An 831,718-nucleotide genomic window follows, 5' to 3' on the forward strand; every position below is an offset into this window, starting at 1 on the left:
GTGTCATGGAAAAAAGACGATCGCCTGTTATATTACCCAAGATATAGAGAAACTCGTTAATCGAAATATTTTGGAAACATACAAAATCTAATTCTAATAAAAATTTTTATATTTTTATATATCTCATATATAAAATAAAATATATATATTTTATTAAGATTGTTATATATAAAATAAAATATATATATTTTATTAAGATTGTTATATATAAAATAAAATATATATATTTTATTTTATATATCTTATATATAAAATTTTTATATTTTTATATATCTTACATAGAGATTTTTATTAGAATAAAAAACTCGACTGAATTCTGTAAAATCTTATTCTCGATACATATGTAATTTTTTATATATATAACTTAAAATTTTTTCATGTAACGCGTTTTGCGAAATAATTTGCACGTTGATTCGATTCTTTTCATCTAAAAGTCGTCTTTAATTCATCGTTTTCACCTTCCTTATCCCCCTGGGGAATAGCCTTTGGAGAGACAGAGGAGCCCTCGGCCTCGGCATAGGGCGACTCTAGCACGACCTTCTGTCCGCTCCTAAGATCCCCATAAGGTTGTTTATCTATTCGCTGCTTTTGGCATTTATCTCTCCCGCGTTTGTCCCAAGCTAGACTTGACCCGCACGTGGAGAGCAACGCGCGGACTCGAACAATCGTTTAAAGCTCGCTCGTCGTCACGTCGTCGTCATAACTCACGCCTACTCGTTTCCTGTTCCCTATGTCGCGCCAACGTGTATCGTCCACTTCGTCGAGATGTTTTCCTGATCATGTGAGGCCAAATCGACGCTATCCAGACGGCCGGACCGATTACGGTGTTCGCCACTTGATCGATCACCCTTCTGCCCTCGTTGTGCCCGTCTTATATGTTCCTAATCGCATGCGCCAGCCGGTTCAGTTCCTTTCTCGTAAAAACTCGCTAATAGCACGCGCGGCCATAAAATTACCTTGGTTTAGCTCTAATCGGCGCGAAAATAGACCATCTCGCAGACCACGAAAGTGTATCATCGAGTCGAATACCAGTCTCATCCTCTCTCTCGAGAAAGAGAGAGGGAGAGAGAGAGAGAACTCGTGCTCTTTATGCTATCCTTGGAGGCCAGGACGAAATTTGTTCGAACCTGCTCGACCGTAACTGATTGGTACCGGATCCGAGCGGGTTTGATGTACTCGTGGTATCCTCGCGATGCACGTCGCGTTCATGATATCCTGATGGGGTGCAGTCTGAGTTTGGTATCAAATGGCTGCCCAAGTGGTAGGATCAGTCGTGAAGAGTGAAACCGGGGATGTCGCATTGTTACTTTGCGTCGTAGGGTGAGATCGCCGATGACTTTGTGGACGTCCATTGATGAAAATGAGCGGACATATCAACGTCGCAATAAGAAATTATAATATTAACACTCTGGCTATACAGATTGCTCTAAATATAAGTGATTTTTCATGAAACATCTGTCGATTTTTTTGCGATTTATCAAAGAATATAAATATACGTTTATAATTAAAAATTTTCAAGAAATTGGGAGATATCAAGCATATTATTAAAATGTGACAGAGGAGTAAAATATAGTTGTACCTTTGAAGCACGTTCTCTACGCGAAAACATATAATAGATAGTTGCAAAATGAAAAATTAACTAGAGCTAACAATAAGTGACAGAACTGATGACGTTGATCGGATCGCCTCCGTCTTCTCGTGCACTCCTGATCGGCCGACAGTCCCACTTTCTTTCAAAGCCGCTGAAGCGGCAAATCTTTTTACCCTCTAGGGGATTAACAAAGGGCGTCCGATTAGGCACTCATGAGCGATCCTGAGGCCTGATGTAATCCCGATCTTCCTGGAACCGTCTTCAGGGACGAGTCCGCACCCTTCGAAGATCGTGACGCGCGACATCGATAATGAAATTAAACTCATTCGTATCTTATTCATTGCACAAAAGGTGTATTATTTTTTATCTATATTTCGACAAGTTACATTGCACGAATCGAAGACTCTCTCACGAGAGATATGACAAGCTGAAAATTATCAAACTTATTAAACTCTCAGAATTTGATGATACAGAGAAAAAATATATTAAGAGAAAATACAAAAAAAAAACGCAGGTGATGTGAGATTCTTTTGATTATGAAATTACTTTTAATCCAATGGAGATATAACATACTACAAATATATAGGAATTGAAGTTGTCGTTGCCGGACTTGCAGAGGGAAATAAATTTACGTTTCTCTGCGTCGAACGTGCGATGGAACATTTCGCAATTGATAAGACCGTTATATTTTCGCGTCGTCTCGAAGGTGCGACTCCTGAGGGATGAATCCACTTGTACGTATGTGTACGCGTGTATGCGTTACGTGTGCACGGCCGTATACTTTCCTGGTCGCAGGTGTTTCGTATTACACGTGGCCGTAATCCGTGGAACACCCTGGACGACGTCGACGTGCGTCGGAAATTGCCATCGCCTATCGAAGGTTCCTGGCAGCGCGATCGTCGTCGGACGGCGCCGAAGGAATCTCGTCCCGTAATTGGCCGATGCTCGTGCAAAATTAGCATATTAATAAGAAAGACGGCGACAGCGGCCAGGATAGTAGGATGAAACCGCAGGAGAAACCGCGCCGAATGAGGCTTCCTGGCCGACGCCGAAGATCCTTCGAGCCTCCTCGGGCGCTCTGCACCCCTGATGGCCGGGTCTCCGCATTTAGAACTCAATGGAGCGAAACTAATTGCCGTCATTATGATGCCACGTCGTGGTGAATCCCGTCCGCGAGCACGAAGCATCCGTGAGAATACATGCACGGTTTATACGTATACATTATTAGGCGCAGGTAACCGTGTATGTTTATGCATCTCCATATTTCCTCTGAAAAACTTCCTTCTCCCTGTTTTTTTAAATTTTCTCTAAACATATTACGTAATAATATATTTAATAATATATTTAATAATTTTTTTATTAATATTTTTATTAATATTATTGTTTTTTTATCAAGTTGAGCAACATACGAAACGTCACGTTTCGACGAGAAGAGATTTTCTGTACGCCTGTACTTTAAATCGAGTAATGTTTCGCGATAATTATTATATCGGTAATTATAGATAAAACTGGAACTTTGGATACTCCGCGTAAAGTGACAGATTTCGGAGAAATGTAAAAGCCGGCCTTTTCCGCCGACAAACTCCGCGATGATGATGGTCTCCTGTTAGCGCGGATATCACTTTTCATTTTTTTCATATCTCATCATCAAATTCCTGTGGTTTGAGGTAGAACGGGGGATCGGATAGAAATGGATCGCCTTTTTTTCGAATCCTTCCTACGGACCTTCGTCAACAAAACTTATTTCTCTTACTAGACTCTAGTAAACGAAGATCCATCGTGAGTGCATCATGCTGTAGATACAAAAAACGCATCAACATATATATATATATATTTCTATATTTTTAAAATTATAGAATAATCGCCTAATATATTTATTTGCGATAATTTCTCTCACATTATTGTTATACGCTTTAAGGGGAACTTTAAGCGTGAAAATCGCGACTGTAGACGACACGTGATGCAATTTTACAACACGGGAAAAGAGTTACATAAGGAATTGAACACATCCTCTCGCGCTACGAAGCCCTTTCGCGAAGGGCTGCGACCCTGATCTGCCGTGTATCGTGATTCGCTCTCCGGCTTCCATTTACGATCGTTCGCTTCGCTTGCATAACAATCCCTCTATACGCTCTCCGTGCGCGTAGCTTCGGGCCGAGATACCTTCCTGGTGAAGGATGTATCGCGATAACCTGAACCTGTCCTTCGCGTCGAATAATTTCGTCCCGCGGCAACTTTGGGCGATATATCCTATCGCGCCAGCCTATGGAGACACTTTAGTTCCTCGCGATAATGGAACCCTGTTTCCTCCTGTTTCGCGAAAACGTCGACGGCATCGTTCTCGAGGAGAAAGAGTCGTGTAACAGACGCGAGGAAGCAATTAAGCCGACCGGAACGATGTTACAGTTCTCGCGAAGGGATAATGTTATGTAAATTATACGATTGGTTGAAAAAAATATCGCGTGTCTTTTAACGAGAAACATTAAAGGGAGGGAAGGAGAGAGAGAGAGAATCATCGGCTTGAAACTAGAACGAGAGACGCTCACGTTCTTTTAAGACACGCGAGGGAGAAGGCGATGGACGTGAATTATGACGGGAGAAAAGCGCATCAATGGACATATTACATGCGCAGTGTAAACAACTCCGTTACATCATCGTAGCAGGAGAATAAACGAGCCGAGGAGGTGGTAGGGCGGGAAACCGCGAACCAGAGGCACATATTATCGCGAAGCAAGGAGGTGGCGTTGTATCTTGGTTCTCCATTATACGGTCGGCGAGTAAAGATTGCGGATTATCCGCAGCAGGAGAATAGCACAAGGACGAAAACAAGCATAGTCTCTTTAAATTATTGCTAAAGGAATATGCGTGGAATTTCTATGCGAAAAACATTGATGCATACATTACACGTGTTAATCAATTCCCATTTTTTGCACTTTGGTTTTTTAATATCGACGATAATATATTCGCGCGTATATGAAATAATATTTCAAATAGATTCTCTTTATCGATGATTGTGACAAAAAGTCCCGCTACTAAACTTTCTGATCTGCAATAATTTTAATTAAATTATTAAGAAATTGAAAAAAAATATATCATGACAGGTGAAGAGATTCTCACGCACGAGAGATACGCGAAAAGGCTTGGTCAAGGAAGAGAGACTGTAGATAGGGCGATTCATATCTCTCATATGTCGCAAGATAGGAAAGCATAATACACAGGAGCTACGATTATGATGCGAGTATCATATTTTCATGGTGCGTGATATCACCGTATAACAGGATTCTTATTCGCCACTTGCTATACGTATTTGAACAGTTTTGCAAAAAAAAAACATGTGATTATTTTAAATAGTTTCTTATATATACATATATTTTATAAATATATGTTAGATAATTTTCTCTTTTTTTTCTCTTTCGTACTTATCTAATGGAAATAAATTTATACACACTGTTATATTTTGTTATTGAAGTTAAATATTTTAAGATTTTTAATATGATTAAATTAAGTAAACTATAAATATAAAAAACGAGGAATTGATAAATTGATCATTTATTACATTTTTATATAACACATATAAACTTTGTATTTTTATTATTTTAGTAAAATAATAATTTACATCGCGTGACACATAAATTTAAATTTAAACAAAAAAGAAATATACTGGATATTAATAAAACGAAACATTTATATATAGGAAATGGAAAAAACCATAAATAAAGGTCATAAATACATTTCTTTCTTGAAAATAAGAAAATATTCAAGCTGAAGGGTCCACAAGCTCAGCGTATCTCATCTACCTTTAAATTGTGATAAAATCCTGATCAAAATGCGTGAAAGCGTCAGCTCCCATGATTCATTTTTTAAAGAGAGTTTGTTTTTTTAAACTCAAATAAGTAACACATGCAATCTTTTTTACATCATAACTCGCTTATAAATTTTCTTTTATTATTTTCCATCCGCCGTTTAAACGGTTTTTACAAGGAAACACGTATAATTTCTGTTCTTTACGATAACGCGATAATAATATCAAGCACAATTGCATTCGTGCAGTGATTTTTACCTTTTTGTTATCTGTGTAAAAGTTAATCTGTAAATTTTGCAAAACTGTTATCTGAAATCAAAATATTATTTTTCTAAATATAGCTATTCTCTCGTACTATGCCTTTTACAATTAATGTGACATTAGGGATGCAAAAGTCAAATATCAATAATTAATATTTTTTTACTAATATTAGAATGTAACTTTCTAAAGAATTATATTCGTTTTTCATTCTTTTGTCAATACGTAATACAATATCGGGAAAATACATCGTCGTTCACATCGCTCGCATTTTTCATAATATAACGATTCTCTCTTCTACTCAAAAATATAATATAAATAAGAATCTAAACGAAGGCAAATATCTGTAAAATCTTCAAATAACGGTTCAAAAGTATTACTCATTAGCACGATTATATTACGTATTAGCTAAAGGCACGACATATCCGTTCCCTTGTATTGAAAGCCCTTCGGTCCTTCGATGTAACGCAGTACCAGGAATCCAAAATTCAAGCGTCGCGTTCGCGAAAGATAGTCGATATCTCGAGACTCTCGTGTCCGACAAAGCAAGCGCGAACAGTCGACGGCCTCTGAAAACTCGTTTAGACTCCACTCATTGCTCGTTCGCCTCGCGATCGGTTCCCCGATGATCGGGAAAGATGAGGAAGGGGGGAGGGAAACGACCGGTCGGCCGTCAGCGGCCTTTGACACGACCCCTCGGAGGGCCCCGAGCACGAGAGCGGGATCACGGACTCCGAGACCGCGGAGGAAGGGCGCGGAGAGCCGGGCGGAAAAAGGGGGGGAGGGGAGGAGAGGGAAGGAGACAGAGAGATATCCCAAGGCCAAACGAGCTCCAGCCGACTTCTGGGATCCTGCTAAAAATGCGTGGGCGCGGTCTCCCCGAGGGCTGGCCGAGCGCCGTCGAAGGTCGCACCCTTTTTCGAGCGGCTCGCGCGCCCGGCCCTTTCCGTCCGGCCTGCCGACCGGATCATCGCCTCGCCGTGAGAACGTCGCACCGCCGCCGATCGTTCCTCTCCTCCTTTCTCGCGCCTTCGAAGCCGCGCGAGGCTGGTCCAGCCTGCCTCCCTTCGCCCTATCCTATCCTCGCCGCCGATCCCCCATCGGCATCGGCACCCGCTGCTCCGACGCGGGTACAAACACATACGTACGCAGTGGCGGATTGACGTACAGGCGCACGGGGGTCTCGGGACGAATGCAAAACTTGACTCGACTTCTTCATTTTTTTTTTTTTCGGATCTTTCATTAATTGTGCAGAATAATAATTTACGCGCCAGTTGTCTCTCTCTCTCTCTGTCTTTTTCTCCTTCCTGCTCACCCTCTCTCTTTTAAATATTTTTCGTATTTCTGAAACGCACGCATAGGTCAGAATTACAGAAATCTTAATTTTCTACATTGCTCCACAATCTTCTTTTTTAATAGCGATAATTAAACTTAGTGATAATTAAACTTTTTTTTAAATACGCTTGCTTTATTTAAAAATTACAAATTATTTTTAGAAACAAAAAATTCGTCAGTCCAAATTATCGAGAAGTTGCGAGGAGACTTATAGAATTTAAAGTTAATTTGCAAGATCGATCCGTCACTGCATGTCGTCACTCATGCACACAAACGTGCTTTTAGGCGATTCACACGCATGCCCGTCTGTCCTGAAACCTACCTACCTACCTACCTACCTATCTACCTACCCGCGGTGCTCCGGGACACGACCAGCAATGCGCAATGCGCGCTGCGCGATTCATTAGGGGTCTCTGGAAGGGGCTCTTCACCACCCCGGGCGGCGATTTCACGGGGTGCACCCCGCATGTTTACGCATGCTGAAAGGACGATCCGCGTGCCCTCTGGGCGAGGGCAGCCGGGAGGGTTGGTCCTTCGCGTCTCCGGGGTGGCGACTTGGCACGAAGGGTCAATCGATTGTGGTCCACACGTTCGGGGAACGGGGAGAGAAGTGGCAGTATCAATTACCGGCGCCGACTGCACGTGATGTCTCTATTTTTATTTACACACAGACGATAAAATTATAGATGCCACGATGGGATATATTGATTTATTTAAAATAGTATGTTTAAAAATAGCGTATACATAAATATCTTCAAACTGAAAGATATATATTATTTTTTTATAAAGACAATCCGGGAGTAAATTTGTATTTAATTTATTTAAAACATGAGAAATACTTCATAGAATAACGTTATATAATGCGTGTGTATCTACAGAATTTATTTTTATACAATATTAATTATTATCAATCTATTTAGATTTTTTATTTTTCGCTTAAGATAAAGAAATTATCTTTTACATACAAGATTTCGTGCGTTTTGACTTGCGGTGTATATATTTCGTTCGTTACGCGAACAATAGTCGGCAAATATGAAAAATTCGAGAGATCTTGATGTCCACACTACCTCAAATCCGCACTAAGCGCACGATGCACAGTCTAGTCAGCGTAACAGAAATGCGCAAGAGCAATCAAGATATCGCACCGATATTACAACGGTACGTCTGCTTGAAGAGTTAGGAGAACATGAAGTACGGTCTCTTTTGACATCGCATCCATTACATTGCACGATATACCTCTCGCTGTGCACGTTGCCCTACAAACCCGACACGCGAAACTCCCTGGTATAATTGCGGCAATCTTATAATTCTCTGAAAATTTATTGGAGCATGATTAATGTCATAGAATACATTAGCAAAAAAAATCAAGTGACAAGAAAGATGAAATATTTCCTGCAAACATTTCGTATTTTGTGTCGAGCAAAGATGAAGTGGAAGATATCAATAAAATAAATTTCATCATATTTAAATTAATGTAAATATTAATTTATGTAGAGAATTTTTTCACGAGAACAAATATGATGAGATTGTGCGAAAAATCCCCAGCAAGATTCTACGGAAATAAAAATAAATCATGTTTGTTGACGTCGAAATAATATAATTTATACAAACTTCGTGTTATCTAATTGAAATAATTATGAGATTCGCACTAGATAGACACTTTTTTGATCGAAAGAGGCGATGTGTTCCGACGGTTATCCATCTTGACGGCATACGTATGAAACGAGGGGAGATTCAGACTTGTTTGACTTAAGCACTCGAGCCACCGAGGCACCGAGATCCTTGACGGTGTTTTGATCCTGCATCCAAGGGCGCCGTCTTCCACGGGTACATTGGCGGACGGTCAGTTCCTTCGGGTTCCTGTGTTCCTGTTCGAAGAGCGGGGGCGGCTCCCGCGGAGGGCAGGCCGTCAAACTCGCGGGGCGGAACCCTGACATGAAGAGGCGGTGCGGAATCGCGTGCCGACACAAGCCGCGACACAATTTAACAAAAAAACAAATTCCATTCTCCTCTTCTCGCGTCTCTCATCTTGTGGAAAAAAAAAGAGAAAAATTTCGATTCGCGCCTCGATTGATTCGGAAGAATCGTCGACACGCATGCGAGTCGGCGACGATAAGGAGGCCGAAGTCGCGGCGATCCTCTTGACGAGAGGCCGCTCTACGAGGGAGACGGAAACGCCCAGAGGTTAAGGTGTACCCGCGTGCGGCGGTCCAGATATACGCCCAGAAGACGTGCCGTAGGGTGTCCCCCTCGCTAGGTGAACGAGCCGTGCTCTGATTACGAGCGATTAGGTGACAGCTGGGCGTAGCACGTGCCGCGTTTGGACAGCGCGGAAGGCGGACTTTGAGACGAGCTCGTGTGATATTCGCTTCGCGAGCACGATTGTACGCTTTTACGTAAGCAAAAGTGTATAATGTCTGCTTGATAAACCATGTTTAAGTCGATAATATTATAATGTTGCAAATATATCAGAATAGTTTACTCGTATGCGTGTATTAAAATGCTACAACGGCTGTACCGTTTTATATCGAAAGAAGCTGAGGTAACAACAGAAAGAGAATTCAATTTCTGCATGTATAATCTCGATGAAAGAAACAAGATATTCTAAGAACGTCGACTCTTATCGGAGCGTATGATTGCATTCTGTCGTGCAAGTGTGTCTAAAAATAAAAAAGAAAGAAAACATATTCGTTCACGGCTGAATGAGCAGCCGGGGGTTACCGCGTCGAATATCGTGTCGGCTCATTTCCACCCTAACGGCGAATCACCCACAATGATTCAAGCCATTAAACCGCCGCGCCGCCCCCTGGTGGGGACTGCAGACCGATCTCATGCCACCCCTATTTCAGCACCCTAATTCGAGGGTCGAGCGACCACCTCCGCACCCGCCATGTCCACCTGATCGACTTGTTTACTCTTGTATTGTCTAAGATCGGCACAGATCATTAAATGGGTCGTCATTTTTTTCCCTTCTCACTGATATCCCCATCGATCGGTCACGTGGAAACCCCCGTCTCTCCCCCTCCCCTCGGCCGCCCCCGTCATCGTTCGAGAAGACCGATGATTTATACTCGCCTACCACTTTTGTATGGTGTCCAATAGCGATCGCAGACGTTCATGGTTTCCTGATATACTTGGGACGCGAATGGGTTCACGGGGTTTCCTAGGAGACGGAAGAGAGACCCCCGTCGACCGTGACCCGAATCGACTCGATGACTGCTCGTTCGATGAATACCCTCGACATTAATGTCGAGATATCGCATTACGACCTTATCGTATAAAAGCCGATAAAAACAATGTACGAATAAAGGCAGCGACGCGCGAACGATCATACCTATAATGGGTACGTATGAATATTAATTACACCGCAGGTGACAACGTCCAGGAATCCATCAGCCTGCAGGAGGTCTCCAGGCACCCGAGCCGAATAAGGCGCCAACCCTAAAAACCCTTCGACGTAACTGCGAAAAGGACAATTAGTTTAATTGAATAAAATTATATCGTGGGAAGAGAAATGAAGTTGATGCATTTGCTCGGATTCGAAGAATGATTTTACGTGTCATGAAAATAGATAGAAATGTGTGAACGAAATTAAATCATCGTAATGAAAAGCGAATATTTATGTGATTTAATTTATGTATGCGTATGTTTAAAATATGGAGAAATAATTTTTCATTCTGTTAAAAAAATCGATTATTTTATTAAGTTTTCTTCAACATCATACGCGATATATATCTGTCATTGGTTCTTTGTGAAAATTCAATCTCTTCACAAAGAACCTTTATGAGAGGTTTTTTATAAAATGCTGATATACAAAAATCTCTTTGTAAAAAATAAATTTTGTGCAACATATTTATAATTTCAATTCGAAATCTTTAATCATTAATATCTCGCTGTGAAAAAATTCTCCATTGCGTTTGGCGTGTGCAAAATATATTATTTTTACAAATCAAGAAGCGCGCTCGTCTCGCAAAACGTTTCATACAATAGAATTCTTTCGAGGTGCAAACGTAACAAGGTCCGTAGCGAGACGCAACGCACGCAACATCCGATCCAACGGTTTATATTTAGCACCTCGAAGCTCCGATGTCATTGACCTTGGAAGCGCGCGGGTTCTCGTCGCGGGCCGAAAGCGAGGCGAACCGGATTTCTCGCGCGGATGTTACCCTGTGAAAAAAGCGTGGGTGGAATCCCGACGAGGCGAACCCTTTCGCTCCAACCCTGGCGGCCTCGGAGGAGAATCGCGAGATGAATTCATGGGCTTCCCGACGCGGCATCGATCCGGTTCTCCTTCTCCTTCCTCTTCCTCCTCCTCCTCCTTCCGTTCCTCTTCGCGTCCTCGTTCGATGACAGGCGGCCGAGGCATTCGGAAGATAAACGATATTTTCCGAGGAGCGAGAGCGACGATCAGAGCAGCATGAGTCCCTAAGGACGACCCGGCGTCGCCGATCGATCGCCCGCGAACGAACGAACGCGGGAACGCGACTTTCTCGCGTCGGATGCTCGCCTGCTGCGAATATGTGAATATATTTTATTCAACCCTTTCCCTCGGGCGCGGGATTAAATTATTCCCGCCGCGGGGTTGCCGCGGACGGTTCAATCTCCTTATCGCGACCAAAAGCGGCAATCCTTTTCGGAGCGTCCAGAGGATTCAGTCTTACGGGCTCGGTTTATTGTTCGGAGAAAGTGAGATTTTCTTCATTATTTCAATTATTTCCGATTTTTCCACCAAATAACAATAATATATATATATATATATATATATATATATAAAATATATATATATATATATATATATATATAAAATATATATATAAATACATACATATATATGTGTGTATGTATGAAAAGCTGGCGTGTTCGAGAATACCTACCTTTCTAATAAATATAAAATACTCAGGAAAAATAATAAAAACGATGTTAATATATAAAAAATAAAATGAGAAATAGCAAATTAATACAGACAATAGATATAATTTCCATAAAGAGGAATAAGGCTCAAAGATATATAAATAATAAAATGAGACATAGGAAACGAATATAGGCAACACAGATACAATTTATAAAGAGAAATAAATACGTAAAAAGACATATATAAATAATAACGATATTTTATATTTTATCATTAAATAGGAGTATATTATTAAAATCTCATTTTAAAATTTCATTTATAGTAAGACAAAAAAGTAGAATTAAAGATATCGAGACTCAAATCAAGCAATAATTAGTAATAAAAAGATTAATATTTATCGTATATCAAGATAAAAGGCGAGCACTCGACAGAGATTGTTAAAAGATCGTGACAATTAATTTCATTAGCGGAGACCTCGTCGCGTCCCGTTCACGAGGGTCTCGTTTGCTTCTCTCGGTCTCGACACGGGGAGAGAGTTGACGTAAAAGATTAGCGGTACGTGTGTACCGCATTCGAGATATCGCGTGAGGCGACGGCGATGGCATCTCGGGAAGACGATGACCAACGGCAACCCGACGATGGTCGGCGTTGTGCCCGCGATGCGTGTGCGTGATGACGGCGGCGCACACTATCACGCGACGACGAGGCCCCGCGGGGAATTTCGTACGACCACCCGGCCGCTTCTGCTAGCCTGGCAACGGGAGATCAAATCAATAGACTGCCGATAGCCCTTTCCAATTATCGGGACGATTGGTTATCGCATCGTCAACGCGGAGAACGAACGCGGAGAACGAGAGTCCTGCCCGGGTGCGGCCTCCTTCGCCAGGATTCTCGCCTGTTCCGCGCCCGTATTATTGATGCCATCGATTTGTCGACCGGTCGTCGTCTCGCGACAGAGTTTCGTCTTCGAATGTGTTAATTAGACGCCGACAGAGCGTTGGACCGCTCGCGGAAATTGCGAACCGGCTGGTTTCGCAGCCGACAAAGCGAAGGAATCGGAAATCCCTCGAACAGACATGTGTAACACATGGATTGTTAATTGTAATCTTCTGATTAATCTTCAATGATTAAACAATGGTCTTCCTTTATGGATTTATCTCGGTGAACACAAGTATTAAATCATAAATAAAAACATTAATATTTTATAACGAAAACGTATAAATTCTTGAAGGACATCGTCTAAAAAAATATTAAGAGAAAATATTAAGAATATTGAAAAATTTAGGGAAAGAAAGAAAAACGACTTGATTCATCATATCGCACATATCTATTTATTTTTTTGCTCCCCATCTAATTATTTGACATGGAGATATCTCGCGAAAGGTACAATATCCCCTCGAGGAGGATCACCTGTATGCGTTGCGAGGCACAAATCAATAAAGCGAACGGTATGGGTTCGAAGTTATCGAGGCTCCTGGTTACGTCACCGTTGTCCATCCTCCCGGAGGGGTCGGACGAGGGGCGTATTTCGGAGCAACGACCCCACGAATATTAGGAGACCTTCTATCATCTCATGATACCCCTGTCGCGATGTGTGGCTCGAAGCACTTGAAAGACTAACTCTTTCCTTCTGTCTTATCGATCCCCGTTCTCATATGTGAAGGCGATGCGCGGCTCCCGATCTCGTTGCCCGACGTTCGGCTCCCCCATTCCTGCGCCTCCCCCCTCCCCCTTCGTCCCCGAGTCCCGGCTTCCTTACGGCGATTTCTTCGGACGATTTTAAAAGTCTTGGACGCGTCGCCGTCTATCAGGAGCGACGCATCGTCCAACCGCATCGGGGACACGCACGTTTTCCACACACGTGCCCGCGCGCGCGCGCGCGCGCGAACGGGAAACGATAGGAAAGTTCGATTTTCCCGGCCGGCTCATGTTGCTCTGATAGTGCCGGAAGCGGCCGATTGATTGGAAACCACCCATCCAGGGAACGAACGGATTACGCCTGATCGCCGCGCCCGAACGGGACGATCGTACACCCCCGCGCGCCATGCCGTCCTGGTGTCGAAAAAAAAATCGGAGAAAGCTCCGACGAGTGTGACGATCAACGTGAAATCCGGCCCCTTGACGAACGCGGATTTAAGTAACGATAGAACGCGCGTTTTAAATACTCGAGATATGTATGATACTTGTTTAGATGAAAACATGACATTAAAGGTATATAATTATTGATAAACACTTTGAAATAAAAATGTATGAGCATAATATGCGATTTGAGTCAGAATTTTAATAGTATAATAGAAACATCGTCAGATTTGATATGAACTTTATACGTCTTTATTTATTTACAACATTGAAACAGAAATAGAAACATACTAACTTGAAATGAAATAAAGAAGAATAATATTTTATTTCGCGCGCATCAAGATAAGGTCGTTGCAAATTAAGAGCAGCGTACACACATGTAATGATATTTTTAACAAATGTATTACTCACGACGTCGAATTATTTATCGATTTGCACTTTTTATTCTTACGTATAAAATAGCGCGAGGGAAGGATGGACGCAAGTTATACGTCACGATCGATCGGCCGCCTCGCGTTAGGCTTTCGCCTCGCTTTCTGCTTCCCTGACAGTTCGTTTACCCTGCCGTTAATCCTCCTTCGTCTGCTAATAATCCGTCCAATTACACTACGATATGAAACTATGACCGTGCGCCAATCGTCGCATAATGGGATAATGATAATCTCGCGAACAAAGGAAACTGGTAGAAAATCCTAGGGTTGCATGCGTCGATAGGTGGTAGTCCTTTCTTCTCTGTAACGCACGCGTCAAACAAGGGCAGGCGTGATCCATATATAGCCGTTTATTAGGGTCCGGAGAGTGTCGTCGACGAGTGACGATGCCGCCCTATAATAGTAACGACCCTTGTCGTATGGCATTATCTTATCCGCGCATCCAAACGCGTGTTTATTCCAAACTCACGCATTATTTATCACTATCACTGTGTGTTACACGCACGTGAAATATGTACTCTTCCGCAATCAATCTTTTCATCGAGAATATGTGCGCGTTCGTAAATTATAATTCCTTTATAATTTATACATTTTACAATGTTGGAATTGCGCAACTAGAGTTTAATCAATGCACTTGGACGTTAATTTTCGTTTTCGAAAAATGATAGATATAATTCTTCTACCTCTTCGAAATCATCGTTACAATTTTATCAATGTAAGATGTAAATTTTGAAAAATAATGTGTTCATTTTTAACAGAAAATGACAATATATTTAGTAATATTTTTTTCACATATATGATAATAAACATATAATTTTTATTACAAATTATTTTATTTAAATAATAAAATATTTGAATAATATTTTCATGAATGATTATATTCATTCTATTTATTTTTTTTTATTTTTTAGATAGAAAGAGAGAGAGAGACCCTTTTTGATGTTTTATTAAATCGTAGATTCGTTTTTAATGCTAATAGTAGCTATAAAAATGCATATTTTTATTCCTTTATTTTTTAAATTTAATAACATTTAAAATAATAGTACAAATAATATTACAAATAACATAAGAAATTGTTATAAATCATAAATATACGGTGCAAGTTGAAAAACTTTCAATATCATTTCAAATAAACTTCTTTTAAATATTATTTTAAATAATCATTTCAATATATCGTTACATTTCAAATAAATAAATAAATTTCTACATATTTATACTAGAGTGCATAGTGAAGCAGAAAATGAAAATTCTCAAGTAATATTTTATTCAAATTTCTTTTTCTGAATGATTATTTTCAATAGTCTATGTTTGAAACGCGTCCATCGCTACGTTTATCCGAACGATTTATTAAATACTCGTCGGTTTAATTTCCTCGACGCGTACGTACGTATGTATATCATCTCTCGTATACGCCGACAAGTTGTAAATACCAAGCGATCGTGTGTGCCAAGCCTCGGGTGCGAGTCGCTGAGGTTGAGGAGCCACCGCAATTAGAAGCGGCGGTCGGCATTCGTAAAGGGGGAGCAAATGCCGAATCGCCTCCTCGTCCTTCTGATCGCCGGATAGAGTTTCTATGAATGTTCCGTTACCGCCCACAACCCTTTCGCCGTTTCTCCGCGTTCTCGAGCGGGATTTCCGCGCGGGACATTGCGCGCAAAGTGAAATCCAGCTGGCGGCTAATGCCGCCGAATCGATCGCGGGGAGAACGAACGTGTCTTGATACGCTTTGCGCGGAACAGACCGCGGTTGGTCGACGGCACCCTATCGAGGGTAGCGTTCCCGATGGGAGGAAAGATGGCGGAGCTCAGGCGCCTCCAGATGCTCGGATATTATGACGTCCTGATCGTTGTCACCGCATTCCTTTTATGCGGAATCACTCAGGCGAAACGACCGCAACCGGTGGGGAAGCAACTCGATCTCAATTAGCTTCGCAGAGAGTCGCGCCGCGCTTCGTACTGAATCTCTTCAGAAAATTCAAGTTTCAAATATCGACGTTTCAATCCTTTTTAGTCATTTGGAACCTATTGTTTTATCACAGACAGAAAATCGCCGATAAAGAGATAATATACGAGCCATCTCTCATCAACTTAGTACGTCAAGCCCTGTCGTATTGTACGAGAAACATGCTAATATGACTGCAAGACCTTCCGACAGAAACAGTAGTAATGAACACAAGCATCGCCGATGCATACCTGAATCATCGCGTGCGTGACGTCACTGGAGAGCGACCCAATACGGCCATCAATATCCCCACGTCAAGCACGACGGCGAGATCGATCGCGACCAGCGACCGGAGACGGGCATGTTGTCCTGTTACGGCGTACCGAGATTCTTTTGTTCTCGATTGATTGACCCAGGTCGCGGTCGGATTCCTTGGCCGTGAACGTGACAGCCAACGTTCGGGGTGGCGTTCCCCGATCGATCGATCCGACGGTTTCTCCGGATTCATATTACCCTGTGACACGGAGAAGTCGCTCCATTGTCCTCGACTTTCTTGGCGTGTATCAAGACGCTCGTTTGCAGTTGTTTTTATCATCTCGCGAAAAGAGAAAGCAATAGAGAGATGAGAAAATGGAAGAGAGAGAGAGAGAGAGAGAGAAAGAGAGAAAGAGAGAGAGAGAGGAAGAGAGAGAAGATTGCGACATGGATGCTGAAAACCGCTCGTTCTTCCTAAACTCGCACGATGAGAAATATACTGCCGAGAGGGGATTCCGTGGACTTGCTATCGACCCTTCTGCTTCCTCCTCTTCCTTTCGGACGGCATAGAATATGAGATAACTATAGATATATACACGCATAGCGTGCAAGAATAACCCGGACACGCGGTGGACACGCCGGGAAAAATCGCTTTCATATGCTCGGCTCTTCTCTTCATGCTCCTTTCAAATGCTAACTCCACCGCGATCATTCACTCCTTGCACCCGCTTTCTGCAAATTACTCCTCGCTCATGACACCCTGATACCTAACGGTACCCACCTGGCTGTTGATTGACGACGATCGATTTGGAACGATTCGGACGAGGGAAATGTGATTGACGCGATCTTTCGAATCGAGATTTTACTTAAGAACTAGCTCGAATCGCGGAATTTTTGTTCGAAAAAATACCTCGGTGAATTGCCATTCTTCGTTGAATCATAATATGGGATAATTAAAATGAGCAATTAAAACGTATCATTTCATCGTATTACGATAAGATTTTAAAGATGCAATTCTTAAATTTTTAATTTTTTATGTTGAAAATACAATAAGTTAATACCCCCCAAGATATAATAGTAAATATTTTCGGGTGAAAAAACGATACAAATATTTATTTTAACAAATTTAAACATCCTTTATTTTACCATGCATTAAAAATAATTTATAAAAAGTATCATGCAATTTAAAATAAAAATTTGGAACTTTAAGAGATAACATCTAGTTTCTCTCTTGTAATATTTTAATTTGAAAATCAAATTGTTAGGTCCATAGGCTGATCATTCTCAGCAACAGATGTAATTTCTATTTGGGCAGACATATCTTTAGCGGTGCGAATTTGCGACTGGTTAAAATTTTTTCTTCGTAGACCGCTACGACTACTGTGTGATTTAGAAAGAAGCCTCGAAGATTTTGATTTGTTTGCCAATTTTTGGCCTACATTTGGCCTGCATTTTTAAACAATGGGAAACGATAGGAAAAATGATTTTTGAGAAACCGAATCTTATTTCGAAAATGATCAGCCATTTCATTCCTGGTAGTTTACTTTTATTCCATCTTTTTATTATATTATTATGTAATCTGTTTTTGTAGTGAGCATTTTGATTTGCTAGATTCAACAGTTGTTCCATCGCACATAATCGGCAAAAGCAATAAGGTTGAGAAATCCTTTTCCAGAAATGTAACTCTCTCCATAACAATGATTTCTCTTCACGTGTCAAAATTGTTGAGTGATTCGTATAATGCTTGCTGATATTATACATTGGTATTCGCTTATTGTCATTTGCTAATGAAATCCAAGAAACACACTCTTTTATTTCGTTCTTTAGATTTTCTTTTTTATTAATTCCATAGTGATTTGCAACGGTTTTTAGAGAGCATACTTTAAGTACATATTCATTTATAAGAAAAATTTATGTTGTAGTGTAAAATACTTTATCTTTTTTTTTATTAACATCTATTTTACGATTCAAGATGTTTTCATCAAGTTCATAACATTGCAGCGGCTTATCCTTCTTTCTACTTAAATCTACTGCTGCTACTTTAAGTTTATTTCTTAATTTCAGATAACTTTTAATTTTTTGACGAGACATTTTAACCTATGAAAAAGCAACAACTAAAATTAATAAGCAGGCTTTATGGTATCTAAAAATGACTATGATGAAAATTGATAAGTTTGTTCTCGCGATTTTTGTCTATATTTCAATCATTTTATTTATAATTGTATCTTCTTGAGAGATGCTCAAGAACATATTTTTTCTTGAAATGAAATTTCACAAATATATCGAACATTAAAACTGTATCTCACACATACATACATACACATACATATACACATGCATGTATGCACGCGCCATTCGTAATTCGAAAAAAATCCTTTAAAAAATTTCATATATTTGGTGCGAAAGAAGATACTTGTAAAATAGATATGAAAACAAATATATCTGGATAAGAATAACAAAAACAATTGTGCGAAACGCGTATTTCTAACTCCAGTATAAATATATACCGATTAAAGTAATATCACTGAATAATTAAATTTAAGATTTTCGAAAAAAATTGCAAAATAAATATATAACGCTGTTTAAAATACATATATTTAAACGACATGCTTAACTTCCCTATATTTAAAAAAATATGTATGGCCTCTTTCTTACTGTTTATATGTACACACATATATACGTATACACACACACACACATATGCATATATATATATATATATATATATATATATATATATACACATTTGTTTTATACTACTTTAAAAATATATGATTTTTTTTGTTCGGATTAACAATCTGTAATGCGTTTATATTTCTAATAATCAGTGAAACTAAATCAATAACTGTACTGGTTTGATTAGGCTGATAAAAGATCATCAACTTTATATAAATTGATTTTACTTTGCTACAGAATTATATGCATTATCGTTGTTTGCACTGTTATGAATATGTTGCCAATAGTTATAAAATAATATTACGTAACATAATATTCAAATTTTATTTATTGAATAATAAATCACAAAAAATTTAGAATTAGCATTATTAATATACAAATATATTGAAAGCAATTAATTACTTAAGAATAATTTTGGAGAAAGAGTCATTGAAGAATATTTGTTTAGATATTTTTAAACGAAAAGAGTTACTTTGTATCATTTGCTTTACATATTAAGTGCAGATGATTTATAATATTTGATTTAATATTGACCATTACATGAACTTAAGACAAAAAATAATTTTTATGCATGCTATATGAAACGACAAATAAAAAAATATACAAGTTAAAAATCGTAAGATTATTCTGCCAATTTTTATGTACGATGTGTCAAACGCGCACTCGTTTTGTTCGATCATATTGATATTCAAAAATAGACATATATTCTCTTGCAAAGTTTTTCAAAACAATATATGGAATAATATTAACATACACAATTTCATAATATATTTGAATTGCTCTTTATTTAAAAAAAATTGATGATTATGAAATAATATGATAATTAACACAGAATGATACTTACATGGGAAATTTTCAATAGATTAAGCTCTCTTTGCTCATCTGCTTGAGGGATACTCGAAGTACTTGGTTTTGAGATATTTTCTACAACGAATGATTGCGGTGCGCTCATCTTTTTTGATGTCTTAACTTTTCTACAGTTAGAGTAGTTCGAGAATTTAGAAATTTCTTTGCTGTGTCTCATTTGGAATTCACATATCCAGTTTTCGCGCTCTATTTTATTCTCCCAAGGTAGAATTTCTTTCATATTTATATTAGCAAATATGTAAGCCAGTTTGAGTACGCATTCTAATGCGCAAACTTGACAAGTGCAATCTTGAGTTGTTGTTTTCCAGAGATGTAATTTTTCTAGTAACGAAAATTCTTCAATAAATGTGAAAACTCCATGTTTTAATACAGATTGGTCAAATTTGTATGTGACTTTGAATTGACAAAATTTGTCAAATTCTCTTTCTAACGTCTCATAAGTAATATCATATTTTTTCGCAGCCATGAGTAAACTATCTTTTGTATTATATTTTTTTCTATAATTTAAAATTTTATCTATTGCTTTATCAATTATATTTTTTAATGCGAAATATTCTTTTCTGTCCTTTAATATGTAAATTTTTTCGTTCAAAATATCACGATCCTTTTTAGAATTAAATCCATATTCTTTTGCAACAATTTCTACATCTATTTCTTTATTTAAAACTTTTTCAGCTGCTTCCTCGAGTCGATTGCTCAAATTTAAATATTCTCTAATCTTTTTTCTAACATCGGACATTATATAAATCTACAACAAAATAAATCAAATAATTAAAACATACTATGATGTGATAGATAAATAAGAGATACATCGTAAGATGAAAACTGTAATATTATTTTCGTGATTTTCACTTTCCGATGTTGTATACTCGTATAATAATAATTTATTGTATCTATGTGTATCGACATTCAGGATATATATTTTCTTTGAAAGATATTAAAACAATACATAGAATAATATTAATATTACACTGCATCTATATGAGTGTATTTGAAAATTTCTCCTTATTATAAAATACTTCCAAAATAATTATGAAATAGTGTAATTAACACAAAATAATACTTACATCAAAAAATTGCAATAGATCAAAATTTTTTTGCAAATGGGTACTCGAAATACCTGAACTTTTTTTTTTATCGAATAATGACGAAAATATTTGCGATGCGCTCGTCCATAGGAATATAATAGGAATATCTTTTTTGCAGTCAGGCTCTAATTTAGAAATTATTTCGCTATATCTTATTTCAAATTCATACATCCAGTTTTCACTCGCTTTTCCATGTTTATTCCATAAAAGAGATTCTTTCTCTATTTCTAGGATAGAGTTATAAGATGTATTAAAGAAATATTCCAATGCGCAAATTTGGCAAAAGCAAGATGATTGAGACATTTCTTGCCACAGATTGTCTAGTAACGAACATTCATTAATAAATGTTATATTTCTGTCATATTCACAATTCTCTTTATATTTTACATGTATATTTCTGTCATATTCGTACTCTTTATCCATCATTTTTAACTGTATATATTTGTTGTATTCTCGTGTCAATGAATCAACATTTACTTGATTAATATTTAGCATTTTGTTAAATATTTGAACGGTATCTCGTATAGTTTGACCTGAAAGAACAACATTAATTGCGTTCTTAAAAATATTTTTTTCATTAAAATATTCTTGTTTGTCTAATAATATATTTATTATTGTATGTAAAATCCGACATTCTTCATAAATTCCATATTTTTGTGCAATAATTTCAAGATCATTTTTTCCACTTAAAACTTCTATTATTACTTTTCCATGCCGTTTTTTCAAGTATAAAAAATTTCTAATTCTCTGTCTAATATCGAATATTCTATGAATCTGACGAAATAAATAACATAATTAAAACACATCACATGTAATAGATATTAATACGATGTACGAAAGAAGTATATTGTCAGATAAAAATTGTAAGATTATTTTCTGGCAATTTTTATCGTATGATGTTTTTTTTGTTGAATCATATGTATCGAGGATATACATATATTTTTTTCCAAAAAGTTTTTCGAAACAATATATGAAATAATATAAATATACATAAATTTATAATATATTTATGAATTGCTCTTTCTCTTAAAAAATTCTTTAAATTATTATGAAATAATATAAAATTAACACAAAATGATACTTACTTCGTAAATTTCTGATGCATCAAACTTTTTTTGCCCAGGTGCTTGATAGGTGCTGGAAGTACTTGGTTTCGGATTTTCTATCGGTTGCAATGCACTCGTCGTTGCTTGGAGAATATCTTTTATGCAAACAAATGAAAAAAACTTTAAAATTTCTTTGCTATGTCTCATTTCGAATTCATACAGCCATTTTTCGTTTGCTTGTTTATATATATTCCATGTAAGAGGATATTTTTTCTTATTTTTAAAGGCGAATGTATAAGCCCAATAAAATAAATATTCCAATGCACAAATGCAACAAAGGCAACCATTACGAACATTTGTTTTCCAAAAATGCAAGTCTTGCAATAATGAAAATTCATCAATAAATGTAAAAACTCCATTATCTGATGTAAGTTTGTCATATTGGTATGAACTTTTTGACTGATTAAATTTTTTATATTCTTCATATAGTTCTTGCTCATCAATGTTATGTTGTTTTGCAACATCAGATATTTTTAACTGTTTAGATAAAATATCTTTTACTGCCGTTTTAAACTTATTTTTCAATTCAAAATATTCGTTTTTCTTTTTTAATATGTTAATTTTCTTATTCAAAGTATGACGATCTGCGTGATGAATATATATTGCAATAACATTTTCCTGGATGTTGTTATTTAAAACTTCTGCTGCGACGTCATCGAGCCATTTGCTCAGAAGATTTTTGATATTTTGTTTAAAAGCAGACATTGTGTATAAATCTAGCAAAATAATTAGATAATTATAGCATGCTTTGTAATACGATTGATAAAAAAGATATATAGTAAAATAAAATTATTCTATTATTTAATAATTCTTCGATTTTTAGTTTTCAATGTTTGAAACGTTTTATTGTATCTATCGATATTCAGATATAAATATTTTTTTGAAACCAATTTTTTCACAGCGATACATGAAATAATGTTAACAATATACAGAATCTCACTATGTGTATTTAGATATTATTATATTTTAAAAAATCCTTTAAATAATTATAAATAATATAATCGAAGCAAAAAATAATACTTACAAATAGAATCAAAAAACAAATTTTATTTAAAACATCAGGTAATTGAAGGCACTACGTATTTGATCTACTTGTAAACAGAAGCGAATTGACAATGAAATAATCGGTCACCGATCTGAAACCAGGAGTTTAAGCCAGCTTAATAAAGCCTAGTTTACAACAAAAGTTAAATCTAACAAAAGTAAAGCTTAACTTACATTTGTATAAGTTCTCTATGAATAATAAATAAATGACTTTTGCAGCCATTATTCGAATTATTTAATTGTATACTATATTTTTTACTCATCTTAGCTCATGATATATGATAAAATTTAAAATAATTTGTGTCGAGAATATTTGTATTGTTTACGATCTTTCATTAATAGATCTTTAATTAATATTTGATAGAGACTATGTGTGAGAGCATTCGTTTTTTGACATTTTTAATGTATTATGCAATTGTGCAAACTGTAGATATATATTCTTTGTTTAAATTGGAAAAATAGAGCACATATCCTACACATTCGTGTACAACTTGTAAATATTAAAGTATTGACCTACATACATAATTATATACTAGATATTAAAAGGTCTTATAAATTTTAAGAAATATGTTTCTAAAATGGCATTTGTAGCATTTTAACATATTCACTTAATAAAAAAAATGAGAAATGTTTAAAGATTTTATATATATGTTGAATATGTTCTATTTATGTGATTATTTTCTGTTTTATTTTCTAAATTAAATGAGACAAAATGTGTATCAAATAAAATGGACAAAGAAATTAAAGAAAAAAAGAACTTTATTCTGAGCAAAATTATTTTTCATAAAAACTGCGTTAGACAATAAAGAGAATATTTTTTATACAGAAAAGTGTACATTTCGATATATAATAACAATAATGATAAAAGTTATAACCCATTTTTCAAAACATACATAGTATTTGATTTGACCGAATTATTTTATAAACTATACAAGTTTAATCTCTCTCTCTTTCTCTCTCTTTCTCGATTTGAAAATTTACGGGTAACTTTTACCCTTTTATTTTAATCTTGCAATGTGGGCAATTTTTGGGTCCTATATTAATTAAAAGTCTTGTTATCGGACGAAAAATCTTGTCGGTTTTGCCGCAGGCCCCCGAAGCTTCCTTCGCACGATCATGTCGCCTTAACACTGTTGATATCTGTGTGAATTATCTTTCTTCAGGCGATACGAATTCATCGCATTGAGACGGATACGTCGTTAAGCTTTCCGAGGAATTCTAAACGGCGGACGTCGTCATTGGCGATGAACTAACATTACCAAGTTAACGTTAGTATGCTGATTATGCGTATTCATTGTTATAAAAATAAATACGTGGAACCCACCTGGCAGTTGATTGCGACAATCGATTCGAAACGATTCGGACGAGGAAAATGTGATTGATGCGGTCTTTCAAATCGGAATTCTACTCAAGATAGTTCTTGATTAGCCCAAATTGCAGAATTTTGTTCGAAAAAATATTTGAGGGAGTTGTCATTCTTCATTGAATCATAATATGGGATAATTAAAATGAACAATCAAAACTCATCATTTCATCGTATTACAATAAGATTTTAATGCATTTCTTAAATTTTTAATTTATTACGTTGGAAATACAATAATTTAATACCAGGATATAATGGTTAATATTTTCGGATGAAAAAACGATATCAATATTTATTTTTAATAAGTTTAAACGTCCTTTATTTACCATGCATTAAAAATAGTTTATAAAAAATATCATGCAATTTAAGCAAAAATTCGGAATTTTGAGAGATAACATCTTAGTCCCTTTCTTTTAATATTTTAGTTTAAAAAACCAGTTAGGTTAGGTCCATAGGTTGATCATTCTGAGCAACAGATGTAATTTTTGTTTGGGTAGATATATCTTTAGCGGTGTTGATTTGCGACTGGTTAAAATTTTTCCTTCGTAGACCGCTGCGACGTCTGCGTGATTTAGAAACAAGCAACCTCGGAGATTTTGATTTATTTGTCAATTTTTGGGTTTCAATTGGTATTTTTAAACAATTAGGTGAAAAGGTTTTTGAGATTATATTGTATCTCATTTCGAAATTGATGAGCCATTTTCCTAATTTTGCAATGTTATTGCATTTTTTAATTTTATTATAATGTATTGAGTATCTCTTTTTGTATTGAACATATTCATTTGCTAGATTCAACAGTTGTTTCATCGCACATAATTGGCAAAAACAATATGGTTGAAAAATCTTTTTCCAGATCTGTAACTCATTCCATAACAAACGTTCTTCTTTAAGTGTAAAAATTTCTGAGCGGTCCACATATTGATTGTCGATTTTGTATATTGGTATTTGGATATTTCCTTGTGAAATAAAATCAACGCACTCTTTTATTTCGTTCTTTAGTTTTTTCTGACTAATTCCATAGTAATTTGCAGCGGCTTGTACAGAACTTGCTCCATATATATATTCCCTTATTGCTAAGAAATATTTCTGTTTTAGTGTCAAATACTCTATATGTTTTTTAATGACATTTAATTTACAATTCAAGATGTTTTTATCAAGTTCATAAAATACTACAGCGGATTGTACATCTTTCTTTCCACTTAAAACATCTACTGTTGCTGCTTCAAGTTTATTTCTTAATTCTAGAAAACTTTTAATTTCATTATGATATTCAGTAACCTACGAAAAAGCAACAATTAAAAATTAATAAGCAGCCTTTATGGTATACATTGTATGAATCTAAGACAAAAAAATAATTTATGCATGCTATATGATGTGATAAATAAAAAAATATATTATAAGTTAAAAAATCGTAAGATTAGTCTGACAATTTTTATTTACTTGTGTCAAACGCGCACTTGTTTCGTTCAGTCACATTGATATTAAAAAATAGACACATATTCTCTTGTAAAGTTTTTCAAAACAATATATGAAATAATATTAACATAGAGAATTCCATAATATATTTGAATTGCTCTTTATTTAAAAAAAAAATTTGATGATTATGAAATAATATAATTAACACAAAATGATACTTACATGGGAAGTTTCCAATAGATTAAGCTCTCTTTGCTCACCTGCTTGAGGGATACTCGAAGTACTTGGTTTTGAGATATTTTCTACAACGAATGATTGCGGTGCGCTCATCTTTTTTGATGTCTTAACTTTTCTACAGTTAGAGTAGTTCGAGAATTTAGAAATTTCTTTGCTGTGTCTCATTTGGAAATCACATATCCATTCTTCGCGCATTATTTTATTCTTCCAAGTTAGAAGTTTTTTCTTACTTATATTACTTATATTAGCGAATATGTAAGCCAGTTTGAGTACGCATTCCAATGCGCAAACTTGACAAGTGCAATCTTGAGTTGTTATTTTCCAGAGATGTAATTTTTCTAGTAACGAAAATTCCTCAATATATGTGAAAACTCCATGTTTTACAGGTTGGTCAAATTTGTATGTGATTTGTAATTGGCAAAATTTGTGAAATTCTCTTTCTAATATCTCGTAAGTAATATTATATTTTTTCGCAGCCATGCGTAAACTATCTTTCGTATTATATTTTTTTCTATAATTTAAAATTTTTTCTATTGCTTTATCAATTTTATTTTTTAATGTAAGATATTTTTTTTTGTCTTCTAATATGTAAATTTTTTGTTTCAAAATTACACGTTCCTTTCTATTAAATCCATATTTTTTTACAATGGTTGCTACATCTATTTTTTTATTTAAAACTTTTTCTGCTGCTTTCTCGAATCGATTGTTCAAATTTAAATATTCTCTAATTTTTTTTCTAATATCGGACATTATATGAATCTACAACCAAATAAATCAAATAATTAAAACATACTATGATGTAATAAATAAATAAAAGATGCATCGTAAGATGAAAACTGTAATATTATTTTCGTGATTTTCACTTTCCGATGTTGTATATAATAATAATTTATTGTATCTGTGTGTATCGACATTCAGGATATATATTTTCTTAGAAAGATATTAAAACAATATATAGAATAATATTAATTTTACACTGCATCTATATGAGTGTATTTGAAAATGTCTCCTTATTGTAAAATACTTTTAAAATAATTATGAATAGTGTAATTAGCACAAAATGATACTTACATCGGAAATTTGCAATGAATCAAAGTCTTTTTGCACATGGATACCCGAAATTCTTGAACTTTTTTTTTTACCGAATAATGACGAAAATATTTGCGATGCGCTCGTCCATAGGAATATAATAGGAATATCTTTTTTGCAGTCAGATTCTAATTTAGAAATTATTTCGCTATGTCTTATTTCAAATTCATACATCCAGTTTTCATTCGCTTTTTCATGTTTATTCCATAAAGGAGATTCTTTCTCTATTTCTAGGATAGAGTTACAAGATGTATTAAAGAAATATTCCAATGCGCAAATTTGGCAAAAGCAAGATGATTGAGACATTTCTTGCCACAGATTGTCTAGTAACGAACATTCATTAATAAATGTTATATTTCTGTCATATTCACAATCCTCTTTATATTTTACATGTATATTTCTGTCATATTCGTACTCTTTATCCATCATTTTTAACTGTATATATTTGTTGTATTCTCGTGTCAATGAATCAACATTTACTTGATTAATCTTTAGCATTTTGTTAAATATTTGAACGGTATCTCGTATAGTTTGACCTGAAAGAACAACTTTAATTGCGTCTCTAAAAATGTCTTTTTCTTCAAAATATTCTTGTTTGTCTAATAATATATTTATTATTATATGTAAAATCCGACATTCTTCATAAATTCCATATTTTTGTGCAATAATTTCAAGATCATTTTTTCCACTTAAAACTTCTATTATTACTTTTCTGTACCGTTTTTTCAAGTATAAAAAATTTCTAATTTTCTGTCGGATATCGAATTTTCTATGAATCTAACGAAATAAATAACATAATTAGAACATATCACATGTGATAGATTTTAATATGATATACGAAAGGAGAGTATATTGTATAAATTGATAAAAATTGTAAGATTATTTTCTGGCAATTTTTTGTATGATGTTTCTTTTGTCGAATCATATGTATCGAGGATATACATATATTTTCTTGCAAAAAAGTTTTTCGATATATGAAATAATATAAACATACAGAATTTCATAATATATTTGAGAATTGCTCTTTCTCTTAAAAAACTCTTTAAATTATTATGAAATAATATAAAATTAACACAAAATGATACTTACTTCGTAAATTTCTGATGCATCAAACTTTTTTTGCCCAGGTGCTTGATAGGTGCTGGAAGTACTTGGTTTCGGATTTTCTATCGGTTGCAATGCACTCGTCGTTGCTTGGAGCATATCTTTTATGCACACAGATGAAAAAAACTTCAAAATTTTTTTACTGTGTCTCATTTCGAATTCGTACAGCCATTTTATGTCCGCTTGTTTATATTTATTCCATGTAGGAGGATTTTTTTTCTTTTTGTTTAAGGCAAATGTATAGGCATATTTGAGTAAATATTCCAATGCACAAATGCAACAAAGGCAACCATTCTGAACATTTGTTTTCCAAAAATGCAAGTCTTGCAATAATGAAAATTCTTCAATAAATGTAAAAATTCCAATATCTGATATAACATTGTCATATTGGTATGATCTTTTTAACTGATTAAATTTTCCATATTCTTTATACAGTTCTTGCTTATCAATGTTATGTTGTTTTGCAACATCAGATATCTTTAACTGTTTAAATAAAATATCGTTTACTGCCGCTTTAAACTTATTTTTCGATTCAAAATATTCGTTTTTCTTTTTTAATATGTTAATTTTCTTATTCAAAGTATAACGATGTGTGGGATGAATATATGTGACAATAACATTTTCCTCGATGTTATTATTTAAAACTTCTGCTGCGGCGTTGTCCAGCCATTTACTCAGATAATTTTTGATATTTTGTTTAAAAGCAGACATTGTGTATAAATCTAGCAAAATAATTAGATAATTATAGCATGCTTTGTAATACGATTGATAAAAAAGATATATAGTAAAATAAAATTACCTATTATTATTTCTATTATTTAATAATTCTTCGATTTTCATTTCTCAATGTTTCAAACGGTTTATCCAATTGTATCTATCGATATTCAAAGATAAATATTTTTTTGAAACCAAGTTTTTCACAACAATACATGAAATAATGTTAAAAAAATAGAAGACCTTACTGTGTATTTGAGTATTATTATATTTAAAAAAATTTTTCAAATAATTATAAATTAATATAATCGAAGCAAAAAATAATACTTACAAATAGAATCAAAGAACAAATTTTATTTAAAACATCAGATAATTGAGCGGACTACGTATTTGATCTACTTGTAAACAGATGCGGATTGACAATGAAATAACCGGTAACCGATCTGAAACCAGGAATTTAAGCCAGCTTAGTAAAGCCTAGTTTACAACAAAAATTAAACCTAACAAAAGTAAAGCTTAACTTACATTTGTATAAGTTCTCTATGAATAATAAATAAATGACTTTTGCAGCCATTATCCGAATTATTTAATATTGTATACTATATTTTTTACTCATCTTAGCTCATGGTATATGATAAAATTTAAAATAGTTTGTGTCGAGAATATTTGTATTGTTTACGATCTTTCATTAATAGATCTTTAATTAATATTTGATAGAGACTATGTGTGAGAGCATTCGTTTTTTGACATTTTTAATGTATTATGCAATTTATTATTAATTGTGCAAACTGTAGATATATATTCTTTGTTTAAATTGGAAAAATAGAGCACATATCCTACACATTCGTGTACAACTTGTAAATATTAAATATTGTCCTACATACATAATTATATACTAGATATTAAAAGGTCTTATAAATTTTAAGAAATATGTTTCTAAAATGGCATTTATAGCATTTTAAAATATTCATTTAATAAAAAAAAATGAGAAATGTTTAAAGATTTTATATATATGTTGAATATGTTCTATTTATGTGATTATTTTCTGTTTTATCTTCTAAATTAAATGAGACAAAATGTGTATCAAATAAAATGGACAAAGAAATTAAAGAAAAAAAGAACTTTATTCTGAGCAAAATTGTTTTTCATAAAAACTGCGTTAGACAATAAAGAGAATACTTTTTATACAGAAAAGTGTACATTTCGATATATAATAACAATAATGATAAAAGTTATAACCCATTTTTCAAAACATACACTATTTGATTTGTCTGAATTATTTTATAAACTATACAAGTTTAATCTCTCTCTCTTTTTTTCTCTCTTTCTCGGTTTGACAATTTACGGGTAACTTTTACCCTTTTATTTTAATCTTGCAATGTAAGCAATTTCTGGGTCCTATATATTAATTAAAAGTCTTGTCATCGGACGAAAAATCTTGTCGGTTTTGCCGCAGGCCCCCGAAGCTTCCTTCGCACGATCATGTCGCCCTAATACTGTTGACATCTGCGCGATTTATCTTTCTTCAGCCGGGAATTCGTCGCATTGAAACGGTGGATACGTCGTTAAGCTTTCCAAGGAATTCTACAAACGGCGGACATTGTCATTGGCGATGAACTAACATTACCAAGTTAACGTTACTATGCTGATTTGACGTATTCATTATTATAAAAATAAAAACGTGCGACGCAAAATAATCAACTTTACACAGTATCTTTAACAGTAAAATTATTTAAAATAATCATTGTCTAAAAACTTTAATCATTATTTCAAGAAAAAGGAATTCTGATAATTCTTTTAAAATTATTATTTCTATTAACAATTTTAATTATCACGTTTCAAATAAATATTTCTTCTATATTCGTACAACGATTATTTCAATAGAAAATAAATGTTTAAGTAATGTTTTATTAATAAAACGCGCTTTATATTATTTAAAAATAATTCCTTTCGGGGAGAAGAGAGAAAGAAAAGGGCGAAGAGAAGAGAAGGAGAGGAAAAGAAAGAATGCGACAGAAGAAAAAAAGTAATCTGCATCTTTGGAATGTGTGTATTTGTCTCGGCGCCATGCGCCGTTGTGCGTGTCGTCTAACGCACGCACGCCGCGCGATACGCGCTCCGTCATGTGGTATCAGCGCCGAGAGACGTCCCTGGTCTCCAGGAGATCAGAAAGTCGACCGCGGTTACGGGCCACTGCTGTGTCTCACTGTCATAATATCCTAATATCCTCGGTGTCTATTCGTTTCTGTCCGCGGCGACAAACCTGGATAATTTACGAGGCCATCGGCCGACCGATGCTGCCTGGTTGCGCGCCCTGCGTGTGATGAAGGATCCAATAAGTGTGCAATTAAGATAATATTAAGATAAAATTAAGATAATATTATAGTATTCTTACCTACGGGAAATCTCAACTATGCGAATTGACGGCGAAATTGCAAACAAAGGAACATGACAGCACAATTCAGATTTAATTGAATCATCAGTTCATTAATATACATTTTGCAGGATATAAATTTTTGATTTTCAGTTTCCCGATGTAAAATCCGAGCACTCTAGTGAGTTTATTGTCAAAGAGAGGTTCAAAAAAAGGAGAGAAAATTCCGATCAAGGTGAACAAAGATTTTTCCCGAGGCAGACAGGTTGACCGGTTTCGGTCGGAAATGTGGGGCGATCGGATCATGATTTCCTGCTACCGTTGACATCCTTGCCACGAGGCAAACGCAATTTTACGATAGGGTTTGTATAGGTCCGCGACCAATAGCATCGCGACGCAACGTTTTATGGGGCAAGGAAATTTCTTACGATGGACTTTGAAACCTCCATGGTTTCCTGATTCTGCGTTCTTCCGTGCTTGAGAAAAAAACGCACTTTTTGACGCATTGCCGACGAGTTTTTGGATTCGTGTTCCTCCAAGAGACGCATCAGAAATCAATATGGTAATCATCGTTCAATAAATATTAGAAATATAAAATTTGCAATTTGTGCGATCGAAATATTTTTGCTCTTCTCTCTTCTTGTAGAAAAATTTACATCAACCTGCAAATAATAAAAACAACGTTACGTTAATCACGTGCGTGTTAATATATAATATAATTTTGTAAAGCAATCGGAGAAAATTTATCGAGAACTGCAATGGATTTGCTTCTGGTCTGACAAAGAGATAATTAGATTCGCAAACACAAATATTAAAATTTTCCAATCGATACACGAAACAACCATGGCTAATCGCAACCCTATCCCACTTTTCACGCTAGTCGCGAACCGCGATCACGCCATGATTTCCTGATCGAGTCATCCGGAAGTTGACAAAAAACGCAAAGTTTCCGATGACAGTCTAAACTTGCGCAAACTCATCCGCGTCGTAAAATCAAGTCGCGATTAAAGTCGATCGAACCATGTATTAATTTTCATCCCGATTAATCTCGAGGATAGGTATCGAGTCGATTTACGTCGCAAGTTTTACTCTCGTCTTTCACGACTCGCTTTTACAATTTTTTCTGTATAGAGGTACATAGGCGTTCTTGCCCTACGGCTCCGCTTTAGGGCCGGTAATTGCCCTAATCGCTCCTCCTGCACGCGATATCCTCCACGCAAAGATGATTGCCTAATTCCATCTTCCTCGGTGCCAATTAGTATTCATGCGCAGTCGTGCACGCTCCCGAGACACGAGGTGAGCTGCTTTCGTTCTCACGAACGACGAATCTTTTGTCGGCGACGACACGGTAAACAAAGGATTACGGGTGAACCGCTCGACGCTGATTTAAAGATAAACTAACGCAACAGGAATCCATGAGCCGCGAGGGGCAACCCCTGGTGAAATTCCGCGGGACACCCTCTTGCAGCGCCAAGCTCGAGTCCTTTTATGGGAGAATTCACGACTCTTAATCCCTAAAGGGCATACGCCTACGCACTTTTACTAGGGAACCATGAAGAAAGGACTGGTCGAAACACGTGCGAAAGCCCTTCGGCAGTCCTGAGAAAGGGATCCGCCCTCCCGTAACAGTCCCCTTGTATATGGCGTATTTACGAACTTTCCGGAACAACGTTAATGTAATACATACCATTGCGAGAAAACTACCGGTGCACCGTGATATGCATGTACCGAGCAAATGCGCGAGTGCAAGAGTTTCGCTTTGCGAGGATTCGTCGAGGAAAAATATGCATTGATATAAAAATAATAATATACGTAATATATATAACATCGTAACCGTTGTTATAATATTATACCATGTTGCAACGGCCTCGAAAAAATTGCAACTTTAAAGAAAAGATCGCGTATAATCGAGCAATAATAGGGTAACAATGCGATGACATTTGCGATTAATAAATAGAATTTTTGTTTTGAAAGAGAAAGAGAAAGATGGCAATTGGCAATATGTAGCGATTGGGTGATGGATCAAAGAGATACATCCGATATATGTAAAATCACGCTCGAGTCTCAGCGACGAAGGATAGCTATCCACGCGGTTTCGCCAAGGGCTTCGAAAAGTGAAAGTCAAATCAGCGTCGAGGTTTAACAGGATACCATGAACCGGTCGACAAATTTTTGAGATCGATTTCTCGATAGCCGTTTCGCGCGAGCATATCACATATGGCGCGTATCGCCAACAAAAGATTTATCGTAACATCTTGGACTGTATTTCATCGCGGTAATTTATTAATACGAGAATGAAAGGGGAAACTCGAGAATGGAAAATCGAACCGCTGCTTTCCAAGGTACACGATATTTATAAACTTGTACGGTACTGAAATTTGAGAGAACCCGTTATAAAATAACGTTAGAAATTTAAGAAATTCCTTTAGTAAAATCAATTTTTTTCATCCACAAAATATTTTATACCTTTTCTTCGGATGCGGAAATAGCATCTCGCAGATTGCAAGGCATCGCTTTGTTTTATACGTCCTAAAATTTTGATCTAAATTTAGAACCTTAATTTAGAAAATTGCCACCTCACGTGTATTCTTTGTATATCTAGAGATACACACATCTCTATTAATAAACTTTGATAATTAAAAGAAAAAAACAAAATAAGATCAAAGAAAGAGAGATAAAGAGAAGCGATGTTCTATTGAACTATCATGTATGAAAAAGAAGAATTACATTTTTCTCTAAATTGGATTTACATAATGCGGCTTGTCTAGAGAGCATTCTCAGAGATATGCTCTCCTAATCGATGTCATCAGCCGACTTCCCTTCAACGACGACAACGTTCATTGTCGACGAAAGCGCGTTCCGGACGTAGAATTATAATCGAGTCGCGCGTTGACCCCTTTAGGGCCGTCACGCGAAGGGCCGCGTTCCCAGGGTCTTAGAACATGCATGTAAGTATTTTGGGGACTCTCGGCCCTGTTACACCATAATCCCTAAGGGCGATGGCGCAACAGAGACTCGGCAGAGACATGGCGTCAAGAGCCTAATCGAATGCTTGAGCAATCGTTGGTCTGATATTATCGTCTTCCTAGTAGAAACAGAAGGAAAGAACGGGCCACGCTTTCCTTAGTGTAATAATCATTTAAACCGAGTCGTAACAATTTTAACAACTTTAACAATTTTATTAAACTAAATTTTATTAAATTTTATTAACAATTTTGTTAATAATTCACGTGTTATTGCATTTATATATATATATATATATATATATATATATATATATATATAAATGACATATTATAAAAATTGTTAAATATTATATATATTCTATATGAAAGCAATATAAAAATCATAATGTCATTTTGCAACAAAGTAATTTTATCTCTGGTTCGATTACGCAGATCAGCAAAACATGCTTGTAAAAACATTTCGTTGAAATTGTCAGTGGAAAAACTTTATCTGATACATGATTCGTGTTGATGGAAAAGACAGATATTAATCGTTTATCAATTCCGGAGAATTATTCATCTTTCTGTCACGCGCATTTATACCATCAAGATTATTTCGCGTTGCATTTTTATTTGAATACTTGGCTTTGTATACACATTAATTCCTTATCGAACGTGACTGAAACTAAAACGCATTCGCGAAAGATTTGATTGCACATTTGCAAAGTTTAAATATCTTTGTTTTTTTTATGTTCGACATTTGATTAAAATGTTATAATTACAACTGAAATATTTTTAAAACTACAGCGATTACAGCGTACAAGTTTATTGTTATTCATTTGGATTCCGAGACATCAATTTAGCGAGAAATCTCTTTAAAATTAAGTCGATACAAGTTCAAGCTTTTGTTGAGAATTTGATCCATTCGAATCGAAGTATAATTTTTTGATTCGCAGTCCATGCGCTTTTGAATTTTTAACCCGCGAATTTTTAGCCCGTAAAAAAAACACTGAAAATTTCACTTTGGTTAGCGATGCGAAACGCACAATACGCACAACTGGCGTATGTCGCATCGCGTCATCTCGCTACGCCGTTTTCATGTTCGCCTGGTAAAAAAATGAAGTTCGTTTTGTATGAACCTTTTTTTTCCTCCGGTCCCGTGAAATTGACGCTTAATTGTCCGCGCGCTACAACCACTTGAGAGGCGCGCGATTAATAACTTGTCGCGCCGATTTTTGCACGTCGGATTCATGGCACGTTCAAAGGGTTACGCAACCTCAGACGGACACGTGTCGGCGAGTGGAACAGGGTTTCATGAAGACGGACGAAGTGTTCGGATCGAAGTGCGCGGCCCTACAAAGGCGTGTCGAGAAGGAGACGATTGGGGCGAGAGAAAACCCGACCGAAAACCGAAAAGGATCAATCGGAATGCGATCTGCGAATTTCCGAATCTTGTCTTCAAAATCGAAAAATTTTTCTTTCCTCGATATATATTTTCTTATATTTCTAATGAGATTCGTACATGGAAGTCTTGTCCTTATTATTATAAACTCTTATCATGTTATTGTTTTGTGAAATTGAATTTTATGAAGACGTCAGATTGTGAACTTTGTAAATATGCAAAGTGCAAATGCATCAATTGCGAAATTTGGAGAAGTACATTGTGAGGCATATCGCACTCGTATCGGATTCCGATATTTTAATATTTGGAAACCGCCCTCGCTTATCATTTGGACGGGGCACACAAGTCACAGTGACGAAATTCGAAGTTCGTAGAATCATTTACGTATTATGTTTGTGCGATAAGTTATTTTTCCGAAGCGAAATTATTATTATTCTTGGGATTTACATATCGATTGAAGCAATTAAAATGTTTATATATATATATATATATATATATATATATATATATATACATTGATTATATTGATTTTTTCTTCTTTTGATACAACTTTTAGTTCTACTTTCGAAAACAAATCTTCGTTCAATCGACCTACGTCCCGGAAACGCATTACGTTATCTGATGTACATTGACCAGAATATTCTTAACTGCAAACGATAGCAAAACAATAGTACAAAGTACAGTCTTCATCGAGACCTATTTGACGTACGTTTCATTGAATAAAAAACTTTTGATGCGAAGAAAGAGAGAAACAGAGAGAAAAGAAAATAATTAACGGCTATATTAAATTTACGCACGTCATCGTTATATACATTGATAAATATTTATTCAATCGCGTCGAAATTAAACATGCTTAAATAATCTACCCTTTAATCAAAAGCGATTTTTAACAATTAAGTAATCGCGGTAATAAAATCGAGAAAACGCAAAATAACAAACGGGTATGTAAAAGATAAGAGTAATTAGAAATAAAGAAATGAAAACTTTCTTTTAGAAAAGATTATAAGTAGAAAAATAATTATAAAATTTTATGATATAAACGAGAAATAAACTACATTATAATTATATAACAACACGTGGTACATAGCATAATTGCTTCATAAATATTACGTAAAGTGCAACGTTGGTTAGTTGCGGCCGAGTTCCGATGAATAATTAGCAATTTAACTGAACGGCGCTTCGTGTGTGGGTCGTTTTACGTTACTGGCGCGACGACGTAAATCACTTTACGGCTCGGTCGAGCTCGAAGGACACCTTACACGGAGGAGCATGAATGATAGATGGGAATAAATGGATGGGGATTGGATAGGGCAATGTAACAGGGTAGCAAGGGTTGGCAGGAGCGTTTCAAGGGCTCCTTCAAGGTCAAAGGGGGGCGGCGATCTGTCGTTCGTATCATTAAAGACCCGCGTTATACCGTCCGTTGCTGCCCACGCTCGTGAATAACGCGCGAATAATTTACATTCGATCTCTGGCCTCCCTTTTTCGCCATTCATCATTTCGCCATTTTCTTTCGCGCACGCTATATACTTATGCAGTTAATCGGCAATTACAACGAAATTTATTGCAATTGAACGTCAGACTCGCACGCCCGCCCACACACACACACATATATACACAAAGTGGCTTAATAATATTTCATTTTAAAATGATATATGATTGTGGATTTAATATAATTCTAATTTATAATTCTATATCTTTTATAAGTCTGCGAAATATATGTGTAAAATAAATATATTTTGTGACATTATTTTTAAAATTCATCACGCTAAGATAGCATAAAGGTAGATGCAATCGCGGAAGAATCGCGACAGGATTGGCGCGCGGATCCTGTATTCGGTTGTTCTCGGGGTTGCAACCCTCCCCCGAACGCGGTCCGCGCGCGGCTGTCATTCATACTTTTCGCGGTAATCACGATGCAGCAGTCGTACGATTCGGCTACCAAGTCCGCAGAAATGGTCAGGAGCCCCGTCCTCGGCCGCGCGATTTCGCTAGACGTTTCCTGGGCAACGCGAGACGTTTCCTCGGCAACGCGAGACGTTTCCTGGGTAACACGTGAGACGTCTTGGGGGTGCGCGGTATTAGGGATTCACGATCGGCTAGGAGGCCGATTTTCAACGCTACCCGGGGGTGACTCGCAAAGGGGGATGTTTGGGGGATATGCGGGGCTTCGTTTACGCAGGCAGGAGCTCCATCGGGGTCGATGGCACCCCATAGGGCGGCGCGCCAATTCTATGGCGTGCGTTACTGGCTCTCTCGACTCAACCCGTATATCGATCGGTTCGATACCTTTTTATGCCGGAAAAGGGCTCCTGTGACCTGTCCCTGACGTTTGAGGCCCGCTTTGTATTGTGTTACTCAGCGAATTTTGTATAACGAAACTTGGGTTTCGTTTACTCACAAAGAAAAACAGTTGCAAGAAGTTTTAGTTAACACGGTATTTTCTTAGGACTTTTCATATCGTTTATACATAACGTGACCATATGTCTTGCTTTTAAGCTATGTGTCCCGCTGCCCAAAATACGTAAAAATGTCCCGCTTTGACAAAACTGGCAGTAACGCTTCAGTCGAAAGAGTGTTTTCCCATATGAATAAAATATGGACTAGTGAAAAAACACAATTAGGAGTCGCAGTGTTAAAAGCCATTTTGATAACAAAGAGTAACATTCTTATTTTTTTCTTTTTTTTTTATTATTCATTAAACATTTCATAACTATATTATAAACATGTGTTTTATTTTTAAAACAATAATTTAAGGGCGTCCCGCTCCGAGGGAAAAAATAGATGGTCACGTTATTTATACACACACATATATACATTGCTTATAAATAATTAATCCGTTTAAAATATAATAAATATACATGTGTGTATGTGAGAGAGAGAAACAGAATTTAAATATTTATATTATTTAATTATAACTATATTATCTAATAATTTGAATCACTAATACATCTATTTTCAACAATACATTTAAGAATATACATTTAAGAATGTGCTATAAATTTTCACAGAGCTACAAGAATCTAGATCGTAATCGTCGCATAAATTATTCTCGTATATCTTTGGCGAATAAAAATCGAACTAGATGCAACAAAGCTCTTTCCTACACTCTACTCAGGAATTTCCCGATAAAGATTTCTCTTACGTGATTGCAGGAGCCGTACTTTAATGATGCGGAGAATACCCGTCGTGCTATTGGAAACAGGGAGAAAACGAGGACAAGCACTTTAACGAGCACTTTAAGTGGCTTTGATCCGGTTTAATTAGCCGCAAGCCGCTGGACCACCGGTGGATTTATCGTCTTGTATTTTCCGAGAAGAAGAGCGTTTCCACGAATAGGCGGTCGCTACAAAAAGGTGGCGGTCCTTTTGAAGACTCTCTCGACGACATCCCGTGGGATTCTGTGAAAACAGTATTTCGTTTAATGACTTGTTTCACACACACACAGGCAGGTCTTTATGTTAGTAAGGGCCAGCCAATCAGTGGACAAGAACTTTTTAAATATTTTGGGGCACGGCAGAAAATTGAAGAATTTGATGGAATTATTCAAATTTGAGGAACTGTACATATAAATTGCTTTAAAATATTATAATTATCTCTACAAGTATCGATTATAAATTGTATTCTATTTAGTCACGTAATTTCTAATATTTCTGTAACTGTGTACAAAAAAAAATAATATAAAGCACACAGTAAATATACTACACAGTGAATATTTTTTAAAGACTAATTAATTGTAAAGAGAACGAGAGACAAAGAGAGGGGGAGAGAAATATAAAATAAATGTATTTGTTGCAAAAATTTCTTTCGCACGATGGCTCGTAAATATAGCACAGATAGAAAATTCTAGAAAGATTCATTAGATTGAAATGACCACCTCCTATTCCCATCTCGAAACCGGATAAGAACGCTTCGTGAAAGAGAACAGCTGAGCTCCTCCTGGAGTGGGGCGAACACGCATGAAGTTCACATGGGTCAGCAGAAATTTGAGTGATTAGTGCCGATCAGTGGACCTGGGATCATCGAGAACGCTTGAACGTGACCGTGTCATCGCTTCCGCACGCGTCTCAATATTTCCCTCAACGGTTCGATTAACGTTTATAAGATCGATAAATCGATCCGAGCAAGAGTTGTTTTCAGTGCAATTCGAAAATTATTTAACGAAAAAAAATATTCAATTTTTATAAAAGACTATTTAAATTAAATTATCCAAGTTTATAATACTTTTAAAAGTCATTTAAGTAAATATATTAATGACATGCACTCTCGAAGATTTAAAAAAAATCGAAGAGATATTAATGATTCGAGATAGCGCTGTCAATTGGCGTGATATAAATTTCGTTTATTCCGCGACAGACGCTTAATATCAGGATCGTTGCCGACACGAGTATTATCACGAGCCGCCTTTACGTCAATAGATTTTTCATTATTATTACTGATACCGAGTGTGACTTACTTAGAGTAGCTGACAGTGACGAATCGACCCGCCGACGAGACAGACATTTAGAGAGCTCACGAGATCTTTGGACACAGTCAAGAGCCAAGGACGTCGCGACCACGTTCGCAGTGAAAAAGTATTTCTTTCTTCTTCAACCAATCGATACAAAGTCCGAGAAACCAAAATCCTCGGATGTTTATGTGCGTCGCGCGATTCTTCGACGGGCTACAATAACAGAGGGTAAAGAAAAAGATGTTCTTAATCAGCTGTAATTAACTTCATCTTGCACGGAAAACGCATCGAAACTTTTGAGAGACTGTGATATAATCTAATTTTTTATATATATTTTTCATCGACGAAATTCTTTTTTAGTTCCACGCCGATTGTTAATTCGAATCAAATATTCGGCATGTAATATCTATCATATAGTACACAAGAAATGTACACACGAAATATAGGAATATCGAACAAGTTATAAACCAAACAACATATATATATATAACACTTGTCAACACAAAGGATATTTCAACATGTTCCTCAACGAGACCCTGTTCGTGCTGGCGTACACGGCCAATATAATGGCTACCCTGCCTGAAAATGTGGAAAATGTCAATTTAGCCGAGAATATTACTACCACAACCTTATCGCCGGAAGAGGAGGAGAACAAATTCGATCTGGACGACCGTAAGTGTAAATTTTTCTTCTGAAAAATCTGTCTGATTTTTTATTGTTCGTTAACAATAAAAGATAAAAAGAAAATAATATTTGTTTCTTGCGATAATAACATAATGATTTAAAAATTTTTATTTAAACGTGTGAATAAAGAATTAAGATAATAATCAAATACTTCCTTGTCGGAATCATTCTAATAAAGAAAATGAGGCTTACTGTCTTTGCTGTCACGTGCAATCGTATTAATTGCTGATCCAACGCGAAGACAAAACAGAGTTTTCGAAGAACTGATAAAGCTGCGCGTGAAGATATATCGTGAACGCGTCTGATAACCCCTGAGAGAGTAATTCGTAATGGCGTTCTTTCGTCGCTCGAAACTTGTTGATCCGATATAGAACGGTGAAGGACGGTGAATAAATCAGTTAGATATGTTTATTTTTAGTGACGCGTTATCTGTGCCGAAATTTTATATACAATAGCGTGAAATTCCTAACGAGAAGCTGATTCTTCGATCGGGTTTCAATTTTTTTTACTTTTTCATGCAAAATATTTTATGCTTTTCTCTTGTTTAAGATACAGTTGATTGAAATGCAAATGGATCGCAACAATTTTTTATGTCTTGAATAACATTTTAAGTTATAGGATCTTTTTATAAATTATGCAAATTTGTAACATGATCAAAAAGAAAGATTTACAAAATTGTCATGAATCAGAATATTTTATGCTTTTCTTTTGTTTATGATACACTTGATTGAAGTGCAAATGGATAGCAAACATTTTTTATGTATTGAATAACATTTTAAGTTATAAGATCTTTTTATAAGTTATGCAAATTTGTAAACATGATAAAAAATAAACAAGATTTACAAAATTGTCATGAATATGAAGCGCTTTAAATATGGTGAGGCAATATATTATATGAATGCACGTTATTTAACTTACGAACAAGATTTCTTTATTTATATTCGTTTTTGTATAATATTGAATTAATTTTAAAAGTGCGAATAATTATATTTTATTTAAAGATTTCTAAAGATTTCAAAATAATTGTTGTGTATTTTAAGAACTTGAAAAAAATTCTTGAGTTAAATATAATAAATTTTTCATTAAATCCTTTGATCTCTTATAAATAAAGAGTAACAAGTATTTATTTAATCAGAATGGTACATGTGGCGATGCTTCGAGCCGTACGGTTGTTTCTATATCGGAGCACCTTGGTCCGGAGAAAACCGACCGGTGTCTACATTTCCGGCACGTCCGGACAGCATCAATCCCCGTTATATACTTCATAAGCGCACACAGGTCGATCAGAACTATGAGCTGAAGATTGATGACTTTGATACGATCCGGAAAACGCCCTTGAAAAAAGAGAACAATTTATATTTCATCATCCATGGGTTTCTTGAGAACGGCGACAAGACTTGGGTCCTGGTGAGCATATCCCAAGATTTTTGAGGAAAATTTTATAGAGATATAAGACATATATGCACACATATATACATATATATGTAAAATATTTGAGAGATAATTAATGAGATTAATTAAATTTTAATTAATAATTATGAGAGGATTTTATATATTGATTAGTTTTTACTATTTTCTCAGAAAACAAATTATATCATATATTCTAGTTTTATAATTTAATATTCTTTATATTTCCGTGAAATTTTATTGTTTTTGAAAAGAAATTTACCTCTTTAATATGATCGTACAGTTAATCTAAATATCTTAATTGGCTAGAGACTGATGAAGGAACTGCTGTTGAAAGAAGACTGCAACGTCATTATTGTCAATTGGATTGGCGGTGCAGGACCACCTTACACGCAGGCTGTGGCCAACACGCGACTCGTGGGCGCAATGACAGCTCGTCTGGCGGCTCAGCTGATCGAGATCGGCAAGATATCACCCTCGAGGATGCACTGCATCGGACACAGTCTGGGCGCCCACACTTGCGGCTACGTCGGCTACGCCTTGAGCTATCGATATGGCTACAAGCTTGGTCGGATCACAGGTACAATCGGATAATTATAGTGCGTATAATTTTGGCGCCAATCTCACGAAGCACGAGAAGCGCGAGAAAACTTTTATATATCTTATACTTTTGTCAATATTTTTTCAAACTCTCTGAGAACTCGTACATCGCGCATCAATTCGTAAGCGAAATTTTACACGATCCATAAGTGAGACTAAAAAATGATCGATTAAATAATCTTCTCAAATATTACATACGCGCGATAATAAATTGCGACAGAAGGAGATGTGTCGAGGGTCTCTTTATGAAAGGCTTAAAAAGAAGTGTGCGTAACACAGGAAAGCGAGAGATGAGGTGGAAGGTAAACGCAGGAGTGAAATAAGTGACGGAGGTATGCAAATTTGCAAAAGAAATGCGACGTAAACGCGTGCGCGCACAAACACATTCGTGCCTTTCTTTTTCTCCTTTCTCTCATTTTTCTGACGATCAATGTCGGAGCCGGTCGCTTGTCCCCTCTCGCGGTCGTAAACAGCTCGGAGCATTACGAAGATAGCCGATTGATTCGCAGATGATCAGGATAGCAGTTGTCGCAGGAGTATCTCGCTCGAAAAAATTTAATGTCAGATCGGTCTTTTTATTAATCTTGATAAAAAAAGGTGGGCGGTTTATTGCAATAATCAATGATGATAAATAAGATGTCACTTTTCGCACTCGCTACAATTTTACCTTTTAATTTTTTCAAAGCTGAAAAAAAAATTTTATATTTTTATTTTATTTATAGCCATATTTATAGTATGGTAAATCAAAAATAACAATAATCACATCATTTTGGCGAAAATATAGATACATAAGAAGAAAAATGTTTAACTATTTGATTGTATAGCGTATAAGGTTCAGAACATTTCAACTTTCTATCGAAGTCTCCATTACACGAATTTATCATTTAAAGGATCAGTGAAATTTTCGCAAACGTAACGAGCAAAGACTCGAAGACGAGTGACAATATGATTCGCTGCAGCAGACAAATAGAGGACGAGCGATCGTAAAAGCAACGATCGTAAAATACTTTCGTTGTACTTTCCTGCGTGATTCGTGCCATCGACGGATTTATGTAACGTGCGATATATCCACGCGATATCGTATAAAGACTCGGCCAGAGCTTGTTTAACGATTTGCCGCAACACGCGGAAATTAAGAGAATCGTAAGTTCGGAGTATAAATAATCGGTTGGAACGATTATTTACATTCTCTTCTACGCGTGACTTAGAACTAACATGCCTACTTGTTATGTAATTGACCACAAAAAGCACGAGCGCGTTTAGGGAAAGAGCTTCGCGAAATTCCTTCTCCTCTTCGTTAGGAATCGATATATCGAACCTATCCGATTGGAGGTGGACGAGTTTACGGTCGTTACGTAAGCTATCGATCCCATCGGGAACTACCAGGATAACAGAAGGAGACACGAAGTGTGTTAACAAGGACGACGGCGGGGTTTATAATCGTCATGGCCGCGAAACGAGACCGCAGAATTCGCTGAGGGTTGGCGAATCGTCGCTTTCTCTCCGCCTCGACGCTTACCCCTCGACGAGGAGAAACATCCCCTAACGAGAGGGAGAAATGAGAGAGATACCTACCTTGGTATGCAGAAGCAGTTAGCTCATCGAAGATGAAGACGAGAAAGACGTGCTCCTGGATGTGCGTCCGGAGACGAGATTGCGGTAAACAACCGGAATAAGAGAGCACGTTGTTTCAAGAAGTGGCAGAGGAGGATAGCAGGAGAATAGGCCTCGTGTCTCCGAACAAGGACGAGGAAGCTAATGGGATATTATCAGTCACAAGCGAGGAAAAATTATCGGATCGTTCACCATCGATCCTGTAGAAATAAATTCCCTTTATGCACCGAGTATCTTCAGTAAAAAATTTGCCCGCAAATTTGACAGAAAATATTCACCCGAAGAACGCATTAATGCGAGAACGTGAATGTAATGAGCGACTTTCTTTCGCGAACTATTAATTTATTGTCTCTCGGCAAGCCGCAAAATAACTTCCGCTTTTATGCAATGAAGTAATACGACGGAACGTTCGGTAACCCTTACGTGAGATCCGTTCATATGTTTCGAAAGTCGTACAAGACACGTACAACCTATTCAGATTTAGAGAGGTATATGTCAATTCTAAGAATGACAACGTACCATAAAATTATCTATGCCGTCAACTTGACATTTTTACTCGAGACATTGATTCAGAACTCTTGTTGTGACAGTCACGCAACGTCTGTTATTGTTGATTTATTGCATTAATGTCGTTTTTCATTTATTGAAAATATATTTAATTAAAAACATTAAAGATGCAAGACACAAAGACCCAAGTCGAAGATTTGTTAATTTTCTCGCATGCTTCGTGAAATGCTTGAAAGAGAAAGATGTGTATAACAAAATTAAAAAATTATCTCCGTTAGAGAAGCCTTAAATGTCCTTGTCTTTAAATAGATTCGCGCCTTTTGACACAGAATTTATTTTTTCTTTATTGCATAATTATTTTAAACTCTCGTCTATATTTGTGCATCGAAGGATCGTCGGAAAACGATGCTCGCTAATGTTTCTCGTCGCAATTTTACTCACAAGGTCTCGATCCGGCGGAACCACACTTCAGCAACACCTCGCCGATGGTTCGATTAGATCCGACGGATGCGACATTCGTGACAGCTATTCACACGGATTGCAATCCTTTTATCAGCGGCGGCCTCGGTATTACGCACCCAGTAGCGCACATTGATTTCTATCCGAATGGTGGCCGCAGTCAGCCCGGCTGTAACGAGGGTGTGGTCAATTCCATCAACTTGGAACGTGGCAGTTTCTTTCGAGGTGAGTCTGGTTATTTAATATTCATTTATACGACACTTCAGCATATATGATACGAAAGAAAAAAAAAATTAATACGCGAGATTGATACGCGCGGTCTTCTTTTCAGGAATCAAGAGATTTCTATCATGCAACCATATCCGCAGTTACGAATACTTTATCGAGAGCATAAACAGTCCATGCCCCTTCTTAGCTGTGCCATGTAACTCTTGGGACAAGTTCCAGGAGGGCAGCTGTTTCGATTGCGTAAACCAATACTGTCCCAGATTCGGACTGGACGCTCAGCCCGGAAACTATCACGCGACCGTATACCTCATGACCGGACATGACAGACCGTTTTGCAGTTAGTAATGACTTACTTATGTTAGAATTTAAATCACTATACATATACGTGCGCGAATCGCTTATATTTTTAATGACACCAAGTTAAATGAAGAAGACAATCGAAGATGTAGTAATTGTTTTAATATTATGAAATTGATTATGTGTTTTTGAAATTTTAAAATATCTAATATGTGATGAGAAGAAGAGAACAAGCATATTTTAATTTAACTACATTAACAGAGAAAGAAAAATATATAATAAGATAAATAATTTAATTTACTGATGACTGCAGAGGGCCACTACAAGGTAACGATAAATATCTCCAAGACAGACGAGAGCTTATCGTATGGCGGGGAAGTCGGGATGTTTATCGTGCGCGCGATTGGCACGAATGGCAAGAAAACTGAAAAGATGCAGCTGAGCTCGACCTCAAAATATTACGAGCCTGGTAGTACGCACACAATCGTACTGCCTGGAGATATTGTGGGCAAGCCAAACTCGGTCGAGATCACCTGGGAGTATCAGACCTCGGTCTTCAACCCGCTTACGTGGAGGTTGCTTCATACGCCACGGGCTTATATAGACTCGTTGACCATCAAAAGTCTGGAGACTGATCACGAGTAAGAATTTTACATATTTCTTATTTCGCGACTTTTTTTTATTTCATTATCGATGATGTAAGTATTCCTAGCGGAAAGCATCTGATTAGCCGAAGTCCTTGAACACGCAAGGTCCATATACACGCGATGTCCTTGCTGCCCTCTGCTGAAGTTTTAGAAAGTCATTATTTTAATTATATATGATTTGTTGTAGATAGTACATTTCACGCATGAACTATTACAAATAATCATTTAAATAGTACAATATTTTGTTTAAAAAGAGAGTATTATTTTTTGTTTAAAAAGAGATTATTTTTTGAAAATTTATTTTTTCATACAAATGCACAGGAAATATTTGTGCAAAAATTGACATAATATAATAATTGATATTATTTTTTACTTTAAATATTATTTCACATATCTTTTTGTTCACTCTTGTGTCTATATAATTTCTTATGATTTTATAGTTTCGCAATTCACACTGTATATTTTTATTATATTCGAACATTTCGATAATGACATTTGAAATGAAAAGGAAAGCGTACTTACTGATTAGAACGAATAAATGAACGAACTATTGACATTTAAAGAGACATAGACGTAAAGAGACGCACATACATCACAAATAATTATACAACAGTTAAGTAATCGACTCTTACGCATTGCGTAAATTCATTCTCCGGGTTTTCCTTTTTTTCAGAATCACCTTGTGTCCGGATAATACGAAAACGCTGATCGCAAACCAGCCAAAGATCTTGACTGTCGAAAACTGTCGCAACACGGAACACAACGCAATTTCCACGTAAAGAATCAACTCACGTGCCTCTTTTCTCATAATTAAGAATTAGATCTCGCTACTTGAAACCGGTAAAGTTTTCTGACAGGTTTCGACATTACAAACAAAAATGATCTCTATTCTTAACCGCGAAAATTAGCGTAGAGTGAATTTTGCACTGTCCGGGTAATAAGAAAGTTCAAATCACCGAAATTACAACACTAGTTTCGAATCAATGTTCGCAACGAAATCGATGACAAAGGCTGATGACCTGCTCGTTATTGCGAAATAATACTCCTTAACTGTCATTCGTGTGAAGAAATTTTGAAAGTTCTAAAATCAATCAAGCTGTCCACTTTTGTAAAAATACAAAGAATAAAAAAATATCCTTTCATCCCTCACTGTTTCAACATCAGTTGAAAGACTTATTGTATAATGTAGAATTGCAGAAATAATCACCGTAATTTGGACGACGCCTACACTTTTCATAGACTTTTCACTTTCATACGAATGACAGTTAATCTCCGGAAACTCTCGCATTTCCGATTCAATCCAAGTTGTTCATTTTGCGACTGTCATAGGTGAACAGCCGATCGTTGAGCGAGGCGAACGAGCGCGAATCACGCATAATAGCGCCGGTTTCCCTCGCAACCAATGGCAAAGTCACGATCCTTTCACTGTCATTATGTGCCAGGGGTCTCTTTCTCTCTCTCTTTCTCTCTCTTTTTCTTTCTTTCTTTCTTTCACTCTGACATTCGCTTTCATGCGACGCTGTCGTCGTTATCGTCGTCGTCGCACCGGTAAATTGCCGCTGACCCCATAATTTATGTTCATAAGTGCATTAATTTCATTTTGTTCATGAGAGACTAATCTAATGACAATAATGGCGTAACTAATGACTTGATGATGCGATGGGCATTTTAATGTTCCAACGCAAAGAGAAGAAAGGGAAAGGAATTAAATTTTCGAGGTAAGAAAGAATGCATCGTATTCACGAATTCGAAGAACGCGATAATATTATATAATGAGTATTTGTTTGTTCCGTTACAACGAGTCGTTATAACATTCTAGTGATTTTGCAATTTCATTCGTTGCCGCGCAACGAATTGAGAAACGTGAAGTGAGCCCGGCACGATTTCTGTATGTATCTTCGAATCACGAAAAATCAGACGAATCAGCTGATTTAATCCCTTCGACTTCCCTTAGACTTCAATTCTCATTATCAGAGAAGAAAAAGGGAGAAAAAGATTTTATAATGGATAGATTTAGCACAACGATTTTCCCTATGATGTAAGAAGTAGGATCTGAAGATTTCTAAGTTAAATTCAATGAGCTAAGCTGGAGAGTTTAATGCAATAGATAAGAATTATTTAATTTTTAATCAACGCATATAATATATTTATATACAAATAATCCATTACTTGGCATATATGATAAACTCATAACATAAGCAATTCAATTAAGAAAGTTATTCTTAATCACGAATGTATTTCTACAAATATAGTTCTTTAATGTAAACATTTACGCACACATGTTATTTCACTCGCTATGTAGTCTGAATATCCAGTTAATCAAAATAAGTATCGATTTTCTCTAAATAAGCTATCAGAACGGGAGAAACTATTTACCTTTCATTGATCATTTCATATACGTATTTAAACGCTTGTCGAAAACTTGAAATACGAGAAAGGGCGTGCGTTCAGAAAAATAAAAAATGGAATTAATAGCCGGAAAAATATATGTTATGTATGAAAAAAAATATATCGGAACATATATATTCAAAGTCACTATTACGACGCCCAGTTCCGCGTTCATTTCACGTTTCCGTTACTTCGTCATCTACATCAGATTTTATTTCTGATTGAGATCTCTCGATAATCCCTCAAAGTTCTCTAACGAGATTCCAAACTATCGGAAATCTTGAGATATCTGCATAGAGGCAATCATTGGCTTAGATCGAGAGTCGATCCCTGCATGAGTATCCCCGAATCAACCCACCAGATAACTCCTAGCCGACAACTCAAAACGACAGTGGTGGGCAGGTATTCCGGAGCAAGTGGAATCCGCTACGTGCACTCGAAGCAGTCGAGCGCCGGCCTCTCACCGCGACACATTTCGTTCCCTCTCTTGGTTCGGCTCTCTCCTTGTCTCTCTCTGTCTCGAGAGTGCAGTTTTCGAAAACGGCTACGACGCTTCGAACGTTTTCTGCAGAACGGATCCTCCGCAGGACGGGTCCTCCGCAGAACGGATCCTCCGCAGGATAGGTCCTCCGCAGAGACAGACGAAAGGGTGGTCCGCTGGAGGGTGTACGTGAATCTTGCGCACCCCGAGGGAATCACGTGATATACGCGACGAATCAAGGACTGCGTGGGAATTTCTGCGATGGATCGATAGACGGCAGGACGGCCACGTGACATGAGAGAGCGGCTTCGAAAATGTGAGTTGGTCGCGCGAATGTGTCATCCGATGCATCGCGTGAGCATAGAATTGAATACACTAAACGCATACAATGAAAACAAAACTTGACCTTCGTGTAGGATTAAACAGTGCACAAAATAGATGACTCAAATTGTTTTTTAACAGCTACGATACATTGACAAGAAGGAAAAAAAAAGAAAAAGATTGCAAGCTTCAGTGTCACGGTCTCTGCGTTTATTCATGCGACAAAAAAATTTTAAATTCAAAAAGAACAATTAGATTCCTTTGAAATTATATTCAGAATAAACTATTCAAAATAAATTATATTCTGCCTGACGTAATCTAGAAATCTACAGGAATGTTTATTCCGCTGGATGTGCGCATCCAGCCGCCGCGAAAGCAGACTATGTCACTGCTCTCACGACCTTGATAAAATAATAGCTGCGAAATTACACGAGTGATTCAACGCGAGATGCGAGCGAATTAAAAAGTCTGACTTATTTGCGAAAGAAAAATTGAAATTCCTCGTAGCGCGACGCAACATTTGTCACATTTGTTGTTTCTTTTTTTTTGACATTTAATCGTTCATGTCGCGTTAGAAAATGCTGTTTGTGCGACTCGAGCCACTCGCAACACAATTCCTGATTCAAGCCACGTGCTCAAAATCGCGACATCACGTTCAATTGATTCGCTTTTCAAGTGACGTTGCAATCATCGATTGCGTGCCCTCGATGCCCAAAATTTCCCTTCTTTCGACACCTATTTTTTTTTTATTCGTATTTTTATATACAAAATAAAACTAAAACAATCTTTGTTTTCTAGACAAGGATTTGACAACTCATTTTTTAATTTCGAGATTCATATTATTATATCTTCAATTAATATTATTATATCTTCTTACTAGAATTGATCCTGAAAAGTATCTCGAGGTAGCAATTTTACGAAATAAAAATTGCAAATTGCGAGGACCGAGCATTCTTGTCGAGACATTCGCGGATTTCGGAAATATGCGCGAGATGGGGGAAAAGAAAACAGGCGGCTATATAGACAGACGAGTTATAGACGCGCCAACTTTCTCCGGAGACAAGCCATGTAGCCTATGTAGGCGTGCGCTATGTGGGTTTGCCATCGCTTTACCGAGCCGATCTACCCGAGTTCGAGTTATAAATTAACGATGGCGATTACCAGTCGAAAATTTCCGATTCCTGATCGCCGAATCTACGTATATCGATCAATTAGCTGTCTTTAATCGCAAAAACATGCTGTCTTTATCGCTTTTTTTCTGCGCTTGAGTAATAATTGCGGCCTGTGCGATGTATCATTTAATTATCGTTGAACGTTAATTATCGTTAAACGTTTCGCTGCACCTCCGCGTTTGGAAGAGCACGCTCGCCGAGATTGATCCACTCTCGTCGCTTTCATCGTTAGCTCCGCGATGAAAGTTCTAGAAAGAGAGAATCTGAAAAAAAATCTCGTATATTTTAACGATATTTTAACGATATTAAATATTGTTTAAACGAAAACATCCACGACGTTGTTTAAAAATTCTTTCAGAAGAAGCCAGGTGCATTTTTATCACGTTGTAATTCACATTTATGATTTCGACGTTGCATGCACTTTCGATTCGCAACGCAGAATAGTATTTTCAGAAAAGAGAAGGAAGTTTGTCGAAAAAAATAGCGAGGAACGGCACGAAGAAGGAAGTCGATGGCGAAGAATGCAGACGCGAGATGCACGCTTCGGTGCATTCGCTGAAGAGAGTGTTGCACGAGACTCCCGATCATTTAGGGAGATTATCTTCACCGTTATCTGGGAAAATAATCGCGGCCTCTCATTTTGCGAGCGTTATTTCCTCGTTAGATAGAAATATCCTTTATGGAGTTGACCTTGCTGTCTTGTCGCATAAAAGACTATAATTTAGTCAATTGTTTGATTGCTATTTGCAATTCACAATATTCACGCATTTGATTGAAATACGTCAATACTTTTATATTTGCTGAGAGGACAAAGAGGAATTAAAAACCATATTTTTTATTAGACGTCAAATATTAAGAATTTAAGAATTTAAGATAATTTAATCCATTTTAAATAAGAGATCTGTAATTCACGACAATAATTTATTTATAGTTTTATATCATATGATATAGAAAAAATTAAAATGCACGTATATTATCAAATTGTATCAAGATATACATATATATTAAAATATGTGATATATAAAATTATGAATGGATTTTTATTTTGAATTTTATTGCGAAACATAAAATAAGTTTAAAGTAAACTTTAAAAAAAATGTATAATAAAGTATTTGTTTATTATTTTTTTTCATATATTAGGATAATTTTATTTTAAATGGTTTAAAAAGAAGCAACGACAAAATTATTATTTAAATTATTATCATTATCATCATTATTACAATTATTATCATTATTACAATTCCTTATTTCTCCATCTTTTCTGCTTTTAAATTTAATTTAAATTTATTATGACTATGAATGGGTATTTAATTTCATCATATCACTCGAAATTGAATGCCGCAATACTTGGCGCAAATTCAGAATAAGAGATTAATTCGCCTCTACTTTAATAATAATTTTCTTTTTTATATAAAGACGCGCATAAAATTTCAAAATTCACACTTTTTGTTACGTGGAATCTCATCAAGAGAGATTGTGCGAGTGATGCTGTAAATAAAAAAACAAATGCATCATACGCACTTTGTCGTTGCATAACACAGTGTAGCCGTAAATGTTGTAAACGACGGATCTTCCTGCAAGTCGAAGTACGTTATCTCGTCGTCGCGTCATCACAAAGGGCGTTAGCGAAGCGAAACATACATCCTTACGCAACAAACGAAAATGCGTACATACATATGCGTGCATACGCAGTATTTTTTCGCGATCGTACTTCCGCAAGAAAACGTGATCCTTTCGTGAAATCGCGCAAAAGTATTTACAGCTCGAAAATCATGAAAACGGTGATACCGGTATACGGCATATTAACGACTTGGCACTTGGGAAACGCACGTATACGTGTATATGGTGTGTGATGTTAAAAATTATCACTTGTAACGGAAAAGTTCAACCGGAAAAGGAACTGGCACGCGGACAATCCGATCGAACGTTCTCTTCGTGAAAGGAAATTTTCCGAATCGAAATTTTCGAATCTCTTTCGGGGAGAAGTTGCGGAAACTTTTCAGACAAAAATCGTAGAGTAGATTTCATCAAAAATATACGTATATATACTCTTTTAAATTTGAAAAGTCTTATGAAGTAAATTAATATAAATTGAAATGTGTGTGTGTGTGTTGTGTGTGTGTACACGCGGACTGTAGGAATCAGAGTGTGAAATGCATTTCCTCTCGCTGTCTCCTTTCACGCTACCTTCCTTGTTCTTCCAGGCCGATTTCACGTTACCTTCCTTGTTCTCTCATCACACTGGTTCCTCGCCTAATCATCTTAACAACCGGTTATTTGCTTCTCACGAAGACCTACGTGTCTTTTCTCTGTCCACACGTATTATTTTGTCTCACTCTTTCCCGTTTGCGTTGAATCTCGCGACATTGAAATGCAAAATCAAAATAATCGTCCCTGTCGAGGGGGAGGCGACGCATCTCAATCATTGTCGTATACATATGTGAGATGGAGAAACGAGCGAGGAAAAAATCACGCGCACAAAACGAGCACATGGCGCGCGCGAATCATTACGTAGAAACTCGACGGTGGGTCGACGCTGCAACTTTCGCGATCGCATCGCCTGTGCATCGGTGCATCTGCATTCCCCCGTTGTAGACAGGCGCATCTTTCGCTTCCGCATCCGGCCACGGATCTCTTAGAGCGAAATTGTTGCGCGCGCCTGTCGCAATTAGAGGCGCATATCGCGTCAGTAAGACGATACATCATCATACTTTTATTCAAGAATTGGATAAGTAATCCCGTCTTTTCTATCGTTAATGCGATAAACGATTTCAATTTCGTGCTAATTGCAAACTAACGGAGTAATAAGATAATTTGCCGCACTTCCGCATAGATTATCCTGTTATCGTCTTAAGCGTAATACTCGGACGAGTAGTAGAAGTCAGAGGTAAGCAAAGTAGTATTTGAAGTAAAAAATAAAAATTTTTACATTAATTTTCTACTTTTATTAAATTATAAATAGATTAAGTTAAATAAATAATTTACTTTTATGTTAAATATCTTTCATTATATATGAACAGTAAAATATTTGAATATTTTCACGAATTTATAACTTATACATTATATAATTAATAACTTATATTTCTTTTTTCACATATAGTTTTTGTTCGTGTCTTATTAAATCATATGAAATAGTTTCTTAGAACAGGATTAGAAAATAGACATTAATTTCACGTATCGATTTTGTCATTTTGCTCTATTTAAAATAAATAATATTTGAAATATAATATAACAAATGATAATTGTAATAATTAATATGAATTTAAAAATTTTATGTTTCTTCAGAATTTTTATTGATTAAATAAAAATATTGGGAGGAGGAGAGATAAGATCAAAATATTAATATTATAAAAAGCATCTTATTTATAAACGCATTATTTAATAGTTATTTTTAATTCTTATGCTTGAAATATGTCCATTGCTGATAATAATATATGATAGAATGTTATGCAGTTAATAAAATGGCGGCTTTGCCGCATCTCATATCACTAATTATCGAGCACCTCATATCACTAATTATCGAGAAAAATACCTTAAACTGAAGGGGTTGAAGGAATTAGCTATTATACTGGGCGTTTTATAGAAGTCATATGCTTCTGCTAACCGCAGATGTTGAAACCGCAAACTAGGAAAATAAAGCGATTGCTCAATTCCGACAATTCTATCGTCCAAGTGCCATACACGAATGTCACGACATTGAATTTCCGCCATGTATCACAGGTGAAATTGTGATGGAACGATCGCAGCGCGATGATTTATCGATGGAATTGAGAGACGTGAGGAGAAAATCGCGATGACCTCTTGAATTAGAAAGTAATTAGTATGATGGGAAAAATGGTTTACGACGAATAAACTACGATGTGCTTATAATTGCAATTATACTGGAGAAAATTTCATGTCAAAAGCGAAAGATTTATTTCTAATTTTAATTCACATTTATAAGAATGTGCCTTGAAAATTCATTAAATCAGTATATATTATATATTTTATCTTTGTAATTTAACTTTTTTAAGTAAGTAGATTGTCGAACTTATATAAAAGTATGGATTTTTATAAAATTAAAATTTCATAGATTTATCTAAATTTCAAAAAATAAATGATTAAATTTATATTTTTCTTCGCATTGATTTTTTTCAATTATCTTTTGCGAAGAAAAATGAACTTTTAAATGTACTAGATTGTAAGAGAAGAAACCTTTTTTCCGCAGACTTTGATCCAAATAAATCGCGCGAAGCAAAATGTCAACTTTTCTCGTGCTTGTAACTAGGAAACACGACGATTATCTAATTAGAGCGATATAACGGGAACAAATTCTTAGCATGAAACTTGCACGATTCGACTTAATATTGTCGGAAACTTGACAGGATCCAAACAACTTTAATCTCTCGCGATTTAATTAGATAGCTTGAAACTTTTCTTCAGATATGTCATTAAAAACAACATCGAAAATATAAATATCTTCACATTGAATATACTTATATCTAAAGAACGTCAAGGGGCTCCTTTATTATGTAATATTATTCAAATGATGCATGGGAATGCGTGTGGTGTGGTTCTTTCTCATCATTATATATTATCTATTATTCAATAATTTAGAAACGATTTTACTCGTCGCAAAATCTCCACGCGCATGGTATAACGTTGCAAGGTGCGGTGTGTATCTCGATGTGTTAAACACGGCGTTACGTCGGGCGGAATTTCTCCGTGAGAGAGGTTTTCTCGCAACATACCGTTACCGCTATAATGTTGCTACCTCGAACGTTATTTTATTTCAGTGTTTGTGCAACGGAACTTCACCGCAAAGTGCCATCCGTTGCGAATTATCTTCGCGAAGCGACGCCAAGCCAAGTCGCGTAAACACTCATTGGGCAGGGACCGACATGATGCATATAATCGCGTGAATACACGCGATTGCAGTCCGTTCCGACGAGGGTACGCGTGGACGCAAGTGTGATTCCGTCGAGTACTGTTATGCCAAGTATGTAGGTCAGTGTAAAGGCCGATCGTTGTGTGGAAAGCTATCAATCGTGGCGGTGAGCGTGCACGCACACACGTGAAAGACGAGAGAAAATAATGACAGGAAAGGGAAAGAGAGGGGAAAAGGAAACGATGATTTTTGGAAGGATTTTTCAGGAAAAAGTTATTTATAATAAATACAGATAAGCGTTTTTGCTTATTTAAATATTCTGTATAAATATATACAATATATATATATATATATATATATATATATATATATATATAAGTAAATATTAATTATTTAAATGTAACATTAAATTATACAAGTAAAAACTTTATTTTTGATTGAATAAAATCGCGATTTCGTTGATAAAAAATAATAAAATATATTATCGATTTATTTTCTAATATACTTAATCCTAGTATATTTTATTAAAAGCTTTACCAGCAGTTTCCGCCTTCTTTAGATATCGCAAGTAAAAGGAGATAATTAATAACTCTCCATGAAGTAATTATACACAGGTGTATGTTTTGAACGAAAATTACCTCAAACACATATGTTATCTGAATAAATCGAATTTAATATCTAGACAAGATATCTTTGTGTCTTTTTTTTTGTCTACGATAATAAACTATATGCATTTCGTTGTGCGTGATGAAAGAAAAAAATTTTTATATTCCGGATTAAACGAATTCGCGACGAGCATCAGAGATTTTCGCATCATCTTACTTTTATATCATATATTATATGATAACAAAACGCTTTCGCGGCTTTCGAATAAGTAAAAGAGGCTAAATACTGTGGAGGTATTTATCCTCTTTTCATATGCTATTTGCAGGCTTTTCAGTCCGACACGAGAAGAAGCATTTAATTAATAACCATAAGCTATGGCAATTAAGTATAAGTCGTTACGAAAAAATGACACAATTAGTTTCACCAAAATAATAGTAAACTACGAACTGAATAGAAATAATTTAGAAGCATATTTCAACATCTAAAAGATTTCAACATTTTTTTTAATAACACTGTGAAAGTTGACACCTCATAAACAATGACAACTATGGTCAGACGTTTCAACAATGACGAATAATAAAACTGGATGCAATGTGTTTTGTAGAAAATTTTAAAAATAATTCTATGAAAATTGTGTGACGTGTATTTTTATGTAGGAGAACTTTATGCTAAAATTTAGCTTTAATTTATCCATATGATAGTATTTTCATTTTATTTGCGACAGGATGATGCACTTTCGAAAAAATATTACTCAACATTATGCAAAACAAGTATCCATCAGATTTCTTTTAATATATAAGAAAACAGTTTACTTTGAAGAGATTTATTTTTTCAAGTTTTATTGAATCTTTCCATTCTTTTGATATGTACAAGATGATCCACTAACTTGTCTATCTAATATTTTTGTTATTTTAAATAATAGGAAAAAATTGTTTACTTTCGTGGTTTCATCCATAACGAAATTATTGCCACTGTACCTCGAAGTCATTTTCAAATTTTAATTTTTGCCTATTGTTTAAAATAATATATATATATTGAAATGAAGAGGAAGATAGAGTTAGTAAATCATTTCGTATAAAAGATTAAAGAATGGATTCTTTTTATAAACATTAAAATACTAATCAGTTAATCGACAATCACCGTTATTCTTATCTTAGCACGTGCGCGCGTGTGACAAGATTTTTTAAGTTATACTTCCGTGTACGCGTGTCGGCGCGTTTTAAGTCATAAAAACATCTCCTTGATACGTCGCAAAGTCTTTTTGATTTATCGTTAAGGACGAACGAGATGCGGATGGTGATTGCGGCATCATCGCCGAAAGATATACGTCCGTAGTGAAATTCATGCGCGCGTAAAACTCAATTTCCACCGGACGCGAATGAGCGTCTTCTCTTTTACAGCAGCGGTCGCATATGCACGCAAAGTTGCGGTTTTCGACCGCGTATGCATCAAACAAACACACGCACACAAGGACGTGATTATGCGTGACTCTCATAATTACGCTATATAATAAAAAAATTCATACAACTACAAGAATGATTCATTATTCTTCTTTTAGAAAATAAATAAAGATAATTATTATATTTTTATTTTTTATATTTTATATTGTTTATATATTTTATATTGTTATGCATTTATATTTTTATATATTATTATATTTATTATGATTAACAATTGCAACTGTCGAAATACGTAACGTTTCATGTGTGTAGCGTTGCCTAAACTGACTTCCGCGATTTCATTCGGGGGGGAGAGAGAGAGAGCCGTTTTTAAAGTTACATGAAATTTTTATTATATACCGCGTATATGTAATTGCGAGCTTCTCTTACGAAGGAAGATCCTCGTATCATTAATCGCTAACGGGCAACGAGTATTTCGTTCGTCGAATTACGCGATATCTCGGATTACATCGGACATGACGGCGCGACACGGATGGAAATTGTCCTTTGAATTGTCGTCGCAACGATGCTGCTGGCGCTCAGACCCGAGCCGAGAAAGACGGTGAAATTTATGGCGGGCCTCGCGTAAATTTGTGGCGTGTGTTGCGCAACGCATGAAAACAAGAGTGACCGAAGTCGTGCGAGAGAGAAAGGTACGATTACGTCGCGCGTAAGCAAAAGATCGGAAGAAGAATTTCTCCTGTCTTTCTCGCATCTCGGGGATTGTATTAGGTCATGACGATGACGCCGATGTTGCTTGTAGTATCTCGCGATTTCCTCCGGCGATACTTTCGTCCGGATATCAGAAACGACCTTCGGCGAATCGCCGTCATCGCGATATCTAGTTGACCGGAATTCAAAAAGAGTTGTTGTCCTATGAATTATTCATTAGGGCTTCTGGAAACGTAAACGAGTTGCGGCATAGTTATCTTTCTTCATTAGAATATTTATTCGATGAGTAATCAATGTTGATTGAGCTAAAAGTAACTGTTTATTAAGTAGCGTGTCTCACTGTGTACTTTTCTCTTATGATATTCAATCTCTCGACATTTTTTGAAATTTAAAATAGACTCATTTAAATTCATTTAAATTATGCAAGATGCTAAATTATGAAAAAGTTAATCAGTTAATAATGAACGTATATCAAGATGAAACGTTGTATTATTTGAAATGAAAATTAAAAGGGTTTATACACGTATAAAATATTTTTTCCATTAGATCACAAATGATGATTAATCTGAAATAAAATAATTTATTTATTGATTAAAATTTTATTTGAGATGTCTAATTGATTTTGCGAGAGTCAGAAAAATAAATATTTTATATATATTTCTTTCTTAGAGATTTGAAATAAACAATTAAATTATGTATTAATAATTTCATTGTATGAGGATATTAAAATCACTATACAAAAAATATATTCTCTCTTTATGCTTTTGGAAAAATTGCTTTCAAATATGTGATACGAAATGATGCATTTCTTTTAATTGGAATTTCAATAAAATATTTCAACGTGATAGACCTTTTCAGAGATTTCGCATATCGTGCTTTCTCAAACAACAGATTGGACGGATTAAAATTAATGAATTTGTACAGAGTTAATGCTGGTGCATGCCACAGAAAAAGATGCTTGGTAACAAAGAGCATTGAAAAAATACTGTTTCCGCGAGACAAAGAGCATTGAAAAAATACTGTTTCCGCGAGACGTACGGTACATATTTCCTGTAGAATTAGTCACAACAAAGCGCGGTGTAACGACTCGTGTCTGCTCGCATAAGAGAGCAAACTACACAACAATGGCGCCGATTTAAAAGAAAAAAAGATGAAACAGAGATGATAATTTTCGCAAGAGTTGCGTATAAAAAAATCGCATGCTCGACTTACGCTCGTTTTATTAAATCATGCTAATTGTTTTCGTGTGAATTAGCATTCAGGCATTTTAAGATCTCTTCAAGGAAGACGCAATTTAACGTAAGATATAACTTGTTTACGGGAATCGACCCAAGATCCAGCTTGGAGATAAGTAAAAAGACGGGTTACGTTCCTGAATGCTTCGCGTTGCGGACAAATGGCAGAGAAAGAGGCGAAGCGAGAAAGAGAGAGCGCGAGAGGGATATACAGGAAGTGGTACAGCATTGCCGTAGGGAAGGACGCCGAATCTGGGCCACAATTATACGGAGGCCGATGTTGCGCGTCCCTTTCCTCGACGCAGACTTGGCGCCGCGGTTACACCGCGCGATTACTCTCGCTTTCGAAATAATAATTATTTAATTCCCGAAGTATACAACGCACAACCCGGGTGAAATGCGGGGTCCAACCGACGGAAAGAGAGAAAAACCGGTTTCTTTTCGGTCCATCTCGTGAGATGCTTCCGAGAGCAATAAAAATGCAAAAACATTACTCGCTTGTAATCTTCAAACCAAGAGCAGACTCGCTTCATCGAAAGGTATCGATATCGCGGTTATCGATTGTTATTTTGATTTACTCTATGTTGCAAAAATAGGCAAAAATAGTGTTTTCGAAATAGGAAATATTTATTAAATCACATATGCATAAATGTAACGTATAATATTTATTATTAATATAGTCTAGCTTTATAGAAAATAAATTTGCCAAAAATGTTTTATTTAAACAAAAATGATTACTTTAAATAATCTGTACATTTGAAATGTCATTATCTATATATTAAACATAATCAATAAATTAATTAATTCATTATCTATATATTAAACTTGTTTAAATTGAAAATATAAACAAATGATGAATAAAATGCCAAGAAAATGATAACAAAACAGAAAAATAATCGGACAAAAGAATTAATTGCGATTCTCACAAATTCCAACAATCGGCGTCAATCAAATCGCTCGATATAAAAGATTGCAAATAATTGCAAGCATAGCGAACATTTGAAAGATTTTGCCTCTAGAATATTCATTACAGAAATTCATTAGGAGAAAGTGGTAGAGCACAAAAACAGAAAGCGCTTAATCAGACGGCTCTTGTCTTCGGCGCAAAACTCGAAAATAATACACGACGATTCGGAATCCACGCAATCAAATGCAAAAATGGATAATGAACCGTTCCGGCGAATGCGTTCATTACATGTGACTCATTGAACAGCCTGTCGAGCACGAGAAAAGCTTGGATATGCAGCTGGTATGCAGCTGCTCGCTGCTGAAATGCAGAAGATATCACGCGCGACATTCCATGGGGCTACTGCCCATATTCGTCCCGTAACAAGCTTCAACTTATTCTTCCGCTCGAGGCACATTTCGTCCGATCTTGTTCGAAAATAATTAAACTCGAATCATTTATCATGAGTGAAAAAATAATTAAACTTGCATTTTAATCGGTTATCGAATTTTTCACAAATGCCTAGGTCTGAGATAATATATTTTTGTGTGTAAAAAGTCATGTCAAAAAATTTGAATTGTCAAGCCAAAAATATTCGTACGAGTTTCAGAGTATTTTGCGAAAATACATCAATCAGTCACCTTTATGCAGCAATTTTCCGCTTTGAGGAATAAGAATTAGCTTTCCTGCATTAGCACTGGTTGAAAAATGTCCAAACTACTCGAGAAAATCCAATCGTTCATCAGAGAATGCACTTAAACCGATCGATTGAAGCATTACATGTTCGACGAAGCATCACATGTTCGAACGAATCACATGTTCACGTTTCCCGTCACGAACGAACAAGCGGCCAGGTGAAAGCGCGACTATCAATGACAACTTTTTTAGCGTGATAACATCACATTCGAGAATACTCGCAGCCGCAGATGTCCCTGCACTCATGAACTCACATAAGTGCGACACACGCGTGACATAATCTAGGTTCGATGAGGCGCGATATTCATGCATGATGACATAACGTCTCGCTGCTCCTCGTCATTGCGTAAGATAACGAAGGCTGAGAGACTGGAACAGCGAGAAAATATTTTCTCGATGTTCGAAATCAAGAATCTTATAACGGAAAACTTCGTGAAACGCGTTGGCATTAATTATAATGCAATTAACAGTATTTTCCTGCGAAAAATAAAAAACGACGTCAGGATTCTTATAAACACCGATTACGTAATCAAGATGTTCAACGGAGCTTTGTCTTCCTGTTCCTCATTCTATTGTCGCGACCACCAACGTATCATTACATGCTGACCACACGCGGTGCAAATAGTGCGTATGTACATACGTATCGGGCAATTATGGTAACGATGATTTGAATAGGTAAAGATTCTCTCATTCGGCAAGAAATATTATCGATGTCGATTTATCTTGCACCTGGCATTATTACAACATATTATATAAAGAGAAATAGGGAGAGGGAAATTCGTGTTATCTATAATCACTTTATATCATTAAATTTAATCTATTCTCAATAAGATTTCTTGAAATTATTTTTAAATATTATTATTATTTACTTATTATTTTTTATTATATAATAGTAATTAAATAATATTTAAAAGTGATTTGAATAATAATAGTATTAAATATTTTTTTTTTTCAATTGAATTTTCAGGTCAACTCACAAATCAGTTATCAGTTAAACGATCTTTGATTAAATTTGTTTGGTTTAATCATCCATATTGAATGATTTAATTGAATTTACTCATTTCAATCGTCAATCGAATTAATTTCGATTGAAACAAATTCGGTCAACATTAATTATTAATCAAACAGCATTCGATTAATTTCGTTTCTATCAATCGTCGAACGGTTTCCGATTAGCTTTTGTCAAATTAATAATCATTTCAAAAGACTTTAATTAAATATAATATTTATATCAATTATTTAATCTTAACTATAATTGATATTATAACTTAAATATAATTGATACTTTCTCAACTTTAAGTATAAAAGTTAAAAAGATAAAACTATTCGTGCGAAACTGTGTCATTCTAAAGACGAAGAAGTGATCCATTTCTTTTTTTCCCGAACACCGTCGTTTCAAGGTGATCATAGCGCGAATTGCGGCCGACCTTCTTGCAAATTCTTTTTTTTCCTATAAACGATATAATTAAAACCTTCATCATCTTTCGCGAGAGTTCGAAAGCCCCCACCAATATCGCACTCCACTCTTTCAGATTCGGCGGTCGTTCTCCTTCAAACATTTAGTGATTGTTTAACCCTCTGTGCGACGCGACATTTATCCAACATAGGCTCGGCAAATCGTCGATACTTATTTTATTTCCACGATTTCGTCAATTTAGCAATATTTCCAATTCATATACAAGAATCTTCAATGTTTTAATTTCTATTTATCTTCATAACAATTTTTTGATTTTGAAAGGAAATATTACATCCGACGTGATAGAAGAAAAGAAAATATAAAAGAATCAACGACACGTGACTGAAGTGCCAGTATGTGAGTTTACGTCGTCGTTTTTATAGTAAATATCAGTGATAATGACCCCATCCATTCTTCGTAGGATGAGGAGGAGCGGTATGAACGGACGAGGAGTCGGCGGCAACGATAAAGGAGCACTGGTCCTGCTCCTCGTCGCATTCACTCCTGTTATCTGCTCCGCCGGAATCCTGGACCCTTGGCAGTGGGCGCGCAGCGATCGGATCGAAGTCAATATACCTTGGCTGCCTTGTAATTATCAACTGATTGTAGAAAATTCAGTCGTAGTGCAACAGTTCTAACGAGATAATGCTACAAGTATATTTTGTTTTCTCTCCTTTTTTTAACGCTCTTTACCTTTTTATGTTCGTTTATTTCTCTGACTTGTCTAAATAAGACTAATCGTAAGATAGACAGCAGGATTCGAATGAATATCGAGTACTTAACAAATTCAACGCGTCATTGAAGGGATGGTATGTTTTTTCTAGTCGAAAACGAGACGCGCTGCTACGAAGAGCTGGGCTGTCTGAACATCACCAGGAGCTGGTACCATCTTATTCACCGGCCCCTTAACGTTTTCCCATTGCCGCGGGACGTCATCAACACCAGATTCATCCTTTATACAAATAAAAATCCCTTGGACGTAAGTGGAGGGATAATATTTGAAATAAAAGCGCGATGTAAATATCGAAAGCTAGTCAATACGTTGCATCGGGTGTGATTCTGCAATGCAACAGAAGTGAAACCTGGGCGAGGAGATAGATTAAAATTCTACTACTACGGATTTCTCGAAAAAATATTCGATACGCGTAAATATTTCCGCGCACGTAATAGCTTATTCACATCTATATATTGCATTAGCAGTCTGTCCGATTTCTTGCGGGAATAATTGGACAGAAACGTGCATAGAAACTGAGAAATTCTTTCCTTTCTGAAAAAGAAAGAGAAACAAATATCCTGGCTCTTATCATATCCGTTCGATCGCGAGTGATCAGCGAGCCATAGGGTACACAGTCTCTGTGAGGGTATCTTAATTAACTGGATTAATTAAACAAAATTATGCAGCTGGCCAACACATAGCGCTCCGCGAGCGCACGCGCACTTCATTATTTCTTGTATACATATCCGTAAAAGATAAGATCTCTGATTTGTAATTTAATGGAAATTCTAGAAGGAAGCCCGGCTGTAAGACAGGTATCAAATACGATATCAGCGATAGAGTGAAAACACGCACACCTTTGTCACATAACGTATCTGTACTCGATTCTCGCATAAACTCACTGAATCGTGAAATTAAAAGAAACACTTTTAATACAATAAAAACTTTATATAATTAATAGATGCGGCAACAAATTATCTCGTAAATATATACAATTTTAAAAATTCATGATTTCGTAGAAAAAAAGAAATTCTTATTAATATTATATTTCTTTAATAATATATACATCTGAAAAATAGAGAATAATTCATGTTATTATTAGCACGTTATTTGTAGCAGTAGATTAATAAAAACTTTTGTACGTGTTATTTCAAAATCAAACTTATGTTTTAAATAAGCTTCTTGAATATCTTGATTGACTGATTCTTTTTAATAGGCTATCGAGAATTGCGAAAAACTCAATAACCTGGTTCGATTTTTTCAGGGTCAAATACTAAAAGTAGCCAAGGATAAGTCTATCGAAAATTCCAACTTCAATTCTAAACGAAAAACGAAATTCATTATACATGGTTTTATAGACACGCCACTCAGCAATTGGGTCAAAGTAAGTTTTATTTATATACGTATTTTTTATTTCGCTCGGTTTATACATATTCATTTATCCTGGATTTATCGAAATCTTGCATCACGTACTGCAATCAAATATCTCGTACAATATTAATCTTATATTATGTTCGATTTAATATTACATCATGGAATGAATCATCAATGAAACTACTAAAGAAACGCATTTTTTATCATATATACATTGCGTTAATGTTGCAAATAAATTTATGCGACCTAATGACATAGTTATGTCCAACAGCCTAGATAACTCTTAAGCAATTTGCGAAAATTATACCTGAAATATTTTCTAAATATATATTACCCGCAGGAGATGAGAAGCGAGTTGTTAGTGCATGGCGATTACAACGTTATCGTGGTCGATTGGGCAGGTGGGAGTTTACCTTTGTACACTCAAGCGACGGCAAATACGAGATTGGTTGGACTCGAATTAGCTCATCTCATTAAGCACTTGCAAGTAAGAAATACGCGCGTTTTCAACTAAATATTTACATATTTCTTTTTAGATAACGCAATATATTTCAACAACTATTAAATTAAATATCAAGAAAATATCAAGTAATATTTAAAAAACATAGATGTTTTCTTTTCTTTCTTTTTTTATATGATATTAATAAATCGACGATAATTGCAAAAATTCGTGATAATAATATAAAGAGAAAAAATGATTTCTATCCTAAATTTTAATTAACAATAAGTATAATTTCTTTATTCTTATTCTTATGGAATGTCAGACAAACTACGGCATGAATCCAGATGATGTGCACTTGATTGGACACAGTCTCGGTGCCCACACGGCTGGTTATGCGGGTGAAAAATTGAGTGGCAATATCGGACGCATTACCGGTTTGGACCCCGCGGAACCGTACTTTCAAGGGATGCCGAACCACCTTCGCCTGGATCCCTCAGACGCTCGATTGGTGGACGTAATTCACACCGATGGAAAGAGTATCTTTTTCTTAGGTAAACGCATTATATTATCTCTTAAACGTAATTTTCATTTGAATTAATCATAAAGCGAAAAAAGAAACTAAAAACAAAGAGCAATAGAATTCCATTTGAAAGATGACAGCACATGTATAGAAAATATAAAGTCACATATTATATTTTTTTAATAATACTGTAATATGTATCAAACAAAATTTGCTGAAATTAAAACAAATTGTATCTATCGGTAAAATTTCAGAAAAATATATTTAAAAAATAAAAGTAAATTGAATAATCTTTTAATTTAAAAATCAATCATATTTAGAATAAAATAATTTTAATGAAAATTATAACGAAAATTTATTAATAATTATAATTATATAATTATAATTTATTAATAGAAAATTTATTAATAATTATAATTATTAATAAATTTTAATGTCAGCAATTGCTACTATCTCTAATTATGAAAATAAATTATTTGTTAAAAAAAGTCAAATTGTATGTTCACAAACTAACATATAGTACACAACAAGGTCTTCCAGGGTATGGAATGAGCCAGCCATGTGGGCACTTGGACTTCTATCCGAACAACGGCAAGGAGCAGCCGGGCTGCACTGATTTGAGCGAAACCACGCCATCGTTGCCGCTGACCTTAATACGCGAAGGACTTGAAGAGGCCTCGCGCGTCCTGGTCGCTTGTAATCATGTGCGCGCGCTCAAGCTCTTCATCGAGAGCATCAACTCCAAGTGCCAATATGTAGCGCATGAGTGCTCGAGCTACGCAAGTTTCCTGCGCGGCGAGTGCTTCTCTTGCAAGAGCAACAACAGCCTAAGCTGCGGCGTGATGGGCTATCACGCTGACACTAGTCCGGCGCTTGTCAAACGTCAGGCCATGGGACAAGACGTCTCGTCCTTGCTCGGCTCCAAGTTTTTCTTTATGACCGGCAAGGAAGACCCGTACTGTAGTAAGTAAAAAGCGATACTGTCAGGACTTGTTTTTCTATTTGAGGAACCCATGAATGAATTCAATCTTCGAGTATCCAGATGATTCGCATAAAATGTCTTCAATCAAATCATCGAATATTTATTCAATATAATTTTTTAGCCAATTTTAGAATCGGTTTTTTACAATTCCCAATTTTCTGTACATATCTTTGTAACTATCTAAGTCTTGAATTCAAATTTTATAAAGTTTTATGAATTTTATTATATAAAACTTCACTTAAAATTAAGTGAAAAGTTGACTCTCCTAGAAGATGATAAAAAATCTTTTTTTCCCCAACCGTATTTAAAACTAAAAAATGATTAATGTCTTCATATTTTCACAAACGAAAAATCAATTTTAAATTAGTAAGAGAATCTATCTTCCAGATATCTTACATAATCTTCGAATATATGATATGTAAAACCATGCAATCATTTTATATTCGATGTCTTGAAATTAAAATAACAGCTGCTGTTTTTTTTCAGTATACATATAGTAAGCATTATATTTAGAAACATCATCGACTATTAGCTTTCCATTACAGAGTTCTCTTAAACTGACATTACGACATCGTAAAATATGTTGAGTTATCGAGAAATATCGCGTTTAATAAGCTTTAAAAATGTTTTCCATATGTAAACGTTAATATGATTCAATGTTTACTTCATCTACTGTGTACAAACATATTCGTTAATCCTTTGCTTTGCGAGAAAAAAAAAGGAAATACCGCTACGATCAATCGCTTACATTATTTTATTACATACCAGTCATACGCGATGCAGCTTTTCTCTATCGCGACTTTCTCCGCGAGCATGTGTTTCTCCGATCTGAAAATACTCTCTGATATCCACCTGTAATCTTTTAGGGAGACATTATAGAATCACCGTCAACCTCGCGCGACCGCCGACCGCGGAGAGTTGGGTTCAAGGCTTCATGAAAGTCACTGTTCACGCTGACAACGGCGTGATACGCAACATGGATCTCACGCCCAGGTAACTAATGACAATCAAGACTTGTTATCGGTCTCTCTTGAGATCATCTCCCACAGATTTTTCCTGTTCGATGTCAAGATCGCTATAATACCTTGTAAACTATTACTTACAATTATAATTCACATCAGATTCTTCTTCCAACAAAATACCCTGACGATGTTGTTCATCTCTTTTAGCGGTTACATGAAGCTGGAGCATGGTACGACCACGCGGATAGTCGTTGCCCATCCGACCGGTTCCATCGGCAACATCGGCAAGGTCAGGCGAGTGGAACTCTCTTGGGTGTACGATATGGACGTACTTCAACCTAGATCTCTGTGCTTCTTTTGGTGCAATGACCGTCTATATGTCAACAGCGTCAGCGTGGATGCCATGGACCTTCCAGGCAGAGGGTGAGGGAACGTGCAAAGGTGTCAGAAAAATGATGATCCATATAAGTTTCAAGATGCGATACCACATACGAAGAAAACGCTAATTTCTTGCTTTAAGAACGCATATTTATAAAGCATATTCGCACAGTTTGGTACCATCATTGTTTTGACATTCCGCGAAAAAAAATCACGTCAATTTCTTCAGAACCAGATTTTCCTGTATAATTTAATCTTCCGTTTCTCGCTTGTGTTTAGAAAACGCGAGGTAGATTTCTCCAGCAAGCTTTGTTCGACTGGCAGACAGGAATACGCGGAGATTGCGAGTGGATCCACTGCCACCTTCGTCGACAATTGCTGACGATCGTGTTCCCCGAGGCGCGAGAAACATTATTCGGCAGTAATTATAAAATGCCGACAGCTGCGTCCATCCGGAGACGGATGACTCTCGAAAGTCACGGGCAATGATGAAACGAAATGAAAAAAAAAAAAAACGCAGGGAGGGGAGAATTTACTCTGTCATAATCACGTAATTTCTTTCATCGATAATGTACGATGGGGGAAGAGGCGTTTTATGTCGTGTTTGGCTTGCTTTCTTTCTATTTATCGCGACCGATCCATCGCTTTCAAGCACGATCTCCGACTAGTAATAAACGCGCTTTGAACTCGAAAATCTCGTCGGACAATGAAGAGACTGTCAGTGGGGATTCGTCACTTAATCGAATTCCTAGAGATTTATTTCGTCGGCGAAGAGATCAAAAGCGAAACGAGATTCGTACGTGATAGAATCGTAAAGATGTACATTGGCGTAGAAAAAATATTTAGCTCGCTAAACGCGAAATTTTGACGGAAAAGTCTCTGACTTTTCTCAATTTTTTTTCTGATAACACGAATGGTTTTCAGTATTAATATTCGATTATGTTGTAACCCGATAATATTAAATATAAATTATTATTTTAAATCTTGTCGAAATATGAGTTGTGACAAAGTGAAACAATTTGGAAGACGATTGTCAAAGTGTCGAGTCAGAATTAGTCAAAACTTCGATCATAAGTTGTTTTCTAATTTACTACAATTCATTTTTCAGTATTATATAATTTATAATAATTTATATTACATCGGGTTATACAATTACTATATGTACATTGTATATATATATATAACATAACATGTAAAACTAATCTCTCTTTCATATGTGATTAGAGTTTTGCTACTGTAAGGCTCTTACTAAACCGTCGATCTATGTATTATATATACTAATGCATAGTTTTTTACGAAAGTTGTCATTATCATATTGTTTTTCGCGATACGAATATGATAATAGCTTGTGATATTCTTATAACTTTAGGAACCATGAGAAACGCGCAAAGTGCGGTTACTCAAGGATAAACTGTACTGAGTAAGAATTGCCCATAGTCTTTATAAATGAACTGTACAAAAAATATATAACGGAAGGCAATTTTTATTAGTACCAAGAGTACTGTTTTTGTAAACTTTGTTTTTATATCTATCTGTTGCAATGTAAAAAATAAAGGTTATATTAATTGTAAGTGGATAAAAGTATTGCATAAAAATAAAACAGGGATATTTTTTTTTCTAAAATATGTATGATTTGTTATATGGAACTTTTTTCGAGCGAAACTTTTTTTAGGAAATCTCGGGGAAAGTCGAAAAAAACACTCTTATTACTACAGCTTGCTAATCTTTCGCAGTGTTTACTCCTCGATAAAACGCTTTACACGTTAATCCGTCGCTTATACAAAAAGATCATCGCGGAGCGCAGCTATACACGGTAACACATGATTTCTTTTTTTATCTTACACGAGATTCAACAATGATCGAGTAAAAAAGCCGTCCACGTTTGTTCGACGTGGTAACAAGGGATTGGTAAAATATATATGATATATATAGCGATATACATAATATAATCTAATAATCTCTAATAATCTGTCGTATAACATAGAATCTGCATATAAATAATAAATAGGAAATAAGGGAGCGAATTGGTTGATTAGCTTGGATGGTAAGACTTTAGCACTAAATTACCGTTACGAAGAACATTTATATAGAGGACTATGGGAGAAATGGGTGACGCGATGGACAAACAAGAAGAGTGAAGATAAATTGAGAACAGTGAGAGAAAGAGATAGAGACAGAGAGAAAAAGACATAACTAACAATAGACGTGACTATACAGCTGATTCATTTGGCATAATAGTCTAGAGCGGACTTTTTTTCTAGCGCGATAGGATGCGGTCAGTGAAGATCATCGACCCAACTGGTATCTAGTGACTCGATGAGAGTACGGACGAAGGCCATCTCCTTCCGTGCGTTCTCTAAGATCACCCGAGGATCTTGGGACGTGCACCGTAATACATTCGGCGCCATCACCATCGCAAGATTATTGGCGTCCATTTTAGTGCGAGCGACCACCTCGGATCTAGCGAATATCTGGAAAATTGTTACAATTTCGTAACGAACGATTCATCAAAAGACATTCAACGGTGCCTCGAATGCATGCTGCTCGATTTAATTTAATAGCGTCTCGAATGTATGCTACTCTTGATTTCTCGTGCATTTTTTCATCGTGTGTTATTTCGTTAAATGTGTGTGTTGCTACATATAATGTGAACAACGCATATGTGCTAATTCTGAAATTCTTATAAAAGATCTCACCGTGCATTTAACGCTAAATATTACACATAGTTTAGACTTTTTTCAAAGTGTGTATGATTTGATGTAAAGAAAAATTTTAAATCATACAATTTTATATATCACGATTCTTTTATTGAATAAAATGAATAAAATTTCTCACCTGCAGAAAATGTATTAGATGACACAGCACGCGACGATTAAGATCCGGCAAACGATCGACAAGCGCGGCTACAATCGCCGCAGAAGCTTTTGGATCATCATGCCGCATAGATACGCATTCCACATAGAAGGAATCCGGTATCAATGGCTCGTACAGCTCGCGCACCCATAATTTCAACAGGGAAGCGGGTGCATGAGCATCCTGAGAAACTGCCAGAATCGCTCCATCCTCGAACCTGTCTAAACAGGATTTCAACGCGCTGACTTCATCCGCGTCTGCGGACACTCGGAAGATACCCTCGGTCAGCGTACCACCGCGTATCAACACCTGATGCGTCAGCGTAGTCTGTATCCATGGTAACTCTCTAAGTGGGAAGCGATCTCTTTGTAAAGCCATAACTTCCGAAAGCGTTGCACCAAACATAGACGCGCGAAAGATTTGTATCTGCAAGAAGAGTACAGAAGTATACATCAGACTCCGTAAGAATCATAAAAAAAACTAAATTAGTAGTACAATTAATTACCCTCGCTTGATCGATATCTTCCACTGTAGCCTTGCGAGGTTGTCGTTTTCCATGCGCGCCAATCCGTTGCAATCGCCTACAAGCTACGGTTGCATAATGGCTGACTTGTACGTGTATCGGCCATTTGGCGACCTCGGGGAATTGGAAGTTGGGATCGCGATGCCTATTCATGTAACCCTCCAGATAAGGCTCGAACGTAGCGCTAGGCGGCACAAAAGCCAGACACACAGCCATCAATTCCCATCCACGTCGTAAACTCTCCTTCCGTGGATTCTCCGTTGTTTGTCTGCAGATCTGTACGTATAACTCGTCTCGCAGGGGTGGTTTCGTAAATGCGGTATTCACAATATCCATGGCGACACCGTCCAACGTCATGCCGACATTGGCTTTGCGATCGCCCATATACACTTGAACCAATCGGAACAGATTGCAAGCCTCCCTCTTGAGCGGTTTTTCACCGTCCACCATCGCGAGCATGGGCTGAGGTATCGGGTCTTTCGACCAGCTGAGAATGTCCCGTACACTAAATTTCTTTCGAAACAACAGCCTAAGTCCCTTCGGCCTGCCACAGTTCAGATTGAGATTGTCCTGTGCGTACTTTTCTATGTCACCGCCGCCCGTACTATCGTCTCTTCGCGCTTCGTCCAAATCAGTATTATCGACATTCGTTGTACAAATACTCGGAGTTGAACTTACAGTGGGCATTGAGACTTGTCTCGTGGTTACCACGCTGTCTCTAGCTTCCGTCTGAGACACGATATTCGGTGGCGAGGGCGGTCGTGCTTGTGGCCTCGTCAATGTATCGGCGGTAGTATAATAAGTCGCTAATCCGGCGGTGTCGTAATTTCCTAAATCTTATATGAGATGGAATACATTAATTAAATTATACGTTCGATAAACACATATTACATATATTTTATGCTCTTAGAAATAATTCCTCACCCGCGTAATGATCTTCGAGATATTCTTGACTGGAAGAATCGCCTTGATTGCTAGCAGCTTCATCGTCAGCGAATTGATCATCAGAATCATCATCGCCTCTTCCACTGATACCTCCTTCACCCCTGCCACCTTCTTCGTCCAGAGAATCTTCCCCTTCCTCTACTAATAAAGGATCTCCAAACTTGTAACAACCTATGTATTGTAAGAAAAAGAAACAGAATAGTAAGAAACAAGTTTCATTATAAAACTCCACCATCAGCATTAAAATTCTCGGCTTTCATTACCTGATAATTTTGCCTGTTGAAGAATATAATGTTGCAATGGTAATAAGTGATCAGCATCAGCTAGAAGATTGCCATAAAACGGCGATGGTGGCGGACTGGGATTTCCATTACTCCTCTTTTTCTTGCTATCGTCTCCTTCGGCATGACCTTCAGTCTCCTCACCCGCGGCGCTATTGCTGCTGCTGTTGCTGCTGTTACTACTGCTAGTATTACTACTGAGTCTCTGTCTGGATTGTTCGTGGGTTTGACTTATCATTAAATAACGCTCGTGCATAGCATCATCATCCCGTTCTCTTCTTCTAACCTGCTGCTGCTGCTGTTGTTGCTGATGTAATTGTTGTTGCATTAGTTTTTGCTGCTGCTTTTGCTGTTGCACAAAACTGTAACTGCGACCCAGTGGCTGCGGTACACCTTGCAAAACAATGATCAACCATATTACAAAAGACGTACGCGCAGGAAGATGGCGAAAGAAGCTAAAAGATTATCTTACTTACAGTCCAGTGAGTTATTGCACGCTGTGTTTCGCCTATATTCCTTCTCTCTGTCACGGTCTCTCTCTCTCTCGCGCTCTACCGCTTCGAGACCACCTCTTTGTTTCGTTGAATTACCACCACTGTGTATGCCAGCAGCCCTACCGAGACTCTTGGCGGGATCGTTCCTTTCAGACAACATTGCACCGTACACATCCCTGACATTTGCCTCCGAAAGCGACGCCGAGCATCCGTGATGCCTTCTACCTATGCTACCTGTACCATCCTGTGGTTGCTTATTCATATTTCTCGAATGTATGGAACTTTGATAAAAGGCTGGCGAGTTTGTCTTGTCGAGACTGTTGACCCGTTCTCGATGATGCTGCTGTTGCTGCTGCTGTTGCTGCATCTCTCGCTCTCTATCTCTATGGTAACGATTGCCACTGTCCATTAAGGAACCATACTTTTCGCCCTGTGATTTGTAACTATGGCTAAGTTGAACCTCTGGAGGACGATATGGCGGCATTTCTTGCCTAAAGACTCGAGACTCCATCAGAGAATCGCGATATGGTGAAGTACTCGGTTCAGGACCGTACGAGCCTCTACTACTTTCTCTACCTGGAAATCGAAAAATATCGATTTATACATAAACAAAAATGTTGTACATTCCTATAACTTTTGTAATTACAATACAAACAATAATTATAATAATATAACATAGACATGTGGAAAGAAAATATTATATACTATTACCATTTTTACTTTTATCCAGGTCGAAGTTTCCCGCTCTACCTTCGCGTTGCGGATCGCTAAACGTCTTCTTCTTGAAGAGAGGTGTGCTGGTTGAAAGCGACAAGCCCAACGGCGGTGGTTCTCCCAGCGAGACAGACTTCTGATTCTTTACGCTTTCCAAAGTTCCGCTCTTGTGACATCTGGCCTCTAAGGTACCACTACTACTGTGCTGCCTGGGGGAGGATTGTGCGGTGCTCGCCGGCGTCTGGACAGCCGAACGATGATGATGCCTATGCGGCGAATCCAATAAACGATAACCGGTCGACTCCAAAGACGTCCTACTGTGCGAGACGGAACTGTCGCTGGATCTACCAGAGTCTTGCGAATGATTGTGCTGCCTGGTACGCGCCGCAGGTACGTCATGGTGCCTGTGATGCCTGTTATTGTGATGATGATGATGATGATGGTGTCGCCTCGTTGACGGAGACGGGGAAGGAGGAGAAGTTTGAAGATCTATGCCGACCGTAGAAGTCCGCGTTTTGTTCGCATTACCGAGAGAAAGAGCTTGCTACGAGAGAAAACGTAGCTATGCAGAATCTCGAAAAGTGTTGATGTATCGCATTAAGATAATCATAGAAAAATTAAATTTACCAAAGGCGGAGCCAAATTCGTATTCTCCTGATGGTTAAATCGCGTCGATCGACTAACTGAAGGAGTTTGTGTTTGCGTCGAAACCGATTCCTTCTTCCTCTGTTCGGTTGTCTTCTGAGTATCCGACGTACTACCACTTGCTGGTTCCGTATTTTGTTTTAATGTCTACAATACAAATATAAAAATATCTGAATAAATTAACGAATGCAAAATACAACTATATACTAATGGTAAAGTGCCACCTTTTTATAGATAATTGATTAATATGATAGTAGTCTTATATCTCTATAAAAAATAACGGATAAATGAAACGGATATTGGAAAAATAAGGAATATAGTGTAAACACATTATAAAAAGTAAATGTGTTTATGTATAAAATATATGAAAAATCATGATTTAAATCATTTATATACAATGTATGTGCGTGTATGTGTGAATTAAATATAATTTCATCCAAAAACTTTGTAACCCGTTATATTTCGGCATACAGGTGGGTCCTTCATAACATACCTACACATACATCGTACGGGACATCTGGCACTCGTATTCTCGTCAAATTTTAATTAAAGGAATAACATTATCGCGAAAGAAGTCTTATGGTATAGTAGCATGGTATAATGTAAACCGGAGTTTTTTCTCCCTGCTACAAACGTCTATTTATAGCTGAGAAGAGAGCAGACGCGCTTGCACACACTCTTATATCTATGCCACTTTAAGATACACAAGTTTAATGTGCGTTACCCGGAGAAACTCACAAATCATTACGCACACATTACGGCGCACGCAAGAGCCAAATACTCCCAGATTTTACGCGATCCATAAGCATGAGTATTCTGACAAATAGCAATGTATGAATACAATCTTATCCGTATTTTAGCGCTCGATAAGCTAACTTGTGCCATACACATGCACGCATATACGCGCGCGCGCACGCACTCCTACGTTTTATAGAAATAAATGTACTCATATAGACAATATACATATCGCATGAATGTTTCTTTTACCTGCAGTTTCGCCAATGGTATGATGTCACAGTCGGTCGGGCGATGCCACACGGTTTTCTGAGACGTCGCGTTATAATAATAAAACCGCGAGGTATTCTGATCAAATAACTCCCACCATTGATTGTTGTCCGTCTTTTTCCTACAAATCATTAAATGGGACACGCGTGTACTATGTGTCGTGATGTAGAGGAGGTGACTTGATACTTTCTCTCTAATATAACTTTCTCTAAAATAATTATACAATGGAACTGTACGATATACTTTGAGATAATTCATTAATATATGTAATTAAATTAAAAGCATGCCGAATATAACTGAGATTATACTATCTTATTACAACGAGATTTATTAAACTCAACAAGCTTTTAAACTATTAGGTGAGTAATATTACCTGTCAATAGAATTTTGAAAAATAATATAAATCTATTATTGAAAAACAGACACGGAATATCTATGGAAGACATTTTGAAATTAATTTTTTTAATAAATTATCTAATAACGAGAAAAGCTTTTGAAAAGAGTTCTGAGAGAAGATATTGACAGTGGCTGCTATCGAACAACAAATATAAATAAAGGAGAGGCTTACACAGGTACACCCGGTGGAGGATCCCATACGCATTCTCCGGTGGTTAGGTTAGCGTACATATGTTCCTTAGTACGTGGTTCTATGATCTCCACCCATTCCATCCTACTGCAATTGTCATCCATTAATATCTGCGTGTCCCGGAAAAACTTAACATCTACTCGCGAATCTGTATCATACCCTAAAGTAACCAGGGGCAAACTGTATCAAACCTTACGCAACAGCCTTTAAATCCCTTTTTTCCCCTTAAACTTTCACTTCTTACGGATTATTCGTGTCTTCGACAGGGTCCCTTGGATAAGTGGCGAATAAATATTTGTACATTTTAAACGATAATATCGGGATAAGGCGGGATCGATATGTCAAAAGTATACCGAGTGTAGCGCACGGACAGAAATATAATCGCGATGAAACGAGATATCGCGACAGCATACTCGTGTAGCTTCCATTTTTTTTTATTTATTCTTCCACTAGACACTTTGCGACGTCGAGACACATCGTTACGATTTCTCGTCGAGAAACTTTATTCAGGATGAAGGAGGAAAGAGTATCGCGGTCGCGATAACTAAATACGTATATACATGTTAAAAACGAGCGTACTACATCGATAAAGTAATTGGAACAACTCGAGATCTCGGGGAGAAAAAAATCACCCTCACCACAGAACGGGTAAATTGACGGAGACAAAAGGGAGGCTGGAAAAAAGTGGGAGGAAAATAGGGGAACCGTTCAAGATTCGCGATGCACGACGATACTTTCAGCCGGAGGCCAACGGAGAGGGCGATGATAATCGGGGCGCACGAAGGAGGGTGTTTCGCCCGTCCACCCACCTCGCCCCACCTAGCCCTGACGGACCCCGCAAATTGATAGGAATGCTGGGCCGCGGTACAACGAGAGAGGCCGCCGTCCGTTCTGATGTCATGCTGGCCGTTTAATTGGCTGAAATAGGCCGCGGTAATCCATTCGCGCGTAAATCGAGAGCGCACACGCTCGGGTGCGAGGAGGAAAGGAAAAGAGAGAACGCGGAATGCGGAGGAAGAGAAAAGAAAGACGGAGGCGCGATAGCGAGAGGAAAAACGGTGGAAATGCTTTGACGCTTTTGACGCGGACGAGCCTAAGCGCGGACTGCGAAAATGTGCGCGCAAGAGAGACCCGCCCATTCACGACGGCTAACTTCAGCGCGAAAGCGCCAAGGAGAAGCAAATTGTTCGGTTATCATCGAGAAAGACGACCGCGGTATCTTCTTTCTCTTTGTATGCACATGTACGAGGGAAAAAGAACACAGAGAGGGAAAGAGAGAAAGAAAGAGAGAGAGAGACTAAAGTATACGGACGAGGATGGAGAGAGGGAGAAAACTGGGACGGGTGACTAAAAAAAAATTCACTATCGATCTGCGAACACCCGTGTCGGTCCCGCGACGGCCGCGTTTTCCCTAGAATAACGAGGTGCGCTGCACTTCGGGTGCAATCGAGTCGCGAGACAAGTGCAATTTTGACGGGACGAGGCAGGCAGATTTTTCTCTCTTCGTCGCAGCCTTACCCGTCGGATGCCATCTCGCGTATCTCCGGTTGACTCGTCGTCGGCCGGCTCGTCGTCTTCCTCGTCGCCGTCGCCGTCGTCGCCGACGTCGTCGTCGTCGTCGTCGTCGCGACGAGTGCACCTCGATGCGCACTTGACTTCTTCACTTCACCTCACTCAACCACCTTCTTCTCCTCCTCACCCTTGCCCCGTCACGATCACCACCTCGCTTGACACTTCCTCACTGAGACGACGATGACACTCGGATGTCGCACCGTCCCATTTCCGCGAGCGCGAGCAGCGACGCGGCCCCTTCATGGCAGCCTCGCGGCGGCCATCTTTTTTTCTTCGTCGCTTAGTTCGTGCTTTTAGATCTCGCCGCGCCGCCCTACCGCCGCCAGCACTCCCCGCGGACAGTGACAAAAATTCGCTCTCGCACGCGCACGTCGCATGTGCCCTCTCCCTCATCCTCCGCCGATTTCCCCAATCCCCTCCTCACTCCTTGTCCCTCTCTCTCTCTCGCCAACGCGATTAGCTACGCGCAATCGAGCGAGCGATTAATCGAATTGCGGCCTTTAAAATCGGCACGATGCCGATCATGGAAATTGTAGAAAGCGATTTCATGTAATTGCGACTCTTATCGGGGAGATAGCTCATTAAAAATGACAATTATTGCGTACGCGCGATTGTTCGGTAATGATTCATTTTCTGAGGAAAGCGAAAGTTCGAATCGCATATAATCGTTGTTCTTTCTTTAATACGTCATTAATATCAGTATTATTGGAAATTTCTCGTACCTTTAGCATAATAATATCCTTGCCATTAATTAAAACAAAACTTGAAATTTAAATGGAAAATCCTGATGAGTTTCTCGACATGTCGATGCTTCCGCAAATTGGTAAAATAAACAGCGACATCTGTGAGATTTCGAGGAAAACCGCAACTCTCGCCCCTTCCTAATACTACAGTCACTGAGTCACTGCATTCGTGCAGATTCATATGCCTATCATGCCTCGCGACGTACTTTTTGTTGATTGCGAGTGCACGCATACTAGATACTAGGCTGCATGACGGTGTCAATGTATGAAAATTGACGTTTAAAGGGGAGAGGAAATTTGTATTTTCGGCCCAAGTGCTTTTTTTTTCTCCAAACCTTAATATCGCCGAGAGAGTGCGATCTATCGCGTCATTATGGATCAAGAGGATGTTTTAACGATACTAAAGATTCTCATAATAGGTGAATCTAATGTGGGAAAATCGAGGTACTTGTAAATGCGTCTCATTCCACTTTTTATACGTCATTAATTGAGATTAATCACGATGCAATGTCGCTTCCAGTATACTCTTGAGATTCACCGAAGATGAATTCTGCGAAAATATGCAAAGCACAGTCGGAATGGATTATAAAACCAAACAGATAACCATCGATGGCAATACAGTCAAACTCGCGATTTGGGTTTGTAATTGTAGTCTCTTGTGAAGAGAAAAGTTAACGTAATTATAACGTTATATATCGCGTATCTCAGGTTTATTAAAGCATATTCTTTTTATAGGATACGGCGGGCCAAGAACGATTTCGCACTTTAACGCCAAGTTACTACAGAGATGGTCAGGGTGCTATTTTAATGTACGATGTTACAGATCGAAATACTTTTGTAAAATTGGAGACATGGCTTAATGAATTAAATACATACTGCAATAGAACAGATATCGTCAAGATGGTAGTAGGTAATAAAATAGATCTGCCGAATAGGGAAGTGAGCACTGAGGAAGGTTTACAGTTTGCCAGAAGACATCAGACTTTATATATCGAAAGTAGTGCAAAAACAGCGGATGGTGTAAAGTGCTGCTTTGAAGAACTTGTACAAAAGGTCAGAATTTCTTACTATAATATAAATCTATATTCTATAATTATATACTTTACTAAGAAAGAAAAAAATATGTAATTATAAATATATATAATTTTCTATATTATGAGTAATCTACATAAAATGTAATGTTTACACAACAGATAATACAAACACCTGGTCTTTGGGATACTCACTCTACACGATTATATGACAATGGTACCATGACTGCTTCGAGATATCGAAGTGGGAAAAGGGGGATGCAGTTGGCTGCTAACTATCAATCTCTACCTGTTGAGTCATCCTCAAATTGTTATTGCAGTTTACTGTAATCATGGTGTTATGAGAAAGTGCATGTTTGTTAGAACAAATATATGCATAATATGTTTAAGGCTGAGACTACACAAAAAAAATCCGAGAAGCAACACAGAGGAGATCATATACGATATATCATCACTTCATACATGCTAACACTCGGGTCTTACAAAATTTACAATTAGGAAATAATTTTGTAAGATGCATATATTCACATTTACATTTACATCACATATACACATTAGCTATTGTTGGACATTAAATCTTAAATCTGTTGTAAATATTTATGGCATAGAAAATTAAATGAAATTTTGTGTTTGTGTGAACACATAATTAATATATTGAGAAAACAATTGTAAGTATTTAGTGATACATTTTTATAGGCCATAGATATTCTGTTAATCACAATCAATTTTTGTACAAGTAAAATTTGACAATTTTTATAATCTTCAATTTATTTTTTACATTATGCACAATATATGTTGAACACATTATTATTGTTACATCTGAAAAATGTGTATTATATTGTAAAAATGTAGTTAGGAATCTTGCTCTGTTATATCTATATTGTGCTCATTTTTAAGCTACAATCTCATTGGAATATGTACTGTGCTGAAAAAGTAGAGTATGTACTTCATAGAGAATTCACTATATAATTAAATAATGGTGATATTATACATAAATTCTAACTTATTCTCTGTATGTAAATAAAAAATTTTCTGGATATATGTGTTGTATATATCATTATTATTTTAATATAGGACAAATTTGTCACATAATCAATTTATAACAATTGCCTAAATAATTAATTCATTTATTTTGACATTTGATGCTATATCTTTATAAAATAATTCAAATTTATATTTTTATTCAATTTATATTTTTTTTAAATGTCTGATTCAAAAAATATAATAGACGAAAGTGGCTACACATTTCGTAAAACAAAACTATGTATAAAATTGACAAATAAGGGAATGTTTATCTGTGGCAAATGGAGTAATGAGAAATTGCTTAGCTTGCTCAAGGATAAACTTGTACAACATAATAAAATTAAATCTTTACCTGTGTGTACCAATGGGCAATGTGATGCATCATTTAATAAATTGTTGCGCTTTATTATTCATAGTGGAATATATAACGAATGTGTCTTAATGGAACTGAAAGGAAAAGGTATTACTGAATCTTTTTCCACCTTGGAATCTTTCTTTCATCATTTATACATTGAATGATAAATTTTAGGCATGTCGCCGCACAGTATCATAAAGGCAATCAAATATGGCCTTCTTAGTCTTACTGTTGAAGAACTGAAATATTTTCAAAGTTTTGGAATAGAAATGAAAAATGGATGGACAAAGGAAAAACTTGACGAGAAACTGATTTGGAATCTGATTATTACTGGATTAACTAAAAATCAATGTTGGAATATCATTATGTGCGGGCTAGTATCTCAGAATGATAATGTATTATATCGACTTTTATCGAGCGGCATTGATGTCCCAGGAATTTTGAGTTGGCCGGGAAAATCTAAGCCAATTACACCAACAATGATTCGTTTCTTAAAAGAGCTTGGAATGGACGAAGATACTCTTTGTTATGTAAAAGAGAATGGTATTGATGATGAGATCGAAGATATGCTAATTGATCTCGGTTATAATGATTACAAGGAAAAGGAAATTTCACAAGTAACTGAAGTATTCTTTTCTAAGTGATTTCAAAGATGTAAAACATATTACACACATATATATATATAAATGAATAATCTATATCAAAAGTTAAAATAATCTACAGGAAGTGTTGTGTAAATGCAGTCTGACTATATTGGAATCACATTCTACTATTCTAGAAGAATCTGATACTGCATCCGATAGTCCTTTGTTAAAATCATTTTCTTCTTGCAGTTTAAATAAAGTTCCTTTATCAAACGTTTCTATACAGTACAGTTCTGCTGCTTGTACCTGTTATTTAAATTTGCTACCAAAAGGAGAAGATGATGAAACTCTGAATAGAAACAATTACTTAAGGTATTTAAAAATAAACGATAAGAATTTAAGATATAATGTGTAATGAACTATATAATCCATGTACTTAGGCAAAATGTGATGGTGCCACTATCATGGGCAATAAGTAGAGCTTTACGATATGAGCCTTCAGATCCTATTCATTACATAGCTCAACAATTGTTACGTTGGAAATATAATAATGTTCCACAAGAGGAAGTATATCATGCTCAACAATTTGTCGCTTCTGCTACAATAATAATGGATCGAAGACTTATGGTAAAAATAGATATTTAATATTAATAATAAAATGTACCAATAATTTTATTTTAATGTAAAGATTTTAGTTCATTACAACTGTAATATTAGGAAAAACGGAAGCGTGAAGAAGAAGATGCCATTAGACTCTTAAATGAAGCTGCTATGAAAGATATTATTTGCAACCCATGTTTAGAGCGACAAAAATTATATCGCATTAAAGAGCGTTGTTGGAAATGTACAAAAGTACCAGTATCAGCACAAATAAAATAAATTTGCAAAAAGAAACAATATCACATTAAGGAGCGAAAAAAAGATAAAGCTTTTGAAAGATGTTTTGAAAATTGTTAAAAACTGTTGGAAAATAATCAATATTTCTTCTAAAAATGACTAGAGAAGACAATGTAAATTTCTTAAAAAATTCGTTTATTTCATATTTGGACTTGTACATTTATCAGAACAATATTTCAATGCGAAGATCGCATGAGAGTATTACGTGGAACGGAATGGAATGAATGTCTGGCATCACAATAAAAGATATTCATAATACATTCTGGCAGTGATCGGTGTTGTAAGTTCATTGGTACAATAAGGTACTAAACGCACTTTCTGATTTATTTAATCTTAATTATGTGTACTTGACCAAACATTTTTAACGCATCTACGACAATGGTATATGAGAAATGTGCTATAAGACTTATCTTGAAAGAAAAATATTCTAAAATATGAGATACTTATATGTCAGTCACCTGAAAATTCGTTACTACAGCAAAAACTCATAATTCTTCCACAGCTCTCTTTTATCACTTCATAATACAGAATTATTAAAATTAATATTATTTAATAAAAGACTTTATATTTAATAATAAATTATATAATTATATATAAAATCTATTATTAAAATAGATTATATATAAAATTTATTATATTAAAAATAAAATTAAATGATACTATCATCCTTCTATCTATTAAAACTAATATTTAATAAAAATTTTATATTTAATAATAGATTATATATAATCATATATAAAATCTATTATTATAATAGATTATGTATAAAATTTATTATAATAAAAATAAAATTAAATGCTTACATGTATCTTTTACATGTATCTGTCCTCTATCTATAAGTGACGTTTTACATAAAAAAAAGAGAATTATTAAATAATATTTCTATGAAATTTTAACGAAATGCATATCAAAAAATGTAAAATTCATATGCAACTGTTAAAATATTATCTACTTGGTTAATAGCTCACTCGCGTTATGTACAAGGATTATTCCTGCACATGTTTTGTAAAAACGATTTCTGCAGATGTAATGATTCAGGTACTACTGTGATGAATCAATGATATAAACTATGTGAATATGTAAATCGATTAAGAAAGGCAAATCGATAAAAATAAAGGCAGTTACTGCTAAATTCTATAATGTTCTCTTTCCAGTGTTCTCTCTTCCCAGTTTCTTCGTACAAATAACTATTTCCATTCTGGTGAAAATTACGACAAACTTCAATAAAATAGCAACGTATCAAAATATATCTTTTTGCATCTATCTTGTTTGGTCTATATCCTGAGCTGCTAACAGAATGGGTCTCAAATGTTATACACAAATCGACTTTCATTCGCGCGCATTAAGTAAAAACTGGAAGTACAAAGTAGAGTAATAGCTAATTCTATATCTCTCCTGGACGTTTTGTGGCGATCTATTGTTATCATTCCCGGATACTCCATTAAAACTGGTCAAACCGGTAGCTGTGACTCGCTGAAAGCGAGATTCTTCTTTCCGGTTCGATCATCTGTATAGCGTTGCAAATAGAAATTCATTTGCAGAAACGAGAAATACATTTTTATACCTTAAACAGAGTACACCTGCAGCTTATTAATCTTGGCCCTTTCTTCCTCGGTATCGTCTCGGCAGATCATAAGCGTATGAGATAAACCGCATGTAACTGCGGTAATGTATAAACCTTCCAAGGCTTTCACCTCCATCGGAGTTGTCGATGACTTTCGCATTTCACCAAAACCCTAAGATAAAATAAATTATAAATTATATCAATAGGAAACAATGAGAATATCCTCATTTACACACAATTTGAATATATAATTCTAAGACTCTATGTATTTTCTCAAGTATTTGTAGCTTACCAATTCTCCGAATGTAGGACTAGCGCCCCATGCAATAACGGAATCATCGGCCGCGACTACCACGCTTGTCTGTGAGCAACCGACGCATCGAATTTCCCAGCCAGATAAATCCTGAATAGGCTTGGGATACATGTTAGCTTCGCCCGTGCGCTTGGTTTGACCGAACATTAAGGCGGAGCCATGTACATTGATCGCGATGCTGTACGTGCTACCGCAATATACCGCACGAACACCGCGACTAGGTGGTTCCAGAAATTTAATCAGACGCGGTACCAATTCGTCGCGCTGCTCGTTGTGGCCCAGACGGCCGATCCCGCCAAATCCCCAGGAAAACGCACGATTCTTGCTGTCGATGGCGACAGTGTGATAATGACCGCAGCTAAAGTCCGTGATCTCGACGCGATCTAACGGTATCGCGTGGCCATCCTTGCCTCTCTCGACGTACAAAACAATACGCTTAGGCACTTTCTCGTAGTGAAATGCCATCTTTGTATTCGTGACGAAGTATTTACCGTCTGTATTGTGGCCTAAGGCGCCGTACTCTGGGCATCCAAACGAATGCAGACCGCCCTTGATGTCGAGGATCATCGAAAATTCCGCGCCGCATCCCACTTTCACTATCGGCGGTCCGGAATACTTCACCTTGCTGGCGGTCACAACGCAGGGGTCATTCTTGCCGACTCCACATTGACCCAGTTTATTGTCGCCAGCGGCAAAAACTATACCACGGCTCGTCAAAAATAAAGTATGATTGCGACCACATGAAGCTCCTATAATTGTATGTCCCTTTAAGGCTTCGACTTCAGTCGGCTCGTCGCGACGTTTTGTATCTCCGACGCCCAATTGACCTATTACAAATTACAAAGTCTTGGTACAACGCAATGGTGCTGTAATAATGATAAAAAAAAAGTAGCAACATATATAATAAAAAATGTAAAAAATAAAATGATATTAATACACATTAAATTTGAATTACTTTTAATATATTAGTATAAAATTATGATGCAACATTTATTCTGTACCAAAGTATAATATGCATACAGATTTGTTAATTTTTAGAAAAAAAGTATATTCTCTTATATATATAAGTTAATTCTGTAGCACATACATATAGCATATAATTTACCTTTATCATTTCTACCAAATGCTAAGCATTTATCATCCTCAGTAACAATAATACTGTGGGAAGCAGCAGGACCAGATGCAATTAATCTTATTCTTGCATTATTCAAGTTTTTAAAAGTATGCGGCGTCCACAGGCTGCGTCCTACATTTGCTTTTACTCCTTTAGGTGGTGCTTTGCGACCAGCCATTTCCCAATTAGTAAGGCCACACATGAGCAATACACCAGGCTTACCCCAGCCACCCTAATAAGAAAACAGATTTCAGTTATTTTTTGCTACATTTAATAGATATTTTATGAAATGCATTTTTTTATAAATTTAATAACATGTAAGTCTTCATATATTAATTTAATAACATATAAATCTTCACATATTAATACTAGATAAATAAAATTTAATAGCACAAATTTTTATATTAATAGTAGATAAACAAAATAAGTATATTCAACTTAATTTTTATTTGCAAAGATTAATTGTATAGTAAAAATTAAATATTTTTTCAATCTTATAGTTTGCAAAATAAAAACAATTACAAAGAATTAGAAAATTAATGCAATTCTAAAATATCACCAAAATTAACATTGATCACATAAATACATATTAATTCTACATACTTAAATATTCGATATTCTCGAAAGTATTAATAATAATTGCTAATTCATGACCTGATTAATCCATCGTTTAAAATACAAGACAATGCAACACGAGGAAACGAATTGTACTCTTCGCGTCGCGTCCGCGTCGCGGAAGCGAGTGGGAGGCGTGCCTATAGAGTTTTGGGGAGAAAAGAAAAAAAGGTCCGAGTCTCACCTCCGGGGCCGGCAGCTCGGGCATATCGGAGACATCGGCGAGCGTATCCTCGGCGACCTCGCCGGCATCCTCGCCGTCGACATTAGATCCGGCCTCGGCGTCCTCGACTTCGGATTCGTGCTCGCTCGAAATGTCCTCCTCGTCGTACTCGACTTTGCGCGACTTGGGACGGTTCTTGGACGTGCCGCTCGGCGTGCTCTTGCGCTTGGTCGACATCGCCAACGACGCTCTTCGTCTCTTAGGTGGTGAGCGATGGTGAAGAGGGAAGGTCGATTCGAGAGGGAAATTCGGCGGCGGTCTTTTCACGCTCGCGGCCGTCGCGGTGACATTTATCGATGTAATGGCGCTGAGGGAGCCGTGCCGCGCCGCCGACAGCGGCAAATCTACAACAAAAACGCGGCCACCTGGCGCTCAAAAATCATAATAAAAGCACGCTCCCGCGGATAAGTACATACATACATACATACAGAGCGAATCGCGCAGTTTATGATTGTAAATCGCCGGGACTGGCGTTCCGCGTTTCACGCGTCCCGTCCCGATGGAACGTCGCGGAATCGGATCGACTGGAGGTGGGCGGGAAAATTCGAACGCGACGCGCCTTCGATCCGAATCGAGAATACTTCGTCAGAATACACGCACAATTGTTACCGTCGAACGGAGAATGTGACGTGAGGTGAAAAACGAATGGCGGCACGAAATTCGAACGTGACACTTGACAGACGTCAGACACTTGAGCACGTGCGATGCGCTTAGGTTTCGACACATGCAACAGGTTACATTGTATTATTATGCGCGAACGCGCTGGGTGACTATACTTTGGCGCAGCACGCTTAGATTGAATGCTAGAATGCCAGATTTGAAACATATCAAGCTAAACGGGAAATTTGCTTTCACACGTAGTTTTCTTTAGATATATTATTATTAATATTGTTAATATTATTTTATTATTGTTATTACGATATCCTTGTGATACTATTATTAATATATTATTTTATAATTATTTTATTATGATACATATTATAATTAGCATTATTATTATCGCAAGTTGTATACCAGAGCACAGAATACTATTACAAAAACTATTACAGAATATTGCTGCAATATTCTGTGCAGTATGGGGTGAAAATGTATAATAAAAATAATGCAAATAACAATTTATATTAATTCGCTATAGACGCACTCTTATAAATTCTCTCTTTATTATCGGTACGTGTAATTTTATTCATTTGAATCAAACAAATATGATTAAGAAGAAATTTAAATAAATGTGGAAAAGATGAGTAAGTATTCAGAATCATCGATATCATCGGAGATCTTTTATCAAGATTCCATTTCGTCATTTATGTTGCAATCGAATTTCGTGGCTAAAGATTACTGACATAATACAAAGAAGAGATTATACACGATCAAGATTATTATCTCGAAAATGAAAATTGAAAAAATTCCATCACATTGTCGATTGATAAAAGTATAAGAAACTATGATTAAATTGCACGCGTATTCTAGAAGATGAAGCAGAGATAAGCAAAGGTACGAGTTATATAGGACAAGTACATAATCTTTTACAGTAATCTTTTCTATTTGAAAAAAATATATCAATTAACCAGATTTATCAAAGAAACGTAAGGATACTTGTAATTGCGCGTTTCTTCATATATACTCAATATGCAATAAAATACTATATAAAAAAGTTTATTTTCAATAAGAAATACCAGATATTCTTGATTTTATGTAAATTTTCTACAAAGTCAACGTAACATTTTATAAAATTTTATAAAAAAATATATCTTCAAATATTTAAAAAATTTTTTATATTTTCGCGAAATATTTTTTTACATATTACTCTATAGTCGCACAATAATGTTGCTGTAAAAATATTGAAAGTTAAAAATGTTACATGTTACTGAATAACGTATTGTAGTGATTTTTTGCTTACCGGGATTATTTTTATCACGTTCTCATTAATGAAAGAAATGAAGATGAAACATGACGAGCGATGGCAATTTGTTATCGAATATTTCCATAGATTGTTTGTCTTGCGTGACGTTGAATTTATTTGTGTGTTTGTATTTATGTCCATTAATCGTGTTTGTATTCTTGACGGCGTCTGGCTGGTTTAAAGACTGCGTAATCCCGTCGTCGCCAAATGCCAAACAAAAGCTGTCGAGCAAATAAATAAACTCAATGAGCGATTATTGCACGTGATAAGGTAGCAATATCGTCGTAGATTGTTTTGGGATATGGACGAGGATATGTGGACATCGTTGTACATATTCAATGAGACAATTCGGTCTTATTTGCTGCTGTTATATTTCGCAATATCTGTTGCACTTTTACAAACAATTTATGATATATGCTGACACACATTGTGCAAGACAAAAAAATTCAAATTTATTCAAATGTAAACTAATTATATCATGGAATAAATTTGTTCGAGTAGAAAGCATCATATACTAGTTATATTTAATTTGTTTGAATTTAATCGAATCTTTAGGCTCCAATTTTGAGTTAAAATTAAAGATTAATAAAATAAAACGTGATTGATAACAAAAAATTGAATTATTATTTATTAAGAATAGAAACATCACGAAAAATATTGCTATCTTATTGTAATACAATTATAATTGTGCCTTGATATTTTTTTGAATTTTCGATATCATCCACGCTCTTATTGACATCGATAGTTTCTTGCACATATCGCACCAAGCAAACAGGAACTAATAAGCGATTTATTTATCATCTAATAAAATCAACAGACAACAAATAGGTGCGGGTTTGCGATAAGGGATCGAAACGGAAAGATACAGAGTAATTTTACTTGGAAACTTTTAATAGAGTTTTATTGCATATATTGTGTATAATTAGTAACAATAAACACATATATAATACATGCTTCGCAGCTATTATTTGTGCAGTTACTTTCTTTATTCAGTCTAGTCATGAGATTTCTTATCACTCACAATGAGCCTCCTATACATGAAATAAGAATATATTATTTTATTATAATTTCTTTGCAATTTCAATAATATCATGATAAATGAAAACATATAGGAAAAATACTTACATATTTCATGTAAGATAAAAAAATATCATAGACCATCGTCATAGCATTGATGTAAAGTACTCGATATTGCAAGGGCACAAAGAGGAAGTTGATGCATTGTGTAGGTGGCCAAAAACAACAATCAATCTAATATACAACATATATAAATAATATTGCAATAAAAATTATTTATACGTATATTATTATACATTATACATTATAAGAGAAAATTTTCAGTATATAATTCCGCATTTTAATTATTATTTAATAATTATAGATGTATGTTTTTTTATAAGATTATTAAAATGTTAATTAGCACCAAGATAGTTTCCTGTATCATACGTACTTTCCATGTATTGTAAAACTTCAAATTCAGTTCCTTGCAGATCTCCTCCACTTTGCGATGCTCCATTATTCCGAGGCCAACGAAAAAAATTGCCAGGCACGTAGGACTCGCGATCGATTGATCGAGAAGCGTTTTCTTAACTACCGATTTTGCGTTTTTACCCGGCAAAACTCTGTCTAAAATCATGTAAAACCAATGGTGAAACGGGCCTTGAAGCAGTCCGACCACTGTCATATTCCTTGTTCTCGTGTAATCGTGCTTAGGCGCGTTGGAAATTGCTGTCTTTTCGTCCTCCGGCGATGCTGCCATAACTCTAGTCGGAAAATATTTCTGAGAATATTTCTTCCAATATTTACTGTGCTGCTGGATTACATCCCCTGTTGCCATCATTAAACCGCAGCTCACGGTATTGGTAATTAACAGATATTTACCTAGATATATTATAAGATGCAAAATTATAAATTTATTTTACTAATAAAAATAGAACATTATAATCTAAAAGCAAGAGACAAACTTACCAAACAATAGCTGACGCAAAATACCCATTTGTAAAGAATTATATTATAAAATCCTTTTTAATTGCCTTTATAAAGCCTATATAATTTGCTATATAAACTTGGATTGTTTTAAATTTCGTTATTATAATAGAGATGAAACAGATTGTTCGAAACGAAAGCTTCTGTAATCGCAAATATTTCTTGTAAATTATATATATGCAAAAAAATATTAATTCAAATATCTGTTTTCTGAATCAAATTATTTTTTTCGAATCGCCATATATGTTATAAAAATAAATGCGTCGGTAGGATAACGCTCGATCCTTGACTGCTTTCGTCTCTAAATTCGTTTTTCTTCTTTTTATAAATTTGTTGTTATTTAATTAAGCGATTCTTCTTAATTCTTCGGTGCTTGTGAAGACGGAATGTTCGCTGGATAGATATGCGTGGCATAACTCTCGGACTGGCTGATTGAAGATTAATCGTCTTCAGGCGCAGTATAGGCGGACGCCTCTAAATGCACGATAGAACTGCACCAATCACTCGAGTTACCATCATGTATCCAACTGTACTGTTTAATGAGATCGCAAGTCCGTTAAATATACGGGACGCCGCGGCAATTAAAAATTCCGTTGAGGTTGCGCAGTATAAATGACGCGTCTTATCTCTTCCCGATCGCGTATTTCTTCAAATTTTCTCTCTTGTCTGATATGATATAATACACAAAGATACAGATTTATCAAAAGCTCATCTCACTGTTTATAAAACTGTTTTAAACGCTACTCGATATATTGATAGAAAAATAGAACTATGATAAGAAGAGCCTTTCCTTCGATGTACTTGCGCTTAAACTATATCTTATTTAAACATATTAGTATAAAAATTTTAATATACGAATTTCCTTTCTATAAAACCAAAGAATTAGAAAATTTAGATGGCGTAATAAAAGTATTCGTAAAACTAGAGATTTAATACTAATATAGAACTTGTGCATTGTAACTACAAACATTTCATGAAAATAACGTTTTTATTACTGATGCATTGATCCACTCTACATCTGTAAAACTATAAGGAATTTTTATTAAGATAATGATTCATTTAAAATTTTTTATTGGTAGTCGAAATACAACTTAATTAAACAAGATGGGATATTTATGCATTATTTAGCCGCAACAGCTTTAGGTTTTGGCAAGCCTTCCCTGAATCCATTCCTATAGATATAGATATGAAATAGTTACAAAAATATATATATACATAAATTATAACATAGATTAAATAATATAAAACATTTCTCTCATTTATAATTAAGCTAATATAATTTATCTCAGCTATAATTAACAAATAAGAAAGCAGCAAAAAATTGCAACAAAAAATCTAATCTTTTCTCGATTGATCGTTTTAATATTCAGTAATTATTTTTAGATTTTAAAAATTTAGCCACTATGACTCACTTGAATTTACGGCGGACAATCTTAAGATAACGCATACGGCCAGTACCAGTGGTCTTCCTCCTCTTTGCCTTAACTGACCAGTTGTCTGTAACCCAATAAAATTCCAATTAATATCATTAAATTTAGAATATTAAAATATATTCTCAAATAGACATATGATAGTCCTCTATGTAAACTTATCATGCAACTTACATGAACGCATCTTCTTGGCTGGGTAGCCACACTGAGCACATTGCGACTTTTGGATGTGGTAAGAACTACGTCCACATCTTCTGCACAATGTGTGCGTCTTATTACGCCGTTTACCAAAACTGGATGTACCCTTCGTCTGTGAACATTAAAAAAAAACACACGGTGAATATAACCTGCAACATTGGAGTCAATGTCGAAATTTGACTTACAAAAAAAAATGGACAGCGAACGTTACGATCAATAAATTTTTATTTTTTTAATATTAAACGAACAAAGTGAAAAATGAATTCTATAGCGTTATTTAAACGTGTCTGCGCATAAACATTATTATAACCTGTACACTGGTAACGTGTCAGTATATCAGATCAAGATTTTTTCCTCCAATACTATTCACTTATATTAATTCTACTAAAATTCAAGACATCTTTTTCATGCCGATAAATCGGCTAATTATTGAGATGACGGCGAAATAAATTGATTTGAACGACACAAATTTATCTTACCATCTTGGGCAAAGGATCTGCAGGAAGAGTCCGAGTCCGATCGTTCCTTTAATCAGGCTATTCCGAAATTCCCTGTCATTTCAATTCCCTTCGTTCCGATTCCCTAGAGTGCGTTCAAAAATCCTATTCTTATGACTGGAACTAAAAAAATTTCTTGATTTTAATTGGTCAATCAAATGCCATTTTAAGAATAAATTTTGGAACATAATCCAATGGCGAGATCAACGAAAATTTTCCAAAAGAATTATAGAATCCGAATGCATTCTAACATAATTTCCCGGCTGTTTGGCAAAAATGAGAAAATTAAATTTAATTATAGAATTATAGATAAAACTATAGATTTATAGTAGCCTTGTAGTATTGTTATATAAATAAGAAATAATTAAATCGATTGCTACACAAAATTAATTTAATTATAAATTTGATTTAAATTAATAATTTTGTAAATCTCTAATCGTCTAATAAAATTAAAATTTTATTTTTCTAAATTAGAAAACTGAAAATCTAACTTATAAAGTTAATTATATTATATTATACATATATGCATATATATAATATATACATATAAAATTATTTCATTATTTAGGGTTATCAAAATTAAACCTTTTCTTTTTTGAGTAAGCATTTATTATTAATAGTATATAATTAGAATTCTATAAGCCTGTCTGCATCAGTGAGCACTTCCCGAGAATGTTGACTGCCAGATGTCACAATATGTTGAGCTCCGACTAAGCAATCCTTCAATTCAGTACCTTCTTCGATGGTACAACCATTACATAATATACAATTATGGATAACACATCTGAAAAAAGATGGTAGAGAACTTGTAAGTACTCATATTTATATTGAGGAGAAAATCTCCTAGACATTACTCATATTGAGGAGAAAAATCTCAATCAGGATACTCAATACTATTTTGAACTTACCTTTGTTTAATAGTTACATGTCCCATTATCACGCTCTGGGATACCCTTGTTTTAGATTCTACAACACTGTTTGACCCAATATAACTGTGCTTAAGCGATGTTTTCTCTTCAATAGTCGAATTATCATCTACGTAACATTCCTGCATTTGTGTACTATGTATAGTCGCTGTGCTCGAGATATTTGGCAGTAGCGCCAATTGCTCGGTAGTTTTGCCATTAGCACCCCACCATTCTAATATCTATACAAAATTCTAAAGTTAATACTTTCTCTTTTTTATGTACTTGTAATTTTTTATATTTTTTATATACTATAATATATAAATAAATTAATATATATAAAGAATATATATTAATATATATAAGAATTAAATATACTAAATTATCTTTATCATTAGAAAGATTAATATCTTACTTTAGCATTTGCAAAATGATACATCTGTACAGTGTTTGCTCTAAGACCAAACTTTTCATTTGATATATGACCATAACATCGTATTATATCTCCATAATATGCTTCTTCCAAATCAGTGCTATGATCATTGAATGCTGACATTTTTCTTATCAGTTTGTCTAAAGGTTTCTCCACTGCAAATCGAAAGATATCTTCCTTCAGGTCTACTTGCACCATGGAAGTATTTCTGTCATCTACAGACTTAGGTCTAGATAACTGTTTGCTAACTATGTATGGCAAAAGTTCACCCTTCAATGTAGTAAAGTTTCTGTGGAATATTTTTCATTAAGTTTAAATTAAATTTCAAATATTTCTCATTGCTAAGATTTTACTCACTTATTATATACCAAAAAGTCTAACACCCATTTATTAATGATATACAAATGTGCATCCATCAATTTGGAGTGAACAGTGAAGTTAGTATGTCTCCTCAGGAGTCTCTGTGAGATATTAAATGTTTCCTCAAAATCAGATGCAGAAGCCAAGAAAACTAATCGTCCTGTGTTATTGTCGATACCAATTAAGTCTGTCTCTGGTTTCTGTTTACTCTTTGGACCTGGTGTTACAAAGTCATCTGGTACTTTTGGGACAGGCAGCATAAGAGCTGTTATACTCGCATTATGTTTTCTGTATAAATTCAAGATTTTGGATATGTCGATATTTGCAATCAAATCGCAAGATATCACCAAGAAATCTGTATATATCTTTTCATGAATGAGTCTGATGGAATCGGCTGTCCCAAGATCCTCAGCGCCTGGGATTCCTACAATTTCCAACTTGATTTTTAAACCCAACTTATCCAACGCCGCTGATACTTCAAATTTTGTTAATTCAGAAACCACCACAATCGCTTCCTTGAATCCGGAACGCTCGAGAATTTGCAGAGGATACCAAATCATGGGAACGTTCGCGATTGGGAGCAAACATTTCGGTTGACCTGCCGTAAGTTCTGTCATACGAGAGCCTTTCCCTCCGGCAAGCACGATGGCTTGAAACTCATTGTAATGAACCATTGTTCTCGTGTATGCGAGAGAGAAGCCTACAATAATCAAGATAAGAATATATTATTATAAAAAGCTTATTTGTAAATAACAACGAAAGACAATACCTATATCAATACCTATAGTACCTATAGTAATACCTATATCAATAAATGTACTAATACGTATTAGCTTATGCTAATTCATTTCAATGCGATGCAGTCAGATTATTTGTTCCAAGTCAAGCACATCGGTTTGAAAAAAACAATGATCATGGATACTGAAATTTACGACTACGTGAAAAGTCTCCCAACGAAAAGACTGAGCACGCGATCAGATGATCGATTTCACGCGGCCATGTGTTCGCATTACGTTCTAACCTAAAAAAAGTAACAGATTCCCCTAACCTAAAAACCGACGAGTCTTTGAAGACGAATAGCGTTCTTGGCACGATGAGTGGCGAGTCCGCGGAAAGTGTAATCACGGTGGGCATCCACGTGATAGTCAAGAAGCAGAGCTTCAGTAAAGTATACAAGGTGTCTGAAAATGGTACTCTGATGTTAGGGAAAAACCAGAAGGTGGAGATGCACGAGATCATCGGCAAACCGTTCTGGAGCACATTTGAGATGGTGCCGAAGCATGGCAGCAAAAACACGTACTCGTTGAAGCTGGTGGAGCGAACGGAGTCGTGGGACGACCTGAAAGGCGAACTGAGCGGGCAGGACAATCGTTTCATCACCGACGATGGTACGTCGCAGAGACTGTCAAAGGAGGAGATCCTGCAGTTGCAAGAGTCCGGAAAGAGCGGCAAGGAGATAATCGGCAGTCTCATCGAGAACAGTACGTCCTTCGTGGCCAAGACTGAGTACTCGCAGGAGAAGTACATTAAAAAGAAGGAACGCAAGTATTTCAAGTTCCTGACGATATATAGGCCTACTATCCTGTCACTACACGAGGTGTATTTCAGACAGAATCACGACAAGATCGGCGGTTTGAGAATGGACTCCCTGGCGCAGATATTGTCCTACAGCGATGTACAAGCTGATGGTTTGCACATGCTCTATGATAGCGGATGTCAGGGATTACCCGCTGCAGCTATGCTGAATAGAATAGGCGAAAACACCGGTGGCTACTTGATCAATTTCCATCCAGGCAATGTTCCTCAAATCGCGATTGTTCAGGCCATGAATTTTCCACAGGAGTTAAAAGATAGACATATCGCGGTGAATATTTATAGTTTTCTGAGATTACATTATCAAGGTGAATCGAGTGTATTAGACAATATATCCTCTAAGAAGATTACTGATCATATAAAAGAAACACAAAATATTGAGGAATCAGCAGAAAAATCAAATGGAGAAACCAAGAATAACGAAATGTCCCAAATGAACATTGAAATTTCAGAGCTTGAAACTGACACGAGAGAAAATATAGTCTCTTGTTGCAACACTGAGAAAGGTACTGATACTTTGAAACGGAAACTCGATGAATCTGAGGAACCCGAAGAAACAATCCCTGCAAAGAAGCCAAAATGGTTTTTGGAGACACAACGTGCTTTGGATTTATTGAACAACTCAAAGGCTCGTGGTTTGACTATTATAGCGAAAGAGCATCCTTTAAATATCGTAAACGAGCTATTACCTTTTCTGGGAGCCTCTCGACCATTTGTCATCTTTCATACGTATCGAGAGCCATTACAAGAAACTTATATGGAACTTAAACAGAAACGCAATGTAATAAATGTAAAACTGTTTTCGAACTTTTTACGTTCATATCAAGTATTACCCGACAGGACGCATCCTGATATACTCACTAGTGACACTGGTGGTTACATTTTAACAGGATATTTAGTTCGATAATAGCGTTTAATAAATGCGTAATTTAAATAAATTTTGATATGGAAAATTGAACAGCGTATGTTTCGATAAAGATGTCAAAAGATAAAATATATAACATCAATGATGAAAAAATTATAATTTTTTAGATAAATATAAATAATTCTATTTTACATGTATTTACATTTATTATTGTACTTTCCTATACATTTTATAATCTGCAATAATTCCTTTTTTTAAACAATCAATTTTTTAGGAGCTACATTATCCTTTTTAAAAACTGCAAGAGAACTTGCTTAAGTTCTATATATATTATTCAAAAGTAAAGTTAAAAAGCAAAATAGAAAAATAATAATCCTTTTTTCCATGTATGACAAATCGAAAAATTATCACATGTTGTTATACAACATTACAATATTTATCAAATTATATATTATTTCATAATATATTGTTTATAATATGTATTGTGTATTTATTTCAAATTCTTCGTAAATATTTGTACGAAATGCTTGTATTGCTTCGATTTTTAATTTTTTTTTCTCAACATTTTATAAATTTTACTACAGCTTTTGAATCAAGAAACTTGCCAAACAGAAAGACGAAATATTCTCTTCCTGTTATTTTCTCATTATAATTATTTTACAAAAATCGCGTCCGCCAAACAGAACTATATCTGGCGCCATCGCGCGCCATAATCGGAAGAATCTTGTTCGTTTGGCCTTCTCTCCGCACTCTGCGATTTGGCGAACATTGTCGGAATTCTCGGAAGGCCTCCGTTCGGAGGGTCCTCTTCCACTCTCTTGTCTCTTACGTGGAAATTGAATCGTAGACTCTCCACAATCTTGTCTCGGTTGAATAAAATTACGAGGATGCCGACGAACAGTAATCGCGTAACTTGTACGCGAGCTCTCCCGCGGGCAAAACCGTTCTCCTTAGGTTAGAAAAAGATCGGAGGAAATTCGAAACACCTGATCGTGCGCGCGACAATCTCGAGTTGCAAATTAAAATTCGCGAGCTCGCCGATCCCCGATATCGCGCTATCTTTCTTCCCTGTTTTCTCTCCGCTGACAGATAACGAGTTCCGCGTGCTTACATCATCATTAACCGTCATTGGTATTGCGTCAAGTTTCGCATTGCTGTGTAATAATCGCGATGGCCACTTGGGACGGCTCGTTCCCAGACGATCCGAATTATTCCGCCCGAGACGCCTGTGCCACGCGAGACAACTGGATGTACCTCGACGACAACTCGGCATATCTGCAAGACGTCTCCGCGAGGTGCTACTATCCGGGAGCAGGTGGTCGACCAGTGTACGAGCAGGACGGATCCGCCGACCCTTTCTATCAGCATCCGTCGAATATGGTGCCTTTAGAAAATACCTATCAGGAACACATACTGCCAAGCACGTCGTCCGTCCCAGGCGGCTCGCAAACGTCGAATAATTCGCATAAAGCGCCCTTCTTCCGTGACAATCACAAGCCGAGATCCAAGGGCAACAGAACGATCAGCTTGACGACATTCACTACGTCAAAAGGCGATACCATCCAGTCCAGCATAGTGCAAAACTCAAATTTACACGCTACAGCCAACGAATTCGTGCCAAACAGTATTAGATTGAATAAGAAGGACAGATTTAGTAAAAAGGACGATTATAATAACATGGCTGGAGGTAGTTTTGATGCGCAGGATTTCAGGCCAAGATCATTTCACAAGTATACATCAGATAATAGATACAAGGGTGAAAGACGCTATGATAATAGAAGGGATGTAAATTATTGGCAAAAGAATCCACAAGATGCACAAATACCATCAAGATCTAAATACAGGGATACTCAGAGAAATGGGAGAAATTACAATAAATTTCAGAATGGAAAATATTATAATAGAAGGTATCAATCAGATGCATTATATGTTGAACAATATGCTGATGGAAAAGCTCGTACACCTACAACTGAACTCAGTGATTCGTTTGATAGCAAGGAAAATAAACCCTCTGCTAAAGGATTTCAGGAGAATGACTCGTCTTCAGATGTTGGTAAAAACAGAGAGGGTACATGCAAGGATAATGACACAGAGAAAAATACTTCCTTGCAAATTCTTGAGACACAACGAAATAAATCTAAGCAATTCACTGACCACACTAATGCATCTAATTATCATAAATATAATTATAAATATAAACATTATTATAAATACAATTCTGATGATGTACAGTCTGAATCTGATAATAAATATAAAACTGCAGCTACAAAGTATATGCATAAAAAAAACAATGAGGTGACAGCAAATCACAAAGAGAGGAACTTGGAAAATTGGAGAGATAAGACAGAAGATAACGAGATAGCACGAGTACAAGGAAAAAATATAAAGAAAAAACATAAAATTGGTAAGATTATACAATTTTTATCAAAATTAAATTATTATATAAAACAATATATATATATATATATATATATATAAAATTATTTTATTTTATTCTTGTCAGATGATGATGCTAGTCAAAGGGAAAGATTGACAGAGCAATTGAACAAGGGAATATTAGAATGTTTAGTTTGTTATGAGCATATCAAGCAAAGTGACTATGTTTGGTCCTGTAGTAACTGTTGTCATGTATTACATTTAAAATGTATTAAAAAATGGGCTAAATCGTCTCAGAGCGGTAAGTAAGAATAATACTTCTTCATAATACTTCTTGTTGTTATGACAAATTATGAAATATGAATTTTAGAGAACAGTTGGAAGTGCCCAGCCTGCCGGGATATTAGTTTTCTCGTACCAGAGGATTATTTCTGTTTTTGTGGAAAGAGAAAGATGCCGGAATGGAATCGTAGGGACGTGGCACACTCGTGTGGCGAGATCTGTGGTCGAAATCTATCCAAGAACAATTGTACACACAAATGTAATCTGCTCTGCCATCCCGGCTCTTGTCCACAATGCGTGACGATGGTGACCAAGTATTGTGGCTGCGGAAAAATGTCGAAAATACTGCTGTGCAGCGGTCAGCAATTATTGCAGTGCGATTCGATATGTGAAAAGAACTTGTCATGCGGCAAACATACCTGTCGGAGAAAGTGTCATCAGGGAGAATGCGGGCCTTGCGACAAAACCGTGCAACAAAGTAATATTTTTGTGCTCTAATATATATTTCATTTTTAAGACATTATATTAAGATTGTAATGGATAAAAGTTAGCATGAGAAATCAATATATAATTGTAATACTTTTGTTTTTCATTTTTGTTTAGCCTGTTTTTGTGGTAAAAATACTCAGGAGGTACCTTGCCGAGCTAATGTCACAGATACATATTCCTGTAATAATATTTGTAACAAACCATTGGATTGTGAGAAACATTATTGCCAAAAAATCTGCCATTCGGAAGCATGCGAACCTTGCTCCTTGACGCCCGAGAGAGTCACGACGTGCTGTTGTGGTCAGACACCATTAACAGAAAAGAGAGAAAGTTGCTTGGATCCTGTGCCTACCTGTGACAAAATCTGTTCTAAACGTTTGAAGTGCGGCCAGCCTAGTAAGCATCTGAAAAATATTACACACTTTCCATTTTATTATCATATCAATATATTTAGTACATGATTTTGTTCGCGCAGGTAATCCACACATCTGCAAGGCACTATGTCACGTCGATGAATGTCCGGACTGCGATTTGAACACCAATGTCAAGTGTCGATGCGGTAACATGGACCGCGAGATCGCTTGCAAGGACCTGACGAGTAAAGCCGACGATGCGCGCTGCGAAAAGCGTTGCAAGAAGAAACGATCTTGCGGCAAACATTACTGCAATCAGCTATGTTGCATCGATATCGAGCACATCTGTCCATTGCCATGTTCGAAAACATTGAGCTGCGGTCGGCACAAGTGTCAAGAGAGATGTCACATGGGTAAGTTTTATTGCAATCGTATATTCGTGCATAGTATCGGATCGCAAGGCGAGAAACGAATTTCTTCTTTCGTCGACAGGGAGATGTTCGTCTTGTTGGCAGAGTAGTTTCGAAGAGCTGTACTGCGAATGCGATGCTGAGGTGATCTATCCACCAGTACCGTGCGGGACGAGAAGGCCCGCTTGCAATCGACCATGTTCCCGCGAGCATTCCTGCGATCACGAGGTGCTGCACAATTGTCACAGCGAGCCCACGTGTCCGCCTTGTGGCGTTTTGACTCAGAGATGGTGCCACGGTAAACACGAACTTAGGAAAGCTGTACCGTGCCACGTAAAGGAGATCTCGTGCGGTTTATCGTGTAACAAGCCACTGACATGCGGACGGCATAAGTGCATCACAATGTGTCACGCCGGGCCGTGTGAAAGACCCGAACAACAATGTATACAACCTTGTAACACAACGAGGGAACTGTGCGGACATATCTGTGCTGCTCCATGCCACGAAGGCAAGTGTCCAGATATGCCTTGCAAAGAGATGGTTAAGGTAAGAATAACTCATTATATATCAAGTAATTAGAAGTATGCAAAGAGAATTGCAAGCATGACGAAATCATTCGAGAATTTTTACATCCTATATCTTTTATTATATTGCAGGTTACATGTCAGTGTGGACACAGAACTATGAGTCGTGTTTGCGCGGATAATGCACGAGAATATCAACGAATAGCGAGCAACATACTAGCCAGTAAAATGGCCGATATGCAACTCGGTCATTCCGTCGATTTAGAAGAAGTATTCGGGCAAGGCGCAAAGAAACAGAATCAGCTAAAGACCTTGGAATGCAATGATGAGTGTAAAACAATAGAGAGAAACAGGAGACTTGCACTGGGATTACAAATCGTCAATCCTGATTTGAGCGGCAAGTTAATGCCCAGATATACAGATTACATGAAACAATGGGTCAAGAAAGATCCGCATTTTTGCCAAATGGTTCATGACAAATTGACGGAATTGGTCCAAAAAGCGAAAACATCTAAGCAGAAATCTCGAAGTTATTCATTCGATGTTATGAACAGAGAAAAGCGCCATTTCGTGCATGAGTCATGTCAACACTTTGGTTGCGAGAGTCAAGCATATGACGAGGAACCGAAAAGAAATGTCGTTGCCACTGCTGTGAAAGATAAGGTGAGAGATCATTTATTTAAGTTCAACGCATCATCTTTATAATAAATATATCCCATTGCAGTGTTGGCTACCAAGCTATAGTTTATTAGAAGTGGTGCAGCGGGAGAAAGGACAAAGAAAAGTTCCAGGACCGGTACTTAACGCTTCTAAGGGAAATAATTCTACAAAGTAAGATATTTGCGTTCACAATAGTCATATATTGTGATTAAATAAAAATACAAAATATAATTATATAATTGTATTGTAGGACTGTTCTTTCGTTACCCGTAAAACAGAATCAGAAATCATTACCATCACCATCAACTGCAAAAACATCTGATAAAGAGATAGATTACTTCGACTATCAAGGATGAATCGGTAAATAATTAATGTATAGCATACAACTGTATAATGAGCTGTATAATGTGTATCATAAATGAAGTTCTGATACAATTGTAATTATACAATGAATATGGTGATTTTGTAAGTAGAAATGTAAAACATTATATTGTTATCAGTCATTTTCGATTTGTTTTTCTTTTTTTTCATATTGAATGTAAGTTTTAATTAAAGGCAAATTCATTAGGTTTATACTATAAAAATTTAACAATAATAGAAAGGTTTTTTATGTCTATAAAGATTTTGATGGATTAATTATTAGCAGGAAAGATATTATTTTATTATATAATTTCCAGAACATTTGAACGATATATTCTTGTTAACCCTTTCGTGACCAGTGGGATATATATGTCCCACATACAATTTTGTTTTCCCACTGGAACGGCAGTATACTAGAAAATAAAACAGTTATTACAGTAATACAGGAAATAAAAATTAATTCGGTCACGAAAGAGTTAAATAGAATATAAAAATGGCATGCAAAAAAATGTAATATGAAAAGAATAATCAACAATATACTTCTTTTTGCTACAAAAGAGAATAGTCTCTAATTTTTCTTATTATTCCAAAACTATATATACTCCTTAAACTTAATCTTTAATATTACAAAAAGTTTTCACTACTTTAAATCGATTTTGCATATTGATATAATATATTAAGTACAACTATAGATTTTTGTTTATATTAAACAAAGTGTTCAAGTTTTTTTTCTCTTTATTTCTACACAATTCTCTTTTCTTCAATAAACCTTTTACATACTTGTTAATTATAATATTGATATTTCTTAAATATAACAATATGATAATCTTTACTAGAATATAATAAAGTAATATAAATGATAGCGATATAAATGATAAATTTTTATATTCTATTTTTGACTACTCAGCTACTATAAGACAAATTCTACTACGTATAGAACGTAGATGTACAAAGTATCTAAAAATCAACTGACATCTTTTTACTTGGTCAAAGTTAAGTATTGCTAAGAATAAAGTCAGTGCTCTGTAGGTGCTATATGATATAAATTGATATCTTTTATACTTTTGGGTATCTCAAGAATGTTTTCAAGAGGCATTCTTTTATAATTCATTAATAAGAATTATGGCAAAATTGATCTTGATTGAGACTGTAATATATTATTTTTTAAATATTTATTGTAATTTACAACTTTATTTGATATAGGTAACTATATTTAATTATATACCCAACAGTTATGTGTGTTAAGAAATTATTAACTTTTCTAATCAGATATACACAATAAAGAGCCTTTATTGGATGAAAACTTTAACTATTGTAATTGTGATATACATTACAATCTTACATCAGTAAAAATAGTGATTTTATATATATATATATATATATATATATATATATATATATATATATATTAAAATTTCAAAGTTCTTATCAATTTGATTAAAACAATAGTTATTTTTGTTATTGTACATCCAATTGTATATAAATATTTATCTATGTCTATAGTTTTTTGTAGAAGAATTCTTGTTAGAATAATAAGATTTTCTCTTGTAAACATTTAAAATAGTTAACACGAGTATTTGGCACATGAAACATCAATGATAAATTTTAAATATATATTACTCTACTCTTTTATTATACTATATATATAAATTTCAAACAGATAGTATTACTGAGAGACCTTTTATGCTCCTGTAAGTATTATTACTAGATTTCTCACTTGTTCTGCCCACATAGCATCTATGTTCAAAAGACATTCACAGGACATCCTGAAGATGTCCAATCGTCCGAAGAGATCTTCTGGATACCTTCTGGACGTCTTTTGGATATGCATGCTATGTGAGTGGTTGTTCTACAGTAAGATTATAACGGAATGATATATATAAATAGAATTAATATATTTGTGTGGGTATATATATTTATAACGAAAAATATACATAAAAATTAAAATATGTATACATAACAAGTATGTATACATAAAATATTAATAAATAAAATGTATGTATACATAAAATATTAAAATATTTATACATAACAAGAAAAATATAGTGGTATATACAATATCACATATGAACAAAATAATTTGGTCGCAAGTGTCTGCAGAAGACATATTATTTAAAATTATAATAAAAATTATAATAAAAAAATTTAGATATAAAAATGAATGTCTTTAATGCGCACGGAGTTTTCAGAAATAAAATAATATTTAATTTACCTTAATGTAAAGCAAAATAAAATAAACACAATTACAAAAAAGTCTATATAGTGATATAGTTTTGTTTTTTTTAATCGTAAATTGATTTTTACAGTCTTTTATCTCACGGAATATAGTGTTATTTATAAGCTTACATAAGCGTAAAATGGCCTCCTATTCTAAACACATAAATATGGTATCACATATAGGATCACAACACTGTTACAAATTCCACTTGCAGATAAGTTATCTATGTCATTTAGTCATAGTGTAATTTTGTTGAACATTCAATAATAGGGCACTTTGAGAATTTGGGTTCGTACTTTTTACTTCTAAGCATTGGTGCGGTTGTAAACACATAGTAAAAACGCGGTTTTTCATGTGTTATCCATAAAAGTCATCGATTATTTTTTAACATTTTTGTTCATATATGTACATATACGCAGTCAATTTCTTTTTTTGCCTTTTTTTTGTTTTGCTTCGAAAATATTCCGCATGGATTATATATGAGTTAAAAAAATGATATATATTTCAACAGCAGAAAAAATATATGTGTATATATATATATATATATATATATATATATGTATATATGTATATATGTATATATATATATCTTTCTGCAAAAGAATATAGTGAAAGTTATTAAATTAATTAATTGGAAACCTAATTTAATGTAAAAAATAGATATCTGTTTTGTGATATACATGCTTCAAATGAACACTTTGCACGAGAAGTGGATTTTAGAAATATTACTATTGCACCAGCTATCAGATGTGTTGTCTAAACACATATCTCGTGTTTATAAAATGTTACTGATCTATTGCTATGTTTTTAGCACATTTTACGAGACTCTGTCTCGTCTGTCATGTATTGGTATCAATACCTTTTGCACGATTTCTGAAGAAATTGCTACCAATTCATGATAATGACTATCTATGTGAAAATAAGAGTATCATTAAGAGTATCATTAAATTTTATATAACACAATTCTTTTCAATTAAAAATATTTCAGTTTTAGAACAAGCATTAAAGAGAATAACGAATGTAAATGTATTGTGATCAAAACATTAAAATACATATACGATATGTTTGAGTATGTGCATGCGCACAACATGTGTGTATTCATACAGATATTTTATTCATACATACATACATACATACACACACACATATGTGTGTGTGTGTGTGTGTTATATGTGTATTATCGTGCTCTATTAAACACAAATATGTAATGTATATCTCGATATCCCGATCATAGTACATTTATATTTGTTATTTTTTTTAATGTTTGTTCTAAGGTTGTTCGAAATTTTTAATGGAAAAGAATAGTGTTATATATATATAATATGTACATAAAATTTGATTATTTAAAATAACCAAGGAATTACATCACAAAATATATTAATTGTCGCGTGAAGGAATGATATTAAAACTTAGTAAAATAAACGAGAAGAATTATCGTTTGGCATCTTCATTCTTTGAATTACGGCTGAATGTACTATTGCTTTATATGTAAGGATTGTTTCCTCTTTTTACACGCGAGGAATAATTAGGATAACTACTCAGATATTGATGTCGCGGACTTACTGACGGTTGTTTAGTTACACTCGCCATAGCACAGCCCATCACAAGTTCAAATGCTCTTGATATTGTTTGGTATAACAGCCATGGCCACGGCTTGGGAAATTGCGTTGGTGCCGGCTCTGTACCATATTGTACAGTTTCAGCGAAGAGTCCTTAAAAACAAATTAATTGTATTAGTATTATTATAAGAGATATTAGTAAAATATCTCGAGTTTATTTTTGTTATTGTGTTATTTTAATTATATTTAATAACTATATTAAATACCGTATGGTCCAAAAATACGAAAGGCATCCGTGATGCACAAAAGTATCCCTAGAATTGCAGTGGCGCGCGTGACATTTAATACTCTTCGCACCTGAGACTTTCTGGCAGCCGCGGTGTCCGCTTCTGGTATATGCAACGGTGTATCGGATTTTGCTCGATTCACATATGCGATGTGATTCAATATCGAGTGAAGAGTAAAATCCGTGCTCTGCAAATAATATTTTATTATTTTATCGTGAAGTTCCAGCCGATAAACCCTCTATAAGTGTATTTAAAATAATGTCGAAGAATGCGTGTTTTGTTTTCGATAAATTGAATAAGATAATAAGTCGTACCATAACTCTTGCTTCGTTAGGCGTTTCAGGAAGCAAGTTAGTTTCCGCTGTAATATTCTCCGGGTCTTCAAGATTTTTGTCATTCCATGACAGATTCTTCTTGCGCGTTTTCGTCTCTTCATCTTTGCTCTTCGAGTTATCTTTCATCAACGCCGCCTTCTCGCTGCAATCAGGTTGATCCGAATCTGATTCGGATTTCTCCTGTATCTCCATCTTTACAGGTACTATACTCTGAAAGTGCGTGGGACTCCTATCCAAGGTTCTGATGCTGATATCGCTACTTCGACGATTTATAATTAACGGCTTAATATGAACGAATTCGGAGTTACGTCGGTAGCAGCTCTCGGAATTTCTACGCGAGTCAGGTCGAGACGATGCAAAGTTACCAATGTCGGAACTGCGTCTTGAACCTGAAATATTATCAAGCAATAAATAAAAGAAGGTATCTATAAGATATTTTAAAAAACACCCATTAAATATGTAGCGTTATTCCTGACCAATAATTGAGTTGAAAAGTCCTGAATCATTTTTTTCTATAATGTTTAATAAAGCAGTAATTATGGAATAGCCGCGCGCTTGATAGTACACATGAACGCATACTAACAGGCGCGCGGCTCGTTGATGTGCGCTCGGCTAAAAAATCGGCTGATTGACGTGATTTTACTCCATAATTACTGATTACTGAAACATTATAGAAAAAAATGGTTCAGGACTTTTTAATTAGATTTTTGATCAAGAATAACATTGTATACTTAATAGGCGCTTTTTAAGATCCCTGTACATCTGATTTTTATCCCTATACATCTGATTAAAATTTCAAACATATCTAAATTAAAGCATGAATCTTGTATTTTATATGTGATATTTACCCACAGGGCTGAGATCCAGAACTTTAGGCAATCTACCATGTTCACTTTCAAGCGGTAACATTCTTCTAGGTGTCCGATTACCGAAATCGCTGTTCCTCCTGAGCTTAGTCGCAAACTGTGAACCGCGATTCTTCTCATGGGTAAAATCGGAGCAACGTCTCAGTTCTCTGGTGCTACCTGACGGTGTGATATTCTCCGAGTATCGTCGAGATATGTTGTCGGGTGAACGGCTTCTCTCAAGCGGCTCGTCTCCTCGTGCCCTTGGAAAATGCCTGGGACTACCTTCCGTCATACGTCTGCATTCCGTGATCGGGGACATATCATCCTCGTTTATGAATCTGACGCTACACTCCGAGTTTCTGCGTGACGATCTGTTGGATGTATCGCTACCTCGTCGGCTAGCCATTGAACTTCTGCGACTCGGACTGGACACAGTTATAATCGGCAAATTAGCGATCGATGGGGTGGGAGTGGGTGGTCTCACGTAGACCTCCGGTACTGCCGATTTCTGTTCCTGCGACGGTGATTGTACAGTGCACGCGGGTACAATCGTAACACGAGTCGCTTCCTTCCGTGCTGGTTCTTCCACCTTATCTGGCTTGTCCACCTTGGCCGTGACTTGCGATTCTGAAATCATAAATCTCAGTCGGATCTCTTCACACTTGGAAGAGAGATTCATAATAAAGTATTACCTTCTTCCGTGACCGTGACAGCCTCTTCCGCCGCTTTTACCTGCGTTCGCGGGTTCGGATTCCTCCGGACTCTTCATCTTTGGACCAAGTAAGGTCGGTACCAGCGCGGCAGCGACTGAAGTCGCCAAATTGCTATACGGCGCTAACATCGCGAGCTGCATGATACCTGAATCACGAGTAAGAGTGATTCAGATTAGAGACAAATGACATGAAAATGGAAGAAAACGGCAGATTTTAAAAAAAGAAGAAAATACATTAAAACTGAGATATATAAGAATAAGATAGAGTCGAATGGCAAGAGGCAGACCTTTCTGATGTGCGTTGGAATTGTCCCGTGTCAACATGCTGTTCGGCATGGTACGAAGCAGATGATCTACCTTATAAGCCGCGTGCAGGAACGCGAGGTACAGGAAGACACTCGATACGAGAAACGCCGCTTGAACCACGTATTTCGCCATGTAGCAATTATGGGAGGACAGAGTGATGTCGCTGGCGATTATGAAGAAGAAATGTGCCGTTATAATGAGACTGAGGCAGGATTCTTTTTGTATCTTCTCCGGGCCAAATTTCAGCTATTGCAAGATACCCATGTGAGAAATTTCTAATAACAATTTATATTCTACATAAAACTTGTTACATTTTAATATAAACACCTTTGTCAGTTGCAGGAAAGCCAATTGTATTAGGCAAAAGGCAGACGCGATACACGGATATCCAATGTCCCATAATATCGACCCGATGACCTTCGGCATCATCTCCTTGAGATTGTATGGATCTATGAACAGACATGCTGCTCTCGACGCTCCGAGTAAACATAGGAATATATTAATCGTAGACATAAACGGCCGGCTCGATATGAGAGATCTGTATAAAAAGAGACAATCTCGAGGTAAATATAAATATTCCCTAATGTCGTCGATAGATGTATACGGACGTACCTTAAATTTAGAATAGAGAAGAATGTATAAAACCCAAGTACGAAGAAAAGGCATGCAAAACCATACGTATGCAGTAGGAACATCCATCTTAAGTCTTGTTGTACCGAACTCCACGACGGAGCAGTGACCAGTGATTTGTCTAGGATTGCAGAGTTCGACGAGTTTGATACGCAATTTTGTCCGGCAACAGGCGTTGGGATCGTTACGTTTACACCTAATTGGCAAAACATTCGAGTGAGAAACGATGCGTGTGTCGTAAATATTCTCTTGTGTTTACATAAAGTACAACAAAATGCAATTTATCCCATTAATTGTTGCACATTTTTTTCTATGTAATAATTGATCGCATTTAAATATTTATAGTACGCAATTTTCTAAACTTCAGTTTTAATGAAACATACCATGTTATTCAAAAAATTTTTCGCGCTATGATTTCGACGTCAAAAGTTCGATTATACGTTTTACAAATACAAAAATAACACTACTGCTTATAATATATATATATATATATATATATATATATATAGTAAAGTCTATGTATATTAAACATTAAGATATAATGAAGATAACTGACCACGAGTCCAATTAGCCAGCCTATTCATAATCCCTCGATATGTCCACAGCACATCACTGAATCTTGTAGCGTCAGTTAGTCTTACGATAGACAATGTTTAATATGTTGCCGTCTTTAATGTAGCACACGACGTTCCGCGGGATGACGTTGGTGAAATGTGGGTAGCAGCAACAGGCTTTACCTATAGAATGGCTTGATTCACGCACCCCTTCTCACTGAATACAGCCACTGTCTCCCTTCAGTTAGGATTATTGATCTTAGTTGAAGAGAGGGTTGGAGGGGAGGCACTTATATTGCCCACATAAAGCACCTGGCCTGCTGGTCAGTTGTTTATCTTTAGAGTTTAAATGGAGCAGCGTTAAATTTATCGGTCTATGTTATGTTATGATTCACACCGGCTTTGTTATTTTTGTAAAAGGGAACTTCTGTCTTAGTTTTATCGACGTTTCCTAAGAATTATAAATTCCAACTGCGGCATAAAAGAATACTTCGGAGAACATACAAAGGGGATAAAAATAGTTTGATAATATATTACATATTGAACTTTTTTATTATACGAGATAAATCTTATCCTGTAATCACAGGGCATCAGCTTTTAAAAAATCGATGCCTAACAACTTGAGGAGACGAGGAGAAAAGAGGGAAACGCGATATAAAAACCAATACAGTATTTTTGTCCAAAAATCCTAAATGCGACATGAAATCTTTTAATTCGGAACTTATGAGCGAGATTAATATTTCTAAATGATATAAAAATTAGCAAAAATATAATTAAAACAAGAGAAATTATTTTCTATATAAAAAATGTATATCTATTTATTATATCTGTATTATGGGAATAAACATATTATAAAAATTAAATTTCTACGAATAAACATATATAAATTAATATAAATTAACAGAGAACTATAAATGTAAATTAATATACAATATGTTCAAAACTTATGGAATAAACATTATATTATTTATCAACATATATTAATACATTATCCTAATTAATATTCCTGTATTATTTACACTTACTTTCTTTTTAAAAAGTTTTGAGAAAAGAATATTTATTGAATTTGTACACCACTTAATACTTAACTTTTTCCAACAACAAATCACCTTATATGATATTAAATGGGCAGGATAGAAATACGAAGTGACATATACTAATGAAATATTTTTTAAATAATTTCATCTAGATAATGATTTTGTAATGAAACATAATATATATATATATATATATATATATATATATATATATTTAATATGTATATTAAATTTATATAATATACATATATGTATATACAGGTATCATATAGTATATAATAATGTTATCATATTAATATCATATATGGCTTTGTGGAAGCTGTCTTACATAAAAAAAAATTTTTCACTTCCCTTAATGTAGTTGACAGGCTCTGATTGCAATCAACTGCAACAGAACGAATATAGGACACACAATTTCCGAATATTCCAATGTGTTTTGTGCAGAGAGTTTTTTACATAAAAGGTATTTAAATACAAAGATCAAAAGCAATGATAGCAGGCTCCATAATGCTCGTAAAATGCCTACTTTGATCATTCCTTCCATGTACATTCTGATGAATATTATAGCGCAAAAGTATGTATTGAGACCATCGGCTATAAAAAGTGGTGAGAATACTTCCCACCATCCTGATGTGCCCAGGAAATAGTTATCATCTAATTTTAAAGCTAGTAGCACAGTGAAGAATGTTAATGCAACCAAATTGATCCATATCTCAAATATTGTTAAGCCTAACCAGTGAACAAGTTCATTTAAAGAAAAAATCATTGTAAAAATAATACAACTTTGTATCAGCTATATTGCAATATTATAATGAATTAGAATATAATAGTATGTGTAGTCTCATTACTCAAATGTGTAGTCTCATTACTCAAATGCATTTTTTTGCAGAATTAATATCAGTTTGTTTTAGATCTTAATACAGCAAATGGCACTCTTCTGAAAACACGTATATGTATACCAGAGTTCTGTCTATTTATCTCACAGTTTGCACCATCCAATGTCGTTAAATTATCTGTACAAATATGGACATAATTAAAACTTTATATAAATTTCTGCACAAACATATACACAAAAAATATACTTACCTTTTAGAGTTACAGTAGAAGTTTTTATATCAAGATCTAAGGTTCCATGATGAATCTCCTTTAATCGCAAGGCTAAGTTGACTGCTTTAAACACTACAGCTCCAAGACCATGGATGATTAGCTCCGATGCGCCTTTATCGAATAGTTTTTCACACTTACGTAAATATCCCTTCAAAATAAATATACATGTCAATATTTCGAGAAACAAGTTCTAAACATGTTTATTTCTTCAATTAAAAGTACAAGAGATGATTTTGCCTTTCATCTTTTTAAGATGATACTACCAATTCGAGGAAGTTATCTAGCATATATACATCTCAGTTTTGGTCGAATTAAAAAATTTTTTGTCTTGCAACGCTTTAAAGGTTATGATTTCTGTGAAAAATAAGATACCTTGAGGGGAATTCTATTGTTTACGTAGATATCTCTGCCGTTTTTTGGCACTTTTAAGACCTCATTCTTTCGCAGAATGTACTTGGAATTTGACAAGTTGTTTTTATGGCGCGTGGCCTTTCGTTCAGGGGTGATTTCACTCAACCCCTTCGGATTGTCGTTTGCCTCAGCCATTCTAATATTTTTCGCGGACGATGTCACGTGGAGTTCTCCATGGTCGCTCTCGTTGTCAACGGCGAGCACTGATTGGTCGCGGCCGCTGGACTGTCGATTGCACCAATCAAATGGCGCTGTAGAAGTAGGTGACGAGTACGTGATCAAGTGGGTCACTGACAACAACGCGACATAACCTGCAAAGGATCCGAGGATTCATCGATTGACGAGGGGTGGTTTGTGGTTTTTTTCGACAGTCTTAATAAAAGCCGGCAATATTCAGTCGCCACCGGGAAACTCGACGAGCCAGGGCGCGATGAAGGAGCCGGAGGTGGATCCGAAGAATATGATAAAGAGCAGAGAACAGCTCTACAGGATGATGATCAGGTTGTGTATAATCGTCTCTTTCGCATATATCCCATTGAATTTCCAGTTTCTTTACTAGTAATATCCTTGCAATCTTCTTCAAACGTAAACGCTCGATTATATCGGCTTGCAACATTGATTGTAATTATAACTTCTAACTGATAGCAAGAAGCAATGGATTGAGTAAGTCACGTTGAATGTTTCAGTCAATTGTTCTACGATGGTCATCAAACGTTAGCCGTGCAACTGTCCAATATGATACAAGCAGAACCACCGTGTCCACCTTCGGATCGATTGCTCCATTTGATGTTAATCGGTGCTGCACACGAGCCGGATCGCTCCAAGAAAGATAACAGCAACAACCTGTCTACGTTTGCGTCGAGTTTCGACAATACTTTAGGACCTGGACTAGATTTAGAATTTGAGACGGAGACTCAAACTCAGGCCCCGGAACCAGCGCAGTATGAAACTGCATATGTCACATCCCACAAAGGAAATTGCAGAGCAGGAGCCTTTTCAGCAGACGGGCAATTGATAGCTACGGGCTCTGTGGATGCTTCGATTAAGATCTTGGATGTGGATAGAATGCTTGCCAAATCCGCACCGGATGAGATGGCGCCTGGAGATCAGACCGGTGGCCATCCAGTAATAAGAACATTGTATGATCACTTGGAAGAAGTAACGTGTTTGGAGTTTCATCCAAGGGAACCTATACTTGTGTCTGGTAGCCGCGATTTCTCTGTAAAACTATTCGATTTTAGTAAAGCTAGTGTTAAAAAGGCGTTCAGGACCATCACGGATGCCGATCAAATCCGGTGTTTGTCCTTTCATCCTACCGGAGATTTCCTCATAGTTGGAACTAACCATCCAGTAGTTAGATTATATGATGTGAATACTGCGCAGTGCTTTGTGTGTAGTATACCAAGTCACCAACATACAGCCGGAATAACGAGCATCAAGTATTCACCTGATGCAAAGACTTACGCATCGGCTGGAAAAGACGGTAGCATCAAACTTTGGGATGGTGTGTCGAATCGATGTATAAATACCTTTGTGAAAGCGCACGACGGTTATGAAGTATGCTCGGTGACCTTCACGAGGAACGGCAAGGTAGTAATTCTGATGCAAATAATGTTGCGCAAGATTTAAGATATATTGTAAATTGCAGAGGAAACATTTGCGCATTTATATATTCTTAAATTATACTGAGTAATTGTGTAATTTTGAATTTTCCAGTATTTACTGTCCTCAGGAAAAGATTCCTTGATAAAGTTATGGGAATTGTCTACTAGCAGATGTTTAATAGCGTATACAGGTGCTGGAACTACAGGTAAAAATCTATAAAGGATTTAGGCATATGTGGAATATATTTGGTGCGGTATGCTTCGTTAACGTTACAATATTACCATGATAAATGTACAATTTACGGTGCGACGTTTGTTTCAACAGGTAAACAGGAGCACAAGGCACAGGCTATTTTTAATCATACTGAGGATTATGTAATGTTTCCCGACGAGGCCACAACTTCATTGTGCGCTTGGAATTCTCGTAATGCATCGAGAAAGCAATTGCTGTCCTTGGGTCACAACGGTCCCGTGAGATTAATCGTGCACTCACCAACCGCACCCGCTTTTTTGACATGCAGTGATGATTTTAGGGCAAGATTCTGGTTTCGAAGAATGCCGACTCATTAGCAGGTCGCTGTTAGAGTCGACAATTAAAGGACACTAAGAGACTGCAGAATTTCCATTCTTTCTAATAATTACCAATTTTATAAAGAGGTAAAATTACGCTGAAATCAAAGGTACATATTATGCATGTATCATAAAGTCGAGCGTATTAGATATAATTATGAAAAATATGTTACATATTTATCTAATTTTTTATTTTATCTAGATCATAAGCAACAAACGTACTTTGCATATCTTATTTTATTTCCAATATAAATAATATACGATTTTTAATCATACTTTTCTCTCATAATGAACTCTCTGCGGACAAGGATAAAGGAAAACTTTATCTCAAAGCTGCATATAATTAAAAATATTAAGGAGATAATCTTAATTTTATAAATTATCAATTATACGTGTTTGACTGGATAATACATAAATATATTACATGTAAAAAAAAACATTTTAAATCAGGTAAGTACGCGCGTGCGTAATGTTGGCTGTACTCGATTTTAATACAACAGGTGTTTATGAAAATAATTTTGCTCTATTTCTGAAATAGTTATAAAAACTTTAAAGACTAAACGATTAATGAGTATCTTTATCGACCAGTTCGACTAGTTTATTATAAAATTATGCCAATTTTAATTCTGCGATAATTTTCCATAATTACTTATATTATTTTTAATTACCGAAGGAAACTTTACTCTCTTAATACAACAGCAAGTTGATGCGATTGAAATTATGCGATAGAATTGTATAAAACTTGTTTTACTTGACTTCATAGCATTATTCGAGATACATGCGGATCATTCGATCGACAAGGAACTTCAACGATCTTGAAACGAAATAAAATATCGAGGCGCGAAAACGATAAAAGAATTTCGATGTCGCGTGTTGCGTCGCTACGCGCGTAGTTCGTCGCGGCGGCGCCGGGCGGCGCGCCGAACTCCCGCTCAGGTTTGACGAGGTGTCACGTGACCCACGCTAACCGCCATCTTTCTTTATCGTATAAACAGTGCGACCGGGCGTAGCGCGAATTCTCGCCGTGGAACCGTGGATTTCCCAGTGTTTTTGAGTGATTCGCACGCGAAGAGATGTCCGACGCCAAGACGGAGATCAAGAGCGACAACAACGTCGAGGATGCGTCCAAGGTAAGCGTGCCGGCGGTCACGTCAGGAACATCTTCGTCAAGCCGAGTTTTCATGCCGTGGAGCGGCGTGTGTGCGGCGGAGGCATCTCCCCCTTTCCCGCCTCGCGGCCATCGCGGCCACGGTAACGCTCGTTACGTTCGCGCGGATTCCGGACGGCGACGACGACGGCGGCGGCATACGCCGCCGCCGCCGCAATGTCTACTACGTCGCAGCGCGCGCCATGTGGTGTCGCGCGTCGAGCGACGGCGCCGCGCGCCTCCGCGCCGTCACCGGTCGGTCGCCCGCTCGCCCACCCGTCCGGCGATTTCTCGTAGCTGCGCCGTGTGTACGTACGTACGCACGCATATCCCCGCGTGTCCCGCGTCGTCATCGGCAAAGATGGTGGATGTTTCTTTACCCCGTGCGAGCTCTCGCCAACAGATTGCTCCGTTGCTGCTCTTGTCAATTTTTCTCTCTCCTTCCCTCCTACGCCTCGGGCCCGTGAGCCGTATGATCGGCGCCGCGCAAAAAGGCGGGAAATCGCGGCGACGCCGCGCCAGGAACGTGGCCGTGGCCGCGGTCGCGCGATGGCGATCGTCGGCGTGGCGGTCCGCGTCCGGCAGGAACGTCGTCGTCGACGGCCGGGTACGGGAGTCGCGCGCGAGGCGTATGTATGCACGACGTCGGAGACGATGCGGGGACGGCAAAATGGCGGGAAACTTGAACGAGACGACGGTCTTAGTTCAACGGTCCCCCGATAATCTTATCGCGTCGTAATTATCATGTCGTGCCGTGCCGTGTCGTGTCGTGTCGTGTCCGTTTCTCTTTCCTCCACCGTGACTCTTAATTCTGGAATAATCTCGAGACGCGTGCGACTGCGTAACAAAGCATTTTCTCAATGTATAGATATATACGTAACGCGGTACGACATACGAATCGTGTACGTATGTATGTATATGTGTGTGCATACAACGTGCATGCGTATGAGAGCGAGTGAATATAGGAAACTCGGTGATTTTGCAGGAACAGTCGACGGAGGAAAAACCGACTCCGACGAAAAACAAACGAAGCGGCACCAAGAGGCTGTCCACTCTCGAAAGGACCGCTCAGGAGGGTGAGGCAATCCTAAAGGTGCGTCTCGCGGAGAATCACGCGGTAATCTTGAAGCAGGAAAAACTTTTCGCGTCGTATCGAAGAGAGATCGTCTTATCATATTTATCCAAAATCTCCATCGAGGTCCCGGCGGTCAAGGTCCTCGTCTCCTCCCCTCCGCCCGTTTATTTCCCTCCGTTTTAGCCTCTCCGTCGTCGACTCTGCCTGCTGCCTACGTGAGTGCATAAGGTGACGGGAGTGGGGACGTCGATCGGCCGGAGAGCGGGCGGTGAGGAGGGAAATAAGCGTCCTAGCACGGTGGGACACGAGGAACCAATCGCTGCGTAGGCGCCAATTACAATTTGCTATGTATATTCTTGTGCTATAATAAGAATTTGAAAGATAAATCACGGTGGAAAGTTGATTCCATAAATGTTAGTTAAGATTAAATATAACCCATAAGCGCATAAGTATACGGGATATTATTAAATTATTAAATTAATAAATTATTAAATTAATAAGTTAATATATTTTATATAATTAATATATATTATTAAATTAATATATTTTTTCATATATTTTTTGCAATTTTTGCGCGCGGCTTCTATTGTATTTTCTGATGTAAATCATTCGATAGTATCTTAAATTCGTATTTCTCTTCGTTTGAATTTACTCGGTGCGTTATTCACAGGGCATGAACAAATCCGTCGGCGAAGTAGAAGGGAGAAGACGTACCCGCAGTTCAGCCAGAGGCCTAACTTCGACAACGCCAGTGCCATCGCCCCCCAAAAAGGAGAAAAGAGAAACGTCGACGAAGGGCGGTGGTGGCCGTGGACGTGGACGCCCCAAGAGGCAAGAGAAGAATAATGAAAATAACACCGACGAAGAAACGTCCAACAACAAAAGTGAAAAGCACACGGAAGAAGAGTCTACAAAGATGGAGGTAGACGAGAAAAAGGATGAGGGAAAGGAGGAAAAAGACAGCAAAGCGATACAGAATGAAGACAAAAACGCGGAGGCCGCGGACAGTAAAGACAGTAAAGACGCTGAGAAAACGTCCGAGGCCAATTCCAAGGATGAGAAGTTAACGGAAGAGTCTGAGAACTTGGACGAAGCTAAAACCACCTCTCCCAGAGAAGAGAAGAAGCAAGAGGAAGTGAAAGACAGCTCGGACTCGAGTCAAGATGCAACGGACACAGCAGCGGAAGCGCCACCTTTATCATCAGATTCCCAAAATCCCTCCAACACTGTTACTACCGAGGAAAATAAGGAATAACCTCTTTTCGCCTGTTTTATGATTACTTTTATGTAAGTAATTTAGCTTTTCCATTATTATCTTATATAAAAATTAAAATACAATATATATATATATATACATAATATAAATATTAAAAAAAAAAAAAATATATATATATATATATATATATATATATATACATAATATAAATATTAAAATACAATCTATAATGAAATATACATTCTTATTAAGATTGATTTAGCGTTTAATGACTTATAAGAAATTTGTACAGAAATATTAATATAAAATTTTTATTTTACTGTAGGAGGTACCAAGACGGCGCACATATTGGGGTCACACAAATCCAGTCCCCTTCGTCTATTTTAACTAATTAACACCTTCTTGTCGATCGTTGCTTCAACCAGCGCATTTAGAGTTTTGCTTTTATTTTATCTTCAGACTATTATTTCCAAATAACGCAACTTTCCCGAAAATATGTTTCAATAAAAGTCTATTGTACTGACGTGAATATTAGAGCTTAAAATAGACTTAATTTATCTCTTTCTGCCTATATTATATATATTTATATATATACATATATATATATATATATATATATATATATATGCATATATATATATAATAATGTAGGGAGAGATTGTCAAATCGTGTATTAATAGCTTTAATTCAGTTTCGTCAGTGCAATTTCTAAGTTTTCACACATCAATTAGACAGGTTTTAAACATTGATAATATTAATATTAGATCTTTGCTGTTTGCTCATTATTGTTTTTTGCATTATTATTGTTCTTTTTTAATAAGATATCAAACTGTAAACCTAATCTAGCCAAGTTTATTTTTGTTAATGAAAATATATGCATATATTGTAAAAATTTTATTTTACTTCATCCAACATAGTAAAAATTCTTCTTTTGCGCTGGTTAATTAGCGATAAGCAACGCGAGGTGTAGAGCATACGTTGTTCATGTACAATGATAATATTATTGTAAAATATATTTAATATGGACTTATATAGAGAGAAGAGAAGTTGTTTTCAAATCAGAGCTGACATCTCCGGGGTCCTATAGTATAATGAGCCTACGATTCAGATCTGATATGAAAGTAGCTATAAAGATTAATTCGTACATAGCAAATTACTGTAATACTTTTATCGTATATAAATAGTGACTGAATGAAATGGAATATATGAGAATTATGGTGAAATGATTTCTCTTTTTCATGGATTATGCGAAAATAAAATTTCTGAGAAACGCGTCGCAGCGTTATCTGTTTTGCTTTCCTCCTTCGCATAAGTGTCCACTGATAATTTTATGTGAATGATAATTTTCTAACCGACCATTAAACTCTGTCTCTAATATTAGTTAATATTCGAGACTAATATTCGACGTTAATATTAACAAATCAACATTATAGTTATCAATAGATTATACGCTGTTTCCATATCGCTTTGAAAGGGATCGGAAAGACAATTTATTATCTAATGGAAATTTTTCGTTATCGTCATTTTACATGTCTATTTTTTTTATCTTTCAATACGCAATCCGTTTTCTTTTTTCCCGCTCCTGTCATCCTCTCCTTCGTTTTTATCAGTCCAATATTAAATATGTTAATATTATTGTGTATTTGAACTGTATTGCGAGTGTACAGATAGATTATACGATTGATCGATATACTACGTCTATAAAGTTTACACCATTTGAGACACCAACGGTAATTATGCCAGCAAGTTTGATTATGTAAAATTGCATATGCAATAAGAAATAAGGATTTTTTCTCATAAAATTGTATAGGACTTTAGCTCTTGAACGCGGAAATTTTGCAATGAAAATTAATAATATGCGAAAATATATATAAAACTCCAAGGAAATTTCCCGGCCTCTCTTTGATGCCAAATAGATTTATAGACACCAAGTAGTAGCACGAGAATATAGTCGCTATAAGTATTTCCTTATAAGTCATACTAATATGTTTATTGAAATTACGTTACAAAGAAACGTGAACCATTCCATCTCTGTTTTCTTTAATTATCTATAATATCCTCCTGAGATTTTCGATTGTATATAGCGAAGATCAAGTGTAATATACGTGTAAATAGTTTAATATTAAGCTTCGTGTATCACACTGGACCTTTTCTTGATTACTTTTTGTGAAATCTCAGCTCTTAGGGTGCCTCTAGCATTAACACGTTGTACGATATATGAGTGTAGAGAATATCGGCGATTTAAGAATCAAAATCAAGCTCTAATGGCGAGTTTACGTAACTGTATCGCTTTTGAGGTGTTTATTTTAAGAAGTAATTTTTTTTCCACACATATATACATGGGGAAGATTATTGTACGGTTCGAGATATTAGAATTTCTGTGAAATACATGTATATGTAAGGAAATACTCGGTTTCGTTAACAATTAATCGCTGAATTTGTTAAATTTATTATGTTAATTGAAAAATCTTTTTATTTTAATAACATTCTTGTAGATTTGTTCGTCAGAAACGTTTAATATATTTCAAATCCAAATGATTATATATAAGTATATATGTGTGTGTATGTGTGTGTGTGTGTGTGAATATCTCTTTTATATAAACCTAAATAAATTTCTAATAGTATATATTATGCTATGATCATTGGCATACACATTTGGTCGAATACAAATTAATTTCTATCAATAATCTAAAATTAAGTATCTCTCTTTAATACCTTGAATCTCTCTCTTGTGTTGCTCTAAAACTAAATAACAATATTAAAAGAAATGTAAAAGTTAAATTTGTGGATACAATTTACGTCATAAATACATTAATATGATTTTTCAACCTTTAACATATAAGTAAGGATATACGATTGTTTTATTATTGTAATTAATAGATTAAATCATACAAATCCAGAATGAGCAATTCTATTCATATTTATGAGGCTGATTTCATAAATACCAATTTATCGAGATCTAAACGAATTTATCCCTTTATATATGAAATTTGATAAAATGAAACGCTTTAATTAATTTTAACGATTTTGTACAAAGTATAGAAAAAAGAAAATCGATGCAATAAGATGCAAATTTTAGATATTAAAAACAATAAAAGTACACATGATAAGTATTCTCTCTAGGAAAATCGATAAATTTTAATATTTTATTTGGGGTGTGCTGTAATACGATATATTATATTGTATTATATAAATATAAAGTATAATACAAATAATATTCATAATTGATGTATATAAAGATAAATCTTTCTTTTTTTAGACGACAACTAATGAATATTTTAATGTTGGATAATAAATATCTTAGAATCGAAATATGACTTTATTAATAAGAGATATGAAAAAATCTTATATAAATTATCTTTTTTGTTTTATGTAATTTTTAGTCATATTATGATGTAGATTTTTCTTAGATGATAATCTTTTTCTTGCTTTTCTTAATTTATGTCATAAAAAGAAATATCGATCTCTTTGTTACATGATAGAGGTGTGTGTAAGCATTATAATGAATCATTTCGCGTATTCCTTTTTTCTGCTATAAGTTGGCATTTCTAAGTAAATTACTTTCATTAGTCGGGAAAATACATTTTAACTTTTCCTTCTTTAGTTGAAAAGAATTGAATCGCAGAGCAAGTGTTTCGATACATTACGTAATCTCTTTGAATTCTTACGCTTACTAAAATTTTAGATAACATTGTGTTGACGCCAATATTGCGTGCGTTGACAAGGTCATATAATAATTTATCCGTCAATCGCAATATAAAGCGGGGTACGCATATTCTTTTTCAATAATTTGCTCATCACGATTTATGACAAATTTGATTGCATTGATAGATTCAATATATCTTGCTCGGCGCGATTTGTTAACTTTTCTTTTATATAAATTTTTATCTTTTATTGATATATATGGTCAAAGATGTTTTTTTTATTTTAAACCAGTCTATGCTGAAATAATAGAGTAAGATATTATGAAAAACAAAAAATTATTAAAATTATAATGTACTAACACACACACATACACACATTGTACAGCTTACTAATATTTTGAATCGCTCATTTTTTACAAATGAGAAGAATGTAATAGAAGCACACGAAAGGCAATTGATTTGCATCGTTTATTTGCAAAAGATTTAGCAAAAGTTGTATAAAGGTTAATCTTAAGTAAAAATTGTATAAATGTTATGTGAGGAACTTTAGTAAATACTTATTACTAATGGATTATACAAGATCTTAACTTATATAGATTCGATTATTCTAAAGATTAACATTTTAGACCCGCGAATACTCTGCTTGAAATTATTAAATTTCGAATAATAATTAAAGAGAGGCTTGATTATAATTAATATAGCCTACTGATAATTCCAATAGGGATAGTAGATAGCTATATCATCGTAATAAGGAGATATCTACGTTTTTTATCGCAATATCTTACTTATTATTTGAAAATCATCCATTATATAACAGTATAATAATAATGAGTAATCGCGTAATATTTATTTCAAGTTTTTAAATGTTGACAAATAACATTAATGGAATATTTAAAAGAAGAAAACAGAATTTTTTATCATTGTAAGTTGGCAGATTTGCTATATTATTATGGATTTCTTCTATAAACAAACTCTCGTTAAATATATTATCTCGTTAAATATATGTATTAAGAATAATATTACGTCTGTGCAAATTTTTTTGTATTTTTTTAAATTATAAGTCTAAATAAGATGTCTCAATTGATGTTCACATTTTTTAGTTATTTAGTTATTTTTGTCTTCTAATACGTTAAATTATTAATCATAAACTAATATTTCTCTTATAGGAAATCTATTAGGCGATCTTTCGGCCATGTACATAATCTATAAAGAGAACAATCTTCGTATCTTATATATGATTTGTATATCAGACCGAATTTTGTACATGAAGCAGGTAACTGCAGAAAATCATAGTGAACGATCCCGTTGGCTTCTAATGATGAATTAGAATGACGAATCGCAAATAATTAATTTTATTTCATAATTTTCTTCTTACTTTTTAGAATAATTAATCTGACTATAAATACTCCAAAATTACTGCTATACAATAGTTAATTTTAATCTACTGTTATATTCTTAATTTTACTGCAGTAAATTTGGTGCCTTATAGTTATAACTTCAGTCTTTATAAAAAATCTCTCCTTTAGTGAATAAGCTCTGTAATTATTCGCTAAATGATACTTTCATTTGTTACTGCAGTAAAATTGGATCTTACATTTTCAGACTTCAGGTAGATATATATACATACATATATATCACAAATGATTTAAAGTGAACCTTTCGAAGTGGTACATTGTCCATTAGAGGACGGCTCGACTATCTGTGTGACTTGTGGCGGATTCGGAGCTGCGCATTGGATATAAGGCTGCGGTCCCAACATTGGATTCCATTGTTCTTGCACATGCGGCGGCAACAAAGCGTGATACTGCATTGGCTGTGGATACATCACAGGCTGTGAGTATAACATTGGCTGACTCGCCGTTGGTTGTTGATTCGATGAGTATGGATTTTCGCTTGGCGAGTAAACATGTTGCGGATATGACGGCATAGTCGCATTCTCAGTCACATCGATATGTTGAGGCGGTAAATATGGTGGCATCGGTACATAGCTACCGTTTCCCGCTGGATAATATGGAGAAGGATTTCCTAAGATACCGTCATTCGTCGTGTAGTGCGATGGCATTTCTTGATATGGTATTGGTGAGGGGAATACGCCCGGTGGCGGCACGTATTGCGGCGATGCGTAAGCATTCGGTCCATTGGGCGCTAGATGCTGCAACAATGGATCCCAAGATCGGCCATGCTGTACTACGTGCGCGTCGTTTCTACATGTATCATATGCCGTGTTCATCATCGACGTTCCGTATTGCTGACCCGAGTGCTGCGTCGAATACATCGATCCGCGATTCTGCTGACGATTTCGCGCCTTGTTGCCTGTGCCTGTTGAAGAAATAAATATTTATTACGTATAAATCTTCGCTGATTTCCTCGCAGAACTGAAAAACTGAGGTAAACAACTACGAATAAATTACTATATAAAAAAATGTATGTATAATGAAGATTAATTCAATACTTGTTAAACTTCTATATTCTCGTGAGCTTTTCGATTTGCTATTCTGTATTCATAATAATGTGCTGTACATGTGTAGAAGAATGAAAATATTATGCATGAGATTAATTTATGATAAAAAAATAAAAAATGGAAAATATATTAAGAAAATGTAAAGTAAATACAAAACAATTGTAATACAATTTATTTAACAAAAACTTGAATGTTTCATTTTATATAAGTAATTAGCTAGAATATTGAAAATATTGAAAAAAAAGACTTATTCTCACATATACATATATCTTTTAAAATATGAAGTACAGTAAGTAATTAAGAAAAAAGCGAAATCAAAAATCCAAAGTTAAAATTAGAACAATCTAAAAAAATTGGAAGAATAATATATTCAAGATATGGTAAAGAGATGATAAAGAGAGAAAAGAAAAGATTATAACAAATTATATATATAATAATAAATAAATTAATATCTTAATATCAAATAGATGAATAATGATATATATTCAAATGGAGATAAAATCAACGTTTTATCAAAAATGAAAAATAGTAATAATTTACAAATAAAATAATTAGATTTCTCAGAGATAGATGTATCAAGCACAGATATATCTCGCACATTGATGCTGCAAAAAAGATTACCCAATGAAATGTGTAAAAGTATCAAAATAATATAAACAAATACGTTAACGGTTAACGGTTTTAGTAAAAGATTCGCTGCCGTTTGCTGCTGTTGTGCTATTGTCTTGCTCTTTGTTCATGGATCTGTTATGTTTATTTCTGGTAAATTCTAATTATTACTTTTAAGTACTAAGTTTTTGTAAATTTAATTTTTATTATTTTAACTACTCTTATTTGAACATTTAATTACTTATGCAAATATATTAATTACCTCATTACTTGTTCAAATCTAATTAATTATTTGTAAACACTTTTTTCTTCTACTGTGTTTTTCTTATTTTGAATTTATCATATTTTCCATCTTTTCTAGGTGGATTGTTCTAATTTTAATATTAAATTATAACTTTTTTTCTTCTCATCTTGGTATTTATTTTGGAAAACATTAACATGACTAACTTCTTCAATCTTCAGTTTCTGACTATAATTATTCGGATGAAACATCAAAATATCTAATCAGCAAGGCCACAAATATATTCTCAGATTGTGTATTAGTTTTATATTTACGATTTGTAACTTTTATATCGCAAATATTATATTTTTTCACTATAATTTAACTTTTCTTATATCATCAAGAAAAAGATCCAAAGAAAATTAAAAGAAATTCGACACAATATAATAATTTTAATAAAATTATTAAATTATTATATTAAAAAATAACATTTCAAAATAGTTAAATATTCCAGAAGTTTCTTTTTTTTATTCTAAAAATAAAAAAAATATCATGGATTCAAAAACACATTCTTTTCCAAGTTATAAACATACTTTTTTTGATAAAAAAACTTTAAATATATATTTTCATATGTGACATTATGCAGTAACACTATTGATAGCATAACAGTACAATAACGTTTATTATCCGAGATTTTTCAACATCTTAGAAGAGACAAAGAAAAGCGGCATTATTATATGCAAGAAAAAAATAATATCCAATAATTTAATTTTATCAAGAGAAATTCCCACGCGTTATTACATTCTTATGGAATTGCTACAGAAACATTTTTAAGCTTTGCTGCAATAAAAAATATTTATAATTTGAAAAGAAAATTTCCAAATTTATATTTACATAATCTTTTTCCATTTTAAAACGATTAGAATACATTATTGTAATTATTATAATCATTATATGTGCGTGCAACAATCTACAAATTAGTTCTGTTATTTTCCATTTTTTATCTGTTAGTTTTTGGATATTATTTGTTTAAATTTTTATTATATACAAGTATTCAAAATTACTTTTACTATTAAAAGTAATTGTGGATACTTGTATATAAATCTATATTTATTATTAACTAATTTCTGAAATTGATCAATATTTTCAGTAAGATGAGCAATTCTAAGTTTAGAAGAATCTTTGAAAGAATTTTTGATTATTTAAAACATTCTATATATATTTTATAATGTGTTTTCTTAAGACATTAGCAAAAATTAAATCTATTTCTAAAATGCTCTTTTTGAAAAGTCAATTATCTCAAAGAGAGAAATTAAAATTTAAATTATATATAATTAATTTTGCTATTACCTTTAGCAGTTCCACTCTGTTTTCCTTTCTGTCCAACTTGATACAAAGGATCTTTTCCATTCAAACTTTTCAATTCTTGCTTTGGTTGTCTTGCGTTTTGTGCACCACTTATACTCCGATGCGAAGTATTGGAAATATCATCATTAGCGGCTGGTCCTTCGCTATATGTTAACGAACAATTCTGCATCCCGTTTGCAAGATGCTCCATTTCTTCTGGCATACTTGGAACATCTATTTGAAGATTAAGATATTACAATATTTTTATTTTGCGAATTTCTTCTGTGGATATTTATCAATATATATAAATTATTGTTCATACGAGCATTTCCTGATGGTGCTCCTAGAGGTTGCATGCCATGATGACCCGGCCCATACATCATAGGTCCGTAATAAGTTGGACTTAAGGTACGAAAAGAATCCTGTAAAAAAATTATATTAATTTAATACTGAATATGATAAATATTACAGTATTCTTTTCTGTTCATTATATGTTATTATAATACCTCCAAATGTAGCAGGTGCAAATTACAAAAGAAATTAGATGCGAATGAATCTAAAAAGGAAACATAAAAGAAAAATTTTATTTGTGAGAAGACATGATTAGTGATGCGAATACATAATTAATATTACGTGCATAAATTAATATAAAAACAACTGTATTCTTTTCCCTGATATAATACATACGATCCATTTGATTGTGCTCTCCGAAATTTCCCGACATGTATGGATAAACAGGATATGCATTATCCGAGACAACATAAGATACGTTCGGATTGCCGTTCATGTTGATTTGTTGGTTAGCTGTAATTAATGTAATTTGATATTGTCAAGCAAAAAATTTTGGTAAAACTTTGATAAAAATTAATTAAAAATCTCTATTTTAACTGTCAATAAATTTAATTTTTAACAAATGCAGCTACTATTAATAATATATCAACATTAAATTGATATGACATGTCAATGTAGCATCGATTCAGTTATTGTGTGAACGTATTGTTTTATTTATAAATTGATTTAAAAAAAAAATTATCATATATACATACATATATATATATATATGTATGTATATGTGTGTGTGTATGTATGTATGTATATAAACATTTCAATTCTTCATATTCTTTCTTAATTTATTTAAAAAAACAAAAACAAACGTTTTGCAAAGTTTCCGATTTATATTTTCAATTAAGAGATAAGTCAGTTTATTTAAAATTTTATCTTCTTACAGCAGTAATGTTAAATTATAATAACAGGAAACTTTTTTCTTGTATTTTCTTCTATTTTCTTTCTTTCTTGTATTTTCTTGTCTTTTATCATTTGCATTCAATAGTGTAGATTGATGATATACTTCTATTTTTGTCCTGCATTAGTTAATGCAGATATGATTTAATCTGCAAAATTTACAAAATTGAACTTCGTAAATTTTATAAGTGATTGAATTTTCATACCAGAAGATTTGGAGCTATTTATTCATGAATCGAAAGAAATATCTTTATTAATCTACACTATTGAACGTGAGCGGTAATACGCGAAAAAATTCATTTTATTTGATAATGTACAAGGAAGAAAAACTTAGAATTTTCAATATCATATCAGTGAAGCACTAAGGCCCAGTTGCATTAACTATTTTAGCTTTAAGCGAGACTTAACTATATTGACCACTTAAATATATGTCTATCTTTCTTTATCTTTCTTTCTAAATAAATAAAGACAGACATATATTTAAGTCTCGTTTAAAACTAAAATAATGTTGGTGCAACTGGGCCTTACAGCTTTAAAAATATTTACCATTGCAAGGTGAACAATAATTCTCATCTGACATTTTCAATTTTGTGCATGAATTCTGAAAACCATTACGAGGATTATATTTTTCAGTTTTGTTTCTTGCAGTATTGTTCATCTTTCTATATACCACTTTTTTATGCTCTTCTCCTTTTTGTGCTACACTGTTCGATGCTGTGGATTGTGAATTGTTTAGTGCAACCATGACAGGCAAACTGTTAGTTTCTTCCTGTAAATAAAAAGATATGAAAAAGAATTTCTATATTTTTGAATACAATGTTAAAATCTTTCTTACATTTGTCGCACGATCTCCTAAAGACTGATTCTCTGTTTGGCATTGATCTATTGTACTGTAAGCAAAATTTGATTATAAAGTACAAAAAAAATTTTAATTTAATTTAATTAATTAAATTAGCAATATCTTTGTTAAACTACATGATTTTATACTTTATTGTATAATTATTTTTATTCTGTATGTTGCAATCAAAATACGTACGAAAGTTCATCGTTTCGCTCATCAATTTTAGTTTGATTAATATTGTTAATATTATCACTATCATTATTATTATTATTATTATCATCCTTTATTATTATATTTTTATTTGGATTACTTGTTGTACCATGTACCATACTTAAGGTGCCTTTTTTCTTTCGCGAGAATGAGTTATATGATTTATTCCACCGTCGACCTAATAAGATAAAAAATAAAAATTAATAAGTGTATAAAAGAGAATGATAATATCAGAATAAATGATTCAATAAACTAACTGGAATCTGAATTAACTGAATGAGTTCTATTGACTGCTACCCAATTTTTCTGTTTATTTTTCCTTACTACAGGTAATGGTTTCAGAGCATCATATGGAACAAATTTTTTTTCTCCAAGATCTTTGATAAAGACTAGGACTGGCTCTCTATTTGTATGCATTTCCTGTATATAACCATGGAGCCAAAGGGGCCCCTGCTTCAATTTTTGCTGCTCAATCTTATTGTTCTCACCACCATGATCTGATGGATTAGAACGTAAACTTTTGTTATTATTTCTGTCACATTGTTCTAAATCATTTATACTGATTTCTATCAAACATTTGCCACCAACTTGAAGCTCATTACTGTTGTACCTGTTCCATCCTGCAGATTTTACCTCTGCATACAAATAATTTTATTTTCAAATATTCTGTTTTTGTTCAAGAGTATAAAGAAACATATAAAGTTATTTTTTGTTATCTATATGTTTAGTATATATATAAAATACCTCGTTTCAATTCATGCCATATGTCTAATTCTATGTTGCGATAATAATCAGGAGCTAATGCTTTTGCAACTTTATAAGGAATAGGTGGTATTCCCTTCCAGTCAGATTGCACTTCATCCGTATCACTATGTTCATTCTTGACTTTTTTGTATAAATCTTCAATCAATTGTCTGAATAAAAATATATTTCATTATAAACAGAAAAATAATTTATATCTTTTTTAATATTTATTTCAGATTGCAATTATCGTTTTAATTGCAATCATGGTATATATTGAAATGTAATTAATCGACTTACTCTCTAATATCAAGATTTCCCTTCTGAAAAAATCTATCATGTCTAAATGCAGTATTTCGATTATTTAACATTTTATCCGCAACAGTCTTTATATTAGGCATTTGATACAAATACCTATATACAACCTCATAAACAATAGCTATTAAGGAAAAAAGAGAAAAAAAAGAAAAAATTACCATCATTTGAAAAAACAAATTGAAGTAAAAAAAAAAAAACTCTTGCCATATAGGCACAGTATAACACATGCTAATGGAAAATCTACATACATTGACAATAAGCGGCTGATTGGACAAAAGCCATTGGATAAACAGGCTCATATTGCTTTGGTTCTGTATGACATAGTAATATGACACCTTTTTTGAAACCATTATTAGTAACATTTTCACATATCTGCTTCTCGCTGACAAATATGATGATGTCTCTTTTATAAAGCAAGGACATAGCACGAATCTCGTTTGGACCTCCCCACTCTGTGAAGCACTGCATTTCTTTCAGATAATAATCAAATGATGTCATAGTCTAGAAAAAGAAAGAAGGAAAAGACATAAAGACATCTTCCAATTTTGTCTATAAAAGAACAATTTCATAAGATACTTACATTCATAAACAAATGCTTTCTTTTTATCATAAAATCCGTACATTCTTTTCTCACTCGTAAATGATAATGCTGAGTATGATACACCTGTTCACTGATTGCTCTGAATAAACAAGTGGGATCTCTAGGAGTAGGCTTTCTGAAGTAACCTTCTTTAGCCAACCATTGATCTACTGGCTCCAACGTTCGTTTCGACATTCTTCTAGTTGATACCACCATATACTTCAATTCAATAAACCGCTAAAGATTTTGAGATGTGTCTAGCTAACAAAATATTTAAATTTTTTGCAAATTTATCTCTTTATTTTACTTTCTTCTATTTATTCTTTCTTATGTTATATTTTATACAAATATAATATAAGAAAGAATAAATAGAAGAATGTTAAATATTATCAATTTCTTTTTGCTATATTAATATATAGGATATATTACTATATAGTACTATGAAGGATAGCAAAATTTAAATGCTCATTTCTTTTGTAGAAAAGAAATAAGATGTGATAGACTATCAAAAAAGTAACTCAGATAATAAATACAATGACATTCAAGTTTTAATGGTTCTCAAATTCTATTTACATTAATGATATGTCTTGTATTTGTAATAATTGATATATTTTTGTCAATGATTATTATATATGTGATATTGAGATTAGTAATATATGACAATAAATATTAGCAAATATTAATTATAAGAATTAAATTATTGAAATTTCTAATTTTTTTTAGCTTTATGTTTACTATATATTAAAATTGTGAAATTTCTTCTGATTGTTTTTTTGGCTTTGTGTTTCCTATATATTAAAATTGAAACATAAAAGGTTATAGACAATATAAACAAACAAGATATGTATCTGTTTCAGAGAAAATATATAAATAAAATATATATACTGCAAAGTAAAATAACAGCAAATTATTTTAATGTTTTGTAATTAATATATCGTATTTATTTTATTTACAAAATTTTTAATTAATCTTAAAAGTTAATATTCTTGTAGTAATATTATAAATTAACATTAACAGTTTCTCTTACTGTAGCTATAAATCTGTTTAATATATTTATAAAATTAGAAATATAGTTTCTTTTTTTTTAAATACGTTTCTGTTAAATATAAAACCACCATAAAATAAGTAAATAAAATAAATGATTACACAAACAAAAACAAAATGAATCTTGTTTTAAACATATAAAAAACATACAAAAAAATATATGTATATATTTTTTTGTTTTTTATATGTTCAAAACAAGATTTATTTTGTTTTGTGTGTGTGTGTGTATATATATATATACACACAAAAAATATATTATATATTTAAAATATGTGAAATAAATCAAATTTCGAAATCTGAGAAAAGGAATTTTCATATAATCTCTATATAATCAAACCAGTATCTTGCATGAATCACAGAAATTTGTAAATATAATTATACAAAACGAAACGAGAGCGACAATTTCTTTCGTAAGAGTTCATTTCCCAGGCAAAATAATATTCATCTAAAAATTAATTTCAATCCGTTGGAAAAATTTTGCCGCACAAAACGCTGTGTTATAACGCTATAAAGGAGACAATGTGCGATTGTGCCTCGGGGGGAGGGAGGAAGGTATCCCTCCTTAACAGATAATTGAATACATAATACATACACTATGAAAGACCATCGTAAGTGGCAATCAATTACGTATCAGCAAATTCTTTCGCCTTTCGAAGCTTTGCGAAAAAGCCAAGGTCGGGAATATCTGAGAAAAGATAGAGGTTTTTCGTCCTCGCGAAATCGACAAGCTTCGATCGGCGATCCTCACCAAGATCAAAGAAATCGGTTCACTAAGAGAGATTATTTTCGCGAAATATAAAAGGAGACCGGAGAAAAAAATGATCTCGCGCGAAAGATCGTTATCCTTCCTCACCTGCAATCTCGGCGAAATGAGTCTCGGATCCTTTCTTATTAAAACAACGGTCATTTGACTTTTCAAACACAATACACACTTTACCCTTGAGCCTTCATTTTTCTTCCCTTCCCCTCTCCATCTTTTACCAAGTTCTCTAATTCGTTACTGTTCGTTTTCCGGTTGTGCGATCGTGCAATACAATTGATATCAATTATAAATCATTAATCGTATCTTTGCGCAAATCCATTTACTTGAGCATTCCCTTGATTCACGTCGACACAATGGCAGGGTTCAGAGCAAATTAAGAAAATCTCGCAAAGAATGTACGATAAGATACGAGACAGAGAGAGAGAGAAAGAAAAAGAGAGAGAGAAAACAAGTCTTATTCGCGATCTTACTCACTTCCTGCAGCGATCGCGTTTTTTAAAGCTCAGAACGGCGACGTGAAGACTCATCAGTCGGATTCAGATGTTGTCACGATATCTTATGGAGAGGAAAGGCTGTCGAGATAAACACGTAGGTCAAATCAGTGAGTAGTAAAAAAAAGTGCGAAGAAGGAAATTCTCACGTATACAAAAGAGACAGACGTGCATGATTGGCTGACAATGCGAGCCAATCATTGCATTTTCGGCATAATCCGACTTTTCCTCTCCCCCGTTACCGGTTAAATAGACAGGCGGCAAATTTCAATTCCAACCTAGCTTCCATACCATCTTGGAGATAATATATATAGAGAAAATATCCTATAAATATTTTAATAGCATTTTATTTAATTAATTATATATTTTTTCATATATATATATATATAAAATATATTTTATATATTTTATTTATATATAATTATATATTTTTCCATATATATATATAAAATAAATGTTTAATCTTCTATACACAAAAAATGTAAAAATATATTTAAAAAATGAAAAATAGAATTCCTTTTCTTCTTTGATATATTTTATTTTGAAATTAATATGTGTTTAAGTGACGTTGATTATTTTGTAAATTAATTTTTGTAAATTAACTATTATGTTAAATTTACCTGTGTTTCATTAAAAGCTTGTTTTGTAAATTATATATATATATATATATATATATATATATATATATATATATATATATATTATAAGTAATATTGCCTAAAGACAAATCCTATACAGAAAATTATTAATATAATAATATTCTTCATCTCATTTAACGCTAAATATGATTAAAAAATATTGTAAAAATATTATACATAAAGTTCAAATACATGTAGATAAAACAAATATATAAAAGTCCTCTGTTGCAGCTAATAATTTAGTTTAGGGCCGAGAAAGAGAATATCGAAAGACTTTTTGTACAAATTACTTTTTTTTATTTCTCATAATAATTTCATCGGAATGACAATGCGATGTATAGGAAATATTAGAAAAGTACAATAGCCCGTTTGTATAAAATATGATTTTTACATAAATATATAAGATCGGTAAAAGACCATTGCATATGTGTGTGCTTCGGTGATGCCTGCTGTAACTCATCATGCAACATCACCGATGCCAATTTTGTTGTTATCGAAAATAATGAATATTCCTGCGCATTCTCTCGATATAAAAAAATTACATCCTTCGGCGAGGAGACAATTCCATGCGGTCTTTTGAATTAGGCCTCCCCGTCTCGCGCAAAGCAAAATTTCTAACTCGCTACATGTATTAAAAATTTTCTTTCTCAGTTTCTCCCTAGCTGAACAGCCGGATTTAGACGACTTGTAAGTATAATATCCGCCGTATATTTAGCAACAAAAAGAATAGATATAATAAGGGAGAAAAAAGGCAAGTTAGAAAAAGCTTGGAGCGAGATAAGGACTTACAGTATTATTTAAATCCGCTCTCGTTGTTGTTTGATTGTGTCGAATTGTTTCTCGGAGCAATTTACCGAGATAGGACAGGCAGCAAAGCGGTATCGTTATCAGCCCGATTCGACGTTGGACGTTTTGGATCGAGAGTCTTCTGATCTCTCGCCAGAAGGAAAATACGCCGGTAATGACGCTAGGATAAGTATAATCATAGCATTACGATACTAATACAGTGCTTCGCATTCGCGCTTTTTTTTCCTTGGCAATGTATGAATAATTGTTATAAAATGTCACGGATATAGAAAATGGAAGAAACGACGTGTGGCGCCGTCCCCTTTCCTTTTCTTCGTTCCTTTTCATCAGCGGCAGCTTCTCTAAGCGGCTATCTTTTCGGCGTCGATCGCTAAAAACATGGCGAATAACATAAGCTTAACAAGGTAAACAATGTGTCTAATTTCGAATAATTTCGATAATCAAGAACGAGTAATCCACGTACTTTCTTTGGTGGGCAGGGGATTTTTCTCGAGGGTTTCCGCATGCTTCAACTTCGCCGGATCAAAGTTCTCGATACCGGAGATCAGCTGTTGCTTCCCCTTCTCTTGCTGGATCGCTGCAACGAGTGAACATTTTTTATTAGTTTATAATAATTTTTTGTAAAATAATATTATATATATATATATATATATATATATATTTTTTTTTTTTTTTTTATTTGATTGTATAATGAATTTTTTTATCTTAAATTAATTTTTTTAATCATTTTGCATGCTATACTAATTTTAGCATAATTATTCCGCCAAAAAGTAATAGTGAAACTATATATATGTGTATACATCGTATTGAGAAAAAAAATTACCATCGCGGGTAGAGGGATGCTCGTGTCGCATAACAAATATGGCTGTCGCAAAGGGCGATTTGACATTTAAGAATACTGTTTTAAAAATTAAGTTAAGAAAACGCAAATGTTGTCACTGCGTTTAGATACTTTGTGTAGCTATATCAATGCTACACCCTCTTCAAGAAATATGATTGAAGGCCAGAATGTAATAAATTCTGGCTTAATTATCATGTGCGATAAAAAGTCGTGAAAAAATTTATTTATTTTCCTTGTGTCTTCATTTTTTTGTTTATTCTAATACTTCTCAATGTATTATTCACTTTTATTTTATAGAAACACACTGATTGTCGTATCTAAACAATATTAAATCGCCCTTTGCGACGGCCAATTTTTTAGTTTGCGTTTCGTCCAGTTAGTGTCGTATGGTAAATTTATATTCTCAATAATAGACATTTTTAACAAATATATGAGTAGAGAATTCTATCGAAAATTAGGATTTCTTCATTCTTTTTATCTTCATTATAAAATTAAAATGAACAATAAAAAATAAAACAGAAGGTTGATCTGCATCTTTAAAATTAATCTCTGCTTTAAAAAAAAATTTTAAATTTACGATTTTCTAGATGAATGATTTCCTACTCGTTTTTAATTCACCTATTATTTGACGGAGTTCATTTATTCTGTACATAAGCCAATTTAAAAGTCTGACTTATATTGTACCATCTTTATCGGGTAACGGGTTCTTCTCCTGAGTCTCGGTATGCTTCAGACTCGCGGTGTCGAATTTCTCAATTCCGGCGATCAGCGTTTGCTGGGTCTTTTCTGCTGCAACGTCTGGAAATGAGACGATCGATCTCAGAAACGGCAATGATAATAATAATGCATAAGTAGAATCGAAAAGCGTGTCACCTTGCCTTAGTATAAATTACTATATCCAGCTGGTGATCTAGTTTCGAATACGAGGATTAACGAGGGATAAATTCAAAAAATTATTGACACGTGATTTATATGCCGCACAATCGACGAGCGCAACGTAATCAATCAATGACTGGTACCGTTCCTTTCTTTATAAAGCGCTTATCCATTAATGCTTTACGCAGATAAAGTCTGCACTTCCATAGACAAAATTATATTTTATATTTGAATTTAAATTAAAATTTCGACGGAAATTAGAATTTCCTAATAAATTTTAAATATATAAAATTTATAAGGAAATTATTATCAATGTATGTTTTTGAGCTTATCCTCTTGTTTATATTAGTTTAACTTGTTGCTACATGTAATATATGACAAATATTTTGCACATTAATGTAATGTACGAAAAATATTTTAGAATACTTTTCTCTCATTTTAATTTTAATGACAAATTCTTCGATTGGATTTTCATTATTTTATACATTATACATTAGGGATACATAATTCTTACGAAATCTTGAAAATTTATAATAGGTTTATAATTCGAAGGTTTTCAGTTTCACAATATTTCAGTTGAGAAAGTATCAATTTTAAATCGAATCAAGGAATCCGTATAAAATAAAAAGAAAGAATTTAGGAAACCGTGTATATTAGTTACCTGCATAAGTTACTTTTTAAATATATGTTCTAAAAATTTGTCTTATAAAATTGTGTAGCAAGAAGTTAATGACCAAGCTAAATCACCCAAAAAATGCCATCACCGAAGCCATCACAGTTCTCATTGTCGCTGTTTTATTTTAAAGTAAAGTTTTGCATGCAACCAATTATCTCCAAAAGCAAAAGCAATAATCCTCCTTTGAATTTTCACAGAGCTATCGTGAAATGACCAAGAGAATAATCCTCGCAATAAGATTGGGAATAAAAAAATGATGTCCCAGAGGCTCCATCGGTATTAAGGAGCAATACCTTTGGCGTTAGGCAATATAATCTTCTCTTTCGTGTCGGCATGCTTCAACTGATCTGCCTTAAATGTCTCCAGGCCATGTATCAACTCAGAATGCTGCCTCTCTTGTCGTACGTCTACGTCAGCAATTCACATATTTTTATTGCAGCTGCAGTTGTTTTTATCGGGAAGTTCCGCTCGCGCCTCAATTTTTCCTCACACCCTGCATTTAGCGCTAAACGTATCCGATTATGTGAGTCTTATTTGAAAGATTCAAAGTTTTTATTTCAATTGAAATTCATTGCACGTATACATTTAGCGATAAATGTATGGCTAAGGGCAAATGCGGACCTAAATGAAGACTTATGCATAGATTTTGTGAGGTATTAATATGAACATAATTTCTCATAAAAAATTTTTGTCACATAAAAATAATATAAAACGTAAAGAATTTGTGAGCGAGAATTTGTTTTATATACATAAAAAATATCAGCCAAACATATATTAACACATATTAACACACATCGTGTTTTTATATCAATTAATCAAATACATTAATCATGAAATTAATAGAAAGTGCAAATGCAAAAGTAAAATTTCACACTCATCAAACTTTGCGAGCAAAAAGTAAGTAAGATAACACTAATGGAAATTAATTTCGAGCAGAGTTAATTGAAATATATAATATATATTTTTACGCACCTTCAGCGGAAGGTAAAACATTTTTCTCGGCAGTGGCAGCTTTCTTCATGCAACCGTGATTGAAACCTTCCAGCTCGCTTTTCAAGTCTAGGGCTACTTTGGGCAAATCTTTCAACGATGGACTCGACATGGTTCAACCTTGTACTTCTTAATCTGTAAGATAGAAATATTTTAAGGTCAATCACCTCTTTGTAGAACGGACAAATTAAATTTGTAGATCCACGGAATGATCTTTTAATATTTACATGGATATTCTATTAATTCACATTTTATATGTTCTGTAAGCATGTAACGATCATTTTATTACTTCAAATTTCTTAACAAATTTAAGATTCGAAATGTGTTAAAAAAATGCACAAATAATCAATCGTTATAATCCGAAGTATGTTATCGATTAATATCGATCAGAATGCGATACGCGATAGAATCCCGAATATATGATTGTCTTTTTTCTTTCTAAAGCATTTTCTACAACGTGCAAAAAAGAATCATAAAAATTTAATCATTTTTCTAAAGTGACTAATTAAGATACGTTTCAAAGTAAACTATAAATACTATAATAGAAAAAGAAGCAAGTATTTGATCATTACTGATCACACTAATGCTCGAATCTTTAGAAAAATTCTAGAGATTTTTGTTTATTAATACTTGGGTTATCTCATATTCTTATTTCTATATATCATAATAATGTTGAAAAAACTGTTGAAAAAGCAGATATCAGGAATGTCTTTATTTTCGGATTTGAAATTTTCAGATCAGATACTCTGTGTCCAAATATTTATGCGTCATGAATATTGGTTCTGAAAAAAATTAACGTTATCATTGAATAGGAGATAAAAAAAATATCATGTTAGCTTTATATTTCATTTTAATGGCTCAGACAGCTGTCAAACTATTTTTAATAAAAATTTTAATTCGTCTCAGAGAGAGAAAACGACAACAGTCTAGATACAATGTCCGATTCAAAAATGCCGGACCCGGAAGTGAAGGCATTCCTGACGCCTGCTGCACGAACACCTGCTTATATCAATTATATCATAATGTCCTGGCGAGCAGTGAATAACGGATAATGCAAAGATACCGCGCGTATTAAATGTATGAGATCTATTTCCATATAAGGTGAATATATTCAAGAGAGAAAGAGACGCGCCAGAGACGTTTCCAACTGTCAGCGAACATGCGGCAGTTTTCTTTGTCGAACCACATCACCAGCAATTCGCGCGCTGACAACAGCGATTGCTATTGAATACCAACGAAGTTACGAATGGAGCTATCGACAGCGACGTCGGAACTGCACATCGCATTGTTGCGACACACCGCAAATGCAGCAGAACTTTATTCGTGAATATTTTGACAGTGACAATGAGATTTCGTTGCAAGACTTTAATAAAAGAAAAAGAGACAAATATCAAATAAATAATATCTCGTATTTTTTAATCTTGAAAATATCTGTACTTTTTAGGGAATCCTTACTTTAGAATTCTGTACTTTTTTAGGGAATTCTTATTTTAGAATTTTTTTATTTTGTATAGCAAGTATCTTTCAAAGTTTCAACACGCACTTTAATAACGTAAAAAATATTTTATTTTGCATTAAATTAATAAAATAATATTTGAAAATAATAAAATTATATATAATAAAATAGTATTAATAAAATAATAAAATTATATAGAATAATAAAGTTACATTAAATATAATAATAATAATATTATAAATTTAGATACATAAAATTAAAAAAATAATAACTAAATTATTAAATATCATAAAATTATAAATTATCTGTTTGAAAAGCATAAAGGAAAAAGCCAAGAAAAAAGTGTTAAGAGAATGCATCGATGGTGATTTAGACAATTGCGTGAAGAATCCAATTTATCTGCTAAAATTAAAAGCGTAATGCTCGACCGACTACTGACATTAATGTATCGCGCAGCGGAAACGGCGGCTCATTACTTCCGGTCTCCGTTTCCTTCTAATACATTTTGTTTCTTATCTTATTTCCCTTGTAAGTGCAGCAACTTCATCGACTAAAATTGTTAAAGTCGCGGTCATTAAAATATAAAAAAAATTTTCTATATTTCTAAAACGTAAAAATTATATAAGTAATTATCTATGGTCTATTTATACTAAATAGTTAATAACGCAATTATTATATGGCAACGCGCGCTTAAGGTACAATATTTAATTCAAGAAAATAATAAAGCGATAACAATCTTCACGCATTCTCGTATTTATGAGAATAGAATCGAATATCTCTAATCTTTTATACTCGCAAGATATTACGCTACACTTGATTTAGTCTGCACCTATCATTCGTTATTTACGATAATGACGCATCAAGAGAGCGACTGTGATAAATGTTTTATGACGATATCCTTCCTTCTTTTTGCTACAAAACACGATCGTAATTTTGCAGTATTAAAAGTAAATTATACCTGTAGATATATAAGTATATATATTCTGTCGCAGAAAAATATATTGTACACATATATTCATAGTAATTAAAGAAATTTTTTTTCCAAACGAAAAAAAGATATATGATCCGCAGAAATATTATAAATAAAAAAAATTTTTTACGAGATTCGCGGATTATCTTTTGCATCAAACAACGAGTGTCTCTCTTTTCGTGCAAAAAGAGAATTCGATCTTCCGGATCAAACATTGCTCCGATGTAAATAATTGATATTTGCGTCACGAAATCGACGTCGCGTCGTCGCGTCTGTGGATTACGTACACTTATATATGTCTTGTCGAATTCCCAATACTGGCGACGCATTTATACATTAAACTGTCAATGACTCATTCGTTGAGTACCCCCTTTCTCTCAACGCGCTGCTCTTCAACGTTCGCGCGCATTCAGGCTGAAAACTTAAAACTTCATCTGACTCAACGTGAAAAAATGTAAAAAAGACAACGCAATATTAATTACGCGTAGGCGATTGGTATCGATTCACTCCCACGTGCTTCTTTTCTAATAAACGTCGTTTTGCGTTTTGCGATGAAATCAATGCACATGCATTGCATTTTCCGAATATAACAGATATAATATACAATATAACAGATTAACATTTTATTATTTATATTCTTATTGCAACATCAATTACATTATTTTATGATATTGTGCAATTAATAATACGTAAATTAATAAATTGTATTAATTATATAATTTATTCACGTATAAGAAAATTATTTACGTTATATACAAAGTATGAAATATTGCTTTCGTTATATATTATTTGTATCCCAGGAATTCATCGCAAAGCAAATAATGATATGGCATCGAATTTGCTGAAGCAAACTTTCAGGTAAGAATAAAAGATATGCGGAGTAAGAAAAACTCTGCATTCCACGTGGGTGAAGTCACGTAGGAGGAGACTGCTCGGATATTAGTAACAGGCATTATCAGTAACACGGCATTGATTGTGACACACGGTGCAAGGCCACCGATTTTATGCGACTGTTTTCTTTTACAAAACACTGACCATAGAAACAAAGATCGAAAAGAATCAACAATATTTCGCAAACGGTATCATTAAAATTTTTATTAGCGCGCTTTAGGAATTAAAAAAAAATTTATTATATTAAAATACTAAACACGTAAAGGAAAAAACTAAGAAGATAGATAAGCGGACTTTCGAGTCCGAGAGCCGCGATACGGCCCTGGAGGATCGCGAGAGAGGTTTTCGAGAGATACGTTCAAACGGTGGGTCAGCATCAACAAGGCTGCGTGTAGGTCCTTATATGGTAGCCGGTTGTATATGTCTGTATATAGGGAGAACACGAAGGAGGCCGAATATACGCAAGCCAGCGAGAGAGTTCGGTGCGCGTCCTTTACGTATCTCTGCTTTGCTCGATGATTTTTTTTTCTTTTCATACGCCTGCGTGTAGGCGTATCGAGTATACGTGTGGGTACATAAGACTTGGGTACTCGGCTGCACATAACGGTAAGAGACGATCTCTCGATCGCGACGAAATGCGCTCGTATAAAACTCTCGGTAATTCTCGACTTTCGCGGCGAGTTTGTCGATAGAAAACACGTCGCGAATCCATCGAGCGATGCGAAAACCGTGAAAGGGCAACCTTGACAGAAAACGTCAAAACATCGGATGATTTATACCTGATGTAAGAAATATAATATGTCAAGAAGCCTCAGATAAAAAAGAACTTTGAGAATTTTCAAGGATGATTTTATTTTAAGTCAATTTGAATGAAACGACCTGTATGTTTTATTCAATAAATATAATCGTATATTTTTGTAATCAGTCATTTTGCATTTCGATCAATCTGCCAAGAGTTTGAGATCAAGTTTGAGATCAAGATCATGTGCTAATAGGTAAAATAAGTAACTTTCAATTAATAAAAGTTATAGAGATGATGCGATTTAACATCTTTTCTAACAAAACATCTCTCTTTTTCTTAGCGTCTTTTATTAATTAAACTTCGTTCGAACATTGCGGATGTGTTTGACGCGTTTCGAGATAGAGCAAGAAGAATTACGAGCGCTTTTAATCGGCAAGAAGCGCCGTAACAACGACCGTTAGTTCCGTTTAATTGAACATCCGTGGCTTTTAACCGTGGCTGATTGAACCTCTCATTGGCAAACTGTAAACGGTACAATTTAACGAAGCACGAGAAGTCGCGTTCAGAGAAACTTGAATAAATCCCGTGCGATCTCCCCGAGTGGATTCGCGTCTCTCGAGGTGAAAAGCGGGACCCGCGAGAAATTAACACTGGAAAACTGGGTTGCCGAGATGCGTTGGCAGAACTCGACGAGTCATCGAGATAGATTAAGGCTGAGCCCAGACTGATATTTCATATGAGTATACGTGTCTAGGAGCGATTTCTAATATTTTTTTTTAAACGAGAAAACTGTGCAAGTATGGCTCTAGGTCAAACGGTAGCGCTATTAATTATTCGTGAATATTACCTGCGGCATCCTATAGATAAAATCTATTTGTTTACATTAATCGGAAGTTTAATTATGACTATCTCGAAGTATTTAATTACACATTTTCTTAATGAATTATTGATATTCCGAAATCATCATTAAGAAAAATTCTATTTGAAATTGCAAAAATTTCTTACACCAGAGATTGGAGCTAAAAACCGGAAAAAACCGGATGAGTTAAATATACACAATTGAATTTGCACTTTTATCTTGAGAGATTTAATTTATATATTCTTATATCTATATTTAATTTATATTCAAAATTTTTACTCCGCATTCAAATATTTTTAAATTATCATCAAGAAGATCTATGTTACATTTACGTTAGCACGTAATATGAGTTTAGAGGTCAGTTGCTTCATTGTCAGTAATATTTCCGTGTTGATAGACGAGACTGTGTGGACAACGATAGCATACAGCTAAGCCAACAGACACGCTGTTGTCTAAAACTGCTGCGCGATTCAGACATCAAGTCGATTTTAGGATGGAGGATTTCGACGAGGACGATTTCTTCTAGGAGGACGTATTGTTATCGTGAGTTTGGTCCGCGGAACGAGAGTCTACGGTCACTAGCTAACGAGTTCGCGCGGCTGCCAATTAACTTAGGCAATCGCGTCTAATGGTGGGCCTGTTACCATCTTTCTCTCTTTCTCGCCACGCGTCCACACGTGCGTAAGCGTGCATAGTCTGTATCGACCGGTGCTAGGTTCCAGCAACGGTGAACACCTACGCGCATACAATACCCGTGAAACCATCGCCTGCATTCGTATTTGTAGCTGGAGAAATGCTTTTTGTGCCGCTTGTGGTGACCGTCGCGCTCGCACGCGAGCAACCGCGACTCTCTTTCTCTCTCTTCCCCTTTTCTCTCTCTCTCTCTCTCTCTCTCTCTCTCTTTCTCTTCAGCTCTTCCGTGCGACCGTGACGGCTAACGAACCCTGGACGAGCGCGTATCGAGCGGTGGCGTGTACAGTCAGGGACGTATGTAGGTATCGTCCGAATTGGAATCTCCATATTCGAGTGTCCGGTGTCACGAGGATAACGATCAACGAATTATAATATATGAGCGAAAAAAATAAAAATTATCAAAAATTAAATTGGAACAATCGTTGGAGTCAATCTTGCTACAATGACAATTTAAAGCTTGTTGGGAGATTCTAATTTGACGTCTTTTGATCCAGTTAAAAATCCCCTTCGTCGACGTTAATGAGAGTACATTCAAGATGCACTCGAGATATGAATCTATCATGTCTAGATATAATCCTGATTTGAAGAATTGCTTGCACATCTCCGACAGTTAATAGTATTCGTAAGCGTTTGTCTGAAATCAAGTATGCATTTGAAAAATGAGTAATAATTAATATAAAGTTAATAATTAAATTGATAAAAATAAAAAAATAAATTAATAAGAATAAGAAATGAGAATTAATTAATCGATTAAAAGTATTACTTTTATTATTACATTTCTTTTAATTAACGATCATAATGCTCGAGTAACTTTATGTGTTGAGACATTTCTGGCCCCGAGTGTACCGAGTGTGTTGCTTAGCGCAAACTTCCGGTTAAGTCGACGGATCTTCCGCCGTCTACCTCATATATAGAATTATGATTTGGCAAGAGGCAATGCTGCGTTAAGCTCCTTAACCCGCACTGCATAGCTTCCGCAACACGTTCATCCGGCGCGAATTCAAGGTTAATTAAAATCTTACATATGAAGTATATTTAAAAAAAAGCTATCTTTCATACAAATCTAAACTTCATGGAAGTTCTATATAAGTATATATATATATATACATGTATCGCACATGAACACGTTTCAGCCTACATCGGTCTATGCAATCGAGAAGGCCGCTTAATCGGATCTTGTTCGCCGGAAGGCGAGTCTCTTCCTGCTAACATAACGGCGCACACCTAAATACCGGCCCACACGTGCGGGCTTTTATTCGCGATGCATGAATGACTAGGGCGCGCGTAAATGCATGCACACACACACACACACACACACACACACACAGATTCATCGACGCCGGGCAATCCCGGGGTTACGTCGCGTCGGGGGAGCGAACGACCGACCCCGGTGGAGGCGGCGGCGGCTGCCGCGGCAGACGGTTTCATCGATTGGCATTGCTGGCATCGCGCCCGGAGGAAAGCGGAGAGGGGGAGAGGGAGGTTTGTGCGAAATATCCGCGGAGGCTATATCTGTATGCGCGGCGCATCCCGGTTTTTCATGGTCATGGGTAAGGTAAGAGGGCGGCTTCCCTTCTTAACGACGAAGGCAACGAAAGTCGTGTCTGAGACGCGGGATTCGCGATCAGATGACATTTCGCGTGACACATCGATATTATTCACTCTTATATTTATTCTTTTTCTCTTTATCCGAAATCTCTTTGCGTTTGGACAGGTTTTTGAAAGGGTTGTTTTACTAAAGAGACGCGGAGACTGCTATTTCAGTTGGAAACACATTTAATACTCGAATGTAAATTTTAAAGATTAAGAACCGGAAATAACGTTCCGTTCGGTTTCTTCGCTTTTTATCAGCATATAACGAGCGAATACGAAAGTGAGATAGTCATCTGTATCTGTATGCAAGTTCTGTGATCCCCGGGGAAACGCAGGTATGGCCTCGATGACGTGGCTATAAAAATGTTAGGGTTTCCTGTTTATTCATCATATTATCACATTGAATTATGATATAAAAAACGAAGAAAAAAACATACGAATATTTTCTTGCGCTAGACACTCTGAAATAAATTTTCTCATGTCATTAATAGTGCAAGTTAGTGAAATTCTTTTTTTATTATTCTACGTTAGCAAATGTAATAAAATTCAATCTATGTGTATTTTATAATTTTTTCACAAAAAATAGTCAAGAATGATATTTCTTTATTCCTAAGTCCTTGAAAAAGATAATTTACAATCTACATTATCGCTGCATATGTGATTTGATTTTTAATGCGTAAACAAATTAATTTATGTCGACGCATAACTTGTTTCTCATAGTAAAACAATATGATTGCAGCGAGAGAAAAGCAAGAGTCTTCACAGGCGAATGCTCTGGGCGTCGATTCGTTAAATAACGCCACTGTCGCGGGAATCAGAAATGGTCTCGAGATCTGGGAGACGCTAATCGCGAGCGAGCGAACGAGCTGGATGAAACGCGAGTAAAACGCAATTTGTGAGCACGAAAGCGCGCGCGCGGCCGAGTTGCGCTTATACAGAAGCCCCTCGTTCGCCTTGAAACGACCGCTCGGGACATGATAAAATGCAAATGCAAATGCAATCGCTCGACGGCAATCCTCCCTTAGGAAAACCTGAAAAATCGCGCGGAAAATCAAGTCGTGATTGGAGCCGACGATTGCGAGAGCCGCGCAATTTCCAGCCATATTTTCTTTTGCAATTGAAAGAAATGAAATATCAAATATAATCATAAATAAGCTAAATGTGAAATGTAAAGATATACATTGATTCTTTTTTATTTATCTATTAAGCTCTTTGTCGAAGAGTAAAGATCGCAAGTTCTACTCTACTAGGATAATTTCTTTCACGATTATTGTGAATATATTCTAAATCGCTATCAAACATCATGAACGCTAATGTCTTTGACGACACCTTGCTTTTTTGTGCATCTTTCACATTTTGACATTTTTAATGTCATGACATTTAATCTCGAGTATCGATAATTTTGAGGTAAAAACCGTGATCTTCGCTATTAAAACAACGATATTTAATATTCCATCGTTAGTAAAATAGTAAGATTAAAAAATAAAATTGTTATAATGAATTTCCAATTTACTTTTCGGGTAGGGCGATATGTAAGCGACATGCAAGAAATGATCGACGACAAGGGAAAGAGACATATATGCGTATTCCGCGCACACCGTATGCATCTGTCAAAACCACGCCCTTCTCCCCATCATCCTGTCGTCCCCCACTGCACATGAAGGAAGAACGAGGAGATTCCCTGACAACTATTTCACGACCGAAATGATATGTCTCGTTCCAATCGATTAAACTTAATTATTATTATCAATTTAGAGCTAATCGAGTGTGTTCGAAACTGAACTATTGTATTTTGAGAATTTCTTGGAAAATAGAGGAATATAAAATACGGTAAGCAAAAAATAGCAATAAAAAAGAAAAGAGTGAGATTAATTAATTGAGCACGAAGCAAATTTATATGAAAAACAATCAACAGATATTTTTTTTTTTTAATGAAGTAAATATCAAATTTATTTTACATTTGACATTTGGATGAACGTGTATCTTATCTCGATCGTCGCAAATCACTCTGATCGAAAGTGCTACAAATTTGCGCGAACAGAATCTGCTAATTAATTCGATCATATCGATTCACGTTTATTAATCATCTCGATTCTCATACATATGCATAATTGCAATGCGATTCGATACGACATATATAAAGTATCAATAATAACCGCGTCATTAAAGTTCTTATCGGTGTGAGCGCGATAAGAATTTCAATTTGCTTGGTACATTAGTAAAAGTTTTCTTGTTTTACATTTCACTTTTTGAAAACACACGATAATGAAAATATCACTCATGGTAATAAGATGACCATGTCAATGAGCTATGTTGAATAATTCATTCCCGTTTCTTCCAATTCTTCGTCATATTCTGCGAAGAATATCATTAGTTCGCGACACGACCGCGCGATTATCGAGATGAGAAATCAAGTGCACGTCGTGTTTCCGTCCTGTGTGAAAGAGAGAGAGAGGGAGAGAGGGAGAAAGAGAGACGCCTTTCGACCACACCCCTGGGTTCATTTTCGATCGCGTCGAAAGACCAATCGATATCTTGGGATGCGGGCCCGGCCGGATAATTTTTTTGGTATGGCCGGATAATTTTTTTAGTATGCAATTATTCGCGCGATTAAAATCCATTTTATTATGTTGCTTTTCCATCATTATTTTATTTTAAACGAGAGATCTATCTATTGATTGAGTTCAATTTTTTATACCACAAATATACCAAATAGAACTTGACATCGTCGCGAATAAATATATGATTTAATTCGGTTCGGTGTTTATGACCCGGAATCGGCGATAATTACGATTTCTGGAGTAATCCTTCTATTGTGAAGGATATACGTTACATGTAAATTACACGTGTTCTGTGTGTGCCTTATAATAGTTTCATTTCGATTCGTAAATTCGAAATTTCAACCACCACCGGTTCCCGGAGAAGTCGCTCATTAGTTCGTTATTCTCAACAAAGATGTTTCGTAAAGGAAAGAGTCGTGTAGGCAACATGTCCCGTAGACGCTCAACGGCCCTGATGTCAATCCTAACTTCTTTTCTCGATCTCGCGAATTAACATGTAAATGACAGAATGGAAAGCAAAAAAGAGCTTTCCGTTGCGTCTTTTGAGAAAACTGAGCGAGTAACGTTTCCCGAAGAAACGCTGGACGAGGAGTCCGGGAAACATCTTTGAAGGACGTCTTTTAAAACATTTTTTTAAATATTTACATGAATCTTTAGCCGGCTCGCTGTTATTCCGCCATTGAATGTATTGTTGCCGTGGGGAAACGGCAACGTAACGCGGCGATAGCTGCCGAGAGGGGTGCACTGACCTGTCAGTTGACGCGAGCGAGTTTCTGGTGCGCAGGCAGGCAAGCAGGCGCGGAACACTGTCTAGTAGCAGTCGAGGAAGTTGTTCAAGGGCAGGAACGAGACGGTACACTGACTGACCAGTTAGTGCTTCTGCGGCACGTAACACCAGGTAGCAGCGTCGAGCAGCGCCCGTCGTTCATCCCTCTCCATCCGCAGCGCGTCCCCTCTCAGGATGACAGGCCCCCTTTGTCAGGATCGGCGCAATGAGGGGCTCTTCGGGATGCATCTGCGTCTCGTTTCTCATCAGGATACGCTGAAACGGTTGGATGATTAGTAATAATGCAGTTAATCGTAATAATGTAGTAATGCTGCAAGGGAAAATTTTTTCAATTTTTTTTCATATATTTTAATATAAAATAAAAATGAAATACCAAACGAATTAAAAAAAATATAATAAAATTAATCTCTTAATCGAATATATGTAATAAAAGAATGTGGTATGTCACAAGTAGAATATTCAGCCGGATATTTAACAAACTTAATATTTATCTTAATATTAATTATGCATAGCAGCACATACATTTAGCAGAATCATGAATATGATGCTATGTACGACGTTCCTGGACTGGATTTCCACCGCTCTCGTACGAGAACCAATCAACGTCTGGCTTCTACTTCCCCAATCTTGTCGATTAATCGCGTTCCCTCTTCCTTCGCATCCGATCATCTCCCTGACCCCTCATTCGGAGGGATGGCTGACTCACCCTCGACGACGACTGGGAATTCACGCATAGCCGGCACGTCGGCAAATTTGACATTGAACGACGACGTGACTTTTTCTTGGCGACGATCTTTTTGCGTCATTCTATCGTCTCTCCCTCTTGTTTCCCAGCTGGGGGACAGTTCGCCTCGCGGAGGCAATCTATTCCCAACGCGATGTCGAGAGGGGGAAGAATGGTGTACAAGAATATCGGGGGTTGACGCACGCCGTTGAGTCATCCGGGTCCTATGCAGGTCCAGCTGCGTGTCATATGTTCGCTCGACTGCACGAGGTTCCGTGAACTCGACAAAATTGAATTTTAACCGAAAATAGAAACGGGTTTCGTCGAATTTTTCTTACAAATATTCTCTTCAGACAAAATGCAACAATCTTTAGATTAATCTTAAAAGAAATTAAATAGAACGATTAGCTTAAGATTAGATTCCAAATTTACAACTCGTCAAAATTATAAGTTTAATATGTGAGCACACAACATTGATCAGCTTTCTTAATTTTATTTATTCTTACCGTTTACATCATAGATCGATCTATGATGCAAAAAAAAACTACTCATAATTTACTATATGATAGCTCGCAGCAAATTAAGTCAATTCGAATTTATCATTTTCTTCTCTGTATATGTAACAGAGTTAATTATATACACAATGTATAATTACGTAAACAATTATTTAGTACAAGTAAATGAATAAATAATAGCTTAATTTGCTAATAATCAAATGTAAAATAATTATTTTTTGTATATATAAGTCACACACAATATTAGAAATATATTTTAAAATTTCAAGATTTCCCAAAAGTACTTTTTAAAAGTGTACGAAATAAATGAACAGGAACGGAATAGTAGTTTGGGCTTGAAGTATCAATTTGCATTGACAAGTATTTTTATTCACAATCAAGATGCTTCTTATTACTAAATTTAATACACATCACATACCTTCTTATATTGTAATGTAACTTTTAGTAATATATACAAAAAAGCCATTATTATAAGAAAACTCGTACTGATACATGTGGGTATATGTAAAACATGAAAATATGTAGAATCAGAGGTACAAATAAAGGATTCTTATCTGTCTAAATGCACGAATTGTTCAAGTCAGATGATGTGTATCCCTAAATCTAAAGTAATCTCTAACAAAAAATAATAAAAAGGCAAAATAGAATGAAAAAAAAAAAAAAAAAAAAAAAAAAACAAGATACTGCTAAGCATATATATCATAGCTAGCTAAAAAAGATGAAATAAAAAGTTGTCTTGAATCAACAATAATAATGTGGATTGTTAAGCCGATTGTGTTGAATCTTAAATATCAAAATGGTGATAGAATCTTGATACAATGTGTACAGATTTACGTGAAACTTTATTGTTACAATTAATAATTAATAAATCGAAAATTGTAAAATATAGGATATTGGCGATTTTTTCGAATGTGATTCAATATACAAAAAAAGAAAGAAGAAAAGGATAGTTTAATTGAAAATATATCGTTTAATCGGCTTTCTTGCTTTCCGGTGACTTATCACCGTTCATGGGCGAACGAGAACGGCTACGGCTCTTGCTGTGTTTACTGCCCGATCGCGATCTGGATCTGTCGCCTCTGGAACGCTCGCGGCTCGATCTATCCCTAAAATAACAAAAGGAGAAACATGGGGATTTATTCGCGCCGTCGCTCGGGAAAGTTGACTTTTCTTGCGCCAAGTACAATATATCGATTAAGCGAGAGGACTCACTTTGAGGGAGACTTGGCTTTGGATTTGGACTGCGACCTGGACTTTGACCTCTCAGCCTTGGACCTAGAACGAGATCTGGATTTGGACTTTGACTTAGATTTCGACTTTGAGCGGTCTCTTGATCTGCAAAATTATAGTTCAAAATGAAAGAGGGACGAAAAAGTAGAGAAAGTGACAAAATATCGTTACTTTCTGCTGTTTTCCAGCGTACACGGTGAATAAGTGAACGCGTATAAAGCGTGATTAAGCGTGAGAGCTCAAGGCACGTAGCCAGCCCAAAAACAATGCCAATAACAGATGGGAATGAGAGTGTGTACATCGATTATATTAACTGCGCAAGAAAAAAAATAAAACAAGTAAAATAAATATACGTAATTTTGAGTATACAGAGGAGCAAACGGCTGAATAATGAAATAAATAAAATAATGTTAAAAAATATATATAAATATATATATATATATATATTTTTTTTGGAGACGAGATACTCACTTGGACTTTGAGCGTGAGCGACTGTGCTCAGGGGATTTGGATTTAGACTTGGACTTGGATTTAGAGTGTGCTCTAGATTTGGACCGGCTGCTACGACGGCTATGGCTACGAGAACTGCGACGGCTCCTAGATTAGAAGAAATCACGATGAGATACTTAGTACTTTAAACTATTGTCTAATATTGTCGTGCGCAAAACTATCTCATTATACGATAAATGTTCCGATAACAAAACAAAATATATTTTATTATATGATCAAATAAAACAATTAAAAAAAAATTGAATTGCAATAAATTCATCAATTTTTAACACGAAAAAAAATTGAATTGCAATAAATTCATCAATTTTTAACACTAAAACTAAATGCAATCAAATAAAATGAAAATATATTAATCACTTTGTATAACTGTAAATTGTAAGACGAAAAAAATTACAAATTTAAAATTAAAATATCTATAAAAAGACAAAAAAAAACAGTAGAAAAAAAAATAATAGGTGACGTGATGTCGCCCCGACAGTACCTTGATCGGGATCGAGAACGACGATTATACCTTGAGCGGGAGCGCGACCGACGACGGGATCGGGAACGAGATCGCGAACGTGATCTTGAACTAGACGATCTTGAACGGCGGCCACGTCGTTTATCTTCGATGAGTCTAATTCGGCGGCCATTTAATTCTGTGTCATCCAATTTGTCAATAGCATTCTTCAAGTCGGAATACGTAGCGAATTCTACAACTCTGCAAAACATTGTATATTTCATTTATTAAATTAAAATAATAATGATAATACAAGACAAATATATATACACAGATATATTATAATAAATAAATATAGATATATTGTAACAGATTATTAGAATGTATTTAATTGCTTTTTTGCATTATAAATAATAATGCAATAATTAACAATTTTTTTGTTTTTGCATTCTTTACATAAAAAAACTTTTATTATTAAAATTAAAATTACAATTAATACTTTACTCACCCCTCGTTCCTACGTTGTTTATGAGCATCAGCATATGTCACTTCTCCAGCTTGTCTCATGTAATCCTTTAAATCCTGAACATCACACAAGAATCAGAATTAATACTTTGAATGTAAATTTGTACAGATATGCGGATAGATTTAAAATTAGTAGTTGCGTATGGAATTTACTATACTGTGTTCCTAGTTTGATGTATCACGCAGGCAGGTTAAAATATATCCTGTGCACTCATATGTTATATTCTATTTTGATTTCTTTTCCTGTGGCAGAAGTAACCTGGATCTACTCGATTTAAGAATAGAAACAAGCATAGTGTTCTACATCTGCTCGCGTCTTCAGTGTTGAGAATAATGTTACGACTATTGTGTGCTCGAATTTAGTATCTGCTATTGATACAACTCTTCTTTTTACAGTTCAATTTTTGAAATAAATATAATTATAATATTCCATATATACAGCTCCGTTTTGCGGAATGACATATATACAGCTCCGTTTTGTGGAATAACATTTTAATGAAATCAAAAGTATGCAATATAAAAATATCAATTAATATTTTTAAATTAATATATTCTTATTTCTTTCCGCAAAATGGCTCACAATATATAATTACAAAGTAATAAATGCGATATTTCTTTAGTATATTTTTGTAATCTATGTAAAAAAAAAATAACGATTTATATGTAATTAATATCCAAATATTCAATATATTATTTCGAGTAATGATTTCTTAGGAATATATATTTCTGTACACAATTGAATTACTATCAAGCAAATGCAAAGATTATGTTATATAATTATGTGTATATATAATTATTTAGCAAAATTTTCTAAATTCTGAAAATTATCAGAATATATTTTATATCGCAATAGAATAGTATTAAGAAAAAAGTTTTCGAAAATGTAAAGATCGAATTGATGCAACAAAATGAAAGTTCTGTAAACATTTTGCTAGAAATTAAGTCCTGAAGAAAGTCCATCGATAATCCGTGTGTCTCGTTTGTCTCTCTCACACATGTCCTTTTTTTAATATTCCAAGATGATTTTTTCCGTATTAATTATTCTCTTTCCATTCCATTCCGTTGTTTCTTCCGTACATGCTAGAATCTAATGTTATAGTCATTCTTCATAAATCAGCAAAAGTGGAGTGTTTAGGGCCCGTTTGACTTCAATCATTGCTGGGAGATGTGCTTATATAATATCTTTCGATCTCTCTCTCTCTCTCTCTCTTTCTGTGGGAACCAGGTACGGCTTTCGTGTTGCGAAGGTACGCGATAGGTAGATAAGATGCGCCAGTCGTTTTACATAGTAGACATCTCCATATTTATGGGATACCTTCATCGATGACTTTTTTGAGATTCGTGTTGGTGTCTCAAGGTCCAAGCGTGATTGTTCCATGAAGAAGGAAAAAATAAAACATATGTGGAAAACTTCCTCTGAAATATATCGTTTCTCATTTGCTACATTCAAAAGATATGGTAATGATATAATTGCCTTGTACAAAGAAAAGTTGATCTTTCGAATGGTAAATTCGAAAATATAAACAACGATAAAAAGCTTCAGAATTAAAAAAGAGAAGAAACCGATATAAAACACGAAATCTACAGACAAGCGGATGCCTAATTTCGAGCACAGAAATATATTGCTAAGGTTTCCCTATCGTCGATACTGGATTTAAGTGCACAGCTCCGAGCTTCGTGAAACGTCTCAATGGTTGGATGCCTGAGCTATGGTGCACAGTATCAAATGAGAGAGATATAGGTATAGGTATTATATAATAATAATAATGATAATAATAATAATAATAGTAATAATAATAATAATAATAATGATATACATATGTGGAACAAGACACGTTTAAGTGTATGTAAGATATAATAGATATATATGTGTATATCTAAGAGAGTACACTCGGTAAGGTGACGCATTTACCTTGGGCCCAGGCACCACCTTGCTTACGGACAGAGAGAAAGGCCAGACACACACGGCGCTCGGTCGGGTCGAACGGATCTGTGTGGCGTAGTCGCGGATGGTTCGGGTTTCGACCCGCGTTCGCCCTCATGGCTGTGGCCGCTGCCTGACTTACTAGGTTGCGTGGCGTACACCAGTGGCAGTGACAGTCACGGTGGAATGATGTGATGGTTGGTGGATGTAATGGTGATGTCGATGAAGGTACTGAATTATACGACCGTGTATCGCGGTCTAGTAAGAGGAAGAGTGGTGATATACATTTTGGTGGATTTTTTTTTACGTAAATAAACATTTGTCTCTTCCAGACAGAGTAAGGTAGATAGCAGCGGTTGGGTCTTGTGTTTCCCTCTCCCTTCTTTTCCCCAGTGATCACGATGGAGAAGGATCGGAGTACGCACGATAACTCTATTGTCACTGGGATTTCACCGGGATTCACCACGTATCACGGCACGCAAGTAGTAGAGCATGATGGTAGATAGGTGGTAGATATAGGTGTACACCCCCGTGCCACGCGGATCTCTCTGTCACCCGGGACACCTCAGAAACCAACCACAGGTGCCACTTGACCTTAAGGCGGGCCCATCGTGCGCATCGTCATCTTTATCATCATCGTACATCATCAGTCTATTGGCCCTACCGGTCGCCCGTCCTCGGCGAAGAGGATATGGCTCTTCGGAAAGAACATCAATTTTATTTTGTTTTTCCTCAAAAACTGCTGGCCGTAACGTAAATGAAATAATAAATTGAAAAAGTAACGTCGGACAATCGAGACTCGACTGAGTGAGAGAATATCTTTGCGTCAAATATAACCAATCATCGAAAAAGTGCAACGAGATAAATATATTTATAGACTGCATTATAATGTGTATATATACAAATGTACGCAATGTAAATTGATCAAGTAAGACTTGGTCCACGTGCACATAAAAAGTAATCTGTCTTTATTATTTCGATTCATCAATACGACCCTTTTTGAGGCATCTATTTGCGTCCTGGTATTTCCCACATATCGTTTGCGCTTGTCCTGCGTCTCCATCTATTATGCTTCGTACATCGTTCATCGCTTCCATTTCTTCCGTTTTACAGCTCTTCGTCCATAGTGTCCACTGAACGTCCAAGACTATCCGGTTGCGATGGTTTGATCATCATCACGGGCCGTTGTTAGTCTCCGAGTTCCTCTGCACATGCCTGCGTCCTTTGTATCGGATATGGATGATGTTCCATGCATTTCTCGCATCTTATATTGTGTTATTTATGTGAATTTTAATATCTTTATCATTTTTATAGCGAATTTTCATTCTCATTTTCTTTTTCTCTTGTGTTTCATCTTTATTTTTTCGTTTTCGTAGAAAACGATTTTTGCACATGCATTTTATGAAAATCTCGACTTTTGCCACAGACTTACTTGATCAAAATCTTACATCTTTCAATTCCAAAATAGGGCTCTCTTTTTCAAATGAGTAAATGAACGTAAAATGTGAGACGAAAGAGAATTGAATAAAGAAATGCTGTAAATATACGCGTGGAATTTGGTATAAACAACCGGTAGAAAAACTCGGTAAAACTTAGAAATTCTCAGCGATATATAGATACGAAAAACGCATATAAAGCGGTGCAATGTCTTCACTGAAATCGCGAGTAGTAAAGTAACATATAAATGAGATAAAAAAAAATGCACCAAAAGTACAAATATTGGCCGCTTACCTGCCAACTGACACGACTTGATAGATTCTCCACGGTGAGACGATACTCGGTGCGTGTTGGTGGTCCGTATCTACAATGGGAAAAAGATCGGCCATTATCTACATGTATATCTCGAGAACAAGCAGGTTTGTCTTGGACCTGACTTTACGTTAATGCATTAGCGAATGAAAATATGGTATATAAAACGCAAAAAAGAAATGATATACTTTACAAGACATTTGCAACAGTTAAAGTTTGTATAAGTTAAATTGTAATCGTTAGAGCGTAACATTGGATGTATGTACCTGGGCAATGATTGCTTGTAGCTAGATGCAGTCCTCGTGTTTCTGTTCACACTATCTCTGCAAAAAGGGATGTCATGTGAACAGAAATAACGGATCGTCGGTTAAACCTTCAGCAAATAACTACAGATCTGCACTCATTGCTCAGGCACACAATCAATCACCTGTTCCAATCGAATCAAATCTATTCAAAATGCAGCAATAGCGTACCTGTCGTGCCGCATATCGTCTCGGCTGTAACAAACACAATACCACACATCTATTAGTCACCAATTTTCAATCGATTCATCTCGAACTACCAGCAATAAACATAATGTTTTTGGGAGGGTTAATCGCTAGGCGTTATTTTTCTCTTTTCACTATCGTTTTTTTAACTTTATCGCGGCGAAACTTTCGACAATTCGACATACTCGAGAGAGCAGTCAAATCCAAGACAACCAATTCAGAAGAGAAGACTTTTAATCGGACTTTTATATTTTTCGTAATGCGCAAATGCAAGAGAAGCTTGCAAACACGATTCATCGCTCGTCTTAATGCTCTCTCTCTACGTTAGAGCTTATCAATATCCAAGGTTACGTTCTTCCCTGTGCGGACGATGTGCGAAATCAATCACGCGAAAGAAAAAAAATAGAAAAAACTTACCGACAGGCATAGCGATATATGAGAAAAAAAGATAAAAAATTCATATATAAAAGAAAGACATTTAGAATGAAATCGGTAGATAAATCGATCAATCGTTTAGATTTCGCACATCCTGAGCCGGTTTGCCTGCAGGGGAGGGGATAATGATCGCTCTGATAAAATAAAAAAAAGGATAGCGTGTCTTACGCAGATCGCCTCGAGTCCCCATAACCACCACGGGAGTCACCATAGCGCCACTGGTCACTACCCCTAGGTGTCCCCCGGGCCCTCTCTACAGTAATTCTGTAACAAGACACATTGGATATGCTTACTTGTCTCTCCAGGAGCGTGAGCGTCCGTAGCCACGGTCGCCTCGCCTCCCTGAAACACCCCGTGCTATCTCCACCGCCACTCTGAAACACACCCAACAAAACCCCGCCTAAGTCCACGACTAATTCTTACTCTCTAAAGCTGCTTCGTTCCTTCCTTCCTTTTCTTTCCATTCCTCAGCCTCCTTTCTCCCGAAATCCGTTCAAATATCATCCGTCCCTCTCAGTATTTCTATATCGTCCAGTTTCGTCTGAAGCGCTATCCCCCTCTCTCTCGCTCTCTCTCTTTCTCTCCCCCTATCTCTCTTTCCTTTCCTCTCTCTTTTTCAAGACTCCTCGTTCCCTAATCTAAACTGCCTTCCTTACAACAACACTACTTATCACCAAATTAATTTTCTTTCACCACATCCATCAACTTTTTCATAATCAAATCCATGATCCGTATAATTTTTTCCTTCTTTTCTTTTCTCTAACTAGAGCATGAAGAACTGCATTTTATACAGGATCACACGATGAAATTATGAAAAAGTACATGTGCCGAATGCCTTCTTTCGTAAAAAAAGAAGCAATATAACATTTCTCCAGACGTAGATTATAATAATTACTTTGATAATCATTTGCTACTCGGGGAATTGATGGAAGTAGTTCAAAATGGCGGTAAGTCACAACGGTCTTTTAAGACGCACTTTTTCTTTATCTCGATAAAGATCCAATCGTTAATTTGGAGGACAGACGCCGCTTTTACTAAAGACGCAAAATCAAAAGGCATTAATGAAATACCCGTTTAATGCGAACAAATAATTGTGCATTGTACATTTGTCTTTAATCAAAAAGAAGCAACAGCGAATAATATTACTGGTACAGGTTGAAACATAATGCGATTAGTGTTAAGAATAATTCCGTTCAACCGCACTTTGTCAAATTTTTAATATTATATGTTAAAAAAGCTACGATTATTTATTTTATGTAGAGAAGCGACTAACATTACTGACACACTTACATAAATTCCCAATAGGAAAACAGATAGAAAGAGATAAGCATACACCATAAAAATGGAAATTTTTATTATTTCCTAAACGAAAATTATTTTTAGAGAAATTTATATATAGAATAAGACTTATAATTTTGTTAATTGAATGCTATTGCTTCTCATGTATTAATCTAATCTCCAATAACCCAGCAAGAGTATATGATAACAAACTTTATTTAAGATAAGATATCGTATATACATATAGAAAACTTATTTTGTTTAAATGACTCAGTTTCACTATTCTTAACCTTAAAAAACGTAAATCCCTAACTAAAAAAAAATCGTTAGTAAGAGTAAGTCGTTTAAAATATAAAATAAATAAATAAATAAATAAATATCATTGTTATTTGAAAATGTTGTTCATGACTCAACTTTACACATATCGTATCAAAGCGCATTGAATGTAAATTGTTACAAATTAATAAAATATTAAAATGTTATATATTATAACGATTATTATTCTTCAATAATTTTCATTAATAACATGTAATAAATCACTATGTATAATCTGATTTTTTTACCTCTTATAGAAATGACGAAATGTAAAATACTATAATTAATAGAGCCAATGTATTATTTATATGATATGTACATACAAAAATCGATAGGAAGGAGTTGTATCTATAATATTATACATATGATATTAGTCGATTCCGAATGAATGAAAAAATTTACCAATTCCTCAGTGTTAATATAGTGAATTAAATGTCATCTTGCTTAAATTATAAACAGAGAGCCCGCAGTACCAATAATATTATGATTATGATAAAGTATCAAACATTAATGTAATCAAAATAACAATCCACATATTAAATGGATTGCAATAGAAACTAATCAATCATGCAAACATGCTACCTATACCATTCCGCCTAATATAATCGCCTAATGTACATATATGTTTCATACACTGAATAAAACAGATTTGCATTACCTTTCTCCTAAAAGTTCCTTTCCATTTAGTTCATATACGGCGTCGTCGGCATCTCTATAGTCATCGAATTCCTGAGAAAATAGAATTTTTTATATTATTATCTTGAAAAATAGAATATAATTTGGTTATAAGATATATTTTTTACATGCGCACGACGAGTTTACTCCAAAATATATATGTAACTGATAACATTTTTAGAAAATTATAACACTTATTAATTAAAAAAATGTTTAATTTTGAATTAAAAATATATCACTGCATTATTCACAAAGTATAAATGTAATACAATATTAATACGATAACAATAATATACATTTTAACATAGTTATGTGAGTAATACTTTAAAATTATTTATAAATGATTCTATTGATCATGTCTCGCATTTAAAATAGAATACATACGTGATTTAATTTAACAAATAAATAAAAAAAATTGTATATTAAATGTAAATTATACTACAAAGTGCAAAAAGTTCTGAATTAATTAAAGTGCTGGTGAAATTTTAAATTGTAGATGTAGATAATTATTTATGTAATATATATGGCCCATTGTAAGTATTTTCCTCTCTCCCGAATTGTATATAACTTACAAAATTTTCGCAGAATAACCGATGATAAGCAGCACACAGCTCTCCTAAGCAGTCACCAATGTGCTCAGGGCTCAGGTCAGGTCAACTCAGGTTATCGAGTTTATAATTGTAGTTTAACAAATTGCAGCTTACCCATTTTGGCCCGAATCATGATAGCAAATAATGAAGTAAACTATCTTTTAAGAAGAACATTTTTCTTAATACAGTGCATAGCTATATCAAAGAATTGTAACATCAAATATAAATAGTTTTCCTCATAAACACAAGAAGAGAAATATTTCAAAAGATTTATAACATTTAAAATGATAAATGATAGTGCAACACCGTAAAATTCTAAAGTATTACGATACATTTCAGCATTTAGAACTTTAAAGCGATAACAGTCATAAAAGTGTGTTGGAATCTGAAGTCACAGTGTTAAACGAGAGAAATTAAATGAATGTTATGATGGGACCAAATTGAGTAATGCAAAATGTTATTCTTGATATTTACAACTGTATACAAGTACTTACAACAAAGCCATAACCATTCTTGATGAGGACATCACGGAATCGACCGTAGCCTCTGAAAAATCTCTCAAGGTCTCTTTCCCTGGTGCCGTATGGAAGCCCACCGACATAGACCCTTGTCCCTACCATACTGTAAAAGAAACAATTGAACCACATTAGACTTACCACAAAGGCAAATCCGTTCTTCATAGCGACCTCCTTGATTCTACCATATTTCCGGAAGAACTTCTCAAGGTCGCGCTCTCTCACCCGGTACGTTAATCCGCCAACGAATACTCGAGTGCTCATTCTTAAAGGAAAATATAAAAACACCTTACATAACAGGTTACCTGGAGAACCTGCTGTTTAATCAACATAAAAGAATCGTTATTTTTATCTTTCTTTTCATCTTGAATCAAAAAACGATTTAAATAAATTTAATCGTTCGCAAATAATGCAACGTAATAAAACGGCGTTTGTATGCTTAACCTTTTGTTGAGTACACAAGTATAGTGAAAAGAAACTTAAGGAGAGTACACTGCATATGTTACTTCAATAAAAATACCGTACGTATCCTCTTATCGACGCGTATAAAAGTATCATTAATCTTTTTTTTTTTTTCGAGTACCTCGCGATGTAAGGGCTTACGACATCTGCTGCACGAAATGCTCAGGCTAACGGAAGCTGGGCTACTCCGTCGAGAGATACGCGCCGACACGTGGCGCACGTGTTTTGAAACGCGCGGTATCGAATCGGTGGTTTTTTCCTCCTCGCCGCCCACGAAACGAACTGGTGAGACGCACGAAAGTCCCCCCCCTACGTCTCCCAGATGCGCGACGATTTAACGAGGGAGAAAAATAATTACTTTTTTTTTCATCACGCAATGCGCTGCGACGAGGTCGTCTCGAAATTTCTAGAATCCCTCGGCCAATTTTACGCTGCCATGGACGCCGGATCGGGGATCGATACGGAAGGCACGTCGAATTAACTGCGTCGCGAGGAAATTCCGAATAATGGCCGCGGGGAACGACGATGATTTGCGTTTTCGACGCGTCGCCCGATAAGCGTAAACAAACGCGCGGTGTCCCAATTTCGCCGGAGAATCGCACCTCTCCTTCCTTCTTTTCACCAATGGAAAAAAAAGGAAAAAAAAAAATCTATCGTATCACGCCATTAACGTCGGGAGCCCGCGGCCTCGTGTTGTTGCTAAATGGAAACGAAACCTTGGGAGGGAACGCGATCGGCCCGATACATCGGTTACGACGGATTCTTACATCGGGGCTCGCAATTTTGTCGATGCGACGATTAAAGAGTAGAACGAGGAAGGCTCTTGGCCGTGCTCACCTGGACGTTTAGCTTGCGATAACCTCGAGCGTTTATTGACGTGCGACTCCTCCGCACGACACAAAACCAGTGAAGCTGGAGGAAGTACTGAGCGGGAAGGGACGCTCGAAACGATGACGAAACAAACCGGGGTCTACCCGATGGCGCGCAGAAACGCCTCGACGCCAGACGCCTCCCCCCTCTCCATTCCTCCTTCCCCCACCAGTGGCGAGATGGCGCGGAAAAGGAAGGACGAGAGAAAGGCGCGGAAGAGGAAGAAAGGAGGAAAGATTGATTTCGTAAGTATTTTACACGTACGGGAAAATATTTTTTATGAAACGATATATATGTAGATAAGGGAGAAGAAAAATATATATGTCAAAATAATGTAATTTCCGATTAAATAGCGCCGAACGTCATCCTTTCCCCTCGCCTCTCTTCTTATCCTTCCCCTAAGGGAACTCGTGAACGTGCGTTACGCGAAATTCAATTATTTCGCGTCGCGATAATTCGATTCGATAAAATTGACAATCTTCTGACGAGTCTTTTCCGTAATATCAACGAAACTATTGAATAGAGTTTATCAATAAAGTAGATAGCATCATGGGGGGAGGGGGTTAATTGCTGATACTTCCGGTGTGGGTTTGAGGCTAGACGCGCGCAGTGCGCATGAGCGGAAATACGATCCCGTAGTAGCGCCATTTGAATTTTAGACTTGTCTGGAATCGTAGCGACTTGATCGAAGCGAGAAAATTAGTTACGAAATCGACATTTTTATTCAATTATTTCGTGTACTGAAGCGTCAAACCTGGAGAATTATGGATCTTTACCAAGAGTGAGTGTTATATAAATCATTATACTTCCATATGTGTATTCTGTATTACATTAATACGCTTAAGCTAAATTTACTTGGTTATCAGTAGAATAAACATCGAGTAAAATTCTTCAAACTCATCTCGAGATTATTGATTGCAATTTCCTCTCCAAAGTTTTTTTTTCATATTTTAGTAAGATTTTTAGTAAAATTGCATATTTTTAGCAAATTTCAAATGAAAATATTAAAAATGACTTGCTTGAGATATTGAAGAGAAATTCCGCGGAGCATATACTGGAAAATGGATTGAGAAAATGAGAAAGGAAGAGAGAGAGAAAGAGAGATGTTTGGCGATGCATATACACACTGTGCAATTCGAAATTATATCGTAGATGTATATTGAAAAGTCCAGAAACGGAGATGGTCGAAGGCTGAGCGTTTAAGCGCGCCCAGCGCCACCTACTGAAAACAAAAATGGTAGCGAACATAATGCCCTATCCCTGCCCTGCTTTAATAGCACGCCAAATGTCTGCGTTCTCTAGGCTTCCTTCTACCATGTATTCCCCTCCGACTGATATATCTAATTTCGCTGTGAACAGAGGAAATCGCACACCAGTAGCAGACTCTGTTTCGCGTGCGAAATAAGCGCGGGGCCGCGCGTATATAACCAAAACACAAGGTGAAGACAATACTGTTAGCGAAAATAATTTAGCTGAATTATAACCACACCGAAGCATGATACGACGTGTCATTCTTCTTATATAATGAAATTAGCCGTGCACGATCTCGCATGACGAGCTCCACGCCCGTAATGTGCATCGGCCGTTTCCACGAAAAATCTCCGAGTACAATAGTAGCCCTCAGTGGGAAGAGTTCCTCTGTGGTTTGCTATTGAAAAACGAGAAAAAACATGCACATATTTTTATTTTCCCCAGCAAATCGCGCGATTATGCTCCTTGTATAATATGCATTCTTCAATTTATTTGCATTATAGTTTATAATATTGAACTGTTCAGTGATTTTTCTTTTATATTACTTTGCTAGCTTACTCACTTTGTCATTTGTTACTATATATATTTAATACTTTAGTGTATATATATTATTACTTAGGTCAAGCGTTGCCAACAAATTTGTCTTTGCATGCTGCACTTATATCGATTAGTATCGATGGATTGTACATATTAAATGATACATAAAATGGACTTTTTTTTTAATTTAAGAATCTTTCAATTATATTATATTCATTGCATATCTCTGTTACAGATAATTGTTAGGTTTTGCGCAAACGGGTAATGACAGATACAGCATACACAATGAAGCTGGAAGCTGAAATGGCTGCTCCTTTGCATCTGCAAAGATTAGAACGCAGCCTCAATATGCAGCCTTTCTTAAAACAAATTAGTGATCTCTTTCAAGAACAAGTTAGGTAATAATATCTACAATCTAAATAGCTCTCTAACTTATATGTGATAAATTAACGTATCATAAATTATTGTTGTACAAAATAATATGTATAACATGTTTTTTTTTCTCTCTATTTTTTCAGTGAAGATGACAAGTCTGTTTCATCAGAATCTTCTGATGGTTCAGATGCTTATCTAGATAATGTACTCACTCAGAAAGAAGGTAATTATAGATAGTATATTATTAATTTTAATTCTTTATCAAAAATATATATCATATATCTCATATAATAATGTTTTTACAGAAGCAAGAATCAATAAGATGAGATTATACAACATGTCTAGTGTGGGAGAAGAACGGCGTTGGTTACAAGATATTCTGTTAAGCGATTCTTCTGATAGTTCCGCATCAGGTTCTGATACAGATAGCCAAATTACAGAGGATGACTTTCAAGAAATGTTAAAATTCCACATACTACGAAAAAAATATCAAGGACGTTTTTACCAGAAACCAGAAGTAAAGATAATAAATATCATTATTATAGTAATTCAAATAAATATAAATGTAATTAGATATTATTATAAAATGAAACATTATCATTTTCAGAATATACAATATCAATATTATAGTGCAGGATTATTATCGAATTATGATAGATTTTTAGAACATCAAAAGTTGATTGTAGGGAATAAAAAGAAAAAAGAGAAAAAGCCAGAAAAGAAAATCATGAGAATCAAGAAAGAAAAAATCAATCGTCATTGTGCATCTGAAGAATATCGTGTATGTGTTAAATTTTATATTCTTTCTTACTTTTTTTATATTTACTTTTTTTTTAAATAAAAATTCTGTGCTTTTAGAAAGGAAATTATCCAGAAGGAGAATGGGGTAAATCAATTCCTAAGGAAGAAGAATTAGATGAATCTGAATTAGAAGCTATAATGCGCCATCAACCTCGTGGAAGAGGAAGAAAAAAACATAATACTAAAAGTGTAGAAGTAATGACAATGAGAAGAAGAAAGATATGGGTCATGATGTCTAAGAAAGAATTAGGAAAAGTACAAAGGGCTAAAACCAATAATCATAAGGAAATGCTAATAAGTTGTAAAAAAGTAGCACAGCATTGTATGAAATATTGGAGGCAAAAAGCCATGCAGGTGGGTAGTTGAATAGACATTAAGTTGACATCTAAATTTCTCATGCATTTAGTTTCAATACATCATAAACATTATTCATCTTTATTCTTACGTACATCCCATAAATATTATTCATCTTTATTCTTACGTACACATCATAAATATTATTCATCTTTATTCTTACGTGACTCAGTCTCAAAAAAATATGAAAGAAACTATTTGGAGAGCAAAACGATTGACAAGAGAAATGCAATCTTATTGGAAACGTTATGATCGAGTAGAACGGGAAACGAGGAAAAGATTAGAAAAGGAAGCTGAAGAACAACGTAAAATGGATGTAGAACTTATTGAAGTAAGGAAATATTAGATTATATCGAGATATACTTTTTCTTATGTTTTTCTCATGTTTTTCTCATGTTTTCTTTTTGTTTTAGGCAAAGCGTCAACAAAGAAAATTAAATTTTCTTATTACTCAAACAGAACTGTATGCACATTTCATGTCACGAAAAATAAATAAAACATCGGCAGAAGAACAATTGAGGATCTTGAATCAATTAGATGAAGAAAAAAATCCTAGACTTATTGGCATTGATGATTACGACAGGTACTTAAGTGTATAATTTTATTTATATCTGAAATTAATCATTTTAATAACTATTATAATTAAAGATCTTCTGATAATAAGATTCTAATTTCTATTCTTCTATAAGAATAAGATTCTTATTTATATTTCAAATATTTATATGTTTACTGAATATACAGTGAAATCATGAAACAAAAAGCAAAGAAAAATGCTACTGAGGCATTTAATAATGAAAAAGCAAGGACCAAACAGTTTGATACAGCTGCTGCATCTCAAGAATTGCGTCTCAGTGATACACCTGAAAACTTGGAGCATCCTCAACCTTCAATTTTCAAGGGAAATTTGAAGGGTTATCAATTAAAAGGAATGAATTGGTTGGCAAATTTGTACGACCAGGTTTGTAACCATATATGCAAAATTATTAAAATTATAATATTTTTGTTATATAAAAATAAGTATTTAACAAAAATCGTCTTGTCAATGATTATCAGGGTATTAGCGGCATACTAGCTGATGAGATGGGTTTAGGAAAAACTGTACAGTCTATAGCGTTTTTGTGTCACGTTGCCGAAAGATATTGTAAGTATCTACAACAAGCATTTTGACTATTAAAGTTTAATATTTCATTGTATTTTAAAATTTTTATGACAAATAAATTGAAAATGTATATTGATTAATTTTAGCCGTTTGGGGACCATTTTTAATTATATCACCTGCTTCAACATTACATAATTGGCAACAAGAAATGGCAAGATTTGTACCAGTGTTTAAGGTAGTTCCATATTGGGGTAATCCTCAGGAACGCAAAATACTGAGACAGTTTTGGGACACTAAAGATTTGCATACGAAAGAAGCTTCTTTCCATGTAGTAATAACAAGTTATCAATTAGTGATTACAGATTATAAATATTTCAATAGAATAAAATGGCAGTATATGATTTTGGATGAAGCGCAAGCTATAAAAAGCACAAGCAGGTATATTATTCTACAGTCTTTCATTATTGTTACAAAAAATTTTTATTACAAAAAATGCATTTAATAGTTAATCATAATTTTTTCAACAGCATGAGATGGAAGTTATTGTTAGGATTCAGTTGTCGTAATAGATTATTGCTCAGTGGTACTCCTATACAAAATAGTATGGCAGAATTATGGGCATTATTACACTTTATTATGCCTACATTATTTGATTCACATGATGAATTTAATGAATGGTTCTCTAAAGATATTGAAAGTCATGCGGAAAATAAAACAGGAATAGATGAAAGTGAGTAATTTTGCATAAAACATATTAAATTTAAGATTATGTATACTATTTATTATTGCCTAAAATGTGTGTGTGTATGTGTATATATATATATATATATATATATATATATATATATACACATATATACACACATATATATAATCAATTTTATTCTAGAACACTTATCAAGACTTCATATGATTTTGAAACCGTTCATGTTACGAAGAATAAAAAAGGATGTAGAGAATGAGTTATCTGATAAGATTGAAGTAATGGTATATTGTCCACTTACAACTCGTCAAAAACTGCTTTACTCAGGTATTTTGATTTAATTTTTTCTAATATTATGTTTCTAATATTATGTTAATTATATCATGTTTAAAATATTTGGTACACTTATATCTTATTTACATATTTATGTATTTAGCATTGAAGAAAAAGATTCGAGTAGAAGATTTACTGCATTACACAGTAGGGGGAGGAGACACTACTTCGAATGATAAAAATTTTACTTCCAATCTGATGAATCTAGTCATGCAGTTCCGAAAGGTACTGTATTTTTTCAATACATATATATATCTTTATCAATTTATCTAGCATATTATATCTTATTTATCATATAGATTCTATATATATATATATATATATATATATATATATATATATATATATATTGTTTTATAACATTTATTTTACAATTATGAGAGCTTAAATATTAAAAATAATCTATAATTTTTAAAACTGAATCTAATTTTATTAATTATAGGTCTGTAATCATCCAGAACTCTTTGAACGTAGGGATGCTAGATCGCCGTTTTTCATGAACACAGAATTTTATAATATGCCTGCCTTGTTATATAACGAAGGACTCTTACATTTAGCATTGCCATCCAAAGATCACTTGTTGTATAACAAATTGTTTATATTTACTGCAGAATATATTCACCGTGCTCTTCATTGCAACGAAAATTTGTGCGAAAATGCATTTTCATTTAGCAGATTTATTAATTTATCTCCAATGGAAATAAACAAAATGTTTATCACTGGTACCTTATTTAGGTATGTATAAATGGCGAATGTTAAGAAAAGAAGGATTTACATAGAATAACTATTTTTTTACAAATATTCTCGTGCAGATTATATCTTGTAACACTCATGGAGCGAAGATTGAAAATGATACAATACTGGGAAGATTGGTGTGTTGGTCATAGATCGAGAATACCTACAAATCAAATGTTTTATTCGCCTAGAAAAATTGACTCCTTGTCGGCGACGTTGCAAGATATATTTTTTACAAGAAAAATAATTGAGGGCGACGCTTTTTACATACATTCTACCCATACGATACATTCAATGCCAGAAACGGTTGCTCACAGAATACTACGTAGCAGTAAGAAAGCCAATCAATTACCAAAGGTAATTATATTTGACATTACATTACACACACATATGTATATATGTGTGTATACATATATACATACATACATACATACATATAGTCAAAGTTTACAGAATATGTGATACAATGTGTTTTATAATACTTCAGTTACAAAGAATACTTCCCACTGGCAAAACGGAACAATTGGAAGATTCGAAATTGTTTCTATTACCTGAACATCCCCATCATCCACGGCAACCTATAATGCGATATTGCCAGCAAACAACGATTCCTGCCTTCGTTTGCGATAATAATCCCAAGGTTAATATAATCGTTCTTGCATATAAAAAGATAAAGGAAAACAAGGGATTATAATTTAATCCTTTTAATTGCAGGTTCAAGCTAGTCCACGAAAATTATATGTAAGTAATAGTTCTGCAGCATGTGCCTGGAAGAGGCACGAAGAATGCGGTGGTCCATTTGGTCAAAGATTACTTTGGCTCGGCTGTGAACGAGCACTTTCTGAAAAGAAATTATGCATTCGTGCCGGTCAAACAATGTCAACTTTTTGCTATCAACCGCAAGGTGGATTATCCGCATGTGCTCCTCTTAACGGATGGTCACATATCATTGTGCCAGGTATATTCAATATGATACATATCAATTAATCAAATGTGAAATGAAAAGATATGAGGATTATCAAAAAAGCATATGTTATTTTAATTATTAATTATATGATTTTCTATTGAGAAATAAAAATAAATGATTATAAATAAATTAAATTATTTCAGATAAGCAAACATTAGTAACAGATGCGGGCAAGCTTTCTGTATTAGATAGTCTTTTACGGCGTTTGAAGGAACAAGGTCATAGGGTGTTGATATACTCTCAAATGACAAAAATGATCGATTTGCTCGAGGTATGTTTATCTATCTGCTACACTCAAATAATCATTTTATAATGGAAAATTTACTTTTCGTAGGAATACATGTATCATAGAAAGCATACATTTATGAGATTAGATGGTTCCTCGAAAATTTCGGATCGACGGGACATGGTAGCAGATTTTCAAAAGAGGTAATGATTTTCTTTTTCATAAATTTGCAATTATTTCATGTATTTTTTAGCAATGTTACAATATTGCTTAACAATTTAATAAAAAACGTGTAGTTTGATTGTACATATTGCAGATTGTGAGAATTTTTGATTATTTGAGATCTCGTCAGTTGCTCATTAATAAAAAAATACGTTATTCATAATAATCCGGGCTGTATCGTGTTGATTAGAATATCTATCAATCGCAAACAGTCTCCAGTTGCATACTTAAAGCGCGATCCCGAGATCGCATGTCCTGCGTAGCTCAGCCGCGCATAACTAACACGCGAATTAATTGCCGAATCGTCCCCATCTTGCAGACAGCTGCAGGTTTTTGAATGCACGACAGTCACGAACCTGCAGTTCTAATGGCGGGCTATTACTAGACAGGGCATTACACAATCTACCGAATTTTTGTATCCAACTTTCATTTGAGTCTAAATAATTATATTCTTATATCGCTATTCGAATATTGCAAGCGAATCTTTTTATTTTCGTATAATTTATCATTCAAATGATTACCCATAATTATGCGTTGTAGTTTAATTTTCCTTAAGATTAAGAAGACGAAAGAATGTTTTTTTAAATTATTTGAAATATTAAACATGATCGGATGAGCGTGCTACCGCGGAAGATTTCGTTCTGAAAATTCTTCATAAATATGCCCTGGCATCTCAAATTAATTTACATACAAAACGATCATAATATCATTGTTTTTCATGAAACATAGTTGAGAATCTGTGAGATTGTTTTGTCTTTCAGAGCGGACATATTCGTCTTTCTACTCAGCACTAGAGCTGGCGGCCTGGGAATCAACCTCACCGCGGCAGACACGGTCAGTAATCTTATATTTTTGTTTTATACTACCTAATATGTATTCACTTATGCATCATCCTAACTTTCGGTTTCTATTCTATCTTTATATATGAAATATGTACAAAATATATATTATATATGGAAATAAATTTAAATTCGTATATCTTTTGAAATCAATTACACGGTCTTACAATGTCTTCTTCAATTTTCATTAAGTAATTTGATGATAAAAAATATGTTTAAGCGATATATAAATGAAAATTATATAATTATATATATACATAAAACTCTTCTTAAATTAGAATGAATTAATTACTATTGAAAATTATTTATTATTAGAGAGAGAGAGAAAGAGAGAATGTGTACATACATATACTCTGTAAATGATAATAATTTCTGCAAATTAATGCAACAAAAAAAGAAAACGTGGAACATATCTGTATTTAAAGAATATCATATGTTTCTTTGTCCTGTCATAAAAGTATCACAAGATGTATCACAGATTGTATATAACATTCAATCTTTTGTCATCGATTTAACAATTGTTATTGCATGATTAATAAACTTCTTCTGTTATAATATTATAATAGATTCTGCAACTTTACAGTTAAATAAATATTTATTCAGGAAATCATATATACTTTTTATAAATTTTTATAAATTTTTATTTTTATATTTTTTATTTATGAAATTATATATTTTTCAAGTAAAAAATTATTCAAACTACTTATAAATCATTTATTAATAATATTTGCAGGTAATATTTTATGATAGTGATTGGAATCCCACTGTAGATCAACAAGCTATGGATCGCGCCCACAGACTGGGGCAAACCAAGCAAGTCACGGTCTACCGATTAATATGTAAAGGAACTATCGAGGAACGAATTTTGCAGAGAGCACGCGAGAAGAGCGAGGTTCATTTTCGGAAACTATTATCCTTATATCTAGATGCTGGAATTAAATAAACAATGAGAGTCTATTTATTGCAGATACAACGTATGGTCATAAGTGGCGGAAACTTTAAACCCGATACTCTAAAACCAAAGGAAGTCGTGTCACTGCTACTGGATGACGAGGAAATTGAAGCGAAATGTAAATATTAGCAATTCATTATTTTTGTTTAGTAATTATGTGCTATCACATTGAAAATGGCACGTCATTATTTATCTTTAGAATTTTTATCGAAAAATAATATATAATTTTTTATCTCAAGAAAACTCCATTAGTTACTAGTTTTTCAATTAAATTTTCACCAAGCAATCGGCATTGAACATTGAAGAACAATGTCTTTTCTCTAAATTAATAAAAAAATATCTCATTAAAATTAAAACTTGCCATGGTGTATAATTAAAGGATATAATATGTTGATAAATCGTTAGATAGTCGAGTTTTTGTTTGAGCCACCGTTTCTATCGCACGGCAGGATGCGCGTGTATGCACAAACTCGTCGAAAACGAGGGAGGAGAATGAGAAGAGGGAAGGGGGCGAGGTGGCCGCGATTACATTATGCTCATTAGGTTATGCTAATGGCCTAATAAGGAATAATAATAAGAAACGGAGTAACGAACTTGTGCCGCCGCATCCTCGGCTTGTATAGTACATGTCCGTGTATATTTCAGATAGCCAACGAAGCGAGGAGAGAAAGCAGCAACGAGTAGAGGAGGTTCGCCTCGAGTCGAACCTACAGCATAAGGAGAGAGACCGGAAGAGGAAGTTAACCGCGCTTCCGGTCAAGGTGAGCCCGGCGCCCTTACACACCACTATCGCGTCGCAAAGATTCTTTTTTACCTCTTTTTTTTTATTTCATCGCTTTCTCGTCTCTTTAACCGCACCGTATTTTTCTTGCCGTCTATTTTTATCGCTCCTATATCTCGGTTTCTCGATACTCGAGACTATCGGCTTACACTGAAATTGTTTTTGAAGAACATATCTTTAACTATCATATATTAACATTTAATTCGTCGAGCTCGAGCTAATTGTTTGATGAATTGTCTAGATATATTTAACTCACAATGCATATCAGATTTATTATTAATTAGATCGCATACTTAATTTCATTAGAACAGTAATCTTTCATTTGTCACGATTGTATTTTTCACATTTACAACTTCTTTCTTTTTCAGAACGATGCGAAGAAACCGTGTCATGCAGACGCTAATGGCGACAAAAACAACGATACCGTTCAAGTTAATCTTAATGAGCCTAAACCGGCCGTCAATCCGATTCAGTTGCAGAACAATCACCATCAACAGCAGTTAGAAAATATAGATAATTATAGCACGCCAACAAGTCCGGCCAAGTCAGAAGTACATATCGATACAAAATTATTACACTTTTTTATTAGCTTTTAGTAAAAATTTCTTCTAAAATTGAAATTGTTAAAAGAATCAATTCTGAGAACAGATACATTTTGATTGCGTTCTATCTTGTCATTATTTAGTAATAACAATTGCGATAATCCTTAATAATTATCTTGATACAATCTTTTTTATAGGATGAAACGAGCAATGAAGGACTCGTGGTTGATGTAGATGGCCCAGTAGCAGTTTCTGGTGGCGATCACCCTCATGGACATTCCCGAGGCAATTTCCATCAATTTGGAGAATCTTCGACAAAGGTCGCTCGACTCGGCCATCACTTCGCCTTCGGCGTAGGTGCTAGCGCACGTATGCGACAATCCGTACGCGGCGCAAGCAAGCGGGGCCGACCACGAGGTTCACGTAGGGGTGGTCCGATCGGCGGTAAAGGAAGAGGAATGCTTTTAATGCATCCGTCGAAAGGCTCTAATGCAGTAGCCACCGAATCGCTGTCGACTATATCGCCGACCGATGGGGGTGGATCTTCGAACGAGCAGACATTGCAGCACGGTGAGTACTTTGAGTAATCGCGCTTTGTTTGTATAATAGAAAATGGCATTTGCCGAAATATAGCGTGAAAGATTAATTTTAACGCGTAATTATCGATTTTTCAGTAATCGAATGATCGCTTTATCTCACACGTACGAGATTTATATATATATTATATTATATATATATTAGATTTATATATATATATATATATATATATATATATATATACTGCTTAAATAATTAAAAATGAGATAATTTATAGTCGAATGAAGTAATTTTATATATTTTATTCAATCAATTATTATGACAAGAGATTTACGAAATATTCTGTGTATTTTCGATGTTGCATTAATTTTATCTTACTAAGCAGATATTGCATTGCACTGATATTACTCTTCACGTTTACATTTAGTTATCTGTACGATAGTATTATAACTTGTATAAATATTTAATAACTGTGATTCGCTCTCGGAACTATTATTATAATGTATACGTTGTGTAGTTATCAGTTTACTTTCGTAATCTAATTTCATAATCAAAGCCGATTATACAGATTGAAAAATGTTCGCAAAATAAAAAAATGTTCATAATTAATATCATCGTAATATTCGCGATAATTCCGTCTGATTAAGTTCAATAAAAGCGTAAATGATAGAACACGTCATGAAATTCGCCTCGAATTTTCGAAACTTATGCCGTGAGAAGAACGACTTTCCTCGCGGACGCGGCCCCGCCAATCAATATACCGTTAATCCTCGCTGACACTTTCGGGGGTCCCTTGCGCACCCTCGGTGCTGTCTTTCGTCCGGGCACTTGCCCGGGTTCTCAGGGGACTTTGCGGTTCGCGAGAGGAACGCCCGTGGGTCCATTCGTGACCCCATCATCAGCTTGTGCCGAAAATTCCCTCGCGAGCACATGTGCGTCCACAAGGGGGTAACAGTTGGCGCTCCTCCACGAGGCACCCTTAGAGACATCCCACTCCCTGAAATCTCTCGTGACTCATTTCTATAGGACTCGTTTCGCGAACGACGAATTCGTATGGGGCCAGGCTGGAAACATTTGTCGCCGTAGCACAAGTGTATTGTGTCTCGGCACAAATGTGTTCCAGGGGGATGTGCAGAGAGTCATCGATAAGTCGAATGATTCTGAATAGGAAAAAGGTGTTTCTTTCATGAACGATATGAAAAATATTACACTTAATTTTAAATAATTGTTGAACAAAAATAATTTTCACGTTGCGAGACTCCCGATCCTGTATAAAGTAAACGTCGATGAGTTTATCGTTATCGCATTAATTAGAGAAAAAGAAAGAGGTACGACGCGTGTGTGTCCGATAAGGCGACCTCACGCAATGCCACGTGAACCGTGAACATGGAGCGGGCAACAGCGCGCGTGAGTACGCTTAACACATTCCATCCTCGTGCTGCGTGTACGCACGTGAAGGAAAAAGGGGTCGGTCTCGCTCTCTCACTTGTCGTCGACTGGAAGACGAGGCGGACAATAGCAGGTGCGGAGCGAAGGCGACAGCTGCGATCGATGCTCTTCTTAGGTTTTTGGAACTCGCGTCTACCTCTTTCTCTTTTTTTTCTTCTTTTTTTTTTTGTTTTATAATCTCTCTTTTTCTTTCCCTTCCTTCTCTTCTTCGTCACCATCTTTTTTGTACATCTTCTCTGCTTTGTCTCTCTTCTCCATTAGTTATCTCTTTATCGGGATGCGACGCACGCTTCTTCATCCAGCTGTCAATGTTCCCAACTCTCATCGGAGCACATATTCAGCATTATTCCTGCTGATTAGTTATATTCCGCTTATTTTGATCGATGGGATGATTATGATGGATTAATAAAGACACGAATCGAATTTAACAGAATGAAACGTAGTCAATTTAATATAGATTGAGATTTAACCGCTCTCTTTCAAGAAAGAAATCATATGTCGAGATTTTATTAACTTCACCTTTGATTATCCACGAGGTTTTACTAGACGCAATTTCTGAACTAGTAGTTTAATATTTTTCCAAACATTTTTTTCCATATATTTTCAAATATTTTTCTTTTTATTAATATTGAAGTTATATCAATATATTTACATCGAAATTGTCGAGTAATATCTGCTAAAATAGTTACTACTTTCCTAAATAAATTTATCGTTCGATTCAGCAATATCTACTTAAGAGTCCTAGACTCGATCGTAATACGTTTCAGTTGCATAATCCCGACATCTAATTTCCCTCGTCGTTTCACGAGGTCGAATAAAAAAAAAGAAGGATGGGGTTTGCACAGGATAGAGGGGAATTACGCGGACCTTGTATAAGGGGTTGACTGTTGTCGATTCGTGCCGTACCTTACCGTACCTTACTGTGTCATCTCGTCCCCGTCGACTCTGCGCATCTTCTCGAATATCATATTTTCATATTGTCGTCACAAAAAAAAGTTGAATGATATGATATATATGCCGTATTTTCTCTATTGACAATTAATTCGCAATCGAAATTATTTGCATTGATATATGAGAATGTAACTTGAAAAATCGTTACATTTTGAATTTTCCTTTTGTAAAATCAAGTTTTTCGATATTTTTCTTGAAAATTACTGGTATGATTACTATCATTTTTCTTTTAATCTGTTCGGGAATAAATAATGATTTGACTATTCAATTTAAAGAGATTGTAATTTTATTAAATATTACGAATGACCAGTATTTCCAAGAAAACTGATTTTATTCAATAACAGATTGTTCATTATTTATTCATAATAAATATTTAGAAAGTTTACTCAAGCTCCAAAAGCATTAATAAAAATACGTAGTCAAATATGAAAAAGAAAAATTTTAAAATTATCCAGATATATTAAATCTGCGTTAAGAAAAAAAATAATAAAAAATAAAATAGATAATTTTGCATATAATTTCGCAGCTGTATTCGTCTTCTTAAATGTTAAATAAAGAATCAATTTCTAGCCGGATAATTTTGTTTCTTAATGCAATGTGACGTATTACATCCTAGATACTATAAGTCGAAATGCACATAATTAAGATTTACCTAATTAAATTTAATAGGTGGAAAATGGTTTCATGGGATCCTGTTAAGTAACACAATTATCTCTATTTTAAATCTCAAGTTTTCTGGGAATCTAAGTGTTTCAAACTAGACCGAACAGGATCGGATAGGAGACAAAATATATGGCAGTATAGATGATAGTTCGGCTCGCAACACACGGGTGAGATAGGATAATGCGGCAGGATAGGACGACAAGGATATAGCAGACAAGGATATAGTAAGGTGGATCGTCGACATTCCGTGGATCCTCCTCATTCCAACTGTCTCGAAAGTTTTATCTTTGCTCTCACATTGTAGGCTCCGTCTTTTTCCCTATGAGTCTCTTATTGCGTCGGTTATTTTTTCATTAAAAGGTATAATTTACGTATAATTTACAAATTTCATTTAGATTCATAATACGAATCGTAAATTAATTCCTGGAAATTTCCATTGAATTACTTGGACGGTTAAATTAAGTATATGATAGGGGTTTCATCGCGTACAATATCGTAACAGTTAATTTTATTCGTTTACATTAATACCAGTTGGATCCTCGTCTTTATTACAATTGTCCACGCAACTTTGATATTTGCTAGTCAGGTTTCTGCCAAAGAAAGGCGACTTTTCGTAGCTCGATAATTTTAAGAATACTGCTTCAACTAATTCTTTTTTTATAGATATACATTGCATCTTGATATTTTATTTACGCGATGGAAATTGTCTCGTGTGGAGCATTTAAATGTTCTCTTCTGATCCGCGATACGATTCACGCGCGTGGAAGTTTCAGAGCGAATTATCATTTAAGAGTGTAAGAGTCGGCGGGATTTTGCGAACGACAGACGCATTTTCTATTCTATCGCCCATTCCTTTAAGTGTCCTCTTAGATCGTCTGAAGAGGAATGCTCCTTGAACGATCGGGTACGTGCCACGGAATGCCGACTAGGCATCGGGATAAAGGCGAGATATCTACATCTGGAGAGGAGGAACACTGATTTTCACGCACATCTACGCATCTTCGCATAGAAAAATTCTTCTTGAAATGCTTCTTTTCGAGATCTTTGATCGACTAGTCTTAAGAAAAAGAATGGAGTTCTTAAGGTTTATTATGCAGTATTTTCGTACCGAAGAATTTATGATAATATTATGATAATACTTATTTTCATTGTTTCACGATAAATCGTGAGTTGCGCGCCGCGTATAAATAACTTGCGATATATAACTTGCAAATCGATGAATTGGATTCCGACTGTTCTTGAAAGATCTCCTTTGGAACGAATTGCAAGCTATTTTCTGTATCTATACTTCGAAACATTAAACATTAGTCATCGATTGGATTTGGATCCACAAAGCGAAGCGATCATCACCGCATCTACGGCGGCCATATTTTCAACAGAAACTCCTAGAACGAAGGGGTGTATTTTTTTATGTCCTAGGGACTGTCCATGCGACCGCCGATCCTACCGATGGAGACGGTCCCAGCACAGTGGGTCCACTGGGTCCAGTGGGAACTCTGATACCACTGTCCGGACGCGGCAGCATCGCAGGGATTCGTCGAGGTCCCGGCAGACCTCGCCTACGGCCGACCGGGCCTGGGCATCAGGGCTACCGCACTTCCGGTCAACATCACGGCAAGAAGATCCAGCGACCGCTACCAGTACCCATCAGATCCCATCAGACGATCGGACAGCAGAAAGCATCGTCGTCGCATCAGCGTTCCCGTGTCTCGACGACTGGTCCGTCGTCGTCATCGTCATCATCGTCCTCAGTCGCCATCGCGGCCGCGAATTCGACGCTATTATCGTCGTCGTCCTTGGCGGAATCACGACCGTTTGGATTCTATACACAGCAACAGCCGCGCGCAGGGTCGTCGTAGTTTCGCGAATGATTCGGTTTTAAGTTGTTTTTGAATGCGACAACCTTCAATTCCCCGTGTCATTTTGACGAATTAATTATTCCTTTCGAATGTGAATTAATAGGCGTTTCTTTCTTCTCTCTGAATCGCTCGAGTTTATGCGTGCTATATCGCTATGTCTCAGCACTTTTGAAACACTTTCAGAATCGATTACAACATTGCGTATTTATTGTGTATCGTGATAATTTATCCTGTCGGTCAGTGATGTTTCCGTACGCGCGACTTAAGCGTGCAATACCGTTAAAAGTTAGATTTCCGCTCATTTCTTTCTCCCTTTCTCTTTCTCTCACTCTTCTCATTGTAAATTGTAATTAAACCGTGAAAGGAAGCAGTCTTGACAATATCTAGGATTCGTTATAATTATGATCGCACTGCAATTGTTGTATTTATTTTGTTCATTTATAGCGCAGGGTTCACGAGATATTATGTATCTCATTGAATATTAAAAACGTGAATACTCCCTCCGTCTTTTGCCAACCTACGGTTGGCAGCAGTCGGGAATAAAAAGACAACATCGACATAACTTCGTACTTAATTCGATGCTTGCCTTTTTCCTTTTTGAACTTTGCTTTCTTGGATTTAAATTCTTGTCAAATGCTTAATCATTCGTCGGGATTGAAGAGGACGAGTTCCGTTATATCGATTCGATTCCACCTGTGTGGTACATGTGTAGAAATTTTGATTTTATTGTTAAGTATACTACAATTATAGGTAATCGACATGACGCGTCGTTGCGTGCATGGCGACGCCGAATTTCGACGGCGAAAAAGATCATCGACAGATCAAATTCTCGGCAACTTCGTCGACGAAAAAGAGGAAGAGTGCCATTCAACATGGTCTATCTCTTCCGAGTCGATCGCTCTCTCGGCGTCATTGTACATTGTCATTAAGGATAGCATTATTCCGTCATTAGACTCGGCTAGCCGATATTTTTTATGTATGTTACGAGACGTCATTAGGCCAATTCAATTTGTAAAAGAATAGTATTTATATTAGCAATAAACACAGACAAAAATTCAATCTTCACGAATATCGCTCATCTCATGAATTTCACACAGGACCTTTCCTATTTCCCGTGTTTTCTTTAACTGACGAGTGTTCCAATTGGTTTTTCTTAATCGATTGTTTCTCACAGATTCAATTGAACACAATATTTCTAATACCTCCTTTTTTAAATATTTGAATAACTAATTTTTGAACTGAAATAGCGTAAAGTCCTTATTTTTGACTTAAACATCAATTTTATTCAGATCATTTTAAAATATGAAAAGTGTAAGGACTACAATACTTTTATATATCTCTTTGCTACTACTTTATTCAATTTTTTTAATTTTGTAATCTTTATATTTCTTATATTCCAAAGAGAATCTTTAACGTCTCAAAAAATCTGTGAAATTGCTTACTAAATTATTAAACAAATTGCTTTACTAAATTAATAAACAAAATAGTCGTAACACACTTATAAATCTGGAGCATCTTAATTTATAATTTAATTTTCATTTCTCGTACTTATCGAGGAATATGCAAACGATTGCCGATCGAATAAATGTGGTAAAAAAACGTAGGAGGATTCTGTATGATAATGGCCGATCAATGTAACAAGATCCGAAAGCTGAAAGTGCGAGCTAATGACGCGAGTATGCAGCTGTCGGTGGAGCCGCGTCATCATCTGCGTGATTGGGATCAAGCCAAGCACGAGGAATTTTTCGTGCCTCGTGACTCTTCTATCTGATCGCGCGAATCTGAAAATCCCATGTGCAGTGCATTTTTTGACTTAATTAACGAATTCCTTTTCTGTAAGTCGATTAAGAATTTGTTGCTTTCTAATAATTTCTGTTAAAAGAAACCTCCGAAAGTTGCGGTCAAAAAGCATGCGATATCTGATACAATCAACTATGTACATTTAATTTTTTTTAAATTAATTATAAGATAAATAATAGGAATAATCGGATTTATATCGAATAATTTTGTTATATTAGCTTTTTTAAAAAAAATGATAAAATATATAATACAATTAACTTTTCCAGAGATATTGACCATTATAAATAATAAGTTTTTGTTAATCAAAAAAATTACGCTTATACTAGTCGAAACAAAAAGCGTGAAGTCATATTCGAACGTACATGCCTATTTTTATATGATCTATGCGATAATTTGACATGATTTTAATAAATTTTAATGTCAATATATAATAGATTAGTGTATTATTATGACATTCAAGCAGGAATTCATTTTTTAATGACGTTGTTTTGCAAAATAAAAGTGAATGAATTCAAATGTAACTCGATTTACGCACGCGTAGTCGGTTTCCTGTCAACAATAACAACAAGAAGGGGAACAAAGAGAACATGCAACCTCAATGAAAGATGGATACTCGCACGCCGACGATAATTGCAGTGCCCGCATATCGTCGCATCGTAGGTCGCAAGTTTCCATCAAGGTCGCTATTATGGATAAAGATGAAATAGCATGGATCAATATCATCTAAAAAATATAGCAAGAAAAAGATACAAAAGTACAGAATATGATAAATGCAATCAAGGCGAATATAAGGGCAAGAAATAAATTAAATCGTAGCATGTTTTTACTTCGTGGCATATGTATATTAGTTAAAATTGAACATTGCAACATTAAAACATGCTTTCATTATTATACACAATATTACACATAATCAATTGTATATAAAATAAAAGCATAGATAATTTAGACATTCTCATATGTGAAGGCGTCATATTTTTTGTTTAAAAAAAATTTATCAAAAACGTTCGTGAATTCTTTTTCTCTCGGATCTAAAAAATTCTTTTCTAGAAGTGATTTGTGATTTTTTAAAAGATGGAATGTCCTCTCTCTCTTGTACAGTTATATAGAGTTTTTTTGCGTATCTTGTAAGGAGTAGCATTTTCAATAATTTGTGGTAACGGAATTTTTCTCAAAGTGTTTAAGCTTTCATTTATTTAATTTTTCGATCATATATATTGGCTGTGTATCGACCGATCGTATTGCTGTCACGCGAGAGAAGAGCCAGGACTCTGTCCGAGGACCAAGACCTTGCGCTGCACCTGCTACTCTCAGGTGTACGCGAGCGCGCCTTTTATCCGAGAGCGATCACAGTACATCTCTTTTTCTCTTATTCTTTTGTGCGCTAAATCGAACGAATGAGAACGGTGCGCGCAAAATTGCCCTCTTTAGAATTCGCAATTAATCGTTCGCGTGTTCGATAATTCCAGTCTAATTAATCCATCTACAGTAGCGGGCATATTTATTTCAAAAATATAGACTATTAAAATTATTTACTTAAAATATCTCTTTAAAGAAATAAAGTATTATCTGATTTGCCTGATTTATTTTCTTGGTAGTAATGATTGATACAAATATATAGGAAATATTTATTTGAAATGTAATATTAAAATTATTGATTGGGATAATTATTTTGAAAGAATGATTAGAAAAATTCTTATTTTTATTATTATTTGAAACTTTTTAATAAGAAGCAAAAGAAGGCTAAGGAAGGCTAAAGACGCAGATAATGGTGCGTGATAGTAATAATATATTATGTAATAGAAACTTTGTAAAGTTGTTCCACTTATATACAATAAGAAGCGTAAAAATATATTTTTAAAATGTGCTGTTGACGACATTTCGACTGCTTTGGGTCCTTTTCAAAATCAAATAAGAAAAATACAATTGTACATAATATTATTTAAATCAACTAACTGAATAATAAAAGAAAGAAGTCAATGCAATAGAATAAAAAGAAATTGAAAAGAAACGATAGGATCGCATACACAATTACATCGTAGATAACGATTTGTTTACGATACAATTGTGTTTGCGACCCTATCGTTTCTTTCCAGTTTCTTTTTATTTTATTACATTGACTTCTTTCTTTTATTATTCAGTTAGTTGGTTTCAATAATATTATGTTTTTTCTTATTTTACCTTTGAAAAGGACCCAGAGCAGGGTCGAAACATATCGTCGATAGCATATCTTAAACATATATTTTTACACTTCTTATTGTATACAACAATACCCTTTACAAAGTTTCTATTATAATATATTATTACTGACACGTATCATTACCTACGTTTCGTTCCTTAACCTTCTTTTACTTCTTATTAGATTTGAGAACCGGTTTTACATATTAAAATTTTCTTTTATTTATTTGAAACATTTTACATTGACACGATTTTATTTCCTATATTATTTCACATATATTTAATGTATTATCTGACAAAAATAATGTTTAAATAATAAAAAATATGTGTTTATTTCAGAAGCTATTGTTTAGTTTTTGAAAACATAATTTAATAAAATTTAATCAAAAAATAGATCTAAAAAATATAAATTTTAAAAAGAAATAAATGAGAATAAATGCAAATTGAGTGAAAATAATACTCAAATATTTTGTCTATGCATTTAAAAAAAAAGTAATTATTTTATTAGATTACTTGTAATCTCTGATAAGAATCATATATATATTTAAAATATTTACTTTTGATATGAATAAAATTAATTAAATATTTTAAATATACTTTTATAATTAAGATTATTTTATATTAATCATCTATAATAGCTCTAATAGCTAATTGATATAAGTATCTTTATTTTTTATTTCCATGGCTGATTGTCTTGTCATAATTTCACATGGTTACTATATGATTAATAAGATTTTTTTCATAAATAAATCTACAATTATTTTAACAGAATTTATTTTATGAAACATTGTTAATATCGCTTCTGCCAAGCGACTACTTGATTATATATCGATCATTTTGAATATGACAGCTACATCGGTGAACGGTGATCATATCGTATGTACAGCGCCTCGTATTATTTTAAATTATCCGGTACATCTGTGTGCTTAATTAACTCTTGAGGCAATGAGATCAATGGACAAATCGTGGCTTGAACTTGGCAGTCGCAGGTGCGAGTCGTGAAACAAGTTCTTTCAAGGTCATTGTCAACCACGCCGCACTTCCGATTAGTATTTTTCGCTTTGGGGAGACATTTAAATACAATTGATACGCAATCGTTATTTTATATATATATATATATAATTAATATAAAACTATATAAATTTCTTTTATGATATAAATTAATTTTTTTCTTATTTTTCTTCATCTCTCAATTTTCACGAATTTTAATAATATTTTCATACTTAAAATAATGATTAGAAAATATGTATCATATTATAGCGATCCATTGTTGAAATTAATTTATCAATGTAACAGCGAACGAATGGTACAATGCATTTATAGGGGAATCAACAGGTAAACCGCAACTAGCAATTCTCCCTTTAACGATATCAAATTAATCAATTAGCGTCAATTATATCAATTATCTCCACGCAGTCTTATTTCATATTTACGCTGTCAAACGGGAAATTTGTACTAACGTTTTTTTAATGTATCAATGATATTTACGCTGTCAAACGGGAAATTTGTACTAACGTTTTTTTAATGTATCAATGATAATATGTGCCGTATTAATAGATTATTAATTATTATCAAAATTATTTTTAGAGTTTTCGTTAAAAAAACGAAGCTTATTTCCTTCTAAATCTATTTATTATCCTCGTTATTTATCGAAAATCCACGGAAAGAATATATGGAATGAGTCCACAATCAATCGTCATTTTAATAAGCGTAAATTTGACTCTCGAAAATTACGGCGTCCTTGAGTCTCGCTTTTGACTCGAGACGTTCGACGGTGGGATAATTTGCCATACGCACGAGGCTGTAATTAGAGGAATAATTACACAATTAGGAATTAATATGGTGCGCGTATTCCTGCTTTCTTCCTTCGATCGCATCGGCAAGCGGTCGTTCGTGCGAGCGAACGAACGAATAGTATCGTCGTCTATGCCAATTAGGCGCGGCGGATGGTTGCCACGAAATTAAAGCTTTTATTTCGGCGTGCGAACGCACGAGAGAAATTAGCGAAGCGAAACGCGAAATACAACGTATGTTCCCCTTCGCACTTTCGGCCGCGCGAATATAGCCCACGATGCACCCATGCACAAGCTTCGCTCTCCTTGCAAGTTCCGTGTATTAAAAATATCTGCGATTAAGAGTTTTGATCTTCTAATCTTTTTGATTTATTTTTTATGAATGCAGTCAGTCAAATTTCTTAGTCTTAAATTTGAAGAGAAATATATAATAATTTATATATAATAATAATGATAATGATGCTTTTCATCTATATTCGCAATTCAAAAATGAATTTGCAAAATTTTTAGCTTGAGTCGCTAAAAAATCACTTCTAGATCAGTTTGAAAAATTTATAAAACCGTGAAAGAGAGAGAACCAAAAACGGTCGTTACATATTTTTCTGGCAAATTAAGATCTCGACGAATTCATACGTGTACAGTTAGGTGTTCTTACGCGCGAAACAGGTTAAGCGCGTTCACACTTGCAAAAAAAAAAATTTGCTTACTCGAGCCGCGAGACAATTAACGACATTGCTTGTTCGCGATCGTAGAATATATCTTTTTATGCGTGATTTCCGCGAGTGAAAGACGTAGTGTGTGAGTCAATTAACGGCATCGTTAAGACGTCGAGACTCCGCTCGTAATCGTTATGAGACACACATAAAGAGATTTCGCGAAAAGAAAATTAAAAAACTGCACGCAGACAGTTTTCATCTTTCTCCCTCCTCCTCTCTCTTTTTTTTGTTGTACGCGAATTGATTTATGCACGCACTAATGTCACCCTTTCTCGAAACATATGTTACAGCGTTTGATTCTTATTTTCGGAAGAAATAAAATTATAGTTTGTCGCTCCATGAAATATTATTATTCTAATGCATTTTTGTCAAAATCTGAAGAAAATAAATAATGGGCATAATTTTAATAAGAAAATTTTATAAGAGTAAGGATGTATTTTTATTTAAGATTTGTATTTTAGATAAATATTTTATCTTGATTATCTTGATCTTGAATTTTACAGAATTTTAAATCTTTAATTCTCTCAATCTTTTAAACTCGGTCTTCACTTTTCACTATTTTAATTCTTTAAACTTTGATTATCAGTTCCACTAATAATCAGAGGCGGTTAATTTATATATTTACTGTAATAAACGATGAAAGAGAAATTATATAATTTTAAATTTTGGGCAAACATAAAGATGGATTAAATAAGAAATATTGTTTTCTCCTGTGTACATAAATTATGTCTTATCTGCTATCTATTGTAATATCCGAATACATTGAACGTTAAATATGTAGATATGTGATTTTTTAAATCATTGGACAATACACGCACGTAAATACGAATTTAGGAATAGAGTTTGGAATGTTTGCAAATTGAAAAAAGAAAATTATTTTTTATACTGCGAACTTAAAAATTTTAGCGTATTTCGGTATAGTAGCATTTCTTGATTGAACTTACAATGCGTTTTCTGCAGTTCCTCGCTCGAGCCTTGCTATAGCCTGATCTAAGGATGTCGTCGGGCAAGGCGAGTCGGGCGTCGGTGGCGGCGAGGCACCGAGCGTGCTTCCTGCTGCTTGACCGGAAGTCGCGAGTCAGAGGCTCGGCTCTACGTAGGCGTTACGCTTCCTTACGCGTATCTACACCGTCTCGCTCCTAGTTTCGCTACCAGCTCGCCCGCTACCGCCCGTCTGAAGAGATCGTCGAAGTTTCAAGGACACTGCTAGATTAGTCGGGATATAGTATCGCGCTTCATTCATGATCCTATAAATTCGAAGGGTATCGGGGCTTATTAAATAATTAATTAATATCTTATTTTCTTTTGTATCGATCAAGATTAACGATTTTTTTGCGCTTTACAACGATATGCGAAGATATATTTTACATGAAAAATTAGTTATGTATTAGAATATTGAAATATTTAGTATTATTATATCTTGTTTCTCTGACTTTAATTCGAGTTTTAATTACCGAGATATTTAAGAAAAAATTTCTGATGATTTTGAACAATCAAAATTAAATGAATAAAATTTTTTTTTGCACTTAAATTAAGATTTATATTTTTAGTTTTTAATATTTTTTAATATTATTCAACCATGAAATTATCAGTATATTTATTTAATATCTATGAATTTAAACGAGATATTTTTAATGAAAATAATAGAATAATTGAATTAAAATTTATTATAAATGAAAGATGTATGAAAAATGTGCACTTAATTGTGTCTCTAGTTTTTTCGTTTGAAATTAGTTATTGCCAATTTTGCTTGTAATAAATGATAAGTTTTATTCGTTATCAACAGCAAAGGAAAAATCCCATAATCAAAGTAATAATTAGCAATTCGACTTTTCACGATACGTTTTGGAAAATATGATCCGTTATTTAGTTTCCTTGATCAATATAATTGACTGTTGACAACTCATTACTCGTTATAGAAACATCATATGTAGAAGGAAAGCGTGCACATCATAAAGATGAAACATGTGTTTCACATTGATATTTCGGCCGATCAACGTGTGCTTGTTCTACGGTCTTGATGGTTTCTCCTTAATGTTAACTCGTTACCTTACCGCGGGCATGAATATAGAACGAAGGGGAATGCCACGAAGGTGGCCTCAACCGTACATCCGGATGATATAAATGAGAAGTTTAACTTCCTCGATATTACGTTGAGAGAAATTTTTACGATAGTAGGAATTTTTCGATCAGTTCGCGAAATTCATCTCCCTTGACGAAAAATTATTCGCCATTCTTTCTACGATTTCTCAACATTTAATTCTGCGGATACTCTGACAATTAAAATTTACTTGAAATTCATAGACATTTGAGTACCTAATTATTAATTGAATATCTAATTATTAAAATTCTAAGTTCTGATTGTAAAATTATAACATAAAAATAACGAAATATATGATTTAAAATAATTTCGCTTTAATTTTCATTACAATTTTTGACAAATCTAACTCGAAAATTAATTTAAAATATCCCACATATCGCTATCTCGCGCTGCTGTAATAAATCGTCCACCTCCAAAAACTTTTCGTGGATAAAAATTTAAAATATATGACCAGTCGGTTTCAGAAGGACGAACTTTCTCTAGTTTTTATTCATGAACGAAGGAAAAGGATGAAAGCGGGGAATCGTACGAAAGAATAATTTCTCCGCTGTCAAGCTCTTCGTGGCTCGCAAGAGAATTATCTTTCGGTCCGTGCACTCGACGGGGAACCTAATTTCAACCTTCCTGTCATGGGAATGCGCACACCCTGTATTGTGATCTAAGGAACGTTCCGCGATTCGAGAATAACAATCTCTCTCTCTTTCTCTCTCTCTCTTTTTCTCTCTTTCTGCGATGGAAATTCGTTTTCCTTCGCAATGTCATTTCGTTATCAAGGAGATTATCGAATATTTATTCATTAATCAATAACAGTATTCTAATGTATAACATTCCGAAAATTCCGATATTAATTTTGGCGACAAAATCTTTGAAAAAGTTGAGAAAAAACAAATATTGAATTTCTTTTCGTAAATTTCTTTTCGTAATATCGAAGACTGTGTTCAATACGTAAATATATTAATAAATCAATTATGTTATCACTTGTCTTAAGTACCTTCGCGCTGACAATCCATGCCGTTAATATCAGTGTATCGATCGGGGGCCTCCCTGTGAAGATTTCAATTCGAGCGGTTAAATTAATTCGCACGCGACGACATAAGGCAATCGAGTTAATGGCCTTCGTTTAATGACTGCCTTTCCTGCGCGCAATGCGCCAAAGTCCCTTACGAAGCTTCCCCACTGTCCGTTTTCGGGCAACGACTCTCTTGGATGATTTTATCGCCGTCTCTCCTTCCTGCTTCCTGAGCGTGCGAGCCCGTCGTCGATCGTTCCGCGAGTACCTTTCGTTACGGAAATTAGCGATTCAACGCCGAACGCGCCCTGCGTCGCCTCTAAATTAAAGTCTCGCCCCTGCGCCACGCTTTTGCGTATAAAAAGCGCAATCTTACCGAACGAACATAATCTTGAATATGTATCCTCATATACGCCCGATAAAACTGTCCCCTCCCCTTTCCTTTGACAGCATCAGATATGAGACACGAAGGTACGTGAGAAGGCGAATATGCCGATACTCTGCCTGTCAAATAATGCTCATGCTTGTGTAGTGATCTATCTTTTACGTAAACACTATCCATCTATCCATTTCTCACCTTTATCTTTATATGATAAAATGCATATCAAATAATACAGTCGAATAATCCATGATTATATTTTTATCTTTAGTGCCTAGTGAAAAAGGTTCTGAAGATAAATTCCTTCAGAATTATCTTTTTTTTATTTATATAGATTATCAAATATCAATATTAAATCAATCAAATAATATTAAATAATATCAAAAAAAAAATAATATCAAAAAATTGACTCGGAAATTCTATTTAAGAAGATTACTTTGACTTTCTCATTTAAAGATAAAATTATCGAGAAAAGTTTGAAGAATTTCGGGATTGTTTTTATAATTTTATATTGAACGCAATTCAAATATAGACAATATGCATTTATCGAATTAATTCCTTCTCCTTCGCGTTAAGAAACTCTTTTTGAGTTCTTATCCTATGTTAGCATAATATAGTTTCTTCAAAATCGCTGACAATTTAAATCTATCGCTGTTTTCTGGTTTTAACGATCACTATTTTATGAATAATTTATGAAGAATGAGCGCGCATTGCGCACGGACGCGAATCTAAAATTGGATACGTCACCCGACTTCGTTGCACTTTTGTCGTCAACCTTGGAGACAGCGTTCTCCACCTTTGAAAGCAAAAAGGATCACACTGTCGTGTCGCCGTCATGTCGATCGAGCATTCGTGCAACGAAGCAGTGTCTCCCAACCTGTGCTCTGCAGATTCACTTCCGGTCTGAGAGGGCTATTTCATTCAGTGGTCTTTGGAAAGTTCCACAAAAAGGTACAAGAGTTGTATCGTGAACTTCTCGTATAAAGGTGTTACGACGATACGAGCCGGAAGTGAATTTGCGTGAGTTTGCGTATTCCGTCACGATGCATTGCGTCACATTTATTCAAAGAAAACAGATTTTTCATAGAGAGAATAATGATAGAATAGACATATTTTACATGCAAGCTACTGCAAATAATTATATAAAAATATATCCGTTAAAAAACAAATTATTATTTGAAGAATAATTTTTTATGAACATAAATGAAATACATTTATTTTTCTTATTGTATAAATATATAAATATATATAAAATGTATGTGTATAAAATAATAAAAAATTTAAGAAATAGAGATTAAACATTTGAAATGTAATATTTGAAATAATTAATTGAAATAATAGAGCTTTGAAGGAAATATGATCAGATAAAAGAATTTTTTTTTCTCCTTTTTGAAATAATATTTAAAATTTTCAAACTTGCATTATTCATTTTAAATATTATTTTTTTTACTTTATTTCAAATATTATGTATTTAAGTAAAAATAATGAAATAAGTGAATAATGAAAAAATGAAAAAATAAATATTTATTAAAAAAATATATATATATAATTTTGTTTATTTAATGCTAATTTTAATTAAAAACGTAAGAAAAACAAATTCACAAGTATAATATTAAAACATTTTATTGCTTATACAATAAGAAAAATAATTATTTCATTGTTTTATTTGAAAAAACATTTTTGAAATATTTATTTCTGATTTCTGTAAAAAATTAATTAAATTAAATATTTCTCAAACAAAATTTTAATCAATTAAAAAATGAAGTATTATTTTAGCATTCATAATCTCTAGTAATAGAAATAGCTTTCATAAATTTTTGATATTCTATTTTAAATATTATTTTATCTATCCTTGGAACTCACACTCGGACATTTTTATCATCCTAAATACATATCTCCTGTTATTATTTCCTACATTCTCTCTCTTTCTCTTCAAAAATATATAAATTAGATTAAAAAAGAAATCATCGTCTGAGAGTTAAAAGACAATTATTAATCATGTCTCATGATTCGATCGCAATAAATTTAATGAAGTACTTTTGCATTCAGCGGCATTTAGCGTTAAACGCGGGAAACGAGGGAAAGTAATACAAGATATAAACGAATCGGCGGAAAATCTGATATCAGAGAAGAAAAAATTGGAAAACGAAAGGAAAGAAGCTAGACGGACACTGCGAGAAAACACAAGAGAGGACATCGAGAATTGGAAGTGGCGCGTGGCGGTGCCGAATATACGTATCGGATGCCGCCAGATGTTGCGGTAAGGCCAGCTGCCGTGCACCTCCGCTCTTGCCCTCCTTTGCTTTTCCTCGCAGCTTTTCGAGAGCGCCGAGCAGGTACACGCCACGCTATATATAGAGTATAGAGCCGCTTGCATCGTTGTTCATTGGTGGTAAACGCTTTCTGTGTGTCTGGACTCAGTATTTTAAATTATTCTCCGCGAAATTCACACTCATGCGAAATATCGCTGTGATCTGTATTATAAGAGAGGAATTGTAAGAAAATTGTTTTAGCATTTTCAGACAGGAACTACGGTTCTTATAACTATATCTCTTTAAATCTCTCATCTTTTCGTCTCGTGAATTTCGCAAATTATCGGTAAATTATTCGGATTTTGATAACGTTCAAATCGTTTAGCGCTTTTGCTTTATACTTGTTAATTAAAACTTACTTAAATAATTCCATTTGTAGTTTAGATTGTTTTATAGTCCGGGACAAATCCGTCGCGCTGTCGGAACGACTGGATAGAAACAAGTTCGTGACCGTAACGCGAAGCGGCCGAGTTACGTTTGATCAATTAATTATGGTAGACATAATTATACTTCGCGTGAGGGCACCGATTCTTTAGAGAAGGTACGACTTTGTCAAATCCTTCAAGATACTTTGAGGAAAAGTAATGACATGATAATTATAATCTATTAAACTTGTGAAGAAAGCATACGCACACACAAAAGATTTTATATGATATCATCAGCAAATATTAGAGATGATATAAATAACACTTATGACAATTATTGATATATGAATATACTTATGATAATATTGATAAGTTTGCAATATTTATTTCTTTAATATAGTATGTGTCTTTTCTCTAACAATAAGATTGAGATAAAATAATTATGAGATATTTAATTTTACGAGAAACCTCGATAATTTAAAATTAATATGAATTTAATAGGTGAATATGCACGCATTAAACGAGGATTTAATATTCCTATATTTTACATATGCTTTTTTAGCGTTTCGCGCGCGAACGGCCGTGGCTCTTTTATAATACGGAAGCATTATTTGCTTCACGAAAGTGGACGGGCTCTTTGGCGTAATGGGCTGGCTACCGGGTCTCTTCTTCTCATCTCGCGAGCAAGCGCCGCGTTTATAGGCCCGTAATAAGCGTCTTCTCGCTACGAATGGCCCGAGGGCGAAGATCAGAAGATTCTTCTCTTTCTTTGTGATTTCGCGATCGCGCAATTTTGTAAAAAAAAAAAAGAAAAAACATTATCCGTTAGTATAATTTTATAATTTATCCATTATTATACTTTTATAACATTATACGTAAATATGTTGAGTGATTTATATTAATTAGGATAATAAATATGTAAAATATTGAATATAATTAGAATAAAGATGGACTTATTTGAAATTATGTAATATTACAATAAATTACACACATGTCGCACATTTGATAGTTTCTTAAATAGTTCGTTGTTAAAGAGCATTAAATGTAAAATTTTTTTCGAGTTTATTCTTTTGAATTCGCCGTAATTTTTAGAGAGAATGAGAAAGGGAGAGGCAGTTCTGTTCCACCAGGACGAGCCTGTGGTCCTAGAAAGTAGCTGAATTCCGGAATACCCTAATTAACCCACGACCGTGAAGCATTGATTGCGTTTTATTCGAAACGCGGTAATCGAATTTGCATATTTAACGCGGTAAGGGGAGGGGGAGAAGGTCTTGAACAGAACTCTCGCGCATAATTAATATCTCGTAACTATACATGGAATGCAAATAGGGCGTGCACAGTTAACTTTGCAACGTTGAGAATATCTTTTAACGTGTTTCTTTCGCGTACATACGAAAGCAAGTATAATGTTGGGAAATTAAAGATTCCGACGTTCAATCGATTTAATAGACTAACACACGCGACCTTTCATAAAGAAGGAAAAAAAGGATTGTTTAAATCATTTAAATTAAAGTAATAAAATTTCAGTAATAAAAAATTTCTTTTTTTAGTGATATTTTAAAAAAATCTTTAAATATATAATAATATGTTTAAATGGCAAATTACTGAAAATATTAATTTAAATACAAAGTATAACAAAACATCAATGAGAAATAACCATAAGATAATTAAGCAGAACGAATAGAAATTTGCGTGAAAATAATATTCACATATTTTACTGTTTATAGAGTGAAAGATATAATCATTTGAATTGATTAACTTGTAAGTTTCTGTGTAGCGAGAAATAGATATTTGAAATATTTATTTCTTCTTTAAAACTCAACTAAATCTGTCAAATAAGATTTTAATTAATATACAAATATATTATTATTTTGTTTACATTATATCATTTATAATAAGTAGAAATTTGTGAGAAAATAATTCATATTTTCTTATGTATAAACGTGAAAGAAATAATCATTTCAATTAGTTATTTAGAGTTTCTCTATCAAGAAATAAATATTTAAAATTATTTATTTATAATTTTAAATTCAATTAAATATCTCAAGCGAAATTTTAATTAAAATGGAAATGTAAATTATTATATCACAACTATTTATAATTTAATAGCGTATTTTTATTTTCTATTCCAGAAATATTGTTTTTCTCCTATATTATTATAGGTATACGATATCTCACACTATCTCTATCTATTATAGCTTATTTATCGACACTTTGATCATTGATATGTATGTGTATTTACCTTCCAGAATCGAAAATATTTCTTGATGAAATTTTGTTCTTCTTTTATAATAGTTTATTCTTACAATTCTCATTTTATTTTTCATAATTCTATTTCTCTTATTCGAATTATCCGAGAACCTTCGTGAATCAATTCAACATTATTCCTTTTCCAATTATTCCGTCAAAATGTTTTATCTCTCCATCCATGATACACGTGCCAACGTTTTCTTTTCATCGCGCCGTAAGGCGAGGAAAAAAAATATCCCGGATCTTCTCTTAAAAGGAGAATGAGATAGGAAGGAAGTGAAGTGTGGCAAAGAGGGAAGGGACGGGAAGAAGGGTCGAAGGCGAATTTCTCTCTTTCCCGTCTGTGTCCTCGCGAGCGGACAGCTGCTCCTCAGGATTTGAGCACGTGCTACCACCGCGCGCTAGGATAGAGGGTCCCGGGCAGATAGAGAGGGCTTCGGTGGGTAGGTTTGTAGGTTGATAGGTGGGAAAAATGATTGTATATGCGTGCGTACACGCGCGCACGTGTACGCACGACGAGATATTGTCCATCACGTGAGGAAGCTATCGCTCTCATGCGTGTCTCCCTCCCGTGTTTCTGCCGCGTCTCGACCGAGTTATCGTTATTGTTGCTTTTACTATTGCTGTTTTGCAGCTATTTCCTCCCCCGGCCTTCGCGTACCCTGTATTACTCTTTTGAACCGCTATATAAAATTTTATTGCTTCCTCCCGCGTGCGAGGGAAGGCCGTGATTTTTTTTCGCTCGTTACTCGAGAAACGAGTAACTTTTGCGATAACTTACCCGGCTTATCCCCCTTTTTATCGCTTGTGATATTATGCCGCTATTAACTCGTTAACATTTACTCTCGCTGCCTGGAATATTATTTTCTTGTTCGGATCGTGTCTCGATAAAGTTGCTGTCCTTCTGCTCGTGAGAGGCGAGACACTTTCAATGTCAAATATCTCCCGACGATATATTTCGAATTAAAATGCGAATGATCGTCGAATGGACCATCAAGTCACAAATTCTCGATAATGCATTTTATCGAGATGCGACACACGTCCAATTCTCTGCCGGATTATTAATTTAACAGGAATACGCAGGTGCATCTCCCAGAGACGATTCACGTTTGACGCAATCGACAGTAAGATGTATAACGCTCGCATGCATATGCATTTTTGGAGCTTACGTATGTATGCGTGTGTATTGACTAGAGAGAGAATATTGCTGGCAATATTTTATATTGGCCTGGTCCTGCCCCCCGTTCCCGTACCTGATAATCACGCGACACCTGTTACGACACAACACTTATTTTAATTGGGGGCTACGAGCAGCTGCCCACACGACGCACCAATCACGCCGGTTTATCTGAAATTCTCGGTTGCCCGCGCGACATCCCCCTCGTGTCATCTCCCTCCCCTTCACGCGGAGGCTCCTTTGCACCTGTTTTCGACCGCGCCGAGCGACGAGATGCGGCGATACGCGCCGAAGGATCCTTGACCAGGATTTCGCGGATCTGAGCGAAAGTAAAGCAGAATGCACAGATTTCTCGACTGTGATTCGCGACGCGAAAGCGGTCGCACGCCAAGAATTATCGGCTCGTTAATTATCGGAGTGTCCCCGAAATAAGTTTTCACATCTGGTTGTCGAACGGGTCGCGCATGAGGATAAGAGCCGTATGTTGAAAAACTCTGCAAGCCTTCTCTTATATAATTATCTTTTTTTTTGGCTTGGTTGAACATAAATCAGTTTTAGTTGCGAGGTATATATATCTACTCGGTTATCGTGATCCTCCTGATATAAGAAGATTCTTTGCATTTATAAGTATGATTGATTCCGATTGTATTGTGTTATTAATGCCGATTGATAACGAGGCACGTGCCATTATCATTGAAACGCGAGAAATACTTGATCATTGAATCGATTTCGCATTATGCTCGAGATATCGATTTACAATCACATCGTGTGGACTTACCTAAATATGAAACATTCATCGATATCAAACACCTCGAACGCGAGACCCTAGTTCATATTTAATGTCAATAATATATAGTTCTGTACATCTGATAAGCTTCGATCGCGATCTCTTCTTTTACGTAATGAAAATCTGTTTAATGAAATATATTAATTTTAATTTTTTCTTTTTAATAGGAATTTCGAATATCATTTAATTACTTATACATGCAATTACATGGGTATTTATTTTTGATAAGGTATATTGTAAATAATTATTCGTACAGATATATATTAAAATTGCTATAAAATTCTCTGTAATTTGAACATTTTTTTAGATCGACATTGTATTTTCGCCAATCGAAAATAAACGTTTCCGTTCGCGTCTATTTTTGAAATAAAATTGTGCCCACAATACTCTATTCACGTATCAATTATGATACACTAGATGCTCGAGAACCGCACCGGTGGCTACAGAAATGTCAAAAGACTCTTTTTTCAATCATTGAGATGAGATATGGTATGATTTTCATAGTGCTACCTGAAATCGAGATTTTTTGACGGGACGCAGATGGCACGACCGCTTCCTCTCTCCCGGCAGGAAAAATCTTTTCACGCGTACAGAAGAGAAAGCCGAGACCTCCTCCTATCCGGCTTAACCGGGAGAGGCACGGGTCGCTTAATATAATCGGCGGTGACGGGACATTCGGTAGAGATCGCGATATATAGGACGTACGGCACGTGCCATTGACAAAGGCGCCATGGCCAGATGCAGCCGCGTCGCCGCAGCATCCGCGGATAGCAAGGTCGATGCCATCTGTTGCTTCTCGTTTTCGAACCGGCGGCCGGATACCGCGACAGTCCGGGTGTGTAATAGAAACTCCGTGCATCTGCATAAAGCTCGCGATATTCAAGAATCTCGATCTTATAAGAAATTTCAGATTTTTTAATATTTTTTTTTTTAAGAAAAAACGCGAGTTTGTGCCTTTTCTAAGCGTTTCACAAACAATACATGTTTAATAATTTAGTATCTCCATCATGAAAAATCATACTCGGATGAGTAATTAGTTACGAACTAATTTATTACTAAGTTACTCGAATTATTGTCTTCGCTAATTAACAAGAAATTAATGTAGAAAATCGTCAAGTAAAACTGTAAATTGCTCACCTCGTCGTTGTTCTGATGCCATCCTGGATCACCTTATTTCTTCTTTCACATTAACCTTTGGTCGCTTTTTCGTGACACTCACTCGCGAAAACACAGTTAATCATATGCGCATTGATCAATGGAATAAAATTATCGCGACACTTTGCACTCCCGACATTAATCCGCAGTTTACTGTATTGCGATGAAAAAAATGAAAATGTAGAAACTCTGTTATTGAATGAACAAATATAAATATATACTTTAGATATTAAAATATATATACTTTAGATACAAATATATATACAAGATATTAAACTACTTTAGATATTAAAATATATATACTTTAGATACAAATATATATATATAGATACAAATATATATACTTTAGATTTAAAATTAACAATAAATATCTGCAAATTATGATATTTTAAATATAATTAGATATGCCGATAGATTTCAATCGAGTAACTTTCAAAATATGTTTATTTTGACACTGATGTAAAAACGCCGAATTTATGATGAATATTAAGATTGGAAATAATAATAGTAATCTATATTTATTAATTAAATATACGCTATTTGACTCAACATTGATGCATTTTATATCCGCGACGTTTCGTTAATAATCGAAAAATAATTTATCTCCACTTTAATGTTATACGAATAGAGTTAATAATTAATGAAAACAAAATGATCTTTCAAAAATTATTCAATCGAAATTTAATAGTGCACAAACAGATCTTTAACGCAAATTAAATTTCGCTAAATACTTGTATCATTAATAAATAATCAATCGTGCTTCAATTAAGACTCGTCGCGATATTTTCACATTTACGCGAAAGTTAATCAATTATGCAAATTAATGATCGACAATTATAATAATCATAAAGAATTGCGTTTTGAAAAGTAACACGACATACGGAATGAATTCTGCCACTACCTGCCTACTCGAGTCTCGCCGCGAGAATGACTATGAGGTCAAGGTTATCGCTATTACAAACGCGTCATACGTCACAGGTATATGTCGTCTCACGAAATGTTTAACGAAATAAATACGGAATATTGTGTGTTCATCCCAATATTATAATGTTAATGTTAATATTACTTTAATCGTTCAATTTTACTTTAATTACTCAATCATATTACTAACGCGTTCTTAACTGTGAAAATAATTAGCAAATTACATTTAAATTGATGAAAAATTTCAAACGTGTAGAGAATATATTTGAGAAAATAATTAACTTTCGTAAAAATATTACAACAATAATTTACTGTTCTTATTATACTTGCTCTAATAAATTAACTCTTGTCTTGTAATTTATAATTCTCTCATAAATGTAACAGTTTATCAAAGCAAATATTTCTCTCACGATATATTCATTTAAAGTAAGAATTTAAATGATGGGAAATAAATTATAAATTATTGTTTCATTGTAATATTTTTACTAGCGCTAATTATTTTCTTAAATACCATATACTTGAAAAAAGAGATTCAAGTATAAGTACTTTACGTTCTGAATATTTCGCCGATTTAGATGTGATTTGTTAATCATTTTCGGATTAGAAACCAACCAGTAATACATATGAATTGCAAAATCGAATAATTAAAATAAAAATTCCATAATATATTAGACTAATCATTAGTAATTAATTAAAAATTATATTAAACAATATAAGCAGAACATTTTGCGTACATTTATTATTGTGTTAAATGTTTCATAGATAACCAATCACCCGTTTTTCAGCGTGCCTTTCTACAGCGTAGTGTTGTTTATATTAATGCGCATGTACTGTGACCTTGTCATTCACGCGGCAACACTCGAGGGAATAAGTAGTGACGTGAGCTGCTCCGTGTGTCGTCGTATTATCTTTCGGAACGCGATTATTCTCTATGATTGATACAATTAGCGATCATCAATTCGTGTAATTGATTAACTACCGCGTAATTGACATGTGAGGGTATCGCGACGATACCTATTTGATTCAAGCAGCGAAATGGCACGATAAATCGATTGTTCATTAATGATACAAGTAGTATTTTGCGAAACTTTCACGCAGGATTATAGATTTGGAAATATACAAAGCTATTATTTATTCTGAATTTTGATTATAAGTTTTGATAATCTGTCACGTCTTAATTAATTATTAACTCGACTGGCATAGTATATCAGAATGAAATCAACATTACTTTCATGTTTTCGATCATTAACAAACGTCGTGAGTACGATACGGATATATTTTGAATCGAATTGATGGTCGCAACACGTTTAATGAATAAATATAGTGATTATTAATTATAGATTAGTGTAATCGGTGTTAAAATACATATTTAATTATTCGATCGAAATTTGTCGGATCGAGAAATGTAGCTATATTTTCAAATTTCGCGAAATTTATATCTTTAATTTAATATTTTAATATTTTTAATATTAAGTATATTTATTCAATAAAACATTAAAAATGTAAACAGATCGTAGTTTACATTTCCGTTTTTTTTTCATTGCTATATAATAAAGTGCAGATTAACATCGGGAGTGCTGTGCAAAGGATCGATTATAATATTTCATTGATTAGTGCAAATAATTGTTTTCGCGAGTGAGTGCCATGAAGAAGCAATCAAGGATCAACAAGAGAAAAGAAGAGAGAAGGCCTAGATGGTACCAGATGATGATAAAGCAACTATAAGGTGAGTAAATTATAATTTTGTTAATTTATTGTTTGTTATTTGATATAAAATTAATGCGCATTTTTGTTTATCTTCATGATAATGTAAATAATAATAATAAAATTTACACTATTGCGTAACACTATGTGAAATTATATATTCTGAAACTTAATTTAAAAATACTTAAAATATTAAATATAATATTTTATATATAATGATAGTATATAGACAATATTTTGGAATTCTTTAAAATTTTTTACAAAATATATATTATTAATTAATTAAAATTTTGAATAACTATATTAAAATTGCTCTTATTTAATTTTGATATTAAAATGTTTTAAATTATTATAGTAAATTTTAATGTTTTAAATTATTATAGTAAATTTTATTATTAACAGTAAATTTTGTGTTCATCGTTTAACTTAAGAAAATGTCTCAAACTTATGACAATATTAAGCTAATTTGTGTTTCATAAGAATCAAGTATATTAACAAACTTGATTGTTTATTTCTTTTAATTTAAATATTATTTTATTTTATTTTTATTTAATTTCCTTATATATAATAGGAAGAATTCGGAATTAATTTAACAAATTACCAATAGTATTTAATTATGCCCTACATTCGAATTTGATGTCTCTTAGTGAAAAGTGCCAGGTTAGTGGGGGAGGATACAATACGCGCAGCGTTCGGGAGGGTAGCAGATTTTCCTCTTCCTCTTCATAATAGGCATTTGCGAACGAATCTTTCTCTCTTTTTTTCTCCTTCTCTCTTTTTTCCCGCCCACACAATGACGTTCGCAGGAGAAGAACGTGAAAAAAGCTAGACAACTGTGCGACAGACTGCGGCGGCTGCTGCATCCGAGATGCAACGAATGCCATATGCCACGGGCGCTTTCTCGATTTTCGGCGATCGGTCGCGTTATTTGCTACTGCTGCTGCTGCTGCTGCTGCTGCTGCTGCATATGGAGAAAAGAACAAGAGAGAAAGAGGGCTGTCTCCGATTTCCGCGACAGGCGGAAATCGACATCTTTTCGGCGTCAGGTTAAACTCACGTCTCATCGTCGAGAATGCGTACGCGTGCCCTGTATATTATCGTAACGCGTGTATAGCACTTTTCTCGAATTCCACACTTGAGAACTTTAATTCGATAATTATACTTGTCCGCCTGATATTATTACGTTATATCGGAAACTCCCCTGGAGGATAATGCTGGAGGATAATTGATATCATCAATCGCGTTTAAACTTGCCGCAAAGTATGTGACATGAAAATATACAAGTCATAATATTTTATGATAAAAAAATTCATATATTCTTCATCGTAAAATAAATGTGGAATAAACGATACAATGTAAACGATTAATATGAACGTATGATTATAATATATTAAATTAAAAATATCCGAATCGAAAGTAAATTCTCTTTAAATATTTATATATGAGAAATGATATTAATCGCACATTGTCACCATAATTTAAAAAATTATTTTTTTTCTTCCTGATTAGTATATTTAGTTTATTTTATGTTTCTTTCTTCCCGACTAGATCAAAAGGTGTGATTGTGCGCGTAATATCTCATGCATATCTTGCGTATCGTGCGTAATATCTTGTGTATCATATCTCATACAATACGATAAATAGAAAAGATCTCTTCTATTCGCAATATTAGCCTGATAACGAGCTAACGCAAGTTTGCATATTCAAAATTTTACACAACGAGTTTTGATTCCGCGCACGAGTTCTCGCGACCTTATCGCTGCCGAATCAGTTCCAGCCGCCGGTAGGACAACAACAGCCACTCTCGCGGATAAAGAGAGCGCCTGTGTGTGCATTCTGAGGTGGCTGATAGCAATTTCGTATCACTGCCCCGTGGCGGCATGCTGCGTGCACGCGCGCCGTCAAGGGTGGGAAGGGCAGCGGGGGCCCCGGGGCCGTAAGGTGGGGACGAGGGGCGCAGGGGAGGGACGAGGAAAGGGGCAGATGGTACCGTCTTCCTCGCTGCCAAGTGGCAGCGGGCACGCGCCAACCGAGTCGGAACATCTGCCGCCGACTTCCCAGGAAGAGAGCACAAGAGAGAACCACCGACTTCTCTTCTCTCCTCTCGCGCGAAGCAAAAGGCCCATCCTCCCCGACCGACGCAAACAGGCGCGGTCGGTGTGTCGCGGGCCCAGTTTCTTATTTCGTATCTTTTCCGAAAGCGCACCGCGTCCTCCCCTCCTCCCTTCTCCCTTCTCCTCTCCTGATGGCTATAACATCCGTTTCCTTTATCCCCGCGGCGTGCTCCAAGATTTTCAATTTTGGCAGATGGCACGTGCCGAACGGAAGGATCATCTCTCCTCTTCTCCTGCCCTTCTTCTTCTCCTCCTTTGTCAAGTCTCGCCGATGAAACTACTCGCGCGCGACAAGCTCGTAAACTGAAAGTGCGGAACGATTGAGGAGCAACGGCACGTTCCACGACCGATCTGACAATGAGATAGAAAGATCGGGAGTATTTTCTTTCTTTTATAATTTCATATGTAAAGTGGTAGAAATCAAATTTTGGAATTTCAGAGGCAAGATTGAATGTACATCTAAATTGTTTCCCAGCAGTTTTATAATCTATAAAGTGCGGAATTGTGGACTCAAAAATCTAGAATTTTAGATTTAGATTTCAGTTGTGACCTTACTTTAGCAAGTATGGTAATAAGAGTGTATAGGAATCTATTAAGATGGCGAGAGAGGAAATTTAGTATACAGCTGTTTCCTTAGACCACCCTGCAACCACTGACGCGTTCTTAATTCCCCTCCTTCTAGTCATGAACATGTGGCGATGGGTTTTCCTCCTTAGTCTTTCGTTCATGATTCTAGTTTTTCATTTTCACAGATGCCACGCGTCATAGTTGTTTCTCTATCCTCCTCTTTTATAGCATTTCTTTGTCAAGTCACTCAAAAGAAACCTATCGTTTATTCGAAACGTATATAAAATATGAAATATATTGATGAAGTTTTATGATAATAAAATTTACATATAAAATATTATGTACATATTTATAATTTTACCAGAAAAAAATATAAAATATCTGAACAAATCTCGTCAATATAAATAATATAAAGTAACTTCATATTTAGTAAAAATAATCATATTTTCTAAATATAAATTATTATATATATATATATATATATATATATATATATATATATATATATATATATAGATCATGTATTTCAAATTAAAGTTTAAATTTTATTATTTTGATTAAATTAAAATGCAAAATTTAATTTTCTATTTACATACATTTTAAACTATTGATGAGATTTATGCAGAAACACCTTGTATCCATTGCAAACAATCAGGATTCGAATCACAAGTAATGTCGCGAATTACGCGTGAGCCGTGAATCCTTACGAAAGGGAAATGCTACCGAAGAGGAAGAAGAAAAGGAAGAGGGTCCCTTCCGGTCTCTATAATACACGAGCACGAAAAGGAGTGTGCCAGATGTACGGAGAAAGTGCAAAGGGTTGCGGATTTCCGATTCCGGAACCCTATCTTTAAAAAAAATCTTTCATTTCCGATCGCGCTTTCTCTCGATTAGTTTCCGTAGATTTAACATATTGCCTGTCATATGTCATCCGTTTAATATACGGGGTGTTCAAGTTGTCCGATCGAAATTTATTTTTTTATAAGAGTAGATAAGAGTATATAATTATTTTAAGAAAAAAAATTTTTAAGCATTTTTTCTATATGTATTTTAACTTTTTAATACTTGCGTGTGGCCAGCTGAAGTTTCTTTTTCCTTGTAATCCGTAGGACTTACCGAAATTTTCAGACTTATCGAAATTAAACCGGTTTTTATATGTAATTCCTGGGATTTTTTTTTTAACTTGATACAGGAGAGATGTTAGCGAACTCGTCTTGCGGATCATTAATGCGCGCAGGTGTCAATGACGGGCGACGAACTTATGCCTGGAAATATCACCGAGACCGGCAGGGTATCGCTAATCTGGAGACGGTGAAAGCTGCATAAGGGCAACAACGAATCTCTCTTCCCCTCCCCTCCCTTCATCTTTATCTCTCTTTCTCTCTCTCTTTTCTCTTTATCCATATCTCACTCTCTCTCTTCAGCTTTCCTTCTCCCGGCATCTGGCACAGCGGCAGTCCAAACATGCTTTTGTCGTGAGTACCTATCCTTCCGTAAGTAAATGCTCCATACCTGCCTGCCTGCACCGACGACGGGCCCGGAGCCGGCTGCATCGTATAATATTCGCTCTGTGCATTCAGGTTATACACCGTGAGAGTATCGCGATACCCGCCGGTGAATACCGGCTGGGACACTTGCCGGTACAGGGCTTTGCAAGGCTCTGTAAACATAAGGTGGATGACAGAGAAAAAATGAAATTTAAGGAAATTTTATTGGATGAACGCGTATCTCTGTCTAATTAAGGGATAATTCTCTCTCTTTCGTCTTTTTATTTAATACAAATATTGCTACGTATAGTATTACTTTATCAATTTAAAGTTAAAAATTTTAAATCTGTCAAGAGTTTTTCCTTTGTTAAAAATAGATATGTATATTTTTCAGAGTTACAATAATTTTAATTTTATTTAAATTAATTATATTTAATTATAATTAATTTAAATATTAATATTTTTAATATTAATTTTTTAATATTAATATTAAATTTAATATATTAATATTAATATTAAAATTTAATATTAATTTTTTTGAAATTAAATTTTCTCTGTTAAAGACTGTATAAACTACTTATATGGAAAAAATCCTGTGTGTAAAATTCTGTAACGTGGCATACGTCAATTTTTTTCAAAGGAGCGACTCGCAATATATTTGAGATCGTATTTCATGTTTCTTTTCCAAAGTCACGAATCGCGTCGGTTATCGGCCTTGTGATGAATAAAGTGCTAATTAAAGTAATTAATTTGCCGTGAGCGTAACGCGGCGCGTCAGCTCGCTCGGCGCGAGATTATTTCAAGCCCGACGCCAGTTCTACCAATTTCGGGAAATGGTCTCGATTCGTTAGAACCTCTCGAATTAACGAGGTGGATAACGGTGTCGGCAGGTGCCACGTGCTCAAAAGTACCGCGGCTACCCGTCATTCTTGCTTTCTCGCCGACATGCTTGCTACAGAATTAACCTTCGGATTAAACTATCGGAGTTGGTTCCGTAATCGAACTTACAAAAGGAGGATGATTGAGATACACATTTTCTCTGGTCTCTCGCCAATTTCATTTTGGTATGATGGTTTTTTCTTGCGTTCGTTAAATTTTTCATCTCTGTGATTCTCTGCTTGAATATTTATGTACTGGTCGAAGGAAAGGTTGGAAACGAGTCTTTTACATATTAATTGCGTATCACCTCATTTTGTTATTTATTATATGGATTGAGACTGGAATAATTTAAGTGAATATAAATTTTGACGTAAAATTGAATTCTATCTTTCATCGTAGTAAGAGAGAAACTTGATTAAAATTAAACGCAAAATAAAATGTAACAATAGAAATCGAATTTAAACGAAATTTAATTAAAAATTGAAAATCGTCTCTATTATTATTTTCTAAAAATCTCTGCAATTTCTTTGCATGGCAACACTTAATATTTTTTTTTATTTTCTCGAGGAAACCTTTAAAGGCAGGGACAGCTGATCATTTTTGGCTCGGTAGTTGGATTATAGTAGGGTCTCTGTTCCTGAAAGGGAGGCAAAGGGTACATGGACGAAGTAGATAAAAACATAATCGATTTCGCTGTGCGAAGAAGTACGGTTAAAAAGAAGAGAGAGAAAGAGATAGAAAAAAGGGAGATCGTGAAATTTCTACGAGGTATGACGCGATTAATCTGAAAACTGCAGGAGCTGAAATCAGCTCGATCGATTTTTCAACCGTAGAATAGAAAAATAAAGCTTAAAAAGGGCGGGACACTGACTTCTTTGCGAGGAACGTAATCCGATTATCGTTGAATATCCTGAACGAATGGAAAGAATGACGACGATAAAAAATCATATTAAGACGCGTTTTACAGCTAGAATTATGCACATATATCATTTGATGGGAGAGAGATATATTTTAAATAAAACAATTAAAAACTATCATTCAAATAGAGTTTCGATTAAATAAAATATACGATAAGTTATTTTACGTAAAAATGATAGAAGTACAAATAGAAATACAAAGGAGATATTTACTTAAAGTGCGATAATTAAAATTATTGTTTGAAATAATAGATTTAAAAAAGAGAAATATCCACATTTTTATATCAGATTCTATTGTAAGAAAAAATTTTCAAATATGTATTTATTCGAAAAGTGTAATCATTTATTTTTAATATACATGCATATATAATATAAATATATACATGCATATATAATATAAATTTCATACAATATTTAATTATGGTCATCTCATCTTCAAAGTGCGTAAACTGTGCAAAGTGCAGTTAACAAGGAGTGTTTTGGGCGTACATAATTAAAGATGTAGATGACAAAGATAAGATAATAGAAAGATAATAAGGCGATCGATGTCGCGAATCGAGATCGATGAGCAGTTTCGGGAGAGAATCCCGTTGTAAAGTGGATGAGCAGCGATCCTAAATGAAGTAAAGGCGCTCCGGCATCTTTACGTGTCGCGCGCGTGAACCACCTGCGGGAGGAAGTTTTTGACTTGACATTTCGATTCATGGCACTCGCGCGAGCGGAGAGACACGTGTCTCACCTGTAAATTGTTAAATTGTCGAGCGATTAGATGCGGGAGCCGCCTTCTCGTCCGACTTTCTGCCGCGCTCTGGAGCGCGGTACCAATACGCCAACTTTCCCGCGTAATGAGCCCGTGTCGAACACAATGTTGTTGCAACCTGTACGCGCACAGGCTGCACCTGTTGGACGATCGGTTAATAACTGCAGTTCGATGCACGCTAGCAACGATCGTTTCCGCATAATTGCAGACACGACGCGAATACGCATATAAGTCAATTGCGCGAAATTCGGAAAATAACAGATTCCTCCCGATTAATTCGCAGGCAAGTTTATTTTGGTGATAAAATTGCTCGAAAATAATTGAAATTAAATTAAAATGCGTGAAAGATTAATTGCTGAATAATCTTGTTATTTTTTCCTCTCTTCTTCACTCTTAAAAATCATTAGTACGGAAATCAAAAAAATATTATAAGACTTTGAGAATACACAAAGAGTGTCTCGATAAGTAATACGCTTTTTACGCTTGCTACTTGAATTTACTCTGAGAGGATAAGGATCGATTCTCCGAAAAACTGGGTTACATTTCTCGTTTTTTTATTCGCAAACGAGAGAAAAGAGATAATAAAAAAATTTGATATAAAAATATATTAATTTGTTTAATAAGACGGACGTTTTTAACATATAATTACTTATTTAAATAATTATTTATTTATAAACATTTTTATAATTATTTGGATAATTGCTAAAGCTAAATTAAAAATGCTAAGTTTCGATTAAGAGGAATAATTTTTCTCTATAAAACTGTTTTCCGTTGTTTATGAATAATAAATTGAAGGAGAGAAATATAATTCCAGGTTGATTTTATGTTCTCTCACAGTGAATTAGAATAATGAACAAAAATATTCTTTATTAAGATATTCTCTATGCATTCTCAAAATTTCACAATTTTTAACTTTTCTTGTTCAGGATTATTTCTCATTAATCACGAAAGTGCAGATCGCAAATTTACTTAGTCTTCATTTAATAGTTATCTGAATTACGAAAAAATCAATTTAAAATTTTTAATTTTAATTTTAAATTGATGAAGAATCTATCATTAAAAACTAACGTGACTCTGTATGTGACGTTCTCGTTGGATGCAAGTTTGCGATATCACAACTCGATTATAAAAGTGGAATCTTGAATTACACGGCGTATCGAGACCCGGTATAATGACCCGTAATTACACCCCGATTACTAAAATGTAAGATCCTCATAAGAAACAAAACATATAGTACATTTTACGGCGTCTGCACAAGATACACATGATGCGCAATTAACTTTCCCATATTACCACGCTAAATACACTGTATGTCGGACATTTTTATCTTTATATATATAGCACGCGCGACAAGGTGTAAAAAATGTGACGACGATAATATGCAAATCGCACGCAAATCTAAAAACGACGGAACGTGTCTTTAAACATCCCGATGTGGAAAATGGTCGATCGTTATTGACTCTCGACTGCGTCTTTTCGACGCGCGATTTTTAAGTCTCATATTTCCGACTCGGTCCAATCTCTTTCATTCATCGGAACGACCGTTGCGATATCGTAAGTAAATATATACGGGGAGCGAATTCGGGATTCGGGGGGATACGTTCGATCCGGCTTCGGAAAGGTCATTATGTCCCCTCGGGGACGCTTCGCAGGTACAAAAAGAAATACGAGGACGGGCGCACATGTAAACGATATATCCGTTTCACCATATTTCGTAGGAAAATTATCTTTGATATTCTGAGAGTTTTATCATTACTGCAATTTTTCTTTCGCTTCGTATATTTAAGTAATTTCATGTTTTACATACTGTAATTTATGTGAATTTTTCTCCATGTTTATGCATCTTGTTATATTTATCACACTTCTTTCTTTTATTAAAATTTTAAATTTTGCTTTATGCGATTTTATACGATTAATTCGAATAAATATTTCTTTACCGTAATGTAACCGTATTTTTTGACGTTGAAACGTCTGTTAATCGTTGCACCGGTGAAGAAGATTGGAAAAAGACATGAGAGGGAGGAACCTGGGCCGTGATTCAAAAGATTCTCCATGCTTTTTAGGATGTCTTGCAGCTGTTCTTTACTCTCTATACACGTCTGCGTCTCTTGCGCTTTCTCGTCCCACCTTGTCGAGCGTTTCTTATTTACATATGAGATAATCCGATCAACATATATATTTATATCAATAAATCATGTAATTTAAAAAGTGTAGCGTTGAAAAAAAATATCTGACATTAATTATTACATCTTACAGTATAACAACTGTCGCATTTAACAGTTAGAATGTTATAATTATCTCTAATTAGTAATAATTATACATTATTATGTATGATAATTTCAGAAAAGAAATAAAATAATAGATAAATAAATGATATATAAAATATAATAAATATAACTAATATATTTTACAATAAAATAACTCTCATTTAATATAAAAATATAATAGATAATCGAATATTCCGATATACGTTGAAATCGTGCAACGGGATATCTCGGATACTTCTCTCCACCCTCGCGCGATTTTTTACTCGCGAGATTAACGCAGACAGGTGCTGGGAACCGGAAGGAAGGATTCGGCCGGAATAGAACACAGATTTCGAAAGGGGAATCGCGCGAAGCGATGGGAGGAGAAGAAGGAGAATAGATTGTCGGCAACGATCGCAACAGGACGAGGGTTTGCCAGCCGGTTGGTCGGCCGGGGCCGGTTCAATCGTTGCCTTTACTCAATCGGTCCCCGCTACACGACTGACTCCTTCTGCTACCGAGGATTTCACCCCGCGGGACCTTCTGGGCCGACAGAAGGTCTCCACTTTCCTCCACCTCGCCTCCTTCGTCGGAGGCGGGTGAGAAACACGAACGCGCGAGGGCTGGCAAAGGGTAGGGCGAAAAGGAGCTTCACAAATCTTGCGTCATGCCAGGAACAGGAGGATCTTGCGCACCCCTTTCTTTCATTAAGCCCGGGAGAAGAAGAGAGAGAAAGAGAGAGAGTTATTCTCGACGCCAGACGGCGCGCAGCAAAACAGGGTGCCAGAGAATCTTGGCAATCCTTTCCGTCCGGGAAGGAGAAACGCCGTCGCCGCATATTTTTACGACCTCCTACTCGTCTTGTTCTTTTTTTAAATCTATATCCGTCTGCTTGAGAAGGGTGGAAAGCTTAAAAAAAAGAATGATTTATCTGTTTCTTTTTTATGAATTATATTTGTGTTTATTTATATCTGTATAAGAGAGAGAGAGCTTAACTCGTAGAACTCCATTAATTAAAATTTTAAAATATTAATAGTTACGTATTGAGAAAAAATATGAAAGATATTTATTACAATTTTTTTGCTTTCTACGATTTTCTTAAATATACTTTTTTTAACAAATGTAAATTTTTTTTTAAACAAATGTAAATTTTTAAATCTTTCCTTTTCATCGGTTTTTTTACTATTTTTACGACAATTCGACATCTCAATGTGCTAAATTTCTTTTAAATTTAATACTATCTTCATTAGATTAGATTTCTCATTACGATTGATTAGAAAATCGATCGATTGATTCCAAATTTTCGCGTTCTGGCCTCATAAATTCCCAACATCACCTAGCACACGCGAAAAGGTACTTGGGAGCATCTGTTGCATCGTCCATCAAGCACTACCACCATCATCACTGACACCACCACCAGAAGGCACTGTCACTACCACCGGCCCTGACAACCACCAGGTGCTACTCATCTTCCGTGTCTCTCTCCCTATCGGTGTTTTCGAAAAGGGAAAAAAGAGAGAGAACCTTCCTCATCTTCCTCACTCTTTCTTTTAAGGGCCAGGTTTTTTTTTCTCTCTTTTACTTGAGCTTTATTCCCCGAGATTTGCACCATCTGCACCTTCACGCCATCCCTCGCTTCCTTTTCGTCCTTTCCATAACTCCTGCATGATTCTCCTCTCCATCGTGCGAATGAAGAAGGCGTGTTTCTTCGTTCCCACTCCTAAGCAATATCCTTTTCGTCATCATCATCATCATCATCATCATCATCATCATCATCGATGTCAACATCGATATCATCATCATCATTGTCATCGTCATCGTCGTCATCATCGTCGTGACCACCTTCTGTTCGATACGCGGTGAATGTTTCGTCAGCCTATCAAATTGCTACCACGTGCGCAGATTGCTCTTATTATTAGCATATGCAGTAATTCGAAGTTTTTATGAAGTTGGAAGGACGATGCATTTTAATAGTCGAAATTAAATTGTTATACAAGCAAAAGGATTTTGATGTTTCAGAAAAATAATTAGAATAATTCTCAGAATTAATGTCGATATTATTAAAATATTGAATTTTATTGGATATCTGGAAAAATGCACTTTTCTAAATTAAATTTTTTATTTCTATTGGAAAATTTTACAAGAAAATTATAAATGATTATGATATTGACGGAGATGAGCGAAAATGAAGAAATAATTAAATAAAAATTAAAAATATTTTATATTTACGGTACGGTTTTAAAATGATATCTTTTTTAATTTTATTTTACGATTAGTTTACTTTACAATTTTTCGATTTAGCCATGCACAGTTTACGGAAAAATGTTAATGTTAATAATAATAATAATAATATATATGTATATATATATATATATATATATATATATATATATATATATATATAGAGTTGTAACAGTTTGATGTATCAAAGTAGCACCGGTAATGTATATAGTTGATTCTTTTATCCGGAATGACGATGGGGCTATTTGCAACATGCGGACAAAATGCGTTAATGGGATGTACTGTTGTACGGTCGAAAGAAAGATGAGAGAAAGAAAAAGAGGGAACCAGCTCGCATTCTTCTCGATACCTGGAGAACAGGAATGCGGTCCATTGTGATTACGGTCAAATAAAATGCAATATGCGGAACTGTCCCACGAAACAGCAGATGCATTTCATAATGATTTCCAATCGTGCAAAATCGAGATCGGAAAAAAATCGGGCAAAGTATTGAGAGTTTATTCAAGAAATCTTCAATTAATAAAATTAAAAGTGAAGACTTTTTTTGCAATTAATATGATTAAATAATTATGCAATTATTAATCAATTATAAAACGTATAATATAAAAGAGATGCTAATATAATAATAAATTATTAATACACTAATTTTATAAATTTTTGTATTTTTTGTACAAATACAGTATATACAGTATATACAGTACTGGACAAAATAAATCATACACCTTTCAACAAATTGAATTTGTTAGTATAACTATTCTTTTAACAAGCAAATAGCTTATTAAATACAGGAAAGTCGAAGCATTTCAAAGTATTTAAATAAAGAAAATATAAAATAATAAAAATTATGCTCAATTCTTTTGTAAAAAATTTATTATTCAATATTGTTACATTTTGCTCTGGACAAAATAAATCATACACTTTTAGAAGTAATAGTTAGCAAATAAATAAAGTTAATTCTAATGGTGATTAGTACTTAATATGGCCACCTTTGGCTTTCAATACCGCTTCCAGTCGACGAGGCATACTTTCGACTAATTTCTTTAAGTATTCAGGATCAATTTCCTTCCGAACCTTCTGGAGTGTTGCATAGGACGATGTCTTGTCACTTACGTTCGTTTTATTCACGTCCAAATAAACGCACAAAGTTTCAATTGGATTAAATCTGATGATTGTGGCGGCCATTCGATCAGTTTTACCTTATTAGATTTGAAAAATGCAGTGGTTTTCTTCGTCTTATGCTTAGGGTCATTATCTTGTTGGAAGATAAAGTTGTTTTCTAAATCCAATTTCAAAAGAGATTCTTTCCATAATATTACCGTCTTCATATTTTACAGTCTTCTGAATAAAACCGATTCGAGTTTGCCAAGAAGTACGCGAATATGTCTCTAGACTTTTGGAAAAAAGTATTGTGGTTTGATGAGAGCAAGTTTGAATTATTTGAACAAAAACAGCGATCCAAGTACTAATCACCATTAGAATTAACTTTATTTATTTGTTAACTATTACTTCTAAAAGTGTATGATTTATTTTGTCCAGGGCAAAATGTAACAATATTGAATAATAAATTTTTTACAAAATAATTAAGCATAATTTTTATTATTTCCTATTTTCTTTATTTAAATACTTTGAAATGCTTCGACTTTCCTGTATCTAATAATCTATTTGCTTGTTAAAAGAATAGTTATACTAACAAATTCAATTTGTTGAAAGGTGTATGATTTATTTTGTCTATTACTGTATGTAAATTTATTCGTAATAATTTGTTTTTTTTTAATTTTGACAAATATTATTACAATGCGGACTTTGAGAAATTTATTATCCACTCTTATATTTATGAACTTCTTGCTCCTTCCCTTCCCCACGAATATTGTGTATATGGCTCCCCCTTATTACGTTTACCAGCAAGTTAAAAAGTTTCTACTTTCACAGCTGCTCCGTTTGTATCATTGGAAAGTTTATACTCTCGCTCGCGCAAATATCCCTTCCCCGCGGACTTTATTATCACTGGAGATGGATGAGCCTGACGAAACATGGGGAAGGGATACTTCAGGATCGGTAGTAAAACTTCGATTCGATGACGAACTTTCGTAACAGTAGCTTATTTACAGTTTACGCAGGTGATGTAACGCATATACGTCTCCCAGATATTTTCGTAGCTCACACATGGTATGCCGAAGATGGCGGATAGAGCAAGGAGGGAGAAATATGTAAATTATGCGACGTGATGTAATTTTAGAAATCTCGCACAGTGATGCTTTTATCATTCTCTAACTTAAAAGTAGATATATTTTAAAAAGCGCTAGAAGGTAACATACATGTTGCTTTTCAACTTTTTATTTTCCTAAGCTGATGGAATAGTGGAAAAAAGATAACAATATAATTTATTGACGCCCTTTTATTGACATTATATATTAAAAATATGAAACACAATATTAGATATTTTACATATAAATGGAGAGCATTTAATACATACATATGTGATGAAAAATTAACGAACAATGATGAACGGGAGATCGCGAGATCGATTCCTCCTCGGTAAACGGGAATTATGCCCGAGCTTTCTAACGAGCGTGCAATGTTTCGACCGAGCCGAAACTTTCGTTTCTCGACAGTAATTAGCGGCCTCCAACATTATACACGCAATTGATGAGAATCCCATTGTCCCGTTTCTTTTTTTCGCCTCTCTCGACCGACGTTCCGCACGAAAGGAAATGCCGGATGCAACGGAGATTTTTATTTTCGGCGTATCGTGAGATCGGAAAGTGCGACCGGACGATATCTCATTTTTGGCGAAACATTTGCAAATTTCCGCAACACATTACCATCGTTTATTTTATGCTATCATCGTGCATTTAATTAAACTTATTTATTTTGTTCTTTATTTCTTCTTTATTAAATTTATTTATTATGCTTTAGAAAGCAGCTAATGTATGTACTATATAAATCTATCATAAATTTACAATATATTTGATTTCTTATTCTATCTTTCTCAATCGATTGTTTTTACAAAAGAACGGTATTGCGTTTTTCTTATGCTCGAAAGCGATAATAAGAAAATGGACGATGACAACGAGGACGAGAGGAAATGAGATGCGGTTCGCTCGTGGGTCCAGGCAACCGCGGCGAAACGGCAGCGTCCCACGGTTTTCGAAGTTCAGCGGGGTTAAAAGGAATTTCATTATCGTGAAGCGTTTTTGGGCGTGGGAGAACAGGGAACCTTGTGCGAAAAGATCCCTCCTGCGCTGGTACCCGTTGCACTCGCGATTGCCTCCTTGCGTGCTCATACACACATGTATGCGCGTATTTCTGCGTATAAAATCCGCGTGAAATACTTAAAAATAAGTCTGTAATTTCTTTTTACTCTTTCCCTTACTTGCTCTTCTTTACTCTTTTCCAGGAGGATTTATTAGGATTTAATTTTGACATTGGTGAACCATTTATAACAAATCTTGCATATTAGTATAGAAATATGTCCCATATGCATGGTACATTTAATTGTTGTGGAAAAGATTGTTGTTCCATAAAAGTCAGTTCATATGTTTCAGTTGAACATATTTAATATTTAAGAAACTTGAAATTTATCCAGGCAGATGATTTATAAATGTCTGCGACAAAAATACCGATAGAATAATATTTATAATTTAATTTTATGGTGCATTGTAAATAAAAAATATTTGAAGAAATAAAATGTGCGCATAAGTAATGCTGCATATGAAATAATAGATTTTTATCTTGAATTTTGCCGAATTATCGCGTTCAAAGTAGGCTTTATTACCATGTTTTGTAAAAAGAAATCAAGAATTATTTTTTTTCATTTAATTTTTGCAATAAGACCATAAAGTATCTTTAGAAAAACCTTGAGCAATTCGGCCAAATCTATATCCGATGCTAGATTTTTATCTTGAATTTTGCTGCAAATTATCGCGTCTAAAGTGGATTTTATTACCATGTTTTGTAAAAAGAAATCAAGAATTCTTTTTTTAATTTTTGCAACGAGACCATAAAGTATCTTTAAAAAAATCTTGAGCAATTCCGTCAAATCTATATTCGATGCTAGATTTCTATCTTGAATTTTGCCGCAAATTATCGCGTTCAAAGTAGGCTTTATTACCATGTTTTGTAAAAAGAAATCAAGAATTATTTTTTAAATTTAATTTTTGCAACAAGACCATAAAGTATCTTTAGAAAAATCTTGAGCAATTTCGTCAAATCTATATCCGATGCTAGATTGTGCTCTTACGCGAACGCCACCGGTCTCCCGAGGGAACAGATGAGGCGATCCGCTCGCAGGTAGCTCGTATGTATGGAGCAGGTGAGCATCGGACGGCGATCCTGCGCGCGAATTCGCATGTACGATGCTCGTGCAGGGCGCTTATGAACATTTTTTACTTCAATTCCGTTTGCGATCGCACGCGCGTACGCGAATAAGGAAGTAATAATGTCGAAGTGATAAAGCGATCGCACTCTCGGAAAGTCCCGTTTAATAACAGATCCAGCGATAGTCGCTGCCTCGTAACGATATACGATGAAATTGTATCTGTTACCACAATAATGACGATGATGCCGTAAGTTTGTCGGTGAAAAAAAATTGCAGATTATTAACGTTTAATGATAAGACATCTCGTATTACACGGCAAGATATTTGATGATAAGGTACATAAATTCATTTAAATAAAACCATAAGACAGATACTAAATAATAGTCGCAAAATTGTGATCAATTCGCTATAATTAAATTGTTTGATAAATTATTTTTGCGAATGAAAAATTTAATACAACATGCGTAATAATTTGTAAAAATACGATAAGAAGATATAGAAATAATATACATAAAACAATCCGCGAACATTTGTCCGGAATAAATATCTAATTCTATCCGGAATTGTCTTCTCTTCGTCGAGGAAGGGAACGTTTCCTCCTACGCATACAAGAGAAGGAGGAGGAAGAGGAAGCTGCTCGGTGACCTGATTATAAAAACGTGTCCGGATTTAGACGCGTATATATGCGTCTCATTCGCGACTCGTCTGCAATAAACGTACTCACACCGAGAGAATCGAAATACAAGACACACACATGCACACACGTACGAAGGAGTCAGGTAGTAAGGTAGGTGGTGGTAGGTAGGTAGGTGCATACGCGCAGCGTGGGAAGGTCCGGCAGCTGAGCGAGCTGAAGGGGCCCCAAAAAGCGAGCGGCTGCAGCTTCTTCTTGCCCTGCTGGCTTCTGCCTGCCGGTCGGTCGGTCGGTCGGTCCTTCCTCATCCGTGGGAGCTCGTTCCCTTCGGCGCCCTAGACACCCGGTGACTCTCTGCGATTTAGGCTATTGGGAAGGAAGCGAAAAAGATTGTAGACAAAAGCCGAAATGTCAAAACAAACGCCTCGATTGTCGGCTCCCTGATTCGTCACCCGACTACGCTCGTTACGATCATTAATAAATCATCTCATTTTTATTAATCAATTAAAAGTTTTAAATTATAAAATTGTATCGGAAATTGGATTAATTCTTCTGTACGTTTTATAGAAATTGTGATTATCGAAACGACGGAAGTTTCAGTTCGTAAGTTGCCCCGGTGTGAAACAAAGGATTAATTCCGTGATTCCTAATTGATTGCAGATGGGGAGGATCTCGGTGAATCGCGATGGCGACAATCATAACGATATCCCGTTCTATGGGATGAAAGACTGTGCACTCAGCGAAGGTCTCATTATTAATTGTTCGAGTTCCTGTTCAAACAGAGAGATTAAATCCGGAGAGAGAGGAGGAGGGGAAACTAATCCGGCCCGTAAAAGTCTCTCATTGTGCGCGGCCCCGTTCCTCCCATTCCTCACCCTTGCACGTGTCCGTGTCCGCTCACACGGATGCTTACGTGACATCGACGCGATCTTACATTCGAATGCGGGACAGGAAGCCTCTGCCTCCCTCGTTCTTAAGCCTGGCATAGGCATCCATCGGGGACCGTCCCGCTCCCTTCCTCCTTCTGCCCTTCTGTACTCTCGCTCGCTCTCGAGGGCCCAAAAAGAGACGCAACAAAAATAATAAAAAGTGCTTCCTTCCGTTCCGTCTGTGCATCTCGCATCTGGCCTTGAGTTCGCTCCCTCAATCTCTTTCTCTCTTGTTTTCGATGTAGGTAATCTTTCTTTTGATCCCTTTTTATCAATTAATATTTGATTGATGCACGGATTAAATAATAAAATTGATATATCGTAAATTAATTCGTAACGTATAAAATAGTTTAAGAATATTTCGATCTACAGAAAATCTCGACAAACTTTATTTTCCTTTAACAAGTTATATTTTTAAAGAGCATTATATTTTTTTATTTCAGCAGTAAACAAAATGTCTAAATTTCTTCCATAGATTTAGATATCTTTTAATATAATAAGAAGAGGGCAATTTTCTTAAATATTAATTCAGTCTTATTATTGTATTAATATCAATGTCTCTATGTTATGCGATAAATATCTCTTTCAAATGTCCATTAAACGATTATTGTTTATTTTCTGCAAATAATTGTCTCATATAAAATTAATTGCCGCGTAAAATCATTTTCGATCACGTTATCTCGTATCTCTGAAAATCCGTATTTATTGGCTCATCTTCTCGCTTTACGATACTCAAATATCTGGCAGTCTTTATCTCGTAAACAGAAGCGTACCTTCTGGTGCGCGTAACTACCGGCTGTCGGAGAATCTCTTTTATTATTCTGCGTGCTATCCTTGACTTCTTTTCGCATCAGGCAATATCCTTATGGTACAATCTGCGGAACGGAGTCTTTAGATACTGGTGCCTGCGCAGATTCATATATTTCGATCGATTATACGGTTCGCAAAAATTGCGAGGAACGAGCGATATTAAGTAATAGAGGATTTGATTAAATTTAGCATGAATTGTCTGAAAAGATCTTTGTCTAATTAATCTAATGTTAACAATCGATCGATATCATAACGTTAATGTTACCTTTAAATTATCATTTGAGTCAAAAGAGATAACAAACGATGAAAAAGAAAATGTGTATAGTACAATATAAACGTACCTTTTATCTTCTTAGCTTTGTTTTTTATCTTCCTCTTTAATTTTTAACAGCTTTTTATAAAAATATAAACTTTGTCCCTTATTATGATAAATGCAGTAAATAAAACATTCGAATTTCTAAAACTTTTATAGATCTTCCTGGCAATTTTGATGTCATGGATTCAAGCTTCAATAATAAAACGTGCTGTATGAAAGCCTTTTATATCGAAATAATTCATGTAAAACTTGACCAAGAGAATGAAGGAATTTGGAAAACGTAAAAAAAGTGAAAAATAAAAAGGGGGAAAAAGAAAACAAAAGGAAATATATAAGATGAAAGAGATATGTACGAAGAGGCGGCAAGAAAAAGAAGTCAAGACAGAAAGAGAGAGAGAGATGTCGAGAGGTAGTGGGCGGAAGTGGCCCGTACAGGGAGGCTGGAACCACCTTGGCTTCCGCTATATTGAGCGCTAAAGATATATACAACCACCTTGTCCCACTCGCACTCTCACATGACACACATGCTGTTGTTATTCGTCCCCTTCTCGGCCATCGCTACGAAGAGAAGCTCGTCGCTTCCTTCCGTATCTAAGGGAAGAGAGAGAGAGAGAAAGGGGGACCGGCCTTTCGACATCTTCGCTTCTTCTTCCCTTCTTCCCTTCTTTTCGTTTCGGACTCCCTCGACTTCCTATCACTTCTCTCGGTTCCCTTTGACGCGATCGGGAACTTCCGGAATTTTTCGCGAGCCCATTCAAAGCGAGCGAGACGAAAAGTTCCTCGTTTATACTTCGCGGTCGGGACGGTGTGTGAAAGAAAGGCCGGCGACTTCGCTTCCTTCCGTACTTCGCTTTTCTTCTGTTCTTTCGGCCCGCCTTTTGTCGATCGGCGCTTCTGTATTAACCGGAACTTCTCGCCGCGAAAACAAAAAACCACCGTGAAGAGAGGAGCCGAAGTGGACCGAAGTTCTCTGTTGTTCGGAAGCCGTGCTTTGTCGTGAATTGTCGGGGATGACTTCCTGTTTACTTCCTCCTCGTCCCTTCATTGTCGTTCATTCATCGCCGCCCGCCTCCAAGTCGTCGACTCGATAAATGGCGTATCGATTAATTAAGCGTCATCGTGTTCAACGTCCGATTGTCGATTCGGTTAAGTTAATTGAAGGATCAGTGTATCTTGACGGATGATCGGAGGGTGGAAAAAGACCGCGCGTGCGTAACAAGGTTACGGTTCGTTACAGTTTATGTCAGATGGTCAGTTTCACTAAACGAACTCGAATGCTCGCTAATGAAAGAACACGCCGGGTCACTTCCATGCCTCGTTCGTCCCTTCATTTTCATGCTACATCTCCGAGTCTCGGTTAATAGATTTGGCGGATGAACGACGTTCCATCTCCGATAGTTTCCCCTCTGACGTTGCTCCGGTTTCGCCAGCTGGGATAATTAATTTCCGGATATAAATGTTTTCAATTATTTCGACGAAGCTGTGAAATATCATATGTCAACAGAAAAATCGTGTTGATGTCTAGAATTCTTTTCTGAAACAAATAGAAAAATAATAATTATAAACTGCCAGAAAAAGTACAAAATTTAATGAATTTGAAATCATATGAAACAATCTCCATGAAAAATATGAAAGGGATATAATATAATTTACGATAATTAAATAAAATTATTTTAGTTAATAGGTTCTTTTAGTTAATAGAGATCCAGCGCGTGAAAAACAAGAATCCAGGTAAATCCTCGTCATTTACGCTCGGAGAAACTCTTTTTGTTACAAAACGACGTGACATTCTTCGGCGTACGCATAAAATACACGCGGCTACCGAAGTAAACGTGAAGGGAAGGGATAAGACAGGCCGTTTACCTCGAAAGATCCGTACTTTGGGAAAGTCGACGACGTCGTCGGTGGCGCTCGTACGTAATGCCAAGTTTATACTCGTACTTTTACATGTACAAGCGTTCGACACATACACCGTGTCCCATATCAATCTATGAATTTCATGACGTGCGAGAGAACAATTTTAATTTTTGAAAGTTGGAAGAGATAAATATATCTATATAAAATTGACTAATTTAATTATGCAAATGATTGCTTGATGTAATGCTAAGATTATGTGAGTATTTTTATAAAATATTAATTGAACAAGAAGTGGAATCAATGTATTATGATTGAAAAGTAATGAATAATTATTGTCCTCGATTATAAATATAATTATAATTATAAATATAATATTGCAAACCAGTAAAGTTTCATCAAAAGAATCAATTAACTATTAGTAGCTATTTCAATCACACGGATGTTTTAATGTGTCTTATATAATACATAACATAAATTTATAAATTTTGCAATATATTTTGTTAAAAAATATTTGAATTTTTTTTATCGTTTTATAGATTTATCATTTTAAAAATAAAAATATATATATAACTCTAAATGGGAACACTAATATTTTATTCTAAAAATATGTGTGTGTGGTTGAAAGATTTTTCAAAAAATAACAATCTAAAGTAAATAAAAACAGCTTTAAAAGTCATATATATGCAATTATTTATTGATTTTTTAATGAAATTTTACTGTCAATCAATAGGACACAGATGAAAGACCATAAAGTATGAATTTTCACTATAGCAATTAAATACTGATTCGGTGAAATCTTGTCAAAATCATTGCTTTAATTGATTCAGTTTCAGAGAGAGATTTCTGTTTTGAATTCTACTCGCATCGGTCAGTACTACAATAATTTGGACGGTACGGTGGTTTTTTCTTTTGGACAGAGACACCCCATATGTCCTGTCGGTGATTAAGGCGACAGAGCGTATGTATCGGCTGTTTTTACCATAACAATGGACGGTTCGTCACAAACGTAAAGCGCGCGTACGAACGCATTGTGCTTGACGGTTCCCACACGCGGCGCGTACGTGACGAGAATTTTCATCGCGTTAATGGGGTGCATAGAACGCGCGTTATTAAGCGCACGTCCTAAGAGTGAGATGTTCCCGGCGCCTGGTGAGATCTCGATTCGTAAATCGATGATAAAGCGTTTTCTATAAATAAATCAATATTTCTTGACAGAAAAAGAAGAATGATTTCTCTCCTCGACAAGAGAACAGATATTATCAATTTTTTAATCATCAACGATAACGGAAAAATGAACTTTGATGGATCAAATATTGAGATGAGCAAAATAATATTGGAAATAGAAAATATTTTATTTCGAAGAAATTATTTAAATGAACTTTTAATAATGTTTTAATTAATTGGAATTATTTAATTGACTACTTTAATAGTTTGTATTTGGAGTGTGTCTACCACTGATTAAATGTGATGCACATGAGAATAGATGAATTCTTTTTTAAAAATAATTTCAAGTTACAATGTTACTTTATAAATTTGAATTCTAAGTTTGTTTAATAAAATATTTAATGTAGAGATTTAAAATAAAAAGCATTAATAAGGAGGCATTTAATTAAATGTGGATGGGATATGAGAATAGTCATCATTTCTCAAAGTTTGATGTAAACAAAATTTAAGAAAGGTCGAATCTATCTCTTTATTTTTTCTTTTTTTATTTTTCACTTAGTATGCATCCATCGTACTTTCCCGCGAATGCACATATACAGATAAATGGAAATGGTGTGGCGTGCGACCGAATCGGCCGAAAGGATATTAAAAAAAAGGAACTGCAGTCCATGTCGGCGTTCGCATGCTGTTGGTTTTTCGAATGCGAGCCGCTGACTCATCGCTGAAAAGACTGTTCATTAGCATTTACTTTATGTCGAGAAATCACCTATTCTCCGAGTATTCCGCCAATTACAAAACACGTCGTCGTATCGAACGAACCGAGGCAGAAAGGTGCAACTTTTTATTCCTCTTCGCTCTTCGAGAAAGAAGTCTCGATCCCGATAGTTCCTTTTCGAGGGACCAATTAATTTCCAATGAACTTCGAGGACGGCAGCTGCGTACGAGGAAAAGCTTTTCATACCGATGCTTCGTCTCCCTCCCTTCCGCCCGCTATTTCCCTCTTTTTCTTCGCCCGAGGATCCGTCTCATTTTAAGGAGAAGAAGCAGCAGGCTTCTCGATCGTCCTGCTTCCTGCACCACCGTTCCTCCTTGTCTTCTTTTCCCGTTGTACCACTCCCACGGAGCCTTTTAGCCAAAGAAAAGCCAAAGAACAGATGCTTCTTTCTCGCCGAAACTCCTTCTTTCTCTCGTTTCTCTCTTTTCTTTCAATCGCAGCAACAGCAGCAGCAGGCAGGTAAACGCGAAGGTTGCAGTCAGATGCAAATCGCAAGCTTTTCCACTCCGATTCGCTCTACTCGAGTGCTCCTATCGAGGACATTCTCGTCCCTTCTCTCAACGGAATTCGCCTGCGACAATCATGAAGGGAGCTCGCGTCAACATAGACAATGATGGTGTCCTGATCTTTGTTGGAACGAGAGCATAACGTTCGACCTTTTATCGCCTATGGCCCAATTCTAATCGATCATTCGCAGCCAGCAAGTTATATCGAATACGCGTATATCGTTCCCTTATTATTTCATGATGTCCAATTTTTATTTTATTTTTATTTATTTATTTAATTTATTTATTTAATTAATTTATTTATGTTCCAACTTTATCTTTCTGAAAAAAAAGTTTCTCTTTCAACGAGGCGCATCTAGATATATATTCCAGCATAATATTTCTTCTTCTCATATCTCTTCTTTTATATTATTTTTCTGATATCATAATTATCGCGATTTTATCGCACCTCCGATTTCTCGCGGAAGCGGTGGATAACTTCCGTTGAGAGTGTGCGATTTATGTGTTTGGGGAGCCATCTCGGACGGGGCCTAAGATAAAAAGAAAGAAATCGGACTGTATCACGAGCAGCGAAGACAAAACTAAGGCAAACGAAGAAAGGGAGAAACCCGAGAGAATGGAAGGAAGAGGGAAAGAAAGAGAGGGTCGACGGGAGAAACAGCAGCTGCAACAGCCGATCACGTATCGCGCCGGGCCCAGTGGTGGGGCCGGTAGAGTCACTCTGGGAGAGATTATTATCGAGCACCTCGTGCTCGCTCGCCACCCTTCGGTCGAGTTCGGACGCGTGGCACGCGTGCCGTCTCTCCCTCCACCTTCGTGTCCAGACGAAGAGGCCCCGCGTCTTCTCTCCTGGCGAGAGAATTTCCGGATGATCGAGAAGACCAGGTATTCGGAAAATAAATTTTAATCTGAAATAATTTTCCCTTTTTCCATCAGAGCAATCCAACTTTGATGCGAAAAAACCTTCCTCCTGATCGTTTAATTCTGCAATTTCAACCCTTAAAGCTTCGATATCCGCAAAGGTGAGAAAATACGTCGAAATTGATTTTGTTTCTTATCGAGAAAAATATCGGGAGCAGGATGATTTATGATGTTTTCCGGCACGACCTTTACGTGAACCTAATCGACTCGTCGAGATTAAGAGCGAAGACGATACTCCTCGCAAGGCAATCTGGAACGTACTGTATTGACAGCTGCGACGAAATCGCGATTAAGCAACCGGGCGTCTTTCGGGTCTTTCCAGGTGGAGTCCGGGATACGTGCGTCCACTTATGCCCCGAGGGACTTATTCGGCCGTCTTCCCCCCCCCCCCCCCCAATCGCGACCCTCGTTGAATCTTTACCAATCGCTCGGAAACTACACAATAGTATTAAGTGGATCCGACAGAGGATTACGAGTCATTACGTGAATCACGCTGACCCGACGACGCGCCCACATTAAATCGCTATAAATACGTCGACGCATTTTTCGTCACGAACCTTCTTCTCGCGGCGATGATGAGAAAAGCGAAAAGGGCGGAGAGAGATTATTTCGCTGATTCAGCAAATGGCTCAATAAAACGACAATGCCGCCAAATATAATCTCATTTACCTAATGAAACATGATTCTTTTCACACCCACGTAAGGAAATACACGTAGTGGAGCAAACAAAAATATAATTTTAATTTTCTCTTAATTTATATATAACTGTAATTTCACGATACGTTTTTTCCAGATAGAAAGTACAGAGTTGGATTGCTAAAAATTAATATATGTGTGTTCTTGAACTTTACAACTTTATATTCTAACCAGACTTGATATTCGTCGCGTCGAAGCGATCTTCCGAGAAAACTTTACGCGACGACAGGTGGATCCGCGCGATTTCATGGCGTTTTATGACGCTCAGATAGAAACCGGAAGGAAGAAACGAGTGGGAACGCGAGTCCCCTCTCTTTATCTCTCTCTAAGGTTTTCAGTCGGATGGATATATTTCGTTTGCACGAGCGGCAGAATTCTCACAGCCGAAAAAGCAGTCACGGGACGCGCCGTTTGTTTGATTCGCAAGCACTCGACTTAATCCTTTTCCGTGTTTACTTTCCCAGCTCTCGGCTTTCCGTTGATACCCGACGTGTTTTATCGCGGGTTTCATTCGGCACCCTGCCAAAAAAGACGAATTACGACGCGCAAGGGATTGTCAATTTTAAATTCGGGGATATCAAATTTTTCTCTCCATCAACAAACGATAATCGTATTTTCTTACGTTATTAATATGTATCGATAAATACGATGGATACGATATTGTAAAAATATTATTACAACAAGTGCATATTAATTAACGAAAATAAATGCTTCTCCAACACGCAAATAATTTTTTAATTAATAATTCTTCAATATAATCAATATAATCGTATTTCCGCAATAAGAGAAAAATTCGAGAGAAATGAAAGGCACACACCATGATTCAAATTCTTTCAAAATTTCCTTCCAAATAATATGACAATATTAAAGTCATGTCTCTGCCTTTCGAGTGCGCGGATCGATGAATTCCCGATTAGCATAATTGTCGCATAAAATTCACGAAGCTCGTATACGATCAAAATCAAGCGACCTGATCTCTCCGCGATTCAGCTGCGGCATATTTCTCTGAAGCGAAGCAAACCGTCACCATAAGCTCGAGATTAAACTCGATAATATTCGCAAATTAACATACTTTGCTTTCGCGTAACGAATGGCCGGTAATTAAGCGATATTACTGTCGACTTTCTCGAACTCGCAATGCACAGATGGGGAAAAAAAGTCTGTGGTGAAATTAAATTCGTAATCGCGGTTGCAGCGAGATTTCGCGATTACGAAGAATACATTGTAAAATACGAATCGCGCACAAAATGTGTAACGCATTAAAGTTGAAATTTTCAATTATGATGTAAAGAATTATTTAAGAGAGAATTTATTTATGTTTAGGAATTTTATATATACATTTATATATAATCATTTATATATAATTTAAATTCTGAGCTTCATAAAAGATTTTAAAAAAAAGACAAAAAGATAAACGACTTCGAAAGTTACATTTACGCGAAATGAAATAAATTTCCGAATAAAACAAGACCATCTATATGTATAATAGTTAAGCTATTTGATATATACAATATTCTACATTCTATCGTAATCAGAGAATGAGATACATATCGCTCGAAGTGTCAAAATTATCGCACTTGACGTGCGCGTGCACTCCCGTAAATCTTTCGTCCCCGCGATGTACAATTGACGGAAACGCAAGCCGCAACCCTCGGACGGTAATTCATTGAAGCGTTTTCTGCGTGTGTATGTGTCGTTTCTCATGCGAGAAAGTGCACGCATACCAGCAAAAAACAGCGCATGTGTTGTCCAAGCCGCAACGTGGTCTCGGCCGCACGTAAGCTTTTGCGCGCGTGCTTATGCGTATGTATGAATGAAAGAGCAACGGATATGAAGGAATACACGAAGAGAAGGGAGTCGCGTGATAGATTCACACGTGTGTGTGTGTGTATGTTTGTATGTATGAGTATGTATATGTGTACTACGAAAAGGTGTATCCAGTCACGAGTAAGTACACGAACGTGTAAAACGTGCTTATGCTATGACATGTGGATTTTGTATATATCTGCGTATATATCTTATTGTTTATCTTTTAGTTCCCTTTCGTGTCAGTATGGATTAAGATAAATATTGATAAATATTGACATATCACATAAATTTCGAAAAGTTTGCGGACTACTTTTCGCATCGATATTTTACTTGATACGTATATTGCTTTACAAATATTATTTTGTATATATCTGCGATTATTGTTTATCTTTAGTTCCCTTTCGTATCAGTATGAATTAAGATAAATACTGATAAATATTGATATATCACATAAATTTCGAAAAGTTTGCGGACTACTTTTCGCATCGATGATACGTATATTGCTTTACAAATATTATTTTGTATATATCTGCGATTATTGTTTATCTTTTAGTTCCCTTTCGTATCAGTATGAATTAAGATAAATACTGATAAATATTGATATATCACATAAATTTCGAAAAGTTTGCGGACTACTTTTCGCATTGATATTTTACTTGATACGTATATTGCTTTACAAATATTATCAGGGCTATTTTTTATACTATCTTTAAATTTTTTAATTCATCAATTTAATTTTTAATTAATCAATTCAAATTTTTCTCCCAAAACATTTCGCGCACGTATTATAATAAATAAATCGTTAATTCTTTTATTTCTTCCTGAAAAATGATATTGATAGCCTATCGATTTGAGCATCTGTGATGCCGAGAAGTAAAAGATGGACGCGATAGAGAAAGAGAGAAAGAGAGAAGCGCAATCCACGTGGAACGAGATGGGGAAGGAAGACGGGGGAACGACGAGGCCGGAAGTGGTTTCATCTGGCTCCCCTGTTGGTCTGACCTGTTGAACCACCTCATGACCGGAAGTACACTGTACAGCTACGGGCATCGGGACGATGCCTCTACCTTCTCTTTCCTTCCTTATCCTCGTCCCCATTCTTTCCCTTGGATGCGGCGAAGAAAACAACAAAGGCTTCCTGTTCTGTATAGTGGCATCTTATCACGTTGTTTACCTGATTACGCGACCGTGATTTACTAGTTACACCAGCTGTCGGCGGCTTTGTTCCTATTTGATATCCTACTTGAATGTCTCCTTTATTTTATTTTTACACAGAAAGAATGTATACTGTATTCAAGTAAATATTATTTATTTTAAGTATATCAAGTTTGTAAAGTATATCAAGTTATGATATATTTGTCCGCAAATATATCATAAGTTCACCACAAGCATTAAATTTAATTGAATATATTCTGAATTTTAATAAGTGCAGTATTTTAGTCAAGAATATTAAATTAAAACAAGAATTTGATTTGCTTATTACATAGAGTTGGCGTAAAATAAGTTTGATTTTTCTTTGATACAACTTTACAATATTTTTGAAGAGAAAATAAATTTTTCTTTGGAATACATGATAATGAGATTTTCTAACACTTGTGATGAATAATTGATATTTTAAGACTATCATCAAGAATATATTCTTTGTTGAAAAAAACTATTACATAAAAAAAATAAAAATAAACTGAGTAATCGCTGTTCTTGGCAGTAGAATGATATTTTTCTCTGTGTAATAAGAGATAAAACTTTTAATAAGAGATCAATCTTTTTTAATAAGAATGTGACCCGCCTATTTGAAAAGAGCTGTAAATAAATCGAAATGAGTCTGCTTTAATGGCGGAGCGGATTTATTGCCTGCAACATTTGGTGGGGCAGCCCTGCAAAATCCGGAATGGTGAGATAGGGGTGAGTCGGAGAGAGAGAGAGAGAGAGAGAGAGAGAGAGAGAATCGATTCCGCGCGCTCTAACTAACAATGAGGGACATGGATGCGTGGCCGAGACAGGTCCGGGGACCATTGTGTGCTCCAGCACAATACCCTGCAGCCGGGAGCAGAGAGTATGTGCGCCATAATAATCTGTCACCCCGTATAGCACTCTGATGCGTATGTCCCGCATAATACGTGCCGAGAGAGAGAGAGGGAGGGGTAGAAAGAGAGAAAGAGAAGGAGAGAAAGAAAGTAGGGGAAAGAGGGATTTAGCCATTTTTGCCTTATTCCGTAACATCAAAGAGACTTTTGCATGATCGTTGATGCTGACGAAGGGCAGAAAAATTGCAGGACAAGTGCACATGTATACGTACACAGCTCGCCATATGTAACACGAATTTATTATATACCTCTACATACTTTTTAAGAAGAGATTTATTCAAAATGACAGATTTTTTTTCTCGTGAATCAATTAACTTTTAAAGATATTATTAGGTTGTAAAAATGTATTTTTTTCTTTAATCTATCTCCTGCCAAAATCGAGTCTGTTGGCGTTGAATTTTAATTCTTGAAATTATTGACGAAATAATAAATGTTGGCAAAAACTTGGCTCGGATTTTTTTGGACAGAAAAGCCTTTAATCTTTCTTTTTTACGCGAACATTGACGAGTCAGGATACGAAGGAATCGAAGAATGAAAAGGAAGGAAGCGCAGATGACGCGCAATCGCTGCCTCGGCGTGTGCTCGAACGTTATACATTATACGGTATTAGAAAGGTGAACCCCTGAATTAGGGCAGTTGGCAAATATCCAGATTAGGGGTCTTCCACGCGAATCTCCGTCGAAACTCGGTTATTCCGTGCGGCACGTACCACAGAGAGTTATCGAACTTCTCCGCAAAAAAAGAAAGAAATTTAACTCGTATCCGATTTTCGCGATGCACCTCAATTTTACAATCATTTCACCTCGAACAAAATTTAGTTTTAACTGAAATCTAAAATTAATACATCATATTGAATTTTTAAATACTCGGACACTGTCAACGGGTATCTTCGATAAATCAATCGAGATAAATATCGATCGATTATCGCAATCTCATACGAGGCCAATCGGTTTCGAACGGAAAGTCCCTCGCGTGACTACTCTGCGCACGGCATTTCATTAACTGATTTATCAAATTCGATCGTACGGGCACTAGCGGCTGGCAAAATGCCTCCTGACATGTGCGCGGAATTTCAGGCCGACAAATTAAGTTTAGATATTTCTGCGAGACACACATTACGGCTGGTTGCAGGTGCATCGCGCGACTTAATTACATCGCCAACTCGATTCCTCGATTCCCCAAGGAATCCTCTCTCTCTTTCTCGTTTCGTTAAAATTTCTCAATAACCGTTTACTCTCATTCGATCATTTTTTATTCATCATTTTATTCATCCTTGTGCAATTTTATTATACATATGTCGACTTCGCATACGCAAACGATCTAAAGCGCTGTCGGGAAAATGTCACGATCGACAAACGCGAGATCCATTTCCTCCGCCATTTTTCCCCGTATTTCATTCGCTCGTCCATTAAAAGGTACTTCGATATCAAAATGAATTTTTCGCCCTTGGTATCACGAACGAACGATCCGCCGCGTCAGCCACACGCTACGCAATACGCACGCATACGTTCGTCGCGAGCGTAAGAAACGTAATACGCTTAAAAAGAAGGGCATGACGTCACGCGCGAGGTGGTGGCACATGGCGCGTGCCGCCGGATCCGTAGATGGGGTACGAATTATCGTGACGCTCGCGGCGGAGGGGGGAAAAAATCGCGCGAGCTGTGCCACCACCCTGCGGACGACGCTCCCGCGCGGGAAGGGGGGTGCAAGCAGGGGGCAGGCGCCCCGAGGTGTCCGCGAGCGAGCGAGCGAGCGAACAGGCCAGGCGGACAGGCGGGCGAGCGAGAGGTCCGCGCGAGTGGCTAGGGTGTCGTACGCAGGGACTACGCACGCGGTGGTGGAGGTGGGCGCGTGCAGCCGGCCTGCAGCTGCCTCTTGACGGCAGCCCCCTTTCCTTCCCCGTTCCCCTCACCCTCTCTCTCTCTCCGGCCCGCTGCCGCGCTCCCTCCTGCCCGGACGCACGGTCCCCGCGCGTCCCGCAGGCCCACGCGTCGCGCCACCGGCGCAGCCGCCATCCACCACCCCTCTGATTCGGTCGGGCACAACCCCTCTTCCGCCTGCTCCGGGGCGGCGAGGGGGAAGCCACAATTATAAGTAGGGGTACTCCCAGCCTCGCTACCTCCAGTCGAGGGTTGCACTTTGGGACGGGCATGCGCGCGCGCTATCACTCGTCGCTCAACCCCACGCACGCACGCAATGCGCGGGAGTAGGGAATAGTACGGGACACCCGGCAGCGAGGAATATTTTTTTTTTACACGAGGTATGAGAGAAGGCGGAAATCTCGCATACGTATATATTTATATATTTATGTGCATATATACACGCGCATCATATATATAGTTGATTCCTGCGAGAGAGCGAAGGGGATCGGGACGAGCGAGAGCTCGCCATCTGTCGTTGGTACTCGCGCCGGTACCAGAGTGCTTCGGTGGTTGCCGCGAGTGCCGCGGTGTGGCGTTAGTGCGACCGATTTAGTGGCGCGAACGTACAACTACCCCGGAGGAAGAATAATCGAGAGGAGAGGAGCGATAATTTATGATCAACGGGAAGGATAAATCCTGGTAAACCCAAAGAAACTAAGATTAGGAAAAGCGGAGACGACTTCCGCGTCAAAGCGACGTCTCTGGAGCTTTCAACGCCGGTTTCGAGAGCAGCGGACGCACTCGTCGACGCGACCATCGGTACTAATCTGGTGACTTTGGCATCCACCCCTGTCGGCCGGTTCACCCCCTTCCTCGGCGAAGAGGGATCGCGCGAGACGGGCGCATTGACTCTCGTTCATCCTCGAGACCCCGTCACGCGATCCGTGTGCGGCATCCTTAGCTCCACCCCACCGCCGCGCCGAGCATCCCCCACCACCGTCGACTCCCCTCCCTGCAACGTCGCTCCTCTCCGGAGCACGGCGCTGCCGATCGCCGAGGGAGTATTCCTCGCGGCGCGATCACGGCCGATTCAGTGTACGACCCGTCGTTGTTGCGACGATCTACAAGGACGAGAGCATCGTAGCTTGTCGTTCCAGTGTCCGTTTTCGCTCGTTGGCATTTTTTCTTTTCTTTTTATTTTGAGAATTATGACCGCGACGGGTTCGTGACTCGTAAGGAGGGAAAAAAAAGGGAGAAGAGGAATCGCGCGACGATCATCGAATCATGGAACAGGAGAGAGAGAGCGAAAGAGATAGATAAAGAAAGAAAGAATCCTTCGCGGTACTTTGCACCATCTATCATCGGGTCTGTCGTCTCGTCTCACGGATATATACTGGAATAAAGTGTGTCAACGTCAAAGTGTGTAAAAAAAAAAAGAAAAAAGTGAGCTATCGCGCATGGTAATGTAAAATAGCGGCGCGCGCGCGAGTGCAAAAAGTGGTGAGATAGCTACCCTCATTCGCGTCCCATTCGCTACGCGCTCCCGTTCCCGCAAAACGACGGCGACGGCGACGAGGGAAGCGATCGGGACGATCGACGAGAGTACCGGACGCGACGCCGGCTATGCAGCAGCGGCTCGGCGACGCCGCGGCGAGCAGGTAACGCCGACGACGACGAGCAGCAGCAGCAGCAGCGGCCCGCTGCCGCTCACCCCTGCCGCGCGCCTCTCCCCCCGCCGCCCATCGCCGCGGAAGAAGCGCCGGGCGGCGCGTGAAACACCGAGGGATAAGTGACGCGTCAACATGTGGACCACGATGCTCGTGTGGACGGCCGCCGTCGTTCTTCTGCCGACGCCCCGAGCGGTAAGTAAGGCTATTTATTTACTCCCCTTGGAGAGTATCTTTCTTTCTTTCTCTCTCTCTGTCTCTCTTTCTCCTTTCCCTCTCGATCCCCGAACGATTCGAACAAGGAATTTGATATGTAAATATCAGGCGATATCGTGGCCCGATCCATTGCTTCTTTATCGGAGATTAGAAAGTGACGTGGGAAAAATCTTGACGCTAGATGATGGGAGAATAAAACGCAATGAGACGATCATATGATTTCCGATTCGCGGAAATGACACACGAGCACGCGCGTTCCCTCGATATATTATTATTGTTTATACGAATGGATTGTTTATCCTCTGGAACACCGTTACGCCGCGTGTTGTCATCATGTAATTATTAGCACGAGACGTTTGTCAACTTGTGCCGGCTCGACCTTGGGCATCGCGATTTGATGAGTGAGCTTCGATAATCCTCGATACTCGGAATAAAGGTCCATATATCGCCCTGTACTTGCTCGTATATGTAGGATCGCCATTGTTGTGCGTGCGAAAGGGGAAGGAAGCGCCGCAGATGGGAAAGATTGGAATAGCATCGACGTAATCGGGGCTCGCGCTTTCGTAACTATTTGTAACGCGTTCGAGAAATGCTCTGATCTATCCGCGTTAAAAGCGACCGAGCGCGTTTTATGTTACTCGTCTCGGTGCGAGCGGTAAATAATCGCCCTCAACCGCATTCGCATCTTTCGCGTAGAACAAGTTACAAAGAGAGCAGTTTTCTCTCACGAAGGATCTTTTTATTCTAATCTTTATTCTAATCTTGTACGTATAAACAAAGTTTCGTTTTTATCTTTGACTTTAATTTCCTCGTTTGATTCCAAATTATTTCGATAGGCTTAGGAATAGAATTTCTTTTTCAAATAAATAATAGTAAACAATACTAAACAATATTCAATTTCTCTTGTTAGAGGCTTAAAATATGAACCTTCGATTAAATTATATCGAGTACTTTGACCTTAAAATATTCAAGTATTAAAGATGTTAGATTGAAAATTGTGTATGCGTGAGATCGAAGATGGGAGAAAAATTTCGACTCGAATAAGTACTCGATCGGCTCACCGATGTGTTCATTAACGGCGAATGACAGCTTGTTCCAGTTACTGTACAAAGATGCGAAGAACGTATTCTAAACACTAATTTGACAGATGAATCAGCCATTCAATTACTTGAGAGATACTTTTTATTTTCATGTAAAAATGAAATCTCTTTGAATTTATCCGACAATCGCGATATCGAGAAAAAATTTTTTTTGCACTTACAATTTAAGTTTGCTGAAGCCGCGTTTCTTATAGACGATTGAATGCGAGACGTGCATTTTTCGCGTATTATATGGCCCGTTTCTTCTCTCTCGGTTTTCTCTCCGCACGGATTCCGAGGGAATTCTTCCTGGGAGAGATGTCTCCCCCTCTCGCCCCTTCCCTCGCACCCCTCTTCTCTTACTCTCTGTCTGCCGTGGATCCTTCTCGCGTTCTTCGTACACATCTCTGCCTTATCTCTCAGCGATGCCAAAACCGCTATTCGCTGAAGCACGCAAAATTGATTTCGTTTTTCTAGAATCTTTTCTAGTATTTATAAATTTTTCAAATTTCATTAATCATCATAAAATAATATGTACGTTTAAATATGCGATTAAGTATCGTGTCTAGCACAATTTTTTAATTATTTTTTATTCCGCTTTTTCATACTTTATTTAATTTTATCCAATCTTTAATACCGCGTTCCATCAAGGATATTCTCTTCTTTTGAAAGGATTCCTACCTCTCTGAACATAAAATTCTCTCCTCTTACCATCCCGAGCAGTAAGATCGTTCCTAACGACGGATTCGGTGGCGGACGCAACTCTAAATTTGGAGATGTACTCTTTTAGAAGTGTCTAACCCTGTTTTTTTATATCTCTCTCTTTCCCCGATGGTGCTTCTAGCGATGGTTTTAAACCACATTTGACACTTATTCTCGATCCTTAGGATTCGGCAGCATTTCGGTAAGCGGTCGGCGAAATTCTTTGTAACACCGATAAGTCGGCGGCGAGAGGTAAACCACTGAGGGCATTGCGGTGTACAGATTTGAGGCATTGCTAGACTTATTGGGCATTGTTTGGAAATTACTGGCGTTTCTTGGACATTAGTGAACATTACTTGGGCATTGGTGGGCATTACTACACTGAAAAAATTGTATTCTCAACTTAAGAATATGCCACTTATCTTTATATATTCTAAAGATATATATTCTAAAGATAAGTGGCATATTCTTAAGTTGAGAATACAATTTTTTCAGTGTAGGCATTAGTAAAAAATTTGGCAGTAATGTAATTACTAGACAATAGCAAAAATTTAGCAGGAATTGGGCATTAGTGTACATAATTTTGATCAGCCTCGGTTTACCCCTCGGTCGGCGGTCGGCGCACAATCGGAGGCTAAACTCTTCTTTCAAAGGCGTCTGAAGGGTGAGCCGAACGGCGAAAATTCGTTTTGCGTGTGACGAAACGCACCGTTTTGTCTCGATGTTGCCGCCGCATGGTGTGTCGTATCCGTAAATACGCGTGGCGGCCATTCTCAGTTCCCAGAATAAACTTCCAGCGCGCCAAAAATGAGATTCCTCATCGTGAGAGGGCAGCGCCGAGAAAGAGAGAGAGATGCGTGTGCGTATCGGTGCGTCCTTACACGCAACTCTCGACGTCGCGCGCTCGTTTAATCGTTTACTTTCGTGAGATACGGACTAACGGGACGGGGATCCGCGACCAAGTGCATCGACTGTAAATCCCGCTTCAAATGCAACGCGAGGTACGGCGATTGAAGACCTGTTCTTATCGCGAAGGGTATTCGCCTTGACATTCGCGTACAAGTAAGAGCCAGGCTGCATTAGATTTAAACACAAAACTACGGTAAATTTCGCTTAAAGCTCAAAGATATATAAATTTGATAAAAAAATATGATATGAATAAATTTGATAAAAAAATATGATATGAATTATTAAATATTAATATTGCCTATCTTTATATTACAGTTTCTGGGCAAAAAATATATATATATATATATATATATATATATATAATGAAAAGTAATGCACGAAAATGAGATAAACAGCCTATTATTATTCCTTCTTTCATTTTAAAAATAGTCGATCGAATTGTCCCGAGATATAGCCTTTATTCGCAAACGAACGTTTATTTATATCGTGCAAGGTCGCGTGAAGTATATATACTTATTTTTCAAATTTATAACGTGTGAATCCATCTTTCAAATTTACAGTCAAGTATGTACAAAATTATATATAAAGGAATTTTCAAGATTCTGTTGACATTAAAAAGTCTACGCGCTATCTGTATAATAATGTCAGCTGATTTGAATAGCTCGATAGTAGACGTAGATGAGAATATTCTCGCTTTTCCGATGGCAGGTCGCGAATTTAGTTTTTTCAATGGCAATTGATAGACGATCGCGAGACGAGGAGTTCGATAAGAGGAAAGCCAGTGTCGGGCTCGTTGTTCGGATCTTTCGCTTAAAGAACCTCGCTCTCGGCTACAATATCTTGTGGGAAGCTCCGTTTCAGGAGTGCATTCGTGTGCGCTTTCGTCTCTATTACATACACACAGGGATGATCACACGTTCACGGTGGTCGAGCACTCTCGGCGTCGCGACGACGACGACAGGGAAAATGGGAGAGACATATTGGACGTCGACTCTGTTTACTCGATATAAAAACGATGTCTGGGGGGCAAATGTATCGATAGCCCGAGGAAATCGTTGAACCCGACTAACGTGTGTGCCTTCTCTATTTTTTTCCAGATCAGAAAATTGCCTTTTTATTTTATATTTTGTTTAACGAGTTTATTTTTCCAATCAAATAAATTGCGATAATTGTGCTAGTTAATCGCCAACCATGATATTACACCGTCGAAAAACGCGTCGATTGACGCGTCCTTTTTTATTTTGTATCTTCGCGAGCCGGTTCTTTACTCGGTAATTTCGTTAAGCAGCGCTTTCGTGAGCCAACTAGAGCGTTGATGCATTTACGAGCTTGGTTGGCCCCTTTTTGCAGGCGGTTTGCATCCACATGGAATATCCCTGTCGCGGTTTTAGCAAGAGCATCTTGGCATTTGATCAAATGACTGAGTAGCAGGAAAATATGTCGATGGGCATCGTTTCACTTACCGAATTGAGATGTTATTTGAATTAATATCAAAATTTTTAACATTTTTTAAGAGACACCTCAGCTTTATTCCTTATATAATTTCCTTCATTTTGAATATATCGTATAAAGGCATTAAAGAAAAAATTATCCTGCAATTTGTTATTTCGAACATTTGGCCAAGCCACTGACCACCATTTCTTCTCTTGTAAAGTGAGAGAGAAAATGATCAACTAAACTGAGCGTAACATGAATCGACGCGGACAAAAAGCTAAATCGTCGAATTTGCGGTAAATCGTGGTGTATTTTCGTAATTCGATTATAATGGTGAAGCGCGAGCGGTAACGTCTCGGGGATGCTACATGTCTTGTGCAAAGAGAGGAGGGACGCGCGCGAGCTTTTTGTCGGCTCGACTTGCTTCTCTCCTCCTGGGAGACGTGCGTGACACGTCCGCAAAAACGCGCGCGCACACGTGCTCCTGCGGCGTTTCACGTCGTGGGGCACGAGACGACGATGACCCCCCTGTCTCGCGAGCGAAGAGAGAAAGAGGGAGGGAGGTCTCGTTTGATAGCGAGTCTTGTTCATGTGTCTCGTGATGATTCGCCGCCAACTGTCGACCAGACCGACATTATTAAGATCGCATTACGATCCCACGCGGAGCTATTAAAGATACTCTCTCGATACCCTGCAATATTCGACGAGAGCCCCTCGAAAAGAACCCCTTTGACACTTGTGATTAAAAATTAGCTAATAAAAATTAGCTTTATATTTATTTTTCTCGTCAAGAGAGAAAGAGAGAGAGAGAGAGTTTCTATTTTAATAATTTTTAACAATTGCACAATTTTTGCAGATTTTACTAAGCGAATAAACCGCTAAAATTGATCATTTCTTTTATTTAATTTTAAGTGCTTTGCTGTTGAATTTTAATATGTTTTTAATTCGAGTCGCTATAGTTCTTGGAAAGCTATGCGTGCACTCGCTCGAGGGAATTCAAACGCGTGTGTGTTTCACAGGTGAGCGCCTCGGGGATGTTCGAGCTGAGGCTAAAGTCTTTTGTGAACGAGTACGGCAAGGACAGCCTGGGCAAGTGCTGTTCCGGCAGCGCGTCCAAGACGGGCGAATGCTCGGGGGTATGCAAGACGAGGTTCCGGGTCTGCCTGAAGCAGTACCAGGTGAAGATCGACACGACGTCGCCGTGCACGTATGGCGACGTCGTGACGCCCGTTCTCGGCGAGAACGTGGTTAACCTCAGCGCGAATGCCGCCCTGCCGAGCTTCACCAACCCCATCCGGTTCCCGTTCGAGTTCACGTGGCCGGTAAGTTTTTCGCCCGTTATATTTTATGTGTCGTTTAATCGAACCGAGAAATTGACGGTATCTTCTCGAATTTATCGAGAGATGAAAGGTATACATCATTCATCATCGTTGAATTAATTAGGATATTTGATTGAAGACTTTTAATTTCGTAAAATATATTTATCGATAAAAATTTAATCAAGTATTTTCTCTAAGATACTTTTAATTCTGGAACACTAAATCTAATGGAGATGAAAAAAATTTAGAGAAAGTTTGGAAGTTTTTAACTTACCATTTTTGATATTTTATTTTATTTTTTTATTGATTTAAAATTGCATAAATATTTCTAAAAAATTCCTGAAAAATGGAATAATGATTAAATCTATGTAAACAGTAATGATTCTCGAAACGGTGTGTTTTAGAATGAAAATTATTTTAGTTTCCCAGCAATATTTTTATCAAGAGAAAGTTTGTTAAACTTTCTATAGTTGATTTGTAATAATGGCAAATCACCTTGTATTCTTCTGAAATAATAACATGATACGATCGTAAACACTCTGCTGTACACGTAGGATAGACGACCTAAGACAACCTAAGGGATATATCATTGTCGAATTATACACAATGATTTATAAACTTTCACAAGACGCTCGCGAACAACCTCTCGCGAGGTTTACAAGAGGCGTGCGCGCGTTGAAAATTTTTTGCCAGAGTCGCAGATTAGCATAAACGTTTTCAATGTGGGAAGTAAGAAATGTCGACGACCGTGTGGTAATAGATAACATAGTTGCATGTTCCACATAAATTCGCGTGGTGCAAAATACAAGAAGCGAAAGAAAACTCAACCTCTGTCGTTATTTTTCTCCTATAAAGACTTGCGACACCTTAGACAATTAAAGGCCAAGTGTTGAGAGTTTCTTCCGGTCTTGGTGACACGATGCGGATTTATCATGTTAAAAACAAATAGATTGTAAATTGATCCCCATTATATAAAACAAACACATATTATTTGATTCAAGTCAATTACAGATGCATTCGATTAATTTAATTTAATCGATTTTAATTCGCAATTAACGGTAGAAATAAGACGGCAAAGGTAAAGGAGGAAAGAGAAAAAGCCGACAGCGATGCGGACTCTCGGAAAAGAACAATGCTTTCCGTTCGTTTAACCGCAGCTGGTCACGGATGCTAATCGGGCGAGTGTATTACCTGACTTCGGTCTCGTTGCAGCAAACGCCGGAACGGAGATAAGGGACACGCGCGGAGAAATTACGTGCGCGAAAACGAAATCGCATCGTCGATCCCCTATACAACGTACGACGATCCTATCTCGCGCGGAAAACAGTCTCGCTCTCGGTCCGGCCGACCGATAATTAGCGCGGAAGTGGCCGGGGAATCTCTCGCGTGCGCAAAAGATCGAGCGAGAGGATCCCGTGCAGCTCCTGAAGGTTCCTCGCGAAGATCGAGACGATCATCGCGATGATCGGCCCGACGTTTTTCCCCGGATTAATATGCGCGTTATATCGCAAAAATCAAAATTGCATCACCACCGAACGGTGAATAATTACGAAGCGAGTCGGCGGATTGGAGATTGCTTATCGGCCGGTCACCCTAGTTGTCGATGCACGTGCGATGCGTGCGGGAAGTGGCGAGGAAGACGTTGCACGCGTCGCCGCTCGCATTTGCAACAGGTCGGCGGCGGCGCAACGACTCGCACGCTCGCCCGACTTTGATTTCCCGTCTCGCTCGACGCGCGCAATTAACGAAAAGGGCGGCGTTGGGTACTTTCTCCGTATCGTCTCTGCGTGTTCCTTTCTTTTTTGCTTCCTCTCGCGTGCGCGCAACGCGCGTAGGATCGACGCGCTCTTCTCGCATCTGCTTCTTCCCTTCCTACTTCGCGCGCTGCTGGCTGCCAACGCGTACAGACAGGTCGATTGTGCCGAGGGAATGCTTGAGAAAGAGAGAGAGAGAATATGTAAGGGTTGCGTTCGGCATCTCGCTTTGCACGCGCGTGCGTGCGCGGTCGTCGGTGCGCGATGAAAGAGAGAGGGCTAGAAAAAAGAACAACGAGGGAGAGTAACACTTGTCTCTCCCTTCTGCTGTTGCTCGGCGATGCTGCGGTTCTCATAGCCGAAATTTGCGACTCTAATGCGATGATAAAAGTTGGGTGGATCGATACGAAGATTGAAAAATTGTTCACTTCTCAATATAATATATATTATAATTTATTTAAATGACATAAATAACGTGATATTTTTCTACATAAAATTTTTTAACGTATGTTCATTATTCTATTTTATTTGTCTTATGTAGTAAAATTCCTGGCCATGAGCGACAATCGATGTTATATATGTCGCGATAAAGCGCGACAAACAGATACTCAATGAGATAAACATATATATATTCAAGGCTATAATAAAAATACACTATTCACGCAGCATGTATCGAATCGAATCGTACAGATTGCTCGTGACGTGAGATTTACAAACATCTTGAGTCGATTTGGTAAAACACATAGAAAAGAAAGGATAGACTAAATAATACGCGAGGAGGTAAAGAGGAAAGTACGTGAGGCCAGACGGGCAAAGAAAGGAGAGATTTTTTTGTTTCACGGATGAGTCAATGAGATCGGGCCATTGTGCTAAAACTAACAAGCGAGCCAACGTGCAGCATCCTTGGACGTACGTCAATCCTCTCGTGTCGGTGCTCGCGCATTTTCTGACTATGAGACCGGCTCTTGCAGAGCCGCCACCGCCAGCAGCAGATGGCCGGGGCCTCTTTTGCGCCTCTACACACTTCCCACGTACTCTCCTTCTACCTTGTGCTCCATCTCTCTCTCTCTCTTTCGTTCTCCTTGTGGCTCTCTCGCTCGCAAAGTTAAATTTACTAACCCATATGGTGCCCCTCGCGCCTCTAACGAGCGCTCATCTTTCTTTCTCTCTTTCCTTCTCCATCATTTTCTCTCTTTTCCTCGCGTACAGATTCTTTTCTGCATCTGTACGCTTTATTTTCCTTCTTATTTTTTATTAACAATCTTTTTGCATCAATTTTCCTTGATATTTATTATTGATGCACTTTACATTTGCATGTTAGATATCGCGAGTATTAAACAGACGAGAGACTTTTGACCTGTGGGAGGGCAAAATAAGAGCCAGCTTTCTCCCTCTCTTTCTCGCCTACACCCGGATGATATACGGGCACGTGCGTTCCTTGACGTTTACCGCCGGTGGTTTGTAAACCCGCAGCTCCGCGGCTGATAGGATTATCGCGCACCAATGTCGAAATTATCCCGAGAGCGATTGCCGATGGCCCCGGCGGCTTTTGATGTAGCGGCATCGAACTGAAGCCGGTAGCCGACCGACTACTACTCATCTCGAGTTCTCGGAAGACGACCCGACACGCGGTCGTAGTTTCGCGAAGAGCTTTCTGGACCGTTTCCTGACCGATTTTCTGGCGGACGGGCTCGTTCCGGATATCGTCGGCGCGAAATAGTTGGAAACCGACGTAAGCCCCGCAATCGCTATTTAGAGTACGCGATTTATTTTCGTAGCTTGAGAGAAAAGCGCGCGAACGGCTTCGACTATAACTTACATTCTAACATATGTCTCTACAATCGGTTTCTCATCAAGAGGAATGCGCGTGGGGAGAAGCGGTGATATTAAATAATTTCATTCCGATAGCTATTAACGAGTACGATTTAATTATGACACACGCACACATTAACGCACCGATATATACTATTTTATTACTAATTAACCTGTTTTTCGATTTTTTATCCAAGCATATTGCGATAATGTCGCTGCAAAAAAATGACTTGTTACTCTTATAACGCTCGTTTCTGCGCGATTTTACGAGGCGACGTGTAACGAGCGATGGCAAAAAAGTGAATTAACTCGTTGTTACCGCGGCTGATCACGGCCGAGTTCGCAATTAGTAAAATGACTCGCTCACTCGGATCGTGTGTGTGTGTGTGTGTGTGTTTCGCGCGAACATTAGACGAGCAAGAACCGATAAAATACACTATAAATAACAGTTGCGTGCAACGCGCATAAATCACTTCCGTGTCGCATCCGAGACGCGCGAATTAACGGCCTTCTCCGTTCGCTATGCTTAGACAACTTCATTAAGTATCTTTACCTAATTAACGGTTCGACACTCAATGAAAATCGCATAATATACGATCGACTCGTCATTTTGCGTCATCATCGCACTTCGGTTAAAACGTTTGAAGCGAGATTAATCGAAAGAAACATCCCCTCGCATCCTCCACGTAAATTTTAGAAAAATAATTTTTTTGAAAAGTTTTTTCTGTTTTTTTTTTAATTTTTAAAAAATTTTTATTTTTTAGTAAATTTTCATTAAGTTTTCTAGAATTTTTTAACGATAAATTTTCACACGATAACTTCAAAATTATTAATATACTCGGCATCTTGATAAGATACTCTGCACCAATACATAACGTGACGGGTCTGTCGATGCATAATCGTAACATTTGCAGACGCAGTGATTTCTTACGCGTGCGTGCGTACGTGCATGCGTGCCGGTCGGCAACAGTCTCTTATGCGCGCGCCTTAATTGGCTTTACGTTCGTGTACACGAGCCGCCTTATTAAAACAGCACGAGGCGCGATCCGCGACAGTGCGGCCACTGTGTTCGCGAGTTGCGCGATTTTCCGCACGCTAATCGCGCACACGCGCATACGTATCTCCATTCTTTCTCATCATTTTCGTAAGGTCGCCTGGGAATTCACCATTCTATTTTTACTCGATCATCGTAACTTCCTTCCGCGATAATCTCACGCGTTATTAGGTGGGAGACGGCGTCGGGAGTCGCGTTATGAATGAGGTGAGCGCATTAATCGGGAAAAAAATCGTAATCATGTAGATTAATGCGAGTAGTCGAACTAATAAATGGAATAATTGACACCGACTTTTAGGAAAGATGCATCTGCGAGGTACGCTAGAGATTAATGCGTGTACGATATAAAAATACATGAATCATCTTGACATTCCTTCCCTTTCCCTTTCTTCTGTCGTAAATAACATACGATACTATCGAATATTGTAGAGATAAAAGCAGCGTCGCAAGCATTCTTACATGCATTTTCGCGGAACGTGAGGCTGAGAAAGACTCGAGGAAGAAAGAGAGAGAGAAAGAGAGAGAGAGGAGGAGGGCCGCGAAAGTGATGGGAATCGCGGAGCAGCAGGGGAGAAAAGGGGGAGGAAAGGTGGGGCCCCGAACCGTGGGTCCCACGGCCGAAAAGGCTGCGTGATTCGCGTCCCAGACGAGACGCCCGACTCTTGGAAAGGTCGAATGGACGAACTTTGGGCGCATCGCGACGCGACACGACGCTTTCCGATGTTTAGCATAAATTATAATATATGCGATAGAGGAAAGCGGACGGCGACGGCGACGAAACTAAACCGGCGCGTATTTTTAGTCTCGCGTTGCGAGAGACTCGCACGCGATCGACCTCTTTTCCCTTCTGGCGCGGTATCTCTTCCTTTTTCCTTTCTTTTCTTCCCCTCTTCTTGTCTCTCTCTCTTTCTTTCTCTTTTACGTATCGTCGTACAATACGAACTTGGGATTTATCACGCGTCGACCAAGTTTTTATGCTCGAATTCAAAGCCGCTGTCGGGCTTTGATCCCCTCGAGAGGCTCTGATGCATTATTCATGAGATTAATATATACATATTTAATATATATATATTTCATATTTTTGTCGATGATTAAAGTGAAACATTTCAAATTATTAATTTTTTAATGATATTATATTTTCAGAAAAAATTATTAATTCTTTGTGATATTATATTTAAAAAATAAAAAAATTCTCATTATTTTTGCCTAGGTAGTTTCATCCAAACAAAGATTATTTTCATGAAATCGACAAAAATTTTCCCTCGAAATTAAGATAGCATGGAAAGAAAAGTCTATTTTAATTTCCAAGATATTTTAAGTAATCATATATAATTAGATTCTGTACAATGGTGAGGGAATATTGCGAATTGTCTTCCCTCGGAAATTCCTCCTGTCCCTTTACGATCGCAGTAAACAACCCGCTGTTGGTTGGTAACGGTATACGGGAAATTTCCTTTCGTCACAGACGCCAATCGAGTTCAGCCTCGAATTTATTCCCTCGAGAGCGATGAGTTCGGTTAACGGCGGCGCGTCGTTTCCCCAATACGCTTCCGGTTTCTCCTTCTCTCTCTTTCTCGTAGATTGCTATTACGACGTCGCCCGAAGGCACCGTTTAACGCGGAAGAAGCGCGCTTCTCAGCCCATTTCCTCTCCCATGCTTGGGCCGGTGTTGTTTCCTGCCGCTCTTTTGTCACGCGCCTCTTCTCGGCTGTAAACAACAAAAAAGAAATAATAAGAAAGCCCTAAGTAGCAGGGTCCCGTGCGATAATGATGAAAATAGGTTTTTGTCCCAAGGCTACTCAAGGGTAGTCTGCCGTCCTGCGTGATATACGATGCTGATGACACGCAGCATCACCTTTGTGGTCATAACCTTTGTATTCAAAGTAAAAAGTATAAAGTTTAGATGTAAAGAAAAATATGTAGGAATAAAATTATTTTTCTACGCAAGAGAAATGACGGTCAATTTATTAATTTTAGATTAATAGATCGTTTATTCTTGCGATAAAAATCGCAGTGTTGAGCTCTTACATCGTTTACATGGAGATTCTTAAAATCCATCATCGGGGGCCCATGACTGCAGGGCCTGTCCCTGCGCCGGCTGTTTCCAACCCTTCCCTTTTCCGCTAACGCGGCGAAAAATGTAACATATGTGAGACCTGCCCCACCCTCTCGCTCGTTCTCTCTTTCTGCGGGTCCCCGTATCACGTGGTCATCAGGCAGGTACGCATCAGCTGATGCACGCGCGCGCGGGTGAACCTTATTGACTGACTGACTGACTGACTGACTACTCGTCTCCCTTGGGCGATATACTGTCGCTCGACACGAACGATAGAGCGACCATTATTCATCGCCGACTTCATCGCGTGTTGCAAACGTTTCTTTCCGGTTAATCCTTAAATTGAATGCGTTTTTTCTTTACCGAAATAAAATTGCGTAACCTTTTTTTTTGGTCTTTAAAGAATTTTCTTGTTACACTCGTACCATGATTACAGTAAGAGTCGAAAGTCGGAAATGGTAACCGGCCGGCCCGATCGAAGTGCATTAATAAAACAGGAGGCCGCATCGTTTCGCATTAAGAATGATCCGTGAAAGCGTGACTTTTGTTCGCATTACGACGAATGAGGAAGGAATGGAACGGCGGCCATTCACAAAGAAGGCTTTCGGTTCCACTTTCGAGTGATAATGTTATTTTTCAAACGTGTTTCCCCATCCTTCGGGGAATTTCGACATCGTAACTTGTGAGTAATATCATTGTATCTCGAACAGAGCTCCTCTTCTTTCTTTCCCTCTTTCTCTCTCTCCGAGATAATACTTTGTGTGCTCGGATTTCGGGTGCGCTCGATATATTCTTAATCCTTTCGATCGACCTTTGGATCGTTTCACAAATCGGCTGCATCACGATTGTCGACGTGTGTCCGTGTCTCGCCTATTTTTACGCGTCCTCTCATTCCTGAAGATGCCGGCGTCGCGAAGCGTGTCCCATGAGCGTTCTCGAGAGAGATTGGGTAATCGCGCTTCCGCGGTAATACCAGCGGTGAAATTTTCGCGATTCCTTCGAGAAGAGAAGGAGGAAAACTATGGATAACGAGCGACGACCGCACCGCCTTTACATATCGCTACCCGTTTCCTCCGCGCGATCGTTTTCCACGATGATTAATACGCGCGTGTACATACACGCGCGTCGAGATTGAAGCTATAACGTCCTGCTGGTACGTGAAGAAACGCGAGTCGAGAGAGAAAGAGAGAGAAAGGAGCGAAGAAATAACGACGGCGAACACATATTTGTGTGCGCCTCGCGTATATGTGTATGCAAGAGCGAAAGAGAGAGAGAGAGAGAGGCAGGGAGAAGTTGAAAGAGGAGCACACGCGGACCCGAGAAGAGGAACGGGCCAGCCGAGGAGAAGAGGGGAAAGGGGAGGCGAGAGAAGGTGGAGGTATGCCGCGCAGCCGTGGGAACCGACTGCCGCGCGAGCGAGTCGCGCCCCCCTCTCTCCTCTCCTCTCCTCTCCTCACCACCCTTCACCCCTCTCCTCCTCTCGTTCTATCGCGCCGGCCGCGCCTGTAGCCTCTCGCTCTATCGCATCGGCGGCCGACGCAACCTCTTTCTCCTCGTCGGTCGTCGAGGATCTCTCCTCGTCGCGATTCCTCTCGTCGTGTCTCCCGAGGAAGAGGATCGCCGGAACAAGAGCGGTTTCCCTCCTTCGTCCGTCTCGATCGTCTTTATCGTCCCGTGGATTTTTACCCCTCCTTCGTCGATAATCGCCGCTACCGGTGCACGAGTAACACGAACGCACACATGTACGGGCCAAGACGCATTGTTCCCGCGCCTTTTTTCGAGCGCGATTCCTCGCCGATTTCATTCCGATCCCCCGTAATAAATTAGCGGGCGATCACGGTGGCATTTGTCTTCCCGACGATTTATTCTCCCCCGCTCTTTTTCTCCCTTTTATCCTCCTGATTTGTTACTCCGCTATGAAAGAGAATGGTCTTTTTCTCTCCTTTTCGGAAGGTACGCGCATCCTGCGTGCCTGCGAGTCTCCGGGGCGAGCGCGTCCTTGCCGCGAGAGAAAAAGGCGGTGTATAGCTCTCGTCTCGCTTCCGTCTACGCCTACTACGCTATGTTCTACCCCTTTTGTTCGCTCACCTCGTCGTGCACGACGAGGCCCTCGGACCGGTCTCGGGCGCATTCGGTATCTCGCAAAAGGTGCAGCACAACCTGCGCCAGCGCCTCTCTCTTTTCTCCGCCCGCTTCTTTTAACAGAGACAAATTGCTCGCGCGTCCTTCAACCCTTTCGCCGCGAAGGGCATCCGCCTTATCTGTACGAGCGTTCGCGTATACCGTTGAGCTAATTTTAGATAGAAATACGCGGGTGTTATACAGGATGTTCAGGTGTAGGTGTATTACGTTTGCTCTCGCATAAAATTAATCGAGATTAAGAAATTTCAAATCGAGATATTTACTCTTTAAAAACTTGGGAAACTTGGAATTCTCTATCTATTTTCGAGAGATTCTTTTTTGTACTTTGTAAAGTTGGGAATTTTATTGAGAATTCTTTTTAATCGTCTGTAATTTCTTATAGTATATCACAAGTGATAACCGAGTTGGCAATCAGTGATATGGTCATGTAAACACATTCATGTGTAACAGTTATGTTTTTTTGTTCTTTTAGATTTATTATTCTTATCGTATTATTCAAATTGATTTTACTAAATCAAGATACAGTCGATTATAAAGATACTCACGTGTTTCGTGAAATTTATTTGAAGATATATCTTTTTGTGCAGATTTAATTAAAGAACTTTATTTTAAAAAATTGCATTCAAAAATTTTGGATAAAAATATGACTAGGGAATTTTGTACAAAATTTAATTAGACCTTTAAATTCTAATGGATATTATTTTAGTTTTAAACGAGAACATATATATTCAAATTTTAATTTAATTTTACATCTCGCACAATTATATATTTTATTTTTTATCCCCATTGTATGTATCTAGTATGCGTTGTGTATTCATTATTTTCATTGTGTGTTCCATTATTATTTTTCATTACTTTTCATTGTGTGTTTCATTATTTTGCTTTTTATGTTCCTTTTTATTCTTTAACCTTTTATTTCGTGCTCGAGAGAGAGAGATTGCATTACACGGAATGAAAGCTCGAGGGAGGGAGCGTAATGCGGTGTCTGCATAAATTTCCATGTGCGAAATGGTATTCGCGCGGGATTACCGGGGACTCGTTTACGGGAACTCGGGCGAAACGCACACATATACGGGGAAATGATGGGCGAACTCGTCCACACCGTCGCCGGATATAAACATTTATTATTCTCTGCGCGACGCCGACGACTCTAACGAGGTCGCGCTGTAATATGCCGTGAGCCGCCCAGGGCCGCTCTCCTTCCATGTGCATGTTCGTTCTATGACGTTCATAATTAAACGACGCATTATCACTACCGTACACACCGACGTGACGCATCGCGTAGGACACCTCCGTTACACAACACGCCGCAACAATGGACGCTTCGTGGCCGAAGCCACGATGTGCGGTTTGTCGGCGCGACGGGAGTATCGTTACGGGATTTACGAGTTGTCGTTTCGGGTATCTTTACCAGGATCATTTCGGGTATCTTTATCCTTCGGGGCTTGCGCAGGTTACGAAGGAGCCATGTGCGTACTCAACGGAGGAGCCCGACACTTCCTTTCTCGTTTAGGCATCCTGCACAGAGAAAAATATTCTACTGTCAAAAGAAAAGCGATTCCTCGGCTTATTTTTCTTTTTTTTAAGTAATGGTTTTTCTCAACAAAGAATATATTCTTGATGATAGTCTTAAAATATCAGTTATTCATCACAAGTGTTAGAAAATCTCATTATCTTGTACTCGAAAGAGGAATTTATTTTCTCTTCAAGAATATTGTAAAGTTGTATCAAGGAAAAGTCAAACTTACTTTACGTCAATCCTTATAGTAAGCAAACCAAATTTTTGTTTTAATTTAATATTCTTGACTAAAGTACTGCACTTACTAAAATTCAGAATATATTCAATTAAATTTAATGCTTGTGGTAAACTTATGATATATTTGCCAAAATTATGATATATTTAAAATAAATAATATTTACTTGAATGACAGTATACATTTTTCTCTGTGTGCGAAACGCATGTTGCGTGTATCAATAATATATGATACGAATTTCTATCGAGAATCATTCAAGTATGTAATTGGTTACCCGACATTTAAATTTCCACGTGCGAATAACGCTTCGCACGCGCTCGCACGTGCGTACCAAGCGCGACACGATTTACAACGGCGGTATATCACATGGTTATGGAAGTTAACCCCCATGGGGTACCGTAGACTTCCCTCCTGTTTCTGAACGATAATACACAAAAGGGAGTGATTTTTCGCGCGTGTCTGGTCCCCTTTCCTCTTGGGGTCTGCTCTTTCTTCCCCTTTTCCTCCCTTTTACCAGTGACGTGTAACCGTTTTTCCTCGATATACGATGACAACAACGACGACGACGATGATTATGTTGACGATGGTGGTGATGGGTACCGTGCATACTCGTGGTTTTTCTGCGGGTGCACGCGTGGCAGAGGCATGCGTGGCAGGTGTACACGTGACGCAGTACGTTTAATTTATTATTAAACCCTTTCACCGCGGAAATATTTCCTTCAACCGTTACCGTTACCTTTCGAAACTCGCACGCGAGTCACGGTCGAGAAAAATTCGAAAATATCGCGGCTTTTCATTCAGGATGTTGTGAGAGGAGGCGATCTTAAATTCGCGATGGAATTCTACTTGTACGATAAAACGTCGCACTATGTGATGTACATATTCTTCTGGATTTTAATTCTTCATTTATTACATAAAATTGCAAATAGAATTCCGTCCTGGATTAAAATTCCTAAAACGTATAAAATTGTAAGCTTGAATCGATTAATATCCTGTTTAAATTCGTTCCAAAATAAAACAAGGCATTGATCTTTTTTACTTCCTTTCCTACTTTATTCTTTAAATATCGAAGACTCATGGCAGCTTTTTTTTTACTGTTCACAGGGCACATTTTCGCTGATAGTGGAGGCTTATCACGACGCGGACAACAGTACCGGTGAGTAAACAATTTTTCTCTCCACTTTTTTTTTGGATCTCGTATCTCGTATCATCAAGCACGAGTGCGTGCGTGCGTTGCGTGCACGCGCTCGTAAAATACCGGAATGACGAAGGATTATCGTAAAATTAGTCGCGGTGCGCGTTTTAAAGTCGTGAGAGAAGGCAGAGGAAGGTCGCCCTCGTCGGTTGGGCATGTGTGGTCCAGCTGGTTTGCTGAGAGAGCGACACGGTGTCTCGTGGACCAGTCAAGAAGGCGCTTCCGGTCCCCCGAGCATGACACTCACCAGAGACGTTGCATCCTCTCTGGGCATTCTCTCTTCCTCCTCCTTCTTCGTCAACTACCTCTTGATCCTTATCCCCTTTAAAGTCTCCCCCCGAGACGAGAATCGAAGAGAGACAGCGAATAAATTTCTCTCTTCTTTTCGCGTTCAATGGCCCTCGATCTCGAAATAATTATATTTATTTTGAATTATTTCAATATTTTTTTATATATTATAATTTTTTTTATATTTTTTATTTTTTATATTTTTATATATATTTTTCTTTACATTTTATTTTTTCCTAGTATTATTGCATTATATTTCCTGGTATTATATAAATAATGTACTCAAGAAGTATGTATATATGAAAGGGATATAAAAATAAGAATAGTTTGGAAGATTTGCGAGTGCATTATCGGGGATTGCATCGCGATATATCAAGGATTCTTTTCTCGTGCTTGCCAAGTTTACGGTGTTACTTGGGATACTTGACGTGTCGTAAGTAAAACGTGGATCGGGGTGTATAAATCTTACGTCGACCGGGTCGGCTGGTCGTTGCTCCGCGAACAATCGTCGCGTTTTCATTGTTCTATTCAGTCTCCATTGCCGTTGGCCGTTCCTCGTTTGTAACCGCGTTATTACGGCAACGCGTCTCCGTTGTGTCATAGCGTTGTGCTGTCGACCAGAAGCGGTTCTAGAACGCGCGCTATAGAGACAGAGAGAGGAAAGCGAGAGCAAGGAGAGACGAGAGAGACGCGGTTAGCGAGCGGGCGGCACACTAGTGTTTCCTTCCTGTGTAACCATAGTACACCCATCTTCCATCGCACTGTAGTAACTCGACACCAAGTATATACGGGCTCATCCAACGAGGCTAGCTTAAACCCACCGCCAATTGTATTGTTGGTATCCCGGATATTTTTTCGGCGAGAAAGAACAGCAGATAGAGCTCGTTACAATCTCTGTCTTTAAAAAAAAAAATGTTTGAACACTTAAAAGGAGGCGGGAAAATTGCGGCGATCGGAATTCAACTGGCAATCTTCATTCGTCCCGATATTCCAAACGGAATAACGTCACGTTTTAACAACGTCGGAGGCGGATACGATGCGTAATAAATGCGCGTTACGGTTTTCCGTAAACGCAGGTAGCGCACGCATCCGCCTCGCGTTGTTCACTCTCGAGACCGGCTTTAAAAACGGGGTAAGAAGAGCGAGACCGTTTAATTCCTTCCTCGAGGAGTCCCGCCGCGGGCACGGCTCGTCCCCCTCCTCCCTTCTCCTTCGGATAATTAGAATCGGCCGACGGGAGAGAGCGGAAGCTGCATATACGCGCGCTCTCATGCGTGTCGCGCGCGTACACACGCACACACGCGTGCGCGTCGCGTCACCTATGCCGTCGCCGTCGAGAATCTCCTCGTCCAATTAACCGAATTTAACTGTTTCGGCGCCACGTGGTGAGTACTTTGTTCGATCCCGCGTCGCGTCGTTATCCGTCCACTCGACGACGAAGCAAGGATTTCGATTTCGATGAGGGTACGAGGACTCTGCTGGGTCGGAAAAGCTCGAGGGGAATTTTGGGCGTTTATTTATGTCGTTAAACTCTCGCGTTGCGAGAACCAGTGTATCGATACGTCGAACGCGTTGTTTTTATTCCGGTATATGTAATTAATATTTAGATAATTTAATATGTCATCTGTCTGTCAAGATGATGATACGTCAAGATGTGTAGCTTATTATTATCGAGGAGGCAAGAACTATCTCTTTCGCGCACGGTTCTTTGTACGCTTGCGCTTTTTTTACACAGCAGATACGTTTTATCCCTTGCATTAGAGGGATAAGAAAACGATAAGTTTTCGCCGTCTGATGTTTCTCGGTGTTAACGCTCGCGTTACAACCGGGGCGAGTGTTGTCTTGCGCGGCCTCTGGATTTTATCGTCGACACGCCGCTTATATGTTGCAGCTCTCGGCATCTGCGATTCTTTTCCCAGCGTGCGGATGTTGATATGAAATCATCATTGACGTATCGAAATCTGTCAGCTTCCTAAATCTGTTTCGTTCCGAGCGGAAAGAAGGAATTTATTTATATTAATTGATAAAAATCGTTTCTTTGGAATTCGCTTAAAAAATTAAAAAAAATAATTATTATTATTGTAAATAGATTTTTAGGTCGAAAACCAAAATGAATAATACAAAATGAAACTTCAATCTCAATTATTTCACGTTTATCAGATTTTATCTAACAAATTTTTTAGATATCAATTTAATTTATGTAGGAATCGAGCTGTCGCTTGGCATCTTAAATAGAAGGAAACGAACAGTTCTTAACTTAAAGGTACAAAAGACAAGTTTTCGACAGAGTTATAAATTACATGGTTGAAAATTTAGAACTGAAAATGCGTGAGAGAAGAATGTCAGGAAGATATTACAATTTATTTACATTAATTGTTAAAAATCGTTTTTTTGAAATTTGCTTATAAAATTAAAAAAAAAGTAATTATTATTGTAAATCGATTTTCGAAAACCAAAATGAATAATAACAAATTGAAATTTCAATCTTAATTATTTCACGTTTGTTAGATTTTATTTAACAAATTTGTTAGATATCAATTTAATTTATGTAGGAATCGAGCTGTCGCTTGGCATCTTAAATAGATAGGAAATGAACAGTTCTTAACTTAAAGGTACAAAAGACAAGTTTTCGACAAGTTATAAATTAGATGGTTGAAAATTTAGAATTGAAAGTGGGAAAAGAATGTCGGGAAGATACTACAATTTATTTACATTAATTGCTAAAAATCGTTTCTTTGGAATTCGCTTAAAAATAAAAAAAAAATTATTGTAAATAGATTTTTAGGTCGAAAATCAAAATGAATAATACAAAATGAAACTTCAACCTTAATTATTTCACGTTTGTTAGATATCGATTTAATTTATGTAGGAATCGAGCTGTCGCTTGGCATCTTAAATAGATAGGAAACGAACAGTTCTTAACTTAAAGGTACAAAAGATAAGTTTTCGACAGAGTTATAAATTAGAAAATGGTTGAAAATTTAGAATTGAAAGTGCGTGGGAGAAGAATGCCGGGAAGATACTAGACGTTGACACGTCGAGATTAATTTAGACCGAAAATGAAACGTTAATGTATGTCCACGCACTATATCATGTCCCGGATACACACCTATCCCCGGGACCCTTATCGCGGATACAGCACTTACATTGTGCGCTCCGTCTACCGTGCTGGCTCCGGGCGCGATATAATACCCACACAACGCACACGATGGCGAAACGAGCCCTTTATTGCCGCGTTGCTCGGATGCTGCTTCCTTTCTCAGGCGAACACCATCACCTCCTCTTCCTTCTCTCCTCTTCTAATCACCGCCCCCGCTCCCGACGTTCTCTCGCCTCCTTCCCTTTCGGGCGCGTCCCTCTTCCTCTTCTCTTAGCCCTCCATAAACTCCGTCGCGTCGCGTTGCGTTACGTTGCGTATTATGACGCACGCCGGTGCACGCGTCATCGTTGCACCTGCGCTCGCGATTCCTGCAGTTGCACTCGCTCTTTGGGGCGAAAATTTCGTGAGAATCCGCTTTCGCGTCGTCCGACATTCCTCAAGGATGCACAGGGAAAAATATTCTACTGTCAAGGAAAGCGATTACGTTTATTTTTCTTTTTTTTTAGTAATAGTTTTTTTTACTTCTTTTTAGTAATAGTTTAATTACTTTTTAAATAATAGTTTTTTCAACAAAGAATATATTCTTGATAATAGTCTTAAAATATGCTCATCACAAAGAATTTATTTTCTCTTCAAGAATATTTTAAAGTTATATCAAAGAAAAATCAAACTTTATGTATTAAGGAAACCAAATTTTTGTTTTAATTTAATATTCTGGACTAAAATACTGCACTTACTAAAATTCAGAATATATTCAATTAAATTTAATGCTTGTGGTGAACTTGTGATATATTTGCGGATATACAAACTTATGATATACTTAAAATAAATAATATTTGAATACAGTATACATTTTTCTCTGTGTGGATCCCAATCGTAGATCGAGAGATGGCTTTCCATTTAAGAGATATTTCTCTCGCACGTCTCATATTTTTAATATCGATGATCCATATTGTATCGCCAAGTAATTTCGAAGCGATCTATTTCTTGGCGCGATATGCACGCGCGAAATCGTTTCGACTAAAAATACGGGGGACTTTAAATAAATATCGAACGGTTTTAAAGAATGTTTCCCTCCATCTTTTTTATCCCCCGGTCTAATTTTATTCCAGAACGATGCGACGATATTTATAAATCACGGCGGAGGAAGGTGTCGCGCCCTAACGATTACACGTGTCGATAAAGGCGGCTCATCGATCGATTCGTCACGCGTGTCGTGGTGTTTATTATACGCGAACCAGTTTCCTTTGTCGCTAATGACGATGGGCTGTGCGCTCGGTTGTTGCTCGTTTTGGTAAAGGCCGATCGGATTACTACTCTTCCTTTCTTTCATTCATCTGCCATAGGAGGAGCAGGAGGAGGATGAAGGAGGGGGGAATCTGTCTGTCTCTCTCTCTCTCTTTCTTTCTCGTTGGTCTCGTTCGTTCATTCGCGGTGAAATCAACAAGCGTTTATTACGAGGTGTGTACGCCTTGTGTGGGATACGTATAAAAGCGCGTGGTATATTAAATTCAAGATCTCGATATCCAGCCGAGGTACTGTTAAACGCCTCATTTTAACACGCGCGTGTTGGAGGAAGCGCCTACGTTTCTACGATTCGTAACAGCAGCTCGTTAACTACAAAGTGGACGCTTCGATGTGTATCTTTATAAGGGATCGTGTATTTTGTGTGGAAATACGCTTCCCGCGGGAAAATCCCAATAGACTGCTATTTTGTTTCGAAGCTTTTGAATTTTTATTCTTGTACAAATCTCTTAGGATTCCCGATTCCAAATTGTGATTATGATTAAAATTAACTGTATGTGCGATAATATCCTATTTCATAATAATAATATACAATTCTATACATATAATATAACTTTACATTAATGAAGTAAGATCATGAAGTTAAAGATACCTAAAAAAAAATTTTAAATTGTCCTTATTTTTATAACTTTAATTAAATTTTGTTTTAGTTTTTTGTTTGCTTAAAATTAGATATATGACAAATTTAAATATTTATTCAAGATAGAATAAGAAGCATCCATGTGTAAAAAAATGATAATTAAAATTGCGTACGCTTCTTGAATTAAAATCATATCAATTTTCGACGTCAAGCAATTTCGTGCGATATATATAACATTTTGAATGAAGCATCGATGCTCCAAATTTGTCGGAGAATTCGTGATTAAGACAAAGCACGCGTGTAATGTCCACCATGTATGCTTTCATATTTCAAGATCAGGATACATTTGGGACGCATTCAAACTTTGCTGCTCGACTTGTCAAGTGTTCTATTCATTTTCATTTGATGCGTATGCGACGCAACGCAGGGACATCCGTATACACGAGCGAAAGGAACACACTCCAGCGGTCGTGACTCTCCACACGCGCAGCTTACGTCACTGTTGATTGTCAACCGCTTTTCCCCGGCCGGTCTTTCTCCGTGCGTCTCTCTCCCTCGCAAACGGGACACCGTTGCGCGACTCGCTCGTTGCACATCGCCCGATGCACTCGGGAGAGCGCACCTGCCTCCTTTCGCATGATAATAACGATGGCGATAATTGGCTGCCTTCTCTCTCCGCGTTCCACGTGTCAATCGGCGGGAGAGAAGAAAATCGTCGCGTTTTACCTCGATTGAAAAGATTAATGAAAAAAGAGTAATCTCTTTTTTGTAGATGTTGCCAAAAGATCGTTGTGAAAACTAGAGAAATTATTTTCAATTAATCATTAATTCGCGAGTTTGTTTTAAATAGAGCGAGTGTTGTTGTCCTTTAATCTTATATTTTCAAGATACAAATTAATTACTATAGTTATATTAATTAATGACTATATATATACTTAGTATCTTTATCACTATTAAATTTAAAAACAATTGCAAATAAACATTTGATTAAATACTCATATATTTTGTGAAAATTAAGATGTACACAGAGAAAAATATCATTCTACTGCCAAGAAAAGCGGTTACTCAGTTTATTTTTCTTTTTTTAAGTAATAGTTTTCTTCAACAAAGAATATATTCTTGATAATAATCTTAAAATATCAATTATTCATCACAAGTGTTAGAAACTCTCATTATCATGTACTCAAAAGAAGAATTTATTTTCTCTTCAAGAATATTGTAAAGTTGTATCAAAGAAAAATCAAACTTACTTTACGTCTCAACTCTTGTAGTAAGCAAATCAAATTTTTGTTTTAATTTAATATTCTTGATTAAACTACTGCACTTACTAAAATTCAGAATATATTCAATTAAATTTAATGCTTGTGCTAAACTTGTGATATGTTTGCGGATATACAAATGATACTTATGATATACTTAAAATAAATAATATTTACTTGAATACAGTATATATTTTTCTCTGTGTATGAGTTTATAATTTGTTCACATTATTTGAGATCGTATTTATACAAAGTTGTTTGAAATATAAATATAAACAAGAAAATTTACGTTATAAATTGCCCAAAAATCAAGTCTCTGTGACTCGTTTCGTTTACTAAGAAATTTACACGCTAAATCTTAGCAAAGGCGGTTTTTGTTGGCGTGTCGGAAGTTGATCTGCCGCTCGTTGTCGGATTTTTCGATTCATTTTGCTAAATAATCAACACGTTTTTTCGCACAGAAAAGTGGACGTAGCCGCTGGCTATATGCCAGCTTTCTCTCTCTCTCTCTCTTATTTCTTTCTCTTTCTCTCTACGGGCTATCCTTGTTCGGCAGCCGCTCGTTTCTGAATGAACGAACAATAGAAAATGTCTGCTACGCGCCGGCGCTGCTATGCGTCGTTAATGAATACCTTGAATCGGTCTGGCCTCGAGCACGCCGGGTGTTTACCGGGTGTGTATTATCGTGGTCAAGTAGAAACAACCGATCTCTCTCTCGTGCTAGCCAACGGTCCGGTCGCGGGAAACGGGCAGCAGGAAGTTGTAACTTTGCCGATACACACATATACATATCGGTAATCGCAACCACCTTCCAGACGAATATAAATGCGGATTAATCCTCCTTTTCCGCGTCTCCGCGAATATCATTAGAGAACGTCACTTTCTATCACGTTCACACGCATCGCGCACGCATGTGTGTCATCTAAATCGAAAGTCTTTGATATTTATATCGAATGATTCATCGATTGAAAATTGCGTAAGAGATATATATTGATATACGTTTACATATTTTTTTCTCTTTTATGAAATCGACGTTCTCAGACAGACTTATAAAAAGTTTAGATTCTTTTATAAAAACGGCAAAATTTATACAAATAATACGCATATTAACATTACCGTAATTATTTCATTTAAAATGCAAAAGGTAGTAGGCGCAACATTATCAATAATATTGTTACATATTTCTTGGTTTTCGACTCGCGCGATTTTTTTTATAAATACAGTTATCTGTAATATATGTATGTATTAAGAAATCCTCTTTGCCATCTCTTTCTTTCTCTCTATTTTTCGGGATTAAATATGTAGCGGGTCGCTTATCCCGCGCGCGTAGCGTGCGAAGATCGGTCTTTTCGGAACTCGTAACAGCATCACCTGGGAAAATAATCTGGTAAACTGCCTCATCTTCCTCTTACATATATGTGCGTACGTGTCTATGCATCTCGCTCTTCTTCTCTCTCTCTCTTTCGTTCTCGACTCCTGTTTCGCCGGCAACGAAACGCCACTTCCTTCTGGGAAGAGAGGCTGCTCCCTCCTTAAGTATCCTCGGGCACGCCATCGGCGAAAACTTTAGTCCTTTTGTTTTCTCTCTTCGTTTCTTCGCTCGTTCATTCTTCCTTCTCGATGCGCGAGATACAAAGAAAGAGCGAAAGAGCGCGCAATGACGCGTAATCGAAGGACTCCTCTCGATAAATCGCGTTATCAAGGTATAGCAGGATATCCTTATCGGCTTATATTTTCTTGATCATGTCTACAACATGACAATTATAACGAATGATGTTATTTTAATCATTAAGATGTAAATAACCATTAATATTCGATATCAGAAATTGTACTTTATAAAGCGACGATATGGATTCTTTTATCGATTCCGAACGACATTAAAAATTGTCATACGCGAGTTTCTCTCTTATCAAAATCTCTTATTAATGTTTCAATCGCATGCGACAGATAATAATCCTGAAAAATATCGTTTGTGACACAGAGAAAAATATCTACTGGCAAGAAACGCGATTATTCAGTTTATTTTTCTTTTTTTAAGTAATAGTGATATTTTTTTTAAGTAATAGTAAGTAATATTTTTTTTAAGTAATAGTAATATTTTTTTAAGTAATTTTCTTTTCAACAAAGAATATATCAAAGAATACATTCTTGATAATAATCTTAAAATATACTCATCAAATTAGAAAATAAATTCTTCTTTTGAGTACACGAAAATCTCATTATCATGTACTTAAAAGAAGAATTTATTTGCTCTTCAAGAATATTGTAAAGTTGTATCAAGGAAAAATCAAATTTACTTTACGCCAGCTCTATTAAGCAAATCAAATTTTTGTTTTAATTTAATATTCCTGACTAAAATACTGTACTTACTAAAATTCAGAATATATTCAATTAAATTATTAATGCTTGTGGTAAACTTGTGATATATTTGCGGATATACAAACTTATGGTATACTTAAAATAAATAATACTTGAATACAATTATACATTTTTCTCTATGTACATTTGACAGATACAGAGATCGAGGAAAGTTTACGAACTGTTATATAACTTTCGAGTTTTATCACCGATGTCTCCCGATTTTCATTCATCGATAACTTTCGAACATTATTCTCATCAACGCACGAAGGTCGATCCATGCATCTTTCGCTCAAGCGGCTACGCCACTGATCTTTACTGCACCCACAGAAAAGATTTCTAAATTTAATGTTATTACATTTCAATCTATCATAAAATAGGATCGATATAGCGACCATCATATTTTTTATTTAAAAAAGAATATTTTAATCTTAAATAGAAAATTCTTAAATAATATCTATGAATAAAATGATCCTGATACTATCTACAAAAGACGATAGACACATATCGGTTTCACGCAATTACTGGCGCTAATATGAAATTATTGCAAGTGCAAGAATATATAGCTTAGATTTCTTATATTATTCTTGTTTTCAAATTATAAAGACAATCTTATTTAATTCGAGAGAGAGAGGAATAAGAATTATTGTTTTAGTTTTAAAATTGTTTCATTTTTATACTACATAAGATTGTGACGAGATTAAATGTGTCAAGAATATTTTTCGTCTTGTTATCAGAAATCCTTTCTGAGAGGGTGCACGCGATAGACTTTGTACGTTACCAGTTTCTCTGGGTCCAGTTCGCGGATCCAGGACGCGCGTGTACCGAAAACCGGTGCCGTGAGATGCAGGTTTTTCGGTAGGGCACCTGATCGCGTAGTAGCCCGACCGAGTAGGATTCTAATCTGCCGGGGCTATTACGATAATGCGCCCTTATAAGGAAGGCCTCTCTGTAGCCTCCGCTCGTTCAGTTTACACGAAAGCGAGTAGAGACAACACCGGACGAGAGGACGAGCCGCAGGCGAAGACGAGGACAGAGAGAAAGAGAGAGGGAAGAAGGACGCCTCTTTCCCAGAGCCGCAACGTGGTATACGCTTACTCTCTTTGTGCCGGATGCGTGCCGCCGACAGAGTAGCAATAGCGGACGAACGTCCGGTCTGCCTTCTCTTTCTCTTTCTCTCTTCTTTTCTCTGCCTCTCTCTCTCTCTCTCTCTCTCTCTCTCTCTCTCTCTCTCTCTCTTTCGGAGGGCCGATGCACTTCGATCGCATCATTGGGTGCACCTCGTTGCTCTGTCTGACACTGGACGTGCTGGGTAATTATTCTTATACATCTCGATTCGGCCATAGCGATATACACAATTTTTTTAAAATTAATATAATAATATATTTATGTTTGTATATTTATATACAAGTGTTTTATATAGGATATATAGAGTAATATTGTATTTTCTGTCAAAAAGTAAGCATCTTTTTCTCCGGCAAAATTTCCGAAAATGCATCATTTTCCAGAATATATGATATATCCAATCTATATTCTACTCGTGTGAGACATTTTGTGTATTATCTATGCGATCCACTATTCCCCCGTATTTTTAAGTATTGACATAGATTTATGACAGTCTTAGGATACAGTATAAAGAGCGCTCGTCTCGAAAATAATTGTTGAACTGTGAAAAATCGCTCAAAGGAACGTATGATCTTTTCAGAGAAAATACTGATTACGCGGCTGACCACCCAGAAATGGCTGGACGTCGGACCAGAGTGGACCGTCGACGAGCACAGGAGCGCCCATTCGGAGATGGAGTACGAGTATAGGGTGACATGCGTGGCACATTATTACGGCAAGGGATGCGAAAATCTGTGCCGACCCAGGGACGACAATTTCGGCCACTACAGCTGTAGCCCAACCGGCGAGCGTGTCTGCCTATCCGGCTGGAAGGGCGACTATTGCAACACCCGTAAGTCATCAACTATACATATACAGTACCGGTCAAAAATATATCACCTTTTCTTGAGGATAATTTAAAAGGATAATTTGAAAGTGTATATATTTAATTAATTTTTCTTAAGTCGCTGTGTTCATTATTTAATGAAAAGTTTATTGTTAAGTAATCTATATACCTACTATTAAAACATGCGATTAGACAAAAATATTGTATATCTATACACTTTGAATTAAGTTATTCATTTTGAGTTAAGTTATTCTCAAAAAAAAACATAAAGGTGATACATTTTGGCCAGTATAATATCGCATCCTGTAACTACTACTCAAGTGGTAGCGGGATATTAATTTATCATGCGTTTTCCCTCACGATTGCACGCGCGTCCGACAGATCGATCTCTCGTAAAAATTGAAGAATCCTAGTTATAATTATATATTTCAATGCTAATTATATATTTAGACTGAAAGATCGAGCAAGCAGTTGATTAACCATCGACAAATGGATTATGATCGATGATAAGTTTCTTGATTCGCGGTCGCGATTAAACGATCGCTGAAAAAAATTCGTCGATCCTGCCAGTTTGCGCGATTATTAACAGGCAGCTGATTCCTATCGATCCCTGCCCGAGTACCGACCTCGCTATCTCGACGTAATACGACGATACTCTCGCGCGAACGTTCTCCGCATCCTTATCCTCGCGCTCTGTTTCAAAGCCCGACCGAAGGAGAGGCCCGGTGCGCCGAGACTTCGAAGCGTGCAGCAGCTTCCCACGCTTAAGCTCGCGCGTGTGCGAGTATCTCCCTCTCTCTCTCTTCTTTCGTCTCTTCTCTCGAGCTCTCTCGCCCTCCTCTTGTCCGCGCGACCCGACTGCTGCAGCAACAGCAGCATCCCTCTCCTCCTTCGCCCTCTCGACTCTCTCTTTCTCTCTCGCGTACCTGCGTGCCGACCGAGAACTAACTAATCTGTGTGCACGTGTAATGATCCGAGACTGTGTTGAGCGATGGAGGCGGGAGGAGGCGAGAGGAGGCGAAATCTGCCTTCGTGTGTGGCAGTCTCTCTCTCTTTCTCTTTATCCTCTTTCTTTCTCTTTCGTCCTCGCTCACTCCTCGGAGACTCCACGCGAGAGTCGAACGGGGATGGCCGTGTTGCTGGAGTCGGACAGTCGTCGACGCCGAAGCTCCCGGCTCTCTCTTTCTCTCTCTCCCCCTCCTCTCTTTCCCTCTCTTTGATACGTACAGGTACGTATCCGCACCTGGTGTTCGACTACGTACCTGTACCACGTACAAAGGTGGTTTTCATTCGCAAAGGAAGCGGCTTCGTCGCATCCGCCTTTTGATTCAGGCAACTCGAGACCCGGGTCAGATTGTGCCGAATTGTCCTCGCGACAATAGGCGAACCGCGCCACAAGTGTCGCTCACTTTCATATAGAAGACAGATTCGGAAAACTTACGCAGTTGAGTTCTACAATTCATCACACTTGCCGGTCTTGAATGAAAAATTGGAATATACACAACGCAAAATGTGGGACTAAAAATTATTTAATATTTTTTAAAATTTATTTTCACCTAGCTGTAAATTGTATACTTGACATTTAAATTCTTATTTGATATAAAATATTATTGTAATTCTCTCTTGTAACTTTGAGTTTTATGTTTCATACATATTACTTACATATAATAATACAATATCACAGATAAGTCACTGTCATATTAATTCTCCGTGTTAATGAAATTTTATTGTATTCGAATATTCATTACATTTATAACACACTATATTACATTTAATAACATATATTATTAATGTGTAATATATAAAATAACGGTGCATCATTTAACTGCAGAATATAATTTAGAATTTCTTACGAGAAAAATACGAAGCTCCAAAATTTAATCCAAAACTTAAAATATAAATATACATAAATATACATAAATAACAACTAAATTGTTATAAAATAATTGATTTTGATATCGTCACGCATAGAACGTTACACAGAGATATACAAGCCGTGGTTTTACAAGGTACACCGTTCTGTTCTTATATGAAGCGATTAATGTCTCCGCTTTCCCACAAGCTTTCCTCGCCAATTCTCGGATCCCGAATTCCAGACTTTCTCGATACCGATCGATCGTAGGCGAAGTCTCCCCGCGTGTGAGGCCCGTCGGTCCCCCCGGTCGTTGCACTCTCGACGCCGCTCGGCGCGCTCGTCGCGATCGACAAAGTTCGCGCACCGATTACTAATGGACTGCTTACACTTCATTTCGTGGACATTCCTCGAAGAATCGATCTTCCGCGAAACCATCTTTCATGGACTTTATATCCTACTTTCTCCAACGTCTTAAAAGAATGGAGTTTAATACAAGAATTTTAAGACCAATCAGCTGATCTTTATTAACATCGCGCCCAATCAGCTGATCTTTATTAACATCGCGTAATTTCCATTATTTTTTTCACGGCGAAAAAGAAAGGATTAAAGGAGATATTTAACTTTGATAATACGAGACGACGAAAATGGTCGATTATTCGTTACCGTAATATGGTTCCCATACGATTATTATGCGGCCTATTAAGAAGGTGAAATCACTGTCGCCGCGAAACGTCGGAAAATATACGATTTAAATCATGAGCGGGGCGCAGACGGCGCAGACTCTCCTTCGGAACGAGTCTCGCGAGAACACAAAAGAACTTTCACTTCTTCGTTAAAACAAGAAATATCCGCGTTCGCGGTATCTCGCGTTTAACTTCACTACTTCCGCATCGTATCTTCCCGAATTCTGGCAGTACTTTTCTTTCTTCTCTCTCTCTCTCTCTCGATTCACCGTGAAAAACTTGCAATGTTCGCAGAAACATGAGAGCATTCTTTATACATTTCATTTATTAAAGTTAAGTATCAGGAAATTGATTACAGATTGATTATTATACGACACTGTATTTTGCATATAAGCGAATTTTTACCTCTCGAGTATCAGTGATATCTTTTCAAACGCATTAAATCTGTCTAGACCTTTCCCTCATCCTTGACTTCTCTCGTCACCTTTTCATCTATACTTCCCTAGCTTTTCGTTTAATCGATTTCTGCCGAAAAAGTCGTCTCCGAATTGCCGAATACGCATTTTCGTCCCAACCGCTTCGATGAATTCACTGCAGAAGCGGCGAAGGGTTAATCTTTCGTCTCTCGTTAACCCCCGTAGTGAGAGGGGTGAGTTAAGAATAGTCTGCTGCAGGCAGAGTCGGGCTCTTTCGGGGGTGCGACTGCGTTTTATATGGGGGTTGTTAGCGGGCACGCGGGGGAAAAAGAGAGAGAGACAGAAAGCAGCTGGCAACGCGCGAAGAGAGCCAGGCCTGAACGAAAGAGAGGTCCGAACGGGTCGGGGCCTGACAGCTGCACCGAGGTCGGTGCTTTAACCAACAGCTGCTCCAGACTTACGTTTGCAGTCCACTTCCATTCCGGCTTCTCTATGTTCTCCTTCTTTCCTCTCATCCCCATAGTTTTTTGCCATCCCTAGGCTACGAAACGTTTTTCCGAATACGTCTCTCTTCTCTCCTCTCGTCTACTTGATCGAATTTTTCTACCTACCTACTACTACCTACTATCCTATACCCATCCTTCCTTCTTTCATGGCTCGATTATAGCTGTTTGAAAAAATAATCGCATTCAAGTCTGTCATGTCTCAACAAAAAAGAAAACGTTAATAATAGAATAACAGCTGTAAATTTCTAAGGATGCGTCACTTGACCGTCACATCGTTTAACACTTAACAATAGCTGCAATTTCCGGCCGTAAAAATCCTAGTTCTTATAAAAGAAAAGATCTCTTCTTAGAAAAAATGATTGTAAAAGTCAGAAATTCAGAGAATTTTAGAGTTTTTAAGCGGAAATCTCATCTTATTTTTCAACTATTTCGATTCGTTAGGTTTGACTAAATTCAAATAACTATTCAAATTAACATGTTGGATCACAGGTACTACGTGGCCGAAAAACTATTCTCGTAAAGCAAAAAGAGAAAGACAGAGCCTGATAGTGAAGTTATAAAGCGGAGATGGATGGACGGTACTCTGTTTTTTTTTTATCATCGGGGGCCTCGTGACCGTTTCGACGAAGGGAAATCGGTTGGCCGGGGATAGAAAATCAATAAGTACGTTGCGGAACCGGGGAATTTCGTAGGGTGCAACACCGACTGCAGCTACATGTGTAGTTTTTCTTTCTTTGTCGCGTTTTTTCTTTATCTGCCACGGGGTCGGGAATTTAAAGGGAACCGATGAATTTCATAACCCAGTCTGCATATTTCACTCATCCAATATTACACTCATCGCTTATTTGCAACTTTTTTTTTTTTAATTCTCGGTGTCGTTAATCGAATAACAGTTTGTGGAATAATTGGTTTTTTTCATGTTCAAATTAAAATAAAATTCGTTTCTTTTTTCATTCAGAAGGAATTTAAAAAATTTCAAAATGAACGAGTTCCTCTGCTTTCATGTCGACGCGTGCATAATTTTAGAATATTTACGATTTAATCAACAATTGTGATAAAGTAATAATGACTAATGTATGCAGCAGAATATATAATTGACAGATATTTAATTAGGTCGATTTGATTATACGAAAATGAAAACAAGTTAATACTTCAAACGAGTTAATTAATGCTTCCAATCAGCAGTGAAATTTACAATCAAGTTAAACTGAAAATTGCTACTATAATTCATCTCGTTACAAGTCTGACCTAATAACCGGCTTCAATTGCTTGCAATATTTCTAAAAATATGATTCACATCAATCGAGAAATTTGGCAAAATGTCGGTATGTAAATTTATGATTCGATATTTTGTTGAGTTCTTTTTGACTTGATGAGAAATGTAATCATTTAAATATCACGTCGAATAAAACGCGCGAGAGGACATCTTCTCGATATCTTCTTCTTGGCTTCTCGGAACGACTCTGGCCGGCTCCGAAGGTTCCCCGCGTGAGATGGGGCGAAACACCCGGGTGAATTTATAGTCCACCTCGCGTGGTTTTATCTCGAAAAATCGCGCGGTCGCGAATCGGCCGTAAATAATCCTCGAGGGGCAAGATTTGTCGCGGCTTACGAGATTTGTTTAGTCATTCGTTCCTCTTTACTCCTCCCTTTCCCCGAGGAAAGAAGAAAAAGAAGAAGAAGAAAGACCCTTCTTCCCTTTTCTTCTTCTCCGCCAACGGTACGAAGAAAAGGTGGTAGAGGCAGAGAGGAATCTCTCGTTGGTGGAATCTCTGCGATTCGGTCGTTCGTCGTCGGCGGGTCGGGGAGGACGAGAGATCAGCAGAAGAGACCCTGACGGCGGGATCGAGGGGGGCCGTATCTCTCTCTCTCTTTCTCTCTCTCGTTCTTCGCTCTATAAATACCATACTCCTTAGCGCGCGGCGAAGCCGCTCCGCACCAAAGTCCGTCCGTCCGTCCGGTCGTGGCGAGTCGGGCCGTTGCGCTCGGTGCCAAGGTCACGGGGCCCTCGTCGTCGCCGCTGCCGGGGCCCTGCTCGCCGGCCCTGCGCAGAGCCGCGTCGGAAACGTTGAACCGCCGTCCTCTCAACCCCTTCATTGACCGAGCGCACCGGGATCTTTCTTTTTCTCCGGGCTAGATCGTTACTTTTATTTTTGAGCCAGGCTGACAAACTTTAATTGCACCTTGTAATGAATGATAACGCTGTCCTAGTAAGCTTTCCCGACATATCGATGTATCATATATATATCTTCTTGAATATAAATTTTGCCTAGCATTTTTTAACAAACTTGATTGTTCACGCGTAAGAGAATCCTATGAGAGTCATAATTGATTGTCTCATACTCGATAGAGACAGGAAGAAATCTGAACGGACGAGGTAATAAAATTTTGTCACGTGTCTTGTCTCCACGTCCGCAAATATCCGCTCCGATCAGTTGATCGATAGCTATCGGTAGTGTTCCTGTTCGCGTTATACGGCAAGGAAAACTATGATCGACACAGTTTACATCGAGACGCGTGGTAAACGCTTTACGTCGCACGTGGCGTCACTCTCCTCGTGTTTAAGTGGCCCGCATCCGGAGGGAAGTCAGGAAGGAGAAGGTTGTCGTACGCGCCCCTTGAATTCGACCGAATCGCTCGTTCGTGGTTTACTTGTCCGATAAGGAAATGGAATACGCGTCCATCGTTACCGGTACCATCACCTGTACGTTAATCCCATTTCCTGTATTAGCGCGTTCTCGACATTAATTATTATTATCACTAGCATTTGCAGATAAAAGAAAAAATGGGTGTTCTGAAAACTTATTAACTTGAGAAAAATAAAAATAGAAATAAAGAGATATAGATATGTGCAATTTCATGGAAATAGAAAAAATAATATTTTCATTATATATATATTTTTTTTTTGTTAATATTTTAAATATTTATTCTATATATCTTTCATTGTGAATATTTATACAATAGTGAGATAATAAAATAATAAAATAATAAAATATAAAATATTTTTTATTATAATAACATTTTCTCTTATCTCTCATTTATTACATATTTCTCTTATTGTATAAAATAATATTCCAAAATATAATATAAATAAATTTATAAAAAAAGTGTGAAATATAGAGATACACACGCGAAAAAAATTGCATACACAAAGTAGCGATTGAGAAGAATCAGTCAAATTACCCAGTCCTGTGCGTTTCTGAATATAATTGCAGAGATATAGAAACGTGGAGAAAGAGAAGAAAAAAAAAACAAAATATTTTACATCTCGAAATATAAGGGTGGACGGACTACATACTACCGTACGCGTGATATGCATGCATCGTACCGTACATGCACGTACCGTATGCACCGCTCGCTCGTGCAATCGTGAGGGACGCGATCGACCTCTCGCCGAGAGTTGCCTTAACCTCTTGGATTTTTTCTTACTCATTTCAGCCCGCTGCCTGCCCGGATGCGACGAACAGCACGGACACTGCAATCTACCCAACGAATGCTTGTGAGTACATATATATATATATATATATATATATATATATATATATATAGATATACATATATATGTGTATACTTAAATACTTGTATCCACGCACGTATATGCGTGTGTGCACGTGTATGCGTGTGTCTGTGTACGTTGCATTGCCTCATACAATCACCGACTAAATTCCTGGGCCCCGACACGGTGCATCCACTCTTCTGTATGCACCGGCGTGGCGTATGCATGTAAGCGCGATAATAATTACGCGCATACCTATCGTAAATTATCGTTCGACGCGGTTCCGAAAAAAAGCACACGGGGGTCGGCTGTAGCAACCACAGTAGATCCACGTCACGTTGCCGGTAACGCATGTAGCTATGCGGAGACTACATATTCCGAAATTATTTATTCCATCCTCTCGCGAAATGTCAGAATTTTCGTTTACAGAGAAAATACACCCTCTTCGCTCCCTGAACAATCACGAAATTACGAAATTTTTTAAATGTACATAGAACTTGATAAATTATTTATTAATTTTTTAAATTATTTAGTGTAATAATGCTAAATGTTAGAAACAACACAAGTCAAAAAAATAACTTTTGTAAAAAAATTTCTTTTTCGTCTTCTTTCGTTAGTGATAAATAGTCTAATTTTCAGAAATTGATATTTATTATTCTCTTAGAGTGAATTCAAGCAGCAAATAAAATTAACATATAATATTATTAATTTTTTTTTTTTCATATATTCTTAAAATTTAATATAGCAAGTTGAAGACATTTTCTCTTGTCTCTTTTTGTAAGGAAACAAGCCGGTAGTTCACCGGTTTAACGAATTTATTTGCTCTTAAAATGCTATAAATCTGTTATGCATTTTATGCCGACAAGAAGCACGAAGAACGCGAATAAGTATTAAAATCCTGTTTTGTTAAATAATTTCGATTCAACAATTTTAATTAATAATTCCACGGCATGCCGGTATAATGTTACTGCTAATTTAAAGGCCAAAGATACGCGTCGCGGATCTCCTTAGGGACGTAAAGGTCCTGTTACGACGCCGCGCATTTGCGACGGCATTTACAAGTGTGCGCGTGTGTGTGTTCGTATATTGTGTGTGTGTGTGTATATGTAATATATTGTATATAATATTATCTTACGCATATTTTCGTAACGCTTTTACGAGTACGGAAAGGAAGAACGAAGCGGAATTCGAAGCTTCCCGGCTCCTTCCCGTTTTAACGAGGCACTTTCCGAGGTGCCAATCGTTCCTGCCCTTTCTTCCTCCCCTTTCTCTTTCTTCTCCCTCGATTTTGCCGTCTTTCTATCTTTCTTCTCTCTTTTCTCTCTATTTTTCCCTGTCTTTGTCTCTCGCCGCTCGACGTGCCATTGAACCTTCCAATTTAATTTGCCGTTTGGCAAAATTCCGGGATCCTCGACGTCGAGTTTCCGCACTCGCGCTGAAAATCGTTCGCATAACTCCGGTCTAATCTTCTCCCCTTTCTTCAGCAGATATACGTGTATTCTATTTATATACAAGCAATTTGTAAGCAATTTGTAATTTTGCAATTTGTAATTTTTATCAGATAGCTCCTTTAATTTATAAAATTTTTTAGAAAAATATTTGAAGAGAATCGTGTAATTAAGTTTCATATTTGATATCAAATATTAAGGCTCATACTTTTGCTGTGAGCAAGAGCAATTGTGCAGAATACAGAAGCGCAGTTAAGTAATATAATGACTCGTCTTATTCAGGGAGATGCATCGCGAATGTCACGCGTTTCTCGCCGACAGAATCTCGGACAGTGTTAACCCGAGGGTTTGGAGTTAACTCGATCATCTAATTACTCTACGACCGGGGTTAATTGTCCCGTTAGTCGCAGCCATGGGTTCACCAGTCGTGTCTCATCCATCAGTCGGTTTAGTTCTCGTGATTTTTCAATTATTTTCTTGCTAATTTTCCTTTTTTGAAATTTGTTGAATTTTTTGAAAGAAAAAATATTATATCTAGTTTATAAATAAAATATAAATATAGTAGTCAAATATTATCAGATATTATCAGATATATTTAACATTAATTTTTTGCAAGAGGATAATTCGAGTAATTTTTCCCATTTGATATTCGAAAGGCGTTTTTAAATAGCTTGATTTTTTTAATATCTTTCTCGTTCTCTCTGCAACGTTCGCTTCTCGAGCGCCGTTCCCTTCATTGAAATCGGTGCCGTCGCGTCATCGCGAGGTTCGAAGGTGCACGATTGTGAAAGGAGGAACGACTGTGGATTTTCCCGCACCGCGAAATGTGCCTCGTCGCCGCGAGTTCTCCGGCATGAATATCGAGAGTTTCTCGCGGCGGCGGACGCACTATGCGAACTATGCGTGCTTGCATCCGGGAATGCCGAATGACTCAATCCGAGAATGCAACGAGATTCGCGGAACCAATTTTAGCTTCCTCTTTTTGAAAAATCAATTAGCAAATATTTCACTATTATTACGTTACGAATATTTTCCCGCGTTCTTGCGGAGAAGTAAATGAGTAAGCTGCATAAATTGCGGCAAAATTCCTTCGCGGTTCTTATTTTACGTCACAATATGTTAAAATAAACAAGATATATTTCGTATAAACTACGATAATAATTTTGCATTAACACTTTTATAGCAGAATATATTAGAAGAGTCGTAATATTTATAAAAATCATACCCCGTAAAAGCTGATCTTTACATCTCCTGAAAATTTGTGTATTTAGAGAAAACGTTCATAGTTTCTTTTCTTTATATATAATGTGATTTTTCTTCAATAAATTTTCCTTCAATCGCTATAATTTTCGAAAATGATGACAATAATTATTGGACCATCTTATATATCATCTTTTTGTCAGATACATGCGTTACCTCCGTTTGGCAGATTTTATGTAGCCTTGAGTCTCTCTCTCTCTCTCTTTTTTTTTTCGAAAGCTGATGAATAAAAATTTCATTACACGGGGTGTAACGGAATTTGATCGGCGTGTTAACCTTGATCGCACTCCAACACATGTACGAACAATAGCTAACGCACGTCACCTCGATCGATAGATAATTACGTAGATTGCGGGAATGGAATTACGATACGCTCGTTTTCAGTCGCGCGGCGTATATTTGCGTATATACTCGGAAAGGATGATAACGATCGTTTCTCTCTCTCTCTCTCTCTCTCTCTTTTTTTTTAAGACGATAGGTCTCCGTGGAATATCGTAAGTTCCCGCGCTCGCGAACGAATCGCGGCCATCGTCCTCCCATTGAAATTTCGGAGTCGTGCGTGCGTGTGGCGACTGCGAATACTGATGACGATGCAACGACAATATACGATCTCGTCTCTTGATGTGAAAGTGTCGAACGATATCGTCGTGAAAAGGTAAGATCAAGATAAAGCCATAAAACACACCTGTCATGTTTGGACACATGAAATTTTTACGAAATTAATATAAAGGATGCGTTTCACGAACTTTGACGTTACTTTGTGTTCTCTGTACATATATTTCAGTGATACATAAGCACGGATTTTTTTTTATCCGAGAAATACAATCTCGAATCTTCGTGGATCTCTCGATATATTGTTTCGGCATCCCGTTTAAATCCCGGCCGCGTAATAACACAAAGGTCAAAGAACGCACTCGCGTCTCGAATCGTGGCGCGGTATCTTCGCATCGAGGAGAAAAGAGAGAAAGAGAGAGAGAGAGAGAGAGAAAGAGAGAGAGAGAGAAATCATTCTCATCTCGTTCAGCAAGAGAGACATTTAACCGAGCCCTCGCGCATATCGTGCACGCGGAATTTCCATAACGGCCAGCCAGAGGAACGAGCCGATCCTCCGCTGTATCCCTTTCCCCTCCCCCTCGTCCGGTGCATGACCTATCTCCCAGCGGTAATTATGGCATAGTCGCGACTCTGTCGGCCTAGCCGCAGAAACAGAAGTAGTAGATGTACCTCCTTCATCTTCGTCTCTTTAGAGGAGCGGCACAGTTCGCTCGGCATTCAACCCCCTTCGTCCCGTTTTTCACCGTCTCCCCTCGCCATCTCTTTCTTCGTCACCTTTCTATCTTTTTGCACCCTTTTTCTGTCTTTCTCTCTCTCTCTCTCCTACTCGTTTCAGGTCGCGGCGAATTCTCTATCTCTCTCCCTCTTCGTATACATAGGGTTTTAATAGTATAGTTTTGCGACGGCTGCAGTTTTCTTCCCTCCGCCGTCTCGTCTTCTTGATCTTCTCCGTTCATCTTTCTCTATCTGCCTCTCTCTTCTTCGTATCTTCATCCTCTTACTCTCTCTTTCCCTCCAACTGCGATAGAGACCGCGGCGACAAAGAGAGAGAGAAAGAGAGAGCGCGATCGTATAGCGACGTGTACGAGTAATAGAGTGGGCATCGCGAGCGCACACGCACACACACATGGAAGAGCGTAACCTTTCCTTGACCCGCATACTGAACGGCTGTGCCGAGGCTCGAACCGTGGGAACACACTACTCGACAACTCATCCCCCACCTCTGCGTCAGAATTCTATCTCCTTCTCTTCTCCTGGTCTCTTCCCTCCCCTCTCTCCGCACCGTCGGTCCCGCTTCTTTTCCTCTCTCTCTCTCTCCGCTTTCCGCAAACTTGTCCTCCGCGCTATCGCCTCTCTTACTCTCTCGCGTCCCGGGCCCCTTCCTTCATCCTTTGGCGGCTGGTTCTTCCCGCTCGCGCCACCTTGGGCCCCCCTTCTCCACGTCCCGTTCCTCTTTCTCGTGCGCACCCTGCGCTCACGGTGAAGCTGTTTCTCTGTAACCGTGTATGTGCGCGCGCGACGCACACACGTAGCATCTTCTTTTCATTCCGTCTCTCATTCCATCTTTTTCCTCTTTCTCTATCTTCCTCTCTTTCCCCTTCATTCTTCGTAAAGCATAACCCCCGCGTGTAATGGCCGACCGGCGATATCCTCCTCATCTCCTGGCACGTCACCCTCTTCATTCTTCTTTCTCGGCTCTTTATTCCTCTCTCTCTCTCTTTCTCTTCCTTATTCACCTTTAAGATATTCCTTCTGTCACTACATAGCGCTTTCTTTCTCTCCGCGTACGGAGCGCGAATCTTTTCTTTCTTCGGTTCTGTGTCGAGAAGTCTCTCCCATCGTCCTGTCCCCGCTTGACTCGTCGCGTGTATATCGTACACGTTTGCGCGCGTCTTTCGATGCTCGTCGCCGACCTCTGTCTCTCTGCCTCGCGTCTCCTTCCCCTCGCGAGAGTCTTCCTCATGCACCGGGATTTTGTCGACCCTCTTCTTCTGCCCGTGACTGCTTTCCGTCCGTCACCGGTGAAACTCTCCTCGTGACCGACAGAGGATAGGGGACGTGGGGAAAAGAGGTAGGAGCTCTGAAGTATCGAAGTACGGAGATTCAACTTCACTTCACGGATCTCCGTCAAAACAGCATGACATGGCTAATAGTCTAACCCAATTCAGTAACACCAATGCTGCGCATGGATCATCCGTCCGCGCGACAACTTCACTAAATTCTTATCCCGGACAGGCTCGATGTACAGTTAGGAAAGAATGATTTATCTTCGTGAGAGGATGATTCAGCCTTTTTGCGAAAACGTGACATACCTTCGTCGTCCATTCATCCTACTGATTGTAGATACATACGATATGCGTCAGCTTTTTGATTTATTCCTTTTGCGTCAGCATCCGAGCGTCGTTACTAAAGAACCGCGTCCTGTCGTTTTGTTGCAGATGTCACAGCGGCTGGAAAGGTCCGCAATGCAATCAGTGCGTCCGATACCCGGGCTGCCTTCACGGTAGCTGCCAAAAACCCTGGGAGTGCTCGTGCGACGAAGGTTGGGGCGGACTGTTCTGCAACCAGGACCTCAACTATTGCACGAATCATAAGCCGTGCCTGAACGGCGGCACCTGCTTCAACACCGGTCAAGGCCTGTACACCTGCTCGTGCCCGTCAGGTTTCACCGGCTCCGAGTGCCAGACGCCGCTCTTCGATTGTCACTCGAAGCCCTGCCAAAACGGAGGTACCTGCTCGATGCAGGAATCATCTACAGGCAGCGGCTACGTCAACGGCACCGAATCTTCTTCCAGGCAGCAGCAACATCGCACCTATCGTTGCACCTGTCCGCCCGGTTGGCGCGGTTCACATTGTGAGATGACGACGAAATCTTGCCGGGATTCGCCCTGTCAACACGATGCCAAATGCGAGGACGATTCTGTACACGGCTATCTATGTCATTGCCCACCCGGTTATACGGGTGCCAACTGCGAATCACAAATCGACGAATGCATTCCGAATCCCTGCGTGAACAATGGCACTTGCACCGATTACGTCAATAGTTATCAATGTACCTGCCTGACCGGCTTCACTGGCAAACACTGCGAGATCAATGAGGACGACTGTGAGGACAATCTGTGCGAGCACGGCGGCACGTGCGTGGACCAGGTGAACAGCTTCCGCTGTCAATGTGTGCCGGGTTACGTCGGTCAACTCTGCCAAGATAAGGTAGACTATTGCCTGGCAAAGCCGTGCGCGAATGGTGGCAGATGTATCTCTGGGATCAATGATTATCGTTGCGTATGCAAGCCTGGCTTCACCGGTAAAGACTGTAGCGTGGACGTAGACGAGTGCCGAAGCTCACCGTGTCGAAACGGCGGCACGTGCCGGAACCGCGTCAACGGTTTCCTATGCGACTGTCCGAACGGCTGGCACGGCGACATCTGCGCCGAAAAAGCGGGCGCAGTCGTAGGTCCACCGGCTGCTCTACCATCCTCATCTACGATTTTGCTGATTAGGAAGGCGGCGCCGCCGGCTGAATCATCTTCAAGTCACTGGCCCGGCAATCTTTCCAAGCACGTTGCTTCTAGAGACGCCAGCCTGACCACGGAACACGTTGTCATGATCGCGACCCTCTCTACGGCGGTCCCGGCTTTTGCGTTGTTCGCCGCAGTGGCGGTGATGTGCATGAAGAGACGACAGAAACGGGAACAGGCAAAGGCCGATGAGGAGGCGAGACTGCAAAATGAGAGAAACGCGGTGCACAGTAGTATGAGCAAGCGTAGCGCCAGCACCATCGGCGTCGGTGGCGTCGGTGGTGGTGTCGGTAGTGGTCTCGGCGGAGGCGGCAGCGGTCTTGGCAGCGTCGGTGGTTTACTCGGCGGTGCCGGTAGCGGCCTGATTGGCACTGGCAGCGGTAGTGTCTGCGCTCTAGGCACGGGAGACGCACACATGATCAAGAACACCTGGACGGCAAGCAAGAGCGTGAACAACGTCGCCTCTGCAGCGCGGCAGGACGATCTAGATTCGTCGTTCCAGACGGACGTGACACTCGACAGCACGTGTTCGGGGTATAAACCGGAGCCGGTGCTGCAGGATGGCCGGACGACGAGGACGATGAAGCAGCTGAACACGGAAGCGGCTGCCCATCGGGCATCCGCCCATCTCTACCAGAAGGAGAAAGACTGTCTCGGTCTGGGCCTCGGCATCGGGGTCCTAGAAAGCGCCAAGAGGTCATCCGTGTTTGCTGCAGTTGCCGGCAACGTAACGGACAGTTGTTGCAGCGCTACGGAGGCCGCGCTGATGAAGAGGCCGACGACGATATCGGAAACCATCAGCGGCGTCACCGTCGTTGCTGGTGGTAGTAGTAGCGGTCCACCGGGAAGTGGTGGCGGTGTTAGTAATAGTGGTGCCACGGACAATAGTAGTTGCGGTGTGTATGTGATAGACGATCATTACAGGCACGACGCCACGTTGGCGGCGACGCTCGCGACAGAGGTGTAGTAGTGTCCTCCGGACGCCGGACATATATAGTAGACTCCATTTAGAGTGATAGAGAGGATGAGGGTGAAAGAATGTGAGAGGGATTTAGAGCCAGTGCGTGTGCGTGAATTGACGGACCATCCTGTTCGATTTCTCGTTCGATTTTCTCGGGCGGCGCCGCCGCGACGCCTTCGTCTCGCGGATGCCTGTGAACGTTTATTCCTTTCTTTTTCCATCCTTTTCCTGTTTTTTTAATTTTTGATCACAATTCCCCTTTACGAGCGAAAGGCACGTCGCGCATCCGTGATCGGCTCCGCCGACGACGAGTAGGGCGTTTCGTCCCGATGTTGCGCCGGGACAAGAAGAACGATGGACTGGCGACAAAGACATTCGATCGAGAGATGAAGAGAAGGAGAAAATTAACGCGATGCTGTGGGGGTCGGCGGATTCCCTCGTAAGTCGCCGACCCGATTTCTTAGGTATTAATATTATATATCGTGCTCGAACGTGAAACTCTGTACAGAACTAATTTATTATTATTGTTATTTACTTATGTTGTATTATCGCGATTGCTATTGATTATTATTATTAGTAATATTATTGCAACTCGTATCGCATTATCTCATGTTCCCGGTATTAGTTTTTCTTTTCTTTTTTTTTTTCAAATTTGAGTGACCGAGCTGCTCTCGGCTGCCGATCAGAGCGAGAGTGCGATAGCGAGCGATCTTATGTATGCGAGAGAGTGAGATGAAGAAAAAGTGAGAAAGAGAGAGCGCATGTGTATCGTATTTGTGTGTATACGTAGTCGCGAACGAGAGAGTTGAACCGAACCAGCATCTTCAACAATGTTGTGTCTTTGAGAATAATGTTTAGCATTAACATTGCTTCTTATTTTCAGACTTATAGAAATAGACTGCGCATTCCTGTACAAAAGACTGTCTTTTAAACATTAAAAAGAGAGAGCGATAGCGGTCGGATCTCTTTCTTTCTCCTTCAATGATGCGAGAGAGAAATCGCTCTCTCTTTCTAAATGTTTAGGACAGTCTTTTGTATAGGGATGCGCAGTCTTTTTTATAAGTCCATAGACATCAACATAGACTGCTTATAAGACCATGGAACCTAAGTGGGTTACCTAAGTGGTTAGGTTAATTTGTGTATCTATCTTTTTGTGATGTAATTTCAAGTTATTGACTTTAATAACTTGAAATTGCATCACGCGTGTGCCACAAAAAGATAGAAACACAAATAAATTCATGCTATCCTTTTTTCTCAGGAGGACACTCCTCGCTATCTTATGAGCAGTTTATGTTAATATGTCTATAGTCTATGCTTATTCTTCTTTTTTCTTTTTTTTTTTTAATCAGTTACATTCCTTTGTTTGGTTCATTGGTCAAGTGAATTTCCGAAGTTTAGGGCAGCGATAATGAATTTGAGTTTAATGAAAAATTGACAGGAGAGAGAACGTGCGCTCGACTTTTTGGGTGTCTCCGTTTCAACGACAACCCCAATCAGTCAAGTGACTCGAGCACAGGTCCTTTATGCCCCATTTCACCAATCGCGTTTAACTTTAATCTTAGTTTAACTCACTCTTTATCTCCTAACTCTTTTTTTAGAAAGAGACAAAGAGTGAGTTGAACTAAGATTAAAGTTAAACGCGGTTGATGAAATCGATTGTGAAACATTAAACTGTTTCACAACTTGTCTCCAACTGAACGAAAGATGATCCTTTAATCCGGAAATGCCATTTTGATTGTGCCGATCGATGGGCAATTTTCTAGCTTTCAATGAATGCGAGGAATGTTTTATAGCAAACACAAGGATATCAAAAATTCTATGGAGAGGAAAGCCTGCATGTATCCTTCGATATATTTTCATCGAACTATGTAGAACTTTTCTTACGTGTGAAAATGATGAAAAAGAGTCGAGGACGATGGTTCGTCCACCGGTCTGAAAAATTCTGAAAAAATCGCGCGCGGCTTTTCTTCGTGTCAAGAAATCTAAAATCTATTTCTTACAAAATATCTTCCGACTATTCTCCAGATATGACATTTGACGAAACATTCGCGCTACGTACGGTTGGACAGATAAACGAATAGATGTGTATAAATTATGCAAATATAATATTATAAAATAAATATATATATATAAATATATATATACGTAAAAAATGAACAGTGAGAAATAGAGACCCGACGTCGTCGACAACGGCGTTTCGACGATGATGCGGTTTATTTCGAAGCGATTCGGTGCCGAAATCAGTGAGAGACGATTCGAGGGGAAAACCAAAAGGGGGGGAAGAGAGAAGAACTGATCACGCATAGGAACATCGGATCGACTTATCCTTTTCTTCTCACATCTGATCATAGTGCGACCTATTTTTTCCCGGACGAAATAAACAGACTTTATAGAGATGTCTCTAAAAATTGGACACCTGAAAAAATTAATTTCTTTCAAAAGAAGACATTCTTAATTTTGTGTAGATCTTTTTTAGATTTCATCTTTCTGTATCATCCTTTTTCGACCGTACTTTCGGAGGAATTGGTCGAACTAAGATCAAAGTTAAAGTTTCGCGAATTCGACCGTCCTTCCATTTGCGAGCATTCGCACCGGACGAACGAATCCGCGAGAAATCAATCAGTATCGATCCGCGTTTGTTCGCGTGAAGGGATGAAAAGATCATTCCCCCCGAATATATCACTGTTCGGCTTTCGTGAAAATTCCCCGTCATTTTCATGCCGGCCACGCTTTATTTCGGCGGCACGCTCGCTGATTTGGCGCGCGAACGTGCGATAGATAAGTGACGATTGTATTGCGTGTTGTTGGTCGCACGATTGATGATGATAATTAATTATTTATTTGTGACTGCTGATTGCGATTGATGATTTTACATGGCGTAAAAAAAAAATTAATAAGACGATTAGCGACGATAACAGTGATGACGATATTAACGCGTTAGAAACGCGTGTGCGATGTATGATAGAGAGAGAAATTTGTAGCGAACAAAGATTGATGATGTTCCTGTTACGAGATAATGATAATTAAATAAACGAAACGCAAGTATCGACTAAGTCAGGCTTACTTCCGGGTCTTTTTCGCGCGCGAAGGCGTAGAAAAAAAAAAAAATAAAAGGACGTATAACGTCAGCCATCTGGCTTTCACCCCTTGACCTTTCCTTCCTTCCGTCGATTTCCCTTAATAATTGCCGTCGCGCGCGTACAGACTCCGGGTTAATGAGAAGCGCATGCGTATAAATGCGAGATTACGTTGTACGAATTACGATTTGTGTAATAAAAGAGAGAACTGTTGTCATTTTTTTTGTACTTACACTTCTTCGGACGATTCGATACGTCTCGCTCTATCGTTGAACGGTTTCCATTATTCCCGTTTATTTCTTCCTTGACCTTTTCTTCCTATTCTCCTCCTCCTGATCTTGTCAGGATTTTGCCTTTCGTTACTTTCCCGAATTTAAATTACTTTTTATTTAAATCAACGATATGTGTTTCTTTAAGAAAATACCGTCTCTTTGTTCGTGTCCTCCCTCCCCGTATCCTGCTGAATAGTGGCCTTTCGTTCGCGACGAGGCATATCGACGAAGATTGCGAAGACTTTCCCCTGGCGCGTACTTCTATTTCCCTCCCCTCGTTTTTGTATAAAACAAGAAGATAACACAGCGTATACATACACAAACACACGCAGCACATCTGTATATTTGTAGTAGAGATATACAATTGCGATTACTATTAATATTATTAATATTATTATTATTATGTGAAACGTGTAAATATAGATGAATTGTCAATATAACGATGTCACGCAAACGACAGTGGACGATTAATAATGATACATTAAAAAATGAACTCTGTGTCGTCTTCTCTCCCGCTTGCCCTTTAATCATTCAAATTCGCAAAAAGTATAGACTCGAAATAAGATTAATAATACAAAAAAGAAATATCAAGAGAAAGAAATTCGCTTCTTTTTCAATGTGACGAATTTCTCGTGCGATAAAATTGAGAAATAAATTTTCTCCGATATTGAAAGTGTCTTCTCGATTGAAGCATCGTCGAGAGAGCGATTTTCGTTCCGGTCTGAATCTGACACAAGCTTTCATTCCTTAAGATGACAGATCTGAGAAAATAACTAGTGTCTAGGATATACATCAAATGCGCTTTTATGACTACTTCCTGCTCCTTGTCGAGCTCGAGGACGTAGGATAGCAAAAAGTTGATACGATACGAACGTTCGCGGAAGCTTGTGGGAAGCTCGACGAGAGATAGAGTCCAGTGCGAGGAGGAAATCGCATCATCGCGGAACAACGCGAGATAGTATCGCCGATAAGTCGATTATGACTTGATGCAACTACGCGATAATTCACGCATACCGGACGATTCGAGGAAGTGCGTCATCTTTTTTCGAGGTCGAAGCTGATCCTGATGCCCTTGCGATAACATTTTCGCACAGCATCTCTCGGGAAATGCAGATTAGAGAAGACCAGGAAAAAATTTAAACAATCATTTAATGATTGAACAGAAATTTATATTTATTTCAATTTTATATTAATAGAAAAAAATCTGTCACTCTCATCAAGGATTGTGTCATATTTGAATCACTGAGACTCTGAAATAATGAGATCTCTTCTTTTTGCGGACAAAAAAAAGAGATAGAATCTTTCATATGAATTTTATCGAAATTTTAGAGAAATGTTAGCTTCAAAAAGATAACGTCTGTTCTTTGAAAGCGTGCGAAACGCGATGGTGAATATACGTTATGAGGGAAAGAGAAACTCGATGCGGTAAAGTTGATTGTCACGCCCGTGTAATCTTAACAGCGAGCTGTTGATTTTCTTCCCGTGGTCTCCTCTTTCTTATGTAAAAACACTCGGCATGTTTGTTATGCCGCTGATCGCGATCGTCGCCTCGTCTGCTAATTGCGAATGTCAAAGCGCGTGCGAGAGTCTGAGTGCGCGAGCGGGTATACCTGACTAACCCATTTGCAAGAATTTGCTCAGTTATTACCTGGTGCAATTATCTCTTTTGCGGTAACAGAAGAGCTGTCAGTGTTTCCCACAGTCACTGCTTCGGTCCCGGTGAATAAAGTAGACAATTTCAGTCGTATTTCAATTCGAAATAAATGATTATTAATGATGTAAAAGAGAAATTATATTCGTTAGAAGAAAGGAGGGTGAGATGTCGATTCGATTTTTCTTCATTTCTGTAATGATGCGAAAATAATAATCTATTTCTTTCCGATCAATTAAAGCTCTATTATCTACAAATAAAAAATATCGTAAAATTGACAAATTAAATTTTTTATAATTTAAATTCTTTTTATTTAAATTCTATTTCTCTGTCAATTTCATAATCTTGCTCTTGTATGCGAGTAAAATGATTTATAATAATGTGTAAAATGAAACACATGATTAAAATGAATTTTTTTATAATAAAAAGATTCAACTTTAGATAAGGAGATTTAATTCCACAATAAAAAGTTTTCATTTTCGTCAACCTTTTACCGTTTTGTTATACAAAGAACGCAATAGAATAAAAAGATAATTTAGAAAAATAGAGATGGAGTAAGAAAAATAATTTCTCTCTTTCTCTTTTATAATTACATAATTTAAACTAAAATAAAAAATCGGAGATAGAATGAAAATAATACATTATTTCTTATTCCCTTATGGCATTTGTCTTTTGTGCCTCGATTATTATAGATATTTATTTATCGGTTTAAAAAGATTGTAATATGACAGATGGAAAATATTAATATATTATTATATGCGATTTTTGTTATATATTGTGCAGTGGTTTCATAGAGAAAGTGAAAGTATTTACTGTAATTATGTAATTCCTTATGAAGGAATACCGCAAGATTATATACGCGTGTATCCGAAATCCATTTCTTATTATATTATCCACATTGTTGGCAGATTGAACATCATTTCACAACGGATATTATCGAAAGTCTCTAATTGGGAATCGGTTTGTCATCTAGGATATATTAACTTAGAAGAAATTAACAATTTGTCATCTTTCCTCCACGATATCATTATAAGAGGATTAAAGCGAGGATTGGGAGAGGGATTGCATGTATTCGGCACACCGCGTATATCGGCGCGGACAGAAACCAGGGAACCTCGTGAAAGCCATCGAGGGGGACCTCCCCCCGGGTCCCATGAGGGCCGAGAGCTACCCACGACTCATCGTGTCGTTATATACGCGATGGTTATTACCTGCAGCGGCGTATTACCTTCTGCTGCCGTTGCCGCTGCTGCAAACCCATTACGATTGCCATGGAATTCTTCGTTTGCTCGCCTCCTCCCCCCTTTCTCTCTCTTTCTCCTTCATACACATACACATTTTGTCGTCTTCTCTCCTTCCTACACTTTCTTACACGCCTTCGTCCTGTTCCTCGATGACGACGGCGCTCTACCCGTCTAATTCCGTCGACTTTATCTCGTCCTCACTAGACCCCCTTCTCCTCCCTCTCGCTGGCAGGAGAGATGACTGGTACTTGGCCGCGATTTAATCGCGATCTACCTCGCGAAATTAGCATAATTTATGAGCGAACGCGATTTCGTCACGCGGGATCTCTCGAGAAATGAAGAGTCTCTCTTTCTTTCACGCGACTTTATTAGCGTCAATGTATATATAACGGGATCGCTATTCCTTTTATTCGATTTATTACTCCGAACGCGTATGAATCTTTTGATATCAATCGAAAAAAGCCCTTCGAAATTATTGACGGAAATATTAACGAAAATTTTACGGAAATATATTACCGGAAATATTATGGAAATATTAATGGAATGAATCCTTGATGAAAATTGTCCTGAGAACCATGGCTGATAAAATAAAAAGCTCAAGATATCCATTTATTTCGCAGTCGACTTTGTCGCGATGTTGTCGCGTAGAGGTTCGTGATATTTTTCCAATTTAGAAAAGCGACGGGACGAAAGCGCCGAATTACGGTAGGAAGACAGACAGCCGATGAACCGTTGCAAACCCTGTCGCCATCGATCAGGGATAGGGTTGCGCGACCGGACCCTTCGCGATTCCGTCGCGCTCCAACAGCCACGAGACCATCGACCACCAACACCAACGTCAACCGCACCGTCGACATTATTCGTACCGTATAGTTACAGAATTCGGCGCCGATCGGAAGCAGCGGTCTGAAAAATTGCTTCGTGTCGAAGCTGTCGTCGCCGAGCTTTACTCGTCAATGAAATAATCGCGCTTTTTTTATCTCTTTTTGCGAAACATCGAATCGATATCTGACTTATGTTGTATCAGTGCTTGTTTGACAATTTTCCCGACAGCGAAGAGAAAATAATTAAAATATTCAAAAATTATTACTGTTCTTTTTGCATATATATATAAAATTAATAATTATATTTATATGCATATTATGTGTATATAATTTATAAGAATTAAAATCATATTTTTATATTTATATTTAAATTCATGATATTTTATTCATTTAAATTCAAATTAGCTTCTTCGATGCTTTATTAAAATATTAATTTGCAAAATGCAACTTGTGTATCTCGTTAGATTAATTAATAGAGATTACAATTCTAAATAATTCTGCTCCAAAGAGATTTCGTTCCAAAACATTACTTTTCTAACATTTTCATTATTATTTATTTCAGCTGGTCTATTTCCTTTGTAATTTAAGCTTGTTATCGTAGGTTTGAATTCGTCGCTGCATCGGTGCATTCATCTAGGTGAAGAGGCGGAGGCGGAGAGAAGAGGAGGATGCTCGGATGCCGCCTCACGTGCTCGTAAACTCGGCACTCGGCGATGTACGCCAAAGCGGAGGGCAAGTGAAAGTCCTCCGAAAGATATATAGAGAGTACATCGAGGGAGAGAAAGAGAAAGAAAAGAGAGAACGAGTGTGTGTGTACGTACACGCGTGTGCGCGAACGCGTGGCCTCTTACTTTTTCGCACTTGTTCACCACGCGCGCGGCGTGCACGCGTTGCATTCTCTCCAGCTCGCGCGAGAAGCAACAGCAATCTTTTTTTTTCCTCCGAGAGGGTATAACCCTATCCTTTCTACAAAAGGAAAATGAAAAAAAAAAACATATGAAGTAATTTAAAAAAAATATCTAACACATTTTGCGTGCAACAAATACAGGATTAAAAAATTTTCTCTCGAAAGAGAAAAAACAGCTCTAATCTACTTTATAATATATTACATATTATTATTATATATATATATATATATATATATATATATATATATATTAAATGAATAATCGGGCTTGAGGAGCAAATATTATACAATAATGTTAAAGTAAATAAGATTAGATTTAATAACGTTGCAATACATTAAAATAAGTAACTATTAATGACTATGCGCATTTTAAACTTGATGATGAAATATAAACGTACGTTTCCGTCCTTAACTGGACTCTCTTCAGTACAAATATATAATAATATACAAATATATAAATAAATTTTAGGAAAATTAAAAATTACAAGGGTTACGCTTGTCGCATGAATGGTATCAAAGTGAACCGTATATTCGGCTGCGTAATTAACGGTTTCTCAACAGTATTAGGCGTCGACCACGTGGTGGATGTTTCCAGAATGTCTCTCCTTCCCTCATGTTCCCCGTACATTGTCTTGGTAAAGATATGCAGAAAGAAACACGCGAAGAGGCCGTGATTCTTCTAAATTCAGATTAGATCCATAAATCAATTAGTTATCAAACTATAACTAAAAAAATTAAAAATTTTTGTCAACACTCACCACATGAAATCGATCGAATAAATTGACACAATAAAGCCACAGTATAGAATAATACATCCGTTTCGGAGAAAGATATTAAATAGACTATTAGCGTCAAAGTTCAGAGATAAACAAAGCGTCCAAAATCAAAACAAAATCAAGACGTTAAGTATAATAAAAATCTTTGAATCGAAAGCAAAGAAAGTACGTTGATTTATGATTAAAATTTTTTGAAAGTTTCAATGATCGGTAAATAGGAATCATGCAATAATTCGGTGTCTTCTTGTAAATTAAGCCCCGCATCTAGTCTTATTTACTGACTTTAACATTATTGTATATTTGCTCCTCAAGCCTGATTATTCGTTTAATTTATATATATATATATATATATATATATATATATATATAATATTATATATATTATATAATTTTTAAGAGATTATTAACATGACTTAAAAAAAATGTAACGATACAAATATTTGTTTCTATATAAAATTATATTGTATTTGCATTTTCTAAAAAATCAGGATTTTATATTAATTCACATTTTCGATAAGAGATGCAAAATGGATAGATGACAAATTGTCCTGAATAAAAAATATCAGAGATTTTTGCGAAACTTTCGCATTTGATTCGAGATATATAATAAGCAGGGAACACCGAAAATTCACTCGGTTACCGCCAATTTAAACTTTCGCTTTTTAGGACCGCGTCTACAGCCGCGAATAGTCTTATTAATCGTGCAACGGTGATTTCCTCCGCTTAATCGTTGCCGGACACACACGTAAGACGCGCACACGGACGCATACGCTCCATGGAAGAAGCTGCATCGCGTTACAAGATGCATCCCCGGTATTATCTGCCTCTTGTAGCGAGCTAAATGAGTGTGCGTAAAAAAAAACGGGAGCAGCAGCAGCCACCTCTTTCTCTCTCCTCTCCGCCCCCGGTTCGGAAACGCCATGCGAAACCGTAGGGTCGGTACCGGCGAAAAAATTAATTGGGCGGATGTAATCCGACGATTCCCACGATTCGACTATAGTACCGGGCAATCTCTCTCCCTCTCTCTCTTTCTTTGTGTGTGTGTGTGTGTGTGTGTGTACGCAGGTGGCAGACGATGTAACGTACGAATCGACGATCCGGTCCATTATCATCGACGGTCGTTCGCGCAAATCGCCTCTCTCGTGTACCTACCTCGTGGACCTTTTTAAGGCTGATCGCGCTGATTGTCCGCGCGTCGTTTTTGATCGACAAACGGAAATCCGCGGCCGACCGTGCGACACTCAATTTATCCCACGATATCACGTCGATCTCAAATTACGGACGAGTCATTCGGTCGGATATTTGCAAATGGGCGCTCTTCAATATCCAAACGCATATCCGCGATATCTCGAGCGCCAAGCGTAATTTTTCGATTAACTTGTGTGACTCGTTTGCCGAGTAAAATTATGCTCCGAGGACGAGCCGAATTATCGTAATCAACTATAACCGCTAATAAACCGTAGGGAAATATTTGCAGTTATAATTGATTACGGTAACTCGGTTCGTCCGGTACGAGACCATGTTTAAATTAATCATTCGATATATCTCGAAGCACCGTCTCGGATTAGACGCGGCAGAAGAAAATAGATGGGGCGTCAAGGGTACGAATTAAAAATGCGACCCGCCGGAGGTATTGTGTATACACGGCTTCTAATCACGCTTCTCTCGCGGTCCATCGTTCTCCGTTACGGCGAGAGGGATCTCTGTAACAGTAATTCCTAGAAAATGATTATGGGCGAGCGGCTCGCGTAGGTGGCCGCGGAGGATTTTCCGAGAGAGGGTGAAGGAGAGAGAGGACCCCTCTCTCTCTCTCTCTCTTTCTCTCTCTTTTTCTTTCTCTCTCTCTCTCCTGATCATATGCAGCGGCATATAACGCGGCCATAACGTTCACTCGCATACGAAGAGAACACGTCCGCTCCGTGCGAGTCGATCCTCCGCTGACATTTGGAACTCCGCGCGCAAAAGTATGCACACGGCTCGGATCACCTCCTCCCCCTCCTCTTCCATCACCTCCGCCCCCGCTTCGCGCACCTTCTATCCCCCTTTCCTGTCGTACATTTATAAACGATCGGGTCTTAACGGTCTAGCATCGCCGCGCTGCCGGCTTTACCTACATTCTGCGAGAGCTGAATATACGCTGTAACGCGTTAATGGTGCCTCTATGCGGAGAACGTCCTTTTCTGAAAGCCCGCGACGACAATTTATCCAAACTGTCGTTTCTCCTGCGGGTAGGAAGAAAAAAGTGATTAATGATGTTTCGCTTTTCAATTTTCAACTTTATATATCTTCATTAATGCATTAATTACGAAATATTATTATATTAAATTTATATGCATTTAAATATACGTGTAATATAATACATGTACATTTTATACGTGTAATTTAAATATGTAATTGAATACATTCATTTCGACATATTCGTTACATATAAATTATCTATATTAAAAAATATATTAATTAAAATATATTTAAAAAATATATTAAAAATATATTTAAAAAAATATTAATTATAATTGAGTATCTAAGAATCGAGACGTATAAAGCTAAAAAATAAAGAAGAATTTTGGAATTAAGTTTCTAGATTCCACGCGATACACAACCCGCGTGCATTTTCTCGTATAAATGATAACCTGGTAGCCTGGTCGCGCTTCGCTAGCCTCGAACGTTATGGAAAATCATAGTTCACTCCACTTGTCGACAAGAAACAAACACGGTAATCGATTATCGTTACGCGGAGGGGAGATTGCGCAGAGTCATTAACAGACTCGCGTTGTACCCCCATGGTAGATGAGAAGGGGAGGGGGGGAGGAAAGTTGTAACGCGTCGGAAACCACCGCGAGGTCAGCTCTCGAGGCCTCCGCGCGCCTTTTTACGACCGCGGTTAAGAACCGGGCACCGGGCCCGCCGGCGTTTCGCTACCTTTTGACCTCGGCTCGAGGTGCCAGATGCGAGGAAATGGCGCGTATGTGTATACAAACACACGCATGTGCATATAAAACGTTATTTTATATACTTGCAGATCTTTTACTAGGTGTTTTTTTTAATCTGTAAATATAAACCATTTCATTCGCTGTATAGGAAAATTAGAAAAAAAGGAAACTGCAACGAGAAGAAAAATCTGCGGTTGAAAATCTTGTCGAAATTTAAAAAAAAATTTAATTTTACGTCAACTTTTAATAAAGAGAATTCTTTAATAGAGGGAACGTATTACGTAGACGAAGATCAGGAGATCGTTCGCTGGTCGTTCTTGCCAGGTCCTCGTTTCAATCGGTGCATGGATAATACGCTGGAAGTCTGACGACTTCCTCGTGTCTCATTCTTCGCGGTATCATCTCTCCCGCGACTCTCCCTGTCTCATCTGTTTTTACAGTTACTCGCATTATCAATCCCACATGCACAATAAAACGTAATCGCACACGCGGATTAATGTAACGTATAGAGAATCCGCAATTTCTCTCTTTCTACGTGCGTTGAATATTGATCCGTGACTCGCTTATTCGCGTCATCCGCTAATCCCGCCGTTATCGGAATTACTTCTATAAATTAGCGTGATCTCTCTCTCTCTTTCTCCTTCTCTTCCTGGCCGCCCGCGCGTTGGGAATCGCTGAGGTCGCGGCTCCCGGGACCTCTCGCCGCTTTTTCCGAAGCGAGAAACCAGCCCCGAGACGAGATGTGGTACCTCGCTACCTTCTGACCTCTCTCGTGCCTCATCCGCCGAGAACGCGAAAAGAGAGAGAGAAAGAAAGGAGGGGAGAAGAAGGAAGAAAGTCGATTTTCCTTTTACCTTTCTCTCTATTTTATTTCACAGAGTTTTTCGGATAGAGGCCGACTATTGAATTTTAAATTTTCGTAAGTGCTCGGCTACGCGAAGAAAACTCCCGTTCTCCGATTTTTTTATCCAAATTGAAAGATACAAATGTCGTTCTATCGTATTGTTTGTCGTTACATGAAAAGTGCATGTCAAAATCGATATGTCATATTTCTATTTCAATTTTGAAACAAGGGCAAACGTCCTTGTGAAAGATTTCTTTGAGAAAGATTCACTCATGAGTCTCTTCGAAATCAAAGAATGCGAGTTTTCACGTGTATTTACGCTCGCAAACACAAAGCAATATGATTAAAACAAATTATTATTTATTCATTTATCGATTGTTTATCCGTTTCTTATACGTCAATCTCGAAGACGAATTGAAAAGGGGGAATGAATCCTCTTGATCCTTTATGATATAACACTAATCTATTTATAAACTTAAGAGACTCACCTCTCACATATGTGGGAACAAAAGTGGATGAGGAGACAATATATATCACGTAACTTTGTAATTTTTTGCACCTATAATTTATAAAATAATAAGCGGAATTAAAATTAGAGCTTGTACATCTGCACGCGAAGCATAATATTTACGATGTCATTTCTACGTGACCGAGAATATTATCCCCCGTGCTCTTTCTAAGAGATCCCCCTTTAATTAATCGACGACACGCGCGGAGGTTTCTCTCGCGCGATGCATCTCGAATCAGGAAGATACAGCATCTTCTCCGTCGACAGAGGATGCATACGGTACGAAACGGTACGGCACGGTACGTTCACCAATGACCGAGTGGCACGGATCCTCTCTCGCATCCTTTCCTCTCTTCCCTCATCTCCGCACGCGAGACGTTCTCATATACGTACGCTTGTATGCGTGCACTTGTGTACGAATGCACGGCGAGAGAGCAATCCGCAGGTTCCGTGTACGTCAACGGGAGCCTATCTTGACGTTCGAAATCACCGTCGTCGTCGAACGGTATATTTATAGTTATTAATAGTCGTCGCTTTGACGACGACGTTGTCTCTCCCTCCGTTTTCTCTCTCCATCGGACGATGGACCGTGCTCTCGGCGACAATCGAGGGTGGATCGAACGGTCACCCGGTGACGTAAAGTACCTGATATGGTGGACAAGCTTTTCTTCGCGACGGACCTTTCGCACGGATCGGTCCAATATTATTTCGCCGGTCTACATATTTCCGGTCTGTTTATCACTCAAGGCGGATTCTCTCTCTCTTTTTCCTCGGGATATAAATTTAGCTTCATCCCGTTTTTATCCAGCTGCCGTCAAGACCGGCGCCACGAACGAGGGAGAACTATGATTCCTCGCAGTCGCGGAAATCGAACGGAATTCCACTCGCATTGCGTTACGCCGCATTCTCTCGGATCGGAGCCTTCTTGTACTTTCTAATTGTGCACTCGCTTCTTGCACGTCCCCCGGTAACGAGCCCGACGATAACACGGTCCGTGATTTTTTTCGTAACGACCGGCCATTTTTTTCTCTCTAAAATCTTCTTTCTTTTTCCAAGGACCGCTTTTGACCATCTTTTTATTCTATCGATGTATACTGTAATTTACTATATCATGATTCATTAATCCCGCTATTCGAAACATCGAAAATCGCCGTACCATCGATGAAGGATATTATTAAGCACGTTACGTCACCGAAAGTGTACAGTCCATTGCGCAAAATATCCCCGGATGCGATAATAAAAATTGCACCTCCGCGGAATTATTATCCGATATTAGAGAGACTGGATTGAAGGCAATGAAATTTTGTTTATTATTGAAATCTTCGTCGAACGATACCACGCAATGGAGATTGAAATGATTGAAGTGAGCCTCGATAGGTCTCCGACTCATTGTTATACGAAGTGGCCATCGCGCACCGGAACTGGTTGCGGAATCGGCCATGCCTGTTACATGAATAAACTATCGTCGCGTCGTCGAGTTACGTAAGGATTCGCGTATGCATAGAATACATCGGCGAGATCGCCAGGGCGCAATGATTACCTCGAAGACAGCGATGACGGCGATGACGATGCGGCGATTGAAGGTGACGCGAGATTACTGTTACCTTAACAGGATCCGTTAAATAACTTAACAATCAGGCATTACGTTACCTTGGGTTTTAATTAACTGCAATCAAATTATTTTGCGATTTCTCTCGATCATTATACGTTATGAAAAATTTCTTTACATGTAATTACTGTTATATGCTTTACTGTTATAATGTGATTATTAGATTATACATATATGTATACAAGATGATTTATTCAAATTAGTATATCTTGAAAGTAATTTAGTGACATCTTGATATGCGAAAGTAATAATTTTAGATTAATTATTTAAAAGAATTAAATTGATATTTAAATATTTCGCAAATAGATATTTTAATTTTCATTTAAATATATAAAAGAATTATATACCATGCAAAATATATAAATATGTAAAACAAATTTGATCAAAGTGAATTGTTCTTCTTTTATTAAAGAAAATTTGAATACTTTCTTAAGAAAAATTTTAATATGTTATATAATAACAATAAAAAGTAATGATTGCTTCAAATATAATTTTCGCAATTAAATGAGAAAATGCTATTATAAACAAATAAAGCTATTTACATGATTTCGCGATTAATTATCAATGCTTTGAAATTTCAGCTTTCGTAAATTGCTAAATTATAAAAATTCAAAATCTCTCCCTTGAAATGTCTCCAAATCTTTACTCACGAAGACAACTTTTTCTCATTTAATCTTCACAGATGTGAAACGTTTTCATCGATATTAATTTCGCTCGTCTATATAAATTGGCGACCAGACATCGAGACTTGTCGAGTGCTTCCAGCGAGTCCGGACGCCGACGCGCTCGCGAGGAACTCGCCGTCGTGTCGTAACTCTCTACCTTCGACAGCGCCGTTATTGTCCGCGACTTTGCCTCTCGATGCCCACCGATCGATTTCTCATCGTGCAGCATAATCGTCCGATTGTGACAGTGACGATATGCGCGCGTCACGATCCTCCTTGCGACTTTACGCCACGCGATACTACAATGTCTCGGTTTTTTATTCCAAGAGACACTTTTAATTTTACAGTTTAAAAGTTTTATAGTATGAAGCTTATTTAAGAAAATATAAAAAATAAAATTTAAATAATGTTTAGTGAATTTTTATATGAGGACTTTTTTATCGTGTGGAGTGAAAAATTTGATTTCCAAGATATATTTATGCGAAAGAAATTTCTTCTCCGAAAGCGAGCTCACTTGAAAAGCGCTCTCATGAATATATATGCAAATTTTCATTCGCGCGAGGAATATTCCTCCCGTATCCCCGTAGACTTTGCCATGGGATTAGTCATAGCGCTGTAAATCCTGTTCGCGAAGTCGCACACACGCGTCTGAGATTCGTTCGAGATCGCTCAGGGACAATCGATTTTTATCCTCCGATCTCCGCTGAACCGCGCGGCCTTTCGGTTTTTCCTCTCACGGTGGAAATCGATGATACGTAATGTAAAACCGCGTCCTTCGCCGGTTAAAACGCGCAACAGAAGTAAGGATTATTGCGAGTGACGTCGCGTCGTCTCTATCTCTTTCTCTTTTTCTCTCTCTCTCTCTTTCTCTCTTTTTCTTGCCTGACACAATTAAAGATTAGACGCTCGCATTTATCCTTACTCTCTCATTGTCTGCTGTAATTTTCTTTCTTCCCCCCAGCGCAGTTTCCTTTTTATGTTGTTGTCACGCTACGAGTTTTATCTGGCCATTTTCCCTGGAAAATGCCGGGAGCGCGAACTTTTTCGTCTCATCTACATTTTAATTTTCTTTGCTGCAGTTTTCTTTTCATATGCATTCATTTCTCATATATTTTTACATGTATACCGGAAATTATGATACGAGGAAGCGAACACATTATCCATTCTATCATTTTTATTGAAATATTAGAAAGCTGAATTATGCGCGATTAGGGAGAAGAATAACAATAATAATAATAATAATAATAATAATAATAATAATAATAATAATAATAATAATGATAATAATAATGATCGTCAGCAGAGAGACGCACGTTCCCACTCGGGATTGATTCAACGATGCTCGAGTGGGCAGTGGGAAAACGCGAGTGCTTTATGTAACTCTTCATTAAGCAAGATGCAGACCGCAAGATTTTCCATTAACTAATATCTATTAATAGATAACGGACAAAGCGTTTAATAAGTGTAATAATAATCCGGCGCGAGTATAAATTTCATATCGATAAATTTCATCGGGCAGGCATCTCGCCATCGCTCTCCATCTCTCGTGTCTTTAGCCTGGTGAAATCTCGGTTCTGGTAGCGAAGCTGCCGTCTCGAACAAAGTAATCCGGAGGTTGTCTACTTGCAACACAGAAGAATTCACCTGACTAACTCCGTGACCCCTACCGCACACCATAGGGAGAGAGCGGACCCGGATTTCCCATTAGGCTAATCATTAGGCTCCGCGGGCGCACGATCCTAGAGCATACACCTAATCTTCGTGAATGCGCCGATTAAGGCGAAATTGCCCGTTCGCGGGACAGTCGGTCGGGCTTTTATTCTAACGAAAATCTGCATTCTAGAAAGGAGAGCGCGATCCTAACGGATAATGTATAACGCGGTGCGATACAATTCGATCTGTTTTGTAACTTGATTGCGCTTTTGAACGCTTTTACGCATATGAAATTTAAATTCACTTATATTTGAATTCTGAAGAAAGCGAGAGAATATAAATAAAGTCGTAAAAGTACATTTATTATAAACAATATTATTGCCAATTTTTTAAATGAAGAGAAATTCGAATATATTTCTTTTTAAAGTCACAAATTTTGACGATATTTTTATATAAAAGAATTTATTCTATTATTTATAAAAATTAAAAAAAAATATTTTCGTGTTTAAAAATATATATAATTTTTATTTAATCGCAGTATAAGCAATTTTTAGAATAACTACTAGTAAGAAAATTATTCTGAATCTAGTAAAGTTCGTTCTATAATAATCGCAGAAGGTTTTATTCTTGTCTCGAGATCTCGCGCATTTTAAAAGGGATTCGTCTATTTTTGTAATTTTATATTTGCGAGAACATCTGTTTCGGATCCTTCCAGGGTGTGCGAAGAAATCCTCATCTATCCGTCCTGTTCGGCTGAACATGCGAGATGTGGAGAAGTCTAGTTTCATGTAAGAAGAAAAATGAAGAATCAGGATCCCGGAGGCTACGCAGGATCCCTAATATAATAATTGCCGGTGCGTGTATAGGCTTCATCTCTCTCGCTTCGTCCGCCTCTCTTACATGACGACGGATTGGACGTCGAGAATTTAAACGCCGGAAGAAGAAGAAGGAGGAGGACGAGGAACATCCTGGCTGGATTTAATCACTTCGATTGAAGGGTGAGGATGAGGGAAAACACGAAATCTTGATTGCGCACGATGTCAAATCTGCATCTCGCAGAAACGGAGGTCATTGGTTCAGAAATCATTTCGAACAAGTCTGAGTTTAAGGGTCCGGTTAAATGAAAAAAATTTATTTTTCGTTGCGATATTTCTGATAGAAATTAATCATGAAAATGTGTAAAATATAATATTGAAATAATTAAATTAAAAATTTCATGGTAAATTAGTCTACCATATTTACGTGAAAAAAATCGATTTTTAATTCTCTACAAAATTTATTTAAATTATATATTAAAATGTGATTAGTCTTGAATTTTATCGAGAATAACGAATCATCCAAAACAAACTTGAAAGACAAGACACAAGATTAATTAAAATTGTGCAATTTATTTTTGCAATAAATATTTTCTTATTCCATTCACTTTTATTTTTAGAAGAGATCTTTATGGAAACAAAAAATTTACTTATTCAACAATATTTCCCAAGCGGTCGTTCGCCTCACATTAAGCTGCAGTTACCCTATATTCAGGAAATCTCTGCGACGATCGAGCGCAGGAAACGCAGAGGTCCGAAGGGGTTAAGGGGGCACATCGGCCGTAAGTTTCTGCCACCTCTCTCCCTCCTCGGCCCCGACATCGGCGCAGTAGCATTCCGATACGAAGAAGCTCGTCCTCGTCGTCGGCGGCGTCGCGTGAAAGTTGTTCACCTCTTCCACCTCTTTCTCTATCGACACCGACATCGACTATCGACAATACGTATACATACAACGAGACCGCGCGTCGAATTCGTTCGATTTGCCATTAGTCCCGATGGAACCATCACCAACACGCGCAGCCGGAGCGGCACGATCGTGCTAGAAAGCCTCGGCTATAAATTCAAGCGTAACCCTAGGGCCTAGGCCAATCCGTGACCACGTCACCTTCGTCTCGCGCCGATCGCGTTAACCTTCCCGTCTCGATTTTCGCGAAAGATCCCACCTTGATTCTCTCCTCTTCACCGCGCGTTTGAACGAGCGTCCACTTTGCTGCAGGTACATTCTTCCCTTCCATCTTCAATGATACAATACACAATTTTCAATAAATAATAATTTTTTTCTTTAACTCGAGAAACAAAATTATTATTCTCTGCGATTTTTTTTATATTTCATCGTATACAGTTTTGATTTCCAAAATTCTCTATTTTATTTTTGAAGAATTAAGATTAAAATTTAAAATATTGTCTTATTATATATCCAGATAATTTAAAAATAATATAAATAATATAAGTAATATAAATTTAAATAATAAAAATAATAAATAATAAAAATAATATAAATTTGATAAGATTTGATAAAAATATATAATAATAAATAATATAAATAATATAAATTTAATAAGATTTGATAAAAATATATAATAAACTATTTAAGCTTTGACATCACGATGAAATATAAAGACGAAATACCTATATTTAAAAGATATCTGAATATTATGATTCTTCTAAGAATTGCAAATAATCATTAAAATTCAATGGGAAAAAACGCAAAAAACTTTAGACACCTTGTACATTTCTTCGTACATATTTCTTCCTACAGCTTAACGTCGAACGGGGTACGTCACTCCTCTCTCGTGATGCGTTCCGTTGGAAACGTGTATCCCTTATGTAAACCGTGAGTCATTGAGCGACCGGATCTCTCGACACGAAGCTTCGACGACTTCACTCGCAACAGCTTCGAGTATATCTCTCTCGCGAGTACACCTTGTCGACGCAGATTCGAGATCCGCCGAGATCCTTTGATCCGCGTCAAGTACTCTAATCTCACCTTTCGTCTAGTCTCGTTCGATCGCGACGGACTCTTTCCCGAAAGGGTTGCAGGAAGGAAGAGGACAGGATCGATTATTAGGATCACGGTCGGTTTATCGTCGACGATCGCCGCTCTACGAAGCCGGAAGAACAGTGACGGACATTCGAAACGGTACCGGACGCACCGCGCGCGGCAGGTGGATGACGCAAGCGGGATGACTCTTCTCATGGTTATCCCCTCCCGGGGGGCCTCGCCTTTTCTTCCCGAAGAGAGTCGCAGCTGACACCGCGCGTCTTCCCCCTATCTATCTAGCGCTACCTGCTTCGCGTTCATGGTCAAAGATTATTCAAGTATATAAATAAAATTAATTTTTTATAAATTCTTTTTGTATAAATTGTCCGAAATCACTTGGAAGAAATAGTCGAAAATCATGTGGATGATGGCGAACGTAATTTTTTGCTCGCGATTATTCGTCTTTGTAGCTTCTGTAGAATGTGAGACTCGAGGTTATTCGGGTATCAGCGCGTCTTAGGTATCTGAATTATACCCGACTTTGAAATTCACCTGTCTGACGGTGCGAATATGATTTTACGAGGTTTTACCTTGTGCGCGATTATTTATTTCTAGAATATGGCGCATAGATAATGCACCGTTCGGCATGCACGCGAGGCGAAACGCCAACGAGAATGATTGCCAATTAACATTAATACGGCTCTATGCGCGCCGGAAGGTTACCTATATAACCAATGCGCAGAAACTAATAAAACTCAATAATATTGATTTCTAGCAAACCAAACTATGCAATTATTCATCGGTGGAAAAATATTCTCAGAGCTGCTTAATTTGTTAAAGCTGCAGGAAAGAATTTGCAAGAAAGATATTATTCACTTTAAGAGGAAAATGAAATAAAATAATATCTGAAATGGCGAATTTAATAATTCAAATAAATATTTAAATTAAACATCTCCGATAACTTTCTGAAAATTGTCATTTTAATTATAATATAGTTTCAATTATTGCGTTTTCAATAAATATTTCCTACTTACATCTTTATTATACTCTTGTGTAAAAAAATAAGCTTTCGAATATTATCTTTTTAATATTGTATTTTTAAAAAATTATTATTTTAAAAAATTATTAGTTTTAGCAATCTTATTTGTTCAAGAGTCATATATTTGAAATGTGCAGGACGCAATTATCGATGATTTTATATTGGATAGTGTGTTGACAATACACACATTACGCCCACAGCGAGACGATCCACTTTGATAATCGTGTAAAGCGATATCAAAGAGATAGCGTTTCACGGAGGTGGCAGGTGATAAGCAAAGTGACTCCGCTGAATCCCCGCGAATTTATGCGAACCTCGTGACGCAAATATCCACCCACTGGAAGACGCGAAAAATATACGCAAGAAAGAAAACATATCATAAATATCTTTATTTTTATCTTTATTTTTTATCTCTTGTCATCGACAATTGAAATTCTCCTCATTTCCTGTTATTTATGATCTTAGGTGATCCTAGGAGATGACTTTTCAAGTCAACCCTCGTCGCGCCAACCCTCTTCGCGTGTCTTTTTATGAGACAGTGACCCCTTTCGGCCTCGAGTAATTGCCATTCGCCGATACGGAAACTTGGCTTCGCTCTAGTTTTCATAGAATCATGGATATGAATAACCTTCCAAGCGAGCCATTAGAGCTCACTTGGGCAGGGCGCGTATGTCGATCAATGCGTCGCAATCGGGCGCAGTACACTCGAATATCTCGAAAGCGGGACGGAAAAAAGTTTACGCTAATGGGTCGTTCGTTGCACGTCCCGATGTGGAATTTAATTCGCAATTAGGCTACAACGGGAATAAATTATTTCGAATTATTTCGGAGAGCTAAAGCGACAGAGATTGATAATATTTCGATAGAAATTGATACGAGTTTTTCGCGAAAATCCATGATTAAGCGGAATTCTCCCTAAAAGTGGCACGAAAAATTTGTCCAGCCGTGACGTTCATTTTTGTATGAAAAAAATTTCAAATATTGTGGAAAATTGAGGGAGAGCTCTGCGCTCGTGGAAAATAAATTGTTATGCGAAACGAGTGAATTACAAGGATTATCGGTGATAGATGCTCCCGCAAATTTTACACCGGTATCGATACGGTATAAATATACCGAACGGACATACATTTTGCCCAGAGGGTTCGCTCGACACAGAAACGACCTTTCTCTCTCTTCCTCTCTCTCTCTTCCTCTCTCTCTCTTCCCTTCTCTCTCTCTCTCTCTCTCTTGTTATCCGCGTATGTGCATGCATTTGTGGAGAAAGATGGAACACATGCATGAGAGAAGCACGAATGCAGTTAATTGATGCACCGGCGCATAATGGCCGCCGTTAAATGATCGACGAGGTGCATCGCAATCGCGCGCGTTAATGACGAGAAGAGATTTCTGCCAAATTAGGCGCCTTTGTGCGCCCTTTCTTTCGCCTTACGTTACATCCAGGCGTGCGGCGTTTACGACGTGATATTGAATTATTAATTGAGGCAAAGATGATGATAAATGCGACGATAAACGCGGCATCGCGGATCTCGCGGAAAATACTAGCTACCGAAGTAAATAAAATAGCAGCCTCTTATATAAGATATAGAAAATAAGAATATACTATAATGATTATAATTTATTCTCATAAATTATGATTACATATATATTTATATATAAAAATTAATTACAAATATTTTAATTATAATTATAAATATCATAATGTAATATGAATTTAATAAAAAAATATAACTTACATATAATTTAATAATATAATTTATTATAATTTATTATAAATATAATTTATTATAATTTAATTATATATAATTATAACAATAAATATTACAATAATATATTATAACAATAGGTAAACAACACATAAATATTACAATATGTCGTTTCTTTGCAGACAAATCGAGATGAGAGAGAGATGGAAAAATAATTTTTGCAAATCATGCGGCGAAATTACGAGTCCCAATTAATCGTTTACGCATAAATGATACAAAAGGGAAGGCAACGCCGGGACGTTAATTATGCATCACCGACCGCTCTGGGATTTACCGCGCTTCATTTGCGCGTCCGCATTAACGGGGACAAACAATTACGTCGGGATATGTCATATTAGCGCGATTATATCGCGCGTCTACGTGGTACGAAACTAATTTCGACAAATGAGCCAATAATGGATATCTCGTTTTTATTTCCTCAGCATTGCCTAAACGATAACGATTATATCTCACTTCATTTCTCAAACAGAAATCCAAGAAATATTATTAAAGTCATTTGACTTCGCAACAATAGACACAAAAGATTTATTACAGAATAATTCTAACTAGAATTATAATGATATATTATATATAAATTACAATAGCTGGAATACACAGCTCGAGGAATCGCGAGCTACATGTGAGGAAGAAATGCACGAGAAAAAGTCGCAAACGGCGGACATACGTGTGCATGCTGTTGAAATTGTGTGCGGCAGGAAATGCAAAATGTTGGCTCCGGCGAAAGTTTTTCGTCGTGTATGATAATAAAAAGAAACGCGTCGCGCGTAATTGCGGCAAAAGGCAAGTTAATGCACGGCTTGATTCGTGCATTTACGGTCCACGGGAATCGCAGCATTGTTTCTTCGTTGTTGCACATTTCTCGGGAAAATTTCTCTCGAGACGGTGCTCTTGTAACGCGCGAGTTTTATCTACAAAGCAGACGTGGTTATGATCATAATTGTTGGCAAACGCCGTCATTAACGCGTCGCTGTTACATCCTTTCACGTTACAATCGCTACTTAGAAAATAGTCTTCACATCACAAGTCTTGAATTTCAATTGGTCGCTTATGTACATCAAGCGTTTACGCTTGATTCGCACACACGTTGCGTGTATATGCTCCTAATCTTTTTATAATTATTCGAATAAATCTGTCACGTTGAGTGACGCAATTACTCGCTATGCGTATTATATTTTTTTAAAAGACATTTTTATACGGATGGTGATGTAACGTGCCACATTTTACGCTCCTTGGGCCAGCCTTAACGAAGTTTTTGCCGTTGTTGCTTATGCATTTTCATGCGCGATCGACATTGCCGGATCGTTGGTTTGTCAATCGCCAACAAGCGACGTGCAAGACCGATTCGTTCCCGCGTGTAGGACGTTTCTTGCACAGTTCGCCGCACGCGCAAAAGCCCTTGAAGAACCGTGGGTGTCACTTAATGGCAGTAGTAATCGTCCAGATTCGTATCTGATTAATTCTTCGGCTACGCAATGCGATAGAGGAATGAAAATATTTCAGTCCTTGATGATGGAAAAGTTGATGATTATGAATTTGGTCGATTTCTCGAATTGATTTTCGTAAACTGATCGATGATACAAATGTGTGTCAATCGAGATGGAAGATAAAGATATTTCGAATGAAATGCTTTACGAGGCTTCTTTTGCGAAATTTAATTTCTCCGGCCAGGAATTTAATTTCTCGTATAACGATTGTACTGTCCGTTGCCTACGATATTAATTCCGAGCGGTTTCGCGACGTCTCGCGGAAGATTCTAGTGGGAATTTTTTGTAATTTTCGGTGAAAATGTAAAGGAAAGGAGAATAAGAAATTCCTGCTTACACCGTGACGACACACCGGGTCGGGTCTGGGGGGATCTCTTCGTTATTATTTCAGCGAAACGAAGCGTATACGCCGTACACGCTCGAGTTGGCTCGTGTGCGAGTTGTTAACTTCTTCAGGCCGGCCATGTCCAATTTGTTGCATGCAGCGTCTTTCATTCGCTTTTCACAGTAAATATCATTGCAATAAGAGGCTGAGCAGAGTGCACGATACACGTTGTTACGTAAATTTCTATGCGATATATAATATGCACATATATATGAATATATACATGCTTTCGGAATAAATCATCATCATATTTTTTTCACAATTTATATCAATGAGACAGTAGTGACTTTAAACACGTATAAATAGCGAATATTTCATATACGTCATTTATGACAATGTTTTATAACGCATGCGATTATCATTTACGATGCAAAAATTATTAGATTGTAAATATGATAAGTATGATATATATTATAAACGCAATTCAAATGTATATTTTTTCTACATTCAGAGAGTTAAATTATTTTAATAGATTTTATGTAATATTTAGAAAATTTATATTATATTAAAGAAAATAATATCGATATAATTTTTAATACAAATTTTTAATAATTCTTAATAAAAATTTAATAAAATTCTTTAATAAAATCTTTTAATAAAATCTTTAAATAAAATCTTTTCGCTCTCCTCCCGATTTCGGGAAAAAAAATTGAGTATACATTTTATGTCATTTAATTAAAAGAGTCCGATCAATACCCGTTTGGTGTCCTTAATGGGAATTGCAGGACAGTGGATGCACTACGTTACGGAGTAACGTTATCCCTGAGATACATGGCTGGTTCTACCGTCACGATGCGTGACGGACGCCGGTGTCCATTCTATAAAGACGTGGGCAAGTCGTTATTTGTTGTTTGAGTCGGCTCGAAAACTTCAACTGTGCGCGGCAGATTTCTCTTTATCGTAAGAAATCGACGTTCATAACTGAAACAATGTTCAGTCTGACGTAACGTCAAAGACTTCGATTATAAGGGTTACTGTAATACATTTTCTTGCGAAAATCAAGTTAATCGAAGTCGATTGAAATTAAATGTTTTTCTGAATTTCTGGTTTTTATTTCTATTATTTTCGAGAAAATGAATATATACATATATATTCATTCTCTTAAAATATCAGAAATATGTATAAATCAGAATGTATATAAATAATTTATACATAATATTATATATTAATAATAATGATATTTAATAATTTATAATAATTTATATAATTTATATAATTTAATAATTTATAATAATAATTATACATATATGTATCTATAAATTTATGACGTATAAATTTAATATATATAAATTTATACGTACATTTTACAATTTATATATAAATTCATATATATAAACAACTTTTTCTTTTATAAAGAAGATTTTGTTTAGTTATAAATTCACAAAAATTGAGCTCGATTGCAATCAGGTCGTGAATCTGTTACTTTGCGAGATCGCTATTTATATTTCCGATCACTGATTGATCGGGTAGAAAAATGCGTGAGAAGCATAGGCAAACATTGCGTAGGCTCTTTTGCATTACGTAAAGACGTGCATCTTCTTTTTTTCCTCTCTTTGTAGTATCTCGCAATAAGTATCTAAACTCGTTTTAAGTCTGATGCTCTCGTGAACGCGTGACTTTGAGACACACGGGAGACTTAAGTCGAAAGACCAACGGCGTGCAACTGCATCACGAATGCGACGTGTCTGAATCGGATTGTGTTCAAAATGTGTCCTCTTTTCTTTTTTTTTAATGAACGGTTGGACCCTTTTACTTTAGCAAAAACCGGTCCCACATCACAAGTATCATAGCAGATTCGTGTTCATCATTCTTCTTAAAAAAATACAGTGAAAGATTATCTCTTTTAATACAATTTTTTTCCTCAATATTCTTAATACGAATTCCTTTGAAATCGGTGCAAGATAATTTCTTGGTTATGCCATACGTTTCTAAAAAAATAACCTGATACAAACTTTACTTTTTTACAGATGTTATCAATCTGTTACGCAAATCGATATGAATATATAACATGTAGCAGTAAAAGCGTTACTTGAATGCTTTGATGTAAAGATTAAAAAAATATCTTACATTGCATAAGTTGATATTTTACTTGCATATTTCAGTGGAACGTCAATCACTTTAGAATTTCGTTTCGTTTGATGTGACATTGTATATAATTGCATTAAATACATTACATATCATATAGAACTACAATTGCTAACGCGAGCAATCTTCTTTGATCGAATTTTCGGCGATACGCTTTAACGACCATCGATGAATGAATCGCATGAATCTCTACTACTCGATATAACATATAAAAAAACGTAATTATAGATATCATATCGCTAGTAGAAAGGTAGGGTGTAGAGGAAGAGAAGAGTGCGGATGATTGTTCCGTTAGAATACTGTTATTGAACGTATATATTCTAGAAAATTTTCTTCTAAAACTTGAACGTTCGAATTATTACGTAAAATAATGGCAACTAAAATGTACGACGCAACGTTCCGTAGGATAGACAGTCTAATATTTATGGAGAGTCTAAGCGGCTGGATGAATGGCTGTTCTATATTACAATGTACCGTTCATGAATTTTTCGACCGCATTTTATTACATTTATTTGCGCGAAATTCTCGATTTCTAGATAATAAAATTAATAGGTAATAAAAAATAAATAAAAATATATTTCATTAAATATTCCCTCTTTTCGTCCATTTCCTAAAATTAATGGAGAAAGAGTGCAGATGAAATTTATCATAATATAAGAAAATAATTTTATAAAGATTTAGAAATTGAATAAATTAGTTAAGGAAAATGTATTTTATATCGAGGGGAAAATTATAGATATAAAAGTTTAAATGTAAAAGAATTAGTAATCTACCTTATTGATAGTACAATCTATAAGAAACATTCCTAACATATCGATCGTTGAATGATAATTTCCTAACTTATTGACGCACGATAAAAAAGTTCTAACATATGTATATACGTGTTTTATTTGATACACTTTCATTAATAATCTCATTTTGTCTCATTAATAATTTTTTCTAAATTTTATACCAATAAAAACATCCTCTCATAAAACGAGAGTTACAATTTTTGTTTACATATCCACAAAATGTAGATACATTTAATATATTTCTTTAAAAAAGATAACATTTTTATTATAGAAATATATATTGTAGTCTAATGTGCGTGAAAGAGACGCACGCGCGCGTCAGTGTATAAAATTAACTATATATGTACAAAGTATAAATTCGCAATATTAGAATGCTTATAAACACTTAAAAATGAGATGTCTACAGTTTTCAATATAAAAAATATGCTTCGCTAAAACGCTCTTTCTTCGTATATATCAGACTTTAGACAATTTCAACTTTATTTCGCTCGCGCACATATTACGATCCTCGCTTTCCCAAGATAAGAATGAGAAATGTCTTACATTAAAAAAAATAATACGTAGCTGAGTAAGTTGACATTAATAAAGTAGGAAGCGGCGAAGTTCACGATCTCTAAGCGTGCACGTGTCCAGCACGTTGCGCGATACAAAATTAACACAGCCGTCTTATAAACACGTATGATAGAATAGCCTCTAACAATAAGAGACGTATACCGGCAGCGAGACTATATTCCCAATGGAATGTGCAGCTGCTTTTTAAATTTAGACCGAAGCCGATACATATCGGCGATAAAAGAAGCGTTCTCGCCAACGGAGAAAATTATATATATTATATATATTACATTATATATTATATTATATACATAGCGAAGCTTATTAAGGGTTTTCGATTCTTTTTTTTACTAGCTTTGATTTGCCTAGAATTTTCACTTCCTATAAAAACGTAATCTCGCTACCAGTTAACGTCTTCGTCGAAATAGTCGTTTGTACTTGAACGTCGCGCAAGAAAATAAGCTGTCATTCGCAATTCGCATTGGACGTATGTATCCCCGATCGAAAACTTTACCCGAATTCGGTCAACTACATTTTTACGCAACGCAAGCTCTTGGACGGTATCCGTGCGCTGAACTGGAAGGAATTCTCGCGGGGCGGCCGATCGTTGGCTTCTGCGCGTTCATTACCTGCCGGCTCCGCGTCTTCGTCGAGGTCGATGACGAAGTCGCGATTACCCATCAACGTCGCCAGACACATGTTCTCCTCTTTTATTCGCGAACGCACCAGCATCTCCAGCGTGAAAAGGTGCTCGTCGTGCGCCTCCGGCAAGTAACGGTGCATGAAGTCCGCCAACCTGTCACCAGTCACATATGAATGCATCATCTCACTATATTTTACTTGTAGATTAATAAAATATTAATAAAGATTGCATATCGAGCAACGTAATAACGATGATGAAACAAGATTTGTAAGAGACAAACAGTCCTTTTTATCTTTCTCTTTGAAATACATATTTTCAATAATAAAGATTTCTCTCTTACAACTTCTGTTATTATATAAAAAGTAAAAATATTCTATTTTATGTGTAATATATATAGCGAAATTGTAAAAGTATTAATGTTCAATTTAATATTAGTTTTTTTACATTGCATCTAAAAATATTTCGAGTCGTTACAATCAGACAGAGTGAAACGCTTAATCAAGTAACAGTCTTCCTTCGTTGCTCGAAAATGGGATGAAAATAGAGAGGAAGTACTGCATGGGCGTCTCGTACCGTAAGAGATATTCGACGTTGTGTCCGCTCTGGCCAGAACACTCGATGATTTGATGTGCTATATTCTGCAAGGACGCTTCGCCGAGCCACTGCTCGTTCTTGTTAGTGGCGATGTAAATTATGACGGAAAACTGCTTGCCCTCGTCCCGGCTGTGAAACGTCGCGATGGTCGTCAGGTATCCTCCCAGAGCGCATTCCCGATTCTCCAGATAGGATAGTGCCTCGTTATCCTGAACTTGAAACGCTCTTCCGTAAACTACTCCCTGTCGACAAAGAGAAAAATCTACGTTACATGCGAGACTCCCACACTTCTTTCCTAAGAATTGGTCATTTACGATAGTATCTGAAGTGACCATTAATTACTCTGATATAAATTGCCGTACCTCTTTATCCTCGATTAGTGTGGCGACTCGTCCAGGCTGCAACATAAAAAAGGAAGAACGTTATTGTATAATATTCACTCAAATATAATTTTTAACTCTAAATAACATAAATATAATCCTATTAAATAAAAAAAAATTATTATTATTATATAAAAATAAATATATAAATTGATTATAATTTCAGACAAATATTTATATTTTATATCATTAGTTCCACAAACTAATATTATAATTTAAACTATTTAAATTAAGATAGGAAGTAAAATAGGAGTCATATATGGAAAATCAAGTCTCGAATCTGAAAATCTTTACATGATGAAATGTAAGAGATATTATTATATAAAAGATATGTATCATATTTTTATACGTTATTATATTGCGTATATATTTTTATATTGTAATGAATAATTTGTATTATAATTTTTATCTTGTAATAAAAGATGAAAATACATATCGCGTTCTTGTGAAATGTCACATCAAACAAAGAGTAATGTACGACATACACACATACACACACAGAGCTAATCTTTCTCTTTAAAGATATCGGTTACTACTGGTTTCTAACTGGTTATATATACAATTTCACGTAATTTATACGTCAGCAAAGTACAACATTCATCTTGTGGTAAGTGTTTGAAAAGAAAGAAAGAAAAATATTATTCTTTTGATATTTTACCAGAGAGATGTCCTAGAAATATCTTTGGGAGTTGACAGTTTCTATATGAAATTTATAAAAACAGAGAATGATTTCCTGTTTTTAGTCCATAAATCTTATTAATCTAATTAAAGATATCATTTTATCGATTCGCTATGAGCGTGGATGCACATCGACCAGTCTTTTTTACTTAATTAATATACATATATATACTCGATAAAATTTGCATTTTTCGAGAAGAATTAATGTCTATGAAATTGCACTTTAGAAACACGACTCTTATATAATATAAGTTGTTATCAATATTTAATATTTCTAGGCAATTATTCATATTAATTTTCCGAGAACAGTTTTGCGCGAAAGAGAAAATATAAGTTTGCAAATGTCAAACGTCGCCTTTTCGCGTTCGAGAAATTAAATTAAAGGAGGGAGGAACGTATAAAATAAATACGGAAATACGAGAAAAATTTTTCCCGCGCATTATTTTAGAAAGAGGAACAGGAAAGAAAGATTCGCGAGAACAATTATATTTTTATTTCGCGATGTGTCATAAAGTTCGGCCGCGCATATTTTCTTTATCAAAACGAAAGTTGATGAGCGAATTCTTATCGAGCCGAAACACTTGTATTATAAACGATCAATGCGCGCACAAAACCGTATCTTTTCACGTGCGCGCTTGGAATTGGGCCAAGACAGAAAGAATGCTGCAGCAAACGACAAAATTAAGATATTAATAGAATATTCGCGCGAATTTAAAAGTCACGTGACTCGACATAGAAATCACGCGAGCATATAATCGCATATATATATATATATATATATATATATATATATATATATATTTACAATACACGAAAATATAGATGACAAATGCCATACATATCCAAATGTATCTGGTAATAATGCAACAGATGGACTGTTTTGAAATAATTCAACTCGGAAAAGAGAGAGAGAGAGAGAGAGAGAGAGAGAGAGAGAGAGAGAGAGAGAGAGAGAGAGAGAGAGAGAGAGAGAGAGAGAGAGAGAGAGAGAGAGAGAGAGAAAGGGAGAGAGACATACACACTACTTATTCGTACGTTTTAATTTTTAATTTTAGTGATTTAATTAAAAGTGAATATTTAATGACAGCGAAATACAAAGTTAATAAATTCAGTGATGATACGATGATATGACGTAACATTAACAATAAGTCGAATATTCTTGCGCCCGAAGAAAATGTAGTTATAAAAACTTATCGACCTTGCCTGGTCATTCACGATTTGGTTAGCCTTATTATCAGTTCCTGCTTATTCTTTTTTAGCAAACGATCAATCTCGTTGAAAATTATCGCGAGACAAAACGATGCGCAGTAATAAGAGTGGTCATACATTAAAGTTTTAATAAAAAAATTTCATAATCATATTTCTCTCTCTCTCTCTCTCTCTTCGATACTTATAAAAAAATTTCTTTATACATTTCAATTTAGAATTTATTACACACACACACACACATATATACCCTCCAATATATATATATATATATTTATATATATATATATATATTGAAAGATTGAGCAAAATATACAAGTCTATTTTAAAATATTTCGATCACATTATGTGAAGAGATTTTCTCGAAAAGCTGATCGTCCAGGGAAAGATAGAAGGAAAGAGACCCCACGAACGGTCACCTTCATGATATGTCAATCAAATTTTCAAACTGATAAAGGTATACGATTGCATTCGACCAACTGAAAATAGAGAAGGATGGCAAGGACAAATCCTCAAATACAAGATATCATGCATTGTCAAGATACTCGGATACGATTAGGAAGAGAAGAAATGAAATATCGATTAATTTCCGACATTTTCATTAAGCGTCATAATAAATATAAAAATATGTTTTTTTTTTTAAATCTATTGCACACAATTTTGAACCTTCCCAATTGCGGAATTGATTTCTTATTAGTAGTTGCGAGATTCTGTTTATTATTTTATCATATCAGGAGTATCGAAGATCGTTACCACGGATATTTGCTTTATTCAAAGTCCGTACAGCTGTTTTATAATCTTTATTATCGCGTAAATGGAAAATGCATGTCTCAAGTATCAGTACACAAAACCGTAATCATATTAATGACTGATCATATTATGATATCATAGTAAAAGTATTTTTAATGTACTAAATATTTTTATTACAAAGTTTTTCAATATTACGTTATTAATTATGTAATAATAACAATTATGTAATAATAAATGTATGAATATATGAATTTTCAATATTACATTATTAATTATATAATAATTATATGACTATATGAATAATCGGACAGTCGCGCGTTAAAAAAAAAACAATTTTCATTATTTTTATCAAAAATCCATAAAATCTTTTCGAATAAATCTTTTATCCTTATTTCTTGAGCATAAAAAAATCCATAAAATCTTTTCGAATAAATCTCTTATCTATATTTCTTGAATATAAAATTACAATAGATATTTTTTAAATAAAAAGAGAATTCCGTTTAGCGCTTCGTCGAAAATTTAAAGCCAATTTTGTCTAATAATCTCGTTATCTCATTCAATTCGCCTTCCACTAGACCGCGTATGTGTATAGCCAATTTTATTCTACGTGCGTCTATTACATACGGCCTATTAGATATTAAATCAGTCATAAGTGACGAGCGCGATAATTGGCAATAATGAAGGGAGAAAAGAATAATGATTAAAAAAAAATTGAAAGTCAATTCACCTTCTCGATCGTCCCACGATGCGTGGTGTTGCCTTGCCAGAATCGCCTATCAAAGCCCTTGACATAGCCGATCATGCTTCTGATGTACGAGAAACCTGGATGCCAGCAGAGCGATCCATATCCGAACACCCAGAGATTGTTATCGATGTCATCGTGTGCATTCTCCATTTTTGTGCTCTCTCGCGAAAAAAAAAATCGGGCAACAAGCAATTTTCGCGCTCTCTCTTCTCTCTGTGTCTCGTTTGCTTTTCTTTTTCTTTCTTTCGCTTTGCCTCTTGCTATCCAATTGCTTCAATTATCGCTGAATAATATATCTTACAATTCAAAGTTCAGCAACTTGTGATACTCCATCATCTGTCCTTAAGATTTCGAAGAATTTAAGCTTAATCTCTCTTATCTCGCAAGAAAGTACAAATATGCAAATTAGTTATCGAGCAGTTGTAAAGTTTCAATTTTTTCTAAAAATTTCTTCCGAATCATCTTCCGTCTTTTCCAGGATGAAAACTCTCCGAGTCGATCCTGCGTCTCCTCGTTTACATTGCAGAGCAAATTCCGTTGAAAGAAGAAAGAGAGAGAAAGAGCGATTTACGCGCTCTGAGAGATTCTATCTCTTGGAAGAAATGTCACAGATTGAGTTTTCCTTCGCTCTCGCATCGGATTCTTATCGATCAGCTGCAACCCACGTGGCCTCTCACTCTCGATGCCGCTCGCGTCGATTCTCGATCATCGGATTAACGCCGACGTCTCTATTCTCTCTTCAACTTATACCTCGGGATCCTGATCACAGGGATGCTAATTTGTCGGTGACTTCAATTTATCAATTCGCGAGACGGCTCGACGTGACGTCGGGTGTGATCGGCGAGTTCTATAGCGATGACGTTCCTCTTTCGCGGCTGTCGATCCTGCTGCATGATGATCGATCTCTGATTTTCCTCTTGATTTTTAGGATCGATCTTGGATCAATCGGTCGGCCGGGCTCGGGAGATCCGCTCCAAGGGAAAGCACGATCTCCCAGAATCTTTCTTAAGGTCTCGAACGAGCGGGCGAAATTTTCGAGACATCTGGAGAATTCCGGCAGAGAGACGATCACATATCGAGATCCGATGAGAACTGTCGGCTGACTACCGACTACTGACCGGTTGATGTTCGGTTGAACTAAATCGGACGCGCGCCAAAAGGAGAAAGAGAATACGAGAAGAAGACGGAGCACGCGATGAAGTGAAGAGACGAAGGAAAGTGGCAGAGTACACGCCGGTTCGCAACGGAGGTTGCATGGTGGGGATGGATGATGAAACGCGTCGTTTGATTGACGCATCGTGCCCGGATGTACGTGAGCGTATCGTTCATCGAATTAATTCAGGAAAAAAGCCCGGTACATATTATCGGAGTACATTGAGAAAAAAAATTAATACACACATTTCAAAATTACCTTCTAGCGCGATGTTAACAATATATATTATAAATAGTGACGCGTTACATTAAATGAATTTATTTTTATAATTTCTCGACGCGCTGAAGAAGGATCGAAAGATGATCCGAAACGTTCGCTTTTTGTTATTATATGTTTTCATTAATGCAATATTGAAAAAAGAAAGAAGTGTTACTTCTCTGCGCTCCAACTATCGCGCATTGGCTCTTCTGCCATTTTCTTTTTGATTATTTGAGCCAAGTATCTAATTATTAGATATAGGAAATGTAAAATTTTAATTGATTAATTCAGTCGGTCGTGTCGAAAGTTGATATTTTCTAGATGTGTTAGATTATATAAGTTTTATGAATTTTTTGACGACAAAATATCTGTCGATTTAACTTAATGTAGTATATATAAGCAGTTATTTAATATAATAGTTTTATTTTTGTGTTATCTCGCACACATGTGTAGTATTATTGATTGAAATTATAAATATTTAAAACTATAGATAGATGTTAGATTTACAAAATTTAATAATGGTAAATATGTAATAATTTACAAAATAATATTATTATAATTTTATTTAGAGAAAAATTGTGATGCACAAGTTTGCTATCTCTCATGATTAGTGTCAGGCTCAAAAAATACTTTATCCAGGAGCTCGGAACACATATCTATCTCATCTTGATTTTCTACAGGTTTTAATTCTGTCAACAATTGCTCCAATGTGGATCTTAAACACAATTGTGGACGCCGACATTCCTTCAGTGCCGGAAAAAAATTATCATTTACCATACCATTAAGAACTCTCAATAATTGTTCTCTATAATAAAAATATTCCAATCAAATATATTATGAAAAGTAAGAAGTTATAATGTTTGGCTTCGAAATGCTATAGATATACGTTACCTGACTGTCGACTGCAAATTCATTCTACCCAACAAACCTGCCGCTTGTTCTATAAATCCCATTTTTACTAAGGTACATTTTATATCGCTCGAGTCGTCCTTGCTACATAAGCTGGAGAGTAAGAATGCGGATTTTATCTGCAGCTTTTCCACCGGGCTCTGCATCGCTCGCAAAAGTACCGAGTAACCGTCGTTTGTGTCCATATACTTTAATGATGCTGGATGTCCTCTGACTATACCTGTTTTTGAAATATAATTAATATAATATAAAAATTAAAGAAACTAAGCTTTGTATCGTTCTGTCACTTACACGATACTGCATACAGAGCTTTTATCCGCGCTTGTTCCGACGGATCTGTATCGATGATGGATAACAATACAGGGAATACTCCGGCTTCGAGCAACTTGTCTTGACAAAATGGATTATTCTGCGCTAATTCAGCAATAATATCGGCTATCCGCCATCTGATATTACTGTGCGACGAGTTCAGGCACGGCTGAAATATCGCAAAACCCCCGATCTTGTAAAAATCATTGGCTATGTCGATATTGTCGACAAGATCCGCCATTCTCTCCAGCGCATTCTCGTACTCGGACGAATCGTCGTCAGCTCGTAGATTGCCGACATTGGACAAGGTCTGTACAGCTTTCTGCATTTCTTCTATTACGTTCACCGTTAACGACGACAATGCTTCGTTCAAAAACGTTTTTTTCTGTAATATACAATGCAATGTACAAGCACGAAACAAATTGAAAGCTTTCAGCATCTGATTAATTAAATTAAACGCTATACTTCTTCGTCCAAAGGATAGATCGGCGATTTGTTTTCCGTATCCTCAGATTGCGCCGCGTCCATGGCATATTTGAGCAACCCTTGCAAATTGGTTGGCTGTCTAGGTTGATTTGGTAACGGTTGTGAGACATTATTGGAGGTGGAAGGGCCTTCAATGGACAACGGTCTCGTGCTGCTGTTCGATTGACCTTGCTTGGCATTCTTCTCAGATTCGTTGCTTCTAGGACTGAAATATTACATTCGTTTATAAATTAAAAAGAAATACAATGGTTATAGATTTAGGTTAATCATGACACAAGATGTAAAGTACGTACTTGCTCATTTTGACGTTACTTTGTTTAGCAAATGATATGCCCATCAATCGAATAATCCAACTCGAAATTGATCTCTTTGGGAATATTCTACATTAGTCATCATAACTCTCCCATCTCTCTTTATAGGATTTTGTATTCACGGCGCACTTAACCTTTTACGCTTTTATAAGAGTACGTTCGGAAATCCTACATAAAGTGATTGATCAAGCAGAATAAAAAAGACAGAGATTTCTGATTGGTCTGAATTGAAAGTTACTATATTTCACAGTAGTATTTTCGAACATATTTTTATAGAAAAAGGATACTAAAAATAACACTTTAGTCGATAAATCGCTCTCTGTAATTAAATCTTTATCTAGTGTTGATATACAGATGAGAACTTGAAACTGTCTCCATCTAATGATGTTACAAGTAAAAAAAAATTGCAAATCTTCGAGAGAAAATGTTTTTGAATAAACTTTTTAAGAATAAGCTGATTTAATACAAAATTTATCAGTGAAATATAACATTTTATGACATAAATGACGTTTAATATATTTTTAATATATTTTCTGGAAATGCTTATATCATGATCATTACGGTTATATTTCCTGGGAAGGAATTTCTCACACCTTTCATATGTCGTTTCCGTGGTAACCGTATGAATGCTAAACAGATCCTCGTATGTCATATGAGGTAACAATGTTGTAATATTAATTCAATAATATTAAACAATCATTATTAAATGTGACACAATGAGAGCACATCCAACATGGGTCGACAAGGTGCAAGAAAAGGCAGATCAATGGTAAAATTTGGATAATTTTGTTTTCTCTCAACAGTTATAAATTAACTTCTCCAAATATATTGCATTTTCTGATCTTATATTTTTTTTGGACTACTTTGCGAAAATTTATAAAATAAAGCTATTTGTATTAAAATAAACTTATTATATTTTTCAAATAAACTTATTATATTTTTCTTTATTTTTGTTCTCTTTCACACTATAATTTTATTTATTAGCATTATAAAATGATGTTATTTCAGTATATATGACCTCTGTTTTAATCCGGATGGTACACAATTAGTTGTTGCATCTGGCCATCAGGTGCTTGTATATGAGACCAATGATGGTGCTTTGATTCAACCGTTGAAAGGTATAACTATATATCTATAAAGGACTTAAATACAAAATGTTTTTTTCTCTAATATAATTTAATATTTTACAGGTCACAAGGATACAGTATATTGTGTATGTTATGCGAAAGATGGTAAGAAATTTGCCTCAGGAAGTGCAGATAAAAGTGTTATTATTTGGACTTCCAAGTTAGAAGGAATATTAAAATATTCGTAAGTTTTATATATATATATATATATATATATATATACATATATACATATATATATATATATATATATATATATATATAATGAATGTGAAAGATCTTTAATAAATTACATACTTTGATTTTATTTAGACATAATGAAGCTGTACAGGCAATGCATTTTAATCCTGTCTCGCATCAGCTCCTCAGCTGTTCACTCTCGGACATTGCCTTTTGGTCTGCAGAACAAAAAGCTGTACAGAAACATAAGTCTGGAGGAAGAGTCAATTGCTGTGCATGGACAACTGATGGACAATATTTTGCCCTTGGTCTTGCAACTGGATATGTATCCATAAGAAATAAGGTATGTTATTATTTTTAAATAATTTTCAATAATTAATTTTACATATTCTTTCAGGTCTTTTTTATTCTAAAATTTAATTTATAATAATTTCATTTTTTAGAATGCTGAGGAAAGAATACGTATTGAACGCCAACTTGGAGTACCAATCTGGAGCCTATCATGGAATCCTATACAGTACATGCAATCTATATAAGATATAATTGTTATTTGTAAAAGAGAATATTTTTTTTTATATAATTATATTTATCTTTTTATAGAGATGATACTATGGATGTTCTTTGCATTGCTGATTGGAATGGAGTTATCTCATTTTACAATATTGGAGGAGAAGTTGTCAAAAGAGAGAGATCACTCAGTTTTATACCATTGAAAGTCGTTCACTTTCCAGAAGGACAATATCTTCTCATTTGTGGTAGCAATAAGCAGTGTCTTTTAATGACACATGATGGAATACAATTAGTTAATGTAGGTGGTACTTTTTCATCATGGGTATGGAGCTGTGCTGTTCATCCAACTGGGTCGCATGTTGTAAGTTATAATACATTGTTTACAGTATCATTTCTTTTATAATTTATTATTTAACGATTTTCTATAGGTGCTTGGTTCTCAAGACGGAACGATAACGTATTTACAACTAACTTGGAACATTGTACATGGTCTGTATGGAGACAGATATGCATATAGAGAAAACATGACTGATGTGATAATACAACATTTAATAACGAATCAAAAGGTTCGAATTAAATGTAAAGATCTAGTAAGTATCATGACAACCTTCTTTCGAATTAATATTGAGTTATCTAAAATGTTTAAATAACTTAATAGAATGTAAATATACTATTACATAATTAAAATATGTGTAACATTAATTTTAGATATGCCGAATCGCAGTGTATCGAAACAGATTAGCTGTGCAATTGCCCGAGCGTGTAATCATTTACGAGCCGTCCGGCACCAGTGAGGGAATGCATTATAGAATACGGGAAAAACTTAATCAGATATTGAACTGCAATTTGTTAGTTGTTACATCAAATCATCTAATTTTATGCTTGGAAAAACGGCTACAAAGTCTCTCATTCAACGGGATAATAGAACGAGAATGGATACTCGATGGACTCATCACTTACATCAAAGTAGCGGGTGGTCCCGCTGGACAGGAGTGTCTAATAGCAGGTATAAGTTTTAAGAAATTTATTATTTTTCCTTATATAATATAAATGAAAATAATATAATATAATAATAAACTAGCAATATTAAATGAAATTAAATTTGATATTAGGTTTAAAGAGTGGACATGTAGTAAAAATATATCTCGACAATCCGTTTCCCGCGCATATTACAAAAATTGAGGATGTTGTGAGATGTCTGGATATCAGTTCCTTGAAGGAAAAGATGGCGGTGGTCAGCGAGGCCGGTATTTTGTCCATATTCGATTTATGTACTGGCGAAAAATTGCAGGAATTTCAAAATGTCAACAGTGTAGCATACAACACCGCTTTCGAGGATATTATGTGCTTTGCGGGCAATAACTATCTTGCGATAAAAGTCGCCAACTTTTCCGAATACAGACAAAAGTTTTCCGGTTTCGTCGTAGGTCATAACGGCTCTAAACTGTATTGCCTGAACGGTTCATCCATCATTACGTTAGAGGTAAACCTTTTCGCAGAATTATTCAAGATAATAAAATATACAAACATGTATTATATATAATTTAATATTTTGCAGGTACCATTATCACTATTCATGTATCAATATCTGGATATTGGATTGTACAATCACGCTTATGACATAGCGTGTTTAGGCGTAGCCGAATCGGATTGGCTCGCTTTGGGAATAACGTGTCTGGATAATTTGGAATTAAATATCGCGTACTCAGCGTTTGCACGAGTGAAGAAACTGCGCTACATAGAGATCGTATCTGAAGTCGAGGAGAAATTAAAATCAGGAGAATGGGGACGAGAGGCCTGTATGGCTACCGCTGCGGCCGCCATGGGTAGACTTCGCGACGCGGCAAAGCTCTATCAAAAAGCTGGTTTGCAACAATACGCTCTGGATATGTACTCCGACTTGCGAATGTTCGATATTGCTCAAGAATTTATAGCTTCTGGTAATACACAGGTTCGTTTATAATAAACATTTCAAGCTCAGTATACAATATAAAAATATAAAAATAATGAAATAGTAAATGACGCATGATAAGACTCTGAATAATATCTATCAGATTAGTTTAATAATTTACTTTATTTTCAGGATCGTACAGTATTGTTGCGACGACGAGCAGAATGGGCCAAGAGTTTGGGCGAACCACGTGCCGCAGCCGAGATGTTCCTTTCTGCGGGAGATATCGATCGCGCCATCAGTATTATTGCCGAATACGGTTGGATTGACATGTTGATCAAAGTAGGCAGGCAATTGGATAAGGCGGACAGAGATAACTTGTCTATGATTGCCAAGAAACTTAAACAGTTAGGCGCTTCACATGGTGCAGCAGAGATTTTTAGTAGACTCGGGGATGATCCTGACGTTGCCGATGTACTCGTAGACGCACAGGCGTGGCCTGAGGCCTTCGAACTTGCGGAAAGGAATCCAAAATTGAAGTCACGAGTATACGGACCGTATGCACGATGGTTGGCGGAAACTGGACGATTTTCCGAGGCTCAAGAAGGTACTAAACTGTCATCACGTATAAAAAAAATATGTATAACATTGAGATATTTGATATTTGCCATTTATCAGCATTCCAAATGGCGGGGCAACCTGAGGAATCCATAATCGTACTTACGATGCTAGCTAATAATGCTATAATAGAAAGAAGATATCGCGATGCCTCTTATTTTTATTGGCTTCTATCGCAATTGAGTTTAAATTTATCAAAGAGTACGGAAGAGATAAAAATGATGTTCCTTAAATATTCTGACAAAGCGGATATTTATTATGCATATCACGAAGTACATAAATATTTGGTACGATATTTTGATAATACCTTATAATGTTACATTATTCTTATGTATATATTAATGTACTACATATTTATACGATATCTTAGAATATTCTCTTTTAAAAAAAAATTACAAGTTAATATATTCTAGGAAGAACCTTTCACATCTCTGATGCCAGAAGCATTATTTAATATCTCGAGGTATCTGCTTATGAAGACACAAAATATGCGTCTAGAAGGTGTCTCAAAAGTAACGATAATGTACAGTCTTGTAAAACAAGCACGAATATTAGGTGCTAATAAGCTGGTCATGCAATTGTTGGATCAATTACGCTCGATGAAAATTTCTGCGACTTTTCTGGCACAAGTGGAAACATCCACTCTAGCTGCTAGATCTTATCCGTATCGTGACCCAGAAGAGTTATTGCCTCTATGTTACAAATGCTCTACATTCAATCCGTTATTACCGACGAGTAATATCTCTGGTAGTAATTGTACACAATGTGGACTGAAATTTCAATATTCTTTCGTTATGTTTGGTAGGTAATAATCAAAATACAGCCTGGATTATAATTCAAAGGTTCCTAAATTTCTTAAACCCCTTTTCTCCTTAGAAAATTGTTGTATAGTGTAAATTTGTTTAAACTAATATCGTTTTGCAGAAATCTTGCCATTAGTTGAATTTGAATTAGAGGATGACATCACAGATGAAGAAGCAGAGAAATTAATAGAAGAACCATTACCATCCTCTGAGCTCACAGTTTCTGATCAATTTACTGTAACTTCCAATGAGGCTGATCTTTTCACCGCGCGTTTAATAAGATATGAGGTAAAATGAACATATCTAAATATATATGTTTATGTGTACTATTATTTTATAAAAAAGTAACATGCTTTTTACAGGAAAAATCCAATAATTCTACAATAATTGTGGGAAGGGGAATATTGAAGAGTATGGATCCGTCCACTGTAATAATTATTAAATGGCCTAAGCCCTTTAAGACTAGATATTTTAGAAATCTTTTACCTGATCTCCAGATTAGCTTATGTAAATGCTGTTTAAAGGTAAGTTTACTGAAAAAAATGCTATTTAATCAAGAAAATTTAGGTAGAATTTTGTTTTATATAATTATTATGTATTTTAGTTGTTTCATTCGGATGATTATGAATTAGCATTACTACGACATGGACACTGTCCGTTTTGCCGAACACCGAATGTGACTATAGGTTGAAATAATGTGAAATTAAAAATTTATTGTGTGTAGAGATTACATAATATACTTATATATCAAATTGTTACGAAATATTTTGTATCTATTTAAATCTATTATGATTGTACAGCATTATTATGAGACAATGTACACATATATAAATTGTTTTTTTATTTATAAAAAGTTTGTTATTTTCTTGCGCGTTATACATTATATTATTATTGTATTATACAAAAATGTATAATCTATGTATAATGTATATGTATATGTATAATGGATTATCTCGTATACAATGCACAGTTGAACATGCAGTAAACTTGAGGTTTCGGTTACTTGCTAATTGTCATGATTGTTTGAGCATACATCGTTGCCGTTAGGTATCTTCTTAGAGCCAGAATATGTAATTCTTAAAGCCAGTTGCATCGCCAGACATGATCAGTATACTATTAGTCGGCTGCTTTGTTCTCGTGTCTATTATAAGCGGTGAAATTATTAATTGGGATCAATCCTTAAAGAATAATGCAGCTTTGGAGATTCAGTCATTCAACTCCCACTCTAATCATCAGGGGAAGTGTAAGTTATTTAATTGAATAACGAGTATCCATTGGAAGTACTTTAAATAATTTGATATCTTTGTTCCTTAGTTTTTCCACTATTCAGTGTTGTGCGTTTCGCCAACACCCAGTGCTTATCGAGCACCGATCAACTCAACGGCACGTGTTTTACAAGACGAGAGTGCATTAATTATGGAGGTAATCCCTCAGGATCGTGCGCTAACGGATTAGGCACTTGTTGTGTGTGTGAGTAGCAAAAGAGGAAAAAAAATAAAATACTTAAAAAAGAAGGAAAAATAATACACTTACTTAATAAATAATGCAAGTAACGCAACTTTTATATCACAGTTCAAAAATCTTGCGGCTCTACTTCTAACATGAACAATACATATTTCGTAAGTCCAAGATATCCAATCACTTATCAAGGAGGAGAACGATGCACGATCACGGTACAACGTTGTAATTCTAACATATGTCAGGTGCGTACATTCTCTATCGATTTTTCAATTGTTTATTACATCTAAATTTTAATACATTTTTTAATAAATTTTATATTTGCAGTTGCGGTTGGATTTCTTGGAGGCCACTTGGGCACAACCCAATGCAACTGGATATTGCGATTTCGACGTATTTTTAGTATCTGGTGGTTCGTCAACGGTACCCAGACTATGCGGGGAAAATACTAATCAACATGGTAAATCCATAGATTAATAAAAATTCATATTGAGCAAAATAGAGAATTAATTAAATTGCATTTCAGTATACGTTGACTTCAACGGAGCGACACCGATCTCTATATCCGTCGACACTAACGCGGGTTACGCGTTCGATCGACGCTGGAACATAAGGATTCAGCAAATAGCATGCGATTCTCTGTGTAGAGGTACGTGAACGTATTCATTATCTCGAGAAATTTATAGAATTGTTTCTCATCTTGGTTTCAGCTCCTAATGGATGTTTACAATATTACAAGACTGTCTCTGATATTGTAATGAGTTTCAACTATGGTACAACAGAAAATGCCCGAGGTACGTGTCAATTGAATAAATGTCATAAATGTGGCATAAATCTGTGAAAAAATAATCTAAACAAAATAAATGATTGTAGCTCCTCAAATTGGAACACGACAATTGGTGAACAACCGTTACGGTGTATGCGTCAGAATGGCTTTAGGATATTGTAGTATCGAGTGGTCTCAAATGGACAGATTTTCTTTCTCCGTTTCTGGAGATACGGGATCGTTTGATCCAGATATAATAGGTAAACCGCAAAAGTCAGATATCTTTTCTCGAGAAAAGATTTTTTTAACGAATTATATATCATTGAATATATTTTTAATATATATTCTTTACCACATTTAACTTTTGTTTACTTTAATAGGTACAGACTTGGTAGCAGAATCTGGTGCGAGCTGCACGAATGATTTTGTGATTATACCCGACCCACGTGAAAATGGCGTTCCCACTAATACAGATAGGTTTTGCGGAAATGGATTTATCACTAAAACATGTAAGTATAATGATGCAGAGAATTCACACATATATGTTATATTATAAAAATACTATATTTCTTTCAATTCTTATACAGCGAACTTAAAACCATTCGTGCTTTATGTTGTTACAAATGGTGACGAAATGCAAGAAGCTCAAAACAAAGGCTTTAAGCTTATGTTTCGTCAACTACCTTGTGCAGTTTAAGAACACTGTTATGCAAGATACATATACGTAAGTTATGAGAATTTTGACGGAGAAAATAATTAAAATAATATTATTTATTTATTATCATTTATAGTATAAATAATTTTCTTTACACACGGAATTGTAATCGTTGATGTACGTATATATTATCTACTTAAATTCACACTACCAGAATGTGTATCGACTTGTTCTTTCATACCATTATACCAAATGCCGATTTTCGTATGAGTTAATAAATCTTGAAAAGCGTCACAGCCTTCAATACTTTTCAAGATACCATATACTGCAAGATCAGATAGATCGGGCTTGCTGCCACCCATAAACTCGGTGCCGCGCGAACGAATAGCACGCAACCAGTAATTCACCTCGTCGTATAATGATTGTCGAACGTCGTCTTTTAGACGATGTCGCTTCTTGAGCCTTTTCCCTATCAACCACATTGCTGTTGCACCAACATTAACTATTAACATTCGTTCCCATAATGGAAAGTATTCCTCCCATTTGCCGACCTGGATAAAACAGTTTTTAATTTTATTTACATCATCGCGTTTTTGCATATATTTTTTTTATTCTGTAAATTCACTCACTTCAGAAAACCAATTGAAAGTTCTATAAGATTCATCAATTGTCCTGTATACATTTGGCGAAAGAGTGTGAACTAATATCTCGTCTGCCCATTTTCTCCAATTACGTTCTTCACTAGAAATGAAGAAATGGTAAATTGCAAGCATGAAGATGTGATGAATCATTTTATAATTAGAGATTACATACGTTATATCATTTATTGATCTGTCCTTTGGAAGATTTTTATTAAACATGAGGAAATATTTATTTATGATCTCATATTTAAATTTGCCATGTTCATCATGCATCGCTATGCTTGGATAATAGTTAGCCAACTCTTCAACTTTATAAGACTTGTCATGTAAATGAGACGCAAGGAGAGATATTATCATGGAACTATCATTCAAAGGTTGATAGCCTTCTTCTACTTTAGTCAAAAGAATTGGAACTTTTTTATAAGAGGACCATCCAATCTCTTTACGGAGCACTGGATCTACTTCCACGACATCATAAGATATCCCATAATAATCTAAAAAAACTCGAACCTGAGATAGAAATTAATTTTATTATATAAATCTTATCTAATGTGCAATATAATAATAATATATATTCTATAAACTTGTAATTCTAATATAAATTTAATGCTAGAGTGACATGAAATTGATCTTTATAACGAATCAAGCACTTCGATAAATGTGTAGTGTTAAAATAAGCTACTTGCATGTGACAAAATTTTTTTTATGAATTTATTTTTCATTTACCTTGCAACAAAACGGACATGTTTGATACTGAAATAACGTGACATTTAAACCCGTAGTATCCACTGGAGATGCAATCTAGACAGAAAAAGAAATATAGCTTATCAAATATCGCAAATGCGGTAAAATTTTTCATGATAATCGTTGAAGTACCTTCCTGGATGGTGTGACAGGAGGTTTATATTTCAATAATGTAATTTCTGCCTGCGTTCCTTCCAGAGCGATATTTTCTCGAGTTTTGTTGATCTCGTGAAGGGCATAACCTGCACCCAAAACAACGCCGGTAACAGCACCGATTAAACCGATTTTCACTAAACTTTGTGTTTTCTGTGGTTGCTGCATCATCGTACAAAATGACCGTGGGTTCTGGCTGACATAATAGCCATTATTATTTAAAAACTTTGTCCTCGGTATAAGCCGGAAAAGTTTATGTACAGCAGCCATCTTTAAATTACATATTAGCCTGACACCTGACACCTGATACCTGACACTTGCGCGAATATATGAAATTCTTATACCTCTCTATATATGTATATATATATATGTATGCGTACATATATACGTATATAGACACAGTAAATATTGAATTTTTTTGAACAGATTTATAACAGATGTTAATTTAAATTATAGAAAAAAATTTCTCGACAGATTTATAAAACGTATGAATATTTTTACGATACTCCCTCTGTGGACATTAAAAACGTGAACATGAACTACGAAGCCAAAGTCCACGAATGTTCTCAGAGGGTAACATATATGTCTCTCTGATAATATAAATAAAAATATAAATAATTTAATTAATAATAATTTATTATATAAAAATTAGTATGTTCTCTCTTTTCACGCTATTATTTGTTTATTTATTTATGTGTCTTTTTTTTCTTTTCAACATCATTTATTTGTTTATTTATTTAGCTATAAGTTAATCTTTTAAAATGCAAAACTAAATATTATAGAATTTGACTTTGGAAAAGCGCGGTAAAATAATAGAATAAATTCAAATAATTAACTCCGTGATAAATTGTTTAATAAATAATCAATTTTAATCAAAAAATTAAAATACTTCCATAATTTACAGGTCGAAGGAAAAATGTCAGACTGGCAAAGTATTTTTTTATATATCGCCGAATTACAATGAATTAAACACTCCTTGTATGTGTAACAATAATATATTTTTGTCTACATTTGTTAATAAAATTATTCATTGGAATACAAATATTCATTTTTTAATAATACATTTCTGTATGTGACTGATATTAATATACAGATAATATTCACAATATATTTGATGGCGAACAAAAAATGAGTCATCAAAAATTTTATAAAAAATATGCTCTCTACTATATGTAAATAGCATTATTATTTTATATTTCTTTTCTTTTTATTATTAAAAATTGTAGCAATTTAACGTCAAATATAGGCAGAAATCGAGCTATATAATTATACTTATTTATAAATTATAGTATATAAATGTGATTTCACAAAACATTTATATATTTATATTGAATATATAATAGCTAAAAAAAATATTAGTCCATTTAGAGTCTAAATTTCTAAAGGCAGTATTCATCCATTTGTTTTAGAACACAATAATATAAAAATATTCTATCATTGTTAATGGTAATTCTTCAGGCAGTTTAATAAATATAGAGATTCGTTAGGCACTTTTTGATTAAAATCTTTTCCGGCGATGTATATATATCTCATATTCGTCTTACTGCATCGAGCAGTATCAGACATACAATTCAACGTTTCATCTTATCCAGAATCGGTATAACCATATCGAAGGATGGTCGTTTGCCTGGATCCTCATTCATACAGATGCGAATGAGCTTTGCAAGATGTGGAGAAATACCTGGTGGAATGCTTACTCGTAAATCTTCCAATGCAATCTAAAAACAAATTATCAATTATTAATTTGATATTTAAATTCGACTTACTACTATACCCTAACACATATGTTCAAAAGACATTCATAGAATATCTAAAGGACAGCCAAAGGATATTTTGTGTCCTCTGGATGTCCTTTCGATGATCTCTGGACATCTTTTGGACATGTGTGTTGTTAGGGATATTTCATAAGAAATATATATTTACCATTAAAAGTTAGAGATAAAAAAATGTTAATGTATATTATTACAACTTAGTAATATAAATGAGAATTTTATAACCACCTTCATGCCACATTCCATAGGTGATAAATCTGCGAATGGTACTTCTCTAGTTGCCAATTCCCATAAAAGAACAGCAAAGCTCCACATATCGCTTGCTTCAAGATTGATGTCTGCAGGACGCTTACTTAAAGCTTCTGGCGACATCCACGCCGGCTCGTAAATTCGTCCGACTTCTTGGAAGGAAAACTTTGCGTCTGCCATGTTTACACGAGCAGTTAGATCCTCATCGATCTGAAATGCAGTGCGGGATATATTTGGATAAACGATACCAATTATGTATAGATTTTAAATATTTAAATATTTAGTTATTCTTGTAATAAAGTAGTTGTTAAAGATTTACCATTATATGTTTACTATTGAGATGAAATCTACATCTATTGTGTCGATCTAAACCATGAAGGAATGCCATAGCTCTGGCGATATCAAGTGCTAATCGAAGAGCGCGCGCTGTGTCCACTACAACACCCGTTCCGCCATGTAAAAGACGATGCAAACTACCTCGTGCCATATATTGGGAAACGGTTGCTAACTGCGGCGGCTGATTCACACAACCGAGAACCGGCAGAACATTGGGATGCGAAAAAATTCTCAACTTTGGAAACTCCTCATTGAAATCCCTGCAGATACGCGCAGTACACTCGCGAAAGTTTAATATCTTGGCGACAATATCATTGTTTTGCCATCGTCCTCGCCAAGTGTCGCCGCTGGGTGTGCTCGCGAGATGCGTATGCAGAGATAGATCTGCCATACTGATTCCTTTGTGTCGAGAAAGAGTCGCGTCTCCTGGAAAAAATAAATATAATGTAACTCATATACATGTCTCATATCTCACATAGCATGCATATTCAAAAGATGTCCAGAAGGTATCCAGAAGATATCTTTGGGTGATTAGACATCTTCAGGATGTCCTGTTAATATCTTTTGGACATAGGATGCTATATGGGATAAACTGTTTTGTGATATAAGAAATATACTTACGGCTTCTGGTTTTCAAGCCTAACCAGCTCTGATCTTTGAATTGAATTTTCTTCAAATCTTGTCCATATTCCACTGCTAAATCTAAAGAGAAACAAGAGATATCATACATGCAAATATAAGAGATATTAATTCAAGTTTTACAAACATTTACCATGCAGTCTCTTGGCTATGACACCTCTAGCTTTATCAAGAGGAGTGTCACCATCTTTATTGGCAATGGACACGAGTGCCCCAGCTGCAACCAATTCCTCTGCGATTGCTTGATCTCCCCAAAAACAAGCATAGTGCAAGGCAGTATTGCCATGTTCATTTATGACATTTACATCAGCACGATTTCTAAGTAACTATAAAAATCAAATTGTATATCACCCATCTCATACAAATGCAAATAGTTCTAGCAATCTTTTACAAGTAACATTGTTAAATGCTTTTACCAATTGTACTATTTCCTTATGTCCATGCGCCGAAGCAAGATGCAAAGGTGTATCATCACCTCTGTTGGTAGCATTAATGCGTGCACCTCTGCTGACCAGCAACTCTGCCAATTTCAAGTGTCCTTCTTTACAACACCAGTGAAGTGGGCTGAATCCATGGTCATCTCTATATATAGAGCAGCATATTTAATTAAAGTATTTTACAATATAATAGGAATTAAATTATTTAATAATGTAATAAGAATTAAAAGGCAAGTTATTAAATTATGGTTTACAGGTAAACAGTTTCTTAAAATATCTCTTAAAAAACAATATCCAAACTGTCACAAATAAAATTGCTACTATCATCTTTTTTTTAATTATTCTGGTATAAACAAATAAATATAAATTTATGATCTATTTATTTCATATTCTCATCAAGAATATGCTTTGCAGAATCATGTGATTATTCAGTCAGCTCATCTGAGAAACCACAACATCCGATATCTGAGGAGTAGATCTTTTCCAAAAAAAGGAGTTCTGGAGTAATTACCCTTGATTCATGTCATGTTCAGTGTCGTCTAACCAGACGCGGACTTGCATAGCGTTGCCCTCACGGCACCATTGAAATATATCTTCCATTTTCGTCCCGTTTGTCACAAATTATCGACCGTAAACACAGACGATACGCTAGCTATATCAGAGCAACGGCACTGTTCGTGCTCCAAAACGGTCAGTCGTCATACGCTAAATATAGCCATATTCTTGACACTAACACATCAGCATGGGAACCTTATTCTTTGCTGTATGTATTTGACGTTACGCTATTTTTTTTAGAGAAAACCATGTCAATTGGAATCGCGCATTCTGCAACCGTGGGCGAATCTCGAATATGAGCTTGCTGATCCTTCCACTTGCATGCAATCAATTACACAAGCTGCACAAGCCTAGATGACCATATAAGATCCATATACCAACGCACCGCAACGTTGACACATGCACACACAGAAGAATCAGTCGAAAGTGGGCGGAGAGTGGTTACCCACGTGACTTGTCAGAAGCCTTGATAATGAGACTGTTCTTTTTAACTGCACTACTGCACTAGTGCAATTAGTAGAGTGAAAGAAAGTATGTTTATCTCTTTCTAACTTATTGCACTAGTGCAGCAGTGCAGCTAAAAAGAACAGACCCACTATGCGAGATGAGATAATGTTCGAGTCTCGAGTACAAGCACGTATACTTGGCTAAAAATGATAATTATATGATCATTATATAATTATATGATATCAGAAATTAATGTAGAAATTATTCTTACTTATTTCGTTATTTCTAAAAATTAAAATAAATAAGAATCAATCTAGTAATGTTCGAACTTTTAAGGTGCGGCCTCATTGACGCTAAAAAGTAGCGTCAACCATTGGTTGAACAATGAAGCAACTATACTTACCTCCTTGTTCAACCAATGGTTGACGCTACTTTTTAGCGTCAATGAGGCCGCATCTTTATTTGAGGATTTTTCTTGATAGCAGAGAAAAGACAAAGGTGTCACGAGTCACGATCACTCGCTCCCTGATCCCTGAAAGCAATACGCCTTCTGTGAACATTAAAATTGTGGACATGAACTACAAAATGTCGACGAATATTCTCAGAAGGTAACATATAATGTGCACAATTTCTGATTCTATTCCTTGTTATGTGCATGAAATGCCAGTAGCACTAATAGGCAAGACGCTTATGTATATAAATGTAAATAAATTTTTAATATAGATGAGTTTTGTAGTCCTCTGTGAGAGAGAAAGAGAGAGAAAGAGAGAGAGGAAAAGAGAGAGGGGAGGGGGGTAGAAGGTTCATACGAGTATTGACATAATCAAGCTTATCTCTAGGTAGCCAATGCCAGCGACATACGAGTCAGCAATATTGATGATACTAGACTGGTGAATGTCCGACAATGATATTCAGATAAACAGGTGATCGCGAACTAATCGGATACACGTGTGAGTCTTAATAAATATGGAGAGTCTAGAACGTTGTGTAAAGTCGCTAGAGGAGAATGACAACAACGTGCGCGACGAAGCACGGAAAGCATTATTAAATATTTGTTGTAATGTATTGGGATCGCCGAACAATAACAAGGCACGCGAGGTACATCTGGATGATGAAGTAGTCATCGAGAAGCTTCTGCCAGCTATCGGTGCCATGGAATGTTTGTTCGACGTCGGTTACGTCGAGGTATGTATTCGAGCCAACAGATATTTTCTGATTTTCATTCTTTTCTACAATTAAAACAATAACAATGTAATGTCTATTAGTTTAATGGTTATTTTTGTTAAATTTGAATGCTACAAAATATTCATATTTTTTAAACAATCCTTTTTAAATAATAAATTATGTAACAGGATGGGGAACGTATATTTTTGCCAGACAACGCATCTCTTTCAAGACTTCAACATTTGTCAAAATTGTTATCTGCTGTGTCAGAGAGCATATCTGTAACTGAGGAAAATTCTACAATGCGGAAAGAATTTTTCAAAAGAATTTCTGGACATTTTCACGATGTTTTACATTATGAAGATCCAAATTTACAAAGAAAGGCTAAAAATCTTATACCAATTAGACAATTAGAAATTGCAGCTATGAAAAAGATGAGAGAGATACAAAAGTAATTAAATCATATATGCATTGTTTATAATGGAATTCATGATTGTTTATTATTTATTTTATCTACAGGGGTCTTAAATTTAACAATGCGGGAGAAAGTACCTCAGATCAATTTGAGGTCTTGATGGCTAAAGATTTGCTGCTTGGCGAGCTTTTACATTGGTTTAAGCATGAATTTTTTAAATGGGTTAACAGTCCAAAGTGTTCAAGATGTTCTAGTGAATGTGTATATGAGAGTTTAGTACCATCTACAGATCGTCAATGCTCGAGGATAGAGTTACACAGGTAAGATTTCTCTAAGTATTTCATGTAATGTAAAGGACTGTTTATTGCATTGGTAGATCTGCAATATTGTTACAATGTTAATTCAATCTTAGATGTAAAAAATGCAATGTAGTTGTCGAATTTCCTCGTTATTCGCATCCAGAGCCATTATTGATGCTGAGACGCGGTCGTTGCGGAGAATGGGCCAATGTGTTCACACTTTTATGTCGTTCGCTAGATTATGATGCACGGTTTATATGTGATGAGACAGATCACGTTTGGACAGAGGTATATATAATACTATAGAAATACTATAGTAGTTACTTTAGTAGTTTCACGGAATTTATTCTATTGTAAAATCATCTGCTCAGAATTGTTTAAAATTTTTCATTTTCCTATTTTCAGATATGGTCCGAATCAAGTAACAGATGGATTCACCTAGATCCGTGTGAGAATATAATAGACAAGCCATTAATGTATGAGAAAGGATGGAAAAAGAAATTAACATATATAATAGCCTATTCCAAGGATGAAGTGCAAGATGTTACATGGCGTTATACACGAAATCCTGAAGCCGTCCTGAAAAGGCGGAAAATTTGCAGCGAACAGAGCTTAATAAAATTTTTACGATCATTAAGTGATCAACGACAAAATTCGCCGAATTACAGCCGAGCACGCAGAGAATATATCGTCAAGCGGAGTCTGTCGGAGCTTGCTAATATGCTATACATTCCAAATTTACAAAATGAGAATTCCGATGAAACTTACGAAGGGCGGACCTCGGGTTCTCTTGTATGGAGATTAGCACGAGGTGAAACCGAACAGGTATAAATATATTCTAAAATTTTGAAAATATATAAAGTATCTCATATTTTAAAAATTTATCAAATTCTAATCTAACTATCCATTATTAATTTATCATTATTAATTTACATATTTATTCCTTTTTTTAGGCCAACATAGAAAAGAATTATATTTGGGATGTTTCTAAATATGAACAAACATTTGAATTGCAATATAATATTGTTAAAGACATATATCATATTGTGCATAATGATGGTACAATTTTGGAACAAAAATCTGGGTGGCAGGAAGGAATAAATACTACAGATGGTGGAATCTTTCGTAAAGTGGAAGATGATTGGAAGATGGTTTATTTAGCGCGATCTCCGGATGCACAGTGTGGACGTATTAAATGGACTTTTAAAATTGCAAATTCTAAATTGTATTTAGAGACATTTAATCTAAAAGCTAAATCAGAAGTGTTTCATGAAGCTAGTGTATCCTGGAAGATTGAAGCTGTTTTTAGTGATGATAAAGTGATTGCCATACCTATTTCTAACTGCAATAATTTTTATACAGAAGAAATACAAAAAGCTGTGAAATTAGATATAATTGTAACATTGTCTGGCGGACAAGGTCAACTTGCTTGGCAACATGCTCAACTATTTCGACAAAGTCTAGAGAATATCGAGGAACCATCTATGATAGTTAGTATTCGACTGAAAAATCGCACATGATTTCTACAAGCTGTATGGTTAATGATTGAAGTTTTGTAGGGTAAATTATTTAGAATTTTCTTCCAGTTAAAATTTTTTATTATCTAAATATAATATCTCTCGCGTTTTGCATATATTTTCATTAATCTTAATTATCTTTCCTCAATACTATCCTTTCTCATTTCACTCATTTCAAAGTTTGAAGAAACGATATAATGAAATCAACAAAATACTTGAAATACTTTGACATACTCTCTAACTACGAATATTATTTGAGATGGAACAATCTTTCAATATTGGAGTTTAAACTTTTAAATCTTTAAATTTTCAGAAATAACTTTGGAAATTGGAATTCTCTTTCGATTCATGTCATCTGTTAATTATATCCTAATATTTTACAGATTTATTACATATATTCGTTTCTAATTTTGCCAATTAACATAATGCAAAATTTATTTAATTTATTTAGCATTCGGTGAATTTTCCCAATAGATAAACTTAACGTTTCCTCATTTTTTTTTTATCGTGCACAGGGTCAGTAGATACCTCGCACGTCTATGATTGCAGCACCGTCCTCAAAAGCATAACTGTCGCATCGTTGCGTTAGTACCTTAAAGATTCGAGTACGATCGTGTCGGGCGTGATGTGCGTGCGCGACTTTCCGCGAAGCCTCGTTCGGTGGATTCGGTGAATTTGACAAGTCTCGGAGAGCGGCGAGTCGCGTCGAGAGGTTAACGGCGAATAGCAGAGCCTTTCGTGGAAAATCGATTAAATCCAGGCAGACCGTGTAAAGAGATTCGACTACGTTCATGTCGTCGCGTGATCGTCGCTATACGCTATAGATAGACAGGTAGAGAGAGGAGAGAGGAGAGAGGAAGAGAGAGAGAGAGAGAGAGGGAGAGTAGTTCGGCCGATGGCGGCGGCTGTCAACTCACGGATCTCGCTCTACGCTCGAACGGTTCCCGGCGCTTTCTCGGAAAATCTCGCCTGTTCCGATCTGAAAATAGCCGCGCGCTCGCGTTGAATGCGCGCGACACGATTTATGAGACCGCGCGACTGAGAAGAGCCTCTTATATGACATCGGGCAAGGAAACAATGGGGTAAGTGATTATTCTCCGGCGAAGGATACACACCGCCTTTTAAGGGTGTGTAACGCTCATGTGTATAAGCGATCACGAATTTTCATCTCGCGCTCCCATGTACGTTGAATTGTTCTTAATACGCTCATCACCGGTGCCTCTATCGTGCCGTATCAATTAGATCGCTCACGATATGCGGGAGACAATGCCCCTGTGCAGATGTAACTGCGTTTCTTCGCAGCATCTGTTCTACGCGTTTTATCCCGACTTGGTTGACAGTTGACAGTATCAATGCGGTATTCTAATAATGCGCATTCTGGAGTAATTTTTCCTCTTTTCTTTTTATAAAATAATGATGCAACGAATTAGTCACACTCGTTTCTTGGTAGTAGTTTTGTCATTTGTGACATCTGTTTTTCTGTCTTAATAATTAAAAAGAGGAGCCAGTATGTTACACAAAAATTGTTCAATAGGCAAAAAAGGTCTAATAGTTTTAAGATTTATTTGATATAAGCACATAAAAAATACATACAATATATACATTTAGGCAGGCTATATTTTTCTAATATAAATATTTTCTGTATTCATGCATTCATATATTTATTTAAAATTGAGTAATATTCAATTTCTCCTTTATTTTATCATTCAGAAAAATTTATTTTTGTTCTTATATATTTGTGAAATGATATTTTTTGTGATAATATGATATATTGATAAAATATTTAAAATTTTATTTATTAATATATAACTAAATATGAATAAATATTAGTTTTTTTGTAGCAGGAATCTTATTATATACATATATTTTTTTTCATAATTTTATATTTCAATTCTATGGTATATCTTTGAATATGCATTTGCTTTAATGAGGTCAGATAAAAATAGACACTTTGTATCATATATGTAAGATCATATGTATATATGTATACATACTCTTCTTTTATTATTTAAATTGATTACAGTGAACAACCAATATTTACGTGCAAAGCGCATGTATTTCACATTGATCCCAAGACAAAACGATCTTGGGTACCTGCATCATCAGCAGCAATATCAGTATCGTTCTTTTATGATTCTACTAGAAGTCTGTACAGAATAATATCAGTTGAAGGAACAAAGGTATGATTAAAAGTTGTATTTGTGAGTATAAAAGCAATTTGTAAGCATAGGCTAGTATCTGTAACATATATGCTCTCTTTTTCTATTTAGGCTGTCATAAATAGCACAATTACACCAAACATGACTTTCACAAAAACGTCACAGAAATTTGGCCAGTGGTCGGATGTCAGGGCGAATACTGTATATGGTTTAGGTTTTGCATCTGAGGCTGAATTAGGAAAGGTTTGTATTTATACTTTGGTTGCAATCTACAGTAAAATATTCCCATATATCATACTCTCAGAAGAAATATTATTCAACAGTTTATCGAGAAATTTCACGAGGTGAAAGAAGCCACAAAACTAGCTAACGCTAAGTTACAGTCGAATAGTTCTTCAGTTACGCCAGCTACCAGTGCGAATGTTAGTCCTATTACATCACGATCGGGTATGCCATCGTCGGAACAAGATCTCATCGATCCACCAAACTCTTCGATGATTAACTCCAATGTATCAGCGTCAAACAACCCGAATCCGAATGCCAATATGATATCCGCTCAGAACAGTGTATCTTCGGTAAGCAGCAGTCCTTTACCTGGTAGTTGTCAGAATAAAGTGGACGATGAATTGAAAAACACAGTCCATTCAAGATCACAGAGTGTTTCTCAGCAGTGTACAGAAAGTCCGCAGCATCAAGGAAAATCGGCGCAACTGAGCTCTACACAAGGTGGACAGTCGGCTGAAGTGCAACTCAAGTACGAGAATGATAGGCTGAAACTTGCTCTAGCTCAGAGTTCTGCTAATGCAAAGAAATGGGAGGTATGTTCAAAAGATTCTTTTTAGGAATGTAAATGAAAATAACCGATAAAATAATGCAATTGATATTTTATTATAGATTGAATTGACTACCCTTAAAACCAATAATGCAAGATTAACAAGTGCGTTACAAGAATCCACAGCTAATGTTGACGAATGGAAGAGACAGTTACAATTGTATAAAGATGAAAATGCCAAAATAAAAGCTAAATACGCCGATTTAGAAGCTGGAAAAATCGCGGAAGGAAATAGCGAAGCCTTAAGATTGAGAGTTGAAGCATTGGAATGTGAGCTGAGAACGCGAAATGATGAAATCAAAGCTCTCACTATGGCCACTAAGGGTAAAGATCTTGTGGTATGTATATAAAATTTTCTTTTATATTAGTACTTTTACTACGTTAAAGTTAGATTAACCCGACGTATCTGGTTAACAAATATCTCATTTTTGTTTTTGCAAGGCTTTACAAAAGGAGAATACAGAAATTCGCGAAATGTTAAATGTAGTTCATGAACAATTAGAACTTGCATTGAGTGCAAATAAGGTTCAAAAACAAAATTTGGATACATTAAATGCCAGATTAGCTGGTTACATACAAGATTTGGTAACTGTACATCGAGAAATTACAAATACATTGCAAACTTAAGTTTGCATCATAGGAAAACCTAAGAATGCCTTTCTTAGGTCTTTTGTATCTACTGTAAGCACGATGTACGAATGGATGACATAGATTAATAACAAAGGGAGAAGTTCCAAAAAAAAGAAAAAAATACAAAAAAATACAAAAAATTGAATGCAGATTAATCGAGCAGAAAAATTATAGAATACTGAGATAGTCGTCTCTCGAAAATAATATTACAGAAGAGATCGCTCCCCGAGCATGTATTTATATTAAATCGATCTGATCCGTTTAGCATTTGTCTTTAGGAATAAGTTTCGTGCCATAATCGTGCTATTGTTACACGGAATAGGACACTTAACTTTACCATTTGCTTTTCTCCTTCTGACATTCTATGCATTTATGTTTTAAAAAAATGTTCTCTATGAATATATAGTCTTATAAATGCAGTATGGATGCACAGTTACAAATTTGCTTTATGATTACTTTTAAAGATAATTTATTTTAAAAAAGTTATAAAAGAATTTAAATGAATTTTTTTTCTATAAATTAAAAAAATAAGTATTATCTTAAAAATTTTTAAATATAAATTAAGACTATAAGCTCTGCTCATCTCTCAAAGAACTGATTAGTGCTTGTCTAATATTATTTTCTTGAAATTTATATTGCATATTCTTGCCTTTTGTAACTTGATAATTTTAGAGTTATTATACACTAAACATTTATATTCTAAATATAATAATTTAACAATTATTGCTGTATTCAATATATATATATATATATATATATATATATATATATATATATATATACAGATATTAAATTAGCAAAATTGATAATTATCAGTGAAGATGAACTTGTAAGATTTTTTAAAGTTTATTTTTTTCTCTTTTCATATGTTTTATTCCTCAATCTGTATCTTCTAATATTGATCAGACTAATATTATCAAGATGGAATCTTATATATAGGATGTTTCGTAAAATATGTGGATATCATTAATAGAGAGATATCTCATGGATGAATTCAATAGTAATTTTTTAAGAGAAATTTGAATGAAAATTTAGTATTTTAAGAAGTACAGAGTCAATCAGCATGTCGCATATTGACCAGGTACTGATAGATACGGGTAATACATAAGAAAGAAAAGGATACATTTGCAAACATTGGGATGTATTTAAAAATTTAAATATTCCATACGACAATAGAAAAGTTTTTCTTTAAAGTTTGAACATTCTAATAAATACAAAGATTTTTTTATTGTAATGTATGATTTTACTGTAATGATGCTTTAAAAATTTTCAAATTTACTCCAATGCTCAAATGTACCCCTGTTTTTCTACGGATAATACAGGGTGTCTAAAAAACACATAATCTTATTTATATTAAGATGGTCAAACAGATAGAAAAAAGTTTATAAATCTATGTCTTAAATTACTCTATATTAATAAGTTGCAAAAGATTGATCATTTGTTAGCAAACTATTCTTTTGCTTTTACAATTTTTTAAATAAGTTAATTAATTCAGAAACAAGTCAGTTATTGTTTACATATCAGCTTACAACATATTATTTATTTATTTTTTTTAATAACATAACTTGCAATCAACTTTTATGTAAATTAGTGAACAAATAGAATGAGAGAGAGAATGCTTGTATATATAAATAGAAAAAATATGGACAATAAGAAAAAATCACTTTCAAGCAATTTATATATAAGGGAGAAGAGAGAGAGAAATGTCATAATATATTAATATCTTTTTTATATTTTTTTATCTGCAATTATTTTTTCTAATGTATGCTTTAGATTAAATTTAATATTCTATAGTGATATTATAAAATGATTTTTTTTTAACTTTTTTACTTTTCTACTACAATTTGGATTTTAGAGTAATTTTAGATGTAAGGCAACATTGAGACAAATATGCAATTTTTGGCAATTTTTAGAGAAAAGATTTGCTCGTATAGTGTAGTTTTTTAACTAATTGAACAAAAATGTCTTCTCTGGAATATTATTTAAGAATCATTGCTTCGCATATCTATAAGATTATCTTTGAATGTTATTGTGCAAAATGTTTTCTTTCTTAATGCTAATTATGCGTGTAATATATCAATGATATATACTACATATAGCATATATCACATGATATATACTATACATTGATATATAAAATGGCATGCGTGTGTGATAGTTTTACTCATGTTATGAGTTTCATTTTTTGCTCTTATGAATTAAACATTCATCTTTCTCCCATGAATTCATATATCTATAATCATAACATTCAGATAAGTGGATATTTTATGGAAAAATTATTTAGCAGTTATTATAATCAATTTTCCGCGATATATTAATATCTCATCAGCAAACATACTCTTTTATGAAACATTTTATGTATGGCTTTTTTTGCACTGTTGATGAAAGATATTTTGGATGGTAAAGTTAGGTGTCTCACTCTGTAAAGTTCTATAAAAAAAAAAGCATATGTTTATTGTTGAATTTGCCGTATATGAAAATTCTTATGTATAAAATAACGGCGACTGTCCCGAGTGCGTGTTTGTGAGAGAAATGTTTTCGTAAAAGCGTTCCTGCAAATCCATCTAAATGAAAAAGGCAAGAAAGAAAATGATATTCTTCCAACAAAGATTCTCGATATATCACAAAATGACATAATATCCGCTTCTTTAAATACATTATCTAATGTTGAAGCATCATCCGCCTCTCACAACTACTGCGTTTCAGCTAACATATGATATATAGAGAGAATAACCCTTCAAACATCATACGCACTTTTTTCCAATTGCAAATTCTTTGGCTTAAGTGGAAAAGATATTAAAGAAATCAGAAATGAAAGAAAATGCAGTGAGTTTGATACATCTTGTACATACATTAATTTTAGTTCTTGAATCCTGCAGTACTTGTGTGTGGCATGTCATTGGAAGATTTATTATCTATGCTTGCTTATTAATAATTATCATTAATTTTATATCATTGAAATCGCATTTGATGTTAGATTAATAATGTTTTTATTTTAAAGACGTTTGTGGTGCAATTTATATAAAATCTGAGACTGTACACAGTGTGCAGTGCTGGAGGATTTAAAGCAATGTTATATTTATCAATGAAACTATATATATATAATCTTGTTATTAGAGAATTTATTTATATTTAAGAAACTATATATATTTAGTTTTTATTTTGCATATTAAAATACTCTTTATAGATATTATTTTGTCTTTTTATATTATGTGAAAATGTTATTATATGTATACTTTATATTTAATATGTATATCCATCATGTTTCTTTTATTAGAACAGTTGTTATTCAATATTGATTTTCGAATTAATCTACAGGCGAATAATCAACGTTTTATATACGTATAATATACAATGTTATAGAAATACTTTCCATGACATATGTATTGAAATTAATAATTGTTGCATGAATCATAACGCGTATATTTACAATCAAATGATTATGTGCACTAGTATCGAATCTATTGGAAAATTACATAATCGGAAATTACATAATAATTATGTGAAAATTATGTTAATAATTTTAAGATGTGGATTTATAATCTTCTTTGCATTTTTATACAAAAATTTATAATGAATGCAGAATGTGTTTTATAACATTTTCTTACTGTATGAACATTTAGAGACTATTATTATTATTATTATTATTATTATTATTATTGTTATTATTATTATTATTATTATTATTATTATTATTATTATTGTGGAAAGCATTACTATTGTCATTGCTATTGCGCTGCTATTTTAACTATTGCAATTGCTGCTATTATTAAGTCACTCTCTTATTTTACCATTACTGTCGCTCACACAAATCTCTTTCTCTCTCTCTATCTCTTATTAATATTTTTATTATATATCATTATTTAAAATTATATATTATTATATATTATTATTATATAAGTAGCATTGCTGCATTAGATATTTTTAACCAGTGTTACAAATACATTGCTTTAATTTGTGTGTGTGTGCGCTTGCAAAAATGTTTAATAGTCAAATATATAAAACATATCAAAATGCCACGATTAGCGTAATATGCATTTCTCGAATTTGCTTTCTTTTTTATTTCTTAAATTTAGGCACTCATAACAAATCATAATTATTCCATGAATATAATTAACAAAATCTATATATTTAACATTAGTAATATTTAGTAAAAAGATCTTGATTATATGACGAAACTAATTCGATTATATTCATATTGTTCTTACATATATCATTTCTCTTTATCATCAATGATTTATATTGAGATTTAGGATGTTAGATACCGTATAGAATCGTTATCAATGTTTTGACTATATAAGGTAGTTTGTCATTAATGGTACGACCAGAGAAGATTTTATTTGAGAAAATAAATCGAAAAGTATATAGAGTAGAATGTTTTTATACGAAATGTCGTTTTTGAAATGTTCAAATGTAAACAAAAAAAATAGAAAATTAACAATTTCTGTCTCACAAACTTGTATAATTTATTAATCATAAATATTAATGTTATCCATTTAGATTAAAAGTTTATGTAGCTTATTTAAAAATTTCATTCTTTATTACTTTTTTGGATAAGTTAAATCTTTTTAATCATATTTAAATTCTGTAGTAAAAATAAAAGCTCTAACATCTTTCTGAATTATAAGGTTAAAAACAAAAACATTTTGTTTTTAATAATAAAATTTTATATAATGAAACTTTAACTTAGAATGTGATTATAAAAATATAATAATAATAAAGTATATATAATACTTTATTATTATTATTATTATTATATATATATATATATATATATATATATATATATATATATATATACTATAATAATAACATAATTAGAAATTTTTTAATATTGGAAAATGTAATGACACTTCAACATTTTTACTAAGGAAAGAACGTCTTCAAATTCGTCAATTGTTAAGATCAAAGCCGCGTATATGTATTGCGGAACACCTTTTATAGTCAAAAAATTAGATAAGAAGATGTGTGTATAACGTAGTTCCTTTGCGACGCACAATTTAGAATCAACAAGACTCATTTCGATGTATTTGACAAAAGTTTTTCAGTATGTAATATGTATCGATTTTCTTTTATAAATTCTTTTATGTATTGATAATATATATTTTATTGTTAAAAAATTACGGATTATATTTTACAAAATGTAAGAAATTCACATTATCGAGATATTATTCATTTACAAATGATAACATTCAGCTCGTATATTCTTGGCTGTACTATAATTGTATAGTACAGACATATAAGGGAACGATTCGCACAAGAAGTCTGAACGATTCTCTCAAAGCGGTAAAAGTGATAAAGGAAAAAGAATCTAGACAAATTTTTAGTAGATAATTAGATAAGACAAGTGCAAGATGTGCTAGAGAATGCACTTTTTATCGTACTGACAGTATATATATATATGTATGTATTGAAAAAAATGTTGAGGAGATGGATTTTCAATTTGAGGAATTGGAAATAAAAGCCTCGCTTGCCATATGTAATCTTAATAAAACATTTTCAGACGGCTCCACATCAAGTTTCTTTTCTCCAAAATCATAATCCAAATTATTTTTTTTAAACAAATTTTTCTCGAACATTTTTTTTAATGTTAATCCCATGGTATCAGAAATTTATCAAGTTCTCTTTCAATGCGTCATTGGATTTTTATTGTAATGTGAAATGAATAAATTTATTCTGAATAAGCATGCATGTTATGCAAGTGACATCATACAATGCATAAAAGGTGTCACAGACAATCAGAAAAAATGACATTTCCATCGAATTTAACGATATTGGAAGCTTGACAAAATTTATAATATTCGTTAAGAATATATTAGATATTTTGATATATTTATTCATTATTACTCCAATCTCTGACTACAATTCTGGCCTAAACTTTCGAGACTCTATATATGTGCTAATTCTGTCACGCATTCTGCACGTTCAAAAGCGTCACGATCTGTTCTCATTCAATGAAGGATTATGAATCATATAAAGTGCTCTTTTCATGAGTAATATTATTCATTAAGAAATGAAGGAAGTACGTAATAAAAGTTCCATTTTACATTTTATTAAAATTTATATGAACGCAAAATATATATTGACGTGCAAATTTTAATGATAACATAATTTCCACATAGCATGCATATCCAAAAGATCCAGAAGGTATCCAGAAGATACCTTTTTTGAGCGATTAGACATCTTTAGGATGTCCTATTAATGTCTTTTGGACATAGGATGCTATATGGGTTGTTTTCATTATTTCCAATCGATCTTGTACGGCGTCAGTCTGGCGAGCAACGATTCATCTCATCCTTTGGCTACTACAGGATATTCCGTTCTCCACGTCATTGTTCGGTGCTACGTCGTCAGCCCCACCAAAGTGAACGTTAGCTTTCTCTCTCTCTCTCTCTCTTCCTCACATTGTTCTTAATATCTTGCCGCTGTCGGAACAGTCTATTCAGTTTCCATCCAGTTAGCAAAGTATTCACATTTGTGCACAACGCGACGAAGAATCATTCTGAAAGCAACCGGCATTTTCTGTAAATTGTCAGTGGAACTAATATATATACATTAATGTAAGTAAAATTATTTAATATAATCGATGTAATTAGTCGACATGTGAACATATCAGTTGTCATTATCATGTCATTAATTAATACATTATGTTCCATTTGTTTGATATTGGACAGATCAAATTCTAAATGTGATTAAAATATAATCACTGTTTTTACTTATAGAGATTAACAGCTAGCTTTATCAACAATATGAATAAACAGAATACTTATCTTTCTGTTTTCGTAATTTAACATTCGAAAAAAATCAATGTAAAAAATTGTAGATTAAATTTATAAAAATAATTTTTTTTCTATAAAATAAGGATTTCTAATTTAATTCAAAATTCATCGCGCTATTTAATCAACATTTTTCCTAGCGATTTCGAAATTTAATATCTAATACCTATTTTTTAGTAATTTAATCTCTCTTCGCTATGCACATTAATTTTTTTAAATATTAAAGATTATTTTAAGTATTGTAATCAGTTTTAGTTTTTAAAAGAACACGTCATTAAAATCGTATGAATCATTCTGAGAACTGGAATTTGTGAGCAACAGAAATGTTATGCTATACTTCCGCCATCTCGGCAATTATATTTAATAATTATTTTGCACCTTGGACTTTCTATTCTTATTAACGATTTGTAATTTGTCGTTTCGCATTAAAAAATCAAAGTTATAAGCTGAACAATCGGTATCGATTTTATACTTCTTGTACTAAATCTGTCCTAATAATCTTGGCGTCGTATTGTCGTGATGCAAAACTATAATAGCTTTATTAACGTTTTTGAAAGCATTTTTAACACTTTTAACAAAAACGAAAAATAAAAATTAAAAACTGCAATTGATTCCAAATTGATAAAAATAAAGAAAACCAATACACATAATGAAAACAAAAATATTAAAATTAAAATAAATTTATTCAATTCAACATTATTAATAATTAAGATATTATGATATTATGATAATTTAACGTTGTTAATAATTAATATTGATAAGAATAAAAAAAGTACACGGCTATGTAGTACTGAAAATTGTTTTTTTTCAATAGTTTTCCTGTTCCTTATTTTTTGTTGCGCATTTTTTCTTTAAAAAAAAGATTGGAAATGATTATTAGATTTTTTTTAAATTAAAATATTATTTCGCATTTAAAAACTAGCCGTGAAACTTATAAACCGGAATCGATATCGATTTCGCATTATGTCATGAAAAATTCGGCAAAAAATATCGAACTGTTGGTGCCTCGATTGTCTTCATTGTAAGTGGACATAAAACACGTATTGCCCCACCAACAAATTCCTTTCCTCTTCTCTTCTGTGCTACTTCGACGGAGAACGTCTTGCAAACCGTTAGTCGGTTAGCAGCAACCAGAACCGATACCGGAAAGAACATATCTCTGTCAAAAAAGGTAAAAGCCACACCCATCCCAAGTGTCACTTTGCCGGCCTGATCAATATTATCTTGCGAAATAACATGCCTTCATCATTGTAATCTCCTAAAATCATAAAGTGAACATACAATTATTTTGATAGTCGTTAAGTAATAAGCAAATGGATGTAGCACCTTACACGATGAGATCATCGTCAATAACGTGACGTATTCTGAAATGAGTCAAGGACAAACTGCCGCATCGCCGAATCGCATGATTTACACGCATTAATCATGACAGATGAGAGTTATCAGTGCGCGTAGATAATCTTAATATAATTTTATAACAATATAAACATAATTTTATTACGATTTACATAATTAAAAACATTATGATATAAATTTTAATTGAACACCGCAATTATTTTTATTTTTCTAAAGATCATAGATTAATGTGTTAGTATCGTTTTAAATAGTTAAATAATATATTTAAAAATTAAATATACATGCATGTTAAAAAGTTTGAAAGAAAATTATTTAATTATAAAAATTATTATAAAAAAAATTATTATAAAATTATTTAATTATATTTGATATAAAATAATATCAAATAATATTAATAATGTTTTCAGATAATCAGTCAAGATGGCAAGTGCTCAATATTATCACGTACAGGTATTTAATATCTTAACGAGATTTAAATAGAATAGTGAATGCAACATAATGATTCATTAAATATGTTAATATCTTAACGAAATTTAAATAGAATAGTGAATGTAACATAATGATTCATCTCATCGTTTTAATTTTTTCCCGGTATGAGTGGATGATTTTTTAAAAGATATTTGCAATATTTTTAAGATATAATAAATGCTCCTAGTGTACACCCACCGTATATCCGGCCGATCCCTTCAATGCTGAAGAAGATGCCACTCTCTTACGAACCGCCATGAAGGGATTCGGGACCGACGAACAGACAATCATCGACGTTTTGGCTCATCGAGGCATCGTCCAACGATTGGAGATCGCCGACAAATTCAAGACGATGTACGGCAAGGACCTCGTCTCCGAGCTGAAGTCGGAATTGTCCGGAAATTTCGAGAATGCCATCTGCGCCCTGATGACACCTCTTCCTGAACTGTATGCAAAAGAATTACACGATGCCGTTTCCGGTATGGGTACCGACGAAGGCGCACTTATCGAGGTTCTGGCGTCTTTGAGCAATTACGGTATCAAGACGATATCGGCTGTTTACAAGGAATGTAAGTAGTCATAGTAATATAAATAGATTAAGATTAATTTTTATGCAGAGCATTTTCTAAAGAGCTGGTTGCTCTTAGTTTGGTATTTTTTGAAGTGTGAAGTAGAAATGTTATCTAAACAAGTTTGAAAGCTACGATTTTTATTTTGAATAATTAAGAATATATTGTATTTATTTTATATTTAAATTTAATTTATTTTTATATCTAAAAAATTCTGACCTATATGTATTTAATTTATCTTGCTAGTATACGATAAAGAATTGGAGGACGACCTCAAGAGTGATACTTCCGGTCACTTCAAGAGGCTTTTGGTATCGTTGTCCTGCGTGAGTAATAATTGATAAATACTGCGGATTCATTTCGTTAGTGTTTTTCTCTATTCTTTAATAAACAATCGGATATATAGGCCAGTAGAAACGAGAATACTGACGTCGATGAAGAGGCCGCACTTCAGGATGCCGAGAAACTTCTCAACGCGGGTGAAGGACAATGGGGTACCGATGAAAGCACTTTCAATGCAATTCTCATCACTAAGAGTTATCCACAATTGCGAAAAACTTTTAAGGAATACGAACGTATCGCCGGGGACAGTTTGGAACACGCTATTAAGCGAGAATTTTCCGGTGCTATCGAGGACGGTTATTTAGCTGTGGGTAAGAAAAGTGATTAAATTAGCTATGCAAAAGAATCTATTTGCTATTACTCGCGCCTCTCTTCGCTAATTTAGTCTCTCGAAATATTTTATTCCTCTCTTAATGTTATCCATCTATTTTTACCGTTTTCAAAGTATAAACGAGTTTCTTTTTCAGTGAAATGCGCTCGCGACAAGACTGCTTATTTTGCGGAAAGACTATACAAAGCTATGCGCGGATTTGGTACCACCGATTCGACATTAATACGCATAATTATAACACGATCGGAGATCGATTTGGGCGACATTAAAGAGGCTTACGAAAGACTTTATGGAAAATCTCTTGCAGAAGCGATCGATGTAAGTGAGATATGCTGCTTCGTGCAATTGTAATAATTTTATTTGAGAATAGCTGTTTCATTTTTACAACTATTTCATTTTGCTTCCATAGTGATATAAAATTTTGATATAAAAGATAAATAATTCACAGAATATAAAATTTGGATCTCTTTTAAACAGATTCTTTAATTCATTTCTTTCATTTTGTTCAGTCAAAATTCAACTTTATTTTCAGCGCTTTTATAGCTTTTATATATTTATTAATTTAAAATAATGCTTTTTATGTCTGTAAAAAATGTATTAAGTTAAGCATGTCATATTTAATTTTGATCCTTTCTCACATACAACGCACTTCCTTAACTCGTGATCAATAAAAGTTACGTTTATAGTCACTGAACTAAACAGCAATATAATAATTAATAACAATTCATTAACTCACGTGTAATTTATGAACTCGCGCTGACAGAATTGCATATAACTTTCCATAAATTTCAGGACGACTGTTCAGGCGACTACAAGAGACTCTTGCTTACTCTTCTCGGATGAAAATATTTCGATAGTACGCAACACTCCCTTATATTGAAAACCTACTTCAGTGTCCCGGAAATTATATATATCATATAACGTTTTGTTACATTCTACAAAGACATTGGTTAATTTAGTTTATTATATTTTGTTGGTCGTTAATAGTGAATATAGTATTATTCGTGTTATTTATATTTTGCGCTTTATCAGAGTAATACAACATCTGAAAAACGTTATTATAACAAGAGAGTATTATTTATAATATAACAAGAGAGTGTTATTTATAAAATAACAACGTGAGTTTCTGTAAAGATCGAAAATTAAAATTCGATCTATTGATTGGCACTGTATACTAGCACAAGTAAATTGTTGATCGAAACGAAAAATTTGTCCCTCTTTGCACTAATACTATTAATTACTACCCATCTCTGACTGCATGCACGCTTGTATCAGTAACATGTACATAAATACATAAATGTCTATATTTGCCTTAAATTGATGCTAGCTTTAATTTTCCCACATTATTTTGCATTTACAGAACGACTGCAGCGAAGACTTTAAGCGGCTTCTGATCGCGTTATTGAATTAAAGAGTTCGAGAAGAATAATTTCTGTTACTAAGAGCCCAATCAGATATTTCGTTCGTCAATAATCTAAAGCATGCATATGAAATATATACATTTTATCTGCAATTAATGTATACTTTCGCAAATAAACTTTTAGTTTATTTCATTGACACTGGAGAATATTTTTGTTTTCTTTTCCAGAACGATTGCGCTGCCGAATGGAAAAGACTATTGATAGCAATGTTGAATTAAAAATAGTTATAATTATATGAATAATTATAACTAACATAGTTATAACATGAGAGAATATACATGAAGGAGAGAATAAAAATAGTGTTTGGGACAATGATTATACATGAGATAAATATACGAAATTAATAAATATACATATATAATACTTGTACTATTATTCCATTTATTATGTAATACGTATATAATAATTTATACACGTATATAATAATTTAGAAAATTACAAAAATACATATATATATTTTGCAAAAATACAAAATTATTATAAAGACAGATAAGATCTTATGTCAAAATAAACACACATAAGTAACATAAATACACGTAAGTGTATTTTTTAGAATAATAAAAGAGCTATCAAATCTTACTATCTTATTGTTACATCTTCAAACAAATATTAAGCATTACGTAAATATGAAACCAAAAAATGGTATATGTAAAATCAGATATTTTATTCAATTCAATATGTAACTATACTAAAATCACATTAGGTGATATGGAATATTTAAGTATACTGCCAATGCAACCTAACTCTAATTTATAGATTTTATACTTCATAATTTTTCCTAAAATTCCAAAACATGCATGAAATCCATTAGAATCTACATCTACATCATAGATTTCTAAGCACATATCAAAAACTGAATTCACAAAATTTCCTACACAGATAGGTGGTGCGTCCTTAACTGAAAAAATATATATTTATTAAAATATAATACTAAAATTGCATATTTCTATTTGACTTGTTACTGAATGTTACCTGTAACTGTTTCATTAATAAGAGTAGAATTGTTGTATGTTAATGTAATTGAAATCCCATAATCATGATCCAAATAGCTTGCATTTCCACATACTATATGAAAATAAAGTCTCAATAAGATGCAACACATAAATTAATATTAAGCAACTAATAGCATTGCATAGCTTAAGAATATTTACTCACATGTTCCATTTAAATAAACTGCATCCCATTTTATAAATTGGCAGCATCCACAATAATATTTATGAATACATTCACAACCATTATCATATATTATTGGAGAAGTTTTATCTAAAGAAAAGAAAAAGAAAGATATCTAAAATAAAAAACTAAAAACTTGCGAAGTAAAGAAATAAAAATTTAAAATTAGCTTGCAAAGTAGTTTAATTTTCTAGACTGTTTATTTTAATTCATAAGAATTAAATAAAATATTGTAGGGAAAATTTTTTTATAAATATAGTATTCTTAATAAAAATAAATACTACTATTAAAAATATTTTATAAAAAGGTATTATAAACGCATATATACGTATATATTTTGCGTTATACATATATATTCAATACATACTGATAATATGCAGTGTCCTAGAGTTTGGCGGTTGTCTCATCATATTTTGACCTATTACCTTTGCATCTTCCGCATAAAAGAATAATAATAAGACGATGCAAATATGCATAATATTAATGCAATGTAACTGTTTCATATTTTTATTTTCTATTGTTGTGATACTTCGTGACAATTATAAAATTGCTTCAGACACTCTCTGTATAGCACCGCATACTTCAAACTTTACCGTTTGAATGACCTTATCCTGTTTGTTCTTTATCTTTATCTTACATCGTATCATTTTCATGTTTTGGAATTTAAACAATGAGAAACATAGGGGGAGAAATTTTGAAATGCTTCCGCAGTTCCGCGGAGAGATTTGTTCTTTGTAGTTGAACTTGCACTTTTTCTTGTTTCTTCTCTTTCCTTCAACTACTATAACACATATATTCATCTCATATTTAACGTACATTTGTACAGAAAGTTCAGCTATAAAGAATAAATATCTAGCAGCGGCCAAATGGGTTCAATATGATTGCTATTGAAAAAACTTCTCTAGAAATTTCCTATCCGATGGCCAATCATTACAAATTTTGTGTTAATAGCCTACCATTTATAATATCCTAATATAAATTTATAATTTATATTTCAACGGCTTATAGATTTATTTACGGTGTAGAAAATATATTTGTATAAAAAAATTGAGATTTTTTATTTGATCATTTAAGAATTTATTAAGAACTTGTATGAAAAGGTTTGTAAGACAGGTTTTAATAGAAAAATATTACATATATGTATAAGAAATTGTTCTACACAATTTTAAAATATGGTTTTCATAAATTTGACATAATTAGTCTATTTTGTACATTACTACTGATAGAGGAATATTAATTCCGATAACCAAGAGCTTTCTTACGATTAAAATAAAAATTATATGATTATAAAACATTTACATACATGACATTTTAGATTTATGTTGAGAATTATTTAAAATAATTATCAAGAAAAACAAAGTAAAGGTAAAAAAAATTAGGAAAAGGTAAAAAGTGTTCGGAACATTGATTATATATGAGATAAATATATAAAGCACTTATGCTTTTATTCCATATATTATATCATAAATTTATAAATTACAAAAATATATATATACTTTATAAAATTATTAAAGACAGATAAGATTGTCTTATGTAAAACTAAATGCTAGTGTATTTTTTGGTATAATGAAAAGAAACTATCAGATCTTATTACCTTATGTCTTTAAACAAAAATTAAGCATTACATAAATATGGAACAAAGAAAAAAGATATATGTAAATTCAGATATTATATTCTATTTAATATATATATCTATACCATAATCACATTAGGTGGTGATATGGAATGTTTCTTTTGAAGAAATAAGTGTAACAAATTAAAAGTGATATTATTTATATTATTTATATACTGTTTTTCTTTATGTTGCATACTGCCAATGCAACCTAACTCTAATTTATAGACTTTAAGTTTCATAATTTTTCCTAAAATATCAAAACATGCATGAAATCCATTATAATCTACATCTATGTCATAGATTTGTAAGCAAATATCAATTTTGACTGAACCCACAATATTCTCTCCTATACAGATAGGTGGTGGGTCCCTGGCTGGAAAAATATATATTTATTAAAATATAATACTAAAATTGCATATCTCTATTTGACTTGTAATTGAATGTTACCTGTAACTGTCTCATTAATAATAGTAATGTGGTTGTATGTTATTGTAATTGAAATCCCATAGTCACGATCTAAATAACTTGCATTTGCACATACTATATGAAAATAAAGTCTCAATAAGATGCAACACATAAATTAATATTAAGCAACTAATAGCATTGCATAGCTTAAGAATATTTACTCACATGTTCCATTTAAATAAACTGCATCCCATTCTATAAATTGGCAGCATCCACAATGATATTTAATACATTCACAACCATTATTATATATTTTCATAACAGATTTAGCTAAAGAAAAAAAATATAGATATTTAAAATAAAAACCTAGAAACTTGCAAAGTAGAGAAATAGAAATCTAAAATTAGCTTTCAAAGTAATTTAATTTTCTAGATCCTTTAATTCATAAGAATTAAATAGAATATTGTATGTGAAAATTTTTTTCATGATAAATATAGTACTATTAATAAAAATAAATGCTACTATAAAAAATATTTTATAAATACGTATTATATTATAAAAAACATATATATATTTTGCGTTATACATATATTCAATACATACTGTTCAATATTCCAGAGTTTGCCGTTTGTATCTTTATTACATCTTGACCTATCACCTCTACAATTTCCGCATAAAAGAATAATAATAAGACGATGGAAATACGCATATTGATGCAATGTAACTGTTTCATATTTTTAATTTTCTATTATCGTGATACTTTGTGAAAATTATCAAATTGCCTCAGATACTCTCTGTATAGCACCGTATACTTCGAACTTTACTGTTTGAATGGATCTTTATCGTGTTTATCCTATTGTATCATTTTTCGAAATGTAAACAACGAGAAAGATAGGGGGAGAGATTCCGAAGTCCCGCGCGTTTGTTCTTTGTAATTGAACTTGCACTTTTTCCTGTCCCTTCTCTTTCCTTCAACTTCTATAACACATCTATCCATCTCATATTTAGTGCAGAAAGTTCAGCTACAAGGGACAAATCTAGCCGCGAATCAAATGTGTTCAACATGTCTGCTACTGAAAGAAATTCTCTAGAAATTTCCTATCCGATAGCCAATCATTACAAATTTTATGTTTAAATAGCTTACCATTTACAATAACCTAATATAAATATAAATTGACAATTTATGTTTATTTCTACGGCTTGTAGATTTATTTATGGTGCAGAAAATATTACAAAAGAAAATTGAGATTTTTAAAAATTTATTAAAAACTTATTAGAAAAGACAGGTTTTAATAGAAAATTTATTGTATACATATATATAAGAAATTGTTCTATAAAACTTTGAAATATGGTTTTCTTAAATTTGACATAATTATTCTTCGTAATATCACTACTGATGGAGAAATATTAATTCCGATAACCAAGAGCTTTCTTACGATTAAAATAAAAATTATGATATGATTATAAAACAACATTCACATATATGACATTTTAGATTTATGTCGAGAATTATTTAAAATAAAATTATCAAAAAAAAAAAAAAAAAACAATGTAAGGGTAAAAAAAATTGGGAAAAGGTATTATAATTCTTTCGACTTTTATTTTCGGGGAAAGAAATCCCATGAATATATATTCTCGAAATAATCGTTACCCTCGCCCCGAGAAACGGAAGAAACTGTGTACAAACGAAGGGGAAAAAAAGAAAACATGGACGGGAAGAGCGAGAGGAGAAAAACGCGCGTGCGGAATGAAAGATCGGAGAGCGCGATGGAACATAATACGCGAACCTAATCGTCGTAACCGTCGAGTTCGCGATCGAGGCCGGAGCCAGACGCGAGATCGTGCACACAAGCCGCACATGCCGCGCGTGGAACGTAACGAGCGATCGGATTATGAGGGGGCGGAGGGCGGAAAAAGAGCGAGAGCCCGCCAGCAGCCAGCCGAGCCCGCCGAGCCAGCGAGCAGCGACGAGAGACGAGGCGGCCGCGGCAACGGCGACTGCCATCTTGATCGTGACGCGCAACTTAGAGGTCGCGGGCTCCACCAGTGACGAAGCAACTGGAGTTTTGACGTGGCTGCTACGTACCTGCCCGACTGCCCACTCCGATTGCAGCAAACTTGGTGACGAGAAATACGTAACTGGTAAGTACCCCAGCTGGAGAATAATAACAATCGGGCATGGACCAGCGCGCTCGCGTACGACTTTCACGCGCGACGAGATCATACGCGAGCCCGATCCGGGCGTGCGTTCGTGCTTTTCTGTCCGCCGTGTCCGCGAGACGATCCGCGTTTACGTCTGCTGTGCGCGGAGATACCGCGAAATATGGCGCCCCGACGAGAAACGCGCACGTATTTCTCGCCGCTAACAGGCTAACGGGGGGGTTACGCGAGCGACCTTTCGACGTCCGTTTCCGCGGGATCGTCGCCGGATCGTCGCGATCGCGCTTCCGGGGTGGACGTTAAGGCGAGAGACAGCTCTCGCGTTTTCCCCTCATGCGTGATTCCTCGTCTCTTCGCTGTTCGACAGAAGTCGTACCGTCGAGCGTGTTTATTGTTCTCCCTGTATTATTTTTAGATCCGCTTATGTAAATGACGCAGTTAGCATCGCCGGACTTGTCGTTGGCGGCAAATTTGAACCGCAAGGACGATTCGCGTTTCGTTTTTTTCGCACTCCGACGAGGCTTCCGCGAAAGAAATGCGTATGAATATATTTACGTATTATCCCTCACGTGTTATTTCCCTCTGTTTACATCCTATCGGAAATTTATGACGATGTCATGGCGATTTTTTCAATTAAAAAATTCACTGTTGCATCCAAAGTACAAATGTTGGTTCGTTGAAATGTATACGTATTATGAAGTTGAATATTATTGTGATATTAATTTTGTTATATATAATTTTTAATAGAATATATATCGGATTTATTTGTAATTTTGCTCATCACAGATGTGTATAATATATCAAGTTTCTTATATTGCAGAGCTCGCGAGGTAGCCGGGCTATGGAAAGTATGGTCGAGGAAAATGGATCAGCCGTCGATCCGTTGTCCCAGAGCTCCCAGAGTGGCGATGCTGCACCAGCAATTGCAACTTCGGTACAATCTATCGATAGAACGCATCAGCAGCAAACTCACCACCTGGTAGCTTCTACCAGCATTGTGCAACTGACACTACCTTCGTCAGGAACAACACAGGTATACAGGAGACTCTCCTGTGTATCTATGTCCGATAATTTGCTTCCTCTTTATTTCGAAGCATGCATATATCGTTTATTTTGTTCTTGACTTGTGTTCGTTCTACAACATAAGTACCATTTAGGTATCTGAGCTTGCATAATGCTGGTTGTATCTTAGATGGTTAAAGTTTCCTTAAATCTCCTTCATTTTTAGATAGAAAGATAGGTAAGATAGGAATACATTTTGCAAATGTGACATTGGTATAGGTTTTAAGTTTTAAGTAAAGCTTAAGTAAGGCTTTGTGCGATTCTCCTTACATTATACGAGACAAATTACATGTACATTATTCCTTTTTATTACAACTAATTATAATATCATTGGATATTGATGCCTGTATAATATTATACTCGTTTTAAATATATATATAAGGAATAATGTGACCATGTGTGTCCGTATGTGTATCTATAAGTATAGTTTTAATGATGTAACCTTTTGTAATACTTGACATTTGTGTGACCTTTATGTAGGTGCAATCGGTCATACAACCCAATCAACAGTCTGTAATACAAACCGCGACGAATATACAGCCTGTTGCCATCTCTAAAGGAAACGTTATCCTGGTTAGCAAACCTAATTCTGTTATACAAACTGCACAGGGTAGTTTGCAGACTCTTCAGGTAAGTTGTATAAATTTTTTATTATTTTTTGTTGTTTCTTTAGATATCAGAATGTATAATTCAATTATATCTATTGTATATGTAAAAAATAGATGTATTTTAATAATTTAATAATAAAGTATTAGAAATAATTGATAAATTCTCTTTTGATTAAGGTTGTCGAGACTGGTAGCGATGACAGTTTCTCAGATGAGGATTCACCTAAGAAGAGGAATATTCTTACCAGACGACCATCTTATAGAAAAATCCTCAACGATTTAGGCGGGGGAGAAATTACAGGTAAGATAATGTTTTTTTCTTTTAAATTCTCATAGACACATCATATGATAGAAATTCACACAATATCAAGAAAAACTGTTTCATCTGTATAGTTTACTTAACATTTCGTTGCAAATACAAATTGTAGAAGAAATATAACAGATAAATAATTACATTAGCTTTTTTTACTCGATTATATAAGATGTTTGAGTGCATGTCAGTTCATACAAATTAATATGAATATATATGTAAATACAAGAAGAATAATGTAGTAACTTGTACACTCTTATATATATATTTTTCAAAATTGTATGTGTCTAAAGAACTTCAATTATATTTAATTTTAATGATATTTCGAAGATAGTATCCTTTTCTTTTTTTTAATTCTTGTAAATATTGAGATATGTATTATGCTGTTGCCACAGCTGTAGTATGATGAATATTTAATATGTTAAAACTTTTAAACACACTTTAGTAATTTAAATCGCAAATAACGAAAGGTCTTTCAATATACAATAAGTGTATACAATGTTGAGAAATCTTATACACCATAATTGTATATTTTGCCATTGCATGTATAAGAAAAGTATGCCATACCAAGCTTGTACTGTACAATATATACATATTGGAGACAGTAAATTGTTAACTTTGAAAACAAATGTGGAAATTCAGATGTGAAAAAGTTAAGATTTTGAAAGAATTTGTGCATAGATTGCTCTTTTGACTTATCATAATGTTATATTAAACAATAAGTAACCGAAGAAGAAATTTAAGAAAGATTAGAAAAGATAAAACCTGTACTTCAAAAGAAATTGGATAAAAGGAAACCCAAAATTGTCAACCTTGATTCGGAAAAAATAATTTCTTCTCATTCAGCGAACATTGTTGTCCACCATGATACACTATGAATAATTATTAGCTTGAAATTTATATTTTTTGATTAATTTCTAATGTATGCAGAGTATATTAAAAGGTAAGATCAGGTGACAGGAATTTATCAATATTACAAATATCGATTTTTGATAAATGAAAAGAACAATATATATTATATAACAGAAACATATTTAAATAAAAGAAAATTCTCGATGTATGATATTATTACATATAGCATAAAATACATAAATAAAAATAAACTTTTTTTAAATTTATTTCTCGAGCAAATTAAAAGTAGGATAATCTTTTTGCAAATTATAAACCGCGTCATTCTCTTGCTGTTAGTATATTTTGTATCACAAAATTCTATTGCAAAATTTATATAGAAATAAGATATATCAATACATATATGTAATTATACAAATTTATTTTCATAGAATATACTTTGCATTCATTTATATGCAGAATGACTAATATCATTTATACAAATAATTATTTTGATAAATCTGATATTATTTTTTATCTAATGGTAAATAAATTATTTTCAAAATAAATTTAATAAAAATATTTTCTATTCTTTTTTCGTATGAGCTGACTGCACACAACGTAAATGATAAATATACAATTATAATCAACAGCCAGAAAAGAAATCATCAAATTACAGCCATATGACAAATTCTTATTTTGTTCTTTTCATTTATCATTATGTTAAAAAAAATTACTCTGGAAAAAAAGAAAAATGCGGTACATTGTACATAGAATGACGCATACATACTAGCAATATCGGTTACGAGCTAATGGGGGTTTGGATTGATTCGGTGTTACAGACGGTCGTTTGCCCCCCTTAGAATCATCTTCCGAGTGTGATTCTAACGTGGACAGTGAAGTGTCTTCCCATTCGCTCCATTACCAAACAGGTTGGTTACTTTATCTTCCTTTTACATATCTTTCCTGGCTGTATTACATTCCACAGGCTGTCTATATATATATATATATATGTAGTTTTTTTGTATTCTTGTATTCTTCTGCATACTAAAGGAGATGATGTTAGAAGGGTACTTAAAAAAAAAGAAAGAAAAACAAAACGAATTGTATAAATCAAAAGATGCACACTCTCACATTTACAATTGTCTTCCATCCCTGTGTGTACTGCCTAATACGTGATATATCATTTTTCACGATACTCGCTTGGTGTGGCATTCTTGCTTATGGGATGTTGTCGATATACTTTTTCATTCGAATCATGCGGGGGAAAAAGCGCTAATATATCTTAAAAGATTATCTTTCGAATGAGATATTAAAGACGCAGTAAGAGCATCATATTGTCACGCATATAAAATCTTTTTCAATGCAAGCGCATTATCATTTACAGCATTGCATTATTGTGATGCACGCGCGACATATCGTTATTTACAAATTAATTTCCTTTATATATACGTTATACATCTCCGATATAATTTATTTTACAGTAATTCCTGCCGGTACTATTCAAATTGCGACCCAAGGGGAGGGAGTTCCGGGGCTTCACACATTAACTATGAGCAACGCGGCGACAGCGGGTGGAGCTATAGTGCAGTATGCACAGGGCCAGGACACTCAATTTTTTGTCCCAGGTGTGCTTTTGCATCATTTCCGAGATGTCAGAAAGTTTTATTTTCTCGATGTTTTGCTTTTATAACACAATATTGTATTATTTATTATAAATAATACATTATTGTAATTTCTCTCTTTTTTTCAGCAAATTAATATTGCTTTATTATGTATAGTTATAGTTTGATTAATATATAAAAAAAAGTATATATATGTATATATGCACAATATATGATTGCATTAATATATTAGTGATACATACATTATAAAAATTTGATAATACAGTTTGTTCAATATTGTCTAAGCTATGTTCTTTTGATAAATATGATAGCAATTCTTATCAAGCAAAATAAGTAATAGAAAGTCATATAAAATTTTAACGTGCGTAATGCAAAAATTTGGAAAGTGCAGTCTCTGACAATGTTTCAGCTTACACAGGTCATGGAGTTGTAGTGGAAGATGCGGCGCGAAAGAGAGAGTTAAGGTTGCTTAAAAACAGGTAAGACTTCCACAGATGCATTCGTACAGAGAAATCTTATATAAAATTAAAAATATCTTTTTTTGCAATGAAAAATATTCTTACATCATTTTTATATCTTTAATGTGTTTAGAGAGGCGGCGCGTGAATGTAGGAGAAAAAAGAAGGAATATATAAAGTGCTTAGAAAATCGTGTTGCGGTATTGGAGAACAGGAATCAGACGTTAATCGACGAACTGAAATCATTAAAAGAATTATATCAGCAGAAAACCGACTGAGATTGGTATTTGAAGTTTGCGCAACAGTGTATCAAAACTTTTATCCAGTCGAAGAATCTGTACATGTCTTGTTTGTGTACATTAATACCTAAATGTTACTAGGGGTAAGTGATGGTGATGTACATGCATTCTTATAAATAAGCGTTTCTCTGTAACATACTATATTTAAGTAACGAATATGAAGGCTTGTGAAACTTGCTATTACTAAAGCGGGAAGCCAAAGTTATATGAGACACGGAGGCAGCAAACACGTATATAGGCAATATTTGGTATATCAATCTATTTTTTGGATAAATCTAATAGCTTATTCCGAGCATTCGGAATCAAATCTACATATTTGAAGAAATTTCGATTTCATAGTTTGAAACTTGGATCGCGTTAATAACTTAACTGGCATGTAGTATACATGTTTGTTTAGTAATTACTGTTTACCGCCCGTTTGTATTAGATAAAGACATGCCTTGCTTTGCAATTTATTTTATGCTAAAAATGGATAAAAATCAGCTATTTAATGATCACAAAGAAGTTTCTTTCCGTTATATTTGTGGAAATCGTGTTGCGGGACGACAAAGAGAAAGCAAGACGCGCCTTCTATTGAAACGGGCTTTAATGCAAGATCTGTATTATAAAATAAAATAACGAAACCATTTATATATTATTTATATACTGGTTTCACAAAAAATTGGGAAGCATGCAATGCAACGCTGAAAAAGATCCGCTTTTAATATGCTTGTTTTAAATTTGAATATTCTATGGAAGAATCTTGGCATCGTACATAGAAAATTATAAAGATAGTTATACGATAATTGCAATTTGAAAGTGGTATAAAAAAAAGAGAAAAAAAAAAAGAAAAAAAGACGCATCTCTCCAATTTCCATAATGTCTGCATCGCTTTTCCGTTTGTTGTATAAATGCTCGTACACAGAGCGGTATTTTATATCGCTCTTAAAATTAGTAAAATAATTTCTGTTTTGCGTCTCTCGTCAAAATGCCCCGTTCAAATGCTGGACAACACAATACTTGTAAAATATAAATGTAATATACATCAGGAGTGCCTTGAAGATTTAAGTATACTTGCGGTATACATATACATATGATTGATTGCAACAAAAAAGAAGCAACGCGCAATATATGTATATGTATGTATATACGTATGAAGGAAAATATGTTGTAGGTAAATATGGGTAGATATATATATTATATATATATATATATGATATTTTTAAAGTATATTAATATAGTTTTATGTATACTTGACACACACACATACACATACACACATATGCAACTCTATCACGAGAATTGTATTATTTTTTTAAAATAATACAGAACTCGCGTTTCTGCATAATCTCATCGTTGTCGAACCGAAACCAGTTACTGACACAATTGGAAATTCGCGCAATGTATTGTGAATATTATGCGTGATTCTATGAAGAAATAACGTTAAAAATCCAAATAAAGAAAATAATTTTTTTAACAAGACTCGTTGCAATTGATGACGTAGCGTAAATGAAAACTTTAGTTGTTACTTTATTGATATAAATAATTTTGAATTTATTATACTGAAATAATATGTATCAGAAAATTCGTATTTCAGTGAAAATTGTTTAGAGTTTCGTATTTTACTAATCCATAATCATTCGTAGTTTTGTAATGCTGATATGCATATTGAACATTGTCAATTTATGAAACATTGCTTAAGAAAAAAAAAAAAAAGAAAAGAAAAAGTGAAAGAACCATTAGAGATAATAAATGTGCCGTATCCTTTAAATGTGCATTTTATTACTGCCATTGCAGTTATCAATTTTTGATACTTGTTAAAGGTTTATTTACTTTACTTATTAGACTATACTGTCTTCCCTTTTTATGTGCTTCAAAAGCAATTTTTGTGAACTTTAAAATATTATAATCCTTATTAGAAAAATTTATCAAAATTGAGGATTACCTATTCGAAAACCTTGTGCAATATATATTAGTTATTGCTTTATTCGTCTCTATAATACAATATAGAATAACTAATAATCTTGTACCTTTTGATGTTAACTCTACAATGTGTTTGACAAGTATCAATTTTTCTATTTTTTGTATATATTAAAAATATATTTATTTTACAAGTTTAGAAAAAGTATACAAATATATATTTTGACATTTATTGAACAAAATGTATGTAATATATTGATTACACAGTAATTCTATATGATTAATTATGTGTTGGAGGATGTATCAAATAGTAATCAGACAAAATTTTGAATGACATTATTTATTTAATCTTTCAATATTTTTTAATATGATCTTTTTTTAAAAAACAGTCCTTTTACATTATAATATACATTTGTTTTATTGCATTTATTGTACATTTAAAATATAAAATTCAATTTATTGATAAAAAAATATAAATATTTTCAGTTTTTATTTCCACAAATTTTATTATGCAGCAAATAAACATATTAAGTAAAAATAATCTTTAAATTCTTTGGAATAATTAGTCTCATTAATTTTAATATTCCCTTTTGTATATTTATTTACATATACTTACACTATTCATCATCTGTCGTCATTTTTATCCATGTAGACTTTTTTATCGTATTTTACTATACTGTAAAAATATGGTAAATTAGTTATATTTTCAACACTTTAAATATTTTTCATAAAAAATTTTTAATTTACATCAGATGGTAGTGCATGTAGAAATAATCATAAGAGGATAAAAATTTGTTAAGAATTTCATCCCATTGTTTCATACATCTAATATTTCATCATATATTACTTGTATTTATACATTAGAAACATATTTAATATACATATAAAATAAATAATGATCCTCACCTTTGCTGCAATAATGAATTTATGTCTATATGCATCATATAATTCTGAAAAAAAAAAAAAAAAAATAGTATAATTTATATATTTAAACTCCATTTTAATAAACAAATATATATAAAATATTTCAGTTGGTAGTGCATGTATGAATAATCATGTAATTTCATACTTAAACAATTTCATCCTTTTAGATCTATCTATAAAAGAACGATGCATGCTTTATAATAAAATTATCATAATCGCTTCCTTCTATTTAAAAAAAAGAAATTATAATAAATACAGCTCAAATTTAATTATTTATACTGAATTCTATTATGAGCATATATATTAGAATGGAACAAACAATCATAGTGGATGCACGTGGATTACAAAGGATACATAATGCGAGCAGTTTAATTCAACAAACTATTATACATTTCATTTTTATTTGAAAGAATAATTTAACGACTAATTAATAACAAATTATTGAAAAAAAAAATATTAAAATCTTTTCTTTTTATAGATTATAATTTTTTTCGATTATTACCTTTTAATACAATTTAATCCTCCCTCGTGCTATCCTCGTAAGACTCCTTGTTGCATTATGGCCGATTGTAGTAACCAACACAAGATGGTAACCAGTAAAAAATGTTAACCATAGGTATAAATTTTATAGATAGAATATTATTTGTAAATATGGGTTTAGAGAGGGGGTCCCATCTACAATAGGTAATTTAAGCCCTAAGCCTTAAGAAATAGACCAATCACAGCCGAGTATTCTCTTCATACTTGACTGTGATTGGTCAATCTCTTAGGCTTAAATTACCTATTGTATATCCGGCTTAAACGCAAGAAACGACACGATAACCAATCGATTTACGGCTAATTCATAAGCGAACAATTGATTGGCTAGTGTGTAAGAATTTGACAAAAGTTAAAGGTCCATATTCTGAATTTTCTTTAATCGATAAAAATGCTTTTAAAAGTGGCTTGTAACCAATCAGAAGGCTTATAAACCACTTTTAGAGGCATTTTTATTAAAAGAGGATTCAGAATATGAGCCAAAATGTGCAGTTAAAATTTTTTTTCAACAGACGCATTGTGTTAGATATTCACCCCACACATGACTATTGGTGCATAGACTCAACAAAATAGGATACTGTCATTCTATTTGCTTATTTGCACTCAGATATTAGTGAGATTTCCTACCTGTAGAAAGTGTAGTGATTCATCTACTGCTTGTAACCATTTGTAATAAATAGCTTGAATCAGCCTGAATGACAGAGTGTAGAAAAGCGTAAATTGTCAAAAAAATGACGCATCGTGATTCTACGAAGTTTGTCATTTAAATATTAAACACATAGTCTTAAAATACTTGTTTAATAAGAGCTAATTCAATTATATCTCTTTATTTACATCTCGTTAAGATCTCGTAAGGATGTGAAAATTTATGTTTCTTTATAAATTTCTAAAAGTTGTAGCAAGTCGTGTGTGTCTAAAATCATAATTGCAATCGGTGAAAAAACGTGAAGTCTTATAAGAATGAACTTTATACAATAATTAACGCTTAGGAACAGTCTCTTTGTTATTATTGTGCGTGTACATTACATATATGCTCTATGAAAAAATTAGCCCAAACAAACATATTGTGTCCAAAATCAAGATTTGTTCTCGAAATCTTTGTAATCATCTCGTGCTCATCTAGTTTTAAAATCCACAATTTGTGCCAGTAGTTGGCATATACAATAGGACAAACAGAATTTTCTATCTAAAGGTAGTAGTAATATATTTACATCTAATTTTTAATAGTTAAAATGGATAAAACTTTTCGATATTGATTTGATCATAAATATACTAATTTTCCTTTTGAGAAAGTATGTGTCGAAGTTAGAATATGATTTTTTAAAAATATATTTCCAATATATTAGCAAGAACTAATAATTTTATATATGATTTATTGAATCATTTGTATATTTATTATTTCAGATTAATCAATGATCTGATTAATTTGAAGTAACAAATACATATGCAAAGAACAAAATAATAGTTTTAATTGCATCTTTTGCAAACAAGTGTATATATTCAAGTTTTGGAAAAAAGAATAAAAAGATTAACTTGAATTAGAAGGATAATTAAAATATAGACAATGGAAACAAAATTTCAATTCGAAATAGTATTTAATATTTAAGAAATTATCTCTTAGTTAGATCTTTCAAATGTCAATAACTACAATATTTTTTGTTTCAGTTTTGCGATTTCGATATATGCCAATAAAGAGTTTATCTTAAATAAGATATCTATATTCTGTAATATATTGTATTTACGATACTTAAGATATTATAAATTCAATATTATTGTTATTAAATTCATATTTAATTCTATATAAGAGTAATAAAAACAAGTTTAAAATTTGTATAGATTGTATCTGTATTTATAATATAAGAATAATTATATAAATTTACTTATAAAATATAAATCCACTTCTATATAAATTCTTAGAATCCTGTAGAAAAATATCCTAAGAAAAATGAGTTTATAATATTTATTTTCTATAAAATATCTCAAGTAAAATATTTCAATAATTTTACATTATTTTTGCAATTATTTATGCAATTGAAATATATTATTTTATTCTCCTTAACTTGACACAATAATTTAAAGATTATGCAAACATTTGTTTTCTCCAAAATTCATATTATTTTTTTTAATTATGAGTTTTCTCTTTTATTTACAGCTAATTCAAAATAAAAACAATGTCTCAAACAACTACTATTGAAACTCTTACTATAACCAGACCGCTTAAGGTAAGTTAAAAAGTTTAATTACACATATTAATAATAAGCAAATTAATCATATCTATTTCATATTATAAAATATTATTTATTATATATATATATATATATATATATAAATTTTTTTATATCATTCAGAGCTAAACTTTATATAATACATAAATTAATTTTTCTCTTATATTTTTGCAAATTTTCATCAAAATGATATAAAGTATTGAATCTTACAAATAATAAAATATATACATAAATCTTTTGTGAAAATTCGAACATTTTTAAATTTAGACATTTATTATATTGATTCTGCTAGTTTGAATTTGTTGATTTTGATATGACATAACAAGTACAATTAAATTTGAACAATATATTTTAAAATTTTGACAGATTCTTAATCTAATTTGCAGCTCTTTTGAAATGCTTATTTAATTATGAATATATTTTGAATGCTTATTTAATTATGAATATATTGATTGTAATCGAGACAATATATTCTTTTTAAAAATTGTATATCATAATCGCAAAATTTTTCAAAATTGTGATATAACATTTGAAACCGTATTAGTGTCCAAAAAATTTACGGGAAATAATTATTTTTCTTGTTTCTGTTTCAAAAATAAAAATTATTTGAATATAGTTCAACACAATGAGAAGGTTTACGGGGCAAAAATGTAAAAATGAGGAGAGACTGGATAGACAGAGATACACAGTAGGAGGACCAAAAAAAGAGAAAAGAGACGAAAAGAGAAAGATAAAGAAAGAGAGAGAGGGAAATCAAAAAGAAAGAAAAGGCAAAGAAAGAAAGAAAAGAAGGCAGGAGAGCGCAGAGATTGGTACTCGCGCGCAATGCGCCGCGACCTTTAATGGGCGCTGATGGGCGCAGCCTCCCTGGAACCTGGAATCCACAATTGCTTCCTCCCAATCCCAGCGGAGAGTGTGCGTTCCCGTTGGAGCAACGCGGTTTCCTCTCTCTTTCCCTCCTCGCCTCTCTATCTCTTTCTCCCCTTGTTTTTCGTGCGTACAGTGCACGCGTGTTACAATTTTATTATTAAAATCCGTATCTCCGTATCTCGTCGGCGTCGACGCCAATCGACACTGCCATTGTGAGAGATTGTCCGTCATTCCGTCCGCTCCGGAAAAGGAAAAAAAAAAAATAGCTCGCGCAAGGGTTGCCCTCGTCCGACATGTATCGCAGGCCAGCCGCGATGAAAGCCGTTGACCCGCGCGCCCGTTAATCAACCCTATCTCTCTCTCTCCCCTCTCTACTATGCGAAGTCACGATCGTCGCGCGAAACCCTCGAAATCATCGTACGTTATTTCGTGACCTGCATCATATCGCGGTACTGTTCAGAGAGATTCGGGATCTCGGTTCTTTCTCGCCAGCCAGTACTTGGAACGTGGTCGGAAACTGCGGACGATGTTTTAAGAGCGTCCTTCCGGGACGATGTCCTCGGTCGTTCGTCTTTAAAAGAGTTTCTCGATCTCGGCTACGAAGTTACGCTCTCCTTCGCGTGTGTTTTTACAGTTGGATTGCGAATTCGAAAGTAAAATGATTATGTATACGGTCGCGGAAGATCACATGGGCGATAATGAGATCGCGCAGGTATCGTCTATAAAATATACTTTTCTTCCTAAAGTCCTTAAGATCTTTCTGTATTGTACCACAACTGAAGATAATATTCGATGATGATACGATAAGTATTGCGCATGATTACTTTATGTGCTTGTCTCTTTATAGGTAATTGCATTTATATGCGGTATCATAGTGGTATTGCTGATGATAATGGGTCTGGCATCGACTGACTGGCTGATGGCTTTGGGATGGAGACAGGGCTTGTTCGCTCATTGTATCGAGGAAGGTGCCCCCACACCACTTCCCTTTAACATGCCTGATCCTCCAGGATGTTATCCTGCAAGAGATAGCGGTATTATTCATTTTATTATTGAATGAAATAAGAGGAAACAAGGGAATAGATTATTAATTTGTACTTTACATTACAGCTTATATAAAAGCAGCTGCAGCCTTATGCGTAGTTTGTCTTCTAACAGACATTGCTGCGACAATTCTCACTGGTCTGGGTTTGCGCACACAGGATCACAGAGACAAACACAAATATTATAGATTTGCAGTGTTTTGTATGGCTCTTGCATGTGAGTAATATATAAGTTTTCTTTTCTATTTTTTTCATAGTTTTTTTCTTTCCATATGTGTGTCTCTTTTTATATAATTTTTATACAATGATATATCTTATTTTGTTTCAGTGGTATCTCTTTTGATAGCACTGATCATATATCCCATATGTTTTGCAGCAGAATTGAATCTTGGTAAGATTTCAATAATTAATTCCATTGTATTGACTTTGATAGATCAAAAAGAAACAAATATATCATGTATATAATAATTTGTAAATATACATATTTGTAAATTTATAAAATATATAATTTTTAGGAAATCGAACTAATTGGGAATTTGGTTGGGCATATGGCGTTGGTTGGGGCGCAGTCATTTTCTTGGTTGGTGGAGCAGTATTGCTGTTATGCGAGAAGGAAAGCGAAGAAATTTATTACAAGGAAAAGAAGACTGTTCGTGATGATATAGGAAGTGGTGGTTCCATGATTGGCATGGGACATCACGCTGGACGAAGTGGAACGCAGCTAGCCTAGTGGCATTGCTCCCTGCCCGATGTTGTTCTCTAGGTGATTTATTTTGTCCTTTTCTGCTCTCACAATTCGACACATGTGCATACGAGAAAACATACAAGCTTATAAGACAGGTTTTTTGATAGAGTGTTCTTGACTCTAATGCAAAGAAAACTATTCTTACAGATTCTCTGATAAAATTTTTCATTATAAATACAATATCAGAACATTAATGTTTCTTCACAATAACATACATAAAAATAAAAACAAAAAATAATCTTTTATAATGTTTATTATATGTTTATAAGAAGATAGAAAATTTTCGTCTTTCGTATTTAATATTTTATTAAATCCTAAATTATGAGGAAAAAAAACTGTATTATTAAGACTCTTTATTATCTAATACTAAAAATTGATGAGATGAGGAAAAGAATGGCATTTTAAATTTTTATTGAGAAACATTGAACTTAAAACTAGTCAAAGAATCTGTAAGTTAGTTTTTATTGTAGCTGTTTGGAGATATCTGGAATAGACATAATTTGAGTTCATTAGACAAATGTATATTCAAATTATTATTAGTTTGACATAGACTATATCATAACATCTCGTTAAAAAGAGTAACAAGCATTTCAATTTTCTCATTTTAAATTTATTTAACAGTCACAATTTTTATACTAACAATTTCGGGACCATTATCAGCTTGATTCTGTTAATGTATTTCCTACAATTTGCATAATCTTGGACAATTTTATATACATGTATGTTTTTTATTGTAATTTAAAATTGGAAGGCTTATCTCTCTGCGCGTATAATATATGCGACGATGCTACATTTATTGTTCATAAACTAAATTAATAAGAATATCGTATTCCACCGAGTTTGAGATATAAAAAATAATTCAAGCAAAAATTTCATATTTCTTTTGCATAAATAACAACAAATGTACACAACTGATATCAATTAATGAGTTTACTAATAATCTTTATATTTTTTTATTCACTTTTATTTAATATTAAATATAATTAAATATAATTAATAATTAAGTGATATTAAATATAATTATAAAGAAACAGCCAAATTAATAGATTTTCTGTTAAAGTTTATTTTCTATTAGATAAAGAATAAGATTTCTTATTTGTGTGCACTAGATTTTCAAAATGTCAAAATATCTTGATACATATATTCTTTATGATATCAAAATTCGTCCAGTCTCTTAAATATGTTGTTCTCACTTTCAAATAAATAGCGTTCCTTTTAACTTTATCCCTAATATTTACAGCTAAAAGCTCCAAATTTTAGAGATACACATTTAAAAAAGTTTTATTCTTTTGTACAGATTTATTTTCAACTTTACTTTGGGATCTTTAGTAATGCATAAACAGAAATTGCCAAAACAGCATCCGATAAAATTTTTGATCTATAAAAACATCCAGATTTATTCAATCCTGATACATTAGACGCTATTTAATACACATAACAATTATATCTAAGTTCTATAATAATATTCTTTGTCATTCTTCCTGCACAATTAATGTTTTTCTACAATGATAAACATATCATATGTTTTATGTAGTTTTTAATTGTATTTTATTTATACAAGTTGTTCCAGAGAAAATAAAATAAAATCTGTTGAAATACTCAAATCTAAGAAAAAAGTAATATAGATATATATAAATCAGGATTGAAAAAATGTAATGATTTTAATAAACATAAAAAAGTAGAGAGAAATCGTTAGTAATTTAGAAATTATCAAAGTACCAAATTACTGTTTTCTAGAAGTTTATAGTTTCAATTCATTGGTTAAATAGACATTTTTTTAATATGCTGAAAATATATATTATTCAATAAATATAAATTTTTTTTATTAAAAATACTCGAGTAACACCGTCCAAATAATCAGAATATTTCTACTGGGACAACCTGTACATTTTCATAATCGAAACTTTATAAATAATCAGAAAGAAGATATTTACAAATTACTAGTTTATTACAAAATTTGTATCTATTTTCTTAAGTAATATCATAATTGAAAAAGAGATACATAATCAGGTGTAATTTTACTATGAAAGGGCACGTCAAATGTTTTGAAAAAAAATGCATTAATAGCATTTTTGTTTTATCTTGCAGAATATTCGCGTGAAGATAGTTATAATTGGATAGTTGTAGTTATAATTCGAGAATATTCTGTAAGATAAGTAACTATAAAATTTTTGCCTATGTATCTTTTTTTCCGGATGCTACTTTAATTATATATTATTATTTTTTATCTTTATCAGAAAAGAATTGTCAGAAAAGATAAAATATATGTTGTGATATATTATCTTTCTCAACCTTTCCGCAAAAGGATATATAGTATATATACTATATATATTCTAGTAACTTGTCAATTTCTATGCACATATATACATTTTTCTTTTGGTTCTTTTTACTCTTTCTCCCTTTCTTCTCTGTTTCTTTTTGTATGTATAATCTAAATATATTACCAATATATACATATATAAGTATATATATTTATATATATTGAAATCTGCCACTTTTATTGCATGTTATAAATTTTCAATATGTATAGCATGAGAGTACACATCCTGAGAGAAGAAAACATAGTTTATTTAATATATACTGTGTGAAACAAACTTAAACTAAAGAGAACCTCATAATTTTAGTTTTATATTTTATTATAATGGCTGTAAATTTTTTTGATTTATAATAAGCAACCTTATTGTAGACTGAGACAGCTCTTTAAATATTTATTGTTAAATTAAAACGATGGTGTAGCTGAGATGATGTATAAGTCTTGTTTTGAAACATATTAATTATTTATGAATTTTATTAATCAATTAATTGAAAAAAATAGATATTCCTTGTGATAGAACAAATGGTTTGACTGAAATATATTCATTACTCAATTATTGTATATGCTGATCATTATCTTCATCCATTTTACATTGATTGCAACATTGTGAAAAAAAAAGATAATGTATATCGAAATGGATTTTGTGCAGCATCATTCTCTTTCAAATGCTTGAAAGCAAAGTTTTAAACATTGTAAAGCGATGCATAGCGATGTCCATCATTTGTAGCGAATCTTGAACTTATTACCTCATGTATCTTTTAAGTTAATTATAAAGCACAAAACGTTAAGTATGGGATGGGACAGAGGCAGCTCGGGCAGATGTTATTTATTGCGTTATTTACTGCATTAGATACGTGTACGTATATGTGTATATATATATAGATATAATATTTTATAACTATGTAGTTTTTAGCATTATATACACACGCAAATATGTAATAGTCTGATGCGTACAATATACAGTGAATACGGTCTACGTTAACGCATTGAATTCTCCATCAGTTGATATTGACTTACAACTGATTATAAGCTTCTTAGAAGCTAGATTGATCAATTTCTTTCTTTGTAAATTTGTTAATTTTAATAATTCATTAATTTCAATAATCATGCTTTGATATTATAATTAAGAAATTTACAAAAAGTGAAATTGATCGATTTGATTTCAGAAGAAGAAAATTATCACAATACAATTTCTATATATTTTAAAAGAAATAAGATAAGGCGTGCAAAAGTACTTTTGTATGTTAAATTTTGAACATTTGGTTGATACAGATATTAAGAGAGAAAAAAGACGAGAGAAACTTGAGAGACTATTAAGAATTGAGTACAATATTGTTAAATTATATTCCGCTTATACGGTAGATTTTATATTCTGTAACTGCTTAATCCCCCTTTTTACTACAATAGTACTCTATTATATAAGAAATAATATTGCGATATAAGGAATTAGTAAAAGATTACAAAGTGTACGCGTAATAAATTCGTGATTTCTATATATATCATATGCACATAATATATAAGACAATCTGTTATGTCAGTCTTGTGTATGCTGACTGTATGTAATTCTATCGTCTATTTGCAAAAAAAAGGAAAGGAACGCGATAAAATATAAATAGAAATATATTAATATATAAAAGTTAAAAATATATTATCTATAATGAAACATATCCGCAAATATACGTTTTAATAAAATTAAGGAATCGATATACATATATAGATTAAAATATTTAAGATTTCAAAATAAGTTTTCCCACATGATATTATTAATGATGTGTGGATGTAAGTTTACATATATTTAATGTTTCTTATCGCGTCAACGTTTGCAAATTTGCGACAGAATCACAATCGCTACGTAGTCACCAGATTTGCCATTTTCTAATCTATTTACTAGGCAATTTTTGGTTAAATAGAATTGTACAACAATACACGTAACGATCATAAAAATATGTCATCGCTGACTTATATTACACACGATTATTTAAGCACTCAGCGACATTTTGTATAGTACTTTAAAGCATATACATATCGCACGTATCATAATAAGTATATCGTTACATGTATAAGTATGGATCGTAAGTTAACATATTATTTGTGCGCCATATTCCAATGTTATAACGTATTGTATTGTACAAAGAACATAATATAACGTTAAAGCTGTAACTAAATAAGTATAAGTATATATCTTATTTCAAGCGAGATGAACTCTAAATTCTTTCTTAACAATTTTAAATTGTTTTCTGTCATATATTTCTAATTTTCTGTTTAGCATATTTTTAATCTATGTTAAAAATCTTCAAAATAATTTTTTTTCAGTATTGAAACAATTATTATCTTTTTAAATAAGTATATCGTAGAATATTTTTTTAAAACAAAATTAATCTTAGATATTTCGTATAAGCTCACGAAAGAAAAATATATAAACGTATACATTTTCTTTTTATATTTCGCTTTTTTCGAGATTATTTAATGAGATAATATATAAATTATATTATCCGAGATATATATGTGCAGCAAGATGAAAATGATAAACTTTTCTTTATAAGCATGCACTCTATTTTTATAAATTCACATTTTATTCCAAAATTATAATTATAAATATTAATTAATCGAGTAATTTTATATTTCCGTTTATTAGATTCAACAATTTTTAATCACTAAGACCTAATTGCACCAATGTTATTTTGGTTTTAAGCGAGATTTAAATATATATCTGTCTTTATTTAGAAAGAAAAATAGAGATGGATATATATTTAAGTCTCGCTTATATCTAAAATAATATTGATGTCTCCCAAATTTATTAATTGGACATCTATTGTTAATAAGATTTCTATTGTTCGCTAGATTCGGTGTGTCTTGTTTCAAAAGTTGCCGCCATCCTGCTAACCAATCCGATCGCCTGCAAGCAGCAGTGATTGGAGGACCTAATCGTGGACCTAAAAGACCTTCGATTTCGCGCCGACGTCGAGAGATACGCTCGAGGCGCGTATCTTGTATGCGCGCGATCTCGACCGTTAGAAAATTGCGCCATTTTTTTTTCAGTTACCGAGCGAGTCGAATTGTTTAGCGGAAAGTAGCCGTAATCGCGTGCACGCGAAAAGACGACCGGGAGCTTGCCCTCGGAGCGGTGTTTCCAAGTCGCACGGACGATCTTAGTTCCCGTTTCTACGTTAACTTCGCGGGATAATCGTCCACGTGCGCGGTCAGAGAGCATCGTCGAAGAGCAGGTGGGATTGATCATCGATCGAAATAAACGAGAAAACGAAAACAGGCGTCCGGGATCTGCCTGGTTGCATGTAATCACGGCCGAGCCGCTAAACCTTGTTTTACAGTAGGGATCGCGATTACAAGACTCACAAGCGAGGAACAAAATGTCGGTGAACGTGGACACGCTGAGCGATTCCGAAGTGCGGATGAAACTGAAGGAGTATGGTTACGATGTGGGACCGGTGACGCATACGACCCGCAGTACATACATTAAGAAATTGAAGAACCTCATCGAGACCCGCGGCGGTAACAGCGGGGGAGGAGGAGGGCCCCGGCAATCTTTGGCCGCAAGGTGAGCTTTTCCTCAGTGAAGATGTCCTGAAGAAGCTTCTCCTTTAGCTATGTCATATTTATATACATTCTTCGCGCTCGTAACAAGCATGTATTTGCTATCTGAAAGAGAAAGAGTGGGAGAAAAGTCAAATGTTAAATCAGAAATGAAATACAAAAAGTCAAATGCTAAATCAGAAATGAGATATAATTTTGTCGAGTAACATTTAAATTTCACATATATTAGCACGCTAGTGTCATTTTTACGTTTACTCATGGATAGATAAAACAATTTTCTTCTGATGTATTTATATCAGAATTATAATTTTCAATATTAAATAGAAAAAATGTATAGATCGACACAATATTTATGTCTTGTTTTGTTTATGAAATATGATACAAAGTTTTTTCTTGTTGCACGAGTCACTATTTAATTTTCTTGAAATTATTATGTTTTTGAAATAGATAGGATAATATTTAAAAGCATTTATTCTGTCAGATCAGAAAATCTCGCAAAGAGAATTTCAATAATATTAGTAAGATGGACTCTAGAAAAGTTTGCTTTATTTTCAATTATATAATTAGAATATTTTTAAGTAATAAATAATAATAAGAAATACATATATATTTTATATTTGCATCTTTATCCAATATTTTTTTCCATCTGTGTATTAGATATAGCAGCGATGATACAGACGACGACACAAACAATGTCATTAAGAAGAAAAAGAGTGCAAATTTACGTCGGCAGACGCTAGCGAATCCCATGCCTCCACCTTCGATTATTCCTGATGTTACAAATGTAACAAAGAAACTAGTTAAAGAGAATATATCGCCATCTCATTCAGAATTCAAGGATCCTAATGCAATAGATTTCGATAATTCGAGCGTGTCTTCTATGACTCGTGTAACATCAAAAACTACACACAATAAACTTATCAAGACACAAAGATCATCCTATGTGTCAGATGGTTTAGAGACTGGATCAGACTCGGATGCAGTGGAAGATACTGGAAGCACACATGCACGTTCATATGATAGGTACCTATCCAGTCCGAGTAGCAGATTGTCCGATTCTCGAGTACATGATCGTGGAATGTTTGATTATGATCAAACATCGAAAACCAGACCTGTTCATATAACAAAGGACACGAAATATAATGTTTCTCCTTTAAAACCAAGTGTCTCCTCGATTCAATTTACAAAAGAAGACGCGAGTGGAAGAGATACAAATCAGAGAGACCTTCTTGCAAACTATGAAACTCCATTTTTATCAGAGTTTACAAGAAGACTTAGTTCACGATCGCTGATAAATACATCACCATCAACATTAAAAAGTAAGCGCATTTTCTTCTATATGTATGGTAAAATCTAATATATTTTAATTATTAAAATTATTTGTTTCAAGCATAAGAAAAATGTAAAAGTTATACATACAAAATTTGATTAAAAAGAGAAAAGAATTTTTTAAATTGTATCATGTGGGGGAAATACATTTATAATGAGTTTTAATTTTATTTATTTCAAATTTAGGTATAATTTATTGCTGATATAATATATTGATTCTATATTTTAGAGCTTTTAAATATTGTTATATAATCATAGTTTTATTAATCAATTTAATTTTTCTTTAGGAGAAATGTTAAAGAAATTATATAACTTTTAAACATTATATATCTTTATAATTAAGTTTAAAATGAAAATTTTATTAAATTATATGAAAATTAAAAAAATTTATAATTTTATTATGTACATTTTTCTGACACTTGTGAAAAGCATATATTTTTGATTAAATCAGTTGACAACATAGTTGTTTAAATGGGAGGATTTTAATAATTATATTGTATTTTAATAATTATATTAATGCTATAAAATCGCCTGTTGATTTGCAAATTTTAATTTGCAAAATTTTTTTATTTAGATCCTACATTACGACACACTCTGTCATCTGGTCTACCAGAAGTAAAAGAAAGAGATTCAAATGGTCATTTTTCATCTTTAAGGACCATGTATTCACCATCGAGCCAATCATCAAGGTATATATAAATTATTATTTTATTTGAATTATTATATGTATAATATAATGTAGGCAAACATTGTTTAGTTCGAGACACAACGCGTCATCCGTCGATAGAGTCCGGGATATCATTAGTAGAACGACTTACAAACCATCAACGACGAATACAAGGGAAGATGTACGAAACAATCAGAATATTGTATCAATGGGCCTTGTGGCAGTACTTGCTTTATTTTTTGTAGTCCTTGCAATAATATATCTGGGACTTGGTAATCAAGACGGAAAAACTGAGACCATTCCATCAATCTCAACGGGTAGGTATGCAGAAACTTAAAGAAATATTTAAAAACAAAAGGAAAGATATACATATGTTTGCTTCTCATAGATAACGGAGCGCAAAGCGCATAATATATACGCTTTTTTTAAATCAATATATAGCCTATAATAAAGTCGAAAATTATTGTATACTTCTCTATTATTACTAATCGTTATTACTAATCAATCTCTCTCATTACTATTTTTATAAAATTAAAATAACCAAGATCACTAAGATTATAAGTTAGATATGCAAGCAGATCTTCAAATATGTATTTTTCTTTCTCTATATTCATGTATAATAAATGTCACATATTTCTTGAATTAATTTGGATATTTTATTTCCTTTTCCCGTTTTCTTTGTTACATATCTCTTTGCTATATTATATATCTATCTCAATATATTTCACTATTTACGAACGGGCGTTTAATTTAGTCCACAATATAATGCCCGTTTATGCATACATACATACACACACACACACACATATATATTTTATATATATTTTTTATACATATTTATATATATCTAATGTTAAGAAATAAATTTATTTCAAGAATTTGAGAAAATTGTTGATTTAAGAGATATTACCTAATTTTTTTAGTTTTAAAACAAAATTCTTTATTATTTTGTCAAAAGATGTGATAATATGGTTTTGTTATATTTATCGAATTTTGTAATCTGCAAAACTTAGTGAAAAATTTTCAATTATTTTTCTAAGTATTCAAATATTTTTTTGAATTTATGTGCAGTAATCTATTTAGCAATTGCAGTTTATTTAATCTTGTTAATTTATTTGTGTTTATATATAGAGGAAAAAGGAAAAATACTTTGAATCATAAAGCAATGAATGATATTTCTCTTTTAGATCAATTTTTTAAAGGATTACAGTTATTTTTCGGAATAAAAGTTTTATTATTTGCAGAATATTTCTTGTTGTAACATGGTTTTTGTTTAAAAAGCTAGTAATTTGTCATTTGAAAACACGTAAAAATTATTATTGGTCCGTGTTATATGTATTATATAGTTTATTTTATATTATATATATGATATATGTATATATTAATGATCTTAATTTATAATGTTATATACTCCTGTATTTATAGATAACAACATACCACAATGTTTCGTTGTTGACTCTCTGAATCTTAAGCAACCTGGAGTAAATTGTGTATTGAAACAAAACATAGAGTCTGTGTTGCAACTTATAAGACGCTTGCATCCTATTCTAATGAAAAAGGCAGTGTCTAAAATATGTGAGAACTCAAATGAGAAACCATATTTAATTGATAAGGATATTATAGAGATGTTTATGAGTGAGAAAGTAGTAAGTTGAATACTAAAAGTAACTACATAACTGTACATAACAATATATATAATATACTATCAATCATAATTTATTTTGTCTTTAGACGAGCCTTGAAGTGAAGGATGATCTGCATAGTGCACAAGTTTTAATCTTTAAAAATCCTAAATGGGGTATTTCGCTTATTGATATAAATGACGATAATGGAGAGACTTTCAAAGAATTAGATGCTTTGGTAAATACATAATATGTCAATCCATTATGTGTTCATATTATTATATAAATATATTAATTATTTTTGTAATCGTTGCAGGAAGAGATATTGTTTGCTCGTCATAATGAAAAACTGGGAATGACAATTCTAAATCCTGAGCTGCCAATGCAATGCCTTGTTAAGAACAAGCTTTTTACCATCTTTTCCTCTCTCCTTATAGTGGCAATTGGTAAAGTTCTAACAGACTATTTATTTGAAAAAACCTATTGAATCTATCTCATTAGAAATTTCTCATATGCATGTTTTGATGATAATGCTTAATTGATGATAATGCATTATTTATGTACTTATATAAGATCACTATTTGTTATGTGTGATACATTATACTTTAGTAAAGCAGTTATGTCTTAAAACAATTTTATGTTCTGTTGATATAATTTTATTGTTAATATATCTCGTAAACTGATATTACTCTGTAATAAAGCATTTCTTTCTTTAATTACAATTATCATATAATACAATTAGTGTAATCTATTAATATTTGGATATATAATGATTACATATACATGATATAAATAAATAGATAAAAAAAGAAAGAAATGCCATCTTACAAAATTTTTGTTTGCAAGATAATATCTGCTTATAAGATATATTCTGTATAATAAATAGAAATATATATGTAATGAAAGATTGTAATAGTGGCTATGCATCTTCAGTTTTATTAACAGGTATTGGAATTTATAAATCATATCTTTGGTATTTAAAATATAAAAAATGTACGGAAAGAGAGGTATTTAAGCTTGTTAGTGAAATTATAAGTATCGTTGAGACGCATCATCAAAATGCGTCCATGCAACCTGGTGGTGCACAGGAAAGTTTTCTCGCCATAAATCATGTGCGAGACAATCTTATTCCACCAAAAGATCGCAAAAGAATGACAAGTCTCTGGGAGAAGGCAGTGAAGTTTTTAGACGAAAATGAATCTAGGTAAAAAAATCCATCGTCATTGTTTTATATGCGTATAAAAATACAAAAAAATAACGGGATATAATTCTGATTTTCAGAATTCGACGAGAAGTACAACAAGTGGCAGGAGAAGAGTTTCATGTATGGCGATGGTTGCCGAATAATGCTTTAAATAAATCTCCTGTACAGAACGCGTCTTCGGGTAAAAAACCGAAAGTTTGGCAAGGACAAGCATTTGAAACGATGGAGGGTTCAGTTAATAGTTTGACTTGTTCACCAACACCTTGCTTGAAAATCAGACATATGTTTGATCCAGATATGTAAGTCATAATAATGTATATGTATATTTATAAATGTATATGTATATTTAAGGAAGATTGACAGTGTGAATGATTTAAACTGTTATGATTTAAATATTAAACTGCGATTGATTTTAATTGTTCTTTGTTGATAGTGAAACCGAAGATGATTGGGAAACGAGAGTACAGGACGCTATTTTGGAAAAATGCGGGGAGGGCGTAAAGATACTCCATATTCGCGTAGACATCGGTAGCCGTGAAGGTTGCGTTTATATGAAGTGTATGTCGCAAAAAGATGCCGGTGAAGCTTATAGAGCGTTACATGGATGTTGGTTTGATGGTACGTGTTATAAACTCATATTCTGTTTTCTCTGTACTTAATTTTTCAACAAGATATTGTTTAAAAATTATGTATTAATGATTATTCATTAACTAAAATAATATAAAATATTTGCACATACTATTTAGATGATATTAATGTAAAAATTATTACAAGGATATACGAAATATTAATGTAAGGATATTAAAAATAGATATGTATATAGTGTAACTTGATTCAATAGATTAATGGAGGTGTTTCATACAACCTGTGCCAATGTTAATTCTTAATGTTAATGCATACATGCATTAATAATATTAAATAACAGTCAAGGTCTTAATATTATACTGGAATGTTTAATGGATTCTTTTTCTTTTTTTCCTAGGTAAATTAGTAACTGTGAAGTACCTGAGATTAGAACGTTATCACGAGCGATTTCCGGATGCTGCTCGCTGTATAACGCCTCTCAAACCAAGTAACAATCAACGATTATCCCTACAAGCGCATTATTGGCAGAGTCCTGCAGAGGCAAATTAACAACTGACGTTTCTGTTTGGATACTCACAAAAATATGAACTCTTGTATCTGATCATACGCATAATTACTTGCTGACCAGAACTGACCTTTTTACTCTTTTTCGTTTCAAAATATAAAATATCTTTATGTGCTACAGCACAATACATACATATTACAGGATTGAAAACGCTTCGATTTTATAAAAACATTTTCCTTAATTTGCTAATTTGTGTATTATATTCTACTTTATATGTTTTAACATGAAGACAGAGAAATTGTGTTTTTAATAGTTTAATAATAATTATTATAATATTAATAATATAACAGTAATGTTAATATAATTAATTATACTTTTAAAGAACTGTAAAAATATTTTAATCCAAGTTTTTTTAATAGTATTTTCAAGTAGCAATACATGTGCATAAACAACTATATATCGCGTTTTTTATAGGCCTATCCAAATTGATCAGTAATATAAAATATGCACAGAAAAAATTATTATTTATTTGATGTACATAGAAAATTGTAATACAGTTTCCTTGATGATTGCTTGACTTTCTGTGAATATTATGATTACATCATCATTAGTAAAGGTACAATGATTTAAAGGTATATATTAACAAGTTAATGCCTTTTCTTGATAATCATGTAACTTATTTTTTATGATATATCCCATAGAAATGTATAGTTTTATTATTATTATTTGTATTTAAAAAATATATGAAATTAAATAATTTTTTAAAGTAAGAAAAGTTTATGTACAAGAGGAGAAAGGGAAAATTAATATTGTTTAAAGAGTAAACAGAAAAAATATATGAAGGGTATAACTAATATATCAAATGAATTTGATTGAGACATTAATAATCACAGAGAGCATCGATATCATCATAAATTTGTATTACATTCCTTTTCCATAAAATTTCTTATCAGTCATATGATTTGACTTTTTTTGGTCACGATATTTGCCGCGAGGGCGTTGCACGACGAGATTTTCAAGTTTGTCATAACACGTTAACGTAACCTAGAATCTAGAGCTCGATTTGCGAATGACGAGGGTGTTACGAGTGCGCTTACTTAGCTAAATGCCTCAAAATAATTGTACATATAAGACATTAAGAGAGTAGCGAGGAAGGAAAACTTTGCATAAAAAGAATTAAAAATGAAGTATTCTACTTCGCCACCGGCGAGTCGATGTCATTCACCTGTCCCGACAGAATTCTCATCTTCATTGCCAATGCCCATCGTTTACAGGTACTATGTCATGTCATTTGTACGCGTATTAATTTTTGTTTCGTTTGAACATCTTTTTACGAAAAGAACGATTATCACATTATAGGCATAATTGTATGGGTGCTGCGACAAAGTGTTACAAGTATTTGAGAAAACTATTGAAATTCGAACAAATGGACTTTGAGTTTGCTGTCTGGCAAATGATATTTCTATTTGTAGCACCGCAAAAAGTATACAGAAACTTCCAAAACAGAAAACGTATGTTATCACTTAATAAGTATGCTAAAAGATATATCGTGACTTATCTAATACACTATATGTTTTTACAGAAACAAAATCACAATTTGCAAGAGATGATCCTGCATTTTTAGTGCTGGTTACATGCTGCCTCTGCATCTCAACCATTGGTTTTGCTATAGTATTAAGCTTAAGATTCTTCCAATTTGTGAAGTTGTTATTTTATATGGTTTTCATCGATTATATAGGTGTGGGATTATTAATAGCAACAATATTTTGGTAAGTGTACTAAATATCTTCAGATCTCTTGTCACATTGTTTTTACAAATTATATCTTATAATAGTTTTATATAATAAGTTTTATATTTTTTCTTTTATAAGGTTTATAACAAATCGCTATCTTAGGATAGATAGAACTCAAGATGTTGAATGGGGCTATGCATTTGATATTCATTTAAATGCAGTATTTCCTCCTTTAATTATACTTCATATCTTACAATTATTTCTGTACAATGGTAGGTCTTACATGTCTCTCTCTCTCTTTTATCATCTCAAATAATATTTAATATTTTTAATTCTCTTTTACAGCTTTGATAAACAATGATACATTCTCGGCACGATTTGTTGGGAATACTTTTTGGTTTATAGCTGTCAGTTATTATATTTACATTACATTTCTTGGTTATGCAAGTAAGTATATACATTAAAAGTGCAAAGTTTTTACTTTGAATAATTGATTTTTGTTTTCTTATTATATATATTTATTGTTTTCTTCATATTTCAGATATTGAAATACTTCATAAAACGCATCTGATATTATCCACACTACCAATAATATTGTTAATATATATTACTACATTATGTGCAGGTATTAATGTTAGTTACTTAGTTATGGAATTTTATCGTTATCGGGCTTTATAAATACGTTTTGTCATGACTGCGATGTGTATCGATTTTTTATTAAATATCCGCCTTTTGCGAATGGATATTAAAATAATTACACCTAAATTACATCTAAAATGCGATAAAATTTGTAATATTTTTATTTTGCGTTAAAAGTATAATTTTTAATATTTATTTTTTCTTTATGTATTTATATTAGAAAATTTTGTTAAATGCGACATTTCAAATACAATTTGTGTAATAATAAAAAAAGTCTTATATATAAATTTATTATGAGAGAAATCTCAATATAACATATATATAATACTATTTTTTTATTGCTATATATAATACTATAATAATTTATAAATATGAATAAAATTTATAAATATAAAAATAGCTATGATACATGGAAATTTAGGCCCGTTCCAACAGTGGCCAGTTAGCTTAACTAGTAGTTAAGTAGTGATGCCAACCACTGAAACAAAATTCGGTAAGCTAGGTTAGATCTTGACAAGTTGCATTTTCGCAAAATATACATAAGTGAAATATTGAAAATATATATACATTTATTTACAAAATTTATAAATTTATTTCGAAGAATGTCTAGTAACCTTAGCCTAGTGAAAATTAAGCCAATCATCTTTGTCATATAATTTTTACCAGTAAAGGAAGAAATTGATTGGTTATTGTAAAGATGCAATTTCATTGACGCTAAAAAGTAGCGTCAACCATTGGTTGAACAAAGAAGTAAGTAGTTGCTTCATTGTTTAACCAATTGACGCTACTTTTTAGCGCCAATGAAATTGCACTTTAACGCTCTTTCGGCGTATCGCAAGAGCTAAATTTTCACCTCGTAGAGCTTCATCATAACTTTCGAATCTATGCTTTATAACTGACGCTAACGCCTGCGAAGCATCAATCTGTGAACATCAATGAATTAATTGTATACTTCAAATTGTGTATCTATGATTTATTATTATCAACAATTATTATTTTTTTTGCGGCTTCGTGTTTAATTTTATTTGCTTGACTTCTTTTCTATTGAATATGAGTGCACAAGCACATTCTTCTGCAAAAATGAAAGAATTACGGTTACCAATCTCGAGGGTAAAAACAATCATGAAAAGTTCTCCTTATGTTGATACTGTCGGACAGGATGGATTGTATTTGGTTACAAAAGCTACGGTAAGAATGAAGTATATAAACTAAAAATCAAAGAATATATTTATATAATCGCATTACGATAAGATTTACGATAAGATTGTTAACAATAATTCATTCAGTGTTAAGAGGAATTCAATGATATAATGCATGATCATAATTATATAATAGATTTCATTATTTTATTAGTATTGCTTCGATATCTTATAGGAACTCTTCATACATTATATAACAGAAGAGGCACATATGCAGAGTAACAAAGGATCTTCTTTGGATTATAAACATTTGGCAGAAGTGGTACAGACAAACGACACATTGGAATTTCTCAGAGAAATAATGCCCAGAAAGATTACAGTCAGACAGTTCAAAGAAATGATGGCAGCTAAGAATGCATCTCACAGTAGTTCTTCCGAGAGCAGTTCGGATTCAGACAGCGATAGTGATTCAGATACAGATTCTTGTTCAGACAGTGACGAAACAAAAGCAGAGAATGGGAATACGTCAGGTAGTGAGCGAGAAAGTGAAACTAAAGAGAACGGTGCTTGTCATTCAGATAGTGAAAGTAGTATAAAAAGTGATAGCGAAGACAATAAGAGATGAGTATCATTGCTCTCTTTATATTCAGCAGATAAACATTCTGATTATTTAACAAATTTACGAGTATTCTTTTTGATAAAATTATCTGTATAAATTTATTAATATCAAGACTTTTTGCATATCTATATATCAATAGAAATAATTAAGCAAATCAAATAACAAAATGGTCCAAAAGACTATGAAAACTTATCTTAAAAGAAAAGATCTTATTTTTATATGTCTGTAAATGATCATAAATGTGAATCGCCATTTTATATAATAAGCATATTTCAAATATATTGCTTTCATTTATATTTCTATATATCTCATAATATTTTTGTACATATATATCTCATAATATTCATTGATATCACATAAGCACATTCATTTAATTAATTATGTGATTATTGTTTCTTGTATTAAAAATCATGGTATTTATTTATAATTGCACACTTAGTATATATATAAAATTGGAGATTTTATATATTATAAAAAATAAATTGTGCAGATATCCCTATATCTTATTTTATTTAGGGTATTTAATAATTTTTGTATCTTATATAACAATCAATATACATGTAGCATATGTCTTTAAAATTTTCGTACAATATAAAGATAATAAAGTTAATTTATGTAGCTTATGTATGAATATTAAATTATACTGTCTATATTTATTATAATAAAATACATATGTTTAAATAGACAAATACAGTTGGATTGCTAGTCTTGATGCGATTTTATCGGTTTAGATGTGGTATCGGTCTCGCTTAATTTCACAGCTAAAAAATAAATCTCGGCTAATGCAATGATCAATGCGCAAATTATACCTAGGAGTAATCTAAATCCGAAGTCTAGATTTCCAACCATAAGCTCTATCCCAATAAATCCAAAAACAAAGCCGGTTATCACAGAAATTATAAATTGTGCAACAGCAATCAATTGTTTATTTATCTGCTTCACTGTAAATAATATTAAAAAGAGACATTATATATATATATATATTAATAAAAAAATAAAACAAATAATAATAGAAATCTTTTGGTTACTTTGATATGCAATGCTATCTTCTGGTAGAAATTTCCGCATAGAATCGATGTTTTTTGTCATGGTTTGATATTCCCTAGCATTTTGTTGTGCTTTTAATTTTTGTATTCTGGCCTCCAACTCCGGATTTCTTGGCGATTCCTTTGGTATTGGCAATATCACATCACAATCATTGAAAAGTTCATGCAAGTAAATCATTTTTGTCGCGGTTTTTCTATATTCCTTTAAATATTTGTTCAACCAGCTAAGATCTTCAATTTTTAATGTAGCATTTGTAATCTTTTCTTTCTTAGATTTCTTAGATTTGCATAAAAATATGATACCATCTGGAGCATCGTTTATGTCTTTTACATTATTTAAGATAAAATCTATTAATCTTATAGATGGTTTTATTGTTATAGTAGGATCTGTGATTGATTCTAATGGCATATTTATGTAAATTTTTATGTGAACTATTCCTTTTTAATAACTTGCATAGATTAAATCTTTATTAAATGTTTAAGTACTAAAAGATAATGTATAGATTAAGGATTAATGCTTAATCTTAGGGAGTAATGTGTAACTTTTTTTCCAAATCAACATAAAATTCCTGTATCTCGTTTTCTTTTTCTTGGAACGTTTGATCTACTCTCTGACACTTATCGCTCATATCATTTATGAATTTCTCCCACTCTTTTCTTCTGGCTAATCTGTTTTCATTCAACACACTGTCCTGTAACATCAAAGTATGAATTAAAAATTTATAATCTCAAAAATATCAATTTAGGTAAACATAAAATATATTTAATACACATACACTATCAAAATTTTCTTCTCTTTGTAAAACACGGCTACACATACTCAGTGCAACATCCACATTTGCTTTAAGACTAGGTAAATGACAATCTCCAAGTTGTTCAGTACGATCCAATTGGCTTTCTTTCAATTCTGTTGAATATTCAAGTATTTTAAAAAGACGTTCCACTTCTCTATCAGCCCTTTTTTCCTAAAACAAACACAATTATCTAAATTTAACGGTTTCAAAAATCTACATAAATTAATATTTTTAAATTGTTAATATATATAAAAATTTCAAATATATTAAATCGATATTTACTTTGGAATATATGAAAAGAATGGCATAAAAACTGATAGTTAATAATTAAAAGAAGAAGTTTAAATTAAAGAAATTGCGACTGTGGACAATAGCAGTTATAGTTTCTGTTAACATCTTTATTTACAATGATACTTTAAATGTCAAACATTAGGTTATGTTCATATATCATATTTTAATCAAATATTTTTTAATTAAATCTAGTTTATAGTCCTATCAACATTGCTCTGATGATTAAGATAATATTGCTTTGGAGCTCGCAATCGGGGCGCTTACCTGAAATTCTCGTAAGAAAAATGTTATTTCTCCTTGGACGAACGGACGATGATCGAATAATCGGCTCCAGATTTCACCCGTGTCTACGAAAACGTGATCGCGTATGATACAATGACTATGATATAATACTTAAACGGTAAAAATGTTTATTTTTGTATTTATAGGGATACGTATGTATTTATAATCATACAATGATTGCCGCACCTTTGGTTAGAGCCGCCATGTCGATATCGAGCGAGGAGTGGAAACAGACGGCGCATCGTCAGGCACTCCTTCGTCGTCACATGACTAGGTTGTGCCACTGCACTGATTGCATCGTCGCTTGTACCGGGTATCATGGTATTATGGGTCGCAGAATTGGTGGAGAAAAATCAACGGAAAAATCAAAAATCGAAAAAATATATTATAATAAATATATTATAATTATATTATAATTTTTGGATAAGAATATTCTGCGACAGTTTCATCGAAGCTTGATAAAATTTTACTTACAAAGAATGAATATCAATTTTATAAAATGTACAGTTTTTATATACCTATTATATATTAATTTAAATGTGTATAATTATAATAATATATTATTATACATTAATATAAATAAATATAATTCCAGAATCTTTATTTCCGGACTTCTATCGGAAAGAAACTTATTATAATAAATTTTCTGAAAAGTTACAGAATTCTAAGCTCAAATTATAATACTTTGTATCGATGTCAATATTTATCGGTTGTTTCTTGGGAAATTCGTAGCCAACTTGATTAACTGTACACAAAGATTTTTAAAATGAAAATAAGTTAATTAATAATAAATAAATAATATTATATAGTATTGAATATCCTGAATCTAATTTACATCCACCAAGAATTTTAATTTGATTTATACATATATATGTATATTAGAAAATGTTTCATATTTATTAAGATAGATTCTTTGATCATTTTGGAATAAATTGCTGTTTAAAATGTAACAAAACAATTTCGCTTACTTTGTATGTAACTTCCAAAAAATTATAATTACAAACTCCCCGATGAAGGGGATTTTTCAGGAACTAAGCTTTGAAGGTATGAATAAATGGAATTTTAAAAAGGTGTGGATACACAAAAGAGTCGAGCACATGGGATCGATAAAATGTCAAAACAATGCGTCCACGTGTGCTCGTTTAATGGCGTTCGCGTTAATGGGAATTTTGCGTACATTTTTTAGCAAAGCGACAGTATCGTTACGTAGAGGACACGTACACATCAATAAACTTGTATGTTCGATATATTCTCGAATTACGTCGCGTGATGGTGATTATCACTGTGAGAATGCATTGTTGAATATTGACGTAAAATTCGAATCCGTTGCGAAGAGGATGCCGCGATTAACAATGGCATCACGTGATTACGCGTGCATTCCGTTGCGTGTACTTAGAGGAGGGTAGAGGTGATTACATGGGTCTATATATATATACCTGTGTTACGTTCCGTTTGATCGTCCGTGATAATCGCGGTGAGGTTTATTCGTGACGTAACGAGATCTAATTGGAGTGCAATGAAAAGAGTGGTGTATTTTATTTCCGTAATTACAATTGTGCATTTGACAATGTAAGAGATCGTAATTTGAAACATATATTTTAGCATTTTTACATTTTCGTGGGTTTTATGTATTTTTATATAAAAGAGACATATCAATTTTTGAACGAATTATATTCAATTATACGTTAAATATATTAATACTAGTTAGAAACTGTTAATCTCAATAATAAATTGAAATAAAATGATATAATAATTATTAATTTTTTTACGAACAGTTATTGATTTAACATAAATTATATACTCTTTCTTTCTTGGAAATTATTACTGGTAAATTAAAAGTTTTTTTTTTTGCGAATTCAATAGAAGACCCTTTGAGAGCGTTCAATGGATTGTATTTATTTTTCACTTTACAATCATTAATACGATTGCAATTGTATGTTTGTAAAAAATTCTATTCTTCAAGGCAAAAGGAAGTTATGAAGAGCGCTTGTAATTGCGCGGTGTTCGCTGTTCCGGGCACAGAACCGATAATACAACACATGCTTCCATGCAATGTGAGCTGTGATCGAGAAGGACTTGAAAAATGTCAAAAATTATGTATTGCCTTGGTGAGTTCATGCCTATATTATTTTTATACTAGTTTTTTCATACACACCTACTTTTTACAACTATGTGTCTTATATTCCAATATAGAGGAAATACATATACGCATACGTAATTTTAAATTATAACTGCAATATATGTATATATATATATATATATATATATATATATATATATATATATATATATACAGGGTGAGTCATTTTAAGTGACGGACTAAAATTTCTCGAAAACTATAGGAGATACAGAAAAATGTTTCAAACAAAAATTGTAGGGTGTGAAGGGGGACATAAGATGGTAGCATTGGTTTGACCTTGGAAAGTCATTTGAAGGTCACATAAAAGTCACCTTCAATTTCTTAAATTGAACCCACTATTTTTCATTACATATTCTTGTAGCTTATCTCGAGAGCTTTCCAAAACACTACAGACAAATGTTTTTTCATTAAATACTTTTTGAGTTATAAGGCTTCAAAATTTGCAATACTTCGATATAAAATGCAAAATATCTCGTAAAATATTTAGTTTTCGGTAGTCTTACCCTAATACTTTTATGCACAGGATAATGAGACAAAACTATTGGTGCAAAGAAAACGTATGATTGTTTATGATAAAAAATGTGTAATTTGCAATGCACTTTTTGTTATAAACAATCATGCGTTTTCTTTGCACCAATAGTTTTGTCTCATTATCCTGTGCATAAAAGTATTAGGGTAAGACTACCGAAAACTAAATATTTTACGAGATATTTTGCATTTTATATCGAAGTACTGTAAACTTTGAAGCCTTATAACTCAAAAAGTATTTAATGAAAAAACATTTGTCTGTAGTGTTTTGGAAAGCTCTCGAGATAAGCTACAAGAATATGTAATGAAAAATAGTGGGTTCAATTTAAGAAATTGAAGGTGACTTTTATGTGACCTTCAAATGACTTTCCAAGGTCAAACCAATGCTACCATCTTATGTCCCCCTTCACACCCTACAATTTTTGTTGGAAACATTTTTCTGTATCTCCTATAGTTTTCGAGAAATTTTAGTCCGTCACTTAAAATGACTCACCCTGTATATATATGTATATGATTAAAGGTATTGGAAATCAATTAAAACATGAAAAAATTAAAAATTAAAAATTAAAATTAAAATTAAAAATAAAAGGTAATAATAAAGTTGATATTTCTATGTTCAGGTTGAAACTGTTCGAGATAACGTACCAATGCTGATTTGTGAGAAAGTAAACATGCATATCGAAAATTTAAAAGTAAGCAACATATCTCATTTTCTCATTAACATTATACATACATAATGTCAATATTATTTCCTCTCCGAGTAGAGAAATATATATATATATTTGCTGGATTTCTTTTCTAATTAGTGTTTATCTATATATAATATGAAAAAAATAAACGATTGTGCTATATATATATAGCACAATCGTTTATTTTTTTCGTATTATATATAGATAAACACAAATAATACAAATAATAATATTAACACAAATAATACAAATAATAATATTAATACTATAAAATATTATTTTTCTCAAATAAAAATAAATAAAACAATTATATTATTTTTTAATTATTTGTTTTTTTAATGTTATTTTATTTTGTTTTTTCTAGGTCGCTCTATATATAAAATCATGTGATTCTTTTTGGGTATTCACTGGTTTGAAAAGTGCAGAGCCTATTTGCTGTCACGAAGGGAAGGCATTTTCTTGTAACGAAGCGATGCCAACAATAGAAAATTAACGAGAAGCATTATTTCTTGTTCATTTACTAATGAATATCTTACTATTGATTACTACTATTGATTAATGCGAATATACATTTTTATTTTTTAATATAAAATATTTGTAATTAGAAATTTTTTTTTATTATTTTTTAAATTTATACATAATAACTGAGTAAGAAAGCAATTATATATATATATATATATATATATATATATATAATAAATATATAAGCAACAATAGCAGATCTGTTGAATTTATTCAAAGAATGAATTTAAAGAATGCCATTTTAGAGACGTTATTCATTTGTAGTCTTTGTTCCTTTCAATAAAGCTCGGAGACTGAGCTAAGACTGATTGTGAGATTGCGAAAAAACCTATCTACTATTAAAGTTTCTACATTAGATGGTAAATCTCTAGCTTAAAATATAATAATGTTGGTTCTACGTTTTCAAAATATCTAATTGTTCTCGGAATGAAAGATCTATCCAATGAAAAATTTGTTTGTAACTTGCTTTATGTCCTTTGAAATTGAATATATAAAATATGAATTGAATATATAATATATAAAAATTAATTTTTAAATAATATATAAAATCAAAATAAAGTGTAGAGAAGATGAAAAAGAAAACGTATCTTACAAATAATATCTATCTTTGACAAGAAAGAAGATTTCGAATTAATTAATTCAAAGCCATCGAATTAATTAACATTTACAATATTCCGTGCAAAAAAATATACAAGATTGTTAATTTTTACTCATGAAAATTTAATAAACATTCTAATAAAAATTTCTTGCATGATTTGATGAGTGAAAGAAAAAAATAATGCATTTGAAAAGATAAACAATATAATCTTATAATTCTATAAAAATAAAACGAGCGAATAATGAATTACGGATTATATTTCGACTAGAAAATTTTATATTTATTATTAAATGTAATATATATTTCTCATTATTATTAATATTCATTACTTTAATATAATAGTTTCTCTAATAAGTTTTGAATAAATTTGTTTTAATAAAATATCGTCGAGATACTCTAATAATTTACGATATAAATTTAAAAGTTATTAAAGATTTCAACTTATAAGATATAAGGATATAAACTTGTTTGTAAATTTCAAAGTTACAAGATTTGTGAAAATTTATTATCTATTTAAATTTTTAAACTATTATAAAAGATTTGTTCCTTCTGATAAACATATTCTTTCCTATAATTTTTATTTAATCTCTTTTCACCTTCCAAAATTTTATTTCATTCTTATCGTTAATTTAATCTTTTATTCAAAATAAAAGTTATAATTTTTTATCCACATTTAAAATATATAACAAATATTGTAATAAAGATGTATATAAAAGATATTTTAATTCTTGTAGATATTTATTTGATTATGTTATTATTTAACAAAATAATACACAAAAAGTGCTCTTGAAATTATTGGAAGCAGTTTTTGATAATGTGTTCGATAAAAACGCAACGATCTGTTCTTCGTACTTTCTACGATACGAGGCCAAGCGCCGATTATCGGTAGAGATTTAATCCAGCACTTGTACTCTCTCGTGTAAAAGTCAAAGCCCCAAGGAGAGCATGCTTGAAAGCATTAAACGGTATTCGTTCTCAACCGAATCTCCTTTCGCAAAGTACAACTATTACGATCGACCATACGAAATGCATTGTTAGATACAGAAATTATGCATGCATCACATATTTTGATAAGTGTACAATCGTTCCTTCTTCGACAGAAATTTCAACGAAAATTTATTTATCAAATAATCAAACATTAAAGAGAGATTTTTCAATATTTTTCTTTCCATTAAATTTCAAAAGAATATAACCAGAGTATAATAAAATCTCATTTTCGATTGATTTCATTTTGTTTTAACGAAGATTTAATTTCAAACTTGTCAAGCAAGCGCGAAAGTATTGAAATTAAGTTAGTTTATAAACAATTCTTGATGAGAGTTTTGTTAAGGTGGAATAAGATAGACTTTAAACTCGATCCAAGCTCGATTCTAACACTATTATAAATGATTCTCGTTTCACAATCTACCTATCCTGTATACGTCAAATACGTGGCTCTTACCGTGTCCAAGTATGAACATGGAGTGAGTCCATTTCATCCTCGACTCAAGATACCTTCTATTTCGATGATGCGTTTCTCAGAGAGTCTTGTCCCAGAAGCCATCGCATTGAATGAACGGTTTGTTATCGCTTTCCCTCTCTCCGATTTCCTGTAAACGAGTCCTCCAAATTTCGACGCACCCGATAGGTGTATAGAACTCGCCAGTTGCACAAGCCATTGTGTAGCCGAGGTTTTGTCGTCCTTTCTTCGATCGATTTTAATGGCTGTGCCAGTTCGAAGACGAGTTTTGATCTCACAATTCCCTGATCGTCGATCGAGAGAGATATGCCCGAGCTTGTTCCTATTGTGAACGGATTATGGAATAAAAATCATTAAAAAATTCAGTTCTATTGTAAAATAAATTATATTTTTCTCATGATATAATTATTTTTTTTTCGTTTAAATTTTCCAAAATTCTTAAAATTAATAGAAATAGAATATTGAAATTTTGAAATTACTAATAAATGATTTTATTTTCTGACTGCTATTTCCAAGCTTTTGTTTAATTATGGGAACTTTTTTCTTTTTCGAATTTTCAATACGATTCGAAATTGTCTGTAATTTTGAGAGACTTTCTGTATAACGGCAAAATTCATTCAGTAATATCTCTCTTTGTGCTTGCCCACATATCAGTCTGTCGTCCTGACATAATTAAACGAAACGAAAATTGAGGTGACTAATTGTAGGTTTCCGGTTCAGTCCCTTCATCATGTGAGATATGTGAACACACATGCACACACATACACACATGTGCACAAATACACGCATGCTGATCGAATCCTCGGTTCTCGATTAAATCGATTCTTGCTCCCTTTCCATATGTCATACATCAAAGCTTGTAAAGAGGATCGATGTCTTCGCCGTTAATATTGCTGTTGCAATAGTGAGTATTAATCATCGGCGAACATTGACATCGTCATACAGTCTGTATCTGACCTGTCTGTATCTGATCATTTATAGCGTATAAAGCATAAATACAATCGCGTTGTTTCAATGAAACTATCTTTTGATAAGTAACTAACAATAATTCATTTCGATACATATATAAATTTTAAAATATTTTTTCTAATATTTAAAGATATTTGTGTGAAATATTAGTCTTTTTATAAATAAAACAGATGATACTTATATAATGATAATAATTTTTATCAATATTTGCAATTATTATTTTTACTCAAGACTTAATTGTGTCTTCGTCATAAAACACATTACACGTTGAGCCATTAATTCACAGTCACCAGCAGGGCTGGGCATAATGGATGCTTTCGAACGGAAAAAGTGATCAAAATAAAGTGAGGGTGGATTAAGATGAAACGAGAGGGGGTCGAAAGAGGGATTAAAATCTCACTTATAAAAAGATCTTTCTAGAAAAACAGAGAGAGAGAGAAAGAGAGAGAGGGAGAGAGAGAGAGAGAGAGAGGGAGAGAGGAAGTTTATAATTAGTTAAATTTATTTAATAAATTATCAACAAATTATAATTATTGGATTAAATTTTCATGAATTCAATCATTAGCAGTAAAATGATTTGCAAATAGTCCGATTGATCTGTTAATAAATATTATACTTATATTATATTGCATAATGTCAAATATCATATTTTTACTAGCGGATGCTTATCATATTTACAAATATTATTCAGCAAATACAAATCTCGCGTTCATTATTTTTGCAAAAGGAATAAAATATGCAAGATGAATATGCGCATATGGTGTGTCGCAGTTATAGAAATATTTCTTGTGACTGCATAGATATCCACTATGTGCATTTTATATTTCTCTTATGAGCAGATGTTTATTAGATAGAAAAATGGCAGTTGTGTGCGTGCAATGTGACAAAGAAGAAAGGAGGCAACAGTTTTTTATATAATTTTATAATTATAAAGTATTAAAATGTCTCTTAAACATTTTTATAATAAACTAACTTTTAAATCCTCCCTCTCGTGCTGTTCGTATTTACTTTTCGACTCGCTTATGTAAAATACATTATATAAGGAATAAGGTTGTATATTATGCAAACATATAATCAGATTATTGATTTTAATCCGAGGCTTCCGCGAAAGTTTTGCGTTCTGTTGATATAATTTTGGTTTATTTGAACTGATGCAGGCACATAGGTGTGCTCTAAGCGCATATACGTCTTTTGCTGGAGGCTAAGGGTATGTTTATGCACGTGTGTATACCTATTAGTGACACGTCGGAGTCGACGGTACGCCTAACAAGCTTTGTGATTGTTCTCCCCTTCTCCTCTCTCCAGTTTGCCTTTCCACATTCATCTACGCCGTTCTTGCTTAGATGTTTTTCCAGTGCATGTTTGTTAGTGTATATTATTTTCGCGCACATATATTCCAAATAAAAACATACAGTTTAATTATCTTAATATCAGTAACATAAGAGATTAATGGTAAGAAGACTACAATTCCGAAATTTGAAAAAATGGAATAATGATGACTCGAAAATGTATAAGGTCACATTTTTTTAAAGTATAATCGAAATCATTCTAGCAAGATATTTCTTATTATTCTTAGATAATAGTTAATGCAATATTTTAATAAATGAATAGATAAAAAATATTTCGCGAATATGCTATTGCAAATATGTACACCGTTCTAGAGTGACTTGAAAAGCGAGTTTAACAAGCTATACAAGATCTCAGCTACAAGCATTCTGATCAATACCAGAGCACTAATCGGAACACGGAGAAATAGCAAGATAGATAAGTGGTCCGACAGAGAGACGGACAGATAAAGAGAGAGGCAAAGAGGGGGGGGGGGAATCGACTACAGAGGATGTACGAGCAATAGTTTGGCAAAACCCATGAGGCACATAAGCGTGCCTGCTTAGATAGAGTTCCGATCTACGAAGGAGAGATTCCTACTTGCGTGAGCTCTCGCTTTCCGCTCCTGCAGCGTACGTTCTCTGAGAACTATCGTAGCATCGTAACTATTTGACAATCTAGGGAAATTAGATCCCCTCGAAAACGAAAGAGACATTAAAAAGCGTAATTCATAATTTCTGAAATTATTAATTCCAGGAAGAGATAAAGTTAACGAAGATTTCAACGAAATTCTAATTCTCGAAGAAATATTAACGCAGAGATAGAGAAAGAGAGTGTGAAATTACAATTCTTAAAGTAAAATCGTCCCCTCGCTTTAATTACGGCACTGAGCACCCTTAACCGAGGAAATCATGATTGGGATCTATACATAAGTAGGGACATGTGTGTGTAAGTAGCTAAAGGCACACTCAGATCCGCTCGGATGCTCGATCGCGGTCACGAAACTTCGCGGGACTCCGTTTATTAACTTATTGCATCCTCCAAGTTGCCGTTAAACTGATATTAATTACCGCGTTATTCGCCCCTCCGTCCCTCTTCGTGCATCGCCTGCCCGTTCGATCCACCGCAAGAGCTTGGGACTTTCTGAACGACCCGCTTTCCGCCAGTTTTCGCCGCTCTTTCCGCCCACGTGTCGTCCGGCACCTCTTTCTTTTTCCCCTTTATACAAACCTGTCGCGCTACTACGTGCACGCCCGACAGACCTTATTGAATCTCGTTCTGTGCGAATCTCTTTTGAAAGGAACGATTTTTCTCATTTTTTTTTTGTCTATTTTGCCGCATTGTACGGAGGAAATAGATTTGAGTTCCGGTATTACCACCAGATTCCTTCAAGCTACTTCCTCTCTTTCCTGTCTAAAGGCTATTATATAAAGAAATTATATATATATATATATATATATATATATATATACATATATATACAGGGTGTTAGAAAAATTTTAGGAGATGATTCTTTGTCGAAAATTAAGGGGGGTATTTCATATATACATATACTCCTACATCCCTTCCTGTAGAGTTACACTTCTCCAAAAATAGGGGTGAAAATTAGATTTTTATTTATTAGATTTTTAGGTTTTTATTATAATTTTGTTTTTGTTCCAATTTTTCCAACATTTATTTTAATTTTTATTTTAAAATTCAACTTCTCGTAATTCGAAACCTATGCTATTTAGCATCGTGCTGTGCAGGATAACGTTTTTCTTGAAAACTACTGATTTTATGAAAAAACTAAAGGAAATAAAAAAGTTTCTAAATAATTCAAACTTTTTAATGCATATTTTTAGATAATCATATCAGTCCAGAAAGAAAGTTCTAATAAAAAATTGAATGGGAGTTGCTAGTTTCGTCTCCTTATAATAATACAGGAGGCTGAACAAAATATTAATAAATAATCTTTTTACTAGTAGAAAATATCTACCTAATTTCATTTCTTTAACTTGTTCGAAATTTTTGGAGCAGTGTAATTCCACAGGGAGGAATGTAGATATATGTTTATATGAAAAAATCTCTTAATTTTCGACAAAGAATCATCTCCTAAAATTTTTCGAACTTATTAAGAAACACCCTGTGTGTGTATATATATATATATATATATATATATATATATATATATATATAATAAATTATAATATTATAAATTATAAATATTATATATATATATATAATATTTTAATATTTTCTGAAATATCTTATACGTGTTTATCTAATGATAGATACGCATATCGCGCCACGTTTCAAATCTAACTAAAAATAAGGTGCGACAGTTTGATCGACAGCTAGATGCAATAGATGCATATATAGTCACTTATACGTCCCCGGGAAAATTCGAAGATGCGTTCGCGCAATAAATCTTACCGAGCGATGGTGATTTACGCGCCTACGAACGAGATTTTTCGCTTCTATATATGTTCGCGTACAATAACGAGGCGACAATTTTATTTGACGCGAATACGCTTCGTGTGCAGTCCGCGTCGAAAGTGCGTTTTTGCATCCGTATTGTCCAATCACGTAGTTCAGCGCATATGTTTGCATACGCGAAAGGGACAGCCGTAATCTTATCAAGATGAATAATTCATTACTGTGTACGAATGCGCGAGAAGAGAAAGAAAAGAGAGAGGGAGAGAAAGAGAGAGAAATAAATAAATACATAATATATCAGTTTTTCATGCTAAGTCGCGATATCTCGAAAGCGCGACGCGTAGTATTTCCCAGCTTATCTCCCGGGATACCGTACTTGACGGACGAGGATCTGTGTTTGCCGTGGAGGACGGTACCCGGTGAGCTTTTTGGACTTGTGAGCATGGCAAACTCCAGTGTGGTATTGCCGAAAATGTTTTCTCGTCCGCCGGGTATTTGCGCGTCGGTGCTATTGACACTCGCGCTCGCAATCGCCGTATCCTTTCTTACGCCAAAGCCCGCTTTATGTCTAGCGTCGCGAAGTTAAATGGAAAAATAAATCTATTGACTCTTCCCCATAAGAGATTATTGTGTGTACGTGTATGTATGCGTGTGTGCAAAAAAAAAATGTCAAGGAGTTCCGCGCGTTTCATCTCAGAAAGTCGGAAAGGTATCTCTGCCATTCGTGCAGCCGCGAAGATTTGGATTAAATAGCGGATGATGGAACAATATTAGCATTTGTTGGATTTAACGTAATTTTCTCTTTCTTTTTTTTCCTTCTCTCCTCTCCACTCTCTCCTGACTTTAACATTTTAAAGTCTACGGGTTATTCATTAAGATTATTGAAGAATAAATTGTAGTGTTTCGGGGAGAATTATTTTTACTAATCTAATGAAGAAACTATTTAGAATAATATTGTAGAGAAATATTAAGATAAATCGCAGAGAATATACATGTTGAAGAAAATAAGAAGACTTAACAAAATTAAAAAGATTTTAGAGACTGTCTTTTTTTGAGATTTTATAATAATAAATATTTTAAAATTACATATCTCAAAAAATGTATTATTTGTATTTTTACTACAGTTATATTGAATTCTGTCATCAAAAGTGGGAAATTTCAATTCATGTAAATTTTTTGCAAAAAATATGTGGAAATAAATTGGTTCTTTCATATGCCACTAGTCGCGTTTGACAATATGGATTAATGAAATATACGTTGAAAATTCTCTTTTTTATTATTTTGCATCATAATGCAAATATAATTCAATCTGTACGTGTACTGGCGAAAATAAGCCTTATGATTATTAATCAGAATTTACCATTATTTATTAATCATAAATGTCGAGGAAAAAATTCTGTATATTTCATCAATGTATATTTATCGAGCAATTTTAATGAATTATCAAATGGTGGACGTATATTAAAAATGTAATTTATTTCGACACATCTAAGAAAAAAATTCACATGAGATTTCTCACTTTCGACTTTATAACTTAATTTGAGAGAGGAGAAGAGTCTTCGGAAAGATTAACAAATTCGTAAATAAAGATATAAGTATCTTTAGATAAATCATCTTTTTTATTTTTTTTTTTATGACAGCGACAAAGGTTTACGAAAAAATTGCACTCAAAATCTTTGATGTTATTCACTTTATGTTTCTAGTTTTGCGAAAAAAAGGTATCGCGCGCGAATATTACCTACGTTTCATTGGATACCGTGATTTTTCACGTATGAACTTTTGCGTAATATGATCTTGATTGGCTGCCGGGAATACTCGCGATAGCGGGCAGAGCAAACGTCATATTCGATTTTCACGGTGCGATTGAGCTGGGAGTCGGCAGCCGGCAGCCCCGGCGAAATGGCGCTAAAGTCAACACGTCGATAAAATCTCTTCCCGTCATCGACAATGGCAGTCACCGGCGCCACCGTCATGACTATTAAAATATTAGCGAACGTACACATGCACGTTCCTGCTTCGATACGCTAGAAAACGCCGGCGTGTCGAGCAAATAAGGGAGATTGCAATTAGAAAAGTAGAGACTTGCCGGTTCGATGGATGTAAATTTATTCATGGAGTTGGTCGAACGCCGCACATTGAATCGATCGATATATTTCCACATGAATCTGGGAATTTCCGATTCAAATTCTGGCGAGTGGTATTATGCTTCAAAATTGTAACATATATTACAGTGATTTATTTCGGGGTCATTAAAACATTTATGCTGAAAACCTAATAACGTTATATATAGGTTTTTCATTCTTTTAGCATTATTTTTTAACAATACATGTTTTCTTTAATTAATTTGAAGTAATGTCTTTTTTAATGAAAAGCATACAAAAAGAGCTTGTCATTTATTAATAGCTTTCTCATTATATATTTTAATAACTAGATTTCGAATTAAAGTTCTATCAAAATCCACTTTAAAAATATATGAAACAAATATTTCTATTCATTATTTCTATATAAACTTGATTTACCAAAGATTTATTTTTTATATTTAATTTAAACTTGAAAATTTATCACATAATTATTAAAAATTATATTATTTTTCATTTTAGATAAATTAACAAAAACAATTTGTTTATTTTATAATCCATAGTTCATAACATTTGCACTAATGAAATGATTTATTAAATATGCGCAAATTAATAATTATTTAAACGTAAACAAGCTTTAGTAACGTAATTTTATTAATTAATTTAATTATTATCACATTAACAATAAAGATAGTTAAAACTGTTGTTGCAATAAATAGATAATTTATAACTATTTGATTCTAATATTTAATAGATATTAAAATTAATCTTTAATTAATTTAAAGTGTAGTATAATATTATATATCTGACAATAAGTACCCAAGTTAAACAAGTTGTCTTCTTCATTTTATCAATGATTTTTAAAAACAAGGCATCGAATCAAGCTATCTCTCTTTTATACATTAGATAAATATATATATACGAATAAATAATCCAGCGCTTAAAATAGTCATTACAATAGCCATACAAATCTTACAATGATAAAATGGCCATTACCAATTACACAAGTAGTATAAAACTGCTGGAATTTTTTGCCTTCCGAACTTGACGTTCCATATTTAATTAAAATCTGCTACGAATACAATCCGAATCCTGCGAAATAATTCATTTCTTTCAATTTTGCAGTATACACTTTCGCACGTGGCGTTCCTTAAACACACCAGCCTTCCCGTTCGATATATTCACTTGAGAATAAATTGATTCCACTCGCGTTCGTTAACCGGTAGCCTTCGTCGTTCAACCTGTTGTCGAAATTAAAAAAGGGGGGCGGAATAGAGCGCAAAATCAAAGATATCGTCGAGTTTAATTTAAACGAAAAGCGAACGATCTCCCCCCGTCGATCCGCCGTTATTCCTCTCGTATTTCTCCTCCGAGTGATAATGGTCCGGCCCGTTGTCGACTCGTACTACTCGCTGCAACGTCGATGCAGCACGTTCTGACACATAGATGCTGCGATCTCTTATTTCACGCCATCGTCGTCATCGTAAACCTTACGACGAAATAATCATCGTTCTTTTCTCTCTCGTTTACATAAAATCGGCTGCTCGATAGCATCTGCAGCCAAGAAAAGGAACGAGACAAGTCGGCTTAACCGTTATCGTTTCTCTAGAATACCTTACCGCATCTAATTGTAAAGAATTTATTTTCTCTTCGTCCTTCTTCCTATTTGCGTCAAAGTGTCATAATTGATGGATTAACCGCGATGTTTTGTACTTTAATTTGCGACTTTTCCTCGGATATATGTGTCATAATTTAACCTCGTGGAAAGTTTTGATATGAATTTTCGCTCCGCGATACGTATTAATTCACGAGCGAAAATGAGAAGCAATGTACGGATGTAATTTTATTACGGCGAAAATCTCCTGGAGAGCAACGGAGACGAATGTATCCGTGACGTTACATGTTGCGCAACACAGTTGAATCTCGTTTCTGAAGTCTCTTGGAAATGCTATAGACATGTAACACTATTATGCTTATTCTAACAAAACTTAAATTCTTAGAAAATACTCGTATATTTGTCCCAACCTAACGAAAGTTGTTTTAAATACATATCGTCGTGTTAACATTTTGTTTAATTGTAATAATTAACAATTAACACTGTGCCTTTTTTATTTCACTTTTCACATATTGAAATTATATGAAATTATCGCTAATTAAAGAGAGGATAAATTGCAACAAGAGCGCATTGTAAATATAGGAAATACTTTGTTTGGTATAATTTTCATGAAAATAGGCAGATTTATTGCAGCGAGCTTATATAATAACAGAAACAAAGTGTATGGCCTCACGTGCCAGTCGGACAAAACTTTAGCTTTCATTAGCGGATAAATTGAGAATGCACGAGGCGCATTTTGATTTCACGAGAGTTACATTTTGCCTGTAACAGCAAATATTTAATCGTCGAGAGCATAATTTTTAAACTAAATGCAACAATAATTCGCCTACCCCTATCATAAATGTTCATTAACGTTAAAGACAACATCGGCGCATTTTGTGCAGTTAATTGATAATCCTGCTCGTGCACGAGATGTACGGATACACGCATTTGATAAAATTCTGACAGACGGGATTCGCGGCGCGAACAGATAAACGGACCGACGGTGGAATTTGAATCGCCGCTCTCGACAGAGACGTCCCGCTTGCTGCCAGTTAAAACTGTAAATTTAATTATTTATAATGTTCACGGTAACTGAATTTGAATATGAAATTATGCGCATATATCTTAGCTTTCGGCTCGTCAGGTCACTAAAGCACTTTGTGAAGAAGAGAATCCTCCTCTCTTTCTCGAGAAATTAGCACCGCTCTCTGGCGCGACTATCCCGTGAATCTCTCTCTAATGCCCGCTCGTTCCCGTATTTTAAAACTGCTTTAACAGTACTCAGGCGCACAGTTGATAATCTCCTCCTGCTTTAATTAATCCACTTGTGCGAAATGCTGGCAAGAAGTGCATTTCGACGAGATTGGCGAGCGTGCGCGAAATTCGAAGAGCGCGTAACGAGCTTATCATATTTTCATGTCTTTTTATACCCTTTTCGTCATTTCGATAAATGATCGCGTTACCCTGCGATCGATGCTGCACGTGATCATTATGAATTTCGCATTGAATAATTTTACAACGATAAAGTAAAAGTTACCGATTTATTTTCAGAAAAAACGCGGAAAGATTAAACGGAAGATGCATTATAAGTGAGATATATTTTCTTTAATCAGCATCTGATAAAGTTTATAATTTTCATTTCATATATGTGAAATAGACAAATATAAACGATACATATGAGTGAAATTGCCTCATAAATATTTACACCGAAATGTATAACCGCTACATAGCATTCGATGATGGAATGTAATTCGGTATTGACCGATGCTTTGTATTCATCGCATATAATTAGTAAATACGCCATGTTTAATTCTATATTGAGTGTATAACGTATAAATATTTAACGTATGACAAATCGTCGCGACAAAATTTTCTTGTTCACAAACGTGGAGTACGTTTAATTCAATTTTCTATTTTAATTTGGCTCTTGAAAAATTTGTCTACGCCGACCATTAGGTCGGATAATATTATGTTCAAAATGCACTGCTCGATTTTAATTATAAAGGTTTGCAAAGATCAAAAATATAATTGCAATAACAAATTATTAATGCAGTCAAAAAACATACAAAATTACATTGCAAACTCGCATCAGTCATCGATGATATATATACGATGTGTACGATGTAAATAATTATGTATTTTCGCGTAATATCGATAAAGCATTTACTTATGAAACGCGGTCGATGATAAAAACGAATGGGTTGCGAACATTCGAGTCAACAATCAATCTCCCCAAGGAGGGAAACTGACAACATATCGTTCTGTTAAGCACGGGCCAACAATTTCTAAGTTCAATTTCTCCGTCGAGAATTCGCGGGACGTCTGCGAAGCGAGAAGAATTGATAATGCTAAATCAGAATAATAGAAATTAGGATAATCCTGCCTTTCTATTTATTGTATTGTTTTAGCGCAGAAAGTTATTATATATAATTAAAGCATGTTATATTTATTTAGTATAAGAATTATTATTTAATATTATTATTTAATATAATATAATATAATATAATATAATATAATATAATATTATATTATATTATATAATATTATATTATATTATATAATATTATATTATATTATATTATATTATATTATATTATATAATATTATATAATATTATTTAATATTATTTTTTCAATAATGGTAGTTTCATTTTTAAATCAATGTTAGACATATACACGTGTTGCTGTTATTGTCAGTGTGTTATCATGTGTGTATGTTAGATGTATATAAAAATGATTTTATTTTCAAGGCATCTAAGTGCGGATCTAAGTACATACTTGGAGGGAAAAGTACAGATGTTTGTCTCCATATGTACTTCACATCACTCTTCATAACGTGCGGTGACCATCGGTATTTCCGCCTCGTTCCGGACATCTTGGCGCGCTTTACAGATGCTCTCTTTTTCTCTCCTCTTCTCGTTCTCTTGCTCTTTCTTTATCAGCGGTAGTAGTAGCGGGATGCTGTCGTACGGCGGATTGAATGAGCGAATTAAACTTTCATTGCACCGATGTGGTCCCCACGAGGGACATCGTCTTCGTCCCTTCGTTCTCTCGCGGTCCATTCTTCTCCCGTGTCTTATTATCTTGATTTGCGCGCATCTCGTTCGTCGTTTCCGGTGTAATGCTCTCTTTGTCTCTTTTCGTTTCTGTTATTACTTACATTTTGCTCTTCACATTGTTGCTTCAATATTTTTCCACGTTTTTGTTCCCATTGCAATTTGGCATTGTTCGCCGCCTATCATTGTCGGTTATAATTGTCATTGAGGTATTCCCTTTTGTGTATTCTGGTTACGTAATTACATCCATTAGATATAAAAGAATTATTCTCATCGCACACTTATATAAGTAGTAGAGAACATTACAAGTAAGAATCTAATGTGAAAAATAATGTAACTGTAAAATATATATTTTATAGGAACGTTTAGAATCATGAATTTACATTTTTCAGATAATTTGTGCGAATAAATACAGAGAGAGAGAGAGAGAAATACACGCAAATAAATTGAATTTAAAAAACAAGCTTTTATAATTATTCGATATAGTTATTGATATCGGAGGCCAAAGAAATAATTATATTGAAAGTAAAGGATTTAATTGATTATATCATCTTCCGATCTTCCGAATTATCATTCTCGATAATTCATCCTTCGTCTATGACAAAGCTCTGAATTCTAGGCTTCTTTCTCAAGCGACAGAGGTAATGAGGCGTGAGATATTAAGATATTGGATAACCAAAAACTCTATCTCGTTTGGTGCCTGATTCAGTCATTGTGGTTCTATTTGAAGAGTAAGATGCTTGGTGCGGTCGATACGATTCTGATGGCATCGTTGAAAGCTCGAAAAAGAAGTTTCGCCGAAGAAACTGAAGCCCAACACAGTTGCAATTTTGAAGGCAATATTCGTAAAATTTTCTCCTCACATACGTAATTTTCCCTTCTTCCTTTTCACATTCTTCCGCTTCTCAAATAGAAAATTCTATTTCCATTCGGAACTTCACATTTACATCTCATAATGTGCTACTTGCGCATCTTTATTCGCGATAAGTTAAAATAGCATTATCATTTCGCAGCGAATTATATTTTACTTTATCTTTAACTTATTCGGAAATAAATCTAGTAGAAATTTCATAAGAAAAGAAGTGCCTTACTTATTTTGACAGCGATTATGCAAATTAAAGTTATGCGATTTTTAAGCTCAAATTAAGGATGAATTAGCATTACGAATATATTGGATTAACATTACGAATAATTTGTTTCAAAAATATTTATTTCTCAACATCTAATTATTTATTTTAATTTATTTCTCAATTATCAGAATACATATCATATATATCTCCCAAGGGATAATTTTTATTTTTAAAACATAATTATATTTAAAGACTAGGAGAAGCGCAAGGATGACGAGTCTTCTTTTTTCAGCAGGAATCTAGATTCTGCAATTTACTAATGAAATTTTAAAAAAATCCGTGGGAAAATCGATTCTACAAATATTTCCTTTTCCATTTTATATCTCGTAATTTGTTACCGCAAAGCATCTTCATCGCTTTGTAGGGGATCCAAACTATCATCGTTTCCACGGCGTTTCTAGGGAAATAACAATCCGTTGACTTTGTCCCAGTTTGTATCCGTTTTCAGATTCCCTCGCGATCCTTCGCGTTTCTCTCAGCCATCGCTCTTTCGCCCTCCGTCTCGTTATCCCCCGTTATCCTCGATATCTCTCTCTCTCTCTCTCTCTCTCTCTCTCTCTCTCTCTCTCTCTCTTCGTTGCTCTCCGTTCGTTCTGGCGACGCCGATGGAGGACGGACGGACGGCCGTACCGAACGAGGACCAGCGCAGGCAGACTGCGAACGTCAGAGTGCCCTCCGACTTCGTCGCGTACACATCCCTCCTGAATCGCGACTATCGCGCATAGCTACGTTTTGCGAATCGCGTCCTACGTTTCGCGTTTAAATCGCACATTACCGCGAAAACAACGTGGCACATTTGTGATATCGATACACTTGTGATTTTGTGCGAATTTCATTTCGAGAGGAAGCAAAGTCCGTTGGCAGTTACGAAGAGCGAAACGGAAATTGAAAACGACGGCGCAATCCGGTAGAGATACCGTGAGAGAAACTGGACTTCATTTCGCGTGTGGAATTCGCCTTCGAGCTCTCTCGATTACATCGGCACGGAATTTCTGTCCGTTTCTCTGAGAATTATCTTCCAAGATCTGTCCGTTCGGTGGAAGCATCCAGCACGATTATCGAAGATTTTACTAAAGAGAGAAGAAAGAGATACACTCTGGACAAATTACTTTCTTCCAAAGTATTATTTGCAAGCTGATTTTCATCCTTCGAACGTTTTGAAGGTAACGTTGTATGTTAGCAGCGATAATATAATCACTCGATACGGATTTACTGCGAAGCAGCGATTTATTTTGCGGTAAAATAAAAAGCAGGAGTTCCGAGTGTACTATCGATAAATCACCCTCATCGATTTAGGATGGATATCTGGAGGAAGCGACACTCGTAGAACTTCCGATATTGGTGCTGTGCCCTTTCAAGCGTGCACTATTCCAATTTTTGTTGGAAATCGTGGGAGAAACTGGAATCGGTGGAATATTGCGAGAGATCAAGCACGATGCGCTGAAGAAGCATCGATCATCGCGGGCCAAAAGCGGGGTGGCCTAGGCGCGCTGGATGTTCAATTAAATCGTTTCAGTATCGAAAGCGGGATAGACGAGCAGATAGTGTGATAGGAACGAGCATAAGTCGAGAGAGTGAAAGAGAAAGATAGCTGGAACGGATTCGGTTAAATTGGAGCGACAAATATCGCGATGCTGCTGCAGAAGAGTGCTTTGTCATCTTAAAAAAATATTACAAGTACCGTGAGAAAAGGATCGATTTAATCTCGATCAATTTAAAAAGAAAACATAATTAAAAAGAAATAATGTTTATGCTATAAAAAACATAAAGAGTGTGTCGAATATTCGTGAAAAAAGAATTTCCTTAAAGCGTCACATGGTCCATAATAACGTTCAATAGATGTAACTGAGTTACTTGCGCGGAGAATTAACGTCATCAGAGCGATATAAACGATATATAAAAGTGGGAATTTTAACATCTGCGCGCAAGGGCTACTATATTAATCGCCTGTCGTAATTGGGGTTTGTAGGGATCGCGCTTAATTAGTTCGGGGTCTCTAACGGGTGAACGATGAAGTGGTGCGTGCTAGTGTTGGTATTCGCCGGTCTGACTAGAGGCGATAACACCATCGGCGCAGACAAGATCTTGCACTGCCCAGAGCTCAATGCTCAAGATGAGATAGATCTCGACAAGGTACGTGCGTCTCGTTATCATTCGCTATCTATCACTTTATCCATTCACACATAGCACGCACGCATGAATAACAATAATATTTCTATATAGAAATATGTTCACAATTTCTATATATGTATATTCTTTTTAGTATATTGTACGTAATTATAGCTTTTTCATTTTTCTACATTTATTAATAAATCCAACAAAATCCATTAAACTCACTTCTTATAAATATGTTTCTTATATATCTATTATGTTCCTTATATTTCTTATAATTCTTATAAATTCTATTAAATATGTAGTTCTTAAGAATGTTTAGAGAATATTTAGTTGTTTAAAATTGGAAGAGCATCGTTTGAAATACAATGGCAATTACAAATAATTTGTATATTAATTAAATATAATTAAAGTATTTTCTTTCTTATTTATTCTTTATAAATTTAATTCATACTCTTTTTTATATTAAATATATTAAATATATGATGACGTTTTTTATATTAAATATATGATTTTTAAAAATGTCGAGAAAATATATACGACAGCCATTTTCGTTCGTAAAGAACGAATTTTCGTGCATTTGAAAAGAATAATTACGAAAGATTCGTGCAGCTTTTATGACATATAGCGCATTTTAGATGTCACCGACACTTAAGATGATATTTGGATAAAACGTCTACATAAGCAAAGGGATAATATATCAGGCTTTTAATATGTTTCCCGTCACAAGCATTATCCATGATGTTCGCCGATAATTCACTGGCGCGTCATAAGCATCACTCGTGGCTGCTCGGCATACATTTGCCTTAATACAACTTTCACATTTCGAGGAAAGAAAAATATTCGTCATTATACAAATGTGCTATTAACTTTCATATAGCGTTTGTCAACATAATTTTCAATATTCGCGCAGCATTGTGTGGTTATTATTTTATGATAATTAATTGCGTTATTTAATTTTCTCCGCATTTAATAAAGATAAACTTTATCAATATTATGTAGTCGCCAATTTTCTCTAACGTAATATGCTTGTTTAATATACCAATAAATGTATTATAAATGAGTTTAAAACATCCATAAACTTTGTATTGATTTTGTTCAGGGGATGCACGAGGGAATTCATTTAAAACACGTAACAAAAATTACAGAAAATAAGTTTTCTAATCATTGACGTTTTCAGAAAACTCGAAACTCGAAATGACAGATCTCAATAAGTCGGATATGGCGACCTGGATATATCGGATATAGCGAGTTTGATAAATTAGCAATATTAATGATATGGCAGTACTATTTTTAACATTGTATCTCTTAAAATTTATTAATAAAGGATAACAAGCACATAGAAGAAGAAAAATATAACGAAAGAAACTCGTTAGTTTAGTGAAATTTAGTCTGAAATCCGAGCCTTTGTGCGTTATATTCAAGCAAAAATTTTATTCAATTTGCTTTGCTACAGATTTTTTACACTCCAAACTAAAAAAAAACTTACTATACTAAGTTTTTTAATTTTTTTTCTAGTAACGACTGTTTTTAAAACATCACCACATCAATATTATTATCATATTAATAATTAAATGATTATAATAGTGATTTTAATTTTGGCAAATTAAAGAAATTAAATTTTTAAGAGAGAAGATGAATAAGAAACTCAAATTTATTTAATTATATATATATATATATATATATATATATATATATATTGTTTTTTTAATAGAATTTTTATTTTTCTTTTCGATCAAAATAGATTTCTTAATTTATTGGAAATGTGTCTCCTGAAATTTAAACAAACTTGATCATCGACATCGGTTTTATTTTTTACGCGGGATGTATATGTTTCGCTCTATACATGTGTGTGCGACATGACGCGTTCATTGATCAAACTAAGTTTAACGCTGTGTGTCATGGTCTCAAAAATTAGGTCAACCAGTTCTTCCTTACCAAAGAACTGCCAAAATTTAATTCGACGGTAATGGACGCATGCAAATTTGCATTTTAGTACATGAAACGCTATTTTCAACTTGCGTCGCATAAAAACAAATGATTAGATGAACATGCAAATGTCACTAAAACATAGCTAGATGCTTTTGATAGCGCGAATATGTAGTAGTATTTTTTTCTTCTTTTTCCTTTCCTTCTTTTTTAACATAGAGTCTATATAACTGTATACAAGTATTACAATTGGACCTACAATCGTTATGGACGAACCGCGTAATGGTTCGCAGTTGGGCGCAGCTTAAAGTATCGTTAATTCAAAATAATTACGAGGTTCCTGGCACACTGCCTCTACAAAGTTGTTGAGCCGCTTCAGCTTATATAGTTACATACGGAGTGCATTAAGTGCCGGTCATAATTTAAATGGTCGCGTCCAAGACTCGTAATTCCAATCCCACGAGGTTAGCTACGTAATTAATGGATCACTTTTTCCTGCGCATAATTTTCCATCATATGTAGCCGTACGCAAAGTACCACGTGTGTATAACGCTACAAAAATTGCTGAACGTTTTAAATATTCTCTAGGCATCGTACTAAGTTCGACTAATCCAAATAAGTTTGGGCACTTTACAGCGAATTAAGATGTTTAAGTATTCAAATTATTTCAGTATTACATTTTATATTGTATCATTTATACTGTATTATATGTATAATTCGAGTGTTCTTATAATATTACAATGCCCATATATATTATCGACATATGTATGAAGTTATCAAAGTTATGTCGGCTTAGAGCTTCACGCAGGGTGCATTAAGTGGTCGTTATGAATTAAATCGACGTGTTCAAGACCCGTTATTTCAATGGAACAAGGTTACTCATACGCTAACGCATGCTGTATTCGCTAAGTATATATTAGTGGCGATCGATAATTCTAAAGTATCATTAAATATTCATCTAAGACAAATCGTGTCGTAGCTAACAATATTTTCTGAATTTTTTTATCGCTTTTAAGTTTGTAAAACCTATAATGTTAAAAATATATATTAAAAACTTATAATGTTAAAAATTTATATTATGTAAATTACTTGAAAAACTTTAAATCGTTAAATGTATGTTTATACCAAGAACTTTAATATAAAGTTGTTCTTATAATATAGAGTTTAATGAGTTAAAACTTTATTTTCAATTATTATCAATACCACGCAAGAAAGTTAGTCACTGACAACAGTTTCCTTGAGTTTATATACCGAGATTGTGTAGCGAGATATTAAATTAATTATTTCTTTATTCCCGAACTTAAATTGTTAGGAATGCTTTGACATAATTGGATAAGATTTTTATTTATAAGAAACAGAAGGATACAAACAAGTGAAAATATGATTTTTCATGGATTCAATCGGGTAAAAATGTGCGTGTAAAAAATAATTTCTATACGTCTATTGTTTTAAAAAATGTAAATTATTCATATAAAATCGTAGCATTTGTTAAATCGTAATTTTTATTTTTTCTACAATAATTATTTTAACGCAAATTTACCGTTGTGAAAACTTCTCAAATAAACATAAATTTTCAATTTCGTAACTTTATTTTTCTTTTATATAGGTGTAAATTAAAGAAAAATCGCAATGTGAATTGCAAAGGTAATGTTATCATCGTCTCTGAAAACGTAACTTTAACAAAATCTTTCTTCGCGTATTTCATAAACTATCTCGTTTCTTCGTTTCAATGCCGAGTTAACGTCTGAAAGACCACTCTTTCTCGTAGCTTTTCTCATATCCCCTGCACGAACTGGACTTACGCTACATTATTATCAAAAGCCTCTATCGTACGGCCAGTTCTCGACGTTTCTCTTTTTGTCGTCTTTCAATAGGATTCCTATGAGTTGCGTTCTATAGTCGTGCAATGAGCCAAGGGAAAAATCCGACTTTGTCTATGATCTATGAGAGTATAAAGTGATGATGAAAACACTATATCTATATGTGCAAAGTGCAGAGAGAAAAGGATATAGACCCAAAAATCTTTGCGAAAAAAAACCTAAAATATAATCGGATTCACGTCGTATTTTACAGCTAAATACATACTTTTTTATTTTTTGGATATCAAGCAGAGTATAAGAGAATTGATTTTATTATGCATATATCAAAATTCTTTAAATTCCAGATACGATCTCACAGAATGCTCATCAACTTCCGAACTTGTACAAACTTATAATTTGCACGCCATAATTAATTAACCTTATATATGTCTACATCATATTGAAAAGACCATTTATTATCATTCTGCGAAAAAAAAGAAGCGCTTAATTTTCCGTAATTCCTAAAATCGACCGAATTGATATTCACATTTGTGGATTTGTGCCCGCATTTCGCTTGTCGCTCTAGAAATAGCGTATAATAAACTGTTCCTGCGAATGCCCGCCTGTGACGGGCTGAGAGCGAACGTAACTGCAAACTGCATCTGCGGCGCTTTCATTTGCGACCGCGTCGTAATCGCGGCACACGGCGAAATCGCAGCAGCCACGTCGGCAACGACGGTAGGCGTTATCTTGCTCACGCGAGAGAAAAATAAGAAAAAAAAAAAAGAGAAAAAATAGGAAACTTTTCTCCGTGCTTTCCTGTTGAAAAGGCTTTCGGTGTAAGTTTTCGCGGCAGACAATAAACCATGGCCATTTCTCATTGTGCCGTTGTGCGTACAGCGCATTGAAAGAGAGGGGTATTCACCGGCGACATCGAAATTTATTTGCGGAATTATTCCTTAAACTTTTCGCACCGGTAATTTACATGGTTTAGAATTTATTGTACAAGTAGCAGGTGTTTGCATTATATGCAAACCCGGCGAATTGAGGTATTATTAAAGAACAGTTATTAAAACATGCGCGCGGCGAGCTTTAATTTATAGAAAGACAACCCTCAATTTAATCTGACAGATTTGACCCCCGAGATGGGATCTACGGTTCTAAATAAAATATATTCCGATAAAAATTCTTTATAGTATCGAGTGCTATTAATCGATCGTCGATTTGTATTAATTTCGCACTGATTATTTGATTGACACTTTGAAATCTTGTTTCCAAAATAATTTCGAGTCTCAAATGTGCTGACTAATAGACACATGTCACGGGCTAGGATATGCGCATGTTTATAACAGTATGCAAATGCCGTGGCATATACCGGATAATGTGTCTCGCGACGAACAAAATGAACGTAATTGTCACATCGTGCCGTTTATTTGTCTCGTCGTTTTCAAAGATTTCCGCATCTTCGTACGTTCTATTTTCGATCATTTTCGCCGTGATTAATCGCGCACATTCGTTTACATGTTTCCGTATTTGCAGGAAAATATATATATATCTTATATAACGCACCAACACACAATCGTCGTCTGTCTAAATATTTGTTCGTCCTTCTGTCAGTAAAATTTCGTTCGCTTTGAAGGCAAACATCTCGACTTGTTTCGGCCTTTGCGGCCTTCACGGAGAAATTTCATAAAGCGTTTGCTCTTCTTCTCTTTATTTATGGAAATCTTTTTCTAATGTCATGGGATCTCTGAAACTTCACCCGATTCCGTTTCGTTCAGCCGCGTACACGGTCGAAAGAGCTTTTGCCCTCTTGACATGTACGTTTTTAAACATTGACTAACGTTTCGTAGACTAAAAAGATTTATCCTTTTATCACAGAGAAGCACGATATTATAGCAAAATCAAAGATTTCGCATCCTGCATGCATATATCGTTCCTATTGTCCTGACGACGAGCTACGTAAGCCGGTTATGCGCGCAAAAGTCCCTTTATATATATAAATATATGTACCGAATATAAATTATAGCTGCTACGTGCAGCAACGGCTTATGGGCAAGCTGTTGCAGCTGAAAACGCCCGCTCTGTTTTGCAGCGACGCGTTGCATTTGCACTTTCGAGGGAGGAGAGAAAGAAGTAAACTTTCTCTTTCGCCCTCCTCGCTTCGTATCTAAACTTCTGGAACGAATTCTTCATCTTTCGAGCGGCCTCTCTTTGAGGTTGAATACATATTCCAAATACGTTCGATTAAATAATTGTGGATTGCCGCGTATATTTAGAAAGTTTATGCAAAGTTCGTAAGTCTTATGTGTAAAAGGAAATATTATTATACAAATTTTTATTATATAACTTTATACATGAGTTTTATATCAAATCTTTTCTCTCTTATCAATAATCAGAGATCTTTGTTTTCAACTTAAAAGAAGATAAATTCACAATTCTTTTCTCAATGTAATATACATTATAAAATAATTCAGAAGCATCATTTATGTAAAAAGGAGAGATAATCCCGGGATGATAAACGAGCCCCTGTCACACATGTTGCACACGATGAAATACTAACAGACAGTCGCTCGTTAGTTAAACATCAAAATATATTCGTCGCTTTTATTAATAGGTTTTCACGGTACATTTTCCAAGGAGAACGAACTCGGGGGTAGAATCGAAAAGTTTGACTTTTTGACCTTATCGATCTTTAGGCAGCTTCCTATTCGAAAGGAAGAAATGTACGATGCCCTAATCCATTTTTCTCATAAAAGCGCGATTACTGAAAGTTACTGAGAAATTATCGCCGAGTGAAGCAAAAGCAATTCTCTTTCAGTGTTCTCTTTATATCAAGAACTTTCTTATTTTCTGCACGGCTATTAACATTCCATTGGATATACAATATGGACTGAATGCAAAGCGACAAAACGTTGTCGCGGTCAAAGTTACAGGCAGGCTGTTGCAACCCGTTGAATCGGTTTCAACGGTGCACTTCGTTATAATTGCAGACATGCTCGCGTTGGCAGCTTTCCACGAGACGAAAAAGAGTCGGCCTACCTTTTTTCCGGCTTCTTTTCTCTCTCTTTCTTTCCTTCTCCCCTTTTGTTGTCCTCTGAAAAAGGACACTCGCAACATGTTCGTTTTCAATTTTGGATGTAACAATGCTTTCGTTCGTCAAAGGTGCATCTGCTGATATCGAAAATGATTGTGCGTGCAAAAAGGTACGCTTGCAATAAACCGCCTGTCCAAATGTAACCGTCAAAGGGAAATAGAGAGTTACGTATTATATCATACAGAAAATATCTGTCAATAACATAAATAATAACGACGAAAAAAATGTGAAAATCAGTCAAATTATTTTTACATCATATTTTGCCAGAAAATGCAATAATAAAACAAGTATTTTTATAATAAATTTAAAAGAGATATTACATCCTGTTTTTTAGAATGTACAATTAAAATGTAACAATTAAAATAAAATGCATGGCGTATATTTAAAGGGTTTACCCTGTAAGTTTACTGTAACAATGTCTCTAAAAATTATATAATCCATTTTATATATTTAAGTTTTTTTATATTTAAATTTAAATTAACATAATATTAATATAATATTATTGTGTGTACGTGTGTATGTTGTGTATAACTCGAATTATGTGCAAGTGTTACAAAAATTTTTATATTCATATTATGTCATTTGCATTTGTAAGTGCATTCTTGAGAATTTTTCCCGTGTGAAAAGGAGTCTGAACTATTGTGTGCTATTTCATGAAATTCTCTGAGCGCTTTTAACAGTTTAGCATGTTATTAAGAACACACGTGTCGTGTATTACAAAGACGCTACGTGACATCTTATGAGGTTCAGTGATTCAATAGACAAATATTCTATTCTCTAAGACTTGTTAAATTTAAAACGGATTTTATTTAAAACGAATTTTGCTAGAATTTACTTTTACTTCTTTTATCTTTACTTTTGTAGAATTTTAATTCAAGAGACTTATTTTTGACATTTAAACTATATTAAGAATGAGAAATACTGGGATGTTGTAAAATCTTTAAGAGATTTTATCAGTTTAGATTAGGTTAGTTATCAGGTTATTAGGTTATCAGTTTAAAAGTGCGTATAAGAAATATATATAATAGAATATTTTCTGTGCTCAATATTACATCATTTATATATTTCTGAATTTTTGAATTAAAGTTATATTATAACGTAAAAAAATTATGTTATAAGAATTAAGAACATTATATACCTTCTAAATTTTCTCTTTATAAAATAATTATCTTTCCAAAGTTTTCATTTATTATATAATTTTAAAAAGAGATTTATAATATTTTAGTTCTAATTTAAAATTAATATATAATATTTTTATTTTGGAAATAAAAATAAATCCTTTATGTTTAATAAAGAATAAAAAATCCAATATGTGAAATTTTATAAATTGCATTCAATGTAGCAATTTCCACGCAATTTTTAATAATACTATTTCTTTAATAATACTATTAGAATTATTCTATGTATTGGTTTAACATGAAATGTTACAGGAGATATAGGATTACTGAATTACTGTAGACGACCACCATATTGAGACAGTGAAAGTTTCTAATTTCGAACTTGATGGTCCCAATTTCGCCCTCTCGTCGAATTCGCTATAACTTGTGCCTTGGTTGCACGAGGTATAGTATATATCCGCAAATCAAATTTCCATCAAATTCATTTACTCAGATCTAATTCCAGTTAAATATATTCGCTATTTGAGTGATTTAATTTTCTCTATTTAACATACATATTAGGAATAATAGCATACATATTAGGAATAATAACATACATATTAGAAATAATAACATACATATTAGGAATATGTTAATTATTTAATTTTTTGAAGCAAATATTAATAATCACAACATTTAGGACACAATTATTTTAATATTGATAGTTTCAAAATTATTCCATTTTATCCATTTTTCGAATAAATATTGATGTGAAACAGGATATAATTTTGAATTTATCAGTTTTCCTTTTAAAAACATAAAAGTAGAAATTAGAAAAAATGCAATATTTTAAAAATGTGTATCACATTTTACATTTCTCTAAATATCAAATTTTTCTCATGTATTAATACAATCAAAGTAATACTTCACAAATTAAAAATTCGAAAAATTTTTTTACTATACATATTAAAACAATTTATTATTATATATATAATAATTAATATTAAAATAAAAATTAAATATTTATTATTATATTATATTATATTATTATATATTATATGTATTATTATTATGATAAATATTGTACATTACTTTGAGTATTAGATTACTTGAATAAATTGTATCCTAAATGTGTGGTTACAAAAATCTGTTTTATAAAAAAAATAAAATTTCTAAAAGTATATAATTAATTTGTAAAAAATACCGTTGCTTTTTCGGGCAAAGGTTTTTTTTGTGCAAACTTGAATCCTCGATGGCTACGGTGCATTTCATATATCTACACGATTAATCCTCTGGGTTTACCCGATCCAATTCGCCAAAAATATCCTCCCTCATGCCGTAGATCCGCGATACAAGTCCCCAAAGCGAGCAAATGGATTAACATAAATTCCGTTTAAAAGACACACGGCGAGAGCATAAAGCGACCGAGGCTCACGCTTATGCACAAGCCGCCGCGACGATGCGTCGTCCTGCAGGATGGGTGAAACATCATCCTGACACCTTGGTACGCTGCCACAGCCGCAGCCGCTTAGGCGAGGCTCGCTTTTCAAGCCCGGGGAAAAGAATCCAATGTTTCCGTGCCACCGGGTGGAAACGCTCGCTTTTCTTTGTAGCTCGACGATTTACGATCGATCGGGATTGCGAGAAGATTTATTAGAAGATCCTCCCCCTCGCCGATCGCGTGCGACTTTGAATCTCGTCGTCTCTACGCGTGTTCGCCACGTTTGAATAAAAGACCATGCGCGATGAATCGACTGTCAAGACACACACAAGAGAAGAGAATATCTCGTATAAAATATTTTTTCAATTACACTTACAGGTCGTGCACACAATCATTACTTCATATCGACACTTTATATTTCATATGGCCGTTATTCGTCGTCATCGATCATTACACTTTTACGTATTTATAATTGCACGATTGTTAAATCCAAATAATTCTTCAATATAAATAATTTTTTCAATATTTATATGCTAAATATGATGGATATTTTCCAATTCATGAAAATAAAATTATAATTATTTTACGTATTATCAGGGAATCATTGTTCAACAGGAGTAGATTCCGAACGACTGTCGAATTGCGTGCGCGATCTGCTCGTCGTAACTATCTGTTCCGAACAAAGCGGGATACCGGGCGATTACTGCGAAATCTATTTTAAATTCGCTTTTAAAGCCCAGGAAAATCCAGGAAGTGGCTTTTCTCCGAGATTTATGACCGTCAGAGATCAGAGAAGATTTGCGTTTCGAACGCAGACGTCTTTATTGGAGGGAGGTTCTTTTCCCAGATGTATAAATGTCTATTTTTCTATATGTACTTATTTATATGTAGTCTTCTATAGACAGGTTTTTATATATATAGTTCTATATATAGCGTATTAACGAGATTTTACAACTTTTGTCATAAAAATTATAATTTTTGTGACAAAAATTCCGTATAGCTAAAATTTTTAACATTGTTTCATATCTTTTGCGTAATAAAATTACTTATCGATATAAATATTATACTATTTTATTCAATATTCGTAATAAATCCTAATAATTTATATATTATATTTTACAAACTTAATCTAGCATTTAATATATTGCGGCATATTTAATTATTTAATAATTAAATATAGCACATAATTATCTCGTAATTAATAATGATAATTATAGAATTAATTAATAATTTAAATCGTACGATTACACGAATTTATAATTATAAAGTAACGAAAATTACTTTTTGTAGAGATAATTTTTATGATACATTTTTCTGATAAAATTTCACAAGATATTTCAAGATAGCTTTATTAGTTCAGTGATAAATAAAAATACTTAAAGAATTGATTTTGTATTTTCTAAATTTATCCGTAATGTATCAGTCGCGCTAAATTTATTTCCAATAGATAGCAAAACACTCTGTCGATAGGCACATTTTCATTCTTCGCCTCGTTTGATACTCATAGAAATAGTGGGCGCGTCTATGCCATTGATCAGCTTGATGGGCTCTTACATAATATGTATTGGATGAATGATCGATCGGTAGCTGTCGAATGAATCGAGGCCAGGAAGATGCTGCGAATAAAAACGATAGTAAATGTTCCGTGAAAACTTCTGATTAGCCGCTTCGATAGGATGCTTTCCGCGCACGCAGAAAAAGGATTTTAAAATATAGTTTGCAGGATATGGCGTCACGTAGATAAGAAAAATGAGATTAGCACAAAAAATGTGACATGGAGTAAAAACGAGAAAACTTAATATTTAATGAATTTAATAACTTGTACTGTACGAATCGGAAACAGAGATAACTTTTAATCAAATCTTTTAGTAATACGAACGGGCACAAATTTCTTCTCGCACAATCTTATAATTGTGTTATTATCAACTTTAATTTATGTTGCATTGAAAAATATTCGTATAAAATAAAGTACAAAATTGTAAAGATAGAATATATATAAAATCTTTCAACAGCAGGTTTTAAAAATCATTGTATTTTTGATATTTAATTTATATAAAGCTTTCTTCTTCAAAATAAAAAGATCAAATGATGATTTATCTTTTTTGCATGACATTCCCAATTCAGCAAAATGCGTGAGCAATCCTACTGTTTTTTGCCCCATTAGAGTTTATAAAGTATTGATAGAAGTCTCTTCAATCAATATGAAATGAGTTCGAAAAATGATATTTTACTGGTTCTTCGCAAGAGAAACAGGGAATATTTTTCATACGTGATTAAAAAACCATGATCAAATTAAAATTATATAGTTTTAAAACTTTTTTTTATCGCATATTCAAGTATAAGTTTTGTTATATACCAGATGAAATATGTTAAATAAATTTGAAGTTAATTTCATATTTTCTCTCGCTGTTTTTCAGCGAAAAATTTTATTATCAATCCTCGATCATTCACAAATGTATAATCTCCCATCTCTCTCATGCCTAAACTCTGAACGAAAAATCTGATAATACTCAATTCGCGACAAACATTCGATTCGACATGACTCGATCTAATAATATAGAAACTTGCGCAATTGGCGCTTCGTCCAGATCTCTTTTGCGCAAAGAAAGAAAGTTTTTCAACATTTTCCAGATAGTGGTTAACTTGCTACCGCGATAGGGCAAGAAACGTCCCCCTTTTTACCCTCGGCTTTCTGTTGGACGAGGTAGCGCAAAGCCCCTGCGATTCTTTTCCGATCGATCACGATCGACCCGGAAGTCCTACAGATGAACGGACATTGCTTTTTGTTTCTCCATCGTTTTAACTCACTCATGCAAGTCGTGCGAGAGAATGTACATGAGTATATATCTATGAGAGAAATAGCAAGAGAGAAGAAGAGCATTTTATTATACCTTGGGGCAAAGTCCCTTGAGGCTATCTCGTATCATGATGCATATACACATTAATGGATGTACAACATAAAATTTACGTGAATATAGGTGAATGCACGATATAACGGAGTTTAACAATGTAATCCGATAATATGTTACCATAATGTGTTTCCAGGTAAAAAGAAGAGTTAGCATGAGGCTGGCAATAATCGGCTTTCGCAAAAACCAATTTTATTGAAAGTATTGTTAGTAAAATAATTTTGTAACTGCAAAAAAATTAATCTTTTTTTTGAACAAAAAAATAATATTTGGTTTGCATTAACCCTCATGCGCATTATCTCGAGTATATTCGTCCAAACTGAGTTGTTCCCGTATGCGCGATGACGAGTATATTCGTTCAAATATTTTCTTTGCTAATTCCTGAACGAGATCACTTAAAGTGGCCTGCGACCTCGCAAATTAAAACTTGAGACTGGCATTTTAAGAGCGATCGAGTTGCGATATCGAATTTTGCATATATTATTATAAAAATTTGAATTGAAAATTGAAAAAAGAGAAAATTCACGTAATATATAATAATTTTCCAATTTTTCACCTTTACAAAAGTGCCCTAAAAGTGCCCTCAAATCGGATCTTTTGCTTAGAGATTTTTAGGGTCGCTGATTACGATTCCGAAATCAGAATCTCAAAATTCAAAATGACGGATCAAGTACACAATTTAAAAAAATCATAAAAAACAGTAATTACGGTCTTTTCTGACTTCAGATTTGTAATCTACGACCCCAGAAACCTTAGAAAATGATCGCGTTTACTTTGCAACCCTTTCTAAAAAACTCGTGCATACTGGTAACGTTCAAGTCAGAAAAACTCTTGCGCAGGAGGATTAATAATCTAAAACGTCTAAGATTTCTTTGTATATTTATATCAGTGTAAATTTATTTTATCAATGGTTTTCAATGTTAAAAAACTTTTTGCAAAGAGAAAAATAGTTCATATAACTTTACAGTATAATTCCATATTTTTTCATGTTTTTTATAATTAAAGCTAAAAAGCTCGCAATAAGAATTATTGGGTCGGAGAAAGGAGCTCTGTCACAGCCGGGATCGTCGGAAGACGGGGAGACTACAGAAAGGCCATAAGAATCGGAATGCGCGCATTCCAGGAATCTTTCCTTCCGAAAGCTCGGAATAACGCAAGCTCACGTGCACCGAGCATTAATAAAGCGGTCGTCTATATAATCTCGCGATGAAACATCGCCGACCTCTCGTCGCCTTCCCGCTTGCGGTGAAACGCGCATTTCAAGATTGCGTTCTCCGAGCGTACTTCCCTCCTAGGTCACCTCTCGGGGATGCCGGAGAGTCGGAAAGGTTCATAAGAAATTTCGACGAGACTTTGCGCCGCACGTCGCGTCTGCAAGCGAAAATCCAAGCTTTCCTCCGACGCGACGTGGCTGTTCAAGATTCCGAGACAACGGTGAAAATGTCATACGAGAACGAGGGAAACTCCTGACTATCGTGCCGACGACATTCCGGCATGACGTCACGACAAACGTCGAGTTTGTAGGTTACGACTATTTCATATGCATATGCGTGCGAAATATGCACTTATACTACATTTTAATACCTCAATAAAACGTCGAATTCGTTGTTCCGCCGCGTAAGCTCTTTTCGAACGGCTATAAAACTAGTCTCGTACAACGTGCCTAGAATCGGCGATAAATACGGGAACGTATGTGTTTCTTCTAATTTTCAAAAAGTTCCTCCTTCGAATCCTGTTATCTCGTTTAAAATTCTTTTGTAAACAAAATTACGGATTTTCTAAGATTATAGATTTTTCGCTCTGCAAGTTTTGTTATAATTCTCATATTGAATTTGCATCTAAAAATGTATCTTCAACGTATGTGCTACGCCGTACATCTGTCTCTATAAGCTTCTGAATTCTCTATCACGTTCGAATTTGAAGGAACTTTTCCTATATTTGCCTGTCATCGTACGGATGCGACGAAAGAATATGCTTTTCTCTGACAGGCTGCTGAGTCTGTTTGTATTCAAGATCCGCATTGTCTGGCCCGCAAAACAAAGCGAACAAGCCGGTGACTTTATTTTCTGAAGCGGAGACACTGTCGTGATATACCGTATGAATCTTACCGCGACACAAAAAAAATACTTAAAAAAATACTGAGCTTTTAGAAAAGATTTCAGGTAGATAATGTTGCATGCGTAACAACATTAATGTGTTTATAAAAGCGTTTGTTTGTTCTGTACTAAAATGTTATTTTAAACTACCAGTCCTTTTATATGTTGAACAATTCTTTGAACTTTGAAACATGCTTTCTCGCGAAGAAATGGATTGTTTAAACTTATTATGCGAAATAATTTTATAATTTTAATGGTAACATTTATTAAATGTATTATAAATGTTTCAATGAATAAAATTTTGTAAATAAAAATGTGACATAAAATCTTGAAAAATTAAGAAATACTATTTTTTAGAAAAATAAAAAATTTAGATTGAATTTATTAAGTTATTGAAAATATGTCAATAAAATTCTTTTCTTACTGTACATATTTGAAAAAAACCAAATGTCTCGTACATTCGCAGGATATATTCATTATGCTAAATATACATTGATATAAAATTGTAAAGTGAAAGAAATGAGACATATGAATTTGAAAAATTAAAGTAAATTTGGAATTTATCATCATATAAAAGATGTGCATATTTAAAATACAATATAAAATGAAATACTATTTTTTAGAAAAATAAAAAATTTAGATTGAATTTATTAAGTTATTGAAAATATGTCAATAAAATTCTTTTCTTACTGTACATATTTGAAAAAAACCAAATGTCTCATACATTCGAAGGATATATTCATTATGCTAAATATGCATTGATATAAAATTGTAAAATGAAAGAAATGAGACATATGAATTTGAAAAATTAAAGTAAATTTGGAATTTATCATCATGTAAAAGATGTGCATATTTAAAATACAATATAAAATGTATGTAATGTCTAAAATAGACTTTTTATCGAGATAATGTCTTACTATTACCGAAGTACTTCCTCCCTTTTTTTAAAATTAAATTTATACTGCAAAATTAAATTTATACTGACATTACAATAGTTTTTTGTATATGTGTGCGTGCAGACTTAATAAAATAAATTTAGTTGAAAAATTCAACAGCAAATTTTACCAAAGAGACGCAAATATCTAGAGTACATCAATATAGAAATATAGTAATTGTAAAAGTATTCATGCAATTTTAATTTAATTTTAAGCTTTATATATAATTTTTAGATTCATAATTTTTTTAATTAATAAATATTATATCTCACACACAAACCAACGCATAATAAAATCTAAAAATTTTGTATTATTAATTATAGTAAAGCATCAAATAATATACAAAATAATAATTAATTTCATTTGTTAATGAGAAAAAACATTAGTAATCTTAATAATAAAAATATTTTGTTGAAAACACTAGTTTTAAAGGAGGAAAGATAAAAGAAATTTTTAAAAGTATAACTAATAAAATGTCATAACACACACATAAAATGCATTTCATTAGTTGATACAAGGTAGTTAATTCCTTGTATTGATGTTCATACACACACACACACACGCACACACGTATTAGCCGGAAGCACAAGAGTTTAATTATTTGGTTGGCATACTTGCGCAAATGTGCCTACATACATAATAGAATCACGCGTACATACATGCGTGTGTTCATAGTGAAAATAAACAAACGACAGCCGCGAGGATGAATAATTGTGCACAGGAATTATTTCGCGGGTTTGACACGTTGAAAGAGAGAAAGAGAGTGAGAGAGAATGCGTATCTGCTTTTCGGGCTGTATCTTCGGAAAAGCGAGAAGCTTTTAACTGCGGATTTACTGCGGTTTCGAGACCTCCGGTTTCTAGACGCAACCTTTCGCTCGACTGCCTCGTCGGGCATCAAAACGAAACTTCCGGGCAATGCAGAATTTGTATCATTTTCTGTTATCTGTCTTTGAGAAATGTCTGAGATTGAAATGTTATCGAACGAGAAACAGTTACACAGTTACGAAATAAAAAGTAAATTTTATAAATAAATAAATAAACTTAAATTTCTAAATGTGAAAGAAAGCGCTAAACGACGTCTTTTTCCGCTTTACCGGCGTTTTCTTCTATAAAAAAAACCTTTACTTCAAGATATAAAAATAAGGAATTTATTCCTTGTTCATATATTTTGTACAGTAATCATACGAATCATCCTGTATCCCGTCATGATGGCTGCGCCTCGATGTTGGATCCTAGAATCGTCGCTGCGCGCTTTTCTCTTACGACTTCAATCCAATCTGCATGCATCACGCTGCAGTATATACATGTATGCACTATGTACGATATATGGCGAAACTCTATGTATTTCGATACACGATGTGTTATCCTCTTTATTACTTGAACGAGCATACACATCGACATGCACGAACACACATAACGCCGAGTTAGCATTTATGCATATATTGCATCAGTGCATCGGTACAAAATTCGGATAGGATAGAAATGAAAGAATCTCAAAGAAATCAACTGAGTGACATTGATAATTGGATGAGACGAAGCAAGAAACTTTTTTGACGTTCGAAAATTAAAATGTGGAAAAATTACGTATACATATAAAATTAGGTTTATTATTTTTCATTATTACTTTGAATGATGCATGATTATTTTTTCTTATTTCTTATATTTTATCTTTAAAAATTTTAATAAGCAAACCCATGAATATCTTATTGTAAGTCAATATCAGTATAAAAGAAGAGGTGCAAAATGGAGGTTTCATGGAATTTTGTAAAAAGATTATATAGAAGAAAAGAAATTTCATATTCTTGCTTCATGTGTGCAAGTTATTAACATATTTATATCTAATATCGTAAAACTAGGGAATCGTAAGGGCGTTATCATAGACTTTCTACAGATTTTAAAATTGCTCGTAAAAAAATTCAACGATGGAAATATATTTTGAGAGGGAAAACTCGGGGGCGTTTCTTCTCGATTTTTACGAGCCGCATATTATTTTACATAGATATTCCTTTGCATAGTATAGAAAATTAATTCAATAATTTATGATATTTAATGACTTTTTTATACTTATGAATATAAAAATATAATTAAAATATAATATAAAAATATTATATCTAGTTAATGAATAGAAAAATGATGTCAAAGTTTTTATTATAATCTATGCAATTATAAATGTTTCAATCTTGTTACAATATTTAAAAATAATTTAAAATGTTCTTCTCTCCCCCAAATCCCAAATATAACTAATGCTGTCAGCGTAACTTATGTACCGTTTTTTTCAATAACGTGGAATTTCAAAAACGATCGCGTAATTGAAGTGCATTACTGTTGTACGAGTAACGAACGCATGTAACAAAAATATACTATTGTAAAATGAACGACAGCGCGTGTAGGTAGTTTTATACATAAATGTGATTTATTTTTTTTTTAACTCTTGCTGCAAATATCTTTTAATTAAATGGCGAATGTTATCGATTAAATATACATTAATTTTGTTGCAGATTGGCAATCAAATTAAAATCGCTTAATTAATTTCACAAAAAAATATATGTGAAAGTTTTTATTACTCGAAAATCTAGATTTTATTTCATTTATAATATTCGAAAATTATGTTATATAGGCATTTAAAAAATCTCTTGATCTTTTAAATACAACTAGATCAATTTTTTAAGTCATATGTAAGTTTTGTTTAATCATATGTCTTTAGCAAATATTTATTATAAATGCAATTTTTTAGAATTTTATTTTACATTTTGCCACATTTAAAATTAAATATAAACGTTATCCAGAATTATCGTTAAATAATATTATGTAATATTTTCTACTACAAGAGAAAACATCTGACTTACTATTACTTGCAAACATATTTTAATTTCTTGGCAACTTTGAAAATTAAGAATTGCCAGAAGGAAATTTAGACGAAAATGATTTAATCGCGGAAAGAGCACAACTTAAATGGGTTTCCCTTATCACAAGCACAACTTTTACAACATCGGCAATTTAAGGTGCTGCAGCTAACAGTGATATGGGATTTCATAAACCAACATGCAAATGGAATGCATTTATTACTAGTGTAGCTAAAAATAATGAACGTGGCCGACAGAAATGCAATATCGCGAAACATATAATAAACAATCATATTAAGCTCAACTATAGCGCTATAATATCCTTCTGTCAACTTCTAGTTTTTGTGCGGTTGTCTCTCCGAATTATCAATTAGAAATATTTAACTTCAAAATTAAGTGATTTTCAGAGAACACAATTAAATTATCTCAAACAAATCTGATATTATTGCTTGCATTTTCTTAGACTTACAAATTTCATTATCTTCAATTAGATAAAATGTGAAATAACAAACTTTCTTATCTCGATAATTGTTCTTTGCTTTTTTTACGAAGAAATTCGATAAAAAGAATAGAACAGACAAATAAAACTATTTTATTATTATTAAAAGACAGCTTCCTGAATTAGATTTTTTTCGTTATACTCTATTCTGCGAAACGAAATTACACCGTATCAAATAAATGTAAATTATATGGCAGCTAAACACGTTTCAGATCCTTTTTTCTCACTAGCTCTCTGCAACATGTAGCGGAGCGTTTCCCCGCGAAACGTAATAGTAATTACTGTCGATAATTTAATGGCGTGTATGCTATTAGTACCACTCGCGGTGAGAACCAAATCATGACGAACAACTGGCCTACTGTCAGTTATTTGTTGCACGAATTATTCAATCAGGAGATTTATGAAATTCATTAAAAGGGAAAAGAGAGACCTAAGCGTAATCCAATTTAGAAAAGTTATTTTTCGAGTGCGCGCTTTAGTCTGGCGTGATGCGAATAGTTCGTGTCTGTTTCATTACTCACGTACGGTACATCCGATAAAGTCTGCGACTCGTAAAATGTGTCGGTCGACGGGAACTGCTAAAGCTTTCTTCGTGGGATAACGTCCATTGATAGACGATGAAAGACGACGTTGCTATCGAATGTTATTCGTTAGCGTTTGCATATTTTTCTCCTTGCGATAATGGTTCACATTTTGCAATGGAAAATTTCTCCGTAATTTTATCCGTTTCATTTAGAAAAATACGACACATTTACTTCAAATAACATCGCATGCACATTGTAAAATGCGCTTTACGATAGAAAAAAAAGATAAAAAATATAATGCAAGCAAAATATGATGATGCGTATATGAGAAGACTGAGGGAACAAAAACTGCAGGCTTGTTACAAATTAAAAAGTTTTAACCGCACGGCAGAATCCTGACCATTATGCGCAGAGAGATGCAATGGTAGAGAAAGGGTCATATTGAACGTGTGCGATATTTGCGTATTGTACTTGCATAACCAGATAAATTGAGTCACCGGAGTGCTGAGGAATGGAAGTACACTTCACATATAGAGCAACTTCTATTACAATGTGCATTCTCCCGTGATACAATTATTCTAAGAATATTAATTTATATTTGAAAAGAATTAATTCTGATTTTTCTTCGATGCAGAGCGAAAATAATCTATTAATTTTGTTAGCTATTTTGCTGGTTCTTTCGTTTTTTATATATCGTATTTACTATCTACGCATCATGTCTACTATAATTTAAATAAGTACCTATAAATATTTATGTATCTCATGTTAAAGGGAAACTATTGTGACATATTTTAAATATTCAGGAATATATGTTACTCGATCATCCTAACTTGTTTCGACGTCCCCTCTGACATATACTTCGGAAGTTGACACCGCCCGACCGTACATCGTAGATACATTATGAATAATACAAATCATGTATCCAGTTTAAATCTTGAAAATTAATTTCGTTACAAATCTTGAACTTATAAATGTTATGTATCAGAGAAAAAAAGCAAATTATTAAAAGCAAATTATTTTTTCATATAATTATAGATTTTTTATCTTACACATTATAATCTATTTTTCATAATTTTTTTTCTTATTTTAGAATATAATACTTTTATAACAAGTTCATTAATATGCGATAAACGAAAATAAATTAACCAGTAGACTTGTACACTTGGAAAATAAAATAATGTTGGATAATAAACCGGGTACTTTATAGACGTCGATAGAAGTTTTAATAAAAAAAAACTTCTCGCATGGAGGTTATCAAGAGGATTTGCATATCATAATTGAAAGAGCAGCCGGATAAAGAGATATTTATAATATGTTAAAATTATCGATTTTAAAGTTTAAATATTGTTAGCGGTGCTGATCTAAAATTAAACCAATCATATATTATCTCTAGTATCTCCTTCATACATAGATAGTACATTTATTCTAACAATAAATATTCTATATCATTCTATATCATTTATTCTAACAATAAATGATATAGAATGTTATTTTATTTATTTATTATTTATTTTATATTATACCATATTACTTATTTTGAACGATTGTTATTTTACATTACTAAGATGTTTAATATTAAAAATTATCTTAATTATAAAAAACAGTATATCTCTGTATTTATTCGAACAATAAATGATATAGAATGTTCCACTTTATTCTTTAAATATATATATTTTTCAATTATTGTTAAGTTAGTAATTTCTTGTAAAAATTTTTATGACATACTATTTTTTAATATTAAACATCTTAGTAATGTAAAGTAACAATCGTTCAAAATAAGTAATATGGCTAAAATAAAATTCTTTAAAAATTATTTTATTAACTATTAGCAATTATGATGCAAAATTGTTTATATGTATTTTCAATTATTTGTATGATTCAAAATCTATGATAAAAAAGAATTATAAATGATAATACTTACTTAGAAACATCTTATATCAAAAATGATAAACTATTTATGAAATTAATTTATTTCTCATAAAAATGTGTTTTTATAATTTGTTCGTGTGTATTTTCTTCATGTCGATTAACCTAATAAAGTTTATAATAAAATATTTTTATTTTTTAATTTATATTTTTAATTTTAATTTATCACATTATAATATGATTTCGGATTTATATTATAATGAAAAGCCATGCACTTCAACCGTTGAAAAAATGTGTACATTTTAAAAGCATAATAAAAATTTTATACGTCAGAGTGGATCGACTATATAATTAATATCCATTTGCATGAAAGTTCGAAAAAAGCTTTATAATTGATAGAAGAGTTAATAGTTAATGTAGAGACTATATATTCTGCTTTCCACACGATTACATAGGGAAGTAAATTTAATTACATAACCAAGCAACAGTGGATTTTCGAACATAGTAATCTATGTTGCCGAGCTAGGTAACATTAATGTTCAACGCTAATCCACATCGATTGCGGTCTGTATTGCATCGAATGTAAATACATCCATCTATTCTTCACAAACAGTATCGCATTATAATGTATTAATTCTTATTGATTCTACACAATATCTATCTCATTACGAAAGGAATTTTCTTAATCAAGAATTTTTTTCAAAACTCTTCTCTCCAAAATACTTCCATGAAAGAGATGTTTACAAGGATGTATCATTATAATAGAAAATCTATCACAACATAATTCTCAAAGAGTTCAAGGATCGTGCTGCATCAATTTAAGAGAAATTCAATTTTCTAAGAGTTTTCTTAGGCGGTCTTTTTTGATCCAGGCGTAAAGGCACTTTACATCGTTTGCAGACGGTCACAGATAAAAAAGTGATTGCGGAATATCCGAGACAAGAACTGCCCCATATATACACGTATATTGCTAACTTCCCCATAAATTGTAAATTAATCTCGCATAACTTTTCGCTCTAATAAGATTACGATTGCAAAAATCTCATAGAACCGTGTGTCTTGATGACAATCGTGTTCATTATTCATAAAATAATATGGAGCAGAAATTGTAAAATATTCTTTAGAATATATTACGAATTATTTCTATAGTTATTATTTTTGTAAATTCAATTAATTTGCTTTTTAATTTGCAATTTATTTTTCAAGATTGCCCGAAAATAATAGGAAGCGAAGAACGTTATGTAATATTATACATATATTAAAAAATCACGTTAAAAAATTTATACATCGTGAGCTAGAATTTAGGATATGATTCTGATTCTTTAAATTTCTTAAATTTCTTTTATATATTACATCTAAAATTATAAATATTTCAGTTATTTCAATTATGTCACAAATATAGGTCACTAGATTTTTGTAAACAATATTACTTTAAATAAAATGCGACAAATGTAAATAAGCATACACAAATTTTCAATATTTTTATTAAATAAACAAATATATTTACTTTTTATATAATAAAAATATAATAATGTTTGTGCGATTTTTTGTTACTCGGAAAGTTTCATTTCTCGGAATTTCTCATCGATAACCTACAGTTCGCAAATACTCGCCTCTCGCGCGATTTGCATACAGGAATATATTCGGGATACGTGTACGTCATCCGCGCTAGGTAAAACATTCCTGTCGTGGATGAGCGCGGAGCAAAAAGAGGGGTAGTAGAAGGGTCAAGCGCAAAAGTCTGACATGAAAAAGACCGCGTACAAAAGGGATCGCGAAACGACTCAGCCGTAAACGGAAATGCATTCTATATTGTGACGTCGGACTGAGAAGAGGAGCTCTCTCGCAGAAGTGCCTGATAAATTCGTATACGTAGGTACATCAACGCAAGAGCGGCGCGATGCGGATGCTGGGGAGGGAAGTTCGTGCGAGGTGGAGAGAATATCGATTGCAACGAATTTTTTTTTTCACCGTCTCCCTTTCAACGTCACCGCCGTTTTAGTCTATGAACGACGAAGTTCTAGTCGGAATCATTTATACGCTGCAACATGTGCACGCGCGAGGTTTGACTACACAGATTGCGACGATGAAGCTGTATAGTCGACACCAAAAATTGGGACAAAATTGGGACAAAATTGGGACAAAATTGAAATCTTTACTTCGTAATTTTAGAAATTTCTTTTATACAAGACGGAAATGATAATAATAATTATGTCAACATAGTATTTATGTTCTATATATTGATCGTCCAAAATTAATCATCAAAGCTAATAAGTTTTTTGTTAATTTAATTAATTTAATTAGCATTTTTAGGGAAATATAAAAATTTAAAAATTAATTTTATCAAGAACTTCAAACTGTACTACTTTATAACATTATGACAGAGTTGTACAGCATTTTTAAAAATTTTATTCATGTATTAATAATTATATATTAAAATGTTTTCTGCTTCAGTTCAAAATTGTTTGCAACTTCAAATTAGTTGCATTATATTTAAATTATACATTTTTAGAGTAAAGTGTGTAAAAATTTTAATAATAATTGAGAACTTGAAAACTCTCATGAAAATGTAGTTAATCAAAGTTTGCTCAAATTAAATTTATGATTAACGACGTTTATTTGGTGTTTTGAAGCAAAAACTATGCAAATTACGAATAATTTCATACAATATACACATACTGCAATATACGTATATACATACTTGAAGAAATTTGGATATTTTTAATATGTATAATGATTGCATATTTAAACAATTTATTTATATTGATGACTTTATATGAATATTTCAGGTCTTTCATATTATATTTTTCGTATATCCTTCTTCTTTAATTTTTAGAAAACTATTTAAAGAGAAAAACGCTTTTTTTATTTAATACGTTAAGATAAAAAAGTAGTAAATTACAGATATGTTGCCAAATAAAATGTAATTACACAATCGGACTAAATTGCAACATAACCATTCATGCACAGGACGCAGGAAAATGCATTGCGTGACCTATATATCTGACATTCATGGCCTTCATAACCGTGTCATGTGCACTAGAGACGCAATCGTTGATTTTATCGATTAGATATTTTGCCCCCTTCTTTTCCATTTAAATATTTATTTTAAAATTAGCCCTATTTATTAAATTATCTTGATTTAAATGCAATAATTATTATAAAAAGTAGACACTTATTTGCGTAATATTTCAATTCTAAATTTTGTATTTATAACGACCTATTTAAGAGAGAAACTTTTTATTTTTGCTTTCTAATATTTATTCTAAGAAGAAGCTTTAAATGTCAGTTTTCAATAATTATGTTAAATACAATTTTTTAATCTCTAATTGTGAGTATGTGTATGCGCCTTGTAAGTCCTTATTTTATTTGTCGCGGACTGTACTAGACGAGACACTAGATAGTAACTTCGAACACGATAGAATCAGGAAATCGTACATCCGTACAGTTCCATTATGGACTGAACTATGGTTTCCCTAATGCTGGATTGTAATATGCAAGTACATGCGCAGAATGTACGATACGATTTACTATACGATTGTATTTAACAGGAATAATTGCACATCAAATATTATATGCATATTGAACAGCTGCATATGAAATATCGCTTTTATAAATGGAAGCAATTGCAGAAGCAATTCGAAAACATTAAAATTTAATTAAAGATAGATAATTCAATTTAATTATAAGCTGTGTTAATATTATATGTATGTACAAATATATTGGTATGAGAATAACGTGATATCCGAGGGAAAGATTTTGGATTTTAAGCTTGTGTATTAGCGATTGCAATGTTTAATCATTAACTGATATCATCTGATATACTGGCCTATAGTTACACGATAACAGATAATAACTTTAGCAGATATTCAGGAAACTAAACTTCGGTGTATCTGCATCATCGAAATACGCGAAATAATCTAATAACATAGAAAGGAAATGTACTATAATTGTGATAACGTTCTTTAAAAATGTATTACTTTATGTAATAAAATATGTTTTACCGAAAATATGAAAATCGAAAGAAAAGTTTTCCCTCAGATATCTCGAAATCTATAAACTTTATTCACAGAATTCAGTTTACTAATTATAAGAAACATGTTAAAATTCTATTAGTGTATAGAACTGCTATTTAATTATTGCATTGAATATCTACAAAATAATTACAGGCTAGGATTTAGGATTCGAGCTATTTTCAAATGAAGCTAAACAGAATGGTTTGTTTTGTTACATTCGAACAAAATCGATTTGCTACAGAATTATATAGTAGCGATTATCCGTGCACCGATAGAACGAGATACATCGTAAATTTAACGCATAAATTAGAGATAAAAATAGCTACTCCCTCGACATCGATTGCGTAATCATTTTGCCTATGGGAAAATACTACGTCGTGGTGTACGGCCAATGTGATTACAACATCGTAAAGTCGTTCTGTTCGCTAGAAATAGGATCAGATCGTAATATATTTCCGAGAGGATGTGGTAGGATGTAAGTTCTAAAGAGCTTAACTTCTCAAAGGAACATTCTCTCAGTAAAAATGCAAAATTATAGTTTCCTGCTTTCTGAGATTAAATTCAAAATTCTATAAAAATTATCTGTGACTAGAAATTTTTACGTAAAATTTTACGTTAAATTTTTACGTAAAATTACGCAGATATTTAAACAATTTTATTGTTCAGACAATTTTAAAAAATACAATTTACATTTAAAAAAAATAAATATTTTATATGTACACAATGCGATATCTCGAATTGTTTGCTCTTTTTGACATACCTATCGCCATGTGCATGTTTCCAATTTACATGCGAGTTTGATCCTATCTCTGTGTTCGTTTTAATGGAGATACATCATATAGTGCACGTACATTTCTCATTTTTCCTTTCTTTCTTTCACACTTTTAAATAAATAAATATCTATTTCATTCTATTCCTTTCAGTTCAATTAGAAATAACAAACCTAAAGATTCAGGTACCGTGACCTATATTCGATGCGTAAGCTTCTCAAATCCCTTACCTATCCTGGTTTCCTCCCGCAAATGCAATCGCCAACATTAGTAGCAAACATGAGTATATCATTGTGTATTGTGGCATGTTTAGGTCAACGCGATTATATGCGACGTATCGAGGAAAATCTCTGATGATTATATCCTCAGCAATATCTCATAGAGATGCCCGAACGTTTCAATAGCGTAAATTTACGTAAATATGCGATGTATTAATTCTACACAATACATGATCTTAATATTCTCTTAAATATTTCTCTATAATTGCACTAAATATTAAAATATGTGAAAACCATTCACAGAAAAATATATAGAAAATATTCTCTCTGAGTAATTTTTTCTTAATGCATTATTTTTTATTTTACAGTGTATTTTATCGAGATTATCGGTATGAGAAACTTGTTAAAATATGAACAGAAATTTAAAATACATAGTGCAAAGAAAAATATAGAAGAATATACGTTTGTATTATTTTAGTTGCTCTGAAAATGGAAAATTGCTTTCTTTCTTGTGTTCATGTTATTCTGGCAGTTCTGACGAAAATATACCGTTATGCAAACGGTAATGTTAATTTACGCTTGTATATTTTAAATTCTTGCATTTTCATGTACGCGTTGAAATATGTTCAGCTGTTCAAATTATCAAGCATTTCTTTCTGTTATTACAATTGAAGATAATTAGATATTTTATTTCAGAGGATATAAATATGTGTGAATATATATATATATATATATATATATATATATATATATATATATTTAATATAAGTCAGATAAATAATATTAAAATAAATATAAAAATAGAATACATATTAGACATAAATAAATAAATGTATATATTACACACATACACACACACACGTATATATTTAATATTTATTCTATTTTTATATTTATTTTAATATTATTTATCTAATTTATATACGAAGACATTTAAAAAGATATCAACTTACTTAGTACGCAAACAATTAAAAATTATTTATAGGCTTTTACATTTCTTCCAGCTCTTCCATTAATCCAATTAATATCCATATTTAGTTGAATAACTTTCTAATAAAATGTCTAAAACAACGTGCATATTATCAAAGTGCAACTGTTTGTTAACGTATTATATATTTCTCATGTCATAACAAAATTGGTGTAGACGCTTATATTTTACATCTTATAGTTTTTATCAAGTTATGCTATATATGTATAGTAAAATCATGAAATCATGAAATTTTTGTTCCTTTTTATTATATGCGCGTTTACATGGCTAAAATATTAAAAAGAACATAGAAAATTATAAAAGCGATTAAGCATCTCTTATTTCTTTTATTATGACTTTGAAATGTATATTACATATATATATATATATATATATATATATATATATATATCTGCACTAACTATTTATGTACTTATTTGTGTATACAGAATAGTCTAGGATCAGGATGTTCTTCGATAAATTTGCTATTGATTTTTAGCTAAATTACAAATTAATTTAAAAATATAAAAAAAATATTATTTATTTATTTTATTATTTATATATTTTAGCTTTTAAATTTTGCAAAATACTATTGTATTCAACATGTAATACAATTAAAATATACAAACATGTAATACAATTAAAATATACAAAATTCGAATTAAACAAATAATTAAATTTTATTATTTGTTTGTATATTTAAAATTTAATTTTCGATAAATCTTAATTTTCATAAAGTATATTATTGCATTTTAACATGCAAAACAATTAAAATGTATAAAATTCAAATTAAACGAATATTTGAATTTTGTTATCTGTTTGTATTTTCAAAATTTAATTTTCAATTATTCAAGGATCGATTTTTAATTTATAAAAGCTTTATAATTTATAGGGATTATTAATTTTACTCTTAAAAATATAACTTTTTCAGATAGAGAAAATCAATAAAAATTACGTAATAATTTTCATATTAATCTGAAATTAATTTATAAAAGCTTTATAATTTATAGAGATTATTAATTTTTCTCCTAAAAATGTAACTTTTTTCAGATAGAGAAAATCAATAAAAATTATTCACGTAATAATTTTCATATTAATCTGAAATTAATTTATAAAAGCTTTATAATTTATAGAGATTATTAATTTTTCTCTTAAAAATGTAACTTTTTTCAGATAGAGAAAATCAATAAAAATTATTCACGTAATAATTTTCGTATTAATCTGAAATTAATTTTGTGCGTGATATTAAAATAAAAATATGTACTATATATTATACGATAATAGGTTCAATGGGTTAAAGCGTGTGCACACAAGACGCCGGAACGGCGGCTGAGTTTCTTTGAAACTTCTTCTCCCACTCGTTAGCGCCATTACTCAGGCAGATTGTCGTCACGTAAGGTGGAATGAGCAAAGTCGGCCCCCGGGGAGACGCGCCGGCGCCGCGGTTATTAAAATTATAAATTACGCGCGCGTTTCAGGCCGCGAAGCGGCCGTGAAATTTACGCCGCGACCATTTCGCAAATTCCCCGCCGCGTCGACGACATTAACCGCTATAACCGGTGCAAGCCGCTTTAACCAAACATTGCATTCCCTATTACGCATTCCTTTTCAAAGCTTCTACGTTAAATCGTCGCAGGCAGAAAGTCATCAGTCGTACAAAGATAATAATTGGACTCACCATCGATTCGCCGTCACTCGCTGTCGTCTTTCCGTTTTCCCTGGACATTGACGTTCATGGAAAAATATCACTGATTATAATCGATACTGGTCACCATTCTGAGAGCAAATAGCGCGGGAAACGGTGCTCTTGACAGCGCGACGCGCGATCAAGTTCACTTATTCTCTCGACTACGAATATCGAGGAATGCATCGTTAATTCCGATTGCGCTAATTGGCGTGGTGTGGACACTCGTTCGGCCGTGGCATCCGATTCGGAGAAATATGCACGAAAAACGGAGAAATCGCGATACATGACACATGACTGCGGACGCCTCGAGACGCGACGTAATGGAATGAAGTCCGCGCCGCGTGACCGGGTCACGTGTAAATCACTACGCTAGTCGAACGACACATTGACGCGCGCCGAATATCGGGGAGCATACCATTAATTCCGGGTCACGCGAGTTAATTAACGCATCACAGTAGCTCGTTTCGACACTTTCCGATACTTGTTCGGCTGCGGCATTCGCTCCCGATCCGGGAAAAATGTGCGCGAGATACGGACTGATCGCGAGGACGTTCGAGTAATAAACTTTCACGTCAGAGGTCGCATGCGTCACTAGTCAAACGAAACATTGACGCGCGTCGCGTCGCGGTGACATTGTTATTGTTACTGCCCCCTTCAATGATCGCGAACGTACGAATTCGAGCCAGTATATATTAGGTAAATATAATTTAATCTCTCTCATAATTTGATATGAATTTGTAGAAATTTAAAAATAATGTGTTTTTTATTTTATGTGTCTTTAATTTATTTTGATGTAATCTTATCATTTGAATAATTATTAAATTGTTAGCTCGTTCTTTGATATAATTTAATAGTATAAAGAGAAAAATTGTTTTACTTGTCATACTAATATGTGTAATCATAATTGGCTTTTTTAACGCGCAATTATTAATCTTTTTTTTTCTAACCTCTTCGCGCGTATATTTGTTACATGTATAATATAATTTTTTACGAAAAATAAATGACTCGCGCGAATATTTTTTCGTATATAAGCGTTTCCGTTTAAATTTCAACTTACATAAAAATAAAAAAATATCGATGCTTCATATTTAACTTTTATTCTAACAACTCAATTTAGATAAATATTATAGTATAAATATAGAATATAAATATAGAAAAAAATAAATATAAAAAAATTTTTAAATACTTTTAAAATAATATATATATATATATATATATATATATATATATATTTAAAAAAATATTAAAAAGAATATTTAAATAGTTTGACGAAAGTGATCATCAGTTATCCCTTTTTACAAGGAAATAAATATTTAAATATTATTAATTAATTGACATTTTCGAGTAGAATGTGCTGAACAGAATTACGAAAGAAATTTGGAACATTTCTAGTCATTGTTTCGACAAAGAAAACAAGATAGAAGAGACGCAATGAGTTTGAAGAGACGTGCGAGAGTGCAAGCGAGAGAAACATGACAAAAGGACCAACAAAAGATGGTAGAATCGTCAGTCCCTTTGAAAGGTAAACGTTACCGTTTATTTCTCCTTCTCTCTCTCTCTCTCTCTCTCTCTCCCTCTTTCTTTTTCTCGCGGATGAAGTGAATTCCTCCATCAACGGGTGCGAAACGTGGAAACTACTGAAAACTTGGGTCCGTGCGATGCGGCGCAGGCTTAACTTGGGGAACAAGCATCGAAGTTTGGTTAAATACAAAATATAATAATGCCATGGGCCGTACTAATGGCGCGCGGCACCGAAGCCATAGAAAACTTGGTCTGTACCACCTAAGTTTAAATGCAAATCTTCGCTCTCTCTCTCTCTCTCTCTGTTTCCTCTTTATCTCTTTCTCTCTTCATTTGCTTTTCTCGCTGGAACAACGCGCAAAGTCTTGGTCGATATGCAAAAAGGAGATTTCCCCGAATCAATCGTATCGTAACTCAATAGTAACGTCCCGCTAATTTATCGTATTCATAGTCAATTAGGAATACTCGAATATTCATGAGATACAATCCATTTGCATCGTTGTAAATGTCATTTCCGACAGGTTTTGAGTTTAAGGTCAAGAAAATATCGATTCACAAATTCTTGCGTGGGATCTCTCGATATTTAAAATCTCACTTGCTTCAAAAATTACCTTTGTCTTTTTCTTTTTATTAAAAATTCTATGAACAATAGACGCCTTATGTGTGGTCTTTAGAGATCTCTTCAAAGTTTACTCAAATATAAAATACAATAAATCCACATTAATAACACCTGATCCTACTTTATGAAGAACTTTCTCTATTCTGAACAGGATGAAATTTAATGTTAGTCTCTTAAGCCGAATTCCCACCGGATACCATTCGTTCCATAAGATGGTTTCTTATCCCTCGAGAAGTGCTTGATAAATAATGGCCGATTAAAGGCTTACATGGCATATATATATGTAGTAGTGTCAGCAAACCACTAATGGATAACACTGGTTCGCAAGCCTTTTTTTGTACAAAAACCAATCACGTTTTCGCTGATACACAATTCATTCTGCTTCCTGTTCGCGTTTTACTACATGCTGTTAACGTGAATCAATCGCAAAAGTCATTCTGTATTTTTTTCTACTGTTTACATAGTTCTTTTAAATCGATCATGTTACAAGCACGTTACATTGTATTGGATCACTAACGGACTTTTGTCAAATTCACTTTCATACGATTGCAAGCATGCGATTTCATGCGCATTTTTATTCCACGATTTGCACAAGAGATATTTAACAGAGTTTTAAAAAGAATTCTTTTTTTGAGAAAGAAATTATTTTTACGCTAAAACAAGACAAAATATTTTTAGGAAAAAGATTTTAATTGTAATTAATAAATTGTAATAAGTATTGTAATAAGTATAAAAAAGACTACATTATATATTATAATATCGCAATATATTTGTAATATATTTAATGTAGTTTGAAATTAGTCTTCTTAATCAATCTGAAGCGAATGATTCGTTATGTCGCTTTCCTTAGAAAATGTGAAAATGATGCATTGGTTGCACATTATCGAGAAATTTTAGTTCAGCTATTAATCATGCACGCACGGTGCTAAAATTACTGCTGTCTAATTATTCCCCGAGGGACCTGCCGGAAATTATTGTGCGCGTGCGAAGCATTTGACGCGCCAGTCGTTATTTCGCATCGTCGGGATCGAAAAATTAATCGATCATCCACCGACGATAGGAAATTCGTGAGTGCCTGATCCGATGTAGTTACGAAACACGTCCATTGTCAGATTTCGAAACGTTGCGCAGAACGGATTAAGTTGACATTGTCAATTTAACAAACACTTCGGTTTCAAGTCAATATTTTTCAATGTTGAGCGTTCATTCATCAATGGATTACTTTTCAACAGAGTGACGCAATCAAAATCATTTTCGATTGTATTATCATTTTCATTGCGCATTATATCGTGTTATTTAATGATTTATGAAACGAAAGATATTTTCTAATAAATAAATAATAAAAATAAATAAAAATAAATAAAATCAATAATAATGTTAAAATTAATAATAAAATTAATAATAAAAATAAATAAATACTTTACCGTCAAAAGATACACAATTTTACACATGAAAAAGTTATAGATAACAGTAACGTAAACTTAAATTATTGCGGTCAGATTACTTTTAATTCACATATTAATCTTATACGTGTATTTTTTCCAGTTAAAGTATATTATTTTACCTCTTTTTGTTATATTATTTTAATATTCTTTTAACTGATGTTTGCATAATTATTCGCATATTAATTTACAATTTACTTCTTATTTCAATCTCATCTCGTATCATATCGCGGTCATTCTTCAATTTTATTTAAATTACGCATACGTGAAATTACACACACCATGCATGGGAATGTGCATTAAAAAATACAAGCAATGTGCCCATCCTCATGCGAGGGGTTTAAAAGCATCCTACCTACGGGGCGAAAGCTCTCGATTTCAGAAGATTTCAGCCCGCCAATCCGGGATTTCACGGAGATTAACAAACACACATTCACGCTGATATTACGACGCCAGGAAACCGACACTGCTACAATATGCATAAGATTCAAATTCGTGCGGTGAACTTGTCCGTATCGCCGTTTTTACACGTGGGGTTTTGTAAATAGCTTTTGCGAGACGCGAGTTTAGCCAAATGCTCGTGTGTATGCGTTTGCATGCGTGCACGTGTGCGTGTGACACGATGCGCATCCTACACGAAGAGATTCGTACGTTAACCGCGGGCGACGTAGAATGTTGGAAAATATTTGTAGTTTTCGCGATAATATTTTGTCGATTTATGTACATATACGTATTACTGTAACTGCTAGCAACGTTACGAGTATTAAATTTGTCGCGGAAAAGTTACTCGGCTAATCGCAAGTGCTAATTATTGTAATTAATTTGATGTTTTCCGCGCATGATAAACTTAATCTTGTTATATCATGCAAATTATTCACGCAACGCGTCATATGATATATGCATTATGAGCTGGCAACATGACAAATATATTTCCAATCGCGTTTATCAAATTAATATATAAATGGACGAAAGGATGCTAGCGAAGCGAATAATTATTATTGGGGAAATAGCCGATGTAATCGCGTGTACCAGGTCTGGATAAAATAGCGATATAAATATTATGATATGAATGGTAATGTTCAATTGATCCCGAGATAAACTCGTTGCTGCGTGGAAATTACTGTTAATAAATGCATAATAATATGGATAAAATATCAAAAATTTTATTAGTTTACGAAGAATATTTTATCCCGAAAATCACTAAATGTTAATAATTCTTTATTCATTGCTGTATATTTAATCATTATCTTTTTTATGTCGAATAGAGCATACATTAATTTTTCAACTTATATTCGAAAAGTATACCAATTTCTTATTATTATGTCGTGAAAAGTACACTGGGGAAATATGTAGTAATGCTAATTCTAACAGAACAGAAGATGGAAAGAAAAATTACATTGGGATTTAAATACGCAAGATGTAACTGATTAAAATAATTGAAAAGAAATTAATAATGATAATTATTGAAGGTATTTCAATTAATAAACTAAATTAATACATTGGAAAATCGTAATTAAATAAAATAAGTTAATTAATACTTTTGTATTTTTCGATAATATAATAAATTATAAGCTATAAAGGATCAATGTGTTATTGACACATTTGCTTATAATTAATCACTTCTTTCTCACTTTCTCTCTCTCTCTCTCTCTCTCTCTCTAAATGTATTAGAAAAAAATATATTATATTGATTAATTATATTATATTATATTATATTATATTACATTATATCATATTATTAATTCAATACAAATTATGTTCGATAATTATTATATTTTTATGTTATAGATTTTTCAAATAAATTTGAAATTAGTATATCTTTGATATTAGTATTAATATTATATTTAAAATAATGATTATTTATCGATCACAATTTTTTAATTTCTAGTACAATAATGTGCAAGATATATACTATTTGTTAAAGAAAAATGAAAGTTTTGTTTATCATTTTTGAAATTTCATTTTTAAAATTTTAAGTCCACGACTTTTTAAATTAATTATTGACTTTTAACATAGCAAGAACGTGTTTATCAAATTAATCAATTTCTCGTTAAACAAGCAAAAGTGGAACAATCAGTACGACTTCTTTTCGCGTTTCTTCCGATGTCGGGGACAGACATTTAATTATATCGTTCTCCATTTGAACCGCGCTGCTATTCGGCACAATTCAAAGTGGTATCGAGGAACTTCTCCACGGATGTCGCTTGATTCCAATCCCCCGGTCCAATCGAAGTACATAGTCTACTTCGGAATTGTTTTATTTTTCCTCGCTTTTTCTTTCACTGCGAAACGATCAGAATCAGCTACAGGGAGATAAAGGCGCATTCGTAGACGTCGAAGTCATTGGATTTTCTTTCAGGCATTCGCGATACTGCAGTTGGAGTCGTTTACACTCGTAATCGAGCGCAGGAATTCAGGATGTGTACGTTCAAGTTGTATTTAAATTTTCCTTCTCTATAATTCTCTTTATTTTACTGTACAATTTTCCTTTCTTATTCATCATTCTCAGACGAAGAAATAATACGGGGTAATTTTAATTCGGTGCGTCTCTCGACTTTTCATGAATGAATCGCGCCGTCTACAGATGGCCATTTAATTTTTTCGCGTGTCGTATTTTGCATAATGGACTCTTCAGTTTTCTACTATGTGCCAAGTAAGAAAAACGGTAATTGTGTTAATGTGTTTTGAATTTTATTTCGAGACAAATTTTCGTTTCCACAGGCTAATCTCAGAATTTCTCGTCTTAATTATTCCCGTCACGTGTCGGATTACGTTAAACTAAAAGTGTCGCGTTATTCTCCATTTGAGGTGCATTCCTGAAATATCAGGAAGACTCTCTAGACTTTCTAGACGCGAAATTGTTAGTCAAATGGACATTGACAATATCGCGGATGTATTGCTTTTAAAGGGTTATTGAAAAACTTTTGAGCAGCTTGCCATATTCTGAATCGTGAACCTAACAGAATATGGAGGCTCGAAATATCCCTCGAGCAGTTTATCGTCAAGTGTTTCCGATCGATTTCTTTATCAAACTGCGGCGTTTGAAAAAGAAGAAAGGGGCGCAATTAATCGACTTTCAATGGCGCCTAGATTGCCGGTGTTCTATTTCAGATAGATGATTAATGGAACATTTAATGGCTTCCGTTAGGCTAGATCGAAAGATATAAAGCGCGAGCTTTATCTACGTGAAAAATGAACAAGCCGAATATTTATATAATTGAATATAATTTATAACAAGAATTATAGTATATATATAAATTTATTAAAATTAATCATAATTCTGCTTTTAAAATTTTGCGCAGAACTCAGCTATTTTAATAGTCTCTCAATAATGATTGAAATAATATATTTAATAATCAAATTCCCGATTTTTTACATCGCGATTATTTTGATTTTACACATCATGATTATTTCGATCATTTCGAGAATTCGAAACGTTTATAAGGACCTCGAATTAAGAACCTATAAAGATGCGAAATGGTTAATTGGAAAGGAAAGCTGCCTCTCCGATTGCGAATGCAGCGTAATTCAGCTGTCGGGTCCTGAATCGGTATCGATGAACTACCGAGTTGTTATTTAGCTGCGGTCGCCAATCCAATCAAGCCCCTGCTGGCGCGATGTAGGGATGAGGGTGGTTTCTTCTTTCGTATATACTCGTATATAGAGAGAGTAGTTTCTTCCTTTTACCGCGAGAACAGATCTTCGGCTGCGGAATAGCACGAAATGGTGAGAAGACGTTGGAGAATTGCGATCGTACAACTTCACGAAATCTTATAGCTGGTCACGGATCGAGTGCCTCGCAATCCTCGTATGTGACTCGCCACCCTCCCGAGCATACAGACTTTAAGCATGAAGCCATAAACGTGAAGCGAGAAACTTTGGAAACCTCCCGGTTTCTTCGATAAACTCGAGATGCGCTTCTCACCTTCCACCCCCGAGCAGAGACTTCGGGGCACGACTACATTGAATCCATTTGCATCGAACAGCGAGGAAGTGCAACGTTTAATAACTTCAGCATTCGAGCTTTCCAACTGATGTTACACACACGATTGGACATCCGGATCGCTATAACAATAGAAAAGCCACATGATCGAGAAGTACGATTGTGTTCTACGAACTCGCGGATATTCCAACCGAGGATTTTAATATGAGATCTCGAAAAGCGCGTGAGATCCGCCTCGGCGAGAGACACGTCAGCGTTTCATCCGCGAATGTCGTTGAGTGCGATATGCAAATGTGACGCATAAGTTAGCATAAATAAGGGCTGTTCGTCGACGAGACTAGGACAACTGATTTTGTATTGGAAAGCGGACGTAAGGATATACGTGAGATGAAGCTATCTTCCGTTTCAATACATTTCTCAAAACTAAAGTATTTTTTATTTGGGAACACTTTTATTAACAAATGAAAATTTAAACTTTATGTGTGGACTAATAATAAGATAGTTTCGACTAATTAAAACTGTCTCGTTTTACTTAATTACCATTGCATAATTCAAATCACTTTTGTATAAATTGTTAAATTCCACAATAATTGTATCATAATAGCAAACTTATTATGTCATCAATCATAATTTTCTAATTATTGTTAATTTAAATAAAATTATTATAAACTTAATTATTTTCATCACATATCAGTCATATATCAATTATATATAATTACAAGATTAAATAATTTTAAATCCCAATCATTGATTTAAATACTCAATAGTCATATTCGGGATAATAATTAATAATAATTAATCCGATTATATATATATATATATATATATATATATATATCCATTGTATGCTATTATGATTCGAAATGTAAAATGAGCGCAGCCTGAAGACATAAATGAAAATAATAATATTTCTAAGCTGTAGTTCTGCCCGCATACTAAAATTTTGCGAGTGAATAAACTTTTGGAATATAAACTCGTATAAAAACACGTTGATGCTTAGTGCAAGATACATAATAATTCTCTTAGAATCAACGCGCTATGTAAAATCAGAATTATAACTTTATCATAATTCTAATGATTTATAAATATAATAACAGAATATATATTATTTACTAATCTTTTTTAATCTTTTTTAATTATGTTATTAAACTCACGAAATTATTCAATAATTATAGAATCATATCATATTAATTGCAAATCTAATTTTCTAATATATCATTACAAATATTATGATGGTTGTGTGTGTGTGGAATATATATCCTCTTTATGTAATACTTAAACGCGGATAACACCTTGTTATTGATTTAAAAAAATTCTGAAACTTGCATTACTTTATATGTGTTTACAAGATGCATGCATAATCGTTTATTGGTAAACAGTCATTCACCGGTTCAGTTATTTCGATCAACTACAATCTATACGGTTGCAAACAGTATCGAAATGCACTGGATTACATATGAAATCGTATATACGCGTCACATTCTGTTCAATCTGATCGACCACATTGGTCGTTGAGATTCAAGCGCATTGTTTTACAGCGTATATAATTACGAAAGCAGCTTGCAATCGACATGGTGTATCATGTGTATCGGGTGTCTTAGAAATACCTCCACTTTCATTATTTGACTCATTATGCACAGAATTGATTTTTTCTTAAAAAAAAAAAGAAATTTGATGCGTCGATATATTTTAATTGAATAAAATTTATATAAATTTTATTTCGTAAATGCGTATTAAAAAAATGAAAATGGGCAAGAATTATATAAATTAGCAATATATATTAGGAGCAAAAGCGGACGCAAATGTGTGAAAGTGTACGTTTCTCAAAAATAAAAATGATTGAGAATATGCTGGCGCGGAATCACGAGATTAAAAGAAATCGTTACAAAAGAAATTGGTAATTTTGGGACATCCTGTATAATGGCAAACAGAACGAAGCGCGTTCCGTTTCACCGCTACGGTTGCACGCCCGAGCGCATATTAAACTGTTACAAAGTAAAATTAGTTTGATTAATTCAAGTTGTCGGCAGGCAGTGGAGCTTTGTCACCGATCCGACCGACCCGACACGTTTTGTCACGCTCGAGAAAATCAGGATGCATGAGGAAATAACACGCCATTTTCGCTACAAATTGCCGCTACAAATTACCCTTGTCGAATCATGCGGCTCTAATCCGGTTCATTAGGATAATAAAATCCACTTTGGAGACGCGTGACGCGAGTATGAATAAATGAGAGGAGAGGGATGAGAGGAGAGATTGCTCAAACTTTTGTTTATCATCTCTTTGTGTAGGGCGAATTTAAATATAATAAATATTCGAGAAAAGCTCGAAGAATGTAAATGTTAAAGCGATTCTTTTAGCGATAGATTTAACTTTGAATTTGTGAAATCTTTCTGAAATTGATAAAGTTTCAATAAGGGTTGTTTCAACTCTTTATTTACTGTGTTCATTTTCCGTGTTTTCCGTGAGATCCACCGATTTTTATTCTACTCGCAACTCTGTTTTTGTTATTGTAGATTGTAAAAATGGCCGATAATTAAAATGTTACCGGTCACGTGAAGCAGCCTGTTACAAAATACGTGATAAACATCTCAGTGTTATTGAAATTCAGCCGTCAATCTTGTGAAAGAGCTCAATTATGAAGCTGCGAATGGCTAAGTAATTTAAATTTATAAAAAATCCATAATAAAAAATTAATTTATTGAGAGAAAGAAAGAGTGAGAGAGAAATCGTATTGTTTTTCATAATTTATAATAGAAAGCTTACAAGATAAACCAGTCTTTGATGTTATTTAAAAGAGAATTAACATTGAACATATATAAAATATATTGCATGTAATTTTAGTATACAAAATATATACTGATAAATAAATTTAACGGGATAAAAGCGGCGCAGACGCTTGAAGACTATCAACGACTCGCAATCGACCTTTGGATCGAGATGAAAAAGGGCTAACTGTCACCTACGCCATTGGAGTATCGATTTAAATATAAAAAACGTACCGGCGAAAAGATATACGAGAGGCTTCAGTATCTTGACAGTCTTCTTCTTTTTTCATTTTTAAGCTCCTCGTGCCACGACATTCTGTGTTCGGAGGGGTTTGTCCCATGAACCTCGAGATTTCTCTCTTTCCCTTTAAGCCACCCGTATTCTCGCACCCTCCTTGTGTCTTGCCCGGTATACAAGAAACGTCCCCGAGTCGATTTATTTCCGACGGGACGAAGGGGGACATGTGACTGGAGAAAATATAGTATCTAGAAAGAACGTAAACAACACGTGCTAGTATATATATGCATTTAATACTTATAAAAATATATTATTTTATCGAGAAGAAATCTATAATATATTGCAAGCAATTTTTGTTTTGATAATATATTACTTTTATTTCCTGATAATATATATTTCAATATTTTTATTTTTATTTTTCACATATAATATACACGCACAAAATTCACTTTCTTAATAGTTCAGAAACTATTAATTTTTAATCGTTTAGAACTCGGAAGTTATTGGATTCTCGTTATTTTTTTTTCAAAAAACATAGATTCCAAATAGATCGAAGAATCGTCTTGATTAAATCATCTCGATTCGTTTGGAATGCCTTGTATATGAAATTACAGATAACAAGTCAATGTGCGTTTAAACGAGATGCCGAATCGATCAGAAGCAAATTCCCGTGTTTTAATTAAATTCCTTTTGCGCAGACACCACAACGTGACAATTTATTTAAAAATTCGACATCCCCGCCCCTCTGTGTACACATACCATTGAAGAACTAATTTACTTTATACATCGTATGACGCTGTCGTGTACAATATCTATTGTGGTTTTTAATATTGAAAGAAAAATTTTGTTCGCACATAACACACATTTTTGTGGATTATCCAAAATTTTGGATAATGATACTTGTATGCGAAAAGAAAAATAATATCAAAAATATTCATCATACTTGAAAATATTAATATCTCTGATAGATTTAATATACGAATAATATTTCTGATAGATTTAATATACGAAAGAGAAAATATATTAAAAATATATTATCACACTACATATTATGTTGCTGTAAGTATTAAAATTTCTTTTCTTATTACTTTCATCAAATGTAGCGGGAATATGTAAAATGCAAAAGTTGAATTTCATATCGCGCGTGTGTCGCATTGTAAGAATTCAGCGTCCATAATGTCGCGTAGAATTTAATAAACGCATAAATACAATAATGCCGCATGGATTCGACGAGCGACTTCTCTCTTGTGTTCGCTTTTCCTCTTTTCCAAATTCGTACGCGACCCCACTCGGCGCAATTTTTGCCGCTCGTTTCGACGGTGTCAGAAAGAGGCATCGCGACGGCAAGCGCCGTCGAAAGTCGTAAAAATGCAAATGCACATCTCCCCCGGAAAAATTGCCAGCTGTCGGACGACAGCCCCAAAACTAGCCCAAAAACCAATGAATCCTCCAGCCTCTCTGCGCCGCCTTAAAAGTTATGTGCCTCCATCTTTGAGTCCAGCTCCTCAATTTTATGAAGATGTATGTTATAGACGAGAATGTTAAATATATAGGATGTTATATAGGAGAGAAATATATAAAATAATATTTTCGATAAAACACTTGGAAACAGTACAAGTGAATATGTACTAGTATATTCCTCAACTTTGTAAAGTATGCGCTGCTGCAAGAGAGCTTCCGAAGCGAATACGACTAGTAAACTGAGTTTGAGCAGCTGAATATATTTGGATGGGCGGGTTCTCTCTCCATTGCTGCGTGATCGATGAGGCAACAGAAGTGTAACTATGAAAAAAACACGTTTCACGTCGCTTCTTTTTTTTTCTTTATTTCGGAAATTACCCGCTATTAGACAGCATACGCGCACGGTAATTTACTCTCTTCCTACTAATTACTGCAACACTTTCCCGTAAAAATGCTGACGTCCTCGTTACAATAGCGAATGCATAAGTCACGTTTGCATCCGGTAGTGTCTAATAAACGAAAATTTATTCTCGTACGACGCGCCGTTGGTTTATTTGCCGTAATTTTGCTCACCGCTGCATCCAGATGAAACGCATGTGCATGTCATTCGGCTTGCAATTATAACCCGCAAACCTTACACAGAATCAAACCCGAATTAATTTCTTGAACAATGCACAATAAAAATTATTATACCAAATATTGTATGTGTATGATGTACAATACAATTTATTGCAATATTTTGCAATATTTTGATTTATATTTATGAAATTAATCGCACGCGCGGACATATTTGTAAAAATTTTGTAATTCAAAAAGAAAGAAATATGTATGTATTAATTATAAATTTTAGTTTTCTTGATTCAAAAAAAGTAAGAATAAGATTTTTTACGTCTTTTACGTCTTTTATTGAAAATCTTATATAGAAAAAAAATATAGATTTAGTTTGCAAATGTGTCAGACTTAAAACCTTCATGTGGGACTTGACGATTTTTTCGATTTTACTCGATGAATCTTCTGTGAAAAATACTGATTATATAAATAAATGAATGTTAAATCTTTATTAAAGAGATATACGATTTTTTTAAATATTGGATTTTAAAATTCTAATTATTTTAAGAATATTAGTAATGTAATGCTTTCAATTCATGGAAAAAATATGTTTATTACATTCATGTAGATCAATGAGAATGTTACAGTGAGTATATTAATTCATTCTATAAATAATGTGATTTTTCTGGAATAATAGGTTAAATTTTATGAGTATAAAATCAGAAAATTTTTACGAAATCGAATATCTGATAGGAATAATATATGATACAAATAACAAATAAGAATAATAATGTATACAATTATAAAACGTAAAAATATTTTACATGGAAGGAAGGCTTAATTTATTTTTAATAAAATAAATTTATATAAATTAAGTAATCACTATTTCAAAAAAAGGTGACAATTTTCTTAAAAATAAATATATAATTAAATGTAAATGATTATTATTCATTATATGTAAAGATTATTATTTCTTATATTTTTTAACTTTATTCTTATTTCATCCTTGGGTTTCCTTGAATTGTTTTTGTTTTAGTCAATAAATTATGATTACATGCAGTTCTCCTTTAATGGAATTTTCAACGATAATCTTACATGTTTACAGAATGTTTCACACTCTGCGGGATATAACGGAAACACGCGCAAGCGAAGGATTAGATTTCGATCATAATTTATTGGCTAATCGAAAACGATTCAAGGAGAACGTGTGACGTAATCACATTACATGTAATAATGGTCTGCTGGATCAATTAAACTTTCTAACTACTTTCGCAACTTGAACAAAGCCCTATATTTATCTAGCATTATTAGCGATATAAATTGTAAGACCAGCGCATGAGATGATGCGGGCTATCTGTCTCGAACGTTCTGTATAGTCTCCTCTTTTTCAAGACTGATGCTGATTAAACTTTCCTTAATTTCAACGGACCGGTATCGAGATTATATTGTGTAGGTCTTACATTTATAAGATTGAATAATAAAACAACTTGGCGAAGTTCATTATTGGATGCCTATCAAAGTTTCTTAAGACAAGCAACATTATTCATACACAGTACGTAGTCTGCATATTTCGTATCTATAAATTTTAAATTTCACAGATACGTTTTTGTACCAAATAAATAACTTCTTTACTTTCCAATTAATAGCAACAGCATTTTTATATACAATCGCAATCGTTTGGTTACAAAAAAGGGAGCATTTTTGAGCGAATAACTGCGAATAAGCGCGATTGTTCGCACGATGCGACTCCCTCGAAAAGGCAATTGAAATTTTTTGCGGCTTATTCGACAAAGGCCATATTTATTATCTCGTTAATTTTAATCCCTCGGCCACACACATGCCGTGACCCAGTATCGCATACACCTCGACGACAATGATTTACGGCGCTTTTCCGGTACAATAAAGATAGGGTACCTACATATTGTATATACATGCATATATAGTGATACATTGATATCTGCTCGATTTGCGTTTTCTTTAATTTTAGGTGCGTATGTGTGTGTTCGTGTATATAAAATATCTTATAAATAAATATTCCTTTCATTAGGGAAAATATCGAGATTTTTTCGAATAATTAAAATTTTATTCAATAAAAAAGAGTTTCCATTGAATAAAATTTTAAAACAGCGAGAAAGAGAATAAATAATAGAAAAAAATGTGTAATAGGAATGAGAAAGATATTTCATATTTTTATGAACAATTTCCAAGCAGCAGAGGTACATTCGCGCGAGACTGGAAACTCATTGGCATCATAAAAGCAAAGTACGGAGGAGCCTTTATGCATCTCAGGTATTCGCGGAATTATTGCGGTCACTGTTAAACGAACTCTCTTTAGCATTTTCCGCGAGTAAAACCGCGTATCATCTAAATACAATAAATTGATAATCTACATTATTGCATTATGTCAACTTGACGATTAAGTGTTTTCAATGGATACATTAGCATGTATAAATGTATGCGTAAATTGAATAAACAATCATGTTTGTGCATAATACCAGCTTTATGCACAAATTAAATTAAAGTGAATTTTGCTATGAAAAGTATAAACGAAAAGTATAAAAGTATAAAAAGTATAAAATTATAAATCGTATTTATAATAATATTGGCGAAAGAATCGTATGGATGCTCTTTATAAATCAAATTTTTTTACAGATAGCCGTCGATTGCATAGAAGGATTGTTAAAACTAGCTTTTAGTTTTTCGACCTGCGATAGTTCGAAGTCAATTTTGCGTTATTGTGTCCTGTTACGATAACAAAAATTTGATTTTCTCGACAATCGAGCCGAATTTTTAGAAGATTAACCTTTAAATCTTATCTACGCGTATCTTTGACCGAATTTTGATCTAACACACATCAATCAACGTCATTGTATCCTGGTAAGATCGACGAACTCCTTATTACCTTGATGATGAAACTTAGAACTAATGTTCTGTGGGATTAACCCTTGCCTGGCTGTTGTTTATCGTAAAAGCGACGAAGCAAGAAGCTGAAGAGTTGCGGCATCGATCTATTTCCCGATAATAGTAATAAAAAAGGAGAGATAAATACGCGCGAAGAATAAATAAATATAAAGGAGATTAATACTAAGCGATCTTTTTACGATATCCGATTAATAAGATTTTATGGTGCTATGAAATTGAAACGGCTGGTTTGAAAAAATAAAATCCCGTGCGCATTATGTCGATCGGTATTCGGAGGTGATTCAGCTCCGATATTATTTCCACAGACTTAATCACTAACGGCCGTTCAACCAATAAATCGCCCGTAATTTGCTTTAAGCTCCTCACGGAATTATCTACAACTACCTTCACCGAAGTTGCTGGATTACCTCGACTCTCTCGCGCATATACTGCAAGTCCTGCATTTCCTTTCCTCCGCAAGTTCTTTGACCAATTTAGGACCAGTTTCTTTTGAACGAGAATTTAATATTTTTTTTGTGACTGTTTAATATTGAGAAATATTCTTTTAAGAAAAAAGAATGGATTGCTTGATATCGAAGGAATAATATTTTTTATTTATTTGCACTTAGCATATCTTACGCTTATATTAATTTTGTGAAAATATTTTGTTACAGATAATGGGCAAGTGGTACGTCGTGGAAGTACTAGAACATAGACCAGACCTTACGAAAAAAACGAGCCCAACATACGTTGTTGATTCGTGTCCAATCGTAAAGTTGAAGCCACTAGAGTTCACTTCTTTGAAATTATTATGGAACGAGGAGGCTGGAAATTTGGAGTACACCTTTCGAATACCAGATATTGCCAAAAGAAAAGGTTACTGGCAAACTATGAGTCCACAAAACGGTAAGATTTCGTTCATTTTCGCACTATTTATAAACTAGTTAGATATTGTTAATTTGCATATCATTTTCATTCATTATTATTTCTTTGCTGTTTTTATATTTTTTATCCAATTTTTAGATATATTTTTATTAATAATAATAAAATGTACAAATGTTTTTTATATAGTTAATTTTCATTAGAATTTTCATTTAAATGGCAAAAGAACACAAATGTAATAGTAATTTAACATCGCAATAGTTAAAATTTAATCTAATAGATGATGGCTTTCCAATATGTAAATTAATATCGAAGTGGAATGTATTATCGTTGATGTGCAAATTAATGTATTCATATATTAGAGATGTATGTAATGAGCCATGTAAACATGAGGGAGAGGGAAAGAGACAGAGAGTATGTATTGTGAAATTTGATGAATAATTATATAAAGTAAGAATCGTGATTAGTAATATATAGCGAAATTAGAGTAACAATTTCAAGTTACAATTTCTTTTGAAAGTCGATTAAAGGGCGAGGATGATCCTTACTTCTTTATATCTTAATCGAATCTCTCAGCATTCTGCTTTTCTCCACGACAAGTTTCAAAGTATCATGATCGTTTTAATCAGAAGACAAGTTACGCTCATTGTGTAATTGATTTTCTATGTTTAACACAGTTAGCCGAATTAAAAACCTCTCATGATAAAACTGAGATTTTTAATTTTTCATTCTCGAGTAGCGTTCTATTGATGTTCTCCCAAGGATCTCTTTAAAAACAAAGAAATGAAATTGTGAGGAAAGCTGATGAGTATTTTTGATAAAACGTCTGTAAATTTTTAACATGTGAACTTGTGCTAGATTTTGAATAGTATTTTCCTTCATCGCTTTTGCGGGAACAAAATTAGAACTCAGCTTTTGCCACGAAGGAATTTTTCAATTTGTTTCAAATTGCGACGGAAACGTGTTGCGCTGTTGCGCGTCACATTCTTGTTCCTTTCTCTCTCTCTCTCTCTCTTTCTTTTTCTCTCTTTCTCTCTCTCTCTCTCTCTCTCTCTCTCTCTCGTGCGTATTCTGGATTTTATTGATCCATTGTCTATATATCCAAAGAAATACATCAGCCAGTAACTGAACGTAGAGAATAAACTGGAATTATTTCTTTTAGACTGTCATTTTTTCCACTAGAAAAAATTTAAAAGAACAATTGAATAATATTAATTTTTCTCCTTTAAATAAGCATTTTTAAAAAATTGATATAAAAGTCAAACCAAGAGAATCTATAACTTGGCATATATGTATATGTCTTAAAAATTTTTTCGCGAACAATTAATGTTCGAAAAAATTTACGCATTGCCATCCGCGTTTTGTAGGCTCTTATTGTTAGTGCTCGTTTCTTAATTATCATGTTGTTAAATACATGGAGCCGTATTCTTTACCAATTTATTTTGATATAAAAGTATTAAAAGATTAAGTAATGAAAAAGAGTTTTTCCCTTATACAATTTTATTAATAAATAAAATTATGAATAAGATTATCGCTTTTTTCTCTTTCGCGTACAAAAGTTTCTATTTTGACGGCGGACAAACAGACGCAAAGTTGAAAGTTCTTCCGAGGATGATTATCATAGGTCCAAATAACCGATCACGTCGCACTTGCCAGGTGGATAGTCGAAAGTTTCGGGTAACTCCTTGCGGAGGAGTAAATTGAATTAATGATTCGGCCGACTTGATTGTACTCAAAGTTACGTCGGTATTAGAGACATGCCATTAGGTTAGCGACTCTCAGGACAATTGATATCCTCTAAATGCATCGTTAAATAAGGATGAGCTCGAAAAGGAAGAACTCATAAAAAATCACAATCGAAGTTTATTTTTTATCAAAATTTGTATTGCGAGTCTTTCGAAATAATCCTTAAATGCGTAAACAAACAATGATGATTAAAACAATAAATTGTCTCCATGAAGGGAAAAATAAAAGTTATATAACATAAAAATACAGATCACTGGCAGCATTTTAAACATGTTTTCTTTCATGTATAAACTCTTTGATCAATTGTATTTTTTTTATTGAAAATTGATAGAACAATAATTTGCCGAACAGTAAATTACTTTACCGTTAGAAAAGTGACAATTAAAATAAAATAGTAGTTACAATAGAATGATAACGTAATAATAATAATAATCAATAATAGAATAATTTGCAATATGTAAAATAGAAAAAGAACAATAAGTCACATACTTGTTTAATAGTCGGATTAATTAGTGATATAAATAACGGTAAATATTTCAAAAAAGGAAAGATAAGTAAAAATTAAATTGGTTCAATAAAATTATTTAATTCATTAAGTGCTTTATTTAAGTCTGACCTCTTTACTATATTTACATTTGCTAATAGATTAAAAATATGGATTGAAAAGTTTTTATGCAAAAGAATAAGAGCATATTAATGTCAATCTAGAGTTGGAACCACAAAGGAAGTGGAAACACAAAAATAGTATATTTTAAATTTGTTTTGCATTCAAAAATAATCGATTCAGTAAAGTATAAAAATCTCGCGAGTATCTTCTCAAAATATGATCGTTCCAAAGAAAAAAATACATTAATAATTTATGTTGATTTTCTTTTATAGAGTTAATAAAATCGATCAATTATATAAATTATTTGAGAGACACAGTAATACACTTGTTTAATGATCACATTTGTACAAAATTCTTAAATAAATAAAAACATATAAATATATAAATATATAAATATATAAATATATAAATATATAAAAATATATAAATGAAGATATTAAACAAAGTTATATCAGACTGGACACCTTGTACATCGATGTAATTCATTGGAACACGATTGGAACACGCTGACGATAATTAAAATCTCAACCTGCGGATAATGATCTTAATGAATTCGTGGAATCGTCCATGTGATTATCGGTTAACCGTCAGTCGAGCTAAGAGATTCAGCCATCGTAAGCCAGTAAAGTCGAGGCATCCAATTACGAATACCTGCTGTCGTAAAATGACGGGAGAACGCGGAAAATTCGTCGCGAGGAGCTCTCGCGGGGAGAAAGCGGTCGACGACGCGGAAAATAATTTTTCAAAAGTCGCACGACCATCTGCTCTTTTTAATTTCTTTTCGGCCGACTCTGCAAGTTTCTCCTATTTCTATCCTCCCTCGGGAAGCATCTATCCTTTGTGGCTGGTCCTCGCTATTCTTCGCAATCAGAGCCAACAGCAAATACGGGATCTGGTATATAATAGCGCGCGAGTAGACGAGAACGTACATAATACGGATTGAGGTTTACGCGAGTTCGTTTCAGTCTACTTGCTAGAGCGTACTAATCCGAAAACCGAAAACCGAAGCTAGCTCCTGGCGGGATAATATGCCTCGGCATCGTGAATCTGCAAGTGTATGCTCGATTGATATATGAACATTGTTTGTAAAGTCGCTTGGAACTTTGGGACGGCACTTCGGGAAATGTCAACATTGAAATTCGCTCTTGTATTAATCCTTTCACTAAAGGATCTCTAATCAAGAAAATTCGAAATGTGGGAGACTCTTATGTTTGAAACGTAAAGAGATCGAATAAGTTTCCTGTCATAAAGTAAGAGTGATTACGCATTGTTTACAAACGACGTATGACATATAGTTAGGAAATTACTAATAAAATTAATTAAAAAACGATCAATTATTATCAATCAAAAATTTAATTAAATCATCAATTAAAATGTCTTTTAGTTTCTCTATTTCACTTTATTCAAATAATCAAATATATTAAGTAATAGAAATATATTAAATAATAATATGATGTAATTTTAAAATAAATTGTTAAATATTATAAAAATCTATTTTTTAATCGATTTTAGAATCGATTTGTAAAAATTAGTAAAAAATTTAATTATTAATTTATAGTTATTTTATATATATATATATATATATATATATATATATATATATATACGTCATAATATTATTCATAAAATGATTGTTATAATTATTTCTTTAGCATGAATGCATTTCTATTAAATTGTTACAGAATATTTTTAATTTTAATGTTTTGTATATCAGAAAGTTTTTGTTAAAACCAATTTTGACTCAGTATTTCAATATCGAGACACCAGGAAAATTCCAGGGTAATAAAATTCCTGAGAAGGGGAAATATCTTCTATAGAAGAATATAACTCAAATGCGATAAAATAATTTTGATATATTTTTAGTGATTTGTACAAATATAATAATTAATTATTTTCTTCACATATAAAAATAAAAATTTTAATTTGTTAATATTAATTTTTTATTGTACTTTAACACATCGCGCGCGCGTGCGATTATATGTGTATATATAAATAATTGAATTCAGATAGAGATTAATTAAATTTAGGTATAACGCATCACATAAAAGATAAAAAAATAATAAAAACTAAAATAATAAAAACTAAATTTAATAAAATCTGATTAAAAACTACATTTGAGAAAAACGAAATATCTGAAATTAAATGAACGTTGCTAATAATTCAAAATATAATGTTTTATCTCTCACAAAATTCTAAAATACATTTACCATTTTTTATCGATATCCTAAATATTAAATCTAATTATATTTATATATGTATTTAAGTGTACAAAAAAAAATGTATTCTTGTCTTTCGGATCGCATTAAAAAAGGAAGAGAAAAAAAAGCTGAAGGTGTGGTAAACGCTCGTTTTTCGGCACAACATAAGCGACTTTATTAGAGAAAGTTAAATCAATTTCGTGCATTAGCTGCTCCTTAAACCGGAAGTACTAGGACTCCGCTAGGATTCGCCGCAAGTGTGTTTTTGCCGTTTTATAGAACGCGGAAATGAAAACTTTCCTCTCCGACATCTTCCTCTCACCGAATCTAACTTCCCTCGACTTCAACCGGGAATCTCATCAGAAGCTGCAGCTGCCGTATTTTAGGCTCTAAAAAGGGAGATCTAGGATAGTTTTTCGATGGAATTTGTAATTTTTATGCAACATATTTTACGGTTACTAGACGCGACGCTTGACAGGACGAAATACTGAAGAGGCTATCGATATAAGTGCTATCTACTGAAATTGCAAATGTAATCAAAATTTAATAAAACAAAATAAGAATCTCATACGATCGACTTGGTTTCCAACTCGTAAACCAACAATGTCTTTTTCTAGAAAAGCTACACGTAAATACATATAAATATATAAAAATATTCTTGATGTTATACACAAAGAAATAAAATTATTATATGGGAAATTGTAATAAGGAACGTATAATAGAATTGTATAAAGGAACGATGTTATTCCGTATTTCATAATTTTAAAACAAAAATATATTTTTCTAGTATTAAATAATTAAATGAAATATTAATTAAATTAAACATCTCTCTGTATGTAAACATATCATTATACTATATTGTAATAAATTAAATAATTAATTTAAACACCTCTGTGTATATGTAAACATATCACTATACTGCAGTACCATATTGTAATATTTATATGGGATAAAGATTGAAAATATTCTTGATGTTATACACATATAAAGAAATAAAATTATTATATGGAAAATTGTATAAAGGAACGATTTCATCATTTTCAAACAAAAATATATTTTTCTAGTATTAAATAATTAAATTAAACTTTAATTAAATTAAACATGTATCTGTATGTAAACATACCAAAAAATTAATTTGTAATTATTAAATGTAAACATATCACTATACTATATTGTAATAAATTAAATAATTAATTTAAACATCTCTCTATGTATATGTAGACATATTATTATACTGCAATACTATATTGTAATACTTATATGAGATGAAGACTGAATCATAATTACGGAGCTAATCGGTTAATTGGTTTGCTTGTTAATACGTGATTATTAATTCATAGGTAAGGTATACATTAATGTACAATTGGTTACATATGCATGCAAGAGAGAAGTTTACATTGCGATCCAATGCTCAACCGCTCAATTTGGAGCAACAATGTATAGAGCCGTAGTTGTAGCAAAATGTAATGATAATGTCACGCTTTGGGAACAAATTTGAATACTAATCACGACAATGTATCGACTGAAGCGATTACGACGATGACGTCGCAGGCGCATTCGCAGTGTATGCAATTAGTACAGTATCTAATTACCATGTCGCTTTAATTTAATTTCTGACTTCCACAAACGAGAAGGACGCAACGCACAGAAGATAAATATCTAATTACTCATGACGCAATTACATTGATATCGCTCGTGATCACGCGTTTTCGATTTTCATTGCCTCTGCCATTCATGTCGCTTTGCTTAACAGCCGGAACAATCCAGTCCTATGGCGAATGTCATTCGCAACCGTTTCAGTAAATCGTCATTCCGATGAATTGTCAGTGCGCTTTGCGGCAATGATCAATATGTCACACATCTATAATACATGCACGAAACGTCATCGCGTTCAGCGACGTTTCGATTAGGCTCTGCGTTTCCTCTCCGAGAACCGACGAGGGCATAAAATATTTTACATAGGTATACATAGGTATTTTATATAAGAAGAAGACATATACATGTATGTATACACTTCGGAGAAGAAGATTATATGTAAGAAGATTAAATAGTTGTGACACATGCAAGGATTTCCTTATCTTTCTCTCCAACTTCTCTCTTGCTGATAAGAAACTTTGGCTCCAAAACTACTATCTTCAAAACTCCTATCAAAGATTTATCAAGATTGCATTAAAAATTAAAAAAGGTTAATGTGGCGGAAGGAGGATCGCTTTTCCTCTATATGTAAGTCCACTTTGCTTCGAAATGCGGATGCTTCTAAATGCCGAGTGCTATCCCTGGTGAAATATTTCCGACATCGCGATGGTCCCGTGAATACGGAATGCGTGTACATCGCTTATGGTCGCACATCGCGTATATAGATCGTACGCGTGCTTGCGCGCGCGTCTCGTTTCCGTATATTTCCTTCATAACGTTAAGTGTGCTCTCAACTACGTAATAAGCCATAATATTACATATTTCCATATACATTTGTACATCTCGCGTTGCGTTCCAGATAATCAAATACATCTAGACATCGTCTCGACGAAATGGCATCGTAATCAAATCATTCCTCAATTACTCAAATATTTTATTTGGCAAGAGTAATGATTTTTAATTATTTAATTAAATAATAAATCCTTCCAAGTTGAAATATTTGTGACAAGATAAAATCTGACACAATGACAAAGAAAACACAACTCTGAATTTTTTTATCGTTTGCAAAATAAATGAATATATTAGATAAATCATCGATTCATAACGTTAAGTGTACTCTCAACTATGTAATAAGCCATAATATTACATATTTCCATATACATTTGTACATCTCGCGTTGCGTTACAGATGATCGAATACATCGTCTCGACGAAATGGCATCGTAATCAAATCATTCCTCAATTACTCAAATATTTTATTTGGCAAGAGTAATGATTTTTAATTATTTAATTAAATAATAAATCCTTCCAAGTTGAAATATTTGTGACAAGATAAAATCTGACACAATGACAAAGAAAACACAACTCTGAATTTTTTTATTGTTTGCAAAATAAATGAATATATTAGATAAAACATCGATTCATAACGTTAACTGTGCTCTCAACTACGTAATAAGCCGTAATATTACATATTTCCATATACATTTGTACATCTCGGGTTGCGTTACAGATGATCGAATACATCTAGACATCGTGTCGATGGAATGGCACCGTAATCAAATCATTGCGATTCCTCAATTACTCAAATATTTTATTTGACAAAAGTAATGATTTTTAATTAAAATTTAATTAGATAATAAATCCTTCAAAGTTGAAATATTTGTGATAAGATAAAACAAAATCTGACATAATGACAAAAAAACACGACTCTGAATTTCTTTATATTGTTTGCAAAATAAATGATTACATTAGGTGAAACATCGATTCATAACGTTAAGTGTGCTCTCAACTACGTAATAAGCCGTAATATTACATATTTCCATATACATTTATACATCTCGCGTTGCGTTACAGATGATCGAATACATCGAGACATCGTCTCGACGGAATGGCATCGTAATCAAATCATTGCGATTCCTCAATTACTCAAATATTTTATTTGGCAAGAGTAATGATTTTTAATTATTTAATTAAATAATAAATCCTTCCAAGTTGAAATATTTGTGACAAGATAAAATCTGACACAATGACAAAGAAAACACGACTTTGAATTTCTTTATATTGTTTGCAAAATGAATGATTACATTAGGTGAAACATCGATCATTGTATTTCGGTCAGAAGTCAATTTATTCTTTCTTTGCGTAGATTAAACATTTCCGTAGATTAAACATTTCCGTAGATTAAACATCGCGTACAGTTTGAAGTTTATATGGGAATCTCCGGAATACAGTAGTTGAAACTTATATTTGTCAAAGCAACGATTTAGTCCATTAAGTATGTTCGGATAAAAGTGTCAAGTCTGTGATAAATGATACTAAATACAATGGTATTGTATGTTATTTGTTACTCGCTGTAGAAATTTCTAAAGAAAACACTTTAGTTTGGATAGCACTTGCATCAGCTTTTATTGCTTTGGAATACTTGTATTCATTACTCGAAGTAGCCCTTTCCAAATACTATAAGCAGATTAATTAAAAGAGAAGAAGATAAAAAAAATGGTCATAATATGTATAAGTATATTTTAATATTTCTTCATGAAAATTGAATGTTTTATTATTTTTTTCTTAATATCGTTAATATGTTTACACATATGTACATACATAAATGCATGTTGTATATGTAGCATCTCATATGACATTTTTTTTTCAATATATCAATGGAGACAGGAAATTGAAAAGTCAAGCTGTTGTTGCTTGCTTGATTCTTCTTTATTATCGTGCCTTTCCTTGACAATATCTCATACTTATATCTTATATTTTATATGAAAATACGAATCGCACGTGCGTGAAAATATTTGTCTCCCAATATTATTATTGATCAAATATAATTAGATATATCGGAGAAAATTTTTATTTAAATATCATTGAAAAAATTTTTAATTAAAAAAATATTAAAAGTTAAAAAATTATTGAAAAGATTTATTGAGATAATGTGGGTGTGTTATACTTTTTCTTAAGAAAAAAACTTACTTTTTCAATTTATATTTTTATATTTTTATATTTTTTATAATATTTTTACATAAATCGTTTCTACATGAACTAAAAATTAGTAAATATTAAGAATGATTCACTCTTCATCATATCCTTCTTCCTATTTCAAGAGCACTCGTCGCAGAAATGAAAATAATTTGTAGAAATAGAATTGTCGTCGGCAGACATTTATTTCTACAGTCGCGACAGCTCTGTTTGTACAAGAGATTCTAACTCCGTGCGCATAGCGGACGCGCGGAACTGAGGCGAAAAACCGGAAATTCGATAGGAAAGATTCTCCTTTTCTCTCTCTCTACTTCCTTGCGTATCGCGTCGTTGCTTTTTAACCGGTTGATTTAATTTGCAGGTACCTTGACGGAGAAGCAGTACAAGCAATTCAGCGGCAATGTGCACGTAATGAAGGCCGTCGCCTCGGACATGGTGTTGACTTTCTGCTCCCGTCATCCTGACAGTCAGCTTTACTCGCTGCTATTGTCGCGCAAGCACATCCTACAGAAGAGCGACAAACGAGGCGTACACAATCTGTTGGGCCGCCGCAACCTGAAGATCATCAGCATTCGGGAGACCTGTATGAAGGGTGGCTCCGGATCCAGAAGGGGTGCGCTCGATCTCGTCACTTGGGCGACCCTCGTCGGCCTCCTCTCGTCGAGCTTCCTCTTTAGGTCCTGGCAGTAGTGAATTAGGTAGACGGTCGATATCGAGAACCTTAGCGCACGATCGCCAGCCAAGCTCGAGTGTCTCTCTCTCTGTCTCGATTAATTAACACGATTATTAACACTTTGGATGCTGCGCGCGAATAATCTCAAACATCGCAGGAAATTCACCGTGATTCCGCTCGATGTACGTTCAAGTTAATTATAAAATGTTCGCGAGCTGAATTAAACATTCAGCGTATTATTATTTTGCGTGATAATTTTCATGTTGTACTATAGTATTTTGCATCATTTCAATTCTCTTATGAAATAATTTTTAATTAATTCTCTTCCCTTTCATCGTTTCTCTTTTAGAAAATTTCAATATTGAATTGAATTGATAAAAGTTATTGCTTTTTACTACATAATACATTATTTTAATCAGTAATACATAACACATGCTAATAATATGTGGCAAATACAAGCGAAACGAATACTCTTATATAGTCTAGTAGTTGTTAAATACATTAATATTAATGAAACGTGTCAAATAATTTTTTAAAAAGCTTTTTGAGAAGCTAAGACCAATTATATTTTTTTTCTCTCTTTAACGCGCCTTTTCAATATATATTAATACATAAAATTTAATATAAAGTCTTGAAAACGAGAGAATCGCATCCAAAGGGTTAAAATTTTATTATATCGCGACAGGACGCTCTGGACATCGAAGATTCCTTTTACAATTAGCTTAACCTCGTTTATCATGGATATTCGATCACGAAAAGCGGAATTGCGATTTAGATCCGCAGCGTTCCCGGTATCTAAAGTAATCACACAGAAAGAACGGACCTCGTTGACGGGATTTGTGATTCGACGAACCTTAAAAGGATCAAATCGTGTAAGATGGACACTATCGAAGGGAGGAAAAACATCGATATTATCGGCTTCTCTCATGGAAGCTTCCAGATCCCTAGATCGATTGGCCACTTGAATATTTTTCAACGACATCCTCGTCGTTTGTTCCTTCCTTTCGAGAATAAATTACCCATTAGGTGATTTCTCCGCCATCCCGGGCTCTCGACGAGGACATTGCCTCGCTCTCCGCTGTCAAGTTCTTAATAAAAAATGCTTCGCAGCAACCGCATACAAAAAACGCGAGTGTAAAAAAAATTCGCCCAAATATATTTTCCGCGCCACGGAAACGCTGTATATACATTGCGGAGTTAATCTTTTTTCCCAGTGTGTGTCACGTGTGGCATCTTGAGTTATAACGCTAACGTTTTTCCCATGATAAGATTCGCTAACCAGGAGGGATTTTTTACATCGGTTCTTGTTGACCACTAAAATCTACTTTAATGTCTTTACTAAAATCTACTTTAATGTCTTTATTACGTGCGACTTAATATATTTATGCTATAATAATTATTTTTTGACTAATTTTACTTTTCGCAGAACGCGAAGAATACAGTCGCGAATATAATTTTACGAGCGGATTTTCACGCAAGGGAGCAAAAAAAAGTAATCTGAAAGTTTAAGCAGACTCGTTAAAGTCACCCTATCTACTTAGTTGCCTGCTGCAAAAACACGTGGTCCCCATTAGCAGCGCAAATCTCAGCGAAATCCGCAATAGAGGAGCACTAAGAATGACGGAATATCGGAATCTCGCCACACGAGTACCGCGTCGAGGATTTTCTGCAAATACTTTTCCGATATCCGAGAGGGATGCGCACCTCTTTGGCGTTTTCTCGGCATCTCTTTGACCAAGGCTGAAGAATGTTCGAGCGGCGCTTACGCTCTCGTATCCTCTTCTTCCCTTCTTCGATACTTGTCCGTCAGAAAAGTTCCCTCGAATTGCTTTATCGCAGAGAACATCTCGATGATCATGCTCGGTTCGTGTTTCTGCCGTGAAGAGCACGGATTACAGGGAAATAAATGAGGATGCGGGAGTTGCTTTTGCATCCTCGTATGTGTCTGCGTCGCGCGAGTGAACGGAGTGAGGTATGTTCTCGACGATTTCAAGTTCCACTGATGCAGCAACCTCATGCAGATTGCAGAACTGTCTGGCGATAATGTCGTTCCGCGAGAAGAAGTTTCCGCGAGATTCGCTCTCGCCTCTTCCGGAGCTTTTCGTATATGGGGTGTTTTGAAGAAAGGAATTAACTAAGGTAAGCACAAATCATGCAAACTCAATAAGTGGAAATCGATATCTATTTGAGTTAGACTTGAATTAGCATTCATTGATCTTTTAATCTCTCGTTTCGCGCTTGAGAATATTTTAATTACTTTTATCGCACATGCAGAAAGATGATAATTTAAGAAATTACTTATTTATATATTTGTGTTTAATTCTGGGATAATAGATATTTTCCTTGGTTGAGTAAATAAAGATCGTAAACTCTTTATCTCTCAAGACACCCTGTACTATTCCGCTCCAACTTGAGTTACGAATAACTCGCGAATATCGCGACGCTCTTGCGATGTCAACGTCATCCTTCTCTTCTGCCGCATCGCGTAACGAAATCACCGAAATCTCCGTATTTGCGTTTGGAATTTTCAAACGACAAATTTTCAAATCGCGCAAATAGATAACTATATTTCTTAGAAGATCGTCAATAATGATTGGATTTATTGAAAGAAACAAATTTATATAAATTAATTTTGGCATAATTATTGTTCAAAAAAACCATTTAAAGTAACAAATAAGATGAACTCTTGTTCAGTTATTGAATGTTTGTATATTTTTAAAAATTTCTAATATTTTAAGAGAAAAGAAAATATGAGCTTGACATTTTCATGCGCATATTTTGAAAATCAATATCTATACAAATCACTCGAGATAGGTCCAACGTTGCGGACTGATTGCATTACGATAAATAATTAGTGTAATTTTGATTAAAGTTTCGAAAAGGTTTGTGCACTGATTATTATCTAGTTTAGTAGGTACGTTTTTTCTTTAATAAAAACCAGTATTATAAAAAGAAATTTTGCTTTCTGTAAAATGTTAATTTAATTAGTAATTTGAAACATTGAATAAAATTTTAATCAATAAGTAGAGGTTTTAATAAAGATTTTTATTCGCGATACTAAATTAGGATAATTAAAAGTGGACGCTTTTCGAAACTTTGCTCGTAATTTTAGGTAGGAAATCTAAGTGTTCAATTTAATTGAATCAGTATGATCAGAAATCGCATGAGTATTTTTTTTAAGAATTCAGTGTAAGAATTTTATTTTCCGCAAAATATTAGATTATAGTATTCATTTTATTTCTTTTTATACGTAATACGATTAAAGAATAAGATTTTGCCAGTAGCTGATTTTTGAAAAAAAAAAAAAAATTGAACTTGCGTGATTTCCGATCCCACTGATGCAAATAATTATATTCCATGATTCGTGTGTCTTCAAGAATGAGTCTGTCATTGTTCTTTCGCATAAACTCGAGATATGATAGATAGAAATGCATGTCGTACATGTCTTCGTTAGTAAACATAAAATGACAATAGATGACAGCGATCAAGCTGATCTTCTGCGAAGATGATAGATAGTGAATCGTCATATTTATCTGTTAAAGTCTGAACTATTGAACCAAATATCGCGTGATATCGATGTATCGTGACAAATTCATATTCAATCTATGATTCTCGAATGTTTTCTCTACAGTCGTTTAGAATTAAGAGCGTCTGTTATTGATAAACTACGAACGCATAATTAAACGACGTTATTCCTCGAACTTTTATTAACGTTAGAAAAATTATTATTAATTTAGGTTTTGTTATTTTCTTAATTTGGCAAATTGAGATATACGATTATAGTGTTATATAAATTATAAAGAAAATAATAGTTTAAACTGTTTGAAAATACGAGTAATAATTGAAATAATGTGAAATATAATTATTTCGTTTTAAAATAAAGCGAGAAATACAATAATTATATTTAATATTTTGTTAATTTTTTATATATATATATACATAACTCTATAGAATATATATAACTCTCTATATATATAACTCTATAGAATAAATTGCTAATTATCGGGATGCCGTTATTACTAGAAAGTTTATTAAAATAATGTAGTTGTTAAAATAATCTCATATATATATATATAAATGCTATAAAGATATATAGAATGATTATCGATCGATTATACAAAAGTGCGAAGTGAGATTGTAATTAACGACATAATTAAATTAATATATATATTATAATAACGATCACACACTCACTCACACATACATACACATATACACAAATACATTCTTTAAAAAGTCTGATAAGTCATTTGGATGTCCGTAAAACTGCCAAAAATATATTCAAAGAGATAATATTTAATATAAATATAAATAAATATTATAATAGGATAATAAAATGAATAATCTCGATAATTCGTATTCTTATTTCAATGTTGGATTTTAATTCGACATGTTAAGGATATTGTGACAAAGATATGAGGATGTAAAATAATTACGTGTATCGATATAGATAAATTTGATAGGAGCTTATATCGCGAACATGAAAATTGAATCAATATTAAAGTCGCGATAATTGTTATAATTGAATGTCAATGTTGCATCGATTCCGCAGTAACATAGTGGAGGGACGTGTAAACAATTAAAGCTTACGGTGGGACGTGATTAAGCCCAGTAGTTCGATAAACTCGGTCTCCAAAGAAAACCGGCTTATCGATTCTCGCTAGTTCGAGAGCTTGTCTACCGAGGCTGCCGTTGTTTCCGTTAACATCGTCGTGCCATTATGCAGAATTTATGAGGCCACGGGCGCTAACCACACACGAGAGCCCGCGCCATCAATTTTTATCACACTCACTTCCGAATTAAGCTTAAACACGATATTTCTTTTTAAGCATAAGCGTCGCGGATTTATCGGGACGATTACATGGAAATCCCATAACTTACGAAGCAGCTGCGTATTTCTCATTTCTATCCGCGCATTCGGTCGAGATTGTCGTTACCTTTTTCCATGTCTCGTCATTTATCGGAGGATTATTATCGGTTCCCATCTCGGATTTGTATTGAATTTCGAGACGAGACGGCGATTCGATGCTTTCATCGGAATTTCCAACTTGTCCGGAATTTATTACTTAATCACGTTTGTCGCGAGCGCGAAATTAAATTTTAACATTCTAAAATTTAGTTTGAGCATATTGCTTATGGATGACTTTAATTGAAATTGTTAATTGATTTTACGTATTCGACGAGAATTAATATATTGTACTCGTACACATCTAGAGAGAGAGAGAATGGGCATTTAATTCTCCCTTGCAGGTATTTTTAAACCTTTAAAAAATTTCACAAATTATATCGTTCTTAAATAACAATTGGAAGGGATTCAAAATTTTTATCACATATCTGAAATAATCGATAGCGTTTGTTAGCACATCACTAATTATTAATTAATTAATATACGAATAAACGTGATCAAATAAGAATATATAAAACCGTGACATCTGTTGCGAAAATGCATCCTGTATATATCTTGACTTCGAGCTAAAAACAAGATATTCGTGATATCGATCGTGAAAATTGTCGCAAATTTCCGTGATAATTTAAATGTAATGATGGATATTTTTTAGAGAGCTCGTTATTAAATTAAATTATTGTATACTCGATGCGCCAATTGCACGAAATCGCGCGATGTTATGTTTAAAATGCTCTATAAAGTCTTTATTTATTGTACAAAAAGTGCTGAATATTATATAAATATAAATATATATATATACGTATATAAATTATAAAAACATACGATCTAAAAACATACGATCTAATAGTACCTAATACGATGTAATCGTACATGCTTATTATGTGTATAAATATATGAAACAATAAAAAAATTACTTGGACGTTTCACGCAGCTCTTAGCTGTCGTACTTCCCATCCTCTTCTTCCTTACATTTCTACCTTCTCTTTACAATAATAATGCACCGGTATATCCGGTGACAAAGATGTTTTCAGACCGAGCCTTTTTTCTCCCTTACGATATTAATTTACGGAAGTCTTGCCGACAACATAAAGTTACGATGCCGCACGCGGAAGCAACTTCAACACTACAGCGGGCAATATAATGCGCTCTGTAACATGTTACGTCACGTAACTTGTTTTACAAAATGCAACGGAAAGTTTCGAAACTTACTCTCTGTGCCGAATAGGAAGGAACTCTTCGAATAAGAAAGTCGAGATGAAAGAGAGAGGGGGAGAAAAAGAAAGAGAAGAAGAAATAAAGAAAAAGGAAGGAAGGACCTTTCACAAATTCGCGAATATATTTACATCGACGTAAAGAAGTTCAATCGATGCTAATCAATAGTATAAATATTAGACATTCAGATATATTAGATATATATTAAATATATTAGAAAAATTTTATTCTTTAATCAAATATAAAATACGTTTAATCGTGTTTCTTTATTATTCATAATCATCTACGTGTAATCGTATAATCAAACATATATTTTGTAGAATATTTATATCTTCGTTTGACTGTCATCTTAAGCCGTCTTCTTAATACAAAATAACGCGATAAATTATTGAAATTATATTTGGAAAAAGAATTTAGATTATTTCTAAAAAGAAAATAGAGAAAAACTTATTTGATAATTTTTTATTTTAATGTTAAGGAAAACTACCTTCTGGCATATATATGTTTACATCTCGCTCGCATTCCTTTCCCCCACCATGCCGCTTACACGTGCTGACCTTGTCATTCGAGCAGCGAGGCTGGAACGGGTAGGACAGGTAGCTGCGCCATTCCATTTTGATTGTAGCGTTATTTCTTAAAAGGCGGTCGTATCAATGAATAAAAGAACACAGTAAACGCGATTACTACATTTTGTTGATTATCAGTCTGCATGATTAATTATCTCTCGCGATTAATGACACGAACAAGCGATTTATACGAAAGTAGATTGCGCGTCATTTATTCATACGAAGTAGAATTCGCGCAGACAAAATAGAAAATGAGAGTTATAAATGATTACTAGCTTTCCTCTACGATAATTACGAATATTTATTTCTTTGATTACATTTGGATTCTTCTCTCTCTCCTTCCATCTAATATAATTTTTATATGGCCCGAATCATATATCTTGAATATTTTGCCGATTCAAATCTAATTTATCGGAAAATGAAAAGAATCTCCGGATTTCCAATGATTTAAATAAAGCGTGATATTGTTTATTAATAATACGTGTATTTCGCTTTTGAAATATTTTGCGCGTGCGATATTGAATTTCAATATTATATTTGTTTTGCGGAGAGTTTATATCCATCGCGTCTTTAACTCGCGTCGTAGACAATACAATACTATGAAGTTTTCGATTATTGACGGTGCGACACGGATGTGAAATAAATCGACTTCGTAAGCAGCATCGCATTTAATTAATAAATACAAATGTAATTATAATATATTACAACTAATTGTAAGTATACTAATATTTGCAAACCGCGGAATATACGCAATTTCGTGTACATTTGCATATTCGTGATTTGTTGAAGCGCGTAAATTCGCGAAATTTATTTCAATCATAACCTCACTCGAGTAATCAATTAATACAGTCGACGACGTACTTCTAGATATTATAAATCCCGCAGATATTATTTATTTTCCATTTTAATCCGCATATTTATATTTACCCTTATATTATAAAATGGTGTTTGCATTTTAAAATGAGAGTGTTTTCTGATAACAACAAGTGTAGTATCGCAAGACACGCGAATTTGACTGAACAATTTTCGAGATCGTAGCTTCGTGCGATAGTGTTCGCGTTGTTTTCTTTTTATCGAAATGTAATAAAATGCGCATCGCGTATGATTAATATCGGGAGTGCCCTATAAAGTGCCGCGCTTTCGATAGATTCGTGTTTTCGCGAGTGCAAGTGCCAGCAAAGGACGAGCAAAAAGAAGAAAAAGAAGAGGAGGAGGCCCAAGGAGACATCAGGTGATACGGCGAAGCAACTATAAGGTAATAATTTATAATTTATTACAATATATACGGAACATCAGAAAAATCTGAAGGAGATTTAAAGTTCTTTTTTATTCAAAAAGTTTCCTCTTCTATTATAAAAAATTAAATATGAAATGAGATGATAAATGTAGTAATAAAATAAGTTAATTTTATTTAATCTTACAAATTACTTGATACATTTAAATGTATTATTTATTTATACAAATATTATTAAATTAAAAAAGAATTAAAAATTTAATTTAAAAATAGTATATGGTAAATGGTAAAATAAATAGTAATATAAATGGAAATATATTTTCTCTAATATATCATTACATTCCATTAAATATAATACAAATAAAGCGATAGATTAGACAAAAATAATGGAATTGAATTCAAATAGTAGGATTTTAAATTAGAGTCCACCACATAACTATACTTTCTGTATTCATGGAAAATGCTACTTGATATTGTCTTCTATTTTATGAGGCACATATAATAATATACACGTATATATTTGTAGATTTTATAAATTTATTCGAGTTTGAATTGTGTTTTAATTTCTATTTACAGGAGTACTTTATATTGATCTTTTCTCTATTTATTGTTAGTCTATCAATTATTCACATATCCATTATAGCCATTTATTTTCTCATCTATCCAACTAATCTTTCCTCATCCTTCTCACAATATACTGTTCTTTTTCCTTCTTTGCACTTTTCGCTATTTCGCACTATATATATGAATTCTTTATCTATTTTTTTAACCGAGAAAGCACTTTTCTCTCTCTCTCTCTCTTTCTCTTTCTTTCTCAGTTTCCTTTTTCCCTTGTTGATTCTCTTCTTTTCATTGTCAGCAATTCTTCCCTGGTCGCTTTTGCGATCCAGATAGGGTCGTAACGCTCAAAAGAACCGAGCACACAAAGAGCCAACAGTATTCTCTTGAAAAGTTTGAGTCGCATTTTAACAGGTGACAATGAAAGTAGACGTACCGATGAATTTCAAGTGCACGTTTTAATTTAAAAATTGAATTATAAATATTGTTGTTGCTAATTTAAACTTGTATTGCGCGAATAGAATCATTAGAATCTGTAAAAGTATAAATAAATTGTTCGTGAATTTTAGAAGAAATTTTAGGCACTTGTATTTCTTACATTATTAAGTTATAGTTCTTAATATAAAGGTTTTATTCGAAAGAGTCTATTTTTATTTGACTATTAATCGATTATCGATATAATTAGTTGAGCAAGCATGTAGAGTATCTCAAAATGAATCATAAGTGCATTAAGCAGACATACATATACTATATCTATCAATTTTACAAACAAGAATTATATATTTATTTTGAAAACCGTAGAGTCGAATTAATGAACAATTTTTTAAATCAGTTTATAAAAATTCAATCAATTAATATAATTGTATCTCTTATTATTTTATCGTTAAATGTGCGATTATTCATCAATAATTATCATTATTAATCGATAATTTTATAGTAATTTTTCCTTCATCCTTAACACGATTTCGCGCAAGTTTAATAAAAAATAGTATTTTTGTAAGTACACCCATGATAATAAGGATTAGGAAAGGTTGTGCCGACAAAGCGTACTAAGTCGCCCGTTTAACAATCGACTTCCACGAACGACACACCGATTACCTCATCGAGGAAATTAGCATGTTAATTATTGCGTGGGCGTGACGGTACGCGGCTTTCCGCACCAGAATACGACCTTTTGCCCTACGTCCTCCCCCTTCCCCTTTTATAGACGGAAACAAACAAGCGCTTTAATAAATTAGCTAATGGACGCACCGACGGAATTGCTGGACTAATTCCGGGTGCAGGAAGTAGGACGAGTGACAGTGAGTAGCTGAACGGGGGTAACAGGCGAAATTTCCAAGTGTAGGAATTACCGGGACGATATCACGACCGGGGTACCGTGTGTTTTCAGCGACCGTGTATTCACGAGTTTACTCGTTTTACGACGCACGTGCGGGGAATAAGAATTACGTTCAATTAGTCGCGATCTCCAACGCGCGTAATTTCCGGTTGTAAAGTCTACGCGTTCCTAGTTTCGAATTTCGGCGACTCGAGAGATCATTAAGAATTTGATAACGAGGCGGTCCAAGGAGCTTTAACTCTCAGAATGAGAGCATATTCAATTATTGCGATCGCGATATTTCAAAGATGCATCGCTTTTTCAGGTGGTCGCTGATTTTTTAAACGTTCTAATAACGCGTGATTAAAGATGTAGATATCTTTTATTTGATCACACTCTTTCTGCGTAAAATATTTATAGTTCATGATTTAAATTATAATTTAACACGGTGTGTATAAGAGGGAACTTATGACCAAATACGTAAGTAATCAAGTAGCTTTAGCTTTAATATCCGTGGAATCCTCCATGTCTGTTGATTACCTACTTTCTCAGACACGCTGGATGATCCCAATAAGCCGTCCCTTACTGCAACATAAAGTTAATCCTGCGGAAGCAATCTCATCCCAACACTTACAGTATATACTGTATATACATCTTAACTTCGGAAATGTTTCTGAACTTTAAGAGTTTAAACCGCGTAAGAATACGGAAAGAAGTACGTTAACAAAATTTAATTCCGTAATGATATGTACCTGCTTGTAATGACGTAGAAGTGTAACTTTCTCAAATTTTTATGCAAGCGATTTTATGCTTTAATATCTTGCATCTCTTTAATATCGCTATAAAAACGTCTTATTAGTACCAAAGTTACTATTCTTACTCGGAATTTTTAATAAAAATTTTTGCGTGTGTGCCATCGGACTATGCGCCTCGTGGCTAAATGTAAACAAAGCGCGCTCGCTAATTAATACGAATCTTTTGTTATATATTTCTCTTATCTTTCATAATATGTATATTCGCGTTAGATATTTTCCTCGCGTACAAATTCGCTCTTCAACGCCCGAGTTGCAAGTAATGTTTCGAATTCATATGCCAGTGCGATCGTATTTTTCCGCATTCATCATGAAACTCTATTTCGACGTAGTTTTACTTAAAATTTCGCAGCGCGAACCACGCGTACTCTGTTGTATTTTTTTTAACGCGATATCTGATTTCGTTTTGCTGCCAGACTCAGAATCCTAAAGAATCGGATAGAACACGCATCCGCGCTCGTTTCTGCGAATTTTGAATATTCCATATGCATGTATTTTAGCGTTTATTAATCTCTTTGATTTCGTATAAAATCTAATCATATAATAAAATATTTAACAATTTGCGAAATGAAAACGCGAATTCTTTGCGATTAAAAAAATTAATCTGAAATCGATTTTTCGAATTAATTCTCGATTGTAGATATGTTTTATAATATGTTTGAACGAAAGAAGATCCGCTTAAAATTTAAAAAGATTTAATATATTCACAACTAGAAAATATAATATATTTGCGAAGGAATATCTGCAAGTATTTCTATTCGCTTTTAAGCGATTGAAATAATGTTGGAGAACGGCTGAAAATAAGGGAGAGTTCATAATTATACTTGTCCACATGTACGAGAATAAATATTTAAAGGTACTATTATACAAATAAGAGATGCCGCATAAAGGAGCTTTCTCTATAACGTGTGGAAAATGAATATGCTAGAATTATATAAACCTATAATATTCGGGTTTCACACGCGACGTTATCCACGTAGGGTGAGATTTCAATATTTTAGGTATTATGGTTAAGCCACGCCGAAATGTTACTATTACAGAAGTTGAAGGGACGGAGATATATACAGAGACATATTTACATATTTACATTAGCGTGTGGAGCTAATGCCATATAGAGGAACAACTGAAACCCTATGAGCATTGAATTTACTTCCCGCAGAATCTAGCGTTTAACGTCTAGTAAAGTTGATTTATTCGTCTCTGCACACACATGTCTATTAAGCGAACAGATTTATGAAATAAATTTCGTTGAGATTTCCATGAATTGTATGATTATTAATTATATATTAATATATAATATATAATTATATATATTAATATATAATTAATTATATATATCTTTATCTTTTTAGTAAAAAATAACTATAGAAAATAAATGATAGAAAATAAAAAATAACTGTAGAAAATAATTTAATATTTCTGTTTAATGTTCGTTTATTTTTTGCATAGCTTTTCTCGCATAAAACATAAAAAAAAATATAAGTGGTTTGTAAAGTAGTTGATATTGTTATATTATCCATATAATTTTTTTTTTAAGAATACCAAGAATCAAGAAATTGTTTTTAATGTTTTAGAGAAGCGTTTAAGAGGATTTTAAATATATATAAATGTAAACTACCCTACAAGATGCTTTAAGACCACATTCGTGATAGCTTGAGAAAGATAGTTTATAATTCTTTTTTTTACCCTCTTTTTATTCCGCAGCTTTCATCGCATTTATTAGCTCCGAATTGCGCCTTCTTCTCGGTTTCTTTTCTCGCATTTTCTTCGAGACTTCTTTCTTTCATTTCTCTGTCGAGCTTGTTCGTGAACTTAACACATGTAATTCTTTAGAGTGGACATACATCTAATGTTTTCGCGACTGATAAAAATAGCCGGCGACTCTGGGAGTCGACGTAAACTGACAATTTCGAAATGGTTGAAATAACATGAACACAGGCACGTGCACAATATTGATAACACATTCTGTATAACAAATAACATTAATAATTCAGTAATTAATATTGAACAGCATTATTCATGCATATACGAGATTTGAATATTTTAGACATTAAGCTCCGATAAAATATCATTGCAATACTTTATGTCAATAATATTTTATGTCAATAACATAAATTATAAAATATATTTCAAAATATATCAGTATTTATTTTCTCAAATTTTTTTCGCTTCATTTTTATAATAAAAAAAAAACAGAAATATTATTAATATTTCACGTGCCAATAGACGTCGAGTCGTTTATGGTAGAAATGTTTCCGAGCGAGCACAATATATTCGTGATTCGGGATGGAAATGTTTTCCTCTGCATTAAAAAAAATTTTTTTACAGCCAATGCATAGTGTGATATCACGCAGAAGGAAAAGGCGACAATACCGCCTGCGTACGCGTCATATCTGTCACAGGTAATAGACATACATCTCGATAACGTTCAAGCTCGACGACGCGTTCATTGTCACCCTCGCCGCACAAATGCGATGCATCACGCTGCAAAACATTTATATATTCCCTAGAATCGATCATGCAAAGTGAGAAAGAGAGATAGAACGAGAAAAGAGAGGAGAGGGGTTCTCTGAATAGACATCGTTGATCGGGGAGATTCGCGCGTAACAGGCAATAGATTATTAATATGTATGGTTTCGGTATTGTGCACGCATTCATTTGTGCGTCTCGTAATTTACGATTGTCAATGAAATCGCGGCGAAAGAAAATGTCATGAATAATGCAAAGAAAATGCTGAAACATTTCATGGACCAGGTCAGCGGTTGGGAAATCCTGTTGCACATCGACCACACACTTTCCACATTCCGCGCGAGAACGCTTCGCTGCTCCCACAGGCGATCGCGCATGAAAGTGTGCGTAGGCGCGCATGTATGTATGACTATGTCTATGTCTGCGGCATTATCCGGCGGTTCGTGCAAAATTCGTAGAGGCGTGATCGTGAGCAATTCTCTCACGCGCCGATGAAGCGATCCTTTCAGCGGGGGATCGCCGATAGCAGCAGGTGAATAAACAGGCATGTATGCTTGTACGGAGGGTTGAGGATGGCACTTTGTGCCGGCTGCTAATGACATTGCGCGACTGTAGAAGCATAGCGTCGCTAGTTGTGCTAATGCGATCGGTTAAAGAACATTAGCCCGTATTATTATTATTATTATTGTACCTTTAGCGTAAGACTTAGATTTTTTTTCGAGCGATTTCATAAGAACGTGAACTTGACTTTCATATAGCGAGTGTTAGAATTTTTTTAAATTTTGCATGATTTTTAGACGGGTATGCATATATAACAATTAATTAAAAATTAAAGAAATATTTAAAGAAGCATTATCTTTGTTTTTTTTACATTATAATTGCATTATAATTATGCATAAACATCTTTGCACATCTTCGTATAAGAGCGTAGAATAGCACGTGTACTCGAGCCGTATTGATATATGTGAATGACCCCGGTGTACAAAGTGTATAAGCTTCCGTATGCTCACCATTTTAATATGCTTCGCTCGATTTGATTCTCGAATAAACGAAGATTGTAAGAGAAAAAGCCGCTGCAGGAAACCGTCTATTATAAAAGGGTCGCCTCAAGTGAAATTGGTCTCTTTCTTTCAAGATTCATTTTATCGTATGAGAAATAAACCTTTTACAAATAATATGATTAAAAAATTTGTAGATAAATGTGACGTGGGTAAATTGAGAACAATTATTTTTTCAAAATTATATTTCATCAATTAAGATGTTCAAATTTAACAAAATATTTATCTTATTGTATTATTTAGATTTTTTACTTTGAGTTTGTTGTGTAATAGAAAATAATTGCAATAGTAGAATGGAGACAATTAAATAAATGAAGACATTATTTAGGCTCTTCTCTCTCTCTCTCTCTCTTTCTCTCTACTTAACATATAACTGCTAATTTCAACTTGTAATTCAACGCAATCCTATTAATGATATGATATAGTAAGGAGCTTTGAAATTGCGGTCAAACTAATGAAGATTTTCTTGTGAATGCGTCGTTCTCGGGTACAAGAAGTGCAGGAAACGGAGATCTTAAGAAGGTGGACATGTCTCCATATATTCTCTTTTTCTAGGACAGTTTTTCTGCACCTTAGAAATCTTTTTGCCTCTCGTTTCCATTTCCTCTTGCGGATACGAAATTTAGAAAGCCCATAGTACACTGTGAAAATAAAAACATTAACGGAATCAGTAGTTAATCGTAACAAGAGCATAGCATTTGGTTTTTGCGTTTGATTTCAGAAAAATTAAGTTAATCGAAATCGGTTACGATAGCTAATTGCGCGTTCGATAATTTGAATCGAGAGAGTCTCGCTTATAAGTATAAGTTTATAAATATGATTTTCTAATTAACTATTAGATATTAATTTGTTAAGTTTTCATTGTGAAAACCCGTAGTTTGCAGGCAAGAAGAAATTAGTTATTATATATATATATATATTATAAACAATTCGAGAAATTAAAAGTAAAGAGAGGTAAAAATAAAGGAGTAAATTTATAGAAACAATGATTTGCAATTAGATTTATAGATATTTTCTTGAATAAATTCTTCATATATAAATTCTTCATATATAAATGAATATTACTATAAATAAATTTTTATTCAAAATTATATTTAAAAAATTAACGAGAGAGAAAGAGAAAAAGGGACAGAGAGAGAACAAACTCGTGAAAAATTACAAAAGTTTAGAAAAAAATTTGAAAATTAAAAATTGAATATACTTTATAAAATTTGAATTTACTTTATAAAATTGTCTCTTTTGTTCTCTCAAGTTTCGCTTCTTCCGAGCAATTTCCATAATTTCGATTTTTAAATACGATTCTCGAATTGTTTATAATATATATATATAACTCTTATGACAAATATTGATAATTTAATCATACAAATGGATACGTAATTACAGTGTCTGATGGACACTTTTTATTATTCATATTTCTCCATAATATCTTCTGTAACTCATTATATATAGAATAGAAAGTTTTAATTGGAAGCGAACATTATGGTATCTCCATTCGTATTTTCCGCTCATATTTGTGGCAAAAAGAAGGGAAAGCATATTGCTCCACTTTCATACGGCTCGTTATTATTTGACAGTTTATTATGATGAATTTGATACTTTCTTGAGAATTTACAGCGACCTTGGCGCACAGAGAAGAAACTTGCACTGCGACAAATTAGAGGGGGAATTCAGTGATATAATGGGTTGATTCATCAATTAGGATCAATTACAATCCTTGGCCCGTGTAGCGTTTCATTTAATGTTTCTCTGCGAAACTAGCTCAAGCATTTATTTCGGAATGAATTTGTTTAAGATATGTGTAATATAAAATATAATATTCCGAAAAAGACCTGGAAACAAAAAGACCTTGTTTAAAAATGCACATGCTTAAACAGTTTAATTTTAAAAATAAATTTCTATCGATAAGCTGCTTTATTTTGAAAAAAAGTCACTAAGCAGTTTTACATCAAGACGTTTAAAAAGTTCACTTCAATAAAGTACAGAAAATCTTTATACAAAAAATTTCCCGATCGAAACGAATTGGTGTGAAAAAAAAAACACCCCGTAGATATTTCCGTAGAGAGAGAAATATCCATTACAGCGCGTGATTTTCAACAGCAGACAACGTCACCCTCAACATGCGGACGCTCGGTTCTCGGAAACGTGTTCATTAGCATACTTCGATTAAACAATGTCCTTAGCAAACGCGCCACCCCCGTCCGTTCCTCCCTCCGTAGGAGGGAAAGAAATAAGCGCAGAGGGAGAGTTGCGGAAATGGTCCGCGCGCGGCCCGATACCACCGGGCGGAGAGAGCGGAATTATTTATCTCACGCTGGCCGCGTGCAGCAGCGCGGCGTCCAGGACCTTGATAAATAGATCCTCGCGCGAAACGTTGCAGCAGGTTCCCGCAGTTCGGGCTCGAGAAGGGACCATTAGGTAGGATCTACCGCGTGGTGGTGGAAAAACGAAAAGCGAGGGAAAAAAAAAGGAAAAGAGAAGCAGATCGCGGAATAAAAGCGGCCGTTTATAGTCGCCCCTGGATGCTGCCGTTCTTTTTCACCGGACGCATCGCTATGGAAAATTGAAATAATTAATCGAGTGCACGAGTCCTCTTTCTCTCATCCCATTTTGTCGCGCTTCGAGGACGCGTCTGGACATAATCATCGCGCGAGCGCGACACGAATTGCATTAATCGACCGATCGAAAAAGCTAGCTTTCTTCCATTTTTAAATGTACATAAAGTGCATGTTTCTGTATATTAACTTATTCAACGTGAAACCAAATGCTTCGCGATCGCTGTTTTAATCATTTGCCCTACAGGTAAAAAAAGCAAGACGCAAGAATACCCGATAACATCGTAATAACGTTCCAACAAGTATTTCTCATGCAATAACGAAGGAATAAAGATGAATTGTAACATTATATTCAGGAACATTTAATATAACGTTTCGTTATTCTGTATTTTAAATATCAATATTAGATGCGCATGATCGAGTCCTTTTACAATTAAAGATTAATAAAATGTAACGATGGTTTTATATTCTGAGGCAGCAGCAAGAAACATTATTAAAATTAATAAATCGTTTTAGATGATCGTTGAAATACTCTATTTTTCCGCGTTTGTATATAAAATATTTTATATTAAGTGGAAATAAGAGTAAAGTTGATATAATTTTCTTATTCGTATATTTACATAGTTTATAAAATGTTTTGGTATGTTTTTGTAAAATGCATGAAAAGAGGTGTATTTAAATTTGGAATATTTACAAAAATACAAAAAGTTATATGAAAAGATTATTTATAATATTATTAATTAAAACATTTTTGATATTTTTTCGTTTGCAAATGCACTATGAATCAATTCGTATTTCATTTATTGTGTAATTTCACAATTGTTTATAATATTTCTCATCATTTATTTTACGCAGCACTGAAATTTGTTTTGTAGATCTCTATTATATACGGATATTGAGTTAGTCAAATAAACGATACACGTAATTGTATAGAAATTGATATTTGCAACTGATCTCCGAGGATTAAACACGATGATATTTAATATTTAAATATATATGTTGCGTGTATGTGTATCATTGCTCCCAAAAGACCGAAGAGTATAAAATGAAAAGTATGCTTTTTATAACATTCACTTTGACATGTAATGAATACAGGCATACATAGAATGTATCATACATAGCTTTTTCGCAGCCGCATAGTATAAATAAATGAATAAAATCCTTTCCCCCACGTAATCCATATCAGATTGTATATTGTAACATGGGAGAGCATATTCCGGTATGTGAAATATTGATTTGACCGAATTGCGTTTTCTCTATCGTAGATATATACATTAAAAGAACACAGGAGAAATAGATTTTTTTCTGAAGAGAAATATTGGAATTAATATCATATATATGCGTATAATCTTTCAACTTGCTATTCTGTCACTCGTGATTTAAAATATCTAGTGACAAAAGTAAAATGATTCAATCCAAAAGAATGATATGTGCCGAGATGGATAACATTTTCTCCCTTAAATATACGAATATTTCTATTATGATTAAATGTGGAAAATGTTATTTAATCATTTTTATTTTTATTTTTTTAGCGTTTGCTTCGCTTATAATATATACTAGGCAAAAATTACATTTTATTGCTTTATAATGATGTTCTTTAATTATACGTGCTTTTATGTTTCATGTAAATTATATGAATATGTAAAAAGCACACGCAGAAAAATGAAACAATTCTATGCAAAATAGTGGTAGATTTTTTCTATATGTTATTCAAGGGTAGAATGAGATTTTTCTGTATATTTGTATATACAATATTATAATACTATTAATTTTTAAATATCTTGATTTTTTGTAATTATATATTAATTATGTGTGTTCATTAATTGTAATTTAAATATTATTTACTTGGATATTGTATTATAAATTAAGTCAGATATAAATTTTAAAAAGATCTAAAATGATCAAAATAGTAATAAATTTTAATAGTTGAATGATTGCAAACACGGTTATAAAAACAAATTATAAAAATTTTATGAAAATCAAGATCTCTAACAATTTTACATTAAACACTTTTTAATTAACTTTTTGCAATTTTTTAAAGATTACAAAGATTACTCATTCGAAAGATTTACAATATTCAGTTAGAAAAGTGAAAAATTTTATTGTAACCGGTATATGCAATCCGTTAGCGAAACCATTCCTTTGCACAAAAATTTATTGGAAAGCTTTGCTCTCAATGAAAGCTGCTAGCTTTACATCCAGCTAGGATTGGCAATTTTTTCAATTTTTGAAAAAATTTTTCCAATCTCATAAAATTTTCTGAATTCTTATATACACATATAAATTGGACAGTTTACTTTAGGTTTAAATTATGTAAGCCTAATGTGTATCCCTTTAAACATCTCTTTAAACATTATCAGTTAATATTATTAAATAATAATTATTTTGTGATTGAATTTAATATACAGAATGAATTATAAATAAAAAATTTTCAACTACTAATCTTTTTTCTCAAACATGAAATTTAATAAAAATATTTATTGCATATATTTTATTTACACACTTCCAACTTTATATATCTTAATAACATATTTTAATGTTATTTTATAGCAATAATTCTATTCAATCTCCTATTTAATAAGCACATAATATTAATTGTTGCCAATATATATACTGTAATTATACATGTACATACATACATTTTGTAAAAACAAAATTATACGTTCCGAATCAACTATGTACATTTGCTCAGAATTTTTTCGGGATATATCCATCGAATATGGCTGAAATTATATTTTTGTTGTAAAATAATAATAAGATTCTTTTTCATCTCAATAAATAAATCGATGCAATAAATGTAATTCTTATGCGTTCGTTTTACGAAAGTATTATCGTTGTCGTTTAATAATGAAAAAGATGTTCCATGAAGCTTATATGGGAAAATAGAACACGTTGACCATCTCATCCGTTAGTGGCCTTGTATGTATTGAAGATGAAAAATTCATGGGGCTCGCGATGTAACATCCAATCTTAAGTATTTATTTTATGTAAGATATATACGCGTCTAATTCTCCAGCATTTTTGTGGAAAATAGCACGCGAATGTAAAAATAGTACACTGAACAAAAAATTTTGTTGAATATTGCCAAAAAAATATTCTTTTGTAGTAACTGTACATCGTTGTACTGAACTCTCTGTTTTGATGATTTGAATAAGCTTTTTTTACATCAATAAATTATTTCGGAATATTTTAGATATATTTATTTGAACGTATTGGACAATATACTTAGTTGGGCAAAACAAATTTTGCCTTTTTCAACCAAGTTTTTTTTCAGTGTACATGTACGCGCATCCAAACATAAAAAAATCAATTTTATATATGAATTATATATTCTTCTATAAAGAAAAATATTAAGTAAATGTAAAATTTTTTAGATAAGTTTCTATTTCCTTGGAATTTTCTTGCTCATATTTATTTAATTCGTCTTTTAAATAAACTTATGTAAAATTTATATACATTTCAAAACTTTCGCATCTTTGATATGTTCAAAATTTATAAGTTATAAGTTAAATAAAAGATAAAAGATTCTTAATATACATATAATGAATTATTTGTTTAAGTGGAAAGAAAATGAGAAAATAATAACATTATAAAAATGGTGACTCTTTGAAATAAAATTCTCTTCTAATAATAAACTAAGTAAATACTCGAGGGCACAGTTATGTAAGATTAATAATAGCATATATAGTATATACAGATTAAGAGACGATATATCTGAAGGAGTATCGATTATCACACCAGCACAAATTGGAAGATAATTGGCTGTGTCAGCTTGCGCGCACCGGTCTGGTTCTCCTGTACTGGACAATATCATATGACGGGAATTTAATAAAGTTCCGACCTGGACATTGCGTAGGACGTGGCTGAAAGAAATAGATGCGGAGCGTGTCCAGCATGCACAAGACCTTCTTTCTTCTTCGATTCTTCCTCCTATCACCCAGTTCGCATTTCTCTTCTAGTTTTCGTTTCCCGAGCAACTCTCATCCGAGTTTCTTTATTTTTCGTTCACATGTGTGAATAAAATTTGAAAATAAAATGAAAATTATCGAATGGAGTCATCAAATGAATATTTTCATTCTTTTGTGAATGGTATTTAAAAAAATTGGTTCTTGAAATTTTTATAGGAAATTTACCAAATTTATATTAGTTTCTGAATATTATTGAGTTTGTTACTGTAAAAACATTATCAATTTTTATTGATTTTTTATCATTATATAAATAGATAAAAGCTTGTCTCTCATAAATACTCCAAAAATTTCATATAAATAAAAAAATATTGAATTAGATTTATTTTTTTCAATCACTCTCGAAATGCATCTATAATATACATAGAATTTAACTTTTAATTACTTCTAGATTTCGAAAGGATAGAAAAAAAGTATTTTGACTGAATATTTTATAGACATTAATAAAGCTTATTATTTAAACTACATTCGTATTTTTATATTTAATTCTATTATGAAAATAAGAATACATTATTATAGTTAGGAAATAGTATATTGACAAATTAGATATATATCTTTATTTTTTGCATTATTGTGTATTATAATCGACATTTTCTCATTTCTATTCAAAAGATTTTCTATTTTAAAAGATCAGAATAAAATAGAGAAAATGTATCTCTTTTTCTTCCTACAAATATATTATATTTCTTAACACGAAATATAAAAAAAATATTACATTGTTATTTCATTTTACGATTTTAAGAAATTAGAATAAAATCAATTTTTGAATTTTATGAGAGAGATATATAATGATTATAATTATAAATGATATAATATAAAATTTCATAGATACGAATCTCTCTCTTTCTCTCTCTCCCTTTGTAGAGTACCGAAATATATTTAAGAAAAAATATATTGTGCGCGTATTTCATGATAAATGCTTTATATTTTCATGTATGTCATACAAATTTTAAATTATTTAACTCACAGGGTACACAAAAATCAATTATATTTGTAATGTATATTAATTATTATCATAAACATTGATATATATGCATTTTATTACAGAATTTATGTATATTATGTACAGAAATGACGAATTATTATTTTTACAATGTCATATAGATCAATTTCAAATAATATTAAAATAATTTAACGTATTTTTCTCAGTCACTGTGATATACATATATTTTTATTAATTACACGAAATGGATCTTTATTTAACGAATATCGGAATTATCAGATTAACTTTCTTGCTAAAAAATTAGTATGATTGAAATACATTAGTGACATTCAATACGAATTAGTAATATTATATGTATATATATAAATTTAGTTTTTCTGCTGTTTTTTTATTAATTTGTTAAATCTAAAATTATCATAATAAAACAATTAATGATTTAATTTTCGGCAGAAAGTTTTCTATAATAATAAATAAATAAAGATTTTTATATGTGTATATACAATGTTAATATGATAACTATATATAAACTGTACAAAATATCAGGCATTATTATAACTTAGAAAAAACTATAATTCTAGTTTTCTGTATTTTCTTTACATATGATAGTATCACAGAAAATGTATTTTATGTAATATTTTATATGTATATTACAAAGATTTTTCTGCAATATGTAAAATATTTTTGCAATAATTATAGCAACGAATTATATATGGAAAATTATTTTATTGTCTTAAATCATTATTTATATAACGATTCTAATTTTTTACATCAGTATAAATACAATGTGCCTATATACATTAATATTTCTAACATTCCTGCGAAAAAAATAAAAAATAAATAATACACTTTTTATAACTGGATGAAGCACGATCGAATTAAATAGTTAATTCATTAATTGATAAGAAAATTATAATTAAATAATCTCTTTCATATAAATGTAGAGTATTTTATGATTGGTTGAAAAAATTTAATTTTATTTATGATATATATATATAATTTTTTGTTTCGCTTTATGATAAAAAAAATAATGCTTTTTTAAGTTCATGTAGTTGATGAGATGTACAAAAATTCAGTTTATAACTTACTAAAAACTTAGATTAAAAAACTTGAAAATTAAAATTTGAATGCTAATACTACAACAGGCTTTTTAAAAAAATAATAAGATACAAGCAGATAAAATAATACAAGTTGTCAATAAAGACAATGTCAGTAATACAAACTATAATTGAAGTAAAAAATGATGATAAAAAATTTAAAAAAAGAAAAAAAACACTTTTAACAGAGCATGATTTAATAAAATTATTTTATATTCAATGTCTTATATTTTACATAATCAGGATTATCTGACGATTTTCATGATATTCCATCTGTATGTTTGTTTCCTAACATCAATATAAACTTAATATTTTTAAGCGTATTTGCACACACAATTTTCTTTAATTTTTTTTTAAGGAAGGCAATTTGTTGTATATTTAATTACTAATCTAGAAAATAATTGTATTGCTTATTTTACATTGACATTTTACTTGTATTTCCGTTGTCAAAATTATCGCATTTGAACATTTCCGTTATCTGTCTTGTACATTGACGGACAATCTTCTATCGTTTTCTTATCTCCTATCGTTTTCGATTTTATTCCAATATCATAGATCTTAGTTTTCGATGGTTCATATTTGCATATCACAGCATACATGTCACCGCCTAAGCGAAGCGCCAACCATCGATTTTTTACAACAGCCAATTTTAAACAATCACACTTCATTTTGGCGTGAAAATTTGTATGTAAGGTTCTACCCATGCCCTCGATGACTATAAGATCCACATTATGCTTCACCATTGCAAGACATAGATCCAGATTCAGACGACTATTAAATAATAAAGTAATATTATATATCATTAATATTAAATTATTAATAAATATTATAAAAGTGGAGAAATTATAAAATAACATTTTTTTATTATAAGCAAAATATATAATTGCTTATAATTATAATTGTAAGATATTTCGAAATACATACCTTAGATCTAAACAAGGACCTGCTTGTGCAGTTTCCATGGCAATAAGTGTATTATCTTCTAAAGCCTGTTTAATAACATTACAAATTTTTGCGGCATCCCGTAACGTTACAACCAATTCGGGATATGTTACATCATTCAAAGCTGGCAAAGAATTAGCGCATAATATTACCTAAAAATATATATATATTTTTTTAAATTTAAGATAAAATGTAATTTTTTCAATTAATTATTTAATAAATTAGTTTTTACAAATAGTTTGACATATTCAAAAAGATTGATTTATAAGTACAATTAATATTAACTAACTTTAGTTCCTCGTTGTAATAAATCTCGTGCAAATGGCAAAATTCCAAGAATTATATCCACACCACTGTTATCTACAAAAATGGCTGCACATTTATGAGGCTGTCCATTCTGTAATCTATGTATCCAATCATCTAAATTATCCTCCAACCATGGTCTACCTGTTTTTACAACAGAAATTGTCTTTAGAATTTTATTAAAATAACATAAAAGTCAGAAAAACTTTTTTGGATGATCCAGTTTAGTCTTGTAATAGCCAAAAGCAATTGCAATACTGATTTTTTAATTTAATAATACTAGTTTACCTGGAATTTTTGTTTGAGCTTCTTTGAAGCCAAAATCAGTGGTTTCTAATAGTTTTGCAACATCTTTTGCACCCCAATCAAATATATTACCACTTAAAACACCAAGAATCAAAGCTTTTATCTTTTCTGCACCTTCTAACTTATCTAAAGTAGTTATGCGATCATGTAGATGCCTTAAAGCTTCTTCATTCTCTTTCTTTTTTTGCTACAAATAAGACAATATAATGTAATTGATTAATTTTGTGTTTAATTTGAAAAACATATAATTTAAAAAACAAAGATCACTTACATGTAAATATGGATCTGGAAAATCAAACTCTTTCATACAATGCTCAATAGTATCTAGTAATATTCTAACTGTAAGTGCCCCATATGCACTGCAAATTAAAAATTATATAATTTCAGTTTACATATACATGTGTAATTAATTTATCTATTATTAGTATTTCTCATGATGGAAAACTTACACTGGTTGTGTATGAAGATAATGTAATCTATTAATATATTTTTCCTTAAGTTTTGATCCTCTATCTTTTGCTGTCGGACTATGTGGTTGACTATGAATAGCTCTCGCCACAAATTTATCCACGGATTCTTCAAAACATTGTAACCAATAATCTCTGTAGACATAAATATTTTATTATTTAGATTTGCATAATCATAATTTTCAAAAATAACTAAACAAAAATCTCTCATACCTGGCCTCCTTATCCTGAGCGAGATCTGTGGTATCAGGATTGTAAGATGCAGGGTCTTTTAATAGTGGACAGAATGTAACAATATATTCTGCTTGATCGATTTCCAACTGATCAATTTTCATTCCGAGATCAGTTGGCACAGAATCGTTAAAACCTGATGACCCGGCATAATTTTCCAACCAGCTGTATTTATCTGACTGTTCAGTGCCATATAAATATGCTCCAATCGCACCAAGGTAACCTTCATGGCGAAGAAAGAGAGGCTTTACCTTATCCTAAATAATGGATATGTGACAGCAACATAAATATATAGAAACATATAGTTTATGAAGAAACCTGCATTTTATTTTGATCTTTTGCTAATTATATAAAAATGATTTAATTAAAAAAATATATAATTATGTTGAAAAAAATATTGTAAAGCACAGAGAAGCAAAGAGAAGCAACTGTAGAGACTAACATGAGACCAGTATTTGATGGAGTATGAAATGGTATGCATCGATAGTGGATGGTTACGAAGGAAATAACCACCAAAATAAATCTTGTCCATATTGTACACAGTCGCATATAAACTAGCAATGTGCCCAATATCATTGCTAATGGTGATTAACAAACTCCTTGCAAGATCAGCTTCAGAAAATTTTGGTTGTCCTGGAATGTTATATATTAATATAATTAATATTTAAATTAGAAAATGCTTAATTTAGTTTCTTTCACTCAAACTAAAAACTAATAACTAGGAGTTTATTGTAACGACTTGATAATGACAGATAATTATCATTTTTTGTATATTATACTTTAAACACAGTTTGAGAAAATACATTTTTTGACAATAATCTTATATTATATAGAATTTATGTATATTTATGCGTACCACAAGCCACTGCCTTGCCAAAAGATGATGCAATAAGTTCTCCAGGTAAACCTTGAGAGGAATAATCGCCTCCATAAATATCTTTCACTAACATATCTACATTACGGTGATCCCCTCGTTCTGCAAGTTGCAGCAATTCATCAAAGCCCTAGCAGGGTGTTTTTAAAGTCATTGTTTTAATACATATCTCTATATATATAATTCACATGGACTCAATGGAGTACCAAGATGGAGTAAAATCCTTTTATAATGAAATTATATATAAAAAACAATTCATTTTTCTATAAAATCTTATTTCAAGCAGATTTGTAAAGATTAAATAAGAAAAAAATACATATCAAATATACAGAAATTATATAATAGTTATTAAGAGAAATAATAGTATAATCTAAGAAATTACAAGCTTTGTACCTTTCTTTTTGTTAGTAATGATCCTAATCCCCAAAATGTACCTCCTCCTGTAGCTGTACCCCCAATTCTTTCAAATACTTCATCTGATTCTACCTATAAAATTTAAAGACTTTAAGAATTCATTTATTCATTATAAATAAAAATATTTACTAAGTATTTATTACTTACTTTAAGAATACTGACGCCACTGCCGATATTAACTAACAAATATGGAAATATGTTAGGTTCAGCTTTTTGAAATTTATATTCTGGATTTGCATGACGATGGTATTCAAAAGCTTCACATGGTATATTTTTAAGTAAGAAATTACAGCCTTTTATCAGACAATCTATCTCATCTTCTTTGTCAACTCTAAAATTTTATCTTATCAATTAGTAAACATGACATTAAGAGTTTCATAAAATATATTATAATATATTATAATATGTTATAAGTTGAACAATATAAGATTAAATATTATATGTAACAAGATACAATATTTTTAATATTTATATGAAAAATTTATAAAGATATATTTAAATTTTAAATTAAAATATATTTTAATTGAAATACATAAGTATATAAATAAAATCAAAATATATATAAATAAAATATACAAATGAAATTTTAAAATTTATATTTTCCCTATTAATCAAAATTTACAATATTTAATAATACTTACAATAATCCTAATTTCTCTTGCAATAAAGGAGTATATTTAAATGCTCCACCTCCAGTTACTTTAATACTTTTCCCATGAAAACGTTCAACATCTACTAAATTTTTCTTGACAAAGTCTAAGCAGTTTTCAATATATCTTGTTTCAAATTTAACAAAGTGTAATCTGCTACCCTCAAATACTTTGTATGCTCGTTCTCCACTATTTCCTAACCCTTCTGCATCCTCATAAAGTGCCTTGCGATAACTTATCGTTGAATAATATGCAATTTTCGTTAATGATAATCCTGAAATAATATGCAATAATATACATTAAATTTGAAAAAAAAGATACAGTCTGATAATATTTTTTTTACACAAACAACAACTAATAACTGATAGACACAAGAGCAATTCGAATTTAGCCATAGCAATTTGATACACATAAATATAATATAATGTATAAACTTGTTAGACTAGCAGGTATCAGTTATATGGTAAACGTAAACACAGCAGATAATTATATTTATTTCACAATAGTTTAATTTCGTGGAATGAAATGCGAGACAATGATGATGCAAGAATTAATCTTAAAAAGCCAAGCTGAAAAAAAATGCTATTTGGAAAGGACCATACGGTTTTAATTGTACAACATACCGATATCTATGGCGAAGGTTTGCGCATTTTTTAGATTGGCAAACACCTCGACAGCCGGCGGCAATTTGATGCATTGCGGATGCGAATGCTCGCCGTCGATTTCCGCTGCCATTTCCGCTTCACAGACGACAATTTGTCGATTCTCCCAGCGTTTGACACCCACTTGACGGTCCACGCGCATTTAATGACTGGCAGGTAGCGATTGTACACCTACATGATCGATGTGTGCAGGTCAGGCGCCAGATAAGATGCTCTGATTTATGTAGCCGACAACCGACATAAACATCTGATTCTAGGAGAGCGGGGAGGGACCCCGAAAGGGAGTTTCGCTCTGTCTCGTTTTTGCTCGTATACCAATTATTCACTTACTCATATTGCGCATGCGGAATACAATGTATACGTTTAGTCAAGGTTAGTAAGTCTAACGTGTTGACATATTCTTCTTATTGTTAGATTTATTTATTTCTCTATGCATTCTATATTTACAAATTTACTCGAATAACGTATCAATCTTAGAGGATAAATAAATGAGCTCCCTTTACTAGTTCCAATCTTTTAACATTGCATATGTTACATTAATATCCAACTGATAAATAACAGATGTTGTTTTATAATTTTCTTATTTTATTGGAAGGAAAAAGATAAAGATAAAGTTTAAAGTGAGTGTAGCCAACACACACACACACACACACACACACACACACACACACACACACACACACACACACACACACACACACTCTCAGCTATAAAAAACAACTTATTATCTAACATAATTAATGTGTTAGTTAAATAGCTGATTTACAGGATTTACAAGCTGAAAATTTTAAGTAATTGTAAATTTAATCTTTTAGGTTCTTTTTGCTCATATTATCGTTTACAGATCTTAAAATATTATGGATATTTTAATTAGAATAGATTTCATGATCACTGATGTATTTATAATATGTACATCATGTGTGTATATATTTACATATTTATATCAGTATAATCATTCTAATTAATAAATATCATCTAATAACCGTATTAATACATTAATAATTTTACAATTTACAATTCATGTGTCATGATAGCTTAACGAAGATTTCTTACACACAATTGTAACATATTACATGTATCATTTATTTGTTATATTTAAAAATATTATGAATCTAAACATATTTATATAGAATTCAAAACCTTGGAAATTTACAAAGCTATATATAAATTATATAATTTTTATACTGCAAAAAAAGTTGTTTTTGATACATTCTTACAAAGTAAAATTGTTAAAAATAAAATTATAAGAAATTTTCACTAGGATAAATTTTATATATTATATACCATTAATTTTTACTGTTGTTCATGAATTTTAAATCAAGTTTTGAGTCAAAATTTTTAACTTAAATTGATTTGTCTCTATGTACACAATATATACATTTTTAACTAATATTTCATTATAAAATTTATTTACTTAATCATAAAATAACAAAAATTATTTCTCTGGGTAAACTTCTGTCTTTCATTTAAGAAAGCTTAGAATTCCTTTGCTTCAAGGACAGCAAAGATTTAAACTTATTACTTTGTAATAAGTTATATGAGCCATATGTACAAAATTTATGTGATACAAATGGAATGTAGAATGCTCTGAAGAGGGAATGTGACCTGTAATATAAATGATAATAGATTATATTAGATATGAAAAAATACTTCTAAATTACAGTTATCAGATATTGAATATATGAATAAAATTCTTAAACTTACTTTGATACATCTAGGAATTTAGAAGATTTTACAATAGTAAAATGATCACTTAGCCGAGAATAATTCGGTTCTAAAGTTGTTTCAGTTCCTATATCCAGATCTAATAGAAAATGGCACTTATCTAAATTAAACTAAAAGAGAAAGAGAAGTATTAATGAAAGCAATTGATGTAACTATAAAATTTAATAACTTGTAATATTTTGTTATAAATAAATACTTACATAACGTGATGATTCCTCTTTATTCATATCATTAAAGTGTGCTTGAATTACACTTGTTGCATTTTCATGATCTAAAAAAGGTTGTGGTAATTGTCCTTTAAATTCAGATTTCAAATATTGTAATTTCCAACTAAAAACAATTCAACATTGTATATAAGAATAATATAGTTGTATTAAATTAATGCAAAATATATCAGTGTTTTATATAATATGTACAAGAATTAGAAAAGAATATATTCTTTAATTAATTCAGAGCTAATGTTTTGCACTTACTTATTAGAAGGAAAGAAAAAACTGCTAGGAAAACGATGCCACTCTTTTCCAATACAAAAATTTATGTTAACATCATTGGGTACCTCGCCTTCTGTTCCAAGCTTATTAGCTTCAAACATAATTTCCATAGGAGCATAATATCCTAATATAATAAATAAATAAATAAATTCCATATGCTAAGTAGCATAAACTATATAAGTTATTTGTTATTTAAATAAAAAGTTTTTATAATACATAATATTATAAAATATATATGATATAGAACCTTTATATATTGCCAATGATCTTGAAAATCCCAAGAGGCCACATATTAATATCGCCAAAACGGTAATGTGTGTAGTAAACTGTAAATAATGGCAACTGATATGCGACGAATTGAATTTCGTTCTAAGATAAAAGTATAACTTTTGTACAACATCCACTGCTATAGCGCCTGCCAAACAAATCATAGGATATACTGGAAACAAGAACCGTTCCTCCTGTTGACACATTCATCTTGTCAATTTCTTTGTTTTATATTTTATAAATCAATTTGTAATATTAAATAATAGAATAGGAGCACACACATTTGAACAATTTAAATATTGCAAACAAAAAATTTTTAACAATGCAGAATGTAGAAATGTATTGTTTAAATATGTGTATCTATTCTTTTCATAATAATATAAGATCAATATTATTTTTTATACATACTTTGTGCGGCTGAAGGAAGAACACAAAAATCCATAGATATAAAGGTGCTAATGAATACCAATATGAAAGACATAAACGATCTCTTGGACGTGCCGGCATGATTAACCATACTAAAAACTATAATTGAGTAATTAAAATATTGCCAAAATATATCGCACTTATATAAGATGTTGCAACTATCGCATTTCTTTTTTCATTGGTAAACAATTTAAATAAAATTTGAGAGATGCAAACAATTAATGTTCTGCTTATTCGATTGTCAACTGTAAATAAATTTGACTTAGTGCTAAGATATTAATAATAAGAAAGTTTTGTACAATGTTTTCATGTCATCAAATCTTTCAGATTAAAAGAAAATATTAATTAAAATTCGTTGAAGAAAATTTGTAGTTTATAAAAAGTGCAACTTTCAAGGTATTTTATATATAAAAAATAAATTATAAAAATTCTTACTAAACCCAAAGGTGCAAATAATGCACCGATAAAGACGAAGTTGAAATTCAGGAATCCATTGATGATATAATAACTGAATGGTTCAGTGCCATAAAGATTGGGTCCATGATTAGTGAAGACATTGTATAATATAATGTTTAATGGTGCGGCGACAAATTTGCCAAAATATAAGGAATCCACCCATACCATTGGTATTCCAATTACAACAGCGGATATAATAACCCACTTTATAAATTTGTCCCATTCTCGCCTGTGTATTAACATCTCAATAGCAATAGGCAATCTAGAAAGTAAGATAAAGGAAAATTTTCACTCTCATGATATGCAATTATGTTATCATTACATATATCATTTATATTAATATATAAATTACCCAAGCAATGCAGCAAATGGCCATCCAAGTAACGAAGAAATGGCAGTAGCAAAAATAGCCAGTTCATACTGGCGAGCGTACCAAGCTGCTATAGCAACAGTACTTACATACCTGTTATGATATATTTCGTTAAAGAAATATTAATATAATATAGGTAAATTATAAATTATGTATATATGTGCATATGTGTGTGTGTTTTGCACCTAATACTTACATTGAAAAAGATGATGGTAAAAATGCAGCACTGGAAATATACATCCCAGAACTAAGAATAAGAAATACTAATGTAAGCCTTGCTATATGAACTCCAAATTCGCGACAGACATTTCTGTAAAATATAGGAGATTACAAGTTGTAGAGCAAAACTAAGATTTATATCAATTATGATATTATATTATATCATGTATAGAGATTTAGTTTTATAAGAAAAACATACTTGTAAAAATATACTTCAGATAATGCACAACCCATTGATAGAAAACATCGTATAAAGTAGAAAACTAGTACAGGATTTGGTTCCAATAAGTAATGATAAACTTTTGCTGGTACCATATGAATTAATAAGTACATATATGAACGTAAGGCATATTCAGGACTATATTCCCATGTTTGCTGGCCTGTTCCATAGAGCAAGTAATGACTCTAAGACAATTCAGAAGATAATATAGATGCTGTATTGCATAAAAATATGATGTGAAAAATTAAAGAATAAAATTTATGGTACAAATTTATACTCCATTCATAACAATATTCTCTAACAATGTTTTTTTAAAGAATTAATTGCATCTCTGATATTTTGATTAAAATAGAAATCAATTCCAGATGCAACAAATGTGTGTAGCTTTGAAAAATTATTATTTTTTAGTCTAAATATTCATAATATTAAATTAGTTTATGAATTTACCGGTTCCCAGTAATTGTACGTTTCATCACAGTCCGTTATGTGACTCCATATAGCAGAACAAAATCTTGCCGATAGTAGCAATTTGAAAGCTGTATCGTAACCAGGATAAACAAGTCCCATATCGGAAGATTCTTCTGGCCTGAAATATACTTATTTGAATTTTTCTGCTTTATATTTCTCTTATATTTTCTCTTATAATTATTATTCATGTGATTTGTAGGCAGGATTTTATTTTATAACTGAGACTGCAAAATTATAATTATTTAAAAAAATAATGTGATGAGAACATGATTTATTTTTCTGAGTTATTTGCAATAATTAATTGTCTACAATAATTAAAATCCAGAATGTATAAGACTTTTCTTTCACTATTTAAAAATTTATAAATTCATGTATCTTGAATTATCGAAATTAAAAAATTGAAGACCAAATATAATGTAAAATTAAATATAAAAAATTAACACAAGAATTATGTGAATATCATGAATGTGAGTTGCTTTTTAAACATGCATATTTGTTGTTGTCCAATATTTCCCATGTGTCACATTAAAAGGTTAACTCGATATGTGAGTCAACCTTTTAAATATTTCACGCACCAGAAATGTTTAAGAAACTGTCTAAAGAAAGGAAAAAAAGGAAAGGGAGAGAGAACATATTTTTTATATACTTCGAAAATCTCCTTCCATTGATCTTTTTTAATTCTTTCTTCGATAAAACGAGCTGCCGCTGACGTTGACTAGGCGCCATGATCTTTTCGAGAACCTTATCTATACTATTCGTTTTCTCAGTCTTCTCTCTGCTATTATCTACTGAGAACATATCGTTATAATATATATTTATCAATGTTAAAAATCAATACAAATAGAGTAGCGTAATTAAATCTTTTATTAAATATTTTTGGAAAATTGCAAACAAATTTTTTTCAACAACGATACGCAGAGAAAAAGAGAGAAAGAGAAATGATTATGGAAAGAGTTCTCTGTTTTTTTTTCATGTCTATTTAAATTTAAAATATATATTTTATCATGTTCATAATTAAAGATTATTTCATATTATTTTAAAATTTTATTTCATATTTAATAAATTACATGAGAAAGCGTTTGTTATTTCCATAGTGACAGATATGTAAAAATGGAGATTGATCCAAAATTTACGTTTGTGCCATTGAATGAGAAAATTTATATCGGAATTAACGATAGAAAAACGCAAGAATATCTTTGTAAATGGTATTAATATTAATTTATTAATTTCATAATATGGTTTATTTTATACGTAAACATTTAATTTTGTAGATTAATGAGTAGATTAGTCTCTCAATAAAAGTAATAATTATTTTCAAATGTATTAAAAATTATCTCTTATAATTATTGTTTTATCTTATAGGGGTTTAAAAGGAAATTTTGTCATTCAAAATTTTTCTTTCAACGAATCATTTCAACAGTATCATAAATATCAGCTGGCTGATGTAAGTTTATATTTTGTTTCAATAAACAAAAATAATTTCTTTAATATGATAATAATATGAGAGAGATGTTGAATTATTTTAATAAAAAAAATCAAAATCAAATTTTCCTTCAATACAGTATTAAAACAAAGGATAGAATGTATATTAAAATTAATTTTTTTATTGTCTATAAATAATACAAATTAAATTTTATTAATTAAATTTTATTAAATTTTATTAATTCTATAAGAAGAAAAAAGAATAATATAATTATACAGTGATATATAAACATAATTTACAATCTTTATTGAAATTTATAAATTTGTAGGCGTTTTTTAAAGACGATTCTGTTGCAAAAGCATTATTATCTAAACAAGGCAATGCCTGGATAAAGCAAGGTATCACATATTTGCAATATTTAACTATTTATTATATCTTTTTTTATAAATCCATTTGATCAAGCGAAAAGAGATTTCTGCTGTTAGGTATACGAGCGTCGAGCGTAGAGATAAAACAAGTGCCATGTTCTGTCTTGAGTATGTCTTTCTTTAATAAATTGAAGGATCCAGATAATGGGATAGTGCATGATTCAGGAACGATTTGTAAAAGATATGATATGCAAGTAGAGGATTTTTTGGTGTCTGATAATTTACGTGGTGTAAGATATTTTTATTTAGAAATAAATTGTATTATATTTCGAGTTATTTAACGAAAATTTAAAATCAAAATTATAGGAATTTTATCGGAATGTTTACATTATTTTAACAACTCCGAGACATTTATGATATTTTTTATGTATAAATTATTCTTATTTAGATGCTTTTAGATGAGAAATCGGAAGAATATAACTTGTATTCAGAAGAGGAAAGAAATGAATTTATGTTTCGAATTTTTCAAATGCTCGTTCTTGGCGGAATATTATGTCAATATGAGGATACGTTAGAGCCATATCTAGATGTCACTAAAAATATCTATAAGGATCTTATAAGGTTATCAGAATATTTATATTAAAGTTTTTCAATGAAATATAGAATGATGAAAAATTTAAAACTGTTTCTTCTAGGGTGCAAAAACAAAATACCTCAAATGACTTATTTGTGAATACTTTAGTATTAGAAGTAGTTGCTAAAGATAGCAAAGGCCAAGATTACTTCCCATCTGATTCCAATAAAAAACAAAATATTGCATTTCTACTGGTAGATGCTAATTCTCGCGAAATTACATCCTTTGTGCATCAGTATGGCGGGTATTGTCCTGTGGACTGAATCCGATTATATATATATATATATATATATATATATATATATATATATATATATTATAAATATCATACTTATTATTTCTGCATATCTGTGTATATTTCCTTAATTTATATCAGTCAGATAGTATATAATAATATTAGTATATTTACATAGTATAATCTTATAATTTATATAAAATAATTTGACAATTAATATCAATACTAATTATATTTCATACAAGATAATTTATTCAATTATAAGCTATGAACTTAATTATACTTATCCTTATCTATATTTTTTTAGCATATAATCTAATTTATATATAAACACAATGTTCTTATTGCTTATCTATATTTTTTTAGCATATAATCTAATTTATATATAAACACAATGTTCTTATTGCGTTGTTATGTATGTAGAAAAAATTATTTGATTAGAATGCGATATGTTGTAATTTGCGATATGTATATAATTTATATACATAAATTATGCATACATAAGCCATTCAATTCATTGCAAAAATTATAAAAAAATAAATTACTATTAACTGTATTTAATTTATATTACACACCAATATCATTAGGAGGAATTATACTCAAATTAAACATAAATATAACTGAAACATTTTCTGTGTAAATTTCTTTGTGTTGTGCGTATAATACTTATATATATTCACTCTTTATTATGATATTTATAGAAGTTTATATAAGATATGTAAATTTATGTATGTATGTGTATATAAATAAATAAATAAATAAATACATGAACAAATATATCTTTTTTTGCAATTTATAAAGATCAAAATATCACCTATTTTTTTTAGCCATGTATCGAATTTAAATATACATTGAATCACAAAAGAAAAAGAATATTTTATAAAATATATCTCTTTTTACATTTATAAAAACTTTTAACATTTATAAAAAAACACTTTCTATAAATTAGTTATGATAAATGTAAAATTAATAGATGTATTTTACATATATATCTCTTTTGTATTCTTATATCACATACAAAATGCTGTGTATATTTAATAACTTCAAAATGCTTATCAGTATTTTGCTCAAATCTGTATTAATAATCAATTATTATAAATAAATATTATGATAAATTTTGGATAATTATGCAAAAGTATTTATTTACGAGAATCTTATAATGTGTATAATACGATATATTTTGTATGATATGTACGATATATTTTGCATTAAAGATCAAAATATTGCTTGATATTGCTTTTATAGTCATTCAAGATCAAAATATATGATATTGCTTTTATAGTCATTCACAGATATGAAAACTCTTTCAAGAATGATATGTGCCACTTAATACTTTCTCGATAATTCATTTCGCTAAATTCGTCAATACGTATAATAAATACTTTAATACCAGTCTAATATAGACAACTCTGATACAGACTCTGTATAGCATAAAAAATATTAAATCACACAGCATTTTTACTTAAAATTAAATAACATTTTGCGCACTATACAATTAAAATTGTCACTTGCTTTGATTTGTGTTTTGATGTTGTGTTTCTATGTACAATATTTAACATTTAGTTCTTTATTCTTTACAATAGCAGTATTTGCGCAAATGAAACAGTGAGTTTTCCACACATTTCGCTTGAGATCCATACATATTAATTCTGCTAACATCAGAGATCTAATAATGCAAATTATAATATGTATTCATTGCAAAATAAATTTTTTTGTTAGTTATGAATTGATTCATTTACTTACTTTAACATGGAAAGTATTTTCCGCGAGATTATGAGTAATGCTGATTTCAAATAGCGCATCACCCGGCACTGTTCTCACCTTTAATTGATAAATATCCATTGCAACTTGGGTTTTGGCACTAAAATCACCTATGAATCCGTCTTGATCTCCAGATTTTCGAAAATCTAATAAACCTGTAAAATGTTATAAAGATATTAGCTTTTTTTATGATACATGTATAACAATATGTATTCTCCTATATGTTATACCTTTGGTAGGTATGAGTTTAGCGGCCCATAAGATCTTATCCAAATGTAATATCGCGCATATGTCGTGATGATCTACAGTGTAATCATTAAGGAATTGGACAAAATAACTGGCAGCAGCGACAACATTTGTATCGTCGATCGAGATTTCTTTCCATCCAAGACATGCACACCAATGTGGTTCTATAAATGCATCTGCGCACGTTCTATTCAGCGGCACCTAAAGAACATTATATTAATTTAATTTATCTTTTATTTTTACATATATTTGATCATATAAAAATTATAAACCCATAAGTTCTAATATATTATTGTAGTAATATATTTATTTGACAATTAACAGTTTAAAAAGATCAAAAAATTTGTTCTATTTATTGTAAAAAGTGAAAGAAACATCTTTGTGAAGCTGAAGTATTAATAAATAATTTATAACTTTTATATTTATTTATAATCTCAAGAAATAATGAAAGAGTAGTAAGAAATGAGAAGTAGGAAATAGTGAGAAGTAGGAAATAGTGGGAAGTAGGAAATAGTGGGAAGTAGGAAATAGTGGGAAGTAGAAAATAATGGGAAGTAATAGGAAGTAGAGGGGGGGGGGGGTTCTTGACGTATTATTCATTAGGCTGATGGCAGAGAACTAGATGTCTGTCGTAGTCGTGGACGTAAAGTAAGGCAGAGAAAAACGTATGTCGCCATTGTGATAATGCCCTTGTACGACATACGTTTTTCTCTGTCTTACTTTACGTCCACGATTACGACAGACGTAAGCGCTCACGTCTAGTTCTCTGCCATCAGCCTTAGTACGATGTGGATCTCGCGTTATTGCAGATACGTGACGATTTTAGGTAAATTCATTTTCCTACAATTCGCGCAAATAAGAATTATCTATCCGCTTATCGTCATGCTCGTTTTATTTCATAAGAATTCTCATCAATATCATATCATTTGATTATCTACAAGAGTGTATGAATCATTCAATTTTATATTGTATTATCTACAAGAGTGTATGAATCATTCAATTTCCTATTGTAATGGACAGGTGTGCTGCGGAAGTTAGAAAAGATAGCAGAAGTTCTAGTTATTGATAAAGGAATGTCGTTCTTTTTGCAATTTCTGCATTATATATTACTTTCTCATCGAAATATTGAAAAATACAAGAAAAGTTCATTACATTAGTTTATTAGACATTATTTAATATTATTCCACTTCTTGTTTTTACTTTTAATAATATATAAATATGCAAGCAATATATTGAAATTGTAAAAAAACCTTAGAAACTTTAAGTATTTTATTTGAATTTAATTACAACACAAAAGTTAAAGTATATTAACGCGAATAATAAATTACGAAACATTAAATTTTCAATTTTAATTTTACAGTTATATACATAGAATATATACAGATATATATGTATGTAAATATAATTATATTATTATATTAACTTACCTTATCAAATAAGCTGATAGCTCTTTGACGATAATCCACATTTTTTGGCATATTAAAAGTAAGTATGCTTTCCAATGTCTTGTGTACATCAAATGGTGATGTTAAGTATTGTGTATTGTATACAAAGTTTGCATATGCTTGTGGATGGGCTTGCTTGAACCATGATGGAAAAATGAAAGAGAAAAACGGTAATCTTTCCTCTTGCTTACCTTGGAGAGTATTACGAATGTCTGCAAATCTGCAAAATAAAAATAACACAATTGTTCATATGCATATTAAATAACCTATACATGTATATAAATTGTGCAGTCAGTAAAAGGTATAAAAAACGCATAATGCTATTATATATTATATATACATATAATATATATACATATATTCAGACCTGTGTCCATGGTCGCTCATCAAAATCAAAACAGTATTGTTTAAATGCCCGAAATTGTGAAGGTCTTTCACCCAAGAATATACATCGTTATCCACTACTCCAATATCATTATAAGAGTCATGAGAAAGTTCGCCATGAAATCCAAATACGAATTTTGGTTGCTTTTTATATGTATTAAATATCGTTTTTATATAATTCATCATTACCTATATAAAAATAATTAAATCAACAATTAACTTCTTGGATCCTTTATGTTCTTAATAAAAATCCACATAACGTTTTATGCATATACAAACCATATGACGTGGGATGCCAGCTATACAGAATTTGTTATATGTTTTGAAATACGGAGAAGCTGCTAAATAATACGTGCGCATATAATGATGAGTCGGTTGTTCGTCGAATCCTTTCAAGCGATATGTGAATGTTCCAATATGCGGTACATCTTCCATAAAACCTGTTATATATCCGTGTTCCTTATATTTATTCCATATCATGGGATACACGTTGACGTAATTCGCTTTGTGACCCATTCGTTTTCGTGTTTCTGGTAATTCAAGTTCGATCTTGCCAGTTAAAATTGGAATAAGCGCTTGTGGTGTACCATCTCCTACGATGTTATATCCTTCTAACACGAGAGCATCCAATTGTTGTTTTATGAAATGATAAGTTCTCGGTAGTTTACGAATGAAGGTATTTCGCGATAGTGAATCGAAGCCGAACATAAGAACGTTCAATTTCACTCCTGTGTCCGGCACAGTATCCCAATTGTGTTGTTGCTCGACATATGGATCGTATTTTACTCCGGCGAGTACACTACGCCATCTAAACATATTCATTATTAAACATATTCATTATTAATGATATAATGGTAAGAACATTTGTAAAAATATAAGCATAAACAAATTAACTAACACATCTCCATTATTTGATTTGCATTTAACATCTGCAAAATCGCTGTCTCTCAAAATGTAGAAATCACCAGCTTGTATACCATCTAATAATTTTACATTGTAATCATCTGTTCTGATAATTTCTAAAAAGAAAATAACAAACATTACACATTATCTAGAATACTGAGCCTAATTCTATTTTAATTGAAATAATATATCTCTATTAGTACTATAATCACACATGTAATATAAAGAATATTTTATTTATATTAAAGATATAATTTTTTTTACTCACCGCTGAATATGCATGTTACTTGTCCATATTTTCTCCTTGCTTTATTAGTAATAACAAGTCTTGAACCTTCCACTGTGACCCAATCTTCAGGTCCACACGATAAAGGCGGTACATCATATATGAATTTCATTATTTCAGGACTAGAGATATTCAATTGAGGTAATTTGCATGCAACACCTTCTCTGCACAAATATATTAAATAAATAATAAATACCCGCAAATAATATGACAACTGTGAGTAAAATACACAAGCTATCATGTGCTGCAATTATATACTATTATTCAGTATACTATTATTAATTATATCATACAGTATATACTATTATTAATTATTGAACTATGACAAAAAATGACTCTTATAAAAAATTTAATTATTACTTCATTTCTTGAAAAACAAATTGTATACATACCTTGCATAAGACTGTTCTGACTCTTTAATTATTTGAGATATGTGTATTCTGTAATTAAACAAAATCACAAAATGAAAAATATATTTTGATATCAAAATACGAACATAGATAAAATATTAAAAGATTACTTACAATTTATCTAAATTTGTAAGGTCAGGTTCATTAAATCCTAATTCTGTTCTTATTACTTGAACAACACAAAATAACAGCGCTATAGATAGTGCTGCTATTATGCAACGACGAAAATGGCATGCTGTGACTCTCATATTTATTCAATTCAATATAAAGAATTTCTGTAAAATATAAAATGTCATGAGTTTAAGATTAATTTTCAACATTTAATTAGAAATAAATAAGCATATTTTATTTTTTCTTTCTCTTTCACTTTCAGAATATATACAGAATGTACATTAACTCTCTATTGAATTTTATTGCACTTACTCTTAAAATATTCATATTTTTTAAATAAATGTCAAAATTTAAAATATTCAAAATACATTAGTAAATTATTGATTTTGCTGATGTGCCTTGTTCAAGCAATATTATGCAACAGCAGATAAATAGAAAAATGTTTCAATTTAAACTGACGCTTTAAATGCTGCATAAAAGCATTGCTTGTTATTTGCTATGAGATATATCAATTGTCTCGATGATATGGATGATAGTATGATGTATTGTTTGGACTTTACGTATATTATATTTATCATAGATGCAAATAAAGTAGCTAAGAGTGCTATCTTTCTCTGCTCTGGTAATTGCCATATCAATTTTAATATTGTTACTTATCCTATTCAATCTTAAAATATTATATGTATATATATATATATATATATATATATATATATAAAGATATCTATTTTTAATAATTTTAACATTATATCAATATAACAGTCTACAATATATACATATTCTTTTTTAATTAAATATATATTGTAATAATATATTTTAAAATACATATCATTCACTAATTTTCAGGATTAAATTTCTTTAAAAATAATTAATTTTGCAACATATACAATTTTATCATATATAAAAATAAACAGAGAGCATATTGATAACATAATAGATTATATGAAATATAATTTAATTGTAAAATCATTATACACTTAGAACTGATCAAATAATGATAGTGATACATAATGATTATAAGAAATTATCTCGCTATGTACAAATATTGTGCTTATCTATAATCAAACATCTTGATATTTGAAAAATGACTCCTGTTAATTCTTGACTTCCTGTTAATATTATCATCCCAGATAGCAAATTGACGTCTTGTACAATGACGTCATTAAAATGTTATTAAGATGTCATTTGACGTCACTCTGCTACCTGGGACATTTGTACAGTGGATTTTGTTAAGAAGAATTCAAATAAAATTTATATATAAAATAGATATTTATAGATAATATATTTTTAGATGTTATCTATATAATGTTTTTGATGAGAAAATTTCTTGAATATTTTTGTATTAAAATTCAAATTTTATATCTAATATAATCTTAGAGAGTTTCTATAAAGATTGAATATAAATATAATATTAGCAACATGAAAGAATTTATGCCAATACATCATACATCATTTGCGTGTACAGATATTCAAGCAATCACACAACAATAATTTCTAAAATTGAATGAAAAAAGACCAGGAGTCTTTAATTAAAATATTAAAATATTATAATTAATATATGAAAATGAATTTTGATATCAGATATATTTGTTATTTTGCATTAACACATAGATACATAATAATTGCTGTAAATAGGCACACACATGTACAATATATAAAGTGAAAAAGTATTACCTTTACATTATCACTTATGATAAAGCGATTAGTGCGAATACACAATGCTTAATTAATATTTGATATGCAACATGTTGACAAATGCATTCATATAGAAATAATTTATACGTCATATTTATATTACGTTAATAATTAGAAAATATATCTCAACAAATGCACGACGAAACATCGAAGATGATTCAAGACCAGTCACACGAATTACTGCCTGTAAAGATGCTTAGACAAGTGGTGTAGGAATTCGTTCGCAAATTATAACACTACATCACGCACAAAAATGGGAATAAATAGATTGAGCAATCCGTTTCAAGAAGCACTCATAAACGAGACGCTTCTAAGCGTTGGAGAAAAGTTCGACATCGACACACGTCGCGATGCGTTTGATCCTCACGACAAGATGTTCCTTTGCATCGAATGTCCATCGAAAGTCAAAATCACCTCATTTCGATCCATGTAGCGATAATAAACTATCATAAACGTTCGCACTTCGTACATGCACGCCCGCGTGAAATATCGTCGCACGCGCCTCACGTGAAAGGCGAGAAACAACGAAGTTGAAAGTCGAATGTCCACGAATGTCGGAGGTCGGAGGATCGACCAATGACGTCACACGTGAAATTTGAGCATCACATTTATTATAAAAAATATTTAAAAATCTCTCTCTCTTCTCCTCTCCTTTCTTTTAAGATTATTTCATTTGAAGACGTCGATCGGAAAATTTCAAGGGATTTCTGAGAATTTTTCGGACAATACAATATATAAGCATACATATTTACGTGTGTAAAATTTCGAAGGTGCGAATAATGCAAATTAAAATGGTTATTTTCTGTAACAGAGAGAAATGTGATTTATAATTTGTGATTATAATTTAGTGCTAAAGTGTTATTGACAACATACAGAATTTAATAATTCTTGTAATTTTAATGATTTACTTATAAACCTTCTTGTAATTTTAATGACTTACTTATAAACCACAATTCGAGATGCGACTCTTTAAATATTTCCATAAACTGACGTATAGTCTTATGTGGTATGAATAAATCAGCTGATCGCTTACGAAGCGCTCGTGTCTTGTGTCAGTACGTAACATATCACTGTCAACGTAAAACTTTACGTGTATTATATACAGCGTGTCCCACCTAGAAGTGGCTACTCCCTTTTATCTTTTAAATTAAAAGAGATAGATCACAACAAATATATATGAAATTAAATGGCTTGAACTGAACTTTATTATGAGTATAGTGATTGATTACAAAATTTAACTGTATTGAAAAACGGAGAGATATGCATAATTTTTTTATAATAATGGAGATATTTTGATATAATAAAAGTTGTAGCGCTGTTTGAAACGAATATAACGATGTATGATTTAATGTAAATATTTTACATATTATACGACATTTTCCGGCTTGAAATATCGCGGGCGACGTGCACCATTTCATTTTCGGTTCTGCGATATAGCCAACTTCTGACTCGTGCATTGGAGATTGACGTGTGTCATTTAATCATGATACTCAGTCAGAAGTTGGCTACAACTTTTATTATATCAAAATATCTACATTATTATAAAAAAAATTATGTATATCTCTCCGTTTTTCAATATAGGTAAATTTTGTAATCAATCACTATACTCACAACAAAGTTCAGTTCAAGCCATTTAATTTCATATATATTTATTATGGTCTATCTCTTTTAGTTTAAAAGATAAAAGGGGATAGCCACTTCTAGGTGGGACACGCTGTATATATTGTACTACTCACTCAATCGATCCGTCACGTTGAAAGTTCACATGTTATTCAGCGAAATAATTGTCTTATATAAAATTGTCTTATATAATGTTTTTATATATAAAATGCATTACCCAGGTAGCACATATTCATTTCAAAAACGTTTCATAAATGTTTTTTTCAAACGTTTCATAACCGACTCTTAAAAACGTTTTTAATTAGTTAAAATGTCCACTTGAAGAACGTTAAGAAATATGATAAGAAATATTTAAATATTTTTTATTTCTTTTCTGATAAAAAATGTTTAAAACACATTTAAAATACGTTTTTTCTTTTATTCGTCAAACGTTTTTTTTATGGAATTAATAAAATAATGCATTTATACTCTTTAAAAATAAATCAGTATATTATCACTGAAACAGTAAACAGAGTCACTGATATAGCAGTTATAAATTATATTATTATAGCACTGTAAATTAATAATATTTCACTGAAAGAATTAATAATATTGACTGTTTTAATCAGTAATATTAATTTATCTACTTCGTGTAAAATTAAAAATTTTATTTATAAATATAAATACATATATAAATATAAATTTATAAATATAAATTATAATATATATAATTATAATATATATAAATATAAATTTATAAATATAAATTTTATTTATAAATATAAATAATATTTATTTATAAATATAAATAGAAGACCCTAGAATTTAAATATATAAAATTAAATATATAAAAAAAACAATTATGCTTGGAACGAAATTACATAAAAGAGAAAATAATTTTTATTTGATGAAATTGTTGAATCGCATTTCCTTATACAATTATTGTTACAGATTACCAATAAATCAATAAGTTTATTAATATTTATTTAAGAAAAAAATAATAACAAATATAAAATCAATTAATAATATATATATATATATATATATATATATATATTATTAATTGATTATTTAAGCAAAGAAAATTTTAAAGGTTATTGGAACATAAATATATAAAATATACATAATTTAAATATATAACATAAATATATAAATATACATAATTGGAACATAAATATATAAATTATACATACATATATAAAACGTTTATATATACATATATACATTTCTAGGCTTATTTAAAAATTATAGAAATTAGAAAGGTGATTCTATTAAAGCGGTATAATTAATTTTATAACTTATGTTAGAGTTTTTTAACTAATTATTTAAGCAAAGAAAATTTTAAAGGTTATTGGAAGTAAAAACTGCAATATATTTATTTAATGTATGTTTATTTACATCAATAATATCTTTAAATAAAGGCAGACATTCTAAGTAAAAAATTCGTACATTACTTTTTATGTCCATTAAATATTAAGTGTAGTCGCATACACACACACACATATATTTTTTTTAATCATAAAACATATTTTTTATAAATCTCATATGAACAATATATATATTTATATTTGTGAAATTATTTAGAAACATTTATAGTATACAACAAAATATGTAGTTTATCGAACTATAGAGAAATTATATATTTTTATGGAGTTCGTCAAGAATTCGTTAATGTAATCGAATTATTATACATTTTATAAACTTGTGCAAATAACGTGTTTCATAAAATAACAAAATCGTATTATAATCGTAAATTTTCGTAGTTGTATATTTTCTGTAAATAATGATTATTTATTTTCTAATGATCATATATTTATTTATTCATTGTATTGTGGGCTTATATATATATATATATATATATATATATATATATAGGTTTTTGTAATGTGTACATATATGTTTATATATCTATCTTTATATACAAAACTTAATTGTAACGACTAGTATTTTACGATGAACTTTACATGAACATAGTAATTTGCAAAGATTTATGTTTAATTTAATAATACTTAATTTAATAGTTGCATACAAAGGTGTTTTTTCCTGCTTTGTTATTAATATATTATATGTATATATTATATCGTGTCTCCCTTTTTATATTATTAATAAATATACAAAACGTCTATATATACATATATACATTTCTAGGCTTATTTAAAAATTATAGAAATTAGAAAGGTGATTCTATTAAAGCGGTATAATTAATTTTATAACTTATGTTAGAGTTTTTTAACTGATTTTGTCAGTTAAATCTAAATTTTGTCTTGTAAGTTTATTTGACAATGTAAAATTAGTCGTATTAGCAATTTAAAATATCGCACTGATATGAATGGAAATTAAGATGCTTAAGTATCATTAAACTTTTTTGTTGTAAATAATACTGAAGTGATTGAAGCAACAGTCTTTTCAGCATATTATTCCGTTTTTTGAAACGAGAGACTACCTCTCCATGGAAATATGCGGCGTCCCTGGTAATAATTTATTTTCTTTAATGATATTGCAAATATTTGTTAATTTACTTAACTAATTAAGTAATTAAATAAAATAAATGAAATAATGAATATACATATATACACAAGTAATTAATTTTATTCAATCTTTAAAAATAACTGAAAAATATTGAATTTAATAAATTGGATAAATATAAATCAAATAACAAAAAAAGGTATAACTTATGTGTCTTGATGAAAACAAAAACTTGAAAAAAGAAATGAGAATTTAATTTTATTAAATATTTTTATTTTTATTACCACTTGCGAAGAATGTTCACTGTCATCATCGCTGCAATTAAGAGGTTGTGGAGGTTCCTCATTTTTCCGTAGAACTTTAATTGGTCTGTAAGTGTCATATGTGAGTAATAAATAATCAGGTATTAAGCAAATCACGATTATGATTATGGTAATTAACCAGTATGAGGGTGACATTAATAATTGTTGAAAGACTCCAAACATTTCACCATCATATTCCCTGGAATGATACGATTATAAGTCCAATTTCTAGGTAGAAATTATTTTCTTTAATAGATATGATTTAATTAAGATATGATTTAAATGATATATTTATGATATGATATAGATATGATTTAAAAATAAATCATAAATCATATCATAAATAAATCATATCATAAATTTCCCTGATAACATGGATTTATACTTACACATTTATAACCGAATAGCAAAATGCGAGAACAAAGAATGCTAATTCGGAAAGTATTATGCTTAAAACTAACGGAAAAGTCCAATACGAGCTGCGCAATAAAATCTGAAATTAATAATCGTTACCAACGATACGTAATTATTTAATGACATTTATATTATTGATCACTTATTCGAAAAATAATTCAATATATATATTTATATTGTTAAAATAATGAAATTTTTCTTATGCGATGCTTGAAGCATATAACATTCAATCGTTCGTTTTTAAATTTGAATTAAAATTAACACTTTTAATTATTTAAATTAACATTTTTAATCTATATATACAATGTCACTTTTGATACAAACCTGTAGATTTGCTAACAAAGTAACTATATGAAAAATACATGTACTATAAGTCCAATGTTCAACTGGTGTATTATCGTACAAAAACGTTGGATTAATGTATGAGATAGAGTATACTGTAAAATATGTTACTCCTGTGTGCCATAGTGCTAAAAAATAATGATAATAAAAAGTGAATAAGAAATCGATAAGAAATAAAAAAAATAATAATAAGAAATCAATCTATCGATGTCTTGGAGCTAATTTTGTAGAAAAATAAGATGCCATAGCATAATAATTTTTATATGTTAAATTTTTATTATTTTTATTTATATTAGAAAATAACTTTTAAATCAATTGAGAAAAGAGAATTATAAAACTCTCCATATATACGGACCTAAGAGTAACCATATCATAAACTGTTTTCTCGACATTAAGTAATTTCTTTTATTAAGTTTATACAAGTACGGATATAGCATAAGCTTTTCCGCATTGTGATTCTGTTCTAATAATCCGTACAAAAATATTGGTAGTGATGTGAATAGCAAGTTAAAACACATTAGAAATACACCGTCATAAAGTGCCTGTAAAAATATATAGGATAATATATATTGTTAACTGAGATATATATATATATATATATATATATATATATATATATATATTTGTGCCTATTACATGATGTATTAATTTTTAAATTATTAGATAATCAAAATTTATAAAAAATTATAACATTTATAAGAATTAAACATGTAATAATTTTACTTCTTAATCTCTATCAATCGTAAAGAAAGTCGTCATGTTTTGGAAGGTTATTAAGTACCAAATAAAAATAAATATGAAGAAAGAAAATAATAGTATAATAATTATAGCTAAAAATAAAAAATAATAGTATAATAATAATAGCTAATGAAAATAATAGTATTAAATAATAGTACAATAATATTAATATATATTATTAATAGAAAATAATAATACAATTATATTATAATTATATATAATTATGATAATTATGATAATTATGATAATGTATTCAACATAAGAACAAGACATTGAGAATTTTCTTGACAGAAAACATACTATTATTATTCTCTCACCTGTGTGGAGAAACCATTGTGAATACTGAATAACATCTGCGGCGTTATGAATACTACGTTTTTATAGAAGAAATATTGTATCAGGATGCTGATACGCAAATAATACCAATGGCCGTGCACCAATAATGCTTTTTTCAGATACATGAATTTTGTAACGGCGAAATCGGCGGATATTGATGCCTGGCGACCTTCCTTTCCTAATATTCCAATTCCCACATGAGCTTCCTGTATCATCGAGACATCATTACCGCCGTCACCGATGGCCGCGGTATGCGGCCGACTCCGTGCGGTTTTAATCAGATGCACAATCTGTGTATCAGTTACATTTGATACTTTTAATATATTTATTAATGTATCGAATATTTATATCGAATAATCGTACTTCACTCTTTTGCAATGGCGTTAATCTGCAACAGATAACTGCTTCACAAGCCATTCCGACGGATTTCAACAATCCAGGAAAACTTCGTAGAATCACCGTTATGCTTGTACCATCTATTATCAAACCGTATTGCTTGTACGGTTCCAATTTTATTTTGCGACTGCAAAATAAGAACAATTGTATGCAAAATTAATATATTCTAAAATCTTTTTTAAATGGAATATATTATTGGAATGGAATATATAAAAGCTATAAGTATGAACTGAAAATAATAATGTGACTAAGAATAAGAAGAATTAATAACTGATTTTTTAATAAAATTTTACTATTAAAATGTGAGTATTTTCATTGAAAATCAATAATTCATACTGCTTTTTGATGAAATTTTGTCACTTTAATTAGTAACATTTTAACTAATTTCAATTTTATAAAAAATTATTTGTTTTATTATTTATTATGTATATATTGTTTATTATATATTAATTGAATAGATTTTATTAATATGTTTATTATATATTAATTGAATAGATTTTTTTAGTAAAATTTGCATAGTATATGAGCAATTACTACGTAAAAATTAATATGAATAGTTAAGTAAGTAGCACAATTGATATAGAGTTATAGAGGATACGAAATTTTGAATGTATAAGATACACACTCACTCGAAAGTAGTAAGAATCGGGAAACAGGATTTTCCTGAAGTCTGTTCCATCAGTCTTAAAACTTCAGTACCTTTTTTAAAATGGCCGCAGAGAAAAGCTATGTTTTCTGCAGTTTCTGCTTTATCTCCGGTGAGTACCCATATCTAAACAATAAAGATTTGCAGTCATTTTATCTTCCGAAATAATCTTCTGAATTTTTTAAAAATTTAAGAAACACACATGTATTTGGTATATTTTTTAAATAAAAATTATAAACAAGATAAATGAAATAGATATAAATATACTTTTACTTATTATACTTTTGAGGATATAAAACTCAGAGAGAATGTTATAATTTTCATTTCGATGACTGACAAAACTGATATGAGACTTGAACATTAAATAGTAATGGATTAATAATTTATTTATAAAAACGGTATAATATAAACTACTTTAATTCCAGCGATTCGTAAGCATTCCAAAGTTTCTTGCACATTTTCTTGTAGACGATCTTCCACTGCGGTTACTCCGAGTAAAATAAGTTCGCTCTCCATAAGATCGTATGCACGTGTCATATACATTGCTCTCTCCGTGCCGATTATTTGTCTGGCCTGCTCGATATTTTGCGATAGCCTATCATATTCGGATTGATTCATCTTTTTATATGCTATAACCAACGTTCGTAAACCTCTCTGAAAAAAATTAAAAGACTTTGATAAAGAGAAAGAGAGATGAGAATTCTATAATATACGTAAAATTTAAAATTTGTTCAATCTGGAAAAATAAAAACATTATAGATATATGTATTTGCAACTAGATGAGTTAATTTTTTCTGTTTTTTAAATTAAATTGACTTCATATATCATTCATATAACAATTAATATAATTATCAATTTGCAATCACAGACAACATACCATGGAGAAATCGGCAACATGAAGGGAAGCTTCTTGAATCTTTCCTTCTACGACTAATGGAAAAACAGCCGAATCCGCACCCTTACAATACAACCAGATATCATTTGCCGAATCTTTCACTATTATCGACATTCTCTTTCGTTCTGTCCAAGATATATAATGTTAACAATATTTATCTCTTTAGTCTTAAAATATAATAATACAAATTAATTCTGATCTATGATAAATGATTACAATTAGCGTAATTCATAAATTTAATCTCCGTGATAATTATTTGTGTGACAATTATTTTAAAATTATTATTTCATTATATATATGATATTTAATTGTTATTAATTATTGTGTTCAATATTTATTTATTTTAATTTTGCACGTACCAGAAGTGAATTCTAGTATATCTAGTCTCTGGAAAACCATTACGTTTTTGTTGATCTGTAGATATATTTCCTCGTTAGTATCCTTCTGAAAAATCACACCGCATCTGGCACTTGCCTCCACTAACGCTTTCTCGTCTGCTGATGCTGCCTGCCATATGTTACATGTGTATATATCTTTATACGGAGTTAATCATACATCCGTATTTACGCTTCATTTTAGATAAACATTAGCACTGGATAAATAATAAAGTACGATATCGCAAATTTGATTATATATTTGCGTACGCAAGCTATCTTTACCTGATACTGCGGTAAATCTGGATGCATCATCAATGAACTGTTGACCCTCGTGATTTTCTTTAATCTGAAGCTTTCGCGAAATGACGTGCGCTTGGCTACGATTTCGGGGCGTTGACTGGGCGGCGCGATTTGCACCATATGACACAGCGATATACTTACCATAAAATGCCAGATATTCTCCTATAATCATGTATTATATCAAAATAATATTCTAATAATATTGAAATTATTATATTATATATTTTCCTATAAATAACAATAACAAATATTATTTCCCTTTTTGTGTTTACATGGATTTACCTTCCATGACGTTAATTTGACCGCTTCTTCTTCATTTCCGCTTGGTGGCAATAGATAAAGATTCCCGTCGCAATCTTTTTCCATATAAATATTGCCATCGATCGAACAACGTTTGAATATCATCAGATTTTCAGTGAGCGTGCCGGTCTTGTCGGTAAACAAATATTCAACTTGGCCGAGCTCTTCATTCAAATCTGACGTATTAGCGAGTGCTGGCTGATCGCTGGCCGCATCGTACATGTCCAAGTCCCAGCCGAAAAAAAACGAACCAAAGAACTTTTGTAATTCTGAAAAAATACATGCAAATCTTTATATTATAATAATAATTGTCGTGGATTTTTAATTCCAATTTTGCAGTTTATAAATATGTTTTTGCATATTTAGAATATTTCAAAGAGAAAGCGATAAGGAAAAATTTAAATAATTTTATATTAAGAAAGAAAATAATTGTGCAAATTTCTCACCGACAGTGACATATAATGATATCGGTACGATGTAATTGAATAAGATAAGAAAGCTCAGCATATCCGCAATCAGTGTGGAAAAATTGGTTTTAGGCGATGGACCCAGATAATTATCCCATTTCTCATAGGATTCAATGTATATCTTTAATATAGTGGATGCTAATACTTCGATCAACAGTATCACGACATATACAATAAGATATTTATTGACAGATCTGTGAATAATATTTAATAAGTGTAATTAAGTGTAAATCTAAGTAGTAATAAGTAGTAATTCTAAATAAAATTAATTTTTTAAATATAATTTAAGTTTTTTTTTAAATGTTATATGGCGATTGTTATAGCAAAAATGCATGCGAAAGCAAATAATAATATCAATTATTTATGTTTATATAAAAATAAAGCTTAAATAATTACTTCTCGGCGGTTGAGAATTTATTACTAACTATCTTTGAATTTAATGATAGTTTTGTGTCCTGTCCAGTATAAACTGCACAACCAACTACATATTCGGTGTCTTTTAGCCTTGATCCACGGAGCAAAAGATTATCTATCGTGAGATGTCCACTCATCATCTCGCTCTCATTATTAATCTCAAGCTTGCCGTGGAAAGTATAAAGATTTGCCAAAGGATGTTGACACGTAATTGTTGCTTTCATTGCCACTATGCGCGCAAGTGGCATCTTCGAGACCATTTTCGGAACCTGCAACGTCTAAAAAAAATTATAATTTTATAATAATCATAAATATGTTAATTGAAAGATTAAAAAGACTTTTGATTGTATCATAAGTTTTATCAGAGAAAAATACGTGCCATATCTATTCTTTAAATTACCTTTAGATTTGTTTCTCCATCAAGATTAGATGTCGTGACATAACAACATCCTGGAGTCTCGCTATAAAGAAGAACGATATCACATGGCACATCCTCGTCTCGAGAGACTTTTACAAGGTCACCTACCACTATTTGCTCGCAATATATATCCTATAAGTATTATATATTATTTATAAGAGCAGATTTAATATTTCAGTTGCATTAGAAATATTTTCCATATTTTATAACTTTAATTCGCAAATTATAGATCGTAGAAAATAGCAATCTCTATTCTAAATAAAATTATATTTAAAAAAAATTTTATGAAATAATTATTCAATATTTTTTTAATTATTTTTTTATTGTGTTTAAATTAATAAAGAGTTTAAATTACTATGTAAATTTTAAAGAGTATTTTATAAAATAAATATTCAATATTTTGCAAAATAAATATTCTATTTATAGAATAAATATTCAATATTTTAAAAAATTTTATAGAATAAATATTCTATATTTTTGATGTTAAAATTAATAAAGTGTTTAAATTACAATATTATATTTAACATAAGTAATGCATATGCAACGAACCTGTGTACATTTATTACGAATGACACTAATTAATCTCCGATTATCTCGTTGATCCGTCTTGTAACGTAAGTAATCTTCGTATCCCTGTTTACAAGCAGTCACTATAATGACGAATGCTAAAGGCAGAGCACTGGTTACGGGCGAAATAGGTGAGTCTATCGCAAGCGCAATTATTGTCGTTAAAAGAAAGTAACAATTCGCTATTCGCCGGAACTGCTCGAAGAAATTCTTTGGAATGAAGTTCCATATTGTGTACTGTAAATTACAGAGATAATATGGTTAATAAATTGCTATAATATTTTTAGATGTGTGCACAAGTTTTAGAAATAACGATAATCATTTTAAGAGACTAGCGAAACACGGAATTAATAATTAAAATACTTTTTATATAGAATTTCAATATATTTTTAAATAATAAATCTATTAAAGTAAAATATAGAAAAGAAAACACGCGAAATATACCTTATGCGATTTGACGTGATTGCTGGTAAAAAGTGTTTCTAATGGATCATTTGTAGGATTAATATTCACGATTCTGTTATCGCTAAACACTGAAGATGTAGCACCCTATATATGAACAAAAAAAAAAGAGAAATCTCAAATTAATAAATTTAATAAATTTATATGCAAAACTGTGCTTTGATTTCTAACGATTGCAAAACAGCAAGAGACGTGAATTTGATTTCAAGTTGATTTCAATTCCTATTTCTCGAAAAACAAAAATTAATCGTGAATTCTAATTATAACCGTGAATGCAGATTTCAAAAGTCGAAAATTAATCACGATCAAAATTAATCACAATGACGTAAAGTAATATTGTATATAAAAAAATTATTTTTTTATTTGACTTATTCACGAAACCAAATTTCGAAATTGCTTCCTCACATCTCTGACACTTGTTCGTGCTGCAGTGACAAATGGGGGGCAATGTACGGGAAACTACAACCTTATCAAAATACACAATCTGTTACGTATTTATACCGGCAAATCGTACGTTATCTGCATTCAAATTGGAAAGATCTTAAATACGATAATAAATTTCCTAAATTCATTACTAAGCAATTTCATAAGAACTTAATATGCAAACGCGAAAATGGCGATAAGAAGGAGAACGTGCTTAACATGAACAACAGTCAGTATTTGGATTACATGTACAAAGCATGGCTCAAGGATCAGAAATCTGTAAGCTCCTCATGGGACTTATATTTCAAATTGATTCACACCGAAAACTCGGATTCTTCTAAATCCAATTTAATTCGTGTCAATTCGTCTCCTAAATTAATGACATCGAACTTGGAAAGAGGACAATCGAACAGTGAGTGTATTTCGATTTTATCTTTGAGATTTATATGATATAAAATCGTTTTTGAGCAATTATAGTCAGAATGAGTAAATTAAAATTAACATATAAGTGTAATATTGATTTTGATTTTATCGTAATTTACATATAATGTAGAATAATAAATACTGTTTTAAAGATTTCTTTTAACTTTTCTAAAAACTTAAAAAATATTATTAATATTAAAATTGAATCTTATGTATTGTTCAATTAACGTGTAATAACTTTCACATTTATTTGTATTGTAAAACAATTAAAAATATAAAATAATATAACAATATTGACTTCTATTTATTAATTTGTTAATTATATATATCAGTATAACATACATATAATTTAATATAAAATCATTAAAATATATTTAAATTTTTTAAAATTATAATTTGTATAGTACATTTATTAATTTATATTTATATTTTATACAAGTATATATAGCATGCAACATATATGCAATATAGCTAAATATATGTATTTTGTGGGTTACTTAGATATACTAATTATCTAATAGATAATCTAATTAAATAATCTAATTAAATAATTAGAAAATCTAATTATACATATGTTTTTTCGCTTATATAATAGAACCACCAGAAAAGCCCGTTCGAAGAAAATCAGATAATCAGATGCAGGGAGATAATCAATATATAATTGATGCACTCGATATCAATGCCACGATTCGCGCGTATCAAGTATATCTTTCAAAATAAATTTCGCAAACATGCGTTATACAGTTGTAACTTTTTTTGTACATATATTGAGATTTATTTTATTTTCTAGGCACGTGGCCACCTTATAGCCGACACAGATCCATTGGGCATACAGAATCCAGAGTCGGCAAAGCTCCAGGGCACTGCAAATTTGCCGCCGACAATTGTGGTGCGACAGCATCTCAAGGGAATGACGGAAGCGGACATGAACAGGGAGTTCCCTCTTGCTTCCCTAACTGTTATTGGTGGTGACAAAAGAAGTTTACCATTGCGAGAGATACTGATAAGACTCAATAAAATCTATTGTGGTCATTTGGGCCTGGAATACACATATATTCACGATCTTAATGTGGTGCGTCTGGGTCAAATTGAAATTTTATTCTTGCGGGAGATATTCCTACACAAAATGTGCATTTTGTATTTAAACGCACAATATTTCGTGATAGTATAGATACAGTGATAACAGATTAGATTACAAACCCGTTTTATTATTTATAATATCTTATATATTTACGAATAAGATATAGTATCTCTCGACAAATTGAATTTTAGCCTGTAATTAATACAAAGATACAAATCAGAAATATTGTGCAAAAATTGAGAAGAGGAGAAAAAACTTCAATCAAAAAGAATTGTGTAGATTGTATTAGAGAATGGGAAATTATCATTTAATTGAGAAATTTCTCATTATACATTTTTATTTTATTATGTAATTCAATTAAAAAAATTGATGATTAAAGATATACTCGATATACCTGATATTGATGATTTGAATTCTTAGCTCGTAGGACGAATATTTTGCATAGAGCTATGAAATATATTGAACATGCATTTTATCAGTTAGATTGGTTGAGGGAAAAGTTTGAAATACCAGGCGCCTGGGAATTGCCCGCAGACCACCGAAAATGGATCTGGATGAATATCATGAGAGCTGTGAATTTTGAGAATTTTCTAGCAAAAAAATACGGAACGGAGAAGAGATTCGGCTTAGAAGGTTGCGAATCGTTTATATCGGCCATGGCAGAGTGCATAGAAACATCAGCGTTAAATGGTGATTGAAACAAATTGTTAAGTCTCATCAAGGCAGATGAAACTGAAGTTTATTACTTATGAGTTTTCATAGATGATGTGTTTTCTAGGAGTGGAAACTGTAGTCATTGGAATGGCACATCGCGGTCGTCTTAATACTTTGGTAAATGTATGCTCGAAACCGATGAGTCAGCTGTTCACTCAATTTAATCCGATTGCACTGGAGGGACTCGGTTCTGGTGATGTCAAGTATCATCTTGGAACATATTCGGAAAAATTGTTAGAGAGGTGAAACATTACGTAAAATTGATTTACAGTATTAATATGGATATGTCAAGCATCAATTTTTAAATCTTCCTTTCATTTATTTTTTAAGTCTTCAAGTAAAGTTAGCGACATTTATTATATTATTATTTATTCGTGTCGATTTATAGAACTAAGAAAAAAGTGCTTCTTGCTATAATGGCAAATTCCTCGCATTTGGAAGCGATCGATCCGGTCGTAGTCGGTCGTGTGCGCGCCGAGCAAGTCGAAAAAGGTGACTCTAAAGGTATGTATCAACAGGGATATATAATCTTTTAACAGACGATAACAATTTTCCTCAAATAAATTGATTTTTTTAGAGGGTAAAAGATCCTTAGCTATTCTGGTTCATGGTGACGCCGCTTTTGCCGGTCAAGGTGTCGTTTACGAAACAATGCACCTCACTAATTTGCCAGAATATACGACGGGTGGCGTCATGCATATCGTAATTAACAATCAAGTAGGAATCAATAATAACGGTTTTTGTAAAAATAAGTTTATAAATATTAATTAGAAAAAAATTTAATTTCATTTTAATTATATATTTAAATTTTATTCAAATTTATTCAAATTAATTATATAATTATGTTTCATTCAAATTTAATTATTTTTTTCTATAATTTCAATGAGGTAAATAAATGCTAAGTTAAATTAAAATAAAAATTGATGTTGATAACATTTTGATAAGATTTTTTAAATATATAATTATAATAATATCGATATATGTATTTATCAATTTTTATATTATCTCTATTTAATTTTGGATTAATGTTAAATGATTTAGATTGCGTTTAATTTTTAATTAAAGTTAAATTACAGTTAAATAATTATTAAGTAATTGGCAAAATATTAAATTAACTTTAAAGAATTTTGAACGAATTTTTAGATAATTTATTTTAAAATATTCAAGAATGTAATTTGATTTTAGATTGGCTTTACAACCGATCCAAGATATTCACGATCGAGTGTGCATTGTACGGATGTAGCTCACGTTGTTAATGCTCCTATTTTTCACATACATGCTGATGATCCCGATTTAGTAACTTATTGCAGCAAAATAGCCGGCGAATATCGGTAAATTGCGATATAGATAATATTATTTTATTTCTATAATCTTTTTATCATATCTGTCAATGAAAAATTACTTATTATATAACTTAGAATAGTTTATCTTTTCTTAACATTAATGTTATCGGGAAGAAATTTAATAATTTTATAATTAAAGATATATTTATAAATACAGATATTATAATACAAATATAATTTTATAATTAAAGATACACACATAAATACATATTTGGAAAAAATATTTTTAAAATTCGAAAAGTTTTGATAAATGGAGCTTTAATAAATGAAAAAGAATGAAATCTTTATAGAATCAATTTCATTTTTGATTTACATAAACTTATTATGATTAATTTATTACTATAGGTATTTATTTAAAATTCAAGTAATTGCATACACATTTTGTATTAAAAATTGAAATACTACAAAACTAAATAACAAATTTCTTTGAACATATTGTCTGAGGCAAAATTATCTAAATTTGACAATAATCTATTGTTAGCAGTTGCTCTACGGCAAAATTGTTTACAATGAAATATTTATTCCGAAGAAAAAAGTTTTTATTATTATTCAAAAAATTTTATTTTGTATCAGGGCCACTTTTCATAATGATGTAGTATTGGATATCGTTGGTTATCGAAGACAAGGTCACAATGAAATGGACGAACCGATGATAACTCAACCACTCATGTATAAACGCATAAAAGCTCACCCCAGCGTTCTTTCTATATACAGCAATAAGCTTCTTAAGGAAGGTGTGATAACGGAGGCTTTTATAAAAGAAGTTCGGAAAAATCTCATAATAAGTAGCTTATCTAATCTTCGTTTACGTTATACACATAACTTTCCTTCATGGATAGGAAACAGAGAAGTACATAAGCCATTGCGAGGAAGAGTTCAGAAAAGCGCAGACCATCAGCTCGATGCAGATGAATGATTGGCACGATGTACCATGGACAGAATTCTTCTCGAATCAGAGTCCGAAACAAATGGTACCGCCTACCGGTATCGATTTGACGACCATCAAGACAATATGCAATGCTATATCTACTCCACCAAAAGATATCGAAGCTCATGTTCAAGTTAGTTATAAAATGTCATAGACTTGAAGATCGAACTACGTTCTTATATTCATACTGATTTAAATTATCCTAGAAACCCTTCATTATTAATTTTTGGAAAGAAAAAAAAACATTTTTGGATTCATAGAATTTTGCAGAATTTTAATCCAGAATTTACTCTTTGATTGATATTCTACTTGATCTAAATAACGAATACGTAAAAGTTTAGGTACTGAGAGCGATGGACAGGCGAGCAAAATTCATGGCATCTCGACAATTTGACTGGGCAATGGGGGAATGTTTGGCTTTTCTTAGTTTATTAAAAGAAGGTCATCACGTTAGACTATCCGGGCAAGATGTCGAACGAGGCACCTTCGCTCAACGTATACATATCATTCACGATCAGAGCAGAGATAAGGTTTACAAAAATATTCTGCACGATGTTTTTCCCAGGCAAGCTTTATATACCGTCACTAATTCGTCGTTATCGGAATACGGAGTGTGCGGTGAGTGAGATTCGAGGAAAAATTTATTAGCATTAATTATTACATCACGTACGATAACAATATCTATTTTTGCGATCCGTCTGTCTCTTATTCACGTGTTATCGATAACACATGTTTGTTTAACTTCTTGTACATTAGATCAGCGATCTTAGAATAAACTGCAACATGATATTTTAAACTGTTAAATTTTACTATTCAGAAAAGCTGACCATAAGCTCAAAACAAACGTAAAATATTACAGCTGCGATATTCATTAATAAAATAAATATTGAAATATGGAGATATTAAAATTTAAGATTAATTCATCTTTTGGAGTTTAATTATAACATATAATTTATAATATATTATGATTAATATTTTATGAATTAATGAAAAGGTTTCGAGTTGGGATATTCGGCATACAATCACAACACTCTTACAATCTGGGAAGCACAATTCGGCGATTTTGCCAATACTTGTCAAGTAACATTATTCGTTATTATTATTATCTCTTTTTCTTTGTAATGACAATTTTATATAATTAATCTGTAATCTCAAGTATATCATATATTAATCATATTTTGTTATCATATATTTTAATCATATTTTTCTTGTTTTGCCAATACTTGTCATTTAATCATCATTATCGTCATTACATATTATTGTATATATTATTGTATATTATTATATATACATTTCTTTTTATTAAAAATTTTATATAATTAATCTGTGATCTCAAGTATATTTTAGTTAGCTTTAAATTATATTTAAATTATATTATATTATATTTAAAATTCAAATTCTTTGCATAATTGAAAATTTATTTTCGATCTCGTCTAATTATTGAAAATCGCGATATATTTTATTCAGAATATCCTCAATCTTAGCCATTCGATTAAATTGATCTTTAGGTCATACTAGATTGCTTGTTATGTTCTGGACAAGCCAAATGGGGCAGACAGGTGGGATTAGTGTTGTTGTTACCGCATGGCATGGAGGCCCAAGGGCCGGAACATTCGTCTGCCAGATTGGAAAGATTCCTTCAGCTGTGCGACGACGAATGTACTCATGTGCCTAGAACAGAACCCGGTGCCTCCGCCGGTGAAACTGTCGAGCAGATCATGACTAGGCAGCTTTTTGAGATAAATTGGATCGTCTGCAATCCCTCGACACCCGCCAATCTCTTTCACCTTCTGCGTCGGCAGATACTGATGCCGTTTCGAAAACCGTTGGTTTGTTAACTCTTCCTTTGTATAATATACTGAGTGTTTTTGTAATAAGAATATTTCATACGACAATATATTATAACTCGTTATTTTTTTTAGAAAAAATACGTTTAAGCGAGAGTTGCACAATTTTGAAAAATATTCATTAAACATTTAATTAAATTTTGTATTAATATAATTTTCAACATAATTTCAAGTCGTCTTTTTATTTTTTATAATGCTTGATCTGAAAAATTTGTTTTGTAAATGCAATCCAATAAATCAATCAATTTTTATAAATTCTTAAGGGAAGAATAAAAGTCGTAATAATAGTTGTTAAATATATTTTCTTCGACTTTAATTTTTGTTCGAAAGATTTTTTGTTCCCAATACTTTCGGAAAAATTGTAATATTGATGCTGAAACATTCTGTACATCCAGGAGCACATGTAATTATTCTGCGCGATTCGCGAGATGCATAGCAAAAAATCGTTTTAAACGCGATATCGTAGTTATATCATTTTTCATATAATGTTAGTCCTTTAATTATTATCACGTAAAATTCTTGAGAATTCAATTATTTTATATCAAATTTATTTCGTCGTGAAAAGATGCTAAATCAAAATTTAGTCTTTGGAATACTTTTCGGAATTTGCTTGTAAAGTGATGCGTGTGAGAATTTTTGCATTTCCAACTTCTATGTTTATTTGTTATAATATTATGAAGCATTTTACTTTATCAAATTTAAAATTTTATGCAAAATTATGTCTCCCGTGCTATTTAGATTCTTATGACTCCTAAATCATTGTTACGTCACCCAATGGCAATATCGAATTTCGAGGAGGTGGGCCCAGGTACAACTTTCAGGCATGTTCTACCGGATCCTTTCGTGAAATTCGGAAACGTAAAGAAAGTATTGCTCTGTACCGGGAAGGTATATTATGATTTGATCATCGAACGACAAGAGAGGCAACTGGAGGATAAAATAGCTATTATTAGAATCGAACAGCTTTGTCCCTTTCCATATCATCTTCTCGCGACGGAAATAGCGAGATTTCCGGGAGCCAAAGTGAGAAACTTTAGATAACAACATGCAATTTTTGGAGTGATTTAAATATCTATTTGTATCCCATGATAAGAAAAAGTCTAACTGTTGTGCATTAAATTAAAAGTAATTATATGCATGTACAGATCATGTGGCTGCAAGAGGAGCACAAAAATCAAGGTGCTTATTATTACGTGAGAGATAGAATAGCCTTGACCTTGGGCATCCCATTGGAGGATGTAAAGTATGGAGGTCGTCTTGCTTCGGCCGCGCCGGCCACCGGCAGTAAAATTATTCATAAAAGCGAGTACGACAGTATGATGGCAATGGCAATGAGTCTCGATTAATTGCATAAAATGTGATAAAAACGTTATTTTTTCATTTGAAAAAAATAAAAATATGTATCGTGGGATTATATAAGAATAGATAAGAAATAATTGAGTGTATATCAAGTGTAAAATACTGAGAAATCAGAGGTGAATATAAATATCTATTTTTTTAATTAATAATCTATTACAATCGATTGTTATTATCTATTTACTTAATAATAATGAAAATCAAGTGAAATTAATTTTGATTATAGGATTTTTTATTTCATTGACTCACCAACAAACATAAATATTCGGCACTTTCTTGTGTTGCGCATGAAAGAATTCTTTTACTCAAACAATTCCACATCACATTCTACGTTTCTGTCGCGAAAGATACAAGCATGAGTTGTAAGAACGTTTGACACGAGACTAAATGATGATGTTAGAAGGCGCTAATGTTACTGTCCATGATAGAAAAAAAATTTACACCTCGAACAAAGGCCATGATCATTAAACATGGCTTCAATAGTTTCTTTTCAGTTAGATAACAATTTTATTGTTTTTGTTTTAAAACACTAGATTCGACGGGAAATCTTTTCGTATTTTCTGCGAATCTTGAAAAGTCCGATTCGTAGACGGAAGGAGTGGTTATGATAAATATACTGATAATTCGTCTTTATCATTGGATGACACAAACTTGCACAGTATCTCCAACCTTTGCTTTCTTATTCACTCGAAAAATAAATTTCGATTATCACCGGAATTATTATTGTTTGTTCATTATGTCTTAAATCGAAAATTTCTACACGTTACGTAATGCCACGACATCATTGTTTAATAAATCTCATCTGCTTTCCTGTGGATTTTATTAATTTACATAGTCAAATAAGAGATAAATTTTTCAAATAAAAAGGCTAGAGATATTAGTTGAAATCTGACATTGTTGAAGAGATATGATAACAGCTAAATGCTCCAAAGATAAGATAGTACGAAATTAAATATCTGTTCAAAAAATTAAATAATTTTCTAGGCTGGAAATTTATATTTTATATAACGTCTTACCATATCGTTGTGTCCGTGATGTTCAAAGTGATGAGCGTGATTTCAGCAGCAAGGAAAGACTTCTTTCACCTGTTTCAATTTTACACTTGTCTGATAAGAAATATGCACTTTATCGTACGCACTTAATCCTATATTATTTTCACTATTGCTAAATATATTTTTAAATATCACACAATACGTGTATGCGTTAGGACGGATACACTTCAATTTAATTTTCTTGATCTTGTTGTAGCAGTTGTCCACTACCATCTAAGAAATAGTATCATGCAGCAAATGTTATAGCCAATTCGTGCACACACTTATTTGAATATTCATGTATGAAAAAGATACATTTTTATTGCACGCATTTGCAAATAATTTCATAGAATGTATGTATATATGCAGTTTAAAAGAAGTAACTGATGTTAATAATCATTGAAACTAAAAATCCTAATATTTTAATTAACAGCAATAAAATAATAATAATAAATAAATCGCAATATTATCTTTTAAATTTTTCAGTTTTTATAATTTATATCTGGCATTATAATCTCAAAACAAGAAGAAACAAGCAATTTTAAAACATTAATTAATTAATCAACAATTTTATAACTAACATTGTAATCTCAAAACAAAAAGAAACTAGCAATTTTAAAACTAAATTAATTAATTAATTAATTAATATGTGTGCAACAAAACTTAAACATTAGAATAAGTATAGTCGTTATCAATTAATATAATAATATCTTGCAATGTTTTATAATCGATTATGTGCGTGCGTGATTAAAATCGAGGAATTACTCATCACTACTGTTCATTAGCTTATCTTTCACTTACCTAAAAGTTTTTTTATTTCTTTATGGAGCACACTGCTGTTGGTCGTATTTCCTCGTGAGCGAAAACTGATTATTCGCGGCCAAGGGAGACCGATACTGAAATACTCAATCGTGACAACGGATAAGGAAATCTTTATCAAGCGTTTTGCACATCTACTTCCATATCGGTCATTAGTGATTATGAGAACCGTCACCTATCGCGAACAGGATAGATAAGTCAACGCAAATTCAGATCATTGTTCGTTTTTTTGTTAATCTTGATTACTGATTCCAGTTTAGTTTATCTGTGGGATAAATGATTCAGCATTAATTAATTTTGGAAAATTTATTCCAAGATCTTGAAGATTTATAATTAGCATTTGTAACTATATAAAATATCATGTTTACAAAAAATGAAAAAGCAAAGCACGCTGAGACTGCTCTGCATTTTAGAATCATTTTTCTCTCTATTGGATATTAATCAGCACTACTTGATAGAAGAATGTTGATCTAATCAAATCATTAAGTTATTCTTATTCATCTTGTTCAATTATATCAAATAAATTGAATCAAATAGATATCAAATAGATTGAATCAAATAGATATCAAATGGATTAAATCAAATAGATATCAAATAGATTGAATCAAATCACAAAGACGTCAAATCACAAGCAATAACAGCGGATTGTATATTTATACGCGAACTCATCCAATGGGGGTATTTTACAGTTAGATTTTTCAGATCTCAATATAATAGCTGGAATGGAATCAATTGATTTTTTAATCAATTTAATTGATAACTTGGAAATAAAAAAAATTGGTAAGGCAAAAAAGTGATATTAAATTTACTTATACATATAGTTTTTTAATCAAAATAAAATAAATTTTGTTCTTCGTATAAACATTAGATTTTATTTGCGACGATAACTTATTTATCAATATTAATTTGAAATATAAAGTGCAGAATTATTTTGTATTAATTTATACATAATGTACAAAATGTTAAATACTTTAGGAGCAAATTACTAAAAATTATTAAAAAACTGTACCGAATTTGGCCTTTACGATGTATAATGTGTTATTCATAAATAGGATATTTAACAATAACATGCTACGATAACTCCTAGATGCTCAACGTGTTGTCATTCACACGGCGACATTCAAACAGTAAGATAGTGATGCAAGACGCCTCATATGTTAAATTCCTACTTAAAACGCGATTGCGGTAAGTGCGGGAAATAATTTTCCATATAATCATTACAGTTGATAATTAATTACTATAATAATATAATTAAAACTCTCGATAAACAAAATGTATTGCGACAAATAAGACTCTTTATTGCTATTTCTCGCGATATATTTATTTATAATTTCAACTAGGAAACAAAGTGATAGAAATAAACATAAATTATTATAATTATTATAATTATAAATTATTATTTTCTGCAACCTTTATAAACAATAATTATTTCCCTAACAATAGAGTCAAATATATCTCCAATATTTTATCGTTCGGTTTATCAATGATCTAAATATAATTCGGATTGAGAATATTCAGTAAAATAATCGAATCGCAGAATCGAATTATTAGTAAAACGAAAGAATCCGTGATACATTAGTTAAATAATTGATCTATAATTTAAAATACTTCTGTAATATAATATTATCCATATATGTATATGCCATAGAATACGTAAAATATTTTGGCAATGAATTTTATCAATAATATGTTTGACTTTGGCGTCATATAAACGGTAGCGCGCTGTTTACGTTACGTGTTACGGTCTGCTATCATTCGTATGTTGACACTTGAACAGTAAAGTAGTGATGTGAAACGCTTTGTATATTGTCAAATTTCTTTTCTAAACATGATCTCGAGTATTTTCGTGAGTGAATAAGGAATTCAAAAGAGTGCAAGTGCCAAGAGGACTCGAGATCTCTGATCTCTACGATCATTCTTTTCTTTATTGAATATTAATCGGCGTATCATTCATCCGATAGGCTTTGATAAATCGTTGGATCCGTTATTTTTTATAAAATATAGCGATAATGCGGTTTTTATAACATTATTTTAAAGCTCATTTTATCCTGTTTAACTAATCATTCGCGCAATATGTATTTTATTTTCGATCGCAATATTGGTATAAAATCGCGTATTGGAAAATAACTCGGGCAGCGAATTCTATATTCGCAACCATTCGCGGATCTCAAATAACTGTCAAAATACCTTCGTTTAAAATGATAGGAATTATATCGCATATTGTGGGCTTCGATTATTATATTTGATAGAAATTATAGGCACTCTGAAAAAATTTGGTTGAAAATTTACCAAAAAAATATTCTGTTGTAGTAACTGTACATCGTTGTACTGAGCTCTCTGTTTTGATGGTTTGAATAAGCTTTGTTTACATCAACAAATTATTTCGGAATATTTTAGTTATATTTATTTGAACGTATCGGAAAATATATTTAGTTGAACAAAATAAATTTTGCCTTTCTCAATCAAGTTTTTTTTTAGTGTAGCAATTCAATATTCTGAATATCGTCGATTTATTTATTCATCGCGTTTCCTTGCAAATTTTAAATCGTGATTTAATCTATAATTTAATCGTTAATTTACATCGAAGCTTTGTCTATCTCTTTTTGCATTTTGAATATTTTCTTTGAAGGTTTGCACAAAATGCGCCAGTAATACACATATTTTCTTGTACAATTAGGAGATATTATTCAATAATTTATTATTAATATATGTATTAATAATAAACTCCTTATTTATGTTACATAAAATTTATTAAGGTCTAATTGTGTACCAATTTTTAATGATAAATATCGTGTAATTAATTGTTATTAATTAGTCTTGATCTAAAAATTTCTAAATATTTTTAATAAATTTTGTATTATATGAATATTTCGGATATTTTCGTGTAATTCTATGTGATAAATTATTTTGTACTAAATTTCAGTTATATTTTATTAAATTTTGTATCTTATAATATGTATTTATATTATATATGTACATATAATCGGGTTATAACGTCTTTCGCTGTTGTCTGATGCCTAACTTCCACCTCATTCTGTTCATCCAATTCCCTTCTCCTAAGTTTCTCTCACTCATAGATTTTTTCCTTATCCCTTCCGCCCATGTCCTTCTTGGTCTTCCTCTCTTTCTTCTTTCTCTTAGCGTCCATTTCAGGAATATCATAAAGGACGAATACCGAAACAATTAAGAAAAGGAACAAAGTGGATTCCCAGCTGGCAGATCCTGCATGGACAATATTTTCTAAAGCAAATTATCGAAAAGAAAATAGCTATCAATACATCTCATGTTTATAGACCTTCAGCAGGCATACGATAGTGTACCCATTACTAAGCTATAGGAAGCATTGTAGAATACGAACTTAAATACCGTGATCAAAGCAATACAGAACTTATACGAAGGGTCTGAGACGGCAGTAAAGATAGGAAATAGTCTGACAGAAAGACGTTCTCCGTTAGGAAAGGCCTTAAACAAGGATGTTGTATATTATCAACACTTTAAAATATAGAATATATAGTACTCTTATTCAATGGAAAAGAAAGTGTAAAAGGATGGGAATAGAACAGATGAGGACACTTACTTATATACATTACAGTTTGTTGATGACCAGGTGTATGCTAAGGATAAAGAAGACCTACAATACATGACAAGGAAATTAATTGAGGAATATAGTTATTGGAGACTGAGCATGAACATAGATAAAACAAAATATTTATGTATAGGAGAGGAGAGAACAGATATAGAATCTAACCAAGAGAAGAGATAGAATCATGTAGGCGATACAAATATTTATAATACAAATATTTAGGAGTGCTATTCAACACACAAGGTACAGATAAGGGAGAAATTAAATTTAGAAATATACAAGCCAGGAAAGCGGAGTGTCTGAATGGAGCAAAGAGATTGGAAAAAAACGGAAAGAACAGATATAAAAATATGAGATCATGATAAAAAGCAGCCTATTATACAGGTCAGAAACAGAGAGAATAACCGAGAATTTAAAAAGGAAATTGGAAGTAAAGAAAAAGGTTTCAGGTAATTTAAACATCTTTTAGAAATGCGCCTGAGAACAAACAAGAAAGCATTTCAATGCCCACTATAAAGAAGAAGGAATACTATGTAAATTCCTATGATTTTAAGATGAAAAAATGTGATAAACCATAACAATTCAAGAACTAGAAGAAGAGAATGTATAGAAATGCATGATGATTAGGAACAAGAAGACAGCTTGAAGTTAAGCAAAATCCGCTAATAATAATATTTTACAATTATATTATACTTTATAATTTATTGTATTATGTAGAGCATTAAACATCAAAATATTATATTGTTATCCAAATTATAATAAAGGAAATAAGAAATATTTATTATGTTAGAGCGCGGAAACTATTCGAAAGCATATGTTATATAAAATAATTTGAAATATTTTGCAAAATTTTTCGAATATATTAATGCCTTATATAAATTTTTTAGAAGAATCCATTTGTGACTAAATGTGATTATTCCGATGAATAATCTAAATATAATTAAGAATGGGAATGTGCAGTAAACTAAATGAATCATAGAATCTAATAAATAGCATAAAAAATTTCATGATACATCATTTATTCTTTCGTGATTTTTTGATCATCCGCAATTGAAGATGTAATCATGTCTTCGAATCAATAAATGAAAAATCGCAATATCGTTAGAAATATTAATTTTACCGTTTCGAACAGAGAATTATTTTTAGAATTCGTGGGATGCTATTGAGAATTCTAAAAATAAGAAAAGTCGAAAATGTGAAAAAATTTTTCATCTTCGGGGCTTATCGATAGCATTAAAAATTTTTAGAAATGACATATAAAACGCTCGATTGTAATTCATTTTCAAAACAAAAGTTTATTCGATTGTAATTCATTTAATCATATTCTATTATTTTTTAAGAGTTTTAAGCGAATTAATAGTGTTAATTAATTTTTTCATAAAATAATAAATGACATTATATTAGGCATATAAAAATATATAAAAGAATCGAAACTTTATTGTTTAAACAAATAATTTTTCTAAGAAATAAAATATGACATTTCATATATATTTCGAGAATATAAAGTCACTTGCTCATAATATAAATTTTTCGAAATTTTATTCAGATCCAATTAAATATTAATCATAAATAATTACATGATTTTGATAATTATTATTGTTTATGATATTATTTATTGTTCTATTTTTATTTATATGTATATAATTACATATATAAATAAAAATTATATATACTATATAATTAGTTTTAAAATAAAAGAACAACAAAAATATGTTATAATTAATTTTAAAATAAAAAAATATAATACAATATAATATAATAAAAATATATAACAATACAATTTTAAATATTTTTGAGGTAGTTTTCACATCCCTTCAAAATACAGGCGAATTAAATTAACCAAGAGAATAGTTCCATAACACTTTTTAATCAATAGTTATGATATGCGCGCGAATTCGTCTAGACATAACGTGTACAACCTAGAAATAATTCAAACCATATTTTATTTCTTGTACTTTTATCATGGCACTTTCCGTGCTGACAATGTCAAATAAATGTAGAATTAAGTCAAAAGAAGTAAATAATTAGGAAGGGGAAAACGTGGGCGAAATGAAAATTGCGGAGAGTCAAAGAATCATCATCAGGCCTCCCACATGACAGCGAGAATCGTCTGCTAACGCTAGCGCCACTGCGCAGGCGCGGGGACTTGCTCCGTCCGTCTACCTAGAAACGTCGCTCACAGCTGCCCGGTCGACCAGTATGGCGACAGTCGGCGTATGCGATGCAACGTGCTTCACGGATATTGCGTAATCGGGATCAGCCAGTAGTTTCTGCTACATTAGAACGAGCGGAAGGAGGAGATAACACGAGAGGATAATTTTCGGGAACAAGTGGCGCTACGACAGCTCGACGACAGTGCCTGCCGTGGATCAGGAGATATGCCGCCGAGTGGAGACGCGCGTTGCTAACATCGGGGAGGATGCGAATAGGACTGTCACCGGACACGGATCGGTAACGAAGGTGAACGGCGAGCGGCACGACAGCGCCAGCGCCAGCGCCTGTAGCAGCAGCAGCGGCAGCAGCAGTAGCAACAGCAACAGCAACGTTTCGTGGAACATGACGACGATCAAGGGTAGCGGTACGCCAGGCGCGCCGCGCCAACTCAACGTCCTGAGCAACTTCAAGTACGAGTACTTTGTCGCGGGCATCTCAGGCGGCGTCGTCTCGACCCTGATGTTGCACCCGCTGGACCTCATCAAGATTCGATTTGCAGGTGAGTCACGCGTGCGTCGACGTGAACGCGCTCGCAAATATGGCGGCTGGCTGTCTCTCACCTCGCCTCTCGCGTCACGGCTAGCACGTGGTATATTCGAGATTCTCCTCGTGCATCGCCTCGTGATCCCCTCCGCCTTCGTGTGTCTTTCGCGTCTAACAATTTTTTCTGTTCTTTTGATCCAGTTTCTTTTTTTTTTAATCCAATCGGGGTTTTTTCTTTTTTTCTTAATTTCTTTTTTTTTTAATCAAATAGGGGTTTGTGAGAAAAAAATATGTAGACTGAAATATAAAAATATATCTATAAGTAAATATAATAAATGTAGAGATTGAGATATATATAACGAATTTTTGAGATATTTAATTTATAGATTCATCATGTATAGCTACTTTCTAAATCAGTGTAGTGTATCAGACTGAATTTATCATTTTATTCAAGGTTAAAACAATGTGCTCAACGTGTTTCTTTTTAATTCTATTTTCCATTAAATGTTAGGCAAATGGTAAAAGATGATGTATATTTATTTGCGAAATTGTTTCCAATTTTTTCTGTGCTTACATGTATATTAATTATTTCGTAGATTCTAATAAATTGGACTAATTTGAATTGTACCATTTAATTTTTGAAATCTTGAATCATTTTTACCATGAAAAATAACATAATAATCCTTGTAAAATAGTTTTATTTTATCACAATTTTAATCTTGACTTAATTACCTTTTATAACATTGATTGAAAGCAATATTCACAAAGATTAATTGTAACAAATATTGTATTTATTATATTTATTATATATTTAAAATAAAAAAAATAAAATATATTAATAATTTATTATATATTTAATTGCATTTATTACATATTTAAAAATTAAATTTAATCATTATTAAATGCTATAATGTTAAAACTAATTATATAATTTAATATTATTCATAAATAGCTTGATAAACGAATTCTAAATAAATAGATTCATATAATCTTTTAGATTTTAAAAATTAATTACGCTAATAAATTAATGTTGATAAATTAATACTAACAATTACGTCCAGTCTAATTAATATATAATATTCTATGTATATAATTCGTTTTCTTACTACTAATTTCTTAAAAGCTATAAAAGATTGATAAGAAAAGAATAAATCGATAAGAATCGATAAAAAGGAATAGATTAAATAAATAAGTGGACTGTAATACATAACTCTAGTTTAATATCTATTTTATTTATATTTTACGCAACGTATAATTTTGTGAGAGAAAACTTTTTTGAAGAAATTCAAAAACGTTTTCTCTCACAAAATTATACATTGCGTTAATATATATATATATATATATATATATATATATATATATATATATATATATCAATTTATACGAATGGAATTTATCTCGTACGAATAAATTTTTTGCGACGAAATTTTCTTTTGTGAGAGATACAGACTAAATATTATGTATTCTGATTTATGAAATGTTGCGACATATATGAGATGGACTTTTGTCGAGAAGGTGATTGTAGAATAACGAGCTGACACAATTTATCGCCTCGTTAAAAAAAAGAACTAGTACAGATAATAACGTAAAATTTACGAACTGAGTTAATATTTTTCTACGTTTTTCTTTCATACAAATAAATAAATTCGTTTCTTCGAATTAAAGACATGATAATAAAAAGTGAATCGAGTTTCACTTTTCGTTACGCGCGTGTAAATAAAACGGCAAAATTGGAAAGTTTTTCATCATAATATTCGATTTTGTGCTACTTGAGATCGATATACCATTGTGAATCATCAAAACCACACAAAGAACGTTCGTAATAATTTTTTTCCGTTTAAAAGATATGAAAAAGATACATAAATTGCGTTCTACATATTTCTTTTTATTTTTAAATCCTAGAGAGAAATATTGAAAAGCGTCTTATTTTTAAATGTTGAATATTATCTGGACGTGTATATTATCAGTATTATGATGATAATAATCTATTGATAAGGAATTGTGTATATTCAATATTATGGTGATATTCCATTGATAATGAATTTCCTTTATTTTTATTTAATAATGATACGATAGCGATAGTTTTTAGTAAGTTGAGCGTGGGTCTCGATTATCTTTTTATTAACTACTTGTCATGATAATTATTCGTAAGATTTAGATTAGATAGCTTTCAAAAGACACATGTTTCTGCCGTTTTTTGCTCGATGATGATGTCATGCTAGGTTAACGTTCTGCGATACTTAATGTTTATATAATTGACGAATCTGAATGCCTATTAAAATTTGTCTACGCGAATGATAAAACTGCTTTCAACGACAGCATTGCATCTTAAAATAATTCTACACGAATTCATTTTAACGAAACAATATGTGAGAGATTACATTATTTGAATTCTAAATTATTTGACGTTGAATTTTAACATCTTGTTTTCTAGTTATTTCGAATGACTAAATGATACCAAAAATAACTATAAAAGAAAGAGTAAATCGGTAACTAATATTTACGTTGATAAATTAAAAATCTTTTTTTGCTGTTTTAATTTATTTATATTTGTATTATTTTTGAGTATTGTCGCGATAAATTGACGGTAATAAGAATTTCTCTAATCAGTATTTTGTTAATGAAATATTTATGTGTAATTATTATATATATACAATTATATTTATGTATAATTATTGAATTAATAGAAGACTGATATCGTTATAATTTATATTATCATTATAGATTAAATTCGTGTTGATATAAAGATTTTATCTGGAGGACAAAGAAATCAATAAGACAACTATTTTAAGTTATTTGCGTAAATTCTGCATTATGATAATACTAGGATTAGGAATAAAGCGAAAAAAATTATTCATTACAGAGAATGTTATCTAGGGCAAATATCGGAGAAAGAAACGTATAATGTAAATTAAGTTCATAGTAATAGAGCACATTTAAATAAGCGTACATAAATTCTGATGACAAGATATTTCTACGAAAAGAAAATGATTATAAGGACGTTGATAAATGCGTGTTTAATCGTTTTAGAAAGCCAGATAATTAACATGATAAAATATGATACATAAATTCAAATAATATGAATAAACGAAACGTTTAAATTCGAAATGTTTGTTGGGAATTTTGAAGTTTGAACAGAAGTTTCATCAGATTTATTGAAGTCTTATTGTTAGAAATAAATTAAGTTATTTATTGGGAGGGACATATTAATCTACGTTCATCACGTGTCGATACCAGAGTTTACTTGCGTAAAGTATCTTTCGCTTTAATATACGATGATTGATACAACGATTATATAATCATCACATTCGCATTTAATCATATGAATAATTTGTTCTACCATATAAGTACATATATATTTTAACATTCATAATTAAATCTATATTTTTATTATGTGTTCTTTTTTTTACGTAAATAAATTTAAATTTATTAAAAATATTAAATTTAATTTATTAAAATAAATTAAAATAAGTCATAAATTAAGTTTACTATAAATTGTGACTTATTTTATAGTGAATTTGTTAAATAGATAAATTTATTCGTTATATAATTATTAAGGATAAAAACAGATATTATTGACGCAGCTTACAACGTCAAAATAAGTACATATTTCTTAATCATTTTTTCACGTTACGTCAATGAATCTGATTTCAATTAATTAATTTGTTTATGCAATATCGAAAACATCGCAATTATTGCATAATCGTCAATTATTCACGGTAGATATATATTATAGAAATTTTTTATGAAAAGAAATGTGACAAAGAAATTATCATATGTAGTCAATCTTAGCGATAAATTGCACATGATTTTCTTTTACAGTAAGATAAAAGTTTTTTCTCCGCGTATTATCTCTGTAATGTAAAATCGTGAAAGTGATCGTAATTTAATAACGCCTATTATAGTTTATTATAGGTAGATATTTTACCAAATCAAATTATTTATTGTTCGATTATAATTTAAAACATTAGTTTAAAAAAAAACATTCGTTTTCGAATACACATGTTTATATTCGACTTTTCTTGTGTTTTGAAGCTCTTACATTGGCATTTGTCCAACATGTAATATCTTGTTTATATTGTGATTTCTCAGCAAGTGTGAGATCACAAATAAATTCCTACATACATGCATACATACAAAATTCGCAGAAGCGAGAAAAATATTAAAATGAATCAGAAATAGTTCTTGTAAAATAGGTATAACACTTAATATTAACAGCTGTTTAGCAAACTAGAGACTTCTAGAGACTTCTTATAGAGACATCATTTAATATACCATTATTGCACGTCAGATTAATAAATTGCTCTTTTGAATAACGATGTTTCTCAATACGCTACGTTGCGAATACAATCAGCTTTTGATTATTCATATCTTGCTTGTTTAAGAAATTTGACTTCCGTCTCGAGATTGATAACGGATCACAGTCGAAGGTCTTTTGTATGTATTTTTATTCGCTACAGAGTTTAAAGATTCGGCTGATATTAGTCACCTTTAAAGTTGTGAAACTCAAGCGAAATGAATTCCATTCAAAACAAGATAAGGTCAGGAAAGTTTCTCCTCGTGTTTTAAATGACTTTTTTTAATGAAGTAGTCATAACTGGATAAGGAGACAAATGTGCGTACTTAGCATTAAATGCGGCACGAAATACATAGAGACGAATAAGACTTGTTGGGAAAAACAGTAGTATTTTTAACGAAATATTCATTGGCCGTTCACCAAACACTAACATAAGTCACGCGAATTTCGCGAGTTGCGTCAGTTATGTCACGTGACGTTATTGAATCGTCTTGTCGCACATTTAGAGAAAGAGAGAAAGACAGAAAGTGTGACGCTGATACAGCTGATTCCACATCTTAAATTTAATAGATACGATTATTAAATCAAATTTCATAGATGCATTTTTTCGTAAATATATAAATGTATATAATTTCAACTTTTTCTTAATTTTCTGATAGTGTATAATTGACTCTAATAATACATATAATAATATACTTTTTATTTTTCACTTGTATGTACACATATCTAATATTAAAAATTTAAGAAACGTGGAAAAAAATTTTTTTCATTCATTCATTTTTCTTTTTTTTTTACTCACTTATAACTTTAATTTAAAATATTGATATTTTTTAAAATTATAAGTGAATAAAAAAATCTAAAATGCTTGTTTGCTTGTGTTGCATGACTTTTTATTTACTTAATATCATGTTGCTCGATTGTAAAATAATGTAGCAATCTAAAAATGTTTGTCAAGGAAAAGATGTGATTGTAAATTAAAGATGAAGAGATCCGTAAAGGAAATTTCATCAGAAATATCTTGGATACATAAAATCGCATTCATAGGACAGTTTCTGGTCACGTGAAATCACCGTTATTCATGAAAGCGAAAGTAGATTGTACCTCGCAGATGGTAATTATATTTTTTTCTTGTTCCTTCCACACCGTGACCTACCTTAGGATGATATTTTCAAGCAACATCACTATTGTAGATTAATTTCTATACTAACTTTGAATAAAACGCTATCTGTATAATACACTGTAAAAAAAGTATGTAAAATTACACATATAATCAGTGTAACAATTACGCTATTTATAACGGAAATATATAAATTCATGTACTTTTACAAAAATTAGTTTTTTTACTCTTTATTCTGTAAATAGTTGTTTGTATTTGATGAGAAATTACAAGGTTAAAAGTGTAATTTTTGGATTTTATGTAAATGTACAATTTTTTATAACATTTATAGAAAATTTACACAATAAAGAGTAAAAGAACTAATTTTTGTAAAAGTACATGAATTTATATATTTTCGTTATAAATAGCGTAATTGTTACATTAATTATGTACGTAATTTTAAACTAAATTTAATATGTAAAATTGTATAAATACATATACAAAATGTATTATTACATAAACATTTCTAGAAATCTACTTCTAACATGTAAATTTATTAGTATAAGATGCTTACTTACCATTTAAGATAATAATTTTATCTATAAAATGTAAATTTACTAATGTATGTAAATATACACCTTTAATAGTTGGTCTCAATATTATCCACTATAATAGTTGTAAATTTACACAAAATTTTTTTACAGTGTAATTTGACATAAAATTTATGTCTTTTCTCTCTTTATGTGATCTCTCTCTGTGGAAAAGAAATAATATTTATAAATTATTTTTTTGTATACCATATTATTAAATTGTGTCATGTATATTAGATCATATTATATATATGAACTGTGTATTAAATTATATAAAAAATCCAGAATGTAAGAAATGCGTGTAATTGAATTCTAAGTATTTATATTTCGTCATACAGCATGTCTTCTACGTAAAAATATATCAAGAGGAAATTCCTTTTGAATATTTAAGAAAATAATTTCTCGGAAAATAAGGCATATCGCAAGACGATATTGTTGTTTTCTCGCAGTGCGAGACGCGATATGAAACTAATGTTGTAGATAAAGCGAGTCGATATTCGATACAATGATATGTATATATATTTATGTGCATACATATGTGCATACATATGTGATACCTATATATGTTGAAAATGTATTTGAGCATAACAATAGATGCTGCTTATTGCGAAATGCATTGACGGCGAATAGTTTAATTAACAGAGCGATGAATGTCGACATCGTAGTCGTAAATCCCATTAGTTGTGACATAGATTTTTATAACAAAATGTTAAGCGCATCATACATAACGGTAACGTTATGATAATTTTAACGAGAATAGACGTGTCGTCTAAATAAGTTGTGGTGCGACTTATTTAGGTTTTGTTATCTTGCAGTAAATGATGGTCACACGAGTGCAGCACCGCGATACAATGGACTCACGAATGCGATGGTTCAGATTGTTAAAACCGAGGGAGTGCGTGGACTTTATAGAGGAGTAACGCCAAATGTCTTAGGATCAGGAAGTTCATGGGGTTTCTACTTTTTCTTGTAAGTACAGTATTATATGTGGTTGCTTAATATTGCTGATATAAAAATTTAGCGATTATTTTACGCTCGATTTTTAATGCGTATAATTAACGCAGAATTAAAATTGCAAGATGATAAAAATTTCCATGTAAGGTTCATTGATTAGCATTGTTTATTTCTTCTTTATACATCTTTTATCCTTACATATGCCGAAAATACAGATTTAATTTACAGCTATAACACAATAAAGACTTCAATCCAAGGTGGTAACTCAAAGAAACCGCTTGGACCGTCCATGCATATGTTCGCCGCCGCTGACGCCGGAGTGCTTACCTTGCTCATGACTAATCCGATCTGGGTGGTGAAAACGCGGCTGTGTTTACAATATGCTGAGGATGTGAATGTGGCGGAGTCCAAGAGATATCGTGGAATGGTAGATGCTTTAAAGAAGATTTACAAGACGGAGGGCATTAGAGGCTTATATAAGGCAAGCAAATGTTTTTTTATGATTAAATCGAAAGTTAATTGAATTCGAAATAAAATGTTATTACAGTTTATAATTAACGAAAATTATTATACCGATGTATTCTTCTGCAGGGTTTAGTTCCTGGATTGTTTGGTGTCTCGCACGGTGCGATACAGTTCATGGCGTATGAGGAAATGAAGAACAAATACTATAATTATTTAAATGTGCCCATTGATACGAAATTGGTGAGTTGATTATATTTTTATTGAAATTTTGATAAGACTATAAGATGCAGAAGATTTAGAATACTATATTATAATTTCTATATGTTTAAACTTCTATATTACTATAAATTTTTTAATTCTCTTTTTTATAATTCTCTTTCTTTTGCTAATTTATACACAGAATATGGCAACATCATTTATAATATTATCAATTCACAAAGAAGACTTTAAGTTGAAACTGAATATAAACTGAATATAAATTTAAAATAAATCAAATTTAGAATAACAATGAATAATTTAACGATGGATAATTTAAAATATTCGTGCTTGTTTCTTTCATACAGAGTACAACCGAATATATCATCTTCGCCGCGATGTCGAAACTGATCGCTGCAGCGTCGACGTATCCTTATCAAGTGATAAGGGCACGACTTCAGGATCATCATCATGATTATCGGGGCACCTGGCATTGCATTCAATGCACATGGAGGTCAGAAAGGATTAAGGGTTTCTATAAAGGCTTATCACCATACCTTTTACATGTTACGCCAAACATATGTCTGATTATTCTTATTTATGAGCATTTTACTAACGGTAGTTAATTTGAATTGACATCTTATTATAAGAAAATTTTTAGTCAATTTTTTAACCTTCTACAGAGCGTAATATTTTTTCTGATATACCAAAACTCAATGCAGGATGCTCACATGTATGATTTTTTGATAATGCGAGGCATTGATATACTTTATTTTAAACAATAGCTGAATATCACGCGTTGTGTTACAACGTATTCAAATAGATAATATAGTGCAGAATAATTTTTATTTCAAGAAACTTTTTATATAGAAAATTATCCTTATGTCAAATTATTTTTGTCATTTATGGAAGAAGTTTAAAAGATAGCTCTGACGATTATCATTCTATTAATAATTTTTATTTTATTTGATTAGATGAGACAGATGGATATGTATTACTTTTCTTTCTAGTATTTAAAGTGAAAACTATATTGATGAAACTATATGATATTTTCTATTATTTGTATCTCTATTAACTGATATTAGATTTGTTGCACGGTGAGAAAAAAATTGTTCGATATAGGGAAGCAAATCATTGCTTTTACTATTATCATTTTACTTGTATACTCGTATAAATTGTAATTCAATTCGTAATTATTACAAAAGAAAAATGGATCTTGAAAGGTGAAGTGGCAAATAGTTCGTAGCATGTTGCATAAAACGTATGCGTTTTATTTATTCAACTATATCGTTTCTTATCCAAGAATATTGAGAGACTGCGATGTAGAATCGACAAGGAATTAATCTACTTCTCGCTTAATTTATAAATTCCTTGCATAAAATTTGTTGTGGCTGATGTATTTAATGCAAGGGAAGTTTTCTTATACAACAGCACAATATATTTCAACTGAAGTGTCTTCTAATCATATAAGGTTAGATTGCAAGACAAATAAATAAATGAACATGCTCATCTTTGTTTATCGAAATGTAAAATATCTAAACTGGATTTAATTAGGCACACTTTAGGCACGTTAGTTTGGTATAAATGAAAGAAAGAGAACGAAAGATGTACTGAAGTATAAGCTAATTAATGTGCTTTATGTAAAGAGTTATAAGAACACACTCAATTCTCGGCGAAAGAGATAGTATATAATCTTTAATAGTTAATTAATAACCAAATATTTACATAACTATGTGACTATATGACTAATATATATATGTCTGTATAATGCTCGAACTATTTTTGATGCATAATGTATGCGAACCACATGTGTAAACTGATGAGTTTTATGTCTCCGCTTTGACTCGATGAGTCTCAGTGCGGTCTTTAATTTAGACATTCTTTTAGACAATTCTTTTTTTTAGCAAATGTAGTAAAAGTTCACAATCTATCTCTGTGTCTTATACATGTATATACTTTCTTTTTACATAAGCGGCTCTCTGTAATTATTTATACCTCATTCTAAATTGAATATTACACAGAGGTTCGTGATGGATTAATTTTTCGAGAATTGTCATAGAATCTGGCACTCGGAAAATGCGATAGATAGCAATAAGTTTCCGTGCAATTTGTAAATAGTAGGATGAATTTATTTATATCAATTCCTTTAGCTATAAATCTAGTTAGAATCTGTTTCTTCGATAATAAAATAAACACGCAAAGATGCATACTTAAAAGCAACATTGTGACGATATTAATAAATACAACACACACATATCGGAAAATGTTTGTTTGTTGTTTTGAATTAGCTACATTCTTCAGATTACGCTATCTGAGTTTCCCTAGACTTGATTTCTTTGTTCTCCCAATTTCATACTATCGACATAGATTCTTATTGGCAGTGAAAGATGTCATTAAGCATATATGTGATTTAATAGATTATATTTTTCCAAGTCTATTTTGCATTGAAACTATTTTATCGCCACTTACAGGAGATAGCATGTAGAAAGGTATTGTGACTAAACATGTTATTGATTACGTTATTTGTTCGGTAGTTTGTTAAGCCACCAGCAGTACGATTTTTGAACATATGATAGGATGATGTGAATTATTGGATATTTATCGTAATTTACATAAATTTATCTTAAAAATAAATAACACTTATCGCTTAAATATATGCGCTTATTTCATTTAAGTGTAAGAGAAACCGTATGATTTAGAAAAACATTGTTTTCTTTTTAATTTAAATTTTCGCCGAATTATTAGAGCAGTAAAAAGGAGATTATCAATTCTTTCCGACTGTTTATGATTTTGAATTTTCGTAATAAATTCTATATAGCGTCAAGAATCGTACGCGGGTTAAATTAAAAGTGTTTTATACGATGCTTCACATCTTCAGTCTTTTGTTGTAAAGCAAATAAAACAAAGGCGTATTGCTGGTGGTTCGTTGCAGGTATGAGGGTTGGCATGGCTTTTACAAGGGTTTAAGTGTAAACCTCACCAGGGTGACACCAGCGACAGTTATCACATTCGTGGTCTACGAAAATATGTTGCATTATCTGCAATCGAGCCGCGCTGCGGTGGAAGGAACGATCGCTGTACCTGTCTCTGCGGTTAACAAACTGAAGGAATAAGAAGTAAAAGGGAGATTTTTTGGAGCCTTAATGAAGTTGAGCGAAAGTTTGAATTGAAGTGATCCAATTTCTATTATGTTCCCGGTGACATATTTCAATACGAACCGAAAATCGTGATTTATAACATTCATATAAAGTTCTTGTAACGAAAAAAATTTAAGGCACAAATTTTGGATACAAAAATTTAAATCTCTTAATTAATTATAAAAATTAAAATTGAAAAGTTACAAACATCAATTTTAAAGAAAAGTTAATTATATTAATTTTTTTTTAATAAAAAGTTGCAAATACTTTTTTTACATTTAAGTGCCAAATATTTTTTATTTTAAATATTATTTATAACTTATTGGAATTTTCCATTTGTCTTTAATTAATTATACATACAATTTTTCCATTAGGGAAGAAATATCTAAGCAAAAAAGCTTCAATAAATGATTGTTCATAGTACGATTTGTATTACTTCGTCGGATAAAAGAATTAATTGAAGAGCGTATAGTTTTCGGGCTTAAAATACAATAATGGAGAATATTTTCAAATGCATCACATCTTTTTTTGCATTTTATAATGATATTTTCTAATTTCACTTGTATTCATAAGAGTTTCGTAAGAAAGATACTAAGTCTATGAAATTGTATTATTTAGTCTAGTTATATTTGGAATTAAAGAAAAAATCCAAGAATCCAAAATGATCAGTATAGTAGAATTTGTATAGAAAACATACAAGAGATGTGCTTTTGTATTTGCATAAATATAATGTAGCATTTTCATAAGTTCTTTAGGAAGGGTAAAATAAAGATGAAAAAAATAAGAAAAAAGATTCCATGTATAATGTATATTTTCGATAGTAGAAAGCTTGTATCATAAAGAACAAGCTCGTAGTAAACTTTGCATTTAAAGATTTCTTAAATATAAATGTGTATATGCATGTAATGAATAGATGTAAGAAACGAAATACAGAAAAAGTAGTTATGAAGAGCAGATTACAATATTTTCAATTTCTGCTATTTATATTTTTGATCTGATTACCTTGTGTTGCAAAATTGCAATATGTGTCTATCATTGTATTGAATTAGTAATTTTCTAAATTTTTCTTCTATTATTGAATATAACACATCTTGCGTAAATATCGTCTTTTTCAACTGATAAAGTTTCCAACAGATACTTGTGAGGGTCTTTTTCGATAAATTCGAGTTATCTAAATTAATAAATATTTAAACATTTGCAATTATTCGTATGATTCAATACAATTAAGTATTAATTAGGAAGGAAGTTATATTCATAAATTAATGTAATAGCTTATTAAATCTAAAGGATTCATAGAGCATTTTTTATAGCGCTGATCGCATTGCTGCCCATATTCGGCTTCTATAATCTCGTTCGGAAGATTTTCGCTTCTCGATGTGGAGGGTCTGCAACAAAAAGGTGTAAACAAATGTTAAAATTCTTATATTATTCGTTTAAGGCATGCCCCATACTTGATTATATAAATGTCTGGATGAAACATTTCGATGAGAAATAAAAGTAAATCATTAATTGATTTAAACCTTATTTTCTAGACCTCTTGCATCGCATTCTTATCTATATGCTTATATTATATGCTGACTAATAAATTAAAGTAATTATTGATACTTCTTTAATATCTTCACTTGATAATATCAAGTGTACTTCTTGTAATTAGTGATTTATATAATATCTTTATATTTTTACTTGATAGTATCAAGTGTAATTCTTTTATATTCAATACTTACGTGAGTATGATTTGTAGGATGTCGCCAAGTAATCCATTTTCGCTTAAAGAATATCTTGTAGCTTCACAAATCATTCTCAGCAAACAATCTAATCCAGAATAACCTAGGCTTCAAGAGACATAAAATTATATTAATCATATTTCAAATTTCATTTGCAAAATACTATATTTTAAAGCATAATCTCAATATCGAAAACTACATAGTAAGATTTTCAGTAAAAAGATTTGATAACCGAGATGCGAGATATGCTTTATAAAAAAACATTATTTGATACGTGTGCGTAATTTTGTTACCGTTCCATTTTATTTATGAGCATCTTGTAAACTAATTGACGACTAAGACTTCGTTTTGTATAATAATCTTCCTCGTAAAAGTAAGTCGAATTCCATTCATTTGGCAATCCATAATTCGCTTCGAAATAAAATGCCACCGATATAGACTTGTCGGGAATATCTAAGGGGATTCCTAAGGCGAAGAATATCTGTAAATAAAAATAGTGAGTTGATAAATAGTAATGTTATCTTTCATACAATACTCGTTTCTTCATATAATTTTCATAGAATGTTAAAATATTTTATAAATAAATTGTGAAAAAAATATTTACAAATTCTGAGGAAATATTAATAAAAATAAATTACAATTTTTACGATTTTCTGTTGTAATAATAATTTTATGATGAATAAATTACATATCTTTGAAAATCTCTCTCCAATAGAATAAGATTGAAGCTTTCATTATAGGAAAACGTTTATGTGAGATTTCTCGATTTTTTTGGAAATCTTACTTCGCAAATGTACGTGAAGTGAAAATGATTAATATTGAGTTAACAGGTTGCTCATATAATTCGAAACGCATTAGTAGATGAAAAATGAATGATTGATCCACCATACCCCCAGTGTGCTACCCTCGGGAAATCCTATAGATCGTATATGTCTCGATATACCATGTGTAATATTTTTCACTCCCAATACACGTGCTGACTTCATGAAGCACATCAAAAGAGCCAACACCGTAATTCGATATCTGAAATATTTCGGGAAAACACAATAATTTCATTGATACTTTTATTTATTTATCGAATTGATCACAACAATTATTTTGTGTGACAACTATTTATTTTATGTGATTTTCGAAGGTTTTGTTTAATATTCAATTATTAAATATATATAATTATTAATTATATATATTTAATAATTGAATATTAAACATTTTTATAATAATTAAGAATTATTTTTCAATCATGATTTCTTCATTAAAATATATTTAAATAAAAATATTGTTTCGGTTTAGAATTGGCCATGTGTCGCTTTATTTCGATTATACGTACATTGTTGTATTCATGCAACTTTTATCAGTAACGATATTCATAAATGGGATTCAAGAGAGAAGCAATAGTGCAACAATGATACTTATTGTTAAATTCATTTTGTAAAATAAATAGAATATTATGTAAAATAAATAGCTGAATATTTAGATACCGGAATATATTTAAGAATATTATCAAGATAACGTTTCTGTAATATCCTCGGATATTGTTCATTCGAGAATCGCGTGTGGTGTTTCCGGGACGATCAATATCTCGATAAAAAACATAAAAATGTATGTGCGCCGCATCTGTTTGCTCGTTTCTTTATTTCACGAATTGTTTTGATTTTGCCGACCGCTTCATTGGTTTTCGCGTTAAATGTAAATATTCGTTCGTCCATGCGATTTCAGGAATTTTCGCTGGCACATAAACAAAACAAGTTTATTTCCCTTGACAAGTCACACATATCGTGTCAGTAAATATTTTGCGCTTCTTTTTATCGTGCGTATTACCCTGTATTTTTTAACAATTAGCGTAATCACATTTTAAAATAAAATTTCACAACGTTATTTACATAAGTAACAGAATACTCACTTCCTCATTCTTTTAACGTACACGTTGCGCGAAACTCACACAAAGATTTCACCGAATGTCGAATTAACGATTTATATGGATCGCAAGGATATGCGAGAAAAAAATAATCCGGTAATTTGCATAAAGCTAATAATTGCAGTCGTTGCTAAAGTACAGTTATGGTTTTCACTTTGTTACGAGCATTTTGCGATGCTAATATATAGTAACTAGACAGCAAGATTTAACATCTTGCAAATTACATTTAACGTTACGCAATCAAAACATCTTGTCACTTTTTCCAATATTCTTCATATAAAAATTTATAAATATTTGTACGTTTTAAACATTGTTTTAACTTCATTTATTTTCAATGTTTTCCTTTGCTTTAATAGATCGTATATGGGAATGTTTTATTTGCAAATGTAATTATTTAAATTTTGAGTGACGAAATAAATTGTGTTTGTACAATGCATTTGTATACAGATTGTCGTATATACGCTTTTCGCAAATATTTTGATTACAGAATCTAGTTTTCAAAATATCATTCCTCTTCCACGTCGTGTATCAAGATCGCATTTCAAAATCACTTTAGCAAAATCAAAATCCAAATCAGACTGAATGAATAAACGGATTTACATACGGTGTTTCAGATTTATCTCTCGCGCCTCAATTTGCGGACTTCGAATCTCTTCGATCAATCTCGTCACTCTCTTTTATTGGAGCTTATTTTTTAATTTCAACATTAAGTATTTGATAATTACATCTTGAATTAAAACTACATTAAAATAAAATTAACTTGTAATTAAAAAAATAATATCTTGTTATCCGCTTTTAATATAACAATTAATACCTGAAAACATTTGTTCTTAAATTTCATTCCAGTATTATATATATTCACTGAAATTATTATTTCAATATTTATTTAGGGAAAAATCCATATTGATTCGAGGGAGTGAATTTGAGATCTACCCGTTGTGTAGCGAGCGATATCGGCCAGCTCCAATCGTTCAGATGGTGGAATGAGATTATGATCCACGGGATGAATTAATCTCGCGATCAGTATGCATCTAGCACTAATTGAATTAATAATGGAATTGCAGAGTGTCCGTTTCTAGCTTGTTTGGTACATTCCTGATTCAATGGCGAACTTGTAATTATTCCCCAAGACTTTACGTATAGCAGTCCCTTCATCCCCGTTTCCTCCCTCTCCCACTTCTTCCCTCTTCGATACATCACCGGACTTCTGCGATTGGATGTTGTTGAATAATGTTCAGAAACCACCTTTCATTATGTCTCCCAGCAGGAATATCTACGATGTTTCACAGATTAAATATATTATTGATTAACGTATCATGAATTTAGCGGTCTCCGCTGCATCTTGCAAGTCAAATACTCGGGGTGACAGTCGGTCGTAGGCTGACAATCATTTTTGGGTCACGAGACACATTTATCTGCATTGTGTATACGTGGGGCAACCTGGTTTTCCAAAAAAGTCAACCTTCAAGCTACATTTCGATCTTGTACATTGTTACGGTTTTTTTTCTATTTTATCTCGTTTTTGTGTTTTTTATAATTCGTGCACAGTTATTGAATTAATCCTCATTTTTTTTTTTAAATAGCTATAAAAAATATTTTTGTACATTTTCTTAGAGTTTGTAAAATCGTTTTTATTTTCTCTCCTTTTATAAGCTTTTTCTCTCTCTATATATAATAGATATATAAATATATATATATTTTATTAAGTTTGTATTTTTATACATGTTATAGAATTAAATAGATATTATTTTCATAATTATTAATAAATAAACTATTGTTCTCTCTCGCATTTTATGTATCGAAGGAATGTGTCCATCGCAGATGCTACTCGACAAAAATGAATTATTAGTAATATCCCATTTCTGTTCTTTTTTACACAAAATAATTCGTTCCGCGCGTGCGAATCGTTTTTGCGCTCGGGCAATATCGCGCGCTCATTGAAATAAAGGATGCGAGATTTACGGAGGAATTGCGCGAGGAAAATTTTATGATGCGCCTGCGGTACATAGAACAACGCCGGAGATTTCCGTCGCAATTTTCTGCAGGGCTGCGGAATGCGAGATGCGCGGCTTACTCGTGTGTGCTCGGGAACGATGGTGGTCGGGTGACTACCAGGATACCATTGTCGTTGTGCACGTAACAAGCGATCGCGGCAGGTAGACATTGCGAGAAATTCCAAAGCGGAATCTTATCTTGCCAAGGAGCGATTCAGACGATGCGGCGTCGATAAGCGTAACGCTATTCTGCGTAAATGTTCACTGCGATTTTTATGAAATATGTGTGTGAAACACACAAGTGTTACCTTATATTGAAATTTTATAGTTGAAAGAGCATGTGCAAAAATTCTATTGAAAGATATAGAAGAAGAGGGAAAAATATAACTTTTAATTTGACTTTTAACTTTTTATTCATTTTCGGATGAAATTCCGCAAGTTCAGAATCATGAATATTGATTATGAGATGAATTCAATTAAATAATTAATCAAATAACTAAATAATTAAGATACATTTAATCAGGGGTTTAAAAGGAGAAAATATATATAATATATGTATAAAAAAATATATAATATATATGAAAAATATATAATATAAAAAGAAAAAAAAATATATACATATATAAAATATATATAAAGTGATAAAAAATGAGAAATAAGGAATATGAAAAACATACATAAATATATTATAAATAAAAGAATAAAGTAGGAGATGAATAAAATGCGAATAATGGTGAAAGGCATATGACATAGGCGCAAATTCGCGGACAAAATTCCAGATCCTCGGATCGCGGACAGCGATCTGACAGCTCGGAGGGTTGTTCGTCCTGTGGTGTGCAGATGGCGGCTTCTGGTCGGTATCCGGGACCTTCAGCCCCGCCCATGTGATTTAAACGCGACCTTTCCAGCGTCGCACCCACGCGCACCCCAGACCGAATGGGTTTACGGGGTAGTCGCAGAATTCTCGAGGGGGTGAATGACTGAACGGCGCGTATCTGCGGCGCGTTACACGCGCCCGTGTCTTCGCCCTCGTTAAACGCGATCCATTTCGGTAACGTTACAAAGCTCAGGTATCCCAAGAAAGGGGCGGATGCCGCGAAACATTGTACAGACAACGTATATCCTGGCATTTTATATATATTATTACAGAAATTGGTGTTTTATCAGTAGAGCCGCGGAATCAAATCGATCGATTATACGAGTCATAAAGTGGAGAACAAGTGCTTTTTCTGTTTCGTTTTAAAATAAACGATCGTGTTCGAACGGAAATAACAGTTGTGCAATTTTTACGTAGCAATCTAGTATTTATTTTTTGTTCATGACTATTTTATAGAAGAGCTTAAAAGATTCATGGACTATTAAAAGTCGTCGTTTAAATCTGAGTTATATAATATTTTTTCAAACTAATTTATTGAAATAAAGCATGTTTAAATTTATTTGCAGTATCTTGTTTCAGCGTTATTTGTCATTATAAATATTTATTTTCATAAGTCACTATTTTAATACAATTTTCTTTAGATTTTCTCTTCGTGATTATTGTTTGCACTATATTTCCTGACATCTATTTTACATTTAATAAGTAAATGTTATTCCAGAACTTGATAAATCTATTTACACTTTAAAGAAAGGTTCGCCAGGCTCATTTTGAAGACAGAAAAGAGAAAGTACACGAGACTCGGGACACCCTCTACAAAGTACTGGAGTACTCTAGAGCACGACCACGGACCAGCGCGACGCGACGTAACGGACGAAAAGTTCAACAGACAGATTTGCATCGGAATTACATCGCATAAAGTCGCGGTTCCCGCCCTCCCCTTCTATCCCCGGAACAGACCACGAGCGCAATGGGCGCAACCGCATTAAATACTGTCCGGGATCTCCCGCTTTCCACGTTCTTGCCCAACCTCTGTCTAACCCCCCCCGGGGCTCGAATCGCCCCGAGCCACGTCAGACGAGTTCATCTTCCACTTTGACCGAAGTTCGGCGCTCGCTTTGAGCGGCACGAGAAGCGGGAACGATTATGAGCTTACTTGTGGCAGCCGGAGCTGGTGACTTACGACTTGACGAGAATTAATGCGGCCGTAGGGGATAATCGTCGGCAAAAGGATGAGGAATGCAAGGGACACCTTCAAATGAAGAATGAAAAAATGTTACATAAGTGGTAATTGCCCTTTTATGTAACAATGTAACGATGACTTATCGTTGCATTTTATACAAATTTTATTTTATTTTTTCCTTAATTTTTTTAAGCTCATTTTTCAAAAATGTTTTGTTTCTTCCCACAGGTCTAGCCATATCACGTAGTCCAATTAAACGAGAATTTAATCTCTTAAATGTTTCATACTTCGTTTAATATTTCAGGAGAATGTTTTTGAAGCTGTTTACAATTCTAAATGCTTGTTTTTATATAAGAAGAATAGTTTACCTCAAAATTATTACATGTAATAATAAATCTTGTAAAAAAAATCAGAAAAGATAGAAGGTAAAACCGCCATAAAAATCCAGATACATAAATATAATAATAGGTGTATGGGAGAAGAAAAAAAAGACACATTAAATTCCTTGGACGATGTATACATATAGATTTTTCAGTAGCAGTTTTACCTTTTGGACGGGCGACAAATTGGACCACTGTTCACGATTGTCGTTTTTGTTGCGATAAGCGATATTGTTCGGTCCCGATATGTTCAAACGCACCTCCTGATCCCTCCTTACCCTGCTTGCCCTGTCACGCCTATAGGGGCGCCTACGTGGTGCACATGTGTCTCGTACGTGCATGTTACCCGGAAATCGATTAACCCGATTCCGTGCACCGCGAGTTAACGTCGACCATCTACCTTGCCAGCCACGTACGAAGGCATTCCACGAGCCACCATCGGCCGCGCCCCATCGGCTTTCGGTAGACGAAACATTTCGAGTCGCAGGGGAGCATAAGAGGGGGTTGTGCAAAAGTGTACGGTAAGCATTTATTCCGTCAGACAGCGAGCGACCGAATGAGATCGAATAATTTCCGAAGGTGGGTCAGGTGGATGAGATTATTATCCGAGGAAATTGCCGCGTTTCGAAAAGGACGGGAAGGAAGTCGAGATTCGTCGACATTCGTTTCCGGCTTTGGCCGGAAAAATGGAGTTTGCATTTCAAACGTCACCGTTGTTATTAGACATTCAAAAACGCGGTTCTTTTTCTCCCCGGTTAGAATTAATTTTAATTCCTTTGATTACACATTCATCCCATTTCTCTGCTCGTATGTTGAACGAAAAAGTGATCTTTACTTCCATTTCAGCCGAGTCTCTCTCAAAAAACACGCAATGTATGGAATATCCCTGAAGAAATGAATGTTGGAATAATATCCTGGCACTGTGTACCGTTGAGAATTCTTGCGTTTTATTTTTGCACGTTTGCATTTCGCTCGTAGTTGTACATCTTGCACGTTGATTTTTGTTTATAGCTCCCCGACGTTCGGAATCCCGTGTTGCTATCGGTGAGAACCATTCTATTTGCGGAAACTACACGGCGTGAACATTGACGCATGGCGACGCGTTGAATGCAACTTTGATGTCGATACAGATAGATCCTCTATTTGGGATGCAATAAACGTCATTATTGTGCATTCTTTTAAACTGAATCAATGAAAATGTCACTGATTATAAATGACAAGATTTCATCGAGAAGATCAGTGAGTATTTCAGTGAAAACAATGACAGTTTCATTGAAAAATCAATCATTATTATTAATTCTTTTCAGTGAAATTTCATTTGCTAGTACTATTATATTTATTATATTTATAACTGCAATCATTGCTTATCAATGATAATATTTACAAGAGCAGTAGAGGAAAGCTTGAACCCAATTTTTACTGGAGCTTCCTTCTCAGCAACATAGAATTAACTCGTTCTCAATATATGATGCTGCCGAGTCCTTTCAATCCCTGGTTCCATCTATTACAGGAACGATTCTTCGTTTGGTCTCTTTTTACCCAGGACGGTTCGACATCCGTTGCGACTGTTCTCGAGAATCCCGGAGCACCGACTATTATTATTCGTGATCTCTACCGACAACTCGAATTCAAAGGCCCGATAACCGAACGATTGATTGACGAACGATTTTTCGTGATGTCTAGAACACCCGGGGATCCTGTCGCTTGTGTCTCGACCGGTCAAGATAGACGATCGGAGGGTTAATCGGGTTAAGCGACGAGATTACCACCGATGAAGATTCGTCGTGCAGTTTTCCAAGGAAAAGTGTCGTTCGCCCTCTTATCAGAGTCTGCGAGAGATTCTCATAATGAAATTGCACAGAGACGCGATTAACGTGACGGTAATGAAAACAGACTCCATGATCAGGCGCCATCAACTTAATTAGTACTTGTCCGCGATGTTAGCTTTATCGTTTTACGTAAACGAAATTTGAGAGTAAACCGATAAAAACGATGTACGTGCGATAATTATATATGTATTAAAGTCACATAATTTTTGTCGCAAATTTTTAATTCTTCATTTTAATTGTAATCTTTTTTTTTCTTTCAATACGCGGTGATGCGTTTTTCGATTATTTCACCGTATCATCTACCTTCGACCGCAGATTGCCCTGCACCTGTGGAGAGAAGAAACGGCTCCTCGAGTTTCTCGTTCGCCGAGCAATGTCATTTCGACCTTCCCTGTCGCGGTTACCTATTTCAGAATCTATTTCCAATTTTCGCTCGAAAGGTTCCATAAAGATGGCATATCTACAAAAAAAAATAAATTTCACGGTTATTTTTCACTGACTTATAAAAGCGTTAAATAAGCGAAGATCTATTTTCTATAAAATGTAAAAAAAGAATATTCTTCTTTTAACTCGTTGGAAGGAATAATCATATTAGAGAGAGCTTTAAAATATATATTTTATGAGATAAAACATATATATATTGTAAGTATACAGTATTGTAGTATCGCAATCACACTTTTTTTTCAAAGTTTTATATATCAAACTATCCTATGTAATTGGATGACACTTTTAATTGAAAAAACTTTAATTTGAAATCAACCAGAACGGCTGTCATTTAGTGTTGACGCGACAGTGTGACATAGTATACTCTATATAAGAATATTAGACAGGACGTGAAAAATCTGGATATCCTCCAAATTGATGCGGAATCGAAACTTTGCGTTAATTAATGTCGGAAAGCATATTTTTCTCTTCCATCCCGAATTGGAATGTGTGGAATTAGTTTCTAGAATCGGCGCGACATTTATTACTCTCGGGAAAAAATTCGATAACTATTCATTTCCGATAACGTTAAGCGAAAGTTGCCAAGTCAGTATTATTAATCGAAAGGTCGCTTTGATCGAAAGGTCATGAAAGTTTAATTCCAATTCGAAACTCGCTAACAACTCTCAGAATGACCGCAAAACTTTCCTTCAAAACTGCTCATATTTTCCCTCAGGAAAATCAGTTTGATATCCGGGGATATTGTACACCACATAAAATTAACTTGCTAAAAAAGTGACTTGTTTTAATCTACCTTCAATTTTATAATTAAATTCAGCAAATTAATACAAATACGTTTTCATAGGAGAAGTATCACATCATACTAATTCTTTGGCGAGTTATAATATATTATAGATTATTATAGATAATATTTTTTATAGATTAACAATATTTTTTATAGATTAATAATATTTTTTATAGATTAACAACTGATCAAATTTTTAAGGTTTCCTTATGATTTTTTTTTGTTCTACAAAATTGAAAGATTAAGCCAGTTGAGGATCACTGAGCCGCGCAATATCGTCCGGGCTTACATCGTCCGGGAACGCCCTTCTCTTTTCTCACGAATCTTGTGAAAAAGTCACGTCAGGATCTAGTCACTTCGATTCTTTTCGCCTTTTTCCGCGTTTTCAGCATCCCCCTACGTGCCGTACAGTTTTTCTTCGAGTTGTCGAGAATTGTATGTGAAAGGGGGAGAGGGGTATCCTCGAGGAGCGATCTACCGGTTTGACCGAGTGATCCGACCAAACCCAACGAATTCTCCTTAGAATTCGCTTTCCGCTTCCGATGCCAGTTCATATTTCTCGTAAATACTCGCGTTTTTCTCGTCGTCCCTGTCGGTCCTCTTTAGTACGTCCTTCAGTCCCAAATGCGCACTTCGTCAAATTAGCTTTGTCAGCTCTTAACCGAATACACGTATGGCCAGATCTTTGGATGCGGCAAAGGATACGATTTTATCCTCTTGCCGATGGATCGACCTCAGGGAATTGGGGTCAAACCATGAAGTCGAGTAAGGTTTTGTCCTTGTCGCGAGGCCACCCTTTTTTTTCGGCAACTAGACTAATGATGCTGCGACATTAATTTTCAAGTGACTTAGCATTCTCACGTCGTCGGCTCTGTGCTCAAGCAACTTTCTGAGAATGACGCGATAAGATTGCAAACTAGAGAGTAAGGGTTTTTAATGGAAACCTTGACTTTTTATCACGCAAGAGACTGTTTTAGTGAAAATTAATTGGAAACGTAGGTTTAAACTATCATACAAATTTATATAATATAATATTTTTAATTTTTTTTACAATGTATATAAAAAAGTATTTTAATTAAATAAAATTGGAGAAAGAGATTTAAATAAATAATTTAAATATATTGATATATGTCTTAGTACGCTATAAATATTTTGCTATATTTTGAGAAAATCTTTTCGGGATTATATTATTTAAAATATAAAATAATTATATATATATATATATATATATATATATATATAATTATTTTATATTTTAAATAATATAATATATATATATATAAATATATATATATATATATATATATATATATATATATCCTTTGCATTTTACTGGTAGATGTAAATGTTGAAATGCTTTTCTACAGTTCACGCATCTTTTTTTCTTTCCTTGCTCAATCGCGTTCAGAGATTCACATTTCTTTGACGTTCAGCAAAGCTACTGCAATCGTTATTTAAAGTTGTTCGATTTAAAAAAATCCTTTCAACAAAAATCCCTTTTGCTTCTAGAGAAAACATGCGCACAAAAAAAGAGAAACTTCGGAATCTTTGATATCGCTGTTCGAAGATGCATTAAATAGCACGCTTAACGATATTGAACGACGATTCGCGATTATTCGCTTCGTTCTTTTAAAACCTTCTTTAAAGCTAGGAAAAAATCTTTCGACGAAATTTTTCGCTAATTAAATTCAATGGCTGTTTTTTTATTTTAGCTATGCGCGTTTAATTATGTACTATATCTTAATTAAACTTTATTTTCTTTCATTTAAGATTTTAGAAAGCGTTAGGTCGTCTTTATTTTGTCACATTTTCATTTTTTTAAATTTATTGTTTAATTATTTTAAAATTAATGTAGTATGTAATGTACAATGTGCTTATGTGAGTAATCGACTTTTTGAGTTGCGTTATCGACTTGGAGGTGATGTAACGAATGACAACCGTATGTTAAATGTCTTTCGCGACTCGAACGTCGAAGCGTTAACATGTGTATTGTGTTCTCTCTATAATTTTTTAAGAATATATGTATTATATTATAAGTGATTGCAGTGATAGAGAATCAGTGATTGGATAAAATAAACATCATCTCTTAGAATAATACAAGGTGTGCCAAATTTAAGAAAAAAGACATTTTTACAAAAACAAAGATTTATAAAAATTTAAAGCTAGAAAAAGGTTTTAAAGGGCGAAGATTTTTGAAACATATATTTTAATAACAATTTTTAAATTTTATTGAATTCATGAAATTAAATGTATTTTATAGAAGATTGAGAATATTTGGACAACGTGAATCTGGAATCCTTTTTTATGCTCACTGATTCAGTTATTGCTGTGGAAAATATTTTAACCTGCAAAATTTTCAATTAAAATAAAATCAGCGTTTCTACTTCTGATAATGATTGTTTCGACGACTTCAATCGCCGGTGGAATTATGTAAGATATAAATTTATCGATATATATATATATATATATATATATATATATATATATATACATATAATTTATATGAAAGTCTATTATAGTCTATTATATCAAATCTACTAAATATTAACATTATTTAACATGGAACTTATTTTCAAATGAATAATATATATGCTAAAAACTGTATAATATATTTATACATGACATTATATAAATCATGACAGAAGAAATTGTGTTTTCTCGAAAAATAATTGATACTATTTTTCGAGAAAGATATTTCATTTTTGTATAATGTATTATAAAATAATTTTGAGTTATGTTTTGTTATCTTTAAATTTCGGTTGAATATTATATTCGGTAACATTATATCTTATTTCACATTTTTACGGAAATTATTGCTTTATATTACATTTCTACGAAATTTTTTACGTAATTTTTTAAAATTATGTAAGATATATTACGTATATCTAATTTTAATTATAATATAATTAACTTATCAATTAATTTATATAGAATTTCTCTTTAAAGGCATATTAATTACATTATGTTTCTATTACAATAATGTGTTTATATCCTATTTTAATATACAAGGTAAATTACTTTTGAAAAGTGTGAATATATAATATTATTTTAAACTTAAGAAACGATATATTATTGCATTATCAATGTCTCATGAATTTTCGCTATTTTATGTTCGTGGGAAATAATGAATACATCTTTTTCTTCCGCAAGAGAGAAAGAGACCATCTTCTTTTACATTATCTCATTATTACTTGAGCATAGTAATTAAGTTCGAAAGATCAAAGAAGAAGGAGCATGAAGGATAAATTATATCAAAAAGGATTAAAGACTTCAAGTCGAGCCCCGTTCGGTTCGCTCGCTTTCTCATTTCGAACTGTAGCTTTCAAATAGCCTCGAAAATGATGTGCGCCGGAATTATTTGCCGGACCGTAATCAAAGCGTCCATCATATACATACAAACATAGCAATACACACACAGGATGGTAGACTAAGATATTGCAAAATGGATACTGCAAGCCTTCACGCAAAGGGTTCGCGTGGTTGATGAAGGACAGAACTCGGTATGGTCGCGGTTTGTTTAAACGAAATGACGCGGGGCCCTCCATTTATACGCGCGAATAGGAAATGCAATTTCTCTCTCCGGGATTCGTACCGGGATTGGGAGCCACAATCAAGCCGAGGGCGCACATCTCCCCAACGTTCTCGATCCCCGTCGTCTCTTTCATCGACGGGGCGGCGGCCCTCGATCCTGCTCGCTCATATACGAAATCTATCTGCGGCTCGTCCATGAACGTACACATCCATCGGGCAAAAAAACGTCGAGGAAAAAGAGAGGCTTGAAAAAAACATCGATGGTCCTTTTCACTGTTTTTCTTGTTTCCCTGTGTTTTATTAGTTTATGATATAAAATGCCTTCTGATTGCTATATTTTTAACATAGTATACTTCTCCACGTGTGCAAGAAGGGATATAAGAAATGGGAAGTAAATTCAAAGATTTAGTATTGAGAATTGAAAATGATGATCTCTCTTCTTTGCCAAGGGGAAGATAACACTAAAGATTCATCTATCAAAATATGTCAGTCAAATTAAGATTTGCGATTCTAGTGAGAAACTTGGTATAAAAATGCTTTTTTACTATTTTTTTGACATACGAGATGTACTCGATCATCGTGAAGAATTCTAAGACAAAGAATTTAAAAAAATCCTTCGCGCGAAAAGAGGTCGCGTTATCACGTTTCACGATTATTCGTTTTTCTTTCTTTATAGCCCCAGCTTTTTTCTTTCACTTGGTTTTGCAAAAAAAAAATTATTTGTCCTCTTTTCTTACAGAATTGCCGCGATTCTTTGTGCTGTCACGAGCGCGATGGAAATGCGGATGACGGATGCGATGCAACGTCACGTGAGGAGCCTGTCCTTTCCGGAAGACAGCAAGATGGGGGTTAGAAAATTTTCGATTAAGATGCTGTACCGATATAGTGAAGTAATATGTCATATATAGTTCGTGTAAAAGGATACCGTGTATAATATTATATTTATGATGTATGTATTATTTCCGTACAATTTTTTATCGATGAAGAAATGAAAAATACTTATATAAAGATTCGGATGAAAAAGATCCATCGAGGAGGAGGAGGGATCGTTATTTAGAATTTATATTGTACAAAGGATTAATATTTTCAGTTTGATCCTCGCGATTCAGCGTTAATTCCATTTTCGGAATTTCGTACATCAGTCGATAGATACAATTCAATTAGCGAAGTGCAGAACGTTCGGTGGATTAATGAATTATGTAAGAGACTATCAGATGCACTTTCCTGAAAAAGCTTCTCGCGAAATATGGCACCGATATCGACGAAGTGAATGAGTCCATTTAAATTATATATGCGTCTCTTCTCTGTTCATAATTACCGGAATTGAAAGAGTACATTGATATGCATTATTTTGAATTTCGCAGATCTATTATGCGCAGATTCAGTACAGCATATATATAATAAATTGTATAAGCGATTATAAAATAATAACGATAAAGACAATGACTTAAAGTTAATATAATCAGACAGCTGAGATTTTTTAATATTGACAATATATACTAATAATGTTAATTATATATACATATATATATAAAATAAATATATGATTATTACATAATTGCAAAAGCTTTAATTAAAGCTTAATTAAAACTTAACTGCTTCTTCGAGCTTAATGAGTTCATTTAAGGTTCTTGTCATGTACGTTTCACTGAAATTCGGGGGAAGATTATTCTATGTTCTACATTCATTTTATATTCACACACATCTCGTGACACGAGCTCTGAGCGAATACACTGTATCGCGGATCTAACAAGTACATTTTCCATGTTGCTCTGCGGTAAAGTCTCTTAACGCCCGTAGACATTTTCTACATTTCCCCTTTCTCCTGATTTCGATTTAGTTTCAGGTTCGTTAGCTAGTAGTCTCTGCGTTTTGAGATGAAAGAAAGTCTTCGTTATCGCGCTCTTTCTCTCTATCACGATCGCGCGCACGAAGAGAGAATTTCACTTCTAGTATCCATATTTATAACAAGGAAAAGTTCGCAGGCCGAACTTTTGTTCTCCCGGAAGATTAATCACGCGACTCCGTCATTACGAGTTTTCCTTTTTTTACCCTCGCGACGCACCAGCCGGCTTTTCCGCTGCGACATAATGCGAGTCGAATAATATTGCAACGTTCGCTGGATACGCGACATTGAAAAACGATTTCTGTATTCGACAAGCAGGGAGAGGATGAAACATTCAGATATTTTGATAATTTCTCTAGCAATAAATGTCAAGAGAGCTGTCAGAGAAGTCTAAACGATATTAAACATTCCGATCGATTCTAATCAAAGTGATATTTTTTCTTTTTAGCTCTTTTTCGCTCTCGCCATTCCTCTGGACGATCCAACATCAACGATGTCGGTGGCTATGTTTCTTGAGGCAGAATACGAATTGCCGACAAACGTGACGGAAATCGAACAGACGAGCGGAGATGACGAGGGCAGGATCAAGAGAAACGCTAATCGACAACGAAGCATTATAGATCGCACCACGATCTACGCTATGCTGGAATCCAAATTTGAATCGTCGGTAACTCGTATAAAATAGTTTTATTTTAGAATAAAATTTGCGCCAATTAATTTTCGAGAAATGGGAGGATATATATTTTTTCTTTTACTTTATTTACTCCCCTAATTATAGATATATTTCTCAAGAAAGAATAGTTTTAAAGAGGAATTTGACAAATATCGCCTCGAAAAAATAGATAAATTCTTTTTTTCGTAAATTCGCCGTTAAAAAAAAGAATCTCAAACAATAATAATAGTCCACGAGAGGCGAGACGAAGTAAAATGGCCTAATCGAGATTTACTTGAAGACTTTGGGAGATTCTCGATTCTCCTAATAGCGGCCCCGATTCACCTTTCGTGAACTTTCACGTACGTAAAGTTATGCAATACGAATTTCCCCGGCCCCAATATGCAAATTTCCGCATAATACACGTGTCGGGAAGCTTATCAACAGGAGCTATTAGCCATCGAAATTATTCAATGAGATTCTTGACGAGATAATTAGCGTACCTATGTCTGATATTCGATTTTATTCGCCCAGATATTATTTATTATCACAAACGCATACGTTTCAGGGAAAGAGGAATTCGCATTCTTTTAAGCGTAAATTAATCGTAAAATATATCTTCCAGTTTTTTTTTAATTTAACATCATTTTCATTCCACAGAGATGAATGATAGTCGCGAATTGCCGATAATTTAATTGTCGCGTTTGTTCGGTCGATATCTAACAACTGCTTTCCCCGAACAATTCATCTTATCTTCTTCGAAGATTGATTAGTTACACTCTTCTTTTCTTCGTGATTCCGTTCCAGCTGTCGCTCAATCCCTTGACAGGATTTCTCCAATAAGCGCGGCATTGTATGTAGGGGTGCTTGATACACACACAGAAATGCTGTTCCGTGAGTGTGGTGATCAAATATCTTCGTAACATTTGAAAAGGGCAGACAGGGACTTTTTCCTTTAGATAGTTTTCCTTTAGATAGTTTTAATTGCATGATTCGTTCGTTTTATACTTCCGATAGAAACGAAGAGATCGGCGAATGAATGTTATTTTTCCGAGTGTATAAAAGGAAGGGACTATCATTAGTGCAAGTCTCGTAGACGCGTCTCGTCGGTGAGACGCGTGACATTTAAATCGAATCCGACAAGTACGAGAGATTTGCATATTAGCGTCTACGCTTTAGCTGGCGCATGTCGAGTCCCGTACCTTATGCTGATGGGAACGTTACGGGCTTTCGCAGTCGCTTAACGTCGAATAGCTGTTAGTTTCCTGAATGAAAGATGGGTAGCGAATCGGTGACAATTATCGCCGCAAATTACGATCTTTTCTTTCGATTTTTTACAAAATCGGAAAGTTTGGAATTTGTTTTTTTAATATTTAATTACAAAATTAAATTAGTTTTAATCTTGATCTAAATAGTCTTAATTTCAATAGTCAAAATTTTGATATAAAGAAAGTAGAATAGAATAAATTAGCAATCTATGTGTTTTAACATCTGAATTCGATGTTTATTCATATTCCGAATGAAACAAAGAAAGAAAGAAATAATTGATATATTTTTTAATTTGTTAGGAAATTTTTTATTTTACAAAAGTTTACATTTATTTTAATTAAATATATGAAGTCAACAATTTTTGTTGAAAAAATGCCTAATTAATTTATTTTGATTCTATCGCGAAATATAAACTTGATATAATTTTTTATAAAATATAATTTTTTCCAATTGCAACGTCTAGCGAGAGATACTTCAAATACTACGAGAAATTATATAAAAGATGTTTTCAATTAATAAGTACTTTTTTTCATTATTATTCAGATTTTTATTTCTTTGATAATATATTGTCAACAAATAGTCCTCTGTGCTTAGGACCTGCATTCGACTCAAAGGGACGTGACTTCTTAGTAAAGTCCATTTGTCGATGACACTTAAGGATCGAGACACGTCCTTTCCGCAAATCCAATTTCTCCCTAATTCGTCACTCTCCTCATTTCTTTCAGGGTAAGCCAAAAAGTGTCAAGCGCCGGAAATGAATAACATACGTCTATTTGACGGATCCCCGGAGACAATATACTTATAAAAGACAGACATTTTCTGATGTCCTTATCCTAATAGGATAAATAATAGAACTCGCGCGAATGTACTATTTCTTGGGCTAGATAATGTTGCATTTGCATTTAACATTTATTTTGCATAACTTGTTAGTGTAACATTATATACACTTCTTTTTTAAGTGTACTGTTCTTTTTTGTTGTATAATTACTTTTAATTAATTTTATATTTATATATATGTACGTTGCAGATTTTTTGCAAATTCAAAAGTCTAGATTTTTTATAAAACGTCATTCAAAAATCGACATTTTATAAAAGGATTTTATAAAAAAATCTGCAACATATTCCATTCAATAAAAATATTATCATTATTATTAAAAGCATAAATGATACGGGAATTTCTGTTCAATATATATAAGTATCTGCTAGATGTCAATACAAACAGTTATATGAGTTTTTTTAGAAATCAAACTGATCAACTCCACTTTTTATAAATTTCGTAATTTTATTAAAATTAAATATATATGTAAAGTGAAGTTGATTGGTTTGTTTTTTGAAAGATTGATATTAGCAACATTTATCATAAGTCAAAGTCGAGCGCTAAGATCGATCAATTAGTTAATAATCTTCTCGTTAATAATCTATTACTGGAATTTCTCGCGCCGACTGTGTCGAACATACTTTATCCAACGCTATATTTATCTTTAGCTATCCAGTTAATACATTGTGCACTGTGCTTAAGATTTTCAATTAACTGTCAAAGCTTTAAACGACCGAACTTGCGGAATACGTTCCACGTATAATCTTCCTGTCTACAGCACCGATACTCTTAGATGGCTATCTCATTTATCTCGTCAAACATCACTCATCGTATGGAAATGATGTATATACGGGTGATGGAACATTTGTTCTATTGTTTCGCAGAATGGGGTATCCAGGACGTCAATGTCTTCTTAGATCCATATGCGAGACCAAACGGCAAGCCATTCATGTCCATAACGGACTCCTCGGTGATTTGTTGCGGATCGTATTCGCGTGAGTCATTCCTCAAGATTTTTTTTAACATATGTCTTTGCTCTCCTGAGCGAACAAAATTGAAAATCTCATTTTTTTTAAACGATCATTCTGGTGAAAATAGAGAACATGAAAAAAATTATTTTTTCTAAAAAGATACTTTTTTACTTATTCAGGAATGTTTTAAAATAATCGTAAATGAAATATCTTAAAAAAATATCTTGAAAACTACAAGAAAATTTAGTATTATAATTGGCAAAGTTTTTAAGATTGACAAATAATGAAATGTTGGGATAAATCCATGACTTAGCATATAACAGAGTTATATATATGATCTCTTTTTTTACTAATATATTACATGAAAACTGTAAAATATATATATAAGATTTTTTATAGCGACAAACGAAAATATTTATAATTTTTCAATCTCTTTCTTAGACTTCTCTTACTAAGCTAAGAGTTGAAGTTAATATGGGGCTTATGTACAAAATAAAGTATCAAATAAAGAATGTTCGATTTGATAATAATCTCGATTATAAATATTTTCAAAAATATCTCGTATGATTGGTAACATTCATGAGATCAGTGAGACATAAATAATATCGCAGGTTTTCTCTAATTAATTCAACAAAGATAATATATTTTCTGCGTAAAAATAAAAAGCAATTCAGTTTTTTTTTGACGTTTTTACAACAAATACTATTATGATACATTGATATGTAATTGAAATATAAAAAAATCAATGCAAAATAGAATTAAAATAATGAAAATAATGAAAATAATGAAAAGAGAGATCTATAACATTTATCGTGAATCAAGAGTGATTAATTTCGAATTATCGTTCAATTTAGACGTTAATTATTGTGAGCCATTTGAATAGAATTAAGCGATTTTTTATTAATGCTCCATCGAGAAACTAATCTGACGTTTTCTGTCGTAGACCAAGTTCGTCCATACTCGAGGAAGATCTTCGTCAGGAATACATCGACGCGGAGAATGTTAAAAAAACGGAGGAATGTCTGGAAATGTATTCCTCCTGCAAACTTAACATTTACGACTTTGTAACTTTTCGGGAAGCATAAAGTTTTTCTCCCTGGGAAGCGTTGCACGCGAATTTCCTAAGGGTGTATCCACACGGAAGAGCAATTCTATTTCCACGCGACTTGAATATTTTCGCTGTCGCTGGGCGTGAATGTGCGTCCGTTATAAAGGCCGCTTCCGTACTGATTCAGAATATACAAGCAAAATATACAAGTATATCATTGTATCACAAAGTCAAATAAAACGCATGAATACTTAAATTCTAAGTCAAGAAAAAATATATTTCTGACTGTGTGATATTTGAGGATTAAATTATGTGTTTCTATGTGTTTATATATCCGTTATATATGCACACATGTTATATCGACTTTGCGAAAAAGGAGCTTGCGTAGTGAATTAGGTAACTCACAATTATATAACTTTGACAAGATTAAATTGACCAGACACATCGTCCTTAAATCGGTAAATGATTCACACGCATGGGAGCATCGCTTTTAAATCTTTAATGTAAAGCGAATAAAATCCTTCGTGAACTCGATGCTGTAAGATGCTTTACTTTTCAGGTAGATGTCAGATCCTTGAGACTTCTCTATCTGTAGCGGTTGTAAAATTTACTGCGTTTTCGGGAACTTCAGGTATAAACTCGAAAGTTCCGACGAATCTCTTTATGAAATTTTATTCGGCGAGTTATCGCTTGAATTATTGCCGATAGACTTCTCTCTCTCGAACGATTGCGGTTCTCTCTCGTGAATTCCCCGAGAGATAATGCAGAAAATAGAAAATTTTCTACAGCATTTTAAGCTGGAAATTGCGCCGCGAAAATTCGGCACGCGAATAATTTGCAATTTTAATGACTTGCTACTACTACTGTATGTATGAGAAAATGAAGAGATGTGAAAAAATTTGTAATATGTTTAATTATTAACTTGTTAGTTTACTGTTGATTCAATATTGTTTCAATGAATAAAAACGATTTCCATTTCGTATAAAAATAATTTAGTAGCAGTTGATATTAAAAAAAAATTCAATATCGTAATAATCTAATAATTAGCTTTAATCATTCGTCTATCATTGTTTTAATTACTTTCATAAAGCGAGGGATGATATATTATCACAATCGTACAATATGATCTTCCTTAGCGGTGTCGGCGCTGAAATAACTCGAACGCAGCCTCGCTTGGGAGCGGATACTAGGACGAAGAAATGTGGCAATAATTCTTATATCCTTCCTTCTTTTTGAGATTTACGATCACACGACAATTACGAGCGAGTATATAAATTCGTTCCCGCGATAATTCGATAATACAAGACATTCGTCAATTTCTTCGCTCTTTTTCTGCGCAGCGATGATCTTCCGGTAGATAATAAACTGCGAATAAACGGTAAGGATATACCCGAAGGACTTTTAGTTTGCTATATATCATCGAGTACAAATTAACTGTTTCTTAAAGCGCCTACTTTTGCGGCGTTTTAAGGCTCCAATAATTTTGCGAAGCAACCAGAGAAGAACAATCGTGTGAAAAATTCAGCGTAATCTTCCACGCGAGATACTGGACAGGATTTTAAGGAAAGATACTAAATATTCCATCGTGAATTCTTACCTAGGTGGTGCGATAGTAAGGAATTTATATGAATTTGAAAACTATGATTAAAATTTATAAGAGAAAAGATGCGGTTATATGTGATTCGAAATAGATGCACAATAATTGATTTAAAACCATAATTTATTATACATTAAAATGTACGATGGTATAACAGCTTAAACATACGTTATTTACACGCATATTCTATACATAAATATAAATGTATCCTTAATTAAAAGGATATTTTTTTATTTCGATATTTTTTTACAATTCTACAATTCTCTGTCAATACACATCTCTCTCTATCTAATAGATCGAATCAACGAGACTGTCGAAACTACAGAAACATATTACATTCACGTTTGACAACATGTGGACGTAGCTTTTCAATAGCGGCGCAATTAGACTGTTTGTTTGTTTCTCGAAAACCACACGGTAAACTTGGCGACGATTTTTCAGAGTTCACGCGAGGACTCCAATCAAGTCGAAGAGTCCCTGCGGACATTGCGGTTGGTACTTGGAGCAGTTTCCATTGCGGCCGACTAGCTCGGCCTCGACAACATCTTGCGGCAATTCTTCGTGCCTCGACGCGCTAGGACTGAAAACACGATTCCTTCATATAATTAAACCGCAATAAAAATCTGTTATCCTTCGCAATCATTGCATTGAGGGAGAACCTTATTAAAGAAGAACTTTAAATGAATTGAGATAAAATGAATTGAGATAAAATGCATTGAGATAAAATGAATTGAGATAAAATGAATCTAATAAGAATGCATTCATTTTATAACTTGCAACGTCAAATAATTAAAATTTTGTTTGCAAATAAAATTAGAATTAAAGATCTTTCTTTTTCTCTGCTGAATCGTGTAGGTGTTTGTTATTTCCGCCGAAAATCACGATAGCAATTTTCTCTGATACTGTGCGCTCATGTTGACTGAGGGCTTCATCCCCTTTTCGCCCGAATGCAATAACCTGATGATATATTCGGCATTATTTTTGTGTATCCGCGGATAATGAGCTGAAGAAAAGATTACAGGCGTCTTATCCGTAATTTCACGAACGCAATTTGCCCTGTGTTTGTTCGTCTTTTCGATTTTTTGCGCTCGAGATTCCGCGAGCGTTCGCTTACGATGGAAACAACTCCGGAATATCGCTATCTCGCATGGTAATCGTCATTTTAAGAAACAAAAGAAAAGAGAAAACGGTTCACACACCGGCTCAATTTTTTTTATATCGTCTTTCGTTATATTGCGCGCGACGATACAATCGGTTTATTGGAGTTTTATTTCGTCTGCCTGTTTTTTTGCCCTTCTCCTTCAGCCCCTTTTGCCCGATTCGTCTCTCATAATCCCGCCCCCTCGTCTCTTTCTCTCTCGGGGGAGTACATAAGCCCTCTCGATGAGAGACGATAAATCTTGAATATCCTGCGTGCTCGAAACGAACCGAATGAAAAATATTTTTCCTTCACGGTAATATTCCCCTCTGAGTTTCTTTCTTTTTTTTTTCGGGGGCTCGCGGGAACGAGGATGCATCTTCGCGTTCTGAAATATCCGAAGGGCGTATCGTCCTGCTTTCCGACCTTCGTCCAGAGAAAGCGCCGGGCGTTCCTCTTTCGAAACTTTATTGCCGGTTTTATTAAAATTTAGAACGGCCGCGCCGTAACTTCGCAACTTTGTTGTCTACTTACGAAGCGAATCGAGTATTCAATGTTTCTTGACTGGCGAACAGGAATAACGAAGTAATTCGTGTTATAAAGTAATTCTTTTTTTCGAAGATACAGCGGAAAAAATTTTAATATCGAAGGAATGGCGTGCGAGAGAATCTTCCATGATACATCAATGCGCGAAATTATTTTAGATATAACAAGTTACTTCGCTGTCCGTATATTTCGTTCCCTTTTTATTGTTTTTAACGATTCGGACTTTCTCGGCCGTTCTCGTGAGTTAGATGGAGTTCCCTCGTAATTTCACGTTTCTTCTGCTAGTCAAAAAGATGAAGATGCATCCGGGCAGGGCGTAATAATGCATCAGCGCATGGCACGAGTGCAACGTTAAGAAGGAAGACGCGAAATGAGCTCTCGCTTCTTTGTATATTCTTTCCCTGCTGTTTCTGCGCGAAACATTTTCTACAGAAGGGAATCGTGCATTGTCGCATCCCCGACGATGAAAACGACAATGCGATGGGAGTAAGATTGCGCATCTCTCGTGCCGAGATACAAGAATCTTAAAGGGATGACACTCGCGGTTCTTTTTCCGCCATTTTTACTTCGTGCGCCGCTGCCAGTTCGAGGAAAGCCGTTAACCGATTGGATTTAATGCATGCTACGACGTTTAAAGTGTCTTGAAAGATTTAAAAAAATGTTGAAGACATTAAAATATATTTATAATTAATAGAAAATATTATACATGGAGCTTTTTGCCGTCATTTCGATATTATTGCGCATTTTTTGGAAAATAATGAATATAACAAGCTTTTACTTTTATGTACAACAGGCTTTTTTATATTTTTTTATATGATATAAGATATGAGAGAAACGAAAGGAAAGTTCTCGGCGCTTTTCGCGAAAAGTGCAATTTATCAAGATGTTTGCGCGTTATACAAAGATGAACTTTCTCGTCCGTTCGTCGTGGCGGACAATGTTGTCGCTTTTGCCCGCAGGTTCGTGTCCTTTATTCATACGTTCCTGATCGGAGAGCTTATTCGTTCACGAGGCAGGGAGAAGCGGATCGAAGCGAAACGGATGCACGTCTCTATAGCGTGGACGGGTTGGTTGCGAGGAAGCCAAATTTGCTTTTCTACGGCGCGCGTATCTGCTCCAATTTGCAGCGCCTTGAAACGCCCTTGTGTTGGGAGAAAAAAAGGCCCGCGAGCGGCGCGCTTTTCTACTTCTTCTTCTTTTTGCAGAAGAGAGAAAATTCACGTTTGCTTCCTCTTTTAGCGAGTTTTATTCGCCAGTCGAGCGAACAATATCGTGGAAAGAAAGAGGGGTAGACGAGAGACTGCCAGTTATTAATCGACATTCGCGAATCTTATTGTGTGTATAATAGTTCGTTAATTGCTTCAACATTACAGCTCGTTTCCGAATTACAAAGAGCTTCGAGAGTCGTATTATTAAATGAAAAAATTATTCTGAATTATTAACAATTATTATTAACAAGTGTAATAGATTGTCATAATTTTTTAAAATGTATAGCCGAAATTTTACAATATTCCAATTTCGCAGAGTACACAGAAATAATTTATAAAAGCTCCTTTCTTCGAAATATAGAGCTTTTCTTTTCATTTATGCTTTATATGATTTTAGAAAAAATTATTTAAGAGATTGGAAGAAAGTATAAAAGAAAAGAAATGATTTTAATTGTTATTCTCTTGATTTGCGATTTATGTAATATCGGCAATGTTATAAAATTTCGGCCGTCATTGTTACGTCAACAACAGGGACTTACGTGAAAATCACGTGCATTATGTCGCCGATGATTCCGTTGTGCCGAAGCGGATATTCCGAGGTTTCGCAGATCGCTCTCAGAAGGCACTCTCTTCCGGGATTCCCGGAGCTGAAAGCAAAGAGAAAAATCAAGAAAGCGCACGGAGATGGGCGATGGAAGAACGAGACGTGACGTGTTTACTTTGCGCTTTACGATTCTCTAAATACCGGATTGAAGACTCATGTGTGCATACATAATTCGTTGCCTATATTCGCGCGAATACACACGTACATACCGAGTCAAACATGTTACGCAATTCCCAGACACCCCGAATGCTCGTAAAGTGGAGTCAAGAGTACATTTGTGTCTCTCTATCTCGAATCTCCGCCGATTTCTGTTCCGAGTGTCGCGATGCTGTAGTATCTCGAAAGACTTCTCTTCTATCGAATTCTCGTATTGCACGATAAGCGTGTGATTCGCGCGATAATCGAGAATCGCTGATTAATCTCATCATCAGTCAAAAATCATTTACGATGTATTAATTTACAAATTTATTAATTGATTATTATTTCCAAGAACACTAGGACTTATCAATTTAGTCGTTGAAAGCGGAAGTCAATTTTATTTTGGAGATATAAATTTCTTGATATAAAAATGCAAATGTATAAAAAATACATAAATGTACAAAAATATAAAATATAAAATATATAGCAAAATAGCGTTGAAAAATAAGACAATATGTATAATCATGAAATCAGAATTAATCTAACATAATTCAATTAGAAATTTAAATAAGAGGACGAAAATGATAAAGGATTTATAATTCGAATTTGTTATTATAGTTTAGCTTATTGTTAGAATTAAATTTTTCTCGTTTAGACCAGCTGCAGTCTTATCAAATTTAAAGATAGATCGATCGTGTACTTTGAATTCGAATTAGCTCAAGAAAATTTAAGAAATTGTCATAGATAGATTGTACCAGGACTTAGAAGAAACATAAAGTAACGCGAAAGGATTACACAAGGAATTATAGAAGGAAAAAGGGGGCCAACTCGTAACGTATGGCTGTCTGTTTGCGAACTTGCCTCTCGAATTTACTTTCCAGAACTCGATAGATCGTGGCTCTGTCGATAGTCCGCTTTTTCCTTTTTAGCTCCGTCCAGGGCTCAAAGTACGTTATGTTCGGTGGTAGAACGTAGTTAGCTTCGAAGAAGTACGACAGGGAGATAGAACTCAGCGGATTTTCGAGCGGTACTGCGATAGCGACGAAGATCTGTGAAAACATTAATCGCATGATCGTCGAGCGATTTCATTTCTGCGTTAGATTCTTCTCGGGATTATGAAATTTTCAAGGGAACAAGATCTTACAACTCTCATTCTCCGAAATCGATATTTTTTTAACGAATAATAAGAAATGATGCTGAGGAAAAAATATATAAATTCTAAGGAAGAGAAAAACGCAAAAATATGATTGCAATATAGTGGAAATTATTTTTACCAATATTTCCTATCTATAGCAATAAATTGCTAACTAATATGATTATAATTTTTAGCTTAATGTATGACATATCTTAACTTGTTTTAAATATGTATTTATACTCACACCCATGTTACTGTTTTCAGGAAATGACAGACTTCTGATTGGCCGATGCAATATTTCTGCGATATCCGAGTTCATCATCTTTGATACAACATAGGATATCAGCATCAAATTAAGTATGAAAAATCTACAAATTGCCAAAAATTTATCTTGGATTACATAATGAAAAAAATTCAAAATTGAGAAGTAAATCAATTTCAACATTATTCAAACATATAGAAGCAATATACATAATAATTGCTATATATGTATATATATTTCTGTCTCTCTCCTCTTTTCTCTCCATTTAATATTTACATAATTTTATTTATTATTATTTACATTATTATTATTATTATTTAATTTTATTATTTAATTTTATTATTTACAAATTTACTTCTCTTGTTTGATTGTTAATAAATCAAACAAAACACATCCCTTTGCTTTGGTTTGATTGTTAATAAATAAAACTAATATCATTTAGATCAATTAGAGTTCAATAAACATCTGGCGAAACTGAGTGAAAAGAGAAAATATCGAATTCTGAAGCTTACAAGATCTTTTCTGCCCAGCAAAGCATGACAGCTCAGATTTGCAGAAACCGTTTCAATCTGCACACTTTAGAACTTTACGTCGATTTGTGTGGGCAATCGAGAAGTGCTTTGCGACGTCATGCAAATCGGTCTCTGTCACAGTTATGAGTGACGAACGTTAACTAATGTGCATACACGGAAGCCTTTTCGTATTAATTAGTTTGCGACCAAGATATTGATTCGTCATATCTTGCGATCTTCACAATTGTTTTAACTAAATCCTGAGATTATGAATACTAAAATGACGAAAGTTTCTTTTTTGATACTAATGGCCTTTCTCATGTATATCTGTCGATTCCAAGTTAAATCGAATCACCGAGTGATAAATTTCTTTCGAGAACGACGGCATCTTTTATTTCCTGATCCGAAAAAGAGCGAGACGAAATATCAGGTATGTAACATTTGAATATAAATGATGTAATATAATAATAATATAGATAAAATAATAATAATAGTAAAGTGTTACATGTATATATGTATGTGTTATAACGAAATAATATTTGATTAAATTATTTCAGTTTTCATACATTGAAAATTTTAAATCAAGATAAATCTTGCACATATACGTACGATTTTACTCTCATATTACATTTTCGTTTGTTTGATATGATGATTGGAGCTTTTAATCTCCTTATTTACGCTCTATTTCATCTTATGCATGATAGATTAAACTTTGACAAATTATAAAGATAATATATATTAAAATATCATTTCCGCATGTTTTTTTATAGAGCTTATATTATTTTAATATTATGTGTTATACATATTTGTAATTTATAGTCACAAAAGAGAACAGATATTACGATATATCAAATAATTTTGAATAAAAAAGTATATTACTTTTAATAAAGAAACAAGTATATTTTATTTGTATAAAATTGTTATATTGGATTTCTGTTTTTTTTCATTATTTCATGCTTTTCGCATTCGAAATAGAATTTATACTTTAGTGTTTAAAAGAGAAAAAGAAAACAGCTACAAAGACTATATAAAAGTTATTGTTGAAATAAATAAATAAATATATTTCTTATCATATATATCGATCGCACTCGAATATGAATTTCACAGAGCTTTGCAAAAATTACTCCCATAATCCTAATTCTCTAATTGAATTTGTTTAAAAAAAAAAGATAATATTCGACGCGTTTTCATGATACAGATCAGTGATATGATCAGGACGATGGAAATTATCAGTGTTATCACCTTCGTTGTAAATATTGACTTAACGTATCTCTCGACGGAGCTAAAGAAATAGCTAAAGTTCTCGCACCAAGCGTTTAATTAAATTTGCGTAGGTGCTCTTCGGACTCGGGCTGCCCATGGAGGGTGAGGTATCCACGATTCTCGGTTATGTGCTGAAATGCAATTATGATCTTCCCTACAACGCGTCGGACTTTGTGCAGCAGTGGCGGTCACGATTAAAGAGATCCGAGAACGACTTTGCATTATCGCGGACGACAACGAGCGGAGGTAAAGTGCAGTCGCGGCTTAATCGCGCGTGTATATAAAAATGAGCTTCCCCCTTCCTTCGTCCCTCTTCCCTGAGCGTGCAACGCAGTCCCACGGATTACGCTCGTTTTTAATTTTCCCTCCTCGTTTTTGCGTATCGCGCCGTCAAAGGCACTTTCGTCCTCGCGGAAAATCTCTCGGAACAGAAATGCGCGAAACGGAAATCACGAAGTGTAACGAACGGGACGATAATGAAACGCATAATAGTGGCGAGAAAGCGACGTGGGTAATTAAACCGCGGTGCGGAACGAACGCACGGCTTAATGAAACGCAACGAGTGCGGAGTCACGTATTTAAGGGACGCGATTAACGAAGGGATAGCATCGCGAACACATAAAGCGGTGAATTTATGTGCGGATGTTAGCTAATTGATGTAAAGGTATTAGATCTCCCTCGTTAGAGATGCGAAGAGGGATGTAATATTACAAGGATCACTAGCTAGTGCATGCGCACGTCATAACATTTTGTTGACTTTTCTCCTTTTACAAATATTCTCTATTTATTTTGTTTTCATAAACGTTTAGATTCAGCGATTAAACGTTTTTAGTCACAAATATTATCCAAAAATGTTCGGCAGAAATGATGTATGTGTCTTCAAATATTTTCAGATATTGATTCTGCTCCCTTATCCACTTAACCGCGGAGATAAACACCGAATATTAATGAAGAGATGTAATTAATTCCCCTTCTGGAGTGATTAATTATACGTTTAGTAGATATTCGTAGGAGAAGGTAAGAAGTGAAATATTTCTAGGATATGGTTAAAATACTTACAGATTTTAATTTAATTTTATTATTTTACAACAATTTTAATTTTTAGCGGAAGTATCATTTTATAAAAACTCTCGGAAAAAGGATTTCATACACATTCATTTAATATTATAAGAGTTTCATGGTAAAAATTTGCTAAGAGTATATCTAGTATCTTACTGTATAATAACAATATAATATAATTATAATATAATATCTTATTATAATATTTTTATTCGAGAAGCGAATTTTTTAAAGAGAAAGATCGATAGAGAGTGATTCTATCGGAGAAATGGACTTATTTTTTTAATTATGTACAGTGTAAATAATGGGGGGACATATTTAATTTCGCATTTCTTATGGAAAACTTATCACAACGTTTTCGTATCGTGTAGCAGAAAAAAATTAAGGGCACAAGAATTCTTCGCCTGAGGCGCATTCTTTATTGAAAATTATCGATAAAATACGATACTGAAAAGTTTGCATGCCTATCCGACTATCTTTGCTCGCATTTTTTTATGGAAAATTGCTTTAGTCGTGAAATAAAACGAGAATAAAGAGAGAAATCGAAGCTACTGGAATTTTTATCAGCGGCAATATGGCCGGCTCCTCTCCCTCTCTCTGCAAGAGATAATCTTTCTCTTCAACATAATCTATCGCAACGATTAAAAATAAGATAATGACGTTTGAAAAGATAATGACACTCTTAAAAAATGTAATTGCAAGTGGATTAGAAACAGAATTATACATATATCAGAATATAAAGATTTTTTTTTCCTTTTTAATTTCCAGAGGACAAATTTTTGAAATTTGTGCAATTGTCGAAATTTGTATTTGATTTTTTTTTATTTATGCATGAAAGTCGCATTTGTACTATTTTGCGAGAGCAATTTGCTGGCGCGATGTACCATGCGGTTTTTAAGTTTACTATAACTTATTTAAAGCGACATCCCCACGTTCTTTTTCGTCGCTTCACTAACAGCAACCGTACATTTCTAGTGGCGACGACCGAATGACTGTTTACCACAGATGTTTCTCCCTTTTTACGAGGCGAACTCGCCATCGGCATTAGGTTTTTCTCCTCATTTTCGCCCGGAAGGAACTTCCGCGAGGCAGTTTCTCGGGGAAGTCAATAGAAACACGTGCTGTTGCACCACTAACGTTGATGGGTCTCTCGACACAGCACTATCTTGCTGTCATACGCTTCTTTTACGGTCCTTGTCGTAATATTAACGCACGTTCCGAAAGTCGCTGTACGGTCAGCTCTTTTTTACGAGATTTGAGACTGATGTTGATCCCATAGAGATTCGAAGAATACGGAGGATATTTAGAATACAGAATAGACAGTCAATTTTTTCTAGCTGTATATTATGGAATTTTAATATATCCTTAATTTTTATCTATCCATTTATATATATATATATATATATATTTATATATATATATATTTATATATATATATATATATATATTTATATATATTTTTATTTATTTATTTATTTATTTATTTTGTTTCCTTCTCTCTCTCTGTCTCTCTCTCTCTCTCTATATATATATATATATATATATATATACGCGTATATATATAACGCGACAGAGGGGGATTTTTCATATAAACATATACTCCTATATCCCTCTCTGTGTAGTTACATTCCTCCAAAAATGGGATAAAAATTAGGTTTTTATTTTTTTCTCAAATTTGGAATAAGTTAAAGAAATAAAATTAGATGGATATTTTCTACTCAAAAGGTTTTAGTCAAAAGGTTATTTATTAATATTTTTTTTCAGCTTCCCATATTATAAGGAGATGAAACCAACAACCCGTATTCAATTTTTTTTTAGAATTTTTTAATGTTTATATGAAAAAACCCCCCTTAATTTTCGACAAAGAATCATTTCACCGCTAACATTGATGGGTCTCTCGACACAGCACTATCTTGCTATCATACGCTTCTTTTACGATCCTTGTCGTAATATTAACGCACGTTCCGAAAGTCGCTGCACGGTCAGTTCTTTTTTACGAGATTTGAGACTGATGTTGATCCCATAGAGATTCGAAGAATACGAAGGATATTTAGAATACAAAATAGACAGTCAATTTTTTCTAGCTTTATATTATGGAATTTTAATATATCTTTAACTTTTATCTATCCATTTATATATATATATATATATTTTTATTTATTTATTTATTTTGTTTCCTTCTCTCTCTCTCTCTCTCTCTCTCTCTCTCTCTCTGTCTCTCTCTCTATATATATAGACAGATAGGACACACGACGGAGGGGGATTTTTCATATAAACATATACTCCTATATCCCTCTCTGTGTAGTTACATTCCTCCAAAAATGGGATAAAAATTAGGTTTTTATTTTTTTTCTCAAATTTGGAATAAGTTAAAGAAATAAAATTAGGTGGATATTTTCTACTCAAAAGGTTCTAGTCAAAAGATTATTTATTAATATTTTTTTTCAGTTTCCCATATTGTAAGGAGATGAAACCAACAATCCCTATTCAATTTTTTTTAGAATTTTTTAATGTTTATATGAAAAACCCCCCTTAATTTTCGACAAAGAATCATTTCCTAAAATTGTTCGTATTTATTAAGAAACACCCTGTATATATGTATTGTATTCACCGTAAACGAAAAGAGACAACTCGTTTAAGAATTGCATTAACTAATTTGTGAGAAGATCTTCCTTGCTTTTAGATTCTTTCTGTAATGTTTACACGTGGGGATAGAAACTCGATGTAACCTAGATGTTGTGTTCACGTAATTTTCGTTTTGTTTCCAGGTTACATGACACGATGGACACTGTACGGAATGCTGGAATCAACGATGGAGCGCTTCGGCTCCGGCAGAGCCTGTCTGTTGCGCGTCGTCTGCGAATCCGCAGCGTATCCCTTCGACAAAGGACACGGGCTCCTGGGGGAGCTATTGCACGTTCTCCTAACGCCGTCGACGACCAGCGAGGAATACGAAATCTATTCGAATTGCGAGTACCATGCCGCCGAGGCGATCGGTAGGAATACGCGCGGGAAATGCGCGCTCTTTTATCCAGAATGCGACTACAATCCGCTCGATTACTTCACCAGACTGCACGTTTGAGTAAATCCATTTTCCGAATAACGCAAGTTCCGTGAATTTTTCGCAGATTCGTTCATCGACTAACTGACCAAAGGTAGCACGAAATTGTCGATGTAATGCTCGTTTATGGATTACAGAATGCAAGAATAAAATTTTAAAAATCTACCTTATAAGAACCTTCAAAAAATTAATATACATTAAATTTTAATGTAAAGATTTATTTTTTCAAGCCTTTAAAATATCACTTGTTTTTCAAATATAAATTATTTTGTGGGTAAATGAAGAGATTGAAGCCTTATTGTCTTTTCTATCTCTGACTAGCATGCGGATATAGTTATAAATTTTGGTGTTTTTTGCTGATTATTCAATATACATTAGCTATCTGTGGCATCGCAAAGTAAAATAACATAAGAAAAGAAATCTGAACGTATATCGAGATAATGCTTATGCAGAATTGTGCATTAAAAGTCATATTGCGGTCTCGAATTCTTTTCAGTTCTTCTCAAACATGCTGACATAACGTGAATAAAATCCGTGACTCGAGAAGGAGTCTCTTTGAATCGCTATTGTCCGAAGGAAAGGACCATCGGCGTGAGCGAGTTCCCGCGTAAAAGAAGAAAAAATGGGTCTCCTGCATAATTTATAAAGAGAACTTCGTAAAGGGTGCACACAAAACGATGAAATTGCTAAGTATGCAAAAGCCAGGAACGTCCACCTGTCCGTTTCGCGATCGTTCCAAAAGTTTGCCCGGTCGGTGCTATCACGTCGTCGTTTCACTCGTTAAAGCAGCAATTTCCAGCAAAATTTTTTCGCATTCCTCTTTCCACCATCGCCGGTCCAGAGTCAGAAAAAGCGGGACGTTCGACTTTTCACGAGTGAAAACAACGCTTTATTGTCTTCGCGGAACGCACTTCTTTTTGCATTTTTATATTATAAATGGGTAGCTCGTACATTATGCTGAATTTTTCAAGCTTCCTATAAAATTTTCCATGATTTTTATCTTACTTTAAAATCATGACGCTTTTATGAATTAAGTATTTATCGATTAACTAAAGGCAAATATGTATTACGCAGATCCGCCGTGTATTTGCAATTCGTTGAATACAGCGAGCTTTTTTTAGTACCGTGATTTGGCTAGGTTCAGTTAATAAATTATTATGTAGAATTTTTTTTTATAAAAGATTTAACTGTTAACTTTTTCGGAATATTGATTTGTGAAATGAACAGAAAAAATTAATGCGTAAAAATAAATATCTATAATTTGAGAATTATATAAATAGAGAGTTTCTCTTTTTAGCAATAATATTACCGCATATTTGGAATTATAAGTGTTGATGTGTGATGAAATGAAAAATTTAAAATACATAAGAATTTGAATGCATAATTATTTTTAATTTACAAAATTCTCTTTTTTAATCAGATCGCAGTTTGCATAATAATTAAAACTGTGAGAGAAAAACCTGCTTGTTTCTCTACAAATATATTTTTTAAAAGTTATGAGCAGTGTATAAATTCGGTAAAAAGCTTGAGGATAAAGCACTCCTTGCTGAAAAAGTTCACGACCCTTGCAGTTAATCCTATGTTATTTTTTATGCGTTCAGATCCTCCAGTCGTTTAAATTATTTTTTGAAAATGGAAGAAAACCCTCTGGAATATCTTGAAACTGACCGCAGAGGGCTGTAATTTTAATCGGGTGATTTTGATGTGCTCGGAGATAGCAAGAAAGATTGAAAGGGATCGCCCAAAGAGAATTGAAAAATTGCGATGTTTGTCCGCGTAAACTTTCTCTTGCATGTGTTGATGAAAAATTAATACACTAAATAGGACTGACGTTAAAACAATCATTTTATATCAAATAATATCTGAATCTTTATGATATTAGTTATAAAAGGAGAACGATATGTGTGCGCTTTTTAAAATTTTTAAAATTAATTTATACATTTTGCTTCATTAACGGGTGCTCTAAATCACTTCATCACAGGAACTTTGAACATAATAGATTTTTCTTCGGAGAAAAAGAGTGAGATAAATTAAATTATTAAATATCCACGATTTACATGAGAAGAAACTATTTATAGAAGAAAATTTTCTACATCTGTATAACTATTTATGGAAGAAAATTTTTTATATATATTTTCACAATAAATTAATAATAATAAGTATAGTTTTCTTGCGTGATATTGAAGCTGCTTATTAATGCGCATCAACGCTTTCATGAAGAGTTTGTTCGAGAAAGTTTACTTTAAATTTTGCTTGTGAAATCCGCGCACTGCTTAAACCTTGATTTGCGTTTTGCTTATGTTTGAGGAATGTCGGAAATATTCCGTTGTATTGAGAAAAGATAAATGATCCTCAATGGAGCTTACGTCGCTGGAAACATTTCAAGCTGGAAAAAAGTTTCGATCGTTTTTCTTCCCATTCGTTTTCTTTTATTTGACGCGGAGAGAAGGTTTTTATCAAGGTTTTCCTTCCTTCTCGCGACTTATGGGATTTTATATGATTGCTTATGAGAAAATATTAGGCATTGTTCGCTCGTCGCGCTTAGCGCAGAAGCTCTGCCGCAAATAAATCTCTTGTGCAACAAAAATAAAACTTTGATCGAGATCCAACGATATTTGGTGTACAGGATGCAATGCCATTCATAGATACAGGGTTTGTTTATTGCATTTGTATCGATCCAATAAAATACATTACTTTATAACAAAAGTTGTTTGTCAAGAACGATTTATGTTTACAGATTTTAACAAAGGATCCACACAATTATTCTTTCCCATAAAAGAAAACGAATGTCTGATTAAACCTGTGAAATCAAAAAAGAATGATGGAGAAAATCTAGCAAGAAATTATAATATATAGAGAAAAATACAAGATTCCCAATATTTTGTAAATTATCACAAAGTAAAAATTAATCCATTCAATTAAAGTGGTACTAGTAATCGAATCGATTCTAGTTGCATTAAAAATTATTATTGAGAAATTAAAGTACAAAAAAACGTTGAAAGGAACGCGAGAGCGAAAACAGCCGCACGTTTGAATCTCTCGGGCAAGAAAAATAAGCCGGGATAATCTTCGTCAACATCGTTCGCGGTGCTTATGGAAATCGAGCCTCGCTTTTCCTTTAACCATTATGAGATTTTCTAGACGTCAGCTATCCGCTGTCTGTGAAATGCGTTGCATTAAACTGCCCGTTCCGGGCCGGAGGATTGAAGACAGTTTTCCCAGTCGGCGGCTGGGCTTTTCATCGAGCTTACACACCGAGTTTTTCGATAATCACCTTTCATAACCACGTTTCCCCCTCGGTTACTTTTTTTACCCTTCCCTAGAATATTCTACCATCCTTCCGACGAGCCGATATCGTCCCGCCACTCTTCCACTAGTATAATCAACCTCATAGGAATGCGGCAAAAATAAAGGGAAGGAAATATCCTGCTCGCGATGTCCCTCGATGTGTTTATATTTTCTGTTATACACGCGCAAGATTTTCTTCAAGAGATACGCGAAAGAGAATAAAACGTGCTACAATTGGCAATCACTCGATGTATGAAATGCGAAACGTATATTATTCTCATTCGCGTTTATTGAATTTTTCGTCAAGTACATTTTACCCTTCCTCCTAGAGTACGAAATGAGCGATATTATTAACGCAATCGATCGATTTTTAATATCGAGCAGAAAATGACAAAGGAGGCAGAATTACCGGTCACTTATTATTACTAGCTGCTTCGATATTAACGATCATCGACCCCCATCTCTCTCCCCTGTGAAACACGGCAGGAGGATACATACTTCGAAAGTGGGTCGACGAGCGCAGCTTTTTTAAATAGCGGGTGCTTTCATGATCTCGAACAACTTTAATCCCTCGAACATTTTTCAATACCTACCTACCGTCGACAAAAATTTATATCCAAACATGTTTTCCTGTGATTATAGAGAGAGAAAGAGAGACAGAGAGCTGCATCGCGCATAAATTCTAACACAATGCACGTCATGTTTCGCATCATGTAATTCGACATTATTAGATATTTATAAAAATTTATAACCTAAGCTTCCCTTCAATCTCCCACCATTTACGTATTAAAAAATCATATGATTTTTATTATATCTTTATTATTTTATTACAATATATACTTATATTATATTTAAATTATTGAAAAAGGTTATGTAACACATTTTACAGATTTTACACGACATATGACTTCATTAATCAATCTGGAATACATTTTTCCATAGTAAATAATTTATGACTTATTAATATTCTACGTAAAATTCTAAATTAAATTAAAATTCTTAATGTACATTTTTAAATTAAGATACAAAGTAGTGAAAATTATTTAAAGTTTGAATTATTGTAAAATATTTTTTAAGATTTAATATTTTTTAATTTTAAAAGAATTATTGATGCATATATATATTTTTTTAAGATTAATGAATTTTAGATATTTTTATAGCAAGAAAAGTTAAAATATTTAAACTAAATAAATATGTTAAATTTTATAATTTAAGCAAGAACAAATATATAAATAAAAGAAAATTATTAATTAGATTAATTAAAAATACATCCCAATATAATAATATCCACTTACTTTCGAGCATTTCGTAAATTTCTTTAGAAACACTTTCGAACTCAAGTCTTTAATTCATTGCTTCTTGATCAGTTGAATAATGCATTCTTATTCGTTCCGCGGAATTGATTATAATAAAACTTTCGCGTATGTACTTTAATTTTATTCTCATCAATTCTGTTAAACCATAAGAAGATTTTCCATGCGGTGCTATTGATTCCGCACGTCACGGTCTTTGAATTGCGAGTATTAATCCGCTCTCGAACAAGCTATTCGCGTAAATTTATTGAGTTGTGGATGACCAAAATCCTTTCAAAGTGATTATGTCGCTGAGATTAATTGTGCATTAACTACTGCATTAAATGACAGCAATGATGATGCCCAAATTACTCATTTTAGAGAGAACATCTGATGCACTTAATTACGCAATAAAATTTAAATATATAAATAAACACATTTCATATGCACAAAGGATTTTATATTATTTTTAATAATTGATTGTTACATTATTTTTAATAATTTTTCCATATTATTCTTTCAATTCATTTTTGTACGTGCCATCGGCATAAATCTTACAGAGGTAAAGCTTTTTTAGTTCATTATCCGGTTAACTCGCAGTGGTCGGCTAACTTGCTAACTATTAATTGCGATAATTGGCACGTTCGACTACCTCGACTGACGGGCGTTAAATTGTCAGTTTCGCTAAAGTTTAAGAATGCGAATCCCCCGTGAATTCTTGCTGGCCATCTTGTGTGTCTACCTTCATGATATTTATGCTGTCACTTTATCTCAAAGTAGCGGCAAGTTTGCCCGCGATAAGAGATATTTGGTGTACACGCCACCTAAGCCCAATGCGGCGACGAGAGTTCAGGTATACTCAAAGATTTCTCTTAAATAAAATGCGCGATAGAATACGTGAGAAATTATAAATAGATCATATCTCGTTTTCACGAAATTGTTAAAGATTATTGCTAAATTTATTGCTAAATAAATTAATTTATTCGAATTTATTTTTTTTTATTTTATTTCCAATAAAAATATATATTATAATTATTTTTATATTTTTGTTCAAATTTCAATCAAATATTTCGCTCTTTTTTGATTGATTGAATTGACATATGGATATTGAAACGTTTTTGGAATTACATAATAATTAGAATTATTCGATGTGTCATTTTAAATAAATATTTGAGTGTATCCGTTGTCTAATTTATTTAAGTCGAATAGCACTTTATAGAATATTTTACAAGATTTACTCTCAGTTCTTCGAGGTTAAGTAAAAGTTAAGTAAAAATCGTTTTGTGTTGTTCGAATCATTTCATACAACTCTCGATAGTGAACGACGTGTTTGATAGATGTTCGCGATCGCCGGTTATTCGAATCACAGAGTTTCGAGAGAGACACCCATTTTCCGATCTAATTTCGTGCGATTGAATCTCGATCGGTGTTGGAAAGGGAGGAGGGGTGAGGAAGAGGGCGAGAGGGTGAAGGGCGTGATTCGATCTCTGGTTATGGCAAACGATCGATGACACCTTCCTATATTTGAAAACCGTTCCAGTTAATCCTCGGCCTCGGTTTACCCATGGAAGTTGACGTCAGCATGATTATCGGCTATGTGTTGAAATTTAATTACAACCTGCCCTATAACGCCTCGTACTTGACGGATCCATACGTCCGCTATGACAGATCGATCAGTCGCCGTGTCGAGCCTGATGAGAATGACGCTTCTCCGTCAAATGCGAAAGGTATCACGTTCTTTTTATTTGCAAAGGGTGCGAAACTAATTGATTTATCGAGCTTCTACTCTTAAAAACTTCTTCTCGTTCTTCTCATCTTCCAACAGAAAAACATATGTCATATCATCATGCTATCTTGTAATGTTAATTCATTATTCGTTGCTTTGTTATAGAATATTATAATAATTTTCACATCAACAATTTTTCTCATGTTAAATAAATTTTAATCATCGCGTTAAAAAGCAGAAGGAAATAAATTAAAATCCTCAACTTTATAATTGATTGCGCCCAATGCGCATTTAATTATTTAATTAATTAAAATAATATTTTTATCTCGAGTCATTCAGATGTTTCGTAAGCTTTTGAATATTTTTATGGAAAAGATTTGTTTTCTTTCTGTTTCTCGAATCGATATATATTCGAAAAGAAAAGATAAATGTTGAAGAAAACTTGAGATTTCATCAAGTATCGTTGCATATAAAAGTAACATTACATATAAAATATATCGAAAAATCTTTTGAAATTCTGTTTTTCGAGATCCGACAAGACCGAATAAGATGAAGATTTTTTCCCCCTTTATACGTATATTTAATATATATTTAATGAGGCTACTTTTGTCGCGTGCTTATCTCGCGATAATGGATATTATTTTACTCTTTTATCGAAAAACTTTCTCATTTTCACTTTGATCTAGTAATCTAAACTTAACGCAGCTTGGATATTTTCTTATTTCTTTCGTCGCTACTATCTTCTTATTTGTATATTAAATTCATAAAGAATTATGGTCTTTAATGCGATTTTTAAGAATATTTCTTGGAAATATCTTTCTTATTAATAATTTTTGACAATAATATAAAGAGTCTCATACAATGCGTAATATCATAATCAAATCTTATATATCTCAAACTGAATATAAAAATGTAACAATACATATATAGATTAATCTCAACGTTATCTCAAGTACATTATCTCAAGTTTAAAAGAAGATTATATGGTGAAAAATAAATATTTTTTAATTAAAAGAAAATTATCTATCATTAATTTTTTAGAAAGAATATCTTATTTATTCATCTGAAACTTTTTCTATGCTATAAAGTATTGTATAGTAATATTACTATATATCTGAAAATAATTATTAATTTATTATATCTCTTTATATCTCTTTATATTTATTATATCTCTTTATATCTCTATCTATTAGACTTTAAAAAAGTCTTTCTACAAAAAAAAAAATCATACTATATTTTAATAAATAATTTACGAAATCAACTGCACTTGAAACTAAACAATTTAAAAAAGATATATAATATAAATAAAATAAAAAAAAGGAAAATTAATGATATATATTTTATTTATATTTTTAATTTTATATTTATGAAATTAATACCATCTTTCTCATATATATTTCTTTTTTATCTTCGTTATTATTTTTTCGGATGAAGCATCACTGATATCTAGATGGGAATGCTACAAGATTCTCGAGTCGCTCTTCGAATCTACACGCTCTGGTAAAGCCTGCCTCTTAAAAACCATTTGCGAGGCCGCGACGATGCCTTTCGGACGAAGCCACACTCTGACGGCGCAATTCGCTCATATTTTCCTCACGTAAGCGTTAATCCGGCAAGTAGTCTCTTGGAATAATCTTCGTTAAGCCTAGCATAGCTGTGCGATTAAGGAACTGTTATGTTTACTGTACCATTGTCACAGCTTAGGAACGCGGTTAATTCATGCATGACCATATTATGCATAGTATATATCCGAACTCACGTGTATGCTTGCAAAATATGCATATAGATATATATTATGAGGCAAGTTTCTTATTATAATAATAGCAGATTTTATTTTATTTTATCGACAGCGTTACATTATTAATATGTTTTTATAATAATCGTTCTGCACGACATATTTTTGCAAAATACAAGTCATAAATTTTAAAAGTATAATACAATATTCTGATATAGTATAAATATTTCAGGCCTTCCACCACATCTGAGTCATACGGGGATGTTTTTGATCAAGAATATCACGCCGCTGAGATCGCGGGACAACAAGATCCTAGCAACTGCGACAACTTATATCCCGAATGCACGGAAAGCCTCTTGGATTATTTTACCGAAATCTATTAAAATAACTGTGCCATTCCGTGAGAAGCGCTCTTACTTTAGCGTCTTAGCCCTATATCATAACGCTATTTATATTATATCTCTAGAAATCTAGCGCAATCTCTATCGTGACAGCAGAATCGATTGGTGCTTTTTTTAATCTCACAGTTGAAAGGCAATATTTGTCGTAATTTTTTTTTATTTTTAATACGAAATATTTGACATTTAATTTGCATTAATTAATAATTATAAAGAAAGCAAGAGAGTTTTATTTATGATTTATTGTGAAAAAGCAAACGTTCTTAACAATTTCCATTCGCAAAACTTCATTTGCTGAAATTACGCAATTAATTAAATTAAATTAAATTTGAGTTATATGCATGTAACACGTTGCTCTCCGAAGTATTTCCGATATAAGTCTTCGAACGAGAATACAGTGAAAAAATTGCTGGAGATTGGAGACGCAAACGAACTATCCTTTTTAATAACAGTTGTGTTGCACCGCGTGATGATTAGTAGCCGATTTCTCTGGCTTCTATAAATTTCAAACCGGTCATTTTCTCCTCGCATGCACCTGTTGTCGAACGAGAATATTGGCAATAACAAACCCAATAACTGCGTCACGTTCCAATCGCTTTTGAACGCGACTTTTATATATTTTTCGCTTCCGCGCGTATCTCCCTCTCACGATTCCTTTTCACCGTTCTTTTTCATTCACTTTCGTCCTGCCGCCATTGTCCTGTTTCTTAATATTTGTAATATTAGATCGGACGCGATCGTGCGATCGGAGCTCGTAACTTATTTCTATACCAACGCACGTTCCACCCTATATTATGTGCACTGGTTGCTCTGCAAACACTGGTTGTGATGATAAATCTTACGATAGTATCAAAAGAGACTGATTTGAGAGGGACAAAATCGATACAAAATCGTATTAATTTTGATGCGACCTAAATTTAATATTAATTAAAGAATTAAAATTAATTTAATATTAATTTAAATTAAAAAATTAATTTAAATTTAATATTAATTAAAGAATTAAAATTTCTATCATATTAAATTTCACATTAATATTAATTGTTAATCTTTTTCAATTTTTGTAAATGTATATAAATAAAAAAGAAATGCAAAGTAATTTTTAATAATCGTATATTAATATGCAGAGTGCAAGATTCTTAGAAAGTAATAAAGGACCTCGATATATTATAAAGTAAAAGAATAGATTTTCGGAAAAGCGTGAGGGAATCTCAATATTACGGCATCCAGATAGGAAAACGTGACATGAAAAATAGGATCGGATGATCCGAGTTGTGCTGGTAATCACGCAATAAAAAAGGCAATAAGCAGTGTGTCCTCGACAGGAGGTCAAAGCTTCATGGAGATGGTGATAAAAAGAGAATGGTACTCTACAAAAATTGAGCTAGCTGGATTTATATATCGCCTATATTTTACATAAAATTATTTTATTATCTCAATTATATTACTTCACTCTATTAGCAGCTGATTGAATTTACATCTCTGTTAATAATTTTTTTAAGATAATTTTTTAAAATAATTTTTAAGATAATTTTTTTTCAGATAATATATAACATTCGGCTAGAATTCTATATATAATTTTATGTATTGCGTAAAATGTTATGTATTACAAAAAAAATTGTAAAAATGTAAAGCCGGTCCGATTCATAGTCCGATTTTATATTTGAAATCGTCTTAAGTTCGAGCTTGAAATGCTACGCAGCTATTTGATTGAATGAGGTCTTAAGTCAACCTCGGACCACTTAAGACATTCTTAAATATAAGATCGGACTATGAATACCAGCCTAAGAGAATTATAATAAATTGAATTCTGTCTTGCATATTGTCGCAAATTATAGATTGTATAACTTTATTATACAATGTTATACAACTTATTAATTTTATTAGAATTACGTATTGTTAGTAATTTGCCATTTTCTAATTTTGTGGACAACTAGAACCATTTATCCTTATCGAGTGGACGGAGCAATTGGTTTGGCTGTATTGCCGTGGAATGTACCATCGTGTATTCTGCCACGAAATTGAATTACAACTCCAGAACGATGTAATAAAACCTACCCTTCTCGGGTATATATCCTTGTTCGCCCATCGTTGGGGCAAGTGTAAGAAGAAACGAATCAACCCCCAACCGTTTTCTCTGGATTGTCCAGAAAGGTTCGTTATCGATCAGCGATAAACAAGTTCTGACTCACGTAATGGAAATTTAACGATCTTACAGACGTTAAAATGTTTTAACATAAATTATAATGAATGATAAATATGTTTACAATTAATATTAAATTCGCATCGAAAAAAATCATTTATTTCGTAAAATTACAACTTAACAAATCGTATACAATTTATAATGAAATTTATGTAACGGTGCATCGCGCGAAAGAATCCAAATGCTTTTGTTCTATTTTAGGTTTATTTTAATCATTCATTTCAAGCACTTCTAAGGTGCTGACGCGAACAATGGATATTTTTTTCAATTTTCGTTTTAAGTGGCACGTACAACCGGGCTACTGCGGAAAATGGAGCCCCCGATAACCCCCATTGTTGACCAGCGTGATAAACTGACCCCGCATACGTCTTCTTTTGTTTCAGAAATACCCCGCGTGCTCTGTTACGTAACCATTTATTTTTCTTCCAGCGTTGATTTTGTGCATTGTATAAACCCAGTCTCTTCCAATATATAAAGAGAAATGATCGAAGCAGCGGAAATGTTACCTGCCACGCTATTAAGGATGTACCTTTATAATTTCAACTGTTTAATTTCAAAGATAAAATTTCCGTAACAAGATGATTAATTTAGTTATACAACGCCGCACTTTTTTTTAATTGTATAATCTACAAGAGCGCATTACAATGATTTTATATCATTAAATGCAAACGTTCATCAACTCAACATCGTAGAATAATACGAAGACTTGGTCGAAGGATAAATGTTTCTTTTGTCGAGTTGAATCTTCATCTTTCGTCAAGGATTCGCGGATGAATGAACGTTGTTCAGTCGTACGTGGTCGACTGTGGACACAGCACACGTGCCACATTTTGTATTCAGCATCTGTTTCAAAGGTGAGTTTATGTACATAACACGCAGGTGAGTTTTGAGATCGTGCTGTGATTCAATTTAACGCCGGTAATCGCGGACTGGCCGAGATTTTACGATGTCTTCTGAGATTCACGAGAGACTGATCTTTCCACGATGAAATTTCTTTCTTCTTGTTACATACGTCAATCATTTTTCTTCACGCGATCGCAATCTATCATTTATCTTCGTACAAATATCGCGTCAAGATTTTACTGGGATTGTTCGTTTAAAGAACGCGAAGTATTCATTGCCACCCATCGTCGAAAGTAAAGTTGTAAAGATCAGAAGTAAGGAAAGCGAGTGATTCTTGATTTTAGGGCCATGGAAAGAAAATATCTTTATTTATGAGAGATAAGAGAATTTAAATTCAAAATTATCCATCTTGCAGCTGATACCGTGAATACTCAGAACAAAATTTATGTGTTTTTTTCCTTTTATTTCATCAAAATAATGGAAGCGAAATGTATATTTTAAGCAAGCCTTCTACCATCTTCCTCTTTTTATATAATCGAAAAAATCTACTTTTGGTCTTTTTATTGGCCAATCCTCGGAGATTGTTTTGAGAAAGATCAATGTTGCGTTGCTGTTTCACGAAATATAGTTCCTCTTGCGTTGATTGAAGACACTACCAGATGAATTTAAGTTAGGCCGGACTTAAAGATATTGCTCTTTCCGTTCAAAGATTTTTGTTCCTTTTCTCTTCTTTCTTTTTCACATAATACGACTTCGATTTGGACCCGAGTCGGCTATGGCTCCTCGCGTCGTTCTTATCGAATTTTCTCTCGACGCTATCGGCAAAGTGCCGATCCATTCCTCCTGCCGTATTAAGACGATATCATAACGAAATGGAGCGCAAATGTACTCTTCCTTTTGCGGTTCTCCGATAGATTTTTTTTCCTGTTAGCGGCTCGCAGGGTCACTGAACTCGCTTTGGCACTCGACAGTTTGCGAAGGGATTCGCGAAGCTGGCGCCGATTTTTTAAAGCGAAAGAGAGAGGAACGTCTCGAATATCACGTGAAGGAAAATGGTTACTGCAGCCATGTATCAGCTGTAAAAAAGACTGTTGTATAACGAGAAGAAATAGATTAAAACGAAAATTTTCCAGAAGATTTTTAAATAAAACATTTCTTTGATACACGTACTTATAAATGAACGGAATAAAAGAAATTAATTAATAGAGAAATTAATTATTAGAGAAAATTCCATTTTTGAAACATGAATAATTTTATGAGAGAAATAATATAATTCGAGAATTATCAAAATTTGTAGCAATTTCTAATTTTTTCTATTATACTTTTCTCTTTTACATAGATCATAAAACAATTATTAATTATTAGAGAAAATACCATTTTTGAAACATGAATAATTTTATGAGAGAAATAATATAATTCGAGAATTATCAAAATTTGTAGCAATTTCTAATTTTTTCTATTATACTTTTCTCTTTTACATAGATTATAAAACAATTTATCCGACAATAAGAATTAGATTGGATGCTTATGATTATCGCGTAATTATTTTTAAGTTTATCTCATTTATTCGTTCGAGAAGTTAGGAAAGAGATTAATAAAGTACGCTTATCTCTCGTAGCGTTAATAATTCTTACAGCAATAACGACCCGTTAAAGCAACTCCGTCGGGATACTCATTCGCTTCTTCGCGCTATTTCTCGTTGCGACGAATATTTAATTTACACGACGAACGCGAGAAAAAATTTCGCGACGCGATGCGAAACCTGACTTATTAATGGAGACACGTTGCATGTAACTTTGTACGATTACATCGCTGGTGTAAGCGCGAGATTTCAAATATTTGTCCGAGAGGCGTTTACAGACCGAGAAGTGCATTATACGAAAACTGGCCTCATTATGCATGCGTCGGCGGTGGGGAGGAGGTGGAAATTGCTTGCTCCTCGTCGGATTACGTAAACGGTCTTCGAACCCGGCCGCAATTCGACTCCCGGAAACCGGAGCAAACATTTGCGACTTGGGATGTTTAACGGGTTTCCCGCGCGCGCGAAAACGATGCTTTCGCAGTTTGCCGTCTTCGGAATCGGCGACGAAGTCGAGCTTAATCACGTCGGGGAATCGTCTCATTGAGACTGTAATCCTGGGAAAATGATCGCGTCGATCGCTCTCACTCTGTTCCTGTTTTGTCAATCGATCAACATCAGTGAATGTCTCCTGGAGAGCGACACTCGTGTAAACAGCACGAGCGAGCAAATCTCACAGCGCAGAATGAAAAGGAGTCTCACTTTTCCTGACCCAGCCACGATCCTGGTACGTAATCGATTAATCGCGTCTCCCCTATTATTGATGTCACTAATTAAGCATTGATTATCTATTTAAAAAGTTACACATGCACAGAATTTTATTTGAAAAAAGTTTGGTAAATTGTATCTTGAAGTAATATTTTAATTACGCTATATTTTATCGCGACATCCACATAGATTAGCGCGTAGTTTTTATTATTCGAATAATTAAAACGGCCGTTCGTTAAGCTTGTCCGTGAAAATGAATATACACAGCCCTTTCGTGCGCGTTCCACCCTTCGTCGTTCATCCAATTTTCAGGACAGCGTGTTTCCACGAAAACACCACAACGGTCTCGCACGTCGGCGATGGTCTCGGCCTTTGAACAAATGGCGCGAAGAAAATCGACCAGCACGAAAAATCGTTATTCGCCACGAGTTTTTTCATTCACGACATGAATAATTATTCGCCTCTCGCGAATGACGTCACCGGAAAATTATTAGATGGCCGTTTTGACAGTCCGGCGCATACAACGTCAACTTTCGTGGTTTTCATTCAATTTCCACGACAGTTGACGAAGGCGAGGGTTGGAGGAGAACTTATAGAAGAGAGATAAACTATACGCATACTTATAAAACGTTTCTATATGAATAGTCTCTCGTGGACTCGTATATGAATTTCGATAAAACCGCGAATTTCCAGAGAAACTCGTACTTTGGCGTCTGGAGAGGACAATTTAACGAGATATTCGTCGGATAGAGATCGGCGAGGAGCGTTTTTACATATCGTGCCTACGAGATTGCTTGAACGAACGAAATCGATACATTCCATGAATCCGTTGACAGATTAAAGCTAGCGCAGAATGGCTTTCATTATTCGTATTTTTTTAGAAACAAATCAATCGGACCGACGACTTAAGTCAGAAAATGGTGTTTGGAGAACACATTTTCAATACGGCAAGCGAGAATGTTTATTCTTATATTTACATTACCATCGTGAACACATGCGCGAGGAATGCTACGTTTGCTCAAGATTAACAAGCTTTCCGTAGCTTTCGAAACACATTTATTCAGCAAATACGTGTAATGAGAGAATACATCTCGTTAGTCGTCCGTAAACAAACTTTTCATTTAGATTTCTGAGGAACAAGAAGATTGCACCGAAAATTATGAGCGTATTAATTTCATGGTTTCCGCGGTAGTTTAAACCTCTGGAGATTTTTCCTTCCATTTTTCACGTTATCTCTAGCGTGAAATCTATAAAAATATTAAAATATTAAAAAATCACATTTATTTTCGATCCTTATAACATTCATAATTGGCAGTTTTTATTCAACATATATTTTTTAATTTAACTTGGAGAATTCTTTTGGACGAGTCTCTGTCGGCTATATTAACTGATAATAGCTCGCATTTCCAATGCAAAGGGATTAGTTGGATTGGCGAGAGATATTCGCGTCGGAATTACGCTCGTACGATACGTTCGCAATCAATTATTCGCGCATAATGTCGGGTGCGGACAGGCGGCATTGTTTACCGGCCGGAGAGGGGTAGAAATACTGCGTGTCGGCCCCCTTTTTTCGTCGGCGTGCATTTTCTCTTCCGGTGAGAGAGCCGAGATACTCGCCGCCCAGATACTCGGCGGCGGAACGCGATTCCATGCGGAAATTTGCGGTTTTATCGGAAATTCATACGAGGGGCGGGGCTCGCATGCGAACCCGACGCGGAAATTGGATGAACTTCGTACGATCGTTCGAGATTCATTGCGAGTCTACCGTACACCAAGCGTTCCCAAATCATTGTATGTGTGTGTCTTTTTAATGACGGATTCGTCAACCAATTTTGGAGTCGAATTTTTTTTGACGAAAATATCGAGGCATTAAGAATCTTTAAGAATGTTTTGTACCTATTTTCAAAATATTGAGAATTTAATGAAAATTGCACAGAATGTCCTTATATAGAATTTAGAATCTTCAGTACAATTTTTAAATCGATTCACTAAAGCGTTCACAAGTTATAAGGATTTTAATTTGCACCGAATTAACATGTGTTCTTATAAACGTATAACCACATCGATTCAAATGACAAAAACACAAATAATAATATTCAGAATTTGTTTAAAATTTGCAAAAGTTTAGATACAGAGAAAATATTTGGTCAAATAATATTATACAAGTACTAACTGGTTAAAAAGATATTAAATATAATTCCATAAAGTTAGCCATGTATCTGTCACAAGATGAATTCTCTGCCAAAAGTTAATCATTTCGATTAACAAAATTCGGAATATTTCAGTAAAAACGCAATAAATATTAAAAAATACTCTGCACTGTAGCTAAGATCAAATTGTAATATTCCACACAATTTCTTACACTCAAAATACACCAAAAGTGGATATTCGTTAATATTGATTTTCAGCTACTTTTTGTTGGGATTGTACATACAAAACATCCTTAAGTTACAAGCGATTAAAGAAAAAAGACTTCTTGCAAAATAAATTTCAAATAAATAGCAAAATTACGCTCTTCAGTTAATTTAAAGCGAAATTTACTTTAATAAAAATTTTATTCAAGATTTATTCTTAATTACAAGGATATATATATGTAGTGTGAAAAATTGGAAAATTACAATAAATGACTTTCTCGATATTTTCACTAGAAATCGACTTTAAATCGATCAAAGAATCTTTAAAATAATATCAGGTAGTTTTCAGATATTTTGCATATAAAGAAATAATATCGTTATATCGCCAGCAAAAATAATGAGATGCGATGATTATGGCATGATTGTTTTTATTACCACTTATTAACTATGCTCTTACAGTTGATCTTTGGCCTGGGCACTCCATTGCAGCTGGATCGCGAAAGCGTAATCGTGGGTGTATTTGCGAAAACAATTTACAATTTGCCGACTAATGCCACGGATTTTACAGAACCAGGAGTGTATTACACAAGAGCTAGTAAAAGCAGATGGAGTTTTTACAAAATGTTTGAAAAGATGATAGCTCTGTACGGTTTTGGTGGCAAAGAATGTTTGCTAAGAGCTATTTGCGAAGTAGCATATGTTCCGTTTGACATTCATCACGGATTACTAGGAGAGTTAGTACAGACTTTTCTTAGGTAGGTAAATAATGTATTATTTTTGAAAAAATTTTTGTATCTATTGCAAGTTTCTTTTTACGAAAATAAATTACAAAAGAAGAAATTAAATTAACATATCAGAATTAAATAATAGAATTTTACAGATATATATATTTTAAAGAACTAATACAAGTGGGTTTTATTTTTTAATTTGTATCAAGCAACTTAAATATTATTTTCATTAATTTTTATTAAGCAACTCAAATTCATTTCGATTCTCAGTTGAAAAACTTATTACAAAATGATTATGTTAATATATATCATACATTTATCTTCCTGAATATTTTACTTATAAAAAAAATATATTTGTTATCGATAATTATTTGAAACAGACATTGTTAGCGAAAGAAATCGATTGATCGCTCTGCATCACACCAGTCACTCGTGCGTGTCAATTACACGCGAATATAATGTTGCAATAGGAGGGGTAACGAGGTATTTAACAAATACCGCAAATACGCAGCCCGGAGGGTTCTCCCGATATAAGCATATATACATTCACGATATTCCCAATAATTCCGATATATTTGTTCTATATCCATATCCATTGATAATTTTTAAATTTTTTTATGATTTTTGCGATTTAACGAGCAAAAACTCCATGTGATTCCAGACCCTCCACTACCCAGGAAGAATACGACGAATACGGGGATCAGGAGTATCGGGCGGCCGAACAGCTGGGCGAGCAGGTGGAAGGTGAAAACTGCCACACCCTTTATCCAGAATGCCACAGAAGTGTACTCGACGTGTTTTCGACATTGATCACATGAAACCGAAATCTCGACGAAAGTGATGAAGGATGCGCCAAGGATGCGTAGAACGTTAGAATTATCGAGACGTTGGATGATATTGAAAGATGCCTCATCAGAGTCCTAAAGTTTTCAAGCAATATGTTGTCGTCGAGACAATTTATAAATATTTTTCTACATTTTTCTTTGAATTTTCAACAGAAATAAAGCATTATCGAGAGACTAAAATATCGCGCAAAAATATAATAAGGGATATAACGTATATAATAAAAGAGATTGTGCAATATTGAGTTTGAACGCCATTGGTTTCATTTAATGTGTGCGATAAACATATGTCGACAGTTTCTATTTACTGAAAGAATGCGTACTATATATACTTGTCAATAATAAATCGAATTTCGACGCTTGTAAACGAGATTCTTACCGAATAATCCATCTCCACTCGATGTTTCGTCGCTTTGAGGATGGGATGAGATCGTGAAAGCGTTCCTACGTTCTTCTACGTTCCCTATTGGCATTCCTCTCTCTTTTCCCGATTCGGAGTTTCATTTTCCTAAAAGTGCGCGCGGAAGAAATACAGAGTTTCGGCGGCTGGAATGCCGGCATGCGATATTAAAGAATCTTTGGCATTCGCGGAGCCGATCTGCTGAAGTTTATCGCGGTTTTTTTCCGCTACTTCCCGCACATTCCCGATTATAATAAGTCGGAAGAAAAACTTGTCCAATGTTTCCGCCTTTACGATGCGCCTACCGCGATTTCCTTATTTATGTACATTTAGAACTATGTGATAAGATTTTTAAGTTCTTTTTCTATGATTCTCCTAGTATCTTTTTCTTTAAGATATCGCAAGAACAAAATCTTGAACAGAAAAATGCAGTTAAGAAGTTATCAATCGAAAATAGCCTGAACATCTTTGGAGAAAGATGTTGAAACTTGTGAAAAGATGTATCAATCTTTGCGTGTGATACATGCAAATCAATTCGGTGGAATGACCTTAATTTAATGTGCGCACGTGTATATTATATTTACACGTAGATGCATACATGTACATTTCTCGTAATGATGTGTATTGCAACCGCATCTATGTGGTCGTATGTGGTTGCTGGTTAATTATTAGATAATAGATACGCGTACTATATAGTTAATTATGAATAGATATTAATTTAGCTGGTAAACTTGACCTTTGTCGGACAAGATAGATATAAAATACAATCTTATCAAAGCGTGTAAAAGACTATTCCTTATATCTGAATAGAAGAAAGATTATAAATTAAGAAACTTAATTTTTCAACATGTAAAAGAATCGATATCGAGAATCGCAGATAAGCATTTTGAATAAACTTGCAAACGTAATATAAATATGTCAAATCTGATATATAATTCATGCAGTTTTTCATATCTTAGATGTAAAAGCTATTCTGTAAATGTATTTTAACTGTGTTTGAGATTTTTATGTCATTTGCATTCATGGCTGGAAAGAAATGAAATCTCTTGTTTTTCACAAAGAAGATTCGCAAAAAGAAACGCTTGCTTTCTTCCCATTATTATCGAGAGCGTCTTTAATCACGGCAAAGTTGCACTTTGTGCGAGCGATTTCTTACATTACAAGGAGATTTTGTTACCGCGATAAATCCGAAACTTTTCTTCCTCGCGTTAATATTCCCGAATATTGCAATCAATGTACGGTCCTGAATTCGCGCGGCGCACTGGAAAGGCGCTTTAGCGCGTTACATCGCGAAACGATTTCCCCCCCGTAACCTTTTTTTATTATGTCGCACCCCGTACACGCTTGCTTGCAATACGCTCGTGAAAATCTCATCTTCTTGGAGCGTCGCGTAAACACGCGGTGTAACGCGTCGTTCCGCGTGGAAACGCTAAACGGGCGTATTTCTCTGGGGTACACAGGTCGTGAATTTGTTTCGCGATTCACAATAGCTGCCTCCCTTCTTCCGTGTCGGCTACGTTGCTCCAAGATATTCTCGAGTTTGCGCGATGTCCGCAGCCGGGAAAGCTAAATTTAATGGGAAAAGTTTGCTTTCCCGGAGACGGAATTTTCGACTTCTCTATTCGTCTGGTAATCGATTCGTATTTTTATTATTGTGGAATTATTCATCGTCAATTAATTATAATTATGCACAAATGTATTTGCTATAATTGATCGTTCACTATTAATTATAATGTGATCGATAATAAATACGACGGATTATAATTTTATCATTTCTTTCTAGAAGAAGGTCCCTTTCTGGAAAGAGAGAAGGGTTTGCTTGTTTTTTATTTTCTATTGACATAAAAATGACAGTACAAATTTATCTCTCAAATTGTCGATATTATCGGATATAACTTTTCCTCGTTTCGAATTTTCGACGCTTCTACGAGATATTTTCGTGTTTCTCATTCGACTGGATACACTTGTCTCCGAGGTCGGTCGTAGTGAATAGAAACGATTTATTGCCGCGCGACATCCGCTCTCTGACGCCAATACTTCCCCTTTCCCTCTAATCCCTCAAGAGGAAGTAATACCTGACATTGGGTGGAGATTGCAAGTTTGCTTGTCGGCAAAAAAATTTGCATGGATATGATGGCATCATTTCGATTCGATCAACTGACAGCTGGAAATATTCGTTGCTGTGATATGTACAGACGCGTGAATCTGTCGTCACTTGTAATATATTTTTTTTAAAACTAAGAATATTAATGCAATTAAGATATATTAAAAAATAAATTACAGCAACAGGAACGATGTTTGTTTTATGTCTGTTTAGAAATATTTTATCTTGATAAACAATTTGTCGATTCTTCAATAAATCGTGTAAAAATAATGATTCTAGATTAATTGAATAATATTTTAATACAAATTAAAATAGATATTTTAATCTTCATTTCACATAAATATATAATATAAAAATAAGAGTAGAGAGAAAAAAAAAGATTATATGAAACTTATATGCTTAAAAATAAATTTGCTTGATATTTATAATAGTAATATGATAATTCTCTTTTGATATGAAGGTAGATTTCACTATTTCTAAAAAAAAACCCGAATATTTTGGAAATTATATTTTTTGAGAATATAAGGCTTAAAATAAGGTAAATATATATATTTTTCACATAATAAAATGCAATTTTCCTGCATACACAAAAATTATCATGCAATTGTCTCTTGAAAACTTTTGATATTTTCTATTGTATTTTTTCAACATGATGAACGCTATATAAGTTAGTCAATGTTTTTAAGATATTTCAAAGATATTTCACAATACTATTAAATATCATAAAATTGTTAAAATTTTGTATATATATATATATATATATATATATATATATATATATATACGTCATAAATATCTCTAAAAATTCTACCTTATATATTTTTCCATTAGTAGAAATTTTGCTTCGATATTTGTTCAATTTTACTTTAATAAAGCGAACTGTATCACTTAGTCCATATTGTTGCTTCATCTCTTTCGCGTTTCGGATTTAATATAGCACAAATATCACATTGGACCATCCGTATAAATTAATCGTCGCGCATTCAATTCTGTCTCGTTTGATTCTCCAAGTATCCTCCTTTCACCACCACATGTCAAAATTTTTTGTCTCAATTCGATGGAAATCTATTGAGAGAGCAAAATTTAACATAAAGCTTCGAGTTTTTTGGCTATTGTCCGAATCATTCGAGGGCAATATTTTGAATCAATTTATAAAAAAATGCGAAATAAAAAGGACAAGTACGTATCTCGTTTGCATCAGTTATGAAAACTATGGTCCCTTCCCACGATCCACTTTCACAGGACAAGTTGTCAATCTTGTCGCAACCAAAATTGTATTTTCAATGACCGGGAGCCATAGGGAGAATTAAATGGCGCCGTTGCACCAATGATTGTTGACAGTGAACGTCGACGAGGATATTTGTTTACCGGGGAGAGAAACGGCGTGTTGTCTTATTTGCCGGGCTGCTGCGTGAAATGTCGGGGAGCGAAACGTCATCCACTTAAAACTACATCGCATCAAGCTTTGAAGATTCTACTTGAAAGCTGTTGACGCTATTGTGCAATCTCTGACCATTTTTGTCAGCGATGGATTTCATATTTAAAAAAAAAAGAGTTTGAAAGCGCACAATCATATATATTACTCGATTAATATAGAATCGATTTTCTGAGCGAAAGTTTTTTGGATCACAATAATATTCATGTCAAGAGAGTTATGTAAGAATGATTGAATAATTTATTTTGTTCGCGAGTTAACGTAACAAACCGAAAATAGAAATGGAAATTAGAAAGATGAAAGGGAAGCAACGGGAGATAAATGATACATATCGTTTATATAATATTGAAAGAATATTTTAAAGTTAATCGATAGTTGATATTCGATAGTCCAATATTGAAACTAATACGCTTGGATTATTCATCTATGAACGAATAATAAATTATCCTATTACTAAATTGTGATATTGCGAAATTTTATCGATGATCAATTATTCCCTTCTTGTTGAATAATTTATGTTCGACGAATAAATTTAAAAATTAAAAATTGATACGAGAAATAAAATATTTATAAAAGCGACCTTATTGTTGCAATTATCTTTATTGAACGATAAAATAGAATAATTAGTAGTTATATATAAATAGTAGAATAATATAATCAAAGTATAATCAAAGTATATAATCAAAGTCATAGAATCTAAATTTCTGCTTTTATTACAGATAATCTATTGAAAGTTTACTAAATTTATTATGCTAAGATTTAAAATGAATCTTTCAGATTTTATATCGCATTTATATAATTTTATATCTTGTATAAGATTTGTTTAACAATTCGTTTTATACGAGGATAAATGGAAGATCTTTTTGAGTGACGTGATCTCAGGTCGTGTTAATTAAAAACGAGTCAACATAAGCTTTTCAAAATATTACAGTATCTTACATGAAATCAATTACAACAAGAACTTTTATGCAATTCGCGTTTCCGTCGTGTGTTTCCGTCAGCGGTGGCAGTCGGGGGATATAAATGAATAAAGAGAGACAGATATTGCTTATCCCTTTGTTCGGTTAACCTTCCCTTTTTCCTCTTCGTCCGGGACACGGTCCGGGTTATATACAAGCAGACAGCGCGGAAATGCATATCGCGCATTTTTCGTCTCTACAAAGAGAAGCACGTAGTTGCCGAAACGAAGTTGTTGTATGTCATTCGCCCCAACTCATTCTGAGAGCCCTGCAGATTCCATTTGTCGCGCGTCGTGCATAGAGGCGGAAACTAAATAACGTGCGACAGTAGTAAAATATCAAAGTTGGACACATAAGCGTTTAGTCAATTGACCTTGTGTAACATGAAAGTAGATTAACAATCATTGAGTAACCGTTGTAATACTTATAAGAAAACAATAGAAATTATTAAAAATCTTCAATTCTCTTAAAAGTCCAGTTTACCCAGTTCTTTTAACATTTTAAAATGCCCGTTATTGAAATGTATCCACGCTTTGGTATTTTTCTCGATAAAATCGCCAATGGAAATTATGAATTATTCTATTATATCTCGTGGATGCGATTCAATATTCGAATATCCTGGCGCCGACATCTGGATATCCGCGACATCCTTCTCGCGCCAGCAGTTTGTAATTCGACGAATGATTAACGGATGACAACCAGACATTCCATCGCGTGTGTAAACTTTGTTTCATGTCTAGTGGATTTTCGACGGATTACGGCCGCGGCATCGTATAACTGCGGACGTCCGAATCCGCGCGAACATCCGTCACAATCTGTATAATGGACATCCGTAGCGATTACAACCGGGAAACTCAAATCCGTACTTGAGCGGCGTGACGATGATCCGTCCGGAAACTCACGAACATGTAGGAATTTACGCGGCAATAATACGCCTACGACAAAGAATCTAATCTTCATTGTAGCGAGAATTGAAACGATCCTTCCTTTCCGCGGAAATTTTTAATTGGAATTTTTTATAAAGAGCGACTTGAAGAAAAATGGTACGGGCAACCGCGAGATGCAATTGTAAGAATTTCGAGAGTATTTCGTTATTTGTGTTCGCGATCGACAATCTGTATAATGGACATCCATAGCGATTACAACCAGGAAACTCAAATCCATATTCGAATGGTGTGATGTACCGATGATCCCTCCGGAAACTCACGAACATGCAGGAATTTACGCGGCAATAAACGCCTACGACAAGGAATCTAATCTTCATTGTAGCGAGAATTGAAACGATCCTTCCTTTCCGCGGAAATTTTTAATTGGAATTTTTTATAAAGAGCGACTTGAAGAAAAATGGTACGGGCAACCGCGAGATGCAATTGTAAGAGTTTCGAGAGTATTTCGTTATTTGTGTTCGCGATCGACAATCTGTATAATGGACATCCCTAGCGATTACAATCGGGAAACTCAAATCCATATTCGAATGATGCGATGTACCGATGATCCGTCTGGAAACTCACGAACATGCAGAAATTTACGCGGCAATAAACGCCTACGACAAGGAATTTAATCTTCATTGTAGCGAGAATTGAAACGATTCTTCCTTTCCGCGAAAATTTTTTAATTGCAATTTTTTATAAAGAGCGACTTGAAGAAAAATGGTACGGGCAACCGCGAGATGCAATTGTAAGAATTTCGAGAGTATTTCGTTATTTGTGTTCGCGATCGACAATCTGTATAATGGACATCCCTAGCGATTACAACCAGGAAACTCAAATCCATATTCGAATGATGCGATGTACCGATGATCCCTCCGGAAATTCACGAACATGCAGGAATTTACGTGGCAATAAACGCCTACGACAAGGAATCTAATCTTCATTGTAGCGAGAATTGAAACGATCCTTCCTTTCCGCGGAAATTTTTAATTGGAATTTTTTATAAAGAGCGACTTGAAGAAAAATGGTACGGGCAACCGCGAGATGCAATTGTAAGAGTTTCGAGGGTATTTCGTTATTTTGTATTCGCGGTCGACTTATAAATCCAATTCAAGCCCTTTGACGTCGCATTGATCTCCCGCGAAAATATTATTAGAATTGACAATGTCCGACTTGCAGGCATAAAGGATGCTGTTATTACTTCCTCCTTCCCTCGAGCGAGCATCGATCCGATGCAAGTTTCAATTTAATAGCGCATTTCCAATCAACGAGGCTTTACTCTACGAGACGTTCCGGACGAGCGCAATTTTCTCGGAGCACAGTTTTCTCGGATCAGAGGTTCCCTCGGCCATCCTTTCCGATGTTGTATCAAGTCTCCTTTCGTGCTATATGTCTCCCAATTTTTAACGGTAGATTTATTATCTCCGATAATTTCACGAGTGAATTATGAAAATGCCGTTAAAATTTCAGGATTAGATCTCAAGATTTTCCTTATCCGACTAATACGATAAATCGAGTGAGGAAGCAATCTCGCTAATGATGTAAATACACAATATCTGGAACGTGGCATGACAGAGACGTGCAACGGCCGAGCCGGACTTTTGCTTCGGATGAGATTTTAATTCAACTTCGGTCGTTAATCCTTCCGGTACGGAAACGGAATTAATTAAAGCTGCTTAACGGATAAGACGGGCAATTATTGGATTTACAACGCTATCGCTTGCCAAGATTAAACCTGGTATACGCCGATGAATTGCCCGGCGGCGTCGCCGGCATCCACAGCTTGATGTATGGCTGTGTTATGCCCCTCTAACGCCCATGCAAATTTCTTTCTTTTCGTGCACCCGTCATGTTTAATCGCCTGGCGAATTCTCGTTTTTTTCCCGCTACTCATGCGACTAAAACGAAGGATCGATTATTTTTCCGAACGTTTGTCGGTTGAAGCGTCGATTGTTCTTCTTGTAGGAATATATAAGCATTTAGATTTAATCACGAGAATGAATAAACCTAAAGAAAAAGAAAAACAATATTAATAAGAAATTTACGTATATATGAAATATCGTTTATAAAATATTATTTTAGAAAATATCTACAGCTATTATTTTTCATTACCCTGTTACAGAGAAGCGAGGAGTTAACTCTCACCTCGAGATGTATCGACGAACTTCGACAAGGGAGAAAAAGAAAAAAAAATGAATAATAAAATGATGGAAGTTTTTGATCGCTCGTAATATCTGATCGTTTGCCGGGTCGTTGGAAATATCGACTCATGTTTTTCAAGCGTCACTCCGGGACTCATTATCGTGCTCCCACAAACTCGTCGATACGCAAACCGTGGGATAAGAGAACGTTCGTCCACGGTTCGTTGACCAGTGATCCGATGGTCCGCGTGAATTACTTGGGTACAGAATTAGACGCGCACTTCTTTCCCAGACGCTCCCTCGATACCGTAGCGTCTATTCATCATGTCGTGGCTGCTTTTATGGGTATTCTCATCCGTTGGCCTTTGGGCGACTTTTTCGAGGTGTCGGGCGATACTGCTGTACCCCGAGAATACCTTGTATCAGGTATCTTTAAAATTTCCCGCTATTTTTATACATGCACGCTATTTCGAAAGAATTCACCGAGTTGAAATGTTTCGTTTTATTTTTATCTCTTTTCGAAAAAAACGCGCGCATCTCTCTCTCTTTCTCTCGAAAGGAAGCTTTATATTATTATTTGGAAGAACTCCCTTTTTCTCTTTTTACACACACACATATACAGAGTTAATGTGTCATAAAAGTTCTTGAGTGTTGCAAAAATCTGTTATTAAGCGATTTTTTAATTGCTTTCAAAATAAATAAAACTTTAATAAAAAATCGTAGGAAAGACTATCCCTTTTTCCAAAATCTGTATTGTTTCATATATATGTATATAGTATTTGCATATTATTTTTTTATATTAAATTGGAATATGTCGAAGCATTGAATATTAAAACTTTTGGGTACCAGAAATTGTTTTTTTAATCGCTCATAAATTTATCTTTAAACTTGCAGATTGACAGCAAAAAATTTCTCATTCCATATGTCACAAAAGAAATTTTACGCTCGAGCCGAAAACGTGATAGGCTATTAAAATGATATTTAGCTGCGGGTACCAATTGTTACAGGGGCTTTTAGTTTGCGCCTGCGGTTCGCGCGACAAAATACTATCATTGTCGTCACATTAAATATTTATTTGCAAGCAGTTGCAACACTAATTAACGAATTTAGCAATCCGACCCGACCGAAGGTGAACCACTGTCTCTCTTCGAAAAGCTTTTTCGCCTTTCGAATGAATTCTTTTCAAAAATATTCGCTTTAGTAAATTATTAAAATAAATATAGCTATAAAAAATAAATATAGTATAATAAATAGTATAATAGTATATAGTATAATAAATAAGTATAATATAATATAAAGTAATATGCATATCATTTATGTCGCAAGTTAAATGTAAGGAACATAATCTCGGAAAATTTGTTCTACAGTTTACTCTGGGTATCTCGATGCCGATAGCGATGACGAAAAGGGGTGGCATCGCCTACAGCGCGGGATATCAACTTAACTTTGTTCTACCTTGGAATCTGTCGCAGTTCGAACCAACGATAATTCGTGCGAGACACGTTAGGGATCTCAATTTGCAGGAAACTTACGTCGCCATTGAGAATTTGCTGGATGAGTAAGTTGTCGTCTGCAAATTTCCTTAGAAGAAACTTCGCGAGACGTGTGCGATTTCTCCGTCGTAATTTCAACAAGAAACAAGAATCTATCAAATTACGTGATTATCTGATTTTCGTTTGCATTAACTTCGCCGAGATTTAGGGACAGTCGAAGTATAAGCCTCGAAAGATATATCAATTGGTTTCAATCTGCACGACACTTACAGCACTATCGAAATTGGCTGAACGAGCGAGTTCTATCGTTCTCTTTCTCTCTACCTCTCTCTCTTTTTCTTTCTTTCTTTCCCGTTATTTCTCCACCGACCCTTTTTGTTCACTTTCATACACGCGATCCGAGAACAAGCGCGCAATTTTACTCGCATTTCCTCCCGTCGAATTTGCACAATGAGCAGTCGAGAGGCGATTTGAATTTTGAATCGGAAGAACAAACGCCGGGCATTACGCAGACGAAATTGCTCGATGAATCAGTAAACATGGTAGAAGCTGGCGCGAGTAAATTCGTAATTAACTTAAACTCTGCTACTATGTATATTAGTAGTAGTGCGCAATGGTCGTTTATTGAAATCATATTTCTGTCAAGGCAGGAGATTCCTTGTTTCAATGTTTCACCCTTTGGGCAACATTCCAGAAGTATTGACGCCGAGATTATCGAAAGAGTTACATCAGCGTTTTTGCCCACATTTTTCAAATTTCATCACAGATTCTTTCGCAATCATTTGCATATCGTAATTTGTTAATTAGATCTGTTAATTAGAATTAAATGGTATTAGAAATGTCAATGGTAAAATTTACTTTTATCGCTATCGGAGGAGTTATGTCATAATTTTTCATATCAGTCAAGTAAAGTTCATTAATAATCATAATTTTAATATTAATAATATTAAAATTAATTTATTATTAATATTAATAATAATAATTATTAATTATTAATATTAATTATTAATATTAATAATAATTATTAATTATTAATATTAATAATAATAATTCACTAATAATAATAATTTTACATTTTCCATTCTATTGTTTAGATATAAACATTTACAATTTATCATTCGTTTCTAATTCAAAATTGACAAATGGATGACTACTAGAGTTGTTGAAATTGAGAGATATTACGATTCGAGACAGTTACTACTATTATTAAATTGAACATAAGAGAACATATGCAGTTACAATCCGTACGATGCAAACTCTGCCAACTTGCACGACAAAGGAGAGCGTCTCTCCTTGCGTTCTATCACTCACGCTTTCGCTCTGTATAAGCGAAACGTCGTCACTCGCAGGATCAAAGGGCGGCGCAGAAATGGCGACTCGAACATAAATTAATTGGGACACAAGGCTATTACTCCGCTGGGATACAGGATGGTATAATGCAGGGTCGTGCGTGATAAATGAGAAACCTGTCTTCTGAGATATCGCGATAAGAAACGGCCAATCAATAATGGCGAGTGTAATAATTTCGCGAATATCTGGGGAAAGTGCTTCTGAGAAATGATGTCGGGGCAAAATTTTTAAGTTTCTTTTTGGTCCCCGAAATAAAATACAAAGCATCGTAAACATTTTCTTATTAATATAATGTAATGTAATGTTTTCGAAGAGCTTCAAATCGTTATTCGATTATCACGCGAAATGAAACACAAGATATAAGTTTTCCTCTCGTGTAAATCCCGTCGTTTAATGAAAAGTCGACATTTTTACTTTCTCAATTGCTTGTCAAAGATTTTACTGCCGCTTCGATAAAATTACATCGGTGTTGGATTAAAATAAGAAGGAATCGAAGAGTGACGAAAGAGAGAAAGAAGGTACGTCGCGCAGCAAAGTAAGATTTAATGTTGACTCTTTAGACACGGCTGGCGGGATGGGAGGCAGTGCCTTTTGAGGACCATTTGCGAACTCGCGGAAACGCCTCTTCGCAGGACCCAACAGGACGTTCTCGAGGAAATGATTCACTTAATTTTAACGTAAGTCAATTCCAACGTTTCGGCACTCGCGCTTTGACCCTCGTTGAAAGGCAACGGTTGATGTACACGTACTTGTACGACGTACACCGGAAACGAGATTTATTACCGGAAGAGTCGCGAGTAATGAATTCTCTTGGAAGTCTCTAATGGTCATGCATTCGTTGGAAATAATGTAAAGACTCTACTCTGAGATATTTCTTTCGGTTAATGTAAAATCCGTAAAATGTAGGTTAACGGAATGCAAAAATTATAGATTCCCCTTCATTTTATTGCACGTATCAGCTATTATAAAGTTTTAACGTATAATTTTACAGGTTATTAGTGCCAAAATCCAGAACTTGCATTATATCGGTCTCGAAACCTTCATATTAGGATGTATATATGTATAATGTGCGTGTGGGAAAGATATTAAAATACAATTATTAAAAAAATCAATATTAAAAATCAATATAAAAATCAATATTATTAAATATCAATTTAAAAAATCAATATTAAAAAATAATTTGCTGGCGGGGGATTAATAAAAATATAAATATATTGTACACTACACACGGAGTGTATGATTAAAGTTTTGCACATACTCGTGTCTTCGAATCGTGAATCTTTCGCGACTTTATTTTCTTTCTGCAATCTCTTGTTTGCAAAGTTTTATTTTCCCAAGTGATTTCGATTCGTGATGGATGGGAATTTTATGAGGAAAAATTTGTCATGCGACTCATGTTTGGCTATAAGTTCTAATTGATCGTCAATTGAGCAGTGCGGGCTGTTACATCATGTAAAATATTCGCTCATTCTGTAGGGAATCACGAATTTGCTATTCCGAACGCGCGTTCACGTCCGCGTGTGTTCGAGGGAAATTGCGCTCCCAAGCTAACACCGACGCGCTAATTGCGACAAAGTTAGGCGCGTACATTAAGTTTCTAATGGAATTGTTTCGCCTAGAAAGGTTTTCGCCGGGCTTTACTTTGTGCTATCCCTTCGCAGCCGCTCAGGGAATTTCCCTTCGAAATAATCCAACGAATGCTGATGAATGTAATTGCGTATTTTGAGAAAAAATAAGAGAAGGGGAGATCCCGACGAATATAAGCTTTGTTGTCAAATATATTTTACAAATTAATACCGACAGGCCATTAATTGCTGGGCGCGAGCACGCAAATTACTGAGACTCGTCGAAAATCCTAGACATCAATATAGATTCCGTTGCTTCAATAATATATGAGTAACGGAATAAATTATAGTATCTCCTATTTATATAAATATAGGTATATAGATTACATTCAACACAACAGCAAATTGGAAATTTCGATTAGTACGATGTGACATTTCATTACTTATATATTTAAAAATATTGTACGATAACTTATTAAAATTGCAATTTTATTTTTTCATTCATATATTATATTATAAAATATATATTATTTAAAAAATATATTATTTAAACATTATAAATATAATTATATATATTCAAAAATGGAGAAGATACTCGTATCTTGATACGGTGGCTCGCAGTGATTGAGATGAGATGTACACGTTTTTGAAATGCAAGATATGCTTCGAGAGATATCGGATAACGTGGATTTGAATAAAACTCGCTGCTCGAAACGATTTAATCGGAATCTCTTCTCAACAGGCCCACGGAGGACACGCCGATAGCGATTAATTCCAGTCACTGGAGCGTCAACAAATTGTATCAGGAAGCCGAACGATTGGGTAGGTCTGGCGGCGATTGCATCTTAATGTATCCCGATTGCGTCGAGTCACCGTTGGAATCATTTACCGAGATTGTATTTCCTTAAGTAATCGAATCACCGCGCGACTTCGTTTCCTTCCGGTTTAAGAAGCGATTCAATTAATAGCGCGTTTCATCAATTTCTTACGTTTCAAGTTACGTGAGAATCTTGAGATGCAACGAGTAGCATCCTGTGGAATTTTTTGAGACATATAGAGCGCCCTAGAACAGTATCCTGTGGAATTTTTTATTTTCCAATAAGCGATCTCGAGGTATGATGGATTGATGGAGTTTTATAAGATGGAGCTTGATACGAGCGGAAATGACAAAATTATAGTTTGAATATTTATATATCCTTTTTTTTATCCTCTGGAAAATTTAAGATTATATTCGAATCTTGTATTGTTAAAGTGACGTATATGTGTCGTGTACTATTTTTTGTTGCATACATATTTTAAAATTTAAGTGAAATTTAACAAATTAAAAAATAAAAATGTATAACCGCCTAAAAAATGAAGCGCATGTATTTTAAATTCCATTATTTTGATAATTCTACATTTTTATATTTGTGTTTTAAACCGCACAAAAGAATATAAATATAATATATATATCTGTAAAAATAAATTTAAATAAATTAAAATTTAAATAATTTAAATATCCTTGAAAAAATTAAAATTAATCGTTTTAAAGGGATTTATTTATGAATATCTGCTAACATTAATAAAATTTCTGAAATTATATCACGCGCAATTAAATTTAAGAGAAAAATGTTTTCTCTATCAGAAGCAACGATGATCGAATAATCGTCGTAAGCACAAAAGTAGATATGAAAAGGGTGTTAAGTAAATTTAGCTCTCGGGTTTCATCCCGTAAAATAGCTCGAAAAACGACATACAGCGACTGATTTCTTTTCTCATACGTATCTTTTCTCGGGCTTTTTATCTGGATTCGTAAATATCATATCTCTTCTGGTCCTCTTTCCTTCTTCGCTTTCCTCGCTATCCTCCTTCCTCTTCCGTTCTCTCCTCATGCCCGCTATCTTTCACCGTCTTTTCCTTCCGCCTGTCTCGCACCATCGAAGGTTACATATGTATTTGGTTCTTCATGCACAGCCACGGAGGCAGTGAAAGATCCACCAACGCGCGATAGTTTCTCCGGTAGACGATGATGGAGTACGCCTAGTCACGCACTTTCACATGTGTTATCGCGTGCACATATAGAGCGTCCTAGAATTGTTGGAATAGACCCATAACGTTATTCCTTGTAAGATTTAGAGTCGATTTTTGTTAGCGAGTATCGAGAGATTAATGATCCTTTAGCTGTACGAGGAGATTTCCGCGAACTTAAGTTTCGAGAGATAAAAGAGAAAAAAGCATATTCCTCAGAGAGTTAATTTCAAGTGGACTTTAATTGTATTTTAATTTCCGGCTTCACCGCAAAGATACGTTGCTTGAAAAAATTGAGAGTTTGATGACAAGATAATAACTTTGCTGCGCATTTTCACGCAAAAAAAAAACACGACAGAAATTAATTACCTTCAAAAAGATTTATATAATTAAAAGATTTATATAATTAATTTATATAATTAAATCAAAAAGATTTATATAATTAATGAAATATGTTATAGAATATATTATATAATTAATGAAATATTTTGCTATTGTTAAAAAATTAGAGTTTTTTTTATAGAGGTGTGTATAATTAAATAATTTAAAATATAATTTATATGCAAACATGGAATTTTTTTATGAGAATACTTTAATACGACCTAATTTTATGCCATCCGCGTTTTCAGGGAATGTATTGTGCAGCGTTCCTCGTGTTAAACATATTACGCTCCTGGGATTAACGGTTACATTTGCGATAATAGTATAATGTTACAATAGAATGGCGCGCTAGAGGATTACATGTACGGCTGGAAGTAATTAATTAAACAATTAACTATTCACAGGTAACATTATGCGCAATTTTCAACGAAAGAAATAGAGTAAGGTGGTTCCGGAGACTAGGCATTCATCTTATCCAGGGTGCTGGGAAAGACGGAGGACTTTTTTTCCGTTTACTATCCAATTTTGTTCAACCGCTTTATTGTTCCTCTGTTTCTATCTTCATTTATCTCCATCTTTTCTCCCAATTTTTCGTCCGCGTCCGAGACACCTCGAGTGCGAAATATCGGAAGTAAGATTACCTTCGCGTTATTTTGCATAGAGCCGCATTATATAATTTTATTATGGCGCATCGATTAAAACTTTGCAAGTCATTAACTGAGATTTATCCCCTCGAGACATAGAATAATGATCTCTTTCTGTACTTAGTTCCACGTCGGTTTACATTCTTCGTCCTTCCCCCTGCGTCCCTCTTGCCTTCTTTTTTCTTACGATTCCATCTTTATTTATCTTATCTGGACTTTTCTCCTTCTCTTTTCCTCCTCTGCTCTCTAATGCCGCCCCTACTTCGCGTTTCTGAGGGCTTTAAGGTTTGAACGTGTAATCTTCCTGTTCCAAAACTTATTCCGCGCGCAACGCCTCTTATCCAGAACTTGTCGCGGGCATTTTCACCTGGGACGGGGTGGTGACAACTTTCAGCAAACAGTGATTACAAAGGCAGAACTGACAAACATTTGAAGCAAGAGAGGGTGAACAGTAGATGGCTATCCATCTCTCGCGATGGTATCCGGCTGTTACTTTCCGAGCATGTTTTTGCCACTATTGTTCAGAGTAAAGCTTGACATTAACTTTAACTAATATTATACTTATAACAGAAGCTTTATTCCGTAATATTTTATACGTGTATATTGTTTTCGGATTTACGGAAGTGATAAGATTTAATTTGAGATATACGGGACGAGATATACGGGATGTAAAAATAATATTGTAACGATGATTAATTACTGTCTGACATTGCCCGTGTCTCATTTTGGTTGTATAACACGTGAAAGAAAGCAATGGAGTTATGAATTACGAGAGAGAACGTAAGTAGATAAAGTATAATTCAGGCAGAAGATTAATTCACCCGGTGGGGACTATAATCCCAAGTTTAACGATGAAATATAATATTCGGTAAATACACACACACACACACACACACACACACACACACACACACACATATATATATATAAATGAGCAAATGTATTTGTCTTTTTTTAGTAATTACTCGTTAATGCGCACATGAGTAATGATTGAAGATGGATGTCTTTCTTTAGGAGGAATATCAAAATTAAGCGAAAACAATAGATTTAAAGTTGCGAATCGAATTATTGTATATTACGCAAACTTTTAAATAAGTCTTTTCATGAAAAGTTTTATTTCGATTAAGATAAGAAAAGAAATTTCCTCAAGAGAAATTTCCTCAAATTCTTTATATAATTAAAAGAAATGATAAAAGTATATTTTAATTAATAAAAAATGTTTTTATATTTTATGCGTTCGTCACTTATAAAATATATTTTAGAAAGATAGAGAGAGAAAGAGAATATATATCTATACATATATTATAATTCAATAAAATGTTATTCATGAATTGCATACTATTTTTAAATGGATGATTCAAAAATGCGATTGTGTAATGCCTAATTTTTTATTTTAAAAAGCAAACGACAAAAATTGAACGAGTTCCAAAAGCATTAAACGTTTAATTTCAAGAACATCCTCTGGATCCTTCTCCATGGCTGTCCCGACCGTCCGTAGCGCATGAAATTCTTTATATAATTAAAAGAAATGATAAAAGTGTATTTTAATTAATAAAAAAGGTTTTTTTTGCGTTCGTCACTTTTATAAAATATATTTTAGAAAGGTAAAGAGAGAAAGAAAATATATATCTATACATATATTATAATTCAATAAAACGTTATTCATGAATTGCATACTATTTTAAAATGGATGATTCAAAAATGCGATTGTGTAATGCCTAATTTTTTTATTTTAAAAAGCAAACGACAAAAATTGAGCGAGTTCCAAAAGCATTAAGCGTTTCATTTCAAGAACAGCCTCTTTTTCCATGGCTGTCCCGACCGTCCGTAGCGCATGAAATTATTTGAGCGTATTTGGCTATAATTCATCGCAGGTGTCGACTCGCTGAGCAAGCAATTCGTGCGGCTCTGCGAATTTACGTTAATTTCCACGAGGCGGGCCACGTGCGCCGCTGTTCCGAAACGGAGGAAGTAGAAGCGGCCGGTTAAAGTCAGACAAGCGTGCGTATGCACCGCCTCCTGCAGCGAGTTTACTGTGTTCTCGGTCATAAGATTAAAGGTACGCCGTCAGATGAAACGCATGCTGTTTACAAACTATTACGGTCGGTATTACGGCTTCAGGATACGTCTGCGCGATTTCCATATATTGCTTTAAATTTATATTTTATTAAGTTTATATAGTTACACTTTGTTCTAAACGTTAATTAGTCCTAACATATTCTCCTGCGACTTACGTTAAGCATGTGTATTTATTATTAAAGCTGAATATTTAACGTTAAAACAAAGAGAGTTTGCGATGCTGCGTTATATTTCCCGAAGAGTAAATAAGAAGATTTATTCTCTCTTCGCATGAAATGGTACGCGGTTTGTTTGAATTTAAATTTATGTACTCGCGTGCGAAAAGAAACTTAAGTAAGGTTTTGTAACGTGACATAATACTTGTCAGGAAATGAGCTTAAGAGAAAAACGTCGGAAACGGCGACGAATTCGCGACGGCCATGAAATCTTCTCCTCTCGAGCGATACCCAAAAACTTTTCCGGACGCCAGACGAGTTATTTACACCGCAAGTCGCTCTTTTTTCAGCGCGGTTACACCCGCCCTACGGGAAAGTGCGAAAACGACGCGATACTTATACAAGGCAGGCCATAAAAGCCGCCATAAATTGCACCCTTGATAAAAGTAGTACTATATTTAATGCCGGCCACCCGCGGGTTACACCTGAATACGAATTCATTCGTCTTGGTAGCGTACATTTTATCCATAGAATACGACGCGGGTTCGAGAATCGCGCTGCTTTCGGCTTCGGGATTATAGCGGCATATTTGCCGCTGCTCGTGAGTTTCGTTTCTTATTCCCCGTGGAATCCAATAGGATCGACTCTGGCGAGTGTGACACCGCGATAGTCGTGAAACGTAAAGATTATTATATAAGCCGTTCTTCGATTTTATTCACTATGTCCTTAATAATAAAAGATTCTCCCACGTAAAAATTCTCCAACTGTAAAGTCTGCAATTTTTATATAGAAAAAGTAGATTCCGCAGTTTCATACAATTTTATACATACTATATATTGATTAATAATAGAATATAATTTTCTATCTTTAAACTGTTTTTATATATTAAACTTATAGAGTCAATCATTAATAGCAAGAAATTATTCTAATTACGATATATTTGAATATAATTTGCATAGATATATTCTATTTATTCTTTCACAGTTGCTGAAGTAAGTGTGATTTTTGTAGTTGCATGCAATAATTAAAAACACTGGATTATAAAAATACAAATTCCTATTTTCGTTATCTTTTTTTAATCAACATTAGAAATTTTAAACAATATGATTACAAAGTCAAAAACGTAGTAAATGGATAATGATGATTAAATTCAACTTTCCTTTCACGTCACACACACACACTCTATAAAGTAATATTATCTTGTTATTTGTAGACGTATATAAACTGTTAATGAGTGACTCAAAGGGTAATACGATCTAAAGATAGAGAGAAAATAATTTATAAAAAATGATTTTATAATATTTATCGAGCGAATTTCATGTAAAAAGCGGTCAATGTTAAATAGAAATTGCAATGCAATAAATGACGAATGTGAAACTATGCAGTACAGCTTTCAATCAAAAATTGATAGTTGTTGAAATCAAAACTCAAAATAACTCTTATTGAAAACTGTTTTGTGCGCAAAAAAAGCTATCTCGATTATTTTTACACTTCACAAGCATATTTTTCGCAAATATATTTATATTATTAAAGTTGATATATAAAAGACACATAAAAAAAGTAATTTCGAGAAAACATACAAATACATAGATTTAAATAAAAAATAATTATGCTTAAAATATATATGAAAAAATTTGTATGAGATGAAATAAATCATATTATATTATGCTTTTTTACTTTCTGTTAGATTTTAATGGCGAAAAAGGTATTTCTGTTCATCTTTCTTGTATTATATTGTTGGAAAGATGAAAGTTTCGCTTCCAGACAGAGAAGACAGATGTTATATCCACCGCCGATTGTCTATCCATACGGAGGAACATTCAAGGTATTTTGATCTCTCAATACACATTTTTTGCTTATAAAAGAAACCTCATTCCTTAAGTATATTAAGTATATATTAAAAATATTTTATTTTAATATTTTATTATTCAAATCTCAAATGTTCAGAGCGAGGTTTTCCGCGTCATATAATTGAAAAGGGAGTCCTGATTAATTTAGAAATTAATTTTTAAATAAATTTAGATATAAATTAATTTTTAAATAAATTTAGAAATAAATTAATTTTTAAATAAATGTAGAAATAAATAATTTTTAAGTTTTGCTGTGCGTATATTTAAAAATTTCGCCAAATATTTCTCTTAGAAGATCATCAATTAATTACGATTCTCAGAACTAATTCCGCATAGTTTAACTGTAAAAGTAAATCCTGAGTAAGAGTAAATCCTGTTCGAAGACACGTATTCTATGTCGCGGCAACTATCCTCCATCTAACAAGCTAATGACACTCCCTATCTTTAGATGTAGTAGATTTTCGTAGTTATCTTGTAGACTCGGTTTCGTCGGAATAAACTTTCCGTCTTGATGCTCAAAGAAACATTTCTTGAAGTTTTAGTTTAGATGCAGCTAGTTTTACACGTGTTCCACCGTCTCAGGATCAATCGTTAAGTGAAAATTTAATTTACGTAGTTTGGTGTAACATGATATCTTAAATATTGCATACTTTTAAATTAACAATTTAATTAAATTAAAAGGAATTAGGCTCTATATGTATTTAAACAACACGATAAGAAACTAGCGAATAAGAGCCACCGCGGATGGTAATGCGTAAATTTTTAATTGTTCGCGAAAATTTAAACGTGCACGAGGCATATGTTTCACTTGGTGTATTTATCAAGATATAGATTTTCATTTTTGAGAATTCTATAAAACTCCTTTTACCCCCCTGAAGAGATGTAGACGAGAATATAAAATATCAGCAAGCGAAAGACTCGGATTCGATTCCCGATTCAGCGACTTCACCCCGATATTTTTCTCGTCTACATCTCTTCAGGCGGGTAAAGGGGGTTTTATAGAATTCTCAAAAATGAGAATCTATGTCTTGGTAAATACACCAAGTGAAACATATGCCTCGTGCACGTTTAAATTTTCGCGAACAATTGAAAATTTACGCATTACCATCCGCGGTGGCTCTTATTCGCTAATTTAATTAAAATTTCTATAGATATTTAATTGTTTTCAAACTAAAGATATATTTTGCAAAAGAATTTATTATATGTATAAAACATATTAAAATAAAATGTGTTATGTTTAAATATTACAAAATATTAGATATTATATAATAATTTTATTATAAAATATTTGATTATAAAATTTTATTATATATAAAATATTATATAATAATTTTATTATAAAATATTTTATTATAAAATTTTATTATATATAAAATATTATATAATAATTTATACATATATAAATTATTAAAATATATTATCACATATATAAATTAATAATTTATATGTACACACGTTTTAATTTATAATAATCAAAATAAAAAAGAAAACAGCAGATTAGATTTTATTATCATCATGATAATTACTTATGATTAATTTATTATTTTAAAATTATTAAAATTCTAAACGAAAATTGCTGTCTTACATGTAAAGTCTTAATTTCTTTTACAAATTTATTTTAACTAACTCGATTAATGCATAGTAGAATTAAAAATAATAATTAAAAATAATTTCATGAATACAGAGTGCTGAATTATTTTTAAATACAAATTTAGCACAGCCGTTGATAATAGTGCTATTAATGTTTTTGACAGCGAGAGAATAAATTTAAATTGCGAAAATATTCCGACAGGATGTACGTTGCAGAACGTGATTGATAATTAACTGCATTTTTATTTGTGCCAGCAGCCACAAATTCTTTAATTAAATAGAAAAACTTTAGCCGTACTTTTCGCTCTCGCGGTAGATGGGACGAAGTTCGATGTCATGATGAATTGTTTGTTTTGATTTTCGCTGCCAACGAGAGAATCTCAACGATCTATCTCTCTCTCTTTTTCTCTCTCTTTCTGTCTCTTTCTCTCTTTTTTCTTTCTCTACAAAGGAAAAAATTGAACGGAAATTAAACGAAACGTCCATAAAATATCTGGTCAACGTATAATTTTTTTTCAATTTAACGTTATTCTCATCTTGTGTCGTCATATTTTAATTTTAATTTTGTATATGAAATAGATGTATTTTCTCTACAGATTACATATATAATAATAATTATTAATAAATAACTTTTAGATTACACAGCGATACATTTCACGATTGGAAAATAACTTGCCATATCGACTGTTAGATGGCTATAATTTTATAGTAGATACATATAAGTTATTCATAAATTTGATAATTACAAAAATTTATTGAAGAAGTCTACTTAAATTCAAATTGATGTCAATGTACAATCAATGCATCAAGGAATTATTAATTAAATTAAATTGTAGCAGCTTTTAATAAATTAAATTACATCGCTACATGTTTCCTAATTAACGATAGTATCAATATAATTCCTTTATAAAGAATAAAATAAAGAGTATGCTTTCGAGTAGTTTAATATTTCTCAGGTAATCGTAATATGTGGCCAGATGACGTGACACAGTATTTATACAATATGTTGACATATTGTGTAAACAATGTCGCTTGTAATTTTTCAGGTCTTTGGACTAATATCCAAGGAAGGCACGTTTATGATAGAACGTTGATGATATAACCTATTATACTACTACAGGCAGAAAGGGAAATTATAAACCAGTGATATCTGACTTCATTATAATTATTGTTAAAATTAACTGAGAATATAATGACTATCTATTTTATATATTTCAAAATTGTATGAGTGTATTTTTTTAATATTAGTTATTTATAATATTTCAAGAAACTAGTGAGAGAAAAAATGAATTTTGACAGTTTTATTTTTTAATACTGTGTATGCATTTCTTTTATGAATTGTATATATATTATAAAATATAAATGAACAGATTAAATAGAATATTAAATTATTATACATTTAATACAAAATTTTATAGTCAAATATTATTAGTTTCAATTGTGAAGTATTATATTTACAAGTTTATTTATTATAAAATTGCTTAATTTAATTATTACACTAGTGTATTAATAGTGCCTTGTATTTTAAATTCAAACTAATATCTATGATAATTTATATTTTAATACCATGTGATATTAATTTTAATTACAATTTTAAAGAGATAATCAAAATCAAGTTAAACATATAAGTTTATAGATTAATGTTTTGCTTCGATAATGATCAATATTATTTCGTTATAAAAATCAGATCTAGAATGTAAAAGCTTTTAGAAGTTAGTGATGATAGCATAACAAACATTTTGATGGCAGATAAGATGAAGCTCGATGTCGAATAGTTTATTTTGATTTTCTAAGAGCTCTCGTTGCTTCTTTTAATAAGAAAGAAATTAATAAATGGGAAATAAGAAATACAATAACAAAATAATAATGAAAATAGCAATATAGTTCCCCGACGTTAAGAAACAGAATCAGTGAAACGTTAGATGATTGAGTTATCATAAATTGATAAAATATTAAAGCACTTTCTTACTAATATTAGGAAAATATGAGAGAAATGCTAAAAATACGCGATGTTCTAGAATGGACTTTGACAGTAAAATATTGTTTGCATTTAATCTCGCTTTTTCTACCACTTTTCGAAAAGGAGAAATAAAAAATTCGTATGCACATAAAATGTAAAAGACAAATTGTATTCAGGTCAATGCACGTAGAAGGACATCGAAATGTACGGTATGTTGATAAAAGCGATGAAGCAAATCGACATCGATTGTTCGCGTTACTTATAACACGAGATAGTCGTTGTGCCCCCCTTTCGTGGAAAGAGAGCCTTTAATCCTAGAAGCAGCACGACAATTGTAAATATTTGAATGTTTGCTTTAAAACGTGAGCGATCAAAGGAGCAAAGCGGATTGAAGCGCGTTTCGGGTCACCGCGCGTGTAAACTCGCGGAAGAAATTATGTCGGGGTTTGATTGTGATTTGCGACGCGAGCAAAGGAGAGAAAGCAATGTCGGATAAATCTTCTTTTTCAATTCAGCGTTATTCTATGAGATATTACATCCTGTAAGTAATATCGTTCCAGCAAAAAATGCAACGAGTCGTGATCAAAGCCAGTTCGAATACATTTCACGAATGCCTCTGTTTTATTGCGTACTCGATGAAGCGATACAGGATTACAATATCCTTTAAATATCGCGAGGGAAGCTTGAAACTCTTGGTTCTGCGTACCAATTTAACAAGAGATGTTTGTATTTCTTTTGGAAATTGCTATTCCCGTCGCACGCTTTAACAAATGCGCAATATATCCGGAATAAAGGTAAATTCCCATGTAAACATTCGAGATTGTTGAAACAAAGCGCGTCGCAGTCGCTCACGAGAGCTCTGGAGATTCCTGATGTAAATGCATTCCGAAAATACGGCAGCTCGCGGAGATGCTGCGGATGCAGTTTTGCTTTCGTTTTTCCCGGGAAGATATTTAGAAAAGGAATATTGATCTTACCTCATCTTCATTTCTACAAGTAGCAAGATGCAATCGGTCCATCTCTCGTGGGAAAATTCAGATTTTATCGATCTATACCTAGGTAGCGAAAACGTTGCACAATTTATAGATAATAATGACAATATGAAGCGAGAGATATTTGCGATGCAAAAAAGTCAATCGAGAAAAATAAGAAAGACTTATATATTATTTAATAAATAGCGATATATTCAAAAACCGATTTATTTTTTTAATCATAAATATTTTAGTTAACATCGATTTTTCTTTAGCAAAGATATCGATGCATCCTTTAATAATTTTAGACATCATGTGTAAGTTATTTTTAAAATTTCGCATAAAGCAAGCTTATTTAAATATAGTGCACGGATATGATGAAAAATGTTCATCTTTTTTTGTTTCTTCTTCATCTCATTCAATGAGACAATAAAGGAAAAGAAGTTGTTTTATTTGATGAAGATAAACTTGGACAAAAGTCACATTTAAAAGGAGCACATTTAAAATATAAAATATCAAAAGGAACACATTTTAAATATAAAAATTATTTTAAATGCTTAACTGCGCGTTATCAAAAGAATAATAATTCAGATTTTATGTTGAGAACAGAAAAGGAAATAATAGCAGAATGTATTATAAAGAAAACAAGTGTTTTGCAACTCTACAAGTAGAAATTTTTAATTATCTCTTCTAAAAACAGTTTTTACATGTCTTTTTCGACAAAAAATTTGTTAAGTAAATATTCTTGTTACAATTAGATATGCAGCTGTTGAACGTTTGTAAATCGTGCAATGCGTTCTACAGCAACTTGAATAAATCTGAATTTGTTATATATATATATATATATATATATATATATATATATTAATAATATATTATAATATGTATTAAATACATAGTATACTTGAATAAAATATTAATTTATATATGCATATAATATTTTAATATTATTAATAGGTAATATTTTAAATATAAAATAAATATTTAATTAAAAGGACATTATTAGAATTTAAATTAGAATTTAAAATGTTATTGTTAATATTCTTATAATGTTTCTCAGGAAGGGGAGAAGCGCCAAGTAATAACATAAAACTGGCAGTGCATCTTGGCAATGTTGACTTTTGCATAAATAATACGAGGTATCTAAGCAAAGTACGCCTCGCGCGTTATAAAAACTAATGCGAGAGAAAGGACAGGTTTGGCGAGTCGCCAGAGAGTTGTATGTAGCTTCTCTGTCATCTGCAGGTTGCGAAAATAGCATAAGGATAGAGATCTTCCCTTGGGGGATGGCCATCAAAATATCGCAACTGAAAAAGATTAGTCGGGAAAATTAATTTCAAAAACGCATGAGAAATATTTCCCTCTAATTTTCCACATTAGTATATATTCATTAGAAACCTTCGCATACATTTTCCGTTATTTCGTAAAACGATACACATCGATACCGTGATATCTTGCGAGCTCTAAGGCTCTATGAATCTAGCTTTCTTCCTCGCTCTTTTTGAAATGCAATCTCGTGTCTCTTCTCTCGTATTTATTCTGGTCTCTCATCGATCTTCCCGGAAATGTACGAGCTGCGGTCATCGACGGTCCCGTCGATGTCGTTATTGATACTCTTCGCATTTCATCCCTTTTTGCTTCTTGGTCGAGCTAGGTCGGATTTGTGCTTCCCTCCCATTTCGCGAGATTGATTTACGACAGCGCGTAATCTCTAAAATGAATTCGCGAGTCCTATCCCGCCCTATCGCGGTCAATTTCTTTCCTTACGGCTCGAACTGCCGCGCATATGAAATTTTATGTTTATTACAAGATGCCATCACGAGAGAGCGATGACATCAACTTCCTCCGCTGAGGCTACGTTCCCTTCTTTTTCCCGGCGCGCTATCACCCAAGAAAATCACAAAATTAATTCTCGTCCACTTCCTGTTCCTCCGCATCTCTTTGGTCTATACTTTTTCGAACGAGCAAGACAACTACTCTTCTTCTTCACGCGACGCATATTTTTTATTCTCCAACCAAGTTCAGAAAAGCTCTTGCTTTTATCTCGATCGCTCGAGATAGATCTTTTATATTTTCAAGGATAAAAGAAAAGGAAATATTTCAAGTGCGCGAGTTCGCAAGATTCTTTAAGCTTCTGTAGAAATGTGCGAACTTGTTTACTCTATTTCGTGGTTATCTTGTTTGGAATTTCGTGGCGTTATTTTGTAGAACATTTTGTAAGAAGTTGTCGCTCATAACATTTAATTAAATATTGTTTAATATTGTTTTTTTAAATTTTATTAATTTATGTTTTTAAGCATTCATTCATGTTTTTTTAAAAAAGGTTTTTTATTTAGATTAATCTATTAAAACATTTATATATGTAATATATATATATATATATATATATATATATATATATAAATGACTTTAAAGTATCATATTAAAAATGTCTTAATTATATATATTTTAATTATATTTAAATTTAACATTTAAGTAATAAATGATGTATTAGAAATGACACTATAAGTAACTTCTAACCGTATCTAATACTTCTGTGTAATACTATTGCGCAAATATATTTGTGTGCATTGTATTTGCTATAAGCTCGTCGTGGGATACGCGGTACCTGTAGAACTCTCGGGCAGAAATGTGGTTTATGGACAGAATTTTCAGTTCCAATATGTTTTGCCACAGAACGCGACGTTCTTCACAGAGTTCTTCGAAAATTCATCACGACGACGTCGCAAAAGTGTTAATTGGGATGAGAGGATGACTATTTACAGGCTTTTAGAGGAGGGACTTGAGACGTGAGAACTGTTTCTCTCTTTTGAATTTGCGCACTGTAGATGAACATGATATCCGAAATGATAGCATGAAAATTTGCATTGTTAAGTGCATATTAGATGCGTCTCGAATGATCGTAAATTAAATCTAAAAAGACGCACAGAAATTCGAAGAAATAATTCAGATATTTTTCGAGAGATGATTATTCACGGAAAAAGTTTCATTTTTTTAATACAAATATTTTTTATATACATATTTATCAATCAATTAAAAAATATACATATGTTGACTTGTTAAAATATTACATATGTGCATTAGAATTGTGTTTTATTTTTAACTCATTTGATTCTTTACCATCAATAAAATTGTCAGTGTGGTCGATTTTAATTACGTCTTTTATTTTATTTACTGGCGACTTTCAAGAATTTAATGTTATTTAACTTATTTATTTCACAAAATTGAAATGTGATATTGTAATTAAATATATGTATATAATTAAATTTTTTCTACAATTTATAGAAAAAGAATAAATGGAAGAGAATGCATGAAAAAAAGCATATGCGAAGCAGCGATGATGTCATTACAGGATGAAGGACTCGTGGGAGAATTATTGCATCTCTTGCTCACGTAAAAAAGAAATTTTAATTTTTATATTTTTGTGTTAACATTTTTATATCATTATATTTCTTCGAAGATTCCGAAATACAAAGTTTATTAATTTTAGGCCTCAACAAGAAAATAATTCCTTAGATTCCGAATACTTAGAGGCGCTGAAATTTGGACAAAGAAATTATGATTGTTCGCTGATTTACCCATTATGTCTGTCTGGTCAAGGAATTCTGGATCAAATCTCAAAAGTGATATCATAGAAAATTATAATATCCAAAAGCAAGCTCCAAGAATTAATTGCTCTGACAATGACAGAAAAATCTTTACTTTTAAATATTTTTCTGTTATATATATAAAATATAAAATACTAATCATCGAAAATAGTAACTAAAAATAATGGATTTATACATACAAATAAAACAAGCTGCGTATTATGAGAAAAATCTAAGATTAAAAAAAAATAAATATATGATTTTAAATATGATCTATATTTTTATAGTTAAAGTTAAATTATAGACTATTTATCTTTATATGTAATTAAAGTATTATATACTATTTATTTTTATATATATTTATATATTTATCCAAGAGAAAAAAAGAAACAGTTTTTTTTAATTTTTATTATCTCTTTACAAAGATATAAATTTAAATTTGTCATTATTATTAAAAATTACCAAATTTCCTACAATTTTCCAATCAATACATTTAAGATAAATTAAAAATTGCTTTGAATCGATAATTTAATGCCATACAAAATTTAATTCTTGAACGATAAAATTAATTTTCAAATCTTATAATTTCGATAGATGATTTGAAATAAATATTAATTTATCACTCATATTGTTTTTTGCTCCATATTTTACTTCATATACGATAATAATAAAATATATAAGATATATATGTTAGATAAAAAGTCAAGGAATATTATTCTTATCGAAAATTAAAATAATTTTTATTGTCAAAATTTAATTTTATTGCGGCGATTTTAAATATATTAATTTTTAATTTAATATTCTGTAATTTCTTTCTTTTTTAATTATGTTAAACACAATCAATATTTCCATATAACAATTCAAGATATGCAAAGTAGCAATCTTTCAAGATAAAGCAAACTAACTATGTATTACGCAAATATAGAGTAACAACTAAAAAACTTGACACTTGTGTACAATGACATGAAATTGAGTTAACGTTATCATAGGCATTAAAGTCAACACAAATGATGTCGTTCAACTAACGTGGTCTAACAAAAATAGAACGTATGGCACTTTGTAGCACCTCTTGTGAACAGTATTACGTGCTTACGGTCGATGCACAAAGAGCGATCAAAAATTAAAAATCGAAAATTGAATAAGTGCAAAGAATACATAGCTGCAATACCCTGTTACAAATATTTACTATAATAACAGTGAAATTTAATACTAAAATTTTGGATTTTTTTACATTTATATCTATGAATTTTATAAATTTATTATTTATTTTAAAAATAATAAATTATAAAAATATATTATAAAAATAAATAATCATTATAATTACAATAATAAATGATAAAAATTTGCAAAATATTTTAGTGTAAATGCGTATGTAATTAATATTAGCAAAATAAAATGATTAAATGATTCTTTAATTTTCTTTTAAATATCATTTAAATAATTACATATTTGCTTCTAGTTGAAAGAATAATGTATACATATTTATGATTCGTTTACAATGTTTAATGTTTCGCCGATTAATTTATTTGTATTGAGCCGGCCCAAAAATAGAATGAAATTGAAATGCAAATGAAGGAAAGGATTTGCGATTGATTCATCAGTTACACTCGGGAAATTCGTCGCGCAGAAAATCATTGTTTAGTTACGCTCGAGTTAAATTAAGCATAACCGGTGTATCTCACGCATTTAACACGTTAACCGTACGTAAAATTTAATGAAGGTGACAACCTAATTCTGAATCATATCGCAAATAATTCGCTATTCGAAATGCAAGCATGAATACGCGACGAATACAGTTAGGTGTGTTACTCGCGAGACTGATAATTGATCGGAGACGCGTAAAAGTCAATGTGTCCTTTAACGGCAATAGCTTTCGCAGTTACACTCGGTTGAAATTAAGCGACCGAGTCTTGTATTTTGCGGAATTAACGCTAACCAGGTTCCCCATAATTCGCGAACGAGTCGGGCGAATGTAAGGAGGTTGAAAACAAGTACAAAGGTAAGAGGAAGTTGCCCGGCTTACGCTAAACGTTAGTACGAGCGATCGTAGTAGTTATTCGAGGTAAACGTGTCGGTGGATTCTGGCGTAAAGCGTGTCACGTCGGAAACTCCGACGCACAGAACTCGAAACGGATTTCACAATATAACTTTGTCCTGAGAACTCCTCGGCCCTGGTGAATCTCCGTCACCTACCTCCTCCCTCTCTAGCTTCCTTCGACCAAGTAGCGAGATAGTGCTGATTATGCGCCCGTCATTCTCCAGCGCTGTCTACTTCATCTTTCTTGCAAACTTGGGGTTCGCGCATTCCGGAAGGCCGATCAGGGCCCTAGCCTTCCGTAAAGGTAGCACTTTTTTTGTAAGTATCACATGACATTCTCTTTTTTTCTCTCCCTCTTTGTCTCCTTTCTTTTTTTATTATAAGCATATCATATTATAAGATTTTAAGGGAGATATCTTTTATCACTAAATATGTCGGTTATTCATTTTTTTATTAGTTTAATTTTCTATGATTTGCTAATAATACTATCATTTAAGGGTGGATATTTAGAATTTAAAATTTCACCGCAAAAATAACTTTATATATATTTCAAACAAAAAGTTGACACAATATAGAATAAATATTTGAAATCTCATCACAAAAAATTATAAAAAAATAAAAAAAATTTTATTTATTTTCGGTTATGAAATTTATACAAAAATAAGAAAAATAAGAAAAGTATTTTACATGTCTTTTAACCAAAATGTTGATAAAGTTGTAGGATGAATAAATTGCATAAAAGTAAAAGATAAATAACTGCACAGAAAATTATTATACGAGAATTTGTTTAAAATTGAAAAAATTAAAAAATAACATGCAGAGCTGGTGCAAAATAACGCAAAATGTTGAAAACTAATTTGTATCGTAAAACATTTGGTTCGAAAAAGTTAACAAATGTTAAATTGATAATTTACTAAATTTTGACGTTCTGGTAGAAACACCACCGATTTCACAATTTTTTACATTCGCGAGGCAAATCGTAATACAAAAATTATGAGTAAAAAGCTGTCAATGATATGTCGGACGTTATCTGTCTTATTGTTAGAGAGAGTTACTGAATAAGCTGCGATAAAAAATGAAGCGATACAATTATGGTGTATGTAAACTGATGTAATCTAATTAATGTTTGTGTATCGAGGCTATTTTCAAATATATGACCAGCAATTTAATATTACAAATAAAGATTACAATTACATTTAATTTCTAACTAAAGATGAATCAAATACTAAGTCCACAACGGTATAAAAAAGGCAAAGATTGCAATATTCTTACAGAATATTTCGCAAATGATTGTTCCGCTTTGACTCTCTAAATCGAAATTCTAACACGTGGCGGATATTACCGTACATTCGAAATGCGTAGTTCGATTTCGTGATACCGAAAATATCGCAGGGACACTTTTCTGAAATACAATGTATATATTTATATATATAAATGTATTCCGCCCGATCGAACTGTCGCTCGAAGAATATTATCGGAAAATATTATTTTGCATGTACATTGTACAGTAAAATAGAGGGGATGATGGATATATCATTTTAAATTAATTACATTCTCATTATTCTGTTGGACGAGATATGCGAAAATGTATTCATCCGACGAAGAGATTTGCGGAATTTTTTACGCAAATTTCCGCGCGCGCAGCAATTTGCTCCGATTATTTCGGTTTGCCTGCCATTTATTTTTGTACAAATCGCATCCTCTCTCTATTTCTTTGTTTCTCTCTCTCTCTCTCTCTCTCTCTCTCTCTTTACGTCGGTCGCTTTTCCCGAATTTCGATATTCAAATGCAATGAGGTGTTTGCTTTTTTCGTCTTTCATGAAACAGCTGTGTGCGCGCACAAAATGCGAGAAAATAGAAAATATTCTCCTCACCTTTCGTAATTTATACGATTTTGCATCCTTCGTCAAACGTAACGCGAATAAATCTTATTTTTCCTGTTATATAACACCTCTGAGACTAAACTTTTGCTTGTTGGATCGCAATAGGTTTATTTTTGACAGCAATCGGTGCGAAGCTGTGAGCAGTATCTTTTGAAACTGTCAAACTGAAATATTTCCTATTATATTCTCTTTAAATTGTTCATATTGAAAATAAAAATACACAACGAATTTATTTCTCATTAACACGAAAAAGAAAATTACTGAAATGTACGTTTCAAATATTGAAAAAAATATATATACAGAATAAGAAATCTATACACGATTGTGCGAATAATTAGAAAAATCTATCCTATGATTCAGCATCGTAAATCCATCATAATTTTTGATCATATTATAATTAATTGGAAATTATTTCGAAACGTGCGTTTGGAAAAAAGTGCGGCCACGTTAGCCGATACCAATTATTACATTTTATGGAATGTAATAAATTGGGGTTCTCGCGCGGTATTAATGAAAATATGCGAATTAATTCTATCTCTGGGATTATGTGCAGGAAATACAGGAAGAGGAGGAGAGCGTAAAGTAGATGAAAATCCATCTATTTCACTTCCGTAAAAAAAAAAGCATCGCTCGCAATTTCGTGTATTAAAGGAACATGATGCATCAATGGCGGGTAAATGGATCGCTCGTTCGAACAGGTCGTAAAAAGCCACATAAGAATCAATGTTGAATAACATCCGGTATCATCCGTGCCGGCGCATAACATGCCACTGTTTATGCAGCGTCTAGTGTGGTAAGAGAGAGGAAGAGAGAGAGAGAATGAGGGGGAGAGAGAGAGAGAGAACGAGAGTGAATTTATGTCCTATATGTACACGAGACGCGCTATAATATAAATCGATCGGGACTACGTCCGTATTTTCACTTTAAAAGGCACGAAGCCACCGGATGGCAGGCATATTTTGAAGCACGATGTAGCGCGGGCCATTAATACGGGATGAGGCTTGCGCGTTCTCTGCGTTTCCGTACGATAAGTACGAACGAAAAAAAAAAAACGAGATCCAGATCGATGAAAATTTATCGGCGGTATCGCGAATGTGCGGAGAGTGCAATGTTTGTCGAAACGCTCAGAACATACTAGTGTCGAAATTGCAACGCGATGTGAACGTCGTCTGCTTTCGTGTTTATTTTCGCTGTCGCAATGCACAGCACGTTACTCCTCTCTATAACGTGATCATATTTTTTCGAATATTTTCTCGATACGTTTATATTTAATAATGTCTTTCAAAATACGAGAATTGCACGTCCGTACGGTTTGCATTGACGAGACGAAGAAAGATTCTGATTTATAGAGATGATATTATATAATAAATTGCTCTTCGAAACGTTAGAATTAAACGCAACGCAGAAGGGAATATGTATATAGTCTTTGTTCTCTAAAATAGCAGGTGTCTCTTCGAAAGATGCGAGCGTTTGAGCCAACTTGTATGAAGAATTATTCAACCCGTGATGATCCGGTGCACTTACGACGAAGTGCATCGCCGTGTTTACCATATACATTATCTGATGTACAGAGCAGGACAGGGCTTAGGATCAATATGCATGAATCAACGTTGTCTCGTTACAACCCGTTTAGATATAGCGTCGTATATACGGCTACACTTCACCGATTATTCTGACACTCTATTATTTATGCTCATAAAAAACACTACATCAAATTCTTTTTAAGAAAGTAACGTTGAAGAATGTCATTGTGCAACGAAAAATGCAATCATGAGCTTTGTGACATGTAAAAACTGCATAAAAGCATAAATTTGATTGCATTTGAAAAATTTATCCATATCATTTCGTCCATAAGATAATGATTTCAGTTTTGAAATAATATAAATTCTAAAAAACACATGCCAAATCATATAAAAAAATTTAGTTCAAAAGTTTGACAAAGTTCGATAACAAAATTGATATATGATGCAAAGACGATACACTAATGTGCACACATACGCATCAAACATTCGCTACATAAGTCATTTTGTCATCATGTGTTTCGGATACTTAGTTTCCCCTTCAGAATAAATCTTCCAGATATGAGGCCTCCCACAACATCAAAATATACCTGTTGGGAGCGTTTTATCCGTGAAAAATCATGTAGCATGAAAATAATATACTCCAAAAAACGAACATCAAACTTGTTGATCAATTTCTATCTCTCTCATCGCTGTAAAATATTCTCTTAATTTTACAATAAATTATAAAAATTACATATACATCATATTATATAAAAATTACAAATTAATAATAAAAATAATATAAATTTCGAATATTTTGTTTGATATATTATCGATTAATTATTATAATTTGTGTACATTAACATAAATTTCAATACGATAAATATATACACAAAGAAATAATTATCGTATTGAAAATATGTCAATATAACGGAACGAATTCCATCTTTCATTTGCTTCAATTTTCACTTCAAATAAATAAATTGCGCGAAATATTTGTGTCGATAAATAACTGTTGATATATTTACAAATCTTTAATCGTCAAGTGAATTAAACGCATAAGTCAATTGATCTCTATAAAATGTTATTTTCTAGAGAATAATTCATCTTCCGTATCTATCTTTTAAAGTTGTTACAATAAATGCGCAAAGTCGTGCGACCGTCACGTTTCCCGTCCATCTAGTTTCTTATCCTCCTCCCTGCAAGTCCGAGAACGCGTTTTGGAAACGGTAGAGCACTGCCGGAAAATTATAGCACATGCACATACGTACACACATGCAATGCGATCCAGCGCACATACATATTTCGTCTCGATGGGCTGGCGCGAGGGGCGCATAAATCCGATCGCCTTATCGTATTTTCGGCCGTTAAGAAACAGAGGTGGTAAGGTGGCGGGATGCGCGCGTCTGACAAACGGCTTGCCAGATCCAGGCGACACCATCCTTCCGTCGCGTTTACACGGGAGAAATACCAAGACGCGATTCACGCGCTGGTTAATAGGCGCCGCGAAACCGGCACGGTTTCCATTCGTGGCAGCTTCTTGCGCGAGAAGGAAATACGTCGAGGAGATCAAGCGCGATTCAGAATAGACGCACTAGTGAATAACCAGTTGAGAACTATTGTTAGATAATTCAGTACGAACGTCTTGTTGTATGCGACGTAGAATATTCTATACTTTGAGGTCTACTATCTTAAATTTCACGACGAAATAAGACCCTTGTTGCCCTTTAACTCGAGATTTCAATAGTTTTCCGCCAACGATTTATGTATAAAATTTACATATAAATTGCTGTTATATATTCAGCATTTTCAAATGAAAGAGAATAAGAATGAAGAAAGCGAAAACGTCTCACACATACACACACAGTATTAGAATAAAATTTACAAAGTCTCGCAAATATTTTTCTGTATTTTTAGGACAAGACGATGAGAACTTTCTCTGCGAAAGAGATCGATAAAACGGCACGGGAGATTTCCTCGATGTATTGTTTGCGAGGATAATGAAGGAATAACTCGTAAGAATCGCGACGACGCGGAGACGTGATTTTACGATAAGTGTCACATTATTTATGGATGAACATAGAGATAAAATCGCTAAGGGTCATTCTTATGGGGAAGAAGAAAATTATACGTGACGCAAAATTACAGTGTAGCATTAGAATGAGCTCTTTTTGCTTTAGGTAGAGAAATAATTCGCAATAGAATAATTCGGATAAGACGAAAATCGGGTTTTCCCGATAATATTGATGGCGAATTGAACGGCCGATCGGAAATTCAAGAAATCTCTCTCTTAGGAAGATTACGGCGAAATTTCATATATATTCCCGCAATCCTTTGATACAAAGTTATGATCGGATTCCGCAGGTGAAATTTCGCGCGATTTCTTGCAATTCTACATCCCTTATTCTTTTGATTCTGTTCTTCAAGTTTTTTTATGCATGCAGAGAATGTGTGAAAATTTATTTAAAATTATTTTACTTACGATATAACAATCGAATAAATTAAATTGTAAACGTTCGGTAACTGTATCAATTGAATTATTCGACTATCTATTCGATTCCAGTTTATTTAGACACGTGGACATTGAATAAAATCGAGACACTAAAATATATTGATACTAAAATATTTAAATATGTCTCTTCGGATTATTCTCCCAATTATTTTAAGCCTTTAGCTGCGTCATCTAGAAAGGGTCATGCGAGAACTTAGATTCTTGTTTGGCCGACACAGGAACGAGATTTAAAATAACTTCAGAATTCACGATGAATAAATGATCTTTCGCAGTATCGGCTGAACTACAAGATAAACTCACTCCCTTACACGACCATCTTCGCGCAAGCGTCGGGCTTTAAGACAACATGGCCACTGCCGACCACCGGCGACTCTCGCAACATCCGGTCCGTACCTGAAATTCACGAGCGCGCCGAGCTCGTATACGAAAGGTAATAAATACTGTATAAATAGTTACGCTGCATAATGTAAAAATGTGTGTGGTGGCAATTGCGAGGGAGCGGGAAAGATGGCGAGGAATGCGATCCGTGGAACAGTGGTCGGGGGTCGGTCAAGCGGTTAAAACGAGGGTAGATGCGGGAATGTATTTCCGGCCGACTGACCGAAGACATCCGTTGCCAGCGGAATCGCAGGCAATCGTCAGTGGTACAATGCCGTTTTCCGTATATTGACTTTCACAGTAGTGGCCGCGATTTTATAGGCACAATCAAGGAAACTTGATAGAAACTTAATTGAATACATTTTCAACACTGAATTAATCAACACGAGGGTAATTAAAATAATTAAATAATTGAATTAAATGTGACTCCGCAATAAATTCCTATGATAATAATTATTTTTCCATAATTTTAATTTCTTTTCAACGAGATTTTAACGAGATTTTCATTGGATTTATTAAATCATCATTCCTCGATATCATTAAGAAATATCATGCATTCGTTCCAATATCGTAATTATTATGATTGAATTGAATTTATTAATTGTAACTAGAACTTTGATTTTATCTCGATAACAAATATTTCTTGTATTTAAATAAATTGATCAATTGCGATAAATGTGTTTCAGTCATGGTTTCAATGGTCGTTCTTGCTTGCTGAAGAATGTCTGTCAAACATTACAATACGCGAAACAGCAGGACGGCGTTATAGGAAAGATATTAAAATTATTCGCGAGGTAAATTACTGAAATATATAAATTTTAATTACATTGTTGTATTAATCGTTTTTCATTGCTTTCAGGTCGTACATTGATAATGATACTTGGCACGAAGATCCGCTATTCTGTGAGCGTCATTCCAAGAATTGCCCTCTGGAATTAATCGGATTTAATAGTTTTACGGAAAGCTAAACATTTCTCGGAGTATCAGAGAGCGCAAGTTAGCAAGTAATTATTTATTTACTGCAAACAAAACAGGTATACAATAATATATTGTAATGTAATTATTTCTACAAAATTTAATATTCTATGTAATAAATATTCATATATTTCTACTATTGCATTGTTAATGGATAAAAAGAAATGTCGCTTGTTGGCGACATTTGAATATTATGATGATTAATAATGATATTGTAAATAATGAATGTTAAAACTGGAGTGACATTATTCAAGAAACTGAATAAAGTACATAAATATAGTTATGTGTGTGTTTAGCGCAATATAAAATTGTCATCATGTCGGCCTGGAGTTGCTAGTCGTTTTTGTAAGAGATTCCATTTTTCACATTGAAATAAGCACGGACGTTATAAAAGCTTGAAGACCTGCCCCATTCCTACGTGATTGTCCCTACAGTTATCACTAGATGACACTGTGAGAAATGACAGCGGTTAATGAAACATTTGTCACGCTGCAAAACCGCACTCGAATTATTCCGGGGCACCGGACACGGCAAGCGATAAAATATGGTGGTACGTCAGCCGACTAAATGTAGTAAAAATATACGTTTAGCTCTAAAGACCGGGAAAGAGGGAGAGAGTGGAGCACGTATTACAAAAAATGAGCGAAAGGATATTTCTACCGGGCGTTATATACGGTCCTCAGCGCCATTAATTTGTCTTCGTATAATGGCTACCGTGAAAAAAAATATTTCTCGTTTTCATGCATTATTCTTCCTCTCTTCTCCCTCTTCCTTTTCTGTCTTTCTTTTGCGTATCCTTTGCCTGTCACGTTCCGCGACAGGACGATTATAATTGCTACTCACGAGCAGCGCTGGTCCAGTTCCAACGAAAAGCATTAATTTGGACTATCGCGCGACTATCTGGCAATTAAAAAGTGCCCCACTTTACATTCGCCATTTGCCAACGCAAACACATATTATTCAGGAGTCAGGCTACAATTGCTGACTTACAATTACGCTGATGAGCTAAAGTCGCAGTATCTAAATAATATGATAAAAAGATATTATATTCACGCATGTATGTCACGCATAATAAAAAATCACGTAAAGAAAGAATTACTCGTCTTCATAAAGCTTCTTCGATTTTAACTTTAATTATTTTCTAAGTTTTATGTCTTAAGCATTCATTGTTTGACTATTGATTGTAAACATTTATTTGAAAATATATTTAATAGATAATTGTTATAATTAATTAATTTTTTGATTACAATATATATTTAATACGTGCGAATTTTTATACTTTATACAATTACTTTAGTAGTTAAAAAATATTTTAAAATATGTGAAAATAATATGAAATACGTTTCCTGTGTCACCCTTACGGAGCTGCATGCTAACAAAGAAACCATTTTCCGTAAATACGTATTTTTAATTGCTGTGCATTGTTGTTCCACGATGAATCCCGTGACATAGACTATTTCATTATAAATGTATACGGCGTTGTAAGATTGCTTTATTAGCAGTAAATGAATTCGCAATGTAATTATTTCCCTCCATAATGAAGGGTTGCATTAAAATAAGGACATCAAAGGTCAGTTATCCGATGCAAGTTTTAACTATTAATTTCAGACTACCGGTAATTTATAAATTGCGAGAAATTTCTTCTTATATTTATCCCCAAGTGAATATATTATAACAAAGGTAAGAAACAGAAATTTTGGGGCGCTGAAACTTTTATTTAATTATGAATCTACGACCCAATGAATCATATGATTTCTAAAGATTCACGATATATAAGAAGTTACGGAAATCAAAATATTTCTGAGCGAGAGTTTGAAATTTCTATTTCTTTCAAAATTATTAATCAAAGAACTTACGACGTCGAACAGCTTCGATACATTTCTGCAAATAGAAAAAGAAAGAAGATTATGAAACATTTCTATTTGTAAATAAAGTACAGGTTATATACTCCATCGAGAGAACATTATTGCGTCGAAGATCAGTGAGGGAAGCGCAGAAAAAATCTCTCTCCTACGCACCTTTTCCACGGTTTGCGTGCCGCAATTGCGGTAACTTCCATTATGTACATTGGGATCGAGTATACGTTTCTATTCCCCACGGGAGCTTCACCGACGAGATGCTCCAGCCAACGATCCACGTACAATAAAATCAATCTGCGATCGTTTCGATGAACCGGCGGGATAAAACGCAAATGCGAGCCGCGATGCCACCCTTTCAGAATGTTCGTCCCCGTTTCTCTCCGCGTTATTATCCCAGTGGAGGATATCGTGCCGGGACTGTCGCATTCCAGGGGAGAACGAGTTATAATTGCATACGGTCGCGGTCCCGGTGGGCCGCGCGTTAACGAAAAGCATTAATTTAGAATGCCCTGTGGTTTTCTTGTCAGAAAACCGGCCACGCGCGCAACTCCCGTATGCAATTAACGGAAAGCGTTATGCGCCTCCGTCGCAATGGCGACACAGAAATCGCTTCGAGGAAAGAGAGAAAGAGAGAAAAAAAAAGAAAAAAAGAGATACGTTAAAGAGCCTGGCTTTGTCAAGCTTGATCCACGCGAGCGGGTAATATTACGTGGTTGGCGATGCCGAGTTGACACGGTATACAAAAAGATTCAGGGCCACGGTGGATGTGTGCGAGAGGGATTCGCTGATAGCAGCGGTTTGCCAGAGATAATGAAGGGTTGAAAGGGCGCGACGGTGAAATGGACTGGAAAATCCCAAGTAAAATTAAATGACAATCTCCTCCGAACTGCTCATCTCGCTTATTTATTCCGATATTTCGCATCTTTGTGCGGGCTTCCAGTTCGTACGCTTTATAATTATATGCAAATGTATTTAATAGGCGATAGAATCAGTTATATAATTCTTGTGGTAAAAATAAATTAATTATACAGATAATTTTTAACATTCAAATAAAGAATGAATCACTTTTGATTTATCTTGTACAGACAATGTATCATTTCATAAATAATGTTTCGTATATGAAAGAATTAATTAATAAAGATAAGCATAAATATCACGTCATGACGAAAAGAATTAAAGAATACAAACGCACAAAATTTAAAAGAATTTGCACATTGTTGATTTTTCAATTATCTTTTAATAAACGTAAGAAAGAAATTTAATGAGAGATAAATTAACTTTGTATTCCGATGGGATAACTCGCTTGAACACTGTAAAGCTTTTTATTGCATGGAGCGCAATATGTATCGGTCTTCTATCAGCAAATTAAATATTCTAGCCTTTAATTAACAGAGTATTCGAGGAATCTTTGAGAACTTTAGAAGAACGTAGAATGTAATTATCGACTTTCCGTCCACTTTCTTAATTGCGGATACAATTTGTGGACTTGTATTCGCACGGGGATTTACACACACTCACACTGCGTGGCTGCATTTTACTTCAGAGTAAAAGTTCTTAACGATATGCGAAATACTCGAGCAACTATCAACTACAGTAAACATACATGAGTCGAGATGCAGCTTTGAAATTTTCGCTAAATTATTAATTATATAAAATATGTATGTGTATAGCGTATTCATTAATTATTGAAATTCTCTCCTGCTTAATAGTTGCTTTTGCATCAAAACAAAAAATGCTTGTTTTTTATATTATTTTTGTCATCATGTAATGTAATTTACGTAATCTCACGTATAAAGTAATTTATTTGTAAATTTAATTTTTTTAAATTTATTATTATTTATTATTATATTATTAAAGAAAAGAAGAGAAAGAAAAATAATTGTATTTGTGTTATATGGATAAAATCATACAATCATTTTTAAAATGATTCTGCTGTATTCTCTATGTATATGTATATATGTATATAACTTATTATTATAAACATAAATAATAATTTTTTATTAATATTAGATATCGATGAAAAATTTCTCACAACTGAATTTTCCTCAATATCTCTTAAAATATTAAAAACAAAAACATTACAAATGAGATTTTTATAATATCAGATTAAATATTCAATTATAATTATTAGTATAACACATTTTGATATATCTCGAAAAAGATCGTATTTAATTTATTATTTATATATATGATGGAGGGAATATGCTTTCGGATAATTTCACATATCTTTGGGAACAACCTCTGTATATCATTAAATTTTAAATTACGTAAGATTACTAACAAATAATGTTTGTAGTAGAATACCTTTTACATATGATAAAATTGCAAGCTTAATTCGATAAAGTGTATACTTTTTAAAATAAAAGTTTTTAAGAAACATTTTAAGCTTATTGACTAACGTTTAATGACTTTATAATGAAGCAATAAAAATGATTTGATATGTATTAAAAGGAAGTAACTATTGAATATCCATTTTGTAAAAATAGTAAATTAATAAATTACTACAAGGCATCTTGAAATTTTGTAACTGATAGGCAAGTTTGGAATTTGGCCGCCAGATGGATATAATTATATATTCTAAAATAATAATTTAATAATTACAAAAGTTTATTCAAAAATCTCATATTAATATTTAAATATTGTGGACAGTCGCTGTCAAACAATGAAATTTAATAACTTTAGAACGAATTTAAGTTAAAAATATTAATGTACTGCTTCAAATCTTCTCGATAGCGATCATCTTTAATACAAGTACTATATAAAGCAGAAAGGTCGGATTTGTGTTCGGATAGTCTGATACTCTCTCTGGAAACACACATCTTATTAAGACAGTACACATACTTAGTTTTTAAGTTTCTTAGCGAAATATGGTTAGAATGTACTTCGTACGTGATTTATTATCGCATTTAACTTTATTTGTTAAAGTCTATATATACACTTTACGGATAAAATTAAAAGAAGAATTCTAAGCATATATTTGCTCTTATCAGGACAATAAGCAACAGAAAGCAATAAACGGAGTGCATGTGTATCTGCACAATGTGGTTAGTGATAATAAAGTAATAATGATTATCTGTGATTAATTATCTGTGATAATTGTCTGTGATTAATCATCTGTGATTATACATTATCAATCACGGAAGAAGTAACGTTGATTATCTATTTTGCAAAAATATACATAGTAAATTATTACAAAACCTCTCAAAATTTTATAAATAAAAGCAATTTGAACTTTAAATCTCTCTCTGGGCGGATATAATTATATTCTACTTTTATAATTTTATTTATTTTTATAATTTATTCAATGATAATTTGGTAATTATTAACATATATTTATGAAATCTTACATTTATTAATAAATTATTAAATTTAATTAAATAAATTTAAATATTTATAAAAAATTTGCTATGTTGAAAACTAAACTAACTAACTAACTTTAATAATTTTAGAATTAAGCTTTTTTAAATATATTTTTTATCAATGTTTTCAATAATAATCATCTTCAATATGAATTTTATATAAAGCGAATAGGAAATATTTTTTCAGGTACTCTGACTTTTTTTGTTTTATTACGCAAGAAATATTACAATGATAATTTGTTTCGCTAATATAATATTAGTAAATAACTACAAGGCATCTTGAAATTTTTAAAATAATAACCAAATTTGAAATTTAGTCGCTAGATGGATATAATTTTATTCTCCAGCAATAATTTAATAATGGCGAAAGTATTTTAGGAATCTTATTGGCATTTAAATATTTTGAACAGTCCCTGTCAAATAATTTAATCTAATAATCTCTAGAACGAACTAAAATTGAAAATATTAATATATTACTTTAAGTCTTCTTGAGAGCAATCATCTTCAGTACAAGTGTTATAAATAAAGTATTTATAAAGCAAGAAGGTCGGATATATGTGCGGCTAGTCTGGTACTTCTCTGGAAACTACTAACATTGAGCAATTCACTTATTGTTAGTTTATAAGTTTATAAGTTTGTTAGCGAATAATGTTAGAATCTATTTGTACGTGATTTATTGTCACATTCAAATTTTATTTGTTAAAATATGTACACTTTTCCAGATAAAATTGTAAGAATAATTCTGAACATTTGTTTGACGTATAGAGTAAATATGTATTTGTAATATTATGTGGTCATGAATTACAGAAGAAGTAACAGTGATTATCTATTTTGCAAAACTATATATGTATGTGTAGTAGCATAAATATGTAGTAAATTATTACAAGACCTTCCGAAATTTTATAATAAATAAGGGCAATTTGGAATTTTAATCACTAGGTAAATATAATTTTTTTTTTCAATATTAGTTTATTAAAAACATAATATAATAACAAAAAGCGAACTATTACTTAATAATATATATTGTTAACATCGCGCTGAAGAAGGATCCGCTGAAAAAGATGATCCGAAACATTCGCTTTTTGATGTTATAATATATTTTTAATAAACTAATATTGAAAAAAGAATCAAGTGTTGTTGCTTCTGTGCGCTCCAACTGCCGCGCATTGGCTTCTATGCCATTTTCCTTTTGATATTTTGAATTATTTGAGCCAAGTCTCTAATTATTAAATATAATTTTATAAATATAATTAAATATAATTTTATTCTGATTTTAATTTTGTTTTATTCAATTATAACTTTACAATTATTAAAGCATATTTTAAAAACTCATGTGGAGATTCAAACACTTATGATACCCAATGTTAAAAAATAAACTTTAATATTAAAAAAATTAAATTGAAAGCATTAATATATTGTACTTCTAGTATTCTAGATAATGTATTCAATGTAAGTTTTATATTAAATGGGAAGATACGATATATTTTGTCGAATATTCTGACACACACACACACACACACACACACACACACACACACACATATACACTTCTCTGGAAATCATTTAACAAATAGATCAAATATAGTTCATTTCTAAGTTAGCTAATAAGATTATGAATTGCGCGGAATAATACTTAGAATATTGCTCACATATAATAAGAATACAACTTTAATTCTATAATTTTAATTTGTGTCTACTTTTTCGTAATAAAGTTCTAACAATAAGAAATATTTCAAATACGTTAATGTTAACGACTTTACAATAGAACAATAAAAGAAATCCTTGAATTACACAACAGGTGACATTGACTATTGATTTCACAAAAGTAATATTAATAAATTACTACAAGGTCTTAAAATTTTATAGTTAATATGCAAGAGAATATGACCGCTAGATGGATATAATTATATTCTACAACAATAATTTAATAATTACTAAAGTATAGTACATTTCAACATTTTATACCGATATTTTAATATTTTATATAATCGCTATTAAACTGTTAAATCTAATTTCCGTAGAATAAATTTAAGTTAAGAATTAGTGTATTGCTAAGTTTTTTCAATAGCGATCATCTTGAGTGCAAATATTTTATAAAGCAGGAGCGTTGGATGTGTGTTTGGATAGTCTGATATTTCTTTGGAAACTATTCAACGATTCATTTACTTATAAGTTAGTTAGTAAGATTTCTTGTCATTGTTAACAATAATATTTGAAACATATTTCACGGATAATTTATTATTACATACAAATTTCATTTGAATAAATATGCTCCTGTTCGAATAAAGTTGTAAAAAAAATGTTAAACATTTATTTGTTAACGTTATGTGAATTTGCAAGATTTGTTTATCATGAATCACAGAAAAAGTAACATTGACTATCTATTTTGTAAAAATAGACTTAGTAAAGTACTATAAAACATCTCGAAATTTTATAATATAATATATGAAAGCAATTTGATATTTTAATCACTAAATAGATATAATTTTATTCTATTCTCTAATTTTATTTTATTTAATAATAATTTATAATAATTACACATATAATAATTATACATCTTTGGTAAATGTTTCTTCTCCACTCATGTCTCTTTCATAAACCTCTTCGTTAATATTTATTTTACCTTTATTATAAAATTTTATAATTTTTTCTCGTTTTCATTAAAGAATGAAGTGTAATACTTATAATATTCAATGTTGGAAAACTAACTTTAATAATTTTAGAATAAAATTAAGGTAAAAATAATAATATACTGTTCTTTTAATCTTCTAGATAATGATCATCTTTAATGGAAAATTATGTAAAGTGGATAGATATGTTTTCAGATACTCTGATATTTCTCTGAAAATCATTTAACAAACATCTATCAGCTTATTCAAGTTAGTTAGTAAAATTATTTATGAAAACTGCTTATAATATTTTTAACATGTAAAACTGAAGTTATAGTTCGATAGATACAATTTTTTCGTAATAAAATTCTGTAAGAAAGATTTTAAATATTTATTCATTTAACGACTTTATAATACAACAATAAGAAATGTTTAATACGTATTACATCATACGTATTACGTATAAAATCATTGATTATTTATTTGGTAAGTGTAGTATTAGTAAATAAGTACAAGACATCTCAAAATTTTATAATTTGTAAGCAAGTCTGGAATTTGGCCGTTAAATGAATATGTATGTGTAAAAATATATATGTATATAGTGTATTCATTAATTATTGAAATTCCCTCTTGATTAATAGTTGCTTTTGCATCAAAACAAAAAATGTTTGTTTTTTATATAATTTTTGTTATCATGTAATGTAATTTACAATCTCACGTATAAAGTAATTTATTTGTAATTATTATTTTTTTAAATTTATTATTATATTATTAAAGAAAAGAAGAGAGAGAAAAAGAATTGTATTTGTGTTATATGGATCAAAATCATACAACCATTTTTAAATAAAAACAGATAGGATGATTCTGATGATTCTGATGATTCTGTATTCTCTATGTATATTTATATATGTATATAATATATTATTATAAACATAAATAATAATTTTTTATTAATATTAGATATCGACGAAAAATTTCTCACAACTTTCCTCAATATCTCTTAAAATATTAAAAACAAAAACATTACAAATGAAATTTTTATATTATCAGATTAAATATTCAATTAAAATTAATATAACACATTTTGATATATCTCGGAAGAGATCATATTTAATTTATCATTTATATATGTGATGGAGGGAAATTATGCTTTCGGATAATTTCACATTTCTTTGGGAACAACCTCTGTATATCATTAAATTTTAAATTACGTAAGATTACTAACAAATAATGTTTGTAGTAGGATACCTTTTACATATGATAAAATTGCAAATTTAATTCAATAAAGTGTATACTTTTTATAGTAAGATTTTAAGAAACATTTTAAGATTATTTATTCACTAACATTTAGTTACTTTAAAATGAAGCAATAAAAAAGATTTGATATGTATTAATAGGAAGTAACTATTGTTATCCATTTTGTAACAATAGTAAATTAATAAATTACTACAAGGCATCTCGAAATTTTGTAACTGATAGGCAAGTTTGGAATTTGGCCGCTAGATGGATATCATTTTATTCTAAAATAATAATTTAATAATTACGAAAGTTTATTCAAAAATCTCATATTAATATTTAAATATTGTGGACAGTCGCTGTCAAACAATGAAATTTAATAACTTTAGAACGAATTTAAGTTAAAAATATTGATGTACTGCTTCAAATCTTCTCGATAGCGATCATCTTTAATACAAGTACTATATAAAGTAGAAAGGTCGGATTTGTGTTCGGATAGTCTGATACTCTCTCTGGAAACACACATCTCATTAAGGCAGTACACATACATAGTTTTAAGATTATTACCGAAACATATTTAGATTGTACTTCGTTTTAAGTTTATTAGCGAAACATGTTTAGAATGTACTTCGTACGTGATTTATTATCGCGTTTAATTTTATTTGTTAAAGTCTATATATACACTTTACAGATAAAATTAAAAGAAGAATTCTGAGCATATATTTGCTAGTATCAGGACAATAAGCAACAAAAAGCAATATGAACGGAATTGAATGTGTATCTGCACAATGTGGTTAGTGATAATGAAGTAATAATGATTATCTGTGATTAATTATCTGTGATAATTGTCTGTGATTAATGATCTGTGATTATACATTATCAATCACGGAAGAAGTAACGTTGACTATCTATTTTGCAAAAATATACATAGTAACTAACTAACTTTAATAATTTTAGAATAAAATTAAGGTAAAAATAATAATATACTGTTCTTTTAATCTTCTAGATAATGATCATCTTTAATGGAAAATTATGTAAAGTGGATAGATATGTTTTCAGATACTCTGATATTTCTCTGAAAATCATTTAACAAACATCTATCAGCTTATTCAAGTTAGTTAGTAAAATTATTTATGAAAACTGCTTATAATATTTTTAACATATAAAATTGAAGTTATAGTCCGATAGATTCAATTTTTTCGTAATAAATTTCTGTAAGAAAGATTTTAAATATTAATTCATTTAACGACTTCATAATAGAACAATAAGAAATGTTTAATACGTATTACTTATAAAATCATTGATTATTTATTTGGTAAGTGTAGTATTAGTAAATAAGTACAAGATATCTCAAAATTTTATAATTTGTAAGCAAGTTTGGAATTTGACCGTTAAATGGATATGTATGTGTAAAAATATGTATGTATACAGTGTATTCATTAGTTATTGAAATTCTCTCTTGTTTAATAGTTGCTTTTGCATCAAAACAAAAAATGCTTGTTTTTTATATACTTTTTGTTATCATGTAATGTAATTTACAATCTCACGTATAAAGTAATTTATTTGTAATTATTATTTTTTTTAATTTATTATTATTTATTATTATATTATTATAGAAAAGAAAAGAGAGAAAAAGAATTGTATTTGTGTTATATGGATCAAAATCATACAACCATCTCTAAACAAAAACAGATAAGATGATTCTGATGATTCTGTATTTTCTATGTATATTTATATATGTATATAATATATTATTATAAACATAAATAATAATTTTTTATTAATATTAGATATCGATAAAAAATTTCTCACAACTTTCCTCAATATCTCTTAAAATATTAAAAACAAAAACATTATAAATGAGATTTTTATATTATCAGATTAAATATTCAATTACAGAAGGGAATATGCTTTTGGATAATTTCACATTTCTTTGGGAACAACCTCTGTATCATTAAATTGTAAATTACGTAAGATTACTAACGAATAGTGTTTGTAGTAGAATACCTTTTACATATGATAAAATTGCAAGCTTAATTCGATAAAGTGTATACTTTTTAAAATAAAAGTTTTTAAGAAACATTTTAAGCTTATTAACTAACGTTTAATGACTTTATAATGAAGCAATAAAAATGATTTGATATGTATTAAAAGGAAGTAACTATTGAATATCCATTTTGTAAAAATAGTAAATTAATAAATTACTACAAGGCATCTCGAAATTTTGTAACTGATAGGCAAGTTTGGAATTTGGCCGCCAGATGGATATAATTTTATTCTAAAATAATAATTTAATAATTACAAAAGTTTATCCAAAAATCTCATATTAATATTTAAATATTGTGGACAATCGCTGTCAAACAATGAAATTTAATAACTTTAGAACGAATTTAAGTTAAAAATATTAATGTATTGCTTCAAATCTTCTCGATAGCGATCATCTTTAATACAAGTACTATATAAAGCAGAAAGGTCCGATTTGTGTTCGGATAGTCTGATACTTTCTCTGGAAACACACATCTCATTAAGACAGTACACGTACTTAGTTTTTAAGTTTCTAAGCGAAATATGGTTAGAATGTACTTCGTACGATTTATTATCGCGTTTAATTTTATTTGTTAAAGTATATATATATATACACTTTACGGATAAAATTAAAAGAAGAATTCTGAGCATATATTTGCTAATATCAGACGCAATAAGAAACAGAAGGCAATAAGTACGATCAAAAATGTGTATCTGCACAATGTGGTAAGTGATAATGAAGTAATAATGATTATCTGTGATTAATTATCTGTGATAATTGTCTGTGATTAATGATCTGTGATTATACATTATCAATCACGGAAGAAGTAATGTTGACTATCTATTTTGCAAAAATATACATAGTAATTTACTACAAAACCTCTCAAAATTTTATAAATAAAAGCAATTTGAATCTCTCACTGGGTGGATATAATTATATTCTACTTTTATAATTTTATTTTATTCAACGATAATTTGGTAATTATTAACATATATAGGAAATTTTACATTTATTAATAAATTATTAAATTTAATTAAATAAATTTAAATATTTATAAAAAAATTGCTATGTTGAAAACTAAACTAACTAACTAACTTTAAAAATTTTAGAATTAAGCTTTTTTAAATATATTTTTTGTCAATGATTTCAATAATAATCATCTTCAATATAAATTTTACATAAAGCGAATAGAAAATATGTTTTCAGGTACTCTGACTTTTTTTGTTTTATTACGCAAGAAATATTACAATGATAATTTGTTTCGCTAATGTAATATTAGTAAATAACTACAAGGCATCTTGAAATTTTAAAAATAATAACCAAATTTGAAATTTAGTCGCTAGATATAATTTTATATTTCCAATAATAATTTAATAATAGCGAAAGTATTTTAGAAATCTCTTATTGGCATTTAAATATTTTGAACAGTCCCTGTCAAACAATTTAATCTGATAATCTCTAGAACAAACTAAAATTGAAAATATTAATATATTACTTTAAGTCTTCTTGATAGCGATCATCTTCAAGTGTAATAAATAAAGTATTTATAAAGCAAGAAAGTCGGATATATGTGCGGGTAGTCTGGTACTCTGGAAATTGTTAACATTGAGCAATTCACTTATTGTTAGTTTATAAGTTTGTTAGCGAATAATGTTAGAATCTACTTTGTACGTGATTTATTGTCACATTCAAATTTTATTTGTTAAAGTATGTACACTTTTCCAGATAAAATTGTAAGAATAATTCTGAACATTTGTTTGACGTATATCAGATGTAGTAAATTATTACAAAACCTTTCGAAATTTTAATAAATAAGGGAAATTTTAATAAATTTGGAATTTTAATCACTAGATAAATATAATTTTATACTGTTTTTCTAATTTTATTTTATTCAATTATAATTTTATAATTATTAAAGCATATTTTAGAAACTCATGTTGAGATTCAAACACTTATGATATCCAATGTTAAAAAATAAATTTTGATATTAAAAAAAATTAAATTAAAAGCATTAATATATTGTGCTTCTAGTATTCTAGATAATGTATTCAATGTAAGTTTTATATCAAATGGGAAGATAGGATATATTTTTTCGAATACTCTGACACATACATACACACACTTCTCTGGAAATCATTTAACAAATAGATCGAATATAATTCATTTCTAAGTTAGCTAGTAAGATTATGAATTTCGCGGAATAATACTTAGAATATTCTTAGAATATTCTTCACATATAAGAATACAACTTTAATTTGATAATTTTAATTCCTGACTACTTTTTCGTAATAAAGTTCTAACAATAAGAAAGATTTTAAATACGTAAATGTTAACGACTTTACAATAGAACAGTAAAAGAAATACTTGAATTACACAAGAAATAACATTAATTATTTGATTTTGCAAAAGTAATATTATGTAATAAGTTACTATAAGGCCTTGAAATTTTATAGTTAATATGCTAGTTGAGAATTTGGCCGCTAGATGGATATAATTTTGTTCTAGAACAATAATTTAATAATTGCGAAAGTATATTTAGAAATATCATATTGGGATTTAAATATTTTGAACAATCGCTGTTAAACAATTATATGTAATAATCTCTAGAACGAACTTAAGTTGAAAATATTAATATATTACTTCAAGTCTTCTCGATAGCGATCATCTTCAATGCAAGTATTATATAAAGCAGGAAGATCGGATACATATTCGGATAGTCTGATATTCCTCTGGGAACTATTAATATTGAGCAATTCACTTAGTTTATAAGTTAGTTAGTAAGTTTTGTTAACAAATGATGTTAGAATTCGTACGAGATTTATTGTCACATTCAAATTTTATTTGTTAAAATATGTACACTTTTACAGATAAAATTGTAAGAATTCTAAACATTTGTTTGTTAACGTATATACAGGGTAAATGTGTATGTGCAATATTATGTGGCCATGAATCACAGAAGAAGTAACGTTGACTATCTATTTTGCAAAACTCAATAAAGTCCTGCAAGACATCTCGAGAAATTTTTAAAAGGAGAAATTATTAGAATAATAGATAGAAGCAATTTTTATTTTGATCACGAGGTGAATATATTTTATTCTATTCTGTAATTTTATTTTATTCAAAGATAACTTATAATAATTACACATATAATACATATTTGATAAATGCTTTTTGTCCATCCATATTTCTTTCGTTGATATTTATTTTATCCTCATTATGAATTTTTTCTCTTTCATAAAGAGTAAATTGTAAATAGAAAAATGTGTTGCGTAATTACGATAATAATAAGTATGATGTCTTAGTTCTATCTCAAGAGATGTTTAAACGACATAAGAATAAATAAACGCCCATGTGTAAATAAACCTTCGGTTTGTTTGATGAAATAATCGATCGTGACCCGTTAAATCGACACGAAGAAAATCTCGATAATCGTTATTACCGTTAGCGAAAATTACTCTGCCAAATCTTTACACTCGTCTACTGCCGGTCACGACCGGTCAGTGTAACGATGACTACCTCGTGACAAACCGCTGATCGATGACGAAACGATTTATCGAATCTTGTCTACTTATATCACGTGATTTCGTTCTGTATTGTTCCGTGAGTTTTGTTATTAATTCTTTTAATTACACTTAAAAATTTCAATCTATTTTGAATTTATTCTTCAATATATATGATAAAAATTTATAAAATTGGATTATTAACTTTGTTTTGTAATTTTTACTTGTCACAGATGGGGTACATATGATACGAAGAAATGCTAACGTTCTGACATATAAAGGATATGTCAGACTATCGACTTCCTTTTCTTGTCGGATGCTTGAATTGGTTAATTCTCTGCACCAGTTCGACAATCATCGATCAGAACACAACAGAGATCGATATTGCGCCCAGAATCTTGTCGCGACCTAAGAGGTACTTGATTTTTCCGCAGGGTAGTAATTTTCAGGTAAATTAATTTAAATAATGCCTCGAACAGAATGTCTTTAATATTAATATGTTTTATAAATTCCAGAATTTTTTCCACTCTCCTAATTTATAGAACTTTCATGTGTATAAAACTTTTGTCAAATAATATTAATGTTAAAACACTCATAAAATTTCCTAAAATCCAGATCTGATATTTGAGAAGATATTTTTACCTACAGTTTAAGACAATTGTTAGAAAGAGTGAGCAATATTAGTTTAAATGAAATTATATTACGCGCATAGAAAGGAATCAAGCTACCGTATAAATTTGGCCAAGTATTTCGCAAACGTTTTGTATACTTTCCATAGCGTGATTTTATTGCCTCTTTCTTCCTCTTAAATTTTGGTACACGGATAAAGTAGAAAAGTAAAGTGCCTCGCCGCTCTCTCGTGCTTCTTGCAGTCTGCGAAATTTACATGGAAAACTAAATTTGCGCGTGAATGTTCCGTGTATTTTCCAGTTAGTGTATTGTCTGACTATCGGAGCGTACGGCCGAGACGGTGATTTGGTGGTGGGACTGACAGCTGCCTTAGCCTGGGAACTTCCGAATAAGGTCGACTCAAAGATATCGAATTTGCTTCACCGTAGAAGCCGTAGCGTCGTATATCCGAAAATGGAGGCTTTTCTGCAATCGTGAGTGTCGTGTTATTTCGCATTTTCCAACCAGTTTTGCCAATCTTTCAATATGCATTCGGTCTGACGAAAAGTAACGTAGCCAAGAATACTGTCCGAAACGGTTTGAGACATCAAAAATCCTCTCGGGTCGCCGCGTTTCATACGGAAAGCCGAAAGTGGATACGCGCGTTGTCTCTAGCTATGATTAGGTCTGAAAAATTTTAAGTGTCGATTTAACGCAATAAATTTATCGTTATTAAACGCGATTTTAATTTATTTACTCCATAACAATTTATTAAAGAAGTATGTAAAATGTAATTCGGACAATATTATACGGTTCGCATGGTGCGTGCTATAGCTACGCGAAGACGCAATTATTTTTAGCTGTAATTAGAAACGGAATTATTTCAAGCATAATTGTTTTCGCGCGGGAGAAGCCGAGCTGTCGTCAAAGTTTACGCCGAGGAACGTTTTCAAATTAAACTTTATCGGCAGCATTGGCCTCGACGGTAGATCCTGCGTGATGAGAGCACTCTGCGAAGCGGGCCAACGCGATCCCTCTCAAGTAGGTACAGGCTCCTTCATTCAAGAACTTCTTCATGCAATTTTCACGTAAGTGTAATTGCGACTGTATTCTAATAAATAACAAATATTTTTATATAATATAAATTTCTCTTTGTATCATACAATTATACCGAACTTGTATTCTCTTTTCTATCTTCTATTCTCTTTTCGCGAAACATTTTTTTAGAGCTTTAATTAACGCATTAATTAACGGAACGAATGCAATTTGGCAGGCACTTTATCCTCACTGAGCATTATGTAGAGAAGATTATTACACAACAACAATTTTATTCCGCAGATTACCTATGGACGGCGGCAGATTCGAGCGATCGCAAGACCACGCTTACGATCACGCATACGAAACGAACGGAAACTGCGAGATGCTGTATCCCGCGTGTCAATACTCCATTTATGACATGGACTTTTAACCGATTTCGTTCCGGAAACCATGTCACAAACTGCGGTCGACATGACGATCACACGTCTGATGGTGACCGACTTGTCGCTGGGACCTTGGCGAAGTTTTTCTGGTGGCTGAACGATTTTTCCGGCCTGGCATCTGCCCTGGCTTCGTGTATGCTATTCCGCGACGAATATCGGTCTTCGATTACTGATAAAACGCGTCGACCTATCGCACGGTTGTTTTTATTGTCAAACTTCAAACTTTTCGAATGCCGCCGAGACTGAAGATTAGTTTGTCGTTTGTTTTTCTTTATTCACAGCGTGTCATTTCCGAGAGAGAAGATATATTTGCATTAAAATAGAGATGAGCTTACGCAACTCGTTAATCGAGTAAAATCTAATTAAGTAGTGTAAAATATTCATACATTATATTTTAGTTTAACATACTAATTAAGTTAATATCGTTATCTTGCCACGAGCCGTCCTACATTGGTCACTATGTATTAATATATAGTATAGTATATAATATATGTGCATATAAAGTTAATAAAAAAGTGATAATCCGCTTTTCTTAATTTCTAATAATATTTTATCGCGAACATTGTAATCGAATAAGCAAATATTTCGCGATTTATGCAATTTTTAACAATAATATAGCATTTCCACAATTATGTATGTGTATGTGTGTATGTGTTGATGGGTCACGACGACAAACGATTATTTAACATCAACGACTATTCCGGGGTTAAATTCAGAAAGTTTCGTGGGAGGCTCTCGCGCTATGAATATTCTATATCGGTCATTACATTACTTCCGCAACGTGTAATTCATTTTGGCGCGAATAATTTCACGACGTTTTGCATTAATAAAACGGTCGCTCGGTTCTCGTCGATTTATGGTTCATTTCTGTAGAGTGCTCCGATGGAACGCTCTGAAGCCCGCGGTTAGTTTCCCTTTTTTTTTCTTTTTCTTCTTTAATAGAAAAATAAAATATGCCAAATACATCTCCGCATTGTTGTAACAAACGTCTAATGAATATTCAATCGTCGAAGCTGCTCGGGAAATGTCCTCGCGTTTAAATATGTCAGTATTTATTTGTCATTCTCGCAACAGAAGAGTCAGTCGCAAATAATACCGCATTTATTTGATAATTCTTTATTGTAATTCATCCCCCTTTATTAACAATAAAATATTATCCGTGACTCGTAATATATATTTCATCCAATTGGAAAATCCTGGGATATAATTACCTGATGTTCGTTTGAAGGTAGCGCGTAAAAAATTATTGTTATCGTCATAAAAATTGCAAACTGAATATTTTCCGCTTCGATGTAAAATTTCGTCCTTTTGCTCGGCTAAATGATATTCCGGCATTATTATTATCACATTCACGCGCGTATTCCTCTTTTGTTGCGTCGCGCTAAATATAATTTTGCGATGCATGTAATATTCGGCTTAAATTAGATTACTGGCACGAGTTTGATTCGATAATATGTACTGTGCACTCGGTTTAGTCGTGTCCTGGTTATTTTAGCCGGAAATTTATCCCAATGATAATCAAATTATTGCAGGATCGTTTACCGCGAAACTAAAAAACGCAGGGGGATCGCTGATAATTTTGTATCCGTAATCATGTAATCCGTAATACACGTAATCTGCGTAACATGAAATAATTGTGCGAATAAATTGTACGCGAGGTTGTTCTGACGAGTTAACGACTTTCTGAAGTAATAAATTATCGTATTTGTAGAAAGCACCGTACGCTTTGATACTAATTTGAATCAGATTAATGTTTAATCGGCTCATGCTTTATTTTAATGTAATCGATAACCAATTAAAATGCTAATTTAATAATTGTTCTTGCAATGCTTGATCCTACTAATTATATTATCATATTATTGTATAAATAACAATAATAATAATATTTAGGCAAATTGTGATTCATAAATATTAAATATATGATTTTTTATTGACAAAATGCAATGACGTATGAAAGAAAAGTAAAGGAATTGAGATAAAATTACGAGTAAAGTATTAAATTTTTTTACACAAAAAAAGAATATCAGAAATATTTATAGTACTTATATATAACTTGCAATTTTCAAGTTTAAAATATTTTAGATCTTTCGTTTTATCATTTGCTTAAAATATTATACGGACTGCATAAATTTTTACGGATGCTTTCAATATTTTTTTTAGAAATATAACAAGAACATAAAGTCAAATTATTCCTCGCTCAACTCGTTAAGATAAACGGAGTACCGTTGCTTTTCGACATACGCAAATGTAGTTAGCGTTTGCTCTCGACTATTCACTGTTCAGAATGCTGATACATTCGACGAGCGTATTCTATCAGTTAGGATTAGGACTTTAGCTACGTTCAATGGAACATGAAATTTGCCCATCGCGATGCTGATCAATCGTTTCCGACACCTAGTTCTGCTCGGTATTCTCGTTACCCCTCGCCTCGGAGAGCTGACAAACTCGACGACATTTCGAAACGATTCGCCTGTGAGGTCCGAGAGAGAAATTGGCATTAATTATCTGACATTCCCTCAAGGCAGCAACGTTCAGGTAAGATATAAATTTTCATTTTACATACATATATTACAAGAAAAGGAGCATTCTCGCCGAAATGGTAATTATAGTCGCCTCTTTTCGCGTCAAGTTTGCGAATTTGCGATGTATAAACTTGGAAAATGTTAGGTGAGCGTAAACGCACCTGTTACACCACTCGCTTTAGAGATTCGAAGAGAGAGAGAGAGAGAGAGGGATAAAGAGTCCGTTATTAAAATGAAATCATAACTTCTCGTGTTTTTGTTTTGACGGAACGTGCCAGACAGGTCGATACGCGAGTCGGTGTAAAGAGTTTCGCCTTGTGCAAAGTTGTATACTATAGCGCAACATAAATTTTCGATATAATTTAGCTAGGAAAGTTTCATATGCTAAATGAAGCGGAACTTGTTTTATGCATAACGTTTTAAAAGACTCTAATAAGCGCAACAACCTCCCCAAGTAATAATAAACTACGTGAAGGGCAGAAATATTAATCTATAACGTAAATAACCAATAATTAATTTAAATACGTCACGTTCAATATGCACTGAATTATAGGACAATAAAGTTCTTACTTAGAAAGTAAGTTAATTAATCAGTATCGGGGTAAAAAGTTAATCAATAATCAATTTCTCTGTCTCACGCATTTTTTAGATTAAACAAATTTTAAAGTATATATGTATTACTTTCATTTTTCGCTTGATTTAATAAAAATTAATCTCCGTATTTATCTTCTCTTTTATTTTTTTTTCACTGTATTACGCAGCTCGTCTACTGCTTAACCACGAGCACGTACTCGAAGCCCCAAGGAGTGTTCGTCATCGGTGTCACCGCCGGGTTGGCGTGGGAACTACCCCATAGAAGTATCTTGCCATACAGGAAGCCAGCCGAGGTTTATCATCGTCGAAGCAGAAGAGAGTTATATCGTAAAGTGGAGCTAATGTTAAAAACGTAAGTAAAGAAGGAAGACAAATGAAAGAGCTAAAACTCAACCGTTTTCTTTCAACCGTTTTCCTTCTCTCCCTCTATACGTATAAATTACGTATTATAAATACACGGGCGGACGAAATCATTAATTATAAATTAATAATAATGCAAATGTATCATCTCAGCTTTACACAATAGAAAGCTCAGGGTCGCTGTTATTGCCACGGGAAAACCAAATATCTCACAATTGTATCGCATCTCGCGTGCTTCTCTAGTGATCAGATTTATTCTCTTCCTCGATGAAAAGTCCCTCGATGGAAAAATGGTAATTCTATTGAACGATCGCGCGAAGGGTGACTTATCGGTGAGATTTTTGCCTCGGCAATTTGTCGAGCAAGAGTTCGCTGTCTTCCAATGCGAAGAAAAATAGACGCGAACTTATTATATCAAGGAAGAGCCGTCTTCCTTATCTTGAGAAAATGTTTCCATTTTTCGAAGCGAACGTTTAGGAGTGATCGGAGTCGCGCGCGAGGAATCATAAAGCCGGGAATTTAAGGCAAGATGATATTCACCTGGTATGCACCCCCGCCGTATCTAACCCCCCGACGTAATCGACGTTCCTTGTTCGACGGCTGCCCGCGTCACGCGTTCGCATGAAAACGCAAAGCTCCCGTAAAGCTCGACCGCGTACGCGCGCGTGACCGTAATAAGATTATCCGGGAAATCCGGATAACACTGGCCGTGGCGAAACACGCACGACGAAAGAATTTCACGGCCCGATGGTGCAGAGAAATGCTCTCGAAACGCTCGCTCGCGACTCTCGAGGAGACGACGATAATTTAAGTATAAGAAACGACGATAATGCGTTCACGAACGGATTAAGGGAAGCTTCCTCAAAATCACCGTGAAGATTTTACGCGACAAAAAAAATGTCGGAATTAATAAATGGTTTCTCGCTTCGTTCGTTTAATTATTTTTTGATAAATTGACCCTTTCGTACCTCCGGCTTTCCCAAAAGAGGTGTGTTTCACATGAAGACAGTTTTACAGGTTTTTTGGGGGTGATTTCAAATTTATCATCAAATTTTAAATTCAAAATGGCACATTCAAGATGGCGACTATGAAAAACTTAAATATCAATATATTTAAAATATAAGCTTTGATTTTATTTTTTTAAATATATATTATGTTTTTTCCTGATTATACATACACATGTTCGACTCATAGCGTTGTTATATATTTTTTTTGCAAGCCGCGCATCTGCCGCGAGACTTGGATGCCCGTCGCACACGTCATCTTACTTTGATTACACATATAAATTATTATAATATTTATTACAATAAAGTTGTAATCACATTTAAATAAAATTTTAAATTTATAATTAACGCATAAATTTTATAATTTTTCGATTGATATGCGATTAATCTTCTCTAAAAGTTTAATTTTTTACAAAGTTTCGATAATTATATTATACTGTAAACATTACATTTCTAAGTGCGCGATTTTTTTACATATAACTTGAACCTTCTTCTTTAAAACAAGCCAAGATAGAGGTCGATAGGATTATTTATTTAAAAGTTATGATTTTTTTCGTAGGTGGGACATATATGTCCCGGAGGTAGGAAAGGGTTAAGAATAATTCTTTAAAAAAAAAACCGGTTATTTACACCGCGTGACGTTACATCCGTTAAACAACGTCGAAAGCCATGGAGGATTGTTGGTATGCAGACGGTTCATCAGGTGGGAGCAGCTTGCTCTTTGGGGAATGACTCCCGTGAAAGCAATTACAGAAAACCATTAGAACCATTATGCTCGCGCTCCACAAAACAGCAGACAATTTTGCGCGAGAAGACGGGTACTTTAATGTAATCTCCGATTAAATCGGATTTTCGATATAATTGCAACGCGTTGCAGCGATAACGCTCCACAATATACGGATAAATCCCGGTGTAGAAAGTTCCGAAACTAATAACAACGTTTCCGCGTCGCGAAACACGAAGAAATAACGCGACAAGCGCCGCGAGCCGCAATTTTATTTCGCGAAATGCATACGCCGCGGAGAAATATATGGGACCGTCGCTGTTTGACGCGCGCTCAGCCACGGGAAAAAATTGCACGGCATTACTCGGACGAATGATGCCCGCGTACTTGCGATACTTTATTCCGAGCGTCGCGCTACATCGCTCCGCGATGCGGTTTCGCGGACGACCATCCAGCCAGCCAGCCACCCAGCCAGCCATCCAGCCATCCAGCCATCCAGCCATCCAGCCGGCCATTCAGTCAACCAGCCAACCAGTCAACCATCCGGCCACGGAATTGCACGGCTTATGTTAGAGAGCGCGCTTCGTCTTAAGACGTCCTCGTCGAGTAATCCGCGGGAATAAAAACGACCGTTATTAATTTTGATTACCCGAGGGATCGTATTTCACTCGTCACGTAGCGGACGGGCGAAGATTATCGTTGACAAAATGGTACGCGAGTACGGAGGATTCCAAGCGAAAAAAAAATTAAGCACATTGCCCTTGTCTTCCGCCTGGTCTACATCGATCTTGATGGATTTGTGCCATCAAGATCGCGGCTTTTCCATCAATATTTAAGCCGTTGGCCAAGCTCGGGACAAAGGTCTCCGAGCGCATTTCCGAATTCAACTATCTTAGGAAATGTTGATGGATTAAAAAAATCACGAAAGGATTTATTACTCCGTCAAGAAACCGCGACACTAAAACGAAGCTCCAGAGATTTCCTCGTCGATCGCACTAACATCCACGCTGGGATAAAATCCCGTTTCGATGCGGATAAATCATCCCTCCCTTCGCGAACTGTCGGATCTTCGCAACTCTCTCTATCGAGACCCTTATACGTCCTACCGATCGTAGCCGTTTACTACCGCGTGTATACTAAAGTTTCGGTTAAGAGTCGAGCAGCGGGATTAATCCTGGGTAAGACGGTTACTCTAATTCTAATTGCACGGAGCCATAGCCTAATTGCCAGTGCTTGCTCAGCGAGGGAGAAGGCGGGGAGAGGGAGGCGAAACGACGGCGCGGTTGTTTAGCATAGGGAGCGGGGGAGGGGGGACGGAAGGGGGGGATGGGAACGAGGGCTCATTGTAACCCCCGGGTTTACGGTGAACCGTTTCGTACAGGGCAATATCAACGCGCCCTCCGGTATTATCGCGAACTTAATGAATAGACCGCCGACTCTCGGGGCGAAACCGACAACGATAACGAGGATGATAATGATAAACGACCATCGAATTACACCGCTCTTCGAATCTTTGGCCCCGTAATCTCATCCTGTGTTTCTCACGAAGCCAGGTGAAGGACGGCAAAGCCTGCGTCCTCAAGGCGATCTGCAAAGCGGCCAGGCGTAAACGCGAAGACGTAGGGAAAGGAAGCTTCATCGAGGAGATCCTGCACGCTACGTTCACGTAAGAGAAACATCTCGTTTGTAAAATGTATAAATATTAAAAATTAAATCTTTTATCTCGAAATGAAAAAAGAAAATCCCTCGGATATTAGTGCCACGGTAAAAGATGACGGGTTCAATGATTGCAGACTGCCTGGAGGACATTACGATATCGATCCGATGACCGAATACGAGCGAACTTACCACTTGGGTGAGAATTGCGACGAGATGCACGCCAAGTGTCCAGATGTCTTCTAAAGTGCCGCAATCAGCGCGATCATCTCTTACACAATCACGAAACGAGCAGCTATCACGCAGAATTCTCTCTCTTCCATCTTTTCTTCCTTGTAATCAGATTAACGAAGTGCTTCAACTGTAACACCAAAGATTATCAGATTTAGATTAAGATTTTCAGGAAACTTGGAATTCACAGATACAGATAATAATGGATGATATTAATTGTCTTTATCTCAAGTTTTGACGTTAATAAAAATATTGTATTCTTTAATTAAAATAATCTTTTTTTGTACTGAATTTGCAAATGTATGTAAGTTTGAATTATATTAAATATTTGCAAATATTTATATTAAATATTTATATTAAATATTATATTAAATATTTGCAAATATTTATATTAAATATTTGCTTCTTAACATAATTATAGAGCTAAAATCATTTACTATTTCATTTGAGAGGAATTAAATGGAATTAATTGTGCTAATATTTATAAAAAATATATTATAATAAAAAAGTTATTATATTTATATACAATACATATCTTGTGTCTACTTTATATAATACGTACATGGCTTCATATACACTCTAAAGTGCATTTTAAAAATAGTCTGTCGTAAGTTCGTCGTGAATTAGTTTAGGTGTAAACCCATCTCTCTTTCTGCACAGCGTGCAAAGTAATACTCTTTTTGAGCTTAAAAGATCGTGTTGTTTTGAATAATTATGTGCGGTGTTTTTAATCGTAGAAAAAAGGAGCCAAAATATCATAGCATCAAAGCAAATAATAGTAACCATCAGTATGTGATGAGATCGACAACAATGTTGATAACAATGACGTCAGCAATTCAAATTATGCAGTAAACGTCGTTCTTGAAATTTCCTCGTAACTATGAAATTGCTCGGATTACAACAGAACTTTCAAAGACCCAATCTCTTGAGAGAAAGAGAGAGAGAGGGGGGGAGAGAAAGAGAGAGAGAGAGAGAGTCTTTGAACAAAGTGCAAATTACACAGTGTACTGTGTACTTCGCATTAAAATCTATCTACTTTTTAATAATTGCGAATAATTTAACGCAGCTCTATAATTATTCTTAAAAAGATGGTTCTCTCTTTCATCGATGTAAAAAAATAATAAAACTTTATTCTTCTTAATTTGACGTAAATCTTCAAAAGGATTTTATAAATTAATTGGAAAGAAATTACTCGTTTGAAATGTCTCGGAAATCGGATGTCCTTTTAATCGCAGCTTCTTTAAATAATTTGAAGAGGAAGCGTTTTTTCTTCTTAGCGAAAAATTAATTACTGACTCCGCCAATATATCTTCATTGCGATCGAAAAACGCGTAAAGTTTTCGAATAAATTCCACCGCGATATCAGCCCCAATATTGCGAGAGAAATAGCTTCGAAGATTGCGTGATTTGCACGCGAATCAACGACTCCGCGCTAATTATATGTGATGTAAATTTGACTACCAGCTGATATTCTGGAGGGGAATTGTATTATGTTAGCTTACCGTCACTATACGTGGAAATAGAGTGTAATTTCACACACACAACATGCAACACGCGACGCATTACTGATCTTAGAGATTATATATATCTGCGAGAGAGAGAGAGAGAGGGAGAGAGAGAGAGAGAGAGAGAGAGAGAGAGAAAGGGATATGCAGTATATTATTCCATCCACACGATCTATTATTACAAGCTAAACAGATGAATCTGCGTCCGCTGGTTTCCTTAATAGCGACCAGAATGTTCGTGCAAAATGGACTTTGGGGTAACATTGCGTTACGTCGAGGAAATAGTCGACCCACATTGGATAAACGTGTCGCAACTATAGGGCATGTTTCGTAACAGATTTAATACGTGTTCTAGGTATTTATCGTAATAAAGAAACGAAAGTATTGAAAGTATATATTGCGAAGTGTCGATAAAGAGATTACCGCATTGATTATGTTGGCAATTTTTCTTGTATTTATATAGCAATTGCGCGATTAAAGATTTCGAAGAAATCGTTCCCTCGAAAACGAGAAAAATCGCTCAATTTAAAGTGTTAGATAAATCACGCGGTTTTCCCGGTTAGGGTGGCAGAATGGAACTGGCAGTGTCGTCGAGAAAAAGAAATAAAAAATGAGTTTAAGTAGGGAGAAGGAAGAGGAGGAAAAGAGAGGGAATCAAGGAGATCCGAAAGCCCAAAATGAAATTACCTCGCAGATGGAAGCTGTGAAGATGGTCAGAAAGCACTCGGATCCTCGGGATTGGATAAAACAGGCAGACTGTTCCTGAATATATTTTGCGAGATTTACGAAATTTAAGGGTTCTCGCAGGGATAGAAGACTGCGGTGTAGAGAGGGGAGGGAAACGGAGAGCCGATGAAGCTCTCATAAAGAACTGCCCGAGCTTTCGGTGAGATTTTTCAAGATTAGCATGGAAAAGCAAGAGGACTCCGCAATATGGGGGACAGCTTGTCAGACTTTAATGGCCTACGAGAAACCCGAGAGAATTAATGAGCTCTCTCAGTCGGGCTCATTGAATACGCATGGAAGTCATTTAGTTATTGAATGGCCAAATTGGCCAAATTGGCCATTCGATAATAAAGTGACATTAAAATAAAATAGCAAAATGAAAATAACAGATAATAAAGGAAAATAACATAGCAATTACGTTCTTTTCGTTATAATATTCGCAAAGTTTTTTGCAATTTGTTTAATTATTGAATGGCCAATTTGGCCAATTTGGCCATTAAACAAATTGCGAAAAACCTTGTGAATATTATAACGAAAAGGACGTAATTGCTATGTTATTTTCGTTTATTATCTGTCATTTTCATTTTGCTATTTTATTTTAATGTCACTTTTCCTATTATTTTTGTGTTGCTTTTCATATTAACTGTCTTATTTCGAATTTAAAAAAGATATTTTCATTTATATTGAAATTTTCACGTACATCAACGTTGCGTGTGCTGAAATATTAAAACTTGACAAAAACTAAAATTTATTCTATCTTGCCACTGGAAAGATATCTTACCGCGACATAAAATATACCAGAGAACGAACGTATGTGCAGTCCATGTACGAGATAGGACCGCATACTTTATTACAATCCCAGAAGCTGTCCCTTACATGAAGTTTCGTACGTATGACTGAAAGATACAAAAATTTAACACACAGGATCAATAAATGTTATTTTTGAAGGGATAATTTTTCGTTCGCGTGATAATTACGTGAAAATAATTGCAGATTCGATTTCATAATAATCACGTTAAACGGAGGCGCAATTAACGCGGTATGAATGTACGTTTAAATATTCGAGCAATTAGATTGTCTTTCATCGTTGCAAACCAGACGTGTGATAATTCGCGGTGCAAACAACGAGCGCGAGATGTTATTCCCATATCGTCATCCTCGTGGCGAGTCGTTTCTCGAATGCGCAAAATGCAAGTGTAATATTTCGACGTAACCGCGAAGGATGTTTCCGAGGTTTCTGAAAATGCTCTTCGTCCCGTGAGCCTCCCGGGAGATCTCCGAGCAACGGAAGGTGGACCGATTTTACCCGCCTGTCTGGTAATTTCGAGAAATGAGAGCCCCGTGGCTCGTCCTGATCCTCGCCGAGATCCCGGACTCGTTGTCGCTCCTGCGGGAGGCGGTGTGTCACCGTAATGACTCCGACTTAAGTGCCACTGGTCAAAGGTCAGGGGAGACTTTACCCAGGCGTAAACGGGAACTCGCTTTTCCGAAGGGGAGCGCCTTCGTGGTGAGTCAGACGGTCAGCGGAGGGTTCGTCTTTCATTACGCCGGACTTTTACGAGAGCTTCGCGCCCTACTCGTTCCACAAATATCGAAAGAGATCGATAGGAATCAGTTAGGCGGACGTTTTCTCATTTTACGTGATAACCGTGCTTTTACGAGCAACCATCTCGAAGCTGGCACACGGTTTATATTATAAACCGAAAAGTATTATTGAATTAAATTCATCAGTAATTTATGTACTATCAGTATTATGAAACACGTATTATGGAACACGTATTTCCCCTATCAGCCATTGCATAGATTTACAAATATAGATATATATAAGAAAATTTCTCTCTCATCTTTTTATATTAGCAATTTTTTTATTTTAATTCAAGTATTTTTGACTGAAACAATTAAAGTAATTTTATTATTTAAGCAGAGATTTTATGTATGTGGAATTCAGGTAACCTTGACCCTGCTGAAAGCTATTCAGATTACTGAGCCTAGCAACTGGAATCTCGATTTGGAATTCGATATGATATGGCCTATACCTAGTCGAGAAGATTTGAGGAAAACTGTAATCAAAAGACCGTCCAAGCTAAAACGACGACATAGACGCGAACTTTATGCCAATCTTGAATTAGCATTGAACGGGTAAAAAAGAAATTAAATGGCTAAATAAATGTATATAAAACAATTTTTGTAAAATATATAAAACGCAATTTTTAGAAAATACAGACAGAATAAAAAAATAGAATCAAAGTATAAAATTAAATATTATGTAAGTTATTTACTAATATAACAAGAAAAATTTGTTATTAATATAAAATAATTTATGATTTTAAAATACGTTATATTCAAATGTATTTAAATATTATATTCAAGAAAGAGAATAAGGGGAAAAAATTAGTTGTAATTTTCGACAAATGTTAAAATATTAATTTTATCGAATGTGCATTAAATATCTCGAACATATGTTTTATTAAATTAAATATAACTGTAACTGACACAATCCGAAAAATTTTATTCGAGTTTTGGCTGTAAGTTAAACGTAATTAACATTATCTATTTTAGTCAAAACTTGCCTGGACGATCCTGTATTCTTCGTGCGATTTGTGAAGTGGAAACAGTGTTAAGTCCTCCAGGATTTTCAATTATCGAAGATGTTATACGAATTATTTTAAGGTAAGCGTATTTCCAATATTTTTATTACGATAAGAATTAATACTTTCTATACGAATATTTTAACATATAATACATATTGCTTTTATAAAAATTATTGTAATGTTATAATATTTAGAATTAAAAACTTAAGAAAATATGTTTCAGAAATTTCGAGGATGTTAATGATCACGACTGTTATGATATTGCATATCGAACAAAAAATGATTGCGAGATTGTCTACCCTTGTCCGTTTTCATTGTTGAAATTATTGTTATACAATTTATATACAGAAAATAAATGACTGTGGCGATTGGAAAGCCAGACTAATGATAAAATTAAAGTCTAAGCAATCTATAATGTGATTTATTAAAAAATTTTATATTTAATTAGAGTATTTTTATGCAGAAAAATCTGTGATATTTTCAATATTACTTTATCAAATAAATGTACGTTTATAATGTTTCTAAAATAAATATGTTCCTAAAAGAATCAATAATATAATAAAAATAAAAAAGAAATGAAATTATAAAAAGCGAACAATCCAAGCGCTTGTCTGTATAACTTTTATTTGATACATATTTCCAAAAATTATTATTAAATCATTGCTTAATTATATAATTTCCATTAAGAAGTAATTCCTAAAAAACAGATTTGCAAATTTTTTAAATTTATTATTTCTTCGTAATAAAACTCATAGCTTTAATTACTTTCAAACAAATGAGCATTTCAATCTCAAAGTCCGAATCATATGATACATAAAGCACATATCACATTACATACAAATGTAATGAAGCAAACGATACTTGATATTAGTTGGCTATGTAAAATAATAGAAAAATTGGCCTCACATATTTGAAATTATAATTTTCAAAGTGTTCTTATACCATCAATTTTATTAATATTTCAAATGTTGCAGTCGCTTCGCATTTATAAAATTTTTCTCTCACAGATGAATAAGTTTCCACTTCGACACGGCTGCCGCCGTTCAATCAGTCTAACAATTTCATATGTTTCTCTGACGCACAACCAACAAGTTAAAATTACATATGACTCTTGTTAGTTATATGTAAAGTTAATCTAGCGACACTAATTTGTTAGACGCAAACGTGATAAAAATAAAAAAAAAACTTTATCCAAGTTTATATTTAATCCTATCTAGTGATAGACCGAAGAGAGAGAAATAAATATATATTCTTTATTTTTAAATTAATTTTCCAAACTCAATATTCCTCTTCGATTTGTATAACTCAATAAAATTGGTAACATCCTTATTGGCATTTCTCCACTTCTAATCTTTCGATTTACTTAAAAAGGTTATCTAATTCTCGATATCTGTTTTACAGTTTATTTAACGGTGAATTCCATTCTCGACAAATAAAATTGTTCACCTCATAATTCGCCGCATGGATAATGATAATCGGCAAAAATCCTATTGCAGCGTACGATGATAAATGCTCTCAAATTATAGGCGCAACCACAGGATACAAGAGCGCGTGCGTGTGTCGTGTCCCGACACTGAAGAGAGGCACTCGGCACACGCACACAATACGGACGGAAACGTTAATCGCACTAATAGTGGAGCGGTATTTTACGTTCACGCCCAGCAACGTGTCGGGCTGTTCGGCTCTTGAGCCGTTAATCGTTTAGCTAAATAAAGCCGAGGAGAACGGAAGTACGAGCGAACGCGGCTGGACGTTAATGAATTCGACAATGCTCCGCGCTCACCTAACTGCAATAATAACGGTCGGTCCCGGCCGGGACGGGAGATTACTCACCGGGCGACCCTCGTGAACGACCGCAGGAGATCCAAATAAGTGAGACAGGTGAGCACAGGGATTATTCGCTCGCGATTTGACGCATCGGCGGTACGATAATAAAACAGCTCGTTTCAATTCCATTTTCGTTTTCGCGGGACCCACCGACGGATTCCGGAGATTGGCCGGGATAATTGCTCGGCCGGTGATCAAACTGGCGTACAATCGAACGGGGCTATCTATGGGACTATCTCGCGAATTTACATGCTGATATTTAACACGTACGAGTCGTCTCGTCTACGTGCAAAGCTTTATTTACGAGGCGTGTCAATTCCAGTGAAAATACAAAGCACACTTTGTAAATATAATAGATTGCATATCGATATTTGTTGATATTTGTAATAACGATAAAATTAATTGAGAAAGTAATACACATTTAGCTGTTCATTAATACATTATTTTTTTGTATTTATCAAAACAGCCTTCATTCACATTTATTGAATCAATTTCGTGTAAGCGGCGCAATATTATTTCGTTTCAATGGGAAAAAGTGACGTTTTCAATATTCGACGAAGGAGAGTGAATGACGATAAAAAAGAAAATTTGTCAGAAATGTCGATAATATCAGGCGTCCTCTCTTTCCCCGATTACTCATCTCTTGTCACACGGGAGGATCAAACGGTACAACTTCGCTTTTATGTAGTTTTCACGATAATGCACTCCCTTTGTTAATTTCATGCCAGGGTATTCTTTAGCTTCGGCAATTCAATACGGCTGGCAAACTACTCGACAAACTGATTAATCATAATCTATTCAGCGAGATAGCGAACCGCGCATTAACGTTTCGGCGATATTATTGATGTATTTAAGAGCACACATTGGCATTGCTATTTCCGACGAAGCTTTACGTCAAAAGTTCCAACAGAGAATCGTACACTCGATGAAAAAGATTCAGTCATCGAAACAAAAATTGCCAGAAAATTATTGACGTACATTGTTTGCGAAGGGATCGCATCGATCATTCTCCTTTTTCCATGTCATTTTTTCACAACCAACTAATTTCCCACTTCCTAAAGAGTTCGCCGAAGTGAGTTACAGGAGTTATTCTTAGCGCGAGGGCAGGATCCTTCATCCTACACGGAAAGCTCTGTCTGACGTTACACGAAAATATTTGACCAGTTCGACTCTCCCTCGGGACTACGATCGAGCAATTTCCTGTCGGAGTGGATTATGTCAGCAGTGTCCGTGAAACTTGCGAATCTCGCGCACCATTTTTGATATTTTTGACAGACGACGACGATTACGTTAAATATTGATATAATAGAATTATCCGGCGGTTATACCTTTAATGAATATCCGAGGTCGATGCGAATGTATCGGAGAATCGGGATAATTATTATCCATTGATTAAATGTCTATAAAAGATAATAACCTGATTTATACGCGTTAAGGATTATAAACGCGAGGAGAGATTACAAATTCCATCATTCGTCTATTTGACACACCTGTATGCAAAGTAATTATCTCCTCTACAAATACCATTATAATCCATTACATCCCTTAATTTGTTAATATAGGTAATTATAATTTCATGATGCTCTGCTCGAACAAGAGCTCTTCGAAATTCGTTTTTTAAATTCATTGCACCTGGTTTAATTTTTATGGGCCAAGTCAGGTTGCAATATTAAATCTTCTCGTTTAACGAGATAATTATGCAAAATTAAAAGAACGCGCGTGTGTTAAAGTTCAAATTTAACAGCGTACTGATATATTTTCTATTTCGCGCGTCACATATCCGTAATAAAACTTGGGATAAGATCAAAAACGGAAGGCTGTGACAGCCAACTTGTTTTTCGTTGATCGAAATAGAATTTTATCGAATTCCAAGCTCCGAACGTGTCTGCTACATCTAATCAAACTTGTTTCATCAGCGATATGGCAAGGGCGGTCGAGGAGACTTGATGCCGGCAAACCGATCGATTATATTGGTTTTCATCGAACACGGAATATCTTGTTATGGTATCGGCGGGACGAGTCGACGGATCACAATTTGCGGAGCCGGACCTTTTCCTTCATATATCTTTCGATATCTTGCTCGGTGAATTATACGACTAACGCTCCGATTGGCAGTCTTGCGCGAAACCGCGAAACGTCAATCGCAGCATTTTGCCCCGATTTATCAGAATTATTAATAAAATATATTCGGCACGACGTTATATTATATACACTATTGCATACAATATAATTATTATATATGTTATCGAAAGTTCGCGTTACATTATATTATGCGGAAAATTATTGACATATTCGTTAACTGACGTTAACGAACCTATGCGCTTCGAATGTACATAAATAGTTGCTACAGGAGAGAGTATCGACTCTCCTCGTGACGTAACAAATTTCGCAACATTCTACGCTCTGTCCGGGAGTACATTAATAATCCTGTACAAATTAATTGGCTGCTGAGGGTGGTTTGTAACTCGAGCGCGCAACGTTTGACATTGATTATAATATTTGCGCTCAAGTAATAAGATCCCAATTATGTTAGCCGGAGTCGGAACTGAGAAAAGTTAGAATGTCAATTAAGGAAACATATATTTGCACATGTATTTATCTTGAAGTTCGTTTATCAAAAAAGAAAATTTTATTTTGCTTCATCGCATACAATTTTTGTAAAATTCTTTATCTTGTAATTTTGTATATTCTTTAATTTTACGAGATTTCGGAAAAAATATATTAATGTTTTCAATTGTAAATTCCCATATTCATCCTCATCGATAGACACGGCTATTCTCCTATTGATTTCTTGATTTAGTTTGACGTCTTTTCGAGGGCACGGGAATTGACATCCCGCTTCGGAATGAAAAGTTCGCAGAAGAGGAATGCGACAATATCCCGCCTGTCGTTACGCGGGTGAACGAAATTCCCTCAAACGTGAAAGGAAAAGCGGATAACGTTCCGCTGCAGGATCTATGGGATTCGTGGCCGGAAATGCAAGCACGGTGATCGATGTATAATCACGTGAGAATGTACAATTCGCTTCTACTCGTATATACACAGGTACATTGCGTGTAACATCCTGCAGCAGCGCGCGCACACATATTCTCCTCGCCGGGGGAGGGAGAAAGAAACTAATGCCGGCAATTCCGAAGTTTTCCGGGTTAACATCGAGGAAGAATGGCAATCACTAGCGCAGCACCCACGTCGCGAAATGAAAAATTAATCTTGCATCCGTAAGATAAAATATACCTCTCTTTTTCGGCCACAAACTCTAGAAGAATATTTTTCAAATCAAAATTTTTTTTCAATGTTTACAATTTTCCGTATATTGGTGTGTCTTTCCTTCTTTTAATATCTCGAAATTAACGCGCTAAGAATTTCGCGCACGGAAAGTAAAGCGGAGACTTGATGTTTAATTTCGGATCAAGTGACGCGCAAAACCAGAATTAAAATTCCGCGCAGGCCCGCTCTTAAATATCTGCGAACTCGCGATAAATCCAGCCATTGGAGCGTGGCCGACCGGATTATTTATCCCAAGATTATTTCCTCGTACAATTCCAACTTCCTGTCTAATCCTCCCGACCGATCGCTAACGCCCGCTCGGAGTCACCAGTCCGAATCATGAGTGAGAGAGAGAGAGAGAGAGAGAGAGAGAGAGAGAGAGAGAGAGAAAGAGAGAAAGAGAGAGCAAGACAGAGAAAGAGAAAGAATGAGAAAGAGAATCCCGATGGTTTACGGCAGTTCGCTCCTCGCGATCGCAAAAAGGCGGCATTACCGGCGTCGCTCATGGGCTGCTTTTATTTCAGGAAAGTCGTCGAACAATTTCTCAACGGATTATACCGAGATTTGCTCTCCGGAAAGTTGGGTAATTCCTTTACAAGTTCGCGCCGGAAGAAGTTTTCGCCCGCCACGATTCCCTCCTCCCTTCCCCTCTTCGCTCCATAACCCTTCAATCTTGCACTCTCTCTCCTTCTCTATATGTTACGATGACAATGAAATAATTTCATTTTGCTCCAAAGAGCGCTTCGTTGACGCGACGAAATTAGCGATCTGGTTTTTGCGGGATTCAAACGCGGAATATATCATCTTTGGACGTTTAAAATAGCGACGGGCGAGCGTCAGCTGTGTCAATGTCAAATTTACTCACACAGATAGCACAAACGCATCCGCTTTTAATCCGGACTTCCACGTTTAAATCTGGAAACAGGAAATATTACCGTGTTTCGTGCTTCACACGCATAATAAAAATCAAGTATAAACTTATGTCCAAGATTGTTAATTGACTTTAAATTTTGTTTAAAAACATAGATTATTATATCACACTCTTTTGAAGAGAGATTTCGTTAAATCTTATTCATGAGTTTACTTTTCTAGTGCTCCATTTTTTTCGTTAGTTAAATCAACTACGCCGCATATATTTTTTTTACAGAATAGCAATGAATCACAATGCCAGGTATTTGATATTTTTAATGCTCTGCGTAATTTTGTCGGAATATGAGGCGAACGACAAATCAATTCTCTCAAGAAAACGACGTTACATCGTTTTTCCCGAAGGTTCTACATTTTCCGTAAGTCTAATTAATCGTACAATATCACATAATTAATATTTTTTATGTAAATAAACTTCTTTCTCTTGATTCGAAACATAATTATTATTCATAAAGTCAAAAAGTCATTATACTTCTCTATTGACTGGAACAACAAATTTTTATACTACAATATTAATTAAAATGTAAATTCAATGCATAACATGAATTAATTTAACTTCTAATTTAACTTATAAGAGGCATCGCTCGCAAGCTAATTAACTTGATCATTAATTACTTACTGATTAAATCCACTTACCAATAGATAAAGTTATGGGGCAAAATTGTTATACTCTAATATGATTTATTATAAACTGTTACGAACACATTATTTTCAATATCAACGAAAGATTTAATAAGCAATAAGAATCGAAAATACTCGTAAAACTTTAAGAAATTTAAGAAACTCCGTGTTTTTTATCTGATATCTTTTCGCGGATAACATTTCTAATCGCAGATACAATCCTAATTTTGCATGCAATACTACTTTATAAATTTATTTTTTATTTATTTTAAATTTATTATTTTTATCATATATATTTTATTATTTTAAATTTATTTATTTTTTTATTATATGACAGAAGGTGTACATCACAGTTTATTTATTGCGAGAAATTCATCCTGCGAGAATTAGTGAGATTTTTATATAAATGATGATGTAAGGAAAAAACTATGTCTAAGGTACAAAAGTGAAGAGAAATGACAGTCACAAATATAACGCAGACTTCTTACGCAGGTCGCCCTTTGTATGACGGTCCACACCCTAACCTCGGACAATATTTTCACGGAGGGTGTTAACTGGGGTATCTCCTATGACCTGCCCAACGAGAGCAAACCTGCCCTGGAGCCGTTTCTGCAGCTGAGAAACGATAAACTCAAAACCGGCAACAAGCACGATCGTTACGGTTCTACTGCAGTCGCTAATAGGAACGGCCCTCTGAAATATTCAGGATGGAATAACGATGTCAGGACTCACTTCGCGCCCGGCGGAAAGAAGTACCATAAGTCGGAGTACTATTACTTGCAAAGGAGGCACCGAAGGGAGCTTTACAAAAAATTGGAAGTCATCATGAATGCGTAAGTATACGACATTTAAATCAATGAAAGAGTTTTATTAACGTATTATTTAAAACATATTTCGATCGTTGCAATTCGGTAAAATCAATAAAAGCGCACCAAAACAATCTTCGATTGCGTCCAAGCAATCTATTTTTCAAATTTAAACAAACAGATAATTATATTTGCGTTGAGAAGAATATTTTTTGAAAAAATAGAGAGAAAAGAATAAAGAATACTTTACGAAAAAAATATTAATATTAATATTAAAATATGTGTAAATATATTTATTTTTAACATTTAATAAGAGATTAATAAATTTTATGACGAATAAAGAGTTTTATTTTACAAAATATTTGTATTTAAAAAATTTTATACAAAATTGCAACATTTACATTTCTCGAATAAGGATTTTATATATTAAAGCATTAAGCCGATTAATTAGCAAACTAACCAAAATTTAAAAATAGATGCTCTTTAATTTGCATAAAAATCTAATTATTGCTATTCCTGATAATAACATATGCTTATGCTTTCGTGGGCGATTAAGACTCCAATTGAGCGAATATATTAACCTGGATTTTAGAGCATCTTTGGGGAAAGAGGGGAGAGCGACGAATTTTCACGAGATGAGAGACACGCTCGATAATAAAATAGAACGGCAGTTTTAGTGATTCTGGCACGATCGAACGGTCGTCTTGCCTCTTTATGGCAAAGTCCCGTCGAAGTACTACAGTTTCTTCCGTGTCATCTATCGCAACGTATCCCGACGTCTCGGCCGCATTAACCGGAAAAGCTGATATATTGCAATAATGACGCTCGACGAGACTAAACTCTTCGATCGCGCATCGGTCGAAGCTAGAGACACGAGCTTATTGTCACGTCACGTGGGCTTACAATTTGTCAAGCTGTATTATACTGTGAAACAGACCTGTGACGTGCTATTACACGGGATTTAGCCAATTAATTTTCATTACTTGACCGGGGATTTAAATTGCATTTTATATCGAATCTAATCCCAGTACATGATATGCGTATCAAAAAACTTGATATCATGATATCATAAGTCTTGATACCTTGATAACAATCCTCTTTCGATACATCTTTCAATAATTCTACGCCGTCAAATGTTAAATAAAAATTATGAAATTAATGGTTATCCAATTAAAGAAAAGGCTCGCAAATCGATTCACAGAAGTTACAAATAAAATCAAAAACATGGAAACGAATTAAAGAGGATCGAATTACAGAGAACCGAATACAATTTTATCAATGCTATCTGTATTATGATACGTGAATTGATGCGATAATTTTACGGGAATACAATGTGCTTCAGCTCTATCCGAACTTATTAGGTACATTGGCACTGAAAAGCTGTGAATAACGCGTGACAGGTGTCTATATTATGAATGAGATCATAGATATGTCCGAAAATCTTTTATAAGGGATTTAGCTTAATCAGGATTAGTCAAATTTAGATCAATCTTTGGCTATCGTCTTTCGTTCTCGCATAATAGCTAAAGATAATATCTTGTATTTGTTCAAATTATTCATAATATTTATTTGGATTAGGTATTTCTTTAACGTAATTTGATTAGAGCTCTTGTAGTCAATTATTAAATTTCTTTCAAATGCACAAAGCTTTGTTGCACATAATTGAACAAATATCAACTCAAAATTGATTTTCTCTTCGCGAAAATACATTCGAGGCTTCTTCTCCTCATGATTCTTTGATTCTTTAAATAAACAAAAACAATCTTATTCAAAAAAAGCGCATAATAATAAGCAAACAATTTTTATGTATTATTTATAAAGCTTACGAGGCGAATAACTTTACGACTAACGTAGGACGATCAAAGAGAGCCATTTGCGTGTGCCTCGCATAATTGTCGAGAAAGCGTTTATTGCATCTCTCGCGATGCTTTTAAGGACGTTTATCGAACGACATTTAGCAGCATCGTTTACTCCACTTTATCCCAGCCGGGATAACGAGGCGAGCGTTAGAGTATTGCGGCTAATATCCGCATGAAATCATTCACTCCTTCGCCGAGAAGAAGTGGATGCTAAAGTGACGGTTTATATCCGACGTCTTATAGCGCTTGCTATAGAACATTGTGTAAGGATGATGCGTATTTCTACTTGTGTGCGTATGGGATACGGAGAAGTGCAACATCGCCATTGGTTTATAAGGGATCGGTCGACGAGGCGGTGATGCGGCTTCGAGGATGGCATGAATCAGAGGGTGGCGTTTCCACAGCCGCGACCCGATAGCGGCTGTGGGAAGGTTGTTTCTGAACGAGTCTCCAACAGATCATTTATCCGTTTCTCGGGCCAACGACCATGGGAAAATAGTTTCTCCCCCCCTCTCTCTCTCTCTCTCTTGCTCTCTTTCGCGACCCGAGCCATAACCAGATTTATACCCTCCGCTAGTCAGAGAGCCTCCGATTATTTTCGTCGATAGCGTTCCGCTTTCCGAGCCAAAATAAGGCCACGGCTATAGCCGTTGGGCGTTCTTACTCCAAGGACGTAACAAGAATATTTAACTGGGAAATCCTTAGCGTCGCATTGTGAGGAGGCTCATAAAGCAATTATCCGAAAATGCGACACGTAATGCGGGTTTCAATGCTGGACGTTTTGTCTTTCTTTCAAGAAAATAATGCAACAGGAGAAGCATTAGCACCAGCAATTATTGATTTATTAATTTATAGTTAATTTATTTTTTATATTCAGTGATATTTTTATAACTGTAGTTTTAGAAGAATAGTGTAGAAACGTAAAACGTAAATTGTATTTGAATTTATCGGCGAGACAAATTAAAGGATTACATTTGAAACACTCGTAAATTGGCAATATACGGACAACTAATACATGAACGAATGTCATTTACTTAAAAGAATGAATAGGATGAAGTGTCACATAGAAGTTATCTACTTAAATCCGCAGTATTAATTCTATCTCATTTCTTCGAAATCCACTCTTCAAGTTCTCTCTTCGTAAAAAGCCCTCGGAAATAAATGATAGGCGTTTATTCAAATTGCTTTGATAGGATCGGGGGTCTGTTGCGTATAAAATAAAAAACCCGTTGTCTTATTTTTTCGTTCAGTATTAATTTCTTTACTCTCTTTGAATTATATTAGAGAGAGAGAGAGAGAGAGAGAGAGAGAGAGAGAGATTTTCTAAAATGTAATAATTTAATTTAACTTTGAAGCTCCATGATTTAAGAAATATAATAATTTTTATTTTTAATAATAAATAAATATTATAATAGGATCTTAATTAATCACGAAAAATATAAAATAGAAATTTATAAGAATATAAAAAAATTAAAAATTAATTAAAATAAAAAAATTAACAATTAATTAGGTTGTTAAATGACTGAATACTGTATATGAATTATATTTTCTTCTTTTTTAAAAATCTTTTAACTTTCTGTTAAAACAGTATTTATCAATCGTCTAAAGAAACATACACCCTGTAAAATATCGTCGTTTCTTGTCTGGCTTTGAAGTCAACTGACTGGGGAAATCTGATAAATGCTGTCATTCAGCGCATTTTCCCTAAGGTTTCCTTTGCCACAAAGTGGCATTGATAAGTTAGAAAAATTGTTATCGTGATCCGTGCAGTAACTCGTAAAAATAAAAAAAGAGCACTTCGACAAATTAGAACCGAATTTAGTGGTAGATTTCACTCTTTTTTCTCTCTCTCTTTGTCTTTCGCAAAAAAACAACGACGAAAAAATATATAGTCGTCTTACAAATATTTTTTTTATAAAATATATCTTTTAACATTTTACATCTAATTTTCTCTTATTTTTCAGGATGGGTTTTGATGGCAGAACATGCATTCTACGTGCACTTTGCGAAGCATCCCAACGATTAATGCCGAAAGGGAATACTTTGATAGAAGAAATGATGCGGATATCATTCTCGTAAGATTCTCAAACGACGTGAAAGAATTTGGCAAATGTATCTCGAAGAGTCGTAAACTGACATTCTATTTTTCGAGGTTTTTTTATCTTTCTTCTACATTTACTTTAATTTACGAATTGATGAATGAAAACATCGCTAGATTTCAAAATAATCTAAAAGAGAAGAAAAAGAAAAAAAAATGCAACGACAGATGCGAGAAATTAAAAAGGTGTAAGATAAACAATAATATTAGATGAATAATAATGTTTTTTTTTTTCGAGAATTTGTAAATTTTATAAAAAATGCATCAAACTGAGTTGATAACATTCTTTATAACAAATTTTTTATTTAACAGACGGGATATTTTTCTTTAGGGAAAACAGTAATGAAAATCGTCGCAAAAATCTTTCTTTTTCTCTTTCTCCCTCTCTCCCTCTCTCTCTCTCTCTCAATCCGTTTCAATACACATATTTTTGTTATGAGTTAGTTGGAAAATAAAAATCGTGTTATTTTCCACTCGATATGATCTCGATATGATCAATACAATTTTATAGTTTTGTGTGTTAGCTATTTGTCCCCTTGTTGAAAAAAATCCTCTTCACTTTCAATCCGCTTTACATGAAAACTATTAATGCCTGAACATTTTTGTTTTGATTGTAATTCGTTATTACTACTTGACCCATTTATCTTGAAACACTTCATGAAGAATTTTGATAATAATATCGTAAGTATACAAGAGCTTTTATAAAAAATACACTTTTGTAATTAAAAGAAAAACAAATGCTTTAATATGTACTGCGACTCACAAAATTGAATGATACAACTTGAATAAATTATATATCTAAGAGATTTGTTAATTAAATTTTTCATTTTTTGTCATTGTTTTCATTTTCTATTTGATTTTACTTAATTAAAGAGACTGAAAAGCTTTAGAAATTTTACATGCCAATTTACTTTCATTTTTTTTCTAAATGAAGGTATAAAACACAAAACATAAGACGTTATTATGACTTTCTCTTTCTCTCAAACGCAAATACGACGACGGATTAAAAACGTGACTCGACTCGCGTGCGGTTTAAAATAGCTCTTTCTGTCTGACGATCTCGAGGGAGCGCCTCCCCGATTATTCCGTAACCGACTATTACGAGCAATCTACTCATCATCTCAGCCAAGAATGCGCAATTCGTAAAACGTTAGGGACTTTTTATAGAGGGTTGCCTCTTGAGAGAGAGAGAGAGAGAGAGAGAGAGAGAGAGAGAGAGAGAGAGAAAGAACGTTTTTTCACCCTTTCTAAGAGAGAAATATTTCATGATATCTCGGTAAATGATACAGAGAAGATGAGAATCGAAGATCTCCCATCTCGATTTTCCACGGCTCTTCGACGCGCGATTCCATCATCGTCGTGCAATGCACGATTCGTGATCTAAAAATAATACGTTTGCAGGTTACCCTTAAAGAGAGTGTTCTCCTTCGAACCCGACGAGCATCGCACGTACACTCAGGCACATAAAGCCGGCCACGAGGGCAAGGACTGCGCCGCCATGTTTCCCGGGTGCAGTTTTTCCCTCATCGACTTGGCCCTCGGGAAATATAACGCACCCCCGTCTGACCCGAACCTCACAGATCCCGCGGCCGGAACTTTCGGCATGGAAGACGAGTATGCCGCGGACAGTTGGTCGAGGTACAGCATGAAATAACGCGATGCATGCAGATGATAATCTGATTCCAACGAACGTGCATCATAATGTTGATGATCCTATCCAAATAAGGTAAATGATGATCGCTAAGAATGTCGAGAAAGTACAATACAGATAATAGAGAAACAGACTTTTGCAATTGCAAATGCACATTTTTGATATACGAAATGAATCTCTTTATTCAAATATAATCAATTATTGATATATTTTTATCTATCAATGTCCCGAATATTATAGCTTTCATAAAAAGGCATATTTTTGTAACTAGGTGTATTTTACATATTTAGCTCCCTTTTTCAAAATGTGTGTCGCAAAATTAAATAATGTCTTGCAAATTTATTTTTTCATATTTAATAAGTTTCGAATAATATGTATAATTAAAGGAAAAAATGTCTAACAAGTTACGTTTAAATAACTGATATTGTGTATAAGAAGTGATTTGCGAATATATCAGAATGACGCGTGATTCGCAAATAACAGAGCCGAGAGTGGAAACTGGAGCGCTACTATATATGTAAAAGACGGGAAAGCGTTTATGTAACGTTATGTACGGTTATATTTTCCATAATAAGCTGTAACAATTCCTTGTTATGTTGTTATCATAATACGATTTAATTGGATAGACTTGTCAGATTTAACAACACATGGAACACGAAAGCGATGAAAGGATATTTCGAGTACAGACAAGAAAAAATCGAAGGAAAGAACGGCCTAAGAATCGGGATTCAAAGAAATGTATTATGCTTCATTCTTGCGAATACATCATCGATATTGCAAGATGTTTTACAAGAATACAGAAACCTTTTTACGTTTTGCAATGCCATATCACAATGCTTTAAATCTTTATGCACTGTAGATCAAAATGTGAATCGTGTATTCTTGTGTAAAAACTAACTTTAAAGGTATAACTCCAAGAGAGTAAGTATTTTTATTATTAAAAATTATAATTACACGCAAAATAAAAGTTTACAAAGAAACACGATATAAAAACAAATGAAAATAATATGAAAATTTAAATGGAAGAAAAAAAGAAGTTTTATTCTTGCATAGTGGATGATGAATTTACATATTAAAATTAATTAATCGACTAGTAAAAATAGCATTGCGTAGAAAAATATTATTTCGTAATCGAGATACAATGATGTTATTATCAAGAAAAATAATTATACTTCTATGATTAATAAATATCTATGTGTGTGTTATTTACATATTTATTATAGAAGAGAGAGATTTAATTACTGACATGTAAAATTAAAATTGATATGTAAAATTAATCTTTAATTAAATGCAAGTATTTTAATTATAATCATGAATGTGAATTCGATTTATGCGAGAGAAAAGCTGCGCGTATTAGATATCTCAATTATATTATTTATACCAATTACCATATTTATATTTGAGAATGGTATTTTTTCACTAAAATATAATTTCTCAGGTTTCGTTAATTATTCATAGTTTTTTTGTAATATTTATGCTTTAAAAAAATATTGAAAATTGATTAGTGAACTGCGACACGGCCAAAGAAAATATTAAATTTTTTAAATAAAAAATTTTATATTAAATATATTTGAAAATATTTTTATATATGAAGAACGTTTTTTGTATGCACACAACGTGAAATATAACTGATAATTAACTAAATAAAAAAAATAACTAAATTTATATAAAATCTAATAAAATAACTAAATTGACTCAAAGGCAGTAAATTTTGATTGTAACATAAAATAATATCCGTGATTGCAACAAATGTATTTAGTAATTTTTTGATTAAACTGATACATTTTAATATATGTTCGTAAATTATGGGCACAGCGAGTGTCGATATTGTAGAATGCAGGACTCAAATTATGAGTAACTCATAAATCACAAAATTTCAAATATGTGCAAAAGCAATCCAAATGTGAATAAAGCCCGTGCATTTCGCATTGGTAAAATTATGCTTAAAGCATAACAGCGTAACTTTACATACAAAATGCTCCTATTATTTCCTATGTATTTGATAATTTTTAGTCATTTATACAGAATGGCATATAAATATCAAAAGCTTTAAAATACAGTAAGTACAACTAGAAAATATATACTGCAAATTTATATGCGATATAAATTCTGTTTTAACAATAATTTCAAAAGTTAATTAAAACATTCAGAGAGAATCATATAATAGATTGTGCCCCAGATCACTGGGTTCCAGATCAAAAATCATGTAAATATAATGTACAATAAATTATTTAAAAACATTTATTGTTTTTTATTTCCTTTCTCTTTATCTGTTTGTTCTATCCATGACTTCCATAACTTAGAAGACATCATTTTTCAAACATGTTGCTACAAAGTATACACGGAGATATGATAAGGGGTTAATCGTGCACGGCCGACGTGGATCGGGTGAGATACGACACGAAATGGGACGTTGCATCAAGAACCGGTAGAAGTAGCAGAGAGGGTGAGTGATGGAAACTGGAGGAAGAGGGAAGAAGAGGAGAGTACCCTCGAGATAGCACTTATGTTGTATTTGCTACGTGTCATAAATACTTTATATCTCCTTGGAAGAGATGATAATTTTACTGAAACCTACTTTCTTTGCACGCATAGTCAAAGTAATTACTTTAAGTGGTATTTTAAATAGTAATTTAAAATTTCATATACACGATTCTAAATAAAATAATTTTGCTAGAAAACCATATATCCTTTCCTTTCTTTTTTTCTCTTACATATATAAATATATATTTTATTCGCATTATATATCATCAAGATATTGACTTTTAATTTAAAGTAAAAATTTTATAATTATTTTTGCACAAGAGATTTTTAATTAAATCGGCCATTGTTAAACCTGGCAATTAGATTTTACAGTTTAATTCGTCACGCATACTGCTCGGAGAGGTAAGTGCTTAAGTTATCTTTTTTTCACGTTTTATACTTTTATTTCTTTTTCAGTTAATCCGACTTCTTTAATCTTCCGCGTCCTCGCTGATTAGTTTTTCTCACTCTCTCTTTCATGTTCGCTTCTGGCATCATAATATTGCTATTCAGGATAAAGAATGAAAAATTACATCCCGCTCATCGAAGAGAAACCCTCGGGCTACAACGGTAACGATATAAAAATGACGTAACTATTTTGTCCTACTTAGCTCGTTTAAACGGATATCAGTGCGATAGGCTTGTCGGAGAAATTGATTCTGGATTTATTCGATGACATCAATGTCCGGGTGGGTGTCTCCATGGGAATAATGACACTCTTGTGACGCCGTTATTGATATTATTGACGAAGAAATCCGATATATTGATTGCGAGGCAAAAGCAAGGCTCGTTAATAATGCCACCCTGATGGAGTACGATAATTCTGAAAGTAATGTCTATTATTGCGTATACGTATTTCCATTTTTCTTCATAGTGCGATATGAATATGCGAAATATTCCGAAAAGGAATTTTCGCTGATGCGTTTTCCGTATTTTCCATTCATTTTACATCAACGCTATAAAATGGTCTTGCGTGGCACTTTCTTGATAACGTTAATGCCATTAATAATCTCAATAATTCAATGCGTTTATGGGTATTACATGTACTTGTAGTAAAGTTCTGGGTAAAATATTTGAAGGTTTTATTAGTCTGAAACGATTCTAGGAGTAATATGACGAGTAAGAGATGCGCGAATAAAGTTATTAGATATTTACGAGAGTTATCACTCGGCTGAACGACCGAAGAAGCCGTTAGATGCTCTTTCGCCCTATTTATGTCGCAAAGGTTGCTTATACATTTTATTGCCGTCCGTCGTGTTTGTTTTGCCCGTAAGGGACGCCCTTTTTGCTCTTGTCGCAAGACGCGGCTTTTTATCATTACATGGGTACGATGCACCTATCTTGGTAGCCTCATACGTGCGACCCTACCTTTTTCTAGGCATTGCACGGATAAAGGGACTTCGACGTGCATCCATAATGAAAAGCACGCATCCTGTAAAAGCAACGCGATTGTAAAACCGCAATTAATTATAGCGCGAGAATTAAATTATTTAGAACACGCGTGTAAGTCGAATTAAATGAGAGTCGAATTAAATGAATCGACAAAATCGATTTCATATCACACACACATCTCGCTCCCATAATTCAAATAATTACGTTGTAATAAACGCATTTGTGATGTAACAATGTAAAAACGCGTTAATGCAATTTATTTACAAGTAGATCGACGAGTGTTATACTTAACGAAGTAAAATATACTTAATACAATATAAACTTAATGAAGCAAAAAATCAATTCGTGCAGTTAGAAAATGAGATATAATTCTAAAAGTTGCACTTTTTTAACTTTAGCACAGCCTTAGAAGCTTTAATTTCTCGCACCTGCGCGATAACGAAAATTAGATTTAAGGAAATTATGCCGGCGTAATTGCACTGACGGAACAGCATTAATGTTGCCATTTAAACGGCAATTAAAATGTAAAATTCAATTTTTACATTTTCGGTATAGGCCGCTTTATCTTTCACAGCGAACTTATTAAAATTAATGAGCGGTGACATCCGTAAGATGCATTAGCGACCGAAAAATTCACTTTCGTGCCCATTTTCTTTCTTTGTTACGCGCTTGGGACAGATATCTCTCATAGATATCCATCGATGCGTATTTAATCATCGAAAAGAGGAGGCACAAAGACTTATGCCATACCATTCGCTTTGTCAAAAATCTTCTGAAATATCGCTCTATACCACAAATTAGAATTTAAGTTAGTAATTCGAGTCGCGCTGTAACCAGCCATGAAATGGAATACATCAATTACAGGCAATTCGCTGTTATCCGGCGACAACGAATTCCGGTTTCCTACCCACCGCACAAATTTATTTTTGATCCCGACATCTCTCTCTCTCTCTCTCTCTCTTTTACTCTCCTTCTCACTCCCTCTTTTTTGCCATTGAATAAAATCCGGTAAGAGGGAACAGATATCGATTCCGCGCGGCGCGACGGCACCGCCCTAGTTCGCGGGCCAGAACCGGGCGTGGTGGTGTGTATAGGCTGCTTATAACAACCCTCCGTTTGATCAAGCGACGACACCGCCGTATGATTCTATGGCGATTCCCGCCGCGCGTATTATCCGGTAGGTTATAAAAGCCTAGTAAAGGATACATCTCCTGTGTGCCATCGCGAGTATCCGAAGTCGCCAGTTTCGCGGTCGACGTTAAAATTGCGACGACGACGACGACATATCTCGTGGGACACGCGATGCAACCGTAAGCTACCCCGTACGCGACGTTTTCCATGCAAAAAGAGAGACGCTTGTCGAATAGAAAAACACCATTTTTTTTCAACCTTTTGCATCCTTACGGGCCTTGCTATAAAAATAACGCGAGCTCTGGAGAATCGCTCTTATGAAAATAAATACCTGCTTCCGCAAATTCTGTTGCGGAAAAGTCGCATTTAATTCTAATAAAATTATTCTTGATCAGAAATTTTTACACGATACGTCTTTAAATACACTTGATATATTTTGTGTAGTTTTAGTAAATTTGTACTGCAAGAGAATTATTATTAAAATAATGCATACATGTTTATTTGACATTCATGAATAGATAATTGAAATGAGCGTATATCACATTTTTTTGTGTTTCTTTTAATGCATCCTATATTCCTTGTTGGATTTGTATATAAATGTAAGATAAATATTCTTCATTGGATTTGTATATAAATGTAAGATAAATATTCTTTATTGGATTTGTATATAAATGTAAGATAAATATTCAAACACGTAGATGTCGATATGTTTAAGTCATTTGTTAAAGTAACTCATATAATTCATTTTTTTCGTTTTCATCGTCGTTTAATTTGAAACGATCACATTTCAATTATCTTATCACATTTTTTATAAGGAATATTTTAAAAAATAATTGCAGAAAATGTCTGCAGCCTTTCCTATCAGAAAATCACATAACAATTATTAAAATTTCTTAATATTGTTAATTATTAAAATTTCTTACTAAAGGGGTTAATCCTGAATAAGTTGTAATTATTTAGCGATACGACTAGCAATACTTAATAGTGCCGCAATAAATTCTTCTCTTTTTCTAAAACCTAAGAATCTATCGATTTATTATCGACTAGGATCGTAAAGCATGGCTATATGAATGCAGTCCGAATGAAGAATCCTGATAATGTCTGCCATTCATCGCGCGACATAACTCAATGCGACGACTTTTACGTGGTTGAACTTTCTCGGGTTTCCGTTAAAAGGGTTAATTATGACCGAAACTTTTTTAAGTATCCGCAGTAGCATTTGATAAAAATCCAACGAAAAGTTTCACTGTCGGTGATAGCGCATAAAATATGTCATCGTATTCAGGCGAGACATTCGCGCAAGGCGAATGCGAAAGTAAGTCGCGCCAATTTTTGAGTTATATCCCTAATATGGAACTACATCGAAATCTTATCGACATATTTTATATTTATCTCAAGCGGTTTGCCATTTATTTTCCCTATTCTCTACTCTTTCATTTATTAATAAGATAAGAATTAAAATAATATATATATAAAATAATATATATATATATATCTCAACTTCGTCAAAAAATTGTCCCCAATATTATTATATTTACTTTAGCATATGTCATCAAAGTTACTTCGTATGGCGAAATCTATGAATATATCTCGAGCTTACACCGTTAATTATAACTTGAGAGATTACAAACGAGTTTAATAAAGTTAAGTTTAAAAAAATAGTGACTCTCGTCAAGCCTAAAATAGACGAGAAGAAACGCGCTGTTAACATCATAAATATGAAGTGATGTCAAAGTGACGCTAAGCCGCTTTGCGGCGTTCCAACCGAGGCTTCTCTCACGACGAGTATTGATTCAGGAAGGCATCGCGTCGTCCGCAAGTACTGCCGCAGTACTTCCCGAAGAAAAATTGGTTCCTTCCGATTAACTTAATTTGTCGCGAGACGCGCCTCTTCGTGTAGCCTCCCGGAGACGTCCCCGATTGCCTTCAACGGCAATTTCGGCTGCCGTAAGTGATACGCCCTGTCCTGAAACGTGGTGAAACTTCCTCTTCCAAACGCCCTTTCCCCTCTTCGTCTCGATACGTTATCGTTTGTACGGGCCGTTTCGCCAACGATGTTATCGAATTTCTTCACGTCAATCGGCCTACATAGATAGATTGTGTGTAAGATTTATTTGATCGAAGAATTTTGAATACACACGCTATTTCAGCGTAAAAATATTTTTTACGATATTCCATTTCGCGAAATTATTTCGGACAATTAAATTAATTTCGAACAAACTCTTTAAATAATAAGCAACGTGTACTTACATATAAACTCGGACGGCATTTAATTATCTATTGATACGACGATCTAACGTTATGAACGTTTAAGGAAAGAACAGTTCAATCTCTAATTATAATCCGAGTGCGAAGTCAGGAGGGACCAATTGAAGATTAAAGCACGATTCAAGCTGCCGGAGGATGCTTCGAAATACATCGTCGTATGTCGTGATTTCTCCCCCTCCCCCCCCCCTACCCCCTCGCGAGCAACAAGATTAATAATGAAATTACATCTCGTCTACCGTGTCGCGTTGGTTTCCACTTTCCCAGGAAATGCGAGCTCGATCCATTAACAATGACATTTCGCTGGCACGTTAAGCCCTCTGCTGTATCTAAGCTCACACAGGAATACCACACGCATCCGGGATTCCTGTTCGGTTCACCGCGATATCAGACGAGGACAAACTCCTAGCGTAGCTGGGCAGCGGTCTTATATCCTCGACTGAAAACGCGTCCGCAGACAAAGTAGAGATGTAATGGAGAAGGGGGGGGGGAGGTGGACAAAAGGAGGAAAAAAGGGCGATATAGAATTTTTCGCGAAAACCGAAACTACTCCGCCATCGCTGCATTTTCGGTATAATTACGTCGCTCGAAGGAGCCTGCATTCTTCATAATAAAACTGCGATCGCACGATGACAAAAGGCAGATTATTAATTTCTTTCAGCACTATATATACGAGGGAGATTGCAGATGAATATCGCGAACTTGCAATGCCAACGAACGTTTCTCCCTTTGCCTCGGCAGATAACAATAATGAGGTTCCCAGTGGCTATCTGCGACTTTGAAAAGATTTCCTTCTGATTGAGGAATAGCCGCTTTACTGCGGATTACGTACGAGTGCATTATACGGGATAAAAAACGAGAATGAGGATATTTATTTAGTCTCACTTGTGTTCAACGGTAAGCCGATGGTAAGCGCTAGAAAAATATCGAGGTTCTAAAATGCACTTCATTTTAAGTGCAGCTATCGGTATCAAACTCCATTTATCTATTCCATTTTATCTATAATTTCGCCCTTTTATATATTTTGATTTCTTTATTCCATTATTATCTTCTTTTATTTTATATATATTGATATTGTAATATATAATATTATTATATATTATTATATTGTAACATAATATAATATTACTAATTATTTAATATTTATACTGATAAAATGTTTTACTCGTTCAGCAAGATATGAAAAAATAATTAAAAAAGTATTATTGAAAAAAATTATATTAAACAGCTAATCTATTTTTTTTAAAAGGACTTTAATGTTTTAATATTTAAAATATCAACGAAATAACATGGATAGAACTTGGAAAACAATTTTAAAAGTGTTTCTTGCATATATAAAAAATGCGTTCAAAAAGAATCGAACTACCATTGAAAGATTCGCGTGTTCAGGTCATTTCCGAAGAAGAACTGTAGATGAGAGAAAGAACACTTTGATTTTTTTTTTCTTTGTAAATTTACGACGGATACGTTGCGTGTGATTCCCTTTGTTAATTGAAATCCTATAGAAAACTCATTTTCCTCGTAGATGGACAAAGTTTTATGATCGTTCCCTCTTTTGTCAACTTTGTGGAACAGACAAAATTATTTTACGGTATAAACGAGGCTCATCTTTCCCTCTTGTTAACGCTTTTGTTGGTAATACTGGACATGGAACTTTAACGCTCTATCTTTAGCAAGAAATCTTTAATTAAAGAACTTATAAAGTTATAGCAACGTGGAAGAGTGGCCTGTTGGAAGACCATTTTAGAAAATCTGTTAAAAAGTTATTTTAACTTAAAGAAGGATGCAAGATTTTTCTACGTCAATTTCACACTTCATGTACAACCTCATATCTTATATTCGTAGCTTCTTTATCAAGCAATGCAGCTCGAAGAAAACGCATTATCCACAAAAATTTTTAAATGCATTTACAAACAATAGCGAACTTTGTTGTTCAATATACGATAGTGAAAAATTGCGACAATAGCGAGCAATATCGAGAACCACGAATTACATACATTCTTTCCATTTATTTCCTTGAACATTCAATACTCTACCGCGTATAACGCACGAAAAATTTTTAGAAATAACATTGATACCAACGAGAAACGTTAAACTTCTCTCTATCTAAGTTTACCTATTCCGTAGTTCGATATATTTTCCACTCACCATATACATCTCAAAAATGAGAACGCAGGAGCTTATTTCAAGGATCTATCAATAATGCATTTCTTAAGATGTGATCCTTTTTTTACATGAGATCAACGCACTTTGTGTTTATATGAAAACCTACGAAAACTTATTATCATCACATAATTAAAATGTTAAATGAGAGATCATTTGCCTCTTTCCTTTCTCAGAGGAAAGAAAAATTACGCAATTAAGATATTAATATCGCGGTATTAGAGATACGAATTTCACATTTAATATTAATAATCTAATCCTTCTGATGTTCACACAAACATGCGCGTCACGTGTAAGCGAAGTTTTCGAAACGGAAGTTTCCCGATAGTCCGACCTGCATACCTCACTCCGTCTATAACGAAAGAGGAAGAACAGAGGGCGGGATGGGGGAGGTGGAAATTCCTGTAAGAGAAGTCTCGGGCGATTCGGCATGGAAAATTCGAATACGTGCCGGGAGCCAATCTATCCGAAACGAGGAAGAAAGCCCGACAGGAATGCTACGCGAAAGGATATTGCGTCGTCGTGGAGTCTCGCGAAAGGAGACTCCGAAAGAAACCAACGGCTTCAATTCTCTTTTTGTCCCTCGCGTTGACTGAAATAGTCCTTAACGCGGGATCGCGAAGCAATAAAAATGTCAATGTATATAAAGGGTAGCAACACGAGGGGAAATAATACACGGTTAAAGAAGTATTATTTCATGATTATATTATATTTATATGTCCGTATGAACCCTTATTATTGATTTAATAACAGGACACGAGAATGAGTAAGCTCTGTTTTACCTTCGATTTATTTTTTATTATATTTTTAATTAAATATTTTATCTCATTAAAATAAAAAGAGATATAAAACTTGATTTGATATTATCTCTCTCTTTTAAAACTTTAAAAAAAATTTACAAATAAATGTATATTCTCTCTATTTCTGATTATTAAACAAAATATACATTATTATAAATATACGTTATTAAGTAAAATATACATATTTCTTATAGAGTTAATAATTACATATTATTTATATATAATTTATTCAAAAAAATGTTTTAAGAATTTTTTTAGAGAGATTTGAGAATTTAATAAATTTTAAAATTATATTTATAAATAAATAAAGAAAAATCTACATCTCAATATTGTTAATAGTTTTAATTTTCCGAAATATATTTTTCTAACCAAAATATTCTTATTTTGATGCTTTTGATAAAATATTGCATAGAGAGAATTATAAGGTATATAGAATTCTATATTAATTTTGCATCAATCTTACCGATACCAGATCCATTACCTTACATCTTAAGAATGCTTTTTATAGAATGATTTGATAATCAAAACAAATATTTTCTGTATGCGTTATGTAGAAATATTAACTTTTATTTAAAATAATATTTTTTTTCTTAAATTATCATAAGTAACATTAAGAAGAAAAAATATTTAAAAATGAAATATATATAAAATTCTAAAATCCATTAAAATTTTATTCTGCAATGTATGAAAAAAAATTCTAATCAAAATTGACTCAGAATTTTCATTATGTCAGAATTTTTATTACTCCATCTTTCTTATTCAAAAACAGATATGGATTTAAATGCGAAATTATGAGAAAGATATTTGCTTCTCAAATTGTTACACATTGAAAATATTCGATAAAATCCACTCTCTCTCTCTCTCTCTCTCTCTCTTTCTCGCTCTGTCTCACAGAGAAGTTCTATCAAATAAAACTCTCATTAAACTAACTCTCATTTTTATTATATTATATTTACAATCGCTTCCTATTCGTTTCATATAATAACGCATTATCACTTGTTGGAAGAACGTTGAATTATTGAATAGGACTGTCAAGCGAAGGATGATCCTGGCAAAGACGTGAGTTTCGACAGTCGTAAATCGCGCGAGGTATCTTTCGAGATGGGGGGGCGGAAAATCCGCGACACAATGCGGCGGATAGCCGAGGTCCTCGAGATACACGACAAAGGTCCTCGAGCGAAGATATGTTAGAATGGCACTCGAAGAGGAGAAAAGGGAAAACCGTTCGTTGAAACGTTTTTACGTTACCTCGACTTTTGAGTGCCTTCCATCTCGATTGAGGCAACACGCGTGTGTATGATTTCTGACGATATTCGTCATCAACCGGAAAAATCTCCCCGTGTAACTCCCCAACTGTAACTTTTGTTAGCATAGTACAAAATATAAATTGCCATTTTTATAAATAGAATAAACTAAGTAAAGATTGACTTTTCTCGTTTGCTAGAAAACGTTAAGTGAAAATATTTAAGTCAATACGAGCCATCATCAAGCACTGATGCAATTTTTATCGTTTTTAAGAAAAGTTAAGCGCTATTAAAATAACTTTCAGCTAATTGCTTTTACGAAGCCATTAAAACTCAGCGGTAACTTTATCTGTTATAGAAATTTCTTGCTGGTCGCGTAGATACAACAACTGCATCAGCTATGCATATTGACGCATATAATTGAAATAAAAAGAACATACTTTGCGCGTATTTATCCAAAGAGAAGCATTATAGAATATAAAAATAAATGTATTCAAATAGAAATATAGAAATCTAACGAAAAATATCAAAAATTTCAATTCGTATTTCGTATTTCGACAATTTTATTTTTCAAATTCAAAACCAATTACAAATAAGCTGGACGAACAGACGAATATATCGTCTTTGTGCTTTGAGTACGTTCCTATTGACAACAGGCAATTTCCTCGAAATAAATTCGTGTCGCTTTTCCGATTTTTACCAATGCCGAATGTTTCAAACTCGCCATTGAATTCAATACGATTCGAATAAGAGTGACTATCGTTGATAATAAAAATCAGATAAAAATGTTGACAAGAGTTACAGTTATATCGACAGAAGATTAATCAAACATATACAAATTTTGCCACAAATAAAATTTATAGACATCTTTTTCTTTTACGTGACGTTCTAAAAATCGATTAGAATAGAAGCTATAAATATCTGTCAAGTTATATTAAACGTACACGGAAGAAAACATAAATATGAATTATGTATTTTTTTCATCTGTCTGAAATTATGCAAAAATTATGCCGCATATTTTAATCTTGATAATATACAAGATGTGTCGCTATCGCGGGATATCGTTTGGCTTTGAGACGAAAATTGACCGATTATATTGTTAAAAATAATAAAGCAGACACGCAGCGGGATAAATCTTGAGAGGGACCGCCGTTTTGAGAGGGAACGCAGTGAAATCTCTCCACGATATTTATAACTTTGTGTAGTCGTTTCGTTTTCGTATATTACCGTACATGTATTTTTGCGGCTGATATAAATTTTTGCGCGCGTCACGCGCAGGAGAGAGGATATTAATGTCTACATGACAAAATTTCTGCCGAATTTCATGCATGCAAGCGAAAGGTTTCGCTTCCTGAAGCTTTACCATTCAATGAAGAGCCAATTTTAAAATATATTGTAGAAAAAGTTTCTTTGAAAGAAAAAATAATATTGTTTCTATAACACATTGTTGCGTTATATTTCTCGATATATACATTTATATTTTCTTATCTTTTTAAATGGAAAAATAATCAAAGCAGGCCGACAGATGTTTCTAAATTTGGAAGAAATCGGTTATATCTTTCAAAGAATTTGACTAATTTCGAATCATTTATGAATAATTATCATTCATAACCTAAGCAATTTTTAATGACTAAAAGTAATGGGAGGATCGATAAAATAATTTTGCTCAAAATCTCGGCAATAGTTTGACAAGGTGTAAGTATTTCAAAATAAAATTCAAATATTTAAACTAAAATAAACTCAAGGAACAATAATATATATATTTTTTTATTTTAGACATTTGAATAAATATTTAAATGTTTCAAAACAAAAATCCAGTATATCTTTATATACATGTTATATTTTACATAATGAAACATCATCACATTTTATATTTTATACAATATAATATCATCACTATTGCAGAGATACGAGCAATTATTTTACAAATAACAAATAGTAAATTAAGTAGGTTATAAATGGCTTACCTTATAGACGTCATCGTTTGATATGTCGCTGCCGGCTGCCTGTCTCCTTCCCTGATTTTCTTCATGACACACACGCGAGAAAACACGATTAATTACGCACGATCACTCGCGCACTAATCAGCAAAATATAACATCGCTTTCACTTTGCACTCCCGACACTGATGGATTTCGACGATTTATTATCGGAATAGGAAAACAACGCGGAAACGCGGTAACACAAGGCAAACGTCCCGTTCATGACACAACTTCACGCGCCACTTCCCGCGACCTCTGCCGGATACTATGATACTGATCACTGACGCCGGACTGATATTGCCCTGACGTCACAGGGCCTTGACAGTGCTTTTTTATATAAATTAAATGTTTGATCGCAATATATACAGGGTGTCCCAGTTATCGAAAATGTCAATGAAGGCCATCATTTTTTGCATGTTCCCGATTTTTGTCATCATATATCTTTGCAATTAAGTCTTAAATTAAAACTCAACTAACTAAACTAAAGTAAACTCTATTTAAAATTAATCGAAGAATGTGGTTTTGTTAATATTTTATTTTTACAAAGCTTACGAAAAACCCTTTTTTATTTCTACAAAGTTTACGAAAAACCCTTTATTTCCAATCACTTATAATTCGAAAATTGCCTCGACATTTTCGTTGAGGAAAAATCGTCTTCAGATGATCCTAGGAATCTGTCTTTGAAAGATGACGAAAGATAACTGGGACATTCTATATGTATAGTGTTCAAATATATTTATATTAAAAAAATGAAACAACGTCTTAAAATACATAAGACATATGAGTTTTATAAAACCGATAAAATTCTTATATCGAGAGACAAAGAATTACTAATATTTATTTCTATTTTATATGAATATATTGCGAGATATGTTGTTACAAATAATTGTCGCGATATTTATTTATTTGTTTATTAGAACAGAAATTAATCAATTTCACGAGCTGATTGTAAAAGCTAATTGTAAAAATAATAAAGCTTGATCGTGAAGCCGAAGATAATACCACGACACGCAGAACAATTCACATCGCTACCTTTCCGCTCGAGTCCTTCCGCATGACTGACACCAAAATTAGAGAGTATAAACGACAGCGCGCTAGATTTGTTGTCATTCACGCGGCCAAGGCTGTTACGTTTAAAGGTTGAACTTAGTATAACACGTTTAACTTGTTATCACTACGAAATATATTTGACGCAGAAAACACGTAAATTCACTCGGAATTCTTTCTTGAGTTTTAAGTTAATTAATATAAATTAATGGTTGAAATATTATTTTAATTGAAATTCTATGATTTGTGCATCATTACTCTTTTAAATAAAATTAACGCATTATTATTAGTAACCAATGGTTTCAGTTATAAATATAATATTGCAATAATAAAATCTCACTGAAAAAAATTAATTAGATGCCTGCGTCAATTAATAATATTTTAAAATTTATCTTATATTATATATAATATTATATATAATGTAAATTCATAGTAACATATTTTATTAAAGAAATATCTGTTTGATCGAGAATCTTGTTTATTTTTTGCTGGATTATCATATTGTAAGAGTAAAGAAATATAGAGTATGTATTTAATTCTCTGACTTTAAATATCTATTATATGTATATATGTATTTTAATATACATATGTATGGGAGTTTCTCCTAGCAATTTAAAATAAATATAAAAAAGTTAAAAGTTACGTCTTGCAAATATACACTATATTATTGATTTTTCAATAAAATTTTATTGACATAATTATATATATATATATATATATATATATGTGTGTGTGTGTGTGTGTGTGTGTGTGTGTGTGTGTATAAATGAAATATAAACTTGAGGAGTAAAGTGTATTTTGAAGATATTCAATAATTTTTGATAAAATCTTGTCACTGTTTTAAATAGTATAATAATTGATTCAGTTTAGAAGAATACATACTCTCAATTCGGAAATACGCAATGATTGCCAAATTATATTTAATAATTATTGAAAATAATTATGTATATGTTTAGTGTATACCTTTTTACTTGAGTGTTATTGTACAAATGATGACAAGGCTACCGAGTGTAAATAAAAGCGTGTTATATGTTATAGAAAGATTGTCCAATTTTCTGACGAATTTTCTGAATTGTGATTATTATTTATATGCTTTGTTGTCATTCTTACAAATATAGTAATATTCCTGAATCAAGTCTCCTTCGTCGTTTCTCTAATGTAATGTAAACATGCTACGATGTTTTATGCTCGTTAATCGTGGAAAGAAATAATATCTATTTTAATACATTTAATATACGAGTAATAAAAATGCTATTTATAAATCCTTTTTGAAGATAAAAAACTAACTAGATGCACGTTTGAGCAAATTTTCTGGAATTTTTTAAATGTTATTTTCAATTATAAAATAAAAGTAAACTTAATAATCCTGTAAGATAATGAAAGTAGAATAAATATAGATCGATACAAGATAAGAGATAATAGATCTCTCAAACTAATATATAATAGGATTTTTAAACTAAATGATCACAATATATTAAAATCATTACATTTATAAAATTTTTAAATATTTTTTCTATCGATGCTCTACAAATTTGAAATATGATTGAATTTGCAAATTACCCAAAATCCATATTAAAATAGTTCTTTCAAGTATCAGTATATCACAATTTTAACACGACTTTATAAATTTAAAAAAATGACATTTTATTAATTATTTTTATTAAAATAAAAAAATGACTATTTAGTAATTGTAAAATGTTGCATTCGTTATGAAAGCTGAGAGCATACATTAATTAATAAATAATGCTTACCTATAATTTGAGCTTTATCAATTTTTTTGCGATAATGGATTGAAATGAGGAATTTTTAATGAGAATTTTTAATGAGAAAATATAGATATATTCGATCTACAATAGTTAAATAGTTAAATAAACTATTTCTTGATTCAATCTAGAATTTAGCAATCTAGGAATTAGCTCTTTGATGTAGTCATTAATTAAAAATTGTGTTACATTAACAACTCAATTTAATAAGCGATTATTAATTCTTCTTCCGTTGATAGAAAAGCTGATGTCTTCAACATAGATGAACCTTAAACTTTAGTTTCTTGTCAAGGCGCATTGTTTCAAAGTTTACCACGGTAATTGCTTCTTTGTTTCATTACATCGATATAAAGTTGCTTCCCTATGCGATTTTAAATAGTGCAGTGTATGAATGCCGTTCCATCTCAATGAAGAGGAACTTCCAACGCGACGACTTGATCCTAATTAACCAGAATTTATTATCCGTGACGCTAATCTCTGTTTCTCGAGGGAGAGCACCTTAATGGTTCTTTATATGCTCACGTCACAATTAATTCTCGAGATACTGATGTGGATTTATACTTTCCTGCATCTTCACCATTTCGTGCGGCCACGAGTCCTTTTTCTTCTTTTCTTATTCGCGACTTTCGCCGTAAAACAAAAACGCCCACTCTTTCCGCTAAAATAACGAGAAGGTAGCTATTTTCCTAATTTAATAAAGAAAAATACATATACGCTGTAAAGAGAGGAAAATAAACAATAACTGGATGGTTTGTAGCATCTACCGGAGGAATATGACGTAAACATGAGAATGCACGCACGAACTTTAAAAAGGAACTTGATGTGCCAGTGAGAAAAAAATATGTCCGTAGAGAGTAGAACCCCGGTAATGATATTACGTTGCGTGCAATTAAGAAGTTAGGTAGGATAGGAAGACAGTATTTCTCTTATCAGAAGTTTTCAGCTTGACAACAAAAGCGGAGAAGCACGTCGCCGTTAGACAAAATTAACGAGCGCCATCAACTTCGCGTTGAAGAAAGGAAGAAGTTTATAGAAAGAAGTTTCTACAACGCCAAATAATTGGATAATTCACTTGTGTTCGCCGAACACTTTCCTCTAAAGCGGTCAAAATTCATCTATCATTCATCGCGCCTCGCTCTATAAGCCATCATTTCATCCTTTCTTTCTTTCTTTCTTTCTTTCTTTCTTTTTTCTCTTCGCAAAGTGCCTTACCAATAAAATTTGCCAAACCGGGATCCGTCCGAGAAGAGAGACGCGATGACAAGCAAGTGCCGAGTTTCCGGGCGTTTGATGGATGTACGCGCAGATTTTCGGGAAAGTGATTTTTTTTTTTTACACGAGGGCAGAGAGAATACACGTATAATACTACAAGGCGAAACTAGAACTCGACAGATGACGTCGAGAGAGAGACGACTCCTCTTCTTTTTTTTTTTTCAATACGTTTATTATTTTTTAAACAATAATTTTAACCGTTCGTTATTTCAATCGTTTTACATACGTTGGATAGTTGTGTAGAGTGTAGACGTTAGCTTACAAATAGATTAGTTTAGTTTATCCATACATAATGTGTTCGTGTGTTTTCTTTCCTCTTTCTTCCCGTTAAAGTGTGTGTAATGGCTTCTTGTGTAGATAATTAATATTTTACACATATAGCGTCTCTGCTTCCGCTTTCTCTCTCTCTCTCTCTCTCTCTCTCTCTCTTTCTCTCATCTCAACATTCTTCCCTTTCGTACGTTCCTGCTGTCAAAAAGCTCCCTCGTTTTCTCACGTTCTCTTCCTGTCCTTTAATTCTCTCCCTCGCCCAGCCCCTCGAATATATTCCTTACTCCCCTTATTTTAATGTTTCATCGGGAGCGGAACTATGTGAGGAATTATAGACGGATTTAAGTGCCATTTGCCCGTCGAAGCGACCTCGCGAATTCGAACGAACTCGAAATGCGTTGCGCGAGACGGCGTGTGCGTTTCGTGACGAAGCGACGGAAGAAATGCGCGGGAACACAATGAAGGAACAAACGTGCGAGAGCATATCCGCCACGCGTGCATGCGTGTGTGTGTGTGTGTATGTACATACATACCCGTGTTTGCACGCGCGCGAACTGCATTTTCGATGCCGCGCTTAAGTCCCGGCGAGCCTCGTCGTTGCGCCGGATGTGCATACATGTGCGAGCGACATTCGTGAAATCGCAGGTATCGCGAATAAATGAAATCCTCGCACGAATCATCGGCGAATCGGACGACGACTCTTTCAAGACAGCAACGATCTCATCGAAACCGATCGGCGTCGAGGAGAATTAACGGTAGACTCGTATTCCCTCTGTCGCGTCTTCTCTCATTTAAATTCTCGACTCGCGACGAAGATACGAAACTCATTTCGTTATTCTCGACGAACGCGATAAGAACTTGGAAATTCTTACTCATTTATTACACCGGAGCATTTCTGAATTTACCGTGCCAACTGCATCTACCATCGTATTAGTTTGAAGTTAAATTGGAAATTAGAAACTTTGAATTTTAGCTTTCAACGTTTCACGTTTCCTTTGATTTTGTAAAATGAATGAAGTATAGAGATAATTGTGCGTATGTGCTACGAAGTTTGATATTTCTCAACAATATTTCTCGTCTACAAAAGGGATTTAAAATTATCGTAAACTATTAAAAGAATCACTAATTTTTATTACCTCAGCTTTAAAAAATGAAATTTAATAAAATTATTAAAAAATAATGACACTTAATCTTATTATTTAAAAAATATTAGGATATCACATCAAATTTCATGATGATGATTCCTTTCCTAGTTTTTTAAATTGATAGTTATAATTTAAAAATAAGACAAATATATTTCTATTTGTTGAAAAGTTTATAAAACGATCATGTAGATTCATTAAAATCTTACCGGACGCAACTTCTCGTTGCTTTTTTCACGGAACCTCATATTTTTTAATGCCATGCAAAGCTCCATTCCACAACGTTCCATTAATTACCAAATGTAAAGATCGGCGGACGAGGAATAACGTTGTTGCTGCCGCGTGTGTTGCAATCCTGCCATTTCACTGCCAATACATCACGATCCGGCACATCGACTAGGCATCATTATCGCTAAATTGGATGTGTATGTATATGTGTATGCGTGTATGTATAAAAAAAGTCATAAAAGTTACTATACACAGTCTATCATATGTATCGGTGACATCGAGGCTCGCGGGGGCTCGAGTCATACGCGGCATAATAATCGCGCTGATTAGAGAGAACCATTCGAAATTACTCGAATTAATGGAATATCCGAATAATCGATGCGGATAATCCAAATATCTCGATGTGTGAACGTGACAAATCGATACCGAGATAACGTACGGCAAAGAGAGTGAATCGCATGAGGATTTGCCATCACTATGGCTATTCTAAACAATAGCATTTACGCGATATCGACAAATATCGAGCGATTCGATAATCATAATTTGGTTGAAGAAGAAATAAACATCTATTTAGATATCATAATTTGAATATATCCCATAATACCGAATTAATAGAACATATTTAATATATATAGTTCGCGCTACAAAAAGGATCCTCAATATTAGCGCTAAGTAAAATTATGTATCGATTCTCTTTGTGATGATCGAACGCTACAAAAATATTGATTGAGTTATTTTAACTATTCTTTTTTTTTAAATAAGACAAATAAAAACGCGTGTATGTATATTTTTTCATCTTGGGAAACAATGTTATCCGTCCCTGTGATTTGCGAAGCCGCAACTTGATGCGACCAAGGGTTAAATTCGAGTATTCGAATATCGAGTGAATAGAAGACGAGCGAACCGATTTGATTAATCGTTATTAAATATGTACAAATCACGAATGTGTGCGCGCGCGCACACACACACATTCAAATTTTCAGATATTCGAATACCGAATTATTCGAGTGCTCGCCACATGTCATCGGATGAACGAATGTTAATCACGATTTGTCGGCGCAAAAAATTGCAAATGTTCGCCGGCGGATGTCTTCAACGACCGGAAGTCTTCCGGACGAGGGAATACTGATATACTGAGATGGCAATGGCAACAAAATTAAGAAGAAACACAATGGACGCACGTTGGGCAGGTGGCACTCGTTTCTGAGACACAACGGACACAAACGCACAAGGAACAGACAGACAGACAGACAGACAGACAGACAGACAGACAGACGGACAGACAGACAGACAGACGAACAGACTGATAGACAAACAGATAGATAGAGAGATCGGCATGTCAAGAATGTAGAAATCTCTCTCTCTCTCTTTCTCTCGGTGATTCGTTGTTTATTTAAAACAAATTCTTTCCTCTCCTCAAATTTCGCGTCTCTATTTTTTTTTACGCGCGTTTTCACAATTTTATATCGCTGTTCGTTCTGCGTACATTCTTCGGTTTATTGTTCGCTCTCTTTTGCACTCTTTTACATACTATCGATTAAATCTCTGTGTCGTCACTCCGAACCGCGACTCGCCAGAACGATAATAACGCTTGCTAATAATATTCAATGACAATAATAATAATAGTTACAATAATAGGATAATAGCGATTACAATAATAATAATTGTCGTAATCGTATAATAATGATCGCGATGACCTACAATGGCGGCGAGAAATGTTTTCTATTCTCCCCCTTTCTCCGGTTCACCGCAATCCTTCTTTCCACTCCTCGCATCACGTATGTACATATATATATAGTAATAATTATTTCATTTCCTTTATTATAGCATCGGTTAATGTTTAATTAATGACGCTTCACACATTCTCTCCCTCTTTCTCTCTTTCTTTTTTCTCTCTCTATACAGAGATAATATAAACACTATACCGATGATGACAATAGCGGTGATGTGATGACACGCGACGCGGATGGCGTGAGCTCGATATCGTCACGAAATTGAAAATTACGAGAAACAAGAATTGGGTCCCTTAAATATAACGATCGCAAGGATGTGATATCTTTATGATAATTCAGTCGTTTAAATTCTACGAGATATTATCAGGCTCCTGAAAGAATAACATTTTGTGCTTCTTTCTCTAACATTGCCTTTCTATTTGTAATTATCCCTAGATAACATTACCGCATATTACTTTCGTTGATCGTCCTATTAAAGTTGATTCATGCTAAAAATGGTAATATAATTTTTATATGTAATATAACCGATAAAACTGATTAACCGAATGACAATATATGAAAAGGATTAAGAGAAGATAGAGTCATCATATCTACGTTTGATACATTATCATCAAGCATAGTAAGCGACAAGAAAGTAAAAAAAATAAATATATAAATTATTACACATTTATTTAATTATTACCAAGCGAAAAAATATAATAATTGTTAAATTGGAATAGAAATAGTCTTGTTGCTTTCAATTCTTATTGTATGATTGATATTAAAGATGAAAAAAATTATTTGCTAAAATTTAGAATTAAAAAAAAATTGTTTATATTTTTGATGAAAAGTGGGTTAACAATTTTCGCTTATCATACTTGATGACGTTTTGACATAATCAATTTAAAAATTGGTTACACTTTACAGGTCGTCGGTATTTCGATGTTTAAATGCCGATTTTATATCACAATTGGAAGTTATCTACTTTTAACACGCATGCAGAATTACCATTCTTGTTATATAAATTGTGTACGTTTCCAATGATGTCATGAATAAAGCACGAATGTTTCTATTACAAACACATTGATTGTCAACTTTTTGTGACTACAAAATAATGTATAAGAATCAAATGTTGATAGCGTGGAAACACTGAATAAAAGATTATGTGCAATTTAAAAAAATAATGGTAGTTCATAGCATTTCAAAATCGCATATAAATTGCTTTATGCTAATTTACGATCTGATTTATCAAATCTGGTTTGAATGCGCCGAGATATATGTAGCTGAAAAAATAGCAACGATATAAGTCCATCACGAAATGTCCTAAAATGTTTTTTCAACGAATGTTTTTCGCCATCGAATATAAAATATAACGGCGAAGAATACAAGAATTCCACAGTTATACTTTCGTCGTATATTTCAACTCGTTTAATTAACAACAAAATATATCATTGCTTTAGAAATAAAAACAACCATATATCTTTACAGTATCTGAATTTCGTCACGCAAATAAATATTATAAACATTTGCGACTGTAAAATAAATATATTAAGTGAATGAGATGCGATGCCGTCTTGACGATTCTTTTCGCTGCTCTTGCCACTGTCGCGTGTATTTTTTTTTTCACATGCGCGTTACAATTTACTTAATAAATTATTCCTTTGCACGCACGTCTCTCTCTTCTTCATTTCGACGTCTCGCGTACTCTCTCATTCTCGCTTGCTCTCGCACACGCAAACGCGGGGATGTATACGCAGGCACAGGCACGAATCTCACGCACACGCGTACGGATCACTCTCACACACGTGTGTGTTTCTTGACGGGCACACGCGCCGTACGCGCTCACGCACGCACGTAGAACGCAACACACTCTTGTACGATAAATACATGTAATGAAATATATTTCAAGCCGACTTAATGTAGGATAACAGCTTCATCTTCATTTGTATATCTCGTTTTAGGTCGTAAATCTAGAGGATTGGCACGAGTCCGCCGTACGATTCGATTAGTTAGAAAAAATCTAGAATTTTCTTAATTACCCGTAATTTTATCGTAAACATTTAACTGTAGATTCGATACGTTCTCTTATAACACACGTTTCTCGCCTACGTTTTTTTTTTTTTTTTACGGATATAACAAAACGCTCGTTACGTTACTTTTTTTTTCTTTTCTTCCTCGTGTATTACGCGTTTATGTAGCTCATGTATGGCCGCGCATGTATGTATGCGCATGTGTGCGTGTATGTGTAATAAGATGTAGGTTTGTTCGATGCGTGTAATGGTGCGCAGCGTGTGTACGCTCGTGTGTACGGCTATGTACGTTTATACGTATATAACATGCGCTTATCTGCGTTTTATCCTTAATTCCCCTTAGACACTTGTTACCTCGTTACCTTTAATTAACGCGACGTCGTAATCGTCATAATCGTCTCCCGAGCGACACGATTCAGTCATCGAGATTGCTAATGAAAAAAAAAAGGGAGATGAATGAATGAAGGAACGCGAAGATACGCGGAGAGGAAAGGAAAAACGGGAGCGCGTCGGAGTTTCGATCGGAAGGGGAGTTTAAAACTGATCTCCCATACCAGCGACGCCACTAACACACCCTTACATACGAGACACCGACGGGATAATGTTATCGAGGTTCGCTGATTCTCGAAGAAAGTTTTCACATTACTCATCCCGTCGCAACTTTTTCGTTCCTAAATTATCGCTAAACGTAAAAGGAGCAAAATGCTTTTCTTCGCTTATATTATACAACAAAATAGTCGCCAAGAAGGAGGATGCGTTTGTAACGATTGTAACGTGACTAGCAAGGGTGAGATGTGTGCATCAATAGAACTAAACTCCGCTTCCATTTCGAGATGTACAATATATTTCGTAATCGTGAAAAATGCGCGGATATATCGGGGTGAGACAAAAAAAGGAACGTAAACCGCGAGGAATATTTTACCTGGGAATAAAGAGAGATTTCTCGCAGTCTTCGATAAGTGTTCGCAACTCATTTAACGTTCGCTCCTACAGTTATATCGGTATCTTCCTTTTTCTCTCCATTAAAAGCAGGCATTAGTCCGAGATTACCACTAGCTGAAAAGAAACCGTTCGCTCTCCCGCTGGCAAAATTCGCGGACGTAATTACGACTCCTCGTATCGGGGTCCGCCGATCGAGATGTCGAGTCTAAAAAAGCGCGCCGTTCTTTCCCCTCCGCTTAGTTTTGGTTTACAGAAGCCCTCCGTCCAAACGAAAAGTATTACGCGACGAGGGAGGATTCCTCTTCCTTTTGCGGTATATGTGTATACGCGTAGAATATACCAGAATTGAAAGAGGACACGTACATCTATGCGCGTCCTATGTCGTAAAAAGTGCCGAACGATCGACGGCATTACGCGAAAATATCCCTTCGGCCCGAAAATCACGCTGGCTCCGCCGTGAAATCCAACATTCTCTAACGTAAAGAGAGAAGGCGACGTGACACGACCGAATGAGAATCGCTGATCAACGCGAAACGTCGTCTCCGGTAATCCGTTTCGAAAACGCATAGAGATGGCGACATAATATTCTGCGAACGGCGACGGTCTATTAGGAAATTGTCTATGTCCGCCACCTCCATCCTCGCTGGAAGCATTTTCGATCTTCGTCCCAGCTATTCTCGCTGAAAAATATCCATCTTATCGTCTCTACGTGTCATCGAGTTCTCGGTGCCTTAATTTTTGCAGATTTCTATTACGTGTATATTATGTGTATGCGATGTATCAGGAATCGTACGCTCTCTCTCGATTATACTCGGAAAAATTTCAATTTCATCTTCCATTTAGCGCTCTTTAATTCTCATCATCACCTTACATTTCTTAAACATTTTTAAATGAATAATTAATTAAAAAGCATGATATCTTTCAATCACTTTTTTCGAGATGCCATCTGTCGAAGCTGCTAACAATTTGATGAAAGGGAACTATTGAAATTCTAATTAATCCCTTAACGCGATTCGGAGAGAAAGCGCGCGAAACTGCGACGACGCTTCTATTTGTAGGCGTGTGATGCGTGTATGTGGGTGTGTACGTGCGATGCGAAATATGCGCGTGCATATCCGTTTTCCCGCGTCCCTTTGGCACCCTCGCAGCGCGAATAAACGCTGCCGAGAGTGGACCGCGAAGAACTGAAACTGTCGGCGGCGCCGTCAATCATTCCCGGGCGAGCGCGAGAAAAATCACTGGCGCCGCGAGAGATACTCGCCGCAAAATACGACGGCGATAATCTTCCCCGGCCTTTTTACGCGCTTTTAAATTCTCTCCTTCCTCTCTCTCTCTCTTCCTCTTCTTCTTTTTTTTTTCGTTTAATCGTAGAAAATGTGAGGCGTTACAAAAAGGTGTCCCGCGGCACACACTCAACGCACTTACTTCCGCTTCTCTTCAGATGGGCTCCCGGTTAGTCACGCGATCCCCCGTCTTGCATTCGCTCGCGTGTTCGATCGCGAGGAATGAATGGCGCGAAGTGAATACAGGACTGCGTCGAAGAACATCTCGTCCGGCCTGTCCGGCCTGTTTCGTCCCTTTCCACTTATTCCCGTCTGACTTCTCAGAGGCCCACTCTCCGCCACCGCTTCCGCGCTTTTCTTCCTCCTGCGTTTGGCTTTCGGGGACGAGTAGAAAAAGGGGGGAGGGAGTGGATAGTTTCACTTATTCTTCCGTGCTCTTTCCGTCATTCACCCGCCACGATGGCGGCCGTCGACGAACTCGACAACAAATATTCAATGGATGGCCCTGCTTGGTGTGGCCGGAGCAATAAGAGTCTGATTGTCTTAACAATACTGTCAGTTTTACACGAGAGAGAGTTCCTCTTTCTTTATTAATAAGTCATTTATATATAGTAATTATTAACAGTTGTGTTTGCGTGTGTTTGTGTGTGCCGTAATATTTTTTTCTGAGTGAGTTAATTAAGTAGCACTCGATATACTCTAAAGGTGAGAGTTATTATTAATATTGTTATTTAACGTTATTTTCATTACGAGTATCTCGTTAGTATTATTAGTATTATTGTTATTATTATTATTATTATTATTATTATTATTATTATTGTTATTATTATTACTATTTATCACTATTATTACTATGCATTTATTATTCTTATTATTATAGTATTATCGTTTTTTCTACCGTCGTTACAATCGATCACTTATATGGGTATATCATCGTTCATTTATTATAATTATTAATGTATCTCGTTATCACACTATTCTTACATTTAGCTATCTACTATTTCCATCCTCCTTTCTTAAGCTTCCTCTTCTTCAAGAACGTATCGCGTATCGTACGTATCGCGTAATCGATGTCGCGCGTAATTTACAAACGGGTCAACATTACGCGACAAAGGGCCGATAAAGTGATAACAGTGTTCCTCACGGTCCTCCCGCGCACTCGTGTGATTAAATGTTTATCTATTTATACGATCTATTTATACATCCGTTACGTTTGCGGACTGTCGTTTCGCGACGACAACAATTAATTCTTTCATTCTCGTTCTCTCTCTCTCTCTCTCTCTCGTTCTCTCTCTCTCTCGTTCTCTCTCTCTCTCTCTCTCTCTCTCTCTCTCTCTCTCTCTCTCTCGATTACAGAGAATATAACTTTTATTTTATTTTTAAGTAACACATATACAACGTTGAGCAAAGATTTCGATTAAATCCGTTCGAAGGGACTTCGAGTGTGTCTCCCGTTTAGTCCCCGGAAATGTGTCCGCTCGGCGACCATGTGTGGTGTCTCGATAACATTAAACCCTATAATCGCTAATCGTGTTTTGCGCACACGTCGATCGCAGACATCCCATCAACGCGTTATCGATGATTTTCATGAATCTTAACATTACGTAACCGTCGAGAAAATTCCAATTAAATCGCATGAATTGTTAAGCTTCTTCCTCTCCTTTGATCGCGCAAAAAAAAAAACATCACACACGCTCGGCCCTTCCGCTGCCTCGATCATTAGATGTATCTACGATCAGGTTTATAGACATAGTATAGACCTAGTATTTTTTATGTTTACAATGCTTTAATTTAAAAACTTAAGGTAAAAGAAGAAGAGATAACTGGAGGTGTTCTTTCTCTCTATTCGCGCTTGTGCAGTGATATTATTAGCGGTGACTTATAGCAGAATAGAAATTTGACATATTCATATGATCGAACAATTAACTGTTTAGCTAGCTACCTCCTTAATTAGAGAAAGACGAAACGTCCAGCTATCGTTTATCTCTTTTCACCTGTTCCTTAGAATCTCTCATGCTCGATGCTCGGTTTACTATGTCTAAAAACTCCCAGCAAATACACAAAGTAAACGAACTCTTTTCAGCATTTCGTGCGTATGTTTTTCACAGATAATTCGTTTTGATATACATTTAGGATGCATTAAATTAAATATCGAGGATTAAACGCATCCACGCGTATACATTCGTTGCATTAATACGCTCTCGCGCTCAGCGCAATAGTAACGAATGGAATTCGTTATACGCGCGGCAAAGAGATCAAACTGTTTCCCGTGTTTTAAAAAGCATCCATGCGATTGGCGAATTTCCCCCTCGTTGATAGCTGTGCTGGAATTTTATAAATCCCAACTAACGTTTACACACACATACAACCACGCACAAAGCTGCGAATTAAAACGCAAACAACGAAAGGACCGCGCCTGTTTGCACCCCTTGTTACGAAACGTCGAAAGCCGACGACGACGACGCGACGACAATCGAATAACAGTAACAGTGCAACAACGGTGATAGTTAGATTAAGGTTAGCGATCATTATATCGACGATTTATAGCGACTGCCGTGGCTCATAACAAGATTGTCTCGTTTGTCGCGTGCATTCGCGGCGGCGAAAATGTGTGGCGGGCAGACGTGTTTTATTCAGGAGGGGGGGAAAAAAACACAAAAGCAAAATCTACCTCGCCACCTCGATATTTTCGGCGCCATATCGATGGACGTCGTCGTCGGGCTGACGTATTTTTCGCGCGGCTTCTAAAAAAAGGGGAAAGAGGAAATCGAGAAAGTCCCATTGTCTTTCCGCGCCGGCCAGTTGTTTCGCTCGCGGTTTTTCGACGGCTTTGTGCCGACAACCACAACCGACAACGGTGGTTGTCGCGGGCGAGCCCCCGATTATAATTCAATCCGCCCGACCGCGTCGCGTTCGTTTACATTTATCTCCCTCCCCTATACAACATATATATGCACGCTCCTCGGGGATTCAGGGGAGAAACTCTGTTGGAAAAAATCCCGGCAAGTTCCTCTGGGAAATGTAATCGAGCGACGTCCTCGGCGTATTTCTTCCGTGCTGAGAATCCTCTTCGATCGTCTAATGACGACGTCGTCGAACAAATTCGCCGCAGGTAACGTTCGCGGGAATGTCTTTGACGGCCGCCCTCGTCTTTGACGACCGACGATGAGAACCGTCGCTCCCTCGTGAAATTTCGAGGGAAAACTACTCCAGTGTCATCGACGTTGACGTGGGGATAAACAGAGAGCAAATACGATAGTACGCGTCGTTTCGCTCAAAGAAATATTCCTGCAGCTACGTAGGCGTTTCCTCGACGATCCTCCGCCGAGGAAACGCAGACGAGGAAGGGCAGAAGAGAGAGAAGACCCGACGAGATAAGCGGAATCACGCGGAAAAGGCGTTGCTCCCCCGCTGTTTTCACGACGCAACTCCGTCGCGTTGTTACGAAGCGATGGTATCCTCGAGATTATATAGGCAGTTGGTGTCTTGGTCGAAATACTTGTGTAACCGCTGCGTCAGATTCAACAGTTCTGGGCCTCTCCTCTCTGCTCGCCGCCCGTTTGATGATTTGCGCCCTGTGATCGGCGATACAAAAGAAAGTCGTTTACTTCCTATTTCGGCAGTCTGTGGCATTTGGTCGAGTTCTTCGATTATTTTCTAGAGCGGCACCTGATTACGCCATTACTGATCGTCCCGAGCATGTCGGTGCGAAAGCTGCAGAGAACGATCGGCGAAAGTGAGACGAGGAACGTCGCGCGACGACGATACGAAAGAGAAAGGGGAAGAAGAAGCCGCGTTGCTGCGCGAATTCCAACGCTTCCCTTTCACATCTTGGCTCCAGACGCGCTCCGGTGGATGAGTGATGAGAGATGCGGCGAGAAGAGACGCCCAAGTCGGACGAAGAATCCATAATTTTCTCCTCGCGATTGTTTCCTCCCCTTCGTGTCACGAAGCCGATTATGTCCCGACTGTTTAAACTCAATCTCACGAATGGAAGTTCTCTATTTGAATTAAAGCAAATCCAGTTTCTCCTTTCCCACGTTGCCCTCTAGCCTCATTATTTCCTCCGGGAAAGAGTTAATCGCTTGAAATTGTTGTGACTGTTCCAAGTAACCTTTGTACCGAACTTGGCGGAATATTATGTTTCGTCTTCTCTCTTGTGGCGAAATAGGTAATTTACTTACTTGCAAAGCGAAGTACAGTTCAATTCGAAGTTCCGAGGAAGCGTAAGTAAATCAACAGTTAAGTAAATATGTCTTCCAAGTTGGATCAGCATTAAAACTACTTTCACATCCAATAGGGCGTCCTCCTGTCATCCGATTGAGATCATACGATGGAGCTCATCTTAAACACAGATCTCCGTACGAATGACAAGAAATGAACAAACTAAATCAAGCAAGTGTTTCTTTCTTTTTCTTGCCACTTTTGCAGTAATTCATCTTCCAGAATCATGATTATTTCCACGACGATTCGCTTCGATGACTTTCAGGAAAATAAATAATTCACTTTTTTTCATCGACTTGCAATGTTTCGTTGACGTCTAAATCGGAGTCTCGCACGACACGCGTCCATCAATCAATTACTCTTCTCATCGAAGTGTGCACTTCACTTGGCGTCGCAATCGCGAATACCGCGTAATCGCGTTTGCAAAAGAGCGAAGGCGTACAGACGAGAACAAGCTTCTCTCGCGACGATGGGAAAAAAGGAATCGCTTTGTCGACGGTTCGATATCGTTGACGCGATCCGCCATCGCTAAAGACACGATCCTTCGAAAGTTCTCCGACATAATTGGCGCGACCGTACACAAAAGAGTCTCATAAAGTCGAAGGGTACTCACAGGAAGACATGCGATAATAATTCTCTGCTAAATCACTCCGCCTTAATCGAACGCCTCGCCTCGTTGAAGGATCGACCCGCGTCCTCGAACGCTCGAGAGTTCGCGGTCTCAGAGATGAGAATCGTCGCGGAAAGCTCGACGCTTAAAGACGCTCTTAATTCGAAGACGCCCTCGGAACAAGCGAGGAATGACACGCCGCAACCTTTTATCGTTGCTTTATAATTTTTTATCGCGGACAAATTCTATCATTCTTCATAATACAATGATAAATGAATAGAAATTTTTATAATATTTTTAAGAATGAAGCACAATAGTCGTTATACTTTAGATAAGAATAAAAAATAAATTTTTATTCGGTTGAAATTATTAACGAGAACAGAGAAAAAAAGATTTTTAATATATTGATATAAATATGTATTAATATTTAAAATAGAGAGAAAAGTGTGTTTTATAAATACAATATTATTTATATAAAAATTCATTCATATGTAAATATTAATTTTCATTAATTATAAAAAAATAAATACTCAACTCTTTCACTCGCTGTGTAACGCTGATTTTTCTCACGCAACAAAATGAAATTCCAATTGTTTCCTTTCTTTTATATATATTTAGTAAATTTTCTCTCTTTTTTCAGCGTCGCATTCCTCCCTCGTGCGAAAATGTCGTGGATACTCATCGCACAAAGCTTTTTAAGACACCAATGTAACAAAAATTTACACTATAATAATTACTGCGTTGGCACGCACTGTCGACGAAACGTTTTGCCCATGGCATTTATTCGGCACGAGATATGATCTCGTGCATGCGTGCCGGAAGGGGAGTTAAACTTTCACGAACAATGCAAATTTATTCGCACGCCACGAAATAAATTCGTGAATCCAGGGAAAAAGTTCAGATTCAATGATTTTTGCGAACGCTATAAAACTTGAATGTAACGACATATTTTTATTTTTTTTTTCTTTTATTTGCGATTAATCGTTTCATATCAAGAGTTTTTCTCAATTATTTGTTTACACGGTGATTAATATTTTATCAAATCGCAACTTGCCACAATATGATTGATGATTGATTCCATTAAAAAATCGCGTCAGTATAAAAATGACGAAAAAGACAAGAAACGTTTTTACACGTTTATGCCGAATTTTCATATACTTTCACACGACAAAAGTTTGCACGTTTACGAATAACTTCATTAGTCTTTTATTGTGATATATTGTACAGATTTGATGGTGCAATGGCGTAAAACTAAAAGAGTAGTATATTATCGAAATAATATATTATTTTTCTGTTTAGTTAAAACAGGGCAAAAAATATCGAAGGGAAAAAATTTAGTATTTTATAAGAAGAATATTCAAATCGAAACTATTTCAAATTATGTTTGCTTCTCAATGTGATAGAATTACATAAATTGCTCTATCGATTTATACCTGAATGACGAAGCTATTAATAAAAACACCAATCGATAATGCGAAATAAGGTAATAATATTATCGCGATGAAAAGTTCCTATTATGATACATACAAATAATGAGATTGCACGATTTCTTTTATCCATAAATTTCTCCGCGAGTAGATTTTTCGTGATTTCTTTCTTTTCTGCAGCTTTCTTCCCGCGCGTTTTTTCTTGACGGAAAATACCCCGCAGAAGACATCGATTCCCGTCGAATAATAATATTCATAAATAGTGCTCGCCGAACGCGAAGGCAAAATGTCAATTTATCATTAAGACAACCGTTCTCTTCGTCCCATGTTTCCTTCGGAAAAGTTACTTCACCCCGAAATCGCTCAGTGCATAAGAGTGCTTCGTGGAACTCTTTGAGCTTCTGATAATAAGTGCTTGTTTCATTGAGCGTTTTGCGATTGTGACCCACAATTTCGTACGCGACGATTTTTCACGACAGTACATCTTTCTCTTTTTAAAATTCGATCATATATAATTAATATATAATTAATCAGATTTACTGTTAATGCAATAATTGTGTGAAAATTCATTATAATGCAACAATAAATCAGAATCACGTATTAATCGAATAATCTGTAATCGTTCAGAATGCGAAACATGAATACAACATGTTATGCCCTAATTTTAAAGCAAATTTAATTTGCCGAGTGTTAAAGAGAAAGATATTAGTAAACAATTTTCCAAAGTGACATCTCGTTCAAATCGATTAGCTTTCGAAAACAGATTCGACATGTCCCATACAGCGCATTATGCCTGTAATGTCACGAAATATCTAGAATTAATCGCAATACATTTCGCGCGCAGCGCGCACAAATTGTTATTGCAGCAAATATTGGTACACCAAATTTCCGGCTATATATTGCTGACTGAAAGATTATTGTTCTGATTTTGCTGATTGGCACCAAAATGTTATCGGGTTTACTGTCTATCACTTTTTCATGCATTACCAATAATTAACAGAATTATGATAGACCATTCGAACTCGTATGTTTGTCGAATCTTGTCGAATAAGACGCGAAAAAGAGCACTTTGTTGCCGAAACAATTATAGAAATAAAGAAAAGCGGGGCTTTACTTTACCAATTACTGCTCCAAAAACTTGCATATAAAACCGAGCCGTCAAATCGATAATAACGCAAAAATCACACAACCGTGTCTCCGATCGCCAATGTTTACGTATGTGGGTCGCACACAATCCAAGAGATCTACCTAAAATTACTTATGCGAAGTATTCTTACGATTTATTAAATTACTTAACGACCTATTTCGCGTTTCCCTCGCGCATATATATACACGAATTTGTACAGTTTCTATATATTCGCGCGTGTAATACACAATACGCTATAATAATAATATATAATTCGTTTTCGCGGATACATTGATGGTTGCGAAAAAGTAGGAGTCTTAAGGCAGGAAGACGGGTTTCTGTCGAGATTCGCGATGGCTTGTCATCTCCTATTCTCTCATCGTCTCTATCCTTCCCGGGTGTTTACGCGCGTCTGCCTCGATTATCCTCGTATTCTTGCGGATCGACTGCAAACCGATGAATAAGATACATCGCGTTCGTAAGTTCGTTAAGTTCCAAAGTTCAACGATTGAGCGCATTCAGCGGGAAGAACGATCGTACAGCAATTGAATGTTATTGACATGTATTTCTAGATTCAACGAATCGAGATTCGATAGCAATTCAATCGCTATTCAACTGTTGTCTCTTCTGAATGCACACATTGATGATCACAGTGTAATTTAACGCTGCACGCATGATCCGTTTTCTCTCATTCATCGACCTGTCGTTCGTTAAATAATAATTAAACTGCCGGATCGACGGTACGTAGGATGCTACAAAATTATTATTCATTACGCGTAACTTTAAATGAATTTGTTTTCATTGCTGTTTGATATAACTCACTGAAGGAAAATTTCACTCGTATACTTTTCAATTGGCATGTTAATCCAATTGTTCATTCGTATGTTTTAAAGTTAAAAAAAGAACAATTGCAACTCTGAAATATCAGTGACATCTCTTAAGTGCGTCTCGTTTTGACTAAGGATTTCCAGATAATTCTGGGCATTCACGTAAATTTAATTGGTTGCAATTTTTTTTAATTTTTGATAATTAAATACCTCGATAAAATTAACTTAAAATAAAGTTCGATTTCGAGATAAATAAAAAGTAGCATTTCATTTCCTATTATTTGTTCTATTTCTTGTTTATCCCGAAATTTGATTCTCTAACACAATCCTTCTACAGTTCAATGACTATTAAACTCTTTGATAATACACATACATATATACACATAAATAAACAGCATCCTTTGTAAATTGTATTCTAATCACGTTTCATTGAGAGAAAGTCTCTTTTGACGTTTGTTAAAATTTCGCAAGACTACGACGTATCTGCTTCATCTGTTTGCTTTTTCGAGTGACGCGTACATACACGAGTAGCGTACGCGGGAAACTCTGTACATACCTAACACCTTGCGAAAATGAAATTTGCGATGCAATTTCCTAAAACGATTAGAGATAACTGTAGGCGCCTCCACGCCACGCGTACTCGTGTTCTCGTGTTGATTCTCCAGACACGATGCGACGACCTCTGAATGTGTAAATTTAGAGACGTAAGAACGAGAAGCAGAGACTTTGGAGCATGTCCAAGTGTATCGCGTTTCTAAAGATACGGATCGATGCACTTGCGGCGATTTCGCAAATGTATAAGAATGAAGGAAAATCGCGATACAAAAATAATAATAAAAATTAAAAAATCTTGCTCGAGCTAGAGCTTCAAGCCGGCTCACCAATCGATAACTAATGAAGATATTGTAAGAAGAACATATTCATTAAATTGATTGCCGAATTATTATATAAATTTGCGTGTTCCATGTTACTTAATCAACTTCCCTTACTCTTAATTACTTTAAATCAGCGGCGCGATACAATCAGCTGATAGATACACGAAGAGCGAGATCTCGTTAAATTATGGCATCCTAAACGTAATTTCTCGCGATATAAAATCCGATAGCTAAATAATCATTAAATACGCCGCCTACGCTCGCGCGTGCACTCGAGAGTAAAGTGCGCCAGGCGAGTTGCGAAAAAAGGATGATGGAAATAACGCGGCGGAAAATCCGCGCGAAATATGATCTCTCGAGCAGTCGCGGGACACGAAATCAGAACTTACTTACCTAATCCACGTACTCACGTCCTTGGTTCGTTCGATTGTTCGTTTGTTCGTTCGTTCGTTCGTTTACCTTGCACGCCCGTCCTAATTTTCCACCGCCGTTTGCACTACTAATGAATCACGTTTCTGCCAAAGGCTGAAGTGACTGAAAAATTCAATTACACCGGCGAGCTTCGTTCCCAGCCTGGCGCGGGTGTAATGAAATACTCCGGACGCGGAATTTCGCAAAATGAAAGGAGAAAGAAGCGAGGGTGGCGGAGAAGGGAGAAGAAAACGGCGAATGCCGAATGAAAACAGAAATCGCAATTATCTCGCGACCCGATTTGTCTCTCGATCTGACAGGTAACGGCTCCTTTTCTCTCTCTTCCTCCCTCCCTCTCTCTTGCTCCAGAGATGTATTATTTATAATACAGGTATGCATATGTTACGAGTGATCATACTTATTACTTGTAAGAAACGCATACGTTCGACGCAGAATGTTCGAGGTACATTTAATTTTCTTCAAAGATTTAGATGGATACCATAGCTTTGCTTTTATTGAAGTTTCATGCTCCAAGTTGGGATTCTGTTAAAACTCGTGCGAAATTTTGAAGAACTAGAATATAGAAACGTGACGGGAGATGAAATGAAATAAAGGAGCGATAATCGCCAAAAATGCCGGAATCGTCCGCAGGATGCGATGTTTCAGCTACAAACGATAGCTTCTCAATCATTAGTAACTCGCCATGTCTCCGCTGATTATCGAGGCTATCGGAAAACTACGCGTACCTCATTTCTACAAACTTTTTTCTAGCTATTTTTCCTTAACACGGGAATGGGAGGAGGCAAAGGTGATTCGATTACAGGAAGACGCGTGATTGGAGCCTCCTGGCGATGTTTACGGGGTGAAGAGACTCTAACAGAAGGGACGAGAAAAGAGTTGTTCTGCCCTTCCGGCACGTCACCCGCGCATTTCGTTGATAATGACGATTACAATCGATAGCGTCTAATATTTATACAGTTTCACCGATATATATGTATATACCAAGTTATGTAGCTTTTATGTAACTGCGTACAATTTTCCTGTAGCGACTGTTCAACGGAATAACAAAACGAAGAGAGAATATTTCTTTTCCTTCTCTCTCTGTTCTTTCTATACAAGATTGCATTTCAACAGCGCATTATGCGTAATTTTGCGATATACATTTATCCTTCGATGTAGTTGGAACGCCGTAATTATTCGAGGATGCAGCTATGTAATTCAATTCAACATTAACGATTCGATTGAATAATTACGTCAATCGAATTTCCAAAAGTTTATTCGATTCCAATCTAGAAAATTGTAGAGGCCAGTTACATAATTTTTACATAACTTTCTACAATTCTGAGATCTTTCTGAGCCATTAGGGAAGATCCAAAGTGGACCGAAATATTCGACGCTTTCCTGTACGTGTCTTTCTCGAGACAATACTTACAATTATATCGTAAATACTTACGTACACTTACACAGTTGCGCTTGGGCTCTAAGCGGGCCCTTCTTTTCTCATAACAATTCTACGATAATGATGATCGAGAAAATTGCGCCGATTATACAATTTTCGTGATCGATCGTAGCTAAAAAGTCGAGGCGACGCGACCGATCCGCGGACTCGCGACCCCTAATTCAAAGTCCGATACTTTAAACGCTCCTTCTATGTACATTTCTCGTCATTTTATCGTGCATTGTAATCGATTATCACCGATTATACGAACAGTCTATATGTAACTAACATTATATTCTTATCGTCGTTGCTATCACCGTTGCTATCATCCTCCACTTTTTCCTCCAATCTTCTTCTCCTTCGTCGTAATAATCGTTACACGATCGCGTTAATTACATTGTTGTTCACGATTATCACACTCTCTCGAAAGAATGGTAACGGGCGGGCGGAAGGGGGAGGGGGAGGAGGGGGGGAGGGGGAGATGCGAGCCGTAAAGAGGATGAGAGGCGAACCCCTCTTCCTCTCGCGCGATAATCGATATTTATTTATTATCGTAGTAACGGTCGTTGGCGCGCGCTTTATCGGCTCGTGTGTTCCAGCCACGCAGTATCGATTAACCACCGTGCACGGACGAGAAATCGGGTCGTTCTCCGTGTGTATGTGTGTGTGTGCGTATGTATGTGTCTATCTGTCTCTCTCTCTCTCTCTCTCCTCCCTCTCTTCTCGCCCTTTCTGGCGAACCGACCAATTTTCGATGACAACATACGCCGCGGCACGCGAAAATGAGCCTTGCATTTGCGATCGCTCGTATGACAAACGCCGTTTGACGCAGCGCGTCTCCGCGATTTATTCCGATTATAGATTCATAACAAATCACGAATGCGCGGATGATGACGCGTCCGAAATATATTCCGGCTGCCAGGATAAATCCGGTGATGCTTATCGCGCGAACTGTCGATCGAATTCGGAATCGCGCAAAAAAAAAGAAAGAGAGAGAGAGAGAAAGAGAGAGAGAGAGAGAGAGAGAGAGAGAGAGAAAGAGAGAGAGAAAGAGAGAGAGAGAGAGAGAAAGAGACAGAAACTGCGTGTGCAGGAGCAGATTTAGAAAACGAGATAGTGCCCAACGATTTGTATCGCAAGTAAATTTTTCTCGCGGAAACATTTGAGAATTATCTTATCGTGTTGATGACGTAAAGTTAGTCAAAGGGATAGAGCGGTAAACCCATAAAGTTATTTTAACCCCCGCGTTACACGCAAGGGATTACCCCCTTTAATATCCCTCTCGATGTAAAAAACCGTATGTTACAAAAGCGGAACAGGTCTTTTTTTATAACCGTTACGAGCCAAGAGAATTTCTCGACATTCACGTGCGTGTAACGCGTTATTAATTAATCTCAAGCAATTAGTCTGACGTTTGTATACGGAAATATTTCGCCCCATGTACGAGAGAACAAATCAATTGTGTGTTTACTCGTCGAAATCTAGTTTCAAGATCCATTTAATAATTAGATGAATAAATGAGATCCCATTGTCATTGAAAATTGGTCGTGATTTATCTCGATTTCCCCGCCGATTATTTAGACACGCGTCTCGCGACTACGATAGACGCAGCTGCCGAACATCGGTGATTTTACAGTCACTGTCGACTCACCCGCCATTGTGCTCGCTCGCTTTTACCTTCTTCTCGCCTTCCGCACTCGTGTGCATGCATGTGCTTCCACAGACCCCTCCGCCCTGCCTCGTCCTCCGTGGTTGCCTCGTTAATTAATCGCCGAGAAGCGAGGTCTTCCGTCATTCTTTCCACCTCGAGGGAGGGTTGATCCCTTTAGCGATCGGTAAGAATAAAAGCGATGATTATCGGAGCTCCCACGCCTTCTAGTTCCTCATCTCCCTTATCCACCCCTCGATATTTAGTCTCCTCGCAAACTGTTTCCTCGTTATTTCGAGAGAGTGTCAGCTCTCCTCCAATCTGGCTCCTTCTTCGATCGACTCGTTTAATCCCCTTCCCCCTTTCTCCGCGTTTCCGCACAAAGACACGTGTATCTTGATCGTAGCCGACGATCCATATGACGCGACAGCGAGACACACCAAAGCCTCCTGTCACATCTGTCACAATGTCAACAAGCACCGCCGCCCCGTGCGGCTTGGTAAATGGAATGTTCTCCTTCATCCTTCTCTTTCTCTCTCTCTCTCTCTTTCTCTCTCTCTCTCTCTTTCTCTCTTTCTTTCTCTCTCTCACGCTTGCTCGCACGCGGATTGTACAATTAATCAATTAATGTAATTAATCTTTTTACACCTATTATACACATATATGAAATATATTATACCATATTACCTTTTACGTGAGCAAATAAATTGATTATTATATCGCCGGGCAGGGGCCATGCGAGCGTTCTAACGCTCTTCTCGACCCTCGCCCCCTCTCGTTCCTCGTCGGCGTATAAACAATGTATACGTGTGTGTGTATGTGTATGTGATGTGTATAGATGTCAGACATAGAGTACGTACTCTCGTATGCCTATGAGTATGTGTACGCGTGCGTGCGCTCGTGTGTGTTTAATCTCCAGCGGCTCTAATTACGTCTTGTCTTCTCTCCCATCTCCCCGCTCTCCCCCCCATCCCTCTTTGGCTTCTTTCTCTCTCTAACGAAGTAAAACTATCCGAAACCGTGTCATCTTTAACTTCTGCCGCGTTCTTACCGTGGACCCTTATCCTTGGTATCCTTCTCATGTTCCGCGGTTCCTGTTTCGTCATCCCGGCTCCTGTTAACACTCCCTCCCCCTCGATGACGGAATGCTCTCGACGTGACTATGCCAGCCAATCGCGACGATACGAGCAAACACGTCGAGAGCTTTCTTGCGTCCCCGAGTGCTCCTCTTTCTCATTCCCCTCTCTCTCTCTTTCTTTCTCTTATTTTTTTCTTATTTATTTTTACAAGTATCGATTCGCGATGTGTATATGATAGAAAGAAGAAATAGTACGCAGCGCGTTGTAATTGATGAAGGAAAGCCGAAAAAAGAAAATGAACGAGATGAACCACGATTGATACTCGCGCTCCGGACGAGCCACCTTGAACCCTCGTGCTTTATGACTGAATTTTATAGGAGATTGAATTTGATCTTTTTATGACGGTAATATATTTACGTCGATAATCAACGTACAGTGTCATATAGACGAACGTTAATTCATATCTTTCGGAGAGCTTGCTTTTTCAACGTCGTAATTAATAATTAATCGCATTAATTAAATTGTTTTAATACAATGAAAAATAATTATCGTGCAAATTACTCAATCACAAAATAAAATAGCTTTTGTCAAAATATCCCACCTTCGAAATAAATATCGATATCCGTTATTAATATCGACAGACGAAAATTATTGCGATTATTTATTCACGACGTGATTATTTGTTCCGGCAATCGTGTGAATTGTTGACAAAATTGATTCTTGATTTAATTCTTTTAATCGTGAAACGCTCACGTAACTTTAGTTAAAATTATCGAAAAAGAGGAAATCGGGAAAAAGGATGATAATCGTCCCTCGATCGAATTCCGGCACGAGCTGGACGAACTGGCTCGTGGCCGAAACCGCCTTTTAGCATGGCGAACCCTATCGCTTTTATCCGAGCTATTCGATCGTCTTATTACCCTACCGACGCCACATTTATATCGTTTCTTGTTTCACAAGCCGACCAAGTGATTCAGACGGAGACCGACCGCGTCTAAAAATTGGCAGTTGTTTGCATAATTGTCGTTCAATTTATGCTTGCTTCTCTCTCGTGACTTTCGGTCCCTCTCGTCCCCTGATCTTCGAACGTGCGCGCGTTTTACGGCGAAGGGGGACGAGCGCCCAAACGCGAGCGACGACCCGTTCCAGAGATCGCCATTAATCAATGACATTAATTATGGGACAAATCGACGAGCGGATATGTTTCGCGCAAATTATTTTGCCAATCAATTATTCCCGGTAGTCATGCCTCTCGTCAGCTGCTTGAATGCTGTCCAGGCCACTCGATACGTCGGAATAATCGATCAATTGAATAATTTGCTTCGATAATTGGCCGCCCGTGTAAATGACTCGGATCGCGTCGATAACGGCACATCGATATCCGTATCAAGTGGCGATCGTTATTCGAGAGAAGAACGCCGATGATACCATCGAAAAGTGGATCGACAGATCGGTAGATGCAATGTTCCAGATTGTCATCCTGTCGATCGACCATAGATCCGCGCGGGTAAATTTCCGGATGTTTTGTAGCAAAAGTACATAATTTGGAAATACTTGACACGTTGAAATATGAAAGGTATTAAACTTGCAGGATACAAATAAGAAAGTTTGCAGAAAAATCTGTAAAATCCTGCGAGAGGGATGAGAATATCTCCGAAAAAACTTTCTTTAAAGCGCACAGAGATTCTCCTTCGCCGTGTCAACGCGAACGCGTGCGTGAAAATGTTTTTTTTTTTTTTTGCGCGTGTGCTCCACGAAATGCGTCGAAAGATGCACGCGCGTGTCCATACGTTAATATATCGCGTGAGTGACGTTGATGCCGGTACATATACGGTATATATGTATATATATATATATGTATGTGTATATGTATGTGCCAGACGCTTGTGTAATGTATCATATATGTATGTAAGTATAGATGTAAATGCGTGTGAATCGGTACCTCGGTGTACTACGCATCTCCTCGCGCGCTGTAAACGTCTTCTTATATAAAATCGGCAGTTCGGGCAGTTCGACGTCTCGCCGCACGACTCTAGCCTTACGTATGAAACCAGATTTACAAAAATACGGTGCGCGTGTTTTTCGCGTATTTGGCACTTTTTCACCTCTCTCTCTCTCTCCCTTTCGTCCAAACTCTCGCTTGTTCTGTCTCTCTTTCTTTCTTTCTCCCTTTCTCTCCCTCTTTCGCACCCATTTTCGCACTCATTCTCTCTCTCTATCGTTCCTTTTCGCGTTCCTCGTTTACTTCCTCCGTTTTTCCTCCCCGACACACACACATGCATACGCATACACACACGCATACACATGCGCGCTCTATCTCACTTTATCTCACTCTGTCACGAAAGCTCTCTTACTCTCGTGTATCATGCGGTCGCACGCCCTTATCTTATCTCCATCCCGAAGGGTAATCGGACCAAAGTTCAACCGATCTACCCTCTTCGAGGAGGGTTACAGTATCCCATTTCACGGATTTATCCGGCGGAATTTCATTCGTTCGTGATCCGCTCGTCGCATCGCTTGATCCCCTCACTTGCGTGTCCATCTTCTTGATGTCATCCGTCCGGGACCACGTATCTTTGGCACCAGCGTGAGTTCGAGAGAGGGTCCTCTTCCACGTCGACGCGAAAATCGGCAGTTTCGATGATGGGCGGCCGCGGGGAACGACGGCAACGACGACGACAATAACGACGACGACGACGACGACGACGGCAGCGGCGGCGGCGACGGCGACGTCGACGACGGCGACGGTGATGACGTGGACGACGCCGTCGTCGGCGATTAGGCGGCCGACACTGTGGACGCGGCACGAAGCCGCGCGAGATCGTCGACTAGTCCTCCTCGGGGCCCATGTTCATCAGCATCATCTTCTTCTTGGCAATCTTACTGTATTTGATGTCGATCGGCTTCGTCGTGTCATAGAGGCTCGGCGCTTGGAAGATAATTAACGCCGTGCCAAACACGCAGGCCAGCGTAAAGATCCAAAGGAAGATCCGGTCGAGCACCATCGCGACGTACTTCCAATCCTCCTCCACCTGGGGACAATCCAAACGAAACGTACGATCGTATATATATAATTAATTATTTATCTTGCTGTGAAATAATCAGCGTCCTTTCGGAATAATTTATCGTAAGATGCAAATTTAAAATTGCGTTTGTCAAGAACAATAGTCTTAAAAATTATAAAACTTTAATAATATAAGAGAATGTGTTGGATTTTTAGTTCCAATTTACTTTATACAGATAAATTAAACTTAAACATAATTTTTATTTAATTATTTGCAAGAAAAAAGAAGTATAAAAATTAGAGAAAAAATATATTTTTTAGCGTTTTTAACTATATATAACTATTAATTGTTTCGAAAAAATACTTATTTATAAATCATTTATATATTAATAATTATTTAAACAATTGTTTACAAAATTCTAAGTTTCTTAAAAGAAGCAATTTTTCTCAATAAAATTTTTATTGAGCATTTTTCCATTAATTCAACTACAGACTCATCTACACTCCGCATCAAAACAAATACGCATTCGCCTTCTATAGAGAAATGACCTGTGCATTCTTTGCATATGGATCTCGTAAAGACACAAGAGACTCTGGATCGCGAGAGTCTCTTGCGCGCATGTTTAGTATCAACAACTTGCCAAGCATATCTGTTATCCAACTTGCAGGGCATTTGGTATACGACGAGCTATAGGACGAGTTCCTATCTAATGTGATCCGCTGGAGCACTCTCGACATACTGCGTCAGCTTCTCGCATAGAAAGAAAAAGAAGGGAACGCGGAAAAGAGAAAAGGTCGATCGATCCGTCGCACTAACGGTGTATTGACTTCCATACAGATTCTCACTGCGACAAGGGGGATGCCAGGGAGACACGATAAAACAGTCTCACCCAATACTTTTATGATACTTTCACAAGGACAATGCACCAGGCCATTATTTCGCTACTACTCCGATCACCATTTCCCTCGTATTTTCTTCCCGCTCTGCTCGTCGCGAGATCCACGGGGGAAACATCTTTGCGCTGAGAGCATTTTCGATACGTGATCTTTAAGGTCAAGATATCAGAAAGCGAATAAACCCCCGATCTTCATTTTCCTTCCTTCCGTCCTTTTTCATCTCTTTGATAGTGCACGGGAAAACAACCATGTGTTTGTATAATCAAAATAATTAAAAACTAATAATCATTTAATTATGTCATACAAATTTGATGACGAAATATATTCATTATATAATGCATATATAATTTGTACATATTTAATTTAATATATATGTATTATATATTAAATTATATATTAAATTATATTTAATTTAAAAAACTGTGTTTACGCGCAATATGAAATTAATTATTAAAGATAAATTAATAAATAAAATTAAAGTATTTGATCAAAAATATAAAGCTTAGTGCCGATTTCTGCGCAATTTCGTTTAATATTTAAATGTTTCGTGTTGCAACCGAGTTTTTATTCAAACTCAACTCTTTTAAAATCTGACAAAGTATTGATAATATCTTACATTTTACATTTCATTTACATAAAAGGTTCCTTCGATTTCTTTTGTAATTTTATGTATATATATTTCGTATATACGATTAAAAAAGTATGATTCCATGCAAGATGAAGCGGTACTATGCGGTTCTACGAAATCGAGTTGAGCCAAAACTTGGCTACAACAACGAAATTGGCTACCGCATCATACTCTATCCTTTACTACAAAAAATACATTTGCATATTTTGTTATATATATGTGCATTTTGAAACGTATATATATATATATATATGTATGTATGTTATTACATGGTATACATAAAGTGATAAGCATACAATGTGCACTCGCTATGGATACACCCACATTGTTCTATATGGTGTATTTGATATACTGTTTCGAAGAAGATTTTTCAATGTAATTAAATAAATGTAAAATAAAATACAACTGTTATAAATATAAATTTCTTTTTTTCTAGGAATAGAAAAATGTAAACTCATCTTGTAACAGTTTAAATATAATTTTGCAAAGTTATATTTACGTTTGATAAAGAATTTCGTGCAGATATATTTATATAAAGCAAACATGAAACGAGATTAAAATAGATGTAGAACAATATTTTTTTATATAAACTGCCAAAATTCAGATTTATTTAAACTTTTACGTAAAAAATTATTCGAGTTTTTCCTTCATAATTTTAATCTTACAAAATAATACTTTCTGAGCACTCGGTATGTACACACTTGCCGCAAAACGGGCGCATTTGGCAATGAACGGCACTTTGCCGCAATGCGTTCTCCACCGTATACTTTGCGCAAATAAGTTATGCGCGCATTGAAGAGAGAGAGAGGGAGGATTTTAAGTGAAGCTTCATCGAACTTGGTTTGCCATGACATCAAGATATCCGAAGGTATGCCTTGGCAAACTATATAAATCCGGAAATCAACACATATCCGGAATCATAAGGTTCCGATTTAACCGCGAGACGTACCCTCGTGAAAATTGAACGCACGGTATGATTCTTCGTATAGTTTGACATTCAATTTTTATCAGAAAAAATATCGAAATGTTAAAATAATTTTTTTTAATGAAAAAATAAAATTTTGAAAGTTAGCTTTATTTTAATAACGGAATATTCTATTTTATTTCTTTTGTTTAATTTTTGAAACAACTTTGTTCTAATAAAAAACTTCAATTTAAAATTAAGTTATTAAAATACTGCTAAAATACTTAATTGGAAAGTTGTAAGAAGACAATCTTGTTTGACTTCTCGCTACGTGGGAAAAAATTTATTCGTAAAAAGAAACGTTAAATGCCCGTTTTTCAACAATTCTAAATAACTTTATGCGAAGCATAAGCCAGATATTTTTCCGTCGACGCTTTCATTCAAAATGGCTGATAATCATGCTGAATACAAAGATGTCTCTTTTTTATTGCTTGAGAGAATGGTGCGGTAAATGCGAGGGAAACAATATGGAAAGAGGCAGAAAGAAATCTATTCATATGTTTAATAAGCAAAAGGCAGGAAAAGATAAAGAAAGAAATCTTTCCATTTGTTTAACATCCGCGTTCGCAATATTTCCAGCTGCGTTATTTCATGACTGTTGCTGCGGATTATGTCTATCGTTGAGATCCGACGGAGTTGATACTTTTCCGGTTTTACGAAGGAGATTTCCAAATCTCTAGAGTATACGCGTTTGAGTCGGATCGCGGTGTATCTTAGATACGCTATAAAATCCGAAATATCGCACGAAACCGATCACGAGATCTGTCTAAAATATGAGAATTCAGGTCACGAGCTATAAAATCGGATATATAGAGTAATTTAGATGATTCGTAACGAAGATACAATGCGGGACACATCATTATAAAAAACAAGTTATTTTGAAATCGATAGATATACACGCACATATATTGTGCTTGATTAAAATCTATACAATTCGAAAAATGCCAAAAGTGGATATCAGAAAACGAATCAAATTTAAAACAATCTGTGTAAGCTTGATCATGTTAAACGCCGCAAATAATAGTATCTCTCCTAAAAATAATAGAGCGCATTTTTTAAATTTTCGCTTATTCTCGACTTGAGAATTCGAATTTATCGAATTTATGGCGGGCTCGTCGTAAAACCTCGCGAACTTTTCCCATCCTGACGATGAGACTTCATGCAAATCTAACATTATTTCAGATATCATAAATAAATGAATATTCTATGCACATTATCCTTTTTGTAATAAAAGTCAATAATCCTCTTATAGTGTTATGAATCACGAATAGTGAGAGATTCATTGCGTTGCGTGCAGAATCACAAAGGCAGTTACGTATGATACACGCGACATTATTGTCATTCGCGTACCATAGTGATACGATATATTACGATCAAAAACTATTATATTTCGCTACCATCTCGCTCCGAAATACTGCGCGAAATAATAAAACGTGCGACAATCCTGTCCCTCGATAGCATTAGACTTTGTGATATTCAATATAAATCATCGTTTTTTTGTATCATATAAAACGGAGTAGCTACCATGTATGTTCAATCGTTACAAAACAATCGATGGTCTGCAAACTACTACTTTCAGTGGTTTTACAAAACTCGTAATCGACGAGAGATACAATTGTTCGAGAAAATTTATAAATCAAATAATCTCCATTTCGTTCACGCTTTGAAGTGTTGCAATTTAATTAAAAAAAAAATATTAAATTAAAATGTTCTTTCGGATATCATTTTTTAAATCTACAGAAAATGGTTTCTGAGCACAAAATTCTGACAAAATAGATTAAATATTTTATGATAGATAAAAAAAAATTGTTAAAGATATTATTAAACATATTATAAAAATATATCATAAAGTATTATCAAATTAATATTAAATAAAAATATGCTGTTTTACAGAGCCTACAGAGATTATTCTACAGAATAATCTAATAAGAATATAATTGAAAATTTACAACTTTGTGATATTTAAAGCATATTGTGCGATATTTATAAGGCATTTATTAATTCTGACAAACTTTTATACCACGCATAAACATTTTTTCTCTGTTGCGTAAAGTTTAAAAGTTACATAATAAGTGGGCGTTTGATTTTAAGGTCAGAAGTCATACCTTTAACGGACGATACAACATGAATGGAATATACTTGCAATTCATGTGTCTTAAGACAACATATATATCCACAAAGTTTCATTCAATTAAAGACTTATGATTGACGAGTGTTCTCATAAATAGCTTATTTAAAAGAAAACAAGATTACATGTATAAAATAAAAATGTAATAAAAAATGCAAAGTATTTTTCTGAAATTATTTATAAAAATTGATTGCTTTTAATAAATACTTGTTTCTCGATGCAATCTTAAATCGTCGGTAAAAATAAAAAATAAAATGTACGATGTGTGTGTGTGTGTGTGACAAATGTACTTGCGATTTATGTGTCTTAAGACAACATATATATCCACAAAGTTTCATTCAATTAATGACTTATGATCGACGAATGTTTCTTATAAATAGCTTATTTAAAAGCATACACAGAGAAAAATATACACTGTATTCAAGTAAATATTATTTATTTTTTAAGTATATCAAATATATCACAAGTTCACCACAAGCATTAAATTTAATTGAATATATTCTGAATTTTAGTAAGTGCAGTATTTTAGTCAAGAATATTAAATTAAAACAAAAATTTGGTTTGCTTACATAGAGTTGGCGTAAAGTAAATTTGATTTTTCTTTGATACAACTTTATAATATTCTTGAAGAGAAAATTAATTCTTCTTTTGAGTACATGATAACGAGATTTTCTAACACTTGTGATGAGTATATTTTAAGACTATTATCAAGAATATATATTTTTTGTTGAAGAAAACTATTACTTAAAAAAAAAGAAAAATAAACTGAGTAATCGCTTTTCTTGGCAGTAGGATATTTTTCTCTGTGTATAAAAATGTGACTTTTCGTCACTTAATATTTCTCCTATCGATATACTAATAATAATACTACTCACGCTCTCGAATTTGTCCTTGTTCTTGGCGTGTTGAGCGATGAAGCGAGCGTCGTCGATGGTCTTCTCGATCTCGCGTACCAACGGCTTCTCGAAGGTGGGGCTGACGTCCTCGTGAGCATATCCGGGACTAGCCGGTCCGAAGAGATCGTCGTCCGCCCCCGGCAGTGGCAGCGAGGGTAGGGGCTCTTCGAAGCAGGGTGCGACGGTGCCGACGGTGCCGACGGCGCCGAGGTCGTACCTCGTAGCCGGCGGCGGCAACCCGTGCGGCGGTACCTCGTACTCTCCGCTGAACCTCTTGCCGTAGTACGTGTCGTACTTATCAGTCTCTGGTACATGGAACACATCGGTGAGGATGCCCTCGGGCGGCTTGCCGTTCGCCGCCTCGACATCGTCCTCGTCGTCGTCGTCGTCATCGTCATCGTCCTCGTCGTCGGCGCCGTCGTCGTCGGCGTCATCGTCCGCGCCACGACCGGCGCCGTTTCCACCCTCGTCCTCGTCGTCGTCGTCGTCCTTCTTCGGCCGCTTGATGAGAAGGAAACGCGGCAGCACCTGGATGAACACCACCCGCACCCACTTAGACATGCGATGGGTCACGGGTGAGCGGAAGTTGACGTTCAGCACGGCTATCGTGACGACCACCGACAGCGTCACCAGCACCATCGTGAAGAGCAGGTACTTGCCCAGAAGCGGCACCGTCAACGACGTGGGCGGTATTATCTCGGCCAGCAGCAGGAAGAACACCGTCAACGATAGCAATATCGAGATAGACAGCGAGACCTTCTCGCCGCTGTCGCTCGGCAGGTAGAACACCAGCACCGACAGGAAGGATATGCCCACGCACGGTATTATCAGATTCACCGTGTAGAAGAGGGTCTTGCGGCGCAGGGTGATGTTGAACACGATGTCGGGGTAGGGCTCCTCGCAGCATATGTAGAACGCCTCGTTCCTCACGGCAGGCACTTTTATGATGTCCCACTCGACGGAGATATAATAATCGGTCAGGTCGATCCCGACATCGATTTTATTCGAATCCTCGGTCTGCAAAAGATGCCGCAGGTCGACCTGCAAATACGGATGGAGAAATCGAACGTGAGTCGAATGAAGATTGTGCGAAATTTCAGCAGAAGAATCACAATTTTTATAAATGCATAAGATATTTATCTGTGTAGTTTTGGCCAAGTAGAAAATGCAATCGTAAAATCTATCATCTGTAGTGGAATCGTAATAAATTCTTCCTATCAAATCTCAGTTGGCTAATGATCATAATCCTGTAGATAATTATTTCTGAATTGTAGAATATTGTGTTGTTTGAATTTTCAAAGAAAATATTTTCCGCCTAACATTCAACTAAAGTTTCGTATCTTTCGTAATGCTTTGTTTAATATCGACACAATGGCATGCATATCTCGCACGCAAATATACATATGTATAAATATTTTATTTTAAAACGCGTTTTGTCGCGACATACACACATGCACTTGTATATTAACATAACATATATATACATATATGTACATATTGTATTATTGACATAAATTTATATTTTACATCAACAAATACTTAATACAATCTAGATATTTAGTATTATGTGTAAAATTTGCATAAATTTCTTTTATTATATATTACATAACAGTAATAACATACTATATGTGTATTTATATATCAACCGAAAAATAATTTTAATTGTTACAACTGTGCTCGTTACATATTAATAATAAAAATTAAAATTATCAAAGAGTATGTATACTATGTATTAGTATAATAAAAAGTTAGAATTTTTTAATTCTTTTGTAAATATATATTCTACATATTTTATATTTTCTAACATATTTTATATTTTCAGATTCTTCCAAATAATATACATAATATATTATTCGAGTGATTAAAAAAAAACATTCTTTCAACTGGAACTGCTATAACTTTCAAGAAAAAATTATAAAGTAAAATGATTGTTAATTTTCATATTTTAGAATAATGTATATTAAAATAAAAATTTCTTTTATTCATATACATACATATGTATAATTTTGTAAGAAGAAATGATGATAAAATAATGCAAAGAACAATTTTGTATATTAATAGGTTTGAATTATTTATTCCTTTGAGAAGCCTATGTAAAGTAAGCGAATTAAAACGTCATTAAACTATAAGTTTTTGTTTTTATCCTTGTTTGTTTTTTAATCAGATATAAATCATATATATATAGAAAGAAAAGATTGCTAAAAATAAAAATAAAAATATGCTGATTTAATCGTCTAAACATATTAGCCTAATTTGAGACATCTTCCTTTTGCGATAGCATGATAATCCGCCTCAAGATCTGTAATCTAACTAATCTTCAGAATGAATCTCCGGCTTTCGAATCACGTTGAAACGATCTCGAGAGATTTGATTCAAAACTGCGATAGCTAAATTCAAATTGTTATTCCGTCCCGCCGCGCCTGCTATTCTAATCCTCAATTGCTCGGCATCCGATGCAGTACATAATCAAAACACACCGATAAGAGGGAAAGAGAGAGAGAGAGAGAGAGAGAAAGAGAGAGAGAGAGATAAATCAGTAGATATAGCTAAGGAAGATACTTGGAGTATCCAAAGATTATTATCTTAGCGCGCTGTCTAATCGATGCTCAGGATAATCCGCATCACGGAAGGAACTTTCTGACAAAACAAGTATATGTGTATCTGTGCGACGTAGCTCTACATATGCATATAAGCACGATATACATAATATATAATGTTATTGACGTTTTTTTTGTAAACTAAGTTGCGTTGTCTCATCTAATAATGCGACAAGTAATGTTTAAATTATTATAGACGAATAAATTAATATCTTTTTTGATTAAGAAGATGCGCGCGCGTGCTTATTTTCGGAAGAATATAAATCTCACACCAACAAATTACATTGTTTTAAAGTATTTCGTATACGAAATGCACGATACATATAAAAGCGAGAATATAGTTTTGCGCTATTCACACCAGAAGAAGACAATAACCAGAATTGTCATTGTGCTTTAAACTGCTGCGCCTTGAAATTTATGGACTGCGCGACTTCTATTCGAAGACATTTCTGATACAGCCCTCGCGCGATAAATAACATCTCGTGGCCTACACGTTGACTTTCACGATATGCTTTGGATATACATGTATCGATTTGCATTATAAAGCAATATGCAGGGTATCTGGTATACCTTCGTTTCATATACAAATATTAGAAACTAAATTAAGAGTGCTACTTATTTTAACATCAAGTATAAACAATTTTTAAATTATAAATAAGTGGAAAAATTGAAAGGTGGTATTATATAAATATCTGCAAAAAAAATTAAAAAATAAAACTTCTCAGAAATACAAATAATGAAATTTTATCTTTTAAGTTAATTTCATGAATATCTTATTTTACCGAAATCTTAATCTGAGATTTTTTAAGCGCTTGTATATTGAAAATAATGTTGAAAATTAGAAAGTTACAAAAAGAGATATTGCTTTCAAAGTAAATTGTTGAAAGAAACTCGATTTTTATTTCGTCAAGAAATACACATAACTGACATCCTGTATATATGTATTTGTGTTCTGTGCTGCGAGGGGTTTTCTCGATCAGCTACGAGTCACCGAAATCCATTTTATCCCTCGCCACAATCGATTTTCTAGATACACTATTGTTTAAAAGAGAGAGAAAGAGAGCAGAGACATGGAAAGGAAAGGAAAAAAAGGACGAAAGGAAGAAGAACGGAAGAAGCGAACGGAAGAAATTGGATACCTCTAATGGCTGCGCTGGATATATTCTGGCTATCTCAAAGTCTGCACCATGGAATCGGAATAAAGTCGAGAGCCAAATCTCGCGACCGCCATCGAAGTTACCGGCTGATCCTCCCTGGACCACTTTCGAGATCTGTCGATAGTTCGATGAACGATCGTTGCTCATTCACCGTTGCCTTTCTCGCGCATTTTCTCACTACGCTGCTTGCTCTTTATTCGAATTCGTTTCCTGATTTTTCAATTTCGTCTTCACGAATCGAGAAGTTTTCCTTTAATTTGAATTACAGAAGAATTTTATATAACGATCCAATTCATTTTCTGTGAAGTAAAAATAAAAATAATTATTACATCATTATATGTAAGCGTTATAACAATTAATAATGTATAGTTTAATTAATATATAGTTTCCCTCTCTCCCTTTAAAAATTCCATTAAATATTTTCCATTAACATCTCTTTAAAAATCAACTTTTAAAAAAAGTTCTCAAATTTTTTCATTAATGTTTTGTATCTAACAGTAAAATTTGTTCTGTGAAGGCATGTATATATCTGTTTTACGTTGACTTTTATTGACATTTATTGCAACATTCCGCAAATATAGCGATTAGTTTTGTATTTCGATTAACCTTCATTTGTTGAATGCAAGCGCCGTTCTATCTTCGTATCATCCCGATGTCTTTTTTCGGATGGAAAATATACTCGATGTAGCCGCAAGACATGCCGCTGGGGAAAATCGAAATCAAAACGCGGAAACGGAAGTTATCCACCACGTGGGTGGATACGAGGTTGATCACCAGCAGCCCTGTGTTTTCGAAGTGGCTAGCACGGACGAGCTTCTCTGTCGAAATGGCTTACCCCCGCAGACGCAGGATTTATATCCGCAACTGTACAACGGTAAAACTCTCACAGACAGGCGGATTTGTCAGTGACGGATATATCCGTCGATCGAACGATGGGTAGGGTTTACTCCCGTCGGATTGCGCGTGAGAGAAAATGCGATCGACAGGACAAACAGGCGCCTCGCGAGTTGTAATCGCCAAAAATCGTGACATTTCATTGACGCGCGCGTTGCTTCTCGCGTTGAAATTAGAACGCGCAATAAAATTCCGTAGAGAATTCTATCGCGTAAAACGTATCTCTAACAATAAAATACACAAATTGGACAAAACATTATCTTGTGCCAACTAAAAATAATCTGATAGAATTTCGATAAAATAATGCGCAATTGATAATTTGAGAGACAAAATATTGTAATCTTTAAGTATTTAATTTGCCGTATTATTTTCTTTCAGTTAATTTTGAATTATAAAGTTATCCAATAGATCACAGCTTCTTTTGTTTCTCTATAGTATAATAATATAAATAAATCAAGATATAAGCTTGGCTAATTTACATATAAAGTTAGTCGAGAAGAAAACCTGTTCTAGATATTTCTTATAGACATTTTTTAGATTTTCATTTAAATTTTTCAACGATAGTTCTTCATTTTAGCTATAAATTATTTTTTGCCTCAATCTTTCAAAATTATAAAAAATGTAGTTAAATATAACAAAATATCATTTTTATTAACGTAGCTATTTTTAGCTCTACATAAATAGCTTTGAATTTGCACACGTTTTAATCTTAATGTCGGCAATTTATAACAATATGTAAATTATAAAATTATAGGAATTTCCGATACCTTTTTTACATTTATAAATGTTTAAAATAGATAAAATATACATAAAGTAGTCTCTAATTAAATAGCACTTCAAAAATTTTAGTCGTATAATGCGTTGTTATACAAATTAATTCGAATTAATTTATATACAATATTTGTATAATAACGAATATTAAAAATACCACTTTATTTTATTTATGTATGATAAAAATGTGTATAAAATTATATATATAATTTATAATAAAAATGCAAAATTTAACTTTTTCGAAATATATGCAAAAATATAAATTTAATTTATTGTAGATGTGTTGAGTGCATAACATTATTTAAATTACGTTCATACTTCATATATTTAAGTCATGGAATATTTTATAATAACGAACGAATTTTTATTGAAACACGTAATAAAAACTATTTTCACAATTTTTGAGAAATATGTGTGACATATTCCTCGTTTATTTAACGTTCATGCAACATCCGTGCGATAAATTGTCGTAAAATATCGTACATAAATATCATTTTGCGTTATGCATTAGAATTTACAAATTAAAATTTTTTTCATACAACGAATTGTGAAATTCTTCGCAAACTAATTCTGTAGAATTACAAAAAAAAATATGTCTGATAATTATCAAAGCAGTCTTGCAATTTCTACTTGTCCTTTAACATTCTTTCTATGCATTATAATTATACATATATATTATTTGTCTATAATAACTCAGTGAAAGATAATTCTTAAAATTATCTTAATATAAATCTTAATATAAATTCTAATATTAATCTTAATTAATATTAATCTTAAATAGGACAAGCAAACTTGAGCATGTACATAATCTTTCCTTCATATAATAATAACCACACTATTTATTTATAATCACACTATATATTTGATTAATTTGCGTCATAGTGCTTACCGTGTAACCGTCGTAAGTCCACGAACCAAACTTCATAAAACAAGTCTGCTGGTCGAAGGGAAAATATTCCACGTCGATCTCACAAAATGATTTATAGATTGCCGGTGGCTTCCACACAACCTTCCCCGTATGATGCAAAATCGCCTTAGTCATAATGGTTACCTCATAATTACCATCGGCACTGAAAATAAAAAAATCGACATTTTAAATAATTTATCATTAAGCAATTTAAGATATAATAAATAACATAATTATAACATATTACATCTCAAAATATCTGTAATTTAAATACGCATTTTTATACCGACTTATTAATTTGTGATTTATTAATTCTTTTTACACTATATCACATAATATAGTGCATTTGTGACATTATAGTACATTTGTAAATTGGCGCATATTATATAAAATATTTTGTTCTTATCTTTTCATGCTATATTATCTGCGCAATAAATACTTTAAACAAATATTTCAGATTGTTATATGACAAGAAAAATATTTTATAATCAGCATAATTCTATTCTAGATATCTTTTCCTAAATTATCTATGAAGAAGAAAAGGAACATCATATGTATCGCAATCGCAACAGAATATTAAAGCTTTCTGCCATATGTAAAGTCAATAGAAACGGCATCAATCGATATCTCGAATAAAACGAAGCGACGCTTCAAATGTTGCTATGTAAAAATTTGACAAAGCGATGTGCGCTTCGATGCGTACATTGAACGCTGAACAGCTGTAACCAATCTGTCGCTTTCAATCACCTTCTCCATATCGATTCCATTAGAAATTAATTCTCTCTCCCTTTCTCTCTCTGATTTGTACTAAAAGAACTCATCCTAGTAATAAATATTTTTAATTAATTAATCTCTCCCTTTCTCATTCTTTGATTTCACATTGATAAATGTCTAGAAATAGAAACGTACTTAGAGCATATTAATTATTATATATTTTAGTCAATATTCAATTAATAAACGATAATTAATATATTAATTCATCATTTTTCTAACATTTTTTAATTATAAAAGAAATATTCTTAAGAAGTATGAAAAACTAGTCAAACTCTTTTTTTTCATGAGCGATTAAAAACAAAATCATGTTTCTCATGAAATTAACCGGTAAGTGAAAAATTCTTCATTTAAATTAACACGACACTCCTCAATTCAATTATTTTTCTACTCTTTTGCTTTATAAAATAAAACAATTTTTACATTGCAATCTCACCGAGGTGATTTAAGCCCGTGTTAAATCATCAGAGATGAACCGAGCGCGGCTGTCGGTTCAAAGCTGCGAAAATTCGAGAGGAATTAACATGGAACGTTACGAACAGGCAAATTCGCCGTGAGCGAGATAAGAAAATCCGCCATATAAACGATACGGGATAACGGGGTAACATACCGGGACGGTATTATTACGCAAGGCTAAGGAAACAGAGCGCACGAGCGAAATAAATTCGTCGAGATAATGTGATCTCGCTCGGATTTCTGATACAATACATGCCGCGCTGCGGCCAGCTGACGCTGTCACAGCTGTCACTGTCGCGACTTGCACTTGTTGCACTACTTTTAACGGTCAGCCCCGGCATTCTTATTAGTCCGGCACGTCACGGCCGTTATATCGCGCTGTGAATTCTACCGTGTCGATTCGTTTCGCGCCAATTCGTGAATTTTTTATTCGCACCGTCTTGCGCTCTGTCGTGATATTATCGATCGCGATATTTCCTCACCACGTTCGTCGGGACGAGGGAGACGCGTTCTTTGACATATAAATTGTCGATCGACAAAATAATTTATGGTCTTAGTTGCTATAGTGTGGGTAACATTGTGTACACACAGGTATAAATGTATGTACATACATATTCGCGAATATATATCGAAGATGGGAAAATGGTTACCGACAATCTTAATAACGGAGGATCAATAATTGTTTAATATTTTGTAATAATTGTTTAACAAATTGTTTAACATTTTATGTTGAGCCATAAACGCAGTTATTATAATAACTGAAGGGAGAGAATATATTCTATCTTTTATATTTATAATTCTTTCTTTAAATTATTAATAATGTACATTTAAAGAGAAATCTTCGTAATTTTTATAATTCTTGAAATATCTAAAATGCAATATACAAACAATTCATAAAAAGATGAAATTCTCCCTCTTGATATAAATGGATTGAAAGAGTTGAAACAACTCTTGATCGAGAAGATTAATTAGTATTTGAAAAAATAATAATTTGAAATTTCTCTCCTATAAACATATAAAGGGAATATAAAGAGCCATGTATTTAACGTTAACTAAACGATTCATGAAACTCGAGCGTTTGCTCGCAACAAAAGCTGAATATCGGATAAGTTCTCGCATCTCTGTGCGAATCCTGTTACACAAGCTTCTGCGCGTTAATGTAGGTCTCCTGCACTTTGTGCGGTCATCCGATAATTATAATTCTGTTATCAAACTCTGCATAGAAAGAGAAAGAGAGAAGGAGAGAAAGAAGAAGAAAAAGGAAAGAGTGCGCGCGTGATAAAAATAAGAATAGTTTGTAATTAAGAATAGTTTTGTAATTATTGCGGTTCGGTATATAATAATGCACGTGCAAATACAGATTATAATGAATCGCAAAAGTTAAGGCTGATTTGATAACTCGAATAATCGTGAAAATAATGAGAGATGTATCGAAATATAATTTTCCTTTCATACTTTTGAAACCAGACACGCCCACGCCCGTAGTCATTAATTACATCTGCCGTTATGATATTAATCTCTCGCTTTTCTGCATTCGTGGCTGCATCGTAATCTTGATACACACAGCCATCAATAACGATAGAAACGATATTCCAGGATAATTATCCGAGAATCGATTGTGTACAATGCATTCTCTGCCGGCCGCATAGCTTTCAATTATGATCGATCGAACGGCTATCTTCATGAATAGTGAAAGCAGCCGTCACAATTCCGGTAAGCGGGACAGGAAATGCCGAAAATTAGCCCGTGTGTGGAACGTTGCTTACATTAATCCCGCAAATTGGTCGTGCTGAATGCTTCGCGGATTGAAAATCAATGTTTCCGATGCGCATGCATTAGAAGAGACGGATGATAACGACGAGTCATCTGATAACGTAGAGTGATGATTTGAAAGTGACGTCTCAATCGCGACTCGTTGTCAAACGAGACATTTAAGCTTCGTTCTCAGAGTTTCTCGGCGAGATACATCCCGTTGTTATGGAAATATTACATCTCTGATGTTGCAGCATTATTCTGTCGCAGGAAAGATAATCGTTCGCTTAATGGTAGAACGAGTCGTTCTTGCACTCACGATTATCTCGTAAGTAAGCTTCAAGGAATTCTATTTCTGTTGAAATTTGTAATAAATGAGAATAAAACAATATATAAAATGCAATAATCGTAAATGGAGTTTCGCTGAATCTTTCGAAGATACTTGCGGGATATTGTATTTTTGCTTTATAATTGATTTAAAAGAAGCGAAACAAATGTCTCTTGAAAAATGTCTCTCGAATAATTGTAACTCGACAGTTGGAGGCAGTAGCAAGCGGATCGTGAGAAACAACGCGCGAGCGCGTTTTACAAGTTACATCAAGAAAGTTTGAAGACTCAATTAATCACATTTTTTCGTTTTCAGCGTGCTTTATGGCGCGCTTCTTGTGCGGCCACGTCATGTAAATCTCGGAACTCTGTGCAAGCAGTAAAACCTCCGTCGACGACTTCGAGTCGCAATGAGAGGCGCATAGTCTTGTCGCAAATCTTAATGACAACGTCGTCGTCTTTTTCTCCCATTCTTTCCGACTGTCTTTCTAGAGAACGACTCCTTGAAAAAACTCTCGCGCAAGAACTTGCGACATAATGAAAGATATCATCCTCTCGCCGGTCAGCGCTACGAAATTTTTAATGACCACATTAATTAATTTCATATTCATTTTATTCATTAAATACGACTAAAATCGCATCTCTTTGGAATTTTTATTTCTAAATCAAACATATTAATTAACTGACATATACAAGATATATTGCTGGTCGTTTTAAGTCTACGTTGAGAGTTTTTAAAATTCACATCTAATTTTGTATATCAATAAATACATATATGTTTGATTTAATATTAATATTAACTATAAATTAAAATAAATACAAATAAGAAGAAAAATACAAAGTTAAAATGTATAAAAGTTTAAAAATCACGTAGTTTAAAAATCACGTATAAATCACAGCTATGCGTATATATAATTTCGGAAATATCGAAAATCTAAAAGCATAATTGAATTAAAAAATTAAATTTTTTAATATTTTGTGTAATGTTATACAACAACGGTTCCACGGAAATCGCTTTCTCAGAACCTCAAACTAACACGACGATGACATCGGCGGTTAACATTGTAAATCGTCGACCATTACGGTAAAGTCCACCGATAATCTTTTCCGCGGCTCACTCGAGAGAACGTGCGGACTTTGTCGTCTAGACCGCATCAGTATCCCACGGGTAGTTCGTCCTATCTCGATGAGGTAAGAGCAGGGGTACATTTGCCGGTCTGAAAAACTTGAATCGTTGCAACCGCATTCCACACTGGCCACCCTTTATGACACGATATTACTTACAACCCTCTCTACTACCGTCCCTCGACTCGTCCGGCGATCGTACCGAGGGAGAAAAGCTCCCTATTGTCGTAGATCTCGATGCTTACGATGTAGTATCCGCGTGTGAAATGTACCTGATCCCGCAATTGATAACGTATTATGGCGCACGCGAGAGTGCTTCTCTGGGAAACTGGACGCGAGAGCTTGCGGCTGACACTTGCAAAATGCGAGTTAAATAGCTCGGTGAGGGAAAGAGTTATTCCATAAATGTAATCAAAGTGAAAGTTTGAGTGCGCTACGAATAGCTCACTATCATGGTAATTTTTTTTCATTTGCGCCCTATCGAGTTCATCCCTCCCCTCTCTCTCGTTTCCCTTTGCATCAAATCTGCATCGTAGAGGAAACAATTGCTATATCGATTGCTCTTTTTACGCGTACGTGTGCGATTACTTGGAGGGAAGAACGTTGCTTTGTTACCAGGTCATATCCGTTTTCTCGCGAGGCGACTGGAATGGATTACCGCAACGCGCATCTGGGATGAGCTGCAGGTGCAGTAATCCGGTGATAATGGAGTAACGAGATTCGCTCGCACGTACGTTTCCTGCATATTTTAACTTTGCATTTTGCAGCACGGTAGCACGTACTGCGCCAGGGTCGTTGTGCCTAAGCAACCCTTTGGCCGCCATTCTCTCGGCCCTTCGCGTACATACAGACGTTTATTTACTTCGTCGATTTTCCACGTAGACTTAGTATACCGTAGTCATTCTTGCGAAATGGCAATTTTACGCGACTACTGAAACAAAGTTTCGAACGTTTCGAAAAATATTCTCTCCCATACGATTGTTTCCAATGTTATTGAAATTTATACACAATAAATAATAGTACCAGAAACGCTAGTACAAGTTGAAAAGGTAATTCTTTATAAAATAAATCGAAAATGTAGGATAAATTTTTTTTCTATATTTACGAAGCCTTTATTTTTGAAAAAAATAAAAATGATTTGAAAAAGTGGAAAATGATCGATAACATATTTAAACTTATTGAATTTATCTCTCGATAGTGGCTATTAAAGGATACTATAAAATTATCTCTGTTAAAAAAATATAAAGTTTTACAGATATTTGATCTCTATAGTTTACATATATAACTTCTTCAGTAATTTAAATTATTTTATAGCCTGCGATATTTGATATTTAAATTATTTTAAATTTTTACTAAAGAGACTGTTATATTTTATACTTTTATATTTATGTATTTTAATAATCATTGAGATTCAATCTCAATTATACATAACACAGGATTGTTAGAGATCATTCATGTTTTAAAAAAGAGTGTACATATTAATATTCTAAAATTAAATTTCTCGAAACTAAAAGCTCATTCAAATAAAAAGGAACTTATTCTATATTTTCGATTTATTTATAAAGGAAATTTCTTTTACAATTATACTATAAATCTTGATTCATCCTAAATAATATGAGAATGAAAGACAACTTGCGGAAATTTAAAATACTGTTATATGACAAAATAATTTCTTCATAACCATATAAACACATCACACAAAAGTGTTGCGTCACTTATAATATTCTTAACGCGTTTAGTAAATATTAACCAATTTTATGAAATTAAAAGAATATAAGATATTTTTATATAATTCGCTAACTATTTCGTTGATGTAATTAAATAATCTCGTAATAAAATAATCTCTCATCTATAATAAAATAATCTCGTTGAATTAACAATATTATCTCATTAGTTTGGAATAACAATTTTATCGAGTCAACAATATCCGGTTCGTTAAATTGTTAAAATATTTTCTCCGAGTTTATATAATGACTTACGTAAAGTTGTTTAGTTTGTTTGACATCTTTGTATCAGAACGCGACGATAGTTGAGCTCAGAATGCACTTTGCATGTAGAAAACAGAAAATGAGAAAAAATATATCGGGCATAAAGTGTAGGCAGCACCGTCTTGGCACGTTACAGGTTGAATTTTACATAATGTATCCCCTCGAAGAAATGAAGAAGGTAAGGCAAGGGATACCCGTGGCTCATGAACGTGCAAAACGGATTCAAAGCTCCCCGATGGAAATGAGAATGGCGGATTGAACGTCACACGCTTAAATGGAGTTTAATAGGGCGAGTTAAGTTCACCTTATTTGAGATACACCGTCTTTATATAGGCGAGATTACTCGCCTTCGTCTTGTGAGACTCGATTGTTCGCGAGGGAGAAAGGAACGAAGAATGCCGAGAAATCCCAAAAGTGTCATCAATTCTGGTCTTTTAAATCTTTCACTTTTTAATTTCGAAAGCATCCGACAGATTTCAATGAAATCCGTTATTATAGAGTTCTTGGAATCTTAGCTGATTAGAGCAAAATTGAGACTGGAGATATAAGAAGCTTTTAAGTTGTTGGAGCGATTTAAAATATCCATTTATATATTCGTAATATTTTTTTCTCATTTAATGAAGATATTATTATTATAATCGATATAACGCTTTTCCTCTTTGAAAAAATCGCCGGAAGAATTTACCGGTAACGTTAGAATGCGATGTAGGTGCTGCGCAAGACGAAGGGCTGCACCAGCCGAGATACACAGGTAATTAATTTCGGCCCTCATTTTCCGGATTAATGGTTTCGTAATTTGCGCGGACTTATGCAATTTGCGGCTAAGCTGACCGCACATTGTGCATCACGTCATCGCGTTTGAATACTATGTGCACGGTGAAGACTCGCAGCGGATGAAATCCGCGGTCGTACATGTCGGCATCACGCGCGATATCGGCGATTGCTGATTTGCTTCCCTTCTTCCCTGTCGAGATGTTAATTAGCACATCAACATAACTAGCATATCTCACTGCTTTAATTCTCTCTATAATCTGCTATTCGTGGTAATTACACAAAGAGCACCTCCTAAAAGCTTGAAGAAAGAATTTTTTTCCAGACAGTAGACTTCCTGAGTTACTTTTACTACTTTGCCCGAATACCTGCGATATCGAAGCATCACACTATCATCGATCTCGTCAAGATTGTGTGCGTGGGTATGTATCCAAGATATAACCTTTTTCCGCACGGTTACTCGAGAGTTACGTGCGAGGATCATCGAGCATGAAATGCGGCATGGGAACCACCGAACAAACGAGTCGACCTCTCTCTCCGCAAAGGGCTTCAACTCCCTCTCCTCATAAAAGTGTCCTCGGCTAGTGCTTGAGTACATCCTATTTCTCAATGCTAGACGCGCCGGGTAGATACCGCTCGTTCCCGCGGCATGGATTTTCAAAATAGCGGGCGAAAACGTGCCGTCCCTCCGAGAAATATTCTGAGCGAAGCTTTACGTTTCTTCGCACTTTGCGCTGAAATCCTATAAAATATGGTCGCTTCGCGTAGTGATCAACAATCCAAGATAAGAATGCGTGGGAGAGACGATAAAATCGGTGGGTATACGCGAACGAAAAATCTACCTACGTGGAAAAACGCTGAGTGATATGGTCAATTGCTTCAAGAGACGCTTACGTCAATGATTCGAATGTCGCAAACGCTCTAATATTATTATAAATGAAATATAAAAATGTCTACTCACTTGTTGTAAAGAACAATGTCAGGTAACCAAATGTGTTCCGATGGTACGTGAAGGGTGTCGACGCCGCCATAGTCGTCCGGATTCCACTTCAATTTGTAATCGTTCCACTCCTGAAAGCAGAGAGAAAAATCGTAAATGTTTCACCAATTTAACGGAGATGAAAAAGACTTAATCGATTATCGAGCGTCTGACAAGAGTAAAGAAAAATGCCGTGAAACGAGAACACGAGATTGGTTTTTCTATTCATGTAAAGTCTCCTTTTTTCCCCTTCCTTTTTGTGTAATTCTTTTTATCACTTTTCCATCATAATGAATATTTAGAAATTATTTTGAATTATTAAATTATAATTTATATTAAATTTATATAAAAAATGAAAATACTAGGAAACATATTTTTGAAAGATTTATTTTCAGCAAAAAGAAAGTATAATTATAATTGTCGGAGTCTAAATAAAACTGTACAGTACAAAAATAAATTATAAATTAAAATGATTTATGAAAAAAAATAGAAAAAGCAGGACAATATTTATTATATTTATGTAATACTGTATTTATGATTAAATCCTAGGATCTCTGCAGTTGTACAAGGAAGAGTGGGTAATCGTTCCTAATCGTCCTAACCGCTGTCAATATATCCTGCCGTCCCTTTTCGACTCCCTCTGACACCGTCTTGACGACCCTCATAATTATCTCGCGGAAGTTTCGTCCATCGTAGTCGATATCCGGGCAGGAAGATCCTATTTCCAGGATTCACTTTCCGTATTAATGGCTTATGCGACTAAACGAGGTAAATGATTAAGAGAAAGAGGGAGAGGGAGAAAATAATTACGAGAAAATAATTCTGTGATTTTTCTACTGTTTTCTTTTCTCTACTCTTCAATTTTCTGTGCTCGAGAAAGATAGCGATGCTCGAGTATATTATGGAAACGATACCATTACTAAAAAAGTTTCTTTCTTATAGTTCTGTTTCTTTCTCAGCGAAGCATGTATATTTTTGATATCGGCACGCCTTTTTCCTAACTCGTTAGCGTGTCGAGCAAAAGCAACAGTAACAAGACGATCGAACGAGATATTACGACGAGCATCATAAGGCAGGTATCTACGAGCGTCGCGTGAGATGCATCAATATTTCCTACGAGACAGATGCTTGAGTAACGAGGCATAATTTACGCAGAGTTTTCTTACGTCGGATCGATACTTGAGCAACGCCCAACTCCAGTAACATTTATATCAAAATTCTATTACTAATTCATTAAACGCCGACTGAATTTACATCGAATTAGAATTATTGTTAATAACCTAATAATTATATTCAAGTAATTTAAAATATATGAAATTTATGATTTCTAATAATTAATATTAAAATGATTGCAAAATGAAGATATTTTCAAAATTATTCAAATAATTTTAAACATCAGAGCACTCGGATTGTTTGAGGATTATTCTAAATTATAGCATTATTTGAATGTAAGCTATCCAGGATTTTCAGAATTGTCTCTAGATAACAAAAATAACAAATTACTATAACAATTATTATAAATTTTTTTTTCTCTTTCTGTCTCTCCTTTTTTTTCTTTTTCTATTTTTCTCTTTGTCTGCCTTTCTCTCTCAGAGAGAAAAAGGAAAAAATCATTCATTTCGTTTTCTTGTTTAAGTTCTCTTTTTGATATAACATGTAAGGTTTACATGGTAAAGTTACATGGTTACATAAAAGCAAAAAACAATTATATTACTTTTCAAATATGCGCGTTGCATATAATATAATTTTATATGTTAAAATCTGTTAATTTATTTGTTAATGGAACTTTTATTTTCTCTATTAAATGCTCGTAACATATGTAGAGATTTCATCAGCTTAAAAGAAGAAAAAAGTAGACTTTATAAAATAGAATATAAGCGATTTCATTGTGGTAAAAATATAAACGCTTTTTATAAAAAATTTTGTTTTTATATAAAAACAACTAGCTATAAATTCTTAAAATTCTCGTTGCACGCGTAATAACATGTATAGCGCTGCTAAATTTGTTTGCTTGTTTCATCTGCTCCAAATTATATGATTTGTTAAATTAAAAAATAGCAAAAATTGTTATGAATTTAAAACAAATATATGTACAATGTATATTTATATAAAAATATATACATTTATTTATTGTATTTATTTCCTTCTAAAAATAAAAAAAAAGATACATGAATGTAGGTAATTCAATTTTATTTCCAATAACAATGCATTTAGATTTCCAATTAAATTAATTTTGCATTAATTTGAAAATTGAATTATTGCCTACTACGCAAATCAAACTTGATAGAATTCAGACTTATATTTCTACATCGAAAATTAGTTAAATTGCACATGCAACGGAAAGACATCTCGATTTCATCATCTTATGCGCAAAATTATATCACACAGCAAAGCGCAATAGAAAACAACCGCTGCAGGTGCATCCACGATGTATGTTCGCGTTCACGAAGTGAGTTTCGTTGCTCCTGCAGGCATTAATTATTCTGTTCGCAATTAGCCGAGTTTGGTATGTATCTGGTATCACCACGAAGCGCATCTAAAATTTCACACACGATCCAACAGACTCATATCGAGATCAATTATTTTGGCGTTCAATGAGAGAATAGTCAAAAGGTTTTAACTAGTAGTTTACGGATTAAGGGTGGATATTTTCCCTAATATCAGATTAATCTTTCCTTAAATATAAAGAGAATTTTATTATATTGTTTAGTAAAAATATCTGACTTGCATACAAGAAAAAGCAAGACAATGGCATCAGATGTTTCTCAAAATGCATCATTTGGAGAATCATTGACATGAGAAAGCTAGATGAATAGATGCACGTAGTTATGGCATACACTTTAGTAATTTCTCCGCGTTTGCCTCCTTCTCCTCTGGAAAGCCATGACACATGTGATGATAAATCGTCACACATCTACCACGGAAAATTATCTTCACGCTAAAACGATTATACGGCGGCTCAGATGATCTCGACATTAATTTAGTACGTAGCACGAAAATAGGACCAGGAACGCCCGTGAGATAAAGTCGAGTGTGTGAGACACGAATGTTCGATGATTTGCAATCAAACAGGAAAAACTGAGTGAAAAATTTTAACAGTAAATCTATTCAGATAAGGAATTCTTTCATAAAATTTTACATTTTGTTAAGTTCCGGGCTAAAATAAACTGAACAAAACTAAATATTTCGTTAATTAATGCAATGCTAAAAAATAATAAAAATAATAAAAGTGTATTAAAAAATATTATAAAACGCAACAATTTTCAACAAAGAAAAATAATTTTACACGATAAAGTTTTGTTCCGTCTATTTTTTGATCATGAAACATTAAATGCTTGATCCAAGCGAACTGTGTTATTTCAATTTTTTTGCCAAATTAAAAGAAACATCTTTTTTACTATTCCAACTTGTATACCAAAAACGAAAAGGTATTTAAATGCTTTTAATTATATTATTTATTATTTAAATATTATTAAATAATGAATTGGAACAGCTAAATAATGCAGCTCTCTCTCTCTCTCTTGCGATTAGTTTGAACAATTGTATGCATGTGTGTGAAACATAAAAATTAATGTTATTTAATTCTTCAACAAAAGTAAATTACGCTACATGTAATTTGCAATTGAATTTTTCTACTAGCGCTCCACAAGATGCGATTTATCGGAGATGGAAATCGATTGTACAATGTCCATTGTAAAATCGCATAGCGAATCTCTATGCGCTGAATTTCCAAGCGCGATTAAAGTCTAGCGAGAGAAAAAACTGGTAATTTCGAAGCAATATTTTCTTTCTTACGCGCGAAAAAAGTGCTTTCGTCGCTTGAAAAGAATGCGCTATAGAAAACTTCAATCTTCTTTCTCGCATACCTCTCGAATACTCTCAAATAATTTATTTCTTTGCTATTATCATCTAACTATACATACACATGCAATAATTAATATGTAATAATTAATTAATTAATTAATTATTCAAAGTAAAATAAAAAATGATTAAATTTATAGCTCTTTGGCGGAATTACGGAACATAATTTAAGAAATTTTTTGGATAAGAATTAAACTTTTTTATTTATGATAAAGATACTTCTGTTATAAGATTCGGGAATACATGCATTTAGCGCGTCTCCGGTACAAACTAAATTCTCCAAGTTACAATTCTCTTCCTTAAATACATTTCTTTGTTAAAGGAGTTACATTCGATGTCGAGGAGGCAAGGCCGAGGTGAATCGTAAATCGGTTTTCACCGCATCGAGGAACGTATTGTCGCGGAAAGGAGGCGTAAAGAGAGGGAGCGAAATCGACGACTATCTAGAGCGTAACCTTTTAAACTCGAAAATGGTGGAGAAGAATCTCCGTATTTTCTCGGCACCTCCTGTCGCGTGAGACGCCCAAAGGATTTGTCGATGTATCCTGCGGGAAGAAAGCTAAGAGGAAAGAGGAAGAGAGAGAGAGAGAGAGAGAGAGAGAGAGAGAGAAATTTTAGACGAGAAGGCGAGAGTTTAAACATACACAAAAGGTTGAGTAGGTACTGGCGCCGCGGTTTATTCGACTGCCAAACAGTTACACGTGTGTATCACGCGATTGACAATCGGGAAGCTTTTCGATTCGTGAAAAGAGACACATCCTCTTCCATTATAATGCAACACCCGGAATAAAGCGAGCATAGCGTAACAGTGGAATTCACTGTCGTTTATTGCGCATTGTATCGCGCTTCGCAGCACAGCTGTGTTCTGTCGATACTTACAGATTTAACCAAATGTAATGCAACGTTACGTTAACTTTTACGAAAAAAATTTCGCGGCGGAAAACATGAAACATGTGTGCACGCGCGCGCGTCAATTCTATCTTGCAGTTTTATCGACAATATTTTTTTAGACCGGTCACTGTTGATAATAGAGCTAACACCTTCGAAATACAAGTGTTACTTTTTTTGTTACAAAACCCATATCTTTTTATACGTACCCCAAAAAAAACGACATCTCTCTGATCCTGTCATAAATATTTTTTTCTTTCTAAAAAAGTCTCTTTACAAATAAATGTTAAATATAAATATACGCAATATGTGTGCATCAAAAGTTGCTTAGATTCCTAAGAAGATAAACCTATTTTAGAAATAAAATTGATGACAGAATTTTTCATCTACGTTATGCAAAAAAAAAAAATTCGAAACGAAATAGCAGTTGTATCGTTACAGATTATATGAATGCATCACAGATCGTGCGCTGATTTCTCAGGTCAGCGCTTCTTCCCTTCACGGGAGGTCAGATAGAATCTTTTAACTTCTATAGGAGTTCGTGTCAGAACATTTCGCGCAAGATGGAAAACAAGCGCGGAGGACAGGAAGAATCCGTTGTTACCAAAGTAGGTGAGAAAACTTGGCACGACTCGACGAAAGCTGTCGGCTTGTTTTCTGGCAACGCTGACAATCGTCCGTGTCGGACATTACGAAGCCGCAAAACTCGCTTAGCCGCACACAATGGCAGAATAGTAGATAGAATAAATAATCCGCGCGATGCGGACATCTTATCCTTGATGTTTGAGCAAGCCAGTCGCGCTTGTATATCCATAATCCTTAAATCAACCGTATTATTTCCGTAGAGAAGGGCGAGAGGAACTAACAATACGCGGACTCTTAAGTCATTTCACGGCGCAAATGTCATATTCCGGTATTCATCGAGTGTAAAGTAATCTCTCGTTACGATGTCTCGTAAAATATTTGCTTCATTCTCGAATCATGCATTAAACACACGTAAGAAAAACTTGAGCTAAATCGAGAGCACGTATGTGTACTTAGCCACATTCGTTAATTAAATTCAAACATTCTAGAACTTGTTTGAAATTATCGACAGAATACGCTTGTATCTCTTTATACAGTGTGTAAATGTTTATATAAATCATGTATGTGCGTATCTATCATTTAATTAATTCTATTAAACATGAAAACGTTCAATTTTTAATCAATTGAATTAGATAATAATATTCATTTTTAATAAGATAGATAATGTCACAAAAACGAACGAGATAAACTCGCTTAAACGATTAGCGATACAATAGCTTTATGTGACAACGATACGACAAATTCCATACTGTTTTCTACGTAAATTCTCGCGATGAATACGTTATTCAGATTCGTCTTTGTAACACGGACTTCTTCGTGTTATCGAGAAGTTAAGTGCGGCATGAGCCTTGATCGGGCACGTCGGTTAATGAACAAAAGGCCGGGAAGAGAGCGAGAGCTTCTACTTATATTATGTTGCAGTTACAAAGGCTAAGCAGGAGAGTACGGAAACTTCCCTATGACGCGCGCGCGCCCGCCCCCGCCATATATTTATAGTACAAATATCGCGAAAGAGAGAGAGATTCTCTCTCTGTGTCGCGAACTCGGCCTGATTTCCGCCGGTGCTCGACAATAGAGAGATGAGGCGAATTGAAAACCCGTCTCCACTAATAATAACGAGAGCTTGAATATCTCTTCCTCTCCCTCCCTCTCTCTCTCTCTCTCTCTCTCTCTCTCTCTCTAGCTATCTATCTCTCGAAATGTGCGCAAACGAGATGCGGCAGTAATAATACGGACGATAACCCAATTAAATAATTTTTCGATGGAGTCGATAATTTGCACGCGCGTATCGTAATTGAGCATCGTGCAATTCCAAACGACACACAGTCGATTACGATTTCCTATCGACGATGAAATTCAAACTGATACGCCGAGCGGTGAACGCCAGTCGCGCGTGTATTAAATCGTCGCGTTTCTCTCCCTCCCTCTCTCTCTCTCTTTCTCTTTCTCTCTCTCTCCCTCGTTCCGGTTCGTTGTAATTATTCTAACAATATCAATAATAGCGGTTGCACTCGAATCGGGAACACTCGAACTGGATAAATCCGGTCGAAATTGATCGCGATGATTATGCAAGCCGCACAGTTGTCTATTAATAAATGCACCGTGCCGCTCTGCTGTTGCTTGTCTCTTCTTTTTTCCCCAATTATAACCAGCTTACGGGAAAAATATTTCTTTTAGATTCTCTTGTCCTATTCCCGTCGCGAAATTCCACCATCCTCCCCCATTGTTTCCATCGGTTCCGCAATTTGTCTTCGGAGGGTGAAGATAATATCCTCTTTCTGTTTTACAAACAAGATACGACAGCTACCACCGTCGTACGCGACTCACGATTAAACTTCCCGCCCCCCCCCCCTACCCTCGTCGACTTTCTGTCAAGAAAAACATATGACTGTTTACTTCCCCAAGTATATCGCGGAACTTCCGAACCCATCAAAGAATACCGTTGAGACTGCCAGTCAGTCTTCCTCTTCCTCTAGAAAGAAACTCGTTTCTCTTCGATGTACAGTAATCGCAAGCAATTCCGAAACTCTGATAAAAGAGTGCCACTTCATCGGTGGATTGATATGACGCCGAAGGGGAACTCGTTCGCTATCGTTCTGCGGGTCGACGTTAGAAAGAAAGAAGAAACGAGGAAAAAAAAGAAGAAGATCGCCGCCCTCGCTTATTGACGCTGACAAACGATTGTGACGAACCCACGACGCGGATAAAAAGGGAGAATAGGACAGCAAAAAAAGTTTCGTACAAAAAAACGAGAAGTGCCCGATATAAATTCGAGATCTTCTGCCTACGGTTTAACTTTCCGGCCAAACTTTCAGGAAGTTTGCGTCTCTTGGATCTCGTTACTAAAGGCTTATTGTTCGCGGCTGAAATGTTCCGGTACTCAAGGTCGCTTAACGAAAATTCTCTACAAGATTCAAGAGTATTATGTGATTGTTGTTCTCAACAATCAAAAGAGAGAGGAAGAAAGAGAGAGAGAAAACACAAAAAGATACAATATTTCGAACAGAAAACAACTTCAATAAATTATTCATAAATGATATCGGATAAAATTTTAATATTAATAAATTTTGAGTACCTAAGAAATAAAATAATAAATGCAAAACTTATTTTTCTATTTGGACCTGGAAAGATTTGTATAAGTGCATTCATTTTTAAAATAAATTAAATGCTGAATTATAAATGTATAATTAAATGATAAAAAAAATTAATTAAGTATGCATTTTTATCGTAAAACAAATTGAAACTCATATCATAAAAAATGCTTCGTATTTGATCAAATCTAGTTTTAGAAAATAGAAATTAAGAATTATATCATATTTTATAATTGTAGAGCATTATAACATCTGAATTTATATACTGTCTTATCGCAGTTTTCAAGTAATATATTTAGAAATTTCGCAATTAAATTTTAGAGATGCATCTTAAAATTTATATGTAACCTCTTTTCCAATTAATAATAAGTTTGATCATTTCGAATTCTCTTTCTATTGCCTCGTATGTATGAAAAAACTTGGAACGTTTACAAAAAGTTATACCAAAGTCAACCAACAGGCATCCAGATACATTCCGATGAAATCCATTTTATCGAGGTATCAAGTTTTTTGGATCGTCGCCAGGCATCGGCCGGCGACTCTTGGAGAATTCCAAATTTTCCACATTGCAAGACGAGGATTGCATCCGTGAGCGAGTCAAGTACGTGCGTCCAAGCTACTTTACAATTAAAATGCATCCCATCGACACCGCCCTGTCGCTTGTAGATTCCGTGAGGCAAAGCAAGCAAGCTTTTTGATCCCACGTCTTACTAACTAAATCAAAGGGATTCCTTTAACAAACATCATTCTATAACACAATTCGTCTTGTTTCGATCTCGCTTTTTTTTTTAGATAAAGTTTTATATATTTTAAAAACTGAAAATGTTTATAAAATTGTATTAAAAATAGAGATAAATATTGTGCTTGTCACAAATTAAATATCTAAATACTATTTAATAAAAAATATATATGCATTTACATATGTATTGATCTCTTTATTTTTCTTAAAAACTTCATTAAAACAATAAATTAAAATAATAAATCAAAATAAAGAATTTTCTATATATATGTAAAATTTTTGATATATGTTCTTATGTTATTAACAATAAATAATAACAGAAAATAACAACACGTAAAGGAACTAGAGTACATTCTTAAATAAGAAGCACAAAACGAATTAAATTCGAAAGACGAACGGGAAACGATCGTGTCACAGAATTATTCTCGCGAATTCAAGAGGAGGGCATCGCATCAATAAAGGCCAACTGCTATGCACCGATTCGGATTTCGTCGTCGAACGTGAATGAAATTCGTCTACTTTGAAATTCCAAACCATCGCCTTACGTCGAGTAGGAAGATCTGACAGTCAAAGCGATACGATCGCATCGTGTATAGTACTTGCGAAGATAGAAACCAAATTTTGGTAGTCTTTTGTAATCTCCTGCTTCAGAAATTTAATACTTTGGCAGTACATATTTCTTTCAATATCTTTCCGTTAAAACAACGTTCACATACAAAATAAGAAATAGTATTTTTTTTTAATTATGAAAAGTTACAAATTTTTTATATTAGAAGCCACACTCTGTTTTAATAATAACAAAATAATTATATTGTATATTTTGAAAAAAAAAACATTGAAAATCGATAATGTCAAATATTATCGAACTAATATTGTGCGAATAATTCACTATAGAGAACATATCTCTTGCATATTTTATTAAATTCCCCAATTAATTACTAATTAATTATTGAAATACGATAAGCTCTAATAGTTCAATTAATCCTAGATATCTCTAGGATATATTAATATAAATATTTGAATTATGGTGATAATTATAATTATTTTGACAACAATAAATAAAATAGATAAAATATTAAAGTAAATATACAAGCGTATGCATAAGTAATAAGTACAATTGATTATACAATTAACAATAAATTACTAATTATATATAAAAATTTTGCGTATGTATGTGAAAAGACAATATTATAAAATATTGCATTTAGTTAATTTAAATAAATTTGTTTATACAAATTTTTCCAAATTAAAATATAAGTTTTATATAAATTTTGTTTTTTCTTTAATTTTACATAGAATTTTATTCTATATAAAATTTTATATTATGTTGAAAGAAAATTTTTTAATTTTTATCTAATTAATTATATTTTTATTAATTTTACTCAATTATACAATTTTATACTATAAATAACACGATTACGTTAAGAAATATTATATATGCCCTTTACGTACACTTAATTTATATACATAATATAAAAACGTATATTTACTTACTTGTTCCACCCAAACATTTGTCGTCATGATCTGGTTCTTCAGGTTCTGAAAAAGAAAACAGAAAAGAGGATGAACATGCGATCTCTAGAAGGCGTTATTCTACTTCGTTTCTGGTTACTCAGAGACGGATTTATTGGTTCTTCGAGACACTAGAATGATACTAGAGAACAAAAGAGAAAGACGGAAGAGCCTCTTAGAGGAACGTATGCGAAGATCCCAATAAATCATTCCGTCGTCGAGTGCATTTACTTTCTATACTGAAATCTCGATATATTTTCAAATATATATATATATATAAATATATATATATATATACACATATGCATGTGTATGTAAATGTATATATTATTAATTTTTGTAAAAGACTTGTCTCGCGTAACGTATCCTCTTTGTTTGCAGTCATCATATATATAACTCCTTTGAGGAATTAAATATTCTTAACACAAAAATGTAAAAATGTTTCTTTAAAACTGTATCATAATAATATTACTTAAAAGTTAAATTACATAAAAAAATGAAAATGCCAATTTTTTTAGTTGCATAGATATCTGGATATCATGTTTCGATTAATGATGTGTTAAAATGATGTATGATGGTGGAAATTTGAAACTTTAGAAGAAATTAATTTTTCACGATGGAAGAGCTACCAAATAAATCGCGCGAGACAATAATTATCTAGCTGCATGCAGGTCAATAGATTCGCCGATCGCGCCAATAGAAACGTCAACGAACATTACAGTAGTTACGGCTCTCGGCATTAAGCCGCGCCTGGCTATCAGTAGTCATTGACAAGCGCTAGGGTCCGGCCGGCCACCAGTAGTAATAGAATGCGATAATGTTGACGGCAAGTAAGGCATCATAGCTATCCGCGGTCACGGCAGTAGCAAGTGTCAAGCTCTGGGCGAGCGGGCCGCGCTACGTGAGGTCGTCGAACCACTACAGCTGTGTTAACGTGAAACGTTAATGTTCTACGCGATAACGGTTATAGTCCCGCAATCAGTCGCATCGTCGTCAATGGTCGTCGCTCGAGTTTCACGTCAGATATGCAAATCTTGGTTAGGACACGGAGAAATATGAGATTCACTTAGCACTGGCTGGATGAATTTGGTTTATCTTGATACATTGAAATTTCGAGTTTTCGATTTTAAAGGAACTAAACTACAAAGAAATAAAGAATTTTAAGCTTTTTCAATATTATAACAAATTTACATGCAATCATATCAGTTAAATGCAAACGATACAGATTTCAATATCAATTTAATTTTCTTAGAAAATTAATAATTTTTAAAAACTTTTTTTTTAATATATATAAAATTTTATGTGCCCTAATTTTTAGTTTTTAATTTAAATATCTTGGCGAAATATTTCAAATTCCGTTATTCCACTAAAAATTAATTAAAATATAAGAGATTAAAGTAGGGTCTAGTTTTAAATCCTTAACAATTTTAGCATTTGATAATTACATTTTGATGAAGAAATTTTAAACGATACAATTTATTTTTTGCTTTAAAAAATTGTCATCTGCACTTCGATTGATTTGATAAGATGAAATTATAGCAGCATCGCGAAATGAAACGCGGAAAATGTAACAATATATATGTATATTCAACACACATATATCATCATGCAAAACAAACAAAAATAAATTTTGTAAAAGCTACGGCCGAAATACGCGCGGTGTTGAAATAATCGGTAGCATTAAATTAAACAAAACGGCGGCATTATTTTCAGCGCGCGGCGACGCGGGCTTCAAGATTAATGGCAACGGTTATCGTTGTCCTGTACACGATGGCAGTTCACGCAGCAACGGTTAAACTTCTCTTCGCAAGCGTATCATTAGCAATTATCGCGTTGCACGCTCGCGAACTCGAGAAGCGTACGCGAACGGCACGCTAAGCGCGTAACGGATAATCACGGCTATGTAATCAAATATATCGGCATCAACGATCGTCCGCAGCGCGTAATAGCTAAGTGATAATAACAGAAGCCCTCGTGAACGTGAGCGCGATTACGATTTCGTACTCAACCATATTAATGTCTGTATGTATATTCCGAATACGGACGGGACCTGCATCCCTGAAAGCGCGACAAGTGGATATCGTGACCGCGTTTAGTAATTACGGTCACCGAATCGGACATAACGTATCGTTGCGATTGCTTTGAAACATTACATACGCGATTATAATTATAATGCGCTAAGCAATTATCTTAGATGATAATACGAATTGATCTCGCGCGTATGTATAGCAAGAATAATAATTACAAGATCATGCCGTCAAATATCGACAAAAATAGCAATATTTATCAAGCATTTTTTATTTTTAAGATATATATATATATATGTATGTTCAGTTTTTAATTTTAAATATCTTGACAATTAAAAATTCTAAAGTAAATACATCAAATTTCTCTTACTTAATTGTCAGATTAAATTTTCACTTTTATAACTTATTCTATTCCCTCGTCATAATTCAAAAGATATTGACATATTTTTATTAAAGAAAAATAATTTCAAAAGTAATATCCTGTGTAGATTTCACGACTAGTAAAAAGAAAGAAAAAAGATAGATTTTTCTCTCCAGCAAACATAAGAATTTTATAGCCCAATGTTCGTACATGTAAACTGAATGCAATATTTTTTTTTAAATCTTACGAACTTCTCCTTTGTAAGCATCTTTCACTGCAAGGTGTAATGCCCTATTTATCACTGCGAAAAATCACGCGATCGCGTTTTACAGTCACAAAACGATGTCGTTAACGTCGCATTTAACTACCGCACATAACAAGCGTAGGAGCCATTCTACGAGAATCGGAAATAATCGATGCGTTTCTATCGTGCAGTTCGCCGACAGAAAAAAACATTCGGAATTCAAACGAACAAACAATCATAAATATTGATAATTCCAGAAGCATAAGATTAGTCTGCTGTCTTGTTGAAAAATTACAGATTCTGTGATTAATGCAAAGATTGATTATATATTAAAAATCCATTAAGTGTGATACAATAATGTATTTCTTCGACGGCATAACAATAGGAGTAGATACTTTGTTAAATTATAATACAAATGTATCAAAAACTTTGCAAATGCTAGCAACTATGTTAATTTGCAAAAGATTTCATAAAGAAAGAGATGCTGTTAATTGTAAATTTGAAATAAAAAAAGTGCAATATATGAATTTAAATAATTTTAAAAATTCACACATAATGTAAACTCAAAAATATATAGTTAACTAAAAAAAGATGCTAACAACTAATTAAATTAGCCCCTACCTATCATCTTGGTAATATTTAAATATAATTCAAATATATATATATATATATATATATATATTTCATTTAATATAATTCAATATATATTATATTATTTTTAAACATATATTATATTATTTATGTTATTTATAAAACGCGAAATTAGAGCAACGTAAAAAAATAAATAGAAATGTATGTAAAATGTAATGCTGGATTTTCTGTTGTTGGTAAGATATTGTTGATTCGGTTTTTTAATTCAAAATGAAAATTATGCATACTAATCAGAATTTTCATGAGCACATACGATTTATCGCCAGCATGAATAAATTATATATATCATATTGAATGCACATATGTAGGCATTCAAAAATTTGTCATCGACTCATGTGTTATATAGCAGCCAAATAGAAGCACAAGGTATTTCTTTTGTAACGCGTTGGATGCAAAATATTTTCATTAATGTTTATCTTCTCGTATAAACTCCATTACCTGTCGTACTATTTTTGCATTCAAATATACAAATGTACGCATTTAAATAACGAATAAAATCGTATTCGTGCTCAATATTTTATCATACAAGCTGCTGTCGATTAATATCTATATATGAGATTTTATTATTTATCAATTTATGTTATGTGTAATTATTTACACTTTGCAATGAACATTTATGGACATTATTTACGCATTATATAATCTTTACTAACATTTAATAATTGAAATTTACACATTAAATTTATCCACCGATCGAATTACATTTGTTCACGCAATGATTAAATACATAATATTAAAAAAAAATAAAATAAACCATAATCAGAGAAATATTTTCGAGAGAGATTTACATATCAAGACTTTAGGATTTCATACGCAATGATGAAAAAGAGAATTAAACTTTTGAATTTGCAATTTAATTTGATTTCTCTCAATTATAAAAGTAAGAACTCGATATCTAGGAAATAAGTTACAAGTATCTTAAATTTAGTTTCTTAAACTTTAAATTCTCCTGCCTGCTTACATTAGTTTTACCGCTTTCGGTTAATGTTTATAATATTTTTAATATATTTTTATAATATTTATAATTTTTTATTTATTAAATTACATATATATCTATTATGTTATTTATCAAATTATTTATCAAATTATTGTAATTATTTATCAAATTATTGTAGTTATTTATCAAATTATTGTAATTATTTTCGCTCTGCAATAACATTAATTATGCTAATTATGTTATAATTTTTATTATACATGATTAAAATGTAACGATTAAAAAAATTTATATATTAATATTTATTTAATAGATCAAATTATCTAATATAAGTAAACTAATTTTATTCGACGCTAAAATACGCTAGTTATGCGAATTCTATGTTCTAACTATACTAAACTCCTTAACACTTAACCTTCGATTGCAACTCGCACACTCACACGAGTATACGTGTCGGCAGAAACTTTCCGAAATGAAACTCGAAACTTTGCGCGAATAGTTGGAAACGATCGTCGCATACCGCAAGCAATCGAAGTACGCAAAAAATCTGTAAGAAAGTTACGTAAGATTGTAACGTACCGCCGATTTAATCGCAAAAAAGAAAGCTGTACGCGGAAAAAGGAAGCAGGAACTGAGAACTCTTGCTCGTTTTGATGAAGCAAGAAATGGAATCATATTGAGGCATCGAACAAAGATAGTAAAAATACGGAATCCTTCCATTACGAAGTTTCGCGAAGTACTTTTAAACAATGTTACCTTCCTGCTTCCTTTACGAGAATCTGATTTCTCGATGAGGATAATGCGGATTTCACTAACGCACACAACGTATTGCGAAACATAGAATCTTAGAATGGTATTAATAATATCGCCGCTCATATTGTTGCAATTTGAATTGAAAGATAAAAATATTATTGTCAGATAATTATGATTATTTTAATCTAATGAATTATAATATATCTTAGACATAGATAAAACAAGATATTAATAACATTTTTAAATAAATTTAAAAAATAACTTTAAATAAAATATAAAATAACTTTAAATAACAAATAATTAATCTTCATCTAAAATTTCGCTCCAATATATTGACGTTAAATGATCTGAAGAAATCAGACATAAGGTGAAAAACGATAGAGAGAGACACTTTTTCGATGAGCTTATAAGTCACATATTTTCCTCGCACCTTTTCCTCGCAATTCCTTTTTTTCGGAAGAAGCGACTTCCCACCTAGCCGAGAGAATCGTAAGAAAAGTGCAACGTTCGCAATTGATAGCGTGAAGCTTTGGCAGCATTTAACGTCGTTATCCCTCAGGATCGCTTTTGCGTGACGAGAATTTATGAGAACGTCGACGGGTAAGGGATGTTCCTCTTTATAGTTTGACGCAAACTATTAAAAGAGCAACGCTAAGCATACATCTATATTTCTCTTTTTTCAATTTGCTCGCTTTTTGCTATTTCAAAAGAAAACAAAATCATTGAATTAAATCGAAAGAGAAAAAAGAAGAATGAAACAAGAGGGATAGATGTAAAAAAAAATGTACAAACGCTATCGTGAAATGATTTGCTCACATATATAAGCAGACTTTATGAGATGCAAAACAATCTGAAATTTAACATGTATTTCTATCTTTAACGCATTATAGAGATTTTGTTACGCGAGCATAAGTGACTGTAATAATAAAAAAAACTCGATATTTCCTTAAAAGATTCGCAGAAGTATCTCATAATTTTCTTGAATTATGTATTACGAATAAAACAGGCAATTAATGTGTATAAAAGAACACAAATTCTATATAGAAAATTATTCGCAAAAAATATCAAATATTTTTTAATTTTAATTTTATACGAAATTATTTTATACACACGACACACGATTTATCGTTGCATGTCATTTGTAACTTTAATGTTTGCGTTTAAAGGCAAGGTTCTAAAGGGCAGAATAAATGAGGTTTTCGCGCACTAATGCTATTGTAGCGCAAGTGTTTGCTGCTCTTACATCATTTTGGATAACATAGCACGTATCTAGTTATGTTATTACACTGTGAGAAGTTAAAAACGGAGCCAACCGCAGAAGGTTCATTACGGCAAAAATTCACAAACTTTGCTTATCAAGCGACATAGTTTCGTTAGTATTTATCGAGCGTGTGTTATACCTAGCATTGAGTCGCACGAGTTAGCGCAGCTGCTCTTTTAAGTGGATTAAAGCACTATTACGTTGAATACATTCGCGTACGTTAAATGAATTTTCGTTAATTCGCTAAATAAAGATGCGGTTACTTACGCGATTCCGCAAGTGATTAGTCAGAATTTAGTGCAAGTATTTTTCGGAATAGCATGATAGTATCTAGATGAATCAATTTTAGCTTTTCTAGATCTTTCAATTGCCCATAAAAAACACAATGTTCACTGGCTTGCGAAGCAAGAAAGAAGAGCAAATCGAGATAAGCGGCATAAATTTCTTGAATTCTCTCGATTAATTTAGAGTAAGGGAATTATAATTCGATGGAAAGGAACATATCCGATTCACAGATCTGGAATATCCTATCCAGAAATAGCGATGGTCATTGCTGATTGCAAAGCTTTATTTCTTTCTCATGCGGTTCAAATGAGAAATCTAGCGATTTACCATCGTAGAGAGTCGAGTAGAAATAATTCTCGAAATAATAACCGATTTTGGTTACTTTCAAGCAAGGCATCCTACAAAGAGACCCTGGCTCAAAAAAATGCATGTGCGCTGTTTGCTTGGTCGCGTGTTAAAAACCGATCCAGTTGTGTCAGTTGGTTCGCAACATCAGCCATCGCAACGAAAAAGAGATCGACGTTATGCTGATATAACTCTTTTTCTTTATTGGCAATCATGCCACACACGGTGACGATGGCACCAACCATTACACGCGAACACCCCAATTCATATTTCACGCTACACGTGCCACAAAGGAAAATTTGCTTCATCGTGTAATCCGGTTTTACGTTACTCGCCGTTCGCCCGATTATTAACATCGTTTATCAACCCTATCCAACGTCATTGTATTCGCATTTATCGTATCTCTTTAATAACCAATACTGCGGCGAAAACAGTTTTACACCCGCCATTTGCCACGAAGATGATGATGTATCGTTTGCACGTATCATCGAGTCACACGTATTCTTATTATATCGCTTTTCGTATCTTCAAAGAACATTTTATACAAACGATACATTTTCCAATTTCTTAATACATTACTCGATTCAATATATCGATTAAAATACGTGCTCTTCTTTATATAACACTATTTATAAACTCTATTTTCGTTCTTCCTCTCTTTCTTCCTATTTCAAAATTTTATCGCAATTTAAATTATTCGTTGTTAAATTTATAATAAACAATTAAATAGTGAAAATATATAAAGAATCTAAATAATTTTTATGATATTTTGAACATTATAACATTGAATTCTTTTAATTTTTTTATTTGTAAATTTATTTTGTAAATTAAAGTAATGGATATTGATTCTTTAAAAAGAGAATTAATAAAATATCCAAAAAAATATGAGCTATTATGCATATAGTATTTAAAATATTTCGTTTTTATATTATTATTTATATTTTTAAAACTCATCAGCAATGGAAACTAATTCCGATTTTTATTCGTTTTTAGCGAAGGTTAACTAAATTAATTTTATAATTTCTGAGTAAAATGTGTATAAATCAGTATCAATCATTTAATGTGTCATAAAGCAGTAAAAATGAATGTGATAATCATGAATACATCGCAAAATCTGATATACAATCGATAAATGTCAAAATTTCTTCTCTCTTTTCATTCCATCGTTATGTTGCATCAAGGCGCGAAGGCTTTGTTGCGCGGCTTATTAATCACCTCAATCTACTCGCGCGACTATAATTTAATGCAACGTGGTTTCAAAGCTCGTTATTGAAACCGTGGCCACGTAAAGCACGATCGTGTTGAAAGCCACTATACATCGTTATCCAAAAGATATCGCTCATCGTCCTCGATAACGTCATCTTGATAAGGAAGGCTCATCTTAAACATAGTTTCGAGAAAAGATGCTGCGCGTGAAAATCCGTTTGCATGTGTCAGGCAGGTTCTCCTTAATGGCATGGAAATTGGATGTCGAGAGAAAACAGAGGAGTTGAATCGAGCTCTCTCTCTCTCTCTCTCTTTCTCTCTCGAGACGAAGAAGGAAATGGATATATTATAGCGTCGAAGCACTTCTCTTTTATCTGTAATTCTTTATTTGGCGTACCTATCTTTGTTTCTTTTATTTTAATTCTTTTCTTCGATTCTCTTTCTCATCTCTTCAACATTTCCCGTATTTTAATTATTAAAAAATATGCTTTCTCTATTGCATTATATACAACATAAAGTTAGAAATAGAATTCTATCCTAAAATTTTTTGCCACGAATTATATTGTAAATTATTTAAAATGAGCTTGAGATTATATCTTTAGCTTGAATTGCATATCTTGAAAATTATGTTATTTTCTTGATGAAAAAAATTTTCAACCTGAAACTGATACTAGCATTGAATAAATAAAATTATTTATTTTCTTTCTCTTCTTTCTGTTATTCACTTTCTTATTACTATTATCTTCATTTCTTCTCTTTCCAATTTGAATTTCTCCATTACTTTTTATATTTATTCCTAGCCGTTCTGCCTCTTTCAATTTCGTTACGATAGTCTATTTTATTTCACGTCTCCCCTTGCTCTTATTAATTTGTTTAGTTAGAATATCAATGTCTGTGTAAATGTATATTCGTGCGTAAATATACATGTACTGTGTATGTGTATTTTTCACTTGACGATGCTTCCGGAATGTAGTTTTAACGATACCTCGGAGAAATTCAACAAAAGAACAAAGGGATTGTTCTGGGACGCAGAAGGTTGGTGAAATTGGAAAACGAACTTAGAGAGAATACCATTATTCGCGTCTTTTAGTCTTATTTGAGTTCAACCTCCTAAGACATCAGGATATTTCCAGCTCCGTCGCTACGATCGGTAATAGGAATATGCTAAACGCGTACAAGCTATCAGAAATAAAAATAGACTTACATTGCTCTTTAATTGTTATTTTATGTAATATTAGATAGAGTTTGATTGAAAAAGAGTGAAGCAAATTTAAAGGAGATACCTAGAGCCAAATTTTCTTCGGCAAAAATATTAAGCGAAATCATTATTTATTGCAATTTTTTCAACCTGAAAGTCGCAGTTTTGTAATTAAGCCCTAAATTAAAATTGTGCTAAAATCTTCTTAAAACTATAATAAATTGAATGGATAAAAATGAAATAGGGTTCTGCTGGCATCAGCAGATTTATATATCTGCCATAGATATTTCTAAATAATGACGTGATCCTTAAAAACTTCTGGTTATTACACAAACTGTGCTACTATGTTATTTAATAGAATTTATCGTTATTATTAAGTAATAAACGGCAGAATCGCATAACAGATACTTCTTATTATTCGAATTTTTGCAATATAGCAATATCACAGGAACTGATACGCGAAAGAAGGCTCACCAAGGATTCACGTTATCTCGATTCTAATCTCAAAAAGTTATATGCGCAGCTATAATGCAAACGATGGCACAGCTTTGTTTATGGAAAACTACGAAACACTGAAGAACATCATCAACTTCGCCATCCCGTGCATGTATCCGCGCATTGTTCAAAAGTGGGTTAAGAAACTAATAAAGCTTTGAAAGAGCAAACTGCGCTTAAGGAGGAAAAGGGAATCGCGGCAACGAGCGAAAGCTAGCGAAGACAAGGGAACGAAAAATGAAGAGGAACCCAACATTGAAATTATTTATTGTGCTTCTAATTATAATTGTTATCATCTCAAACTTGTAAGAAATATCCGAGAATAATTATCTCGACTAATATAATAAGGAAGAGCAAGATAAACAGATATATTTATTTTAATAATGCAAATTGTGTATAAATTGATTAATGCACGATTAATTTCTTACTATGTTATTATGATATAATTAATTGTAATACATTATAATTTTTTTATATATATTTTTATATATATTTATATATATTATATATATTATTATATATTTTATATATATTATTTTATATATATTTTTTATATATATTTTTTTATATATATTTTTTTTTCTCACCATAATGGATACTATATAATAATCTATAATGAAATGCGAAGCTTTGTATCAATAAAGATATCGATAGCCTTAAGAGCGGTGTTAAATTTGAGCATCCACTTAAGATCCAGTAAAGTAATCGATATGCATTATACCACAGTAAACTATACTTGCTACAAACTTTCGAGATGCTTGAATTAGTGAAGAGAGTTTACGGTAACCAGCTCATACGTACATATTAGACGGTTCCAACTCTCGAGCATTAAAACTGTGAGTAGAAGTTCGTGTCATCTAATACGAATTAGATCCGTTAGCTTAAGCATAGTGCACGTTAGTTACGCGAATACATTACTCAAAACTTGTTAATCCTATCATTACTACATATAGATATCTCCAAATGATATTACAATCGAGAATAGAGCAATTGTGGAACATATGGAATATAAGTAAAAAATATATAAAAATAATTTTTTATTTTATTTTCGACAAAGTTGATGTAGAAAATTGAAAAATTGATAATTACGTTTTATTATATGTTCTTTCTAAACGTGAATGATCTTTATTTGAAATAGTTATATATCGAAATCTTAGCATTGACTATAAAATATATATATATAAAAAATATAGATAATTATAATATATATTCTATGAATAATCTTTTCAGTAATTCGGTTTATTTTAAACTGTTATATATAAGAGAACGTATTTTTTATTTATGTACATTTATCTTTTATTTATTAATAGTTGTCAAAACGAGTTTGAGGAGCATGATATAGTCAATATTTAAAAATCATTTAAAATAATCTAATTTTATAAGTCTACAAAACAGCAAAAAGATGTCATTAATTTTCCAATTTTTTAAAGTCATTTTTTAAAATAAAGATTATAAGAAATAATCTATTTTTACAATTTATTTTTTCGTGAGAAGTCTTTTCAATTGTATTAATTGCATTAATTTGAAGATAATTCTTATACAATTAAGCTTTTAGTGAATTTATTGCAAAAATTTTATATAATATTAGTTTAAAAAAAATATATATATATAACTTATATAATTTATATTCTCTCTTCTAATGGTATTAAAACTGATTTTCTGTGCATAAAATTATTTTCTTCATATCAAATGCGTAAAGGAATCGTCGGAATAATTAAACACCGTTAAATCCTATATTTAACAGCACGAAGTTTTCTTTCAACTTTCGACCGTGAATAAAGATAGAATGCGACTACCTGTAAATGAGATCTGGAAATACGTCCAGGTTGTAGTCAACGCGAATACTGAGCTCGTTTAAACCGTTCGCGTAATGAGTTTCGCGAACACGATAAGATTGTAAGAACGTAGAAGTACGCGGATTTATTTACGTCAGGAACGACAGCCATCCTTTGACAAATCGAGCACGGCTTGTTGGAACGTAAGGGGAAAAGTCCGCTGTTCGCGTTCTTTTCTGCTGTGAAGGAGGAGCCATAAGAATTCCTTTTAACGTACAGAAGGACAGAGAGAGAACATTGGAGTCTGAAAACGAAATCGTGATACGAATCGTAAGGAAAGAGAGAGAAATGAAAAAATGTTGCTGCCGTTACCGGAAAACACAGTCGCATTTCTATTTCCGGTATCGGTTTGTGTTACTAGAATTCTTCGTACATGTCGGTGTGCGGCGAATTATAACATTTATAATTTTTTCGTGCTTGAACATGGAGTTAAGTATAATCCCCTTTAGTATCCTTTTCAATGTCGTACAATTACTATCAGAGCGCTTGTGAGAGACACTTTGCTGTGAGATTGTTAAATCTTAATTTTTATGCGAAATTTAAATCAGTTGTTTAAATAAGTTTTTTATCATTTTTCTTGCATTAAATAAATTTCCACGTGAGTAAACGATGGATAAAAATAATCAAAAATAATCTAGTATCCTTCGGTCGTTTCGGACCTATAACCCCAATCTTCTAGAGATTGCGATTGACCCAAGGTTCTGGTTATCTCACATCGGGACGTAAAAAGCTGTCCAAAGATCGTAGACCGCAAACGGCCTTTCATCAAACTGTGTCGTAGAAAAAAATCGAATAGCGGTGAGTAAGAACGGATGTTACGTCGTATGTCAGCCCGGTTCCTTTATCGTCCGCTTATCTAGTGTGGCTAAGCGATTTTTGAACGTGTCGTTGACAAGAACCCTGCTTGCAGACCCCTAAAGTGGACTGAAGAAAAGACGGCCATCTGGCGCGTACAAACTTTCTGTTCTTCGCTGATTCTGCCTTTATCACTTCTACATCAAAACACCTTTCGCGAATATTCAGGACTTCTCGAAAAACCAGCCGTCACCAAAAGTAACCAGCTGTGCCATGAATAAAAAAAGAGGCTTTATGAAATGTTAGGAGAGAAGAGATTTCTTCGGTCTTGAACTTTGCTGACCGAATATGGACGTAAAATAAAATTAGATTTCGAGATTGATTTTTATTTATATATAAAACATGCGATTGCTATACATGTATATTATTATATATTTTTTATTTCTCTCCGTATTATTTCTTTTTATTTTAAATTTCTTTGAAATTTTATAATTTAATATCTTACATCTATCTAAACACCTCTCTTTCTACTTATATCCAAAGCGAATTACGATATGCAGTAAATTCGTAATAAATAATTCTAACAAATAAATATAATTAATAATTTCAAAGAAAAAATTTCTCGAGAAATTGATTAAATCCATAAATTCATAATTTTAATTCATTTTTCTTATCTAATAAATAAATACGTACATGTATATATGTGACAGAGAAAGAGAGAGAAAGAAAAAGAAAGAGAGAGGAAGAGAGCAATGTGTAATTATACACATTGTACTCATAATCACTTGAGTTAAAAATATATATCTGTCGATTAATCGATTTTAACAAACGCATTATTGCAATCTGAATAAAAATAACTAAATGAAACTTATAATAGAGCGATACTTTATATTTATATATCAGGCGAGATAATATTTGGTTATTCCACACAGTTTTGCCTAAATGAGGAATCGATAATAAGATCCTTTCGTATTCAATTTCTTTGGTGGAATATTCAATTGTCAAAGTATAAGAACGGCTGCTGAGTTTACAGCAGACAGAAAAAGCAGATCGAATAAATGGCGTTTCATAACAAAAGGAAGTGTGACACCATCACGCCAGTAACAAAGACAAATTAACTAGTGGAAGTAGAAAAGTTTTAATTGCGTTCGGCGACCCAATCGGCTAAGTCCTTTGATGTCCACGCTTTTCTCACACGCGCAACCTGCACAGCTATTTTCTCACTCCCTTTTATTCTTCATTTCCGAACTCCACCGTACTCCGATGCTCCATCTATGTTATCACAAACAGATTTTGGTGTGATTTGTTAAAGTCGAGCATCCCGTATCATTTCATCTGTAAGCTGATTTTTAGCACACGAATTACAGCTTCGATTTTTAAATTTCAACCATTACACATTATCATTATATGTATAATTTTGGGCATATTACTATGATGTAATAAAAACCTAAACAGATAAAACTAAAAAATGTATAAAAAATGTACGCAATAATTTTAAAAGAAATTTATTCCATTTAAAGCCTTTACTTTTTCTTTTTGTTTTCAATTTTTATGTATCTTTAATTTCTCTAATAATTCTTTTCTTTAATTAGAATCCAAAAAATGCATAATTTATTATATTCATATCATATATATATTAACTATTATTATGTAATAATAAGAAAAAGTTATGGAAATTTAAAAAAATTTTCATTAAATATTGTTCTTAACGTGGAATTATCAAAATTGCAAAAAATTAACAACAAATTATGAGTAATTTCTTATTCTACTCCAGAGAACGTTTTATATAGCTAGAAAAGTTTTTTGTGACTTTCCTGCAAAGTTAATTACACTTCGATCGCAGTAGTTTCATTATCGATCCCATTATAATTATTAACCCGATTCTTGAACAATCTCGCTTCGCATTCCATAAAATTTTCATTTAATTTTTCGCGACAACAGAATATATATAAATTTAAAAAAATCAAAAAAAAAATATATATATATATATATATATATATATATATATATATATATATATGTACACGTATACAGTATAAAGTATTCGATCGTAAATTCAAATGAAAAAAGATGATTGTGGCACTCTATTTGACTAGCATTTTAACACTCGCGAATTTGAAAATATGGAACACAGATATTTTATATAAACTTTTATTACCTTTATTAACTTATATTTTAACGAAATATTTTTCACGAACTGTCTGTGTAGCAGTTCTCAAAATATAGTGAATATTACGGCCGACAAGAATTATGATCTTTGATCCACATCTTTGCCAAACGAGAAAAATCCGATAAATTGATATTCCAATGGCAGTCTGACCCTTCCTCTTCGTTTGACGAAAAGGCTTCATATTCCAGGACAATCGCGTTTGGGCAAGACTTTCGGGACTCTCTTTACCGGCGTAGGGGACTTTCTACCATTCGGGATCACGGCGACATACCACTGTGAATTCCCATCCTTGAGAATTGCTGGCGACGCTCGCGGCGAACTTTCAATCGATCCTGACAGTTTGACTTGCGGACAAACTTGGGCGAGGTACGACAAGACGAGGGGAACGATATATCCCGGAGCTTTTAGAGCGGAGTGACGAAAAGCAAGAAGCCTCCCCCATCGCTGTGAAAATTCAACCGCGTCAAAGTGGTGTCGACCAAAGATGAAAAAGAACGATCCGCGCGCGTATCGTTTCGCTCGAAGAAAAGCAATTTGCGAGTTGTCACCGGCGGGACCGTTCCTCTCTTTTTCTCCCGTTTCCTATAAAATCGTAGCAGTTTGCGTCGGCTGTGCTACTTTGCATTGTCAGCCATCGTCGCAGTCCACGTGTACGTTCGTGCATCGTCCATATCATTTATTCTATTTTTATCTTCACACATCGTGCATTTGTAGGGAGAAAGATATTCAAAATCAATACATTCACCCCATATAACATTTTGCTTTTGTCTCTCTTTACTGAGAACTCGAAATATAAATTTTATATCCATAGATATTTACCTAAAATTACTCCTCGTCTTCGATTATGAGTTTTGATATTGCTTCAAATTTTTGTAAACAAGTGGCCTCTTTTTCAGACAAACAAAAATCGAACTCTGAGAGAAATTAATTCTTAAAATTTTAGTTTAGACTTTATCTACTGAGAACTATAAATATAAGATAAAAATTATATTAAAAAGCATAAAAACTAAAATAAAGCATACACAGAAATCTATACGAACGTGTAGAATAATATAATATTTATAAAAAATTATTATTTATTTATACATATATAATTTATATTGTATATATCCAAAGAACATTATAGAAAAAAAAACTTTGACCTTGATAACAATTATGTATTACAGTATTAATGTAATTCAAATTTTCATTATTATCATTCTTTTTGATACCAAAATATTTTTTACTTTTATTACTTTTACATTTCACTTTTTTAAATCATTCAAATATTAAATAATTGTAATATTAAAAGGAAAAAAAGAAAAAAAGATGAAATTTAATCTTTTAAAAGAGAAATCACAATTCTGTTATTAATTAATGAATAAAATAACTGTTAGAATTATCGCGCTTGTTGATCGCCTTATAATCGAATTATAATATATAAAAGCTGCAAATAATCGCATCGATTTGCGAGTTTAAAAAGCGCTGAAAAATACTTTCAAAGTAAAAATCCCGGGGTACATTATTTAAAACTAAAAATATCCCAGTCTCGTTCATCACTTAATTCTCGTTAACTCTGTTATTCTCATTATTATTTATTCCGTTTCTTTCACTTATAGTAGCGCGAATGCTTTTGCAAGCTTCGTTGCTTTAAAAGAGTTAAACATCGAGGATTAAGTAAAGTAGCGTTTGCCTTTTTTTATCCTTGTCTTTCACGATGTGAATGTGTTTTTACTTTACTAAAAAGGAACCCTCATGCTAAGCAGATAGTTGGCAATAGCGCGCTTAACTCTGGCGCTCTTTCCTTTCGACTGGCTCCGGTAAGCTATTTAACATTACGACGAAGTTTCAACGTTCTTAAAACCCCGCTTTCGTAATCTCTTAGTTGGAGAATCGATGAGTAAAACGAATGGAGAAATATTTTCAAACTTTCATAATTCCAGTAATGTATTGAAGTGATTTGTAATGGATTCACTTCTCGCTTCTCATTTCACTTAGTGCGATGCGAAATAACGTATCAAACGTGTAAAATTTCAACATTTCTTTTCAACTAGATAGTAAACAATATTATTACACTGCGCATAGTTGTGCGAACGGCATATGTTGAACTTGCTTGATACGCGTGCAATAGAAAACGCGCGCCCCTAAAACTTACCCCTTTGCAAAATTACGATTATTTGAAAGTTCACGATGTAACTCGCGTGCGCGCTGCCACGCACTTTCGAAAATTGCATTCCCAACAATATATGCCATTGGCGAAACGGATGGTTTCCTTCGAGGGCGTAGTTATCTTTATGCTCTCTATCTCCGGCACAAGTTGTAAGCCGTTTAGCATTAAGATGGAGTTTCTAAGTTCTCAGAACTCGCAGATATACGCGTCGCTACAGTTGTCCCTCTATAAATAAGAGGGTACAATATCCTCAGTTACTCGAAGCACACCTCACGTGGGTAGAACTTATGTTCGCGAGTGGTAAATCCAAAGAAATTGCAAAAGAATAAAGATTATGAGTTTCAAAATAAGGGGAGATGTTGTGTATAATCAAGATGAAATTGAAAATACTGCTTTTAATGATTATATTTTTCTTTTCTCTTTTAATAATTTGCACAAGATGTATTGTACTGCACATATATTAGTATTGTAGTTTACTTGAGTTTATTTTTTATACTGGTATATTATATTTCTCAGTTTCTGAAGTATATGAATATTAAGGCCATGCAGGTCGATGTGATCGAAGCTAGATAAGTTTCCTTGAAATAGTATTTAATATAATTAGATAACTAACAATAAGAATAAATTCATTCGTGCCTATCGACACTAAGAAGATATATAAGTGTGTCAGATAATAGATAAGCCTATTTTATATATTCTCTCTTTCGCTCTACCTCTCTCCGCGCTCGGATCTGTAATCCATTTAGCAAGACTAAGTTTCCTAAGTGTTCTACAAACTCATAAATCCTGAGTTGCCTACCTCTTAAGCACGAAGATGAAGTTCCAATAAGGTCTCGACGATCGTAGAAGCCTTTTGCCGCATCTATTACTTGCGGTCTTACACAGCAAACATTTTTTAACTTCTTTTATGTGTAGATATACTATCTGAATCAGCTAATATTGACAAAATAATTAATGAGAATACTATACAAACTAAAATTAATTATTATAACTTAATATTAAGTGGATTATAATTCAAATATATGTTATATATGTTCATTTACACACATATTATATGTGTAATATATAAAATAAAAATAAAATTATTATTTTCATTTGTATATTATTTAATTCTTTTTACAGATTTTCATGTTTCGACAGAAATAAATTTTTTTAAATTTAATTTTGAAATCAAGAAAATTATTTTCCAATATAACGAATAATAATTATTAAATACAAATACGGAAATCTAATTTTTATTATAATTATATAAAATAAATATATTAAATTTAATATTCTTTTAAATAAAATAATTAATTAATTAATTAATTAACTTTATTTTTTTTATAATGCATAAAAAATAGCGATAGTAAAAAAGTTAGCTAGCACAATGCTCACTATGTATTTTTGTTATGTCAACATGATTGCGATGTATCAGGTGAAAACACGACCATTCTCTACAAACAATTAGTGATTATCAGCCCGTTCGATTAATTAACTCCCATAATTAACAATTCGTATCGATTGCTATTTATTTGCGAAACAGATGTTTCACGCGATTTATTCATTTGAAGTAGAAATCCAAGTGATAAGTGGAGATGAGAATTGTAAATTATTTCCTGATATTTGTAAGCGATAATTATATCTTTAACTATATACCTGAATTCGAATCTACATATCGCATCGCATGTTGAATATTTGTTGCCGATTCAAATATAATTTATCTATCACTTTCAGATTAAAAACACGAAGTAATATGCGAAAATCGCAGAATCGAGTAATTCCAGGAACGGAAAATTGTAATGTATCGATCATTTGTTGATGATACACAAATTTGGCAGGATTTATGTCCAAAAATATTGCGCGAGCAATATTGAATATTCGACTGTACATTTTCGAGGATAATTCCTCTTGAATTAATTAGCCATTAACTCAATCAAATTATGCTTTCAAAGGATGAATGTCATGATAAAATGATACGAGAGATAAAAGAGGCGTTGACATTGGAGTAACCATGCAGTATGACTATTTTATTATTTACTTATATTATTTATTTGTTGTGGAGTTTATTATTTATGCCCGCTATGCGATGATACATATTATGAACTACTTTGTATTATTGCATGATGTAATAAATATAAATGCATATACAGATATAAAGAGCCGAAAGATAAAGTCAATCAAGTAGTAAAAATCAATAACAAAACATATATACAAATGTTTCAAGTTAGCGCATGCATAATTTTTATTTTTCTTTATATGATTATTTTGTGATTCGTATATGTTAATATATACATATAAGCAACACATATTAGAACTTAACTTTCCACTTAATTAAAACTTCTATAGGGTTTTACATTAAACGTGTATTAATAAAATAGTATAAAGGCAAAGTGCTGTGAAAATATTAAAAAACAAAATATCAATAAAAAATTATTAATTCTATGATCAACATACAAGACTTTGCTTGGAAATTTATGAAATGATGTATCTCATATGCATTTCAAAATGTTAATAAAATAGCAATTGATTGAATTAATAGATAAAATATCACTAAGAAAATAAAGTTTAAGTTCCCAAACAGTTAAATGTTTTTAGAATAGGCAAACTGCTGCCATAGCTATACTCGCAAAAGAACGAGAATAGGTGAAACGATGTAGACAATTCCAGAATCTGAAATGTCCACCATATGAGTTCTATTCCTTTTTATAGAGGACAATGACACGAGCGCACACATTGTTGAAGCTCGCGCTGCCCCCTCTTCCTGGCCCCTCTCCTGAACCCTCCTGACAAGTTCGTACAAATTCTGACTGGCTGATATTTAAATATCGGAAAACCACTTCCGTCGGTGGCCGCTATTCAATCGGCAATCCGATCAGAACCTACTTTCATTCGGAATTCCCGATATCGTTTCCATCTGTCCGCGAGCACTTCAAATAAATCGCCGGATCGGTTTCGCGGTATCGTGCATTTAACCAAAAACAACCGAGAACAGACCGCTCTATGAACGAACAGAGGATCGACTTCGACAATCAATTCCAATATGAATTATTGCTTCGTTAACAACAATGTCTGTTTTGGCTGGCGTATTCTTCGTTCCGTGAAGATTGTTCTCTATTTCCCAATGCAACAATATTGAAACTTTGATTAAAGAAATATTATTTGCTTTGGAGAAGGGCCGATAAAAATTGAAAATATACGGAAATAAATATATATTTAGGTCAAACAATACTTGTAACAAACACATCACACAATTTGATCGATCGTGATATAAAGTGGAATATTAATTAATGCATGTAAATCGCGCGCGCGTAAATATATTGATACAAGTTATTTTAAAAAGAGAATTTACTTAATGAAAATTGATGTCATCTTTTGATGTAATTTATCTAATTTTAAATTCATTTAAATTTAACTATAAAATATAAAAAAAAATACATACCATATATATAACATATTTCTCTAAAAAGAAAAAGATATACATATGTAAGATATTATTAAAATATATGTCAATTAATAATATAAGTAATATAGCATGTGATCATTTTCTTACAATTTTCTTCCACAAGAAAAGTAAATGTTATACTTGGAAATATCATATTATTACGATCAAGGTAAAATCGAGATTTTAGTTTAGTTTGTGCGCTCCAGAGTTGCATTTTTCCTCCTTGTTGAACTTCCGCGTCTACATAGAAATTAAAACCAGCTGAACGAATAAATTTTATATACAGAACAGAATTTTATACGATTCTTAAATATTCAACTCGCAATTCAAGTTTGTTAAAGCGTTTCACGTTTCGCGCTTTTTAACAAGTATTCGGGCAAAATGAAAATCTTTGCAGTCGCGGAATAGTTGAGTTTGTAATCGTTAAATCTATACAAAGTGAGAATGTCCTCAAAAAAAAAAAAAAAAAAAAAAAAAACCCGCGATCGATACAACGATGCATCCAATTCGCAGATTTTTTTAATCTTCTTACGAGCAATGTACTGGCCAGTTGGAATCCATTTGTCTATTTTAAAATACGAATTGCTAAATCTTCTTTAGCATGTTAAAATTGTACATGTGTCGCTATCTTTTAGATTACATCTTTTCTCTTTGATTAGGATGTTAATCTCGCGAATGAAGATTTACTGGTTCACAATTCAATCAAAGCTGATGTCCTAAAGCAATATAATAAAAACCACAATTCCACGAGCATCTCATATTTCTTTAATTAAATTATATATATTAACTTTCATTTATCATTGCTGTGATGAATTTCAAAAACTCGTATATATTTTTTTACAAACAACGAATTTGTTCCATTACGTTTTATTTCAAGAATATTTCAATCTATTTTAGATGCTTTTTAAAAGAAAGCAATGGCTACATTCAGGAAAAGCTGATTTGCAAGTGTTGTAAAATTCGTGAATCTGATTGGTGTATGCTCTTAGATTCAGCCAAAATTAAGAGTATACATAAATCAGGCTCACGAATTTTACAACAGTTGCAAAGCAGCTTTTTCTGCTGAACGCAGCCAATATTCATTAGTTTCATCAAATAATATCGATTTTTAATTGCTGCTGACCTTTAATATTTCAGACTCGATCATTTATCGAGCGAAATAACACTCTCAATTCTATCGTGATTTCCGTACGCTACGTTAACGCACAAAAGACCGCATATTCTTAACCGTCTTCAATAAAGACACAGAGAAAATTAACGGGAAGTGACGAAATAAAGCGATGATGATCACACTTGCAATGTGGCGATCAAATGCCGTCATTAGTCGAAATTATAATATCACGTCTACCAATTATTAATTCGCCAAGCGAGCCGACAAAAGCAATAATGAGCTTAATGACGAGAACCACAGTCTCGTGATTGGTGAGTTGGGCTCCATCATTTGCATAACCGTTCGAAATTTAGTTACAGAAGAGTGTTCCTTTTTTCGTTTTTTTCACGAATAAAATGTATTGCACTGTATAATGCAAGCTAATCGAAGAATTATTGTAATACTCCTATTTTCGTGAGGGATTTAATAATCTTGAATCTTTTTAAAACGATATTTTCTTTTCAAATAAATTTAATTTCTCTCTTTAATAAAAATTTGGCTTGAAATCGTTTATTATTGAACTTTTTTCTATGGCTTAATTTACTATCATATCGGAATATTATACATCGAACTTAAACGATATCGAACGGCATGTTTTGTTCAAGTGCAATAAAGTTGAAGTTTAATACTGTGTCACCAAGAAATTTTCGTTTTATTAAAAATGTAATATGATATGACAAGTCGTGCGATGGAAAGAGAGTACCTTCGCAAAAGCATAATGGAATCAAAACTTCCTGCTTGCTTTTCCTTACGTACTATTTCCTAAATGTATTCTTCCTCTTATCAGAAAATATAATGGAATCTGCTGAGAGACTCTGGCAACTTAGTTTTGATAAAAAATATATAAAAATGGATTATTGTATACATTAGATCTATTACGTCATTATGTTTTTATGCCGAAAGAGATAAATAATAATTAAATAATTCAATAAATTCAATTATTTTACTAATTTGTGCTTCTATTACACAAAAGGTCACGAAATTATTTGATTTAATTACTTATTTCACTTATGTATCTGTCAACAATAGGCATACATACATCTTCTTTCGCACAAAATACAACGAAATTCTTTATACAAAATACGGAACAGTTAGAGTATCTCACCCTCTACGCGTTATGCGTGCATAATATCATTATCGCGGGCTGATGCGGAATGAGAAGTATAATAACGCGTGTCGACGTCGACATGATCAACGAACGGTGGGCACCTAGCTACTAATCAGAAGTATTCAGCTGTCGCGATTGTTGCTTCGCGGAACGAGCCAACAACCCCCCGTGTATATAATGCAGCTGACACAACACTCCATGTTCGTTATTATTGCCGCGTCGCGAGCGCTCGTAAAGGCGACGCGGAGCTGCAATAGTCGCGCCGCGACTGGATGAGAAATCGTTGCAACGAATGGAGTTCGACGACCCCGTGCGACGACGCTCATGCATCGATACATATTTTCATCGAGTAAAAAATAATTTTCTTTCGTTGTATAGTTTTTTTACGACAATACCTTGTATACACATATAAAACATATCTACGACCGCATAAAAAAAGGTTCAAAAGACAGAATTTTTGACAGATGTTTCTCTCTCTTTAATTTCGAGTCGATTTGTCTTTAACGAAAAAATAAAATTTTAAAGTATAAATTATACACTAAATTTTGATATTAATTGCACATAATTTTTTGTTCGAATAAATCTTCATTTATCATTTAAAAAAAGAAAAAAAACAAGAAAATATTTAAGCAATTTCTGAATACTATTACTAATGTGAACTCTTTAGCAAATGCATGAATATACTCAGAACTATACAACTGTAATCACAAGAAAGAAATAAAGTAAATAAATTAATTTTTAATTAATTACATAATCGTATTATTAATCGATATAAATTCGATATATATTTCTCATGTTATAGATATGCAAGAAAACATGCAAACCATTACGCATTTTCATTGTTATATAAAAATTTCATATTTATCGTATTTTTGCAGATTAATTTGGTAATATTGATGTTCAATAATATAATATAACAGTAATATCGGAATAATACTGATATTATAGAAAAAATACATACCGTATTATGTCGTACCAATACAAATGAAATTTTTATCTCGCGATTATTAGATAAAATTCAAAAATATAAATATAAAAATATATTATTATATAAAAATGCTATTTTAGTCTTTAACTTCTACTACATAATTAATGTTAAATCTTAAATTTCTTTTCTAAAATTACCCATCAATTTTCTCGCTAGAAAATCGATTTCACTTGTATTTTTAATAAGAAATCATTAAGATTTTAGACAATCTAAGATGACTGCATAATAAATACCCAAATATTAAAATACGCTTTTGATAAATATAAATTAATATTATATATAACAAAATTTGTTCACGATATTTGATTTTCACAACGCGTAAAATTTTGAATCGCTTCAATCCTACAAATATTCGTAAGAAAAACAAAATGTAACGTGACATTGGTGTCTAAAAAGATTATTTTACGAGAGACAGATAAACCGATGTGGAAAACAAATTGTTATTTCTTTGAATTGTGAAAGTAATATTACACACACATAATTATACGCACACTTAATTATAAATCCATAATTTATTTAACTACAATTTCGAGCTTGATAAGACTTATCATTTTTTTTTATTAGAAAAAATGTGTAATAAAATATTTGCTAGTTTTATTCGCGCTGCAATCGTGATTATTTGTCAGCGATTTACCATATATGTATGCTGTGCCATATTAAATACTTATAAATGATTGCAATCAAGAACGCAGACGTAATCGTGATGAAAATATGTTTATGCGCCTATCACGTTTCCTAGTAACACGACAGTTATGCCGATAACGTCGAAAAAGTGAGTGATCGATAGGAATAGGATTTTTTGCTAGGATGCTTTTTGCAACAAAATTCGGTACAAAAACTCGGTCAGAGACAAAGCGGCCTAAGTGACCTATATTCTCTGGTCTTTTGGAAAAATTTGCATTTTTTTGCGATTTTGAAAGTAAATTCGTAGTTTGAAGTTTCTCATGAAAGGAGTTTCGAAAATGTTTTAAGTCGAGCAAAGAAATATAGAACGTACAACCTAAAACTTTTTTACGTCTTGAAAACTAAAGGTACGCTACGCGAGAAGAGTTTTTATCAGAATAAATTTATATCAGAATGTATCATTACCATGCGCTAAAGAAATTATTATCGATAAACATTTAAAGTAAAGACATATTAAATTCATGTCGTTTATAGAATTTTATAACCACATGAATTACATAATTACATAATGGTAAACATTATTTCCTAGAATAATGTTTATTCGTCTATAGCGTACATAATCACGTCCTATCATTATTTATAGCTGTGCAAATCTTTATTGTTAACTATGCGTATATGTATAATACATATAATAATAATATTTATACTAGTTAAATAGCGCTTAAAAATTATTATGCCAATAGCAACACATTTCAATCTTCAAATTATACATGATTATTAGATATGATATAGATGTATCGTATGTTGTAATAATTTGGAAAATTATAAAGTCTAAACAATGATGCCGAAACTAACGAGTTGCTAGGCATAAGTGTCAACATATGTTATAAAGTACTTACAGTACGCCTCTCGTTGTATTTATGTTGCTATTCGTAGTAGATTTGCTTTCCGTAGTCGTACTAATTTCGATTCTGATCTTCACCCTCTCAGCCAAACGTTCACGATTAACTAAATAAAGTAGCAGAGTATACCTTCTCGTGCGTAGCACGCAACCCCCACTACAGTGTTCAATGACCTCGGCATCAATGAGGCATTGTATACAGACAATGTTTACGTTTGGCTCCATTAATGTATTATGAGATTCTATCGAAGTCAAATCTCTCGAAAATTATACAATACAATTCGCTTTATTTACGCGTATTATTTAACCATATTATTTAAGCATATTTTTCAAAAGAAAATATTTTATCAAAAGAAAATATCAAGCATATCATCGTATCTGATCAGATTTCTCTTTTTTTATTTTATTTAAAATGTCTTTAAAATTAGACGCGTATGTCGATTCATGATCTAAAATCTTTATATTTTACCATAAAATTATAATTAGCTTGTAAAATCTGTAATAAACCCGGATGTTGAGAAATATATCTTTTATTATATAATACTATGAGTGAAAAACCTAATAAACAGTTTTCCATGTTTGTATTCTATCCTGTTCATATATATATTTACTGTTATAATAAATTGTATAAAATTTGAAGAACAATTATATAACATTATATAAAACATCTCAAAAGTGCAAGTCTTATATGTATCTCATTATAACTATAATTTATGTCAGTATAAAAAAAACATTATTCGCAAGTGCATTGTAACGTCACTGCTTATGTCTGAGAGCACATCCTTCGCGAAAGTTGAAACAGATGATTCCAGTCGATCGCCCCCGAGTCAGTAACCTCGGAGCATGTAATGAGTGGACAAACGGTCCGTCGTCACCGCACACGGCTTCTCGGCTATTCGGTTTTTTCGTTTCATCCCTTGTCCCTTTCGCGGCGCGATTAATATCCGTGAGTAAACAAAACGTGCACAGTCGAGCGCGACTAAATCGAATTATTATGATGAAAAACGGCAGCGAGACGCGGCGCGCATATAACCCTTTCTAAAATTCATTAGCAAATTAACCGATCCCTGCTCGCGACACAGTACAAGACTTTGTCTGCGCGTTTGGTCTTCCCACCCTCGGATGTTACCCGCCGAACCCCACGCGACGATCGCCCTCCGCGCGTTTGCTGTCTCTCGGAAAACTGCCGCCGGCCACCCATCCCCGGGAACCAACCGCAAAGTTCGGCGACTGAAAATTGATGAAGGCGAATTCTAATTTAACTTAACTCAATCTATTCCGATTTAATTAAATAGTCGGAATTTGACCCCTCGCGGCGAATCGACATGCAGTTTGCGTAAGAAACGGTTCTCGAAAATGTGACAGAATATATCTGTCAGTTCTCGTATATCTTGTTTAGCTTTGAAAAAATAACAATGCGATTAAAATATATTCTTCAAAATAAAAAATCAATTATCAACGTATCAACTGCAATAAAAAATCAACATTTACAACGATTTGAGAATGCGTAGTTCCTAACAAAAATAAAATAATTCAGTTAGAAAAATTGTCGGATTATTATAGATCAAAAATCGTCCACATAATTTACTTTATTTTCATTGTTAAATTCTTTTTGTCTTATCAATTAATTAATTATAAGTTTATTACTAAACGCCGCTTTGTACAAATAAAATATGCATAACAAATTATATACAATTTTTGTTAAAATAGATATTTTTGAAATTAGAAATTTTAATTTACAATACATTTTATGCTTATATAACTTAGAATAATACTGATAACACGATGGGCTTCTCGAAAAATCTCGATTCACTGCACTTAATTATGTGATCGCGGTATGAAAATATATTCGTGTGTTCGTTGCTGGCACAGACAGCTCAACGATCTCAATTCCGCTCTATAGTTCGGATACGGTATGTAGCGATTCAGGAAACTCGGTTATGCAAATGTCCAGGACTGAAACGGAATTTTTGCGTCCGCACAAATATGACATTTATATTCGCGACTCGCTGATTGCGTATGATTTCGGCAAAATTATACGTTGTGCATTACCATCAGGGAACATATTAGCGCGTCGTGTATTTGAAAGAAATTCGGCGATTCTATTAAACGATTCATTAACAATATTTAGTTAAAAAATTCATATAGATTCCGTAATATATGTATTTGCATATATTTTGAATAATTTAATAATCACTTCGTTTAAAAAGAATTAAATAATGCTAATGCTGTTCTTAAGGCCTAATCTTAAACTAAAACGCGCATAATAATAGAAAATCCTTATAAATATCTATAAACAATTAGTACTTTATAAAAAAAATCATTAAAAAAGAATCTATTTAAATAATATGAATCTATATTATTTTTATTACACATACGTGTTTTAATTTAATTGAATTCATCCCTCTTCTATTGGTTAATTTTAAAAGTGAATTTTATCACGTAGTCATCCATCATTCTGTACTTTTGCAAACTGCTTTTGAGAAAAGTAGTTTCCGAGCTTCACTTTTTTCCGCTTCTGAGATATATATATATATATATATATATATATATATATATATATATAATACGGTGAAACAGGAGCAGCTTGTATACATGGTTTTATAATGGATTTGTGCTTTTATATCGCGACACGTTTGCTACGAGAATAAAGAGCGTGTATAAATGATGTAATGGGGAAAGAAGGAGCGAGAGAGCGAGAGAGAGAGAAAGAGAGAGAGAGAGAGAAAAAGAGAGAGAGAGAGAGAGCAGGAGAGGGTGATCATTCGTGCATGCCTTCTTATCCTGCGAATAAGGATTCTCGATCCCGCAACCGCCGGCAAGAGCACAATGTCTTTTTAATTTCTCCCCTGGACGTCCTTGTATTCGCGGGCTCCGGCGGATTTTCTCAGATGTCACGGCGCGGATGAAGACGGAATAACGGTGAAAATTGCACGAAGAAAACGGAAGTTAGCCGATGCGAAAAGAAAGTCGACAATGGGCAGACGGCGTTGTCTCGACGTCCGCAAGGAGCGAGGGAACGGATATCCTCCTTTGTTCGGCCATACGAGAATGGGAATTATGAGATGGAAAAGGAGTTAGAAAAAAGTTGGGGAAAAATGGGCGACAGGCGCGCGAGGACAACGGAGTTGCTCGCGGGGGGAGATAAGGAGGAAGAAGAGATGGCTGCTGGTTTAATACGTAGAAAAAAATACGATTACGGCAGGCAAAGAAGGTGCGAGGAATCCGTGATGAGTTGAAGCAAGTTGGCTAGAAATGGACTATCAAAAACGTATAGCAGTGGCTCTTTTTCTACTTGGAATGGTAACGTAAAAGTACAACTGCATGTACAACTGCAATGTTGTCCGTCCGAGAAAAATTGGTTTTTCTTGCTCAACGCATTTGTTGCAATTTTAATACTTTATGATATATTTTTTTCTATTTTTAATTCATAATTTATTGTCTTTGCAAATTTTAATAATTTAAGAGACAATTTTGCGAGTTGAAAATAATAAAACACTTTATTATTGTAAAAAATTGTCTATAGATATTAACAACATATCAAATTAAAAAATTTCTTACAAGGTTGAAATATCTATATTTATATAATTATTTTGAAAATATTAAAATTGAAAAATAATTTCTTGAAAAATCCAAGTTATATGACTTTAATTAATTGTAAGTAAATTAAAAAAATTTGTGTAATATTAAAGAGAGTAACTTGACATTTAAAGTTTTAATAACTGAAACGTTATTCAACCGTTTCATCAAAACCGTTTACACAAATGAAAACAAGTATCTCTTTCTAAATCGCCTTTAACTAATATATATATGCGACGTGACAGAAATTTTTCTATTGGACAATGACAAATAATCGAGTCTCGATGATTACGAGATTATAACGCCGGAAGTTATATTTCTTCAATGTTACGATATGCGCATGTTTGTTTTCCAAGCCACTTTTTTATGCAAAAATCGATATTTCCAGTACACGGCGTCAGATATAGTCGTAGAATGCCATAACTTAATGGATCTAAAATGTCATGTCAAAAAAAAAGATACGTCGTCGTTGATTTTTATTTTTAATGCGTGGTTTTAATCCTTTTTAGGCACAACTGTGCGTCACAATCACGCTTACTTTTTACCCGGGAATGTATAAGATGCTTTATATGAAGAAATAAGCCGCAGATCTTAAAATAGAGGAGAAAAAAGAAAACCTTGCGAAAGATACGGTCTTCAAAATTCGAGAAGAACAAAGCAGATCAAGTTTCTTTCGTAAATGAATCTTCTTTTACTTTAATATTTCCCATACAATATCATTTTAAGTTACGCTACCGACGTGTTTATGCAAAATATTCCATGTAGCTACTGTAGATATTATATCTTCCCCGGATTATATTCGCCTGTGGCGAGCTACAACAGGAAATTGGAAAAGGTCCACAGAGCGCTCTCAGACACGAAAAGTTATATATCTGATGGAGCTGCACCGAGGAAAATTGCGTATTAATCCGCTCGAAGCTAATGCATCGTAACGCGATCTTATTACTTTTCCCTTCGAGAAAAAAGCCGTCCCATCCTCTTCGACTTTTCCATTCGCGTCGTAGCCATCATCTTTATAGTAGCTGGCAAAGGGAAAATTCTGCGTGTGTAATTTCAATACCGTAGCTTTCATCGACAAGGAGCGTGAAAAAAATCATCTTCTTTTAACGCTGACACATCGTATACGTTCGAAAATTAAACTTTACGTTCGTCGTATTTTAAATATGCAAACAAAATCGCGAATGTCAATGTGTCACAGATTCGTCGCCATAATCCGTATCATGTATCGATAATCGCGAGCACGTTTCTTCCGTGCGATTTTTCTCGACAAAGAGCGCGAGGAACGCGAAAGTCGCGTAGGACGGCTTTGCGTTTCTACGCATCTATAAACCGTAATCCTGCGGCGCGGCATAATTCCACATATAAGCTGACGTGATTCTCGAATGGAACGACTCGTAAATCCGTGGAGATTATTACAGGGTAGGTGAAGGGGCGGGCTTCGGGGTTGTCGAGGTCGTGCAAACATTGAAAGCCTCTACCGCGGGTTAACCAACCTTCATATCGGGCTTCATTTATATTTAACGCATCCGCACATTTTGCCGTTGTGCGTGCGGCGAATAAAAATTCCCCGACGATACTTGCTGCGAATCACGCGCGCCTTTCTTATCCGGGATTATATTATATCGTACATCCGTAGGATGACAACGTATAACATATCAGGGACGCATATTGAAATATATTATAAACATAGACATATAAAGAACTAAGAAAATATACAAATCTCCGAAAAATACGTAATTTAGTTGTTACAAAAGTCATCATTATAACGATACGAAGTTAATTCGGAGACAAGTAAACACTACGTAAAAATTGACGTATAAGAATTTGATTAGATTTATATCGACGATGTAATCATCGGTATATTAAAAATTTTTCTCTGTATTATTTTATATACAGTCTTTAAAGAATTTGTAATTTTATTTTAATAGATTTCTGCAAGACTTTGTCGTGAATTTATTGATATCAATATATATGTTTGTATAAATGCAATTACGATAAATCAACATTTCTTATTAATTTCAATTTATTAGAATCGATTTAATCTGACAATAGGCTTAGGTACAAAGCGGCGCGAGGCAAATATATTACTCAGGAGATATCAATTTCCAATTCCAATTCTCCTGAACGTGACACACCTCAGACCCGCGTTTAAACTAGAGGCAACCTATAGTCACGAAGTACCGCGGTGATTATCAATGACAGCTCTCCAATATATTACGAGGCGACAGCGATCCAGAAAGCGACTTTAAGCAGCTATATCAAGTAACTATATCCGTAACAAATCGGCGCTGCTGGCAACGCGCGGACGAATGACGACGAGATTCAACGGAAACGGGATCCTCTTTCCTCCTCACCCTCGTTACAGGACAGCTAGGATAATTAAGTTCCCTATGGCTTTAACAGGCCGAACGTGGGCGGATGTTCGGCACCCAAATTGGACGATTTTGAGCGAGGCGGTGCGGCGCGCTTTAAACATCCATCCACATTCCGCAGAGCAATGGCCGGATTACAGGAGTGATCTCGCATTACGTGACCGTCCGACAAGGCGCTTTTCAATTTTAGCGGCCATTTTCTTTCTCTCCCTCTCTCTCTTTCTCTCTGTCCTCGCTCTTTTTTCCCCCTCTCTCTTTCTCTTTTTGTCTTCCTCTCTCTCTCAACCTCGATCATTAGCCCCGAATGGTCATTTGCATTCGCGAGCGTTCCGGATTTTACGTGCCGTTGCTTAGCGTCAGTGCGACGCATAAATTGGCATCCTTTAAACGCGAGTGTCGCACCATTGCGATGCCGTAATAAACAATTTGATCTCGCGCATGTCGACGATGCCGTCTCGCATCGATAAATCGTCCGCCAGCGGCTTTGTTTGCGAAAATTGCATCGCGCAGTTAATAAAAGTAAATATGATTTGACACTGTTAATGAAAGTAAATATTATTCGTTCTCTCGGAAAATCGATATTATATATATCGCGTTAGATATTCTATAAAATTTATTTATATAGAAATAAATCAAAATTTTATAGAATTTATTAAAATGCTAGAAGCTAACTAGTGCCAGCAGTATTTAGCGCGATGCATATTTCGAAGCTGCAGAGTCAAATCTTTCGTTATAATTAAGATCTAGAAAAATTATGATTCAATTCTTGATTAAAGCCTTCTCTGCTCTAAAGATATTTCGGATTTGTTCCGAACATCGTGCTTTCTTGGAGATTCTATTAGCCAGCAACGCGATTTATCTATTCTCGCGAGTAACAGCTATATCGAAGTGCAAATCTTAATGCAATATGACGTGACAAGAAGTAAAGTGGATTTCCTGTTAATTGGTGACGTAAGACGTCGTGGCAAAGCCTGAGAGGGAAGGCACCTAATTTCATTATTCCCATAATTCAGAACACCTCGAACGCATAAAAGAAACTCATCTATCAAAAAACCTTTTTAATAAATTCGTCTCTTAGACATCGGTGTATCGCAGGAGAAGGAAGACAGCAATATTATTAACTTTTATAATAAATTTACTTTTTCATCACATCATTTTTTATTATCCATGATCCATCAACGTTATTTAATTGTTCGATCAAGTTAATTTCCATTCGAGAATGCAATATGTAAACAGATAAAATTTCTGCTCGGATTGATCAAGCAACGTATATTGACAAAGGTGATCTTTTCCCCTGAAGTCCGTCAGTTATTTACGATTCGATATACGAGTCCTCTTAAATTCAATCATCTTCGTAGATTTCACTCTGGAGGCTTATCGAGCTTTAGTTATTTCGATTAAATGCATTCAACGGACAACCTGGAAATCCCTAGAAGTTTAAAGCCGAAATGCTCGTATTATTAATACAACGGAACATGTGCCATTACAGGGAACTCAATTACCAGTAGTATTAATCCTCGTTATCGAGAGATCATCGATCATACCGTCATCCATTTCTGATACACAGAAATTGATGACACGCGTGTACAGAATGCTATTTAAAAGGTTTTATTCGTAAGAATTATAAGCTTCGGTCCACTATTGCACGACGTATAATTAATGATTCGTAAAAATTACAAAATTAAAACATATATAATAAAATATTTAATATTTGAAAGATTTATATATATAAATGTCATATGTGTGTGTATGTGTATCTCATTAATTATTGAATTATCTATCGCATCAATTTTATGCTGTATTTTAATGCATTATTATAGATTCTGATAAAGAAATTTCTGTGTCGATAAAGTACAATAGATACGGAAATAGTATGGATTTGATGGCAGCGCTTGTCAGATTAGTCACATCGTCCATTGAAACGCATTATTGAACGTCCGCTCGACTGGAAATCGTAGGAACAGAGAGCTTAATTATTAGAATTACGAGAAGATCAGTGGCTTGTGAAAATTAAGGGAAATTTAATTACCGGAGGCACTCGGTAATGAAGGAGAAAACCATTACTTGCTGAGCCAAACATTCATACACAAATGCATGCTGAGTCGTATGGCCGAAAAATGATCACTAAATAATCGTGGGTAAAGTTCGCCCATATTCACTCGAAATATATTTACACGATAATGCAAAACTAACATATGTATTTCAAAAAAACTTTTGAAAAATTTATTTATATCGAAGAAATTTTTTCATTTTTTTATATTGTGACATTTTTTAAACATATTTATTGTTTCATTATATAATAAAAAATAATGCATGCATGAAATCTTATGAATTCATTTTTTGATAAGTACAACGAAATATAAGCAGTTTTTTTTTTAAATAATGTAGGTCTCTCTCTCGGTTCGCAATATCAAGAGTTAATTTCGCAGGTTTAATATTTTGTACAATATTAAACAAGGCAATATATTCACGTGTCGTATTAAATAATTTCAACTAGACCCGAGAAATAAAAGAAATTAATTTTTCAACGCGCACTCGTCTCTAATGACCTTAAACTATGGCGGTTTAGCGATTAACCCCGGCACGGTTATTCGCGTGCAATTAAATGAGGCGGTATAGGAAAGGCTCACCGAATGTCGTAGAAAATGGGCTAACCAATTTTCATTGTCCCGAGGTAACTACGGGAAACGCGGGCTCACCTCCCACTTGCGGTGAGAGACGATCCTCCTTTTTTTCACTGAAAGCAGCACCAGCAACCAAGTTTCACCGATGGTAGTTACAGCAATTGGAAACTGAACCGATGGCCTGCGAAAACTATAAGAGCTTAATTACCACTGGCGGTGGCCGGAAACAAGAGCGAAAACGATTATTCTCCGGGATCAATGATCCTGCCGCCAGAATCATCAATTTTGCAGACACGGGGCAGAGGCATGGCACGACACGGTAATCGAAAATATATCGACTTCGAACACTTGGTCTGCCGGAAAGCGGATTTATCTCGGCATGTAAATGGACTGGTTCAATCTCGCTCGAAGTACGACCACAATCTGCTGGGGAGGCTATTCAATAACTTTGAGAGCACAAGAAAGGATAAAAAATTAAATATATCTAGTAGATTTAAAATGAAGGCACACAGAGAAATATATATATAATTCTCTCTCAACAACGTTTCAAATATTGAAAATTGAAACTATTCAAATATTCAAATATTATACTAATTTATTTATACAAATGTTTTTATAATCCTAAAAAAGGTTGATGATTGACCATATCTCTCAAAACTGTTGCAATCTTTAAGCTGATATTTTCTAAAAGTGTGAAAAAGAATGAGCATCGTTGAAGTTCATCATTTATGAATTTCTTCATATAATCCTTTAGCCATCTTTCTCTGCTGAGTAGGAAGATAAAGAATGAAAAATATATTTGAACGTGCTTCCCTCAAGCTATTAAGATAAAATATAGGATCATTTATTATTGGATTAAAAATCCTCACCATAACGGTACATTATCGCTCAATTTAATCGCAATAATTGATGGTAGGCATTGCGCATTATCTATACAAAGTTCAATAATATGCAGATTCAGAAATTTTTTTGAATCTTTGCCACGAAGACAAAACTCTTCGCGAAAGGATGAAATATCGAATCATTATTAGAAAATAAAAAAGAATCTCTCTTCCGCAATGATCTTAACGAGCAAAAACATGCTTTCGTTATCGCACGACGGTTGATGACGACGAGGCAATGCGATCCTTCTGTAACGCAAACCTTAAGAACCAACCACGTCGCCGACATTCTCGTCTCAAGACGCGATGAGATTTATTTCGCTACTCGACAGAAAAGAGAAACCCGAGAAAAGCGAATTTGTAATCCCTGATTACGTAAAGTGAGTCACCTTAATTGACACTCGTGAAACAGAACGCGAGCACATGAAAGAAGAAGCGCGCGCCGCCCCGCTTGCCTTTTACACTAGTTAATTAATTTGAGGCGCTAATCAACGCAAGACTAAGAAACATTCATGTAATCAGAAAGTAAAAAATATTTCAATTATTAGAGATAATAATTTCGGACGCATCATACGAATTTTCGTTTGCTTTTGAACGTAATTGCATTCGAATAAGCAACGATTGCGCTCATTAATCTCCTCCCTTTTCCCTCCCTACAGATATATTTAAAAACTGTTCATTGTTATGTGCAACATATCCGCAATTATGTAAATTGAATTTCATTTACAATCGTCAATATAATATCTTTTGTATTCACGATTCATAATTAATCAGTGACATTATAAATATGTTAAAAAATATACAGTTTTATTAATATTTACATACTCCCACGATATGGAAAGTGTAGATGTATAAAAATTACTACGTTAATAAAATACATAATACATATAAATACCTCAATTACGTAATATTGCGGTTGCAAACATTTGATCAAAAATCCAACTCGATTGGTTAGATTTAATCTGTAGAATTAAATCCATCCCACACATTTAAATTACGATGATGTCCGAGCATTTATAATAATTTCATTATATTATCTTAACGATCGAAAGATTTGCAATGATTTCTACATAATTGCGTGTAACCGAAGAATGAATTTATAAAGAATGCTCATTTATTTATAATATTTTACTATAAACATATTCCACATATAAACGAAAAGCAAGAAAACAATTCAAAATTATTTTTAATGTGTTTTATCTGACTGTCTTATTTAATAGCTCGTATGGGAAATAACGTTTCTGCATCTCTCGTTATAAAACATGCTAAAATCGAAAAATTTACAGTCGATAATGGATTATATAACGGCACATATTCTGAATTTTTATATTTCTGCCTAAAAAAATTAAATAACACATTGATGTGTTTATAAAAAGATTGATTGTATTATTTAATCGATTTATTTAGAATTTTATCGAATTCTTATTTCATTATATATTCTAGGATAATGTAAAATATCAGCGTTATCGTAATTCGAAATTTCTTGCGTAAAATTGCACAAAATAATGTCTGCACAGCAACAATATCTTCGCGTAAAAAGTAGTAAAGCTCCTCGAAGATAAGTGTGCCTTCCAACGGGAATAATGATCGTGGCGCAATCGATAATCGCCACCCATCATAAATCCTCTCTACTTGGTGCTCGAAGGTGTAACACGCGCGGAATTTCCGAACAACCTGCGAACGTGCGCTCTAGTTTTCAGTTTCGTAACATCGTCCGCGTGGTTTAATTAGAAGAAACGAAAAGTTGGGAGAGCCAAAGGGCAGGGCGATTCTGAACAGCAGTTTACGGTGCACCGCAAATAAACAATACCCGCGACTGTCAAATGAAAATTGCGACAACAATTCTCGGGATGCAATCATCCACTTTGATTATGCACCTGTCGTGAAACGCGTGCACTCAAATGTCCGTCTGTCGATCAAAGATGGATCGAATGCAATCACCCGCGTAACCGACGACAGCTGACAGACAATTTTGCCGTTTTCGGCGCGAAGATTTGGCAATCATTGACACAATTCGATTCGATTCAAATCGTGGTTGAAATTAATACAAACGAAATTAATACAAACCATAATATCAAGGAACATATAATGATTCTGCAACATATAATGATTTTGCCAAATAAACGCGGATGCGCATTTGATCATTTATTTAAATAATTTCAATAAATGACATTACATAATGAAAATGATCCATATTGCGATTTGTAGTTTACAAAAAAGTTAGAAAAGACAGAAAATAAAATTAAAAAGAGAAATTGTATAGAAAGAAATGAGAGGACAAATAAGAGAGAAAATGTTTGTAAGAACGGATGTAAAATGCATTCAGTCTCGCGAACAAAAAAACATCATTTTAATCAAAGCGTAAGGTAGTGATTTAATAACAGCGGTTACTTGTGCAAACTCATAATGTGAGTTGATCGAGGCGTAACTCGTCGTTTGACGAATAAAAGCTCTCGAGTTTTCGCAATTCACGTTTCGCACAACAAGAAAATCCTTTCGCGATAATAAAGGAAGGAGAAAGAAAACGGTCGGGGCAGACAAGGGAAAACCACGCGCGTGATTTCGAGCCGCATCCATCCACAGAAGTAAAAGTCAATCTCGCTGCCTGCTGTTGTGTTGCCGCTCGTAAATCCCCGTAGAATCGATGCAGGAGAGCGGATTGGGAGAGAAGAGGGATGGATGTTCCGTGGAGAACAAGTGCGATTCCAAGAAGGTGATTCCCTTGAAAAGGAGGCCGTGTAAATAATGATCGAACACTACGGCGCGAGGAATCGGTCCTCTTATGAGTCCGTTGGGATACCATTCCGTTGCTGAACTAAGCGATCTATACTTTCGGCTATCTGTTAACGTATTCGCATTGTCGTTCGTGCAGATTTAATGCGCGCATTCCTCATACGCCATATATGTTATCAATGTTATCATTTCATAAAAATTGCGCAATTCTTATTGCATTTTTATGATCAATATTTGCTCGATTCGAATTATTGGTGCGATAATAGATAATATTTTGTAAGAGAATTTCAAGATAATTCCAAAGAATACAATTACTCTTCTAAATCATTTTCCTCGAATTAAACAATCAAAAAAGGTGCGTTTTATTTACTTGTATTTACTTGACGTCATCTCGTCATCAATTGTACCACGATTATTTTTAATCAAATAAAAAGTTTAAAATTTTATATTAATAAATTAATAATTTCCTATTCAACAGGATTAATAATCGCAATGGTAATTATAAGAAAATACAGAAGTACATTTAAACTTGCAAATTCGAAGGACTTATCATTAGTCGATACCTTTGGAGTGTGACTTCGTAACAATTAAATAAAATCTCTCATTTTCTCTTTTTATCCCAATGTGCTCTCGCTCGTTTCTCTCGATCACGATAAATTGGCACAGCTACTTGTGTGGAAAAATAATTGTCTAGTTAGCCTCTGACTATTGATCGAATTTTGCAGTTTTTATCAAGCCGCTAGCTGTGAAAAAGTGGGCGTTGGCAGTGTTACATAACAAGCACCGCTGCATGTGAGGTAGAAAACACGCGAGATATCCGATGTTAATCGTCGCTGATCGAGTCTCGAGTATCGCGCTTTCAATATCGCGATTGCTTTAGATAACGCGACGCTCAAAATACGCGTTCGTTATTTCTCATACTACCGTCGTTGGTAATCCGAAGCCAACAATTGTTTCATAAATTCTATAGATGATATCTGCAAAGCGAATGAGTTCGTTGCACATACCATTGCAGTAATTAAGTAGTATTTACGTCCCGCTATGGGATTTTCAATCAGTGAAAAGTTACGTGCGCCGTACGCATTTCTAGTGAATCATATATAAATATTGTATATTGTAACTGACGGATAACTATTATAAATCAATTAGACGATTTCTCGTTTGTATTTAGCAATTATTGCATCCGCGCAACGAGAGCAACGAAATTGTGCAAGTTTTCGCTTAAAATTGTTGACGCGTATTAAAGCATTCAAATATCGAAAACTCTACTTCATTAAACAATGGCATAAAATACATATTAAAATTCATTTGAGATCAGATGATTTATAATTCGTTGAAAATTGAGAAATCCATTATTTTATATATGTACACACACACACACACACACACACACACACACACACACACACACACATATATTTTTTTTTACATTACTTTAAATGCTTCTGTATTATATGACATAAAAATAATAAACGGAATTCAAAATTGAAAAATCTGAATGGAATACTTTAAACTTCATGGTAAATTTTAAATCGTCTAATGTATGTCTAACATAAAGATAAAGAGATAAATAATTTTTATAAATGTAAATAATTTATAGAAGATGCAATTGTTTCCTAAGAGGAAGTATAATAATTAATTGTCAGTAACATATCTTTCCTTAAAAATGTTCTTTTTATAAGTATATAAAACATCTTTATTTTATATATTATGTCAAAAAAATTTCTGTTATCTGAAAATAATGTAACAAAATAAAACATTAAGATCGAATTGATATAAATTACTTTTGAATATACAATTTAATCGCGTTAAATGATGGAAAGAAATTTATAGCAACCGATTCGATCCATTATAATTATCGTCCATTAAAGGACAATAACAGTAGATCGCCATGATTTCTATTTTTGAAATCAAGTGCTTATTGCATTTCGATTTGATAACATTATTCATATTCGAATTCATAGTCGATGATTTCTACATCGATAATGTACGAGAGTAAGCGTCCAGCCGAAAACAAATTAATTATGGTTTAGACAGAAGCGCGTATTAGTCGATAGAAATCCATGATCGAGGCAATTACTGCCGAAATTCAGATCGAGTCGCGGGCATGTAACTCGAATGTAATAACTGTGGGAGACAATGCGGAGTATGGGAGACAATCAACGTAATTCTAACACATTGATCGGTACTCGCGCATATATGTGTATGCCGCGCGCGTATACGTTTAGTTTCGAGCGTTTCTCGTCGAGATGCGATTGATTGCTGACGATCAGATTATGGCAATTAATAGCTCGAGTGCCACGGATCCCTTCGCTTGTAAATTAGTTCCGTTTCCGGCGGAGGAACTCCCGGAATCCAACTTATCACCGCAAGTACGTGGACGCCCGTTATCGGTCACACATCTAACGCATAACTCGTATTCCACGCGTTGCAACTGTTTGAACATCTTTTTGGATGAACACATAACATCGCAAACGAAAACCACGTGGCGATTATTTGATTGAAATGTAAAAATGTTTGCTATTTCGAAAAAATCATTTGTTCATGTCTCAAATAAAAAAAAAAATCTTGAAAAACACACTGATATTAACTGTGTTGAATCACATGTACAATTTGGTATAATTAATTGCGAAATAGGCTCTGTTCTGCATCATAATGCAGACTTGACTTTATCATAATTGAATATATAATGAAAAGACATATATTAAATATTATAAAGAATAAATGGTTGTGAAATATTCTACTTTCTCTGATGCATATGTGTAAACCTCGTTAAAATGATAAAAATTATATAATCAAGTGTCTATCTATAAATAGTTGTATTTTCTAATTTGAATTATAATGAAATAATCCGTATAGCAGTTGAGAAAGCGAGCTTCGCGCATTATATTGCCTCGCATTTGTGTGCATCATTCACGTACATCAATATTGAGTAAATTGAGTGGCGCGGTATAATCCAGATTATATAAATCGAATGGAGTTAGGAAAATTGGTGTAACATGTGCATATTTTATCAAAACTTGATCCACGGAATTATACATCACTTGTAATCTTGCATTCGACATATTATACATCACTTGTAATCTTGCTTAGACATTTTATTAGAATTATAGATTTATAAATTGAAAAAGTCTCTAAATTGTCTTGTCTAGACACAAGATGTATTAGGGAAAATATTTTTAATAAAAACGTGGTTCAATACACATGCAATCTAGTATTTTTAATTTCGAGTAACGCGAAAAAAATATGAAAACATAAGGAAAAGGAAAGAATATGAAGATAAAATATGCTCTGAATAATTTGCACGGTTAAATCCATTACTATCAATATTTACCTGCATTTCATTGATTTTGTTAACAAAACAATCGTACGTACTCTTCGAATATCATTCCTTATAGCTTGAGTCAATCGATGAAACACGTTGGACTATTTCACAACCAAGTACTCTTGCTCTACATATCTCGCGTGCATCCCCATAGCATCCTCGGAGAGAAGGGGATGCAGCCTACTCTATATAGAGTATAAACGCTATTCATGCGGCAGCATAATGGGTTAAGTGGGGTCTACTCACGACGTCGATGAGCTGGGAGAGGCGTAGTCCCATTTTGACAGTGAGGCGATCGCTGTTGTTGCCAACAGGGCGGATGAGGCGGTTGTAGTTCGACAGCAGGTCATCGTAGAGACGCTTCGCTTCCGGATTGGCCGAGGCGCCCGGAAACGGGGCAACGAGACAGGATATGGCTGCCGCCATCGCCAGCAATCCGCCCAACCTGGACCACCATCGCCACCAGCCTTTCCCACCGTCGTTCGTCCAAGCATCCCTAAGCATCGTACGCCTTGTCCACCCCTTTAACAATAAATTACGCGCTCCTTTGTAATGCATGCCTCGTGATGTTGAACGTTGAAGGAGAAAGAGAGTGCAGGGTTCGTTGATCTCTCTACCTCCATCGTTCTATCTCTCTCTCTCTCTCTTGCGCGCGCACGCGAATGCTAAAATTCATTTCGCGCGCTAATTATCCTGAGACTGTTTCATATTATAACATTAAGGGACATTCTGACTGTGATAAAGCAAAATGACTTCGCGTTTAGTTTCTTAAACGTTTAAAGCAGAAAAAAAAATCGGTGATAATTAAAGAATTTAGTTTTGTTGAAATATTCTCGTCTCTGCATGCTGCGTATGCAAGAAAAATAATACGAGTAGAATAATAATTGCGCGTTTTAATACTTTATATATAATAATATATATAAAATCAATTTATATCAAGAGAAAGAAAAAAAGAGACAGAACCGTATATTATTTATTTTAAAAAATTCCCTTTTATTCTAATAAAAATTTTTCAAATCAAAAATAAAGTTTTTTTTTAATAAAAAATAAATACACTAAATATCATCACGTTGTTAAATTAAATATCATATAAAAATAACAAACTATTCGAAAGACTGTAAAAAAATCAATGAAAATTATTTACAAGTGAAAAATTTCTTCGACAAAACCTTTCGCTGCTGATAATTTGAGAAATGACTGTTTGATGTAAAATCTCGGGGGAGATCAACTTCAAAAGGGCAATTTCATAAAAAAACAAATTTCACTTTCTATACGAGTTTCGCAGTTTGATCTCGCAGTTTCATATTGCGAAGCTTATAACAAGGGGCGTCACCTAAAAATAATCTGAAAAATTATTATGCAAATGTTCCATAAAATAATCCTGAATGATAAGACGATATCATTCGCAAACGATGGCAAATGATTAATAGTTATAAGTTTCATGACGTATTTTGCTGAAAAAAGAGAATATCGGCAAAAAAGCTAGAGAAATTCCAGAAGAACGTTCTTTTACGAGCGAATATAAATCTCACTTAGAATAAGAACCAAAACGACTTTGCAATTAGCCCGCTTTTCACGCTCGATTCCATGTCGTTAAGAAATTAGGATACGGATAATACGCGAATGCTTGCAACTTTTGAACCATCGTTATAATGCAGGTTTGATCGTAAAACGGATTATTTGGGAAAATTACAGGCAATTACGAAGTCGAGAGAGATGAAATATTTTATCGTAAAATAAAATCGTAACTTTATCGTATCGCTTACGGATTATTTGTTTATTAACATTCCTGTCGTGAATTTGCGACTGACATTTTCTCTTCCATCTATCGATTTCATGTACCACAGTTATCGACCACAGTTAATTCTCACGCTGAAGTTATTTAGTTATCCGATCCTATTCTTGAGTATGATATTTTTATTTTATTTTTGTATGTTTATTTTTTAATTTACAAATTAAATTTATATAATATAGGATGGAATTTAATATAACGTTATAAAATAAAAATAAAATGATTATCTAAATTAGTACATTTAATAAACAATCTTTATATGTAAGTAATATTATTCGGAATTTAACAAAATAATTACGCGTTTTTAAATAACGGATTATATCTGGAAAAATATAATCAAATGTTACTTGCATATTTTACACTACTATGAAAAACAGAAGCACTTAAAAATATTTGAAAATGCCACAGATAATATGCTTTGAATTATTACACACAAATATGAATATTAAAAATTCTCATAAGTAATATTTAAAAATAATAAAATGCGGTTTGACTAAATTAATATAATTAATTGAATTTAATTTGATCGATAAACATCACAAGGGAATAATGAATCAAATTATTTCGAATATATTAAATGAGGTGCTAATTAATTACGAAGTCGAGCGGGCTGTTCTACAAAAGAAGATTGATGCAAGAGCGAATTATTCATTCGCGTATCACGCGAGGAAAACTTGTTGCGAAAATCTGACTGTTTTGCATATCGTATTCGTATTTTACAAGTGTGTTAACGAGGACAAGTGCACGATGAAAAGCCATATTTTTGCCTCGAATGTATCACGGATGTCGCCTGTCGATTCTTTATAATACTTCGTCAACGTCAACTTTCCTGAAGCAAGTCACCGTCCCATCGTAAGATGTAGCCGGTCGGCTGGTAGATCAAGTCATTTACTACCCGTGACGAGGAGCGTAGTCGCCCATAAAGAGGGCTTGAACGACATTGTTGTGTCACAAAAAAGGCAGAGGAGAGGAGAAGCTCTCGAGGAAGTTTTATCGCTTCTTTGCTGACCTACCTCGCCTACCTCGCTATTATCAGCATAACCGTATGCCTCGAAGGACTATTTCGTCGTATTAAGGTAACTTCTCGCGCTCTGATGCCCCTCTTCTTAAACTAAGACGCGACAAAGAATGTTCAAACACGAAAATGTATTCTATCGAAACTTTGACAGAAAGTAGAGACAACGATACATGTCCAATGAATAAAAAAAATTTGTTTTTTTTTTTTCATTTTGTTATGTGTAATTTTAAAAGAGAAAACAGTTCGCAAAATTTATTAAATATGTATTTCGAAAATTTTTCATAAAAGATTATTTAATAACGAAAATGTTTAACAAATAATATATTATTTTTTGTATTTTTTTCATAATATATACAATTTATAATAATTTGTTTTTACATATCTGTCTTTTTCTTGCTCTTATTTTTTTTATTAAAGTAAGAATTTATATAAAAATTCTGAAGCATTTCATCAGTCTCGTAATTATAAATAAAAAAATATAACCGATTGAAGTAAAATTAATCAGCGTTTGTTCGAAATATGTAATGCAAGTATTTACTTCTTATATATTATTATATTATAAAGACAATTACAGTCAATATACAAACATTACATACATACACAAATTTTACCTGAAGTTTAGATAATTTTTACGTGACCATTTACATAACAATAGATACATAGAGGTCTGCCTTCATTAGCATTTGACCGAAAATCCCAGGAATACCAATTCAATTACACGTGTATGTGCAACCACCGTATATGTATACAGTCACGATCAGTGATAACGGTTAGGTACTATATTACAGATGATCGGTTTCGTTATACGATAAAAGGATAGGTCGATCGAACAGCTTGTTCGACAGTGATCGGACGCGGCTTGAGGAAGCGGATATAATGGAACCAATAATGAGCCACCGCATCCATCAATCCGGATCAAGCAGCGGATCAATTTAACCATCCTTTCCCTTGCGCGTCCAATGTACCTTCGGAAAACAAGTTACGCAATCTCGGATCGTATGTATCGACGTCGGGATGATTGAAACACCTTTTATAAAACTAGATTAATCCTTCCATATAATCCGAGTGAGATAATAATATGAATAATAATGATTGAGAAATGTTAATATTTCTCTTTTTCGTTTTCGAACTTGTGTATAAGAATAAGTTTGGATAAGAATAAGTTTGGATAAGAATAAGTTTGGATAAGTTAACTCAATAAACAAACAACAAAGTATCTTGACTTTGACGTCAACAATATCTCTCTCTTTCTCATGAAATAAATATATTATTCTGTATAAGGTGTACTATGTATTTTAAAATTAATGAAAGAAAAGGAGGAGAATATTAATATTATATTATGGCAAGAAATATCTTTCCAACTATTTAATATCAAGAAATGGAACAAAACAATATCTGAAAAAAAAAATATATATATATATATGAAGCATAACCACTGCTAAATTATCACATTTACGTCAAACGCGTTTGTGTAAAGCAATTTGAAAAATACGTACACCTAGTTATCAATATAGCACAATGAAACTAAAACTCTGCGTGACAAAGACGAGTTTGCAAATGCGAAATGGACTTGTTCTGAAGAAAGGAAAAGAAACAAAAAAATTCAGCGCTACTACAGACGATAACGCTAAGTGCATCAGTCTGTATACAATCAGAAACGAATGGCGGACTATTATCCATTCGAAGGATACAAATTGGCGCGCGGTAGAAGGAGGCCAAGCAAACGTGTCGAAAGTTTTTGCGCGATCCATGAACGTCTTCCTCGTTCAGTAACGTCGTTTTTTCGTCCGACTTTTGCGTGAAAGCTGTAACTCCGACTTTTACATGCGATGCGAGTTGTAACGATCAGCGGATTGCAAGCGATTCATACAAGTTTACGTCAAATGGAAAAGCGATGTCTGCATAGCGGTTAACGACAGGCGATGCAGACGGTCGACACACATCGAAAAATGGAGAAAAATGTATTACGTCCACCACGAGACGTTAAACTACCTGGCAGCATGACATATTGCTGGCCGGCGTAATAATTTATCACGCTTCGCGAAATTGGCATCGCGGAAACCTTTATCGACATTCGAAAGAGCTGCGCTTTGAAATCGCTCGACATGTACCTTTTTGTGCCAAAATTAATTAAATTTAAATAAAATATTGAAATATTTTTGTTACATCCATATTGTTTAGTATATACAATTTAGAAAAATCACGAGAAAGATATCATTCCTCTAAAATAAAATATAATTAACCTCGAAAAATGATTGGAAATTACAATTGAAGTAAAAATTTTAAAAATACGATTTCTACGGCTGTGATAAAATTTTGTTAAGTTGCATTAAAAATATTCATAAAACACATACTTTTTCCGAATATTATTGTTCTTTTTTTATCTCTCTTTATCTCTATTAATAGGAATGGAAGGATATCTCTCGCAGAATACGCAAAGGCGATATTCTTTTATTGACATTTTCCGAATATTATTTTTGTTATTAATAACAAGTTATAAATGGAAGCAACCGAGATTGATAGATACATGACATTTAAAGTATAATACAATAATAATGAGAGATGTGTTCAGAACAAAATATACAATACAGGATGGTTACTTCATAAATGTGTTTACGAAATATTTTCTAGATTGCACATCTCTTCTCTCATACATACAAACAAGAAGAACGTAATGCAGCACAGTTCAAACGTATCGCTTTATCGTTTAAAGCTGCCACGCAGCTCGTGCAACTGCAACGAGGCTAATCGAATCTGGTACCGACTGCACCAACTAACTAGACTATTATGCACCCGGTGCGGAACTGTATCAGCTGGACCGGCTGTCTATTTCCTTTTGCATTGGGTGAATCAACGGGAATGAGAGGCAGACGATTGGATGGAGACCCACGCGATATGAAGAGAGAACGAGAGCGGCATTTTGTCGCGTCGCGAAGAGAAAATCGCAGAGTTTCAATATCCAGAGATAGTATTGAATTTCTGTATATATGCATATACATGTATATACCAGATGCATCCTCCACATGCTTGTCGGTCTTAATTTTAATTATAGCTTCTCTAATAATTTTCAGTCGATTTTACTTAGCGAAAATGCCGAGATAGATTGTTAAATTAAGTCCGATCTCTGGATATCTCGACTTAACATTTTAAATATTCGATAGATATTGTTTGTATTCTTTCATCTTCAATATATATTGTTATTAAATCTTTAAAGAGAAATATTTTTTAGAAAAAGAAAAGATCTCCATCGTATAATTTTCTTTCATACTTAAAATATGAAAAGCACAATACAGAAGATTTCGATATATAGTCCATTGAATTATACTGTTTGCTATAGAACTACAGACCAAGAAGCAGATTCACAGATACAATATTCAAAGTCCAATATTCGAAGATACAATGGAATCTCTGAATATATATATATATATATATATATATATATATATATATATATATATAGAGAGAGAGAGAGAGAGAGAGAGAGAGGGAGGGAAGGAGTATGATGTTTGATAAAGCCAAGTGATAAATTGAACCAATTTATACAACGTTGCAGTTTAGACATAAAGCTAATAGAGCGAAATAAGAAAAAATTCTGATTAAATCACGTGAAATATACATTGGAAAATGACATAATTCAGTTTATCGTAAAAAATTTGTATAAAAACGTGCGTCCTCTTTCCCTTTCACGCTGATGCAATTTTATTCCCACACTTTTAAACATGTAGAGATCTCCATGTTACAAAAAATTGCATTTTGCAGGCCACGAAACGCGAAAGTAGACACATTTATAAAGAACAAAAAGAAAGAGTAACGCCTAAGTCGGGGGAGGGCGACCGGACTGACAATAAAATCAGCGCCGGTTTTCCACCGTTTTACAACCTCGTATACCTCTCTTTAGCCGACGAGACGCGGCTTAATTTAGAGCGCTCGCGGAATTTACGGCGCTCTCATCCGACTCGTTTCTGGCCAAGCCGTGCGGGTTATGGATCGTGTAACGCTTGACGGGCGGGGGCGAACGGGGGTTGACGGTGGGAAAGAAATCAATTGTGCGCCCCCATCCCCTCTCTATCTCCGTCTCTCTCGCTCTCTCTTTCGCGTCCCATTCCCTCACGAGTCTTCGGTATCAACGGCTTTTCGGATAAATCGACAGAAAATGAATTGCCCCGCGACGCCAGGCGACGATTTGTACATCTACCCTCTACTAAGCGTTTCAGTCGCTCGCGAGACGATACCGTCCGGGATCCATGATGTGTTCATCACTCGTAAATCGCAGCCGACGGAATATATCCGGTCTCCAAAGTTACATAACGATAGCCATAACTATTCGCGAGGCTATAAACGTCGCTGTCGCGCCAAAAGAGAAATCCTCGAACGCGATGTATAATCGAAATCGCCGTGAAAATTATTGTTCGTCATATCACGAAACGATTCGATTAATAGTCTTTTGGTGAAAATATTATCGTACAGCATCGTACAAACACAGTACCCTCTGCCTCCCCCTCCCCCTCATAAATACTATCGACAGAAATGGGATTAATCTATCGGAGTGTAATGTATTCAATTACGAAGAGATATCAAGCGTACGAGAAGATTATGAATTATTACTAGATTCCCATGAGCGATAAATTTTCGATTAAAACATTTTTGTTGGCGCGTAGAGTGCTGACTAGCCTAAAAGATCCGCATATGTATCTGTGTATGTGTGTATCGAAAAATCAATCGTTCGCCGTTTCGATATTACATTGTACATTGGAAATACTCGCAGCCATACGTTTTCGACCGAGCTATCGAAAATGGATTGCCGGGCGATGTAAATCCATTCCTTGTCGTTTGGGAACTGCGATCATACTCGCGCACCGTTAATCAAAGTTAAAAACAGAGAGAGAGAAAGAGAGAGAGAGAGAAGGAAAGTGACAGAAAAAACCGGCACGTTATTATACGTCGCCCATGATTTTTCCCCTCACGAAATCCAAGACTCTCTCTCTCTCTCTCTCTCTCTCTCTCTCTCTCTCTCTCTCTCTCTCTTTCGGATGACAAGAATTGCCATTGCAATTTAGCGTAGCACAAGTGACAAATACTGCACTTTATGACTCGTAATTATTCAAATGGCGTGGCTGTTAGTGAACGAATAATATCGCGCGAATAACGATGCTAAAGTGCTGCTCGTCTACGACCAGAAAAGAGAAAAGGATTTTTCTACGCTATTTCCTTACGATCGATCGTTGCTAATATTTTCTGATGCGCTTGTTATTATATGTCACATGATATTTTATTGAGTTTGTTTATATATTAATTGAATACCCTATTGTATATAGAATGTTGCGTGCTTTCATTCGGCAGATTTTCTCGTGAAATCGATGACCTTTCCTGTTTAGTAAAAATTTATACTATATATACTATATAATTCTAACGTTTTCAGATTTACAATATTTTTCAAATATAAATTCGAAATGTAAATAACTTGAAATTTATTGTGTTAAAAGAAAAGTACCAAAACTTCGTGTAATATCTAGATTAAACCTATTATATTAAAGTTTCATTAGTCTCTTAAAATAATAAGAATAAGTGGCTGCGCGAAATTAATTAAACTTCCTTCTAATCAAGACACTGTACTATACCGTTGTAATCGTACGACATTGTGTTTCGCTTTCTATTAAAATTTCGAATAGACAATATTAATGCGAACGTAATATTCGCTACGCAGTGCTTTTGCATAAGTCATAATGAAATGTTATTCCCCCTTGTATTTTATACAATAGCGGTACAATACATTGTTAGTCTCTACAGTAATAGTTTGTAAGAATAAATGACGCTAAGTTAAAGCATTATGATATTATAGCACTGTAATATTCTCTTTATGAACACAGGTATCGCGAAAGGGTCGCCCGTTCGTCAGATGTAGGGTAATTCAATAAGGAACGGCTCGGCGATGGTTGTGGCAGAATGACTGAAAACAGAACGGGTGAAGCATTGAGATGCAAAATGGAGAGAATGAAGAACACAATGGGAAAGCAATCCTGGTGATCTATGAGATCCGTACCGATACGACCTGACAATCGCAATCCATATAGATAAACTAATTCAAGATGGCGACATTCCATATAGAGCCGACAACATTAGAATAAGAAACGATGCTGCATCCGAGAATGTCAGTCTACTATGGATCGTGATATCTTCTCTACGAGCACGATGATTTATCTAATTTTTCTCTTCCATCTCGAGAATCTTTTTCATACATCCGCGTGTGTACATCTTGTAAATCTTTTGTTTTCGTTTTCGATATTGTCGTAGCGAGGTGTAAGATTTGATTATTAAGTTCTCATTAAAATTATTGCGAAAGTCGCAAAATGATAGAAAAATGTTCTTATCTATTTAACCCGCTTTACCTACACACAATAGCTGATATAGTTATTACCGGACATCTTGTATATCTGTATATGAAGCTAATTTTATATTCTTTATTTTTACAAATAATTTTAAAAATTTAGATATATATATTTAATTTAAAAAATTGTTGGAAAATTTTATCCTTTACATTTTAATATAAGAAAAAACTCAATTAATAAAAGTAATCTAAAAATGACTAAAAATTAAGAAGAATTTGCGCTACTTCCAATATTATATTTTTATCCCGATATTTATCACGTTAATATGATTCTTATTAAGAATCAATATTATATTACAACCTCCTATTATTCAACATTACGTTTCCCTTGATATCATGAAGTAATGTTAATCGAATATTTTAATTATACCCGAGTTCGTAATATTTGAAAATCGAGAAGTCCTTTCTGCCTCTTTGAAAAACATAAAACATATTTTCATATATATATACGTTGCCCTAGCTTAATATGTAATATAATATTAATATAAAAATAACAATTAAACACAGGAAATTTATTTAGAAAAATCTTATAAAACTGGAACGCGCGCGATATCCGATGATTGATATACGTAATTTGTGATCACAATATCAGAACAAATAATATTGACAGCAATGTAATGTTTTGATTGACGTATAATGTTCTCCTATAAAGTCATTTTACTTTCACGTAAGCTGACATTATGCATTCAAAGTGCCATACACAATGCTGATTTATCGTCGCCGCGGTTCGTACTTCGAACCGACCGCTTCCAGCAACCAGGAAATCGTAAATTTGGAACATTTCGAACTGTTCCTGCGGTAAAGCGCCGAAGTGCAAAGCGTCCTTTAACCGTGTTTAGGCGTCAACTCTGAAATATCGACTTTGCAACTGTGTATGTATCTATGTGTATGTGTGTATTAAGTGTGACGGGTAGCATATTCAGCGAAATACACCCCAGTGACTCTTCATTTACGCATTGTTTAAGCCATGTATGCAAACAAAAATATAAATTTTAAGAAATTTATTTCATTCATAATAAATTGCATGGTAAATAAATAACCTTTGAGGAAAAGCAATAATACCAATCGAAATAGTTAATATAAAAAAAGTACTATTGTTTTCTCTTAATTAATAATTATAGTGATTATCGCCATCTTAAAAGACAGTGACATATTGAAGAAAAACAAGAAAACTATGTAAAAAAAAACTATGTTCTAGAAAACGATGTAAAACTTATTAAAAACATAAAAAGATAAAAATAAACTCCTTTTTATTAATAATAAAATAAAATAGGACGAGAGCTTTGATAACATACGCTTTTATAGGCTCGTATCTTATATGAATCATTGAAAGCAATTCAACTGAATTATAATTTTCTCATTCACTTACATTAAGAAAATTTAGAATATCAGGGAAAATATATATTTTCTCTATAAAAAATAAAGAAGTCTTTATTTTTTAAAGAAGTCTTAATTTAAATTTTCGAGTTAAAAATTTATTTGTTATTTATCATGGACATTAAGTCTCCTTATTTATATTTATCCATGCAATTTCTTCAAGTAGCTAAACTTTTACAATGTTCTGTCGCAGAGAATTTTCCTAATGAATTTTCTGATGCGCTGGCTTCTAAAATAACGCGGAATGTCATTTCATTGCGGCAAGTCCATCGCCTCATTAACCCAATTAAGCGAGGAAGCTTAATAACACGCTAGTTTTTCATCCAGTAAATTAGTGCTGGTGTCTGAAAGAGTGTTGAACAAGCAACCGCGATCGTACGGGAAAAGGTTCTGTTCAAAAAACTCAGCCTTTCGAGCGTTATCCTTCTCGATGCTGTCAGCAAAATTCGCAGAGATAAGCAAATGTAAGATTCAATTTTTTTTTACAAAACTAACGCAATTTCTGATAACTCGAAAAGGTCTCATTTCGAAAAAATTTCATCTTTAATGAAGCCACCGAGTTTTTAATAATGAAAAAAATATTTTTAAATTGTAATTATAATATCTAATCTCAAGTTATGTACATTTATTATATGTTAAATAATATATTTATCATGAATTTCATATTTAAATAATATAAAAGATTATAATTAACGTGATTAATAATAATAATAACAGACAATTTTCAGGAAAATATTACCTGTATCATTTATGCTATATTATATTATTTATGTATGTAAAGTTATTGCCTATATGAAAACTTCAAACTATTTCCGAGTTGTTATATATAATAATATGCTAATATTATTGCGCTCTTTTATTGTAAATATTTATTATCGTTTTATATGCATATTGTTTCGCGCTTGGACTCATTCGCAGTAACGAAAAGCGGACCTGTGACTACAAACTTGAGAGTTGTGCTCTTTAGAAGTTCATTTTGAAAGCAACGACCTCACGTTCCCAAGCGTAACAAAGTTTATTAAAATCGCTATCTCTGAGGCAACGATGAAAGTCTTTTAATGCTTATCGTCTGCAAACATCCCGTTTGATAGGATCAATTCTCTATGCATATAAATCGGCACTCGATGTTAGGGTTGATATTAAATGGCATACTAGATGGAAACTTCAATCATCGTCGACTTAATTAAAATTTTATTAATACAATATAAAAATCCTTCTTGTAAACAAAAATTCATTTTCACATAAAATCGGGCGAATTGCTTGAAATATTTATTTGTCAACGTATAAATTCTCGAACGAGAATTTTCGTTGTTACGTGTAAAACAATTAAATATAAGTAACAAATAAAGATTTCAACGCGATAGAGATTGGACACGTTTTTCTTTATAACAACATGAAAAAAATTAATTAATTGAAAAAACTAGAGAAAAAAAATTTGCAATTTTATTTAATTAAAACAATTTTAACAACTTTCTTTAATTAAAAAAAAAACTAACTTAAGACATTGTTGTGTTATGTGACTCGTTCAATTTAAAACGATATGTATATAATAAAAATAAAGGACTCTAAATATTTTATGCAAAATCCAAGAGTGAAAATGGAAACGCCGGGAGCAAGCTAATCCTAGCGAAACATCCTAGGGATCACAGACCTTGGTCAGACGGGTTTACTACTCTCGAAATCGGCTTTCGTTTTGCCGTCGCCGATATACCGAGATAGCACGTGAATATAAATCTTACGGCAGTTGACTATGGCTGTTGCACACACATCGACAGGCAACAATTAACAGCGACGTCGTTCGTATGATACGCCCGATCGCTCTTTCGATTCATCGTCGATCGATGCGCGCCGGTCGAGGAATTTTTTATACCGCTTCCATTTGCGGGCGAGCCTTAATCTCGACTCATCGATAAATTCTTGCCAGCCACGTGCAATCTGAGAGAGAGAGAGAGGTTTGCTCTTACCGCTCCTCTCTTTCTCTCGCTCCGCCTTTCTTTTTTTTTCAATGCGATTCAGTCAACCGTTATGTTCCGACAAAGTTTAATCGCCAGGAAGTACCCTCCAACAGTGAGTTTATATGGAAACTCCTTGCAGGTGTTTTTTTTTTCTACCAGAGCATGATAACAACGTTACACGACTATATGAATGCGCACAGCAGGAGGTATATAGAGAGTGTTCCAAGCATCGCGCATTTCCTTCTAGATTATTAAGTTATCTAATTTTTTAAAGTGCAATGAATAAATTTTTACGTGAACAAAATGAAGCACCATCTGATTTTTACAGATTATTTTTACTAATTAGATTAATAAAGGAATATTTCCTCCATTTATAAACAATAGAGAAAATTAGAAAAAAAATTCAAAGCTGCAATATATCATAAATATTCCTCTATTTTTCGATAATTAAATATATTTGATAATTAAATATCTCGATAATTAAATATTCGATAATAAATATTACATTTTATCAGAGTTGATTAAATTTGTTCTACTTACAATTTAGTTTATTTATCACAAATCTACTGTTTATATTATTTACTATGTTACTCGCTTATATGTTAAATCGAAGTGTCTCTAGGATTCTTGAGATTTAGAAGACTTTTTTCTATAATATTTTCCAATAGCTATGATGAACAGAATGGAATATTTTTTTGACAGTATTACATTACTTTACATTTGTAAATTTCAAAATCTGTTTTGTATCTTTTATCGTTATTTTTATGTACAGTAAATTTTGAAACTTAATTTTTCAGATCTTGATCCTCGATTTTAAAAACAAGCTCTATATAAAAATATTCTCTTATAAAAACAAATTAAATTATCATAACTGATACAATCGGTCTCTAATAAATATAGTAGAGATTTTTATTCTAAATTATAGTTAAAGCTTAAAAATAAGATATATTCATAGATCGATTCGTTAGCCAAATAGAAAGATTTAACACACACATTTCTTTCCTCTAAATTAATTTCAATAATTCATCGCTTTATCCTGTTTTCTCTATTAAACTCTACGATAAGTAAGAGCCATTAAATTCTGCTTGCATAAAATTTTTCTATTAACTTGAGCAGTCTTTTTTAAAGATACTCACGAGCTCTCAAAATATTAACCCATTTGATCGCCAAGCATGGATGTTAGACGTACCGCGGAACAACGCGCTGCTGCAACTCGAGTGTACTTCGTTAAAATTATTCGCCTTCGTGTCGAGGGTGACTCGGTCATGGAAGGGTGGAGCCACCGCCCTAGCTTCTGCCGTTGCCGGCAATGTGGACGCGCGTATTAAACAACAAATCGGGATAAGAGGTGGCTGGTTAAATTCATCATGACGATGCGAGTGCGTAAACATGCTAAAAGCAAGCCGTACATTCGTTCTACTATAATTAAATGTAAAATACATAATACGTGTTTAAACATACGAAATGTACGTAAAATGTAATTGCCAATGCAACATAAATTTAGAATATCCTTGTTTAATTTGTGAATAAATTTTGTTCCTATTGTATAAAGAAATTCATCTCATAATATTTTAGTATTTTATACAGATTCAAAAAATTAAATTTATTAAGAAAACTTGTAAAAAACAAATATTTCAAAAATATATATATGTATGTGTAAGTGCGCACGTATATATGTGTATATATGTATTTATTTTAATTTAAAAATGTATGTGTATAAAATTAATGATGTTTTGCTATAACTTGGATTTACTATATTACTTTCGTATTATTTTCGAAAATTATAAAGACCTTTTTAGACGATATATTTCGAAATCTGTATATTATACATTATTTAGAGTAATGAATATATATAATAAATATATATAATAAATATATATATATATATATATATATATTAAAATATGTGATATATAAAATTATAAATAGAGTTCTGTCTTGAATTTTATTATGAATTATAGATCGTCTAAAGAGACCATAAAAAGAGAATTTATTTCAGAATTTATTTTAATTGGATTATTTCATTCTGCGTCTTGTGTTTTATAATTACAATAAATTAAATATATAAATAAAAACAATAATTTTGCTATTTCTCTTTTCCTCTCTCTCTCTCTCTTTCTCTCTCTCTGTTCCTCGATTTCAATTACAGAAGCGTACTAATTAACATCAAACAAAATTTTCGCTGAATTTGTGAAATAATTTTATGAAACACGCATATAATGAATTATTCAAATTTTCACCGACTTTTAATGATTCCTATGGAATTAACTTTTCTTCGTCAATTGTCATTAACTTCAACAAAATTGTGCATTCGTTAGTTATTAAATTGTTAGTTATTATTGTTGCATTATCGCGTCCACTTGACTGGCTGCAACAATACATTTTAACGGAATACATCGCTTCCCTCGTAAGTCTCTCGATCGTGCTGTAATTAAGAACTTGAGGTGCAACAATTCATTCGCAAATACGAAATTAACCGACTATAATAAATCGTCAGTATAGTCTCTCTAATTGGCCAAACAAGATTTAGTCCCTTCAATTAATCGCCGGATTATATCGACGCGCACACCAGCAACGCCAGAAAATCATTCTAACATTGCAATTACAAAATGCGTAAAACGTACATAATAGCATTAACGATGTACAGGTAAGCACCGATCACTCGACGCGGCAATATAAGTGAAACAGTAAGCGTATTGAAATATCGTTCGTTATCGATTGTCCAGCATAATATCCTGGAATTATTATGGCTTACTCATCATTAGCGATGGCGCTCCGGCCAATATAATCACCATAATTTATAGGCAGCGAGTCGATCGCAATATTTTCCCGGAAAATACCTCGCTTTCAAGCCTATACATTTATACATAACAAGCTAACAAAAAAGTTAATAACATGTTCAGTTTTATTCGTTAATTGACATATCCATCCCCAATTATATATTGTAAGCGCTAATCTTGTTTCAGTCTTTGTAAAACTATTAAAACAAATCGTGTATAAAATAAATTTTAGCAAGCGCGGAAATTCATTACTCTAAATTTATTATAAAAATATAGCAAATTATATATAATATATGTATATATATTATATATATATCTTTACAAGCTTATTTTATCTATATTCAAATTAATTATAAATTTAAATTATGCAATTTTTAGTAATTACCATTTTAGAATGACCTGAATCTTCGAAGCTGAGAGGATCGATAAATAGAATCTCAAAAGTATAATATCATTCTAAATTGCTTGTAACTTGCTTTAATTTAAACGGTGTAGCATATTCAGCATAATACCTTCAAATAGCGATGAATTATTAGTATTCTCTCCAAAAGAGTACAAAAATTTTGGGTCGAAAATTCTTTACAAATTAGTTCGATAAATCAAGAAGCGACGATAATTCTTCGCTCCAAAGATTCCGACGATACAACTTCTGCCATTCCATAAATCATTGCGCCGCCGCTGAAATATCTCGTTCCTCTGATTTATATCACGTAGCATCGAAATTTCATACACACAGACATACACACAGACACGTGTGTATATATACACAGGAATTAGCGATAGTATGACGGCTTGACAATGGAGGCCAATATCGTATGAGAGTAAAGATCCGACAGATATGGGATTGTCGGCAATTTGTAGGGTTGCGGGCACCAAGTAGATCGAGAGGAGATAACGGAAGGAGAGCGGAAAGAAGACGTAGACGACAAGTAGAAGAAAAGAGACGAAGAATGGAGCAAGAGCGATCAGGCGAAGAACCGCCGGCATAAAGCCACCATTTTCAGTAGGTTACTCACGTCCCGACATTATTTAGAGCTCGAATACCGAGGACTGACGTGTTCCCGAGGAAAATCGTCTTTTGAAGCGGGGGAGCCGACGGAAGACGTATTTCCACCTCAACGCCAAGATAGTGGATTCATTTGAAACTTCAAAATCCCCACCATCGTCGGCGAAACGAACCGAATGTCGTGCTCCGACTGTCAAGAAGAAATTCCTTCCAACTTGGCGAATTTGCCACCGCGAGAAGTAGAGGAAATGTCCCATTGTATATAATAAAATTTAAATGCGGAACATTCGTGCGAGAATATATAACTTAATGTGTCGCATTAAAATCGCCGCGAAAATAGCAGGGACGCATTTTTTTTCTCTTATATCCCTCGTACGAATCGCGACAGACTTATCGTCGAGCTATTCTACTTTTATCGATCTATAAATTTCACGATGCGATAAGATGCATTTGTGCCTACAATGAAAGCATATGTGGCGCATAATGGTATAACAAAGTAAGTAAAAATTGACAATACATATTCTCGTGCCTCGCTTGCCTTTTCCTTCCTCCCTTCTTTCCTCCCTCCCCTCTTGTCTCTTCTCCTGACTCACTTTCCTCTCACGCTTCACATTAATGCGTCCACATGTAAGCACGCATACATCCAATATGTATATGAGGAATCTACGAGAGCATGCGGTAAGGTATATGTACCTCCGGTCTCTCTGCAGCGATAGAAATTATGCAAAGCAGCGCTATACAAGGTAGGAGAATAAGAGGAGAGCGAAGCTCGGCGTCGAGCAGGAAACTGTGGAAACGCGCTAAAAGGAAAAACTCGTGAGTCGGAGAAGCGGCGAGAAAATGAGAGGAAGCGAAAGAGAATGTGACGAAGGAGGAAAGGAAGAAAGGAAAAAATAAATGGCGGAAAAATGTATTCGGAGTACGAGTTGCAAGTTGCATCTCGAGTGAATGAGTCTCGTGATGCTGATGCCAGTGTGGTCTGTGTATTATTGACACACCTAACGAGAGTACCGAGATCATGGTAAAGGAAGGACACGAAGAGGAACGAGCGGAAATTTTCGCGGCACACGGGACGAAGACCGCTGAAATCAAAATCGTGTTTATGCATAGCAATGTTGCAACTCGCTGATGATCCTCGTTAGTCTACCGCCGCATGGTATATCTGTACTTCAGACAATACGCTTAAATTGAACCTTCCCAGATTACGATGCTCTCTTCTATGATATAATTGTATATACAATTTTATAAATTTATACAGATATTATATTTCTTGATTTTACGAGCTACATATTAATCTTATAAAAAATATTAATCGAACTAAACAAACGATCAACTACGAGTGACAAAGAGGGCAACGAAGTTTTGAGAGAATAATGCGTTTGTTAAATCATCGAGTTAAAACGCGTTAATTCGCTTCCCTAATTTTACATACGAAAGTGCTGTTTGCCAGTTCAGTTCCGCGTACAATACGGATTACCTGCGCGCATTCGCGCCGGAGAGTCATATATACGGACTACAAACTTTGGTTACAATTAACGGTGTCATTGAACAGTCCCTAGTTGACGCATCGTGTTACGTCGGGTTGTTTCGAGACTCAATAATGATGCCCCGGGTGCTCAGGGGTTTCAATTTCGTGTCCTTATTTGTCTAAGACTGCCACTCTGTCCGACGTGGAGTAGCATGCGATAGCGTGAATGCAGCGATGCATGTCTCTAGCTTAATACTTTATTCCACTTTAATCTGCAGCTCTCTGAGCGTAGAGAGACACACTTGAGTATTCCAAAACTTCTTTCGTTGTTGTAGGAAGCTAGACGTCGAAATATTTTCGTCTCAAATAACGTGACATTCTTCTTCGCGAGAATAAATTTTTGAGAGATATGTATCAATATTTATCCTTAAAAGATATTAATTTATTTTTCGCATAAAGAATATACAGCATCTCTAATGATATAAAAAGATAAAAAGATTTCTTTCAGAATAAAACGATTTTTTTCGTATAATAATTAAAATTTTTCTATAAAAAGTTTTAATTCATTAAAAGATAATTATCTACAAAAAATTAATTTTTTATTATATCTTTTAACAATATTATAATATTTTTCTAGTCTCCTGTTTTCTAGACATATGTGTTTTGCAACGTTATTTAAATATACCTATGCGTTTTGCAAAGTTATTTAAATATACCTATAAATGTCTGCAATAATAGAAACAATAAATATTAAATATTATAGTGTGATGTATGTGCATATATTATTTTTAGTATAACTATGAATAACCTTTTTTCATATTTTGGCATCTCACTAAAATTAAGCGTTACTTCTCTCAGACAATGAGAATCAAGTGCCATCGTGAGAAGTGTTATCTTATTAATTTGCATAATATTATGATAACGAAAATATAACGCTGTTATATCGTAATCTTGACTCCTAGATTCCTCAGCTCAATAATTCAGTAAAGTTTTCCGAGAATTGCATTCTTCCGTTCTTATCACGTATGTTTAATTTATCATAGAACTCATCACATAGTTGGATTAACAATAATGGAACAAAAATAATTGGAATGTTGTTTAAATAAAAAAATAAAACACAGTCTCCGGAATCCATCATTATACTTATATGTCATCATACACATAAAATGTTATTTTTGATAATTGATTATAATATTTTTTATATTGATTATAATAATTGATTATAATTAATTTCCTTATCCTTTATTTACATTTATTTATATATTTTAATTAAACTCGATATAAAAATTAATGCTTAAAATTATACATTGTACTATCTATTTCAAAATCATCATGTTAAATATTAAAAAAATACGAACTGTTTATTTCAAAATTAAAACTGTTTATTTTAAAATATCAAAAAAAAAGAACTATTTATTTCAAAATTATCATGTTAAATATCAAAAAAATACGAAAATACAAATATCATACGAAAAATGTTCATCATATATTTTAAAATATTTAATTACAAATCTAATATAAAACTTTATATATAATTACTTAGATGTCACAAAGTTGTTCGCATATCTACATAGTTCAAAGTAAAAAACAATTAGTGAAAAACGCGGCATTACCTGATTCTGGTCGACGTATTAAATCATAATTTTCGTAAGCATTGGTGTCGAAATTCCACACAAATACCGTGCTCAAAGAGGCTCCTGTCAGATTTGCGTATCAGTGCCGATGAAATTTATACGTACTACACACATCGTTTGTATCAAAGACATACGCTTTACTACATGATCTGCTGTTAAAACGTATCGCTGGCAGTGATGGAATCGCATGAATCTCATAAGGAATTCTTGTATCTAATTAAAGACGTACAAATCTCGCAAAACATGATTCAACTCTCACATTTAAAGTACTTGATAAGAATAATTCCAAGCTATTAAAATACTATTGGCCATCAATTTATTCCATTTATCGTTGAAACAATTTTAAACGAAAATTTTGCTAAAATAATTTTTTTAATTTATCAATAATTTGCATATTTTCCTTCAAAAGCATAATAATTTAAATAATTTGATCTTCCAAATTTCTTACAAAACTATAACATAAAATGTATGATATATATTAGATATTGTAATATATTGTAATAATTAATTTAAAAAATTGTTAATATTCTATATTAAAATATCTATTTAATTTTCATTTTATTCGAAATTTCAGATAAAGAAAAACTTGTATTATTTAAAAGCAATCTATTACAAAAAAGCAATCTATATGGAGAAAGTTCAATTTCAATCGAATGATTCTAAGATCTAATAATATTTCTTTCATTCCCTTAAGATTTTTCTATTAGACTTTGTAAAATAAAAAAATGTATCTTTAAAATCACTGTCTATAATTATATTTATGCTTTCGAAATATGTTACATTTAGAAGTTGAACTTAAAAGACGTGTAATATTCATGCACAGACGCAAATTAGAATAAAGGGGTTTCCAGTGAATAGGAAAGGGTAATCGGGATCGGAATAATCTCGATCATCAATACTGGCGTACGTTAAACCTTAGATATTGAGCTTGATTAGGAAGCCGACGTATATGCATTCCTCGCACGTATGTATATATACCAGATTGTCAATAGAGAACATATTACATTAACAGGATATGCTACGAATCCGTAACTGCTTCCGGCATTCTCTTCTGAGGATACACTCAACGAATGATCAAATGTTCGACACTCATAATAAATGACAAGTCTGGAAAAACAACGCGAAATGATCCGCTTCGGCAATTACACTCCAACTGAATTGCAAATAATTATTTTTTCATGCATATTTCATCACGTCAGAGCTATCGAAAAAGAATACAAGCTGTTGACTCACTCACCTGAGGCTACAAAATCGATTTATGCGCATGAATTGAATGAGATACGCAAAAATTCAAAATTTAAAAAAGTCGCACGAAAAATATTCCCGTTTATAGTTTTTTTCATTTCACAGTTAAATGTATAACATATACGTGCTATATTGCAATGAGAATAAGAGAGATATGAACGACAAATTACACGTCAGGGTTCACTTATCCGCAATCCTCAGCGATATAGTTACATACTTGTCCAAAGAGAGAACTTAGCGAGTACATATGCACGATATGTTTCGATTAATCGCATAATTACATACATGACATGTACTAGACTATCTCTAAAATACCCTGTCAACGCTATGTCGCTTCTCGTTTGTCCGTTTCTCATACCGAATGCAGACATGCTTGCTTGCACCGTTTGCAAGCCTGGAGGTCCATTCATGGGGAATTGAAATGCATTCCTCGACTTGCAAAAGATAACAAATTCGCACGCAAAAAATAAAAAAAAATTCCTAACGTTATACATTTATAGGCAAAACGAGCAGAATAACGATGTTTCTTATGAGAGAATAATCAAAACAACAAAATTTGCTAAATTTTTCTTTTTTTGAAAACTACTTTTCAAATAATTTATAACTATTATCTTTACATTATTAAAAACATTATTGATCAACATTGTTGAAAAAATTGTTTGATACTTTCGTACGATTATATAAATTTCTTAAAAATAGCATAAAATATAAATATAGTTCTATTTTAAGAAGAATAATAAAATAAACGAGAAAGAGGATATATTATGTGTATCATATAATATATCAATACCCAAGCGACAATCAATTCCAAAGAGACGATATTGAAATTTACATGCTCTATTTAGGTCGACGTACTGTCAACACATGCAGACGTCATTTCGCAGGAAAAAAATGCTGCCGCTGCGTCGTCGCTTTATCATCAATGGTTCGCCATCCCACTCCATTCGCTTTTATCGCGAAAAAAAAAACGCAGGATCCGATCGTGAGCCGCAATTGCGGAGATTCGTGAGAGTATAGAAAAAAGGAGGAATAAAAAAAAAGTCCGCAGAAAATGCAAAGGGGATGCATAGGGAAACAAGGATCGCGTGTCGAGCCCCTGGCGTAAACACAAACGTGTGCGTGCGTACGCGCATGTATTTCTACCTCGGAACTGGTTCGAGTATGAAAATCGATTACCGCGAAATTGGGGCGAAAAGTCGAGTTCCCGAGAGACGATGTACCGCGTAAGGCCATTTCCACCGGATATTCATGCCTGTTCATTAAGATACCGCATATTGGAAACGATCGATTTGTACGTGTTTGTGTTACTTAAGATGCACGATGATGCTAGTATTCGTGCCAGAAGTGTCGAAAATCATTTATGCGTATACCTGAGCAACGGATATAAAACTAACAAACTCGTTTCTTGCGAGAAAAGTGGAATCAGATGCGCATATAATAATAATTTCAAATTATAATTTCCATCCGATTATAATTTTTAATACTCTTTATATAGATATGATTCTCATAAAATTCAAAGGAGAGACTAACTTTTTCGAATTATAAATGTAAAAATTGTGCTTGTCGGTGTAAATCGTGCGTACGAGTAGAAGTACGAGTGTAGCTTATGCCAAAATATTCGCCCCACGTCCATGACTCACAGACTTAGCGTCGCTTACTGACTCAGTGAACCCCATTCACGCATCTAATACAAAATGGAAAAATACCGTAAGGGATATTCAGCCATTGTCGGCATCATTGAGGAAAATGGAGCTCTGGCGCCACTTTGTACATTATTGCGAAACACCAACCGAGGGTTGGCGGCAATCGATAAAATTCTTAAGATGTGTCAATAACGGTTTAATGAACCCTGAATCAAAGAAAATCTAATTGAATAGCGTTTTTGCTTTGATAAAACAGTAAATATCTTCATAAAAAAGAAACATAAGAATATCGTCACATATTGTGAATCATGAATCGATGAATATGAAATGCTAGATCATGCAAATATTCCATCGATATCAAAATATTGCACAAAAATAATAAGAGGCAAAATTTTCTCTCGTTCTTTCTCTGTATTAAATGCTGTTTTACAAACCTTCGTTCATGGCGGCTGAACAAGCTATTGATAAAATCTCGACTCGAAAAATTCAAGAATTCTATTCGTTATTTTATTCGTGTTTCGTTTCTTTTAGGATATCTTTTCTAGCATTCTCTCATCCACGCTGACATTCGCGAAAAAGGGAATGCTGAGAAGACGTCGCGGTGCTGCTGGGAAACATGGCTTTGTGGGACCTGTCTACCCTTATCGCGGATTTCATGCCATTGTCCAGGTCCTTGGTCTCGTATGTATACATATATAAAGCTTTATCCCCTTTTTTCCATCCACCCTACGTCATCTTTTTCATACCTCGCAAACGCACGCAGAATATGGCCTTTGAATCGCCTCCCTTCGTAAAAAAACCGCGTGCAAAATGAACTAGCAAATGACCCACTGACATGCATCAGAAGCATTCCTTATACAGAGTGGATGCGCGGAGGGAAAGCGCGAAAAGGTTATGCATTTAGATACACTTTAATGATGATGTTATAAGTTGCATTATTGCAAGGTAATACACTTGTTCAGATATTAAATAAAGATCGCGTGCAGATTCAAACCCGGTTGAAAATTGAGGCGCTGAATCGTGCAAGTCACGCAAACTATGAAATCATATACTGTCAAGGAAAGATAACATTTTTTCGCAACTAAAGTAAAATTGGAGTTATTGGAAATATTATATTGATAATTGTATTGTAAATGATAATTTATTAATATATTTTATCTTTTAGCCTTTTAGAGTTTATATCTTTCAGTTTGCTTTGAATGATTTATAATTTATGATAAAATTTGAAATAAAATTCTATCTATAATTTTATATGTCGTACAATACGGAAAATATATTTGAAGAAATAAAATACGCATAGATATAAAATACATACATCAGAATACACACATATATTACATCAATATGCGTACGTAAAATTATAAATACATTTCTATCTAGAATTTTATCATGAATTACAAACCGCCTAAAATGACCTTGTACTGCAAAATCGGTCGATAATTTTATGCACACAGCTGGCAAATACAATACATACATGTAGAAAACATATGTACCAATATGTATATAGAGAACATGTATATACAAATGTTAAAAAAAAATGACAAAAATGAGATGTCGAACACATCGTCTACATGTGCATGAAATGAACCAAAATGTTCGCGGGAAATGGTTGCGTAAACTTTTGTTAAGCATGAACGTAGACGGCTGTTTCAGCATGAAAATTCTATAGAAATTTCGCGGCAAATCCAGCAGGATTGGTATCGCGTCGAACAGGGATTTGTGTAATACAACGAAACCGACCCGCTTCGCCCCGCCTTTCTCCAAAACACGAACTTCCATAATCTATTTGTTGCATTGTATACAAAACGCAATATCATTCCTAAATGATACGTAATCTGTTCGCATATGTAACCGCGTGCGCATATGTTGCCTGTAACACAAAAAGCTGGGGTTTGCGCGGAAGTGGAGATAAACAGAGAAATAATTATATCGCGCGAATAATAATTGAAAATCTCAAATTATTCTCCTTCTAAAAAAAAAGAAAATTAATATATTTTTGTACTTTTTAATTTTATCGAGTTATAAAACTTTTTAACTATTGGATAAAATTTATTAATCATTAAATGTTTTAATAAAAAAGGCATAATTCTTTTTATTTACGTGTATATTATATATATCCGAATAATATACAAATTTTTTTAAAAAATCCGAGAATTTTATTCACATCCTTTTTTATTTTTAATATTAATTTAATTGTCAGAAAAAAGAGTTAAAAAAGCAAATGAATAATCCATTTAATATTCGGATAACAGTCTAACAATAACTGCATTGTATTAAACCCTTCAGATTGGCGTTAGTGGAGATAAGTACTCTATTAGGGAGAAATCAGATCACTCGACTAATAGGTCGTTCCTATACAAGCATCCTAGACGAGATTAGCAGTCCCTGCTTTGTGGTCTAGTACACCTACGTGGACAAAGGTAACATCGGATTATCGGAGAAATTTGCATGTGAACAAGGACGATTATCGCTATAAAGAACACGGAAGAATAATAACCTTTTCAATTTGATACATTTTACAATTAACGATATGTTTTGTTAAAAACACGCTTTTAAAAAAAATATTTTAAAAAGAAATATTTTTAAAAAGATTATATAAACGAAGAAGAATAAAAATACGAAATTGTATTTATTATATACAAATAATTATGCAATATTTGTGTTTCATAACAATCGTAATACGGTCGTTAAAATTCAAACATAGCATCCAGAATAATTCATCACTTAGAATATAAATCAAGATATTCTCTGGTGCATAATCTATATCTTGAAATCCTTCTCCACAGGGTTTTTCCTTCACGTCTTCGTTCCATAGCGAGAGCCCCTCATTTCCTGTCCCATCTATGAGCCTCGAAGAGAAGCATCCCAGAACCTTAATTTCCTCATACCCATTTTCTTATCTAAGCTTTTCTACATTCTTCGATAGCCACGTCTCTTACAAGCGGATAGTGCCCTCTTTTACGGATCATTTTTCAGGAAATAGTTTCTTCTGCAGAAATATCGGCTTGAATAATTTAACGCATGCTATCTAGTTGTCGAAAACTATATATATAATACCGCACAATTAAAATAAAATAATAGCACCAATTACGAGTTTTATTTTCAGCTAAAATTTAATTATTTCGCAGCAAATTTTAAAAGACCTCTCTGATGCAACTGCATTTATCTTTATCATTCCGAGGAATAATAAGGGATTGATAAGTCGTGCTATACTATATTTTCATTTTCTTTTATCATAAATTTCCAAGACCTCCTCTTCTTTCATCTTCTATTCAGTTTATTTCCTTACAGTCTGTCTTTCTCCAAAACAGACTTTCGCCAAGCTCGAAAGACTATGCTCGCGAGAACTCGTTAATATTTCTTTCTTTCTTTCTCGTTTGAAAACTCTCTTTTCTCCTCTTTTGACGACATCGGAATCATTAACTCTCGTAATTGAACGTTACAGACAAAGAGCGCACGTGCATTACGAACGTACAATGTCGACGGTTTCCATTAAATTCACCATAACGACAGACGTAATCCATTGTCCGAGAAATTATAATTTCATTGTCGGTTTCATGTCTCCAAATTACTGTTTGCAAAGCATCCAACAGAGAATATAACTGTGTTATCCAGACAAGAGATGTAATGCATTAATAACGTTAAAACGTTTGACAAACAGTTTTTACGAATATTAGTTTTAAGAACATAATTACAATCTTGAAATATATAAATAACGAAGAATAAAGAATGGATCGAACAATGTGAAAAAGAATTAAAGCTCTTCGAATTTCAATTTAACTTCTAACCTTAATTATTAGATTTTAATGGAACCTGCGATGTATAAATAAAAAAAAAATCTCTCTCAAAAATTTGGAATTATCACACAAATGATATTTTAGTGCAGATAAATATTATTTTATTTATAAATATTATTTTATTAAACAAACATTTATTATAAAAGTAATATTTCAAACAAACTAAAAATGACGTTTTTATATTGAAGAATTTATTTCCGATGTTGCATAAATCTTTCATAATCTATGAATATGCGTACAAAGCATAGATTACGCCAACATGATTATGGCGTTTGTAAAATTACATAGCATAAACGTTAAATCTTTTTATTCTTCGTAAATTTTCCTTTTTGTTCCTCAATGATAAATATAGACGCGTATATGAATATAAAAGCTGATCAACTTAAGCGATTCCACGTCATTGTCCTCAATTATTTCCCCGCGACAGGTTACAATGATTTTATTACAGCAAATTTGATATAACACATGTAGCGAATCACGAAGCGATCGCATGCAGCTCGCGCATGTGCCATAATGAATATTAAAGTGGCGTTTAGCGATATAAAGAGAAATTGCATATTAAATAGCTCATAAAGTTTGTAATTTTAAATAAATAATCGACGACTATTTACATTACAGCTCGGTCAATAATTAATGGTTGTCGCATCGTTTTATATTTCGATCGATCATTTATTTTTTCTCGCGTCGATGTTTTGAAGTAACAGTCCTTTTGATTGCACATCACGTTTGATGTGCGTTGATATTGTTGCATATAAACCGAATTATTTTGCCATCCGAGAATGTGTTAACCTAAAGCTAAATCTTTCATGAAAGACACTAAAAAAGTTTAAAAGGAAGAGACTTTCAAGAGAATTTCAAGAATGATCCGCCACTGCAGTGAGATCGATTCTGACATAAAGCAAGTGAAGCAGCGCTTGCAAGTCCTACTTTTAAGGCCATTTTGTCAATAACTGTCTACTTTTCTCATCAACGCTGCAAATTCACTGTAAAATCGGTGACCAGAGAGAATAGAAAACAGAAGAAAATTTACATATCTTCATTAATATATCCTTTTACTCGAAATATTCGAAATAATTTTGAATAAATTTTGAAAAAAAAATTTTATCGACAAGAAAATTAAACGTTATGATTAAATATTTTCTGTTATTAATTATTCTGTAATTAATTATAAATAAATAAATAAATTATGAATTATAAATAAATAGAGTAATTTAATTTTAAAAAGATATGTACTTTAATTTTTCAAGTTAGATTCTGAAATGTATGTATTTGATTTTGTTCATCTTATCTTAATTTTTTTCACATTATCTCTATCTATATTATAGATTTATTTAGTAGAATTATTTAGTAGAAATAATTGCAAAAAACAGAAGCAAAACTAACGCAGCGTATTATCGATGTTCAATCCAGAAAAATGTCGAAGAGACATCGATATTGAACGATATTCAAGCGAGTGTAAGCTGCGTTATCTATGCTTCGTATCGTCGGCGGTAAGATGTTCGATAAAATCGTTCGCGCGGAAAATGGCACAATGTAATAACGCGACGATGCTCTCGTTAGAAAAATAAATCGCTCGCGTTCGCAAAAAAAAAAAAAAAGAAAAAAGAAAAAAGAAAAAAGAAAAAAGAAAAAACGGACAGATTCTCTCACTCATTTGGACCAGCAGAATTGTGAGAAACGCATTTTGGGGAACGAAATGAGCAACTGGGTTAATCTGCAATGTCAATCGGAACTTGGGGCAAATCCGGCCGAAAGGTAAGGATAGGGTAGCCTGGTTTTAAGGTTCAGGAGCGAAGTGAGCCTTCGCCAGGACGAAGAACATGCTTCGATAGCCACGTAACTCGGTCGACAAGAAGCTCGTAATTAGAACTCGAATGGCGCGCAAGAAAGATCCACCTATCCCGTCGCCTCGTAAACGCCTTCGTGTTGGTGTGTAATAATGGACGGACGGTTTCCATCCTAAGACGCGGCTATCGATTCTGCTGGCGATTAAAGCCGCGAACGCCTTTGTCTGCAGACGCGAAACTTCGATTATTCAACAGCGCAAGAGTCACGGACTCCAGTCGTTAGACGCAGACGCTTTTTCCCGTCCGTTCCATGTTTTAAACATACGTACTTGACTGTCGACGTGATTAGAGAAAGCGAGTCCCGTTTATCCGGGTTAAATATTTCATTATCTTCATCTTCGCTATAATCGAGCGCGATCGAAGCTGTGTTCCACTTTTGATACACACGTACACATTCATACACTCTTTATCTCTCTTTTTCTCATACACACACACATACGGCAATAATTTCTTTGACATTTGAGAAAATTGGATATGAATATTCATTTTGAATTTCACACATACACACGCGCACACAACAAGTTTGGGATATACTTAAAACAATCCAGGCAGCGGCTTAATCTTAACTGATCCGAAAGATCTAATTCAGTTGGAATATAAATAAAAAGAAGCTAACTACAAACACAAAAACGAATGACAAAAGCCACAGAAAGACTCACTAACTTCGAGTGCCGGAATATAAAAGAAGCTACTACAAACACAAACGTGCAAACACAAACGGCTCATGTGACTGAAAGTGGCGAGTGACCGAAGCAAGTACTTTAAAAGTTCTCGAATCCATCGATTCTCTCCGAGCGACTAAAGTAGAGAGAAGCCATGCTTGAGTATGTAAATTTCGATTAACTTGAAACTTGTCTTTTCAATCATTGCTGTGTATATTTACAATATAACTATACACAGAAAATGTATTAAATAAAAATAATTTTATAAAATATAATTATATTACTATATTGTGTACTAAAGTACTGATAAATAATAATAACAATTACATGCCTAAAAAAAAATATGGTGCAATTTTATTTATTATTTTTCATAATATATAATATATAATATCCCAGAATAATATTGTGTATTATTATTACTTTCACGACATAATAATACACACACAATACTATTATTCCACTGTATTATGAGCTATCCGTTTATAAATGTAATGGATAGGGCGAACAATTCATAATCAATATTATTGTTCATAAATAATTAATTCAATATGAGAATGACATATTTCAACAGATTTATCTCTCTATAATCACATAAATGTTCTACTTAAACTGAAAATTAAATAATTCCTAATTTATTTCAACTTTACAATACATCATATTTATCTTAACGAGAGAATAAATTAATTAATTAAGATTAATTTCCTCCATATTGCACGGTCAATTTATTTATCAAACGGGAATATAAAGAAAATATATTCCGAAAGAAAATATTTTTTCCTCGACATTACTTAAATTGTTTTCAACAAAGTCCACTGCAAGACTAGCTTCGGATCGACCGGAGAAACATGTCAAGGGGTTTAAAGAGGGAAGCTACTGCGTCAAACAAGTACGGGAACATGGAACTTCGCATCGGCGCTAAATTATGGATGGTCCCACCGGGCGCTGGGCTCCATAGAAACTCTGGTAGAAGTGACAGGGTCACCCGCCATCCATGGCACATCCTCATACGGCCAAATTTACTTACACCTAGGAGCTAGGTGCCTCGTACTTTCCTCTCGATCTCTAACTTTCGTAACCGCAAAATACTAGTCGCAAGTTCCATTACAATATAAAGTATAAATCGACAGCTCACATGAGTCGCACTGATAACGCGCTCCAAAATGTATGTGTGTGTGTGTATATGATGTGTACATGTGTGTATGTATAAAACCTGCACATATATATAGCAGAAACTTAAATAACTTAAATAACTTTTCAAGATTTTTATCTTTATTTTCAATAGATTTTTATAACTCTTAATAAGTTAAAATATAATTTTAGCCATTAAATAATCTCAGAAATTGACTGAGAATAAACTGAGAAAAATTTGCGCAACGTTTATTTTTCTTGCGACTCTTTTATTCAGTATCATTTTTTTTTTAACTTTTAAGAAATTTATAATTTTATTCTACAAACTTTTAGAAAGAATTTCACCTTTTAAAAGCACAAAGTCATTAAAATGAAAAGGAATGAGAAAACATTATTATGCAAACATATGAAGATGAAAAACTTGAATCTTATATTCACTTCTATTCATTGTAAAATGAAATACTTCTCGTTTAATTCTGTAATTATTTATACATTTTAATTAAAAGTCTAAACGATAAATGATACAGATAAAATATTTTTTAAACAGTTTATTTGGTTAAAGAGAGCAAGTCAATTTGCAAGATTTTTTTTCCTACATCAATTTTCGTTTAATTTTGTGTCTATTTATATATTCTAATGAATATGTAAAGTTGGCAGCTCGACTTCAAAATTCAGTAATTCTGATTAAAATTCGAGTTTCTTTTCAGAGAGTTTAGGAAGACTTTAGAAGTTCCATAATACTGAGCAAAAGATTTCTAGTGTATAGTTAACGTTACTAAAATTATATTTAAAAGAAAAGGTGCTAATTTCTTATAATTTTTCTAATTTTTTATAATCTGATCAAATAAAATTCTAAACTCGAATTTATACGAGAATTTAAAATGCGTATTTGAGCATATTACGTCTTTACGATTATTACACGAGATCGTGTAATTATCTATTCAAATATCTATTAATCAGATTTCAGAAGCTTTTAAGTGAGAATGCTTAAGACTATGCTCCGCCTGAGTCTCTAATAATCGATACATCATTAAGATACTTTCACGAGTAATATCGACATTTGCGCGCCTGAGACGTCTTCTTAAATGGCATTTGTACGTAAGGAATCAAAGCTCGAGGGTCGATTATTTTGAAAATATTCATAAAATTCAATTATCAAGATGATGCGCAATGAATTATAACCATCAAGATTGGATCGATATGTATATGTATGTACGTGTATAGTTTAAAGCGCTTTTAGCTCACCTCGGATGCTTTTCCCTGGGGTATTTTCCCCGTAAGCTCTTCATACTTCCATCCCCACACTGGCATGTCGCCGCGAAGTGCCCCAGGGCTATGCATAGTTTTACAAATATTCCGTTCCCTTGTCGGTGAACCGACAATATTTCCTTGAGGGGAGGGAGAGAGAGAGTGGACTCTAGGTATAAACGCATAGTGACATGCCCGAGTATTAAAAACATCCGGAGAAAAGCTGAGGTTACGTTCGCATGAGTAGAATAGATTTTCATTTAGGGAAAAATTTCATCGGAGTCAGAAAGGCCACAAGATCTCGAAAATTTCGATAAATCCCCTAATTAATTGCAGACGCATATTATTGTATTGTCATACCCTACTATATCTTCTTTTTAATTTTCAAATGCAAAGATGCAAATTTATGTATCATATGTCTCAATCAAATCAAAAATTGACAAGATTTCGATATATTTAAAGAGATTTAATGTGGTTAAGTAATGTGGTTAAATTAAATGTGGTTCGTTCTTAATGTTTTCCGATCTGGAGGACGCTATACTTTACACTCACGATTCTGTTTTGACACCTGAGGTACGTAAGAAATACGGTCATAAAGCGTTGCTCATACACAGGTGCTTGGGACTCGCAGCACGAGATGACTGAATTAAAATGTTTCCCAGCGGGACGCGTCCAGAATTAGCTCCGGGGATGCGCGCCTCCCTCGAGGGGAAATGTACGAAGAAAATGCGCCGGGAAATTCTGTACAAAAAGAGGGATGCGACTGTATCAAGCAAATCGCACTGGTTTGAAAACTTTGTTTAAATCGAATGTGAATTATGAACGATCCCGAAGGGTCGACGATGGCCTACCGGGAGCCTCGCTCGAATGACAGCGGCGCCATATATTTATGATACCCTGCGGCGAAACTTAGTTCCATTTATAAATCTGCGAATATACGCAATTCTCCTTTTTTTTTTGTCCGCAGATCCCGACCAGATGTCATCCCGTGTCGAGAATACAATCCATTTTCGCGAACGAAACAAGCTAATTTTCAAGGCGTCTGCCTCCCTCCATTCACTTGATACGCTGTTTTCTTGACTTAATTGGGGAATTAAGCCAAGGAGTTTCTTAATTCGACTCTTGTTACTGTAAGAATATAACTCCCTTAATCTATTTTTTCTCGGTATAAACAGAGAGAAAGAGAGAAAGAGAGAAACATTCATTTTTTTTCACAATCATTTTTTTTTATAATAGAGCCTAAGGATGCTCCCGCAAAAGAAATTTGTTTTCAGAGAAAGCGCTTTAAGCTAAGGATCAGTTTATTCTTATAATATTATAACCGACTTATTTAACTTTTCCAAGTATAAAAGCGCTTCGCTTCTCGAGTTAAAAAAGCTTCTTTTATTGCGTTAAAAAATGGATTAGTGCGTCTAATTAAATTTTTTACATGAATGGTACAACAATTCAATCTCACCGAAAGTCGTATTTCAGCTATCGCACAAAGTTCTAGTTTTATAGTTCAATGTCTAATTTTCATGGTCAACTTCGTTTCAAACGCTCGTACAATATTATATATATAATGGACAATAGCATAGTAGGTACAGCGTTCTCTATGCACATTCTTGCAAGACTATATTCAACCCGCAGAAATAAAACGTCACGAGCGTGCTGCAACTTTTCCGTCGTAAGAATTTTTGGGAACACCAAAAAGGGAGTAATTCAGAAAATAAAACCGCGTAACATGTTAGTACACTTGTCGCTATGCGGAGGATGTACGTTGTAAAAATCCTACGTACAGCCAAAAAGAAGAATGCGTCGTCGGCTCTAATGCCCGAGACACACTTGAAATAAAAGTACGAAATAATGCACCAGCCCTTAAAAATATGCGTAGGGACAAAGAAGGCAAAGAAAAAAAAAGTCGCAAATATATTTTAACTTTTCGAGCTCGTTTTTCAATGCTTTGTAAACGAGAAGCTTTAGCAACTAGACACTAGCAACAACGTACGCATGGTTATAACGGCTTTTCCATATTCATATTTCTTCGTCGTTTCGTTGCGACTACGTTGTATAAAACATATTTTGGTGACAGCTAGGATGATCACAAAAATTCTTTCTACGAGCGAGTTGCATGAATAAAAAAATTTTTTTTATCTCAATAACAACTCGGTAACAATTTTTCAGCCGCGCTGCCGTGATAAATATATACCTATATTTACGTCGTGTGCTCACATTATTTCAAGTTAACACTGCGACGAATGTACAATTAAAACTTTATACAATGAATGATTATAAAATGGAAGTCATACGTCTATTAAAAATTTAAATATACGCTCGAACACCAGAAGTTGCCTTTTTGAATCACGTTAAACAAGAATATATATTGCGGAATGCATTATCGAATTTAGAGGTAATCCATGTATTTTTCTTCGGACAGTCGCAACGATATGTTAATGAGAACGTGAGGAAGGATACGGGCTTCCTGGAGTCGGCAAGAAAGAAAGAGGAGACGGCCAAAAGGACAGATAGCTAGTCGTGATTCAAGACGCCCGGCATGCCATTTCGCACGAGAGAACGTACGCGTGAAAATGGCCGGGATTTTCTTCGGGAATAATTCAGCCGACGTTGCCGCATGGCTGAATTTCGACGAATGGAAGGAAAGAAATCACGGGCGTAGTTTCGTGCCAGAAACGCGTGCAGGACATTGGACCCCTGCCATATTTTTTAATTTGGCGGAGTGTTTCTGTTGTCCTATTCACGATCGAAGTTCGCGATGACGCCCGTTCATATCGGTAACGATGTTACAACATTCGCGAAAAAATAGTACGATACGTACATACAATCCGACGTATAAGAGAAAGGGAGGGAGGAAAACCCGGAGAGCGAGCGTGAAAGCGCATTGGAATGATTAAGCGCTGATTCAAAATTGACGGAATTTCTCGTATCACTGCACTTCCGTCATTAACGAGATAGCTTGAAAGTTCCCGAGCTCGTGCTGGAGGAGAAACTTCTCTTTTCGCAATTACATTTAATCCTTAACAAAATAATAATATTTCCACTATCGTCATATTATACGATATTACATTATTACAAATTTGAATGATACACGTACGTATTACGTATATGAAGTTATTAATTAATTGCAAAGAGAAACCTTTCATGTATAATTAAATTGTAACAAATTTGCGAACACAAACAGGAAATGAAACATGATCGTGCAACTAACTTAAAGAATAAATAAATACAAATAATTATATCTCATATTGTTGAATATATAATATATGTACAGTTTATATTATCCATAATACTATCAATACTTAGGAGACAGACAATTGGTTTCGATATTCCTCTTCAAGGAAAAAACAAACCTTTAGTATTCTATTTGAATACTGTAGCTTCGAAGGAAGTTTGATTTGACCTATGTAGAAGCATCGTTACACGACGTGTATTTCTTGAAACTTTGGCGAGCTCATGCAAAAGTGCCCGTATCTCAAACTTTCCACATCTTTCGCGTATTGCGATCAACGATCAGCGAACGATCCGAGTCTCATAAATACAGCACGAAGGAAACGACAATCGATTGTACTGACTCAGTGCAAGAAATGATTTGCTTGAAAGTTTCAAACTGGCGCGAATCCATAATATCTTTATTAGTACTATAAACAGAATCGATAACACAGATAATATTTGGGATAAAAATACAAATATCGTTCCGAGAATCGAATAAGAATTATAGTCTCTGATTAAAAACACGATTAATTATATAGCTTATTATTAATATCTGTATAAATCATTTGTAAAACTATTAAATTCGTTTTCATAAATCAATCCTTATTTAACTACGATTATGACAATATTGATAATTGCTCAATTAATATTAATTATTCTAGATAATGATTAATTTGCCAAGTCAATTATGATTGATTAGTTTGCTGTAACATCAACTAAGATTCCCTCAGAATGTACATGTCAAATCTAGTCGTAGTATCCTCATATATAATTATCACATATATACAACTAATTCAATAAACTAATTGAAGTAATTAAATTAATCAAAGAAATTAAAATTTTCAATATTTTATATTCTTTAGTATATGGACGAATTATATAAATATCAAAATAAATAAAAAATAAAATAAAGATAATTCCGTACTGACACGTCGATATTACCATGATTTCCATTTCTTTTCACTCGACACTGTCCTTTTCTTATATATCACCTGTCATTCTCAATTCTTAGACTGTCTGTCTGTGTATGAACGTGCCAACAAGGAGAAAAATCGCTGACGTCAATTTCAATTTGGCCATATAACGCGGAATATTTTCTATTATTTTTTTATTTCATGATTGTATCTTGACGTGTAGTCTTTATACTTGTAGAACAACAGTATTTATACAAATATATCAATCTATCCAATTATAAACCCGGCATACATATATGTTTACATATATATGTTTATTTTTATCTTGTATACAATATTTTATATTTTCTTATTTTTATCTTGTATAAAATATATTATATTTTCATTGTCATATTTAAGGTTTCTCATCGCTTAATTTTCCTTTTCATATTTTTTAATCACCTTCTTTTTGCTATTTTTTTACTAACTCTTTTACATACTATTTTATAAATGTAATCTTCAATACTAAGAATTTATCTGGAAATACATCTACATCCTTTTGCCTTAAGGTTCATGCCTAAAAATTAATATAAGTGATATTAAAGCATTTTTAAATTGCTTCCTCTTTGATTATATCCTATTTGAATTATATTTAATGTGAGAAATCTAAAATTTTGCGAAAAATCAGGAATAAAATATTATTTTGAGCGAAATTTTAAATAATAAACAAAATTCTAAGTTAAATTTTTAAAAATGTTGAAAATTAAAAAAAATATTTATCAATATTACAAAAATTAGTTTTATTGGCAATATGTTTGTATAATTATGAAGCTAATTTAGCATAATTTCAAAAGTATAAATATTTTGTATTCCTTGGACACATATCTTGTATACTTTGAACACATTCAAAAAGAAACAAATTTAGCAGAATAATATATTTTGAAGTAAAATATACTTTCTCAAATTTTCCATTAAAGAATATCGATTTTAAGCTCGTTGAGCAAGTGCAACAATGGTCAGTCTAATCAGAATTTACCTTCCATTTCCTGTATCTACCCGGATACCGGATGTCGATTATAGTTTCAGACAGTCTGATATCATTTAACGAGTCCACGGAATATTATCAAGCTTGCAAAATTGTAATTACCATCAGATTTGATATACCATTAAAGTCCACTGAATCTTCTACGAAAGGAACTTTCGAGACTTGGATTGAACAGTCGTACAAGTAATTAGGTTCTGCTTACCCTGACTCGCGTATACTGTCTCGTAACTTTGAAAATCGTCCACGTTGTGCTGTCTGGCGCGCGCTTTGTTATCGAGACAATAATTCTATCTGAATATCGTAGCAGGGGAATGGCACGTTGGAATAACAGAGTATCGTACAAGACAACATCTAGATCTTCCGCCTCAAGAGCTGTAAGCTCCGTATTTAGTTCACGAAGCATAATCTAATGTAGAAATCTACTTATCATAGACTCGTGTTGGAATTATAAGATATGTTTACTTCGCACCCTTCGATTACGTTGACGTTACTTATTAAAGATCATTCAAATATCTTTGTGTTTGTAAAACAATTTTTTTTATTCAAACAATAACACAATTTCTCTTCCCTCGCTTCTTTATATTTATCTCTAATTTTATATTTCGATTTTCCATAGTCATAACAATGCTTCAGAAAAATTTAATTTTTTTTTTAAATCATGTCACGAGATATTCTCTGCACTCATTTTAAAAATTTGTAAAATAAACTAGACATTCTTAACAGTTCGATAATAAATGACTTTTCGACGATATAAATTATTTATAAATTATTCATTAGTAAACAGCTTTGAAACGCTCGATAATGTTATATTTCATCATTTTTTGACAGGATGCAATCATCATTTTTTTCTATTTCTCCCTCTCCCTCTCTCTCTCTTTCCCTCTCGGAGCAAACTCGGTCAACTTTATCCGCGAATAGGAGGCTGAATGGAACTATTCGATAGACGGCTCGCAGAGCAAGCCTGTGATGCAGAGGGCGGCATTATTATTTCGAGGCATTTGCATCACAAAGTGCTTTATCGCTCGCCACGTTTGTGAAAGAGAGAAAATAAAGCTCGGTTCCGTCATGGTTCCGCTGTCTGCAACACTTCACGCCGAGATGGCACTGGACCGGTTTGCATCCGACCCGGACTCAAGCCCGCATGAAAAATGCATCCGGCACACACCGCGCCATCGCACGACGGGCCAAAATTAACATCTCGATTGTGCGCGCAGATACGTTATAGATTTCATTAACTGACCGGTTCCAAACGGCTTCTGGCGGATAGATGAACGGCCCGACATCCATCGATCAGACGAAATTGATACGGTTCGAGAGAGACGATCCAGTTTGATCGCATACAGAGGCTTCAAAACACGATCGATTGATCGATTTAAAATTGCGAATTTTAGTTGACTCAGCTTTGCCATTCTTTTTATTATATCGAAAGACTTATCTACGTTTGTACCTGACGAATGTCTGCCTGTAAATCGCCGACGCGCGTTGATCTCGTGCGTGATTGATGCCTGAATTCGGAGCTCTCGCTTAGATTGATCGCTTGCGAGTATTGTAAACGCTTGAGGTACGACCGATATTGCCAAAGGCAAAGCAAGAATGATATATAAACAGACAATATATATATCTATCCTATGTTTACATTCTTCTATTGTATCTATTTATATCCCATTGGTTTGAAAATTTAATGTTTCTTTGCACATTATTAAGAAAAGCTTCTCATTTTTCATTCATTTTCAATATAGTACAAAAATTTGTTCATTAAACAATCATTACGAAATAAATAATTGAAATAATTATAATAATTTAAAACATACAGGGCAATATCATGAAAAATATCATGAAAATTAGTTCTACTATTTGTGTATGTGTGTAATATGTGATTTAAACTCTAGGTTTAACAAATATTGTAAAATTATTAAAAAAAGATTTTAAAATATAGGCTCATCTTCACCACATTATTCTTTAATATTTTTTTAAACAGATAAGATTTACGATTTTTTTTCTTTCCAAAAAAACGACGAAGCGACTCAAATAATTAACGATTAAAAATAAAGATCTTTAAGTAAAGTTAAAAAAAATGTATATATACATTATACCATATTTCTGAAGTAACTTTAAACAAACTTTAAGAAAATTTAATTTAAATCTTATTTAATTAATTAAATTAACAATATTGAAACTGGAAAATTGTGATAAATATTTTCTTAACATTTCCGCTAAGAAAAAAAATCTATTTTATAAACTGATTAAAGAATTTCTCATTAAAATGCAGTACAAATCTGTATTTATGGTGGCAATATGTGTGCATGTGTGTATGTACGCGCACGCACACACAATATTTATCATTTACGAATATATAATTCATTTAAAGAAACCAAATTATCTTAATATTAAGAAATAAACAAAAGCTATATTGAAAAGAATTAAAATAATTAGACTGACTGATATAAGTAGAATTTTTTAGAATCAAAAGAACTTGTTTTATTACTTCTATATATACTAACTACAATGATTAAGATGTATATCGTGCGATGCTTTGAAAGAAAATTTTATAAAACGCGTATGCTGCTTTCAAAAATCGATTTAACCTACATCTCCGTACTAGGGCAAAGTGCATTACTCTCGAAAAACACGGTCATTGCATATTTCGATACAGAAACCGTAAATTGAATTAATTCGTAACTTTAACACGCTTATTAAAATCTACACGCATTATATCCATTTTCATTCATTTAACTTAATAATCATGATCCAAATAACCACAATTATCGCATCAATATTATATTTCTTACATGTATATAATGATAAATTATCTATGAAATATAAAGAAAATTATAACTCAAAGAAAAGATAAAGTAAAATAAATTTTAAAAATAATAAAAAAAAATTAACAGTGCTTATATATATATATTAATGAAATTTTTCTAAATCTAAAACAAACAATTCTATATTCCTGTGTTAAATGTAGTAAAAATAATGCATTACAATATATGGTAATAAAAATTTAAGACATATTTACTACATTGATACATAAATCTTCAATATATCAATATTATATTATATATTATTCCTCAGCAGAAATAAATTATTCATTAATCTTCACGATCCTCTCTCGTTACATCATATCGGCAGATATAAATTTAGCATATTTAAACATTGTACGCTCGTTGTATGTAACTCGATTATGTACGCGTAAGAAAATAGAGCAATACGGTGGGTGCGGTTCACTCGACTATGGAGCGTAACATCAGTACTTCACAGTGAACGACCAACTCGGTCGCTTTAAACATTGTCCGCAATCGCCTAGTATTGCTCACGGAGTAAAAAAAGCTACAAACAGCCAACCTGCTTCCTTTGAAGAGTTAGTTAACGTCTCGGCCGTGCAACTCTCCGATTGATCCCTCGATACCTGCTTCATTATTTTAATTATATTTATATTACATAAGTTTAATCATTATTTTTTGCTGGCAATGCACACATGTGTTTTGTTTATATTTATTGTTGTCTCCCGCTCAGGTTCTTTTTACCAGATTACGTCACAAAGCTAACGATAATATTCATGAAACGCAAAATTTTAATTTGAATTTTTAATTAGCTATTTGTGTAAATAATTATGCAGAAACTGTCCCACTTTTGCTGCGTTATTTCTGTAATGATACATCATGAGCAGTTTAGAATGGAGTTTTCCTTAGTGGGAAAACATCATGGAAGATTATTATAATTTGTCACAACTTTCCACATATGTCAAATTAAAATTGTAATCTGTCATCTGCAATAACGTACAATTATATTCGAACACATTATATTATACGTGAAACATATATTATTTTTGCACGTTTTTCTTTAAACTTTATTTTTTTCTTTGTCACTTTATGCAATTTTACAAGTGAAATTTTTCAAAGCGCAATTAATATACGTGACTCGTAAGAAAACTAATTTCATGACGCGAATCGACATTCAAAGCTTATGGCGGATAGGAAAATCAGACGCGATAGCCGACACTATATACAACGCCAACGGGTGTGTATAATGTTTATGCGGATCATGCGGTGATGTATAGTGGCTTTAATTGATTCAACGAAACCTCGGCTTAATAACAAAATATATTTCCCTCTTATGACACGATCGGACGCGCCGGCGTTTCTCGGCGTAAACACACCCGTAATTTCGGAAATTGCCTCTTTCCTCTTTCTTTCCCTTCGCACGAGCAGCATTAAATGCTCGCCATAAATGAGGAAACGGATCACTCTCGGACGAACAGCCGCAGCCGGAAATCGATCCTTCTCGCGCCCTCCGGTATCCTGTCTCCCACGTTCCTGAATTTTTATATCGCGGTCGGTAGCTACTAACTTGATTAAATGCTTCATATAATTTAACGGCGATTGCCGGCCGCCAAAATAACTTACCCCTGGTCGCAGTTGAGTGTTAAAACATAGAAATTGAGCTTGGTGAATATCCCTCTCCCATTTCGCCTTATCACTAAAATACATCAGCGTGATAATAGAACCTAACAAGCGTAATCAGTTTGCTCACGTATCTTTCCCCACGTATTTTTCTCCATTTTTTACGCACCGATTTTCTTGGTAATTCACGTCTATATCACACAAAAGTCGGCCGCTTCATTTAGTAGTAAAAAAATGATAAGACACGAATTAAGCGCGTATAATAACATAATTTTAGTATCTCGTAAAAATGGCATAATTTTAAGCGGAAGATTAATTTTTTTTTAGTATCTTCTGTATATTTTAATCTGTCAAAAGAAAAACATGAATTTTTTTCATATGCGTTATTACTATTATATGCGTTATTTCATTACAGATAGTTCTTTTTTTAGCACATTATAGCCTAAAGAGAAAAACTCTGCGAATAATGGCAGTGTTTGAAGCAAGCTTTAATTCTATGTGGAGCAGAAAATTGAGATCATTCATGCAATTTTATATTACTGAAAGATTATAAAACATAAATTTTTTCTCAGACGCTTTTTTCTCCATTTTCTTTGTTTTTTCTAAATTATAAAATACATACGCGTTGCCTGTATGTCAGGTACAATACAAATAGCTGCAAAACAATACAATACAAATACATGCATACTAAAACAATATAAAATGATGCCTTGTATGAAAAAGTTTAGTTTTGTCAGTTAAGTTTTTCACTTGTTAAATGTAACGCTTCTCTGAAAACTAAATTATTTATGTCGCAATCAAGAGAATCGAAGCATTTAGCAACTCAAAATATTAGTGGACAATAAAAATTATTGATGTTATTGGTTATCTCGAGTTTGACAAAAAATGACGTTACAAATATGCTCTGATTGTTTCGATAATTTAGATTGATGTAGAATATTAGTCCATGCTTCTGCACATTCAAACGATATTAATTGTTATTATTATTACAAACGATTTTTGCATTTCAATGGTACCCTATACAATCGACTGTGTGTTTATCGGCCATTAATTTATTCGATCTGCTTGATCGTAATCTATATGCAGCGATCAATCAAGAAGCAAATAGAATTTTCGCAAAAATCTTCGAGAGAAAAACGAACTGCAAACTGAATATTGGTACGATAGAGCCGGACGTTAATTCGAATGTAAATTTCATTCGTCAGTACGGCAGGTAGATCATAAATTTGAATAATATCAATATAGACCAGATTATTAAATCACACGCCGCAAACTATAGACGAGACGATTGACTGACGATGACAGTTTTCTCTCGCCAACGCTTCTTGCAACGGTTCCATACACGGAGCGTGTCATCGCTTGATTAATTCGAAGTCAATTATTTTTCCTAGAGAAAAATGTCTTGGCGAAAATCATGTGTGAAAAAAATGTGTTACATCTAATCTTAACGGGATATTTTAACAGTTAACGGATGCATCGTTATAAAATGATGTTAAATGACATTTCTGGAAATAACGACGCGCCAGCAGGTTTCGACCATTCGTTCGCATTTTCATAGAAACCTGAGTTCATTCAACATGCCGGAAGTGTCGCGTTTTATCCGGAAATGTCGCGGTAAGGACCAAACGGCTCGGTCGAACCGTCACGTAGATAAAAACTTTCCCGCATTCATGTCTGCGATACTCGCCGAAAAAAGTCATAGTCCTGCTGTCGTCAGCAGTTCCGATACGGAAGTTTCGACGAGAACCCAACGATTTTTCGCCGTCATTTATACAAGTTATCGCCTTTGTTGAGCAAAGGTCATTTTTCAAAATTATCAAGCGAAAAGAAAGTTGCACATCAACATGATGCGCAAGTTACTCATATTATATTTCGTATTATCGTTTTTTTTTAATCGCGGGTACAGCAAGTGACCATAAAGAGGGCGAGATGAGATAAAAGAAATAAAAGAGATAAAGTAAAAGAGAGTAAAATTCATGACATAAATGCAAAGAGATTTATTGCGCACGTAAGAACTATGATAGAACGCATTTTAAATCCTTTTAAATCGAACACGCGAACAAAATATGCAAGGATATATAAATCTAAAATTTTGATCACTGTATGTGCTATGAAATTCTTTTTGTATATTGAGGAAAGTTGTCAAAAAAAATTTAATAATCAATAAATCTCAATAATTTTCCTCTTAATCTTCGAGACACTTTACTTAAAAGATATTACATAGCTTTATATATAAAACAAAACTCAAATCCTTTTCTTTTACGGTAAAATAAAAAGAAATTTTTGACATGTGCAAATCTAATTAAATTGCCGAAATTTTCCTTTATTTCGAATCTTGATATAAACATAGCTTTAATTATATATATTGTTTTATTTAAAAGCAAGCAATATATAATAAGATACGAAAGATGTCATTTATAATTTAATATTCAATAAAATGAATTGTAAATTTGACTATCATATCATTAACTGTAATTATTCATTATTTTTATGATAGATCAGAATAATGATATTAGAATTTTGTACTTTTCTGTCATTTTCTTTTACGAACATTTCATGTTTACAATCTAGATAAGTGATGTTCTGTATGACACGATAGTGACGGAAAAGAAGAAGGATCGTAGAAACTGAACATTTTACATTATTTCTATGTCGTTGTGAAATGCAAGCTATCCTTTCATCGCAAAGAAAAACAGGATACGAATATAAACAGCAGAATTTTATCATTTAGAGTGTCAGCTACCTAAACTTGTCGCTTTTATTATGCGCATTGTGACGTAAATGTCAACGTCAATGCGTTCAAAAGCATCAGTATATTTTTCTATATGTTATATATATATATATATATATATATATATATATATACATATTTTTATTGATAACTCAAAGATAAAAACAACGATTCTAATAAAGAATAATTTCACTTTTAAAATATTCAAATATTAGGTACCATCACATGCTTTTATTTTCTCCTATTACATTAATATCAATCGGTTGAAGTAGAATTTAATATTTACTATGTCGTCCAATGTATAATGTTAATAGGAGAGCAGCTCAAATACGTATGGATAATCAAATAAAAATTTATGAAACGTTATATCGTACAACTCATCGCGTCTCTTTGAGAGAAAAATATTGGATACATTGCTATTGCTGGATGGATAACGGACGTTACATAAATTTACTGCAAAACACTGCGTTTTCGAAAATGATAAAATCGCCCGTTTAAATTTTTTACAAATTCAGAATTCTTTAGTTATACCGATTAAAAGCAAATCACTCGTAATTTAAACCGGGTCTCAACCGGATTGTGTGTAAAACCATCGAATAATATTCGCACGAAAAATTTTGATGAATTTCACAATTTATCGTTCGCAAACACGTACATACACACACACACACACATACACACACACACACACACACACACACACACACACACACACACACACACACACACACATATATATATATCAAACAACGGATAAATAACAATATGATTTGTTCAAAATAAAAAATTTACACATTATTATTTATATATTTTATTTCGAAAAATGATTGAAAATGTTTTCAATAAGCAAAAGCTTATATTAACAGCTATAAAAATTTGACATAAATAAAAATATATGTGTGTATTATGTTTTACATTAACATTATATCAAAGTATTAGAACGGCGTTTATGAAAATAATAATATGTGAAATTTCGAATTCTTTTATGTGTATGAAATGTAATAAATTGCCACGCATTGTGTGGCGTGATTGGCTTTAATCAACTTGATTAAATATCCAATAACATCATTATCGTCTCATATCGTTATAATTACAATAATGTTTTTTGTTCAGCGTCTAAAAACATAATCATGATAATCACAAACATAAATTTAAACTAAATCTTATTAAAAAATTATAAATATAATATAAAAAATAAAATTACAAAGTTAAGAATGTAATAATAATTATTTTAAATTAAATAGTTATTTTAAATTTAATAATTATTTTAAATTATATTTCTAATACAGAATGATATATGCAAAAAAAAATGTTTTAAAATAAATAGATAATATTTTGAAAATTTAATTAATCGAGATTAATCCAAGATTAATTTCTTTTAATATCAAAGGAAAAAAAAAATATATATATATATATATACATATTTTTTAAATAAATTTTTTTAATGACTTTTTATCATAAACTTTTGTTATAAACTAATTAAAAATAACAAAAGATATTTTTCATTTAATATTGTATTTACTTTAATAAAATTTTTAATTAAATTTCCAAAGATTTTTAATATTAAAAAAAAATATATTAATAAATAATTACAACGTTTTTACTAAGAGAAATTTGAATTTAAATTTGTTGAAAAATATATCATTCAATTTTTATTTTTGTATAATTATAGATGAAATATTAATATAAAAATTAAAAATAGGAATTATTTTTTATTGTAAAAGAGGCAAATGCAAACAATTGATCCGTTTTGGAAAAATCCTAAATCACCGCGAGTGTAAAAGTCGAGCGAGCGCGCTGGAAGTAAAAGAGGGAAAGAGAGGTCAGACAAGCGTGGCAGGAGGACTACGCCCAGGCCCTTGAAAGCACTCCGACGTTTTCGCACGACTCCGTAGGAGCTTTCGGGTGGCTTTTCCTGGAGAAAAGTTCAGGGGAAGAGGCAATTTATCCTTCGCTTCAAGTAAGGACGCGGGCGTCGCGAAGAAATAGCCTTGGCGTGTATTTAACTAGAGGGGCCGAGCTCGATCGATCGATCGTTCATTTTTTTTCGCGCGAGTTATTCGGAGTCACTCATAAGTGAAACATACGAATCCTCATCTGGCACCCTACTTTTCCGTCCTCGACTTCAATTGAAATCAGAGGAACGTTAAATTGCTAATTAAGTTATTACCTAACTACAACGTCTCTTTCCATAGAATATGTGACGTGCACAAGTCTTAGTTATTTGGTGAAAATACATATGAAAACGTGATTGAAAGACATTGATTAGAATAATGCGATTTGCAATCTTTAATACATTTAATCAATTAAAAAACCTATAAAAGTTACTTCGAAAACCGTTCTAAAAAATATAAAAAAGTTTTTAGGATTTTTTTTAAAGATATGAAAAATATTAAAAGCTAATTATATTTTTTCTATTGCGCGCGAAATATATTTCTGCGTAATAAGAAAAAAATCTACTTATTAGTTCTTTTAAGCATGAAATTCTAAAATTTCGCGAATATTACATTACAAAAATTAAACGTGCCTAAAAATAGTCCGCGGCAAAGACAATATAAATATCTCAAAGCAGATACTTTTAAGAAATATTTTAAGAAACGGTGATCGATTCGAAATAATAAAGTTTGCGATTAAGATTTACGCAAATTTATTAACATAAGCTCGCAAATCGAGTAATAATTTAATTTCCGCATTATTACAATATTATTTGTAATAGAAAATGATTAACGATATCATGCGATTATAATATTAATATGTGTATTTAATTGTTTGCGATGCGCTTAAGTATATTTTCCTAATTTCACATATATATGTATGTAATGCATTAAATCTAAAATATATGTTATGTAATTTCTCCAAATTGTATGTACACATTTTAAAACTAGAACTGACATTATTTTCTAAACAAAAGAGATCGTCTGTCACAAAAAATACCTTCTAAAAATTCAAATATTGAATAGTTAAAAAAAATAATCATATTTTTGGAGCTTCGATATTTAAATCGATGTGTGGAATATTGTCCATTCTTGATGTTATTTCGTAGCGGTATAAATTGTTTTCATCATTTTTATCACAAGCCGATGTAAACAATCGAGAAATATCAAAATATTAATCAATATTCTAAAAAAAATTAAATTTATTTTTTAGATGTTTTTAATTCTTTGTTTTTTTCGAAAGAAGAATATTAAAGAATCGATTTGTCAATAAAATCACAATAATCAGGTCCGGTGCACGCTTGTCCAGCGATAATGAATTTGACATCGACGTGACAATAATGCCGGTCGTTAGGATAGTACCCGCAAAAATACGTTGGAAGGAAAGCGAGAGAAAATTTGAAGACGAGCGATTACGGAAAGCGTCTCGTCGCCCTCGCAACGTTCTCTCGCGTAATAAAAAGGTGACGCGATCTCGCGCGGGCGAGAACCGGCCATTTCCATAGTCGTGGGAGTGGGCGAACAATAGCGAAGAGGCGTACTCACGTTGCTATCCCGGCGGGTGGGCACATTGCCCGCGGGCGTCGATGAGGAATAACGCCGAAGGACGAGCTACCGTATCCCGGGCGTCCTATGCACCGAACACGAGGACTTGGCGCGCCGTGCCGATTTACCCGCAGCAGTCCCGAGTCCTCGCCGCGTGGACGTAGCGCACCCGCACATATCCCCGACGTCGTCGTCGTCGTCGTCGTCGTGGTGATCGTCGTCGTAGTAGTAGCTGTGGTCGTAATCGTCGTCCTCGTCCCGGTCCGCGCCGCCGTCCTCGTCCTCGTCACCGTCGCCGTCGCGTACGTCGTCGCCCCCGCGCGTAACAACAACGACTGTCGAGGTTGTCGCGGCGCGCGAACGGCCCGTCAGCCGGCGAACGGCCCTCCGGTAGTCAGCCGGTGGTCGACCGCCGCACTGCGGGTACGCGAACGGCCGGCCGGCCGGCAGGAGTGACCTGTAACACGAGGGATCGGTAGACGGCGCACCACCACACCAGCACCCACCAGACGCACCACCGACGGATATAAATAGCCCCGAGAGGAGGAAGATCCGGACGGCACAACAGCACTGCTTCTAACGATTGAGGAGGAGACGCGCGACCGTTGCCTCCGCTACCAGGGTTTCGATGGCCCGAGAAACGAGGAACTTCCGGGGGCAGCGACAACGGGGGCGAGCGCAACTGCCATCTTCGGCATCGTCGTCAGTGTCGCCGGGACCATCGACATCGTCGTCAGCAGCAGCGGCATCTTGCTCGGCGCGGGCGTCATCTTCGTCGTACTCGTAGCAGTAGTCGTAGTCGTCGTCATCGCCGTCCTCGTCGGGTTTCTCGGCAGCGGCGCGATCCTCTGGCTTACGCTGGCAGTCGTCGCAGTCGCGGTAGTCACGGCGATCATCGGCATCGCGCTCGTCGCAATCGGGCTCGCGCGCGATCTCCTCGGTCGTCCCTTCGTCATACTCGCGAAACGGGTATCCCGCGACGCGGGCCAGCTCGCCATAACCCACGGCGGAATCCAGCGGCCCCTGCCAGCCGCCAGCTCGACGACCGCGGACTGTTACGATCTCCTGGTGCTGCGCCGGTGATCGGTAGTTCCACCCTGTGCGATCCAACTACCACCACTACCACCACCGCCAACGTCACTACCACTAACGTACGATCGGTCGCCCCGATATCGCGCGCGGCGGCGACGACGACACCCTTCTTCCGCCACCACCGTCTCTCGTCACCGATTCTTCTTGCCGCCCTCGACGGCAAATTCCAGTTATTCGCGAGCGACGATGCGGCACACGCGGCGGCCCGCATAAGCGGCGACCGCCTCTTCCACGAGGCCGACGACGATCATTCACCTAGAGAGCACCCACTGCACCACTACTACCACCACCATCACCACCGTTACCACTGGCCACCCTGAAGCCACGCTGACCTCCTACCGACTTTCGTCTCCTCTGGCATATCTTCCCGACTCTTTCACCTTCCCTCCCTTTACCTATCTATCTATCTATCTTTCTTTCTTTCCTCGTTCCTGCTTCCGGTCGACGATACACGTCTATCCGACTAAGCGGAAAGCCACCGCGCCGGCCATATGTAACATTCCGATCAACGTCGAGGGTCGCTCGACCTCCTCTCTCATGATTCCGGCCGTTGTTTCGAGCTCTCGTTCGCCACCGCCTCTCCCGCGATTGTCGCCTGACCCGACATACGGCACTTGGCTGTTTCCACTCGCGATCCGCTACCGCCTGTTTCGCGCTCCCGGCGGATCCCAGCTGCCGAACTATCCCTCGTTTCTCGGTCTTTTCCTCGGTCTCTCCCTCCTCGGTCCTTCTTACGCGCCTACGTGCATGCGTGCTTCCCCCGAGTCCCGTGTGCCTGTGTTCGCGAGTGCGTACATACGTGTCATTGCCACTCGATCAGTCACTTTTCCCGGTGCGCGCGTTCTTTCCGATCCTTGCACCGCTGCGAGTCCTGCACCAAGAAGTCGTGTCAGTGCGGCAGGCAGGCACTCCCAGGACGTATCTCTCTCTCTGGCAATGTTCCGACCGAGCAACCCACCTTAGCACTGACGCTCTGCCCGTTTCGGGGGGTGTTGTGGCGAAAGCCGTGCCTGTCTCTTTCTCTCTCTCTCTCTCTCTCTCTCTTTCCCTCTCCCTATTTCCGTCTCATCCCCGCACTCTCTCCTTCTCGCTACCGCGCGTCGGACACCCTCTCGCATCCGCCACCGTGTTCCGCGTTCTCCCTCTCGCTCCTACACCCTACGCCGTCTCGTTCTCCGTACCACGGTTAGAGTCTCTCTCCGATTAGAGCCCCGCCGCACCAAGCCATCCTGCGCCCCGGGAGCCAATACCAACCCATGTGGAAGCCCCGACGCGAGACGTCGGCGATGACTTGCGAAGTCGGCCGAACCTAGCCGAGCCGCCACCCCGCTTTCTCACTCGTCCTGACACCCTAACGCCGAGCGAGAGCCAGCGAGAGTATCCTACCACGCAGGTGCCGCCCCTGAAAGCTCGCCAAGCCCGCAAAACACGACGTGCGGCCATGTGGCAGCACCGACAGGACCGGCTACGAGAACGCTCGAGATGCGCCGAACGTTGCACGACTCGCCCTCGATATAACGCGAGACCATGTGGAAACCTCGAGGCGGTGACGCGCCGACAGGAATGTATGCGCGCATTCGTGCAGCTATCATCCCCTTGGCGTACGAATAAATGCAGGATCGTTGACGATGCGTAACCGCGCGATGTACTCGTGCGAATCACGACACCCGTGCGATATCGTCGCCCTTATAATCAGCCCGCTTAGGCGACCGTTAACTTGTTTGGCATGTTAACGAACTTTGCTCACTGTTGTCTCGTTCCAAGCGTTTCCGACTCCGGAGTTTAATTTCGATGCGCAAGGTGCTCCGCTTTGATTAAAATTTAGCTAAAATATATAATTCGTTATTTTAACTATTATAAGTAAGCTTTCTTTGTCAAAAATATTCTAAAATATTCTCCTTGAAAAAAGAAACATTTCTAATATTTATGATAAAAGATTTTCATAATTTGTAAAATCATATAAACCGGTACATAATATTCAATTTTTGCATCAAACGCATTTAATGCACGAATATCTTCAATTTATATATAATTATATTAATATTATTTATATGGATGTATTTATATATAACCTGACTATTTAAAAAATTATTTTTTATTAGATAAATATTTCTTGTGCCATTTTGGAGATATTTTAGACATTTCAGATTATCGATCGTGTTATTAATTAATAGTTTTCAACATGGATCGAGTATGAAATATTACATGAAACTACAATAATTCAACGTACAAGTAAACCACTCGTACTTTCTACTCGTACATATTGTTCTGTACGAAGATCAGATTTCAGTACTCGATTACTGGCTTTTACGCGCTGATATTCTAAAGCAAAATGTGAAACGATTTCTTCAATCTCTTAACACAAAAGTCTTTGAAAAGCGCATTACGATAACAGAGTCCTATCAGTCGATAAACCTTACGTCAACATAATATTATGAAATAAAGTTCTTCGCAGTCGAGGCACGCGGTAAGTAGATATGATGTATATTAATCCGCCCATCCCTCTCATACGGATGAAATTTCCAGATATGCTTCTCGTCGCGGCACCATTGTCGACGGTAACTCATCAAAGTGACAGGAAGATTTAGACAATGATTAATGAGACGATTATACGCCAAAAAGTTAGGTGTTCAACCCAGCATCTCATTGTCAGTGTAAAAGGCGGATTCGCATACGGCACTGAACACGAGATTTGCCGAGAATCGGCGAGCCGCCCCATATTCTTCTCTTTCTATCCTCCGGATCCTCTCCCTTTCTATTTCAGCGTCCCTCTTTCTCTCTCTTTCTCGTTTTCCTCCGTGTGTTCAGCAACCCTCTTTCCTCTGCCCTCGCAACCCTTGTTCTCTCCACGAGATACCCCAGTCGATACTGACACTGGCGGTGCGAGGTCGACTCGTCAGAGGGTGCTGAACGGAGTGCAGAAATGGTGACGAGGCGCGGGGGATGATGCGAAAAAAAAAAGAAAAAGACGCTTCTCGATCTCGCCTCCCTTTACTCCCTGTATACGTCCGTTTCCGTCTGCTTATCTGTCTCTTGGTCTCCGCTCTTCGTCCGTCCTGTTAGTAGGTTCCCAACGATAGGAAACGCTTCATCCGATGCGGATGTATCAAACATAACTTGGGCTCTTCATTTTTCTTCCGTTTCCCGTGTTCTCTTGATATGCCCCTTACATTTTCCAGTATATATACAATGTCGCCAAATCAGTCCAAGATTATTTTTATAGGAGATATATTTGCTGGCATTATTCAGTAAATTATTACTTAAGATAATGCTTTCGGTTTTCTAAATTCATTTCATGTATTCCTACCCCATATCATCGCGTATCCAATAAACGTATCAAATGGACATTCATATTTCTTTGACCTGCATTCTCACTAAAATTCTAAATGCGACCGTTTCATTCTGAGATTTATTTATGCAATGTGAATATCATTAAATATAAAAATAAAATAAAAACTATCTATCATCTTTAATATATTTTATTATTGACATTTAAATAAAATACCATTTTTCCCATTTTTAGTTTGTTATTCATGTTTGCCATTTGAAGAACTATTAATACAATGTAGCTGATCACTTTAAAAATGTTAAATTTAACGAGATCAAAACAATCAGAAAGAACTTTTTGCTAAAAATTGCTAAAAATAAAGTTCGTAAATGATTTAGAAATGACTAAGAAAACCTGTCAACGGCTTATGAAGGAAAATAGATTTGTAAGTAGATCTGGAAATATTTTTCGATATCTCAAATATTTTAGAAAATATTCTTTTCACGTCACCGATATTAATTATGCAGCTATATATGTAGCTATATGATATAAAAGAGACATATAAATATCTTCGCAAAAATGAATTTATAAAAGAAAACGTACCGCAATAAAAATTACATATTATCAAAAGAAAATTAAGATAATCTAATTTAATAATTGAAATGTACGTATCCATTGAATCGAATTTACGTGAAAGAGATGTGTGATCTGATTGAGTTGATCGGCACGTTAATCGCAGAATGTTTCGAATTAGCGAAAACACACACGTCGGTTACAGCAAACTGCGCGAGACCACCTCAGATATGTAACAGTCTACAGCACTTGGATTTGATAGAGTATGTGTGAGGTATTTCCGGTAGTTGGTATCTACACGGATTCCCCAAAGTAAGCGGTATGCGTGAAGTTCTTGTTTCGCGGCACAGGCACAGTAGAGAGAATTCCACGAGGGCTCGAGCGATTGTGTGTTGCCTTTGCACGACACATGGATACACCCTCTGCTTTACCTCGTCGATGCGATCTGATCGGGGCTTACTCGCGAAAATTCGATGGCATTCGAAACAGTTGGCGGAGCGAATGGGAATTCACCGCACCGTACAAAAGACACATCCCGATGAAACATTATATAGATCAACGATATCAATAATTCATGCGCCAATGAGAGACGATCGTGTATAGAATTCGCATCCGCGGTCCAAATCCGCGGTTATCCGACCGCGTATGTACACCGAGGGAAACCAATGCCGCACGCGTGCTTCGTGAAAGAGAAAGAGAAGATTTTCCGTAGTTGGATTTAGCCCTGGCAAGGCCGGGAAAGGCCCGCTGCAGTCGCCGTTAACCCCTTCTTCCGCCTCGATCGCATTTCGACGAAATCCTCTTTTATTAAGTCTTAACGGACACGTTACTTTTATGGCGCGACCGGCACCGTGTGATATGGTGCATTGCACACGAAATGCGGTTGCGACGTACGCGAAAATGCACTTTGCCAGCCTCGACGCGAATTTGCTCGTTTCTATAAAGCCGGGCATTAAATTATACTAGAAATTATCGTGAGAATTTGTAGAACGTTTTTTAATTATCCCCGTTATATACATTCGTCACTACACGACGGTAATTTTACGACGAGATAAAGTCTCACTTTCGCTGGTCATTTTACGAGTAAGCTTGGAACGCGAATACGGTAATTAAATCTCAGTAAAGTTACCGTGCTCCTTCTTTAATAACTGCAATTTCTTTTCTGTAATATGCACCGCTTATACGCATTGTTTCCTAGACAACTTTAATATAATTATTAATATTCGTAAAAGATAACGCTTTTGAGAAAGTAGAAACGAGAGTAACCTGGCGCGTACTAGACGTATTTCCCCGAGGTATTCTCAATCCGAAAGATAGATAAGCCGATCTGGAGTATCGACATCCTCGATAGATTTGCTCACACACTCAATTATTCTAATCGAAAACGTAGAATGCAAAAATCATTCGGCAAAGAAACGCGAGGTCAGAAGATACATTTGATCAGCATTAGCTATATATCAAAATCAATTTTTATATTTCTATCAATTCTATCAAATATATATATCATCAAACAAGTATTATTCAAATAATATTTTCACATATATCTTAGAAATATATAAGAGAATGTTTATTAAGCCTCTCAATAAACAAAACTATCTTTCAAAAATTTAATAAGAACTTTTTATAACTTTGCAAAGGACTTGTGTGATCGAAAGATAAATATTAATCATAATTTGAAATGCACATAATTTGAAATGCACATTTAGATAAACACATATTGTTATACAGTCGCCATGATAACCATCGCGATTTTAGTGGCAGGATTATGGTATCATAAGCATTATCGAATTTTCTCATCCAGCCTCGCTAAATAGAACTGCCTCCTCATTGAGCTCATCGAAAATAAATCATCGACCATTATCGCACGTGCACGTCTCACGCACCAAGATAACAGTGTTTCAGTTATCGTATTTTAGTAATTTCGTTCAAGAGAGAGGGAAAGAGTATCAGGTTAATGGCAAAGATAAAATTCAACAAGAGATATCTTGTACAATTAAATGCTACGTCGAAAAATGCAATTACCTCTGGTATGCCATCCGGCTAACTGGAGGAATTCTCGCTTTACCTATTTTCACATCGATCTATCTCTCTTACATTCTGTTACTATTTTCTATTCGCTGTGCCGGACGGTGAATCAATTTCCGTCTATTTTCAATTTCGTACTAAAATTTACGTAAGCCCCGTCTATTTTGCGAAAGCCTATATGAGAAAGATATACTGTTTCAATATTTCTCGCATCGCTTTGACAGAAAGGAAAAATTGGTTGAAGATATAACTGGTGAAATAGATCATCTTTCTTACAGATTGAGTTATATGTTTGTAACTCTCATAGAATTATATGCTAGATGCTATTATCAATTATATTTAAAAATTTAATAATAGATTTAGAAGAACAATAATTCGACGTTTGTAATTCACGTAAAATCGTTGAAAATCAAGAGAATAATTAAAAATTTGGCAAAAACATGTTTAAATACTAAAAATAATATAGAAAGCCATTTTTCCGAAAGAATTTTATATATATATATATATATATATATATATATATACGGTTATTCGGGGGGGGGGGGGGGTAGGAATTCTTTGGCTTTTAGAAATTACATAAATATCTAAATATATACATATATATATAAATGCTTATATAAAATATATATATAAATGCAGAAGAAAGCTAATTTTCATGTTTGCGTCATTCTTAGAAATAATAGATAAAATCTTTTTATGTCATAAAAGTCAATTATGTATTATATATAAAGAAATATAGACAGAAATGTTCGAAAACAAGAGCTAATTATCAAATCTTCAATTACCACAGCCACATCGTCTATTATCCCAAAGGATTCCTACCTCCAATAACTGTTTCATTCGAAGGCATTTAAGAAGATGTCAGTCGTATATCATGTTATTGCATTTTCTCAAGTAGAGATCATTCCCAAGGGGAACTTACCGGTTCCTTTCGCCATCTATAATGATGTTACTCTGAGCTTCGGCCTCTCGGGAGCAAATGTCGTGCTTTAACATCACCGAAAGATCAGAACTGAGGCGAATGACGTCGGTGACAGACGGACCGGGACGACACCCTTGGGATAACGCGAAAAGACTGAACAGACGGATCAACCAGTCCCTTGACGCTAAAAAAGGAAGGAACGCCGATTGTTTACCGTGAAATCATTTCTACGAGATTACAGCACGAAAAAAATTGGCGAAATTGCAAGAAGAGAGAAAGAGTAATTATATTTGAAAGTATAGGCGCATATAGACTGACATCCCCAAATTAAAATAAGAAATAATTTAATATTCACCGGTACATTCTTATATAGTTGCTCTATTATGTCAGCTGACGTATTCTATTCCTCTCGTGTTTCTTCATGTAGCGGAATTGCTAAGGTTACATAGAACACAAGCGTTGATCTCTGTAACATAAAAATATATTCAAGTTATAGCAATAATTAATATTTTAAAATATATAGTTATTGCGCACTACATTGCGTTTTTTATTTTTCTTCCAAGTAAATAAATACAAAAATAGTTATATAATATCTCAATTTTCTTAAATATAAATTTCTTTATAAAGTTTAATAAGTAAAAATCTAAATTTTATATAAATAATCTATATAACATAAAAATATTTATTACAAAAATGAGGA

The 831,718-nt window shown here is 33.9% G+C and overlaps 64 protein-coding genes and 4 long non-coding RNA genes across 144 annotated transcripts; 37 read left to right on the forward strand and 31 right to left on the reverse strand.

Moving 5' to 3' along the window:
• Positions 1-25,071: 25,071 nt before the first annotated feature.
• Positions 25,072-26,829, reverse strand: LOC112639494. The gene is made up of 2 exons (XM_025413639.1): positions 26,327-26,829; positions 25,072-25,966 (listed from the first exon to the last, which is right to left on the reverse strand). The coding sequence occupies exons 1-2, from the start codon at positions 26,819-26,821 to the stop codon at positions 25,127-25,129; spliced, it is 1,335 nt and encodes a 444-aa protein (XP_025269424.1). The 5' UTR covers positions 26,822-26,829; the 3' UTR covers positions 25,072-25,126.
• Positions 26,830-29,046: 2,217 nt separating this feature from the next.
• LOC112639495 lies at positions 29,047-29,636 on the reverse strand. Its single transcript, XR_003123542.1, has 3 exons — positions 29,580-29,636; positions 29,334-29,408; positions 29,047-29,256 (listed from the first exon to the last, which is right to left on the reverse strand). It is a non-coding gene; the product is annotated as an uncharacterized LOC112639495 (long non-coding RNA).
• Positions 29,637-31,208: 1,572 nt separating this feature from the next.
• Positions 31,209-41,702, reverse strand: LOC105256642. 4 transcript variants are annotated; one of them, XR_003123541.1, is made up of 4 exons: positions 41,296-41,702; positions 39,115-39,370; positions 31,644-32,284; positions 31,209-31,562 (listed from the first exon to the last, which is right to left on the reverse strand). It is a non-coding gene; the product is annotated as an uncharacterized LOC105256642 (long non-coding RNA). The 4 variants fall into 4 exon arrangements; XR_003123540.1 differs by lacking the exon at positions 41,296-41,702 and adding an exon at positions 40,426-40,605 and having other exon boundaries at positions 39,134-39,370; XR_889604.2 differs by lacking the exon at positions 41,296-41,702 and adding an exon at positions 40,426-40,605.
• On the forward strand, positions 40,459-49,124 carry LOC105256647 (pancreatic lipase-related protein 2). 2 transcript variants are annotated; one of them, XM_011266764.3, is made up of 8 exons: positions 40,459-40,647; positions 40,780-41,091; positions 42,239-42,510; positions 42,820-43,090; positions 45,676-45,915; positions 46,022-46,255; positions 46,529-46,856; positions 47,536-49,124. In XM_011266764.3, exons 2-8 carry the CDS (start codon positions 40,938-40,940, stop codon positions 47,639-47,641), a joined length of 1,605 nt encoding a protein of 534 aa, XP_011265066.1. In that variant the 5' UTR covers positions 40,459-40,647; positions 40,780-40,937; the 3' UTR covers positions 47,642-49,124. The 2 variants fall into 2 exon arrangements, with proteins under 2 accessions (XP_011265066.1, XP_011265077.1); XM_011266775.3 differs by having other exon boundaries at positions 40,509-40,647; positions 40,927-41,091.
• Positions 49,125-49,335: 211 nt separating this feature from the next.
• On the forward strand, positions 49,336-70,059 carry LOC105256657 (pancreatic triacylglycerol lipase). 5 transcript variants are annotated; one of them, XM_011266795.3, is made up of 11 exons: positions 49,336-50,047; positions 63,424-63,498; positions 63,563-63,729; positions 63,966-64,120; positions 65,121-65,240; positions 65,571-65,717; positions 65,995-66,223; positions 66,724-67,155; positions 68,041-68,167; positions 68,344-68,559; positions 68,794-70,059. In XM_011266795.3, coding segments are annotated over exons 2-11 (1,698 nt in total). In that variant the 5' UTR covers positions 49,336-50,047; positions 63,424-63,496; the 3' UTR covers positions 68,897-70,059. The 5 variants fall into 5 exon arrangements, with proteins under 5 accessions (XP_011265097.1, XP_011265103.1, XP_025269422.1 ...); XM_011266801.3 differs by having other exon boundaries at positions 63,424-63,494; XM_025413637.1 differs by having other exon boundaries at positions 63,424-63,729.
• Positions 70,060-70,224: 165 nt separating this feature from the next.
• Positions 70,225-78,477, reverse strand: LOC105256609. 4 transcript variants are annotated; one of them, XM_011266706.3, is made up of 11 exons: positions 78,079-78,477; positions 76,543-76,647; positions 75,957-76,095; positions 74,952-75,116; positions 74,322-74,868; positions 73,593-74,186; positions 73,099-73,509; positions 72,815-73,006; positions 71,873-72,726; positions 71,350-71,793; positions 70,225-70,985 (listed from the first exon to the last, which is right to left on the reverse strand). In XM_011266706.3, exons 1-11 carry the CDS (start codon positions 78,090-78,092, stop codon positions 70,791-70,793), a joined length of 3,660 nt encoding a protein of 1,219 aa, XP_011265008.1. In that variant the 5' UTR covers positions 78,093-78,477; the 3' UTR covers positions 70,225-70,790. The 4 variants fall into 4 exon arrangements, with proteins under 4 accessions (XP_011265008.1, XP_011265027.1, XP_011265017.1 ...); XM_011266725.2 differs by lacking the exon at positions 78,079-78,477 and adding an exon at positions 76,752-78,031; XM_011266715.2 differs by lacking the exon at positions 78,079-78,477 and adding an exon at positions 76,720-78,031.
• Positions 78,478-79,216: 739 nt separating this feature from the next.
• LOC105256602 (ras-related protein Rab-18-B) lies at positions 79,217-80,666 on the forward strand. The gene is made up of 4 exons (XM_011266684.3): positions 79,217-79,319; positions 79,396-79,513; positions 79,611-79,928; positions 80,069-80,666. Exons 1-4 carry the CDS (start codon positions 79,249-79,251, stop codon positions 80,234-80,236), a joined length of 675 nt encoding a protein of 224 aa, XP_011264986.1. The 5' UTR covers positions 79,217-79,248; the 3' UTR covers positions 80,237-80,666.
• Positions 80,667-81,457: 791 nt separating this feature from the next.
• LOC112639516 lies at positions 81,458-81,937 on the forward strand. Its single transcript, XM_025413720.1, has one exon. The coding sequence runs from the start codon at positions 81,461-81,463 to the stop codon at positions 81,926-81,928; it is 468 nt and encodes a 155-aa protein (XP_025269505.1). The 5' UTR covers positions 81,458-81,460; the 3' UTR covers positions 81,929-81,937.
• Positions 81,938-81,998: 61 nt separating this feature from the next.
• Positions 81,999-82,944, forward strand: LOC112639501 (the record flags this gene model as incomplete). The annotated part of the gene is made up of 3 exons (XM_025413683.1): positions 81,999-82,240; positions 82,309-82,495; positions 82,586-82,944. Coding segments are annotated over 3 exons (591 nt in total), but the record flags the coding sequence as incomplete, so codon positions are not given.
• A 628-nt stretch (positions 82,945-83,572) lies between these two features.
• Positions 83,573-86,993, reverse strand: LOC105256596 (protein RCC2 homolog). The gene is made up of 4 exons (XM_011266671.3): positions 86,556-86,993; positions 85,748-85,988; positions 84,622-85,469; positions 83,573-84,501 (listed from the first exon to the last, which is right to left on the reverse strand). The coding sequence occupies exons 1-4, from the start codon at positions 86,769-86,771 to the stop codon at positions 84,331-84,333; spliced, it is 1,476 nt and encodes a 491-aa protein (XP_011264973.1). The 5' UTR covers positions 86,772-86,993; the 3' UTR covers positions 83,573-84,330.
• A 2,381-nt stretch (positions 86,994-89,374) lies between these two features.
• Positions 89,375-90,674, reverse strand: LOC105256590 (mpv17-like protein 2). The gene is made up of 4 exons (XM_011266657.3): positions 90,463-90,674; positions 89,945-90,375; positions 89,620-89,745; positions 89,375-89,525 (listed from the first exon to the last, which is right to left on the reverse strand). Exons 1-4 carry the CDS (start codon positions 90,488-90,490, stop codon positions 89,508-89,510), a joined length of 603 nt encoding a protein of 200 aa, XP_011264959.1. The 5' UTR covers positions 90,491-90,674; the 3' UTR covers positions 89,375-89,507.
• An 860-nt stretch (positions 90,675-91,534) lies between these two features.
• LOC105256583 (60S ribosomal protein L37) lies at positions 91,535-92,670 on the reverse strand. The gene is made up of 4 exons (XM_011266643.2): positions 92,588-92,670; positions 92,085-92,220; positions 91,893-91,977; positions 91,535-91,652 (listed from the first exon to the last, which is right to left on the reverse strand). Exons 1-4 carry the CDS (start codon positions 92,588-92,590, stop codon positions 91,601-91,603), a joined length of 276 nt encoding a protein of 91 aa, XP_011264945.1. The 5' UTR covers positions 92,591-92,670; the 3' UTR covers positions 91,535-91,600.
• Positions 92,671-93,199: 529 nt separating this feature from the next.
• On the reverse strand, positions 93,200-97,691 carry LOC105256552 (translation initiation factor eIF-2B subunit gamma). 5 transcript variants are annotated; one of them, XM_011266606.2, is made up of 5 exons: positions 97,591-97,691; positions 94,301-95,003; positions 93,926-94,232; positions 93,514-93,752; positions 93,200-93,389 (listed from the first exon to the last, which is right to left on the reverse strand). In XM_011266606.2, exons 2-5 carry the CDS (start codon positions 94,975-94,977, stop codon positions 93,233-93,235), a joined length of 1,380 nt encoding a protein of 459 aa, XP_011264908.1. In that variant the 5' UTR covers positions 94,978-95,003; positions 97,591-97,691; the 3' UTR covers positions 93,200-93,232. The 5 variants fall into 5 exon arrangements, with proteins under 5 accessions (XP_011264908.1, XP_011264899.1, XP_011264891.1 ...); XM_011266597.2 differs by lacking the exon at positions 97,591-97,691 and adding an exon at positions 95,106-95,344; XM_011266589.2 differs by lacking the exon at positions 97,591-97,691 and adding an exon at positions 95,094-95,344.
• LOC105256574 (tRNA (adenine(58)-N(1))-methyltransferase non-catalytic subunit TRM6) lies at positions 95,161-96,903 on the forward strand. Its single transcript, XM_011266620.3, has 2 exons — positions 95,161-95,248; positions 95,341-96,903. Exons 1-2 carry the CDS (start codon positions 95,161-95,163, stop codon positions 96,801-96,803), a joined length of 1,551 nt encoding a protein of 516 aa, XP_011264922.2. The 3' UTR covers positions 96,804-96,903.
• A 198-nt stretch (positions 97,692-97,889) lies between the features above and the next one.
• Positions 97,890-102,373, forward strand: LOC105256548 (protein shuttle craft). Its single transcript, XM_011266555.3, has 9 exons — positions 97,890-99,165; positions 99,265-99,438; positions 99,508-99,897; positions 100,023-100,304; positions 100,384-100,674; positions 100,754-101,217; positions 101,328-101,858; positions 101,920-102,026; positions 102,106-102,373. The coding sequence occupies exons 1-9, from the start codon at positions 97,932-97,934 to the stop codon at positions 102,209-102,211; spliced, it is 3,579 nt and encodes a 1,192-aa protein (XP_011264857.1). The 5' UTR covers positions 97,890-97,931; the 3' UTR covers positions 102,212-102,373.
• A 3,415-nt stretch (positions 102,374-105,788) lies between these two features.
• Positions 105,789-109,981, reverse strand: LOC105256542. Its single transcript, XM_025413734.1, is given in 8 exon segments — positions 105,789-106,145; positions 106,259-106,466; positions 106,594-107,003; positions 107,463-108,320; positions 108,462-108,726; positions 108,808-109,018; positions 109,093-109,306; positions 109,667-109,981. Coding segments are annotated over 8 exon segments (2,424 nt in total). The 5' UTR covers positions 109,695-109,981; the 3' UTR covers positions 105,789-105,915.
• Positions 109,982-110,970: 989 nt separating this feature from the next.
• On the reverse strand, positions 110,971-111,499 carry LOC105256531 (transmembrane protein 203). The gene has a single exon (XM_011266531.2). It carries the CDS (start codon positions 111,465-111,467, stop codon positions 111,054-111,056), a length of 414 nt encoding a protein of 137 aa, XP_011264833.1. The 5' UTR covers positions 111,468-111,499; the 3' UTR covers positions 110,971-111,053.
• LOC105256529 (ribonuclease P protein subunit p20) lies at positions 111,452-112,398 on the reverse strand. The gene is made up of 3 exons (XM_011266517.3): positions 112,181-112,398; positions 111,788-111,956; positions 111,452-111,714 (listed from the first exon to the last, which is right to left on the reverse strand). Exons 1-3 carry the CDS (start codon positions 112,352-112,354, stop codon positions 111,599-111,601), a joined length of 459 nt encoding a protein of 152 aa, XP_011264819.1. The 5' UTR covers positions 112,355-112,398; the 3' UTR covers positions 111,452-111,598.
• Positions 112,399-112,486: 88 nt separating this feature from the next.
• LOC105256528 (cleavage stimulation factor subunit 1) lies at positions 112,487-114,998 on the forward strand. Its single transcript, XM_011266501.3, has 4 exons — positions 112,487-112,720; positions 112,906-113,809; positions 113,936-114,029; positions 114,149-114,998. Exons 1-4 carry the CDS (start codon positions 112,650-112,652, stop codon positions 114,391-114,393), a joined length of 1,314 nt encoding a protein of 437 aa, XP_011264803.1. The 5' UTR covers positions 112,487-112,649; the 3' UTR covers positions 114,394-114,998.
• A 343-nt stretch (positions 114,999-115,341) lies between these two features.
• LOC105256514 (dentin sialophosphoprotein) lies at positions 115,342-120,080 on the forward strand. 4 transcript variants are annotated; one of them, XM_025413619.1, is made up of 4 exons: positions 115,342-115,523; positions 116,526-116,657; positions 117,286-117,902; positions 118,157-120,080. In XM_025413619.1, the coding sequence occupies exons 1-3, from the start codon at positions 115,467-115,469 to the stop codon at positions 117,868-117,870; spliced, it is 774 nt and encodes a 257-aa protein (XP_025269404.1). In that variant the 5' UTR covers positions 115,342-115,466; the 3' UTR covers positions 117,871-117,902; positions 118,157-120,080. The 4 variants fall into 4 exon arrangements, with proteins under 4 accessions (XP_025269404.1, XP_025269405.1, XP_011264784.1 ...); XM_025413620.1 differs by having other exon boundaries at positions 116,526-116,633; XM_011266482.3 differs by lacking the exon at positions 115,342-115,523 and adding an exon at positions 115,761-116,442.
• A 2,301-nt stretch (positions 120,081-122,381) lies between these two features.
• Positions 122,382-132,627, reverse strand: LOC105256492 (OTU domain-containing protein 4). 5 transcript variants are annotated; one of them, XM_020029132.2, is made up of 15 exons: positions 131,942-132,627; positions 130,045-130,305; positions 129,713-129,965; positions 129,447-129,585; positions 129,150-129,319; positions 128,663-129,040; positions 128,391-128,583; positions 128,190-128,244; positions 128,025-128,123; positions 127,901-127,955; positions 126,800-126,916; positions 126,619-126,668; positions 126,435-126,534; positions 126,116-126,346; positions 122,382-123,794 (listed from the first exon to the last, which is right to left on the reverse strand). In XM_020029132.2, exons 2-15 carry the CDS (start codon positions 130,258-130,260, stop codon positions 123,121-123,123), a joined length of 2,730 nt encoding a protein of 909 aa, XP_019884691.1. In that variant the 5' UTR covers positions 130,261-130,305; positions 131,942-132,627; the 3' UTR covers positions 122,382-123,120. The 5 variants fall into 5 exon arrangements, with proteins under 5 accessions (XP_019884691.1, XP_011264766.1, XP_011264752.1 ...); XM_011266464.3 differs by having other exon boundaries at positions 127,901-128,123; positions 130,045-130,301; positions 132,326-132,627; XM_011266450.3 differs by having other exon boundaries at positions 127,901-128,123; positions 132,326-132,627.
• Positions 132,628-133,498: 871 nt separating this feature from the next.
• Positions 133,499-148,538, reverse strand: LOC105256482 (thymosin beta). 4 transcript variants are annotated; one of them, XM_011266418.3, is made up of 7 exons: positions 148,245-148,538; positions 147,685-147,977; positions 137,153-137,305; positions 136,474-136,587; positions 135,313-135,426; positions 134,251-134,364; positions 133,499-134,157 (listed from the first exon to the last, which is right to left on the reverse strand). In XM_011266418.3, exons 3-7 carry the CDS (start codon positions 137,280-137,282, stop codon positions 134,129-134,131), a joined length of 501 nt encoding a protein of 166 aa, XP_011264720.1. In that variant the 5' UTR covers positions 137,283-137,305; positions 147,685-147,977; positions 148,245-148,538; the 3' UTR covers positions 133,499-134,128. The 4 variants fall into 4 exon arrangements, with proteins under 4 accessions (XP_011264720.1, XP_019884685.1, XP_011264730.1 ...); XM_020029126.2 differs by lacking the exon at positions 136,474-136,587 and having other exon boundaries at positions 148,245-148,422; XM_011266428.3 differs by lacking the exons at positions 147,685-147,977; positions 148,245-148,538 and adding an exon at positions 147,581-147,603.
• Positions 148,539-149,784: 1,246 nt separating this feature from the next.
• LOC105256427 (serine-arginine protein 55) lies at positions 149,785-161,105 on the reverse strand. Of its 19 annotated transcripts, none has more exons than XM_011266371.2 (12): positions 160,934-161,105; positions 159,614-159,740; positions 158,513-158,583; positions 156,430-156,525; positions 155,812-155,835; positions 155,605-155,661; positions 155,321-155,390; positions 151,649-151,722; positions 151,183-151,401; positions 150,663-150,788; positions 150,174-150,236; positions 149,785-150,067 (listed from the first exon to the last, which is right to left on the reverse strand). In XM_011266371.2, the coding sequence occupies exons 2-12, from the start codon at positions 159,737-159,739 to the stop codon at positions 149,932-149,934; spliced, it is 1,062 nt and encodes a 353-aa protein (XP_011264673.1). In that variant the 5' UTR covers position 159,740; positions 160,934-161,105; the 3' UTR covers positions 149,785-149,931. The 19 variants fall into 19 exon arrangements, with proteins under 19 accessions (XP_011264673.1, XP_011264618.1, XP_011264634.1 ...); XM_011266316.2 differs by having other exon boundaries at positions 150,174-150,296; XM_011266332.2 differs by lacking the exon at positions 156,430-156,525 and adding an exon at positions 156,555-156,635 and having other exon boundaries at positions 150,174-150,296.
• A 62-nt stretch (positions 161,106-161,167) lies between these two features.
• On the forward strand, positions 161,168-214,665 carry LOC105256396 (chromatin-remodeling ATPase INO80). 6 transcript variants are annotated; one of them, XM_025413666.1, is made up of 27 exons: positions 161,168-161,211; positions 162,990-163,152; positions 163,273-163,352; positions 163,435-163,646; positions 163,737-163,910; positions 163,988-164,284; positions 164,457-164,615; positions 164,698-164,867; positions 165,026-165,242; positions 165,338-165,425; positions 165,530-165,821; positions 165,911-166,113; positions 166,273-166,413; positions 166,523-166,644; positions 166,862-167,154; positions 167,232-167,511; positions 167,642-167,794; positions 167,869-168,112; positions 168,265-168,392; positions 168,456-168,550; positions 169,331-169,403; positions 170,142-170,300; positions 170,376-170,478; positions 171,006-171,121; positions 171,510-171,692; positions 171,881-172,253; positions 176,703-177,142. In XM_025413666.1, exons 2-27 carry the CDS (start codon positions 163,019-163,021, stop codon positions 177,140-177,142), a joined length of 4,929 nt encoding a protein of 1,642 aa, XP_025269451.1. In that variant the 5' UTR covers positions 161,168-161,211; positions 162,990-163,018. The 6 variants fall into 6 exon arrangements, with proteins under 6 accessions (XP_025269451.1, XP_025269452.1, XP_019884637.2 ...); XM_025413667.1 differs by lacking the exons at positions 161,168-161,211; positions 176,703-177,142 and adding exons at positions 162,182-162,405; positions 214,610-214,665; XM_020029078.2 differs by lacking the exons at positions 161,168-161,211; positions 176,703-177,142 and adding exons at positions 162,183-162,405; positions 184,587-184,876.
• A 13,237-nt stretch (positions 214,666-227,902) lies between these two features.
• Positions 227,903-275,600, forward strand: LOC105256389 (neurogenic locus protein delta). The gene is made up of 6 exons (XM_011266247.3): positions 227,903-229,540; positions 234,705-235,007; positions 246,681-246,732; positions 257,367-257,618; positions 264,511-264,571; positions 270,270-275,600. The coding sequence occupies exons 1-6, from the start codon at positions 229,481-229,483 to the stop codon at positions 272,314-272,316; spliced, it is 2,775 nt and encodes a 924-aa protein (XP_011264549.1). The 5' UTR covers positions 227,903-229,480; the 3' UTR covers positions 272,317-275,600.
• A 4,287-nt stretch (positions 275,601-279,887) lies between these two features.
• Positions 279,888-281,141, reverse strand: LOC105256386. Its single transcript, XR_889589.3, has 3 exons — positions 281,044-281,141; positions 280,771-280,964; positions 279,888-280,344 (listed from the first exon to the last, which is right to left on the reverse strand). It is a non-coding gene; the product is annotated as an uncharacterized LOC105256386 (long non-coding RNA).
• An 18,728-nt stretch (positions 281,142-299,869) lies between these two features.
• Positions 299,870-306,572, reverse strand: LOC105256378 (putative glutathione-specific gamma-glutamylcyclotransferase 2). Its single transcript, XM_011266226.3, has 4 exons — positions 305,144-306,572; positions 301,765-301,800; positions 301,382-301,644; positions 299,870-300,961 (listed from the first exon to the last, which is right to left on the reverse strand). Exons 1-4 carry the CDS (start codon positions 305,309-305,311, stop codon positions 300,694-300,696), a joined length of 735 nt encoding a protein of 244 aa, XP_011264528.1. The 5' UTR covers positions 305,312-306,572; the 3' UTR covers positions 299,870-300,693.
• A 553-nt stretch (positions 306,573-307,125) lies between these two features.
• On the reverse strand, positions 307,126-308,773 carry LOC105256365 (hsp70-binding protein 1). Of its 2 annotated transcripts, none has more exons than XM_011266212.3 (5): positions 308,570-308,773; positions 308,256-308,481; positions 307,773-308,175; positions 307,464-307,701; positions 307,126-307,377 (listed from the first exon to the last, which is right to left on the reverse strand). In XM_011266212.3, exons 1-5 carry the CDS (start codon positions 308,611-308,613, stop codon positions 307,167-307,169), a joined length of 1,122 nt encoding a protein of 373 aa, XP_011264514.1. In that variant the 5' UTR covers positions 308,614-308,773; the 3' UTR covers positions 307,126-307,166. The 2 variants fall into 2 exon arrangements, with proteins under 2 accessions (XP_011264514.1, XP_011264519.1); XM_011266217.3 differs by having other exon boundaries at positions 308,256-308,472; positions 308,570-308,753.
• Positions 308,774-309,133: 360 nt separating this feature from the next.
• On the forward strand, positions 309,134-314,546 carry LOC105256856 (intraflagellar transport protein 122 homolog). Its single transcript, XM_025413710.1, has 16 exons — positions 309,134-309,356; positions 309,596-309,705; positions 309,778-309,898; positions 310,027-310,237; positions 310,338-310,411; positions 310,495-310,765; positions 310,833-310,994; positions 311,113-311,410; positions 311,517-311,887; positions 311,963-312,355; positions 312,488-312,902; positions 312,974-313,200; positions 313,327-313,714; positions 313,838-314,004; positions 314,079-314,240; positions 314,321-314,546. The coding sequence occupies exons 1-16, from the start codon at positions 309,304-309,306 to the stop codon at positions 314,405-314,407; spliced, it is 3,510 nt and encodes a 1,169-aa protein (XP_025269495.1). The 5' UTR covers positions 309,134-309,303; the 3' UTR covers positions 314,408-314,546.
• An 89-nt stretch (positions 314,547-314,635) lies between these two features.
• On the forward strand, positions 314,636-316,691 carry LOC105256349. Its single transcript, XM_011266188.3, has 9 exons — positions 314,636-314,959; positions 315,031-315,186; positions 315,289-315,419; positions 315,502-315,634; positions 315,701-315,823; positions 315,885-315,968; positions 316,048-316,200; positions 316,321-316,449; positions 316,528-316,691. The coding sequence occupies exons 1-9, from the start codon at positions 314,818-314,820 to the stop codon at positions 316,635-316,637; spliced, it is 1,161 nt and encodes a 386-aa protein (XP_011264490.1). The 5' UTR covers positions 314,636-314,817; the 3' UTR covers positions 316,638-316,691.
• Positions 316,692-316,736: 45 nt separating this feature from the next.
• On the reverse strand, positions 316,737-318,515 carry LOC105256356 (prostaglandin E synthase 2). Its single transcript, XM_011266201.3, has 5 exons — positions 318,113-318,515; positions 317,963-318,037; positions 317,409-317,746; positions 317,225-317,336; positions 316,737-317,146 (listed from the first exon to the last, which is right to left on the reverse strand). The coding sequence occupies exons 1-5, from the start codon at positions 318,401-318,403 to the stop codon at positions 316,784-316,786; spliced, it is 1,179 nt and encodes a 392-aa protein (XP_011264503.1). The 5' UTR covers positions 318,404-318,515; the 3' UTR covers positions 316,737-316,783.
• Positions 318,516-319,468: 953 nt separating this feature from the next.
• On the reverse strand, positions 319,469-322,185 carry LOC105256339 (integrin-linked protein kinase homolog pat-4). Its single transcript, XM_011266175.3, has 7 exons — positions 322,078-322,185; positions 321,546-321,711; positions 321,263-321,455; positions 321,112-321,192; positions 320,474-320,916; positions 320,134-320,364; positions 319,469-319,851 (listed from the first exon to the last, which is right to left on the reverse strand). Exons 1-7 carry the CDS (start codon positions 322,164-322,166, stop codon positions 319,705-319,707), a joined length of 1,350 nt encoding a protein of 449 aa, XP_011264477.1. The 5' UTR covers positions 322,167-322,185; the 3' UTR covers positions 319,469-319,704.
• An 817-nt stretch (positions 322,186-323,002) lies between these two features.
• On the forward strand, positions 323,003-326,063 carry LOC105256331 (peptide-N(4)-(N-acetyl-beta-glucosaminyl)asparagine amidase). Its single transcript, XM_011266164.3, has 7 exons — positions 323,003-323,176; positions 323,408-323,753; positions 323,921-324,183; positions 324,252-324,467; positions 324,560-324,734; positions 324,852-325,271; positions 325,400-326,063. The coding sequence occupies exons 2-7, from the start codon at positions 323,535-323,537 to the stop codon at positions 325,964-325,966; spliced, it is 1,860 nt and encodes a 619-aa protein (XP_011264466.1). The 5' UTR covers positions 323,003-323,176; positions 323,408-323,534; the 3' UTR covers positions 325,967-326,063.
• A 537-nt stretch (positions 326,064-326,600) lies between these two features.
• On the forward strand, positions 326,601-329,684 carry LOC105256317 (homer protein homolog 2). Of its 2 annotated transcripts, XM_011266141.3 has the most exons (7): positions 326,602-327,045; positions 327,987-328,143; positions 328,234-328,365; positions 328,446-328,697; positions 328,794-328,940; positions 329,017-329,292; positions 329,396-329,684. In XM_011266141.3, the coding sequence occupies exons 1-7, from the start codon at positions 327,020-327,022 to the stop codon at positions 329,579-329,581; spliced, it is 1,176 nt and encodes a 391-aa protein (XP_011264443.1). In that variant the 5' UTR covers positions 326,602-327,019; the 3' UTR covers positions 329,582-329,684. The 2 variants fall into 2 exon arrangements, with proteins under 2 accessions (XP_011264435.1, XP_011264443.1); XM_011266133.3 differs by having other exon boundaries at positions 326,601-327,045; positions 328,446-328,940.
• Positions 329,685-335,974: 6,290 nt separating this feature from the next.
• Positions 335,975-341,199, forward strand: LOC105256298 (annexin B9-like). 4 transcript variants are annotated; one of them, XM_020029153.2, is made up of 7 exons: positions 335,975-336,144; positions 338,124-338,166; positions 338,372-338,753; positions 339,000-339,079; positions 339,160-339,406; positions 339,563-339,744; positions 340,219-340,730. In XM_020029153.2, exons 2-7 carry the CDS (start codon positions 338,137-338,139, stop codon positions 340,267-340,269), a joined length of 972 nt encoding a protein of 323 aa, XP_019884712.1. In that variant the 5' UTR covers positions 335,975-336,144; positions 338,124-338,136; the 3' UTR covers positions 340,270-340,730. The 4 variants fall into 4 exon arrangements, with proteins under 4 accessions (XP_019884712.1, XP_011264413.1, XP_011264404.1 ...); XM_011266111.3 differs by lacking the exons at positions 335,975-336,144; positions 340,219-340,730 and adding exons at positions 337,386-337,531; positions 341,015-341,199; XM_011266102.3 differs by lacking the exons at positions 335,975-336,144; positions 340,219-340,730 and adding exons at positions 337,386-337,531; positions 340,787-340,988.
• Positions 341,200-341,311: 112 nt separating this feature from the next.
• Positions 341,312-342,602, reverse strand: LOC105256289. Its single transcript, XM_011266090.3, has 4 exons — positions 342,388-342,602; positions 342,003-342,110; positions 341,820-341,912; positions 341,312-341,745 (listed from the first exon to the last, which is right to left on the reverse strand). The coding sequence occupies exons 1-4, from the start codon at positions 342,521-342,523 to the stop codon at positions 341,531-341,533; spliced, it is 552 nt and encodes a 183-aa protein (XP_011264392.1). The 5' UTR covers positions 342,524-342,602; the 3' UTR covers positions 341,312-341,530.
• Positions 342,603-343,697: 1,095 nt separating this feature from the next.
• Positions 343,698-345,274, reverse strand: LOC112639515. Its single transcript, XM_025413711.1, has 4 exons — positions 344,644-345,274; positions 344,266-344,370; positions 344,083-344,175; positions 343,698-344,008 (listed from the first exon to the last, which is right to left on the reverse strand). Exons 1-4 carry the CDS (start codon positions 344,771-344,773, stop codon positions 343,713-343,715), a joined length of 624 nt encoding a protein of 207 aa, XP_025269496.1. The 5' UTR covers positions 344,774-345,274; the 3' UTR covers positions 343,698-343,712.
• Positions 345,275-345,813: 539 nt separating this feature from the next.
• LOC105256228 (cyclic AMP-responsive element-binding protein 1) lies at positions 345,814-353,140 on the forward strand. 15 transcript variants are annotated; one of them, XM_011266001.3, is made up of 8 exons: positions 345,814-346,182; positions 347,021-347,233; positions 347,743-347,892; positions 348,048-348,171; positions 349,851-349,940; positions 350,493-350,636; positions 351,043-351,112; positions 351,225-353,140. In XM_011266001.3, the coding sequence occupies exons 2-8, from the start codon at positions 347,042-347,044 to the stop codon at positions 351,367-351,369; spliced, it is 915 nt and encodes a 304-aa protein (XP_011264303.1). In that variant the 5' UTR covers positions 345,814-346,182; positions 347,021-347,041; the 3' UTR covers positions 351,370-353,140. The 15 variants fall into 15 exon arrangements, with proteins under 15 accessions (XP_011264303.1, XP_025269445.1, XP_011264276.1 ...); XM_025413660.1 differs by having other exon boundaries at positions 347,021-347,134; XM_011265974.3 differs by lacking the exon at positions 345,814-346,182 and adding an exon at positions 346,197-346,871.
• A 715-nt stretch (positions 353,141-353,855) lies between these two features.
• LOC105256215 lies at positions 353,856-354,793 on the reverse strand. The gene is made up of 3 exons (XR_889579.2): positions 354,716-354,793; positions 354,196-354,239; positions 353,856-353,965 (listed from the first exon to the last, which is right to left on the reverse strand). It is a non-coding gene; the product is annotated as an uncharacterized LOC105256215 (long non-coding RNA).
• A 413-nt stretch (positions 354,794-355,206) lies between these two features.
• On the forward strand, positions 355,207-361,194 carry LOC105256188 (transmembrane protein 47). 4 transcript variants are annotated; one of them, XM_011265926.3, is made up of 7 exons: positions 355,207-355,942; positions 356,903-356,972; positions 357,592-358,557; positions 358,693-358,879; positions 358,956-359,105; positions 359,217-359,279; positions 359,404-359,618. In XM_011265926.3, exons 3-7 carry the CDS (start codon positions 358,504-358,506, stop codon positions 359,616-359,618), a joined length of 669 nt encoding a protein of 222 aa, XP_011264228.1. In that variant the 5' UTR covers positions 355,207-355,942; positions 356,903-356,972; positions 357,592-358,503. The 4 variants fall into 4 exon arrangements, with proteins under 4 accessions (XP_011264228.1, XP_011264242.1, XP_011264236.1 ...); XM_011265940.2 differs by lacking the exon at positions 357,592-358,557 and having other exon boundaries at positions 355,209-355,942; positions 359,404-359,848; XM_011265934.3 differs by lacking the exons at positions 355,207-355,942; positions 356,903-356,972 and adding an exon at positions 360,931-361,194 and having other exon boundaries at positions 358,504-358,557; positions 359,404-359,651.
• Positions 361,195-364,974: 3,780 nt separating this feature from the next.
• On the forward strand, positions 364,975-371,723 carry LOC105256172 (inner nuclear membrane protein Man1). Of its 3 annotated transcripts, none has more exons than XM_011265892.3 (12): positions 364,975-365,171; positions 365,277-365,503; positions 366,157-366,818; positions 367,403-367,517; positions 367,571-367,812; positions 368,921-369,141; positions 369,227-369,355; positions 369,434-369,563; positions 370,051-370,321; positions 370,399-370,620; positions 370,755-370,939; positions 371,304-371,723. In XM_011265892.3, exons 2-12 carry the CDS (start codon positions 365,316-365,318, stop codon positions 371,453-371,455), a joined length of 2,517 nt encoding a protein of 838 aa, XP_011264194.1. In that variant the 5' UTR covers positions 364,975-365,171; positions 365,277-365,315; the 3' UTR covers positions 371,456-371,723. The 3 variants fall into 3 exon arrangements, with proteins under 3 accessions (XP_011264194.1, XP_011264207.1, XP_011264199.1); XM_011265905.3 differs by having other exon boundaries at positions 367,586-367,812; XM_011265897.3 differs by having other exon boundaries at positions 365,280-365,503.
• A 481-nt stretch (positions 371,724-372,204) lies between these two features.
• On the forward strand, positions 372,205-373,839 carry LOC105256168 (protein unc-50 homolog). The gene is made up of 6 exons (XM_011265879.3): positions 372,205-372,685; positions 372,771-372,922; positions 372,994-373,180; positions 373,283-373,416; positions 373,490-373,591; positions 373,686-373,839. Exons 1-6 carry the CDS (start codon positions 372,594-372,596, stop codon positions 373,820-373,822), a joined length of 804 nt encoding a protein of 267 aa, XP_011264181.1. The 5' UTR covers positions 372,205-372,593; the 3' UTR covers positions 373,823-373,839.
• Positions 373,840-374,675: 836 nt separating this feature from the next.
• LOC105256159 (chromatin accessibility complex protein 1) lies at positions 374,676-375,819 on the forward strand. The gene is made up of 2 exons (XM_011265866.3): positions 374,676-374,971; positions 375,158-375,819. The coding sequence occupies exons 1-2, from the start codon at positions 374,834-374,836 to the stop codon at positions 375,545-375,547; spliced, it is 528 nt and encodes a 175-aa protein (XP_011264168.1). The 5' UTR covers positions 374,676-374,833; the 3' UTR covers positions 375,548-375,819.
• Positions 375,820-376,061: 242 nt separating this feature from the next.
• LOC105256139 (transmembrane protein 199) lies at positions 376,062-377,021 on the reverse strand. The gene is made up of 2 exons (XM_011265833.3): positions 376,570-377,021; positions 376,062-376,482 (listed from the first exon to the last, which is right to left on the reverse strand). The coding sequence occupies exons 1-2, from the start codon at positions 376,994-376,996 to the stop codon at positions 376,244-376,246; spliced, it is 666 nt and encodes a 221-aa protein (XP_011264135.1). The 5' UTR covers positions 376,997-377,021; the 3' UTR covers positions 376,062-376,243.
• Positions 377,022-377,074: 53 nt separating this feature from the next.
• LOC105256145 (biogenesis of lysosome-related organelles complex 1 subunit 5) lies at positions 377,075-378,289 on the reverse strand. Of its 2 annotated transcripts, none has more exons than XM_025413719.1 (4): positions 378,127-378,289; positions 377,937-378,019; positions 377,364-377,552; positions 377,075-377,279 (listed from the first exon to the last, which is right to left on the reverse strand). In XM_025413719.1, exons 1-4 carry the CDS (start codon positions 378,272-378,274, stop codon positions 377,112-377,114), a joined length of 588 nt encoding a protein of 195 aa, XP_025269504.1. In that variant the 5' UTR covers positions 378,275-378,289; the 3' UTR covers positions 377,075-377,111. The 2 variants fall into 2 exon arrangements, with proteins under 2 accessions (XP_025269504.1, XP_011264157.1); XM_011265855.3 differs by having other exon boundaries at positions 378,141-378,237.
• A 675-nt stretch (positions 378,290-378,964) lies between these two features.
• On the forward strand, positions 378,965-381,862 carry LOC112639502 (follicle cell protein 3C-1-like). Its single transcript, XM_025413684.1, has 4 exons — positions 378,965-378,998; positions 379,794-380,062; positions 381,243-381,314; positions 381,676-381,862. Exons 1-4 carry the CDS (start codon positions 378,965-378,967, stop codon positions 381,802-381,804), a joined length of 504 nt encoding a protein of 167 aa, XP_025269469.1. The 3' UTR covers positions 381,805-381,862.
• A 15,281-nt stretch (positions 381,863-397,143) lies between these two features.
• On the forward strand, positions 397,144-453,781 carry LOC105256131. Its single transcript, XM_011265818.2, has 3 exons — positions 397,144-398,596; positions 443,387-443,618; positions 453,117-453,781. The coding sequence occupies exons 1-3, from the start codon at positions 398,474-398,476 to the stop codon at positions 453,443-453,445; spliced, it is 684 nt and encodes a 227-aa protein (XP_011264120.1). The 5' UTR covers positions 397,144-398,473; the 3' UTR covers positions 453,446-453,781.
• A 22,536-nt stretch (positions 453,782-476,317) lies between these two features.
• LOC105256122 (pantothenate kinase 4) lies at positions 476,318-481,282 on the reverse strand. The gene is made up of 13 exons (XM_025413733.1): positions 480,926-481,282; positions 480,294-480,576; positions 479,800-479,983; positions 479,632-479,724; positions 479,221-479,368; positions 478,807-478,997; positions 478,347-478,621; positions 478,116-478,268; positions 477,938-478,025; positions 477,649-477,853; positions 477,347-477,504; positions 477,040-477,209; positions 476,318-476,886 (listed from the first exon to the last, which is right to left on the reverse strand). Exons 1-13 carry the CDS (start codon positions 481,104-481,106, stop codon positions 476,568-476,570), a joined length of 2,448 nt encoding a protein of 815 aa, XP_025269518.1. The 5' UTR covers positions 481,107-481,282; the 3' UTR covers positions 476,318-476,567.
• A 1,109-nt stretch (positions 481,283-482,391) lies between these two features.
• On the reverse strand, positions 482,392-486,336 carry LOC105256117 (alpha-1,2-mannosyltransferase ALG9). Its single transcript, XM_011265792.3, has 12 exons — positions 486,253-486,336; positions 485,586-485,724; positions 485,118-485,323; positions 484,896-485,009; positions 484,682-484,792; positions 484,309-484,591; positions 483,856-483,972; positions 483,428-483,641; positions 483,163-483,304; positions 482,890-483,019; positions 482,669-482,799; positions 482,392-482,569 (listed from the first exon to the last, which is right to left on the reverse strand). Exons 1-12 carry the CDS (start codon positions 486,330-486,332, stop codon positions 482,431-482,433), a joined length of 1,806 nt encoding a protein of 601 aa, XP_011264094.1. The 5' UTR covers positions 486,333-486,336; the 3' UTR covers positions 482,392-482,430.
• A 359-nt stretch (positions 486,337-486,695) lies between these two features.
• Positions 486,696-488,294, forward strand: LOC105256838 (uncharacterized protein C11orf70 homolog). The gene is made up of 6 exons (XM_025413767.1): positions 486,696-486,811; positions 486,969-487,050; positions 487,358-487,427; positions 487,515-487,687; positions 487,846-488,018; positions 488,093-488,294. The coding sequence occupies exons 1-6, from the start codon at positions 486,717-486,719 to the stop codon at positions 488,292-488,294; spliced, it is 795 nt and encodes a 264-aa protein (XP_025269552.1). The 5' UTR covers positions 486,696-486,716.
• A 1,114-nt stretch (positions 488,295-489,408) lies between these two features.
• LOC105256104 lies at positions 489,409-496,608 on the reverse strand. Of its 2 annotated transcripts, XM_020029182.2 has the most exons (12): positions 496,448-496,608; positions 495,487-496,309; positions 493,816-493,976; positions 493,684-493,731; positions 493,274-493,455; positions 493,001-493,121; positions 492,382-492,910; positions 492,086-492,291; positions 491,701-491,938; positions 490,258-490,474; positions 490,010-490,182; positions 489,409-489,932 (listed from the first exon to the last, which is right to left on the reverse strand). In XM_020029182.2, exons 3-12 carry the CDS (start codon positions 493,947-493,949, stop codon positions 489,834-489,836), a joined length of 1,947 nt encoding a protein of 648 aa, XP_019884741.1. In that variant the 5' UTR covers positions 493,950-493,976; positions 495,487-496,309; positions 496,448-496,608; the 3' UTR covers positions 489,409-489,833. The 2 variants fall into 2 exon arrangements, with proteins under 2 accessions (XP_019884741.1, XP_011264082.1); XM_011265780.3 differs by lacking the exons at positions 495,487-496,309; positions 496,448-496,608 and having other exon boundaries at positions 493,274-493,450; positions 493,816-493,897.
• Positions 496,609-499,258: 2,650 nt separating this feature from the next.
• On the reverse strand, positions 499,259-516,990 carry LOC105256829 (probable phospholipid-transporting ATPase IF). The gene is made up of 20 exons (XM_025413731.1): positions 516,894-516,990; positions 516,078-516,146; positions 506,929-507,033; positions 506,467-506,721; positions 505,900-506,049; positions 505,482-505,777; positions 505,065-505,279; positions 504,601-504,887; positions 504,301-504,480; positions 504,001-504,148; positions 503,624-503,766; positions 503,161-503,400; positions 502,730-502,872; positions 502,068-502,227; positions 501,686-501,994; positions 500,986-501,172; positions 500,613-500,758; positions 500,264-500,367; positions 499,857-500,073; positions 499,259-499,574 (listed from the first exon to the last, which is right to left on the reverse strand). The coding sequence occupies exons 2-20, from the start codon at positions 516,078-516,080 to the stop codon at positions 499,521-499,523; spliced, it is 3,342 nt and encodes a 1,113-aa protein (XP_025269516.1). The 5' UTR covers positions 516,081-516,146; positions 516,894-516,990; the 3' UTR covers positions 499,259-499,520.
• Positions 507,341-515,051, forward strand: LOC105256097 (2-oxoglutarate dehydrogenase, mitochondrial). The gene is made up of 15 exons (XM_011265758.3): positions 507,341-507,781; positions 508,388-508,494; positions 508,583-508,864; positions 509,353-509,563; positions 509,652-509,829; positions 509,976-510,091; positions 510,165-510,304; positions 510,773-510,918; positions 511,504-511,693; positions 511,770-511,991; positions 512,200-512,476; positions 512,853-512,938; positions 513,367-513,687; positions 514,444-514,728; positions 514,851-515,051. The coding sequence occupies exons 1-15, from the start codon at positions 507,394-507,396 to the stop codon at positions 515,049-515,051; spliced, it is 3,150 nt and encodes a 1,049-aa protein (XP_011264060.2). The 5' UTR covers positions 507,341-507,393.
• Positions 516,991-522,670: 5,680 nt separating the features above from the next.
• Positions 522,671-534,074, forward strand: LOC105256089 (mitochondrial folate transporter/carrier). The gene is made up of 6 exons (XM_011265746.3): positions 522,671-523,207; positions 529,990-530,143; positions 530,357-530,609; positions 530,720-530,833; positions 531,157-531,302; positions 533,721-534,074. Exons 1-6 carry the CDS (start codon positions 523,051-523,053, stop codon positions 533,899-533,901), a joined length of 1,005 nt encoding a protein of 334 aa, XP_011264048.1. The 5' UTR covers positions 522,671-523,050; the 3' UTR covers positions 533,902-534,074.
• Positions 534,075-534,264: 190 nt separating this feature from the next.
• Positions 534,265-537,599, reverse strand: LOC105256079. Its single transcript, XM_025413794.1, has 5 exons — positions 537,550-537,599; positions 536,540-536,672; positions 535,943-536,130; positions 535,650-535,757; positions 534,265-535,310 (listed from the first exon to the last, which is right to left on the reverse strand). The coding sequence occupies exons 1-5, from the start codon at positions 537,555-537,557 to the stop codon at positions 535,178-535,180; spliced, it is 570 nt and encodes a 189-aa protein (XP_025269579.1). The 5' UTR covers positions 537,558-537,599; the 3' UTR covers positions 534,265-535,177.
• Positions 537,600-540,371: 2,772 nt separating this feature from the next.
• Positions 540,372-555,450, forward strand: LOC105256071. Of its 3 annotated transcripts, none has more exons than XM_025413800.1 (6): positions 540,372-540,674; positions 541,183-541,719; positions 549,323-549,431; positions 550,878-551,092; positions 554,052-554,162; positions 555,082-555,450. In XM_025413800.1, the coding sequence occupies exons 3-6, from the start codon at positions 549,357-549,359 to the stop codon at positions 555,221-555,223; spliced, it is 543 nt and encodes a 180-aa protein (XP_025269585.1). In that variant the 5' UTR covers positions 540,372-540,674; positions 541,183-541,719; positions 549,323-549,356; the 3' UTR covers positions 555,224-555,450. The 3 variants fall into 3 exon arrangements, with proteins under 3 accessions (XP_025269585.1, XP_011264023.1, XP_025269584.1); XM_025413799.1 differs by lacking the exons at positions 540,372-540,674; positions 541,183-541,719 and adding exons at positions 547,028-547,153; positions 547,313-547,482; XM_011265721.3 differs by lacking the exons at positions 540,372-540,674; positions 541,183-541,719 and adding an exon at positions 547,014-547,153.
• Positions 555,451-557,046: 1,596 nt separating this feature from the next.
• LOC105256064 lies at positions 557,047-646,134 on the reverse strand. The gene is made up of 5 exons (XM_025413785.1): positions 646,022-646,134; positions 561,797-561,920; positions 561,279-561,466; positions 560,215-560,322; positions 557,047-557,363 (listed from the first exon to the last, which is right to left on the reverse strand). Exons 2-5 carry the CDS (start codon positions 561,899-561,901, stop codon positions 557,228-557,230), a joined length of 537 nt encoding a protein of 178 aa, XP_025269570.1. The 5' UTR covers positions 561,902-561,920; positions 646,022-646,134; the 3' UTR covers positions 557,047-557,227.
• On the forward strand, positions 563,546-567,848 carry LOC105256818. The gene is made up of 3 exons (XM_020028976.2): positions 563,546-563,575; positions 563,661-563,835; positions 567,417-567,848. The coding sequence occupies exons 1-3, from the start codon at positions 563,546-563,548 to the stop codon at positions 567,728-567,730; spliced, it is 519 nt and encodes a 172-aa protein (XP_019884535.2). The 3' UTR covers positions 567,731-567,848.
• Positions 572,987-576,274, forward strand: LOC112639523. The gene is made up of 4 exons (XM_025413782.1): positions 572,987-573,142; positions 573,830-574,016; positions 575,450-575,612; positions 575,983-576,274. The coding sequence occupies exons 1-4, from the start codon at positions 572,987-572,989 to the stop codon at positions 576,131-576,133; spliced, it is 657 nt and encodes a 218-aa protein (XP_025269567.1). The 3' UTR covers positions 576,134-576,274.
• Positions 581,336-584,591, forward strand: LOC105256055. The gene is made up of 2 exons (XM_025413784.1): positions 581,336-581,497; positions 584,292-584,591. The coding sequence occupies exons 1-2, from the start codon at positions 581,336-581,338 to the stop codon at positions 584,589-584,591; spliced, it is 462 nt and encodes a 153-aa protein (XP_025269569.1).
• Positions 593,695-598,686, forward strand: LOC112639503. Its single transcript, XM_025413685.1, has 4 exons — positions 593,695-593,796; positions 594,738-594,928; positions 596,774-596,890; positions 598,521-598,686. The coding sequence occupies exons 1-4, from the start codon at positions 593,695-593,697 to the stop codon at positions 598,684-598,686; spliced, it is 576 nt and encodes a 191-aa protein (XP_025269470.1).
• LOC112639504 lies at positions 604,732-613,050 on the forward strand. The gene is made up of 4 exons (XM_025413686.1): positions 604,732-604,869; positions 612,002-612,204; positions 612,701-612,808; positions 612,906-613,050. The coding sequence occupies exons 1-4, from the start codon at positions 604,738-604,740 to the stop codon at positions 613,048-613,050; spliced, it is 588 nt and encodes a 195-aa protein (XP_025269471.1). The 5' UTR covers positions 604,732-604,737.
• Positions 615,208-622,309, forward strand: LOC112639524. Its single transcript, XM_025413783.1, has 4 exons — positions 615,208-615,358; positions 621,210-621,367; positions 622,002-622,109; positions 622,175-622,309. Exons 1-4 carry the CDS (start codon positions 615,245-615,247, stop codon positions 622,281-622,283), a joined length of 489 nt encoding a protein of 162 aa, XP_025269568.1. The 5' UTR covers positions 615,208-615,244; the 3' UTR covers positions 622,284-622,309.
• LOC112639505 lies at positions 627,026-639,273 on the forward strand. The gene is made up of 6 exons (XM_025413687.1): positions 627,026-627,034; positions 627,140-627,193; positions 637,161-637,328; positions 637,810-637,982; positions 638,460-638,576; positions 638,827-639,273. The coding sequence occupies exons 1-6, from the start codon at positions 627,026-627,028 to the stop codon at positions 638,954-638,956; spliced, it is 651 nt and encodes a 216-aa protein (XP_025269472.1). The 3' UTR covers positions 638,957-639,273.
• Positions 641,247-646,149, forward strand: LOC105248414. Its single transcript, XM_011253177.3, has 4 exons — positions 641,247-641,504; positions 642,253-642,437; positions 645,723-645,839; positions 645,967-646,149. Exons 1-4 carry the CDS (start codon positions 641,340-641,342, stop codon positions 646,073-646,075), a joined length of 576 nt encoding a protein of 191 aa, XP_011251479.1. The 5' UTR covers positions 641,247-641,339; the 3' UTR covers positions 646,076-646,149.
• Positions 646,150-649,510: 3,361 nt separating this feature from the next.
• LOC112639506 lies at positions 649,511-651,241 on the forward strand. The gene is made up of 4 exons (XM_025413688.1): positions 649,511-649,798; positions 650,240-650,430; positions 650,851-650,961; positions 651,106-651,241. The coding sequence occupies exons 1-4, from the start codon at positions 649,622-649,624 to the stop codon at positions 651,239-651,241; spliced, it is 615 nt and encodes a 204-aa protein (XP_025269473.1). The 5' UTR covers positions 649,511-649,621.
• Positions 651,242-652,558: 1,317 nt separating this feature from the next.
• LOC105248415 lies at positions 652,559-664,254 on the forward strand. Its single transcript, XM_011253179.3, has 5 exons — positions 652,559-652,763; positions 657,124-657,262; positions 658,017-658,357; positions 662,154-662,264; positions 663,689-664,254. The coding sequence occupies exons 2-5, from the start codon at positions 657,131-657,133 to the stop codon at positions 663,939-663,941; spliced, it is 837 nt and encodes a 278-aa protein (XP_011251481.1). The 5' UTR covers positions 652,559-652,763; positions 657,124-657,130; the 3' UTR covers positions 663,942-664,254.
• Positions 664,255-697,609: 33,355 nt separating this feature from the next.
• LOC105248416 (acetylcholine receptor subunit alpha-like 1) lies at positions 697,610-825,587 on the reverse strand. Its single transcript, XM_011253181.2, has 7 exons — positions 823,139-825,587; positions 776,645-776,920; positions 735,963-736,007; positions 725,787-725,896; positions 717,618-717,798; positions 711,289-712,350; positions 697,610-705,824 (listed from the first exon to the last, which is right to left on the reverse strand). Exons 2-7 carry the CDS (start codon positions 776,900-776,902, stop codon positions 705,621-705,623), a joined length of 1,860 nt encoding a protein of 619 aa, XP_011251483.1. The 5' UTR covers positions 776,903-776,920; positions 823,139-825,587; the 3' UTR covers positions 697,610-705,620.
• Positions 825,588-831,718: the final 6,131 nt, after the last annotated feature.

Source organism: Camponotus floridanus, unplaced genomic scaffold (assembly GCF_003227725.1).
Source record: "Camponotus floridanus strain SB8 unplaced genomic scaffold, Cflo_v7.5 scaffold7, whole genome shotgun sequence".
Taxonomy (NCBI): Eukaryota; Metazoa; Arthropoda; class Insecta; order Hymenoptera; family Formicidae; genus Camponotus; species Camponotus floridanus.

Bases quoted from the DNA above. Each gene is read 5' to 3' on its own strand.
- LOC112639494 (XM_025413639.1), bottom strand. From the start codon at position 26,821: ATGGCTGCGAAAAAATATAATATTACTTACGAGATATTAGAAAGAGAA. The intron at 25,967-26,326 runs GTAAGTATCATT...GCTTTTTCGTAG, and splicing joins ATCTATTGGAAACTTCCCAT to GTTACTGAATATCATAATGA.
- LOC105256647 (XM_011266764.3), top strand. From the start codon at position 40,938: ATGTTCCTCAACGAGACCCTGTTCGTGCTGGCGTACACGGCCAATATA. The intron at 42,511-42,819 runs GTGAGCATATCC...TTAATTGGCTAG, and splicing joins GCGACAAGACTTGGGTCCTG to AGACTGATGAAGGAACTGCT. The intron at 43,091-45,675 runs GTACAATCGGAT...TTTACTCACAAG, and splicing joins CAAGCTTGGTCGGATCACAG to GTCTCGATCCGGCGGAACCA.
- LOC105256657 (XM_025413637.1), top strand. From the start codon at position 63,540: ATGACCCCATCCATTCTTCGTAGGATGAGGAGGAGCGGTATGAACGGA. The intron at 65,241-65,570 runs GTAAGTTTTATT...TATTACCCGCAG, and splicing joins CACTCAGCAATTGGGTCAAA to GAGATGAGAAGCGAGTTGTT. The intron at 66,224-66,723 runs GTAAACGCATTA...GTACACAACAAG, and splicing joins AAAGAGTATCTTTTTCTTAG to GTCTTCCAGGGTATGGAATG.
- LOC105256609 (XM_011266698.3), bottom strand. From the start codon at position 76,664: ATGGATGACAATTGCAGTAGGATGGAATGGGTGGAGATCATAGAACCA. The intron at 76,096-76,542 runs GTAAGCCTCTCC...AATGATTTGTAG, and splicing joins CCTCCACCGGGTGTACCTGT to GAAAAAGACGGACAACAATC. The intron at 73,510-73,592 runs GTAAGTAAGATA...TTGTTTTGCAAG, and splicing joins GTGCAATAACTCACTGGACT to GTGTACCGCAGCCACTGGGT.
- LOC105256602 (XM_011266684.3), top strand. From the start codon at position 79,249: ATGGATCAAGAGGATGTTTTAACGATACTAAAGATTCTCATAATAGGT. The intron at 79,320-79,395 runs GTACTTGTAAAT...TGTCGCTTCCAG, and splicing joins TCTAATGTGGGAAAATCGAG to TATACTCTTGAGATTCACCG. The intron at 79,929-80,068 runs GTCAGAATTTCT...TTTACACAACAG, and splicing joins TTGAAGAACTTGTACAAAAG to ATAATACAAACACCTGGTCT.
- LOC112639516 (XM_025413720.1), top strand. From the start codon at position 81,461: ATGTCGCCGCACAGTATCATAAAGGCAATCAAATATGGCCTTCTTAGT.
- LOC105256596 (XM_011266671.3), bottom strand. From the start codon at position 86,771: ATGTCGACCAAGCGCAAGAGCACGCCGAGCGGCACGTCCAAGAACCGT. The intron at 85,989-86,555 runs GTGAGACTCGGA...TTTTCTTATTAG, and splicing joins CCGAGCTGCCGGCCCCGGAG to GGTGGCTGGGGTAAGCCTGG. The intron at 84,502-84,621 runs GTAAGCTACAAA...ATTTTATCTTAG, and splicing joins GTCCTACATTCGGAGAATTG to GGTTTTGGTGAAATGCGAAA.
- LOC105256590 (XM_011266657.3), bottom strand. From the start codon at position 90,490: ATGGGTATTTTGCGTCAGCTATTGTTTG. The intron at 90,376-90,462 runs GTAAGTTTGTCT...TAATATATCTAG, and splicing joins TTTGCGTCAGCTATTGTTTG to GTAAATATCTGTTAATTACC. The intron at 89,746-89,944 runs GTACGTATGATA...GTTGTATATTAG, and splicing joins AGTTTTACAATACATGGAAA to ATTGATTGTTGTTTTTGGCC.
- LOC105256583 (XM_011266643.2), bottom strand. The intron at 91,978-92,084 runs GTAAGTTGCATG...ATTGGGTTACAG, and splicing joins AGCCAAGAAGATGCGTTCAT to ACAACTGGTCAGTTAAGGCA. The intron at 91,653-91,892 runs GTGAGTCATAGT...CTATATCTATAG, and splicing joins ATTGTCCGCCGTAAATTCAA to GAATGGATTCAGGGAAGGCT.
- LOC105256552 (XM_011266606.2), bottom strand. From the start codon at position 94,977: ATGGTTCATTACAATGAGTTTCAAGCCATCGTGCTTGCCGGAGGGAAA. The intron at 94,233-94,300 runs GTGAGTAAAATC...AATATTCCACAG, and splicing joins GACTTTTTGGTATATAATAA to AAACTTTACTACATTGAAGG. The intron at 93,390-93,513 runs GTAAGTTCAAAA...ATCTTTTTTCAG, and splicing joins CATGTAACTATTAAACAAAG to ATGTGTTATCCATAATTGTA.
- LOC105256574 (XM_011266620.3), top strand. From the start codon at position 95,161: ATGCAGTCAGATTATTTGTTCCAAGTCAAGCACATCGGTTTGAAAAAA. The intron at 95,249-95,340 runs GTCTCCCAACGA...AAAAAGTAACAG, and splicing joins AATTTACGACTACGTGAAAA to ATTCCCCTAACCTAAAAACC.
- LOC105256548 (XM_011266555.3), top strand. From the start codon at position 97,932: ATGGCCACTTGGGACGGCTCGTTCCCAGACGATCCGAATTATTCCGCC. The intron at 100,305-100,383 runs GTAAGCATCTGA...TTGTTCGCGCAG, and splicing joins TTTGAAGTGCGGCCAGCCTA to GTAATCCACACATCTGCAAG. The intron at 102,027-102,105 runs GTAAGATATTTG...ATTGTATTGTAG, and splicing joins AAGGGAAATAATTCTACAAA to GACTGTTCTTTCGTTACCCG.
- LOC105256531 (XM_011266531.2), bottom strand. From the start codon at position 111,467: ATGATTTTTTCTTTAAATGAACTTGTTCACTGGTTAGGCTTAACAATA.
- LOC105256529 (XM_011266517.3), bottom strand. From the start codon at position 112,354: ATGGCTGAGGCAAACGACAATCCGAAGGGGTTGAGTGAAATCACCCCT. The intron at 111,957-112,180 runs GTATCTTATTTT...TTTATTTTGAAG, and splicing joins ACAATAGAATTCCCCTCAAG to GGATATTTACGTAAGTGTGA. The intron at 111,715-111,787 runs GTAAGTATATTT...ATATTTGTACAG, and splicing joins TTCTACTGTAACTCTAAAAG to ATAATTTAACGACATTGGAT.
- LOC105256528 (XM_011266501.3), top strand. From the start codon at position 112,650: ATGAAGGAGCCGGAGGTGGATCCGAAGAATATGATAAAGAGCAGAGAA. The intron at 112,721-112,905 runs GTTGTGTATAAT...TGAATGTTTCAG, and splicing joins CTCTACAGGATGATGATCAG to TCAATTGTTCTACGATGGTC. The intron at 114,030-114,148 runs GTAAAAATCTAT...TTGTTTCAACAG, and splicing joins TACAGGTGCTGGAACTACAG to GTAAACAGGAGCACAAGGCA.
- LOC105256514 (XM_025413619.1), top strand. From the start codon at position 115,467: ATGTCCGACGCCAAGACGGAGATCAAGAGCGACAACAACGTCGAGGAT. The intron at 115,524-116,525 runs GTAAGCGTGCCG...GTGATTTTGCAG, and splicing joins ACGTCGAGGATGCGTCCAAG to GAACAGTCGACGGAGGAAAA. The intron at 116,658-117,285 runs GTAATCTTGAAG...CGTTATTCACAG, and splicing joins GTCTCGCGGAGAATCACGCG to GGCATGAACAAATCCGTCGG.
- LOC105256492 (XM_011266464.3), bottom strand. From the start codon at position 130,260: ATGGTGGTATCAACTAGAAGAATGTCGAAACGAACGTTGGAGCCAGTA. The intron at 128,245-128,390 runs GTACGTATTTTG...TTTTGCTTACAG, and splicing joins GAGCGAAACGATGAACTTTC to TACAATAGATCAATGCCAAA. The intron at 126,535-126,618 runs GTATTATAATAA...ATTTTTTTACAG, and splicing joins TGCACCTGCTACATTTGGAG to GATTCTTTTCGTACCTTAAG.
- LOC105256482 (XM_011266418.3), bottom strand. From the start codon at position 137,282: ATGTCGAGTCCATCGTTGAAAGATTTGCCCAAAGTAGCCCTAGACTTG. The intron at 136,588-137,152 runs GTGCGTAAAAAT...TTGCTGACGTAG, and splicing joins TGTTTTACCTTCCGCTGAAG to ACGTACGACAAGAGAGGCAG. The intron at 134,158-134,250 runs GTACGTGGATTA...CCATGTTTTTAG, and splicing joins TCCCCTGCCCACCAAAGAAA to CGATCGACGCCGAAAAGATA.
- LOC105256427 (XM_011266316.2), bottom strand. From the start codon at position 159,739: ATGGTAGGGACAAGGGTCTATGTCGGTGGGCTTCCATACGGCACCAGG. The intron at 158,584-159,613 runs GTAAGTACTTGT...CTATTTTCTCAG, and splicing joins AGAATGGTTATGGCTTTGTT to GAATTCGATGACTATAGAGA. The intron at 150,789-151,182 runs GTACTGTCGGGG...CTTCTAATCTAG, and splicing joins CGTTCTCGATCCCGATCAAG to GAGCCGTCGCAGTTCTCGTA.
- LOC105256396 (XM_025413666.1), top strand. From the start codon at position 163,019: ATGACAGATACAGCATACACAATGAAGCTGGAAGCTGAAATGGCTGCT. The intron at 168,113-168,264 runs GTATATTCAATA...AAATTATTTCAG, and splicing joins GTCACATATCATTGTGCCAG to ATAAGCAAACATTAGTAACA. The intron at 169,404-170,141 runs GTCAGTAATCTT...TAATATTTGCAG, and splicing joins ACCTCACCGCGGCAGACACG to GTAATATTTTATGATAGTGA.
- LOC105256389 (XM_011266247.3), top strand. From the start codon at position 229,481: ATGTGGACCACGATGCTCGTGTGGACGGCCGCCGTCGTTCTTCTGCCG. The intron at 235,008-246,680 runs GTAAGTTTTTCG...TACTGTTCACAG, and splicing joins CGTTCGAGTTCACGTGGCCG to GGCACATTTTCGCTGATAGT. The intron at 257,619-264,510 runs GTAAGTCATCAA...TACTCATTTCAG, and splicing joins GGGCGACTATTGCAACACCC to CCCGCTGCCTGCCCGGATGC.
- LOC105256378 (XM_011266226.3), bottom strand. From the start codon at position 305,311: ATGGAGAATGCACACGATGACATCGATAACAATCTCTGGGTGTTCGGA. The intron at 301,645-301,764 runs GTACGGCAATTT...CTTTGTCGACAG, and splicing joins CACTAATCGAGGATAAAGAG to GGAGTAGTTTACGGAAGAGC. The intron at 300,962-301,381 runs GTACGAGACGCC...GACTGGTGACAG, and splicing joins AACGTCGAATATCTCTTACG to GTTGGCGGACTTCATGCACC.
- LOC105256365 (XM_011266212.3), bottom strand. From the start codon at position 308,613: ATGGGCATATCATTTGCTAAACAAAGTAACGTCAAAATGAGCAA. The intron at 308,482-308,569 runs GTACGTACTTTA...GTAATATTTCAG, and splicing joins AGTAACGTCAAAATGAGCAA to TCCTAGAAGCAACGAATCTG. The intron at 307,378-307,463 runs GTAACGTATATC...TTTTTATTATAG, and splicing joins AATTTGCAGTCGACAGTCAG to AGAACAATTATTGAGAGTTC.
- LOC105256856 (XM_025413710.1), top strand. From the start codon at position 309,304: ATGAGAGCACATCCAACATGGGTCGACAAGGTGCAAGAAAAGGCAGAT. The intron at 310,412-310,494 runs GTACATGCAATC...ATCTTTTTATAG, and splicing joins CTATCATGGAATCCTATACA to AGATGATACTATGGATGTTC. The intron at 314,241-314,320 runs GTAAGTTTACTG...TATGTATTTTAG, and splicing joins TATGTAAATGCTGTTTAAAG to TTGTTTCATTCGGATGATTA.
- LOC105256349 (XM_011266188.3), top strand. From the start codon at position 314,818: ATGATCAGTATACTATTAGTCGGCTGCTTTGTTCTCGTGTCTATTATA. The intron at 314,960-315,030 runs GTAAGTTATTTA...TTTGTTCCTTAG, and splicing joins CTCTAATCATCAGGGGAAGT to TTTTTCCACTATTCAGTGTT. The intron at 315,420-315,501 runs GTGCGTACATTC...TTATATTTGCAG, and splicing joins GTAATTCTAACATATGTCAG to TTGCGGTTGGATTTCTTGGA.
- LOC105256356 (XM_011266201.3), bottom strand. From the start codon at position 318,403: ATGGCTGCTGTACATAAACTTTTCCGGCTTATACCGAGGACAAAGTTT. The intron at 317,747-317,962 runs GTAAATGAAAAA...TTTCTATCTCAG, and splicing joins CATGTCCGTTTTGTTGCAAG to GTTCGAGTTTTTTTAGATTA. The intron at 317,337-317,408 runs GTATGTAATCTC...CTTCATTTCTAG, and splicing joins AGATCAATAAATGATATAAC to TGAAGAACGTAATTGGAGAA.
- LOC105256339 (XM_011266175.3), bottom strand. From the start codon at position 322,166: ATGGAAGATATATTTCAATGGTGCCGTGAGGGCAACGCTATGCAAGTC. The intron at 321,712-322,077 runs GTAATTACTCCA...CTCTATATATAG, and splicing joins GAACATGACATGAATCAAGG to AGATGACCATGGATTCAGCC. The intron at 321,456-321,545 runs GTAAAAGCATTT...TGATTTTTATAG, and splicing joins ATAAGGAAATAGTACAATTG to TTACTTAGAAATCGTGCTGA.
- LOC105256331 (XM_011266164.3), top strand. From the start codon at position 323,535: ATGGAGAGTCTAGAACGTTGTGTAAAGTCGCTAGAGGAGAATGACAAC. The intron at 324,184-324,251 runs GTAATTAAATCA...TTTTATCTACAG, and splicing joins AAGATGAGAGAGATACAAAA to GGGTCTTAAATTTAACAATG. The intron at 325,272-325,399 runs GTATAAATATAT...TCCTTTTTTTAG, and splicing joins CACGAGGTGAAACCGAACAG to GCCAACATAGAAAAGAATTA.
- LOC105256317 (XM_011266133.3), top strand. From the start codon at position 327,020: ATGACATCGGGCAAGGAAACAATGGG. The intron at 328,144-328,233 runs GTATGATTAAAA...TTTTCTATTTAG, and splicing joins TATCAGTTGAAGGAACAAAG to GCTGTCATAAATAGCACAAT. The intron at 328,366-328,445 runs GTTTGTATTTAT...ATTATTCAACAG, and splicing joins CTGAGGCTGAATTAGGAAAG to TTTATCGAGAAATTTCACGA.
- LOC105256298 (XM_020029153.2), top strand. From the start codon at position 338,137: ATGGCAAGTGCTCAATATTATCACGTACAG. The intron at 338,754-338,999 runs GTAAGTAGTCAT...TTATCTTGCTAG, and splicing joins ATCGGCTGTTTACAAGGAAT to TATACGATAAAGAATTGGAG. The intron at 339,080-339,159 runs GTGAGTAATAAT...TCGGATATATAG, and splicing joins TTTTGGTATCGTTGTCCTGC to GCCAGTAGAAACGAGAATAC.
- LOC105256289 (XM_011266090.3), bottom strand. From the start codon at position 342,523: ATGAAACAGTTACATTGCATTAATATTATGCATATTTGCATCGTCTTA. The intron at 342,111-342,387 runs GTATGTATTGAA...TCTTTTCTTTAG, and splicing joins TAGGACACTGCATATTATCA to ATAAAACTTCTCCAATAATA. The intron at 341,913-342,002 runs GTGAGTAAATAT...ATTTTCATATAG, and splicing joins AGTTTATTTAAATGGAACAT to TATGTGGAAATGCAAGCTAT.
- LOC112639515 (XM_025413711.1), bottom strand. From the start codon at position 344,773: ATGAAACAGTTACATTGCATCAATATGCGTATTTCCATCGTCTTATTA. The intron at 344,176-344,265 runs GTGAGTAAATAT...ATTTTCATATAG, and splicing joins AGTTTATTTAAATGGAACAT to TATGTGCAAATGCAAGTTAT. The intron at 344,009-344,082 runs GTAACATTCAAT...ATATTTTTCCAG, and splicing joins TATTAATGAGACAGTTACAG to CCAGGGACCCACCACCTATC.
- LOC105256228 (XM_011265974.3), top strand. From the start codon at position 346,818: ATGGCGATTTTTTCAATTAAAAAATTCACTGTTGCATCCAAAGTACAA. The intron at 346,872-347,020 runs GTTCGTTGAAAT...CTTATATTGCAG, and splicing joins CATCCAAAGTACAAATGTTG to AGCTCGCGAGGTAGCCGGGC. The intron at 349,941-350,492 runs GTTGGTTACTTT...TTTATTTTACAG, and splicing joins TTCGCTCCATTACCAAACAG to TAATTCCTGCCGGTACTATT.
- LOC105256188 (XM_011265926.3), top strand. From the start codon at position 358,504: ATGATTATGTATACGGTCGCGGAAGATCACATGGGCGATAATGAGATC. The intron at 359,106-359,216 runs GTGAGTAATATA...ATTTTGTTTCAG, and splicing joins GTTTTGTATGGCTCTTGCAT to TGGTATCTCTTTTGATAGCA. The intron at 359,280-359,403 runs GTAAGATTTCAA...TATAATTTTTAG, and splicing joins TGCAGCAGAATTGAATCTTG to GAAATCGAACTAATTGGGAA.
- LOC105256172 (XM_011265892.3), top strand. From the start codon at position 365,316: ATGTCGGTGAACGTGGACACGCTGAGCGATTCCGAAGTGCGGATGAAA. The intron at 369,564-370,050 runs GTAAAGTTCTAA...ATGCATCTTCAG, and splicing joins TCTCCTTATAGTGGCAATTG to TTTTATTAACAGGTATTGGA. The intron at 370,940-371,303 runs GTACGTGTTATA...TTTTTTTCCTAG, and splicing joins ACATGGATGTTGGTTTGATG to GTAAATTAGTAACTGTGAAG.
- LOC105256168 (XM_011265879.3), top strand. From the start codon at position 372,594: ATGAAGTATTCTACTTCGCCACCGGCGAGTCGATGTCATTCACCTGTC. The intron at 372,686-372,770 runs GTACTATGTCAT...ATCACATTATAG, and splicing joins CCAATGCCCATCGTTTACAG to GCATAATTGTATGGGTGCTG. The intron at 373,181-373,282 runs GTAAGTGTACTA...TTCTTTTATAAG, and splicing joins TTAATAGCAACAATATTTTG to GTTTATAACAAATCGCTATC.
- LOC105256159 (XM_011265866.3), top strand. From the start codon at position 374,834: ATGAGTGCACAAGCACATTCTTCTGCAAAAATGAAAGAATTACGGTTA. The intron at 374,972-375,157 runs GTAAGAATGAAG...GATATCTTATAG, and splicing joins ATTTGGTTACAAAAGCTACG to GAACTCTTCATACATTATAT.
- LOC105256139 (XM_011265833.3), bottom strand. From the start codon at position 376,996: ATGCCATTAGAATCAATCACAGATCCTACTATAACAATAAAACCATCT. The intron at 376,483-376,569 runs GTAACCAAAAGA...TATTATTTACAG, and splicing joins AGATAGCATTGCATATCAAA to TGAAGCAGATAAATAAACAA.
- LOC105256145 (XM_025413719.1), bottom strand. From the start codon at position 378,274: ATGATACCCGGTACAAGCGACGATGCAATCAGTGCAGTGGCACAACCT. The intron at 377,553-377,936 runs GTAAGCGCCCCG...TGTTTGTTTTAG, and splicing joins TTTTCTTACGAGAATTTCAG to GAAAAAAGGGCTGATAGAGA. The intron at 377,280-377,363 runs GTATGTGTATTA...TTGATGTTACAG, and splicing joins GAGAAGAAAATTTTGATAGT to GACAGTGTGTTGAATGAAAA.
- LOC112639502 (XM_025413684.1), top strand. From the start codon at position 378,965: ATGAAGGGGATTTTTCAGGAACTAAGCTTTGAAG. The intron at 380,063-381,242 runs GTGAGTTCATGC...TTCTATGTTCAG, and splicing joins AAAAATTATGTATTGCCTTG to GTTGAAACTGTTCGAGATAA. The intron at 381,315-381,675 runs GTAAGCAACATA...TGTTTTTTCTAG, and splicing joins TGCATATCGAAAATTTAAAA to GTCGCTCTATATATAAAATC.
- LOC105256131 (XM_011265818.2), top strand. From the start codon at position 398,474: ATGAAGTGGTGCGTGCTAGTGTTGGTATTCGCCGGTCTGACTAGAGGC. The intron at 398,597-443,386 runs GTACGTGCGTCT...ATTTTGTTACAG, and splicing joins ATGAGATAGATCTCGACAAG to ATAATGGGCAAGTGGTACGT. The intron at 443,619-453,116 runs GTAAGATTTCGT...TTTAATTTGCAG, and splicing joins AACTATGAGTCCACAAAACG to GTACCTTGACGGAGAAGCAG.
- LOC105256122 (XM_025413733.1), bottom strand. From the start codon at position 481,106: ATGCGCGTGGACCGTCAAGTGGGTGTCAAACGCTGGGAGAATCGACAA. The intron at 478,998-479,220 runs GTACGCATAAAT...ATAACATTCCAG, and splicing joins TGGCAAGGCAGTGGCTTGTG to GACAACCAAAATTTTCTGAA. The intron at 477,854-477,937 runs GTAAGTGATCTT...TCTTATTTGTAG, and splicing joins TTCCAGATCCATATTTACAT to CAAAAAAAGAAAGAGAATGA.
- LOC105256117 (XM_011265792.3), bottom strand. From the start codon at position 486,332: ATGGCGCCTAGTCAACGTCAGCGGCAGCTCGTTTTATCGAAGAAAGAA. The intron at 483,973-484,308 runs GTAAGAATTTTT...ACTCAATTATAG, and splicing joins TATTTGCACCTTTGGGTTTA to TTTTTAGTATGGTTAATCAT. The intron at 483,020-483,162 runs GTAAGTGCAAAA...AATTGTTTTTAG, and splicing joins TTTTTCTTTCCTTCTAATAA to TTGGAAATTACAATATTTGA.
- LOC105256838 (XM_025413767.1), top strand. From the start codon at position 486,717: ATGGAGATTGATCCAAAATTTACGTTTGTGCCATTGAATGAGAAAATT. The intron at 487,688-487,845 runs GTAAGATATTTT...ATTCTTATTTAG, and splicing joins TGTCTGATAATTTACGTGGT to ATGCTTTTAGATGAGAAATC. The intron at 488,019-488,092 runs GTTATCAGAATA...TGTTTCTTCTAG, and splicing joins ATCTATAAGGATCTTATAAG to GGTGCAAAAACAAAATACCT.
- LOC105256104 (XM_020029182.2), bottom strand. From the start codon at position 493,949: ATGAGAGTCACAGCATGCCATTTTCGTCGTTGCATAATAGCAGCACTA. The intron at 493,732-493,815 runs GTAAGTAATCTT...GTTTAATTACAG, and splicing joins CTTACAAATTTAGATAAATT to AATACACATATCTCAAATAA. The intron at 493,122-493,273 runs GTGAGTAAAAAA...TTTTCTTTTTAG, and splicing joins AGTAACATGCATATTCAGCG to AAATTATCAGAACAGATGAT.
- LOC105256097 (XM_011265758.3), top strand. From the start codon at position 507,394: ATGTACGGGAAACTACAACCTTATCAAAATACACAATCTGTTACGTAT. The intron at 511,694-511,769 runs GTTCGGAAAAAT...CTTCATGGATAG, and splicing joins CGGAGGCTTTTATAAAAGAA to GAAACAGAGAAGTACATAAG. The intron at 512,939-513,366 runs GTAACATTATTC...ATTGATCTTTAG, and splicing joins ATTTTGCCAATACTTGTCAA to GTCATACTAGATTGCTTGTT.
- LOC105256829 (XM_025413731.1), bottom strand. The intron at 503,401-503,623 runs GTATGTTGTCTG...AATTTTTTTCAG, and splicing joins ATGTTGCCGATTTCTCCATG to AGAGGTTTACGAACGTTGGT. The intron at 501,995-502,067 runs GTACGATTATTC...ACTGATACACAG, and splicing joins CGCCATTGCAAAAGAGTGAA to ATTGTGCATCTGATTAAAAC.
- LOC105256089 (XM_011265746.3), top strand. From the start codon at position 523,051: ATGACGACGATCAAGGGTAGCGGTACGCCAGGCGCGCCGCGCCAACTC. The intron at 530,144-530,356 runs GTAAGTACAGTA...TTTAATTTACAG, and splicing joins TGGGGTTTCTACTTTTTCTT to CTATAACACAATAAAGACTT. The intron at 530,610-530,719 runs GCAAGCAAATGT...ATTCTTCTGCAG, and splicing joins GCATTAGAGGCTTATATAAG to GGTTTAGTTCCTGGATTGTT.
- LOC105256079 (XM_025413794.1), bottom strand. The intron at 536,131-536,539 runs GTATGGTGGATC...TTTTATTTACAG, and splicing joins CCGAGGGTAGCACACTGGGG to ATATTCTTCGCCTTAGGAAT. The intron at 535,758-535,942 runs GTAACAAAATTA...TGTCTCTTGAAG, and splicing joins CTCATAAATAAAATGGAACG to CCTAGGTTATTCTGGATTAG.
- LOC105256071 (XM_025413799.1), top strand. From the start codon at position 547,445: ATGATTGTTTCGACGACTTCAATCGCCGGTGGAATTAT. The intron at 551,093-554,051 runs GTCGGTAACTCG...ATTGTTTCGCAG, and splicing joins CTGGAATCCAAATTTGAATC to AATGGGGTATCCAGGACGTC. The intron at 554,163-555,081 runs GTGAGTCATTCC...TTTCTGTCGTAG, and splicing joins TTGTTGCGGATCGTATTCGC to ACCAAGTTCGTCCATACTCG.
- LOC105256064 (XM_025413785.1), bottom strand. From the start codon at position 561,901: ATGCTGATATCCTATGTTGTATCAAAGATGATGAACTCGGATATCGCA. The intron at 561,467-561,796 runs GTGAGTATAAAT...ATGTTTTCACAG, and splicing joins CTGAAAACAGTAACATGGGT to ATCTTCGTCGCTATCGCAGT. The intron at 557,364-560,214 runs GTAAGTCCCTGT...TCGTGTTTTCAG, and splicing joins ATAATGCACGTGATTTTCAC to TCCTAGCGCGTCGAGGCACG.
- LOC105256818 (XM_020028976.2), top strand. From the start codon at position 563,546: ATGGAAATTATCAGTGTTATCACCTTCGTT. The intron at 563,576-563,660 runs GTAAATATTGAC...AAATTTGCGTAG, and splicing joins TCAGTGTTATCACCTTCGTT to GTGCTCTTCGGACTCGGGCT. The intron at 563,836-567,416 runs GTAAAGTGCAGT...TTTTGTTTCCAG, and splicing joins GCGGACGACAACGAGCGGAG to GTTACATGACACGATGGACA.
- LOC112639523 (XM_025413782.1), top strand. From the start codon at position 572,987: ATGCGAATCCCCCGTGAATTCTTGCTGGCCATCTTGTGTGTCTACCTT. The intron at 574,017-575,449 runs GTATCACGTTCT...TTTCGGATGAAG, and splicing joins TTCTCCGTCAAATGCGAAAG to CATCACTGATATCTAGATGG. The intron at 575,613-575,982 runs GTAAGCGTTAAT...TAAATATTTCAG, and splicing joins TTCGCTCATATTTTCCTCAC to GCCTTCCACCACATCTGAGT.
- LOC105256055 (XM_025413784.1), top strand. From the start codon at position 581,336: ATGATCGCGTCGATCGCTCTCACTCTGTTCCTGTTTTGTCAATCGATC. The intron at 581,498-584,291 runs GTACGTAATCGA...ATGCTCTTACAG, and splicing joins CTGACCCAGCCACGATCCTG to TTGATCTTTGGCCTGGGCAC.
- LOC112639503 (XM_025413685.1), top strand. From the start codon at position 593,695: ATGTCGTGGCTGCTTTTATGGGTATTCTCATCCGTTGGCCTTTGGGCG. The intron at 593,797-594,737 runs GTATCTTTAAAA...TTTGTTCTACAG, and splicing joins CCGAGAATACCTTGTATCAG to TTTACTCTGGGTATCTCGAT. The intron at 596,891-598,520 runs GTAAGTCAATTC...TCTTCTCAACAG, and splicing joins ATGATTCACTTAATTTTAAC to GCCCACGGAGGACACGCCGA.
- LOC112639504 (XM_025413686.1), top strand. From the start codon at position 604,738: ATGGCGAAAAAGGTATTTCTGTTCATCTTTCTTGTATTATATTGTTGG. The intron at 604,870-612,001 runs GTATTTTGATCT...ATTTGCTATAAG, and splicing joins CATACGGAGGAACATTCAAG to CTCGTCGTGGGATACGCGGT. The intron at 612,809-612,905 runs GTAAAAAAGAAA...TATTAATTTTAG, and splicing joins TTATTGCATCTCTTGCTCAC to GCCTCAACAAGAAAATAATT.
- LOC112639524 (XM_025413783.1), top strand. From the start codon at position 615,245: ATGCGCCCGTCATTCTCCAGCGCTGTCTACTTCATCTTTCTTGCAAAC. The intron at 621,368-622,001 runs GTAATAAATACT...AATGTGTTTCAG, and splicing joins GCCGAGCTCGTATACGAAAG to TCATGGTTTCAATGGTCGTT. The intron at 622,110-622,174 runs GTAAATTACTGA...CATTGCTTTCAG, and splicing joins ATATTAAAATTATTCGCGAG to GTCGTACATTGATAATGATA.
- LOC112639505 (XM_025413687.1), top strand. The intron at 637,983-638,459 runs GTGAGTGTCGTG...CTTTATCGGCAG, and splicing joins ATGGAGGCTTTTCTGCAATC to CATTGGCCTCGACGGTAGAT. The intron at 638,577-638,826 runs GTAAGTGTAATT...TTTATTCCGCAG, and splicing joins CTTCTTCATGCAATTTTCAC to ATTACCTATGGACGGCGGCA.
- LOC105248414 (XM_011253177.3), top strand. From the start codon at position 641,340: ATGCTGATCAATCGTTTCCGACACCTAGTTCTGCTCGGTATTCTCGTT. The intron at 641,505-642,252 runs GTAAGATATAAA...TGTATTACGCAG, and splicing joins CTCAAGGCAGCAACGTTCAG to CTCGTCTACTGCTTAACCAC. The intron at 645,840-645,966 runs GTAAGAGAAACA...CAATGATTGCAG, and splicing joins ATCCTGCACGCTACGTTCAC to ACTGCCTGGAGGACATTACG.
- LOC112639506 (XM_025413688.1), top strand. From the start codon at position 649,622: ATGAGAGCCCCGTGGCTCGTCCTGATCCTCGCCGAGATCCCGGACTCG. The intron at 649,799-650,239 runs GTGAGTCAGACG...TGTGGAATTCAG, and splicing joins CGAAGGGGAGCGCCTTCGTG to GTAACCTTGACCCTGCTGAA. The intron at 650,431-650,850 runs GTAAAAAAGAAA...TATCTATTTTAG, and splicing joins CTTGAATTAGCATTGAACGG to TCAAAACTTGCCTGGACGAT.
- LOC105248415 (XM_011253179.3), top strand. From the start codon at position 657,131: ATGAATCACAATGCCAGGTATTTGATATTTTTAATGCTCTGCGTAATT. The intron at 657,263-658,016 runs GTAAGTCTAATT...CTTCTTACGCAG, and splicing joins CCGAAGGTTCTACATTTTCC to GTCGCCCTTTGTATGACGGT. The intron at 658,358-662,153 runs GTAAGTATACGA...CTTATTTTTCAG, and splicing joins TTGGAAGTCATCATGAATGC to GATGGGTTTTGATGGCAGAA.
- LOC105248416 (XM_011253181.2), bottom strand. From the start codon at position 776,902: ATGCTTAGGGATGCTTGGACGAACGACGGTGGGAAAGGCTGGTGGCGA. The intron at 717,799-725,786 runs GTGAGTAGACAT...TTTTATTTTCAG, and splicing joins GACATTGTTCTTTACAACAA to TGCCGATGGTAATTATGAGG. The intron at 705,825-711,288 runs GTGAGTAGTATT...GATTGTCCCCAG, and splicing joins ACAAGGACAAATTCGAGAGC to GTGGAGGAGGATTGGAAGTA.